Source organism: Oryctolagus cuniculus, chromosome 1, assembly GCF_964237555.1.
Source record: "Oryctolagus cuniculus chromosome 1, mOryCun1.1, whole genome shotgun sequence".
Lineage (NCBI taxonomy): Eukaryota > Metazoa > Chordata > Mammalia > Lagomorpha > Leporidae > Oryctolagus > Oryctolagus cuniculus.
In genome coordinates this window covers 83225002-84378434 of record NC_091432.1, presented here as the reverse complement: position 1 = coordinate 84378434, position 1153433 = coordinate 83225002, and the positions used below count along the sequence as shown (strand labels likewise).

General features: G+C 40.8%; 4 protein-coding genes, 2 long non-coding RNA genes and 2 pseudogenes across 15 annotated transcripts; 4 read left to right on the top strand and 4 right to left on the bottom strand.

Moving 5' to 3' along the window:
• Positions 1-18790: 18790 nt before the first annotated feature.
• SLC36A4 (solute carrier family 36 member 4) lies at positions 18791-83133 on the top strand. Of its 5 annotated transcripts, none has more exons than XM_051850296.2 (11): positions 18791-18993; positions 35787-35910; positions 37033-37123; positions 46466-46554; positions 48541-48636; positions 55343-55427; positions 62375-62602; positions 64593-64691; positions 66136-66305; positions 72352-72508; positions 78631-83133. In XM_051850296.2, exons 1-11 carry the CDS (start codon positions 18939-18941, stop codon positions 78658-78660), a joined length of 1224 nt encoding a protein of 407 aa, XP_051706256.2. In that variant the 5' UTR covers positions 18791-18938; the 3' UTR covers positions 78661-83133. The 5 variants fall into 5 exon arrangements, with proteins under 5 accessions (XP_051706256.2, XP_008260990.3, XP_069932807.1 ...); XM_008262768.4 differs by having other exon boundaries at positions 18792-18993; positions 72352-72521; XM_070076706.1 differs by lacking the exon at positions 37033-37123 and having other exon boundaries at positions 18832-18993; positions 72352-72521.
• Positions 83134-120736: 37603 nt separating this feature from the next.
• LOC127484929 (U2 spliceosomal RNA) lies at positions 120737-120952 on the top strand (annotated as a pseudogene).
• A 94696-nt stretch (positions 120953-215648) lies between these two features.
• MTNR1B (melatonin receptor 1B) lies at positions 215649-230464 on the bottom strand. The gene is made up of 2 exons (XM_017344057.3): positions 230142-230464; positions 215649-216896 (listed from the first exon to the last, which is right to left on the bottom strand). The coding sequence occupies exons 1-2, from the start codon at positions 230365-230367 to the stop codon at positions 216025-216027; spliced, it is 1098 nt and encodes a 365-aa protein (XP_017199546.3). The 5' UTR covers positions 230368-230464; the 3' UTR covers positions 215649-216024.
• An 87344-nt stretch (positions 230465-317808) lies between these two features.
• Positions 317809-1000439, bottom strand: FAT3 (FAT atypical cadherin 3). Of its 6 annotated transcripts, none has more exons than XM_051850335.2 (29): positions 999902-1000439; positions 858336-861644; positions 692602-692916; positions 520193-520254; positions 458137-458451; positions 455207-455417; positions 454721-454789; positions 447336-447475; positions 428435-428710; positions 425878-426088; positions 416946-421019; positions 412202-412398; positions 410425-410578; positions 408032-408265; positions 379114-379503; positions 376333-376547; positions 374832-374969; positions 373806-373949; positions 370684-370881; positions 367063-367861; positions 356665-356799; positions 354053-354210; positions 346206-346674; positions 331950-332103; positions 329518-330179; positions 326466-326579; positions 324454-324513; positions 323866-323901; positions 317809-323246 (listed from the first exon to the last, which is right to left on the bottom strand). In XM_051850335.2, exons 2-29 carry the CDS (start codon positions 861625-861627, stop codon positions 322624-322626), a joined length of 13845 nt encoding a protein of 4614 aa, XP_051706295.2. In that variant the 5' UTR covers positions 861628-861644; positions 999902-1000439; the 3' UTR covers positions 317809-322623. The 6 variants fall into 6 exon arrangements, with proteins under 6 accessions (XP_051706295.2, XP_051706303.2, XP_051706309.2 ...); XM_051850343.2 differs by having other exon boundaries at positions 999799-1000076; XM_051850349.2 differs by lacking the exon at positions 323866-323901.
• On the top strand, positions 330169-432487 carry LOC127492080 (uncharacterized). Its single transcript, XR_007921073.2, has 4 exons — positions 330169-330229; positions 359586-359817; positions 365616-365724; positions 432308-432487. It is a non-coding gene; the product is annotated as an uncharacterized lncRNA (long non-coding RNA).
• Positions 529442-532520, bottom strand: LOC127492077 (phosphatidylinositol N-acetylglucosaminyltransferase subunit C-like; annotated as a pseudogene).
• Positions 948816-952077, top strand: LOC100338711 (small ribosomal subunit protein eS1-like). Its single transcript, XM_070064901.1, has one exon. The coding sequence runs from the start codon at positions 948911-948913 to the stop codon at positions 949703-949705; it is 795 nt and encodes a 264-aa protein (XP_069921002.1). The 5' UTR covers positions 948816-948910; the 3' UTR covers positions 949706-952077.
• A 13842-nt stretch (positions 1000440-1014281) lies between the features above and the next one.
• LOC103349739 (uncharacterized) lies at positions 1014282-1071402 on the bottom strand. Its single transcript, XR_007921084.2, has 4 exons — positions 1071267-1071402; positions 1028637-1028738; positions 1026304-1026444; positions 1014282-1014704 (listed from the first exon to the last, which is right to left on the bottom strand). It is a non-coding gene; the product is annotated as an uncharacterized lncRNA (long non-coding RNA).
• Between the last annotated feature and the right edge of the window lie 82031 nt (positions 1071403-1153433).

Here is a 1153433-nt window from a genome sequence, read left to right as displayed (position 1 = left end):
GATATTTTCATGGGTCAGTTGGCCATTTCAATTTCATCTTTGAAAAATGCCTGTTCATATCCTTACTCATTTTTTTTAAATATCTATCTATCTATCTATCTATCTATCTATCTATTTATTTAAAAGGCAGAGTTACAGAGAGGCATCTGCTGGTTCACTCTACAAATGGCTGCAAAAGGTAGAGCTGGGCCGATTTGAAGCCAGGAGCCAGGAGCCTCTTCCAGGTCTCCCATGCAGGTGCAGGGGCACCAGGACTTGGGCCATCTTCTGTTGCTTTCCCAGGCCATAGCAGAAAGCTAGATTAGAAGTGGAGCAGCTGGGATACGAATTGGTGCCCAAATGGGATGCCGGCACTGCAGGCGGAGGCTTTACCTGTTACACCACAGCACTGCCCCCACCCCCACCCCTAGTAATTTGACAATACCAGGTCATGAATTTAGATCTTTGATCCATTTTGAATTGGTTTTTACAAGGTTTAAGATAGGGGTCTTTTTTTTCATACTTCTGCACACAAAGATCCAATTTTTCCAGCACCATTTGTTGAAGACTGTCCTTCTCCAGGGATTGATTTTAGCTCCTTTGTCAAAGATTAGTTGGTTGTAGATGTGTGAATTGATTTCTGGGGTTTCTACTGTGTTCCATTGGTCTACATGTCTTTGTTTGTGCCAGTGACAGACTATTTTGATTACAACTGCCCTGTAGTATGTTTTGAAATCTGCTATTGTGATGCCTCTGGCTTTACTTTTGTTGTTTAAGACTGCATTAACTATTTGGGGTCTGTTGTGTTTCCATATGGATTTTCGGATCATTTTTTTCTAGATGTAAGGAGCATGTCCTTGGTGTTTGATTGGATCACATTGAATCTGTAACTTCCTTTTGGTAGTATGGGCATTTTTATGATATTCTTCCAATCCATGAACATGGAAGATCTTTCCATTTTTGTGTCTCCTTCTATTTCTTTATTTAATGTTTTATAATTTTCATTGTAGAGATCTTTCATCTCCTTGGAATTTATTTCAATGTATTTAAATATTTTTGTAGCTATTGTGAATGGTACTGAACTCACAAATTCTTTCTCAACCACATTGTTTGTGTATACAAAGGCTATTGATTTTTTGTTTGTTCATTTATATCCTGCAACTTTACCAAACTATCTTATGAGTTCCAATAGTCTCTTAGTAGAGTCTTTTGGTTCCCCATATATAGAATTATGTCATTTGCAAACAAGGGTAAATTACTTCCTTATTTATAATCTGTATCACTTGGATTTATTTTTCTTGCCACATGGCTCTGGCTAAATTTTTTTTAAATGACTATTTATTTACTTGAGAGGCAAAGATAGAGAGGAAGAGACAAAGAGAAAGGTCTTCTAAGAGTTGGTTCATGCCCCAGATGGCTGCAATGGCTGAAGTTGGGCCCATCCAAAGTCAGGAGCCAGGAGCTTCTTCTGGGTGTCCCAACTGGGTGCAGGGGTCCAAGCACCAGCCATCTTCTACTGCTTTCCCAAGCCATCAGCAGGGAGCTGGATCAGAAGTGGAGCAGCTAGAGTTGAACTGGCATCCATATTAGATGCCTGCACTACAGGCAGATGCTTAACCTACCACACCACAGTGCTGGCCCCTAAAATTTCTAGAACTATATGAATAGCAATGGTGAAAGTGGACATTATTGTCTAGTTCTGGATCTTAATGGAAATGTTTCCAACTTAGTCCCATTTAGTATGATGCTGACTATGGGTTTGTCATACATTGCTCTGATATGTTGAGAAATGTTCCTTCTCTCCTTACTCCCTAAGTCAGAACCATTCTTTCTTTCCTCTGTGTTCTCACTGCACAGTTTCTAGTTCTTCTAAAATACATGCCAGATTCTGCTTTGTTTTACAGTTATTTTTGCACCTGTGTTATCACTTCTGTTGAAGAGGAACATTGTTGGTAGACTACAGCTTAGTCATGGACTACATCAAATTCAAAACACAACATATTCTCAACAAATATTTACTCTTAAATTGAATGTTAAATGATCTATGTGAACTATCATCCCAGCCAGAACCAGATGTCCAGGGGCATTCCCTGCCCTCTTGCCCAGCATGTTTTGTCTCAGAACCGAGTAGTGGAGAAAACTGACTCAGAGCCCTTTAAATTAAAAGTGCATTTACGTGGCAAAGGAATTTACTGTTGGAGCTAGGGCAAAGGAGACATTAATATTTGTTGAGTACATACTGCCTTCAAGGATGGTGTCATCTGTTTGCCCTTGGAATAGCTGTGTAGCATGTGGCTGCTTCTGACCTATCTTGTATTCTTTATTCCCATTGTTTGCTTAATCTAACATTTATGTCTGATATTTGCTTAGTGCACATCTCCAGTTACTTCTGAGTGTTGTAAAGAGGAAACTGTTCATTGGGTGACAAAATCAGACATTGAAATTTTGCTGAGTATTCAAGACCAGGAGAATCATGCAGAGCAGAATTTGTGATGGATGTATTAGCAATGCTGTTTGAAAAGAATCAAAATATCTAAATAATTTGCTATTATGATATGCCAGGTGATTGTTTAAATTGCTTTTTAAGGAGGTTGTATTTCCAAGAATTTGGGGCCTTCTCTAAATTGATACTCCTGAGAAAAGTGAGGGTTTTAGCCTGTGGCATTATGTCTCTTTGAAAAGGATCAGAAATGTAGGTCTACTTTCCTGGAGTAAGGGACAAAAGTGGTTCTTTGGGTACATGCTCTCACACTGGATGGCAGTTTGGGCTCTGAGAAGTGTGACTGTACACTTTATTGTTCAAACTGGGACACTGCAACAATAGAGCAAATTCAGATTGTCCTAGGCAATTTGGGACACTAGCTATCAGAGCAGATTACCCCACTGGGAGTGAAGTCAGTGACAGCCCCTTCTTTCAACTCAATCTGAAGTGCCGAAAGAGAGACTATGAATCCTGAGGCAAAGTACAAAGATACTCTGGATGTGCCAGATTCATTCTGAAGTGACTGAACAAAGCTAAGGGATTGATTAGAAAAATCACTGCAATGCAATGTAATCTAAGAAGCTTCTCAGTTAAAACGGCAAATCATGCAGTGGGTCTGTTGAGGAAATTTAGATCTCTCTAAACAATATTGCACTATTACCACAGTGGTGGGCAAGAATGGATTTCCTGAGTTTAGTAATCACATTGATTGTAACTCATGTTTTCTGCACTATGCAGACATGTGGTTACCCTAGGTCCTCTCCAAAGCCCACCTTATCTTCAAGGTTCACCAGAAAAGTGAATTCTCTGCTACAGAATTTGAGATTCAATTCATATGTTCCAGCTTAATTTCATCACCAGTTAACTCAAAGGATACATATCATGAAATTGTTTATTCCAGTGACACTTGGCAATTATAGCCTTGCTTTAGTTGTTCTTTCACATAAATTGTTCTGTTCTCCCAAATCGGGAATACATGTCATATATTGTTGTTCCTCCTCCATTCATGTTACTCAGTTATCAATGAATACTTATTGATTTTGAAAATCTTAATTTGTGTCTTGAACCATCTAGGTTTTGTCCTGAGTGGAAGTGCTATTTACTTTAGCAAAATGTACCTGGGCTTTCCTCTCATTTCTGAAATATTGCCAAAGAAGAAAAATTTATCCCATGGCATGCCCAATAGACTTCTTGGAGAAATAGGAAGATGGGAGTTAATATTTTAACTCACAAGGGTGGTACTAGAAAAATAAAGTATGCAATGGCAATGAAAGAATGAGTAAAAACACTGAAATGCATCAGATCAGAGTTGGCATTCTGTGTCTGGCTCTTATTGACTATTGGGTTTTGGAATGCACTTGTCTGAGTCTTTGTTCATTTGTAAGCTACCATATCTGTTTTCACAGGGCGGTGGTGAAGATAAATAAGATGACATACACAAAAGCACTTAGCATAATGCCCAGAGAAATTCCTGTTTTTTGATAATTTTCAACCTGGGTGGGCCACTAATATTTTAGGGATTGCCAATTTGTATAATTCTAGATATTTTGGTTTCCTTCAGCCACATTTGGATTACCACCAATGAAGATAAGGTCAACCTTGTCAAATGGTGGTCTTTTGACATAAGTAATAGAAGTTCAAAGAACTGACCAGAGGATGAATTAGTAAACACTTGTCCTATGCAAGATGAATCATTCCTTGGTCAATTTATCACTTGTTTGACTTAGTATGGTGGATTATCTTTGAATAATTAATAATTGATCTAATCTATTATAAAATGGATGCTATTGAGAAATCTGATCAAAGAGCTTAGATGTTTCCAGGAATGTTAGTGAAACTAGTGCCGTCTTATCTGAGGCACCATCTTGGGCTTTGGCCCTGTTGCCATTTTGTACAATAAGCTTCAATCCTAAACCCAGCCTGTCTTACTAAAAGTCAGGTGACCAAATGGCCCATCCACAAGTGTCAGCTCCACCCCTACCCTAATGGGATTCGCTGCTCCCACTTCCTTATCTCTGTAAAGCTCTATAAGACCTGTTTTGCCAGTACAGGCTGCTGTTCCTCTTGTGCACGGAGAAGCAACCTTGTCAGCTGACAATAAACTTTTCCCTTACTCTGGTATTTGGTGTGTTTTGTGGTGGTCTTTCCTTTCAATGAGGGGAAAAAAAAATCAGACAAAGACCAATCATGTGGTATGATTACAAAACAGAATTGGCAGGAAGAGTACTATGCAAAGGGACCATCATGTGATTGGCTACCAGCCGAGCCTTAGAGCAAACAGGTTGATGATATTTTCTTTTGAAATTGTATCTTTTTCTAAGGACCTCTTTCTAAGTCTTAAGAACTTCTGACAGGTTGGGCTGGAATACAACCTTCTAGCTGAAACTTCTTCCTGAATGGAATCTCTCTAACTTGTATTCCATTTCCTTTTGTTATCAAAAGCAGGTTATGTGTTGGTATTTATTTTCTCAAATCAGGTCCACCAGGGTTTTGTTTCTCTTAGGCAGGTTTTCCTAATGAGATATGGCTAATGAGGTATGGCTCTATTCCTTCCAAATATTATTAAAGTGTGAGCAAGCTCTTCTAATCACCCCAGAGAGTGTTCCAAATAGCAGGAATTCCAAGATTCTTCATGCATATCGTGTGTCTTGAGTGACCTACTTACCATAAGACAGTCTTTCACATTCTCCCTTTGAACTGTGATGAAAGTAGGCTATACAAAATCTGACAGGTACAGCCTGTCAAATTAAATCCCAAGCTAGTCCTTGATGTTAAAATCCCTAAAGAGAGAGAACTTATTAAATTAAATTTACATGTGAGGATCATGAGTTCTTAGTATCCAAAGAAAATCCACACTTTTGTATTCAGATGACAATAGTTTCATTTGAAGACAACACAAGTAAAATAATTTCCCTCTAGGTTAACGTTTAACCAATATATAAGCATATTCCTTATATATATAACCAATATGTAGCCAAAATATAACCAGTATATAATGCTTAAATGGAAAGAAGCAAAGTTTTGAAAGTACTCTTTCTCTTGAGCCTTTGGAAACAGACTTGGGACTTATCAAAATACAGGACATTTATGTGAAATATTAAAAGGAATAAAATTGTGAGAAAACAAGAATATGGATTTCCAGCACTTGCCATATGTCACTTTTTCTATTTCCCTTCAAAGAGTAATATTTCCATAGGACAATATTTAATATATTAGTGGAACATTTATGTCAGAGTTAAAAGCTGCAATAGTGAACCTCGGTTACCTGATTTCACAGCGATCTTCCTAATCTTTAACTAGCTAATAAGAAGGGTAGATAGAAATGTACAATGCTGTAATAACTAAATCATGTAAAAATTGAGTCTTTTACAGTATATAGTATGTTTTGATACATGTGTTCATTATGAAATGATTGCCATAATTACGCTAATTAATGTGTGTGTGAAACATTTAAGATCTACTCTCTTAGCAAATTTGAAGTATATCATGCAGTATTCTTAATAATAGCCACCATGCTCTACATTGCATCTCCAGATCTTATTTATCTTGCATGAGTGAAATTCTGTACCTTTACACTGGATCACAGCCAAAAAGTTGAGAAATGATAACTTGGTATCCTTGGACAAACATCCCTTAATTTCCTGTGGCACACAGTCTCTGCAAACCACTATTTTATTCTCTGAATGTCTGAATCCAACTTTTTTTTTAGATTCCACATATAAGTGACATGTAAGTGACAATGCTTATCTTTCTGTGCCTGGTTAATTTCATTTAGCATATTGTTCTGATGTCATTTACTTGTCTGCATTCTCTTGGGGCTCCTTGAGACTCTTTAAGATGATTATTTTGACTTACTAGTCAGACAATTCATAGATCTCCATTTCTCTAGGGTCAGTTACTGATAATTTATTGTTTCTCTGATTATTCATTATCCTTGTGTCCTGTGTTAGTGTTTTCACATTTGAAGAAGTTAACCCTTTTTCAGTCTTTACTGATAAACATGGGCAAAGAATACCCTTCACCAATCAGTTCATCCAAACATACTGGCTGGCATGGTCTGGAGGCAGGCCTGCTCCTGGAGGCCTAGGGTGGTGGGTGGGCATTGTGGCACAGCAGGTTCAGCTGTCATTTAGGATGCCTGCAACCATATGGGAGTGCTATTTCAAGTCCTGGCTACCGCTACACTGCTTCTGATCCAGCTTTCTGTGAAAGCACCTGGGAAGCAGTGGATGATTCAGTACTTGAATTTCTGTCACCTGTGCAGGAAACCTGAATGGAGTTCCCGGCTTCTGGCTTCAGTTGCCCCATCCCTGGCTATTGTAGCCAAATGGGAAAGTGAACTGGTGGATGGAAAAATCTCTCCTTCTTCACTCTTTCAAATGAATAAATATTAGGGGAAAAATGTATCTCTAGTAGTCTCCAGCCTAGTACCTGGGTCCATGAGGAGAAGTGGCTTGGAGTCCATTTCTACAGGACTTTAAAGCTTGGGTCCACAGATACTGCAATGGCACTACTGTGGACTTGAGCTTGAGTTTGCAAGGGCCACCTTATCACTGAGGTAAGCCTGTAACCTGGAGCCAGGGTGTCCAGCCTGGTGATGGCATTCACCAGGGTGGGCCCAGTGCGGGTGTCTATGGCAAGTAGGGTGTTCTTTACTTCCTCCATGCAGTGGCTGTCCCTCTGTGTGCTAGGCCAGCAGTCTTAGGGGGAGAGGGATGTAGGTGAAAAGGAATGGTTTTTCTACTCTTTTCAATGTATCTTTTCTTGTTTCTGTGCACTAGCCAGGTGTTATAATCTCTCATCTGCATTCATTAGCTCTTTAGAAGACACATTTGTGCACAGATCATTATTCAAATTGATGTTTCTGGGAAGGGTTGAGTTCTGGAAAGTCTTGTTCTTCCACCTTGCTGATACCATGCCAATAAATGTAAGCCTCAGTGTTTTCAACTAAAAAATGGAGAAATATGTACAACACCTACCTTACAGGATTGTTCTACCAGGTAAATGATGTGTTAGTGAAAAGCATTTAGTTTGAGATCTAGCTCAATGAAAATTAGATTTCCTTTTTATGATATTTATCACTATTACAAAATTAACTGGTTGATTGGGATGGGAGTACTCTCATTTTTCTTATCTTTCATAAGAAAAGATAAGAAAATCTATTTAAAGGGAGAGAGTGAGACAGAAAGAGAAGGAGAGAGTGAGAGCCCATCTGTTCCCTGGTTCACTCCCCAAATGCCCGCAATAGCCTGGGTTGGACCAGGCCAAAGCCAAGACCCAGGAATTCCATCTTGGTTTCCCATTTGGGTGGCAGGGACAGAAGTTCTTGAGTCATCACCTGCTGTCTCCCAGGGTGTGTACCAGCAGGCAGTTGGATTGGTAGCAGAGATGGGACTCCATCCCAGGTACTCTGATATGGGATGCTGATGTCCTAAATATTGGCTTAACCTCTGTGCCACGATGCATAACCCATTTTATCTTTTATATATGGCTAATAGAAGAAAAGTTAGAGTGAACCTAGTTAAGGGGACTAAACTGAATTAAACTAACACCACTCTCAAACTTTATCCCATTGTAAAACCCATAGCTAACCTACTACCAAATGGCAGAAAAATAGATTCCAGGGACAAATTTTTCATGATAATTTAAATTCTGATAGTCTAGCCCTGGGAGAGTATGTCCTCAGTAGGGCTCACCTCAGACTGGCTGGAGGTAAGGGAAAAGAAGAGAAGAAAGGATTTCAGGACATTCTGTTCCCAATTTAACAGCCTAAAGAAAGAGCAAGAGTGTGATTATAGATGGACATGAAGAGTGCACAGCATATGTGAAGGAGCCGCCACTTGGCACCATTATACCACATTAACCAGGATACATTATTTTTTTTTGGACAAAGGTCTGGGTGTTTAGCCAAAATCAAGATAAAACCTACTTCATTAATTGCTGTTCTACCTATTATTGGCCTATATAAATCAGCATACCTAACTGTGTTAAAGAAGTGATGTTGAAAGCTCATAGAATTCCAGATTTTGAGGACTTTCTGGGATGAGGATATGATTTCCCATCGCTTGAATAAATTTTCCAGAAATAGTGTAGTAGAGAAGACAACCACCACTTAAACCCAGGTTAGAATCTTGACTTTATTATTTGATTTTGGGCAAATTGCTAGATTTCTCTCAGTTTCATTTTCTTCACTTGTAAAACAGACATAAGATTTTGAGGGTTTTTCAAGGCAAGTCAATAACATTTTGAAATTACATATGTTTGCTTATAAAGGTCTTGCTGGAAAACAGGTGGACTATGCACTCACACAACCTGCTAATTAAAGGAAGCTGACTAAGGGAACTATTTCAGTGGCATGGGCAGGTACAGTAGACTTAATGTGTCCCTCTAAAATCTGTGTATTGAAATCCTGTTCCCTAGTGCCATGGTGTTAGGAGGTAGGGCCTTTGGGAAGTAGTTAATGAGGGTAAAGCCCTCATGAATAGGATTAAAGAGATCCCAGAGAGTTCTCTTACTGTTTTTCCACCTTGTGAGGGCACAGAGGAGTAGGTAGTCTGTTGACTAGAAGAGGACCCTCTCCAGAACCTGACCTTGCTGGCACCCTGACCTCAGGCTTCCAGCCTTCAAATCTGTTAAGAAATAAATCTGTTGGGGCCAGCACTGTGGCTCACTTGGTTGATCCTCCGCCTGCAGCACCGGCATCCCATATGGGCGCCAGTTCTAGTCTCGGTTGCTCCTCTTCCATTCCAGCTCTCTGCTGTGGCCCGGGAAGGCAGTGGAGGATGGCCCAGATGCTTGGGTCCCTACACCCACATGGGAGACCGGGAAGAGGCACCTGGCTCCTGGCTTGATTGGCGCAATGCACCGGCCGTAGCGGCCATTTAGGGGGTGAACCAATTGAAGGAAGACCTTTCTCTCTGTCTCTCTCTCTCACTGTCTATAACTCTACCTATCAAATAAATAAAAAATAAATAAATAAAAATAAAAAGATACTGAAAAAAAAAAGAAATAAATCTGTTGTTATCAGCTGCACAAACTAGGATACTTTGTCATAGCAAACCAAAGTGACTGGCACAACAGGTTTTTAGGAAAGTCAGTAAGGGATGATGCCAATGGCAGGCAGTAGGGAAGGACATTTCTATCTCTGGTCCTGGACAGGCAACATGAGGGAGAGGGTTACCTGACCAAAGCTGTGGTTCTGCCTGAAGGATGTATCCAAGCTGTAAATGAATCAGTAAGGAGACACAGGGGAATTAGTTCCTAACCTTTTTCTTCCTACTGTTTCCTTCCTCTATCTCCAATGATCAAAATTAATTTGAAGCCAGAACTCAAGGGAGCCCATTGAAGCATTCTATATGAGAATCTTGTAGTACATAGAACAGGAAAGAAAAAGGAAAAGTGAGTCTGGAGGGACAAACGGAAAATAACTAGAGAAAGGCAGAAGGTACCTAGTATGTTCTGACTTACAGATAGTAGTTATAACTACTCTAATAATGAAAATAATACATAGGCTTCAGATTCAAGTTCTACTTTTATGGATTACCAGTGGATAACTCAAGAACTTTTCTGAAATATTCAAAGCTTTATAAACATAGAAATATATTTCATTCTGCTTCATGTCAAGAGATTTTTCTGATACCATTATCTTGTATGCTCAATTGTTCACGTCGTGATTACAAGTTTAATAGCATTGCCCCAGAATTCTGTGAAGAGATGGTAAGTGTGATGGACATGAGGGTAATGTAAAATTCTAGTGCTCACCATTTCTTCAAGTTGGACTTCCTTCTCTAGACAGTCAGCTTTTTTTAGGAAACCCTCCTTATGTCAGTTAGTGAAACAACCAGTATTGCAAATCAGTGCTTTCAGATAGATTCACATTGTGTGGAAAATTTTTACCTTTTCCTAAACATCTGAAAAAAGACTTGCAATATATGATTGGTGATAAAATTTTACATGGAAGTAATTTTAAAGAGGGAAGTAGTTGTGGTTAGGCAAGTTAGTAATGTTTTAAACCTATTCCTTACATATCAGTAGTCGTTAACCAGAAGGTTCCCTCTCACTTTGACTATAAAATTTCAAAGGGCTTCTCAGAAAATCCAGATTTCTTCACCATCTTTGTTAGTCACTAAAAACTTACAATTGAAACTGGTGTGTCTTCAGTCATAGAGATGTTTGGCAGTAAATACAGAAAATCTGAAAAGAACTATGCAATAAGAAGATACATGATTTTAAAAATAATACACTTTATAGTACAGATAATTTTATTGGATATTTGTCTCAATAAAAACTAATAGTTGGCAGAGATTGTGATTTTACTTTTGTAAATGAGAGAGAGAAGAGAGAGATGCTCATTTACTATCCAAATGCCTGCAACACAAGCTGGACAGGTCAAAGACAAGAACCAGGAACTCAGTCTAGGTCTCTCATGTGAATGTTAGGGACCCAACTATTTGAATCATCACCTGCTGCCTCCCAGCGTGTGCATTAGCAGGAAGCTGGAATTGGGAGTCGAGCTGGGACTTGAACACAGCCACTCTCATATGGGATGCAGGAGTTTCAAGCAGCATCTTAACCAGTAAATCTAATGTCTGCCCCTAAATCCCTTTCTTAACAGGCAAACACTTTGAAATGTTTTGGTAGTTCTATTTGATCTTTATCTCCATATTTCTAAATAACATACTTATTGCATTATTAATTATTCAGTTTTAGATATCACTTTTTTACAATTATGAAAATTGAGAATTTGGTTCTTTTACATTGAAATTTGTACAGAGTATTTCTGCTCAGTCTACTCACATCTATAGACATTTGTAATTCATGTTTTTTTATACATTCACATTTTATGTTTTATTTTGATTATGATTATTTATTGCCAAAGTAAATGTATTATATTTCTTTCATTGATAATGTTTACTGATGTTAATTGCCCTTTTTTCTCATCTGCCTTGCTTTTTTCAGGTTTGTGGCTAAATCTCATTTTTCCTAAATTTTTTTAAAAAATCTGTCTACTTTTAACAACTTTCAGATTATCAATTAATTTTACCATTTCTTTTATCTCTGATGATAACCTTTCCTGGTGACTTCTCTCTTCCTGCCTCAGTTTAGACTGGCTGCTCTCTAGGCCTACTGCCATCTGTGATCCTGGAACTTCATTTTAGAATCATATTAGGATTTCTTTTCTCCTGTGATGAATTCCTGAATCTCGTGGGATTTAAATATTGAGTTGTTGCATGAATTAAAATGTGTTTATTTTAACCTTTCATTAGATCGATTGGTTAGGTATAGAATTCTAAGTTCCTTGTGTTTTCCTTCAGAAGTTGCAATGCAATGCTCCATTGTCTTCCAGCTTTTTTTGCTACTGAGTATTTGGAAGTGATTCAAATTCACTGTAAGTTTCCCCTCTGTCCCTGAGGTTTTATTTTATTTTTTCATTTGGGGAAGATTTTAGGTTCTTCCTATCATTCTCAAGCTCTAAAATTTTTACAATGGTATATCTTGACCTAGGTATGTTTTCATTTGTTTTATTGGGCACTCAGTGGATCCTTAAAATTTGAGAACAAATGCCCTTCAAGTTATGTCTCATTTTAATTTTTTTCCATATTTCTTTAATTTCTTTTTTTTTTTTTTTTTTTTTTTTCTGCTCCCTCCCAGTATTTGGGGGTGGGTTATGAAGGCAGCAGAGAGTACATTTCTTTAGTTATAATACTCACTTCTTTTTTTTTTTTTTTTTTTTTTTAATTTTTTATTTATTTTTTATTTATTTTTAACTTTTATATAATGAATATAAATTTCCAAAGTACGATTTATGGATTACAATGGCTTACCCCCCATACCGTCCCTCCCACCCACAACCCTCCCCTTTCCCACTCCCTCTCCCCTTCCATTCACATCAAAATTCATTTTCGATTATCTTAATATACAGAAGATCAGCTTAGTATACATTAAGTAAGGCTTTCAACAGTTTGCTCCCACACAGAAACATAAAGTGAAAAATAATAGATGATTTTTTTTAATGATGATGAAATCAGATCAGACCTATTGTCATGTTTAATCCCAGTGAGAGTCAAGTTGGGAGTTGATAGTTTCTTTTCTTTTCTTTTTTTTTTTTTTTTTTTTTTTTTTTTTTACAGAGGATCAGTTTAGTATGCATTAAGTAAAGATTTCAACAGTTTGCACCCCCATAGAAACACAAAGTGAAATATATTATTTGAGTACTCATTATAGCATTAAATCTCAATGCACAGCACATTAAGGACAGAGATCCTACATGAGGAGTAAGTGCACAGTGACTCCTGTTGTTGACTTTACCAATTGACACTCCTGTCTATGGCATCAGTAATCTCCCTATGCTCCAGTCATGAGTTTCCAAGGCTATGGAAGCCCCTTGAGTTCTCCGACTCTTATCTTGTTTAGACAAGGTCATAGTCAGAGTGGAGGTTCTCTCCTCCCTTCAGAGAAAGGTACCTCCTTCTTTGAAGACCTGTTCTTTCCACTGAGATCTCACTCACAGAGATCTTTTGCCAGAGTGTCTTGGCTTTCCATGCCTGAAATACTCTCATGGGCTTTTCAGCCAGATCCGAGTGCCTTTAGGGCTGATTCTGAGGCCAGAGTGCTATTTAGGGCATCTGCCATTCTATGAGTCTGCTGAGTATCTCACTTCCCATGTTGGATCACTCTCCCCTTTATTTATTCTATCGGTTAGTGTTAGCAGGTACTAGACTTGCTTATGTGCTCCCTTTGACTCTTAGTCCTTTCATTATGATCAATTGCGAACTGAAATTGATCACTTGGACTAGTGAGATGGCATTGGTACATGCCACCTTGATGGGATTAAATTGGAATCCCCTGGTATGTTTCTAACTCTACCATTTGGGGCAAGTCAGCTTGAGCATGTCCCAAATTATATATCTCTTCCCTCTCTTATTCCTACTCTTATGTTTAACAGGGATCACAATTCAGTTAAATTTCAACACTTAAGAATAACTGTGTATTAATTACAGAATTAAATCAGTCATATTAAGTAGAACAGACAAAAAAACTACTAAGAGGGATAATGTATTAAGTTGTTCATTAACAGTCAGGGCTATGCTGATCAAGTCACCGTTTCCCATAGTGTCCCTTTCACTTCAACAAGTTTCCTTTTTGGTGTTCAGTCAGTTGTCACCGATCAGGGAGAACATATGGTATTTGTCCCTTTGGGACTGGCTTATTTCACTTATTTCTTTAATTTCTTAGTTTCCTGAGTTAAGATATTGACCTGCTGGATGGATCCTTTAATTTTCTTATTTTTTACATTTTTATTATTTTGTCATTTTGTTGTTTTCTCTTTACTGACTATTACTTTTTCCATGGCATTCTATTCATGTTTTATAGACTTTTTAAAAAGATTTTACTTATTTATTTGGGAGGTAGAGTGATAGACAGTGAAAGAGACAGAGAGAAAGGTCTTTCTTCTGTTGGTTCACTCTCCAAATGGCCACAACGGCTGGAGCTGCGCTGATCCGAAGCCAGGAGCCAGGTGCTTCCTGCTGGTCTCCCATGCGGGTGCAGGGGCCCAAGCACTTGAGCCATCTTCTACTGCTTTCCCAGACCACAGCAGAGAGTTGGACTGGAAGAGGAGCAACCGGGACTAGAACTGGCGCCCATATGGGATGCTGGCGCTGCAGGCGGAGGATTAACTTAGTGTGCCATGGCGCTGGCCCCTATAGACATTTTTTTAAAAAGTTAATTTTCAGCCACCTGTTTCATCTCTCTTTCCTTCAGGCACTAAGTTTTAAGGTTTTTTTTTTTTTTTTTTTTAATCTGCCAAATCAGTCAGTAAGAGTTAAATAAAGCAAAGTTATCGGTAATGAAAGGAAGCTGTCAGTAACAATGCAGCAGTGAAGCTTCTAAGAGAAGCAGTGCTAATCAGCCTGTTTGCTAGGTTCATTAACAGAATAGAGGTGCCATTAGGCAGGTATTAATTAGAAGACAGGAGAAGCTGGCCTCTATGTCCACTGGAGGTACAAGAGGAGAAAAGCTCCTTCAGATAGAAAAAGTGTAATTTTTTACAAAGAGAATCAAAACAGAGTGGACACCTATGACTTAGTCTGCTCAGCCTTTCAGAAATGCTCCCTTCTCCACACCACAGGCACTACTGCAATTTGTGACTTTGTCTACTGTTCACTTGGGTAGCCCAGGAGTGGGAATCAGATCCTAGATGATGAAATGCAGATTTCTAAGATATAGAAATTGAATGTTTTAAGGAAACATATTTCTTGCCAAACAAAGCTGAGAAGGAGAGAAGTTTTACAGTGAAAATCCACACAGATGCACAAGCAGATGCCTAGAGGCAAGTGATCACTGAAGAAGCAGATAGAATCTCACAGGCTTCAGGCTCAGTGTTGCTGAGCTCAGCCTCAGCATGTCCTGGGGACTTCAATATCATCATTGAATTGTCTTTTTGATAGAAGCTAGTTTGAGTTGGTCTTGCTGTTGAGACGAGAACAAAAATCCCTATATAATATGCTCAGTGTATTTGATGTTTTCAACAAATAGCCAATGTGCTAATGCTACATATACCTAATCTTATTAAATACTCACAAAAACCTTTGCAAGGTTGTTAATATTGCTTCAAATAAGAGGAAACTTTAGAATCCAACAACCCCAAATATATAATTCTACTTATATCCTTTACAGGTATTTGAAATCAACAGATCTGACAGAACTATTTCTCCATCTGTAAAATGAAAAAGGCTGCTCTTGCTGACTGAAATGCTCTTCCATCTACATATGTCCACCTTTCCTCCTAGAAGTGTTAGCTTAATCATCCTCAGAGAAGCCTGCTCTGCCTTCCCAGTCTACAGTAGGCCCTCTGTTAGCACTGCTATTCTCCTCACCAACAATTATAGTTACATATGCAAGGTTTTGTTTAGTTCTTTTGCACACTCTGCATTATACAAAGAAGTTAATTAATTATATAATGAATTTTATTTGCCATCCTAGCTCTTGCATCTAGCGCAGTGCCTGAAACAGGGAGGATGTCCCACAAATGTATTTAAATAAATTAAAGATTTTTTTTTGTTAAAGATTCATTTAATTTATTTGAAAGGCAGAGTTGCAGAGAGAGAGAGAGAGAGAGAGGTCTTCCATCTGCTAGTTCACTCCCCAAATGGCCACAATAGTCAAAACTGGGCTGGATGGAAGCCAGGAGCTTCTTTCAGGTCTCTCACATGGGTGCAGGAGCTCAAGCACTTGGGCTGTCCTCTATTACATTCCCAGTAGTAATTGAATTATTTAATCAATTGTATAGCAGTCCCCCCATTATCTGTGGTTTTGCTTTCCATGGTTTCAGTTAGCTGTAGTAAACTGCCATGTGAAAATACTAGATAGAAAATCCAATGTATAAACAATTCATTGTTTTAACTCATGCACTGTGTTCTGAGTAGTATGATGAAATCTGGAGTTGTTCCAGTCCCTCTCACATGGAATAGGAATCATCTCTTGGCCCAGTGTATCTGCTATTTGTGCATTAGTCACTTGGTAGTCTTCTTAGTTATCAAATGCAGTGCTTGTGTTCAAGTAACCCTTGCAGTTGCCTAATGCTATGTCACAATGTCTACATCATTCACCTCAGTTCATTTCATCACAAGAAGGATATCATACCATAGAAGGGTGAGCACAGCACAGTATGATATTTTGAAAGACCACATTCACATAGCTTTTATTTTAATATATTGGCATACAATTGTTTTATTTGTTAGTTGTTAATCTCGTATGTGCCTAATATATATAAAGTTTATCACAAGTAAGGAAAAACGTAGTGTATATATATATACATGATGTTTTATATATATATATAGAGAGAGAGAGAGAGAGAGAGAGAGAGACAGTAATATCCAGTTTCAGGCATCTAGTGGAAATATTGTAATGTATCTACCACATATGAGAGGAGACTAGAGGAGACTACATACATTTTTTTAAAAAAGATTTATTTTATTTATTTGAGAGACAGAGTTACAGGGAGAAGCAGAGACACACACAGAGAGAGGTCTTCCATCTGCTGGTTCACTACCCAGATAACTGCAATGGCCAGAGCTAAGCCAATCCAAAGTCAGGAGCCAGGAGCTTCTTCTGGGTCTCTCATGTGGGTACAGGGGCCCAAGGACTTGGGCCCAAGGACTTGCCTCTACTGCTGTCCCAGGAACATTAGCAGGAAGCTGGATCGGAAGTGGAGCAGCCAGGACTTGACGGCACCCATATGGGATGCTGGTGTTTCAGGCTGGGGCTTTAACTCACTGTGCTACATGCCAGCCCCTACATATCTTTCTAATTTATGAAATAGTTTGCCAAAGTCAGAATAGGTATGTTTTTAAAAAGATTTATTTATTTGAAAGGCAGAGTTATAGAGAAAGAGAGAGAGAGAAGGAGATATTGAGATCTTTCATCTGCTGGTTCACTTCCCAAATGGCTGCAACAGCCAGAGCTGAGCAAATACAAAGCCAGGAGCCAGAAGCTTCTTCTGGGTCTCCCACATGGGTGCAGGGGCCCAAGGACTTGGGCCATCCTCGACTGCTTTCCCAGGTGCATTAGCAGGGAGCTGGATCAGAAGTGGAGAAGCCGGGACTCCAACTAGCACCAAAAGAGGATGCCAGGACTGTAGGCGGTGGCTTTACCTGCTATGCCACAGCACCAGCCCCAGAATAAATATGTTCCTAAACAGTGACATATAAAAGACACAATTCTCTTGAATCTTATAATCCTATTTTTATTACTTGCCTTATCCCATTATGACACTATAAAGACACTGAGCCTGGCTGCTTGCTTCAACCCAGGCCTCTCCAAGGAAACCCAGGCCTATGTTCAAATCAGGTCTTTTTTTCCTTCCATATTTCCAGATTAGCTTTCTCTGATGCTGAAATTAAGGGACAATAGTTTTTGATCTCCTTTAACATTCAAAAGAATGGTCTTCTTTTGAAATACAGTCCCAAGTGTTCTCATTACAATGGGTGGTTTTGAGAACAATTACTTGAGGGCTCTTACTGCTGACTCCTCTCTCCTTTCCTGATGATCTCTAACCAGATGATCACCCCAACACAGGTTAGGGATCATTGCAGTAGTTCCTTTCCAGGAAAGATTAAGTATTCTGTTTCCTATCTCCCCTCTCCTCTCCCCCCCCTCCCCTTGTTCTCTCACTCCTACATTTTCAGTATTCATCAGGAACACTTCAAATAAAACCTCTCTATGGGACTTGCATAGGTATGTGAATGAGGGATTAGGATTGATTGAAGGTAAAAAGTTTTGGCAAACCATCACTATCATTGGTTATCTAGTGAAAATCTTCACGGAATGCAAGAGGAGGAAAGGCGTTAACATTATGTAATCCTGTACCTTTGTGGCCTCAGGCTTTTAAATATTTAGCACCATAACCACGCAGTGCTCCCAGGTGTCAGACAGAACTCGCTTAAAAAACAAAAAACAACTCTCCTAAATCGCAACAGACAAAAGTTGTCTGGTCCTGAGCTGAAAGAACTATGAAATGGAAAAAAGAAAGAAAGAAAGCAATTGCAAGATTAAGTGTTTTTAAACCAGAAGCATGCTTCTTCCGTGGGTTCATAGAACACTGATTGGCACCCACGGTGAGGGGCCAGTTTTGCACGCTGGTTGAGGCCCCTACTGGCTGCCGAGACAACTCCAACTCTGTTGTTCGTTCACTAGTTTGCTGTTTCCGGTAAGAGGTTCCCTATTTGTAAAACGGACAGAAACACCACAAATTACCTCACAAGGTTGTCAGAGTTCAGTAAGACAATGTATAGTGCTTGAGAAGACTGGACACTGTCATCAGAGTCATTACTCGTAACCCCAACTTCCTTCCGGCGCCGCGGTCAAAGATCTTGATAGTCCTCTGAGTTGAGTGGGTTCACTTCTTGATTGCATCCTGTCTCCAAAGAAGAGCACAGGAGACCTTAAGGCAAAGGGTGCTCAGAGCCCCAACACGGAGAGGGCAGATCCCGACCTGTGTGATTTTCCAAGGAGACTGACCGGCGCTGCGGCTTGTATATGGACGGGCGCGTCGCTTCTCGGCCTTTTGGCTCAAATCAAGTGTAAATGGGCGGGCGCCCGAAATTTCAGTTCGCGGGTCTGCGCCAGCTCTACGTTCCTGCCGCGAGTCATCTCCAGAGCGTCCCAGCTCCGTTATCCCGCCCTCTGCAAGCTGACGTCGCACTGGCCTCGCTCCAGGGCTGGTCTTCTGCCACGCCCGCTCCTCCTCACAGGCCGCGCCCGCGGGTCCCCGGGGGAGCACCCTCGCACCCCCGCGGCGCGTGGGCCAGGCCGCCCCATTGCGCATGCTCGGCGCTGCGCGGGTGGGGGAACGGTGCCGGGAGGCGGGCGCCGGGACTCGGGTCCCGCGGGGCTGAGGAGGCCTCAGCCTGACGCCGGCCACGCAGCGGCGGGAGAGCGATCACCGGGGCGGCGGCGTCCTGGAGACCCTGGAGAGATGGAAGCGGCGGCGGCGCCGGCGGCGGCCGAGGCGGCGATGCACGAGGAGCTAGGTCTGTGTCGGCGTGTGGGCGGGAGGGGCCGCGGGACCCTGCCCCACTCCCGCGCTCTGTCCGTATCGGGGCGGTGTTCTCTGTGTGCGAGACCTGTGATGTGCGGGGTGTTGTGTGTGCATGACGCTCTTAGGGTGTGCGGGTTTGGCACGCGATACCTCTCCTCGGGGTACTCGGGAGGCCTGGGTGCTGTCGGCCCCGGGCTCCGCTCCCACGCAGGAACCGGCTGTGTGGCGGACGGGCCTGCTGGTGTCAAGCCGGGCCCAGAGGGCTCAGAAGTGGGTGTGCGCTGCGGCGTGGGGAGGGCGCGGGGTGTCCACGTCGGAAGCCCGCTGGAGCCTGCGCGGTGACTCTCGCGGGTTTTTTCCAGGGATGCTGTAAGGAAGTTGCCGGCGTTTGTGTCTTGCGAACGCGGCAGCCGGTGGCTGTGGCGGGAGCGCAGAGCCGGACGTGCGCGCCGGGCCCAGCGGGAGGTACCTGTAGCTGGCGCACTTGGCCAAGTTCGTCTTCCTGCTTTCCTCTGCGCTGTCCTAGGCGACGGGGCAGCTGCGCGAAAGGAAACACAAGTAAAGGTCAGGGTGGGAAAAATGCCCTCCCAGTTAGGAATTCCACGCTGGATGGTTCAAAGTGAGCTTCAGTTTAAATAACAGGCTGATGATCTTGGAATAGTGTGCATTGCATATTGCAGTTGATTTCTGTTAAATCATAATAGAAGCAATAAATGAAACTTTGTTGAGTGTTTACTGCGTGTAAGCAGTGTGCTAGGTGTTATATATATGCATTGTCTCCTTTAATCCTCACAAGGATTTGGTGAGGTAGTGTAGGGCCTATTATTATCCTCGTTTTATAGATGTAGTCACTTAAATTTTATTAGTGGCAGAATCAAGTTATGAATGCAAGTCTAACACAGGTTTAAATTCACAAATCTTGTATTAGTGAAGATGTGGGAAGTGGGTATTCTCAGACATTGCTGGTAGGAACAGCATAATGTACCTTTTATCCTTTGACACAGAAAACATTCCATTTCTTGAGCATTTCCCAAAAGGTCATGTAACAAGTGTGTATATGTCAGGAGATTGTCATTACAGTAGTTGTAATAGAGAAAGGCTGGTAGCTATCTCAGTGTGTAATTAAAGGAAATTGGCTAGGCAGTTGTGATATACAGGGTAGCCATTAAAAGTGGCATCCAAAGATGTTCCTCATATACAATTTTATTAACTGAAAAAAGTTTCACGGCCGGCGCCGCGGCTCACTAGGCTAATCCTCCGCCTTGCGGCGCTGGCACACCGGGTTCTAGTCCCGGTCGGGGCGCCGGATTCTGTCCCGGTTGCCCCTCTTCCAGGCCAGCTCTCTGCTGTGGCCAGGGAGTGCAGTGGAGGATGGCCCAGGTGCTTGGGCCCTGCACCCCATGGGAGACCAGGAAAAGCACCTGGCTCCTGGCTCCTGCCATCGGATCAGCGCGGTGCGCCGGCCGCAGCGCGCCGGCCGCGGCGGCCATTGGAGGGTGAACCAACGGCAAAAGGAAGACCTTTCTCTCTGCCTGTCAAAAAAAAAAAAAGTTTCAGTTTATTTCATTATTTTTTCAGGTTATGTGGGTGCATTTAGCACATATTCCTTGAGCTTCTTCAGTGCACTTGAGATACTTTGTGACAAAGCAAGCTACCATTCTTGTTGTCATGGAGCTTGTTTTTAGTAAGGAGAAGCAGATAGTAAACATTTAAAGGCAATAATCAGCTAGTTATATGCTCTGTGAAGTGTTATGGAAAACAAATGCAAAGCAAGAGAAATCAGTAGTGGGCAGTTTACAGTATTTTATAACTTTTATAAAGATGGACTTCACTGAGCAAAGACTTATAAGAGGGAATTAATCAAATGAGTATCTGGGGAAAGACTATCCAAAGAAGAAAAAAGCTGCCCAAGACAAGAATAGAAAGGAGGCCAAGGTGGCTGAAGCAGAGTGATCAAGGCAGTGATGAGGCCAGGTTTTTTAGGGTGTTGCAGTGCAGGTAAAGACCATGGCCTTCACTCTGAGGGGGTGCCCCGTGACATCGCTGCTATACATTTTAAGCAGGTTCCTCTGATCCTGTTTTTTCATATGTACAATGAGACTAATGATTTCAGCCACACGGAAGTTTTGTGCTTAGGAAATGACAATGTATATGAAACATAGAGCCCAGTCATTGACATATAAGTAATCCATAAATACCGATTTTTTTCTTCCTACATAATGATATATTAGAAGCATATTATGCTATATAAGATTTTAAACTGGCGATCTTAGGCAAGAAATTAGGACTCATTATTAATAATAACTAATAATTCTGAGCATTTTTTAGTTACAAAGCATGATATGACTATGCAAAGATGTGTAAAACATGTTTTGTCAGCCAGAAGGAAATAGAGACTAAGAGAAGAGACTAATACTTCAATACCCAACGTAGTAAAAGTGCTATCAAAGGGGCCAGCGCTGTGGCATAGTGGGTGAAGCCGCTGCCTGCAGTGCCGGCATCCCATCTGGGCGACAGTTAGAGTCCTGGCTGCTCTTCTTCCTATCCAGCTCTCTGATATGGCCTGGGAAGGCAGTAGATGGCCCAAGTGTTTTGGGAGACCCAAAAGAAGCTCCTGGCTCCTGGCTTTGGATCAGCACAGCTGCAGCCATTGTGGCTATTCGTGGAGTGAACCAGCAGATGAAAGACCTCTGTCTCTCTCTTTCTCTCTTTCTTCTCTGCTTCTGCCTTTCTATAAATCTGCCTTTCAAGTAAATAAATAAATTAATGAATCTTTAAAGAAAAGTGTGATTAGAGTTAAGAACATATAAAATAAAACCTGAACACTCACCCCAGAGTAATTAAAATTTGTAGGATCCAGTTTACATTACACAGAAAATATTTCATTAATGAATCTTGGTTTTTTTTTTTTTTGTGACCAGGAATTCAGTTGTGCAGCTCTGAAAAATGCTATGATTGGTGTAAGCAAGAATAATAGTGCCTTATAAAATAAAACACTATTAAGCAATGGACATCAAACTACTTAGATATAATCATTTCTATTTACAACTGGAAAAATTATAGAGGAATAAGAACCACTAACAATTCAGTTTTATATTAGTACATTAAATATGCCACACATCTGACGTGTGATGTATTGTAGACTATATGTACACTATAATGGACGCACAGATGGAACATTCTCAAGGTAGGAGTGCTTGTACACTCTCTTTTATTGATCAGGCAGTTATTTCAGCCTGAATTTTCTGACCTAAAATTAATCTCAATTTCTAGTTTTAGACAAAAAACCATGAATTTAGCAATGTGTACTAATGTATTTAAAATGTTAATTCATTTAAACTATTCTGCTTCTGGCAAGCTAGTACATAGAGGAATGGATTTCTGCCCAAAGACATTAACTAAAACATAAGTGTTGAAAATCTAGCAACAACTTAAACATGTAACAGTCAGGAAATTGCTGCAATAACTGTGGCATGTCCACTTCACAAAGAAATACAGACATTAAATTACGGTTTTGAAATCTAAGTAAAGCAGGAAAAAGCATATCATACTGAGTAAGAAAAACCTGCAGAGTCGCAGTACACTTAGAGTAATGTTTTAAAAAATTAAATGTAAATATAGGCAAAGAAATATACCAAAATGTGAATATATTAATGAGGATATAGATGGATAGTAGGATTAGGAGTGTCTTTTCCTTTATCTGGAAAATGTACAAAACAGAAAGCAATAAACTTGCATTACTTTTATGATAACATAACAGAGGAAATCACTTATATTTTGCCAATGAACAAACTAAAAGAAAGTAGAAATAGTTTCTTTTAAAAAAAGATATAGGCCAGCGCCATGGCTCAATAGACTAATCCTCCACCTGCGGCGCTGGCACACTGGGTTCTAGTCCTGGTCGGGGCGCTGGATTCTGTCCCGGTTGCCCCGTGCACCGGCCGCAGCGGCCATTGGAGGGTGAATCAACAGCAAAAGGAAGACCTTTCTCTCTGTCTCTTGCTGTCCACTCTGCCTGTCAAAAAAAAAAAAGATATAAATTTTGCTACCCAGATCTATTAATAACTATTTAGATGGAAAGTCACTGGAGACAGTAAATACTTTATTCATTTTGAGGTGGAGAAAATATACATAGTAGGAAACCTTCCAGAATCTCTCTACAGCCTATGAAATAAAGTTCAGACCATAGCAATTTCTATTCCTAAGGGAAACCTGTATCTTAACAGCTCTCTGCCAATGCTTTCCATCTAGACACCAATTTAAAAAAAAGAACTTTTGTCCATTGAATAACTCAGTCATAGTAGAAAATGAAAAGTACAACAGAATTTTTGAAATTAAAAGTTATCTGACCACTCAGAAATTACTCTTGCTAATTTGGAAGGCAGACCGAAGTGTCATATGCTCTTATTCTGTCCCATGGCTTTAAATACTATTTATATGCTGATGACTTCCAAATTCATATCTCATAACCTGAACACTCACTAATTTGCACAGAAATCTGATTGCCTCCATGTTTGCACACTGATGTCTAATAAACATCTCAAGCTTAACATGCCCCAAATTGAACTCCTGATGAGCTTCACTGACAAACCTGTGCCTCCTGTGGCTTTAGTTATCTGTGATAGTTAACTATTGCTGAATAACAATTTATGGCTGCTGTTGGGAAACCTCAGTTCCATGCTGTCCTTTTGTCAGGACTACTTGAGTATTCTCACAACATGGCAGCTGGCTTCCTTGTAAATGAGCAATCCAAATCAGAAAGCAAGGAGGAAGGCATAATGCCTTTTATGACCTGGTATTGAAGTCATTCATCATCTCTTCTACCAAAATCTATTCTTTAGAATTTGCTAAGTCCAGCCCACATTCAAATATAAGGTAATTACATTATTCCTTTTGAAGACTGAAATATCAAAGACTTTGTAGACATTATGAAACAACCATAACATCTTAGTGAATGGCAGTTTCATTCTTGTAGATACTTAGATCCTTGAAGTCATTATTGTCGTCTCAGGAAATCAAACTGGTTCTACTTACAAAATATATCCAAAGTCTAACTACTTTTCTCTGTTTCCACTGTTGCTACCATAATGCTTGAAGGACATGAACATCTTTTTCTTGAATTTTTGGAATACTGTTATGTTTCTACCTTTGCTCCTGTAAAATCTTTTCTTCACACAGCAGCTGTCGCTCCCCCTCTTTGTGGAGGAACGACACTAGACCCTGCATTGTTCTTTTGTCTGCTCGGCCCTTCCCGGGTTTGCTGCTGGTTCTTCCCGGGTTGGCTACCGACCCTTCCACCTCCGTGGAAGGGCGGTTCCCCCTGCCACTTTCCCCACTTCCACGGGGGGAGCGGCACACCGCCGGCCGGCTCTCTCAGGGGCTGCTCAGATGTTCCTCAGGTGTTCCTCTTAGATGTTCCTGGTGCATGTTGTCTCTCTCCTCCTTTATAGTCCTCTTCCACCAATCCCAACTCTGCTACCCACACGCCGAGTACGCTACTCTCCTCCAATCAGGAGCAAGATCAGCTCCTGCAGGTCATCACTCAAGTTGTCGAGAGGCAGCTGCGTAGAAGCTGTTTACTTCCTTCTCAGCGCCATATTGTGGGAGAGCAGATGTATAGAATAAGTCTTAATTCCAGTAACTTAGTCTAGTCCGAGTTGCTCCCCACAAGCAGCCACTGTACTTTGAAATCTTGAGTCAGATCATGTCACTCCACTGCTCAAAATTGCTGCTGTGCTGTCCAGTACAGTGGTCATTAGATGTATGTGGTTATTGAACACTTGAAATGTAACCGGTTTGTCTGGATTGAAATACACTATAGGTATAAAATAGTCCATAGATTTTTTAAAAAGGTAATATGAGGAACAATTATAGAATATTTAAAATTTTTAAGATTGATTCCATGTTGAAATGATAATATCTTGGATATATCAATTTAAATATATTTAAATCAATTTCATGTATTTCTCTTCATTTTTTAAAATTTATGCCTACTAGACAATTTTATGTTTTTGGCTCACATTATATTTTTTATTGGAAGACATTGATGTAGTGGTTTTTCATGTCACTGAGAACAGTCTACTGTTACTTCTTTGATCTTACTCCTACTACTCTCCCTGTTGCTTGTTCCTCTCTAGTTACTGACCTACTTCCCTTTGCTTAAATATACCACAGAGAGCCTCTATAGCCGTTATCTTGTTCCTACTGCCTGGTCAAATACCCACATTGTGCAATTTTGCTCTTCCTTCAGGTCATCACTGTGTATCTATCCATCTGTCTATCTGGCAGGGGGTCGATTGGGGAGAGAACTTCATCTGTTTGTTTTCTCTCTAAATGCACACAATGACTGGGGCTGGGCCAGACTGAAGACAGGCCCCCAGAATTCAATGAGAGTCTTCTATGGAGTGGCAGGGACCCAAGGACTTTAACCTGCTTCCTCCCACAGTTTGCATTAGCAAGAAGCTGGAATAGAGAGTAAAATTTGGACTCAAAACCTGGGTGGTCTCATAAGGGGTATGGGCATCTCAAGTAGCATCTTAACTTTTGTGCCATATGCCCACCCAAGGTGGTCTTTAAATGCCACTTTCTCAGTGAGGCCTGCTTTGGCTCACCTGTCTTAAATTACAGACTCTGTCTCCCAATCCCTGTTTTTGTCCTTAGAATGTAATACTATCTAGCTTTTCTTTGTTTTACTTATTATTGTATGTATTGTCTCTTTTCCTCACTAGAGTTTGAATTCCATGAAGGTATGACTTATTTATTTCAGTAGTGGCTGTATCCCTGGCATCTGGTAATGTGTTTAACATACTGTATATTGGAGCCCCATTAATTCTTATGAAATTGAATAGCAAGTGACTGCAACTTCTGCTTTTGGATACATTCAATCAGAAGACACAGACCTTTTGTGTTGAAGGACTGCTGACAGCAGATATTGGTGGGGAGGTGAAGGCAGTCTCTTACATGAGACTCATAAGAAGTAAGAAAGTGATGACAGTCTTTTAGGAGAGACTCGTGAGAAGGATCCCAAACCAATAAAATGTGGTAGTGCCTGTGCCCCCTTTGTATCAGCTCCTGTAGTGTGCTGTGCCTGTAATGCTGATATGCAGTAAAAGCCATCTTGGCCCTTGCCACTCTGCTCAGTAGCAAGTCAACTACTCCAACTAACCCCTTTTATATACATATATTTCTGAAGGAGATGACCAGAGAGAGTATGGACACTGATTTGTTACCCCATACCTCACTAATTTGCTTCTGATGTGACAGTGTGAAATGACCAAGGGAGGGATATGGTAGTTATGATGAATGCTGCCTTTCTTGAACCTGATCCAGAAGCCTTTATTAGGAAAAGGATTGTGGTTCTTGATAAGACTGATTTAAAAACTTTTCAAGTTTTTTGACTTAATCTTCTTCCATACACTTGGTCTTTCAGTTTCAACAACATTAAACCAACCTTTTCCAAACAGCAAGTGTTCTCAAGCCTAAAATGCCCCCACTCTGTCTTGTGACCAATGCCAGTGCTAATATACATCTGCCAAACAGAATTAAAAATAAGGAAAGAATTACTCTATTTTTCTGTGTAGTATACCTAAATTTGAGAAAAACACAGTTATGCACTTTATATTCAGTATTTCATGGGATTTCTCAGTTATAAATGACTAATTGACTCAATTATAAGTAAATCTTTTCCATGGAGATCTAGGTTTAAGTGCTCTATTACAATTTAAAAATAAAAGCTAGTGGGTATGTAAGTATATTACTTTCTCAAGTATTTATATTTAGCTTTCTTTTAAATTACTCTTTAGATTTAGGAACTAGCTTGTATCATTCAAGCCAATATATTTGTTCCTAAAACTTGATTGCTTTACCTAATCTTAATTTGCTTGGTTTAACAAATAGAAGTGAAACTAAAAAGTTTATGGAAAATGAAATTAAAGACAGAGAGTCTTCAAAAAATTAATAGAAAATACATATTATGAAAAACATGTATTTGCATTTAAAAAGTCTTTTAAACTAAAACAAGTATCTCTTAATTCCATTTTCCCATGAACATTTTAAGTATGCTTAAATGTATTCTTAGTATGCAATGTAACAATAATTTATGCTAAAACCAATGAGAAAGTCTTACAGACTCTTTGTTTGAAAGTGCATTTCCAGGAAAATATATTTAAGCACACAACAGAACTTAAGTGTGTATCACATTGCAAACTTCTGCTTTAATGATATATGTATCTTAAATGCCTAACACTTTTAAGAAATGTTTTTTCTCTCAAATATGTTCTGCTTTTAAAAATCTACTTTTTATATACTTTTTAAAGTCTTGTGAGAGTTGAGGTGGTTACCTGGAATAATGAAAGTTTTATTAAAGTTTTAAATGTGATGGCTTAGACAAATGCACTTAAAGCAAAGAAATATACATGAAAAGATATTTTTTCACAGTCAGTAATGTTTAATGTTTCCTATACTATGTAACATTGAAAAATAATGAATTTTAGGGCTAATAATGAATTTTAGGGGATTATACTGTTGAACAAAATGAAATGAATAACACATTTGTGCACAGTTGTTCTCAGCTAATTTGAGCTTGGGACTCTGAGTCAATATTGTAATACCTATTTTAAAAATTTGCTCGTGTAAATTACAGAAATAGTATTCATAGACCATTTCAACTATTCCATATTTTCAGTTTTACCTAAAAAGATATTAAAAATAAGTTCTCTGATATTATTAAAATAAAGTTATCATTTGGATTCATATTTTTTAAAGTTTTGAGAAAACTTACCTTTTCCCTGACTTTTCATTGTTGCTGTGATCCCTTCGGCAGTATTCTTCAAATAACAGATTCTTTGGTTTTTGAAATGTTGGTAGTGATAAGTATCTTTATTGAGAACAGAAAGTGTACTTAGTATAGCACAGAACATACTGTACAGCCCTTGGTAGAAATTAGAAAGTTCAAATAGATAACAATTTGGATAAGCTGATTTAATAAAAGCAACTGAAATCAAGAGTCAGCAAAGGACACATTTAGGACTGAAAATAGCAATGTGCTTCCATTTGAAGATGAAGCTAATGTAACCAATCATGGTGGTTGTTATGGGTTAAATATTAGTAGTGTGCCTCACGCCCCCCTACTCCCAATTTTTTTTTGTTGAAGTCTCAACCCCAAGTGCCTCAGGATATAACCTTATTTGGAAATAGTGCAATTGTAGATGTAATTAATTAAGATGAGGTCATGCTGGATAGAGTGAGCTCCTAATCCAATATGACTGAACTCCTTATGAGAAAGAGGTATTTGGACACAGGCATGATTATAGGGAGAATGTTGAAAGAACATGAATAAGGCCATTTACAAAATGAGAGAGGTCTGCAAGAGAGAACCTTCCATCGTACTCCCCCAGAAGGAACCACCTTGATTTTGGACTTTAAGAGGCCCTAGAACATTGAGATTAAAAATTTCTTATATTTAAGCAACCCATTTTGTAGAACTTTGTTATGGAAGCCCTAGCAAACTAACGCAGTGGCTTCATGGGATAAAAAATGTCAGTTTACTTTGTAGAGAGTATAGCAGAAAAGAATACAGGGTTTGCTCAAACAAAAAGTGATTTAATACATTTTTAGGGTAAATGTGGAATTGTAGATATACCAATTGACCTTATACTTGAGGAAACATTTAATTTTCATTGTGCACATGTCTAGGCTGAGCCATTGTTGAGAACAAGAAACAAAAAACTCTTCAATAAGCAGTGCATGTAGAGTATCCTAAAGATTGCAGCACTAATAAAAACACACAAAAATACAAGTTGGGCAATTAAATTATGTAATTCACATTAATTACACTCTAAGAATTTAGATAATTCAATGAATTTTATCTTACACATATTAATTACATTATTAGAGGAAGAATATTTAAATGGTTTAAGAATATACTATTTGCAAGTATCTTACAATATCTTAAAAATTCATTCACTTTAAAAAGTATGATATACTGGGGCCAGTGTTGTGACATAGCAGGTTAAACTTCCACCTGTGACGACGCCAGCATCCATATGGGCGTCAGTTTGAGTCCTAGCTACTCCACTTCCAGTCCAGGTCCCTACTAATGCGTCTAGGAAAGCAGCGGAAGATGGCCCAAGTACTCCATGCACCCACTTGGGAGAGTTGGAAGAAGCTCTTGACTCCTGGCTTAGGCCTGGCCCATCCTTGATTGTTGCAGCTATTTGGGCAGTGAATCAGCAGATGGATGATTTTGCTCTCTATTTCTCTTCCTCTCTCTGTAACTCTGACTTTCGAATAAATACTTAGCATTATACAAAAAAAAGATACATTGTTCAGCGGTAAATTGAATGAAATACTGTCTTTTTTTTTTGTGAATAAACTAACAGCTTTATTAGTGAAGGCAAACATCAGATAATTGTATGAATATTATATATAAAAAAGATTCAAACTAACAGCATTGTATTTCAAAAGTACTGTACTTCTGTTTCTTTTAAAGAGACTTGTCAACTGTTTTATAAAACAAACAAAATGGGTACTCCTAAAAAAATCTGGAAAAATGAAAGTCAATTTCAAGCTGATGAACTGAACACACCTTTCTTTAAATGCAGACTATTGCTAAGAAGCAAATAAAGTCAAGCATCAGAAAGAAGATGTATGACAAATTCATGAAAGCCAGAGGAAAGGGATGTAGTAAAATTACTGCTAATCTCTCCCTCTCACAGTCAAAGACCATTCAAAAGTGGTCTTTCATACAAATATAAAATAACTATAAAGAGAGGGAATTTGAAACCATACCCATCTGAAATCCTTCATGATGCTTTTGCAATAGCTCTGATTCTCTTACATCAAAAAGGTCAAAGTTAAAGATTTAGGAAGTGGAAGGGAATGAAGACGTTTAGTTTTAAATGTACAAGTAAGGCACAATATAAAGCCACATCATAATCTGTCATGAAGGATAGAGGAAAGGACAAGAATCATACATGGTACAGTAGAACAAGCAATCGTAGTGACTGAAAAAGTGTGGCACCCAATTCAAAACTCAGACAAGATCATAACAAGAGCAACTGGACAGCATGCTTTCATATGGAGACAAGCTCTATAAAGAATCCAGTGTATCTGAAACTAGGAAGTTTTTTTTGTTTTTTAAATCATAGTAGTACTAGAGTCAAAGTTTATAATTGCTTTTGGAACAATGGATTTAGTTGAGGTGAATTCACAATGCCTTCACTTAGAAGATTCTGGACTTCTTATGAGCTATCTGTATACCATGTATGAACACAGAAAACCTTTAGAGAGCTTTTCTCTAATGATCTTCACCCAAAAATACATGCCACAATTTTCAAAAACAGAACATGTACAACTGTTGGGGTTTTTACATTACCTTGTAAGATTTGTTTGTGTGATACACTAAACGTATATATTTTAATGACAATAGAGGAAGCAGATTATTACTGGCATTAAAGTACAACCATTTCTAGACGGTTTTAAATGCCACAGAGTCCCCTGGTTAAAATGTAAAGCTGCACAGCTTGCCTATGTCATCTTTATGATAAAGTTAAAACAGCAAGAGGCTTTAACTTTCACTCTACATTTTACTGCCAGGTTTTTATTTAGATCAAGTATCGCTGCAGCATTCTGACCAGCCCAGATTTAGCAGCAAATGGCAGGAATCATATAAAATGCAATTTTTTTTAACAAAGTGCTTTTCTAAGATATACATATATATATATATATAAATAGGTACAAAATAAAGTGTCAACATTAAAAAGCTCAACTATTTAAAAGCTTTTAACTATTTAACTTAAGTAGTACATATAAAACACTGAAATGCAAGGATATGGAATCTACTAAACAGATTCAAAGTCTTTTTGTTTGTTTGTTTGTTTTTTGAAATGCAAGACCAAAAAATCAAATTCTGGTTTGCAGACAGGAAAAAAGTATCAAAAACCAGAACTCCTAACAGAGCAGCTAGAAAGGGGCAATTTTATAAACTTCATCAGCTGAATTTCTATCATGAAGCAATTTTCACCTGATTGCAAAACTGCCACATTTTGGAATACTTTTCAAATTACCAGACACACTCTGTCAAGACTTCACATACTTCCAAGTTGCAAACCTGTGCTTTGCCTTGTCTCACCTAAAAAGGAAAAACTTTAAACAATGAACTTCCATTTTAAACCATCAGATTTGAGCTTATTCCTTGTTTAGCGTGAATGCACTAGCAGGTACATTTCCACCAAACACACAGGAAAATCTTGTGCATCACAGTTCAGCTAAGGTGTTAAGACAAAATCCTTCTCAGACTTCCTTTTCCATGATGTCAAGAAGCAAGTTAGCAACACTGCTGGGTTACGGTGTGTTCTAGAATCAAACCTTCATAAGCTATAGCTTCATGTACTATGACTTACAAGTGAGGAAGAGGGGGAGAAGAAAGAAAAAGACATGGAAGCATACTATGTCTTTTGCAACAAAATGGATGTAACTGGAGACCATTATGTTAGTGAAATAAGCCAGTTTCCAAAAGACAAATATCAAAGTATTATATATATGATCAAAATTGACATTTTGAGATTGGATTATTGTTTACAGCTCTTGTCTGTACTCTTGAGGAACAGAGATCTTTCTACTTACTAGTTTTTGAATTCTTTATTTACTTGAAGGTTAAGCTTGTGACTTTAAAATAAATCATAAGTATGTCATTTGTAAAAATAAGAAAAAATGAGGAAGAAGGAGGGAAGCTGAGAGTATAGGAGGAAGGGAGGATGGGGTGGGAAATATCGTTAAGCTCTTAAATCCATATATATATAAAATACATGAAATTTGTTCACCTGATACAAATAAAATAAGTTTTAAAAACCCTGATAACACTGTATTCCAGTTCACACTGGGCTGATGCTGGCTGCCTGAATCTTAACCTCTCAAAATTTCCTTCCCCCAAGTCTGTGAATTCAACAAGGAGTACAAGTAAATCATTTATGAAATTCATTTTCTTAACATTTAAGAGAGGAAAGATACCACAAACTTTAAATTATCTGAGAAAGAAATGGAACATTTCAAACAGTTCTTATTGTTGTTGCAAGCATACAGAGTAAGGAAGTGAGTCTTTAGACTCCCTGGGAAAGAGAGCAGAGGATCAGGAGACTTGTAAGAGGCACAGTGAAAATTTTCCTGAGAAAGGGAGAGTAAATTTAAGTGTTGAAAGTCTAAATAGAGGGCCGGTGCCTTGGCTCACTTGGTTAATCCTCCGCCCACTTCACCGGCATCCCATATGGGTGCTGGATTCTAGTCTCAGTTGCTCCTCTTCCAGTACAGCTCTCTGCTGTGGCCCAGGAGGGCAGTGGAAGATGGCCCAAGTGCCTGCATGGGAGACCAGGAGGAAACACTTGGCTCCTGGCTTCAGATCGGTGCAGCGCTGGCCGTGGTGGCCATTTGGGGGGGAACCAATGGAAGGAGGACCTCTCTGTCTCACTGTCAAATAAATAATAATAAAAAAGAAAGTCTAAATAGAGACAGATCTGGAAGTTTATAGCTGTGTATGGGGGGAGGGGGCAGTCTTAGGAAAACATTGCTTCTGGAGGAGGGAGATAAATATGACAGTGGACATGCCTCTTAGACATCTGTCAGTGAAAGGAAAGAGAGTAATTGGGATGAGATGTGGAGGATCCTGAAGAAATTAAAATTAATGGGGTTGCATGCCCACTTACTCCACTTCACTCCTAAAAACACCATAATCCATAAAATAAATTGAACACCACAATACTGACTGAAGAAAACACTTTCCAACTATGATTCCAGAGCACAAAATGCTTTGAAATAGGACAGAGATTCACAAAGAATAAATTGCAAGGTATCTAAGTAAGAATGTACAATGAAAATGTAGCGTGTTATTGAAAAAAGGCAGTAAGAATAAAAATGAGGCACAGAAAAACATAAAGAGGGTCTGAGAGAAAATGGTAAAAGTAGAAGACAGGCAAATAAGATCCAATATGCGTGTAATTAGAATTCTGAAAGAAGAAAAACCACTTGACTCAAATGAGTATTTAAAGCTGTAATCCAAGCACCAAAAAGGAAACCTGTTAAAGTGAAATGAACACTATGAGAAACGGTGACTTGATCAGCCCTTGCCCTGTTGATGAACAACTTAATATGTTGTCCCTCTTAGTATTTTTTTTTTGTTTGTTCTACTTAATACTTTTGGTTGAATTCTGTAATTAATACACAGTTATTCTTAAATGTTGAAATTTAACTGAAAAGTGATCACTGTTAAATATAAGAGTGGGAATAAGAGAGGGAAGAGATGTACAATTCGGGACATGCTCAAGCTGACTTGCCCCAAATGATGGAGTTAGAAACATACCAGGGGATTCCAATTCAATCCCATCAAGGTGGCATGTACCAATGCCATCTCACTAGTCCAAGTGATCAATTTCTGTTCGCAATTGATCATAATGATAGGTCTAAGAGTCAAAGGGATCACATAAACAAGACTAGTGTCTGCAAATACTAACCGATAGAATAAAAAAGGGAAAGAACGATCCAACATGGGAAGCGAGATACACAGCAGACTCATAGAATGGCGGATGTCCTAAACAGCACACTGGCCTCAGAATCAGCCCTTAAGGCATTCGGATCTGGCTGAAAAGCCCATGAGAGTATTTCAGGCATGGAAAGCCAAGACACTCTGGGGGAAAAAAAAAAAAAAACCTAAATGAAAGATCTCCACCAGTGAGATCCCAGTGGAAAGAACAGGTCATCAAAGAAGGAGGTGCCTTTCTCTCTATCATATTTAATACCTAAATAGAAAGAATATAACTAAAAAATATAACTAAAAAATGAGAAAATAAGGATCAGAGATAGAGGAAGCTAAAATAAGTTACTTACTATGTGGGTAATAGGTAAAAGTCAGATACCATTTAAAACTGGCAAACAAAGTAGTTTAAAAAGTAAGAAGTAAAAAGAGGATTGTAAGAAGTAAAAAGAGGATAAAGGGCCTCATAAAAGATATAATGGCAAAGACAACCAGTAGAACAGCTCAGTTCGATGTGTGTGTCATCATGGACTGAAAAAATGGATAAGACTTTCTTGGTACAACTAATGGAAGGGAATATGGAATATACATTTAATAATGTATTACATGAAGGCTAATATGAATTTGATAGTTGCATTGTGAATGCACAAGAAAATTTCTTTATTTTTAACAAATACATGTTTATAATAAAATGGTATGATGTATGTAACTCACTCTCCAATAATTCATAAAATTATTTAAGAACTAAAACAATTAAAATGTAAAACATCAAAAATTAGTAAATCTATAAAGAATACATAAAGATTTTTGTATAATTCTTAACACATTTAATATGCATTTTAAATTATTCCAAAATAAAAGGTTAAAAATTTTATGTCAGTTAGTCATTCCCAAATCAGTTACTTATTTATTTCAGTTCCCTGTTATACAGATTTATTAGATGTGTTTGGATAAAACAAAGTTTTTACTTCTTTAAAATATTCTGTAATCAGACTTTATTGATTAAAGTCAGTCATTTCAGCAAATTTGAACTTAACAAGGAGACACAATTTTGACTAGTGTTGTCTTTCTGAAAGCAGAATCATGCTAAAAATTGTGAAGATATAAAGACAAATTTTGATGTTAAAATTAAAAAAAAATTAAAGTTGTATTTATTTTAAAGTTAACAGAGGGAGAGAGAGACAGACAGACAGACAGACAGGCAGAGAGAGATTTTCCATCTGTTGCTCACCCCCCAAATGGCCAGACTGGCCAGTGCTGAGCTAATCTGAAGCCAGGAGCTTCTTCTGGGTCTCCCACATGGGTGCAGGGGCCCAAGGACTTGGGCCATCCTCTGCTGCTTTCCCAGGCACATTAACAGAGAGCTGGATCAGAAGTGGACCAGCCATGACTCAAATTGAGACCCATATGGGATGCCGGTGTTGCTGGCTGGGGCTTTAACTGCTGCACCACAGCATCAGCCCTGATACTAAAATTTTAAATATTGAAATGAAATTATAATTTTCTTAAAGTATTTAAAAGGATGATTACCATTTACTTTTTTTTTTTTTTTATTTGACAGGTAGAATTAGATAGTGAGAAAGAGAGAGACAGAGAGAAAGGTCTTCCTTCTGTTGGTTCACTCCCCAAATGGCTGCTATGGTTGGCGCTGTGCCGATCCGAAGCCAGGATCCAGGTGCTTCCTCCTGGTCTCCCACATGGGTGCAGGCGCCCAATCACCTGGGCCATCCTCCACTGCCTTCCTGGACCACAGCAGAGAGCTGGACTGGAAGAGAGGCAACCGGGACTAGAACCCGGTGCCCATATGGGATGCTGGCGCCACAGGCAGAGGATTAGCCAAGTGAGCCACGGTGACAACCCCAATTACCATTTACCTTTACAATGTGATTGGAAGCTAATCAGAGAAAAATATATTTGATTTTTTCTTCACACTCTTCATCTTGTAATTCTGTGATCATTTACTTCATAAACTTCATATGAATTTACTTCATAAACTTCACATGAATAAAGCAGAAAAAATTTTTGCATTTAGTATTTTAAGTTTTTCACTTTATACTGCATAATCTAAACAATTTCTAGCAAGTAAGTCTGGTTGTTCTTTTAAAAATACTAACACTCAAGGTAACGATATGAATTAATTTACTCAGAGTGGAAATAGAAATGATGAGTCCAAGTGGTATTTCCTAACATTTAAGATTTGTTTATAGCAGCCTTATTCCAGTTCTTGATACAATAGTGAAGTATTGTGTTTTTCTTTTCTAAAGATATGGATGTCATGAGGCCCTTGATAAATGAGCAGAATTTTGATGGGACATCAGATGAAGAACATGAACAAGAGCTCTTACCTGTCCAGAAGCATTACCAACTTGATGATCAAGAGGGCATTTCGTAAGTTGTACAGTTTAAAAGTATCCATTTTGTATATATTATGTAATCATCTTTAAAAGACAAAGAATTTTACTAGATTCTACACACAAAGGTGAAAAAAGCACAGTTGTCACTTTCAAGGAGTCCATAGTGTAGGTCAGAAGGGAGAAATACATTTAAATCATAGAACAGTATGTAGGAAAGAATGACATACACATACATGGATCTTGAAAGAAGGAAATTTGTGATTGAGAGTTCAGGAATGTTTGGAGAAATTGCTTCTGACATAGCTAGGTGTTGGACCTTGGGAGATGGTAAACTCTTGGTAAATGAAGAGTTGAAAAACAGTCATAGGAAAGCAGTGGCACTTTTTAAAAAATATTCTTGGTATTTTGTCATCATTAATAGATTAGAATAAGTTCTTTAATCATAATTTAATGATTAAGCAAAATAACACAAAATTTAATTGATCACAACAGAAGAGTATAAATTGGAGAAAAATTTAGGCAGTCATTTTTGTTTAATTTATGAATTTATGCTGAATTTTATGCTGTTCTTCTTAGTTTCATTTTATTTCTTCTTGATCAAGAGACCTCCTCCAGTTGCCTCCTGGAAATTATTCTCATGTTAATACTGTTAAGGGATTTATTATATATAAGAATTAATTATTTCTCTTCTCTGATTAACATACATACAGTTTTGAAACCTGTCTTTATCTTTTAATTAACTTCTACTTCAGTTGATAATTACAGATCAGATATGTTTGGTACCATGATTATACAATGTCAATGAACTGCTGAATCTTATCATCCTAATCTTCAATATTTTTCTGAAAATTATTTCAGCAAAAGTATTTCGTGAGAAAATGTCTTTTTATTTATTAATTTACTGTTTACAAAATACGTTCACTTAAATATAAAATATAATTTAATTTAATACAGAAAATATTCTCTGTATTCTAATTTTAGTAGCAAAGCTAGGACTTGAACTAAATTTTGACTTTTGGTTCAGTGGTAGAAAGTAAATGTTACTGGGTTTTGTACCTAGATTAATTTTTAGTTTTCCTGTGATACTAAAACTATAATTATATGATTTTTAATAATTTTTATTCTAAAATGATTAAATTTTACTTATACTTTTCAGATTTGTCCAAACTCTTATGCATCTACTTAAAGGAAATATTGGAACTGGCCTTTTAGGACTTCCATTGGCAATAAAAAATGCAGGCATAGTGGTAAGACTTACATTTATAATCTCTATTTAAGATATAGTAATCAACCTACTTTACAGCAAAAATTATCACAAGGCTCACATCAGGCTTAGTAAAATATAACCTGGGAAAGTGACTTTAGATAATTACTTGACTATGTATTGATAAAATTATATAAGCTATAAAGCAATATCTAATGAAAAGTAGACCTGAAATTGCTTCTTAAAATTTTAACTTAATTGTTTGTAATATTTGACAAACAAAACCCTTCAAACATAATACAATATTTGATTTTTCCTATTATTCTTTTGACTTAACAGGGATTTGAACAGTATACTCATGGTAGCAAATATATTTATAGAGTACTTTCTTTTTATTGTGAAGCCTTATAGTTTTTTGACTCAGAATAACATGTTTTTTGGTTTAAAAAGAAAACTTAACTGAAAAGTGATCCCTGTTAAATATAAGAGTGGGAATAAGAGAGGGAAGAGATGTACAATTTGGGACATGCTCAAGCTGACTTGCCCCAAATGGTAGAGTTAGAAACATACCAGGGGATTCCAATTCAATCCCATCAAGGTGGCTTGTACCAATGCCATCTCACTAGTCCAAGTGATCAATTTCAGTTCACAATTGATCATAATGAAAGGACTAAGAGTCAAAGGGAGCACATAAACAAGTCTAGTACCTGCTAACACTAACTGATAGAATAAATAAAGGGGAGAGTGATCCAACATGGGAAGTGAGATACTCAGCAGACTCATAGAATGACAGATGTCCTAAACAGCACTCTGGCCTCAGAATCAGCCCTAAAGGCATTCGGATCTGGCTGAAAAGCCCATGAGAGTATTTCAGGCATGGAAAGCCAAGACACTCTGGCAAAAAGATCTCTGTGAGTGAGATCCCAGTGGAAAGAACAGGTCTTCAAAGAGGGAGGTGCCTTTCTCTGAAGGGAGGAGAGAACCTCCACTTTGACTATGACCTTGTCTAAACAAGATAAGAGTCGGAGAACTCAAGGGGCTTCCATAGCCTTGGAAACTCATGACTGGAGCATAGGGAGATTACTGATGCCATAAACAGGAGTGTCAATTTGTAAAGTCAACAACAGGAGTCACTGTGAACTTACTCCTCATGTAGGATCTCTGTCCTTAATGTGCTGTACATTGAGATTTAATGCTATAATGAGTACTCAAACAATATATTTCACTTTGTGTTTCTATGGGGGTGCAAACTGTTGAAATCTTTACTTAAGGCATACTAAACTGATCTTCTGTTAAAAAAAAAAAGAAATTATCAATTCCCAACTTGACTCTCACTGGGATTAAACATGACAATAGGTCTGATCTGATTTCATCATGATTTAAAAAAAATCATCTATTATTTTTCACTTTATGTTTCTGTGTGGGAGCAAACTGTTGAAATCCTTACTTAATGTATACTAAGCTGATCTTCTGTATATTAAGAGAATCGAAAATGAATCTTGATGTGAATGGAAGGGGAGAGGGAGTGGGAAAGGGGAGGGTTGTGGGTGGGAGGGACGGTATGGGGGGGAAGCCATTGTAATCCATAAGTCGTACTTTGGAAATTTATATTAATTAAATAAAAGTTAAAAAAAAAAGAAAAGAAAAAATAGCTAAGAACATGAGTAACAATATCTTTTTTTTTCTTTTTTTTTTTTTTTTTTTGACAGGCAGAGTGGACAGTGAGAGAGAGAGACAGTGAGAAAGGTCTTCCTTTTGCCGTTGGTTCACCCTCCAATGGCCGCCGCGGCCGGCGCGCTGCGGCCGGCGCACTGCGCTGATCCGATGGCAGGAGCCAGGAGCCAGGTGCTTTTCCTGGTCTCCCATGGGGTGCAGGGCCCAAGGATTTGGGCCATCCTCCACTTCACTCCCTGGCCACAGCAGAGAGCTGGCCTGGAAGAGGGGCAACTGGGACAGAATCTGGTGCCCCGACCGGGACTAGAACCTGGTGTGCCAGCGCCGCTAGGCGGAGGATTAGCCTAGTAAGCCGCGGCGCCGGCCAGAGTAACAATATATTTAAAAAAATTTTTTTTACTTATATATGGTGAACAAATTTCAGGTATTTCATGTATACAGATTTAGGAGCACAGTGATACTTCCCACCCTACCCTCCCTCCTGCCCATGCTTCCAGCTTTCCTCCTTCCTTTCTTATTCTTTCTTTTTTTTCCATTTTCGATTCTCTTTATATACAGAAGATCAGTTTAGCATACATTAAGAAAAGATTTCAACAGTTTGCTCCCACACAGGAACATTATTCTTTCTTTTAATTTTTAAAATGACATACTTTCAGTTTATATTATATCATAAGCTTAATTCTCCACTAAGTAAAGAATTCAGAAAATAATAAGAAGGAAAAAAACCCTACTGTTCCTCTACAGTAGAGACAAGTGCTGTAAAGAATAATCTCAAAATGTCAGTTTCACTCATGTATATTACATGTTTTGTACTCTGTTAGTTACCATAGATCAGGGAAAACATGACACTCATCTTTTTGGGACCGGCTTATTTCACTAAGTATAATGGTTTCCAGTGTCATCCTTTTTTTTTTTTGCCAAAGACAGGATTTTGTTCTTTTTTATGGCTGAGTAGTGTTCCATATTTTATATAGATCACAATTTCTTTATCCGGTCATTAGTTGATTGGACATCTGGGTTGATTCCATATCTTAGCTGTTGTGAATTGAACTGTAGTAAACATGGCGGTACAGATCACTCTCATATGCTGATTTCATTTCCCTTGGGTAAATTCCGAAGAGTGAGAGAGCTGGGTCATTGGTACATTTGTCTTCAGATTTCTGAGGAATCTCCGTATTGCTTTCTACAATGGCTATACTAGTTTACATTCACACCAACAGTGCATTTATTCCCAGCATTTATTGTTTTTTGATTTCTGTATGAGAACCATTCTAACTGGAGTGAAGTGACATCATTAGTTTACATTCCCACCAACAGTGCATGAGGGTACCTGTTTACCCACGTCCTTCCCAGCATTTATTGTTTTTTGATTTCTGTATAAGAACCATTCTAACTGGAGTGAAGTGATATCATTTTGGTTATTTACATTTCTCAGGTGTTTAGTGACCCTGAGCATTTTTTTCATGTGTCTGTTGGCCATTTGAATTTCATCTTTTGAAAAATGCCTATTAAAGTCCTTTGCCCATTTGTTAACTGGATTTTTTTGTTTTGTTGTGTTTGAATTTCTTGTGCTCTATAGATTCTGGATATTAATCCCGTATCAGTTGCATATTTTGCAGATATTTTCTCCCATTCTGTCAGTTATCTCTTCACTTTGTTGAATGTTTACTTTGTACTGCAGAAGCTTCTTAGCTTGATGTACTCCCATTTGCCTGTTTTTGTGTTGTTCTTCTTGTGCTTCTTGGGTCTTTTCCAAGAAGTCTTTGCCTATGCCAATGTTCTACAGAGTTTCCCCAATGTTTTTCTCTAGTAATTTGATGGTTTCAGGTCATAAATTTAGGTCCATGATCCATTTTTAGTTTATTTTTGGATAAAGTGCAAAGTACAGATCTTGTTTCATACTTACGTGCACAGATATCCAATTTTTCCAACATCATTATTTTTATTCTCCAGGGATTTATTTTAGTTCCATTGTCAGAGATTATTTAGTTGTAGATGTGTGAATTGATTTCTGGGATTTTTCTTCTGTTCCACTGGTCTACATGTCTATTTTTGTGCCAGTACCAGGCTGTTTTGCTTATAAGTACTCTGTAGTATAGCTTGAAATCTGGTACTGTGATGTCTCTGGCTTTGCTTTCGTTGTTTAAGATTGCTTTAACTATTCAGGATCTCTTGTGTTTTCATATGAATTTTAGCACCATTTTTTTCTAGATTAGAGAAGAATGTCCTTGGTATTTTGATTTGGATCATATTGAATCTGTAAGTTACTTTCAGTAGTATTAACATTTTTATGGTATTAATTCTTCTAATCCATAAATATGGAAGTTTCTTCCACTTCTTTTGTATTCTTTTATTTCTTTATGTTTTTGTGATTTTCATTGTATATATCTTTCACTTTCTTTGTCAAACTTCTTCCAAGGCATTCAAGTTTTTTGTAGCTATAGTGAGTGTTACTGATCTTACAGGTTTTCTCTCAGCCACAACATTGTCTTGTATACAAAGGTTATTGATTTTTGTGTGTTGATTTTACATCTGCAACTTTACCAAACTTTTATGAGTGCCAATAATCTCTCAGTGGAATATTTTGGATATATATACAATCATGTCATCTGCAATCAGGGATAATTTGACTTCCTCCTTTCCAAACTGTATCCTTTGATTTATTTTTCTTGCCTAATGGCTCTGGCTAAAACTTCTAGAAGTATATTGAATATCAGTGGTGAGAGTAGTCATTCTTGTCTGCTTCTGGATCTTAGTGGAAGTGCTTCCAACTTTTCCCTATTCAATATGTTGCTGGCTGCTATGTTCATCAGGGATATTCATCTATAGTTTTGTTTCTTTTTTGTATATTTTCTGGTTTTGGAATTAAGGTGATGCTAGCCTCATATAAGGAGGAATTTGGGAGGATTCCTTCCCTTTCAGTTGCTTTGAATAGTTTAAGAATTGGAATTAGTACTTCTTTTAAATTTGGTAGAATTCATCAGTGAATCCATCTTGTTCTGGGCTGTTCTCTGTTGGAGGGTCTTTATTACTGACTGAATGTCTATCTTGGTTATTGGCCTATTTAGGTTTTCTATGTCTTCATGGCTCCATTTTACTGGATTGTATGTGTCCAGAAATCTATCAATGTCTTCTAGATTTTCCAGTTTATTGGCATATAGCTGTTTGTAGTAATTCCCAATGATTCTTTTTATTTCACTGGTTTCCCTTGTAACATTTCCTTTTTTATCTTAGATTTTATTAATTTGAGTCCTCTCTTTTTCTTTTTAGTTAGTTGTTCCAATGGTGTATAAATTTTTTTTCCAGAAAACCATCTCTTCATTTCATTGATCTTTTGTTTTTTTGGTTTTTTTTTTTTTTTTTTTGGTCTCAGTTTTGTTAATTTTTCTCTAATTTTAATTATTTTTTTCCTCTAATTAATTTTGGGTTTGGTTTGTTTTTGTTTTATAGGTCCTTGAGATGCATTGTTTGATCATTTATTTGATGCCTTTCCAATTTCTTGATGTGGCACTAATTGCTATAAACTTCCCTTTAACTCTGCTTTTGTTATATATATCCCATAGGTTTTAATATGTTGTGTTGTCATCTTCATTGATTTCCAGGATTTTTATAAATTTCTCTTTTGATTTACTCTATGACCCACTGCTCATTCAGGAACATGTTATTCAGCCTCTATGAGTTTGCATATTTTCAAAAGTTCTTGACCAGCACCACGGCTCAATAGGCTAATCCCCTGCCTGCGGCACCGGCACAGCGGGTTCTAGTCCCAGTCGGGGCGCCATATTCTGTCCCGGTTGCCCCTCTTCCAGTCCAGCTCTCTGCTGTGGCCTGGGAGGGCAGTGGAGGATGGCCCAGGTCCTTGGGCACTGCACCTTCACGGGAGACCAGGAAGAAGTACCTGACTCCTGGCTTCGGATCAGCACGGTGTGCCGGCTGCAGCATGCCAGCCATAGCAGCCATTAGGGGGTGAACCAACAGAAAAGGAAGACCTTTCTCTTTGTCTCTCTCTCTCACTGTCCACTCTGCCTGTCAAAAAAAAAGTTCTTAAGTTAATTTCCAGTGTAATTCCATTGTCATAAAATATACATGATATGATTTCAATTGTTTTTGAATTTGTTGAGACTTACTTTATGGCCTAGCATATGGTATTTCCTAGAGAAAGTTCATGCACTGATGAAAAGAATCTGTATTCTTTAGCTGTGGGATGAAATATTCTATAGATATAAAGTCCATTTGGTTCATAGTGTAGGTTAGCTGTGTTTTTTCCTTGTTAATTTTTTTTTGTCTATTTGATCTGTGTGTTGATGAAAGTGGTGTGTTGAAGTCCCCATTATTGTTGTAGTGAAGTCTGTCTCCCTTTAGATCCCTTAATATTCCTTTTAAAAAAACAGGGGCCAAAGTATAGCCACAATTTGTGTTGAATTGATCCCTTAATCTTTAAATAATGCTCTTCTTTAAGAAATAAAGAAAAACCAATTAAAAACCAGAAGAAACGTAGGGAATTGTGGATAAACAATGGTAAAATTGGCAGATGCACTTACATTTTTGAAAAATTTTAACTATTCATTTGAAAGGCAAAGAGACAGAGCTCTCCCATCTGCTCCTTCACACCTCAAATGCCTGCAAACAGCCACGGGATCCAGGAGCTTCTTCCAGGTCTCTTCAATCTCTCTCTTTTTAATAGTTTTTGTGTTAAAGTCTATTCTATCTGATATCAGGATGGCTACCCCTGCTGTGGTTTTTTTTTTTTTTTTTTTTTTTTGCTTTCCATGAGCATTGAATATCTTTTTCTGTCCTTTAGCCTTCAGTCTGTGTATATCTTTGTTGGTGAGGTATATATCATGCAGGCAGAAAATAGGTGAGTTTTGTTTTTGACTCCATTCATCCGTCTATATCTTTTAATTGGATAATTTAGGCCATTTACAAATAAGGTTGTTACTGATAATAGCAACTTGGCTCTACCATTTTTCTGTAAATATTCCTATGGTTTTCAATTTCCTTTGTACTGTTGTTAGAAGAGTTTCTGTTTTCACATTCTTTCATGAATTTGCTTCTCATTGCTTTTGAATGATCCTATGATCATTCTTTTGAATTCCCTTTCAGGCATTTCATCAATCTCTTCATTTGTACATTCTTTTTTTTTTTTTTTTTTTTTGACAGGCAGAGTGGAGAGTGAGAGAGAGAGACACAGAGTAAGGTCTTCCTTTGCCGTTGGTTCACCCTCCAGTGGCCGCCGCAGCCGGTGTGCTGCGGCCGGCGCGCCGCGCTGATCCGAAGCCAGGAGCCAGGTGCTTCTCCTGGTCTCCCATGCGGGTGCAGGGCCCAAGAACTTGGGCCATCCTCCACTGCACTCCCTGGCCACAGCAGAGAGCTGGCCTGGAAGAGGGGCAACCGGGACAGAATCCGGCGCCCCGACCGGGACTAGAACCCGGTGTGCTGGCGCCGCAAGGCGGAGGATTAGCCTAGTGAGCCGCGGTGCCGGCTATTTGTACATTCTAATATTGAATTGTTATTATATTCCTTTGGGGAGCCATATTGCCTTCCTTACTCATGTTTCTCATGTTTCTATGATTATTTTTAGGCATTGTGGAGCTACTTGTTGGTTTTCTTCTCCAATGGCATTTGTCTTTGAAATATGTCTCTGTGGCTTAGTGGAGCATCTGTTCCTTCAGTGCATATTCTGAGGCATGTGCTAGGTGGGGCCTTGATGCTCTGATCAGTGCTTCCTGTGGTACAAACTCTTGTGTCCAGGGTGACACATCCATCTTGGAGGGCATGATCATGTCATCTGGTGTTGCCACTGCCTTCTCTCCTCTCTGCCAAGGTGTTCAATGCTCAGGGCCAGCCCACAGTTGCTGCATACCCCATCTACACATTTGCGAGGGCCTCACAAAGGATATGTGTGGTCCTAAATGGGAGCACAAAACCCTCTGCAATGATCCACCCCAGGCAATCAGGGAAATCTGAGCCTCTGAAGAGAGATGTGCAGTGATTTCCAGAGACCTAGCTACACTCTACACCTTGTCATGCAGGCACAGTATTCCCACAGTCAAAGTGTACAGGGCTCTACAGTCAAGGGAGCAGGGATCTGCTTTTATTCCCAGTAGGCTGCTCCATCCACAGAGAGAACTGAGGCGGTCCCAGAGCTAGCTGCCTGTTGGTGTTCTGCCTTGGCGGTTTGAATTTAGGCACCAGTGAAATAGAGAGGAGGGCAGCGCCTCGCAGGCTTAAGTCAGTACCCTACCCCCTTCCAACCCTCCAGACCAGACTCAAAGTCAGTAGGTATCTAGGATTTTTCCCTCAGATAACATCCTAACATAACATAACAACATAACATAACAACATAGTTACATGTCTGCAAGCCATGGCAGCTGGTACTCATCTTTTATTTATTTATTTTTTTAAAGGCAGAGTAGAAAGTGAGAGAGAGACAGAGAAAAAGGTCTTCCTTTTCCATTGGTTCACCCCACAATGGCTGCTGTGGCTGGTGTGCTGCAGCCAGCGCCCCATGCTGATCTGAAGCCAGGAGCCAGGTGCTTCCTCCTGGTCTCCCATGCGGGTGCAGTGCCCAAGAACTTGGGCCATCCTCCACTGCCCTCCCGGGCCATAGCAGAGAGCTGGACTGGAAGAGGAGCAACTGGGACTAGTGCCCAGCACCCCCACCGGGACTAGAACCCGGGGTGCCGGTGCCACATGTGGAAGATTAGCCTATTGAGCCGCAGCACCAGCTGGTACTCATCTTTTAAGATGGCATTTCTTTCCTACTATTTGCTGGGATTTCTTGTTGGGGGTATGGTGGGAAGTAGACAATGTGCTCTCGTTTCACAGGTTTAGTTGGGCACCCCAGCCCCTGCTAATGCTTTCAGCCTCACTCAAAATCCATATGGTCTGCAAAGCTTTCCCTCAGGCAGTATCACCAGTGACACTAGCTGATGCAGTCTCCTCTTATTTCTCTTTAAGAAGACGGCAAACACTATGTTTTAAAAACAATTCTTTAAGCCATGGTAGGAGTTAATTGTTATAATTATAGAGAACTTTCATAGTAGAAATCATTTATGAAGGAACAAAATTATATTTAATTTATAGAACAGTTTCTGAAAGACATCTCTCTATCTATCATTTTTCTCTGAGTTAGGCTGTTTTGTTTACCCTAAGTTAGAGCTTAAAAATTTCTGAATATAAAATTGAATGGGCAATATATATTTTAATAAATAAACACTTTATTATTTTGTGTGTTTTTCAAATAATTGTTTTCTAAACATAATTCTGTAATGTTAAATGCTCAGCAGGCAGTCTGTGAAAGAAATGGATTGTCCTAATTCCCTGTTGGATATTATGCTTTTTAGTTTCTTGGAGAATGATGCACGGATGCATATAATTACCATGTTGGGACACTGATAGTTGTAGACTTGCCATATGATAGTAAAGATGATGTTGTATCCTACTTTGTTGAATACCTATGTTCTGTATTCCTGAGTATAGGTACCTACATTGTTGAAATGGAATAATGGAAAATGGTTTCTTTTAACTATAACTTGAAATTCTTCCTGTATCAAGTTTGTTAATGTTCCTTACGCAAGTGACTGTTTGATCATTTGTACAAAAATATTTATTCACTGCAAATGAGTAGTCCAGTGATTCATTGCTTATAAGATTGTTCAAGTTTTGTTAAACTTAAATATTTAAACCTTATAAATTTTCTTCCCCACAGCTTGGACCAATCAGCCTTGTATTTATAGGAATTATTTCTGTTCACTGTATGCACATATTGGTACGTTGCAGTCACTTTCTATGTCAGAGGTAAATGTGGATTTGTTAAGTCCATTTATTTTATTTTAGAGCTATATATATAAAGCATCAAATAATCATATTTCTACTGTGATTTGTAACTTAAAATATTTCCTTTAACCTGTTACGTGGACAAGTCTAATGAATATAGAAAAATCAGCATTTCATAAGATATAAATTTGGTCAACATATTTACTTTTCAAAAGGTAGTCTTATTAATTAGGTAGAATTTTCTTTAGTATAAACAGAAAAAATTAGGGAAGATGCAGAGGAAATGGAAGCAGCCATGCAACTTTTAGTTACGGCATAATACCCTTCATTTATTAGTAAATCAGAATGAGATACAATGCCTTTACAGCTCTTTACTGATATTATGAGTTTATAAGGCAATCAATAAAATAATATTTTTCTTTATTTTTGTATCATAAAATCAATAGACCAACTTTTTTTCCCCAAAATTATTGCCTGTTGTAGTAGACCAGTATTCAAGTTTTGACTCTTTTATTTTATTTATTTATTTATTGGTTGCTGTTAAATGCTGTTAAAACTTTGGGTAACTCATGTTATGATCTTTAAATAGCAGTCAATACCTGTGGCTGGCATTGTGGTGAGCAGGTTAAGCTGCTGCCTGTGAACTGGGCATTCCATTTTGGAGCACTGGTTCCAGTCTCCACTGCTCTGCCTCTGATTCAGCTCCCTGCTAATGAACCTGTGAAGGCTGGCTCTCTGTCTTCCTCTCTTCTCTCTCTCTCTCTCTCTCTTGCTCTCTCTCTCGCTCTCTCTGAAACTGCCTTTCAAATAAGTAACTGGATCTTAAAACATAATTGTATACTTGAAAGAGAGAGAGAGCACAAGAGTGTGGGAGTTGGGGAGAAAATGAAAGAGAATGGAGAAATACCTGTCTCATGGTCCTATTTTAAAGAATAAATGAGGGGCTGGCATTGAGGTGTAGAGGATAAAACTGCTGCCTGCGATGCCAGCATCCCATATGGGCAGCAGTTCGAGTCCTGGATATTCTACTTCTGATGCAGCTCCCTGCTAATGGCCTGGGAAAAACAGTGGAAGATAGCCCAAAATCTCCTGGCTTTGGCCTGGTCCAGCCTTGACTGTTGTGGCCATCTGGGAGTGAACCAGCGGATAGAATATCTCTCTGTCTTTGTAACTGTGACTTTCAAATAAATAAGTAAATCCAAAAAAAAAAAAAAAAGAATAAGGGAGATTGTATATGTGAAAATATGGAACTCTGTACAAATATATCATTTAATTTTTTTTTTAAATTTTTTGACAGGCAGGGTGGACAGTGAGAGAGAGAGACAGAGAGAAAGGTCTTCCTTTTGCCATTGGTTCACCCTCCAATTGCCATCATGGCCAGTGCACTGCGGCTGGCGCATTGCACTGATCCGAAGCCAGGAGCCAGGTGCTTCTCCTGGTCTCCCATGTGGGTGGAGGGCCCAAGGACTTGGGCTATCCTCCACTGCACTCCTGGACCATAGCAGAGAACTGGCCTGGAAGAGGGACAACCGGGACAGAATCCGGCGCCCCGACCAGGACTAGAACCCGGTGTGCTGGCGCCACATGCAGAGGATTAGCCTATTGAGCCACGGCGCCAGCAAAAGATATCATTTAATAATGTTACTCTTGGAAATAATGCTCTTGGATTGAGTTAACGCAATCAATGTAGGTATTTGAAACATGGAAATCAGTGAAGAACAAATATTAGGTTGTATGAATTCTACAAATATGTAAAACTTAGCAGTAGATCAAGATAAATAAGAAGGGCAGATATGTAAGATAAGTAAGAAGGACAGGTATGAAATTTTAAATTTTTGTACGACATGCTTCAGTGATATGCAGATATTGAAATTTTGAAACAAATCTGTCCATATATTGCCCTACATTTATTAATTCCTATTTATTTGATGTTCTTTTCAAGGAATAGTTTTTGGGCCAACTTAAAATTTTTCTTTATTCCAACGTATGCATGTCATTAAATTACAGGTTTAAAAAGCCAACATTAGGTTATAGTGACACTGTGAGTTTTGCTATGGAAGTAAGTCCTTGGAATTATCTTCAGAAGCAAGCAGCATGGGGACGGTAAGTATTTGATATAATATTTACATATGGTTTCAAAATTATATTAATCTTTAATGTTTTAAATTAACAATAACTGTACATTTTTTATTTTTTATTTAGTAAATATAAATTTTCAAAGTACAGTTAATGGATTACAGTGCCCCCCCCATAATTTCCCTCCCACTCACACCCCTCCCATCTCCCGCTCCCTCTCCCATTCCATTCACATCAAGATTCATTTTCAATTATCTGTATAATACAGAAGATTTATTCAGTATATATTAAGTAAAGATTTCATCAGTTTGCACCCACACAGAAACACAAAGTGTAAAATACTGTTTCAGTACTAGTTATAGCATTACTTCACATTGGACAACACAACTAAGGACAGATCCCACATTTTTATAGGCTGCATGAAACATTACAATACATGTGTATAATTTGTACTTATCAAATCAGGGTAATCAGTATTTCCCTTTCTTTGATGTTCCTTTATGATGGGAGCCTTAGGGCTACTTTTTTCTGTTTTTTTTTTTTTTCATAAAATGCATGATAGGTAATTGCAAAGCATAATCACACCACTATGCTGTGGAACACTAGGAATTTATTCCTTTGATCCAGCTGATTTCGTACCCATTATCCAGAACTGCTTCTGTTACCTCTTCTTACTTGAGAGTCCAACAATCACTATTCTGTGTTTAGATTGAATTTTTCTAGCTTCCACAAATGAGGGACAACATGATATTTGTCTTTTTGTGTCTTGGTTATTTCACTTAACATCAGATCCTCCAGTTCCATACATTTTGCTGCAAATGACAGAATTATTTCATGGTGTGTATATCCCACTTTTTCTTTATCCATTCATCTTATGGTGGACACCTTGGATGATTGCATATCATAGCTATTGTGAATAGTGCTACAATAAACATGTAGAGCAGGCATCTCTCTGATAGAATATATTTCATGTCTTTTAGATAGTCACCCAGTAATAGGATTGCTGGATCATGTAGAAGTTCCATTTCTAGTATTTATTTTTTTATTGTATTATGGAATGTTTGTTATTATAGGAGATTTTCCATAAGTGACTTAGATTTCAAATTCTTCTATCTGTATCTGTGATAAATCCTTTATGAAGCATTTCAAAATTGCATGTAATAGGACAAAAATAATTTCAGATTTGATCTCCATGGAAGAAAGAATTTTTGCCCTGTGGCATTATTGTCTGTACTTATAAAACAATAAGCAGCAATAAGCATGACCATTTTAAATCCATTTTTTCAGATGACATAATTAATCTGATATTTGTTCCTGTGTTCAATAACAATAACTAGTCTGAAGACCGAAATACAGAAATGTTTATCTTAAATATACACCTGCAAGATATTTACTATGAAACAACATTTTCCCCATATTTATGCTTTAAATTCAATGTATCTATTATTTTACAGTTAAGTTTGGTAAAGTGCATAGTTGAAATAGACTTTAAAGATATTTTAAGTGAATTAGGAAAGCTATTATCTGTCTTTTGTACTTTTTTAGTCTATTTTATAGTAACTTGGCAAACTCCACAGGTTTGGGTCTTGCCTGTATTGCTTAGGACTTCATTTTTAGCATCTAACACAGTTCTTGACACTTGAGCAACTGAAAATTAGATGGTTAATGAATACTTCCAAAACAGGAAAGGGTTGAAAACATGACATTTTAAAAAGATTTATTTATTTATTTGAAAGTCAGAGTTACACATAGAGAGGGAAAGACGGAGAGGGGGCGGGGAAAGAGAGAGAGGGAGTGAGAGAGAGTGAGAATGAGAGAGCGAGAATCTTCCATCTGCTAGTTTACTCCCTAGATGGCCACAAAACCATGGCCTGGGCCAGGACAAAGCCAGGAGCCCATGAGCTTCCTCTGGGTCTCCCATGTGGGTGACAGGGACCCAAACACTAGGCCACCATCTGTTGCTTTTCCCAGGCCATTAGCAGGGAGCTGGGTCAGAAGTGAGCAGCTGGGACTTGAACCAGTGCCCATATGGGATGCCAGTGTTGCAGGCAGTGGCTTTATCTACTGTCATACAGCGCTGGTCCCAAAAATTACATTTTGAATGCTTCTATGTCTTAGTTCATCATGTGTCCTGCTAACAAAATCGAGCAAACAACAGCAAGAAAAACCCAAAAAACTACAAAAAAACTACTGGGTATTTTGTATATAAATCTGGGAAATCCAAGATCAAAGCTCTCTCAGAATTGATGTCTGCTGAAGGTTGTTCTCTGCTTCCAGGATGGTGTTTTGCTGCTGTGTACATAGTATCATAGTTGCTTTGAATATTTAGTGATTCAGTGTAGGAACATGTACAGATTTATGGCCTAGCGGTAATATGGTACAGGCATATTTCAGAGATACTGCAAGTTTGTTTCCAAATCACTTATTTAAAAAATTCTTTCTTAGTGAAGGGCATTTAGTATATTCATTAAGATACCAGTTAAGATGCCTGTAATTTGAGCTGGCATTGTGATGCAGCAGGTTGAGCTACTGTTTACTATGCTGGCATCCCATATCAAGTGGCAAGGATTACTCCCAAATTATGTTGGGATTGAGAGCCCTGCTGGACTCAGTGAAATCTTCAGTCCAGGTTCTTGTATTCATGTGTGTAAGAATATAACCAGGCCGGTGCCGTGGCTCAATAGGCTAATCCTCCACCTTGCGGCGCCGGCACACCGGGTTCTAGTCCTGGTCGGGGCGCCGGATTCTGTCCCGGTTGCCCCTCTTCCAGGCCAGCTCTCTGCTATGGCCTAGGAGTGCAGTGGAGGACGGCCCAAGTGCTTGGGCCCTGCATCCCCATGGGAGACCAAGAGAAGCACCTGGCTCCTGCCTTCGGATCAGCGTGATGCGCCGGCCGTGGTGGCCATTGGAGGGTGAACCAATGGCAAAAGGAAGACCTATCTTTCTGTGTGTCTCTCTCTCACTGTCTACTCTGCCTGTCAAAGATAAAAAAAAATTAAAAAAAAAAGAATATAACCAGAAGATGATAGAGGTGAACAGAAGAGGAAGATTTACTGAAAGACAAAGGGCGGGGCCGGTGCTGTGGCATACTAGGTTATTCCTCCGCCTGCGGCACCGTCATCCCATATGGGTGCTGGTTCTAGTCCTGGTTGCTCCTCTTCCAGTCCAGCTCTCTGCTGTGGCCTGAGATAGCAGTAGAGGATGGCCCAAGTCCTTGGGTCCCTGCACCTGTATGGGAGACCAGGAAGAAGCACCTGGCTCCTGGCTTCGGCATGGTGCATCTCTGGCCGTTGTGGCCATTTGGGGATTGAACCAACAGAAGGAAGACCTCTCTCTCTCTCTCTCTCTCTCTCTCTCTCTCTGTAACTCTACCTGTCAAATAAATAAATAAAATCTTAAAAGACAAAAGGCTACTATACACTCAGGTATAAATGCAGCCAACCTCATGAAGGAGAATTGCTCCGTTTCTAGTTTTTAAAGAAATCTCCATACAGCTTTCCATAGTGGTTGTACTATTTTATATTCCCCTCCAACAGTATGTAAGAATTCCTCTTTTCTTGACATCCTTGCCAGGCTTTTTAGTTTCTGTCTTTTTGATAATAGCCATTCTAATGGGGTGAGGTAATATTTCATTGTGGCCTTGATTTGCATTTTCCTGATTGTTAGTGAGTGATATTGAACATCTTTTCATATATTTTTTGGCCATTTGTATTTCTTATTTTGAGAAATATCCATTCAGGTCCTTTGGCTATTTTTGACTGTACTTTTTTTTTTTTTTTTTTTTTGACAGGCAGAGTTAGACAGTGAGAGAGAGACAGAGAGAAAGGTCTTCCTCCCATGGATTCACCCCCCAAATGATTGCTACAGCCGGTGCGCAGCGCCAATCCGAAGCCAGGAGCCAGGAGCCAGGTGCTTCTCCTGGTCTCCCATGACTTGGGCCATCCTCCACTGCCTTCCCAGGCCACAGCAGAGAGCTGGACTGGAAGAGGAGCAACCAGGACAGACTCTGGTGCCCCAACAGGGACTAGAACCCGGGGTATTGGTGCCGCAGGCAGAGGATTAGCCTAGTGAGCTGCAGTGCCGGCCTTTTTTTTTTTTTTTTTTTTAGTTTTTTATGTATTTTGGCTATTAATCCTTTGTTAGATAAGTAGCTTGCAAATATTTTCTCCCATTCTTCTGGATGTTTCTTCACACTGGTGATTATTTCCTTTGATGTGCAGAGCTTCTGAGTTTGATATTATTTGTCTAGTTTTGTTATTGTTAACAGTACTAAATTTTAGAGTCTTATAAAAACTTATTTCCTACTCTGATGTCTTGGATTATTTCCCCTGTTTTCTTCTAGCGATTTCAAGTTTTGGGTCTTACATTTAGGTCCTTGTTTCATCTTGAGTTTATTTTTGTATATGCTGCAAGGTAGGGATCTAATTTTATTCTTAATGTGTATATCCAGTATTGCAAGCAAGAGTTAATGAAAAGACTATCCATCCTTTCTCTAGTGTGCATACTTGGTACCTTTGATATAATTAGTTAGCTGCATGCACATGGATTAATTTTTGAAATCTCTGTTCTTTTCCATTCATCAATATATTAGTTTTTATGCCAGTACTTTGCTGTTTTAATTACTATAGCTTATAGTGTGCTTTAAAGTTAGACATTGTGATGCCTTTAACTTAATAAGATAAACAAATAAAAGTATGAAAATGTTGGGATAATAAACAAATAATCTTTGAAATTAGGTAGACTTGGATTCAAATCTCAACTCCATCAGTTTTATGATCTTTATCAAAGTATTTATCATTTTGGTTTGTTTTTCTCACTATGAAATAAGATTATAATAAAACCCTCTTTATAAGATTATTATGGTAGGTTAGATTAAGTATTTATAAAGCACCTGGGCAACTAGTGATACAACTGTGTTCAATAATACTTAAAATAAAAGAAGAAAAGCAAAAAAAATGCTACAATCTAATTATTTCAAATAAATTTATAGTGTTTAGCTACATGTTAGGCATAGATGCATGTTATTACAACTTTACTTTTGAATGTTAATATTTCAGTATAACTTTATCATTGGGAGACATGTATAATCAAAGTCAAGTGAACATAGGACTAGAAAAATAAGGAATCCCAAGCCATCAACAAAATGCTAACTACAGTAAAAGGGATATATGCAGTGGAATTAAAAGGAAAAGAATAATCTTAGTAGTTTATGATTCAAGGTGGCTCTTCTAAGAATATTAAGGAAATTAGATTTGTTTATGAGGTTCTCATATTTCCTGATCAGTTGAGTAGGGGAAGGAAGGAAACAGAACTTAGAATACTAGTGACCGGCCGGCGCTGCGGCTCACTAGGCTAATCCTCCACCTTGCGGTGCCAGCACACCGGGTTCTAGTCCCGGTCGGGGCGCCGGATTCTTTCCCGGTTGCCCCTCTTCCAGGCCAGCTCTCTGCTATGGCCAGGGAGTGCAGTGGAGGATGGCCCAAGTCCTTGGGCCCTGCACCGCATGGGAGACCAGGAGAAGCACCTGGCTCCTGGCTTCGGATCAGCACGGTGCGCCGGCCACAGTGCGCCGGCCGCAGCGCTCCGGCCGCGGTGGCCATTGGAGGGTGAACCAATGGCAAAAGGAAGACCTTTCTCTCTGTCTCTCTCACTGTCCACTCTGCCTGTCAAAAAAAAAAAAAAAATACTAGCGACCTGCCTTCATAACCCAGAATTGCAAACTACATCTTAATTTATATATTAAAGGCAGCTTTGTCTATCTGTCTTGTGAATAATGGCTTTCAGATAAAAGTGGCTGGAATAGTTGTTGGTTGAATATTAAATTCAAGGATGGATAAAAAGAGAGTAAGGCTATACTTAAATGTAATGCATCAGAGATAATTGAATCACTTCAGGGCATCAAGATAATTGCAGATGAGATTCCTGAATAGCCATGGAGAAATTCAGAGTTATGGAAATATTGAAGATAAGTAAGGGTACTTCCAATTTTGAATAGAGTACAGGTTTAATAGTTTTTGCAAGTGTATACTAAAGTAGTTACTCATTGTTCCCAAACAAAATGAGAAAAATATGGAATATATATTAATAACATGTAGGCAAATTGATAACTTGGTAATTGCCATATCCACGTAATGCTAATGTTATTGATGCCTCTGATGATGTCCCCTCCCCACTCCTGTACACTACTTAGTATAGCTAGAATTTTCTGGAATATCTCATTAAAAATTAGAAAAGAGAAAAACTTTTGGAGAACTTTCTTGTGATTAGAGCAGGGGCATGCCTCCAATACTCTCCTATTTCATATTCTTGTTAGTGATTTGGATAGTAGACAGAGTGCTTGTCATGTTTGCAAATGGCATGAAGCTGGGAGGAATGGGAACTACACTGGTTGATCTGAAAAAGTTCTTGAGAAGTAAGAGAAATGGGCTTAATTTGAAAGATGAAATGTTTTTTATGAAACCACTTAATAAGCTGATATATTTAAACTGTTGAATTTCACAAATAACGTTGGCAACATCTTCACCTTTTGGTGGAGCATCTTTCGCTGTATAATAATCTCAGCAACATACTGATCATAATTACAGAATATTAATAGAAAATGTTTTAAATGCTTCTTATTTAAGAGAGTAAAAATACATGCTACTAGAAAATGTTTTAAAATGGTTAATAAGAGAAATATGTTGATATTTCAGCTATTTTTTATTGGTAATTATTTGTGGGTATCTCTTTACAGGAGTGTGGTTGACTTTTTTCTGGTGGTAACACAGCTGGGATTCTGTAGTGTTTATATTGTCTTCTTAGCTGAAAATGTGAAACAAGTGAGTATTTTCTCCAGTTAGTGAAGACATTATCTTCTAATGCCCTAGGTATGGCATCATATTTCTTTTGTGGAATTGATGATTAGTCTTCTGTTTTGCAAGTTGCATTTCTGTTATTATTTTTTATTTTACAAGTCTTGTCATCATATCAGTAATGTTGGTTCTTTTAAGTCAGAGCATAACTTAATTTACTGATTCTTTCTTGAAATTTAGATATCAAAATCATATATGTAGATGCTTTGGGGACATGTCCTTTATATTGATCATCTCTGATCAATATATAACAAATGAGGTGAAAGAGTTACTATCTGTAACTAAAATACAGTAATTATTGCCATTACCTGAAAAGACACTGTGTCCAAAAAAGTATAATTTTTGGGAATTGTCTCCGTATTATAATGGTTTTCTTTACAAGGAAAAATTTTGCAGCCTTGGTAGAGATTAAATTTTTGGACAAAATGTAAAGCACTGAAATAAAAACTCCCATATCAAAGCAAATGCAAAAGCATGTTTCTTTGTGACTGGTATTATTTTTCCTGTGTTATCCTCCTGCTCTTCTTTAATCATTGTTTTAATCGATAATAATTTTTAATTATATAGCATAAAAAGCATTAAATGAGGTGCTTCAAAAAGTTTATGGAAAATTTTTATTATAAAAAATTAAACATGGATTTAAAAATGATTTTGCCTTGAAACAAACATCTTTCAATTCCATTTTCTACAGACTTTTTGAAGTACACTTATACAATAATAACATATGAGATAGAATTGTCTTGTAGGTATTTTAATACAAAATGATGATGTAAATATGCTTTTAAAAGAACCTATATGTATATATTAGACTGTATCTTTTAAGTATAAAGCATACTTCATTTTATATTTAGACCAAGAATGAGTGAACTTTTACTGTAAAGGGTCAGGTAATGAGTATTTTCCACTTTTCAGGCCATATGGCCTCTGTGCCATGAACAACAATATGTGAATAAATAGAAATAATTGAATTTCAGTAAAATATTATTTGCAAAAAGAAGTGATAGGCCATATTTAATCTATAGGTATATTTTGCTAACCACTGATTTAGGCTATATGTATATACTGTATTTGAGCCTTTAACTTAGATTTTAATGTTGGAAGAGCTTATCAATCTCTTTGTTTTAGTATGTTTCTAAATTTGTATATATGAAATACATGAAGTGTGTATACCTTAAATAAAAGTTTCTAAAAAAAGGAATTCTTTCAAAGGGCCACTGCTAGTTAGTAATGAGAGTTTGGGTTTCCAGATCCATTTTTTTATATTTTTTTATTTTTATTTTTGACAGGCAGAGTGGACAGTGAGAGAGAGTGACAGAGAGAAAGGTCTTCCTTTGCCGTTGGCTCACCCTCCAATGGCCGCCGCGGCCGGCGCACCACGCTGATCCGATGGCAGGAGCCAGGTACCTCTCCTGGTCTCCCATGGGGTGCAGGGCCCAAGCACTTGGGCTATCCTCCACTGCACTCCTAGGCCACAGCAGAGAGCTGGCCTGGAAGAGGGGCAACCAGGACAGAATCCGGCGCCCCGACCAGGACTAGAACCTGGTGTGCTGGCGCCACAAGGCGGAGGATTAGCCTAGTGAGCCGCGGCGCTGGCCTCCAGATGCATTTTTTTTAAAAGATTTATTTTATTTATTTGAAAGTCAGAGTTACAGAGAGAGGTAGAGCCAGAGAGAGAGCCAGAAAGAGAGAGAGAGAGGTGTCCTCCATCTGCTGATTCACTCCCCAAATGACCACAATGGCCAGAGCTGAGCTGATCTGAAGCCAGGAGCCAGGAGCTTCTTCCAGGTCTCACATGTGGGTGCAGGGGCCCAAGGATTTGGGACATTGCTGCTGCTTTACCAGGCCATAGCAGAGAGCTGGATTGGAAGTGGAGTAGCTGGGACTCAATCCAGCGTCCATATGGGATGCCGGTGCTGCAGGCCGTGGCTTTAACTCGCTGCACCACAATGCTAGCCCCAGATTCATTTTTTTTCCCCCATTGTACCATGTCTCAGCTTCTAGAAACATTTTGTATCTGGAAAAGTTCCAAATATACCTTAAATGTGAACATCTCTCTGAAGTCTCCCTCAGCTCTTCCCTCCACATCTTCCTTTTCTTCATCTCTTACCACAATTCGTTGATATGATTCCTTTTTGTGTTTATAATACTTTTAAAAACAGGCTTGATTACATTGCATTCAAATTAATTTGTAAGTTGATTTTCACCACTAGTCTGCAAGCCACATGCAGGAAGAGACCACTGGGAGTGGGTCTGTTGTATTCACCACTACAAATTAGCATGTTAGAGTGCCTGCCTTATATGAGGGTACTTACATAGTTTCTTTAACCAGCCTCATTTTCATTTCCCTTTTCAAATACCCAACCTCCAAACTATTTCTTCTCTCCTTTCTATCTATATACTTACCATTAAGTTCTTATACAAAGATATAGGTGGTTCTTCAAACATACAATAACTATAGAGTCCTTGGGGCATGTCGAGAGGAGAGATTTGGAGGGATAGAAAAGAGTAGCAGTTAACAATTATAATTTACTAATCTGGTTTATACCTGTATCAAATAAAGTGTCTATAATTTTATTAGTATCACTCATAGATAATGTGCTTTTTTGATTTTGTAAATATTTAATTGCACCAGTGTCCCATTGCTAGGACTCCTAACCATTTATGATTGTTTATAGGCAAAAACTGACAACACACCATTTTCATGATAATAGAATACAATGGAAATAATACTTTCCCAGGACTGTGTAAGATAGTAGTACTGTATCTTTTCTCATATTTTCTAAGATTGCCTACAAACTCTATTTGAATTTAGGAAAATATGAGTCCCTATAATTTTATATTTATAAGCTGTAGCATATATTATTCAATCTTTACAACTATTCTGTAAAGTAAGTACTATACTTATTTTATTAATGAGCAAGCAGTCTTAAAAAATAAGAGGAATGTGCCATCAACTCATATGCAATTAGGCTGAAACCTAGGTATTGTCAGAGTTGCCACCTGACATGGTAATGGTTCATCACTGGGCAGAATACTGTATGATTTTTGTTGTGTGTGATGAGAGAGTACTAAATGTTGATAAAATAGATGTCTATAATCTTTTCCTATGAAATATTATCTGTTGCTTCCAAAGTTTAATGGAAAAAATTAACTCATTGTACATATTCTATAAATACCAGGTAGAAAAAGGGAGTCCCTCAGAGGTAAGGAGAGAGTTTTCCTTAGATAAAAAGATGAGAATTCTTTTGAGGCCAAAAGAGCAGTGTGGAAAACTACATGATCAGGCTTGAGAAGTGTTGATAGCACTGACAAACATAACACTTGGGCAGAGCAGAGAGAGGGCCAGGAAGCAGAACAGAGTTTCACTGTCTACAGAGGTGTTCTTTTACATTCGATAGCAATATGCAATAGTAGACATAATTGATTAAACTTTACCAATTACTGTTAGTGTTGTAATTAAGAACTGTAGGATCGTTACCACCTTAATCTATATGATACTGAAAGTACAGCATTTCATTAACCTTAGGAAGTAAGGATTTTGTTACCATACAGATATAGAAACCTACTCTACAATTACTACATGGCTGTTCTTGGCCCCATTAAGTGATTATGTACAATGGGTAGAGGAAAAGAACTCTAATGCTGCCAGTGATTCTGATTCTTACTATCTTACTCTAGGATATTGCAGAAAATTTCACATAGATAAAATAATGTATATGGGTATGGAGTTTAGCTTATCGAGGTGAAAAATACCAAAGTAATACCAAAGACCATTGACTTTAGAGTCAGAAGACATGAGTTCCCATCCCTGTTCTCCCAGTTTCTGTTCGTAGATTGGGTATGATCTTCCCTTATTCCTGCTCAAACCTCGGTTTATTTGTAAAATATAAATAATAACAAAATATTCCATTGTTCCTCATACACAACTTGAGACTCATCTAATAAAAGGTTTGTGTCGTTCCCTCTCTTCGTGGAGGAACGACACAGGACCCTGCGTTGTTCTTTCGTCTGCTCGGCCCTCCCCGGGTTTGCTGCTGCTTCTTCCCGGGTTGGCTACCGACCCTTCCACCTCCGTGGAAGGGCGGTTCCCCCTAGCCACTTTCCCCACTTCCGCGGGGGAGAGGCACACCGCCGGCCGGCTCTCTCGGGGGCTGCACAGGTGTTCCTTCAGATAGATGTTCCCCTTAGATGTTCCTGGTGCATGTTGTCTCTCTCCTCCTTTATAGTCCTCTTCCACCAATCCCAACTCTGCTACCCACACGCCGAGTACGCTGCTCTCCTCCAATCAGGAGCAGGTCCTACAGTTTATTGGTTGAACTGGAGGCAGCTGTGTAGAAGCTGTTTACTCCTCTCCCAGCGTCATATTGTGGGAGAGCAGATGCATAGAATAAGTCTTAATTCCAGTAACTTAGTCTAGTCCGAGTTGCTCCCCACAGGTTTGTGAAAGCCTTTGTAAAATATAAAACATACACAAATGTAGGGTGTTATGACGTTATTTATGTATTTAGTTTTACTAAAGAACATAATCTACCTTTGGAATTTTAACTATTACATTAGTGGATCATTGAAAAGTCAATAAATTGTTAATTTTAGAAAATTTGATCTCTAAATGAAAACAACTGAATTAAGTAATTTTATTTTATAATATTTATTTCAGTGTTTTACATTTTGGTAAACATGTGAGATCATAGGAAGTCCTATTAGATAGCCAATCTCTGTCTCTAGAGGGCACCAAAGGACTCAAATGTTTATCTGAATCTTGCTCTAGGTATGTATCTACATTTTTATTTAATTTTTTAATCCAAAGAATTTTTATAGCCATCTTTCTGCCAAAGAATGCTAAAACATTATGATATTTGTTACAATATTAGCTTCAAATTCTCAACAACCTAATGATTCAAATAGCCCCTTGACAAATTTGTTATCTTTGTTAGAGCTTGACTTGATCAATATTTAATTTAATTACCAGAGGTACTGCTTTGTTTTGAAATACTTGGCTCTAAATAATTTGGTTACTGAGAAAATTGAGTTACTAGTGAAATATGATCTTAAAACCCAGGGATGTGAATTTACCAATAAATTTACCAATTTACCTATAATTTGTTTCTATTTGAAATTATAGAAAATATAGTTTTAATGGCCAATTACAAGCTATCCATTTCTTAAATAGTGCATGATATAACTTGAAAATTTGTTAGTGCAGTATGAGTTATAAATTGCCTAAACAGTTAAAATATCTGGTAGATATATTCTCTGCAGTTTAAAAAGATGTATACGTATGTTATGATGCTAAACATTGCTTAATGTGAATTATAAGAATAAAAACAAGGAAACACTTGAATTGCTAATCATATTACAGTTTGTTTTAAACTTCTAATGTGTTGGATTTTCAATACTTACACATTTAGGCAGATATGTGAGAATGGAGGTTAAGTGGTTGGTTGGGCAGGGACTCCCTAAGTTACAGTGTTTTGGTCAGGTTAACATATAGCTATCACAACTGGATCCTGGAAACTCAAACCTGGGTTTGAATCTTGCAACCATCACTTACTGCCTTAATACAATGCAAGGTCCTTTTTACCCCCTGTTAAGTCTCAGTTTCCTCAACTATAAATTGAAATTAATACCACTACTCATTTCAGAAAGTCATTTTGAAGATTAAATCAGATGTGTATAAAACAGGTAGTTCATTACCTGGCATATAGAAAATACTCAAAAAGTACTAGCTATTATTATTATAGGATCTATTTCTTGGGAATTCATATATGCAGAGTTGATAATGTCAGTGTGTTCAGAGAAGACACTTATAGTGTTTAGGGGCAAATAGGTTTTCACTGACATTCAAATTACAATATGACCATCTCCTATAAAACTTTAAGATTATTTCTAAAAGACTCTATAATTTTACTTCAATTTTAGTCTGTCAAATTGTGTAATTAATTTAATCAATGACAGTTTAAAAATATGTGAATCCTGTAAATCAGTGTATTTTTTATGAAATATTAAAATTGGGTTATATAAGTACTTGAATAAGTTGTAATATAAAATTTATTTATCTTGTAGAAGTTATTTATTTATTTGTTGTAGTGACAAAGAGACACAAGACAAAGCTCCCCTGATAGGAGTGAATGTACTGGTCCACTCCTCAAATGAGAGGGACCCAGTGCTGTTATTCTAGGTGCACATTAACAGGAAACAGGAAATGGGTGGAGTTGAGACTCAAACCCATGCAGTCTTATATGAAATGCTAGTGTCCTAACTGGCATCTTGACCACAAGACCAAAAACCTGTCCTGATCTTGTAGAACTTTTTTTTTAATCTAACAAAAATTTACCTATTGTCTCACTGATGGCCATTAATAAATTTAGTGGATTATTTATAAATGCTTATTGACAGTGATGATAAATTATAAATAGTTGTTTATAAATGTTTTAAAATTAGGCTTTGAATTTTAAATTTGACTGCTGTATATTTCTAGGAGGTACTTAGAGCTTATTTCCTACTTGCAACAAAATAAGCTGGAGTAGAATATCCAATGGCTATTCTAGACAAGTATGTTCTCAATTTTGATGATATCAAGAGCAGATCTTTAAGTCTTTGTAAGCATCATGCGCGTGGTAGTCACATAGTTTCAAAATAAAGTAGTAAGTCTATTCTATAATTTACTAATGATCTTTGTTTTCACAGTAAGATGAAAGGAGTTATCTCGCAAATATTATCCTACACTAATTATCCTTAAATTTGGTATATATATTTTTAGGAAACAATATCTTGAAAAATGAAATACTTTATGTATTAAAATGTATCACAAGAACTTATCAAGGAATATATAGCTCATAATTTTTTTGTTTTTTATGATTATAAGTTGATGGAAGCTTTTTTTCTTTGCTTATTCTCCTGGTAATTGTCTCTAGGTTCATGAAGGATTCCTGGAGAGTAAAGTGTTTGTTTCAAATGATACCAATTCATCAAGTCTGTGTGAGAGAAGAAGTGTTGACTTAAGGATATATATGCTTTGCTTTCTTCCATTTCTAATTCTTTTGGTCTTCATTCGTGAGCTAAAGAATTTATTCGTACTTTCATTCCTTGCCAACGTTTCCATGGCTGTCAGTCTTGTGATAATTTACCAATATATTGTTAGGGTAAGTATAATGTGTTCTTAGCTAAATGCCAGATATTTCTTACATAAGTAAAATTTTTAGTTACTTTGGTGGTAAAGGTAATGAGCCCTACTTCATATATGGCACACACTTGATAATCACTAAAAGGTTTACTTTGGGGGAATATTGTTTAGTTAGAAAAGTGTACACCAGAGGTTAAAAACCCAAGCTTTGTAATCACACATAGTTTTGAATCTTGCAGAACTTGCTTCTGGACTTTTATACATTGCTTTAGAATACAGTGATTCATGTACTATTAGAATTAGTATGAGTTTAGGGCTGTGCTGTTAGGGATTGTGCTTAACATGAAACCAAGAACATATAAAATATTTATTCCTATAAAATTTGAGCCAATCACAGAATTGGGTGTGTGTGTGTATGTGTATACATTACATACTTTTAATTTAATTTTTGAACTTTTATTGCTGCTGCCACACTACTTTGTACCCCTTTATTTGAAGTCTGTGTGGTAACCTGAACTGATTCTACTGTCCATATTATGGGGATTCTTAAGTCAGTGTCCTTAAAAGAACCTGTTGATGGGATTCAGAGAATCTGCAAAACCCTTAAAATTTTTTGCAAAATTTATTATTTCTGAATGTATATATGTGTTATCTGTTGAGTAGCCTTATAGCTTTCATCTCCCAAAGTGACCAGTGACCCCAAAAATGTTGAGAACCCCTGATCTTTTTTTTTTTTTTTTTCTGATCGAATCCATGCTATATCTGGCTTTTTTGAGAGTTGCTGTAAAATCGCCATTGGCAGTTTATTACAAACTCTTATAATGGGTTTGTGTTTCAGTTTTTCCCCTACCTGTATTGCAATACCTGTAATCTCCATAACACCTAAGGCAGCAGGATCACTTATAAGACTTTCTCGAGTTCATAGATGACAATATTAGACTTAGTGGAGCAGAAAAGCTCCACTAAGGTAGACCAAAAACCATGAAATGATGCATGGAGAAGTGTAATATCATCCTGCTTGCCTTGAATAGCAGTTTTGTTTTACTGACTGATCGAAATACTTTATTATTCTTTATTATTGTTCATTCTGACCATGGTTTATGTCTTTAGTCATGTATCACCATTATATCACACAGTTCTTCTTAGGCTTCAGATGTTCTAGACCTCTCTATTCCCCCATTTTACACTTGTTATTCTGTTCCATTCCCTTTTACACTGGGTACTTTGTTCACCTCTTTCCTTGGCCTTGAGTGCCACTTCCAGTCATGTAAGACAGAATGCAGGATGCTGAGGAAGTAGGGACTGGACTTGGGCTTTTTGGAAGAAGTAGCCATTGTGTAACCAGAGATCTCGAACGAGATGCATAGTTTGGGAGTTTATTGACATAGAGAAAGTTGGAACAAGGCAATGAGTCAAAACCAAGTAGTCAAAGCCAGAGTTAGTCATCCATAGACAATAATAATGACAACTGTCATTGTAATGACAGACAATAGTAATGACAACTGTCAGATCAAAGAATAAACAATGAAACAGAAAGAGACTTGTACTAGGGAGAAGCAGAATTATGAGGTAGAAAGTCAAAGTCAGGAACCAAGTATTTTAGAGAACTAAAAGGGCAAGGAAAAATAGAGAATGAATTTCTATTGAGTATCCCCTGCGATGATTGATAACTGACTACATGGCTTTCAGCTTAGACCTTGGATGTGTTTATATATTTCCTGTTGTGGGAAGAGATATAGCCTGGGACTTGCAGGTAGAAACAGGTAATGAGGATGCTTTCACTCTGATTGACTGTGTGGACATGGGAAAAAACAATTAATTTGACAATGAAATCCTAATGGCTTGGCCACTTTAACATAGGATGCTTAAAGTGTTAATTGAAAGATTATTCACTCTTAAAACGCACATTTGCTATTGCAAAACTCGGAAGAATTTGATTTTGCTTCTTAATTTTAAATTTTCTAAGCAAAGATATAACCTGTGGTGTTTTTTCCCCTTCATTTGTGCAGAATATGCCAGATCCCCACAACCTTCCAATAGTGGCTGGTTGGAAAAAATATCCACTCTTTTTTGGGACTGCTGTATTTGCTTTTGAAGGCATAGGGGTGGTAAGTCTTTATGATCATTAAAAATCTTAAGTTAATACAAAGATTTAAAAACTCAGGCTGTATTTTTTAAAATATGTATTTTTCATTTTGTTTCAGTTATTTTTATTCTTAGATTCATGTTTGTCATGATGGACTTGAATTCTAGTTTAGTTCTTCCACTTAACAAGAGCTTAATCTTGACATATCATTTTGTGTTTCTAATATTTATTTTCTTAATATGTATAATAAGGAAATTAGGTGGCTTTTATTATGGAAAACTTCAAGCAGATGAAAAATTCAGAGAATAATATAACAAACTCATGTGTAAAAAGAATACAAGAAAAACAATTTTATAGCAGAGAAATCTGACAACTACCTTAACCAGCTGGTCAAAATAAATGTCATTAAATGATAAATCATATTGATAACATGTGTGCCAAAAGGGTACTTCATTACTGTGATATCCTTCTCTGAAACCCTTAATGCCAGACTAGTTACATGCAAAGCATCAAAAAAATCCAGATTAGAGGGACATTGTAGGAAATATCTAACCAGTGCCTCCAAAAACTGTTAAGGTAATAAAGAGTGAGGAAAGATTGAGAAACTGCCACAGTAAGAAAAGACTAAGGAAGCTAATGACAAAGTGCAATGTCGTGTCCTACTTGGGGCCCTGAAACGGAGAGTGGACATTAGGGGAAAAATTAATCTAATCCAGATGAAGTTTGGAGTTTAGTTAATAGTAATGTACTATTACTGATGCTGTGGCGGAGTATGTTAAGCCTCTGCCTGAGGCACCAGCCTCCCACATGGGTGCCTGTTTGAGTCCCGGCTGCTCCACTTCTGATCCAGCTCTCTGCTATGGCCCGGGAAAGCAGTAGATGATGGCCCCTGTCCTTGGGCCCCTATACTTGTGTGGGAGATCCGGAAGAAGCTCCTGGCTTCCAACCAGCTCGGCTCTGCCTGCTGGAGTGAACCAGTGGATGGAAGACCTTTCTCTCTGTCTCTCCCTCTCTTTCTCTGTATCTCTCTGTCTCTCAAGTAAATCAATAAATCTTAAAAAAAAATAGTAACATACTAATGTTTATTCTTGTAACAAATGTACCATGGTAATGTAAGGTGTTAATAGCAAGGGAACCTGGGCACGGGTTTATGGGAGCTGCCTGCTTTCTATGTATCTTTTTTTGTAAATGTAGAATTATTCCAAAATAAAAAGGTGATCTTTAAAAAAGCTGGCAGGTTTGCCTGCCAAAAGATGAGTTGGATGTCTTTATTTCAAGGATTTAAAATATGTAGAGTAAAATATATAGTGCACAAAAAGGACTTTAGGAATTATAGATGCTATTTTAAAGGAGAAAAGATTTGAATATAGTCTATAAATACCAGTTTGTATGTATAAGAGATATTGTGTTATTTTGAATTACATACATTATATTCTTTTAAAAAGAGAATTGTATTCTTTTTTTAGGTTCTTCCACTAGAAAATCAAATGAAAGAATCCAGACGCTTTTCCCAGGCATTGAATATTGGCATGGGAATTGTTACAACTTTGTATGTCACATTAGCTACTTTAGGATATATGTGTTTCCGTGATGAAATCAAAGGCAGCATAACTTTAAATCTTCCACAGGATGTATGGTAGGTGGATATAAATTTGATATTCTTAGTCTATGTAGATATCAATATTTGATGATAAAGTTCAGTTCTTGGATTTATGGTTTAAACATTTAAAATTTTTGGTATGATTTCTTCATTTGTACAATCTAGATTATTTTGGTAATTCTCATAGGAGGCATCTGTGAATTTACAGACTCTTGCAGAATTTTTAGAAAGAGATTTAAAAATTCTTACATTGTTCCAAGGTTGAGTCAACCATAAAACATTGATTCTTTTAATGTAGATGAATTTTGATAAAAAAAAAAAAATCTGTCCTTGCTACCAAAGACCCAAGCACTCCAAGTTCCTGATAACATAATATATCCCATAAGTTATGGCTATCACTGGCTGTCAGCTATATATTGTATGTACCTCAGATCTTTTCAGAGCACAGCTGGGACATGATATAAACAATAAAAATCTGAGGATATACTTTTGGCATTCACAGCTCAATACTAGGAGTGATGCTGTCCCTTCAGTAACTCTAATTAATGCTTCCCTTTTCTCACAATCCCTTCTAGCTCTCACCTTATCCTAATTGTGTAGCTCTCCAGTTAGAATGGAAATAGTCGTAACTTGATTAAAAAGGAACTTTGAGATCATAGTTCTTATTTGAGAAGATCTAACTAACTTGCTTTTCATTTAGAGGAAAGTTTTGAATAAGTATTCCAAGAAGCAACAAAAATCTGGAAAAAAGCAAGGAGGCAAGTCAGGATAGATATTTTCCTTTAGAGCACTTCTGCCGGGTAATTCATTTTAATTTTGGAATAATCTTTAAGTGGTATATAGCCAGTTTCATTGTGGACTGTACAGTTGTGGGACAATTGAAGTAGTAGTCATGATTTGGGGAATATAGGATGAGAGTTGCTTATTTTACAGTTATAGTGTGTTAAATGAGAAATTTTGACTAGAACAATCATGGTGTTATATCTAAAATTTCTTTCTTAGTATATCATATGAGTTTCTTCTTTCCTTTTCTTCCTGTGTTTCACTTGAGAGACCTTGGGAGTTAACATGTGGTATACTCTACTGTCTGAATATGAATGTCTATGACTGTTTCAGGAGCATCCTAGGAATCTAATGTTCCAACTTGGAGAATGTATGATGAGCTTTGATTGCTTAATTGACTTTAAGTCCCAGAGTTTATAAAGGTCATTGCTTCAAACAAAGGTTGAATTTAAAGAAGCCATAAGATACAGCAAGTATGGATTAGAAAAGTTCTGAGTTATTAACTTCAGTCATTCTGAGGCATTATCTTTAAAAACTATAATACTTTCCAATGGATTACATTTTGCTTTTGAAGTAAAGAGTATGTTTTAAGGTGAAAATGAAGTAAATTGACAATTATGAACTGGAATGTCAGCACGTTGAAGGCAGGTGCAGGGACCCTGTATCCTCTAGGCTTACCGCATACCTCCATCATCTTGCACACTGCTTAATGCTTAGGGGACAGTTAGTATTTGTTTTCTTCTAGATTTAAAGGTATTTCAGTTGTTACTTGATAGTGCAAACAAGGCACCACATTTAGTCAAAGTTGAGTGATACTTTAGCAATGTTTTTCCACTAAAGTAACCCAGTAGCACAGGAGAGAAAAAACTTTCCCTTGGGAATCTTGGGCAGTTTCCCAAATAGCCTACCTCCAGTGTAGCATCAGTTTATGCTTTACTGAAAGAGTAACTTTTCTTTCTAGTTCATACTGCCTGTGTTACTTTTTATATAAAAATAATTCTCTCCCAAGAAACTTCTGAGTAAAATTTATGCTTCAGTAAGATCCACCACAGTTAACCTATGTCCTTGAGAATTCCTAGCATACTGCCACACTCCAGAGGGAATATACATGTTCAGACATGTACATATTCTGACAGGTTCAGTACAGCTGTTATTAGAATAACCAAGAAGAAATAATCAAGTTGTTTAATACTGGGTTTCAAAACTCCACGTGAATAAATTCATGATGGCAACAACAAGATCATAAAATGATGTCTGTTTTCATTGGGACTGCTTTGATGTGTTTTTCTAAATACTTTATATAGATTATCTTCTTTCACACAAATGATCTTAGGTTTGGACATGTTACTAGGTGTTATTTTAACTTATAAAATCTCCTTACCAGCAAAGAAGACTGAAATAGGAAAAGTTTGCACAAGACTGATCTAAATTCTAAAATAAAAATATGAATGTAGAGTTAGGCAGACTAGTAGTAGTAGTGTTAAGTATTATCTTTTGAGTTTGTACTCAGGAGTGAGTGCCACATGTAATATCTTCTGTGTAGCTGGGTTCAAATTATGTCTTTTCTCAAATTTTCTCTAGTGGTAATGTATAGAATTCAAAACAGAAGGTGAAGATTTTTAGCTTATGTCATTGTTGCAAGGGAAGGTTGAAGATGTAGAAGGTCAAGGGTAATCATGCCATTGATTACATAGCAAGTTCTTGAGAGGACTTCAAAGAACAGATAGGATATATTTGTATTCTGTCTTACCGAGTCCTCTTGGATGATGGTATATATGTAATAGGAGCAAACATATTTCTTTTTGTTGTTAGTTTAACTTTTTCATTTTTGTTCTGCTTCTTTAAAAAATTATTTTATTTTATTATTAATATTTTTAAAGATTTATTTATTTAAAAGGCAGAGGCAGAGAGAGAGAAGTCCTCCATCCACTTGTTCATTCCCCAAATGGCCACAACAGCCGGAGCTGGACTGATCCAAAGCAAGGAGCTAAGAGCTCCTTCCAGAGCTCCAAAGCAGGTGCAGGGACCCAAAGGCTTGGACCATCTTCCTCTGCTTTCCCAAGCCATAGCAGAGAGCTCACTGGGAAATGGAGCAGCTGGGACTCGAACTGGCATCCATATGGGATGGCAGCAGCACAGGTGGTGGCTTTACTTGTTACACCACAAGGCTGGCCCCCTCCCTCTTTCTTTTTTTTTAAGATTATTTATTTTAATTTTATTTGAAAGGCAGAGAGACAGACAAAGGGAGATCTTCCATCTGTTGATTCACTCCCCAAGCAGTTAGGAGCCTGGAATCCCCATTTGTGTTGGTAAGGACCCTGGTAGGTGAGCTGTCACCTGCTTCCTCCCAGGATGCTCATTAGCAGGAACCTGGATTAGGATAAACCTGTGTCTTAGCCCATGTTTGCACCACACAGGAGATGGGAGCTTGAGTGCTCTGGGAAGAAGATTGTTACCCAAGATGAAAGTATTTAGACAAGAATGGGGTTAACAAAAGGCACAAGAAGAGATAAAGAGATAAATATAAAGAAATTGAAAGAAGGAATTCATAGGTTCTGGCTTGTTCAGGATCCAGAAGGGAAAGTGAATTATCTATCAGATTATTTCCATGGGTAGCTTCTGTATTCAGCCTTGAGAGAAAGAGAAGCAGTTCAACAACTTAATTTTCCAAGTTTACTTTGTAAGGTATTCATACCTGAAAATTTAGACCAAGTATTGATTTACTAGCTAATGTGGAGAAAAAATAAAAATATTGCTTGTTTTGAAGTATGTTTTCAAAACTAATATTTTCACTGGAACATTGTTCGACCCTATAAACCTATTCCAATGTATTATTAAAAATATGTTTTCCTTTTTCTAAATTTCTTTGCTACCAGTATAATAGATTTTGTTTTCAAGCATGAATCAATCTATTTGTTGAATATTGTTAATATTTGTCACATTGAATAGATGTACTTTCAAAGAATGATCTATCAGTATTCATTTTTAACATTGAATTTAATTTAACTAATATTCAGCAAGTATAGTCATCTACTCAGGTGCCTTGGAGAGGTTACACAGAGAAGAATAAATAAAAACTCTCAGGAGCTTTAGCAAAGAGGTGTTTCAGATGATCTTTTAATATGCACTAAACATTGAAAGTTTTTCATGTTCTTTTTTATTCTAAAACAAATTGCCCTGACTTTAAAAATGTGTTTTATTCTTTAGAGTTTACTAGTGCATTTTTTTCAACTCTCTGTGTTTCTAAAACCTAGTGCATGAAGGACTTTTACTGTAGATGTTCACTTAAAATAAAATGAAAACAAAGGTTGATAATGGTTATTGAAAAGTTAAGTAAAGAAAAATAGCTTAGAGTAGTTGAAAATATAGATGCCTAACTTATAAGTAGGTTTTTGAAACAGAAAAGAAGTAAAAGAGGAAAAAGTTGATTTTAAGCTAGTTGTAGCATGTTTTTAGACAGTCTCCCAATTAATTTTATTCCCCATTTTTACTGTGTGTAGCACCAAATAATAGTAATTGCATAAGGTCAATACTGCTGAATAGTCTTGATGATAACCAGGTTCTTAGCTTACATAGCTTCAGTTTTACATCAATAGGAAAGTAATTTTACTTATATGCAGAATGTTGTATTTTTCTTTTAAATGTACACTTAACTGTATCTTAAAAGCATATAGATGAAAAGGTAGTTAGAAAAAGCAATAGTCTTTACTTAATAATAAACTAATAAGAATATTCACTTTATTTTTCACAATGGTCTTTCAGAGTATATGAAATAGCTATCTTTTGGTTAATTTGAATATTTCCACTAACTTGACCGTTTGTGTTTAACCTGTAAAACTCAAGCTAAAAAAATCCTTAGGTAATTTTAAAATTAAGGTGTTATAGTTGCTAACCCTAATTATGCCACTTATAGTTTTAAAAATTATTCCTACTTAGCTTTTGTATTTCCTCTTACTCATTTCTGTGATGACTGTGTTACAGCAGGAATTCCTTCTTGCTTGGCCATAGAGAACTGCTTATAATCCTTAACACTTTACATCTTAAGACATCAGAAGTAAGCTTAAAGCCTAAATTGATGTTGAAGATTTTCTTTACCAAATGTGTGATATTTTATATTCTTTTTAAATGATTATATATATTTTTCAAATAAAGAAAACACTATTCCCTGTGCATAGGACTCTTAGGTGGGAAAGTAGAGCTCCTACGAGGGAAGATTGTGAGTGTGGAAGATGTTTCTGCTGAAGGAAGACATAGGTGTTAAATCACTGGCCCTAACCCCACACTATGTCAGCCCACTCTCAACTTTGGTTTATTTCTTTAACATGTAAGAGTGGTTAGGCTTTTCTTCTGTTTATCACAAAATATTGAGTTAATTTTATAGTTTGTAACACAAGGGAATGGGTTCTGTAGTGCTCCTCTGAGTCATATGTTTCTATATTTTCTCTCCAAGTCTTATCAACATTTAAAAAATCTTTTGCCAGGCAAAAGAAATCTACCAAAGTCTTTACCAAGGCCTACATATTGAGTTTTTTTTTTTGATAGGAGGCAGTCTGCAATATAGAAGTCTGAAGATTTTATGAAAGTGAAAGTTGCTTTGCTAATTTGAAGCTTAGGGCATCAGTGAGGTGTTTCCTTGGATAAAGGAGCCACCACACAACCCAACAATTCTATTTCTGTTTTTCATATAATTATAATAAAACAGTATATATAATCTAGAGAACTTTGCAAGTTGAAACTGTTTAGATCGCCTCCTCTTGGACTTAAAATTGATGACATTTCTGTAACTAATGATACACCTATCAGGACCTTCAAGCAAGGGGAACTAAAATTCAAAGTTTAATTTGATATCTATAGAAGTTGTTCTTCTATAGATAGATCACTGAGGGTATGACTCAAGGTTTAACAAACATAAAGAATGCTCACTTTTTAAAAAGAAAATTGGGAAAATGTTAACTGTTTATGTAGCTGAGTCTAAATTTCTTTTTTCTTTTTTTTTTTAAACTTTAATTTAATGAATATAAATTTCCAAAGTACAGCTTATGGATTACAATGGCTTCCCTAATTTCAGAACATTGGTTTAGCCTAAGATGAAGTGTTTCCAACAATATGTACAAAATTGTCCAAATAGAGTTAGAAATGTAGTTAGTGGAGATCAGTTGGCTATTTTTATGAACATTTTTAGTTAATAAGATTATGACCTAAGTGTGTGTTCTAGATTTCTTGTCTAAATGTTAACATTAAAAGGAAGAAAGCTAGATTTATATTAAGAATGACTAAACTTTGAAATTTTTTCCAACAGGTTATATCAATCAGTGAAAATTCTGTATTCCTTTGGCATTTTTGTGACATATTCAATTCAGTTCTATGTTCCAGCAGAAATCATTATCCCTGGAATCATATCCAAATTTAATGCTAAGTGGAAGCAAATATGGGAACTTGGGATAAGATCCTTCTTGGTTAGTATTACTTGTAAGTATTACTACATATATATACTTCTTTTATTATTGAATTTTTAAAAATGAAACCTGTTTAAACATATTTTAAAAATAAGTTTATTTACCTCCTTTGAATGCCTTTTGGCTTAAAATTATATTTTCTCCTACTATGTAAGAATAGCACAACCAGATTCTATCACACTTAAAAGAACTAATAAAATTATTTGAAAATGACATTAATGGTAATTAAAATCAGGTACCTCTTACATTTTATTTTGGTTCTCATTTTCCTCAAGATTTAAAAAAAATATTTTTGCTATCTTTTGTATATTTAACAGTTTAACTCTTCATGGCTACCTGCACCTAAGTGTCATTTTATTTTGCATTAGTCTTTAATAATTTTAGTGACTTATTGTTGCTTTAAGGACAGCATATAATTTGTTATTAAGATTTCACATTATAAGATGAATTCCATGTATAGGGTAGAATTAATAATGGAGAGTTACAGAGAGGGAGCTTTGGTTTGGTATAGTGGAAAGAACATGAATTTAGCCCATACTCTGATGATGAATGAAACATTCAGTTAGAAAAAGGTGCAAAATTTTAAAACTATTTTATATATTACTTTTATTAGTATTTTTGTAACTGGAGTGAGTAAAAAAGTAATTTCAATTGATGAAATTCAATTGAAGGAGTTTGAGAAGCATGCTAACAATGATCAATCTTTTTATATTTCATCTATTTCTACACATTGGCTAGCAGTGCTATATGGGAGCTACATATATGCTGACACATGGACCACACAGCTGCTACTGTGAATTTTTTCTCAGAAGTCAAGGGTTTTCCTCAGCAGAGTTTGTAGCACAGAGAACTGCAGGCTTTTCTTTTCTGCTTCTTTCCTTCAGTTAAAAATAGTTAAAGCTTCTTGAACATATATAAGTTATAGTTGTAGCATTATGCTTTGGGCAAAGAGACCGAAAACTGTGCAGTGTTCCCTTAAAACTCATTGGGACACATCATTGGACACTCAGCTTATTTGAATCTTTGGTAAATCCTCCTGAACTAAATTAAAAGCCAACTGATATTCCTGGGAGGACTGTTTTTAATTCTGTTCTGTGAAGCACTTGAAAAGATTTTGGGTTGTGCTCTTTACTGATGAGTGTGTGTGTGGACAGCTGACAGGGCCTTGTGTTTATAGAGCAAGCTGTACTGCATGAACAATTAGAGTGGAAGCAATTTTTATATGCCAAAACCTGTTGGTATAATTAGAAGTATGGTTTTATATAATTGAAATTATACTTCATTTTTAAAAATATTAGATGGGAGCCTGGCATTGTTGCATAAAGTGTAGAGCTGGTGCCTGCAATGCCAGCATCCCATATAGGCACCAGTTCATGTTAGGCAGCTTCATTTCTGATGCAGCTCCCTGCTAATGAAAAGCAGCAGAAGTAGCAGAAAAGGGCCCACGTGGCTGGGCCCCTGCCACCCATGTGGGAGATCCTAATGAGGCTCCTGGCTTTGGCCTGACCCAGAACTGGCCATTGGGGCCATCTTGGGAGTGATCCAGTGGATAAAGATTCCTTTCTCTGTCTCTCTTCTCTTTTAACTCTGACACTCAAAATAAATTAATCTTAACAAAAATAACTGTTGGTGGGAATGCAAACTGGTAGAGCCACTATGGAAATCAGTTTGGAGATTCCTCAGGAACCTGAATATAACCCTGCCATACAACCTAGCCATGCTGCTCCTTGGAATTTACCCAAAGGAAATTAAATTGGCAAATAAAAGAGCTGTCTGCACCTCAATGTTTATTGCAGCTCAATTCACAATAGCTAAGACCTGGAATCAACCTCAATGCCCACCAACAGAAGATTGGATTAAGAAAGTATGGAACATGTACTCTATAGAATACTATACAACAGTAAAAAAAAAATGAAATCTGGTCATTTGCAACAAAATGGAGGAATCTGGAAAACATCATGCTGAGTGAAACAAACCAATCCTAAAGTGACAAATATATGTTCTCCGTGATTGGTGACAACTAACTGAGCACCAAAGGGGAAACCTGTTGAAGTGAAAAGGACACCATGAGAAACAATGACTTGATCAGCCCTTTTACTGACTGTCCAGGAACAGCTTACCACTTTATTCCTTTTAGTATTTTTTTTTTGTTCTACTTAATAGCATTGGTTGAACTCTTTAATTAACACACAATTATTCTTAGGTGTTTAAATTTAACTGAAAAGTGATCCCTGTTAAATGTAAGAGTAGGAATAAGAGAGGGAGGAGATGTACAGTTCGGCACATGCTCACTCAGACTTACCCCTAATGGTAGAGTTAGAATTGTGCCAGGGGATTCCAATTCAATCCCATCAAGGTGGCATGTACTAATGCCATCTCACTAGTCAAAGTGATCAGTTTCAGTTCATAATTGATCATAATGATAGGATGAAGAATCAAAGGCATCACACAAACAAGACTAGTGTCTGCTAATAGTAACTGACAGAATTACAAAGGGGAGAACAATCCAACATGGGAAGAGGGATTCACAGCAGACTCAGAGAATGGCAGATGTCCTAAACAGCACTCTGGCCTCAGAATCAGCCCTTAAGGCATTCAGATCTGGCTAAATAGCACATGAGAGTATTTCAGGCATGGAAAGCCAAGACACTCTGGCAAAACAAACAAACAAACAAACGAACAAAAAAACAAACCACCAACCTAAATGAAAGATCTCTATGAGTCTGTGAGTGAGGTGAGATCCCAACAGAAAGAACAGGCCATCACAGAAGGAGGTACCTTTCTCTGAAGGGAGGAGAGAACTTTCACTTTGTCTGTGGCCTTTTCTAAATAAGATCGGAGTTGGTGAACTCAAGAGGCTTCCATAGCCTTGGTAGCTCATGACAAGAGCCTAGGGTGATTACTGACGCCATAAACAAGAGTGTCAATTGTTAAATCAACAACAGGAGTCACTGTGCACTTATTCCCCATGTAGAATCACTGTGCACTTACTCCTCATGTAGGATCTTTGTCCTTAGTGTGCTGTACATTGAGATTTAATGCTATAACTAGTACTCAAACAGTATTTTTCACTTTATGTTTCTGTGTGGGAGCAAACTGTTGAAATCTTTACTTAATGTATGCTAAACTGATCTTCTGTATATAAAGAGAAACGAAAATGAATCTTGATGTGAATGTAAGGGGAGAGGGAGTGGGAAAGGGGAGGGTTGCGGGTGGGAGGGACGTTATGGGGGGGAAGCCATTGTAATCCATATTCTGTACTTTGGAAATTTATATTCATTAAATAAAAGTTAAAAAAAAAGAAAAGAAGGAAAAAATGTTGAGGGGAAAATGGATTCAAAATTGGAAATATCTTCAGAAGGCAAGGATTCAGTCATATTTATCTGACCTTAATTTTATACCACTGTTATCTAAGTATTTAGAAAATGCCTCCACAGAATGTTATGTTCAATGAACTTTGAAAGGCCCTAATTGCGTTTTAAGGTTATGCTTTGTATTTCCCCGAAAGAGTGTTAAAAGGATCTATTAAATAGGAAATCTTGGGGCCAGCACCATGGCTCACTTGGTTAATCCTCCGCCTGTGGTGCTGGCATCCCGTATGGACACCGGGTTCTAGTCCCACTTGCTCCTCTTCCAGTCCAGCTCTTTGCTGTGGCCCGGGAGTGCAGTGGAGGATGGCCCAAGTGCTTGGGCCCCTGCACCTGCATAGGAGACCAGGAGGAAGCACCTGGCTCCTGGCTTCAGGTTGGCGCAGGGCGGGCCGTAGTGGCCATATGGGGAGTGAACCAACGGAAGGAAGACCTTTCTCTCTGTCTCTCTTTCTCTCACTGTCTATAACTCTACCTGTCAAGTAAAGAAAATATAGGAAATCTGTCTTATAAAAATTTCTATAGAATTGCTGCTTCAGCCATTTATTTATTTAACTGAAGAGTTATCTGACTTCAGTGCTTTAAGTACAAAGCTAGATTTATAACTTTAAAGCAGTTTTTAGGGCTTTAGCTTTCATTATTATTGGAACAGAAAATTATAAATAATGACTTCTGGTTCCATGGGATATATAGTGAGAACTTAGTTACAAGTTAGTCCAACATCCTCCTGGAAAACATTAGCAGCCAAAAAGAGAATAGGAAGAGGAAAAAACCTCATAAAGTATGGAGAGGAAAAAAAAAAAAAACCTCATAACTGAAAATGAACAAGTAGAGAAGCAAGTAGAATGCAAACTGAAGACTCGATTACACAGAGGACACTATAAATACATATGGATAGATATAGGAAAAGCAAATAAAAAAATAAAATCAGAATGACAAAATGATAGCTGTGGAAGGCGATTAAGGAAGCCAAAACATGTGTAATTGGAGTCCCTGATGAAGGAACTGTGGTGTTGTCATTGCTGGCAATGATGATGTAGTTGTCAGAGCTTGCATAGGAGCAAACTAACTGTTATTTTTATGGCCATTCTAAACCATTGAAAAATCACTGAAAAATAATTTAAAGACAATTTGAAGAAGGGCTGTGTTGACTTTTACAAGCCCACTGTTGACTGTTTTTCATAAGATCAAGATAAAATTTAAAAAGGCAACAGAATGAAGCTTGCAGAAAACTCATCAATGGTTTAGAAGAAAATCCTATGGAAATAGTGGAGTGCCTTTTTAAAAACTTTTTATCTTGAAGTAATTTGGACAGAAAGGTTGTAAGAAAATCAAGTTGTCATAAGCCCTTTATTCAGTTTTTTCTATGTTAAAACCTACACAAATACAACACGATTCTTAAAACTAGAAATTAACATGGATATAATGCTCTGACCAGCCTTATTCCTCATTATAATTTTGTTAGTTTTTCTACTAATATCTTTTTCTGGTTCTGGCAACAGTTTAAATTTCCAGGTGAATTTTGTTGTTGTGTCTACTTAGTCTCCTTCCAGTCTTGACAGTCCTTGTCTTCTTTGACCCTCCACTTTTGACATGTCAATAATTGTGCAGAATTTTCTGCCTGATGATTTAATTCTTGATTAGATAAAAGTTAAACCATTTTTTTTTTGAGAAAAGACTTATTTATTTGAAAGAGAGTTGCACAGAGAGGGAGAGACAAAGAGAGGGTGGAGAGAGGGAGAGAGAGAATCTTCCATCTACTGATTCATTCTCCAAATGGCCACAACAGTTAGGGCTGGGCCATGCTGGAGCCAGGAGCCAGGAGTTTCATCTGGGTCTTCCACGTGGATGCAAGGCCCCAAGCATTTGGGCCATCTTCCACTGCTTTCCCAGGCAACGTTAGCTGGGAGCTGGATCAGAAGTGAAGCGACTGGTTCTCAAACCAGCACCTATAAGGAATGCAGGTGGCTACAGATGTCAGCTTAACTCACTGTGCTATAGCAAAGTACTGACCCCCAAAGTTAAGCATTTTTAACAAGAATCTCACATGAGTGATGCTGTGAATTTTCTCAGGACATTGTATCATGGTATTAATAAGACTTACTGGTGATGTTAACTTTGCTCACTTGAGTAAGGTGATCTCTGGCATATTTCTTCACTGTCAAAGTACCGCTTTTCCCTTTATAATTGTCTTGGAGATACTTGAAACTGCAGATATCCTGATCTTCAGTTTCTTCCCATTAATTTTAGCATCCTCCAGTGATTATTCCTATCTAATGATTACTATCCATTTTGCATAATAGTGATTCTTTGTTTCCATTGTTCTATTTTAGTTATTTTAAATTCTATAAGGAGTAGCTGTATTTTCTTTCCCAGTTATTCATATCATACTGTGTCATGTTTCATGTATTATAGAACGAACTGTGTGACAAGTGGAGTAATGCAAATACTTTGAAAATAAACTTTCCAAATTTCTTTGTTCAGAATTTTCAAGTAAAAAATTAAAGGTTGTTTTCATAAGAAATTCTGAGAAGTGAAAATCCAAGAAATGTCACCTACTGTTTCAGTTTTTTGTTTGTTTGTTTGTTTTTTGATTTTAGCTCAGAACAAAGTATGACAGATTTTCCCACAAGAAATAGTTCAGTAGTCCAACTTATATGAATTAGTTTTAATGTACTGAAAGTGTCCACAGTTAATATTCATGTGAGTACCAAACGTTTAAGCAAGAACAAATTGTGTATTCTTACTTTTTAGGTGCTGGAGCAATTCTCATTCCTCGGTTAGACATTGTGATTTCCTTCGTTGGAGCTGTGAGCAGCAGTACATTGGCCCTCATCCTACCACCTTTGGTTGAAATTCTTACCTTTTCTAAGGACCATTACAATATATGGATGGTCTTGAAAAATATTTCTATAGTATTTACTGGAGTTGTTGGTTTCTTATTAGGTACATATGTAACTGTTGAAGAAATTATTTATCCTACTTCTAAAGCTATACCTGACTCTCCCCAAAGTCCCTCTCTAAATTTTAATTCAACATGCTTAGCTTCTGGTTTAAAATAGGGGATAAAGCATTGTATGTCTTTTACTTTGGTCTTAATTCTGAAAACAATCAATATAGAAATTAGTGAAATGCCTTGCCACATACTTAAAAATAGTACCAAACTCTCTTTTGTTTTGCCACAATATTGATAGTTTGGTATAATTGATAATTCTTTACCAATAGTAGTAAACTGCAATAGAACCTTGGTTTTAAGTATTAGCAATATTTTTTAAAAACTTAGTTTTTAAAATTAAAAAAAAATATATAAAAATTAAGGAATAGAAATGTTTCTGTTCTTCCTCTCAGTAAGAAATACTTAAACCAAGATTTCTTTTACCTCCATGCTAGTGTTTTGCCACCTTGTTGAAGAGAGAACAGAATTTCAACAAGAAGAGAAATAAGGGCATATATACATAAATCTCTCCCCAGGCCTTCCCAGTGAATGCCAAAGCAAACTTCATGTTAATGCAAAAAAAAAAAAAAACCCACTTTGATTACATTTTTATTAGACAAATACTCCTGGGAACAGAAAAACTTCTATTAACAATAATGTAAGCAACAGAAAATCCCAAAAATCCAGAATTATTTTTACATGACACCATTATGGTAGTTGATCTTCATAACCACATCAAGAGGCACTGTGTAAAATTCTGACTTAAACAGTTTGAGTCATATTTGAAAGGGATTCTAAAGGTTACTGGTACAACTCCCTTATTTCTCATGGAGGAAATGAATGTGCAGAAAGGTTAAGTTCATTGGTCAAGAATAAGAGAACCTGATCTTCTGACTCTTAGACTAGGATTTTTAAAAATTCTCACATCACATTCAAGAGAAAGAATAACTTATGTTCAGTTGAACTTTAATGTTGGGACTATTTCATGATATTTTGATACTTTGAAAGTGGGAGTGTGATCTATGAATAGTGTATGTGACCTGAGCAGAAAATTGGAGAACTCTAGAAGCCTGTTCTATGGTTGTATAAATCTCAACAAGAAAAAGAAGCATGTTCTTTTAAATCAGAACAGAAACCACTTGCTTGCCTCGCTGTTGGTTGGCAGAATGTACCCAGCTATGCTAATTGTGTCTTGCACTTTCCTCATTGTGTGTGTGTGTATGTGTTGTTGTTTGTTTCCTTTCCTTGGTTTTGTAGGCACTGTTTTCCTTAATGGCAGAAAATAGATATCTGACAAAAACAGGATTTATGGACTCTTTCAGCCCTGTGGTTTTCCTTTTCACAGCCTTTTATTGATCTGAACGAGCAGAATGAAAGAACCGTAAGGGATTTGTGCTTAGGAAAAATCAAAACGATAATAAATTGTCTAGTAGGTATTAAGGCACTCCAGGCTTCTTCCAGAGAAATACCTTCTATTAACTCCATATTTTTCAAGCCCACTCATTAACCAAAGGAGAATCTCAGTTGAAGAAGAAGAGAAAATTATTAAGTTTAAAACATTAAGAATAGAATTGTCTCTTGATTTTTCAAAGAGTTTGTACTTTAAAACATGAACTTTTACCATGAGCCAGGTGATACTCTAATTTGTAATATACTTAAACATATTGTCAAGATCACTGTAAATATTCTCTATTTTTGTATTTCATTGTTAACTTAGTTCAAGTATTTTTGCTTACATCATTAACTTGTCATCAATTAGTAGCCTAGAGATATAGCAGAAACTTTGTTTTGGTACAAATTCATAAGAATCAAAATTTTTGTCACACTTGCATTAGGTATCAACTGTAATTGTGATACTTTTATATCAAATCTGTTACATTGAGCCTTTCATCATACTAACAATGTGGTTGAAGTTACAGGAAAAATAGTACTCACTGGAATGAATATAATCTTGAATCTAAGAATAAATTAGGTGTTTAAAATTTTTATAATAATATAAAATGGGTTAAAATCATTATTTATTGGAAAGAAATATTAGGTTTTTGTCAGCTGTCTTCAGATAATATTTCAGTCTTTGAGTGTGATTTTCTTTTTATATATTCATGCATTTTATTTTCCTTAGGGAATTGATCAAATGCAATGCAATTTTGCATAGTTGATCATAGTAATAAATTTCCAATTCAGTACATGCACATTGTGAACAACCCGTCAACTAGGCTTTATCTTATGCAGTAAGCATGGCGAATCGACATCCAATGCTAATACAAGAAAAAATTGAAATAGAGAAATTCTTTGATTCTTCAGAAGACACACACACAAAGTGTAAATGCACTTAATTAAGGATTTTTGTTATCTTTTATTTGCAAAATAATCAGTGTATTTTTTCTGTGAAAATTTGGTTATAATGAGTTAAATATTAGGTAACCTTTGGGGAAGATACTTTGAATATTCCACTGTGCTATTCCTTGAGGGGGCCTGGAGAAATGAGAGTTCTTGCATCTGTCAGATTTTGTATCTGGTCCCTTTTGGTCCATCACACTCTGGCTAAACCACTTTCAGTGTTTATTGGGCACTACAGTGAATAACTCCTCTTCGAATGTTAGTTCATGAGCCTTTTCTGCTTGATGAGGGGAAAAGAAAAACCATTTACCTCTGATGAGCTTTGTGCTAAGTCAGTTATCACTGTTCCTACATCCAGATAGTTTCATCAGAATCCACGTTGGCTTGTCAAAACACTGGCTCCTAGACATTTTTAATCAGAGGGTCTTTTCTCCAAGTGGCTATTCTTGGTTAAAGAACAGTGTAGATGGTTTATATCAGATGAAAACAAGTAGTGCATTGGCAAATGCCACATTATGCCTTTTTTTGTTGTTACCCATTCATCTTTGATGCTTTTTTCATTAAAAATTTAAGAAGCCTCTACTTGCTGCAGAGAAATTGAAGATACCGTGTACCATGGAAAGATGGATTTGATGAAGGCTAGAGCCAAAGGAAGGAAGGACACTGTATAACTGCAGTACAAGGCACTGAGATCAGCTGTGATTCAATTCTCCAGCATGGAGCCACTCTCAGATTGGTGGTCCTTCAGGAAGGCTTGATGCTGAAGCAACACATGAACTGGGTTTTAAAGGACAGGTAGGAGGCTCTCTGTGGTGCAACCACATATAGCACTATGCTCTTTTGCCTGCCCTGGAAACAGTGTGTCAGCATTCCCCAAGCCACAGAGGAAACTGAATTCTTTATTAAAACCATTTCTGTTCCTTTCTTAGAAAATACACTTACATTTTTACAACCACTTAATGACAATGTACATGTTGTAAATTTCCTAACAGGGTCTAATTTTAGTATTTTCATAATGGTTACATAAAGGTTCTTTAACTGCAACATACTAGAAAATGCAAATTAAAGTTATGTATTAGAGCCATTTCTATCTCTGGCAAAACACAGATCATACTACAGCTTTCCTGTAATAAGTGACATGGCAGATGTCAGTGCAGCATTTGTTTATTGATGGTGTGTACCCAAAGTCGGTCTTATCCTCACTTTTTTTCATTTAAAAAGGAGAAGATACAGAATAAATCTAATGGAAATAGTTATTTATATAATGTCAGTGGCTTAATGAATGCTATCTGATGAGGTGTAAAACTGATTTGAATTTTAAAAAATGGATCAATTTTGATTTTTTCCCACTCAGCTACTTTCCTCTTCTTAAGAAAATTTGTGAAATTTTCTAACAAGTTGCTTCCTAGCAATTGGCTGGTTGTAAAGGTTATTTCTTTGCCTGTATTATGCTTGATCTTATTTATGTCAGCAGCATTTAGTAGGCTAAATACTTCTCTGAAACTGGTTGGTTTAGACCAAGGAGATAGGCATAAGTGCCTAAAACTGACTAGAAATGCCATTGTATTTCCCTATGATAAATGAAGTGACAAACCACTCTGATTTTTCAAATCTCATATTAAAATTAGCTAGTTGCTACTTGCATGCATGCATGCAAGGATAGAGAGAGGTATATATCAGTAGCCTATGTGAACCAGATATAAAATACTAATAGGCCATTTAAATTGGATCCAGAGAGAAATGTTGAAAAGATCACTCTAAAACATTGTATTCAAGTTTTCTTGATAACAAATAATAAAATATATGTTTATACCCTGAATAAATTAAGCTGTGTGTTTTTATCTTTTTCAAAATGATTTTGCTGGTTTAAATGAATAATAAATATCATTGCACTTTAACTTATTTTCTTAAAACAATGAAAATATGTCTTAAAGTACTGTAACTGTTCTGAATTTTCAATAAAATAGTTATTTTGCTTGCAATTGCCTTGTAAAATTGTCATTTTTAAAGTTAAATACCATTGACAAATGTCATAAACCAAAATAGCACTAGTATAACATTCTCTTGATAACATTTTAATCATCCTTTATGATTAATTCTTTGTAATAATAGAAGTTGGTATTATGTACCTCTAAGATTTAAGAGCAGAAGTTGATTAAAAGTGAAAGGACACACTCAAAACCATGACCTGAACTTCCTACAAAATGAATGTTAGCTGAGCAGTCTGCATGCTGCCTACATGATTTACTTAAGGTAAAGGATATATACTAATACTTTTGCTTGCATTTATAATAATTTTTCTTGTAATTTATAAAATTGCAGTAATGTTTTTGGAAAGCATATTGCCAACTCCATATCTGAAAACATAACTATATTTGTATCTCTGTGTCAGCAATCCTGTTCTTGAGAATTTAACATAAGGACATATCATAGGGGGCCAGCGCAATGGCGCAGCAGGTTAATCCTCTACCTGTTGTGCCGGCATCCCATGCGGGCACCAGTTCTGGTCCTGGCTGCTCCTCTTCCAGTCCAGCTCTGCTATGGCCTGGGAGAGTGGTGGAGGATGGCCCAAGTCCTTGGGCCCCTGTACCCACATGGAAGACCAGGAAGAGGCACCTGGCTCCTGGCTTTGGATCAGCAAAGCTCCAGCTGTTGTGGCCGTTTGGGGAGTGAACCAGCGGATGGAGGACTTTGTCTCTCCCTCTCACTATCTGTAACTCTACCTGTCAAATAAATAAATAAAATCTTTAAAAAGAGAAAAAAAAACATATCATAGTTCATCCATCAGAAGAGACTATGTCTAAAGATGCATCTGAAGCATTGAATTAACCTAAATGTGTAATTGTAAAGAGATAATAAATTATTAGATCTTCACCTAGAATACAGTGGAGATAACATAAATTATACTAAAGTATTCCAAAGACTAATAATTTGAGAAAGAAAAAATACAGATTTTTTATTGCAGCTCTGTAAAAATATGCTTTTGCATTAAGACAAATACACAGAAAATTGGAATTTTCTTTTTTTTTTCTTTTTGAAATGTTTATCCTTAATTTTCATCTACTTGAAAGGAAGAGTGAGAGAGAGACAGAGGTATCTTCCATCCACTGGTTGATTCCCCAAATGTTCTCAATAGCAAGGACTGGGCCAAGTCAAAGCCAGCAGCCAGGAGCTCCATTGGGAAAGCAAAGGCCCAAGTACTTGAACCATCATCACCTGCTGTCCACCCCCCCCCCCCGACCACCAGCCAGAATACACTAGCAGAAAGCTGGATCAGAGTATCGAACTTGAACCAGCACCCCTACTGGGAAGTGGGGACGCACTTCAATGCTCACTCCTCAAAATAGGCTTTAAAGAATCTAAGGCTAAAAACGCACATTGTCCGTTCATAAAGTCATCAAAACATCTGGAAGTCTTCAAGCCTGACTCAATTTCACTAGGTGAACCTTTACATGGATGGCTTATGTTTTGCATTCAAGTAGAGCTAATTCATTTACACCAGAGTACTGCATACTGTTGACACTATATGAAAGCCCGCCTAGGAGAGCAAAGATAACAGGTGTCGTCCAATTCATAATTTTCAGAATCTCTCAATGAAGAACATATAATGCGCCTTCAACATGTTGCATATATAAGGTTAAATAAATAAATAGACTACTATTTCTAAATGACTAGTCAAAAGGATTGTGAGAGGAATAAGGGGAAATGGTTTTGGGAAGGAACCAGGAAATTTATAAGGCCTTATTAGTAATATGTACTCCTGGCAAGCAACAGAAGAATCACAAAGACTATATAGTCATAAATATCAAATATGAGGGGCTTTCAAAAAGTTCATGGACAATGCACCATTATCACCTAGTGTCATTTGTCCATGAACTTTCTGAAGCTTCCTTGCATATGAAGTGCAGGCAGGACTAGGTAGATAGAAATCTAAGTGCAGTGAAAAGCAATATGGAATACTTACTTGCTGGAGGAAAAAAATATAACTTCTATGTGAAATCTATTTTGTGTTTTATTTCAAAATAAGAGTAGTGGTCCTTAAAAGATAATACACATGCTCACAAAATTTGCATATAGATTGATGGGGCTCAGATTTCAAGGGACTCACAAACTCCAGGAAAAGGATTTCTTGGGAAAAGTGCATCATTTTTGAAGACAGGCTTTGACTCAAAGTTTCCTTGTTAAAGTGGATTTGTTTGATGGGTTGAAATGGTGAGAGGAAATTGGGTCTTTTGTTCTTCATGGTATTCTGATGCTTTGAAGCATGGCACTAGTGCCAAAAGATAGAATGCCTCTCAAACTAATACATTAATCTTGCTGAGGAATTAGGAAGTAATTTTGTTATCCTACATGTTGGATCTTGATCTGTGCTAAAAGGTCAGGAACTGGAAACACCACTGCACTGAGTGGGGAAGAAAGATGCTGGGAGTGGATCAAGGTTGAGCAGGACTAGAATAGAATAGGAAAGTAGACACGTGAAGAAGAGTGGTACAGAAGTGAGCTCTTCACAACAGTGACCTGATTTATGTATCTTTGTAGCTCCAGCGCCTGGTGATACTCCACAAGAGTGTGGAGGGGGTACTTGAACATTGATTCCATTACTTACATTACTCCCATTCTTAATTCTTTTATCCTTCTGCAATCTCAACTGTACAGAGGCCAAGTTACTCTACACCAGCAGGTGCACTACCGGGCCTCACCCGCTGTCTCATCCTACAAGTTACAGCAACATCTAATTACATATGACACCACTTGCATACACATTACAAAAATTCTGTTTTTCATCTTCATATGACTTCATCATCTCCTTATACCATAGTGATTTCTATCTACCTCCTCCCCCATTTTTCCTTACTAGAAAATTTTTAGTCATTAATATTCAGTTTAGGTGCCTCTTCTGGGAAGTCTTCACATCCATACTCATCCTCTACAGAGTGAGTTAACATTCCTTCTCTTTTTATTACTCTCCACTTGCCCTCCCATAGACAAAAAAGAACCACGAAGAAAGAAATTCTATTCATTATTCACTACTGAAAACAAGTGCCTAAACAAGTGTCAGGCACAAAAATTTTTTGTTGAATGAATGAATTGACCAAAAAAAGCCCATATTGAAGGTCTGAAACTTCATAAAACCTTCAAGAGCAACGTCATGTTTTTCATACTATCCCCTCTGCTACCATGCTTACTTATTAAATGAATGTGGCCAACCCTCTCCCACTTTGTATACTAGCTCAGCAGTCTACAAACCTGTAAGCAAAGACACACCAAGTCTGAGTGTCTTATGGAAAACTCCATGAATCAAACTTTAAAAAACTCATCCAGAAGCTTCTGGTGTTGTATGTGAAGTTTTTAATGATGAAAATATTAAAAGCCTTTACTGACAAGGCTTTATTCATGTTTTACATGAGCAGCTTAAATTTCATAGGAAAAAGTATCAGTCATACTGACATTTGTTTAATTATGACAATCATGGTTTCAAGAGAAAAACTACATGCAAATTTCATAAGCTAAATATACAAGAAACACCTTTCCAAATTCTGGTCCATTGCCAATGCTTCTCTCATTTTGAAATGTGAAAATCTGAACAGACTGGGTTCTTTCCAAGTTTTAAAAAATATATTTATAAAAAGGAATTGAATTTCATGTATTTCTTACAGTTTTGGTAGCATAATGATATGTACCACCATGCCCTGCTTCCCTCCCTCCCATAATCCTACTCTCTGTTCTCTGTCCTTTCTTATTTTTAATTTTCTCAATGATATGCTTTCAGTTTACTTAAGAATGATAAGCTTAGACCTCCACTGATTAAAGAATTCAAGAAGGAGTAAGTAGAAAACTACTGTCTTCAAGGGCTATAAATAATAACCAAATCTCAAAATGTTAATTTTGCTCATATCTGTTACATTTTTATACAGTGTACATTAGTTACCACAAATTAGGGAAAACATATTTGTCTTTCTGGAACTGGCTTATTTCTTCAAGAAAAATGGTCTCCAATTGCATCCATTTTGTTGCAGAAAAAATGACTTCATCTTTTTCATGGCTGAGCAGTATTCCATTGTGTATATATGCATATTTTCTGTATGTAGTTGATAGACATCTGGATTAATTCCATATCTTAACTATTGTGAATTGAGCTACTATAATCATGGGAGTATAGATAACTCTTTTATATGCTGATTTCCTTTCCTTTGGATATATTCCCAAGAGTGGAATGTCTGGGTCATAAGGTAGATCTATTTTTCAGATTTCTGAGGCATCTCCAACCTGTCTTGCACAATGGTTGTACTTGTTTACATTCCCACCAGAAGTGTATTAGGATATCTTTTTCTCCACATCCTCATCAGGATTTATTTGTTGAGTTTTGGATGAAAGTCAGTCTAACTGGGGTGAGGTGAAACCTCATGTGGTTTTTATTTTGATTTCCTTGATGGCTAGTGAATGTGAGCATCTTTTCATGCATCTGTTGGCCATTTGTATTTCCTCCCTAAAATACCTGTTCATATCCTTAGCCTACTTCTTAAATAGATTGTTTGTTTTATTGAGTTTATTGAGCTTTTTAATATTTTGGATATTAATCCTTTATAGATATATAGTTTGCAAATATTTTCCCATTCCGTTGGTTGCCTCTTCACTTTGTCCATTGTTTCCTTTGCTGTGCAGAAGCTTCTTATCTTGATGTAATCCCATTTGTCTATTTTTGCTTTTGTTTTCTGTTGTTCTGGGGTATTAACCAATAAGTCTTTGCCTAGGCCAATGTCTTGCCATGTTTCCCTTATGTTGTCCTCTAGTACTTTGATGGTTTCAGGTCTTGGGTTTAGATCCTTGAGTGTTGTGAGTTGATTTTTTATATGGTATAAGGTAAAGGTCTTGTTTCATACTTCCGCAGTGGAGATTCAATTTTCCAACATCATTTGTTGAAGCATCTGTCCTTTCTCCATGGATTGATTTTTAGCTCATCTGTCAAAGGTTAGTTGGTTGGAGATGTGTGGATTAATTTCTAGGGTTTCTAATCTATGTCACTGGCCCAGAATTTAAGTATCTTGGAATAAATTTAACCAAGGATGTGAAAGAGCTCCACAATGAAAATTACAAAACCTTAAGGAAAGGAATAGAACACACACACACACACACACACACACACATCTCCCATGTCCACTGATTAGAAGAATATAATCAAAATGTCCATACTGCCCAAAGCAATTTACAGATTCAATGCAATCTGAATCAAAATATCAATGGCTTTCTTCTCATCTTTAGAAAAAAATGATGATAAAAGTCATACAGAAATACAAGAGACCCAAAATAGCTTGAGCAATTATGAATAAAAAACAAAGCTGGATATGACCATACAAAATATCAAGATATATTACATGATAGTTATAATAAAAACAGGCTGATACTGGCACAAAAGGAGACATGTTTCACTCTTTTATGAGAAGGGAACCCCTATGAATCAAATTCCAGAAATATCTGCAGATCTAGATGTTAAGCTTTTGTCCTTTTAGAAAGAAAAGATCAATCATATTGTAGGTTATACCTATTGTAAACAAGGGATACAGCCAATGAAATATATTTCAAAGTTCCTGTGAGTGCAACAAGATGTTAATAAACTTTTGTTTAATTGAGGATCAGTTGTAAAGAATAATCTGTGGTACTGACAGCTCCTGAATACAGAACTCTATCATTTTTAATTAAAAATAGTCAATAATTACATTTTCTATTTTGATACTCCATACTTAAGGAGACTAATTTATTGAAATTATAATAGACTTAAATATGTAATCATGATACTCTAAGTAAATAGTTACCGTACTTTTTTTAAGTAATAAACATTGCTTAATATAATATTAGAATAAGTACCTCTGGGGATAATGTGTGGAAAACAACAGAACATTTATAATTGGGCTGTAGATCCAATCAAGTCACAAATTAAACTGAACTCATGCCAGCGCCGTGACTCAATAGTCTAATCCTCCGCGTGTGGCGCCGGCACACCGGGATCTAGTCCTGGTCGGGGCGCCGGATTCTGTCCCGGTTGCCCCTCTTCCAGGCCAGCTTTCTGCTATGGCCCAGGAGTGCAGTGGAGGATGGCCCAAGTGCTTGGGCCCTGCACCCGCATGGTTGACCAAGAGAAGCACCTGGCTCCTGGATTCAGATCAGTGCAATGCGCCGGCCGCAGCGCGCCGGCAGCAGCGGCCATTGGAGGGTGAACCAACCGCAAAAGGAAGACCTTTCTCTCTGTCTCTCTCTCACACACTATCCACTCTGCCTGTTAAATAAAAAACTGAACTCACTTGGGCTCAGTTTTCACCATCCACAGCTGCTTTAGTGTAGTTATCTGCTGAACTAAAAAAGAAAAAAAACCAACAAATTTGAGAGGTCATTGCATGATTGTCTTTATTCATATCAATTATACTTATTTCTGGAAGGCTCTAGTTTCAGGCTACATTTCCAAGGTAGGTGGTTGTCATTATCTAAATATCAATTACACTTATATCTGGAAGGCTCCAGTTTGAAGCTACAGTTCCAAGGTAGGTAGTTGTCATTATCTAAATATAACAGCCCATCTATGTGGAGCTATGTGAACAGAAAGACTTGGCTGTCAAATGTTGACTTTCACTGGTTTCTCACCTCTGAGAATTTGCCTCCCTTGGAAGCCCGAGTATAATGCTGTCTAATCCCTCTGTTTCATATCATGTCTGTTCATTTTATTCTGCTATGTTCCCTTTGTGTCACACTCCATTCATGGTGGTTGAAAGCAAGAATAAAATAAACTAGGAATTATTCTAATTACTTCTGACAGCCACTTGTCTAGCAGTAATTGAGAACTGCCACCCAATCATCATTTTTAGGACTTTCACCAGACTCAGCAACATTTAAGGAGACTTGACTTTTGTGAAAATCAGCAAAACCCAAAGTAACTAAGAATAAAAATTATTTAAAGTTTCTGAACAAATTCAATATTTCCCTCTGTTCCCAGACTCCAGGAAACATTTTTGAAAACAGATGAACAAAACTATCACTCACTCTTACCTTCAAATTTGGCATCAGGGATCAACACGAGTGGTCAGTTATATCTTAGGTAATTTATAAACAGTTATCTATACCTGCTATCTAATTGCCCTCCTTTAGTAAAATGAGTCCATTGTTGATAATGAATACAAAAACAGTAGTTTTAGGGTACCTATTATGTGTGCCTTTTTTAAGTCTCTTAACTGTATGAAGGAGGCAGTATTATTACCACAATTTATAAAGTAGGAAACAGGCTTGAGAAGGTTAAACAATGTGCCTCAGGAGACATGGGCCAGTAAGTGGTTTCCATCCCTGGGTCTGACCAGCGCTAAGCCCCATGCCCTTAACCACTATGTTACATGGTATATTAGATTGCTTATCTGTGCAGGGAGATGACATTGAACAGTTTAAGATCAAATTAATTATTATCCTGTGGCATTATTCAACTTTAATGAAAATAGCTCTTGGCATTTTTCAAAAGTCAGACAATGAAGTAGTAACTTCTTGGGGTGATATGTGAATGCTTGCAGGATGTTCTCTTTAGAAAATGTCAGGAGACAAAAGCCAAGAGATAAGTTCAAACTGGAGCAGGTCACATGTAAAATAGAATTTCCCGAGAGTGCAGTAAGTATAAAAATGTTTTACTGAGAGATTAAGTTATTAAGATATCTGCAAAAGGTCAAAGATTTCAACCCAAAGCAACAGGGATTGATTAAATTACTTATGAAGAATCTTAAAGGGGTTTCATTATTAAGGAAGCCCTGAAATAAAATTCAGATCTCTGAAAACATATGTCAAAAACCTGTGGTTCTAATAAGGAAAGATCAAATAGTCCCAAATCTCTCTGATTGTGAGAAGCATTTAGATGATTTAGCTCTTAAAAATATTTTGCTACTCATTGAACCCTTCAGGGAAGAACAAAAATTCACTTCATAATGAGAGTTTCAATGTTAATTGAATATGGTTCAAAATTTTGGATGTGTGTATTATATATGTACATGTACATATGCACATAATAAATACATGTGTGTATGAGAATGTATGTAGATATATTATTAAAATCTTCTAAAATATGGTTATTATTTAAAAACTTATGATACCAAAACCACGTAGAGGAATCACAGTACAGAGCAGTATTCCTTGTGAATATAGACACAAAATACACAACAAAACATTAGAAAACTGAACACTACAACATATAAAAACCATGATAAAGTGGGGTTTATCCTAAGAATGCAAGATTGTTTTAATATTCAAAAATCAATTAACATTTTATGCCATATCAATAAAACAAAAAACAAAAAAAGCGTGTGATTATCTCAAAAGACACAGAAAAAGCATATGACAAAATTAAATGCCCTGTCATGATAAGAGTGGATGAAAACATCCTTTATATGATAAAGGGCAACTTAAAAAACACCTATAGCCAACTTTATGCTTAGTAGGCTAAGACTGAATGCTTTCTCTTTATGATCAGGAATAAGACTAGAAGATCTGTTCTCACCACTTCTATTTAAGATTGTATTGGATATCTCAGACCAGTTGGGTAAGTTGAATGTTTGTGTTCCTTTTCCTCAATTCATATTGAAACCTAAATTCTTATTGAGATGGTATTTGAAGGTGGAGCTTTTGAGAGAAGCTTAGTCTTTGGAGGTAGAGCATTCATGAATAGGATTTGTTCCATTGCAAGTGATGAGGGATCCAGAACTCCCTACCATAGACAGATAGCCATCTGGGAACCAGGTACTTGACACGTTGGTGCCTTGAGTTAAACCTCCCATTCTTTAAAATTTGGAGAGATAATTGTTGTTTAAGCCACTGAATCCACATTATTCTGCTATAGCAGAATAAAATACATTCAGGCATTCAGATGGGAAAGAAAATAATAAAACTATTTTATGTGCAGATAAACTAACCTTGTATATAGAAAAATCGAAAGGAATAAACTAAATTACTATAGACATTAATAAATGAATTGGAGGCTACAAGATCAATATCTAAAAATAATTGTATTTCTATATAATTGCAATGAACAATTCAAAAGCATTGTTTACAACCAGAAGATGGAAATAACCCACATGTCTATTGACAGATAAGTGGATGAATAAATTGAAACATATCCATATATAAATTATTATTCAGCCTTAGAAAGAAAGGACATTTTAAACATGCTACAACAAGGATGAACCTTTGTCGCTCCCCCTCTTCGTGGAGGAACGACACAGGACCCTGCGTTGTTCTTTTGTCTGCTCGGCCCTTCCCGGGTTTGCTGCTGGTTCTTCCCGGGTTGGCTGCCATCCCTTCACCTCCGTGGAGGGGCGGGCCCCCTGCCACTTTCCCCACTTCCGCGGGGCAGCGGCACACCGCCGGCCGGCTCTCTCGGGTGCTGCTCAGATGTTCCTCAGGTGTTCCCCTTAGATGTTCCTGGTGCATGCCGTCTCTCTCCTCCTTTATAGTCCTCTTCCACCAATCCCAACTCTGCTACCCACACACCGAGTACGCTGCTCTCCTCCAATCAGGAGCAGGTCCTACAGTTTATTGGTTGAACTGGAGGCAGCTGTGTAGAAGCTGTTTCCTCCTCTCCCAGCGCCATATTGTGGGAGAGCAGATGCACAGAATAAGTCTTAATTTGAGTAACTTAGTCTAGTCCGAGTTGCTCTCCACAAACCTTGAAGATATGCTAAATAGAACAATTCAGATACAAAAGGACAAATATTGTATGATTCCACTTTTATAAGATACCTAAAATAATCAAATTCGTGAAGGCAGAAGGCAGTATAGTGGTTACTGCAGGCCTGGGAGAGGAAGGAATGGAGAGTTGTTGCTTAGTGGATACAGAATTCAGTTTGATATGATAAGAAGTTCTGGAGTTGGAAGCTGGCGACAGTGGCAAAGCACAGGTGAATGTATTTGATGCCATAGATCTATATACACTTAAAATGGTTAATACGGTCAATTTTATATGTATTTTATTACAACCAAACATTATGGTTAAGAAAACACTTCCATTTACAGTAGCACCAAAAAGGATAAAATGCTTATGGGGTGGGCCTTTGGGGCAATGGTTGGGGCATCATTTGGAGCACGTGCATCCCCTATCAGAGTGCTTGGTTTTCAGACCTTGCTATCAGCTTCCAATCCATCTTCCTGCTAATGAGAACCCTGGGAGGCAGCAGATAATGGCTGAAATACTTGGTTCTCTACTAGCCATGTGTGAGACCTGTTTTGAGTTCTGTCTGGTCTCTCTGCCTGGCTAAGGTGTGGCTGTTTTGGGTATTTGGAAAGTGAATCAGTGGTTGGAAAATCTCTCTCTCTCTCTCTCTCACTCTTTCTCTCTCTCTGAGAGACTAGAAGTGCCTTCTAGTCCTCCTTTACAATTGCTGCCTACTTTGGATGTCTCCATCAGTATAGCCTTAGCTAACAAGCATGTGGATTATTTTCTTAATTTTTCATCTTTTTTGAGAAGATGAATTATCAGATGATTTGAACATTTGGGTGAAAGGAACTGGTTCTAGCACCTTGTCCTTATGTTCTAAACACTTTGTGTCTTTTTTGCCACACTGACCAAAATGTCAGAAGGCCACATTTCTATTCCATATCTTAGTAATTACTAATTAATGAATTAAAAATTCAATACAAGTTACTAATTAACTCAAAGTTTTTGACTATAATTAAATGTGACATCAAAGGATAATTTTCAAAAAATGATAGGGATTATAACTTTCAGAAATAACATGAATATGTGTCAAAGATTTTTAAAAACTTATTATATGCATGAATTATAATGCAAGTAAAGAAATATTAAAGTGAATTTGCAACTTCTGTTCTATTCCTAGGACAATAGTCAATTTTATTCCAACTCACCCACATAATTTACATCCCAATAGACAAAACAATGTTTGCATTGCTGTCAATTTGCTACAAGTTAAATTTTATCTCAATGGAATTATAAGATAGCTTTGTCAAAGTCAATTCTGTATAGAAATAAATAATTCCTGGAGCCTTTAGCCTTTTGTTGAAAGGATATCCAGTAATCTCTTTGCCCATTCTGAAGTCTTAAGGTTTTCTTTACAGTAATAAAAGCTATAATTCTTAGTACAGTTATATAAGGCAGAATAAGGAACACATTCACTGAAGCAATTCAGAAGGAAATCCTATTTTTAAACTGTGCGTAAGTTTATTTTTGAACCTTTAAGCAGAATAAATAACATAAATATTGATAATATGAAGGAGGTACTACAAATATTAACTCACTTTGGTTATCTAAGATAATAAGTGGAAGTTTAACAACTATACATTGAATGCAAGATGAACACTCATAACTATGTCTTATGCTTCCACACAGAGTATACAAATTATAGATTTTGTTTTCTAAGATATGAAATTACTCTTTTCTGCTATAATAAAAAGACTTCCATGTCAGTGAGTTAAGGCATGGAATTCCAGAAAGATGGGTTGGTAAGATAGTCTATTCTGTTTTGATGTTAACAGTCCAACTATTATACACAAAGAAGGCTGAAAAGCAATTTCCTTAGCTTACTGACATTTGGTTGATATATTTGCTGTAAGATCAGCACTTTTAATTATTTGTTAGAATAAATAAATTTATTCTTTGGTGTGCAATGCATCTTAATTTTCAGAGCAAATATTTTTCAGCAATCATTTAGTACATGTCATTCTTATGTGCCTAGGACCACACTAATTGGTATTCTCTACCATTTAATACTGCATAACATGCTGTTGTTCATTTAACTGTAATCTTAGACTTCAGTTATGAGTGTAAGGGTGGAAGGAGCTAAGATCAGGGCGTGAGTTTTTGAGCTCAGTGGATGGAAAGGGGAAGTGGCAAGGATAGAAAATGCTTACTTCTTGGACTCAGGTTTTCACAGGGCTTCAAGACCTAAGTAGCTGTGCCTCTTGATACCACCACCTCCCAAGTTCAAGAGCCACATAAAGTTGTTTGTATAGTTCAGACAAATAAGGTGTTTATTCACCTTTATGTGATTGTATCAAAGCACAATTCCAATCATTGTTACATTAATGTCCACTACCTGAATTCTCCTAACTACCTTCACTTATATCCTCCTACTAGACTGAGTTCCTTTGAGGGAAAGATTGCGACTTACACCAACCCATTTCTATATCATCTAGAAGGTCTAGCATATCGTAAGTGCTCAAACATTGATTAAAGAAATAAGAAATAACAAATCCAAAGCAAACACTAATTTTTTTTTCTGGGCCATAATATATCTTCTATAAAAAATCAAACTTCTCAGAAAGGATTGGACACAGGGCTGGAGAATCTTTCTTCAGCCAAGGGCCATTTGGATATTTATGACATCATTTGCAGGCCATACAAAACTATTAACTTAAAAATGAGCCTGTTATAGATCTGATGACTTTCAAGTCCTACCTGCAGTTGCCTTGGCAGGGCCAGACTAGATGATTTCATGGACCTTATGTGGCCCGTGGGCTGGATGTTCCCCACCTATTTTAGAAGTTCATCAAGGACACATTTATATCTAACAGATTTCTTTATAGCACCCAAGTGAAATCAAAAGTACATGGGAAGTTTTGATGAAAGAGCCTGAGGAAGAATGGAGATTTCATTTCTGAGCTTGGAGCAAGGTGAAGATGATTCCAGAAGTAGAGAGAGAAAGATTTGAAATTTATGAGAAACAACCCTTCACAGTTCTGCCACTTGCCTACTTGCAGGGAAGTTATGGGGAACCACTTCTCCTTTTGGAAACACATCATCCAGCCTTGGAAGACCAGGGAGGCCAATGCAAAGTCCAGAGTTCTTAACATCTGTGTCAGGCATTGGTTCCTTAGAGCCTTAATATTCCCGTGAGTTATGTTACCTGAGTGTGAAATCACCATCCACTAGGAAGAGTAGGGTTAAGACCTAAAGAAAGGGCACCTTTTACCATGACCAGAACTAAACTGGATTTTCCTCTTGCATCTGTTACAGACAGGTTTGCCTCCAATGTTGCTAATGACAGACACATGACATGGGAACCCCCAGTTATTTTCTTACTTCTTAGGGCAGCACTTACTTCCATTTGTCTCTTTCTTGAGTGGGAAGGTACAGTTATAGACATAAAAGATGCTGAATGTCACAAGCAAATTGTCCTTGAGCTGGTGAATGGATAAATTGCAGTACATGTAGACAATGATGAAATATTATTCAGTGCAAAAAGAAATGAGTTATCAAGCTATGCAAAGACATGGGAGAATATCAAGTGCATATTATTTAATGAAAGAAGCCAATATGCAAAGGCAACGCATTGCATGATTCCAACTATTTTACATCTTGGGGAAGGCATAACTATGGAGACAACAAAAGATCAGTGGTTCCCAGAGGTGTTAGTGGGAAATGGATGAATAGGTGAAGCATAATACCTCCAACTTGTGGCCCCTGATAAATCCTCCTGGCTGCCCTGAGGCAAGAGGGCAGGAGCTGGCACACATGCTCAGGATGCCTCCTCCTCAGTAACCACTGGTGGGAGTGAGGAGGTGAAAGATTGCCCCAGACATGACCATGTGTGTCTTTCCCATCTGACTGGGTTATGCTCTGGGTTATGTCTATCTTAAGAAACTCAAATAAAGTGCTTTTTTAGGAAACCACTCATTCAGATAGAGACCTCTCTGCTCCTTGTAAGTTTCCTGCTGCACCAGCCAGATCACCAGAACTGGCTCTGTAGACCGGGGAGGGTAAGTGTCTTCCTATGGCCCTGCTCAGGGTGGCTTCAATGTCTACTAAGCGCAGTTTTCCAGGCAGGAGGAGGTAGCCCCTTCTGGCTTTGTTTCCTCTCCCCCTTCTGGGGCCATTCATGTCATTCAGTTGTGTTAGATTTTGGGCTTTGTTTGGGGGTTTAGTTTCTTCCCTCACTTTCTCTCAAGAATCAGTCACTTTAAAACTCAGTTATCCAGTGACTTACTGATTGGAAGAACAGCAGGAGCTTCTTTTCTCCCTTTTGTTCCCACATCTTCATTTTCTCCTTTGTTTGCATTCCAGTGCCCTGGAATCAGCAATTGGAGCTGAAGGCACCTTCTAAGGGAGCAATCTTATGATTCCCTCCGAGCTCTGGGAGAAGACCCTTTGGAGATGTGGGGCCTGGGGAAGCCTCTGTGCCAGATCCTGATACACATGCTCCCTGAGACTGCCTTGTGTTTCCATATGAATTTTAGCATCTAATAATCTATTGGTAGGAGTGTAAACTAATACAGCCATTGTGGAAGATGGTATAAAGATTCCTCAGAAATCTGAAAGTAGGTATATTGTGTTACTTAGTCATCCCACTCCTGGGAATTTACCCAAACAAAATGAAGTCAGTTTATGAAAGAGCTATGTGTTCTTTCATGTTTATTGCAGCTCAATTCACAGTATCTAAGATACAGAATGAACCCAGATACCATCAACTAGTGAATGGATAAAGAAAGTGTGGTATACATACAGTATGGAATACTATTTAGCCATAAAAATGACATCCTGTCTTTTGCAACAAAATGGATGCAAAACTGGAAACCATTATACTTAGTGAAATAAGCCAATTCCAAAAAAGACAAATACTGTATATTTTGCCTGATCTGTGGTAACTAATGAAGTATAAAATAATGTAATGTTTATGAGCAAAATTGACATTTTGAGATTTGATTGTTTATAGCCCTCATCTCTATTGATGAAGTGTTTTTTCTAAGATTTTATTTATTTGAGAGGTAGAGTTACAGTGAGAGGCAGATCCACTGATTCACTCCCCAAATGGCCACAATGGCCGGAGCTCTGCCAAAATGAAGCCATGAGCCAGGAGCCTCCTCTAGGCTTCCCCTGTGCATGCAGGGGCCCAAGCACTTGGACCATCTTCCACTGCTGTCCCTGGCCATTAGCAGAGCACTGGATTGGAAGAGGAGCAGCCAGGACTATAACTGGTGCCCATATGGGATCCAGTGCCACAGGTGGAGGATTAACCTGTGCCACCGTTCCAACCCCTGTTTTTTTTTTTCTTCCTTCTTATTACTTATTGAATTCTTTACTTAGTAGAGGGTTAAGCTTATGGTTATAAAATAAAGTGTGTCATTGTAAAAATTAAAAGAAAGATAAAGGAAGGGGAAGGAAGAAGGGTGTGAGCAATGTTGGGAGGAAGGGTAGGGATCGCTGTGCTCCTAAATCTGTATAAAAAATTTGTTCACCTTATATAAATAAAAATATTTTAAAAATTACAAAAAAGAAAAAGAATAAAATTACTTTTCAATACTCCATGCAAATTGACTGATATTTTATAAGAACTTAACAGGCATTAATATCAGTGACAATAGCTTTCAAGTAACTATAATACAAGTTTTTTAAAATAAAACAAAGTCATGTTCTCTGACTCTGGCAATTAAGAAGAAAATTCTATTATACACCACAAAGGTTTATATATATGTATAAGCATTAGACAAAATTTTGTACCAACATTTTTAAACTTCTGCATGGTATGCAACATATTGCTTGTTTCTGAGGATTTATTTCATTAAATAATTTAATTAGAGAAATGTTGGGATAACATTGGAATACTTTTCCAATTTCTGTACTTCAAAAGAAACAGTCAGGAAAGTGAAGAGGCAACCGACAGAATGGGAAAAAATATTTGCAAACTATGCAACAGATAAAGGGTTGATAACCAGAATCTACAAAGAAATCAAGAAACTCCATAACATCAAAACAAACAACCTACTTAAGAGATGGGCCAGGGACCTCAATAGACATTTTTCAAAAGAGGAAATCCAAATGGCCAACAGGCACATGAGAAAAATGTTCAAGATCACTAACAATCAGGGAAATGCAAATCAAAACCACAATGAGGTTTCACCTCACCCTGGTTAGAATGGCTCACATTCAGAAATTTACCAACAACAGATGCTGGAGAGGATGTGGGGGAAAAGGGATACTAACCAACCCACTGTTGGTGGGAATGCAAACTGGTTAAGCCACTATGGAAGTCAGTCTGGAGATTCCTCAGAAAACTGAGGATAACCCTACCATACAACCCAGCCATCCCACTCCTTGGAATTTACCCAAAGGAAATGAAATTGGCAAAAAAAAAAAAAAAAAAAGTGGTCTGCACGTTAATGTTTATTGCAGCTCAATTCACAAAAAACCTGGAACCAACTCAAATGCCCATCAAGCGTAGACTGGATAAAGAAATTATGGGACATGTACTCTATAGAATATTATACAGCAGTCAAAAACAATGAAATCTGGTCATTTGCAACAAAATGAAGGAATCTGGAAAACATTATGCTGCGTGAAATAAGCCAGTCCCAAAGGGACAAATATCATATGTTCTCCCTGATTGGCGACAACTAATTGAGCACCAAAGGGGAAACCTGTTGAAGTGAAATGGACACTATGAGAAACAGTGACTTGATCAGCCCTCGTCCTGACTGTTGATGTACAATGTAATACTTTATCCCTTTTAGTATTTTTTTTTGTTCTAGTATTATTGGTTGAACTCTGTAATTAATACACAATTATTATTAGGTGTTTAAATTTAACTGAAAAGCGATCCCTGTTAAATATAAGAGTGGAAATAAGAGAGGGAGGAGATGTACAACTTGGGACATGCTCAAGCTGACTTTCCCCAAATGGTGGAGTTAGAAACGTGCCAGGGGATTCCAATACAATCCCATCAAGGTGGCATGTACCAATGCCATCTCACTAGTCCCAGTGATCAATTTCAGTTCACAATTGATCACATTGATAGGTCTAAGAGTCAAAAGGATCACACAAACAAGACTAGTGTCTGTGAATACTAACTAGTAGAATAAAAAAGGGAGAAACGATCCAACATGGAAGCAGGATACGCAGCAGACTCATAGAATGGCAGATGTCCTAAATAGCACTCTGGCCTCAAAATCAGCCCTTAAGGCATTCAGATCTGGCTAAAGAGACCATGAGAGTATTTGAGGCATGGAAATCCAAGACACTCTGGCAGAAGAAGAAGAAGAAGAAGGAGAAGGAGAAGGAGAAGGAGAAGGAGAAGGAGAAGGAGAAGGAGAAGGAGACCTACATGAAAGATCTCTGCGAGTGAGATCCCAGTGGAAAGAATGGGGACATCAAAGAAGGTGGTACCTTTCTCTGAAGGGAGGAGAGAACTTCCACTTTGACTATGACCCTGTCTGAATAAGATCAAAATGGCGAACTCAAAAGGCTTCCATTTCCTTGGCAACTCATGACTAGAGCCTAGGAAGATTACTGACGCCATAAACAAGTGTCAAATTGTTAAGTCAACAACAGGAGTCACTGTGTACTTACTCCTCATGTGGGATCTGTCCTTAATGTGTTGTCCAATGTGAAGTAATGCTATAACTAGTACTGAAACAGTATTTTACACTTTGTGTTTCTGTGTGGGTGCAAACTGTTGAAATCTTTACTTAATATATACTGAATCAATCTTCTGTATATAAAGATAATTTTTTAACTTTTATTTAATGAATATAAGTCTCCAAAGTACAGCTTATGGATGACAATGGCTTCCCCCCCATAACGTCCCTCCCGCCCACAAACTCCCCTTTCCCACTCCCTCTCCCCTTCCATTCACATCAAGATTCATTTTTTATTCTCTTTATATACAGAAGATCAGTTTGGCATACATTAAGTAAAGATTTCAACAGTTTGCTCCCACACAGAAACATAAAGTGAAAAATACTGTTTGAGTACTAGTTATAGCATTAAATCTCAATGTACAGCACACTAAGGACAAAGATCCTACATGAGGAGTAAGTGCACAGTGACTCCTGTTGTTGACTTAACAAATTGACACTCTTGTTTATGGCATCAGTAATCACCCTAGGCTCTTGTCATGAGTTTCCAAGGCTATGGAAGCCTTTTTTGTTCACCGACTCTGAAAATATTTAGACAAGACCATGGTCAAAGTGGAAGTTCTCCCCTCCCTTCAGAGAAAGGTACCTCCTTCTTTGATGACCCGTTCTTTCCACTGGGATCTCACTCACGGAGATCTTTCATTTAGTTTTTTTTTCCCCCAGAGTGTCTTGGCTTAATTGAATATGAATCTTGATGTGAATGGAATGGGAGAGGGAGTGGGAGATGGGAGGGGTGCGAGTGGGAGGGAAGTTATTGGGGGGAAAGCCATTGTAATGCATAAACTGTACTTTGGAAATTTATATTTACTAAATAAAAGTTAAGAAATATACTATCATCTTTAACAGGTTTCCTTTTTGGTGCTCAGTTAGTTGTCACCTATCAGGGGAACATGTGGTATTTGTCCCTTTGGGATTGGCTTATTTCACTCAGCATAAGGTTTTCCAAATTCCTAACAGGGATCACTTTTCAGTTAAAATTTAAACACCAAAGAATAATTGTGTGTTAATTACAGAGTTCAACCAATGGTACTAGAACAAAAAAATAATAATAAAATGGATAAAGTATTAAATTGTACATCAACCGTCAGGAGAAGAGCTGATCAAGTCGCTGTTTCTCATAGTCCATTTCTCTTCAACAAGTTTCCCCTTATGTTATCCCTCTTATTATTTTTTTGTTTGTTCTACTTAATGCTTTTGGTTGAATACTGTAATCAATACACAATTCTTCTTGAGTGCTGAAACTTAACTGAAAAGTGATCGCTGTTAAATATAAGAGTGGGAATAATAGAGGGAAGAGATGTGCAATTCGGGACATGCTCAAGCTGCCTTACCTCAAATGGTAGAGTTAGAAACATACCAGGGGATTCCAATTCAATCCCATCAAGGTGGCATGTATCAATGCCATCTCACTAGTCCTAGTGATCAATTTCTGTTCACAATTGATCATAATGATAGGACTAAGAACCAAAGGGATCACATAAACAAGAATAGTGTCTGCAAATACTAGCTGATAGAATAAAAATGGGAGAGAACAATCCAACATAGGAAGTGAGATACACAGCAGACCCATAGCATGGCAAATGTCCTAAACAGCACTCTGGCCTCAGAATCAGCCCTTAAGGCATGTGGATCCTGCTGAAATGCCCATGAGAGTATTTCAGGCATGGAAAGCCAAGACACTCTGGCAGAAAAACAACAACAACAACAACAACAACAACAACAACAACAAAAAACCTAAATGAAAGATCTCCGTGAGTGAGATCCCAGTGGAAAGAACGGGTCATCAAAGAAGGAGGTACCTTTCTCTGAAGGGAGGGGAGAACTTCCACTTTGACCTTGGCTTTGTCTAAATATTTTCAGAGTCGGTGAACAAAAAAGGCTTCCATAGCCTTGGAAACTCATGACAAGAGCCTAGGGTGATTACTGATGCCATAAACAAGAGTGTCAATTTGTTAAGTCAACAACAGGAGTCACTGTGCACTTACTCCTCATGTAGGATCTTTGTCCTTAGTGTGCTGTACATTGAGATTTAATGCTATAACAAGTACTCAAACAGTATTTTTCACTTTATGTTTCTGTGTGGGAGCAAACTGTTGAAATCTTTACTTAATGTATGCCAAACTGATCTTCTGTATATAAAGAGAATAAAAAATGAATCTTGATGTGAATGGAAGGGGAGAGGGAGTGGGAAAGGGGAGTTTGTGGGCGGGAGGGACGTTATGGGGGGGAAGCCATTGTCATCCATAAGCTGTACTTTGGAGACTTATATTCATTAAATAAAAGTTAAAAAAAAAGTGCTGAAAGTGAAAAAAATATACTATCATAATTGTTTACCCAAAATTCTTTTCAAAATGTTACTGCCAAGTGATAGTGCACCTGGTCACCTACTACAAACCATGAGATTGATGTTGTTTTCATGCTTGCTCACACAATATCCATTATGGATCAAGTCCACAGACTGAGGAGAAATTTTGACATTGAAGTCTTTTTTAAGAGATGTTTTTCCTGAGGCTATAACTGTGATAGATCTATCCCTCTGAGGGAGTCTGGGCTGAGTAATGGCGAAACTTCTGGAAAAGATCACCATCTAGGTCCCGTTTAGAAAATTCGTAATTCACCAGAGGAGGTCAGGCTAACAACTCCAGCAGGAGTTTTGGAGAAGTTGATTCCAATCCTTATGGATGACTGAGGAATTCAAGATTTCAGTGGAAGAAGTGATTGCAGATGTGATGGAAACAGCTAGATAACTGGAATGAAAAGCTAAGCCTGGAGATGTGGCTGAATTGCTGCAATCTCATCATAAAAACTTTAATGGTAGGGTTATATTCAGGTAAGGATAATTGAAAATGAATCTTGATGTGAATGGGATGGGAGAGGGAGTGGGAGATGGGATGGTTGCGGGTGGGAAGGAGGTTATTCGGGGAAAAAGCCACTGTAATCCAAAGGCTGTACTTTGGAAATTTGTATTTATTAAATAAATGTGTAAAAAAAAATCTAAAAAAAAAACTTTAATGGATAAGAAGATGCTTCTTATGGATGAGCAAAGAAAGAAAGTGGTATCTTTCTTTCTTTCTTTCTTTTTTTTTTTTTTTTTTGACAGGCAGAGTTAGATAGGAGAGAGAGAGACAGAGAGAAAGGTCTTCCTTCCGTTGGTTCACCCCCAAATGGCCGCTACGGCCAGTGCTGTGCCGATCCGAAGCCAGGAGTAAATTGCTTCCTCCTGGTCTCCCATACAGGTGCAGGGCCCAAGCACTTGGGTCATCCTCCACTGCCTTCCCAGGCCACAGCAGAGAGCTGGACTGGAAGAGGAGCAACCGGGACAGAATCTGGCACCCCAACCGGGACTAGAACCTAGGGTGCCGGTGCCACAGGCAGAGGATTAGCCAAGTGAGCCGTGGCGCCAGCCCAGTCATTCTTTTTTTTTTTTTTTTTTTTTTTTTTTTTTTTTTTTTTTAAGATGTATTTATTTGTAAGTAAGAGTTACAGGGAGGCAGAAGGAGAGAGAGAGGTCTTCTATCCACTGGTTCACTCCCCAAATGGCTTCAATGGCTGGAGCTGTGCTGACCCGAAGCCAGCGGCCAGGAGATTCTTCCAGGTCTCCCAAGCAGGCATAGGGGCCCGAACACTTGGGCAATCTTCCACTGCTTCCCCAGGCCATTAGCAGAGAGCTGGATGAGAAGTGGAGCAGCCAGGACTCAAACCAGCACCGATATGGGATGCCGGCACTACAGGCAACAACTTTCCCCACTACACCAGAGTGCCGGCCCCAGAAAGTGGTTTCTTGAAATGCAATCTACTCCTGGTGAAGATATTGTCAACATTGTTGAAATGACAACAATGAATTTAAAATAGAGTGCACAATTAGCAGGGTTTGAGAAGGTTTACTCCAGTTTTAAACATAATTCTGGGGGTCGGTGCTGTGGCGCAGAAGGTAAAGCCGCTGCCTGCAGTGCTGGCATCTCATATGGGTGCTAGTTCAAGTCTCAGCTATACCACTTCTGATCCAGCTCTCTGCCATGGCCTGAGAAAGCAGTGGAAGATGGCCTAAGTGCTTGGGCCCCTGCACTCGCCTGGGAGTCCCAGAAGAAGCTCCTGGCTCCTGGCTTTGGATCAGCGCAGCTCCAGCTGTTGTAACCAATTGGGGAGTGAACCAGCGGATGGAAGACCCCTCTCTCTCTGCCTCTCCTTCTCTCTCTATGTAGCTCTGACTTTCAGGTAAAAAAAAATATTAAGAAAAACACCATAAATCTCTGAATAAAAATACTATCAAACAACATCCTATTACAAATCTTTTGTGAAAGGAATTCAATTGATGCTGCAAAGTTGGTTGTTGTCTTATTTTAAGAAATTACCACATTGAACCTAACTTTTAGCAATCACCACTCTGGCAAAGACCCTTCATCAGAAAAAAATGACAACTTTTAGAATTCTCAGGTGATTATTGGCATGTTTTAGCAATAAGGCATTTGTTAAATTAAGTTGTTTTTACTGCTTTTATTGACATAATGCTATTGGAGACCTAATAGACTACTATATAGTGTAACCCACACTTTCATCTGGGCTAGGAAACAGGGAAAACATGTGCGATTCAGTTCATTGAAGTGTTCTGGAACTAAGCCTGCAGTATCTGTGAGGAGTTTCTGTAGCCCACAGCTGATCCCTTTACTTGGTGCTATCACGCTAGCCATACCACTATCTCTACTCACCGGAATTTAAAACGTAGCTTTATCATGAATAATCCTGAATCAAGTTTGCCTTTCTAGAGTCAGTCATCCGCTTTAGCTGGAATCCTTTAAAACATCTTTTTAAAATTATGGGCTCTCCAGTTTCTATGAAAGAAGTTATATTGTTAAAAAACAATAATAAACATCTCACACCTACACCCCAGCTTATGAAATGAAATTTCCCAGTGCTCTAGATGCCTCCTAGATGCAGGAGAATGCAATATTTTGCACCAAAGTAAATTTATCTTTTAATGCCATCTTCCACAAAGTACCCTTGTATCTCTTACTACTTCAGTTTATTTTTACTCGCAACATATTATTTGTCCTCATATTAGATATTGATCTGATTCATTTCTTTTTTTAACTTTTATTTAATGAATATAGATTTCCAAAGTACAGGTTATGGATTACATTGGCTCCCCCCCCCCACAATGACTTCCTCCCACCCGCAACCCTCCCCTTTCCCGCTCTCTCTCCCCTTCCATACATATCAAGATTCATTTTCAATTTTCTTTGTATACAGAAGATCAGTTTAGTATACATTAAGTAAAGATTTCAACAGTTTGCACCCACATAGAAACACAAAGTGAAATATACTGTTTGAGTACTCGTTATAGCATTAAATCTCAATGTATAGCACATTAAGGACAGAGATCCTACATGAGGAGTAAGTGCACAGTGACTCCTGTTGTTGACATGACAAATTGACACTCCTGTTTATGGCATCAGTAATCTCCCTATACTACAGTCATGAGTTTCCAAGGCTATGGAAGCCTTTTGAGTTCACCGACTCTTACCTTATTTAGACAAGGTCATAGTCAAAGTGGAAGTTCTCTCTTCCCTCCAGAGAAAGGTACCTCCTTCTTTGAAGACCTGTTCTTTCCACTGGGATCTCACTCACAGAGATCTTTCATTTAGGTGTGTTTGTTTTTGTGTTTTGTTTTTTTTTTTTTTTTTTTTTTTTTTTTTTGCCAGAGTGTCTTGGCTTTCCATGCCTCAAATACTCTCATGGGCTTTTCAGCTGGATCCGAATGCCTTTAGGGCTGATTCTGAGGCCAGAGTGCTGTTTAGGACATCTGCCATTCTATGAGTCTGCTGTGTATCTCGCTTCCATGTTGGTCGCTCTCCCCTTTATTTGTTCTATCGGTTAGTATTAGCAGGCACTATACTTGTTTATGTGATCCCTTTGACTCTTAGACCTATCAGTGTGATCAATTGTGAACTGAAATTGATCACTGGGACTAGTGAGATGGCATTGGTACATGCCACCTTGATGGGATTGAATTGGAATCCCTGGTATGTTTCTAACTCTACCATTTGGGGCAAGTCAGCTTGAGCATGTCCCAAATTGTACATCTCTTCCCTCTCTTATTCCCACTCTTATATTTAACAGGGATCACATTTCAGTTAAATTTCAACACTTACGAATAACTGTGTGTTAATTACAGTATTCAACCAGTAGTATTAAGTAGAACAGACAAAAATAATACTAAGAGGGATTACGTATTAAGTTGTTCATTAACAGTCAGGGCTATGCTGATCAAGTCACCGTTTCTCATAGTGTCCATTTCACTTCAGGAGGTTTCCTTTTTGGTGTTCAGTCAGTTGTCACCGATCAGGGAGAACATACGATATTTGTCCCTTTGGGACTGGCTTAGTTCATTCAGCATGATGTTTTCCAGATTCCTCCATTTTGTTGCAAATGACCAGATTTCATTGTTTCTTACTGCGGTATAGTATTCTAAAGAGTACATATCCCATAATTTCTTTATCCAGTCTACTCTTGATGGGCATTTGGGTTGGTTCTAGGTCTTAGCTATTGTGAATTGAGCTGCAATAAACATTAAGTTTCTTCCAAGGTATTTGATTGTTTTCGTAGCTATTGTGAATGGGATTGATCTTATAGTTCTTTCTCAGCCATGGTGTTGCTTGTGTATACAAAGGCTGTTGATTTTTGTGCATTGATTTTATATCCTGCCACTTTGCCAAACTCCTCTATGAGTTCCAATAGTCTCTTAGTAGAGTTCTTTGGATCTCCTAAGTAAAGAATCATATCGTCTGCAAAGAGGGATAGTTTGACTTCTTCCTTCTCAATTTGTATTCCTTTAATTTCTTTTTCTTGTCTGATGGCTCTGGCTAAAAGTTCCAGAACTATGTTGAATAGCAGTGGTGAGAGTGGTCATCCCTGTCTGTTGCCAGATCTCAGTGGAAATGCTTCCAACTTTTCCCTATTCAATAGGATGCTGGCCGTGGGTTTTTCATAAATTGCTTTGATTATATTGAGGAATGTTCCTTCTATACCCAGTTTGCTTAGAGTTTTCATCATGAAAGGGTGTTGAATTTTATCGAATGCTTTCGCTGCATCTATTGAGATAATCATATGGTTTTTCTTCTGCAGTCTGTAGTGTTTCTGATGAGAAGTCAGCTGTGAGTGTAATTGGAGATCCTCTGAGAGTAATCTGACGTTTCTCTCTTGCACATTTTAGGATCTTTTCTTTATGTTTCACTGTGGTGAATTTAATTACAATGTGTCATGTGAGGATCTCTTTTGGTCATGTTTACTAGGGGTTCTATGAGCTTCCTGTACTAGGATGTCTCTGTCCTTCTCCAAACCCAGAAAGTTCTCTGCTAGTATCTCACTAAAAAGGCCTTCTAATCCTTTCTCTCTCTCCATGCCTTCAGGAACTCCTAGAACTCTAATGTTGGTTTTTTTAATGGTATCCTGTAGATTCCCAACAATATTTTTTGGATTTCTAATTTCCTCTTCTTTTCTTTGGTTTGACTGTATGTTTTCCTGTGCTCTGTCTTGTAAGTCCGATATTCTCTCTTCTGTTTCACTGATTCTGTTTTTTAGACTTTCTAATGTGTTTGTCATTTGATCTATTGAGCTCTTCATTTCATTTTGATTTCTCTTCACTATCACACTTTCCTGTTCTACTAGTTTCTGCGTTTCATTTTGATTCTTCCTTAAAATTTCATTTTCATGAGACAGATTTTCAATCCTGTCCAGTAAGGATTTCTGTAGTTCAAGGATTTGCTTTTGGAAACTTCTAAATGTTCTTATCATAAATATTTTGAAATCCATATATTGCATTTCTTCTATCTCATCATCTTCATAATCTTGGCTTGGGGTGTTTTGTTTATTTGGAGGTGTCATAGTGTCTTCGTTGATCTTGTTCCCTTGATTTTTGTGTTTGTTGCTTGGCATTGTTAATTCTTCTTCCGTCACTGTGAGGTTTTTTTTTTTTTTTTATACTATGTCTGTGTTAGTGGACTGTCTGCTGTTGGAGGAGCCTTGGAGGCTTGAGATGGGTGTGGCCTGAGAGCTCTGCTTGGTTCTTCCGGGTTACAGGTGTGCAAAGGTGACACCCTCAGGTTATTCGTGGTAAATCTCTCTCTTTTTATTTATTTATTTATTTTTTTATTCAGAAGGTAAGTAATACTGCACGGCTGAGCAGAATTGATGCTATTTAGCTTCCAATCTCTGGCTTCTACCCAAAGAGTCTGTGCGGGCTCAGTTTCTCCCACAGACTCCCACTGGGTTGCCTAGGCTACTGAATTGTAGTGCCTCTGTTCCTTTGCTCTCCCCTTTTGTTATGTATATCCAGAGTGGGGCCTGCTCTTTGTCTCTTGCTTGCCTTTGTGAGGTTGGCAGAGAGAGAAACTCGTCTGTACCAGTACCCCTCCACCTTTTTTTTTTTTTCCTTCTCTCCTGTAGTCAGTCTGGTGAACTTTCCCACCTCAAGCCTGCTTCCCTCTAGATTCTGTCTGCCGTTTCCCCGCCAATGTCTTGGGTTACTGAGCTCACCTCCCCTTCCAGTGCCGATGTGTGGACTCGGAGCTCTGGGCGTCCCTGCTCTCCCCGCTGGTGTCTGTGTCACATCCACTCCCCTTCCAGCACTGGCGTGCAGACCCTGCGGCTCCCGTGGCTCGGCTTCCATGCAGTGGGCCACCTTGCTCTCCCCGTAGGTCCTCTGAGTCACAGCCACTAGATCTGGAAGAGTTTCCTCTGCAATTTTTTCCTGATCCTTTTTCTGAGGCTACTGTAACTCCACTTTTATTAAACTAAATTTTCCCGGACTATCGGTGCGTGCCCTCACTATTCCGCCATCTTGAAAGAATGTCGATCTGATGCATTTCTTATTAGTCTCCACTTAAGTGTGAAGACAACTACCTTGCTCATTTGCATATATTGATAAGTGATTGTAAGTGATTGAGGGAATGAATAATCAGCGGACATGGGGACATAATTTGTATCAATCTTTCCTTTCAAAGCTCTCAGGTACACCAACAGTGTAAATAGAAAAATTATATTTGCTTTTCAAATACAGCTTAAAAATACTTGCTCTACTCCATGGCTCACTCAGTGTAGTTGTACAGGTTGCACATTACATATCAGTGGCACCATGCCCATTTGCTAGCAACTTTGGAATGGCCACTATCATACTGCTCACTGGAATATTTGCTGGTGGTTTTCTGTGTCTTTAATTGAACTCAACAGGAAATGCAAGCCAAAGTAGAATTCACAGGAGAAGGGCTGTGTTGGTCTGGGAGCCTGAGAAATGCAGCAGAAGAGTAGGCATCTGCACGGTTGATCCACCCACTCCATAGTGTGATGGTACTTTGTTTGCACTATTTTCTTCTTTGCTTCCTGGAGCGATAATTCCACTTACTGTTAGGTCCCAGAAGATTGAAAGTTGCCTGACTTCTAATTTAAGACTGATTAGCGAAAAGGGTGGCTTTGTGTTAGGAATCCTGATTGGTCTATGTTAGATCATGTGCAAATTCTCAGGAAAATGACTACAGTAAAGGCAGTTGTGTACAGCTCGGCTCTAGTTATCCAGACTGAGGCCTGATGGTGAGGTCAGTTTCATCAAGGACAGGGGCTGCAAAGGGTAGGAGTGGAGGACAGCTGTGCTGCAAGCACAAGGGCAGGAGCCATGGGTGCCGTGAGGCTCAATGAGATCATAGATGTAGCAGTGATTTAGTGAAACAGTGCATGCAGGTAGACTATTGTTGCCTGTGAGTTTTACAAACGTTCCTTTATAGACCTAAGTGTAGTTACTAGATAAAGAGGGAGTGAAATAATTATTTTTGGGAGCCAGATCTTTAACAGGGCCCCAGTAAGTATGAGCCCTTCTATCGGCTGAGTAGCTTTTTCCTGGACTTTGGACAACTTGGTTGACAGTGAGGTGGGGAAAGAACACTGGGCTCACTACCATCAGTGCTGTTGGCATTGGCTGATTTGCATTCCCAGGACAGAAGAAAAAACAATGTGGGATTCTATTTCTCTGGAGCAAAGACATTCATAATGTGACCTCAGCAGTCAGGACAGGATCATGCCAAGTGTGTGGCAATATTCTGGCCTGAACCTTGGGAAGGCAGCCTTTGGAGGAGCTTTGGCCTCCAGTGCCCGACACTCACCTCTGCTTTGAGTCAGTTTGTGCCTTAGGGAGGTTGTGACAAATCACAACTCCTGCTCTGTATGGTAATAAATATTATGGAAGGGAAAGGAAGGGCTGACTGGGGCACGCAGGGGCGTGGGTACATGCATATAACTTGGTGACGTGTATTTCTGTTTGTCAAGTCTGACAATCCCATATGTGGGGTGAAAGAATCCGCTATGGAGCAAAGGATGTGATAATGATTCAACAGTGCCTTTTTGTCTTTTATTCCAGGGCTCAGATACCCATTTTGCTATTCACAACAAATGTGAATTATGTAATCTTCTGAATGCTAGTTTATAAATGGTAATGATTTCATTTTTAAATAGAAATAATAAAATAATTATGCATTGCTCCAAAAAATGAAATGGAGAGAAAATAATGCTAATTCAAGTAAGTCAAAGATTTGACCCTTTTGGGAGCAGACTGAAGACCATACCATGTAAAGTAAGAGACTCCTGACAGAGACTCAGAAATTCTTAGTTTCATTGGAGGCTTCATCTTTCTTCCTACTTTCAGTTTCCCTGATACAAGGAGCAGTTCCTATGTCTGCCCCATTTTCTCTTTCCCTGGGAGGTCCTAATTGGTACCTTGAGAAATATCAATGAATTATAAAGTGTACTTAACAGTGTGTCTACAGGATGATGGCAGTCATGGTTTTTAAAACATGAGTAAGAGTTACAAAGAAAATGCAAGAGCTGTTAAGGTAGTGGGTCTGTGAGGGGCTTCTTTTTAATTTCATTTATGGTTAATGTAATGCTCTTCATGTATAATATTCTGGCTTTAATTACTGTAATTACTATAACAAAATATCTGGTGCTCAGTAACTTTATAAAGAAGAGTTTTGGGAGTCAAGAGTCAAGTGGCTGCATCTGGTGGTGTCTTCCTTTTTAAAAATTGACTTATGAATTTATTTTAGAGGCATAGGATAGACAGAGAGAGAGCAACAGACAAGAGAGGCAGATAGAGACACACAGACACAGACACAGACATGCACAAAGCTCCTATCTGCCAGTTCCCTTTCCAAGTGCCCAGAACAGCTGAAGCTGGACCATGTAAAAGCCAGGAGACAGTAACTCAGTCCATATCTCCCAGGTGTGGCAGCGAACAAACTACTTCAACTACCACCAATGCCTGTCAGGGTACACAGAAGCAGGAGGCTGGAACTGGGAGTGAAGCACATTGACTCAAATTCAGGCACTCTGATAAGGGGCATGGGTGTTCCAGATGGCATCTTACCCTCTCAGCCATGGTAATGGCCTTCTTGCTGACACATCACATGGCAGAGACAGGGAGCATGCATGTGCATCTCCTCTGTCCTCTTTCCTTTTTGTAAAATCACCCTATGGTTATAGGAGCCCTGCCCTGGTGACCTTATATAATCCTAATCACCTCCAAAGGTCCCACCTTCAAACTCCATAGTCAGATTCAGTGTCCAGCCTTTTTATGAAAAATTTCTTAAAATACTATTTATGGGAGAAAGGATGAAGGAGATGGGAGGGAAGATGGGGAGAGCAAGGGAGGGAGAGAAACAGAGAAGGAACAAGAGAGAGAGCGAGAGAGCAAGAACAAGAGATCTCTCATACACTGGTTCACTCCCTGGAGGCCCACAACAGCCAGGGTTGGGCCAAGCTGAAGCTGGGAGCTGGCAACTCCATCTAGGTCTCCCATATGGGTGGCAGGGACCCAAGTACTGAAGCCATCACCTGCTGCATTGCAGGGTGTTAGCAGGAATCCAGAATGGGAAGGTGAAGCCAGGACTTGAACTCAGGCACTTTGATATAGATGTGAGTGTGCCAACCAGCATCTTAACTGCTGTGCCAGATGTCTGCCCCTCATCCTCTTAACACTTCACAGTGGGGAATACATTTAAACACATGAACCCTCAGGGGACACACCAAGCCATGTCCAGGCCATACTATTGTGCACTGTAAAATCAAAATCCTTTCTGACAGAATGGTGTGATATGGACTGTTGAACTGTTAAGGAAGTCTTTTGTGTGCTGTGGAGGTTTAGCAATCTACCTGAGAAAATATTTGCAGCAGTTGATGTCAGTCAGTAGCAGCTAGTTTGATGGATAGAATGAAGAAAATTCGCAAGCAATACCATTATTTACAGAAAGGACAGGCCTGGCAGTCCTAAGACCTGGAGCTGGATCAAGGGACATGAGGAGGTCACTCGTGAATCAGCTTATAAAACCTGAGCAGACAGAGACTGCAAGGTGAGAAGCATCATATTTCAGTGTCTCTGACTGTTGGAAGAAAAACAGCAGTTTGGCTGGGTCTTAGGAACAACAAGAGCCAGGGGTTCAAACAACAGAACTTGCTTTCACTGTCAAGGTTGTGGTGAGAATGAATGTGCTGATGTAGACAGGGATTAAACAGGTACAAAGGAAGCTCCCCACGTAAAAATTAGCTGTTTTCTTTGTTTCTGACTTCGTGTCAGCCTCATCTTCTGGCGAGAGAGAATAGTGTTTTCCACATTGTTGGAAATATGAGCTTTTAGGTTTTATGTTATTTCCTTGACTGAAAAAGGTTTGTCTCAATTTTTAAATCCACTTAGGAAAATCTCACAGATATAAGGACAAATCAGAAGTGAACCAATTCTTGCAGGGATTGCAAACCAATTATAAGTCATTTGAGTGATCAAGGACATCTTAACCCACAAAACTGTATTAAGGACCCATATTTAATGGCTCTCATGCTGTGGACCCCTCCGGAACTCACTGATAGAGATGGTATCAAGCTCCATGGAAAATAATGGCCCTCAAGTGGTGTGGACTAGATCCTGGGCTCCTCACATGAACAGTGTGCATGCAGACCAGCTTGGCAGATGAGAATCTGCTTGTTAGCCTGCAGATTCCTTTCATTCAGAGGAAATCACAAGTGACAAAAAAAAATTGTGACCCCCCCCCCAAATTATTCTTCTGATGTGCTTGATGGAAGTGTGAAAGCTTTTTGCAGAAAAGCAGAAAGCAAATTTCAACGAATCAGTATACAGGGTCTACCTTATGTAGACTTAAATTAATGTGAGATATGTACCTTCATACTCAGAAATCTGGATGTTTCCTTTACGCTTTAAACTGCTAATAAGCATGACTTTTCTACTTGTATAATTAAAGTATAAAGTAAAATAATGTGCATTATTGATGGATGTTCACCTACATTGGCTTTTAAAATACCCATCTTGCTCTCTGAAGAACAAACTGAAGAACAAACCTCTGACTTTGCCGTGTTTTCTTTTCATTACCTTTTCCCACTTTTAAAACGAATGCACACTTCCTCTTCACTCTTTCTTCTCTCCTTACCTTTACCACCAATACCAGTAAAATTCTCTTGATGATTGTGATTCTGTAAATATTTTCTTTTTTATGACTGCTGTGGATAGAGCATATTCACCAATACCAGTGCTTTCTTTTGACTATACAATGTTCAGACTTTGTAAGAATTTAGAAAGCCACCACTGTTACCAGTTAGCATATACGAGCTTCCTAATATACTAATTATTATTTCAGTGTACTATTTTATATTGAATAATACCAATTCTTAACATTGGCTCCAGTCAACAAGAGTCATAAAAATTTCATTTTTCAGTAAAAAAGAAAGTGATCTTGATTACAAATCTTATTTGAAATGGCAAAATTGAACAAAAATCCTCTCTGGAGGAAGATACATCCATTACAGGCTTTAAATGATTACTCAAGAGGCAGGTATAGTGGTGCAGCAGCTAAGCCATCACATGGGATACCTGAGTCCCATATCAGAATCTCTGGGTTTGAGTCCCAACTCTGCTTCCAATCCAGCTTTCTGCTAATGATACATCCTAATGGTATTCCTCAATTTGTCCTGGCCTAATTCCTACTGTTGTGGGTATTTGGACAGTGAACCAGTGAATGGAAGATCCCTCTCCCCCGCTCCCCCCTCGGCCCCTCTCCCTCTATCCCTCCTTCCCCTCTTCCCATTGCTCTGCCTTTAGAATAAACTAAAACATTATTACTCAAGAATTTCTGCATATTCTGTGCAAGGCACCTAATCAGTGACAATCAAGCAATTGTGGACATGCAACACTAGGAACAAATATGAGCAGAAACAACAGCCAATAGACAGACACAACGTTTAACACTGAACTGTGATGATTATGCTTACAGCATTGAAATTTGAAATTTTCAGGAAAGGATGGGAAACTAAAAAAAAGTGACATAAACTTTTGAAAGTGATATAGGCAAGGAAGTGTCTAGCAAGGGGAGAGCTGATTTAACCAATCCCTCCCTACAAGCCCATATAATTTACTCCCAACTTTGTATTGCAGAGAATGGCTGTTTCCACACAACCACCCTGCAGAACCAGCACCCGCTGAAAACACCCAACATGGCTGCTGAGCATGTCCACGTGATGACCCATGGCCACTTATAATATTGAAATTACCAGAGCTGACACTCCCATGCATCTGCTGCCATGATACTTCAGGGACTTCCTAAAAATGCAAGAAAATGGACAATACTTAAATCCCACTCCAAATCCCACCCCTAATGAATGTTCAAATCCTCCACTCTTTCAAGATCATATAAAAAGGATACCCCTGGGCCTCACTGGGTGTGGTTCACTATTGAGCATGCGCATACTCCCTCTCCAGTGTGTACTTCCACTTTGCAAAAAAATTCTATTCCTCTACCATTGCTTATGTCTCATTCTTGAATTTCTTCCTGTATTGGAAACAAGAATTAGGCCCAGCCCTCTGATGGGAATTTAAAAAGAAACAACGTATCTGTGTGTATGAGGGAGAAATGGAGAAAGTAGTTGAGAAGATGCAAACTTTCATTAAAGAACTGGACAGTCAATAAGTAAAAAGTAAGAACTGAAAAATACTGTAAAGGAAGCAAACGAAATTTGGGGCTTATACAATTAAAATAAATTAGTGGTTTTACTTATAGTAGATTAGATGCAGGTGATGGAAAATTAAAGAACTAGAATATTGGAGAGAGGAAAAGATACAGAATGATGTATGTGGAAGAAAATGATGATAAACACAAAAAAGAGCATGAGAGAGCAGAAGCTATGCTCACTGCTCAAAGGCATTTGCAGATAAGTGAGTGAGGGACCAAACAAGGATGCAGTATATGAAGTGGTTATGGCTGTGAATTTCCTAAATAGATTATTGACTTCAATTCCCAGAATAAAAAAGGGTTCTACAAATTCAAGTCTGATAAATAAAAAATACCTCAAAAAATAAGTGATGAAAAGCATAGAGGAAAATAAAAAAGGAGATAGAAAAAGCCTTCAAAGGAGCAACCATTTGATTGAACGCTGACTTTTCAACCAAAATAGTGAAAGTTAAAATACAGAATTTTTGCAGAAGTAGAGTAATTGTCAGTCTGGAGTTCTGTACCTAAGAAAACTTCCCTCCAGGGAAGGGAATGAAACAAAGACATTTCACAAAATGGAGAGACTTCATCACCATTATACTCTAAAGGAAACATCAAGGTCCATTCCTCAGGAAAAAGAAATTATCCATGTTTGCAGATACTAGGATAGATGAACAATAGAAAAAGCAAATTGATATGTAAGTCCAAAGGAATATTGCTTCTCTGAGACAATAATAACAATGACATATTGTGAAATTGATGCATGTTAGTGGAGAGGAGACAGAAAGGGGGAAAAGAAGAAAGAAGGGAGGAACAAAATGTAGAAGGCAGAGGGAGTTTAAATACAACATAGCATACACATTCGCAGAAGCATGCATGCTGGGGGAGGGTAGATAAAAGTTCATGTCTGAAGTTGATTTATAGGGGGAAGTTGGTAAAAGTATTAATACTTGATTTTGATAATTCATTACTTTATATTATCATTCTAAGGGACTAGTAAAATCTTATTTCCAAATAAATGTAAAGAACCAAAAATTTTATTAAAAAGATGCCTCCCCAACAAAATTTTAAAAAGGAGTGTAGAATACTACAAATAGGAAGTACATGCATATGTGTATACAAATGACTATTAGATATAAATATATCAGGTGCATTTAATGAAAGTAACATAATTATTTGATTAAAAAGCAAAAAGTTAAGACCTTAAAAAGCAAAAGCCAAATGCTTGTTGGTTAGATGTGACACATCGTAAGTACATGCATACAAAATACTTAGTGTAAAAGGAGAGAAAAAGATATGGCTACACCTATACTAGATCAGACAAAATAGATTTTAAGGCTGAAAGCATTCCTAGATATGAGAGAGGCACTTCATAATGGTAGAAGGTTAGGCTTACTGGGATAGTTAAGCAGTTCTAAAGTGGTGTGGAAGAAATAACCTGGATTCAAAATATTTAAAGCAATCACAGAATCATAAGGAGAAACTGACAAATTAGCAATGGGAGTAGAAGATTCAATGTACCTTTCTCAGTAATACACACTAGGTTAAGACTGTAGATGATTAAAGAACATAATCAGCTTGGCTTGTTGGACATATCTGAACATTTTACTGTCTAGTTGCAGTATTACAGGGGTGGTAAAGTCAGGCCCATGGGCCATAGAAGAATTGCAAAATCACTGGATCAGACCCTGCCAAGGCAACCACAGGTAGAACTCAAAATTCAAAAAAATCTAAGGCATTATAATTTTTAAGGAGATAGCTTTTTTTTAATGTCATGTGAATGATATAAATAGCCAAATGGACATTGGCAGATGAAAAACAGCCCCCTACTTTGTATGGGTCATAAAGCAAATTATAGCAAACTTCAAAGAAAAGAAATTGTACAGATTTTTTTTTTTTACCACAGTGCAATTAAACTCTAATCACCAAGAAAAAACAATCAAATGAGGATACTAATTTGTGTTCTGAAATTAATAAATATATCAATTTTTAAAAAAATTTTTTGACAGGCAGAGTGGACAGTGAGAGAGAGAGACAGAGACAGAGACAGAGACAGAGAGAAAGGTCTTCCTTTTCTGTGGTTCAGCCCTCAATGGCCGCTGTGGCCAGCGCACCACGCTGATCTGAAGGCAGGAGCCAGGTGCTTATCCTGGTCTCCCATGCGGGTGCAGGGCCCAAGCACTTGGGCCATCCTCTACTGAACTCCCTGGCCACAGCAGAGAGCTGGACAGGAAGAGGTGTGACTGGGACAGAATCTGGCGCCCCGACTGGTCCTAGAACCTGGTGTGCTGGCGCCGCAGGCAGAGGATTAGCCTAGTGAGCTGCGGCGCTGGCCTAAATCTATCAATTTTTAAGATGGTATCAAAGGGAGAATTTTTAAATACATGATAAAAATAGTGCAAAGGAGCTTCAAACAAATTAGTGGGAAAATGTAATGCAATGATGTTTATTTTAGTAGAAAATTTTGAAATCCATGCATAGTTTTTTCATAATATTCATTTTTCCATGAACTTTTTGAAGCCCTCTTGTATATGTTGAAACATTGGGATGTACCTAAAGCAATGCTTAAAGAATGTTTGTTCTTCAGTGCATGTGTTTGAATAGAAGAAAAACTGAAAATTAATGAGCTTAGGATTAATTTAAAAGGTTTATAAAAGAATTGCCATTAAGTCTAAAGGAAATAGGAAAAAGAACATAATGACAAGAATTGGAACTAATGAAGGAGAAAAGAAGTACACAAGATTCATAAAGGCAACAAAGCTTATGGCAGTCCAGAGGAAAGGATTTCAAACTTATTATGTGCCCATTACATCCTTTACAGTCTGCTAAAGCCTTTAAAAATGCTAACATAATTGACTTAAAAATCAATTTTTGAGATATGTATATAAAATTTGTCTATGTAAAGTTGTTTCACTATATTCACAGGTTGTGAAACCATAATCACATTGTAATTTTAGAACATTTTCATCCTTACATGAAGACATTTCATATTTTTTTTAAAATTTCTTACTTGATTTAGAGAGCCACTAAAAGAAATGTAAAGATTAGGAAATCTTGGAATAGCCAAGCTTTCTATCTATGTCAGATGCCTGCAAACCAGCCATGAGCCATTCCTACAAATGCAACATGTGTTCTTTTCCTCGGAGCAATTTCCCTAAGGTATTTGGCGACCATGTCTAGAGAAGTGGAACTATCAGCCCCCTTTGTAGTGAAGAGCAGAGGAAAAATAAATGCAACATTCAGTTTTGTGTAGCCCTGCGCACAGGCCCCTAACGTGGGCAAAGAGGGGGTAGAGAATGGCATGATTCTGCCTTGTTTTTGCTCCATGTGAATGTTTTCATCAATTTGTCAGAGGGTGGCCTCTACCCATGTGAATCCCTGGGAAGTCTGACCAGCTGCAAAGTTTTAAATTTCCCCCAAGTTATGAATTAACTTTATATTCCTTAAAACTGGCATTGTACTACTATGAAGAGTGAGTCCCCATGTACTACACTGGAAACTTTCCTTGGTGGAAACCAAACTGTTCCCATTTATTGCAAGATGGGCACTAGTTTGTTATTGACTGCTTCAATTAAGTATTCTGGGAAAGTCATTCACAGGCAGGACTGAGCCAGAGCCCTGTACCCCTTTTTTCTTAAGATTTATTTGTTTTGAAAATCATAGTTACAGAGAGGGGTAGGGAGAGACAGAGAGATGTTTCATAAGCTGGTTACTCCACAGATGGCTGCTACAGCCATTGCGGGACCAGGCCAAAGCTAGGAGTCTGGAATTTCATCCAGGTCTCCTATGTGGGTGGCAGGGCCCCAAGTACTTTTCCTAAGCCATTAGCAGGGAGCTATATTAAAAGTTGAGCATCCAAAACATGAACTGGTGCCTGCATGGAATGCCAGTGTCACAGACAGCGGCTTTACCCTAATAGCACAATGCTGGCCCCAAGGACTTCAAATTATTAAGGCATCACTGCCCATTCCCACCACTCCCTTGTCCTTCATGCTGCCACTGACAGTTACTGTTATAATTTCTCTGCATAAATATACCTCTTCCTTATATTTCATATGAATTGAATCTAATGATACCTGGTTGTGATGTATTTCTTTCACTTAGAGTAGTGATTTCAAGATTCATCCATACTGTAGCATGTATCAATACTTCACTCATTGTTAGGACTGAATAATATTCCATTGCATGGATATACCATATTTTTTACCCATTCAATTGGTTTTCAATTTTTGGCTTTTTAAAATCATACAGCTGTGGACATCCATGTACAAGGATTTTCAGATCTATATTTTTCATTTCTCTAGTTGCAAGAATTCATTATTCTGGATATGAATCCCTAATTAGAGTTATGATTTGCACATATTTCTTCCCATTCTGTCAGTTGTCTTTCAATGGTATTATTGAAACATAACAGAAAAAAATTATGTTTTGAGTTTTATGTTAGAGTCCTAAGAGTTTTGTAGTTTAGCTCTATGACCCTTTCAAGTCTATGATTTGTTTTAGGTTCAGTTTTGTGTATATTTTAATTTACACGACAGCTTTATAGGAGAGTGTTATGGTTTGACTGTCCCCAAGGTTTCATGTGTTGAGATACAATCCCCACTATGAAGTACTGATAGGGGGAAAATTTTGATTGGCTCTGGTGTTTGGAGGCTGGGCTTTGGCAAAGTGATCGGAGTAGATAAGGCCATTAGGAAGTCATGCCTGAATCCTCGTGTCTTTATGAGAAGAGGAAGACAGGCCAGGCCTACAACATAGATGTGTGCATCTTTTGTCTCTTCCCACCTGATGCTTGTGTTTCCTTGAGACTGTGCCAGCAACAGGGCCATCGCCAGATGAGGCCCCTGTACCTAGAGCTTTTAGAATAAGAGCCAAAAGAAGCCACTTCACGTTTCTCTTTTTTTTCTCTTCTCTTCTTTCTATGTTTGAAGATTTAGTTATTTATTTTAAAGTTAGAGAGGGAGAGTGTGAGAGGGGGAGAGAGATAGTAAGAGGGTGAGAGTTATCTTCCAACCACTGGTTCACTCTCCAGATGGCTTCAGTGTCTGGGGCTGGGCCAGGCCAAAGCCAGGAAATTTTTTTCAGGTCTCTCACATGGATCACAGGGGCCCAAACACTTGGGCCATCTTCTGCTGCTTTCTCCAGGCTGTTAGCAGGGAGCTAGATTGGAAGTGGCATTGCTTCTTGGTCTTTTGGCTAAGATCAAGTGTAGTATCTCTTCTTATCAGATAGGAAGTGGAGCAGCCAGAACTTGAACCAGCACTCACATGGGATGTTGGAATTGTGGGTGACAGCTTAATCCACTGTGCCACAATGCTGGCCGCAGCCTTTTTTTATTTATAAAGTAGCCTGCCTTAGGTATTTCATTATAATAATGAAAAATGGACTGATAGAGATGATCATTTTTTTATGCAATGTAAATGGGACTCAGAATCTAAATGTGTCCCTAAAGATAAAAAAAAGTATATGTTGAAGCCAATATTCAAACTCAAATTTCAAACCAAGTCCAGACACATAATTCAGTATAACACAAACCTTGCTTTACATTTATGACATATGAAACCTTAAGTCTGAAGCATGCCTACATTCTGAACCTAGAAAAAGTTGGCATTTTATTTAAGGATGTATGCATTTAGTGAATTACTATTTAATTAAGAATTTTAGATTAGAGAAAAAGGAAAATAATTTGGCAAATATCTTCTAAGTCTAGAGTTTGTTAAAAAAAACATGTACTTTGAGATGAAAACACATATCAGATGACCAACTAGATTCTCTGAAGCATGGTTAATGAATCCTATAAACCACATCTCATTACACTTTATTTCTTAATTAAATGCCACATAAATAGAGTACTGCATTATCGTATAGTAGGTTAAGTCACCACTTGAGAATGCCCATATCCCATGTCAGAACACTGATTCCAGTCCCAGCTCCTCTACTTCCAATCCAACTTTCTGCTAATGCACCTGGGAGGCAGAAGATAAGGGCCAAAGTACTTGGGTTCCTAACATCCACGTGGGAGGCCCAGATGGAATTCCTGGCTCTTGGCTTTGCCCTAGCCCAGCACTCAATCTCTCTCTCTCTCTCTCTCTCTCTCTCTCTTTCTCTCTCTCTCTCTTTCTCTCTTTCTCTCTTTCTCTCTCTGTTTTCCCCATTTCTCAGTTTTTCAAATAAATACTTTTCTTAAAAAAATAAAATATGCCTTCTGTATAGTCAAACCAGTAATATCACTAATATCAAAGGATAGGAAATAGATGTCTTAAGCCAGCCTCAAGTAGCAGATCTTTTCTTCGGGTGAAGTACTTACATGGCTCACAAATGAAAAATAGTAATCAGCAGAAAGAAGAAAATTAAGTGGGGAGAAGGGAATGGCCATGCATTTTGAAGGTGAATGATTGAGACAGTCTGATGATATCAGTCTGAAATGATAGTTGAATGGGGTGGTCATTTGGCAGCACTTTTTTTTCTGGAGAGTTTAAAGCCCATTATTTCCAGCTACTGTAACATAGACTGGGTGGCCTCAGTAATGAACATTCATTTCTCACAGTTTTGGAGGCTGGAAACTTCAGAGATCCACTGTCTGGCCCATTTCCTGCTTGGCAGATGGTCAGTTTCTCATTGAATCTTAGCAGAAAAGGGTGGTTGTGTGTGGGGGTGGGGGAAGTGTACCCTGGTGCCTCTTCTTATAAGGGGACCTGTACCATTTATGAGGGCTCCATGCTTATGACCTAACATCTCCTAGAGACCCTATGCCTAGTCCCATGGACTGAGGTTTAAGATTTCAGCATGTGGATTTTGGAAGACACAGACACACAGTCTAAATAAGCAAAGCACAAAAGTACAAAGAGAGAAAGAGAGATACAAAGTAGTAAGAGGTGAACAGGTCAATGAATGCTTTCTTTCTTTTTTTTTTTTTTTTTTTTTTTTTTTTGACAGGCAGAGTTAGACAGTGAGAAAGAGAGAGACAGAGAGAAAGGTCTTCCTTCCATTGGTTCACCCCCCAAATGGCTGCTACATCTGGCGCGCTGCGCCAATCCGAAGCCAGGAGCCAGGTGCTTCCTCCTGGTCTCCTATGCGGGTGTAGGACCCAAGCATGGATCCTTCCTGGGCCACAGTAGAGAGCTGGACTGGAAGAGGAGCAACCAGGACAGAATCTGGCGCCCCAACCAGGACTAGACCTAGGGAACCAGCGCCGCAGATGGAGGATTAGCCAAGTGAGTTGCGGTGCCGGCCATGAATGCTTTCTTTCATACAGAAAATCTGACAATGGAGCCCTTATTCTCCATTTTGGAGATGGCCTAGAAACAACAGTTTAGAAACCATCCAGAATAAACTTAAACTCTGCCCTCTGAAAGTCATCCAAGAGGTAAACTGAAGTAACCCGAAGCTTCTTCATTGGAAGAATTTGGCCACAGTGGAATGAGAGGACAGAGTAAGGTGTGCTGATGTAGTAGATGCACTGACAAGCACATTAAAAGGAAAATTTTCTTTTGGTATACTAAGACAGAAATAGCATAAAGTAAGGATATGAGACAAATGACTCAAGGAGAATTTAGTGAGCTTCATGCAGGTACCCTAGAGCAGTTGGCATTCAGGGTGTTTTCTGGCTGGTTTTGTAAGATATACCCTGATTTTCTTATAAAATCTTTCTCAGAACTCCCAGGGTGTGGAATAAATAAAAAACAGAGACTATCTGATCTTAGTGGAAGAATGGCCCAGAACCCAAAGCAGCTCTGTCTCCTCCACTTCCACCCAAGGCACTTTTTGCAGAACGCATGGTGAGAAGCCTGCTGCTCTGCGGCAATACAATTCTCCTGTTTTTAAGCATTAAAAATTATTTGCATGCAATGGTAGACTTCAGAGGTGGCAGTTATTTTGTTTTTAAGATCTGGCTTGGCAAAAGATAAAAAATCTGGTGACTAATCATCATGTGTCATTTTTTTAAAAAAAACAATCAAACTGTTGTGAGTTGAGATGTGTCCTCTCCAAATAAGAAGTTGAAGACCTAATCCTTAGGACCTCAGAATGTAACCATATTTGGAAATGGGGACTTTATAGAGGTAATCAAATTGCAGTGGGATTACTAGGAAGGGCCCTATTCCAATATGAGGGCTTTTTTTTTATTAAAAGGGGAAATTTGGACATAGAGACAGATACAGGTGAGAGGATGACTATGTGAAGACACAGGGAGAAAGCCACCCACAAGTTAAGGAGTGCCCAGGGCTATGGGAAGCCAGGAGAGAAGCATGGAGCAAATGCTCCCTCACAGGCTTCAGAAGGAGCCAACCCTGCCAACACCTTGACTCCAGACTCCTGTGCTTCAGGACTGGGAGACTACAGATGTCTGTTACCAAGTGGCCCAGTTTGTAACACTTTGCAGTGGCAGCCCTGGGACATCAGTACGCGGACAAAGAGGAAACATGTGGGTGCCTGAAATTGCCAAATGTGGGGATCACTAGATTAACAGACTTATAAGAAAAGTAATACACTGTCTTTTCCTTGAGAAGAAGGGTAATCAATCTCAGTAGACTTGCTCCCATTTGCCAGGTCCTAGACACTGTATGATTTTCCTCATTATCTCACCTAATTCTCATAGCAACACTAAGGTATTTGCTATTCATTAGATCCTTATGGATGAGGAAATTGAAGTTCATACAAATTTAATCTTGTGCAAGGTCATATTACCAATAAATAAAGGCTAAGTCCTACACAAAAAAATAGTGACAGCTAGTATTATCGAGCATTATCTTTTCTTTTTTCCTTAAAATTTATTTATTTGAGATACAGAGTGACAGTGAGGGGGGAAGAGAAGGAGAGAGAGATGCCTTCGATCTGCTAGTTCACTCCTCAAATGCTTGCAATAGCCAGGGCTGGGCCAGGCTGAAGCCAAGAGCCAGGGATACCATTTAGATCTCTCATGTGGGTATCAGGAATCCAAGTACCTGGGCTATCACCCAATGCCTTCTTGGGCTCATTAGCAGGAAGCTGGATTGGAAGTGGAGCAGCTAGGGCTCAAACCATCACTCTTACTTACATGTGACGCCAATATTGCAAGTGGCATCTTTAGCTGCTGTGCCACAATACTGGCCCCCTTTCATTTTTTAAGTAGAATTAACCTCAAGACACTTTCTCCACAGGTGTTTTGTGATTTGTTTTCTTACTTCAATCCTTATATAGTTTTGGTTGCTATTGCAATATTTTCTAGGTAGTCATTGCTGGTGGAAATGAATGTAATTAATTAGTGTAAGTTGTATATCATTGTGCTAAGAGTAAACAGGTTATAGATCCACACCCTTTGAAGTTTCACTCCTTTATCTATTATCTTGGAAAAGATATTTAAGCACATCTTTGTGCCTTGGTTACTTCATGCATATAATGGGGATTATAGTAGCAATTCACTCCTATGGTCGTTGTGAGAATTAAATGAATTAATGTATTTACATCATTAAAACAGACCTAACTTAAATGTCAGCTCTCAGAGTTATTATTCATTGCCATTATTCAATTTGATAGATGATCAAGTCTTTAAAATATAATTTTTTTCTCTTTTAGCCAGAGACAGGTTTTCCTGCTTCAGGCAGGAAATAAAAGATAACATTAGAAACAGTCAAAAGAAAAAAAAGAATGCTCAATATATTAACTTAACGTTTAGCTACAACTGAAATCATTGGTAATATACACAGCTTATTAATGACATTCTGTATTAATGAAAACATGTTCTAAAAATCATGACAGCTAGTCAATCATGGACAAGGGAAGATTTTTTAATAACACAATTTTTAAGCTTATTTACTTGGAAGGCAGAATAATGGTGGGGGAGAAAGAGAGAAAGAGAGAGATTTTGATTTTCCATCCATAGGTTCATTCTCCAAATGAACAACAGCCATTTTGGGCCAGGCCAAAGCCAGGAGCCTAGAACTTCATTCAGGTCTACCTTGTGGGCGGCAGGAATCCAAGTAATTTGGCTATCATCTGCTGGCCCCTAGTGTATACATTAACAGGAAGCTGTATGGGAAGCAGAAGTAGGATTCAATCCCAGGGAGTCTGATATGGTATCTGAGCATCCCAGCTAGCGGCATGGCCCACTGGACCACAATGCCTGCCCCTATAAAACAGTTCAACAACGCAAAAGTTTTCTTCAGTTCACCTTAAGCAGGAGGATGCCATGACAGTTAAGTGTTAACTTGGCAGAGAAAATGGTATAACCAATTTGATCCCACTGGTGTCAGAAAGTGGGTTCAAGATTTCTAACTTTGGATTTCCAACTTTGAATTCAGCTGCTTGGTCAGCCCTGAATAAGGTCTTTATAGCAGAGCCTGTGTACACCAAGAGCCTTCACGAGGACATAGATGGTTCCTTCTGAAAGGCACATTCCTGTTTTAGATTGTGTATTTTACTCCTTCAAAGACATTATTTTACTCTTTTTTAATACTTCATGGGCTTAGTATAGGAATTAAATGGATTGTGGATGTAAAGTTTTTAACACAAATGCTAGCAGCGAAAAAAAATAGCTCTTATATTAGTGGAAAACTGAAACATTAACTTTCTATAAGAAGGAAAATGGAGATGATTTAATATTAGCATTAAGTACCTTTGGGTTTCTTGTGGAAATATTTCTTTTTACTTCTCTTATATTTTTTAAAGTTAGTTGGCTATGTCAAGGGTCTCAGATATTATCAAGGTTTGATTTTCAGTTTTAAAGAGCAAAACAGTGAATACTAATAAAAAAGAAACATAGAAAAGAGACCAAAAGAAACTTGAAACCATATTTGACAGTTTTGTTATCAAAAAATAGTGTTGTAGTCGATTTATTCCTGAGTTGGGAAAATAAATGCCATTTAATGACATTGGTGCACGTTTGTTCTCTAGAAAAATCACACAAAAAATCTTGGAGCTCAGCTCTGTGGGGAACCATCCAACCATCTCACTTTCATCACTTCTGGAGAAGTCTACAATCCTGTCTCCTGAATTACAAACATGAAAGAACAGATGGTATAAAGGAGAATTCACACAGCATAGTAATTTTTGTTCAGCCCTTGAAAAAGGACGGAAGCTATCTCAACTTATTATGTAATCTTAACCAAACTATGTGTGCATGGAAATGTGGTATTTATATTCCATCTATGCTGTAAAAGGATTTTAAAGTAGTTCATAATAGAAGACTTTAAAAAAAGGATAATAAAATTAGAATAGAAAAAAAGAATGATATGGAAAAAAGACTATTACCAATTTACAGGAATAGGATGGTTAATGTAATCAAAATAAATTTTGTTCTGAACTTCCTGGAACCTCAGAAAAGGAGTCTCATTATAAGCAAGACAGATGTATTATAAGCCTCTTGTAAGAACAGAAAAATGGAAGAAATGTGGAGTGCCTAGTGATTGCATGGTGCTCTCTACTGCATTTTTTTTTATCCACTGATAAATCCATGAAAGTAAAGGAAAGCTCTTTAAGACACTGACTCCCAACCCATCCCATGCTATTGGGCCAGAGTATAGCACAGATAGACCAAAGGCTGAACTAACAAGACATCATGCAATACCTGTCCAACACAACAGATTTGTTTCTTCTACTTAGTCAATGGTTTTTGGTGTAGTGCTGACTGGTGTTTTATTTGGGCTAAAGTGAATGGACCAATTGTTTTGATATGATCAAATCCAGCATATATCATTTTGGATGACACAACTGGTTGCACATAACAGGAACACAACTGAATAGTCTTATTCCATTCTCTCTTTCCCCTCCCTCACTGCAGAAGGTTATTACTATCATTGCCTCACAGGAAAAGAAATCTGGAGCTAGAGAGAGATGAGCCAGCCAGGTTCTTAAAGGCAAACGGAATCTAATCATTTCTCTATTTTCATTCCATCAGGCACAGTGGGTGGCTTGTTCCTTTGAAAGATGGATGCGTCATTTTAGGCCTTTATCTTAGGTCTGGGCAGAAAGAAGTGGGGAAGTAGCCTCTCCTAGAGGCAGGGGAACCTGGGGAAGAAAGCAACTTAGCTGGGTGTTATGACATCCCTAACAAAATTGGGTGTTGGTGGAGAAGGAAAGAAGAATGGATACTGGGTATGAAATTAACAGTATTTGTTTTTCTTTACATTCAAAAGCAATAAAGTAAGGCACACTGCCTTTCCCAGATTTCCAGAAGGCAAGGTTTGTTTTCTTTACCTTCAAAGGCATATTGCCTTTCTGAATTTCCAGAAGGCAAGATAATGTATGTGTGTGTGTGTGTGTGTGTGTGTAGGGGTGTGACTTCTGAATCTCCTCTGAATATATAAAGATAAATTTTATTTTAAAAAACTGTTTTAAGTTATAGAAAAAAATGAGAAAATCATAAACAGGGTTTCTTTAGCCCCTCCAACCCAAGTTCACCTAACATCTTACTGTATGGCACATTTGTTACAGTCATGAAATACTACAGATAATATATTAATTAAAATGCATAGCTTACTCATGTTGTTCAGGTTTTAGCATATTTTCTGCCCTGAGATCCCACCCAGAACCCCAGTCAGATGCCCTGACTCCTCAGATCCCTCTTGGCTGCAACAGTTTCTCAGAATTCTCACCTTGCTAGTTTGGGGGAGCACTAATCATGAACTTTAAGGATTCTTCTCACTTAGAATTTGTCTGGTTTTCTCAGGATTTGATCAAGGCTATTTGTTCTTGGGAGGAAGAAAACTGAAGTAAAGTTCCATTTCCATTGCCTGCTCCCCAGGCAGCATGATTTATCCTTTGGAGACTGGCCTTGATCCCCTGACTGAGGCAGTGTTTGTCAAGTATCTCCACACTGCAAAGCCACTCTTCTTTATCCATCCTCAGTCTTGGGAAGGACGTCCCATCCCTAAGGGGTGCAAAGTATGTCTACTTTGCAGGCAGATTTGGATTTCTTAGGCAACAGACATCTGTTCTTTATTATTTGTTCATGTGGACTAATGAGTACTTATTTTATACTTTGGGTTATAACCCAATACTGGTTTATTTATTTATTTATTTTGCTCAAATTGTTCCAAGTTTGGCCATTGGAAATCCTTTCAGTGGCTCCTGTGTCGCTTGTCACACCCCCATCAACATATCACATATCACACCCCCATCAACATATGACACCCCCATCAACATATGTTTTTTATCAGTTGATTTTTCAGGGGGACACTTTATTCCTTATACTACAAGGCGCTCCAGACATTTCTTGATATTTCCTACCCCAGTTCTAGAAGCATCCATTTTCCAAGGAAGAAGATAGGATTTTTATAATACTATTTCCCCCTTTTTACAACTGTGAGGTGATTGATGAAGGTCAGGCAGCTTGATGAAGTTTTCAGAGCTTATTGGTAATAAAATCAGTATAAGAATCTCAGTTTTTCACCCTAGACCATAATTTTCATTTGCCTATTTAATAATTCTTAACAGGATTTATGCAGAAATTTCAAATTAGCAAGGACATCCTAAAAACCCTTAGTATAGAAGCCCAGACATGTCTGGGAGACTTGTGAAGTTATACATGCTGAAACCTTGTAGCTGTCACAGGCCACAGGAAAGAAAGAAATATTATAGAAGTATTGGGAAGATTTATGGGGAAACCTTGGTTAATTCACCCAGAAGCTATTACTAATTTTTTTTCCCGGAGAATCAGGATCTCTATGGCAGTCTGAGTAGTTGTTGAAGTAGGAAGGAGCCCCTGGCAGGAATTCAATCTCTGCCAGGACCACAGGGATCCAGTGACTGCAGTCAGAGGGGCTAGGGTTACACCTCAGGGAGCTGGCTCTGTCTATGTAAGCATCAAGTTCTCTTGTTCATGATTTGAAATCCTGCAGGAAATTATGGAAATCGCTGGAAGAGTGCTAGAAAATGGCTCAAAGAATTTAGGACACATTGGACCTATGGTTGGCCTTTTGAATCAACTTGGAGATTGCTACAGAGGTGTCTGTGTGATTGAAAGCCCTCAGACATTTGGGCTGTACTCAGGATGTACTCATTAAAACCGCTTGTGGGTAGGATATTAAAACTCCTACACCAGGGATAGAAGCATGAAGTGTGCTTTCTTCTGTGAGTAGAACTCATTACTGTTCACATCCTAACATGTGTTAATCAAAATGGACCCATGGGCTTTATCACCCTGCACTCTGTTCCCCACTGGTTTCCTTTCTTGAAGAGATTCCCTGGAGTCCTGAAGTCTCCCAAGGAATTGCTGTTCTCCTACTTGAGTTTAATTTCTTTCCGACAGTTCATTGCTGCTTGAATTGTACTTGTTTAAAAAGCTCATCTCATATGGACTCTGTTGCCCATTTCCTGCATGTTCCAAGGCCCACAAAAAGTAAGATCAAAGTTGATGCTAAATCATTTCCATCATTGTTTGCACCATAATCTCGATTTTTCCCTATGACTCCAACATCAATGAAAGATATGCTACATTCTTAATCAGTGTCCCAATTCCCAGGAGGCACAAAGAACTGAATACAAATAGAATAGTTGTCTGAGTTCTGTATGATAAATAAGGTCACTTCTGAACTTCGTATCTAAGAGTGTTTAGTAATGAACCTTCATTAAGTGCTAGGGAGCAACTGTATTGGACTAGGTCCAGCCAAGAGATAGAAATACGTCAGGTATTTTGTAAGAAGAGAATTTGGCCGGCGCCGTGGCTCAATAGGCTAATCCTCCACCTTGCGGCGCCGGCACACCGGGTTCTAGTCCCGGTTGGGGCGCCGGATTCTGTCCCGGTTGCCCCTCTTCCAGGCCAGCTCTCTGCTATGGCCAGGGAGTGCAGTGGAGGATGGCCCAGGTGCTTGGGCCTTGCACCCCATGGGAGACCAGGAAAAGCACCTGGATCCTGGCTCCTGCCATCGGATCAGCGCGGTGCGCCCGGCTGCAGCGGCGGCCATTGGAGGGTGAACCAACGGCAAAAGGAAGACCTTTCTCTCTCTGTCTCTCTCTCTCACTGTCCACTCTGCCTGTCAAAAAAAAAAAAAAAAAAAAGAAGAGAATTTAACACAAGGGAATGTTAGCTAGATATAAATATAAATTGTTTACTAGGTAAATAAAAATTCAAAGGAGAACAGTAAGGTATCACAGAAGTAGCAAATGCAGAAAGCAACTAGAACCCTGGGCTGGGGCCACGAAGTGGAAAGCTAGGAATTACTAAAGCTAAGTAGCTGGAGGAAGGGCCCTTGCTAAGCTGTAACTCAGATCTCTGGGACGGCTGCTCCTTAGCCGGGTCTGGCATTTCTGTGTTTAGCAGAGTGACCCTGAAGACTGAGATCTGGTCCTCTGAGGAGTGGGTACCGACTGAGCAATGTTAGGGTGTCTGAGGAGTAGAGTAAGTCTGTCTCTGGAAGTTTTGGAAAACTGCTTCCGAAAGGAACTGTCTCTGGCAGAGAGAAGGAGCTACATTTCTGGTGACTCTGCTAGGAATCTAGGAATGGAGGTCAGACTCTGCAGAGTGGTAGTTCTGAGAACCGGCTCTGGACTAAAAGGATTGGTTCACATAAGGTTGTAAACTTTCTAGCTTGGTGGACTAGAGGAAGTCAAGTAGTCTCTTCTAGCCCTAGTTTTCCCATATACAAAATGGGACTGGCATTCCTTATCTGATATTCCTCATTTGAGGCTCAAGTGGGATGGTGTATGTAAAGGAGTTGGCAAAATCCCTAGTATGTAAACCTCAGTTCACTAGTACTGCTACTGCTATTGATAAATGCAGGAGGGTTTAAATTGGTGGTCTTCAACCCAGGGCACATTGGGCAATTTCTGAAGATATATATTTTTAAAGATTTGTTAATTTACTTATTTGGAAGGCATAGCAGCAGGGAGAGACAGTGCACACAGGCAAGAGGGGTTTTCAATCTGCTGGATCGTTCCCCAAATGGCTGCATCAGCCAGATGTGGGCCAGGACAAGGCCAGGAGCCAGGAACTCCATCCAGTTTCCCATATGAGTGGCAGGGGCCCAAGAATTGGGCCATCTTCTGCTCCATTCCCAGGAACATTAACAGGAAGCTGGATTGGAAGCATAACCAGGACTCATCCAGCACTCTGAAATTCGTCCCTGGTATCACAAGCAGAGATTTAACCTACTGTGCCACCATGCCAGCCCCTCCTGGAAATATTTTTGATTGTCATGGCATGAGGGCAGTGCTACTGGCATCTAGTGGTTAGAGGCCAGAGACACAGCTTAACTTCCTACAATGCACAGGAAAACATGACTGTATGACTCAAAATATTAACACAGCTAATATTAAGAAAACCTGGCTTTGGGGCCAGCACTGTGACGTAGTAGGCTAAGCCTTCTCCTGAAGTACTGACATCTCATATGAGCACTGGTTCATGTCCCAGCTGCTCCTCTTCCAGTCCAGATCTCTGCTAATGTGCCTGGGCAAGCAATGGAAGACAGCCCAAGTGCTTGGGCTCCTGCACCCACATGGGAAACCTGGAGGAAGCTCCTGGCTTCACATCTGCTCAGCTCCAGCCACTGTGGCCATTTGGGTAGTGAACCAGCAGATGCAAGACCTTTCTGTCTCTCCCTCTCTCTGTAACTCTTCCTCTCAAAGAAATAAAATAAAATCTTAAAAAAAAGAAAGAAACCCTGACGTATAAAAGCAAGAACTGTCTAAGATACCTTAACTGAGCATGGGGAGAGTTCTGTGAAGACTGGAATAGTCTGGGCAGAGCATGGAGAAGGAGAGTCTAGAAGAATGAGTAGATTTAGACAGAATGGATTAAGGGGAGCATTCCAGGCATGAGGATGACAAGAGCAAAGGTTTCCAGGTTGGACCCTGTTTCCTTCTTATCCTTCATTACTAAGTTGCACATCCCAAACCCTACAGGCATGGTGAGAACCACTGACTCAGAGAGGGAATGCCAACTGTGATTCTCCGTTCAGGTGGCTTCTGACAGAGATCTAAATCATCTTTCATCATACTGAGGGGGAGATGTCCCTTCAGGATGTATGCCTGCATCATCTGTCCTGTCAATCAATATTTTCACACAATTAACAGTTCAGATTCAGAATAACTTCAGATCACAGTAGGGGCGCAGCAGACATCACTACCTTTCCAGGGTCCTGCCTTCTAAAGTCACTTCTCCTCCAGGCACCCAGGGACCTTCCAGAGCAATGGTTTTCACAGGAAATCAATCACTCTCACCAAACTAGAGATGGCTTGCCAAGTCACTTGGGCTTTGAAAACCATACCCAATCTCATTCAAATAGCTACACAGAATTATTATTAAAATATTGTGATCATGGTCAAGACTATAATATATGAGTTTCTTGAGAGCTTTCATATTTTAAAAGAATGGAGAGGATACTTAAAGAGGAGTCAGGAGATGAAGTTGAGGATTCAACTCTGCCACCAACAAACCCTGTGACTTCCCTGGAATAAGTTCATGAGCACTTGCTTGCATTAGGTTTCTGCAAGTGAAAAATAAAGCCACTAGAAAAATGCTTACTTAGGTTAACTCAGAATCTAAATTTCTAAGATTCTTTCTTTTCAGAATCTAAGATTCCAATATCTTCTGTGGTAATTTTTGCAAACACTGTATAAGTTGTTTTGTTTGTTTTGCACCTGTCTTTTCCTGTTAGTGGGGAGACTCCATGGGGGCAGTGAATTCAGTTTGTCTATGGCTGTGTCCCCAGCGCCTAGAATTGTCCTGTCTTTATTATAAGCAAATATCTGTCAAAAGTTGGATTATCTCAAATATTTCAGGGCCTATGGATGGAGAGAGAAGAAAATGGAGAAAGAGAAAGAACAACAAATGTTGGAGAATTCAGATTAGAGTGACAGCAGAATAAAGAAAAGACGACAAAAATGTTACTTTTGGGGCTGAAGTTATGATGCAACAAGCTGCCGCCTGCAATGCCGAGCATCCTGGATGAGCCCCACTCCCGGTCCCGGCTGCTCCACTTCTGAGCCAGCTCCCTAATAATCCACCTGGGAAAGCAGTTTTTAATTATTAATGATATAATTTTCTCTACCACACTTCTCACTTCAGGAAAAAAAATTGCCATATAGTCATTTTTACCAGGCAGTGTCAATGTTACCAAATAGCCTCAAGGAAAAACAATGAAGAGTTTCTTAGTATCTCAGTAAAAGAAAACAGGGTCTGACCTGGAAACCTTTGCTCTAGTCATCCTCCCCGTAATCCACTCTGTTCAAATCTACTGAGATTTGCCACCTTGTGGCGCCGGCACACCGGGTTCTAGTCCCAGTCGGGGCGCTGGATTCTGTCCCGGTTGCCCCTCTTCCAGGCCAGCTCTCTGCTGTGGCCAGGGAGTGCAGTGGAGGATGGCCCAAGTGCTTAGGCCCTGCACCCCATGGGAGACCAGGAGAAGCACCTGGCTCCTGCCTTCGGATCAATGCGGTGCGCCGGCTGCAGCGCACCAGCCGCGGCGGCCATTGGAGGGTGAACCAACGGCAAAGGAAGACCTTTCTCTCTCTCTCTCTCTCTCTGTTTCTCTCTCTCACTGTCCACTCTGCCTGCAAAAAAAAACAAAACAAAACAAAACAAAACAAAAAAAAACCTACTGAGATTTGAGAGTGAACCTATCCTTCTGGGAAGAGGGATCATGCTGTTTGTGAAAGTTGGCATTTTCCTTTTTCTTTAGCAACCCTACTTCTGTCATTGTCGAGGTCTCCTCACTTTCCCTTTACTATTTACGTGATTTTACCATATACCTTTGTCTTCATATTGAGAACTGCCAATTGATCACTTGGGTCCACATACCACTCACACAGTTGGATTCATTGTTCACTTTTTCTAAGGGGTTATGTAACAAGTTTTCTTCTTCTCCAGACTATATGTTAATAATTATGATTTTTAACATTAAAACTGGCAAACATCTTTGTATTTTGCAGAACACATGGTCCTCCCTCAACCACAGTGAGACACAAAGAGCACCACTGAATGGGCAACAAAGGGTACCGAATCATTCATGCTGAGCCACTTCATTACTCTGTTTTAATTAGCTCTCTAATTACCTTTAGCTGCTGCTAATGAGCCTCAACTGTGGCAAGAATCATACCCTTAAGTAAATATACTGAAAACTACATTTGCTCACCTTTTCAGGTCAGCGGAGAGGCTATGTTAACAGGTTTATTGGCAGTAAAATTATGATGACTTTTTTTTTTTTTTGCCTGTGAACACCGCTAATCATGATAAACTTTCATCCAACTGTTCATCCTTCCTCCACATTTTGCCTTAATTTTTGCATGAGTTTTTCTCTATTCGGGGCTGAGGGACCTTCAGTCTACAGCCTAATTGCAGGTTCCATTAAATTCATGCAGCTCACAAAAATCTAGAGAAGGAAATTTTAGCTGGAAAGAATAATTTTTCTGCCTAGTGAGCACCCTTAGCTCATACGCTCAGAATAATATTGCAGACTCTTTACAGACTTGGTGAAGCATGTGAATAACTATGAATAGTCCTCACTCGACCCAAGGTACTTTCATTTCATTCCTTGGGTATTCACTGAGCATTTACTATATGATTTCATCACATGTTATGGCCACTGAAATTATTTCAGTAGTGCTCAATTATCTATAGAATAAAAAAAAACCCCTGCTCTTCAATTTTCACCATCTCCTTCCCTTTCTCTCTCTCTCTCTCTCTCTCTCTCTCTCTCTCTCTCTCTCTCTCCATACAAATGCCATTTCTTCCTTTAGAGTCTTCCCCCATCACTATATGTGTATGATCTGCAGCATCCTTCTAGGACACCTTTTACATGGAATGTGAAGTGTGCTAGTAAATATTTTACTACCAACTCTCTAGAAAACAAGCAAATGTAGGTACGGTGCAGTTGTTGATTTGCATAAAGTATATATACCCACTATGTCCATTTTCCATCCATACCATGTGACTGAATGTAGAACTGGGATGAGATGAGCAGCAGTCACCATTAGAAAGCATTTCCATGATCAGATACAGTCAAATTCAACAATTAGTGTGGGGAGCAACTCGGACTAGACTAAGTTACTGGAATTAAGACTTATTCTATGCATCTGCTCTCCCACAATATGGCGCTGGGAGAGGAGAAAGCAGCTTCTACGCAGCTGCCTCTTGCCAACTTGAGTGATGACCTGCAGGAGCTGATCCTGCTCCTGATTGGAGGAGAGCAGCATACTCGGCGTGTGGGTAGCAGAGTTGGGATTGGCGGAAGAGGACTATAAAGGAGGAGAGAGACAACATGCATGAGGAACATCTAAAGGGAACATCTAAGAGGAACACCTGTGCAGCCCCCGAGAGAGCCGGCCGGCGGTGTGCCGCTCCCCCGCGGAAGTGGGGAAAGTGGCCAGGGGGAACCGCCCTTCCACGGAGGTGGAAGGGATGGCAGCCAACCCGGGGAAGGCCGAGCAGATGAAAGAACAGCGCAGGGTCCTGTGTCGTTCCTCCACGAAGAGGGGGAGCGACAATTAGAAGAACATGAGTAATAGTAAAAGGAATTAAGAAATGGTTAGCACTGAATATTTATTACCTTTATCTGTAATATAGACTATAACTTTAATTCTTAATAATGGCTATATTTAGCAATTGGTTTATATACTGAAAACCTGACACTTGGCTCCAGCATGCTTGTGCTTTGCAATTCTAATGCCCCACCATGTGGAGCCTGCTACTCCTCCCCTAGCCAAAAGAAACTTCCCTCTGTGTGTACTTACCATCTATATAAACTTTTCTTACATTTTAAAACTTATATTTGATTGAGAGACACAGGAAGAAAGAGGTAGAGACATACAGACGTGGTTTCCATCCTCTGCTTCACTCCCCAACTGCCCACAATGACTGCAACTGGGACAGGCTGAATGAAGTGGCCAGGAACTCAATCCAAGTCTCCTGCACAGTGGCAGGGGCCCAGTTACTTGAACCATCAACCATGCATCCCAGGGTTTGGATTAGTTAGAAGCCTGAGCTAGGTATCAAACCCAGCCACTCTGATATGGAACACAGGCGTCTTGAAGGGGGCCTTGTCTTCTGGACTAAATACATACCCCTATATAAGCATTTTTGATGAAGTGCCTACTGTTGCCAGGCATGCTAACTCAGAGATTCAGGAAAAAGATACAAAGGAACCTGTTTCGGATGGAACGGGTTCTCTGAATAAACTGAAAAAGCAGGAGGAGAGTGGCTAGGCAGAGAGTGGTGCCTTTATGGGGGTGAAGAAGATGAATGGACGAGCAGAAATACAGAAATGAGGCAAAGGAGAAGGAGCTTGGTTGCAGATGCATTGAGTTTCAGAGGCTACTAGATATCCTACAAGGAGACATGCTTAGTTAATTTCTTTGTCAAGTCTGGAGCTCAGTGGTCTGAGTAGAAGATGTAGCTGTGCAGGTCACCTACATAGGATGGTATTTGAAGTCACAGGAGGGGATGAACACATACAGAAGGAGTAAGATGGAAAATTAAAGGAGAGCCCTGAGATATTCCAACATTTAAAAATCATGCAGAGAAATTGAGTCTGCCATAGACTTTCCACAGGGGTGTGTCTGTGTGCAGGATCCGTGTCTCCTGGTGGTGTCTGTCACACAGCAGTGGCTTGCCACGCTCACCTTTGCCAGTTTCAGTTGGGCCCAAGGACTGCAGAGGGGTTCCCAGAGCTCTTTAAATAGAGCAGAAAGGGAGCTTCAAGCACTGGCATCTTTGTTCCATACAAGGCAGCTTTCAGGTGTTCAGATCACATTCCCCTGCCCCCAAAGCCTGCTGCAGGCTTGTAGGACAGGAATACAGTGACATCTACGTAACAGTGTCCTTTCCCCTCACTCAACAGCCTGAGGAGTAGGCACTGTAAGTACACAGAGGTCTTCAAAAAGTTCACCAAAAATGCATGTTGTGAAAAAATTTCACCGATTTCAAAAAATTTTGCAGCAAAATAAAGTTATGCTTCAATGCCACATTCCATGAATTTTTGAAGTTTCCTTACATAATCATCACCATTCTACAGCAGAGAAATCAAGGTCAGAGAGGACAGTTACCAACTGAAGTGCAGGTCTGAGCCAGGGATGGAACTCATTTCTCCGGTCTCCCTGCTGTTCAAGGTCCTGGAGAGTCCTTAGCACAATGGCCTATCCCTCAAGGGAATCAGAGAATCAAGCATTGAGTAGAAAATATCTTCAGGAGTGCAGCAAAGACTTCGAGAGAGAAAAAGCAGCTTCTTAAACCGAGGAAGAACAGAACAGTCTCAGGACCAAAGTCAGAGGTAAACATGCTTGTGTTATGCATTATTCAGAAACAACGTTCCTTATGTCAGCCCAGAGTGGCATATCATTTTACGGGGCTGAGGATTTATCATTTTAATAAGAGACTTCGGGGTTGCAGAAGCAAGAACACTTCCTGCATCTATAATCACAACCAAACTTCCTTTCTTTTTAAAATGACTGAAGCCTTTGAGTACCAACAAGGAAATTAATGTAATTTGCTCATACAGTCTTTCCTCCAGGGACAAATGTAGAATGCATATTCTGTTATCTCTTCTAACTGGGAGACTCTGTGGACTGTGCAAAGATCGAGGGAAAAGCTGTTATGTTAGAGGCCGGCAGACTGGTTAAGGAATGAGTTGGCCTGTGAGGCCTGTGGGAGTTTTGAGGCAGGAACAGAACAATAGTCTGGGGAGATAAGAAGTAGTGTTCAATTAGGGAGATAATGCAGCTTGAAATTATAGAGGGAGCAAACTTCAAGAGAAAATGGGGGCCGGCGCCGTGGCTCAATAGGCCACCTTGCGGCGCCGGCACACCGGGTTCTAGTCCCAGTCGGGGCGCCGGATTCTGTCCCGGTTGCCCCTCTTCCAGGCCAGCTCTCTGCTATGGCCAGGGAGTGCAGTGGAGGATGGCCCAGGTGCTTGGGCCCTGCACCCCATGGGAGACCAGGAAAAGCACCTGGATCCTGGCTCCTGCCATCGGATCAGCGCGGTGCGCCGGCTGCAGCGGCGGCCATTGGAGGGTGAACCAACGGCAAAGGAAGACCTTTCTCTCTCTGTCTCTCTCTCTCACTGTTCACTCTGCCTGTCAAAAAAAAAAAAAAAAAAAAAAAAAAAAAAAGAGAAAATGGAGGGATGGCCAGAGAGGGGATGCCTGGAATAGGAGGGTTTTGAGAGCTATGGAATTGAGGACGTCATGCAGCAAGTTGAAAAATGAAACAGAAAGCAAAAACAGAAATGCTGCCTTGTCTGCTGTGGGCAGCCTTACGGAGCTGCCCTTTTAGGGACCAGGTTCAAGGTCTTGTCAGTGTGCCAGCTCCATCGTTTGTCTATTGGCTTAAATTTGCAAATAATGCTCAGACTGCTAAGCCTGCTTTCTCAGTGCGTTTAGACTACTAATATAAAATCCCCTAAGATAGGTGGCTTTGGGAAACAAATTTATTTCCCACAGTCTGTAGGCTGAGAAATCTAAGATCAAGGTGCCTGCAGATTAGGTGTCTGGCTAGGATCTACTTCTGCATGGACCAACACCTTCTTGCTGTATCCTCACATACTGGAAGGGACTAGCTAGCTCTCTCGGGTCTTTAATAAGGGCACAAATCAGTGCCAGCTTTGCAATGCAGCAAGTTAAGATGGTGTTTGAGTTATGGGCATCCCATATTGGAGGCCCAACTACTGCACTTCTGATCCAGCTTTTTGTGAATGCACCTGGGAATGTAGCACAAAATGGCCCAAATACCTGTGTCACTGCCACCCACATGGGAGACCAGGGTGGAGTTCCTGGCTCTTGGATTCGACCAGGCTGTTGTGGCCATTTGAGGAGTGAACCAGCATACAGAAACATGCTTTCTTGCTCTCTCTCTTTCTCTGCCTTTCCAACAAGTAAATAAGTCTTATTAAAAAAAAAAAAAACCATAAGTTTGTAAGAGCACTAATCTCAATATAATCTTAAGCGACCCATTTGCTTCTGAATGGACCAACCTCCTAATACCCCACCTTTGGGATTCGGGTTACAGCATATGAGACTTGGGGTAACACATTCAGACAATAGCATTCACCAAGGTGGTGCCTCAGAGGTAGCTATCCTTTAGCAGTGGACTGGGGTGAAAATGCACAGTGTGGTGGAAACTGGGTAAAATGCTCAAGGCTATGAGGAAGTCATGCTCACCTGCAGTCAGAACCTATCCTCCATCACAGGGTGGGTGATTCCTCCAACAGTATCAAGAGCAATAGAGAGATAATCTTAGTATTTATGAGGAACCTGATAAAATATATCTCAGCCCTCAAGTAATAATTGGAATAATTTAGGGGTGAAGAGAAAGATCAAATGTGAAAAGAGAGTAATCTTGTTGGACACCTCATGGTTCACCCTGAGGATACAATTCTTTGTATACACGACTACAGCTTGAGAAGGTGTGTATGTGCCAAAAAGCAGACTCTTGCCTCAAAATTTGGATGTGATAAGGAGGGTAAGGAGCTGTACAAGGTGCTAGGAGAGAGGGTAAGAGGGAGCCAGACCTAGTGTGAGGCGCTAGAAATTTCTCTGAGTGAATTACTAGGTGTTGTGCAGTAAGGGAGGTGAGGAGGGGTGTATTATATTCCAGGAAAAGAGAAAGGCACAAGCAAAGGCCCCAGGTGAGAAATAAAGAAAAAATAAGTATGAGGAGTGTAAGAGCTGGCTTGGCTAGAATCTAATATGAAGATTTAGAGTCACCAGTCTAGAGAGGTGGATGGGGAGCTCAGTGTCAACTAAAATGTCTTTGGCTGTAGGTAACAAAAGACTGTCGACTCCCAATGTGAAAATAAAAGACAAATGATATTGAAAGGGCCTTTCAAAAGAGTTAGGAAGCTATTAAGGGAGCAGGAATTTTGCACACCTCAAGTCTAGGAAACTGGACTTTGGTCACCTCTACCCTTTGACCACTGGCATCAGGAAGGACTGGGCAGTTACCCTTGTGCCCAGAGGCTCACGATATATATTAAGAATTTATTGAACACTGTTTCACAGACATTCCCATTCTATTTATCCATTCTTTTATCTTTTATTGGAAATGTAGCCCCTTTTCTCTTCAATATTAAATACCCCTTATATTCTCCCTCTTTTTCTGACTCCTGATTGAGAGCTTATTGAACATATGGCTCCCAAATTTCAGCTCCTAAGACACTCTCCAAAAAAATTGCCTTTACCTTTGTAGTTTCTGAGTTTGAATCAATCTGATTGACATCTTACCAGAAGTCCAGAGGTAGAACAGCATTCACAGACGTGAATTCTCCTTTTGAGAGAAGTACCTCCCCAACTCACTGACTTCTGACTTCTTTAGTCATTAACTCTGCCTATTCTTGACCCCCATATAGGTGGGATAATGTTGTATGTGCTCATTTATGTTAGGCTTACTTGTGAAGTTGATCCACTTTGTTGTATATAGTTCTTCCTGTTTTCATCATGCACAATATTCCATTGGATGAATATATACAGTTTTCCCTTCCCTGATTGTTTCCAGTTTGGGGAAATAATGAATACGTTACTATTAGCATCCTTGATTATATCTTTTGATGAACATATGCTATTTCTTTTGGATGTTAGGCATTATAAACACTATAAAAGTGTTTTCCAAAATTGGTTTGTCTAATTAAACTTGATCCAGCAATGAATGAGAATTCCAGTTGCTCTTACATTGATACCTGAAATTCTTAGTCTTTTTAGTTTTAGTGATTATGGTGGATGTGTAGTGTGTTTTGTTGTGTTTTTAATTTGCATTGTCTTAAAAGAAATGAGACTAGACCTCTTTTCATTTATTTGTTGGCCATTTGGATATTTTTTGTAGAAAGCTTAAATCTTTGCCCTCTTTTTTAAGATTTATTTATTTATTTATTTGAAAGGCAGAGTTACAGAGAGGCAGAGGCAGAATGAGAGAGAGAGAAAGAGAGAGAGATAGAGAGAGAGAGAGAGTCTTCCATCCACTGGTTTACTCTCCAAAGGTCTGTAATGACTGGATTTGAGCTGATCTGAAGCCAGGAGCAAGGAGCTTCTTCAGGGTCTCCCACTCAGGTGCAGGGGCCCAAGAACTTGGGTCATCTTCTACTACTTTCCCAGGCCATAGCAGAGAACTAGATTGGAGGTAGAGCAGCCAGGACTCCAGTTGGTGCCCATATGGCATGCTGACACTGCAGGTGGTGGCTTTTCCTGCTATGCCACAGTGCTGGCCCCTGCCCTATTTTTAATATTGAGATCTTTGTCATTTCCTTATTGATTTGTGAGCCCTTTGTTAGATATAATTATTGCAAATACTTTTCCAGTAAATGGCTGCCTTTTTACTTTCTAAGTGGTGCTTTTCAAGGAATGAACGACATTTTTAATCTTAATGAAATTCAATTGAAATAAATCTTTTATGGTTATTTTTAAAAATTTTGTTTAAGTTATACAAGTTTCATATATTTCATATTTACAGTTTTAGGAACATAGTAGGACTTCCCCCTAACACTCTCTCCCACCCACATTCCAACCCTTCCTCCCCCTCCTTCTTGGATTCCCATTCTTAAATTTGATCTATTTTCAGTATACTAAATTATCATACAGTTAACTCTACTAATAAAGGAATTCAACAAATAGTATGAAGAGGAAGAAAGCAAAATAAAATAAAACATAACACTGTTCCTCAGTTGAAGAGACAAGGACTATCAACAATAATCTATTCTCAAAATGTCTATTTCACTCCAATATATCACATTTCAGATATTCTATTAGTTGCATAAGATCAGGGAAAACATATGATATCTGTCTTTTTGGGACTGGTTTATTTCACTAAGTATAATGGTTGTGACCACCTTGTTGCAAAAGACAGGATTTAAATTTTTTAACTGCTGAGAAGTACTCCATAGTGTGTATATACCATAATTTATCCAGTCAAAAGTTGATGGACATCTGGGTTAATTCCATATCTTAGGTATTGTGAATTGTGCTACAATGAATATGGGGTTAACAGATAACTCTTTCATATACTGATTTCTTTTGGTTTGGATAAATTCTCAGGAGTGGTATGGCTTGATCATATGGTAGGTCTTTATTCAGATTTCTGAGATATCTCCACAGTGTTTTCCACAGTAGTTGCATGAGTTTACATTCCCTAAGTGGTGGTTAGGGTACCTTTTTTCCCATATCCTCACCAGTGTTTGTTGTTTGTTGATTTCTGTATGGGGACCATTCTAACTAGAGTGAGGTAAAACCTCATTGTGGTTTTGATTTGCATTTCCCTGATGGCTAGTGATCCTGAGCTTTTTCACAAGTGTCTGTTGGCCATTTGAATTTCCTCTTTGAAAAATGCCTGTTTAAGTCCTTTGTCCATTTCTTCACTGGATTGTTTATTTTACTGTTGTTGAATTTCTTGAGCTTTTTATTTTTTTCTGGATGTTAATCCTTTATCATTTGTGTAGTTTGTAAATATTTTCTCCTATTCTGTCAGTTGTCTCTTTACTGTACTGAGTGTTTATTTTGCAATGCAGAAGCTTCTCAGCTTGATGCAATCCCATTTGTCAATTTTGGCTTTTATTGACTGTGCTTCTGGAGTATTTTCCAAGAGGTCTTTGCTTATGCCAATATCTTGTAGAGTTTCCCCCATGTTCTTTAATGATTTGGTGGTATCATGTTATAGATTTAGGTCTTTGTTCCATTTTGAATGGATTTTTGTGTAAGGTGTAAGGTAGGAATCTAGTTTCATACTTCTGTACTTGGAGATCCAATTTCCCCAGCATCATTTTTTTAAGAGACTGTCCTTGCTCCATGAACTGATTTTAGCTCCTTTATCAATGATAAGTTGATACTTATGTTGTAAGTATGTAAAGTATGTATGTATGTTATGTTATAAGTTGACACCATGTTGTAGATACATGGATTGATTTATAGAGTTTCTATTCTGTTTCATTGTTCTACAAGTCTTTTTTTTTTCCCAGTACCAGGCTGTTTTGATTATTAACTGCCATGTGGTGTGTCTTGTGATGTCTTGTGAGGTATTGTGATGCCGCTGGCTTTGTTTTTGTTGTATAATATTGTTTTAGCTATTTGGGGTCTCTTGTGTTTCCATGTGAATTTCAGAATAGTTTTCCCTACATCTGCAAAGAATGTTGGTATTTTGATTGGGACTTCATTCAATCTATAAATTGCTTTTTGTAGTATGGACATTTTGATGATGTAGATTCTTACAATCCATGAACATGGAAGACTTTCCATTTTTTAGTGTTTTCTATTTCTTTCTTAAATGTTTTGTGATTTTCACTATAGAGATTTTTGACATCCTTGGCTAAATTTATACCAAGGTATATAATTGTTTTTGGAGCTATTGTGAATTGGACTGATCCTGAAAGTTTTTCCTCAGCCATGAATTGTGTTTACAAAGGCTGTTGATTTTTGTGTGTTGATTTTATATCCTGCCACTTTACTGAACTCTTTTATGAGTTCCAATAATCTCTCAGTGGAATTTTTTGGATCCCCTATATATAGAATCATGTCATCTGCAAATGAGGATGGTTTAACTTCCTCTTTTTCATTTTGTATTCCTTTGGTTTCCTTTTCTTGCCCAATGGCTGTGGCTAAAACTTCCAGGACTATTAAATAACAATGGTGAGAGTGGGCATCCTTGTCTGCTTCTGGATCTTATTGGGAATGTTTCCAGCTTTTCCCCATTCAGTAGGATGCTAGCCATGGGATTGTAACATATTGCCTTGACTGTGTTGAGGAATGTTCCTTTTGTATCCATTTTGCTTAAGGTTTTCATCATGAAAGGATGTTATATTTTATTAAATTCTTCTACATCTATTGAGATAATCATATAATTTATGTTCTTCAGTTTGTTAATGTGATGTATCACATTAATTGCTTTGCAAATGTTGAACCATCCCTGAATACTGGGGATAAATCCCACTCGGTCCAGGTGAATGATCTTTCTGATTTGTTGTTGGATTTGATCCGGTAATATTTTGTTGATGATTTTTGCATATATATTCATTAGGGATATTGGTCTATAGTTCTCTTTCTCTGTTGTATCATTTTCAGGTTGGCATCATTAAGGTGATGCAGGCTTCATAGAAGGAGTTTGGGAGGATTCCCTCCTTTTCAATTGTTTTGAATAGCTTGAGAAAAATTAATTGGAATTAGTTCTTCTTTAAATGTCTGGTAGAATTCAGTAGTGAAGCCATCCGGCCCTGGGCTTTTCTTTGTGGGGAGGATCTTTATTACTGATTCAGTCTCCATCTGGGTTGTTCATCTGTTTAGGTTTTCTATTATCTTCAAGACTCAATTTTGGTAGATTTTATGTTTCTAGAAATCTATCCATTTCTTCTAGGTTTCCTAATTTGTTGGCCTACAGCTCTTTGTAATATTTTCTGATGATTCTTTTTATTTCTGTGGAGTCTGTTGTTACATTTCCTTTTTCATCTCTGATTTTGTTGATTTGGGTCTTTTTTTGTGGGTAGTTGCACCCATAGTGTATCAGTGTTGTTTATTTTTTCAAAAAACCAACTCTTCATTCTACAGATCTTTTGTATATTTTGTATTTCAATTTTGTTTATTTCTTCTCTGATTTTATTACATCCTACTAATTTTGTGTTTGGTTTGTTTTTGATTTTCTAGGTCCTTGAGATGCATTGATAGCTCATTTATTTGGTACTTTTCCAGTTTCTTCATGTAGGTACTGATTGCTGTAAACTTCCCCTTAACATTGCTTTTACTTATCCCTTAAGTTTTGATATGATGTATTATCATCTTCATTTGTTTCCAGAACTTTTTTGATTTCTCTCTTTTTTTTTTTTTTGATTTCTTCTATGAACCACTGTTCATTCAGGAGCATGTTGTTCAGTTTCCTTGTGTTTGCATATGATCTAGAGATTCTTGAGTTGTTGATTTTGTTTTATTCCATTGTGGTCAGAGTAGATGCATAGAATGATTTTGATTTTTTTGAATTAACAGAGATTTGTTTTGTGTCCAATCATATGGTCTATCCTAGAGAAAGTTCCATGCACTGATGGGAAGAATGTGTATTCTGCCACTGTAGGGTGAAAGATTCTGTAGATATCCATTAGGTCCATTTGGTCTATAGTGTCTATTAACTTTGCTGTTTCCTTGTTGACTCTGTCTGTGTGATCTGTCCATTGCTGACAGTGAGGTATTAAAGTCATCTGTTACTATGGCATTTGAGTCTATATCTCCCTTTAGTTCCATAAACATTTCCTTTAAATAGCCAGGTACCTTCTATTTGGGTGATTATACATCTATTATAGTGACATCTTCCTGTTGTATACAGTGTGAAAAAATAGATTGAATTATTTTTAGAATATGAAAATACAATTTCTCTAGCATCATTTAATTAAAAGACTATCCTTTTCTCTTGAATTTTTGTAGAACTGTTTCTGAACCCTATTCCATTACATTTAATTGATCTGTTTTTCTGCTCTGTTATCAATCCATACTTTCAATTATTATAGCTTGATAGTAAGTTTTGTAACCTAATTACCAAGTCTTTTTCTTTTTTATTCTAAATTACTGATCCTTGCATTTATATAAATATTTTAGAATAAACTTTTTATTTTTTGAGGAAAAATCTAGAAATTTAATTGAGGTTGTATGAAATGTGTAGATTAATTTGTAAGTACTTAACAACTTAACAATTTTGAATCTTCTAATCAATGAACATAGTCTATCTCTCTAATCAATTTCAGCATGCAGGTCTCTCTTAATGTTGTTCAACAGATTTCAGCATAGAAGTGTTACATGCCAATCATTGTTAATTGAGTTTCTATTATTTTTATTATTTGAATTTTTATGTTATTCTACATGGAATTTTTTTAGCCTCACTTTCCAGTTGTCTATTAATAATACACATACAAAAATATACTGCCCTTGTGCTCAACTATCATGCAAAATCATGTGCTAACAATTTGTTACAGATGTTATTTGTCAATTTTTAAAGATTTTTATTTTATTTATTTGCAAGGCAGAGCTAGAGAGAGGAAGAGAGAAACAGTGAGAGAGAGATATCCCATAGCCTGGTTCACTCCCCAAATGGCCACAATGGCCAGTGCTGGGCCAGGCATGAATTGGAAGCTGTATCAAGATTAAAAGGATTCATGTTAGTTTGAAATGAATACAACTTTATAGAGCTTCAGTGCAAATTAAGACGAAGGTGGGGAGGAAGCTCCAGTAATTTTGAAAGGATATTCTTTATTTAGACGAGGGTTAAGTCTATGATTATAAAGTAAAATGATAGTATATCATTGTAAAAATTAAAAGAAAAGTAAGACATGAAGGAAGGAGGGTGGGAGGAAGAGAGTGAGGGAAGATAGTGTGGGAAATAGCATTATGTTCTTAAAATTGTATATATGAAATACATGAAATTTGTTCCCTTTAAATAAATTTTAAAAAGTAGTGAAAATTTAGTAAAATGAAATGCAAAAAATGGGGTAAAAAAAAGAAAGATCAAATCTCTTTTGAAAGAAATGTTGATGTGTCTAGATCTCACATGAGTTACAAAGTATGACTGTGAATGTGTTGTGAAATGTTAAAAAGTGATTCAAGAAACAGATCAATCAAAAAAGGAACAGGATTGCTATAGGAAACTCAGGAGCAAACTTAAAAAAATGTAGACACCTCAAACAATACATCAGCAAAAGAAAAAAGTGACTATTCAGCATCACAAGGCACACATGTAGGGCCACACCATCAACCCATAGACATTTTTCAGAACATTCCAAAAACACAAACAACTTCCCCTAAAAAGAGAGGTGGTGACTTTTAAACATATTACAGCTCAAAAGAACAAAACAAGTCAGAGATGTGCCTTTTTGAGATAATCCATATATATAGAAGGAGAGATCTTTAAGAATTTTGTGGAAAATGCGTATTCTGAATAAACTATGCATAAGTCTCAAAAATTTTTTGCACCAAAATAAACTTATCATTTAATTCCATTTTCCACAAACTCTTTGAAGTCCCCTTGTTTGTGCCTTGAGAAAAGCATCAGTCAAGAAGGCCAGCCTCCAAGAGTGTATGGTTTCCCTTCCTGAATTCTGTGTAACTAGTAATAATGATCTTTTCTTTGCATCTTGCAAAATTAGGAAGGCAGATTCGTCTAGAGGGACTGTGGTAGACCTATTCAGCAACCCCATCTACTGATTAAGTGTGAGCCTGGCCTTTTGAACAAAGCTGCTCCCAGCACTCTTAAGGGACGCTACCTAAATTATCAGTTATAATGACCATATATGTCCGAGTCAGTTGAAAGAGAGACAAATGCCAATTTCTTCTATCTTTAATTTGTTAACAGTCCTGAAGTATTGAAATTTGACACAACCATTAACACTGTAAGACTGCTTTTTTAGAAAGTATAATAAAGCAGGTAAAATAATTTTAATAATATATCTCAGCTAACCAAAATGTTATAAATCCAAAATATTTTTTACCTACACAAGTACCAGGATGTTTTAATTCATGTTTTCTTATATTAAGTCTCCAAAATCTAATATTTTATCCTTGTGGCACACATCAGTGCAGACTAGCTTCATCTCAGTTGCTCTGCCATCACATGGGTTAGTAGCTATGGACACAGACAGGAGCGCCCACAACATGGCATCCTGAGTATTTTAAGCTGAAGGAAACTGAGAAAATCAGGCTAGCAGGAAGGTCTCCATGCTCTCCCCACCACCCCAGCCTTCCCTAAGGCAAGATATGATCCCCTCCTGGGCTGTGAAACTTAGCTGACCTGCCCCTGAAAATAGGCCAGATGATGGCCATTCCGGGAAGAACCTTCCAGTCCTTGAGGAGAAGGAACTGCTTTCATCTCTGAAGATGCAGAGATGCAGAAAAGGAGTGGACAGGACTGCAGAGTCCTTCAGTCTATTATTCGATCCCAGCTCTTCATCTAATTGTATTTCTCCACCTCTTTGTAGGACTTAATATAACAGACTGCAGGTTTCTCTGGGTTTGGGGGTGGAAATCTATATTTCCTCATGAAGTCTCCTGTGTCATGTGAAACTTATTAAACAAATCTGTGTGCTTTTCTCCTGCTCATCTGTCTTTGTCGGTTTTGTCTTCAAGCCAAGCCAAGGACCCTAGGAGAGGTGGGGAAAACTTTCTCAGAGTAAACACCTTCGGCAAGAATATTTCGCAGGGGACCCGGGTTGTCATGATATCCCATGATCAGTAATTCAAAGGCGTGGTCACCAGATTCCTTCTGTGCAGGGCTGCTTTACCACTTGTGTATTAGTGAAGAGTCTGTGGGCTGATCGCAGGCACCATGGGAGTATCCGCTTTCCCAACTAACTTTCACCCATTGACTTTCAGCAACCATTGTGCATGCTTGCATGAGCCATTATAATGGTGGGTAGAAAAAGATGATTCTGTTTCCATCATTCCTTTTACATTCATTTACTGGCATTTCTCAGAAGATCTTTTTTTTTTCTTTAAGATTTATTTATTTATTTGAAAGGTAGAGTTACAGTGAGGGAGAGGCAGAGAAACAGAGAGGTCTTCTATCTGCTAGTTCACTCCCAAAAGGGCTACAAAGGCCAGGGCTGGGCCAGACTGAAGCCAGGAACCAGGAACTTCATCTGTGTCTCACACACGTGCAGGGGCCCAAGCACTTGGGCCATCATCTGCTGCTTTCCCAGTTGCTTAGCAGGGAGCTGGATAGGAAGTGACTTGAACTGGCACCCATATGGGATGCAGGCACTGCAGGAAGTGGCTTTATCAGCTACACCACAGTGCCAGCCCCCCTCAGAAGATCTTTAACTTTTCTCCTCTTTTGGAACAATCACTATGACTTACGGATATTTATTTACATGTTAAGATTAATCAGTTATTATTCTTAATAGTCATATTTTTGCAAGTTTTGGCCCCTTCAAACTCCTTCTATAAAACAACTGTTTTTTTTTTCCACTTAGAGACTTGCCTAAAATTATGAGGCTTAATGTTTTAAAGTAAATATCACAATTTCAGAATAGGAATATTCTATATTTTTTGACGGTGGATTAAATTTTATTAATTTATGTTTTAAATTTTAACTTATTTGAAAAGCAGAGAGATGGAGGGAGATTCACATTAGAATATATTCTATCCACTGGCTCACTTCTTTTTTTTTAGATTTATTTTATTTATTTGAAGACAGAGTCACAGAGAGAGGTAGAGATAGAGAGGTCTTCCATCTGCTGGTTCACTCCCCAGTTGGCCTCAACGGCCGAAGCTGAGCTGATCCAAAGCCAGGAGCCAGGAGCTTCTTCCGGGTCACCCATGTGGGTGCAGGAGCCCAAGGAGTTGGGGCGTCTTCTACTGCTTTTCCCAGGCCATAGCAGAGAGCTGGATTGGAAGTGGAGCAGCTGGTGCCCAAGTGGGATGCCAGCGCTTCAGGGCAGGACTTTAACCCACTGCACCACAGTGCTGGCCTCCACTGGCTCACTTCTGAAATACCTCTAATGGCTGAGGCTGTACCTATGGGAAGCAAGAGTCAGGAACTGAACCTGGATCTCCTACATGGGTGCCCAGGACCCAAGTATGTGAGCGATCATAGGCTGCTTCCCAGGGTAGGCATCAACAGAAAGTAGGAATCTGAAGCACAGTCAGGAGTTGAACCCAGGCACTCTGATATGGGATACACAATTCCTAAGCAAAATCCAAACTGCTGCCCCAGATGCCTGTTCTTGTATAGTGGTTTTATAGTTTCATTTCTTATGTGAGCACTGACAAGTATTCTTCTTATTTGCTTAGCCAGGAAGCAAAAATGTGTTCTCCTTTCCTCTGTCTAAATGACAAGCTGGTTATTTCTAAAACAACTGGTGCTGGGGCGGGCAACTGTACACTGCTACTGCTCGTCTTCTGTGCTCTACAGACATCTGTCCCCTGCAGGATTCCATCAACTGTTGCAATGAACAAAATTATAATCTGTCAGCCATAAACTCACTCATGGTATTTCATTGCTTTTGTGTTTGTTTATGAGGAATTTTTTGCTTTTTCTTCATACCCATAACTTCCATACCTAATACAGTAAGAAACTGATTTCACTTGGTTTCTTAAGTAGTAAACTAGGGTGCATACAAATGTTCTTTCCTTTTACAAAGTAAGCCAAACTTTTCTCTTGTTAGTAGCTGCACTCATTCAACATCAGGATCATCTTTTATTTCCTCAGATTCAGAAGGAATTCATTTGGGAGGCTGCATACATTCCGTGTCCCCATAGCGTATAGCTTTTCTACTCAGAAGACCCTGTGAGCCTGGTGAGGCCAGCATGGGATTGGCTTGGGTTGGCCCTTGCCTGTGTCAGGTTTCATGGCAAAGCAATCTAGGTCAGTAATAACACAAGAAATATGCTTACATTTTTGAAAGCTGGTGTGTACAAGAATAGGTCAAGAAGTTCATGGAAAGAATGGAATAAAAATACATTTTTTTGGTGCAAAAAGATTTTGAAAAGCATGCTTTGATTTTTTTCTTTCTTTTTAAAAATTCGTTGAATGCCTTTAATGAAAACAGTACTTGGCAATTACAAAAGAATTTGTTAAAAAAAAAAAAAACACACCTCAAACTAGTGTTTATAGTAGAGGTGACCCTGTTGCTTCTGTTTCTAGCATAAAATAACACAACATTCCACAGTGAAATTTACATATAGTTTTCAGCTCCTCAGAATGCTCACAGCAGCAATAGACAAGTCTCAGGACCATCATGCGGCTCACACTGCAGCCAATCCAGCAGGTGTTATTTTTTTAGACCTCTTAAGTCTCAAACCCATTATGGTGGCAGGGGCAAAAGTTGTAAATAATGACAGTTTTAAATCTCGTTTGTCACTGGAGACATGATTAGTGCCTTGGCCAGCCAAAAACCCAGCAAAAAGGCTAACAATCAAAAATGGAACACTACCTCTCTGCTTATATCCCCAAATGCTCCTGAACTTCACAAGAGCTGCATAACCAAAACCAACCAGGTCCATTGGCGAGGTTGCAATTCTGAACCCTGGAGGATGTCTCTGATCATGTTCCTCCTCACTCTCCTGCCTTTGACTTGGGGCCACTGATTCACAGCCATGCATAGTTTTTTTTTTTCCCATGATATGTGTTTTTTACAAATTTTTTGAAGACTGTTTATATGTGTACATTTAAATTTCTTCACCAAGATAATCTTATCTTTTAATTATACTTTCCATGAGATTTTTAAAATATCCTTCTATTTTCCTCTTGTAGCATTTCTCATTTTAGACCAGCCACATTTCAAGTGCTCAGTGGCCCCATTTGGCTGGTGTATTGAACAACATAGGTCTACTCCAGAAGGGGGGGTGTGTGAAATAATATTTTCCTCTGTAGGAGAAGTAGCTGCACGTTCTTCATGTGTTCTGTCATGTGTTTCCCAAGGTATAACTTCTTGTTATATTACACTGCCAAGTGCTCAAAAGTCTAAGAACCAGAGGGACTTTGCTAGCATTTGAGGAATCTTCCTGATGTACCATGCCATGCCCACCTTTGTTTAAAGTGCAAATCTTGTTTGGGTCAACAGACAGCTTATAGCCTTCAAAATGCTAAGGGTAATCCATGAGATTGCAAGACCTAGATTATTTGTACCCAGTAGATCCAGTTTCCTTAGTGCAGCATCTGACATTGCCGAGCGTGCACAGTTAAAACGTATGTGGCCACAGGTTGCTGTGAGATGATCTTCCTTTCAGCTTCCCAGAATGAACACTTCCTTGAGACACTCAGAGCCAGCTAGCTGGGTGCAAGACACCTGCTCTCCATGGGAGTTTGTGAAGGAGGCAATATGTCAAGGAGAGTAAGGTGTGTTTAATGTACTTGGAGTACTCTGTAAGGGCAGCTAAGTAGTACCCTGGAAGACTTCCAGGAGGAAACATGCATGGGTAGAATATATTGATCTGACCTATGCAAATGTCTGTGATTTGCTTTGGGCAGATGGCAAAAATACTTAGGTGTTTTGTGATTATATTGATATTGTGGTGTCACTGGACCTGGTCAGAATGTATTGAGTAGGGTCAAGGAATGTGATGTTGGTAGGAAATACCTGGTGCAGGCTGTTCTGATCTTCTCTGCTGTCTACACCGACAGGTGCATAGAACTGCTGCTCTCATTATTCAGCACTGCAGGGAGGCTGCCATAGATCAGAAGCACGGGAAGTGGTGCCGCTCACTGGCAATTTCTGGGTAATAACATCGTATGCATTTCCATTTCTTCCTAGTTGTGTCATCCACACAAAAATCTTCCCAGAATTAAAGGTCCTAGCTGGTATGTTACTGCCTCCTAAGGATTGAGCAGCCTGAAGGACATACTTTAAAGCCATAATCATCACACAGATAGAGCCACCTTGCAGCGTTTCTTTTTCACTTTTCTCTTTATCCCTCCCTGTCTTTATCACAAATGATGGCCTGCTGTTCCACAACAGAGCGTGAGGATTCATGTTCCCATTTTTGAAATAATCGAACCTAGAGGCCTTTACCTGGTGAAAATTGACTTTGCTGCTCTTCTCGTGTTCGGTGTGATACCATTATCTTGAGCAGCACCATGTCTTAGAGCTATAATGTTTGAGGCCTGCAGAAATAAGCTCTCAGTGTGATGAGAGTTCACTAGAATGTTCACCAGGGTAATTACCTAGAGAAGGGGCCCAGCTTTCCACTGGGATGCTGATGATCTCGGGTCCAGGCATGCTAAGATGCTGTAATGCATGCTGCAGGGACCCTGGCTCAGAGGATGCTGGCTCTAGTGCATGTGGGGCCCTCAACATCCTTGCAACCAACTGAAGCCACCTCATTACCTCTGAATTTTCAAGAGGACATATCTAGCAAGGTGAACACTGATGGCTCCAAGCTTCCAGACATCTCGCTAACATGGTATTGGAAAGGTTCAATCACAGTTCAATTTTACCCCACCAGCAGCAATCTTGCAAATATGCAGGAGGTTCAAAGCTACTACTTTCAAAGCAATAACTCTCAGTATACTTTGTTTACTGTCTGGTATTCTCACACTGGCTGGGAAATTGGAGCCTCCTGCTTATAGTGGAATTGGTGAACGTTTCATCAGAAGAATCTGTGGGAATGTCTTTAAAATGTCAGACTTCACCAATCTCTGGAATTTTATCAGCACTTTTCAGCATGATGTGTACTCCTTCAGCACACCGAGTGCCTGCTATGGTTTTATAATCTTAGAGGAGTCGGTTGGCAGATCTTAGCCTGAGAGCAGTGGAGCATAAATATTAGCTTTCTGCCAACCCTTGGGAGAAGAACAGAAAAAGACACATGTACAGTTTGGCCTTGTCAAGATAAAAATCATGTTTTTGAGTGTCTGAAAAATTATAATAAATCTGTGTATGTATTTCTTCTTGCTCCTGAAAGTATTCTAAACTTGTACTGGAAGCATCGGGTCCGATCACGCATCTTTGATCTATTGGTGGTCAGCAAACAATATCTATTCCTTCCTCCAAAAGAGCAATCTTGGGCTCCAGAAGCAACAGGAAATCATGCTACCTTGACAAACTAGTCCCAAAGGGAGGCTCTGGAGAGAAGGGGAGTGACCCCAGGCCTGGTGCAAATAGGTGGTTCCAATGCCGTCACCACTGTGACCGTCCTCTTTGAAGCAGGCATGGAAACTATGGAGAAAACGCATTAAATTCACTCTGGCTCCATTGGTCACAGCCAGTGTCCTTGTGGCACTCCTGGAATATCCTCCAGGCACTCCAGGCTGGAGACCTCAGCCCTTGATGACCAGGTAGAATGATGCTCCCATGTGGAAGTGGCCACTGGGGAGTAACAAAGTCAGCATGCAGGTAGTGATGGTTACAGCTCAGTCACGCACACAGCAGTGGGGGGGTGGGGTAGGGGTGGGGAGGAAGAGGAGAGAATTGCGTGCCTCCCGAGGGAGTCATCCTCACTCTGCATAAATTTGAAAGGTAGACCAGGTCATCTGAGGGACCTTTTTAAAGAATAGCAGAGTAACTGTACTCAGTCTATACCTTCTTCCTGTAGCTGTACCACAATTGTCTATGGATCAGACAACTTCTACTTCTCACACCACTGTGAAATCTCTCCTCTTTCAGATGGCATTGTCTGACTGAGATGTAGACATCTTGTACCTGACAAGGGAGATCTATGGTTTTCTGATGTTCATACATTTTTGTTTTTTCAAATGGAGAATGTGTCCCTCATTCCTCAGCACACCCGAGGCCTGTATAATGTGTTTAGCTTCAAGGAATGAAGATGCAGAGTAGGATGAGTGAGACGGGGTGTACAGCGTCCTTCCTGGGGCCTCAGGCTCAGAACCGTCTCTCACCAAGTCCTTGTCTGCTGTACTGCACTCGTTCTAAAACACTGGGCTGTGGTGTTAAGAGGTCTTGAACAGAGCAGTGATGAATGTGTTTGAATATTAACGTGGGTCCTGAAGCGCTCCCTCGGGCATCATTGGAACAAGAGGTGAGTAGCCCAGTGTACCCCGTACATTCAAAGTATTTGAGGGAGCCAGACACAGAGATATTCGTCCTTCAAAACAGCCCTCTACCTATTGCAATCAATATGTGTGAAGGAACCCAGGATATTTCTCCCTCAGTCATTACAGTGCGTGCATGTTTGTTTTTAAGCTTCAGGCAATTGATATGCAAGAAGACCTCCTCCTTTCCTTTGCCTGATGGGAGAACAGAGATTCACCCAAATGAAACGTCTTCCTACCATTTCCCCTCTGTCTTGCCTAAAGCCAGAGAGGTAAATCTTCCCTTCCTGGAGTCAGCCGCCTGCCAGTCCAGAGATGGTGCCATCAGACACCTGAGGGCCTGGAGCTCACATGTTACTACCTTCTCCCAGATTTCCTGCCCTGGAAGCCTGGAACTTCTTATTCCTCCATCTTGTCACTCTGAGACTTGTTATTCCTCATCAGAAGACTATTTAAGACAGAGTCCTACACTGCTTTGAGAGAGTTATTTTCTTGATAGTACATTAAATGTTACTATTCTGACTTTTCTCTCATGTGATGTACATTCTATAATACAATCACTTGTTTGTTTGTTTTGTCTCTTATTAATTTGCCTTTGGTAGCAGGATATTCTTCCCAGCTAAGAACTTAGAAGATTGAGAAAAGAAATGATATTTTTCTCCCCTTCACATACGATTACTACCTGGGGTATTTTTTAAGCTCTGGGTTTTTCCTCTTAGTAGTCACACCAATGATGTCCTTTTCATCTACCTTCCTGAAGAGCCTTAACTGTTTATAAAAGGTCCTGAACGACTTACTAAGCACATTAAGGTTGAATCTGTTTCTAAGCTAAGCTTTGGTTTAGAAGAAAAATAAACTGTAAATGGCACAGAAAAAAAAATGTCCCGGACTCTCAGATAGGCTCTGTGATGACTGAATAATAGATACTCAGGGACAAGAATCATTGAAAGAGCCTACTGAGATTCGGCTGTATTATCTACCAAAGCCTGCAGAAAACAAAATATGTGACTGTGTGTAATGCTAAGGAATTGATCATACTCTCGGTCTGACTGAGAGGATGACCCAGAGTGGGTAACTGGTAAGGAAAAATGAAAATGGAGGTGCAGTCCAGATATGTTTTGAGGCCAACTGCCTAGAAATCGTAAATCCACTTATGCTGAGCTCCCTGTAACAAAACAATACCTCTGATCCTAAATGAAACACACAGAGGATACATTTTGTGTTGTCATCAGGAGTTGGTGAAATTAAACCAATCAGCTGCAGAAATATCAGCTTAAACAGCTCTGCATGAGGTCTTCAGAATGTTAATGGAAAACGTATATTTTTAAAAAAGGATCTATGCCTGGATTTCAAAACATTTTTCGCCAAAATAATATTATATTTTATTTTTCATGAACCTTTTTTTTTTTTTTTTTTTTTTGACAGGCAGAGTGGACAGTGAGAGAGAGAGACAGAGAGAAAGGTCTTCCTTTGCCATTGGTTCACCCTCCAATGGCCGCCGTGGCCGGCGCACTGCGCTGATCTGATGGCAGGAGCCAGGAGCCAGGTGCTTTTCCTGGTCTCCCATGGGGTGCAGGGCCCAAGCACCTGGGCCATCCTCCACTGCACTCCCTGGCCACAGCAGAGAGCTGGCCTGGAAGAGGGGCAACCGGGACAGAATCCGGCGCCCCGACCGGGACTAGAACCCGGTGTGCCGGCGCCGCTAGGCAGAGGATTAGCCTAGTGAGCCGCGGCGCCGGCCATATTTTTCATGAACCTTCTGAAGTACCCTTATACTTGTCTGCAAAAGGATGTGAATGTTTAGCAGCCAATCATGAAAAGGTTAAAATTCCTTCCTTCTCTATCTGCGCTTTACAAACTGTGCTGTGAGTACTATAAGCTGGGCCTATTACCGCTTTGGAGTTCAAGTCTCCCAGCTACCCAGCTGTTCTTTTGTATGCACAACAAACAGCAATTTTAAAGTTTGATTTGACTTGATTTTTTTAAAGAAAGATTTATTCATTTATTTGAAGGAGTTAGAGAGAAGGAGACACAGAGAAAGAGAGAGACCTCTTCCACCCACTTGTTAACTCCCCAAAGACTGCGGTGGCCAGGGCTGGGCCAGGTTGAAGCCAGGAACCAGGAGCTTAATCCTGGTCTCCCACATTGGTGTCAGAAGGCCAAGTATTTGGGCCATCTTCTGCTGCTTTTCCTAGGCCATGAGCAGGGAGCTGGATTGGAAACAGAGCAGCTGGGACATGAACTGGTGCCCATATGTTCTTCCGTAGTCACAGACAGTGCCTTTATATATGCCAGGTCAGAGTGCCCGCCTCTGAGTTGATTTTTGACAAACTTCACTTTCATATCATTTTGAGAAAACACAATAAAAGCACTCACCACTCTATGTCTTTCCTTGAAAGTGAATCTGGGTGCTGTTGTCTTTCCATTGTGCTGCCCTGAAGGAGCCAAGGACAAGGAGAGATGCTTAGCCACTTCTCACACACGCTGGGATGATGGACAGCTGCTAGAGAAATACATTCACAATTGCCTCAGTGCTTATTCTTAGAAGTTACATGACATTTGCTACAGATCTGAGTCAGCCGAGCTGCATCCTCATATTTGTCATGCTGTCATAATGACCAGAGTATAAAAGGATAAAAACCTTCTGGGGGCATTGCTGACCTCCCAGAAACAGTGTTCCCATTTTCATGGTCACTCTAATAGCTGCCTCCAAATGTTCCCCAGATGAGTCCCCATCTCTCTGTGCCATCTTTTCTGAAAGGAAAGGGCCTTGTGAAGGGCCCCCTGGCTGCACCTGCGACCTCCTTCCTTTCTCTGGGAGTTAAGAGCTGTGCCAACACACGCGTGCACCTCCACGTGCTTAGAGTACACAAGGTGCTGTTGCCGCAGTGTATTGCCTCTGCGTGAAGAACAGACTTTTAACTCTTCATGCGCTCTGCCCCCATTTATTCTTGTTCTCATCCTCTACCCATGCTTGCCAGACTTTGCTCTACTCAGCCATGAGGGCTTGCACAGCAGGCTGGCCTCGTGCAAGGACTATAGGCTGCTCACACCACCTCCTCACACCCAGAGCTGGGTGGAAGCATCTGGGCTTAGCTTTCCCACGAGCCTCTGCTTCGGGGTTCTGTAAGAAAGAGCATCTGATTTGGGTTCCCAAAACCAAATTTGTGGTCATATTTAGCACTAAGAAAATTTCGCATTGGAATTTTCAGTTTCTTTAACAAAAAATTTAAATCCTCCCCATCAGGGGCTGGTGCTCCTGCAGTGTCAGCATCACCTATGAATGCTGGTTTGAGTCCTGGCTGCTCCATTTCTGATCCAGGTCCCTGCTCATGTGCCTGGGAAAGCAGCAGAAGATGACCTAAGTGCTTGGGCCCCTGCACCCGCATGGGAGATGTGGAGGAGGCTCCTGTCTTTGGACAGGCCAACTCTGGCCATTGTGGCCATTTGGGGAGTGAACCAGCAAGTGGAAGATCTCTCTCTCTTTCTGTCTCTGCCTCTGTATTTCTAACTCTGACTTTCAAATAAATAAATTGGATGTGAGGGTGATCTGGCTCCGACCCTGCTCACCCCACTGATCACTGGGGTTGAGTCAGCTGATCAGACTGGCTAGGCAGATGTCCCCTTCCTGGTCCATGAGCATCCCTCCCAAAGCTGCACGCTTGGTCAAAGAGGACGACCTTCCCCACTAGAGGGAGGACCAGTCTTTGGTCAAGAGTATACAAGTAGCTGCGCTCCTCTGCTAGAGCCTCCAAACAAGCCCTCAAATCAATCAATCCATCTTTAAAAAACAAAACAAAACAAAAAGACACCTCCCCGTCATTACTTGTGGCTACTGACTCATCCCCCAGAGCCCTGGCTTCTTTCCTGGATTCTCACGGTTCAGACGATGTGCTATGCTCCCCAGCCCATCTCAGGGGGCTTGGCAAGCCTCACTGGGTGCATGATATTTGCTGTTCAGAGGGCCCTCCCTGTTCAAGGCACAGAAGGCTGAAGCATAGAGAGCTTCAAAAATTCACAGAGAAACGGCATTACAAGAGAATGAATGTCTATGAACATTTTAAAGCTTCTCAAATATGTGTATGTGGATACACATACAGAGAGGATCACAGTTTGTAGCAAATGCATATTCTAAAATTCTATATATTTCAATAGTTTTGCACCGAATAAACTTAATCCTATTTTTTCACATACTTTTTGAGGTACCTTCATGCACATAAATAGCCAGCAGCTCTGCCTCAATCACACCTTCAGGGCTGTTGGGCACATTTCCCCTGAACACTGTACCTTATCACCTGTCCAAGGCTTAAAAATCTGGGTGTCTAGCATCAGTTCTGTCCCTGTAAGTTAGCTTTTCCTCCAAGACATGGCAGCCTTGCAGTGTTAATCCCAAGGTGGCTTTCTATTTTTGTTTGTTTCAGCCAACCTACACAAGTATTATTGTCTACAAAATCACATATTTGAAATTATAACATTTCTTATGATAATGCATGCCTATGGCACTATGTCTGACTATTATCAGACTCTCTGTGGGTGAAGGGAGCAACAGGGGTGGTTTTGGCATCTGATTCTCTGTTTTTATTGCAGTCTCTCTCAGACTCCAGTAACAACCAACCATCACCATGACCTAGAGCACTGGCAAATGTGCTTAGGACAAGAGCTTAAATTACTTGTTGTGAAGTATGCACAACCAATTCTAAATATATTCCACTACTAACCTTAACAATAAGGCATTTTCATTTACCTTGTCCTGTATGTGCAAGTGGACACATAGATTGCAAGAGAGCCACAAATCTCCCACTGCTTTTCCTCCTCACATATTATTCCAAAGTATAAAAACTGTCTGATACTCACTCCCAAGTTCATGGATTAGTTGGGGTGACTTGGCAGCGTATGCAGTGGGCCATGCATTCAGTTTCTAATGCAAAGAGAAAAAGAATGGATTCAGATTAACTCCCACCCACCACTAAGGGGAGAAACAAAACATAAATTGACAGGCATCTCTCTTTATAATAACTAGGCCAATTACTATATAAGCAGTTGATCTTTGTGCCTGTGTTCTAGATTGTTAGGAAAGGGCTCCGGAGGCATGGTCTGAGAAATACTGAAGGGTTTGAGTCATGTCAACACATCAGAATGCCCCCATTCTAATTCTCCAAGGTCACCAGCTGCTTCCTGGGGGGTATGCCATTTCAGTTTTCTTTTTCCAGAGATATCCTTCCCCAAAAGTTTCTTTCTTAAATGTAGTGGAGATCAACATCTGACTGTTAGCATGACTGATTATGCTGATAACCTTATTCCCTTGTTAAGTGATAGATAATAGGACATACTTTCCTAATTATCCTGCCCATGACCATGCAGGCAAACCTTTATACATTGTTTTTTTTTTTTTTTTCAAAATTAAAGAGTGCTATTCTCCTATAATGATAAAGACTGCTTCTATATTGTTGACAAAATGTACTGATTATAATTATTAGTCCTCAAAAATGACTGGATAAAAAATAGTACTTGGGATAGCAGAAATGAATCTCCTAGGAATTCGTTTAATCCTTCCCATGAAATAGTTTCTGTGATTTGAGAAGGAAATTGGTGGAATGCTGTGCTTGATTTGTAGATTCAAGTGCCTTCCTTCAGAGATCCTGAGCGGTTTGCATGCTCATGGAATGCTTTGTTTTAGGAATCTGAATTAGTCTATTTTGCATTAGTAGGATGCAATATCACAGGCTGGCATTAATAAAAAGAAAGAGATTAGCTTTGTCTGAAGATCTTGGAGGGAGTGTAGCAAGCAATGGCCATCCCATAGGCAGAGTCTCCTATGTTTCTGTGTGTAGCACATCCTGGGCAGGTAGTGACAAATTCTTTCAATTTCTGTTTGTTATGGAGGTCTTTATTTCACCTTCATTCATAAATGAGAACTTTGCTGGTTACAGTAATCTGGATGGACAGTTATTCTCTTAAGACTTGAAATATATCTCACCTTTCTCCCCTAGCCTGTACGATTTCTGATCAGAAGTCCACTGTGAGTCTAATTGAGGTTCCTCTGAATGTAATTGGGTGTTTCTCTTGTGCACATTTTAGAATCTTTTCTTTATGCTTTACTGTGGAGAGTTTTACTACAATGTGTCCTGTTGAAGATCTTTTCTGGTCATATCTATTGGGAGTACAATGTGCTTCCTGTACTTGGATGTCCCTCTCTTTCTCCAAATTGGGGAAGTTTTCTGTTATTATTTCATTAAAAAGGCCTTGCAATCCTTTCTCTGTTTCCATGCCTTTGGGAACTCCTTAGGACCTGTATGTTGGATTGTTTGATAATATCTTGTAGATTTCTAACAGTGTTTTTTGGTTTTCTAATTTCTTCTTGTTTTTAGTCTGACTGTAAAATTTCTAGAGATATATTTTCTAGTTCAGATATTCTTTCTTCTGCCTCACCTACTCTGTTGTTAAGACTTTCCACCGCATTTTTTATTTGAGCTATTGAATCCTTCATTTTTAGTATTTCATTCTGATTTCTCTTTAATATCACAATTTCATGGGAAAATTTTCATTCATATAATGTATAGTTTTCTTTAGTTTGTGAATTTGCTTCTGATTGCTTCTAAGTAATCTGATGATTAGTTTTCTGAATTCCATTTCTGGTGTTTCGTAAATCTCTTTATCTTCACCTTCTAATACTGAAATGTTGTAGTGTTCCTTTTGGGGGCTTATAATGTCTTCCTTATTCTTACTTAAGTTTTTTCCTTTGTTTTTCAGCATTTCTGTACTTTTTTTTTATTGTATGGTAGCTTTTATCTTTGTGTCTCTGTGGCTTACTGGGACGTCTGTAATTTCAGTGAATACCAAGAGATGTGTGCTGAGTGTGGCCAGGTTGCTCTGTTCAGTATTCCAGGGTAGAGCAAGTATCCAAGGTAAAACCTTCATTGGACTTGGTAGCTCTCATCTGATTATCTGGATGGGGAATGGTCACCTCTGATAGTGTGACCCTCCCTTTTCCTCCCAGCTGTGATATGCCCCGCTATCAGTCCCTGGTGTGCTTAACACTCATTTGCTGCTTAATGAACTGCACATTTGATTTGTGGAGTCTTTCCCTCTATGATGAACTGCCCTAGGTAACCAAGAAGCTCAGGGTGTGCGGAAGCACTCTGCAGTTGCTCAGGGCCTGGCCGTACTTCGTGTCCTCTTACGCAATCTCTGTTTTCTCAGACTCAGCTGCAGGGTGGGTTTTATTCCTTGGGTTAGGTCTGTGCATCACGGGTGAGCAGAACCCCTACCCACTTGAGCCTTGCTCACTTCTCCATGGTGGTGGGCGTGTAGGAGATTTCTACAGGCGGGGCTTCCCCTCCGCTCCCGATGCTGGGCAACTGGCGCAGTACAGCTGGCATGGTGCAGCTTTTGTGCGGATGGGGCAGAAATTCTTTTGAATTGTTGTGGCCTTCACTGTTCGGGTGGGGGTGGGGGGAGTGAGGAGACCTCTGCTATTGCTGGGCATGGACATGGGAGGTGAGGGTGGCAGCTACTTGCCTGTGACAAAAAAAAAAAATGTTGCATGGGGAGGAAGAGGAGAGAGGTGCACCACCTCCTTAGTTAGTTAGTTAGTTTTCTCTACCTGCCTTTGCTGTCCCAGGGGGCTTGTGTACAGCTTCAAAAGCAGTTCACTGAGCTCTCCCTTCCGCTGCTATCCACAGTGCCATGGGCCCATGGATTCCCCTCTCACCTGGTCTGCTGGGTCCAGCGTTCTCCTCCTCATGTCTAAGCTTCTGCGTTTTTTTTTTTTTTTCATGAGTATTTGCTCTATCAATGTGGGCCTGGACTATCTCTATTGTTTTAACTGAGTTTCCTATTGTAGATTTCCCATGACTTTATCTTAAGCATGTACTTTTCTCCTCTTTTAAAATATTTTGCCCCACATGAGTTTAACAGTCTTGTCACTATTCTTCCCTCTTGGAAATCCTCAGGAGGTGCTTTTTTGTGCTGTCAACAATGGTCCAAATCACCTAAGATAGTGGTGGGAACTATGAGTATGACTTTGTGAAGATTTATATGATAGTTTTGGGATCCTCAAGGAGAAAAGGCCTATACTTCCGGGAATGGAGAGTCCCTACCTGTACTTCCGGTGAAGAAAAGTCCTTGTCAAGGTCCCTGTGGGTGCCTAAAGGTCAACCAAAGAGGATCAGACCTGCCTCAACCTTTAACCCCCACATCCTGTATCTATAAAAGGAGCCCTCCCAACCTTTGATGCGCAACTTCCCCGGCCCTCGCTCTGTTGCTCTGTTGGGACTAGGAACCTCGCCCGGGGGGTGGAATCCCAATAAAAGCTTGTGAATTAATTGATTCATCTGCCTGGGAAGAATTGTTACATGCTGGACACCTTGCATTATACTTTTGAAAAAACAGAGAACATTGTATTTTATGTATGGCAATCTATTTTAAAATAATTTAGCTTGAATAGTATGGTATAAGTCCATGTGCAGGATAACCTTGATCTATAATGAGGTTGGTTGGCATTTGGAAAAAAAATAAGGAATCCACACTCCAGATGTGGATGGCAAATCCTTCAAATATACGAATCTGCAGTAAAGAAATATTTTTTACTAACGAATGGATATTATCCTAGATGTGAGTTTGGGGAGAATTACTTTTCATAAAGGAGGTATAAGAATTCAGCAAGCACTGCAGCCTAACACCCTCAGAGAGGTGCCCCCAGTCTAGGATTTTCTTTGGTCCTATTTTCTCCCACTTACAGGAGGACCATATCCTGACTAAATGGCTTCTGGAGATCATGGAACCAGTCTGAGATTGAAGTTTCCAGATAGGTTCTTGTTGAAGTATCTAAGGATGGAATGCGGGATTGCACCAAGCCCACAGCAACAGGTTGCCTGACTGTTCTGTGCCTGCATGCTATTAATTGTTGTACTATAGTAAAATTTTCTCAGAGATCTGCTTTTATTGAAATTTGCCATTTGAGAGTGAGGAGCCCTGTGGCCTCCATCTCTGCTGATCAACAGGGGCTACTGATAGTCCTCGAAAAACATAACAATCACTGAATGACAAAATTGGCTCAGGTGCACTTGCAACATAAGAACTTCGGGGTTCAATTGCATTATGTGACACAAGGCTTTCCTTAGTGACCTGTATAGCAACTGAAATGGAGGGATGTAGCTGCATTTAAGCTAGTTAGAGGGATGGGTACTGCACTGACTACTAACATCACTCATCTTACCCTCAAACTCATGCATCAAATCAAACAAGCCAAAAAAAAGTCCAGATTGCATTGTTCAGGAAGTTTTATTTACCTGACAGTTTCATTCCAACAGCAAAAGTCCCCCAGGGACAATATTTTCCTAAATTTGATGGAAATCATAATCATATTCCTGATCAGTCTTGAGGCAAAGTAGTTGCTGACTGATCGCATCCTCTGTAGTTTGAAGGGCAGTTATTCTCATTAGTATTCATTTACTAGGAAGCAAGAGCAGAGGCCACCCTGCACCTGTTTGCTTCAGGGCCTGGTAATGAAAGGAAAAAGTCACTCCACATTTCCCAAAGAGAAAGGTACAACTTCTATTACAGTTCATAGAGTAACAAAAAACGCACTTCAGAAAAGATGACTGCTTCACAATTAAAGAACTGGAACACTAGAATGAGTCTCTGACCATCAGTTTTATGCCTGAAGAGAAAAGAAATGTTCAAATGCTTTCTGGGCCATCCTATTCGTGAACAACTCTAATTACTTTTAATTATTTATTTTTATTTAAGATGGAGCGATAGAAAGCAAGAGAGAGAGAGAGAGAGAGAGAGCGAGCTCCCATCCATGTTGCATTCTTCAAATGCCTGCAGTGACTGGGCTGGGCTTGGGGCAAAGCCAGTAAGCTCAGAACTCAATCTGGATCCCTCACATAGATGACAGGGACCCAAGGACATAAGTCATCACCCGCTGCCTCCCCAATTCTGCAGGAATCTAGAGTCGGTAGCTGGAGCTAAGAATCCAACCCAGGTACTCCTATATGGAACACAGTGCTTCTCAACCTGTGTCTTTATTGCTAGGCTAAATATTTGCCCCTTTAATTACCTTTAGAATCATGACAACTCCAGCTCTATTCTCTTCCACCAGGAATTTCTAATTGAGCTCCATTTAGGTCTTCTCTGTGGTGTATGGAATTCAGTGTTTTATACACATTTATTATTCTTTCTTCAAAACCTGATTCTTGCCATTGCTTCTTGCTGTATCTTATCCTAGCATAGCCTCATATCATACATCATCCAGAACTCTGTGTGTGTCCATATTGCTGAAATGCAGAGGACTTATTCAAGAGAATTTTTCCTCCCATTGATGGTGGGTAGTCTCTGACTCCTTTCTGTCATTCAAAGAATAGGTTGAGAGATGCCATTTTCACATGTGGTTTCAAGGTCACTTTAGTTAGGACATCCAGGCAGCTGACAAGGGCAGACAGAGTACATTTGCTTGCAGCTAGTTGTTGGCCAACCCCTGCTTCAGAATGTCAGCTTCATGGGGTCAGGAGCCCTGCATGTCTTGTTTATTCTATGTCACCCAGTATTCAGAAGTACTTGAACTTCAAGGAGAAGAATCTTAATATTATGTTCGAACTCGATCTGCTAAGAGGTGTTATTTACTTTAAGAAGACCACAGAGAGAAAAACCTTCACTAGATCTGACTATTTCTTCACAATGGCAAAAACCACTCAGTATATATAGAGTAGTGGATTCGCTAATATTAGGCTTGTGAGTTAGAGTTATGAGTTAGTTCACTCAAAACATAGTACATCTAAGGTATGAAAGCAAAATCAACTTTCTTTAACAAATATATTTAAATTTTTACGTGAACAAATGAATTTTCCTAAAATAAATGTTAAGCAAGTTTTGTGGTTATAGCAGCTGCATAGTTACTGTTTCTAGTCTTGTGAAAGTAAATGGAATGCTTGTAGTTGAATAGCTGAGTAACTTGGAGAACCATCAACCAGCTTCTCACTGTCCTGGAACTACTGATGGGACACAGAGGGAGAGATATGTATGGAACTGCCATGGTTTAGATGTGGTTTTTCCCCCTAAAAGTTCATGTGCTGGAAGCTTGGTCCCCAGTGTGGCAATACTGAAGTGGTAGAACCTAGAGGAGGTGGGGCTGAGTGGAGAGTAGTCAGGTCACTGGAGGCATCATCCTCAGAAGACATCGATGTAGTTCTTGGAGAACCAGGCCATTTCCCACAGCAGTGGGTTGTTTTAAGGGCACCTCTCTGAGTCCTCTTTCTGCATGTGGCATGTTCCCTTTCTTCTTTTGCTTGCAACACAGAGGAGGGATTCTCTTAGAATGCTCGCACACTTGCACTATGTTGTTTGGACTCTTTAGCCACCAGAAGCATGAGCCGAATTAATCCTGTTATAAAGTACTCAGCATCAGGTATTTTGTTCTAGCAACATAAAACAGAATAAGCCTATATCAGTAGTCATTTAAAATGCGGGGTGGGCATTTGGCCTAGTGGTTAAATTGGCAATCAGTATGCCTGCATCCCATTTTGGAGGGCCTACATTTGAGTTCTAGCTCCATTCCCAATTCCAGCTTTTTGCTAATGTACATCCTGGGAGGCAGAAAGTGATGGCCCAACTAGTTGAGTCCCTGCCACCTATGTGGGACACCTGTATTGGGTTCTCAGCTTCTCACTATAGCTGGGTCCAGTGATGGCTTTTGCTGGCATTTGGGGATTAAACCAACTAATAGCTTTCTGTTTATCTGCCTCTGTCTCTCTGCCTCTGAAACAGCAAAATAAATAAAGATAAAAAAATGAAATATAATTATGGATAAAGCATTATTTGGACCAACTTCCCTTCTAAAAATACAAACACTGGAAATATTATACTAAAATTTTTCTTGCAAGATTCATTAAATTAAAAAAATGAGAAGATACAAATGATAAATAGAACAGAAAAGTGCATTATTACAGATGATGTAGATATTAAAATATGGTGAGATGATGTTATAAATAATTTTAGTGTAATACATTTTTATGAAATAGATAAATGTTTACAGTAAATGCAGTTTATCAAATCTGACTGGACAGAATGGAAACCATCTAAAATATTAAGACAGGTAGAAAAAGTATTTCCCAGATAGAAAACTCAAGCCCCATGTGATTCCAAAGGCAAATTCTATATAATAAAGAAAAAAGAGAAAGAGAGAGGGGAAGATAAAGGAGAATGAGGAAGATGAGGAGGAAGGAAGAGAATGAGGAGGGGAAAGAAAAAGTGTAAGAATTGGAAAGGAAAAATAGGATTATTACTTGATGATAATCCATTTATTAAAAAGTATAATGAAATTGACGAATCTATAAAGATTACAGTATAAAAATCAATATATGAAAAGGAGTTACATTTCTACATATTACCCACAACATTACATTTAATGTTTACAAACATTACATTACAAAAGAATAAGCATTCTGGGTAGCAAACAACAGAACTGACTTTGGATATTGGGTAGTTTATGTTGATGGTAAGTTTCCAGAAAGCTTGGTTAAGATTATATAGCCTTTTTCCCTGAAAAAGAAACAGATTCAACCACTACTGCCCCCACTGAAGCCCGTTCTGCTCTGGGACTCCTTCCAAGGCTGAGTGATTCTGCCACAGCGCTCACCAGGAAAATGGTCTCCATCTGGGGCGGCCACCCTCCAGAGGCTCCCTTCTAAATTAAAATCTCACGTGGGTGAGCCGGCTCTGTGAAGCCTCGCTCACGCATGTCTGTCTCAGTTACAAAGGATGTTGAAGAACTCACTTTTATGGGATTACCTCCTTCAAAAATATCAACTATCTTGAATAAATCTAATAAAATATTTTCAAGACCTTACAGAGAAGAACAAAATGTTAGTGAAAGAAATTAAAGCAAACAGAAATAAATTGTAAAAAAACTGTAATCACAGATTCAAAGAAAATACTGTTGAGATGTAAATTTTTTCCAAATTTATCTTGAGATGATTGAAATTTCCATGAAATCTCCAACAGGATTTTTTTTAAACTTTTATTTAATGAATATAAATTTCCAAAGTACGACTTATGGATTACAATGGCTTCCCCCCCATACCATCCCTCCCACCCACAACCCTCCTCTTTCCCACTCCCTCTCCCCTTCCATTCACATCAAGATTCATTTTCGATTCTCTTAATATACAGAAGATCAGCTTAGTATACATTAAGTAAGGATTTCAACAGTTTGCTCCCACGCAGAAACCTAACGTGAAAAATAATAGATGATTTTTTTAAATGATGATGAAATCAGATCAGACCTATTGTCATGTTTAATTTAATCCCAGTGAGAGTCAAGTTGGGAATTGATAATTTCTTTTTTTTTTTTTTTTTTTTTTTTTACAGAAGATCAGTTTAGTATACATTAAGTAAAGCTTTCAACAGTTTGCACCCCCATAGAAACACAAAGTGAAATATCTGTTTGAGGCGGAGCCAAGATGGCGGAATAGTGAGGGCGCGCACCGATAGTCCGGGAAAATTTAGTTTAATAAAAGGGGAGTTAGGGTAGCCGCAGAAAATAGAACCAAACAAAAATTGCAGGGGAAACCCTTCTGAATGGAGCAGGCGTGAATCAGAGGACCTACTGGGAGAACAAGGTCGCCCACCGCGCGGAAGCCAAGTCGCGGGACCCAGCCGCAGAAGCCCCAGGGTCTGCGCGACAGTGCTCCAAGGAGAGTGCATGCCACACAGAAAACAGCGGGGAGACTTGGGACGCTCAGGGCTCTGAGTCCACACATCGGCGCTGGAAGGGGAGGTGAGCTCAATAACCTGAGACATTGGTGGGGAAACGGGGGTCAGAATCTAGAGGGGGGCCGGAAAGTGCAGCAAACTCACTACCGGAAAGAAGGAAAAAAAAAAAGCTTCGGGGTTTCTCTTCCCCCTAACCTTGCAAAGGTTACAAGGCCACAAGACTTGAAGAATTCCCAAGAGACAAAGAGCAGGCCTCCTCTTTGGATTTACATATCAATGGGGGAGAGTTAAGGAACTGAGTCACTACAATTCAGTAGCCTAGGCAACCCAGTGGGAGTCCAGAGGAGCCAAAGACTGGAAGCTAAATACCATCAATTCTGCACAGCCCTGCCCTGCAGTGTTACTTACCCCCTGAATAAATAAAATAAATAAATAAATAAAAAGAGAGAGATTTACCACGCATAACCTGAGGGTGTCACCTTTGCACACCCTTAACCTGGAAGAACCAGGCAGAGCTCTCAGGCCGCACCCATCTCAAGCCTCCAAGGCTCCTCCAACAGCAGGCAGTCCACTTAACACGGACACAGTATAAAAAAAAAAGAAAAGAAAAAAAAAAAAAGCGCACAGTGACGCAAGAAGAATTAACTATGCCGAGTAACAAACACAGAAATAGAGGGAGCAAGATCAACGATGACACTATGATGCCTCCAAATAAGCAAAACACCCCAAGCCAAGAGTATGAAGATGATGAGATAGAAGAAATGCAAGATACGGATTTCAAAAAATTTATGATAAGAACATTTAGAAGTTTTCAAAAGCAAATCCTTGAACTACAGAAATCCTTAATGGACAAGATTGAAAATCTTTCTCGTGAAAATGAAATTTTAAGGAAGAGTCAAAATGAAACTCAGAAACTAGTAGAACAGGAAAGTGTAATAGTCAAGAGAAATCAAAATGAAATGAAGAGCTCAATAGATCAAATGACAAACACATTAGAAAGCCTTAAAAACAGAATGGGTGAAGCAGAAGAGAGAATATCAGACTTAGAAGATAGAGCACAGGAAAACATACAGTCAAACCAAAGAAAAGAAGAGGAAATTAGAAACCTGAAAAATATTGTTGGGAATCTACAGGATACTATTAAAAAAACCAACATTCGAGTTCTAGGAGTTCCTGAAGGCATGGAGAGAGAGAAAGGATTGGAAGGCCTTTTTAGTGAGATACTAGCAGAGAACTTTCCAGGTTTGGAGAAGGACAGAGATATCCTAGTACAGGAAGCTCATAGAACCCCCAATAAACATGACCAAAAGAGATCCTCACCACGACACCTGGTAATTAAACTTACCACAGTGAAACATAAAGAAAAGATCCTAAAATGTGCAAGAGAGAAACGTCAGATTACTCTCAGAGGATCTCCAATCAGACTCACAGCTGACTTCTCATCAGAAACCCTACAAGCTAGGAGGGAATGGCGAGACATAGCACAGGTGCTAAGAGAGAAAAATTGCCAGCCCAGAATATTATATCCTGCCAAGCTCTCATTTGTGAATGAAGGTGAAATAAAGACCTTTCATAGCAAACAGAAATTGAAAGACTTTGTGGCCACTCGTCCGGCCCTGCAAAAGATACTTAAAGATGTGCTACACTCAGAAACACAGAAACACGGCCATCAATATGAAAGAAGGGAAAGGAAGAACACCTACCAGTAAAAGAGCATGGGAAGCTCAAAGCATATACTAGAAAATATTTCCGGGAAAATGGCAGGACAAAGTCACTATGTATCAATTGTCACATTGAACATTAATGGTCTGAATTCTTCAGTTAAAAGACACCGTTTGGCTGACTGGCTCACAGAACACAACCTAACTATTTGTTGCCTACAAGAAACACATCTCTCTAACAAAGAGGCATGCAGACTGAAAGTGAAAGGTTGGAAAAAGATATTCCATGCCAACAGAAACCAAAAAAAAGCAGGTGTAGCCATATTAATATCAGACAAAATAAACTTTAATACAAAAACTGTTAAGAGAGACAAAGAGGGACACTATATAATGATTAAGGGTTCAATTCAACAGGAAGATGTAACTATTATAAATGTATATGCACCTAATTACAGGGCACCGGTCTATTTAAAAGATATGTTAAGGGACTTAAAGGGAGATTTAGATTCCAATACAATAGTACTGGGGGACTTTAACACTCCACTCTCAGAAATAGACAGATCATCCGGACAGAAGATCAACAAGGAAACAGCAGATTTAATTGACACTATTGCCCAAATGGATCTAACAGATATATACAGAACTTTCAACCCTACATCTACAGACTTCACATTCTTCTCAGCAGCGCATGGAACCTTCTCTAGGATTGATCACATACTAGGCCATAAAGCAAGTCTCAGCAAATTTAAAAGAATTAGAATCATACCATGCAGCTTCTCAGACCACAGCGGGATGAAGCTGGAAATTAGCAACTCAGGAAACCCCAGAAAGTATGCAAACACATGGAGACTGAACAACATGCTCCTGAATGAACACTGGGTCATTCAAGAAATCAAAAGAGAAATCAAAAACTTTCTGGAAGTAAATGAAGACAACAACACAACATATCAAAACTTATGGGATACAGCAAAAGCAGTATTGAGAGGCAAATTTATAGCAATAGGTGCCTATATCAAGAAATTGGAAAGGTACCAAATAAATGAGCTTTCAGCACACCTCAAGGACCTAGAAAAACTACAGCAAACCAAACCCAAATCTAGTAGGAGAAGAGAAATAATTAAAATCAGAGAAGAAATTAACAGGATTGAATCCAAAAAAACATTACAAAAAATCAGCCAAGCGAGAAGCTGGTTTTTTGAAAAAATAAACAAAATTGACACCCCATTGGCCCAACTAACTAAAAAAAGAAGAGAAAAGACCCAAATCAATAAAATCAGAGATGAAAAAGGAAACGTAACAACAGACACCACAGAAATAAAAAGAATCCTCAGAAATTACTACAAGGACCTGTATGCCAGCAAACAGGAAAACCTATCAGAAATGGATAGATTCCTGGACACATGCAATCTACCAAAATTGAACCATGAAGACATCGAAAACCTAAATAGACCCATAACTGAAACAGAAATTGAAACAGTAATAAAGGCCCTCCCAACAAAGAAAAGCCCAGGACCAGATGGATTCACTGCTGAATTCTACCAGACATTTAAAGAAGAACTAATCCCATTTCTTCTCAAACTATTCAGAACAATCGAAGAAGAGGGAATCCTCCCAAATTCTTTCTATGAAGCCAGCATCACCTTAATCCCTAAGCCAGAGAAAGATGCAGCACTGAAAGAAAATTATAGACCAATATCCCTGATGAACATAGACGCAAAAATCCTCAATAAAATTCTGGCCAATAGAATACAACAACACATCAGGAAAATCATCCACCCAGACCAAGTGGGATTCATCCCTGGTATGCAGGGATGGCTCAACATTCGCAAATCTATCAATGTGATTCACCACATTAACAGACTGCAGAAGAAAAACCATATGATTATCTCAATTGATGCAGAGAAAGCATTTGATAAAATTCAACACCCTTTCATGATGAAAACTCTAAGCAAATTGGGTATAGAAGGAACATTCCTCAATATAATCAAAGCAATTTATAAAAAACCCACAGCCAGCATCCTATTGAATGGGGAAAAGCTGGAAGCATTTCCACTGAAATCTGGCACCAGGCAGGGATGTCCACTCTCACCACTGCTATTTAACATAGTTCTGGAAGTTTTAGCCAGAGCCATCAGACAAGAAAAAGAAATCAAAGGAATACAAATCAAGAAGGAAGAAGTCAAAATATCCCTCTTTGCAGACGATATGATTCTGTACTTAGAGGATCCAAAGAACTCTGCTAAGAGACTATTGGAACTCAAAGAGGAGTTTGGCAAAGTAGCAGGATATAAAATCAATGCACAAAAATCAACAGCCTTTGTATACACAAGTAATGCCATGACTGAGAAAGAACTGCTAAGATCAATCCCATTCACAATAGCTACAAAAACAATCAAATACCTTGGAATAAACTTAACCAAGGACGTTAAAGATCTCTACGATGAAAATTACAAAACCTTAAAGAAAGAAATAGAAGAGGATACCAAAAAATGGAAAAATCTTCCATGCTCATGGATTGGAAGAATCAACATCATCAAAATGTCCATTCTCCCAAAAGCAATTTATAGATTCAATGCAATCCCAATCAAGATACCAAAGACATTCTTCGCAGATCTAGAAAAAATGATGCTGAAATTCATATGGAGGCACAAGAGACCTCGAATAGCTAAAGCAATCTTGTACAACAAAAACAAAGCCGGAGGCATCACAATACCAGATTTCAGGACATACTACAGGGCAGTTGTAATCAAAACAGCATGGTACTGGTACAGAAACAGATGGATAGACCAATGGAACAGAATTGAAACACCAGAAATCAACCCAAACATCTACAGCCAACTTATATTTGATCAAGGATCTAAAACTAATTCCTGGAGCAAGGACAGTCTATTCAATAAATGGTGCTGGGAAAACTGGATTTCCACGTGCAGAAGCATGAAGCAAGACCCCACCTTACACCTTACACAAAAATCCACTCAACGTGGATTAAAGACCTAAATCTACGTCCTGACACCATTAAGTTATTAGAGAACATTGGAGAAACCCTTCAAGATATTGGCACAGGCAAAGAATTTCTGGAAAAGACCCGGGAGGCACAGACAGTCAAAGCCAAAATCAACTATTGGGATTCCATCAAATTGAGAAGTTTCTGTACTGCAAAAGAAACAGTCAGGAGAGTGAAGAGACAACCAACAGAATGGGAAAAAATATTTGCAAACTATGCAACAGATAAAGGGTTAATAACCAGAATCTACAAAGAGATCAAGAAACTCCACAAAAACAAAACCAACAACCCACTTAAGAGATGGGCCAAGGACTTCAATAGACATTTTTCAAAAGAGGAAATCCAAATGGCCAACAGGCACATGAAAAAATGTTCAAGGTCACTAGCAATCAGGGAAATGCAAATCAAAAGCACAATGAGGTTTCACCTCACCCCGGTTAGAATGGCTCACATACAGAAATCTACCAACAACAGATGCTGGCGAGGATGTGGGGAAAAAGGGACACTAACCCACTGTTGGTGGGAATGCAAACTGGTCAAGCCACTATGGAAATCAGTCTGGAGATTCCTCAGAAACCTGAATATAACCCTACCGTTCGACCCAGCCATCCCACTCCTTGGAATTTACCCAAAGGAGTTTAAATTGATAAAGAAAAAAGCGGTCTGCACCCTAATGTTTATTGCAGCTCAATTCACAATAGCCAAGACCTGGAACCAACCTAAATGCCCATCAATGGTAGACTGGATAAAGAAATTATGGGATATGTATTCTTTAGAATACTATACCGCAGTAAGAAACAATGAAATCCAGTCATTTGCAACAAAATGGAGGAATCTGGAACACATCATGCTGAGTGAAGTAAGCCAGTCCCAAAGGGACAAATACCATATGTTCTCCCTGATCGGTGACAACTGACTGAACACCAAAAAGGAAACCTCCTGAAGTGAAATGGACACTATGAGAAATGGTGACTTGATCAGCATAGACCTGACTGCTAATGGACAACTTAATACATTATCCCTCATAGTATATTTTTTTTTGTCTGTTCTACTTAATATGACTGGTTTAATTCTGTAATTATCACACAGTTATTCTTAAGTGTTGAAAATTAACTGAAATGTGATCCCTGTTAAACATAAAAGTGGGAATAAGAGAGGGAAGAGATGTATAATTTGGGGCATGCTCGGGCTGACTTGCCCCAATTGGTAGAGTTGGAAACATACTAGGGGATTCCAATTCAATCCCATCAAGGTGGCATGTGCCAATGCCATCTCACTACTCCAAGTGATCAATTTCAGTTCACAATTGATCATAATGAAAGGACTAAGAGTCAAAGGGAGCACATAAACAAGTCTAGTATCTGCTAACACTAACCGATAGAATAAATAAAGGGGAGAGTGATCCAACATGGGAAGTGAGATACTCAGCAGACTCATAGAATGGCGGATGTCCTAAATAGCACTCTGGCCTCAGAATCAGCCCTAAAGGCACTCGGATCTGGCTGAAAAGCCCATGAGAGTATTTCAGGCATGGAAAGCCAAGACACTCTGGCAAAAAGATCTCTGTGAGTGAGATCCCAGTGGAAAGAACAGGTCTTCAAAGAGGGAGGTGCCTTTCTCTGAAGGGAGGAGAGAACCTCCACTTTGACTATGACCTTGTCTAAACAAGATAAGAGTCGGAGAACTCAAGGGGCTTCCATAGCCTTGGAAACTCATGACTGGTGCATAGGGAGATTACTGATGCCATAAACAGGAGTGTCAATTGGTAAAGTCAACAACAGGAGTCACTGTGCACTTACTCCTCATGTAGGATCTCTGTCCTTAATGTGCTGTACACTGAGGCTTAATGCTATAACGAGTACTCAAACAGTATATTTCACTTTGTGTTTCTATGGGGGTGCAAACGATTGAAATCTTTACTTAATGTACACTAAACTGATCTTCTGTTAAAAAAAAAAAAAAAAAAGAAGAAGAAGAAACTATCAATTCCCAACTTGACTCTCACTGGGATTAAACATGACAATAGGTCTGATCTGATTTCATCATCATTTAAAAAAAAATCATCTATTATTTTTCACTTTATGTTTCTGTGTGGGAACAAACTGTTGAAATCCTTACTTAAGGTATACTAAGCTGATCTTCTGTATACTAAGATAATCGAAAATGAATCTTGATGTGAATGGAAGGGGAGAGGGAGTGGGAAAGGGGAGGGTGGTGGGTGGGAGGGACGGTATGGGGGGGAAAGCCATTGTAACCCATGAGACGTACTTTGGAAATTTATATTCATTAAATAAAAGATAAAAAAAAAAGAAATATCTGTTTGAGTACTCGTTATAGCATTACATCTCAAAGTACAGCACATTAAGGACAGAGATCCTACATGAGGAGTAAGTGCACAGTGACTCCTGTTGTTGACTTTACAAATTGACACTCCTGTTTATGGCATCAGTAATCTCCCCATGCACCAGTCATGAGTTTCCAAGGCTATGGAAGCCCTCTGAGTTCTCCGACTCTTATCTTGTTTAGACAAGGTCATAGTCAAAGTGGAGGTTCTCTCCTCCCTTCAGAGAAAGGTACCTCCTTCTTTGAAGACCTGTTCTTTCCACTGGGATCTCACTCACAGAGATCTTTTGCCAGAGTGTCTTGGCTTTCCATGCCTGAAATACTCTCATGGGCTTTTCAGCCGGATCCGAATGCCTTTAGGGCTAATTCTGAGGCCAGAGTGCTGTTTAGGACATCTGCCATTCTATGAGTCTGCTGAGTATCTCGCTTCCCATGTTGGATCACTCTCCCCTTTATTTATTCTATCGGTTAGTATTAGCAGGTACTAGACTTGTTTATGTGCTCCCTTTGACTCTTAGTCCTTTCATTATGATCAATTGTGAACTGAAATTGATCACTTGGAATAGTGAGATGGCATTGGTACATGCCACCTTGATGGGATTGAATTGGAATCCCCTGGTATGTTTCTAACTCTACCATTTGGGGCAAGTCAGCTTGAGCATGTCCCAAATTATACATCTCTTCCCTCTCTTATTCCCACTCTTATGTTTAACAGGGATCATATTTCAGTTAATTTTCAACACTTAAGAATAACTGTGTATTAATTACAGAATTAAACCAGTCATATTAAGTAGAACAGACAAAAAAACTACTAAGAGGGATAATGTATTAAGTTGTTCAGTAACAGTCAGGGCTATGGTGATCAAGTCACCGTTTCTCATAGTGTCCATTTCACTTCAGGAGGTTTCCTTTTTGATGTTCAGTCAGTTGTCACCGATCAGGGAGAACATATGGTATTTGTCCCTTTGGGACTGGCTTACTTCACTCAGCATGATGTGTTCCAGATTCCTTCATTTTGTTGCAAATGACTGGATTTCGTTGTTTCTTACTGTGGTATAGTATTCTAAAGAGTACATATCCCATAATTTCTTTATCCAGTCTACCGTTGATGGGCATTTAGGTTGGTTCCAGGTCTTAGCTATTGTGAATTGTGCTGCAATAAACATTAGGGTGCAGACTGCTTTTTTGTTTGCGAATTTAAATTCCTTTGGGTAAATTCCAAGGAGTGGGATGGCTGGGTCGAACGGTAGGGTTATATTCAGGTTTCTGAGGAATCTCCAGACTGACTTCCATAGTGGCTTCACCAGTTTGCATTCCCACCAACAGTGGGTTAGTGTCCCTTTTTCCCCACATCCTCGCCAGCATCTGTTGTTGGTAGTGAAATCTCCAACAGGATTTTTGTGTGATTCAACAAGATGATACTCAAAATCTTATGGAAATTGCTGGTCTGAAATGATTGAAAAGAGCTGAGAAAGTGGTCCAACAGAAAAGAAGACTATTATTTTAAAATACTATTTATTTATTTGAAAGACCTAATTAGAGAGGAAGAGCAGGAGAGACCAATCTTCCATCTGCTGGTTCACTCCCCAGATGGCAACAATGGCTGGAGCTGAGCTGGTCTCAAGCTAGGAGCCAGGAGCTTCTTCCATGACTCCCATGTGGGTGCAGTGATCCACATGGTCCCATCCGCTGCTGTTTTCCCAAGAGCATTAGCAAAACTCAGACACACATGGACGAGGATACATGTATATTAGTAGTATAAAAGAACTCACACAATATGATTCCTTAAAAGCAAGTAGAAACAGATGAAATGAGACAATTTTATAGTCCTTCAAATCCAAGGGTTCTGCCTGCACAGATGCAACCAACCACAGATTGAAAATATTTGGGAAAAAAATTCTGTCTCTACTACACATGTACAGATTCTTGTAACTTTTCACCAAATAGTACAGTATAATAGCTATTTATATAACATTTACAATGGATAGATATTTTAAGTAATCTGGAAATGATTTAAAGTATATCAGAAGAAATGCACAGTTATAGGCTAATACTATGCCATTTTATATGAAGTGCTTGAATATTCACTGATTTTGCTATTCTCAGAAGTCCTGGAATGAATCCTCTATAGTTAAGAGATGACCATATTTAGGTTATGTGCCCTGGTCATAAAATAATGAAGAAAGTCAAAGAAATTATTATTGTAAAATGCAGGGTAGTGGTTAACTCTGTGGGGTGCAGGGCCTTATGATGGGAAATGTTGACAATATTCACTTTCTTGACTAAAGCAGTAGCTGCATAATTATTTGTGCAGTTTCCATGTATCATATATGTATTTTATGCATAATTTTGTATGTTATATTTCATAACTGGAAAGAAGCAGAGAAAGCAATATTTTAAATGTAAATGTGACCTTTGCCACATTTATCATCCCCTAATGGTGCTTTCTTTTCACTGTGCTCCTGTGGTCAGCCAAATGAAAATATGCCCTGACATTCTCTATCTTATTTGCTGAGAAGTGCAATAAATAGCCTGAAGCTTGAGATCTCCAAATATTTATTTCAACAAAATTGTTTTCTCTGTGAAATGCCATGGTAACATAGTTTGCTTTAAGTTTCTTAAAGACATTTAAAGATTGATCTTATCACTTAATCCCACATATCGCAGATGCTCAAATTTGTTGCATTTTTTTGAGTTATTGTACAAATGGGAACAGAAGACGGACAAAAAGACTCTTTTTTGTGCTTCCAGGAAATTTCCTGTTTGATTTCAAGTAGCCCTCTCAACCTCCCAGGGGACTTGTACAAGTTGTTGGAAGTACCCAAAGTGAATTAATTTCTGTCTTCACAAAGAGGAAGAAAGTTAATTTTCAAGACTCCAAGAGGTAAGGATGAAATAAACCCCAAATGAGATCTTTGAGAAGGATTGACTGTGAGCAAATAGATTTAATTTTAGTACACTTACTAAGACAGATGTGAACATTCTTTTCTAGAACAAAATCGAAAGCAAAGCATTAACTTTTTTTTTTTTTAGTTTTGATAAGAATTATTTAACATACTGTTTCAAAAATTTTTATACACTGCTTGGAAATGGCTTTAGGGTTAATTCCATCAACTATGACAATTTTACAGTCTGTATAATTGGGTTCTATTTTTTGCCTCTGGCCAGTCTTCATATTCAGACTAAACTCCTTGATGCTGCTTGATAGTTCTTCCTTGTGATTTAGCATGTATTATATGTCTCTCTTTTATGACACTTCAAATCCTTAGTAAAACAAGGTAAGAATAGCAGGAAGGGAGGGAATGATGAGGAAAGAAGGGAACAGATACCAATCTGGAAAAAGAAATGAGAACCATGGGTCTCAGCATGGTTTCTTTAAGCAACAAATCATAGCAGACAAATCCAGTTTACTTCTTTAATAAAGGACTTAGATTGGACCCTAGATAAGGAAGATCAGCGGCATCTGCACCTCTGTTGGGCAAGGCCCTTTATGAATCCCATGATACCCTTCTAGTCAGTTGAGAATCATCTATCCTGACAGCATAGCTCCAGGATACTGAGACATTTGCCTCTAAGCTAAAAAGGTGACCCAGAAGAAATGTATGGGTGGCAGGACTTGATCCTGGGTCCAGGCCTTGGAATCAGGCTCAATATTTTTATCAGTGACTGGGCGAAGTCCAAGAGAGACTCAACAGATTTGCTAATGCAGTGTATCACACTCTGAGGGTGTCAGGTTCTTGGGAATAAAACCAAAATTCTGGTTGCAAATTCTCTCTACTCATGTACAAATTAGCATGTTGTCTTGACCAAGTCACTGCTGGGCCTTGGTTTCCTGAGTGGTAAAGGGGGATGATGATACTTTTGGGCTTGTTATGAAAATTGAGGCAACATACAAAGCACCTGCCATGGAATTGATTCTCAGTAAATAGTGAATCAATAGTGAATTGATTCTCAGTAAATAGTAAATTTGACTGCATAGCTAGCATCTAGAAAGATTAGACATGTTGGAGAGATAAATCAAATCTAATAAGATAACATCATCTTATTATAATTTTATTTTCCAACTTAAAATTGGGTCGAAAACAAAGAGAAAAGTAAAGCAAAACTAAATGTAAAAGTTGGAGGAGGAGAAGCTGATGGAGTCAGTGCTCCCTGTCCAAACCTGTCTCCCTTGTCCATTGACAGGTTCACCTCCTGCAAACCCTTTAGCCAAAGGTGATCTTGTGAGGAAACTAGGAGATTTCAGTCTAAAGCAAATGCCCAATGTGTCAGTCATAAGACCCCAGGAACAGTGGCTTTCCTCTCTGAGCAGTTTCTGTGTGGCAGTGTTTGCATGCAAGAGCTCCTCCACCTTCCTCCCGGTAGTTCAAAATCCCCAGTGCAGGAACTAGAAGGCATTTGCTAGGTTGCCCCACTCTGGTCCTCTTTTCCTTAAACCATCTCTTTCTCCCATTGAGCACACATCCTGGGAAAGCTCTGATCCTCCTCAGAATTCTTTGGCACAATTTATTGCTGAGGAGGACCAGTGATATTTTGGATTATGTAGACTATAGTTAATATATTGCATAATGGAGAATCGCTCAGAGATTTTAAGTGTTCTCAAGAGTAAAAAAATAAGTGTTTTATGTCATACATACATTAATTAGCTTTATTTAGCCATTTCATGTCTACATGCTATCAAAAGAACATGTTGTAGACCATAATTATCCAAGTATACAATATTTATCAAAAAACAACTTAATATTTTATCCCTTTTAGTATTTTTTGTTCTACTTAATACTATTGGCTGAACTCTTTAATTAACACACAATTATTCTTAGGTGTTTAAATTTAACTGAAAAGTGATCCCTGTTAAATATAAGAGTGGGAATAAGAGAGGGAGGAGATGTACAGTTTGGCACATGTTCAATTGGACTTGACCCAAACGGTAGAGTTAAAAACATGCCTGGGGATTCCAATTCAATCCCATCAAGGTGGCATGTACCAATGCCATCTCACTAGTCAAAGTGATCAGTTTCAATTCATAATAGATCATAATGATAGGATTAAGTGTCAAAGGGATCACATAAACAAGACTAGTGTCTGCTAATACTAACTGACAGAATTAAAAAGAAGAGAATGATACAACATGGGAAGCAGGATACACAGCAGACTCATAGAATGGCAGATGTCCTAAACAGCACTCTGGCCTCAGAATCAGCCCCTAAGGCATTTGGATCCGGCTAAAAAGCCTATGAGAGTATTTCAGGCATGGAAAACCAAGACACTCTGGCAAAAAACAAACAAACAAACAAACAAACCACAAAAACAAAAACACCTAAATGAAAGATCTCTGTGGGTGAGATCCCAGTGGAAAGAATGGGCCATCAAAGGGGGAGGGAGGCACCTTTCTCTGAAGGGAGGAGAGAACTTCTACTTTGACTATGGCCTTGTCTAATAAGATCAGAGGCTTCCATAGCCTTGGAAACTCATGACAAGAGCCTAGGGTGATTACTGATGCCACCAACAAGAGTGCCAACTGTTAAATCAACTTCAGGAGTCACTGTGCACTTACTCCCATGTAGGATCTCTGTCCTTAATGTGTTGTACTATGTGAATCAATGGTATAACTAGTAATCAAACAGTACTTTACACTTTGTGTTTCTGAGTGGGTGCAAACTGTTAAAATCTTTACTTGATATGTACTGAATTGATCTTCTGTACATAATGATAATTGAAAATGAAATGTGAATGGGATGGGAGAGGGAGCAGGACATGGGAGGATTGCGGGTGCGAGGGAAGTTATGGGGGGAAAAAGCCACTGTAATCCAAAAGCTGTACTTTGGAAATTTATATTTATTAAATAAGAGTTTAAAAAAATCAGGAATTAAAAAAATAGATGTGACCAAAACAATTTTTTAATCAAATTTTATCTGGAAAGATTAAGGATAGGTCCTAATTCACAGAAAAAAAGGATAGAACTAATTAGAACTAATTCTTTTGATTTCTTTCTTTATGTCTGAAGGGATGAGAGTTTTTCTATTGTAGTTCCTTTCACCAGGTCTGATGAGAAGCATAGAGTTGGTCTTAATTTTTTGGACCCACTAAATAACCTATTCATTGAATAGAATTTGGTGAGTAGCTATCACGAGTCGGGTACCACATTAGGAGCATTAAAATGAACAATGCTCTCTTGTTGGCCCAGCCAAACCCTGCTCAGATCTGAATTATGACTAATTCCTCCAAGTTCATCTTCCCTCCATCCCTGTGATAGTCTCACATGTCAGTCGTCTGGAATTCCCCAACCTGCTTGCTTTTAAACTCATCTGTTCCCATTGATTTATATCTCGTCTCAGACTGTTAGCTTGGCTCTGACTCAGAAGCCCACAGAAGAAGACTGTGTCTTACAATCGCCTCTCCATCCCATGCACTATTACTCTTGGCAAGTTGAACAAAATCCTGGGTCATTGCTTGCATAGCCTGCAGCCTCCTGTGAGTCCTTACCACCCAGAAAGCAAGTAAGGGAAAATCTCAGTGGATCTGTCAACTAGCACACCCTCCTCCACACCCACCTGTTCCACAGACAGCATCCCCTGGATGGTCTCCTCATGGGCCTCTGAGAGTCCCAAAATGCAGAGCTGGCAGTCTCTCAGAATTCTCCTTGTGAAATCATCTGTGCATTTAAATGCTGGTGTTAATGGTATTTTAAGGCTCTGAATGGGGTAGAAAGTCTGTTGACTCCTGTTTGCCATCTGCGATTGCTGCTTGCCTGTGCCTGCTTCAAAGCCAGCCTTGCATGTGCTCCTCACATTCCACAGCTTGGCTACTTAACTGACAAATGCCCCAGAACAGCTGGGCCCCTGGCTTCCAGTTGACTTCTGCTGCAAGCAAATGGCAGCAGCATATGTTCATGCTGGAATTCATGAGCCCCCCCATAGGAACACAAACTGTGACTATGTTGAACAGCAATGAACTTCCCTTTTCTGTGGTTAACCTATCTCATCATAAATGAGAGTCCTTTCCCCCAGGCTGGGAGTGTTTCTGTTAAGGGAAACTGTACTTTAGAAGAACTTTAGAAGAACTAAAGACTAAGAGTCGAAAGCTAAAATTTATTTACTGCCTATAATCTCCCAGTACTTTCATTTTCATAATAATCTAATTAGCTACTTGTGTTTTTATTTTACTGGTAAGAAGATTCAGGAAAATCAGGTAACTTTCCCGCTGCTATTTGATCTGTCAATGGCAAGGTCAGGATTTGCACCCAGGTCTACATAGACAGCCCATCTGCCTTCTACACCATTAGCCTCCTTAGAACAGAGACCCATCTCCCTTCCTACCTGACTGATCTCAGTGCCTTCTCCCGAACATGGAAAGACCTGACCTTCTAGGACAATCAAATGTGAGTGGATGGAAAAGCACTTCAGTCTTAGAGGAGGGCATCTTTCAGACACAGCAGCATCTGGGGCAGTAGTTTGGAGCAAGTACCTATGAGTGACTGAACTTTATGGTCCAGATTAAGTACAGATTAGGGTTAATTAACCTAGTAACTACTCATTCGACAACAGTAGATCCTTCCTTCAACAAGATTCACTTTATAGCCAATGTCTTCTACAGGAGAGGTTAACCTGATTGCTCCTTGGAGGGTACCAGCCAATTTGCCCACCATTTGCCTATGTGCCCCAAATAAAACAGCATGCCTATCTTTTGAAATCAAGAAAAATGCCTCCTTATCCCTTTATTTGTGATAAGGTCCATGCATATTCATTGAAGAAAATTAGAAAATGCAGACAAATACATAGAAGGAAAAAAATCCTTTGATCCAGAACTAGGTCCTCAGTGGAATCTCTTGTGGAATTATCTATGAGATGTTTTTCCATATATTTGTTTTCTTCAAAGTAAGATCCTAGTACCTCTATGATTTCTCATGTGCCTTTTATACACTTGACAATAGGGTTTCTTATAACCATAGTTATCCATCTTCAATATCATTTTTAATGCTGGAATAGTATTCTATGATATTATTGCAACTTAATGATTCTTCTGTTTATGGAATACTTAGCTGACAATTGAATTTTGCGAGCATATTTTAAATATATCTAAAATATAAAGAATGGTATAAAGACATCTATGTGAAAATTGGGTTTTGACTACTGTAAAAAAGACAATGTTAATTCTTATCGTTAAAAATCTTTGTGCTTATTGCTAATTCTATCACTAAGGTAAATTCTTGGGTGGTAATTACTGCCTGCACTATATGCATATTCCTTCTAAATTTTTATTTCAAAACAATTAAAATATATAGAAAAATAAAAAGAATAGAATAATAAACACATAATCTTCACCAGGATTTTGACCACATCTGCTTTATCTCTACACACTTATATTTGAAAACATTAGATAATAAACACATCATAACATTTTACTCTTAACTACTCCAGCTTGCATCTCCCAAGAGCACAGTGTGTAACTCACTATAATATCATAATACCAATGTCACCCTGAAAAAATTTCAACATGGACTCAAAAATGTCCAAATTTTTCTAATAGTACCTCAAATGGCCTGTCAGTCATCTGTCAGTTCCAGAATCCACTGAAGATTTATACATTACTTTCCATTTTCATGTTCTTTTAGTCTCCTTTAACACAGAATATTTCTTTGTTATTTTTTCTTTTGTGATATATTAGTTGTCTATTACTGTATAATTGATTACTTCAAATGTTAGTGGTTAAACACAACTATAATTATTTATTAGCTCACAATTTCTATGGGTTAGGAATGGGGGAGTGGCTTAGCTCTGCAGTTCCTACTTGGGTCTCATGAGGTTTCATTCAGTAGGTCACTGGAGGATGCAGGTTTCGAAAGGCTGCCTCATGTGACTGACAAGATGGTTCTGGATGTTGGCAGGAGATCTCTGTTCCTTAGCAGCACATAACTCCATAGGACGGCTGACACATCTTCCTCCTGACGAAGGGATTAGCTCCCTCCAGGTCCAGTGATCCATGAGGGCACATGGTGAAAGCTACAGTATCATTTATGACCTAGCCTCGGAAGCCATTCACAGTCAATTCTACATTATCTTGTTATTTACACAGGTCATCTCTGTTCAGCATGGGAGAGGACTATACTAGGCAGAAATACCATGGGATAAGGATCAAACAGTAGGGACTTAATAAAATATGTATTTAATAAAAGAACAAAAAAGAGGAAAGAAAATGCAAGAAGCAGAGAGGTATTTTCCAGTTTATAAAAATGCAGAAACTTGGATCACTGTTATGGCGTAGTGGGTTAAGCTTTTGCTTGTGGTGCCGGCATCCCATGAGTCTGGATTAAAATATTGGCTGCTCCACTTCCAATCCAGCTCCTTGCTTATGCACCTAGGAAAGCAACAGAAGATGGTCCAAGTACCTGGGCCCCTGAACTCCTGTGGGAGACCTGCATGAAGCTCCTGGCTTAGACCTGGCTCAGCTCTGGCCATTGTAGCCATTTGCAGAATGAACCAGCAGATGGAAGATCTCTATCTTTCCCTCTCTCTCTGTAACTCTGCCTTTCAAATAATAAATAAATAAATCTATCTTTAAAAATGCAGAAACCAAAATATCACCTCTCATCAAAATAAAGTAGTCCCTGGGAGACTCATTTACCCACTTTACTACCTTAGGATATTTTTAGGGGTTCCCTTCAGCCCTCAGGCAATGTCAGCACCAGGGCTTTGGGTCCTGAGAGTCCAAATGTATGGTCTCCATTGTTCCTCAGAAAGGACCTTGCATTCTTAACCAACACTTCCCTTCTTTCCTCCACCATAATAATAAACTTCTCCAATGATATCTTGAGCCTTGCTCTGTCACTCAGTAACTCCACGAAGGAGGTAAAGTACAGAGTTATGATGTTTCCTGACGACAGGAGCACGTTGAATGGAACTGCCTGGGCTGATCTGAATTCACTTCTGTGTGCAGGATTATCCTCTCACATTCAATTTCATTTTCAATGCCTCTTCTCCATGCCATATTGATTCATGAGACCTCCCTCTGCATTGCATGGAACTCTGGAGATGTATCCTCTGGTGAATAAGTAATTGGAATGATATGCCTCGTTTTTTTAACTGCCCTTTCTTATTACAGAACAGAAAACATGGGAAAGCACTGGGTCCTGTGGAGTTCAATCCCCCATCCGTTTCTTTCAAGTCTGTCTCAGTGAACTTTCTGTTACCCAGCTGAGCCAGATCACTGGAGAATGACCTACTCAGATATTGTCTTTGACCAATGTCAGGGCATAGAGAAAGGAAAAAAGTAAAAGCAAGGAGGGAGGGATTTATTTGAAAGCCTACTGTGCCTAGAACTGGGCCAGGCACTATCCACAAGCCACCTTACCTGAGAGGTAAGTGCAGATTGAAAACTTGTAATAGATTTCTCTAAGCCACAGATGGCCACAGGGTGGTGGAGATGCAATTCTAAAGTTGGGTGTCTCCATCACAAAGGCCAGTGGTTTCACCACCACCACAGCAGTTTCACACCACCTCTCCTCTTCTTGGGGTAAAAATACCTTCACCTCACACCCTTCTGGGACTCATCTTCCACAACGCCACTTGCCCAACATGTTCACCACTTCCTTATCTGCAGTGATATATTGAATGAAATTTTGTCCAAAGCTACCTCTGTCCTTTGAATCTCTACATAGCAGACTGCTATACTAAATAAACAAGTTACAATCTAACTAAGAGTATACCTCAAATAGCAGAGTCTCAGCCGTCACAGCAGCTGAGTTTCAGGCAATCACAGGCCCTTACCAGATCAGACCATGTTTTCTGTATGGCAAGATGCTTCATCATATCATGCCCAAACAAGGCAAATGTTAAACCACAACCAATGAACTGTTTCTGCATACCACTTCCTTTTTCTGTCTACAAATGCTGCCTGCCCCCATTGCTGGATAGAGCTCCCTGAACCTCTCTTGGTTTTGAATGCTGTCCAATTCATGAGTCATCCTTTGCTCAAATAAATTCTGGTAAATTTAGCTTGCTTGAACATTGTCATTTAACAGCAATCATAATAGACTCATCTCCAAAGAAGCTTTATGTTTTAAAAAGTTCTCTAACTGTGGCTGACAAGTAAAATGGTTGCATTCAAAAGGAATATAGTGAATTATATATAGAGAGAGAATATAGAGAATTCCTGTCCACTCTTCTGTCTGTGTCCTGCCTCTCACTCATGCTCTTTTAAGAGACATTTGATGCATACATTTCTGAACTAGACAGGGTTCTCCAGACAAACAGAACTGATAGGTTATAAAGAGATAGATATACAATGGGATTTGTTATGGGAGGTCAAGAAGTCCCAAGATATGTTAACTGTAAGATGGGGAACCAGGAAGTTGGTGGTGCCATCTCATCTGTGTCTAAGACTCAAGAGCTGAGGGAACCAACGGTGAAGCTTTCAGTCCAAGGCTGAAGACTTGAGAAATTGGGGAGGGGTCATTGATATTAATCAAGGGGTCTGAAGGCTAATAAAACTGGAATTCTGCCATTCAAGGGCAGGAGAAGATAAGTGTCCCAGCCCTAGGAGAGAGAGAATTCACCCTTCCTCTGCCTTTTTGTGTCATCCAAACCCCTGCCGGATGATATCCACCCGCACTGGTGAGGAGTTATGTTTTATACTCAGTTTGCTGATTCACATGCTAAACTCTTCTAGAAACATCTACACAGACACGCCCAGAAATAATGTTTTACCAGTTAACTGGGCATCCCTTACCCCAATCAAGTGGACATCTAAATTAATCATACCAATTATCCAATATTTATATTTATTATATTTTGTCCATGTAAACCACACAAATAATTACCTCCCATACCTCCCATTCTCCGTCTAATGATTAAATTGTAAAACTGCACTCAAATTTATTTTGCCAATTTCCTGTGACATATATTTGTATTTCCTACCTTTTTTTATCAAAAATGATGCAGCCATGATTAACACACTATTGTAAAAGGGTGAAAGATCTCTAGGACAACTTCCTCAAAAAGAAATTGCTGGGTTAAACAATGATGCATTTGTAATCCGGGAGATTTGCAAAATTTGCCTCAATAAGCACTCATGCCAATTTATATTTTAACCAGAAACACATGGGAGGGCTTGTGTACAACACTGGTGCCCATACAAGATCATATACATTTTTAAATAATTGATAATCTGGTAGATAAAAAGATCAGAGCATATATTTCAGGCCTTAATGCCTTAGCTCTTGTAGTTCCCTCTGCCTCTCACGTGCTTTTCTCTCTGAGAAGTGACCTCTCATCTACTCTGCAGCCCTGCCAGGTCAGTTTCTAAATAGAACCACAATTACATAAGCACATGAAACGCTCCCATAGCATTTTGTCCTTTCTCTATCATTGCACCTTCTCCATCATTTGTTTAGGTGTCTGTCACCGTATTCATCTCTCCAAGGTAGGATTCTTGATGTATTCACCTGATGCCCTCAGCACCCAACATGGAGTCTAACACATATGTTCTTATTTAAGAAATTAAAAAAAAAAAACCTGGGGTTTAATTTCAGTGGGTTACATAAACAGTACACTAGAGATCTTCAGTTTCAGGTAATTTTTCCCTCCTTACCACTTTGTCCTCTTTTGCATACTTGGATATAGCCCTGCCAAACTAGAACTTCCACCCAGGTTCCATCTCAACTTGGCCATTGAGTCCTGATTCCAAGCAGACAGCAGGTACAGGGTGACCGGAAAAAGATCATAGGTCTGATCCTCAGATCTAACTCTGCTCTTCCTGGATTTAGTCTGATTTGACCTCTAAATTCATGTGGACAAAATCCAAAACATCAAATCCTCACTCTTGTCATGTATTCCAGATATTATAAATTTATTTTTCCATCATTGATAAATTTCCTTGCTAATTTGCTAAACTAAATTGCTAAGCTAAAGGGTCATACTATTGCTGAACACAACAAACCAGGTATTACTTTGAAGTGAAAGACTGGGACAGTTTGTGCACTGTATGTGAATGTTAGGTTTAAGGAAGCATCTCCTGACTACTTTGAAAAGGAAATGAATGAGGATTTATCACAAACTCTGCCCATTTTTCTCACATATGCAGTGGGTCTTCTTCCTGGCTCACTGAACAGCAGGGTTAAATGAAGAGGAATGATGATGTATCACATCTACTTACCTTAATTTCATTGTTTCTTATCATAAGCAATTTATATGAGAACTGACATTAATTAATTCCACCTTCAGCTAGCCTGTAGTTCAACATTTAATCTAGTCCCATGCATCAAATAAAACATAGAATTCTGAATATCCTGGAGTCCTTACCTTTATTGATAAAGGAAGTCATAAATCTAAGATGGCATTTGTGTTTCATCATTTTTGCTTGATACTCCATCACTTATAAGTAGATTCTGGCTTAGGAGAGTCCAGGATTAATGAACTCAGGCCTGATGTGGAGATGTGTGTAATCTAAGACTCTCTCTATTCCTAATCAACCCTCAAGATAGGAAGTCTATTCCAAGGAGTATATATTAGAAATTCTGAAGCCCTTGCATTTAGTAAATACTTTTCTAGTATTTCTATAGTTTATGTTGTAGATTCCTACTCTTGATTCATGGTCTAAAGCAAAGATGTATAGCTTTGGAGAGCTGACCAAGTGGTCAATGGTGCTAGCATTTTCTCATCTACCATGAAAGGCACCAACGCACGCCTGTTCTCCCTCCTGACTGCAGTCTTACCATGAGCTAAGGAAATTTGACCCTCCAACGTAGACGTGTCCCTGCACCACACTACTAGTCAGTAGTCCTGTCATGTGTGAATCATATCCTACCACTGTTCTAAAACTAAGTCTGCCTTGGTTATGAGTCTCTAAGTGTGGCCTTGCCATTCTCCATGAGTAAAGGTTGTATGTCCTCAGGAGCTTCTCCTTGTGTTCTGACAATCTTCCTCTGCTCTGCCAAAGGAGCCAACTATAAATAAGCAAACATACTCCAAGAATGCCACCCAGCAATGGTTTGCTGCTTTTTATCAGAGTATGTCAGAAAACAAAACAAAATATTTAAATAGTTAATGATATTAAAAATTCTCTGAAATTTCCTTAAAGCCAATAATCACCATTTAAATCTTTGTGTCAGAGTAGTAAATATTTCAGAAATATAATGAATACCCACCCAAAATTATACTTCTCTGAGATGCAGTTAAAAGCTATAACACAGAAACAAAAATTAATATTTTTCTAAAAACATATTTAGCTTCTTTGAGTAATGTTAAAAGGTAAGATTTTAAATGTAAATGATATCTAAACTTTTACGTCCTATGACCAGACAGAAAGTGTGGACTTTAGTGGCTCCAATCTTGTTTCAGTAATGGGAGGAATGATGATGCCGCTGTTAATAAACCTCAGTCCTAACAAAGCCAAAGTTAGGCAGCGTTTCTAGCACAGTGCTTGATTTCTCAAGGAAGTGTCCTTGGCCAGTCCTTCAAACTACTAAAAACAAGGCCAGATCATTCAAAGTAGTTGGGTAATTTGGTACCCAAGTTTTTTTTTTTTTTTTTTTTTTTTTTTTTTTTTTTTTGACAGGCAGAGTGGACAGTGAGAGAGAGAGAGACAGAGAGAAAGGTCTTCCTTTGCCGTTGGTTCACCCTCCAATGGCCGCCGCGGCCGGCGCGCTGCGGCCGGCGCACCGCGCCAATCCGATGGCAGGAGCCAGGAGCCAGGTGCTTTTCCTGGTCTCCCATGGGGTGCTTCTCACCCTCTGATTATTTAATATTTCTCATTAATTTGCTGTTTTCTCAAAATCAATACATAGTTGTAGTGAGATGTAAAGTGGAATTTGTCCCATTGACTTTGTTGAAATGTGTCAAACATAGTGAAGTTCTGTCCTTCCAGATAATGTACATTTCATTATTAGTGGAGAGCAGCCACACCATGATTTTTAGGGAAATGGTACCATATTGTATATGATCTCTCCATTGTGTGTTTGTTTTCATTAACCCTATATGATAGGCACAATTACTTGTTAGTATGTAAATGTATGTCATACTTTTGAGCACCTGCATAATATTCTGTAGTATTTAGGTACTGTCTTCTATTGAGACATGATCCTGGCACTGTATACTTAAATGGATTAATATTTTAGCACTACAAATAATGAGGTACAAACATTTTCACAAGTTAAATCGCTATGTTTGTAAATTAAATTTTTTTAAAAAAATTTATATTTAATTTTTTTTAACTTTTATTTAATGAATATAAATTTCCGAAGTACAGCTTATGTATTACAATGGCTTCCCCCCATAACGTCCCTCCCACCAGCAACCCTCCTCTTTCCCACTCCTTCTCCCCTTCCAGTCATATCAAGATTCATTTTCGATTCTCTTTATATACAGAAGATCAGTTTAGCATACATTAAGTAAAGATTTCAACAGTTTGCTCCCACACAGAAACATAAAGTGAAAAATACTGTTTGAGTACTAGTTATAGCATTAAATCTCAATGTACAGCACACTAAGGACAAAGATCCTACATGAGGAGTAAGTGCACAGTGACTCCTGTTGTTGACTTAACAAATTGACACTCTTGTTTATGGCATCAGTAATCACCCTAGGCTCTTGTCATGAGCTGCCAAGGCTATGGAAGCCCCCTGAGTTCACCGACTCTGATCATATTTAGACAAGGCCAAAATTTTTTAAAATTTTTATTTATTTATTTGGAAGGCAGAATTACATAGAGAGAGGGAGAGACAGAGAGAAAAAAAAGATCTATCATCTGCTAATTTGTGCCCCAAGTGGCTACAATGGCCAGGGCTGGGCTAAGCTGAGGCCAGGAGCCTCTTTGTGGACTCTCAAATGAGTGTAGGGGTCCAAGGACTTGGGCCATCTTCTGCTGTTTTCCCAGGCACATTAGCAGGGAGCTGGATTGGAAGTGGAGCAGGCAGGACATGAAATAGTGCCCATATGAGATACCAGCGCCACAAGCAGCAGCTTAACTTGCTATGCAAACAAATTTAAAATTTGGTGAACACTAAAACAATTATTTCCCAAAAATTTAAAAAAACATATTTCTGTAATAATGAATGATGGTATTCATACTCTTGCTGACATTGAGTATGTATCTTAAATCTTTTATGAGATTGCCAACCTGGTGAATGAGAATGATATATTAAATGGTATTTCTTTGATTTTTGGTTGAGTAGCTTTTCTGTTTGGCTTTTTTTTCTCTGAGAACTGCCTATTTGGCTAATTTACAGTTTACATTGTAAAAATTTCATAAGCTATAATTTAGATATTACCTTTTCTTATATGTTGCAAGCATTTTATTCCATTCTGTTTTTAGACTTTATTCATAGCATATTTTGCTAAGTAATAGTTTGGAAATTATACATAGTCACAGTTTTTGATTATTTTCCTTTAAGGTCTTTGGATCTCATACTATTCTTTGAAAGCCCTTCTGTGCCTCCAACTCATAAAAATGTTCTATATTTCCTTCTAGTACTTTCATAGTTTCATTTATATGTTTAGTTCTGTAATTCATATTTAGTATGGTATGAATAAGGCATTTTACTTCATTTTCTCCAAAAATAAGTACGATTTATTGGACATTATGTTCTTTCCTCACTGATTTGTGATACAATTTTTAAATGCTCCATTCCCAATATATATGGCTCTGTCTTTGGACTTGTTTCTGTTCCACTGATCTGCTTCTATTTTTTTGCAGTGTGCTTTATGTGATACCAGGCTGAAAGGGTTCCTTGCACGCTAAGAGAATGTGGTTACCCTTGATTTATATTTGTATCACACTAGTGACTACAAGTGCAGTGCTCCTCAGAAAATTTTAAAAGAGAATTTGTATATTGGTCTTTGTGGATATGCACTAGTTTTCATAGAAGCACAAGGAACATATTGTGTGAGCCTGAAATTTGAGAACAATTTAAAAGATTGATTCTTCAGATTCTGCTCCCAATAGCTGTCACAAAACTTCTCAGGAGTTCTTTGTGCATATAATCATTCCGTTTATACCTACTGCACACTTACTCTATGTTGTTTATACTCTATTAAGTACAGAAAAGACAAAATAGTGAAGACACAATTCTTGCCCTGAAAACATTTATAGCCTTACTAAGGACAGACACATGTAAACAATTACGTGTTTAAAAAGTATGATGGGCCGGTGCCACGGCTCAATAGGCTAATCCTCTGCCTGCAGCGCTGGCAACCCGGGGTTCTACTCTGGTTGGGGTGCTGGATTCTGTCCTGGTCGCTTCTCTTCCTGTCCAGCTCTCTGCTATGGCCCGGGAGTGCAGTGGAGGATGGCCCAAGTCCTTGGGCCCTGCACCTGCATGGGAGACCAGGAGAAGCACCTGGCTCCTGGCTTCGGATCAGTGCGGTGTGTTGGCAGCAGCTTGCCGGCCGCAGTGGCCATTGTGGGGTGAACCAATGGAAAAGGAAAACCTTTTTCTCTGTCTCTCTCTCTCTCTCACTGTCCACTCTGCCTTTCAAAAAAAATTTAAAAAAAAAAAAGTATGATAAAGGTAAGTGTAAGAGAGAGTGGTGAGCCAAAGGGGGAATAGATGAACTAAAAGAAGGGGAATGGAAACAACTTGGGTCCTATAGTACAAACATGAGCTCCCCAAGTGAAAAAGGCGGGCCAGGCTGCCTAGCACAGCCAGCCCTGACAAGGGGCAGGCCTCACATCAGCCTGTAGCACTGAGACCTTAGCCAGTGACTGGAGCACCAGAGGATTCCGTGGGGAGACAAGTGAAGTAAAAACCATGAAGTTCTCTTGAACGTAACATGAAGAGGCATGAGAAGGATTTCACTGGAGGATGAACTTACGATTCTTACATTTTGGAAAAGTCACTTTAGTAAGAATGTGGAAAATAAATTAGAAAGGAGTGAGATTAGAGCCACAGAGACAGGGGTTTGTTACGACATCCAGGCTAACAGTAGGCATAAATTTAGATGTTCATACATCATACAATAGATAAGTGTTCTGCTTGCTCTTCAAGCTGCATGAGAAAAAGTAGTTAATTCACACATACACTGGCAGTCATTCAGGAATATATTTTTTTATTGGTAATAGAGTGAACCAAGCAATAGAGTGTGCATAAGGAGTCTTCTTCCACTTGTTCATGGAAAATGCTTATGAGGAAAAAGTTGTGCATAGATTTCAAAAAGTTTTTGAATGAGGTGTAGATTGAGACTCTAAGAAAGATGAGACATCAGTTTGAAAAGAACCCCTATTAGAGCACAAACCGCTAACGTGAAGCAAGAATAAGCATCAAGTTGATGGAGGAATGGTGAGTTACTGTTGCTTTAGGAGCAGTTTTTGGAGACAGTGCCTCAGAGAAATTAGCAGTGTACAAATGGATAACTCATTTTAAAAAGAAATGTGATGATGTTGAAGATGAAACCCATAGAGGCAGACCATCCACACCAATTTGTGAGGGAAAAATTCATCTTGTTCACACCCTAACCCAAGAGGCTCAGTTATGAACAGCAGAAATGATAACCAACACCACAGATAACTCCAGTGGTCCAGCTTACATAATTCTAACTGAAAACTTAGTTAAGCAAACTCCCAGTCAGTGAGTGCAAACCCATTGTGCTTAGATCAGCTGCAGACAAGAACAGAATTTTCAATGGAATTTGAAACAAGTGGGACCAAGGTCCTAAGCATTGGAACAGGAGATGAAACCTGGCTTTTCTGGCATGACCCTGTAGAAGAAGCGCTGTGAATGCAATGGCTATCAAGAGGCGGAAATGTTCCAGTCAAAGCAAAAGTGCAAAGGTCATGGCAACAGTGTCTTACAGGATGCTCAAGGCATTTTGCTAGGTGACATTCTGGAGGCCCAAGCAACAACATCTGCTTCTTAGGAGAGTGTTTGAGGTAGTTAGACAAAGCACTGGCAGAAGAACAACCAGGAAACCTTCGCCAGAGAGTCCCTCTCCGATACAACAATGCTCCCGCCCATTCCTCTAATCAAAAAAGGGCAATTTTGTGAGAGTTCCAAATGGAAATGCTTAGGCGTGCACCTTTCTGGCCTGTTAGCCTCTTTCTGACTGTTTACTGTTTTCAGATCTTCAAAGGGCACCCATTTTTCTTCAGACACCTTAATGTGGTTTAATTCCCAGGACCCTCAGTTCTTTTAGGTTGAACAAAATGGCTGATAATGTCTTGAGCTTGATGGAGCTCATGTTGATAAATAACTTTTGTGTTTTAAATTTTTATCTTATAATACCTTTCTTCATGAACTTTTTGAGGTCTCCTCACTTAAATATCCAATTCCAGTTGTTACCCATAATGAAAGACCTATCTTAAACCACTTGGACACAGAGCCCAGAACCAAACGTGGACCTATGGACCTGCCTTGACCTCCTCTCCTTGGGTGCTCAATGTTGGGTTCCCCCTGACCCCCCTTCCCCCGCAGATCTAACAATCCGAAGTTTGATCAAGAGGCTTCCTCCTCATCTTCTGTGGAGTTGACCAGCATCAGTGGCAGCTGAGGTCCACAAATATAAACGTCTCCAGCTGCTTTGCCTGCACGAAAGCAGCCTGCTGTGCTGCTCTTAAACCCTGGTGTTCTCAGAGACTGCGATTTCCCATTGCCTCGCTGCTGGAGACATTCTTTCCTGCCCTGTGTGAGGCTGCCTCCTCCTCTGAACTCCTCTTGTGTACCCTTATTATTACCACCCTTGCTTTGCCTCTTACCAGAGCTGGATTTGGATTATTGCTGCTTCTGGGCTGTGAGCTCCTCAGGGTAGACGCTGAGGTAGCCAGCTGGGCTTCATGCAAAGACCCCAACACTGTGCCTTGCCTGTCACTGGGGCACAAGCTGCTCATGGTAAAAATCTTTTCAATGATTCCCAAAGCACTGAAGAAGAAGTGAAAGGGAATGTGAAATTCTAACATTTTTCCCTTAAGGCAAAATTCTAAAAATAAGATCTCTCTGTTGTGATTTAGAATCATATGTGGCTTTTCAAAACAGCCTTCTTCCAGTTCCTTTCAAAGTGCTTAATGATTCCTTTTGTGTCTTTTGCACTCTAAAACTCACATGTGGATTTCACACCACAAAGCTCCCAGCTCAGGCATTCTAAGACCATCTTTTCCTGTTGTTAAGTCTGTCTTCTTTTTCCCTGTGCCTTTTATACATTGGGTGGAATGTTTGGGGGATATTTATTCACCCTTTTGTCTTACTGTGAATCTGTAAGAGAAATGAGATAGTTACCAGTGTCAGGGAAGATTAAAATGTGGCCTGTGAAAGTTATTCAGAAGTTCATGTTCCTAATAACTGCAGTGATAGAGTTAATTTAGGATGACATTCTCCTCAATGGACAAAGAATTCACAGTGTGTGCTCTTCTTTTGTTTTTATGTTTTTAGCCTCGTTTTATTCTAGTACCAGTATGGGTCATTCAAAAAGCCCCTCCTCTTCTACCTTGCTATTTCTAATCTGCTGTTGCTAGGGATACAACTCCCTAAACCCAGTAGAGTTTGTAGGGCCAGGCTATAAGCGGGTATCCAGGCCATCTCTTATTGAGTGGGACAAGAATTCTTAGGTTCTGAAACTTCTCTCAGGGTGATGCATGCCCCTCCACTCCTTAGAAGAAGACTGATGGATATCATAGCATCTCTAAAGAGTTTTTGAAACTTGAAATATCACAGTGCCACCATTCTGAGATATGTTTTAGTGGTCATTTTCCTTAATTCCCGTGGCATAGACTGTTAATTCCTCTTTTAGAAAGGAATCTGTCTTCCTTAGCAATGGAATCTGATTTTGAATGGGGTGACGATGGGCACACATCAAATTGTTAGTCTTCCAGGATGCTTTGTCATGGAGGATGGACCAAGGAGGTGTAGGCAACTCACTAGGTAGGGTTCACAAAGATTTTTAAAAATTTATTTGAGAGGTAGAGACCCTGGCTCACTCCCCAAATGCCTCCAAAAGCCAGGGCTAGAGCAAGGCTGAAGTAAGGAGCCTGGAACTCAATCCAAACCTCCCACACTGGTGACAGGAACCTAACTATGGTGCTATTATCTGCCACCTCCTATGGTGTGCATTAACAGAAGATGGAATCAGAAGCAGAGCCAGGACTCGAACTCAGTTACTCTGATGTGCGATGTGGATATCCTAAGCAGCATCTTGATCACTGTGCCAAATGCCTGCTTCCAGAAAACGTTTGAAAGGTGGCCAAGTAGGCTGGTCTCTGCTACATAATTTTTCTAGTTGTTCTTCCCCCATCTGTTTTTTATTTTGTTTTGTTTTGCCTGGAACATGTTTGTGAAACTGGAAGAAGATAAACCATCCTGCAACCATGAAGTGACACAGGCTAAGAACAGCAGAGAGAGATGACAGAACATTCTTCAAGACACACTTGAGTAGCTGCCCTGTTGGAGACTGCCTATATGTGGACTTCATGTTGCCCGTGGAAAGCAAAACCCTTATGTATATCAATGTTATCTAAATTGTGTTGTAATAAGAGTCACCAACCATCCTAGTTTGACCAAGACTCAAGGCCTTCTGAGGACTCAGGACTTTAAGTTGCAAACAAACTGGAACTTTTGGTCACCCTAGTGGTTGATGTTAATGCTGCTGGCGTTACATGAAGCTGGATCACAGCACCGATGAACACGTTTCTTATGAGTGGTTGAAGTTCAGAAGATTAAGTCCTTCCTGAGACATTGCTTAGTTTGAAATTCCAATTTTTGACTTTCTTTCAATAATCAGTTCCAACTCTTGTTAATATTTATACAAGGTGAACATATTTCGTGTATTTCATATATACAGATCTAGGAGCATCTACCCTCCCTCCTCCTTCCTTTCTTATTCTTTTAATTTTTACAATGACATACTTTCAGTTTATTTACTAATCATAAGCTTAAGCCTCCACTAAGTAAAGAATTCAAAAAATAATAAGAAGAAAAAGACATAGTTCCTCAATAATAGAGACAAAAACTATAAACAATAATCAATTCTCAAAATGCCAATTTTACTCATATACATTGCTTGTTTTGTACTCTATTAGTTACCACAGATCAGAGAAAACATATGATATTTGTCTTTTGGGAACTGGCTTGTTTCGCTACTCATAATGGTTTCCAGTCGCATCCATTTTGTAGCAAACGGTAGGATTCCAATTTTTTTAAACCACTGTGTAGTATTCCATAGTGTATATACACCATCATTTCTTTTATCCAGTCGTCAGTTGATGGACATCTGGGTTGATTCCATATCTCAGCTATTGTGGGGTTCAGGTTTGGATGTGCTACTGATGGAAAACAGGTGATAGCCTACTGGTACTGAGACACATTTCTTATTTGATGCCGTTACTCTGTTGCTAATTAAAAGTTAGCCATAAGTAGAAAAAGATCAATGGATTGCCAGAGTGATAGTGACAGAAACAAGACTGATTTGAAGGAAGACAGAAACATAAAAGAAAAAAATCATCACATGAGAGAAAAAGAAGTCAGGTGCAGGAGGACTGATTCGCGGTGCCTGTGGACACTGGAGAAACATCGAGGCATGAGAGGGAAGAGAAACGTCCTAGAGCTTTTAGGGCTCATCGTGGATGTCTTCAGGTTCAAACCAGGTTAAGTCAGTACAGATATCCTATAAACATTTTTACCTTGCTGCATTTTGTGATTGAATCATACTTCACACTCTACTCCCTGCCCTTGCCTCCCAACACCATAACAACCACATACTGTAAGAAATAGCAAGGCCATTTTCAGAAAAATTAGAGGGGGCCGGCGCTGTGATGTACCAGATAAATGCCTGCAGTGCTGACATCCCATATGGGCATTGGTTCGTGTCCTGGCTGCTCCAATTCTGATCCAGCTCCCTGCTGATGAGCCTGGGAAAGAAGTGGAAGATGGCCCAAGTCCTTGGCCCTGCACCCACGTGGGAGACCTGGAGGAAGCTCCAGGCTCCTGGCTTCAGATCGGTCCAGCTCTGGCCGTTGAGGCCATTTGGGGAGTGAACCAGTGGGTGGAAGACCTCTCTTATGCGTGCTCTCTGCCTCTGCCTCTGCCTCTCTGTAACTCTGCCTTTCAAATAAATAAACCTTTTTTTTAAAAAAGAAAAAACAGAAGAAGCAATCCTGACTAATGTGTGTCCCATTCAATTTAGCTTGAGATTTCCTGTCTAATTCTCTCCTAGGACCTTTCAGTCTTGCGGTGGGTGATACCCATTCATGAATTCCTGGAAAGTGGGTGAATCTGAGCTTATTCTATGTTAGAACATGATCAGAAGTTCTGGACTCTCTCCAAATATGTGAGAGTACTTCAAAAGGCTTGCAGAAATCCTTGAATAGTTTTTTGCAGTGCACATTTTCAGAATTTTTAGAAGATTCTCATAAGAGTGTCTTGATAAAGTTAAACAAAGTTTTAGCAGAAAAATGCCCAGGAAATCTTCACCAGAGAATCCATTTCTACCACAAAAGTTGTCTTGCTCATTCTCTTCAAACAAGGGCAATTTTCTGAGAGTTTAATGGGAAATCATTAGGCATCTACTTTACAGTCCTGTTTTGGCTCCTTTTGTTTCCTAATTTGAAAAAAAAGTCTTTATAGGGCACCTATATTTTTAGAGAATAATGCAAAAAGGGAAAAAAAAAAAAGTCTGCAATACAAGGTTAAATACCCAGGACCCCAGGACCCTCTCTTCTTTAGAGATAGACTAAATGGATGGTATCATTTCTTACAGAAGTATCATGATGGAGTTTATGTTGAGCTATAAAGTTTATATTTTATTTTCATCTTTAATTCCATTTTTGGTGAAATTTTTAAACCCTCTCACATACACTGTAACATGTCACCACCCAGTCCTAGTTGCTGATCTCTAATGAGTGAACTTTCTGCTGAGCCTGATCCTCCGTGTCTATTTCTAGTCCATTTATTAGCCTCTGAGTCCAAAATCACTTGTGATCCCTTCATACTGCACTGAGGTCTGATCAAACCCAGAGCCCTTGATGGATGCAGAGCTGTGAGAACACTGTGGCCAGAGGCTGACCTCCAAGTTAAGAGGAAGCATGTAATTTACAAGGGTACATTCAACCCATGTCTTTGAATAAAACTAAATTATAAGTCAGTGTACAATCTTAAGGTTTAGTGTATTTTAGATTTTGCTTTCTTAAAAAGTGGCTTTCAAAGCTGTGTACTCAGCATGGTTTTAAAAAATGGCCCTGGTTTCAAAATAGAATGCAGAGTACACTGGTTTCCTCTCAGTCTTGCCTACTGCAGTTTCCCCCTCCTTCGATGTGAAGTTCTAGGAATGGGGCAAAGACTTGTTGAGCAATCACTGTGTACCAGACACTTGACTGCACATAGCCATTTAATCCTCTATGCAGCCCTAAGAGATGCCTACTGTTTGGCTGCTCAACCAAATACCATTGGGTGGCTTAGACAATGGAAATTTGTTTCTCACAGTTATGCAGGTTGGGAAGTTCAAGTTCAAGGCACTGGCAGGTCCAACATCTAGTTTGGTTCCATTGCCCACTTCCAGATTGCTGTTTTCTTGCTATACTCTCACATGGCTGAAAAAGAGCTTGCTCTCTGGCCTCTTCTTCCAAGGGCACTAATCTCATTTACTAGACTACTCTCATGACCTAATTACTACTCAAAAATTTCACCTCCAAATACAATAACCCTAGGATTAGTGTTTCAAGATATGAATTTGGGGAAGGAGACCCAAAATAACTCATCCAATAGCACCTTGTGTCAGTGAATTTTCCTTATACTTAAGGAGACCATATGTCCCAGTGAACTGTACAGTCTAATTTATAGCTGATGTTCTTACTTGATTAAAAGTGCCTCCTTTCATTTCACAAAGTATTTGGTCACCTTATCTAAATCTTCCATTTCAGCCAGAGAAAGAGCAAATGCTTGCCAAGGCTGTAGGGCTCATTGCAGCCTGAGACCCTGAGCTGCTGACAGAAAGCCTTGGCTGGTAGGCGTCTTTGCAGTGGTACTGCATCCCATCTGTTTGCTTCTCCTGATCCAGAAAGGACTTTGTTCACTTGAGTGATGCTGTGTGAGTATATGCAGTGGCTACTCTCATGTGTAATGGGTTGCACTAGCTGAGGAATGTGCTATAATTTTTCTTCGTGGTATAAAGAAAAAATGATGTAATTTGCAATGCATACCAAAGAAAATAAATAGCCTAAGAAACATGAGGGCTGGGGAACTTTCATGCCCATATCAAGATTAATTTCTTTGCTGTAGTCAAGTGCTCCTTAGAATGCATCCATCATCAACAGCGTGCAGGCTCAAACCATGGGGCAATGGGCTGTCATTGCAACTTGGTCGAACATTAAGGTTCTGCTTTTCTTTTTAACCTCCACGTGCAATTAGAAGAGTTTAGTGCTCCTGTGGCTTTTAAAGAGTAATTAGGGAATTCTCTGTGAGAAAGAGCCTCCTCTGGTACTTCTGATTGGCTAATGAAATGACGTTTGGGACATTTTGAAGGAAAAAAAAATGTTTGCATGGCGGCAACCGAACTTGACACCAATGTCATTCTGTTTGCCAAATAGGCACGTTGTGAAACACGGATACAGTGGGGTTTTTGAAGATACTGCCATATTTTCAGCAGTCATGTGCATGCTTGTCTTCCTTGGCTAGTCTAACACCAACTCTGCAGTGGTGTGCAGAAGTGATTGCTTTGTTTTATAGACAGGGAAACTTAGGCTTGTAGATAGCCTTCTATTCTTCCACATGAACTCAGCTAGGGTGATTTCATACATAAATTTAGACAAGTTACTGACCTGGTATTTCTTTTTTTTTTTTTCATCCAAGAAGAGGTGATAATCACTAACACATGGAGATAACAGAACAGCTGATGGGTTTAAATTGTTCAGGGTGTGACCCACAGCATGTACTCAACGAATGATAAATGACCACGTGACTGTCCCTGTGGTTCTCCTACTCCTTGCCTTCTCCATCCCTGTCATCCTGCCTGCCTCTCTCAACCACAAGTGAGACTGGAGACCAAAACTCTCAGTATCTATTATGAATGCTTCAAAAAGAAAAGTAACTTTCTGCTGCTTCTACTGTCCATTCTCAAGGGACCAAGAACTGCCCAGAGGGTAAGGACCGTGTACCACCCTGTCTTTAATTCTCTCTCCTTTCTGACATTGTACACAATGGGAAGCACAGGTAAGCCAGTGCACAGAAGAACTGCAGTGTGGCAGTTGGCTTGGCACACAGCAAATCACCTGCGGGGACTGTTGAAAACCTCTCTCAGGTAGGGCCTGTTGTTTGCCTGTGCACAGTGGCCACTTGAACTAGGTCATTGGGGGACTGCTTCATTTCAATAGATTCATTGCTGACCTAAGCTGCAGGGATATTAGCTGTTATGCACATTTTGCTCTGATCCAAGAACATTTCAAGTAGCTCATCAAATTCCAAGCTTTTAACACACTACCATGAAATAAATTGCACCAATGGACTATTAATGCACGTCAGATTTGAGTACAATTTGTCTATATGGTTTTCCAAAAGGAAGAATCAGAGAATCTAATTGATATTTATTCTCCAGTTATACCTTTTATATATATTTATATAGGTGCTTCTTATCTTGTTTTCACTGCCACAAGTTGAAACAAAAACAAAAAATAATTTTGCTTAGATTGCTTTAGGAAAATATAAATGCATTCTTAAAAATTGTACATTTAGCTAAAACAGATATGCTATGGAAATTAAGTCAGGAAACTAGATTTTTTACATTTATTTTCCCTCCTTTGGGTATGTAATATAAGTAGACACATGTTTGTTTGAAAGCACAGTAAAATTCTAAAGGCACTCGGATCCGGCTGGAAAGCCCATGAAAGTATTTCAGGCATGGAAAGCCAAGACACTCTGGCAAAAAAAAAAAAAAAAAAAAAAAAAAAAAAAAAAAAAAAACACTAAATGAAAGATCTCTGTGAGTGAGATCCCAGTGGAAAGAACAGGTCTTCAAAGAAGGAGGTACCTTTCTCTGAAGGGAAGAGAGAACCTCCACTTTGACTATGACCGTGTCTAAACAAGATAAGAGTCAGAGAACTCAAAAGGCTTCCATAGCCTTGGAAACTCATGACTGGAGCATAAGGAGATTACTGATACCATAAACAGGAGTGTCAATTTGTAAAGTCAACAACAGGAGTCACTGTGCACTTACTCCTCATGTAGGATCTCTGTCCTTAATGTGCTGTACATTGAGATTTAATGCTATAATGAGTACTCAAACAGTATATTTCACTTTGTGTTTCTATGTGGGTGCAAATGATTGAAATCTTTACTTAATGTATACTAAACTGATCTTCTGTATATACAGAAAATTGAAAATGAATCTTGATATGAATGGAAGGGGAGAGAGAGCGGGAAAGGGGAGGGTTGCAGGTGGGAGGGAAGTCATGGGGGGGGGGGAAGCCAATGTAGTCCATAAGCTGTACTTTGGAAATCTATATTCATTAAATAAAAGTTAAAAAAAAAAAAGCACAGTAAAATTCTTACATCCAAATGTGTGCTGCATTTCAACACAACCCTCTTGAGTGGCCACGCTCTGGTTTGTAAAGCACTATGACCCTGGGGAGTGTGTGGAGACATCCTTTTGGGAACTGTTTTTATAAGTCAATCTATAGACCACACAGAAAAGTCAAGTTCAAATCCTAACCATGGATTTCACCTTGGCTGCATGTTATTACCTTCTGAGAAGCCTCAACAAAATACTGATGACTGGCCCACCATAAGCCAATTGTGTCAGAAAACCTGGGTATTCATAACTTTTTCAGGCTTCTGAGGTGACCCTAATGTGTGGCCAGGATTGAGACCCACTCCTCTTTCTTTAATAAATACATACACTTGATTTCTCTTTGAGTTATTTTGACTATTTTCAAAATTTGAATCTATCATGAAAATATAAAGATTTAATACTAGTAAATTGTATCCCAAGAAAATATGCCAGATTCCCAAACCAGCTACATAGTTTTTCTGAACTGTGGAATCTTGTCAATAGAATAAAAAAAAAGTGCATGGCTTCAGAGATGAAGGTCCCCCTCCCCCCCAGTGACCATCTTTATAACTTCATGGGGGGCAGAGGGAGACCTGTACAAAATTATCAACTTAAATTAGCCTGTGGCAAGTTTATTGAATTTGGAATGCAGCCTCTGTTTCTCAGGTCTTGTAGGGGCCATGGACCAGATATTCCACACCTCTAATTTATATTCTACCAAAACAAGGATTCTATGGCTCAGTTCAAATTCTGCTGATTGCTGCCTTGGTGTTGTGTGTGGTCCTGGCAGTGCTGAACTTAAGTTGCCTGTGTGTGCTGGGTGTCTGGTTAAAATTCAGCCTTCCTGAGCATCCTTGCAGCTGCTTCGCTCGGGGTGCTGATGTCGACGCTTTTTTCTCAAATGAAGATGAAAGAAGAGGAAGAAGAAAAAAGAAACAGGTACCCCAGAGTACCAATTAGAAAAATTAAAGAAAGAAATTAGGAAAGTGTAAAGTACAAAGCTATCTATTCATTCTCCTATTTTTTATGAGATCAACTTTTTAAATTTTTTCATTTTAACATTTAGTTTTTTAACAGACTCAATGTGATTTATAGATACAGTTCTAAGAACATAATGATATTCACTTTCTCCATCCCCCTCTCTGCTTCCCACCTTTATTCTCCTATTAATGAACATTTGGGTTAAGTGTTTGGTGATTATGAAAAAGCTGGCATGAAAATCTGGGCCAAGTCTTTGTGTGGACATGTTTTCCTTTCTCTTGCATAAATACCTAGGAAGTCTTAAGACTCAGCTATTTAGAAACTGCCAAGCACTCTCCAAAATGATTACATAATTTTATACTCTAACCAATAATGCATGAACGCTCTACTTGTCCCACATACTTATCAGTATCATCTATTGGGCTTTTTGATTTTAGACACGCTAGAAGGCACAAATTGTGATATAATTATGATTGTTTCCTTGATGATTAATCATATTGAGCATCTTTTCCTATTTTATAATCCATTTATATATCTTTTGCCTATAGTCAAATATTATAAAAATTTTCTCAGATAATGTTAGATTCATATGCAGTAGTAAAAAATTGTTTAAAAATAGACATCCTATGGACCATTTGCATGATTTATCTCAACAATAAATCTTATAAAATGATAGTACACTATCACAGCCTGGATGTTGACACTAGCATAGTCTACCCCCATGTCATTCAGATTTTCAATGTTATATATTTATTTATATAAATATATATTATATAATATTAATTATATATAATATAAACTATATATTATTATATATTATATAGTAAACATATAATCTATAAATATTTATATATTTATTTATATAATATATAAATATATATTTATTTCTGCATATATGTGTGTTTAGTTTTATAAAAGTTTGTAACAAGTTCTTGTCTCTGCCATCCAGCCAGGATACAGAGAAGTTCCATCCCAAGGATCCCTCAGGTTGTTCTTATAAAGTCACCACATCCTTCTGACCTTTTCCAACCCTTTCCTAAACTCTACAACCACTAATCTGTTCTCCACTGTACAGTTTGGCATTTAAAAAGGGGAGGAGAGAACTTCCACTTTGTTTATGGCCATGTCTAAATACTGAAGGAGTTTGTGGACTCAAAAGGCTTCCATATCCTAAGCACCTCATGTCAAGAGCCTTGGGTGATCACTGACGTCATACATAAGAATGTTAATTATTAATAACAGGAGTCACTGTGCATTTACTCCCCATGCAGGACCTCTGTCCTCAAGAATTGTATTATGAGACTTAACTGTAATATTTGTTTTCAAACAGTTTGTGTGTGTGCATGTGTGCAAATTGTTGACATCTTTATTTAGCATAGAGTTGTCTTCTGTGTACAAAGTTATTGAAAATGAATCTTAATGGAGAATGGGACTGGGAGGGGGAGAGGGAGGAAAAGGAGGAGGAGGAGGGGTTGGAGTGTGGGTGGGAGGGCAGGTATGGTGGGAAGAATAACTATATTCCTAAAGTTGTACTTATGAAATTTGTATTCCTTAAAAAACAAATGAAAAAAAAGTTTAAAAAAAATGCAGGGAGAGAACTCCTCGCCATGCAATGCAAAATGTTGTGTCCTTGGGGAGGTTCCCAGACCTCACCTGTCTGCCCAGGTTCATGTCAGACCAACTGTATATGACTCCCCTTAGTCTGCCTCGCCAGCAGCTGTGAAGATCCACACATTCTCTCTGCATACTCAACAACATCTGGTGTGACTATTTTTAATTTTAGCCATTCTGATGGGCATGTTATGATATCTCATTTTGGCTTTAATTTTCATTTTCCTAATGGCTAATGATGTCAGACATCTTTTTTGCTTCTTTATCTGCCATTTGTATATCCTATATATACTGCTTGGCTTAAATATCATGTTCTAATTGACAATTAGATTTCCTTCTGTTTAAATCAGATGTATAAAACGGCTTTTTGCCTTGATTTTTAAATTTTAGTTTTAAATTGGCTTTTATTTTGTTAAAACACATATAATACAAAATTTTAAAAATTAAAATTACATTACTTATTTGAAACACAAGGCAGGGGAGAGAGCGAGCCTCATCTACTGGTTTACACTACAAATATAAGGGCTGGGTCAAGTGGAAATCAGTCCAGGTCTCCCACATGGGTGGTAGGAATCAAGTACTTGAGCCACCAACTGCTGCTTCCCAGGGTGCACATTAGTAGAAAGCCAGAATCAGGTGTAGAGACAGAACTCAAACCCAGAAATTCAGATATGGGATGCAGGCATGAATGTGACTATTCTAGATATTTCAAGTAAGTAGAGTTGCACAGTATTTGTCATTCTGGACTAACTTATTCTGCTGCAGAACCTGTTCTCCAGGTTCATTCATTTTGTATGAAAACTTTAATGTGTCCTTTAATGTGTCCTAGTTACTAGTCTTTTGCTGCATGTATGGTTTGCAAATATTTTCTCCCAGTCATAACTTGCCTTTTCATCCTCTTGACAAGGTCTTTCATAGAGCAAAACTTTTATATTTTGATGAGGCTTAATTTATAATTTCTTTTCTTTCATGAATCCTGCTTTTGGTTTGAAGCTGAATAACTCTTTCCCTAGCCCTATGTATAAAAACATGTTCTTTTTTTTGCTCAAATTTTTATAGTTTTACATCTTATATTTAAGTTTATTATCCACTTTGACATAATTTTCATAGAAGAAGTGAAGTTTGGGTCAAGATTTATCATTTTCTTCTGTCCAGTTTTGTTGTGTTGTTTGTCTTTTCACATTTGAGTTGTATGTATTCTATAAACTCATATGTTCTGGATATGAATCCTTTGTGAATGTTTCATGATTTGTAGTTTGTCCTTTCATTTTTTAGTAATACCTTGTAATGAGCATGAATTTTAATTTTGATGAAATCTGACATAGCATGAAAAAGCCTAGAGGTAGCTGTTTCTAATTCATCTATTGGTGCTATTCTGAGTAGTATCTTAATTTTTAGAACTACATTTTCTAGATTATTGCTTTTAAGTTATTGCTATTGATACTTTGGTATCCAGCATCCTTGCTGAACTCTCTTATTAGTTTTCCTTATGATTTTTGTTGGCTTATCTAGGTAATGACCCTATTTTTTCTGAGTAATGATATTTCGTTTTTTATTTTATTTTAATCACAATATTCCTACTTATATATCAAAATGCATACTGAACAATGATTTCTGCATTGTGAAAGAGGTTCTATATTTTGTTTCTCTCTATAAATCTTTTCTCACAGACTGCACACAAACACATGCACACACTTAAACATACACATAAAAGCTATGAAGAAAGACATTTTAAACTGTTCTTCTTTGAGTCTATATTTTGGAGTTAGTTTTCTAATATACTATTATGTATTTTTGGACCTATCTTTTATTTTTGTGCGACTTTTATTTAATAAATACAAATTTCCACAGTACAACTTTTGGATTACACTGACTTCCCTCCCCCATAACCTCCCTCCCACCCTCAAACATTCCATCTCCCACTCCCTCTCCCATCACATTCACATCAAGATTCATTTTCAATTATCTTTATATTCAGAAGATCAATTTAGTATATACTAAGTAAAGATTTCAACAGATTGCACCCACACAGACACACAAAGTATAAAGTACTGTTTGAAGACAAGTTTTACCATTAATTCACATAGTACAACACATTAAGGACAGAGATCCTACATGGGGAGTAGGTGCACAGTGACTCCCGTTGTTGATTTAGCAATTAACACTCTTATTTATGACATCAGTAACCACCGAGGCTCTTGTCATGAGCTGCCAAGGCTACCAAAGCCTCTTGATATCACAAAGTCTGATCTTACTTAGACAAGACCATAGTCAAAGTGGAAGTTCTCTCCTCCCTTCAAGAAAGGTACCTCCTTCTTTGATGGCCCATTCTTTCTGCTGGGATCTCACCCACAGAGATCTTTCATTTAGGTGTTTTTTTTTTGTTTTTTTTTTTTTTTTTTTTTTTTTTGCCAGAGTGCCTTGGGTTTCCATGCCTGAGAAACTCTCATGGGCTCTTTAGCCAGATACAAATGCTTTAAGGGCTGATTCTGAGGCCAGAGTGCTGTTTAGGACATCTGCCATTCTATGAGTCTGCTGTGTATCCTGCTTCCCATGTTGGACTGTTCTCTCCTTTTTAATTCTATCAGTTAGTATTAGCAGATGCTAGTCTTGTTTATGTGATCCCTTTGACACTTAATCGTATCATTATGATCAGTTATGAACTTAAACTGATCACTTTGATTAGTAAGATGTCCTGGTGCATGCCACCTTGATGGGATTGAATTGGAATCCCCTGGCACGTTTCTAACTCTACCATTAGGGATAAGTCTGAGTGAGCATGTGCCGAACTGTACATCTCCTCCCTCTCTTATTCCTACTCTTATATTTAACAGGGATCACTCTTCAGTTAAATTTAAACACCTAAGAATAATTGTGTGTTAATTAAAGAGTTCAACCAATGTTATTAAGTAAAACAAAAAAATACTAAAAGGAATAAAATAATAAGTTGTTCCTAGACAGTCAGGACAAGGGCTGATCAAGTCACTGTTTCTCATGGTGTCCATTTCACTTCAACAGGTTTCCTTTTAGGTGCTCAGTTAATTGTCACCAATCAGAGAGAACAAATGATATTTGTCACTTTAGGATTGGCTTGTTTCATTCAGCATGATGTTTTCCAGATTCCTCCATTTTGTTGTAAATGACTGGATTTCATTTTTTTAACTGCTGTATAGTATTCTATAGAGCACATGTTCCATACTTTCTTTATCCAGTCTTCTATTTGTGGGCACTGAGGTTGATTCCATGTCTTAGCTATTGTGAATTGAGCTGCAATAAACATTGAGGTACAGACAGCTCTTTTATTTGCCAATTTAATTTCCTTTGGGTAAATTCCAAGGAGTGGGATGGCTGGGTCATGTGGTAGGGCTATATTCAGGTTCCTGAGGAATCTCCAAACTGACTTCCATAGTGGCTTAACCAGATTACATTCCTACCAACATTGGATTAGTGTCCCCTTTTCCTCACATCCTTGCCAGCATCTGTTGTTGGTAGATTTCTGTATGTGAGCCATTCTAACTAGGGTGAGGTGAAACCTCATTGTGGTTTTGATTTGCGTTTCCCTGATTGCTAGTGATCCTGAACATTTTTTCATGTGTCTATTGGCCATTTGGATTTCCTCTTTTGAAAAATGTCTATTGAGGTCCTTGGCCCATCTCTTAAGTGGGTTGTTTCTTTTGTTGTTGTGGAGTTTCTTGATCTCTTTGTAGATTCTGGTTATTAAACCTTTATCGGTTGCATAACTATTATGTATTTTTGCATCTGTTTAATGAGGGATAATGGTTTGTAATTTTTTTTATCAAGACATAATACTAGATACAAAATGTATTGACAGGTGCTTCCTCTATTCTCCAAGTGTGTAAAGTTATTATTTCTTTCTTAAACATTTGATAGAATTCACAATGAAACTAAGAGGGGCAATAGTTTTCTTCCTGGAAAGAGATTTCATTACAGATTCTTTGTTTCACATATGTAGCACTAAGTAAACTTTTTCTGTTTTCCCCTCACTCAGTTTTGCTAATCCATGGCTCTCAGAAATTTTCCATCATGTCTAAGTTGTTCAATCAAAACAAAGTTGTTCATAAAAATCAATTATTATATTTTAATGTCTTTAGAGTTTATATTGATAGCTCATCTTTAATTCCTGACATTTGTTGTTGTTTATCTTCCTGTATTTCACTGTCTTTTTCTTAGCCTTTGTAGGGGTGGAAACAGAGATTCTTGATTTCATATAGTTTTAATTTTATAATATGGGTTCTTAAAGTCATGAATTTAAGCATTGATTCACTTGTATTTTTCAAATTTTGATACATCACTTTTACATTATCATTCAGTTCAAAATATATTATTTCCCTTGTGAGTTTTCTTGACCCATGGAGAGGTTTATATGAGATTTATTCTTAGGAAATGTGCAGAAACAGTTAACAATAGCAGACCTGCTATTTCTAGGTTAGAACTGCTAACTTATAATGACCTGCTTTGAAGGTGGGCTTGGCTAATTTCTAGGAACTTGGGTTTCTGGAGGATTCCCACCATTCCCTGATAAGTGAGCCACTGTACTTACAATGTTTTTGCAAATCAGAGATTTATAATAAATATGTTTTCTTCCCAGAGTTCTAGGATTTTGGAAAATTATAGACAAAGGGTGACCTCATAATACAAATCTTGGACCCCTAGGCTCAGGCAAGCTTCCATGGTGGACAAAACTTTACATGTTTTGTACTAATTCATTGATGGAGTAATTGTCTCCTGTGTGACTCCACTGGGACAGGACTTGTAGAATCTTGCCCGTTTAATTCCAGATTTTTGTCCATACTCCTTTTCACTTTGCTTAGTTTGCTTTGTAACTTTTCCTCTGCTGTATCCAATTTTCTGTTAGGTCTGTGAAATTAATTTCTCTTATCTGGCAACACAGTTTTCACTTCAACATTACCATTTTTAAATAGATTTCCTTTCTATACTAAAATCCCCCAGTGCCAATATTGTTTATCTTTCCTATTAGGATCCTATCTTCGTTAATTTATTTTACAGTTTTCAGTGTATATGTCTTTATCTCTTTGGTTAAATTTATTCATATTCTTTTTGGGGATAGTGTAACTGTGATTTTCTTAATTTCATTTTAAGATTGCCATTTTTAGTATATATGTGTATAGTATATATAGAAATGCATTTGAATTTTTTATTCTACAACTTCCCTGAAGTTGTTCATTAATTCTAACAGGCTTTTTTTTTTTCTATTGGAGTCTTTAAGGTTTTCTGCATATAAGATCATGTCCTCTATGAATAGAGATAATTGTACACATTCCTTTGGAATAAGGATGTCTTTTCTTTCTCTTAGTTGATTGTTCTGGCTAGGACTTCTAGTGCTATGCTCAACAGAAATAGCAAGAGTGGTCACCCTTCTCTCAGTCCTGATCTTAGAGGAAAAGCTTTCAGGTTCTCACTGTTGAGTGTGATAGTAGATGTGGGCTTGGCATATATGACTTTTATTTCATTAAATTGAGGTAATTTTCTTCTATTGCTGATGCAACAAGGGTGCCAAAAGTATGCAAGGGGAAAGGAAAGCCTCTTTAAATGATGTTGTGAAATTGAATAGCCACATAAACAACTACTCAAATGTTGGTTAAAAATTTAAAAATAAGACCTTCAACTGAAAGCTCTTGGAAGAAAACAGAGGACAAGCTTCATGACATTGGTCTTGGCAATGATTTATTGTCCATGACACCAAAAGCACAGACAACAAAAGAAAAAATAGACAAGTAGGACTACATGGAATTAAAAAGCTTCTTGACAATGAGAATAAGCAGCCTATGGAATTTGCAAGCCACATGACTGATAAGGGGTTAATGTCTGTAATGTTCCAGGTGTTTTAAAAAATGTCATGGAAAATGCATATGTTTTTTTAAAAAACTGTGGATTTCAATTTTTTCCACCAAAATAAACTTGAAGTTCCATTTCCCATGAACTTGTTGAAAGCACCCTCATATATGAGGAACTTTTTCAACTCAACTGCAACAAATGCAACAACAAATAACCCAGTTTTATGAATGAACAGAGAGGGAGCTCTGTTGTAGTCCACTTAAGGCTGCTAGAACAAAATATCTTACACTGGGTAAGTTATGAGCAGCAGAAATTTATTTCTCACATTTGTGGAGGCTGACAAGTCCAAGATCAAAGCACCAGCAGATTTTAATATCTAGTGAGGCCACTTCTTGATCATAGATGACAGTCTTCTTGCTATAAGCTTACATGATGGAAAGGGCAGTGACATCTTTGGGGGTCTTCTTTGGGTACTTCTTCCATGATATAATCACCTCCCAAAGGCTCCATTTCCAAATACCATCATATCAGGGACTAGGTATCAACATATGAATTTTGTGGAGACAAACATTCAATGTAGAGAAGAAGTGACTAAACATTTCTGTAAAGAAGACCTACAAATTGGCAACAGGAACATGAAACAATTTTCAACAACACCAATCATTAGTGAAACGCAAATCAAAACTACAATGGGATGAGCACACACACCTATTAGCATGGCCATTATTAAATCCAAAAACAAACAAAAACTAAAATCGCCAACAAGCATTGACAAGGATGTTGAGACATTAGAACACTTTCGTACTGTTGGTGGCATGTAACTGGTGCAGCTGCTATGGAAATGCAGGTGGCTCCAAAAGTTAAAACTACCATGTGACTTAGCAATTCCATTTGTGGATATGTGAGTCTGAGGACGACAGTACAACCAATAGCTAAGAGTACGGCTCTGTAGTCAGACCACCTGATATCAGAGTCTGGTTCCCCACTTAGTAGCTATATGACCACCAGCAAATTACATAACCTCCCTCTGTCTCAGTTTTTTTATAAATTGGGGGGAAACTGTAGAGCCTCCCAACAGAATTGTGGGAATTAAACCTGATCATTGATTATCATAAACTCCATAGAAGTGTCCAGCATATAGTGAGTGCTTAGGAACTGCTAGGTAATGGGGATCTACAGGTGGAGAAGGTAACCATAACCCTGGGAATTGAAGGTGACTGAAGGCATTCACAGAGCCTTGTTCTCATCCCGGTCTATAGATGCAAATAACCTGAGGAACAATCTCAAACTATATGGATGATCTGAATCCCACTTGTCACAGGCTGTGATCTTGGACTTTTCAAGTGTTCCCTTAGTAAAATTCTGATGTGCATGCTTAGATTTGAGTTATACCTATGGAGTAAAAGGCAATTCTAGAGGCAGCCCCATGTGCAATTTCAGAAGTAGGCAAAGGAAACCGAGAAGAAACAGATAGGAAAGCACAAGGAGTGTGTGTGTGTGTGTGTGTGTGTGTGTGTGTGTGTGAGTGAGAGAGAGAGACTGAGACAGAGACACGGAGAGACAAACAGCTTCATGCTATGGCAGACAGGAACACAGAGAGATACAGACAGACAGCTTCATGCCTGATCCAGTGACCCTGATGGGTGAGCCCAGGCATTAGACCACCCCAGATTTGTCAACCTAGTCAGAAATTTGGACCTGGACATGAGCTTTTTGCTGGCTGGGGGCTTCATAGAGAATTCAAAGCTGCAGGGTTCTGAGGCAGGTAGCCCAGTGGCCCCTTTGATCAGATTGTCCAGGGTCAAAGAGGTAGATTTGAGATACAGTTCTCACACAATTTTACCAAAATCATCTTTATTTAAAATTAAGGCCTGCAACATGAGGCCATTCCATCTGAGTATATACATCACCCAATTTGTGGCCTTTCTCCACTTTTTTTCATCCTCTTAATTCCTGATTCATCAGCAAAAACCTGTAGACATAAGAAAGAGTCCCAGTTAGTGCCTGTCAGTGCTGATTCATGGCAAAGCAGGTGACACATATGGGCCCCGGGCAAGTGAAGAGAGTTCTCTTGCTTTAATCGCTATTCATCAAGCACATGCCATGCACTTAGCTCAGCACTAAAAGAGAGGGAAAAGGGGAAGATGTGAGATTCACTCTGTTGACAAGAAATCGATGGCCTCTTTTCCTTCTCTATTCAGAGTCAGAGACAAATCTCTGTGGTACCTGTGGGGAAGAAACAGCAAAAACAGGGCACACGTGCCTGATCAGGTCAGCCTCAGGCTCTGCCCAAAGGCCAAAATGTTGCCACAGCTCAAGAAGTCTTGAGACTCCTGTGCTTCTGTCTAGGTACGAGGTATGAACCAGAGAGCCTCTGTTAGTGGGATCCTCCATACTCAGTGGCTGGATCCTAACGTTGCAATAACCAGGGTTGTGACATCTACATCCCTAACATTTGCTCAAGGACCTCTGGTGTCACAATCAGATACCCAGTGCCTTCTCCAGATTGTTGTTGAAGGCCAGGGAATGTGCATCTTTAAGAGGCTCTCAGGTGAACAGGTGACTGAGCACAGCACCTAGCCCAGATTCCTCACATTACAAAGAATGGAGAAGGTCCGGCCTAATGCCAAGAGGTCTACACTTGGAGTCTCCTGCTGGCCCCCAGGCACCTTGTTAACCTGGGGCTGTTACCCTGCTGCACTCTGTTCCTGCCACATACCTGGGGGGATGAAGGGACATAGAGGTAGGGTGCTGCTGCCAGACAGAATCAGGCTCCCCATCTAGGTCTGAGCTCAGCAGCTCAGTGAACTCAGGCAATCCTTGCACTTCTTGGGGTTTCAGTTTCTTACTATTAAAATGGAGAATCATATTTATTTCTGAGAGTTTTGAGAGGATGAAATGTGAAAATACACATGTAGCCCTTACCACAGTGTTTTATTCAATGAAAACACCCAATAGATGCTAGTGACTACTTGTTCATGAGCAATGACCTCTCCAGGGGAGAGAATATGGTGTTTTCTTCCCCTGCCTGCTCTGGTCCTCAAAGGACACTGGGCATTGTGAAGAAGGGAGTTAAAGCTGCTGGTGCTAAAAGAAGACCTAGAGCCTCTACAACCCTAAGAAAGGAATTGGGGAGGAGCTTCCCTTTATCCCCTCCCACACCTCCATGCCCAATCTCTCCTCTCTTCTTACCTTGGTGTTTGGTTTCTTTACTTCCTCAATAGTATATTTCATTTGATGGGCTTTTACCAACCAAAACTCATGATCACTGAATGTAAGACATGTGTGAGCACCAGCCTTGGCTCATCAGATATATTAGCCACCAGATGCTTTTAATAGCAGAATCCCCATTTTAATATTATAAACTGGGGAGTGAGGAACTCAGGGACTTGTCCTGTGTCAGAGAATTTGTAACTGGTGGAACCTGGAATAGAAGTGACGCAGAGTTTGTACACATGCCTGTGTGTGTGCATATGTGTGTGTGTAGTGTGCTTGTGAGCTGGAGGCATGTGTGTGAGGGGTGGGTGTACATGTGTGGTGTGCTTGTGGTATGTGTGTGCCATGTATACTATGTGTATGTGGCATGTGCAGTGTAGCATGGTGGGTGTGTAGTGTGGTATATGTATACATATGCGTGTGTATATAGTGTGTAGTATGGTGGCAGTGTATAGTGTTTGTGGTATGATGTGTAGTATGCGTGTGTGTATGCAGTTTGTGATGTGGTATGTGTGTAGTGTGGTATGACTGTATTATAGTACATGTACAGTATGTGTGTATGGAGTGTTTTTGGTGTGGTATATGTGTGGTATGGGCAGTGTACAGTTTGATATTTGTGCATGGTATGGTGCATGTATGGTGTGTGTGTGTTGATAGTGTGTGATATGATATGTAGGTATATGTGTGCATTGTGGTGTGGTATGTGTTTAGTGTGGTATGTCTTTGGTGTGGTACATGTGCACATAGTACAAGTACATGTGTGATACGCATGTGTGTATAGTATTTTTAGTACGGTAGGTGTGAGTGGGTAGTGTTTGTGGTGTGGGGTTTAGGGGTATGCATACAGTGTGTGGTTGGGGTGTGTGTGTAGGGTGGGTCAGTGGGGGAGGGCATAAATGCAATGCTTGCCTGTGTACCCACCCAGTCCCAAAGCCCCTACAGAGCTACCCACCTTCCAGCTCTGCAGACCTCGCTCTTCCATCCTTGCTGACAGAAGCCATGCATTTCTACCATCTCTGAGGGGAAAGGGAGAAGCAGTGAGGCGGTCAGAGCAGGATGAGGTGCAGTCCACAGGAAGGAACTGGTCACTTCTGCCCCAGACCATCACTCATTCTGCTCCTTGCCTGGTCTTGAATGTGCAAGCTCCTAACACACCACTGAGTTTATGCCAGGTAATGTGGGCACCCCCGGACCAGCCGGAGCCAAGGGTGCTGATGGCCTTGTCCACAGGAGTGAGTTCCACCAGTCATGGAACAGGTCAGCGTGGTGGCAGCAGATTCACTCCCACCATTCCATGAGTTTGTCGCTGGGTTGGTGTACCTTGGATCCAGGCTACTGGGAATCTGCCTGGACAGGGTGTGGGCCATGAACAGCAGGGGAAGCCTGGCTCAGCGGGCCCTCGGTGTGGCTGCCCTTGGAAACATCCGAAAAGCAGCGCAGTGGGTTCCAGAGGGCTGAGAGGATCCTCTTGTACTCCCGGCGAAAGTTCTGGTTCAGGAGCCCATAGATGATGGCGTTAAGGCAGCTGTTGAAATAAGCTAAGAAGTAGCTGGTGACAAAAAGCCCCTCTGGGACCTGGGGAGCCATTTCTTCTGGGTTGATGGCCACAGCGAGGCCAATGCAGTTAAGTGGGGCCCAGCAGATGGCAAAGATCACAAACACAGCAAACATGGTGAGGAAGCTCCGCACATCGCTGGGTTTCAGGCGCAGCTTGCTCTCCGACTTGGCTTTCCTGCGGGCCCGGAACACCAGCACCCAGATGCGCAGGTAACAGAAGGTCACCACAGTGATGGGGAGGAGGAAGTGGATGACCACTACTGCCGCTGTGTACCAGGCACTGGCTGTCTGGATGAAGGTGCAGGAGTAGATACGCGGGTCATACTCCAGGGATCCCACGAAGAAGTTGGGCATCAAGGCCACCAGGGTGAGCAGCCAGATGAGGCCAATGTAGAGGGAGGCATGCCAGTACCCACAGAGCCGGTGGTAGGCCACGCTGTGGCAGATGTAGCAGTAACGGTTAATGGCAATGGCAGTGATGTTGAAGACAGAGCCAATGACACTCAGGCCCATCACAAAGGCGCTGGCCTTGCAATGCGCCTCTCCCAGGGCCCAGCCATTGTGGAAGATGGCCACAAGGATTAGCGGGTAGGGGTACAAGGCCACCACCAGGTCAGCCAATGCCAGACTCACCAAGAACAAATTACCTGCAGCAGGAAATAAGGAGTGAGAGTCAGCACCATTTCTACTTTAGAACATCTTAGTTTTCAGGAAGTAACTTTTAGCATTGAGAATGGAATCTGAATGGCTTTCAGAGACACAGAGTTGAGGACTCAAGATGTATTTTTGCTGCTCAGTAGTGGCTAAGGCAGGTTATTCAGGCTCTCAGATCCTCGTTTTTCTCATTTGTAAAATGTGAATAGTGATATTTTTCTTCTCATATAACTGTGAGAGTTAAATAATGAGGCGAATGCTTGGGGACAGAGTAGGCACAGATGTGCCTCCATGATATGCACAGATGCTCCGGGGCTTGGCCAGGATCAAGGAGAGCCTGAAAGTGGGGGATGTGGGTTCACAATGACTATTAGCCCATTCCCATGCCCTGACTCATCCCCCTGCACACCTCAGTCTCCTTTTGCATCTTTTCTCCACTGAATAAAAGGCTTCTTCTTCTTCTTCTTTTTTTTTTGGACAGGCTGAGTGGACAGTGAGAGAGAGAGACAGAGAGAAAGGTCTTCCTTTTCTGTTGGTTCACCCTCCAATGGCCGCTGCGGCCGGTGCACTGCGGCCAGCGCACCGCGCTGATCTGAAGGCAGGAGCCAGGTGTTTATCCTGGTCTCCCATGGGGTGCAGGGCCCAAGCACTTGGGCCATCCTCCACTGCACTCCCAGGCCATAGCGGAGAGCTGGCCTGGAAGAGGGGTAGCCGGGACAGAATCCGGTGCCCCGACCGGACTAGAACCCGGTGTGCTGGCGCCACAGGCGGAGGATTAGCCTAGTGAGCCACGGAGCTGCCCAAGGCTTCTTTCTAAGTGTCTTTAAACAATTTTCCTAAATGTGAATTGTATTTTTCATTTTTTTTGGATTTTTATCTCATTTTTTATTGGGAAGGCAGAGAAAGAAAGAAATAGATAGGGAGCTAGATATATATCTTCCATTTGCTGATTGACTCATAAAATGTCTGCAGCAGTCAGATTTGGGCCAGACCAAAGCCCAGAACCACCCAAAGTACACATTAGCAAGAAGCTGGATTAGAAATAGATGGGGACTCAAATCCATCCACTCTGATGTACCAAGCAGCATCCTGACTGCTGCATCAAATGCCTGACCAAATTTAAGTTTTAAAAGGTAACCTCCATATTGTTTTCCATAATGGCCACATCACTTGACATTTCCACCAGCCATATGCAAGAGTTCCCTTTTCCTCACAGCTTTTCCACCACTCATTATTGTCTTCTTGATAATTCTAACAAGCATGAGGTGGCATCTCCATGAGAATACAGCAGTCTTGGGAATACACGCAAAGCAAAGAAATAAGACACTTGTTGAGGTAATTGCCCTCCCACATGTATTGAAGCACTGTTCACAAAATTCAAGCCATGGAAATTACCTAATTCAGATGACTGGATAAAGAAATTGTGTTATGTATATCCAAATTGAATTACAATTCAGCCTTAAAAAGAGTAGATCCTAATATTTGCCACAACATAGAAATTGGAAGACATTTTGCTGAGTGAGATAGGCCAGGCACAGAAAGAAATGTATCACATGATTTAATGTATGTGAGGAAACTGGAAAAAAATTGAACACATAGAAACAGAATAAAATGGCAGTTACCAGGGGTAACTGGTCAGGAGGGGAAATGGGGAGATGGAGATCAAAGAATACAAAATTACAGACAGGTAAGATGAACATGTCAAGAGATCTAATGTACAACAGGAGGGCTATTGTTACTAATATTGCACTGAACTCAAGATTTTCGCAAGAGAGCAGGTCTAAGCTGTTCTTGCTGCAAAAAAGATAATGGTTACATGATGAATATATTAATTTGCTTGACTATAGTAACTATTTCACTATGTATATCAGAGCATTTTTTCATTTTTACGGAAGGGTTTTGGGAGTGGAAACCATGTGTTTCCTGTATGTTCGTTCAGGGCCTCCACTCCCTGCCGTGTGGCCACATTGACAGACACACCCGGCAAGTGGCACAGAGGCTCAGTCCTGTGGACTGGGGAGGGGATGTCAACACTCCCTGTCTCACAGCCTCTTGGGGGCCTACAGCTCAGCCTACACATTCACAGACTTCCTGAACTGCCTTTCATTTCAGAATGGAGCCTTCTCCAGCATCATCAAGTTCAGTCAGCCAGAGAGAGGCTCAGGAAACCATGCAGTCATCAATTAAAATGCTGCAGGCATGTTCTGTGCCAGAGTTCCAGGGAAGAAAGCACAGCCTCTGCTTCTCAGGCACTTGCATCCTAAAACCACACTGACTCCGTCCCCAACGCTGTTTGCTTCATTCACCAAGTGTTGCACTACAGCAGTTTCCCCCTTTCTTTTAGAACCCCCCTTCTCCCTCCCACAACGCATCCCACACGGCTGTTTCTATGAAGAAAATCATTTTTTCCAACACAGGAAGAGTGGTCCTCGCAGGGCCCTCTGGGCTCCCGGTTGAGCAGCAAACAGACTCTTGGCACTTACGAATACGAGCAGAGAAAAGTCAAGAGCTTCTGGGAACCAGTGCCAGCACAGCCAGATGTTTTCCTGGGAAAGCCAAGGCAGACTCTGCCGCCTTCATGTGGCTCATCCCCTAATAATGCCCTAAAGGCTGCAGACAGCTTGTGCATAGTGAGGAAAAACACATCCTGCTCCACATGGAAAGTTATTAGTTATTCAATTACTCGCCCCGTTTCCTACAGGTGTTCCTGAAAGGGCAAAATCAACCAGTTCCTGCTGTAGATTCATCTGCTGAGACATCCTACTGTCGCCTGGCTTTCTTGGCATAATTCCAAATTAAGGGAATAAAATTCTTGTTTTGTCTTCTATCTGTAACAAGCTAGGTCCTATCTGGATGACAGTCAAGAGGAGATCCAGTTCTCCATTCACTTTTTCCCCAAACAGAGAAGAAATGAATCAGTATGCACACAACATTGCTTGTCACCCTATGCAGGAGCGTCTAATAAATATTTATATCACAAGTCCTTTCTTGATTCATTTCCATCTGCTTCCATCCAGACAGGGTGTATTAGTGGGAGGAGGCTTTGTTCACTAGTTTGGAATCCCCTTCCAGTGCTCGAACACAAAGCACATGCTCTTCTCTCTCTCCCTCCCTCTCTCTTTCTCTCTCTCTCTCTCTCTCTCTCTCTCACACACACACACACACACACACATTCCACAATCCTCTTTTCCTCCTTCCTCCTTCCTGGGAAATAAATGTCTCAATGAGCATCTGGGCATTAATGAAAGAGCCAGCAAGTGCTTAGCTATCTAGGCTTCATCAGACAGAGAAACTCTGAAAGGCAAAGTTATCTCTATCCCTTTCTGCTCCTTGAGATCTGAAGAATGTAGTTGGACTTAAGTTTTCCCCAGTCACTGAGCTAAAAGGATTTGTAAAAATAGATATCCATTGAGTCATTCACTCAACAAATTTCTGTATGTCTAGGCCCTGGCTTTGTGTACCAGGGATTTAGGGAACCATGGTAAGTAAGACAGACATGCCTCCCCTCTTACAAAGCTCATTGTCTCATGAAGAAGACAATTAAATTATTAAAAAACAAGATGCAGAGAGGGTTATGAGAGGGAATTTAATAATGATCTATTACTTCTGACAGGGTTAAACGTCTTTGGCCTTGAGGTCTTCTTCCATCCCTTTATCTGTTTAAATGTCTAATACATTTATTCAGTGCCTACCACAGTTGGGTAGGTCCCAGGGGTGGATGAAAGGCATGGCCCTGGCCATTGAGATACCAAGAGTGCTTTTGTGGAAATAGACACAGAAAGTGCATCCATTCAAAGTGGTGAGAGCTGAGAGTGAGCCCAGAACAAGGTGGTGAGAACAGTGGGGGATTCCTAGGTTGTCCTGGGGCTGCACACAGTGGCAAATGATAGGGTTGGTCAGGCAGTGCCAAACTCACCAAGGCCCTTGAAACACAACCGCCTCCACCCCAGGATCAAATAGGATTTTATATAAGTAAGGCTTTGAGCAATAAGAATAACAATCTTCGAGTGAAAGTGAGATGTTCTAATTAGTTATGTTCTAGGCATAGGCAATTTTGAAATAATTGAATAGATAATTTATTAAAAATGTGATTTCCTTACAAATAGTAAAATAAATTTCCTTACAAATAGTAAAATAATGCATTTAACATAAGCTCCTAATTGGATTCTCCAATTCTTTGAGTGGAGATTGTTTTCTTCCAAATTCATATTATTTATGAAAACCCTAGAGTATGTGGATGAATCATACAAGGGCTGAACTGAAGTCTTCTTTGCTTTAATTAACACTGAAAAAGACTGCCAAATAGATGAATAGTGTACACACAAAGATGACAGATATCTCAGTCACTAGGAGACATACATTTAAGAGTATAAGAAACATCTACTTACAAAAACAGCCAAGATACTGTCACAAAACATTCTATAACCATCAAAAGAGATCACATAGAAACTCTTATGGGTAGAATTTGATTACTTTCATTGCACTTAATAGTAACAACAATTTATATAGCCCCTTAAGATAGATATTATGCAGATATATAAGTGGATTTACTTGTTTACTTTAAGAATACTTTTAGGAGGATAGCAGGATTTACATTTTATTGATAAATAAAAAACAGGCACCCAGATAATGTGAACTGCTCACAGCTATGAGAGAACAAGAGAAGAATGAGAAGGAAAAACCAGGAAACGAAATACCAAGGGGGTTAACAGCAAGGGTATAGGGAGTTTCTTGGTCATCCACAAAAGTGAGAAAGAACAGGAAAGTGCCCATTGGAATTGGCAGTTAGGAGTTCAGAAGTGACATTTTCAGGGAACATTATGTAGAGGGTTGGAGGGTAAAGTTTGCCCTGTAGCTTGTTCTCTCCATCGGCTTTGTCCATGACAAGGTGAGAGATGGAGTAGAATACTTTGTTAGGAGATAGGGGAGGTTTTTTTCCCTTCTTCTCTCTCTTGAGAAAGAAAGATTGTATCTGGCGCACAGACTTAGTAATGTTAGCTATTATTTACTATTTTTAACAATTATTAGTTGCCCTGAAAGCATAATGTTGGAATAGGATCCCTGTGAAATAAGATGTAAGGACAGTCACGTGTTGCTTGATGACAGGGATTTGTTGCCAGAAATTCATCACTAGGTGATTTTGTTGCTGTGTGGACACTGGAGCGTATACTTTCACAAACCTAGTGGTATAGCGTACTACATACCTGGGCTAAGTGATGCACACTTTCACACACAGTCCCTCACTGACTGAAAGGTTGCTATGTGGCACACGGCTGTAGTACAGGAGGAAGACAATGAAGAAGGGAGGATATCCCCTCTGATTCTACACTGCTGAAGAACTGGGACTTTACTTTCCAACTCCCTTTAACTCCTTTGCAGTAACTGTTTTTAAATTATTACACTTCTGAATGGCAGTACTCAGTATTTTCTGAGTTTTGAGAAATACTACATCTGAATACAGTATCAAATTTTGGAAATAAAGGCAGTTGAACCTGAAAGTTTTATACCCCTGGGCTACTGAGAGCTCCATGGGAGGAATTAAAGAGGATTAAGAGCTTTACTGATTATGCAGCTAAAGTCATAATTATGGGATTTAAAAGGTGTTCATTTTTGCTTGGTAAAGAGACAATGAAGTATTCACAGCCAAAACATGAAGTTGGATGGCTCAGGAAACATTTGGAAGGGAGTCCAAGGTTTGGTCTTTGGCTGATAACAAGCTCTCTCCAAACCTAGCACACTAAGCAAGTCAAAAGATACCTGACAGCAAGTGACATCTCAATGAGTGGTCTACAGTACGATAAAGCCTGGATGCATGGGATACATCATACCCTCCAACTCCTGGAAGATAAGGACTGAGGGTCTATTAAGGATTTCCCTCCACAGAGTGAGTGTTTAGCTTATTGGTTAAGATGCCTGTATCTCACATCACAGTAACTGGGTTCACTACTTAGCATCGGTTCCTGGATCCCAGCCCAACCAGTCACTGAGGACATTTGGGGAGGGAACCCATGGATGGGAGTTATCTCTTTCTATTTCTCTACCTCTCAAATAAATAACATTTTTAGCAAAATCTTCCCTCCAGTCTTTCCAAAAGCCTTTATCCAGGACCATCTTGCTTATTTATACATCATTCACGTCCTCGGTCAACAAACGGGAAGAGAAGAGGCAAGGGAAGGGGCTACACTGCAGGCTCTTCTGTAATCCAAATGGGAATGCACAGGGAGGAGATTCCCCTGGGAACCTCTCAGGCAGGTGTAAGTTGTGGATAAGAGATGTTGCAGACTCTGAGCACTGCTGGGTGCTGAAGGAAAATCATCAGTAAGTGGATCCTCCATGTTTTCCTGGCCAGTCCCAATGTCAAATATTTCATATCCTCCTCCTCTCCAAATCATTGAAACACCCTAGAAATACCAATGTGATCACTTCCCAACACCTTATCCCAGTTGAAACCCTAAAATCTATTGTTGGATGACAGCTGTCATTACTGAGGTGTCTAGGGTGGCTGTGCCTGCAGAGCCAGGGGTCACTGAGGCTGCAGCGCTTCCGCCTTTGCTAAGGGACACTACTGGGATATTACGGTAGCAACATGTTCTTCCTGTTGCTGACTGGCTAACAGGCAGGGAACCTTTTTTTCTGCCAAAGGCCAATTGGATATTTATAATATCATTTGTCTGCCATATAAAATTTTCAGCTTATAAATTAGCCTGCTATAGATTTATTGGATTTTGAGTCCTGCCTGCAGTTGCCTTTGTAGGACCACACCAAATGATTTTGTGGGCTGGAATTCCCCACCCCAGATAGATGGTGTACATAATACTTGCAAGAGAGTCACATTTTACAGGCAGCTTAAAGGTGGCACCCTCAGGCCAGACCAGCAAGAGACAGACTCCCTGAGGGGCATGGCTGGGACACAGTTTCAGAGAACCACAGTGCAGCTGGAGCCCGCCAAAGAGCTTTGGCCACATGGGGACAATCAGATGGCAGGCACACTTTTGCGCAAAGATGTCACTAGTCCATTTTTGAGAACAAAAGCGAGGTGTACTTGGGGCTTTCAGTACCCCAAGGGATCCAGTTCCCCGAAAACAAGCTCCGCTGATTACATGTGCAGTGCCGAGAGTGTTACTGAGTCTGCCCTGCCTCACGAAGCCACATTAATTCTTTCTGTCCCACTGCTTTCCTGGTGTTCTGTCCACTTTCAATTTGCTTCCCTGGAGGGGCATTCAGCTCCTACTGTGTGCCTGGCTCTGTGGACAAAGACGGAATAGAAGCCTCTGCTCTAAGCAAGTGTGCAGGCCAGCAGGGAGAGAGACAGCTAACAACAAAGCCAGGAAGGGGGTGCTGTGCTGGGGGCAGGCAACCAGACCTTTCCTGGTGCTGTGGATAACAGACACCAACAACCCTGTTGGGGAGATGGGGCAGGGTATGAAGGAGGAGCAGATACAGAGGAGACAGAAGAAGAGGAGGCCAAGGACCCCCTTAGGATAAGAGGGTGCTTCAGAGAGCAGGGATGGCTTGGGGAGTGCAGCCTCTCGATGTGGCATGGGAGAGGGGAGTGAGGTGGGCTGAGCTCTGGAGTCCCTGGAGGCAGGGGTGACAGTGACTAGGGCAGGGACCAGGGGAAGCTATGTGGACACCATGGACAGAGTTTGATCCGGAGATGGCGAGGGTGGAAACTGGTGCTATACGAGAGGGGAACTTGAGCAACACTATGAGGCAAAATCAATGGGATTCGAGGAATGAAGGAGAAGGGGGCAATGATCCCTCCCAGGGGTCAGGTACCTGGGAGAGGAAGAGAGGAAGGAGATTCAGGGTCCAGCACCAGGTGAGCTGAGGGGAAGGACAGCCCCAAGGAGTGAGTCACTGTTAGACTCGCCCACAGCATGCAGGGCAGACCCAGAGGACTGCGGAGGGAGGGGGACTTGCCGAGGCAGAGGCAGAATCGGTGCATGCAGAGAGCTCCATGTAGATGTCACCTGTCCGAGATGGGGAAGAGAGGTGAGGGGACAGGAGCTGGGCAGGGTACACAAGCCAGGGAAAGATACTTTTATTCTTCCTTTTTTTTTTTTTTTTGACAGGCAGAGTGGACAGTGAGAGAGAGAGAGAGAGAGAGAGAGAGAGAAAGGTCTTCCTTTTCCATTGGTTCACCCCCCCAAATGGCCGCTATGGCCAGCACACCACACTGATCCAAAGCCAGGAGCCAGGTGCATCTCCTGGTCTCCCACGCAGGTGCAGGGCCCAAACACTTGGGCCATCCTCCACTGCACTCCCGGGCCACAGCAGAGAGCTGGCCTGGAAGAGGGGCAACCAGGACAGAATCCGGCGCCCCAACTGGGACTAGAACCTGGTGTGCCGGCGCCGCAGGCGGAGGATTAGCCTATTGAGCTGCAGCGCAGGCCCTATTTTCCTTTTAAAACAGAAGACTTTGGGGGTGTTTATATGTGCACAGTCTGAGAAGAAAGAGACACAGGATGAAAAATACAGAAGAAAGAGAAAGAACCTGATGGAGGAAGGTTCCAGAAGGGGGAGGGTGGCAAGAGATCAAAAATACAAGGGATAAAAATTGGTGAGGTTGAGACCAAGGGTGAGAGTGGCAGTGGTGGGCGCGAGCAAAAGTCCTCAAGTGCTCTCAGGAGAGTCCCAAGTGTGGCACGGTCCCCCAGGTAGCACACTGGCAGGTGTGAGGCTGCAGCCCAGCGCCGCGTGCTGTGGCAAGCTCTGAGAATGCAGCCAACTGTGAAACACATCTGGCCTTACCTTCTAAGGTCAGGCCTGCCCCCTGTCAGTCTTACTGTGTGCCACTTCTGCTGTGAATGACAGAGACCCGGGTGTGGAATCATCACGTGAAGGATACGGTGCCTCTTAGGAGACACACTGTAACCTCAATATGGCTATGCACCTTGGCTACTGGAGAGATATGTATTTTCAACATCAGCATCCTAATTTGTTTTATTTCTTGAGATTTAAAAGGATTTACTAGAATCAAAGACCTCCAGCTGGAGTGGCATAGAGGGGGCTTTTGAGAGAAGGAAAGAACCCAAAAGGTCCTATAGCATTTGGGTTTTTAAATACAATCTTGGGAACCAAACTGTCTATCAACAAGGTGGAGACAGACTCAACAAAAGACCTGATTTACAATTCTCCATCCTGTCTGGCTCCCTTATGATTAAAAAAATCATCCAAAAGGGCAGAGGAGAAATCACCACTTCCTTGCTATTTCCATGGTAAATTTGTGAATTTTGAGATTCCTAAAAAAGCAGAATACTTTGTTCTGCTAAAGCTAACCTTCTGGGGGGAGCAGGCACCTTGCTATTCCAAATTTCTACCACATTGATTACCTATTACCCATTTGACTCTTCACATCCCACCTCCCAAAGACTGAAACTTTAACTTCTGTTGGGAGAACTGGGTGATGATCCTTCTGGCTGCTTCATGCTGAAAGGGGCATCTTTGGGAAGGGGAGTCAAGACAGGGTTCCAGCAGGAGGTGGCTTCTCCAGGGGGCTGCAGTGCCAGCTCGCAGAACCTGCTTCTATGGGAGGTTTCATGTGCATGGCCACCTAGAATTTTACTTTTTTGAGTCTGGAGAAAACAAATCTAGCAAGCAGTTTAAACCCATAGGATCTAAAGCCGAGGACAGAGTCATTATTAGAGGCCCTAAGAAAGGTGTCTGAACCATGAGCAAGTTGTTTTCATTGAGAGGCAAATGGAAACTGACAGAAAGGGCTTGAAAATAATCAGGTGGGCCTCAAGGCCTTGTCAGTTGTGATGTTCAGACCTATTGATATTGCTTTACATGTGGTACATTATAAGGGAGGCACGCTGTTGACTTCCATTACCTAGCTGACCTGGGAGGAGAGCTGGCTTGAAGAGAAGGTAGGTTGCATTTCTAAAAGGAAAACATTTATTAATCAGAGTCGGTGAACTCAAAAGGCTTCCATAGCCTTGGAAACTCATGACAAGAGCCTAGGGTGATTAGTGATGCCATAAACAAGAGTGTCAATTTGTTAAGTCAACAACAGGAGCCACTGTACACTTACTCCTCATGTAGGATCTCTGTCCTTAATGTGCTGTACATTGTGATTTAATGCTATAACCAGTACTCAAACAGTATTTTTCACTTTGTGTTTCTATGTGGGTGCAAACTGTTGAAATCTTTACTTAATATATGCTAAACTGATCTTCTGTATATAAAGAGAATTGAAAATGAATCTTGATGTGAATGGAAGGGGAGAGGGAAAAGGAAAGGGGAGGGTTGCGGGTGGGAGGGACGTTATGGGGGGGGGGAGGAATCCATTGTACTCCATAAGCTGTACTTTGGAAATTTATATTCATTAAATAAAAGTTAAAAAAAAATTATTAATTAATATACAGTTCTGCCTGCAATGTTGTAGGCCCTACTTGTCCATCCCCACGACAGCAGTGGTTACTTTGGAAGCTGGCCCGAGTGAAGGGCTTTTCAGCTTAGAGCAAAAAAGGTCTCTCGATCCAGCCTGGAGCCCTTCGACTCCGGGGCAGGTCCATTTCCAGTGATCCAACTCTTGGCTGGCAGAGCTGCCAGGGCCCTTCAAAAGCTGACTTTTGCCGAAGCCCTGGCTTTCCATATAAAGCAATGAAGCGCACTGGCCTGTTTGGTCTACTTGATGGCAAATCTTAATTGGCCTGCCACCTATGTTTACATTGCTTCTGCAGCCTAGCTTCCCCTTCCTCCTGGTTTTTGTTAAAACAGATCAGAGGAAATCTTTAAGAGAATGCAAGTCAAGGAGGTGCTCTGTCCTTAATCCTTGGTAGCCTAAACTAGAAATCTGTAGTCACAGGTATGTTTGTTTTTGGGTTTGCTGGTCAAACAAGTTACGCTTGTGTTAGATGTTTAAATGATGTTTTCAAATATGTGAACTCTTGCCTTAAAATTTATAGAAGGCATTGGACCTTCAGGTAAATGCTTTCATAAGTTGTTATTTAACAGTTAAAATTGTTTGCTAAGTCTTCATTTGATTTTGTTATTGTTAGTAAGCAATCTGGGAAGCCTGACTTGTTCCCTCATTTCTCTATTTTCTTCAAGATGGCTAACTAATTCTATTCTGAAGGACTCTCTAGAATGTACAATTTGATCTTCAGACCTTATAAAAGGGGTGGCTAACACTTTTCTGTAATAATAGCATAGCCAAAATGAGAGCTTCAATTACGCTTCCACAGCTGGATCTACTTTGCATGGGCACAGTAAACAGACAAAACCTCCCTTTTAAAACCAAACAAAGGGGGAGTTTTACTAATGACTTAAAATGTTCTAAATAAGGTGGTCATCATTTTAACATAGCTTTCCTCATGGGCATTGTCTACCTCAAAGAAAAACCTGATTTCTTAATACTGATGAACTGAGAAGCCAAAGAACAGAAAGGTACAGGATAAATATTTCTTAGGGTAAAGCCAAATTCCTCAGTAAGAGAAAGCCTGATTCAGAGTGGAATGGGTGCCATTAAAAGTGTTGTAGCTTTCTAGGCACCTTTTGAAATCTCACTCATATAGATTAAGTCAATGCTGTGATCTTTCATGACTGTTATCAATAAAACTGAAGGTCATATAAAAACTGGTTATATTGCATGACTGCTACAACCACCAACGTGGTAGGGATAAATGTCGTATAGATATGGTGTGAAAGTTTCTTTACAGTGCTAGTCTGTGGCAGGCATGTCAAGAGGTAGGGAGGACAGCATGGAGGACATGCCAGCAATGTAAGTCGCTCATGCCTCAGCCCAGCTCGGATCAATACCGTTTCTGTGGGACCTGCCAGCCATGGTAGGGTGGAGGCGGGGGTGCTGGTCTCCCTCAGGCACAAGGAGGCAGCCTGAAGCTCTCGCAGCCACCTTTCTCATGGTTGGCCACCCAGATTGCTGCGCAGGCAGCCAGAATGCAGGTGCTCTCCACACACAGTGAGCCCGGGATGCAGGAGGTCATGGTCAGAACCTGGGGCCCATCCCTCCCACAGGGAAGCCAGCCTGTGGCTGCCTTTCTTCTGCCTCCTTGAACAGGAAATGAATGTTGTGGCTGCTGCAAAGGGACAACATGATCAAAAATATTACATAGTTTTCCAACACAAACCTGCTCTTCCGAAGGGCATTCCAGATAATATCAGCTACTGCTATGGATATTCTCGGGTCTCAAAGCTTAACTCCTCTTAATGTTAACGTTTCCATTTGATAGAAGCTTGTATTTCTGTTGACTTGTTTTTTAGATAAAAATTCTCAAGTCACAGAACCACACACACACACACACACACACAAATACAATCATTTATGAAAAGTAGCCTTTCTGAATGGTCCAGCCACATAGAAAAGCATTTTTAAGCATTACAATTGATTTGCTGCCCTCTCTCCATTTTAATTCATACTAATATTTGGGTTACCCCTTAAGATACAGACTGTAAAATGACAAAATTAACCAATGGTCACTGAGCTTTTCACCAGGGTGAAATGGCCAGCATGCTCCAGTGAGCTGTCCGGACCTGAATTCAGATCCTTCTTCCCTCTGGGTTTTTGCTCTTGCAAACCTGTCTATGGTGCAATTGAAATAAGAGTGGATTAGAAACCCGGGGAAGCGGGTGTCATTTTCAGGATTGCCACGGGGTTTAGCTAAACTTAATTTTCACAGTAATGCCACGAATTGCCTGTCTTCAGAAAAGACCACATTCTCAAAGCAAGTTCGTTCAGTCCAAGCAGAGCCTCAGATTTCTGTCTGCACGCCCTCTCCTTTGGGAACAAGTGTCCAGCTGACCTGTGTCTAAATTTCTGACACAATGCCCACTGGAAGAATACTTGCCCTCGATCTCTCAGCAAGTATTTTCTAAGCACCTACTGTGTGAAGCCACAGGGAAGGAAAGGGAAGGGAGAGGTGTGTCGAGGGTCGTGGAATTTCTGTGGGCACCATCTGGAAGGACACAACTGGGAGATCCCACAGCACCAGCGCCCCTGCCAAAAAGCGCGCAGGAGAAACTTGGCCCAATTCACATGGACGCTGAAGTGCCAAGCGCGTCCCAGGTAGCTGCGAGCCGCTGGCGCCAGAACCGCCCCACATCAGAAAAGGCCGAACTCACCCTAACTTTTGATCACAGAGCCAAACTTCAGGGCTAGGTTGGAGTGAAAGGGAAGCTGCGCTCAGGACCCCCTAGCAAAAGGCGGTGGGTCACGGGGTCAAGGTCCAGACCAGAAGGCAGGGAAGGGCCGATCCCGCAGCGTGGGCGCTCACCTGCGTTCCGGAGCTTGCGGTTCCTGAGTACCGAGAGGATGACCAGAAGGTTGCCTACGACGTCCACCGTGGTGGTGACGATGAGCACGGTGGACAACGTGGGTGCCACCCAGGGAGGGCGGGGGATCCCGGAGGGTCGTGTGCTGCCAGCTCCCGACCAGCCCGGGCGCACGGGCCGCCCACCGGGCTCGCAGCAATTGGCAAAGGAGCCATTCTCAGGCATCATGCACCCTCCCGCGCCGCGCGCGCAGGCCGCCGCACCACAGGGGATCGCCGCAGGGCGCGCAGTGCTGAGCCCAGCGCTCCCGCCACACTCTGCCCAGCCCAGCCCGCGCGGTCGAGGAAGGAGTCCAGTGCGAAGGGACCTGGAGGAGATCATTAATTAAGCGTGGGCAGGGGGCGGGGAAAAACACTTGAACGGGAGGAGGACTTGGGATGCAGGCGCTGCGGAAGAGAGTGCATCCCTCAGCCGCGCGCTCCAGAACAGCTAGGATTGCGCCGCGGGCGCTGCCACCTGGAGCCCAGCACGTGCCTGGCTCAGCCCCTAGAGCGTGTCTGGCCTTTATTCCTTAGTGCACCGCCAAGCCCGATTTCCTTCCTAGCGTCCCCCAAAGCAGCTGTGCCCAAGTGTGGACACCCAGTTCAGGTGGTGGGGACATGCTGGCCTTTGTCGGAAGGCAAAGTTTGAGGCCCCCAGGGGCCCAAGGGAACCTAACTCCTGGGGTGTGGAGATGGACCCCCAAAATAGGATAGAATGCTATACTCTAGGTAGCTGCAGAAGCAGCAGAACAGGTGCAATTTGTTGTGCCCTTGCTGTGTATAGTAGCAGGTGATGGTGAGATCTCTGCCAGGGCTTCTTCATAAAGCCAATAGTTTAACAGCTTTGAGAATACCTATTGAAGCATAGCACCTAGATGTATGGTCAATACTCAGGGTTGTTATGTGGCATTTGGAAGGATTGGGACAAGAAGAGTGAGAGGCATGATTCCAGGAAAGAAGGAACTCAATTGTCCTTTATTCGAAGTATTTGAGCACTCACTCTGGTAATAATAGCCAACCTCTTTTGGGGGTTAATTTTATGCCAAGCACTGTCCTAAACCCCCTTTAGCATCACTAAAATCAAAATGACTATTAATCCTAAATTAGTGGAGGAAGTGAGGCAACATAAAGGTCTTACATTGCCTTTTTTTTTTTTTTTTTTTTGACAGAGTTAGATAGTGAGAGAGACAGAGAGAAATGTCTTCCTTCCATTGGTTCACCCCCTAAATGGCTGCTACAGCCAGAGCTACGCTGATCCAAAGCCAGGAGCCAGGTGCTTCTTCCTGGTCTCCCACACGGGTGCAGGCGCCCAAGCACTTGGGCCATCCTCCACTGCCTTCTCAGGCCATAGCAGAGAGCTGGACTGGAGGAGGAGCAATTGGGACTAGAACCCGATGCCCATATGGGATGCCAGTGCGAAGTGAGCCACGGTGCTGGCCCCCTTACATTGCTTTTATGAGAATGCAAACAGCTACAAATGCTTGCTAGTTCCCTATAAATTTAAACATTTACCCATCATAGGGCCGCAGATTCCAAATTAAAATGAAAATAACCTTAACAAAGAAAGCCTTGTATAAGAACGTCCAGAGCAGACTTATTGATAGTGGTCCAAACTAGAAACAGCGCAAATCTCCGCCAGCAGAAGAATGGGTGAACAGACTGTGGTGCATCGACAGAGCATACTATTACTCAGCAGGGAAAATTACTGATATAGTGCTGGGTATTTGGCTTACAGTTAAGACACTTGCATCCCATATGAGAGTACCTGGCTTTGATACCCAGATCCACTCCTGATTCCAGCCCCCTTCCAATGCAGACCCAAGGAGGCGGCAGTGATGGTGCCATTACTGGGTCCCAGCCTCTCACATGTGAGTTCCAGCTCCAGCCCCACTGGTCCTGCCATTGCAGACATTAGGAAAGTGAACCAGAAGGTATCTTTCTCTCTCAAATAAATTTAAGGAACTATTGATATGCTGATACGTATAACACCATAGATTAATCTAAACAACATCACATGTTAGAACAAAAGAAGCCAGATACCAAAGAATGCATGCTGCAAGATTCTATTGTTATGGTGCACAAAATCGGGAAAACAATTACCTATGGTGATAAAAATCAGAACAACGGCTGCCAATGGGGTGGAGACTGACTGAAAAGGAGCACAATGTAATTTCTAGGGTGTTATTTTATGTGTTATTTCTTGTGAAATATACTATTCGATTCCCCTCAAAAAATAAAAAAAGGAAGGATATGGTGGAGAAGGAGAGACTGATGATGCAGATGGAGTGGATAGCAATCAGAATGAGCCCCTAAGATAGGTGAGCCCATGCAGAGCCCAAGGAGGGAATGCTATTGTTAGAGGAGAGAGGCTTACTCCTTAAAATAGGAAGGGAGCAGAAGCCAGGTGCAGATTTAGAATGTCTCTAGATGGTGTGAGGAGAAGAGAGAATCTTTCTCTCACTTCTGCTTGGATACTCTCACAGAATTTGAGGTTGCCTCATTAGCCAGGATTCAGAGGAAGAGAGGGTGGGAGGATTGAAGACAAGAGAAGGTATGAAATGTCATTTCAGAAATCTGGAGTGTTCGAAAGGAAAGCACAGCAAGTGTGTCAGGAGCGTGTTCCCGGGCAGTTGAAGATCATAGCTTTCATTGAAACCAGTCAGCCTAGTCCGTGATCGTTGATCAGCAGCTGGAGTTGCTCAGGGTAGGCACAGAAAAGGCAGAGTGGGCTTCAGTCGTGACTGACGGGTACGGGGGAGGAGTAAACAACAAGAGAAAGTGCAAAGGTAGGAGGGGAAGGTGGGCCCGGGGGTTCAGTGAAAGAAATGGCGGAAAAACAGAGAGACTGATGGGCTGAGAAAGAGCAAGAAACAAGGGATGCGAAGTCCTGCAGACATGTGGTGAGTGAATTTTTAAAAAGCTGTGGTATTGAACGAATGAGTTGTTTGAAGCTGAGATTTCTGAGGGTTATTACAGGCATGGGTGGCTTGAAGATGGTGGAAGAGAAAGTTGTTAGAGATGTGAAGGTCAGGAAACTGAGCCTTGAGGGGTGGACGTTAAGGTGGTGAGGGACAAGGAATCGCTGGTTGCGGGGAACATGCCCACTGAATGAAGCAGGATGCCCAGGGGTCTGTCAGGGAGGAGTGAGCAAGAGGAGAGAGACACTCAGGGCAGTGTGAGGGTTGGGGGGCTTTTCCAGGAAGAAGGAGAAGCCAGGGTTTCCTGGTCTTCCATGCGCAGACTGTACTGGGACTGCTGTGTACTAAAGCAGCCCTAGGAGAGTTGAATACAGTCTGAGTTGCCTCAGTCCAGACACAGACTTAGCTCAGGCACATTTGGTTAAATGAGCCGGAAACAGAGGAATTTGCCCTGTACTACATTTTCATTGCCATAGTTCATCTTGCCTGTATGCATAGCAATGTAATCTCAAGACCCCTAGGCACCAGGAATTAGAAAACACCTCTGCCTAAGAAGTCAGTGCTGCATCCTGGCCCTGCCTCCCAGGCTGTGCCTTCACAGGGCTGGGGAATGGGACAGCCACTTTGGAAGACAGTTTGGCAGTCCTCCCTCCCTCTCTTCCTCCCTTCCTTCCTTGTCAGAGTTCACACAGAAAGAGAGGTCTTCCATCCACTGGTTCACTCCCCAGATGGCTGCAACGGCTGGAGCTGCACTGATCCGGAGCCAAGAGCTTCTTCTAGGTCTCCCATGTGGGTGCAGGGGCCCAAGGACTTGGGCCATCTTCTACTGCTTTCCCAGGCCATAGCAGAGAGCCAGATAGGAAGAAGAGCCTCAGCGACTCAAACCGGCACTCATATGGAATGCCGGCACTGCAGATGGTGGCTTTAGCCACTATGCCATAGCAGCAGCCCCTTGGCAGTCTTTTCTTAAGAGACCAAACATACCCATACAAGACTCAAATATACAATGCAACAATCCTACTTTTTATTTCTGATTCAGCTGTAGATTTATGTCCATAAAAATCCTGCACACAGACATTTCTAACAGGTTTATTCACAATTTTTACACTTGGAAGCCATTGAGATGTTCTTCAATAGGTAAATGGATCCAGACAATGGAGTATCATTCAGACTAAAAAGAAATGAGCTATTAATCCATCAAAAGACATAGAGGAACCCCATATGCATATGAATCAATGTAAAAAGTCCATTTTTTGAAAGGGTCACATAGCATATGATTCCAACTATATGGCATTCCTGTAGATGAAACCATGGAGAAAGTAAAAAGATCAGTAATTAACAGGAGTTTGAGAAAGAGGATGGAACAGACAGAGCTTGGAGGATTTTTAGGGCAGTGAGACTCTTCTGTATAATACTGTAATGGTGAGTTTGTGTCAGTATGTATCACCCATAGACTGTACCACACCAAGAGTGAACCTCAATGTAAACTATGACGTTAGGTGACAGTGATATGTCAATGTAGGACCTTTGACTTGCAAGAAGTGTACCATTTGTTGCAGGAGGTCGATAGTGGAGGTGGCTGTGCTTGTGATGAATAAGGGCTATGTAGGAACTCTATATTTTTCAGTCAGTTTTTCTATGAACCTAAAACTGCTTCAAACAATGAAGGGAAGTCCATTATTTAAAAATCTTTTATTTTCATTTTGTTTGAAAGGCAGAGAGGCAGATTGTGGGAAACAGGGTGGGAAGCCTTCTATATACTGGTTCACTCCCCAGATGTTCACAACTGCCAGGGTTGGGCCAGGCTGGAGCCACGAACCAAGAACTCATTCCAGATCTGCAACATGGGTGGCAGGGAAACAGGGACTTAAGTCATCATCTGCTTTTGGTGCACAATGGCAGAAAGCTGGATCCGAAGAGGAGTTTAAATGTGAACTCTGATATGGGCATCCCAAGTGGTATCTTATCTGCTGAGCCGAACACCCACCCCAAATAATACCTATTTAAAAGAAAGATGGTGGTTGCTAGGGAGGGTGAAAATGCCCTGGGAGTCATACATCCTCAGCTAAAACAGAATCTACCTCACTATCAAGAAAACGGACTGAAGTAAATTTAGTGAGAAAGTCCCTGTTGGTGAGGAGATTGGAGCTGAGACCTGAGTAATGGAGAGTGATGCCCATGTTTCAGAGAAAAAAATTTCACATTCAAAGAACTGAGAAAACAACCTAGAAGGAGTGGGCTCGGGGTGAGATCGGGGAAGTGGGCATGTAGGCTCCCAAAGCCAGGCTGAGGATTCTGAACTTGATCTCAAGCACAGAGGAAGCTGTTGAAGGGTTTGTCACAGACTTGCATCTCACACTGAGTTCTTTTTCCAGAGTCCCTTCTGTTATAGTTTGGACGTGGTTTCAGTGTGCCCCTTTGGTGCTCAGTATGGTGATGGTAAGGTTGGTGCTACCTTTAAGAAGGGGAGCCTAGGGGAGTTGACTGGCTAGGTCATGTCTGTGGAAGGGATTCAGCAGATAGTTCTTAGGGAACCCAACTTTTTTTCTAACATCCTATCATGCAATGGGGTCTCTTCCACCATTGTGATGCCACTCATCACGAGTTTTTCATAAGAGCTGAGCTGAGGCCAGTATCATGCCCTTAAACCTCCAAAACTATGAGCTAAATAAACATCTTTTCTTGATAAAATACCTACTTGTACTATCTCATTAGAGTAATAGGAAACAGCCTAACACACTATCCAAAAGACAGCATTTCTACTGCAGGGAGCAGTTCTTGCATTGACATCCACATGTAGAAGAGCGACAATTGCTTCCAGTGCTCCAGGCTGATGCCTTCTTAAGGAAAGAGGATTATTTTCACAATAAGCAAAACCAATAGCTGCTGACAACAGTGAAATGAAGTTTGATGGGAGAAAAAAAAATCAAATGCCAGGGAAAGGAAGGGAAAGAGAGACAGGTGAAAGTTTCAAGATTCCTAGCAGATTTCTCAACAAAATAAATCAACATTTTGAACACCTACAGAGTGTCCTGGAATTACAAACATGAGCAGGACTCATTTTCCTTACACTTATCCCAAGTTAAAATTCAAATTGGTATCTTCCCATAGAAGCTCAGCTTTTTGCATCCTGACAATAATATCTTCACTTCAGACAGTACTTGAAATATTTTCCAAACCGGTTTCAACAAGGACACTGTGAGGGAAGAGAATTATTGGTCCAACCAGAGAAGGAGGAGATACACTGTCAGAGATAAGTAGCTTGCCAGGTTTAGGGGCTGATAAATAGAAACTGTCCAATAGAACCCATTGCTTTTGTTAAATGTGCTATAGCTTTTCCTCTCTCCACATGAAATACTCAAAGTATAGAAAGTATAAAGAAAATTTTCACTTGGCAATCAGCTTGCAAAATGGCTGAAAAAAACCGGGTACCCCTCTAATAACGTTACAAGCAGTAACTATAGCAGCCTCCTCTAATACTGAGTGTTTATTTTTTTATCAGACATACAAGACATATAGGATTTCTGTTATCATTGTTTTATCCGTATATGTCTATGACATGGCTATTCTTACTATGTGCTGTGAAAAAACTGAAATTTAGAGAGGTTAAGAGACTTGGCCCAGGTTGCCTTGCTAGTGGTCTCAGAGTGAGGATTGGAATGCAAAACCTGGTGCTCTTTTGTTCTTGCATCGAAGAATGTTAAAATCTCTGGACTAGTTTCCCATCTTAAGAGAAGGACAGGGAAGCTCAGTGACAATGGGGAAATTGAACTCTGGGAATCAGACTCCAATGGTTCCTTCTGGCAGCTTTGAAAATGATGGTTTTCATAGAATATGGACAAAAACACCTCACTGCCTAGGATCATGAAGCTGCTCCAGTGTTTTCCCAAAGTGAATAATTGTCTGGAAAGAGGGATATTCTACAAGAAAAGAGCAAATATAAAGCAAAGCTACAGTGCCCACTTTCTGGGCATTCTCCCTATATTTTCCAGCACATGCCAACGGCAGAAAAAAAGTCAAGTGATCCTATGAGCAGGCTGGCTGGGCAGGGTCAGAGCAGGCAAATTCTGTCCACTGCTGCTTGCATGATATTTACATTTTATGACTTTTTTTTCCCTTCAGGGGAAACAGAGTTAGAGTCACTGTCCTGGTTATTTCAGTTTTGAATCTAATCTAACAGCTCAGTGTTCAAGCAGAAGGGCCTGACCCATCCCTCGGGATATACCGAACCCTGAGTAAGCCCAGGTTGTTGTTTCTCTATTATCACATACTATCTAGAAGGGATTGCTTTGCAAGTATGTGTGTGTATATAATATGTTATCTATTATATAAAACTTAGCAAATATACATTTATATATAATTTTATAGTTAAAATTATTGTTTTGTTGAATTGGAAGTTCCTTTTTTTAAAATAGTTAATAGTTTACCAGAATAGAATTGTTTTCCTTATAAAGATAAATTATAATGCAAAAATCATAAGCAAAAATTTTCAAGTGAAAGGACCGCAGCAACAGGGTGATGATTTTGACTTCTACAGAACAATAACTTTTGGAAACTTAATGCTTGTCTTCAAGAGCTGGGTGTGAGGGGAGGCTATTGGGCAAGCAACATCCTATCAGGAACAATGCAATTCAGGTGCTTATGTGGCAGAAAGTACTGGCTTGTCGTCTTGGGACCTTAGCTGGACGGAATGGGATATGTAACCACTCATTCTTGAAGTTTCATCTATTCCCAAGACCACTGGTAGACCAAACCTCTTCCACTACACTGGGTGTTATTAATCCAGAAGGGTCACATTCAGTACTCTTGCACCTCTTCCTCCAAAGTACTGAATGGGAAACCCAGCCTGGGGACAGAATTTTAAACAAGAGTGAATCACTCTGGGTTATCTCTGTGGTTATTTAACCAGTGAGCCAAAATAAGTTGCCAAGGCTTGGCCTGTCCTAGGCTAGAACTAGTGCCTACATCCAAGTTTAGGGTTTGTTTACTATTTGAGTCTATTCCTTTGTGTGGAGAAGCAGCCCTTGATAATATGGCCCTAGTGTTGCCATTCCAGATAAACCTCCCGAGGCACTGAAGACATGGATTAGACATAGAAAGCCAAGCTGCTTGTCATTACATGCATTAGCTCTCAGACTAATCTCAGATTAACCATTCTAGTTGCTGCCCGGAAATGTGAACTTTGGTCCCCTCCACCTATCACACAGACATGTGGAATGACCAATTACATTGTGCCCAGAGAATCAAGATGCATCTCAAGGGGGCCGGCACTGTGGCTCACTTGGTTAATCCTCCGCCTGTGGCACCAGCATCTCATATGGGTGCCAGGTTCTAGTACTGGTTGCTCTTCTTTCAGTCCAGCTCTCTGCTGTGGCCTGGGAAGGCAGTGGAGGATGGCCCAAGTGCTTGGGCCCCTGCACCCGCATGGGAGACCAGGAGGAGGCACCTGGCTCCTGGCTTCGGATCGTCACAGCACTGGCAATGGCAGCCATTTGGGGAGTGAACCAATGGAAGGAAGGCCTTTCTCTCTCTGTCTCTCTCTCACTGTCTATAACTCTACCTGTCAAATAAAAAAAAGGCATCTCAAGGTTATCAGATTCTGGATTTGTAGACCTTTCCATTCTGTTTGTGCATCCTTTTCTCTATTTTCTATCCTTCACACAGCCCCTGTTCCTTCTCAACATTCAGTATCCCTTGTAAGAGTCTGCTTTTCCTCCCTTCCTCAAAACACTGATTCTATGCTCTCTGAACCTGGATCTCCCATATTGCAATTCTTAAGATTCGTGACTAAAGTAGTTTTTACTTTTGCAGTCTGAGTTTGGACTGATTGACACCAGCTCACATAGGTAGCTGACTCATGAGCAGTAGAACTGGGCAGCTCCCATATTTAATGCCAGGACCCACTTTCTGCAGGCATGTAAACTATAGCCAATGTTAAATAGAATGTGCAGGAGGTTATTGGTTTGGACCAAGTTCCTGTAGTAGCCCCAACAGACCAAATCAAAATGGACTTATTCTTACTGAAGTTCCACACCACCAACTCAAAACTAAGTTGCTTATCTGACCTTCTGAGAAACCAGGAGGGAGAGGCAGATAATAGCCAAATCCCAGATGGGAAAGTTGTAGCCAGCATGATAAGGAGGTGCCTTGTGCCTTAACATTTACAAGGAAACTAACTCAGAAATGAACAACCTGCTTTTGTTCTCCATTCTACTTTCTTCAGTCCTTTCCTGTCTATACAGCCAACCTCCTCTGTTCAGCTTCTCAGAACACTCACTCTATTTTACAGAGCAAATTGTTGTACAATTCCAGAATAGCAAATAGAAGCCAATTAAGATCTTTAAGTGTGTTAAAATTTTGTCTGTTAACATCAGTGTGGCTGCCAGTGCCCATTGCCTACATAAAAATGACTTATTTTTCTTTCTTTACATTTCACTTAAGCTATTTATTTAATTTTGTTTGGCATTTTGTTCATTCTTTAATGGGTTATTCTAAAATTGGAATGTTATAGCTACTGTGTCTGATAGTTTGATAGTCTGGTCTCTAAGGACATGGTAATGAGAGTCTTACCTACAGACATTGGACACACCAAGGCTGTAGCCTTGGCCAGAACTGAAATGAGCTACAGTTGATGATGACCCAGAATCTCTCTTCTAACATGAGAAGGAGCCATATACTAATCATAAAGCTTCTGTATATATCTCCTATCTCCATACGCTTGCCAGGATAGGATGCACTAGGCAAACCTTCATCTCCTCCTACCTTCTACCCTCACCTTTCAACAAACTTTCTCTTTTCTCTGTAACAGTCAGTTCTAGGACCTAGAATCTTCATGGTATTTCTTTATGGTTAAATGACTTACTCGATTGTAAGACCTTGAGTTCGTCCCACTCGTCATTGGTAAAAATGCAGCCAACATTCATTTGTCATTGCATTTGTCAGCTTTTTTTTAATCTCTGTAACAAAATACCTAAAAGAAGCTACTTATGAAGGCAGAAGATTTATTTTCAATCAGAGTTTTGGAGGTTAATAGTGAAACATCAATTGACCCTGTTACATTGGCTACCTGGTCAGGCCAGACCATACGTGGAGGAATGATGACAGGGCAAATCAGGAAGCAGACAGAGTAGCTAGGCCTAACTCGGCTTTTTTAGCAACCCTCCTGCAAGAACTGTCTTCTTAGGCATACTCCCAATGACCTCACACCAGGCCCACTTCCTAAACACTATGATTTGACTAAGTTTCCACATTCTTAGTACCATTAACTTATGGCTTGGGAGTGAAAATTCTGTATGAGTTTGGGAGCCATAGTCTATTTGAAGCTTAGAATTTCATGCCTGACTCCCTAAAACTCATGTTACTATCACGTATGACATAAAATTATTACAGTACCAACAATTCCCAAGTCTTAACCTAGTCAAATATTAATGCAAAATTCCAAAGTCTTACATGAGATTCAAAGCAAACTCTCTCAGCTGTAAGCCTATAATTCCAAGATTCTACATTTTAATTCCAGAGGGAGAGGCAAGAAAATGCAAAAGAGTAATAGGGGGCTGGCATTGTGGTGTAACATGTTAAGCCACTACTTGCAACACCAGCATCCCTTATGTCAGTGCTAGGTTGAGTCCCAGCTGCTCTGTTTCCTATCCAACTTCCTGCCTTCCCAGACACATTAGCAGGGAGGGTGGCACAACTACTTGGGCCCCTGCCACACATGCAGCAAATGGAGTTCTTGGTTCCTGGGTTTGGCGTGCCCCTCACCCCCAACTGTTGAGCTATCAGGGGAGTGAATGAGTGGAAGGAAGATATCTCCCTCATTCCCTCTCTCTTTCTCACCAATCTCCAGCCTCCTTTCTGTCACTATGCCTTTGAAACAAATAAAATGAATGTATTTAAACATGAGAAACAGTCCAAAATGTAAGTATTAAATCCTGGTGCTTCAGGTTCAGCACACTGACCACACTGAGTTGGGTGAGTCTCCAAGGACTTGAGCAGCCTTGCTCCTAAGGCTTTTCTGGTCCCAGCTCATGCCTCAGTTCTCACAGGTTGGAGCCTGGTCTCTATAGTCTCAGTAGGCATTGCCATGGCAGGGTCTCTGCAATGGCTCCACCTCTGCAAAAATTCCTGCAGAGGCCTCCAACTTGTCCTAGTCATCGTTTGAAATCCAAGTGGTCTTGACACTGCTATGCCTCCATGCCTCTGTTCTTTGCCCACATAACTGCTCTCCAAGTCTGCATGCTGATGTTGGTGGCTTCCCAAGCCTTGCCTGTCACACTTCTGGAGTTTTCCTTGGCTTCATGTTGCTAGTACTTCTACCTTTTTGGATTCTCTACCACAGCTTCAATAGGCTTCGCCCTATCAACGGCTTCCATGCAGGGGCTACAGTTGTGTGGGTTTTTTCTTTGAAAGCTTGGTGGAAACTTCCATGACTCCAAAAACTCTTCCATTCTTCACACCTGTAAAATCAGCTTCATGTTTACTTCAACACCACCAGGTCTACTGCCATAAAGAGCCATACCTGAGGCCACTTGAACCATAGCTGCCACCTGGAGTGCTTTGCCAGTTGAACACAGAGAAACAAACCACAAGGTGGTTTTTGGCAAGTGCTCAGAAAGTTCCTTGGGATTTTGTCAAACAAGTCTGCCCTTCTAGGCTTCAGGGCCCCTGATGGGAGGGGCAGCATCAAGGATCTCAGAAATGCTTTTGAAGTCTCTCCCATCATCTGGTCCTATCATATGGCTTCTTTTTTCTTGCACTAATCTCTTTTGCCAGTGGTTTCTCTACCTTATTTCTTGCTTTCTCATCCTTACTTCTTAGACAAGGTTGCAATTTTTCCAAATCTTTCTGCTCTGCTTATTTTTGCCCCTGATTCTTACTATACTGTGACTCAAAGTAGATAATAATACCCATGCTGCAGCCTGAATGCTTTGTTCTGTTGAAATTTCTGTCAAATGAACTAATATCCTGTCTTTAGGTTCAGCCTTCCACAAAGTCTCAGGACAAAGATACAATACAGCCAGGTTATTTGCCATGTTGGAACATGTATGGCCTTGAGTCTAATTCCCAGTAGAATCTTGGTTTCTGTCTGAGTCCTTTTCACTAAGACCTTTACTGGCCACAGTCTTATCAGCCTTCTGGCCTGCTAAGTCCTCACCAGAATCACCCATAAGGCTCTGTTTATAGCATTCCTAAGGATTTTGTTTTGTTTTGTTATTGTTTTGCCTTTTCCTCCATACTCCTCCATTCCTTTCTAGAAAACCACTTCCAAAGATTTCTCTACATCTTCAGGTATAGTTATAGTAGAAACATCTCTAATGGTACCAACTTTCTGTATTAGTTTTTTGTCACTATCACAAAATATGAGAGAAGCTACTTTTGAAGGAAGTAAGTTTATTTTGGTGCATGGCTTTGGAGATTCACATCCAAGATCAGTCATCAGTCACTGGTTCAGCCAACTGGTGAGGCCAGAGAGTCTGTGGAGACATGATCACATAGCAAGCTAAGAAGCAAAGCAGAGTAGCCAACTTGACTTTTATAATCAATCTCATGAGGATTACCTTATAAGGGTGCACTCACCAATGATCTAAGGACCCCCAGGTAGGCCTGCCTCCTAAACACCATAATTTAACTGTTTCAACTCTCTTGGTACCATTTGTTAGTAAAATGGTGCAGTCTTATCTATGGTACAATCTATGCCCCAACACCATCCTTGGCTCTAGCCCCCACCACTATTGCTAGAAGCCCTCACCACTTATATGGCCCAACCACAGGTATCAGTTCCACCCCTACCCTAACTGGACTTGCTGCTCCTATTTCCCTGCCCCCTGCAAAGTTATAATAGGACCTGCTTCCCCTACATGTGCGCTCTCTCTCTTGATTCTACTTTCGCCTACTCTCTTGCCCTCTATCGCAGGTCCATTGGGCTTCCTCAACCTGACAATAAACCTTTCCCTTAACTCCAGTGTTTGGTATGTTTTGTGGTGGGCTTACACCATCAACTTATGACTTTGGGGGTTAAGCACCTGCATGAGTTCAGGAGCCAAATCCTATTCAAACCCTAGCATAACCTTTACTTATGACCATTCATTGTTGCACAGTCCAAGCTAGCTCACTAGGCTCATTCTTACAGAAATGCATGTATGACTACAAACAAGTGGAAGACCACCGTGAGTTCTTTTTAAAGGTCTTAGACATAGCAAAATATTTTACTGCCCCTTCCTTTTTATAAAGTTCCTATTCTATCAGCAACTACTCTGAATCTCTCTCTCCTGCTATTTTCCCTGTGCCCTAATCTTCCTCTTCCTTTTTATATTCTTTTTTTTTGTTTGTTAATCAATTCTTGAACATAGAAATGTAGTTTTCTACTGAACTTCTTACTCATCACCATCCTCAGCAAAACAAATAATCTGTGCTGCTTTTATTTGTTCTCTGTCTACAACAAAAGGGAGGGAATTCACCTTCCTTAGAAATGAGTAAGAGTGATATAGAAAGTGATATTTTTTTCCTGACACACAAATTTTGTCTTATGAGAAAAAGAAGACATTGAACATATGCCAAATAGGTATTGCATGCCAGAGATATTATTTAAATAGTAAGTTTGCATGTATGTCTTAAACTGAAGGGCAGAGTCTATGCCTTTAGGGAATGAAACCAAATTTGGCCATAGAATTATGACTCATGAGTACTGTTTTTGTATTTTAATGGGATGCTAACAGTAGAGAATATGAAGAACTAGGGCAGGCGCATCGGCTCACTAGGCTAATCCTCCGCCTAGCGGCGCCGGCACACCGGGTTCTAGTCCCGGTGGGGGCGCCGGATTCTGTCCCGGTTGCCCTTCTTCCAGGCCAGCTCTCTGCTGTGGCCAGGGAGTGCAGTGGAGGATGGCCCAAGTGCTTGGGCCCTGCACCCCATGGGAGACCAGGAAAAGCACCTGGCTCCTGGCTCCTGCCATCGGATCAGCGCGGGGCGCCGGCCACAGCCCGCCGGCAGCGGCGGTGATTGGATGGTGAACCAACAGCAAAAGGAAGACCTTTCTCTCTCTGTCTCTCTCTCTCACTGTCCACTCTGCCTGTCAAAAAAAAAAAAAAAGAGAATATGAAGAACTCACATAATAATATGGACATCTGGTTTCTGTGAAAAATTGGAGATCCAGTGTGTCTGCTCTGCCTATAGTCAGAACGTAATAGGGACTGCCACTCCCACTACCCTTACAGGGGGCCTGCACTCTAGGACACTGCAGTTCCAACCACTCCCCATTGTATTCTTGATAACAAAGTCAAATCAACTGTCGTTGTCTTCATGATTGTATTTTATTATAGTGAGTAGAAAAGTGAACTATTTCAAACATAAGAAAGTAAGACAATGTTCTTTGCTCTGACCACTAATTTGTTGATCCTGCCCCCTTCTCCTTGTAAGCATCTGTATTTGTGAGTCCATTTAACTGAATGCTTTTTCAGTTTCTCATGGTACTAAAGTTGGATGTGTGGTATGCACCCTGAAACTCCCAAAAGACTGGAAAGAATGGAATAAATCCTCCTAAGCAGCCTCACTGTGCAATGCCTGCTCTACCACATTCTCCATCCTTTTTTTCCTGCTGTGGCCCAGAAGGAGCCCTTTGTCAGTGCCTTTTTTGACTAGTTAGTCCCTAATCCTCTAAAATACTGGAAATACAGGAGCTATTCCAAACATATCTCAGCAATACTCTATCAATAAACTATGGCAAAGGAGTCCCAGTTACTGGGTTGTTATAAACTAAGTCTGTGTCAGAAATAAACAGCTATAGTGCTGTGATCCAATTGATATATAATCTATTAAATTCCTGAGCTTGGGTCCCTTTTCTCAAAGAGAAAAGGCTGGATTCTGACAGGCCAAGGTGGGACAGGGAAAGCATTGACAGAGCAGCAAATAATATAGAATACCCATTTCAGATTTTCCAGCATACTTAATTGTACCTTTATCAATAGTTTGCTAATTGGATAGTCAACTGTGATCTAATTCTTATGGCTTTGGAAATCTTTTCATGTAAATAATTTTAAGAATTAAGGAGGAAAAATTCACTGCCACAACATCTGTCCAGATTTTTTTGGCATAGAAAACATGATAGTTAAAACTATCCTTTTCTAAGAAAATTGATGCTTCTGGGGGAAAACAGAATTCTGAGGCTAAGCTGAAGGGATAATGTTAGGGTTGGGAGCACCAGGTATATGTACTCCTCAAGTATCTCTGGAGACACGTTCATTTCCCTTATTTATGCTACCTCTCTGCAGCCTACTTTACCTTTATTTAATATCCTCTTTTATGCTCTCGTTATTGCCTGCACCTAGAGTTTACTTCGTCTTCTACTACCTCTCTCTGTAGTCTACTTCAACTTTATTTTATATTCTCTACTGGCTCCTAATAAACATACATCCTCTCCCTCATTAGATCAAAATAGTTTGGGGATAGAATATACATTCTGCTTCTCTTTTTTGCTCCATTAGTGCCTGACAGAGTACTGTGCATATAGTAAATGCTTAACAAACTGCTTGACTGAATGCACATATTTTTCTGATGAGTGAAAACTCTGATCGCCATCTATCACTCTGTCCCTGATCACAGCTACTCTTCACTGCTTACCTCTTCAACACTGAGACTCTAGGTGGAGGGAGGCATTGAAAGAAAACAGCCAGAACCAGACTTGACTCCAGTTCCTTCCAATTCATGTCCTACCTATTTTAGTCTAAGTCTTGAAGATTGGTTGCTATGGTTTGCATGTGAGTTTAGTGTCTCTCTCTGAGGGTTCATGTGTGGGGAACTTACTTCTCTGTGTGGTGATGTAACATGGAGGTGGGACCTTTAAGAGTAGGACCTTGTGTGAGGTCATTAGGTAATTGGGGTGTTCTCTTGAAAGGGATTATGGTAATGCTCATGGGACCCCAGTCTTGCCAAGTAATCTACTTTCACATGTGTTCCTACAATGATGACATCTGCTGTGAGGCCCTTGTCAGAGCTACGGACATGCTGTTTGGACTGTCACCTTCCCAAACTGTGAACTAGATAAATCTCTTCTTTTTAAGTTACCCAGCCTGGGGTATTTCATCATGGTAACTGAAAACAGACTAATACTCTCATGAAGAGGAGTTATTTTCTCAAAACTGAAGACTCAGGAGCAGGCATTTGGCCTAGTGGTTGCATGCTGCTTGGGATGCCCACATTGCATACCAGAGTGCCTGGAATCATGTCTGAGCTCTGCTTCTGAGTCCAGCTTTCTGGGGAGCATCAGGTGATAACTTGAGTAGTTGAGTCCCTATCACCCACATGGAGGACCTGCTTGGATTAAATTCCTGGAACCTGACTTTGGCCTGACCTTGGCTATTGGAAGGATTTTGGGAGTGAATCAGTAGATGGGAAATCTGTTAATTTTTCTCTCTGGTTCTTAAATGAAAAGAACTAAAGACTCATAATTCCTTAAGGCATTAACTCTGGCATATTTTTCTTGGAGTGAAGGGGTATACCTCTGTGAAGGAAGTTAGGCATGGATGAGCGTAACTGTAATATTGTCATAGACAACATACTAGGGTATGAACTCCCCAGATAAGGTGACTTGCAGGAGACAAGGCTCCTGAAAGCAGAGTGTCTCCCAAAGTGCAGGCCTACCAGCTATCTTGATGAGCATTGTTAAATATCCCTCACACCACACCTCAAGCCGGTTTACTAGCACCTCATCTCTAATGATATATGTGAATTTACCACATTTATCTCTATTGGTCTGGGGATTTTTGCTGCTATAATGAAATGCCTGAGGCAGGCTGACAGTATAAATAAAAGAGGTTTATTTAGCTCACTGTTTTAGAGACTGAAAGCCCAAGACTAGGCAACTCCATGTGTTTGCCCTTTGTTGAGAGTCTAATGGCAGATGTATAATGGCAGAGTCTATGATGAGAACATGTGTATGAGGGGAAGATCATGTCACCAGACAGGAAGCCAGAGAAGGGAGGCTGGAGTTCACCAGTCCCTTCCAAGGACAATGCTAACAACGGCCTTGGGGTCCCCCAGTGCAAACCATCTCTTCCTGTTTCCACTGCTGTGTGAACTAAGCCTCTAATATGGAACCTTTGGGAGACAAGTCCTATCCAAACACAGCCCCAGCCCCAGCCCTGCTTGATTTTCCTTAACCTTAAAGACCCCCCATAGTCATCCAGTTCTCTCCATTTTGCTACTTCCACCCCAGAGGATATAGGACAACCATTGCAAAAGCCTCTGACTAGTCCCTCTGTTCCTACCTGACCTGCCTCCAACTTGTTTTCAACACAGTGGCCATGACTGTTTTTGAAAACTATATGTCTGCTAATTTTCCTGCTCAGAACTTTCCAATGGTTTCCCTTCACCCTAAGAAACTCCAGGCTCTTCTAATAGCTGAAGGATCTGACCTCATCTCCTGCCCATGTTCCCCTCTCTCCTTTTATTCAGCGCATTAGCTGGCCTCTGCTCTTGCTGTCCACCTGCCAACATTCCCATCTCTGCATGAGGCTGCTACTTCTGAAGACAGGAAGTTACCTCCTTCTCTAGAGAGCACCAACACATCACCCTGCATCACTTTGCTCTTGGCACTGAGTGGTACCTGCAGTTGCCTAGTTCACCAATCTCTTTACTTGTTTCTTGTTTGTCTCCTCCTGGTAACAAGGTAGAAACCGTACACAGATTTGCAAATACATTGTTTTGGGTTGGTCTTTACTTTGGGTGGGAGTATTACTAAAGAGCATACATAAACTCTTTACTTAAGATTGACATCATCAGCCTTAGAGTAGTTAGGCCTTGTGAACAAAATAATAAAGAATTGTTGATACTTTTTGAGGTGTGAAAATGGTATTCTTGCTATTGATCTAAAAATGTCTCTGTCTTTTAGTGATACATATTAAAATATTAAATATTTACAGATGAAATGTTTCATCTGAGATTTGCTTCAAAATAAGTCAGGGTAGGTCAATGTGGGGGATGGAGATGGGTAGGAGTATTGATGAATTGGTTGCAAATTGATAATTACTAAAGCTAGGTACTGCATAATCAACACTGCAGAATAAATAAAGTGCCAGTTTAGTTTCATGGCATGGTTATCCTCCCACTCAGACTTGAACCTCAGAGCCACCATGGCTGTCTCCCTCCCCTCAACCCCTCCTTTACCCTGATCTTTTCAGTACATCCCCAATGCCAGGCCCTTCAACACCTCTTACTTCTATATTACAGCAGACCTTGACCAGTCTCCCAGCTGCCAGTCCCTGCTCTCTCAACAGTAGGCTTTGAGAACTCTATCTGAAACCTGCTGGAAACTTCCACTGCTTCATCAATCTGTCCCCATGTTGGAAACAGGCATATTTTATATTTTCATGTCTTACAGATGGCAAAACTCTTTCATTTGTGCTCTTTGATTGAATCCCCATGGCCCTTGGAAGCAGAAGTTTCCCATTTTACAAATGAAGAAACAGCTTCATTTTTAAATATAAATTTGAAGCAAATGCTACTCTAACATGAGACACAGGCTGTGATCTCATAGAGCTCTCATGAATTGTGGATATCTTCAATGATGACTTATTTGTACATGAAAGTCAGGTATAGAAGGAGAAAAATAACCATTTAGGATTCTTTCTACTGGTCCACAGCTGCCTGATGCAAATTTTGCCTCATGTCCCAGGACACATTCCTGTAGTCAGGGCAACTGGCTGCCCATATAGCTGCCTCTGAGCTCATGCTGTCACTCTTACCAAGAGGGTCTTTTCTGCCCATGGAAAGCCCAAAATAGTAGAGACCTACCTATCAGATTCATACTTAAATCCTTCAAATCAATTCCTGCATGTTTATAAAAATTTACATATGTGATTGTTTTTAACCTAAATGATCTATACATTAATCTGCAACTAGTGTGTAAACTCCATAAGGCAGAGATTTTACCCAGATTATTTTTTGATGTATCCTCTGCACCTATACCAGTGCTTGACCCAGAAGTCAAAGAACACTGACATACTTAATGAGGAAAAGGAATGGTGAAATGTTTTTTGTTTTCTGTTTTTTAGTCTTAGAGATATTTTTTAACATCAATATGCAGAGATCTATTGAATTCTTTTGAATGACTATGTAGTATTAATGTACCATAATAAACAGCCCCATGGTACTTACATTTCTTCCTATTTGGCATTATTTTATATTTTTTAAATATTAACACATAGTACCCCATACATATACATACTTTTTCTATGTCTTTTTCTTTTTTAACATTTATTTAGTAAATATAAATTTCCAAAGCACAGTTTATGGATTACAATGGCTCTCCCCCCCATAATTTCCCTCCCACTCTCACCTCTCCCATCTCCCACTCCCTCTCCCATTCCATTCACATCAAGATTCGTTTTCAATTATCTTTATATACAGAAGATTGATTTAGTATATATTAAGTAAAGATTTCATCAGTTTGCACCCACACAAACACAAAGTGTAAAATACTGTTTCAGTACTAGTTATAGCATTACTTCACATTGGACAACACAATAAGGACAGATCCCACATGAGAAGTAAGTACACAGTGACTCCTGTTATTGAATTAACAATTTGACATTTTTGTTTATGGCATCAGTAATCTCCCTAGGCTCTAGTCATGAGTTGCCAAGGCTATGAAATCCTTTTGAGTTCGCCGACTTCGATCTTATTCCAACAGGGTCATAGTCAAAGTGGAAGTTCCCTCCTCCCTTCAGAGAAAGGTACCTCCGTCTTTGATGGCCCCATTCTTTCCACTGGGATCTCACCCACAGAGATCTTTCATTTAGGTTGGTTTGTTGTTTTGTTTTTTGTTGTTGTTTGGTTTTTTTTTCTTTTCCACAGTGTCTTGGCTTTCCATGCCTAAAATACTCTCATGGGCTCTTCAGCTAGATCCAAATGCCTTAAGGGCTAATTCTGAGGCCAGAGTGCTATTTAGGACATCTGCCATTCTATGAGTCTGCTGTGTATCATTCTCTCCATTTTGATTCTATCAGTTAGTGTTAGCAGACACTAGTCTTGTTTGTGTGATCCCTTTGACTCTTAGACATATCAGTGTGATCAATTGTGAACTGAAATTGGTCACTTGGACTAGTTAGATGGCATTGGTACATGCCACCTTGATGGGATTGTATTGGAATCCCCTGGCATGTTTCTAACTCCACCATTTGGGGCAAGTCCAATTGAGCATGTCCCAAATTGTACATCTCCTCTCTCTCTTATTCCTACTCTTATATTTAACAGGGATCACTTTTCAGTTAAGAATAATTGGGTGTTAATTACAGAGTTCAACCAATAGTACTAGAACAAAAAAAAAATACTAAAATGGGTAAAGTATTACATTGTACATCAACAGTCAGGACAAGGGCTGATCAAGTCACTGTTTCTCATAGTGTCCATTTCACTTCAATAGGTTTCCCCTTTGGTGCTCAGTTACTTGTCACCGATCAGGGAGAACATATGATATTTGACCCTTTGGGGCTGGCTTAATTCACTCAGCATAGTATTTTCCAGATTCCTCCATCTTCTTGCAAATGACCGGGTTTCATCGTTTTTGACTGCTGTAGAGTATTCTATAGAGTACATATCCCATAATTTCTTTATCCAGTCTACTGTTGATGGGCATTTGGGTTGGTTCCAGGCCTTAGCTATTGTGAATTGAGCTGCAATAAATATTGAAGTGCAGACAGCTCTTTTATTTGCCAATTTCATTTCCTTTGGGTAAATTCCAAGGAGTGGGATGGCTGGGTTGTATGGTAGGGTTATATGCAGGTTTCTGAGGAATCTCCAGACTGACTTCCATAGTGGCTTGACCAGTTTGCATTCCCACCAATGGTGGGTTAGCGTCCCTTATTCTCCACATCCTCTCCAGCATCTATTGTTGGTAGATTTCTGAATGTGAGCCACTCTAACCAGGGTGAGGTGAAACCTCATTGTGGTTTTGATTTGCATTTCCCTGATGGCTAGTGATCTTGAACATTTTTTTCATGTGTCTGTTAGCCCTTTGGATTTCCTCTTTTGAAAAATGTCTATTGAGGTCCTTGGCCCATCTCTTAAGTGGGTTGTTGGTTTTGATGTTGTGGAGTTTCCTGATTTCCTTGTAGATTCTGGTTATCAACCCTTTATCTGTTGCATAGTTTGCAAATATTTTTCCCATTCTGTTGGTTGCCTCTTCACTTTCCTGACTGTTTCTTTTGCAGTACAGAAACTTCTCAATTTGATGGAATCCCAATAGTTGATTTTGGCTTTGACTGTCTGTGCCTCCCGGGTCATTTCCAGAAATTCTTTGCCTGTGCCAATATCTTGAAGGGTTTCTCCAATGTTCTCTAATCATTTGGTGGTGTCAGGTCATAGATTTAAGTCTTTAATCCATGTTGAGTGGATTTTTGTGTAAGCTGAAAGGTTGGGGTCTTGCTTCATGATTCTGCATGTGGAAATCCAGTTTTCCCAGCACCATTTATTGAATAGACTGTCCTTACTCCAGGGATTGGTTTTGGATCCTTGATCAAATATAAGTTGGCTGTAGATGTTTGGGTTGATTTCTGGTGTTTCAATTCTGTTCCATTGGTCTATCCATCTGTTTCTGTACCAGTACCATGCTGTTTTGATAACAACTGCCCTGTGGTATGTCCTGAAATCTGGTATTGTGATGCCTCCGGCTTTGTTTTTGTTGTACAAGATGGCTTTAGTTATTCGAGGTCTCCTGTGTCTCCATATGAATTTCTGCATCATTTTTTCCAGATTTGAGAAGAAGGTCTTCGGTATCGTGACTGCTATTGCATTGAATGTATAAATTTCTTTGGGGAGAATGGACATTTTGATGATATTGATTCTTCCAACCCATGAGCATGGAAGATTTTTTTATTTTTGGTATCCTCTTCTATTTCTTTCTTTAAGGTTTTGTAATTTTCATTGTAGAGATCTTTAACATCCTTGGTTAAGTTTATTCCAAGGTATTTGATTGTTTGTGTGGCTATTGTGAATGGGATTAATCTTAGCAGTTCTTCCTCAGCTGTGGCGTTGCCTGTGTATACAAAGGCTGTTGATTTTTGTGCATTGATTTTTGTATCCTGCTACTTTGCCAAACTCTTCTATGAGTTCCAATAGTCTCTTAGTAGAGTTCTTTGGATCCCCTAAATAAAGAATCCTATCATCTGCAAAGAGGGATAGTTTGAGTTCTTCCTTCCCAATTTGTATCTCTTTAATTTATTTTTTCTTGCCTAATGGCTCTGGCTAAAACTTCCAGAACTATATTGAATAGCAGTGGTGAGAGTGGGCATTCCGGTCTGGTAGCAGATCTCAGAGGAAATGCTTCCAACTTTTCCCCATTCAATAGGATGTTGGCCGTGGGTTTTTCATAAATTGCTTTGATTGTACTGAGGAATGTTCCTTCCATACCCAATTTGCTTTGAATTTTAATCATGAAAGCGTGTTGTATTGTATCAAATGCTTTCTCTGCATCTATTAAGATAATCACATGGTTTTTTTTTTCAGCAGTTTGTTAATGTGGTGTATCACATTGATTGTCTTGCGCACATTGAACCATCCCTGCATACCAGGGATAAATCCCACTTGGTCTGGGTGGATGATCTTTCTGATGTGTTGTTGCATTCTATTGGCCAGAATTTTATTGAGGATTTTTGCATCTATGTTCATCAGGAATATTGGTCTGTAATTCTCTTTCAATGCTGCATCTTTTTCCAGCTTAGGAATTAGTGTGATGCTGGCTTCATAGAAAGAATTTGGGAGGATTCCCTCTTTTTCGATTGTTCTGAATAGTTTGAGAAGAATTAGTGTTAGTTCTTCTTTAAATGTCTGGTAGAATTCAGCAGTGAATCCATCTGGTCCTGGGCTTTTCTTTGTTGGGAGGGCCTTTATTACTGTTTCAATTTCTGTTTCAGTTATGGGTCTGTTTAGGTTTTCTATGTCTTCATGGTTCAATTTAGGTAGGTTGCATGTGTCCAGGAATCTATCCATTTCTGATAGATTTCCCTGTTTGCTGGCATACAAGTCCTTGTAGTAATTTCTGATGATTCTTTTTATTTCTGTGGTGTCTGTTGTTATGTTTCCTTTTTCATCTCTGATTTTATAGATTTTGGTCTTTTCTTTTTTTAGTTAGTTGGGCCAATGGGGTGTCAATTTTGTTTATTTTTTTCAGAAAACAGATCCTCATTTGGCTTATTTTTTGTAATGCTTTTTGGATTCAATCCTGTTAATTTCTTCTCTGATTTTAATTATTTATCTTCTCCTACTAGATTTGGGTCTGGTTTGTTGCAGATTTTCTAGATCCTTGAGATGAATTGAAAGCTCATCTATTCGGTGCCTTTCCAATTTCTTGATGTAGACGCCTATTGATATAAACTTTCCTCTTAGCACTGTTTTTGCTGTATCCCATAAGTTTTGGTATGTTATGCTGTTATCCTCATTTACTTACAGAAAGTTTTTGATTTCTCTTTTGATTTCTTCTATGACCCATTGTTCATTCAGGAGCATGTTGTTCAATTTCCATGTGTTTGGATATGCTCTAGGGATTCCTGAGTTGCTAATTTCTAACTTCATTCCTCTATGGTCTGAGAAGCTGCATTGTATGATTCTAATTCTTTTGAATTTGCTGAGACTTACTTTATGGCCTAGTATATGGTCAGTCCTAGAGAAGGTTCCATGTACTGCTGAGAAAAATGTAAATTCTTTATGTGTAGGATGAAAAGTTCTGTAGATATCTGTTAGATCCATTTGGGCTATAGTGTCATTTAAATCTACTGTCTCTCTGTTGACCTTCTGTCCTGTTGATCTCTCTATTTCTGAGAGTGGAGTATTGAAGTTCCCCAGTACTATTGTATTGGAGTCTAAGTCTCCCTGTAAGTCCCTTAACAAATCTTTTAAATAAACCGGTGCCCTGTAATTAGGTTCATATACATTGATAATCATTATATCTACCTGTTGAATTGATCCCTTAATCATTATATAGTGCCCCTCTTTGTCTCTCTTAACAGTTTTTGTGTTAAAGTTTATGCTGTCTGATATTAAGTTGGCTACACCTGTTCTTTTTTCATTTCTGTTGGCATGGTATATCTTTTTCCAGACTTTCACTTTCAGTCTGTATGCATTTTGTTGGAAAGATGTGTTTCTTGTAAGCAGCAAATAGATGGGTTTTGTTCCTTAACCCAATCAGCCAATCTGTGTCTTTTAACTGGACAGTTCAAACCATGAACGTTCAATGTGACTATTGATAAGTAGTAACTTTGCCCTGCCATTTGCCAAAGATACTTTCTAATGTATGCTTTGAACTTTCTGTCATCTTTTGCTGTGAGGTTTCCTTCCTTTACCTTCTTTCATATTGATGACCGTGTTTCTGTGTTTCTGTGTGAAACACATCTTTAAGAATCTTTTGCAGGGCTGGATGAGTGGCGACAAATTCTTTCAATTTCTGTTTGCTATGAAAGGTCTTTATTTCATCTTCATTCACAAATGAGAGCTTGGCAGGATATAATATTCTGGGCTGGCAGTTTTTCTCTATTAGTACCTGGGCTAAGTCTCGCCATTCCCTTCTAGCCTGTAGTGTTTCTGATGAGAAGTCAGCTGTGAGTCTAATTGAAGATCCTCTGAGAATAATCTGACATTTCTCTCTTGCACATTTTAGGATCTTTTCTTTTATGTTTCACTGTGGAGAGTTTGATTACAACATGTCGTGGTGAGGATCTCTTTTGGTCATGTTTACTAGGGGTTCTATGAGCTTCCTGTACTAGGATGTCTGTCCTTCTCCAAACCCGGGAAGTTCTCTGCTAGTATCTCACTAAAAAGGCCTTCTAATCCCTTCTCTCTCTCCATGCCCTCAGGAACTCCTAGAACCTGAATGTTGGTTTTTTTAATAGTATCCTGTAGATTCCCAACAATATTTTTTAGATTTCTAATTTCCTCTTCTTTTCTTTGGCTTGACTGTATCCTTTCCTGTTCTCTGTCTTCTAAGACTGATATTCTCTCTTCTGTTTCACTGACTCTGTTTTTAAGGCTCTCTAATGTGTTTGCCATTTGATCTATTGAGTTCTTCATTTCATTTTGATTTCTCTTCACTATCACACTTTCCTGTTCTACTAGTTTCTGCATTTCATTTTGATTCCTCCTTAAGATTTCATTTTCTCGAAGGAGATTTTCTATCCTGTCCAGTAAGGATTTCCATAGCTCAAGCATTTGTTTTTGAAAACTTCTAATTGTTCTTATCATAAATTTTTTGAAATTGGTACCTTGTATTTCTTCCATCTCATCATCTTCATAATCTTGGCTTGGGGTGTCTTGTTCATTTGGGGGTGTCATAATGTCTTCCTTGTTCTTGTTTCCTTGGTTTCTGTGTTTGTTGCTTGGCATTGTGGAGATGTTCTTTGGATTCTTCTTCCCTCACTGTGGTGTTTTTTTCTTGTTAAACTATGACTATATTAAGTGGACTGTCTGCTTTTGATGGAGTCTTAGAGGCTTGAGATGGGTGTGGGCTGAAAGCTCTGTTTGGTTCCTCAGGATTAAGGGTGTGCCAAAGGTGATACTCCTAGGTTAGGCGTGGTAAATCTTTCTTTCTTTTTTTGATTCAAAAGGGAAGTAATTCCGCACAGCTGAGTGGAATTGAAGGTAGTTAGCAGGCGAATGATATACCCACAGGATCCATAGATCAGAAGCTCTTTCCAAAGGACCACACAGGGAATCTGTTCTGCCCTCAGTGTGGGCTCAAATTCTCCTGCAGTCTCCCACTGGGTTGCCAAGATTACCGAATTGTAGTGTCTGTGGAGAGTACTCAAGTGAATTCTGTGAGTTCTCTCACCCACCGTCTCTTTTTTCACAGTCTCAGTTCATTAGCACCACAAATTTATTAGGTACCAATCTTCTGTTATTTCACCCCACCCCACCCCCAGAGTCAGGTTTTTCTGCTTGGCTGAGGGCGGGTGCAGCCTGGAGGTTGCCCCGCTTATGACGTATGTCCAAAATGGCACCTGCTCTTTGTCTTGCTCGCAAGAGAGGTAAGTGGAGAGAGAGAAACTCGTGTCCGTATCAGTCACTTTTTTTTTTTAATTTTTCCTCTCTCTTCTAGTTAGCCTGGTGAACTTTTCCCCATGGGGTTTCAAGCCTCGTTTCCTCTAGTCTCCTCTTTCCGCTTGCCCGCCAGTGTCTCGGGCTATTGAGGTTCAGCTCACCTTGTGTTCCAGCGCTGGTGCATTGATTCTGCCGCTGGTGTCCCGAACCATGGGCTCCCACACTCTCCACGCAGGTCCACTGTGAATCACTAGTTCTGGAAGAGTTTCCTTTGCTGTTTCTTCCCATACTCTTCCTTGAACCTGCAGTATCTCCACTTTTTTTTTTTTTTTGACAGGCAGAGTGGACAGTGAGAGAGAGAGACAGAGAGGAAGGTCTTCCTTTTGCTGTTGGTTCACCATCCAATCGCCGCCACGGCCAGCGCGCTGGGGCTGGCGCACCGCGCTGATCCGATGGTGGGAGCCAGGTGCTTCTCCTGGTCTCCCATGGGGTGCAGGGCCCAAGTACTTGGGCCATCTTCCACTGCACTCCCAGGCCACAGCAGAGAGCTGGCCTGGAAGAGGGGCAACTGGGACAGAATCCTGTGCCCCGACTGGGACTAGAACCTGGTGTGCTGGCGCCGCAAGGCGGAGGGTTAGCCTAGTGAGCCGCGGTGCTGGCAGTATCTTTACTTTTATTAAACTGTCTCTTCCCGGATTATCAGTGTGCTCCCTTCCTATTCCGCCATCTTGCCGCTCTCCTCTATGTGATGTTTTCTTACACGTATCTATTGTGTAATGTCCAAATTCAAAAGCAAGGAAATAGAGTATATTAACATTATTTGTAGTCACCCTACTGAGAGATAGAACTCCAGGACTTCTTGCTATCTACTTATAACCCAGTACCTGTTAATTTTCCCCATCCTTCCTCCCAGCCTATAGTATCCACCATTATACTCCTAACTTCTTTGAGAACACCTGATTTTAGACTCTACATATGAGTGGAATGAGGTGAAATTTGCCTTTCTGTGCTTGACTTAGTTAATATAATGACCTCATTTCATCCATGTTGCAATAACAATATTTCATCCTTTCTATGACTGAATATTCCATATGTAGAGTGAGTTTTCTTCATCAGTGGGTGACGCATTATTATTACCATTCCTTGGCTGCTGTGAATACTGTTGCAATACACATGAGAGTAGAGATGTCATTTAACAGATGGATTTCAGCTCCTTCAGTTATATATCCAGGAGTGAGATTGCTGGATCACATAATAACTCTATCTTTAGTTTTTTGAGAGCCATTGATACTGTTTTCCACAGTGGCCACACTAATTTACCTTCCCAAGGACAGTGTGCAAGGATTTCCTTTTCTCATTGATACTTGTTTCAATTACTGGCCCTGCACTGGCCCCAAGTCACAGTCCTGTGGCACCTTGCTGTCTTCTCAGGGTTGGAGGAGAGTGATGAAGGCAGCCTCTCCAGGCCCTGCAGTCATACATCCCTGCAAAGTCAGCCAAGCAGACTCTCGCCAAAGTAAGTCCCAGCTTGCAGAGTACAGGTCTCCATCTGATGCCAGACAAGTCTAGCAGCTCAGTCAGCAGCACCTGGCCGGGGTGGGGGGTGGGGATAGAGGCTTTGGAGCTTTATCAGGTGCTGATCTTGATGTGGGAGGTATGGCCCTGAGCTCTGAAGCATGGTCCTAAGAGTCTTGCTTTCTGCTGGAGGTTGGGAAAGGGGTGGCAGAGCCACCATGCAAGCTCCCAGTATTCACTCCACAGGTCTGGGTCTTGGGTCCTGGGTGCTAGGGAGGGAGAAGACTCAGTCTGACTGAATTTTCCTGCAGTGGGCCTGGCACTGAGATTCCCTTCCCTGTTCCTCTCCCAAGCAGGAAGCATCTCTCCATGAAGTGTTGCTCAGAGCTGGGGGAGGAGAGACATGGGCCATTCTTCCCTTCTTGCCTTCTTCAAGGCAAGTTTCCTTCTTCTTATAGCAACACAAGGCACTGTGGTCTCTGCCCTGGCTCCTGTAGCTATTGTGAAGGTGACTGGGGTGTGCACAGCTCTTCATATTGGCATCTGCAGGGAAGAGGTTGCCAGGCCTCTTCTTCAGCTGCCATCTTGGCACCCTCCTCGTTTGCATTTTTCTAAAGAGCATTGCATCGACTATCTGTCTTTCTACATAATATATGTTAGTAGCTTTTGTATAAATAATTCCCAGAAGTGGACTTTGTCAGGAGTCAAGGACTATGTACACTTAAACTTTTGATAAGCACAGTGAAGTGGTGCTCTTAAAAGATTATAGCAAGTTGTAGGAGTATGAAAGCACATTTTCCCATTTCCTTGCTAACTTTAAATGCTACCTCTCTGTTTTATTTGGTCAAATGAATTTTAGCTCCCATCTCTACAACGGTGAGGAGAAGAAGGAAGACAGAAGATGCTGTGCCCTGCTGGGTCTCGACGGGAAGAAATGGGCAAGAGGCCTTCACACGCTTTACAGTGTTAGTGGTTTGCTGTCCAATCTGTAACATTTTAGTGGCTAATGGGCAGTCTTTCTCTGTAACACTGTGAGGTTTCCAAAACACAAAATCATGCCAGGAAAAACGAGGGAGATTATAATTATTCCCCATAAATACTGCAAGATTAAAACTATACATATAAGCAGCAAAACATTGTTTCAAGACATTGTCACCTATAGTTACGTATGTTACATTCATGATAAGCCTGCTGGCCTCTTTCTCTATTTCTACTGATGCTCTCGAGTACAGAAAATCCTAGTGATGCACTCAAATGACTTGGCCAAAGGCATAGGGGAAACTTGAACCTCTGTCTTCTTACCCCCAGCCCAGTTCTACTTCCTGGAGGTCTGCAAATTTTTGTAAACTGTCCTTGGGTCATATGTGGTGTGGAGAAAACACACTTAAGATACTCCAGTGGACCTGTCCCACCCTTGGATGCAATCCTGCGGCCATCCCATCATGGTATCAGGCTGGAGAAATGACTCCTGAGAAAAGACCTTCAGTGTAAACACTGCACTCCAATAGGCCCACATTGTGAAGGGTGTTGAGACTTTTGGAACAACCATAGCTTTCAGTAGAATCAGTACTTGTAGCCCTCAGATGCTAGACTGTCAACCAGGGGCCAGCTTTTAGAACAAAGATAAAAACAAATGTAAAAATCTTGACTAGATTATGTTCTCAAGGGCAGAACCTATTTTATTCATCTTTATCTTGCCCACATCTGGCATGGTACCTGGCATATACAGGGAACTTAAATATTTGCGGGATAATTACAGAAGCAGCACACACAGGAAACTTAAATATGTGTTGGGTAACTACAGAAGTAGAAGACTGATGTTTAAAAACATAAAAAGCAGTAACTGCTCTGGTTGATAAAGAGGAAGACATACATTTGCATAAAGATTCTTTCTTATGTGCAAAACATATGCATTTTCTGAGATGAATTGAAATATAATTAAAAGCAGTGACTTCAAAGCCCAGGTTTGTGTCCAAGACAGGTTAGGCTTGTTCAAACCCTCTCTTCAATCTTTTCAGGCTGCAATCAACTGCCTCCACATCTTTATTTTTTTTAAAGATTTATTTATTTATTTGAAAGTCAGAGTTACACAGAGAGAGGAGAGGCAGAGAGGGAGAGAGGTCTTCCATTCGATGGTTCACTCCCCAAATGGCCACTAGAGCTGGCGCTGCACCTATCTGAAGCCAGGAACCAGGAGCTTCTTCTGGATCTCCCATGTGGGTGCAGGGGCCCAAGCACTTGTGCCATCTTCTAATACTTTCCCAGGTCACAGCAGAGAGCTGGATTGGAAGTGGAGCAGCCAGGACTAGAACCGGTGCCCATATGGAATGCTAGTGCTTCAGGCCAGGGCATTAACCCACTGTGCCACAGCGCCAGCCCCAACATCTTTATTTTTAAGTATCTGTTACAGCCACACCTACTTCCACATACCAAGATCTGTATGACTTACATTTTTATCACGAAATAAGCACCTGCAAACAACCTTTGCCTTCTCATAGTTTCTGTGGGTCAGGAATTGAGGGGTGGCTTGGTGGAGAACTCTGATACATGGTTTTCATAAGGACTACATCGGGGGAGACATGTTGGCCATGGTTCAGGTCTTCTCTATTGGCTGGCCTAAGATGTCAGTTCCTTTACACATGGATCTTTTCATAGAGAAGTTCACAACTTGACAGCTGGCTTCCCTCAACCCAAAACAGCGCACAAGAAACAGTGTGCAAGACAGGAGCTGCAACCTTCTCATAAGGAAGTGACCAATCTCTATTTCTGATGTGAGTCACTAGGTCTGCACATAAAGTAAGGGGAAGAGATCAAAAGAACGACAACAAATCTAGCCTGAAGATCGAAGTATCTTTTCTAGAGTTGGGCAAGAACCATATACTATAAAACAGAAGGAATCTTAGGATGAGCTGAGCATAGGACGTTGGCTTCACCAGACAGCAAAAGGCAGGGGAGAGCAGAAGCTGAGAACAAGAAGTGGATTGTGGGGCGGAGCCAAGATGGCGGAATAGTGAGGGCGCGCACCGATAGTCCGGGAAAATTTAGTTTAATAAAAAGGGAGTTACGGTAGCCGCAGAAAAAAGAACCAGGAAAATATTGCAGGGGAAACCCTTCTGGATGGAGTGGACGTGAATTGGAGGACCTACTGGGAGAACAAGGTAGCCCACCGCGTGGAAGCCAAGTCGCAGGACCGAGCCGCGGAAGCCCCAGGGTCTGCGCGCCAGTGCTCGAAGGGGAGTGCGTGCCACACAGACAACAGCGGGGAGACTTGGGACGCTCAGGGCTCTGAGTCCACACATCGGCGCTGGAAGGGGAGGTGAGCTCAATAACCCGAGACATTGGTGGGGAAACGGGGGTCAGAATCTAGAGGGGGGCCGGAAAGTGCAGCAAACTCACTACCGGAAAGAAGGAAAAAAAAAAGCTTTGGGGTTTCTCTTCCCCCAAACCTTGCAAAGGTTACAAGGCTGCAAGGCTTGAAGAATTCCCAAGAGACAAAGAGCAGGCCTGCTCTCTGGATTTACATATCAATGGGGGAGAGCTAAGGAACTGAGTCACTACAATTCAGTAGCCTAGGCAACCCAGTGGGAGTCCAGAGGAGCCAAAGACTGGAAGCTAAATACCATCAATTCTGCACAGCCCTGCCATGCGGTGTTACTTACCCCCTGAATAAATAAAATACATAAATAAATAAAAAGAGAGAGATTTACCATGCATAACCTGAGGGTGTCACCTTTGCGCACCCTTAACCAGGAAGAACCAGGCAGAGCTCTCAGGCCGCACCCATCTCAAGCCTCCAAGGCTCCTCCAACAGCAGGCAGTCCACTTAACACGGACACAGTATAAAAAAAAAAAAAAACACACACAGTGACGCAAGAAGAATTAACTATGCCGAGTAACAAACACAGAAATTGAGGTAACAAGATCAACAATGACACTATGATGCCTCCAAATAAGCAAAACGCCCCAAGCCAAGAGTATGAAGATGATGAGATAGAAGAAATGCAAGATACGGATTTCAAAAAAATTTATGATAAGAACATTTAGAAGTTTTCAAAAGCAAATCCTTGAACTACAGAAATCCTTAATGGACAAGATTGAAAATCTCTCTCGTGAAAATGAAATTTTAAGGAAGAGTCAAAATGAAACTCAGAAACTAGTAGAACAGGAAAGTGTTATAGTGAAGAGAAATCAAAATGAAATGAAGAACTCAATAGATCAAATGGCAAACACATTAGAGAGCCTTAAAAACAGAATGGGTGAAGCAGAAGAGAGAATATCGGACTTAGAAGATAGAGCACAGGAAAACATACAGTCAAACCAAAGAAAAGAAGAGGAAATTAGAAATCTAAAAAATATTGTTGGGAATCTACAGGATACTATTAAAAAAACCAACATTCAGGTTCTAGGAGTTCCTGAGGGCATGGAGAGAGAGAAGGGATTAGAAGGCCTTTTTAGTGAGATACTAGCAGAGAACTTTCCAGGTTTGGAGAAGGACAGAGATATCCTAGTACAGGAAGCTCATAGAACCCCCAATAAACATGACCAAAAGAGATCCTCACCACGACACGTGGTAATTAAACTTACCACAGTGAAACATAAAGAAAAGATCCTAAAATGTGCAAGAGAGAAATGTCAGATTACTCTCAGAGGATCTCCAATCAGACTCACAGCTGACTTCTCATCAGAAACACTACAGGCTAGGAGGGAGTGGCGAGACATAGCACAGGTGCTAAGAGAGAAAAATTGCCAGCCCAGAATATTATATCCTGCCAAGCTCTCATTTGTGAATGAAGGTGAAATAAAGACCTTTCATAGCAAACAGAAATTGAAAGACTTTGTGGCCACTCGTCCGGCCCTGCAAAAGATACTTAAAGATGTGCTACACTCAGAAACACAGAAACACGGCCATCAATATGAAAGAAGGGAAAGGAAGAACACCTACCAGTAAAAGAGCATGGGAAGCTCAAAGCATATACTAGAAAATATTTCCGGGAAAATGGCAGGGCAAAGTCACTACGTATCAATAGTCACATTGAACATTAATGGTCTGAATTCTTCAGTTAAAAGACACCGTTTGGCTGACTGGCTCACAGAACACAACCCAACTATTTGTTGCCTACAAGAAACACATCTCTCTAACAAAGAGGCATGCAGACTGAAAGTGAAAGGTTGGAAAAAGATATTCCATGCCAACAGAAACCAAAAAAAAGCAGGTGTAGCCATATTAATATCAGACAAAATAAACTTTAATACAAAAACTGTTAAGAGAGACAAAGAGGGACACTATATAATGATTAAGGGTTCAATTCAACAGGAAGATGTAACTATTATAAATGTATATGCACCTAATTACAGGGCACCGGTCTATTTAAAAGATATGTTAAGGGACTTAAAGGGAGATTTAGATTCCAATACAATAGTACTGGGGGACTTTAACACTCCACTCTCAGAAATAGACAGATCATCCGGACAGAAGATCAACAAGGAAACAGCAGATTTAATTGACACTATTGCCCAAATGGATCTAACAGATATCTACAGAACTTTCAACCCTACATCTACAGACTTCACATTCTTCTCAGCAGTGCATGGAACCTTCTCTAGGATTGATCACATACTAGGCCATAAAGCAAGTCTCAGCAAATTTAAAAGAATTAGAATCATACCATGCAGCTTCTCAGACCACAGTGGAATGAAGCTGGAAATTAGCAACTCAGGAAACCACAGAAAGTATGCAAACACATGGAGACTGAACAACATGCTCCTGAATGAACACTGGGTCATTCAAGAAATCAAAAGAGAAATCAAAAACTTTCTGGAAGTAAATGAAGACAACAACACAACATATCAAAACTTATGGGATACAGCAAAAGCAGTATTGAGAGGCAAATTTATAGCAATAGGTGCCTATATCAAGAAATTGGAAAGGTACCAAATAAATGAGCTTTCAGCGCACCTCAAGGACCTAGAAAAACTGCAGCAAACCAAACCCAAATCTAGTAGGAGAAGAGAAATAATTAAAACCAGAGAAGAAATTAACAGGATTGAATCCAAAAAAAACATTACAAAAAATCAGCCAAGCGAGAAGCTGGTTTTTTGAAAAAATAAACAAAATTGACACCCCATTGGCCCAACTAACTAAAAAAAGAAGAGAAAAGACCCAAATCAATAAAATCAGAGATGAAAAAGGAAACATAACAACAGACACCACAGAAATAAAAAGAATCATCAGAAATTACTACAAGGACCTGTATGCCAGCAAACAGGAAAACCTATCAGAAATGGATAGATTCCTGGACACATGCAATCTACCTAAATTGAACCATGAAGACATCGAAAACCTAAATAGACCCATAACTGAAACAGAAATTGAAACAGTAATAAAGGCTCTCCCAACAAAGAAAAGCCCAGGACCAGATGGATTCACTGCTGAATTCTACCAGACATTTAAAGAAGAACTAATCCCATTTCTTCTCAAACTATTCAGAACAATCGAAAAAGAGGGAATCCTCCCAAATTCTTTCTATGAAGCCAGCATCACCTTAATCCCTAAGCCAGAGAAAGATGCAGCACTGAAAGAAAATTACAGACCAATATCCCTGATGAACATAGACGCAAAAATCCTCAATAAAATTCTGGCCAATAGAATACAACAACACATCAGGAAAATCATCCACCCAGACCAAGTGGGATTCATCCCTGGTATGCAGGGATGGTTCAACATTCGCAAATCAATCAATGTGATTCACCACATTAACAGACTGCAGAAGAAAAACCATATGATTATCTCAATAGATGCAGAGAAAGCATTTGATAAAATTCAACACCCTTTCATGATGAAAACTCTAAGCAAATTGGGTATAGAAGGAACATTCCTCAATATAATCAAAGCAATTTATAAAAAACCCACAGCCAGCATCCTATTGAATGGGGAAAAGTTGGAAGCATTTCCACTGAAATCTGGCACCAGGCAGGGATGCCCACTCTCACCACTGCTATTTAACATAGTTCTGGAAGTTTTAGCCAGAGCCATCAGACAAGAAAAAGAAATCAAAGGAATACAAATCAATAAGGAAGAAGTCAAACTATCCCTCTTTGCAGACGATATGATTCTGTACTTAGAGGATCCAAAGAACTCTACTAAGAGACTATTGGAACTCATAGAGGAGTTTGGCAAAGTGGCAGGATATAAAATCAATGCACAAAAATCAACAGCCTTTGTATACACAAGCAATGCCATGACTGAGAAAGAACTGCTAAGATCAATCCCATTCACAATAGCTACAAAAACAATCAAATACCTTGGAATAAACTTAACCAAGGACGTTAAAGATCTCTACAATGAAAATTACAAAACCTTAAAGAAAGAAATAGAAGAGGATACCAAGAAATGGAAACATCTTCCATGCTCATGGATTGGAAGAATCAACATCATCAAAATGTCCATTCTCCCAAAAGCAATTTATAGATTCAATGCAATCCCAATCAAGATACCAAAGACATTCTTCGCAGATCTAGAAAAAATGATGCTGAAATTCATATGGAGGCACAAGAGACCTCGAATAGCTAAAGCAATCTTGTACAACAAAAACAAAGCCGGAGGCATCACAATACCAGACTTCAGGACATACTACAGGGCAGTTGTAATCAAAACAGCATGGTACTGGTACAGAAACAGATGGATAGACCAATGGAACAGAATTGAAACACCAGAAATCAATCCAAACATCTACAGCCAACTTATATTTGATCAAGGATCTAAAACTAATTCCTGGAGCAAGGACAGTCTAATCAATAAATGGTGCTGGGAAAACTGGATTTCCACATGCAGAAGCATGAAGCAAGACCCCAACCTTTCAGCTTACACAAAAATCCACTCAACGTGGATTAAAGACCTAAATCTACATCCTGACACCATTAAGTTATTAGAGAACATTGGAGAAACCCTTCAAGATATTGGCACAGGCAAAGAATTTCTGGAAAAGACCCGGGAGGCACAGTCAAAGCCAAAATCAACTATTGGGATTGCATCAAATTGAGAAGTTTCTGTACTGCAAAAGAAACAGTCAGGAGAGTGAAGAGACAACCGACAGAATGGGAAAAAATATTTGCAAACTATGCAACAGACAAAGGGTTAATAACCAGAATCTACAAAGAGATCAAGAAACTCCACAAAAACAAAACCAACAAGCCACTTAAGAGATGGGCCAAGGACTTCAATAGACATTTTTCAAAAGAGGAAATCCAAATGGCCAACAGGCACATGAAAAAATGTTCAAGGTCACTAGCAATCAGGGAAATGCAAATCAAAACCACAATGAGGTTTCACCTCACCCCGGTTAGAATGGCTCACATACAGAAACCTACCAACAACAGATGCTGTCGAGGATGTGGGGAAAAAGGGACACTAACCCACTGTTGGTGGGAATGCAAACTGGTCAAGCCACTATGGAAATCAGTCTGGAGATTCCTCAGAAACCTGAATATAACCCTACCGTTCGACCCAGCCATCCCACTCCTTGGAATTTACCCAAAGGAGTTTAAATTGATAAACAAAAAAGCGGTCTGCACCCTAATGTTTATTGCAGCACAATTCACAATAGCCAAGACCTGGAACCAACCTAAATGCCCATCAACGGTAGACTGGATAAAGAAATTATGGGATATGTATTCTTTAGAGTCCTATACCGCAGTAAGAAACAACGAAATCCAGTCATTTGCAACAAAATGGAGGAATCTGGAAAACATCATGCTGAGTGAAGTAAGCCAGTCCCAAAGGGACAAATACCATATGTTCTCCCTGATCGGTGACAACTCACTGAACACCAAAAAGGAAACCTCCTGAAGTGAAATGGACACTATGAGAAATGGTGACTTGATCAGCATAGACCTGACTGCTAATGGACAACTTAATACATTATCCCTCATAGTATTTTTTTTTGTCTGTTCTACCTAATATGACTGGTTTAATTCTGTAATTATCACACAGTTATTCTTAAGTGTTGAAAATTAACTGAAATGTGATCCTTGTTAAACATAAGAGTGGGAATAAGAGAGGGAAGAGATGTATAATTTGGGGCATGCTCGGGCTGACTTGCCCCAATTGGTAGAGTTGGAAACATACCAGGGGATTCCAATTCAATCCCATCAAGGTGGCATGTACCAATGCCATCTCACTATTCCAAGTGATCAATTTCAGTTCACAATTGATCATAATGAAAGGACTAAGAGTCAAAGGGAGCACATAAACAAGTCTAGTATCTGCTAACACCAACCGATAGAATAAATAAAGGGGAGAGTGATCCAACATGGGAAGTGAGATACTCAGCAGACTCATAGAATGGCGGATGTCCTAAACAGCACTCTGGCCTCAGAATCAGCCCTAAAGGCACTCGGATCTGGCTGAAAAGCCCATGAGAGTATTTCAGGCATGGAAAACCAAGACACTCTGGCAAAAAGATCTCTGTGAGTGAGATCCCAGTGGAAAGAACAGGTCTTCAAAGAGGGAGGTGCCTTTCTCTGAAGAGAGGAGAGAACCTCCACTTTGACTATGACCTTGTCTAAATCTAAACAAGATAAGAGTCGGAGAACTCAAGGGGCTTCCATAGCCTTGGAAACTCATAACTGGTGCATAGGGAGATTACTGATGCCATAAACAGGAGTGTCAATTTGTAAAGTCAACAACAAGAGTCACTATGCACTTACTACTCATGTAGGATCTCTGTCCTTAACGTGCTGTACACTGAGGCTTAATGCTATAACGAGTACTCAAACAGTATATTTCACTTTGTGTTTCTATGGGGGTGCAAACGATTGAAATCTTTACTTAATGTACACTAAACTGATCTTCTGTTAAAAAAAAAAAGAAATTATCAATTCCCAACTTGACTCTCACTGGGATTAAACATGACAATAGGTCTGATCTGATTTCATCATCATTTAAAAAAAAATCATCTATTATTTTTCACTTTATGTTTCTGTGTGGGAGCAAACTGTTGAAATCCTTACTTAAGGTATACTAAGCTGATCTTCTGTATATTAAGATAATCGAAAATGAATCGTGATGTGAATGGAAGGGGAGAGGGAGTGGGAAAGGGGAGGGTTGTGGGTGGGAGGGACGGTATGGGGGGGGGAAGCCATTGTAATCCATGAGTCGTACTTTGGAAATTTATATTCATTAAATAAAAGATTAAAAAAAAAAAGAAGTGGATTGTTTATGTCAGAGTCACTTCCTTATAGAGTTAAAGTTGAGAGGACTTCCTTTCCATGCCGCTGATGTAAACTTTCATTTGGTAGCTGTCAATCCGTTGGATTTTTCATTTTCTTTTTTGAAAACTGGCTCATTTTGCAGCTCAGTTTGATCAATGGGCAACTAAGATGAGTGACTGCATTCTGGTTTGCTCTGGTCTGCTGGAGCCTAGTGCAGAAGATGAGTCTACAAATCTTATCTAACAGAGGCATGGACACCGGAGGGTGGGAATCACAGGCAGCCATCAGCCACTTTCGCCTTCTTCCTACTCATGCCTCCCATGTTTTCTCTCTTCCATCATCCCTTGTTTCCTCGTTGTCTCTCTGCTTCCCTCTAGCACAAGCCGTGAGTTGACAGCGGTCCAGGAGCTGCACCAGGCATGGAGAATGCAAAGATAAGCACAGAGGTGTGCAGCCTCGTGGAGAAAGATGTGATACAGTACCTGCTTTCCAAGCCTCAGTCACTCATCATTCTGGCCACATGCATGGACTTTGCAGTACACCGAGCTTAGAGCACCTTTCTTTCTCTCACGAAAATCACTGTTTTATGGGTAGATTCTCTTGACTTGCAATTGTTAAACTCATCAGTTTTATTATACAAAAGACATTCTAATTAAGTTGGCTAACAAGATTAGTTCAAGTAAAGCAGACCTTTTTAGAAAATCCATGTGATGAGGTGAATCATGTAACTATGGTGGGGAAAAGATGGGTTATGTCCCTAAAATAAGTAAAGATGGCCTCATGCTAAGTCAGTGATTCTTGGCTCTGGCTGCCTACTGGCAATACCTGTGAAGGCTATTTAGCCTGTGGGTGCCCACTGCCCCACACCTGCCTTAGTATGCACATGTGCCCACCCCAGTGTCAGCAGTAGGGAGGTAATAGCTTCTCTGAGGGGAGACCCTCTCTCACCTTTGGAAACAGACCCCATTCTACCACCACACCAGTCCCTGCCCTTTCCCCTTGCTGAGTCTTCATCAATGAAGGAGCAAAGTGATCTTGCTTCAGTAAGGTGCAAATCTCATTTACAAAAGGAAACTTATTTTTTTTTTAAAGGGGGAGCATTACTGTGTGCACTTGTGACCCCCAGTGGTAGAGAAGGGAAACTACATGCGGTGATGCCATGGGTAGGGGAGAAGGAAAGGAAGTGCCTCAGCACCTCTGGAGCTTCCACTGAGACTGAAAACGCAACACAATGTCTCCAGGGGGCTTAAACAACACACACAGAAATAAAACACCTGCCTTTCACACCATGTTCTGAGCAGTGTTACTCACATCCAAGGCAGGTTGCAACTGGCATTGCAACAGCTAGAAGGTAAGGGTCCTGTTCCACTGATATGTTAATCTCGGCCTTTTGGAGCTGGGGGCCTGCTAGAGCCCAATACAATGAGACCACTCCAGTGTGGCCTGCCCACTAGCCTCAAAACAACCGAAAAGTTCAACCCAGCTCTGGGCTCTGAGAGGGTGGAGATGGGGACAATCGTCAACCCAGTGCCGGTTTCCTCCCTATCAGCTGTCAGGATGTTTTGACTTTTTTTTTCCCTGATTCTGTAAGGCAGGTGGTTGAGGGGTGCCTTGGTCCGTTTCCTTTACTATAACTGAATGCCACAGGCTGAGCAATTTATAAAAGAATGCAAGTTTATTTAGCTTATCATTCTGGAGGCTGCAAAGTCCGAGGGCAGGATCACAGTATCTGCTTGGCTTCTGGTAAGGCTCTCCTGGCTGTGTCACCACATGGCAGAGGGAATCGTGTGCTGAGAAAGAGAAAATGTGCGACAGCTTGGGTCTTGCTTCCTCTTCATATAAAGTCATCATAGGGAACCCACTCTGAGACCTTACCTAGTCCAAACTACCTCCAGAAGACCTGACCTCCAAATGCCATCAATGTATAAATCTGAGGGTTGAATTTCCAACACATGAAACAATGACATTCATTCATTCAACAAATAGTAAGCTTGTGATGCCCTGTATTGTTCTGAACAATGAACACATCATATTCTTAGATCCTGAGTCTCAGACTGTGTCAGACTGGAAAGACACCTTAATGGTTATCTATTCCCTTCTCCTACAAGTGAGTAACTGAAGCCCAGGGCAGCTGTGTGCTTGGCCCGAGGTCACAGAACAAGATAAAGAGACTTTAGGCTAGAACCCAGTTTCTAACTAAAGATGAATGTTGAAACATTCACAGGTATGGATAAAAATCTGTTTATCTAGAGAAATTTGAGGTGAGTTAGAGACTTAGTGAAGGAACACATTTTATTATAATTTGTTTTCTAAAGAGATTTCAGAACAAATGAATTTGGTACAAAGAGGTAGTAACATCTTTTTATTATAAAGCAAAATATTCTCAGAACTCACTGCCTTCTTATGAGCTCTATCCCCTAGATTTTGGGCAGGATTCATACTCCACTGGTGAGGGGTGCAGGAGTAAAGAGTACATGGCTTAGGAATGGCAGCACGATGTTCGAGGAGGTTCTTGGGCATCACCGTGTACCTACTCATGTGTAGAGGACAAACTTGTCTCCCTGGTGACCTGGAGAGATGGTCTTATGCTGCAGTAACCAAAAATAGTTTTGAAGTCTTTTCTTATAAAGACTCGCATGAATGCTCCATTTTGCTATACTTGTGTGTCATTATGTTTAACATAGAATGGTTTTTCATTCAAATCTCTGAAAAATGTCAACTCTGGAGTAATACACCATCTTTTATAGAAAGCACCTTACCTATTACCTGTGAAGTGAAAGGCCTCTAGTTTGATGGGCATAAAGACCACAGTGGCCACCATGGGGCCAGGGAGACCTGGTTCAATCCCAGCCCTCCTCTTTCCCATCTGTATGATATTGAAAAATTAACTGGTTGCCCTGAAACTCAGCTTTCTTTTCTGTAAAAGCAACACAAGGTTCTGACTTTGGCAGAAATCCAGAACTACTAAGGATGGCAACACCATTGGTAGTGCATTGTTTTATGAGCGACCAAGTATTTTCCATGTGCTACCTTATTTTAATAGGGCACCTTGACATCTTGGGAAAGATCAGGCTCTGAAAGCCAATAATCCTTGGCTTATGCCCAGCTCTGCCACCGAGTGGCTCTGCAGTCTTGGATAAGCAGCTTAACCTTAGGGAGAGAGCTGTGATAATGACACTGCAGCTTATTGTGGTAACTACATGTAATGGTTACATAAGGCGTGCAGGCCTCAGTAGGTGGTAAGTCTCACTGGTGTCTGAACAGCTGCAGTGCCTGTGCAAGAACACCAACCCTGCAGTCACACTGGCTTGACTCTCGCCAGTTGAGTGGGCAGGGCAAGTTCCTCAAAATATTTGTGCCTCAGTTTCCTTATCAGTCAGATAAGCATGAAAATAATCTTCTCCCTGAGAGTGGGGAAGATAAAATGAGCATAAGATGCACTCCAAACAGTGGCTGTTGCAAAGAGAGGTGAGGACTCCACAGAGTATTGTGTGCAATTGGCTGGGCTTATGTCTTCTTCACAGTTTGGAAAGCAGAGGCTTACAGGGCTCCTTCCATCAGGAAATACAAGTAATTCATTATTGGTTACTGGAGAGGTTGGGAAATGTCGGAAGACCCATGCCTATTGACAGTGATCAGATTTCTATCTGGGATAAGATAATACTTCCATCTATGTTTTTTGTGTGGTTATTTTTTATTAATAGAAAGAGAACAGATTTCACATATTTTATACTTAGCCATACTTCCATCGTTCCTTCTTTCTCTCCCTCATTCCCCCTCCTTTTTTAATTTTTGCAAAAATGTAATTTCAGTCCACTTTATAAGCATAGGTTTAATATACAACTAACCATAAGATTCAAATAAAAAGTAGAAGGATCATAGGAGTATAAACAAGGGCTAAAATCAATCAAATCACAGATGTCCATTTTGTTCTTACACATTTTTTGTATTCTATATTAACTACCACGTGTCAGAGAAAACATAATATTTGTCTTTTGGGGACTGTCTTATTTCTCTAAGCATAGTGGTTTCTAGTTGCATCCATTTTGTTGCAACAACATTTCATCTTTTTATGGTTGAATAATATTCCATAGTTTGTTATATACTATATTTTCTTTATCCAGTCATCAGTTGGTGGGCATCTGGGTTGATTCCATATCTTAGCTATTGTGAATTGTTCAGCAATAAAGATGGGGGTACAGATAACTCTTTCATATGCTGATTTTACTTTGGGTAAATTCCCAGGAATGGGATGGCTGGTAAATATATTTTCAGTTTTCTGAGATATCTCCATACTGTCATTCATAATGGTTGTACTAGTTGACATTTCTACTAACAGTGGATTAGGGTACATTTTCCCCCACATCCTCACCCACATTTATTGTTTGTTGATTTCTGTATGACAGCCATTCTAACTGGGGTGAAGTGAAGCCTTGTATTTCTCTGATAGCTAGTAATCCTAAGGATTTTTTTTCATGTCTCTCTTGACTATTTGTGCTTCATCCTTGGAAGCCTGTTTATGTCCTTTACCCATTTCTTAGCTGGGTTGTTTGTTTTGTTGTTAAGATTCTTGAGCTCTTTAGAGATATTGGATATTAATCCTTTATAGGTTGCATAGTTTTCAAATAATTTCTCCCATTATGTCATTTGCCTCTTCACTTTGTTAAGTGCTTCCTTTGCAGTGTAGAAGCTTCTTAGCTTGAAGTAATCCCATTTGTTATTTTTGCTTTGATTACATATGCTTGTAGGATCTTTTTTAAGAAGTTGATGTCTATACCTAGGTCTTGCTTACTTTCTTTGAGTTTTCCTCTAGTAATTTGAGGATATCAGGTCATAGATTTAGATCCTTGATCCATTGTGAGTTGATTTTTATATAAGGTGTAAGGTCTTATTTTGTGCTTCTGAAAATCCAATTTTCCTAGCACCATTTGTTGAATAGATTGTCTTTATTCCAGGGATTGATTTTTAGATCACTTTCAAATATTAATTGGTTGGAAATGCATGGATTAATTTCGGAAGGTTGTTTTCTGCTCCATTGGTCTATATGTCTACTTTTGCACTGATAAAAGGCTGTTTTGATTATAACTGACCTATAGTATATCTTGAAATCTGAAATAGTGATGCCTCCAACTTTGTTTTTGTTGTTTACAATTGCTTTAGCTATTTGGTTCTCTGTGTTTCCGTATGAATTTTAGCATTATTTTATCTAGACCTGAAATGAATGGCTTTGATATTTTTATTGTCTTTTCACTGAATCTGTAAATTGCTTTGGGTAGTATGAACATTTTGAAGATATTAATTCTTCCAATCCCCAAACATGGAAGATTCTTCCTTTTTTGTGTCTTTTTCCATTTATTTAATGTTTTGTGATTTTCATTGTAGAGCCCTGTCACATCCATTGTTAAATTTATTCCAGTGTATTTAGGGTTTTTAATAGCTATTCTGAATGGGACTGATGTTACAAGTTCTTTCTAAACCATGGCATTGTCTGTTCATACAAAAGCTACTGATGTCTGTCTGTTGATTTTATATACTGTAACTTTACCAAACTCTTAAGGGTTCCAACTATTGATTCCCCTATATATAGCCATGTCATCTACAAACAAGGAGTTTTACTTGCTCTTTTCCAATTTTTTATGCATTTATTTCTTTTTCTTGCCTAATGGCACTGGCTAAAACTTAGAGAACTATATTTAATAGCAAAGGTAGAAGTAGGCAACCTGAATGCTTCTATATCTTAGTGGAAAAGCTCCCAGCTTTTCCCCTTTCAATATAATGCTGGCTATGGGTTTGTAATATATTGTCTTGACTGTGTTGAGGAACATTCCTTCTATACCCAATTTGCTTAAGGTTTTTATTATTAAAACATGTTGTATTTTATCAAATGCTTTTCCTGAATCTATTGAGACAATTATATGGTTTTTGTTTTTCAGTTTGTTAATGTTGTGTACCACAAATTAACAGTTTTCTCATGTTGAACAATCCCTGCATACCAGGGATAAATTGCACTTGATCTGGTGAATGGTCTTTCTAATGTGTTGTTGGATTCAATTAGCTAGCATTTTGTTGAATATTTTGGCATCTATGCTTATTAGGGTCATTGATCTATATTTCTCCTTATTGTATCTTTTTCTGGTTTTAGAGTTATAGTGAAGTGGGCCTCATAGAAGGAGTCTGGGAGGATTCTCTTCCTTTTAATCATTTTGAATAGTTTGAGAACAATTAGAATTAGTTATTCTTTAAAAGTCTAGTAGATTTCAGTAATGAAGTCATCTCATCTGGGGCATTTCTTTGTTGGGAGGGTTTCAGTTATTGGTCTATTTTTTTCTATGTTTTCATGATTCAGTTTTGGTAGATTATGTGTATCCAAGAATCTATCCATTTTTCTAGACTTTCTAGTGTGTTGGCATATAGCTTGTTGTAGTAATTCCTGATGATTCATTTTTTTTGCAGTATTCATTGTAACATCTCCTTTTTCATCTGATTTTATTAATTTGGATCTTCTTTCCTCCTCCCCTTTTTTGTTTTTTTTGGGCCAAAGGTGTATCAATTCTAAATTTTTTCAAAAAACTGGCTCATCATTTCGCTGCTATTTTGTATCATTTTTTTCAGTTTTGTTTATTCTCTAATTTTAATATTTGTATTCTAATTTTGGATTTGGTTTGTTGTTGTTTTTCTAGGTCCTTGAGATGTATTATTGGATTATTTATTTGATGCATTTCCAATTTCTTGCTATAGGCACTAATTGCTACAAACTTTCCTCTTAACACTGCTTTTGCTGTATCTCATAAGTTTTAATATGTTGTGTTGACAACTTCATATATTTCCAGGAATTTTTTGGTTTCCCTTTGAAATTTTCTATAATGCAGTGTTCATTCAGGAGCATCTTGTTCAATCTCCATGTGTTTGCATATTTTCTGGAGTTTCTTAAGTTGTTCATTTCCATAATCATTCCATTGTGGTCAGAAAAGATACATGATATAATTTGAATTGTTTTTGAATTTTGATACTTGCTTGATAGATTAGTGTATGATCTTTCCTAGGGAACATTCTATGCACTGATGAAAAGAATGTCTATTCTGCAGCTGTGGGATGAAATGTTCTGTAGATATCAATTAGATCAATTTGGTCCATAGTATATATTAGTTCTGTTGTTTCTTTGTTGATTTTTTTGTCTAGTTGACCTATCCATTCATGAAAGGGGATTCTGAAGTCCCCCCATTATATTTTATTTGGAGCCTATGTCTCTCTTTAGATCATTGACATTTTTTTTGACAGGCAGAGTGGATACTGAGAGAGACAGAGAGAAAGGTCTTCCTTTGCCATTGGTTCACCCTCCAATGGCCACCATGGCTGGTGCATTGCAGCCGGCGCACCGTGCTGATCCGAAGGCAGGAGCCAGTTGCTTCTCCTGGTCTCCCATGGAGTGCAGGGCCCAAGCACTTGGGCCATCCTCCACTACCTTCCCGGGCCACAGCAGAGAGCTGGCCTGGAAGAGGGGCAACCGGGAAAGAATCCGGTGCCCCGACCGGGACTAGAACCCGGTGTGCCAGTGCCACTAGGTGGAGGATTAGCCTATTGAGCCACAGCGCCAGCCAACATTTGTTTTGAATAGCTAGGTTCCCTAGCATTGGGTACATATACATTTACTATACTCATATCTTCTGTTGAATTGATCCCCTAATCCTTATTTAACGACTTTCTTTGTATCTTTTAACAGTTTTTGTGTTCATGTCTATTTTGTCTAATATTAGGATGGCTATTCCTGTTCATTTTTGCTTTCTATTAGCATGGAATATCTTTTTTCCACCCTTTCAATGTCAATCTGTGTGTATCTTTGTTGGTGAGTTGTGTTTCTTTTATGTGACAAATAGATAGTTCTTGTTTTTTAATGCACTCAGCTAGCCTGTGTCTTTTAATTGGACAGTTTAGGCCATTTACATTCAAGGTGACTATTGATAAGGAATAACTTGGCCCTAATATTTTTCCATAAGTATTCCTATTATTTCTTTTGTATTTCCATTGTACTTGCACTAGGAGATTTTCTACCTTCTCATTCTTTCATGTTGGTAACTATCTTTCTCTGTTTCTATGTGTAGCATATCCTTAAGTGTTATTTGTAAGTCTAGATGAGAAGTGACAAAATCTTAATTTCTGTTCATTTTGGAAGGTCTTTATTTCACCTTCATTTATAAATGAGAGTTTTGTAACATTCAGTATTCTAGGTTGACAGTTTTTTTTTTTCTTTTAGGAGTTAGACTATGTCTCTCTATTCTCTCCTAGACTGTAGGGTTTTTGGTGAGAAATTAGCTGTCTAATTGGAGATCTTCTGAAGGTAATTTGGTGTTTCCCTTGTGCCCATTTTAGAATATTTACTTTGTTATAATTTTAAAAGTTTGTCTACAATGTGATGTGGTGAAACTCTTTTCTGATCATCTCTTTTTTATTTTTTAACTTTTATTTAATAAATATAAATTTCCAAAGCACAGCTTTTGGATTATAGTGGCATTTCCCCCCCATAACCTCCATCAAACACACAACCATCCCATCTCCCACTCTCTTTCCCATCCCATTCATCAAGATTATTTTTAATTATCTTTATATATAGAAGATCAACTTAGTATATACTAAGTAAAGATTTCAACAGACTGAGCCCACGCAGAAACACAAAGTCTAAAGTACTGTTTGATTACTAGTTATACCATTAATTCACATAGTACAACACATTAAGGACAGAGATCCTGCATGGGAAGTAAGTGCACAGTGACTCCCATAGTTGATTTCACGATTGACATTCTTATTTATGACATCAGTAACCACCGAATGCTCTTGTCGTGAGCTGCCAAGGCTGTGGAAGCCTCTTGAGTTCACCAACTCTGATCTTATTTAGACAAGGGCATAGTCAAAGTGGAAGTTCTCTCCTCCCTTCAGAGAGAGGTACCTCCTTCTTTGATGGCCCTTTTTTTCCACTGGGATCTCACTCACAGAGATCTTTCATTTAGGTCATTTTTTTTTTTTTTTTGCCAGAGTGTCTTGAATTTCTATGCCTGAAATACTCTCATGGGCTTTTTAGCCAGAGCCAAATGCCTTAAGGGCTGATTCTGAGGCCAGAGTGCTGTTTAGGACATCTGCTGTTCTATGAGTCTGCTGTGTATCCTGCTTCTCATGTTGGATTGTTCTCTCCTTTTTAATTCTATCAGATAGTATTAGCAGACACTAGTCCTGTTTATGTGATACCTTTGACACTGAATCCTATCATTATGACCAATTATCACTAGCCATCAGGGAAATGCAAATCAAAACCAAATTGAGGTTTCACCTCACCCTGGTTAGATGGCTCACATACAGAAATCTACCAACAACAGATGCTGGCGAGGATGTGGGGAAAAAGAGACACTAACTTACTGTTGGTGGGAATGTAAACTGGTAAAGCCACTATGGAAGTCAGTTTGGAGATTCCTCAGAAACCTGAATATAACCCTACCCTACAACCCAGCCATCCCACTCCTTGGAATTTACCCAAAGGAAATTAAATTGGCAAATAAAAGAGCTGTCTGCACTTCAATGTTTATTGCAGCTCAGTTCACAATAGTTAAGACATGGAATCAACCTCAATGACCATCAACAGGAGACTGGATAAAGAAATTATGGGGTATGTACTCTATAGAATACTCTACAGCAGTCAAAAACAATGAAATCCAGTCATTTGCAATAAAATGAAGGAATCTGGAAAACATCATGCTGAATGAATTAAGCCAGTCCCAAAGGGACAAATATCATATGTTCTCCCTGATCAGTGACAACTGACCGAGCACTACAAGGAAACCTGTTGAAGTGAAATGGACACTATGAGAAACAGTGACTTGATCAGCCCTTGTCCTGACCATCCAGGAACAACTTACTACTTTATTCCTTTTAGTATTTTTTTGTTCTACTTAATGGCATTGGTTGAGCTCTTTAATTAACACACAATTATTCTTAGGCATTTAAATTTAACTGAAAAGTGATCTATGTTAAACATAAGAATGAGAATAAGAGAGGGAGGAGATGTACAGTTTGGCACATGCTCACTTGGACTTACCCCTAATGGTAGAGTTAGAAACGTGCCAGGGGATTCCAATTCAATTCCATCAAGGTGGCATGTACCAATGCCATCTCACTAGTCAAAGTGATCAGTTTTATTTCTGGTCATCTCTTTTAGGAGTTATATGTGCTTACTGCATTTAGTTTTCCCGTTCTTTCTCTAAATTAGGGAATTTTCCTACTTGTTTCACTAAATGGGTATTCTAATCCATTCTTTCTTTCCACACCTTATGAACCTCCTAAGAGACATATGGTTGGTCATTTGATAGTATCTTATAAAGCTGGAACACTATTTTTGGCTTTTCTAATATTTTCTTTTTTTTTTTTTTTTGACAGACAGAGTTAGACAGAGAGAGTTTCTTCCTTCCGTTGGTTCACCCCCAAAATGGCCGCCACAGCCGGTGTGCAGCGCTGGTCAGAAGCCAGGATCCAGGTGCTTCTTCCTGGTCTTCCATGTGGGTGCAGGGCCCAAGCACTTGGGCCATCCTCCACTGCACTCCCGGGCCACAGCAGAGAGCTGGACTGGAAGAGGAGCAACCGGGACAGAACCTGGTGCCCCAACTGGGACTAGAACCTGGGGTGCTGGTGCCACAGGCAGAGGATTAGCCAAGTGAGCCATGGTGCCGGCCAATATTTTCCTTTTTTTCTTTGAGGTATTTCCAAATATTTGTCTTCTAGTTCAGATATTCTTTCTTTTGCCTCACACAAGAATATTTTTAAAGCTTCTCACTGTATTTTTGTTTGAAATATCAGAAATGAAAATTTTAATATATCAGTTTGATTTCTCTTCAATATCTCTATGTCCTGGCAGAATTTTTTCATCTAGATCATGTATGGATTTCTTTAACTCATGTATTTGCTTCTCTGTGTTTTTGAGTAATCTTATGATAATTCTTTGGAATTCTTTTTCAGGTATTTCATCAGTCTGTCCTCACATTCTAATATTGAAGTGTTACTGTGTTCCTTTTGAGGCATAATATTTTCTTCCTTGTTCATGTTTTTTTTTTTTATTATTTCTACATCTATTTTTAGGCACTTAGATAATCACTTCTTGGTTTTTCTTCTCTAATGTCTTTTATCTTTGAAGTATGCCTTTATTACTTAGTGGAGTAATTGCTCCTTCAGTGGATATCCAGGGACATATGTTGGGTGGGGCCAGGCAGCTCTTGCTAGTGCTTGAGTGTGGGACAGTAGTCCATGGTGACACCCAAGTTCGGCATGGTGGATTGCCTCTATTTTCAGCAGAAGGGAAGGCATGATCACACCAGCTGGCATAATCATAGTGTCAGCCCCTCTATACCAAGGTGATCCAGCTACACAGGGTGAGCCCTCAGTGCCTAGACACTTCACCCATACAGGCTCATGAATTGCACAAAGGATCTGTGTGCTTAGTGTGAATGTGGAACCATAAACCTCTGAAACCAGACATAGTGATTGCCCAAAGACCCAGCCACACACAATCACACGCCCTGTCATGTGTGCAAAGTTCCCACGGTCAAAGGCTACAGGTCTCCCATAGTCACAGGAAGTGTAGGATCTACTTTCAGCCCCATAAGCCTCCCCTGTCCCAGAGCCAGCTGTCTAAGTGATAGGGTTTGGTTGTTGCTCCACTTTGGCAAGTTGAGTCCAGGCACCTTAATAGAGCAGGTAGAAGGGAGCACTTTGTGGGCCTGAGTGGGTGCCCTGCCCACCGCCAACCCTCCTAGCCAGACTCAGTGTCAGTGGGGATCATGGATTTATCCCTCTGATAAAATCCCCAGTGGCACACAGGCCGTGGCAGCTTCTACTTGCCTTACTAAGATGTTGTTTCTTCCCTGCTGGTTGCCAGGTGCCTGGCTCCAGGAAAATAGCATCCCCTCCAGGCCCTCACTGTGGTAGTCACTGGTGGTTTCCTGCTGGCTGCCCTGTGACTGTACTGTCCCTACTATTCCATGGGCATCTCTCTTCATTTTGTAGAATTTTCACTGCAAACTTGTCTCCAACTGTACTCTGGGATTACAGTTTCTCCCCTTATTATCTGTTATCTTCCTGTGGTCAGAATCAGCACATCATTGTGTTTCCCTATTCAGCCGTTTTGGATCTCCATCTCTCATTTACCTTAAGGTGCCATTGAAAGCTAACATCATTGCTCTAATACCTTCCAAGAGAATTATAAAACAAAGCACAAAGATAATTTTCTCTGAATGGGTAATAAAATTGGGGTTCATAGAATTTTGACCCCTGACCCACACTCCTATATTTGTTTTGAGCTCTTTGATTTAGTAACCAGAGGCTTTCACACTTGGGACCCACCTAGCATCTTATCACTGAATAGGGAAAATCTCTGTTTTCTTTATTCTGTTAATTCACCTTGGACACTAAATGTGTAGGTTTTCCACATAAGCTGTTATCCAATAATCTAAGAAATCTAATCAGCAATCTTCCAATTTAATTCTCATAGTAATTATCACAAAGTTAGGGCAGACATGACAGTTAAGGGCTTAGTCCCACAAGACTACCTCGCCACCCCAGGTCAGATGTCAATTGCAAATGCAAGGTTGTGACCTGTATTTCTGATTAAGTGGCTATAAATCATGGGTTCCTGCAACCTCCTCTTTGAGTTCAACCATTTGTTAGAATGGCTCAAAGAACCAGTGAACCTTGGCCAGCGCCATGGCTCACTTGGCTAATCCTCCGCCTGTGGTGCCAGCACCCTGGGTTCTAGTCCCGGTTGTTCCTCTTCCAGTCCAGCTCTCTGCTGTGGCCTGGGAAAGCAGTGGAGGAGGGCCCAAGTGCTTGGGCCCTGCACCCGCATGGAAGACCAGAAAGAAGCACCTGGCTCCTGGCTTCCGACAAGCGCTGCACACTGGCTGTGGCGGCCATTTGGGGGATGAACCAATGGAAGGAAGACCTTTCTCTCTGTCTCTCTCTCACTGTCTAACTCTGCCTGTCCAAAAAAAAAAAAAAAAACAAAAAAACCGAAAAGAAAAAAGAACCAGTGAACCTCACATTCTTGTTTACTAGTTTATTACAAAAGACATGACAGAGAATATAGATGAACTGCTAGAAGAAGTGGTGCATAGGGATAGGTTTCTGGTAAGGGGTGCAGATCCTCCATGTCTTCTGTGGGCATACAACACTCCAGATACTCCCATGTGTTAAGCAACCCCATCCTTTTTTTTATGGAGGTGCCATCATTTAGGCACAATTATCATGCCATTGGGCATTGATGGTAAACTCAACCTTTAGTCCCATTGTCCTCCCTGCAAGTTGGCAAGGGGATGAAAGTTCCAACCCTGTAAGTACTTGCTTGCTTCCCCTGGCAACCAGTTCCTGTAATGAAGCTACAGGAGCCCCCAGTAGGAAGTCATCCCTTAAGCATACAAAAAGTATCATTTTGAGGATTCTGAGGGTCGTAGTGGGGATGCATGGGAGAATGAAAACCAAAATACGTTCTTTTTATTGTATCACAATGTCACATCTACTAACTCCACCACCACCCAATCTGCTATTCTGTTCAAACTTTTCAGTCTTCTTTTCTTTCAAAGCTCCAACTCTCTCTCCCTCACACTTTCCCACCCATAGTCTCTCTACCATTATCAGAGAAGAGAGAAACATCAGAGGAAATGCCTGTAGTTTCTACATGCTAACCTACCATTGTGCTGTCCCCTCAGTATTGCCTGTTCTAGGGGAATAACGTCCTATTCTAATGTAACATCTGGGTCCCACATGAGACATTAAGAAATCTACATTGTACTGATTTTCCTGCTTTCTCATAAATCTCCCACATCTTTCTCTCTCTCCACTAGTTTTAATTAGCATACAGCTCTGTTTCTTCCATCTTTTATTTTAAAGATTATTTATTTGAAAGTCATAAAGAGAGAGGGAAAGAGAGAGATTGATTGATCAATCTTCCATCCACTGGCTCTCTCCCCAAATGCCTGCAATGGCTGGGGCTGGGCCAAGCCAAAGCTGGGAGTCAGGAGCTTCCTCTGGGTCTCCAATGTGGGTGTAGGGGCCCATGCATTTGGGCCATCCTCCACTGCTTTCCCAAATGTACCAGCAGGGAGCTGGATCAGAAGTGGGGCAGCCAGGACTCAAACTAGCACCCATATGGGATGCTGGCGCTGCAGGTAGAGGCTCAACCCTCTATGCCACAGCACTGGCCCCTGTTTCTTCCATCTTGAAAACCTGATAAAAACCTTCTTTGACCCCACATCTCTCCTAGCAACTGCCTTATCTCTTTCGTCTCCTTCACTAACAGTTCTCTTCAGAGTTTTCCGAACTCGAGGTACTTTATTTCTCTTTCTCTCACCTGCCTTAGCCCTCTTGTGATCCTCCCATCCCCATTCCATAGTCACCAATGAATGATCTCTATCTCATTTATCTTGAGCTATTTCAGTTTATCAGTAAGCTCAAGGTAAATGTTTCGGCATTTACTACACTGCAGACACTGTCTATCATTGGGAATGTATCACAAGCAGAAGGCTGCCTTTATACAGTTTACCAGCTCATCAACAAGAGTGCAGGAGCCGGCGCTGTGGCATAGTGGCTAAGGCCAATGCCTGTGGTGCTGGCAGCCTCTGTGGGTACTAGTTCAAGACCCGCTGTTCCACTTCTAATCCAGCTCTCTGCTATGGCCCAGGAAAGCAGTGGAATATGGCCCAGGTCCTTGGGCCCCTGCACCCACATGGGAGACCTGGAGCTTCTGGCTTTGGATGACTATTGCAGCCATCTGGGAAGTGAACCAGCTGATGGAAGATCTCCCTTGCTCTCTCACTCTCTTTCTCTTTTTCTCTTTCTTTTCTCATTCTCTCTGCCTCTGCTTCTGCTTCTGACTCTGTAACTCTGTCTTTCAAATAAATAAATAAATAAATCTTTTAAAAAATACAAGAGTGCAATAGGTTCATAAGGAACATTTCAGTCTTTTTTTGTTTTACTTCACCTTCAATGAGAGCTGATCACTTGCTTCTTTTAAAAATACCTCTTACTGGCATCATTTTTCTTAATTGGGTTATTATCTCAGCTTCATTTGTCAAGTTATTACTCTACTGGGATTTTTAATTTCTCCATTCATTTTTTTCAATCCAGTAATTATGTTTTATTAAAGTTAAAGGATGTGAAAGACACTTTCCTAGGTATTGGGAAATAGCAATGAAGAACAGAAAGATAAAAATCTATGCCTTCATGAAGCCCACAGTATAGTGGTAAGGTGCAAATGGGTTTCAATCGTGTAATTAGAAAACAGATATGGAGCTAAGGAAGCAAGCTCTGCATCCAGACAGCAAGATGATCCAGTGCAAAGGCCTTGCTACAGCGATGAGAGGGTGAAAAGTTGGCAGTAAGACCAAAGGGGTTGGCTGGTGCCATGGCTCAATAGGCTAATCCTCCGCCTGCAGCGCCAGCACCCCGGGGTTCTAGTCCCAATCGGGGCGCTGGATTCATCCCGGTTGCCCCTCTTCCAGGCCAGCTCTCTGCTGTGGCCCGGGAAGGCAGTGGAGGAAGGCCCAAGTGCTTGGGCCCTGCACCCGCATGGGAGACCAAGAGAAGCACCTGGCTCCTGGCTTCGGATCAGCAGCGGCCATTGAGGGGTGAACCAACGGAAAAGGAAGACCTTTCTCTCTGTCTCTCTGTCTCTCTCTCACTGTCCACTCTGTCAAAAAAAAAAAAAAAGACCAAAGGGGTGATTGCCACAGGAGTGTGTGTGCTGAATTGTGTGGGGCCTTGTGGCCACTGTGAGTAAGCTGGAGTCTCTCAGAAGGTTTTGAGTCAAGGTTAAACATGAGCCAATGTTCTATTTTATTTCCTTATTATTTTTAATTTTTTTTATTTATTAAAATTATGGAGAGAGAGGTAGAGACAGAGAGGTCTTTCATCTTCTGGTTCACTCCCCAAATGGCCACACAATCAGGATTAATCCAATCTGAAGCCAGGAGCTTTTTCTGGGTCTCCCACATGTGTGCAGGGGCCCAAGCACTTCTGCCATCCTCTGCTGCCTTCCCAGGTATGTCAGCAGGGAACTGGATCAGGAGTGGAGCAGCTGGGACTCAAATAGGCACCCATATGAGATTCCAGCACTGCAGGTGGAGGCTCAACACTCTACGCCACCCCCTGATGTTGTGTTTTAATGTGACCACTCTGACTGCTGTTTGGAGAACAGGGAGGGTGCTGGCTTCATTCAGGGTGATAGAAGTCAGGGACTCAGACTCTACAATGTAGAAAGCACAGGGCTCAGTAACCCTGGCTGCTTCTCCATAGGTTGAGTCCTGGAGTGAGACATGACTTGAGTGACTGTATTTCCTCTTCGTCAGCCATCTAATCATTGGCAGCTCAGCCCAGGCATCTCCTCTGAGCTCCTTCTCACTATGTCCATTTGGCTTTCTCATAGTCACCTCAAACACAGCTTGTCTTGCCCCTACCCAACATGTTCCATCACCCATTCAGTTGCCATGCCAAGCTCTTGGAGGTCCACCTGTAACAGTTACTCCTGTTTCACTTTCACACTCACTGGGCTCCACATCTTGCACTCATCCACTCCTTTCTGCATTCTCTCTAAAGCCACAATCAGGTTTGCCTTAGCCTCCCAACTGGACTCAAGTGACCCTGACTCCTGTAACCCTTCACCCCAGTCCTTTTTGAAAATGCAGGCTTTGGGGCTGGCACTGTGGCACAGTGGGTTAAGTCCCTGGCCTGTAGTGCCAGCATCCCATATGGGTACTGGTTATAGCACCAGCTGCTCCTCTTCCGATCCAGCTCTCTGCTATAGCCTGGGAAGGCAGTGGAGGGTTGCCCAAGTCCTTGGGCCCCTGCACCTACATGGGAGACCCAGAGGAGGCTCCTGGCTCCTGGTTTTGGATCGACTCAGCTCTGGCTGTTGCGGCCAACTGGGGAGTGAACCAGCAGATGAAAGACTCTCTCTCTCTCTCCTCCCTCCCTCCCTCCCTCCCTCCCTCCCTCCCTCCCTCCCTCCCTCCGTAACTCTTTCAAATAAATAAAATAAATCTTAAAAAAAAATGCAGGCTTCATCAGATCATACCCTTGACAGAAAAAACATTTGTATCACTCCTAAAGTATTTTGCCTCTTCCTACTTCTTCAGTCTCACCCACAGCCTCTCATTTTTTCTCTTTACTCAAAAAGTGTTCATTTTCTCTGGTTTGTTACCACCTGTGCAACTTTGCACATGGCACTCCTTTTGCCTAGAAGGTTGTCTCACATCCTCTTTACCTTTCGTATCCTAGAGGCCTTAGTTTTGCAGCTTTCCCAGGAAAACCTCCCCATTCTCTAGATAAGGCCAGAACGCCCTCCACACATCCCCACATACCATATTACTACTGAGTTTTATCTCATGGCATCATCACAGCTAGAATCCATTACTCATATAGAGTTGTTGAACACGTATCATATAAACTCCATACTGTATCTATCTACTTACCATAATATCTCCAGTTTTGAGGACTTTGTGGACACAAAGAAGAGGCTTAACAATTGGTACTGATCTTGGACCCAAACAAGGAGGACCCTGCCTGGGTCCTGCTCCTCCCTTCCTACAGGGTGGGTGATGCCATCTGCAAATATTGTGAGGCCTGAGGTTTGCCCGTGGAGTGGTGGGGGTAAAGCTGTGAATGCAACTTGGACATGCAAGCTAGGGCTCCACACACCTATATGCAAGGATTTGGGATACAGAACTGAACCTGGGTAGGAACAGCAGGTGTCAGGCATGAGCAATGGGGCTGATGCCAGCAATCTTTGCACTGCTACATCTGGGCACAGACCTCTCAGAGTTCTAAGAATTCTGAATTCTAATCTGGGCTTTGAGGCCATCCTGAAAGTGAACTTGTCAAAGTAGGATAAAGCATTTTATATAACGACTTTTACCTTGATTTATAATTATTAAATGTTTAGATACATGCTGTGAGGACCTCCATTTGTATCCTAGCCCAGAAAATGATATTGAGTGTTTATTGAATGAATGAATAAATAAACAAGTAGGTTTATCTTGTATCTCAGTGTTTGCAGCATGGAATGACTGGATGAAAGAAATAGATGGTTGATGTAAATAAATCCCCAGGACAGCAAGTGCATTTTATTTAAAGTAGAGACCCAGATTCTGAATGTATACTCTGTCTCTGGAGGTTGACATATATTCTCCTTAGGGCAGTTCTTACTTGAATGCTCCATTTCTGTAGTTCAAATAGTATAAGTAATAATAACTAGAATTTATAGGGCACTATATTCAGAATTGTTTAAAGCCCATTATATGGATTAATTCATTGGATATTGACAATCCTATTGGGTAGGTACTGCTATTGTTCCCATTTTACAGAGGGAAAACTAGGGCTCAGAGAAGCTAGGTAACTTGCTCCAGGTCACACAGCTTGTAAGTCACGGAGCTGATTTCCCAGAAAGCCTGTGCTTTGGGAGGTACCTCTCTTGTTATCAAACCTTGAGAGATTTTGGCGTCTGAGCCAGGATCTAGGGGTGTCAGGGCCATACTCCATTATGCCAAGTTGCCTTTGCAAGGGATGAGAAATAATCAGGAATTAAACTTGGAGTTTAGTCAGCAGGATGATTAATCCCCCCGCTGGGAAGTATTTCATCCAAGTTTTGCATTCAATTTCCTCTTAAGGTTTATAGGGATGCAGAGAAAAGACAAAGCATCTCATGGTAAAGAAAGTTATTGGATTTTCATTTACTGATCATGACACCAAGTGTCTTGAATGGGAAAATAAATTCAGCTTCTTAAAGGTGCATTTTTCAGAGGCACATGCTGTAAACTTTAATTAGTAAGAATATTTACTCTCTGAAAATGCTCCAGTTCCACCCGAGTGAATTTCCACTGTTAGGATAGGAAGACACAAATCCCATCGTGCAAGTAGAGCACCCTGCCTCCTAATCCTGGGCCATAGGATCACTGGTAGCAGCTCCAAGAAGGACCCCCCAGAGGCAGAGATTATGAGAATGAGGAGGGAACAAGGAAGGGAGGAAGAATTGGGCTTCTGCTCAAGGTTATGAAGTCCCTAGAACAGTTATGCCCCGAGCTACATATTTTCAAAAGATGCTCAGGTTCTGCTCTGTGTGTGGGGAAAATGGTGTCATTCCCATGGGTCAATGCAGCATATTAACATACACTCATGCTCAGAGACATTCAGAGGTCACTGGGGGAATCTGGGCAGTTTCAATGTTAATTAAAATTTCAGATAAATATGCTTGCACAATAGAAACTTTTTTAATTTCAGTGTTATTCTCTGCAGCATTTTTCATTATCACAAAAAAATAGCAAATTTGCTGCATTTTGTAACTGGCACTCAACCAACATCAATTGCCATTTCTTCTTCCACTTACAAATTTATAAACCTTTATTTTGCAGGGTTGTTATGAGAATAAAATGAAGCATTTATAGGCTCAGCAAAATTGCCATTGACTAGTTACCATAATTTATTGAAATGATGTAATCTAAAATTTCCTAACACATGGTAGACATTTAACACATTTGTTAAAACAAAGCAAATAAAAAATGGTTGAAAAATGACTAAACTTAAGAGGACAACCTTTTCCCTTCCAGGCTTCCATGGATGCTTCCCAAACCAGAGTGGTAGAAATAAACCAGACTACAAACTTGGGATATTCCCAGCGTTTCCAAAGAAGGTAACAAAATCCAGGCTTTGGCATCAGTTCTCCTAAAATACAAACAGCACAAAGCTTTCAGGATAGCACCTTGCAATGCAGAAAGCAATTGCCAGCCGGCGCTGTGGCTCACTAGGCTAATCCTCTGCCTGCGGTGCCGGCACACCAGGTTCTAGTCCCGGTCGGGGCACTGGATTCTGTCCCGGTTGCCCCTCTTCCAGTCCCGCTCTCTGCTATGGCCCGGGAGTGCAGTGGAGGATGGCCCAAGTCCTTGGGCCCTGCACCCGCATGGGAGACCAGGGGAAGCACCTGACTCCTGGCTTCGGATCAGCGTGGTGTGCTGGCCGCCCAGCGCAGGCCGCAGCGGCCATTGGAGGGTGAACCAACGGTAAAGGAAGATCTTTCTGTCTGTCTGTCTGTCTCTCTCTCTCTCTCTTACTGTCCACTCTGCCTGTCAAATAAAAAATAAAAAAGCAATTGCCATTGCCATCTTAGATGGTCATTCTGAAATCACACTGGTCTTTCCCCAGCAAGCATGTGGAGTTTGCCTCTAGGAACTGTCTCCACAACAAAATATGATCTTCACCTGCAGAAGCTTCTCCCCACAGCTTCTACCATGTTGCATGACAGTTCTTCCTTGTTGTCAGCTTGCTTCTGTGGGTCTCATGGGCCTGCAACTGGAAGCCTGGAACCCTCGCACTTACCCTGCTTTCCCAGTCGACTTAAAGCAAGCCTCTGGCCTCTAGGAGCTTCTTATCTTCATCTGCAAAATAGTGATAGCAGATTGCCTGGCAGCCCTGATTGTGTGGCTGACATGTGTGAGAACCAGATGGTTGTTAACCTGTTTCCTGAAGCCATCACAGAGCCTCCCAACCCCACCCCAGTTCTTTACTTCTTCATGGACTCCTTCATGGCACTCCCTTGCCTTTGGAATCCATCTCTGCTTAGTTGTGTCTTGTTCCTTGCCAGTCTTCTTAGTGCCTGGACAGAAAGAAGGTTGAATGAATAATAAAAGCTAAAAATCACAGTGATCTAAACCAGGGAGAACTTCTGTAAAAGTCCAGATATTTACTATTAGGCTTAGTGGGCCACTCATAGCCACTGAACCCTGTGGGTGCAGCCTCCAAGCAGCCATCTATGTCTGTAAACAAGATGGTGTGGCTGTATTCCAATACAGCTTTGCTTATGGCCACAGACATTTGAATGTCTGATTTTCATACACCATAAAGGATTATTCTTTCTTTAATTTCTTCAGTCATTTCAAAATGCAGAAACCATTCTTTGTACATCAGCTGTATCGAAGCAGAGGCAGGCCAGTTTGCCACCTCCTGCACTGAAGTAGCAGGTAGCGACTTTATTCCAGGCTCAGTGGTGTCTTTACTTCCACACTGACATATACTTTGATGATAACTTCCAAATGTGTGTGGCTTCATGTCAGTGTCTTTCATTTGTTGCGGCAAATCTCCATTTTTCACCTGCTGCTCTTTCTTCCCAAGAGTTGGACCAATGGCCTTTCCCTAACTGTGACCCATTAAAGCAGCAGTGACCTTCCTACCTTTGGGGCTGGTTTTCTCACATGGGTTCTCTTTGCATCAGGGACTCCCATGTGAACTGTCTCTGTCTCCAACTCGGGAGGATTCTGATTCACGTACTTTGATTTAGAATTGGGGTATGAGAGAGGTCTAATTTACTTCTATCCTTTCTATTGCATGTGCAATTTTAAATAATGATTCTATTCTAACACTTACCATTTATTGAGCAATTATGTGTGTGTCAGTATGATAAGAGGCTTTTCATATCTTATCTCGTTTAAAAATGATTTTAAAGTAGAATTGTTTTCTCCATTACCAACATTGGCTTCTCCATTTTTCAAGACCTATTTAACAGAGGAAAGTTGCTAAAGACCATTTTTGGATTTACAGATTTGTTGAGATTAGAGATAGAAGCTTTCTTTCTATAAACTGGGTTTCTATAGAACCTAAAGTGTGGATTGCTGTGTTCACATCATTACTGAGGCTTCAGCTTTACCCATGCTAATGAAGATACTCTCCTGAGATTACAATTTTATTGGCTTCTGAGGTACTTAAAATGTATGGATTATAGCTCAGTTGGGGTTATTTCTCCAGAACATTAACTTCACAATTGCAAGTGAATTTTCCCATCATATTTTCTTTTTCACAGTTTTATTTTCTAAGGGAGAAAACTTGATTTCTTCCATATGCTGATGATAGCTTCGACTCACCTGGCCAGTCTCCTCCCCGCTTTCTTCTGTTCTTGTTCCTTCTATTTTTGCCAAGTCTTTGGAACTCCTCAGTGTCTCTCCAAATGCTGTGACCTTTTCCATTTCATGACTACCATCCCCTCTTCCACAATCAGCATTCTCTGAAGGAAGGGTACTAATGGAGTTTCTTAAAATGTAACCTCATTCATTCATTCAGTTGTCATACACTGAGTATCTATTTTGAGCTGAGCAATTGTAGGGTCTGAGAAGAATAGTAAGTTAGGAAGATCTGTTAAATAATGCATGGATAGGCATGTTCATTTTTGGGGGAGAAAAGTGTTTTACAAATCAGAACTATTATAATATTTACTTGTGAATTCCATGAACAAAATGATATAAGAAGTTTTCATTGTAATAGGAATTCTGATAGTTTGCATTTATATAGTACATTATTGGCACAACAACTTTGTCCCTTTGAGTAGCTTCATTTAAACTGGTTTTGCTTTAATTATCTCTCAGAGCAGCTATAAAGTGATTGCAAAACAATTTACAAGTATGTATAATATCCACAAATGGTAGCTAACAGTTAAATTGTAAGCACAGTACAGTAGTACATTTCTCAAGATCATGTTTTAGCTGCTCACATGATATAGAGGCAACTCTATGCCCCCCCCCCCAGTGGTATCATCTAGTGTTTTCTGTGTCTATTATCTCTCAGCATACTAAATAAAATGATTTGCAAAGCAAGCCAAGGTATTCACAAAGCATGTCTGTGCTCACAGGCTAACAATATGAGTTCGTGTGTATAAGGTGCTTTATATATTACCTAGTAAGTTGACACTTCATTGACATCTGAGCATTTCATTCCATCTTCACTAATGGAATGTGTTTGTTTGAAATCGGTGTGAATGGCATGGATGGATCCTTGGAAACATCAGTGAGTCTATCATTATCCTTGAGCTTCAATGATCGGGAATCCCAGGTAATATTATATAATCATGGTTCCCTCTAGTGCTCTGGAAATAACAGCTGTTTTTGCCAGCACTGCAGAGTTAAGTTTAGGGCTCCAAATGTCTGCTCACTTTGAGTGTAGCTGCTCTGAGGATTCCTCGTCTACCCTGCAGTTTTGGTTCCATCCCATTATCCACTGGTAGAAGGGAAGGACAAGAGTAGTTATCAGCACTGTTCTATGGGTATAAAGCTTTGTAATACAAAGTATCATTGGGTTATCCAAAGTCACACAGAGAGAAAGGAGAGACAAACATGAACTCGGTTGTCTGGAATTGATGGAAGGGAGGATATTCATAAATATGGGATATATCTGCTGTCTGATTTCTCCTCCATCACATGCTACACAAGAAAGAAGTTACAATTGGAAATAGGTACTTTCCCTATTGCTGCTTGAATGAATGGGCAGGTCCATTGACATCTCAGATTTCTTTTTCTTTTTTTTTTCATGGTTGTGGAAGTCTTATTTTTAGAAATTATTTTTAAAGTAACATTATATGCACAGTTTTAAAAGGCCATAAAGAATTGTAAGAATGTTAAAATCTCCCTTTTCCATTCACTAGAGATAATTTTTATGAATAGTTTTATAATATTCTTTCAGACCTATAATGCTGTTGTATTTAGGTTTATACTAAGATGATATGCAATTATATGTATACATTCCATCTATTTGTTTTCTTGAATTAGATTGCACTATGTTGTGTCATGGTAATAAATAGCCCCCCTCCAAATCTCAGCTACTTAAAACAATAGATTGTGTTCTTATTCACATACTACTGGTCCTGGTGGGTTGGTATCTGGGGTTCCACTCTTTGTAGTCACTCAGAAACCCAATCTAGTGTTATAGCTACCATCTTTGACATGGCCAGTCACAGTGCCTCAGAAAGAACTCTTAAGATATTTTTTGAAAAACTTTTTATTTCAGAAGAGTTTTAAATATACAAAACAAAAATTGGTAAAGAAAATAGGGTCACATTCTCAGGTTCTGGAAGGATATGAATTTCGGGGTGACACTATCAAACCAGTACCAATGTCTACTTGTATCAGAAGCTCTGCTGGGCACTAGGGCTGTGCTGGTGAGATAATGTTCATAATCCTTGCTCTCCAAGAGCAGTAAGTCATGCACAGAGACCTAAGACAGGCATTGATCAAGTAACTGCTCAGAAGGTGTCCTGGGGAACAGATGTCAACAAATATTGAAGAAGGAGAAGGAGCAGCATAAACTCACATTTAGGAAGCCAACTCCTGGATGGCTGAGATGAAATCTTATTTATCTTTGAATTCATGGTGTGTGGTACACTATTGATGTTCAGTAACTGGGTGTGACTGAAAACTACTAACCATGCCATTATGGAAATGAAGTTAGAAGAACTTGACAAGAAGGTAAAAGTCTTACTTTGAGACGATTTATATTGCTTGATGAGATCAGTTAATTCTAACCAGGGAAAATTTCAAACCCTGAGCTTTTATAGATAAATACATGTTATGTACTTCATCTTCATTTCAACACCTCTTTCTTATATAATCATAGGTTGGTATTGTATTCAATTAGCTTCTTCTTTTCTATTTCTAATTTTAATTTTTAACAGAGTCGATATGATTTATACATATAAGTCTAAGAACATAATGATATTCCCTTCCACTGTCCCTTCCTCCCTCTCTCTCAGCCTCCTTGATTCTACCTTTCTGACTTTTTCTTTAAGTTTTGACATTTTAAATTTTCATTACTGTAAAAAGGCTAAATCTTCACTGAATAAGAAGCTTAACAACTAAAAAGCAAAATACCTAGTTTAGAAGGAATATACACAACTTGTTTAACCACTGATTTAATGGAAAAAATGACCATTTCACGCATATAAAATTTTTGGTCAATTAGTCACTTATAAGTTCTCTCGATGAAATAGAACAAATGACAATGTTACACCCAAATATTATCTGTATGGTTACAAGATAATAATTTAGTTCATTTAGACTTTAAGCCATTCCCTTTCAACAGTTTATGCTCAGGAATAATTTTGTACAGATTGCAGTGCAAATAATTATACATTATTTTTTTGTACTCTATTAGCACAGATCAGGGAATGCATATGGTATTTGTCTTTTTGGGACTGGCTTAGTTTATTAAGTATAATGGTTTATAGTTGCATCCATTTTGTTGCAAAAAACATGATTTCATTCTTTTTTATGGCTGAATAGTATTCCATAGTGCATATATACTGTAATTACTTTATCTAGTCTTCACTTAATGGACATCTGGCTTGATTTTGAATTTTAGCTATGGTGAATTGAGCTGCAATGATTATGGGAGTACAAATCACTCTTTGACATGCTGATTTCATTTTATTTGGTTAAATTGCCAGGAGTGAGATGGCTGAGTCATACGGTAGTTCTGTATTAATTTTCTGAGGAATCCACATACTGTCTTCCACAATGGAATCCAAGAGTAGATTAGTATTTACTGTGTTTTGATTTCTGTATGAGAGCCATTCTATCTGGGGTGAGGTGAAAACTCATTGTGGTTTGGATTTGCATTTCTCTAACGGATAATGATCCTGAGCATTTGTCAGTTTTCTGTTGGCCATTTGAATTTCCTCTTTTAAAAAATACCTTTTCAAGTCCTTTGCCATTTCCTAACTAGATTGTTTTGTTGTTGAGTTTCTTGAGCTCTTTATAGATTCTGGATATTAGTCCTTTATAAGTTGCACAGTTAGCAAATATTTTCCTCTATTCTGTCAGTTGCCTCTTTATTTGGTGAGTGTTTCCTTTGAAGTACAGAAGCTTCTTAACTTGGTGTTATCCCATTGGTCTATTTTTGCTTTTATTACATAAGCTTATGGGGTCTTTTCCAAGAAGTGCTTGCCTATTTCAATATCGTGCAGAGTTTCCACAATGTTCAGCTCTAGTAATTTGATGACATTGAGTTCTTGATCCATTTAGAGTTGATTTTTGTGTAAAGCATAAGGTATGGATTTTGATTCATACTTCTATGCACAGAGATCCAATTTTCCTAACACCATTTGTTGAAGAGACAACCCTTGCTGGCCTGAGATTTTCTAGAGGCACTGATCCTTTTTTCACTCTTCTTGGCACATAAATGTATATGCACTCATGTCAGATTGAATATGACTTGCTTAAGTCTCAGTTTCCATATCCAAGTTTCAGATGCTGTGTGAGAGTGATGCCCAGAGGTCTGCTAAAGAGATAACCTGTCCTAGCTGTGGTAAGAGAGTTGTGTGTAGGAAGCGTTCAGAAAGGGGCACATCTTTTTTTTTTTTCAGTTAAAATTCCAGCTCTGGTGCCTACATTTTATTTTCCTGAACCATCTATAAAATGGAAGTCAGGTGAAAATGCCCTCCCCCAGAATTGGAGTGGGGCCTCAGTCACAACAGGAAACAGTTGTTCAGAGGCAAATCTTCCCATTTCACCAGGGCTTTACCAGGATTTCCCACACAGATGTGGCTCCCTTAAACTGAATATAGAACATAGAACATAAATATAGAATATAAAAGACAGAGCCGGCGCCATGGCTCACTAGGCTAATCCTCCGCCTTGCGGCGCTGGCACACCAGGTTCTAGTCCCGGTCGGGGCGCCGGATTCTTTCCCGGTTGCCCCTCTTCCAGGCCAGCTCTCTGCTGTGGCCCAGGAGTGCAGTGGAGGATGGCCCAAGTCTTTGGGCCCTGCACCCCATGGGAGACCAGGAGAAGCACCTGGCTCCTGCCATTGGATCAGCGCGGTGCGCTGGCCGTGGTGGCCATTGGAGGGTGAACCAATGGCAAAAGGAAGACCTTTCTCTCTGTCTCTCTCTCTCACTGTCCACTCTGCCTGTAAAAAAAAAAAAAAAAAAAAAAAAAAAAAAAAAAAAAAAAGAATATAAAAGACAGCGCCCTCTCTATTTGTCTCCATTCCCCCAAGCAAGATCTATTTGAGCAGAAATCACTAACTTAGGGTTATTGAAATATTAAGTCCATTATCTCCTTTAGCTTCCAAGATGCAGTATGGGTGACCCTGTCCTTGTTTTCCACCTAGGCTGTTTTACCCAGGGAGAGAATATATCACTATCTGTTTTATGCAACAAGACTACCAAGTGAAAGATGCACCATACATATTTGTTGCAAAGAAAAGCTCCTTTCTACTTAGGATTCACTTTCCTGTCTCTTCTGCAAACTGAGTATCTTCTTTTTCAGATGAGAAAACTCTGGGAAAGTCAGGTTCCCTGTTGGGTCACACACTTGGAACAGAGATGAACTAACTCAAATAGTTCTTTAACTGTTCTAAATTAGAATAAGAGAAGCTTGGTTAGCACAGGAATCAGAAAAATGGTTTCCACTTATTCTTCTTAAGCTAACTTCTGATAAGAGATACCAATAATCTAAACATCAAAAGGTATTTTTCTTTTTAAAGATTTGTTCATTTATTTGAAAGGCAGAATTACAGCGAGAGAACAGCAGAAATGGAGACAACTTCTATCCAACTGGTTCGCTCCCTAAGTGGCCACAAAGGCCAGGGCTGGGCAAGGCTGAAGCCAGGAGTTTCATTCTGATCTGCCACATGGGTGGTGGGGATCCAAGTACTTGGGATATTCTCTGCTGCTTTCCCAGGTGCATTATCAGAGTGCTGGGTCAGAAGCACAGCATCAGGGACTGAAATTGTTGCCCATATGGGATGCTGGTGTTGCAGGAGGTAGCTTAACCTGCTATGCCACAACCCTTACCCCAAGGGGATGTTTTGGGTTACAGATGATAGGTTTACAATGCAAGCAATTCTACAAGTTTTTTGGTGCTATTGGGGCAGGCATTTGGCCTAGTGGTTAAGATGTTGGTTAAGACACTCATAACCCCATATCAAATCGCCTAGATTTGATTACTGGCTTTGGCTACAGAACCTAGCTTCCAGATAATGCACACCCTGGAAGGCAGCAATGATGGCTCATGTACCTGGGTTCCTGACACCAAGCAGGAGCTCTGGATTAAGTGCCTGGCTCCCAGCCATGGCCCATCCCAGCCCCTGTCATTGCAGCAAGTGAACAAGTGGATGGAAGCCCTTTTATTTCTGATTATCTCTATCTTCTTTTCAAAAAAATTTTTAAATGAGTTTTATTGGCATGGCTTAAGAACAGCAAAGTACTGTGGCTTTCTTGACAAAGTGCTAAGGCTTTTCTCCATATAAAGTGTCATATCTTTAAGATCCTCCATTGCTAACTGCAGTTTGTTTTTTTCTGTTTCTTTTAAAGTAGATTGGTGCTGCTGTAAGACTCAATGTACATGATTCATTGTGTCTAGACACTTGGATAAATAGAGAAATCTAACAGCTATACTGCTGCTCCCTAACTATATAACTCACAAAGGATTTGGAATACTACTTATCTAGGTAGTTAAATTAATTCATAGATTTGGCTACTCCCTATGCCAACACTGGTTACATTATCTAGTGCTTTAGGAATGTGTTATGCAGCCTTTTGTTCCCTTTACTAAAGTACCTGACAGGAGCTTCTTGGGAAGGAAAAGGTTTATCTTGGCTCATAGTTTAGAGGTTCACAGTTTAAGATCAGGCAGCCCCATTAATCTGGAGCCAGGTGGAGGCTTGCGATGGTGGAGCATGTACAGAGGGATGATCATATGGTGATCCAGGAAGCAGAGAGAGAAGCTAGGCAGAGCTCTGCTGAAATAACCACAAGAATTACCTCACAAGAATTACCTACCAAGGGCAGATACCTAGCGACCTAATGAACTCCTGCTGGGCCCACCTCTAACTGCCATAATTAGATCAAGTCCCCACCTCATCCATCAAGCATGAGTGGTAATCCATTAATTTAACATAAGACTTTGAGGTGTAGATGTCTGAAGGAGTTTGAGGTACCATGCCCTGTTCAATAATAAGGAATGGACACTCTCTACTTGGTTTTGACTGGAAAACCTGCTCGTATTTATGAAGTTGCCCAACAAGCGCATCTTGACCATGTAACTCCATTTATCTTAGTGACTTCTCATTGTATTGTGCTTGTCATTCTAAATGATTATATTTTATCCTGTGTGAAGCCTGCATTATAGTCACTGCAGATTCATTTCTTATTATTAACTGTCCCACTCCAGAAACTCTGGTGGCTTTACATTTATGAATAGTAAATATGATTTCTAATAAAATGATGAAGAATTGCCAGACCCCTTCAAATGTGTAAATAATGGGATATTTCCCTAGCAACAGCCAATTATACTAGATAGGAAAAGTCTTTCTATCAAGAACACTTACCCTACAGCTTACTTCAATGTCAGAAAACCTCTTAATTTTGATTATTCCTTCAGTTCTGAGCTAGCCAAGACCATAGAGATGCTATGTAAACGCCTCAAATGGAAGAAGTGTAATAATTCTTAATGAGGAGACAAGTCTGTCTCAGAGGAAGGTCAGAAACCTATAGACTGAGACGTGTCATCGTCTTTCTTCATTAATTTATTCTGTGACCTTGGGTGAATCATTTCATTTGTGTGAGCACTTGACATCATAGTGAGTGATGTCCAGCAACCTAAGACGGGGGAAGACAAGACAATAATAGAGGTCAGTTACTGATCAGGCACTGTTCATGCAAGGGAAGGATCTCATGTAATTCTCCTGCAAGATGGGAGGCTAGTTTCATCCCCATTTTAAAGATAAGGAAACTAAACTGCAGAGATGTTAAGTTCAGGCAGTCAAGAGAGGGAGCAGGATTTAACTTCTGTCTACCTGACTCCAACGTGAACTGTCCTACAAACTTAATTTAGCTTTGTGTTATTTCATAGAGGCCGAAACCCCAAGTGGGTGTTCTAATATCATGGTGAAACTGGGAAATTTCAAGGCTGTTTAAGAGGCACCAAAATACAGCTAGACAGGGGGAACAAGTTTTAGTGCTCTACAGTACAGCAAGTTGACTATAGTCCATGCTGTTTCAATATATTTTATACAGAACTGCTGGAAAGGAGTTAGAAGCTTCCTAATGCAAAGAAATAGTGATTAAGGAAAATGAACTGCTGATTACTCTGATTTGATTACTACACATTGTATGCAGGTATTGAATTATCATCACCATACTCCATCAATATGTATAATTATTAAAATTTCAGCTAAAAACAAACAAAACACTGGGGAATTTCAGACCCTGAGAGAGGCTTTGCTTAGAGGATAGCCTGCACAGTCAGGAAGGGACCTAGATTTCCACCCTTGACTAGAGGACAATGGAGCTCCCTGGGGCCCACAGTGAGGGGCTTTCTGAGGGAGAGGACTATGACAAAGGCATATTCCCCTCCTGATGGCACATGTGCTCTCACTTGTGCTGGGCCGTCCCCTCTCTTCTCTGCTACTGCTTTCTACATATGCTCTCCTGTACTGCCTGGCTCAGGCTTTATCAGTCCTTCCAGGACGCCGTGCTGCCTCCCGAGGGGCTCCCTGCCCCCAGTTTTACTTGCCTCCCTCGCTTCTCACCACACAATGAACTGAGTAAAACACTTTCCCCTACTCCTCCTGCCAAGGGTGATGAAGGGTAGGCAAGAATTTAAGCAGAGGAATTATAGAGTTAGATTTACAGTGTAGAAAAATTAAACCTAAGGAGTTAAGTGTAATGAGTCTTGTCTGCCTCTTCATGTTCTTCACGTGACTCTATTTTATCCCACCCCATTCCCTGCCCTCCAGGAAAACGGAAGGCAGGACTGCTCCTCTGCTTCCTCTGCCTGGCAGGCAGCTCCCTCTCGCTGGCTCTGAGATGCTCACTTATCTTGAAGACCAGATACAGCTTCCCCTCTCTGAAGCCTTCCTTACCTCCCCATGCACCTGGGAATCCTTAAATGTGCCTCATTCATAACTTGTATTATTCATCCACTAAATGGAAAGTTGCTTTATAGTCACCTGCCTCTCCCACCAGCATGTCAGCCCCTCAGAGACAGGGACTATGTCACTCATATTTGCATCCAAGGCTCCCAGGGCCAGAGCTAAGCTCATGCAAAGAATGAATGAGCTCAACAGCTCTGCCTTCTTTCTTTCTCTCTCTCTCTCTCTCTCTCTCTCTCAGGTAACTGGATGAGGAAATGGGGCTGACTGGGGGGAACAAGAATTTACAGAAACTTTGGAACATTCTTTATCTCTTTAAGCCTTCAGTTCTTCTGTACAATGGGGAATGGAAGAATAAGATGTTTCCTAAGGAAACCTTACTTCTCTGACCTTCTGGTTTCTCAGTTTATTAGGGACGAAGGTAGGACATGGTGATTTAAGAATTAGGAGTGGGAAAGTAAGTGTTTGGCCTCCTGGGTAAGATGCCTGTGTTCCATTTCAGAGTACCTGGGTTTGATACCCTGTTCTGGCTCTTGTCTCCAGATTCCTGCTAGTGTAAACCCTGGAAGGTACAGCAATGGCTGAAGTAATCAGGTCACTTTCTTTTTTTTTATTTGACAAGTAGAGTTATAAACAGTGAGAGAGATAGAGACAGGGAGAAAGGTCTTCCTTCCATTGGTTCACTCCCCAAATGGCCACTATGGCTGGCGCTGCGCCGATCTGAAGCCAGGAGCCAGTTGCTTCTTCCTGGTCTCCCATGCGGGTGCAGGGCCCAAGCACCTGGGCCATCCTCCACTGCCCTCCCAGGCTACAGCAGAGAGCTGGACTGGAAGAGGAGCAAATGGGACTAGAACCCGGCACCCATATGGGATGCTGGCACCACAGGCGGAGAACTAACCAAGTGAGCCACGGCGCCGGCCCCATCAAGTCATTTTCAATAATGTGGGAGACCTAGATTGTGTTGTCAGCTGTTGGCTCCAGTTTTCTGCTAATGTGCACTCTGGGATTTCCTGCCACCTACATGGAAGGCCTGGATTGAGTTTCTGGCTTCTGTATCCAGTGTTTCCCCCACTATCCCCTGCTGTTGGCGAGGTAACCAGCTGATGGAAGTTCACTCTCTCTCAGTCTCTTAAATGATTTAGTCTGAGGACCCAAATTTGTAAATTTTGCCTCAGATCATATGGCAAAATCATTGCTGCTCTCAGTCTCTAATTCTATCCTGAGCCCCTGTCAGGTAATAGTCTTAAACCACCCTAGGCAGAACCACACTGGCTACTCCCCAGTGCTGGACTGTCATATAGTCCATATCTCCTGCAAATGTGCTGAATTGAAGGAAAAGAATGACTAACACTCAGATAAGAAGCTGAAGGACAACCCCAACGTCCTGAAGTCTGGTGATTCAGCTCTTTTATAGATGATCCCCAGAAATGCCCAGTGTATAGAGACCTTCTTTGTGTACATGCCTCTAAGTAAGATAGGAATTGCTACTACGTCCTGGAAAGACAGCATAATCTTCCATCTGCAACTAGGCACAGGCTGGCTAAGTAGGTCTCCTTCTCTGGTGCTTCCCAGATGTCTCATTCTTTATCCTCCTTCCAGACCATTCTGCAATGTGGGACATGAGGCAATCAGCAGAGATTGGAATCAACAAGGCTTTAAACAAGAATCCTCCATTGCCAGGTCATCAGCAAAGCACAGCAAGGGATGAGGCTTGCCCCCTGCAGTTCCCTTAGCTCTTGCTCAGATAGGTAAATGTTCTATATACTTACCAAATCGCATTAGTAAAATTTGACTGTCAAGGTTTCTCCCAAGGAGAGAGGAAGCATGAGATAGCTGGGGAACTTTAGGGATAATAAATAATGTTTATTTCTTTTTAATTTTCATCTGATTATAAGTAGAGCAACAGAGAAGGAGGAGTAGGGGGGAGGAAGGGAGGAAGGAAGGAATCTTTCATCTGCTGTTCTATTCCCCCAAATGCCTGCCACAGCTAGGGCTGGGCCAAGCCAAAGCCAGGAGTCTGAAACTCCATCTATATATCCTATGTGGGTGTTAAGAGCCGAAGCACTTGGTCATAATCTGCTGCCTTCTGAGATGCATTAGACAAATGCTGGATTGGAAGCAGAGGAGCTAATACTAAAACTAGCACTCTGATATGGGGTGTGGGAATCCCAAGTAGCACAAAACCTGCCTCCAAGAAAATAAAGGCTTATAAAGGGTATTCAGGGACCTCTACCTCACTCTCCTAGCCAAGGTTCTAGCCAACATTTTCTCTCATTTCTCTCTGCCCTGTCTTCTCTGTGAGGTGGCTGGATTGTTTGGAGATGTGAAAAGCATATTCACCATAGCACGGATAGGAATAGAATCTCAGTGCACATAGGTTAACCCAACAGTGCTGTATTTGTGATTTCTACTTATGCCATTCAAAAATCTTACATAACAGTAAATGCCAAAGGTTACTGTCAACAGAGTGTGGTGGGGACTCTAAATAGTTCATTGGAAGTGTGGGCCCAGAAGCTGATGCACAGCATGTTAAGTCTAAAGTTAACACACCTGGGATGTAAGGAGTCAATGGATGTAGCCTTTGTTCCCATTAATGGATGCAACAGGATAACTACTCATGAGCTTAATAAGCTAGATTCTGTGCCCATTCTGCATATGCCTGAAGTATTTTTTATGCATTCATCCATCAAATATTGGCACTTACCATGTTCCAGATGCTGTTCTGACCCCATGGACTTTTTTGTGAGTGGAGACAGAAGGCAAATATCAGATGGTAGTGCAGGAGGAAACAAGGAGAGAAATTAGGAAAGATGGAAATCATTGAAGAAGGATGCAAAGCCCAGAGAGAAAGGAAGGCTGTTGCACCAGTCAAAGCAACGTGGTGACTTGGATCAGAGGGGTAGTTACAAGTGGTCACAAGTATGTTTTGTAGGTAGAGCTGACAGAAATTTTTAAAGATCAGATGTGGTGTATGAGGAAGGGAAACCAACAGTGATACCTAAGTGTGGGGCCTGAGGAATTAGAAGGATGCAGCCTCTATGATGAGAAGTGGACATGAATAGTCTGCTAAAGAAAGAAGCTGGAGTTTAGACATGGCCTGGAGTTTTGGGGGAGATCAAGGCTGACATAATCATGGGAGTAAATCTACATGAAAGTAGCATTCCTATTCCCTGGGTACCTGCTGGGAAGTGTCAATACGTGAACATAGACCCTGTAACCACAGAGGGCAAATTCATCAATTGCACCATTGCCATCAGTTTTCTATTGGAAAGGCTACCAAGGTGCAAATATTGAGAATTCTGACTATGAAATGGATCAATTTCTGGGAGAATCCTTTCTGAACTAACAGGATACAATGACTTTCTGCTCATTCCTGAGATCCTGAATTTAGACCAAGAGTACAGTGGCTGGCTTTCGTCACTGATCAATAATATTACCTATTCCTGCCTGTCGTGTCGGTTCCTTCTCAAGTGCAAATCTCCTGGGAAACCTCAGACCCAACACAAACCTAGAAATGATAGCAGAATGACATATCAGAGCTGTCACCAGGCCAGGCTTCACGAGGCTCACCTGTCTCTGGTTCTGGTAAGCCTGTCAGATTCCAGCTGTTGTCAGCATGAATCACTGCCTACTGGGACCTGAACCAACTTTTGGAGCACCTTAGGCCTGTCAATGCTGTCAAAGGCCACCCAGCCTATATGGGGGAGCCGGCAGGTGCAAGGGACTGTGGTAAAAATAGAAGGCAGAACACTTACCTATTTCCCACTTCCTTTCTGGGGCTTGTCCAAAACACTTTATTTAGACTTACATAAATCACAGATGCAGCTTTTTAAAAAAATGCTTAGGGAACTAAACATCTAACCAGGAAATATTTGGATTGTTCATACATACTCAATAAGCATTTGATGAGTAGCAAGTGAATATTTGCTGACATAAGTGAATGACTGAATTCTAATTTACTCCTTTTTTCACTAGCATCAAGGAAGTTGTTTTATTTACTTTTTTAGAAAGCTTTTATTTAATAAATATAAATTTCGTAGGTACAGCTTTTGGATTATAGCAGTTCCTCCCCCCATACCCGCCCTCCCACCCCTACTTCCATCCCACCTCCTACTCCCTCTCCCATCCCATTCTTCATTAATATTCATTTTTAGTTACATACAGAAAATCAAGTCTATACTAAGTAAAGATTTCAACAGTTTCCACCCACACAGACACACGAAGTATAAAGTATTGTTTGAAGGCTAGTTTTACCATTAATTCTCATAGTACAACACATTAAGGACAGAGGTCTTACATGGGGAGTAAGTGCACAGTTATTCCTGTTGTTGATTTAACAATTGACACTCTTACGACGTCAGAAATCACCCAAGTCTCTTGTCATGAGCTGTCAAGGCTATGGAAGCCTCTTGAGTCTACAGACTCTGACATTATTTAGACAGAGCCTTGATCAAAGTAGAAGCTCTATCCTCCTTTCATAGAAAGGTACTTCCTTCTTTGATGGCCCCTTCTTTCCACTGGGATCTCACAGAGCTCTTTTATGTAGGTCATTTTTTGCCACAGTGTCTTGGCTTTCCATGCCTGAAATGCTCTCTTGGGCTTTTTAGCCAGATCTAACTGCCTTAAGGGCTGATTCTGAGGCCGGAGTGCTGTTTAGGACATCTGCCATTCTATGGGTCTGCTGTGTATCTCACTTCCCATGTTGGATCATTCTCTCCTTTTTAATTCCATCTATTATTATTGGCAGACATTTGGTCCCAAAGGGACAATATCATATGTTCTCCCTGATCTGTGACAACAAACTGAACACCTAAAAGGATACCTGTAGAAGTGAAATAGACACTATGAGAAGCAATGTCTTGACCAGCCCTTGTCCTTACTGTTGAGGAACAGCTTACTATTTAATTCTTTTTACTATTTTATTTTTCTACTTAATACCATTGACTGAACTCTTTATTTAACACAGAATTAGTCTTAAGTGTTTAAAGCCGATTGAAACTTGATCCCTATTAAAAATAAGAGTGGGAATAAAAGAGGGAGAAGATGTACAGTTCGGCACACATTCTATCAGACTTGACTCTAAGAGTAAAGCTAAAAACTTATCATGGACTCTAAGTCCCATTAAGTTGGCAGGCATCAATGCCATCTTACTAAAGTGATCAGTTTAAGTGCATAACTGATCATAAAGATAGGGATAAGTGTCAAAAGGATCACCTAAACTTACTCTTAATTATTGAAACTTATTGTGATATGGGTGTTTTAGGAATAATTTAAAATTATATTTGAGGCTGGTGCCGTGGCTCAATAGGCTAATCCTCCTCCTGAGGTGCCGGCACACTGGGTTCTAGTTCTGGTTGGGGCACCGGATTCTGTCCCGTTTGCTCCTCTTCCAGTCCAGCTCTCTGCTGTGGCCCGGGAGTGCAGTGGAGGATGGCCCAAGTCCTTGGGCCCTGCACACGCAAGGGAGACCAGGAGAAGCACCTGGCTCCAGGCTTCAGATCAGCGCAGTGCGCCGGCCACTGCGTGCCGCCAGAGCGGCCATTGTGGGGTGAACCAACGGAAAAAAGGAAGACCTTTCTCTCTGTCTCTCTCTCACTGTCCACTTTGCTTGTCAAAAAAAATTATATTTGAACAGAAAACTCAAAATATTAGAGTTAATTCTCCAAGTGACGTCTCTACTCAGTCATTTCTCATTGGAGTGGGAACTCAAAAACACTTATTCCAATGAATATAACATAAAATGTTTCCTAAGTGAGTGATCTTGTCTCATTAGAAACTCCAAGAGCATTTCTGTGCAATATTGCATATAAAGAGAGCTGCTAGGATTGCCTGCATTTTTGTAGTACAATATGGATATAATAGTGCAGACTAATTCTTGTGAGCTCTGGGCTTTTATCTGAGAAGAGGACTTTGTGGCCAGCTTCTCAAGGGTCATGAAGCCAATGTCTGCTGGCCCATCACCCCATTTTTTAGTCCTTAACATAATGCTGCAAATGATATAAACCACCTTGGTCAATAACAATTCTTTTTTTTTTTTTTTTTTTTTGCCAAATATTGGAGACCTTCTCTTGTTAAATTCTCCCATCCCTACCCCCCTTCTATAAAGTGGTTCGATGGAAGCAAATATCAGACTGAATGCTTCTACCTATGAAGGTACTTTAAAATTTCATAGAAAAGTAGAATGAAAAGGTAAACTTTGAAACCTGTACAGTGTATTTTTTTCATAATCATTTCTCCATGAACTTTTGAACACTGTCCGTGTGTATGGATACCAAAACATCTAATACCAAACTAAACTTTTAAACCCATTTTCCAAGAACATTTTAAGTACTCTTGTACTTTTATTAGGAATTGCAAAAGGGTCATGTGTGTGCCATATAGATAGTCTCAGCACCCTGTCCTTTCCGTCTCTGATGAGCATGAAAGAGGCAGGTGGCAGTGTCTAGGCAGTATCCTTCAGCCAGCATTCTGGCAGGGGAACAGTCCTGTAACAATGACTCAACAGGATAGTGATATTAGGCCTTAGCTGCTATTTTAAAGGGCCAACGTTGCAGAGCTCACCCATGCATCTAGGAAGATGCTTATATGATTATTCTATTCAACCCTCATGTCTTGAACTCTACTCATTTCACCGCTGAAGTCTTTTCTAATATGCATGATGGAGACAACAGACTTTCAGGTGTGGGCCAGATGGGAGTCAGCAGAGAGGGCAATAGGGTTACCTTGCAGTGGGGAGTATGAACAGAAGGGCAGGTCACTGAAGGGCCTTGATGTCAAGCTAGCAAGTCTTGATGTGGCCCTGAGGGCAGAGAGGTGCCATAGGGTGTGCTCGGGTGAGTTTCCTTTCTCTGAGAAGTGAAAGCTGTGAGCTTTCCCATAGAGTTAACTTGGGCCTTCACGCAAAAAGAACACTATGGTCATATGAGACCTTATCATTCCATTGGCTGCCAGGTGGGTTGGGGAACCCCACCCCACCCCATGCCACTTTCACAGGGCCAGAGTATGAGAGGGCCCAGAAATGATGGCATCTGGGTCATTGGCAAATGAATGAATGATGGCCCTTTCCGTGGGTAGAAGCTAAACTGAGATTCTAAAATGACTGTATTGCCTTCTGTCTGGATGTAATTGATTCCTTCTTGCCCCATTAAAGCAAGTCCCAGATGCTAGAAACAAAAATCCAGGCTGCCATTGCCCATTCACAGGAACAATTGGTATTTCGGCCTTGTAGGGAGATATATCAGCTCATGTTTACAGAGCTGTTTACATTTGGTGATGACAACATAATACAACTGAGAAAAGTCACCCCATGGAAAAATCTGTTTTCCTTCTGTTCTGAAAAGAAAAATCTACCACACCAGACAGAAAATTATGTCCGGCACAAACAGATAAGAGCAGGCTAAGATTCTCAAATAAAAATCTGCCCCAACTCCTGTTTACTTAAAGGGCAAAGAGGGTTGGAAACATTTCCAGCAGAAAGCTTCATACCTTACTTGCTCACATTCCCATTGCCCATAATTAGCCAAGTCCTAATTATTTGCTGCATTGTCTCTGCCACATTAGTTTTGTGAGACAATGGTGCATAGGACAATGGTGCATAACTCAAACACAGGGCCAATCTAAATGAGAAACTGGCAGAGGGCTCATGGGACGATTGCATTATTCATGAAAAGACATCAGAACAATTGGAGGATAACATTAGATTTTAAATCACAGCAGCAATTACAAGACAATTATCCAAAATGGTATAATTGCCACACTTACAGAGTATGTGGCAGAACCTACATAGCATTCATGCCACTTTCTTTCAATACCATGATGGAAACTGGTCTGTACATTGTTAAGAGGAAATTCTTCAGAGGAAAACATTTGTGTTTCCTCCTCCTGCTTCATACCGCAAGCAAACCACAGGCTGAGTGAAAATATGGCCCGAGGCCAGGCTTAAATCTTGTATGACCCCCTTGCCTTGCTTACACCTTAATGTGCTGCTGGCAGTTAACTGGCTCTATTCTTGTATGAATTTCAGTTCCTGCACAGACTTGCACCCTATCTCTAGAGTAGTACTATTCTCAGTCAAGGGTGCTCCATGTGGGGGAGTGGGAAGGCATTTGCTTTGGACACAGCAAATTGGGGTTTCTTTACTGTTCCAATGCTCGCCATCAGCAAGATCTAGTAGTATCTGTTCTTATAAGCAGATTATTTATAATCTTACATACAGTCTGCTATTTTGAACAGATACTGTAAGCCGCTCAATTCAGTAGCTGCTGTATGATTATGGCAGCTAGCAGGCACTGAGTGCATACGATATGCAAGATACTTTTCATATCTTATTTAGCTGAACCTCAATGAGTTCTGGTTTTTATACACTCATTTACTCAGGTTTTATCCAGCATCTTCTTTGCTGTGGGCTCTTTCCTAGGAGCTTGGGTTATACGAGTGACAAAACAGAGCCGTGCTTTTGTGGAACTAACTTCATGGGAATAATTTTGCCCACTTATCAATCCAGTGTATTGTGTAAAGCAGCGATAGAGCAACATGCAAATTGGGATTAAAATATTCTCCCCACTTTCTTAATCTTGGTTTTCCCCTACTCCTTCAGTTTCTCTTTCCCTTTTTATCAGTTGTCTTGGCTTTAGAACTCTGTCTTTTAAATCGACTCAACAAACATTTCTTAAGCACCTATTAATTTGATAATATTTGGCGACATTTAGAATGGGTATATCATTTTATCTAATAATTTTACCATTGGATATTCACCACCCAAAATACTTTGACAACATTGCTAAAAATGCTCATTTATGAATTGTTATTGATAGTCCAAAACTGGAAATCATGATAACTATACATATTTTTATCTCAATGAGGTGATTATTAAATAAATTGTGGTCATTCCATGCAGTGGAATGTACTGTGGCTGCTAGACATGTGCTGATGATGAAAACATGTCTGGGGATTCCCGTGAAGTGAAAAAAAAAAAAAAAAGGACAAGTTTCAGAACAGTACACACAATCAGATCTCGTATTTGTAAATTGGATTGCTTATGTATGTAATAGGGAAAAAAGACCATAAGATTTTTCATCAAAATATTACCTGGGTCTGAGGGTGGTTAAGCTGTTGGCTGGTGTGCCTGCATTGGAGTGTCTGGGCTTGACGCCCAGTTCTGACTCCTAACTTCCTGCTGATACAGACTCTGGGAGGCAGCAGTGACGGCTCAAGTAGTTGACACCTACCACCCACTTGGGAGACCTGGATTGAGCTTCTAGCCTCAGCCCAGACCTATCTCAACCATTGTACACATCTGGGGTATAAACCAGTGGATAGGCACGCTCTCTATCTCTGTCTCTCTATATCATTGTCTCTCTCTGTCCAATAAATTTAAAAATAAAAATAATGTATTCACTGTGTCTCTTGGAAATAAGTTGAGGATAGATTTTAGTTTGCCTTTAGTCTTCTGATTTAAAATGTATAATCTATATGTATAATCTAAGTGTGTAATCTTTTTGTAGTTAAAATTACAGTATATGAAGAACACAGATCACCACCCCCCAGCACTAATGAGAGTGGTTTCTGCCCTTTAGGATTGTGTTGATTAGCTCAGTTTGCCAACTTGGCCAGATATTTGGTCAAACATCATTTTGTAGAGGTTTATTTTTGATGAGATTGACATTTAAACTGGCTGACTTTGAGTACAGCAGATTACCCTGCATTACACGGGTATCACTGAATCAGTGAAGGCTTTTTAGAACAAAGACCTCTAGAAGCAGGGAAGAATTCCGTCAACACACTTCCAGGGTAACTCTACCCCGAGTCGACAGCCTACCTGTTAACTTTATCAGATTTTGAACTTGCCAAGCCACCACAATTGCCTGAGCCAATTCTTTAAAATAAATCTCTGCATATATAGATATGGGAGGCTCATTAAAAAGTTGGTGAAAAATGCAATATTGTGAAGTAGCTGTGCATGGATTTCAAAATTTGATTGGACTCAATTAAATGTATCCTTTAATTCAATTTTCCCAAACTTTCTCAAGTGTCATTGTACTATTGGCTCTGTTTCTTTGGAGAACCCCAAGTGATACAAGGAACATGTAGTGTAGTGCTCTAGTTTCACTCTCTGAGAAAGGGTGCTGCTTTTGCATGGACCCTAAGGCTGAACCTATGGTTGTACCAAGGGCGCACTAAAAGAAACGTGTTTGAGAGCGCCACAGCCTTTTTCAGCCAGTCCAAATGGGCATGAAACCAGAGTGTGCTTGTTCTGCAAAACAGCTTTTTCATGAATGTCCTCATTAAAAACCAGGGAGGTTGTCTCTGGAGATAAAGGTACGAAGATTTGGGAAATATCCCTTTCTTGTGACCAAAGGGCACATGGATTTTAGTTTGCCTTACTCTTCAGATTTAAAGTGTGTAATCTATATGTATAATCTAAGTGTGTAATCTTTTTGTGCCCTAGCCTCTTGACAGCATCCCCATCTCCAAGGGTTCTTATTCCGGAACACAGCAGGCCCATGATCCAAGGATGTCCCAGGGAAAGGGGCAGAGACGCTCTGTCAGCCCCAGAAGATTGAAGATTCCCTTTTCTTACCCTCCCTTCAACTCTACATAGAAAGCTTCATTATCCATGAGCTCATTTATGGCCCTCAAATATAAAGAAGGCAACCGTTAAAGCTTAATGTTGATGACTTCATAGAAGCAAGAGAAATATGTAAAATTTACAGAGCAAAAAAAAAAAAAACAACACAGAATATAAGATGTCTATACTGTGATTATAAATATGAAAGGAGGATGGGCAAATGAACAAAAGACTATAAAGTAATACTAGAAAATAAAACCAGGGACTTTTAGGGTAGAAATTGTGGGGAGTTCTTCCCTCCTTCCCCCTCTGCCCCCATTGCAAGCTTGTGCAGTATTGCTCTTGGTACTTGTCAGTCAAAACAGAAGCACCAATGAGATCCTTTATCCTGAGGAGGTCACTTTTTTTGAGCTTGTCTATCTTGCTTCCAGGCTACTTGAGCTGAAGAGAAACTAGAATCTTTTTTTTTTTTTTTTTCAGGCAGAGTTGGCGAGAGAGCGAGACAGAGAGAAAGGTCTTCCTTTTCCATTGGTTCAACCCCCAAATGGCGCTATAGCCGGTGTGCTGCGGCATTCCTAAGCCAGGAGTCAGGTGCTTCCTCCTGGTCTCCCATGCGGGTTCAGGGCCCAAGGACCTGGGCCATCCTCCACTGCACTCCAGGGCCACAGCAGAGAGCTGGACTGGAAGAGGAGCAACCAGGACAGAACCCGGCGCCCCCACCGGGACTAGAACCCTGGGTACTGGCGCCACAGGCAGAGGATTAGCCTAGTGAGCCATGGTGCCAGCCGAGAAACTAGAATCTTAGCAAGTTCCAGGGACCATCCTAAGAACCAGTAAGCAGCATTATCTCATTTTATCAGCACATTGATTCTCTGAGGTAGTAAATATTGTTTATAAACCTACTATTCAGAAACTCTCACAAGTGAGAAGTATTAATTTTCTAGAGCTGCCATAACAAAATATCACAACCTGAGTGGTTCTGGATAGGAAATGTATTGTCTCATAGTTCTGGAAGCTATAATTCTGAAATACAGGTGTCGGAACTATTGCTTCTTCTGGGGATTCTGAGGGAGAATCTATTCTGTGCTTCTCTCGGTGTCTGGTGATAGCCAACAATCCCTGGTATTGCTTTGCCTTGGGGATACATCACCTGATGTCTGCCTCTATCTCCATGCTGTGTTCTCCCTGTCTGTGATGCCTCTCCTCTTCCTGTAAGCCCAATGGTCATTTTGTATCTTATCAAATGCAACTTCATTTTTTTTTTGACAGGCAGAGTGGACAGAGAGAGAGACAGAGAAAGCTCTATTGCCATTGGTTCACCCTCTAATGGCCACCGCGGCCAGCGTGCTGCGGCCAGCGCACCGTGCTGATCCGAAGGCAGGAGCCAGGTACTTCTCCTGGTCTCCCATGGGGTGCAGGGCCCAAGCACTTGGGCCATCCTCGACTGCACTCCCAGGCCACAGCAGAGAGCTGGCCTGGAAGAGGGGCAATGGGGATAGAATCCAGCGCCCTGACCGGGACTAGAACCTGGGGTGCTGGTGCCGCAGGCGGAGGATTAGCCTATTGAGCCATGGCACCGGCAAATGCAACTTCATTTTAAACTTGATTGTAGTTGCCAAGAACCTATTTCCAAATAAGTTTACATTCACAGTCACTGGAAGTTAGGATTTAATGTGTATTTTTGTGGGACTCAATGCAACTTAGAGCAGATGGAGTCAGATCTAAGCATCTCTCTGAAACCAAAGCTATACTCTCAGGTGGGGCCCTTGGAAATGTTGATAGTACAACTGAAGTAAGGATTTTATAGATGCATAGATGTAGAAAGAGGCAACAGCTACTGGAAAGTCATTGTGATTGTCTTGAAAATGCACTCGAGACAACTGAGAAATTAATAAAAAAGCAACCCAAGAATACTTGGGAATATTCATGTAAGGAATACGTAAAATAATGTGAAAAATAGGTAATTCAGTAAGTCCAGTAGGTTGTAGCAAATGTATGAGCAATGAGTTCATTAAAAAGTGAATTTAGTTCTTAATTTTTAACCACATGACTACCAACTGGAGACTAAAATGTTTTCGAACTCTGTCAAAGAAAGAGGGTGAGGGCCAGCACTGTGGAGCAGATTAACACCCTAGCCTGAAGTGTTGGCATCCCATATGGGTGCCGGTTTGAGTCCTGGCTGCTCCACTTCCCATCTAGCTCTCTACTACGGCCTGGGAAAGCAGTAGAAGATGGCCCAAGCCCTTTGGCCCCTGCACCCTTGTAGGAGTCCTGGAGGAAGCTCCTGGCTCCTGGCTTCAGATCGGCGCAGTTCTGGCCGTTGCAGCCAATCGGGGAGTGAACCATCGGATGGAAGACCTCTCTCTGCCTCTCCTTCTCTCTCTGTGTAACTTTCAAGTAAGTGAATAAATCTTTAAAAAAAAAAAGGGTGTAATATACATACATATATATATATTACATTCATTTCCTCTTGTTCTCACACCTAACATTAAATAATGAAATACATACACGCACATATACAGTAATTACTGAGGGAGCAACAGTGGCGACTTGGTGTTGTGGAAGACATGAGATTCAATTACAATTTGCACATTTTTAATTCAAGCATTTTTCAGTTCCTACAATCATTTCTATGATTGAGGTTTGATTACTTGCTCCTTATTTTCATTGGAAAATCCAAATCAAAAGAAAGAATTTAATTTGCTGACTATACTGTATGGACATTGCTCTTTATATTACCCAAATTTGAAACCTATGCTACATAACCAGAAAATTAAATTTTCTCATTGTTAAGAATTGTGAGAATAATTCAGCAATATGCCTCTAGGCTACAGCTTCTCTAATTACCTTGTATCCTGAATTCTTAATTAATTATATTCTGAGACATGAAAAAGTCCCTTTATGTTCAGAGCTCATCCTAAGTCGTTTTTTCTGTGCTGGGTGAATTATTTACACAGTAAATCTCATCACTGAATTTCGGTTTTGTCCCTGAAGTTGCTGCTGCCCTCGTGGTCATTTTAATCTCATTCCTCTCAAAGGCAATTTCCTACCATTTAGAAAAAGTGTCCCAACAGTTAGTCTTCTCCACATTACTATCCCCTCACCTGTCACCGAATTCCTCTGTGACCTACTTAAAAGCTGCTGTTTTCTGGGTCACAGCAATGATACAGTCCTAAAATCTCTGCCTTCAGAAGTGGCTTCGAAAATTGATCAGAGCCTTGACTTCATTAGAGAATGACTAACTCTCTAATGAAAACGGGGTGGGAGAGATGATACGCCTCAATATGGATATGCAACCGCATCAAAGCCCTGGGCCTCCTATCTGTGCAAAACACTCGAGGTGCTGGATAAGGCTACAAAGACTTTCTCAGAAAACGTCTGAGCTTTAACTCCTAGTATGTTTCCTTTTTTTTTTCTTTTTCATTTATTTTAATCATTATTAATTGAACTGTTCCTCCAGCTGCCAAACTAGATGGGATGCCTGGAAATGATTAAAGTCCATTCTACAAAATAGAGCCTAGAGGAAAATCAGGAAAACTATAATGCGTCTATCATTTGAGTGCTCTGATTTGTGCGTATGTGTATTATGATCTTTGAATGAATTGTGTTGTTGCCTTAAAATCAATCTATCTTGTAGATGAAGTATCTTGCCCAAGTTCACATGGCTGGCAAGTATCAAGTCCAGGACAAAAATCTAACGCCGTGCTTCCCAGTTGTTACTACGCCAATGAGTTGCCTTGAGCCTTGTTAACCTGCAGATTCTGATCCAGTGCTTCTGGGAATCTGTATTTCTAGAGAGCTCCCTGGTGAGGTTGATACTGCTGTTCTATGGACCACTTTGAGGGCCTTAACTCTACATCCTGTCAGTGTTCCCCTTCCATTTCAACTGATGAAAGCTCATATGGAAATTAATGTTCTATGATTCCTTTGTGTTTTTCTATTTTGTGGAGATGAACAACATCAAGGCTAAAGGTTGTAAAATTCTGATTGTTCTGACATTGGCTAACATTCTCAGTGCCTCAGCATTCAAACTCCGCAGAATCTGCCTGTATTTTCTTGGCAAGGTCTGTATTTCTTGAACCTTCCTGTCTAAATGTATGGCCAGAGAGCTAGGCATTTGCTGCTTCAGACAACAGGTTCTTGATGGTCTGCCTGTCAGCATCTGGCCTTCCTCTGTGCAGCTGTCCTGGACAGGCATAAAGAGGTAGTACAGGTGACAATGTTTATAGAAGTTGAGGCTTAGAGGGCCAAGTCGCATGGTAGCAGCAAGGAACCACAACAGTCCCCAACCCAGAATCTCCTGAGCATGTCTTAGACGAGTAGCATGTCTTCCACAGAATCAGCTCCATGCCCTGGGTGGGGAAAGTTATATAGGTTATTACAAAGTATTTGTAACCAGAGGTGGGATTATTTTGAGGGGAAACAATTTTTAAGGCCTAACACTTAAAAACGGATATGTCCTTTGACCTAAAATTTCTATTTTCAGAAAGAAACCCTAACACATGTACACAGCTGTACCAGAATATTCATAGGAGCATGTTTGTAACACCAAAACATAAAACAGAGTGTGATTCAATAAATTATGGAATGACCATAATAGTAAACACAGTCATTAAAAAGAATACAGCACTGGCCCATGAAGATGTCCAAGACATCATTAAGTGAACTCGGCAAGTTTCAGGGCCATTTGTGAAACAAGATGCTGTTATATAACTCCCTCCCATCAGTGCAAGTGCACTTTGACATTGTCCCAGGCTGACATAACAAACTACCATGGGCTTTAGGCTTCTACACAGCAGAATTGTATTTCCCATGTTTCCAGAGTCTGGAAGTCTGAGATCAGCACACAAGCATGGTATTTTAGACAAGTGAGTTCTCTGGGGTCCTGTTTACAAAGGAACGAGTCCCACTCATATGGGCTCTGCTCTCACCATCTAATTACTGTTCAAAGTGCATCCTAAGGATGCCAACATATGAATTTTCCATAGTCTTTCTTATTTTAACCTCTCAAATTATAAGACTGAGAAGCAAAAGTAGTCGTGCCAAGAAAATATTCACCAGTGAACTGAAAACTCAAAAACGTACTTGTAGTCTCCATTCTTAGACCTCCTCCTGCTTAGCATGGAAGGCTTGCATCAAAGTCTGTGTTGCTCTTGCTGCCTGGGGGCTTCGTAAACTTAGTGCCAGCTCAATGCATATGATTGACAATGAAAGGGCACATCTTGCAAAGCTGCAGGATTGCCCCCAAACCGAGAAAGACACGTGGGAGAGCTGGGTGAATCTTGTGGAGTGCCACCAGTGAGGGACTGATGGGTAAGAACACATGACAAATAAATGAGGACAACCACAGAAAGGCACTTGCTGAGAGGATAATTTGAATATGGGGGGTTTAAAATACCTCTGATATTTTTAAAGAAGTTATCCTGTTTTTAGTGAGATTGGAAGTAGTGTGAGAAAGATGATGCAGAGTCGAGGGGACCTTCATGTTTTTCTTTGCATGACATTGTATTGTTCCTATGTTTTTTGTGAGAAAGTCATCTACTATTTGAAGTAAATTGTTCCCAAAAGTATAAGTATTCTCCTTTTAGTAAAACACATGTCCAGTATCTATCTACATAGAAAATGGCTTGAAAGCATATATTCTGATAAAATATTGGTTATCACCATTGAAGACATATGTAGTGGTTTTTTATGACACCTTTGGGGCCTTTCCTCATTTTTATATCTTGTAATGATCTTGTATTGCTTTGGAAAGAAGAAAAAGAAACAAAAATAACAGCACAAAAAGTTAAAGGAACATTTCACAAAATGTTCCAAAATTTTCTATTTTTAAACCACTTGTTCCTCTCTGTTATTTTTTGTGCCAGCTTGTTCCAAGATATCATTTATTGCTATATAGATATGTTGATCCAAATATTTGAGATCAGTATAAAGTAGACATAATTGGCTGAAAAATAATTCAAATTTTAAAGGTGAATGCAGACAAAAATGGAAGAATTTTGAAAAATGGGCCCAGACGCTTTGAGCTGCATATCTGTGTTGAAAACTGATATTTTATTTACCAAAAACTGCCAGTTATTCCAAACTAGTGACCAGAGAAGATAATTTTTGCACCTGTTGCTGATTTGACAGAATCATTTTATTGACCAGCTTGCATTCATTCAGGAAGCTTTTGGCAGCAAATTGTGAACTGCCAGACCCTTCCATGGAGAAAAACTTGCAAAGGAGTAGGCCTATGTGAGCCTATAGCATACATTGCAAAAAACAAAAAAAAAAACAAAAAAAAAAAAAACAAAAAACACCTGCTAAGTTTGGGCAAATAAAGGAGTGTCATTTTGGTACAAATTTTAGAGAGACTGTGCACAGAAAACCTGTCTGCTATTCTTGAAAAGGCCTGTTTACACAGTTAACTCTTGAGTGGTGACTGGGGACTTGGATGTCAGAAGAGTTCCTACTATTTCCAGAACTGACTCATTCTAAGCTGTGCAAATGATTTCACTTATGTTAAACAACTACTTTCCTTCTAGGGATCTGGAATTTCAGTGCATTGAGGCAGAGGCTGCCAGCCTGAGTAGTCCCCCAAAAAGCCTATAATCTCCAGTGGATCCCTAGTAGGCAATGTTTCACATATGGGCTACTAGAGCTGGGGGAGACTAGAGCACCTTCTCTGTGACTCCAAGGGGAAAGGATCCTTGGAAGCTTGTCTGGTTTGACTATGCCCCAACACCTTTTCCTTTCACTGATTCTGCTTAGTATCCTTTTGTTGTAAAAGATCACAGCTGTGAGTATGACCATATGCCAAGTCTTGTGAATCCTGTGAGTCATCAAACCTGGGCATGGTCTTGGGAACCCCAGCCAGGGGGCAGGGAAATAGTGACCTTTCCAGAGTGAATTATCTCCAAGCTAGAAGCCAGTCCTTTTATCCTGCAGAAACAGCAGTCAGTGAGGACAGACCTATTTTTTTCTTTTTCCCCTTCCCCTAGGAGACCAGTGCAGTTTCTTAATTGACATCTATGGGTTTCTCTACCATTTTTGAGGTATGGATAGAGATTTAAACTAATTCTCTTTCTGCTAGGGGTGGCTACATGAAAGACATCAATATTTTCTTATTGCTCAATTCATGATCACATCATTGTGCTATGGGGTTGAAAGTCAAGGGACTTCCAGCATTTTCAACACTTGCTTCTCTTGAAATCCTTCTCACTGAAGTTGCTAAATTTGTCAAAATGAGGAAGGATTTAGGAAGACAAAGTGATTTAGCTGGAGACATGAATTTTTCAACTACAAATGTTTCATGAGCACCAGATATACACTGGGAATCTGGGATACAAATATAACAAATACAGTACTCTGTCCTCAATCAATTTATGGAGCAGTAGGGGAGAACTTGTGCTGGAGTTGGCTCCCATGAGCCAGTATCTAGTGCCTGGATGGATTGAAATCAGCCAGCCCAGGAGTATTTGCACCAAGGAATTGGAAAAATACAACAAATTGGCATGCTCCTGGTTCTGTGGTTGTCAAACATTAACCTGCACAACACTGGGGTGGATGGAGAAGTAGCCAGGAGGCAGTGAGCCCTGCCAAATTGAGCTGTTGCAATCAACAAGGATTTCAAGCAAGGAGAAGGAGAATGTCTAGCTGTGACTATTCCCTGGGGAGTGGCTCCTCTGCTCTAGGATCCTGGTCCAGGTGAGGCAGATGGAGTTTTGCTGCTGGTTGGCGTGGCCCACTCTAAGGGCCTTTATTTCCTGGTGCGCAGACCTCAAGCCTCTGCCTCCCTCTCGCAAAGGTAAGGGAGAGGGCACCCCTCTTCTTCCAGTGTTATTCTTAGTCTCAGAATAACTTGTGATTTCATTTCCTCTTCAAATTATCAGTGTGAGTTCCATTCCACCCACCCCGACTCTTCACGTACAATGTACATTTTAACTGAGTTGTACTGTGTATAGAAAAATTTCTGGAGTTTTTGGAAGAGAAGAAAAGTCAAGTGCCAACTGTGCCATTATTCACTCCCTTCCCAGATGCATTAGCAGGAAGCTGGATCACACAAGCAGAGTAGCTGGACTTCTCATCAGGAAAAAATACCGTAAAATGTTTCCAGTCAGAATTTATGTAAGAATGAAAGTCTCCCTGGAGGTAAGACGTTCTTGGGGGCAGGGGATGGTGGAAACCACAGAAACACAACAAGAATATCCCCATTAGATCAGAGAGGGCACGCCTTAGACCGCTATCTTTGAGTCAACCTGGCCTAGAGGGCTTTGACTGGCCTTTGTACCATGTCCTACTGAATGGCCATACTAGTAGTTAATGAAAGATAAACCAAAGGAAATACTTAAAAGGAATTGAGGCATGCTCTCTCTCATGTGGGGTTTAAAAAAAAGGTCCATCTGAACTTAGAATGGTGCTTACCAGAGGTTGGGAGGTGGAGAGGGAGGATAAAAGTGGGGGCTTCTAGTGTCCCACAGTACTGGGGGTGATTCTAGTTCACAATACAGTATCATATTCTGTGTAAGGAACTATAAGAGGAGTTGGTAGGTCCAACCATAAAGAAAAGACAAGGAAATTGAAATGCTTATTATGAGAATTGCTTACCTTGATCACTGAACACTGGTAAACATGTATTGGAATGTTGCACCATACACCATGAAATGTATAATACATGTTAATAGAAAAAAAAGTCAACACAATTTCTTGTTTCATTTTTTCTTTTTACTTGAAAACTTGTTTAACCTTCAAATTTTGGCAGTTACAAACCTGTACACTGTTGATTTATTATTTTTTGGCTATCTTTTTATTTTTTGTTTTTGTTGCTTTGTTTTTCTTTCTTTTTTTTAGAAAAAGACCACAAGACTGAATACTACCAACAGCAATCTATGCAGGAACAATTCATCTCCTGGAGGGGTAAGATGCCACTTTCAGTGTCAGCTTTCCCCTTGCATAAAGTTTGGTGTGTGATGTGTGTGCAAGTTTAGGTGAGTGTGCAGGTGAGTGAAGAAATGATAGGCTTCATTCTCACTCTGAAATCACAAACAAATCAGGTACTTAACCATTGGAAAAAAAATTGTTTTTAAAAATGTCAATGAATACAACACCAAAGGAAAATTACAGTACATTTTGAAATTATCAAAAAACGTTATTTTCAAACCAAAAATCCATTTTTTTATGTATGTGTAGTTACCTCAAGGATTTGCAGACCAACAGCGTGAATGACTTAGAATTATATTCGACCCTCCAAATTAAAGCATCCTGATAGGCATCAAAGATAGTATCTACAAAAGCCTGGAAAATTGAAACCATTTATATATACAATTTTATAAACATTTTAAACACCAAAACATACATCTTTTACAAACCAGCCTGTTTGCAACAGGTAAATGTACAAGACAATCTCTCCAATACAGTGCTTAAAAAGAACTGCTTCCATTTCCAAACACATTTGTCACTCCCCAAATGCAGTAGTATGGGCTCAGAAAACTGTTAAATAGTAGCAATTCAGGTATTTGCTTGCTGAAAGGGTACTACTGTACAGACTAATGGGTCCAAACACACTCCACATGTCTATGCAATCCTCTAGTGCATCCTAAACACTGGAAGAGACTAATTATGGCCTTTGTGTATTATTATATACTTGTAATTATTGCTTTTCATTATTACATAGGGAAAGAAATACCTTATTCTTTTCCTATCTCTTAGCCAGTTGGCTAAATACTACCTGATGCTAAACCCACAAATAATGACTTTAAACTTCAGCATTGTACAAGCAGAAGCTCAAAGACATTGCAGGTTTCCATCAGAATAATGTGCAGTTGAACATTGCAGGGCACAAACCAGCAAAAACACATAACCATCTTCTCATAGACCACACAAAATGATGACATTTAAGAAATGCCTCTTTGTATCTCCATTTCCCATGGGTGGAAACCAAAAACTGAAACCCTAAAAGCCCAGCCACGTTGGCAACATCTGCACTGAGAGGGCAGCAGAGTGAAGAGGCCAGACACCCATCTGGACAGTCCATGCACAACGAACACTACCTCTTCCTGGGTGAATTCATAGGAAATTGTTTTTTGGATCTTGTGTGATTTATTTTAATGGTCTCTTTTCTCAGTTCCCCTGACTTTGATGATTCAGACACAGCACTCATGGGGTGCAGTTGGGATAGAAGGAAAGTAGGAGGCAGGAGGGAGCCAAAGATCATACAATGCCTCCTTTCTTTCTTCCCAGGCCGTACAGGTGATTGCCAAGGGGCTATTCCAGATAAATCCCAGGAATAAATTCCCTTTCAAGGACTTCACACTGACTATCTGTTGTGTTGTACCTCCAATGCATAGATTTGACCTACTCTTCACATTATCTTTTACAACAGCATTTCATGAACGCGTGTTGCATGGCTACATGGAAAGCTGGCATGGAATGGAAATCAGCAGCACAATACCAACAAAGGAAAGGGAATGAAGGAAGTAATTCCATTATTCACTTTCTGCTGCCCCACAAACCAACAACCTGACCAGAATGTGTGCAATGCAAGTAAAGTGCCTATAACAGGTAGTGGAAAATGGCTTGCAGGTACATGTTAGGAAAAAAAAAAAAAAAGGAAAGCTTCTAATTAGTTTAAATATGTTCCACATGTTTCACTACAGTGGAAAAATGGCCGGGAAAACATCAGCCGGTATTGATGTGAAGGAAAAAACCAAAATCAGACATGTACCTAGCAGGTACTATTATCACCCATTCCACTACAATTGATGACTGGTCTGAGTTCACTTCTGTAATTATCATTCCACCCTCATTTTAGCAACATTCATTTGGCAAAAGCAACATTTTGGTAAATGTCCAAAGAAATGTGTGAATTCTGTAACTACACCCTTCCTAGAGGGCTGCCAAGAAACATGAGCTCATGAGGCTTCCAGAGAAATTTTCTCCATGAGATTTCTTGCATATTGCAAAGAATGGAAGGTGGGAAGACCAAGGACCCATCACAAGCAAGTGGCTGCCCTCTCAAGGTAGTAGAGTGGTAATCACTGTACTACAGAAAGGAGATTGGATAGATGGATAGGTCTAGTCTTTGCTCAGCTACTTACTTCCTATGTGAGCCTGGGAAATCATCTCTCCCTCTCTGGACATGTTTTCCTTTTTATAAAATATGAGGGTTGGATTAACCAAATCTTAAGGACTTTTCAGTTCTTTGAGTCAATGGTTATCCCTCCTACCTTCCATCCATGGCCTGACTGCAAACCAGAAGAGGTATCATATGTTTAAAGATAATGAATCAAAACACAACACATGATTGTCTAATATGTATTTAGCTGTAGAGCTATTCTGCAGAAAATCAAGGGAAGAAGATATCTTGAAGAAAGAGGTATTTTATATAGGTCAGAGCGAAGGGTGGGCACAATTTTCTTCGGTGATTTCTCAACTGCACTAGGATCTATTTATTCCTTCACTAGTGTGTCAGGCAGGCATTTTTCCCTCAAAGAAATGCTGTGTAAGCAACAGTGACACATCAGCATTAATCTCATTCTAATATTTCCTGGGGGCAAGAAATGAATTGTTGGTTTTACTTTGATGGTTTTTATGTCACTGCATTATTAAAAGCATAGCGGTGATTCTATTCTAGACCATTAGTTTGTCATTTTCAATGCAATCCTTGCAAATGTGCTTCTTGCATAAGAAAAATACCAGACTATTTGCAAAAGCAGTCTTAGTGAAATTCATTTATCTCAAGACCACAGTATGGACAATGCCTTCCACGAGTAGTTCTGACCAAGAGACAGGAAGAGAAAGGATACCTGTGAGATGTATTCATTTACTCAGGGAAGTATGGAAATAAAGGATTAAAAAAAAAACCTTTCAGAAACATTGACTCCTACAAAGAAGTGGATTGAATGAGTACATTGAAATAACTAAAACATGGCTGAGTGGATGACTTGCAGACTCGGGACAGTACACTTTACACACTAATGTCATATGTCACCAGAGACTGTGAATACACAGATTTGCTCATTAAGCAGATAGTGCAAATATGCATTTACTTACCCTGGCCACTGAACAGGCCATCATCTTATTGAAGCCAAAGAGGAAAGTCACTCAGCTTGTCAACTCTGAGTTGAGTAGTGAATGACTGGATTTCCAGTGGAATGATTCTCCTGTCAGTGTTGGAAAGTCATGGCCAAAGCCCACATCTCCAAAGGGGGAGGAGAACCCTTGAGTGTAACGAAACATGACACCTTTTTTTTCAAACAGAGATTAGTTCTGGACAATTATAACAAAATACCATTTTTAAAAAGCACAATTTGGCCTTAATATAGAGGGTAGTACCAAAATAAAGTTAACTGAATTGGAGTAAAATATGGCATTTGGTGTTTCTCTAACATCAGAGGTCAGAGAAATTGGAAGGGAGGCCATGCTCCCTGGCAGGGTTTTCTACACGTCCATTTCCTAAATCCTTCACGTTTGCTTTTCTCAGAGCAGCCTTATGAGTGCAAGCACATATTTGTACATACGCCCAGACACACACACACTATTATAATTTATACACAATAACTAATCTACTTTCTCCTTTAAAATGTAACTGTGTTTATAGTGAGAGTGCTACCAATTTAGAATAACATGTGCCTTTTATCTTCATTATCAAGAATTGTGATTATCCAGGATGAAAACTTTGAAAGCATCATATTTTCTCTTTTTTCCCCTGAATTTGTGAATTCTGTTTAAACTTGAAGTATCTCTCATTCTAGAGAACAGTACTTGAACAAAGGGCCAATGTCATCAGCGATATCAAAATTGTGGTTATGGCCAGAGATGTTTGCCAGAAAACACAAAACCAGATAATCACAATCTTTCCAATATTTGAACATTAACCTTCTCCCCAACATACAAACCAGAGCCCAAGTAGCCTCACGTGGCTCTTCACTAATATCTTTCTCATAAAACCCATCTATATCATATTGGATGCTTAACACAAAGATAACTGAACATACTAAAATGTTACACCTAATTTTATAGCTGAAAATTGGGCAGCTTGTGAAAAAAAAAGTTGATTTTAAAGGCTTCAGCCCATTTTCTTGTTTGTTGAATAATAATAGTTTCTTATTTCTTTCACCTAAGGGACTAACTTCTCCAACACTCGTTATTTTCATTTCCTTGGCTCAAGGTTACATGCAACAATGCCCCTCTGATTGTTGCCAGTTCTTAATACTGCAAAAAGTCATACAAGATCTAGGACATAACTTAGTGGGTGAAATAATCCCCCATCCTTCCATTCTAAGCCCTCGACCCAGGCAGCTGCTACAAGGATTATCAGTTGCCCCTCAGAAACAATTTCTGAGCCGTTTTGTCCCCCTAATTGGGATCAAGCTTGCTTGTGACAGTATGACTTGTGACATTTCTCATGGAAAAATCCCCCACTTCCTCTTTTGTTGCACAGACCACTCTCCAGTAAGACCCGAGCCCAGCCAGTCTCCTTCCACTCTTTCGGAACAAGCAGGGCCAAGCTCCCGGGATGTGTCTTCTACACTTGGGTCTGGTGCTGGGTCTCCACAAAGGGGAGGTGAAGGCTGGCGAGGCTGAGCTCTCCCACGCTCTCGTAGTCACTCACGGCCACTTCGGAATCGTCAAAGCCACAGTTGGCCGACACGTCCGAGGAGGAGGTGCCTCTGGAATTGTGCAAGGACAGAGACACGCTGTCTGCTGGGCCCGTGGCCTCTGCACCCTGGTTCATGCTTACGGCAAAAGTACTGAATTCACGGCTGGCAGGTGGGCCCACCAGGTCTGTTTCATTGGGGAATGGGTGAGGAGGGAGGTACTGGCTAGGATGGAACTGGGGCCTTCTCCTGCAGTCTGGGCTCAGCGTGCTGGCCAGGGAGACAGGCTGGGAGGGGGGCAGGGCCTCATATTGGTCCGGGAAGTCCTCGGGCAGGGGAGGAGGCAGCTGGTCCTGACTCATGAACTCCTCTTCGTGAGGAGGTGGGTATTCGCTGTCGATGTCATAGCCGCCCAAGTAGTAGTCGCTTTCCAACTCGCGTGTGCTGCCCTGCTGTGCAGATCCTACATCCTGGTTCTCGTAGTTGGGCACTTCCTCTATGTCCGACAGGCGGGCACCTGGCATCCAGTCAGAGGTGTCCCAGTGATAGGCTGTGAGAAGAAAGCCAGGGCAGTTAATTTCCTCTGGATGGGAGCTGGGGCAGGGCCAGGAGGAGTGGAGAAGGGACCTGACATGCAATTTGTTAACATCCCGGAGCCTGGAGGAGGCCAGGGTCAGCCACATGCTCCTTGCAAGGATCTGTCGGGGCAAGCCATGCTCTGGCCTGGGAGAAAAGGCACTGGCAAGTGTGATGGGGTGCCTAATTGCAGCAGACTCACTGTCAGCTAGGCTGTGATGGGGCCAGTGGGGACATGCTGAGGAAGCATAGTTCTAGTACCTCTGCCCCTACATCACTCCCTCTTCCTACACACATGCTAGGTACAGAACCAGGATGGCATCATGCTCCCAGTAGACAGAGCAGGAGGTAGAGAGAGATTCACCCACTGCACTGTGGGACACAGGATGTGGGAGGATGTGCAGGCAAAGGTATGAATCTCACGTGCAGGGCATGATGCTGGGGGAGAATGGTGGTGGAGCTTACACCTGCAACACTGAAGACAAAAGACACCTGGAACATGCAAATTCAGAGAAAAGAAACTTAGGAGGCAAGGAGAAGGACAGGGTAGGCACAAACTCAGCAGTGCGATGCTAGGGGTGCGGCACAGTCACCTCGGTTGTAGTTCTGCCCTTGGTCCATGACAGACACTGTTTGAATACAAAGTGGAAAGTAAAACTGACAAGCCAAGTCACGCATGAAAAGACAAAACAGAACATTCCAGATGGTACAAAAAATGTTTCTAAAGGCCTACAGGAAATGATTAAGTTCAGGCTTTTTTGTTTCTCTCCACTGTTATTTAGGAACTGGAGACATGAATCCCATCTATATCTTGCCTTTATCCTATTAAATTGCTAATGAGTTACATGATTGAATCATTTCTTAAGTATTCCCAGCTCATAGTAGGTGCTTGATGAATATATATTGATAGAAGAATGAATTTAAATATTCATCTGGACACTCACTTGGTACTCTTACGTTGAAAAGAATTTTATACAAAGAGCACACACCATATTCAAAGAATCATGCACTAGATTTTTCTTTCCAAATTTTAACATTTACTCCATAGGAAAAAAAAAAATCCAGAATCTCATTTGACTCCACCTGTTAATGCCCTCTCTTCTCCTAGCTGGCTGACATCATTTCTACAAGGTAACTCTTTACACCAGGATATTGTACAGAAGAAAAAAAAAAGTAAATACCTTCATTCTCAATAGTGTCAACTACATTGTTGACAAGCTGAATGACAGTCACTATGGATGCTTGTGGTCAGGAAAAGAAGACAGGAGGCAAAGGACAGCTTCAGGTTAGTTCTGTATTTTCAAGACATGTTAACTTCTTTTAACCACTACCACAACAGCCACCAAGGCACAGCATGCAAATACCCAAGCCTCCCCACAACCAGTCCCTGAGGGAATGTGTCAGTGGGTACTTCTATCTAGGAGAAACTGCAGCAAATCCTGGGCCAGCTCTGCTGAAAGGCAGGGGCAGCAGGGATGGCTGGGTCATAAATTCACATCTCATGGTCCAGTAAAATCAATCGAAGGAGGCAGTGGCTCATCGAGCTCATGCTAATTTCTCATTAGCAACTCCCAAAGGTTTTCAGAGGAACATCTCACTGTGCCGAGGGATAATTATTTGTTGGTCAGTCATGCTGCTTAGAACCCAATGACAGGGACGGAGCATAACCTTTTCAGGGTTGATAGCTTCACTCCTATGATGATGGCACCCAACCTAGAACAACCCAGGGCTCAGCCCCCACTAGGAAAGGTGTGGGCAGAACCGAGTTTGACCTCTAAACCAGGGAGAATTGTGAAGCTCTCTGTCTACATGGACTACCTTACACCTGATACTTGCAGTTTGTGAAAAGCTGATCAAATGTAAAGTGAATTTGCTGAAGTTCCTAATTGCACCTGCGTTAGCTGAGGCCAACCCACAGTGTTGAGCACGGGGAGCAAGTGTGTGACCCTGAGGGCACACACAGATAGTCTATGAGGACAGTCACTGCATATCAATGTTGGAGCTGCTGCCTGGAGTTTGGAACCTGTATGCGCCTGAGTGTCTCCACGTAAAATGCAAAGACGACTACTTCAAGGCAAATAGAGTTGGGGTGTGCCCTTGACCTTCTGAGAAGTCAAAAGAAGTCAACTGTTACAGTTCATTTTCCCGGCAGATAAATAGGCTTCTGAACTGTTCCCAACTACCAGGTTTTGGGGAAGGAGGTAGAAGAAATTTGGGCAGTGGGGGTAGAAGTAGCTTATTTTACATCCATGATTGTGTCAATGGGCTCAGAAGGCACCTGTTCCTAAATTTACCTTGGAGGTGAGAACTATGCCATTTTGTACTTCTCAGTATAAAATGCCCAGTTTTAGAGAAAATATTTTGCAAATATATACAGGCTGAGTGCTTACATAAATTAGTAAACATCTCATTTTTGTCAGTTGCTGCTAAGTGGGGCAAGGACCTACGGGAAACATACAGGCAGGGCTGCTTGTCTCTGTGGCTGATTCTTTGGAAGTATTCTTGGTGTATCAGTCCATGGCAGATACTCACAATTTTATGACTGTTTCTGCCTCCATCCCCCACCCTGGGGAAAATGACCCATCCTCCAGAGCTGCTTCCTCAGCTCAGAAAACTTGGTGAGTACCTGCTCTCCAGGCAGGAGTTCACAGGAGGCAGAGACAGTAGCTCACAGTGCCAATGCAGGCTGTGAACCACATGCAGTATTTGGGCCGTCTGGGCAATTTTTCTAAGGTTCTGCTTCACAGGACCCCATTACCCCAAAAAATTATAAAGGAAATTCAGCTAAATAAGGGTGCCACTACTGGTACTACAGGAAGCTGGTTTTGTCCCTTAACTAATTCCCAATGATGGAGAGACTGGGTGAACAGTGGGAGAGGAAGGGATCATTGACAAAACTAATAGAAATAGACAAATCACTGTTTATGAGATGGGATTAGGTGGTTCCAAATCAAAGGGGCTCACCCTTGGAGCTTCTAGGGAACTTTGTCAGCCCCTGACAGACCCGGGCCTGCTCATGGCTGCAGCTCAATAAGGGTCTCCTTTGGTAAAGACACTCAACAATGCGGTCAACCAGAAAGCCCATGAAACGAAGCCAGTTGCAATACCGTTCCCCTACCCCCAATAAACACTGTTTTCTAGCACCAAGAAAACCAGACTCCACCTGCACAGAACAAATCTGAAGACCCCTTACCATTGTCATCACCAGAATCCGACTGGAAAGAGCTGAGGGACTGGACTTCAGAGTTGCTGCCTTTATTGCTGCCTGCAAAGCAGGTCACTTCTCCTGGGTCATCAACCCCTTTGCCTTCATGGATAAAGAGAAAGCAGAAATGACACTGGTTACTGTGTGCATATTTCTAGTCCTGTTCCCCACGCCTCCACCTAGTTCACTTCCCGGGACTTTTCCGTTTGCTTAGAGAAAATAATTTAGCTCCATAATAAAAAATTGATTGTGCCACTGGGGGCAAAGGTCTGTCAATCAAGTGATTTACATTATGGATTCAAAACCCTTAACCCATGGTAAATGAGCTTCCAAATAGCTGACAGCAGAAAGTAGCTGTTCCTTCCTTAGAGTAAGAGTGAAAGGAGGATGAAGTGGCTGCACTGCTCTTTGCCATTCACAGTTAATTTATATCATTTACATGAACCTAGGTGGTGTCAACACCAGGTTAAATGAGATTACTTTTAAAATAGGGATATAAATATTTTATAGGGAAGAATGCCATCACATTTCTCCTGGCTTCCATCTCTAGGGAGCGAGTGGAGTTTTCAGCTTGGCCGCCTAGGGGGCAGTGTTGCATCACTTTTAGGAATGACAATGCTCCATGCCCTGTGTCTGGCAGGAGGGTAGCCTGTGGTGTGGATGCGCTCTTGGCCACATACTTATTCCCTCTTTGCTGCACTACAGCAGTCTGAACAACACACACACACACACACACACCCCGGAGGAGTCACTTTCTTATTTGATTGACTAAAGGAAGCAATAAAAACAGCCCATATCTTGAGGTTGTCAAATGAAAAATGAATTAGTTGTCCAGAGATTGTCTCACCATCTAACTCTGCCTTGCTAGACAAAGAAGGAAATGTCATCAATAAAACCCAACAACACTTTTGGGGGAAATGTGAATTTTTGCCTGAGGTGGATTCTGGAAATAAAACTGTCACATCATGAAATGGGTGGGGGAGGAAATGATGACCAGGAAAAGCTGCAAATCATCATGCAATGTGGTGGCACGAAGAGACCTGGACTTGGAATGAAGGCAACAGTCGTTCCTCTCCAGGGCCACAGAAATCACGGCTTCTTCCACCAAGGGGGAAGGCAGGGGCAGGCACGGTGGCTTGGCCTCTGCTGTCAGAAGTGGAAGCCACAGCAAAATGATGAACTGGATAGACAGCTGATACAAACAAAGCAGAGAGAGATGCCAAGGGGATATTCACCTCCCAACAGCCATGCCAAGGCGGGCCTCAGAAAGGCACAAGGTGTGCATGAGCTCAGCCCTGAACACAGATGGAAATGATCCACCATGGCGAGCTCACTGTTGTGCTTAATATGCCATTCTCCTTCTCACTGCTAAACTAATAAGAGCTGTTAGTTGATTGACAATATTCTGATAGAGCCTTATTCCAAGATAATTTGAGAGGGAGCACATTTATGGTGAAAATCTAAGGGCAACTACTTAAAATACATAAAGGAGTCTACAGAAACACAGAATCAGCATACAGCACATTGGGCAGCACTAGAATAGAAGGAACTCATCCTTAGCTGCCTTTATCATTAATAAATCCCCTCTCTCCCCTCTGGCAAAGCTCCTACCAGCAGCGCTGGTCAGAAGACAGGCTTTGGGGCCTGACACACCAGACTTGAACCTGTCTCTTCCTCTGGCTGGTTACAGGCCCTCGGGCAAGTTCTTTCACCTGTTCAAACCGACTGTTCCTTCATGAAATGATGGGCTGGTAACAGCTTCCACAAGGGGCAGCTGTGACAATTTAAGGGGATGACACCGCACACAGCTTTATATTCACTGGCTGTCTCTGCCTTAACAAATCACTGCAACCTTAACTCTTGCTCTCTGACTTCTGCCTGGATGACTCCACTGGGAAGCTCTTGAAATCTTAAGAATCACCTAAGTGTCAAGCTCAGTATGCATAGATTTTTCTTTTCGCCTGTGTCTCCTTGATGGTTGTACAGTTCTTGATACTGCTGGTCTTGCTGGCTGACACGCTCTTGGCTTCTGCATGGCTATCCTCTCCTCCTTCCCTCCTCCCCTGGTTGGCTGGGGTTTCTCTGCCTTCCTGCTTGCCCCTCAATGACCACTGCCCACATGCAGGCATCTCTAAGGTTCTTTTGGAGGTCTGAGAGGACCACCTTCTCCTTTGTCTTCTTCCTCAGTGAGCTCACCTTGGTACAGAGTCCACCAGCCTGCATGCCCATGACCTACACACTTTTGCCTGCAGCCCTGACCTCTCTCCTGAAATATGGTTCTAGACCCCTGTTGGGTAAACCCTCGGGCATCCTCTACACTGATCAAGCTGCTTCCGGCTTCTGGAAAGCCCTCTCCAGAGATCTCAGCTGCAGTCTTGGATGCCCACTCTCTCTCCATGAGAGTGCGCCCTATCTCCATGGCAGCACAAGCTCTCCAGCTCCATCCTGCACCTCCCTCCAATACAAACTGGAACCCTCGGAAACCTGTGGTACCCCAAACACTGCAGCTGATGGGATGCAAAGCCTCCGACCCTGATGGAAAGCCACAGGGTACCACAGAGCTTCCTTATTCACATCCTGACTGATGCCTGGGGGAAGAAAACAATATTGTCTCTCACCTAGAGGCTCACAGACTCCACCTAACTGGCTCTCTGCTCGTCCTGTTCGCTGTCCTCTCAAGGATCAGACAGAGGCAGGGTTTTATAATGTAGATCTCACACTTGCCTGCCTAAACACCTGCAATGGTGTTTCTGTGAAAATGCGTCCAGCTCTGCCTTGGGGTTCACCAAGCTTCTACTACACTGGCATCCTGGGTGTTTTTCAACACAATCTTTTCCATCCCAGGGCCTTTGCACTCCTGACTCAAATACTGCCCGGTAAAGCTCAAAGGAGAGGGAAACACCATCACTGGGGCAGACTACTCCTCCTGCCTTGTTCCATGGACCCTGCATTGCAGCCAAGCGAATGGCTGGTTTTTCCCTAATCATGTGCGCCCAGTAGCAGGATGCCTCTTCCCTCCAATCCATTCCTTCCCACTCACTCTCAGTCCCTGCGTCCCAGCCATTCTTCCGCAGTGAGTCACAGTCCGAGCGGCAGGGCGACACGGCCGGCAGGTTGGGGGCCACGCTGCACACCACCACTCCGCGTCTGGCTGTCAGAATGCGGGGAGACTCGGGGTGGAAGGTGGTCATCTCCTGGTGTTCGCCGCCCATCCCATCCACGATCTTGTCCAGGTTGCTCCTGGAGTCGCTTTGGAAGCAGGGGGTGTAGGCCATGGGGCGCACGGGGACCTGTGGGGGCCCCACCTCCTGGTAGACGTTGCGGCCGTCGCCGCCGCCGCCACCGCGCAGGCTGCGGAAGGGGATGCCATTGCTCTTGTTGAGAAGGGCTGCCGTGGCGGGATCCTGCACCAGCGTGATGTTGTTGCGCGAGTAGTTCTTGCGGAAGACCTTCTTGCGGAAGACAATGAAGAGCACGACCAGCGTGAAGATGACGAAGAGGACCACGGCGATGCCGATGAGCTCCTCCTTGCCCACGTAGGAGTGGCCAGCCTGGATGTTGGGCACCACCACCGGGCGCAGCGCACAGTACTGGCCCACGTAGCCCGGCGTGCAGTTGCACAGGAAGGAGCCGAACACGTTGACGCAGGCGCCGCCGTTCTCGCACTCCTCGCGCTCGCACTCGTTGACGTCCTCCTCGCACCTGCACGCACAGAACACACAAGCCCCACCCATCAGGACCCGGAGGCACAGGTGAGCAGGCACAGGTGAGCGCAGGAAAAGCCGCTGTCTTAGTAAAGAAAGCTTTCAAGGGAAAGGACGAAGCTTGACAAAAATGGGTGTATGGGTGAGGGTGGAGGTGGGTGTGATTGAGGCATTTCTGAGCCCACTGCGGTGCCGTCATCAGCGGCGTTAACCCAGTCTCTCCCACATAAGGGGTGTAAAGAATGTGGTAGGAGAAGGGTGCTGGTCTCAAATCCTCAGGGCCAGAGGCGTTGCAGAGTTCAAAACTGTGCAATTCTAGAAGGACATACAACACCTCTCGCGTTACGTAAAACACCACTGCCCTCCAACAGGAGTAACTGGGGCTGCTGGAGGACCCCATGGTCCTCCAGATCATACAACAGATAGGCCAGTGTTTCTGCAGGTAGTCGTAGGGATATGCACACTAAACCCTAAGACAAGGAAGAGCTCCACAGTAGTTTTGGACAGATTCTTGCCACCAAATTAGTTTTCCACAAACGTACTGAAAACTCTTAGTCCTCAGAGCCTTGGCAGATAAACAGCCATGAACCTACGTGCCCAGTATAGGGTTTTCTAAGAGGGACGGCTTTGGTTCTGGCATTTTCCTCTAATGGTTACAGTAATTTTTGGTCCCTCTGGGAAGCTGGGGAATGCGGGGGGGTGGGGGGGAGGGCAACATATCTCCCAGAGTCTATGCTTATGGCAAGAGCTAATGGTAATGTAGACTATTAGGAAGAAACGACTCCAGCATTTTAATGAAAAATAATTAAATCATCTTATTCTCTTTAAAACAGCCATATTTGGCTTTGATATAATTACAAGGCAAGCATTTAAGTCATTATATCTTAGTTCAACATTATTTGAGATTATAGACCCTCTTTCCTTCTTCACTTTTTCTACGCTAGCAGTTGTTGGGATATGTTCATTGAAAAGGCCCAATCAGCTATATTTTTGGTAATCCACCTTTTTATATGTAGTCAGACGTCCCTAATTTGAACAGATTGAGGCCAGGTCAGCCGGAAATTAGTCAGAATCACAGAGTATTTAAAAGTAAATGCATCTTTATTACTTGAAATTACATCCAGCGATTCAAAGCCAGCTAAGTATTTCCTGGTAAAGTCCTCAGGAGATTTGCTTTAATGAATACGTAAGACTGATCTGTAATTAGAGTATCACTTGCTTGAGATTACACACGTATATATATTTACATATACTTCTAAAATGAATGGGGACAGTTGAAAGTGATATTTTACGAGGAACTTAAAACATTTCCTTTCCATTTGGCTAATACTTTAATTTCACACTTTGGAGACAAAAAAAAACAAAAAAAACCTGGTTTGCATAGGAAAGGTAAGTTTTAGTTTCTCAGAATGACCATAAAGTGTGAGGCAGTAGAATCCAATGAATGGATTCCAGGGAAATGGAGAGTGCCTGTTTCATAATTATACCCAAAGTAGTAGGGGTATAGATGTCTTTCTTTAAAAGAACTGTATTCTCAATTACTGAATATATAATAATATTTTCAAAGTATAAAGTTAAAAATATAAATTACCTAGTCATCCTGCCCAGAGACAGTCCCTATCAATCACATGTAAACACTTTATATACTACAGACATGAACTCTTAAAGTGTTCTATTAATGGTAAATAGTTTATCCCAGTGAGTTGCTTTTTGGTTTTCTCAGCATAAGCGCTTAGCACAGAGAGAGACTTCAGCACATGTCACTTACGTGACTCCAGTGAGCCCGGCTTTACAGCTACAGATGAAAGTGTTTCCTATTGGGTCACAGGATCCCCCATTCCGGCAGGGGTTTGGGAAGCAGGCTGTAATCTCAGACTCACAGTTTCTCCCCGTGAACTGTGAGAGACAGGTACACTGATAGCCTGGGAAAACAGAGGACCACATGAGCCAAGGATGCCACTGGTAAAGTTCAGAGTGTGTGGACTGAGCTGTAACCTGTACCCCACCACCCTCCCTTAATTCCTTGTTGAAACATATTTTAGGCAGGGCCCAGATTCCAAAGATGATCAACAAATTGAATATTTGGAACACATGTTGCCACACAAACACTAAGTTACAGTTTGGACTCCCTGCTTGTCCACATAAAAATCGCCTGATAAACCACATGCATGAATGCTAATGAGAACTATAAGAGCCACTGAAGGCATAGGGAAGGGGGAACACACTCTCTCCGCCACACTACTACTGTGAAAGGCAGGTGGTTTCCAGATAGGCGAGATTACCACTGGTGCCATGCAGTCTCTTCCTGGTCTCCTTAGCCTAGAGCTAACAACTTCCCCTGGAGCAGAAGTGAGGGGAGAACCAGTAAAATGAGGGTATTTGTCGATTTAAGTGAACCTCAGATTGACATATGCCAGAGTAATGGAAGAATTCTAGCCTTCAATCAGTACCCCTATTCCCATCCTGATTTATGCATCTTTTTCACTTTTCATGAACCCATCATAAATAAATAGGTAGTCATAGCCCCAAGAAAGAGAATGCTGAATATTAGGTGAGGTATGAGTCTACGAGGAAACAGCATTATCTACAGAGATTGAAAGGGTGAATAATTAGTAAGCGTATTTCTCCCCCACTTTAATTCTAAATAAATTGTGGGTCTTTGTTTTTTTAAAGTTATACACATACATAGAAAAGATCCAGGTAGTTTTATAAGTTTGACTTTGTAAAACAGCAGTCCTTCCTCCCATTTATACTTCCTCAGACATAATTAAGGCACACTTTCACTATTTCAGTATTTTCTTCCATGGTATTTTGCTGTTTTGTGATTAGTATGTTTAAATGTATTTCTACTCATTTGAAAGGCAAAGATACACAGAAACAGAGACAGACAGAGGCTTTCTATTTGCTGATTCACTCCCGAACACATTCTACTATAGATTCTCACGAATTTAGAGGTAAATTTTGTGAGATTTTACATAGTTGAACCTTTACAAGTAACTCAATGAGAGTCAGGTTGATAAGAAATTCTAAGCAACCCTCTCCAAGTTGCTTTTTTTTTGACAGGCAGAGTTAGACAGTGAGAGAGAGAGAGAGAGAGAGAGAGACAGAAAAGGTCTTCCTTCCATTGGTTCACCCTCCAAATGGCCGCTATGGCCAGCACACTGCACCTATCTGAAGCCACAGCCAGAAGCCAGGTGCTTCTTCCTGGTCTCCCGTGTGGGTGCAGGGCCCAAACACTTGGGCTATCCTCCACTGACTTCCCGGGCAACAGCAGAGAGCTGGACTGGAGGAGCAGCAGCCGGGACAGAATCCGGCGCCCCAACTGGGACTAGAATCTGGGGTACAGGCGTCGTAAGTGGAGGATTAGCCTAGTGAGCCGCGGCACCAGCCTCCAGGTTGTTTTTGAGAACTCCAAAGTCATTTTCTTTCCTGAAACATGTATGGAAACTGTTTATTTTTTCTTTCCAACATCTTTGAAGATCTTCTTTAGGGCTCTGATTTTCTGAGGTTTCATAATTATGTACATTGTGGGTTTATTTCCAACCAGTACTGGATACTTAGTGGCTCCTTGCAATCTGAAAGTTCTTGTCCTTTATCACTGGGAAAGTTTATTAGTTGAATGGTGATATTTTTTTCTGTTCTATATTTATAGGATTTTTATTGTTTGGAACTCAATCTCCTTGGCCTTCCTCTAATCTTAGCTTTGTATATTAAAATGGTACCTCAAAAAGTTCATGGAAAATATGAAGTATGAGAAAACTATGCCTGAGTTCCAAAATTATTGTACCCAAATGAACTTTTAATTTTGCTTTGCCTTGAACTTTTTGAGGTACTGTCCTGTGTAGACTCCTAAGGGTGTTTCTCATCTTCTCAAACTTTTTATGAGATTTGCAATTGTGTTGTCATTGTCCAAGATCTATTTACTGCTATTCTTTTTTCACACATAGCATCCTGTTCTTGTGTTGTTATTAGGATTTATTCTCTCAGGATATTAATATTTTATGATATTTTCTCCTTGCATATTTTCTTCCAAGTTAATTTTTTGTTTCTGTATTTTGATCAATATGATGGTTAATTTTATGTATAAACTAGGTGGCCTGCTAATTTGACACCCAATTATTTGGCCAAACACTAGTCCAGGGGTTGCTCTAAAGATGTTTACAGACGTGCCTAGAATTTGCCATCAGTTACTTTTAAGCAGAGCACATTACTCGCCATTAGGTGAATGGGCCTTATCCATTCAGTTCAAGGATTCTGCCTCAAGACTGTAACACAAAAGAATTCTCACCTGAATTTCCTGTCTGCTGGCTTACTTTGAGGGTTTTGAATTCAAGATTGCGAAATCAACTCTTGCGTGAATTACTTAGCCTGCTGGTCTGCCCTGTGAATTTCATGTTTGACAGGCACCACAAGCATGGGAGCCAGTTCCTTAATTTAAGTCTCTCTCCATGCATATATACATCCTTGGTGTCTCTGGAGACCTTAATGCATTCTCAGTTCTAAGTTCCAACTTCGAATATTTCCTTCGTTGTCTGGTAATCCTTGTTTACCAGCTCATATTGAAGAGAGGGGCCCTGGAAAATCAGAAACCCAATGGGAAGCTCCAAGCACATTAGTGGCGTCTGGCATCTGTGAAACTGAGCCACTACCTTTGGGTTCACCAATGTCCCCAAGAATAGTAGTGGCTCTTCTACTCATCTGCCCAGTGGGAGGATGAAGGGCTAGTTTCTAACACCGGGGGTATTGATCTGAGGAGGAGAGGTGGTGGTTGGTCTCAGCACCCAGTGAGCACCATGTATTTACTTTAACCCAGGGCAGAAAAATACCTGGCGCAGTGCAGTCTGGAGACTGCATTTCAACATCAGGGGCAGACGTGGCCATGGTCTGGGGGACCTGGCTGTGCAGAGGGGATGGTGGGAATCCAGATTGGGTTTTCTACCAATTCTTAATTTAAAACCTTCTCCCCATCACCTCCCTTTCCAAAGTGACTAATGCCTCCAATTCCTGTGTATGGGGGGGATCCAGTTTGCAGCTTTCCTTCCTGTCAGGTAGAATCTAGGTCTCTCGGGGCCTCTTCTCTCTTCCGTACCATCTGCTAATGTTGTCTCCTCTGCAGTGCTCCTCCCTCCTGTGGGCCCATGATTTATTAAAAATACCTTGACTTCCATAATGGTGCTGTTGTGACTGCAAGCTGCCACCATTACAGTGAAGCGGCCATTGAGGCATTCCTCATTTCTATGCTTTTTTGAAAATGCTATGAACACTTTATGTTCTGTGTGGGTGCAAACTGATGAAATCTTTACTTAATATATACTAAATCAATCTTCTGTATATAGAGAGAATTGAAAATGAATCTTGATGTGAATGGAATGGGAGAGGGAGTGGGAGATGAGAGGGGTGCGGCTGGGAGGGGAAATTATGGGGGGGAAGCCATTGTAATCCATAAACTGTACTTTGGAAAATTATATTTACTAAATAAAAGTTTAAAAAAATGAAAATGCTATGAAGAACCATCATGTCTCTTAACTGAAGAGTTCTTGGACTAATCTCTGCTCACCAATGGTCAGTGACTGATGTGGGACTTTACAGATTGAGCTCTATAGTTATAAGGTAGCCAAAAATCTATAGATTGCACTAGCTTGTGCTCTCATGGATGTTTTATTGAATCCACATTGCCAAGAGCTCCCACATATGGGAGGACATTAGAATTGTGTGTGTGCTCATTGGCCCAGAGAGCGCAAGTCTAATCTTTTGAAGGCAGTTGCAGAAGGCAAGAGAGAAATCTACATTCTCAAGGGGGTGGGAACTGTGTAGCCTCAGCCTCCCTGGCCCCAGAAAACCTAGAGGACCAGAGGTGGAGGATCAGAGAGAGGCATACATATGAAGGAACATTAAAAAGTTCATGGAAAAATTGAATTAAAAGATACATTTATTTTGGAGCAATTTTTGAAAACCATAGTTTTTTTCATAATGTGCACTTCTATTAACTTTTTGAAGATCCTTCATATGTGGAAAAGTCCTGAGTACAATGCCAGTGAAACAAGGAACTCATAAGGAATTGATGTTGGTTATGCAAACTCCATCCAAAGAAGGCCAGCCTGAGGTCTGTGGGCAGGAGGCAGTAGTCTGAGTTATGATTGCTTCAAATTATGCTGACTTGGGTTATTTTTTCCAATCTGGGACACCGCTCACTTTAATGGAATTGGGAATTGCCAAAAGCAGGTTAAGATTGGGGGAAAATGCTTCTTTATGTCACCTGGTTAGTCCTTGGTCAGGATGGCATGTTACTTAGAGATAAGAGTGGCTTGTCAGAATGAATTAGATTCTTGTTTTAGACTAAAGGAAGGAGTAGGACAATCACAGTACAGGAGTCTAGGAGGCACAGAGGCACAGCAAGAAGAGCAGGGAGGCCCAGAAGGGGTAGTCTAAGACAAGGTGGGAAACATGTTAAAAAAACAGGTACTCCCCTCCCCCCTTCACACACACACTCACAGCTTCTGTCTGGCAAGGCCTCTGACAATCTCTTATGTAAAACTGTATCAGAAGCAGCTGAAGACAGCAGAGGTACAAGGAGGAGCTATCTGGAAATAAGGGCCATTTTAATCACTATCATGGAAACTGGATTCTAACTTGGGTCATGGGACTGATTTCCTATCTGATGGCAGAGAAGCAATTGGATGTCTCTGAGCCTCAGAAAATCAGAATTTAAAATGAGGCACTTCTCTTACACACTATTTTACTCACACACACTTCCCTCTGCATTTTGTCATTTTCATTATCTTTTGTGGAATATCTAGTGCTACTTGATGCTGCAGCCAGCTTGACTGATTAACCGATCCACACTGATTGAGTGCCTGGGTAATAGGCGGTGGTGTGCAGGAGCCAGCTCATAAGGGGTCATGAGAGATGACTGTTGAATATTCAGGAATGTGGCAAGCCAGTTATTAAACCATTGGTGTTCTGACATCAGCCAGGGCGGGAGCATTTATACCACATGACCAGCAAACACTGCACATCAAGGCTTTCATTTTTAGTGAGACTTTACCAGCACATGCCTGGAATAGAGACTATGGCAGGCACTGGGGATACAAAGATGGAAAAAGCACAATCTATGAGCACTTTATAGAGGAGGAAACAAAGATAGAGATCGTTAATGCTCACAAAGATGTTGTGGGTTTGAACCAAGGCAGTCTGGCCACAAGAGTCCTGAACTGTTCAGTGCTGTCCTGAACTATATTTCTAACAACCACTTCCTATCTAGAGTTCTCTGTTTATCAAACAGAGAAGTGAAGTGTATCTAGGATCTGTTCTTAGGACCTTAAACCACGGGCAAAGGAGTCCGAGGTCCTTTGGAGGCAATTTTGCTTACAGAACATTAAATGTGGTGTTTTTGTGTGAATACAATGAGAGAAAAAAGAAACTATTTTAAAGAAGTAGCCAGATAAGTTTTTTTTTTTTTAATAAAAGAAGAGTGATAGGTATTGTTCAGCCTCCATGAAAGGCTTGTTTATCAAAATTAACCTGTTCTCACAAAGCAAAATTTATGGTCTCATTATCCTGTCATCTGCTCTATTATTAATAATTTTTATAATATCAGTAAGTCTGCCGTAAGTGATCTAATGTGTTAGTGTTTTAAAATCACTTTCGGTCCTTCTGTAAAGGGTCACAGTAATCCCGTGAAGGAGAAAGAAGAGGCTCCCTTAACATCCCAGTTCCGAGGGGCATTGTCAAGGCGAGGTGGTTTTTTTTTTTTCCTAAGGATATGTAGTGTGGCTAGAAATTAATCGAGTCTGAACTTGAACCCAGGCTTTCTGATGCACAGATCTTTCTAAAAGACTGCATTGGATGAGAACTTGTCAGTGAGCCAGAGCTCATTGCTTGCTGAGAATAAGGAGGGACCTGTAGTTGCTTCCCGTATCTCTCTGAGAAGCACAGGAGATGCAGTGAGATGGACAGTATCACATGGTTCTTCTGGGAACCAAAGAGAGTCATTAAATAATAAAGATAATAGTATAATAAAATTGCAGTCTTCCAAAGCATTACCATATGTTGCTGCAAAACACAACAAAGGGAGCAGAATTTCAGGAGATAGGAAGCTAATCATAAATAATACTGAACACTTTCCTCAATATAAAAGAAAAATTCAGAGATAATCCCAAAGTCATTAATAATAGTTTTTTTTCTTGAGAATGTCAAATAAGGAAGTCATCAACAAGAACAGTAGGTTACTATATGAAAAGATTCTGAGAACAGTTTGTGCCTATACCTCACTTAACATTTTACAACTGTATGCCTTAAGTATTATTCTTATAGCTATTTTACAGATGAAGAAACTGAAACTTAAAAACATGGCTTTCCAAGGTTACACAGCCAATGAGTGGCAGATGAACACAGACCAGATTCCAGATTTTAAAATGGAATGGCCCTATCAGCATTGATAGAATACAAGGGCACTTCAAAAAGCTCATGGGAAAATGGAATGAAAATGTTTATTTTGGTTCAACATTTTTAAAATTCTTGCATAGTTTTTCACTGCATGCATTTTCATGAACTTGTTGATTCCTTTTATGCAAGGATTTAAAAAATTTTCCTATCAGGATAGGCTTATCTTTTCATTCCATGAACTTTTATAAGTACATATACAAAATATGCCATAGCTTCTTTCCCCTCAAATTCTGGCAAAATGAAGAGTATATTATTTAAGCCTTGCCTCAAAGCTGTGTTCCTGTTTATAGTCCTTGTAGTAATAACACATACAGATGGTTTTGAAGTCTGCATCCAGAAAAATGTAAAATGCCTCCTCCTTTCCTTGCTCAAAGAACATTACAAAACCAATTAAATGCCAACACATAAATGGCATAAGCAATTATACAGTGACTTTGGGCCGTGAGGGTAAGTAATCCAGATAATTCCTCTTTTACTCATTTGACTTCCTAGTCTCTTCCCGACCTGCTTCATCCAGGTAATGGCTTCAATCCTCTGCCTGTTCCCCTGGGAAGGTGAGCATCATTCTGATCGAGTTTAACTGCCTTGATAAGGAAACATCTGCTTATTGCACAAAGGTGGATCTAATGACAAATGCACAACCAGCACTTGGGACCTGAAGTCAGCATCAACCACCATGCTTACTCAATTACGGATTTCATTTAGAAACCACAAGAACTTACACAACTTCAGGAGGTAGCTGTGATGTGGTGGCGAGGCCCTGGGTACAAGGTTCAGTCGTGTCTGTAACCTACCAGCTGTGTATGGTCATCTCATGGGTTCCTGACCTCCAGGAACTGCCTTATTTTGATCTAATAAATGGTGCCCACTTCATGGGGGGGGGGTTATAATAAGGATTCTGGGTTCATGAACCACAAATATTAGGTGCTTTATTGCTATAACTATTATAATTACTGTGGGTTCTGAAATCAGCTTCATATTGGTGGTGCTCATGGGCCAAACAACTCAAAGCCATAACTTTTTTACTTTGACTTTTAGGTCAAATATTGAGAACAGTGAAACCTCTAGTCTATGGGAATCTCAATTGGTGTGAGAAAAATGGTGGGCCACTGCCATGTGAGAGGCTAATGACATGTCGGGGTGAACTTGGCTGCAGATCACCACCTCTGTCTTTACTGCTATTTCAACATTCAGGCACTCTTTTCTTTTACCAAGCAAGGTACATTTAATGCCTTTAGCCCTTGTAAAATGTAAGCCCTTTAAGGTGAGACCTACAACTTTCCCCAGAAGAGCTGGCTTACAATTCAGATACTGCACATGAGGCCAGGCCTCTCATATTTTCCTTCAGGATCTGGAAACTTTTAATGTATTAACAACATTAGGTGCACAGTAAATTCTCACCTTGCAGTATGCTCTTTTGTATCTGACTATAAGCCACTTGATAGCCTTGAATTTTGTTGTTAGTATCTATAATAATTCATGCTGTTACCATGAGGTTTGCCCAAGTTACAAAACAAAACAAATGAGCTCAGATTTAGAAGTCATTTAGGAAAGCATATTTTTTCCTATAAGCTGAAAAGCTCACCCAAGTTATGTACAAGGATATTCACTGAGTCTGGCTTTTCCCTTTCTATGCATCTGTGCTCACTGGGTTAGTGGGTATATAGCACATATGGGAACCCTGTTCAGTTCCTTTAAACCAGCAGTGAGAGAACGGAGGCTATACAAATGGTGTCTACTGGTCACAGACAGCAATGGACCCAGAATTCCACAGTGAGCAGGGCACAGAGCAGGCACTTAATTAAACTTAATTAAAGTTTGATGAATTTGTCCAGACCTTTACAAGTTAGGGACACATACTACTCAGCAAAACATGGCCCAAAGTAGCACAGGGGACTCTGCTGCAGGAAACATTTTGATGACCAATTGTCTGCAATGTTTACGAACTTGTTTCATGCAATTTTATAGGCAGAATATTCCCAATGGCTCAGAGGCAGCGGGTAGACATTATTATTTTTATTTTTGATGGTGAGTCCAAAAATACTGACAAATAAACAAAACTCCATTTTTACATTAAAAAAAGTTTATAAAATGCAGATTGTGCACCTGACCTTCAGATTCAGAATGTTCTATGTCTATTCTCGTCATCTGGAATTCACTAACTCATGTTCTAGCAAATGCCATTAGTGGATTCCAAATTGTCAGTGGTTCTAAAAGTTAGATGTGCGTAGAAGCACCCTGGAGGCTTGTTAAAACATGAGATACCTGAATTCTATCCATATAGATTCTGATTCTGTAGGCTTGATGCTTCTTTCCCATGAACTTTTCTTGGCATTTGTAAGTTCAGGAATTTGCAATTTCGATTCAGTGACTTGATAAAAGATTCCTCTGATATGGACAGCAAATGACAGAGGCAAATAAACACTTCCTTTTTGTATTAACCATCAAGGGACTTTTCCATAATAAGGTCCTCAGGTGATGCGGATGTGTCTCAGAGTCTGAGAACCACCATATGCAATATGAAACACAAAGTGTAGACGCTTTTATATTTCAGGGACGTTAAGGGACAATCAAGCTATCACTTAAGGGAGCTTGCTAAAATGCAGATGCTGATTCCCTTGGTTTGGGGTGGCCTCTGAGATGCTGCTTTTCTGACATTCTCTACAATGCTGATGCTGCTGGGTCATAGAACACACACAGAGTGGCAAGGAATAAACACACAGGCAGGGCAGGAAGGGGCTCCCAAACACTGGGGTCAAATCCTGGCTCCACCACTTTACCAGCTTTGTGATGCCAGGTTGGTTATTTAGCCTCTCTGGTTCATTTATTTTATCTATGACATGAGGGTGGGTATGTAGGAGGGAATTGATCTGAGTAGTACTTTGAAAATTAAATTTCCCAGTGAATAAGGATTGAAAGGTAAGAATTTACCATAGCACCGATCACATAGTGAGGGTCTAAGGAACAGTAGCCCCTCCTTTTAGAAATTTATCCAATGTTTCATTTCAGGATTTGGACTTCTAGTTTAGCATAAAGCTGTCAGGATGACTATTTTTGGCATGCTGACTGCATGACTTGCTGCATTGCTGAGCAAAGTTATAGCTTAACCTCAACTATGTTTACCATGAATGGGCCGAAGCTGAGCACACTAAGGCATCAAAGACTGTGCACTCCTTACTCAGATTATGGATGATCATGAACTGCTCCCTTTGCACTGGTCTGCAGATTTCAGGGGTCAGAATGAGCGCTGGCCAGTTCTCCATGGTGGTTGCTATTTCCAGTTCATGTTTATGAAATACATATAATTTTAAGGCTTTACCACGAGAAGGCCATCCTTCTGTGGTCAATTTTTAGAGTCACATTTATGCTCTTATTACAAGTCAGTGTTCTGGGCTCTGACTCCCTGGGGTTCCCATGGCTTGCTCCTGGGACAACCAGAGCTATCACAATGGTCAAATCTGCTGACTATGGAATTCCAACCTAGCAGATGTGGCTTCTTGGACCTTCATGCCAAGGGTTTGATTGGGTTTGGGGGTGGTTGTAACAGAATCTGGCTGCACTGAAAGGAATGCTTCTTGCTGTGGGTTGTCTGCTTTAAATATTCTGAATGTTCTGGAATAATGTGCTAGGATAGCCACAATTTGAGAGTGGAGTCTGTCACCAAGAGAGCCAATGACCAATACTCTAGCAATCTTCAGTGCTCAAGGGGATGGTCATGTTAAAATGTGTCCAGAAATTTTAGATCAACACATAGAAGTGGTCTAAACAGCAGAATGATATTCAAACAGTAAACTCCTGTGCTCAGGAATGACACCTTCTGCGCCTTGCTCCATTTTCTCTAGCCCAGATTTCCTCTTTAAGTACTGCATGCATCCTAGTCTTTGCTCTGGGGGCCCGAGACTGTTCCTGTAATTAGACAAGCAGAGCGACTTCTTAAAGGCATGCATATTCTTTCATTAAAGACTTACTGTCTTTAAAGTCTTACTGTCATTTTTTAAACTATCACCCAGAGCTAGGGGGTTTTTATTTTTTAAGTTCTTTTTTTTTTTTTTTTTTTTTTTTGACAGGCAGAGTGGACAATGAGAGAGAGAGACAGAGAGAAAGGTCTTCCTTTGCCGTTGGTTCACCCTCCAATGGCCGCCGCGGCCGGCGTGCTGCGGCCGGCGCACCGCGCTGATCCGATGGCAGGAGCCAGGAGCCAGGTGCTTTTCCTGGTCTCCCATGGGGTGCAGGGCCCAAGCACCTGGGCTACCTCCACTGCACTCCCTGGCCACAGCAGAGAGCTGGCCTGGAAGAGGGGCAACCGGGACAGAATCCGGCGCCCCGACCGGGACTAGAACCTAGTGTGCCGGCGCTGCTAGGCGGAGGATTAGCCTAGTGAGCCGCGGCGCCGGCCTTTAAGTTCTTTATAATTTGCTACATAGTTTCATGGATATGAATTCAGTCCAAATTGTTGTGTTTTTTTTTTTTTTTTCTGCCCCCACCTCCCCAGTTTGGCATCAATTTACAGAATTCGGAGACACAGAACAGGGACCTAGGAAAAAAAATCCTCTGATATGAACAGACAATGTGGTCAAGCAGATGGATTCTCTCACCTCCTATCTATGAAGCTTCAGAGCCAACCGAGGGCTGCTAAGCCCTTCCTTATACATCAGAAGAGGACTCCTGTTCCCCAGAGGAGGCACAGAATTCCTCTTCTTGGATTTCCTGCTGTGTGGTGAGGAGTCTGCTGGCTCTGGCCCAGCAGCACTGTGCTTGAGAGCCTTAGATTGCCCCATCTGGGATTTTAACTGGGGGGCTTCTGAGATAAGAACCACCCGGCTAGGATTGAGAGCAGCCTTGGCGGAGGAGCTGCTGCTGCTGGGCCACCTGAACAGACGTGGTGGGCTTGAAAGAAGGGAGTTGTGTGGTTGGAGATAAGGAAAGATACTTCATCTCAGCAAAGATCTTCATTTGAGGAAACCATGAGTCCCCAAGCACAAGTTTAAAAAAAAAAGAAATAGCAGAACTGATAATATGGCTGTATCATCTTGGAATAAAGCATACCTGTGTAGAATCCCATTCCCAAGTCTGTGGGGAGCAACTCGGACTATACTGTTACTGGAATTAAGACTTATTCTATGCATCTGCTCTCCCACAATATGGCGCTGGGAGAGAAGAAAACAGCTTCTACACAGCTGCCTCCAGTTCAGCCAATAAACTGTAGGACTTGCTCCTGATTGGAGGAGAGCAGCGTACTCGGCGTGTGGGCAGCCAAGTTGGGATTGGCAGAGGAGGACTATAAAGGAGAAGAGAGATGGCATGCGCCAGGAACATCTAAGGGGAACATCTGAAGGAACACCTGTGCAGCCCCCGAGAAAGCCGGCCGGCGGTGTGCCGCTCCCCTGCGGAAGTGGGGAAAGTGGCCAGGGGGAACCGCCCTTCCATGGAGGTGGAAGGGACAGTAGCCAACCCGGGAAGAACCAGCAGCAAACCCGGGGAGGGCCGAGCAGACGAAAGAACAGCGCAGGGTCCTGTGTCGTTCCTCCACGAAGAGGGGGAGCGACACAAGTCTAATCACAGAAGGAAGTGGGGGAACAGAGGGGATAAAGAGTGGGCTCCCCAGCAAGGCTGGACCACTGGGGAGGGAAGGGAAGTTCTTTAGGTCACGTGAAACTATGCAGCAGGTGGGTTCTCAATTCTGAGATTTAGTCAAACCAAAAGATTGTACAATGTAGAGAAAATGGCTATTTCTCACTTGAGTGATAGTCATTTAATTAACACACTTAGACTGGACACTCAGCTGAAGAATTTCATGGCAGTTGGAAATGACGTTTAAATGCACACAGAAGAGCAAGATTCCATGGTCTTTTTCCTTCCTATAGTGATTCTTTTCAAGATAACCATTTTGGAAGCCCACAGCTTTGCCAGCTAAAACAACGACCTGCCATCCTTAAAAGTATGTTACAATTTGTGGCTGTGTACCCAAGATTTGACATGGAGTGGTGTTCTATTTCAACCCAATTTAATTATATGCTCTTTTTATATATCGTAGATGGCTCACACTAGCAGAATTGTTTTGCCTGGTGAAAAGCTGGCCATGACTTGTCATAATGGGCTGGTTTATAGAACCACTGAAGTATAGTTACTGCCCATCATCCGGGAATTATGGCACCATAACAACCCTTTATTTACATATACTGCTGAGACAGTAAAAACAGCAAATAGATTTCTTAAATCGAGACGGCAGAAATTTCCCCCCAGGGTACTTGGCCCTCATTGTGGCAGTAACATATGCAAGTCTAAACAACTTTGGTGTCTGTATTTCAGCAGTGCATCATTTCATGGACAGTTTATAACAATCTAATAATAAAATGGACTCTAAATTTGGAGTTGGGCTTCATGAACATGAGATGGTAATGCACACAGCAGAATCTCTAAGTGATTTGTGAGGAAGGCTTAAATTCGCTAATCACAGGACTGCTGAGCCGCTATGCACAGGGGCTGACGTGGAGTCAGTGGTCGGGACTGTTGGGAAGAACGAGCCTTCAATCAGGAGCATGCCTGACCTAGTTTACATTAACATCCACGCTGCATCTGGGCAAAGTCAGGGCTGCTTTTATCTTTCCACTCCCAGGACTTAAATAATCTTGGCTTTCCCCTCAAACAATAGAAACCCTCTATAAATTTGTTTTGGGGGGGGTGGGGAAGGAGTTACTCCTTTCTTTTTCATGATGTACCTTTCAGTGGAAACCTACAGGTAGCGTGTCATGCCCTCACTGACTATTATTGTCCTGAGATTTCATTTAAGTTCCTTTTCCTTATTCTTGACTTCCTACTCCTTTGTAGAGCTGCCAGTAGACTTACTTTTACTACACACGTTTCAAAAGGTTGCTTGCAGGCGTCTCCACTCTACGTCTATTCCTGGGGTGGTAGGTTCACCATCACCCCTGTTAGCTTTGAGTAAACTGTGTCTGTACCAGGTTAGCAATTCCAATTGGGGGAAGGATTATGCGGACATTCCGACTCAGACTGTTGTCATTCTTCAGTGACATGCAGCTGGCACATGGGGGCACATATACAGGGACTTCAAAAAGTTTGTGGAAAATGGAATTAAGGTTATTTTGGTGCAAAATTTTTTTTAAAATCCATGTATACGAGGATTGCAAAAGTTCATGAAAAGTGGGTATTATGGAAACTGCGTGGATTTCAACATTTTTTCACCAAAATAAACATACCTAAGTCCATTATTTCCACGAGCTTTTTGAAATACACTTGTATTTAAAAGGAGATTCTATTCATGCAAGCTGCTGAGGCCCGGAAGGGTGTGAGTTGGCCATCTCTGATCTATGGCCACCACACTGCACCTATGGTATGCTACAGTTGGCTAAACTGGCCACTCCTGAGGTGGCAAGCTGAGACTTCTGCAAAGCAAATTGGCAAACTCCCGGAGCAGCCTTGTGAATATCGCATTCTGGGAGAGCCTTTGAGTTGTGGCTGTGAGGATAGGACCTTCTGCAGGTGTGTTGCACACCAGCCCCCTCTCCCCGACCGCCCTCCCCTGCACCGCTCAAGATGCCCAAGGCTCAAGCACACTCACCACCGGAAGGCAGGCTGGCACAGGTGCCACCATGCTGGCATGGGCTCCGCTCACAGGCATCCGGGTAGAGCACGCAGCCCAGCTTCAGCTCCGTCAGGCCCACCACCTCTGCGAAACTGCTGCGTTTGTTCTGTAGCGGCAGCTCATTGTTATTCAGCACCACTGAGTCCAGGCAGCCCTGGAAGCCACTGAGCACCTGCGTGACCCGCGTGTCTGTCAGGCTGCGGATGTTGTCCGCCTGCACCAGGGCACCGAAGTAGATGACACTCTCGGTGCTCAGCGTCTGGAAGTAGAGGGGCGCCCTGCGCCGCTCCACATAGCTGTCATCCAGGGACAGGCTGGTGAAATTGCGGTTGAGCTCCAGGAAGACGGAGTGCCAGCTCCCATCGTTGACAGCACGGCCCGAGATGCCCAAGATGCCAGGGCCGCTGCCACAGTCCAGCTGGAACCACAGCTTGCCATCCACAATCTGCATGGGGAAGGAACAAGGGATCGTTTGAAGATGGGCCTCCGGCAACACCTCTATATTCCCCACCAGCCTGTTCCAAAGACTCCGGGAGCTTCATCGGAGGTGGACACTGCTTTTATGCAGCCGTAGATCTTCTCTGGTTGATTTTTAACACCCCCTGCCCATTAGCTGTCATGCAAGTGTGTGCCAGATATTTTACAAATGAGTAATATGAGCATGCTTCAGAAACCCACAATTCTATTTCACGTTGTTCCTATCCTTTGGGTCTTCAGCCTTTTAAAATCCACAGCAGTATTGTGTGTAGTGGTATTTATTCTCTGGGTCCTTCTTACTCATTCTCACCACAGGAGTGATTTTTGCTAACTCAATATTTATTGAACAGCTATGTGCTAAGCAGCGTGCAGGGTACTGTAGAGACCACACAACTACAGCACCACAGTGTAGCTGGCATATACTTCAAGTAACCACACAGACACATATGCACTCCCAGAATATGCGATATGAGTGTGCTACAGGGAGAAAGAGACCAGGTAGAGAGAAAGACTGCCTGTTTCTCAGCTTCATATACAGTCACACATCACTTATCCACAGAGATACATCCTTAGGGGATTTCATCATGGGGTGGACACTGTAGAGTGTGCTTACACGGACTGAGGCAGCTACGATGTCACCAGGGGGCATAATCTTATGGGACCACTATTGTCTGTGTGGTTTGTTGCTGACCACATGTCGTCATGTTCTAGTGCATGGCTGTATACTTAAGATTTTGAAGCATCTCTATATCAAACACCCATGTGTTCTTAATCCTTTAAGATGCTGCTCATCACTTACTTAATGGTTGTCTCACAAAATGGTTGGCCATTTGCTTAGCATTTACATACGCAGACTTTCAGCCCTCTGTATCGGCAGGCTCTGGCCTGCCTGATGGATTCAAACACACTCAGATGAGAAATACATTTAAAAAAAAAACTGCATCTGTACTGTTCATGCACAGACATTGTTCTTGCTATAATCCTCTCAATAATCCAGTATAGCAACTATTTACCTGGCATTTGCCTCATACTAATCATTGTAAGTAATCGAGTGATCATTTAAAGTATATTGGAGGGTAGTGTAGGTTGCATGCAAATACCGTGACATTTTTATAAAACGAACTTGAGCAACCACAGATTTTGGTGTCTGTGAGGGTTCCTGAAATTCCCTGGAGGACACTGAGGGACAGCTGTGCAAAGGTACTTCAAAAATTCATGGGAAATGGAATGAAAAGGTAAGTTTATTTTGGTGTAAACTCTTTTTTTCCTGAAAATCATGCATATGAGGATTCTTCCAAAGATTCATGAAAAATGATATTTTTGAAAAAAAAAACTGCTTGAATTCAATTTCTTGGTACCAAGATAAGCTTATCTTCAATTCCACTTTCCACAAATTTTTGAAGTACCCTTGTATTTAAGGCTCTTGGGTTCTACAGAAGAATCTACTGGTTAGCTGCTCACATCATGTAGATCCTTGTAGCTTCAGGCCCCGAGTTCTGCAATGGAGCCCTGCCTGCTTCCTCAGTGACACCAGCCTGCCATCCACAGTCTGCATGGGGAAGGAATACTTAGGGCAGTAGGGGCAAAGAACTGCCCCACAGTGGGCTAACTCCAGGGTACATTATACAGAAAAAATGAAATCTAAAGGATACTCGCTAGCACAGAGGTGCTAGGCAGGGCCTGGACTTTCACAAAGACCTGAGTTTTTCTGTTGCTGAGGAGATGGGCTGGCCACTGAGTCTCTGTAGTCCACCCTTGTCTACATTTCTCAGAAATGCAAGGTGGCTCTAGGATCCTGAGAATGAGAACTTTTAGCTTGCCAACACATTTATATTTGGCTATGAAGAGATTCATAGCCATGAATTGTGAGGCAAAAACTTGTTTTCTGGCCTTTATCTATGATCCAGCAAGAGGATCCCATGAGGGGCAGGGTCGGAGTCCTGCAAGGGGGTGGGGTTGGCCTTCGTTGATCTGTAGGCAGTGGTAGTTCTGTACAGAGAGCAGACACTTTTTGGGAGACAAAAAAAGAAAAAAAAAAGAAGAGGAAGCAAAATGAGAGGACAACACAGACCTGTAGGTCACTAACAGCCGAGGCTGCATAAATATCAAAGGAATTCACAGAAATAGGCTGGACCAGTCTTTCCAAAATGTTTCCCTGCTAATAGACTGGTTAGCAAGCATTACAGAACCAGTTATGCTTCCCAATTAAGTATTTCTCTATTCTCCACAGACAACAGTTTCTTAGGGTCTGTTGTGTACCACCCAGGTCACCTGAGAAGGATGGCTCTGCTGCAGTTTGCTTGTTTATTTATTTATTTATTTTTGACAGGCAGAGTGGACAGTGAGAGAGAGAGACAGAGAGAAAGGTCTTCCTTTTACCGTTTGTTCACCCTCCAATGGCTGCCACGGCTGGCGCACCACGCTAATCCAAAGCCAGGAGCCAGGTGCTTCTCCTGGTCTCCCATGCGGGTGCAGGGCCCAAGGGCCTGGGCCATCCTCCACTGCACTCCCGGGCCACAGCAGAAAGCTGGACTGGAAGAGGGGCAACCGGGACAGAATCCGGTGCCCCGACCGGGACTAGAACCTGGTGTGCCAGCACCTCAGGCAGAGGATTAGCCTATTGAGCTGCGGCGCCGGCCAGCTGTAGTTTATTTATAAGGGTACTGTATCCACTACAGAATAGTCAGCTACATCATATACACCCTGTGCCTACAGACTCTACTCTGCGGTGTAAATGTACGAATATAAAAGGGCTGGACACAAATATTTTCTTTCCCGAGTTTTCACATGTAATCTTATGCTATTGCTCATTCATTCATTCAAACAAAATGGAATGCATAGATACTGTAAATCATACCAATGACAACACCTGGATGATATCCATATTTGTATTTTAGTGTAAGTAATAAAATGATCAAATGTGACTTTGGAGACTACTTTCCTCTGGTGCAGTCCATCTGCTGCTTTGCTCCGGGGCTGCAAAATAGTGTCCCCAGTCTATAATGGAAAAATCTGGTGGTGAGGGTGCAATCCATGTAAGTTTGTGTAACTGGCCATTCAATTAATATATTACTCCGTCCCCTCCCTCACCCCCTGCTTGTTGGAATAATAGCCAAGTTGTAGATTCATCCAGGAGATTGAGTGACTGCTGTACTCACACATATGGACGTCCTGTAACTGAGGGCTATAAAACTATTCCATGCAAGCACTGAGCACGAGAATCTTTCTTTTTCTGTTGAAAAATAACAGTAGCAACACTGCTGAATGAAGGAAACCAGATGCCTGTGTGATTCTTAGCCTCTTACAAAAATCATCTGAATTCATCATCCTTGTTTATTTGACAAACTAGCATGCTGATGCCAAGAGTTACCTTGTAAAAAGTTGATAATCTTTTGCTATTTCATAGGCATATTATGTCAGAGAGAGAAAAGAACACTTTATTCTTTTCATATCTAATCTCCTCTCATATGGAATAATATACTCTGATCACATTTAGCTGTTTTTCATCAGAACAGAGTTTACCTAGTTTTAGAAGCTCTCTCTCTGAAGAGAATGAAGCTTTCTCAAATCAGAGGGCAAGCTGTTTTAATACACACCGAGATGAGCCTGAAACAGTAGGCAAAGTCTATAGCAATGGAATGGAAATGATGTGCTGGGGTGGGGTGCAGCTAGGTAATCTGTTCGATGAAATGCATAATTCAGAGAGAACTGCCATAATGTCATAAAATATTTAGGCTCCTCAGGATTGTTTGAGATCAGTGATGTGCTTTAACCTGGATCCTTAGTGGCTTAGGGTTTTGGAAGACAAGAAACAGGAGCACTAAGAAGTCAAATTTGTAGGAAAGTAGAATTTTCAGTAAAGTGTGTAAATTATGGCACAGAGTCTTACTGCTTCGGATCCCTGGTGTGTGGCTGTAGCAAATATAGCTTAATTGTTGAACATGAAAGAGGGTGATTAAGTATTTTTTGGAAAAAAATTACTTTTTAAAAGTCCATTTTCAAGGCTGCCATTAACAACTGTCTGGCACACAGTAAATGCTCAAATAATATGTTGTGAATGAATAAATGAATGGATAAGTGATCATCTCTACATTAACTACTATAGTACCCCCAACCCGCAGGCCCCTGTCACAGACCCACACTACTAACTAGAAACTGCTTTGAGCAAGTCCATGAATCACTCTGAGTCTCAACCTCTCACAGGCAAAAAGCAGACACTCATACCCACGTGGCGCAGGAGTGGCAATCAAAGATCTATGCATGTGAAAGTACTGGGTTAACTATTAGACATTTTATCATTGTTATAAACTGTGAAGCTTATAAGCTAACTCTTCTCAGTGACATGCCTATATAGGTCCTTGCAAGTCTCAAATTTTGGAAAGTTTCTCTCCTACTCTTGTACTTTATGTTGGGGACATGTCCTCATTCCAAATGGGCTGATTTGCAAGCCAAATGAGCTTCCCCTGTCTTCCCTTTTCCACTGGGATCTCAAGCTAGCTGTGTCTAAGAATCATCAGAATGAAGCAATGTGTCACCTATAACTTTCCCAAAAGACAAGACACATGATGCTTCTAGGTGAACAACCAAAATGTTGGAGCCCCAAGACTGACACAGAGAAAAAGCTGGCTCTCTTGTGATTTCTCCTTATATCTTCTGGTGGCCTGCTGTGTTTCTTTGATAGGTGTGAGGAGAGTCACAGAATCTATCCCACTGTTTCTCCTGATGCTTTGGCTCCCAGGAAACTCAGTGCTCTGATTTGTGCCCAACTAAAGTAGTTACCCTGGATCTAGATTTTTCAATAATGATATTCTACTCTTCCCTACTTTATTGGTTAGCCCCTAACCTTTTCTTTACATCATAATAGTGCTTTGATTTTTATTGCATTTGGGTGTTTATGGTAAATCTAGAATCTCTTTTGGAAGACAAGGTATTAATGGTGAACAGAAAAATGAGTGCCTTTTATTGCAGCTGAGACAATCATACTCTTTACCCATGAGCATTTTCACTTCTCAAGGTCTTCATGCAATTCTTTAAGGGTCTTCAAGGGGTGCCGTTCACCCCACTGATTATATAAGTACCTTTAAAGTGACTGTTCTTGGACTAGGAAAATATACACAACCAAGAGGTGCAATTTAAACAAAGCACTTCAGCTTAGTCACTGAACCAAAGTACAGGGCACATACTGTACCTAAAGCCAATGAAATTAAATCTTGCATGAGGCCGAAAATGTTAAGCAAACAGATTCAAATCCCCTAAGTGGATATTGCTGGTGACTGTAGGAAAATACCTGCAATAGTTCAGTACAGCTGGGTCCTGCTTTGGGCAAACCCAACATATGAAAAGCAAACTTATAGAACAGAAAGAATTGGGCTGATTATTCATACCACAGACGGATTAATGGAAGGAAGAGTTCCTTCAAATATCAACTACCCCTAGTTTATTAGAATTCCATTTATAGAACTTTATAGAAAATGCAATTTTTCAGAAATATGCTTGTTTCATGAAATACACTTTTGGATCTAGAGCTGCCTAAAAGATTTAATTATTCTTTCCCCCTTTCCCCAGGGATTTGCACATTTTAGGAATTTGCTAGTGAAGTGTCAAATGACAAGCTTCACATTAGGATCAAGCCATCCAGGCCCAATATTTTTGTTCTCTCTCAAAATCAGCACTATGTAAGAGATTTGCGTCTTCAGGATATTGTGTGACCAGCAGCCCTGTTAGAGCTGAAGGAGAAGTGAAGAATATTGTGAGATGCGAGCAGAGCCTCTAGGAGCTGGCTGCTCTGCCTGAGCAGAACACTTCTCCAGCAACTGCACAAACCTCACATCTCAGAACTGTTTAGAAAGCCATTTCCTGACCCAGAGCAAGATGCTTCAGGAATCAAGTGGGAATGAAGACAGGACTTGGGTTTTTCAATTTTTCTTCTACTCCGAATACATTATTTGAATGCATTGTTCTCAAAACTGCATCTCAAAGTGCTTCCCTTATTTTCTTTTGAAAGCACTGTTTTCCTTCATGGACCCAAAAATCATCATCTGAGTTGAATGGATAAGGAATGTGAGACATTCCCCACCGAAGCAGCCAACTTTCAAACTCCAGCTCCCTTTTTATTCACTCTGGCAACTACCTGGCGGCATCAGAAATGGGTAAGAAAAAGCCTGTGATAATTAAGAGGAGTCACTGGCATTTAATATCCTCCATATTTCTCCACTTTGCCTTCTGCCTTCAGGATTAAAGCCTAGGATACCTCATAAGCCTGCCTGCCACCTATCAAACTGTAAAAGCACAGAAGCTAGGAAGGCTCATGCCAGTCTCCACTAAGCCTGAACCCTGGGAAGAAGCACATTTCTAGCCCTTTCTACTTGGATGGGCACTTTCTACGGAAGAGTGACTGCTTCTGAAGTGCACGTGCCATGGGCTCACATCACAGCCTGGTGAGAAGGGCATCAAGTGAAACAAAGTCTCCCCCTATTTGAAGGACGAACCTGTGTTACAGATACCAAGGATGTGATTTTTGACACAATGAGCTGTAGTGTCAAGACTGAGAGCTGAAGATTGCATGGAGATTAGAGCTCAGATTGAAAGACCCTGGGATGTGGGTCCAGGCCTTGCACGTACTAGCTGTGCAACCTTGGGTACGTGACTCAGCTATTCTAAACTGTTGTCTTCTTCTTGATCAAATGTAGATGACAATATATAAGGAATTCATTATATTAACTTTATAATAAAAATAAATGGTACACACAATGCTATTGCTATAACAGCTATTAACAGTAACTCAATTACTGTTGTTGGTTCTGTTTTCATGAATAAAAACACCAAGCTTGTTCTACAGGAAATCTGGCTGCCTTAGGAGGGTTTCTGATGCTGGGAAAATAATTAAAAATTGGGCCACCTGGGTCAGGATAGGATATACGGAATCTTCCATACCTCAGTTCATCAACTTCCTCCCTGAGCAAGTACAAAAGTTGCCTTCAGTGAGGGCAGACACACATGGTGAAAGAGGATAAAGCCAATCCTTTCAAAGGACCACCCCTGTCGAGGAACTGATTAGGAGAAATGTTCTAATGAGCTGTTGAGTGACTATGGAGCCAAGGAGGCCAGCCCTTGAACCTGTTCTAGAGGGAGATGCCCATTCTACCACGAGCCAATTTTGAAGTTTACTCTTCAAAAAGAAGTGGACGTTGGCACTCTTCCCAGCTCTGCTGCTGCTTCCCTTTGCCCTAAAGTTGCTTCTGGTCTTCTGAACTTGAAAGACAAAACAAGTTCAAGAGCTCCCAATCCAAGATCCAAAACATGAACGTGAGAACTGACTGCAAGCAAAGATAACCCATTTTAAGTACCTTCAAAATTATGCAGGGATTTGCTCTTGTGTACATTATAATCCCGTTGCTTTGCAGGGTTCGCAGACGCAGTGCTAGCTTAAAGTCCTCTTCTTTGCTGTTTTCAGAAAGCCGGTACTTGATGTAACTGTTTCCAGCAAAGCTGAGGGAAGTATGCCCTGAAAACACCATTGTAAGAAGATGCTTATATTTTTAACATCCAGAAATGAGCAGAAACACATGAAATCACCCCCCAAACCGCCACCCACCAAGGAAACTGGTTAACCACCACATGGAGTTAATGAAGGTGCTGGGGAGGAACCATTTGTGATTAAATATTGGTTCCCCATTTCACATCAGAGTCTCTGATTTCAAAATATATATATAAAAAAATTTAACCAGTTAACCACCAAAAAATCTTGGTTGTCTTATTCTAAGGGCAACTCGGTATATTCCATAACTTAGATTTTCTTAGTGTCACCAAATTCCCAACTCCCAGTTTCCAAAATTTGGGTTATTACGACACCCACTCATGCCTCCCCACTCTCATCACTCAGAAACTCAAGACTTTTATTTCTATGAAACAATGGAAAGGCAATCAATGCATTTTAAAATAAGAATCACATTCCTCAAATATCTAAATGCCACATGGTGAGTTATATCATTTGCAGTAATGTTGTTGCAAGGGAACACATATAAATGAAACTTTTGTGCAGTCACAATTCCACTCTCTGATATTAAATTTGATGCTCCCTTCCTGGACTCTAGTCCAACCCTATCCCAATTGTGTATTCACTCTCTTTTAAATTTTAACTTGCCACCAACTTTAAGTTTTAACAAGTAAAGTAATGGTTGAAAAGCTGCCCTCCTGGGGTGAAAGGCAGAAAGTGTGGGAATATATCAAGTGGACAATCAAACAGCTTTCTAAAGAAAGGAAAAGGGAGATTGTCAAAAAGTGACATCAGGGGCCAGCGCCGTGGCTGACTTGATTAATCCTCCACCTGCAGTGCCAGCATCCCATATGGGTGCCGGGTTCTAGTCCTGGCTGCTCCTCTTCTGGTCCAGCTCTCTGCTGTGGCCTGGGAGGGCAGTGGAGGATGGCCCAAATGCTTGGGCCCCTGCACCCGCATGGGAGACCAGGAAGAAGCACCTGGCTCCTGGCTTCAGATCGGCGCAGCGCTGGCTGTGGTGGCCATTTGGGGAGTGAACCAACAGAGGGAAGACCTTTCTCTCTGTCTCTCTCACTGTCTATAACTCTACCTGTCAAATAAATTAAAAAAAAAAAAAAAGAAAAGAAAAGAAAGTGAGATTGAGATCAAAATTCAGGAGACTTGGCACATCCACCTGCTGTGTGCATGCATAGTATGAGTATTGGTGTGGCAGTAGCATCATTTTCTTCTAAGTCTAAACTTTAGATGACTTAGGCAAGCATCCTGGTCATCTCTGCACTTCATGGGCTACTCTCTTTTTAAAACCAACTAGGGAAGAGCTTTGGATTCCACTTAAAAATCAATTAATTTATTTATAGGGAGATAGAACACACAAGAGAGCAAGCGAGCAAGTGCACTCCCATCTGCTGGTTTACTCTACAAATACCTGTGATGGCTGGGGCTGGGCTGAAGCTGAAACAGGAGCTAGCAAACTAATTCAAGTCTCTCTTGGGTGGAAGGACCCCAATTACTTAAACCATCACTGCTGCCTTCCAGGTCAACATTAGCAATAAGCTGGAGGCAGGAGCTGGAGGCAGATATTAAACACCCGCCCCAGCTTCCATTTTTATGAAAAGTGTTTCTCTTTGCAAAGGCTGAATTTTTTAAGCCTAATATGTAGCAAAGTGCTTTGCACATATTAGGCATTATGATTTTTTATTCCCAATATAATTACTATTATTTTCAATCAATAAGTATTTTTTGGATTTCAAAATTGGTATCAGCATCTATATTATAAATATACCCTACAATAAAAAGAGGATTCTATTGGTACTAAAAATGAACAATACTCTTTTTAGTTGAAAGAAGTGGTAGAGAATACGTGATTGAAAAGAAGTGTTGAAATTGATGGTGAGAAAGAGGATCATTTGAATTAAAATAACCTATATGCTGTTTTTTTTTTTTTTTCTTTCCTTAAGTCAAGGAAAACATGGCTCTTCTTTCTGGAACTTGAGTTATACCTTCCTAGTGGAGACTCAGCTTGCTTGGTGCTCTTGGCTTGGCTTACTCTATGGAAGGTCAACAGGATTGGCTTACTTCCATTCTCTGTTGATCTCTGTTTTGTGGTTATGCATTTGTGCAGCCCCCTGAATATCACAGGCCATGCCACAGATACTGTGACTTCTCTGTTCAATCAACAGCCTTCTATTTTCCCTTAGGTTCACACCTGTTACACCCACATAACACCACTCAAAACACATGCAGCAGTGCACCGTTGTATAAGGAGTCTCTGTCTTTACATTTTCCCTTAGTACAGACTGTAGCTGTGATAAATCCCAAGTCAGTGTGAGGGTCCATTCTCAAGGAAAGTGCTGCATGCAGACAAAAGTGTTCTCTGGAGGACTTGGGTAGTGTTAATTTACTCAAGGGAAAGTGTTTCAGAAACATAAAATTAGACCTTCATCATTTCACCCCTCTTTGCACCTGAGCATTCTCCGAGCTTTCCTGGTGGACACTGGCAGAGGAAGGGTCTCCTGCTGGCTTCATAACCGACACACTGCATGTCCCCTGGACATGGCTTCTCCACACAAGGATCGTTGGACCCCGGGCACAGTCCTCCTGTGACAAAGGGGGAACACACGCAATCAGTACACAAAGGGGTTCTACAGGCTCCGAGTTGAGTAACAAAGAGGCTGCCCCAGAAGGAAAAAGACCTGAATGGGCTTCAGCTGTTGTAGGTGCCCATCAAATGCCCCTGTATCTGCCAGAGGCAGGTTAGGTGCAAAGAGTGAACCATGCTCCTCCTGCTAGGCTAAAATAAACCAATTAAACCTGATTCACTTTCAGCTGAAGAAACAGCGCTATGCAAGAGCTGTTGTAGTGTTCATTAAAGTAGGGTTCCTGCATCTTTGTGACCATTTGAATGTATCACTTGGATTTATTATTTCTTCTACATCCTCCTCTTGTTCTGAAAAATTTGGGGCTAGACCTCAAGACGTGTTCGCTATTGATTTTAGAGGTAGAAAAATGACGTTTCTAAAGAAAAGTATGACTAAATCTAAGTTGTGAAAACACAATTTTCATTGTCTCCTAATCCCTTCTGCTACACACAGTTTTATTGATTAGCTGTAAACATGCCCTTACAGCTATCAAGAAAGTAGAACTAGCCCTGGCAAAGAAAGGCTTCCTTTCTACCTGCTTGCTGTTCACGGAAAGATGAAAGGTTAATCCCTCAGAAGGAAATCCTGGACAGCAGATTAAATGATTAAGGCAGAATTCAGGACCCAAGTGAATGATGTCAGAATTGTAGTAAGGGTAAATAGGAGTGCATGGATGGAAGCACATTGTTCAAAGGGCCTGGATATGTCAAACGTAATTAGTCCACTTTCAATCTGCTAAGAGTTGAAGTGGTGAAAGGATTATAAAAAAGAGTCACAAATGAAAAATAACCCACAATTGCAACAGTAATTTCCCAAAACAGGTTAGCAGTGGACTAAAGGAGTCTCTTTCTCGTGAAGCCAAAATGTGCTGGATGTCACCAACTCATGTCTTGGCACAGCCAGGCCCATGATCATGCTCCTTTCCATACTAACTCTTTCCTTGTCATTAAGTATGTTGTCCCATGACACAGTCGTTTCTTTGGGAGAAAGTAGAAATGTAATGCTAACTACATATCAATATTTTAAGACCCATAATCCTTGAGAGGAGCAACATAAGTAGCACTAGCAAACTCAGAATTCATAAATCCTATTTTCCACTGGTTTACAGCTCAGTCATGAAACACATTCTTGGCACTAATCCAGCCTACAAAGTCTTGTAAGATGAAGGCATTTTTAGCTGAAAATTTAGAATGATCTCACAAATGGTTCTCTCTAAGACCTAAGTGCCCTGAAATATATCTTCCAGTTTTTCCCCCAAATCTTTATCCTCTGCCATGTATTTATCAATATTTATGGAACTTAAAACAGCTGTGTGACCATCTCATGACCTGTTTCAAGATGGTTTGATAGCCAGTTTTTAAATAACTTTTGGTGCATTTGCTCAACAAATAACTTATTGAATTCATTTAACAATTTTCTTAAAAAAAAATCACTGAACACAATAATTCGTCAGGACCAACAAGGTGATAGGCCTGGGCATATAAAGATGAAGGCAATGATAGCTCACAGCTCTTCTTCTGCTCCCCAGGAAATAACATGCAAACACATGACTGCAAAACAAGAAGGTAACTTGCTTTGGCAGATATATAAGAGTAATGGGAGTATCAGAGGAGAAACAATTCTGTCTCCTGGGAGAATATCAGACATCTTCCTAAAGGAAGGGAGTGTTTTAATTCAGGCTTGAAGAGTATGATCTTTTGCATAAGAAAAGAATGAGCCAACCATGGATAGTGGCTTAACCTTACGCATATCTTTAAAGTTTATTCACAATAAGTTCAGGACTCCACCAGTTGACCCTGCTGCCTCCAGCTGTGGCTTCATCTCTGACAGCAGCCTGCACAGTTCTGGGGTGCTCCTGAATGTTGACTGGTAGTATATGCTCAAACATGCAAACTGAGCATGCCGCCACCCTTGGCCACATGGAGGTGGCAATATGCATAAATCACAAAGCCGTAGCTCATCAAGGGAATTTAACTTCTGGATTACACACAGAAACAATAGCCCATGCATTTCAGAAACCTACTACTTTCCATTCCATGGGCAGGCCTCTGTCCTTTCTATTTTAGCCAGCCTAAGGATACCCTCTCTATAAATTTCTGTGTTGCTGAGATCAGTGCTAAATATTATTTTATAGTCTGTTCTGCTATAATGTCATGATTGCATTAAAAAACTTTGCACTGTTGAAATTTCAGTTTTGAAAACAGTTTCAAAGGGGGAAAGAGGACTAGATAATTTCAGACATTTGATAGCAAAGCTTTTATTCCTATGGGAATTGTGGTAATGATTTTTAAAAGAGAGCTATAAGGGCTAAGCACTGAACTTCAGAACAAATACATCATCTGGGTAATTTCCAACTTGCATTCACAAGTTTTAGGCATTTCTTTGACCCTCAGTCCCACCTTGGTAATTAGTACAGGGTTTCTTAATATTTCATCCATAATTCTGACTTTGATGAAAGCACAAAGCCATTTATACCAGCAACTGGAGCTCAAACTCACAGCTCTTTTTCTTATTTCCCGTGTTCTATCTCATGGCAGCCCATATAATTAACTCACAAACACTAACAGGATTATGCTAAGTCCAATCCCCACTCTCAAAACTGTAGCTCAAGGGATATATAAAAATACATGAATACAAATTCTATAAGTATATTCTAGAATAATGTAATTATTAGACATAATATTGGATATTTATATTCATTTCAGCAGCACTGGCTTTGATAGGTTCTTTTTGTTTTTTTTATAGGCTCTTTAGGGACAAGAGGACAGTTTTTGGCAAAGGATGTGTCTCTTCATGCCTTGAAAATCCTCCAGGGCCTCGTACCCAAGTCCCAGCCTGGGAAATGCTCAGCACAAACATTCCACTCCAGCGTTTTCTCGGCACGCTGGCCCAGTCTCTTGTGGCTCAAAGTGGTATGAACGCAGACGAGAGGCTGCTAGTTGGTGTAAACGCAACACTCCCTTAGCTGGGGACAGAGGTGATCATGTGCATAAACCACAGTCTACTCCCAGTAAAGACTTCTCATTATAGAAAAACAAGTTCCTCAAAATTATCTGCTCCCCATTTCCAATACTACAGTTCTTTCTTCTTTATAAGCAGAAAATGTAGGTCCTTCTACAAATATATGTTGTCAGAAGGGCTCGACCTTTGTATGCCAAACCTGAGCAATGTCATGTGCCCCTTGGCCTCAGAGGTACCTAGGTCTGGGTCCTGGGGACACTTTGCTGGGGGTAATGAACCTCTTTGCAATCAAAGCCCTTAAGTTCTCAGCTACATAAAATCCAGCTTTCACTAGGTGTTGAGGGGTTAACTTGTTTTCAGAAATCAATGTTTATACCATCACCTTTTCAGGGAAATGCATATGCCTTTTATTGTTGAGAGCCTTAAATATCTTCCCTCTCTGGAGGCAGGCAGTGCCTCATCTACTCTGGAGTATCAGTTAGGAGACAACAGTTTCAACTCCCATTGGCTTCTGGGAGGAAGTTTATCTTATTAACTATCATTAAATAATCCCAGTTTAATGAACTTGTGCTGTGTTTAATGATAGCTTGGGGGGATGGAGGCTCATAGACCTCCATGCTCTGCCACTCCAGGCACCCATCAATTTGATGCCAGAGTGAGCTTGAAGGGAGAAGGGTCCCACTTTATCAAACCAACTGACACCGCTAATCACATGCTGGGGTGGAACCAGGCACTTCTAACTGCTGTCACAATCAAAAGCACCCAGAGCAGACGCGGTTCCCCGTTTACAGATGCCCTTGGGAAGGCAGCAGTATGACAGCAAGGGTGCTGCTTCAACAAGCTGCAGATCTGGGTCTTGGCCTTGGTTGGTTTATTTGCTGTATGGCCTTGAACATACCACTTGGTTTTTGTGTCTGGATTCCTTTTCTGAAAAACTGTGATTATGATTCGTCACAGAACTGTGGAAATTAAGTGGGGGTTAGTGTATGTTAAACTAACATGTAGAGAAAAAAAATATATAAAAACAAATTTCTACAAGGTCTCAATACTGGAGATACTCGTTTGATTCAGCAGTATGGCAGAGCCCTGAACTCAAGTGTAATCTTTTTCTTGCTCTCCTTTTGGGGTCATGTTCATGGTTTGTAAGTTGATAGGAAATACTGTTTTCATTGGAGGCATAAAATAAAGCCTGGAGCTTTTTAGTCATCAGCATCACAGGGCACACACAGCCATGTCAGCCTCTTCACCACCTTCTCTGTCTTAGATGTAGGTGTTCTTTCCACATAGCCTCTACACCAGGAGAAATGTGCACACAATATGGCAATTTTCTGAACAGAGGTTCACACAGCTGGAAGTTTAGGTCACTTTCTACAGAATCAACAACATATGATTCACTTTCACTGAAGCTCCAGAGTTGTGGAACACACAGGGAACCTAAGGGGAAATCCTCTTAAGGTTGTATTTATGTATTTTACTCTTTTAATGGGAGAGGGAGAGGGGGAGAGGGGGAAGAGGGCAGGAGGAGGAGAAAGGGAGAGGAATGGTAGAGGGAAATTGAAACTACTGGTTCACCCCCAAAATGTCTGGGAGCTAGGAACTCAATCCAGGCTTCCCGTGTTTGTGGTAGGGGACAAATCACTTGCTCCCTCACCTGAAGCCTGCCAGGGTGCTTATCAGCAGGAGGCTGGAATCAGGAGCAGAGCTGAGACTTGGCTCAGGGTCTCCAGTATGGATGTGGGCATCTCAAGTGGCATCCTAACCATTGTGCCAAATGCCTGCCGTGTATGACTTTCACTATCTCTCCAGCATGCCCATGCTCCTTGGATTAAGTCTACGTCTTTAGCCAATATATCAGTATCTAGCTGTGATTACTATGCTGCTATTTAGAGTCAATTTCAGCCTCATGATTTATGTTGATACCTCACTGTATCAACAAGGATGCCTAGAATTAGGTAGGTGACCAGGATGGAATGGTCCAGGCCAAGGAGGCATGAAGGCAAGACGTCCCATAAATGAGTACACAGACCAAGCAGCAACAGATATAGCGACTAGCATTTACTGAGCCAGGACTGATTACTGTGCTCTTTTTCATGTATATATAATTGCATTTAACCTTCACAATAATCCTGAAGAGTAGGTACTATTACCTCCCATGAATAATTAACAAAACCAAGACCTGGAAGATCTGTTACCTTGCTCAAGGTCACACAGATGATAAATGGCTGAGCCAGTATCACACCAGTTTTACTCAAAGCACTCCTTAACCACAACACTTTTTATTTCTGCCCAGATTTGGAAGAAGCTTGGAAGTCACCCAATCCATCCTCCCCACAACTGCAGACTTCCTCTTGCTATATTCCTGGCACAGTAATTCAGCCAGGGTTTGAGCACCAGTGCCAGGAGCCCACAAGTCAGCCCTGAGATGAGCTTCTGCCTTATACAGTAGTGCACCAAATCCACCTACTTGTCCTGTCATCCAGCTCTACTCTTCAGAGTCACGCAGAACCTGACCTAAGTCCTCTTGAGATAGCTGATCTTGAGACAGCTGAGGATAGTTGCTATGAGACCTCTGAATCCTCTTTTCTTAGGCAAATACCCGAGGTTTCTTTGCTCCTTGGCTGTAAACAAATACTTGCTGTAAAGAGTTATAGGTAGTATAATTAAGGCACAGAGGAAGCATAAAGGAGGAAGTTATCAGTTCCACTTGGCCGAGTCCAAGAAAGGCATTGGAAGCAATGAAGCTTGTCATAATGGATCTTTGCCAGGCAGGGAAAGCATTTTAAGCAGAGCAGTCAGTAAACAGGAAGGCCCAGAGATGTGGGGTGAACTTTTTCTTGCTCATACACTCAGATGTTAATTGAATGCCATTTTACGTCAGGCCCTAGGAGGACGCTGGAGGTCCATGTTGAAAGAGGCCCAGTGTATCCCCCATCCCCAAGGAGCATGAAACAGCATCATGCATCAGGCTGATGGCAAGGAGCCGGGCTGAGCTGGGCGGTACAGTGAGAGGTCCTTGGGAGGAACACAGTAGCTCAGGAAAACAGAGCCTGCTGGTGGGTGGCTATGGTCATGCACTTCTAATAAGCATAATGAAATAAAATGATGAAGGCTCTGCAAGGCAATAAGAAACCTATAAGTTCCCTCTGATGGGTTTTTCTTTTTTCAGAAGTGGAGAAAACCTGAGACTCATGCTTGTTAATGCTAACTGAGAGAAAAAAACCAACAGTATCTACCCCAGTGGTTTGGAATAACCCTCAGTGACATCCCTTGAATCTTAAACAGGTTCCCCCTACAAACTTGGAGGTGCTTATTTTTCATTCGTAGAAATCTCTCTCTCTGTAGATCCCTCATCTCCAGGATGCAGGAGGATGCTTGAATGAAACAGCACTCAGCCCTTAGTGAACCCATAGAGAGAATAAGGTAGAGCCAAGCCAATACCATTCTAGGAGACCCTCTGCTTCTGGGGGACCATGTAAAGCTGAGGCTTCAGGATGAAATGTCATCAGAATACTTGTAGGCCATGCATGAAGGCGGGGAGTCTATTACTAAGTGGCATTTGCCAAAATAAGAATCTTGGCAAAGCACATGAATTCTGGGTGTGGGATGTTTACCATTGGTAAACATGACAGTGCTCTCCCTCTCTGGGTCAGAGCATGGCTGCTTTCTCATCTCTAGCTGGCACAGTGTCTCACCCTTGGTGAAAACGTCATTCATTTTACTAGGAGCTCCAAGTTCCATTCTGTGTGATGTCTGATGCATCTGGAGTCCATCCCTGCCATCACTCCCATCAACACACTGATCTGGAATTCTGATGGTTTTTTTGGGAGTCCATTCTCCTGGGTAAATGTCCCCTATATGATACATTCATATATCAGACTTTTGAAAAGTCAATGGGAGTTTTCAAACATAGATCAGCACAGTCCCACATGCTGCCACAGCTCCCTTTCCTCCCGCTTCCCCCATAGGTGCTTGAGGCCCTCTATAACTCCCCACTTTTTGAAGTTGGGGTCAGGCTTTCATACTAAAGTGACAAAGTTCATTGAACATCTGAAGCCTACCAGGAGCCATCATCTCATGGCATCAGAACTTTTGTATCTCTTGAAAGTTCCCTTCAAATGTGGTGCCTAACGGTGGCTGGAATTTAATGAGCTTATTTGGCACTAGGAACTCAAGTCTGCTTTCATTTTGTTAGGGCAACTCAGCATTTTAGTTCAAGATGCTAATGATAATAATTGGACCCAAAAATCTGCATGAGAAAAAGATGAACGGGAAGTTGGGAGGAGGACAGAATATTAAGGCCAAATCTTTATAAACATGACTACACAGCTCAGAATGGACAACTGACTCTTTATCATGCTAATTATTCCAATGATGGGAAAGTCCCTTAATGATCTGTAACCTTCCAGAGTAAACAGATGAGTGCCAATATGAGTTGTTTCTGTGTGTGCTGTGGCAGGAGGATACCTATTGAATTCAGTTACTCTTTTCCAGTAAATGAGAAGATGCCTAAAAATGCCTAATGCTTATCTTAACAATTCTTCATGGTGTTTTTATCTAAAAGAAAACATTTGAAGAAATGAGAGAGCCATCCTATTATAACTAAGAGCTTCCCTCCTGAACATGGACACATTATTTTTTCCCTTTTCACCCTGCTATGAGACTACTCAGTTTAGTTTCTTGATTACTGATGTTGTCACTTTGGCTATAAGGTGGACTCCTTGGCTCCATGCTAAATCTGCTGTCCATATCTGAGTGAGGGGCCCAGAGTTTTGAGTGAATCCCCCCCAGGACTCTGAGGGAATCTCTGCCTCACTGGATGTGTACTGTGAACTTGGCTATCAGTCTGCCAAGAAGATGAGGCTGGGAACGCTTATAAAGTCCTTAGCACTGATATAACAATTCACATAAAAAATGGAACAGTCCCTGCTCTTAAGATGCAGATAATAAAACATTGGCCCGAAGGGACCCTTTATTGAATCAGCATGCCACTCTCACCAGCTGTGTAGCCCTGGGCAAGGCACACAGCCATACTGCATACTGCATTTATAAAATGGACATTATCATACATCACCTCCTGAAGACAAGACTAGGCAAGATGACCTTTGGAGCTCCTTTTACCACTAAAATCGAGAATTCTATTTTACAGCTTAATTATAAGAATGACTTGGAGGTGAAAGGAGGCTGGAAGCATGGCCTGACATTGCCAAGGAAATCCTTGCTTACCGATCAAGCGCTTGCTTTTCAAACCCAGAACGTCTCCTCTCAGGCTGTCTGGGAGCAAATCACAAAAACTCTTGGCGTTCATCGTTTGCCAGGAGTAGAAAGGTTGACAAGGATTAGGGGATAGGAGTCCTGGGCAGGGAAATCTCCTTGAGACCTACTGCGTTTAGAACATTAGTGTTTTATGCAAAGTGGTGAGCAAGCCCCAGCCCTCCAAACCCCAACAAAAATCATCTTTCTAAATCCTTTCTCTGAGGGAAGTCTGCAAAGCCCTCCCTCCCTGTTTCTTCTTGATGAACTGATGTATCTACAGAGATGCAGCCTTTAGGTGGTTCCCGCGTACAAACATCACAGAAAGCTTTTCTTTGGCCACAGGAGGGACTGTCCTTTATCACTCTCTAGCACTGACTAGAACATCACTACAGCAAAGGGCTGCTAAGCTGACTTGAAGTCAGCCCGCACCTAAGGGCAGCGGCTGTCTCTCTCTCACTTTGAATCTTCAGTGCCTAGGACATTGCTGCCTCCACGGATGTTTGCTGAAAAAATGAGTCTTCCGACTATGAGGATTAATTAACTGGTATTCTTCTCCTGCAGGGTCTGCCGTGTCTTGTCTTGAACCCCTTATGAGCACTGCTGTGAATCACTGCATGGAGGCCCTAGCACAACTTTGGGACATAAATCAGTTTGCCTACAAGACAACCAGGTATGGCCCCGGACAGCTGGCATTCATAAATCCTGTGTGTTGGTGGCATCTGCCAGAAATGCATTGTACCTAGCATGTATGCTGTGAGTTACTGTTACTTGACATATTCCACAGGTCTGGACATCACTATGTCTGGCTGATGAATTCACTGGGTGCTACAGAGTGAGTGGCAGCAATGCTTCTGGCTGCTAGAGGCTGTCACAGTATCTCTTGGAGGGAGCTGTGATCCCTAGGGCTTCTCTCTGATCAAAGCATTCTCCAAACTGCATGGAGGAGGCAGAGGCCCTGCCTGTTCCCAGTTACCTAAAGGGGTGTTCCACCAGTGGCTTCCCTTCTGGACAACGTCCCCTTGGACCAAGTTCATGCTTGCCAGAAACCCTTCGGGTACCATATTCCTAGAAGTACTCAGTGAATTTATGTTTCCACAAGTCAAAAGAAGGGAAAGAAGTAGTATGCTTCTCACTGACCGCTGTGGATGTGTGATTCTGGGTAGCTATGGCCTTTGATCAGTGAGGGTCAACGTTTGCAGCTCTAGTTCCATCAACCAACAGGACCCCTTCATCCTCACGGCTCTGAGGGCTGAATCCATCCCGACTGTGCTCCCAGACATCTGGGCCCCATTTCTCACTAAAGCAAATCGACCTGCCTTTACCCTCTGCAACAGACTCCCAACTTGCTTCCCTGCCTCTGGTCTGGTCCCTCTCATCCATTCCCCTTAGGGGACTCTTTGTTGGAAGATAGATCTGATCAGTTACTTCTTTACTTCAGATCAGCCAGTGGCTCTCACCACCTTGGGATAATTTCTAAATTCTTCATTCTGGCTAATGGCCCTTGTGTGATTGCTAGACCTGCTCTCAAGCCTCATTTATCACCACTGCCCACTCCTTCTAGCCAAAGGGAAAGCTCTTTCAATCTCCTGAGTGTAGCTTCTTCTTTTACCCTTGAGCCATTCTCACACAAGCTGCTCCTGGTCTGGAACACTCTCCCTCCCTCTTTTGAATTCCTTCTTGACTTTGATCTCAACCTAAACGATATTCCATTTAGGAAAGCTTCCCTCTCACAGGCTCCTCCTATAGGACTGTGCTTCTCTTAACGATTCTTATGACACTGGCTTGCCTGGCTGTGCAGCTCACTAAGCTATAGTCACATGGTAGCAAGGTCTGAGCTTGTCTCATCTAATCATATAGCCTCAGCATCTGTCAAAGTTACTGGGCATACAGTAGGTGGTCAATTAAAATGTAACTGATTGGGTGATTCTATGCATGCATGCCAGTAATGGCAATCCAGGCTGCTGCTAATATTCTGGGAGGTAGGAGGAGCTTTCTAAGCAGCACTCACCATTACAAGTGCAGCGCACATTCCTGTAGAACCGTGGACACACAAAGCTGATGCGAGCTGTACTGTAGGTCATGAGTGCGTGGGAATCCAGGGACAAGCCCTGCTCACAGTGCTGCTCCTGACAGTCCAGCCCTGAGCAGTTCTTCTCCAGGATGGCTGAGATACGCATGACGTTCTCCAGGTGTCTCCTGGCATTGGACAGCTTCTGGATCAGGTAGGCTGGCTTGTAGAACTCACTGCTGTGCATCTCCACTGCAAACAGCATGTCCAGCTGGTTGGTGCCTGCCACAGGCTGGATGCTGATGATGTGCAGGCTGTCCTGCTTTTGGGTGAGGACTGCATTCCGCAGGGTGCGCCGGAACCCGTGCATGTGTAGCCCCACGAAGTCCTCGGGGGACACATTCTCAAAGCGGATGGTGACGGTGTTCTGTAGCATCTCATGGACCAGCTGCTCCACATGCACAACCACATCTATGGGCACCTGAAAGCGGCCGTCACTCACAGACACATTCAGGACATACTTGCCACTGTCAAGGCCTCCCAGGGCAATGATTTTCCCATCATGACTGTTGACTTTGAACAAGCTTTTCTGCTCTGATTTCAGGGCAAACGTGAGCACATCATACATATCTTGATCTGTGGCATGGATCTTCCCAATGACCCCACCAGGAAAGTCATCCTCCATGGTGACAATGAAAATTTCCAGAGGGATGGCTGTGGGCTTGTGGATACTTTCCTCGATGACCCGCACACGGATGTAGGACTGAGAGACTTGCTGGGGTTTTCCTGAGTCCTTTGCCTAAAACAACCAAAAAGGGGAAAACACAAGGAACGAAGGAAAAAAAAAAACCCTAATAATTAAAAAAATAAATAGCAGACATCTGTATCTTTTACTACATTTGCTTTTTCTTCCATCTCCTGCCATGATTGTCAAAAATGCTGAGGAGGTGAATTTAAGTAACAGGAGTGATTTATCACCTTCAGTCCCCATATGTGCACCTTGCTATGGACAATAAAATGTGTCAACACAATAAAGCCACTGGGGGTGGATAGGAAAGCAGGATATGGGGTGTCACAAGTTCCAACATGCACACAACGGATTGGCTTGTTTTCATTTTGGACAGAAACCCTGGGGAAAACTCATAAAATGGCATTCTCAATTGGAGAAGGAATCTATGTTCTCTGTTGGATTCTTTCTTTTTGACTGGGCCAGATGGCACCTTTCTGCACACTTGAGAAACATTATTTCAGTGGGAATTACATCAGAGTAAGGGTTATAATAAAAATAAGGTACACCAAAGGGAAAAATAGCCAGCCCTTTAAAACCTTTTTTCCCTCTTCTTCATGTAAGAACTGATGGAACAACCACTTGGACAATAGATTATTATTTCATACCTGCCACATACGTGGAGGAGACTTTAGGGTGTGAGGATTCAGGAGAAGGACTGATTCCCATGACTGAGTCCACAGGGCATTTGTCTGAAAATCTAAGACCACACAGCCTGTACTGTGCTGGTGGGTGGGAACTGGAATGTGGAAGGCTGCAAAAGAGCAGGTGTCTGGGTATCACTCAGACCCGAGTGTGAATCTTGACTCTGCCACTCATTGCATGTCTGCCTTTGAATAAATTCCTGACCTTCTCTGAGCTTCAATTTTCAGTATATCTAACATGATTAAAACAATAGGATTGACCTCACTGGGTTCTTACATCGTGGGATTAAAAGGGGAAGAGTTACTGCAGTGTACTTAGCACAGGACAAACCGATAGAAAAACAGAATGTGATAGATCCTGTGATTGTTGCTGTTTTCCTTCTTATCATCACCACACACTTCATTTGGTAAACCAAAGATGCTGAAATAGCAAAATTAATGTAGAAGGAGATGATTTGGCAAATTAGGTTGAAGTCAAACTGTGGACAGCCTCAAAAGGACAGTGATGAATTATAGGCCAGGGATTGCCCCACTCAAATGCCAGAGGCCAGAAAGATGGCAGGAAGGAATACAGCTGCTGAGTGTTAAGTAACAGTAATGAACCTGTGCCAGAGAAAGACTGGAGGCTGATGTCTGTGCAAATACCCTGAAATCTAAAGTTTGAAAGTCTAGGGTCAGTATTCAGCCTGCAGGGCCTCTTCCAAGCCCTGGGAAGTCACAGATAATTTTAGTTTAGGGCAGGGATCGGCGAACTTTTTAAAAGGGCTAGATAATAAATATTTTAGGCTTCTTTTCAGGTTGCATGGTCTCTAATACAACCACTTATTTCTGTGCTGACAGCACAGAAGTAGCCATAGAGCATATGAAAATGAATGAGCAAGGCTGTGCCCAAATAAAACTTTATTTATAAAGGGAAGCTGAGGGCGGGATTTGACACAGGGGCTATTGTTCGCTGATGCCTGGTTTAGGGAAATAATGGAATGACTGATCTGGAAGTGGAAGTGGTGTAGGGACAGATAAGGAGAGAATGAGGCTGAAGCCACAGGAATCATCAAGGAGGCTCCTGCAGCAATACAGTATGGGTATGGGACAAGGTAGGATAAGGAAGGGCAGTTGCAAAGGGAATACAACTGATGCACACAGGGACCTTATGAAGGAAGACAACCCAGCCTTGGTGCTGGTTTAATATGAAGGACTTGGAGGAGAGAAGCCTCTATGGAGATTCTAAACTCAAGATGATGTATCTGCTCTCCAACAAGTAGACAGAATCCTCAAAGGACTATCCTAGCTTCTGTGAGAGGGTGCTGCAAATCTCTTCTGGCAATGGAGTACCTACTTATACTGTGAAATAAAATTATTTACATAATATTGTTGGAGAAGTGGTGGCGACTGAAGTCACAGACATACTGAGAGACAGCAGTCATTAACTTATCCAAAGAGGTCATATATAGAATTCAGTGATGTACACATATAAAGAATGCTATCAGTGCCACTATGTATAATGAATCTCAGTTGACCACAGAGTGGGCAACTGTGAGCAGAAGTCATTCCATTTCATTGATGGGATCTAAATCTTGGTGTTGACAGAGTTCAAACACAGGAACTTAGGGGTGTTCTCCCATTTCCTGATCTTGCCCAGCCCCTTTGCATGCCTGCCACTTTTGCCTTTTTGTCCCATTTCATTTCACACAGGCCAGTGGCCTTAAGAACTGAGATCCTCTGAGGGAGCCTTTGCCAGCTAATTCACTGGTCCGTTCCCATCTACCCAGGGGAAGGCTCACCCAGCAGAGGCCACGAAGCTAACTGTGATTAAGACACTGGGGGCCAGCTTCCCCAAGTCTGGTGAGTGGGTAAGGAATATGTGGTATAAAGCAGCAAGTGATTTATCTTTGGGGGCCTGCTAGAGCTCTAAGATCTTTAGATCACAGCTTGAAGTCCAGTGAGTATCTGCTGGGGATATTCTACAGGAACACCCTTCCCGAACAATGGTGCTTTCCTTCCTCCCTGTTCAATTACACACACATAGGCGGCTTCTATTGGTGTGAAATTGAATTTGAGATTAAAAGGGGAACATTCCTGCATGGTAATGAATTACGTTGACTTGTTCAACAAAGAGAAAACAGCCAATGGACAGAGAAGCCAGCGCAGGAGAGAAAGACAGCACAAGGCACACAGGGAAGTAGGCTGTACCTGGACACACAGCACGTATTCTGGAGACTCTGTGTGCTGGAAGACCACTGCTGAGCGCAGGACCCCGTGAGGATCCAACACAAACTCCTCCTCTTCATTTCCCGACAAAATAGAGAAGGAGAAGGGAGGCCCGTTATGAAAGGAGTCTCTGTCTGTCACCAGCAGCTGCAAGATGCTGGTGCCCACCGGCCTGTTTTCCTGCATAAAAGGGTGCAGTAAAAAGGAAGACAAAATTATCTCTCTCCTCATATCTAAAAATTCCCATCATTATGGTGGAAGTGCTCTGCTAGAACATGGCTTTCAGCTGCCTCCCCACACCTGCCCCATGAGATAGCTCTCTGTAGATGGGACTCTTGGACCTTGGGTTGAGTGGGTTTATAGATGCCAAGCATGGTGCTGGGGACTCCTTGTATTCCCTCAGGCTGCAAAGCCCTGAGTTTTCCTGAAGAGTTCTGGGAATAAATGGTGCTCACCAGCCTTTGTGCTGTGGTCAGGCCAAGGCAACATCGCCCTGTTGGGATGGAAAGGTGCTTCCTCATACCTGACACAACACGATTCTGCTGAGACCCAATGATATCACAACATTGGACTTTTTTGGGGGCATGCTCGCAAATTCCCAGTCAATGTACAAAGGAACATTTCAGGTAGAAAATAGGGATACTATTGGAAGTTTTTATAAAAATTTAGTTCATTAAGCCTAAACGTTTGTGAAAATTTTAGATATTTAGAATTTCTTTCACTGAGAAGCTAAAATGCACTTCTAGAGGAAATTAAAGTTAAAAGAAATAAAACACTTAACCTCAGAACCAGTTTTGCTGTTTCTTTAGGAAAGGGAAAGGGAGTAGAATACTTTGCATTTTAAGAATGAAGAGAAAGTAAATCCTGAACTTCGTTTGAATCTTTGGAAGCCCTGTTGCCGTTATGTGAGCATTATTTTTCACAATCCCTCTGCATTTTCCCAAAAATGGGAACACAAAGACTCATTGTTGTTCTCTCCTGAGTCAAAGGTTATCCTGCCTTTGAAAATGCTGTGATAAATCCTCCATAGCTCAGGCATTGGTGTCTTTGGCCCACTCTGTTTAGGCATGCGTGATTCCACAGCTCAGGCCCCAAGTCAGTTTTATTAGCTCAGCCCTTCTGAAGACATCAGCATGAGGATTAAATGGTTTGGGTCACTGAGATGGAGCTGGTGATACACTGCAGTTTGGAGGGCAGGCCCACTCCAGGTTTATGTGCTGAATTAGGCTTATGAAAACCATGTGTTGGGATAAGGAAGCCATTCCAGGTTTGGAAAAGGGAGATAGGGTTTTTTTTTTTTTTTTTTTGAAGGAGAAAGATAAAAGGAGCTCAGTGCCCTTTTGTTCTGCTCATTCTTTCAAGTGCCCTTTTGGTCATCAAGAACTGGGCACCATCCCCTTCTGGAATCAGTCCTGGAGCTGCCTCTGCCCAGCAGAGATGTACTGTTTCACACTGACAACGTACTCAGCACCACACAAAACAGAAGATTTATTGGTTTGTTTGCTCACTCTATAAAGGCTGCTTCCTTCATCGAAGAGCAGGAGAGAGAGAGCGAGAGAGTGAGAGTCAGAGAGAGAGATTGATTGATTGAATATGTGTGCCCTCGGGGTCAGCATCTGAGAAAGAAAGGTGCAATACAACACAGACAGGCCTGGCCCCATGGAGAGGGGGGCCAGCCACTGCATGTGGGCTGAGGCACTCAGCTCTTTTACTTCTGGCCTCTTTTGGTGCATCTGAAAACAGCCTATCAAACTGATGCATGCATGTCATAAAACTGAACGCTGAATAGGCAAAGCCTATTTTGTCTTGGGGTGAGCACACAGAAGCACAGAGAAGCAGTAAGCACCATTGTGGGCAACAGTTGTGGAGACAGCTGAGAGAGAATGGCGGGAGATGTAGACCCTGGGGTCAAACTTTGTGGAAGTAGGAGAGCAATCAGAACACAGAGCTGCTGAAAAAAGCATCAGGAGAGGAAACTCAAACTGCCACTGGGGAAGGAACAGGCCTCCCAGCCTGATTCCTGGACAGCTCAGTGGCATGGGGCTGGGAGGAGGGTGGCTATGGATAGCCACACTCAAAGTCTTCAGTTTATAATAAAGGGGTCTCTAAGGCCTGGGCCAGTCTCATTAACTTCTGCCCAGGCCTGGGAGTCCTTGCAGTCAATTTTGGAGCCAAATTGTATCCAGGGAGAGCTGATTTCTCTGGAATATTGGTGGTTACTCAAAATGTGTATGTCAACCTCTGTCTCCTCTAAGTCCTCCACACTGTAGTATTCCTGGTCTGGAATTCCTGACCTTCCTCAAGTTGGGGCTCCAGGTTCTAGAAATGTTGTGGAATAGAAGAAGCTCAGCACCTAGTACTGTGCTCATAAAATAGTTTCTAAAGAAAAAACTGACCAGAGGCAAAGTCATTCCCTCTGCTAGCAGATTATCAGCAGTAAGTTATTCTATCCTGCAGTCTAATTTTAAAGAGCAGGTGGATTTAAAGTGCTAAACAAATCGCTTATGGAAGATTAATTTTAATGAGTAGCAGCTCCATCCTGATGCCCAATCTCCCTTTGACTGATGAGATGGTTCACATCAATCTCCCTCCACTGCCTGAATATCACAAAAAATTGCAACCTATTATGTGGAAAAGGGAGATACAAATTTATTTCCTTCCTTCCTTCCTTTCTCCCTCCCTCCCTCCCTTCCTTCCTTCCTTCCCTTGCTTCCTCCTCCTCCTCTTTGCAGAAGACAAAGATTCAAATCCTGACTCTGCCACTCAGTAGCTGCATGATCTTGCATGAACTATTTAATATCACAGACCCTCAACTCCTTCAAGTATAAGGTGGAGCAAACCCACCATTCCTCATTATGGCATTGTTTTGGCAACAAAAGTTATGCATAAAGCACCCAGTACTGGAAATAACCCAACCATAATGGCTCTTCATCAATGTTGATTACTCAGCGTGTTAGAAAAATCAGGCTCTTTTAATACCTGTCCTAGGATGAGATAAGTTAACAGTGAATGATAGTAACAATAAGCCATAATGAATAAACCAAAAGCACAGGAAGAAAGCTAAATGCATTAGGACAAGTATCTAGCAGGGACGATCTGCTTACCTGAATCACAGCAGTATAGTTAGCAGGTGTAAATACTGGGCTGTTGTCATTCACATCAGAAATATCAATGTTGACAGTTGCAGTTGATGACATTGCAGGAAAGCCACTGTCTACCGCCTGGACCAGCAGGGAGTATCCTGACACCTGCCAAGGCAGAGAGGTCACTGTAGAGAAGTGTGGCACTTCTCCCTTCCGTGCACACTGAAAGGAACTATAGGTTAACATGGTGCCTTTCTCCAGACCATGGTTTCTCAACCTTGTACTAGTGTCATTTGGGGCAGGGTAATTCTTTGTTGTTGGGGGCTGATCTGTGCATTGTAGGATACTTAGCAGCTTCCCTGACTTAGTCAAGCAGCAGTCAGTATCATCTTCTGCCCTTCCAAACACTGCCTAAGTCTCCTGGGGTACAAAACCACTCCCCAAGTAGAATGATGACTATGGGTCTCTGTTCAACAGTTTTCTTGCTAATCTGTTTTATTTATCAGTACCAGTATTTCTGAAGTTTGGGGGATATGTTGTCCTGTAGAGTTTATCTCTTCTTAGCATCACTACAATGATACACTTTTCCATACTTTTGGTTAATAAAGACAATATTTAGAGACTTAGTTTAACTTTTGACAGAGACATTTTCTGGATTATTCTGTTTGATCTACATACTTTCCAGTAATCCTTTTGTTCCTGCTTACCCAGGGCTAAAGTTACTCATGAACCCAAGACTCTAGAATTCCAACACTGAAAGAAATCTGCTTCCTTGTTTTGGGGGAGATAGAAATTCAAACATCCAGAAAGATCCATATTTGCCTTTCCTTTCAAGTCTGCATAAGTAAGAAATTGCCAGCATCTATTCTTGGCAGAAAGTTCTTTCAAAGTCTGACCCAGATACTTCACATTGCATTCGAGGCCATGCCTGCTTACTCTAATTATTTAGAATGGAGAACCTGAGAATTACACTCATGGGGCCCATGCCCCGGTTTCCAGTGAAGGCGTAGGTGTGGGCGAGAAGGGAGCTGGTCTAAAGGGGCTTACCCGTTCCCGGTCTAACTTCTTCTTAACCTTCACAAGGCCCAAGACAGGATCCACAGCAAACTCATTGTCCCGATCTCCACTCACAATGGAAAAATGAATCTGTCCATTGGGCTGGCTGTCTACATCTTCTGCTATTAGCTTCATGGAAAACAAGGGAAAAAGAAAAGACACAATGTGAGAGGGAATTGGGCATGTGAGAGGGAAATGGGCATGGCCATGAAAGTTTTCTCAGGGGCTCTGTTCACCAATGGCAGTGATGATGTCCCCAGTGGCACAGTTGATGGGCTGACTGAAGAGAGGCAGCACTAGGACAAGAGCCCCCCTTTTATTTCTACGTTAATTTTTAACTGTCTATGGCCTGATGCTGTAACTAGGATAAAAGGCAATGCTAACTGATAAAGATGCATTCCTGATTCTATTCCAAATCTGCAAACAATGGTTTCTACCACCGAGTCAGGCATTCTCTAAACCTATGCATTTACATATTAGGGAAGCCACACAGCAAACATGATGGTAATGTTAGAATTTAAATAGACAGAGTGTTGCACTGCTTGGGAAGGAGAGAAGTTCCAGGGAGTCCACATCTGATAGATAAAAATTGCATTGTTGACATTAGAGGGCTGTAGCCACAGGCCACCTGATGCTGCAGAAACTGGCCATGAGAGGAGTTGGATGGAAGAGAGCTGCCCACCCTAGGGATGGCAAAGATGGGCCTTAATTGTTTGCAAAACGTAATGTGTGGTTTAATTAAATCTGAGTCCTCAGAACACATGGCATGTTTTCCTCCCAGAAAGCTCCTACAAGAGTGGGCAATCCACTTAACACTTGCTCCCATTCATACCTGTTCCACTTTGTGTGTTGACGAGGGAAATGGAAGTTTATTTATTCTTAGCCGACTAATAACTTTCTTGCTGTAAACTGATAAATTAGTTACATATGTATATTTATGGACTACAGAGTCATGTTATGATTTATGAATATAATGTAGAATAATTAAATCAAGCTGATTAACATATCCATCACCCACATATTGTTTTTGTGATGAGCTCATTTTAAATCTACTCTTCTAGTGATTTTGAAATGCACAGTACACTATTATTAACAATATTCATTCACTGTGCTTGCAACTGATCTAAAAAAAAAACCCTATAGAACCTTCTTCCTTCTAGCCATCCAATAACTTACCATCTAAGTTCCCAAACTAGTAGGAACCGTCATTGGAAGTTCATTCCATAGGCAGTTTTGCTTCCTCAAAATATTTGCATTCCTGGGAGAAAAGTGATTATCAGTCTGTTTTACCATATCAGTTTATCTACCTGACTCATTCTAGGGTAGAAATTGGAGAAGGGGCCGTTGGAAGATGAGTTCCTAACGAGCATTCTTGGGACACATGGGCATTGAAAGGGCCAAGTGTGAAGAAAGTCCTGGGTAGACTTGGCTTCCTTCTTTACTCTGTTGAGAGTGACAGCTCACAGACATTTAGTTACCTCCCAGCACCTACCAAAATGACAGAGTCTCCCACCAAGGCATCTTCACTGATGACAGCACTGTAGACATCTTGGCTGAACTGGGGAGCATTATCATTCACATCTGTGAGGTTGATGCTGACAGTGGCCGCGGCGCTGAGAGCTGGGGTGCCTCCATCTTTGGCTTCTACCACAAGGTAAAACCTTTTACATACTTCATAGTCCAGGACTTCAGAGACAGAAATGCTCCCTTTGAAGAAAAATGGGGGGCTTCATTTGATTAGGAAAAACACTGGTCAGTCATTTCATAATTGCGGCAATATTTATAACATCATCTCTAGCCAAGGGATTTTAGGTATTCAGGAGTTTGTTTATTTAATGCTGTACTGAAAGCATTCTGGAAGTGTGATTAATGTTGTCAGTTAAAGCACAACTATCCATCAAATATAACACTGAAGAAATGAAGTTTTTTTTTTTTTTTTTCGTAACCATTTCTGTATATCTCTCAAGCAGCTGGAAAGCATCTGGTATTTTTCACTCTAATGTACCTAGGAAGTAGTGATGAGGGATGGTACCAACCACCATCCCTTCATAAGTATCTCCTGATTCTTATGTGTACCCAGAAAGTTCGAGAATGGGCTGTAGGGAGAGGGCTGTGACGGTGTGACCCTGCTCCTTTTCAGCAAGTAAATACTTGCAGACTTAACTGAACTGAATTAACACAAAGATGCCTTGCCAAGTTACAATGCACTATCTAAAACTATTAAGGTACAAAGAGGGCAAAGATTTCAGAACCTCAAGGTATAATGACATAATGAAAAAGGAAAACTATTTGGGAATCTGACAGCCCAGTGGCCAAATATTAAGTGCGTATTTAGTGTCCACAACTATAGAACAGATATTATAATGCCTATGTCATGGAGCTGCTTGAATTATGCCAGCAGAATAAGTGAAATCTGCTAGCTGGGTGCCCCTTCTAAGAGAAACTCATTGAGTACTATTGCCTTGCCATCCTAACCCTTTCTAGTGATGTAAGCCAATTTTGCGTTCTACAACCTGTAGCTGGTGATTTTGCTGCCTGCAGAATAGTCCTCAAGCCTGTACATTTTTCTCTCACCCAAAAAACAATCATTAGGACATGTGGGAAGGTCATGTTCACTCATGGCTTCAGAAAGAGAACTTCCCTAGTCGCTAAGACTGTTAATAGGCTATTAAGGTGAGAAACAAAGTCAGACCTGTAAGGAGAGCCTCTTTCTTCCCATTTACCACTCCCCATCCCAAGTGCCTTATTATGTATCCAAGTCTTATTGTCCAGTGCTAAATTTAAGTAATACTTAACCATTTTCTCATGGTTTTCATAAACAACAGTCATAACTAGACAGGCTCAGGCTAACACATACTTAAATGAGGGATATCTCTACATATTTTAATTTCATGTAATGACCTTAACCACAGTTATTGCTGAGAGAAGCACCAATGCAATTCCTCCATCAATGTTTGCACCTTCCTAAATCTAAGAGTGAGACTATATCTTCTGCATTTTTTTTTTGTATTCTCTGAGCACTGCAGTGTTATAGAGGGTATCGAGGTTGGGGCATCATTGCTAAGTCAGGAAGATCTGAATTCAGATCCTGGATAATTCACTTCTAACGGTGGACATTGTCAAAGTTATTGAACCTCCCTGAAGCTCTGTTTTTCTCATTTGGAAAATGTGAGATATACTTTATGATTTACTAGGAACCTGGGTCATTTGCAGTGCTGAATGTTGCTAATTATGGTAGTTTTTAATAAACATCATCCAAATATCATCACAAAGGACAGAGTCCCCTTGCCACTTGCTCCACAGGTGCATGTGTCCTCCACGATGAGGAAAAGATGTTCAAAGGCAAGGAGATCCGTAGAGTGGTAACTGCCTGGACTAGTCATAGGAGAGTCGGTAAATGAGTGAGAATATCCACAAAAAAGGCTTGCCTAGTAATGGAAATCTAATCACTCCATGACAACACAAGAGTGGGTATGTTTACTCTTCATACAATATACAAATCTGTTTTCTGAATTATCATTTTATACCCAAAGAGCCTCATGAACTCACTGATGAAGAGCAAGCCTGAATGTTCTCTTTTTCTTCTGTCCCCCCCACCCCCGGCCTGGTACTTCTCCCCTAGGTAATGCTCATATTTCCCCACAGCCTGAAAAGACTGGTGAAAAATGGCTGTGTTCTAACCTGACATCATGAGCAGAGTCCAACACAGCACCAGACTGATAAAAGTCCTCTCAGGGTTCTGGGTTGGGGACTCCTGCTTGCCACTGTGTACGTCCCTGATCAATGACTGCCCTGCCCAGTGACCAGAGTAGATATCTACGTGTGGACAGTGGCCACTGGATGTTCATCTCCAGAAGAATTTCTCAACAAATGTGCACAGGATCTGAGCACACATCCATGCATACACACATATACAACAGAAAAAGCAAAACAAATAAACCCCTTGTGCTCGAAATGCAAATACTATTTCAACTCCCCACTGGGGAACCACATTGCTGCCCTCTAATCCAGAGAACCTGGAGCCAACTTGGAGTGTAAGAATTTTCCAAGTGACCCAACAGTTAGGAGCTTGATGTTCTGCAGGGGTCTCCCTTACAGAAACGTGGAGGGCACTATGGGGTCTGCTCATCAGCTCTGCTACTAAAACATTTGTTTCTACTGTGAGTGAGGAAGAAGGAGAACAAAGAGGCCATCACAAAAGCTATTGAGAGCATTAGGGAAATAAGCAGCACAGAGTAAAGTCCTGAATTCCCAGTCTGTTATATTTACCCACCTGTCTTTGGGTTGATTCTAAATTTCCCCTGTTCATTCCCAGACCGAATGAGATACGTTATCTCAGCATTTGTGCCAATATCTTTGCTGGTGGCAAAAACAGCCAGGACTTGGGTGCCAGGGGATGTGTCCTCAGGCACTGTTACCAGGTAGTCCCTTCTCTCAAACACAGGTGGGTTGTCATTGATGTCGAGGACGGTGATGGTGACAGTGGCGAGAGAGGACAGGGACTGTCCTGGACTCTGGTCGGTAGCCCGCACACTGATGTTGTAGGAAGATTGCTGCTCTCGGTCCAGCGGCTGTTCCAGGATAATGATGCCAGATGTGCCATCAATGGAGAAGAATCCATTAGCAGAGTCTGCTAAGGAATACACAACCTTCCTGTTGATACCTGTGGAGACAACACAAGAAGGTGAACAGGTAAGAATGACCACCACTCTACCCTGAAATATTAGGGCTGTGCTGAATTGTGAAGGGCCACATAATATACAACTAAATTAAAAGGTAAAGAAATTGAGGGGCTGGCACTGTGGCTCACATGGCTAATCCTCCGCCTATGGCGCCGGCATCCCATATGGGCACCGAGTTCTATTCCTGGTTGCTCCTCTTCCAGTCCAGCTCTCTGCTGTGGCCTGGGAGGGCAGTGGAGGATGGCTGAAGTGCTTGGGCCCTGCACCTGCATGGGAGACCAGGAGGAGGCACCTGGCTCCTGGCTTCGGATTGGCATAGCGCCAGCCATGGTGGCCATTTGGGGAGTGAACTAACAGAAGGAAGACCTTTTTCTCTCTCTCTCTCTCACTGTCTATAACTCTGTCTAATAAAAAAAAAAAAAAGAAATTGAGAAAATATTGACATCAAGTATCAGAAACAGTCAGGTATTCTTAATATATAGCCCCTGCACACACATACACACAAATCTTTTAAGAAAAATTCTCAGATGTTGATAGGTGAGTAAAGATGTGTTGCAGAAACAGAAATTAATTAGTAACTACATCAAAACATATTGACGTAGAATCTACCAGGCAGGAATAATTGTAGGTGACAGAGGTTCTGAGCTCAGTGTTTCTTCAAGATTCTGTTCTAACCTTGTGAGGTTGTTGTGTTGAGGTTGAAGACACTGGATGGCTCTGAGAGAGAGTGATGGGATGTAGCTTAAATTTTAATGGGAGCCTTCCAGCTGCATGTTGTGAACAAACTGAAGGGCAGCCAGTGAGGAAGCAAGCAGCACAGGAGTAGTTTCCTGTAGGAACACAGACATGCAATAGTGGTGACCTGAACAAGATGGCAGTGTTGGAAGTGGTGAGAAAGGATTGGGTTCCAGAGCTATTCTGAGTACACAGGTGTGAAAACTGAGGGGCCCTGGATGTGTTCGGAACTTGGAGGTGTGAGAAAAGAATGTTTTCATGTTGCAGACCTGGCAGGATGTGGGATGTGAGAGAAAGAGAGGATTCAGGAGATGTTTCAGTTCTGGCCGGAGCAACTGGAAAGAAGGAGTTATCCTTAGCTGAACTAGAAAGCTGCAGGAAGACTAGGTTGTGGAGGAAAGACCAGAAGCTTCATTTTAGATGAATTTAAGTTTGAGATCAGCTTTTGAATTTCCATGGAGATGTCAAGTAAGAAGTTAGAGAAGCTGGAGTTCAAAGGCAAGCCCAAGCTGGAGCTGTAAATTGGAGGGTCATCCACATACAGACAGCTTACACAGACAGTAGTACAGAGGGAAGAGGGAAAAGATAAAGCCATGAGCCAGTAAGCTAGAGTAAGCCAGTAAGCCAGGAAGTAAGAGGACCTACTGCAAGAGTACTCTGCTGCTCTACTATTTCAAGCCATGCCCTTTGTTACCAAAATATCATTTCATCTTAGTGTTAAAAATATTGTAGTTAAAACACCAGCCAGGCAATGTCCATCAGCAACCAACAAATTGGTGAATGCTGATTGGATCCACTTCTGGCTCTGAAGATTGATTTAATTATCTTTACTAGTGATCTCAGCACTTTAAAATGGTTTCTAAAGGGCCGGCACATCACTCACTAGGCTAATCCTCTGCCTACAGCGCTGGCACACCGGGTTCTAGTCCTGGTTGGGGTGCCGGTTCTGTCCCAGTTGCTCCTCTTCCAGTCCAGCTCTCTGCTGTGGCCCGGGAAGGCAGTGGAGGATGGCCCAAGTGCTTGGGCCCTGCACCTGCATGGAAGACCAGGAGGAAGCACCTGGCTCCTGGCTTCGGATCAGCACAGTGCACTGGCCGTAGCGGCCATTTGAGGGGTGAACCAATGGAAGGAAGACCTTTCTCTGTCTCTCTCACTGTCTAACTCTGCCTTTCAAAAAAAATGGTTTCTAAAGTTCAATTAGGCTAGGGGAAAACAATAGCAAAAAAGTGGAGGAAGTGCATTCCTGGGGAGAGCTGGAGAGACATCTGCAGTGGAACTTCTACAGAATGAGGAGGGACACCTTGATCAGTGTGGAAGGTGCAGACATGCAGCACTGAGCATGGACACAACACAGGACCCCGACCGTGGAGAGCTGGAGGAAGCTCCTGCTTTGGGGAGTGAGGTGAGGACAGTGCAGCCCATGCCACTGGTGATAAGCAGAGGGAGAGCCTGGCAGGGTACATTGTCTTTGAGTCCAGCCTGGAGACCAAATTTGGGGGGAGGGGCAGGATACCCACATAACTCAGTGAAAAAAAAAGGGCATGTTTCTCTCTCTGCATCCCCTGACAACATCACCCAGCAAACAGCTGGGAGAGGGTGCCATTGTGTTATCAGTAGCAGCTGTGGCAGCTCTTGCTGGCATGCCCGAAAATAAGCAGGGAGAAGGCACCATTCTGACATCAGTAGTGGCTGCAGTGGCTCTTCTGCATGTGTATGATCCAGGATTTCTACCAGAGGATACTTTGAGCCTGGCTGGGAGGATTGAAATGGGGCTGGGCACCCGTGTAGGACAGTGAAGTGCCCCAGCCTCTCAACAAATCACAAGCTTCATGGCTCAAACCGCCAAAGTGGAGCTTACACAGGCGGCTAGCTCTGGGAACGTTTCTGTCTCTCTGTGGATGGGACAGGCTAGCCGGGTACAGGGGATCCTCTATATCCTATGACTGTGGGAGTCTTGTGTGCTGAACTGTGGGAAGTCTGTGACTGCGTGATAGGAAGCAGGGTGTAGCTGGGTCTCTGGGCAGTCACTGTGTGCGGCACCACACATTCAGAGCTCCCTGACTGTCTGGGTTGGGTCACTGCAGCAGGATCTGTGCTCACACTGAGTACTGCACAGATCTTCTGTGCAGTTCATGCAGCATGGTTGAGTGTAGCGGGCTAACCTCAGGCATTGATCAACTTGGGAGAGAGGAGGTGAGGGTGTGATTATGCCAACAAAGGTGAACAGACCCCTCTTCTTGCTGAAAAGAAGAGATCTACCATGCCCAACTTGAGTGTCACCCTGGATACTTAATCCACCCTGGACAGCTCCCTGGCCACACCCAACACATGCCTCTGGGTATTCTCTGAAAGAACAGACATTCCACTAAGTCACTGAGGCATACTTCAAAGGTAAAAGCCATCAGAGGAGAAAGCCAAGTATTTCCATAAATGCCTAAAAATAAACAAAAATTTATTTATTATTATTTATTATTCAGAAATTCAAGAAATAAGAACAAGGAAGAAAACAGGACTCCCCCAAGGAAACACAAAACACTTCAATATTAGGATGTGAAGATGATAAGTTTGATCAAATATCTGGAATGGAATTTAAAAAATTAATCAGGATTACTGAGAAGCAAAGAGAAGCAAATTCACAAGTTAAAGAAATCCATATATAACATAGAAGAAAAATTCTCCCATAAGATTGAGATTTTGAAGAGAAATAAAATGGAAATATTAGAAATGAATAATTCAATATGTCAAATATATATACTGGAAATCCCCAACAACAGACGTGGTGAGGCATAAGAAAGAATATCCAGGTAGAAGACACATCTATGGAAATTTCTCAGACCAAAAAAAGAGTTTAGAAAAATTTTAAAAAGTTGGAGATTTATGGGATACTATCAAACAACCCAACATATGGGTCTTAGGAGTTCCTGAAGGTGTCAATAGAGAGAATGGGTTAGAAGGCCTATTTGGTGAAATAAAAAAAATTTCCCTAATTTGGAGAAAGAAAGGGATGTCCAAATACAGGAGGCACACAGAACTCCTAATAGACATGACCAGAAAAGACCTTCAACATGACACATTGTAGTCAAACTTTAAACAGTAAAACATAAAAATTCTAAAATGTGTATGAGAGAAATGCCAGATTACTTTCAGACCCTCAGCTTACTTTGCATCAAACCCTATAGGCTAGGAGAGAATGGAGAGACACAGTCCAAGTCTTAAAAGAAAAAAAAAACTAACATCTCTATGATTAAAATTAAAAAATATTAAAGAAAGAAATAGAAGAAGACACAAACATGGAAAAATCTTGCATGTTTTTGAATTGGAAGAATTAACATCATAAAAATGTCCCATTATACAATTTACAGATTCAATGCTATCCCCATCAAAATACCAATGACATCATTCTCAGATATAGAAAAAATATGTTAATAGAAATATGGAAATACAAGAGAACCAGAATAGTTAAAGCAATCTTATACAATAAAAACAAAGCTGGAGGCATCACAATACCAGATTTGAAGACATACTACAGGGCAGTTATAATCAAAACAACCTGGTACTGGCACAAAAATAAAGTAGACAAATGGAACAGAATAGAAACTCCAGAAATCAATCCATACATCTATAACCAACTATTCTTTGACAAAGGAGCTAACATCAATCCATGTAGAAAGGACAGTTTCTTCAACAAATAGTGCTGGGAAATGGGATGCAGAAGAATGAAACAAGACCCCTACCTTACACCTTACACAAAAATCAACTCCAAAGGCTACAGGATCTAAATTTATGACCCAATACCATCAAATTAACTGAGGAAAACACTGGGGAAACTCTGCAAGACATTGACATAGGCAAAGACTCCTTGGAAAGACCCTAGAAGCACAGGCAATCAAAGCCAAAATGCAGAAATGGGATTACATTGATCTGTGAAGCTTCTGCACTGCAAATGAAGCACTCAGCAAAGTGAAGAGACAACCAACAGAATGTGAGAAAATACTGCAAATTATGAAACTGATACAGGATTGATATCCAGATTCTATGAAGAGCTCGAGAAACTCAACAATAACAAAATAATAAATTCAGTTAAGAAATGCGCAAAGGGCTTGAACAGAAATTTTTTAAAAGAGGAATTTCAGATGGCCAACAGACACATGAAAGAATGCTCAGGATCACTAGCCATAAGAGAAATGCAAATCAAAACCACAATGAGGTTTTACCTCATCCCAGTTAGAATGGCTCTCAAACAGAAATCAACAAATAATAAATGCAGATAAAGATGTGGGGAAAAAGGTACCCTAATCACTGTTGGTGGGGATGTAAACTGGTGCAGCCACTGTGGAAAACAGTATAGCAATACCTCAGAAATCTGAATATAGACCTACCACAGATCCAGCCATCCCACTCCTGGGAATTCACCCAAATGAAAATAATTCAGCATATGAAAAAGTAATCTGTACCACCATGTTTAATTCAGCTCAATTCACAATAGCTAAGATATGGAATCATCCCAGATGTCTATCCACGGATGACTGGATAAAGATATTATGGCATATATACACTATGGAATACTACTCAGCCGTAAAAAGGAATGAAATCCTGTGTTTTGTAACAAGATGGATCTAACTGAAAATCATTACACTTAGTGAAATATACCAGTCCCAAAAAGAGAAGTATCACATGTTTTCCCTGATCTGTGGTAACCTACAGAGTACCAAAAATGTAATGCATCAGAGTGAAATTTATATTTTGAGATTCAATGACTATTTACAGCCCTGTAAACAATCTTGTGTCAACTCTTGGGGAACAGTTTTTTTCTTCTTGCTATTTGTTAAATTCTTTATTTAGTGTATGGTTCATCTTATGAGTGTAAAATAAAGATCATCAAAAATTAAGAGAGGGAATAGGAAAGGAATGAGGAATACAGATGGGAACTTGGGAGGGATCGAGGGTGGGGTGGGAAGTAGTACTATGTTGTTAAATCTCTATATATGAAATATATGAAATCTGTATACTTTAAATTTAGAATTTTTTTAAAAAAGCTCTACTTTGCTTTATTCGTTAAGATTTATAAGATGCATAGTATAACAACTTGGTAGGCTGAAAACGCGCCATTTTGATCCTAAATGTTCTAAATGAAGACAGCCACTAGTCAGGGGTCATTAGCTATGACAATCATCTGTACACATCTTTTGTTACTGTAAGCTCTTAGAACAGAGAGCCTAACTGCGTGTGTGTTCTATTTTAACACCTTACCAAGTGAACAGGCACTTGGCAAAAATAAGAGTTAAACATTTTACTTCCCCAATATGCAATTTCCCTTAAGCCTAAATTCCCAGCAAACCAATAAAATCATGTATCTGTAGGGGATGACATAAATTGCATTATGTGGCTTTAACCAAAAGGTCAGCATTGAGAGCTCATTCTTGGTTTCATTCCAGAGAGTCCATTTTTTGCAAAGTTCCATCATTTACTTTTATTTATCTTTCAAAACAACCACCCTGTGATGTATAAACATCAACCTCTGATTCTATCAGTGCTGGGATTATAAACAAGAAGGCTTTCCTCTTCTCTTGTGGCCCCTTTGTGTCAGGCTCCAGAGCACAAGTTTTAGAATGCTTCCTGGCTATTTCTGGAGTGGCTGCAAGATTAAATTCTTCAACATAAATTCCTGGGGTGAATTCACACAGGGCTGCAGAGGTGACCAAGTCTGCACCTGGAAACCAACAGCCCTGCTTGGGTGTCAGAATAGGTTGTGTACTCTGGAAGCTGCCTTGGCTCATACGATGGTCTCGGGATACTCCCTCAGTGTCACAAGAGTGCCTTTATGGCAGCACAGCAGCCATCGACACAAATACACCACCTAGGTTTTCAAATCACACACATCCCCTATGGATTCAACTTCCACCCCGCCATATGGCACACTGCTCTTGCCAACATGCAAAAAAAAAAAAAACAAACAAACAAACAAAAAAAAAACAAAAAAAAACAAACACAAAAACACACACCAAAAACAGGCCGGAAATGCATGCAGGGCCTTCCCTCTGAGCACATGCTGGAAACCACAAAATCCATTTCACCGAGACCTAAACCAAGGGCTGATGGACTCACCTGGTTCCACCAGCATTTCTAGGCAAGCGTGAGGAACACCAAGGAAAGTCCTGCTGCCCCTAGGCCTTGATCTATCTCCCTGGGGATTTCAGGACATTTCCCCTCTCCAGGTCCAAAGATCAGTTAGGGAGGAAGGTGATTTCGGACTCTCTGGTTTCAAAGCCGTGGTACTTTGGCCAGCTTAGTCAGGAGACACAGGAGTTGGATTTGCACACTGCAGCTCTGTGCAGCAGTAAGGTCGGAAGGGAAGGTGCTTTCAATGGCTACCTGTGCTTTCTTCCCTGGGATAGGTAGCAGAGATCTAATTACAAATATCGCCTGTGTTCCAGATCTATCACTTTCTCTTTCAGCTCTGTTCAGAGGCTCTCAGCTGGGCTCTGAGCCCCTAAATAGGAGATTCCCTGTTCTCCAAGCCCCTGCCCAGCAGGCCAGCCCTGTTGTTGGAGTGCTGTGTTTACTAGGCTGACATTAATCAGCCACACAAAGACCATGGCTCCCCTGCAGGCAGATTCTGTTAATTTAAACTCGGTGACAGTTTTTCTGCTTTACCCTCACAGAAAACCATTCCTCCCAGCTTCCACCAGCCCCCACCTAAGATGCTGACCCATGCTCCCCCAACCTCCCCATACATTTTGTTTCTGACAGTATCTTGGGAATTCACACCAGGAGGAGCTGGGAAATTTATTGTTCCCCTCTCCTCTCCGTTAGCAAACAGACTGATATGGAGGCAACATCAAGAAAACGTGCGCGTGCGTGTGTGTGTGTGTGTGTGTGTTTGTGTGTTGGGGGTTGGGAGAAGCCTCGAGACAAAAAAAATAAAACAAAAAACTCTAAACAGCATCACTTCTGATTTGTTAGCTTTCAAGAAAAGAGCAGAATGTATTTTTGGAACACATTTGAAATCCAATTTAGACATGACTGCAAAGGATTTCAATAATTTTTAGCAATAAAGTCAGAAGCATAAATGCCAATTTGGAGACAGCACTTTTGGTATGGCACTTGAGTCTTTGCCATGTTACCAGGCAATGGTGTGCAGTCTTTATTAAATGAATGCAGGTAATGTCAGGACAGTGGGAACTTTCTATCCAACAGGGTTTGATAAATGCCATCCTTCAAACTGCCATCCCTTTTGCTACATGCCCAGCTGAAAAGATGAACCCAAGCAGAAGACTTGCTTGCTAATTGGTCTAATGCTCCTACTGCATGTCACAATGTGTTATATCAAGGTATAACATTAATCCATCATTTTGTGTCTGTGTTTCTAAGTATGTAATTCTCTTCTCCAATTTGAGCCTAATTTAATGAGTGTGGAGCTACTCAGCTTCTTAAAATGCTGAAATGCCAGGCTACTGAGAGAAGTATGACTATCATTGCAAGTGAAGTTTCTGCACGTTAACTGTGGCAAATGGAGCAGGCAGGCCTTCAGAGGATTAAAATCAAGTAAAAAGAGAATGATTAAAATCTCTATTTGCTCAAAGGAAGTAATAGGTAGTGGCATTTTGTGGAGTGGGTTGGAGGAAAGAAATAGCACATAAAATTTTTTCAGGGAAAGCTATGAAATCCTGGGAGGGGCTGCCTGACACATCTGTATTCTCTCCCTTGGAAGGCTCCTAAATCGTTTTCTTTCTATTGCTAAGTGAGAGAAAGGGAAGGTAGACTTTTTGGACACGGGGGTATATAGAAGTTTAAATTTTTAAAAATTATTAATATAAAAGGATAGATTTCATAGGTACAGTTCTAAGAAGCTATACTTTCTCCCCTCCCCCGCTCTATCCCTCAATCCTCCTCCTTCCTTTCTTTTCCTTTAATTTTTGCAAATGCTTTAAAATGAAGCCAGTGTGGTCTAGCACTAGAAGATAAGAACTCTTGCCTGTAGCCCATGATCTGCCCAAATTATGCAAGTGTATCTTCGAAGTCCCTTAGTTTTCCTGGGTCTTTGCATAAGAATTGCAGAATCCTGGGGCCAGCACTAGAGCACAGCAGGTTAGGCTATGGTCTGCAGTGCTGGAGTCCCATATGGGTGCCGGTTAGAGTCCAGCTGCTCCACTTCTGATCCAGCTCCCTGGTAATATGCCTAGGAAAGCAGTGTAAGATGGCCCGAGTGCTTGGGTCCCTATACCTACATGACAGACCCAGAAGAAGCTCCTGGCTCCGGCTTTGTACTGGCCCAACTCCAGCTATTGCAGCCATTTGGGGAGTGAACCAGTGGATGGAAGATCTTTCTCTTTGTCTCCCTTTCTCTCTGTAACTCTTTCAAATAAATAAATAGTCTTTAAAAAACAACACATAAGAATTGCAGAATCCTGGGCAGTTTAGGTCTGAGATTATCTCCTATTTAATTCCAAGCCACACAAATGGAGCTGATTTAATTTCTATTTCCAATGGACTTGCCCACTCAGCTGCTCATTAAGTTGCTGGATCTGGACCTGTGTGGACCAGCATCAACCCAGCAAAAAGCCACATTAAACTGGATCATGTTAATGAGCTACTGGAATCTTCTGGATGGGAAACAAGTTTAACACTGCAAATTCGTACCACTTGGTTAAATGTCTAGAATTCATACTTGCAGCTTATACTTACATAGACTCTTACATTTTAGTGAGAAATAATCCCCAAAGCTAACAACAACCCAGTGTCATAATAACTCAGCTTTATATTTGAGATTGCTAAAATGTGTTAGCGTCAGCACAGAAACCAAATTGCAAGAGTCATAGTGAGTACACTGAGAACAGAACAGAAAATGAAAAAAAACAACTGATAATTTTTGACCTGGTCTTTAAAAAACCATTTTCTCCCTGAGATCAGGCTCTTTAAGCTTAAGGAACCAGCAATAGCTATTTTATGCTTGCGTTGGTGTCTTATGTTGGCAGCTGCTGCAGCTTCTTCTCTACAGGGTCTTGTCTGTGACATTCACCACTATGTCTGCAAAGGATTTGCTCACAGGTGGCACACAAAAAATGTGGGCTGTGCCAAATTGCTGTAAACTCCCTTTTATCAAAGCATTTGAATTTACATGGAGTAGGTGTCTGATGAAGAAATAACTAGAAACAATTTCAATCCTCTGATTCTAGTAACACTTTTAACCACTTATGTTTAGATGAATCTCATAGAAATATCATAATTTACAGTAATTTAAATGCATTTCAAGTGTCAAACTTCAAAATTCTGCAGAACCACTGTCCTCATGGAACCACTGTCCTCATCAAGACTTAGAACAACATTTTAGTCACCCTTTAAGTTCTCTCATGTCCCAGTGTAGTCAGTTCCTGACCTCATGCCCCAGGAAATCTAATAACTTGTTTTTGAACTTTCCCCAGCCTGCCTTTATTAATGTCTAGTCATCAGCACTTGAAATCCCACAAGCATGTTTAGGTTTCACAGTCTTTATGACCCAGGCTGGGTGATTAAGTCATGCTCTTATTTAAGCCATGAGGATTATCCTTTGAAGAAAAATGATAAACAAAGCTTTGGTTCTTGAATATGTCATTGCATTCCTTTGCAATGGCCTTATCCTTAAAAGACAGTACCATTTGTTTTGAGAACTGGAAGGTGTCTTTCTCACAGGAGTCACTCACTATGATACTCCCATTTAATAAGGATTTGCCAAGCGCCACCTGCTTGTTTGTGTACTCTAGGCACTGAGATGATGGGATGTGGAGTCCCAGAGATATCATTCCTCACTCCAGGAGCTTAGCAATTTGATGAGAAATTACTTATACTGGATAGTTTAGAGTTTCCTGCGTGGCTTCATCCAGCTTCCCCTCTTCCATGGATTGGAATGTTGATCCTTTGATTCTGCCTCTAAGTGATTCCTTAAGTGTCTTGTGGCCAGGACTCACAGTCAGATGAGGCCCACATTACCCTCACCTAGATGGCTGCAATGGACTCCTAATCACCAGCTCTCACAGCATCGATCCTCTCTTGGCCAAACATACCAGAGGTTCCTACACTCTGGACCCAGGCCTGGCCCAGCTGCTCCAGAGAGTCACGGACTTCTCACTTCTTTTAGATGAAGACAAAACTTTTGAGAATGGCATTCTAGTCCTTTACAGTCCGGTTCCAAGACATGCTTCCAGTGTCATCTCCTGCTCCACTGGCATCATGTTCTGTCTACTCCAGTTACTCCTGAAGATGCAAGGCATTTTGCTATCGCCAGGGCTGGGTCCGTACTTTGCCTTCTCCTCAGAATGCTCTCTCCCTGCTTTCTCTGGTTGGTCAAAACCTACATATTTTTGCAGGTTCTCCTCTGGAACAGTTTGCTTAATTTCCTCCATCAATTCCTTCTCTGTTCCTTTAATATGACTTTTGACTCTACTTTTGCATTATCATTACTTATAGTAGCTCCTGTCTCCTCCTAGAGTAATGTGCCTATTTGGTAAAAAAAAAAAAACAAACCTGTGCCATACTCATCATCATGCTGAGCACAGCCTGGCAAATATACAGCAATGAATGCTGAACTTCAGAAGAAACAACCAAAAGACCAAAACAAGTATATGATCATGTTAACACAATGTATGCAGATGGTGAACAAACGCTACAGATATGCCCATTGCAAATGCACATGTTAAAAGAATTAAAGACCTCTGAAAGAGTACGCTGTGGAGAGATCAAGAATAATTATTATTAAGATATAAATAAAGGGGTCGTTGCTGTGGCTCAGCAGGTTAAGCAACAACCTGCAGTGCCAGCATCCCATATGGGCGCCAGTTCAAGACCTGGCTGCTCCACTTCCAATCCAGCTCTCTGCTATGGCCTGGGAAATCAGAAGATGGCCCAAGTCCATGGGCCCCTGCATCCACATGGGAGACCCAGAAGAAGTTCCTGGATCCTGACTTCAGCCTGGGCCAGCACCAGCTGTTGTGGTCATTTGGGGAGCAAACCAATGGATGGAAGACATCTCTCTCTCTCTCTCTCTCTCAAATAAACAAATTTTTTAAAAAATTTTTAAAAATATAAAGAAACCATTCCTAGATATAACAGTTATATCTAAGTAGACTGCATTTATAAAAAGTACTGGTAAATACCTAATTTTCCCACAATGAGGACTGGTTAAATAAGTTATGGTACGTTCATATCATTTTCCAGAATACTTCAAAAGCTCTTTGAAAATGTTTATTATGAAAAATATATGCACAGATTTGGATTTCCAAAAATTTTTGTACACCCCAAAACTGACTTTTTAATTTTCCCATGAATTTTTTGAGGTTCCCTTGTATACAGAATACTACAATACAATGTCATATAGAAATATATTTGCAAATCGACAGAAAAAAAAAACAAATTTCAAAAAATATCGAGTTTGTGAGCCCATTTGTCAGAAGCACTTCTCTCAGAACAGTTAACAGTCTGAAACCTGCTTCTCCTGCAGGTGTGGGGAACACTGGCCTGATCATTTGGTCTGGGCCTTCCAAAGCAAGTGCAGGCAGGACTCTGAATTCTACAAATCTACAGCAGGCTAGTTGTTGTTAATTTTGTATGGTCCATGAATGATATTATATACATAACCAAATGGCCTTTGGCAGACAAAAGTTTTCCCACCCCTGAGAGGACACAGAGTATGTTTGTCACAAGTAAAAGAGCTATTATAAAAATCATGTACATGGAAAATAATTCTTTGATATCAATTTGGGGAAGAAGTCAATCTTTCAAGTTATTTTCCAGCAAAATTTTATTTTTTAACATGTGTTATTTGAAATAATTATAGAAGGCTTTTTTTCCCTGAATATTTTCATTCCTCATTTTAGTATATCCTTAGATAGTCATTTATGTTGCTTAGAAAATATCATTGTCAAAGGTCTCATTGTGAAGTTATTTCAAATAATTTTTATACTTAAGTAGTCCAAAGGAATGTTTAGCTTACAATTCTTCTCACATCTTTGTGGAAGGCAAATAAAGCCCCATGTTAGTGAAACAGCTTTAACTGACTGCTCTTTTTTTGTCTTTGAAATATGCCTTTGAATGATATTAAATAAAATAAAAAGTTGCTATGAGGAGGTCCATGGAATTAGCAATTACTTTTTTAAGTTAGCGATTTCTTTTAACTACAATCTCTAATTACTTCAGTTTTTAGTACCTTTTAAAAGTTTTCCTGTGAATGATGACAATGCTAGCACATTCCCATGGGCAGAAAACCAACTCCTACGGGCAGCAGCCCCATGGCTGTTTAAAACCAAGAAAAAAGAAAAAGGGGGGAGGGCAGGGAAACACACCAGTCACAGAATCAGGGAGATCCTGATGACTGCACCAAGAATCTCCAAAGGCCTGCCAGTTGATCTGTTTGTAGCTCTGCTGCTTAGGGTGAGCAACACAATTATGGGTTTCCATGCTAAATGAATAAGCAGAGTCCCTTGTTTAAAAAAAAAAAAAAAAAAGAAGAAGAAATTCAATGTTAAAACAAGCACAGGTTTCTGTAAGAAGGGGATTTGTTCACACAGGCTGCACACTCCTAAAGCTGGCATCATCACTGAGTAAGACTACTTTCTGGCCGGCGCTGCGGCTCACTAGGCTAATCCTCCACCTAGCAGCGCCGGCACACCGGGTTCTAGTCCCAATCGGGGCGCCAGATTCTGTCCCGGTTGCCCCTCTTCCAGGCCAGCTCTCTGCTGTGACCAGGGAGTGCAGTGGAGGATGGCCCAAGTGCTTGGGCCCTGCACCCCATGGGAGACCAGGAGAAGTACCTGGCTCCTGCCTTCGGATCAGCGCCGTGCGCTGGCTGCAGTGCGCTGGCTGTAGCGGCCATTGGAGGGTGAACCAATGGCAAAGGAAGACCTTTCTCTCTGTCTCTCTCTCTCACTGTCCACTCTGCCTGTCAAAAAAAAAAAATAAATAAAAATAAAAAAATAAAAAAAAAAAAGACTACTTTCTGCAATATCAAAGAAGCTGCCGTGCTACTCCATGTAACCTCCTCCAGCTGCCTATGGCTTGACACTATGCTTGGCCTGGGACAGTTAAGTACCTTAATTCATCAAACAAGCACTTAAAGCTCCATCTTTATTGGTCCATAGAACTTGTGTGCTGGACTGCTCCCAACAATCACAGTCAAAAGATTTCCTATGTGGGCCACTAAGCGAAACCATCGGACTGATTAGTTCACCCATCCGAAGAACACTTCGGGACTCCTGCACATTTCAGGCACCGGGGAGGACATGAAGGATGACTCTGGCACTTCCATGTTCAGAGGGCCCCCCATCACCCAGGAGCCAAACATGTGAACAGGGGTAAAAAAACAACTGAATCGAGTCATACAGGAGAGATGGGAGTGTCAGGAGCACCAGGGTGGAAAAGTAATAGGCAGACGGGACATCCCAGGTAACAGGAACACATGTGAAGTTAAGAGTGCTGAGGTGTTCTCAGAGAAGGGTGAGGCATTCAGGATTGCTGAATCACAAGTTTGGAATGGTAATAGTTGAAGTTACCTCTTTCCAGAGCCAACTGCAAGGAATCAGAGCTGTTAGAACCAACTGTAGCCAGAATAAACTAAAACCTGGCGCTCCGTTAATGGCTACATTATCAGAGAGAGAAGGGAGAGCAGAACAAATAAGTTGGAGAGGACGCATGTGTGGGGGTGGGTGGAACGTGTTTTGCGATATGTGAGAAATTATTAAAAGAGCTCACCAGCAGATGATCAGCCATATATTTGTGCCTGTCTGGGAAGCTTTGCCAGGTGAAATAAGAGGGAACACCCTGTGGCAAGGCTGATTAACACACTCAGGCTCGCCTGGACGTGTCCTGTAGAGGCAGGAGGCAAAGCTGGGGCTTCATGGGTTTTCTGTGCAAAACGCCCAGCATGGTTGAAAATGCCACAGCCACACAAGCACCCCTCTCTACCCGCCCTCTGCACTGCTGTGTACTGCAGCAGGACTGATTGGCCACAGCCGCAGCTCAGAGATGTCTTCCTAACCCGGGCATCTGTAAGTGAAGGGCATGTGATTGAGGGGCTTTTCATGGGGAAAAAAACCCCACTGTGAACAACCGTTCAAAATCAGTCTTCTCAGCCAGAGACAAACTTCCTGAAACTGTTCTCTAAGATACCCCTTTCTGCCAGCAAGTAGCTGTTTCAGTTGGCAACTACTATTTTGACCCCTGGGTGGGAGAAATTGGATTTTAAAATGGGTACTAATAAATATCACTTGTAATTATCAAATGCAAAGACTCCTAAATCAGGCAAGGCATAGTAGTTCATTCGTGGGGAAAAAAGCCCAGTGCTATCCTGAACTTTCAGGTTTTGGAGGAGGAGCTGTTGCCTGTTTATTTAGCCCATTTGCTCAGAGGATTTTGATGCACACAATTGCTGGTAACATTTCCAGAGAGAAAGCAATGGTTCACAGGGGCTGAAGAACTCATTTAAGGGGTGAGTGTTTAGCCCAGCTGTTAAGATGTTGGTTAAGACTCCCAAGTCCCACATCAGAGCACCTGGGCTTGATTCTCAGCTCTTTCTTTTCTCCATCCTCCTGCCAATGCAGACCAAGAGGCAGCAGTGAGGGTTCCACCAACTGGGTACCTGCCACCCACTAGATTGAGTTCCTGGCTCCTGGCTCCAACCCTAGACTAGCCCTGGGCATTGAGGGCATTCACGTAGTGAACAAGTGAACGTGAACTTTCTTTTTGTAACAGATTAATAAATTAAAGATGAACTTAGTCAACTAGTAAGTATTGGAAGTGGGATATTCAGCAATTTCTCATCCTGAAGCACTGTGTCTTGCCTTCCAGCTGCAAGCCCTGCAGGAGGTGTGGTGATACTGGCAGGAGGTGAAGAATTCAGGAGAGGGTTAAGGAGGCTCCAGGGCCGTTTGCTGGGATTACTCTCCTCTTAACAGATGCCTTGGGGGGTGCCACTTAACCTTTCTGAACCTCAGTTTCTCCATCTACAAGAGGGAGCATCAAGGTCTGTTCTTTCCATAGTACGAGTGCATGCACAAGTTTTTGAACTCTCTGGAGAAAGGCTTTAAACATGAGATTGTAGTTTTTGATATCTACAACAGATAAAGGACTTTGACCACATCCTCCAGAGAATGACTCATGTCTCTCAGTCTTTGGGGAAGACTATTTAATTTTTACTGACATTTTAATAGTCCCTCAGCCACCTTCAAAGATTTAACACTTCAGAGAATAACAGAGCTTTGGGGAAGAAAAAGAAAACATTAAATCACTGACCTATGCGGCTTAGCAGTAACAATTTCTAAGGCATTCAGAAAAACATAGAATATGTGATACTTAACAGAAGGAGGAAATCAGAATAGAACCCTTCTTGAAACATTTTCTGGTAGGCATTACCGGACTATGGAAAAGCACTGATTTTAGGTGTTGATGCCTGCCTTTTAGACTCACCTGCTGCTAAGTGCCATCTGGTATGAGCACATTAGTCCCTGGGCCTCAGTTTCCTTCTTAGAAAAAGGAGGGTTCTGCCTGGACTTTTGTTTCTGGATCTTTCCAGGGGTGGTACTCTAAGATCTACAGTTTCCATAGGAAGTGGGCCTGGTACCCAGGGAGAGTCCATGAACACACAGGTGTAGCCAACAGCTGTTAGGGCAACACTCATGCCCTGCCTATGCCAAAATGGCTCTGTTCCCAGTGAGGCTGAACTGCTCTCCTGAGGGGAGGCCCTCTTGTGATGGCCACGGAGCTGCATGGGAGCCCTTGTTTGATTTCAGAAAGTGGAGCCTGTGAAAGGACGATGCAGAGGTCACAGTAGGGGATTCTTAAGGGTTTGTAGACAGAATTCAAAATGCCCAGTAACCCATACCAGGATTCTTGTTCTCCATAACTCTGGACCACATTGCCTTAGAACTTAGCAACATAAAACAACAAATGTTTATTTTATTTTTATTTTTTGACAGGCAGAGTGGACAGTGAGAGAGAGAGACAGAAAGAAAGGTCTTCCTTTGCTGTTGGTTCACCCTCCAATGGCCGCCGTGGCTGGCGTGCTGCGGCCGGCGCACCGCGCTGATCCGATGGCAGGAGCCAGGTACTTCTCCTGGTCTCCCATGGGGTGCAGGGCCCAAGCACTTGGGCCATCCTCCACTGCACTCCCTGGTCACAGCAGAGAGCTGGCCTGGAAGAGGGGGAACCAGGACAGAATCCGGCGCCCCGACTGGGACTAGAACCCGGTGTGCCGGCGCTGCAAGGTGGAGGATTAGCCTAGTGAGCCGCGGCGCCAGCCGACAAATGTTTATCAGCCTCTGGTTTCTATGAGCCAGGCATCCAGGTGTGGCTAAGCCTGCTGTCTCTGACTCAGGGTTTCTCATGAGGTTGCAGTCACATTGTCACACAGGTGACAGGCTTGAATGGGGGTGGAGATGGGGGTCTACTTTCAACCTCATTTCTGTAGTTGTTGGTAGGCCTTGACCCCTTGCTATGTGGGCCTCCCACAGGGCTGCCTTACAATACTACAACTGCTTTCCCTGGGGCAAGCAACCCAAGTGAAAATGAGAAAGAGAGCCTTAGACTAAACTGTGTTCCCTTAAAATCCCTAACCTGCAATGTGTTTGTATTTGGAGACAGGTCTTTTAGGAAGTAACTGAGGTTAAAAAAATGTCCTAAGGGGCCAGTGTTTTGGCACAGCAGGTTAAGCCACTGCCTGTTGTAACATGGGCACAGGTTCCAGTCGTGGCTGCTCCACTTTCCATCCAGCTCCCAGATAATGAGCCTGGGGAAGCACTGGAAGGTGGCCCAGTGTGGGGAGCAACCGATACTAGACTAAATTACTGGAACTGCTAGGACTAATTCTGTGCATCTGATCTCCCACCATATGGCGCTGAGAGGGAATAAACAACTTCCACACAGCTGCCTCACCAATTCAACTAACGAGCTGCAGGAGCTGATCCTGCTCCTGATTGGAGGAGAGCAGCGTGCTCAGCACGTGGGGAGAGAACGCCCGCAGAGTTGGGATTGGTGGAAGAGGACTATAAAGGAGGAGAGAGACAACATGCACCAGGAACATCTGAGGAACCCCTGAGAGAGCCGGCCAGCGGTGTGCCGCTCCTCCGCGGAAGCAGGGAAAGCGGCGGGGGTGCCGCCCCTCCGCAGAAGCGGGGCGGGGGGGTGGCAGCAAACCCAGGAAGGGCTGGGGGAAAAAGAACAGTGCAGAGCCCGGTGTCGTTCCTCCGCGAGTTGGGGAGCAACAGTCCAGGTTCTTGGGCTCCTGTACCTACATAGGAGACTGGGAGGAGTTCCAGTCTTCTGGCTTCAGTCTGGCCCAGCCCTAAGCACTGACGTCATTTGTGGAGTGAATGAATGAACGGGTGAAAGAGATCTCTCTCTAGCTCTCTCTCTCTCCCTGCCCTTCCCCCCCCCCGCCCCACTCTAACTTGGCCTTTCAAATAAATAATTTTCAAAAATAAATAAGGTTGTAGAGTGGGATTCTAATATTATGGGATTGATATGCTTGTAAGAAGAGGAAAATCTCACATATAAGATGAATTGTAGCTACGATTTTGTAGTCAGGAAAAAAAAATCATAGCTATTTTTATCTCTCTCCACACACAGAAAAAAGCTGTGTGCACACACCGTGAGAAGACAGTCAACTTAAAGCTAGGAAGAGAGCTGTCACCAGAACCCAATTCTGCTCACCCTGAACTTGGACTTCCAGCCTCCAGGACTATGAGAAAATACATTTCCGTTGTTTAATCCAGCCATTCTACAGCACTTGGTTATGGAAGTCAGAGATGGAAGCCAGTCTTTGTACAACTAAAATTCAGCAGTGATATCACTCTGCATGTTCTGTTCATTAGAAGTGGTCCTGAAGCTCAGGCTACACACAATACAAAGTGGGTGAATACAAGGAAGTTGGGGTCATTGTGGACCATCTTAGAGGCTGCTTAACTATCCTGGGGGCATAACTGACATCTTTATCATTTTCATTCATTTATTTTAAAGATTTGGAGGCAGAGTCACAGAGAGAGGAAGAGACAGAGGTCTTCCATCCACTGGTTCACTCCCCAAATAGCTGCAAGGGTCAGAACTGAGCCCACCCAAAGCCAGGAGCTAGGACCTTCCTCCAGGTGTCCCATGTGGGTGCAGGGGCCTAAGAACTTGGGCCACCCTTCACTGCCTTCCCAGGCTGCAAGCAGAGTGCTGGGTCGAAGAGAAGCAGCTGGGACACAAACCAGCACCCATATGGGATGCCAGGGCTGCAGGCAGAGGCTTAACCTACTACGCCACAGTGCTACCTCCTGAATTCAATTCTTTTTTTTTTTTTTTTTTTATTTGACAGGTAGAGTTATAGACAGTGAGAGAGAGACACAGAGAGAAAGGTCTTCCTTCTGTTGGTTCACTCCCCAAATGGCCGCTACAGCTGGTGCTGCGCCGATCCAAAGCCAGGAGCCAGGAGCTTCTTTCTGGTCTCCCACGTGGGTGCAGGGGTCCAAGCACTTGGGCCATCCTCCACTGCCCTCCCAGGCCACAGCAGAGAGCTGGACTGGAAGAGGAGCAACCGGGACAAGAACCTGGCGCCCATATGGGATGCCAGTGCCATAGGCAGAGGATTAACCAAGTGAGCCACTGCGCCGGCTCCTGAATTCAATTCTTAACATAGGCAACAATCACTGTAATAAGAGAAATACCTATGATTTTGTAACCAGTGGTAATCAGGTATTTTGACATTATGGTTGTTGTACACATCTCTGCTTACTACTACTTCAAGATATGGAAGTTAGCAGAGCTACTGTGGAAGATCTTTCCATTTAATGTGTTAAAGAAGAAGTTTATGTTACTATATAACAATGTAAAGAACAAATAGGTTTTATTTGAAAGCTTTTGTATTTTAGCTTATGAGTCATACAACATTATTTTGAGAAGCTATCTGTAGGTGTCACCAAACTGCCAGGATGTTCATGATACAACACATTAAGGATCTTTAGCAACTGTGGTTCTCAACCTGTGGTGTGGGGGGGTACCAGCATCAACACTGCCAGGCAAGTAGTGTGAAATTATCAAGTCCAATTCTAGACACACTGAGTCTGAAGTTCTAGGGCAGCAGTGCAGCAACTTGTTTCAACAAGTCCCTGAACTGATTCTGAGACTCACCAGCGTTTTGGCATCACTAGTCCAGGGTCTCTTTTCCAGAATTTTCATTTCCAACTGGGCCTTCGTTAATATTGATACTGTGGTCCAGGGACTGCTTTTTGAGAACCATTGCCCTAGACCACAGCATCACTGTTAGCTAGGTATCTGTCCAGCAGCCCTCTCGTGGGCCCTGCTTTAATGTCTGCAGCCCTGTTCCCAACTAGCTTGGAGGGCAGGGCAAGTTACTTAACCCTTCAGAGTTTATTACCATATTAAGCAGAACAAAAAATTTGCCAAGTTGCATATTTCATTATGCGAATTGGAAATAATGTGTCAAAAGCACTTGGCACAGTGCCTGGCATGGAGCAGAAGCCCAGAAGTAGATGTTAACAGCCATTTTATGATTATTAACATTTAAAGTTCTTATGAAGCACCAACCTGGCCGAGGAAGGTTCAAGACTGGCAGAGAAGAGTCACGCCATCATGTCTGTGTTGGGACAGCCAGGGGTGCTATTGCAGCTCAGAACAGGGAGATCTAACTCCAAGGAAAGACATAGCCTGACGCTGCCAAAGCACTTTTCCATTCATTCTTGGGCAAGGCTGACACTGATGTTTTGAGGTAGGCAAAGTTAGCGGTCATCCTCCTGTTATGGAAGAGGCAAGTGAAGTAATGGAATGTCAAGACTTGCCCACGCTCACAGGGCACTGGTCACCCAGGGCTCTCCCCACATCCATGTGGCCTCTTGACCAATTTGGTTACTGGGAGATGCTTTCCTTAGGGGACACAGGCCTGTGGTCTGATCTATATGGTCCAGAGAGGACCAGGAGATCTGTCTCAGCTGGAGTGGAGGCCTCAAGGAAACTGTCTACTTAGGAAATCCTAAAAGGAAGAAATGGCAGGATAATCGCAGGTCTCTGTTGTGACACACGTGGTGACTGCAGACCCCACAGCCTGTTCTTCACACGTGGGTGCCTCAGGCAGTGGAAACAGATGCTTCAGAATTTACTTCTGGCAGCTGTGCCTTCTTTCTCTTTTGGGGTTCAGTGAAAATTACAAATGAGGGGTCTTCAAAATATTCATGCAAAAAGCATATTATGAAAACACCACACATGGATTTTAATATTAGTGCACCAAAATAAACTTTTTATACATTTTCCATAAACTCTTTTAAGTATCCTGATATATTTAGCCAACTCCTCTGCAAAGGGGCGTTTCAGAGAGCATATGTTGAATGTGTATTTGAGATCAGAAGGTGACCCTGGGAGATTTAAAATCGAATGGCATCACAGGAAGTTGGAGCATTACTCTGGCCATCTAACTGGAGTGTCTGGAGCCTCGGGTGGAGATGAGCAGACATCTCTGATTCTCACAGTGTGGTGTGAATAGCACTTTCTCAGCCTCTATCCTGGGAAGACACAAGGAACTGTAAGCCTAGAGCACTCCACGTGCTTCTTCACTGGAGTTCTCACACCTAGTACAGGACACTTTACTGTGGACTTATCTCACCTCTCAATTTTCTTCCCAGGCCTCTTTGTATGGCTCTCAAATGCAGCAGACAAAAAAGGCAAGGAAGAGTCACAAGAGACAGGAAAAGAGTGGGTTGATTCATTTCAAGAGGTTTGATGAGCGTTTCTCAGCCTATCGGCCCTCAGTGGTTATTTCTGTGAACATTCCTCTCAGAGAAGTACTTTCCTCCTCCAGACGGAGCCACACTTGGAGCACATGGTGCTCTGAGACACAGGGCCAGCCCTGCGTATCTTCTGGCAAGATCTGTGCTTTGGAAAAGCAACTTCATTCCAACTCCAGCCCCACGAGAACACAGCACATGGGTGACGATCCATCTGCTGCAGTACGTGAATTCCCAACACGGGTAGCAAGCTTACATTAAACAGTGAACGTCAGCATAGAGTAAAGGATGCTGAGGACAGCAGAAACACACGTGGGTCAACATGGAAAAGTTTTGCCAAGAGATAAATTTTATCAATCTGTTAAAATGAGAATCTAACTACTAACTTTAGGGAGAAATGCATCATCCCAGAAGACTTGGCATTTTTCATATTTTCCATTAATGCAATTCACTCTACTCATGGGGTACACTGCCCATCTGTGGAATCTGCTGCCCTGTTGGTCTCAGATGGTAGAAGCACTGACTGCATAGAGACGGCTGGAAGCAGAGATGAGACCCCTGTTGGGCTTTCCTCAGCACCCCCCTTTTAGGTTCTTCCTTTGAGTTTCAGTATCCATTATGAGGACTGTCACACTCTCTTCCCTCTGAGACCTACTGAGCAGTTGTCCTCTCCTGCTGTCATCATTGCAACAAAGATAATGAGGGCTTCCCACATGCTCCTGACCTCCTCTATACTTCCCAGCTTCCCATGCTGCGGGTCAGGCTGTGTGACCACTGAGCAGCGGACAATGATGGGACAATGTGGGTCTTGCTCAGGCTGAGGTCACTGAGAGCTGGCATACCACCCTCATTCTCTTCTTTTGCCATGGTGGCCTTATAAGCCAAAGGTCAAGAAGGTATGGTTGACAGGTTGGAGGTCAATGGGTGGACCCCATCAACCTGCACTTAACATGGAAAAGAATTAAACTTTTGTGGGCTAAGCCATTGAGACTTTTAAAATATTATTTTAGCTTTCCCAAGTTCACATTGGCTAATAAGATCCTCTTGCTACTCCATTGTTCCCTTCTCTGTCTATCCAAATTCAAGCCTATCAGACTCAAATAAATGCTAGTACCACTTCCTGAGTTGCTCCAGCTGAAAATTCATTGCCCTTGTTTTCACATGTCTATCACAACCTGTGTTAGCATTTTACATGTTCTATCTGAGGAATCCTTAGAAACTCCCTACCTCTTCAGATGTGATTCTATTACACCTTTTACATTTGTTTGGAACATTCATTTATGCATTATACCTATTCCCACCATAAACTCCTTGAAGGGAAGACCCATTTATTCCTGATTAGCAAATTTATCTTTATCCTTGACTTCTTTCTGGAGGTGCTCACTTTAATTGCCAATGTGACCCCAAGTTTTCATCTTTCTTTCTATATCAGGCTGTACTTTATACTACCTGTGCTATTTTTTTTTTTTTTTTTTTTTTTTTTTGTGACAGGCAGAGTGGACAGTGAGAGAGAGAGACAGAGAGAAAGGTCTTCCTTTTGCCGTTGGTTCACCCTCCAATGGCTGCCGCGGCCAGCGCACTGCGCTGATCCGATGGCAGAAGCCAGGTACTTATCCTGGTCTCCCATGGGGTGCAGGGTCCAAGCACTTGGGCCATCCTCCACTGCACTCCCTGGCCACAGCAGAGAGCTGGCCTGGAAGAGGGGCAACCGGGACAGAATCCGGAGCCCTGGCCGAAACTAGAACCCGGTGTGCCGGCGCCGCAAGGCGGAGGATCAGCCCAGTGAGCCACGGTGCCGGCCTACCTGTGCTATTTCTGATCCGCAGCACTTCTGCCTGGTGCCCAAGTCTGAAATCTTGACTTGTCAGTCGATGTTGACCACAGTCCAATCACCTATCAAAACCTACAGATTTCACATCTGAAATCTAAATCTGACTCTCATCTGCTTTCTTTTAAATCCCAAAGCCACCACTCCACTTCAGCCATTGTGGTGTTTCTCAACCCCCACCTAGGGACTTCATTCATCTACTGGTTTGCTGCCTTCCAGTCCATTTTAAATGCTGTTTCAAGGCAGTCCTTTCCCAATCCCAGAATTGATTTAGTTTCTCAAAAGTACTCAGAGGTGTTTTTGTTTTTTCCTCTTGAGTTAAATACATGATCCCTGGCCCTCTTGAATAACCCCAATCAGTCCTGGTCTACTTTTCCTGTTTCATCTGTATCTCTTCTACCTTAGACAAATGATTTTCTTCCAGGGATTCAGTTGGGCTAAGACTTCCCCAACTTTACACAGTCAAAGCTCTGTTTTCCTAAATGCATTCCTATCTCAGGCTGTTCAAACTCTATTAGTTTTGGGAGCTCAGCCTTTTGTAAAGAATATGTGTGTTCTTGAATCCTCCCCTTTACAATGACTATCTCCTGCCACTCATATTCCTCACCTTTGAGATTCTTGCAGCTCCTTCAGTAGTGACTATTAGCTGCTCATTAAATAATTGTTAAATCAAATGGGAAATAATTATAACATATGTTCCGAGGCTCCAAGTTTCTCTGAAACCTTCAAAATTCCAAATATTGCAGGAGATATTTTATAGAAAAGGAGTTATCCATTAGAATAATTCCTTGCTTTAAGGCTCCAGTCTTCAAAGAGGAGAAATATCCTCTCAAATCTCAAATATCTGAATGTTGGCCTTTTCACAAATCATGGGTTATCAGATACTTTCCAGAATAAATTTGCATTTCATTGTCATGTCACTTTGCCTAAAATGGCTACAAAATCTTTGGTTTGTTCCCTTTGCTAGTTCAAAAAAATAATCAATGTTGGAAACATTAGAACAAATCCTACCTCCAAGAAGTGGACTAAATAATGGATATTAATTTCAAAGGGATGATAGAATAAAAGGTTTCCTCACCTTTACTGAAAGCATTAGACCTTTATAAATATTGGGTCATTAAATCATGTTCCTAGTTTATGTGATTCAAGCTATTACCATTTTATAGGAAAAGTAAAAACTTAAATGCTAAAATCTAGACAGTTGCCATGACATTTCTTAGAACTTAGAAAATGGGTGTTAAAATTAGCTTGTCTTCTACCTTTATTTTATTCCTGACCTAGGTCAGTTATTTTTATAGTGATGTTAGTGCATTATGAATGATTCATAGGAGAAGGTTGTTTGAAAACAACATTTTAAACTTAGAAAACCAGGAATATGAGGGTTTAGTGAGTCATGGTAAGGGCTTTGGATTCATGAAGTTATGGAATCAGATTTCAGATTACTATATCCTTGTTTTTCATTTGCAACTGATAGTGATCTTGTATGTAACTGTGATCCAATGCAGGTTGTCATAGTCTGTGGATTGTGGCAGAACAGCAATTTACTGCTCTAGTGCAATGAGACTAGCAAGTCAAAGATCAAGGCAGCAACAGATTCAGTGTCTGCAGGAAGTGTGTTCCTGGAGGATGCTGCCTTCTGTGTTGCCTCATATAGTGGAAAGGACAAACAGGCCCCCTCCAGCCTTCTTTATAAAGGCACCAATTCCATTCACAGGGCCTCTGCCTTAATGACTCAACCACCCCAAGCCCACCTCTTAATGTCATCAACACATTGGGGATTAGATTTTACTAGGAAGCTTGCAGGGACACAAACATTCAGCTCACGGCACGGGTGAAATAATTCACAACTTTAGGTAAAGGGATATGCTTAACAAAAGAGGTTTCATGAACAGAACCTCTCTGTCATTTACACATATGGAGCCAATGTTTGTCATGAGGATCAGAAACCAATTAGACAATTTGGGTGATTCTCAAGGGAAGTTTGCTAGTGAAAAAGACTGCTACTCTCTTAAAGTTACAGACTACATGATTTCATCTGAATAAAATTTTTTAAACAAGAAAATTACAGATATGGAGATTAGGGTTCGTTGTGGACTAGGGATTGAGAAGGATGAATGAAAGAGCTGGTGGTAATATGAAACTACAGAGGAGATAAGATTGCATAAAATACACATATGTGTGCATGTGCCTGCTGAAATCTGAGTAAGCCCTGTGAATCAGGCCTATGTCGGCTCCTCGTTTTGATACTAGGAAACTAGTTAGGCAAGGTGTCGCCATTGGTGAAAGGGCAAAGTGAAAGGGGTACCGGACCTTCCTGCTTATTTTTGCAGCTTCTGGTGAACTTTCAACTATTTCAAAATAACATGTTTCAAAAATAAGACATTTCCTTGCCACTTTAGAGAAGGAGCTGCAGACAGGTCAGGTGGTAACAAAAGTGGGTGAAGTGGCCCACAACAGGGAGGGGAGAGCTGTGGTCGACGTGGAAAAGGCAGGTGCTCTTGAGCTCCTTCCAGCACGGGATCTGTGCCTCTGGGATTACTCAGTCTTCTGGGTGCTGTGGTCTTGAAAAGATGCTGGAAAACTAAATTTCTAATAACAATCTGATTTTTTTTTTATTTGGCAGGCAGAGTTAGACAGTGAGAGAGAGAGACAGAGACAGAGAGAAAGGTCTTCCTTCCGTTGGTTCACCCCCTAAATGGCCTCTACGGCCGGCGCTGCGCCAATCTGAAGCCAGGAGCCAGGTGCTTCCTCCTGGTCTCCCATGCGGGTGCAGGGCCCAAGCACTTGGGCCATCCTCCACTGCACTCCCGGGCTGCAGCAGAGAGCTGGACTGGAAGAGGAGCAACAGGGGCTAGAACCTGGTGCCCATATGGGATGCCAGTGCTGGAGGTGGAGGATTAACCAAGTGAGCCATGGCACTGGCCCCAACAATTTGACTTTGAAATACTGATCACCATCCTAACTTTTCTGAACACTGAATACACCAAACTAAAGAGCCACTAGATGGCTGGATTTGGTTTAATGGCCACACGTGTGTAAACTCAGCTTTCAGATCGTGCATCAGTTCGACCCCAGGATAAATTCCCCACTCAGTGCACAGCTCACGCTAGTCTGAGATTCCTTACAAAAAATGGAGAAATGGTTGCTGTTGGGAAACTGTTCTGCTCAGGCCAGTAATGAATATGTCATGAGCCACCAGTCCCAGACACCCAGGGATTCCAAATAATGTCAGCATTTCTTTGATGGCAGCTCAGGCTGCCACAGCTGCTCTTGGAATCCCTGCTCTTGCAAGCCCTGACCAAGACCTTCACAGTCACTTTCTCAGCATGGTGCCTGGGACACAGTCAGTGTTCATTTTGTGTTTTTCAGCAGCGTTCATTTGCTCTTTTATCTTTATCTTAGTTATCTTTATCTTAGTTCTTTCGTTCTTAAAAGTTAACTTAGAAAAAAAAATAAAAAAAAAGTTAACTTAGATTTTTTGCAAAAATTGGGGAAATAGAAATGAACTCTGATGTGGTGTTTTATGCTAGAATTTTCATGACATTGAGACAACTGATCTGCTGAATACATTTTCTGTTAGTTGTCAGCAGCACCCTCAACACCACACACTATTTGGAGTTCTTAACATAAGCGGAATAGCAGATCAAGGTGTTGATTAGGTCCTCACTCCAGTTTGGTCTTTTAAAGTCTTTATCACGTCTGCCTGTTAAATGCTCACAGTTCAGAAATTGCTTCCTCCCCAACCTGGCCAGGTGACTTCAAAGAAGTGAAGGAAGACAGAGCTAAATGAACACACTTTAGCATCACTTGCAAAACAGCTCGATGTGCCATGTCATACTCTGCCCATGCCCGTGCTGTCTGAAACAGTATCATGTGGACCAATTACAATTCTAACAGCTTGATGGAACATACCCAATTTTTCTGTTAAAGGAAGTGAGGAAGAAAATTCCAATCTTTCAGCTTTCAAAAATTTCTTCTATGGCCTAATTACACACTCTGAAAATCAAATTTCAAATTAAAAAATCATTTCCATTAATTGTGTCCTCTTCTTCTCCCCACTCCAAATCCTACCACCAAAAGTCTAGAGAAGGATTTCAATCTCTTTTAAAAAGGAGTGTTTGTAGGTATCACATAATTATTTATCAGTAATAACATTTTCTTGTGTGCCATTTTTCATGAAGTGCTATAATATGCAGACTTACAGAAGGTTGGTTGTCAGCCCTGAGAATTACACTAATGAGAGACGAGCAATAATTCAAAGTGTAGCCACTAATTTCTCTAAGGGGAAATATGCAGATCCTCAGCTCCACGTTTGTTTTCCACTAATTATCATGTATTTACTTTTCCATTAGTCCAATAATTTTTCTTTCAATTCAGAATTAAGCCATAAGACACTGAATTATACAAAGGCCTCTTTAGCATAGCAGACACACCCCATCATTCCCTAGCCCTCTGATTTACAGCTTTTAAAACGCTCAACCAAGAAGCTGGTATATGCCCTTTTCTATTTATATTCCATCATGGAGTCACCTCAATAACTTGCGCATTCTCAGAAGGTCCACCTAGCAATTAACTCCAGTCTTTTGTAACTCATCATCTCATTATGTAAACTGGATTTGAACACAAAGTTTATCAGCAACTTTGAATTCTAATTCCTTCTCATCTCCCCCACCCCGACTTAGCATGGAAATATTAGCTTCTATGTGAAAAAACGCTAGAAAACAGCAGTTTGAAAAATCCACATTGGACTGGCATTACATTTAGGAATTGTTCTTTGCACGGTGGGCCACCACAATAAATTGAGACTGTCGTATTTCAGCTGCAGCATGTGAGGCAATTCTTCATTGAAATGGAAAAGAATTCTCTTTGCCACACAGCACAGCATTTTAACTATGTTTAGGTGGAATCAACAAGTAAGGAAGCTATTATTATTTTTTTGAAAGGTTAGGAAAAAAAAAATCTCAAGCTATGCAATCCAAAACTCTTTGTTAAGAGGTGAAGTCATTCATAGTACCTGGTCTTCAAATCCTTGAAGCAGGAGGGAGGGCAGCTTGCAGAGTTCACTTATGCATATTAAGTGTATCAGCAGACAAGGTGAAATGGGATAGGAACCAATGAGAGGGTTTTTATAAAACTAAAGGAAAGGCAGCACCGGAAGTCAACACATCCAGTGTATGAACATGGAGATGCTGGTCCATGCAACTGACTTACCAACGTCAGGGTCCACGGCTTGAACCCTGGTCAACAGAGCCTTGGTGGCTGTGTTCTCATAGACACAGGCATTGTAGTGCTCTGAAGAAAATACAGGTGGGTTGTCATTCACGTCCTCCAGGATCAGGCGGACGTCAGAGTGGCAGAATCTGCCACCCCCATCAGTGGCCCTGGCAATCAAATTGTACACAGGGACCCTCTCCCGGTCCAACGGAGCAAAGGTTTTTAATTCACCTGTGGAAACAAAAGGAGCATGGCTGGTCTGGCTTTTTGAAAACTGTATGTCTCTGAAGAACAGAGAATCACCTATTTAAATAATTTCCAGTACAGGAAGGACCAGTGATATTTTACCCAAAGTGCCTCATACTTTGAAAACTAGAACAAATTCAATTTTTTTAGACATCAGGGGAAACTTACAGAATCCTGGATACAACAATAAACCAACAGTATGACTTTCAAATTAATTAATCCTTTTGTAAATCCTCTGCCATCTTCTGGCTACCTGGCTAAGTCCTACACCTCTTTCATCTTCCTTGGAGCTGCTCAAGAGATCAGCCTGTGGATTTCTGCTCTATTTCCTGCAAAGGATAGAGAATGTAGCTATGTTTCCAGTTCCCTGATGGTCAACGATATCAGTCACCCGTAGACCCAGAAGGCAGTCTCTTCGTTTCTACATATGACACTTATACCCCCCGTTTTAGAGGAAAATAAGATAATCTGCCTAGAGGCTGACCTTAGGTGAATGTGGTCTTGAAGGAACCTGACTGTGCTGTGCCAAGGCTGCTGCTTTACATGCTGGGTGGTGGAAGGGCTGGGGGTTGCCGTGGGCGGGCTCAAGCCAGGGGAAACTTGAGGAACTTGGAGAAGCAGCTGTCTAGCAACCAGCAGGGAGACAGGCTCTGCCTGCTTTTAACAACTGGAACAGCTGTACTGGGGGCAGGATACCAGATCCCATATGGAGATTTTACTGTTGTTTAAGTTTCAATAGATAATGAAAACAACTACAGTGACAAACCTGATTAAACTCTATGTGGTGGAAAAAGTATGGCTCATAAAATTCTTACTCTTAAAGGAAAAGTATTAGACATTACTTAGGCCAAGCAGCTAAATTTAAAAGATTTCTTTGTTACAGCCAACCAGTCCTCAGGCACTGATCGGATCCTTTCCCTCTCCTACTCAGAAAGCAGCCAGTGATTTGCAGTGGGACAGTCAAGATCTTCTTTGATCTGGCCTAAAGTTGTGTTCCTGCCACTTTGTTACCTGGCATTCCCTGGATAGGCTGCATTTTCTGCTAGTGCTGTCCCTGTAAGCTGCACTGTTGGATAGAACCCTGGCTCCATTCAAGTGCTAGCTCTTCCTTACAAGTTTCCTCTCATCAAAGTATTACATATAGTTCCCTTTATATTTCTCCAGGACACTCATTTAGTTCTTTTTCTTATTATCTTCTCTGTCCATGTTCCCTACTAGATTATATCATCTCTTGGGTATGGTTGGTTTTGTTTATTTTGGAGTATACTGCATATATCCTCATAAAGTGTTCTATGTTTACTAACTACTCAACACATGTTACCTATCACATAAACAATCGTCAGGACCATATAGGTGACAAGGATGGATATTGCCATGTCAGTGCCTCCAGGGAAGATATAAGTGACAGGGAAGTGAGGCAGGTAGAAACCAATTTATGGTTATTATTCACCAGGACTAATACATTGCTGGAAATACACAAGTTATTAAATATTTATTCTTTATTTAAAATTGTCATTGGTTAGAGGATCCAATTCATAATGGTAAAATAGTTTGCTTCCATAGAAAATGGGTTGTTCATTAGCTCTGGCCTTCACTGTAGGCATCTGCACTGAGTTTACATAACCTTTCACTTGGTAAATTTTACCTGAATGTGCAAGCAAATCTGAGGGCTCACAGCTTTGGAGAAACTAGGCAGGGATGTTTGATAAAAACCAGACAAGTTGCATTAATGAAAATCAGGAAGGGACTCAAAGGGGACTAAAAAATGGAAAAAGAAAAAGAAACCCTCGTTGCTGTGCATTGCTACCTGGCTTGAGTTACATCATAAATGCAGGTTGCCATGCAATCAGGCCTTTTATAAGCAGATGCTTTAACTCACAGGTATGAGAAACAAACAGAGATGTCGGCGTCCTTGATGCTAAGAGATGTAGGTGAAGTCTAGGTGAGTTTTACAAATCACCGAAAGTCTGTGTGGTCCAGAGCATATTTGGATTTCATGTGCTCCTAGTGCTTTCAAGATCCAGAGCAAGCATCCCATCAAGGTTCTGCTCTAAAACCACCTAGTCGTGAGGACATCATACGAGGGTTTAACTTCCCTTACGGACTAAGAATGACATTTATCCAAAGAATAAATTTCACCTTACCACTTTCTGGATCTAGAAAGAATTCATTGTTTCCAGATCCATAGAGTGAGTATCGTATATCTCCATTGGATCCAATATCGGCATCCTTGGCACTGACCTTCAGAATGATTTTATTTGATGGAATGTCTTCAGGAAATAATGCCGTATATGCAACCTGGGAAAAGGTGATGAAAGGCAATTAAGTCCCTCGTAATTTGTAAGACAACTGCTATATTTAGCATTACATATGATTTATTTTAAAATTCATGCATACAATTTAGCTTGTACTACTTTTCCTTCACCACAGAACCATATGGTGATATAAGGTGAAATGTGATATTTTCATGGTCTTCCCCTGTACAAGACCATTCACTCAGCCAATATTTATTGAGCACCTATTATTTCTTAGGTATGACTAGAAATGCTGAAAGTACAACAAAGGAAAAACAGACAAAAGCCACTGCCCTTGTGGAACCGTGACACACATCACATAATGACCATGCTCTATTTTTCTGTTGAGTGCCAATGGGTCCTTGGGACTCTTTTCAATTTTCTAGAAAGCCAATAGTAACATCTGGCATTAGCATGATAAATTAAAGCTATTTTCTCTTTTTAAAATTTATTTATTTGAGAGGCAGAGTTACAGACAGAGAGAGGGAGAGACACAGAGAAAGGTCTTCCATCTGCTGGTTCACTCCCCAAATGGCCAGAGTTGATCTGAATCCAGGAGCCAGGAGCTTCCTCCGGGTCTCCCACCAGGGTACAGGGGCCCAAGCACCCAGGCCATCTTCCACTGTTTTCCCGCCTTAAGCTGAGAGCTGGATCAAAAAAGCAGCAGCCAGGACTCGAACCAGTGTACATACGAGATGCCAGCACCACAAGTGGAGGCTTAGCCTACTATGCCATAGCTCTGGCCCTGCAACACCTCTCTAAAAATATATACTGTTTCTTGTTCCATGTGGTAAGTATAAAATAAATCATAGCATTTTAGTTTTAGTGAGAAAACAAAACCGTGTATTGGGACCTTGAATTAGCATCATGTTTTGGAGAGTACTGGAGACCTATGTTCAATACCCATGTTGCCACTAATCAGCTGTGTAAAATTATACCAATTATAGCCTGTAGAGTAGTCCATTTCTTTTTATCATACCAGTGATTTAGATAGAACTATTCATGATATCCAATCTGAATTACTTAATTTTACATTTATTTCATTTCATTCAAAAGGCAGAGAGAGAAAAAGACACAGATAGAAAGCAACCTCCCTTCTGAGGAAACACTCCCCAGATACCCACTGTAGGCAGGGATGGGCCTGGCCAAAGCCAGGAGAACAGAACTGAATCCAGGTCTCCCATGTAGTGGCAGGGACCCAAGTACTTGAGCCACAACCTGATGCCTCCCAGGGTATGCATTAGCAGAAAGCTGGAATGCAGAGTAGAGCCAGTACTCAAACCTGGGCCCTGTGATATGGGATGTGGGCATACCAAGCAGGGGCTTAACCACTGCACCAAGTGTCCCCTCCCCAACAAAAAAATTGCTTATTTTAAGACTTACTGTTTCATTTTTGTTCTTGCTTGGAGGAGGCCCAAATTAGGTACCTGGTCTTGTCACCTACCCTCTTTTCATGTTTAGAACATTTTATCCTAGACTTTACTTCCTACTCACTAATGATCAATTGAGGCACTTACCAGAGATAAGAGCAGAAGGTAGCCTAGCCTTATGAAGAACAGTGAAGTGGGTGCTGACTTAACTTTAGGGAAGCATAGTGAAAAAACAGAGCTATGTCTCTGCATCTCACCTGATCACACACTGGGCTATTGTCATTCACATCACTGACAGTCACTTCCACCATGGCCTGCGTGACAAAGAGCCCGTCAGTGGCTGTGATGTTGAGGAAATAAATGTCTTGTTCTTCTCTATCTAGAGGTCTCTTCACATAGACCTTCCACTCACTCTGCACCAGGCCCAGGGCAAACCTTCCTCGGGGATTTCCTCCTGCAGGGACGAAAGTGGACATTAAAAAATATAGTGGATCTGAACTTAGAATAGTGCTTTCTAGAGTCTGGGGAAGATAGAGGAAAGAGGGTGGGAGTGAGGTTGGAAAACAGGTACTCAAACACAGGCAGAGAGAATCACAAGTTCTAGTGTTCCACAGGACAATGGAGTGATTGTATTTCACATTCATGTATTGCATACTGCATAAAGAACTGCATGACAGGCACTCAGAAGACACCAAATGCAAAGAAAAGATAAAGAAATGGAAATGCTACTTGCTTGGCTTGCTTGATTTATGCTGTATGTATGTGTCCAAGTATTGCACCCCATACAAATGTACAAACAACACATGCTAACCAAAACTTTGTAAAAATAATTTTCAAAAGAAGAGAACACAGCCCTGACAGCCAGACTTTAACCCAATTAGATTTCTCGCCCACAGTGCTGTAAAATAATAAACTTACATTCTTTTAAGCAAAAATAAAAACACAATAGATTTTGAAGATGTGCAATGAATTGACTTGAGGTCCACCTATATGTGAGGCCCATGTGGGGTCATCCAGATGCCCCTCCAATTGCAATATTTATGATCTCAGAAAAAACTGATATTCCTTTTGAATCTTAGGTAACAAAGCATCATATTTATATTCTCGGCTTGCATGGAAAGTAAAACAGTAACTTTCCAAGAGAATAAAATCCACTTAGAGAAGCTGGAGATGATCTCTTGTTTAGTTCCCCTTAAGAACAATCAAATTCAAACTGTGAACTATCAATCGTTTTCTCAGGATGATACAATTGTCTTTCCACTTAGTCTCAAGAGAGGATGTAATACACTATAGCTCTTGTAACCAAGACAATTTCATTAGCTGTTGATTATGCAATCAAGGAAAGGCAGTCAGTTCTATTAAGCTATCTTTTAATGAAGCCTTCATCATACAGCTGCGTTGTTCTCATGAGGACTGGAGTTTGGGGAGAAAAGTTTATATGACAGGGGAAGACCCATTAGTATTAAATGGCCCTAATGAGGGGTCATTTAAGGAGCAGTTGAAAGATAAGTACTACAATTAGATGAGATTTAGCCGAGTGAAGCTGGTGAAAGTGGAAGAAAAGGAGAAGAGAGGAAGTGGGACGGCTTCTAACGATGCTGCAACACTGACAGTGGTCCGTATTACTTATTACTTTTACTTTTCCATATGACTTTTCCACATCACTCAATTACATGGAGATAAGAACAGATTGCCAAACAAGGAAGGAAGATGGAGGATGAAAACCACCTTGACCTTCTTATTCCTAAGGGGGAATTATGTCATTTCAGACACTAAGACAGACTGAGACGAATGTCAAGAAGTCCGGAGTCAAGCTGAAAGATCACATTTTGCATATATGGACATTCAACAAGTGTTTGTCCCCTTCTCTGGGCAGGGACTGTTATAGCTAGCAGGGCTATTCTAATGGGCAAAACTGGCAAAAATCTCTGCTCTCATGGTTGAGCTCACATTCCAAAGGGGAAGATTGATAATAGTGAACAGAACTGGGAGGCCATTAGGTTGGAGATGACTCTAGTGTCTTGAGCGCCTACGTAGGCAGACAGAAGAAAGCTCAGCTCAGTGCTAATGATAAAATGAAACTTAAATGTTAGTAAATCAGAAACCACTAATTGACCTCTACGCAGGAATTTTAGGTTACTGTTCCACTCTAGCCAATCAAATATTTCGTCTTGCCTCAGAACACCCACATGATGCGTGGGTGGAGCACTGTACAGTTTGTGATCTATAACTGGCCAATTCATGGACTGCTGTTTGTTCAAATAAACTTTTGAAACTTCGAATGGGCCTGAGTATCTTTTAACACCAGAAATAAAGAAACAAGGAAAGCATACTGTGTGCAGGCTGCTACTTCACTAAACGTAGAGCCTTCTCACCTTCTTATAACGGATCTTGGAACACAGAGGGAAGACAGGGTAGAAATCATGGTCTTATTGGAGAGGTTGAGAGAGGAGGAGTGAGATGTTTTTTAATAAATTTTTTTAAACTTTTTAAAAAATATTTTTTTATTTATTTGACAGGTAGAATTAGACAGTGAGAGAAAGAGACAGAGAGAAAGGTCTTCCTTCCGTTGGTTCATTCCCCAATTGGCCGCAATGGCCGGAGCTACGCTGATCCAAAGCAGGAGCCAGAAACTTCTTCCTGGTCTCCCATGCGGGTGCAGGGCCCAAGCACTTGGGCCATCCTCCACTGCACTCCCTGGCCACAGCAGAGAGCTGGACTGGAAGAGGAGAAGCCAGGACTAGAACCAGCACCCATATGGGATGCCAGTGCCGCAGGAGGAGGATTAACCTAATGCACCATGGCGCCGGCCCTGAGGAAAGAGATTCTGAGTGCCCGACTGCACTCTTGATTCTGAGGCAAGGGAACACAGTCCACCGGCCACAGGACTGTGGGGTATCCTTGGGATAAACAGGACCAAACTTGGGAGAGAGGGCAGAAAAGGTGAGGGCTGCCCATTCCTCCTGGCATAGTGGTTCTCAGCTGGGGAGGATCATGCCCTTCCCTCTCTGTGGCAGCTGTCAACGTCTGGAGGCACTGATGAATGTTACATTGATGGGAGGGTTGTGTATTACTAGACTCGAGTGGGTAGAGGCCACAGTTGCAGCTGAACACCCTATAAAGGATAGCCTCCACCACACAGAATTATTCAGGCCCAACTGTCAATCATGTGTGGCTGAGAAACCTTGCTCTAGGGAGGCCCAGTCCACCCTGGGATATCACTTTCCTTCACCACTGGCTAAGATTCAATTATGCTGCAGCTGAATATTATTTCAGCACACACAGATTTAACCTCTCTTATTAAATGCTTTCAGTGCAGGCAAGCCCACACCGTTCTTTTGTTGCGTAAAATGATTAATGGTCCTTTGTAAATCCAAGGCTGCACAGGCAAATTGTGTTACATCAAGAGCAAAAGTTAAATCTAATTAAAATCAGTTGGTGGTTGGCACCACTAATAGTAACAGTAGCTTTAAGCTACTCGGTGCTCATTACTTTGGTAAAGTCAATGGGATGGTCCCTTTAAATCATCAATTGAGAACTCAGACTATCTATAAATAATTAAGGCCATTTAACAACTCTTCCACATAGGAAAGTACCCCTTAGAATATCCAAGAAGCTTTTTATTTTCTGAAACTAAACACAACTAAATCAAAAGGAGGCTTCACTCACCTTTCTTTCCTCATCACTATCTTTTTAAGTTTTAATTGCAGAAATACCAGGGGCCTTCAAAAAGTTCATGGGACATATGCTTTATGAAAAAGGTATGCATAGATTTCAAGATCTTTTTGCACCAGAACAAACTTCTTTTAGTTCCATTTTGCCAAGAACTTTTAGAAGTACCCTCATATACCTCTTAATAAAAACAATTATTGGTAACAGAAAGCAGTAAAATGCATATAGTATTTTAATCAAAAATGGTAGGAAACATCTCCGTGAAGAAAATGGAGAATAGTGCTAAAAAATGAAGCAATCCCAAGCACTGACACATTTGCTCGGCTGTGGATCCTTTCTGTAGTGATTAATTAACTTTTCCACTAACATACTTAAGCAGATTCTGGGTCCTAAGGGCATTCTAATTAATTCATTTTTCACTCTGAATAATGTGGTGTTTCTAAAGGGAAAGCCACCTGACTACAAGTATTGATGGATTCTTTAAAATCTTTTGGCACTTTGCTTACGTTCTGTCTCTGAATACAATAACAAAATATTACTTTTAATAGCCCCTCCCCCAATAGTTTTTAGGAAGACTGCCTCCAGTCCACCATCCCTGTCCCTTGCAGCTTACAGCCAGAAACAACCGCTGATCAGTGAAAACGGTATTCTTCTCTGATGTGAAACCCGTGGCCCTCTGAGCAATGGTGACTTTTTTTTTTTTATGTATTCTTGGAGACCTCATTTATCTACCCGGGATTTTCTATTGAACTGCTACTTACTGTTTGGAAAGACGTAAATGAGATCCAAAAAAACTGGGTTGTCAGAAGAAATATTTCTTAGTTTGAGCTATAATTTAAAATTATTAAATAAAATGTCAAACTGTGATCTCAAATTTGTGCATAAATGTGCATGTGTGTTTTTATGATCAGGAGAGGCTTATATGCAAAGCTAACTGGTATCCAGAAATTATTCTTCTTAACACTCCCCCCAAAAAGGAAAAGGGAATATATTTAAAAACATATCTACCTACCAAAAACAGCTGTTATTTTCATTTCATCAACAGTGATATTTGGCTGGACTCCATTTTAAAATAAGAGGGACACAGAATGGGGTACCATTGTGGGTAATATGTTGCAGGCAAATCAATGAACTTCAGACCAAGGCTTAGCTACCAAGACCCAACCATGGTAAACTCACTTTACTCTGTTACTCCACTCCAGAGAAGCTTTGTTACACTCAATTCCTCATTGCATCTTCCTTCTTCTCTCCTACTTTTACCCACTGTTATCATCCATCTTTCTTGAGAAAGCAGAGCACACAGTGAACACTGTGGCTGTTGAGACTTACCTGTAATATGGTAGCTCACTTGCCGATTAATGTCAGATGTGTCTCTGTCCCAGGTGCTGAGGACGGCTACCACCTCGCCTGGTGGGTCACTCTCCTTCACATTGCCGCGGTACACTTCATGTGCAAAGACCGGTGCATTGTCATTTATATCTGTCACCTTTACAGAGACCAAAGCCGTGGAAGAAAGAGAGAATGCCTCTCCAAGGTCAGAGGCCACCACGGAGAAGGTGAACATGGGGTCTGTTTCATGGTCCAGGTCCTTCAATGTACTGATCCAGCCTGTGTTGCTGTCAATATTGAATGCTTCCATTACCTTTTCAGGCTGGGAATCTGAGTGGAGGGAGTAGGTGACCTGCCCGTTGGCTCCCCAATCCATATCCATAGCTCTCACTTGTGTGAGTTTGGTGCCAACGGGCATTCCTTCCATTATGATGGTCTCATAGCTTGACGTTTCAAAAACTGGCTTGTTATCATTCAAATCCAATACCTTGATATCTACATCCACAGTAAACACAATGTCTACCTTATCCAGGGGTATTGTGGCTGCTACTTTAAAGTGGAAAGCTGGACTGGTTTCATGGTCAAGGCGCTTGTCAAGCTTGATAATGCCTGTTTCCTGTTCTATGATGAAAACACCCCCTTTGTTATTTTCTGGCCGTTCCCCATTAACTGTGCTGAATCGTACATTCTGAGTGGGCAAAATCCTCAGGGTGTCCACTGTGCTTCCAATGGCTGTGTCTTCGGCAACAGTGAAGGAATACTGAGACTGGGTGAATGAAGGCAAGAATATTTCAGGGGGTAACACGTGGATATAGACAGGAATGAGGGAGTGTTTTACTGGAATTCCCCCATCTACCGCTTTGACAAAAAATGACAGCACTGTATTTTTCAGCTGGTTAAAATTGCCCTTTGTAACCATCCAGCCATTGTCAGGATCAATTTCCAGGAGGTCAGCCACGGAGACTGATGCCTCACTATAGAGGGAATAAGTAATCCTTGAATTTACTCCATCATCGGGATCCATGGCTTGAACTTGAGTGACCAAGTGGCCCCTTCCAACATCGGCCCTGACACTGGCTCTATATTCCACTGTCATGAATTGAGGAGCATTGTCATTTTCATCCACAACAATCACCCTCACAGTGCAGAAAGTTGTTCTCCCTCCACCATCAAGGGCCCTCAAAAAAATACTAACATCTCCTTCCAGAGGATTTTCCCGGTCTAGCCTTTCTGTTGTCATGACCTGCCCATTGCTGTCTATGAGGAATCGATCCTTGGCAAAGTCATTGATGATGGTGTAGCTGATCTGCCCATATGTCCCTGGATCCCCGTCGGTGGCTCGAACATGAATTACCTTTGTTCCAGCAGCTGCATTCTCTCTCACCTCTGCTACATATGTGCTTTGTGAAAAGGCAGGACTGTACAAGTTAGCCCCAAGTACCCTGATATGCACCTGTGCAGTACTGGTGAACAGCCCATCAGAGACAGAGACATTGAGACTGTAAAGAGGCTCCATCCGCTGCTTCCGGTGGTTGGATAGTGTGATCACTCCACTCTTGCTGTCCATCAAAAAGCTTGTCCGGTCATTCCCCGATAAAATGCTATAATCCAACCGGTCAATGTCAGAGCTATCTGCATCAGAGGCTTGAACACAGGTTACAAAATGGCCCCGGGGGGCTAACTCACTCACATATGACTCATAAATGAGTTGATTAAAAACTGGAGGGTTGTCATTTATGTCAGAAATGTGTATATGAACCAGAACCTCACTGCTCAGGGATGGGAAGCCATTATCTGTTGCTCTCACTTTCAATGTGCAGTGTTGTACTAGCTCATGGTCGAGCATGCGTGCTGTCAGAATTAAGCCACTTGCACTATCTATGTGAAAATAATCTGTGCTGTTGTAGGTATCCTGAACAATCTGATAATGTACCATTTTATTATTTTCCGAGTCTGCATCAGTGGAGACAACTTGTAAAACAGGTGTCCCAATGAGAGATGCTTCAGATAATGTTGTATTGTATGTGGGCTGATCAAAAATAGGGGGGTTGTCATTTACATCATTAATTAGCAAGTCAACAGTGACTTCAGCCCTGGCACCAGTCAAAGCATCACTGGCTCTTATAGTCAACTTGTAAGCAGATGTAACCTCATAATCCAAAGGACTAACAACTTTCAGGACTCCAGTGTCAAAGTCAATGTTAAACTGTTTTAGAGGATCTCCATCAATAATGATATATATGATGCCTTGGCCTTCTGGACTTGTGGCATTAATGCTTAGAATGGGGGTGTTCATTCTGATATCTTCATTTATGGATGCTGTATAAAAGGGTTTATCAAACACAGGCATGGCTTTGTTGACAATAGTGATGGGAAGTTCCACAGATGTAGACAAAGAGGGCTTTCCACCATCTTTGGCTAGGATGGTGACTCCATATTCAATGTTAGACAAGTCAGTGTTGAATGCTTCTTTTAAAATAACATTCCCTGAATTGGGGTTAATTTCAAAGTGGCCATAGTCATCCTGCAGGACATAGGTCACTTCTCCATTTGCACCTTTATCTTTGTCAATGGCTGTCACTCGGTATATCAGAGTCCCTGGCTCAGCATCAACTTGCACAGCAGCATAGTAAGGGAGGCCCACAAAGACTGGAGAATTGTCATTTATGTCTTCAATGTTAACCCTGACCACCACCCTAGCCACACGAAGATGGTCCAGCTCACGGCTGGCTTCCACTACCAACTCATATAATTCTTGTTCTTCACGGTCAAAGGGGACTCCAGTAGTCTGAATGACTCCTGAGGTAGATTTTATCTTGAACTTATTTCCTGGGTTTAAGATGCTATATTTTAAGGGTTCATTAAGGCGGTTTCCAACTGCATTGACAATAGCAACTTTGGTTATGTTAGTATTGTTCTCTGAGATGGAGGTGGAATAAAAGCTTTGTGTAAACTGGAGGCCACTATCCATGGCTTCTTTAACCATTATGTTGACCATGGATGTACTGTAGAACTTTCCATCAGACACTTTAACTATCAACATATAGTGATCTTTGGAGAGATTATTGTTTTTTATGGTGAGTACCCCACTATTTGAGTCAATTAAAAAATGATCCAAGCTGCCTTCCATTAGGCTGTATGTCAGTTCAGGGGGCACCTCAGAGTCGGGGTCTGTGGCACTAACCTTCAGAACCTCCACTCCAACATAGGTAGGGAGAAGTAAGACTGTCTCAAACACAGCCTGAGTGAAAACAGGTGGGTTATCATTCACATCTGTCACCTCAATGTTGACTTCAACAGGACTCTCTGCAGTCAGCTGGGGGTTACCACTGTCTCTCACATGAACATGAAAATGAAAATGGGAGATGGTTTCATGGTCCAGGTTGGCAATTGTTCTGATGGCACCTGTACTAGAGTCCACCGTGAAGAACCTCTTGGCTGTGGACTCCACAATCTGATACACAAGCAAAGCATTCCGGTTGCTGTCAGCATCAGTGGCACGGATCACCAGCGGGCTGTTGTCCAAGTTTCTGACAATGCTATTGACTGGGGCAGCCTCACTCAGGCTGCCTGAGTATTGAGAAAATAGAAACACTGGGGCGTTATCATTTTCATCAACGATCTGAATATTGACGGTGGCATTGGAAGCCATTCCTGCCATGTTAGTGGCCTGAATGGTGAGTTGATAAGAGGAAGTGCGCTCATAATCTGGAGCTCTCCGAGTGGTGATGACTCCGGAATATGGATTTATGGTAAAGATCCCATCAATGTTTCCATCTTTGACTTCATAAACAAGGGTAGATTGACTGATGGCAGAGATTAGGGTGACTGATGTTCCAATATCAACATTTTCATTTACTTCCGCTTGGTAGTCTTTGTGAGTAAATTTGGGGTGAGAGTTATCAGACATGGTGACAGAAATACGCACAATCGCGGTGGCAGACATTGGCGGGGAGCCTTGGTCTGTGACTTTGACTGACAGAACAAACTGACCCATTGTTGTCATATCTGGTTCTTTGGAAACACTGATGATGCCCAGGACTGGTTCAATCTTAAACGTGTTCCCAGTGTTCCCTAAAATATAGAAATCATCAGGGAAATGAGTTACAAATGGATCATTAAAATATGTTTAGAATATTAATCTGTCATCTAAAGGTACTTTACTGCAATGTGGCAAATAGAAAGCAATTGTTTGTATTCATTCCACGTAATTCTAGAAAAAAAAAGACTTCTCTTTCAAGGATATTAAAAAGCACTGAAATGAGTTTTCCAGTAAAACAGTCAATTTCAGTTCAGTGACTTCTTAATCTAGGCCAACAATAATAGTGTATACATTAAAAATGGGAAAGGATAGAGGATTTAGGAAAGACTTTTCTGCTAAGAATGTGTAGGTCTTCCTCATACCTAACCTTGGGAGAAGAGGGGGGAGAATGGGCTGGCAGACACCAATGTCACTTGTGGAAAGGTATTTGTAACTAAATCAGTCCCATGATTTGTGTTTTATGTTAAAATAAAAAGCACTGTAGGGATAGTTTCAGAGTACTATAATGTAAACATTTTTTCAGACTTTAAGACTTGATTATTTTTGTACAAAGAAAATTATCAAGGGAATGGAACTTATGTAAAGCAGTAGGTATCAAAATCCCTGATTCTATAGTGCAAAATAAAGGGCTATAAAATAGTTTATAATTTGATTAATTTGCTGTGTTTTAAAGTCACATTTTTTGCAATGGTATCACTGGCCTTTTCCTCAACTCCACCACAAAGCTCCCTCAAAAGCAGAAAATACAGTTTCCTCTCAGCACCACTCCCTGCACATTGCTTTCCAGAAACTGGACTTTCCAACTGCGGCAGACTATCTGACTTACCTAGCAAAATCATGGGCTCTGAACCCACAGCAACTGCAAGGGGCCCAACAGTCTTCAGCAGTTACCAGTTGTAGTTTCTTATTATCCTAAAGAAAGATTTGCCTCTTGGAAATGGTACTATCTCACCTTATTAAAATTGACTTCCTCCAAAATACTACTTTGGTGAGGGAGTTTTGATCAGACATGGAGAATTCTCCCTAAGTCACTGTTTGCTTTGCATGTGGTGACCAGTTTTTCTGACTGCCCTGTATCCTTCACTCCTCCTCTCCTTCATGTCCCAGGACAAATATAGACAAAAAAGTAACCACAAAATGTATAAGGCAGTTATTCCAACCTGTTATAATTCTATCCATCAAGCATTTGAGAAGCTTCTGGGGAAGGAGGAAATTGTTGCTAATCTGACCATCATTGCAACAAAGAACTTGAGGCATAACTCTAATGAAACTGAGTCCTGGAGCCCACTTGCACATATCTGACATGGGAAGAGCTATGGGCCATGACACTATAAAGACCTGGAAACTCTGAAACATGCAGAGGTTTGAGGTCGAGGATTGGTAGGGATGAGTGAAATGTGAGAGAGAACGAGGAAGACAAAACTGGAAGAATGCAAAGAAGTTTGGTGGTGACATGAAACTCAGAAGTACTGGACACCATGAGCTGCATCCTTCCCCAAGACACTATTTCCTTCCTTTATCTGGTTTTCTCACACTTCTCTAAGAACATACATGCTTTTTGTTTAAAATTCTTTGAAATCAAAAGTTAAAGACCTTGGTTACTCAACATTATCTGGATTTTTCTTTTTGAGTAATGTAGCATGGCAGATATATAGACCATGTAAATGTCAAAATCATTGAGACAGGCACCAGGATTCAGAGGGCAGTTATATTATGTGCTTATTGAAAATACAGCAAATGTAGCTGTGTACAAATTTTTATAGAAAGTACAGAATAAACCTTTCCATGTCTAAGCACTAAAAGGTCATGTTTCAATAAGATCCTGTTTACTTTTAAGGAGAAAGTATATCTAATAGAGAGGTCATTTTGATTCCTAAAATATGAATATTAAACAATGCTATCTTTGATCTTAACATGATATTTTTACTTTATTATCCAAACATGACCATTTTGCAATGACAACAAAAAAGTTCAATGATCTTATGAATAAGCTTTCAAATATTCATTAAATAGCAGCAAGGAATTGCATGTTGGTGCAACTTTTGATTTCCAGATCTCTCAGGGACTCAGTGATTGTTTCATGTAAGCAATGGCCACCTTCCAGTGACAGGACCAACACGCAACCCTGACTGATGAATGCCAACAGGGCCAAGTCTCTAGGTATTCACTGATGATCATAGCCCATTGCGGAGTTTCTAGGGAAATCCTCCCTCATCATGCCAGATCCAGCACAGTTTTTCACACTTTGCAATATACATTATGGTGGAGATGAATGGGAGCCAGCTTTTGACCTAAAGTGCAACTTCACAGCCCTGCCGTCCAATGCCTGCTGACCTGCTAGTTCCCTACTTCCATGCTGTGCTCATTCATCAGTTTGTCCTCTTTGCTTCTTCATCATGATCAGTTCTCTTGGAATCCACCTCCTGCTTCTGCTCTCCTGCTATACTTGAATCCTTGGAAACTAACCCCTGCAGTGCTCTTCGAATCTATGGCTTCTTGCAGTCTTTTGGCAACTGGGCAAAAGCTTCATTATTTATTGGGTACACAGGACAGTGACTGCACAAATGATTCTGTGTTGAATGACTGAGCAGTGAGGTGGATCTAAAAAAGATTTTGCACTCTATCTGTATGCATTTTCGGATTCAAAATCCCCTTATCTTAACTCAACTCTTAGTCCTTGTTGCTCCTCCTCTCAGAACAAATCAACCTCAACAAGTCCTGATCTCTCTTGTCCTGTCATGCCCAAAGACCACTGTTGGCACCAAACACAAACCCCAACTAAATGTTAGGCCTGGCATTCTCACTCAAATTGTGCCTAAAACCTAGGCCAACATAAAAAGCTTCAGTAGTTGCTTTAGCAGTCATTCAGGAGATAAGAAATTTATAACCCACTAGTAAACAGACTATAATCTTCCAGATCTGAGGCCTGGGAGAGAAGTTAAATAAAATGTAAAACTACACAGATTACTTGTCATTTGCTTCAAAATGCTGAAGCATCAGGGATCTTTCTTCCTTCATCACCTGGAAAGAAACCTGCTTGGGCAGGGTGGCCCAGACCCATTGTTGGCATATTTGTGTGTGACTGGGCCCTCCTGCTTTTGGAAATTGGCAGTGCAGGCTGTGATTCTCATTGGCTTCTTAGCACATGCTAAGTTATCGATCATTCCTGTGGTTTTCTGAAAATTCATATCTTCTCTGTAAGAGATGTTTTAAGGAAATAACTTCTCTCTTTTGTTTTCTAAGTTGTTAATGAAAAGACTGAGCACCATGCTATAATACATGGAGTTTAAAAGATAAGCCAAACAGTCTTTTCAGCTGCAGGGTAAGTTAAATTACTCCTCAAGAATCTCCAAATTGATTTACAAATTATCTGACCATCAAAGAAAAGTGAAACTAGTAGCCTTAATGTCACATAAAAAAAGCAGCTAGATACACAAATGTCCAGGAAATAAGAAGAGTAGAAATAAAATCTTCTATCTAGATGATTACTGTGACATAAAACAATGTGTATGCATAAAACAATATAAGGAAAAGAAAAAACACAAGATTGGAATGAACCATAGAGAGAATTTGATTTGTTGGTTTATCTGATATTTTCTGTGATGTTATTTAAACATTCAGTTTTTAGGAAAAGCTTCCCTATATTATTTGTGGAACCAAAAGAACAAGGATTACATAATTAAATAATAAAAATGTCCTGTGTTAAATAAGAGATGCAAAATAGCATCTCTGAGGATTGGCCATGGTCAAAGAACATCTCATGGAAACCTAGAGGCAAAACAGATGACTTCTTCGGGGCAGCTGGCTGTTACAGGCCAACACCTTTTTCTTTTCCGATAGAGAGCTTAGCAAAGCCCCATGTAAAATGTGGTGATTTATACTGGAAATAGTTGTGGTTAATCATTAAACACAGGGCTGTTTTTAGGAGGTTTGTTGGCTTTTTTCTAAAATTTCTAGTCTAAAACTGTCATCCTAGCATTCCTATTCTAATTCAACTACTCACAAAAATGCTCTACATTTAAATGAAGGGAGAGGAGCCTTTCCATCGCTGGCTTGAAAGGAGATTGCACTTGGCATTAAGCATGACAGACATAATGTTGCAGAACATTTTGGAAATATGTGGCTTGAATATCCAAAAAGGACAGAACACGGGGAGGAAAATAGAGCAGATCCAGGATATTTGTTATTTTTATGGTCACAGTATTTTCTCTTGCTGAGACATTCATCTCTATGTCATGAATGTTTTCTAGTTATTGATCTTCAAACCACCAGTAAACTAAGGTTTTGTCTTATGGATGTTAAAATTGATTTTTTTTTAAATCTCAAATTTAACAAAAAGAGAGCCTGTATTTCTCGTTCTGTCATATTAAGCAGACAGTTCAGACTCCATATCTACCAACTACTTTACTACTCACACTGCCTCCATTGAAGTGAATTTGTACTAACTATGAGGAAATAGGAATTTCTTAAGCTCTCAGTTCACCCATTGACAAGTAAACAAAGACATGTAAGATTCAATTTACAGAACAGCCCAGAAGCCCTCAGGTGATGGGAGACTGGTCATTTTAATCTGAGGCCATGGCTTCTTGACCCATGGGTAAAAGCCACTAAATTTATTACACATTTCTTCTCTCTTCTCCATTCCAGAAAAATCTGAGATTGAACACAATGAAGGAAACTCTTTCTTTGCTGTCAATGACAGAAACACATTAGTGAAATGCTAAGCACTTATATACTATCTATCATCACGCAAATAGGAAAGTTGCTTGGCCAAAATATTCATTTGGAGAGGTTCCAGAGATAACAATATGAATTTTATAAGGTGATAAAAATACTATGGGTCAAATGCCATGCATTACACTGAAATCTGTGCAGTGCGACAGCTCTCACCTGCTTCTATGGTATATATGAGTTCTGCATTTTCCCCTTTGTCTTTGTCCAGAGCGGTCACTTGCAGAACAGCTGATCCCAAGGCAGCGGATTCAAACACAGATGCTTCATACAGTGGGTTGGTAAAATAAGGACTGTGATCATTAGCATCTTCCACGTTCACAATGACTCGGGCCAAGTTTCTTCGATAAGGAAACTCCTGATCTCTGACCTTTAGGCAAAATAGAAGAAGTAGTAGGACTAAAATCTTGAATTGCAAAGAATTCACATGGCTGTGTTGGTAGTTAAAATAATATGTGATTATGCACATAAAGTGCATGACCCAGTCACGGGCACCTAGTAGGTACTCAATAAGTGGTTCTTTCAAGAGAAGAAACTGCTGGTGAATAAACCAATTGTTACTGCTTAGCTTGATGTCTAGCATAAGGTTTGCACTCAGTGACTGGAACTGGCTTTGCTTTCAAAAACACAGCACTTTGCCTTGGCTTCCTTCACATAGCCACATTCACCTGATTAGTATGTGCACAGCTACTAACATAATGGTAGGTGGAGGCACTTCTAAAGTGGAAAGCAAAGAATGGAATTAATGAACACAATGTTAGCACTGCCACTTATTCATTCAGCAAACATTTACTGTCACTTATTATTTGTCAAGTCTCTGGCTTGAGTCCCTGGTGTTCAATAGTGAATTAGATATAATCCCTCCCCTCAAGAAGCTTAGTGTGGAATGGAGAATACAAACAAGTAAACAGATGGGTGTTAACACTCAGGTATAAGTGCCAGCATGGCATACTCCAAAACTGCTCTCACAGTGGGTGCTAAAAACTCACCCTAGCATTCAGCTTTCCTGGAAAACAACAACAAGCAGAAGTGGTTAAATGGTGATGGTGGTGTCTAGCACTTTTACCTAGGAGCCAAAATATATAAGTCTAGAGTTGAGAAAGAACTCTGACCATGGGGAAGATGTATCAAATCATAATCCTAATTTCTGAAATGGAGACTCTCTATTTGACCTTACCAAAGAATCTTGCCTGAAAGCTTGAAAATGTCCTCATTTGCATATAGCTGAAGCTGATACACAATCAACTCTTTGACTCCAACCAAGTGCTCTGGCAAGCACTAATCAACTGGTTCCTCTTGTTCAGTTTTAAACTGAACAAGGCAGTTGAGAATAAATCAGAAAGGACACCAAGAAGAGTCACCAAAGAGAAAGGTGTCTTCAGAAATAGTACCTAGAAGGAGTGAGCAAAATGACTCAAATGGATTAGCTTGGAGAAAGGCAACACAAAGGAGTTGTTTACTATAAATATTCAATTATATAAATGATCAATGGTGGGGGGTGACCAAGCTGAATTCTGAGTGTTTAGGGAAAGAATGAAAAGAAATGACCAGAAAAACTGTGACAATGAAGCTAGCACCAGCCAAGGGTTTTTCAATTGAAGAGAACATATGCAAAATAAACTTCTTTCAATGTAGAATGGCCTGCCATACCCAAAGTCTAAGCTGAACTCTTCATTTAGGGAATGCTGAAAGCCAGTCAGTCCTCGCTGAATGTGTCTTGTGCCACAGAACAGTGCTTGGTACATAGTAGGAACTTCAGAAAGAGCTATGGAATGAAGGGATGTAATGGATCAGACTGCAGGATGTAAGGATCACCTCTATGAGTCACTTCTGTTCCCTGGAATCCTGGTTGGAAAGCATTGCTGGGGGCACCCACACTTACTCTTGCCTAGGAAGATTTCCAGTCCCGTGAAGAAGAGTAGTGCTGGTGGAAAAACTGCCTTCAGCTGCTTAGGAATTGGTAGAATCTTAAGTATAAAGTCAATCAATTTTTAGGATTAAGCCTCTGTCACCCTGTTCAGTCTTAAGGAATGCAGTAGGGGGTCTTATAGGCAGTAGCTGTGCAATGATCTTGGGGCTGTTAAAGAAACATGTTGTGGGCTCTAAAATCAGTTTCTACACTCAATTATCTGAATTTGGCAAACAGCACTTTAAAAGTAGAGCAATTTCTCCCACATCATTTGGAGGCCATGTGAACACAAATTCAGACAGCACTCTGCAGGCTTCAGTGTATTCTGAAATCTCTTTCGTGCGCCAGTATTCACCACTGGCTCCAATGCTGCTATAATAAGTAACAAACTGATCTCTAAATCCCTCCAGAGACTGAGCACTGCATAGGTTGAGTAAATGATTAACCTGTGATCAACCTCTCAAAGAACTTCTTTTAACAAAATTTTATGGATGTAAACCAATATCAGAGCTTGGGTACCCAGCCTATTTCTTCCCTCTCAAACCAGCCTGTGAACAGCATTTACCAAGAAGCCACTGTCTGCAGAAATTAAACAATTTTTAACTTTGGCAAAAATATAGTCACTGTGTAACAATAGTAATTTTTCATTGACCTGAAAAGGCAACAATGAATGCAACCGAGCTGTAAAAAGACCAACTTTACCAGCACTTAGCAAATGTTATGAGCCCTTTATTTCTGAGGACTAAGGTGTGTGACTTGAATGGATAATGGCAGTGTCAGTAAAGCAAATTAGCAGTTTTTTCCTACCATGATGTTGAGAATGTGCTTGTCCTGGGCCTCATGGTCCAGTCTCTCTGCAGTGTACAGCACGCCAGTGTTAGGGTCAATCCGGAATTTCCTCATGCTCATGGAGTCAATGCTACTGTGGACAGTGTAGCTCAGCTTGTGCTTCTCGTCTCTGTCTGTGGCTTCGATTTGTAATATCTCTGTGTCTGGAAGCACATCCTCAGAAATTGTCACATCGTAATGTGGCTGTGAGAATTCTGGGCCATTATCATTATTATCCAGCACTTTGATAAATACCTATAGTTAAAAGAAGACAAGAGTGATAACCAATGCTGATTTGCTCATTGCTAATAAAAGCATCCCTTTCCTTCTTGTTCTCCCTCTATATCCTTTGATCCTCTTCTAGAAGCTTTCTCAACACACAGGAAGCCCTCTTTTAAAAACAGTCTGTGATTAGAGGTTGACAGTAAAGCAGTAGTTCACATTAGCAGGAACATAAACTATAAGGGATCAATACTCGCACTATTAATTGAACAGCTGAAGGTCATAATTCCACACAATCATTTGAGGCACAATAGAAATGATCATGAGGTACCCTGGTTTGTTAAGCTCCTATTAAGTTTCTGTTATGTTCTTCTCACAATGACCTTATGTGGAGCCAGTTTTCGAATGTGAAGAACAACAAAGAGGTGTCAAAAAAAGGGGGAGATGACCAGAGCTGGACTCAGAGCCATCAGGGTTCCTCAACAGCAGTGTCCACATACCGAGGTTGTCCTTCAGATGGGAGGGGTCTAGCAAAGAACATGGTATGAACCGCAGTTAAAATACAAAGTTTCCAAATTATTTTCTTTCACAAAGCATAAAAATTTTGAAATATAAAAGTAACAGTTTGGGGGCTGGCACTGTGGCATAGCTGGTAAAGCCACTACCTACAGTGCCAGCATCCCAGATGGGTGCCAGTTCGAGTCCCAGCTGCTCCACTTCCGATCCAGCTCTCTGCTATGCCCTCGGAAGCCAGTAGAAGATGGCCCAAGTCCTTGGGCCCCTGTACCCGCATGGGAAACCCGGAAGAAACTCCTGGCTCCTGGCTTTAGATTGGCTCAGCTCTAGCCATTGTTTCCATTTGGGGAGTGAACCAGTGGATGGAAGACCTCTCTCTGCCTCTATAACTCTGGCAAATAAATCAATCAATCTATCTATCTATCTATCTATCTTAAAAAAAATAACAGTTTGGGGCTGGCACCGTGGCATAGTTGGTAAAGCTGCCGCCTGCAGTGCCGGCATTCCATATGGGCGCCGATTTGTGTCCAGATTGTTTCTCTTCTGATCCAGCTCTCTGCAAATGGCCTGGGAAAGCAGTAGGATATGGCCCAAGTGCTTGGGCCCCTGCACCCACATAGGAGACCTGGAAGAAGCTCCTGGCTCCTGGTCAGTGCAGCTCTGGCTGTTGGGGCCATCTGGAGAGTGTACTATCATTTGGAAGACCTTTCTCTGTCTCTCCCTCTTAACGCTGTCTTTCAAATAAATAAGTCTTTAAAAAAAATAACAGCTTAATGAATGTCCACATATTCGTTATTCAGCTTTATAATAATTAATAAATAGCATATTTGGTCTTATCTTTGTTCCCCCATTCGTCTCCACTTGCTTCCCCATAATATTTTGTAGCAAATCTCATCCAACATACGATTGCAGCATTTATCTCTAAAAGATAGGGAGACTCAGTATAAACACAACACATATGCGTGCACACACACAACACCATTGTTGCATGTAAACAGAGAAAACAGTAACTCCTTTATATCAAATATTCAACTAATGTTCCTATTTGTTTTTAATGTGCTGTATTTTATGTGTGTACATATCATAATTATTATTATTTTTTTTTTTTGACAGGCAGAGTGGACAGTGAGAGAGAGAGACAGAGAGAAAGGTCTTCCTTTTTGCCGTTGGTTCACCCTCCAATGGCCGCCGCTGCAGCCGGCGCACCGCGCTGATCCGATGGCAGGAGCCAGGATCCAGGTGCTTTTTCCTGGTCTCCCATGGGGTGCAGGGCCCAAGCACCTGGGCCATCCTCCACTGCACTCCCTGGCCATAGCAGAGAGCTGGCCTGGAAGAGGGGCAACCGGGACAGAATCCGGCGCCCCTACCGGGACTAGAACCCGGTGTGCCGGCGCCGCAAGGTGGAGGATTAGCCTATTGAGCCACGGCGCCAGCTCATATCATAATTATTTTAACCAGTTTGTGCAAACAAGGCCCAAATACCACATTTGGTTGGTATGTCCTTTAACAATTTATAGGTTTTCCATTTCTGTACAATTTTTTATGTTGTTAAAATAGATGTTCACAAATCTGAGCTATTTTCCCTTCAGTTCCCAGTCTGAATTTTTCTCATTACATGCCCCTGTTTTTGTTTCATTGTCTATTTTCCCTGTACTTCCTATAAACTGGTAGTTTGAGCTGAAAGGCTTGATAGGGTTCTGGTTCAATTTCCATTTTCTTCTTCATTCTTGTTTGGACAAGAATCCTTCATGAGTGATACAGTAATCTTCCTCCTGGAGATACATACTATCTGCTTCTCACCTTAATGCTGTGATCTTACTAGCCACTGATGATTATTACATAGATGATATCATTAATGAGTCAAAGAATCCCAAATGTTAACGTTCCAATTACATGACTCCTTCCTCAATTATTAGCTGGAATAGTTCTATAAAAGGAAGTTTCCCAACAGCTTCATTACTCTGAAGTGCACTTCACACAGGAAAGGCAGGATGAGTACTAACTTCTTTCCCTTTACCATTTTGAAATGATGAGTGTATTCCTTAGCTCTTCCCAAGGTGATCAACGAAGTATTTCTCGAGAGTTAAGATGAGCTCATGAATTTAATTATAAATCATATGTTTTGTGCATTGCAGCTAACTGATGCATGAACAGCCTTCACTGCCCAGTGGAATCTCTTCAAGTTGGCTCATGAGATCTTTCGATAGAAGCATAATTCTACTCTTCAACAGATTCCTTGCTTTTTTTTAGATGCTACTGGTAATTTTCCAGGGTTGTTTTGCATTTTTTCTACCCTATCCTTGAATTACTCATTTCACCATTCCTCAAAAGGCCCCCTTCTAAAAAAAAAAGTTACAAATAGTACTTAAAGACTATTATCTAGTGTTAGGACTTCTTGCTACAGGATTGGATATAATACTTCATTCACTGGACAGAGTTAGGAAAGGGTTTCTTTTTTGTTAAGTATATCATCAACTCTTATGCTATTAAGACAAAATTATGCAATGAAGGCTTTTAACTTAATATTCTTGTTTTTATGTTTGTTTCTCCTTTCTCCTATGCTGTCATTTCTCATACCCAATGACATCATAATTACTTACTGCTTTTTCTGAAATTACATGCACAAAAGTCTGAGAATACTAATACCAAAATTGTTATTTTGACTACTTTTCAATTATGATTACAAAAAAGTCATTTTGCTTTTAGATTTGGTCAGCTAGGAACCTACAGTTGAATTACTCTGATCAGAAGTGCTTAGAATAGTCCTTCGCTATACAGACAAGTCACCAACAGGATACACATTTATGATTGTTTACTCATATTTACTTTGAAGTTTTAAATTTTACTAACATTTAATTTTGTCTTATAAAGATACCAGAGTCAAGTTTACAAAAAAAAATTAAAAAAAAAAGTCAAGGAACTTTAGCTCCTATAGCTTTTGCTTTCATCTTATTCCCTTCTTCTCCTATAGTTATTTTAAATGTTATGGTTTACCCATCTATTTTGTTAATAAAAACATACTCTATACATCCTCACATACTATTTCACTTAACATTGTTAAAATTGCAATTAACAAGACAATGATTCTCATCTGGTGGCAATTTTTTCCCCCAGGGAACATGTGCAGAGCCTGGAGTCATTTTTGCTCGCCACAACTGGAAGGAGAGACGTTCCTGATGTCTACGGGGTGCAGATCAGATGTACTGCTAAACATCCTCCAATGTATAGGGCAGGCCCCAACAACAAGTAACTATATGACCCTAAATATTAATACTTCTGTTAAGAAACCCTACACTATAGCCTGAAGACAATTCCACAGCAGTGTAAAGATATACTTCAATGGGTGAACATATCACTGTTAATTCAACCAGTCTTCTATTGGTGTTCATTTAAGATGTTTCCCATCTGTCCAGGGCTGGTGTTGTAGTGCAGCAGGTCAAGCAGTTGCTTGTGATACAGGCATTCCATATGAGGCCAGTTTAAGTCCTGGCTGTTCCACTTCTGATCCAGCCTCCTGGCTAATGAGCCTGTGAAAGCAGCAGAAGATGGCTCAAGTGCTACGTCTCTGCACCCACATGGGAGACCCAGATGGAATTCCAGGCTGCTGGCTTAGGCCTGGCCCAGGCCTGCATGATGCTATGGATGTCTGGGGTGTGAACCAGCGGACAGAAGATTGATCTCTCTTTCAAATTAGTAAACCTTTTGAAAAAAGATGTTTCAATATTTCCTCTTAGGAAGAGTGTTCAGAGAGGAGTCTTGTGCCCGTATCTTTTCACATACACGCTAGTAAATATTTGGTGACTAGAATTGGGACTGCTGTATCAAAGGACAAGTGCTTATATAGTTTTGTCAGATATTTCCATATTTTTCCCTTCCTCAGATTTTTATCATTTTGCATTCCTATAACTATATATAAGAATGACCGTCAGGCAGCCTTGCTAACAGGTATCTATTAAGACTTTTGGAAATTTTTACCCATGTGATAGAGGAGAAATGGTATCTTAGTGTAGTTTAATTTGCATTAGTCTTATTACCAATGATGCTGAGAATTTTTCCTTATATTTAAAAGCCATTTGCATTTCTTTTTAAGTTGTATCAGCTTACTTTTCTATGAGTTAGATGGTATTTTGTTTCATTTTTGGAAGCTTGGTGGTATAAATTGCAAATGTTTTTAATTTTTTCATATATTTTGCACAATGATTTTTACCCTGCAAACATGAGTACATAAATTTGTTTTCCTTAGTATTTCTCAATGTTAGAGTTTCAAACACTTGAAAGAATTTCCAAATTATAGACAAACACACCCATTTTAAAAGTTTATTCATTTTTTTTTTCTAGAGACAGAAAGAGAGTGTCCTCTAGTCTGCTGGTTTACTCCCTAAATATCAAAAAGAGCTATGGCTGTAATGGACTGAACTCCATCCAGTTCTCCTGCAGCTGTGGCAAGGACCCACATACTTGAGCTATCACCTACCATCTCCCAGGGTGTGAAGTAACAGAGAGCTTGAATTGGAAGCAGATGGAGAACTCAAACCCAAGCATTCTGATCTGGGATATGGGCATCCCAACCAGTGTCTTTACTGCTGTGCCAAATGCCTACTGCCCTCATCTTTGGAAAAAAAAATAGCATTTGAATGTTTCCTTTTCTTTCATTTACATTTGTACTTCATTTGGAATTTTTATTGGTGTATTATACGAGTAGTCCCAGTTTTTTTCCCCACATGAGTCTCCATTGAGATCAATGACCTTTTTAAGAAGAGCATGACTTTCCACTGATTTGAAGAGCTTTTATTGCATATTAAATTTACATATGCAATCAATATGTTTCTGGATTTTATGTTCTGTTCCATAAGTTCATCTGTATTTTCATACATCAAAATGCTTTAATTATTCAGGCTTTAAGTCATGTTTTACGCCTGTTTTGCTCTTCAGGGTTCTTCCTCCTATTGAACCTTATAATCAAATTGTATTGTACCTGGCAGAAATTTGATAGTATATTAAATTGGGATTAGGCTAAAAATATAGGGAGAGGGAGGCCAGTGCTGTGGCCCTGGCCTGAAGCACCAGCATTCCATAAGGGCACTGGTTCGAGCCCCAGCTGCTCCACTTTCAATCCAGCTCTCTTCTATGCTCTGGGAAGGCAGTAGAAGATGGCCCAAGTCCTTGGATTCCTACACCCACGTAGGAGACCTGGAAGAAGCTCCTGGTTTCAGATCTGCGCAGCTCTGGCCATTGAGGTCAACTGGGGAGTGAACTGGAAGATGAAAGACCTCTCTTCTCTCTCTCTCTCTCTCTCTAACTCTTTCAAGTAAATAAATAAATCTTACCAAAAAAATAAGTCCTCCAACCCTAGACTTCTCTTTTTCATTTGTTCAAATTTATTGTTTTGTTGTTCTGGTAAATTTTACTCAGGTATGTTTTAAACACTTTTTAAAGTTTATACACACACAATATAACATGGGATTATTTTCTCCCAATAAACATTTTTGCTGTTTTACTGTATATGTTACATATTGAAAGCGGTATTTTAACTTCATAACCTGTTAACCAAATTTTCCTATAATTTGCACTAGTTTTTCTCTTCGTTCTTCTGAGGTTTTCAGACTTATGACTATACAACAGGGAAATACAGGTAGCTTTACCTTTTTCTTTATAATTCTTATGACACAAATTGCTTTATTTTGTCTAACAGCATTGACTGATGCTTAGAGCACAATGATGCATAGCTGTGGGCTTGGTGATTTTCTGTGAATCTTAGCTGATAGGAAAGGCTGTAATGATTCTCTAGTGAGTATTCCAGAAAAGTATTTACTTTCGTACAGACATGCTTTTTTTTTTTCCCCCAGGAAAAAAGGAGGCAGTAGTACTACCAACTATATGCCGGGACAAGTTGACCTTGGGTGTAAACTTGCTATAGAATCAGCTTTGCTCTAAAGTTTGTCAGAAAAAGAATTAAGAAGTATGCAGATAAGAGTTTTGCGTATTGTTTTTTATCTCCACTGTTTTGTACAACCATACCAGGTTGTTTGGATGTCAATTCTTTATTTCAAAATGTTCAAGTTAACTTAGTCATGATGCTAAAATATTTGTGTTCACAGAAGCAGTTATATTCATGGGATAAAAAAAAAAAAAAGCCTTTGGCCAGCAAGCCTGCCGTGACCTTCAAGAAGTTTTAGTGCTCTTGAAAAGCTTGCCTCTTTCTGCTTGCTTTGTCCTGAGCCTAATCTACAGTCAGAACAAGCATTTCTCTGTAAAAGACTTCCTTCTCCTTATTTGCTTTTTATTTCCCACAGTTGGGGCCATTTGTGAGCTCCTGAACTAACAAACAAAGCAAAGTAATTCTCAAAGATGTTGTGTTCCAAATGGTAATTGAAATGCCCAAAGAAACACAATGGAATCAAAGCAGGAGGAAACCCGAATATAGGAAGTCTCTTCAGAGCTGGTTTCAATGCTGCCCACCACAAACACTTTGGGTTTCGCAGGCTCCTCTAAGCTAACTCTGGACAGAAGCCAAGCCCTGCTTTACAAAGGCTCATGGTATGAAATGTCCACAGTAAGAGTCATAGGGTAAAGGCTCTGTCTTTTACTTGAACTAATTAAATCGTAAATTACTGCAATCCTGCTCTGCCTCTGCTGGCATTTCTCCACCATATTTAAAGCATTCTTCAGTAGTGGTCTCAAGGGTGATGCTCTTATGTTCTTCCTAAGATTTTAAGTTTTGTTTTTGAATATGTAACAGAAAAATCATGTCAGCTTGTACCTGGTTTACAATTTATAAATCTGTCATAGCCATGTCCTACAGCTTTATTATTTTTAAGTTCCCAGTGATGAAAATGAGAATCAGAGAAATTAAGGGACATTCCCAAAATTATAATGGCAAGGCCAGGCTTAAACCTGGGCCCTCCAGAGCCAATTCTACTTTCATTCTGTCATATTTTTCCAATGAGCACTTAAGTGAGATACATATTATGAGTAAATGTATGTAACACTCAAATGTGAGCAAATATATATGCATGTATTTTGAACACTGCTATAGACAAATTCTAATTAAAAATATATATAATTGACATGGCCATTATCAGGAACATTAATCATGAGACTATTTGAAATAGAAAGTCCTCTGCTGCCTTTAAAATTGGAATTCATTTTCAAATATTGATTTTTTTAAACTTTTATTTAATAAATATGAATTTCTAAAGTACAGCGTATGGATTACAGTGGCGTCCCCCCTCCATAACTTCCCTCCCACCCACAACCCTCCCATCTCCCGCTCCCTCTCCCATCCCATTCACATCAAGATTTATTTTCAATTATCTTTATATAAAGAAGATCAATTTAGTATATATTAAGTAAAGATTTCAACAGTTTGTACCCACACAGAAACACAAAGTGTAAAGTACCATTTGAGTACTAGTTATAGCCTTAATTCACATTGTACAGCACGTTAAGGACAGAGATCCTACATGGGGAGTAATTGTACAGTGACTCCTGTTGTTGACTTAACAATTAACACTCTTGTTTATGGCGTTAGTAATCACCCTAGGCTCTTGTCATGAGTTGCCAAGGCTATGGAAGTCTTTTGAGTTCGCCAACTCCGATCTTATCAAATATTGATTTCCTTATAAGTTGTTATTACATGTAGAGAAATTTTTTTAACAGAAAGTCTCATATTTGAAGAAGTAGCTTGTTGTCCTATTTTACCTATATCCAATTGCAGTTGCTCTCATAATCTCCTAACCTAAATATACAGAGCAGCTTTGGCCACTACTGCCTCTTTCACCTGCTAAGAATTAGCAAAGGACACTAAAGGAGACAAAAGAAAACACTTGGTGAGAATGATGTCCTGTGAGAATCCCTTGATCTATGGAATCATGGAGCAGTCTTAGTAAAAGTAATTCTTGGCTGGCGCCACGTCTCACTAAGCTAATCCTCCGCCTGCGGTGCCAGCACACCGGGTTCTAGTCCCGGTCGGGGCGCCGGATTCCTTCCCGGTTGCGCCTCTTCCAGGCCAGCTCTCTGCTGTGGCCCGGGAGTGCAGTGGAGGATGGCCCAAGTGCTTGGGCCCTGCACCCCATGGGAGACCAGGATAAGTACCTGGCTCCTGCCATCGGATCAGCGCGGTATGCCGGCCGTGGCGGCCATTGGAGGGTGAATCAACGGCAAAGGAAGACCTTTCTCTGTCTCTCTCATTGTCCACTCTGCCTGTCAAAAAAAAAAAAAAAAAAAAAGTAATTCTTTTTCTCCTTTTTAAGTATGTGTTAGGGTGGAGGAAAGGGATAAGACAAAGTCCAAATCTTCAGTGTGATAATCTGCTTTTTAAGGCAGTTGGCCAGTTATGAATTCAAAACACATCACTTAGAGATGGAGGAAGAACAAATGCAGGTTACAGTCCTTCCAGCCCCAGGGAATGCAGACTAAGTGGCAGAAAGACTATGGCCAATTTCAATTAACTGCCTTTGTGGGGATTATCACAAGAATTTTGGAGATTATCACAAGGAGGGTTTTAATGTCAGATTTGTCAATGGAGTATGTAAATAAAAGCTGGCTTTCCTATCTTTGTAAATCCAAAGCATGACTCAAATAAAAAAAAAAGTATTAAAATCACAAAATCACACATCCTGAGTCTGTAAATCAAATCACTGTAACTTTCAGATTATTATTTGGCCATGACTATCTCTGCTTTCTTTCACGAATAACAATAAAAGCCAGACACATAATTTATAGCTATCAGGTATGTTATTGTAAGTTAGCTGAGAACCAGACTTTATTAATAAAACTTGTATGTGTTCCACATATTACAGATCCACGAACCCTCTCACAATCTCTCTTTTTCATTCATACAATAACCTATGAGACATGCCAGGTTTTATCCTTGCTATGCAGAGGAAATTGAGACACAGCAAGACTTAGATGCCTTCTTTGGTAACACAGACAGCATTCAGTCAAGTACAGAGTTGAACTTGGGCCACCTGATTCAGGATCTGTGCTCTTGCTGCTACACCATGTATATGCTTCTTCTAATGCGTTCACTTGTATGTATACATGTGTCAAGTTTCTGGGGTTGCATATGCTTTTGAGAAGGAAGACATGTATTTGAATCTCTACCTATGAACACCCCGGCAGGTCATCCAAACTGTCTGTGCCTCAATTTTCACTGAAAAATAAGTGCAATACTCCTGATTTAACCACCCCAAGGTTATAGGAAAATGAAACCTATGAATGAGACTTGTTAATCAAGTAAATTTTTTAAAAATGTATTTTATTAGCTATTTGAAAGGCAGAGAAATTTTCCATATGCTGTTTCACTCCTCAAATACCATAACAGCTGAGACTGGGCAGGCCAAAGCCAGGATCCCAGAACTCAATGTGGTTGGCTGGAACCCTTGTACTTTTACCATCAGGTACTGCCTCCCAGGGTGCCCATTACAAGAAGCTGGAGGGTTCAGCTTTGTGACTTAGCAGATAAAGCCATTGCCTGAGATGCTGGCATCCCATATGGGTGCAGGTTCCTATTCTGGCTGCTCCACTTCTAATTCAGCTTCCTGCCGATGGCCTGGGAAAAGCAACAGAAGATGACCCAAGTGTTTAGATCTCTGCCACCAATGTGGGAGACACAGTTGAAACACCTGGCTTTGGACTGGCTCAGCTCTGCCACTGTGGCCATCTGGAGAATGAGCCAGTGAATGGATGATCTCTCTTCTTTCTCTCCCTCTCTTCTGTAACTCCTTCAAACAAATAAATAATCTTAAAAACGAAAGATAGAAAGAAACTAGAATGGCGAGTTGAGCTGGAATTAAAATCCAGGGACTCCTATATGGAATGCAGATGACCTAAGTGGTGGCTTAACTGCTATGCCAAACAACTGCCCCAAGTAAGGTCTTAATATGTAAGCATCAGGTGCTATATATTCCTATGTATTTTCATCCACTGATCCTTTGGAAGAACTGTGTTCTTGATCTGTTTAAGTTTGCTATGGAGATGCATTAGATTGGATGCTTTTGGTTCGTGCATCAGGATAGTTGCTGAAAGTCCTAACACCCCATCCATAGCAATGTGTGTCTCTGGGTCCCACAACTCAGTGGACTGATGCAAGGGTTGTGACGAGTTTGGGATATGTTTCCTCTTCCCAGGCTGTGTGGCTGTCTAAGACTTTCCGACACCCACATGCAGCATCAGGTTCCCCAGGCAGTCATCTTGGAAAAGCATCCCCCTGTTACTAGTAGGGCAAGGTAAATTCTTTTCCTGCCTTAGAACAGATATCAAAGATTTAGTCTCTCATAAGAGAGGCTGCATCGTGTGAAGGTTGAAAGAACCTGCTTGCCTAGGTCTGAACCAATGATCTCTCAATGTACTCAGCCTTGCTTTGCCTCTCTTTTTTAATCTATGAAATGAGGATGACAGCAGTGCTATTTCATTATGTCATATTTTTGTTTTCAGAGTCAGGCTGAAAGTAAGGGGCTTGGCAGAGGTGCGTTTCTTTCTGGAAGCTCTGGAGCTGAATCTGCTCTAAGCTCACTCAGGTGGTTGACTAGACATTTGGCTCCTTGTGGTTTAGGACTCACGTCATTGTTTCCTTGCTGTTAGCAGGGATCCTCTCTCAGCTCTTTAAAAGGCTCTCTGTATTCTTTGTAATAATCCCTCCTCCACATTAAAACTCACAGTGCTGTCTCACTTCTTACACGTCAAATCTCTGATTTCTACTTTTGCTGCTGCACTTCAGAATCCAACTGGAGAAAGTTATTTGCTTACAAGTGCATTTGATTAGATCAGGCCTACCTGATAGCCCAGGATCCTCTTTCTATTTTAAGATCTGCAAGCTAATTATATCTACAAAGGCCCTTTACCCATAGAACACAATATATTCACAAATTCTAAAGATTAGGAGATGGACATCTTATTGGAGGAGGCAGAAGAGAACTCTTCAGCCTGCCATAGTACCTACCTACCTGCTTCATAGCATAACTGTCAGAGTTAAATGAGACTGTTTTTGAGGATCAATATAAACACGAGGATTTCATCTTTTTCACATGTTCAGCCCATTATAGTCATTATTCCAAAGACCTTTTTTGATTTCCAATTATCCCATCTTTGACCCGGGAAAGCTGACTCAAGTTGCTGCCCATCACCTTTTAACATGGTTCCACTGGTCTCTTCTAGCAACACAAGATGCCCCAGGCTCCTTCCCCAAACCTGGAATTAGCTATTTATGCAAAGAGTCCTAGTTCCTTTCCATGGTAAAATGTATGTAAAAACCACAGTCTGGGAACCGGGAATAGAATCCAACTTAAAACGGTTTTGTAGTGCTCTTTTGTTTTTGGAAGGATGCCAACCCCATCCTCATTGGGAAGTCATTAGTCCTGCTCTTCATTTTTTTAAAAAAATATGATTTATTTATTTTAAAGGCAGAGAAGGAGAGGGAGAAGGGGAGAAGGAGGGGGGGAGAGAGGGAGAGAGAAATTGATTCCATCCACTGATTAACTCCTCAAATGGCTGCAATGGCCAGGCCAAAACCAGGAGCCTGTAACTCCATCCAGGTCTCCCACATGGGTGGCAGGGACCCAAATATTTATGTCATCACCTCTTGCTTTCCCAGGCACATTAGCATTGTAAGCTCTGGCTCAACCAGCTGCACCACAATACTGGCTCCCTAGTCCTGCCCCTATGTCTCTGGTACTGTCACCTGCTTATGACAGTCAGTGCTCCCTGTGATTCCTCATCTCTTCACCAACCAAACCGTTCATCCTGCCTTCCTTAGCCAGACATCCCCATTCATCTCTAGGCTTTGAAGACATCAGCATGAGAACACTTCTAAAATGCCAAAGAATGTGTGCATTTCCTATCCCCCACCCCAGGCCATCCTTCTTTTAAAAAAATATTTTTCTTAATGAAGTTGACCTCCTGTCTGCTATCTAAGCATTCAGCGGACACAATTAGCCTCTTTCTTAACCCACAATAATAGTGTTTTGGGAGCCTATGGAAATTGCCCATCTAGTAGCCAGAGCAACAGTATACCAGAAAATACGGATGATTATAGGTTAAATTTCCAACTAGAGTTGCTGAGTAATGAAAAACTGCTAAGGCGTTCACATATTTTAGGCCACATAGCCATTTGGACAGCTGATGAAAACTACTGACTTTTGACATAGAAAAATCCACATACACATCAAAGTTTATAAACAATTTCATAGGCTTCAGGTATCTCTAGGACCTTAATCTATCTTGGAGAGTTTAGCTTGGGGCCGGCACTGTGGCTTAGCTGGTAAAGTCACTGCCTGCAATGCCGGCATCCTTTATGGCCGCTGATTCGAATCCTGGCTGCTCCAATTCTGATCCAGCTTTCTGCTAAGCCCTGGGAACTCAGTAGAAGATGGCCCAAATCCTTGGGCCTCTGCACCCATATGGGAGATCTGGAAGAAGCTCCTGGCTTCTGGCTTTGGAATGGCACAGCTCTGGCTGTTGCAGCCATCTGGGGAGTGAACCAGCAGATGGAAGATCTCTCTCTTGCTCGCTCACTCTCTTTCTGCCTCTGCTTCTCTGTAACTCTGCCTTTCAAATAAATAAATAAATAAATCTTTAAAAAAGAGTTTAGTTTGCATAACTAGGTCCTAATTTGCCCTGGCCTGTTGGAGAAGGCAGGACTTGAGGGTGGATAAGTGGTCTGGACAAGAAGGATGCTGGTTTAAAATTGTTCCCCTGAGCATTGTTCATTCTTTGGTCCAGAACAATGCTACTTCCCTTACCAGCTCATGAACTATTCCATGACTTTATAAGAACAGAAAATGTAAGTAGCCTTTAAAAACATGAGATAATTCTTGGAACACAGAAAACACTAAAATATGATGCTGGGCTTCAGGAAAAGAGAAGACTGCCCAAGTGCTGCCAAGAGTGGCCATTTTGGGATGGCTCACGAGGACCTGGGAAAAGCTTACCAATATACCTTAAGTCTGATACAGTCACAGCAACCTTGACAAATTGTTGGCAGTCTGATATAGTCACAGAACCTTGGCAAACTGCCCAAGTTGTACCTTCATCCATCTACACTGAAAGTACCTTAAGGTCCTGTCTTGTAATTTCCACCCCAAGTTAAAAAATATCCAGAATAACTGTGCACTCAAGGCCTTGGCTGCAGCCACTGGATCATCCTCCTCATCAGAGCTCTGTCTCAGGTACTCCTTTATTGCTCACAACAACCTGTAGGGCAAATCTCTACGTTACAGCAGCTCAGACTAAGGATGTGAATCTGATTATAAAGTGTGTGAAGTGGAGCATTTGGGAAGTAATTAGATGGGATTGAGTCATTAGGGTAGAGCCCCCATGATTGAATTCTGTTAGCTTTATAATAAAAGACATAGACAGACAGAAACACGGGCTCCCTCTTCCCACATGATGCCCTGAGCGACCTCAACACTCTGCCAGCAAGAACTCCATCACCAGAAGTGAACAATGAACCCACCTAGTCTTGGACTGTGAACCTCCAGAATCATAAAGCAAAACGTACTGCTATCTTTTATAAGGCTAGCCTGCCTCAGGTATTTCATTATCATGGTGAATCTAAGTACTGACTACATTTAGACCTCGTGCTAATACTCTGCACGCATAAACTCAGGTCATTTTCATCACAACACTAAAGACACAGGTTTGGTGCCCCCATTTTACAGATAAGCAGTGTGAGATGCAGAGAAATTAAGTGACTTGCTTGAGGTGACTCAGAATGGCAGAGTCAGGATTGGAACACAGATTTATCTACTTCAAAGCCCACAAGGTCAAATACTGTATTATAAAAACTACAATCATACCCCTCACAATATACTCTCTACTTTATGTGAGGCCCTTGCTCATCTTGCCCAGAGGTTGTGTAAATGTTGAGATGCTTTGCTCTTGCATGTAGTTGTTCTGAATCTTTATAACTTGAAATTCACAAGGCCTCTTTACATTCTGTAGCCACACTAGGGAATCTTAGGAAAGAAAAGGATGTTTATTCGTCATCAGATATTATAGCTCTGAGGCACAGGAACCCTGGGAGAGTTGGGAGAACAGGCCCAAACTGAAGATGAAGGCAAGGCTTTCATGTAGACACTGAATCCCGGAGGTTCTGATTTATTTGACATTTGTGAAGTAAAATTCAACATATTGTTTATGGCTGATTTGAAGCCCGTGTCATACCATTTTTATGTTTCTAAATGAACAAAGTAGATAAAAGTTCCCAAAGGCACACTGAACAGGTGTTTTTGGGCTACAGGACATTTATTTAGCTACATGGTGAAAAGTTTCTGTTTGATGGTGAAATCATTAAGTTGTCTAGGGTCATGGACTGGAAATCCAGAATGCCTTTTATTTCGAAAAGCGTCTTTTTGTGAAAATGTCCTTGACACCAAGGGTTTTGACTAATTCAAAGAACTATTCCTGTCACCACAGTTTGAGAAGCTTGGGAAAATGTGGGAGATGCCCGGGTTCTCAGAGGTTGCTGTGGAAGTCAGGTCTTAACACAGCTCAATAGACACAGTTAAGTTTGATGGTAATGACGATGACATAAAATTTTTACTTTGGAAGCTGCTGGTTCCCACTTAAGAAGGTTATGACTCTAGGGACACACAGTGACTTTGATGTTTTTCTAAAGAATATCTCTTAACACTTTTTATTAACCTCCTTAGCTTGTCTCTGCCAAGAGGGAACTTCAAGTTCATCCCAATGCTCAAACTTCTTCTGAACTGCTCTGGAGATAACTCTAAATTAGTCTGACAGAAAATCAACAAGAATGGAATTCAAACATGTTTACATTCAAGTCTTGTAATATATGCTTTATATTATTTTTTAAATGAGTAATATCAGTCATCTGAATTCAACATCGGATCATTGCAACCTCAGGTACCCAGCGAAACTCCTAAGACATGGGATGAACTCCCAAACTATTGGTAGAATAAACACTGGTAAGTTATTTCTCATCTGGCCCTAATGAAATTCTAAAACAAAAGCTTCACTAATAATTTTTAAAAGATTCATTTATTTATTTGAAAGGCAAAGGGCCAGAGAGAGAAGGAGACACAGAGATTTCTGTCTACTGATTGACTCCCCAATTCTGATGCCAACAGTCTAGAATTTCACTGGGTCTCCCACATGGGTGGCAGGGACACAAGAACATGGGCCATCATCTGCTGCCTTCCCAGGCTCACTAGGGAGAAGGTGGATTGGAAGTGTAGGAGCCAGAACTCAAAACAGTGCTCTGTTGTGGGATGGGGGGATCCCAAGTGGTGGCTTAACCCACTGTGCTATAATGCCTGCTCCCTTCCTTCCCCTATTCCCTTTTCTGATGAATGTGAATCAGTGTGCACTTTGGAGATCCAGCATACTAGCCACATATATTGTGCTGAATGTGTAATATCTACTATTCAGTTACTCATTCTAAAAGTATTTATTGAGTATCTATAACATTCTAGGCACACTTAAAACCATTTAATTCCACTGCTATAAAACTCTGGAGAAAAGTCTGATAATTAATATGGTTCAATGCTTTATTTACATTTTATTAAAATGTGAGGAATCATCAAAAAGTTCTTGGGAAATGCATTATGAAAAACAACTGCATGGATTTCAAGTCTTTGAACTAAAATAAACATATTTTAATTCCATTTTTACTGCTATATATCTTGTAATTTTAAAAAATATTTATTTATTTGAAAGGCAGAGTTAGAGACACAAGGGGTGGGGGTGGTATCCTCCATCTGCTGATTCACTCTCCGATTGGCTGCAATGGCTGGAGCTGGAATGATCCAAAGCCTGAAGCCAAGAGCTTCTTCCAGGTCTCCTATGTGGATGCAAGGGCCCAAGGACTTGGGTCATCTTCCACTGCTTTCCCAGTAACTTGGTAAGTTGGATCATAAGTGGACATCTGTGACTTGATCAGGCATCTATACAGGATGCGGGTATGCAGGCAGTGGTTTTATCTGCTACACCATAGTGCTGGCCTCTGTATCTTATATTTTTAAGGGGCACTAAAAAGTCTATGTTGGATATTCTAAGATAGGATTAATTTAAGAAACTAATTTAAATTCATGCTTAAAGTGAATTGGCACTAAAGACTTGGATATACAGTAAGTGGGTTGCTTTGCGTTAGTCTTTGGGTATAGTTTTAAATTGTGTGCTTTCCACTGGTCCTCAGCCTGGATCCCTACCATGTGTCTATATTTTAGTCTTGAAAGCACCCTGATTAATGTGGTTTAAGTAGGTTGCCTGTACTTTTGTTAGTGGATGGAGTATTACTAATAATCATGCCAGTGCAACAGGAGTAAGCAGGATCATGTAAGGCAAATGGAGTCCTGTTATCAACACTGCTTGCCTTATCAAGCTTCTGGGAAAGGACACAGCTTGCAGGATCAGAAATGATCACATACGAGTTGTCTTATCCTGTGTAAGTCACCTCCCCTTTCTGGGATTTACTCTAATAAAAAATAAAGGGTTGTACTACAATTAACCCTATTGCTTCTTTCAAATACTAATATTTTATGCTTATGAATAGACTGAAAGGAGGTGGTTGGCTCAACAAAAATATGAAATGCTCACCTCTCCCCCTTTAAAAACCATAGTCAGGGAAGCTTACACTCTATTTAAAATAAATCAATGCTTGCTTCAGGGTTGGCAAAAAATTCATTCTCATTACCTGAAGCATTGTGTTGAGAAAGTATCTGAGGACACATACACTCAGTAGAGAAAAGTGCCTTGGTCAGTTAGTTTGGAGATGTAGGAATAGCAGGAAAGAGGAGAAGGGTTACAACACACACTTATATATTGGCTTGCTCTCATGACTGGTCTAGGTTTCTGGTGCTTAAGAATAAAACAAAATCTTCTCATATTTAGAGCAAGTCTGCCCCATATTAATACTAACATTGTGTTAGTATCACTCAGGAAGATGTACTGAGCCATGTGAAAAGCCCAGAGATTTTTCTCTTTTTCCCTCTCCTTGCATTTTATATGTATGTAAGTTGCAGAGTATAAAGGGCAGTCATCAACCCTGGTTGCAAGTGATTAGTATTTCTGGGGATAGAGACAAAAGCCATTAGTGTTTCTAACCTCCCCCTACAACTAAGGAACCACTGGTGTAGAGGCTGGAATGGGAGGAGTCAGGGTACCTGGATCCTGGTTCTTGCTCTTTATTAAGGCTGTGTGACCTTGGGCATATTTCTTAGCTGATCTCATTGTGCAAAGTAAATCTGGACCCTTGGGTATCCTATAGCTTTAACTTCCTGTGAATAAAAAAATCTGGGAGGGGCTAGTATTGTGGCATAGCAAGTTAACCCCCCATCTGTGACACCTGCATCCCATATGGGTGCCAGTTCGTGTCCCAGCTGCTCCACTTCCAATCCAGTTCCCTACTAATGAGCCTCTGAAAGCAATGGAAGATGGCCCAAGTGCTTGGGCCCCTGCTACCCACATGAGTGACCCAGATGAAGCTCTTGGCTTCTGGTTTTGGCCTGGCCCATACCTGACCAGTGCAGCCATTTGGAAAGTGATCCAACAAATGCAAGATCTCTGTGTGTCTCTCCCTCTCTAGGTAACCCTCTCAAATAAATAAATAGAGTCTTAAGGAAAAAAAAAATCTAAGGAGGTGAAGAATACCAGAGTGTTTACCCAGATGGTATGGTCATCTTCATCTTTACAAATTCAAGGGAAGTTGACTGTGTTGTCAGAGATTTATCTATAATAAATGCTCAGGAAGAATATGTGTATCACTCTTCCACGCATGAGCAAATTAAGAAAAGAGGTAACTTAAGTTATCTAATACCATTGAGAGAATCCTTTTCCTAGATTGTTCACTCAAATGAGTTTTTCATAATTTCAGTCTACCCTAAAATCATAGGTTTAATGCACCACTAGCCATAATATTTAACAAGAAAAAAATGGCAAGACAACAGTTCCACGGGAGTATAAACAAGGGCTAAAAACAACAATTAAATCTAAAGATGTCTGTTTCATTCCTATACATTTTTTTGTATTGTATATTAACTACCACATATCAGAGACAAAGGATGATATTTGTCTTTTTGGGAATGGCTTATTTCACTAAGCTTAACTGCATCCATTTTGTTGCAAAAAATAGGATTTCATTCCTTTTTTTTTTTTATGGCCGAGTAGTAATTTAACATCTCACCTGAGTGACAGCAACATTTGTCCCATCGGTGACTTCCACGCTCATGTTATAGAGAGACCTCTGCTCTGCGTCCAAAGGTTTTGCGATGACAATTGTCCCAACACCTTTCTCTGCGTCAAAAGAGCTGTCAAAATTCCCCCCTGATTTCACAGAAACAACATGAAATTAGCATATCTGAGAAATTATTACATGTGCTGAGCATAATCTTTAAAAGGGTCTCTCACATAGAAATATTTTTGACAGGCATCCCTATGGCTCAGTTTTGTACATCTGAAATGGGACTTCTTTATTTCTAACTTAATTCATATTTCAAAACACAGCCTCTACAGTGCATAACAAATGTCTCCAAAAAAAGAATGCATTGCAAAGGAAAACCTCAGCAGTAATGTTAGGGTAGTGAAGCATAAACTGACTCCATAAATTATTCAGAAAGCTAATGACCCTTCCACCCCTGTGGCATCTGTGCTAAGAATCTGTAGATCCTCTCGTTTTTCTCAAAAGTAGATTAAATTCTAAGCAAACAGTCTAATTATTATCAATAACAATGAATAGACACTATTCCTGGACTGATGGTAAACACTTGGCTGGTAGAGTTCAGATTCCCTTAAGTGAGCGTCAGAAATAAGACCATAAATATTAGAAAATAGGTAAAAGCAAAAAAGTGCTGACTTTCATATTAAAAATTCTACTTTGGCAAGCTGAGATATTAACAGAAATTTTCCTTCCCTCCTGACTGGGAATTATTTTTCTCCTAAAAAATGTAGGAAGCTTATGGGAGACTCACAAAATGGAATTGAGAATGAAGTAGAGGAAGGCATCAGCTTGTGTAACATCAGTGTATGGAACAATTTATATAAAGTTTAGAACACTTTACTTTCTTCTCCCTCCACCAGAGAGAACACACAGTCTGTGGATGGTGTGCCTAGAACAACATAGGCATTGTTGAAATTACTGCTGATGTCTCCATTCTGGTGAATCAAGGTACAGTTTAAGGTATTTCCAAAATACAGATGTTAAGAGGGACAGAAGATGATATAAATGTTTGAAAAATTTTAATTAAACATCGGTTTATATTTACAAGCTCTATTTATGTAGTCTGAAATATCATGGAATCAACTAATTTTGGTTGTGGAGAGTAATTTAACTACAGTATGTGGGGTAATGCATTTATTGATTTTATATTTTAGAAATCTTGACTTTTATCCTACAATCTTTGCATTTCATTTTGTTGATCAATGAACAATACATTTTTGTGATATTACAACTATAGATGGGCAGCTGATTTAAGGGAAAGGAGAAATTTACCTGAATTACTAGCATTTGATGTATAGTGACATAAAGTAAATAATATGGTTTACTTTTAAAAAGAGTGGTTATATATCTCAGATACTTATTGCTTGCAGCTGTCATATACACTTAAAATTATTTAATTGCTGGAGAGAACATAATTGCCCTTGACATTTAATTAAAGTTATGGAGATACAGGGATACCAGAGAATTGCTTGGAGATGACATATTATTTCAGAAATTTCATCTAAAAAGAGACTCATCTTCCAATTAATATCTTTAATTGATTTACTCAGAAGCACTAAAGTTAAATCCAAAAAAATCTTCTGAAGACTAGGATAAGGAAAAATGAGGTGATATCCAGGAAAAAAGGGAAACAACCTTAAGGTCACTGTTTCTCATTCAAAGGGAATGCTTCATGTTAATAGCCACGTGAAATCAACATGGAAGGCTGGTCCCAGTGTCTAGAATAACCATCTTAATGAGCAGAGTAAAACCATTTTCTATCAAGTGGTATATTCTGCAAAGTGAAAAAATAAAACAAAAACAATCCCCCTTAAAAAAAAAAAAAACAACAACACTTTTCCATGGAGAGGGTCAAAGAAAGGTCTTAAAATTGCATCACAGGACGCAAAGGAATGATAAAATACATCTTGTCACACTGCTTCTGATGGGTATTTAATCACATTCTAAATCACCTTTAGAATGTTTTCTTCAAGTTGTTTACTGTCTTAAATCTGAGCACGGCTTATTTTCTTGGTGGAAGGGCACGTGGGGGAAAGGAGTCTTCCTCCTCTGTCAATTATTTTAGAAGGTCAGTATTTGTAGATCAAGATAAAATGGAAATTATAACTACAAAACCTTAGTTTGTTAGAGTCTAAAGTATATGACAATAACATTTAGAGAACATGCAAGCATAAGTTTCCAGTCTCAGTTCCTGCTTAACTGGGCTGCTCCTGTGTGCTCTCACTGGCTGAGACTTGTGTTTTCCTGAGGGCTTGATATAAAGGACACAACCATTTCACCTGCTCAGTGGCATAAATTTATATAGGAAATGCAGATTTTGTGGTTCTTCTTAAGCTTTCTTCATATTAAATACAGTTTTTGGTCAGTTTTGGGATTGTCATATTTCACAGTCATCTCTGAGGGGTGTGTGTGTGTGTGTGTGTGCAGGTATGTGGGTATGTAACTGTATTTGTGTGACTGTCTCCCTCATTCACCATAGAAAGATCTAAAGGAGTAGGAGAGATAGACTGTTGGAAAAGCAGAGTTGAAGTGTGTTGGGGAGTGAGCCATGGGATATCTTTTAGTCTATCAGTACAGCTAGCAGTCTCTGATAGACACTCATTTCCAGCACATTTGCTCCTAGTTAAACCAAGATTTCATGTAAAACAAAACTTCCCTAAGCCTCAAAATGAATTTCTGACAAGGGATACAGAATCTAGACCAGCAGTTCACCATCAACCCTCCCGCAATTTAATAACCTACCACTTAAGCATCCCATTTCATAAACGACTCCGTATCTCTCCCCGAGGTCTCATTTTTCAGGTTCCCTTTTAGCCTGAAAGGTGATTTCATTTTCAGAGGAAACCATGTCCGAATCATCCCGGGTGAGAATATCAAATGCAAGGAGTCCCTTTTCACTAGCAGCGTTCCATTTAAACAAGGTGTGCTTCCTCAGAGCCAGTAACAGAACATGCAAAGCCAGAGTGTATTTGGTGCAGCAGCGTGAGGCTCAACAAAAGGCGAGGAGAAGGGAGGGCACTGCCGAGCTGGTCTGACTGTCAACAAGGTGGGGAATTAGAAAAGTCACAGCCTGAGCATTGCTGCAGGGGGATGCGGCAGAGATGGTTAAAAGCGAGGTTGTGAACAGCCCACATAACAGATAATTCACATCAGGGACATTTCCCTTTGACCATTGTTGGTCAAGGCAGGTGCCCTAGAGTAAACAAAAAGCAGAAGTGGTACACTGGATTTCTACCGGGTTCCAAAGCTAAAATAGCAAATAGGAAAGTCTGATAAAAGACGTTAAAAATGGGATGTGGATGAAGATACTTTGAGCCAGCAGCCACTGCTTGACTGAGCTGGGCAGCAGGGTACTGGGCCACAATTTGGTCAAGTTTTTTCTTTAAAGGTGGATGTGAAGCACCAGGGTATCTCTATTAAGAGATCCAATAGTGAAAAATCCCACAGCTTCCCCCTGGGGAAGCTTCTGGTTCTTCTAGCATATGACTCCATCCCACTCCACGTGTCATTATAAAAATAACAACCCAAATGTAGTAGTCACCGTGGGAAAAGTGTTATGCAAGAAGCTTCTAAAACACTAGGCTGCTGAATCTCAATGAATTAAGGGAGTCATACACAAGCTGTTCATTCTAGTTCGGCATGTACACCAAACTTAAAAGAACACTGTTAATACCAGTTATGGTTTGATCATGAATAATCTCTCTTAGAGTGAAGCAAGCACTCAGGGCTGAAAAAGATATTTACATGGAAGGCAGGTGGCACAAAGAGGTGAGGAAACAGTGGTAGGAAGGCTCTATAAAGTCCTTACTAGAATCTAGTTTTCAGTTTCTTAAAACAATTAATGCATGAATTACTTCTAGGGTTTTTTATTATTTCCTTAAAGGCTCTTCAGGTGTGCTCCTATGGACTAGATAGTTGTTATGCAGACAACAAGAGGCCTACTAGGCATCAAATTAGCAAAAGATGGCAGAATGGGAGAAATGAAATTTGGACATCAGCTGAATGACTCTGAGTAACAGTCACCCTGATGGAATAACAGGTGTATTGAAAGTGGATGTGGCTTCTTTTAGGACGGGCAGTTAAGAGTTTTGTGATGAACAAGTATGGCTTCCTGCTTAGGGAAGACTCAGAGATGCCCAAACTCTAGTTGGATGACAAAGCCATTGCTATCGCCATCAGAGAGTTTAACTAGCCTATTTGATTCAACCCCAAATAAGGAATGGCTCCTGTGGGAACGGAGCTCAAGAAGGAAGGCATGGACTTATGAGCAGGAGCAGCCAGGAGCCCAAAGTCTGCAGGGACCTGTGATAAACCAAGGGCCAAGATTTCCTTGAGGTTATCTGCAGCACAGAAAGATATTCCTGCCAGAGGAATTGCTGTGTGCTAGCAGTCATCATCAGAATTATTCCCACAGAACAGTCTTTCTCCTTTCAAATCACCAGACAAGTCAAATAAAGACATGTTAGGTGCTTACTATCTGCAAAGAAAACCATTTTTGTAGTCTAAACTCAAGTGAAAAACTAAAAACAAACCAACAAAAACAGCTGCAGCAGCCCCCAAGCAACTGTAGGTAAAGAGGAATGGTTTGAAGTGTGTCATAATGGCGGCCTTTACAATTCAAAATTTGCCATCAGAATAAATATATAGGAACTGAACTGTGAACCAGACTGTGTGCACATTAGAGAGTATGTAAATCAAGGAGCTGCTGAGTTGAAATCATAGTCTCCTGAGAAGTGTGAAGATATGTGATAAAGCCACAAAGGATTATGGGTTATTTCTGTTCTCTTCATTTTCTTTTCCATTTTACACAGAAAGGGAACATGCTGTGCACTGGGCTGTCTAAACACAGAACAGTTGAACTTTATTATGTTTCCTTTTAATTACAGCTTTCTTAACCTAGTTACAAGTAGCACTTCTGTTCCTGGCAACCAAAGAGTCTAGCTGTATAACATTATGAGCAGCAATCTCTTTGGTGGCATAAGACGTCTGGCAGATCCTCAGGGCAAGGTCCAGACACAGTTTTGGTGAGTTGCTATCATAGTAGGAGGAAAGAAACGCAGCTGGACAAGTGCTGGATAGATGTGGAAATGTAGAAATGAAGAGATTATCCTCGGGGGAAAAGCATACAGAATCACTCTTTCTGCCTCCTTGAGAATTCATTAGCATTTCTAGGCTCTGAGCAACTGGGCCAACATGCTGGCTATCCGTGTCTCAGTGTCTGTACGGGAGCCTTATGGCACTTGGTCTATAATGGAAGCAAACTTGATTCTCTTTGCAAGAGTCCTACGAGTACCTATACTTCACCTGAGACCTCATTTCAGATCCAGGCTCACATTGTGAGCCTTGGGCTTATTGTTAGCATTTCCCTATAGTACACGGCTGCATCTTAAGCACTGAGGGGACTTGTTCCCTCTCTGTTCCTTTTGCGAGATCTTGGCCAAATAAGATGTTGAGATAAAGAAGAAAGGGAGAAACCGATGAGAGTTCCCATAGCCAAAGATAAATAAGCAAGAAATCTTTAAAGTGAAAATGAAACATCTGAATATGATAAAGAAAACAATAGGTATTTAGAGAAGAGGAAAGATGTTGTCAGCAGAATGAGGAAAAAAATGATGCTAACAGAATGGAAAGATTTTTCAAAAGGGGGATTTGGTGGGAGAGAGAGAAGATCAATACTACAAGCATCTGGGGAAAGGGTTTTACTTCTGTGGTGAAATAAAGAGTTGGTGTTTCAAGATGCTGCTTGCTGCATGTACGGATGGAAATCCAATCATGTTCTGTTTGGGCATCAGGCCCAGTAAGTTCAATTTGCAAGAGAAGCTTGGCTGGATGTTACCAAATTTACAGTGAAATCTCTGTGAAAGCAGCATCCGACTGGAGAGACAGCTCTAGAGGTCTTCATCAGGAGGACTACTCAGTGCACACCAAGCCTCCTATTGCCTGCTTGGTTTCCAGTGCATCCTTCTCTGGGCCATTCTAAACAAATCACTATTGCACAAGATGCACCTGATGCACACGATGCTGAAGGCCCTGCAACAGGCACACATACTGAACCTGAAATGCAGTTTCTGTGACTCTGCATGGGGCGGTGGTGAAAATGGCTGCAGAAAGAAGTGAGCGATGAATATTAAAGCCCTTCTTTGCACTAGGAAAGAAGCTGAAAATTACTGTGAAGATGCAGTAGGGCAGATATCTTTCATGGGTCAGAAGAGTTTCCATTTCCAATACATTTAGTGAAAATGAAGAAGGAATTGAAAGCTTGTATGAAGACTGTGGTGGATATGGATAGTGAAATTCATGCTAATTAAATAAAGACTTGTTGCTATCAGCCCATACAAATAATGTAGAAAATAAACCCTTTCTTTTTGGGAGGTCAGAGGGCTCTCTATCATGGATTAGAGGGAGGTGTGTGGGTGGTGCATGGAGCATCCTTTTTCTTTGTTTCCTTAAAACAGATATAGAATCTATCTAAATGCTTTCCCCAGACCCAGCTGTTCCTGAGAGGAGAGGCAGGTTCCTGTCCATCCTATTCAGGCAGTGACGTGTGGAAGGAAATGATTCCCCCAGACCAGCTCTCTCTTGGATCCCCTGCCTCCCACTGAGAAGCGTGGGAAGCTGGCCACAGCTCCATCCAGAGTCAGGTCCTGGCGGCGCATGCTCTTCCCCTCTCCTCTTAGCAACAGCCTATTTTGTTTTCCCTTCCTCCACACTCATTTCCTCTCCAATGCCTCTCGCTGCCGGTCTGTCGAGGGCAATAGTGTTGTTTTGCCCTTTTCTTTTGCAGCCTGGCGTGCTTGCTTGCTTGCTTTCAAGGAATTCCAAGTTTGGCTTCCAAGGTCTATCCTGCATGCTTCCATCTGCTTTCCCTATTCAGCCTGTGTGGGACGGTTACTGGCTATACATCTATGTTCCATTTCCTGCCCTTCCTTGTATGGACAGTGGCCAGGTGACTCTCCTGATGGAACTTTTTGGTATATAAGTGGCATTGCTGCTGCAAAACAGAGGGGCTAGGATACATTTTAATTTCACTTTCAAGTGGAAAAGGCCCAGTTAAATAGACCAACCTACAAAAAGATCAAAACAAAACAAAAGCCCACATTCCTCAAAAACAAAGAAAAAAAATCAGAACCACCCACCCCCAACCCAAATCCCAAACCTCAAACAAAGGAGTCATTGGACACGAGTAATGCAATAGCTGTTAGAGGCATGTATGAAATCTGTGTCTGCACTTCAGCCTGTCACAGGCAGTTATGAAAGATGTAATTCAATTTGCTTCAAAAAAAAAAAAAAAAAACCCGTAAAAGGCAGATTGGATAGCTGTATTTTAGCAAATGTGTTTGCACTAAGGGTACCTTCTGTTGAACAGTTCTGCCCACAAGCTGTCTGTAGAATATAGAACATCTCTCGAGCATGCTTGCCACCTTGAAGCAGGGCAGTCGGGAGCAGAAAAAAAAAAGAACAGAATGCAGAAAAAAGGTGAAGAAAAAGAGAGAAATGAAGGACAGCAAGTCTAGTACCATCAATACATTTAGAAATGAGATTAGCCAAGTGTGACAATAGAATTTAAATGACACACAGAAAGACATTAAGATTGCAGTACATAACGTACTATGGAAAATCCAGCCAGAGAGCACTTTCTGTTCAGCTTAGCTACAGAATCAGAACGAAAGCACAGGTTGATTATTCATTTTACTGGCTCTTTTGCATTCCAGCACTATACATTTTTAATCTTAGTACTAGTCATTAGTTGTTTTATTTATTTAATAATTTGTTGTCTAGTTACTCCAAACAGTCAATTATTGCATTGCCCCAAACTGCTCTGGATGATTCAAACTTACCAACTATGTCAAACCACAGAGGGGTGTTAGCTGGCTGCACGGACACCACCCCCACAATCTCGGTTACTCTGTCACTTTCCATGACAGTGAAGTTATAAAATGGTTCATCGAAGGTCAATGGGATAGGTGAAGGAGGTGGTTTCTTAATCCATTCAATGTGAAGGCGGGCCGTGGAGGATTTCTGGGGGCGCCCATTGTCCACAGCCTTGATCTACTCAAACACAGAGAGAACACAGGAGAATGTGTTAGAGCGCTGATGCTGTGGAAGTTTGGATCTGTTAGTCATATGTTGTTGCCTAGAGTCCCTCCTCATCACAGTGTCTGCAAAGAGAACAGTGGAGACCTGCAGAGAGTGGGTCAGGGATCGGGTGGGGGCAGCTGAGTCGGGAAAGTGGGATGCTCACTCCCTGTTCACCAGAGGCTAATCTGGATCACCACCAATTTATAGATACGAAAACTCTGACGAGTAAACGTTGCCCTTACAGTTTGCAGTGCTTTATGGGCTTGAAGAATAGTCACACAAGCAGGATAGCTAATCTAACTCCTTATGGCATGGCCTTGCATCTCCTCTCTGATGTTGATACTTGAGAAGGAATAAAGTACACCGTGAATCCTTATTTCTGTGTCAAAGACATGTGAATAGTGTGTGTGTGTGTGTGTGTGTGTGTTCATGTTTTGCAGATCTTACTTCTACTTGATTCTGGAAAAGCACTCCACTCACACAGGGCCCCAGAAGAGTGATGGGGGCAGGCTTGGGAAAGGCAGCAGCCTTGGTCTAACTGCCTTAGAGGGATGTCAGCTATGCCAACTGCAAAGCAGTGAAGTGCATTTTCTCAGCGGCAAACTGGGTTCCTGGATGCAGCATCATGGGAAGCATGACTCTAAGGACTTTGCTGTCAGTGTTTTCTGCTCCTAAGTCGATTGATACAAGGGCTGGGGACAGCGACTGTCCTCATCCAGCTGTCCAGGTGAACGGCTGTGGTGTCCCAGACTCAAAAGAGAGTCAAAAAGTCCAATGAACAGAAAACCAAAAGATCAAAACAAGTAAAAATTTTGCAAGAATTTCCCAGTATTGCATCTAAAAAGTACCATTTGGGGACACATAAGCCAGCAGTGGTAGCTTTTGAAAACAGAGCCAACTCACAGCAGCCTCATGCTATGTGTTCATAGGTTATCATGCTGTCCCAGAGAATCCCTGCAGGAGGGAGAACCCTTAAAGAAACACATCTGTGTCAGGTTCCCCAGGAGCTGGGATAAGCATTAGTGCAAGTGATTTTCTTTGGGAGAGGGCTCTCAAAAGAAAGGGAGTAAAATGATCAGGATGGGTGGGGTTAGGGACTATGCAGTGATGTCCTACGGATGTCATGAGGAGCCCTGTATCAGTAATTGCACAACAGAGTTGGATCTTAATATGCTGTTGTCACAGTCATTGGTTGTGTGCTGCTTGGCTAGGGGAGGGAGAGTGCAGTCTCTTGGGTCAACAATCAGCCAAGGATGCTTCTGTAGAGGAGGAGGCAGCTGTGAGCCCTTGGCAGCCAACACTCACAGCAGCTGAGGGACTGATGGACCAGTGTGGTAAAGGCTCTGGGCAGGACATCAACTGTATCCTCTAGAGTGCATCTAGTCCTCAGGGACTCCCAAAAGGCAAGTCTCACACAGCTGCAACAGCACATGTTCCATCAGAGCTGTCAAGGGTAGCAGCTGGACTGGGATTTCATTATCTTATTTTCTTTGCCTACTGTTCTGGATGTGTTACTGAACAGGGAAAAGACCTCCAGTTCCTTAGCAATGAAAAGATAAGTCTGGCCGGCGCCGCGGCTCACTAGGCTAATCCTCCACCTTGTGGTGCCGGCACCCCGGGTTCTAGTCCTGGTTGGGGTGCCGGATTCTGTCCTGGTTGCCCCTCTTCCAGGCCAGCTCTCTGCCATGGCCCGGGAGTGCAGTGGAGGATGGCCCAAGTGCTTGGGCCCTGCACCCCATGGGAGACCAGGAAAAAGCACCTGGCTCCTGGCTTCGGATCAGCACGATGCACTGGCCACAGCGTGCCAGCCGCGGCGGCCATTGGAGGGTGAACCAAAGGCAAAAGGAAGACCTTTCTCTCTGTCTCTCTCTCTCACTGTTCACTCTTCCTGTCAAAAAAAAAAATTAAAAAAAAAAGATAAGTCAAAGGATGCAGATTATCCTTTAAAATAATAAAGGGGTAACTGCAAACAGCAGAGGAGGCTGGAGAGATAGAGAAGGATGGTGAATATCGACAACTCTTGGTAGTTGTCATGGCTCCAGAAAGTGCCCATCACTTGGAAAGATGACCAGAAGCAGAGGCATTCCAGGTCTAAAGTGGCTAGAGCTGGGGGCACCTCAATCTTTGTGGCTCCATTTCTATTTGAGATGACGGCTCTGCTAGTTTTAATTTTTATTTTTCTAAATAATCTATTTTTACTCAAGCTTTTTTCACTTGTTGCTGAATAAACATAGTTGTGATTTGTACCTCACAATTTACACAGGGAAATTCATGTTCTATCACGTTGTCAACAATTACAAAAGTTCTTTGGGAGGTCTTGGGGACACATTGAATGCTATGTTCTATGCTGCGGGAGATAAATCTCTTTGCTGTTCCAGTACCCTTGGTTTGCATCTATGTTCAGTGCCTTGAGAATGATTTAGGACTGAAGAAAATATGGTGAGTATGTGATGTGGTGGCAACTGTGGCTGAGCACATGACTGGAAACAGGGTACGTTTGCTGACAGGACACAACCAAAGGAAACCGTCTCATTAAGAATATCATAGAAATAGGCAAGAGTTCTCACCTGGACTCACCTTCCACAGCTTTGAGGCTGCATTATTAAAGATTTATTGCTCTAAATAATAAACACAAATAAGAAAGTAACCCCTTTACCCAGCAGTGTTGCTGGGGTTCAGAAGATCTTACCGTCAGTATGTCGTAACTCCCTGCTGTGAACTGTTTTCTGGAAGAAACCATGCCTGTTTTAGGGTCAATAAAGAACTTTCCATCATCATTGCCATCCACGATACTGTAGGAGATTTCTGCATTGGGGCCTTCATCTCTATCAAATGCAAACGCCCTGTAAATTGGTTCTCCCCTCTTCTTTCGGTCACGTTCCGGCAGCTTGATCTGGTACACCTTCTCTGGAAACTGGGGCTTGTTGTCATTTTCATCCAGAACCTGGACCACCACCCAAATGGTGGACTGTTTGGGAGAGGAACCACCATCTGTAACAGTCACCTGGGTTGGGAAACAGAAAGCATGATGCAATCAGAAAGAACAACTATTCTCAGTGTTTCTCCCCTTGCTCGCTCCACAAAGGACCATTCTGTACACCAAAGCATCTCAACTTTTCTCACTGCCATGGTTGACATCAAATGTTAAACTTTCATGGTTTACCTATAGAAATAGGAGTTCTCCCAATCCAGAAATGGAAATCTTTGAAGAAAGTGAAGAAGAGAAGCAGAACTCTTTTGTCTCTTTGGGAAGCTACAGCAAGTTAACAGACTGGGTGACTTTCATACAACAGGAGGTTGCTTCTCACAGTTCTAGAGTTTGAGAATTCTGAGATCAAAACACTGAAGCGCTCAGCCTGTTTCTCATAGCACTTTCAAGCTATGATCTCACATGATGGAAGCGGCTAACTAGCACTCCAGTCTCTTTAGTGTGGGCACTAGTGTCATGCACGAGACTCTCCCTCATAACCTAGCCACTTCCCAAAGACTCCACTATCACATTGGGGATTAGGTTTCAACCGGTATGGGAGACACAGACATTGAGGCAGTAGTGAGGGCTCACTGTGGTGTGGAGAGGGAGAGGAACTAGGAATGATTTTATAAAATACACTAGCTGATATGGAGTTAGTAGACCTAAAATATGGCCCCCATCAACAGACATAAAAAAATGCAGTGTTAACTATTATTCTATGCTACCCATAGATGCTTCTAACTCATAGACAACGCTGTCAACGTCCAACCTGGTTTAGTCACTTTTTCCTATTTTTTTTTTTATCTATGAACTGCATCATGTCTCACCAAAACTCAGGCGTTGAAGTTCCACCACCCTCCCCTGGATGTGCTGGAGATAGAAACTTTAAAGAAGTGATTATGGTTGAATGAGGTCATAAGGGTAGAGCCCTGGTTTGATAGAACTGGTATCCTTACAAAAGAAAAACAGATACTAGGTATCTCCATCTCCCTCTGCCATGTGGCAGTAAGAAGATGGCTATCTGCAGAAAGAGAGCCCTTCCCAGCAGCAGGTTCCTGCTAGAACTTTTACTTTGGGTTTCCTGGTCTCTGTGCTGTGACCTGAATGTGACCCCCACCCCTAAATTTCTATGTTGAAACTTGATGCCCAGTGCAATAGCATTAAGTGGGGTCTTCAGTTGGTGATTAGGTCATGAGAGCAGAACCCTTATGAATGGGATCAGTGCTTCTGTGACATAGGATAAGCAGATTTGTTGGTTCCTTTTGCCCTGCAAGGACACAGATAGTGCCATCATCTAGGGGGAACAAGACCTCACCAGAGGCTGACTCTGCTGGTGCCTTTATTTGGCCTTTCCTGCCTCTAAAACTATTGGCAATGAATTTCTGTTTGTAAATTACCCAGTTCAATGTAGCTGGTTGTAGCTGCCTGAACAAAGACATTCCATAAGTCTAAAAAACAAATTTCTACTGTTTAAGCCATCTAGCCTAGGTGTTTTGTTACCAGAACCCCAGCATACTATCACACAATCTCAAATGAAATTTGTGACTTTTACATTGTTGCAGACCAAAAGGAAAACTGTGATGCAGACTTCATGATTTAGATGGCTCCTGCTAAGTATATTCGATGGCTAAATGTTTTTACCATTCATAAATTTTTTCTCTCTCTGGGAAATATACCCCTTTCCATTTCTGTGCATGCTAATCTTACTTGTGAAAACTAACAGACAGAGGATTAATGAACAGAGCACACATGAAGAAAGCTCATGGTCGATATAAGGAGTCTGAGTCTTACTGTAAATAGTTTTCTTGTTGATTATGGTGAATCTAATCACGGTGATATCAGTATTGAACATGCTGACGGTGTGACAGTTTATAAAGCATTATCTTATCCTCTCTCCAAAAACATTCTCTTTAGGAGCGGCTTTATTTAGTTCCATTCTACAGAAGAGAGGCTTGGAGGTCATTTTGTTTTTAAGTGCTAAAGCTGAATGTTGAACTTTCGGCAATTCTTAATGTTCTGTTTAACCACAAAACCTGGAAGAACCTATATTTAATCTTTAAATAATTGCGTTGAGCAAGACAGTTTATTACTTCAAATTACATATTTGGAGGCTGAAAGGAACATAACTACGAACTCAGCAGCAACAGGAGAAGAACAACAATGAGTCAGAGTGCCTTGTCAGCCATTTTTTTTTAACCGTATAAAGCAACCTATAGGAATAACTGGAAGAAAAAAAAAAAAAGCCAGAAATGCGGGGAAAGAAAAATCAAAGTCTTTTTGCAAAATGGAACTGCAAGCTAAGTTTCTCTTACAAGCAAATAGGAAAGTAGTTTTAATAGCCTTAGATATATTTTCATAGGAACTCTTGTTTTCTTTGAAAAAAAAATCAATCAAGTTTCCTTCCAAAGTTATTTTCCCAATTGGTTTGTTGTATTTCACAAATAACCACATCAGGGCCAGTAAGTGGCAAGGCTGCATTTTGACTTTTCAGCTATTTCCTGGACATGCTGAGTTCTTAAGAGGCACGTCCCGCTGCTGAGGCTGAATCCAAATATTAGACTCCCAGGTGAACTGTGTTGACCAAAACACATTGCTTTCTTGGCTGCTCAACTCCTCTGCCTCTCTTTTTGGCTTTTGCTGCCTTTTCCAAATCCAGACAACTCTCTCTGTGCTCATGGTGCACAAAATCACCTCCTTGTTGATTGTCCACAAACGCCCTGTAATGGATTCTGAGATGGAGTTCTAGAAGGGCCAGGTGGCTTTGAGGAAGAGAGTCTGCTGGCATCAGATCACAGCTCACTGGAGAATCCCACGGCAACAAAAATATTTTCTTTTGGAGTAGACCTAGACTTAAGAACCCGGCCCTCGTGGCGCCTGCCTACCGGCAGGCAGGATAATACCTACAGAGGGTCATGAAGAAGCTCCTGGGTGTGATCAGAATCTCCCGTCTTATACTGCACCTCAAGCACCAGTGCCCTTGCTCCCTCAGGCCATGAGGGCATCCTCCATTTCCTCGAACACATTCTTTTCCCACCTATAATGCTAGTAATCCTCTAATGTATCTCTTGCACACTGTAGCCAAACCAACATGGTCAGCTATTTACTAGGAATCCACTTTCTGGACTTCTCTTGCACATTTCAACACACCCCGAGAGTGACACACTGAAATCACTACCTTCACACCTCCTCCTATTCCTGTATTCATTGTCTGGTGGAATGATGCCTCCACTGAGTGAGTCACATCAGTCCTCTGATCATGGCTCCTTGATGACAGGACTGGGCTGGACCCTTGTGCATCTGGCGAGCCTGGATTACCCTGATGCACTGACTGTCCGTTTCAGACACCATCCTCAGTCACAAGCTGAGTTTGGGTGGCCGGGAGAATGCCATGCTCTTACACCTCTCCTCCACTGCACAGCCAGTGGCCTCCATGGAGCCTTCTCCTGGGAGTGCACCCGCCTCACTTCTGAAGCTTTGTTTCCAGCATTGGTTCTGCGAAGGTTTCTCTGCCTCTTGCAGTCTGATACATGTGCTTTCACCATGTTCCCAAGTCCACTTAGGCACCATTATAAGACACTAATTATAACCTTGCATTTTATGTGTCTTTTTACTTGTTGGTCCCCATTCAGTCCTCCCAGACCTTGAGCCACTTGAGGTTAGGGACTGTCTCTTACTCATGACTGTGTTTGGGCACCCATTCCAGTTCTAAGTGCCAAATAAATGCTGCTGAATTAAATCAAAAATTAGTTTCCTTAAAACTCTTCCTTGAGATCATAAATGAAAAGATCATTTAGACACTGAAGAGTCTCAATAAGGAACGAACATGTGACATTCCAAGTCCTTCTAGATCTGATTCTGTTCATGGGGGTTAAGTAGAGGCAGACAGTTTTAACCATGCACTCCGGGGTTTATATTCAATTTACATCACTGAGAACACTACCAATTCTAAGACGATGTATAGTGATTTTTTGCCACTTCACAAATGGTGCTTTTCTTGTGGACATTTATTGATAATCTACTGGACTGATTTATTCTGGTATTTGGCCTCTTCAGTACACTATGAGGTATTCAAAGGCAGGGACCTTGTCTTTTTCATCTTTTTCCTGGAACCTGGTGTACTCTCAATAAATGTTTGCTGAACCGAACTACATTACTAACCTTGAAGTCTTAATTTCCGTTATTATTTCTCTGGACCCACTCATCTGCCCTGCCATGTTTGCACCTAGCACATTAATCATTGATGATGCCAACAGATTCTCAAACTTGTACTTCATGCCCTAGGCCTCTACCACTCCTTGGAATTGATCCATATGGAAGGAACAGCAGCACTGGAGTTTGAAAAAAAAATTACTGAGATAAATCCCCATCCCTCTCCCAAGGAATGTGCTATGGTTAGGAGTGATCCATGTGTGCTCTTGCTCTGCCTCAATATGGCAAGAGAAATGGATCTATTGTAACCTAGATTTTCTGCTCTCACTGTTGATCAATAATCAGCATCCTGGCAATTAATCAAAAGCCTTAGAGATTAATTTCTTTAGGTGCTAAAAGCCAGCAACTAACAAAAGGAGCTGCAAATAGTACACTGAAAGGACAATGAAGTGCATTTTTTTTATGCCCTTGTGGTCTGTGAATGCTAAGCAGAAAAGAGGCAATCAACAGTGGCCCAGGGATTATGATGACACAATTACAGAGAGAAATCTGTTTTCAGATGCAAGAGCATTTTGGACCAAACTGGATCAACACTAAGAATTACAGGGTATGGTAGGTGGTAGAAGACCACACTTTTTTTTTTTTTTTTTTTGACAGGCAGAGTGGACAGTGAGAGAGACAGACAGAGAGAAAGGTCTTCCTTTTCTGCTGGTTCACCCCCACCCCCAATGGCCGCTGCGACCCACGTGCTGTGGCCGGCACACCACGCTGATCCAAAGCCAGGAACCAGGTGCTTCCTCCTGGTCTCCCATGCGGGTGCAGGGCCCAAGGACCTGGGCCATACTCCACTGCAAACCTGGGCCACAGCAGAGAGCTGGACTGGAAGGGGAGCAACTGGGACAGAATCCGGCGCTCTGACCAGGACTAGAACCTGGGGTGCCAGTGCCGCAGGTGGAGGATTAGCCTATTGAGCCGTGGCACCGGCCAAGACCACACTTTTTACTCACTGAAATTATCTAATGTAGTCATATTTATTTTCATTGTCTTTTTCTCTCTAGCAGTATATAAGCTCCCTGAAGAGTACAGACCTTGGATCTTTTCCACCACCTTATTCTCAGGGATTATAAGAGTGTCCAAGAATGAATTCAGTATTTCTACTGGAAAGTTCAAATATGGCATCCTCTTCAATCATTCATTCATCAGAAATGGCTATCTCCAGGTTATTATATTTAAAGTTATAAAACATCTTCAGAGATTCAGATCCCCTATCTCAGTTTATATTTGTCCATTATACTTTATCATTATCTATTATACATTTTACCTCCATGGTTTATTTATTACATATCTGCTTTTACTAGAATACCAGCTCCATAAAGGTTGTATTTTCACCTATTTTGTTCACAGATATATCCCTAACACCCACAAAAGTGCCTAAAAAGTAGTATGCAATCATTAAATATTTTTTCAATAAACAAATATCTAGTGCCTGTTAGGTTAGGAAAAAAAACTCTTTTGGAGACAAATTGGAAGACACACCAAGCAACCAACCAACCAACCAACATGAATTTCTACCAAATTTACCCCTTTCCTGTGTCCCAGACATCTATCATAGTCAAACTCAGTAAGAATTCAGTGCCTCATGATGTGGACCATTTGTTGCTTGATAGAGTCAATTTTCACAAAGTTATACTTTTAAAAATATTTCCAGGTTCACAAGTTAAAATTATATATATATATATATATCCATGATATACAACATGTTTTCATGGTGCAATGTATTCATGGTGCAATGGCTAAATTAATTAACCTACATATTGCCTCACACACTTAGCTCTCTTTTGGTAGTGGTAACACTTAAAATCTATTCTAGCAATTTCAAGTATATAACAATATATTATTAACTATAATCATCATGATATACAATAGACCTCTCGAAGGTATTTTTCCTAACAGGAATTTTTTATCTTCTGATCAACATCTCTCCATTCTACCCTTCTCCCAGCCTCTAACCCCTAATCTATTTTCTACTTCTATTCTATAATCTACTTTATATTTCTATGAGTTTGACTTTTTAAAGATTCCATATTTGTTTTTAGCTTATTTCACTTGATGTAATATCCAATAAATTCATTCATGTTATTGCAAATGAAATGATTTCTTTCCTTTTTAAGACTGAGTGGTATCACTTTGTGTATACACACAATACTTATTTTTACAGATATTTTAAAAAATTTGACAAGCAAAAATTTAGTTGACATATTTATGTGTTCAGTATGACATTTCAGTACAAGTATATAATGTATAAAAATCAGATCAGGGTAATTGGTATATCCATCACCACAAACATTTATTATTTCTTGTATGCCATACTTTGTTTATCCACTCATTTACTGATAGACACTTCAGCATATTCTGTATCATGGGTTTTATGAATAATACTGCAGTCAACACGGGAATCGCAGATAACTCTTTGCCATACTGATTTAATGTTTGGGGCATCTACTGAGAAGTGAGATTACTACATCACACAGTAGTTCTATTTCTAATTTCAAAAAGTATTTTGAGAGACAGATCAACATGCACAGGAGAGAGAGGGGAGAGAGAAGAGAGGAGAGAGGATAGAGAGGAGAGAGAGAGAGAGGTGAGGAGAGAGAGGAGAGAGAGAAGTGAGGGGGGGAGAGAGAGAGGGGGAGAGAGAGAGGGGGAGAGAGAGAGGGGGAGAGAGAGATGGGAGAGAGAGAGGGGAGAGAGAGAGGGGAGAGAGAGAGGGGAGAGAGAGAGGGAGAGGGAGAGGGAGAGGGAGAGGGAGAGGGAGAGGGAGAGGGAGAGGGAGAGGGAGAGGAGAGGAGAGGAGAGGAGAGGAGAGGAGAGGAGAAATGCAGTCCTATGTGCTGGTTCACTCCTCAAACACTGGCAATGGCTGGAACTGGGCCAAGTTCAGCACCATAAACTCAATCCGTGTCTCCCAAGTGAGTGACAGGAGCCCAGTTATTTGAGCCATCACTGCTACCTCACAGGATCCACACTAGCAGGGTGCTGGAGATAGGAACCAGACCCGGGTACTCTGATATGGGACACGGTGTCTTAACTGGTATCTTAACCTCTAGGCTGAATGCCTGCCCCTATTTAAAAATTCTCAAGGAAACTTCATACTGTCCCACCAATGGGGCACAGGTTACTTTTCTCCTGATGCTCGCCAACGCTTCATAAGCCTCTACTTCACACTGAACCCTGGACTTATTCTAGACTGCCTGCGGCTTCCCACAGACTAGTTTTACTCTTTGGAACTGTACACAGAAAATGCCAAATTTCTCTTCCATATTGATACAGTGTATCTATTGCTGTGTAACACAAAACTTGGCATTTTAAAATAGCTGGAATCTTGTGTTGCCCCTCAAGGTTGTATGGGCTGAATGAAGCTGTTTGCATTTGTAGTCCCTCGAAAGGCCAGCCATAGACGGCTGGACCTGCAGTCACTGGACATGCCCATGGTCGATGGTGCTTACTGGCTGGGACCTCAGCTGGGATCTAAGAACAAATGGCTTTGAGGACAAAAAGTGGCAGCTGCCAGTTTCTGAAGTTGAGTTCTGAAACTGGCACAGCATCCCTTGCACAGAACTCTACTGGCCAATGGTCCCAGAGTTCCGATTTAGAAGCCGAGTCACAGACCTCACTTCCAGATCGGAGAAGTGTCAATAATTTGGGAGACTATGTTTTAAAACTGACATACTTGTAATATTTTTAAGGATATTTTAAAATCTTTGAGTTAGAAAAACTCTAGTTCATATAATTCTCTCTCAGGTTGTTCATTGTATATAATCAATATGCATTACATTGATTACTTCTTTCAGAATGTGTTCCCATATAACACATTCATTCTTTTTAAAAATTTATTTTTATCTGAAAGGCATGAGCATATGCACACATACACAAACATACAGAAAGAGACAGAAAGAGATCTAACTGCTGGTATCGTTGCAACAGTCAGGGCTAGGCCAGGCAGGAGCCAGGAGCCAGAAACCGGGAACTCAGTCTGGGTATCCCATGTGGGTAGCAGGGACTGAACCTGAGCCACATTCTGCTGCTTCCCAGAGTGCGCATGCGCAGAAGGCCTGGACAGAATAGCGTATCAAGCTTAGATCCGTGCAAACGACCTCCATTGTCCTGGAGAAAACACATGTGTATGTATTCAATTCATGACCTTACTTTGGGTGGCAGCCATGTCCTGCAGTTCTGCAACATGAAAGAATTAAACCGCTTAGGCTTTTTTTCTTGTAAAAAGCAAGAAATTATAAATATGAAGTTTCCTTTTGGGGGCTGAAGTGCATGATTTTATATTTGTCCCTATTAAATGTCATTTCATTTGAAATTCTGACTTCCTATTCTAGGCTGTTTGGATAATAATAACAATCACAGCTAACAGGCATTAAAAGCAAAACCCATGCCTTACCTTCTTTAATCTTTACAACAACCTGAAAGAGTATACCCATTGGACAAATAACGAAACCAAAGAACTTGTCAAAAACTTACATGAATCATGTGTGGTGAGAACTTTGTTTGAACCCTGGCAGTTTGTTATAAACCAAGGATTAGCAAACTATAACCTGAGGGCCAAATCTGGCTGCTGCTTTTTATAAATAAAATTTCCTGTGATTTAACCACACTTTTTCATTAACATATTATCTGCAGCTGCTTTCCTACTGCAAAAACATAGCTGAGTAGCAGACACAGAAACTACATGGGCCACAAAGCCTAAAACATCTACAATTTTGTTTATTTTAGTGAAGGAATGCAAACTTCACACATTTCAAATATACAAAGTTGGGAACATGGTGAGCCTTCCCGTCCTCCCTCCCTCCCATACTCCCAACCCTTGTTTCTCCTCCCTCTCCCATTCTTATTTTTTACAGACCTATTTTCAGTTAACTTTATACTCATAAGATTCACCCTACACTAATATGATCCTACAAGGAAAATGCTGACCTCTGGTCTAACCATTAGGTTCTACTGCCTCTGGTTATTCAGTAAAGCATCCTTAAGCTGAAACACAAAATGCTCTAAAATCTGAAACTTTTTGATACCAAATTTAGAAAATGTCACATATGACCTCATGCAATAGATACAGGGTCACTAAAAATACTGTATATACTTACCTTCAGGCCATGTGTATAAGAAACAGAAGTGAATTTCCTATTTAGATTTGGATCCCATCCCCAGGATAACTTCATTTTATTTATATATATATATATATATATATATATATATATATATTCATTTTACACACACACATACACGTATATTCCAGAATCTGAAGAAATCAGAAATACTGTGGTCCCAAGGATTTCAGATAAGGGATGCTTATCCTTAGTTGATATCACTTACTGCAAGCCTGCTTTGCACAAATCTCTACTTGGTGATTTATATAAGACTGTCACTCTTTTCCATAGGAGCCCTGTCGGCCTTGCCACTTTTCTTCTGCAACTGGAGACAGTGAGGCTAGGAAGTTAAGTAACTTTCGCAGGACCACTCAGCCAGAAAGTGACAGAACAAGGGTTTGCACCCAAATCCATTTATCGTCACAGCTCCTGCTCTTTTCCCTATCCTGCACAGCTGATGTAGAAGCATCTGCTCACCATCTGTTTAAAATCCCCTCCCCTGTGTGGCTTTGGATCCACATCAAGCTCTTAGTCATGGCTCTAGAATCAAACCTTTTGACTCCTTTGAAAATCGGGATCATCTTTGACTGTTGGGCACTTTTCCTATTCTCCTTGATTACTTAAAAGCTGCCCCCTTGCAATGAATGTACAGCTGCGACATCTTTCAGCGCCCCAGGATTTGAAAGCCAAGCAAAAGACAAAACTCAAAAGAGATTTGTAACTTCTTTCCCTATCTCATTATCAAAAGTTTCAGTGCCTACCTACCAGACAGGTTCTGGGCTAAGGTGATGTCTAACAATAAAGGCATTTAGACCAAAGAAGAGTGTTTGACCACATGCAGCAGGTACATTTCAGATGTGCTACAATATTGATCTTCTTAGCTCATGGGTAGAAGAGAGTGACCTCATGCAGGTGGACCATTAGGCTACTCACCTCTGGTTGGCCTTCTCTTTATATAAAGGCACTGTAGAAATATTACCATTATCAACATGTAATCATAATGTGCATCATGAAAGCTAGGAAATCCTATGTTAAATTACTATAATGTAAGTCTGCTACTTTTTCTTGGATTTGATCACTTTTAAAATAATATGGCTAGAAGGACACACGCTCCATGGTTAGGATTTTAGATGTTATGGCTCTGGAAAATTAATTCTGATGAGGGTATCTGTTTACTTACACTACTTACTGACAAGACTGGTTGTGATAAATGTAGCTTTTACCATGTATGTGTGCTTGGGCATTTCCATTCCAGCTCAGCACACACATACAGAAGTGGATGAAGGGACATGCTGTGAGTTTTCCTACCCTCGTCTCATCCTCAGGCACACTGAAGAACTTAGAGACAAATAGGCTGCTATTGTACTCAGGAAAGCACTGGGCAACCAGAGGTTAAGAGGACTCCAGAGTTAATGGGAAGTCAGACTAAATTCTGGTTCAATTCACTCATTTTACAGATGAGCAAACTGAGGTCTTAGCCCAACATCATCCAACTAGAAAAAAGCTTAATCTTTCAAAGAGATTGGTTTCACAATTCCAAGCTGGATTTTTAGGTTTAAAAGAGGCCTGAATTCCTAAATTCTAGGTTATTCACATGTAAAATTGTAGATGTTTTAATTTAGATATTTTCCAGAAGGCTGAGCTCTTAAAAAAAACCCTGCATTTATAGTAGACCTCATGTTTACAGTCCACTTTTTATCTTCAAAATGTTTCACAAACATTAAATACTTAATCCTTCAAAGATAACAGGAAACTTTAAAGCTACTTTATCTTTTCTTCACAGGTAAGGAAACACAGAAATGACCTTCTCAAAGAAATCCCAGGAGTGGATAAAAAGGCTGGAGCTAGAATTCAGACCTTTCTGCCTATAAGCTCAGACTCCTGCATTCCTGGGAAGACAAGAACCTACTGCCATTTCTGGAAAGAAAACACTGAGCAAACAGCAAATTAAAGGGTAGATCTCAAAGGAGCAGCAACACTTGGTGATAAACTTTCTGAAAGGTGAAGTCACTGAACTAAAATTAACCTGCCCTGTAACCCACATTCTCCAAGAAGAAAAGCAATAGGAAGCTGGCATTAAGCCATCTGCCCTCAGTTTGATTCCACATAGTTTCTCTTATTTGACCTATAATTTGGCATTATGAAATCAACAGGAGATGGGTAGGTGTTCCGATTACTTTGTCTCTACCTTCCTCACTCTGCGTTATTAGTTAGTTGGTACAGTTAAGGGATACAGTTAGTGTCTGGGAACACTGTGGAATATACCTGTCCCTGTTACTGAGTTTAAAATCAGATGTTTCAGGAGTTCTATGGCTACTCTGTTGAACCAAATTAAGGAACAGCTTATTTGATAAAATTTTTTCTAAAATCAAGAAGATGTCCAAAGGATGAAAGGAAATAAAGGGTAGGAGGAAGAGAAGAAAGGAGAAAGACAGGACTAATAGGATTCAAGTACGGAGTGAGGTAGAGGGAAAAAAGAAGAGGAGGAACAAAATGGGAAAGAAACAGGGAGATAAACTTTTGGGAAAAAAATCAGAAGGCACAGAACAGTTTTCTGAAAAGAATGGGGCTTACTTTCTTCTATACAGGGAAAGCTATTTGCAAAGGCATGGAAACAGGAAAATGTTCTTAAACACTGTGATGGCCAATCTTTTAGGAGACTATTCGATAAAACCACCTAGTAAGAGTTTGCTTGGATGTGGTTTCAGAAAGTTCATTTTTGAAAAAAGCTGTTCATTTAGGAAAGAAGGTGATCCACAGACACTCAAGTAGAAGTCACTCTGTGATCTCTGGAGCCAGGAACCGAGGGTTTGTGGTCACTGGATCACATTATTCTTCTTTGTGAGCTTTCTCTTCTCCTAAAGATGCCACAATATTGGGATGCTCCAGGACAAAATCAGCTCACAGTTCATTTGGAGACTCTTAAGTACTTAAGTTCTTTCAACAGGGTGTTGATCCTCACAAGTGTCTGAGGGACTCTGGGGTCTAGCTCATTGCTAGCCCATAGTTGACTCTCATTAAGTGTTTGTTGTTGTTGTTAAGTGTAAGATTTGTTGCATTGTAAATCCTAGTATCTCAGGACAAGGAAGACATGGTAACTGCTAAGTGGCAGGTTTTTTAGGAAGAGCCTTGAGCAATTCTCTTGGGCAGCGGCTGCAATATTACAGGGTTGCCCATATCTCTTCTTTGCACTTCAGGAAATAAGTATTTCCCAGCCTCACATCTCCTCCGGCTTTTTTTTCTCCCCCTGCAGAGAGGTATGCATCAACTACTAATCTCATCACATTTCCATTTCCTTGCAGCCTCATCTGCTCATCATTTTCTATTCATAAAACTTGCTTGATTCTAATCTTCCCTATCAGCAGGAACTAAACACCTCCTCAAACTTTCTTTGGAAGGATGGTGATTACCACCCATGTGCTAACTCCCCCTTTGAAACAGATGGGCCCAATCTGTGTGCTCACATGTGGGCCATTAAAAAAGTTCCCCCATGAACCAAGATGTGACATCATATTAACTGCAAGACTAAATCCCCCTGCACTATTTCACAATTCCCTGGACATCGAGGGCTTAGTCTACGTACTATTCCACATTCCGCTCTCTGGGAAACAGAATCCAGCAGGTATGAATTACAATTGAAAACATATATTGGAGGTTTCCCTTCTATTTCACAGCACCGGACTTCACACTTCATGTTACTTTTATCCTGGCAGGCTCTCAGGCCTTAGCTCTGCTGATGATCCTATTTGGATTTAGGTATGAACCTCTCCACCAGACACCAAATTTCTGGCCCTTCTTCCCACAGTAAAGATTTAATGTAAAAATAAGGACATTGCTCTAACTACTAGCTCGGGACGCGTGGCTTTTCTCCTCTCCAGCGGCAATTCAACATGGCTTTACAGAGCATCTTAGCAGGTCATTTAACACCTTGTCTACCTAAAAATATAAATTCTAAACTTACCAAGTTAAGAAATCAGGCACATGTGCATGTATGGCAGTGCACATGGAGGAAGATACAGATCAGGATCTGGTGGCTGTGACCTGTTTTCATGTGGCCCATACAGCGGAGTATAAAACTTGAAACAAGAGATGTCACCTGAAAGCTTAAATTCTCAGCATCTCCTGAATATACCCAATAACTGGTCCACCAGTCTTTACTGTCAAATGTCATTTATCATCACTGTTGTGTAGAAGTTTTTTTTAGAATAGAGAAATTCTCACCACGCAAGTTCCTATCAAACTATGGATGAAAAGACTGCATACTTAAATTCAAATGGGAGTGTATTTCTTTGGGTAAAAGAGGAACATTCCCGCAAGTTTAATGGGTAAACACTTAGCCTCCCCACTCATCACTTATAGTGCCTGAATGAATTCTGTAGGCATTTGGGTTGCAACCCTTGGTTCAAGGTCTCGGTATCATTCTCTGTGGTGAGGAAGTATATACATTTTAATGTGTGGTAAAGATAAAACCATGGCTCTTGGCAGAGTTTTCTCTGAGAAGTAGAGGTATACATTCTTCATTATTTCTCCAGGTATCACGATTTCAGGCATTATAGTTTTAGAATATTTAACAGAATTTTGAAAAAGAATAAAGGTATCTTTAAAACTATTATTTAATTGTACATATTTACGGGGTAATGTACAATAGCTCAATAAATGTTTTCAAATAGTAAAGATCAAATTAGGTTGGTTAGCATCTCCATCTCCTTAAATATTTCCTAAATGAAATTATTGGCTAAAACTTAATAATTGTGTATATTTATGTTCTTCATAAATTTGTATGACACCTCAACAAATATACAGGGTACACTGATCAAATCTGGACAATGAATATGTCCCCATTCCCATTATTATTTCATGATGGCAGCCCTCAAGCTCCTCTCCTCTATTTTCCCAGAAAATATGTAAGAAGATATTCAACTATATCACCCCACTGTGCTGTGGGACACAGGAATATATTCCTTCTGCCTATTTTGGTGTCTGTACTCCAATCTCCCTCTAACTTTCTGTCCTCTACCCCTTCCAGCTTCCAGTGATCACTGTTCTATGTTCAGACCAACATTGCCTTTTTGTTTTTTTTTTAAGCTTTCACATGTGAATGAGAATATGCAGTGTTGGTCTTTTTGTGTGTCTAGGTTAACTTAACAATTTTTCAATTCCATCTAATTTTCAAATGATAGTATTTATATATATGTATCTATATAATTTTCTTTATCCATTTGTCTATTGATTGACGCCTTGATTGATTTCATGTCTTGGCTATTGTGAATGGTGCTGCAATAACCATGTGAGTAAAGGTATCTCTTTCACACGAATATTTCATCTCTTTTAGATATATTCCCAGTAGTTGGATTGCTGGGTCATATGGTAGATCTATTTTTTGATCTTGAAGGAATCTCCATATTGTTTTCCATAGTGATTACACTAATTTACATGTCTACCAACAGTGAGAGTTTCCCAAAATTAAGACATCTTTAGCTTTAAATATAATTGCTTAGACTAAAAATATCAGTCATCTTGCATACTTTTCTTGCTCTCTCTCACTATCTGTCATTAGAAATATAACTAGTTTGAATGCATAAAGCAGCCTCCTTGGAATGGATGAAGCCCTGGGTCCCTTGGCTAAGTATCCCTGTGCAGGGCACAGTATGTATAACTACAACGGCCCTGACAAGCTTTACCTCTGAAATGTCAGACTCCTTGGCCCCTTTTTAATACTTGGTGTCAAGCCCTTATGAACTCCTGCCATAAACTGCTGTGCTTGTCTTCAACCTGTTTCCATACCTCCAAAGTTACTTCATTCCATTCAATAGAGAGCTGGCAGTCTTCTAAAATGAAGTACAAATTGTGTCAATCCCCCACTGCAGGCTCTTCAATGGCTTCTCAAGACTTGGAGCAGATTTCAAAAATTTATCATAGAGAAACCCTGGCCTGCACGGCACTTGTCTTATGAGAGGGTCTAGGATGTTTGAAGAACACTATGGACCCCTCTTATAGCATTACAATGCAGATTATCAGAGTAAAGCCTCAGAGAAAAACTGAGCAAAGGAGCCAATTTAATGTTGTTTAAGCCAGTGTTTCCCAAACTTAGTTGATGGCAGAACCCTGAGGGATGCTTACTAACCCGGCTTCATGTCTGACAGTTTCAGGAACATACTTTTGCTAGCATTTTATGACAGGATGCAGTCCACATTCTTTAGCATTAACACACAGATCCTTTTGTGTTATTGTACCCTGACACTAGGCTATTCTTAGCCCCCAGTTTCCATCTGTGCAATACCTAACATTCTGATCACCCACACAATCAGATCACTTAATGCAACACATATGTGCCAGTACCTATGATATGCAGTGTTTTATTTATTTATTGGTTTGAAGAATTTTAGAGAAAGATGCTGTTTAAATCTTCTATCCAATGAGCATCTATTAGATGCCTTTCAAAGGGTCAGCTGCATGCTGCTTGCTATCACTAAAGTCCTTGACATTTACAGGATAATAGGATCCAGTTTCCAAGACACCTGTACTTCTCCCAACATGAATTCTTTTTTTAAGATTTATTTATTTATTTTGAAAGTCAGAGTTACATAGAGAGTGGGAGACACAGAGACAGAGAGAGGGAAATCTTCTATCCACTGGTTCATTCTCCAGATGGCTACAAAGACCAATGCTGATCCAGGCCAAAGCTAGGAGCCAGAAGCTTTATCTAGGTCTCCTGGCAGGGGCCCAAACACTTGGGCTGTCATCTGTTGCTTAGCCTGGGCACCACGGCAGAGAGCTGAATAGGAAGTGGAGCAGCCAGGACACAAACTGCTGCTCATAATGGATGTTGGCCTCATAGGCGATAGCTTTACCAGTCGTGCAACAACACTGAGCCCCCAACTTGAATTCTTAATTCTTTGCCTAAACTTCGTGTTCTGTGCATTGGAGCCAGATCGACTCTCTGTACCTTTATTTAAGAGGTCTCTAAAATCTCTACCCAAGCCACCCACAGATAAAAATACATAACTAGAATTCTTTTTTTAAAAGTGTGCCAGGTAAATGAGACCCCATCACTTTGACTTCCAGCGTCCTGTGTAGTGCCCACATGACCATAGGGAGAGAGAAACTTGCTCCTGGGGACCACGGCTCTCTTCCTGTGGGAGGAGCTTTAGACACTGGGTGTGCAGTGGGAAGCATGATGGGCTCATTCCCCTCACAGAGCTCAGAGTCCATGCATTCCAACATGGCAATGCACTTCAAGGCCTTTGCAGCTTTGCTGGGGCTCCCACTACATGGAATCCCCTTTACTCCCTTATTCTTGCAGTTCTCACAAAATCCTCCAAGGTCTGCTGTGCTTGTTTGTGCCTTTTTGATGCTTTTCAGAGACCACGTTCAGATAAAATACTTCATTTAATGCTTTGACTGTTTTCTTACATCAACATGCTCCCAATCACACATCTAATTGTTATATGTAGGTCTTCTTTAACTCCCCTGTATTCAGCTAGTTTGTGAATTTCCAGGGGATGGAAGTTTATCACGTTATCAATGTCATGTTATCAACCACCGTATTGGCATTATCTAGCACTACATCCCAACTCATAACACATGCTTAAATTAACATCATCATTTTCTTCAGGTTCCCACAGGAGGCATGAGGAACAAGGCTCTGCGTCAGTGAAGAAAATATTTGTCCTCCTTTGTTTCCCTAGTTCTAATGGTATATTTTAATTCTGAGTCATAGCAAGAATCTTAGAATGCTAACAAATTAGGTAGCTATCCTGGTGGCTACAAACATTATTTATTATCCCACTAACTGAGCTATTAAAAGGCCTGTGTACTCCGGTAGTCATCACACAACAGGTAATGTTTGTTCTTCAAACATAATAAAATTGAAGTCCTGAGGGAAATATGTCTCAGGATACAGCTGCTAACAGAGTAAATGGTTCATCCTAGATACCTAACATGTCTTAATTAGCTTCACTAGAAATGGAGTTTATGTAAATTTTAAATAAAGATCAGCTCAGAAGTCTTAAACAGATTCAGACAAATTCCAGGATGGACACTGTTATCAATAACCAACAGTTAGGAAGTATTCATCACATAGCTGTAGTTGGCAGGTTTATTCCATGTGTATCTATATTTACCAGTTCTTCCCTCCTAGGAGCATGAAAGACTCCCAGACCCAGGTCTACCCTACGTTCCTCTTCTGTGTTCCTTTAGAATTTATGTTCATTTCCATCAAACTATCTATGAGCTATGAGCCTACAATAAAACTATCCTTCTGTCTCCCCCAGCATACTTGTGAGTTCTTTGAAGGCAGCAAGTGGGTCTTTCAACCTTTCTATTACCAGTGCCCAGGACAGGAAAAGTGAAGAAAATAAATGAAAAAAACAACAGATGCCAATGATAACAAAACTGAGACATGAAAAATGTTAGCAACAAAATAATTTTGTATATCTCAAAAATGAAACTAATCACAAATATAAAATATAAAAGTGATCTGAGAAACCTGAAAATGTTTAGATTGTAATAATCATGTAATAAACATGTGTGTTCTAGTATCCTTTTTGTTATGTTCTTAAAAATTTAGAATGACTGTAACAAAGAAAGTGGAAGTCTTCTTTTTCAGCATTTACATGATTTTAAAAAGCTGTGATCACTGCAGTAAGGGGGAAGACAGCATTTACCTTTTGACTATGAAATCACATGGATTCAGAAATCCAGTAACTTAAGGAATGAATAACCTCCTAAAGGAATTTTCCTCTAAAGTTGACAGGGGCCAGCTTGTGGTGCAGTGGGTTAAGCCACTGCCTGTAATGCCAGCATTCACATAGGAACGCCAGTTCAAATCTAGTCTCCTACTAATGTCCCCAAGAAAATGGCAAATGATGGTTCAAGTACTAAGGCCCCTGCCATCCACATGGAAGCCCCAGATGGAGTTCCAGATTTCTAGTTGCATCCTGGCCAAGCCTTGGCTGTCACAGCCATGTGCAGAGTGACCCAGAGGATATAACTATTGCTCTATCTCTCCCTCTCTCTGTCATCCTGGATTTCAAATAAATAAAATAAATCTTTAAAAAAAATAGGTTGAGATATCCACTCCATTCTCAATCAATCATCTGCTTAAATTCCATTCAACGCCTTGAATGATTTCTTACTTTTGCTTTTACAACAAGTAGAGGCAAACAGCTAACTGAGCCCCAGGCAGCCCCCAATATCAAGCCAAAATCACATAAAAAAGTGGTGGCTGCTGTCCTCTCTGCCTATGTCAAAAGTTCAATGCATTAAAAGTGCTAAATCATAAATGACAAACCAAAGTCACACTGACCCAGGAGCCAATTAAAAAGGATAACTCAATTGTGTACCTGTAAATCTAGAAATAGCCTTTTTGTTAAGCCACAGCCATCGAAAAGCTTTTGTAAAGACAGACACCCCCAAAAGGCTTCAGTTTCTTTGATAGTTGAAAATACAAGGTAAGTGGATTTTACACAAAGTGTTTTACAGTCTTGAACTTCACTCAGTGTGTTATTTTGATGATCAGTGCTGACCTCCCATGATCAGCTCTATTAACTCAGGCCAAAGTCATCCATGTGTTTGTTTAACGGGCATGCGAAGGCACTTCAGAAAAGTTGGCAAAAACATGGAATTCATAAGGTAACTTAATTTTGATACAAAATATTTTTTGAAGTCTATGTATAGTTGTTTTTCATAATGTGCATTTTTCATGAACTTTTTGAAGACTCCTCATATAACCTTACGATTCAGTTTGTGAAGTAGGTCATGACATTGCCAAGACAGTCCTACTTTCTCCATTTTCTCCCCAAATGTTCTTCCCTTAAGGTCAAGCTTACAAGTACCTGTGAGCAAAACCTTCTGAGATCTCTGGTGGGCAGCTCTGAAAAGCAGTGAGCAATGAATAATGAATGTCTCTTTGTAAGAACTCTACTTAGCGGGCAGCCAAAGCTATTTTTACTTTATGGTGAAAGCACTTTGGGAGAAATATTCCCAAACCACATTACAGGATGTGTGAGAAGCAGTGGACACTGCCAAGCACTTGGTGAGATTTAACACCACAGTGCACACTCATAGGAGGTTATTTGCTCCAGTTGTCTTGAAAAAAATCTGGTTTCAGACTTACCCATGTAACTTCGTGAATAAGCATTTCTCTTCCATCTGGCTTTGTCAAATGGGGATGTCAGAGAATTTTGACTAGGGTAGGAGAAAATCACCCACCAAACTATATAATGTCCTACAAAGCCTTGTAGGACAGCAAGAAGAAATAAGCCATGCAAGAGGAATAAGCTGAGGAATCTCACAAACGGGTTAGATTCTTACTAGAATTAAAAAAAAAATTCTACTGAAGCTTATGATAAAATTCTCCAACACTTGACTAGGAAAACTCTTGAGTAGATAATTGAGGAAAAGAAGATATTTATTGATCATAAAGTTATCCATTTACATGCTCCAATGTATTGGCTCACTATCACAACGTGTATACTTGAAGCCTTCCTTGAAATCTTCAGAAACTATACAACCAAAAGATTGCGTGAGGCATCAGGAAACTGCTGGGGCAGTAGCTGAAGGTGAGTGCTGTTCTGCAAGGTCTAGGCATTTTGATTTCAAAATCTGATACAGCAATAGTTACAGCAATGCAAGACTGGCTGAGTGTGAACCCACCTGTCACCTCATCCAACTTCTCCCTGGACAGATCTAAGATCCCTGAGCCAGCTCAAGTCCCAGTGCTCTTTCTGGTGCCTTTTAGTTTGGTGGGTCTGCTGCCAAGCAGATTAATTACTGAAAACTACAGGGAGATGGGGCCCATCAGTTATGGTTTTTGCAGCAGTGATAATATTGAGGCCATCTCTTCAGAGCACTTTCCTATCTGATTTTCCTGACAACCTGAGTGGGAAAATTGGTCAAGCAGTATTAATCCCATTTGATAGCAAATGAAAGACCTAACAAAGTCAAAAATTTTGCCTACAGTTGCTCAGTCTGCAGGTGACAGCATGTTCTCATGAGGCTTTGTACTTTGTGAAATCCAGGATGAAGGACAGCACCCCTCCAGACATATATACCACTGTGGCCATTTGGGGAGTGAACCAGTGGATGGAAGATGTTTCTCTGTCTTTCCCTCTGTCTGTAGCTCTCTCTCAAATAATAAATAAGTAAGTAAGTAAGTCTTTTTTAAAGAAAGAAACAATGAAAGAATGGAGGAATGGAGGGAACTTTGTACGAGGGCTATGTATGAAAGTTTCTGATGGGATCATGGATGCTGTGGTGCCATTTAAAATGTCATCCTAGTGTCCAAGAGAACCTGATTTTAAGAAAACACTGTTTCTTTACTACTGGGAAATTAAACATCCCTCCTAGTAAACCTGTATCTTGGAATTCTTTTAATAAAGTGACTATGCAATTCTTCCTCATAAAATGGTATGTTTTAAAATATATCTGGAGTGATACATCTGTGTTATCTTGGAGGGATGTCAGTAGAATTTCTCAAATTCTCCCTTTATCCTTAAGACCTTTACTTCTCACAACATTCTATAAAGGAAAGATCATTTTTTAAATACTTATTTTATTTATTTGAAAGACAGTTACAGAGACAGGTAGAGGCAGAGAGAGAGAGAGAGAGAGAGAGAGAGAGAGAGAGAGACACTTCCATCCACTGATTCACTCCTTAAATGGCCACAATGGCCAGAGCTGAGTTGCTCCAAAGCCAGAAGCCAAGAGCTTCTTCCAGGTCTCCCACATGGATTCAGTGTCCCAAGCACTTGGGCCATCCTCTGCTGCTTTCCCAGGCACATTTGCAGGGAGCTGGATCAGCAGTAGAGCAGCTGGGACTCGAACCAGCACACATATGGGATGCTGGCGCTGCAGGCTGGGGCTTGAATGAGTTGCTGATCATTAGTTTTATTAGTTTTATAAATCCTCTTTAAATGTAAGAAGTAGACTAGTGCTGTGGCATAGTGGTAAAGCTTCCATCTGCAGTGCCTGCATCTCCTATGGGCACCAGTTTAAAACCTGGCTGCTCCACTTCTGACCCAGCTCTCTGCTGTGGCCTGGGAAAGCAGTAGAAGATGGCCCAAGTTCTCGGGCACTTGCACCCACATGGGAGACCTGGAAGAAGGTCCTGGCTTCTGGCTTCAGATCAGCCATTTGGGGGATGAATCAATGGATGGAAGTTCTCTCTCTCTTTTTCTCTCTGCCTCTCTGTAACTCCACCTTTCAAATAAATCAATCTTAAAAAAATTAGAGTAAGAGTCACAGATTATAGGACAACCAGGTTATTTTCCCTCTGATATTGTCCACATGAAGAAGGGAACCAGTAGCTCTGGTTGTTTCAGAAAACCTTTCTTAGAAATAGGAGGGGAGTCAATGTCTGGATGACCAACACCAGCGACAGCAGGCAGAGGAACGAGGCTTCCTGATAGCATGGCCACACAGCTAGACGAATCCCAGCACCAACAAAGCGCTTGGACTCTGTGTATATGAGCTATGGGAATGAAGCATTGTCTGAACAAAAATGAAGATTATTCTTCCAAAATTACAGTAATTAATTCTACTAACTTAAAACAAGCTGCCTGGTATATGCTGAGAATTCTGACTTTATTTTTAGTAATGCTAAATAAAAGTTAAACAAGGCCAATTCTTATCTAATGGGTGGGCCACCAATGTCTGTGATTCACATACAACTATATTGTGTTTTCCATCGAAAATAAACATTCATATGTAAGTACACGGTGTTGTATGTAGGTACCTCAAACAGTTTGTAGAAAACGGAATTAAAAGATAAATGGAATGGGCATTTGGTATAGCATTTAAAATATTGCTTAGGGCCAGCGCCATGCCTCACTTGGCTAATCCTCTGCCTGCGGCGCCGGTGCCTGGGTTCTAGTCCCAGTTGGGGTGCTGGATTCTGTCCCGGTTGCTCCTCTTCCAGTCCAGCTCTCTGCTGTGGCCCAGGAGTACAGTGGAGGATGGCCCAAGTGCTTGGGCCCTGCACCTGCATGGGAGACCAGGAGGAAGCACCTGGCTCCTGGCTTCAGATAGGCACAGCACGCTGGCTGCAGCACGTCAGCTGTAGTGGCCATCTGGGGGGCGAACCAACAAAAAGGAAGACCTTTCTCTCTGTTTCACTGTCTTACTCTGCCTTTCCAAAAAAAATATTGCTTAGGATGCCCACATCCCATTTTGCAGTGCCTAGGTTTGAGTCCTAGCTCTGCCCTCCATTCCAGCTTCCTGCTAATGCACATTCTGGGAGACAGCAAGTAAAGATGCAAAAAGTTGTATCCCCAATACCCACATGCATGGGAGACTCAGACTGGGTTTCCAGTTCCTAGGCATTTGATGAATGAACCAACGGATTGTAAGTCTGTCTCTCTCAAATAAAAAAAAGTGAAAATATTAAAAGTTATTTTTCATGTAAAAAATTGTTAGCCATGCATAATTCCTTCAGTATGTTATTTCCTTGACTCCTCATATGCATGCACACACCCTTTAACTGTGGATTTCGAAGATGCTCTGACTGAGGTCCTTCACCTGTCTTTGGATTGCTGTAGATAGGAAGTGCCATCTAATTACTTGCATCTGACATCACATTATAACAGAAGAATATGCTCTTTGCTATTCTGTAGGCCATAAATAGCATGTCTACCCAGGGAGACCTAGATCATAATGAAAGGACCCCAGATGAATGCAAATCAGAGACTAAAATCAAGGGCTGGTATCCTCTTTGTTACAGGGTGTAATCAGTAGGCCAGGCAGATTATTCGCAATTCCATTTCTTCCTCCTCTCCTGACAGTATACTTCATCTTCTGCTTTTCCAAACATTTTGAATTGTGACTGTGGATTCTGTGAGGTATTACTGTTTCAGTCTTCTGAAAATTACAATTAAATACACTCTAAGTAGATGTCACCTTGCCACCTTTTTGGAAAGGTATAAGAGGAAAAAAAAATTAGCCATCACTGGAAAAGAATTCATAGTTAAGGCTCTTTCTTCTCCTTAACCACATTTTGTTGTTTCTTTATGGCAACAAAGGTCTGTAATCAGTATGGCTCCAGCTTTCTAAAGACATCAGTGAAATGGGCAGGGGTGGGAAGATTGTATCTCCTTTTTACATGTGTGAAAGGAGGAAAAAATAAAAGACCACCCTAGATGTGACAGAAATTGCATCTGAGTGATGGCTCTTTTAAATAAATGGATCAGATTCGGATTTCATAACCCAGATACTAGGAATCTTTCATTTTCCAAAGAGTATAGGTGTCATTATATTTATGACTCTTTTCTAAGATTAGCGGCCTCAGATTCAAAGAGAAGATGCAGATCCCTTAAAACTAGTTTATTCTCTTTGCAGGCTTATGTGGGTCTGATCAAACACCTCAGGGGTCAATTGGCATTGTTTATTTTCTGTGACTTAACAATTCTGCCTGCGAATGCCATTCTTCTACTTCATTTCACCCTTCTGCCGTGTAATTGGGTCCTACCGAATCAATGGGAATCATTTTCATGGTTTTCTGAACATGGTCTAGTGGTGTGTGAGTGAGGAATTACGAGTTGCTCTGCAGAAAGGTGCTCACATGGGCTTGGGGAGTGCCTTGCGAGCCTGGGGTCATGACAGCCATTAACTTGATCATTTCCTGAGGCTGGTGGGCTGGGCTCAGCTTGGACTCTGCTGTTACTCTCACAGGGCAGCTCCAGCTATTGATATGAAATATCTGAGTCAGCATAAACAAGGCAGCTGCCAGGAATGAGGAGACTTCGGTCTGAAGGAGTAACTTAGCTCCCATGATGAGCTAAGAAACTCAAGTAGGATCATACAATGCCTTCCAAGAGCTGTCACCATGATAGTGGAGAAAAAGAGAGAAATAACAGTTCTAGACCAGCAAGGACTCTGTGGGAGTCTTGATTTCTTCATAACTGCTGACTTGTACAACCACAGGCAAATTTAGGTCATGCTTCAACATTCATATGTGCTATTTGGGAACAGCAATATCTAACTCACAGAGATTTTATCAGAATTACATGAAATAGCATGTTAACTATTCAGCAAACATGTAAAATGCCCTCACTACTTTCTATGTACTAGGATAGGCACTAGGGACACAAAGGTAAATAACATTCCACCTGTGTCTCCCAAGTGCTTTGACTGTAGTGTGTAAAAATCAAACACAGTGTTCACTTTGCATGTAGCCAATGTTTCCTAAGTATAGGTTTGTGTTTACTAAATGACTGTAAACCAGCTTTCCTTTAGAATCGCTTACATGTTAATGGAAAAAGTACACTATCTGCTAATCAACCAACCTACTACCTTCCTCCCTCCCTATATATATCTCCATCCATTTAACCATCCATTTTTTCTATCTATCTATCTATCTATCTATCTATCTATCTATCTATCTATCTATCTACCTACCTACCTACCTACCTACCTACCTATCTGTGGGGAGCAACTCGGACTATACTGTTACTGGAATTAAGACTTATTCTATGCATCTGCTCTCCCACAATGTGGCGCTGGGAGAGGAGCGTACAGCTTCTACCCAGCTGCCCCTTACCAACTTGATAAGCTGCAAGAGCCGCTCCTGATTGGAGGAGAGCGGCGCGCTCGGCGTGTGGGTAGCAGAGCACGGATTGGTGGAGAGGACTATAAAGGAGGAGAGAGACGCCATGCACCAGGAACATCTAAGGGGAACATCTGAAGGAACACCTGTGCAGCCCCCGAGAGAGCCGGCCGGCGGTGTGCCGCTCCCCCGCGGAAGTGGGGAATGTGGCAGGGGGAACCGCCCTTCCACGGAGGTGGAAGGGACGGTAGCCAACCCGGGAAGAACCAGCAGCAAACCCGGGGAGGGCCGAGCAGACGAAAGAACAGCGCAGGGTCCTGTGTCGTTCCTCCACGAAGACGGGGAGCGACACTATCTATCTATCTATCTCTACCCATCTCATCATCCACTTGTCCACAGTCTGTGTTCATCCATTTAACACATATACATCTAAGGATCTAGTTTTCAGTGGATTTCAGGATTGGCTAAGTATTTGAAAGTAAAAACTTGATAAATAATTTTCATGACACCAGCTTCATAGAATGGTCTTTAATGTAAATGATTTTGTCCAAAGACAGTAACAATATCTTCTAAAGACCCCTGTGTGAATTAGCATGATTATTCTCTCACAACTGCAATTCAGTTTCACAGTCATGAAGTGGCTATGATCAGCCCCCTAGTGATCTAAAAGTGTTAATGCTACTTTCCAAAGTGTCAAGCAAACAATCAAGAGGGTACTGGTGCTGGAAAAATCAGGCTTATCATTCAGCACAAGCGGGTCAGATACACATGCTCTAGGTCAGACATGACACGCTCAAATGCCACTGGGAGCCCCTACATGGTGGTATCCTAGAATGCTTGCCTGTTAGTTGCCGTGTGGGGAGCAGCCCGGACTGGACTAAGTTACTGGAATTAAGACTTATTCTATGCATCTGCTCTCCTGTGGGGAGCAGCCCGGACTGGACTGAGTTACTGGAATTAAGACTTATTCTATGCATCTGCTCTCCCACAATATGGCGATGGGAGAGAAGTAAACAGCTTCCGCACAGCTGCCTCCAGTTCAACTAATAAACTGTAGGACTTGCTCCTGATTGGAGGAGAGCAGCGTGCTCGGCGTGTGGGCAGCTGAGTTGGGATTGGCGGAGGAGGACTATAAAGGAGGAGAGAAACGGCATGCACCAGGAACATCTATGGGGAACATCTAGCTGAAGGAACACCCGTGCAGCCCCCGAGAAAGCCGGCCGGCGGTGTGCCGCTCCCCTGCGGAAGTGGGGAATGCGGCCAGGGGGAACTGCCCTTCCACGGAGGTGGAAGGGATAGTAGCCAACCCGGGAAGAACCAGCAGCAAACCCGGGGAGGGCCGAGCAGACGAAAGAACAGCGCAGGGTCCTGTGTCGTTCCTCCACGAAGAGGGGGAGCGACATAATGGTGCCGTGACTCGGATATGAAGCCTAGGCAGGACTCTGTGTCGTTCCTCCACGAAGAGGGGGAGCGACACAATGGTGCCGTGACTCGGATAGGAAACCTAGGACGGATAGGAAACTTAGGAGGGAAGAAACGGGAAGAAGCAGGAAAATACCGGAGAGAGAGATTAGCGAAGAGCCTAGGGGAAAGCCGGACGAGAAAGGTGCCGGAAGAAGCTATTGAAAGCCTAGGCATAGACTTGGATATGGACTGTGGGAAAGAAGTTAGGATTGAAAGCGAAAGTGAAAGCTTTCATAGACTCGGATGCGGACTATGGCGGGGAAGCTAGGAGACTGAAAGCGAAAGTGAAACCTGGAGGAGGCTTGGACTCGGATATGGACTGTGGGAAAGAAGTTAGGATTTAAAGTGAAAGCAAGAAGAAACTTAGACTCAGATACGGACTGCAGGTTGAAAGTGAAAGTGAAACCTAGAAGAAACTTAGACTCGGATACGGACTGTGGGGAGAAGCCAGGAGAAATGAGGGAGGAATATTGTTGGAAGAAAACTTAAAGAAACATACCGGGTAGAGAAAAATGTTAGGGAGGATGAAGCCGCGAGTGCAGGCCGAGGCGGAGATATAAGCCACCTTGGAATTCTTCAAGTCACCCCGGGGAGCAAGAGGCGAAGATCTGGAACCAGAGGCAGAGACGTGGGCCGCCAGGATTCGCCAGGTTAGTCCGGGGAACTTGGACTGAATGCCGGTGGTGGCGGAAACATTCGCGGAAGCCGCCGCGTGCAGAGAGAGCACGGGGCGCTGGCGCGAGGCCGTGGTGCAGACGCGAAGGGCGTGGAGACCGCGGAGCGCGCGAAGCCAAGCCGCGCAAAGCCGGGAACCCGCCGGCGGGGCGAGGTGCCGGAAAGCCGCAGGGATAAGAGAAACAGAAGTTTAGAAGTAAAGTGAGAAAAATAGGAATGCTGGAAGATAGAAGTAAAATGGGAGAAATAGGAATGCCCGGAGATAGAGAAATAGAGAAATAAAAAGGCCTCCCTACAACACTGCAATGTGAGAGCTTGGATTCGGTCTGCCTAATCAAGTGAGGCGATGAGCACCTGCGGGCAGCTAGCAGCTTATGCGCCGCAGGTCACCGAAGACAGGCACGAATTAACATCAGTAAAGCTTCCCCACAATACCGCAATTAGAAGGCTTGGATTCGGTCTGCCTGATTTAAGGCGGTAAGTGCCAGCAAGCAGCTCGACCAGAGTATGAGCTGCAGGTCACCGAAGATAGGCACGAACCAACACTAATAAGTCTCCCCCACAAAAAGGCAATGAGAAGGCTTGGATTCGGTTTGCCTGATAAGTTTTGTAAGCCCCTGCGGGCAGAGCAGAGCATGCGCTGCAGGGCACCGAACACAGGCACGCATCAGCGCCTAAAAACCTCCTCACAATGGCAAAGAGAGGACCCGGATTCGGTTTGCCTGATGGATAGGACTTGTAAGAGCCTGTGGCAACTCTAGCAAGTAGAGCAGAGTGTGTGCCGCGGGACACCGAAGACAGGCGCGTATCAACGCCAAAAAATAAAAAGAAAGGGGGATCTGTGGGGAGCAGCCCGGACTGGACTAAGTTACTGGAATTAAGACTTATTCTATGCATCTGCTCTCCTGTGGGGAGCAGCCCGGACTGGACTGAGTTACTGGAATTAAGACTTATTCTATGCATCTGCTCTCCCACAATATGGCGATGGGAGAGAAGTAAACAGCTTCCGCACAGCTGCCTCCAGTTCAACTAATAAACTGTAGGACTTGCTCCTGATTGGAGGAGAGCAGCGTGCTCGGCGTGTGGGCAGCTGAGTTGGGATTGGCGGAGGAGGACTATAAAGGAGGAGAGAAACGGCATGCACCAGGAACATCTATGGGGAACATCTAGCTGAAGGAACACCCGTGCAGCCCCCGAGAAAGCCGGCCGGCGGTGTGCCGCTCCCCTGCGGAAGTGGGGAATGCGGCCAGGGGGAACTGCCCTTCCACGGAGGTGGAAGGGATAGTAGCCAACCCGGGAAGAACCAGCAGCAAACCCGGGGAGGGCCGAGCAGACGAAAGAACAGCGCAGGGTCCTGTGTCGTTCCTCCACGAAGAGGGGGAGCGACATTGCCGTATTTAGTTATCCACTAGATCTATTAGTTCTACTACCCAAGTCTCTACAACTCATCTTTTCTATCTCTTCCCTTCATTCAAACTCCCATTCATTCACATCTAGATGATGGTAATATCTTTCTAATTGGTCTCTTTCTACCTGCTCTCGAGCTCAATGTAGCCCAAGCCCCTCCTTGCTTGCATTCTCACAGATCATTTTGGAAAGCAAACATGTTTTCTCATTCACCAACATGTTTGGTATCATCTTCCAACTAACCTGTACACCTATGCCTACTCTGTGTCTCTGTTTTTGTACAAACACCTTGCTTCTCCTTTTTGGAATATACATATCTTGTTCCTTTTTCCCTCTGTCTACCAAAAAATGCTCACCATTTTTTTTCTCTTCATCTTTGAGGCCCTGAAAATGTTCCAAGAAAACAAGTACATTTTTTTAAAAAAAGACTAATTGACTATTTTTTAGAGTATGATTATTAGGTGAGCAAGTGACATTATCTCATTTAATTGACTAAATCAATGTTACTTAGCCCGTAGGCTTGAATTCCTGTTGTTACACTGCAATGTTTTACCCTAGTGCCTGGGTAAGGCCAGCATTTGATCTTTCTGGTGTTTTCCAGTCTTTAGTACAGATCTCTCTGACTTGCCCTAATAAGAACTTTTTATATCCTTAATATCTACTCCAATACCTGATGCTTATAGGCATTCAAAGAGGTGGGATTCCACCAACACAGGTGACATAAACTGAATTACTTGCTTCGTTCTCCACTCCAGAGTGACCCCTTTTCAAAAAGAAGCAGGTAGACTCCCATACACAGGGTCCAGGTTGTAGGAAATCTTACCACAATTAAACTAGTGACATTTTTCCTTGTTTTTTCAAATATCAGACACTCATAGAGTGCTTGGAGGCTAGAAACCACCACCCAGCTTCCAACAGTACCAATAATGACAAAAGGGTGGTTGAGGATCCAGAGCTTCCTTGCATAATAGGAAGCAGAATCTATTAAAAGATGTTTTCCAGCAAAGAGAAGTATAATAAAACCTACTCTTTTAGTCAAATAGCAGACCAATGCAACTAATACATACTAAATAAACTTCTTTCAAAAACAGACAAAAGGAACATCAAGAAGCATTTAAGTACTCCTAAAATAATCATTTCTATTTAGATGATTTCTAAATCTGTACCTTGGTATTCAATTTCTTGCCAAGTATTTATTGTATGTATCCAAGGTCCCAATGGGAAGTTTCACTTTTTGGCTCCCACATATCTAAAAGGTAACATGTCAAATTCTACTCACAGCTTCTCTCAGACTACCTATGCCTGTTCAACCCAGGGACCCAGGGACCACCATGCTTTCATTTATCTAGGCTTAGAGTTTATGCTCTTCCCTTTCCTTTTTATACTATTGATTCTTCCTTCTAAAAGAGTAGTCTCTTTGTTTCTGTGTTAATTGTTCTCTCTAGTCTGGTCCCTATAGTTTGATAATTAAACAACCATCAGAGTTTTGTTTTCCAAGCTTCACATCTTTTCCTCATCTTGTAGACATGGAGTTAAAACACCGCAGACATTGTACCCACAGTGATAAAACACTTTATTGTGTTTTAATTATGAGACACCACCAAGACTACCAAATTCCATCATGATCCTGCTTCATCCCACCTATTCAAATTGATTTCCCATACTTTCAAATACCATTCTTGGGCTAGCAACACCAGAATATGCCAAGTTCACTTGATTTTTCACCCCCACTCTCCTAGAACACAGAATTTTTTTATTCACTTCTTAGGTGATTTTCTCTGACAATGGCTTCTCACTGTACTCTGTAACAAGGCCCACTGCTGACATCCAACTCCATGCCTCAATCTTCACTTCCCATGCCCCTGTTGTCCCAGTCTTGCTCTTCACTCCATGTCTCCCTGCCCCTAGGCTCTGTCATCTATCTCCACCTCAACCAGCTTGCTGTGTGGATGTATGGAACACTCTGTCCAATTTCCTGTGAACCTGTCAATCATTTTAGCATCGAATTCAGTGGTTACCTCTCAGGGAAACTGTTTTTTCCACGGCCCTCCACCCTCCAGGTAAAGTATACCTGCTCTGTGGTCCCTTACATGAGACTTATCAAACTGTCCCAGAAGGCTTATTTACTGCTTTTTTTTTCTCATTAAACCACAAACTTTTCAAGGATGTAAATGTTTTATTCATTCAAGTCCCGAGACACATAGCAGAATATGCTTACTGAATGAATGAGTAATGGACAAAACAAAAAGCAAAGCTGTTCAAACCTCATCCAACTTTCAAGATCAGAGACTGAGTCATTTCATTTCCACAAGCTCCTCCTCTATGACTCAAATTCTATATTTATCTTGAGATAGATAGATTCTTAGGGCAATCAGCCATTCTTCATTATAGCTGAATTACATACTTCTGCTACTCAAATTTTTCTTCACATTCTTGAAAGACTTTATGCATTTCTGCCAATTCTACCAGCACCTAACATAAGAATAAGTAAACTGATGAATTAATTAAATTGATACAATTTAAGTTTCCCAGATGGCAAAAATATAACCAGAAAAAAAGAAGTAAAACAGAAGACAGAGGCAGAGTAATTGTGAGAAAGGTGATGGGAAACTATAGGCTACTGGAATTTATGATCCATTACTGAGCACAAAAGTCTAAACAATATAATTAAAGTCATCCACTCAGCAAATGTTTATTAACTGATTTTTATGTGCTGCTACTATGCTAGGTACTTGGCATTACGCCACAATTTAATTTCCTGAAGAGACCAAAGCACCACCTTTAAAATATTAAATAACAACACAAACAAAACCTGTTATACCACAGATATAAAGGAAGTATACAGATGAAGCCACATTCAAGTGTTTCTTGGGGAAAAGGGACCTCTTATTGCCCTAATTTCTTTTGTTCTAAAAGAATCTAAGGCCTCACAAGAATCCTTATGCCACTAGAGAGCAATTCACCTACATTACCCTAGACTTGAGATGGCATAAAAACCACTTGTTATGCAAAGGTTACCAGGAAGGAGAAGCAAGAGTGACTATGGATCTCTCCAAAGATGGTGGCTTCCACTTTAGGTACATACTTTGTAAAGCCTATACCTCCATTCTCTTCAGTGGGAGGAGAGCTCAGAACACTGCAAGATGAAACTAAAGGACAGGTGCTGTTGATCTATGCCAGTTTCAGTCTGGACACTATCAATGATTTGTCATATAATTCCTTATTGAAGGGCTATCTCATGCATTTGAAGGTGTTTGGCAGCACCTTTAGCTCCCAGCCACTATATGTCCACCCTTTTCTATTGCAACAAAACCAATAAACAAAAAAAAACCAAAAACCCCCAGACACTACCAAAGGCCCCCTGGGGCCCAATATGGCCACAGTAAAGGACCAATGATTTATGCAATGTTTCTGAAACATTGCAAGTTTGATGAGTAACTGAAGAGCAAAACAGCAATTAACGTCTTAGTAATGCCAAATTGTAGAATGATGAGCAAGAATGTGGGGCCAAAAGGACATTTTAAGGTACCACAAACATTTGGAATGATTTTGAGTCAGTAACTGCAAATTGGAGGGGGCCCAGGGAGACAACCCAAACACAAATCAACTTTGAGCCAAATCTCATACTTCAGGATGAACTGTCATGGAAGGAACCTATTCTGCTCATCTTAGAGAAATTACATTAGTTCTTGGGCATAACACAATAAAGTTAGGGAGGCATAATTCTTACTTTTAAAAATCTACATTATTGAAAACTGTCTTTTATTAGATTTAATGAGACATACTGAACATGTAAATGGGCATATCTCAGAAATTTCTGGAAATTATTTTTATGAGCTTCAACAGAATTTTAATTAATACATTAATAAACAGATTCAGAAACTTCTAAGGATTCCACAAGGAGACTGGAACTGGATGAACAACAGCTTCTTCTAGCAAAAACAAATTAAAAATACTTTTGGAGTCAAAAAATAAAGGCTTGGGTTTCTTTTCTTTCCTTTACTACATACAGCCTTAAAACGAGTGAGCTCAGGACTAGAAACAGACCAGACTAATGCCATCCCACAGCTCCCTGCCTGCAGGTACAAACTGTAGAACTTTCCCAACAATAAACAGAACAGCATGGAAGCCTCTTGTAACAAATATTTATCAGTGATGACAAGATCTAGGTTTCCATGACAAGATCTAGGTTTACTTAAAAACAAGATAGAAAGGGCTCCTTAAGACTGCCCCCCACCCCACCTTCACAGTAACTAATATGTAACTACTATTTGTTCCTTGGAGATAAGGAACAAATACCCATGGACTGTGAGACCACAGTGGCTTGCTTGGTCTTTCTTTCTACCATTCCCTCTGATCCTACTGTTCAGGGCTTCTCTTCTTCTTACTTAAATAAAACTTCACTTCTTCTACTCTCCCAGTCATTGACACCACAACACAAACTCGGATTCATCTTGCTAGCTTTCCTGCAACAGTATTACATCCCTCTGACCTAAGCATCTTCATCTTCCCATTGCAGAAATGATGTTTAACTTAAGGAAACCTAAGTGAGATAATGAATATAAAAGTAATTTTTACTCTAAAGAACAACAGAATACATGAATTGTAATCCATTTTATATAAATGCATTTGGATGTATGACAATCATGAAAACATAAAAATACAAAAAAATCACTCAACACCATTACCCAGAGATAACTAGGATCTCATAGATTCTATGTAAAGGATTCATTGTGAATACTATAACAGTCTCAAGAGTATTCAGATTAAATACATGTTTAACAATTTTTAATTTAGTTTTCATTTTAAAAGTAATATAATTGAGGGGCCAGCGCTATGGCACAGTGGGTTAAAGCCCTGGCCTGAAGTGCTAGTATCCCATATGGGCGCCGGTTCTAGTCCCGGTTGCTCCTCTTTCAATCCAGCTCTCTGCTGTGGCCTGGAATAGCAGTAGAAGATGGCCCAAGTCCTTGGGCCCCTGCACCTGCATGAGAGACCCAGAAGAAGCTCCTGGCTCCGGATGGGTGCAGCGCCGGCCATTGCGGCCGTCTGGGGAGTGAACCAGCGGATGGAAGGCCTCTCTCTGTTTCTACCTCTCTCTGTAACTTTGTCTTCCAAAAAATAAAATAAATCTTTTAAAAAAAGTAATATAACTGATTCTTCCAGGCACCCAACCACCATTATTAGCTCAGTGTTTTCTTTTTCAGAACTTCTGTTTTCCTGCATGTAGTGATAACAACAATTATTGAGTACTCCGCATTTTCCAGTCAGTTTGCTTTAAAGTGTACAATTGAGAGCAACACTGGTACCTGATACTCTGCCAGGACAATCAAGCATATCAGCTAACACAATCAGGGGAAACAAACAAAAACTTACATTGTGAAGCAAACCAAGACTACAAAATACCCTAACTTCAGAATAAAGGAAGCTTGGGGTTCTCTTCTGTGAACCTCAACAAAAAACAATGACAACTCCATGTAGTGACATAACAATGGCCCAAAGACATCAAATCCAAATCTCTAGAACCTGCAAATATTACCTTATCTGGAAAAATGATCTTTACAGATTAAGTCAAGGATCTTGAATTGAAGAGCTCATCCTAGATTAGCCTGCTGGGCCCTGGATGACGTGACAAATGTCCTCGTAAGACAGACACATAGGAGAGAGGAGCAGAGATGGAATTATGTGGCCACATGTCAAAGATGCTGGCAGCCACCCAAAGTTAGAAGAGGCAGGCAGTAGATTCTTCCCTGGAGCTTCCAGAGACAACCTGGCCCTGCTGACACCTTAGTTCAGCCCAGTGAAACTGATGTTGAACTTCCGGCCTCCAAAACTATGAGAGAATACATTTTTATTGTTTTAAGCCCACATGTCCACAGCAATTTATTTTTACAAAAGCCCTAGGACAGAAATGTGCCTCAATTTACAGACAAAAACAAAAACAAACATAGACAGTGTCTTTCATTCCAGCAGCCTGGATTTTGTGAAGCCTGAATTTCCTTGTAAACACTGCTAGGGAAAACACTGTTATTATCTTAATGCTTTTGACTCTGATTTTTTAAAAAAATAGCTATTTACATGCTACATATTTGTATTATAATATATGTATATCTTAATCATATTGCACATGCTTTCATGTCTAGTCTTTCACTTGTTTTCATAATTTTTATCTATTTCTTAATGTGAAAGGTAGAAGTAGAGAGACAGAGAGACAGAGATCTTCCCTCTGCTGGTTCACTTGCCAAAAACCTACAAGAGCAGGGGCTGGGCCAGGAGCCTCCCATATGGATGGTAGGACCCAAGTACTTGCGCTGTCTCCCACTGACGCACAGGGTGTGCATGAGCAGGAAGCTGGAACCTGGAGTGGTGCTGAGACTTGAACTCAGGCACCCTGATATGCATTACGGGTATTCCGAATGGTGCCTTTTTTAAAAAAGGATTTATTTATCTATTTGAAAGAGTTATAGTGTGAGAGGGAGAGACAGAAACAGAGACAGAGACCAAACCATCTGCTGGTTCACTCCCTAAATGGTCACAATAGCCAGAGCTGCGTCAGATTGGAGCTAGCAGCTGAATCCGAGTCTCCCACACAGGTGGCAGGATCCTAAGTAGTTGGGATGCTGACGTTTCAGGCAGTAGCTTTAACCGCTACCCCACAGCTCCGGCCCCGGGCCAGTTGGTATCTTTATCAATACACCAAACATTCACCTTTCACTTAGTTTTTTAACAAATTCTAAATGTTCAGAATTTCTCTTAGTAATACAGATAAACAGCCTTCCAGTATTAGTTGAGGTAAAAACATTGGTGATATCAAATCTAGACTGCAGTAGTCCTTGCATTTCTAAGAAAGACTATCTGGGAGTAGAAGTTCTAGAACATCACAGCAATATAAACACTCCCTGGGTGTGCAAAGACCATACCCACTGAATTTGAGTTGTTCATTCACTGGTTCAGAGACATGGGAGTTCTGCAACTGGCCAGTACATTCTTTCAAAGGCTGGGAACCCTGAGAGGGACAGCAAGTGACACTGAACTGCCAAGAGTAAGAAGCATGAGAAGACAAGGTAATGACACTGGGGAGATCAGCACTAGTGGTGGCCATGGTGAGTGGTAACAGGAGCATTGAGCATGAGGCAGAGGGAAGATGGGCGTCTATAGGTAAGGTGAAGATACCAACATGTGGGAAGTTTACAATGTCAACTCAAAGGCAAAGTCATCTCTAGGGTATATGAGGAAATACAAAGGACCCCTTTGTGAATGAACACTAGAGCCCTGCTCTGCAGCCCACCCACATCACACCCAACACCTCATGTCATGATGATGCTCAACTCTAATCTTCTAGTCCGTTTTAGCAGAGGCTCAATTTTCTGTTTTACAGAATTTTCAATCAAAAAACCCAAGTAACACTAAAAATGCTCCACTATCAGTTCCTCCTCTCTCAGACACTCTTATTTCATACCTTGCTTTTTTTTTTTTTAAAACACTTACTGCAACTCTAGCTACATAATTACTTGCCTGCTTCCTAGCCAGTGACTGCTGGTACTCAGTTTTTCTTTTTAAATGAGTCTTTGATTACCCAGTTTTGTTCTCTGAGGGCATCAGATATCAGATGAAAGTCAAATTGCTAGAAATCAATGTGCTGAAATAAACAATATACAAAATAACCAGCTTGCCAGAAGCCAATCCCAAAAATCAATGTGCTAAATTTACCAAAACATTTTTTTCTTGTAAATCTTTATGAAGTTAATGAAAATTCATATTCGATTGGGTGGTTTTAATAGCTGCTTAAGATTTTTAGGGAAGCTTCAGATGACTATAGTTCCATTTTATCTTAAGAGAAGCACTTTAGTGAATGTCCATTTTATTCAGAGTTAAGAACCATAGTGTGATTCCATTTACATTGAATAGATTTAATCTTAAGATAAATTTGATAGTGTCCTGTTCTCTTGAGTAACCTCATCCTTTCTACTGCTTTGGGCTATTTTTTCTTATGTTGAATCTGGCTGCCCATTGCTATCACATTGACAAATCTTATTTATTACATATCCAGTCACTAGATAACTACTTAGCTTACCATTTGGGATGGGATGGTTTTGACTATTTCAGATTTCTTTATTTGTTTTTAATGTCATTGTCTATTATTCGGAGTTTGATCATTCTTATACTTTCAACCAGAATCATTTACCAGCCTTAATCTGGTGTTTCTGACAACTCACTAGTTAAACACTATCAGTTAATATATGAAGGCCTTTTTTTAGACATCTGAGTATTTTTCTACACTCTGAAAGTCATTTAAAATATTTTGAGGGTGGGCATTTGGAGTAGCAGTTAAGACATTACTTGGGATTCCTGCATGTCACACTTGAGTATTTGAGTTCAAGTCTCAGCTCTGCTTCCAAGTCCAGGTTCTTGCTATTGTACACTCTTGGAGGCAGTAGGTAATGGCTCAAGTAATTAGGTCCCTGCCACACATGTGGGAGACCTAGAGTTCTCAGTTCCCAGATTCAGCCGCGTTCAGCCTTACCCATTGTGGACATTTGCAGTAGTAAAGCAGTAGATGGGAGTTCTTTCTGTCTCTCTCTGGCTCTGTGCCTCTTAAATAAAATTTTTGAATTTTACACATTTTATCATTCTTTTACCAATGATCCAAAGGGCATATCAGCAAGATTGTTATTTCTAACATTTACTAACCAAAATATCACTATTTTCTATTGATATGGATCTTTCACAGCAAATTAATATTTATGAGGAATGTGGGGGATACCTAAAACTGGCTGTTGATGATAAAATGTGCCTTTCTGAATATTAAACACACTGATACCAAGATCAAGGATGAGTTGTGGCCTTTATTTTTAGAGAAACTGAGTATCCCTTAAAATGTTATTCTAAATACAGAAAAGCAAAACCTTAAACTAAAATTTCATAGAAATTGTCAAAGCTGTTAAAGCCAGTCCATCCAAGGAAAATTCTATAAAACTCCAAAGGTAGTCCTTTAGGAAATCTAATGAAGTGACTTAGTGATCTAGCTAGAGTTATGCTAGTGATCGATTTGTTTTTTAAATCATAAAATTTCAAAAATGTAATAAGCAGTATATTTGTAGAGGGATAAACGAGAGCTGGAAAGTCTTCCCAGAGCGGTACCCTGACAAAGTTTTACCATTATCCCTCCTTGGGCTCTGCAGACACACTGACAAGGAGTCTGCACATAAAAGTATTGGCCTCAGGATTATAGCAGAGGAAAGGGATGTCTGTTTTGAAGAAAAATATGACATATCTACATCAGCCTAAATTAGAATGCTACTAAGACACTTATCTAAAAACTTTATTGGAAAAATCTCAGTGGTATACAAAGCAACAGAATACAGAAAGACCAGAGCTATTTAAGGCACCTTTTAAGATACTACATTCTGTATGTGTAGAATTGGTTAAAGAAAACTTCTAATGAAGATTTTTTTTCTTCTATCAGATAACTTGGAAGTGGGCATTTAATTTGATACCATCACACAGGGAGCTGCTTTTATAGAAAATAGGTACCTGGGGATAGAAATCAGAATGAACACTATGCTTCAATTAGTTGGAAGATAGATTTTTGTTTGAGATCGGAGCTTAAACTGAAGGTTTTCCAAGTTGGATTGTGAACATTTGTAATGGCTATGGACATGGGTCATTAGTTCTACACAGCTAATGTCTGGCAACAGTGGGGTTAACAGCAGTTTTTGTGGCTAGCCCAATGCATTGTGTACTCCATCTCTGAGAAAGGAGGGACCACTGGGAGTGGGATGATGATCTCACCATTTTAAAAAGGTTGTGAGATCATATTTGGCGAATTCTCACTACCTGCTTCCCACTTACCTTTTGATGAGGAGCTTAACTGAGATCACAGATTTTATCAACTTCTTTTCTAACATTAGTCAACAGGGTTTAGGATGTTTGGGAGATTTTTGTGCTTCTTGGTATATTCATATGAATTCTTTAGTTTATATCTGGACTTTTCCTATGGCTATGAGAAGAATTGTAGCTGGTAAACGACCAGAATTGGAACATAAGTTATAATAGAGTTGATCCTCAATTACCTATTCTCAATTACCTATTGACTAGCCACATCATAATTTTAATCCCATCTTATATTGCCCTACTCCTTTAGCTTTGGGATCCTATTTAATGGTGTGTACTCTAGAAATACAAAGCAATCTTTATGCCTGACAAGTCTATGGTAAAACCCAAAGCAACATTTAAAAAATTTTAGCAAAATTTGCTGTTTTTCTTGCCTTTCAGTGGAATGATTAATTCAAAGTTTAATATAAATGTAATACTATGAATGTGCATATTTACCAGTACCCAAGGCCAAATCATCATCATCATGAGACTTAGTTTAATTAAAATGCAAGAGAGAAACTGGTAGCACCAAAGCAGATTTAGTTAGATTGCTGTGGTGAATTGCAAAAGTCACCAAATTTTGAAGCTCCTTCTATCAATGCATAGGTTCTATTTCCCTACCCTTTCAATCTGAGCTAGCTGGGTGACTTGCTTGGGCCAAAAAATATAGTCTAGTGACATGGTGCAAGACTCAGTGTTGAGCCTCAAGGGGCTTAGTAGTGTCTTCTCTTGGTGTACTTGGAAACTGAAACTCAGTATGTGGTTAATTGGGCCACATGGGAGAGAGCTAAGTACCTCACATAAAGCCATGCCAACTGCCAGACATGAGTGAGTCTATCCCCAATACTCAGGCAGTCCTCTCCCCAGTTGGCCGCAGTCTCTTGAAGAAGTCCAGCGGAGACCACCTGAGTGAGCTCAGACAAGAACAAGCCAGAAAACCATACACTCTGAGTTAAGTGAAATGGCTCTTTTCAGCCACCAAATTTTGCTATGTGGCAATAGGTAGCTGGTGCCTCTGTGTTTTGTGTGCCTTTGAAACCTTTGGCTCTTGGAGAACAGTCTATCAAAATGGAGCTAAGTAAATACCTACTGATTGGCACAAGTATTTAAGGATGTGGCATTTGTACCTCATGAGACCCAGTGAAGCCTGACTTTCACATAGTTCTGAGGGCAGTTGTGTTTACACCTTTAATGTTAGAACTATTTGTTTCAACTGAGGGTTTATTAAGATGATTGCTGCCTCCATAAGTATAGGTAATTTAAACCATTATTTCATTCTTTTACCACGACACAGCTTTTTAGAAAATCATTTTTATTGAGATATCATCTACACACCATAAAGTCCACTCATTTAAAGTGTGCAATTAAACTGTTTCTGTCTTACAGAGTTGTATAACCATCATTGTAATTTCATTCTAGAACATTCTCATCACCCTGAAATGGATCCAGCTTTTTAACTTCATATTTTTCTATTACTTATATCTGATGAGATCCTTTAGCTTCTCATTTAATTTTGTAATTACATAGTTCTTGCATTAGCCTGATGTGCCCATACTACAACATATGAAGTGCATTTTGCTCTTAAGGACCAAGCTCTGATATCTGGAATCCTGGACTACTGCATAGAAATTCTTAGAGGATAATAAACATTAAGTTCAAACATCACTTGCGCTTATGGTGTTTATTTAGCAGATTTTGAGTTTGAAAGATTGGGACAGCTTAATAAAGCATTTAAATATTCAAAAAATTAAACAATTCAAAAATTAGATGATTATTAATACACCAAAGTTGCTATTGGGAAGATACAGAAGAGTTAACCTACAGAAGCTTCAGTGTGGGATCTGGAAACGGGAATGAAGGAAAGAGGATACACAAATGGATTTGCTTTCAACTTAAGACTTCACAAAGTGTCAGAAAACATTCTTACCACTCTTGTAGGCAGGGTAAAATACTGTCAAACTAAAGGTCCTTCACAAAATGTGTCAGAGGTCATTATTTTAAGATATGTATTTCAACAAAAGCATATTGTGTTAAAAAAAAGTCAAGAGAATAGATTCATTTATAGAAACCAATCATACAGCCCAACTTACTGAACCCATCTATTCCCTAAGGTAAAGGTTAACTGGATCCAATGTTTAAAGCATTTTAAGTTATAGCTAAAAACAACTATATCAACGGTGAATTCTTATTTTCAGTGCAGCAAGCTCTAGGTAAAAGAAGATAATCAATCCCAGAAACTCAAAGATATTAAAGTACTGCTGGAGATCAATCAGTAATTATTTCATAATAGTTTTCAGGACCAAGGGGTGAGGCACTGTGTGAAGCCCTGAGAAAGTACAGTTAAAACACAACTTCTTACTCTACCCAAAAAAGATCCTCCAGGATATATCTGGGAAGTGAATATACTTCAAATTCCAGATTTCTGTATTTTATAAGACCTGGTCTTAAATGGAATTCATCAAGTCCCTGTGGTATGGAAACAAAATTCAGAGGAGCAAGGCAACAAACATTTAGTGATCCCTTAAATGTGCTATGAGAGACACAAGGTGAATAACACAAAACTAGTGGAGAAACCTTGCTGAACTACTCTCTGCTTTTCCCCAAGTGCCACGTTTTCCTTGAGCAGAGAAAGGCCCATGAAAAGTGAGAGTGTCTGAGAGAAAGAAGCATCCTTTTTTTTTTTTTTTTTTTTTTTTGACAGGCAGAGTGGACAGTGAGAGAGAGAGAGACAGAGAGAAAGGTCTTCCTTTTGCCGTTGGTTCACCCTCCAATGGCCACCAAGGTTGGTGCGCTGTGGCCGGCGCACCGTGCTGATCCGAAGGCAGGAGCCAGGTGCTTCTCCTGGTCTCCCATGGGGTGCAGGGCCCAAGCACTTGGGCCATCCTCCACTGCACTCTCTGGCCACAGCAGAGAGCTGGCCTGGAAGAGGGGCAACCGGGAAAGAATCCGGCGCCCCGACCGGGACTAGAACCCGGTGTGCCGGCGCCGCTAGGTGGAGGATTAGCCTATTGAGCCGCGGCGCCAGCCAGCATCCATATTTTCATCATTAATATCATGCCTACTTCCAAAGAAGGTTACAGGGGATTTATAGGAGGGGAAATACATCTCTCTCTATATATGTGTATATATTTTTGTATGTGTGTATACATTCACATACATATACACACAGATGTGGAGTCTTCAAACAGTGTATGAAAGATGTATATCATGAGAAAAACTATGCATGTATTTAAAACATCTGGGGCACCAAATAAAATTATCTTCTAATTGCATTTTTCCATAAACTTTTTGAGGCATCCCGCCAACACACATGCACGTATCAATTTAAAGGAATGATAAAAAGACAAAAGCTTATGGTATGGTAGAGAGAAATACTTGAAGTAATCTAGGACAAGGGAAGTTACTAGGATTTAGAACAATGGTTCATTCTGTAACAGTTGGCTAACCTCCTCATCTAATAGAAGAAAGGATATCCCAAGTTCCAACTCTGGGAGCCTGCTATGCTGATCTTTCCTAGGAAACAGTACATTATAAAGGACAGTGTTCTCAAACTAGGGACATGTGGTTGTGTAGTCTAACAACTTCAATAATAATCAAGAACACAATACTATAAAAATATTCCCATGGAAAGCCACAGTGATCCAACCCACGTATACAAGTTTTGGTAAATCTGATTTAATACAAAGATATAGCTCACAACATAGAGAAGACTCAAAGGCTAATATTTCTTAGTCATTCCTCTGGGAGTATCAGCTGATAGGAGATAATAAAGCAGGTCACTCAAACTTAACATTAGCAGAATTACTTGCAGCACAATTGCTCTGTGATGGGACTTTATCAGGATTGCTTACAGCAAAACTAATGGTCACTTGTAAAAGCTCATTCATACACAAATGCTTTCCGACAACCCACTACGTACTAATCACTAATCTGTAGAGAGAGATTCAGAGATTGAGTACAGAATGATACAGACTTTGTACTAGTCATTACTGAGCTTGTAACTGGTGGAGGATGGAGAAGGTAGAGGAAAATACAATAAATCAATTTTCTGAAAAGATTTCAAGCACAAAGTCCTAAAAACACACTTGACTCCACTTTTTAGTCTGATTACTGAGAGCCTTCCTGTCCTCCATACTCTGCCCCCTTCTGCCCACTACGTGGGTATGCTAAGGTACTCCCTCCTTCGGTACTGGCAGGAAGTTCAAGCCATGTCAGTACTAGCTTGAGTCCAGCGCCAAGGAACCCAAAGCCTGTCTCTCTTTCCTACTTTCTGAAGCCATTTCTGCTTCGGAGCCTATCCTGCTCTCCCTAGGAAGCTCAAATGTGAATAAAAATCCCTTTCACAACATCTTGGTTATGTGTGGGTCAAGAGTTTTGATCTTTGAACCAAAGTTTGGATAGAAAATCCAACTTGCCTCTGGAAGTGACCACTGTTTGAGGTTACAGTACGTAAGAGCAGAAGCCAGATCCACTGGGATTAAGCCTGAGAAACTGTAAAATGTCCCTCTCAGTGCATTCTACTGGTTACAGTCAGTCACTAAGCCAGCCCTGAGCCAAGGGTGAGGAAACAGTCTCCAATTCTTAATAGAAAGAGCTCCAAAATTGAGTGGCTATTTTTGCCATGCATGGTGATGATCTAGCTGAATCCAGGTCACTCTCAACCAGTTTACTGGTTTCATTATGAGTAAAAATCACCCAATGAAGATCATGGCTGGCAATTTTGTCCTGACAAAAGGTTTCTCCACTCTTCAAGAGGTGGGGGCTGGGATAAAGTGAACCAAATCTGATTCACCTTATGTTTCCATCACACTGAGCACAGAACTTGTATATCCTAGGTTGCCATAAAATGTCTACAAAAAACCTTCCATAGATGTTCATAATCCTCTCAAACAATGTCCAAAATTTGCAGCCATTTCTAACAGCTGTATCACACTGCGGTCTCTTGTCAGGTGGATGACAGAGCCATTCCAGATAAGCCTGACATTGTGCTAACACAACTAACCACCTGCTCTGTAGGAGGGTGAGTCAGTATGAGGCTCTGGACAGGTCTGTGGGATAGGATAAAACCGTGCACCTTTGGAAGTGCAGCACTTTCACGTTCACAACTTCAGAGAAATGCTTTAGTGGAAGTGCTGAACTAGGATCCCCCACTGGAAGGCAAACAGGGCAGTTTGATGTGGGATACTGCAAGTTTTCCTGGTCTTTAAAATGCATCCTGCTTTTCATATATCAAGCAAAATACCTACTGAATATGCTAAGATTGTTCTAAGTACTGGGAACAATGAAGGATTCTTGCCCTCAACAACAAGGAGACTAACAAAGCAAGGTAGGTGGCTTACGTGCAAAGCATTCTGTGATTCTGTCTACCAATACACAGCAGTTATAATAACCCAACAGAGTTCTTTTCATGCCCATTTTATACCTGAGGACATGGAAACTCTCATAGAATAAGTAGTACTTTAGATCACTCAGCCAATATATGGCAGAATCTTCGTTCAAACTTGGCTCAATCTGAACCTGTAACTAGCCTCTTTCCATAACAATGGGTTTCTTCCCTCTATGCAAATGTTCTATCAGTTGCTGTTCTCTGTAAGAACATAAGAAAACTATTGCAATCACAAAGGGAAACTCTCCTGTTTTCCCAAACAACTTCCCTTCTAGATTCCATTCCTACATAACAACAAATCGGTTGGGACGATGTGTTCATCAAAGTGGCTCTGGTGAATAAAGTGCCTTTGTCTTGGTATCAAACACAAGTATCAAATACTTGGTATCAAATACTTCACTACAAGTATACATGTAATGAAGAATAAAGTTAATATACACAGACCCCGAGTCAAGCTCACCTGTGCTGGAAACACTGCAGTTCCCAGAGTGAAGTTTATGGAAATGAGAAATACCAAAATGCACGTAGGTTTATGATTAAAAAATGTTTCTCTATCTTTTTTTCCAGAAAATGCTTACGCAGGGCTACTTTTTGTTTCACTGAAAAATTCCAAGCACAACAGAAGACTAATCCTAGGGTCATAAATCCATGGTGCATGAAAAGGAGCTATTTAAGCAGGCAGCAGCTGGCAGGATGATCACATCACTTCATTTAAAGGGAAGAAATACAAATGTAGTGAACCAAACTTAGAATGTCTACAGGTCTGCTTCTAAATACTAGCTTCTGTGATGTGTGGGAGAGAACTACCCTTGCCTTTAAGTTATTGTGGCTGGGTAACAATACTTGCACACCTAGATCTACCTCCTTTGGTTGGGATAATATCAGCTCCTTTCCAAATGCAAAGTCCTCTTTTTGCCAAATAGGTTATCTTTGCATATGACTTTCATTATGACACTCTTCTGCACAAACACCTCCTGTGGTGCTATATTTCCTCATGTTTGTCATTGAAGCTATCTTTGTCTCCCTCTTCTACAGCTCTCCACTCCTACTTTCTTTGACAGTTATTCTATTCTTATCACAGTCTCCAATCCTTATTTATGGTTATGCTTGAGTCACGGGTGTTCTTTCTTTTACACCACTCTTCTTATCCAGCGAAATCTCTCTTCTTCCATAAAGCTCCCTTCATAAATACAGCCCTTAATCCTACAGTACACACACAAGTTGTTTCTCACAATTGGGCACATAATTCTATTATGTAATGTCCTCTAGTTAATTATTGCTTCATCTGTGTTACTATGGTATACTGCTTGTTTTAGAGTAACCTTGGGAATATTACAATTATGTCTATTTGTACATGAGCATGTGTGCATACATTTATGTGTATGTCTACAATGATTGATTCCATCAGTGATGGACTATTAACCATATTTCATACCAAATATTTGTGTATACTCACGAATTATAATTTACATTGATTTACTATCAATTCAAATATTCCCAGAACATTTTATTACATTTCTTGATAAGTCAGATTTTTTAAAAAGTAGGCTAGTTACTCTTGCAAGCCTCAAATAAAATATAAGAAAAAGAATTTTTTTCATCAATTGTGCCAGAAATTGTCTCTGGACTAAAGATACTAAATATTATTGGTATCAAAACTTTTGTGGATACATTCAATGCAACCTGAGAGGGGAGAATATGTGGAAATTGTCAGGTGTTCCAAAGTCTTCTGAGAGCTGAATTAAGCTGACGGACAAACTGAATCTGCTTAACACAGAACCTGCTTTAGAAGTTCTATTCCAACCTCCGCCACGGAGTGTAGTTTGGTGTTTTAATTATCATACATCTAGTCACATGTTCTCTATTTCTATCCGTGTGTGTGTGTGTGTGTTGAGGAATTATGACCTAGATGGCTTGGAAGGCAGAGATCAGCAAAGCCAGCACACTGAGCCTCCACATTTAAGTGTGAGAAGTAAGGTTTCTCAGGTTTTTAATTAATTCTTGGACAACTCAATGGCATTGCTCCAAAAATGTCCTGCTGGAGTAGAGGATTATCTTACATGGGTCATTACACTTCCAAGCTTTAAGCCTCAGAATGAGTATTAAATTAAAATTCCCTACACCTAGTAGGCAGAACATTGTGACTCTCAAAACATGTGAAAGTGTTAAATGAATTCTGAGCAATAATATTATCACCACTGCACATTTATTGAGTTCAATAGGGTGTTAAGTACTGTAAGACAGATAATACAAGCAGCCTACACACACACACACACACACACACACACAGGGAATAGCAGTCGTAAGAACTCTCCCATTCATTTGCTTTAGCAATAAATACTCCAAATAGATTTGGTAGAAATAGTATCCTCTTTGCAAAAGTATTCTCCAGGTTCTCTGTGCTTATGTTTGATTTGAAAGTGGCCAATTTTCTGTAGTTACTATTTATAACTATGGCCAAGTTTCCCAATTTTGAAATTACCATAAGAATGTTTCAGGCATTAAACTGCAGAACTCCATCCTCTTGCAATTAAAAATTAAAGATTAATATTTTTAGAAAACCTTAAATACATAGTTGTAAAACATGATATAATTATTCATACCAGTATGGTTTTGACTCAGTTGGAAAAATATGAACTTTTAAAATTAATAATATCAATCTTCATAACTACCCTTGAATTTTCTGAAAATACATACACTTGAATCACAGAAGAATTTAATCTTCAAGAATGCAATTATTTAAAGACAAAGCATGAAGCAAATTTCCTATTTTTAAACAAATCTAAACACAAATAGAGGAACAGGAAATACCCAGTATTTGAGTATAAGAGCCAATATACATGTGGATGAGCACAAGTCTAACTTTGCCTATACAGAAATGGAGTTTCAGAAATGGAGTTTCAGAATCCTTTATTTAAGTGGGGGCTCATCAGGGTTAAGAAAAAGAAATTGAGCACTTTAAAGAAAATGGGTTATAAGCTGTCATAGTTGAGTCTTAAGTGTTCTGACAATTTTGAAAGTAGCTACAATGTAATTTCCCAAGTTGGTAGCTAAAATAATGGAACATCTGGATTCCACTGATATCTATGACAATCAAGAAGAGAATGGAAAAGCTGTGAGAACAATGTTTTCACCTTTGCTAAAAATTCTTTGCTGTTTTGAACTTTTAGTCCAAATCTCAGTTGTGACAACCCAGGGCAGCTCCAGTCTCAAAGATTCAGCTATCATTCCTGAGATCCTGAATCCATCTCTGGACCTACTTGTCACTTGCAGTAGCTGTACTTTCCACCAGCTTGCCATCTGAACCTGCAGTGTCAGATCTTATGCCTGAACACCTGTGTCAAATGATAAGCAGTATGCAATGTCATATGTAAATTGGCTATCCTGTTGGCTTCAGCATTGTAAGCAGAGACTGGTCTTTAGAAATGCAGGCATCTCTGTATAACAGCATTTATTAAGAAGCAGAGAGTCATGCACTCCAGGGACAAGTAACCCTATTGTGGATGACACAATAAAGTTGAACTCTTGAGAAGTCCAGATATATTTGTCTTATCCATTGGCAACCCCATAGAGAGTGCTTACTTCTATGGTCTCTGAACTGATCTCTATTCAGGAGGTGTCTGTATAGTTTCCCTATTTACGTGCTTGGAAATATCTGGGTATAAGCCTAGAGAGTTAAAGCTTATCCAAGATAAGAACTAACTGCAAAGTTGGGTTGAGATTCATTTTCCCCTTCCTTTATATAAACACAATGAAAATGAGGAGGTAAAAGCACATTTGCAATTCAGTTTGGCCAGTACTTACTTAGAATCTAACAATGATAAACTCAGTACCAGGAAGAAAACAAAATCAGTAATTAAGAACCATAAGTCATGTGGCCTCAAAGAAGACTCCTATTTCTCTAAAATTTTTATTCCCCTAAAAGAGTTATTTCATAGCAACATATTATTTTTCCTGCCCTCCATCACTGAAAACCACATTTCTAGTTTGTATGAAAGTGGCAGCCAGCCACATCTGATGGGCACCATGCGCAGGGAGTAGAGGGTTGCTCTTCCCTCAGCTGGCTCTACTTGCAGCATCTGATGAGACCTTGTTTTTAAACACAGGAAGGCATTTGTGCCCTCTCAAAGACATGTCAAGCCCCAGCTAGTCTGGTTTGGCTCCTTTCCCTCTTTTTAGACTACAATTTGTCACCAGGAGGGAATGCAGACAGCTATGCCAAATGTGGATATCACTCGCATGCCCACATTTGGCAAATATTTGCCCAGATCTTTCATTTGGGACTTAAATAGCTCCTCTTGCGAGTATGATTTCTAAGGTATGATTTAGCTCTGAAATTTCATGATTTTGTAGGATTTATGTGTGCTTCTGTGCAAAGATGCTTACAACATGTCATTTCTTCTTCAATGAGAAAATGTAGTAAGAGTATTATTCTACATTGGAAGAGAGGTAGTAGTTCCTATTTGTGGGTAAATGGCTCAGATGCTTATTACATATTTAGGTTGCCTGTTTGGGATTCTGATATAGTTTTCCCAATGATATGAGTTAATATGCAGTAATTTGTTTCCAAATGTTTCAAGATATTTATATAAAATTTTTCTTACATTCAATAACTTCATTCAAAGAGTGAATGTTATAAAGCAGTGTTACAACTCCAGCCAAGAGAGGAATTTTTTGCTTATATTTGTGTGGAGGCTAGTCAAATTTTTGAAACAGTCCCCTAAATTAGATAATGTCTAGAGTCTTCTCTGCAGATCCACAGGCAGAAGGGAGGGTAAGGAAATGATTCCAAAGCGGGCACAGATCTACATCACAGAAATGTGAACAGGGGATATGGGCACATGGATGTATCCATCCAGTTCTCTGGAAAAAATGATGATTGCTCACATATTTAAGGTCACTGCAGACTCCATCAAATACTTCTATTCAATGAGATCTCATGCAACTAAAAAACCCATACTGAATATGATTTTATTAATATGGAAAATGTTCAAAGTAAGTTAATAAAAATGGTTAAAAACACTATGTAGAGCACTATTGCCATCTTTTTATGAAGGATTATATGCAATATATGTGTAATATAAAATATATAAAAATTTAAAATATAAAAATAAATTTCTGAGATATTCCAAATAAAATGGTAATCACTATTGCTCAAGGAAAATTATTCTTAAATTTTTCTTGCTTATTTTTATATTTCTTTTATTATATTTCAGTTATATCATAGTTACATATTTTAAATAGTTGTACAATGAGAATAATTGCATTTACAAACAAATAATTTCATAAACACTATGCAGCTTCTAAAAAAAAGAGTTTTGGAATAACCTAATTTTCTTCCTTTAACTGAAGTGTAGTAGAACACGGAATTAAAAGATAAGCTTATTTTGGTGTACAAACATTTGGAAGTTTGCATATTTTCTTCATAATCCACATTTTCCATGAACTTGTTGAAGACCCCTCATATGCATTAACACATGAGACACTGACTTCACTTTTCCCTATGTGCTGATGTCCTTATAGTAGGATAGTAACTTTTAAATGACTTGCTCCTGGAAGCATCATTTTTGAAGACAGGCAAAAGGTTTTGTGCATGTATCAAAACACACATCATGGGTCTGTCACAGCATTGCACAGAGAGCTTTGTAATTATTCATCCAGAGATGGAGCAAGCACGCCCTGGTTACCACAGATAGAGATGGAACAACATCTCCTGTTGTAAAATTGCTAAATTAAAAAAAAATGCTCTCTAGCTGAACTAAGCAAGTATGTCTGTAGATCTGAAAAACACGTGAATCTGTCTGCTGCTTCTACAGCTCCCTGCCAGCAAGCCTGTAACTGAAACCTTTCTCCACCTTTACCATGTGAGAAGAGGTCCTTAGGCCTTTAGATGGTAATGACACAAAATGTAAATAGGAAACCTTGCCATACACAATCAGTTACAAGGAGCCTGCTATATACCAGGGAGATAAAACAGCTATCTGGTATTCTATAGGGGCAAAAGTAGTTTTTATAGCATTCAATATAAAAACAATAAAACAAATTAAGTCCCTCTCTATAGAGAGAAAGTCTGAAGAAACTCTGGATGGGTCAGAAGCCCTCTACTTGGTGGGTACTGGTAACCATGTATAAAAGGCTCTGTCTTCCTGAAGTTTCTTAAGAGGGTAACTGATGAGGGGCCAGCGCTGTGGCATAGTGGGTAAAGCCTCTGCCTGCAGCGCTGGCATCCCATATGGGCACCAGTTCAAGTCCTGGCTGCTCCACTTCCGATCCAGCTCTCTGCTTTGTCCTGGGAAAGCAGTAGTGGATGGCCCCAGTCCTTGGGCCCTTGCACCTGTGTGGAGACCTGGAGGAAGCTCCTGGCTTCTGGCTTCAGACTGGCACAGTCCAGCTGTTGTGGCCATTTGGGGAGTGAACCAGAGGATAGAAGACACCTCTCTCTCTCTCTCTCTCTCTCTCTCTCTCTCTCTCTGCCTCTGCCTCTCTGTAACTCTGCCTTACAAATAAGTAAGTAAATCTTAAAAAAGAAGAGGATAACTTCTGAGTACTTCACATTTTTGAAAATATGGACCTTTTCCTATATTATTTGAAAGTAGGTGCCCCAAAGCAGATTTTGTCTTAGCTACATAATGCAAAGTATAGATCAGCACAAAGTTGTGCCCCATGTCTAATTTTTAGGATTTCAAAGTATGGCATAGCAGGTTAAGACATTGCCTGGAACATTGGCGAACCTCACGGGTGCCAGTTTGAGTCCTTGCTATCCCACTTTCAATCGAGTTCCCTGCTAATGCACCTGGAAAAGCAATGGAAGACAGCCCACATGCTTGGATACTTGTACCCACAAAGGAGACCAGATGGATCTCCTGGCTCTTGGCTTTAGCCTGGTCCAGCCTCAGCTGTTGCAGCCGTTTGGGGAACCAGCAGATGGAAGATCTGTCTTCCCCCACTCCCCACCCTGCTCTGTCTCTCTGTAAGCTGCCTTTTAAATAAGATAAGTCTTTAAAAATGTGCATGGTGGCATGTCAGGAGTTACAACAAGGTACTTACTGACAAATCTAAGATCTCCTTCTGAATAATATGTTTATGACCTCCCAGGAATGACAGATTTCAGGTGGATAAAATTGATTTAGAAACTATTTTTTGGCTCTAATTGTGAGCTGCTAAGTAGCTGCTTTGCAGACTGGGATGCCCTCCACCATCCTGCATGTCAGCCAGCACCCAGGGATACCTTGACAGCTTCTGCTAGCCTAGGACCCTCTGCATGCTCAGCTTACTTTCTGTGGCTCTCTGGGCAGTACAGACCTCTACCCTTAGGAGCATGGATTAACTATTTTATGGATTACCTGAAGCTCAAACATAACTGCAGCCAACATTCACTAATGCCTACTATGCCACCTAACACCATTCTAGGTGCTGGGGTTATAAAGAAGGTCATCCTTCACTGTGACCTCCCCTTAGGATGACCTGCACCCAAAGCTACATGCAGGAAGGGAGGGGATATGCAATCTCCATGGAGCTCATCTTGCAGGTTGCTAACAGGGCTGAGGATGCTCTAAAGGCAGGTGGTACCTGAGTCATGGTATCTGTTGCTGGATATCAGCCATGCTATGCACTACCTCTACTGAGAACACTCCTGAATCCTTTATTCAATTTATTATTTCTACACAATTTTGAGATAATGACATCAGAATGAAGCAGCAAAAAGTCCCATTAGGTGTTTAAATACTAAAACATACTTACTGCATTAACTACTATACACATATTAGCTTCTTGGCCTTTTGGTTAACATCAAGTATAGTATCTGCTGTTATTGGTTTAATAACAACTGCATACAATCTGAGACATTAAAAGGGTAATGATTCTGAGGAAAAGCTCAGGGCTTAGGGACAAGGCTGGATGGGTCTGGATATGGCTGACCTGGAGAAATGAGCTGTCTGTCCCATTCTAGTCTCCAGACTCACTGATTTATTGAGCTACTAGATTCCTGAGAGTGCTGCACTCTGCCATTTGAGCCTTGGATGGCTTGGTCACCATCTCAGCTTCTGGCTTAGAAAGGAAGGGGGACTGCAGGTCCAGCCAGGAGCTCCAGAGACCTAAACAGACACACTAGCCCTAGAGTTGATTCATTAACCTGCTTAGGAGAATGAGTTATTGTTACTTACGCGGCCACAGTTCATTTAATTGGGTGTCGGCAAATAGAAGCTGACAAATCCCTGAAACTTTGGGCTCTTCTTCAGAAAAGGAAGGAAGGAATTAACATTCCTTTGAGTTCATACCATGCTACAGAAACTTCTCTAGGCACATGTGAGACTATGTTACTAAAGCACCATGAGTATATTCAGTTGCTATGAGCCATCCATATGAATATAATGCATAACATCATGTCCTAAGTATTCTGAATTCTGTCACAAGAAGGCTGATTCAGAAGGAGCCACAATAAGCTTCTAATCATAACAGCTGACCTATATTAAACACTTAATATGTGCAGTGCACCTGCAACACCCCCAATCCTCACTCAACCCTAAAGAAGGTCTCATTACTGTCCCCATTTTACATTTGAGGAGACTGAGGTTTAGATTAAATACTTTGCCCAGGGACACACAGTTACTGAGTGGCCAGGTCCTCCTGTGTTTTGGCCATCTTAACCTGTACATACAGTACAAGCTTACTCCAGCAAAAACTTTATAAAGAATATAAAATTAGGACATTGTTACATTGGAGATATTTACTTTTCACTGAGTCAGATCGAATAACCATACAAAACACATGGGGTACTGCGTTCCAAAAATAAAATTGCCAGGGTTATTATAGGTTTTTCCAATTTTGAAGGAACTGATGATATTTGTCCCAACATGCTATCTATTTTCCTTGGCTCAGACATCTAAAGCCCTCTTGACTTATTTTTCTCTGCATCCTTATGCTGACAAACTCCTCAGAATTTCACTAAACGAGTCTTGCCACAAAATAAATGAGGTTGGTAGCCCCCGGTCTGCCACAAAAGCAAGTGACTAGAGAGGTCTTGCAACAACAGCTTATTTGAACAAAGCTGCCTGGTGTCGTCAGGAAGCAAACCACAGCAGTTTTTCCCCATTATTAATAGGGGCCCTGGAGTTGCATCTCATGTTTTGAGTCTGCGGCTGCTGTATTTCTTTATTTTCCCACAGATAGACTCCAAGAGCTCAACTGGGTCATCCCTGTCTGATGTTAGGTATGGGCTTCTGAAGGGCCCAGCTGAAATTGGACTGGACAGGTCATTCCATGGCTCTGAGAGCGTGCTGCACAAAATAAACTAGGAAGGCAGCACAAAGGAAAAGAGCTGGAGAAGCGAATAGCGGAGTGCCAATTTAGCATCACTGGACTGCTCAGCATCCTTGGGCACCCTCTTCAAGCCTCCATCAGTGAAGGTGTGAAGATTTACTTGGTTTCCCTCTAAGAGTCTCACAGTTTTTTCTCTGACATCCAACCCCGAGATCCGATTTGAATTAGTGTTTGCATGTGGCATGAGGTGGGGAGAAGCCAGGGTGGGCTCCAGGGATGTGTAATTTACAACTGGGCGTTCTCATGAGTGCTCAGAGCTTGCAGAGAAACCTGAGCCTGTTCTTTGAGAAGGGATAAGCCATTTGTCTGGTACAAGACCTTCCGGGTAAGAGGTCCTACCCTCCACTCCCCCAGGAACCCAACCAAGCCTCGGGGATTTTACAGTTGCTTGCCCTGGAAGGCTTACAGGAAGCAGCAACCTAGCACCACATTTGGAAAGCATTCACAAGTGAAAACAAAGCAGAACCTCAGCTCCCTACAGCCTGTGTGCACAGCTCAACAAGCTGTGACCTGCCTGCAGCAATTATCTGCCTGTGCAGAGCAGCTGAGCAGAGCCACCAAAGCCGGCTCATTTCCATCTGCAGACAGAGCTGCTGCATGGAAGGCCGACCCAGCTCCAAGTGAACAGGTTTCAGCTGCGGTGGCTCTACTAATCAGCGTTCAGATTTAAGAGGAAACAAAACGAATGCAACTTTTCACACAAAGGTAAATCAAAGGTGGTTATTTATGGAATCAACTTTTTTTTTCTTCTTTCCAGGCAGATCTCCTAGTATAAATGTGTGCCTGCAAATTATTAGCCAGGTCCACAGATAAGCAAGGTTGTAAAGTGAAGAACTGTCGCTAGTGAGAAACAGAACAGACAAAACATCCACACACCTCTATGTAATCCAGGTGCCCAAAGCCTCCTCTCGCTTCCTTGGTGTGGTGTGAAGACAGCACTGGGCTGAGAGCCTAACCAGGTACCCACATGCCATCAGTTCCCATCTCACAGCATCTCTTAAGACACAGACATGGGATCCTGTCTTATTTTTTATGGGCCTATTTAGAAAGCATGCGGAGTGAAAATAAAAACTAATTCCATTCTACAAAATGTGTGAATTACTTTTTTGTGAGAGGATGGCAAATTATAAGGCAGGTAGGAAAAGAAATATTCCTTTCTATCAAATGTTACAAAACAGAGGCTCATTGCCTTCTACTGGTTTTAAAAAGTGGAGTTTTAAGCATTTGATAAAGGGAGACTTGGCATGCAAATCTGATTTTTTTTTCTTCTTTTTTTTTTTTTTTTTAAGGGAAAACAAAAGGGCTTTCTGATGCTATTGGTGCAGCCTACTTCTCTACCTGCTGCTGACTGAACCTGTATAGAAGGGGCAGGAGAAACCCACCACATCAACCTTCCACCACTCCTGTCCCCAGCTTCCTGCAGAAATGATCCTCTCTGAATTACCTGTCTGGCACTGTGGGCACCTTACAGTCTCTATTTTGAAGGTACTAACTCTGAAACTTAATATTTTGCTTTGAAAATTTTGCTCGTGTTCGATTCGATATTTAGTCTTTGGTCAACTGGGAAAGTTAAGTGATGCAGCAGCCATTCACAAGGCTGGGATGATGTCAAAAAGGAACATTCTTGAGTCTCCACCAACCTGGAATATTCCGTAGGATTATGAATGGCAAGCTGCACTCTCACCCTATGGGCAAACCACCATTACCGTGGCCACTGCCTCTGCCATCTCCACTGCCACGGTCACCGCCACCAATACTCCTTGTTTATCTGGACTTGGAGTACCAAAGGCCACCCCTGACTGGTATGGTGAAATGTACTGCTGGGAGGGGTTCGTTCCTGGGCAGGAATGACTCTTGTGGGTAAAAGTCTGGGATTTCTGGGAGCGTGGGTTGAAAAACACCTGCTGAACAGGGTAGAGGAATGAGACCCCAGGACACGGGGCTGGGAGGCAGGCAGGAGCCACGAGGGTGCCGTCTGTGCAGAAGTCTAACTTGGGAGATGCATTTTCCGTGACACAGGAAGGATGGAAATGAGTGTGCTTACATGGAAGCTTTATTCTCTCGTGGTTTAACTGTAGTTGTCCCAGTCCCTTTGTTAGGTCTGATGCATGTTGGTAGCTTTGTGAGATGGTTGGGTCAGCAGGGCCTCGGGCAGGCCAGGAAATGGCAGTATGGCTACTTGGTTTGCTACAGGTGCCACAGCAAAGTCGCCCAGACAGAGTGGCTTACATCATGGGACTTTTTCTTTCCCTGATTCTGGAGGCTGGAAGTCTAAGATCAAGCCATTGGCAGGGATGGTTTCTTAGGAGGCCTTTCTCCTTGGCCTGTGGATGACTGTCTTCTCTGCAGCTTCAGGTCGCCTTCCGCTCTACCTGTCTGTGTCTAAATTTCCTTTCCTTACAGGGACACCGTCAGATTAGATTAGGGGCTACCCTAATGACTGCATTCAAACTGAGTGACCTCTTAAAGACCCTATCTCCAAATACAGTCACAGTCGGAGGTGCTGGCATGTAACGTGAATTCTGGAGGTACATCAGTCAGTCCACAGCACCTGCCCTACAGGCATTCCTTGCCAGAGTCTATGCTGGGGTCTGAAGTGCAGACTCTGGCTTGGAGCTCAGGAAGCAGAGCGAGCTGTCTAGATTGGGGCCAGCAGGAAAGGGCAGATTCCTAGCCTCTGAGACAGAGCTGAAAGGGTGATGGCTAGACAACGAAAGAGCATAAAAGGAAGCCTCCTTTTCGATGGGTAGACACTGATCCCTGAGGGTGCACTGAGCTGACACCTGGTCCATCTGGTACTATACAACCAGATTGGGAACAGATGATAGAATTTGCCACATTGCAATGTGCTGACAGGTGTTAAGGACCATCTCTGTTCTAGGAAAAGATGAAGACCTAAACCCAAGACTTTCCAATGAAGAGGTTGTATGATGTTGGGCCTTTCCTCCTTTCTAGGTCTCTTTATCCATCTGTATAATTGGAAGGAAACAGTTTGGATGATATGGGTGAAAAACAGCCTTTTGATTACAAGATGGCTGTTAACCAAATTATCTCCTTACATAATCTTCAGAGCTTCCTACCCTAATAGACAAAAATGTCTGGTGGAAAAAGCCTGCTAGCTCCAATAGCATAACCTTGGTGCCTGGCCCAATGCAGGACCCAGAAGAGGCATTTGATAAAGCTCTTAAAAAAGGAAGAAAACCCAGAAAGAGTGAATTTCCATTAATGGATTGAAGCTGATACAGCAAGAATATGAACACTAAGGCCCACGGAGGAGTAGTCACAGAGACAGAATGGGAGGAGAGGCTGGAGGGCGGTCAGCAGGCTTGTCACCTGGCGGTTACTGGCCACAGTTGCATGCAACACTCTCCTGGGAGCTAGACAAGAGTGGTGGTGATGTCCCTCCTCAGGCTGACACTGGTGCGTGCTGCTGTTCTCATGCATGGGTGCACCGGTTTTTTTTTTTTTTTTTTTTTTTTTTTTTGGATACCTCATGCAGTTTCTTGAGGGCGGCCAAAAGAAGAGCCTAATGAGGGAAAATTCCATTTCTCTTGGAGTTAAATCATGAAAATATGGACTGCTTAATGGATTGAGATTGGCCTCCAATTCCTCTCCACCAGGAACTGTCATCATTTCAAAAGCAGATGTTTCTCACCAAACTAAGAAACCACTAAGGATGTACACTCACTGAAGAAATCAATTTGCATCCTAAGGCAGGAGGAAATGCTATAAAAACTTACTGAACAGCAGTATTTTTTCCTTAGAAAATAAAACTATAAAAAAGGTGAGGATTTCAGACAGGACGGAGAAACAGACACATGAGTTGTACCTTACAGTGGAAGATGGATGAGTGTGTTAAAAGCACAGATACTAAATAATATACATGCCTACAGCTCTCGCGTACTCCTCTATAATGTGTTTTGATATTTACACCTACTTCTCTATAAAATCTCACCACAATCTCTAGGCTGTTCCAAGTTATATGCACACATACAACATCATCTCTCATCTGCTGTCTTTATACTGGTTACTGGGCCTTGTCATCTTGTTTGATTTGCAAATAAAATACTCTCTGTTCTCTCTAGGAGACTTTTATCAGAACCCACCCGCCCTGAACAGATGAGCATTTTAAGATCAAAAGGGAGGCAAAATAATACTCCTTCAGCAAGCAAGATAAAGATTCACACATAATTAAGCCAGGACTGTAGGATTATTTAGGTAGCTGTATCTTTTTAGAATCATAAAACTGCTATAAACCATTTAAAGTATGGGAGCTGGCAAAGGGAAAGAAAGGGAACTGGCAATTTATCTGTTGAGGACAAGGGGAGAAAAGGGGGATGAGAAAGAGTGAAGGAAAACAGGGTTGTGGGTCCATGCATGCCACACACTCTCTACAGGTTATCCATGGAGTAGGTATTATTACAAACCCTGTTTCATAGATAAGCAAAAAGATAGAAGCTAATTTAACTTGGAAAAGCTCATAAAGATGGAAAGAGGTGCAACATTCCTTCTTCCTGTCTCTAAACTTGTGATCTGTCTTATGCGCTCAAAGTGCCCTCTCCATGATCTCATTTAAGGATGAGATAAAGTTTCCTGAGAGTAATCATTCACTGATGCAGCATTTATCGGTGTCCACTGCTTTCTGGATACAGAACCAGATGCTCTGAATACAGAGACCCCAACACAGCCTGTGCTGACCACAGTCCCACTGTTGATGGAACTTGTCCTGCCTAACAGATGACATTCTGAGTATATTCTAGCTGTCATTTCATTGCATTCTTATGTCAACCCTTTGGTAGGAATTGCTATCCTCATTTTACAGATGAGGATGTGAACAGTTTGTCTAAACTGTGTGAACAGCACCACACATAACCTCAGGCCTGTTTGAAATTAACCTCCAAGCTTTCACATACTACCTCTATGCACTATCATGAAAAGTCAAATTTCATGCCAATGGGAAGCTTAATCAGCTAATTAAGTAGTTGAGAAAACAATATATGCAACTAATTATACCATAAGGCAGGGGTAAAGCAATTAATCTCTATTTCAGAGATGTGTTCTCTGATGAAGTAGTCACCAGGGCTAAAGTCACAACCACTAAGCTTGAATGCTGACTATTTCGTTCACTTGTCCATCATCAGGTCTGCATGTGTGTGAGGCAACCTCCTCGCTAATCATAAGTGGCTAACAAGAAATGTATGTGATTTTCAATAATCTGAAAACCAAGTATTTTTGCATTTTATATATAGGGAGAGAAGATCAAGCCAATATTTTCACATAACAGACTCCCAAACCAGTCAAGAGTTAACACTTGGAATTCACAAAGAAGTATAAGCTTGTACTTGTGAATTTGCCTGCAGTTCTCTGCTGCTCCTGTTGCTTTAGCAAGTCCTTTGGATTCTGATAATGACAACTCTCCTTTTACAGTCATAGATTTAAGGCAAATGCTCTGCGGAATCAAAAACTATTACAGCCTGTACACAAACTACATACCGTAAATCAATGTACATACAATGTGCAATTAAAGTGAACTATCATGGGAAGAGCAAACTACAAACTAGTCTTTCATGCCCTCCTGGTTACTTATTCAGAAGTGTACCTTCTGGGTCAGCTTCTAAATGGGCCCTTTCAAGAAGAGTCAACTTTATTTTATTGGGAAAGAGAGATATGAAATAGAGTCAGAAGGTTAACATGAGTTTAAGAGGAGCATAAGGTTATCTTGGCAATTAAACACTCTCCAGGAGGCTAATTACCCACACCCAGCCCTTACAAATCACAAAACATATCAGCAGATACAGAAATCTGTGTACAACAGAGGATTCTATTCTGCATTCTCAAGGATATTATATCACTCATTTTTTGTGAGGTTAAATTAAAGCAATATTCCTTTCATGATCCACTCAGAAAAAAAATGAAGGTTGTTCAAAGTCTTGCAGGACTGTTATATAAAACAAATACAATGTGGCTGGGATTTGAAAGAGAGAGACAAAGAGGAAAGGATGGAGGGAGGGAAGAAGGGAGAGGAGAAAGAGAGGGAGAGAGAGTCTGGGGGAGGAATAGAGAGAGAGAGAGGGAGAGAGGAGGGGGAGGAGAGGGAGGAGGAGGGGGAGAGGGAGAGGGAGAGAGAATGCAAGAAGGATTGAGATTCAGCTGGGTTTGGAAGCCTGAGCAGGACATTTGACACACATGACAGCATATGTGTTGTACACTTTTGGGATCTAGGTAGAGCAATGAGGTGCTATATGTGAGGACAAGCTGTTGGGACTCAGATGACCTACAGTGTTAACAGCCTCCACTTTGCACACTTTAGAGCAGCTGGTTTGCTTCCTGTTGGCTGGAATGATGATGGCATCTACATTAGACAGATCCCTTCTTGAACTCCCGTCCTCTCTAAACTGGATCTCTACAGAAGTTCCTCACATTCTCCCCACTGCCATGGGTGCTTTGCCCCAGCCCAACATTGTCACTACAATGGTAATCAGATCTGTCACCCCTGCTTAATGGCTTTCCATTGCACTCTGGAGAAAACATCAGAATCCCCTCCACAGCCCAGCCCCCACCTCCCATTTGTTTTCCGAACTTGATTCCTCATCATCCACATTCTACTCTTATATATGCCCTTACAATGGCTGTGGTTCTGCTTCTTGAACAGAGTCCTGGCATCACGTGACCAAATGCCATCTCCTACACGGCCTATCACATCCCCACTTTCAGGCACTGTCACATTCACATCTCTTAGTGTCCCCACAGAGCTCACTCCTATGTTACAGCAGCTTTTCATTTGTGATGTGCCTCTCCAAGCTTCCTGCTAACTCTTTGTTCCCTGGATGTAAGGCAATCCCTAGCACTCAGACTGAGGCTCATGGTTGCAACCTGGGGCTCCTTCTGCAGTGTGAAGATGAAGTTATATCTTTACAAGGGTTGAGATATTACATCACTAATGTGATAGTGACTAAAATCCAAACAATTTTACCTATACCTCAATGAGCACCTATTTAGCATTAGAGCCTGGGCTGAAAGTGCTGCATATATTTTATAGTTCAATTTCCCAACAACGCTGTAATTTTGTCAATGGCTATGCTCCCCTACTCACTGTGTAGATTATACCAAGTATGGAAAATTGACATAGATCCCAATCTGTGTTATTCCAAAGTACATACCATTCAGCATACTTATGTTAAGTCTGTGAAGGAGGTGAAACCACTAAGGATGCTCTGGGGAGGGGCGTTCATGTACCTGGCAAACACTCTTGCCTTTTTTCCCTACTAGGGATCCACCCTGTAAACAGGCATACCGCACAAAGCACCTCCTGAGGACACTACCTTGCAGGGACAAAGCAGTAAGTGATCTCAGCCAGATGTCCCAGCTAATGAGAAAGCATTCCTTCCTCCTGCTGGGAGGTAATGGGTTCAACTATCTGAGAACACAGGCTCCCTACGTGTCCCAGACTCAACTTCCGGAAAGAAAGAGCACATAAATGTAATATAAGGTGTTGTTCTTCTGGTGAATCTGCTCTAATTCTGGACCAGTTAGGTACTGCAGCTTATTAATATAATTTTGAAAAAAGAATTATTGTAATTATTTTTTGGCAGCCTGGAGTCTTTTATCTTTATGAGATGATAGCAATGTTATAAAAGGATTATCATAGTGCTACATGATAATAATGATGATGATCCTTTATTAAGCATAATGCTTTCAGAGTTTTAAAAATATTCTGATTCAAAATGTAAGGTTTGATCTTCATAGCGATTCTTTGGGCTATATGGAATAGTAATTCTTTGCTACATTTCACAGCAGGAGAAACTGTAGGTACAGGGCAATGGAACAGCATTACCCAAGAGTCAAGCAAATCATATTAGGGAGCTCCAAGCCTCAGGAGTGCTGACTCCCAGTCTAGTGTCCTTTACATAAGTCATTATTGGCAAACAGGTTTAAAGGAGGCCACCACAAGAGACTGCATCGTAAGATTTGAAGTGCTTGCTTCAAAGTGTGTGCAAATGTGGGTTTGTCAGGAGAAGCAGTGGACTGAGGTTAAGTGTTTTTTTAGGGGCTCAAAGATCATTCCAGAAGCATAGACACATCGTAGACTCTTAACCAAGCCCTAACTAGTGAGCACTGCCATCCAGTCCACGTCACACGGTTGTACTTAAATCACAGCATCAAACACACACCCAGACTTCAAGCTCATCAAGGACACACGACACACGTGGCGAAGATGGCTGCACGGCTCTCTCACGTCTACTCTCTCACCCTCTGCCTCATGGTGCTTTTCTTCTCATCTCCAGAAATAATGCTCTTTGAGTTCATATTGCTGCTGTTTCTTAATGAATTATAGGAGAACATTTTATGGCTTCAGAAATAGTTATCTTGAGCAGTGAATCAAGCAGCAACCTTCTCCTCCTCAGCCTTCTCCCCAGCAAAAGAAACAAAGGGGAGGGCGCCGGGCTTCCGCCCAGGGATGCCTGTCACTCTACCTGCAGCACTGCTGTTCTCCCCTTCTCACAGCGGGGCCACAGTGGCTCTGGCCCTGGACTTTCTCTTCGATTACAGACCCCGCCAGAGATGTTCACACCCTGCCTCTGATGGGCAAAGCACAAAGGTTGCTCTGTCACCCTTACACACAGAAGAATCATGAGTGGAATATATCAGAAACCTCCCAAATCCAAACCAATTAGCCCCAGAGAAATATCTCAATTTCCAAACCATACCAAGTATGGTTCAAACACATTAAGCTCCCGTTTATGTCAAAGGTTACAGAAGTTTAGTGAAAGTCAGTTTTAACAAACACCTCCATGGGCTTACCTCCAGAAAATGTTCTGCCTGCTGTTCTCGATCCAGCTTCCTTGAAGTTGTTGTTATCAGACCTGTGTAGAAATCAGAATATTTGACTTTTAAATATGTGGGGCAAGTAGTGTACTGAGTGTGGCAAACAATTCTGCTTAAAGGTAAAGCATGGGCAATGGTAACTCTTCAATCTCCCATGACAATCAAATGGTCTCAGAAATCATTCCTGAACCAAATTTATGAAGAAAACTTGAAACAATTGTTTCCCTTCTGCTTACCACAGTTGAGGTATTGTAATCACTTTGGGGATGTAAAACTCACTAAAGCACCATTGTTTTTCTGATAATGAGGAGTTTCAATGATTCATTTACATATGACTGAAATTCTACAGTGGGAACCTCATTAAAGACTTTAGAGTTCTTGAACAATTAATAGGCTGTTGATGCTGATTAGATTCAGGCTATGAAACAGCACTTTCTTATTTAACTTTTATATGCTTATATAATTTTTTGTTATCCTTGACAAAGAAGATTATTCCTGTAATAACTACTTGTATACATAATTATTTCAAATTTAATAACTCTTGTACAAAGATTTCATTCTGTCATCTTATGTGTTTAAACCTTTATACAAAATAAGTTCCACATGGAAAATATCTAGCTTTGCTTCCAACTGAATTTCTCCTAAATGAATCATCCCTTTGAGACTAAAAACAAAAACAAAAACAAAAAAGAAGGAAAGAGAAGACCAAAGTTCAAGGTTTCCCAGGATACTGCACCAGTTTGTGATTTGTCCTTTGTGGGTTTTATTATTCTGACTGTCAAATGGGCAATTACAAGGTCAAGTTTATTTTCAACTTCTTGATTCCACAACATCCCTGAAGAGAATATGGGCTGGGAAGTTTTCATGGCATGTTCTGACTGGTAAGGACAAACACAGAGAAAAATCATACAAAAAGCTGGCAAAGTGCATGAAAGCAGGAAAAGGAATTCACCCAGGTCTGCAGGACCTCAAGGATCTGCCTGAGGCACAAGTGGTGGGCGGAGGCACAAGTGGTGGGCGGAGGCACATGGATTTCACGGAAAGCCAAAGGGGCCAAAGGAGAATGAATACTCCCCCAAACCTTCAAACTAATACCCCAGTCCCAGTTACACGACTCCCCATGGGGTGGCCCTGCTTCCCTCCACCTGTATGCTCTCCCGGGAAGGGAAAGCCATGTTTCCCTCACACAAAGGATTGCCTATCCATGCATTCACTCTGCAATGAATATGGCCCACCCTGTGTCACCCACGCATTTTCCCTTTTTAAATCTTTGTATTGTCAATGGCCAATTTATGGATATATACGTTTTGTATGGGGTACAGAGTGCTCCTGTGATTTGTGTGTACCATAAAGGATTATTACGTTGAATTAACGTATCTATGAATCAGCACTTTATTATGGTGAGAACTTTGAAGTTTATTCTCTTAGCAATTATGAAATGTTCAAAATAATGTTTTCATCTATATTCAACACACACATTTTTTCAAATTTAGTTCCAGTCTTAGCCTTCACCAACCCCTTTTAATACAGCTCAGTGCCCATCTGATAAGGAACCAATATACTCTGCCCCGTACTACCATCCTCTGTTCCCATGTCTGTATTTTCTTAGCAGACAGACTGATGGGTTACTTCACAGAAATGAGCCTGCCCTTCCATCCCGAAGCTTTGGTGCTGAGCTAGTTGCCTACCTGAAACACAGAACAGAAGCTCATTGATGGTGTTATCAAAATTGGCCATGGAAGGGACCAATTATATTCAAATCTTAGAATGTGTTTTTAGGAGGCTGTTGTCTTGTGAGTGGGCAGCCAAGGTGTGTGTGACAGTTCCATTCATTCAGTGAATGGGTGGATGCCAGGCAGTCTGGATGAAGGTGAAGTATCATCAGAGATGGTGGAGAGAAGGCTGCCAGCCAGAGTTTTCAAGTGAGAGCTCCTAACTGCCCACAGGGATCCCCTGGGAACTTAACAAACACGGATCCTGTCCCTCCATTCCACCCTCATTTACCTCATGCTAATTTCTTTGATGAGGCCTGAACCAGCCTCTGATTCTGAGAGGAAGGTGCCATCTAATTCCTCTATCCTTTGTGGAATCTCACTATGACTTTTTATTACTTTTTTTTTTTTTTTTTTTTTTTTTTTTTTTTGCCCAGAATGAAATAACAGAGCTGCTCTAGCATTTGGATCCAACCCCTGGGCTCAGTGTGTGCACGTATGGGGTGTAGAGGGCAGGCGAGGGAGAGATGGAGATGTGTGAGTGTCCTTGTGGGTGGGGGTGATAAAGAAGGAATACAAGGGCACACAGCTTTGTGACTTCCATTATTAAGGGTCTTTGGGGTTGTAGCAGGAGGTGCTTAACACTCCACCTGACACCTTCATTTTCAGGCCATTCTATGTGACAAGGTCATATGTCACGGAGGCTCTTCCCAAGTGAGGAGCGGCTGGCGGGAGAGGCTTTCACCAAGGATCACTACCTCTGCGGTGGGGCATCCTCTGTTGGAGGTCACAAAGAGCAGGAATGCTTGTTACACTGGGGCTATAAAGGAATGAAAGGCCTGTGGGCCTCCACCCAGCTGCTCTTTAGGCACAAAAGATCAGGTGCCCTTTGCCCTCTGCCCTCTGCCCTTCTGAGAACCCTGCTGTCACTGCAGCTCCCCTGCACCAAGGTCACGGGGCTGCTGACCCCTGGGGTGTGACTGTGCACAGGGAAGAGGTGAACTTCTCCCCTGATGGTTCTGAGGGCAATTCCTTAGGGAATCCACTCAGTTTTCACAGTACCCACGTGCGACTGGGGAAACAGTGTGGTCTCCTTCCATCTCCACACATTTACCCAGAACCCTTTATCATTCCACATTGGTTTTCACATAGGTGGGCAACTATACAAAGTTCATGGAAAATGCAGTTAAAGTAAGTTTATTGTGGTGCAAATTTTTTTTGAAATCCCCATGTGTTCTTGTTCATGCTATACACTTTCATGAACTGTTTAAAGACTGTGCATATACATGGATTTTAATATTTTTGCATCAAAATCAGCTTCACTTTTCACTGCATTTTCCATGAACTTCCTGAAGTTCCATCATATATACAGGGCAGGCTCCTTGAAGAGTCTGAAAGAACACACACATCAATAGACCAGGACCTGCAAGAAAGCCAAGCAGGTTCTGCTCCTGGGGGAAAGATACAGAAAAATCTCTGCTGGCTTTGGGCCCCACTGGGCTCCTACCACCTTTATTTTCATAGACATAAGGTAAAAGGTAAGGAAAAGAAATTGAAGTCAAAGAGGAAGACAGATGAGGAGGGGTGGAGGATGCAGAGCATCTGCTCAGGGGTGCAAGGTTTCTTGTGGGGGGATCATGAAAATATTCCAAAATCACAGATTATGATAATGATTGCAGAATTCTATAAATACATATTCTGAAAAATCAAATCCTGTACCTTAAATGGGTGAATGTTATTGTATACAAATTACATATCAATAAAACAGTTACAGATTCTGCAGAAATCATAGCTCCTGCTTTTTTAGGGTATTTTTTTGGGTAATAATAATGATTTATTATTACTCCTAGTGCTGTCAGCTGCCTCTGCAGTTCCTCTGCTGGGGGTGGTGCCTTCAGGGGGCAGGGGCTGATTGTATCTGGTGGTCAGGGTGCTGGCTCATGGCTGGGGCATTACAGATTTTCCTCAGAAGTCTTCCTTTTCTGCACAATAGCTCATCTGCAAGGCCCCTCCCTTGTGGCCTTCCTCTTCAGCAGGGCAGCCCAGAGCCCCTTACAGCAGGGTAGCTGGGTTGGTTCCAAGAGAGCAAAGGGGGAAACTGCCAGTCTTAACAGTGAGGCCCAGGGGAACCTTTCACCCCCATTCTGTTGGTTGAGGCCTGTCAGGAATGGCAGTCAGGAGTCAGGGGAAGGGACACAGAACCCAGCTCTGAGTAGTGCCAGGTGCATGCGTCAGTGAAGGGGAGGTTCTGTGGACAGCCACCTTTGAAGGCCATCAAACGTATTAAGCCAGATGACATTTTCCCCATAAATCAAAGAACTGTGATCAGGGTTACAGAAACAGATCTATAGCCAGGACTCAGAACTCTAGGTAATTAATTCCACCTGTTCAAATTGTCATCGCTGACATCTCTAAAAGGTAGATATACCTTTTAAGTTTTAAAACGTCTTTCGCGTTTAGAATAGGCAGATGCTTAGAAATACATGAATGAATGAATGAATGAATATATGAATAATTAGTAAAGTAATCAGGCACTAAGTGAGGGAGTTGGATGAGTACAGTGATCATCTTCATCCATGGGAATCAAGAACATTTTTTAAAAAGATTTTTTTGTTCGAAACAGAGAGAGAAAGAGGGAGAAACAGAGAGATCTTCTACCTGCTGGTTCATTCCTCAAATGCCCATTACAGCCAGGGCCGGGCCAAGCCAGGCTTAAGTCAGGAGCCGGGAATTCCATCTGGGTCTCCCATACAGGTGGTAAGTACTCAAGTACCTGAGGCATCATCTGCTGTCTCCTAGGCACATTAGCAGGAAGTTGGATCAGAAGCAGAGTAGCTGGGACTCCGTGCAGATGCTCTGATATGGTTTGCATGTGGTCCCAGTGGAAGCTTAACTCTCTGTTCCATAATGCCCTCTCCAGCACTGTTAATATTTAGAGTGGGCTAGGAATGCAGTGAGCCAGCCTTCACCATCCAGAGAAATTAGTTAAAATCACCAGCACTGCACCTTCATTTTTAACAACTTTGCTTCAGCTGAATGCCTTTGGCCTGAGGACAGGGAAGATGGTAAAACAAAGCAACCTCCCTCTTCAACCTTTCTGACTCATTTGTGTGGCAGGCAATCCCATTCTATAATCCATGCAAGTGAGAGGCGTGGACGTCACACATGTAACTGTAGACCCACTGGGGACAGTAAATTGGGGACTGACATGATGAAATTGAATTTCAAAGAAAAATCATAGGCAAGCTTGAATGTGGTTTGAAGATATAAACAAACACATCATTTGATATAATTGCATACGCAAACCTCCAATTTAGGAGAGGAATCACGCCAGTCCTAAGTGACTGATACTCAATAAAAGGGGGAGGGGAGCACATGGCTGGAACCATGCAATTACTTTAAAAATGGCTGCTTTTGATTTTTGTTGTGGAGACTAGACTCTAACAATCTCTCTCTGAGATGCAGCCCGAGCACAAAAATGTGGCTGCCTGCTCAAAACGTTCTGAGTAGTTACGGTCAGAGAAGTGACACTTCTGAGGATGGCCTCTTCTCCTGGATTCTCGTCCCCATGGGTGTCCTCAGTCCTGTGTCATCCACTGCCACGACATTCACATTGTCTTTAAGTGCTACTTGAAGCAGTGCAGGTCTTAGCTGTTTCAGCGTAATTCTCCAAGACTGTTGGAAGCTGGGTTTGGTGTTTAAAACATCTAAGTAGAATTAGCAGCCCTGCAAGCTACAATTAGGGCCCCCTCTCTGTGTTTAATATATCCCATTTCCTCTGCTTAGCATTCCTGTGTGCCTACCGTCAGCCGCCTGGTAAGCCCCTCGTCATCCTTCCAGATGGTTCTGGAAGTCCATCTTCTCAGTGAACCTGCTTAGCCCTTCCTCCTCTGCTACACTGCACGTGACTCGTCTATTGTCTTTCTATAGATCACAGTTTCAGAAAGGCAGAGACTGGAGTAGCTACTACTTCAGTCCAAGAACCTAGATCAACACCCTCCACCTTTGCAGAATATATGAATACTAAATCCTGCTCTTTACAACTCCAAACATTTTATTTGAATTATTTATTAGCGTCATTCTTCTTTTAAGACACAAGTTAAAAAGTGACTGGATCCTACTCATCTTGTGTTCCTGGTGTTTAAAACAGAACTGGCCCATTGTGGGTACCAAGTAACAATCTGAGGGAGGGTGATTTGGATGCAGTTTTCTCTAACACTCAGTATCGTTTAAAGTGTTATAAATGATCTCCTCCATTCATTGGACAATCCTAATGTTTCCCCATTATATTAGAGGTCATTAGTGAAATTCATGATGGTTTTTTTTTTTTTTTTTTTTTTGGAGGGGGAAGTACATTTTGAGTTGTTGACTAAAGACTTTTCATATGAAGTCTTATGCACAGGGGCTTTGTGGTCAATCCATAGGATATCTTGATTTCTACCTAACTTATAAGGAAAGATGGGGAAATAATAATGTAGTAATATCCAGCATTTGTTCAGTATAATGTGCCAGGGAATATTTAATACAGTCAACGTACATCGTATCATAGATGCTGACAACAGTTCAGATACTACCTAATATAAGAGCATATATTACTTTGTTCTTTTTAAAGTTATTTTTATTTAATTATTTATTTTCATTTTATTTGAAAGGCAAAGGGACACAGAAAGCCATATACACAAAGAGAGAAAGAGAGTGAGAGAGGGAAGGAAGAAGGGAAGGAAGGATAGAAGGAGAGATTGATCTTCCATCCTCTGGTTTACTCCTCAAATGTCTACAGCATTCAGAACTGGGTCAGGCTGAAGCAAAAAGCTAGGGACTCAGTCTGTGTCTCCCATGTGGGTGGCAGAATCCCAAGTACTTTAGCCATCATCTCTAGGTCACAAGGTGTACATCAGCAGGAAGCTGGAAAGGACAGTGGAGCTGGAACTCAAACCCAGGCACTCCAAAATGGGATGCAGGCCATCCCAAGTGGCAGTTTAACCACTGTGCTAATATCCACCTCCATTGTTCCTTTGAACAGATTTAATATATGTCATCACTCCAATTCCAATTCTTCCTTTAATCCTAAAACTTCAGAGAAATATGAACTATTACTTTTACTCAATTTATAGGAAGAAACTGAGTTAAATAATTCGCTCAAGGTCACCAAAGACTCTGGCGGAATTCAAACCAGGGAATTTAATTCCACAGTTCTGTCACTGTCTGTCCAGCAGAAGATGCACGTGTTGGCAAAGTCACCTGCTTGGGAGCCAGGAGACTTGTGTTGCAGTACTAGCTCTGTCGGTAACTGGTGTGAGATTACAGTTCATCACCTCGTTTCATAGGCCTCAGCGTCCTCATCTAGGAATAGCCTAAAGCCTCTTTTCATTGTCAAGAGTCCACAATAGAATAAAAAGCATTCCAAGAAAATTCTTCTACTTCTTTTCCTGCTCCCTCACCTGGCCTCACTCAATGGTCCCTGGGCCAGTGGTACAGGATGTGGGCAGTTCACTCAAGGAGGAACAAGAGGTTCTGTGGTTTGGCGTATTTTACCCATGAAATAGACAACAACAAAAAATAATCCACATGCATAAGTCTTAAAAGGAGGAAAGTTAAAATCTCAGTTAATTGTAAGTGTGTGCTTCAAAATAGGAAAAACACACACACCCATTCTGGTTAGTCCCACATATATTATCTGCTCCACAAGATCCTGCCACGCAGAATATACTTTTTTCACTTTTCTTTTCAGACAATTAAAGAGCTTAACATGTTCCCTGTGGTATTGACATGTGGTGACAGGGCTCTGCACAGAAGAAAAATGTAATGGACATATAGTAAGTGCAAATTTCAGAATTATAAGGAAAATTAAAGTTAAGACATGTATCAAGTCTGTTTTTGCAAAAAAAAAAAAAACTATATGTGGTGTTAGACAATATGATCTTAATTTGAAAAGAGAAGAGTAACCCAAAAGAAAAAAACATGCAAGAGCTACATCAGTAATGAGGGGTTAAAAATGATTCTGGAAATGGGCCCCATCAGGCATGCTTCCTAAGTAAGGGCTGTCTCATCAGGTGTAAAGATTTGGAGCTGCTCGATTGAGCACACAGTGCTGCTATTAAATTTTCTTAAGAAAATTTGACAGGGGAAACCATCAATGGAGCATAGCCAGCAACTGGGAATTTTCTTTATAAATAGTGATTTTCAAGATACTAATGGAAGCTTTACAACCGCAAAAGTGAGGGTGCATTTTAAACCAAAGTATCAAGATGCTGTGGGTCAAACGTGGTTCATAGCTGTTGGTTTTCTGTAACAGATACACTTCATTTTCCATCTTTGAAAGCCAATGGATGGCATTTCCCAATTCAGCCTTAGCAGCAAGAAAATCTCAGGCAGTATTTTTCGGCCAGAAACAGTTTCCCCTTTGGACTCGGGATTCTATAGCTGCTAAGGCAGCAGAGGGAAGAAGCCAGCTTATGAAGGAGAGAGTCAAGGCTGGCATACACTTTGCATCGTCCCTTCAGGCCTAGTGGACAGATGGAGATGCCCAGAAGCTGGAGGAGAGTTCTGAGGCTCACCGGTAAGCCCTGCTCCCTAGTTGGATCACTCATTACAGACTGGATCAATGAGGGGCATCTGGGTTAAGGCAACTGTCATCAGAGTGAAAGATAAGGTGGAGCCAACAAGAGAAGTAATGAAGACGATGCATGCAGAATATTTCCAAAGCCTTCTCCTCCATCTAATTCTCTTCTATACCCAGTGGTCTTGCCAAATCCCATATATGCGCGCACGCACACACACACGCACACGTGGACACATGCACACACACACACACATGCAGTTAGTACCAGAGATGCTGCATGCGCACTTCATTTTGCCAGAATGCCTGGATACTTCCCAGTCCCATCTGTTCTTTCCACAATTCCTCTCCTCATCACTAATCCCCACGGCTCTCCCTCCCAATCACACTGAGCCCTTGGGCTCTGCCTTCTGATTTGGCCTAGATGAGCCGGCATTTATGCACCTGAAGAAGTCTCTAGGCTATTTTTGCTAAACTTTGAATGCCATATTGGATTTCTTCAGAGAAATTAAGCTGCAGATGGTGAACCAATATTAAGGATGTCGTATGAAATGATGCCATCTTTAGGTGCCGCTGTTCACATAGCACTGATGTGTGTGTTCAGATGTGCAATTGGCACATATCTCTTCCTTCCGCTTTCTGCCAAGACTTTTTGTTTGGGGTATAATTCTCAATATTGGATGATCAAAGTAAGACAGCAGAAGTGGCTGGCAGACCAAAATCCACTATATAGATGGGCATTAGTGATAATCTAGCCTGGGAAGCATTGTGGGGCACTGGCTCGCCGTGTACTAACCAGGACGCAGGCTTTGGCATCAGCTTGCCCAGCTTGCCATCCCACTCCCACACGGGCAGCTGTGTGTCTGTGGGCCAGTTACTTAGCTTCACTAATTTTCAGCTTCCTCATCTGTAAAATAAAACTTATTAAATAATAAAGTTAAAATCCTTAGCTTGGTTCCTGGCATATCCAAATTGTCCAAATACTATTACTCTTGTTGTCAGCTCCAAGAATGGTGCCTAGAGCAGCATATGTGTTCAGTAGTATAACCTCGTTTCCTTCCCATCCTAAGAACCCTCTCCAATATTTCTAATTACTTGGACAACAAAAAGGAGTAGTAGTGAAAGTACTCACCCTGTCATCTGCCAGAATAGGAAACTGATGCTCATAGGGTAGGTAATTTGTTGAAAGACTCATATTGATAAGCGACCCTTCATCAGGAGTTGTTAAATGTTGTTGACAGAATGATATTCACCCTTGCTTCTCAGACTCTTACATGGATTAGCATGGTGAGCTCTACCTGGAAGACGGTTAGGAATGCGGGACTGCAGTAATCAGTGAGGTTGCTGCTTGGGAAGCTTGCAGCCCATATCAGAGTACCTAGCTTGAGTCCTAGGTACTCAGCTTCCTATCCAACTTCCTGCTAATGTGCACCCCAGAAGGCAGAAGGTGATAGCTCAGAACTTGGGTCTCTACCCTCCATGTGGGAGACCTGAATGAAATTCCTGAATCCTGATTTCAGTGTGGCCCAGCCTTGGTTGTTGTGGGCATTTGGGGAGTGAGTCAGACAGCAGATGGAAGACTGATTCATTCATTCATTCATTCATTCATTCATTTTCTTTCGTTCTCCATCTCTTTCTCTGCCTTTTAAACAAAATGGAACATTTGAAAATGCAGGCTCCTCCAGTCTAGGTAACTTGTATATACACTACATTTTGAATAGTCTGGTTTTAGATCATTGTTACTTTTTAATCTTCATTGTGCACCGGAATCATCTGGAAAGTTTTTAAAAATACTAATGGCAGAATCCCACACCCAGAGACTCTCAATTATTTGGTATGGTTTTGGGCCTTGGCATAGGGATTTAAAAATCTCCCAGGTGAGTCTAGCATTCTGTCAAGAGTGAGGCATAGAACACCACCTGCACGGTGATGCTTCTCTTTCCCCCACAGAAGCTTATCTGGTGTGAAGCACCTTGGGAAGAGCCAAGAAGACACAACAATAAAGCCCCATGTCTGCCCTCAGGAAACTCACAGTTCAGTGAGGGAGAGACATTAAGTACTGGGATAATCAGAGCACAAGATGTGATCACCCAAGAGAATGCTGAGTGTCCTAGAGACAGAAAGAGTAATGCTGAATTGTGCAACTGGAAAAGGTATGTTACATCTGTACTAGCCTTTAATGGTGGGTAAGGTTCTAAGGTATTTAGAGAAAAAAGTGAAAATGTCAAATCTCCACGTGAAATTAACGAAACAGAAGCTTAAAGTGAAAGGTAAACTTGGGTTTAAATCCTGAGTCTGCCACTTATTTTTTTTTTCTTTAATTATTTGGTGGAATGATGAAAGACACAGAAAGAGGGGGTGAGGGAGGAGAGTGAGAGAGAGGGAAACAGACCTCCCATTGCTGTTCACTCCCAAAATGTCTGCAAAGGCAGGAGCTGGGTGAAGTCAGGAGCCTGGATCTCAATCTGAGTCTGCTACGTGAGTGGTAGGAACCCAAGGCCTGGAGCCATCACCTGCTGTCTCCCAGGGTGCACATCTGCAGGACGCTGGATCAGATACCCAAATCCAGGCACTCTCAGATACGGGATGTGGGCTTCTCAAGTAGCATCTTTTGTGAATGTGTGTGTGTGCTGTTACTGTTTGAATAGAAACACCACTTCATTTGTTACACTGAATAGTAAATGAGAGGCAATACTTCAAGAGGGCTGCAGGAAGCTTTTTCATCCACAAAATGACACAACGGACAAGTACTTTCACTACCCATGCCTTTGCTTCTGTTTTTCTTTTGAACTCTGTTCTCTTCCCCATCAGTCTGCTGCTCCAAGAATGGAATTTTTCCTTCAATTTTTTTTTATTTGTTAGAAGGCTAGTCTGTTAACTTGCTTTAACAATCCAAGTCCAAGTCCTTGGGCCCCTGAACCCGCGTGGGAGACCCGGAGGAAGCTCCTGGCTTTGGATCGGCGCAGCTCTGGCCACTGTGGCCATCTGGGGGAGTGAACCATCGGATGGAAGACATCTCTCTCTCTCTGCCTCTCCTCTCTCTGTGTAACTCTGACTTTCGAATAAATAAATCTTTAAAAAAAAAAAAAAGCTGCAAGCGAATGAGGTATAAAGGGCAGAGACATGAAATGGCTCCCATGACCCTAATGGACAGCAGGCTCCCAAGGCTGAAACTGCAAGAGCAATGTGACCCCCACATAACTGCTGGGGGTACATGCCTTCAGAGTTTTCTGCAACATGGGTCACAAGGCAAAAATCTAGATGGCAAATGTCACCATGATGAAGGCATGTAAGGACTGGCGAAGGCATGAGGCTAGGTAGACGGAAGTGAAGATGGCCAGGTTCAAGGACAGCGTGCTGGACACAATGGCAACACTGGCACCATAGTCAAAGAAGATGAGGTGGCTTAAGAGCATGAAGACTGACATGGCATAGATGATGACAGGGCTGACAGATCCTGTAAGGGTCTTTAGCACTGGGGAAGAACCATAAGTGAAAGTAATGAAAACCAGAGCCATCCTCAGGTCAGCTCACTGGGTCTGCCCACTCTTCTTCTACCCTTCACCTCCATCAATGAGACTGAAAAAATGTACCCAATCAATGGAGAAGCCATGCCAGTCCCAAAAAGCCAGTGAGGTGCCAGAAGACTCTCGTCCATATACCACCAAATAAACAAAAAAACATAGACACTACAGAGCTGCTGTACCACGACACTGGACTCAAATACTACAGCCCAATATTGGTATTTCTGAGCATAGATATTTTTCCGGAGCTCTTCCAGGAACCTCTGGTCCACACAGTTACCAGGGAAAGGCTGTCCCTCATTTAAGACCTTCGGCCACCTGACCTCCTTGGTGTTAGTTACAGGTTGGGCACACATTATTCTCTCCTTCACTCAGGCCAGTTCAATCTCCCTTGCAAAAGTCCATGTGTTCTTGTTCTTTATGAGGTTTGGAAGACAGACCTCTCTGGAAATTCCATGCTGTGCTATGGTTGACATTCTACTGACCTCTACATATTTTCAAAGGCAGCAACCCAGGCTAGGTCTGTAAAGATGATTTTGTTCTCTGGGCAGGACAACACAATCAAGTTCCTTATTTCTTCCATGAAGATCATGATAGGTTTTGTTTTCCAAGCCTATTACCCTGGGAGCCCGCCCCCACCCCCCCCACACCACCACCACCAATGCAGCTCGGGCATCTCACGCTGCCAGCTGGGCAAAAGGGTCCACAGTACCAAAAAGTGCAATGCATGCCAGCAGGGTTGGGGACTGAACCAGCGTCAGCTAGGGTAGGGGAGGGCAGGGTGTCCCCAGGGGTGCCCTACTCTCCCTCTGGGACCCCTGCTGGCCCCCACCCCTCACCCAGCCTTGGGCCAGCAAGGAATCACAGAGGAGGAGGAGGCCCAGGAAATACTGCCCACAGGGGACCCGCCTGCCCACAAGTTCCTAGAGCTACATGGCCAGGGCAGCCCAAGTGGCATCTTAACTGCTGTGCCAAACATCTGCCCCTTTGTAGTACACACACAGAGAATTTACATAATGTCTCTAATCTCGGTTTGTCATATAGGAAATGGGGTTAGTATCAAGTTTCCCGTTGGCTTTGTTAGAAATAATCCCAATGAAGTATCTAGCATGGTGTGTTATACTTAGCAGATTTGATATGAAAAGCAGAAACAGCATCTATAAAAAGCAGTGAATTCTATTTTATTTTTATTAATAACTGTAAGAGCACTTGGGTACTACTTCTGACTATATTCAAAAAGAAAATCTTGGAGTCTCTAATAGTATTTCACTGTCTATTCTTTGCAAAGAAGTACCATCTCTAAAAAATTTTATTGTCTCTAGTCACCCCAACAATGTCTGAAAATTTAATAACCAGATAACTAAAAGTTGAAGTTGTTTGTTCAAATGAACACTATAGAGTTCTCTAATTCCTGTCACACTATAGAGGTGTGAAAACAGCCACTGCACTTGCCTTAGAAATCATTTCACTGCGAATAATTTGTTTCTACATCTGTTTTCATGTGACAGATACAATCAGGAGGGTGGATAAAGTGCAAATTACTCCAAGAATGTGTAAAGTCTTGAAAATGTATGTGTGCTTTGTAGCTATACAATTCCTTAAGATCATTTGTGCTCTATAATTTATACAAGACCTTTTAGGTTACAGCAATGTTTTGAAACCAAATTTTTAAAAATCTGGGGAAAATATCACTTGTTATAGAGAACCTTGAACGTTATCAGAAGACTGATAATGCATTCTAAAAAAAACCCACACATTTTCCAGTTAATTTTCACATGGTTAAAACCTTTCCTTTTGTCCTAAATTTATATATGCATTATAAAATCACATCATCTTTCATTTGCCATCTCTAAGAACGTGGAGTAGTTTCATAACTGGTTGAAGTTTACCTTTGTACTATCTAGGTACATTAGTAGGATACAAAGGTTTCAGGGGAATAGTTAATATACTCAAGACAAATCATTTGCAGAGTACTCTAGCAACCACCACTTTGATGTTTGAATTGCAAACAGCCTATGTAACCTATGTAAGTATTCATTAGTCTGTCCAAGCAGGTCTTCTGTTGGGCAACACTATGTTAATAGTAGCATTAACTTTATGTATTTATTTGAAAACATTAAACATGTGGTTCTTGAAATGTTCTAGAACCCACATTTTCAATTGCCATAAAATCCTCCTCACAGGAGTGCACTGCAGTGCAGTGGGTTAAGTTGACACTGTGGACACCTGCATCTGATATCACTGTGTGCTGGTTAAGGTCCCTGCTGCTCCACTTCCAATCCAGCTTCCTGCTAATGCTCTGGGAAGCCAGTGGATGATGGCTCAAGTAGTTGAATCTGTCACCCACGTGGGAGGCTCAAATGTAGTTTCTGCCTCCCAGCTTCAGCCTGACATGGTCCTGGCTGTTGTAGCAATTTGGGGGAGTGAACCAGTGGATGGAAGATCTCTCTGTGTCGCTCTCTCTTTCACTATGCCTTTCATGCCAATCAATCAACAAACAAATATTTCATAAAAATCCTCCTTGTTAAGGGTCTGCATTAATATTATTTCATAGTTTATTCTTTGTGAAGAAGTACCATCTATGGAAAAATGATGAAATTTGACTTTAATCAATTTATCAACACCGTGCAAATAGCCTCCTTCTCACTAAGGGTAAGATGAGATTTTTTTCCTATATGAAAGTAAATGTAAATAAGAGGGCAAGAATCACATATAATTCCTCAGAAGAAATACTGAATTAATTCAGAGAAGAAAGGTTCTTTTCTTCTATGCTTTTGTAGAGAATTTATGAACAATTCCATTGCATCATTTTGTATGCTGTTTGCATGTTTGTTTTGTTCAATAGACTGTGACCTCTCCAGGGCAACCATGCTTTTATTCATTTAAGGTTTATTAAAGGAATACCTTTAAAGAGGTCAGTCTCTCATGCTTAACATAGTGCTAGGTATATGAAGAGGGATCAATCAATATTGATCTACTGAATGAATAAACTATAACAATATATAATCAATTGAATAATGAGATAAAAATTATATAAGGCTAATAAAATATGTGTGTGTCCATGTACACACACATACCACCATCCAAGGCAAGTAATGGTCCATATATGTGGGAATATTCATTTAGCATTTGTATTATGGCTTGTAAAGCCTTCTTGACTTTTGGGGAAAGCTTCCAAATAAATTCCAAATGGAATTATGTACTGTGATAATTATTGTTTTGGGTTTTTAACAAAAAATGTTACAGGTTCATAAAAAGCCATGCTTTTTTGTATCATATGTCAGAGCCTGCAGTCTGTGGTTAATTGAGGTTAGTGGGGGGAAATGGCAGGTTGCCAACACTAACAAGTTTTTCTTGACTCTATCTAATATGCATTTTATTTCTCTTTTGCTTTTGCTTTTTGTTTAACTAAATTATATTATTTATCTACAAATCTGTCACATAGAAGCAGGAACTGGTAACCAGTCAGAGAGGGCTCTGCCCATATTTCATTTCCATAAACACATTGAAAAAGTGTGGGGGGGGGACGGCAATGTGGCTCAGCGGGTTAACGCTCTGGCCTGAAGTGCTGGCATCCCATATGGGCCCAGTTCGAGACCTGGCTGTTCCACTTCTGATCCAGCTCTCTACTATGGCCTGGGATAGCAGTGGAAGCTGGCCCAAGTCCTTGGGCCCCTGCACCCACGTAGGAGACCCAGAGGCAGCTCCTGGCTCCTGGCTTCAGATAGGTGCAGCTCTGGCCATTGTGGCCAATTGGGAAGTGAACCAATGGATGGAAGACCTCTCTCTCTCTCTACCTCTCCTCTCTCTGTGTAACTCTAACTTTCAAATAAATAAATAAATCTTAAAAAAAAAAAAAAAGAAAGAAAGAGTTGGGAGGGAAAGAAAACAGGAAGGGTAAGCTTGTAAAACTCAAGTGAGTCTGAACTCACAAAGCTCTCCCTGGTAAACCTCAAAATGGAGGATGAGCCCCGGACCTCACAGGGTCACATGCCCTACCTGGAGCCTGAAGAATTACTCCTTCCAAAACGCTACCAAGAATCTAGCAAGGACTGTACTAACGGTGTCCATCAACCACGTCTAACCAAAAGGGTGAGTGGGGAGAGATTTTAGTTTCTTATCCAGAAAAAGACAAAAGCAATTAACAAAAGCACAGTCACCTTAGAGAATCATGGTAAGAGTTAGATAAGCTGGGGAAGAAAGCAGAGAGCAGCAGGTACTGTATCTGTGAGACTGGGAGTGGTAGGTGAGCAGCCCAGAAAGCAGCTGCAGAATCTCTTACTGGATCTTGAATATTCCACATTTATTCAAAAAAATCAACAAATAGGTTTCATTTACAAATTACTATACTATAAGGAGCTGGGTCTGTCTGACTGCTCAATTTGTGCCCATAGGCAGTTTAGTATAATTATTTTCTTGGCTCTTCTTTACTCATTACCATGGTGGAGGTTGAAGGTTAATTCAAGTTCCCCTCCTGTTTCAGGGCTGGGAGTTTTGACAGAAGAACTGAAGTGGCATGGCCCCTGGCAAGTTTAGAGTTAAGGCGTGCAGCTGGTGGTGGGTCTGCTGGGCAACCACGCCTGGGTCCCTCTGCCTCTCCTTCTGTACTCCTTTACTCATCTTCCCAAGATTGACCTCCATCCTCTCCCATGCAGTCAGCCGTGAGGCCAGAAGCATTTATTTAACATTTTTAGTAGTATTCTCTTTTAAGGACTAAAGAGCCACAACAGGTAAGGTACACAAGAAGTATCCATTTATAAACCAACTGGCAACACAAACATGCCATCAGATTAAAAGAAATGTTCGTCTTTTTTGTTCACACTCTGAGAAATTCACTATCTTCTGAACAAACGGCTGTCACCAAGGCTGAGAATGAATGTGTAAACCATTCACAACACTATGTCAGTTCTTCATTCTCAGTGAAAACGAGTTCAATGCTACTGTGGTTGTAATTAGGGGATAATTAGTACTTGTATATGTCGAAGCTACATGTCATGGAACTGGCACCCGGTTTAGCATCCACTCAACAAGATTATTCACTTTTACTGTAATTTTAATTCTTTGGAGTTACATTAATGCCTTGACACTAGAAAACCTGGGTCTCAAGCTAGCTCAGCTCAAGTTTGGAATTATATGAACAGGCTTCATTCTTTACGCAGAAAAGAAAGTTGTGGGAAGGGTTTTGCATTAGCAAATTGAAGCTTTAAAAAGGACAGAGGCAGGCAGGATATGTTCCACAGTCTCATCAACCAATGTGGGCTCTGGCCTTTTCTGGCGTAGCTCTGGGTTTTTGATACAGTGTGAACTACAATGTGGACCCCACCCACCACTGGGTTGGCATTGGAGTACTTGACTTTCAAGGAATGAAGAATGGGGAAAGGGCAGTGAATAGCTATACCTATATGAATGCAGGCTCTGGTAGAATCATAGAGATTATATGGGGGCAGACAGGCATCAGCCTTTAACAACACCTGGGGTGCAAGTTCTGTTGGGTTAGAATGGGTGCAAGTTTGCCAGGTAGACAAGGAGACACATCGTATCTAATATGATGGGAAAAACACACAGGCAAAAAGGACACCTGACCTGTCTTCAATTCACTTTAGGAGATCTTAAAGGAAGCTTTGGAATTTTGTTTTATATATTGTTGTGTGTGCATATATATAAATATCTGGAATGGAAGGAAAATGATACCTTTCTCCTTGCAAGTGTACAGTAAGTCAGCTCTGTAGGGGCTTTCTTAACTTTTAATGTGGGTGTGCTTTTACAAGGAACAGCATTGTGGGCGACAAGGGGAAAGTCCCCTGACAGGCATAGGTCACACTAGAAGGAAATACCTGATCCTGACGAAGCAGTGGGTCGGGATGAGACCAGAGCAGCAGTGAGATACTATTCCAACAGAGCTTTCTCCCACAAGCCTGCCTTCTCTTGGCAGCAGCACACCTCTTAGTGACCAGCCATTCCAGTTTGCCCAACACTGTCCTATTTCTTACATGAAAGTTTTAGCCTCATGTCCCAGGAAATCCCTCAGTATAGGGAAAACTGGGATGCTTGGTCCCCCTAGTTTTAGATTCCAACCAAATGCTGGGTCTCTGTGACTTTTCCAACAGATTTCCAAGGCTGTCCCCACGTGAGAATGTCCTGTACTGTGCCCTGGTGTCTACTTTGATTTGCAGATGAGAAAGGTTAAGAGTCAGAGAGGAGGCTGGCGCCGCAGCTCACTAGGCTAATCCTCCGCCTTGTGGCGCCGGCACACCGGGTTCTAGTCCCGGTCGGGGTGCTGGATTCTGGATTCTGTCCCGGTTGCCCCTCTTCCAGGCCAGCTCTCTGCTGTGGCCCGGGAGTGCAGTGGAGGATGACCCAAGTGCTTGGGCCCTGCATCCCATGGGAGACCAGGATAAGTACCTGGCTCCTGCCATCGGATCAGCACGGTGCACTGGCCGCAGTGTGCCGGCTGCGGCGGCCATTGGAGGGTGAACTAATGGCAAAGGAAGACCTTTCTCTCTCTCACTGTCCACTCTGCCTGTCAAAAAATTAAAAAAACATTAAAAAAGAGTCAGAAGGAGCAACTATTTATCAAATTCATTTGCACAGTGCTTAGCTCCAAAAGGGTAACACCTCTGTTCAAGAGGACTCGAATTGCTTTATGACTTCTCTTTGTCTTTGTCACATAATCACATGTTTCTAAAAGCTCTCCATGGTCTCCTTCTAATGCAGCGAAAAACTAATGTCATTTTCTGATTAGTCTCTACATTGCAGGTGTGGTATGCTGAGTATTTTACATGCAAAATTCCATTTAATTCCCATAACAATTCTAAATTGCTAAATACTATTATTATCTCCATTTTACAGATGAGGAGATTGCAAAGGCTAAGTGACTTGCTGAAGGATTTGCAATTAGTAAAGAGCAGATTTAAAACTCTATCAAGTTGTCTGACATAGAAATCTTTATTTTTAACCATGAGGACACAAGGATACAAGAATCCTTTATTTTAATTCTTATATTCCATGACCTATAAAAAAATTACTTCATGGTTTATCCAAAATATTTGAAAATGTATGGGAATGATTTTCCCATCTTCACCCTGTATTCCTATTCTATCCCATTGTTTCATTTCCTTCAAATCTGTTTCAGATGGAGTCTGCATATCGTTTTTGCTCCATAGTAGGTTTGGGGTCCCATGTTCCTCCCTCCCACTCCAATATGGCTTCAAGGAAAGTGCAAATTAGATATGTGGGCAGTGTTTTTGTCTGAAGGAGTTGTTATAGGATCAACTGAATTAAACGTCCTGTGGGGACCCCAGTAACTGAAGTGGACCCAAAGGGTTTCTCTAAGAACTCTGTCCAAGGCCTTCACCACTGTGATTTTTTTGTTAGTTCTTTCTGAGGGGCTCTCCTTCAGGTTCTGCCCTCCTCTGATTCAATCTCTTGATAACCTCTTTCTTTTAAAAGCGAAGTCTTGATACCTAACATACATTCCAGTCACCAAAGTATTGGCAATTCGTCCCCAGCTTCCAGCTACTCCGTATTTCTTCTTCATCCCTGCCTTAAGCCTTTGTTCCTGACCTTCCCTTGGTCAATGTTGTTCTTCCCGCCTTCCTCAACCAGGTGTCTGTGTAGTTAATTCTCCCTTTATCAAACAGACCTCAGTTCAGATGTGAGCTCCTGAGATCCCTTCCTTCTCTGGTCGGCACACCCAGAGTCTCCCTCACCCCTTGTTTCACTTTCTTCCCATCCTGTTTGACTGGAATCAACCACTTTGAATATATGTCCACTTCCTACTGTCTGCATACTTCCCTAGGACATGAGCCCTGAGACGCAAGTGCTCCCTCTCTGTCCTATGCACTGTCACATCCGCAGCGCAGAGAAGTGCTGTGTCACAGTAGATCCTTGATAGAAATCTGCTGAGTAAAGAATGAATGCCTCTTTGAAAGATACTTGTGAACTTTCTATAGTCCCCCTGTCTTTGCACTTAAAAGTTTACATATTTTTTGTCCTATTTTGACTTTTCACAGGTAATATTTTCAGTACCATCTTTTACTCTTGTCCTGAAGTTCTAAAAGGGTCTGGATGTTCTCCATCAGGGTATTAACCTGGAAGACAGTCAACAGGAGTAGGAAAGGTCTGAGTTTAGTTCCAAGCCTCCTAGTGTTCCCAGCTAAATGACTTTGATTACAATTCTTTCAGCTTCAGTTCTTGTATTACCAACACACTGAGAAAGCTCATTGCTACCTACAGGCACCATGAAAAATATAAAATGGGATGAAATGTGCACAATACACAGTATACCAAGTACTCACTGTGTTCTTTGCTTTTCCTCTATATAGTTGTTAAATATATATAACTATTATAGTTTCACAGTTATCCAGCTATAAATACAAATCACTGAAATTATTAATTTGAAGATAGAGAACTTGGAATACATTCAGAAAAACCTTGGAATTTGCTATCCTCATTACAAAAAAAAAATCAGAAATCTTATGGGGCCAACTATCAGGAAAAGTCATTATTGGAAGCTTGATCCCAGGCTTCAAGATCGGCATCGTGTGGGCAGGAAATTCCAAGGAGATGGATATAATTTCTGCCCTCAGACAAAAGAGGTCAGTGTGAAGATGAAAAGATCTTATCTCATTTGGGTCAAAGGGCTGGTTTCATATCTCGAAGTTCATTTTCACCTACTGCAAATGAAATCATCAGAGCAGCTCTCTACTCCTCTGGGCAAGCATCACTTACATATGCCTATAAACCCCTTTTGTTTGGCCAATATCCTTCCCTCTCATGCTTTTCCCAGATGTTTGCACGATCAAGGACAAAATCTTAAGGCAGGAATAACCTTTATGTGAGAATGGAATAGGAAGAACTTCAGAGTAAGGGGAATCAGTCATAAATTATCAAATTTATCCACATAAACTTGGTTGGTCTTGGCAAGCCGGGGTTTGAAGCTTCTAGTTGTCTCTTTTCTTCCGCTTGGCCCCAGTTTTTGGTAAGAGCTTGTAAGGCTTTTGGTAAGAAAGTCTGCTGTGGAAGATAATGGAAAAGGACCCAGAGTTCAGAGAATGGAAATTTACATCCATGTTTCTCCTCTTAAATACTCTATGATCTTATGCAAGTCACATGACCACTAGGAGTAGTAGTAATTACTGTAACCACACAGATAGTCCACTGATCATCATTCATGACATCCTTGCCAATGGGTCTTTATTTTTTTTTTTTAAGATTTATTTATTTACTTGAAAGTCAGAGTGACACACAGAGAGAAGGAGAGGCAGGGGGTCGCAGAGGCGGAGGGGGAGGCGGAGGGGGAGGGAGGGTCTCCCATCTGCCTGTTCACTCCTTAGATGGCTGCAATGGCCGAAGCTATGCCAATCTGAAGCCAGGAGCCAGGAGCTTCTTCCAGGTCTCCCATGTAGGTGCAGGGGCCCAAGAACTTGGGCCATCTTCTACTGCTTCCCCAGGCCATAACAGAGAGCTGGATTGGAAGTGGAGCAGCTGAGACTCGAACCAGCACCCATATGGGATGCTGGCACTGCAGTGGTGGCTTTACCTGCTATGCCACAGTGCCGGCTCCTGCCACCAGGTCTTTAGTACCCTACTGATTAAAGTCCTCACTCAACTTGATAATCAGAGCCTTTTGTTAAGACCCCAGCCTTCCTTTCTAGTCCAACTCCCCTTTGTACTGAGCCTGTAGGTGGTGTTGCAATAAATATAATTTGGATGGCAATGACAAAGTCCAAATAAGCCCACTTTCAAATAAAATTATTTCAAATAAAAATATTACTTTCAGAAAAAAATTTCAGTGCTAAATATAGAAATGTGAATGAAAAGAATATGCAAGAGCCTGGCACTGTGGCACAGTGGGTTAAGCCACTATCTGCAGTGCCAGTATCCCATATGGGCATCAGTTCAAGTCTCTGCTGCTCCACTTCTGATCCAGCTCCCTGTTAATATGCCTGGGAAAGTGTTGGAAGATGGCTGAGATCCTTGGGCCTCTGCACCCATGTGGGAGACCCAGAAGAATCTCCTGCCTCCTGGCTTCAGCATGACCCAGCCCCAGCCATTGCAGCCATTTGGAGAGTGAACCAGCAGATGCAAAACCCCTCTCTCTCTGTAACTCTACCTTTCAAATAAAGCTTTTTTTTTTTTTTTTTAAGATTTTATGTATTTATTTGAGAGATAGAGTTACATACGATGAGAGTGAGAGACAGAGAGAAAGGTGTCCCTTCCACTGGTTCACTCCCCAAATAGCCGCAATGGCCGGAGCTGTGCCGATCCAAAGCCAGGAGCCAGGAACTTTCTCTAGGTCTCCCACTTGGGTTCAGGGGCCCAAGGACTTGGGCTATTTTCTACTGCTTTCCCAGGCCATAACAGAGAGCTAGATTGGAAGAGGAGCAGCAGCAGCCAGGACTAGCCAGAACCGACGCCCATATGGGATGCCAGCACCACAGGCCGAGGATTAACCCACTGTGGCACAACGCTGGCCCCTCAAATAAATAAATCTTAACAAAAAGAATACACAATAAGATCTCTAGCCAGTCTATGATTAAAAGTCCATCCCATTTTGACTAAGATCCACTTCTTCTCACTCTTAACCATTTCAAAACCCAGTATAAATTTCATCTCGTTCATTAAATCACTCAACAAGAATGTATTGAAATTAAATACTACCAGGCTAAGCACTAGGGATCTTTATCTTCTTCAGAAAATTTTCAAGAGTGACTCTTTGGATGTGATTCCTACCATTTCATGTCCTTGAGTGTGAACTGTCTTTGTGACAGTCATGCAAATCTCAGCCATATTTAAGCTAAGATGAACAGAATCAGACAGAGTTCCAGTCCAAGCCTTTCTCTACTTGCTGTGTGACATCGGAGAGACTCTTTTTCCTTATCTGTTAGGTGGGGAATGATACAATCTCATGCACTTATTGGAAATATAAACTATATAAAATATCTAGCATGAAGGTTAGACATTTTAGGTGATGAGTGTATCTGAATACATGCTTTACCCTTGATTCAGTTGGGCAAAAACTAAACCGGTTCCCTTTTGGAATAGTCTTCATCTTGGTGAAGTGCACAGTATTAGAACAAAGGTAACAACAATTATCACAACCCGAAACAGATACTTTCTGTATGCTGCTTTGCAGGCATTCAGTGGTTCATTTTATGGCTTCCACTTCTACACTTATCACCTCCTCCCTGGTTATTACCATGTGGACCAGGATCTCACAAGAGGTCTCTTCTGTCAATGGCCTCAGAATGAAAACAGAAAATAGCAGAGCATCCAGGCTGCAAGATCCTCTTTGCAACTCCCCTGTTAAAGTGTGAGACTGGAGTAATCACCCCAAATTACCCAATCAATCTAAAAGGGGAGATCATCTTTTCTCCTGCAAAACCCTTAAACAAGAAATAGTGTAAGAGAAATGAATCTTGTGTTTCACTTCTCTCAGAATTGTTTTTAACAGAGAATACCATCAAGTGAAATTTAAGTTCAATTTGACCCAAGTTCTCGTAAGATAAACACACCTCAAATGGAGGGTGATGGGAACCTCATTACTTAGAATTGGACAAATAACCTAAGGCAGCATGATTATAACCTGGCAGCAGCAATGGTTTGCTTAGCAAACTGTCTGAACCTCTACTGGGAACATTTAACACCACTTGTATTTTGAAATCACAGGCTACATCTACAGGCTGTAAAGACTGTTATCTCTCCGATTCATTGCAGTTGCACAAACACCCAGTTAATTCGGCTATAACACATCTGCCCAGAGAAATATTTACTTTTGGAGCCTCCTGTGTATGCTTTAAATTTCTCCTAATTGCTACCCATTGAGTTCTAAGTTTAAGTGCTGTTGAGATGGACGTTAGGTGCTTCTAGACCGAGTTCACCACTAAGCAGTCACAAAGCACAGATTCTCAAATGACCTAGCAAACACATTTAGAATTGTTTTCTTTCTGCAACTGCACAGATGAGATTCTCTCTGAACCTAAGAGGATGTTTTTCTCACTACTCATTGGATCCTCAGTACAGAAAACAGATAATAAATGTTTCTCAAGAACAACAAAGAGAATAACTCTCAATGCTTCCTGCTCGAGAATTAAATTTCCTGACTACTGAACGTGTAGGAAATGAATCCTCAGGACACCTTTTCAGATTATGAAGGTAACAGGCATTCTTATACCATTAAAATGATAAGAAAACTGAGTCAGAGGGTGATCCATTCCAGAGGGGCAACAAAAAGCACGACTCAGCAGTTCTAATTCTCAGAGGAGATCCTAATTATGAAGACATCTTAATGAACAGAACTCATTTATCCTACTCCTTCCCAAATTCCATTTATGTATATTTTTTCTAGACAGTTTTGTGCCTTTAAGAAGAAACATAAAATAACATCATTAAGGACCAAGAGGCAGGGTTGGGGTCAGGGGCATCATAACATATTGACCTCAGTTTCTCAATATTTTGCAATGGGACCCATGCTTCTCGTATACCATAGTGCACACCATAAAGCTCTTCCTTTATCTCTTTTTCCTACATGTCAGGAGCTCATGGTTATAAGAGACACCAATATCCCAATACTCCATCCTGCACATCTCCAAATTCTTCTTCCTTTTGCCCTCACACCCAGCACCTTGTCTGTATCATAAGAAGTGTTCCTATCAGTAAACTGAATAAACCAGGACAAGTTGAGGAGAACTCTTCACTCACCTCATTTCCTAGCCATCTTTATATTTGGGACCATCTTATTTCAGTTTCCCTGGAATGTTCTTTCTTGTTGCTCACTAGGCTAATCCTCCGCCTTGCGGCGCCAGCACACCGGGTTCTAGTCCTGGTCAGGGCGCTGGATTCTGTCCCGGTTGCCCCTCTTCCAGGCCAGCTCTCTGCTGTGGCCAGGGAGTGCAGTGGAGGATGGCCCAAGTACTTGGGCCCTGCACCTATGGGAGACCAGGATAAGTACCTGGCTCCTGCCATTGGATCAGCGCGGTGCACCAGCCGCAGCACACCGGCCACGGCGGCCATTGGAGGGTGAACCAATGGCAAAGGAAGACCTTTTCCTCTGTCTCTCTATCTCTCACTGTCCACTCTGCCTGTCAAAAAAAAAATAGTGATAATGTCATATCTAAGAAAATAAGATGACAGTACAGTACCTAAGGAACTAGCTTAGCACCCCGTGAACATTTAGGTACCTTAATTGCAAACTTTCTGGGAAAGAAAACACAACTCATCCTTCTTCGCATATGGACACATATAAGCTACCCTCTACTTAGAAGTCTCCTTAATCCCCATTCTCAGCCAGGATAACTTACATAGTCTTCTTTGCATTTATGTAGCTCCACAAGGAAGCACCTATTATTGGTGATGTACTTGTCTGAACCTGACAGTGACTTTTCTAAAGACAAGGACTTTGTTTCCAATACCAAATACAGTGTAGCCCATAGTAAGTATGCAATAGAGATTCGTTGTGTGAAAGTTTTCAAAATAAAAAAATGGAGTCACTTATTGAACTCATAACAAAGTAAGATTTGGGAGGTCATGGAAGAGGGCTGTCATGCATATTTGCCTGACTAAACAAATGAACACACAAAAGTCTCTACTGCAACCACAACCTCACACAAAGGCCTCCAAAGCCTTGCCACAGTGCGGGGTGGGGTAGGGAGATATCTACAAGGATGTCTACTGGGCAACTGCCTGGTCAACTTCAGACTGATGTTAGCTTTGTTACTGATCCTCGTATCCAAGGATAACTGTTTCAGAACAATGTAGGCAACCTTCCTCATTTTAGCTTAAAAGATCCTTGTTCTCTCCCCATCTGACCCAGATATGCTCATGATCTACCATGACACTTATATCTAGGATGAGTGAATCCTCTGCCACTCAATTTAGGTTGACAGATGAATACCTATAGTAGGTATTCATTAACACTTACTTAATTGGGCATTGTTGGGTATTTAAAAATAAATTAAAATAACACATGGAAAAGTTTGGTAGCTTGATGATTTCTTTGCAGAGTATAAATTGGTCTTATAAAGTTGAGGAAATAATTTTAAATTTAATTCCTTTTTTAATCAATATGGAAAATTAGCCTGATGTTCTGATCCCAAGGACCAAAAGGAAAATAGCATAAATCAAAAGTCAAATCAAACTGAAAGAATTTTAAATAATGACCCCATATAGAACAAGCATAATTACTAGAGTTGGGAAGAATCTTATAATTCATCTAAGAATCAGCATACAAATCAGTTTTGTAATATTCCTACAGTAGTCAATCAACCTCTGCCTGAATTCTCCTCACGGCTCCATGAAGGGTCTTCCCTCACTTCTGAATCCAAAGTTGGAATCATAAGTTCCTCCACATAGCAACTGAAATATGTATTTCTATAATGTTTACCTACTGGGCCTCCAGCAGAACAAGGGAAAACCTAATCCTTTTTGGTAAAGCACTTGTTTGAATACTTAATACAAACATCACACTTTTTTGTATTTCCAGGATAAATGCCTAAGTTCTGATTTCAGAATTTCAGATCACATGTTATGGTCACCCTCTTCTAAATAATCTCCCTATTCTATGTATCTGGTCAGATCAGGAGGCAAAGGTAAGGACCACCATTATGGTTGATAATTTCTTTTTTCTGTGGTCCAAATTGGTACTGAGACCAGCTCGCATTCTGCCTGGGATGTTTGTTCCCATGGACAAAATGACAATGTGGCTGCCAGAGACTTTCCCATCACATGTGACAATCTCTGCAAACCACAGAGTCTTCAGCAGTATTCACTTCAAGGTTTCCAGTGTTTGGCAACATTGCAAAGTCTACTTCCGCTATAAAAATGTTAGATTTTCAACATGGTGGGAAGGGCAGGTTTCAGACCATGTTCCATCTGGACAGTCTTGTCTAAAAAGACCTTTCCAATGTGATAGTGATCTCAGCCTACCATGTCCTGTAAACCGTGACTAGACAGATAGGTCTGGGGAGGAGAAGATGCCCATTATCTGAGGGGCCTTCAAAAAGTTCATGGAAAATGCACATTATGGGAAAAAAAACTAGACATGGATTTGAGAATTTTTTGCCAGGAATAATTTACTTTTTAATTTCTACTTTCACAACAATTAAAGGCCACTTGTATATTTTGTTCCATTTGCCTAGCAGTAAACCATGCAGAAGACCTCATTCATTAATTCATTCCAAAAGTTAATTAATAAGCCACTATTATTATGTAAGCACTTTACTCTCATGTACAGGGGACACCATGGAGAGAAAAGCATATTCAATCCTTGCCTTCATGGAATTTATAGTCCACTGGGAATGACACACATTAAACAAATAAGCACATAACATAGGCTTGAAACTACACTGAGCGCTCTGAAGGAAAACTAATAAATTAAATACAAAGGATAAAAGGGAACCAAACTTAACATTATGGCAGAAGGGGGCGGGCAGTCTGCATAAGACCTTAAAGGGGAGACTGGGGGATGGGACACATTATTCAACCTGAGAATGGGAAAACATTCTAGAGAGTAACCAGCAAGTGGTAACAACCAGAGGCCGGGAGGAACTCTGTGGTAGTGGACTGTGCAAGGGGCAGTGTGTCTTTGGAAGCATGAGCCAGGGAGCAATGGGATGAAGATGGAGGGGCTGCAGGAGCTTTCTATGTTGGGCTTAGGCCTTTTTTTTTTAATTCATTTTTACAGCAATGGAAAGCTACTTAAGGGTTTCTGAGGAAAGGAGTGACATGATTGATTATTAGCATGGGAATCTGGCTTCCTGCTCCTTCCTCTCGTGTTGTGAGAAAGCTCCGGCTAGACACAGAGTGTTTTTGTGTCCAGACAATTTGTCCACCCTAACCTGTCTCACTTCCCCAGCACAGGTGTGACCCATTTATAAAATGCTTTTTCTCTTTTGAAATTCAAGCCATTTCTTCTGCAGATGTTATCAGAGTGTAAATAATCTACTCTCCACTTTGCTACAGAAGATTTCAGGCAACAGAATTCAGGAAATTCGTGTCATGAAACAGTGTCTGGCCCCAATTCCCAGGCACCAGGCAAGCTGGCTCAAAAGGATACCTGATATGTCAACACAACACATCCCCCCAAACAAGACAGCTCAGCTCATTAACAAAGTGCTTCCTCCCACAGGAAATCTGAGGATCCTCTAAAAGGATGCTATTTGCAGTGTTTCATTAATAAAGAACCATGTAATCTGGTTGCAGATCCGTATGTAGAAAAGGCACACAGGGATTCTGTCTAACTGCACTGGGCACGACCCTGGTTTTGGTGTGGAACAGCATGGAGTCATCTGAAATATGTGAAGGTGAGGTCTGATGTTACAGAACGTCCCAGAATGCAGGACAGTAACTTCAACCAAAAGGTATTAATCAGAAATATACTTATTTAAACAAACAATAGGGGCTGTCCATGCCTCCACAGCATGTTTATAAAGTATGTGCCAGGTCACCAGAAATAGATGCAATCTCTGGTCAGCACCAAAAGAGATAATGAGAGTATTAATGAAAATGACACTACTTTTATGTTAGTCAGGAAACACCACTGTGGCATCCATATGAGAGAAAATACCATGCCTTTTGACAGCTTAAAAAAACAGACACAAATTGGTTAAAGACAGATCCTCTGTTGTTATGGCCAGTTGTGTCAAAACTCGACCTTTGACCTCTGAGCCACTTTCTTGCTACCGTCTATGTTGCCTATTTTGCACAACAGAAATAACAGCTGCTCCATTTATATGCTCTCATGTCATCTTCCACACTGTGAGGCTGGAATGACTGTTCCCATTCTATGGATCAGAAACAGAGGTTCAGACATTACATGATAGCTCTGAGGCCTGGAGTTAGTAACTGACTGGACTAGAACTGGAAGCTGGTGGTGTCTATCTCAGAAGCACATGTCCCTAAAACCTTGGAAAGGCTACCCAGCCTCTCAATACAATGGCTCACCGACCTTATCCCATCCTAGAAGGGAAAAATGGAGCATTTGCCCACATGGGCCATAAACAAAGACAGGAAAAGTACTGAGGAAATGGTAATTTATGTGTTCCAAGTAGATTCTGTATAGGGCAGACCACATCTGGAAGCAACAGGCAGGAGAAGACCAAAAATTTGTGTGTTCATAAAGATAATGATGCAACAAAGGCAGGCCCATGAAATCAAAAAGGGGACTGTCTTACTGATGATATTCTCATGTTCTTGCAAATGGTATGAATTATTTCTGCAATTTGTACAATAGCTCCACTATGTGGATTTTGTAAAGTATTAAGGTACCAGATAACATCACAAAAAACACTTTGGAGCTGGGGTCTCTCTGAAAGCAAATCCAAGATCTGAAGGGTGAACACATTCTACAAGTAAAAAGAAAGTTATCACTTAAAATGTCAAGTGTTGGGGCCGGCGCTGTGGCGAAGCAGGTAAAGCTGCTGCCTGTAGTGCCAGCATCCCATATGGGTGCCGGTTTATGTCCCGGCTGCTCCACTTCTGATCCCGCTCTCTGCTATGGCCTGAGAAAGCAGAAGATGGCTCAAGTCCTTGGGCCCCTGCACCTGCATGGAAGACCCGGAAGAAGCTCCTATCTCCTGGCTTTAGACTGGTGCAGCTCCAGCCATTGCAGCCAATTGAGAAGTGAACCAGTGGATGGAAGACTTCTCTCTCTCTCTGCCACTCCCCTCTCTCTCTCTAACTCTGACTTTCAAATAAATAAATAAATCTTAAAAAAAAAAAAGATGTTAAGAGTCTACAGTTCCACCAACAGTATATTAAGGACCTTGATTTCCCCACATCATCACCAGCATTTATTTTTTGATTTTTGGATGATAGCCATTGTAACTGGGGCAAGGTAAAACCTCAATGTAGAATGTAAACTAGTACAGACACTGTGAAAGACAGTATGGAGATTCCTCAGATTTGAAAATAGATCTGCCATATGACCCAGCCAGCCCATTCCTGGGAATTTACCCAAACAAAATGAAATCAGCATATGAAAGAGTTATCTGTACCTCCCTGTTTATTGCAGCTCAACTCACAATAGCTAAGATACGGAATCAACCCAGATGTCCATTAGCTGATGACTGGATAAAATTTAACATACATACAATGGAATACTACTCAGCCACAAAAGAGTGAAATTCTGACTTTTTTTAACAAAATGGATGCAGGCCGGTACCCTGGCTCACTAGGCTAATCCTCCGCCTTGCGGCGCTGGCACACTGGGTTCTAGTCCCGGTCGGGGTGCCGGATTCTGTCCCGGTTGCCCCTCTTCCTGGCCAGCTCTCTGCTGTGGCCCGGGAGTGCAGTGGAGGATGGCCCAAGTGCTTGGGCCCTGCACCCCATGGGAGACCAGGATAAGTACCTGGCTCCTGACATTGGATCAGTGCGGTGCGCCAGCCACAGCACGCTGGCCGCGGCAGCCATTGGAGGGTGAACCGACGGCAAAGGAAGACTTTTCTCTCTGTCTCTCTCTCTCACTGTCTACTCTGCCTGTCAAAAAAAAAAAAAAATAAAAAAAAATGGATGCAACTAGAAACCATTACCCTTAGTGAAATAAGCCAGTCCCAAAAGACAAATATCATAATTTTCCGTGTTTTGTGATAAAATACAGAACACAGAAAATGTATATGAGTAATATTTTGAGATTTGATTATTGTTTATAGCCCTTGTTGATACCCTTGAAGAACGGTGGTTTTTCTGTTTACTACTTGTTACATTCTTTATTTGGTGGAGGGTTAAGGTTGTGTTTATAAAATAAACTGAATGTACATCGTTGTAAAAACTGAAAGAAAAATAAGGAAGGAGAAGGGAGGGTGAGAGTGAGAGCAGGAGGGAGGGCAGGATGGGAAGTATTGTTATGCTCTTAAATCTGTATATATGAAATACATGAATCCTGTTCACCTTATATAAATAAAAAAATTTAAAAAGATGTCAAGAGTCAAATCAGATGCTTTACCTTAGATGACAGAATAGGCTGAAACTGTAAATAAGCTAAGGCATGGCTGATGGCACTGCAAAAGATGTCTTCAGAGGTGCTTTACAAGGCCCCGCTAATCAGGTAAACGCAAGTCACCAAAGTCAGCTGTGTCTTCCACAGGCCGCTGTTGGTGCTGTAACCTAAGTGCCCTGCTTAGCTTATGGCTTCCAATTTTACCCTAGGCCATAGGAAAGGGAGTTCTTTCCTTGTTGGGGAACTGTGAATTCTGGCTGGACACACCCACCCTGAAAGTTTATAGCAATGCCAGAGTGCTTAGAAGTCATCTGGTCCACCCTTGACATTTAATGGATAAGCCTAGAATAAAGACAGACCTGTTTACTAAGCAGTTTAAATTATTTCAGGCCTGCTGGTAGGAGCCTGACACACATTAATGCTGAATCTCATGACAGCTCCGGAGAAATGCATTGTTTTACTCATTTTTATAGATAATGGAAAGTGAGGCTCAGGAAAGTTATATACCTTGACTGAGATCACAATGCTCATAGGTCATCAAATCCAAACCCAAACCCACATCATGTGAGCCCAGTATTATTTCTCCACCCCCACAGTACTCTCAGTTTCTACAAGGAGAATCTGTCAAGAGCCCTGGACCATTGTGTATCAGAATCACCTGGATCGTTGTAAAAACAGATTCCCAGGCCCACCTTGCTATCCTAAATCTTTTATTTTACTTTGTGTCTTTCATGTTCTGTGCCAATTACATAGAAAGCACTGAGAATGTGCATTTCTAAAAAGGCTATCTTATTGGCATAACAGAATCAGGAGCAATCAATTTAGGTCACATTTGGCAACCTCAATCCTGATACTGGCAATTATCAGGAGGTAGCAATTTGGCAACTTCCTATAAAAAAAAAAAAAAAAAACTCATAATTTTGTTGTCCTGCCATTGAGTCGTAAAGACATCCTCTGCTCCTATACCAGAGATTTTTTTTTAAAGAGTAAAATATAAACCCAACAGGCAATGCAGGTTTCATGCTGCTCTGATGATCATTCCTAATGGGGAGCCAGGGCAGGCTCATAGCCTTCTACCCTTCCCCGAGACAGGTTCACCTCTGTTTGTACAAGGAAAACACACACATCATTTTGCTGCCATTGAAAAGGCCTCAGTGGCGAAAGTTGCTCATGATCCACTTTTATATGAGAGTCTGACATTTGGGCAGCAGAAAAAACAGAAATCAGTTCAAGCCAATGACATTTCTATGGGAAAGGCCCCAACTCTACAAAGGAGTGAGTGAAAGTGGCAGTTAACCCCGTGGATGCCTTATTGTTCCTCATTCATGACTGGGAACACTAGGACCTCTGCAAGGAGGGCTCGGAGAAAGGGGGCTGCCACCTGTTGCTAGGGATTACATCACCGCCCCAGCGAGAGCCAACATTCTTTGGGCAGCTTGTGTGTGTGTGTCGTTAATCAGCACTGGCTCCTCTGCAGGCCCATTCACTAAGGTCTCAACTGTCAGCACTCCAGCTCAAACTTCCAAAGGGATCTGCCAAAATGCTTGGCCTCTATCCTCAAGGGACTTGGCCTGTGTTCAAAATTACCTTGGAGGGGAGGCGTGATGGTAGGGTGGTGATGTTCTCTTCGTGTTTTGTTTCTGAGCCTGCTGGGGTTAAGTAGGAGAGGGGAAAGGGTAGAAAGGGCTGTAGAAGAGCTGTAGAAGAGCTACAGAAGCCTTTTCTCATCCCTGGCAAGGGGAACAGAAAAGAGATCACACAGAATGCTCTTTTGTGCAAAACTAACGTACGTAGCTCATATCAAGCCAGTTTTTAAATTAAAAAAAAAAAAAAGGCTGGATAAGTCCTCCAAGAAGTAACTGCATATGGTGTAGCAGAACCAAATCTACTACCAAGTTGGCATCACAAATATTAGGCATCACCCTTCATCTTATAGGAGAATAAACTGACCCCTAGAATGTTCTATCTGAGTCTGGGTCCTGTGCCCGGAGGAGACAGCTAGCTTGCCACCACGACTGGTTTCCTCTTCTTCCTGGCTGCACAGCTGTACTAGACTTCCCAAGTTTCACTGCAGCTGGAGGTGACCACGTGACAGACTCAAGTCAATGGTATGTGAGGAGACAGGATGTAGGCTGTGTTCAGGCTGGCCCAGGACAACCTCCCTGCCTCTGCTTCATGCTGTTGCCTTGAGTTGGCCTGGTGTGGTCAGTTATTAAAGTGCAGTGTGACTCAGCCCTCCCCCGCTCCCCTTACTCCCCACTCCAGTGCTGGGCCAGACTGCTGTCTCTCACTTCAGCAGAGCAAATACACCAGCAACTCGGCCCTAGAGATACATATTAAATGTCCTTCAAAACGATCCCTAACTATGGATTAGAAATAAACATCTGGATAAATTATCAAATAGTATCTGCTTCCTTGCCACTTAACATCTTTATCATTTAAATCATCAAACACATGTTTTATTCTGACTCCTTTCAAGCTCGGTGTTCCTAGTTCACTACTTTTATAACTATTAGAGGTGCTGCCAACAGGTAATAATCATTAAATTTACATCAAATGGAACAAGAAGGTATTTCTGAACAGAGTGCCAAACAGGGGGAAATAAAACAGAGCGCTCGCAATTTCCAACTGGAAGAAAAGGAAGACCAAATGAGAGGAACCGGTATCATCTCTCCACACAGATAATGTTGCCGTCATTGTACCAGGCTTGGGTACCATCAGCTACCCAAGAATGTAAACACAGTGGCTATCAAGGGACCCTGGAGGAGAAGAAAGGGGGGAGAACCATGAAAGTCAAAAGAATCCATGTTCACGGAGCCTGGTATTCAGATCACGAAATGAGGAAGACAAAGTTCATATTTGTCTGCTCTGTGGTCATTCCCTTAAATTTTCGGGCCTCAGTGACAAGCAAATGAAGTAATACCAATTCATTTACAACTCAATTCATGGAAGTTAAAAAAAAAAAAGTAGGAGAACTACTCTCAGGAGCTCTTTGAGAAACAGAGCTATTGCTAGCTCTTGTTTTTCCTATTTTGGGCATTTTTTTATTCTTATTAATTAGTAAGAGAAACTTTGCTGTCAGCAGAATAAGATGAACACAACTCCAGTCAGTACTTATTAAATTTTAAAAATCTGTTATTTTCACTGAAATCATTCTTCTGTACTTGACAGCATCACGTTGAGAGAGGCATCTGGTCAACCGTTCATCTCTGGCAAGTGCACTACAGAGACAACGTAAGGTCAGCCAGCACAGGCCGTGGCATTTAAACCAAATGCCAACATGCATCTGTAGGAGGATCTGAAGGAATCCTTGCTTATTTTTTAGGTAAACAGAGACTTGTTTAACGTCTTCTGTCTCACAGTATTAAAATTATTTTGACTGTAGGACACAATTGGATAAAAATGAGCTAACAAGCTCTTGGAGGAGTTTGAGCACAAATCTGTAGTACAACTGTCTGGATGACAAATGAGACAAATGTGACATCTTGCTGGGAAGCCTTAGGTTAGGGGTTTCAGACCAAACGTAGGACCATATGAACACTGCTCCTTCTTTATTACACCAATGCTGCAAACACAATCCCAAACAAATAACCCACCTGTCTGTGCTGGAAGTGGAGGGGACAGGATGGGAAGGCAAGAGTAAGGGAAGAGGGATTTATTAAAGCACCCATGTCAAATTTCAAATAAACCATTTAATATTTGAGTACATCATGCAAGGAAGATAAGAAATCAGTTTAATGTTTAAAATTCTGGGAAGAAAGTAGACATCAAACTCATTACCTATTTCATGTCCCCTTTCATAGGCTGCACTGGTAATTATTATTATTTAGAAAGATATAAATGATCATTTGAGACATTTTTATATGTGTTGGAAATTATACACTTGCAAGGACATTGTGTTCAATGATTTATCTATATTATCTCATTTCTCAGAAGGATTAAAAAAAGTAAAAGAGAGTGGAGAGCCTGGTTAAGAAATGGCATGTCAATAATCAATCCCACATTCAGATTCTGATGGCAGTCATCTCCGTTCTTATTCAGTCTGCACACATTTGAGTATTCTCGTCTTAGTATCAAGTGACAGAAGAACTAAGATCTGTCACTGCCTTCAAGTAGCTCACATAGTGGTGGGAGAAGACCATAGAACAAATAGCTTATTATAATGCAATAAACAGAAAATGCCAAACTCACCACTTTATGTGACAAGAGCTACTGAAGCACAAAGTAGTGAGCCAATCACTATGAAAGGAGAACAAAAGAAAGAATCCAGTTGGGTTTTCAAGGATGAATACGAGTTTTCCAAGCAGGGAAAGGATAAGCCATGCTGAGCATGCATTTTTATTTAAAAGTGTGGAGATGCAAACAAGCCTATGCATCTGAAAAATGTAAGCCCAGCTATGGTGTGTGTGTTAGTAAGGCCTGTGTATGTTAGGTGTATAGATTTGAAGGAAGAAGAAGAGGTCGAGAAAGACAAATTATGATGGTTCTTTTATGGTACTCTGAAGAGCAAGGTTTATCCTTTGGCAGTAGAGAGTCAGGGATGACATTAGAATCTCAAGTTACCTGAGCTTATCTCTATTTTCAAATAATAAGCAACAGTCATACAAAGACTGGGTTGCAAAGAAAAAAACAGAGCTGAATTGGCTGATGTGGGCTTTAAGAAAGTAGGACAGCAGTGAGTAAGAGGAAATGGGCAGGCTCAGGAAGTGGAAATTAGAATCTGTCAGATATGATGACTGGCTTGAGGTGAGAAGTGGGAGGCAGGGCATTTTAGAATGATGAAATGTGTATTTTATTCCCATTTTTTTTAGTTTGACTAACTGAGTAGGTGGACATACTATTTCTCAACAAGGGAGAATAAGTTTAGATGTAGAACTCTGGGGCATGAGAAATCCAGATGGAACCACTGCTCAAGAGGCAGTTGGTTATTTAAATCTCCAGCACAGGAGAAAATGTAGGTGGGGAGAGAGCAGTTGTATTTGGCAGTCAGTCATCAGCTAACTTCTCCTAGGCTGTGTCTCTGAACGTGTCACTGACTAATAACCTCCATGAGCTTCTCCACTGCCCATAGGATGAGGTGCAAACCCTTGTCTGGTCTTCAAAGCACTCTGTGATCTACTTTCAACCTCTCTTCCCATCTTTATTTCTCGCAAACTGGAAGTTCCTAAGAAAAAGGAAACCACCCAACATTCCCTGAATGCATAGCTTGGTATTTGTCTCCTCAACTTAGAAATCCCTTTCTGCCACCTTTACTCCACTGAATGGCCCATCTCAGGTTTCATTCCAAATGCCAATTTGCCCTTGACAATGTGCTCGGGACTCCCTCAGTAGTAAACAATCTCATGGTCCTCTAGGGGTTACTCCTCCAGCCTGCCCCCATCACTGTGGTCACAGGCTGTTCTCCTGCCTTGGTCTGGGAGTTTATTAGGAGCAGGAATATCCTCAAAGGATATGCTAAACAAAGGAGTGCTGAGTGGAATTGGTTCCTTGGGCTGAGAGCGTATAACACCCTTTGCTCTGTTTATGAGAGCGCGGAGTCTTCCTATCACATCAGCAGCTAAAAGCATCAGAACTGATCAGTCAGGTCCCAGAGGGGAACAGAGAACTCAACATGATGTGATGAAACATGACAAATGACTAAGTGAACTGACAAAATTGCAAAGATTAGTCCTTCCTTTTTCTTTGGTGTTCATCCAGCTTTTCTACTTGTCATGACCCTTCCTGCTCAGTCTGGGGTGTCGAGACTTCCAGGTGTAGGGCACAAGAAGGAGGAAAGTATATTTGCTTTGGCAATTTAATTGTGAGTTTATGATGTTTATGTTACTCTGTATCTTTTAAAATGATTACTGTTTCCTGCATAAAGACACAGGCATCTGGGACTCTAGCTAAATTCAGGCTGTAACCTCAGCTGTCGACAGCTTAATATCTTCCAAGAAAACAATGCAACTTGACCTTCTAAGTATAAAGAAATCACTTGAGGTTGAGAATTTGGCACAAAGGCTAAGACCCTGGTTGGGATGCCTGCGTTCCAGATCAGAGTGCCTCAGTTCAAGTCCCAACCACTCCACTTCTGACCCAGCTTCCAGCTAATAAGCATCCTAGAGAACAGCAGGAGATGGCTCAAGCACTTGAGTCCCTGTCACCTACATGGGAGACCTGGATTGAATTCCAGGCTCCTTGCTACTTCCTGGCCCAGCCCTTGTAGTTGCAGGCATTCCGTGGGTGGAAGAACTCTTTCCCTCTGTCTCTCTCTGCCTCCAAATAAAGAAAAAATAAATATTTAAAGGAATTACTCTAGAATCATGTTAATGAAGAGCGGACCTCAGAGTGGAGGCAGCCTTTTCTCTGTAAATTCTCTTATAACCCAGGAATCTGGGAAGCACAAACAGGGAAGAAGATGCTCCCTACCCTGTTACTGCTGTGTTTGCAAGACTAACACCACACCTATGCCCGCTCCTGGTATACAATGCCCCATTCTCCCTCTACATAAGTTGACAGGCCATTAGTAATTTGAATTCTGAGTGTCAGCATAAATGGAGATGGCTTTGGATTTCGGTTTATAAAATACAGTTCCTTCTATATGCTGGTCTGCTTGTGCATGTTGTTTTCTAATAATTACAATAACAGTAGTAGCAACATTAATATAGCAGTAGAAAAAACACAGATCATCTGCTCATCTACCAAGAAGGTCACTTTTCTGTATAATAATCACCCACATTCACACATGTGTGAGGCATGCATCTTACATCTGCTTCAAGATCCTCTGGCTTTCAAAAACACACACACACACACAAAGATTCTTTGTATCTTTCCATCTTGCAATTCCTTTCTCACATTTTCCACCTGGACTATATAAATAACCAGTGCTTATTTTAGTTAAAAATCAGATGCTGATTTATTGATAATTTGTAAAACATCTCTTCCCCCTCTCTCCACTTCCTTCTGAAACATCCACTTTTTCAGTTTCTAGAGACAAATGAATCCCTCACTGCTCTACATGAATTTTTTGATGCTTCCAAACAGATCAGTGGTGACAGGAATGTTTATTTATGTGAGTGGACATGTGTCAACACACTTTATAAGAAAAAGAAAAGAAGATATGAGTGCATCATGGAAGACTGTTAAGGATAAAAAGCACTGACCAACGCATAATTTAATACTCATCCATTATGTCTCAGAGTCCATGTGTGAAACTGTCGTCATGACTCGAGGGGGTCTTCGGAGGCAAGATGTGGATCTTGGAACTGAATTCGTGTCAGGCCTCTGCTGCATATGGTAATGGCATCTCCTCTCGGAGCTGTGGGAGCAGTTCTGGACACATCATGAGCCATGGCCTGGGTTCATAAGACCACACACCTTTCTCTCCCGTTCACGTGATGACGTTGTCTCAAGTTTAGTCCTTTAACATTTATTTCCGTGAATCCCGTACTCCACTATAATGGTGTATTTGGGATGAACACAATCAGTGCTGCCTTATTTCACTGGCCCTCCATAAGGAGCCAGCCTCCTCCTCTCAACACTCCCTATCACCCTCCTCATTTCCCACCCTCACTGGCTCCTCTTGGGCTCTGAGCCACTTCCAATACCAATCAACATATTTTTGGTTTAGTCCTGTGATTATTCCTCCCTCACAGTAAAATATTTTTATAGTAAATTTCCCAGATTAAAAAAATAAATAAATACATGGCAATAGATAGAGGTAAAATATAGGTTTTTTTAGGAGATTAAATTTTACTAGGTCTTTGATACAACACTAAGTTCCATTGTCCCTATATGTTTAAGATCCTGCTGTGAAGACAGCTGTTGCTTTTAAAGACAGAATCTAGAACAAGATTAGTCTATGTACTTGTGACTGCAGATTTTAATTGAGAGCTCTATGATGAAAGCCTTTCAGCCCTAGGGTCAGTGACAGCTGAATCTATGATTTACTTCTGTCTTAAAGCCAGGAAACCCAGGCTACTCCTCCTCCTCAGGACCACAATGAAATTACATCATGAGAAACCCAGTCCTCAGTTCCCTGTTTTCCCCTTGGCTTCACCGTAGCTCTTAGACTAATTAAAACCACTCTCAAAATTTGCCACCACGGACACCTCTCCATCATTCTTAAAACAAGGCTTCATTAGCAAGAATAGCATGTCATGCAGGACAAGCATGACTGGTTACTGCTTTTGTGTATCTCAGTGGACAGACCTCTGCTCTGAACCTGACCATGATAATGCCTGTCGATCTCCTCACCTCGCCCCTTGCTGCCCTCTACCACCACCTTAGCACTTTCTAGGATGTTGTGATACTGAGACATTCTTTAGTGTCTTTGTTCATGGGGACTCCAGAATCAATTTGGGAAATCATTTCTTTCAAGCATTTGAAGCTACCCTTAAACACTCCCTATCACTCCCCGGCATCCCACCAAGAATGTGCATATGTTTCAAATCAGCAAGTTACTCTTTGATTAAATGTTCAAATAGTTTACCATACACAAATAAATATTGCCAGAAAGTCAATGAGTTATTTAAGTTCCTATTGTGCTCATATTTGCATGGAGCTCACTAAAGTTCATTGGGTAAAGAAAACAAAACAAAATGAAACTTAAGTGGTATACACCATTGTTACCTCAAGTCTTCCCTAATTCCCCTCTTAAGTTTCTTCCATCAGCTTCCTGAAAGTACAGCCATGTTTCCATCATGCGGCTGGGTGGAACTCCCCAAAAAGAGCTCTGAATCTTGGCTGAGGTTGCAAACCACCCCCCCCCCTTTTTTTCTTCTATTAGCACATTTTACCTCATGGAATTACTGTATCAGAACAGCGTTCTCCTAGGTTTAGTGTCCACAGGTGCAGGAGTTGCAGTTGGCTCCCTGAGCTGCTCCAGCAGGTGCTGCCTCATCTCCCCTGCACGGCCCCTCTATGCTGTGTGCATTCTTTCCTCATTGCAAACCAGCACTCTGCACTCATGCTCTGAACAAGGCCATCCTCCATCATCAGTGCCACCTTTGTTTTTTGATTATGCTCTAGGATTTGTAACAGGAGGTCTGAACTAAGCAACAGCCCATTGAGATATTATTTCACACACACACACACACACACACACACACACAAACAACAAACCCAAATGTTCCCACCCTACCACCTATTTTTATTCTCAGAAACTTCCTGAATTTTCCATCTGTAACCTAAGGATACTTATGAGGAAGTGTGAGGAAACTCATAACACCTGTGAGTTCATTTCTGAAAAAGGAAGTGAAAGAAGAATCCTATTTGATGTTCAGGAGCCATGCATTTACACCAAAAGGACAAAAGGGTGGGAAAGTAGTTTTCCCTTGAGATCTCTAGGCTAATGACTAGCACTCTCATTTGGCTGTAGAAACTCAACAATCACGTAACAGTCACGGTATAGTGAGGACTTGCTTTATTTTTGAATTCTCTGGGATTTACTTTTCAAAAGCGATGAATGGCAGAAATAACACGGGCACTGGAGTCAGCCCCTACTTGAGTTTCCTTCTGAGCCCTGCTGAGTGATTAGGAGGACCTGGCTAACCTGTGTGAACAGGTACATTATTCACAATGGTTACAAAAGAGGCAGGGAAAAGGTGACCATCTTTCTCTCTGGGAGGGTTATGCCTATCATGTTTTAGTTTTGTTTCATTTTTTTCCCAAAAATTTCATACCTTTGAGATATGGTACAAAAATCTAGTTTACCCTGTCCCAAAACAGAGGCCTGCAACTGGATAGTAAGGCTTTCTAAATATACATACTTGTTTGAAAGGCAGAGAGAAAGAGATGGTGAGAATAATAGAGATCTTCCATCCACTGGTTCACTCCTCAAATGCCCACAACAGCTGGGCCAGCACCAGGCTGAAGCTAGGAGCCAAGACCTCCATCTGGGTCTCTCACATGCAACAGAGGACTCATATTCAAGCCACAATCCACTGCTCCCCAGGTGCATTAGTAGGGGACTGCATTAGAAGCAGAGAGGCCAGCACCTGAACTGACTCTTCAATATGGGATATGGACATCTGAAGAAGCTGATTAGTGTGCTGTGCCACAATGCCCACCCCGGTTACTTAGGTTTTGATGGACTGAAATGGGTAGCAGTGTGGGGAGCAACTGAGACTAGACTAAGTTACTGGAATTAAGACTTATTCTATGCATCTGATCTCCCACAATATGGCGCTGAGAGAAAGACCAAACAACTTCTACACAGCTGCCTCCAGTTCGACCAATAAACTGCAGGAGCTGATCCTGCTCCTGATTGGAGGAGAGCAGCGTGCTCGGTGTGTGGGCAGCAGAGCATGGATTGGGTGAAGAGGACTATAAAGGAGGAGAGAGACAGCATGCACCGAGGAACACCTGAGGAACATCTGAGCAGCCCCCGAGATGGCCGGCTGGCGGTGTGCTGCTCCTCCGCGGAAGCGGGGAAAGGGGCGGGGGGGTGGGAGGTGCCGCCCCTCCACGGAGGTGGAGGGGCTGGCAGCTAACCCGGGTCGGCGTCGTTCCTCCGTGAGTTGGGGGCCGGCAGCAAACCCAGATAGGGCCAGGCAAGAGTACAGCGCAGGGTCTGGTGTCGTTCCTCCGCGAATGGGGGAGCGACATAGCAGAGTGATGATAACACTTGTAATGATGAGGAGGAGGAAGAGGAGAAGAGGGAGGATGACAACAATGGACAAGGCACGAAGGGCAGCACTTTTTGGAACTTTTACTCACAAGGCACATACAGATCATTTCACAAGTCTTATACTAGTTTGATGGAGCATGCTGAGCCAGCTGTCTTTGCAAAAGAATTTATTCAGAAAATGGCTATGGTCTTAGGGAAGCTAAAGCATGCACACTTTTGGAGGAAACAGAGAGCATATTAGCTATACAAAAATAATAAAATTGCTCAGGCTTTGATTTCTTAAGTCAGCACCAAGTTGTCAGCCTCTGGGAAGGCAGGAAGGCAAAATGGCAAGACTACTGGATCCAGGTTCTCAAAAACAGGATGCACTCAGAGCAAGTTGGAGGACATCCAGTCCTGCCTCCTGCCACTGTTCCCAAGAGATATCAAACAACTCTAGCTGTCCCGCCCAAAATTCTGGTCATTGAGACCCTCCCTCCCCTTGGTGACCACACTGTTAATGACTCTGAGTCTAGCAGCCACTGGCTTCAAGTGGATACTGAATGTATGAAATGGATCCAGTGCAGTGTAACTAAAGGAACTTTTAAATTTCACTTTTCAAACTTTAAAAAACTGATATTATGTCTTTGGCAAACATTCATATATGTTTGGACCAACTTGGATATGTGAATCTTTTGTTTCAACTGTAAATTTGATGACATCTAAATATAGATAAAGAATTCCTGATGAAAACAGCATCCAAATTGAGATGTGTTGTTAGTATAAAACACACACTGGACTTCAAAGTCAGTATCAAAAAGGATGTAAAATATTTTATACAAAAAGGATGTTAATATTTTATATTTACTACATATGAAATTTGCTGTATATTGAGTTAAATAAAAATTGATTTTGCCCATTCTCAACTCTTTTAATAAGAAAAAAAGATTTACTTATTTATTTGAAAACAGTTAGTGACAGAGTGACAGAAAGAGAGAGAAAAACAGAGAGTGCCTCCTTCTCTTGGTTCTTTCTCCAAATGGCCATAGCAGACGGGGTTGAGCCATGCTAAAGTCAGAAGCCTAGAGCTTCATCCTAGTCTCCCATATGGGTTTCAGCTACCCAAGCACTGGGGCTATCTTCCTCTGCTTTCCCAAGTGCATTAGCAGAGATCTGAATAGGAAGTAGAATAGTCAGGACTTGGAACTGGTGCTCCTCTTGGATGCCATTATTGCAGGTGGCACCTTAACTGTATGCACACAGCACCAGCCCCTAGTTTTACTTTACTTTTTTAATGTAACTAGTAGAAAATTTAAAATTACATATGATTCCTATCGTATTGCCATTGCAGACTACTGGTCAATGCAATTCAGAAGTGGCCATAAAATTCCAGATATTGTCTGACTACCAAAAATATGCTGGGCACATTACATCCTCTATAGATTTTTTGTTTGAAACTTACAGAGCAGAGCCTTTGGAGCCATACATTAAATTTGTATCTGTCTTCCACTAATTTAGATACCATGAATTTATTCTTGCTGTCTGAAGTTTCCCCAAATCCTGATGCAATATTTGAAAGTATTCAGTTTCACTTTCATCTCTGTCCTCTGAAAATTTGATAGCTATTCCTACTTGATTAAATGATAAAATTCTTTGTGATTCATCTGGGAGAGTTTCAAAGAGGATATGTGGATTCCACAGCATTTTCCAGTTTACTGCCATCATTTGGAAAAGTGAGGCCATCTCCTTTCACAGTACCATTGAAGCAGCTCATCTGTACTGTGATGACTAACGATCATCCCATAAAGTTGGATACCTCATGGTCTACAGGTGACCCACTGCTTCCTTCTTAGATGCCCACAATACACAGAGTAATCAGATACTGTGGACTCAAAAGAACTTTTGCCAGCAAACTGTCACCCAGGAAGCATGAAACACATTTGCCCTTTTGCTCACTTTACTTTATTGGACAGACAACTAGACATACTACAGGAGATGTATTCTGGGGCTAGTCAACCACTCAAGTGTAATAGGAGATCAGTCCAATTGCATTCTGGGACTGGTATGGGATCTTGCATAATGCCTCTGAAAACAGCTGTGCATCACACACAGTGATCTGAAAAATACCTATCTATATGACTTTTCTATGGAAACATAAACTCTGGCCTCAACAAACCCTCTCCTTGTATAGAATAAGTTCTTCTCCAGTTTCATTTTTGGCACTGATCAGTAAGTATTCCTTTGTGTCACAGCTATACTCTCTAGGCTACTTGTCTGAACGCCACACACATTCCTACACACTGCAACCTCCAAGTCCGGTGATTACAGGGACAGAAACTGTCATACAATGAGCACAGGAGAGAGGGAACTAGCCAACAGTTATAAAATACAGTGCTGCAAGAGCAGGTCTGAGTAAATCTGGCCCAGTTCTTCCATTGATAAAATGGAATTCAAGCTGATGAAGTCCTCCACCCAGAATGCTATATTAATTAGCTAATTAATGAATGTAACTCACTCTTAAACACCCCCCAAATGCCATTAATGCTAACTATTTTTTACACAGAAACCATTTAAAGTAATTAGCAAAACTACAGTTGCTCTAAATTAGGGGGTAATTTTAAATTTGAGAATCCATTACTGAGATGGCAAAAAAAGAAAAGAATAAAAGGAGAACTAATGATGGTCCAGGTCATCAAAGTGGACATTTTACATCTGGGCCTGGTGGTTTGGCTCTGTCAAGGAGAAGGGTGCTATGCAATAAACAGGCAGCTTGGGTTATAAAACAAATACAGTGGAGAAAAATGCAAGGTTTTCAGGTGTAAATAATGGAATAGAAAAGGAAGCATCTACACTCTGGAGGCCGATGGACCTAGCCCAGTGCAGGACTCAGTTCTAAGCCTGTAAGTCACTAGATCAGCACTAGCATGGGTTTTAACGAATCAAAGTAAATTCATCAACAGTTAGTTATTAACAGTATCTGTATCCCACAGTTTCAACAAACAGAAATTCAACCTCCAGGCCCCACATTTATAGCACTGAATGCAGTATAATTTTGTTTCTACACCCAAGATGACCTGGTGGCCAAAGTTACTAGTAGGAACATATGTCAAAAGGAGAAATGTCAATGGCTTGAGTCAATTATGGGTCAAACAACCTGTTTTTAGAGGTCGATAAGCCCAAAACACAGAGGTCTGTGGGTTTCTGCCAGTGTGGTAAACAAAGATCCCAAGCACCTCACAGCCCCATCCCTCATGAGAAATGCAGTGATTTACAAGATGGGATAAATTTAGTGCATCAAGTAGCCTAAGATTCATGTAGGATGATTTGTTCCTTAATTCATCACATAATAATGAAAAGAGGACCACATGTGAGGTGCTGGGCAACGTTACGTTACAAAGCTGAACCAGAAACAGATCAGCCATCAAGGAACTTCCAGCAAAGTTTCAGAAAGCAATGAGAATCTACAAAAATAAATACATCTATATCCAGTACAATGCTTGGTACAGAAAGGGTAAGTGCCACGTTTAGGGCAAACACACTGGGAGGTCAGAATCAGAAGAGGGTACTTCTAGCCAGTTTGGCCAAGGAAGGTTTCTTGGGCACCTTAATGGAGGGCTGAGCCTAAATATTCTGGAGAAGGTAGACAGGGCAAAGAGAAAAAAAATACGTACAGAGAAATACCAACAGTGATAATGAACACTTACTACTGCTTACTCTACTGAGAGTTTTATGTAATTATTATCCTTTGCCCTGACAACCAATCTGAATGACAGGTAAATAAATAAATATAGAGGAATTAAAACAATATGTCTGGGGCAGGTGCTGTAGCGTAGTGGTAAATCTGCCACCTGTAGTGCTGGCATCCCATGTGGGCCCCAGTTTGAGTTCTGGCTGCTCCACTTCTAGTCTAGCTCTCTGCTGTGGCCTGGGAAGGCAATGGAAGATGGCCCAAGCCCTTGGGCCCCTGCACCCAAGTCGGGTATCCGGAAGAGGCTCTTGGTTCCTGACTTTGGATCTGCACAGCTTCAGTTGTTGAGGCCAACTGGGGAGTGAACCAGCAGATGGAACACACCTCTCTCTCTCTGCCTCTCCTTCTCTCTCTCTGTGTAATTCTGACTTTCAAATAAATAAATTAATTAATCTTTCAAAAAAAAAAAAAAAACCAGTATGTCCATGGTTGCAGAGTGATAGTGTCAACATTCCTGCACTCATTTGATCACAGTCATTCATTCATTCATCAATATTTACTGCTTATAAAGTGCCAGGTGTTGCTCTAAGTTCTGGGGATAAAAAGATTAACAAAACTGATCCTGTTGTTGCACCCCCCTCTCTCAAAATAATTGTGCTCTCTTGAGATATGACAATTGTATGTATTCATTTGTTTATTTTCTTTAGCTACTGATAAATACCAAGAAGAGAATACAGCAAGATAATGAAAATGTGCTGAATGAGTATGCAAATGTGGTGAGGAAGTGTTTCGTAAGAAACCTATGGAAGGCCTCACTTAAGGAAGTGTCATGTGAGCAGAAGGCAAACCTGAAGAAATCTTGGAGAGACCTTTATACAGTGAGGAGTTGCCTATGCTTTGAGATGGGAACTTGCAGGAGGTATTGAAAGAATTTGGTGATTATACTACATGAAGATTGAGGTTAGGAAGTGACTTGATGATAGCATATAAGATATTAAGCAATTTGGATTTTAATTTTTTTTAATAAAAATCAATTGGATGTTGATAAATAAGGAACCGTTACGATCCTATGTATGCTTCTAAGATATCAGCTTTAGGGTAGGCATTTGTTTTAGTGGTTAAGTTGCTGCTTGGGATACCCACAGCCTAAGATAATAGATCCTAAGAGGATAACCATGAGTGCTGGTTCAAGTCTTAACTCTGCTCCTGATTCCAGCTTCCTGTTAATATGCACCACGGGAGGCAGCAATGATAGGTCAAGTAGTTCTATTCCTGCCACTCATGTGGGACACCCATATTGAGTTCTTGGCTCCTAGCTTTGCCCGAGTTCAGCTTAGGCTGTTGCAAGCATTTGGGGGAATGAACCAGCAGATGGTAGATCTCTCTACTTCTATGCCTGTCAAAAATTAACCTTTATAAAGATATTTTGGCTTCTACATGGAAACTCTAGTAGGAAACAGGAATAGAAGCAGAGGGACCTGCTGGCAATGCAGTCATTTGGGTGTCAGAAGAAGACTGCTGGACCAGGGCTTTAACAGTGGAGAGCACAGTGGCTAGGGATATGCCAAGTGTACTTATGGCTGTGAAGTGAGGTGTGAGAATGATAAATAATGATGACTCATCATTTTTTTATTTTTTTAATTTATTTTTTGACAGGCATCGTTATACAGTGAGAGAGAGAGAGAGACAGAGAGAAAGGTCTTCCTTTTCCATTGGTTCATGCTGTGCCGATCCAAAGCCAGGTCTCCTGTGCGGGTGCAGGGCCAACCCCTTGGCCATCCTTCACTGCCTTCCCGGGCCACAGCAGAGAGCTGGACTGGAAGAGGAACAACCAGGACAGAATATGGTGCCCAACTGGGACTAGGACTCATAATTTTTCAATTTATTTTTATATTAATTTATCATTATTGTATTTTTCATTTTGGCCTGGATAGCTAGGAAAAAGATAGCACCATTATGGAGATGGGAAATAAACATGGAGGAGCAAATTTCTGCAGGTGTATGTGGATCAAAAATATTGAAATCAAGAGTTTTGTTTTATGCATCTTATGTTGAACAAATTGAACACCAATGTAAAGATCAAATTTGAGCATACAGGCTGGTGGTACAGTTTTGGGAATCATCTATGTATATATGCCTCAGATTCACACTTATTCTGGTTATATCTTGAAGTGAAAAGGCAAAAACATAATGAGAACCACATCGAAAAGTTGGTTGGGATTCTGGAGGAAATGCATAATTAATTAGCTTCCTATTAGCTTATTTCTTAAACACTGCCCTTGGTGTAATACCTTAAATCCCTTAAGTCAGTGGATTTCTCCTATCACTTGCAAAGAATTATCTCACAAATAATGTGAACATATGCTTCAGGATAAAAACTGAACAGTCCCTTACAATGGGAAGATTCAGTAATTTATAATCAAATTTTAAAACTAAAGATCAACAGGTTTAAAAGGATTTCAATATTCCCCTGGGCTTTATGGAGCACTCTAAGTGCTACACATCATGTGTAGGATTCATTTTTTCTAGAACCTTAAGAGACATTGTTTCAGAGGCAGCACAAATAATCTATTCTATTGAAAAAAAATAGGAAAGTGGATATATTTAAAATTCATTCAAGAATTAATGCTAATTATGATCATACTTTGATAGCCAAAAAGAGAAAATGTAATTTGTTAGGTTCAGAATAGGAAAAAATACTAATAGGAAGTGAACTTTCCAACTGCAATACATAGAAACAGGAACATAATCATTTAGGATCTACAGGGAGGGTGGGCGTTTGGTGCAGCAGATAAGACACAGTCTGGGAAGCTTATATCCCATATCACAGTGCCTGATTGAGTCCCAGATCCAATCTCAGCTTCATGCTAACACATAAACTTGGAGGTAGAAAGTGATAGCTCAAGTACTTGGGTTTCTGTCACCCATATAAGAGAAATGGTTTGAGTTCTGGGCTCCTGGCTTCTGTCTGGCCCATGAGTTCCAGGCTTTTGTTTAGTCCATCCCCAGTTATCAAGGGCATTTGAGGAATGAACCATCAGATACAAGACATCTGCATTCTTCCTTCCCTGTCTTTCTAATAAATAAAAACCAATTTTAATTTAAAACAAAAACAGCTATGGTGAACCATACATTGTTTCCTAATATAGTCAGAACAACCAATTGCTTTAATAAAGGGATTTCTGTATGTTCCAACACATTTATATTTTAGTACATTTTTGGAAAGTAGAAAACTGATTTGACAACCTTTACTGAACAGAACCCTGAAGGCTTTGGGATTAAATTAGGCTCCTGGGAAGAGAAACATTTTAGTAGATGTTGAAGGGAATACACATTTTTTTTGATAAGCAGAAAATGGAATTTTAAGCATAGTGTGGGCCAAATGCAGCGCAAAAACAAAGGAGCCAGAGCCAGAGCCTAAGAGGTGCAAGGACCTTCCAGGAGTATCTCCCCAATTTTATATCTGAATGGAAGATGCAGACCATAACACTAGCACATACACTAAAAAAGGCTGTCACTCTCCTGAGCACCTTTGCACTGCCTCTGCTCATCCCAAATACTGTGTTTCCATAGTTATACAAAAGGCATCAAATCAGTACCTCCCTATAGGGTTACCCTAAGGGGTACAAGTGAGTTTAGATGTCCTATTATGTCAGCTCTCTTGCAGGGACTGGGTATCTAACACTGAATCTCAAAAAGTATTTGCTATCTAAAGTCCAGATGGGGAGACAGACAGACAAATAGTTTATGCAAATCATCAAATTGATCTCCAAAAGCATGACCTTGACATCAGTCACACCATGTGAATCCTCAGATGTTGAAGAATTGGAGAGTAAAATTTTGACCAGTAGAGCTTTGGCATTGCCTGAGGGAGACAAACGCTAACCTGATAGGTTCACATTCCTCACAGAATTCAAAAGAGGTCAAACAGGCTGGAGAAAATGCTGGGAAATCTAGAAGCACACAAGGCACCATCTACTCTTTGAGCAGAGGAGTCTGCACTTATCAGCAGCATCAATTTCTTTTTAAGGTTTTTTTTTTTTTTTTTGACAGGTAGAGTTATAGACAGTGAGAGAGAGAGAGAGAGAGAGAGAGAGAGAGAGAGAGAGACAGACAGGTCTTCCTTCCATTGGTTCACTCCCCAAATGACTGCTATGGCCAGCGCTGTGCAAGTTTGAAGCCAGGAGCCAGGTGCTTCTTCCTGGTCTCCCATGTAGGTGCAGGGGCCCAAGCACTTGGGCCATCCTCCACTGCCTTCCCAGGCCACAGCAGAGAGCTGGACTGGAAGAGGAGCAACTGGTACTAGAACCTGGCGCTGCAGGTGGAGGATTAACCAAGTGAGCCACGGTGCTGGCCCCAGCATCAGTTCAATGTGTTGTGCACCTGTGACTCTTGACTAACCAAGAAACAACTGTTTAAGGAGCATGTGGTTTTATTCTGAGACAAATTTTTAAAAAAAGTTTCAATTCATAAGAGATTAAAAACTTCCCCAATGAGGCTGTAGTGTATGCATAACCCCAGAAGAGATTTGCAGGCCAATGGGCCTTTTTGTTCCACAATCAAGAAGGATTCACACACCAGGAAAGCATGTCCCATTTATTGCCTGGCCCTGAAGCTGCGGTGTTGACTGAGCCCAAAGAGTCCTTTTGGAAGAGTTGTCCACAGCACTCATGGTGTTTCCCAACTTACCTCAGCCTAGCCATCTCCCTAATTCTGTTATTTCTACACATGCTTGTCTTGGTTTACTACATTATAAACTGAATAACAGACCTGTCCAGATATCAATCCGCCCAATATTTAGCAAGGCATATTGTCTTGTGAACAGCTGCCACTTAGTAATTAAGTAAATAGGATGGGGAAATTTAGAAGACTATCAGGGCTCCCAGCTCCAGTTGGATGGTCAAGTGCATTCCTAAACAAATGGAGGCCAAGCTACTCCACAACTGAAGGCAACATCACAAGCTGGGTTGGTTGATACTGTGAATTTCATCAGAAATAATAACTGCTCTAGGGAGAAAGCTGGATTACTGATGAATTAGGCTATCTAATACTAGCACATTAACTATTCTTATTGGCTGGTTACCAATTATGGTTTATCAATTAAGTGACATTTCATATACAGCTAAGTGCTATATATAAATATCATTTAATTCCCACACCAGCCCTTTAGGGAAAATATTTTCATATTAACCCTATTCCAGACATGAAAAAGCTAAGGCTCAGAGAATACAAGTAATTTTCCAAAGGTTAACAAAGGATGGATCCTAGGCTCAGTCCTGGAGCTGATGGTGTCTGGTATCAGCTCACGAGAACCAACTGTGCTCTTATCTTTTTAGAAGTCTGTGTCCAGTTATTTTACTTTGGTAGCTTGAAATTAGCCACAATGGGAGTATTTACAACACAGAAACCAGCAAGCACTGCAAGTAATAGATTTATGGGGGGAAGGGGGGCAGAATTTCTACCAGCCTGTCCCCTGCCTAGGGCTGTCTGATTTAAAAGTTTCCGTTTTGTGCTAATGAGCCACTACTCCATATGTATTCAAATAAAGCACATGAACTTGGTAATAGCTACATGTTAAAATGAGGAAGGTCATGTGTAGTGATGACTGCAAACATGACAGGTATGCAGGGAGACGAGAAGAAAGAACACTGAATATTAAGATTTGCCAGGAAATCACCCACACACAGGGGACAACTGCTGTATGTGGAAAACCCAAGTTACCAGAAAGGTCTTACAAAGCAGAAGGAATAGATAGATAGTCTCTACCACAGGCTGGAACATTATCTGTCAAAATCAGCCACTAACCCCCCTCTGAATACCAGCAGTCTTCTGATGATATCTGGGAGGAAAAGCAAATACCAACTTTCTGATACTTAGAAAGGAATGCACCCAATTTTAATGGCAGAAAATGACATTTTAAACAGCTCAGTCTAGATCTGACACTGTTCTCTAATATTTGGCCACTCCCAGGTTGAAACCTGCTCATCTCTGTATCCAAAGACAAGAACCAAGCAGCCTTTTCGGAATGGTAGTATAGTATAAAGGGATAAATAAATTGGAAAAAGGGACAGAGTATATGGGAGTATACATGGGAATATATATGGGAGTATATCTTCAGTATGAAGATACAGAATGTTTAACAAGTGCTTGCAGGAGGAGCGAGAAAGATAATGAAAGGAAGACACATTTAGGATTTCAATGTGATCTCTAATATCTAAGCACCTAATATCCATATCTCAGCCCACTGAGACCAGAGTTTAGGCAAATACTCAGCCAAGAAACTAGGCTATGGGATTTTTGGAAGGTTTTCTCCTACATAACATGAGTGATATAGACTTCTAGAGCAGGAACCTACTGGCAATAAGATAAAGAGACACATCCTCAATAAGAGTAAAACAAAGAGAGTGAAAGAAGGGAGGAGCCAGTTTCAGGAGAACTCTACAGTGCTACATTTATCTTGATAGTAGCTTTTCCCATAGTCAGGCCAGTACTGCATAAGATGGCTGGGAAACATTTGTGGATAAAGTGCAAGCAATTCTTTAAGTCATAAAACCTTAAGTCAAGCATCAAAAGCTGATTTGTATGGTACTCTCTACAGTCTTGCTATAAAACACTATCTGGAGGTATCTATAGCCAGGGACTTCCATTTTAAGATTCATATCCCCACACAAGGTTAATGGAAATCAATAGATCCAGGAATCCTATATTCTTTATAATTAGTGAGAAATGCTGGTCTTCATCACAATCCAGGGTGAGACCTGTTTTATCATGCCCTCAGACACTTTGCCACATGCTAGATATAAAAGAGAAATATCACCATTTATGCCTCACTGGGCAGGTACATGAAGCTGAGTTATCAAGACAAATGGAGGCGGAGTAACCCAAAACAGGGCTGCGGAGAAAAAGTATGGAAATAGAGGGGAAATAGAGAGAAGGAATGGCATTGCTTGTTTCTGCAGGAAGATACCCAGTGATACTCTGCAGTACTCCCTGGTGATTCTGCTGTTTTCTGAGAGCTTTGGTCTCCATAGGTCTTATTTAAATATGCATATTCATACAAGCCACAAGTAATCTGCAAAAATTGCTTGTCGAATCGTGTTCCTAGGACACAGTTTTGTAGATGGTCCATGTGTTGGGCTCAGATCCCTGCCCCAGGAGCTAGACCAACATGGAGACTAGTATGCAGGTTTATCAGGTTCAGGTATCAACAGGTTCAGGCTATCAATGGATTAGGACTGGGTGGAGGGAGGAACTGAATGGCAACCAAGGCCTGAGCTGATCCAGGAGGAGCTTTAGGTGGGATGGCCAGACAGTACTAGTCTACCTTGAGACAGGCAGTCCTTAACACACACATAAACTGTTCCTGGAGAGGGCAAGGTGGCATTTTTCACCTGACAGCTATTCCCACAGATGGAATCAATTTAGAGTTACTGGTTGTCAGCAGGAAGAATGAGTAACTCAATCCTGATGTGGTCTGTACAGCTCTCCAAGGCACCCAACACAGTCCAAGTTAAGAGCCATCAAAGGTGTGTTCATACACAAATGATTAACTTGACTTGTCTGAATTTTATTGATGTCAGTGAGTATAGTGTCTCTTTAGATGACCATCCTCATGTACCTTCTCTGCAGAAAGTCTCATTCTTCTTAAATAAAACACAGCAACTTGACTTATCTGCTAATTATACCCCAAAAAGTACTTTGCCATCTTTCCTACCCCACCCACCACAACCCTTGCCAGAACATAGAATGACAAAACAAACCTTCAGAATCTACTTCCAGTGTTCTTAGTCTCTTGACTACTTTCATTTTCAAGGTAGATGGCCAGGTGAATTTCTGCTGAAATCCCCATTAAGCTATTCTATTCCTAAGGAGTGAAAACAGCCAAATAAAATCATGCCTATTAGTGAAATAACACTGGACACATATTTTTTTCAAAAGGTGAACGGATAACATAGGAAATAAGCACATGTCCTTTCCTTTAATGATCTGCTATTCTATATACTTGACATTTATTAAGAAACTCTGCTTATGCTGGAACAATCTTCTGCCATTAAACAGAAGGCAAATGTCTACTATTACCAATGCTCCTTGTGAAGAAGGTCAGAGGAATTAAGATCCAGAAACACAAATGCGGGAAACACAATTTACTTGACAGGCTGTTGATTGCTAATAAACCAAAGTATTGCTGACCCTACCACACTATAAGCTCAATGGAAGGACAAATTGTATCTTACCCATCCCCACATCTCCCAGACTCCTCATAGACGATGTTGTTCATGTTGGGCTAACAATACTACTAGACTACAAAATGTTGTAAGAATACTGATCTACTCTCTAGGGAGGGAACAATTTAGAGAAAAATATTTGTGAAATATTTCACTCCTTGAGAAAAGGACATGCTGTTATCAGTTTGAAATACTGTGTCATACTGATGTAGGGCTTTCCAGTTAGGACCAGGGACTTCATTCTAGCAATTACCTCACTGTAACTCTGTTTGTCACATTGCTGTGTTGTCCTTAACATCCTCCTGCACCTGGATCCCAAACCAAACTATACTCATATGGTATTTCTAAGTAAGAATACAATAATAATGTGTTTGATTTGCTCACAATTATTCACATATCCTTTTTTATTACTCTAGGGACTAGCATGTACATTAAGCACTCAGTACATATTTGCTCAATTGATTTTGTGAAAGAATGTTTGAGGTAGATTAAAGCAAATGTTCATATAACAAAATAGCAAAATAAAAAGCAAAGTAAATCATTCGCATAGAAGAAAAGAAGATGTTTCAAAAATGCCAAACAAAAGGCTCAACAGAATGTCTGAGTTTCCATTTTGGGTCTGAGTCTCCCAGAAGCCAATGGGAAAACGAAAATAAGAATTGTCCTGGTTATTATCAGAAAGAAGATAGCAGAACAGAACTAACAAAGCTATGCCAAGGCTTTTCATGATGCTGGAATGTAATTCTCACAATGAAATCTAAAAGAAATGAGGCAATTAGCATTTCAAAGAAAATGTAGTTGGAATTATTGTTTGATACAGTGCCTTTCCAAAAATTACCAATGTTGGCAATCCTGGCTTCTCACCATCTTTAAGCAAATGGTCTATTTCTTTGGGCAGACCCTGCTCCATGATGTTCATGCTTTCAAACTTTATCCTTTCTTCCAGAATTAGCTTAAAACTCACAGGCAGACTTGATGAAGGCTTCCTCCCTCATGCTGATATTCTTTTCTTTCTTTTTAAAAAAGATTTATTCATTTATTTCAAAGGCAGAGTTACAGAGAAGCAGAGGCAGAGAGAGAGAGAGAGGTCTTCCATCCACTGGTTCACTCTCCAGATGGCTACAACAGCCAGAGCTGTACCGATCTGAAGCCAGGAGCCTGGAGCTTCTTCTGGGTCTCTCACATGGGTGCATGGGCACAAAGATATAGGCCCTCTTTCACTGCTCCCCCTGGCCATAGCAGGGAGCTGGACTGGAAGTGCAGCAGCCAGGACCTGAACTAGCACACGTATAGCATGCCAGCACTGCAGGCAATGGCTTTACCTGCTATGCCACAGCACTGGCCCCCATATGCTGATTTTCTTACTCTACATTCATTTTATATTTATGTGTGTGGAACTTAATATTCTCTTATAAATGTTATTTTAGGCATTTTCAATAAATATGGCTTTCCCTTGGTTTACATTGTTTGACAGACTAAAGATACCACTTTGTTTTTTCTGCTTCTGTTGACAGGCAAAGTGTAGTTGCCTTCCCAAGGAATCTCAGCCAGGCCTAGTGATGTGCTCCACCAACAGAATATGGTGGTAATAATGCTATGCCAATCTCAGGTTTAACCTCTCCAACAAGTGATGAGCTCTGTCTTAGCCTCTCAGAACACCGTGTCGCCATATTACAGAAACTGTAAGCCACAGAAGAGGTCACAAGCAGCATTATGATCAACACCCCTAGCTGAGCCCAGTCTTCTCTCCTTCCCTGTCCTGAGAAGCGTAAAATACAGCTGTCCTGGACCCTCTAGATCAGTTCACTTGCCAGCAGGACACCACCAACTGACTTCCATCAAAACCACACAGAACAAATGAACTCTCAGCTGATTCCTCCTAGAATTTGCACAAAATCTTGAGATCAAATGAAATGTTGGGTATTTTAAGATGTTAAACTTTGGGATGGTTTTCTATGCAACAACTGACAGAAAAGCAATTGTAATCATTCAGAAACTAAAAGTTTGTTTATTTATTCACTTAAACACATACTTGTGGAATACCCAACATGTACCAGGCAATGTTGTAGGAGCCAGAGAACCAATGCAATGAATGAGACAAAATCCTGGCCCTCATTTAGCTGGCATTTGAATAGGGGAGACAGACAGTGAACATGGGAACAAGTAGCATTACTTCTGGTAATACGTGAATTAGCAGGCACAGTGCTGACTGCAGAAAGTGACAAGGCAGGCACACTTCTGTGCAGAAACATCAGCTCTATGTGTCAGTCTGAATTTTCCTTCACAGAATGAAATAAAACACACGCAACAACAAACACAAAACTTCACTGAATCCAAGCTTTTGGAAGACCGACTTACTAACAAGGCAGGTCAGATAAGCCAGAGAAGTTTATCAACAACACATTTCTGGTACAATGGGTACGATGAGAAGATGTTTACCTGGGTCTCTGAAAAGTACCATCTCCTTTGCTCCGTGGAGCCCTAAAACTTTTATTAGGAAAATGCGGGCAAACCCCTAGCTTTTCAGACATGTAGGTTATCCCTTAACCAGTGTAGAACATATTGCTCCATAAAATGTCAACATCAAAACAATATAGAAAAAATAATTACAGACAGTGTTAGTGTTGTAAGCTGATAAGGACCAGATGGTCTTTTGTATTTATGGTTTTCCTTGTGCATACAAATGCTTTGGGGATCTAATTAGCCTTCTACAAAACTCAAACTGGGTAATTACTATCATTATCCCCTTTTCAAATAAATCTGAAGTCTAAACTGCAATTACGTTTTTTATCTTACATTTGGTATTCACACATTTTAAGAACTGGTCTTTGCCATCTACTCAGAAAACTTCTTAACACAGACTGAAGTAAATAAAGTGCACGAGGATTATTAAAAAAAAAAAAACAACAACACTTTTTTAAAAAGGGTTCACTGTGTTAGAGCAAAGTGCTGACAGGCACAGAAGTACTTCTACAAGTCTTGCCTCTGTCACACTGTCACTCCAATCAAGAAGAAAGTCCCTATTTGCTGAGTCTTTATATTTCCACTTATGCTTTGCACAGCAAAAGAGAAGAATTTCGACATGGAGACATAAGCAGTCACGCATGTTAGAGAGAGGACCCTCTGCAAGATAGGATGTGGCAGCCATTTCAATTAACTTCTGACTCTGCCGCCCACATGCACTCCCCAGGCTGGGGAGAAGCTATGAAAACGTAGCAGTGCACATAACAAGCCTGGTACATATCTTTATGGGTTTTATGGCCTCGGGACAGGCAAATCACATGGTAACAACATCTCTGTACTGCAAAGCGAAGGGGAGGTAATCACGGGCACCAGTGAACTCAGAAAAGAGAACTCATCAAAATCTATCTCCGGTGAGAAGGACGTGAGAAGGGGTGTTAGGAAGGAATCACTTTATTTTAGGCCTGAATCCAAAGATTAGACTTATCAGGGGCACACGTGTGTCTTCCCTGGCTGGAATAGACATGGACAGTGACAGGTATCAGAAACGCCTCTTCCTCAGCACCCCCTAGTGAGGAGGTCAAGAATGCTTGTCTGCTTGACACTTAAATATTTACCACCATGCTCACAGGTCCCAGGGACAAGTTCCAAAAACAGTTGATAGAGGGACAATTCAAAATGATGATGAGCAGGAAGAGAGGGATGCTCCGTACCGGGGAGACACTTCTACAGACACTCTGTATGTCAATGCAAGCAAGCTTCAGAGGTGCCCACCCTGGCCTGAGTCACAGAAAAGTGGATCAGGGGCTGCCCCCTGAGCCCTCAACTGGGAAGACTGCCGAGGCTGCCCTGGGAGGCTGGAGCACAGGTGCCCAGGCATGAACAGGGATGGATGCAAAGTCAGCACTTTATCCTGAGATGACAGCAATAACCTCGCAGTGTACGGAGAATCCTGCAGGCTTGAGTTCATTCTTTCATCCTCTCAACACATATTAACTAGGTGTCTACTTAGTGAGACACACTGGGGAAGCAATTTGCGCAAGTTCGGATGTCAACAAGACACTGACCTTACTGATATTGTCAGATTCCAATCAGAAATGGCATCTGAGAATCCACCCAATGCTGTCCTGGAGCCAAAGTGCTTAGAGCAGTACTGGGGATCTGGAACGTATGAGCTAAGCAGTAGCTGAATCTGCTTCGGAGGTTTCTCTTACAGTCTGGGGTGCTAACAGGCAGTGATCACCGGTGGGGATTTGAAATGAAAGGCATTGCCTCCTGTGTCTTTTTGTAATGGCACCTCACTATTTGTACAACAGTGTTATAGGTTACAGTGTATCTTATCCTTCATAATCCTTCTTGTTGGAAGCCAAAGAGGTTGCTTGTATATATGTACAGGTGCAAAGGAGAGGCCAGGGATATTAAAGGACTTGCCAAAGCTATACGGCAAGTAAGATGCCTATGCAGGACTTATATGCACATCTTCTCACTAGAAATACACAAACTTTTCACACTCTGCCCTGTCAGATGGGGGCTTTGGCCAAAACCTCAGAGTGGAAGGTTGAGTACCAGGACAGGACATGGCAGAGGTTTCTGAGTAGGCTGTTCGGCTGAAATCAGGCTGCCTGGAACCTTGACTGTCCCTCAGCTCCCAAGAATGCCATTCCAAAGCCCAGGGGAGAGGAACTGAATCAGGTCAGGAGCAAGATATCTGCATTCTCCAGCAACCTGGTGTAGCCAAGACAGCAGTGGGTTTTAGTTAGCAGGCACAGGTTTCAGTCTCAGCCTAGTCCAGGTAAGCTTCATCAAGTAGCATAACTGCTTTAGGACTTGGCTTCCTAACAGATCCTTCTATCTGTGGGTGTATAGCAACTGCAAGCCAAACATAAGCTTCCTGAGGTTGAACTCATGTATTCGGCTTTGTGTATTCATTCATACCTCCTCACAGGACCGCTAAGAGAATCCAAGGAGATGAGATGCAAAAACACCTGGCACAGAGTAAGGGTTAGCTCACTCCTCCCTCCATTAGAATTGCCTATGAATTTTATAGTACTCTGCAAAGAAGGGGAAGATTTCTTAAGAGTCCTGATTATGAGAATGTCCCAGAAATCTTGGTGTTGGGGAAAGCTTGCTGCTGGCAAAACGCTGGGGAGGAGGCCAGAGGGGTTTTCCAGTGATGACACAGTTTGCTATTTCCCAAGGGGTGAGCTGTGAGAAGTCATCTCCCTGTGCTCCACAGAGATGCTTAGTCAATACTCAAACAGGCAGTAGTGCTTCACTGTCTTCCCTTAAGGATGTAAAGAGACAAAAATATTAGCCACCATCTCTTCATTATCATACTTTGTTGCTGATTTAAATGTAGTCTGAATTCTCCGGTTAGGAAGAAATCCAAAATCCTTTCAATATCTGCTTAGCACAGTGGGCTTTCTGCCAGCTAAGTGGGGCCCAGAAAATAACTGAGATGACAGTCCAGTTTTCTACTGGAGGTCAAAATGTGAAATTGTATCAGTGCTGTGTCCTGCTCCTGAGTGACCCTGCCAACTTGCCAGGCTCTACTGATGCCAACTAAAGGGTGGGGTGGCCATGCTCCCCACATGAGGGTGTTTCTGAGTTATGGTACTTGGGGCCCAAATGCAATCATAGCACACTGGGAAGATGGCAAAATGGGTGAGGCTTGAGGCCAAGGCAGATCCAGCAGGAACATTTCCCCGACCTGTACCCACAGTTGTCTTGGGTCAGGTTTTACAAAGACAGTTCTAGGGGAGATTCACAAGTCTCCTTTTCAGAGTTGTGAATCTCATGACCTACCACAGCTGGTGTCATCTGGGGAAGGATGGATGGTGCAGGCTAGAGAAGTGCCTTTCATAAGAATTCAGTCTTCCGCCGGCGCCGTGGCTCAATAGGCTAATCCTCCACCTTGCGGCGCCGGCACACCGGGTTCTAGTCCCGGTTGGGGCGCCGGATTCTGTCCCGGTTGCCCCTCTTCCAGGCCAGCTCTCTGCTGTGGCCAGGGAGTGCAGTGGAGGATGGCCCAGGTGCTTGGGCCCTGCACCCCATGGGAGACCAGGAAAAGCACCTGGATCCTGGCTCCTGCCATCGGATCAGCGCGGTGCGCCGGCTGCAGCGGCGGCCATTGGAGGGTGAACCAACGGCAAAAGGAAGACCTTTCTCTCTCTGTCTCTCTATCTCACTGTCCACTCTGCCTGTCAAAAATAAAAAAAAAAAAAAAAAAAAGAATTCAGTCTTCCTCAAACGGCTCCAAGAAGTGTACATTGGGACTGCTTTAGACTCATGCTACGCACACCTCAGAATTCCAGTAGGACTTAGTATATGAATGCAATTTTCAGCTATTAACCATCATTAAATTTGAGTTTTACAGTTACAAACCTCATTCCAAATTGAACAGAAATGGCAAAATAAACAAGATGGGTTTAAAGTGTATGTAGTGGATTGAATGACAGTTTTCCAAAAGGCAAGTCTGTCCTAACCTTCAGAAGCTATGAATGTGACCTCATTAGGAAAGAAGGATCTTTGCTGATAGAATTAGGTAAAGGATCTTTAGATGAGATCATTCTGGATTATCTGAGTGGAATCTAAATCCAATAACAGGTGTCCTTATAAGAGAAAGGCAGAAGAGAATTTAGAACAAGGGGAAGGCCATGTGAAGATGGAGGCAGAGGTTGGAGTGGTGTAACCCACACCAAGGAGTTTCTGGAGCCACCAGAAACCGCAGAAAGCAAGGAAGAACCCTTTCCTGCAGTCTTCGGGAAGCATAGCCCTGCTGACCTTGATTTCAGACAGTTGGCCTTTGGGTTCATGAAAGAATAAGTTTCTGATGTCTTAAGGCTTCAAGTTTGTGGTAACTTGTTATGATAACTCTTAGAAACTAATAAATTAGCAGAGCATGTTCACAAAATCCAGATGTTTAATACTTATTACATAAATACATATATATGAAGGAGGATGTGGGAAAATGGAATTAAAATAAGTGTATTAGTTTGGTACAAAATATTCTGAAATTCATCCACAAGTTTTCCATAATGTTCATTTCTATGAACTTTTGAATACCCTCTTGGATGGATGGACTTCAAACTTTTTTGCACCATGTTAAAACTTATCTTTTCATTCTATTTTCCATGAACTTTTTGAAGTATTCCTGTAAATGTAAACGTGTGTGTTTGTATCTATGTGTGTGTAAAGAGGGAGAGGGAGAATGAGTACATGGAAAACATTTGTTTTCCATGTGGGATTTAAATTCTTTTATCACCCTGGGTTGCATGATGAGACACAAAACCACATTCAACAATCATTGGATTTTATGTTGCATGGTGGACTAACCACATTCAACAATTGTGCTTTGACATGGGGGAAAGAAACAATGACCCTGGAGCCCATTGAATGGGAATTAAGTAAAAAGAAAACAACACAAAGTGATCTCTTACACAGAATCATTGGATATGAGGCCAGCTTGGGCCATCTGAAAGAATTTGCTCTATCTGCATTAACAAAGTATGTATCCAAAGGCAAAGGTACTGTGTGCTCGGTATTTAAAGGGATATTCAGCATGAAACTTGCAGTAACAGCTCAGATACCATTTCTGTGTCCTTTTTTTATATGTATGCATTTAGAGTAAAATTTTCTCATGTTTCTAACCTGGTCTTCTAACAGCAATAAGTTATAATGGTCATAATTAATAACTGCCAAACATTTCTTATGATTCAGGCAACAGGTGAAACCATTTATGTGCCTTATCTTTTTAAAGCAATCCATACAAAAATCCTCTGAGGAATCTATCACTATTCAGTATCTGCTTTTCACATAAAAAAGCGAGCGGCTTGTTCAGTATGATGAGGTGACTACCCTTATAATGAATAGGAGTGATAGGTTTCTTCGGCCAGCTGTTGGGCTCCAAGCTCCTGACTCCAAGCCATATACAGCAGGCCTGGGAGGCAAGCAGAACCTATAATCTGTTATGGGATTCTCTTATGTCCTCAAAATTGGTTACTGGATGCTGATACAGCCTCTCCAAATTCTCGGCCCCAATACATTTGAAGAGATAAAAATGACAGAAAAAAAATCACAATTCTAAACAAATGTTCCCAGGAACTGGAAGGTTTGGATGGAAGAATAGGGGAAACGGATGTGGAGGTGGAGTGTGAGGGGATGTGGAGGTGGAGCGTGCAGACATGTTTATGAACCTAGTCTGGCACTGGCAAAAGACACCTCCAATGCCAAACTCATGAACCTGAGTACAGACCCAGGCCTTTCCTGTAGATGATTTAAAAAAGATTTCCAGTCTAGAAAATACACTTGGAAAACAGCTAAGTGTGAGTATAACCCACATAGCACATGAGACTAAGTGGCCATTCTCAACAATGCATTCTTCCTGTAAATAAACACACTACGAAAGACAGACGGACAATGCCTAAGGCCCACACAGCCCCTCAGGTCAGCCTCCTCAATGGTTAGCCAGAGGCACACAAGTCTTACACGTTTCTGATGCTGTGTCTGCACAACCCTTACACATTTTCTGATGTGTCTGTGCTCAGATATATTGTCAAGCACCATGCTCAGACATTAAATCACAAACCAGGTGGGTTAGGGATAGACTGGGGGATAGTGAGAGAGACAGAGAGAGACAGAGATAGATATGGAGGAGGAGGTGGGGGGAGAGGGGGAGCAGGGTGGGGGAGAAGGGGAGTAGGATGAGGGGGAGGGAGAGGGGGGGAGGAGGATTTTTTTTTTTTTTTTGGCAACACCATTGCAGTGCTCTTTGTAGAGAACTTCATGACTCAGTGACCCTCGCTGAGCTGTGCAGAGGCACCAGCTCTCTCAGCACGCAGGTTCCTCACAGGATAATTTACTGGACTTACAGAAATTAGGCTCAGTTGCTACCCACCAAAAGGAGAATGGCAGACATTAAATTGTTTTGAGGAACTTTGCCCTAGAGTGGCAGATACTAAGTATTCCTGAGATCCTTAAAAGCTGTTACGGTCATTAACCGCCACCCCCTCATACCTATACTGATTCACAGATGAAGGAACGTGTCGGTGGATAATTTGTAAGTAGGAGGGGCCTCAGTCTGGGTGGTAGACTGACTCATCTGTGTTCTTGCCTCTCTGTGTTAGCATTAATGTACTTACAGCATTATAATTAGTCATTGGTGCATCAACCTGGAGAAATGTGGGTACATGGGTACTAAAAGGTGCTGATTATGCTTGTGGATGGGTCTCGGTTAGGCGTGGCTTGTATCAGACTAGTAGAAGCTCTTAAGGCCTAATGATACATCAGTAAACAAGTACCATTATAAGTCTGAACCTTGACTAGCATCACTATGTTGAGATTTCAGAACAAGGGATTGGCAAGTAATGGAAGTTCGTTCTGCCCCCACACAACTGGTCACATTTCACTTACTCCTTGAAGAATACAGACCACAAAAGTAAAATTCGCATCACAATGTCTTTATAACTTCTGAAAACTATTACTGGCACTGACATTTGCTATGAGGCATGCTGATAAGTTTCTGACTCAATTGTGAAATCCACCAGAGGGTCCAAACATGTAGAAAGAAGTGGAAGGAACCACATGTCAGAACTCATAGTCATTTAGCTTTAAAGACAACAGCAAATATTATTTCCCCATATACAACATCTGGAGTCAAAACATCCGAATTTATGATACAACGTTGCTTAAATTTCCTTAGAGGTAAAGCAAGAATAAGAGAGATGCTATCAAAACTGACAAGCCAATGGGATATACTTGAGACCTTAGCTCACACAAGCTAATGTGGAAACAACAGTAAAGAAGATCTAAGGAAAAGAAAAGGTCTTAACATGCCTCTGACTACTTTACTGCATTTGGGTCAAGATCATGTTCAATAGATCATGAAAAGACCTATGAGTTAGGGCATGCACATGCTTGCATACACATTCCTATTTGATCTCCATGTTACTTAATATAGCTTAATCTGATAGATAAAATTCATCTTCCCCCATCTAATTAGGATCCCTCAACCTTTTTGAAAAACATTTCAGAGTTCTATTTATTGCAAAGTGAAGTCAATAAAATACATATGGTCAGATTCATATATCCACATGGCTGTAATCCATCCCAGAGTATGCACCAAACATAACATGAAGCACCTGGGCTTCCCAAACCTCAACAATGCCTACAATCTGAGGGAAGTATGTGCAGGGTATTAAGGAATAGAGAAGGTAAGAGTCAAACATGCAGCTTTTGCTGAGAGTCCAATTTATTTCTGGGAACTCCATATGACTGACATAACTAGTTCATTTATTTCAAAAAAACAAAAGGCCCTGTATAATGAGGAGATGTCATTATCCAGAACATGATAGAGTCAGAATCATTTCCATAGGATAGAAAATATTCAGAAGTTCAGCAAGGAAAAACAGATTTCACGGTTCACAGCTACTGCTTGTTTTCTTGGGAAATTTTCATAATGACATGGAGTTGGACATTCACAAAGTACCTACGGCTCTTTCTACATATTCATGCCAACCAACAGGTTACCCAGATTCTCTGTGAAAATCAAACTGTGGGGGCAGGTGTGATGGTGTGGAAATAAAACACTGCATGGAATAAATGCATCCCATTTTGGAGTACCTGAGTTTGAGTCCCCACTCTGCTTCTGATACAGTTTTCTTACAAATGTGCACCAGGGGAGGTAGTAGATGATGGCTTAGGTATTTGAGTCTCTGCCACCAACATGGGAGCACGGATGAGTTCCAGGCTCCTGGCTTCAGTCTAGTCCAGCCTTTGTAGTGTGGGCAATTGGGGAGTAAAGATCTTTCCTCTGTCTCCTTCTTTGATTCTTTCTCTGTCTCTCTCCTCCACTCTATTCCCTTTCTCCATCTCCATCTCCTCTTCTGTCGCTCTTTCAATTGAATAAAATAAATCAAAATAAAACATTTAAGATGCTGCTTGGGACACTTGCATCCCATATAGGAAAGGGCACTTTGGGTTCAAGTCTTGGCTTTGCTTCTAATCCAGATTCCTGCTATTGAGCACCCTGGGAGGCAACAGATGATGGCACAAGTACTTGGGTCTCTGCTATCCACATGGCACACTTGGTCGGAGTTCCAGATTCCTGGCTTCAGCCTGCCCCAGTGCTAGCTGTTGCAGTGATTTGGGGAGTGAATCAGAGCATACATCTTACTCTTTCTGCCTTTACATTTAAATAAATAAATACATCTATCTTAAAGAATACTGTGTTGCAGTTGGTCAAGTCTTTCTGACAGGATTGTATTCATGACTATAGCAGCATTAATGAGAGAAATTTCCCATCATTATTATTCTTTGTGATACCTCATTGCAAATGTAATAGGGAGCTTACTTTTTTCAGCAAGAGAAGAAACAAGTTTCAATGCTTTTATTTTGTTTTGAGTGAAACAAATGTTATTAAAATAGGATTCCACGTTTCTGATCTCTGTTGGCCATCTCTCTTAAGCCATTTTCTCTTCTACGAACAGGTCTGGGCATCTGTAAATCAGATACAGGGCTCTGAGAAGAGGAGGCACACAAGAAGTCTTGTACTTTTTCTTAAGCCACTACTGGGTGGAACATCCATTTTTCAATCACTCATTTTCTCTCTCTTGCACAGCTCATGGCCCCAAACAGGCTGTAGGCTATATGAGCTAGGGACTGTCTTTTCCCTTCCATGTATTTTTGTGCCCCTCTTCTCAATGTGATCCTGGTTCTCACAGCATAATTCCTGGCAAGAAATATTAGCTCAGTAAAGATTTGATGTGGTTTATGGACTGATCTTGTGAATGCTAAAAGTCAAAAATGGAAAGTTAGAGGAGTATGAGGAATTCTGAGACTCCCAGGCTGAGTCTGCAGTGATGCCCAGATGTCCAAGTGGAGAGCAGAAGCAAGATCTTCCCCAAAGTCATGGGTGATGCTGATGTGTGCAGCCAAGGTAACTGAAACCCTCTTGGGATTTATCACTAATTTATCTGAAGAACAAAATGGTTGAGACTAACACTGAGAAGGAAACAGCTGGGCTGTCATCAGAAACAGGCTTACTGAGTAATCTAGTTTGCACTGCTGACCTAAGCAAAAGGAATGGTCAGGAAGTCTCAAGATCAGTATAGGAAGGTCTTCAGTAAATTCTAAACTATCCTATTCAACTGAAATGACAACAGTTGCTAAGAACCTTGCTGACATTATTTTCAGAAGCACACTGATTTCTCCTTTATTGTTGAATCTTGGTTTCTTAGAGATTAGTAAATGTCCAAAGATGTCCTTGATATTTATATAAATGCTAGAACTCGCTGTCTAACTGTTAACGATGACTAGATTTCTCAACATATTCTTGTCTCTGATTCAGTAAGTCTTGTAAGGAGATGGAATGACTGAAAAGAATTGTCACTTCTGAAGATCTATGAAGAGCTATGACTGGAATACAGACTGTGAATAAGGTAATGACAGGTTTCTGACTTACAGAAAGAAGAGCCCACGTTGTAACTTAGCCTCAGCATCTTCTTCTGTCTAGTCACGCAGCATAACCAAAGTCAAAGTACACCTTTGCTTCTTGTAGGAACAGAGGACCCTGCAGGAACTGCGGACTCTATTCTGAAGCTGCTACTAAGCACCAATGACTCCAAATGCTTTTTGTAAAGAAATTATAGCCACTTCATATTAAAATATTTATTTTGAGCTGTAAGAGCACTTTTCTCCTATGCTTTAATCTTCCCTTAACACAAAAGACTGTAAGTATTTAAGTCACTCCAGTTACATCAAAAGAGAATAATCAGTTTCTGTTCAGAGCTAGCTGAGTTAAATAGCAGTTCTGTTTCCAGAAAGATAATAATGTCAAAAATTAGAGAGAAAACAGCAGGCATTCTGGGGAATTTAACTGTTGAAAAATTGGCTAGAAGGTGCTTCAAAGTCAATTTCAATAATTTTTTAAAAATTATACCCCGAGTTGAAGGCTAAGAACTCTTTTTCTCCATATATAATTAAAACATAATACTGAAGACCTCATCAGACCGTGACTTCTGATATTTTAATAATATACCAGAATGCCCTCATGATACAGCTTCTTATTATATTTGAATACGCTACAGATTAAATCAATCCCAGTAGAAAACTACAGCATACAATAAAAGACTGGTTTAATAAACTCTTCTATGAAATGAGTTTCTCAGTGTCTGTAACACAAAGATGTCATGTTGAAAACTTGTCTTAACTATTCTGTGGGACAGCAGGTCAGAATGAGAGAAAGGAAAACTAGTCTGAGTAACGCAGGGTGCTCATGAAGCTGCAAACCTCACGATGAACAAGAAGACACAGAGGAGCAGCACAGTGGCTTCTCAGCAATGGCTTGTATTGGTGTATTGAGCTGCTCTAACAACAGACTACAGATCGGACAGCTTAAACTGGAAACTAATGTTCTCACAGCTCTGGAGCTCAAAATCTAATATCAAGGTGCCAGCATACGGGCCCTCTTCCTGGTGTGTAGATGACCACTTTCTTGTTATGACTTTATTTGGTCTTTGCTTTGTGTGTGCTCATGGGGGCAGGGATGGAGATCTAGTGTTTCTTCCTATTTGGACACTAATTCTACCGGAAAAGCCCTTTCCACCCACCCCTACAATGCACACCATGACATCAAGTCACCTTAATTACTTTCTCAGAGGCTCATCTCTAAATACTCACACACTGGGGATTAAGGTTTTTAGTTTGTGAATTTTTTAAAACAATTATTTTATGGAGAAGGAGAATGGAGAAGAAGAAGGGGAGAGAGAGCATGGAGGGAGAGAGGGCAGGAGGGACGGAGAGAGAAAGAGAGAGAGACAGAGAGAGAAAAGGAGAGAAAGGGAGAAAGAGGGAGAGAAAGGGAGAGAATGGGGATGAGAGAATACTCCCATATATTGGTTGACTCCTCAATATGCCTGCAATGGCTCCAGGCTGGGGTGAAACAAAAGCCAGGAACTCAACCTAGATCTCCCATGTGGATACCAGGAACACAGTCATTCAAGCCATCACTGCTGCCCCCAAGGTCTGCACTGGCAGGAAGCAGGAATCAGGAGAAGAGTCAGGGATCACACCCAGGACTCCGATATAGAATTCAGGTATCCTAACTACTGCGCCAAACGCTTATTCCAACAACATGAATTCCGGGAGACATAAATATTCAGTCCATAGCACTGATCATCTCATACCTGCACTGTGTGTGGTACCAGGCCCTTAGAGTTTGCGTGACTGGCCATGAGAGATCCTGTAGATGGTCTCACTCACTTACCCCACCTGCCAAGGTCCTGTAAGAAGACCTGCACTCTGCTCTCTGCAGTAGATGAGCAGTAGTCATGGTTCAATGATTACAATATGAAATTATGAAGAAAGATAAAAGGAGCAAAATACTATTCAGCTAACAGAAGAGAACATGGAGGTGTCTTAGTAACCTTCAGTCTAGGGGATATTATGAATGGAATTTTTTTTTTTTTAATTTTTGACAGGCAGAGTGGACAGTGAGAGAGAGAGACAGAGAAAGGTCTTCCTTTACCGTTGGTTCACCCTCCAATGGCTGCAGCGGCTGGTGTGCTGCAGCCAGCGCACAGCGCTGATCCGCAGCCAGGAGCCAGGTGCTTCTCCTGGTCTCCCATGCGGGTGCAGGGCCCAAGTCTTGGGCCATCCTCCACTGCACTCCCGGGCCACAGCAGAGAGCTGGCCAGGAAGAGGGGCAACTGGGACAGAATCCGGCGCCCCTACTGGGACTTGAACCTGCTGTGCCAGCACCGCAAGGCAGAGGATTAGCCTAGTGAGCCGCGGCGCCGGCCCATGAATAGAATTCTAACCAGCCATTCCCTACTGCTCCTGGAAGATGGATTGTGGACAAGGTAATAACAGATTTCTCTCTGATAGAAGAGGAGTCCCTGATATAACTTAGCAACTGGAGGGCAGGTAGTAGAAAAAGTTCAACACTCGAGAGATTTAAATAAGACATAATGGATAGACTCCTTGACAATACAAGTTTTCTGCTGACCATGAGGACTGTCAGGGAAACAGATTACCAAAAGGGAATTTGGGTTCCCAAGAGATAGAGTGAATAGGCTGGTGTCCAAAGTGGCCAAAGAAAAAGGCGAAAAATCATTGGTATATCTGCATTCTGAATCTGTCCTCAGCTGTGCAAGGTTTCTGTAGTTAAGAAAGCCAATTACATCAGAATCCTATTGAGCAGTTGTCAGAGAGGCCTTATCTCCAGGTCATAAGGACTGAAAAGGCACATGCATGAACGCTGCATGCTGGTGCATCTGTTTCTACCTTAGTAAAAGCACCTTGAGAGAAGAAACTAAGTGATACACTTCTCCTTCCACCTTTTACTTCCAAGACCAGTGAGCAGCCAGAGGAGCAAGAGCTTTCCAATTGGAACATGGTTTTCTGTTCAGTGTATTGTTAAAGGGAGAGTTCACTGCCTTTTACCCTCACACCCAAACTTTTGTTCTTTTTCCCATGTCGGTCTTCTGAATTTGAGAATACAGAGAATGAATGACACAAGAGAGAACCATTCAACAGTCTCATGGTTAGTAGAGTTTACAGGGGAATCTTCCTGATTTTTTGGGCAAACAAAATAATGTTGCTAAAGTCACTCTCTGACTACCTATTTGGCTGATGTTTGCTTGGAAAACACAATCATAAAATGTACTTCTTTCTAGAAACACCCATCAGATAGAGAGCAGCTGCCTGAGCTCACTTGGAACTCCCTTATACCAATGCTGGGAAAGTTCTTCTTCTATATTTACAGCTGTTGACCCCTAAAGGATTAAAAATCTCTCAATTGTATCCTTCTGTAAGTGAGGAGTGCCTTTTGTTCGTGAAGCCTCTTATGTACAAGTAAATAGAGGTGGTAACATTTAGTCTTTCACATGTGTCATAAAGTATTAAAGAATGAAAGAAAAATCAAGAAACACAGGCAACTCACCAAATGAAAATAGCACCTCATAATATAAAGACTTCACTTAATTAATATCAACAAAGGTAGTAGGTACAAATAGGGAAAACGTACTGGGAATTAGAGACACTTTGTTAGAGGCAGTGTTGATAACTGCCCTCTGCTCCTGTGTGCTCTTAAGAAGTGCTTCTCCAAAAACTTGAAAAGAAAGACAGATACTTCTTGTCTAACTAATGATGTAGAATATGAACCAACCTCGGATTATAGAAACACAGTGAAAACTGGAAGAACAAAGGTAGCAACCAGAAGGTGAAACCCCATCAATGCCTCTCTGCTTCCTGCTGCTATACCTGCAGCACATGGCATTCCCCTTGTGACGCTGCTCTTGAGCCCTGCTCTACTATAGGAATTTGTATACAACCCTGTCTCATTTACCTTCTCAACTTCTCCTTACCCATGTCCTGCTGAACAGGTCCAAGCCCCAAGGTGGGGAGTTCTTCATGCCCAGAGAATAGAAGTGACTATCTTCAGTAACAATCGAGACCAGTGTAATGTGATTTTTTTTTTTTTTGCTTCAAATTTTCAGGAGTTGATTATCATGTTGTTGCTTTGGCTCATCCCCTTCCTACAGCTCCTTCCCCAGTAACCCGCCTGCCTCTTGGCTCTTTTGACTCTCATTAGCACCCTTCATGATAGTATACTGGAAAGAAGAGGATGTGAAATTCAAATGACTGCTGGTTTGACAGCAGAAGATAAAAATACCAGGTGACTCAAGATTTTTATTTTATCTGTAGGTTTAAATTATCCATAGAAGCCCTAGTCCTTATTAGCTTGGGCAGTCAAGGTCTTGCTGTCATGGCTGTATTTTCTACATGGAAGGTTACACAATGAACTATCCTACAAGTCTTCACATAGATGTTCTAGGTTGCTGATCTTTCATAAAAAGTGACTGAAGCAAAGAAAATACTGCAAATATAATCCTAAAACAGGAACTATAAATATAGGCTTTCAAGTGTCACATATCATCCATGGCAACACTAATAACCTCTTATTTAATTTGACATCTTTCCTCCAAGATACTACAAATACTGCTTATACATGATGCAGCTATCCAGCAAAGGGCAAGAAAACCTGGCAGGTTTACAGAGGAAGATACAGAGTCAGAGGGATGCTCGGTAGCTTTCATAAAGTCAAAGAAGGAGAAAGAAATTCTCAACTCTTCCAAGTTATTGTCTGACTGGACAAGCATTTGCTATTCTGAGCTATGCTTCTGCTAGTGCATAGTATACATAAGAAAAAAAGAATCATAGGCCTTAATTCCACAACAACATTTTACTGTAGCAACTACTGCTACTTTCTCAACTTTCTAACAGGGAAACAGAGACCCAGCCTTGAGACTGCCATGGTAAACCTGTGTGACAGAGAAGACCCAAAGCACATTGACAAATGCCCATCATTCAGCACAAATCTGAAGCAGTAAGGAGGAATATACAGCTCTGTGTAAGTCATTTAGAAGTTAAGATTCATAGCAGTGAAACAAGAGAAAGGTCACCTCTAAACAAAATAGCCAGATATTCCAGTGTCAGGAAAGATTCCAGCTGATCTAGTTTGGTTCTGAAGACATGAAAAAAACTGCAAAATTTTCAAAACCAATACCAAGATGGTTGTTAGCAATTTGGATTTTAGAATGGCAGATGTCCTAAACAGCACTCTGGCCTCAGAATCAGCCCTTAAGGCATTCAGATATGGCTGAAGAGCCCATGAGAGTATTTTAGGCATGGAAAACCAAGACACTTTGGCCAAAAAAAAAAAAAAAAAAAAAAAAAAAAAAAAAACCACTAAATCAAAGATCTCTGTGAGATCCCAGTAGAAAGAATGGGCCATCAAATAAGGAGGTACCTTTCTCTGAAGGGAGGAGAGAACTTCCACTTTGACTATGACCTTGTCTAAATAAGATCGGAGTCCGCAAACTCAAAAGGCTTCCATAGCCTTGGCAATTCATGACAAGAGCCTAGGGTGATTACTGACACCATAAACAAGAGTGTCAATTGTTAAATCAACAAAAGGAGTCACTGTGCACTTACTCCTCATGTAGGATCTCTGTCCTTAATGTGTTGTACAATGTAAATTAATGATATAACTAGTCTTCAAACAGTACTTTATACTTTTTGTTTGTGTGGGTGCAAACTGATGAAATCTTTACTTAATATATACTAAATTGATCTTCTGTATATAAAGATAATTGAAAATGAATCTTGATGTGAATGGGATGGGAGAGGTTGTGGGAGATGGGAGGGTTGCGGGTGGGAGGGAAGTTATGGGGGGGGGGGAGCCACTGTAATCCAAAAGTTGTACTTTGGAAATTCATATTTATTAAATAAAAGTTTAAAAAATCTGGATTTTAAACTCTCTGGCCCTTAAGCTCAATGCTTTTACATGTTTGATCTGTAAGAATTTCCAAAGAAGTCATGTGCCAGATGGCTCATGCTTTCATTTATTTAACTCTATTGATCACCTGCCAGGCATTCAGCTAGATGCTGAGAATACAGCATGAAGAAGCCATATTTTCTAACTTAGTGGAATGAATCATTGCACTATGGGTTCATCCAACAGGAAGATAAATTTCTGGTAGATACCTGGGAGAACTGATTAGAAGACTGCAGCAAGCGGTGATGAGGACTTGGAGCTGGGACACAGAGCAAAACACACATTACAAAGTATTTAGGGAGTGACTGTGTGATTCAGCGGCCAATTGAGATGCCTCTGTCCTAGAAAAGAGTGGCTGGATTTGATACCTGGCTCTGTTCCTGACTCCAGCTTCCTGCTAATGCAGACTCTGAGGGGAGCTATAATGGCCTAAGTAGCTGAGTTCCTGCCACCGACATGGAAGGCATGTTTTGAGTTTCTGGCTCCTTGCTTTGGCTATTTCAGCCCTGGATACTGTGGCATTTGAGGCGTAACTAGCAGATGAGGGCTCTGTGTCTCTGACTCAACTAAACAATTGAGAAATAAGGAAAATTTTAAAAATAAGGAAAAAACTTAGAAAGCTTGGTAATTGTTTACTATTGGAAGTGAGGAAAATCAGGCAACAGTGGATTCAAATTTTTAGCTTGGTCGACAGCAGGATCTCTGCTAAGGAAAAACACACTGAGGAAAGTTTAGGAACAAGACACTGTGTTCTGTAGGGGACAAGCTGAGTCCTGGGAGCTTGTAAGACACCCAGGCTTATCTACCCAGCAGCAGAAATGTTGATGAATCTGAAGCTTAGCAAATAGATGGCTGAGACTGCTAAGAGTCTATAGGGAAATACGATTAGAGGGCTGAGCATAGTATCTTGTGGGAAAAATCAACCTTTAAGGGGCAGGATAAGGAATTGGAATTCACAAAGCACATCAAGAAGAATTTGTCACTGGGGCAATGATTGGGAGAGCATAGTGTCACAGGTGTCAAAGAGGAGAGATTTCCGTAGTGGGAGCAGCCAGTGATACACACTGCTCTACAGTGGACCAACAGGATACTGCATTCAGCCATTGGGCAGGGCCATGATGATCCTGGCATAAGCAGTTTCACTGGCCTGAGAAGGGTGGAAGCCACACTGAGAAGAGTTGATGTGTAAATAATGAGAGGAAATGAGAAGCAATGAGTACAGATTAGTGTTCTGACACCCAACAGCACACCAGAATCACCCAGGGAGCTTGCCACCAAGCAGAGATCTGGGCCATATTCGGTCCCTTCTGAGCCAAAGTCTCTGACCAGGAAGTGTAGGAACCTGCATTTTAGCAGGCTCCCCTGGTGACTCTGATGTGCAGTTGGATTGGGAATGGTAGACTGCTCTTTCACAACACTGGGGATGGGATCAAGACACGTGGGCATATTCACAGGAGGGTGTTGGAGAAGAGGAAGAGGAGGTCATGGTGCCAGGATAGACAGAGGACCCTGCAGATGCTAGTTGCTGGAAACACAGAACTGAATAACGTGCTAGTTACTTCTCCTTTCATTTTCTGCTTGCAAAATGAAATTTCTAACTTATTTATGAGTAATTGAATTCTCTCACAACCACTGGATCTTGATTCATTTCCCATTACGTTGATTAATAAAGAATGATCAGCTTGTGGAGAAAGCTCTGGGTATAATGCTACAAAGTAATTGGCCCTGGTACTGAATACTGCATCTTGAGGCGGTATCTTATGTAAGGAAAGTTGTACTTTCTTCTTTTCTCTTGTCACTATTTTAATCCTGAATGACAGAGAAGCCAGCCTAAGAGCAGAATATAAATTCCATTAAATTATGAAAAACATAGACTGTTGCACTTTTGCTTTCAAAAAGTCTATGATGGGATTGTTTCATGGAGGCATTCCTGCAGTGTGTGTGTGTGTGTGTGTGTGTGTGTGTGAGTGAGTGTGCGTGCGCCCCTGTATGCTTATGCACATGTGTGCATGTGCATGCACCCTTCTTGCTTCAAAAGATCTGGGTGGTAAGTATAGTTCTACACACATGACATTGTAACAGTCTCCAGAGCAACTGTGAATGCTATTACAAACTCGTCTTGGGCTAAATGGGAAGGGTAAGCAAGAAGACAAGAATGACAATCTCCTAAGCAACAAATGCGCTTTTTCCATGGAGACACCGCTTTGTGGAGAAGAAAAGGAAACACAGATAATAGACATAGGTACACAATAGTTCCTAAATATAGCATTTCACTAAGTACTCTGTCAATTGCAATTTAAAGACCATTCAACCTATGAGAATAATCACTGGAAGAAAAGCTTCCTCTGGTTTAAGATTTCAAGAGGGGAGGACAGAGGCATTTTTCCTCAAGTCAATCATCACATATCATCACTGCAGCTCACAAAAGAGAGTGAATGTGAATGTGCAAGATATTAGTAAGCTCTCAGGTTTGCTCCACTTTAAGGAAACTCCAAAGAACAGAAGCTGAATAAAGGTAATAAACCAGATAAATTACAAGTAGATAATCAGCATTATAAAAATCCCCTTATGAGGGGAATCCAGCAAGATTTCTTCAAAATTGCAAGCTCTACTAGTGAACATAATATAAAATTTACATCCTAAGCATTATTTAAACCATGACTTGGGGTGATGTTAGCTAAACATGCTAGTGAGTCAGTCCACATGTGCACAACTCAGTAGTAAAGGCCCCATCACTGATGGCTCACCGTGGGCAGATATTACATGTAATGCCCTATCAAGGAATTGCATTTGGATTTTCTCCCTACAAGAACAAAGGGTTAAGGAAAGCCTAGAATAAATGGGATAGTTGTCAGGGCTGATACTGTCTGCTCCATTGGCTCTGCCAGCAATCAAGTTTGCTTATTTCACTTTCTGTGAACTGCACATGCTGCTTGCTCTGCCATGGAGGAAGCCCAATCACTAATGTTCTTCATCTCAGTAAGACAATTGCATTGTCCTGTGTGTTAAGTGAGGAAATCATGCTGGAGAATAATCTTCCCACAGTTCACACAGTAAGTGGCAAGCTGTTATTTGGGTCTGTCTCCCACTCTCAAAGTCCCACATTCTGTTCCCTGGGCTCTGTACTTCTATGTACTGCCTTGCTCACAGAGCTGTTCATACTGTATTTTTTTTCTTGTAATCCTTTCATGATTAATGTCAACCATCCTTATCATGCTGTCACCATATTTATCAACGGCATGCACATTTGGCTCTCTACTCCTTAATCACGGACCGTTAGACTTCAAGAGAATCTGGCCAAGTCTAGTCGTTTCAGGAGGTGATATCAGAATCAGGGTCATCCCTTGGCTCTCAACCCAGAGCTTCTCCCTATCTCAGAACCCCTATAACCTAACCTTTGTTAGTAATTAACAATAAATTATTTTCCTAAGTGGGCATCTCTATCCCCTATCATTTCCCCTCTCCCTGTCCTCATCTAGATGTAACTTCCAACAAATTTAGGAATCACATTAAATGAGAAAAGCTTAAATCCCAGTGAACACTTTCACAAAAGACACCCCTACAGGTTATGAACTCTTAGGCAGAGGATGCAGTTGCTTTTTGGCCCCTCCCCAGCCCAGCACAAAGTAATATCTGCTTGGTTGTATGTTTCTTCTCTGGTGCAGTAGAATTTTCACCCATGAATCAAGTCATCAACCTTACTCACATGAAATCACTCCTTTTTTCTTAGTAACCTTTATATAAAGAGTTCTCTCATTAATTTATGACAAACACTCATTAATGTTAACAGGAGCTACACACTTATCAAAGAAGACCCCAGTGATTTAACTACATTTAATTTGCTCTGAAGACCTTTGAAAACTAAGACATCAGTAGACTATCCAAAACTAATAAATGGAGATTTGCAGGCTCATTAAAATTCACTGAGTGAGAAAGTCTATGCCTATATCAACATCTGCTTCTTTTTTCATATTTATATCAGCAAGTGAATTAAACGTACTGTTACAGAAAGAGTGTTTGGCATGGAAGTTAAGATGCACCTAGGGATGCCCACATCTGATATCAAGTCACAGCTCCACTTCCAATCCAGCTAACTGCTAATGCACACCTGCAAGACAACAGGTGACTGCTCAAGTACTTGGGGTCCCTGCCACTCATGTAGGGGATCTAGACTGAGTTTAGGACTCCAGGATTTTGAAGCGTAAATCAGCAGATGTAAGAGCTCTGTCTCTTTCAGGCTTTTAAATGCAAATGAATGAATGAATGAATGAATGAATGGAGTATCTGTATTAAGTCACTCTTACTGAGATGATTGGGCTTCCTCCACGGCAGAGCAAGCAGCATGTGCAGTTCACAGAAAGTGAAATAAGCAAACTTGATTGCTGGCAGAGCCAATGGAGCAGACAGTATCAGCCCTGACAACTATCCCATTTATTCGAGGCTTTCCTTAACCCTTTGTTCTTGTAGGGAGAAAATCCAAACATTTTCACAATCACTCCCATTCCTCATGAAAACTCTCTTCAATTCTGCATCCAGAAAACACTTTAGAACTACTCCTTACCCGTACTCATTCTGGAGATACTTCAGTGTCTTCTGGCATGTAATTAATGGCCCCCAAAAGGACCCACGCAACTGTCAGAAACAGGAGTCTCTTGAGTCATGGTATAAATGAACTCACTAAGAAAAGCATTTCGTTCTATTTTTGAAGAGTGAAACAAATTGGGAAATGTCACGTCAATTTCAAATCTCTCTTTTTTACCTTTAAAAATCATGCATTCAATTCTTAGCTAAAAATAATGCATTAAATTCTTTCTTGATCTTTCTAACCTAAAAAGTCCTAGCTACATTCCCTGATTAAATCATCAGATTAAATCAGGCTGCCAAATTAAATCTCAAGTTTTAAAACTATTATCCAATTGTATTTCTTTAAAATGAACTCTCAATAATAATAATTCAGGGGAACATAATTCAAATGCCTTGTCTAAACTGGGGAGAAAGCAGCCTTAAATAAATCCAAAGTCAGGTTTTGGGTCTGCTCCAGGAACTATAATAAAAGGAGTTTTCCAGAGTAATATTTGGTCATTTTCCAAACTTCAGACATCTCCCAGATAATCCTCCATTAGGATGTCATTTGTTTGGTTCACTTCAAAGCTCTGGCTACTTCCTTGCATTTCTCTGAAAACAAGGAGTTATCTGTGGACATCATTTTGTCAGGCAATTTGGCAAGTCACCTATAATGCTCATCAATTTCTGTATTTTAATTAAACCCAGGAAGTCCCTCTGCCCAATGTTACTCTACTCTCTGGGTTACAATTCATCTTCACCTTCAACAGGACCAACGTTTCAAAGTGACAAAGGAAAGGAATATCGGGGCTAGGGTTAGCTAAGCATGTCTCAGCATTTGGTCAATATTGACTACTTTTTTTTTTTTTCTAATAAGTAAAGGACAGATACTTGGTTTACTGACCTGGGGGATGACAATCTACTCACCCTACTTTACCTCAGAGCAACAAATAGTCACAGCCAATGACAACTTTAGTCATCAGCATGATATCTGAGTATATTTAGCTGCTAAAATTGACAGCAACATCTTTGCTCTCTGGGTTGCCAGGTCTGAGTTTTGTTATGGACTTTGGCTGACAATATGATTGTAGAGAGCTTCTAGAGGCTGGTTTTGTTGGCCTTAGGTGTCACTCTCAGTGATGAAAGCCACTGTCTTGGGGAGGAGCACTGAAAGACAGATTAACGTCATCCAAGCAGAATGGCTTTGATGCTATGGTATCTGACAGCCTGTGTCTAAGCCAGGCAGCCATGGTTTCTCCACAGGCTCACTCCCTTATGCACTCTGAGAGCCCAAGCCCATAAAGCAAGATGAACACACAAAGGTGCTGCGTAGGTATAACAGAAAAGTCACAAAAACAAGCAGCTTATGGGGTCAAAATACTGACATATATTTAAGAAAAATTCAACATGAGCAGCACAGCTTGAAAACAATCTCATCCTCTTGCCCTGTATCCATCATATTTCCTTCTTTTCTCTGTCTTGGGGAATGGCCCCTACCCCAACACAGCCACAGGCTGAAGGCTGTCCTATTTGGTCTTCACAGAGAAAATGAGGTCATTAAAGTTGTCCCCAACCCAATATGACTGCGCTCTTATAAAATGGGGAAATTTGGGTACCGAGAGAGAATTTCGAGGGAAGATGACATGAGAGGCAGTAGGAAAAAGATGGCCATATACAACCAAGGAAACAGGTCTTAAACAGACCCACAGCCGGCGCCACGGCTCAATAGGCTAATCCTCTGCCTGCGACGCCGGCATACCGGGTTCTAGTCCCAGTCGGGGAGCCGGATTCTGTCCCGGTTGCCCCTCTTCCAGGCCAGCTCTCTGCTGTGGCCCAGGAGTGCAGTGGAGGATGGCCCAAGTGCTTGGCCCTGCACCTGCATGGGAGACCAGGAGAAGCACTTGGCTCCTGGCTTCGGATCAGCACGGTAAACTGGCCGCAGTGCACTGTCTGCAGCATACTGGCTGCGGCGGCCATTGGAGGGTGAACCAATGGCAAAAGGAAGACCTTTCTCTCTGTCTCTCTCTCTCACTATCCACTCTGCCTGTCAAACAACAACAACAACAACAACAACAACAACAACAACAAACAGACCCACCCTCACAGCCCTCAGAAAGGATGTCTGCAGCGTTAGTCTTTAGACTTCTAGCCTCCAGAACTGTAAATAACACATTTCCACTGGTTAACTCAGCTTGTGGGACTTTTTACAGCAGCTCTGGCAAACCAAAACACATACCAAGCCAAAGTCTGATGTTTCTTTCCTCCCTCTCTCCCTTTCCCCTCTCCCCTCTCCCCTCTCCCTCAACCTATGGTCAAGCTGTCTACGGCCCCACTGATTATATCTACTTAATCTTTTCAGGGTCCATTTACTTCTCTTTACCCCATCACTAGAGTGTAATGAAGGTCACGATAATCTTTCACCTGAATCACCACCACAGGCCCTTGAATTCTGCCCCTTTCCAATTCTAAAGGTGCTATTTGCCAAGGTAGTGTTTCTATATTGTAAATCTGCTCCCAGCCATTCATGTGTGCCTCCTCGCATTAGGTTAGAGAAAGTATCCTCAGCCTAAACATGTCAGGCTCTTTAAGATCTGCTCCAGCAGGGCCGGCGCCGCGGCTCACTAGGCTAATCCTCCGCCTAGCGGCGCCGGCACACCGGGTTCTAGTCCCGGTCGGGGCGCCGGATTCTATCCCGGTTGCCCCTCTTCCAGACCAGCCCTCTGCTGTGGCCAAGGAGTGCAGTGGAGGATGGCCCAGGTGCTTGGGCCCTGCACCCCATGGGAGACCAGGAAAAGCACCTGGCTCCTGGCTCCTGCCATCGGATCAGCGCGGTGCGCCGGCCGCAGTGCGCCAGCCGCGGCAGCCATTAGAGGGTGAACCAACGGCAAAGGAAGACCTTTCTCTCTGTCTCTCTCTCTCTCACTGTCCACTCTGCCTGTCAAAAAATAAAAATAAAAAAAAAAAAAAGATCTGCTCCAGCAAGTCTCTACTCCCTCTAACCCAAAGTTCCAGACTTCCCTGGTTCCTGAAACCAGCTAGGTGCTGCCCATGCTTGTGTTCACGCTACTACTTCCACAAGAGAATGGCTTTCCCCTTGCTCTGCACCTGGAAAATCACTGCACAACCACAATCAGGTGTTGTTACCTTCAGGGCTGTCACAGGGAAGGTTCCCCCTACCCAAGTAGGCTTGAGTTCCTTTCCAAACTGCTCTTATAGCATGTCTTCATGGCTTTCACAAGATCTACTATAGAGTAAATATAGTAATACACTGTGACAGCGTCTTGTCACAATCTCCTTAGGAACATAGGCCATGTTTTATTTGTACATTTTTTACACGATTTCTTTATTTGAAAGGCAGAGGCAGAGAGAGAGGTCTTCCATCCACTGGTTCACTCCCCAATGGGCTGCAATGGCCAGAGCTGCACCGATCCGAAGCCAGTAGCTTCTTCCAGGTCTCTGATGCAAGTGCAGGGGCCCAAGGACTTGGGCCATGTTCTATTGCCCTCCCAGGTCACAGAGAGCACAGGATCAGAATTGGTGCAGCCAGGACTCAAACCTGCCTATATGGGATGCCAGCACTGCAGGTGGCAGCTTTATTCACTATGCCACAGTGCTGGTCCTTGTCTGTGCATTCTTGCTTTTGTATCTAGTATCACACCCAGCACACAGTAACAATTTTATAAATGTCAGTTATATGAGGTAAAAAATTTTAATATTTAAAAGCAGGCAATACAAATTCTACAACACCCTAAATGTTATAATTGTAAGAATCTATTGCCATTTCTAATCTTTTTTCCAATTTAGTACCCCTTTTTAATGCAGGTAATAAAAATTAATTATCTCACTCTCATACAACAATGATATACCTTTCTTGTATTTTTTTTCTGGTACTTAAAAGCAAAATCACAAATCAACATATTCTCTGCTACTTCATGTGATTTAAGACCAGTCCTTCAAGTCGATTCAGTGCAATTCCAATGAGCATGTATATAGTGTGAGTACTGCTGTGTGTTGTACATTATGTACGGCATGCAGTCAGGGCAAGGAAGGTAGGGTAGTGTGTGGAAGACTGAAAATGCTAAAATGAGTAAGACTAAGATGCTGTCTTCCGTAAGTTCACAGATCACTAGAGGAAGCATACATTCTTCTTTTGCAATATTTAGTTAGGACTGAGCTGTTATAAGGAACTAATGAGTGTTGGCATGATAGAAACTTTCTGAATTTGAGTTCTTTTCTAAGTTTTATAGATGACATCAGGGCAAAACACCAAGCATTTCAAGAGCAGGGAGTGACAGACCCTCAAAGACATCACTGCGGTCATTCTCATTGTGGGAGGTGCCTTGAATCCTAACTTGGTAGGAGGCCCTTATGGGGGATCTGGGCTTCAGTGACTGATATACTGTCATGGAACCACCCAGGGACAGTATCATAATTCTTTAAGAGGGAGCTGTTCACACAGCAGAAGCAGGCGTGAGGCTGCTTTTGTAGCCAAGTGTCTTATGGGGGTCCCAGGGAAGGAAAACATCATCCAGGAAGATTGAAACTTTGTTTTCTATTAACTTGCTGGCTTCACCATGAGACTTAGGGCTCACCCAAGAACTCTATGTGACCTCATAATTGAAAAACTCTTTCACCCCTCCTTTTAGCTAATTTTCTACTCCTTCTTCCTAATTCTCATGAAAACAGATCATGCGCGACTTCTGATGTGTGATGCTTCAGCTAGAAAGTTGATATATAAACAAGCATAGCATGCCTGCTTCTTACCACAAGGGAAAACCTCAGATACTCTCAGGAGTCAAGGCTGAGGAAGCAGAAATGATGGATTCACAAATCTTACTCAACAATGATCTCATCCTCTCTCTCTTTTTTCATATGCAAATACTTGATGTTTTATGCATTCTACTAACTCCAACAAATTGTGAGGCGTTAGTAGGCGATATTATCAATGCTCAACAAATAACTCAATTCAAAAAGTAACTGCACTAATAAGAGATTAATTAACTGCATTAATCTCAAGAACTGTTTCATAATTACATTCTAATAATTGTTTAAGGTTCTGGGGGAAAATTAACTAGGGGATAACAGTGAGAACAAGAATCCTTACATACCTCGGAGTATGTACTCAACAAGCCATAAATCAGTGGATCTTACATGTTAGTGCATTAGAATGCAGATTCCTGGGCTGCAACCTAGAGCTACTGTGCCCAAATCTATTTTCCAAACAAGCACTTGAAGAATTTCTGATAGAGAGTATCCACCCAGCAAATCACGAGAAACCACACTTAGATATTCTTTGAGGTTGAATTTTTTTAGAGGCACACAGAATTCTAATCACATAAACTCAGTTGATGTAAGGAACAGACCTTAGAGATCACAAACATGCAAGGTACAGGATGTTTTACAGACAAGCCTTTATAGCACAAGTAGAAGAACAATCCTGATCATTAACAGTAAAAGGAACAAGACCCTGAGCCACAGCTACTGGGGAAGCTAATGGTGTTGCAGCAGTGTCTGGAGGAATGAGCCAGATCACACAGGAAGCTCTTACACCAAGCACTCCTAGAGAACACTTGGTTCTTTCCATCACCCCAAGAGAATGGATCTATTTAGAAGAACTTCAGCATTACAAGGAGGACAATCTGGGAATGAAATATAAGCCTTACATATACATAAGAAGTGCCAGAGATTTTGTCCACCTGGAAAGAATCATTCTTAAAGACCTTAAAACATTTTTTCTCAGGGTGGCACTGTGGCATAGTGCACAAAGCTGCTGCCTTGGTTGCCAGCATGTCATATAGGTGCCAGTTCAAGTCCCAGCTGTACCACTTCTGATTCATCTCTCTGCTAATACACCTGGGAAAGCAGAGATGACCCAAGTACTTGGGTCCCTACTATTCACATGGGAGATCCGGCTTCAGATGAGGCCAGCTCTGACTTTTCAGCCATGTGGGGAGTGAACCAGTGGATGGAAGCCCTTTCTCTCTCGCTCGCTGATCCTTTCAAATAAATAAATAATTTTTTAAAAGCAACTTTGTCTAATGCAGAAGTTGAGGGGAAAAAAGAATTCCACTGTCTCCATTTCTCTGGGTGTTTGGATGCTCTTAATTCCCTGATGAACTCAGAGCACACTGAACTGTACTAGATGATTTGTGAGGAAGCATTCTGATAAGGATAAAGGCAGTTAAATTCTGCAATCAAAATAGGAAGTAATGGGGCCAGAGCTGTGGCATAGTGGGTAAAGCTGTTGCCTGGGATGCTCGCATCCCATGTAGGCATTGGTTCATGTCCCTGATGCTCCAACTCTGATCCAGCTCCCTGCTCATAGCCTGGGAAAAGCAGCAGCAGATAGCCCCTGCTCCCTTGTGAGACCAGAATGAAGCTCCTGCATCCTGGCTTTGGCCTGGCCCAGCCCCAGCCAATGTGGCTATCTGGAGAGTGAACCAGCAGATGGAACATCTCTCTGTGTGTCTCTCCATCTCTCTATCTGTGACTCTGAATTTCAAATAAACAAAGAAATATAAAAACAGGTGATTATATGGACTGCATGTTGTGGCCCCTCAAATTCATATGTTGAAACCTTAATGTGAACATGACAATATTAGGCAGCGGGGCCTTTGGTAATTAGGAGGTAACGAAGTCATGAGGGTACAGGCCTCCTGGTGGAATCAGTGTCCACATAAGATAAATGGTAGAGCTTGTTCTTCCCTCTGTGTCATGCCACGTAAGGAGACAGTGAGGCAGCCATCTGCAAACCCAGGGGGCTTCTCATCAGACCCCAGATCCCCCAACTCCTTGATTTTGGCTTTTCCACTTCCAAAACTGAAATAAATATTTGTTCTTTAAGCCAGCCAAGCTATGGCTTTATGACCATTCCATTAAAACAGCCTGAAAAAAAGCAATGCTGGAGAAAGCAACTATTTTAAAAGTTAAATAGGAATGAAACCAGAGACAATTGTCAACTGAAACCAAATTGCAAAAGATTTTTTAAAATAATAGAAAATTAGCAGTCAATGAGAATATGCTGAAAAAGGAAAACAACTATTTCCCTACTTGGGAGATATTTTCAATGTAATTTGGTAAAATGGCTAAGTATTTTTTTGCTATAAGAAACTACTAGGAAGACAAGTTAAAAAATAAAGCATGGGACCTAAAGCAGTGTGAAATTTATACTGTTAAGATTTCTTCATCAAAGCACATACTCCATCCAATAACTATGCCATAAGAAAACAAGTAGACCAAAGGAACATCTACATAACACTCCACCCAGGGACAACACAATATACAGTCTCCAACTTACGATGGCATCAGTTACAGTGTACCTATAGTTTAAGGAGTTTACCAAGCTATAATCTCAGCATAAATTGAGGAGAATCTGGGCTTATTATGGGTCAAGCTATAGTTTTCAGACTTTGTGATTAGTTTATTGAAGTATTAAATTCATTTTTTTGCTTATGATTTTTTACTTAGGATGAGATTTTCAGGATATAATCCATCATAAATCAAGATGCTTTTATATTTTTCTCAAGTGCACAAAGAAAATTCTTCAGGATAGACCATATAGTAGACCATAAAACAAGTCTCAATTAATTTAAAAACAACTGAATTCATACCTACTATGGTCCCTTACCACAGTGGAAACAGAAATCAATAGCAGAAGGAAAGTTTGGAAATTCTCACATCTATGAAAATCAAAATCCAAACATTCCTGAATAACTCATGGGACTACATAGACTGAAATAACAAGAGTAATTACAACTATCATTGGATAAATTAAAATAAAGGCACAACATACTAAAACTCATGGAATGTAGTTAAAGCAGTACCTATCAGGAAATTCAGTGTTACATTACTATATTAAAAAATAGAAAAATTTTTTCATAATTTCAACTTATAACTTAAGAAGCTAGTAAAAGGCACACTAACCTGAAAACAGTAGAAAGAAGGAAATAACACATAGGGTGGTGACAATCCGTGAAATAAGACAGGGAGAAAAATCAATAAAACTTAAAGTTGTTTTCTTTGAACAGATCAACAGAATTGAAAAAATAGCTATAGTGACTAAGTGGGTGGTTTTCTATCAATCTTACACAAAGATTTAGGAGAGTTTTATGAATAATTATATTTATACAAATTAGAAAGCATAGCAGCAATGGAAAAATTCCTAGATGGGAACTGCCCAAACTAACCCAAGAAGAAATAAACAATCTGGGTAAGTTTATTACAAGTATAGAATAGAGTCATTAATTAAAAACAAAATATCTTCCCACAAATAAATCCCAATCCCAGATGCTTTCACTGATGAATTCTACGAAATTTAAAAATGAATTGGGGCCAGCGCTGTGGCATAGTGGGTAAAGCTGCCACCTGCAGTGCCAGCATCCCATACGGGTGCTGGTTCCAGTCCAGGCTGCTCCACTTCTGATCCAGCTCTCTGCTATGGCCTGGGAAAGCAGTAGAAGATGGCCCAAGTCTTTGGGCCTCTGCACCCATGTGGCAGACCCAGAAGCTGCTCCTGGCTTCTGGCTTCGGATCAGCACAGCTCTGGCCATTGTGGCCAGTTGGGGAGCGAACCAGCAGATAAAAGAACTTTCTCTCTCTCTCTCTCCCTCTCCCTCTCTCTCTCTGCCTCTCCTCTCTCTGTGTAAGTCTTTCAAATAAATAATAAAATAAAAATGAATTAATACTAATTCTTCACAAAACTTTCAAAATGTGAGGAAGAAGAGAAAATTACCCAGCTCATTCTATAAGACAGTATCACCTAAATATCAAAATCATTCTAGGAAAAACAGATTAAAGACCCATATCTCTTAGGAATAAGTAGACAAGAATTACCAATACATACAATTTAATCCAGCAAAATTTAAAAAGGTTTTTGCAATGGGGTTTTTCTCAGAAATATGAAGTTTGCTGAATACTTGAAAATCTTATTAATATTAATATTCAGTTTCAGTAGAATAAAGGAAAAAAACACACAATCATCCTGCTAGACTGATATAATGCATCACTTCTTCCAGAATTAAAACATGAACAGGCCGGCGCCGCGGCTCACTAGGCTAACCCTCCTCCTTGCGGCGCCGGCACACCGGGTTGCAGGTGGGAGGGATGGTATGAGGGGGAAGCCATTATAATCCATAAGCTGTACTTTGGAAATTTATATTCATTAAGTAAAAGTTTAAAAAAATAATTATATAGTGATAAAAAAACTGAATATTTTTCTGAGATAAACAATAAAATAAAGACATACACTCTCACAACTTCTACTCAAATTTGTACTGGAGGTTCTAGGTAGGGCAGTTGGGCAAGAAAAAGAAATAAAAGACATTTGGGTAAGAAAAAAAGAACTACAACAATGCCTATTTGTAGAAAAGGTAGAAATGATTTTGTATAAACAAAGCATTAAAGAGCATTCAAACAATATTGGAGTTAAGAGCTTCAGCAAGGTTACAGGGTTACTCAATATTCAAACAACCATTGTATTCGTATGCACATTTATAGCAATGAAAATAGTTATAAAATATAATAGTCTCTATGAACATTAAATAGTGATTACTGGAGGATAGAGATGGGGAAGGGTGAAGTAGGTGGGGTCAGGGACATTGGGAAATGGGCACAGAAATGCACTCTGATGGACCTAACATGTGCAGGTGCTATGCAGCATGAGGGAGACGGTAACACGGTGCACAGAATAATGTACCATGTCCTGTATTAAGAACTGGAGGAGAGGGAGAGGCAGGTTCCCAACACAAAATACAGGAATGGAAAGGGTAATGTCTGGTCTGATCAGTTTACACTATGTGTATATACTGAAATGCTGCACTGCACACCATAAGAATGTACAATCATATTAATTCAAAAATAAAAAATACTGTCAAAAATAAAGCAATCCTGTTTCAAAAGCTAATGATTCTTTAGGAATTGAATACGTACATGAATGGTACTCTTAAAACTACCAAATATTGTTGAAAGAATTTAAAGATAACACATCAGTGGAAAGACATCCATGTTTATAGATCAGAAGATGAAATATTTTTAAGATTGAAATATTCCGAGCCGGTGCCGCAGCTCACTAGGCTAATCCTCCGCCTTGCGGTGCCGGCACACCGGGTTCTAGTCCCGGTTGGGGCACTGGATTCTGTCCCGGTTGCCCCTCTTCCAGGCCAGCTCTCTGCTGTGGCCAGGGAGTGCAGTGGAGGATGGCTCAAGTACTTGGGCCCTGCACCTATGGGAGACCAGGATAAATACCTGGCTCCTGCCATCGGATCAGCGCGGTGCACCGGCCGCAGCACACCAGCTGCGGCGGCCATTGGAGGGTGAACCAACGGCAAAGGAAGACCTTTCTCTCTGTCTCTCTCTCTCACTGTCTACTCTACCTGTCAAAAAAAAAAAAAAATTGAAATAGTCCTCAAATTTATCCAAAGATTAAACACAGTAACTGGCTTTTTTTTTTTTTTAAAGCTTCATTTATTTATTTGAAAGTCAGAGTTACACACAGAGGGAGGGGAGGGGAGAGAAGAGGAGAGGAGGGGAGGGGAGGGGGGAGGGGGGAGAGAGAGATCTTCCATAAGATGGTTCACTCCCAATTGGCCGCAATGGCCGGAGCTGCTCCTATCCAAAGCCAGGAGCCAGGAGCTTCCTCCAGGTCTCCCACGTGGGTGTAGGGGCCCAAGGACTTGGGCCATCCTCTATTGCTTTCCCAGGCCATAGCAGAGACCTGGATCAGAAGTGGAGCAGCCGGGACCAGAACCAATGCCCATATAGGATACGGGTACTTCAGGCCAAGGTATTAACCCACTGGGCCACAGCGCCGGCCCCATTAACTGGCTTTAAGTTAAAGAACTAGCATGTTGATCTGCAGACACACATAGAAACATAAAGGACAAAATAACCAAAACAGTCTTGGAAAATAATGCTAGAAGGTTTAGAAGAAAATGCAGAGTTACTGATGATAAGTATGATGCTTCCTTTTGGGGGTAGTAAATAAACTTGATGGTGGGGCTGAGCGCCCAATGCTGTGACTTTACAAAAATCACTGAATTGTGCCCTTCACAGAACAAGCAAACTAATAAAGCATACAGAGCATTGCTGATTTTATGTTCAGAATACCAATTACCAATTTCCTAGTAAAGTTGTCTGATAGTTACATGAGGACAGCTCCTGGGGGAGCAGCTGCCTCATTTTCCTGGGCCAATTCCCAAACAGAGGCCAGCAGGTGAGGTTTACAGAGTGATCCCAAAGGAGTAAGGAGAAAGCAATGTAGGTGGGCAATTAAATTAAGTACCTATGTGCTCACGTGACTTTAAAAACAAATGCTAATCTTGTACAACAAAAACAAAGCCTGAGGCATCACAATACCAGACTTCAGGACATACTACAGGGCAGTTGTAATCAAAACAGCATGGTACTGGTACAGAAACAGATGGATAGACCAATGGAACAGAATTGAAACACCAGAAATCAACCCAAACATCTACAGCCAACTTATATTTGATCAAGGATCTAAAACTAATTCCTGGAGCAAGGACAGTCTATTCAATAAATGGTGCTGGGAAAACTGGATTTCCACGTGCAGAAGCATGAAGCAAGACCCCTACCTTACACCTTACACAAAAATCCACTCAACGTGGATTAAAGACCTAAATCTACGTCCTGACACCATTAAGTTATTAGAGAACATTGGAGAAACCCTTCAAGATATTGGCACAGGCAAAGAATTTCTGGAAAAGACCCGGGAGGCACAGACAGTCAAAGCCAAAATCAACTATTGGGATTGCATCAAATTGAGAAGTTTCTTTACTGCAAAAGAAACAGTCAGGAGAGTGAAGAGACAACCGACAGAATGAGAAAAAATATTTGCAAACTATGCAACAGATAAAGGGTTAATAACCAGAATCTACAAAGAGATCAAGAAACTCCACAAAAACAAAACCAACAACCCACTTAAGAGATGGGCCAAGGACTTCAATAGACATTTTTCAAAAGAGGAAATCCAAATGGCCAACAGGCACATGAAAAAATGTTCAAGGTCACTAGCAATCAGGGAAATGCAAATCAAAAGCACAATGAGGTTTCACCTCACCCCGGTTAGAATGGCTCACATACAGAAATCTACCAACAACAGATGCTGGCGAGGATGTGGGGAAAAAGGGACACTAACCCACTGTTGGTGGGAATGCAAACTGGTCAAGCCACTATGGAAGTCAGTCTGGAGATTCCTCAGAAACCTGAAGATAACCCTACCGTTCGACCCAGCCATCCCACTCCTTGGAATTTACCCAAAGGAGTTTAAATTGATAAAGAAAAAAGCGGTCTGCACCCTAATGTTTATTGCAGCACAATTCACAATAGCCAAGACCTGGAACCAACCTAAATGCCCATCAATGGTAGACTGGATAAAGAAATTATGGGATATGTATTCTTTAGAATACTATACCGCAGTAAGAAACAACGAAATCCAGTCATTTGCAACAAAATGGAGGAATCTGGAACACATCATGCTGAGTGAAGTAAGCCAGTCCCAAAGGGACAAATACCATATGTTCTCCCTGATCGGTGACAACTGACTGAACACCAAAAAGGAAACCTCCTGAAGTGAAATGGACACTATGAGAAATGGTGACTTGATCAGCATAGCCCTGACTGCTAATGGACAACTTAATACATTATCCCTCATAGTATTTTTTTTTTTGTCTGTTCTACTTAATATGACTGGTTTAATTCTGTAATTATCACACAGTTATTCTTAAGTGTTGAAAATTAACTGAAATGTGATCCCTGTTAAACATAAAAGTGGGAATAAGAGAGGGAAGAGATGTATAATTTGGGGCATGCTCGGGCTGACTTGCCCCAATTGGTAGAGTTGGAAACATACTAGGGGATTCCAATTCAATCCCATCAAGGTGGCATGTGCCAATGCCATCTCACTATTCCAAGTGATCAATTTCAGTTCACAATTGATCATAATGAAAGGACTAAGAGTCAAAGGGAGCACATAAACAAGTCTAGTATCTGCTAACACTAACCGATAGAATAAATAAAGGGGAGAGTGATCCAACATGGGAAGTGAGATACTCAGCAGACTCATAGAATGGCAGATGTTCTAAATAGCACTCTGGCCTCAGAATCAGCCCTAAAGGCACTCGGATCTGGCTGAAAAGCCCATGAGAGTATTTCAGGCATGGAAAGCCAAGACACTCTGGCAAAAAGATCTCTGTGAGTGAGATCCCAGTGGAAAGAACAGGTCTTCAAAGAGGGAGGTGCTTTTCTCTGAAGGGAGGAGAGAACCTCCACTTTGACTATGACCTTGTCTAAACAAGATAAGAGTCGGAGAACTCAAGGGGCTTCCATAGCCTTGGAAACTCATGACTGGTGCATAGGGAGATTACTGATGCCATAAACAGGAGTGTCAATTTGTAAAGTCAACAACAGGAGTCACTGTGCACTTACTCCTCATGTAGGATCTCTGTCCTTAATGTGCTGTACACTGAGGCTTAATGCTATAACGAGTACTCAAACAGTATATTTCACTTTGTGTTTCTATGGGGGTGCAAACTGTTGAAATCTTTACTTAATGTACACTAAACTGATCTTCTGTTAAAAAAAAAAAAAAAAAAGAAAAGAAACTATCAATTCCCAACTTGACTCTCACTGGGATTAAACATGACAATAGGTCTGATCTGATTTCATCATCATTTAAAAAAAAATCATCTATTATTTTTCACTTTATGTTTCTGTGTGGGAACAAACTGTTGAAATCCTTACTTAAGGTATACTAAGCTGATCTTCTGTATACTAAGATAATCGAAAATGAATCTTGATGTGAATGGAAGGGGAGAGGGAGTGGGAAAGGGGAGGGTGGTGGGTGGGAGGGACGGTATGGGGGGGAAAGCCATTGTAACCCATGAGACGTACTTTGGAAATTTATATTCATTAAATAAAAGATAAAAAAAATAAAAAATAAAAAAAAAAGTTTAAAAAAAAAAAAACACAAATGCTAAATAACACTGATTAAGAGAAGAGTTCTTTAGAATCTCTTGTCCCCTCTCATTACTTTTAAAATTAATTCACAGCTGGTTTAGAGGGTAAGTGTGCTATTTTTAAACTCAGTTCATTGTTTTAAATTAATAACAAGTTCAATATTCGCACCCTCAAAAAAGGTGTTTGAAGATGAACTCTGAAGTTTTCGTAAGTCCTAGACTGAATAGCTAGAATGGTTTCTAATGTCTTAAGTGAGGAGAATGAAGAAACTAAATCACAACAGTGTGACTTCATCCTGGGAGTTCAAAAATCTCCCTACCATGAAGGCCATGAGGTATTATTCTAAACCAGACTAAAGCAGACAGAACAGAAGGACTGGGCGTGCAGAGTCTATAGAACGGATCTGCAGGAAACTGAAGGTGACCCTTGAGTCTACCAGAGCCATGACTTCCATGTAAAGAAAATCAACGACTCCAGATTCAGGAGATATTTCCAGTGTGGTGAGTAAGGTTAACTCTGATCGCATCCTGCCTATGAAGGCTTGTTACTCCGTCTTTCCCTCTCAACAGATGCAAAGATTATATCCATGCTTAATGGAAATATGACCACTTCTCACACAGCTCCCCACCCTTGTGCCTTTGCTCCCCTCACTTCCTGATCTGCAGTGTTCTTCCATGGTTCTATGTACACCTCAGAAAACTTCCTCCATCCTTAATGTCCTGCTTCGATGCCAGTATGTTTCAGGAAGCATCTTTAGGTCTCTCCCAAGGTGCCATCTCTTCCAACTGTGAACTTCACTCAGCACTTATTTGAACATCTAATTCAATTATGTGTTACAGCACACACAATACCCATACTCGAATTAAAGTTAGCAGCCTCTTGTGTCTTTCTGAAATTGGACAGAACACCATCTCCTCTCCAATATGATCAGTGCTATTTCTAATCCATCTTTATCAATTCAATCCCCACATTAAGAAAGGACTTCTGACAGAACTGCATCTAAATCCTGGCTGTATTCAGACACGAGAAATCTGCTTTTCTCTCTTCTAGTGTTTCTTACTTGCTGTGTCTATTTATGTTCCCAAATGAAGCATAACTCAAAACCCTGTTATATTCTCCAACTTTCTCTTATTCTTCTAAATGAGAAAAAATCCCATTAGTGGACCTGACAAACTGGATTCTCATCATTCTCATTATTAGATGTGGGCCCTGAGTCAGTGTGCAAAGAGATAAGGGGGAGATAAGCAAACAATTGTTCTGTCTATGGTGATTCCGGGACAAAGAGCAAAAAGGCTTGGTAGGAAATGGAAATGGTTTAGTACAGAAGAACACTGGAGGAACTCAAAAGGGAAAGAAACACAGGGATATTATGGTTCTGGGTTAACTTGAAATACGGAAAAAGAATGAAAGAGCTATGATTAATTGTGCTCACTGTGTGCCTAGTAATGTGCTGATTGAGCAACACAGTACAACCTTATCCCTTTTAATCTTTAAAATAAAATCTACTGGGTAAGTCTGGTTTTCCTCACGTTGAAAACAAAGACACTGAGGCACAGAAAGGTTAAGACACTTTTCCAGAGTTACCCTATGGTAACATATGTGCCAAATTTCCTTACACATTCTCAACTACTTATTGATTTCCTTATTAGGTGCACAGATGCTTAGCCTTTTTGGTTTTTCACAGTACTTTGTAAACAACTTCTGTTGAGAGCACTGTGACTTGATCTCCCCCTCCCTGCATTATTCCTACACCACTGGAGCAGATCAAGAAAAAGAAAGACAGTCACTCAATAATCTTCCTGTTTGTTGTTTAAGAACTTCCCTGAACCAGAGAAAAAATGGGTTTGAAGATCAGAGGCAAAGGGGCAGGAGGGCAACAGAACAGCACGTTAGATATATTCCATATTAAAGAAGGAAACTTGGTTTACTCCACCCTTAATTCTGCATTTGGAAATACTGTTCTTTAAACACTAACTTAATGTGTGCAGACAAGAGCATCTCATAAGAACGAGGCAGAGGACTGAAGCCTGCCACGGTCTTGTCGTTAATCATTCTTTCTGCAAGGCACTGTCAGCGAACAGGAAAGACATGGCTTCTGTTCTGTGAAGCTCGTAGCAGAGCAACGAAAGGAAGAAATCACTTTAATTATATAATTTCAATTGTAAGTGTTAAAAAGAAACACACAGTGCTTTGACATCATACAAGGAGACCAAACTGCTCTAAGATGCCAAGGAAAGCCCTTGGGGTCAGAAGACTTAAACTGGCACTGAAAAGGTAAAAGGAAGAGAACTGAAGCCTGAAACTGAGTAGGAAATGATGAAGAAACAAAAAAACAGTGAAAAGTCTGAGAAGGAAAATACTGGACTGAACCACACACATAATGTAAAATCACAGAGTATTTTAAAAGGAGTACATCTTATTATTTTAAAAAAAAGTAAGTTATGGCATAAGTAAATGGTATCATTTTCACAGATAACACAAACCTGTGTTCTGGTCTAGCTCAGAATTACTCTTCAAAGTCCCACTGGTATCTAAAGAATACCAAAAACAATGTCTTTAAGGAAAGTTTGTGCCTTATAGAAACTGGTACATAAACTTTGTCTTCAATAAATATGTCCTGAAAGGGTGAAATAATTCTTCTCATAAGTCTTTTACTACTGATTAAATCATTTAATTCAGTTAGCAAATCTTTTATACCGAAGCAATGCTAAATGTCAGATCATTCAATAATTAAATTTCCTCAAATTTTCACTTAATATCAACTTATTCAAGTTCGTAGTAAATGAAGGAAAAAGTTAAAAATGAATCAGCTTAAAAATGCTTTGTGCACCATTTATGTGGAAAAGTGAAAAGCCTGAATGGGAATTTATTTCTAGAATTATTGACAAAGTTTCAAAGCTCATAAATAAATCTTTGTTTCACTGACTAACAAGGAAAGACAGCTTTAGTCGGCCTATTTCAAGTAGTTCGATGTCAATTATCCATTGTCTGAACCCTACAAAACGATAATAAATGATATGGCTTCCAGGCCCATTTGTAGAGCACAACTGAGACAATATCACGAGGAAATATGCTTCAATTGCAGACACACACACACACACACACACACACAGAGTATCCTTCCTGTTTACTGTTATTTACAAGATGAACAATTTGTATTTCTTACAGTCCTGACAGTTGTTGGTTTTTACTTTCATATTTGATCTTTAGGGTCTTTTTTCCTAACAGCAAAATAAGCTTTGATGCCAAAATAATCTTATACAATTTTGTCTGCCACTTTCATCTGCTTAAACAGTACCTGAGCTACAATAAGCTTTTGGTGGACTTGGTTTTTTCAAAAATTCATAAAACAAGTCTAAATTCAGATTCCACCCAGGAATTTGGCAGTATGTATATAAAATGCAAATTATGAAGATTTGTGTCCATCACACCAAGTGTGTATACACTGTCACATGTACAAAACACGTACAATTTCCTGCAAATTCCAAACAGGTTTTAATCTCTATTCATACTAATTAATAACCAGAAACCCTCTCACTCCCATTTTGAGTTCAGTAAGCATTTTGTTATTCTCAAGGGATTACTTACACATTCATTTCTGGGTAGGCATTGTGATGCAGCAGGGTAAGCCACCACTTGGGATTTGTGCATCCAGTATCAGCGTGGCTGGGATCAAGTCCCAGGCCTACTTCCAATCCAACTTTCTGCTAATGACGCCCTGGGAGAAGGCAGATTATGGCTCAAATACTTGGGTCCCTATCACCATTGTGAGAGACCCAGATTGAGTTCCTGACTCCTGGCCTTGCCCTTGCCCACATCTGGCTGTAGCAGATATTTGTGGAGTGAACCAGCAGATGAAAGATATCTCTCTTTGTCTTTCAAATAAATAAAATAATTAGCTTTAGAAAGTTCAGTTCTGCTAAGGACATGAAATAGAGATGCCATGGAGCAGAAGGTATACGTACTTCATTAGAGCTCCAATAATCAAATAATCTAGTTATTTGTTCAACAATCACAAATAAGTATCAGGAAGAAAGCAACAATGTAAATGCACAAGGATACAATACTCAGAAAATAAGGAAAACAAAAGAGCTGAGTTCATAAACGACAGCATTTATAAACCACAGCTACAAAAATTGCAAAATTAGCAAGTGTCTCTGAGAAAGAATCTAATTTATCTAAATGCTCTTCCTTGCCTGCTTCCTGCCAAGATGATGTAGTCTCCTGAAAGGTGGGCCTTGCTGGGTTTGCTTCCCAAGTTTTTCCTGCAGACTCCTGAGAAGGGGAAGCTTTTTGAATGTTCTCTGACTTATTGCAGTTACTGTCACCCTCACCCTCCTTGACAGAGATGCTGTTCCTTAGGCATTGATTGCTGCTGCAAAATACTGCTGTGTTGGATACAGAGGCTTTATTTATTTTTTTATTGCTGAACTGGGGACTACATTTTCATGGAGAGCATTATCTCAGCTATCAGGTTCTTATCAATTCTCTGATTCTCAAAGGCATAATTACCCAGGAATACTGCTATGCAATCAGCTAGCCCATTCTAAATGCTATATCCTGCTTCATTATGCTGTCAGGAGACAGGAGATAGGCTGATAGAAGTTTTGAGGTATGGTACAAGAAGAAGAAAGAGGCAGAAAATATGTAACCTGAAAATTCACATATTTCACACTCAAGCAGGATTTTTCCATTTAGCTTTCTATTAAAAGCTGAGTAATTGCAATGTGAAAGCGTGAACACAAGATTGAAAAGTAACAACTAACAGCATATCATTCCATAAGGGGTTGAAAATGAAAAGTAAATTAACTGAGCGTTGGCAAGTATCAATATCCTGGTAATATAAAACCCATCAGAACTCATGTGTGTAATACTGCCTCAAACAACTCACTGGAAATGGAAATAAAATGCATTAACTTAACGTTTGAAGATTCTAAGGTCAGGGAATTGGTATTTGTTCACAGCAAAAGGCAGTGATGACTCAGCTCTTTCAGATATATGTGAATTTGTTACACTTATCATCCGTGTATCATTATCTTGTGGTTCCTACAGGGATGTCAGTTTTTAATTTCCTGAACACACTTAAAAATCTCAGCCACAGTGTTAGATGTCATGGTATTTGTAGTATTTCATTTTAAGGTAGAAAAAATAAGTGTTCAAAAAAATAAAAGACATGCTATTTACTTGACAACACATCTAAGGAAGTGTAGGTAGATATGAGAGATGTTGGCTAAAAGTCTTATCAAGACAAAGTAAATTAGGAGTATGGAAGGAGGAAGCCAGTATTATCAAAGGTTCATAGAGAACAGGACTCAAAAATAAATAAGCAGAAGAAATAAATTCTTGCCTTTTGAATTTTGAAGTTAAATGAGGAAAAAGTAATAATCGTATGATTAAATAATGTGACTTATATGAAAAAATATTGTAATAGTAGAGTACATGAAATATGACAACAATTTTAGTAACATGGTATTTAAGAGGCTGCTCAACAATTGAGTTGTTTATCTTACTGTTAACTACACGTTTAAAAAATAGTTCTGCTTGACTAATCTGTTTTAAGACTGAACAGCAAAACAATAATAATCCCTTCATATACACAAGAAATTCCTAAACATTTGTTTTAAAGCTGGTTTAATAACAGTGGGGAGAAAGAAGATGGAGTTCCCCAAAGAGACGAGATATTCTACTACTAACCAAATGCTGTATTAGAATTTCTCTTCAAGTTAATTTCCAAACAGCACTGTAATTTTTGACATGTTTCTTTAGTCAAATAGTGGGAAGATTAAGTCGGCTAGTTGCCTGACTTCAGGCAGTTCATTCCCCTCTTTCCGCGGCCACACTGCCTCACTTTCCAGGGTGGTACAGAAAGATGAGAGTACAAAGGAAGTTACATGACACAGAAAGTTCCAATGAGAATGCTATTGATCAGCAACAAAAACAGCTCAGCAACACAGGAGATTCAGTTCGCAATTGGGACCTTTCAGCCAAAAGTGCAAACGTGTGGATAGAAGACTAAGAGGAAAACTAGAGACACCAGTGGTTTGTGGTGGTTGGCGGTGCCTCTCTGTTACTAATGGTGAGGTGACTGGGAATAGAGAATGAGGCAACAAGCAATTGCTAAAATTCTTCTGGAATCTAACAACGTGTTGGGGTCACTTGTCCCCCAATGTATATCTCAGATGGGCAGCGAGGCAAATGACAGGATACTGCAGTCCAGTATAGGTGCGACCCACCCTTCTCTGTTCCAAAGCCCAAACAAATTGATTAAGAAGCAGACTTGGGATTCAGACAGAGCAGGGTTTCAGTCCTAGTTCCACAGTTTCCTGACTGTGTGTCTTAAGCAAATCAGTTGACCACTTTCATCTGTGTTTCCTCAGCTCGGAGATGTGATTTAATAATAGTGAACTCAGCAAAGAGTGGTGAGAATTAAATTAAACCATGCATATAAAGCAGTTAGCAGAATGAACTGACACAGAGACAGCACTCAACAAATGAAAGTGCTCTTATTATTGCTATTATCATCTACAGCAAGTGAGACATTTGCTCATCAGTGAGTGGGAAAAGAGGTGGGAGGGCAGCAGCAGCCGAGAGCAGAGCACGTCTCCTGCATGTCTGAGCTCCTCCAGCCAATGCCCAAATCCTATGTCTGGCTGGTATCAGATCCCTGACCATGGGAAGCTTCCACTGTGTAGAAGGTCACACGTGCTGCACTCCTATAACAGAAGGAGACACATTTGCAAGCTGGATGAGCCTGGAAGCGAGGGTATGGCTTCATCCCAAATGAGGACAGCATTTTCTGTATAGCAATTAAAAATAAAATAAAACCTCATTAGGAGACTCTTGGGACTGAGTTATGAAGCACAAACCCTGCAATAACATAAATCTTGTAAGTAGTTTGATTGAGGAAACACTATGAGGGACCAGCGTGGTGGCACAGAGGGTTAACACCTTGGCCTGAAGCACTGGCATCCCATATGGGCGCCGGTTCTAGTCCCTGCTGCTCCTCTTCTGATCCAGCTCTCTGCTATGGCCTGGGAAAGCAGTAGAAGATGGCCCAAGTCCTTGGGCCCCTGCACCCATGTGCAAGACCCAGAAGAAGCTCCTGGCTTTGGATAGGTGCAGCTCCGGCCGTTGCAGCCACTTGGGGAGTGTACCAGAAGATGAAGACCTCTCTCTGTCTCTACCTTTCTCTGTATCTCCGTCTTTCAAATAAATAAAATAAATCTTAAAAAAAAAAAAACCATTATGATGCTTTCTTGACTTCACAGAATTAAGTATAAACCATGAAGGAAGGAAAGACAGGGAGTTAGTCACCAGTTGTTGACGGTCTAATGAGGGGAAAAAGCAGAGGATTTATCACACCACCAACTCATTCAGCTTGTAAATGAGGAGAGAATATGAGCTTTTGGTCACAGGATGACATTCTGTGTTCACCGGACTTACTGTCCGTCCCACTCAAGTATGCTTCCCTGGCTGGCCACCCAACCTGAGATGTGATGCTTGCAAACCATCTAGAAGAGGGACCCGAGCAAGGTGTGGGACAAATTGGTCCCTGAACCATAGGCAAAGGCTCTGGATACTCTTGGCAGTGGTCCCAGCTCTGCCACTTAGTAGGGGATAACATGTGTACGAATTATTTTGCCTAAATTTTAGTTTTCTCATTTGCAACAGGGCAGGGGGGAAAGTCACAGCTATTTTATGACATTAGTTTCATGGTGATTTTTGCAAGGTTTACTTTTGTGATGCCTATAAGAATATACAATACCTGTAAGTGGTCTCAACTGTGATTATGCCATTTTCACCTTTCAATGGAGAGTCCCTCTTTCCCATGCTGATTCTCAGGACACACTTTTGTTTTCTTCTCGTTATATATGCGTATGTGTGTGTGTGTGTGTGTGTGTGCACATCTGTGTTTATAGGCTTTTTCCCCACCAAAAAATAACTTGTCTGAGGGTAGAGATGACGTCTGTCTCATCCATTTCTGTTCCTTGAGAGCTGGTGATTGGTACGTATCTGTGGCCTCAGTCACTGTAAAGTCCACCCTTGACCTGAGAGAAGCCTGGTCACCCCCTGTGGCGCTCCATGATGGCCTACTCCAGCACACACGCTGCCGATTGGTGCCCTCGGCAGGAGGAGGGAGGATTGCTTTTGCCACTTAGACAACAGTTAATAAGTATTGGCCAGGCCCTTCCTGTCTGTCAGATTAGGTGGTGTGTTTAAGACAAAATTCATGCTTCTGCTTTATAGAGAGTCAGAGGCTGAGAGCCTGAGTGCAGGAAGAGGAACGGAACAACGATGCTGGGGCACTGGGGAAGGCTTTCCAACAGCAGGGTCTGTTTTGAGCTTTATGCACTGAGCAAAGCACCTACCCTAGAACTGCACCTAGTGCTTTACACATTCACTACATTTTCATCTTTAATTAACACTGCACAGGAGGCATTACATTTTCAGATGCAGTAAACCAAGTATAAAGTGGTTAAATAATTTGCTCATAAGCATTCAGCTAGTATCTATTTGAACCCAGAGTTCAAAGTTCCTGCTGGGAACAGAGTAAGGTGATAGGAGATGGGTATACACATTAGGGTGGATTACTAAAGAGCAGGGACTGCCAAAATCCCCATGTAAGTTTCAAGTAGAGGAAGGCAATTCTCTCTTTGGAACAGTGATAGGATCATAAAGCAATGCAAGATTTGGCCCAAGGGAAAGACTATGGGCCTAGAGGCTATAGTCTTACCCAGAGAGGAATACAGACTAATGACTTGCAGAAAGCACAATTCTTGCATCATTAATTTCTTCAAGATTCTCAGCCTAAGTTCTGTAGATACAGAAGATATTAAAGACTAATTAAATATAATTAAGTTTTTAAAGTGAATCTGCATTCCCAGAGCACAAATTGATAATAAAAAAAAAAAAAAAGAAAGAAAAGAAAACCAAGGTGAATAGTGAGCCTAAATGTTAAGATGCCAATTGGGACAGTGGCATCCCATGTTAGAGTGGCCGCATTCAAGTGCCAGCTCCACTCCCAATTCTAGCTTCCTGTTAATACATTCCCTAGTAGGCATCAAGTGATGGTTCAAATAGTTGGGTCTCTGCTTCCCATGTAGAAGACTTAGATTGAGTTCCCAGCTCCTGGTTTCAGCCCGACACACACTCATCCATTGCAGACATGAGCCAGTAGGCCATCTCTATCTTTCAGTCTCTATGTCTCTCTCTCAGTCTTTGTGCCATTGAATATATAATTTTTGAAAGAGAAGGGTATCATCTGTATGCAACAAGTTGGTAAAAATTTATAAATATTGGTGTTTTAGAAAGCATTGTTTGAAATTTTCACTATGTTCAATAGTGTTCCTACGTGAGATAGGGACTCAAGAAGCAGTCCTTCTGGTTGGGAACATAGGACAGCTACCAGACATTCAACAGACCAAAGCAGAAGTCTTGATCTCAAGCAAGCACTGAGGAGAACCTCAACAGAATGCCAAAGAAATAAGACATCCATTTCCATGAAAATGAAAACTGCATTGGCCTCCTCACAAGAAAAGTCTGAAGCATATCGCAGCACTTTGAATTTAAGTAGCTGGGAGGATATTTTAGACTGAGATTAAGGGTAAGATGAAATTAGTATCTCTGTTTTTAAGAAAGAAAATCCAGTGGGTATGAAAACAGAGATCCTGGCATGGCTAAAAATTGAAGAAGAAAAGTAAAGTTGACATTTTGAGATTTAATTATTATTTATAGCCTTTGTCTACACTCTTGAGAAACAGTGCTTTTTTTAAACTTTTATTTAATAAATACAAATTTCCAAAGTACAGCGTATGGATTACAGTGGCGTTTTTCCCCCCATAACCCCCCTACCACCCACAACCATCCCATCTCCTGCTCCCTCTCCCATCCCATTCACATCAAGATTCATTTTCAATTATCTTTATATATAGAAGATCAATTTAGTATATACTAAGATCTCAACAGTTTGCACCCACACAGAAACACAAAGTATAAAGTACTGTTTGAAGACTAGTTATACCTTTAATTCACATAGTACAACACATTAAGGACAGAGATCGTACATGGGGAGTAAGTGTACAGTGACTCCTCTTGTTGATTTAACAATTGACACTCTTGTTTATGGTGTCAGTAATCACCCTAGGCTCTTGTCATGGGTTGCCAAGACTATGGAAACCTTTTGAGTTCGCAGACTCCAATCTTATTTAGACAAGGTCATAGTCAAAGTGGAAGTTCTCTCCTCCCTTGAGAGAAAGGTACCTCCTTCTTTGATGGCCCGTTCTTTCTGCTGAGATCTCACTCACAGAGATCTTTCATTTAGGGTTTTTTTTTTTTTTTTTTTTTTTTTTTTTTTTGCCAGAGTGCCTTGGCTTTCCATGCCTAAAATACTCTCATGGGCTTTTTAGCTATATCTGAATGCCTTAAGGGCTGATTCTGAGGCCAGAGTGCAAATAGTGGTTTTTTACTACTTGTTGAATTCTTTATTTGGTGGAGTGTTAGGCTTGTGATCATAAAGAAAATTCAAAATATATCATTGTAAAAATTAAAAGAAAAATAAGAAAAGAAGGAGGAAGGGAGGGCGGGTCAGGTCGGAAGTATCATTATGCTCTTAAAACTGTATATAGGAAATAAAAAAGTTATTGCAAAATTAAAAAAAGAGAAAAGGAAGGAGACAAATATGGTTATCTTAGAATTTGATCTATATAATACTTGAAATCTGTTATCTTTATAGTAATAAAAATTTTAAAAAGTGTATTTTAGAAGAATCCCTTGTGTGTTTGTTATATGTTTAGCCTCTCATACCTGAAAATCTGAAACCCTAATTTGAGTGAACATGATATGGTCAAAAAGTTTCAGATTACAGAGTATTTTAGATTTCAGATTTTCAGATTAGGAATGCTCAATGTAATGTCTATGCAAATATCCCAAACCTACCCCACCCCCACCCCCCCAAAAAAAAAAAAAAAAACAAATCTGAAGCACCAAGCATTTCTGATAAAGGGACTCAACCTGTACTATATTTTCAATGCTGGTTACTTAAGTACAGCCTGGAAAACTGCTCAGAGCTATTTAATATAAATATTGAATAGATATCTATTGTATATAAACTCTGAGAATAAGTGTTCTGACAATTCAAAGATATAGTTGACATGTGGGCATGAAAAAATAAGTGGAACAAAATGAGATCCCACTAAGGGGAGAATTAAATGGTATAAACCTGAATATCTAATGATCTAAATTGAGTCTATGGCATCATAGAAATGCAGAACTTCTGAGTTTCTAATATCTTGCAGAAATTTAGGCAATACAGGGCTCTAATACAAAATTTTATCACATAGGAATCTAATAAAAAACAAAAATCTCTTATTGATATGGTCAAGCAATTAACCTTAGAAATTGCAAATATAGTTCATTATTGTCCCATTTAGAATTTTGTGAGTTCAGGTCTTTTAGCTTAACTTATTTATGTACAATCTAGTCTCTTGAAAAGAAGCAGGAGTTGTTATCAAAATGCTTTTCCCAGGGCAGCACAGGACAGGAATAACTGCTGTAAGAGGTAGTCTGGACAGCAGCACAGAGCTGGAGAAGCCTGTAGTTCTCACTAATGACTTGGAAGCCCAGTGGGGCTTACCAAACTTCAGGAATTACTTGAAAAACATAAGCCATCACAACATGACTTCTGAACATTTATTCTGGTTAGCAAAGTTTGAGTTAATTGATTTATCACTCTGACTCACAGTATGTATACTGCAAGTAATGAAGTCTTCGCAATATGAACCGTTCATGTAGATGGGGCTATTAAATCTTTGTTGAAAAGTACCTAGATGCTGCCAGGATGATTACTTTTATTTTTAGGCTGACGTCTCACAGGGCCAACAAATAAATGGAATGAAAATTAACCAACCCTGTGTCCACCAAATCTTCTGTTCACAGTACTTGGAAAGCTTGCTCTACTTTACTTTTTTTTTGGAATTATCCCAATAATAAAAGCTATTATCTGTCTACTGAGAAAGAAGCCACGTTTGAGCTGGAGTGAATAACAGTAGCTGCTCAATAACAAAGGACACAAGCAGAAGGGCATCAGGCTGAACTGTAAGCCCTTTCCAGAGGCACCGAGTGGGATGCTCATCTGAGTCACTCAGATCCCCTGCGTGCTTTGGCACTACTTGTATCCAAGAAGATGTTTGCAGAAATACGGTGTCAGCCAAAGATGTTGGTGGGGTATACAGCTATTCGTAACATGGGCTCTGAAGTCAAACTCCTGGGTTCAAATCTTGGCACCACCTCTTATGTATAAGTCACTTTGCACAAGCTAACTGTCTAATCTGTACCTGTCTCCCTACTTGCAAAGTTGGCTTAAAAAAAGAATATGGCAATTTCAAAAGGTAATCCATGTAAGCACTTAGAACTATGCCTAGCACACAGTACCGACTCAATAAATCTCAACTATTATTAATCTTACTGGGAGAGAAGCAGATCTGTGTGTATTGTAAATTCCTGGCTGAAATCTTCAGTCTTCCAATCCCCCACTTCAACAGGGTGCACATGCCAGTGTATTTGAAGTACTAACATTGTGCAGTCAGGAGCTGGCAGTGCTGTTATTTCTTTTATGGGAATTTCCAGAGGCAATCAAGCTTTGGAATTAATGGTGTGAATACGAATTCCAAGCTCCTTCGCAGAAGGACAGAGAAATAGCCCTCTTGGCAATAAAAGTTTGTTCTTTATGTAATTTATGTCCCTCCTTCCAACATGATATCATTCATCTTTCCCTTCCTCCCTATCAGACTATCTCCCCACATCATGCATGCATGCATATAACCCTTGCACGCTATGCTCTCTTACAAGAGGATGCCTGCATGACACATATGCTCTAATTGTCCATCTTTACTCTGACCTGCACCCCTGCTGCCACTTTACTTTCTTCTCATAGAAGCCAGAGGACCTTTTAGAAAACAGTTGGTTCATACTGTTCAACAACAGTTGGCTCACCACTTAAAATCTCATGGCTTCCTGTTGCACTTACATTAAAATCTATGTTCCTATGTGCATCAATCCTACCTTCCTCTCTGATGGCATTTCTGCCCACTCCTTGGCTCTTGTCTCTGAGGCCTTCTCTCTGGTTCTTGAATTTGCTAAGCTTGCTTCAGCCTCAAGGCTTTTGAACTTCTGTTCCCTTTACAGAAACTGTTTCTCCATGTTTCCCATGGCTAGATTCATCTCATCATTCAACTATCATCTACTTAGAAGCTCACCTCTACTGTGCCTTTCCCAACAACTAACTACAAAGCAGACCCTCATGCTCTACTCTATCAACTTCTATCATTCTCTTTTCTATTTTTCTGACATCTTTTGGACAGCAGTTTTCACTCTGTGAAATGTTGTTTCTTTCTGACTTATTTGTTTATGATCTTTCTACTCTCAGTACAGTGTATGCTTCATGTAATCAAAAACCTTGCTTAGCTTATTTAGTATGTCTTGTGCACCTATAACACAATCATGCACATAGCAGACACTAAGTATTTACTGAATAAATTAATAAATGAATAAGTGAATATGCAAGTCGCAGAAGTTCTTTGTGATCTAGCTTAAGTTGCTTTTATTCTATGAAGCTTTTTTGTAATGGTCTCAAATAATCTAAACTTCTAATGCATCTACTATCTGGACTTAGCACTTTAAACATTCATTCATTCATTCATTCATTTGAAGGAGTTACAGAGTTTGGAGAAATAAAGATAGACAGAATTCCATTTGCTGGTTTACTCCTCAAATGCCCAAAACAGCTAGAGCTAGACCTGGCCAAAGCCAGGAGCCAGGAACTCCAAGTCTCCCACATGTGTGTCAGGAAACAAGTACCTGGGCTCTCACCCGCTGCTTCCCAGATGTATCAGCAAGAAGTTGGACTGGAAGTAGAGGTAGGACTTGATTCTAGGTACTCAGATATGGGAGGCAGAAGTCCTAAGTGGATGACCTTTCACATTGTACCACAATACAACCCCTGGACTAAGCTCTTTATCACAGATAGACTTGTTCTGTTTGATTTCTTTCTCAACAGGTTTTTAACTTTCTTGAGTATAGAAATCTTGACCATCTAAAATGCAGATGCAAGTCAGTAATAACCAGAAGTTCATGTACTTAACTCAGAGGAGAGGCCACCTGTGTCTCACTAAGAGCCCAGTACTCATATTTTAGGCACAATTTTAGCAACTGTGACTTTACAGCTTCTCAACTCACAACAGAGGATTACAATGGAGGAATTACAGGGGGAAAACAGGACTGTTAGAAGCAGGCTCTAACAACAAGATGTGACAGCTAAGAGGAAGGGGTAAGGAGGCTAAAAAGAAAAAAAAAATGACAGTAGGAGTCAAAAGGTACAGATGTGTGTAGAAAAGATAGCATTTCACGGTGAAGACCAACCATATATCTACCTCAACATTGCCATGGTGTCATAAAAGCCAACGCATTACAGCACAGTGTGATAATGACATTTTTATTGATGACCTGCAGCCATTACTTAACGTTTTAGTTTAATCATGATCAGTTTTAAAAGGGACAGGAAAAGATCATATATGTTACAAAAGTTTATCATAAGAAGTTCATTGACATATAAATATTTTAAGGTATGGGTTTCACTGTGTAGATTTCTTCCTTGTGTGTTGAGGTGCCTCTTCCCTGATTAGAACAGGTAAGCAAGTTAAGATATTTTTGCCATATGCCTAGCACATTGTTGGTCACATAATTTTTACTAGTAGATAGGTTTTTCTGGGGGAGACAAGCCTAGAATATGATCTTTAATCTCTGCAATTAGCAGTTCATGTTGCTGAGGGACAACGGTTTGCTCTGATACTTGGTTGAGGTAATGATGTGACTTACTCGAACTTCTAAGGCTTTCTTTTTATTTTCATCCTAGGATGTGAAACCTATTCCCTTGTGCAAGAAAGACATGCTCCTGGATAGTAACACCAAACAGAGAGGTTGAAAGTAGCAATGATCTGTTCTCGGTCCAAAGGATTACAGATGCTCCCTGTATGACCAGCAAGATTAGGGTGGTGTGAAGAAAAGCACACAGGATGGGAGTTACAATTACCAGAGGAGCTGACAGTTACTGAGGATTTATTCTTCTGCTAGGAACTGGGTTGAGTACTTTTGATCATTACCTCACTTAATCTTTTAAAAAACAACTTATTTGTTTTTTACTTATTTGAAGGACAAAGAAATAGAGGAGGCGTGAAAGGAGGGGTGGAAGGAATGAGGGAGAGGGGGAGAGGGAGAAAAGGGGAGAGCGAAAGGGGGAGAGGGAGAGAGAGAGAGAATCTTCTACCCACTTATTCACTTCCCAAATACCAACAACAGCCTGGACCAGGCCAAAGTCAGGAACCTGAATTCAGTCCTGGTCTCCCACATGAGTGGCAGTGGCCAAAGTACAAGAGCCATTACCTGCTGCCTCCCAGAGTGTGCATTAGCTGGAAGCTGGAATTGGAAATGAGATTATTTTGATGCTCAGGCGCTCTGACATCCCAATCAACATCTTAACCACGGCACCAAATGCCAGTCCCCACCTCACTTAATCTTCACAGCAGTCTGAATAGTTCTTTATCACCTCTCCTAATGCAGCAGAAGAAACAGGGATAGAGAGCTTAGTAGCTGTACAAGGTTCTGCAGTTGGTAAACAGGGGTGTCAGGCCTCGACTCCAAACTGTAGAACTCTGAAGTCTCCCCATTTATGGTCATGCCATTATACCTCCCTAGATCTGGTTTCCATCCTTACTGCCATTTTCTAGCCTTTCTTGAAAATCACATAACCTTCCTGAGTTTCGGTTTTCTCCATCACTGATAATAAACACACTCACACTTGCTCCTCCATAAGATTTTGTGAAGTTCAAAAGTCTTCTAAACCCTGTAGAAACTTTTATGTAGAAAGCCCTGCATGCCCGAGTATGTGATGGCTTCAAGACAAACAACAGATACCACAGACAGACAAAACCATGTCCTTCTCATACCTAAGAAACTATTTTAAAGACAAAAAAGCTGGCTCAATTTTACACAAATTCACGTGTTTGGTCATTCACCAGGCCTCATCAGATTCTTCAATATGGATTTCAAAATTATTCTCCAACTACAAGTTTCAAAGAAAAATATATCCTGTGGAGACTGTTCTCTTAAGAAACTCAAAATGAAATACAGATCTTCTGAATGAATGAGACCATTTGTATTCTCATGGGTGATGGATGCATTTTTCTACTTTAATATTTCAGCCATTTTCCCAAAGGCTTTTCTCATTTTAATTCATATTGGTCTGACATGTTGAAGTTAGTTTTACAATTGAGGCTAGTCACGCATCCCTGGGTCATTTACTTTTGTATCCTGTTATCAATAATATGTAATAGGAGCCATTTCTGAGTAAAAATCCTTCAGTTCTCAGAATGTACTATGGGTCAACAACTTTGGCACTCTCTCCTGAAAATACCAAACCAAGTCTTACTCCTGTTCTTCATGCAAACAAGCAGCCGAGAAAAAATTGCTTGAAAAATGGGCAAAAGCGCTTTCAAAAGCCAGTAACTTTCCATCCATGAAGAGGTTTCCATAATGCACACTGGCCATCTTGGCTAGTATCACAGAGGCCAACACTACCCTTTGACCAGATATATGAATTTGGGCAAAAGACTTAAACCCTGAATTTTCATTTGCTCAGCTGTAAATTGGGAATAATGATGTCCTAAGGGTTTTTTGTGAAATTTAGATAACGCTTATTATTATATGTGCACAATAATTGATAGAAGTGGAGGTATTAGTTTAGTTTGAAAAAATGATGGATAATGATCGGTTAAGCTATAGCTTAATGCACTGTAAGAGAAGATTCCTGCATTAAGCTATAGCTAAAGAGTCATTTCCAAAGAGAACATACCAGTTACTGGTGACATCAGATATAGATATTGATATATAGATAGATATACACACACATATATATTTGTACTATATTTTAATGATTATTTACCTGAAAGGCAGAGTTACACAGAAAGAGAGAGATAGAGATGTATCTTTCATCTGTCACTCCATTTCCCATATGGCTACAATGGCTAGTCCAGGGCTGGGCCACAACGAAGCCAGGAGCTTCATCTCTGGGTCTCCCACTTGGGTGCAGAGGCCCAAGTACTTGGGTCATCTTCCACTGCTTTCCCAGGCATATTAGCAGGGGCCTGGATTTGAAGTGGAGCAGCTGGGATTCAAACTGGTACCCACATGGGATGCTGGAATTTCAGGCGGTGGCATAATCCATTACACCACAACATCAGCCCCAACATCAGATATATTTTAATGAACAATTCTGCTATTTAATGAAAATATTTATAAACTATCAGTATATGCCAGAAGGTGCACTAATACAGGTGTAAAAAGAAAGAATAATGACAGTGTGGAAGTAATAAAAGTGATGAAATAAGGAACAGGCCCAGAGGAGAAGAAGAGTTAAAGTAGAAAGTGAAGAGAATAAAATCTACTCCAATGTTGATTATCGAAGTAGCAAATGAAAAGAGTATGGGGAAAGAAATTCACAAATCTCAATAATAAATGGGTGGGCTTACTAGGAGAGAGTTGTATGGTAATCACAATCAAATTCATGAGTACTCACTTGGCCTTGTTCAGGGGACCTGGGTACCAGCACTCAGGGATAATATAATAAGCTCGATGTCTGACAGAATTGAAGCCTGATGTATAATATTAAGTCAAAAAATCGTGGTAAACATAGCCAGTAAGAAGGGAATCTGTTGGTCAGATAACTGGATACCAAAGAGCAGGGTATCTTATTGGACAGAATAGAGAATGATGTTCATCCTCACTGTGTCCACGGATCACTCACTTGCACCATCCTTGCCCGAGTGGGCCAACAGAGAGATGGTTTTCTCCCTCTTATCATAAACTGAACAGGTGGTGGCTTGTTGTATTGGAACAACGTGTCTGAAGACTATCCAATCTGGATGACAGCTTCATCACAGCATGGCACCCATAACCTTGAGGCACCTTGAATGTAAATGCAATCGGAAAGAAATCATGTTGAGACTGCAAATGCAGCTGGAGTCCCTCGAATCCTTCCTAATTAGACCATTCCCCCAAACCCCTGAAAATTCTGGAGTTAGTGGTGGTGCTCTTAAGAATATGGGATTTGGCAGAGTCAAGGTCTAAGGTTACTCAATGGCGAAGGGCTCACTAATGATCTACCTACCTCACAAAGGTAGGCACTCTTCAAGAATTCTTGAAAGGAGAATTATCTGTGAAAGTGTGTCTATTTCTTACCAACAAAGTAGTTATTCTGTGTGAACTGTGTATTGATTAGGACACCCTGGGGTATCACTCCCATAAACCTCACACCAGCTTGCTCTCTGTTACCCCAATTCTACTCTTTTCTGAGCCACAAACACAAACACCGCCCACAGCTTTCTCTTGTTCTAGGCTAGTCAAGAAAAGGCAGCTGTCAATCACACCTTCCTGTCTGAGGATCCTGAATCCTGAGCAGTTTAGCATGGCAGCAGGAGTACGGCCAACACTGTTACCGTATAGCATTCATGGCATTTAAGGACTTGCCTGTGTGTGCAAAAGGTGAAGCCCTACATTAGCGGTCATATTTATTCATTCTAACACCTGATACACTACTAATGAAAACTGAAAATGTTTCCTAATGAGAAAGCATGTGCTGTATCTTGGAATAAGATGTGGGAATAAGCTTTCCGTTATAAAGGACTTAATTATTACTTTATTACATGGCTTACAAAAGTCTTGTTCTTTTCTTTCTTAGTTCATAGGCCAACAAACTAAAGACCAAATTCAACAACCAGAGGACTCCTAGGCCAGGAAGTAGCACCATAATGTTCAGAAAGAAAAGCAATTTGTGTTTGTGAACAGAATGCATTGCTCTCCCATTGTAACCACAGCCTGCTAAAAGCCTGTCAGGAAATAAATAAAACACTTTTTGTTCAGTTGCCCACATCCTTGTACTCAATTCAACAGATTCCAGCCTGCTCAGAAATGCAGACTAAGGTGAAGCCAAAGGGACACACAGGCTGGGGAAGAAAGGTGTCAGGGCAGCTGGGACGGGGATGTGGACTCCTCATGGAAGAATCCACCTATACCACCGTCTTCTGAACTCATGCAGTACTGAAGTCAGATTCAGTCAAGAGGTTCGCATCCTGGCCAAATTCTATCATTCCTGACACAGAAGATTTCATGTTATCAAGGGAAATTAGGCCTTGGGAAAAAAAAGAGTGCACATAATTCATATAGGGTACATGTGAAAATCAAGAGAATTCTTATGTCAATTTCCAAAGGAATTACAAGGTTACATGCACACACATTTGTATATATACGGAATGAGCATTTTAATATGTATGCTTTGGTAATCTTGTATTCTATTCTGAACTGTACTATATATATATTTTTTTTTTCCTATAGGCAATTCACCTCATGTTCATTTGAAAGCACTACCAAAAGAGAAAGCACTCTGAAGCATACTGTGGGTTCTGGCAGCAAATATCAAGGTTGGGGAAGAAAAGGGAGGCTAAGTTTTATGGTAATCCATGAGACTGTTGCAAAATGTGCGGACAGTCCTTAGAATAAGAGCCTCTGGCTTGTGAATAATGCATAGATACCAATGGAACCTAAGTGCCCTAAGTTCAGAGACTCATTTGTCTTCTCCACCTGCATCCAACACACTGCCTGGCACAAACTATGTATTGAAAATACGTGTTCAATCGATGTGTGGCTAGTTGATTCAATACATGAACAGATGCCTAAGGTAATAAGGAAATTCATACATGGTGGTGAGAAATGGTCATTATTTCATGGATCAGAAGATCTGAGAAACAAGGGAGACTAAATCAAATCCTTCTCTTATGCAGTAAAAGTTAAAAGACAGGTATTCAAATAGTGCAGTGTACACTCTGCCAGCCTCTTGAATCTTGAATCAAGATTCTTTTCAGTTCTGGTGGGGAGCCCCAGCCACCTTAACAGATATCACTGCTTACAAATGGGGGAAAAGAGAGTCAAGGTTAAGGGTGTGTGTGCAATGTAGAGCAGGGATATCTTATTTCTGGTATCACAAGCTAGAAGTGGAAACATATGTGACTAAAATGATGCTTTATTAACAAACATCTATCATACCAACTTTTATTTTTTTTTTCTTCAACAGAGTTTCCTGGCCTTGTCAGGGAACTGAATCATTTCTTATAGGGCCATGTATTCCAACAATAGGTTAATAAAGATTGTTTAAATAAAATCTGCTCATAATCTTGAAACTCCTCTTTAGTGAAGACTTGGGACAAAGAATGCTAAATCTTGCAACAGAGTCAACATTGCATGTTAGTTACCCATATGTTAGTTACCAGTCTAGAATGTGGGAGATACAGAGTGCACAGATCCTTAGCTGATGCCAACAGAAAATTATTACCTAGTCAATTGACTATAAAGAAAATACTCTTAGAGCCAGGTGCAGGCTAGCTCTGAATCTACATCCCCTAGGATGGCCACTATTGAGGGGGAAAAAAAGAAACAGAAAACAACAGGTGTGGTGAGTGTGTAGCGAAACAGTTGTAACCTTGTGCACTGTCGGTGAGAATGTGAAATGGTACAGCTGCTATGGAAAAGAGTTTGCAGTTTATCAACAGAATTACCATATGGTTCTGAAATTCCACTTCTGGGTATATATCCAACATGACTGAAAGCAGAAACACAGAGCCCGTACTCCCATGTTCACAGCAGCATTATTCATAATCGCCAAAAGGTAAAAACAGCTCACGCGATTTTCAATAGAAGGCCAGATAAACAAAATGTGGTATATACAACTGAATATTATTCAGCCTTTAAAGGGAAGGAAATTCTGATACACACTACAACAGGGATGAATCTTAATATTAGAATTAGTGAAATAAGCAGCTATAAAAGGATATAGTCATTCCTGTACTAATGTACACTACTGAGCCATACACTTAGAAGTGATTAAGATGTTAAAGTTTTTGAGGTGTCTTTTGTGCTACAGTTTTTAAATAGTTTAATAAATAAAATCACAGAATATAACATTTTGGATATCATGCTCAGTTCAATAAGCCACTCACAAAAAAAGACAAATACTATATGATTCCAATAACATAAGACATTTACATTAGCCAAGTGTTTAGAGACAGAAAGTGGTTGCCAGGTAACTGAAGGAGTAAAGGCTTAGGAGTTGTTCAATGCATAGAGCGTCAATCTTGCAAATGGAAGTCTTCCAGAGATTGGTTATAGAGCAATCTGACTGTACTTAACACTACTGAATTGTATACTCAAAGTTGGTTAAGATGGGAAATTTGATGTTACAAATTTGCATTATTGTCTTATTTGCCTATTTTACCCTAATTAACAGAAAAATAAAGTCCAGAAAAACAAAATAGTCACAATACCTAAAGAAATATAATTTCTTAGTATCAGACTGTTATCAGTGCTCAAATGGACAATTTTCTTATAACTATAATTTAAAAAAAAAATAGATTAACTTACTTACTTGAAAGTCAGAGTTACTGAAAGGGAGAGACAGAGATCTTTCATCTGCCAGTCCACTTCCCAGAAGGCTGCAATGGCCAGGCCAACTTGAGGAGCCAAGAGCTTCTTCCGGGTCTCCCACATGGGTGGTAGGGGCCCAAAATATTGGGTCATCTTCCACTGCTTTTCCCAGGCCATTTGCAGGGATCTGGATCTGAAGTAGAGCAGCTGGAGCAGGAGCTGGTACCCATGTGGGATGCCTGCACCACGAGTGGCTGTTTTATGGGCTATACCACAACACTGGCCCTAGCATTAAAACTTAGTTCTCACTCTTATAAAATGAATTCGAGGATTCATGGCTTATCGCTGGTTGATATGGTTGTTTACAAAACAATCATGACCAGACAAGTTTAAGAAATGGTACACGCTTCTTTGCCACAGGACTAATGGAATTGTGTCTTATTTACTCTGTATCCTTAAAGCCCAAGAATGAACACAGGATAAATTCGGAATTTAACTACTGTTAAGATAGGTCCAAAGAACCAGAGATAGAAAATGCTCATTTTCTTTTGCAAAAATTCATGTGTCAGAAGCTAGATGGTTGTTATTCTGCCTGCAGCTAAAATGATAAAATTCAATGCTTTTTTGGGAGTAAAAATATTTTAAGCTCCTGTCATAAGCTTTGTAAAACAGCTGGTATGCTTATAATTTAACAAAAATTGACTTGGTATTCCTACTAGTCTCTGCAACAGTGAAACTGCATTTGACATGAAAACTCTTTCTGAAAAGATAGCATTATAGGAAAAATCAGGAGATTAAGAATGATGTAATTAACATATTACGTGTTCTGTCTGCTATGCTTCTGTTTTTGTTAATGTGGCTGTTGTTTTAAACTAACACATTCTCTGGATTGATGGGAATATATGAATACGTTTCACAGTGTTCCTGAATACTTCCAAAATCACTGCCCCGAATGTATATGCTACATACATAATACTTAAGGCCTGTACTGAAGAGACCCAACCATTTGTGGCAAGTGCAGGGGCCCATTAGGCAACAAGTTTAGCTAGCTCATATTTAAAAAAGAGGGATATTAAACTTCAGCCTAAGAGGATATGAGGTCACCAAAGCCATAGTTTCAAAGCCAGAAGGCCATGAAAAGTACTTCAAATGGATTTTATTGCATTGTTCTTAAGGCAGATAAATTTACATTTCACTTGGTAATAGAATTCCTTCAAAGAGTCTTGCATTTGCATTAGCATTTCAGAAATTTCCCCCTCATAAACTGTCCAGACCACTGGCTTGCCTTTCTTTGCAATGTGACTGAGAACACACACAGTAGTCCAACTAATTGGGCTTGCATTTGAATTGCCTGACCAGTAGTGAAAATGGACCTGTGTAGATTCTTTCCCATCTTCTACCCTATTTTCCTTTATAATCAATTGAGTATCATTTAGACTCTGTATCAAAATCCTGGCTTACCTGACAACATATACTAAAATACTGGTTAACAAAAGATGCAGAAAAGTAAGGATGTAGGTAAAAAGCCACCAATGCCTGCTACATATATCTCCTTTATTTTTGTCCTTCTACATCAATAAACCATGCACAGCATATGATGAATAAGCAATAAGCTCCTGCTTATTGAAGCTCTTGCACCTGACCAAACTGGGAGATTACAGCAACCTGGAAAACAGTTCTATGAATAAATAAACATTAATTTTCTAGGATTCTTCCCTTTAATGTTTTTATACGCAGTTGGCTATTTTTAGGTTTGATAGTAGTATTAATACCTCCTCCTGCTAGGTACAGTCTTCTTACAATATGTGCCAGCTAAGGTTCAAGGCCAACTTCAAATCTTCCTCCTCTCAAGATCTTCATCGGATCTTCTCATTTTGAATTAATCTCCTTTCCCTGTACTCGTAGAGTATGCCATTCGTCACTAGATTATTCCACTTAGAAGTGTGTTCTCTGCACTAAAACCCTTTGATGCGTCAGCCTTCACCTTCTCCAGTCCAGAATTGCACATGAAACTGAATTGCAGCTGAACCTTAAAAAGGAGTTAGTGAAATGATATTAAATGATACATAAGAAATGAGTGAAGAGAAAGGTGAAGTAGAGAGAGAGAGAAGTTTGTTCCCATGTAAAAATCTACTGACATTTAACTGAGGTCATTTGGGCTAACGATGAGCAAGCAGACATGCACTTACATTGGTTTGATGTAGCAGGCTGGAGTTCCACGTGCTTGCTGTTGGTACAAGATTGATTTCCTGTATTTAAGCATCCCTTTGTGACAAACGGTGCTTGATATAGAGGTAGACAGCAGCCTCACAATATGAATAGCCTCAATTAGGCTTCAGTTATACATGTCATATCTCTGTTATTGAGATCTGAGGGGAAGAAATGATATTTATGTGGCCAGAGAGAGGGAGAGAGAGAGGGAGAGGGAAAGCAAGGGCATCAAAACCCATTCAAGAAGAAAAGCTTACTCGAATAAAGCAAAGACATTACATCTATTTTGATGAGCAAGAAACTAAGTTTAGGCTTAAGTTAGCAGCATGATTAAATTAGGCAGGAGCACTGTGGCTAGATGGCACATGCTTAGGCATGGTCAGGACTTATTAGAATCTGTAAACTGGAGTTTGCTGTATTCCTTCATATCTGAACAAATTCATTCAACAAACATATTGAGTACCTTTACATGCTAGTCATATGCTCTCTTTTAAAAGTTATTTAGTAGTGAAGGAGAAGTGTCAAAGCAAATGAGTCTGTGGTGGAGAATGCCACTGGCTTACCAATATGTGTTGTCTCCTTTCATGGTAATGGGATAGCATGGTCAACTAGCTGGAAGCCACCTAACACTTCCCAGTTTTCTCTACAGCTCCGTGAGGCTAGTTTAGGCCAATGGACCACAATTTCCAGGTCATCTCCAAACTAAAAATCAGGATGTGTGCCCTGGGATTCTTCTTCTCTTCTCTATGAGCTGAAACATGGCACCAGTGACCCATCCCCAAGGAGATGATAGGATTCCAAGATGGAGACATAACAGTCTTCTGTTCACTGCACAGAATTGAGCCTCCCATCCACACTCAGACTGTCACTTCAGACACATGACATTAAAGAGAAATAAACTATCTTTATTAGGCTTCAAGAGTGTTTTTTTAATGACAGATTAATTTTGTAATCAAATGATTTCAACTCCTCATTAATTTCATAACATAAATCCACCTCCATCCTATTAGTAGGTGCTGGATTTTACCTCCCCATCTAAATTTCGAACAGGGATCAGGCTACGGATAATCAAATTCTGTGGGAAATATGCTCTCCTGTTCCATGGATCTTTGGCTTATCTTAACTGTACCCAAACCCATTTGGCTGATGTCTAATAAAATAATGGCTGACTTTCTTATTCCAGCTCATGGATATCCTTGATTTATTGAATGGTCAGCTATAAGCCTTTTAACCCTTTCCATCTATGACAGAATAAAGACTCACTTTCCTCTGTGGAGTGTTCTGTTCCTTGATGTCAGTAAAACTGAGAGTGTTCCAAAGCAGCACTATTATTGTGAGTCTCCTTTACTCCAACTGCATAAGCCACATTGGAACTAATTACTCAGGAAGTAAAATCAGTAGGAACTTGACAAGAGGGTCAGCCTGTAATTAATCAATGAGGTCACTGCCAATAACAACAGTACACTCTGTTACATGTGTAACTGGAGTTAATGGATGCACCACACTTGCAAGTTACTGGAAAAAGAAAACATTTCATCTTTGCCCTGGAACAGCATCTGATTGCACAAAGCAAATGAAAAATGTGTATGTCGTGCCAAAATGGCATCAAAGAGGATTAGCAACAGAGGCCATCTTTAGAAACACCGATGTTCTAAAAACAGATGCAAGGTAAACGGTGGAGGGAAAAAAGGCACTGCAGTTCCAAGTATGCAGGCTCTCCAAGTCCTGAGCATAACCCTGTTGGGAAAGCACAGAACACGGAGATTTTCCGATCCACATGGTTATTAGATTGAGGGGGAAGCAAGGTGGGAGGCTGACTGCCTGAAGACCTGGAGATTTTCAGGAGACCCTGAGAAGCAAGGAGGGATTGTACAACAGACTTGCAATATGTGGAGGGTTATTAATTGGTGCGGCTGGCCAAAGTTTTTCCAACGCCACTGTTTAGGAAAATTGAACAAATGTGTCCCTTGTTCAGATGTGGTTTTAGATAAGGTCAGAAAAGTGCTTATGATGGAAAGGGTGATGATTTTTCCTACAATTTTAGGCCTATCTCCTAACGAAAGGTAAACAAATCAAAGACTTGGTATGAAGGGCCAAGTTTTTCTATAATGAAAATGAAGGAAGACCACATTGCACCTCAGCCCTCTACCTTACTCTTGGGAGGCCACAGCTTACATCCCATTTTCTCTGAAGCCCCCCTGAGGGGATAAGGATCCTATGTTTTCAAGCACCTTGGTGTGGTCTGGGCAAAGAGATTAACCATTCTGGCAACAGAGTGCAATATTCAAACTCAGGATTTTATTTTAGCAAGTTAGATATGCAACCCTGCAGTATTTTTTATATTAATGGGTGGAGGGCATCTTAGTCTAGGCAACTACAGATCACCTGGAAACATTTATCAAAGGTTTCAAAATGTGCCTTCCTTTGACCTGTAAGTCTACTTCTAGAGGACAAGAAAAACAGTGCCATTTAAATGATGGCTAAACAATAGAAAAGCAGCCTGATCCTGGCCATGGGACACATCAGAAAAGGTGGTACATGGGCCTTCTGTAATGACATTGGACCAATAAACTGTTTAATAGGATTAGGGACTCACTTTCCACAGAGCAAAGTTCCTGGTTCACAGATCCTGAAGAGAGTTTATGGAATTCATGTGAATACAAGAGGATTATTAAAGTGAGCCAAATTAAACAAATTCTAAAATCTATAGAAAACATAATAGTTATAGTCAGTCATCTCTGGAAGAAGTGAGAAAAGAGAAAATGACCTGTAAGAAAGTTCTCGTGGCTACTAGCCCAAGCAAACATGTACTAATCGGAAACCTGTTGTGTAGCTTTGTACATTTCATTTCTGCCCTGCCTCTCACATTTGAAATTCTTCCCAAAGAAAGCAAATTTCCCTCAATGACCTAGCACCGATGTTCTAAAACCCTTCCCATTTAGCATCTTTGAGAAACGTTACTTTCTAAAAGTGATGCAGAGAAACAGGTTGCTGAAATGTAGCCACTTTCTTACAAGAATGGTATTTCAGTGAAGCGAGGCATGTTCTCAAAAGAAAGTATAAAATATTGCCATTATTCAGACTCATTCTATGCAATTAACAGAGACTTTTCTATCCATGATTAGTGGAGTTTCCTCATTTCTGATTCTGGGGATTTGGCTGAATTCCAGAATTTTTAATTTATAGACAAAAAGAACTAGAGAGTAACAAGACAACTATTATTCTGGCCATTAATATGATTATTTTTCTTTAAATGTTCCTTTTAAAATATGTTTGAGCTCAAAGAAAATTTTCAAGAAGAGTACAAAGAACTCTTCATACCTGCTACACAGAAACTGCTCTGAAAGTTTAACGAGCCTGGAGGCCAGCTCTGTGGCACAGTAGGTTAATCCTCCACCTGTGGTGCCGGCATCCCATATGGGTACTGGTTCAAGTCCCAGTGGCTCCACTTTCCATCTACCTCTTTGCTATGGCCTGGGAAAACAGTAGAAGATGGTCCAAGTCCTTGGGCCCCTGCACCCACATGAGAGACCAGGAAGAAGCTCCTGGCTTCAGATCAGTGCAGCTCCGGCCATTGTAGCCATTTGGGGAGTGAACAAGCAGATCAAAGACCTCTCTCTCTCTCTCTCTCTCTCTCTCTCTCTCTCTGTGCCTCTCCTTCTCTCTGTGTAACTCTGACTTTCAAATAAATAAAGTCTTTAAAAAAAAGTTTAACTATCCTGATATGTTTCTCTTCAGTGAAAATCTAATCCAGGACTGCAAATGCACTGGTGGGCCAAAGTCTGTGAGTCGGCCTCATTTGGGAAGACACTCTTCAGTCCCCCCTGGAGCCTTGTCATGCTTGAGTTCTGTTGGCTGAGATCTCAGGACACTCACTGCCTCTCAAGTACCACTATTATTTCAGGTCTTCTCACCCAGAGCTAAGAAATGTCTTTGCTACAAATGTGGGCATACACACATGTGCCCACCCTTGCGTCCATGCTTATGTATATGACCAAATACATACCTTGAAATCACAACAAAATCTCTTAATTCCAACTCAATATCAGGAGTCACCCTAGCATTTTTGTTTTTCCTCAAAAGGGAAACAAACAAACAAACAGTGTCCATTATTCACCAACTTATTTGCTAGATATCCATCACATCACCAACCTCAACTCCTGACAAGGACAGCCATAGATCTTCCCTGGACCTTCCTCCCTCCTGCTTCGACCTCTCTGGGCCACCAGGCTTAGGATCCTTCCTTGAGTGGGCCCAACCCACCCCCCACTTCACTTTGGCATGCATAGTTCTGACTGCAGAAGGCAGGCAGGAAAAGGAAGGAAGGAAGGAATTTCCTTTAGTAACAATGGGTATGGTGCATTTCCACAGAAAATAAGGAAAAGAAAGAATAGAAAGAGGAGCCACAGGAGGAGGTGGAGGTGAAAGGAGGACAGGAGAAAAGATACAGCAAAGAATAACAGCTAAGAGCTTGGACTCTGAAATCAAAATTGCTGGGTCTGAATCTTGAAATCAGTTGCTATTAGTGATAGCAAGTGGGCCAATTTGCCTCTCAGTGCCTCTGCTTGCCCCATCTTTAAAACAGGAATCATGCACTTGTCTTATGGGACCGCCATAAGGTTAGCACATTTATATACGTAAAGTATTTAGAGCACTTGCTACTTTGTAGTATCCTTTACGTTGTTGACTTACATTATTTCTGTATAGACGATCATAAGCTCACTCCTTAAAGTGATACCATAAGAGATGTCTCTCATGAGACAAGCATTTTCAAGTACAAATGAGCTCAGCCAAGCTTTTTACCTGGCAGGAATGCTGATGAAGCAAACTAGGGAAAAACAGCACAAAATTAAATTGACAGTCAACAACATCTAAACACTGAAAATGAAACTCGTTATCATATCCAGCTCTGACTCCTTCCTGTTCCCCAGTCTCTCTTTTCTATAGAATGCCCACATCCTAACAATAAAATCTAGGTTATCTTAGATATAAAGGATTTGCAAATATTAATTATTTCTCCAATAACTCATTGTCAATGGCTGCTATTATCATTTCTATCTTTTCACTTCCCAAGGGATGTAAGATAAGGTATTTCTTCCAGTAGTTAGCATTTCTAAAAATGAAAGCTCCTACATAAATACAAAGGGATATCATTTTAAATTACAAATTTCTAGCTCAAATAACCTAAGTAAATCCACAGGCTATTCAAAACACAGCTCAAGGCAAAATACTGCCCTCCAGCTGAGATAATGACTTAATTTTCCAATCAGTCTTTTTTTTTTTTTTTTTACATTTTTTTCCATCTCTGAAAATGCTCCTCAGCATGTTTAGAAAATGAAGTGGTCCCTAAAGAAACATTCTCATGTATTAACAGTTACCGCACAGACATCTGTGCAGATCACAGATTACCAAAGAATTAAAACATGTGCATTCTTCACTTCCTGTCTACCATTGCCACCAGCTTGTCAACTGCCCATCAAGGACCCCGTTTCAGCCTCTGCTTCTTATTCTGGACTTCACTGTTTCAAAAACAGGTAGCATTAATGTGGCCACAAAGGAACACATGCTCTCACCTCAGGCTGTACAAATAGGTTCAGGAGCATTTGGGCAACATCATGATAAGGAAGGAAAAAAAAAAAAAAAAAAAAAAAAAAAAAAAGAAGCTCCCAAATGTGTTTCTCAGCCTTTCAGGAACTGACTTTGGTAAATGTCAAGTCACAAAGAAAGCTTTTTGCACTACAAAAACCACTTCAAAGCTCCATGAATGATAGTTAAAACCATTTTTTAAAAAATGATTACAAATACACAGAATGGGTCTTTACAGAATGCAAGGACCACTATAATGACCAACATTGTTGTCACAGAAAATATATTGTGCCCTGTGAGGGAGCTGAGGGAGCCGTGGGAAAACGGCTGATGGCATGAATGGTGCCACTGGCCTCAGTCACCACATTAATAAATACAACAGTACTAGCTACCATTGACAAAGAGTCAAAACTAGCCAAGCCATATAATTTCCTTCATCTTTTACAAATTACAGAAAGGTAGAGCTATTTTAATGCAATTTATAGACAAAGAACAAGAAAATCAAAGAGTATATGGAAACTTGTTTGAGGTCACCCAGATAGCAAGGGGGCAGAGCTAGAATTTAAACCCTGTGCTATCTAAGGACAATCTTTGCCTTGCCACAAGAATTTGCATTTTTCTTTGTTGAATAGCAATAGGAACTTTAAACTTTCTAATCTACATGCCTCAAGTAAGGCATTTCCTATCTTTCTGGCTTTCAATAGGCAACTAGAATTAGGTAACCTCACTTTTAAAATGCTTTCCTATGAAAAGAACTACTAGGAGTTGTTCCGTTTTTAGGTACACTACTTTAGACAGAACAGCTACTCCATCAATGCCAACAATCATGACAAGGAGGGTGTAGCATGAAACTGAAGGGCATGAAGTGGGAGGAGTCTTTTTGGAGCTTCAGAGACAGAACAGGGGGAAATGAGAACCTTTTCAGACCAGAGGTCATCAAGAGAACAGTGAAGACAGAAAAGATCAGAATGGGAGGAAAGAGGCCAAGAAAGACTTATTTCCACGCTGCACTTGTGCTAAGGATCCTGAGGGCACAGATGAGTCCAATCTTGCCTTACGTAGATCTTCTCTGAGCTAATATATTAGTGCCTTAGTTTGAGAGGCTACAGACCACTGTTTCCATTGAGTCTGGCTTCCATCGACCAGCCCAGTGCAAGGCTTTCCATCAAACATGTGTCTTCACCCAGCAGAAAGGAGAGGAAGACTCAGGAAGCATGTAAAGTCCCTACACTTTTCTCTGTTCTTCACTAATAGGAAAACACATTTCTCTATTCAAGGGAAATAGTCCAAGTCCCTTCCTCCAATGGGAAAGGTCTGTCTAATGCTAATTAGATCCACTAAATGCAGAGAGAGTTTCCTTTAGACAAGGGAGGCTGAATTAAATTTAATTTAATGTAATTTTAAGAGATGGTGATTTTTTTGGAAAAATATTCTGTAAAGTGCTAATATGATTTTCTTGTAATAGCAGTATAATAAAGGGAACCAATATTTACAGGGAAATATATTAAATGAAACACACAGCTGGTAAAGGAGTATTTAAAGGGTGTTTTATCAAGTACAGAATATTTTATCTATACTGCTTCCTACAAACCTTACAATGGCTATGTTTTGGACCTACATTTTGCCTCAATGCTTGAGAGGATCATTTTTACTTAATATTCAGAGTACTAAATTTTCCAACTATTGAATATATCTATCTTATCACCAGAAGATTCAAAAATGATACAGAGGTTACATAATTCACTCCTTTAAAACAGGTGGAATTTAGGTTATCCTGCAAAAGTGTCATGTCATGGAACACATCATCACACTATTTCACATTGACTAAGCTAAGCTGTTACTTAGAGAGAACACATGCCTTTATACACCAACAGATTTAATCTGAAGTCTAGCTCTGGGCAAATTATTCAATGTCTGAGTCTTGGTTTCCTCATTTGTAAAACATATGATGAAATATGTATCTATCTCTTGAGAAGAATCCATGAAGAATCAAAAAGGAGGAACTGAAAATACAGAGTTCATGAGTTTGAGATCCAGAAAGACTGATCTCAAGCCTGGTGCAGACTCTGTGGAGGGTAAATCTGAACAGAGAGTAACACGAGGTATCAAGAGACAGGCAGGAGATCCAGAGAAAGATAAGGACATTGTGAGCACCTAGAAAATGAGAGCCAGAAGCCATTGTGACTTGTTTACCAATGAAATTGAAGCAAGGAATATATAAAGCTAGTTTAGTGAAAATTTTAGTATAACTTTTGCTATCTATTAAAATGAATTCTGTAAGTAATGCTATTGATCTGTTTAAAAGAAATAAGGGTATAATTTTCCAGTTCAATGATCTTCAAAAGGTCATGAAGGGGATTGCTGGGTCTCCTAGAGTGATAAACATTTAAGAAGTGCAGGGTGGGAAGTGGGGTTGGTGCCACGGTATGGCCTCTGCATTACAAACTAAAGCCCTGGATATCCTCAAAAAAAAAAAAAAAAAAGAAAGAAAGAAATATGTATCTATCTCTTGAGAAGGCCCTGAAAGGTAAAATACAGGATGTTCAACTAAATATGAACCTGAGATACACAATTTTTAGGATAATGTTAGGATATTATCAGATTTGCCATATTTTATTTAAAAAACCTTTTTGTGTAGGTTAAATTAAATAATTCTTGCCAAGACTTAGTATCAAGCTGGCACATAGATCACACATATGTGCGTAAAAACACACATATTCTCTGTGAAAGTTACAGATGTCATGGACAAGTAAGAAGACTAGGACAGGGTCTCCCCCTTGGGAGAATTTTCTAGGATAGCTGGTAAAGGGAGAGGCCCGCTGCTGGAACAAACAGTAACAGTAAGTGAAGGTCAACATATTAAGCATTGTTTGGAAAAGAGTCAGCTGAAATCAGGTAGCTTAAATTGTCACAGAAAAATAGCTCAAAGTAACCAGACCTTGATCTGGGATCTAAATGAAAGGTTATGAGAAAATGGGATGAAGGAGGAGGACATTCTCATGAGGTACCACCTCAGTGAAAGCAAAAACCCCAAGAACAGATGACTCGTCCTCAAGACTCAACAAGGATAGGTTAGCTTAATGGGACAGGGAAAGGCACCTTGTTTAGACAGGGCAAGAGTACATTATGGAGGATCGTGGATGCTGCTGACTTACCAGGAATACAGGAGTTATGATTCCAACCCCTACAAGGAGGACAGTTAAAGCTCTGTACCTGGGGATGGCACCGTGGCATATGGCATAGTGGGTAAAGCTGCTGCCTGCAGTGCCGGCATCCAATATGGGCGCTGGCTGGAATCCTGGCTGCTCCTCTTCTGATCCAGCTCTCTGCTATGGCCTGGAAAAGCAGTAGAAGATGGCCCAAGTCCTTGGGCCTCTGCACCTGCATAGGAGACCTGGAAGAAGCTCCTGGCTTCTGGCTTCAGATTGGCCCAACTACGACCTCTGTGGCCATCTGGTGAGTGAACCAGCAGATGGAAGGTCGATCTCTCTGCCTCTCCTCTCTCTGTGTAACTCTGACTTTCAAGTGAAATCAATAAATCTTTTTTTTTTTTTTTAAAGTTCTGTACCCTACTGGGGTCTAGAGTACATGGACATGGGATGGTGAAGGACAAGGGCCAGGTTTGCATTTGGGCTGTAACAAATGCTGGGAAAGTAGAGCCAGGAGCCAATTCCTAGGCATTATTGAAATGGAACACAAAGCTGAGTGCTGTCCAAGCTTGGGTAACGATATGACAGAATTATAGCCACAGGGGCCAAAACCAAGTATGTGGAAATAAGTCAGAAACTAGGAACCCCAAAGCAAACATAGGGATGTGGAACAGAAGAAAGAAAGCAGTGGTTGAAAAAGTTCCTTCAGCTGCCAACTTAGAGCTGTGAGGTTTGAATAGGGCTCCCAAAGCTTGGCAGGAGAAGTTGAGACTGCCAAAGAAGCAAGGCTGCCTCAGCTGAGGTAGCTGGGAAAGGAATTCGGCCAGAAATTACCAAGAAAAACACAGACCGTGAGGGCAAAAATGAAAGTGGACAGAAACACTGAGTCCAAGGCCATGAAACCAGATTCCAGGTGAAAAGAAAACAAGAGGGGAAGCCAATTCAACATTTAGTAAGTACCCAACGTGCATAAGAAAAGCCGGTTTTGCAGAGCAGACAAGGATAAAGACATTAATGCATTCAAGAACGTTCCTGATCAATATGAGAAAGATAAAGGATAAAACAGAGAACCATAACATAAAAACCGGATTCTGATAAGCACCCAAGAGAGGGCATGAAAAAATTATGCATCCAAGGTGCATCCAAGGTGGCAACTGGTTGTAACAAATCGAGGAAACTGGATAAAGGCTTTCTGATTCAGAGTTTAAAAAAATGAGTAGGATTTTTACAGGCACATTGAGCAGGAAGGAGAGAATGTTTCAAACACAGATGACCTCCAAAAATCATGGTTGCGTCTCTGGAGGAAATAGGACATTGGCTAACACATTGAACCTAAGAATCTTAAAGGATGCAAGTCTGTAGTTGGCAGAAAGAAATGATGGAGGGGCAGAGCTGTGGCGTAGCAGGTAAAGCTGCTGCCTGCAGTGCCGGCATCCCATATGGATGCCAGTCCAAGTCCAGGCTGCTCCACTTCCTATTCAGCTCTCTGCTATCGCCTGGGAAAGCAGTAGAAGATGGCCCAAGTCCTTGGGCCCCTGCACATGCGTGGGAGACCCGGGAGAAACTCTTGACTCCTGGTTTTGGATCAGCGCAGCTCCAGCCATTGAAGCCAATTGGGGAGTGAACCAGTGGCTGCAAGAAGTCTCTCTGCCTCTGCCTCACTGTAATTCTTTCAAATAAGTAAATAAATCTTTAAAAAGAAAGAAATAATGGAGTTAAGATGTATACTGAGAGTTTCAATAAGACATAAGTCATTAATCATCCTATTATTTTTCTTGACACAAACAAAAGCTTATTTTTTCCATACTATCTTAACTAAAATAAGAAAAAAGATTACTGCCCATGATGTTTTACATGCCTTAAGCAACTTAAGTGGTGAATGGGTGTATAACGGGCCCTGAACAACTACATTTATGTCATTCTCTGGTCTATGCCAAATTATGTTGACTGTGCATTCTGTATTTTGAAAAACTCAGATGCTATATAATGACTACTTTTCATAAACTTTAGAAATCACCGAAGAAGGTGTCTAATTCTCTTTCCCACTTAGGATACAGAGGTGTTTCATAAGGTCCTATACAGTTTAATCTTATAAGCACCAATATTTTGTCCTAACAGGTGCTGATTAGGTAGCGATTTCTCTGATGCCAATGGTAAGGTAGTCAGAACTCGGTAGCTATGGGAAACAATAATTATATATTTTTTAAGGTGGAACACAGGCCTTTACTTAATATGTCCAGTGGTGTCTGACTGGGGTGCTGAAATATCACAGCTCTTCTAGTGATAGACTTCACAAACTGAAGTACTCTCTCCCCAAATTTAATTATCTTAGGGCATAGCCACAATGTATGATAGAATGTACCCTTTTATCCACAGCCTCCAGCAATTTGCTGAGATGGAAACGTGGCCTATTATTGAATATATCTCCGGAAAAAAAGAGATTTCATAAATTCAATCAATAGTGCATTCCAGTAGCTTACAACTCTCAGAAGCATCAGGGTCTCCCTTGGGCACTGCCTATAATCTGCCAGTCATAATTTAAACCAATTTTTTTCATTCTGTTCTCCAGTCACCATCTGCCTCTCAAAGTACTCTCATCTTGCAGCCTTATCTTCTACTTCATTCTGTTCCTCCAACCTTTCCCTTGCAAGGTTCTGTTTTCTAATTCTTGAATCATTTTCTCTGATCCATTCCTGGTCTTACCCAAATGTCTCATTTGTTATAGGATCCTGAGAAAGCAGTTTATTAAGAACAGGCCACTGATCTTTTGTTACAAATTTTACTCCCAGATTAATCTGGATTTTGGCTTACAACACAATTAGTAGAGCTACAGATACTAATCTTGATTTTAATAAAGAACTGTTTTAGTGAATTAGTGACTCAGAAATGCTCTTATAAGGTAATACCATTCCATCAAGATAACCATTTTTATTTTCATCAGTTTTTCATTCCTTTCAACTCCTCCGTCAAAGCCAGATACTTAATTACCTTTCTAGCATTGGTTTTTATGATATATTGGACAATTATGGTGAAAAATGTTACTTTGCTGTGTACTTTTCTTCTAAAGAGCATAAAGCCCCTCTCTTAAGTGATCTAATGTGTCCTTAAAACACTCATCCCTGAGAGATGGAAGCTTTTACTACCCCTTATTTTATAAACAGGGAAAGTGAGGTCTAGGAAGATTACATGATTAAGGTAAGGAGACTAGTAAAACAGAGCCTGGGACTGGGCTGCTTTCTCCAGGATCTCTGCAGCCTAATGCAGCCGGAAGGCAGCACTGCGTAATAATGCTCTCAAATTTGCACTCCATTATCAAAAGAGGAACATTTTCAGGGGAACTGCACTGGGGGCCACATGGCCCAGTGGATGGCCCACGTGGGTTGCAGTCTGAAGACCTGGGTCACAGCTTCTGACATGTACAGCTTCCAGGAAGATCACTTTTGCTCTCTGGGTTTCTGTTTGGCACAATGGCCATGCCAACAATAGGTGACCCATGGGGCAAATCAGGAAGTCAACAAGAGCGCTTCCCAGCTGGCTGCAGAAGAGGTCACTACAAATGGGCAAACCATTTTCAAGCACCCTCATTTTTAGTGCATTGCATAGTTACTCAAAAATATCCAACATGCTCACTATCTATTAAACAAACAGAACAAAGTAATTCTATGAATACTACTAGCCTGTGTCGGTCAAAACATGTTTTTTCTAAACCTTGTAATTCAAAACCCAAAGCTTATTTTCTAGGGATTATTTCAGTATTTCTTTGAGTCAATAATTTATTAGCCTGCACACAATTTTTAAGTACAACACTAAAGAAGACTGCTATTAGCTAAGAGTCTCATCACACTGCATTCAATAACAATACCATAAATATCTGTAGATGTATTTCATATATATATGAAATATTTATGTGCATATATATATATGTATATGTAATATAGCCTGCAAGCAATTTACTTTTCAGTGCGTGGATTCTCCAGTTAAGTATTTCTCTATCTTTCTCTTTCTGTTTCTGAACTTTTTCTTCTTTGGCACTCACATGCTCTCTTTCTCCACTGCCCCTCTCTCCACACACACACACATACACACACACACACAGATCTTCAAACCATTCATGGAAAAATTCATATTACCTTTCAATTTCATTTTAACATGAACGTTTTTGAAGTCTCTTCATATATACACAAGGCACTTTGAAAAGCTATGGAAAATGGAATTACAAGGTAAGTCTATTGGGGCCAGTGTTGTGGCATAGCAAGTAAAGTTGCTACCTGTGATGCTGGCATCCCATATGGGTGCCGGTTTGAGACATGACTGCTCCACTTCCTGTCCACTCCCTGCTGATGTGCCTGGGAAACCAGCAGAAGATGGCTCAAGTGTTTGGGTCCCTGCACTGATGTTGGAAGATGCTACCAGAAGAAGCTCCTGGCTTCTGTCTTTCACCTGGCCCAGCCCTGGCTGTTGCAGCCATTTGGGGAGTGAACCAGCAGAAGGAAGACCTCTCTCTGTCTCTCCATGTAACACTTTCAAATAAATAAATAAATAATCATAAGTTTATGTTGGTGAAAATTTTGGAAATTCAAGCACACAGGGGCTCTTCAAAAATTTCATGGAAAATGTGCACTACGAAAATTTCCACATGGATTTCAAAAATGCTTGCACCAAAATAAACATATTTCAATTCCATTTTCTATGAACGTTTTTATGTCCCTTCATGCACTGAGGTAGGCACAGGTGTGTGAGGGGGCATGTGAAATACCTGTGTCAGTCTCCTTCCTTTTTCTCACAGGGCACAGAAAAAATAAAACCATCAAAAACTGTCTACCACAAAAAGAAAAATATGTATATATATATAAGCATAAAATATAAAAAATGTACATATACATATATATACAAATATATATAAATCGACTAGGTACCTCCAGATACCCTGATACCCTGTGAATTTCTTTGCTGAGCCGTATGCAGCCTGCCTGCAAGAATTTCACTGCAATCTAAATTTTTTTCTAAAGTAACTTTCTTTTTTTAATGAAATTAAAACTTTCAGCCTAACGAATACACTGGCTTTCTTTTCTTTGTGGTTATCAGAAGCAAAATCTAAGTTAGAGAAGGAAGCTTTCTTTTTTTCTTTAAAGAAAGCTGTTCTTTTACCTTCTGCAGGAAAGAAAGAATTGTTCTTTCTGCCTCTTCTATGTGACAAAGGCCCGATTGATTGGAAACTTTGCCTTGAAGTTGCTGCTGACTTTAACAAGTGCTGTTCACAGAATGTGCAAACTTAAAGTGCTTGGCCCAAATCTAGGTTTTAGCATTTGATCACAGAGGCTAGAATTTGAATCAATTTGGCAATGGTAGAAAAGTGTTTCAAGACTGTACTGAAAACATACACATCTATTTGGGAATGAATACATCATCTATAGCACAGAAATATGAACTCTCCTCTTGGCATAAAGATTTATAAATTTACACAGGATATAATCCACCTGTTTGTAAAAATAAGGTCCCAAAGACCTCACTGCAAGAAGCTATTTAATGACATAGGCAAGGCCTTGTTAAGGTTGGGGACCAACAAGTAACTGAACCCCAACCAAATAACTAAATGTTCTCCAGGAATTAATTGAGTAGGGCCCCTAATCGCCAGGGAGGCAGCTCTGTGACAAAGCAGGCACCTGCCAAGAGACTGCTCCTGCTTAGGTTTCACCCTTTAAGAACCTGAATTCCTTTCTTAAGAAATGACTCTGAGATTTTCATATGAGTTATAGAATCCACTTCCAGGTCTAAACAATCACCTATCTTGGCAGAGGTTATACTTAGGATCACCACACATGTTTAAACTCCCAATTTATTCTTTCATATATGACAGCTATTATTAGACTAATAATTAGTATACTATACTAATAATGAGTATGTAAACCTCAAACCAAATATGACACATTTGAATATAACCTAAAGGGCAAGACCAAGATGTTTTTAAATATCTTTGTTTTACGAGAGCACCTTACAGAGTTGCTCTAAGATCTAAAACCAGACATATATGTTCAATGCCATGCACAGTGTCTGAAATGCAGCAACACTCCACGACTATCAGCTCTTGGTTCTAAAGACAGAGTACAGGGGTGTGCCAAAGGCCCAACACATTCACTAGTAGTTCACGATGACCTGGCTCAACCTCAAAGCCACTAAAGCAAGAGGGGAAAAAAAAAAAAAAGAATATCTGTTTCATGATTTACAGGTTGTGTTAGAAAAAACAAATCAACCAAATCAGCCGTGGAGCAGAAATAGCACTGCCTTCTCACCGTTACGGATTCTGGTAAGTAGCGTTTCCTATGGTGGATATTATTATTCCCAGCTTCAACAATAGTGAAAGAAGTCCTGCAAAGTGAGACCCCAGATTCTGGAACACGTGGTGGAGGACATGGGGCTATCTCATGAGCCAGCTATTAGGACAAGGTTTTGAGTTCACTGAGATTGGAGGGGACCATGTCATTGGTAGAGGTACCTCTATCGTCTCTGGCAGGGGCCAGGAACATGTTTCAAATCCCTTGTGTGGGAACAGGGAGTTTGGAGTGAGATTTTATTTCCTCTTCTCACAGTGCATTATCTCAGATATTTAACTGTGGACACCAAAAATCATGGCTCCTAACAATTGTGTGACACTGCACTCTGCCAAGCAGCCTCACCCACTGCTACATCATTTTCAACCAGCAGAGACATAAATCAAATTTCTCTTCTTGCTTAAAGCCCTTGGGATGTTTTAAGGCATGTCAGCTTTGTGAAAATAAATGCTTGCTCTTTTATTAAACTTGCCTTGAGAGGCAAGTGTGTTGTGGCTGAATGGAGACCCTCTATTGGAGGTGATTTCAATTTTCTTTATTGGTTTTTTAAATTAACTGGTATATTAGTTTCCTAGGGCTGCCATAACAAATGGCCACAAACTGAATGGCTCAAAACAGCAAGCAGTTTTGCTCTTACAATTCTGAAGGCCAGAAGCTCAAAATCAAGATGTCGGTAGGGTTGGTTGGCAATGCAATGAGAGTCTGTGAGGGAATCCGTCCCAGGCTCTCTCTCTCCCAGCTTCTGGCAGCTGCTGAGAACCGTTGGCTACAGCTGTGTGATTCCAGTCCCCTGCCATCACCTTCACATGGCTTGCTGCTCTGTCTCTCTCAACCTCCTCTTTCTCTGCTTCTTAGGATACTCATCATTGGTTTAGTGCTCCCCTTAAATTCTAGTATGATACAATCTGAAGATCCTTACCCTAATTAAATATGGTTTGCACAGAACTTGTTCCAAACAAGGTTCTATTCTATGATACCAGGGCTTAGGACTTGGACTTATCTTTTAGGTACTACAATTCACCAGTCACTCCCACAGGGTCCTCCCATGTTTGTTCACGTAAGCATTTATGACCCAAGACAGTAATGTAGATGATGATTCCCCACTAGTTTGTTGGCTTCTGAGATACAGGAATGTCCTTTTTCATCTTTCTGTCTTTGGTACCTGTCTAGGTCCTGGAATATCCTAATTTGCTAAATTAATACAGTTGAAGAGATAAGGAAAGTAGAGGGGAAATTAAGGGAAATGAAATGTAGGCAAGAAGATAAAACAGCCCCAGTTTTGTACAATTCACCATTGTTGCCTAATCAAGCCACAGCATTTCTCAGTTTCAACATGGATATAATTTTCACAATGTGACTTCTCTTTTATCACTTGGATTTTATGCACCATCTTTACATGGTATCAGTTTCTTTAATTTGGTTAGCAAGATATTGCATGCTTGTCAGTTAACTCATGAGGAAATCAAATGCTTAAATTTTAAATAGGAAAAATTCAATGTATATTATGGAAGATTAATGGTTTTGTTGTCATGGTAACTGAACAGGCTGTACAAGGAACACTTACTCATTTGGTAATTAGCTATTTCAGTTATTAGTTAACTAGTTGACAGTACCTCATGGTATATAGTCATTTTAATTCCTTCATTCCTGAGAAATTTTAATTTTTACATCTTTTTTGATATGTTCATGGTTCTAAGGATGCATTGCCACATGTTGTATTTCATTTCACTGGATCACGAAGGCTGCAGGATTGATGGATTTTTTTTAAAAAAAATCCATAGTCAGATAGTAATAACCTGCTCTTAGTAACACAGGAGCACCTTTCTTTAAAATATCCCTTGACATTTAGTGTGTGGGTGAGAAAAATACTGAACGATCCGTAGCGCTTATTTCATTTTATTTTTGTCGTCAGATGCTCAGGGTTATTTCATCCTGCCTGGCTTCAGGCTGAATCTCATTTCAGAATCCATCAGCTTTTGAGCATAAAAATTACTGGTGAAGCTTGTTGACAGAATGATATTGTTACTTAAGCAAACAGTATCCTTAAATTGTAAACCCCCAATAAGATCACTCAGTATAAGATATACTTAAATGTCTCTTAGGGGCACAATATCTCACCACAGCTTACACTAGGTGGTGAGGGGAGAAGCTGTTGTCTCCTACACACTCACGGAAGCCACTAGCTCTGGGCATGCAGGGGCACACAGCTCACGTGTCTGAATGCAGAAAAGAGTATCTTGTCAGCACCTGTTAGGGCTGCAAGAGACAAATGCTGATTCCAGGATGAGGCACCAGGTTCCCCTTCTAGCCTCAAGTATGTGACAGGCAAATGCTGAAGTCCTCAGATGTTCCTCGGCTTACAAAAGGCTAAATCTCTGAATACCCATTCATAGTTACCCCAAAACAAATCTGGGAGAAAACAGGAAAAAGGGTGGTGAGAAAGGAAATGCAGAAAGAAGCTGAGTAGGGAAGTAGCAAGCACAGGAAAAGTGAGATTTACAGAGAAAGAAAACTGACAGCCAGAAAAGAGCTAAGCTGTAAAAGAGAAGCAGAGAGAACTTAGCTGTACAGAATAAAGTGAGAGCAGCTATACTAGTCTTCCCAGGCTTATACAAAAGACAGATAAGTGAGTTTACAACAGGATCACATATTCACATTTTAGGCCAAGGGTGATATTTTACAAAATGTATCTTAATTCACAGCAAAATTTACAAACAGAAGTGAGGTGCAACCAACAGGTGGTGAGAGCCCTTGTATTAAACAGTGACATTTCAGTAGGGCAAACAGGGTGCAAAGATCTCCCCCACAGCAGGGAGGAGCCTGCTGGATGGTAAGTGTTGGAAATGCTACCCCATAACTGATTCTCTGAGCCCAGGAGGCAACCAAGGCCCATCCTTCCCTCTCCTGGCTGGCTGCCCATGCCCCTCACTGAGCAGCACAGGTTAGATCTCCACCTTAAGGGGCAAGGGAGACTTGAGCAGCCAGCCCACAACTACACATAGTACTCTTTTCCTGCTCTGCGTCTTTACCTCTTCTCTCCTCTTTCATTCTTTACTACTAGGCTCTCGTGATGGAATCCAAAAGGATCCTGACGCTCTAGCTGGAGAGTTCTAAAAAGGCGTGTGTGTGTGTGTGTGTGTGTGTGCACGCATGCTAATCTTTGCATTCAGCATAGTCTCTGGAACTGGTAACTGTAAGGTGGTAATCAATAAGCTTTACTGAACATTCCCCAGCTGACAGGCATTTCATCCTCAGAGCAACTCCATGGGCAGAGATACTTTCACACTTGTTTACTGAATGAAGACTGAAGGAAGGAATGAATGAACAGGCTTCCAGGTTCTGATGCTGAAATCATACCTTGCTCCACTAGCAACCGAACAAGGAACGCCTGGTTCTGTATGGTCAAAATGGTACAGATAGCAACTGTGCTTCTTCCAACCAGAGGCATTATAAATGCCATGGAGAGCTTACTTGTAGTAAACATGCCTTTGAAGGCTGACAATGAAAATTAGGCCATGTATTTATTTATTTAATTTATTAAATTATCTGCAGGTAAGTGACTAGACAGGGATGGAAGGCACTGAATCTGGATGATAGGTACACGGGGTTAAACATACTATTTTCTTTTCGCATATATTTGTGAATTTTCATAGTCAAAACTTCATCAAAATTTCTCAAGATAACAACTCTAATGATCACCCAACACGGTACCTAGATCCTCTCCCACAGTCCACATTTCCTGAGTACTTAATGGATGCTGAAGCTGCTCTCTGTGTCAGCACAGGGGATGACCAAGGACTGGGCCTGTCTTCTTCCCTCCCACCATCTGGAGGGGAGACACAAAATGTGCACTCACCATTACCACAGGGCTGATGCTAGAAAGCACCATCAGCAAACGGAAGGCTAAGGAGTAAATGCAGTTTCAATCACTCATAGTCTTGCACATTTGCCAACCACTGCACATAATCACCTTGTCCATCGCTCAACAAATCTTGCTCAATTTTACTATGTGGTGCCAAAGCAACTGGACATAAACACTGACCATAGTTCTCACTGCCAGCCAAAACTGGATTCCAGAGACCTTGCCGTCAGACAGAGACATTTAAAAGAACACATACAGTCAGACAAAAGAGAGCAATAACGTATCACAGGCTGACAACGGAGCCTGCAGTGAGATAAAGCACTCAGAGTTGTAGCTCTGAAGCATGAGCCGCTGGAAATCACTTTCCTCCCCAATTACTGTGCTGAGCCACTGAGATGGGAAGGGCTTGCAATTCCCATTGCATACACCAGGCTCTCAGTGAAGGCAGCCAATATTGTAGCTTTATTAAATATGCAGAATGATAAAATTAAAGGGGAAGACTTTAATTGAGAGCAAATGTACCCACTAAATTTCTCATGAATTCAGTGGGATATGTGGAAAACAGATTCTCTTGGGGAAAACAACAGTAAGAACAACAAAAGCGAAAATTCAGGAGCAGCAGTGTTTCTAAATGTCTCACGATTACAACAGGAAATCAACCAAACAGCAATTTCTCTTGGGAGGGAGAAACCTGGCAACAGTAGTTGTGATGTACTGTTTCCATCTTCATTCTTTCTTTTTTTTTTGGGGGGGGGGAGGCTTGAAATGTCCTCCTTCTGGGTCCAAGGTTGTGGCCCAGCCAGCTAAGCTGCCACCTGTGATGATGGCATCCCATATAAGCCCCGTGTTGAGTCCCAGATGCTTCACTTTTGATCCAGCTCCCTGCTAATGTGGCTGCACAAGCAATGGAAGATGACCTAAGTACTTGAGCCCCTGCCACACACATGGGAGACCTGGATGGAGTTCTAGGCTTCCAGCTTTGGCCTGGCCCAGGCTCAGACCAGGCACTGCAGTAGTTTGAGGGGGGTAGCAAACCAGGGGATAAAAGATATCTCTCACTGTGTGTCTTTCCTTCTCTCCATAATTCTGCCTTTCAAATAAATAAATCTTAAAAAAAGAAGAAGTTGCCTCCTCCTGTCTACATTATCGAGCTTATTCAAAGCCTGGTAAGTCAGCTCTACATTAACTGAAGGTTGCAGGTACTTGGGTGTAATTGCATAGAGTGCATTTTAATCACAATAGCCAGCATGTACTGGATGCTGTAAGTGCTGTGCATGCTTTACCATGTCATGAAACAGGTGTGCCTATCTTCATTTTACAGAAAAGGAAACCAAGGCACGGTTTTAATTAGTGTAAGGTCACAGGGCAGTGGACAAGGATTCCTCCCCGGCTGAGTGATACCCACTCTTGGATGGGAGGCTATGCTGCAGGCCTTAGAGCTTTTACTTACAAATGGAGGGCTTGGGAATCTACACAATGGAGGTCAGACATGTGATAACTTACAATATGCCTAGTGGGAGAGAAGATCTTTCAATGCCCAAATATTAAACTGTACTAGAATGGCCCCCAATGCAAAACCGCTCTAGTTTTCCTGAGGACGGGGTGCTGTCACTAGTCTACAGTCCAGTGAGGGATAGAAAGAAGTAAAGGTAATTAAAATACAGTGAGCTGAGGGTTGACAGGCATCCATAGGAAGATGTCACTGGGGTCAGAACACAGCGTGAATACCTGTCCGGAAACATCTGGGAAGACTTCACAGGGGGGATGACCCTTCAGCAGAGTTTTGAAGGACAGGTTGGGAACTGTCAGGTGAAAGTGTGAGGATGACACTCTTGGACATGTACAAACATCAAGAAGACGTTAACAAGACTACAGAAGACGCCAGGACAGGAGAGTGAAGGCCGTGTGTGGCAGGCCAAGCAGTGTGGACATCACCCCAACAGAATGGAGGGACACGAGGTTTGAAAGGCTGTATTATAATCAGGCTAATCACAATGTTCATTTGTTACAGTTTTGTACATTTGTTTCTATTAAGGACTTACTTTCCATCTCTTTTGCTAGCATCAATCTCTGTGAAGCACTGTCATACACAAATAATTTCTTTGCTCACTATAAAACATATGCACACACAAAAAAACATGCTTAATAGTCCACTTTCTCAGTATCTGATGAAGCCTTCCAGAAAGCGAGTCCACATCTAGTGGGTCACCATTTAACTCTTGGGTAAAAGAACCATGTCAATGTCAATCTGTTTATCAGACATTAGCAAAATTTATTCTTCTGATTTTTTTTCCACAGAGAGCCTAAAATAAATATATTTAGAAACTGCAAAATATATTCTGATTGCCCCGCACCACTGATCTGCTATAAACAGGCTGACCTGCAAAAGGGCTGAGGTCATAGAGATTGATTCCTTGCTGTATTCTAGAATAATGTCAGACAATCTAGCAGACAAAGTCAATAGATATTTGTAAACTGACTGAGTGGGGTAGATATTTAAATGGGGTTTCAAACTAGGTAAGGTGGTGGGAAATTCAGTCTCAATAATTTTTTCATTAAAACAAGTTATTTTTTATGCTGCCAATTCTTGTTTATATTTCTTGGCTAAAATTTAACCTTGAGACTTTTTCTATTAACAAATATCAATACCCATAATATATTTGGATAATCTAAGTTTTTGAAGTTGATTGATATAAATCTATTTTTTAACCAATTACAAAATGCTCAAGTGTGCCTGTTCATGAGGAGTACATGACCAAATGGTTAGGAGACTATTTGGAGAGCAAGCTGCTATAATCACTCACAGGCCTTCCCTCTTACTCACATATTACGGTGGCTTCTACACAGTCCATATTATATACAGAGAATTCTCTTAATATTTAGTTAATTAAGTAGCTATCCAGAAACCAGTCAGAAAATACTGTTGATCAATTACTCTGCAGATAACACTGGATTTGGAAAAGGCAAATTGGGGAGTGGAAAATAGCACAGAAACAAGAGGCAGACACCCCATTCTCCAGCTCTTGGCAAATCTACTCAAATCGATTCATAAAAAATGTTTTCAATTCATATTCACTGTAGCACTGGGTAGCAATGAATTTGAAGCATCAAGTTTCCTGGGCTAAGGGATGCCCTGAGAGTCGGCAAAATATTATTTCTGGGTATGGTTATGAGGTTGTTTATGGAGGAGCTAAGCATTTGAACCATTAGATTAGTAATGAGGATCTACCCTCAAAAGTGTGCATCATCTAATCCACTTAGGGCCTGAATAGAACAAAAACGTGGAGGAGGAGCACAGTATCTCTCTTCTTGGATTGGGATATCCACATTCTCCTGTCCTAGTATTTCAGAATTCATTAGGTCTTCATACTCCAGGACTTACACAGGTAAGTACTATGCCCTGACCCTCCACCTTTAAGGTCTTCAGACTTGAGCTGAGTTGCATCCTTAGTCTTCCTAGGTTGCTCTTGGCCAATTCATGGGAAATTCTGACCCCCAGAATTGTGTGAGATAATTCTCATAACAAATCTCCTCATATATACATTTATATAGTATAGATTCCGCTTCTCTGGATAATTGTGTTTTGAGTACAGCAGGATCTGTACTCAAAGTCTCCCCTAAACTCATGCAAGATATTTAAGTTCTGCTGTCTTAATGTTAAGGGCTGATGGATTAAGGGTGGAGACTTCATCTACTTATGGTGTCTGAGTGATGGGTCTGGTGGGACGCCATGAGGAGGGGTTGTCCTCAGAGGGTGGTTCTGATTAGAGGATTGATTATTTGAGTTCAAGTTCTGCCCAAGTGCTGTCTCTCCCAGCTCACCATGTGAAAATTCCTCTGTACTCACCGTGTCCAGCCTACAACAGACACAGTCATGAGACACTGGTTTATGGTACCACTCAATTCTAAATTGCAACCTCTAAACTATAGGCTTAAATCAGCCTTTTCTTTCTCAAGAAGCTTCTCTTGGGTATTTTTGTTAAAATCATGAAAGGTTGACTAATATACCTGACTAATACAAACTGGGAGATAATATATTCATTTTACAGATATGAGAACTGAGGCTCAGCAAGGTTAAATAATTTACATTAAAGTAACTGGGAGAACACTGATTTAAAAACAATTTATTTTGGTCTTCTCCACACAAAGATTTATCCTGGAAAATACATGACATACAAAAGGGAGGGAAGGAGTAGGAGGAGGGAGGGAGAAAGAGAACAGGACAGTTTCCATAAGGAATTTCCTGTCTGTATGGTATAGGTGACTACCTCATATATGGGTAGCTGTATATACACATCACATATGAATGTAAATATTCAAGTTCTGGTTCCTATACATATGTGAAAGTTGGCTATAGAAGGGCTGGCTAATGGAACAGTTACAGAAAGCAGACTCAGGACAGAGTTTAGTGGCTTTCACTGTGAGGAGGAGAAAGCATCCAGAAAACATTGCAGGGCAGAATATAACACCTGCCTCAGGCCACCAGGTAACCTACATACAACATTTAGTGTCAGTACAGGCGTTACTATGGCGAAAATCACCAAACACCCCTTCAAGAGTAAGAGGCACTTAGGTTTATTGTTTGAAATTAACAAATGGATGATGCCTGTTTGAAACAAATCAGCATCCCTTCTGCAGAGAGAGAGAGAGAGAGAGAAATTCAAAAGAACTATGAGAAAGAAGATTTTTATGGAGTTGGATAAAGTCGTGTATGTAGAGAAGTAAATTTTAGCATTCTAAGGAACTTTTACTATCTTAGGCTTTGCTGGGAATTTTATGGATATTAAACAAATAAATAATTGATTTTCTTTGTATAAATATCACATTTTCCTTTAAGGAGCTTTTTGAACATTATTAATACATAAGGTAGATAAAGGTACCATAATGGAATTTTTTTGGGTAAACAAACACACAAGAAGTAGAAACATCAGAGACACCGTCAAAACTAAAGTAGAATAGCTATAAAAGAGTCAGCCATGCTGTATACACCAGGTTCTGGAGTGATGAGAACACTGGTGAAGTGTGGAGAATTTTCCTTGCAAGTTCCTCACACAGGCTATTAAGTAACTGAAGGAGAAATTTTCTTTACCACAGATAATTTCTGCCTAACCAACTTTAACTCACATTTTAAATATTCTGTCAAAGAAGCTGATAATATAAGCAGGAGCACATTGATAATAACTCTTCCTTTTCTGAATGCTTAAAATAGGAAAAGTTTTTGGAGTAAATATCCCACTATTTCTGCAAGAATACTATTTAAAACCACTCTGTGAGCACAATGTAACAATAGAAAAGAAACATCAGAATAGATAAAACACAGGGGATTAAATACATGACTCAACTATGACCAATGAATAACCACAAAGGCACAATATACAGAGGTCCCCCAGTACCTGTCATAAACCCAAAATGATGTTTGACATGAAAAATGAGGTCTTTTAAGCCCCAGCCTAAAACTGAATGACAGAAGTTCTAATGATCATGCACAGAATAAAGAGTTTTTTCAAAAAATTCCAGAAGCCTAGAACTGGAGTGTGTGACCATAAAAAGACAATTATTTTTGGACAATGTAAAGTAATTCAGGAAAAATTAGCTGTAAATTTTTGTGACCTTTGATTTAGGTTCTCAGACACTGAAGCAACACAAAACAAAGAAAAACAATAAATTGGACTTTATAAAAATTAACAGTGTTCTGTATAATAATTTTTAATTTTAAGTGAAACACAACTCAAATATTTGCAAATCGTAACTCTGATAACAGACTTGTATGTAGAATATATAAAGATCTCTTACTGTATAAAGAACCCTTACAACTCAATAACAAAAATAAACTAACCAAATTTAAAAATGGGCAAACAATTTAGATATTCAAGCCCTGGACTGTAATGTAGTTTTAATTAAAAATATTTTGTCTCAAAAACTAAGGAAGAGGGGAGAAGAGGGGAGGGAAGGGGAGAGGTGGGGAGAAAGGATGAAAGCATGAAGGCAGGAAATATCATTGTATTCTTAGAATTATATCTCTGAACTACACTGACTCTGTCTGCTTGTATTAATATCACATTAACATAAAGTACCATCAGAAAGTAAATAAATTCAAATTTTAAAAAAAGCAAGATGAAATACTAACAGCCCAAGCAGCTCATGAGAAGATAGTTAACATCATTGGCCAATAAGCAAGTGTAAATCAAAATCACAGATTTCCTGGGTTCAGTGGCCCAAACTGTCTCTGCCAACCACAAACATGTGCAGAACGCCAACTGCTGCTGTAGGAGGAGCAGGTGCTTACAGTCAGCCGCAATCCCAATCTACAGGTCCAGGCCCAAGGCCAATGAGTTTCCAGAAATACTTCTGGGATAATGAATTAGGTCTCAGGGTTAGGAGAAATTACTCTCAAAATGTAAAAGTGGATTTTAAACATTCGGTCACCATAACTCTCAATTTACTTGCTTCTGAAACAGAATAACAGAAGAGATTGTTTTGGTTGTTGTAAAGATTAAGTAAGATGTATAGAAAGAACTGAGAAAAACGCCTAGCATGCAATTGAAATCGTGATCAGAAGGATTTCTTCAAACCACGGCAGAGGCCAGAAAACTGTTCTGGTTCAGTGTTAGTATGCGCCAACGGCCATCCGCAGATATTAATTCCCTCCCAAATCCTCCTTGACCCCCACTAAATGGGGCTTGGTGGGGCATGCAGGTGTCAAGGCTGGACACCTGGAAGTTTTCCAAGTGTTAGCTTTGCTGCCGAGGAGAGCAGCTTTCCAGCCAGGTGCAGAGCAGCTATTTGGAAAGGCTCTGGAAAAATATTTCTTTGGATAATCAAAAATATAAAAACACTACACAAACAATTTTGCCTCTGTATTATTAATTACCTTTCGGGACAGAAGTAAAACAAAACAAATTACCCCTGCTGAGTAGCGTGATAACCAGAGACGGCACCAGATGAGCTAAGCCTGCTGCATGCCAGAGACAAATAGGGCTTGCTCAGTGCCAGAGATAAATTGGACAGGCTCATCTCCTACTAGAAATAACCCTCAAAATACAAAAGCAGGCTTGAAGGACTCAGAAGATTAAACACACATGCACACACACACACCACTTGCACATGAGTGTATTACACATTACACTCACGCTGGCTTCTGAGAGACTATTTGAAAGGTAATTTAATGCTGGCTAGGCAAGAGCTTATCTTCAGGAAAGAAAAATTCCCTTTTACCTAAACAAACATTTTCTGGAGTTATTAAAATAAATTCCTATTAGTGGTTTGTAATTATGATTCCTAGAATAAGCACCCTGATAACCAAGTGCCTCCAAAAGGAGAGAAAACATCCTCCCGTCTCCTGGGGACTGGTCTCATTCAGACCCGGCAAGCTCAGGCCCTTCCTGGAGAAGGAGACACTTTAATGGGTGATTTATATTTCTAAGCATTTCTCTCAAGCCTAGGTCTAGCAGAAAATGCCTGACTATGATAGCATGAGACATCTACCCAGGCCAAATAATAGAAGCCACTCTAAACTAGGACCTATAAAATACATGGAAAGAGCTTTCAGGCTTATGAAACTTTCACATTTTGTCAAAGACAGTCATGGTGAATCTATACCCCAGGAATAGATGATGAGCTCTTTTATTTTCCTTATTAAATTTACAATATTTCTAGGCCAAGATTTCAGGACATTGTAAAGCACTGTTGGATTTTATTTTCCTCCCAAACCAGAACAGCCTTGCTAAATGTAAGTTGCATCAGGACATTAGAGAGGCACCCTACAGTCACGGGGCAGAGAGCTGCAGGCTACCTCCATGCTGTGGCTGGGTCTTGTAAGACCGAGGCATCTGACACCACAGTTTATCAAGAACAGACTAATCTCATCTTAGCAGGGCCAAGGCTAAGGAGCTCGGGGGCTAGGATTAAAGAGGAAAGAAACCGACTGACTTGTGGCTTGATAGTTGGTCACAGTAGTACAGATACAAAAATACAAAATGTATTAGGCAAGGTGAGTGTTTGGCACATTTGGGTCACCACTTGGGATACTCACATCCCATAACAAGGTATCTGGTTCTAACCCAAGTTACATTGCTTGTGACCCAACTTCCTACTAATGTGCACCCTAGGAGGCAGCAGAAGATGACTATGTACTTGCGTCCCTGCTACCCATCAGAGTGACCTGGATGGAGTTCAGGGTTCCTGGTTTCAGCCTGGCCCAGCCCTCACTGTGGCAAGTATTTAACAAGTGAATGAGTGGATAGAAAATGCATTCTTTCTCATTCATTCCTCAGTTCATATTCATTCTCTCTCTCTCTTGCCTCTATTTCAAATACAATGTAAATAACTAAAATTAAAAGAAAATAAAGTACATACCCAAGAAGACCTTTATTCCATTTGAGGTAAGTGTTCTGGACAGGTCCTTCTGAAGAGATTTAACCAACCTCCTTTGAGCCTGTGCTGTCCATCATTGGACTGATGGAGAAGACAGCAGAGATCTCTCCTGTTTCTTCCCATAATAAAATGGCCATGAACTAGGCTGGTGCTGCGGCTCACTAGGCTAATCCTCCGCCTGCAGCACTGGCACACTGGGTTCTAGTCCAGGTCGGGGCGCCGTCTGTCCCTGTTGCCCCTCTTCCAGGCTAGCTCTCTGCTATGGCCCGGGAGTGCAGTGGAGGATGGCCCAAGTCCTTGGGCCTTGCACCCACATGGGAGACCAGGAGAAGCACCTGGCTCCTGGCTTCGGATCAGCACCATGCGCTGGTTGCAGCGCACCGGCCACAGTGACCATTGGAGGGTGAACCAACGGCAAAGGAAGACCTTTCTCTCTGTCTCTCTCTCTCTCACTGTCCACTCTGCCTGTCAAAAATAATAATAATAATAAAAAAATGATGGCCATGAACTACTGTGATGGTAGAAGCCACTTAATGAGAAGACCAGAGAGCTCAGGTAAGAAGGCGTCAACATCCTCAAGGACAACCAGAGCAAAATTCTTCCGCAGAACCGGAAGGTGAAGGAGTGCAGGTACAGGTAAGTAAGAATGTTTGAAATAGAAACCAGAGGAGTGAGATGGGCCATAAGGGAAAACTGAAAACTAAGAAAAACTGATTTGCCAAGCAGCAGGTAGAGACTAGTTATAAAGGTAAAATGAAAAATAAATCAACTGATATGAGTTCAACAAATATTAATTGAATACCTCTGTAGCTCAAGTTTGGATCATGGGCACAGCCACATTGGCAGTGTCAGGAATTCAGATTAGAGCTAATTTTAGAGAAGGAAATGGGAAGTTACATCTTGGGATGTAATAACTGCTACGTTTGGGCCAATCATGGGGTATTTGTGAAGGACTAATCTGTAATTGAGTTGTTTAGCAATGATGTCATCTTTTCTCTAATGGGGCTTCACAGGCTATAAACAGCAGTTAAAACCAAGGATTGCACTGACCCAAAGTTATAGCATGACACTTTAGGTGGGGAAACTCAGTATATTCTTGTTCTTTGTTATATTCCAGCACCTCGGATAGTACCATGCTGAGAGTTGGGTTTTACTAGACGTTTTTGGAATTAGAGGATGAATACATTATTGAATGACTAAATCACCATGACTTTTCAATGGGCAGAAAGATGAACAGGGAAAGAAGGTCAAAGGGTTGTGGGAATTCAGTTTCAGAGGCAGAACCTGATGAAAGCATGATAGCTTTGGCATAGAAATGAGCTAGAAAGTAGAGAAGATGGCTTGGATTAAAATGATGGGCTTATGGTAATCCTCCATGGAGGCCTTGTAGGCTCTGGAGATCAATGTGAGGGCAAGGATAGAAAAGATGATGGTAGGCTAGGTGCAGAGCATATGCTTTGCAGGGAAACATCTGAGAGGCACTGACAACAACAAAATATTGCATATGTTACATTTACTCCATGTTATTCATAATAGAACAATCTCTAAATGAGATGATTCCCAGAAAAGAGTATTCCTCTGCAGTCCTGAACTGGCTATGGGTAGTCTCATAAAAACAACAGTGATTGTAGCTAACATTTGTCAGGCACTCATTATTTTCCACTGTGCATGAATGAGCCACATCATTCTCACTATAACCTAGCCCAAACAGTACTATCACTAGCCTCATTTAAAAAATGAGAATACTGGGGCCGGCACTGTGGTGCAGTGGGTAAAGCTACCACCTGCAGTGCTGACATTCCATATGGGCACTGGTTCAAGTCCTGGCTGCTCCACTTCTGATCCAGCTCTCTGCTATGGCCTGGGAAAGCAGCAGAAGATGGCCCAAGTCCTTGGGCCCCTGCACCCAGAAGAAGCTCCTGGCTACTGGCTCCTGGCTCCGGATCGGTCCAGCTCTGGCAGTTGTGGTCATCTGGTGAGTGAACCAGTGGATGGAAGATCTCTCTCACTCTCTCTCTCTCTGGATCTCTCTCTCTCTCTCTCCTTCTCTGTAACTCTGCCTTTCAAATAAATACATAAATCTTTTCACAAAAATGAGAATACTGAGGCTTTCTGAATTTATGCTTAATTTGCCTGGTGACAAGCCAGTAGTAGAAAAACCAGGTGGAAACACCAAGTATACTCTCATAACCAACAGCCTAAAGACAGTGGTGACAAGATGCAAGGTTAAAGTGTAAGTGTCGTAGTGCATGTTTGCGTATTTTTTATTAAACACATAAGGCACAAACATCTTAGAAATCATCTCTGAATACTGCTGCTTCTGCCAGTGACTGAGCTGAGCCACTCTGGCCCAGGCTTGAGGAGGAAGTGTGGCTGCCAGGATTAGTCAGCACAGGCCACTGCTTTCCTTTATTTTTTGCTCAGATACAAGGCACAAAGGGGCAGCGATAAGTGAACAGCCTCTCTGCTCAGCTCAGCTCCGGGAGTTTGCTGAAAAGGAACTGACCAGAAGGTGGCCTAGACACGCTTGAATGAACAAACCAATACAAGCCTTAAAGAAAACCCAGATCTGGCCCAGGAGTTAAAGGTACACAAAATGTTATCCCAGAGGGCACTTGGCTTGATATAAAAGGAAAACATCGTCAAACAACCACAGCTTCCCATTTCTATTTAAAACTAATTTTATGGCATGCAGTTCAAGTCATTTCCAATGTAAAGTTGTAGAAGATTATTTCTAACCATAACCAAAGGAAGCATATTTTCACATTTTGCACTCAGCTACTTAAGCTGTTAATGCAACAGTACACGGTCCTGGTAGCAGCACAAATCTCAGAACCTTCTCATCAAGTCATCCCGTTTGCCAGGAAGAGAACATGCATCTGGGTTTGCAGGATCTCTGCAAATTTTCAACCTGAACCATCACCTAGTTCTAGATACCTTGGGAAAAATGTTGAGCTTGTGTATGTGTGTATGTGTGTGCCCTCAAAGCTTTTGTTATGACTGTAGGATTTAAAACTATCTCTCTGTGATAGAACAAACTGTTGTTCTAAAATATTAGTGAATTAGCATGGTCAGACAAAACAAATATAAAGGTGCTACCAGCTATGTAATCCCAGAGGAAATTAGAGGTTTCCATGAAACGGACAGGGCAGAATTACAAACTGTCGAGAAGTTGTTTCACATTTTCCCCCAAAGACAAGCAGTGCACATGACTAGCAATGAGACTGGCAAAGACAGACATGACATATGTGGCCATGGCTTTTCATAAGGAAAGGAAATGCCTCTTGACTTGTAACCAGCATGCATGGCAATGGGTGATACAAGGCCTGGCATGGAAGAAAGGCCAAGGATCTACTTTTGGACTTGTATGCTTGCAGAAAGTAGGCCGTGAGCTGGGATGAGAGTTTGGCTGTGGTAGCTACAAGTATTCATCTCATCCACTAAGCTGGTGGTTACCTCTTTCTACATCTGCCTCCCCTCTAGTTATGGGTCTTAAATACACACTTAATGCTGCCAGCTCCTCCAGTTCATTGTCTTTCTACCAGAACAAAATTCTTTCCTACCCTGCCTTGCTCTCCACAGTGAGAAAGTAGAGTGGATTCTAGATTTTCCTCTTCAATGTTCCCCGTTAATGCTTAGATCCAGTTGCAAAAGGCCCAGCATCCCTTTTTGGAACATAACCCTCTGGTTTTCACGTGTAACACTAACATCCCCACTTTCTAAGGCAGAACAGATGCCTGGAACTTTCAGAGGCTCCACATCAGAACACCCCAGCTGCGAATTCCTTCCTTCTGGAAGAGGCAGCCTCCCAAAACTCTAAGCTCTTTGAAGCCAGTACTAGTGTCTCATTCATCTTTGTATGGCACAAAGCTCTTGACTCAAAGTGAGAACTCTAGAAGCATTTATGATACAATGAACATCTGTCTCATTGCTTCAAGAAGACAGTTTCAATTCAAGAACAAAGAGGTGAGGCTTACAGTTGCAAAAATACAACTGGAATGTTAATTTTTAGCAGCACTATTATAAAAGGCCATGAGGTGGTGATATTATTCATTGCAAACCAGGGTTGTGTTTTTTGTCTTTAGGAAGGACAAGAAACGAATCAGTGTTCTTATTCTTCTCAATCTATTTTTCTTTTCATCTTTCCATTTCTGTCACTCTATTATATTCTACAGTTCTAATCCCTTTTTCCTTATCTTTTGTAAGTAAATTTTTATTAAGATATTATTAGAGTCTTAGAAAAACAATAGCTACTACAGATAAAATAACAACAAATCCTGAGATTTTAAGATCAGGAGCTTTGCTTTTACATACTTATCTTACACATAGCAGACTGTGAACTCAAATCCAGAATTCACTCATGTAAAACCAGAATTCATTTAATCATATGATTCTTCCTTTTTTTCTCTATATATACAAGAAATGAAGTACTATAGTTGTATTTATTGACAATAGGAATCATGAGATCCATTCTTTATTTTTTAAAAGATTTATTTATTTATTTGAAAGAGCTACAAAGAGGCAGAGGCAGAGGCAGAGGCAGAGAGAGAGAGAGAGAGAGAGAGAGAGGGAGGGAGGGAGGGAGGGAGTGAGGAAGGGAGAGGTCTTCCATCCCCAAATGGCTGCAATAGCCAGAGCTGTGCCAATCTGAAGCCAGGAGCCAGGAGCTTTTTTAGGTCTCCCACGTGGGTGCAGGGGCCCCAGGACTTGGGCCATTTTCCACTGCTTTCCCAGCCATAGCAGAGAGCTGGATCAGAAGTGGAGCAGCCAGGACTCGAACTCGTGCACATATGGGATGCCAGCACAGCAGGCTTCAGCTTTACCCTCTACACCACAGCACTGGCCCTCATTCTTTATTTTTAAAAGACAGAATATTTTAGTTTCTCTTCAAGGTGAAATGGTACTTACCTATATGATTCTCATTCAATTTTTTCACATGAGTATGTGACTTTTATTTTAAAGAGATGCAGCAATTTATATTATTCATAATTTAATTCCTCAAGTTACAATCTATAAATATATCACATTTTTATGTTAAAGGAAGAAAGAACATTCCTTCATGTGACTTGTCCATGATTTTCTACTGATTCCATAACCACTGAGAAGACTGAATTTTTCATTTGAATATTCACATTTAAATCTTTACCTCCCTGCCTGCAACCCGAGGGTAAGGGTAATTTGTAATGTTAGCAATTCTTAGATGCTGAATATTAAAATCTACTTTTGTATTTCAAGGCTTATTTCTAATTACATGCACAATTGCTGATCCATCTGCCTACTACATAGATGATTGTGGTTATATATGCTTCAATAATTATTGAAAATTAAATAACATCATAAACAGTCAAATTAATTTTTTGAGCATACCAAAGGCAGGAAGCCTGCTCTGAGATAAAGTATTATTTGCTCTGATAAACATAAAGACAGTCTTGTCTTACTCTTATTGGGTTTGTCACACACTATTCTTACTTGATAGTTAAAAACAACATTGAAGTTTGAAAAAAGTGGCACCTGACAAAAATTACTGAACAGCAACATACCTTAGCTAGGTGAGCAATTTAAAATTTATTCTAAAGATGTTTCACTATTCAACAAATAAGCCCAAAATGTCTCACACAATAACTGGATCAAGTGCAGCAGCTTCATTAAGAAATAGCTTCCTTAAGTATTCTAAGGCAATCCAGAATTATAAAAGAAGAAAAGCTCCTGGGGCCAGTGTTGTGACATAGCAGTATTGTGACTGCTTGCAATGACAGTATCCCCTGCTAGAATGCTGGTTCAAGTCCCAGTTGCTCCGCTTCTTATCCAACTCTCTGCTAATGCACTTGGGAAAGCAGCAGATTATGGTCCAAATGCTTGGGCCTCTGCCACCCACATGGGAGACCTGGATGGAATTCTAGGTTTGCAGCTTTAGCCTGAACCAGTCCTGGCTATTGTGGCCATTTGGGGAGTGAACCAACAGATAGAAGATCTCTCACTGGCATTCTGTTTTTCTCTCTGTAATACTGCCTTTCAAATAAACAAAAATAGGGAGAAAAGTCCCTGAATTGTCTTCTGTTTCTGTAATATTGGGAGTTGATGCAAAATATGGGAAGTTGGACTGCAGGTTCTGTGGACCCTGTGTTTATCTGTTATTTATTCATGGTTTGTGTGTCTATCCATTATATTTCAGCAAAAGGGTTGAAGAACCAGTTACTGATGAGAGAATGTAGACACAGACACACACACAACCTGGAAAGGAACAAAGATCACCTGGGCCCAAGTTGCAATGAGATGGGTGGCCAGGAGAATCAGCTTAAGGGTTAACCGTAGCAGAGGTTGGTGGGCACTCACAGAACAGTTTTCCCAGAGAAGAGAGATTTTAAATGTCCTAGAAAATGCATGTTCTGAAAGAGAATGACCCACAGGCAAGAAGGATGAAGAGAGCTGCTGATACTGAAGGTATTGCCTGGGGCCTACGCCACGGCTTAGAGGGTAAAGGCGCAGCCTGTAGTGCTAGCATCCCATTTGGGTGTCAGTATGAGTCCCAGCTGCTCTATTTCCAATCCAGCTCTCTGCTATGGCCTGGGAAAGCAAAAGATGGCCCAAGTGCTTGGGTCTCCTGCACCCACACAGGAGACCCAGAAGAAGCTCCTGCCTCCTGGCTTCAGATGGGCACAGCTCCAGCCATTGTGGCCTTTTAGGGAGTGAACCAGAGAATGGAAGATCTCTCTTCTCCCTCCCTCCCTCTCCCTCTCTCCTTCCCTCTCTCCTCTCCCTCCCTCTCCCTCTCCCTCTTTCCCTCCCTCCCTCTTTGTAACTCTGCTTTTCAAATAAATAAATATATCTTCAAAATAAAAAGGTATTTCCTCACCCCTAGTTGCTGCATAGCACCGAAGGGCTCAGCCCTGGCCCAGAGGACTCAGATCAGGGATACAGAGAATGATGGTGGACAGGCACAAGCACTTTCTCTGAGATTCAGCCTCATCTGGGCCTTGGATGTTCAGATTCCAATGGTTGGGTCACGCTCAAGCACCAAGGTAGGGGAAATCCCCAGCATGGGGAGGGGCTGAAGAACAGCAAAGAGGAGCAGAACGTAAGAGCTGATTCACAGAGCAGGTACCATCAATGAGCAGGATGAGCATGGACCACACAGGCCAGAAGTGGTGCAGCTGAGGTGCTAAGGTGCTGGGTTGCTGTTGAGGGAGGACAGGAGCCCACAAAGCCCCACTGTGAGCTACTAGCAAATTAAGGACACACTGAAGGTGGGTCTAAAAGACAGTGCTGCCTAAAAGTACCTAAACGTGGGGCCAGCGCTGTGGGGTTGTAGGTTAAACCTCTGCCTGCAGTGGCAGCCTCCCATATGGGTGCTGGTTTGAGTCCCGGCTGGTTCACTTGTGATCCAGCTCTCTGCATATCGCCTGGGAAAGCAGAAGTACTTGGGCCTCTGCAACTGTGTGGGAGACCTGGAAGAAGCTCCTGGCTCTTGGTTTTGGAGCGTTCCGGCTCTGGCCGTTGCAGCGATTTGGGGAGTAAATCAGCAGAAGGAGGACCTTTCTTCCCTGTCTCTCCCTCTGTCTATAGCTCTACCTCTCAAATAAATAAAATCTTTAAAAAAAAAAAAAAAAGAGCCTAAAAGTGTTCATCCACCCCAGGGTTCCATTCTGAATGCTACACTGTCTGCAGACACATGTTTGCTTAAGTAGCCTTGTTTTAAATTTTAATTAATATCTTATTCCATAAGTGGTTTCTTAAGGGTACAGCTCTGCATGATATAGACTTAAGTTAGAATCCTGTTGCTTTATCTGTTGCTATGTGGCCTTGGGCCAGTCAGTTAACCCCATTTAATAATGTACACACTTAACATGGCTAGGGAAGTAGAACAGACACTGCAGGCTAAGTGAACAGCAGGTGCTCAGCACATGGCTCCTCCAGTCATCCCATGAATTCTTCCTTGTCATGTTGGTCCTCTCCCAGAAATATCTATATATGTACAACTGATGCAGCGCAAGAAATGCTGTCTTTGGAAATGAAGAAAACAATAGCTCTCACCTTCTCTAAAGCAGGTCATAAAACCTACGAAGGAAACTCCCTGACTTTCTCCCTCCTTTCACCTCTGAAGACCCTCATGCAACTGGTGTTCTGCCCTACTCTTGAAAGAAAGGTCAGGGCCAGCGCCATGGCTCATTTGGTTAATCCTCCGCCTGCGGCGCTGGAATCCCATATGGGCGCCGGGTCTAGTCCCTGTTGCTCCTCTTCCAGTCCAGCTCTCTGCTGTGGCCCGGGAAGGTAGTGGAGGAGGACCCAAGTGCTTGGGCCCTGCACCCGCATGGGAGACCAGGAAGAAGCACCTGGCTCCTGGCTTTGGATCGGTGCAGCTACGGCCATAGCAGCCATTTCAGGGGTGAACCAACGGAAGGAAGACCTTTCTCTCTGTCTCCCTCTCTCTCTCACTGTCTAACTCTATCTGTAAAAAAAAAAAAAAAGGAAGGAAGGAAGGTGGGTCATACAGGGACACCAAGAAGACTGAACAGACAAGCTATGCTAAACCCTCCCCTGAATTACCATTTTATCGTTCCCACCTTGTCCAATCATACTTCTACACAATCATCCACTCTTCATCATACCTCTCTCTCCTTAGGTCTTCACTCCTGAAGTCTTTCACGCTACATGGAAGTCTTATGAGATTCAATTTATTGGCTTTTGTCTTGGTAATATGTCTTTTGTTACATGGATCTCAGCTAGGAACCTTGAGACTACTTTGTATGTCCTACACAACCCATCCCCAGATTCCTACAATTGGGTTCAGTGCTCCTCAACCCATGGAATCCTGTCTAATCCTCTTATCACTGTACCATCCTTTTTTATTTATCTCTGTGTCCCACTGGACCGTATGCTCCATGATGACAGCTTGCTTGCCTGGTTATCCTCAAATTTCAGGCAGCGCCCTGCACATAGTAAACACGTGGTAGGTACATCATTGTTGAGTCAGTAAGAAAGAGAATGAGCTCAGATGCTCCACTTTCTGTGGTCTTTTCACATTGAGCTCTCCTTATTTTCAACTACCAGAGCAACTACTATCCATAGTAACATTTTATTTCTAAATTATACTACACTGATTGTTATGGGCTAAACAGGTCTTGGTTCAGCAAGTTCATGCAGCTATTTGAACCCTGAAGTCTTACATTAATGGTTATGGATTAAAGATGGAGATGAACCTCCAAACTGTAAGCAAAAATAAACCCTTTTCTTCAGTTAGGATAACAAAAACCTAAATAAACACTTACATTATTGTTTATCTTACATAAATATAAGGATTTCATCTATGAAATACTTTAAATTCTTAATTTCCTCAACACCATCCCATTCTATACATAGCAGGAAGTCAATGAACAAAAAAGATTTAAATTAGGATCATGAGCTTATGAAAATCAATTAAATCTGTATGTCTCAGTTTCTTTACGAGGGGAAGCTGTTACATTAACCCTGAATCCCTTTGATTCCATACTTGTATTGACAAGAAAACAGGTATGCCTCACTACTTCATGCATGGATAGACACTGTGTTGACACATTTACAATTGTTCCTCTTATTAATTAAAATCAAGTTTCCAGTAAAATATGAAGATGAGTACTTTTGGATCAAATCTCATACCCAATGACTGAATTTCTTTATAACAGGGTGCTCAGTTTGCCAAGAACCTGATAGAAACAAGCCCATGCCATGGACAGTTTCAGCATGAAAGTTACAAAGAGGCATGCTTCCACACACAAAGCCTATTTTTTTTTAAAGAGACAAATGTGGCAACCAGGTGAAGGAACAAGGTAATTCCAAAAGTCCTCCTTTCTCTTGGCAGGGAATTTGGGTAATAGCTTGCCAATTGCTGGTAACTGCTGCCAGCCACCAGGACTGCTGTGCTCAAATTGCTGGCAATGGCCACCTATTGTTTGTGAATTTCTGTCTTAGCAGGGGACTCTGCAGAGAGGCTACTCAGGTCAGCAGGGAAGAGGATTTGGCCAACACTCCCAGTGGTCATCACTGCCTAATGCAAAGGAAATCACAGAGCACAACTTTACAAAGAGGGCTGAAAATTCCCCTTGAAAAGATCCCGATTCTCCAGCCAGGGGTGTGCGTGTGTGTGTGTGTGTGTGTGTGTGTAAGCACGCATATTTACATTTGCAGGTACATGTTTCCTTTGCAAAATAAATCATAGGACAAAATTAATAGCACACTAACTACAGATCACCTACAGAACCCCAGCAAGCAGACTGCCAGCTTTTCTCTTGGCCAATGGTCTACTCATTTAAGCTGGATGCTCACACAGTACACAGTGCTCAGTGCTCACACAACTGGAAAAAAGCTCCTGTTGGAAATGTTTGAAGAATTCAAAAATAGACATGTTGGCATACCTTTTATGGCTTAATTCCTTAGCATTTTCTGCTAAATACCATATAAGGTAATTTTAAAAAATTTGGCTTTTAATTTCTGAAGGTTCCCCCACTTTCTGGTCAAATGCAATAGAGCACTCTAGAAGGTCTGAGTATAGCAGAGCTGGGATTAATCCCAACTCTTACATTTACAAACTGTGTGATTTGGGCGCATTCCTAAAATTCTCTGAGCCTTAGTGTTCTTGCCTATAAAACACAGCTAGTCATAATATCCTCCTCTGGCTTGTTGGAATGAAATGAAATGAGACTGTAGGTGTGCAGCAGTTCCTATTACTAAAATATTTCGGCTATCATTTATCTCTCTGTGATGTATTAGAAAAACACAGGATCTGCAGTCAATGAACCTGGCCTTGAGAACTGACCCTGCTATTTACAAACTGAACAACACTGGCAACACTGAGGTTACAATCCTGAACCTCAGGCTCCTCAATGATAAATTGAGAGTGATCATATAATACCACATACTTCAGTGTGTTATAACAAGAATAAAGTAAAAGATATTAAATATGCTTAGAAAATATACCAAGGTATAATTTGTTGCCATCATCATTATCATCACTACCTTCACTAAATGCTGAAGTCGTAACATTCTCACGTATTTTGTCCTACCATTATCTGAGTCCCACTCTAAAATCCATCTTCCACATCACTGAGGCCATATAACTGATGAGAAGAGGCAGCTACTCAGGGATAGCCTGATGGTGAGTAAAAAAACAATAAAAAAGCCTTAATTTCCAACATTTGAAATTAAATGGCCCCTTTGTGATTAAAACAGCAGAAAACATTTTGAATGGGTTTCTTGATTTGAAATATTCTATTATAGTAGATGGCCTCCTACATGTACCAAAATATTGGCTACAGTTTGTCTTAAATGAAAATGTCCTCATAGTGGGGAAAATATCTAAGATAACAAAAACATGAACAAGTCTATGAAGAACAGAGTATCCAATAGTATCTATTATCTTTCTCAGATGAAGGGATAATGACAACAGTTTTAGGCACTTGGAACTCTTCTGCAAATAAAAGAAGTCATCTGTAGCGGCATTTTCAGGCTTACAAAGCCTTAGAACCAGACAGTTACCATTATGTTCGCGTTAGGCTAATTAGCCAGACTCTTTATTAAACAACTGTCTTAATACACTAAATGAGAGAATATACTTTTGATACTCATACTCAACAGCCATTGTTGTTGGCCAATAAATATTGCAAATGCCAACTTTTCTCACCCCATTATTGTATTCTAAATTCCACATCAATAGCCAACCTTTTAATTTAAGAAAAGCTTCCATTTAAATTCTTTAAAATACTATCCTCCTAGGAATAAAAACATCCCTCCCTTTTTTCCCTTCCATTCTAAAAACAAAAACAAAAAGCCTTCTGTGAAAGATCTCTTACTGAGGAGATTTCATGAAAGTTACACTGGTGTAGGTTTCCAGGGAACTTGCCAAGAATCTGTGTGTTGAGTCTTTTGTACCAACTGTTTAATAATTACACACATGGGCAGGCATTAGCCTGGTAATTAAGACACCTGCATTGCACATCCAAATACCAGGACTCAATACCTGGTTCTGGCTCCTGATGCCAGCTTTTTGCTAATGCAGACCCTGGTAGGAAGCACGGATGGCTCAAGTAATGGGGTCTCTCCCACCCACATAGAAGACTGAGATTGAGTTCTTGGCTTCCAGCTTCTGTTGTTGGCATTTGGGGAGTGAACCAGTGGATAGAAGCACTTTATCTGTGTCTCTCAAATAAATAAAAAATATATCTTCGGAAATGGCTATGAGGACCCAAAAATTTTGAAAACCTACTACCATCAGATTCAGGAAAAGTCATGAACTTTCCATGTTTAAGCAGTTTTCTTTGTCTCTTGCTCTTTTCCTTGTAGAGAAGAGAAAGACAATTCAAGACAAAAATAGCAAGAGTGCCTTGTACTTAACCAGAAGAACCTAAGCAAATAACTATGGCTGAAAGAGTTACAGATGTTTGGTAGGTGTTAGGCCGCCTGCAGTGCTGGCATCCCATATGGTCTCCCATCTACTGGTTCACTCCCCAAAAGACCATAACAGCTGAAGCTGAGCTGATCTGAAGCCAGGAAGGCAGGAGCTTCCCCCGGGTTTCCCATGTGGATGCAGGAGTCCAAAGACTTGGGCCATCTTCCACTGCTTTCCCAGGCCATAGCAGAGAGCTAGATCTGAAGAGGAACAGTTGGGACTCGAACTGGTGTCCACATGAGATGCCAGCACTGCAGCGATGGCTTTATCCACTACACCACAGTGCCGGCCCCATGTAACATTTCAGATTCAATTATTTTGGGGGACTAAACAGCAGCTGCCCCCTTTTAGACTGCCCATTTGGCCACCTTTACTGGATTACAGTAAAGCTTCTGGCTGGAACTACACAGCCAATGCCCTGCTTCCCATAGAGGAGGGGCTCTCTGACCAGCCACTTTTCATTCCCCAATGTTACCTATCTGCCCGGCTGGACATCTGAGCATAAGACCCTTGATCCACAGAGGCCTGTGGTGTCAGCTGAATCACCTCCTCTAACAGGATCACCCAGGGAAATTAATCTAATTGAGTTCGTTTTGTGAACAAGCAAGTGTCACTGGGTGTGATTGACGACATAACCCCTAGCCTCACGACTCTCACTTAAGACAAGAATGTGCAGTAATCACGGAAATTGGAAGAGCAGTCTCTTCACACAGCTTTCCTCTGCTCAGGGCAAGCCAGATGAGCAGTGAGTGTAGGAACTCCTTCCTGACAGGGATCCTAGGGGGATCTTCTTCCTCATAAGAAAAAAAAACAAAACAAAAAAGCTCTGTTGAAAAATACTGAATCCAAATGATGAGCACATCATCCACCTGCACCCCCTTGTCGAAGCTCAATCTTTAAAAGAAGGGAAATGCGCCTGTGCTTCACTAGGTGCAATCTTTAAAAAAAATACTGAAAACTCCTAATTTCAGTTAAGATCAGGAAACAGCAGCATATGGTGTATGAAAGCAAAATTAATGACGGCCCCAAACTCCCTTCATCCCTGGTTCTCTGCATCATGTATTAATCTGTTGGGCACTGTTCTACATGTTAGAATACAGAGGAGGAACTGCTGTTAATATTGCTGTTGCCAGGTTAAAGTACTGGGGAATGTGAAGATGTCAGAAAACAAATCCCAGAGAGAAATGGAACACTGTTTTCCTTAGCTGATGATTACCATACAAATAGACTCCTTCTGAATTTAAATTACAATGACAAAGAAATTCTTTAGTTTGCATAAATGCACTGACAGGGCAGGGAGGGCAGAGATGTATGTGCACACTGCCACTGTGGGGATCTCGCCATTCCTCCAGTTTCACATGCAAAAACACAATCAGAAAACACACTGGCACTTTGAAACTTGGAAAGTGTCATGTTGCAAAACATTACAGCAGACGACATTTCTTGAATTAAAAGCAAAAATCTGTTATCTTCAACCACAGGGAAGAGTTACGATAAACAACGTATGGAAAAATCTAACAAGCACGTGGAGGGAAGAGTCTGGGGTGGGGGATGACTATTTCTCTGAGCTGTGAATGCTTCCGGGCTCAAAAGCTTAGTTTCTTAAATGCCCAGCACATGCAACTATCAGATAGAAAGGTTATTTGGTAATGTGTTCAAAGGTGAATCTGAAAAAACTTTGGTGTATTGCATCAAAAAATCCCCGCTGAAAAGGGGAAGTGGCTGCCTTTAAATACATACTTGGGAAGTCAAATTTCCAAATAATCCAGGCCAGTGGGCAAAGGGCTGTGATTGGGTGCCCCAACCCTGTACACCTTGCCTTTTCTCTCATTTACCAACTTAACAACACCTACTCAGGCTTACCAGCAAGTTCCAATCTTACTCTGTGAGTCCTAGGTTTGGAAGGTTAGTGCAAGGTCTCTGACAGAGTACAAATTTGGACCCCATTACTTGTTACATTTTTTTGAAAATAAGAACTCTGGGGGTCAGCACTGCAGTATAGCCGGTTAAGCCTGGCATTCTATATGGGTGCTGGTTGGAGTCCCAGATGCTCCACTTTTGATACAGCTCCCTGCTAATGGCCTGGGAAATGCAGCAGAAGATAGCTCAGGTCTTGGGCCCCTGAACTATGTGGCAGACCCAGGAGAGGCTTCAGGCTCCTGGCCTTGGCACAGTTCAGCTCCAACTGTTGAAGCCATCTGGGACGTGAACCAGTGGTTGGAAGAACTCTGTCTCATCTACTCTGACTGTAACTCTGCCTTTCAAATAAAGAATAAATCTTTAAAAAATATAAGAATGCTGGCAAATTATTTTGTCATTAAGTATCCTTTCATTTATGTATTCATTCAAAAATTTACTAAATCCATTCTACAGGACAGTCAGTGTTCAAGGCAGGATGTGCAATGAACAAACAGACCAAAACCTTGTCTTCATGAAGCTTCCATTCTAATATAAATGGAAAAACATAGACTGAATTAATAGGCAACAGATATACTTTGTCAGATACAGAAGAGTGCTAAAGAGAGAAATAAAACAGTAAAGGCTATAGGAAGAACTGGGAATTGCAATAATGGATGGGGTGACCAAGCAAGGCCATGTTAGAGGGTGACACTGAGGGAGGCCCAAAAATGAGCTAACTAGCCAGCCACATGGCTATCAAGGGAAGAGTTTCAGGCAGCAGGAATAGCAGGTGCAACAGTCCTAGAGTATAAGAGTGCTCAGGTGGCATAGGAGGGCTGTGAGGACAGAGAGGTTATAGCAGGACAATGTGGAGAGAACAGAAAGGGAGCAAATCAGATCTGTCCTCAGAGGCCGAGGAAAGCAGCAAGGCTTTGAATGACACACACTGAATTTCTCTTCTTAATGATGTATTTATTTAATTGAAAGGCACAGGGACAGAAACCAGAACTTCCTCTGGGTCTTCCAGATGGGTGACAGGAACCCAAGTACTTAGGCTCGCTGCCTCCAAGGCACATTAGCAGGGAACTGGATTAGAAGCAGAGGAGCCAGGACTCAAACTGGCACTCAGGTATAGGATGTGGGCATCCCAACAGGTGACTTAACCTGCTGTGCCACAATGGCTGCCTCTTCCAAGCACCTATAAAAGCAATGAACATTACAGCACATACTTCCAGACTGCTGTGAATATTTAAGCCCTTAACACAGCGTCTGGCACACAGGTACCTCCAAACCTGGTAAAACAGCACTTAACCACACAAATCCTGGTGCTGCTTGACCACAAATTTCCTTCCAAGGACACAGGCAGCCTGTCACTGTTTCCTGGCCCCTGGAAGATAGCACCTGGAGTCTCTGTCAATTCTGAGCTTTTCTGCTTAATAGCAAGGCTGTGGGACATGCACGCCAGGGTTAACCCTGCTGAAAATCTGGCTTTCACAGTGCAATCTATTCGCTGGGTTAAGCGAAGCAGGTGATGACAGTTTGTCCCAGGCACATTTGAATAGCATTCATAACAAACTGGTTATTCAGCACTTACCTTTGAAAGGAGAAGAGCGTCTACCCGTCAACATCCTTTTAGAAATGTGAGCATTTTAATATTGAACGATACTCTACGCCCAGACAGAACCATCTGAGATTCTTTCTGCATAAAAGGGCTGACCATAGGGTTCACACACAGAGTAGATCCCCAAGCACACTGAAGTGTTGGTTTACAGTTGTTCTAGTTTTCATACAGAACCTAGCTAGTGGGGGAAATCAAAGCTATAAAGGACAGGGGGCCACTGTTCAATGGGCATCAATTAAAAAAAAAAAAAACTGAAAGGAAGAACCACAAAAGCGTCAACCAAATCAGCAGAAAACTGTGTCCTGACAGACAGACCTGCCCTATATGAGGGATCCAGAACACAGCACAGAGCCTGACATACAGTAGGGTTCTCACAGTTGTTTGATGAGTAACTCAAAATTAATATACAAATCAAGGCACAGGAATATCATCAAGCCATGATCAGAAGCTTGCAAATGGTGTATTCTACTTATTTATGATCAGTTAATGAAACAGACTAAACTCAGAAGTCACACAACCCACTGCTTTTGTTCAGAATAATACTGATAAAACTCCAGCCCTGACTTTATCACAATTAACCTCTTTACCTGTCAGCCCTGACCTTTCTCAAAAACAAAGGCTGCAAATGTGGTGATCTAGTAACTGATTTGCCTGTTTCACTGGATTCTGGGGTACAAAATTTCTAACTCCAAAACTTTTCTATAGGCTGTATGTTTTCTTCTTGTAAAATCAATCTATCAAAAATAAAGTATGCAAGTGTCCTAATATTGTGAGGCATCATTTAAATTATAACCATAACTATAATTACTGTTATGATTTCTATTAACAAAGACCAGCTCCTGTATTTCTCAAATTTATGAAAGTAAATGGTGTTTCCCAAATAGTTACCTTCTTTGCTCCACCCCATGTCAAATCAAACATAGTAGACAGTGCCACAGCAGAAGGGCATCGTGATATTGTTTTAACCATGCTGAAGCCTTTAACATTTCCGTTAATGTTAAGACCTGGCACAAAATTAATGTAGCAATTCCCAAAGTGCTTGGATTACTGAGGATAAACTAATTTACAAAGAGATAAGGACTTCTTCATTTTATTTACGAACACTTATGAAATCGCCAGTACTGTGTGCATTCTGACAACCTGCAAACAATGTCAGTATTAAATTTCTTTGCATTCCTCAGAGGCAAGAGAATCCAGAGATGACATTTTGAAAATAGTACAGATGTCAAGCGGAAGTTTAGACAAATGCAATTAGTCAAGAAATTTCAGCCTTGATTAGATTTTCAGAAAGGAATAAGCACCTTTTGTTCCAAAGAGGAATACAGAAATACCTGAGCTGTATTAATGATACCTGTTACCCACAGCCTGTATCCATTCATTCATTCAGCATTTTGTTAGAATATCTGACATGTATAAAGTCCCATCTTTGGGTGGACTATCTTCTTAATTCTCACAGTACTCCAGTGTCTACCACAGTGCCTGAGACATAGCAGGTGCTCAATAAGCAATGCCAAAAGAATATACCAGTAAATAAATATTAAAAAAAAAAAAAACCCTTTCCCCACTTTGAGGAATCTTGCTTCATTGTGATACAAATGCCAGCACATATCCTATACTACATACCCTATACTAGGAATACGCTAAAATAACAACAGACATCTACCTGATTGGTATCCTGTTGCAGTTTCAATATTGGGGGAAAAAATGAAGAAAACTAGCAATCACTGAAGAGAGATACTTCCAACTGCAATTTAGCTCAAAGGAGTCTATGTGGGCAAGTGAGAAATATAGCTGTGGGAGCACACGGAACACTCAGCATCTATGATCTATGTCAGAAATGTTGGCCATGGTTCACTGTAGCACCAGAGGACACCGACCAAGAGCACGGCAGTACTGGGAAGGTACAGGAACAATCTGAAGACACAGAGATGATTGGAATCCCAAAGGTTTTGTCATAGTCAACAGCACAAACTTGGTAATTTATGCAATTTAGGTAAAAGCACTGCAATGAAAAGAAACATCTTCTTTAATCTTTTAAAAAGGGAGTTCATATTTTTTTAACTTAGCATTATTTTTTGATAACATTTTTAATTTACAACGAGTTTGTTTACAACAACATTCTGCTATTAGAGATGTGTCAGAGCTGTATGGTTCCACCCGGGGTTTCTAAAGCCACTTCAGGAACACCAGCCTCTGATGCCAGAATTAAATGCTGTGAAGACTGGCTACCCATGTGGCTGCCCGTCACTCTGTGCAGAGTCTTCAAGGTTACCCTTCAGGGTCTAGCGATTCTCAGCCTACTTACTATTTGAATACCTTATTTATAGGATGTCTCAGCAGAGGAGAAGCAGCCAATCAGAGGACAGAGCCCAGGAAGAGCAAGGCACACTGGGTACAGACAGAAGTGGGCTGGCAAGCTGAGCTCAAGGGAGGACACCAAAACAGTACTGCCTGGATGGCCCCACGCAATGACTGACAGCCCCAGTCAAAACCTGGTATCCATGGTGGGCAAAATGAAAACGTCGGGCCCCTTCTTCAAACATCACAGGGAAACTCCAGACAGAGAGCAGAGCTGATGCCAGCATATGGCCTCTGTAAGCACAGGGCCGTGAGCGAACAGACAGGTTCCAGGCCCAAGAGGCCAGCCCCGCCTGCATCATTATGCTCAGTAGACTATTGAACATGGAAGGACACATTTTGTACACTCTGTAAAGAAATCCAGGGAAAAAAATCCTTTTAGGTTAATTTGTTTACACACAAACAAACTTCAGTTATCTCAAAAACACTTTATAGTTCTGTCTTGGAAGATATCAGACATGACTAAAATTCCATAATTCAGCTTCGATAACAAGTGTGTGGTTCACCCTCAAACACAGGCTTTCCTCCACTGTAGTGCGTCTGTCTCTTAAACAGCACGTTTATTTTAGGCCTGAGAAGTTTCCTGTTCCTCTGTATTCCTCCCCTGCACAGAATCCAAAATCCATAAAGGCTTATTAAGTCAGAGTGGGACGAAAGCACCAAATAATTTAAGCCATTTACTAGCTATTCCGGCCAAGCAAACCATTGACAAAAATCTACGAAAAACAGCTCACATATTCTTACACATACGTACACAAATATAATTCCACCAAGCATACTGAATTAAATACAAAAGCAAGAATTTTGAGACTCTGATCATCAAAGCCCACTTCACACCGGACGTCATTTCATTGTGTACTAGAAATATTTAAATACGAAAATGACAGAAATATATCTAAATCCAGTCTCCTAATCAACCATTTTAATAAACATCCTTATTTCCTGTAAATAAACATCATTTCTTCAGAAGAAAGCATTTCTAACCATGATAGAAAACAATTTAACTAGGTAAAAAATGAACAATTTAGCATGTACACGGCAGAGATGAAGTATGTCTTTATAAAACAGGAAACGTTACAGTGAAGGGAAAATTTACTTAAGTGGTAGGAGGTAAAATTGGATTTGTCTGGCTTAACTGAAGTATCTGTAATGGCAACATATTTAAAAATGGTGCACTGGCAACGTCTCAGCATTTTCTGCCCGTAATAGTCTGTTTCTAAAGTGATGGATTTATTTCACATCTCCTCACTCATGTTCTTAGAGGCCTTCCTTTCTAAAACAACCAATAAATATTATAACCATCTATTATGACCAGAAAAATCCCATTTAAAAATGTAATATTATTTACTTAATCTCTTTTTAAAGCTGTGTGACAGCATCAGCAAGTGATCACTCGCTGATATAACTCTGGGTTGTAGAGCTTAAGGGCTGGGTCACTGCTTTATTCCTGTATACCCTCTGTGGCTAACACAGTGCCTGGTGCTATCTTTGAATTCCATTTTTCCATGAACTTGGAGCCTTCCCCACCCCAGCCCCCACTGTAGACCTTCATAAAACATGATTGTGTAGTATATACCACCTCAGAGTTTCAAGACAGTTAGCCACACTGATTGTATCAGTCTTCAAGAATGGTTTCTTCTGTTGAAGGACAATAATTTCGAATGCATTTAGTAATAGCTCTAATAAAATTCCTTGAGCACTTCATATGTACAAGGCTATGCTAAGTGCTTTATAAAACACAATAGCTCATTTAGTCTTGCAAAAACTCAATTAGCACCTCTATTTCCTGATGGAGAACGTTAATTACAAGAAGTTAAGAAATCCATATGGCTAGAATGTGAGGTACACTTCCCAGCAAGGTGATCACACCCTTCTAATGGACGTAATGAGTGGGTTTCACACGGTGAATTTCTGAAAAGACATGAGATCACCATGCTGCTTCTTCAACAGGTAAAAGATAAGCAGAGTTGTCTGAAATAGAGTAATTCACTTTTAACCTAACTTTTGGCAAATCTTCCTATGGAACACTATAGAAAAGATACAAACCAGCAAGTAAATATCCATCTAAGAACTCCCAGCAAACAGAAACTGGGCTTAACTCAAGCACATGCTGAAGATCATTCTATTTTAGGTTGTGGCCTACAGAATTTTATAAATGAAAGACAAAAAGCAAAGACCAACATCCAAGTAATGTAGATGAAAACTCCTCTACAACATGGGCTATAAAGACCAATATCTTTCACTGAACTCTCACCTAATTGCCAATCTAGTCTTCTTAGACTCGGTAAGACCTTGTACCACAAGTGACATTAGGGGAAGCCTCTTCTCTCAAGCCTCCATCCTAGCTTGCTGTCCATGCTAACAATCCATTATTTGTTTGAAAGGCAAAGTTAGAGAGAGAGAGAGAGGGACAGAGGGAGGGAGGGAGGGAGGGAGGGAGAGGTCTTCCACCTACTGGTTCACTCCTCAAATGTCTGCCACAACGGGGGCTGGGCCTGGCCAAAGCCAGCAGCTTCTTCCAGGTCTCCCACACGGTGCAGGGGCCCATGCACTTGGGCCATCCTCTGCTGCTTTCCCAGCTGTTTTAGCAGAGAGCTGTATTGGAAGTAGAGCAGCCGAGACTCGAACCGATGTCCAAATGGGATGCTGGAGCTGCAGTCGGGGGTTTTTAAGCCACTGTGCCACAGCACTATCCCCAAGAGAAAGCTATTTCTAATTTCAATGGCAAGATTATGTATTAGGAACAGGATATATTAGAGATCCTCAGAACAGAGACCACAGTTGACACTCATGAATGCCTGGATCAGACATTGGAAAACCTTCAGGATCAAGCCCATCAGTTTCTCTGCCTGCCTGCCTGCCTCTCTTACTTGTTCATGCACACAGGAATGCGATGGCTCTCAGGTTTATAATACTCCTACTGCAGCCAGCATTTATACCTGAATCTCAATAACAGATTCCTGAACGAGAGAAACTTTGCCACAGTTCAACCCAGTCAAATGGAATGAAACAGAAAGGAAGGGTTGGGGGTCAGTCCTAGAATAAAGGGGTTGTGACTGTGGGCTCCGCAGATATCGCCAGGGTTGTGTATGTCCTGTGTTTTCAATGTGGTTTCTGTCTTGGCAATGGTTTTCACTACAGCCTGAAGACTGTCTTCGACTCTCAGGCTCGTCTCTCCTCTGGCCATCAAGACCTGCTGGACTGGACTTCTCCACTGCCTCTCATCAGCCCCTTCCTGCTTCTCTTCAAAGCTGCTGAATTTATAGACTCAACCACTGTCAGATGAACATTTGGCCTCAGCGCCCTCAATGGCAAATAAAAATCACTTCTCATACCAGTTCCCCATCAGTGTTGGCTGGCAGGGGATGCCAAGTGTGGGCAGAGGACAAAAGGCTGCTACAATCAATGAACAGGAAGTAAAGTAGCAGCACGTATGTCAGGTGGTAACAGTTTTGATTCTCATTCCAACTCTGAGGTACGGGTGAAGATTCCCAGGCCTAGAGAAATGATGAAAACTTGGTGATTAACAGAAGCAGTTAGTGGCAGGGACCGGACAAAGTCTGGATAACCCAATTACTACTATCAGAGCTCTTTTCAAGGCGTCACACTACTTTATCCCTGGGAAGTAGAAATATTTAAAGTTAAGGAGAGCCTGAGAGAGGGCTCCCTCCTGGGCTTTCTTCCAGTTCACTCATCAGCTGCATCTCGGTTACCAGATGAGCCCATATGTCATGGTCAATGTGGTAGATGGTCAAAACCCTATGAAATAAAATTGTATTAACCTCCATGTATCATGTCCTGAATCCCAGCAAGAGGTGTGAGATGAAGAAAGAGTTGAGGGAGAAGACATAGTCAAAAATGCCAAGGATTTCCAGCAACCGCCAGAAACTAGCAAGAGAGAGGGGGAATCCTCCTTTCGGAGGGAGCAGTGGATCTGACACGTATGGACATTCAGCGTCCAGAACTATACGAGAGAGTTGTTTTTTTTTTGTTTTTTGTTTGTTTGTTTGTTTGTTTGTTTTTTTCCCCCCGTAAGCCAGCCCAGCATCTGGTGCTTCATCACAGCGGTTCCAGGAAAGCAACACGAGGTGCAACTTGGAGATGCACATGATAACCCAAACCACGGCACCTTAGCTCAAGAAAACTGCAAAAACCACACAAGGTAGAAGGTCTCTCTGACCTTCCTGTGTCCCAAATAAGGTCATATTCATAGGTATGGGGTGGGAGTTGGGGCTTCAACCTATATTTTGGTGGGACATAGTTCAATCCCTAACACATCTGTGAAAACAGTCCCCACACTACCATCCAAATGATTTCCCTGAGCTCCAAACGATTGTTCTCATCTTTCAAATTTGACAGCAGCTTCCTTAAAACTAGGGCCATGAGACAAATCCTTGTCCTGCAATGACAAGCTGGATGATCTTGGGAAAGCCACCTGTGCACCCCAAGCCCCAGTTTACTCCCAAGATTTGGATGATTGCTAAAGGAGCTAAAACGTGAATGGATCGCTGTGACTCAGGCACTGAGCAGAGATGTGCTCAGAGTTAAGGCTCCTCTTCCCATGAAGAGGAAGTGGCTACATACCCTGGTTGTATCTAGGAATCTCCCTTACAGAGGAATCCAAGAATGCAGAGAGGCGGGTAGTGGTTTCTATTAAAATTCACTCTTTCCCTCAGAACAGAAGAAAGTAATAAACCAATGCAGTAAATTACTGCTGTGGAAATAACACCCAGATAGAAGAAATAAAAGGGAAATTTATGACCTTAATCAATCTTTTTTTATACATAAGTACAACTCCATCATCTGCTTTATTTACGTGACTCTATCACCCTCCCAAATAATTCTCAGTCATTTCCAGCAGCAGTGAACCCCACAGCTGAGCTCCAGGGGCAAGGCAGGCTCTGCAGAAAAACCAGCCCTCATCCCTGCCTCTCCTTGGTGGGTCAGTGGGACACAGAGCAGCCCAGGAGGTGGAGCCACACCACTGGCCTCACGGAATGACCAGCACGCAACACCTCTCCCCCCACGGCCCCACCCCGACCTCTACAGCCAGGGTGGGTACCTAGCCATGGCCATCGCATCCTTTCCCTTATGCTCTCAACATTAGGTTTCTGACAGCTCATCTCTCTCTTCCTGTTGCCAAAGCCTCCCATCTTTACCTTTACTCAGTTTCAGAATGAAACAGCACCTAGGAATACTTGTACAAGTAGCAATCATATTAGTGGGAAAATTTGTACCTGTTTCTCATAAATGGGGTGCAACACATGCTATTGCCTGTTTAGCAGCCCTGTCCTTTGGAACTCGATTGAATTTGGGGGCCAATTCCTTTATATTAATCATGGTGGCCCTAGCTCCCATGTTGCTGAAGTCTTCAGAATTCCACCATGTGCCTGAAGGTGGGGAACTTGAACACTGGTCTAAGTCCCCAGGAGTCATGCAGCCTCCCGAGGCTTGTAAATGAGCACCTCATACTGGCAAGGAATGCCAAAGCCCTTAGGGACCCTTAATGTAGATACATGACTGCAGAATCCCTAACCGAGGTCAAAGAGACTTTTATCCCCTCTCTCACCCTCCTTTACTCCAGGGATGAAACAATCCATATGTTTATCTGTCAGAAGGCTGACATTAAGCAAGAACAGGATTTGGAGCTGCTTAAGCATTTCAAGGGAATAAACCCTGGAACTCTCAAAATAATCCCTTCATGCTGCGTTTTGGAGAAAGCTGCTCAAAATGTACTCTGATGAGAATTTTGTTACCAGCCAAATCCTCTCCAAACACTAAGGATTCAAGAAAACAATAACTTCTTCCACATTTATTCTGTTTGAAGTTTTGTTATTGTTTTGTTCTTTTTCTTAATAGGTTTGAATTCAAGTATTCAAAGGACCTTTAAAATACAAAGAACCTGGCTTCAGAGGGAAGGGAGAGGTAGCTCTGGATTCTTACCCCCTTTTGTTTATTATTATATGTATATACATTTGTATATGCATGTAGTCGTATGCATATTTTTAGATAACAATATAATCACACCCTCACAGCTAGTCATCCATTTTGTACAGGCTTGCGTGAAATGGGGTATTATAAGTTATTCCAGATGAGTTCAGTAGTTCTCAATAGGGACAATGTCCCCCACCAAGGGATGTTTGACAACGTGTCAGGGCAGGTGTTACTGGCATCTCAGGGAGACCAATGATGCCCCACAACAAAGAATGATCTGACCCAGAAGGTCAACCATACTGGAGTTCAGAAACTCTGAAACTGGTATTTACATCACAACATGCATCCAAACTAACCCAAGCCACAGGAAATCAGAAAGAGTCCACTCTGGGAGACAGCGTGCTCTCCCTCTCTGGATGCCCACTGCCTCAAACAAGCCCTCTGCACCCTTGCAGCCACCATCCACCACTAGCCCATGGTTGTGAGTTGGTCCAATGGGGACCTGTACAGCATCCCCAGGGATATGACAGTGCAGAAAAGTTCCCTTTGTCCTTGTTCATTTGGAGCACATTCACATGGATGCAAAGGTCACTGCTGAATTTAAATAACCCCTGTGATAAATCTGCATGAGCCCGATTTGTTCTACTGGACTTGTTGGATTAAATGAACACAATTTAATGTTCTATAGGACAAGGCCTCCTTTCATGGCTGAAAGAAGTAAGCAAGGGTGATTTACAGTTTTCTACAAACTCATTTGTTACCTTATCTGCTTTTTGTCTGTACTTATGAATATCAGCTCATCTGGCATCTATTCCTACCCATCCCCAAGCACGCAATGGCACTCCAGCCTATCCAAGGAATAACAGTGACAAGAAATGTCCAATGTTCACACTGAACAACAAACTCCAAAGTTTTCACTCATGTCCCTCATCTTGTTTCTATTTGTTTCTTTAAATTTCTGTAAAGTAAGGTTTCCTTCTGTTTTCCTGGAAAAGATGATTGCTTAAGCAGATTATCACTAAACAGAGTGGTGCATAAACACAAAGCTCAGTTTGCCCCAGAAACCTCAAATTATAATTTTTGAGCTATCTTATAATCATTCACTTTTTGAACAATGATATACTAAAATTGAATAATGTTTGCTTATTATTAAAGTAGGTCTGAACCCCACTTAGCAACACATTCTGCTTGATTTTATAATATTTGGAAGTAACACAAGTCTATCTAAAATTGCATAATCCGGAGTTATTATTTTTTTTTTAATTAACCACACATCTTATGCACCTTATGAATCTGTGATATTTTTCTTATGGACAATTAGAGAAAGGATTATCCATTTTCTCAACTTCATAAAACAGGCAGTATAAACAAAAATATCAAAGTTGACTGGGGATGGGTAGGGAGAGCACTTTTAACTTCCAGTCAACTCTCAACACTCCAGCCATGTAAGGTAAGAGTGATGGCGTGCTATTATTTGAAGTAGATTAATAAACAAAGGAGACCCAATATTTTAATAAGATATCTGTGCTTGTTATAATAGAAAAGAAAGTCTACACCCAGAGGAATCAATTGATAAAAGTAGAATTCAAGGTTTCCTGCAGCAGATACACTTTGGAAGAAGGTTCCTTCCTCTCTAATCACCTGGGAAGGGGGCGGGTAGTCCATCTACACATAAAGGCCCCTTACTCAGGTGTACCCTAAAGTGCTCAGGTGGAGTGAACAGAGCTTGGGTCAAAGGGAGACACCACAACTGCAGAAAGGAATTTACAAAGCCCATACTCTGGATAATGAAACCTTGAAGATCTACTGAGCAAGGATCCCTTTTGTAGATACATACTCAATACCACAAGCGCAGAAGCAAAGGAAAAGAGCAAAGGATCTTGCTTATGTATAGTTCTCCCGCTAAAATAATTCTTCTAAGAAATGGACTTCAGTGGCCGGTGCCGCGGCTCAATAGGCTAATCCTCCGCCTGCGGCGCCGGCACACCGGGTTCTAGTCCCGGTGTCCCGGTCCAGGCGCCGGATTCTTTCCCGGGTGCCCCTCTTCCAGGCCAGCTCTCTGCTGTGGCCCGGGAGTGCAGTGGAGGATGGCCCAAGTGCTTGGGCCCTGCACCTGCATGGGAGACCAGGAGAAGCACCTGGCTCCTGGCTTTGGATCAGCGTGGTGCACCAGCTGCAGCGCACCCACCGCAGCAGACATTGTGGGGTGAACCAACGGAAAAAGGAAGACCTTTCTCTCTCTCTCTTTTTCACTGTCCACTCTGCCTGGCCCAAAAAAAAAAAAAAAAAAAAAAAAGAAATGGACTTCAGGGCAACTGGTGCGGTAGAGTGATTTAAGCCAGTGCTATGGGGCCAGCATCCCACACTGGAGTGACAGTTCAAGATCTGGCTACACCACCCCTGATCCAGTTCCCTGGTAGTACACCTGATAAAGCAGCATAAGATGACTCAAGGACTAGGGCCCCAGCCTCTATTGTGGGAGCCCTGGATGGAGTTCCTGGCTTCTGGCTATTGCAGCCATTTGGGGAGTGAACCAGCAGATGGAAGATATCATCAGACTGCAAAATAAAAGAGATGTGCCTATTTGCTATTTCTAATATTTATAACACTCCAGACATTTATTACTCCTGAAAAATTCTCTTTCTGATGTTACTATACCTCTGAAAACTATCTCAAGTAGCTATGGATGGGCTTTCAAGTTTGACTTAACTAGTTTATATTCCCCAGGTAGTCATATGGCTCACTCGCTCTCTGCTAATCAACCCATTCCTCATGGCACATACCTGGTCTATAACCACAGCTTATTGTCCATAGAGTTAAAGTGTTCATTTTTAATGAACGGTGGCCTTACAAGTATATCGTATGTGTGATTGTCCTATATTTCCCATGAGACAAAATTATGTGAGTACACAAGCATATGTATACTTCTATTGTATCACTCATCAGCACCTGGAATGTAGAACAACAGCAACATACAATGCACTTTATAAAACTGAATTGAAGGTTCCTATAAACAGTAAGGCAAGGCCTTTCACCAAGTATGCCTTCCCCAAAAGACAGCAGAGTGGAGGCAGTCTGCTTGCACTTTGCACAAAATTCTTTCCTGCGGGGAATATGGAATGACCATACTGGTAGCTGATACTGATTGAGTGCTGTACTGAATCCTGGCATGCTGACCCAGCACTAAGTGGTTTCCATGCTATGGACAAACCTAAAACACACATTCTGAAGCTCTAAAACAACTTCCCACCCTTGTTGCTCAATCCAGCCTGCATGACAACTGAGTGGTCAGCCTGAATCTCTCTGCAAGTTCTGTAAGGAAGCAAAGCTCCTACCACCAGGAAAGAGACAAGTGAACATTAATGTGTTGGCATCTCCTCCTCAACATGTGCGTAGGCATCTCTTACTACCTAAAGCTGTATTTGATTGAATTCAACTGCTGTGCCTGGAATCAATCAAACATCCTCTTGATTAAGACCTCACAGAATTACAGCTTTTGTTTTTCTTTTGAATCTACAGGAACTACTGTGAAAAGTCCACAGACTATTGATTCTAAGTAATTCTAGGTCTGGTAGAAAAAAACCAAATGGTTCTTTGGGTAGGGAACAGAATGTTCAAATAGAAATTTTTCTTCTCCATGTTTGGTTTGGGAACATGACATCTGTTATCTGCTAGAAGCTGTAGACCATAATTACTGACTTCATTTGAGTTTGCATTAATTGTTTTAACCTTTATTATGTGGTACATTACCAAAACAAAACAAAACTATATATTTCAGCTCTACTGCAGAGGAAGGCACAAAAGGTCAATTTTTCAGATTTAACGGGCATTTGAAAATTTCTAAAGCATACATCTTGCCTAAAAATAGTGGTAAGCTTCATCTCTTGCTTTATTTTTAAGAAATGTTATATTGATGGGACTATTTCAGACAAATGACTTGAGAGAGACAAGAAATGCCAAATATTACAGCTTCTATGAGAGAGTTCATTGAGCTAGTTTAAGCTTTCTGTGCAAACACTGTGATACTTACAGCAATATGCTTAGTAAGAATATCACTAGGCTTCAGTTCTTCAAATTTCATTGATATTAGGCATAGTAATAACAGGATTCTTATATCACTTTGTAGTTTACCAACAGCCTTCAAACACTTAACATTCATTCTTCATGAGCAACCTTGGTGGATAAGTAAGGTCATTCTCCTTTTCCAGATAAGAAACTGAGGTCCACAGAGATTAAATGACATGTCATGTTGGGGTAAAGCAGTCAAGATGGAATATCAACTTCTGTTGCAGGAGTTCAATCCACTAAGCATGCGTTAAACATTTTACATTAGGACTCCCAGATTCCTGGCAACCTGCTTTCTCACTGGCAAATGGATTTCAGGGAGATTTAATAACCTGCTCAAGGTTACAAAGCTCATGAGGTCAGCACTGTGCCATTTAGTCTGCTCTCTCTGTTGTGACCCACGGTGTGTTCTAGTTAAGACATGCAAAACAAGGATTTAAAATCCAGGACCTCTAAGCCCAAGTGTTACTTCTTCCATGAAGTACTCTCTAACCATCGTGTTCACTAACCCATCACAACCATTTCATTATTTTAACACACAATACATATTTGTTCATCATCCTTTTAATTTCATGGTACTCTGAGCTCTTCAAAGGCTTGGACCATACCTTAAGTTTATAACTCTACTGATAAGAGCTTGTTTGAAAACTAACAGACACAATAAGAGCCTAGTGACTGAATACATGGATAAATCAAGTCTACTATTTTCTTATTTGCATGAGAACTATAGAATTTGCTGTGTAATTTTTTTAAGCTTTATTTATTTGAAAGATACAGCAACAGACAGAGTGGGAAAGACAGAGACAGAGACAGAGAGAGATCTTTCATCTGCTGAATCACTCCCCAAGTGGCTGCAAAAGCCAGGGCTGGGCCAGGCCAAAGTCAGGAGCCAGGAGCTCCAGTCAGGCCACCAAGAACTCTGTCCTGGTCTCCCACACGGGTGGCTGGAGGCCAAATACTTGGGACATCTTCTGCTGCCTTCCCAGGTGCATTATCAGGAAGCTAGATCCTAAGTGGAGAAGTGAGGATTTTAACTGACACTCTGCCGTTCCAAGTGGCAGCTAGTCCTGCTGCTCCACAACATCAGCCAGAAATATTGTGTATTTTTTTTTTCAGACAATTAGACAATCAGACAAAAATGTCATTCTTGGCAAGAATGTTTTTAAAAACTATGGAAATAGAGAGACTATGAATATGATTAAGGCTGTTACTATGCAGCATATGCCCAACTGTGATAATACTGGGCTTCTTTAAAATTCATGTGCAAACTTTTAAGAGCTATGCAAAAGGAAGCTCCAGTTACATAAGAGTACATATTCTTCTATGCATGTAAAGGGCAGTCCAATTTCACATCCAACTCCAATTCTTTCTTCTGGCTGTTCCTCTTTCTTCATTTTCAATGCAAAGTGGTCCAAGAGATTCGCTGAAAAACCGCCCTTCTGCAGCAGTTGTGTCAACTTTGATGGGACACTATCTGTCTTTGTTCTCTCCTACCCTCTCTCCCTCCTCCCCTACCACTGGGTCTCTTGAATGTGCACAATGTTCAAATGTTTTTCCCTGTTGTCACCTTCCTCAGAGCTCTGTGGTAGGAGAAAGTGAATGAGGAGGGGCTTCCTAGCACAGGGCAGGGGTTCATTCTTTGGGTGGCACTTCTCCCACTTAATACAGTTCCAAAAGGTTGGACCAGGTTCCAAACTGCAGAGTCCGCTCATCCACATATGCAGGTCTCCATCAGACCTCCCTTTGTGTTATAAACAAGCACAAGTCAAATCCTAATGCAATACTGTTAGAATGCAGAAGTTTGCTAATCAAAATGAGTGACTCACCATTAGAGAAAACCAATAGTTACTGAAAGACTGATGAAGAGAGGGAAAAGGATGGTGTGGGGAAGCAGTGGAGTGAGAGAAGTGTGGCTGTCTTCTTGGGATTGTACCTATGGAATGCACAAATCTGTTGCCTTTATATTAATAAACTTTTTAAAATGAAAAAAAAAAAAAAACCTGGCATTCTCTTCAAATTAAGTTAGTGGGAGCCTGACATTTAAGAAATACTTGAGGTCAGACATATCTTTCTACTTTAATAAACACAGAAAACTATATCAGTAGTTCTACTGGAATCTGAGACTGTCCACACCAAAAATACTATCAACAAAACCAACCTAGCCTAACTATTGACTGGTATCAACTCACTTGACCAAGGTAAAAGTAATTTACAGCATTCTAAAACACAGTGCTTGGAGGTCCCAACCATTGCAACTCTGAGTCAGCTCTAAAAGAGGAAATCACAAGTAATGAATCTCTAACAATGACTCTGCAAATCATTTGTCCCACGTAGGTCCTTGTCTCAGAATGCAGTCAGCAAACCATAGCCCTTTGGTCTTTAGGTACTTCTGACCCTTCCAACAACAAACAAAGTTTTTATTATATCTCTAGAAAATCTTTGAGCAACAGATCAAAGATTTTAGTCTTTTTTACAAAGACTAACACACTGGAAGTTTGTTGTTTTTTTTTTTTTTGAAGTGTTAACACTTCCTTAATGGATAGTACAGGAATTGCAAAACATTCTGGGGCTTAAAGTTAAGGCTTTAAGCAGATCATTTCTGGGATTCAGTTAGACCAAGCAAGGGAGAAGTTCCCAGTCACAAAGGTGTCGCAAAGCCAGCCTACCTAAAGACCTCAGCACAGGACAGGATACTGTCTCCCAAGAAGGAGAAGGGGGTAGTTGGCTCTCCCAGGAGCTTTGAAATCACATTCTTATTACCACAAGTAAAGCAAATATATAGCTTTCAGAGAAAAGTCTCAGATTTTTGTGGGATCACTTCACCTGTGTCAGGTGAAAATAAAACATACCAAACATACTGAATGTTCACCTTTTCAGAAAGGAAAGACACTATTCAGAAAGGAAGACACTATTCTCTAAATAAATGTGTATAGTAAGTATCAGGCTAATGAATTTAAAAGCTAAACTACCAATTGAAAAAGTCATACTCTTACCTGTTTTGATATTCATGGCAAAAAAATTCTGAGGGTTCCCACTTGTAATCCTGTATGTCAGTTTTTCATTGGAGCTGGAATCTGGATCTTCAGCTTGGATCTGAATGACAGATACATCCTTGGGAGAATTTTCCATGACAACAGGATAATAAATAGGTTCTGAGGTCAGTGGGGCATTGTCATTCACGTCTTCAACTTCAATGTAGACCTCAATGGTAGAATAGAGTGGAACCACGCCCCGGTCTGTGGCATACACTGTCAGCCAGTATGACCCCGTTGTCTCTCGATCAAGAATGTCTGCAGCAGTGATGACCCCTAAAAAAGGAAATAGAGAACATGAATGCTACAGCAAAATAAGGAGACATTAAGTAAAAAACCCCAAATTCCAGAGGGCCACACTAAATAGTCTTGGCATATAGGAAAAAAAAAATGATAAGATTAAATTAAAATGACTCTTGGCATAACAGAAATGATTTTATGCAGGGCCATATATATTAAATAGTTCTGTTTTTGAAGTATAATCACATTCACAAATACTTTATTTGAATTTTGGAGGCAGACATCACACACATGCATACACACAAAGGAGACAATATGGGGGAACAGAAAAAGAGTGGGCTGGGTGTCAAAACAGTTCCCATGCTACATGGGAAATTGTTGCAATATCAAATCAACACCTCCAAATGATCAGGTATTGAATTGATTTTCTTTGCAACAAAAAGCTGCTGTGGGGTAAATTATTTCATCTGTTTATTCACAAAGAGTGAGAAAGACTTTTTAAAGATCTTTTACCTGTAGGAAAAGAAAATATTTTGCCTGCAAGTATGTAAGCTTCTTTCACCCTACTTCTCTGCACATCAAGTATCAGTTACTGCACAATGAGATTTCCTGACTGGGCTCGGTCTTCCTCAGGAACTCCAGAGAGGACTCTAAGGAAAACTCTGAGGCTCTTTGGGAGGTGCTCATATCCAGTCATTTTAAAATAGGAGTGCAACAATGCCTGGTGTGTTCTCTCACACCTTTCCTATTTTACAGTTGAAACAAGTGCCAACCAGGAAATTAGATGTCTGCCAGAGAAGCCAAAGAGAAAATACAGTACTCTCATATATCTTCGTAGCTCTCACCCAAATCACCAGGCTGCAGAAATGTACGGTAGGGACAAGGTCAGAAACAATGTCCAAAGTGATGCCAAAACTCTTGGGATTCAGTTTATAAAAACACTAAAAGTAAACGGGGTGTGCATACTCATGGAGTGTGTGGAATTCATGTAAATCCCCACACCATAAAAGACATCACTGGAAATGGTCAACAAGCAGTTCTTGATTTTCGCCCTGATTCCTCTATCCTCAGTATTCCTGTTGAACTTCCGTCTAAATTAGGCACATAATTTGACCTATAATCCCTGTATAAGCAAAATGCCACATACAGCAGCTAAGACTTAGGAAGGCATCGAATCAAAAAAGATTGGAATATTCAAAGTTGCCTAAAACCCAGAATAGCTAAAATATTTGAAGGAATATAACCCAGTTGCTGTCAAAGTTTCAGCCCCAAAAGTTATTCACCAAAGAATGCAGCATAGGATATGCCATGTGCCAAAACACAACTTTAATTACCTTCCACAGAAATAGGTAAACACAGGAGCTACTGTAGAATCTTGGGTGATGCCTGCGAGGCAGAATAGAAATGCCCACATGAAATTAGATGAAGAGGCACCAGATAATAGAACAGGAAGGAAACAAGATGTGACTTATGACTATAAAGACAGTCATGTGTTTTCCTTGATTGAAAGAATAGTAACAGTGTTATCAATTGGGTTGAGTCAGAATAGAATGTCAACATGATGTTAAAGTACAAAAAGGATTCTGAAGGCTGGAGACCTGGGCAGGTGTGAGCACATATAAGTACAGGAACCAGGCCCAGTTTCATGGAGCATCCAGAGCGGTCAAGAACCACCCACCACACAGACAGGAAAGGTGCTGCCACCCAAGGGAGACAGAACTCTGCAAGTCAAAGAGTGGAGAAGTGACAGGGAATCAAGCAGTCTCTGGAATGCAAACATAGATCAGACAGAAATGAGCAGGGGTGGGGGATACAGGTTACAAAAGCAGATCTACAGACATTGAGTGAGACACATCCAGTATCTACTGGACTCTGTGCTGGACATGGAGGAAGAGAGATAAGCAAGAGTGTCTCTGTCCTCCATCCTCAAGAGACTCCCAATCCTTCCATGAAGGCAGATTTCTAATCAGAAGGTCTGTACTAATGAGGTGATATAGCAGAGCCAACAGCCAAGAGGACCGAGTTTTGCCTGACCTAGGATAAGGGCAAAGAATCTAGAACCAGAAGATGGTGGGAGGAAAGGAAAACAGCATCACTGAGGAGTCATAACATTCTAGGTTGCTTGTAACATGGCTTCCCTTTAATATAAACTTCATAATCTTTTATAGCTTAGGCCCCAAGTGGGTAATTTGCTCAGCTAACTGGAGAAGAACCCTAACTTCTCTGCCTCAATATCCCAGTTACAAATTTAGAATATATTACTCGCTACCTATTTGACCCTCAACAAGGGGTTCAATCAAAGCAAACCTAGTTTTCTTAGACATTTTTCAGTGTTGTAATGATCATTAAAAGCATGCAAAGAGTTTGGTAAAATTCTTGCCAAAGAATAGATGCCGAGTGCCTCAAAAGCAACATCACAAGATTTATAAATAGTAAGCACATTCCAAAACAGAGGGGAATCTTGAAAGGTGAGGAGTTTGTCATGGGCTGTCACATTGTTTTTTTTTTTTTTTTCCCCTTTTTCTTCTTTGGTCATATGGTATTCCTGTTTATTCTTTGTGATCTGCCCATGACGTAGGAGTCAGTTTTTCATTATTTTAACTAAGATACTAGATAGGAATTTCTTAGGAAGGAAAAAGTTTAGTATAATTTGAAGGTTCACAATTTCAAATGAAACAGCCTCAACTGTCCAGGCATCTGCTGAGGTAGAAGGAGTCAAGATGATTACATGGCAAACCAGGAAGCAGAAACGACATGGGGGGTGGGGGGTCTCGCATCACCTGCCTTCCATGTGGTCTCTCCATGTAATGCCAGAATGATATGAACATGAGGCATATCCAATCCAATCATTTCCCAAAGACACTCAATTATACTAACTCAATCATTATCACAAACCCATTAACTGTTAACAGAGTTTCAGTGTATGCCTGAGTCTGAGGAGACATATCATATTATATGACACTTTCATATAAAAGTACTTGGGCATTTGGAAGGGAACAGCAGAGTAAAATCACTAAAGAGGAAACATAACGCAATAAGTAACAAACTCAAAGAAACAGTTCTTGTTTGTCACCTTGCCTGCCTCACTTACTATACACATATTTGCACACTCACACAGGGGCAAGCACACACACACAGACTTACAGTCACAATATTGCTTTGTGATCCTTGGAAGTCATTTAACTCTTTTTCCTTCCATCTGTCAAACTGGAAGATGCTACATCACAAGCCTTGGAAATTGAATTATTTTGAGCAGTCCTTGGATGAAAGGCAAATTAAAATATAGTGGTGGGGTTTTACACTCTTTTAAATGAAAGATCAAACACATTCCTTAAAAATTGCAATTATTAAAATAAAGTACGTCTATGGCTATGTTTACTCAGTATCTAGAAGTGCAAATGAGTGTTCAGGCGTAAGATTCATGATCAAAAAATTTGAGGACAAAATGAAATGGATGAGTCTGAAATGTGTTAATTATTATAAGATTCACACAAGGCTCCATATTAACACCACCAACGTCCAGCATTATGATTTTCTTGCTTCCATCTACGCTTCCATAGCTAATCACACTGTATGTGGTTACAACTTGAAACATGACCTCTTCTGAGCAAAAATCACTGCTGAGGCTAGCCAGCAATTGTCAAAATCACACATCATGACGCCTAAGCTTTGTGACAACTGTCGCATTTTTCACTGCTTTTCAAATATTAATTATTTAACATATAAAAAACTGCAAACAATTTGGTAAATTTGGATATGCATCAAACCATCACCACAATCAAGATAACATATCTAGTATCCCCCAAAGTATCCTGCATTCCATTTTTATTTTTAAAAATTCACATTCATTTATTTTCATTTTATTTGAAAAGGAGGGAGGGAGACAGAAATAGAGAAGAAGGAGAGATACAACAATCTTCTATCCACTGCTTTGCTCCCCAAATGCCTAGAACGGCCAGGGCAAGGCCAAGCTGAAGCCAGGAACCTGGAACTCAGTATGGATTTCCCATATGGGTGGCAGGGACCAAAGTACTTGAACCATCATCTGCTCCCTAGGATACAGATTAGGAAGGAGCTGGATCAAAAGCAAAGGAGCCAGGACAGAAACTGAGCCATCTGATACGGGGTGTGGTCAAAGCAAGAGGCATGTTAACATTGTACCAAATACCTGCCCCATCTTTCTAAATATTTTAAAGATTTATTTACTTATTTGAAAGTTATAGTAAGATAAGGAGAGACAGAAATGAGAGAGAGAGAGACAGGAGAGAGAGAAAGAGACAAGAGGGAGAGAGAGAGAAAAAAAATTTTTTTTTTCATCTGCTGGTTCACTCCCCAAATGGCTGCAGTGGCCAAGCCAAAGCCAGAAGCTTCATCAGGGTTTCCAGTGTGGATGCAGAAGCCCAAGCACTTGGGTTGTGTGGGGAGCAACTTGGACTATACTGTTACTGGAATTAAGACTTATTCTATGCATCTGCTCTCCCACAATATGGTGCTGGGAGAGAAGAAAGCAGCTTCTACACAGCTGCCTCCAGTTCAGCCAATAAACTGTAGGACTTGCTCCTGATTGGAGGAGAGCAGCGTACTCGGCGTGTGGGCAGCCGAGTTGGGATTGGCAGAGGAGGACTATAAAGGAGGAGAGAGACGGCATGCACCAGGAACATCTAAGGGGAACATCTAAGGGGAACATCTAAGGGGAACACCTGTGCAGCCCCCGAGAGAGCCGGCCGGCGGTGTGCCGCTCCCCTGCGGAAGTGGGGAATGTGGCAGGGGGAACCGCCCTTCCACGGAGGTGGAAGGGACAGTAGCCAACCCGGGAAGAACCAGCAGCAAACCCGGGGAGGGCCGAGCAGACGAAAGAACAGCGCAGGGTCCTGTGTCGTTCCTCCACGAAGATGGGGAGCGACATAATGGTGCCATGACTCGGATAGGAAACTTAGGAGGGAAGAAACGGGAAGAAATGGGAAAATATCGGAGAGAGAGACTAGCAAACAGCCTAGGGAAAAGCCGGACGAAAAAGGTGCCGGAAGAAGCTATTGAAAGCCTAGGCATAGACTCAGATACGGACTATGGGGGGAAGCTGGGAGAAATCTCTAAGGTCGAAAGCGAAAGTGAAAGCTAGAACAAACAGACTCGGATGCGGACTGTGGGGAGAAGCCAGGAGAAATGAGGGAGGAGTATTGTTGGAGGAAAGCTTGGGGAAACGTACCGGGTAGAGAAAAATGTTAGGGAAATTGAAGCCACGGGGGGCAGGCCGAGGCGGAGACGAAAGCCACTTTGGGATTCTCAAGTTAGCCCGGGAATGGGGGGCGAAGAATTGAAACCAGAAGCGGAAACGTGAGCTGGGTTGAATTCGCCAGGTTAGCCCGGGGAACTTAGATTGAATGCTAGTGGCGGAGACGTAAGCTACGCTGTGTGACTCGTGGAGGCTGCCGTGCGCAGAGAGAGCGTGCGGGGCACAAGTAGATAGGGAACGCTGGGCTAGTGCGAGACTGCGGAGTGTGCGCGCAAAGCCGAGCCGCGCAGATGAGAGAGGCGCGGGCTGAAGCGGCTCAGCCGGGAAGCCGCCGAGAAGCAGCCTCGGGGCGGGCACCGGGAAGCCGCAGGGATGAGAAACAGAAGTTTAGAAGTAAAATGAGAGAAATAGGAATGTTGGCAGACAGAAGTAAAATGGGAGAAATAGGAATGCCCGGAGATAGAGAAATAGAGAAATAGAAAGGCCTCCCCACAATACTGCAATGAGAAGGCTTGGATTCGGTCTGCCTGATTAGTGAGGCGATGAGCACCTGCAGGCGGCTAGCAGCTTATGCACCGCAGGTCACCGAAGACGGGCACGTTATTAACATCAATAGTCTCCCCACAATACCGCAATGAGAGAGCTTGGATTCGGTCTGCCTGATTAGTAAGGCGGTAAGCACCAGCGGGCAGCTCAACCAGAGTGTGAGCTGCAGGTCACCGAAGATAGGCACGTTATCAACACCAATAAGTCACCCCACAACATGGCAATGAGAGAGCTTGGATTCGGTCTGCCTGATTAAGGCGGTAAGCACCAGCAGGCGGCTCGACCAGAGTATGAGCCGCAGGTCACCGAAGACAGGCACGCATCAGCGCCTAAAAACCTCCTCACAACATGGCGAAGAGAGGACCCGGATTCGGTTTGCCTGATTGATAGGACTTGTAAGAACCTGTGGCAACTCTAGCAAGCAGAGCAGAGTGTGTGCCACGGGGCACCGAAGACAGGCGCGTATCAACGCCAAAAATAAAAAGAAAGGGGGATCTGTGGGGAGCAATCCGGACTGGACTAAGTTACTGGAATTGGGACTTATTCTATGCATCTGCTCTCCCACAATATGGTGCTGGGAGAGAAGAAAACAGCTTCTACACAGCTGCCTCCAGTTCAGCCAATAAACTGTAGGACTTGCTCCTGATTGGAGGAGAGCAGCGTACTCGGCATGTGGGCAGCCGAGTTGGGATTGGTGGAGGAGGACTATAAAGGAGGAGAGAGACGGCATGCACCAGGAACATCTAAGGGGAACATTTAAGGGAACACCTGTGCAGCCCCCGAGAGAGCCGGCCGGCGGTGTGCCATTCCCCTGCGGAAGTGGGGAAAGTGGCCAGGGGGAACCGCCCTTCCACAGAGGTGGAAGGGACAGTAGCCAACCAGCCAACCCGGGAAGAACCAGCAGCAAACCCGGGGAGGGCCGAGCAGACGAAAGAACAGCGCAGGGTCCTGTGTTGTTCCTCCACGAAGAGGGGGAGCGACAGGTTGTCCTCTGCTGTTACATTAGTAGGGGGCTGGATCAGAAGTGGAACAGCTGGGACTCTAACCAGTGCTCATATGGAATGCCAGCACCGCAGACAGTGGCTTAACCTGCTGCGACACAGCACTGGCCGCATCCTTCTAAATTTTAATTCCTTACAACACACTCTGTGTACCTCTATGCAGCCACATATTAGCCTTCTACTGCTACAAATTACTTTGTATTTTCTATAGTCTTATAGAGCTTAAATCATACAATATATATTCCTTTTCTTCTGTTTTATTTTTTCACTCAGAATAATTATTTAGGGATGAGTCCACACTATTGTGTATATGACATTAGATCATTTCTTAGTAATATTCTATCGTGTGGATACATCACAGTTTTTAAAACGTTGACCTGTGCAGCATGGAAAGCCAAGACACTCTGGCAAAAAGATCTCTGTGAGTGAGATCCCAGTGGAAAGAACAGGTCTTCAAAGAAGGAGGTACCTTTCTCTGAAGGGAGGAGAGAACCTCCACTTTGACTATGACCTTGTCTAAACAAGATAAGAGTCGGAGAACTCAGAGGGCTTCCATAGCCTTGGAAACTCATGACTGGAGCATAGGGAGATTACTGATGCCATAGACAGGAGTGTCAATTGGTAAAGCCAACAACAGGAGTCACTGTGCACTTACTCCTCATGTAGGATCTCTGTCCTTAATGTGCTGTGCATTGAGATTTAATGCTATAACGAGTACTCAAACAATATATTTCACTTTGTGTTTCTATGGGGGTGCAAACTGTCGAAATCTTTACTTAATGCATACTAAACTGATCCTCTGTAAAAAAAAAAAAAAAAAAAAAAAAAAAAAAAAAAAAAAGAAATTATCAACTCCCAACTTGACTCTCACTGGGATTAAACATGACAATAGGTCTGATCTGATTTCATCATCATTTAAAAAAAATCATCTATTATTTTTCACTTTATGTTTCTGTGTGGGAGCAAACTGTTGAAATCCTTACTTAATGTGTGCTAGGCTGATCTTCTGTATGTTAAGATAATTGAAAATGGATCTTGATGTGAATGGAAGGGGAGAGAGAGTGGGAAAGGGGAGGGTTGTGGGTGGGAGGGACGGTATGGGGGGGAAGCCATTGTAATCCATAAGTCGTACTTTAGAAATTCATATTCATTAAATAAAAGTTAAAAAAAAAAACAACGTTGACCTGTGCATGGACATTTGGGTTACTTTAGCATTTTGCTATTACAAATAAAGTTGCTAAGGACACTTACATACAATTTTCATGAGACGGATACTTTCATTAGTCCTGAGTAATACTTAGAATAGCTCTATCACATTGTGGGTGTATGTTTGCATGGTTTTTATATTCCTACTTGCAATATATGTGCCAAGTTCCAGTTGCTCCATGTCTTCAATTGAGTTTAAGTTGGCAGGGCTGGTTGCCTTAATTTTAGACACGTCAATGAATCTGTAAGGGTATATCATTATAATTTTAATTTGTATCTTCCTGATAATGTTGAGCATCTTTAAAAGGCTCATCTTTCATCTGAGTTATCTTCCTTAGGTGTTCAAATGATTTATGTTTTAAAAATGGGTTTTTTTTTAAGCTTTGAGAGCTCTTTACATGTTCTAGATAAATGTTGCTTATCACATATGTGATTTGCAAATATTTTCTCCAGTCTGTGGCTTCTAGTGAATTTGAAGAACATAAATTTAAACATTTTAAATTAAAAATATTAATAATTAGACACATTTATCATGTACAATGACATTTCTTTCTTTGTGCTCCTAGAACCAGTTTAAGATTTAACAATTTTTAATATTTTGCCTTATTCATTTCACATGTAGATATATCAACATATATATATATATATATTCTTGAAAACCAGAATATGAGTATCACAAAATGTGGATTTGACAACAATGATCATAAGATGCAGAAAGAAGGGTATATTGGCATGTAGATGGTCTAATTCAGTGAAGAAAATACGTTTTGATGACAGCCAATTGTTTCTTTTACAGATCATGCTTTTGTTGTGTTAGGTGCTATATGTGATCCATTTTAGGTTTAGAATATGGTTCAATGTATGGCTCCATGTTGATTTTTTGGCATGTAGATGTTTACTATTACAGCCATTTGCTGAAAACAGCCCTTTCTCTACTGATCTGCCTTTGTACTTCCATCAAAAACCACTGACTGGGGCTGGCACTGTGGTGTAGAAGGTTAATGCTTCACCTGCAGTGCTGGGACCCCATGTGGGCACCGATTCAAGTCCCAGCTACTCCACTTCCTTTGCAGCTCTCTGCAAATGGCTCAAGTACTTGGGCATCTGCACCCATGTGGAATACCTGCAAGAAGCTCCTGGCTTCAGCCCGGCCCAGCCCCAGCCATTGCAGCCTTTTGGGGAGTGAATCAGCATATAGAAGATCTCTCTCGATCTCTGTCTCAATCTTTCTCTCGTTCTCTCTCTCTCTGTCAAAAAAAATCTTAAAAAAAAAAAAAAAAAACACCTCTGACTACATATGCATGGATCTATTTGTGAGCCCTCCATTCTGTTCCACTGATCTTTGCCCCAGTCTTGATTAATTCAGCTTTATCAGTCTTGAAATGAGAAGGTGTAAGTCTTCAACTTTGTTCTTTCACAATGTTGTTTGCATTATTTCAGATCCTTTGTGTTTCCATATGAAATGTGGAATCACTTTTAAAATCCAAAAGAAATTCAGGAAGCCCATTAGGATTTTGACTGGGATTGCATTGAATTTATAGATCAATTGGCATAGAATTAACATCTTAACAACTTTGAGTATTTTGATACATAACATGGCATTTCTCTCCATTCATCTTTTTATTTAAGCAATGTTTTATAGTTGCAGAATATACATCTTGCACATTTGTTGTCAATTTTTCCATAAAATTGTCTTATTTTTGATACTATTAAAAATATCATATTTTGTTTAAAATATTTATTTATTTAAAAGAGTGACAAAGAGAAAGGAAGAAGACAAAGAAAGGTAGAGGGAGGGAGAGAAGGAAGAAAAGAGAGAGAGAGAGAGATTTTCCATCTGCTGTTTCACTTCTCAAATGTCTGTAACAGCCAGAGAGAGGTCAAGCTAAAGCTAGGAGCCAGGAGCTCCATCTGGATCTCCCATGTGGGTGACAGAAACTCAAGTACTTGGGCTATCATCCATTGCCTCTCTGGCAAATTATGAAGAAGTTGGTTTGGATGTGGAATAGCTAGGATTCAAAATAGGCACTCCAGTATGGGATGCAGGCATCCCAAGCAGCAGCTAAACTTGCTATACCACAACACTGTCTCAAAATTGTCTTTAAAATTTGTTTCTTGTTGTCAATATATGAAATTGATTTCTGTATGTTGATCTTCTACCCTGAAATTTGCTTATCAGTCCTAGGGTTTTATATATAGATGAATATATATATATATATATATATATATAAAATCTCTATATATGTACATTCCACAAGGTTTTCTATATAGATGATCACATCATCCTCAAATAGTTTGACAACTGCTTGCCCTTACTTTTGTTTCTACACCCAATCAGTATTTAATCACTATGTGTCTAATAAATCCAATAAATGAATTTACATTAAAGTTTCTCAATCTCTCATTCAGTAAATATTTCTTAATACATGTACTCTTGAGGTAGTGGCTATTTTTGTCTCCATTTTAAAGATAAGAAAACAGATTGGGTTAAGTAAATTATCAATGATCCCTGAGTATTAAATTTAAGATCCATTCTTCAAACTATGGTATGTCAGACTTGAGACCAGTTATTAATCAAAACTATATTGTCTGCTTAATGTATGTAGATATAAAATCCACCTAAGAATTTCTGGTCCAAAGAAGTCCCCCCACCACCACTCACCTCTGATAGAGAAGTATATGAACAGTGAAAACAACTTTCAGTTATTATTATACTTTCTTATGAGGGTTTTCCACATGGAGTATACGTATCATAAAAAAGATATTTCTTGGTTTTCTTTGGCATTTACCTTTAGAACACGACTGTAAAAGAAAAAGCATTACTGATGCCCTTCAAAGAGAATCTGTTTTGATTTACAAAGATATGCAGAATTTATCCTTGGTCCACTACCCAGCATAGTCCTGCAGTAGGCATCCCCAGAAAGGTGTCTCCTTCCATCTGCCTGCTAATAGAAAATAGGTTCTATAAAGGCCAGACCTCTGCTCGCGTAACTGCTCTAGTTTCACTGCCAACAACAGTGCTGCACATGGCTGACACTCAAAAAATATGTGTTTACGACACCAAATCAGCAGCAGGCAAGTTTACACCACTGAAGAGATAAGCCAGCCTCATTCAATCTGACCTACAGGGGACTGCAACACATGCCAGGTGCAACTGACCCCTGATGAAAGTATCCCTCCCACCGTGGTGTCCCTGAGCCAGCATCCAGCTCCGGATGAGTCAGGTGGAGCTTTCACCACCACTAGGCAGTTCCATTGAGTGCAGGGTTCTGTACATTGAGGCAAACAGTTAGGCTCCATAATTGCACCTGCTATTTTTACCTGTACCTCTAGAACAAAACAGAACAAACCTGCAAACAACCATTCACCTAGGCAGCTCTTGAAGTATGAGAGGATGACTCTCTCTTTTCTAGCTAAAAATTCTTCCCCGTGTGCCACACAGGCATCTAGTTCCTTCTTCAGCCTGATCTCTGTGACTGAGTCAGTAAGATATGACCTTTTTCCATTCACAAGTACATACTGAATGGGGGTAGATTAACAACATCAATTAGGATAACCCATTCACAGTGAGCTTCATGTTCCAAGGAGTGCCTCCCAGTGAAAAAGACTCAAGTGATTACCCCAGTTGGGAATGCATACTGCCCCTCCCATGTCAGCCACCCCTGCACTTCTCAGTTGAGATACCCAAATGATGCTGCTAAATAGGAACTTGTCATTTCTTTAGAAATACATAGTTGGAATTTTAAAACATGTCTGAATTTTTTAGATCTGCTTTTGTTTAAAAATTATTCTTTTCCTGTTCCATATTTATTTGCTGTATAATAGAGGCAGTAACAATGCAGAATTCTTAAGGCATCTTAATATTTAATTGTATAAGCAGATACACAGAGTTTATTTATTTGTTGTTGCAGAACTGTGCACAGCTTGAACTTGAATTAGTTGATCCCAGCATGTAGCACATACTAGCCATAATTGTTCCTTTTTATTCACAAATATTAGAAAAATATATGTACAGTGTGCTCATTGAATCAGCTGTAAACATTTTTTGAGATGAAAGGGAAAACGTCTGGAGCTGTTCCTGATCAGATGAATGCTCCCTGTGGGTATCTGACTCATCTACCTTCTAGCCATATCCCCTATGCCCTGTGCCACATTCAGACATCCTGCCCTCAAAGAATGACACCCCAAAGACTACAAGAGCTCAAACAACCTGTCCCCAGAGGCTACAGGCAATGGTTTGGGGGTTAAAATACGATCAAAATTACCTTGCGAAGATTACCATAACAAACAAAAAAATTTAAGAATGGCTTGATGGCCTATTTTTGTAGATGTTCCTAAGAGAGTTTGTTTACTTCTGCATGATATATTTAATCATTTCTAATCATTTAAAATATGAACTCCCAATTCTCAGTAAAGTTTATTTTTAGCCTTCTATTTCAAAATAATTACAGATTCACAGGAAGAGACAAAGATATAGAGTCCCCACTCAATCCCCACGAATTTCCCCCCTTCATGTTAATGTGTCCAGTACATTTTTAAATGGATTATTTCATTTCTAAAAACTCACAGACATCTTTCACAGGCTCCACAGACAAAAGAGGTCAAGTCTTGATACTATTTTTCTTCCTTTCTCTATGCATCTTGAACTTGTGTCAGGCTCTTGGTGCTTAACAGGGATCATTGTTCTGCACAGAGTGTGGTAATAATGAAGGAAGATGGAGGTCCTATCCACACAGGACCAACGAGGGTCACTCCATGCACTTCTGGTGTCATACCTATAGCTGCTACCAGTCTGAAATAAATGGCACAACTGGAGTGAGCTGACAAGTGTGAACCGAGACCAGCAGTGAAGTGCTGGACAGAGAAAATCTTATTATGCTTCAAATGAACTTCAGGCTCTACATATTATTTGTGCATATACTCACACATACCTTACACATCATATCTTTGACATAAATACATTCTTTATACACTTTGAAAATAGAGAATTTTGAGCAAGTTGCTTAGCTAATCAAATGACAAAGTCAGGCCTGGATTGTGGAACACGGAATAGAAGTCATGCTCTCTTTTCATCATGTGAGGTATATAACTAAATCTGCCCATATGCACCCATTGTCACAAAATGAAGGCAATTTTAAATCTGTAAGCTCCTCGGTCCTCAAACTGTACTTGTATCAGTTCTTGGTAATAGAAAATTCAATATTTTCATCATTTTCTAAAAGTTGCTGCAATGCATTTCTCTGAATCCATTTTTGTATCTTCTCAGAAGATTTTCAGATGTTGGACTGGCTTGAGATCATGCAAACTGGAGAACTCTCCCTGTAATATCCTCATTCTTAAGCTTTTGTGCACATCTACACAGACTGCTCCTTCTGTCTCTATCCCCTCAGATTACCTTCTCTGTTTCTCTTGGCTCAAAGAGGATTTTCTTTTTTTTTTATTTGACAGGTAGAGTTATAGACAGTGAGAGAGACAGACAGAGAGAAAGGTTTTCCTTCTGTTGGTTCATTCCCCAAATGGCCGCTACGGCCAGCACTGCGCCAATCCGAAGCCAGGAGCCAGGTGCTTCTTCCTGGTCTCCCATGCGTGTGCAGTAACCTGAACACTCGGCCATCCTCCACTGCACTCCAGGGCCACAGCAGAGAGCTGGCATGGAAGAGGAGCAACCAGGACTAGTAAAAGAGGATTCTGAGAGAACTCTCTCACTCAGCCAGTTAGGGCTAGGGCCAGCCTCTTCTGCTTTTTATCTTGTTCTTTATTTTCATTGCTCTATGTTTCCTCTGTGAGCTCCCCGCAGCTACAGAATATTTTTGTCTTGCTTTTCTCTATCCTGGGGTGGCAGCTGGAAATTTGGAACTTTATAAATGCAGAATAATATAAACGAAGGATAGCATTATTAACATTTGGTAAATTCAGGCAAGGTGGGATGGCTGGCTCTTGAAACACAAGCACCCCGAGGATGAACTCCACTAGAAAAAACAAAACTTAAGTCAACTAGATGGTTTGCTCTTTTGTGATCCCCATACAAAAGAGAATGAGGGTAGACTGTTTCAAATATCTTGCTGGAAATAATTGCCACAATAAAGACTTCTTGTTCAGAATTTCATAGCACTTACTTAGGTTCTGTACTTCATTGAAATACGCTTAATTAAAATGGTTTGGGGACTTTGGGCAAGCAAGCATACATGGATGGTGTCAGTCAGGGAAGCCATATGGTAGTTGAACTTCTACCTAGTTGAATCAAGTTTACCATTATTTATAAAGCATGTGTATGTAAATCTTACTCGGCAATGCTAACTGTCCATCTTGAGGGAGGATTGTCATTAACAGTCTGGTTTATTAAACTGTAGTTGTAAATACGCTTTTGTTTCTAAGCTGCATTAGCAAAACTTATTTTTCAAAAAAATGTCCATTATGAATGTTGAGTATTTTCTTAAGTATTTTATATCTAATTGTAAACCTTTTTTTCAGAAGTCTTGCTTTCTATTTGTTAAAGATGAATGCAATTTTGAATAATGTAAAAAAAAAAAAAACAGAACTGATGTTTGACTTCTCTGATGGGTATGTGGAATTAATAGACTCGAAAATACAACTCTCCCTATGTATAGGAGGCATCTCCAGTTTGGGGCTGCCCATCTGCCACTCCAAATGCAGATAGCGTCATGCTAGTATCCCTAAGCTTTAACACAAAGATGCAGCTTAATAAAGACATCAGATGAACTTATCTTGCACTAAAACACAGCCTGTCCCACAAGTACACCCTGCAGGCACTCAGAATCAACACCTCCAGACCCCCAGACTAAGCACCAACAAGGCACTCTCAGTGGGCTCCCCCACAGAATCCCATTCTCCCTGGACACTTTCCCTTTTGCTTTGTTCCCTGCTCTTCCTGCCAACACCCATTGATTGGACAGCTTTTATTTCTGCAGAAGGAGAAGAAAAACCCACACCACAGTTTGCTGGGAACAATGATGTACTGAAATGCAAGCCTCCTTCAGTCCATGTTATTTCACGGGGCTCAAAGCAGAGGAGCCACACATAAGACTAAGGCAAGGGGCTGCAGCCTGGATTCAAGCTTTTCTTTGGAGCTAATGAAAATGGACAGCTCTTCTTGTCTGTATGGGACCCAAGAATTCTGAAACTGAGCCCTGTGCTCAAAAGCTTCCTTAACCATGAAGTTCTGTAGGCTGAGAAAACACAACTGCCACTTGATTTTCTTTTATAATTTTTTTAATCTAAAGTGAACAAATTTCATGTATTACATACATACAGATGTAGCAGCATAATGATACTTTCTACCCTATACTCAGTATTCTCCCACACTCTTCCCTCCTTTCTTATTATTTCTTTTAATTTTCACAATACCATACTTTCAGTTTATTTTTTGTGATCATAAGCTTAACCCTCCACTAATTAAATAATTCAACAAACAGTGAGAAGGAAAAAAAACACACTGTTCCTCAACAGTAGAGACAAGGGTTATAAATAATAATGAAATCTCAAACTGTTAATTCCATTCATATACATTATATTTTTTATACTTTATTAGTTACCACAGATCAGGGAAAACATATGGTATTTGTCTTTTGGGGACTGGTTTATTTCACTAAGTAAAGTAGTTTCCAGTTGCACCCATTTTGTAGCAAAAGACAGGATTTCGTTCTTTCTTACAGCTAAGTAGTATTCTATAATGTATAAAGATAAATGCTTTGGAATCAGCTTTTAGAGGATTCAAAATGCACACCTGATCTCTGTATATTTATTATAGTCTATGTAGCTGGTATAGGGCAACAGTAGCCCAAAAACAGGTATCTGACAGCAGCCCAGGCTAGAAGTGACCTATGCAGCTTTCACTCAGGTTTCCCCCCTGTAAACCAGATTATTGCCAACCTCAAATCCTTTCTGTGGTCTGTGCTAATCTGCACACCCACCACACACAGAACAATGATCCAGATTGCCCAATTATAGAGCCAAGTTGAGTCCTAGAACCGTGGAAGAAATACTGCCAGACAATATACTAAATAAGGTTAAGAAGAAGCTGGTGTTAAGTGTCTGAAAATGGGATGGTTGTGGCATGAAGAGTGTGACTGGATTCTATCTCTTGAGAAGAAAAAATGAGCATCAACTTCAGCACAGAGAATCTGGTTTGATATCCATAGACATGCTCCAACAGCAATGGCTGTCAAGGGAAAAGCTACCTGAAGGAAACTCAAGTTTCTTTTTTTTTTTTTAATGTGATTTACAGAGATAAATAGATAGTAGATAAGTAAATAGTAGATAGACCTATACAACAATCTTTTGCCTAGCAAGGAAATTTGGAGCATTCAAATTGGCTACCAATTAAATCTTTGTGCTAAAAATCCTTAATAGTTCATTGTATAGACAATTATGAAACATAAGCAAGCTTTTAAAAAGTTCTATTATCTCATTGTCCAGAGATAATAACTGTATATCCTTGGTGTACTGCCTTTGCTTGATATTATTTTAACTTGAATCCTCACCCTAGCATACTGAATATTTTTACACACACAGTTCTATATGATTTTTTTTTTTTTGACAGGCAGAGTGGACAGTGAGAGAGAGAGAGACAGAGAGAAAGGTCTTCCTTTTGCCATTGGTTCACCCTCCAATGGCCGCCGTGCTGTGGCCGGTGCACCGCGCTGATCCGAAGCCAGGAGCTGGGTGCTTCTCCTGGTCTCCCATGCGGGTGCAGGGCCCAAGCACTTGGGCCATCCTCCACTGTACTCCCGGGCCACAGCAGAGAGCTGGCCTGGAAGAGGGGCAACCGGGACAGAATCCGGCGCCCCGACCGGGAGTAGAACCCGGTGTGCCGGCACTGCAAGGTGGAGGATTAGCCTATTGAGCCAGGGCGCCGGCCTGATTTATTCTTAATGACTATAATACTGGTCAGTTTCCTGATACCCTAACAATAAAAATGCAAACTCCTTATGTGCAAGAATTTCTTGCTTTGTCACCGTTGGATGGCCTAGAGCATCAGCTAGCACAACTAGATGTTCAATAAATGGCTGCTGAAAAACTCATATGATGGTTCTTATTTATTCAGTGAAGTCATTCTTGTTAGCTTATTTTAAAATTTTTTTCATAATCATAATTCATACTTTGAACAAGCTTGTATCTGGATTTTTAAAAATTATTCCCTAGTTCAAGTTCCCAGAACTTGGATTGGTGGGTCAAAGGGTTTATACTTTGTAAAAAATATTTAATTTTTCATTTGAAAGTCATAGTTACAGAGTGGAGGAGAGACAGCAGAGAGGTCTTCCATCCACTGGTTTACTCCCCAGATGCCACAACGGTCAGGGCTGGGCCACACTGAAGCCAAGAGCTAGGAGCTTCTTTGGAATGTCTCTCATGGGTGGCAGGGGCCCAAGCAGTTGGGCCATCATCTGCTACTTTTCCCAAGCCATTAGCAGGGAGCTAGATTGGAAATGGAGCAACCTGGACATGAACTGGAGCCAATATGGGATGCTGACATAGGTGGCAGCTCTACTCACTATGCCACATGGCCCCAGGGGTATACACATTATTAAATGAGCTTGATTAAACTGCCTTCCAGAAAGTTTGCACCAATTATACTGGCACCCCAAGTTGCTGATCACAGCTTGACTAAATATTTATAAGATTTGTATTGTTTGTCAGAGGAAAAGCACACATTCTAATTTAATACCTAAACAGGTAACCTTTATGAATTAACAAATTATGAATTAACAACTTTAAACAATTCTTTTTTGTATTTTAACCATTGGATTCAGTGACAAAATTTCATGCTTTGTGGTAACACCAAACACAGAGAGATTATGTTGAAAATTTTCCCAGGAAGAAAAATTTTCTGTAAGTCATATTTCAATTAAACTAAATTTTGTTCAGAAAAGCAAATGCTTCAGTGATGAAAGTGTTGTCAGATGATTTTTATCTTCATTTTTTAGATTTTTAAGATTTTCTTCATTTATTTGAGAGGTAGAGAGTGAGAATGCATGAGTTCCCATTTACTTGCTCACTCCCTAAATGCCTATCACACCACGAGCTGGGCTGAGGTTGGAGCCAGGAGCTTGGAACTGAGTCCAGGTTTCTCAGCAAGAATCAAATTACTTGAGCCATTGCTACTGCTTCCCAAGATCTGCACTGGCTACAAGCTGGACTCAGGAGCCAGAGCCAGGACTAGAACCCTGGCACTCCAATATGAGAGAAGGCATCTTAAAACTGCTCAGCTAAATGCTCACTCCCCTAGAACTTTTAAATGACATTTCAGAACATAACCTTTAGTTCTGTAAGCAAGAATATTTCAAGGTGGGTGTGCTGTTTGATATTACCTGAGCTTCAGCCCTATTTTTAGATGTATTTACTACTGACACTATCTATGTATGCACATACAGTATCTGGGGTCCTTGATCATTTGCACTGGGAATATGAATTTCTCTTCTTTTGCTTAGAAAAGGCTTTTCTCTTTTAGGAAGTCAGACTTAAAAAAAAAAAAAAAGTTCCTAAACTGTAGTGTGTCGCTCCCCCTCTTCACGGAGGAACGACACAGGACCCTGTGCTGTTCTTTTGTCTGCTCGCCCCTTCCCGGGTTTGCTGCTGGTCCTTCCCGGGTTGGCTGCCGACCCCTCCACCTCCGTGGAAGGGTGGCTCCCCCTGCCACTTTCCCCACTTCTGCGGGGGAGCGGCACACCGCCAGCCGGCTCTCTCGGGGGCTGCTCAGGTGTTATCCGGATGTTCCCCTTAGATGTTTCTGGTGCATGTTGTCTCTCTCCTCCTTTATAGTCCTCTTCCACCAATCCCAACTCTGCTACCCACACGCCGAGTACACTGCTCTCCTCCAATCAGGAGCAGGATCAGCTCCTGCAGGTTATTGGTTGAACTGGAGGCAGCTGCGTAGAAGTTGTTTACTCCTCTCCCAGCGCCATATTGTGGGAGAGCAGATGCATAGAATAAGTCTTAATTCCAGTAACTTAGTCTAGTCTGAGTTGCTCCCCACAGTAGTGATTCAAACAGACGTTTAGGAGGGGTTTCCTATACCCATGTAGGCACAATAGCGCATGCAACTATCTGCTCCATGCAGGGTGGGTAGCACAAAACGGACTTTTAGAAGCAGAACCGATCGACTCAAAGGGCTCCTTAGCTGAAAGAAACTTTCAGGCAATCTTCCTTTCAAGAGGCTTTTTTCTCCAAACCATAAGAAATACTTTGGTCACTTTCCCTCATTTTTCCCATATCAGAATATGAAAATTCTAAGTAAACCTATATGCACCTAGATACAAATCTCTAAGTTACTACTCCACAAGAGTAATAGCTCCGAGTAGCTTCCTAATAAAACAACGAAAGCACACAGCATACTTACACTTCTCAAGTGAATGCACTCTGACTTCCACAGCTGATTTCATGTTTACCCAGAAAAATTCTCACGGGGGTTGCACAGATAACTGCACACGTGATACAGAAGCGGCCTTCGCCAAAACAGCTGAATTTGTTCCCTTCACAAAACATTGCAGGTGATGGAAGTAAACCAGACAAAGGAAGATGGATTTGGATCTAAGTTAATACTGTTGTTCCCTTCAACTAAAAACTCATGACTACATTTATTATGACAAGTTTATAAAAGCTTACCATGAGAAAAGCACCCTCCATAACTTCTAGGTTTTTGTTTCATCTTTTTAGATTAAATCTCACCAAACTGCATTTTCTACTGAAAAGTATTACCAGAATCATACAGAAAATGTCATACTTACATAACCAGGATGTGTTGATTAGGTTATAGTGTGTGTGTGTGTGTGTGCATGTTTGTTTGTATTCTCATATTAGAATGAAATCTTCCAAATCACTTTAATTTTTTGCAATGAAAATATTAAACTCTTTGTTTCTCCACTTATAACCTAATTAGCTGCTGTAACAGCACAAAGAAACCACTGTCCAAAAGGAGGAAACAGTACTGTTTTTCTCTAATTGAGTTTCTTCAGTTCTCATCTTCTATAGATTTCTTGGATTGTTTTCCAATTTCCATTCGCATTGCACCCCATTAAATGACTCTAACCTCTGACACATACACTCCACCTCAGATTCATCTTCTATTGTAACTGAGATGAAACGTGCCCACTTGCTCTGTCACACCTCCACAGACACTGACAAGCCACATATAAATTCTAACTCAGTCTTTCAGACCAGGCTTTTACAAGTAAAAAAAAAATTCTCATCTAGTTTCCATCATTAAAAGAGTTCAGTGTACCTATGGACACTGCTTGCATGTTTGGTAGTTGTTAATTACACCAAGAAAGGAAAAGTACAGGAAAAGGGGAGTCTGTTAAGACTGGTCTGTTACCTGATGCTTCTATGCAGATAATTTAAGTTGCTTTAAAATTTCTACATTTAAATGTGCTTAGTGATTGTAATGTATGTAAACAGCAATATGGGTCATAGTGGGCTTTAGAGGGAATTATAGAGATCTGTGAATAAACTGCTATGCAGTTGCCTCAAGAAAGGAATGAATAATCATGCTGATTTTCCTCCCTTTGTAAAAACATTAATCAAGGACTGCCCATGTGAAACAGGTAATGTGCACACAATCACAAATCACTATTTTAGCAACTTTTTCTTAGCAATAGCATGCTATCTGGACTACTGTCAAAATTCAGCAGAAAATAATTTTTTTTGTCTTTACATGTCATTACTAAAAAACGTGTGTGAACAGCTTAAGTGAGAGTAGGTGACCCAGGGTACAGAAAGTATGCAAACAGGTACTCTAAGACAAAAACAGAACACTTTCTGCTTTGTGGAGTCACTAATCTCCAAAGCAGACTTGGTCACGCATTGGCCATTATTACGGTGTTGAATACACCATCCTGCAGCATTCTTTGTAGGTCTGCCTCTCTAATGAGTGTCTTAAAGAAGAGCAAAGTTTTCTTCCTCTTCTGCCCACCCCCCATCTGACACACCTATCAGTCAATGAATGTGTATTAAATAGAACAGAAACTCCAGAACAGCAGCTACACACAGAGATATTCTGCCAGGGAACATGCCAACAGGTAAATCTTGTCGGGAAGATCATAAAATCCACCACTATTCCACTATTCTTGTAGAAAGAGGAATTATGGAGAGGACAGGGAAGCTAAAGTGTAATTTATTTATTCATAACCAATTAAAGGAGTACTTCAAAGACACTGCCGACACAGAATTTTGAAATCAGCTATAAAAATGCTTTATTTTTAGGGGGTAGAGTTAATCTGCCTTTTGCAAATTTTCCTGCCGAGAAATGATATTAAACTCCTAAGTAACAGTTGTTCACAACCTACAGGCCTCTGGAATGCCCTACTTCTGTTTCTGCTATCAGCCCTGAGTCAAGAACAGAGACCAGAGAGGTTTCAAATGCTGCTTAAACAAATAGGCATAGTAGTAGCTGGGAACCATCCAAAAAAAGATGGGTGGAAAATACCACTAAATCAAGTTAGACCTGCTCCCTGAATGCCCCGGTCTGAGCACTGACCTCCCAAGAAGTCTGGCTCCTTCACAGACTCTGGGCGGTCTTCTGGCTCGCACACCATATTTTCCATGGCACAACTTGTCTTTGGTATATGATCTGGGCCTGACAGTGATAGCTGTGCTAAAATGAAAAACTACAACTATTTAGCGTCCATTACATAATAATTCACAATCTCTGATGGAAATGTTCAAGTCACTTAGGACTCTCAGTTGGAACAATGTATCTCTTTGAATTTAGATGACAGCAGTTATTCATTTGGACAATGTAATTCATATAATGTACCTCTCCTTCACCATAACCTCTGCCACTATGAAATGATACCACTTCCTGGGACCATCTCACAAGAGCCAGAAGCAAATCCTATTACATAACGTGTACTGTAACCCACCCAATTTTATTGAGACATTTTATTCCTACAGGAAGAAAAAACCAGGGTGCTTTGTTTTAAAATTACAATTAGCAATGATCACTTAATGAAATGCAAAATCAATGGAATCTATCTGACCTATGTACCTTTTTTTTTATAATGAAGTACAATCAAATGGAAAATCAGCATGTGCTATATGTTGGATGGATTAACACTGCTTTGAAAAACATGTGAGAGAGAAAATGAGGGGAAGAGGAATAGCAGAGTAGAGAGTGGAAAGAGAGAGAGAGAGTAGGGAGACAGAAAGGAGAGGGAGAGCGAGTGAGTGAGAGAGAAAAGAGTTTCTGGAATCAGGATACAGAGTGAAAGTTCAGCGACAGATCCTAATTTTGTAGCCGACACCGACAGATCCTAATTTTGTTTCTGTTGTTCATTGAATGCTGTGCCCCTGTGAAGGTAACAATTTCTCTAAGTACCTGTTTCTCTGTCTATAAAACAGGGATGCTACACCATGCAGAGTTGCTAAGGTTTAAAATAATGCACTCAATCCACTCATTACAGTAATGATAGCAAATCTCATTTGTCTTCTTTAAAAAGATTTACTTATTTATTCAAAAGGCAGACTTACAGAGAGGCAGAGGTAGAGGTCCATCCTCTGGTTCACTCCTCCAATGGCTGCAAAGGGGCCTCTAAAGCCAGGAGCCCAGAGCTTCTTCCAGATCTCCCACCTGGGCGCAGAGGCTCAAGGACTTGGGCCATCTTCCATTGCTTTCCCAGGCACATTAGCAGGGAGCTGAACTGGAAGTAGAACAGCCAGGACTCGAACCAGTGTCCATATGGGATATAGGCAACATGGGTGGAAGCTTAACCTGCAAAGCCACAGCACTGGTCCTTTTTTTGTTGTTAGAAAAAGTGATGATTTAATTAATAACAAAATACACAGGAACAAACTTTATTGAGGACATACAAAAGGAAGGATCTGAGGGCCCAACACTGTGGCATAATTGGTAAAACTGCTGCCTACAGTGCTGGCATCCCATATAGGTGCCAGTTCGAATCCTGGCTTCTCCGCTTCTGATCCAGCTACCTGCTAATAGCCTGGGAAAGCATTGGAAGATGGGCCAAATCCTTAGACCCCTGTACCCTTGTGAGAAACCTGGAAGAAACTCCTGGCTCCTGGCTCCAGCCTGGCCCAGCTTCAGCCGTGGCAATCGTTTGGGGAGTAAATCAGCGGATAGAAGATCTCCCTCTCCTGTCTGTCTGTCTGTTTGTCTCTCTCTCTCTCTCTCCATATAACTCTACCTTTCAAATAAGTAAATAAATATTTTTTAAAAAGATCTGAATAAATGAAGAACCATATGCCATCTTCCCAAATGAAGAAATTTCCTGTGGTAAATCTATCAGGTCTCCCCAAACTGCTCTACAGAACAGTGCAATTCCACTTTAAAATTCCAGTGGAATTCTTTCACTGAAACTAGAAAATATAATTCCAAAATTCATCTAGAGGACTAAAACGATACCAGAGCAGAAAATCAGTTTTTTAGGGACCAGTGCTGTGGCGTAGGTTAAGCCTCTGCCTGTGGTGCCTGCATCTCACATGGGTACCGGTTCGAGTCCCAGCTTCTCCACTTCCGATCCAGCTTCCTGCTATAGGCCTAGAAAATCAGTGGAAGATGGCTCAAGGGCTTGGGCCCCTGGACCTGTGTGGGAGACCTCGAAGAGGCTCCTGGCTCCTGGCTTCAGATCGGCCCAGCTCCAGCCATTGTGGCCATTTGGGGAGGGAACCAGCAGACGGAAGACCTCTGTCTCCCTGTCTCTCCCTCTGTTTCTGTGACTCTACATCTCACATAAATAAATAAATCTTAAAAAAAAAAAAAAAGTTTAAAATAAAACATTGAGCCAGAGGGGAATTACTTTTGTACTTTTGTTACTACTGTAGCATAAAACAGTTGCAATTACAATAAGAAAAGGATTTACCTTCACACATAGTAGGTATTTAAAAAACATTTGTGGAATAATCACATAAACAGACAAACAGATCAATACAGCAAGTCATTGCGAAAAAGTATCAACAACATCTTTTATATAGCAAATACCTTTTAAAGTTTTTACATTTATTAGCTAAGAGAGGGAGATGAAGAGAGCTCCCATCACTCTCAAATTTCTGCAATGGCAGGGACAGGTCAGGCTAAAGCCAGAGCAAGGAAGTCAGTCCACGTCTCCTCTCTCAAGTGGGTGGTGGGAGCATCAGTATTTCAGCCATTATTGCTGCCTCCAGCAGTGACTGAAAGCTGGAGTCTGGAGTTGGAGCTTGGACTTGAACCCAGGCACTCTAATTTGGGATGTAGGTACTTTTATTTTTTGGATGGAGACATCATAACTACTAGGCTAAATGTCTGTTCTGGTTTAATTTTTAATTAATTATGTATTTATTTGATAGGGAGAGAGAGAAAGAGAGAGAGAATCTCATCCATAGTTCACTCCCCAAATTCTTGCAAGAGCTGGAGCTGGGCCAGGTTGAAGCAGAGAAACAGGAACCCAATCAAAATCTCCCACAGGTACTTTAGGGCCCAGATACTCAGACCATCACCTTCTACCTCCCAGGATGTGCATTAGGCTGGCCCCTATTTCATAAAATATTCATAGTACCTGGCAAATAAGCATTCTTTCATATTACCAATGATTACCATTGGTGTTACTTAAAAATGACTATTCTTGTTTTTGTTCTTGGATTTTATGACGGTACATTCCTAAATTGTAATAATCAAATATTACTTTTCAAATTCTATGAGCAAATTCTATGAACAGAACTAAACAAAGTAGATGGGTACATCTGATTGAAACTGCTATCTCTTGACAGTTGGCTAACTGGAACCCTGGCTAGAACTACTGATGGATGTGACCTGAGCTACATCATCAGGATTCCATTAACTGATACCAAGCTCACTTTTCAGATGAACATCAAGAAAGCAGAGTAGATGCGTAAGACTACAACCCTGGAGTTACCTTTTTTGATGGCTTTCTACACTATCTTTAATTACAGGCACTATGTTAGACCTATTTGGAGATAAGGAAACAGGTTTGGAAGTTTAAGTAACTCCTTCGAGGTCATATTGCTAGGAAGTTGCATCCATATTAATTTGACATATCTTGAGAAACTCATCATGGAGAGTCATCAAATCCAAATGTCCACCTGTGGAGGGCCTCAATGTTAAGCATCCTTTGGGTCTGGATTTGAAGGCCCAATACTCATGAGCTTATTACTCCTCAAGTCTTTGTGCTCTACAGTGGTTGTGACTGATAGGAAGTTCTTTCTCATCTCTTGTCCACATATTCACTTACCTACACTTTCCACCCACTGACACTGCACAAAATATGTATCTAGCCCTTCCACTTTATGCATCTTAAGACAATGCATGAATAAATTTCCTGTCTTTCCTTCTCTAGATTTAACATTCCCATGATTTTTTGACATTATTCTAATGAGATGCTTGATACCCACTCCCTCCCTAAGCCATTTATCTTCTTTTAGATAATATTCAGCCTGAAAATATCTCTTAATACAATTCTCCTAACATGCATGGCCTGCCCACAACACAGCATAGAACTGGTTTATCTAAAACCAATCCTGCACATTACGGTCCTTGGAGGCTGCATGAGGCTTGCTAAGAACTACCATATACTCTGCATCATTTTCAGATTATCATCACGTAAAACAAGGTATTTTTCATATCAACTTATTCCTATCCCTATAATATTTTCTTGCCTTGCTTCTGGCCCAGGTTTTAAGCCAAGAGAGGTCAATTCAATTCTTAATTCTGTCTTTCATAAATTAACTATTATTTTCAGGAGTCTATCACATGCAAATATAAAAATCATGTGGTTACATGAAATAATAAGTTCACAGCCTGTTAGAGACAGGCAGGAATACACACACACATGCGAGCGCATTTCTGTTCCTCTCATTAAACTGTAAGCTCCTTGAGTTCATGAGCACTGCATTCTTCTCCTTTTAGTACATCATGTGGGCACAGGGGTCACCATATTCATTTGGACTGAATGATTATTAATTTGCACATGTCAAAATCTCCTGCTAGAATTAATGATAAGCCAAGAGGCAGGAGAGGAAATGAAATGCCACACATCTGAAGTACAGGTTCAAAGGCAATGACTGGCACATGTTGCTTCCCTGAACCCAATCCATCACAGAGTTGACAGAAAATGGAAATTCATATTAGAAGAGAGCCCAACAGACAAAGAGAGAAGACAACAGGGATGTGCTTGTTCTCTCTCCCTCTCTCTCTCTCTCTCTCTCTCTCTCACACACACACACACAGTGTTGGCTGTTGAAATCCCTTAAAGTAGTTACTAGAAGGCTTTCACACATGAATACCACCATTTAATGGCATTAGGTCCCTGACTCTGTATTACTATTAATAGACAGCCTATTAGGGCATTGCTATTTACAGACTTCCACAAGGCAACGTGATTTCCCAGTAGTATATTACCATTAATTGGTAAAAGGCACTCTAGGAATACCAGTCTAAGACAATAGCTCAGCCACAATTAAAACAGAATTGCATTTTCTGACCTAGATGACAAAGCAAAGTATGCTAAGGAAATTTGCTGCAATATTTTACAACCTGAACTAATTAAAGATCACATTCCCCATACAGCCAGAAAGCAAACATGAGAAATACCCCCAGCTGAAGACTTTCTAGCTTGATGGTTACTATAATGAGTTCAGTCCCAAAGGTACAAGACAATAGAAAGCAGTTTTTATCTGAAGGTTGTGGAAAAAAAATCTGACTTCCCTAATTTCGGAGCAATTCCTTTTTGTGCACTATCCTTCTCTTACAAAAGTCATCATCAATATTTTTCTTGAAATGAACAAGGGAATGTAGAGAAAAATTGATCTCATTGTAACCTGTGAAATTTCTTTAACAGATTTAATGCTGACAAAGATTAAAAAATAGCACATCATGATTGCCAGACTATGCTGGATAAATTTCATTTATTAACTTATGAGAGTCTTTCCTAATCTGTAACAGGCAGAAGACTAAGAATGTTTTTACTGTGTGATTGAAGTATCTTTACACAAGCAGCCCTAAAGTATCGCAGATTATTGCTCTATAGCCTGGAGGTAAATTAAGGTGATACTTCCCCTTTCCCCAGTCTCTAATAGGATTGCACATTCTGCTGCTGGCAAAACCGATTACACTGTTACCTACTCAAAAGCCTCATTCTTGAATGATGATGTGTGTTCTGTCACATCTGGCTTGAAAAAAATCACCTCTTACTACTTTGTTCTGATAAGAGAGAAACTTCGAGGGAGGATGGTTACAAGGAGCAAGAGACAGAAATATAAAGGAAAATGCACATCAGGCACTGAATGTAAGTTAATGGATGTCATGATTTTGAAATATTTCTTCTTATTCTTCTGCCTTCAAATTTCTTCTAGAATCAGCATAATCATGTTGGCCGGAATTTTAGAGCATGAATGCTATCTTCTAAATATGGGTATTTTTAATCTCCCACATAAATTTATGCCTAGAAGAAAAGAAAACCTTATAAATAAGATTACCTATGACTTTATCTTAGATAAAATAAAATTATATAAAAACTTAATCTAAAGTGATACTGGGAGGACCATTACAAATCTTTGGGCATTGATCCTTAAAGCAAATAAATAAATAAATAAATAAATAAAGTGTGTGAAGAGTCTTAGCATTTTAATGTCAATGAGCCTTTTTAATTCCTGTCAACAAATCTTGAATAAGCATCTATGGCATTACAGGTATCTTCTTATTCTGCCTAGAGTGGAATATGAGACCCCAAGGAGACTTAAAAGCAATTGAATTTTACATTAGTCACCCTTATTATTACTAGCATATCACTCAGTCTTCAGTACAGGCAAATCTGAGTATCAGAAAATCTTACATCTATCAGATCCTGACATTCATAACGGGAATAGAAGCCCTGCATTAACATTCCAAGTCTCAAATGCTGTCATGGACTTTTACAGTTCTGTGCTATCATTTTCTGAGATAGGGCACTTTTCTTGTGCATATTCTACCACAAATGAACTTACTGACTTTCTATGTTCTCTAAGTTTTAATCTCTCAGATGCTGTTCATTTCCTACAAAGCCATCAAGACTTTGTTCACACATAGACTGGTTGAAGATGATCCAGAGAACAAGAAAGCTAGGCACAGATGTGCAAGCAGGGCCAACAACCAGGATCATCATCTCTACAAATCCTTTTCTTCCATGTGGCATCCCAAAGCCAGGGGATAAAAATCAGATTCTGGCAAAATTAGCATTGTTCATATTAGGCAATGGTAAAGTTGTTCTTAAAAAGTCAGAATCATTGATGTTAAATCCATAAATACTAAAAGTACATTCTTATGGGTACTATTTAGTAATGTTTCATATAGCTATCATCTATAATTAACATTTAAATAGCAAAATGACAGTTGCACTTTATGTATAATAAAATAAATGATTCCAAGCTACCATACAGGAAATGAACTTGAATGATAGCATCAAGACACACCTTATGGAGACTGGCTCAATTTCTTTTCCAATTCCTCTGAATCTCCAAAACAAATGTCTCATACCACTAATGAAGCACTTGCCATCTATACAATAGTTTCTCATTTAATAAATTTACTCCAGGTCAGAAGTCATATAGTAACTTCCTCTGGATCAACGGTGCCCAGAACATAGCAGGTCTTCAATAAATGTCTCTTAAAGAATATACCAAAACAGCACTAACAGAGACAAATGCAATGTAAATGCAAAAGAAGCAGTACAAACGACTCTGCTACACATATGAGAAGCTATATTTAAGAGCCAGGCAGTAGTAGTAGATAAAATGGTAGAAGAGAGGTTCTGTAAAGGCAGGAGCAGGCTTGTCTTTCCCTGCCACACAGCTCTACCCCCAGGACATGGCATACTGCACCTGGCACAATGGGGACTACTCAGAAATACCAGTTAAGTAAACTTAAAAGATAGTGAAAGGGATCTTAAAACTGAATCCTGTCTCCTTCATAAGTATACCCCCTGTATTAGAAATATAAAACACCACACCCAATGTGGCATCCAGCTGCAGAGCTGAAGAGAGAAGAAACTTAGAAAAGCCCTCTTATTCACCTTTTGCTTGTAAGCAAGACCTTACAAAAAGGACCAGAAGCTGCATTCTTTTATGTAGTACCCTTGTCCTCTTGATTGATAGTTTCTGACTAATTTAAGTGGTGTCACCTCAATTACAAGATGATGTCATATTATAAAATCCAGAGAGAGACTTGGGTCAAGGTCTGACAGTGTCGTTCAGTAGCTATGTGACCTGCAGCCAACTATGAGATTTCTTCACATCCAGTTTCCTCCTTCATAAGACTGGGATGAAGATTTTACCTACTTTCCAAGAGGATTAGGAGACTTGAGAGAAATGAGTGCACAAGTACTGCTTTGAATTCAGTTTTTATTTGCATAAAATTCCTCCTATAAAAAATATTTTCCAACCCTAAGCTCTTCCTTATGCACCTGCTGGTGGTATTTAAAAGGCAAAAACATTCCTCCCAACACAGATTTACTACGTAACAAAAATGGCTCCGACCTTAAGTGCCAGGCACTAGGGAGATGGCTCTTGTCCTTTCTCTGATACGGTGAAATGGCTAAAGGGAGGGGGACACAGAAATTGAGAAAATGTCCCTATGGTACAGATTGATGGAATGCAACATTAGATAGGAAACCAGTACCAGAGAAATGGACTTAGGCCATCAAGTTTCAGATAAAATCTACACAAATGTTATGGAACCCCATCACTAAAGTCCGCATTAATGAGAGACACCCTTGATCCCAGTGAAGCAGCAAAGGAAAAAACCAACCTGCTGCATGCTAGGTATTCAAGTAATCACTGCCAAGATGGTAAAGCATGACATCATCACCCCAGATGCCAGGCATCATTTCTAATGCTTCAAAGATCTCGTGTGCCGTCTTCAGGGAGTGCTCTATTGTGGCCCACAGAATCTCTTCAAACTCTACTCTCTGGCTGTCATGTACAATCCCCTTCCTCCTTTCGTAAAGCAACCTGCCAGTCTAACACCTCTGGGATGCACGTGGTAGTTCCTCCTTTATTCAACCCAACTAGGAGCTAGCAAGAGTCTATGGTGTGCTCACCAGTGCCCTAGAGGCAGCACTGTGAGAGCAGGACAGAGGCCCTGAGCTCCTACTTGCAGCCTGGAAGCACTTAGAGCTACGTCAGGCTTGCCACCATGAAGTGCAGGGGGAAGAGAGGCACAAACAGGGCCACTCTCAGCTCTGACCTGGAGGGTGCCATAGAATATCCCATAAAAGAAAATAGTATGATCATGGTTCCCAGGATGAATAAGGTTGGAGAGAGGGCTATGAGAGAAGAGATTTTTTCCAAGAAGCAATAAAGTCCAGGTTAGACGCCAAGGATGGGAGCAGTAGCAGTGGGTGAGGTGGAGAGGTAGAGGGAGCAGATGGAGACAATATGGCATTACAATGTATTCATGCAACAAATATTTACTGACTGCTATGTGCCAACCACTAGGGGTAGGATCATGGGCAAAACCTTCATTTAGCCCGGATACTCTTTAAGCAAAATGCTACATAATCTATAAAACCCACTGGCTTTTATTAGATGTCTGCCCAGTAGGTGGGACAGCTGACAGGGTGGTAATGTGCTGGCAGAGTGATCCTAACCCAGGCCTTCACCCACACTCCACACAACAGATTTAATCAATCAATAGTCCCTAAATATATGCACTGAAAATTGTCAGTGCTCATCTTTTGGATGGATCAACACCAGAGAAAATGCACGTCTAATGAAGATTTTACAGATTACCAGGATAAATAGCTAACACTTGGAAACGTCTCTGCAACTCTGATTTAAACCAGCTGATGTGATTTGGGTTCACATAGCTAAGAGCTAACGACCAAAAACCATCCACAACCACTGTGGCTCATACTACAAAGAACTCCATTAAAATAGTCTATCAAGGATCTGAAAACATAGTACACTGTGCACATAGTTTTATTACTCTCCCAGGACCTTCTAATGGCTGTAACGTCTCAAAAGTCACCGGAGTTGGATGAGTGTCCTCTCCAACATGAAGCTGGCTTCCATTTGACCACAGTCAGGGTGATCATTCCCAGCCAGGACTGGAGAGAGCAGAAATTGTTTCAGCCAGTGAGTGAGTGAAATTCTCTGCTCTGCAAACTTTCTAGACATTTATGAAAACAACTTTCAAAATGGATCAGTGGTTTGTTCTTTGTGTCTCTCCTGAACACCAGAAAACTAGAGATTACAAGCTCCTAAGCTACTTTAGAGAAGCAATGAAAATCATAGTGAAAAATATCTTCAATTGTTTGGAGCCAAATCAGCCAGTCAACATTTGTTGAAAATTTCATTGTGTACAAATTGTTGCAGCTGTCCAATCCCACTGAAATAGGCATTTGGGAGATGCCTGCTGAGCACAGAGACCTGGATTTCAGCACCAGTTCTGTCACTAATTAACTGTGTGACCTTCGATAACTCTTGCTAAGCACTTCCGCCATCTCATTAATTCATAAAGAATAATGTCCTTTGCCCTGCCTACCTGGCTGGGTTGCTATGTAGATCAAACAAGAGGGTTTACAAAAGCACTTTGAAAGTATAATTTGCTAGGCAAATACAATAATTTGTTATGAAACAGAAGATGTTACCTATCCTTGTGGAAATTACAGTCTAGAAGGGGAAAATGCTAGGTTTTGATTTTTTTTTTAAGATACAAATAGGCATACATTTCTGTTGACCTGAGCACTTTAAAGAAAGACATAAAAAATAAAAACCATTTTCTAAACCAGTTTTCACGCTGCCCCTAAGTAATGTCCAGTCATATCAATTAGGGAGATAACACATGTATTAAGGTTATTAACGTGTTGGGACTAATTGGTCCTATGGTCTATCTATTCCTGGGTGGTTGAGACTTGGGGCCTTGAAATGCAAGGTTTTGTAAGGTAGGAAATGTTTTTTTATACATTTTATATAAAAGACACCAGAATCCTGGAAGCATCATTGTGAAACACTGGCAAAGACTGCAGATTTTGCAATAGCATGGCTTGGTTTTAAATCCCATTATTATGGGAAATATTGAACAAGTTGCTTACATTCTTGAATAATTTCTTTATCTATGGAATATGTATGAATTACAGGATTATTGAAAAAATTAAATTAGAAGATGTACATAAAGTACCTACCATAATGTTTGGCATAAAAATGCATATTATTAATTATGATAGAGATCAGCATTGTGGCATAGTAGGTAAAGCTGCTGCCAGCAATGCTGGCATCCCATATGGGTGCCAGTTTGTGTTCCAGTTGCTCCACATCCTGTCCAGTTCCCTACTAGTGGTCTGGGGAACACAGAGGAAGATGGCACAAGCACTTGGGCTCCTGACACCCATGTGAGAGATCCGGAGGAAGCTCCTGATGCCTGGGTTTGGCCTGGCCCAGCCACAGCCATTGCAGCCATCTAAGAAGTGAATTAACAGATGGAAGATCTCCCTCTCTGTGATGGTCTGGGTCTGTCTTTCCCTCCCCCCTCCCCTGTGACTCTTTCAAAATAGTAAGTTAATCTTTAAAAAACTTATGATGATGTCAACAATAAGAGTAGAAACTATGGTATCCAAATACAATGGGACAGATACAGACAGGGGACAACCTGAATTCATTCCCACATTGGAGTATGTATGCATGCCATCAGTCTTGGGGTCAACGGTACCGATATCTTGTTAAGTACCTGTTATGGCCCAAATGAATCATCTCCAAGTAGATAAACAAAGTCCATTTTAACCAAAAGTTAGAAACAGGATGAGAGAACATAAAGAACCTGCAGGTTTTCACAGAGATACTGAGTTACAGAATAATGTTTTGTCCCAGCCCTGTGTAGCAGCTGCTCGTTCATTCTCCAAGCCATTCTAGAAATTAGCCCATTGCTAATTTCTGCTCAGCCTCTGAGTCCCCCACACCTCCCCCACACCTCTGAGTCCCCCACATCTTTACTTGCCATATGGTTAACTCCCAGGATCACTGATCTAGGTATGGTTGCATTTCTGCCATGGTCTTTTAGCATGCCTTAAGTCCTTTTGCTTTCTTCCATATCTCCTTAATTATATATGCATTAGAGGAGCCGGCGCTGTGGCACAGTAGGTTAATCCAATGTCTGCGGCATTGGTATCCCATATGGGTGCCAGTTCTGGTCTTGGCTGTTCCTCTTCTCATCCAGGTCTCTGCTGTGGCCTGGGAAAGCAGTGGAGGATGGCCCAAGTGCTTGGGCCCCTGCACCCACATGAGAGACCAGGAAGAAGCACCTGGCTCCTGGCTTCAGATCGGCACAGCACCAGCCGTTGCGGCCATTTGGGGAGTGAACCAATGGAGGGAAGACCCTTCTCTCTCTCTCTCTCTCTCTCTCTCTCTGTTTATAACTCTACCTGTCAAATAAATAAAAGAAAAAAATATGTATCAATTTAAAAAATTATATATGCATCAGGGAACATCCTAAGAGACTTGGTAAAGATTCACTTTTCTCTGCCTGAAGAACTCAAAATCGTGCTGGGGACACAAATGGAAACAATGCAATGTAACTGTCATGATTAAGATGACAACTAGTGCTATGTGGGAGGAAGCAAAGGACTCTCAGATGAGGCCTGAAAGGAACTTACAAGCCCATTCTTGAGACTATAAGAGCAACAAAATCAGAAGAGATGAAGTATTAGCATATTCAAAAAACAGCAAAGGACTGAGGGAAAGCTCACTTAGGATACTGAAGTCTAGGTATAGTTCCATCGTGGTCAAGGGAACTCTACGGAGTTAGAGTCGGAATGACACAACAAGAACCCAGGGTCTGCAGCTCAGAGTGAAGCTGAGATCCAAAGCAGGCAAGAGTTCTTGGCACACAAGGGGAAATTCTGCTGACTCCCTGGAGGTCTAATGTGAGCCTGCCCAAGAGGCCAGGGCAGAACTGACTAAGCTAGAGGACTAATTCTGGGAACCCATGCTGAGACTGCACGGAGAGTACACAACCCTGCAAAAAGCTGCAGGCAGGGTGGAGACATCTCTATCCAAGGTCAAATCCATCTATGGGAGATGAAAGTCGAAAAATGAGTATGGAGAATAACAAAGAGCAAGTAAGCTGAAATCCACTTGCATTTGAGAGAGGGATGAATATCAGTAAATTAAAAAAAAGTGAAAGAAAACAAAGCTGAACAAAACAGAAACTCTGTAATTCCCCCTTTTTTCACCTCTGACTTTTATTTAACCTCATTTGTTTTATCCAACAATAAAATCCACAGAACATCTTGATGATGACTGCCGCGGGGAGAAGGGGACTGGCATTTGTGTAGCATCTACTATGTGCCAAGAATTTCAAATGTTTAGTTCTATTTAATTCTTGCAAATCACCTGATGTTCAGAGAAGTTAAATAACTTACCCAAGGTCGCAAAGCTCAGGCTGATGGTGTTGTCTATGGGTTGGTATCACATTTAGATGGCAAGGCTATGTCGTATCAGCAGTCATTGTGGGCTGGAGATGGGGGGCTCTTAGTATGAGCTCCAAAAGGCAGAATGCATCTTATCAAACTTCATGTCCTCCAAACCCCAGATCACCAAGCTCTGCATACTGTCATCACTGTGGCCTAACAGCAACAATGAAGCTTATAACTAATACCTCTTATTTAACATACGCACCACCATATATTTAGATTCTCTGCATTCTATCTCTAACCCTGAATACAACCTTGCTGGGTTTTATGATCTCCAATTCAGAGATGTGGAAATTGTACCTTATAGAAGTCACACAGCAAGCAACTGTCAAAGTCAGGATTCAGATTAAGTGTTGCAGCACACACACACACACACAGATATACATATATGAATATGTGTGTATAAATAAATGTTTGATGAATAAACAGGATTTATTTTAGCCAAATTAAAGCTGTGGTATGGTACAAAGGAGGGCGATCTTTTACTATGAGCACACAGAGAGCTGATCCTTGTTATACTTTCAGAATTAGCTTTGGGACCCCTGGAGATACCAATATCCTTGGATGCTTAAGTCCCTTTTAGCTATTTACCTATAGCCTATGCACATCCTTTTTAAGTTATATCTAGATTCCTTATAATACCTAATATGATGTAAATGTATGTCGACAATTGTTGTATCATATTGTCTAGGGAGTAACAAAAAGAGAAAATAACCATTACAGGTTAAGTACAAATATGATTTTTAAAAATATTTTTGAGTCGTGGTTGGTTGAATCTACAGATATGGAATGCATAGACAGGGAGGATGACAGATGATTATAAATTGGTTCCATTTCACCTAGGGAAAACCAATTTTATTGGCAAGAAGTCCACAGCCCTGTATCAGTCCCTAAGAATATGCTGAACCTCACTTCTGTCCCTTCAAACTTTTCTGGAGTATAAACCATGCAAGAAACGTGGATTCAGAGGTTAATGATACCAAAGCTAGGAAAAAGGTATTCAGCTCAGGATGGAGCGTCACCTCCATGTGGTTCCGTCCTTGCCGGTGCCCACTGAGGAGCAAGGTGCACAGGTCTGTGAGGAGCCACAGCTGGACTTGACTGTTGCCTGTACCACCTTAAAGCAGGCCCTGCAGGATTCTTCTAAGAACTGCCGATGATGTTCACAGACTGTCTGGCAGAAACAATTACCCTCGGGAACTAAGAAATTTCTAATTCAACTCTTCATGGAAATTACTGTTGGTGAAAAATAACAAAACACTCCTCTAGTGTCATCCCACGACTTCTCCCAAGAAGTGACAGCCAGGCCACAGAGCTGAGAAATCCCTACATTCGAAGCACTACTTCCAGCCTGCATCTTTCTGCAGTCTTTGTTTGGAAAGCCCTTTCCCTCCCTTGTCTGCCTGAAGCATTTTTATATATATTTTTAACTCCACTATCGGTGCCACCTTCTCCAGAAAGCATTCCCAACTCCACCAACTAGTACAACGTTCCTCAACTCAGCACTATTGACATGCTGAATGGTCTAATTCTTTGTTGTGAGAGTTAGGGGAACCCTGTGTATTATATACACTGAGCAGCATCCCTGGTTCCAACTCATTAGACGCCAGCAGCACCTGGCCACTTGGGACAAAACCGTGACTTTAGACATGGTCCAACATCTCCGTGGCAGCAGTGGGGGAGAGGCAATCACAAGTTGAGAGACACTGACCTAAAATATTTCAGTACCAGGTCTGTGCCACTGTTAAGATTATTCTGCCTTAGTCCTATGCAGAGAAAAAAGCTCACTGAAGGTCCCTTCTAATCCCATGTTTCTCTGCTAACAGAGGAGAAGGTTGAGACATAACAAGACAATGTTCACAGTGGTCCATTCTGGAAAATCAAGGCCCCTTGTAGTTTCATTTACAAGTTTCCTCTCAGAAGAAAATTATACATGGGAGGGGCCGGCGCCATGGCTCACTAGGCTAATCCTCTGCCTTGCGGCGCCGGCACACAAAGTTCTAGTCCCGGTCGGGGCGCTGGATTCTGTCCCGGTTGCCCCTCTTCCAGGCCAGCTCTCTGCTGTGGCCAGGGAGTGCAGTGGAGGATGGCCCAAGTGCTTGGGCCCTGTACCCCATGGGAGACCAGGAGAAGCACCTGGCTCCTGGCTTCGGATCAGCGCGGTGCGCTGGCCGCAGCGCGCTGGCCACAGCAGCCATTGGAGGGTGAACCAACGAAAAAAGGAAGACCTTTCTCTCTGTCTCTCTCTCTCTCTCACTGTCTACTCCGCCTGTCAAAAAAAAAAAAAAATTATGCATGGGAGGTCAAGAGAATGATGCATTTTCAAGATCAAAGTTTAAACTGTATGAACTTGGACCTTGATCCCAAATTTTCTTATCTGAAAAGGGAAGGTAATTTGTGCTACCTCACAAGGTTTCTGGAGCAAGTGAAATATATACATCTGGATGCCTAGTAAAATTATCTTCCCCTGCCCTACTGGAGGCAAGGAACAGATTAATGTGGGAGCAAATGCTTTATAAATTGTACAAATGTTTTATAAACTGCAAGTATTAAACTATTCTAGGAGTTACTATTTGATTAAAGAATCACTAATTAAAAATGAATTTTTTTTCTCTGAATGTGGCAGAAAAAATAGATTAGAAAATTCCTTGGGAGGATAATTTAAATTAGAATTAGTTGAGGAACCGTTTTTTTTATAGTATTTGTTGTACTCTTTACTTAGTGTAGGGTTAATATTATGTGTATAAAGATAATTGAAAATAGATCTTAGTAAAAAAATAAGAATGGGAATAGGAGGGGGAGGAGGAAGAAGGGTGGAAATGCAGGTGGGAGAGAGCATAGGGTGGGAAGAATCACCATGTTCCTAAATTTGTATCTATAAAATGCACTGTTGGTATTCCTTAAACAAAAGGCTTCTAGGTTAAAAATAAAAAGAATTAGTAATCACAAGTAAGAGTGGGCATCCAGCCTAGTAAAGACTGGTTAAGATGCCCAATCCTACATCAAGGCTGCAGTCAGCACCCTGCTCTGACTCCTGTTTCTGACTGACTGCTGATATAGACCCTGGAAGGCAGCAGTGATGGTGCAGGTGACTGGGTTCCTCCCACCCATGTGGGAGGCCTGGACTCAGCTTCTAACTCTGGGCTTCAGTCTGACCCTCACTGGGGACTGAAGTGGTGGATGGAAGATCTCTGACATCTATCAAATTAAAAAAAATCAAGATAAACAGTAACCACAGGTAAAGAATACTTTGTTTACGGAGTCCTTCTGCACACATGCTACCTTCTGATGGTCTTTACCAGGAAAATGGTAGGTGAGGAAGGAAAGACAGCCTAAGAGAACTAAAGAGCCACCCATGCTCCCAGAGATGGAAAGTAGAGACTCAAATTCACTTTGCAATAACAAACTTCTCTCTAGTGAACACTGAAGTAATATTTTAAGTGCAGAACAAAGAGCCATTCAGTCCCAGTCTTGCTGAAATTCGAATTACATTCCAATATGCAAAACTAGGTAGACAGCAGAGGCCATTAGAAATGATTATGTCGATGGCTATCATCATTAGTTGCATGTAAGCCAGCATTAAGGATTTGCAGACATAAAAAGAGCTATTTCTTTTGTCAAAAGCAATTATAATTAATTCTCAAAAAAATGTATACATTCAGCCCAAATCAGATGCAGGAAGAAGCCAAGGGTAGAGATGGGCTCTTTAATAACTCCACGCAGAAACTCTTAATTAAAACCAGACAGTCAAAAGGAGTTTCCGAAGGAAGGTTAATGAAATAGGGTAGGAAGGGAAAACATCTCCAGAGAACCTTACAGACTCCACTCTTCTGGGAGGCCTCTTTTGTTGCTCCTGGGAGAAAGACGAAAAGTACAAAACACATTTCTCTCTAGAAATCAAGAAGGGAACTGAGCTATTCTCTAGGCCGCCACAAAAGAACTATGTCACAATGCGTTTTCCAGCATGCTGACCAGCCCTGACAGAGTATCTGTGTTCTGGACACAGAGTTCTTGATCTCAGAGAATCTGATACAGTTTGGTTTAGAGCAGTAATGTCCTACTAGCACCTGGTAGAATTTATAAATTTGGAAAGACATTAAAGAAAGAAGGAAAGTCTCAAGATCAAAATATGCTCAACTGGCTGACACGAGTATAATTATCTGACTACCTTTCCTCAATGTTCCACCACAAAAACAAACTCTGCCTGATGGCACAGACTCCACCGGAATCCCAGACCAAGGGGAAGCTTAATACACTCTCCATATGACCTCACCACAACCTGGCTGATGGGGCATAGGATGAAAAGACTGGAGCAGTTAGGGACAAAATGCAGGGGAAACCGCATTCCACCCCGGTGTTAAGAACATTTGCTTATCTGAGAATAGATCTCCCAGACTGCGATCCTACCCTGTTACCCCCAATTCATCATCAAATGTGTAGTATAATTCCTTGATAGTCCATGTGGAACAGGCACCAAACAGTAGGGTTAGCATGAGAAGCAAGACTGGACTTGGTTCTTACTTTTGTGGGGCTTATAATCTGTCTGGGAGATAGACATTCACACCAACAAAGACAGAATTTCCAGGAGTAAAATAAAGGAATACAGGGAAAATGGAAGATCCTGAGTATTAGTCACACCATAAAGCAAACACCACCACTATTTGTTGAGAGCATAGCACATACTGGACATGGTTCCTGGCATCCAACTCATTTGCTCCTTCTAAATTGGTAAAGCAACCTGTCACCATCACACAATTTCAGCGTGGAAGACGTTAATTTTTCTAATGGAGAAATCGAGACACAGAAAGGTCAACACTTGTGTCCATAATCCCACAGCTGATAGATGGTGGAGTGAGATTCAAACCCAGGCAGATGGATTCCTCACCCAAGTCGGCATGTAACAAATACTGCTCCTCCAGGCTGAGTGGGAACAGGTTTTGCTGAGAAGGTAACACTGAAGCTGAAAGGTGAGCATGAGTGCATCCACAGGAGGTCACAAGTTCATACAAAAGTGGCACGGGGGTGGTTCCAGGCAGAGGCTGGAAGCTGGGGGACTAAAAGAAGGGCTGTGTGCCTGGGAGTTGGAGTGAGGGCAGCTACAGCCTTGCACACCTTGCATACTAGGCACTGATTTGGGTTTTTGTTTTACAGCAATGGAAGGTTGCTAAAAAGCTTTTAGTAAGCAGTAGCATACAATTTGTGTTCTGAGAAATTCTCTGGCCACAGTGTAGAAAATGAAAGATGGATTTTCAGGATGGGGTCTGGAGACAACCAGAGGATATAATGCAATTGTCCAGATCGGAGTCAGTGGTCCTTAAAGGGTCATCCTGGGCTAGCAGCATCACTGACCTGTGGGTCTTTCACATAATTGAAAATTTTTGCACCAAATCTACTGAGTCAGAACTCAATGAGGGGTGTCACTGATTTCCTGCTGTCTAACACATCACCACTGTCCTGGCAACTTAAAACAAAATACATTTTTGCTTCATAGTTCCGGAGGGCAGGGGTCTGGGTGCTGCTTAGCTGCATCCCCTCCTCATGATCCATGAGAGCAGCAATCATAAGGCCAGCCAGACCAGGCTCAACCTGAGAAGCTGTCATTTGTGGTTGTGGAACTGAGAGCCCCCACTTCTTGCTGGTGGTTGTATGGAGGTTGCTCTGGTTCTCTGTGCACGGTTCTTTGCCACCTGAGCTTCCTCAACGTGGCTGGTTATTGCATCCAACCAGCAGAGTCTCCAGAACTAAGTCCTAGATATACTGTAATCATGACACTGACATCCCAACACCATTGCTATGTTAGATGCAAGACACAGATCCCTTGCACAGGGGTGGGGATCATACCAAAATATGAAGACCAAAAGGAGAGTGTTAGGAGCCTCCTTAGAGGCTGCCTACCAGAGACCCAACATTCCTCACTTTAGCAAGCTTTGCAGATGACTCTGATGCATGCTCAAGTTCAAGACCACTAGTCTAGCCTATGTATATAGGACATATATAGAAGATCAGACAAAAAGGACTGGGAGCTAAACATAGCTCTATTAGATTATATAAATACTTTTCAACTGTACTGTCCTGCATAAGGGTGAAAAGCTTCTTTTGAAAAGAGTTGATAACTTTTTAAAATATTTCTCTTCTCTTACCCTCTGTGTTCTTGTGTCCCCCTCCTCTTATCCAGTCGAAGTGAGTATTTCCAATATTTGAGAACAGCATTTCACTTAAGAAAATGACTGATAGTAAAAATCAGAAGAGAGCGGCACACTGGGAATGCTCTGGGTAATCCCCAAGAAAAACCCAATTTCAAACTCAGGGCCCAGAAAGGTAGGAATCAAAATCCATCTTTGTGGGGAAAAAAAGCTGTTTTGCTCACTTAAATGAATTTCTGGCCATGCAGAAGTGAAACAGACTTGGAGAACAGAGATGAGATACAACAGACAAAGAAAAGAGAAAATTCTTGTAGCCATTGGATTTGCAGCTCCAAATGGTGTCATTCGGGCAAAGAGAGGACAGAAAGCCTGGGGTTTTAAAAAATTGTACTCAATTACAGTATCTGACACTGAGAAAGTGCTTAATAAAGGCTGGTAGAATACACAAAGGCGTGGATGAACAAATAAAATAAAATCCCGAGTCCCTTTCCTATACTTTGTGATTTGATTTCTCATTATTGAGGACTGAAATACAAGGTGGGTATGACCCCAACAAATAGCAGAATCATGTAATGAAGCACACCAAAATATCCCTCCAGAACAGGCACTACCATCTGCCTATGCTGGAAAGCATAATTTAGTAAAGAAACAGGCAGAACACGGAGTTCAGGGAGTGTTAATACACAGTCAATAAAGTAACTAACCAATCCTTAGTAACAGCCCCCCAAAGGACAATTCTAGAGTGCTTTATTCTGAGAGCAAATTAAAGCAAAACAAAGATGAGTCTACCAAAAAAACAGACTCTCCTCTATTTCACGGATGAGTCCTTAGAGAAATTCATGGAAATTATCCATATCTTTCCCCTATCTCTTACCTACAGTAGATGGTGCAAACCTGAATCTTCTTTGTTCAAGTATGACAACACTGTATGAAATCCAGTCTGTGGATTTATTCTTTTCTATTCCTTGCATGCAGAACATGCTCAGAATTACCTATTCATGAATAGTATCAATTGAGAAATGGATTTACAGGCTTTTCATAAGGTTGCAATTGGCAAGTTAACCAATTAGAAGTCCTGTCATCAAATAATTAGGGGTTACTTTCATATAGTACAATTCTTACGGCACATAAAAGCTAGGGTTTTGTTCTTTGCAATTGAGAATCATTTCCACGCCTTTCTGGTTTTCTCTAGCAGTTGACTAAGAATTCTCTTCATACTTAGTACATATGAGTTTGTAACTGTATTTGTGTCCCTGTGTGTGTGCTGACTGGGGTAGAAATGTTTTCACTCACACACACATACATATATACACTTACACACACACACATATGATCATACAATTAGTTGTTCAGCCACTAATTTCATGATCAGGTTCCTTGAATGCCATGCAATCTATTGGGTATGGTGTCCTCATTAAGCTGATTAAAATAAGCCAGTCTATCAATATGTGGTCCAATTATTTCAACAGTGTAAATAATAGCTTCAGTCTGGTTTTCTTTCTGTCTTTAAAGAAGCATGAATTTGAAGACCAAAGCTCAGGGTATCTGGGACACTTCAGCCAATATGCAATATGCCAATAGGCAAATGAAGTGAAACGAGCAAAATTCTTCAATCTGCAGGTTTTTTTTTTTTTTTTAAATCTACTATGGGCCACAGTTTCAAGCAGCAAGTAGTGGACACAAATATAAACACACTAGGATCCAAGGGAATTAAAAATGCTCTGTTTTTGCTACACTATTGCCTACCATGACACATGCAAAAATTCATTTATAATTTGTAGAACTGCTTCATTTGAAATTACTGAATATTAAAAGTGAACTATTTTCCTTCTAGGTGCCCACATATATAGTTAACTATAGCCTTTAAATAAAATAATGGTTTCCAGAAATTATACACTAAGCTGTTAGACTGTACAAATACGGATATGAACATTCATTCACATATTCTTACTACACACACATCTCCAATGGCATCTCTCAAAAATTACTAGTCCAATTAACTTCTTTATGAACAAATAAATTCAGTTTATCTACAGATGCACTACAATTACACTCTAGCAACCCAGGAGTCTGATTTCAGAATATTATTAATGGTGGTTATTAGCTGAGGATGTAGTGTAAAAGTGAACACACAGGTTGAAATTTACAGTTACTGCTCTACACAAAAAGAGCAAAAGGGACTCAGTGCTTCTAATAGAACTTATATATAATAATCTGTGGGTTTGCTTTCAAGAATTCTTGTTTGTTTATCTGAAAGAGGGAAAAACAGAGAAGGATCCCATCCATTGTTCACTCCCCAAACATCTCTGAAGGCCAGGGACTGAATCAATAGTAAATCCAGGAGCTAGAAAAAGCATCCAGTTCTTTCACAGGGGTGAGGGGAACCCAATTATTTGAGCAGTCACTACTGCCTCCCAAGGTTTGCATTGGTATGAAACTAGAGTCAGGAGCTGAAGGAGGGTCTCGAACCCAGGAACTCTGATATGAGTTGCAGACTTCTTAACCAGCACCTTAACCACTAGGCTAAACACCCAATCCTCTTATGGATTTCAGATTAAATTATTTTCCCCCTGTGGTTCAGTAATTTACATAAGATAAAATGGATGCACTGTCATTATCGCCTTCCATTATCCAATTTTAACCCTAGAGAGATTTAAAATAAATTTGGATGGAAGCAAGGAAGAAGAATAGATGAAAACACAGGTGAGAATGAAAAGTAAGAAAGAAAGGATCCCAACTCAGAAATTTTGTGGTCGGGTAGGGAAAGCCACATAATGAAATGTTAGAAGATAATTTTGTTCAGAAACAAAAGGGAAGAAAAAGCCAGAAAAAGAAGGGTTTGATGGGGAAAGAAGGAAATATTATGAAAGGAATTGTTTTATGATGGGCTGTAAAAAACTCCAAATGTACACCTCCCTGGGTTCCCAGAGCCCATGCACAGAAGATAGGACCTGCACATTTGCACAATTTTAGCTTGTCCAAACAGCAGCACTGTGCTGGTTGTTTCTGCAGTGAGTTTTACCAAATGCCAATGCCAACATCTCCAAGTCTGTTTATTTAGCTGCTTTGCTGGTGTAATTTAAACCACCAAAGAGCACCTATGACCCTTTCCATATTTCACATGCAGTCTTTGATTTCTGCCATGATTTATGATGATACTGGCTCTTTGTGACTGCTTCTGAGACTGCTGGTCAGCTGGGATCTGTTTGATGACAGCAAAGTCATTCCAAATCCAGGAAACCCAGAGGGAACCTTCTCTATCTCGCTCTCCAGATTTAGGCAGTCTTCAGCTTTAGTGATGGAGGCTGATGAGCTGTTGAGGAAGGTCCAAGTATAATAAGTAAGAGATAGGCCAATTAGTCCTGGTTCCCAAACAAGGGTAAAAAGAGATGTTATATAGGTTTCTGGATCAGACTGCCAGGACTGCCAAGCTAAGAGGATTCTACAAAGGGATGGTTATCATGGTTGCTGTCAGTTAACCACTGCTTGGGATGCCTGCATGCCATATCAAAGCTCTGCTTCTAATACATCTCCCTGTTAATGTGTCTAGAAATCAGCAGATAAGGGCCAAGTTCTTGAGTCCCTACCACCCATATGGGAGATCCAGATGGAGTTCCAGGCTGCTGGCTTCAGCCTGGCCCAGCCCCAGCCTCAGGCCCAGTCCAGCCCCGGTTCAGCCCCAGTTCCAGCCCCAGCTATTGTGGCCATTTGGAGACTGAAGCAACAGATGGAAGATATTTCCTTTTCTCATTTTCAATCTCAATCTCTATCTCTCACCCTCGCCCTCCCCCACCAATTCTTTCAAGCAAAAAATTAATCAGTCTTTAAGAATAAAAGAAATTCGGCCGGTGCCGTGGCTCAATAGGCTAATCCTCTGCCTTGCGGCACCAGCACACCGGGTTCTAGTCCCGGTCGGGGCGCCGGATTCTGTCCCGGTTGCCCCTCTTCCAGGCCAGCCCTCTGCTGTGGCCCGGGAGCGCAGTGGAGGATGGCCCAGGTGCTTGGGCCCTGCACCCCATGGGAGACCAGGAGAAGCACCTGGCTCCTGCCATCGGATCAGCGCAATGCACCAGCTGCAGTGTGCCGGCCGCGGCGGCCATTGGAGGGTGAACCAACGGCAAAAGGAAGACCTTTCTCTCTCTCTCTCTCTCTCACTGTCCACTCTGCCTGTCCAAAAAAAAAGAATAAAAGAAATTCAACTGAGGAAAGACATGTATGTGGATGGAAGAATTATAATGTGGTACAGGCATGGTCATGGGAGCCAGAAGAACCTGACAGGTTGGAAAGTCAGGCTAGGTCACATCGGGCAGCTATTTAATCTCTTTCAGACTTAGTTTTATCAGCAGTAAAATGAGTACACATAAAATAAGCCAGCTAACAGGTCATTGTAAGAACTAAAAGAGAATATGACCTGTGGCAGACCTGCCCTGCAATAAAGACCCAAATGTTCCGACAGCCACTGCTATTACTATTAAATCCATCATGTCTACTACAAGAATAATTCAGAGATATTCCCCTAAGTGGAAAAGACAATTCACTGTAATAATGTTGCAAATGATGAAAAATGGAAAACAATCCCAATGTTTACTAACAAAAGCAGCGTTCCTGGTAGAATGCATACTTATTATATTAAAATCAATGAGATCCACGTGTACTGTCAGAGCAGATGTCCAAACGATACTTCTGTAAAAAAGACCAAGTAACATAACACAAAAGTACCATTTCATTGCTCTGAGCAAACAAATAAAATACATTTTCAAAATATCTGAAAATTTTACCCAATTATTAAAAAGTGTTCTCTGCAGAATAAAAATAAATGAAAATTTCATTTTCTAAATTACAGTTTGTGCATGCATGTATTTCCACAAAATGTAATGATCTTGTAATGATCTTATTATCATTTTAAAGTAGCAGATTTTAGGATGGTAGAGCTTTTCAAAAATATTCTATTCCCAGTAGTCTGTTTGCAGCATGGTGTCCCACTGTCCACAGACTTAAATATGTGGTCTTATTCTGATTTCTGGTCAACAGCTTAAAGCCTCTATGTTCTGAAATCGCACAAAGTAGAGAATCATGAAGAGTATTAATAAATAAAACCAGAGCTGCAAACAGAAAATGCTGGTATTTTAGATGTTGACCCATTTCATTAGTCAGTTTGCTTTTAAAAATCCTGGCAAATTACCTGATCCAATGCAATATTACTTTATATCTTTCTATGGATAACACCAAGCAAAAAACACATCCAAATCCACCTTCAATTAGAAACACTCTCCAAAAATATTTCTAAACAAGGAGCAGGTGTTTGGCATAGCAGTAAACATGCCCACTGGGATGCCCACATTCCATATCAGACAGCCTGGATCCCCAGTTTCATTCTGGGCTCCAACTTCCTGCTAACGCACACCCTGAGAAGCAACAAGTCACATTCAAGCATTTAGGTCCTGCTACTCACATGGAGATCCAGACTGAGTTCTTGGTTCTGGGTGACAGCCTAGCTCAGCCTCAGATATTGTTTGTGGGCATTTTGGGAGTGAACCAGCAGATGGTAGATTTCTAATAAAATTCATTCATTCATTAAAATTTTTATAAATAAAATACACCAGAGGAACACACACCTGTTTTGATACAGGTAATACATTACTCCCTTGGATTTTTGTTTTTCCTATAACCTCAACATTGTTCCTCCGCCACCCCCCTACACATAGATAGGGGATTTGATTTCTGAACTAATAATGCAAAGCTAGAAACATTACTAGTATCCCAATATACAATAAGAATAGGTAGATATTAGTCACAAAAACATTTTTTCATGTTATATATAACTTAACTATTGCTATTCTCCAGGCATTTTGATTAGGGTGAGCACAAGGCGGAAGCAGCATGATTCCAATTTTCCTTGCAAAGTGTATTTACATTGACATCAACACAGCAAATAGAGAAATGAAGCAAAGATTATATTGGAAATCCACATCTTTCTTCCTGATCAACAGTTCAGCTTCGCATACATGAACATAATCTTCATCATCTTTTTCAGGAAAAAAACTCTTTGCAACTGTATCCTGTCATTTATACAAATGAACAAAATAAGATATCTATCACTGCAGTTTCCTCAGCTTCATTTGTACAGCACATGTCTTACAGGAACTTCCTTAAGTGTCTTCCCTTACTGACTTATCCATGAAATCTTGATTTCACTCCATACGATTAATTTAATTATGGGTTTGGTTATACAGCAGTCAATGAAAAGATTTTGCTAAAGTCAAAATCAGCAACTAGACAACTTCCCTTGTATTTATAACTAAGCTTTTACATTCACCTACAATCACAGCAAAATGTGTACTGCTTTCTTTTTTTTCATGAGCCCAGGAGCCTCTCTGATTTGGGAAAAGTCACATGCATCGTACTGCTAAGGAAAGAGGACTTCTGTAGGATCACAGACTTCATCTTGGTACTCTGAGAGGAAATTTATTTCATGTAGTGGAATACAATGTCACTGTTCCTCTTGCCTTTCACTCTACAAGTTATATTAAAAAAATAGTACTCACTAGTGCAATTTTGGTATTGGGAGCTCTTTAATGCAAATGTTTTCCTTAATTTTAGAGCAAAAGCTCTAGTACTAATTTGGTCTATAAATTCAAGGGTCACAGACAGCCAGTGCCAAAACACACATCAAATCTTCGAACTTCTTCTGGTTAAAGTTTACATCTATTGCACTGTTGCAGTTGATTCTTACTCACTGTGTTGGTTGGAGAGAGATTCTAACCCTGGAAGCGTGAGTACAGATGACCTCGTGACACTAACCCTAGACAGCTGCGATTGACAGACATAGATCCTCAGTTACACTCATGCACAGTCTAGCAAAGAATACTGCGTGTCATACCAGGACACACAGTGATTGTACTTAAGAAGAGAGAGCAACCAGGGGAAGGGGAGGCAGGCTTTGTGGTTCAAAGAGGACAGACTGTCCTCTGGTTCTCATGGAATGACAAGATTTGCTTGTTTCACTAATTCTGCAGGTTGGCAGGGAACTGAAAACAGCTAATCTGGAACGAGAAGGGATTTCACCCAGTCCCTTTATAAAGAGGGATGCTTGGCTCTCCCTCTCCAAAAAACAGGAAGGAAGAGGAATTTAAGTCACTTAAACCTTTCTAATTTTATTAGATATTAAAGCAGCACATATTATTAAGCCTTAACTTTAGTCCTTACACCAAAGGCACAGAGTAAATACTCATAAGTACTTGCTAAGTGAGTGAATGACTGAATGAAGGTACTGGAAGTAGAACAGTTCTGAAATTCTGTAATCTGTCCTATTTGGCCCATGAGCATCTTAGCTGCATTTTGGTGATTCATAAAATTCATAACACAGGAACTATGGTACCTTTTCTGTTTATCTCAGAAGGTTGTTTGGGTGAGTAAAATTTCTAACAGAGGTGGATAATTTCCTGCCTCCTTTGAGAGTCTTAAAGAATCCTGCTTGGCCAGGCCATAGTTTCCCCATCATCTTCTCATCTTTGCCATGCTGTCCTTATTTCAATACATGGCTCCACACCCTTACTGTGTGTGCAATAGGAAGTAAAGTATTGTCTACAAATGCTTTCAAGGCAGCCAAACATTTTCCTTTAGCACATCCTACATCTCAAGGTGAGACTATCTGATATAAGTCTCACAAAAGCTTGACACACAGTAAGTACTCAAAAATGTTTAAAGTATTATAACAGCTATAAAAGCACACTCAGAAACTGTAGGTATTGTTCAAGATGAAGAGTACAAAAGTGATTATAACCTCTGCCTTCTCCTTCAGTTGCAGGAAAGTCCAGAGCTATGCTCCTCCGTCCCGTCTTCCCCTGGGCAAGCCCCACAGCTGTGATAGTGCCTGCCTGTTAGAGTAGGCAGAGGATCTGAGCCAGTGAATCACACAGCTCAGGCCATTATACTGCTCCCTGCCCACCAGGAGCTGCCTCTAGCAGGAACAATTGGATGAAAAAAATTCACTTACCCAGCAAGAAGGAAGTTTTCAGCATTAATGGATGAATATTCCTTTACAATAAAAAGGCAATTTGGCACAGCAAGAGAAGTCCAAGAAAACAAGTTTTCTCTATTGTTATGAGAAATAAATTATCATGAAAATTTCTCAAGTTTGTATTTTTAAGTTTTTATTTCTTTGAAAGGCACAACGAGTGATCTTTCATCCACTTGTTCACTTCCGAAAGGCCTGCAGTAGCAAGGGCTGCACTAGGCTGAACCCAGGAGGCTGGCACTCAGTGCCTGTCTCCCATGTGGGTGGCAGAGATCCAGTCAGTTGAGCTATCAACTGCTGCCTCCCAGGTGCACATCAGCAGGCACTGATCTGAAGCACAGCCAGGATTCAAACCCCAGGCACTCCAATGTGGGACGCTAGCATCCCAAGTGCCACCTTAACCTGTGGGCCACATGCTGCTTCTCAACTTTTTAGGGAGCTTCACACAAACTGAGGACTCCTACTGATGGCAGGGGCTGTGGAAGCCACCTACCCTAAGCAGTTACTGAAAAGATGAGGACTTGGAGACACAAATGACTTGCCCAAAGTTACGTCACTCGCCACTAACGAAACATCTAGACTATGTTTTTTCCTTTGTCTTTTACGGTGCTCTTTTCTGTGATGTGTGTGTATCTGTTTATCACAAAATTGAGAATGGCAGGTTCCCTTGCTGACAAGAAGAACAAAAGCAAAGCAACATAATTTTTAAAGCTCAAATGATGAGTTAAATACAGTCCTATAATATTTGAGAGTATTTTTATAACCAAACAGAGTAAACCATTTTCCTCAAGGGAAATTCTTCCCACTAAAAGTAAATGAGAAGGATTTAAAACACATATTTTTAACTGTCAATCAAGCCATCAGAGCACACTGACTATTATTTGGCTGGACTAACAAAGACTGTCATTTTTGGAGGTCAAAAGCAACCTAAAATTGTCAAGTTCAGCTAGTTCACATGTTACATATGAATAGAAGTAGACTATTAGGTTTCTTCTCTTAAGTAGTTTACATCTTCCTAGGGGAATAAAGTAAAAGAGAAACAGTATATAAAATAGCTAACAACCCAGAAGGGTTAGCAGGAAGTCAACAGTGTAGCAATGGGGTGGGTGTTGTGGCTCAGAGGGTTATCACCCCCACCCTTGGGACTCCCATATCCCAGATCAGTTTGAATCCTGGCTACTTCAATTATAATACAGCTCCCTACTAATGTGCTTGGGAAGTAGTGGATGATGGCTCAGGTACTTGGTCCCTTCCACCCACATACAATACCCATGCAGAGTTCCTGGCTTCTGCCTGACCTACTCATGGCTGTTGGGGCCATCTGGGGAATGAAGCAGAGGATGGAAGACCTCTGTGTGTGTGTGTCTCTCTCTCTCTCTCTCTCTCTCAAAACTCTACCTTTGAAATAAACAAATGAATGAATCTTTAAAATATGAATTATGTAGCATTGTTATGTGTGAAATAATAAGTTTGCATTTCTGTGAAATCTATACATAAAATAGCTTATTTTTCAAATAACTATTTTCTTTTGTTTTGGGGCTTTTTTTTATTGGTATTCACTTCAGTAACTTGAATCCACAGATATAAGCAGTATATAACCAGAAAGTTACAAGTAAACACAGATTACACATGTAAATTTCTGTTTACAAAGGTCACATGTGTAGGTACATGAATTAAAAGCGTGCGTCTAGAATTATGGTCAAACTGGTCTTAGAATGCAGAAATGTAAAATTACATCTTGAAAATATGAAGAGATGGTCTACACACTTCGGAAATCAAATGTTACTTATACCAGAGATGTATGACAGCTACAGGATTCAAGTGAGAAGCTGTAAGATCTCAAGAAATTAATACTGGTCAAAGAGAACGGGAACATTTTTACATTTCACTGAAAATACATTAACTACTAGAATACGAAATCTAGCAGGAACTCAGGGAAAAAAATTACAAAATCTAAAGTCAATTACTTAATATTTTTTATTACCTAAAGAACAGCAATGACATTAAAAGAAAACTGCACCTGCATCTGAATAACTATTTTCATCTGTGTCTTGTCAAATCAGCATTCGCTGGTATGTTAGCATCAATGCTAGTATCTTTCTTTTAAATGTGAGCTTTTCATTGGTTTCCCAACATATCCAATTTAATAGTCTCAGTATGTCCATGAACTAGATACAATTATTAACCTTATTTTCCTTTTCTTTTTAAAAAATATTTGTTTGAATGACAGAGTAACAGAGAAAGGGAGATACACAAACAGAAAGAAATCCTCCATTTGCTGGTTCACTCCCCCAAATGTGTGCAACAACCGGCCATGGGCCAGGCTGCAGCCAGAAGTTAGAAACTCCACCCTACTCTCCCACATGCTTGGCAGGGTCCTAAATATGTGAGCGACCTTCCACTGCTTTCCCAAGCACAATAGCAGGGAAATGGGTCAGAAGCAGAGCAGCCTGGACTTGAACTGGCACTCCAATACAAGTTCTCACATTGCAAGTGGAGGCATAACCCGCTGCGTCACAACTCTGGCCCCTTAACCTCATTTTTCAATGGAAAAAAACAAAACCCTGTGGTTCCATAAGTTAAGGGACATCCTCATAGCCCTAACCTAGTATATGCAGACAGACAAGATTCCCAAGCTACCTCCTCAGTAAGGAAGTCAGGGCCTCATTGTGTAAGTTTTAATATGTAGTGACAAGGGCCAGCTGACCTGCAGAACAGTGTTGATAGAACTGGGAGATAGATGGACACCAACATCATGCTGCAGTTAAGTCTACAGAATGTTTGAGCTCAAGAAGAGACTTAAAAATGTGTTCCTTTTGGAGTCACTAATTCAAAACACAAAATGACTCCCATAAATCAAGTTTGGGTGACTGAGAAAATCATGCTGTCACCTACATCAAGAGAAAAACTGGCTCAAGAGAGTCAAAGTGATGAATTTGGTTACTGGCTATAGATGTTAGCTTCAAAATAAATATGTTGAATATTGAAAATGCTTGGCCTCGGCCGGCGCTGCGGCTCAATAGACTAATCCTCCACCTAGCGGCACCGACGCCCCAGGTTCTAGTCCCGTTCGGGGCGCCGGATTCTTTCCCGGTTGCCCCTCTTCCAGGCCAGCTCTCTGCTGTGGCCAGGGAGTGCAGTGGAGGATGGCCCAAGTACTTGGGCCCTACACCCCATGGGAGACCAGGATAAGTACCTGGCTCCTGCCATCGGATCAGCGCGGTGCGCCGGCCGCAGCGCGCCGGCCGTGGCGGCCATTGGAGGGTGAACCAACGGCAAAGGAAGACCTTTCTCTCTCTCTCTCTCTCACTATCCACTATTGAAAGTGCTTGGCCTCTCATACCCAGCATTTAACCTACGGCTAGCCACCTTAAGTAACTTCTCCATGTTGTAGTTTTTCCCCAAGGATATTTCAGGAGCGTAATGAGCCTTTCTAGCTTACTATCAAGTGTATGAGGCCTGCTGGCTTCTACACTGAAGGCTATGACTTGGGACAACACTACTGACTTCTAATGAGCCACATGGTTTCCCGGACTCTTGCCATGCTGCCATTCTGACAGACCTCCCAGAGCATGCTCCTGTAAGTCAGGCAAGGTCAAGGCTGATTATGACTCACAGAGCCTGGGCTGTCTAACTGATCTCATGTCCTAATACAAACAGAGAAAAATTCAGTGAACCTTGAACAGGGCCAACCCTGTACATTTGCTGGGTAGCTCAAGAGTTGCGTCCAGCTGTGTTAAGTGTAAGAGTTACAAAGCTGAATAACATTTTCTGCCTTCACGAAGAACCTGATGCCTGAACATAAATAATCAAATAAATAAGTGTGATAATAAACAAAGTGCTAGAGGACACGCATATGTAAGCAGTGAGTAGGCAGTGGATTCCAGTGAGATAATAAGTAGTGCTATAAAAAGAACACAGTAGAAAACTTATAGACGTGTCTGTAAGAACAAAGGCTTACAGAAGGAAAGGGATAAGAATTATCCAGAAGACAGAAGAAAGACACAATTTGGGGGTTTAGATTGCATGGAGCATTTTGTACCCATTTATTCAATTCACTGAACTAGGAGTCTGACAGTTTGTATTTTTAGAATCCTGTATTTGCCACCTACACAAGGTATGAGGCCATGGACAAAAATACACTTCACACCAGAAACTACAAAATAGTGGATTCCACATCGTCGTATGTTAAACAGAACAAATGGTCTCACGTTACCATAGAAATCCCCATTCTCTTTTGCAGGGAAGTTTTTTAAATAAAGCTGTCAGACAGTCTCAATTAAAAATAATAAATGAAAGACCAATTATGCTCCCTTTGGATTCGCTAATAAAGTTCATTAGTGAACTTCCCATCAGGTATTCAGAAACTAAAAGGTAGCATATGGAGGATTTTTCAACACAATTAAAGTACACTATTTACACTTTCCATTGCCCCCTTCTCTGAACAGCATTAAGCAGTTGGCTGCCCAAAATAAGGCTTCATGTGGTAGCCAAGGCTGCAAAAGAAATAAACAAGTATAGAAAAAAATCACAGGAAATGTATCTAATATGGACAACTTTCTATACTTTCTTGAAGAAGTTTAGTCAGTTTGAGACCCTAGGTTCTGCTTTCTTCTCATTGATCCTCTAATGCAGAATGCTGAAGATACCTGGCATACGTGAGTCCACGTGAGCTTCCCTTCTCCCTTCATGCTGGGACTCTCCCCTAAGCCAAGTTCTTTGAGTATCCTAGTATATAAAGCTCATTAGTTTCCCAAGGGTAGATGTTCGCTTTCCATTCTCACAGAGATCAGTACCTGCCACCCAAACCCCTAACCAGGTTTTGATAGAGAAAATGCATTTATGTGTCTTCCATACCACTCCCAAGAAAACTTCTGAAATCACACGCTCTGCACTTTCTGCTTTATCTCATTTACTGTCTTATTTTGTGCCTTCTGCATGTGTAAGTGTATGGAGTGGGTATTGTTGTTACCAGTCTGCTGATAAGTCCAATACAATTCCAAGATTGTATTGCCTCCATTAGCAGAGATAGTAGTCCAAGGAGGGAAGAAACAAAAATTTTTGTTATGACCCAAATGTACTTTTATGGCTTGTGCGAAAGATTTTGAAACGGAGCTACACAAATGATTGATACCACCATTCTAACATCTACATCTGGTCATTGCTTTCTGGTAGCTTCTACAATATTTAAAATACATCTTTTTGTTTTTAATTTTATTTAAGAGAAGAGAGAGAGAGAAAGAGAGATGTCTTAGTGGTTTATTCCCCAAAAGGCCTCAACAGCCAGCACTAGGGAAGGCTATAGCCAGGAACCCAAAACACCATCCAGGTCTCCTACATGGGTGGCACAGACTCAAGTACTTGAGCCACCATGTGCTGTTTCCCAGGTGCATTAGCCGGGACCTGGACTGGAAGTGGAGCAGGCAGGACTCAAACCGGCACTCTGATGTGGGATGCAGGCTTCCCAAGGGTCAACTGAACCTGCTGCACCACAATGCCTGTCCCCAAATCCGCCCACTTGTTACGTGCATTCCAAATCATGCTTTCAGTGTTTACTGCCCACTCACCTAGCCCGGGAGGCATTTCCCACACTCACCACATGATCTCTCACAACACTCGTGCATTCCTGCTCTTTTATTCACTTAATGCTGGCCAGCCCAGTACTTCCATTTGACACATGAACCTTGAAAGGGGGTTGATTTCTCTGAGTTATCTCATAAATCACATAACCTTCTTCTTTTGCTTCACATTAACCTCTGGTGTTTAATTTCTTCCTTTTCACCTGATTTTATGACCTACTCTCTCTATAAAGCCTTTTTATGAGGACTTGAAGTGACTCCCTAAAAAATTCAATTTATATTTGATGATGACTATTCTGAACCTGAATTTCAGATTTAAAATATTATGCTCCAAACACATGCTTATAAGTAAATGAACTAATGATAATCAAAACTCCAAGAATTTGGAATATTCTCCTGTTTCTTGTTCCGCTGATGCTGTGTGTTTGCTTCTTTGTTGTTTGTTTTTGCCTTTCTTTGGTCAACAATTAACTGTTGAATAACAATGAATGTTGGTATTTTGTCAAGTCTATGCATAAGAGAATGTCATGACTATCCTGGTGGTGGACCGCATCTCATCAGCTGTTTACATGTATATGGAAGCTCTTTCTGAAGGGTTCACCTTTTCTCTGACCCTGGGCTAACACAATGAAAGAGCCCAGCGCAGTATCCCAGGATACATCCACATCAATTGTTCATCAGTGACCCAGGACAAAAGATAGACAGCCTGAACAAAATATCTGGTATCTGGTGTTTTGTGCCAGGAGATGAGTAGCATGGCTAAGAAGAAGTCACTAAAAGCAGCACAAGGATGAACAAAGACACACTATTAGAATATCAGAATCTCTAGACTTGAGAACTAAGGAAGATCAGGACCCCAGAAAATACAGAAACAACGCAAGTCCCATAGTGAAGGCCCTTGCATTGAAGATGGTGAGGGGCAAACACAAATACCCTTCAATCAAGACCCAAAGTGATAAGAACTATGACAGCCGCTTCTGTCCAGTGGGGTACAGAGAAGTGAGAAATACACAGACAAGTGAATGTCTGGGGAAGGTGCTTTCCCATGAGGCCTGCCAAGGGCAGGCTGGCATTTAGAGATTATGGTTTGTGTTTTTCCAAAGAGAGCAAAGCATGAACAGAATCCATGAGGAACAAGAAGTTAGAAAGACAGTGCAGCATATTTTTAATTTTCTCCAGTATTTTCTCCATTGTCCAGCTTTTCTTAATTCTCTTTTGTCACTGATCTGGTTTCAGCCTTAACCCTTGGCATTAGCCAAATCCAAAGAAACACTCTTCCCTTAACCTCTTTTCCTGATAACTACCACTCAAGCTTCAGTGTTTAGTTTTTGGTTTCTGATTTCCATCTCAGAACATCCTGAACAGGCTTTGATATCCCTGTAGTCAACTTTTGTCCTGGGCACTTGGAGTCTCCTTTTCATGCCCCATCTTCACTGCCTAGAGCCTCTTGCTCGACCTCACTGCACTCTGAACTCTTTAGGACTGAGATGCATCTCTTTCCTTCATCCCTGGACACCCAGCACACAGGACACATGCAGTATATGGATTCTGAACAGTTGAGGTTGAATCCATGCACATCCTACTATTCCCAAGTCCAGAATTTTGGGCTTAGTGGCTTGAGACTTTTATGGGAATTAACTATTATTTTTATATTTTATATGTGCCTTCTCATATATTGTATCTGCTCCAGCTAATAAATTTCTGAAGGAGAAATCTGTCATGGCCCAATTAGTCATTAGCAGAGTGATTACTGTTACCTGCTGTGTTGTCCCAGAGGCCCTGTATGCAAAATGACACCACACTTGAAACCAGCACAGGGTTGGTAAGAGACCATAGGCACAATGGGGGAGAATTTCTTTCATCTCAAAGGAAAAGAAGACACATCTTTACCCTCTGACAATTTGATGTTAAATTCTCCAATTTGATTTAACAGTACCAGATGATAAGACTTCTATGCAGGCCGGCGCCACGGCTCACTAGGCTAATCCTCCGCCTGTGGTGCCAGCACACAAAGTTCTAGTTCTGGTCGGGGCGCCGGATTCTGTCCCGGTTGCCCCTCTTCCAGGCCAGCTCTCTGCTGTGGCCAGGGAGTGCAGTGGAGGATGGCCCAAGTACTTGGGCTCTGCACCCCATGGGAGACCAGGAGAAGCATCTGGCTCCTGCCATCGGATCAGCGTGGTGCGCCGGCTGCAGTGCGCCGGCCACGGCGGCCATTGGAGGGTGAACCAACAGCAAAAGGTAGACCTTTCTCTCTGTCTCTCTCTCACTGTCCACTCTGCCTGTCAAAAAAAAAAAAAAAAAAAAAAAAAAAAAAGACTTCTATGCAATATTTGTGGCTTCTCAGGCATGTTGGCAGCAGAAGTATCCTGAAGGCAGCCTCAAGTGATAGCTATTTCCAAACTTCCAAACAAGGCCTGAGGGGGTGATTCTACAGTTTTTCAACACACAACGCACCAGCATCATCTGGGCTTGGACTGTAGGAATGCTATAGTCCTATAAATATGTGGAAAAAAGTAACAGTCCAGGTTTCTTGTCAGTCTGTGTCCATATAGTGTTCTCTGTGAGAGGATGTGTTGACTGAATTCCTCTTATCTTCCGTCTACAAGGTATAAAGCACATGATTTGTGAGATTTCTGGCTTTAGGAGTTAATACTTAAATGCAAAACCCAAGGAAACAAATGTCTCACAAGCACTTGGAGAGATTTACCAGGCTTTCTTTCAGGACTAAGTCCTAAAATTCAATATTGTTTTTTCCATCTGAACTGATGATTAAAATGAAAGGATCAAGCATGTGTTTATTAATTTTGTAGGTGAAGTTAATTGACATTCCAAATCCTATGATTGAATAAAACTTCAAAATAATTGTAATCCACTCAAAACAGGTCCACTCAAAAAAGAAAAAAGGTGAAATGATGAAAGACAGAAGGAGTGAAAATTTAACATTACAGTTGGTTGATTTCATCTTTTTCTCTATTCCTATATTTCTCCCTCCCTCTCTCTCTCCCCATGCATTGGAAATGGAGGATTTCTCAAGCCACTAAACCCAACACAGACAAAACTGAGAACATTGTTAATTCCAATTAAAATACCAAACATTTACTGAGTGCCTGCTCTATGGTAAGTACAGTGCCAATTAAGTATACAAATATGAAGAACAGAATCCCTGACTCTAAGAAGCTTATAAGCCTAATTAGGGAGATAGATACACAAACTGAGAGTCACAACTGAGGGCCACTGTGCACACACAATGACACACGCGTGTGAGCACACTGGAGAGGCTGACACTCAGGGAAGACTTTCCCCAGGAATCTCCACTTAAGCTAAGTCTTAAAGGATAAGTGGGGTTTACCAAGCAGATAAAGGAGAGAAGAAAATTAGGAGAATGCAGAAGAACAAACTGAAAGTTGCAAACAGATGGAGGAACAAGCAGCCTTCTTAGAACTACATGCACGTGCAGAGTGTGGGAGCTGGAATCCAGTGCAAAGGACTTAGATCATACAAGGTCACGAAGCCAGTCTAAGGAGCTGAACATCATGCAGCACCGCTGGAAGGATTCACTCAGTGGACATGAGTGAGCTAGGCAAAGTGGAAGTGAACCAGGGGTGGTAGGCAGGCGGCTGCAATGGCAGTTAACATGTGCTCATACTGACAGGAGAATTCTGACAGTGAAGGGTGCTTTATGTAGAGAATTCAGCTGCACTGGGAGCTCACAGCACTGCATGCTGCACCTCGTACACATTTGAAAACATGGGTTAACTTGAATTATTACCGTAGCTGGAAACAACTTGGATGTCTCCAGGGGTCAGGGAGAATTTTATGGAGAATAACCTATTCCACTGCCTTAGAACATACCCATGGACCTTGTCAGTATGTTCAAAATGCTTGTAGGTTATATTGGAAAGACTATTAAGAGAGTGGATCTACCAGGTAGGTCAAATCTAGAATGATTGGAAGAAAAAATATTCAAAATTAAATTAGGAACACAAGGTTCTCACATAGCCATGAGAAACAGGGCAGTCAGTGTTGGCAAGGGTAGGAGGAAATGACTATCGGAACACTCAAAAGTGTAACACATGCCCATGTACTACCCATTTAGCTTCAGAGCTGAAACTCTACAGATGAAACTGAAACCCTTATACAGCCCTACCCATTTATTTCCCTCCACACATTATCACCATCACGTTCCCAGCAATCCTCATTTTAAAAAAAAGCCTATTTATGCTTCTGAAAGAGCAACATAGAGAGAGTGTGCACATTTCCATCTGCTGGTTCACTACCCAAATGCCTAGCAACAGCCGCAGCTCGGCCAGTTTGTAGCCAGGAGCCCAGAATCTCATCTGGGTTTCTCATGTGAGTGGTAGGGACCCTATTATTTGAGCCATCATCTCCTGCCTCCAAGAATACATTGGCATAAAGCTGAACTGGAAGTGGAGTAGCTGGGACTCAGACTGGCCCTTGATATGGGACATGGGCTTCCCACATAATTTAAACCTGTGGCACCACAATACCTGCTCCAAATTTCTCATTTTCATTCATGCTTTTTAATACATTTACTACATGTGACATACCTCAAATAATACATAACATTTAAATATTATAAAATATTGTATATTATATATATTACATACAAAAATTCATGGCTCATTCATTCACAGATGTACAGAATTCAATTGCATAAAAACACCACACTACATGTTCAAGATGGATTTTTTTTTGAGAGGTAGAAGAGACAAAGAGACAGACCCAACACTCATTCCCAAATGCCCTCAGAGACAGCTCATTCACCAAATACTTGCAACAGCTAAGACTGGGCCAAGCAGAAGCCAGGAACCTAGGACTCAATCCAAGTCTCCCACAAGGGTGGCAGGAGTCCAATTACCTCAGCCATCACTACTGCCTCCCAGGGTCAGTTTTAGCAGGAAGCTGGAGTCAGGAGTCAGAGCCAGGCATAGAACCAATGTACTCCAATACAGGAAGTGGACATCTTTACTAGTAAGCTAAACATCCATTCCACAGAACGACTTTTAAGTTATTCCTAGCTTCCTGTTGTTAAGGAGCAATGCTGTAATAAACTTTCAAGCACTTCAGAGATTTCTGAGGTGCTGATAAGTGTAAGTACATTTTCAAATGTCCTTGGCTGGATGTTGTCAAACTGACTCCAAAGCTGTAGGAAGAACGTCACACTCTTTTCATTCATGGATAAGTTTCTGTTGTCTCCCAGGCTCACATGCACTTGGCTGTGGCCAAATTTAATCTTTGTCAATCTGATGGGTATGAAACGGTTCTCGTAATTTTGTTTCCCTGATTCCTAGTGAAGATGAGCATCTTTTCATGTTTACTGGCCTTTGGTTCTATTGAATTTTTTTTTTTTTGCAAAATTTGTCTAGTTTCTTTTTACATGTCAATATCAATATTTTGTTAAAATTTTTAGAGAAAATAAATTAATGCCATGTATTAAGACTCAAAGATATTCAGAAACAAAAACCAAAACATTAATGAAAATGTACAAAAGGTTTAGGTTTCCAAGATGCTCATTAAAGCACTGTTTCTAAATATTATAAGCAATGAATAGCCATAAAAATATTATATTCCCCAGGAAAAAGGGACTGGATATTGATAAAATGTACTGAAGACATTAAAACTAAATGTTCAATGTGTAAATAAATGTTTAAAATATATTGAATGTAGCAGGTTGCAAAAATTCTCAAGAAAAAATATGACAAATTCAATGATTGCTATTTTACGGGATTACACATATATTTTCTTCTTTTTATTGCTACGTGTTTTTTGAAAATTTTTATAAAGAATGTAAAAGACTTTTTTAAAAGTTACCGATATAAACTTAATGGGAAGACTCTTTTAGAACTTTATCAGGAGAAAGCTGAATCTAAGAGAATGTGTAAAAGCACCAGATTGCAAGCAGCACTGAAAGCTACAAATAAGACCAGTGTGTATTCACATACAGGACTTCTGTTTCCAATGCCAGACATTCCAGCCAAACCCACATACACACACACAGACACAAATGATCACCCTTGGATCACTGCTGTCTCACCTAATGGAAAATAATAACCAGAGAAATTCTGTGGATTCCATATACAGCAGAGCTTGGTGTTTCCCAAAGGACTCACAATCTAAGTAAGACAGATGAGGCAATTAAGACAAACAGACAAGAGATGGGAAAGGCAATTTGTACCCCAGGCATAGGGTGGGCATGTGGTCTCTATGTTCATGCTAACATTTCAGGACAGTTAAGGGGATTTAAGGCAGAGCTAAGTAGAAAACACAGCTATAATGGATTCTGAGTAGTTATAAAATAAGGCAAATATGCTGTATCAACTCAGATATAAACTCAGAAGAAGCAGACTGATTCCAAAGCACCTTGACCCCATGGTCTGACAGTCTGGACCACTTGCAATAGTTGTCTTTGCTTTACGAGACACTTGCTTGTAATTATGCAAAACTGAAAAAACTGAGGTCAAGTGTGGAATAGAAGAAAGAACTTCCTTCAGATTTGGACAGTCTTGGGCAGATGCAACTTCTTCAGCCTCAAATTCCTCATCATAGAATGGGAATAATAATAGACTATAAGCCCCACGTGGCTGTTGGAACTTCAGAGATAATGAAAACAAGTGTTAGGTGTGACAGGCCAGTAGACAACACTAATCACACAAATGTAGCAGCTCCTTCCCCTGGTGGAACTGGCACATCCTGGATGATATGTCTCAGGCATTTAACTGCTACAACATGCAAACAAAACAAAACTAGGGAAGATTTGATTAAAAGTCTGTTAATAACACCATTTATTTTCAAGCTTTAATTTTCCTACTCAGAGTCTGTTTTCTTTGAGTAAAAGTGGAACATTTTCAAAGATACTTTATAAAAAAAGAGGAGTCACACATGGTCAAAGGAAAATGAGTTCCCCCATATTTCTTGCTCATATAAAATATACCATTAATATTTTAATCTAGCTTCTAAAATAGTATCCAACCAGTTTGCCTTTGTTTTGCCAAGAAGAGACAGATGGTGAATCAGCTTATAAATCAGCCCCCAAAATTCTTGAAGGCAAATAAGTGCTTTATAAATCAGGGTTTTAAAAAGGTCTCATTTTTACAGCAGTTATTACTTTGAAGCAATCTTTCCCTAATTATCTTCATAAACATTAAACAGGACTAATTTATGAGTTCCTGAATGATTTTGGGTTTTCGAATGAAACAATCAAGATCCCACATGCGTGCCTTTTCTCTTGTAATCATCACTAACATATACAATGACCTTGATCAGCCCTATGGTTCGTTAAGTTATGACCCTGACAGACAATGAAACCATACTGAGAAGTTATTATTTGGCTCTAAAATTCAGAATATGTCTGAAAATGACTTTGGGATAGCAAGACACCTTGACAGCTCAGCTGTGGCTTCACATTTAGGAATGTGATCAGGGAAATAAAGTGATTTACAGAGACTGGCACAGGGCCTCTACAACTGCCTGCACCCTCCAATCTCTGCCTGTGATAGCTGTATGTTTGTTTCTGGTGTTGGTCTGTTGTGCATTGCCAGTCCCTAAGATTGTGTTCTGTGTGGCCCAATCACAATGTGCCTTGTGATAACGCTGCTTCAGTTTCTCAGAGGAAAACAGAAGAGAAGTACATCTATCTTAAGAATATACTGACAGTCAGTGCATTAAAGATGCTGCAAGAAAGGTTATATAAGGGGATATGTGTATATATATACATACACTGCTACGCTGCCAACCCATACGGGTGCTGGACTCCTGGCTTCAGATTGGCCCAGCTCTGGACGTTGTGGCCATCTGGGGAGTGAACCAGCAGATGGAAGACCTCTCTCTACCTCTGCCTCTCTGTATCTCTGCCTTTCAGATAAATAAATAAATCTTTAAAAAAAGAAAAGAAAGAAAAGTCATATAAGACAAGAGAACATTCTAAAGCTTCTTTTAGGTTTTAGGTTTATAAAGCACCAGGAAAGGCCAGCCATGCTACCATTTGATAAACTTTATTTTATATAAATGTGCACCTTTGTCTGGAGCATCAAAAGTAAAATTCCTGTACCAAGACACATACCATGGTTAAGTTACCTTACATAGTGAAGCTTGGGTTACAACAGGGCTAGAATCTCTACTCTACTAATAATTCTAAAATCCCCAATGCTCTGAAAACTCATTGAACTATAAATCTGATCCAACCAGAAGCCATTTAATGATTAAACCTGACCTGGCCCTATGTGAGGTTATTACCCTCAACTCACTTATGTGACTCTCCATATGTTTTGCCACTGAAATATTAAAGTATCTGATTACAAGACTCTGTTGAGAATGTCAGGTATATATTATGCGTGTGACTCCTTATGTCCTATGTCCTATGCCCACTGCTTTCTGAAAATTCTGGGAAATTCTGAATTCTGAAACACATCTAGTTCCAGAGGTTTTAGACTACTGCATTAATATTTATCTTTTCCTTTCTTCTAACAGAGTAAAAGTAGGAAGTTAATGCTGCAGCCTAGAGGTGCAGAAAGATTTTAGGTAAATGTTGAGAAACAGTGATGCTGCTTCCTCCAGGTCAGAAGGGCATGGTGTAAGCTCAGCCCTCACCAGCACTCATCACCAAGTGTTGCTGTGGATTCACTCTGAGAGGAGGAGCACAGTGGGGGCAAGAGGCACGGAGTCACCACACAAAGCCTGAGAGTCGGGTAAAAGTGGGCCAGAGGCTAGCAGCCTGCAGACTCATTTATTTCAGTTGGTACAGCAGCTTATATAGCTGAGGCAGCCAATCCAGTCAAGGGGCGGTTTATGTCCTAACCAATCACAGCCTGTTGCCAGGCAGGCTCTGTTGCCAGGTGGTTTCCCAGGTGGTTTCCGAAGCCATTCCTGAGTAACTGACACTTGCTTGCCAGTGGCCTTCTTTGCATGGTCTTCTCATTTCACCACAACTGAGTGGTCCATTCTGGGTGCTGTACAGAGCACAATCTTAGGGACTGGCAATGCACAACAGACCAATACCAGAAACAGGCATACAACTAATGCAGCCTGTACAAATGCAGACATGACTGCTTAAGTTATGTACAGGCCTGGAAATAAGGGCATTGGAGGACTGGTGGTGGAGATAATCTTGAGTAGGAGCTGAAGCTGGAATCACAACTCTTCTGATTAACCCAAGGAAAGGAAGGATTCATGGGAGAAGCAATGTACTAATAACGAAAGGGTCCCCTTTCAAAAGTCATCAGGAAAGGAAGCAAAAGAGGCAAAGGTTTGACAATTTGTCCAAGCCCCGTCTTTAGGGTCAATGGAGATGCTGATTGTAGAAGTGCTAGATTTGAATATTTTCAGAAATAAGACCTACAATCTAGTAACTCAACACCCAGAAATAACTTTATTCTTATTTATATGCACTGCTGAATTTTAGGTCTTGGATGGCTTTCTTTCTATTTTCTTAAGATTTATTTATTTGAAAGGCAGAGTTACAGAGAGACAGAGACAGAGACAGAGACAGAGAGAGAGAGAGAGAGAGAGAATGTCTTCCATCCACTGGTTCATTCCCTAAATGGACACAACTGCCAGAGCTGGGCCGATCTCATGCCAGAAGCTTCTTTCTGGTCGCCCATGTGGCTGCAGAGGCCCAAGGACTTGAGCCATCTTCTACTGCTTTCCCAGGCCATTGTAAAGAGCTATGGTGGAGCAGCTGGGACTTGAACTGGCATCCATATGGGATGCCGGTACTGCAGGTGGTGGTTTTACCCACCACGCCACAGCACCCCTCCACAAATACTTTGATAACTTGACTTACTGAGACAACAATGTCTGAAGGTATTAGGACAGGTAATATTCCTAAACAAGAAGTTTAGAGTCAGCAATTCAAAGTTTAAATCAGTTTGATCATTTTCTAATTTGGATAATTTAATTAAGCAACTAAATCACTGGTTTCTCCATATGGAAGATGGGTTAATATCTACTATAAGGACTGTTAAGAGAATTGAATGAGTTGATATATATGAAAGTGCTTTTTAAAATTTATTAACACTAAAACCCTATAAATACTGTCTGAGATTATGATGATTCTGTGTGTGACTTTGTTCATGTTTTACTCTCAGGAATTATCTCTAATCTATACTCTTCTCTTCCTCGAAACCATGATTTATTTTTTAAGGCAATGCTTTATAACATAGCCAAAATCAGTGCTAGGAAGCTTCAACTCAATTTTCACTTAAAAAATAATTCTGATAATTGCATTGGCTTAATATGAACTTTCTGGCATAAAGCAAACCATACTCCAGCAAGACACTCAATATTTAAAATGCAATTCCATTAGCTTGCAATTAGTAGTTTTCACACGTACGGGAAAAATAAATTGATTTAGCACCTTTCTCCTATCCACAGTAATACTGAAGTATTTTCCTTTGCCGTTATTGTACCCTGGCTGCAAATATTAGTTACCCTAACTGCATATTGCGTAAATCAAATAACTGCTACCCTCACCCCCCATAATCACGTCGGCAGCTGCTCCAGCATGTTTCAATGGCCATCCACTGGAACTCATTAAGAAAGCATTATGTATAGTAAATTAAAATGCAAGGTCTATGATCTGCAGACAAAAAGATGACAAAGCTTATCAAATGTATGCTTTGGCCATCCCATTAGCTCTCAGAGTGTAAATGGCATTGTCCTCTCTAACAGGTCCCAGAGCATTTTATTTATTATAGGCACAGTGAAGCCAGATGAGCTTTATGCACTAGAAATACTTCAACCTTCCAAAGAAACACCTTTGAAACAGAAACTGGAGTCTTAAATGAAGGAGTGGCTTATTTTAAGCACAGTATGAAGCAATTATTTTCCTACTCTTCCTTTCAACAGTCTTCAACAATTATATAATCCATACACCCCAGTATTACTGCTCAATGTATGATTATTAGATGCTTTCCCAGGCCATAGCAGAACACTGGATCAGAAGAGAAACAGCCGGGACATAAACCAGTGTGCTTACAGAATGCTGGCACTGCAGGCAGGGCTTTAACCCACTGCGCTAAAGCACCGGCATCCCACACATGCTTTTTAAGGGACCCTATAAACACTTCCGCTGGGGCACCCACACCATGATGGCCATTCTCTAAGCTTCCTTTGTGGCTGCAAGTAACCCTGATAACAGCAGTCTAGTGTAGACACTGGAAGGTCCCAAATCATTCTATACAAGAATCAGGGATGTTGCCTTGGAAAATTAAATTCACATGGGATAGGACATCTGTCTTTAGATATTTCTACAGAGAGAGGTAGAGACAGAGAGAGAGGTCTTCCACCCGCTGGTTCACTCCCCAGATGGCCGCAACAGCCGGAGCTGTGCCAATCCGAAGCCAAGATCCAGGAGCTTCCTCCGAGTCTCCCACGTGGGTGCAGGGGCCCAAGGACTTGGGCCATCTTCTACTGTTATCCCAGGCCACAGCAGAGAGCCGGATCGGAAGAAGAGCAGCTGGAACTAGAACTGGTGCCCATATGGGATGCTGGCGCTTCAGGCCAGGGCTTTAACCTGCTGTGCCACAGCGCCGGCCCCTAGTCTCACCCTTTACACTTGTGACTGCAACATGAAGAAGTCTGGTGCCTTCACATCCCCAGCACCTGACCCAGGGTCTGGCGCATGCCTGTGAGATCAGCTGTCTTACTTTACGAAGTACCTAAGCATATGCTAATCATCTGGCATCCATCGCTGTACCACAGTCATGTAGTGTCACTCTAAGCCTCTAAGAATACTATGTCTCTCTGACAAGTTAGGAAGCAGAAGCTCAGGAAAATAAGGTAAACATCCAAATTCACACAGGAAAGGGTTGAGAATAGCCAGTGACATGCACATTTTTCCATCTTTGAAGTCCAGATATTTACCCTTCGCAGTGCTGTAGTTGACAAGCCTTGGGGCAGATATGCGTACCTGACTGCTCATATAAGCACAACCTGGGGTACTTGTTAGAAACAGATTCAAAAGTTATCCAGAAAAGTTGACTGAGTGGGCCTCAAGGAAACTGAAGAAATAGTATTTGTAAACCCCCAAAGTCAAATCTGATACTAACAAAAATGGCTACCACTTATTGAACATAGACCACTTGCCAGTTACTAAGTAGTGCTTTTCATGAATTATTTATTTTTCCAGGAACTCTGAGGTCCCATCCCAAATCTACACACAAGGAACCTAAAGTTTAGAGGATATTAGAACTGGAATCAATATATAGGTTGTCTTGTTCGAGAACCAGTAATCTTAACAACTACGCTACATTCTCTCCTAATGAACTCATAACTGATTCAATCATATGGTAGAGTATCTGCCACTCATTTGTTGAGAAAAGACTGATACATTGCATATAACCCCATTAAAAAGTGCAGCTATTACATGTCAATGAAAAAAAAAATTGAATACAAAAGATTGATATAAAATGAGAGCATTCCAAAGACTATCTTTAGCCAGTGGTATATAAACGTGATCAGTATCACACATTGTAAGGGCATCTTTCAAATGTGGGCACAAATATTTGCTCCTCTGTGAAACTTCCCAAAATATCCAGACAATAAACCACACCCTACCAAGCTTTCAAAGCACCAGGAAGCACCTTCTGTTAGCCCCTACACATCAGCAAGGGTGGCTGCCTCCACACCAGGTGTGAGGCATGGGCATCCTGATGCTTAGCACAGCTCTCAGCCCACTGCAGAAGAAGAAAGGGCATAAGAGAAGCCCAGAGAACAAGTGAGATGGCTGCAAGAAAGTGGTCTTTTTCTCTGAGACAGAAAAGAGCAAAGCATTGCAAGTTCTGTTGGCTAGGGAATAAGACAAACACTCTTTTATTAGCCTCTGACATTTTAGTAGAATCCCAGTCTAAAACACAATTCTTAATAAAAAGCATTGACGAAGGAAAATCACTCATTACATCAGAAAATTAAAAGATGAAAGCTAATTAATCATTTAGATATTGACACTTCCGCATAAGAGAAAGCACGCGCTTGGGTGAAACAGTACAAAACAACATGGGCTTCACTGAAGACCAAGGAAGGGAGCGGACTCTGCTTTGGGAGAAGTTCTCTGAGTGTTCCCACTCTTGCCCTTGTCATTTGCTCATGTTAGGGTCACCTGCCTCTGCCAGTTCTTCAAAATCCTTAACACTCCAGGTAAAAATTTCCTTTAAGGGTGAAATTGGCTGCCATCTTTTTCATAAGCCAAGGAGAAAGAGAATTAGCTGAGAAAAACATACACAACAGAAAAAGACTCATATGTTCAGACTATGGGTTTCTGATTCTAAGACTCCCTGTGGAAATAGAAAAAAAAAATGCTTTCCTGATTCCTACATCTCTTTTTTTTGGCAGATGGCTGTTTTCTATTCCAAAAAAAAAAAAAAAAAAAAGCCAGAGTGCCTTCAAACACACAGCCAAGCATTTACTACACTGATATGAGTGTGCTAATAGAGGCAGCTGTAGGCACAGCAAGGGGGGTGGGTTAGGGAGAGCCACTCCATGGTGCCCTCAACACCATCAAGTCCATTTGGACTTCAGACCTTTCCCTTCAAAGGCCCCAGGAATCTGGCCGCTGCTCTGACTCTAGCCCTCACTTCCCTTACTCCATCACTGCCCTACTTAACACTCATTTACTGGAGCAGCCAATCTCTTCCTAGCCTTGGCTCGCCACCCACACAGGGTGCTTTACTTGGAGTGCTTTCTCCTCATCTGGTATTGTGGATGGCTTCTTTCCAGGTTACAACTGAAATGTCATCTCATCTGTGTGACTGCTCCAGCATTTAAGGAAGGTTCTCTTTGTGACGTCATGATGCAAATTTTTCAGTGCTTCGCATTTTGTAAGAATCAAATTATGAATGTGCTTACTTTGATTTCTATAAACATGTTTAATTTGATTTTGTTGATTGCTATTTCCAGACCATTAACTCCATGAATGTGGGGACTATGTCTGGTTCAGTTGCCATCCTTTAGCCAGGCTAGCGGAAAGGAGAGCGGAGTCTCTGGGCAGCAGGCACAATAAGGGAAAAGCTCCTGTCTCTCCCTTTTCTTCCTACAGAGAACTGCAAAGGACCCCCTTCAATGGGGCTGAGTCTAGGATGGGACAAATCAGGCACTAACCTCAGGCATAAAATTTCAAAGAATGCCACAAACTCATTATCTAGGTAAATAATTTTAAAAAATTTAAAAAATGGATGAAATCCATGATAAATTATCAGTATTTCACATAAAAATAAGTTCTGTACACTGACTTTTCCTTTGACCATAGGCTCCAATACAGGCAGGCACAGTACAGCCTTTCAAATACTTTGCTGGTTCACACAGCTCAGCATAAAAAGGACCTCCCATTTGTGTTCTAGATTATTTCATGATTTCACATCCTATCTGAAGGGCAGTGGTGATGGTCTATTTAAGAGTAGACTCTCCTCTCCTATTCAGAGAAATATCCTATATCAAGAAGTTTCCCAATACACGTCCACAACATAATTATACTTCGACTGTGCAACATCCATGACAGTTATCTAATGACAGGAGAGTGGCGGGTGCATGTGCTGTATGTATGCAGTGAGTAGGTTTCTGCATGTTATGAAGGTCACTCCGTCACAGGATGAGGTTCAATTTCATCCATTTGTCTTGCAAGCACTGGTGGCTTTGTGCTGGCAGCGAGCTCTGTTTCATTGGGCCACACACATGTACAAATACAATTTTTAACACTGTTTTCAGAAAGTTTTCAATTTCACACAAACGCTCTCTTGCCTGCTAAAATATCACTCTCAAAAAACTGAGATCAAATCAACAAGCGCTGTCACAGACAAGGAAGCAGCACTCCCAGTCCATTCATTTGTGGGATTCTGACAGCTGCATAATTAGTCCATCCCCGCCGTCCGTCTGCGGGTGAGTGCTGGACCTGTGCAGAACACGGCGACGCAGGGATCACTGCTACGCTTCAGCAGAGACCTGATTTCCCAGATGGCACCCCCCTTTGAAGAACATCACTCATTCACTAGAAAATAAAAACACATCAACAAGCTGCCAGGGACCAGACAAGAGCTTAATTATCTACCCTCTCTTTAATATGGGGATTCAATATTTATGTTTCCATTTCTCTAACCTCTGAAAGACGCACAATCCATTCCCCAGGACTCACCCTACACAGCATCGTCTAACATTAAGCTGAGCCCAAATGTCCAAGGCAGGCATTCCTGGATGCAGCAAGGAGACAGAGAACAGCTGCTTTTTAAAGCTGGCTAATAAACAGGTCCCTGGCAGTTTTAAACTCTAGGCCAAAGACAAAACAAAGGAAAACACTCTTTTTTTTTTTTTCTGTACTTGCACTATTCATAGCTTCTCTAGCTCAGTATTATACTTTGAAGGAGGTCCAGGCATGCAGATAAAGCATGCAAAGTGAAAGATCAACTAGCATCTGAAGCCATGGCAAAACACATCATGTCATACCACAGCCAGATCCCCATTCTTGGGCCCCAGGGAAACCCAGGTTTCATGTTTGGTCAGACAGGATGTATCCTGACATCAAACCACTATTGGCTGCTCCCCCAATTAAGCAAGTGAGGAATTTTCTCTACCTTCAAATGAACAAAAAAAAAATCAGACTCTAACCTGTTCTGAAACTTGAAAACTTTGACCAACACTATACCTGTAGTACTTTACATCTACCTTAGCATTACATACTTTGAACACCTCCTCTTCCAAGAACAGGCAATATAGTGGGGAGAGTTTGAAGGAAAAAGGAGCTCATTTAATGGAGCCCACAGCAGCCCAGAAGGTAGGGACACAAGTAGTACCGTTTCTACAACGTGGAAGAGGATTCTAAGGCTGAAGGATGTGTTGAGACTTACCCAAGCTGTAGAACTGGCAAGGAGCAGAGCGAGGCATTGAATCGCTTCACTCTTCCCACCACTCTGTGGCCTCAGCCTCCTGGGCACCACAGGAGCAGCTCTGAGGGCCACCTGGAACTCCTTAGAGGCTTGGATGCACAGGCCCTCCAGCTCTCTGACAGCACACTGAGGGAGGGGCGTCCTGCTGTGTTCACAAGTGCTGGGGGCAGCACGATGCAAGCATCTTCCCTTCCTGGGCTGTGCTCCCACAGGGTCCTTCTACCACCAAAAACCCAGTGGAACATGACGCAGAAAAGGTCAGGGGATTAGCACAGAAGGCGTCTGCATCTCAAAGTTGTCAGCAGTTTGATACGAGGAAATGTAATCGTTCTTAGTACATTATAATAAAGTCACAAACGTTACATAAATTCAAGTGCTGCACCTGTGCAGGACCCTCAGGAGGCATGCACAATGCTGGCTAGTCAGTCCTGTCAAATGAAGGCAACGGACAAACACTGACACAAATCACAGAGCCAGGCCCCTGGTGTTTGAAGGGCTGGTCCCATCCTTGCCCCACAGCCTGCTCCAATCAAACAAAATTGTGATGCTTCTTGGAGGTTTCTTTCCACAGAACAGCACACGGCATAAAAGCCCACCACGAGAAACATCTTTGGGAGAGCTAATGACAAGCCATTTATTCCTAAAACTGCAATTAGTGTGTCCCACATCACCTTGGGAACAGCACAGGAGAGGGACACGGGTGCAGAAAGGTGATCTTGCTGTTGGCTGCGCACAGGACTTGCAGAAATAAGGGGGTCCAGATAAGAGCACTGTAATTCTCTGAGTTTCATGGCAAATTACAGAAAACAAGCTTGACCTCATTCTAATACAAACATTCTTCCCTACTGAGTTAAGTAGCAGAGAAAAATACATGTTACAGGTTCTGGAAATTTAAAGAAAATGTTTCCATGACAAGTACAGCTATTTAAACCTCCATACGCATGGGGAAGAGTACAAATAAATGTCAGAACGTTGAACAAGCAAGGGATTCAGTGCTTCCAAATCTAGACAAATGGGCATGATGGTGTTTATCATTTATCAGCGAGCTCTGTGTGGTTCTGCCCAGGCCTCAAGTACCGAGAGTGAAAAACATAACACTCCATTAGTTAAAATATGTCAAACAACTGACCTGCAATACCACAGTCTCATCATAGCTAAGGGTTTGTGTGTTTGACATAGCATGTAATAATAATAATAACAAATGTAAACCAGCTAACAAAAGGTGATGTGTTGTGGAAAACCAGAGGTTTTCTTCTGGTCCTAAGCAGGAGGCTTTGAAGAGGAAAGTGATTGCTACCTTCTCAGCAGCAGCCAGGTGAGACTTAGGTGGGTTGCTGTCCTAAACAAGACCCACTGGTCCAAGACACTGTAGTTTATGTTTATGCATGATTATACTAAATGCAGTCTGACTTTGGCAGTCTAGACTTGTTAGGTAGGAAGTCAGATATGAGCTTATGTGTGTGTGACAAAGGCCCTAAGGAGTTGACATCTAGGTCCAGCATCCTCATCTCAAAGTCATCCTGATAACCTTCCAGGTGCAGCCCAGTATCTGCACTTCAAACGCCCTGCCCCTCTAAGGCTCCTCTAAGGCAGGGCGAAGCCAGCCAGGCTTCCCTCTGTCAGATAACTTCAGGGGGAAAACTCAGATAGGAATTTTTCGTATTTACATCCAAAAAGTCTTTTGTTCCAGGAGGAGCAATGGTGGGGAGGCAAGACCCATCCCCTTAAAAACCCTCAGCCTCAATGGGACTGTGCACTCAGCCCTCTGCCTCTCTTGTGAGCTGCCCGCCTGGCCTGCCCAGGCATATTCTCTCCACTCAACCATGTAACCTTACTCTTCCCAAGTCTGAGCTACTGGGCACTCTCTCTCAGGTTCTGTCTGGAGAGGTACCCATCCGTTCTTACGGATGTCCCTGCCCTAATAAACCTTGCTATTTGCTTTCCACTTACTCTGTCTCACGCCTGAATTCTTTCTTGCGTGAAGAAGAACCCTTGCATTCTCCGGTAACAGACTGATACGGATATGGTAATTTTTTAAAGATTTTTTTGTTTTGTTTTCATAAAGTCAGAGTTACAGAGAGCGAGAAAGATGGGGCGGGCGAGCTGTCCTCCATCCGCTGGTTCACTCCCTAGATGGCTGCAATGGCCAGGGCTGGACCAGGCAAAAGCCAGGAGCTAGAAGCTTCATCCAGGTCTCCCACCTAGGGGCAGGGGTCCAAACACTTGGGCCATCTTCTGTTGTTTACTCATGCCATTAGCATGGAGCTGGATCAGAAGTGGAGCAGCTGGAACATAAACTGGAGCCCACATGGAATGCCAATGTCATAGGTGGGGGCTTTACCAACTAGGCCACAACATAGGCCCCAATGGATAGAGTAATTTTTATTAAAGGCAAAGATATCTACTGGTGTTCATTAATTTTTCTTCCTCCTTTCTCTAGACAATTAGAGTGGGCCAGAACTCCCTTTGCATTGCAAAGCCACCCACAGCTCCCCTGAGTAATTCCTTTCCCTCGCGCGCGCGCGCGCGCGCGCTCTCTCTCTCTCTCTCTCTCTCTCTCACACACACACACACACACACACACACACACAGATATTTCTAGCTTCCCCTTGCCGCACTCCTACCCCTGTCCCATTTCCTCCCTTTTGTTGAGATCCTTGGTGCCTAATCAGGCCCTTCTCAACTCCTTGAAATGCAAATGGAAAAGCAGATAAACTGAACAGGGCAACTATAAAACAGATAAGAGGAAAGTTCCCTGTTCAGAGTCCCCACTTTTCCACTAGCTGCCTTCTACCATTCACCCTCCAACCCCCGGTGGCAAATTCTCTCCTTAACTAGGTAAAAACCTGAGTTCTAAACATGCCCGGTGCATAGTCTCTTCTCAAGAACAGACTGTCGCCAACCTCTTTGCTTCCAACAAAGCAACATGTCATGAGGTCAGCCTCTGTCTTCTTTTTCTGTCTCTCCTTTCTGGAGGTACAAGAGGCCAGAACCCGAGCTATTCCATACCTAACAACACAAACCATACATGCCATTTCCCCATCTGAGACTCGCTTACATTTCCTCCCTACCCTTTGATTTTTGCTTACTTCCCCAAACAACTGCTTCAAGAGTGTTTCCTGGCTACCCCAGGTCACAAAGCTGCCCTGTTGCTCTGCTCAGGCAGAGGTTCACAGGAGAGGCTCCCAGGGCTGGAACTCCAGTAAAGGCTTCTGCTGCTAACTGCAGGTGCTTGCTAGTCATCAACACATCATTTTTTTCCTTACTATTTTACCTGTTTTCTCACATCTCACATTTTATACCCCACTTGCCCTTTATTTTAGAGTGTCTTATTGCTATATCCTCTCCTGCCCAGGAATAGGATGGACAGCAGCCTCGCCTTGACCCCTACCACCCAACTACAGACTCATGACCTGCTCTTTACTCAGGAGTAAGTATAACCAAACACTAGAACAGTCTGCGTAACCATCTAGGATTAAAACAGCTCATCATAGGGCTGCTTACCATATCATGTACACACAAATGGGAAACCCCTTAATTAAACTACCTGAATTAATTATAGTGCATTCACATAATGAAATAGCATTTAATTATTTTAAAATTGAGAAACATTTGTTAATAAATTTGGACCTATTAGGTTCAAAGATATGTTGCAAACTGTATCCATTTTTAAGCAATCAATATATGTGTGCACAAAGAGAAAGGTATGACAAGCTAATCTATCAAGGAACTAACAACAGTTATCTCTTTATCACTTTATATGATTTTCTAATGTCCATACTGTCCATTCATTGCCTTTATCATCAGAAAACAAAACGTTTCTTTCCCATTTTGTTTTATGTCTAACAGTAGAAGGAATGAGGAAGTTATTATAAGCAAGAATGCTGGAAATTACTCCCCTTGACTGTATATTATACCACACACGTGACAGTGAATCACAGGTTACTTCTCATTTCATGTGCTAAGTTTGCCTTCCCAGTGACCTTCTAATCTTTATAAGTAATAATTTTATTATAACAAATATTAGCTAATTGCTCCTGGGCATTTACTAGCCCAGCAACTAGTTCAGTAGTCTGTTTTACTTGTTAAATTGTCACAGTGAGGTACATGCTATTATCATCTGCACTTTTAAAAGAAACCAAGTAAAGAACTTGCTCAAGGTCACTCAGCTAAGTAGTTGAGCCAAAATTCTGGTGCAGTCCTTCAGATATCACAACATCACGTAGAACTGAAAAGCAGAAAATACCATTTGCAGATTCTCAGGGCTCAAGGATCACAGTCACGCAGACCACACATGCTGCATGTTCACCCATCTGGAGAACTTTTCTATCTTATCTCCACCTATTTATTTACTTTCATCAATAAAAACTAAACTAGACTAACATGCCCTCCAAGAAACTTTTCCCTGTTTCTCAGTAAAACAGAGGCATCAGCACATATTTTCTAAATAATAGCAATGAAATTTATTGTTTATGGGGCTAAGGTTTTGTGTCTGCTGCTGGTTCTATTATTATTCCAATCATGCAAATAAGAACATTGGGAATAAAGCAACTTCAAGATCCCCAAGTAAGGAGCAGAGCTAGGATTCACATCCAGTTGAATCTCACTCAGGAAACCATGTTTTATATCACCATCCAACTAACAGCATGACTGCTGAGCAGTGGGTCTATGAAAAAGAACATACTCAACAAACGGCATTCTTTCTGCCCAAAGTCATGTCAGATAAGCAAGGTAGTAGAAACAGACAATTTTCAAGGTTTCCTTTGCCTCCTTGATTTGATTTCCCAGATCACTACCTACAGGAAGCCATGCTTCAGCCTGGAAAACATCAGCCCATGAATTAACAACATAATTACCGTATGATATCAGCCGACACTGCACAGTAGTGAACAGGTGTCCTGGTAGAGTAAGATTAATGAAGTGACTGCAGCAGGAGCTTGTCAGAGACACAATTTCTGAGAACAGAGAGAGTCATCATGTTAAAACTGCAAGCTGTGGGTAAACTGAAGCTAGACCCAGGGCACGATCTTGACTCTCTAGGTTCAGGCTTTCCTCAAATTTTTAAAAACTGAAATGTTATGATCTTTACATTAGTAGAATTAAAGAAAATATTTGGAATCACCCTAGTGTCACAGATAGGGCTATTCCCCTAAGGAATTCATCATCCATCTACAGCCAAACCACCCTGCCTGTGCCTTGTTTCAGTTGATCCCCAAGGGTTGCAGAGTCTTAAAGGAACCCTCTGTTCTAGAAGTGTATGGACTCTTACACTATATACCACCAATGACTGTGGAACCTTGCTCAGCTTCCCTAAGTAACCTAAACCTTATTTCCTCATCTGTCTAATGAGGCATTCACAGATTCATAAGGATTAAAAGACACAGTGCATTTTACACAAGGCAGGGCACATGGAAAATATGAAGTAAAGGTTAACTATTACTATTAGTGGATTACTATTCCCAATTCAGATATGTACACATCTTTACTTCAACTAAACTTTTGCATCTGAAATTTTTCTGGCCTTAGAAGTCCAGTATAAAAACTTCCATCTAATGAGTTAGTCTCTCTCTCTATATAAAACCCTGATAGGTACAGGTGTGTGTGTGTGTGTGTGTGTGTGTGTTTATGTATCCCACATGCCTATAAAGTTTGCAACACACAGCAGTGAACTCAAAAAGTCTAATATAAATAAAATTAAATTTTATCCTGTGAGGCATATGAGGTTTCTGGATCCCTTCCTGTTGATTTCATTGACGTAAAGGCTTGTACCAACTGTGTTCATACCCCATTGGACAAATTTGACATTAGAGGCACTTTGGCAGGGAGCTAGATCAGAAGTGGAGCAGTGCAGCAGAAACCATTGCCTTATGGGATGCTAGCGCTGTAGGCCATGGTCTAACTCCCTGTGCCACAATGCCAGCCCCATAGTGATTCTTAAATACATTAGATCCTATATGTATGTATGTATGTATACATACACCACACACACACACACTTTTCTTCCTTCCCCGCCCCCCAGAGAATTTTTTGGGAAGTAGTTGCAGTTTTTACTGCAAATCTAGATAAGTAAAATGAAACTTTGTAGTACTTTGAGTCAGAGATTTTTGGACTACTGATGAAAAGACTCAAAGATAGGGGAGCAGACCATTTAGCCTGACTTTTAGGACTTGGTAATGATGCATGATGAATATTTAACTTATATAATTTGGTTTTATTGAACATCAGGAAACGTATCATTGGAACAATAATTCATCTTGCTATGACTTATTCATTGACTCTAGGCCCTGAGAACATATTTTGGTTAATTTCTTAACATTCAAATCCTCTCAATACTGATTCATTTGGGGAGAGAAGAGGAGATTATTGTCAAGGATGAGAGTGTTGGTGAGTAGAGATCAAGAGCAAAAGTCAGGATGTGAAAGTGATGGGTATTTGCAGGACACCCAACCCCTGTCCCCACCTCGTTAGTCATTTCCATCAGACTAATATTCACCCTCTGCATTTCTCACTAAATTCTGTTATGCAAGGTAAGGCAGCACCATCCCTATGACGATGTGTTCCCATCATCATTCTTTTTTTTTTTTTTTAATTTATTTATTTGAAAGTCAGAGTTATACAGAAAAAGGAGAGGCAGAGAGAGTTCTTCCATCTGATGGTTCATTCCCCCAATTGGCCGCAAAGGCCGGAGCTGTGCCTCTTCTGGGTCTCTCACATGGGTGCAGAGGCCCAAGGACTTGGGCCATCCCCCACTGCTTTCCCAGGCCATAGCAGAGAGCTGGATTGGAAGAGGAACAGCCAGGTCTCAAACTGGTGCATGTGGGATGCCAGTGCCTCAGGCCAGCGCCAGCCCCTCCTCTCATCATTCTTAACAACCCTTCCATGATCTGTGTAAAACTTCTTTCCTGCCACATGCTCTACCGACTACCACCCCTGCATTATGGAAGGACACCCTCCCAAGTGTTAGAAACGACATCCTTTATGACACCAAAGGACTCCAGCTAATCTCTAATGCTCTGCTGGGTTGCTGGATTACTGATCATTTCCTTGGAAGTATCTGTAAAATCCATGACTCTGCAGGTAGCATGGAATTCCATGAAGTAAGACACAATCACTTGTGTACTTTTTGGCATCAGTTCCAACAACACAAAATAAAATCCAGAAAGAAAGTCCAGAGGAAGAATATATCATCACAAGAGCGCTCAACAGCAGAGAGTGTTTACAGAACAGAACACTAACACTCCTTAGCTGGGTGTATATCTGTAGTTTGCTCTTCTAACTCCCATGGCTGAATGGGAATACCAATACCTCTTAGAGTAATCAATAAACAGCTTCTCTCTCTCTCTCCATCAGCCTATCTAACTATAAACCCCTAAAGAAAATTTCAGACAGTATAATGGAAGTAAGATCAGAGTTGTTTGAAGAAGAATTTAAAAAGACATGCATTCACAAACATTTGTTATTCACATAGTGAATGCCTAAAAAGTGGGTAACTCATACTAAGCTGTCACAGCTTAGAAACACAAAATGCACATATACAAGTATTGTGGGCTAAAAATTATTTTTGCTGCAATAAAGTTACTGTAGTTCTTGTCCTTGTTCATTAGTTCAGTTGCCTATTATTCACTTCCCTTGTTTTACATGATATGAGCTACCAAGAAAAATAAAGAGAAAACGCATTATTAAATTTCAAGGAACTATCTACGTGCACATAAGAAACATCCACTTACTATCACACTCACATAACTAATGTTCACTTCCCCACGTTCAAAAAGGTTTGCTTCTTTCCTTCTTTAATGTCTTTCATAAATTTGGTCCCCAGGGAACCCTGGCTGCTGTTAATTACGCATATCAAGTCCCGCTGTGCCAGAGGAAACTTAATTATTCTAATTTGCAAGGTCATAGAAATATCCAAAGGTGCCAGCTTGACAGTCCAAAGAATACCGCTAGCTCAAGGGAATCAAAGACAGGACTTGTTCTGGAAGGCTGGTTACAACCTTATCTGCAGAGCTGTGCTGGGGCTTCACTAGTTCCACAACCCAAATTAAACCTCTCAGGACAAGTTCCCCCACAGTGACCCAGCAATGAACCTGGTCATAAATCATAAACACGTCTTCCCCACAAAGGGGTGGGAAACTCCTAGTGGAAAGGGGCATTTCCATTTCCAAGGTCCCTCAAAGCTGCCACTTTCAGACAGGCCAGAGCCTGAGCAATCACTTTGCAAAACCACTTAAACCTTCCGCTCATCTACTGAGGCTTCTCTCATGAGGGAAAGAGGAAAACACAGAAAAAGAATTGCTTTGTAGAATTCTGAAAAATAACTGCTCTACAGTCTCTGCAAAAACGATCTCTAAGGTAAATATTTCAAGAAACTGACCAGTAAGGATCACAATTCTCTTTGAAAACTTTATTTCTTGAGGACTCCAACTTTGGAAAAACAAAGTTCAACAGGATTTTCAATAATGCTACTCAACTGGACCATAGTAAAGCACTAGCTCCTAAGCACACACAAATCTATCTCGTTAATAGATAGGGAACACAGATATCAGTTTATCACAGCCACATGGGCAAAGGTGATTTCAGGATTCTAAAACTACCATGTAAGACAGTATGGGCGTTTAGCCTAGCAGTGAATATACCAGTCAGTATGCCAGTGTTAAGCAGGTTCAAGTCTCCACTTCCGATCCGGCTTCCTGCTAATGCATTCTGAGAAGGCAGCAGAAAATGTCCCAAGTACCGGAGACTCTGCCACTCATCTGGGAGATCAGATTGGAGTCCAAGGCTCCTGGATTTGGCTTGGCAGAGAACTGGCTGTTGTGGCCATTTGAGAAGTCAACTAGTAGTTGGAAGACTGATACTCACTCATATTCATATTCATCTTTCTTGCAAATTAATAAATAATTTTTTAAAGGGGATACCAGTTTAGGATTCCTACATCCCACAGCAGAGTACCTGGTTTCAGTGCTTAACCATGGCTCTGATTCCAGTTACCTGCTAATGTGGATTCTGGAAGGCAGCACGGGTGGGACAAGTCATTGGCTTTCTCCACCCACATAGGAGACCCAGATGGAGTTCCCAGCGTTCATCTGCCCAGCCCAGTCCAGCACAACCATTATGGGCATTTGAAGAGTGAACCAGTAGATGGGAGAGTTCTAATAATTTTTTTTTTTTTACAGGCAGAGTGGACAGTGAGAGAGAGACAGACAGAGAGAAAGGTCTTCCTTTGCCGTTGGTGCACCCTCCAAATGGCCACCTTGGCCGGCGCACTGCGGCGCACCGCGCTGATCCGATGGCAGGAGCCAGGTGCTTATCCTGGTCTCCCATGGGGTGCAGGGCCCAAGCACTTGGGCCATCCTCCACTGCACTCCCTGGCCACAGCAGAGAGCTGGCCTGGAGGAGGGGCAACTGGGACAGAATCCAGCGCCCCGACTGGGACTAGAACCCGGTGTGCCGGCGCCGCAAGGCGGAGGATTAGCGTAGTGAGCTGTGGCGCTGGCCATCTAATAAATTTTCAAAAATTAAAATTAGGTTAGGTCATCTTTGGTATTTCATGGTTTTGGGAACATATCTTTCAATTCACTTGAAGGAGATACAATTCTAAATTTCCACATCTAACTCTAGTTACAAGATTTACCTCTTGGCCGGCACCGCGGCTCAACAGGCTAATCCTCCACCTAGCGGCGCCAGCACACCAGGTTCTAGTCCCGGTCAGGGCGCCGGATTCTGTCCCCATTGCCCCTCTTCCAGGCCAGCTCTCTGCTGTGGCCCGGGAGTGCAGTGGAGGATGGCCCAAATGCTCAGGCCCTACACCCGCATGGAAGACCAGGAGAAGCACCTGGCTCCTGGCTTCGGATCAGCGCGACACGCCAGCCGCGGTGGCCATTGGAGGGTGAACCAACGGCAAAAGGAAGACCTTTCTCTCTGTCTCTCTCTCTCTCACTGTCCACTCTGCCTGTCAAAGATAAAAAAAAAATTAAAAAAAAAAAAAGATTTACCTCTTTGCTCCTACTTTTCCACATACTGCAAATCTGGCTGGCCCTAATTATTTCCAACTGTGAGTGGTTCCTAATGCCTTGTAGGAACCAGAGGCTGTGAAACTATGTCTCTTTCAGTCTCTCTTTCTAGCTCATTCATAAAACTCTTCCATGAATTCTCCTCATGGGAAGTGTGCGCACAAATGCCGCCCTCCCCTTACATACAACCCCAAAGAATCAGACCTCTTATCATGAATACACTCTGAAGCTCTTTGCACACCTACAGGAAGGTTGCACCCACTGTCTCCAAGAAGATGCAGTCTAGCAATCCAAAAAAGTTTAAAAATGCAATTAAGAATCTGAAATATCAAACATCATGTGAACCACATGTGAAAGGAGATTTATTTTTAGCAAATCCTCAAGGCAATGAGCGGGACCTCAGCTGGCCTGCCAGTGCCGAGCACTGTGAGGTTGGGCAGTGGGTATTTATATCATTGACACAGCCTGTTGGTGCTGCAGCAGCATTTGCCTCTGGCTAAAGAGGTGGTAACAGGAGGACAAGAGATGGAGTGTGGAAGGAAGGCACAGGCTTCACTGAACCAAGTCCATGTCCGTTTCAGAGGAAAGAAAGGAGTGGCGTCTGCTGTGGAAAAAGCAGCCCAACTCTCAGAGAGCGACTAGCAAATGCAAATACTCAAAAAATTCAAAGAAAATTTGGATACTCAACTAGTAAGTGAATCTAACAGCAGCATTTAGAGACATGTGGCTATAAACTGGATGAGAAACGAGTCAAGTCCCTGAGATTCTGAATCTAAAGACAAAGGAAGCCGCTTCTTATGTCACAGTCCAGTTTTTCAGTTTGGAGAAAGGCTCCAAGGTGCAAACACTCTATCCAATGTTCAACTCCACAGCTATGGAGTCGTGAAGCCTCTTGAAAGTTACTCAATTTTTCTGTGCCTCAGCTTCCTCATCTGAATTATACCCTATACTGATTTTCATGATGTTGTATTTTCACTAAACTTACTCCAGGCCACTCTCCCAACTGGATCATTTAATTCATTTGTAACAGCAGGGCCACACTGTTAGATATTTTGATGATCGTTTGGCCTCTCTCTGATCTTTTGTTTTATTTCTTAACTTGTTCAGAACTCAGGCAGGGGGCAGTGAGGCTCTTTTAGGACCTCACTCAGGTATCCAAACATTCTGCAAAGTGGGAAGGAGGATGTGGTGAGGGGTAAATGAGGGGACATCTAAAACTGCCCAAACTGAGCCACATCCTGAGATTTCACTAAAGGCTGGCACAATGGGCATCTGGTACTCCCTGCTGAATTCACGACCCACATGGCCCAGCATCTTGGACCAGTTATATACGTTCCACAACTTAAGACAGAGGCTGGCACGTGAGCAGCCCCATGCTGCCCTTTGGAATTACCTGGAGAGCACCACCTCTAAGCCTTTGGTTCACTCTGGAGTAACAGCACGGTCAGCCTAATGTAGAATTCAAAGATCAGGGTCTCTAAACTGGGCTTATTGACAAGCCTTGAGATTATGAACGCAAAACAGCAAGGAAGAAGAAAAGCAGGAAGATTCCCGTTCTATCTTCCCAGTACACTTCCAGCAGGCAACAAGGACAATACAGCCATGAAGGGCAGGGGGGTCCAGAGCTACCAAGGTCTCCAGCTGTGGTTAGAAGGAGTTTATCACAGAGGACAAGACATGTAATGAGAATCCTGAGCAAATACTAAAAAACTAATTCAGGTTCTAATTTCAGAAAATGCTACACTGTTTAGAACGTGTGTTCTGCTTACAAATGTGTCTTGTGTTAACCATGCCTATTTTGGTACAGATTTTACATCTGAAAGATTAGTGATGATGATAAGTAGCTCTTCACATATGAATCAACTATTTCTATGACATAGTTTAATGACAGCACAGGCTCAGGACCTATAATTCATGTCATACATTTATCTGTCCCCAGAAAACCAGAAACTGGTGTCACCTCTAAAATGGAAATTCACATAAGTCCAGGTTAAATCATGACAGAAATCAGGGCAGGCAGAAGACTTCGGAGAGGGCAAAACTGAGCAAGCGTCCTTGGAGTAGGTAGATGTTCATAGCCAACATTTATTGAATGCCCCCCCCCCTTTTTTTTTGCCATATATCATCCTGAATACTTCTATACATATATTTACTTCATTGTCACAACTATCCTAGAAGACAATTGCTATTTTCATTTCTACTTTATAATTCAGGGAACTGGACACAGAAAACCAAAAAGACTCATCTAAGGTCACCCAACTAGTAAGTGAACCTAGGCCATCTGATCTCAGAGCAACTTTACTCTGCTGCCTTCCACACACCCCTTCCCCCTCAGCTGCTGAATGACTTTTAAAAACTTAAGGTCAAATTGAAATTAATTCTGGACCCTCCCTTCTTCTCACTGTGTTTTCAGGTTTTTATTCAACATCCACCTTTCTGGCTTGGCCTAAGCTCCTCCTGCTGGGTATGGGATTAACCTAGTTCAAAGACAGCAGCCATTCTGGTTCTTTTATTTCCACTTCTAAAAACATTTCCACACCCCTGACTGCTAGCCCTGGCTGACAGTAGTTAGTGGCTATGTTCACATGAAGTTGCTTGTTCTGGCAATGCACATAAGGCAACCTTAGCACACAGAGGACACTCCAACCAGATTCAGCCAAAGACATTGCTTCCTTTTCCCAAAGGAGACAAGGGAAATTTCATTCTGTGCTCTCACTCTCATTGCCCTCGTATATAAAGGCGTTACCTTAAATGTGTGCAATTGCTATAAATTTAGCTTGAGACAAGTGAATTATGGAATTTTTAACAATGAGCACTAGCTGTTTGATACTGCACTGCTGTCAAGCTGTTACTGGGCACTGAGTGGTCCAGAACAGCTCAGCTTGAAGCACTCCACCTTTAACAGGATGCATCTTCACCTGTAAGTGGGTATTATTGTCTTTCATATGCAGAAAGCAAAGTTGAGACTAGAGAAGTGACTTCCCTAAGGTGGCTCAGGGAGTGAACAGCAGAACAAGGATTTTAGTACAGGTCAGCCTAGCTCTGAAATGTGTGCTTGAACCACTGCATTTGCACACACATACTCACACATTCACACATTCACACATTCACACGTTCAAAGAAAAACAGAACTGAAAGTTCATTTTAGTGCAAAAAATTTTGAAATTGTATTTTCAAGGAGTCTCAAAAAGTTAATTGAAAATACATTATGAAAAACTATGAATGGATTTACAAAATTTTTTATATAAACTTAATTCCATTTATTCGTGAACGTTCTGAAGTGCCATTGTACGGAGGCACACATAAGTGGGTATCATTTTCATGTAGTTAGGGGATATTTTAGTCATAATTATTAGGCTGCATTCAGGCAACATTTCTTGGCTACTTAATTCGCTCTGCAGCGTGCCAACTTCTGCAGACTTAGAGATAAATTTTAAACAGGGTAATCAACCAAAAACTTCCAATTCAGGTGACTTTAAGATAACACTGGAAATGCACAGACATAAGACCAAATTCAAGTCCATCGTCTCAAAGCACCATTTGCAGCTGTTTCCTTTGATGACTATCTGAACCACAGAAAATGTTTTCATAGCTGAAAAACCAAATATAAAGATACATATCTCCATTTATCATATACAAAGATGCCAGCATTTCTAACACTAGAAAATCCTAGACTAAAATCCTAGGCTAAAACTAAAAATGTTTTCATATTAGGAATAGATATGAATATAGTCTATGAGCTTATGGATACTTTTACAATTTAATGCAAGAAAAGATATAGTACACAAAATTCACTGTAATTAAGAAGATATTAGGATGGCTTTTTTGTAAGTGAAAAGAAGAAAAATTGGGTAAAGGGACCAATTACCCAGAAATGCCTATTTCATAATTTCTGGCTTTAATTTTTTTTAATTGAGAAGCTTGTTCTAACTTCATATTGGTTAGAGAACCCAAAAGCCTGCCCTACTAGAATTAGGGCCCAAAGAGAACAAAACAATCTTAGAAAAGAACTTACGGAGGAGTTAATGGGGATCCATTGGGTCAGTAGAGAGTAATAGTTATCAAAAGCATGGGCTTGGGGATCAGACTGCCTTTGCCACTTTCCAGACCAGTAACACTGGGTGAGTTACTTGAGGCTCTCACCTGTCCATAATTTATCTGTAAAACCGGACAGTAACAGATCTCAGAGGGCTGTTTTGTGAGTATGCACTCAACCACCTAGAATGTAGGACACTCGGGAGTTCTGATCTAGTTTACCTTTCCATAGCCTTTTTATTATCTTCCAATGTAATCTTAGTCTATTTTGGCTGGAGATCAATGACTTTACGTTAATGAATGCAAGTATATACAACTGCCCACAGCAGATAAATTCCCCAAAGAGGCTGATCATAGTATTCATAAAGAGGGATGATTAGCAAAGACATGAATTAGGAGTTCAATTTACACTTCAATTGTAATCATTATTTGTTAGCATCAGACCTTTTGCCCTAATAGCAGGTTTTAGAAAGACAGAAGGCTGATTAACACAGGTCATTACTACAAAAACACCAAACTGTGAAATTCCATACCTACTTGTTAAAAATCACTTCCACCACCCTTAACATTCTCATCACTGAAAAGTAAAATGAAGAAAAACCCTAAAGAAACTATCACAGACCAGAAAGAGAGCAAGAAAGAGAAATCCACCTTGGTGGATTTACAGGTAATTGTTCCTTATGGAAGAAAATACATCCAAACATATGTAGAAGCACATGTACAAACATACCCAAACATAAAAATATTAGGCCACTCATGATATATTCTACAATGTCATTGGGCTCATTTATAGACTGTCTAAACACAGAAACCCCTACCCTCCTCCTTAGAGCTTCAAAGATTCACAGAATTAGAATTTCTGTGAATTTGTATTTCTAAAATTTTAAATTTATTTTCAATGCATTTGAAAGGCAAAGAGGACAAGGATCTTCCATCCACTGTTTTATTTCCCAACAACATAACCCAGGCCAGAGTCAGGAGCCTGGAACTCAAAATGAGTCTCCCATGTGGGTGGCAGGAACCCTAGCATTTAAGCCACCACTTGCTGCCTCCCAAGGTGTGCGTATCAGCAGGATGCTGTATTGGAACAGGGTAGGACTAGAACCAGTTGCTCTGATGTGGGATGCAGGCTTCCCATGTGGCACCTTAAGTATCACAAAGACCCACTTCGGATTTTGTATTTTTAAATACATCTTCAGATGACTTAGGATCGGCCAGGATGGGCACTGCTGATCCATGTGGGAAGGCTCACTCTGCTCTATAATGCAGCCTTAACAAGGCAGAGAGGGGATGGAAGATTTGTTTTCCCTCCTGGGAAACTCTCCTGAGAGGGCAATGCAAACCAGTGATTCTCAACCCAAACTGCATCAGAATCTCCTAGGAAGCTTTGAAAAACGCAGCCACCAAGGGCCATCCCCAGAGACTCTGATTCTACTGCTCGGGGATGGTGCCCTGAGCGCAGAGAGTGTTGAAAATCATTCCTAAAGCAATTCTAAAACACAGCCAGTTTGGAGAGAGACTGACTTAACACAGTGTGTTAGCTTGCCAGGGCTGTCCTAACAACATCTTTTATTTTCTCACAGTTTTGGAGGCTAGAAGGCTGAAATCAAATTATCGGTAGAATTAGTTTCTTCTGCGGCCTCTCCTCCAGGCTGTGTCCCCCTCGGTGATGGAAACTTTTCTAAGACAGAAGTCCTTGAAAGAGTGGAGTGTTTATACTTCAAATGCAGTTTCTGTTAATTTCCTATCAAGGTGTCTTTGAGACAGGGAAGGGCATGTGCCCTGACACCTGTCACTATCAGATGTCCTGAGCATTTGTCTATAACTTCCGTCAGTAAACCTGATTCACCCACTGCTGAAAATCAGTGTACCACTGGGAAAATAATAAACTGTATTTTGTATTACTTGCCCAATATTTATTAATATCATTAAAGTATTTTTCTTCTTGGGGGCTTAGTAAACCTTTCCCCCACCAGAAGATGGGCTTTGGCAATTCCCCATGTTGTACTGTTCCATCTCATTACACCACATTCTATTTCTTTTATTTATAACATATCTATAGAGCACTTATGTAGAGGACGTTGGTCTGAGGCTTTTTAAAAATAATTAGTTCCTAAACTTCACATTTTTTAGCAATTGTTGAAAAGATTAGTTAATCAATATAATAGCAAAAATAACATCCCAGAGGCCTGGGTTCAAATTTGAGGTCTTTTATTTCAGAACTGTGTGATTTACCTTCTGGGGACTCAGATTCTCAATTAGCCAAGTAACTGGACTAACTCCTAATGGGCACAGCACCTTTGCAAGGTAAAACTCAGAAGGAGGCACCCCAGAAAAGAAAGATGAGCACGGAAGCACAACCACAACAGGTCATATCCTCCATTTATATGAACCACAAAATCCTAGTTGTTTATGTAGAGGTATGAAGGCAGACATGGAATCAACCATTTTGTAGAAAAAAGAGCTAGACCTTCATCTAGATGTACAGACTCTACCTCTGCCACTTTTAAGCTGTATCATACAAAGAGAATAATCCAAATAAAACTAGAGTTTCCTCATGTGCAACATCAACTATTTTACTGGGGGGTCTCACATGTCCTATTAGACACCAACATACAGAATCACTTTGTTAGTGATAAAAAATAAGCAATCTCGAGGGCTTGTTTTTGGACTCCTCTTTATCCTTCTCATCATCATTACACCACCACAACAGTATGGCAATTTGAGACCCGTGATTAAAAGCGAACAGCCCACTGAGAAATAGCTGTCTTTCCATACAGAATGGATTGGTTTCTTGCAAAAGTGCTTCAGGAAATAATCTCAAAATATCATGTTTAGAATGAAAATAAAATGCATGCTTCCTTCCAGACCGGCTGTGTGACTTGAAAAATTAACTGGGCAGTTCTCATGTGTGAGACACCACATGGTTATTCACCTTTAGTTTTCAACTTCTGTCCTCATGGCCATGTCAAGGGCTTAAACCACAACCTGGCCAATGTTCAAAGGCATTCAGGAGAACCTGAATATTTCTATAAAAAGAGGCTTTAAAAAGTGAGCTGTGTTAAGTTGTTAGCACAAGACACACATGCCAGGAATCTTCTCAGGAGCTCCGGGCGGACTTGACAGCAAGTGCAGCCTGCACTTGGGGACTTCCAGCTACGCACAGCCCATCTCTGCTCCCCAACAGCTGGGCCAAATTAGGAGACCTTATTTTTAGAAACAATAAACTAGGAAGAGCCTCTCCTCTCCCTAAGACTGGCTTGCTCCCTTGATTTTTCTCTACAAGTGTTTAAAGATTTCAAAACTGCACCTCTCGATCTGAAAGCACAAACTTGAGAAAAAGTAGGAAACGCACAACTATTTCTTGACTAAACTTTTTACCTAGCTGTGTTTACAAGTACAACAGAATCACAACAGACATATCCAAAGAGTTAACCTTTGTCAGATGGATTAACAGACCACCCCTTATTTGTGTTTGCCTACCAGTGCCAAGTTGTCAGAAGGCTTATGTATGTCATGCACCGCTTCATCTCTGATTGATACCATCTTTAGGAAATAAAAGAGAAGGACAGTTTTATCTCCATTTTAGTTTGCTGAGGTTTGTGGAAGTCAAACATCTCAGTTCATATGCCTCAAGTCATAGGTAGCATGGAAAAAAACTGAACTTTAGTTTTTTAGAGATGCATTTTGGGCTCCTTTTTACTATATAGATGTAGACAATTCCCAGTGGGCTTTCATCAGTGAAGGAGGACACGTTATGATTTTTTTTTTTTTGGTTCATGTTCAATAGTATAAAAATAAGGCCTCCCAGGGCACTAGAGGAGCAAGCATCTATAAAAGCACAAAAACACATGAAATGCAAGTGTACAGTGAAAGATACTGACTTCAGCCATGTCTCGAGTCCCCTGCAGTCTGTTTTTCAGGAAATTCTTGGCGTTTGTGACTTACAGCTACTTTGTAAAGTACATTGTCTACATCTGCCGAGTAATCTTAAAATTTCTTCAAGATAGAGATGGTAGAAATGCATTTTATTTATTTATGGACTTATTTTCTTATTTATGTACTCATTTTTATTATTTAGCAATTGGAACCATGGGGGTTCAATTCTATTTTCTTTCCAATTTGGATGCCATTTACTTCTTTCTCTTGTCTAACTGCTCTTGCTAAGATATCAATACTTTGCTGAACAGGACTGGTCAAACAGGATACCCTGGATCTTGTTCCAGATATTAGAAGAAACAGTTTGAGATTTTTCCTTTTCAGTATGGTGCTGTCTGTGGGTTTGTCATAAAGAATGTTTATAATGCCAAGATATGTTCCTTATATTCCTAATTGTTAGGGGTTTTCATCACATAGGAATATTGAGTCTCATCCAAAGCTTTTATCTGGATCTGTTAAGATGATTATATTGTTTACCACCAAATGATCCAGTAATCCCACTCTGGATATATATCCAAAGGAAATAAAATCGGTAGATGAGACAATTTCATTACCACATTTATTGCAACATAAACACAACAGCCAACTTTGAAATCTAGCAAAATGTCCATTGATGGATGAACAGATGAAAGATATACTGTGGAATATTATTTGCATAAAAAGAATGAAGTGCTGTCAATTCCATCAGTTGGGGATTGAGCTGAAGGATCTCATGTTAACTGAAAGACACCAGGCACAGAAAGATAAACACCTTACATTCTCACTCATTTGTGGAAGCTTAAAAAAAAAACCTCATAGAAGAGAGTGAAATAGTGGACTGGGACAAGTTGCAGGGTGAGGGTGGAGACTGAGACTGGATGAATAAGGGTGCCAAAATACAGTTACACAGGAGGAATTGGTTCTGGTGCTCCATAGCAAGATAGGGCAACTACAGTCTACAGCAATCTGTGATACACTTCAAAATAGGAAAGAAAAGTTTAAATGTTCCCAATACATAAAAATGATCAATGTTTAAGAAGATGGAAATGCTAATTGCCCTGGTTTTATCATTACACACTATATGCAAGTATCATATTGTCATCCTGCATACCACAACTATGCATAAATATTACACATCAGTAACAATGCTATATATAAAAATATAAATATATATTTTTTCCTGAGTCTATCATCTAAAAAGGAAGCCTATCATTTATTTCAGGGTTCCCTGCCTCATGGAATGTCTCATTAGAAAAATACACTGATTTCTAAAACAACTCCTTTCTTTGGTAACCTCTGGATCATAAATGCATCTGTAGAAAGTGTGTAGTTGAAGGACAGATAAGCCTTTACACGATGTTTCCAGAGGTTTTTCACAGTTGAGGCTCTGTTGATAACACCACCTGAGAAGCTTCCTGTCTATGGCAGCTGAATTCAGAATTAATTCAGGCTATTCCCATTTATATTTTAAATTCTGACCTAGGTCTACTTAGATTTGTATATTGGCCAAGAGGCAGAAAAAGAGCGACATTGTTTTACGTCCATTTAAACACACTCCCCTAATTGACATGGGATGCAATTTTTAGTTTTAAATCAGCAAGACAGACAGCAGATTCTCTGGGTTGTGATAGGGAGCGATGAAATGAATCAAGCAGCTGTGGACTGATATTAAAGGCTGGCACACACCACGGAGTTCCAATAGGTCATATTCACCCCTCCCAATGTGGGGGTTAGCTATAACTCACAGTCAGGGCTAAAATTCTTTAAGAAGTATTTATTATCTCCCAGACACAATTTACTGCTTTTGATTATTCATTTTTTATTACTATGGAAAGCAAGATTAAATTGTTCCAGAAGCAACTGCTTATATTAATCTTTCAAACACATGCTCCATGTAAAACTCTATGTCAGGTGAATGGATATAATTTCTGATGCCAAAACAGCAATGGATAAAAGTAATCCAACATTAAAAAAAGAAAATAGTTTGTGAGCCCAAGATGAGTGGAAGAAGAGAAGCAGAGAGAGACCAACACAGTGAAGGATTCAGAAAATGGGTGGGGGAAGGGAGAATGCTTGAGAGTTCATTTATTAGACCCGGTAAATGTATTCCATTAACATTTTAATTTCAAAAGTAATTTAAATTAGCACTTTATTTAACTGTGAAATTAGATTACCTCTCTGTTTAACATGCAATACACTTATGAACTCAATAAATGACAAGTAGTAAGGTAGCAGTCATACCACATCTTTGAACTCATACAAATTTCATCTTAGTGCTACAGGAGAACAGAAACATGGCCCATTTCACACAACAGAGCTGGAGACAGAGAGAGGTTAAGAGATGTACTTGAGGTCCCACATCTAAATAACAGTATAGCCAGAACCAGAATCAACCTACTGGGACAAATCATTATACCACTTGGGTTAACACATATTTGGAGAAATGAGATTTTAAAGTACAGTCTTGACTTCCTTTTGTTCGGTAAAACATTTCCATTTCCCCTTCTTAGTGAAACTTTTTTCATTGACTCCCAAACAACACATGCAATTCTATTTTCTCTGTCCTTTTTCTTCCCAGTTACTCTGACTGATGCCTCCACCACTCAGTGAGAGGAGGCTACTCTCAACATTTTATTCCCTTTCTTCTGCACGGGTTAAAGGCTCTGACTGAACACACAGAACTCAGAGGCACTCTGCTTACATAGGGCAAGCTGGAAGGGCCAGAGTGAACACTCCAGGAATCAAAGATGGTGAGAGAGTGGTGGGTATGAGCTTCCTTGTCTGTCAGTTGGGATAAATCTGCAGTATGTTACAAACTGTTTATCACAACTTCCCAGTAGCACTGAGCTCCAGTGGCCTCTGGATCCATAACAAACCCTTCACTGGCTTCTTTCCATTCCCGGCATCACTTCCTTACGCCCTTACTAATGCTTCTTTTGGACTGTCCCTAATATAAGCTAATTGCATTCCATCTTTGCCTCCAATTCTCCTTTTGGGGAACCCAAGATAAGACATTAACCAAATGTCATCCTGTGCATCTCCAGTCCTGCCCAGTACTCTCCTCATCCAGAACACACCTTTCATGTATGTCGCCTTGTCAAAATCATCCTCCCTCCAAGGCTCACTGTCAACCTTCTCTCTCACAATACCAGACCACCACCCAGGAAGAACTCCACCCATCCAGAGAACCATGGACTGTCTTGAATGCACAATTCATCAGGTCTTGTATAAGAATATTTTCAGTAGTATTTACTTCTACTATAATCCAGGAACTAAATCTGGAGCTTCTGGAAGGGAATATACAATGTCATGTTCATTCATGCAACTGTGCTTGCATGTCATGGACATCCCTTAAAAGTCACTGTAAAAAAGGTGAATGCTAGAAATGGCCCAAAATAAAGCCATGTGTTTCTTCTTGAAGAATACTTCCTGGTAGAATTTGTCTTCTTATCATACAAGGAGAGCTGGCTTTCATGTTGCATTATAAATGTACCTATTTACAGAGAGAAAAATGCTTTAAAAATTCTGAATTTTCTGTTTTAGATTAGAGATGCTGAAGTCTTCCTATTGCAAAGAACTTTGCTGGCTCTGGGGCTGGCATTGTGGCACAGCAGGTTAAACCATCACCTGTGGCCTGGCATCCCACGTGAACTCCAGTCTGAATCTTACCTGTTCCACTTCCTATCAGGCTATCTGTTAATGCAATGTGTGGAAGATGGCCTGAATGCTCGGGCCCCTGCTGCCTGCAAGGGAGACCAGGAAGGGGTTCCAGGCCCCTGGGTTCCTGAGGGCTCAGCTTCAATCATCGTTGCCATTTGGAGAATATTAGAGGGTGAAAGATCTTTTTCTGTAACTCTGTAACTGCTTTAAGGCATTTTGCTTGTGCAACAATTGCTCCTACAAGTGAAGGGACTGGATATCAGAGCATACAGCACATCCAGGGCACTGACATGCCAACACATAGGCTTCTGCTTTATGTTCTCACACATGGAACCTTAACCGGACCTGAGTGCCCTGGTTTCTAAAGTCGGAATGACTGCGTAAACAGCAGGCTGGACTATGGATCTGGCGGTTTACCCAAAATTTAGATGGCACTACAATCTATTTGTTGAGCAGCAGATCCCAGAAGCTTCTAAATCTGATACTGTCAATGTGGAGTCCCAAAATGATATTTTGGGGAAAATATCACTACTCCAGTGGGATGAAACACTATAAATAAAAAGATTAGGTACCTTAGGTCTTTTCTCAATTCTTCACTTCCACTGCAACTAATATGATCTTGAATCAACTTGTAGAGCAGTCCTTCTTACCTGCCAGGTATTTCCAAGAATCACTGTGGATGCCTGAAACTGATCATCCCAAATCTTAAATACACTCTGCTTTTTCCTATATATACATACCTATAATGAACTTTACCTTTCCGTTAAAGGAAATATTTTAAGATTTCCTTTTGGCACATATGATTTGCCAGCATCACTATTCTTGTGCTCTTTGGACATCTTTAAGCAAAATAAGGGTTACTTGAATACAAGCACCAAGATACTGTGACAGTCAATCTGACGATGGAGACAGCTACCGAGTGACTAACAGTGTATACACTGGATAACAGTGTGAGTACAACTGGACAAAGGATGAGGCACGTGCTGGGCAGGACAGAACAGGACAATGCAACATTTGATATGCTACTCAGAATGAATGATGGCTTCCAATTAAATATGTATGAACTATTTGTTTTTAGGATTTTCCATCTAATATTTTTGGGCCAAAACTGACCATAGGTAACTGAAACTACAAGGAGCAAAACTATAGATAGGAGTGGGTTATTATAATTTCCTACATCATAGCAATAATATCCTGGTTAGTCTGGAATATTTACTCTGTATTTAATTAAAATTGTGTTTTGGTTACAAAATTTTAAGTTCAAACAATTCACTGAAGCATAAAGAATAAAGAAAACAATTACTCATGTGCTAGTGATAGTGGTGATGGTTGACAGTAACATCAATGAACCTAAATATACAAAATTACATATTTTAAAATGATTAAATTATAAATTTTTTATATATTTTACTACAATATAAAGAATCACCTATGACATCACCACCCAAAGAACCATTGTATACATTTCATTTATATTTTTTCTAGAATTTTATGAATAATAAAGATAAGCCCTCCCACATAGATACTAGGTTCATGCTATCTAATATTTCAGCAATAGCTTCATGATCTATGTTGATAAATGATATCATCTGTAATGGCTAGATAGTCTGAAATTCCTTAAAACTGTCATTAAATTGCTTTTTAAAATTCTTGCTATTTATTTAACACATTCATTTAAACAAGCCCAGATTATTAGATAGTTAACTTATCCCTAGTTTTAAACCATTGTTCCCTCGATTTTTAAAAATTTTAGTTACTTGAAAACCAGAGTTACAGAGAGTGGGAGAGAAAGATTTTCTATCCACTGGTTCACTCCCCAACTAGCCACAATCGGCAGGGATGAGCCAGGCTGAAGCCAGCAGTCTAGAAATCCACTTGGGTCTCCCACATGAGTGCAGGGCCCAAGCACTTCGTCCATCTTCTGTTGCTTTCCAAGGTGCATTGACAGGGAGCTGGATTGGAAGTGGAGCAGCTGGGAAATGAACCCAGTACTCATAAGCGATGCCAGCATCCCAGGCAGTAGATTAAACTGCTGTACCACAAGGTCGGTCCCCCTCAAAATTTTCTAAAATCAGAATTGCTGGGACAGAGGCTCATTTTCAAATTTTCAACAACTGCCAGGAGAGTACCTTACATGCTTGTACTTCTACAAAGGTGGGTTCTCCTCTTGAACATCATGATCCAATTAGACTCCCTGAGCCCATGAGTAATCATCTCCATGTCTCCGTTTTCTGTCTCTGACTCTCATCAATTAAGGTCTTTTAGAGACCTCCATTCTGTTCCTCAGACTAGTAATTGAAGTTCAGATTTCATGTCTTGGCTTTCAACACTGACAGATTAGGTTTCAAATCCTTGGCCTCTCACTACTTGCATCCGTGCATTACACAGCAGAGCCAAGCTGGACTACTCCCAGTGTTCCCATTAAGACCCTCCATTCTCTAACTCTGTGTCCTCCTTCCTTGAACACTGACACTTGTTGAAAATCTACTCCCCTTTTGCAGCCTAGGTTAAAGCAGATTTTTATTTATTTTTTAAAGCAGAAAGGAGTTTTGTTTTATTTGAATTGGGAGGCAAGAGACACTGACTTATTCAGCAATTTCACATTAAACTATAATGACTGGCCCCATCTTTCCCTCTAATTTTTTATCAAAGAAACCTTTTATTTAAGGCATACAAACTTCACGTATTTCATAAGTACAACTTTAGGAATATAGAGATTCTTACTACCATATTCACCCTCCCACCTCTCTTCCTCCTTCCTCTCCTATTCCCAATCCCATTCTCTACTAAGATCCATTTTTGATTAACTTTATACACAGAAGACCAACTCTATAGTAAGTAAAGAGTTCAACAATTTGCATGGGGGGTGGGGTGGGCAGAGACACAAAGAACCTGTTCCTCAACAGTTAAGACAAGGGCCATTCAAAGTCATTGTATCTTGAAGTTAATTTCATTTCTTTTTTTTTAGAAAATTAATTAACTTTAAAGAAGCACCCAAGAATGATGCATCTTTTGTGAACACTTAGACATAATTATAATACAACTCTCTGGGGGCAGAGATCCTGCATGGCAAGTTAGTACACAATGACTCCTGTTAATTTATTGGACTTTCCCCAAATGGTGGAGTTAGAAATGTGCCAGGGGATTCCAATACAATCCCATCAAGGTGGCATGTACCAATGCCATCTCACTAGCCCAAGTGATCAATTTCAGTTCACAATTATCACACTAATAGGTCTAAGAGTCAAAGGGATCACACAAAAAAGACTAGTGTCTGCTAATACTAACTGATAGAATCAAAAGGGAGAGAACCATCCAACATGGGAAGCGGGATACACAGTAGACTCATAGAATGGCAGATGTCCTAAATAGCACTCTGGCCTCAGAATCAGCCCTGAAGGCATTTGGATATGGCTGAAGAGCCCTTGAGAGTATTTTAGGCATGGAAAGCCAAGACACTCTGGCGAAAAAAAAAAAAAAAAAAAAAACACCACCTAAATGAAAGATCGCTGCGAGTGAGATCCCAGTGGAAAGAACGGGCCATCAAAGAAGAAGGTACCTTTCTCTGAAGGGAGGAGAGAACTTCCACTTTGACTATGACCCTGTCGGAATAAGACTTAAGTCGGCAAACTCCAAAGGCTTCCATAGCCTTGGAAACTCATGACTAGAGCCTAGAGAGATTACTGATGCCTTAAACAAGAGTGTCAAATTCTTAAGTCAACAACAGGAGTCACTGTGTACTTACTTCTCATGTGGGATCTGTCCTTAATGTGTTGTCCAATGTGAAATAATGCTATAACTAATATTCAAACAGTATTTTACACTTTATGTTCTGTGTGGGTGCAAACTGATGAAATCTTTACTTAATATATACTAAATCAATCTTCTGTATATAAAGATAATTGAAAATGAATCTTGATGTGAATGGAATGGGAGAGGGAGCGGGAGATGGGAGGGGTGTGAGTAGGAGGGAAATTATGGAGGGGGGCGAAGCCATTGTAATCCATAAACTGTACATTGGAAATTTATATTTACTAAATAAAAAAATTTAAAAAAATTTAATAAAGATCTATTTATTTAAAAGGAAGAGTTATAGAGAGGGGTGGGAGGAGATATATTCCTTCTGTTGGTTCACTTTCCAAATGGCTACAATAGCTGCAGCTAGGCTAGGAGTCTCCTCCTGGTCTCCCATGTGAGTGCAGGGGCCGAAGGATCTGAATCATCTTCTGTTACCCTCTCGGGTACATCAGCAGGGAGCTGGATCTGAAGTGGAGCAGGTTGGACTGGAACCAAAGCTCATATGGGATACCAGCACTACAGGAAGCCGTTTAACCTGCTACACCACAGAGCATACATTTTGAAGAGTAAAGGGAAGTACTTAAAACGTGAGCCCTTATTACATGTTGACTGTCAGAAATGACGTAAACAGCTATCATTGTGAGATTCTAAGATGGCTCAGAACAGTCTTTCTTCATCATCCTAGCTAGGGTTCACAAGACCAAAACAACCACAACAAATGACTCAGCCTTTGCACAAGCTTCTGAAAACAAAAGAAAAATATTCATAGCTGTGTTCATCTTCCACTTGTACTCCTAAAATGGTGTGATAATCAATTTTATAAGACAACTTGGCTAGTCTGCAGTGTGCAGGTATTTAGTCAAACCCCAGGTTAGACGTTGTGATGAAGGATTTTTTACATGGTATTTTTTTAAACTTTTATTTAATGAATGTAAATTTCCGAAGTACAGCTTATGGATTACAATGGCTTCCCCCCATAACTTCCCTCCCACCCACAACCCTCCTCTTTCCCACTCCCTCTCCCCTTCCATTCACATCAAGATTCATTTTCAATTCTCTTTATATACAGAAGATCAGTTTAGCATATATTAAGTAAAGATTTCAACAGTTTGCACCCCCATAGAAACACAAAGTGAAAAATACTCTTTGAGTACTAGTTATAGCATTAAATCACAATGTACAGCACACTAAGGACAGAGATCCTACATGAGGAGTAAGTGCACAGTGACTCCTGTTGTTGACTTAACAAATTGACACTCTTGTTGGAGGGTGAACCAATGGCAAAGTAAGACCTTTCTCTCTGTCTCTCTATACTATGTATTAACTTTTGCAATCAGTGGTCTTTGAGTAAAGCAGATTGTGGTTTTTTATTTATTTATTTATTTTGACAGGCAGAGTGGACAGTGAGAGAGCGAGAGAGAGACAGAGAGAAAGGTCTTCCTTTGCCGTTGGTTCACCCTCCAATGGCCACCGCGGCTGGCGCGCTGCGGCTGGCACACCATGCTGATCCGAAGGCAGGAGCCAGGTGCTTCTCCTGGTCTCCCATGGGGTGCAGGGCCCAAGCACTTGGGCTATCCTCCACTGCACTCCCTGGCCACAGCAGAGAGCTGGCCTGGAAGAGGGGCAACCGGGACAGAATCCGGTGCCCCGACCAGGACTAGAAGCTGATGTGCCGGCACCACAGGCGGAGGATTAGCCTATTGAGCCGTGGCGGCAGTTGCAGATTGTGGCTTATGATATAGGTGGAATTCATCCTTTTGGTCCAAGGCCCTAAGTGCAAAGTTCTCCAAAAAAGAATGATTCAAAAAAGTGTTCACACTAAAATAAAGTTATGCCTTGCCTGCATTTTTCTGCAATATATTTGAAGTAGCCTCAAGTGTATAAATATTGCCTACAAAACAATGCCTAGCACAGCAGAGTGACCAAATCTCCTAATCAGCTTGAGGCAGTCCAGTTTTCATTTGTTGTTGTGGTATAATTAAAAGAGATACCCCTTTCCCTTTGAATCGCACCCTGGTTTGGATGACAAATTGTACAATCACCTTACATGCAGAGCTAAAGACAGATTTATGATGCTCCAAAATAATGAGGTCCCTTCACTTATGGTTTTTTCAAATTTCTCAGTCTCACAGTGAGAAACATATTTTATGTTGCAAGACAAAACTGACCCTCATGATGTGCAATGCAATGGGCTGTTTCATATTTTATTATGTGTCCTTTCAAATGCTCTTTGCAACCCACTAATATCATGGCATGATCCATGGCCAGGTCATAACTCAGTTTGAAATACACTGGCTTAGAGGAACTCAGGGCTGTCCAGCACGGAGTGCTAATTATTGTCTCAGGGCACACGGAAGACTGCAGAAGAGGAAGCAAGAAGCTTGTGTCTCAGAGATTTTACTTTTTCTACTGCATTCAGCCTTTGTTATTATTCTTCCTAAATATTGAAACAACAATATTAGTGCAGGTGTAACAAATAGGAATATGATTCTAGAATGTTTTTTCCTTTAGTGTATGCTGAGTTTTCTATAAAGTGATACAGAGAGAGAAGGGGGAGAATGAGTAGCATTAGCAATGTATTGAGTTCTGCTACCTCTAGTTTGATTTACCTCTAATCTTACGAATTTTGCTTGCAGAAGGACCCATAGTGTCTTGATCTGACCACTGGCCAAGCAATCAACATCCACAAATAGCCTGTTTCAGGATAGTTCTAGGCAAAATTTTCCCTGCCACTATGTCCCAGCAGCTCTTTACAGCAAACAGAATAAAGTTACAATCCACGCTCAACCTGCAGGCTCTATATCCCAATCTCAGCCTCCTACTCAGCCTTTTTGTTCTCACCACACACACTTCTGTGGCCAACAGGATGTTCCCCTATGCCTACACCATCACCTCCTGCTCCTAGCCTCTGGTCAACCATACCCTTCCTCAAAAGGGACTGTCTCTCGACCTCTTCCAACCCACGTCCCCTGACTGGATCCCTCTCTTTAAAGTCCCATTCCAACTTGAACCACTTCCAAGGGCTTTCTCATGATATTCTCAATGGCTGAGTAAGTGGCATAGCTTCAAGGTCGTTTTTGCAATTGACTCTGGCAAAGACTAGATGTCTCTCTTGATGGCCTATTTAAACTTGACCACACCATCAGATGAACCATGCCATAGACGTTTCCTTACTGATGGACAGATGGGCAGAAGGGCATGAGGAACAGCCCTCAGCCTTTTGTACTCTTCAAACCGAGTTCCAAACTCTGTTTTATCACACTTGGTAGGTGACTCAGAAAAAGGTTATTTCTATCGAAATACTGTCTCATGTGTCCAACAGGGAGGGATACAGCAGCTCAAGGAGAGAAGCTGTGACGATGGCCACCTGGCCTCCTGCCTGGCGCTCAGCTGATGATTCCCCTCCTTTCTCTTACCCCCCCACATACAGAGAGATGCCTCAGGCTTCAAAAGGAAGAAACACAAGACATGGCCAAGAGGAATGGGAAACAAACCCTCAATATTTTGAGGTATATTGTCACTCAGTAAAACGGAAAACGTATTTTAACCATAAGACAGTATTTTAGAATGATTTCTCGTCAAGTCTGCTTAGAGACAAAATTTTCCAATCTCCAAAAGTTGCTCATGCAAATTTCATACACTCATGTAAGCACACAATTGTTCAATTACCATACACATGGTCACTTGCCAATAAAACAGGAGGAAGCTAAAAAAATAATTCAGATGCCTTGTGCAGGCCTAGATTGCTCAGAAACAGGCTGAAAAAGACTGAAACACATCAAATATAAATCTATTAATACACATCTTTTCTAATAATTTTTGCTAACAACAGAACTGAATAAATGAAAATGGGGTCATATCTTCTTAGCTAAAGTGTAGCGGGGAGGGGAAGAAGGGCTCATCTTCATGTTTAGGGTCTCAGCAGAACATATTAAATAGCAAGCCACCAAAATTAATACAATTAAAGTGATATTCAAGTGACAATGAAACATTAAAAGTGAAATTTGAATAAAACAAAAACTAAAGAATTATTATTTGGGAGTTATCCAAATAGTTACCTTAACCCAACCTTAAATAATGTGTATTTGTTCTTATGAAAGACACATTTCCACTGAATTATGCAGGATCAACAGGCAGGAGAATTATCTGAGACAGGAAAACATCAGTTAATGCAAAATGAGAAAGTTAATAAATGAAGTCAAACTGAGTACCTCAGGAACACTGCTGAAAATACATTCATAGAAGCAAAATGCCATCGTTATGACTGAGCATAATAAACTGATTACTAGTCTTAAAGGCTGTGTGTGATAGAAATCATTTATATCAATTGAGTTACTGTTTCTCAGCAATTTGATAAAAAGGAAAATAGTGTAATTGGGAATAAAGTGCTCCTTTGGGAGCTTAAAACAAGCCAGCTGGGTTTGTAAGTGCGTTTTATCTGTTTGTATATTCCTTTAAAAAAATTGAAAGGCAGTAAAGATTTATTGAGTCAAATGCCAAAGTCCTGGAATTTGTAGAATGCCTATTATTAGTGAAGCCTTAGCTGTGCTGGGTAATTCTCTCCACCCTGAACCCTCATGTAAGAGCTGAAAAAGCTGAGTCACAGTTCATTCAGCCACATCTTTTGCCATTATGGAATCCTTCAGGACCGTGCTCTGATGTGGAATGCTACTCGATCTTAAATTGGATGGGATCAAGAACAGAAGTGCCAGGATGTCTCCCTGAAGTAAGACTGGCTGTAGCTAGCCACCTACATTTTTTTGCCCAGCCTCTTCTCTCTCCCTGAGCAGAAAAAAAAAAAAAAAAGTTCAGCCACTTCTGTGGAAGCAGAAACCATGATTACGGACTTATCATATGATTTACAATTATCATTTCAGCAGACCTAGTAAATATTAAGTCCCAGTAATACTCTAAGGTAGGGATTAGGAAGCTTCTTCTGAAGAGGGTCCAACAGTGACTGTTTCAGAATTTGTGAGTCAACTCATAAGCTATTACATTCTGTCCTTGCCTCGCCAAAGCTGTGTCCCATGAATACTCTATTTACAAAGTCAAGTGTCAGCCTGGTGATTCCAGCTCACCTACAGAGACATGAATGGGATTAAACTCTCCCTGGTATTGCTGTGTTTCTCCTGCTTTTGATGCCCTCAGGGAAATCATCTTTCACATAAACCACGCTGCCTGCCTTCTTTAAGGACTGCAAGATGTTAGTCTCCAAAGATGTCACATATCCCAACAGGCTGTGATGCTGTCACTTAGCTTGAGGGATGGTATGACGTATCTCAGATAAATGAAAAAGTGTAACCAAAATGGACTCACTAGCTCCAGATTCTCACTTACCTGCTTCAAGAATGGTCAGAGGCCCTGGCTCTAGTGACAGGTACACAGCTGGAGATGAACAAATATACAATAGCAACACCAGTAATAAATATAGAGTATTGGAAGGCAGAGAGTGGAAATTCAAAATTCTTCCACCATCTTACGAATCCAATCACAAAGATAAACACTATTGTAACACAGCTAGGGATTAAAGAAATGAGAAGTTTAAGAGAAATATGACATCCTCCTCCTATCTCTGCTTTATATGTTACAATTAATCCTCATGGAGATCTTCAGTATTTTCAAGCCTCTAACTTTATGCTCTAGACATCCTACATTAGAATTAACAAAAAAAAAAAAAAAAAATAGAGCCCTATGGGCTGTCCTATATTATATACATCAGTTGCCAGTCAACTGCAACCTTATAACAAGATTGCCTGGAAGCCATGTCTGTTAAGAAACATAGAAGTTCTTTAAATCACATTTAAGGAAGCTATATAAAGTAGAAAATAGCACCAGAGCATACCATGAAACATTAAAAAAGAAAGCTAACACTCGGGGCCAGTGTGGTGGCACAGTGGGCTAAACTGCCACATGCAACCCCAGTATTCCACACTGGAGTGCTGGTTTGAGTCCTGACTATATGACTTCTGATCCAGCTTCCTGCTAATGTGCCTTGGAGGGCAATAAAAGATGGCACAAGTGCTTGAGCCCCTGCCACCCATGTGGGACACCAGGATGGGGGAGTTCCTGGCTCCTGGCTTCCACCAGGCCCAGACCTAGTGTTGCAGCCATTTGGGGAAGGAACCAGTGAATGGAATAGCTCTATCACCCCCTCCACTTCTCTGCCTTTCACATAAATAAATACTTTAAAAACAGTTAACCACCAGGGTGGGCACTTGACCTATGAATTGAGTCACTGGTTATCATGCCCACATCCCAAACTGTAGTGCCTGTGGTCCCAGCTCTGCTCCCAGTTCCAGCTTCCTGCTAATGAGCACCCTTAGAGGCAGCAATGACCAATCAAGCACTTAGATCCCTGCCATCCCTGCAGCAGACCTGGGCTGAGTTCCCAGCTTCTGGCTTCAGATGGACCCAGACCCGTCCAGACGGCCACTGTGAACATCTGGGTACCGAACCAGCCCTCTTTCTCCCCTTCCTTCTCTTTCCCCACCTCCTTCCCTTTAGCTTTCTTTCCACCTGTATCTTAAAAATTTGTTTTAAGTCACCAGCAACAGGAAGATGAAACTTTCATGGAAGTTGTTTTATAATTAGAACACTTACATAAGGAAAATCGAATCTTAAAGGTGACAATGGTCTCTGAAGAGGTTTTCTTAGAGATGCTAATAATCTAACATGCAATATTAACTGGAGGTTGGGAAGTAAGGAGCCTGTGGGGAAGGGCTGTCATTCATAAAATATGTCAAGAGTCTGATTGGGAGGGGGCCAGGGAAAGGTCAAAGCCTCTGCTGAAAACTCCTTTGCTTTGTTTGCAATTTTTAAAGCGCAGACTGATGTTTGGTTGGAGGTCCAGATACCAGGAGAGTGTTTTCTCTGCAGACCCAATGCTTTCCTAAAAGCTACAACAGACCAATAGATGACTTCATCTTTCAAAGACTGAAAGCATCTTAAGGGGATGGGCTCTATCTCTGTTACTTACACGTCCCACCTAAGGCAATTCCAAAGAAGGTATGTCCCCTCCAAAAACAACACAACACAAAGCTTGGAAACAGAACCTGATTCTGTAAAGAAGCCACACAGATTTGCTAAGCAGCCTAAGTTATGCATGTGTCACCATGAACAGGAATGAACACCCTCAGCAGCTCACAGTTGATCAGCACTCCACAGGGTGCGAGGGAACTTCAAGCATAGCAAGGAAGACCTTCTATAAGTGGTGCTTTTGCCAAAAATGCGCTTCTGATGACTTGGCATGCAAGGTCACACTTGAGGAATAACAACCAGAACATGGCAAGGCAGAGAGTCTAAGGGATGTCTAGGGTTTATATGAAAAAAAAAAAAAAAAATGGTTGGTTTTTTTTTTTTTTTTCCTTTTTTGGGTAAAGAAGGAAGTTATTTAACTTTTTTCACTTCTCATTTTGGTATTCTCAGAACCCAGTGTAGTATCTAAGAGGTACCAAAATGTATTTTTTTTTCCTGTGTTGAGTTTTAGGGTTTATACAATTTAAAATCAAATCCCTGGAATGAGTTTCATTATCTAATGAGAAACACAATCCTGTTAGCAGCTAAGTGAACTCTTTCCCACAGCTGTGATTTAGAAATAATTTGGATAATATGTTAGCATTTTTAAAGTAGGAACTCAACAAAAACATAACCCTAGATTCTTATGAACTATTCAAAATAGCAGGTTGTGCAAAAACAGTAATGACTAAAAATATATTGACTCCAAAGACAGAGCCTACAGAATCAAACAGCTGCCTTGGTACCCTCTTTATCTTTGAGTCCCCTGTTCTGGCCCCAGTTTTGTCCTAAGTGGTATTTCCCAAGGCATCCATCCAAGCTGCCTTGGCCGAGTGCTTCCAGACAGTCTAACCGCCAGCATCTGTCCTGCTGCCCGTCCTGTGCTCCAAGCAAAGGCCAAGCACATTCATCTTTCTCAGCAGGGTGTGGACAGATCTGCATCTGCCAAGGGCATTAGAGGAGGCATCAGCTCAAAGTTGTCCATTTCTTTATATGCTTGTCCTCTTGGTTGGCACCTACTGTCACAGGTATCTCACTCCACTAACATCTCATTCATCAGGCCCAGTCTGTGGGGGTAGAATGCTAAAATGATTTCTGGGTACTGGTGAAAACTGTCTACTTGAACTGGCTTATATCTAAGAGCAAGTCAGTGTTGGGAACTGGCAAAACATAGTCATATTCTGAACCTGAAGGGGAGCTTTCTCAGTGGCTTCTCATGTGAACTTGGGAGAAGAGCACATCCATTTTCCCAATTAGAAAACAATAAATAGAAGATACTAACTGGAGGGTCATATAAATCATCATTAATGTTAACATGGGAAGTTTGTTTGTTTAAAAAAAAAAAGACTTTAAAGGGTCCCATCCAAATGTGTAGAGCTCATTGATTCTGAACTGCAAGGAATGTGGTTTAAAATAAAGTGAACAATTCTTACCCTAGAAGACTGGTACTTTTTGTGATATGGTGATTCACACCCTTTCTCACCTTCAAAGTGGTAGAGGCTATAGCAAAGCCAAATTCATGGGCCAAGGTGGACCTTGCAAAGCCAGCAGTGTCAAGGGAACACCACCCTCCAAATTAGCTCTGTACTTCAGATGCTTTGAACCATCTGTCAGCACATGGAATTATACCTACCAATTTTTCTGCTCCTTTCTGACATTACATATGTTCTTTTTTCAACTATGATGAACGAATGTCTTCCTAAAGCATAGTCACTGACATTCAAAGCAGGGAGGAAGAGTATGGTCTGATGTGGCCCCATCTTGAAATTGTGTCTAACATGAAGTGAATGAAATACAATTCCGCTGCTCCAGTAAAGTAGGAGAAGAGATTAGTGAATGGCCTGAGGCATCTGTTCCCACTCCAAGGATTTTGATTCCATGCCCATCCTGATTCAGACATGGCAACAACACTCAAACATCTAGGAATGCAATACCCAAGGCATGCAACGAAGGAAGAGGCTGATCACTCTGTGCAATGCCATCAGCACTCACTGCTGAATAAATTAGATCAAATGAGAACCCATTTTTAATTATGAACTGGCAGGATTATTCTAACTCATAACTTACAAAAAGAACAAGTTAAACAGGCACCATGGCTATTCATACTGAAATTGGCAGCAAAATCTTTTTCCCTCCAGCACACCAGGAGAAAAAAAAAAACTTTATATTTTTCAATTCATAATGTTCTGAAACAGAGATGTAACTGCAAAAATATTAACATGCATGCCAAAATTATTTAAGTAACTGTATTCTTTAAATTTTTTAAATCCATTTGTGGGAGGATAGTGTTTTGTTCTCCCGCTGAGAAAATTATCATTTTATTATATACAGCTTTGTTGAGTAAGTTTCCAAAAAATAAAATCAGCCAAGTCCCATGTGCTGTATTTCTCCTAGGCCAAGAGGTAGCAGAGAAATAAAAAAATTACTCAATAGTTCTAAAAAAGAATAAATGACAGACTAAACTTAAAAATTCTATGAAAGTAACTACATTTTATTTTGCAGGTGAAAGGTACCAATGTCTGGGACACACAAAAAGCAAACTAGCTGAGATGTCTAACTTCCTAGTCAACTTCAAGCATCCTATACTGACCAGATTACCAAATCCATCGGGCATTTTTCTGGTTCTCCATCAAATTCTCACTTGTCCCATGGTTTCTAGAGATGTTTTGGCTTCACAAGGTATCCTGGTTCCTTGGTAATGAATTGGGGATAAGGTGGAGGGATGATCTCTCTCAGATCGCTTTTAGATAGGTGAATTCTGGTGTATGCAAGAATGCTCAAAGCAAAGCCCGCCAACAGAAGGCAAACAGTAATGACAGGATAAGTAATCCATTCCAGCATGCAGAATGAGAAGACATCCTAAGAAAGGCACATTACCTCCATCAAAGGAGCAAAGATAGCTGATCATAGCCAGCACTCGCTGACCTCACACAAAATGCAAAGTAGACAGAGAAGGTGGGTGTGGCTATCACCTGCTTCTACAGCAACCACTGAAGGGATAACCTGTATTAGCATCACTAACAAATACGAACAGATCCCAGACTTGGGGGGCTAATGGGCCAGTGAAACTACATCTCCCTCACGAGCACACCCGCCAAGCCCAGCCATGCCTTCATCTCAGGTCTGTTAAAAACATTTATTTAGTCTTCAACATGTTCAAACACTCCTGGATCAGAAATTCTCCTCTCTTGCCTGTCACCCTACATGGAAATAATGTTCTTGGTGAAAACTCAAATGATTATATATGAAAGTGGCTTAAATTTCAACTTACACAGTTCACCAAATGCATCCCATAGTATTTCCTTTTTTATTGCTTTTAGTTTAAACAGGAAAAGCTGAAATTCTAGACATTCAATAGAGTATGAAGGGGCCTCATGGCAAGGATCTTCATAGAGAAGGCCAACTCAGACAGAGGAAATTCTCAGAACTGAACCTTTCCTCCATTCCCTACACCCAAGAACATAAATGCAAGAAAGTGGTAAGAACACAGAAGTGTACTTGGAGAAAAATGTGGCCCCATTTGAGAAATGCTACTTAAATACATTAGGGATTGTAGAACAAATGATCACGGTGGTTTGAAAGGCAGCAAAGGCAACAAAAGAGTCAATGCAGACAAATAGTGACTGCTATGTGCTAAATGTTTACTACGCTCTAATACACACAGTGACCCTCTATCACCACAGTCAGTTTCATGAACAATGGATGACATCCTTCCTGGACAGACGAGGATGGGCCACCACATCCACCATCTGGCTTAACGCTTCAACAGATATGTTTTCAAAATATGGGGCACCTTTGTTGATGTTAAAAACTTTACAGAGTCTACCCCCATTTATATGACAATACGAAAAAGGCAAAATTGTGGAACTAGTAAAAAAATAGTGGTAGTTAGGGATTCAGAGTTGGAGAAAAAATCAATAGTTGACACAAAGAAGATTCTTAGTGCAGCAAATTTACTCTGTAGCATACTCTAAGGGTGGATACACGATATTATACATTGTCCAAATCTACTGAGTGTACAAAGTAAGAGTAGCTGGTCTCTAAGGTAAACTGTGGAGGCTGGGTATGATGTATGAGTACAGTTTTCCTCTTCTGAAATAGAAGTACTATTCTGTAGGTACATGCTGATAATGGAAGAGGCTAAGCAGGTATGAAAACAGGGGTAGCTGGGAAATCTCTGCATTCCTCCCAGTTTTGCTGTGAACCCAAAACTGTTCTTAAAGTCTTACATTAAAAAAAAAAAAAAGTGTAGAATCTCACCATTATAGTTGGACTTTTACTCCTTGTTAAGAAAACATGATAGAAGAGATTTCGAATTTTACTAATTCCTATTACATATCAATGTATTAGGAAAAAGTAAGGCTCCATGTTGAAACCATGATGGTTCCTGAATCTCCATATGATGGTTGGCACCTGTAGAGATCTAGGGTTCCCATGTTAACAATCTCCAATCCCCCATGAATCTGAGGGCTTCATGCTGGAAATATTACCCTATATTCTGCTACTTATTTGGGTAAACACAAAGAAAACGAACATGTGGGAGCCAAGATTCTCATTCACACTATCTGCAGAGGCAAAGGTCTCAACATGGTACCAGGTTTAGCTTGGGCTTCTGTAACTTTGAAGAAATATGGAAATTTGGGGAAAGCCCAGACAAGAGCAATGAAAATGATGAAAAGGTTGGAAGGTAAGAGAAAAGGCTGCCGAATGAGGATTAATTAGCCTGGGGAACAAGACTGTGGGGAACTTAATATATTCCTTGAAATATAGCAAAGGCTATTACACAAAATATGATCACTGTGATTCACAATTCCACTGAGAATGAAAACAGAGGAAACAGCCTTATGAGAAAGGACGACGAATTTAGATTAAATAGAAAATAAATCTTTCATTCTAGGAGTTAGAGGCCTTTAACCAGGCAGCGGCTTAAGGACTTTGAGAACTTTCCTTGCTGCCGTACTACTTACATTCTGCCAGCTCCTCCAACCCAACTGCAACACCACCTCTTCCAGGAACCCCTGGATTCTCCCCGTCTACACTGAACAGAGGCAATCCTCAAATTTTAGCGAGCACTGTCGAAATGCTGATTTTTCATCAACAGAGGGCTTGTTGGAATACAGATTTCTGGGCCCAATATCCATAGTTAGTTCAAGTGAAGACCATGAAATCACGTTGCTAGCAGGCACTTGGTCTGCAGACTCCTTCAGAAACAAGGAACCAGTACAAACTGTCCCTACTCTTACCTCTCAAAAAATGCATCTCTTCTCTCTGGGCATTTGACATTACCCTCACATCATGATATTTTTATGGTTAGATATTGTTTAGAGTACACTGTGGAGTTTCTACAGTGCCTAGCACAGCGCCACTAACTTGGGGAGCTCAAGAAACACAGCTTTTACCACTTACCAAAGGCTCAAACTAACTTGTTTAGAGATTTTTCCTGATTTTATAATTTGTCATGTGTTTCTTTGCCCTATTTCCTAGCTTAGATGATTCTATAACCTTAAAAATTTCTGTTCAATACATAGAAAATTATCCCATATACCCACTGTATCTAATGTTTGAAATAAATAAAATATAGTATGATTTATACAAAAATTTCCTTCCCATAAGGCTTATTTTTCCTCATTAGAGTAGAGGTTTGGCATAAGTTCCCAAGACTATATTCCAAGAAAATGGCAGGAAAAGAGCCATATTTTTTATTTATGGTTTATTTTGCCTGGTTCTGGCAGGAAGGCCAGGTGGGTCAATGCACAAATAAGGACCTGGCATGCCTGAAATCATGATGGTTGCTGCTGAAGTCTGGGCAGAAAGTGAGCTGGAAAATTATTCAGTAAACTCGCCCTCTCATCCACCAGCTACTAAGTTTACTTAGTGGCTAAGAACAAAAAGCAAAAAATGACACAATCATTTAGAGCAGCAAAATAAGACCCCTTCAAGTGACCACTAGGGAAAATCCACTGGGCTTGAAGTGAACTAAAGATGACTCAACAAAGGTATCTGTCAGACTGTATGGCCGGCACTGGCGCACCACATCGTCATCTCCCAAGATGACACAGAGCATGGCTAAAGCTCCACCTGCCCCCAACTCAGTCCCAGAGTGATTTTTCTTTCTCTCTCACACACACACACAAAGGACAAAACACACAAATACAGTGAACTTTTAAGTGGCCACCTAATGGAATTAGCATGCAGGTAAGGCAGGCAGGGCAGAACACAGCACAAAGGATTTCTGGATTTGTGGAATCTCACAGCTGCAGTACATCAGATAAAAACATCACCAACCACCACACTCAGAGCAATAAAGTCGTAATCACGAAAAGACCCTCAGGTAAGAGAAGTCTGAAAACAGAACTACTTTTTTTATCCCCTACATTTCGATTGGGTTTTTGTCCATGCAATTTTTCCTTCTTTTTTCGGGATAAAACAATGCACGCTTCTATTTACCTCTTCTTGCAAATGAGTAGATAAACCAATGCACCAGAACAATGCAGTAGTCACAAAGATTATGTCCATTCCACTATACTCTAGTCAGAAAAATTAAAGCTCTGTTATCCCAACCACTGCTATGGAACGCTGTTTGAGGCTGGTAAAACACAAAAGGAAATAAAAAATACGAGTTCACTCCATCTGGGAAGCACAAGGAGGAGCAACCCCGGGCTGTAAGCACTCCCCTGCAATCAGACTGGCTCGTAACAGTGAAATATGTTCATTATCATATGGAACTGATCTAATTTTGTACTCAACGCCCTAAAATAAAGGGCTTCTTTTGAATACCAAATATAAGGACTGCAACCAAAAAATGATAATAATTCGACAGCACTTTAAAGTACAGCTCTTTTCCCTCCCTCCTGCCACACTAAATTGTAGCAACTGACAACTGCTCCATGGCCGAATGAATGAAAGATGCATTGGCTGAGTTGAGGAGCTTCCACAGAAAAGCTGTAGTGGAGAACTGTTACTAGCTCATTAGAAAGCTCACTACAAAGGGCACAAGCAGCGTATTTAACAAAAACCTACTGGAACGCAACAAGACACCAGATAAAATGTTCTTAAGTACAAAGGAAGAGAAATGTATGCATATTCCTTTAAAAGTGCTGATGTTTCGGCTATACTGACGTCCATACTATATGTATTTATTTATATGTATATGAAAGCTTCATTAATTCAGGTTAATAAAGAAAGCAAATACACTATGGTGACATTTATTAACATGTGTACTAAAATCATGAATAAGAATTACATACAACACTTGGCCAGAGGAAATTAATTTCAAAACCTGCAAGAAGAAAGCCCAGCAAAGATGTAGAATCTTTTCCCATGAGACTTATTTGCAGCATAGGAAATAAAAACACTTCTATACATAATGTTTAATTCATTAATGGTTGACAGGATTATTAAAGGAAAATATTTAAAGATGGGCATAATTTTAAAATGAAATTCTGATGAAAATTATTCCATTTTATTTTCTCATCAAAGCAAACCCTTTACCTAATCCCATAATTTGAAAGAATAGAAATAAGGTCACTCTCTCATTTATTCAAATCATTAAAAATGCCTTTCCTAGCTTCACTATGCCATAATTTCCATAGGAATTAATGCATTTACTAATCCTTTCATTTTCTCAACATCACCGCTTACCTAGATAACCATACATCCCAGATTTGAGCTACGCTTCTGAAGATTTTTCTGCCCTCTTGGAATATGATCCACTAATCACAGAGAGGGGCAACAGTATCAACAATGTCCCAGCAAATTACAAACCCAGCCTATTCAGGCAAAGGATGACAAAACGGAACAAGGGAGGAGGCGGAGGGTTGGCATTTGGTGAGGGTCCACTTGGTGCCCTGCCTGCGTGAGGTCTTTCATACACCATTGAATTCACTGTGATCCTCAACTCAGGCTGTGATTGGTACTCCCCTGGTATAACTATGGGAGTGTATGTCTCTAGGAGTCTAAGCAACTGGCCAGAAGTCAAGTGGCTGGGTGGAGATAGAACTGAAGAGCAAACCAGAAGCTACAGACTGAATTGCTGCCCCTCCCCCAATCATGCTGAAGTCCTAACCCCAGTGTGACTGCATTTGGAGCCTACATGGAGGTGATTACAGTTAAGTGAGGGCAAAAGGGTGAGGTTCCAATCTCACAGAGAGAGTGTCTTTATAACAAGAATTACCAGAGAGCTCTCTTGCTCACTTGTACATGCTCTCTTCTCAGTATCCAAAAACAAAAAAAGAAAGAAGAAAGCAAAGGAAACCTTTGTGAGGACAAAGCACTCAACAAACCTGCAAACCAGGAAGACAGTCCTCACCAGAAACTGAATCCTGCTGGTACCTTGCCCTTGAATTACCAGCCTCAAGAACTGGGAGAAGAGACACTTCGGTCAGGAAGTCACCTGCTGTGTTACATTCCGTTACAGCAGCCCCAGCAGATGGACATGCCCGCTCCAGAACTCTTCCCATCAGTTTGCTTCATGAGATGGGAAAGGTCATCCCCACCCCATCTGCAGCAAAAGCTTCTTTCGGATTTTCCTGGTCTCTTATATCCTTATTAGCGACATCCATATAAATGAAATGTATAATTCTGCAGGAAGCGCATCCTAATTTAACAGGAATTAATGCCCTCTTATTATAAAGGACCCTGCAAGCTGCTGCTTAACAGTCAGCAACAAGAAGAATTAATTCATGTCAGAGGAACATCAAGAAAAATCCATTTATGACCCTGGAGTCATGAAATTTAGCATAATTACACACCCTCTTGTTTGGGTAATTTTTTCTCTACTCATTAAATTAGGTGCTTACATTAGATTTCAGACTGATCAGTCCTGACTGGTTGTATTTCTGTAATCAAGGGCATTTCCTCTCAAATCAACCATGAATTATACAAACTACAGTTAATGCATGAAGCAAAGCTATGGTACAGGTGCTGAAATCTTAGAAGACACATCACTGATATATGGTAAATTGACGGTATTCCGCAAATACTTAGCAAGCACCCGTTATGTGGTAGGCAGTGTTCTAGGTGCTTTGTGGATGGATGAAATGACAAAGCAGAACTACAAGAAGTTTTACCCAAACTGTGCTCACTATGCCTTCTCACCGCTGTATCCCCAGATCCTAAAATATCATCTGGCAATCGATATTTACTCCAACAGATGGCTTTTTCTCAGAAAAAAAATCTCAACTGTTGCTAGTCATCTCTCTTTCTCTCAGTCTGTCCCTCCTACTGTCTTGCATTATCTCCTAAAGAAGTCTTAGCTTTCCTCACCCAGTTTAAGCCTGAGCAGAGCGAGTTGCCATGAGGTTCTGCACGATGGATTCTTCAGCTGATAAGGAAAAAATGACAAACCCAGAGAGACTACCCTGCCTCTGAGGACTCATCCACCTGACCCACACTGGAGATTTCCCAACAAGCAGCTCAAAGCTGCTCACTGGGGAGCTGCTATGATTTGCTGTTCCTCATTCATGGAAAGCGATGAGAACCAAAACATTCCTCCAGGCCAGCCTCACACCCAGCACCTTATAGGAAGGATCCGTGTAAGTTACCTCTCCCTTCGGAAACAATTCTGGAAGTCCACTGCTGTCTGTACAGCCTTGGGCCAACAAAGTGATCCATGGTCACTGAGTGAAGATAGCAGATCATGTTCAGCAAAGTGAGAACACCATCTCCCTTGGTTACTCCAATTTAGGAGGCACTAACATATTTATTAAGAAAGGAACACTTAAGAAAGGGACACTTAGTTATGAAGGATTTTTTAAGGATTCCTGTGTGTCACAATTATAATTAATGAGGAAGCATAAAAACTGCTATTAAAATATGGCTTTACAAGGGCCTATGATAACACAACAAATCAGAAATAAAATATATCTAAGTCTCTAGACTAGCAACTCCCAAAGTAGCTTATTTTTCAGAGAACAAGACAATCTCAATAGGAGTAGTAAGACAAAGTCATGGAAAGTGTGCCTCAAGTGTTGAAAGAGCCTCCCTTTAAAGAATCTGCTATTTCCAGATTAAAAAAAATAACAACTGAATTCCTAGAGAGGATTATGAAAGATCCACAAATAGCACTGCCGGACTGAGGCAATGTGCACTCATGAGCCAAGGAATTCAGCCTTTTGTAAAGCTTTACAATACAGAGACATATTTGAAATTTCACGACTGTGTCTTGAAATATTTAGTTTCAAAATGTTCACAGATCTAACAAGAAAATCAAGGAAAAGATGAAAGCAAAGCAATTTTGTTAAAAACAAAATACAATGACACCAGTCATTGAAAATTTTAAATTTCTACAAATTGCCTAAGGTCACAAAATCATTATCTACTCTTGTTCCTCATCTCTTTACTCCCATTTCCTTCAATATACACTTTTCTACAAGCTTTCCCATTGAGGAACAGATCTTCGTGTATAAACAAGAGGCTTGTTTAAATGCCACCCTTAGATGCCACCGGGAAGAGTATTAGTTGCCATCACACTATAGCAAATTCTGGATGAACAGTAAATCTCTGTGGTCAGGATCTGAGAAAGACTGTTCCACAATGAATTTCATATTAACAGGTGCTGTTCTAACTATGCTTGCCAGTACACTCTCAACAAACCCTTCGCTCCTCTAGAACACCAAGAAAGGGCAACCTCCAACAGGTTGGTGCACTTGCACATGGGATGGGGGCATCTGTCAAACAGGAACGCTCCGTGGAGGAGGAATGGCCACTGAGAACACACAGGAAGGGATGCTATGTCAGTCAGGGCTCTGCAGTTAAATGCACAAAGGGGATTTATGAGGATGGGTTGGCTCACGCCACTACGGAGGCTGAGGAGTCCCCAATCTGTTCTCTGCCAGTGAAGGCCTACAAAAGCCAGGAGGGTGGAACCAGTGCAGACCCAAAGGTTTGAGAACCGGTGCAGTCCACAGTGTAAGTCCCTGTGCAAGTCTGAAAGCCTGAGAACCAGAAGCTCCCATGTTCAAGTGCAGGAGCAGATGGATGGCCCAGCTCAGAGAGAACCAATTTTCCCTTCTTCTGCAATTCTCTTGGGTGTGGGCCCTCAGTGGACTGGGTGTCGCCCACCCACACGGCTGAGGGCAATCTTCTTTATTCAACCCACAGACAAAAGCTGATGTCTTTCAGAGACATGCTCACAGGCACATCCAGAAATAGCGTTTCTGGATACCACAAAGCCTGGTCAAGGTGACACCTACAATTTACTATCACAGGTGTCCTGCAGCAACTGCCAGTAGGCCAGCTTCATTCCCTCACCAAACTGGGCTCTGACATCATGGCTTTTACACAACAGGGTTAGGGTGCAACAGAACATCTCCAACTTCCACTGAATTCTCAGGGAAAGTTAGTGCTGGGAATCTGACAAAGACGCCTCCTCTACTTGGGATTATCCAGGGTGGTTTACTTGGGGTTATATTCTCCTAGCTCTGTTATTCTTCCTCCTGCCTGACAGATTGATCACCATTCCTTTTGCTGGGCCAGCCAGAACTAGCTGCACATTCCACAGTACAGCACCTGTCACAATGTATTTTAGTTAGACACACATCTGTCTTAGCTATAAAGTTTTAATACTTGGACTTGGAGTGGTAGTGTAGGGACTGGCCTGGAAAACATGTTTGATACTTGCTGAATGAAGAACTAATAGATGAACTCATGGATCAATGTTCCAAAATCTTTACTTGTTTTTCTTTACAGAACAAAGTCCATAACAAAATTTTACTACACTTCTTTTCTACCATGCTTCAATATAAACCCTTCTCTCCAGATGGAACGTACTGGCCAGGACATCATAATACGTATTTCTACCTCTGGGCCTTTAACAATGCAGTGGCCTTGGCCCCGCAATGCCTGTTCAAGTCAATTCTACCTGTGCAAATGGCAATGACATATTTCAACACCCAGCTCAAGTCTAACTCTTTTACCTTTCTCAATCCCACACCTGGCTCTTGCTTCTAAACCCGTTGTGTTTATGGTCTTCAACATCCACCTGGTACAAAATCACATATTGCAAAGATCTACATTTAATTCACTACATCTGAGGACTTTCTCTATACCACAAAGGCAAACTTTCCTTTTTATGAGTAGGAGGGAGTAAGACTCAATCAGGGAAACACAGCAAGTCAGCTGGAAGCAGACTGAACAGTTTGTGAAGACACTGAAGGTAGGAACTCAGAATATTAGGTAAAATAAATAAATAAAACCCACAAAAATCAATGCAATCAGACATCTTACTCAGAGACCACAACTTGTCATTACAGCTGCGTTTGTCCCACTTCCCCCCTCCCCCACACTTTTTTTTTTTTTTTTTGGCCTATCCTCAGAAACAGAATACAGAAGAGCTTGGGCTCTGGGTGTGCAAGGTGAAACTATAGCACTACCAATTAAATGTTCTGTGATTGTGTCAGTTACTTTACCTCTTCAATCTGCTTATCAGTTTTTTGAATTGACAGATTTCTTAATACTGAACTATCTCCTGGAATAAATGCTGCTTGGACATAACATAGCTTTTAGATCACACTGTTGAATTCGGTTAATATTTTACTTAAGAGGTCACACAGATTGAGTTGCAAGTGAGAATTGCTTACAGTTTTCTTATCCTGTGCTGATCTCAATTTGGTGAAAAGATTAGCTTTATAAAACAAATGGTGGCATTTGCTTCTATTCCACTTGTTTTTTCTTATTTAAATTCCTTGGAGACTTTGCACAAAATAGAAATTACAGATCTCTTAAAAGTTAGAAAAACTTGCCTGTAAAACTCATCTTGTTAATGAAGGAGTCATATTTGGGCAGAGGTGGTGGGAAGGAATAGTAGGACAGTTTTGACTTCTGATTCCACTTATGGTCCTCACCTCCTGTGATGGTTTGAATATCTATTCTTCCAAACCTAGGAGATAAGTCCCTAAGACCTATGTTAATGGTACTAAGAAGGCAGGGACTATAGTTAGGGTGCTTACAATAGGGCTCTGGGGGAAGTGATTAATTGGATTAGGTCTAGGGTGAAGTCTCCATGAGTGAATCCTAGAAGCTCTGTAACAGACAGACATAGGCCCTTTCTTTTTCTAGTGATGTGATGCTCAGTGGCACCTTGGAACCCTGCCAGCAGAATACCATCAAAATCAGAGGTCAAACCCATGGACTATGAACCTCCAGAACTAGGAGCTAAGATAAACCCCTTTTCTTTTATAAAGTTAGCTTGCCTCAAGCATTTCATTACAGAGATTAACACACCCAGGCTACTTCAAGATTTTCTCTTTGGTTCTCTGCAGTTTAAATATTATACATCTAGGTATGGAGATTTTGCTGTATTTTGCTGCTGCTGTTGTTCATATTTACCTTGTTTGGTGTTCTCCAAGCTCACAGACCTAGAATTTTTTAACTATCATTAATTTGGGAAAGTTCTTGACCAATATTACTTCAACTAATTCTTCTACCTGTTCTTCTTTCTAGTGTTCTAATTATATAAATATTATATCTTGTACATAATCCTACAATTCTTGGATGTTCTGTTTGTCCCTTTTTTTCTCATCCCTTTTTTCTTTACATCTCAGTTTTGTTGACTTATTTTCAAGTTCACTGATTTATTTATTCATTTTGCCTGAATGTGTTATGCCTATCTATGAGCCTGTTCAAAGTATTCTGTATGTTGGTTACTATATATTTTACTTTGAACATTTCCTTTTTATTCTTTTCTAGAGCCCCGATATTTCTGCTTGCTATACCCATATGCACTTGTATACTGTATAATTCTTCACTAGTATATTCAATATATTATCCATAATCACTTGACATTTTCTGATAATTTCAAAATCTGTGTGCATGAGAGTCTGGTTCTGAGGACGGCTTTATATCATCACACTTTTGTGCTGTTCTTCTTGCCTCCTTGTATGCACTGTTCTTTCTTGCTGAAAGTGAGATGTTGTATAGAACAATGGGTACTGAAGCACATCGTCCTTTAGCATGAGAATGTGTGTTAATCTGAGATAAACTGTGTTTGAGATTTATTGTAGCTATTGCTAGCAAAGCTTCCTAATTCTTAGATTGAATTCTTTGCTCCTCCACTCCTAGCTTTAGAGCTTCCCTCAGAAACAGTGTCCACCTTGCAGTTTTTTTTTGTTTTTTTTTTGTTTTTTGGCTAAATTCCACCACTTTTATTCCAGGGGGCTTGTTATTGTGTGGGGGAGGAGGGCATTGTCAAATAGGCTAATGAATTCTGATTTTTCCTGACCATGTGATTCAGAGGTGTAGATCTGAAATTTAGAAGGGAGGGAAGAACTTTGATTAAGGCCTTGTCTAAATAAGGTCAGAGTTTGTGAACCCAAGAGGCTTCCATAGCCTTGGCAGCTCATGACAGGAGCCTCGGGTAATTACTGACATTATAAAGAAGAGTGTCAATTGTTAAATCAACAACAGGAGTCACTGTGCACCTACTCCCCATGTAGGATCTTCATCCTTAATGTGTTGTACTATGAGAATTAACGGTAAAACTAGTCTTCAAACAGTACTTTATACTTTTTGTTTCTGTGTGGGTGCAAACTGTTGAAATCTTTACTTAGTATATACTAAGTTGATCTTCTGTATATAAAGATAATTAAAAATTAATTAATGAAGAATGAGATAGGAAAGGGAGTAGGAGATGGGATGGTTTGCGGGTGGGAGGGTGGTTATGGGGGGAAAAACTGCTATAATCCAAAAATTGTACTTTCAAAATTCATATTTATTAAATAAGTTTTCTAAAAAAATGAAATAAAATTTAGAAGTATTTTCTCTTCATTTCCAGGAGTGCCTCTTTATTTCTGCCTGTCTCCTACAACACCAGTCTATTTTCCTGAAGCTCAGTGCCCTACTGACTGTGCCTTTCATGTACTAGTTTACCAACATGCTGAGAAAGGAAGACTGGAAGGTGCCAGAGAGGGGCCTGGTCCCCATTTCCCAACTGACATTCTATATTGGGACTGTGCTCTGGAGAAGTTCGTCCCCCTGGAGTCAATACATTTGTCGGGACAAGAATCTAGGATGGTTTACTTATGACTGCCCCACTCCAACTCCTGTTCCAGGGCTATGACCGCAGCTTTCTTGAGTCTTCCCTCTGAGCGCCTGGTAGGGTTCCAATAGGAACACCTGCAAAAGTGACGGGACCCCTGTGGATAGTGGTCCCTGGGAGGTATTCAACCTCTCACTAGTCTCCAGTAATTCAACAAAGTTATCATCAAAATATCCCTATCACCTTATGGCATCTGGCAGTTTCTGTTCCAGGTAATTAAATTTCAAGAAACATCAATTTCCAGTTTGCCCATTTGTTTCTTTCTTGTAATGATGAGTTTAACAACATCCAAACCTTTTACCTGTCAACAGTCTCCATCTCTGTGGTTTTATTGTTGTTTGTTTGTTTGTTTGTTTTTTTAGGATTTATTTATTTAACCGAAAGGCAGAGTTACAGACAGGAAGAGACAAACAGATCTTCTATCTGCTAGTTCTCTTCCCAAATGGTCATAATCATCAAGGCTGAGCCATTCTGCAGCCAGGAGTCCAAATTCTATCCAGGTCTTCTACGTGGGTGGCAGGGGCTCAAGTTCTTAGGCCATCCTCTTCTGCCTTTGCAGCCACATTAGTAGGAAGCTATATGGTTTTAATCTTTTCAGGTTTCTATTTCTCCTATTTCTTTTGGTCAGTTGTGCACATACACATATAAATCTTAATTTCTAGGCCGGCACCGCAGCTCAATAGGCTAATCCTCCACCTTGCGGCACCGGCACACCAGGTTCTAGTCCCTGTCTGGGCGCCGGATTCTGTCCCGGTTGCCCCTCTTCCAGGCCAGCTCTCTGCTGTGGCCCGGGAGTGCAGTGGAGGATGGTCCAAGTGCTTGGGCCCTGCACCCGCAAGGGAGACCAGGAGAAGTACCTGGCTCCTGGCTTCGGATCAGCGCAGCATGCCAGCCGCAGCGCACCAGCCACGGCAGCTGTTGGAGGGTGAACCAACGGCAAAGGAAGACCTTTCTCTGTCTCTCTCTGTGTCCACTCTGTCAAAAAATAAAAAAAAATAAAATAAAAAATAAAAAAATCTTAATTTCTACTAAACCTGAAATTATGTACTCTTTTATCACCACCAGATGTCAAAAGGTGGTAGGAATATCTGGATCCTAATTCTGATGATTTGCAGGAATTGTTTCCTTTTATTTATGGATCACATCAATTAATTTCATTATTTTATTATATGTTCTACTTAATTTCTGTACGTGTTTTCCTTCTGTATGGGTGGGTGGGTTATTACTTACCTAGCATTTCAATGTCTAAGGCTCAGTTTCTTTTGAAGGGGGTGTCATATAGAATGTGCCTTCTTCACTGGCCTGAAGAAAATGCACAAAAACCAAGAGATGCACTTATCTGGGGGATTGGGAGATGACAGGACTATCTGTTGTCAATCCACCACAGTTGTCATTCCAGACACTGTTATTTCGCATTTTTTCATCATCTGGCTCACATACAATGCTGGCATCTTCTGAGCAGTATGCCTACTCGTGGAGGACTGTGATCTGCTGAGAAAACACTTACAAGAACACAATCAATCAGAAGCATCTTCCTTCCGTGGGTAAGTGGTGCCAGCATAAGATGCTTATAGACACAGTGGCTCACAGTTGCTCCAAGCCAGGCTGAAGCCTCCTATGGAATTTTTTGGTATGCCATCACCATGTGAGTAAATCACCACTTGACATCTCATAATAAATAGAAAATGAAGTTACACATCTGCCTTTTTAAGTTCAGCTTAAACTCATGTTACTACATGAAAATATTGACATCTAAAGTTTACCTACATCAGCAGAAAAGATGCATATTATTTTTCTGACAATTTCAGAGATACTGGGTAAGAACCACCCCTACATAAGAACATATATTTCAATTCCATACGGAGAGCATTCTCGAGGCACAGCAGACACACAGAAACTCACTCAATAGGCCCCTTTCTCTGTACTGTTTTGCTCTTCATGTACCTCCTGTTGGCCAGATCTGTTTCCCCAGTCACATACACTGCTTGTATGCTGGAGACATAGATGGGGAGAGCTGCAGAAATCAGTCTGTTAAACCACCTAGGCTGTCCATAGCTGAGGCCCAGTTTGTGTGAGTGGTTGCCAAAGTATACAAGCTTCCTTCACCCACTGACTCAACCAGCTCACTAAAACAGCTGTGGTTCTCACATCCCTATGCAAAATGTGAACCCATGGACATGGTCACATCGAAGGGCCATGACCAGCAGGCATTTCCCCAGAGCACCTCCTCTTCTGCTTTCACTGACAATACCTCACTTACGTATCAGCCATGGCCCAAACTATGAAAACTTATTTTTTTTCCTTTATAGCAATTTTGTGCTCTCTTTTTAACTTTTATTTAGTAAATATAAATTTCCAAAGTATAGCTTATGGATTACAATGGCTTTCCCCCCCATAACTTCCCTACCACCCGCAACCCTCCCCTTTCCTGCTCCCACTCCCATTCCATTCACATCAAGATTCATTTTCAATTATCTTTACATATAGAAGATCAACTTAGTATATATTAAGTAAAGATTTCATCAGTTTGCACCCACACAGAACATAAAGAGTAAAATACTGTTTGAGTACTAGTTATGGCATTAATTCACATTGGACAACACCTTAAGGACAGAGTTCCTACATGAGGAGTAAGTACACAGACACTCCTATTGTTGACTTAACAAATTGACACTCTTGTTTATGGCGTCAGAAATTTCCCTAGGCTCTTGTCATGAGTTGCCAAGGCTATGGAAGCCTTTTGAGTTCACGGACATCAATATTATTTAGACAAGGTCATAGTCAAAGTAGAAGTTCTCTCCTCCCTTCAGAGAAAGGTGCCTTCTTCTTTGATGGCCTGTTCTTTCCACTGGGATCTCACTCGCAGAGATCTTTCATTTAGGTTTTTTGTTTTGTTTTGTTTTGTTTTTCCCAGAGTGTCTTGGCTTTCCATGCCTAAAATACTCTCATGGGCTCTTCAGCCAGATCCGAATGCCTTAAGGGCTGATTCTGAGGCCAGAGTGCTATTTAGGACATCTGCCATTCTATGAGTCTGCTGTGTATTCCGCTTTCCATGATGGATCGTTCTCTCCCTTTTTGATTCTATCAGTTAGTATTAGCAGGCACTAGTCTTGTTTGTGTGATCCCTTTGACTCTTAGACCTATCAGTGTGATCAATTGTGAATTGAAATTGATCACTTGGACTAGTGAGATGGCACTGGTACATGCCCCCTTGATGGGATTGTATTGGAATCCTCTGGCATGTTAACAATATTTTATAATTCAAGTAAAAAGATTTCATAAGTCAAAAAAAAATGAGTGTAAACAGAAACAAATTAATTTGAATGGAATCCTTTTTTTTATATCAATCAGAGGTGAATAAGACAATTGCAAAACATTACTGAAAAATAGTTCCCTATTTCCTGCATCAGTTGAGAAAACCTAGACTTCTACATTCAGTTTTTTTTTTGTCTTTAATTTTTGTTCCACTTTAAGAAACCTTCAAGCTGAAACTGTAGATGATATGGGCTTTCGGTAAGAAAGATAACATGAAATGTCAACCATGGCACTCTCATCAAAAAAAAAAAAAAAAAGCAAAATTCTCTTACATAACTACAGCAAAATAAGTGAGTAACATATAGCTTTTAAGGTATGCTTGCCTATGTGCATATAATTAATAGTCCTATGGTTTCACTGCCTTTTTTTTTTTTTTACTAATAACTAATTAGAAGTCCTGATCATATCAGATATTAAAGGCTGATCTTTTGGTATTTTACTGAACTAATGTTCATAATTTTCTGGTCATTTTGACTATTTTAACTTACTATGTATTTCTCATATTTTCTTGGTATTCACTAAAATTATGTAATGTAGGTGTATATATTTTAAGAAAGTGAAAATCAGAGAAGCCAGGATTTAAACTCTAACAATTATCTTAACCATTATTTTCATTTTTTTTTTTTTAAGATTGACAAATTGGGGCTGGAGCTGTGGTGTAGCAGGTAAATCTGCCACCTGCAGTGCTAGCATCCCATATGGGCACTGGTTTAAGTTCTGGCTGCTCCACTTCCCATCTAGCTATAGTGTGGGGAGCAACTCGGACTAGACTGTTACTCGAATTAAGACTTATTCTATGCATCTGCTCTCCCACAATATGGCGCTGGGAGAGGAGGAAACAGCTTCTATGCAGCTGCCTCTCGCCAACTTGAGTGATGACCTGCAGGAGTTGATCCTGCTCCTGATTGGAGGAAAGCAGCGTACTTGGCGTGTGGGTAGCAGAGTTGGGATTGGCGGAAGAGGACTATAAAGGAGGAGAGAGCCAACATGCACCAGGAACATCTATCTGAAGGAACACCTGAGCAGCCCCCGAGAGAGCCAGCCGGCGGTGTGCCGCTCCCCTGCAGAAGTGGGGAAAGTGGCAGGGGGGCCTGCCCCTCCACGGAGGTGGAGGGACAGCAGCCAACCCGGGAAGAACCAGCAGCAAACCCGGGAAGGGCCGAGCAGACAAAAGAACAGCGCAGGGTCCTGTGTCGTTCCTCCACGAAGAGGGGAGCAACATAATGGTGCCGTGACTCGGATACGAAGCCTAGGCAGGGTTTAGTGTCGTTCCTCCACGAAGAGGGGGAGCGACACTATAGGCTATAGCCTGGGAAGGAAGTAGAGGATGGCCCAAGTCCTTGGGCCCCTGTACCCAAGTGGGAGACCTGGAAGAAGTCCCTGGATTCAGACAGGCTCAGCTCCAGCCATTGCAGCCATTTGGGGAGCAAATGGAAGACCTCTCTCTAACTCTGCCTTTCAATAAATAAATAAATATTTTTTTAAAAAAGAAAAGATTGACTTATTTATTTGAAAGGCAGAATGTGTTTGTGGGGAGGGAGGAAGAGGGGAAGAGGGAAAGAGGAGGGAAAGAGGAGTGGAGGGAGGGAGAGACAGAGACAGAGAGAGAGAATCTTTCAACTGTTGATTTATTCTTTAAATGTCCTCAACTGCCATGCCTGAGCCTGGTTGAAACCAGGAGCTCCAGCCAGATCTCCCAAGTGGGTAGCAGGGACCCAAGTACTTGAGCCATCATCCACTGCTTTCCCAGGTGTATTAGCAGGATGCTGGATCAGAAGTGGAGCAGCTGGGACTCAAACCAGCACTCGCATATGGCCTGCCAGCATGGCAAGTGGAAGCTTAACGAGCTGTGTTAGAACACCAAGCCCCTTAAACAATATTTCAAACAGATATGAAATTGACTTAGTGAAAAACAACCAATATTTTCTAAAAAAACAACACAATAGACATATGGCATTGTTTAAGGATTAACTGTTATAAATTGAATTGGGTCTCCCCAAAAAGCAAATGTTGTAGTGCTATGTGAGTAGGTATTCCTGACTCTGAGACACACCAGAATGCAAACTTGTTAGGAAACAGTCTTTACAGAAGCAATTAAGTTACAAATGAAGTCACAGAGATGGACCCAAATCTAATTCAACTGATGTTCTTCATAAAAGAGGAAATGTGGGTACAGAGACAGACATGCAAAGAGTAAAGAGGATGTGAACTCACAGTGTGACTAGGGTGGCACATCTACAAGCTACGGAACCCTGAGGAATGCTGCTGACCACCAGAAACTCGGAAGAGACAAGAAAGGACTCTCTCCTAGTCCTTTCAGAGTGAGTATGACCCTCAGATACCTTGATTTCAGCCTCCCCATGTCCAGAACTATGAGACCACATATTTCTATTTTGGAAGCCATCTAGAGTTTGAACACTATTGTGGAAGTCCTAGGAAACCCATAAAATAAAGTCTTTACAGCGCTTGTACACACACGTGCATGTATGTTTAAGTGTGTGTATTCTGGCTTGTAATATAAAACATAATTCCTGTTGTGGACTGTGATCCAAAGAAGTTTGTCAAACAGTGTTCCACAACAAGGGCAAATAGATTGTCACTGATAGCTATCTGGGCAATCCTCTTGAAACACGAGAAAGGAAGAAAATTCTAGGAAGGAAAAGAGGTGGGGTCTTTGTGGCGGGGGAGATGAAAGGAAGCTCCAAAGGAGAGGGTGCTTTTCTGGGAAGGAGGGTGGCAAGAGTTAAATAGAGCTGTTGGTAGGCTAGTGATCCACTTGGAGTCTGACCATGTGTCTCTTGCAAGAGAAAACAAAAATAGCTGATTTTGGCAGGTATTTAGAAAAAAGCTTTAGCCAATCCACTTTGCATAAGTAAAAATGATTTAGCCCAGCCCAAGCTTCCAGAGAAACTATGTGAGGCATGTTAATGATACCGAGCACTCCATCCAGACAGGGAAAAAATCAGAATAATGGAAAAGCGGACCTTAAGGGACCCATACACTGTTGACAGCAGACGGCTGAAGATTGCCTAATATTCTTACACAATTAAACTAATTCCATTTAAGCTTCCTTCATGTACCATAAACAAGATCTTCCCATCCCTTAGAAATTAACTTTTAAAATCTGGGCAAATGCACTGCTTAATGCCTCAATCCCCCAAAAACTCCCTGTTAATTTTTTTTTTTAAATAAAGGCCAAACCAAAAAGCACTTTGTAAACAGTTTTAGCCTTGCTACAGTCTGGAGTAGAGCACACAGGTGACACAGATTAAGTGGCACGAAATTCCTACAACATGGTATCATACTATCATTATTAGAGAAAAGCTGAATAATTCCCAAGTTTCATTTATTTATTAAGGTGCGTGGCCAAGAGCACAAAGGGAGAGACAGTCTGCTACTGAGAACAGGAAGGCAAGATGGGTAAACCAGGATGTGGTGCTCCTGAGCTGCCCGCTTTGGCACAACACTTTAGCAGGGTCCACTGGCCATTCTCCATCTCCGGGATGGGACAAGAAATTTGGGAAGCGAAGCAATGGAAGGAAGACCTTTCTCTATGTCTCCTTCCCTCACTGTCTATAACTCTACCTGTGAAATAAATTAAAAAAAAAAAAAAAAAACCTGCTTCTTAACACACCCCAACAGCTAATTTCCACTGGCAGCAAACCACTCCATGATGTTATCCACATAAATAAACTGGATTTCCCATGGCCAGGCTGGACGAAAGCTACTGGATTCCCTTTTCTCTTTTGCGTCTCTGGCTGCTACACACCACCCACACATAAAACAGGAAGACAGCAACAAGCAAGACAAGAAAGGCTTAGATCAGACAACAAACTGTGGTTTGCAAGGATTCACATTTTAACCGTACAGTCAGTAGCTCCACATCTGATTCCTCAGAATAAAGTTATTTTGTCATCAGACTCATGTCTCAGCTTCTGAGGATTAACACTGTAAAACGCCTGCATCATGGATATGCACCATTCCCATTCCTCTCAAATTTATTCAATGCAACTTCCATTGACAGCTACCCTTGTACATGAGGGAAGCTACCACCTTTTCTTTCTGCAAACCTTTTAGTGTCTCAAGTATGCTGGGGACAGAGTAGGCGTCAGGGTGGGACCGCTGTGGAGGAAGGGACATGGGGAAGGCTGCAAAGGTGAAAGAGCTAGCTTCCTCTAAAGACACAGACATTCAGACCAGTGCACACGACAGTGCTAATAGTTAAACAGTAACACCCATGAGGAGAGAACTTCCACTGTGCTTACGGCCTTGTCTAAATACTGACGGAGTTTGTGGATTCAAAAGGCTTCCACAGCCAAGGCAGCTCATGTCAAGAGCCTCGGGTGATCACTGACATCATACATAAGAGTGTTAATTGTTAAATTAACAAGAGTCACTGTGCACTAACTACCCATGCAGAACTTCTGTCCTCAAAGAGTTGTATTATAATTATGTCTAAGTGCTCACAAAAGGTGTATCATTCCTGGGTGCTTCTTTAAAGTTAATTAAGGTTCTAAAAAAAGAGAGAGAGAAATGAGATTAACTTCAAGATGTAATGACTTTGAACAGACCTTGTCTCCACAGTTGAGGAACAGTTTATTTATTTTTTTTTTTTCATGAAAATTGAACTCTTAGTACAGAGTTGGCCTTCTATATATAAAGTTAATAGAAAATAGATCTTAGTGGAGAATGGGACTGGGAGTGGAGGGGAGGAGGAGGAAGGGTGGGTGGAAGGGCAAGTATGGTGGGAAGAATCACTATTCCTAAAGCTGTACTTATGAAATGCATGAAGTTTGTATCCCTTAAATAAAAGGTTTCTTTGGGGGAAAAAAAGAAAGGAAAAAAGTGATTTTGAGAAAGACCACATTGAGCTTAAAAAACAAGACAAAAACAGTAACACCTATGGAGGAATAAGGACCCAAAGATGCCTGAGGGAGACATCAAAAAATGGTGCCGTTAAATCTGGGTCAAATTGATGCAAAGCAAGGAGGCAAAGGAAGGCATGAAAACAAGGAGAGTGTATTTGTAGAACAGTGAGAAAGCTGGTAAAGGCGGGGGGGTGGGGGCGCGTGCTAGACTGGGCAGAGAAAGCTGGGATGAAGATTGGCCTGACCACACGGTACTGTGTGGAATATCCACTTTGTGACAGGTAAGACTCCAAGTGCTTAGTGATGTCGATACTGTCAATCAATTCAGTGTCTTTTTAAACCTCAACTCTTCTATCTTATAGAGAAAAAACAAGGAACCAATAAAAGGTAGGGAGGGAATATATCTGTGAAAACTGTAGTAAAGAGTTTTTAGTACTCCTGAAATCACTGTAATTAGTGCAACTGGGTTCCATATCCTGAGAGTCAACCAAACACTGATGAACACATTTGGAACAAACGCATCTGTACTGAATGTGTAGATGCATTCTTTCCTGTTGTTGTCCCATAAACAATAAAGTGTAACAACTATTTATATAGCATTTACATGGCATTGGGTATTATACAAAATCTAGAGATACTTTAAAATATATAGCAGGATACCGTTGAATATACAAAAATACTAGGACATTTTATTTAGGGGACTTGAGTATTAGTAGATTCTCATACCTGAGATGAATCCTAGAAGCCAGTACCCAGAGGGTACTAAAGGGACACTGCAAGCCAGCGCCGTGGATCACTAGGCTGATCCTCCGCTTTGTTGCACTGGCACACAGGGTTCTAGTCCTGGTCGGGGCACCGGATTCTGTCCCAGTTGCCCCTCTTCCAGGCCAGCTCTCTGCTGTGGCCAGGGAGTGCAGTGGAGGATGGCCCAAGTACTTGGGCCCTGTACCCCATGGGAGACCAGGAGAAGCACCTGGCTCCTGCCATCGGATCAGCGTGGTGCACCGGCCGCAGCACGCTGGCTGCGGCGGCCATTGGAGGGTGCACCAACGGCAAAGGAAGACCTTTGTCTCTGTCTCTCTCTCTCAGTGTGCACTCTGCCTGTCAAATAAATAAATAAATAAAGGGACACTGCAGCATTAAGCAAGAAAATGATTACTATACACTACTCTCAGCTGGGTTATAAAGGATTCCAGGTTCAATCATTGATTCAGCAAATATTTAATAGCTACCATGCGCCAAGTACTCTGTAGCCAAGGGGCAAGACAGAAAACAAAATGGGCATCCCTGCCTGAAAAGAGGCTGAATTGTGCACATATTTATTAAGTTTTATTTTAAAATGTTATGAAGGAATAGGAAACTAAACAATGTTTACCCCTTTTAAAAGTTCTAATAGCCTTCATCTGCTTAGGTAGGTACAAATACTCTATGGCATATATATTACACGAATGTATTTTTCCTATTAATTATAGACTGTTCAAGAAATTGGAAAGCTTATGGATATAATTCAAAAAATGAGTTTTCTGCCTTAATTCCTATTCTTTGTAGAAAACCATTCAATACAAATTTTGAATTCTTATGTCAGTAGCTTATAACGCCTCCCAAATAAATCTTAATTGCCAATACTATTCTTCTATTGAATAGCTTATCAAATACCTCCTCAGTGATTAGTGCTATAGTAGCTTCCTAACAGCAGAAAGGAATAAAATAGAGTATGTGGTCCTTACCCTTCAGTCTTATCCCGTTTTTTAGAGGAAGAGGGGTGGGAAATAAAACATACCCATCTGCAATAAATAGAAAGCAAACAAAAGCAATTCTTGAGATATTGAAAGATATGAAGTTAGCAGCACATAAAATCCCTGTCAGTGCCAAGGAGAAGTGCAATCTTCTCCAAACACAAGTTAAGATGTGCACCTGCCCCTTAGGAAAACAACTGCTTCTGAGTGAAGCCCTACATGTTACTCTGTTTAATGATGCTTCTCCCTAACAATGAGCCAACAGATTAGACCTTGGAAAAATACAACACTCGATGTAATTAATTAATCCATTAATTACACTGTCAATTATTGTGGATCCGAAGTAAATTCAGCATTCCTTTTAATACCTATTGTTTCCCACACCCAAATTGCAAAGCATCCTGTTCCTCTCTCCTCTGTTAGCGAAGTCAAACACTAGCTGTGCTTATCTGGATCGAGACGTCAGTCGTTGATCTATGATGCCTCGCCCCTGAAAAACTTGGGATGTGAGTCTTCCCGCTGATGAGAACATATGGTTCGGATGGTTTGGCAGGCACCATCCTGGCAGAAAAGTCTCGGAGCGTCAGCAGATGCTGCCGTGGCACAGACATCCAAATGGTTCTGATGCCACATGTTTCACTGTGATGACAGCAATGCCTTTCGGAGAGGCTGGTGGCAAAACACAACCCTCCCAACGCCCCAGACAGACCTGAATGAGTGTGGGGGGGACACACACACACACACACACACACACACGCTGGTGCACCCTCAATCAGGTAAGCGCTGCCTTTCACAGGTGTCTTTCATCTGTCTCAACTGATATAAAGCCAGCTGGAAGAGAAGTAACAACTAGAGAGCTATTTTGTTCTTTGCTTGCATAACTGTTTAGCTTCCACTCAGAAACCAGGAAGCCACCATCAGCCTCCCATCAAACACACAAAGACCAAAGAAATGATGGCCCGTTACCAACTTAGAGGTGGACTCAGGGACAGCCCTCCACCCCCAACGCTTACCTTCCCTCACACCTGATCTCCATCCCCAAACCCCCCTGGCAGTCTGAGGCACTGCCATGTCCCCAAGGCTCCCTGTCACAAGTTGTTCAGACCCATCTTCATCAGACTCAGTCAGTCAACAAATATGTGTTGATCATCTGCTATAGGCTAGGAAAGGAGGGTCTTCAAGAGTCACGACCTCAAAATAGCTGATGGGTCCTGGGGGACATTCTCCATCCACAACTGCCAAGTAATCCGCAGTCATTCGCTCTATCTTTACTAAGCAATGAGGCTGCAGCACTGAATTCAGCCTGAGGACACGAAACTGAACACAATAGACGTGGTGATCTCTGTCATTAGTAAAGGGGTTAGCCTAGCCGGGTGATTCAGCTAACACAGGAGAGTGTGCAAAGTGCTGCAACAAAGACACAGGGTGCTGGAGATGCTCAATACAGACTGGAAATGTAGTGGAGTTCTGGAGAGGAGAGGTGGATATGTTGAGTCCTAAGGATCAATGTGAAGAGTTAGGTGGCGAGAGAGGAAGCACAGCCAAGGCAGGAGGGGCAGACAGAAACGTGTTCTGGTTCATCAAATTCTCCCATCCTTAATTCTTCATGTCTCAAGTTGGAAAACATTAATACTAAATGAGAAAATATGAGTAAAGAGTGCAGCACCTAACTATCATATCATAGCTATCATTGTTGCTATTTTTATTATCAACAATAACAACACTTGCAGAAGTTTGGAGGAAAGAACATCTGGAACACACGGCTCAATTTGGCTAGAATGTAGTGGGAGGAGGGGAGGGGAGGGGAGGGGAGGGGAGGGGAGGGGGAGGGAGCTGGGCACCTAATGACAGAAGTCTAAGTTACTTCCACCTGAGTGGGATTCTAAAGGATAACAGAATGGCCAGAGGTGAGTGTTTCCAGCAACAGTCACTACTCCACTGACAACACTGTAACTTATGTGTGCTGTGAATACCTCATCTGTGAAAAGATCACTAGGACACTTGCCCTGTCCACCTCAAAGGACTGTTGAAGTTAACATATCCCATTGCTAACTCTGAGGTGCCAAGAAGAACCCCAGAAAGGACAGGTGCAAATGTAAGGAAACATGGTCACTGTCATGCTAATTTAGACAAATCTCTATGTCAGGACGAATAAATGTTCTAAAAGCACAAAACTGCCTAGCTGTCTGTTTTGAATGTCAAACATTTGCATAGCCCACATTTGTCATTAACTGAATGAAAAGTAGACAAATTAATGAGCTCACAGGATACAGACATAAACCACATACAAAAAAAGAACCCAGAGGAAAGCATACAAATCATCTATCCTTAACGCAGGAATGAAGTAATTCTGAAGAAGTGAGAATTTACAAAGTACAGATCTTGGAAGTAAGATATTGAGATAAAGAAGTCTCTCCCTACAACCCTGGGGTCCAAGTTCATGGGTGACTGACGGTGATTTCACTTTCCAGTCAAGGCAGAAATTAGAACAAGGGGCCACACAACCTGGGAATAACCAGATTAAAAAAAAACTCTGGCAAGGTTGGTGGTGGTAGGAACACACTGATTGGCAAGTTACAGGAACGCATCTTCAACATTCTGCCCACTGGACACCAACTGGAGTCTGGCTGCTCTTGACCCCAGCATTGTCAAAGGTGGGGAAGGAGCTGAAGGGCAGCTTGGAAGAGTTGGAAGAGCTCACCTTTGTGTCTCCTGCAGATGTAAATACAAATTCTGCCAGAGTGCAACTCCTTCCCAGTTATGTAGCCTTTGGCTAAAAGGAGTTAGCCTCTCTGGAGTTGTTCCTGAATATTAACTGAGACCTGTATCTTTGTGAAATGCTAGAGGATTTCATCAAAGCATTATAAAAATTGACCAATGAAAGAAGGCTTCAATACCTTCCCAATATGCACAAATTGAAGTCAGAACTCTAATGTGGCACTTAAGACACCCCATGTCAGATTCTGGCCCCAAAGCTTACCCAGCAGACTTAGATATCTCCAAAACACCAACTATAATTGTTCTCAATTGTGCTTTTGTTCACTCTGTCCCCCTGACTTGAAGGCTTCTCTCATCCCTCATTCCTTTCTATTCACGATCCTGCTTGCATCCCACCCGTCTCGGGAAGCCATCTTACAGTACTCTGCACTTCTTTGGGAACACAATCACTCATACCTGATATGAACTGCGTTTCGCGGCCCGCACTGTGGCACAGCAGGTTAAGCTACAGCCTGCAGTGCCGGCATCCCATATGGATTACAGTTCGAGACTCAGCTGTTCCACTTCCAATCCAGCTCTCTGCTACGGCCTGGGAAGGCAGCAGAAGAAAGCCCAAGTTCTTGGGCCCTTGCACCCATGTGGGAGACCCAGAGGAAGCTCCTGGCTTTGGCTCAGCACAGCTCTGGCCATTAAGGCCAATTGAAAAGTGAACCAGCGGATGGAAGACATCTCTTCCTGCCTCTCCTTCTTTGTGTAAATCTTTCAAATAAACAAATAAATCTTTAAAAAAGGAATTGGGTTTCATTTACAGGGCTTCCAGTATCTTGAGACACAAAAAGGGGAATACCCAGAGGTGTAGCACTGTGCCAGCATCCCATATCAGGGTGCTAGTTCAAGTCCTGGCCACTCATCTTCCAATCCAGCTTCCTGCTAATGCACCTGGGAAGGCATCGGGTGATGATGGTCCAACCTTTGTCACCCAGGTGGAAGACCCAGATGGAATTCCTGGCCCCAGGCTTCAGCCTGGCTCAGCCCTGGCTCTTACAGTCATTTGGGAAGTGAAACAGCAGATGTAAGATCGATCGATCTCTCACTCACATGCTTGCTCATTCACCCTGCCTTTCAAATAAACAAACAAGTTTTTTGAGGGGAAGTGCCCGAACTGAGTAATTCATACCTGGCTTAGAGGCTTAAAGTGTAGGGAGGGGACACTGACTCAGGTGGGCATTACAGATGCTGTACACAGCCAGCCATCGATGGAAGGCCTGATGGGCAGCCATCATGGCTCCTAGATGCAGGTGACTTACAGTGCTCATTCCAAAGGTGTATGAGAGTAGGGTTTTGGCTGAGGTCCCACAGATGGCCATGGCTGGTGTTGGGCAAAGTACCTCTACTTGGCTTTGCTTTTCTCCTTGAAAGAGAAGCCCAAGACTAGTCCAATCTCTACAGCCTGAGGCCTGTTCCCTGAGCAAGCCCTGTCTCACTCTCTTTCTCTGCTGGCCTCAGGGTGCTACGTTTGTCTTGGGAGGATTGTAGGGGGTTGGGAGAGGCATAAGGGAAGCTTTTAGATCTTTCTCTGGTCTCTCTCCAATCTATCAGGGCATAAACTCTATTCTTGGCTTTTTAGAGACCTTCAATTTTTATTTCAGGAGGCTTTTCTTCTCCCAACAAAACCTGGCTCTTAAGATCAGAAACTCTGCTTTTAAAACTGTCATTTTTTTGATGTGGGCTTCAAAAGCCTATTTGGAAGTTAAAAAAAGTAGTCTTTTTTTGCTTTTCTATGGACATGCCTCCCTCTTATTCTGCTCCCTGCCTAGAATGCCCCTGATTTTATACAAGGTAATATGGAGACCACCGGCTGCTTGGAAAAAAACAAGCATAAGACTGTGTAGAAAGCAAAAACTCACTTTAATACCTCCAGGTGTTGCACTGTATAATTCCAGATTATGTAGTTGGCAGAATGAGCACTAGAAAGAGACAGATCTGACACTTAATCTGACACTTATTCATATGCGATTACCAGTAATTAACTTCTATGTCTCCATTTTATTATCAGTAAAAGCAGAAGTAATTGTCCTCACTTCTAACTGCTACTGTGAAGATGAAATTATTATAAAGAGTTTCACTAAGAATATGTCATATCCCATTCCACCCAATAAACGGTAGTTATTGTTATATACCATGCATTTGGCAACTGTGTCTGTTCTGCCTTAAGGTATTTCCAATACCATTAGTCTTTAATATTTAAATCTATTTTTATTTAACATTTATTCCATGTATCTCCTTTTTCCCAAACTCGATCTTAAATTTGTCCACTATTTTCTCTTCTTTAAAGCAAGAATAATAGCAGCCTACCTTGTGAGGCTGTAAACACTGAGTAGAAGTGTTCATGAATAGTTAAGCCAATGCCCAGTAAGAGAATGGTAGCTACCACTGTTAGATCTCTTGTGGGCAAAAATCTGTGTTCCCAAGAAAGTCTGCTAGGACCCGGGATCCACGCAAGGCAGGGTTAGGGATAGGACACACTCTCAGTGCCTAGCTGACATCTCTGTGACCTTAGCAATTCAGAATGCTTTGGATGACTTCCTGCTGCATTTATAGTCTTAAATGTTTTTTAATGAATTAAGGCCATTCTGCCATCTCATCACAGGCTGAATGTGGCAGGGCACTAAGATCTCCAGCCCCCAGGAACCCTTCATCAAAGACTGGATGGACACAGTACCTCACCACCCCAGTTCCCTCATCCCTTGAATGGAGAAATTCTGAACTGTGTTTTATATCATTTCTCAGACTTTCTCCTCTGTTGTAAATAACAAATAATAACATGTCCTTTAGCAGCTGCTTTCCTTTCCTGATGCTCCCATCAGGGTTCCCCTTAAAAAAAAAAAAAAAAAAACTCACAGAATTCAAATTCTTGGAAGCCCAAACTAAGGCAGTAGGAACTCCTATATAAATATTGATCCATTTTTACCAAGAGTTTACAGGGATATAATTATATACTCATCTCCAAATACGCATGAGAATACAAGCAAATAGGTAGTTTAGTAAAAAAAAAAAAAAAAAAAAGCCTCAGAGTTAAAGTCATAAAAATATGGATCTTGACTTGATTCTTGCTGAACTAGTGATATTGTACTGTGTCCGTGAATTCATGCTGAAACCCTAATCCCCAACATGATGACATTAGCGTTGGTGGAGGGCTTTGGGTGGCCATGAGGTCACGAGGTAGAGCACATGAGGACACAGGGTAGAGCTTGCTCTCTTCTCCCTCTTGTTCTCAGCTGTCTACAAGTAGGAAGTAAGCCCTCACCTGATCTTGCAGGTCTTGGCCTTACAAATCTCCAAAACGGTGAGAAATAAATCTTTATTTATAATGCCACCAATTCTATGCTATTTTGGTAAAACTGCCCAGACTCATCAAGATATACTGAAAAAAAAATTTTAAGACTCTGAATATCAGTTTTCTTAAGTGGAAAAAATAGGGCCGAAAACATCATGTTATAGTACTTTTCTGAGAATGACATGTGGGAAAGCATACCTCACTGTTTTTGCTAGGCATGGCTGGGGAAAGAAAGCTGAACAAACAGAGGTCTTGGCCTAAAGATGCTCCAGCAGAGTGGAGGAACAAAGAGTCATACCCAAGAAACTATGCTACAAAGCCAAGGTAACGCATTGGAGGCGCAGATAAATGGAAAGTTAGTTCACTGCAGGGGAGGTAAACGGCCTTCGACAAGGCTGCCGTTCTATTCAAACAAGACAGACCCGAGTGTACACTGCCTAGAAAGCAATCCTCAAGAAAGACTTTCCTTGCTGTCTCCAGGCTGTTACGATCTGAAGTCCCATAGTATGATTACAGCAGTTTTCTCACTGTTTTGTATTTATTTCTTTGGAAACCCATCTTCCCTAGGAGGTTGATAAGATTCTCCAGGTCAGAACTACCATGCCTGTTCTTTGAGACTATATACACACATAGGCAATTCCTTATTCTCACCCCATCCCAAGAAACTCAATCTAATAATACCTAGTACATAATAATATGTCTTAAAAGATGTGGTAGAAACATAAACCCAATTATTTATCTTCTACATCTGAAATCTACAATTGACAGAACAATTAAGAAATACAATGTGGCCATGCTTTACCTTTCTTTCTGAACATTGCCTCTTTATCATTTTTTTTTTTTAAAAATAATTTGTTTGAAAGTGTTACAGAGAGAGAGAGAGAGAGAGTGAGAGAAAGGCTTCTATATACTGGTTCATACTTGAAATGGCCACAACAGCCAGAACTGGGCTGGTCTGAAGCCAGGAGCGTCTTCTGGGTGCCCTTTGTGGGTGCAGGGGCCCAAGTATTTGGGCCATCTTCTGCTGCTTTCCCAGGCAAACTAGCAGGGAGCTGAATAGGAAGTGGAGCAGCCAGGACGCAAACTGGTGCCCATATGGGATGCTGGCCATGCAGTCCACAACTACACCCGCTAAGCCATAGCGATGGCCCCTCTTTATTACTGTACTTGCAGGAGCTATTTTGACCAGAGGCATGAAGTGCTGGAAAGCCAATGAGCAAGTACTGCCTTCTAAACCCCTCAGTGAGTGTCCAGTGATGAGAAGGCTTCTCCCCTGTACTTAAAGTGACATAATGTATATAAAGATAATTGAAAATGAATCTTGATGTGAATGGAATGGGAGAGGGAGCGGGAGTTGGGAGGGAAGTTATGGGGTGGAAAAAGCCATTGTAATCCATAAGCTGTACTTCGGAAATTTATATTTACTAAATAAAAGTTAAAAAAATAAAATACAATGTAGTGGGCAGGACTAGACAGAGAGAGACATGGCTGCAAGGTGAAGACACAGTTTCTCAAAAAATTTAACTTCATTTACTTTAAAAACAGCAGAGAAATAATTGTGACACATCCACAAAGCCGTGCTAAAACCATAACATTTTCATTACTTTATCAGCTTGGAGAAAACATCAAAAACCATAGTCAGTACTAATCTACTTCTTTTAAGTGCTGCTTCAAATAGCCTGGCAAAAAGCCCAAAAATGGAAATTTGTTGATAAGTTAAGTCCCTTGGCCAGCAAAGATCTTTGTACTGGGTTTAAAATAAGAACAACATACCATGGTTCTTTATGGACAGGACAATTACTCTTGGAAGACAGAATTTAATGTAAGCTGGTAGCTCCTGAAGCTACTTACTGAGGAGAAATCAAGAGAGATGCATTGATACAATATGAAGAGCAAACACATGAAGACATCCTTGCTTTCTAGCTTTGTTTCCGTAGCAGCTGCCTCTCAGTGCCACTTCTACTTGGAAACTCTATCTTATGTGTCAGCAGCTCACCAAAATCCATTTGGACATCATCTTCCCACCTTAACATTACTCTCTCTTCTACAGTTTCAATCTGATCAAAAGGTCTCACCATTTCACATAGAGTCACATCAAGTCACACACTTGAGAACCATTAATTCCTTTTTAATCACTTGCCCTCCCACTAGCCACACATAGTTACAGATATATCTATCTGTTGCCAAAATCTGGGACTTCTCCCTCCTTAATATCTTAATTGGTCCCTTCACTTCATTACTGCTCTCCCACTCTTACTCCAGTCCCTTATTTCATTCTTTAAACTTTTCATTTGTTTATTTTATTTGAGAAGGGGAGAGAAAGAGAGAGAGAGAGAGAGAGAGAGAGAGAGAGAGAGAGAGAGAGAGAATGAGAATATCTCCGATCTGCTGGTTCACTCTCCCCAGATGCCCAAAACAGCAAGGGCTGAGCCAGGCCATCCAGGTCTGCCACATGGAGGGTAGGAATTCAGTTACTTGACCTATCACCTTCTAACTGCCGGAGCGTGTGCTAGCAGGAAGTGAAGTCAGGAGCTGAGCTGGAAATCAAGCCCAGGTATTCTGATATGGGATGTAGATGTCCCAAGTGACATCTTAGCCACTGTGAAAAATGCTTGTCCCCAGGCCCTTATTTCTGAATTTCCTACAATTAGTCTTCCTGACTCCAGTCCAGCCCCAAGCCCAGGCACATGGCTTTCATGTAGCACTCAAAATTGTCATTCCAATCATGTCACGTCTGGCTTAAAACCACTCATTCAGGTACAGCTACTCCCATTTACCATCAAACTTAGGGAAGAGTTTTCATACCTCCTCTGCAACCCAGTTCCCTCACTACATAGGTCTATGGTAGGTGTGCATCCTCCCAGCTTGCTCACTCTCCTCAATCCCCCACTGAGCAACAGGTCTCCCTCAAGAGACAATGGCCTCTACAAATATCTTTGAATCTTCATAATCTGACATAGCTCCTGCCACTCAGTAAGCCCTCAGGAAATGCTTGTCGACAAGGGAAGAAAAAGACGAATGAAGGAAACCGTGATATATTCCCCATTTGTGGTGGGATGATCTAGGATCTGGTCTGAGGTCAATTACCCAGTATCACTCAAGCTGTCATGGGAGCAGCTTCATGAAGTGAACACACCAACACGACTCCCAGTACAACAGTCCCTAGGGAACTCTCCCCTCAAACTGGGCACTAAGTGGCTTGTGTCATGAATCTTGTCTTGCTCTCAAGTTTAAACTATTCATAGGCAGTGTGTAACATTCATTCATTGCACAAACATCTAATAAATACTAATAATATGCCAGACAATAATAACTCACACTCATAAAATGCCCACTGCTCATGCTTATACAAGTTCCATTAGATTTTTAGTATAGCAATGGACTAAGGGCTAGATACATAAACAGCTTCATATCACATGGGAAATGTTTTGCCTGAGCATCATTGAATGTCTTTTCCAACAAATATTCACTGAACGTTCACTATGTTCCAAGTCTTTTAAGTGTTTCAAGGCATATTTTACCAATGAGAAAACTGAAATACAACGAGATCGATAATTTGCTAAATCCCACAGCTGAGAAGCCGCAGAGCAATCATTTCCAACCAGGCAGCAAAAGTGCCTCTTGCTCACTGCTTCAAAATAATAACGATTATTGCTGAGTAGTGGTAGGAAGGATGAGATTTCTCACTTTTTATTTTTTGTATAACCATATTGTGTGATTTTTCAACAGGAAATCATGTAATCTTTAATGTAATTTATAACAGAAAAACTGATTGTCTATGCAATGAAGACACTTGCTACGTTATAGAGAAAACGTGCAGAGAGATAATAATGTGCTAATGAGATGAGCTGTCCAAAACCAGCATGAGTCCAGACTCAACACTGATGGACACTTGGGGACATCAGTTCCACTTCTTGTGGTGCCAGCTAATCCACAGCCACATCCCATGATGATGTACCATGATTTAAATGCTTAAAAGGTCTCCTCCAGATTTTAGAAGGACATATAACTGAAAATAGAAAGACCTGGTGGCTAGTATTGCCCTTTTGTTTTTCTAAGGAAGAATATTCTGATATGATTTCTAAGTGAAAACATTTAAGTCCAAGCTCTGCCTTTGGCCTATAGAGTAGGCACCAGGTGCACCCGTGCTGGGCTGTGCAGCTTGGATCCAGTTGGCAGATCCTCTCTCTTTGCTCTTTCTTCTGAGTGTCTGCAGGAATCTGGGTCACTCAATCACACGGCTGACCCACATTTGCAGAAACCCAGCCTTCCCATCCTTTTAGAAAATCAGCAGCTCAGTGGAAGCAAGCCTTATGAATAACTAAATTCACAGATAAGCCCGTTTTAATTAGCTGGAGAGGAGGCGCCCCACTCCTCCTTCCAAAGCCAATACTGATTCTCCTACATTTCGGCACATCTGTACACAGCTCTGGTTCTCTTCCCCTGCACCGATTAGTCTTCTTTAAATTCCATTTGAATGTAATTAGTTTTTCTTCCCCTCTTTTTCATCTGTACATCAGGAAGACTATCAGCAGGACCTTTTGGCTCTCAGTCCTCCAGGAATGATAGCAGCGTGTGAAATCTCTGACACTGAGCACTCTGGCTTCTGCATGTGGGGAAATTTGGTTATCTTCAGATTTTCACAATGAATCACCACATTGTGGGGCAGAGGGCTTGGGGAGAATTAGTTTAAATGGGCTATGGGTCAGACTTCTGTGGTTTGGGGGTCAGAATTCAAGACAAACCTATTCCTTCAACTTTCACCCCCTATGCTAGGAATACACCAGCTGAGGAATACAGCTTTGTCATTCAAATGTGCTCTAAGAACTGCCCTATTGAAGGGCAGCAGCTCACCTACCTGTTTCTTCCCCAGAACACAGGAGGAACAGACTTCTCTGGACCACCTCGATGTGATGGGAGGAAGAGGGGTGTGACTTTGATTGACAACATGAGAGACAGGTTTGAAGCCTTCCAGAGTTGTACAGGAAAATGTCCCTCCCCCAAATCACTGCTTCCAAGTTAATGCCCTACTACTCCCTTCCCAACATAGAGGAGGAGGCTGGCACTAGTGACTTACACTTACTTGGGTCTGTACATATTCCTGTGGGGTGGGAACTTCTCTTTGTAAAATGCACGTAGTATTTTTGGTAAGCAGTAATGTCTGCTGTGAAGTATGCCTTATAATTGGAGGGCACCAGGTGAAATCACTTCAGAAACTTGTGTTAAATTTGTATCTTTGGATCAGCAGGAAAAGGTATCGTATAGAATTATTAAACCGTGTTTTCCCGCCTTTTTCATCTTATTTTCCTCTCTCTCTCTCTCTCTCTCTCAATCCCTCCCTTCCTCCCTCCCTTCTTGTCCCCCCCCCCCCTTGAAATACAAGAACTGGGGTCAGGGTTATGGCACAGCAATGTAAGCCACCATAAACATCCCACATTGGAGTGCCAGTTCAAGTCCTGTCTGCTCAGCTTCCCCATCCAGCTCCCTACTAGCGCACCTGAGAAAGCAGAAGATGGTCCAAATATTTGGGTCCCTACCACCCACATGGGAGACCCAGATGGAGTTCTAGCCTCCTGACTTCAGCCATTTGGGGAGTGAACCAGCAGATAGAAAATCCCTCTTTCTCTGTCTCTCCCGTTCACTCTGTCACTCTTCCTTTCAAATAAATAATTAAAAAAAAAAGAATGAAATACCTGAACCAGACCATGGTCATGTGAAAGGGTAGATCCTGACTTCTAAGTCAGCGTGTCTGTGAGCATCCTTCTCTATACACACATAAAAAAGACCATTAAACTCTGGCTCCCTCAAAATTAGTACAACCTGAAGGAGGAAAGAAATGTCCAGAAAGTTTTTGCTTTGAACTCAAGGGAAGACTAAGGAACATCTCTTGAAATAAATTCAAGGTGAGACTGACAGGCACTATATGGTGGGGAAAGATTACTGGGCCCTGGGGAGGCAGGGGCCAGTGACCCCAGGCAGGAAGAGGAATGTTGCAGCTCAACCCTTAGGGGGCTCCCTGCAAGGCAGGAACTAAAGCCTGTCTTCCCTAAGTAAAAGAAAGGTTCAGTGCCAGTGCCTTCCTGGGAGACACATCAGGTAATTCCATCAGCAGGTAACTCTATTAGTTTGGTCAGTTTCACAACAACCAGATTTCCCAGATGAAAACGGCACAAAACGTTGAACAAGGAGTCAAGTAAATAGACACTCCAGTCCATACCCCCACTAGGAGTTTCTGTGTTTTTTTATATTTTACATACCAACTCTGAAATCCACTTCTAAGGGCCAGTTTAAGTCTCATGCAACTTTCAAACTTGAGGAAATTAAAAATACATGTGAAGCCATGTCTTTTTATCACTAAATACTAGAAGTTGATATTAAGATCTGGAATCAAAGGAAGAAATCAGCCCCTGCCTTTTCACATGAGGCATTTTCACAAAACCTCTGTCTCCTAACATAATATCCAACTGATCTGAGCCAAAGAGTACAATTTTCTCCTTGGTATCCTGGCATTTTATGAATTTAGCCCTCTGAAAGTAACCTCAATGCTTCAGTGAAGAACCAATGAAATCTGCTGAAGCAAAAATCTGCTGAAAAGACAAAAACTAACCGTCAGTGTTTGAGAAAAATGCAGCACCTTCTGTTTTCCTCTCTTAATATCAGGTGCACTTATCTTCCTATAATGAATATTCAATCAGCATCTCAAAAATATTTCCCTGTTTGAGAAATGAAGTGGCATGTGGTAATGCAGTAGAAGCCCACACATTTCCAATTTTTCCCTCCAGATAATTACTAAGATGAGTCAAACACTAAAAATCAGCTTAAAATGTAAATAAGATAATTCATTAATTAAATTAATGCTTCGGCTACCTGGTTATTTGTGTAAAGTAAAAAAAAAAATCTATTCATTCTTCAAAGTCATGTCAAGATTGCTCTAAAAAACCAATGTTTTTTTCCATTATTAAAGGGCAGACAAAGCAAAATGCAGTTATATTCTTAAAATCCAACCTCTGGATTTATAACAGAAAAAAGTCCCAGTTCCTAAGATCCTACTTTTTCTTTTAATATTGGAATAATTGAAGCATGTTGCTTCCCATTCTTTTATACGGCCATACTCTATTCTGATGAAACAAAAAAGGAAGAAAACAGAAGACAGAAAACAGACTGTTGGTTGCCATGGGCCTAGGGAGGGAGAATGAGCAATGACTGAATAGGTACAGGATTTTCTTATTGTGGTTCTGAGAATTCCTGGGTACCATGTAGAGGCAGGGTTATGCCACATGGAGAATACAGTAAATGCTGCTGAATTAGTATACTTTAAAATGAAGCACATTACAGTATGTGAGTTGTACTTCAATAAAACAAAAACAGGGCAATTCTAATGTTCCTCTAAAGATATCACTCCATCAGCAGAAGTCAATGGAGAGTATGCCTGTATGGGGTGGGAGTCTGGATTCCAGGAGCCACTCATGAAAATGTGACCCCACATCTCCCTCAATGTACACAAGCATTCTCATTCTTAAACCGAAGAGCAAAGTGTCACCAAGAGGTAATCTCTCAAAAGACAGTTGGCCTGAGGGCTAGAGGAGCTGAGTTTTGCCTCAGCTCCACGAGGAAAGCTAAATTATATGGATGTGTATTCCTATCTCTGAAGTGTAGATAATTATGCCTCCTGGGGTTACTGCAAGCATCACGTGGGCACTACTTCCCATGACAGAGTACGGCAACGTGGTTTCTTTGGGGGTGTTCAAAAGGAAGAAAAGAAACAGCTGCACAAACTGCAGTTGACAGATCAAGCAGATGGCTGAGTCTTGACAGAGGAGGAAGACAGGGGCATGCAGGACTGATTAAACTCCACAAAGGACTGGGAGCCACAGAGCGAGTGGAATTTCATGTGCCAGGTTCAAGCCGCTCATTCCAGGCATCGGCGACAGGCAGTCCCTGCCAAAGGTCAACTGCAAATGGGGACTGTGAAGGTAAGACACTCACTCCAAGTGACAGGTGCACTCACATTGTTTTCAAATTTAACCTTCCATACATAAAATCTCAGCTGCAAAGTTTAACACCAATTATCCTGAGAGTAGAACCACTCCTGTGGCATTTCATTCCTTCCTTAAAATACACACACACACAGGAATTTGATTATTGATGGCATTCTGATTCAACCACATCATCATGCTATTGTTTAATAGCACCATCCCTCTTGTCTCTCACGGTTATTTCCGCCAAATGTTCCTCCTGTTCATGACCTAACTACTTCCTTTATGCTGGTCTTTGACCTCTCCTAACCTCACAGCCACAGGCTGGACGTCAATCTTACAGCCCCTTCTCTGATTCCATGTTCAGCTTCTTTCTCCAATTCTTTTGCTCCAAAGACCCTGTTCTAGTCATTTTTAGCAATTCTGAAACAGCCAGAGGCATAAGACTCAAATCCAACATTTAAAACAGAATTTTCCCCCTTAGTACTTCTGCTATTTTTCATCATGCCCCTTAAGATTCTAAGTTGTGAACAATTGCAGGTGCCAGGAGATGACCTGCAAACCTGTCCCTCATTTGTTCATAGAAGTCCCCAGCTATCAGAAAATGAACTATCCCAAGTTCAAGGTTTAAGGCCTCCCCCCACCCCACCCATAGGTGATTTTTACGGATGCAAGTACAGAATCATCTGCCTCAGTCAGGTTACCAATAGCATTACAACTTCCTAGTGACAGCAAGAATATGACCCCTGGTCCATGAACATGGGACCTTTGTCCTGGTCCCATCAAATAGGTTAACCTCATCAAAAGTAGCTTATCTACCTGTCAGGACAAAAATGAAGCTATAGCTTTGTAAATGTGGAAATGTTTGAAAATTTATCACTTTTGTCTTTCAAATTTATGAATGTCTTCTGGAATGTGAAAGGTTGAAATAGAAATATAGGGAATCCAGGCATTGAGCTCTGTGCTATAATGATAGAACTCAACACATACAATGAAATTGGTTGTGAAGCAAGCTTAAAACTATTTTTTTTCCCAAGCTCAAAGAAGAAAGAATATTTTAATGAGGTCAAGAAGTCAGAATAATGTTGCCTACAGAAAACATATGGAACTTGGCAGAGGTCATGACTAAATTGGAAAACATTGCTATGATCTCAATGATTTTATCTCCCCTTACCCGAATTCATACAAAGGAACTTCAAAAAAATTAATGGAAAATGGAATTATAGGGTAAGTTTATTTTAGTGCAAAAAATTTTCAAAGCCATGCATAGTTCTTTCATCATACATGGTTTTCATGAACTTTTGAAGACCCCTTCCTATGTATGGATTTCAATATTTTTCACCAAAATGAACTTAAATGTCATTTTTCCAGAAAGTTTTTAAATACACTTGTATGTTAAAATCCTGACACCCAAGGTGGACATTAGAAAGCAGAATCTTAGGCAGGTGATGAGATTATTAGGGTAGTGTTTTCATGAATGGAATTAGTATCCTTATTAAATAGGCCTCCCCAAAAATATTGTCACCTGTCTCACCATGTAAAAACACCATCCCATATGGATACTGGTTTGAGTCCTGGCTGCTCCACATCCAATCCAGCTCCCTGCTGATGGTCTGGGGAAGAAGTAGAGGATGGCTCAAGTGCTTGGCCCCTTGAACCCACATGAGACACCCAGAAAAGGCCCATGGATCCTGGCTTTGGACTGGCCTAGCTCTAGTCATTTGGGGAGTGAAGCAGTAGATGGAAGAGTTTTCTGTCTCTCCTTCTGTCTGTAACTCTGCCTCTTGAATAAATCTTAACAAAAATAAAACAAAACACCAGTAGACACCACCACCAGAAAATTAGAAAATCAGCCAGAGATAGCTTCTTAATCTTCCCAGTCTCCAGAAAGGTGAAATAAATATTTCTGTTGCTTATAGGCTACTCCACTTACGGAATTCTAGTATAGCAGCCCAATTTTTGTTGCTAAGTACTTGGACTAAGACAAGTACTAGATAACTTTTGCGAAGAAATACCAAAAGAGATCAATGCCTATAAAATAAAAGTTGGAGGAATCGAGGATGAAATTATTTAAAAAAAATCTAAGGAGGTGGTGAAAATCAAAGGCTTTGGCACAGCTGAAGAAATATAAGATGCCTAATAAAAAACTGAAGGCTGAAATGAACCCAAAGTTGCAACCAGGTTATGAGAGAGCACCTGCTGAAGGGAGGCAAGACTATGCAAGTGCTTGGCAAGATGCAGTCACCAATAAAAGTTTTATGAGGCTCTAATGAAAAAGAGGAGAAAGTTAATAAAGTATCTATCTTGAGGATACAGTTTTTCCAGATAATAGAAACACAAAAAGTATCAGCCTAAGAAGTGGCCAAGAGAACTCAAAATACATGAGAGCAGAACTTGTCAGGTGACAAGAAAACACTGGAAATCTGAGCAACTCACTTTTCAAAAAAGTGATGAGCAGATACATCGATGTTTTGTTGGCTCTATTGGAGTACGGAGAAAGAAGCCATAAATAGAAGCCAAAATCCTTGCTGACATCAGTGAGACATAGTGAATGTTACTGAAAAGTCAAATATTTTAGAAAGTGAGCTATTATCATTTTTAAATTGCTAGAGAAAAAAATGACAGGACTCCAGAATCTGTAATCAATTGCTTCAAAGCTCCTTGATGTCTCAGTTTTTTTTTAAATTTTTTTATTGACACCTAGATTATTCAGAGCCATAGACCATAAAAGATACAGCAACAGATTCTCACATAATCAAAGGTGAAGCTAATGTCCAGTAAGAACAACTTCTTCATCTAATTCAACCTTTGGAAAGGAACTGGACACAGACACTGGCCTGCCACTGCATATGTTAAGCCCACCCATGCCCTTCTTCCTTCCTCACCTTCCAAAAAACCTCCTGAATATTGAGATTATCGAGGCTCTGACTGAGACAGGCACATTATATGATGGAACATTAGAAATGAATCCTGGGGCTGCAGTTGTAACACAGTGGGTTAAGCTGCTGCTTGTGATGTTGCCATCCTATGTCAGAGTACAGATTTGAGTACCAGCTGCCCCACACTTCCCATCAAACTGCTTGCTAATATGCCTGGGATGGCAACAGAAGATGGCCCAATACTAGTGTTCTTGTCATCTATGTGGGAGATCAGGATGAAATTCCTGGCTCCAGCACAACCCAGACCTTGATGTTCTGGCAATTTTGGAAGTGAATCAGCAGAGAAAAATCTCTATGTCACTACCCCTCTCTGTTACTCTGCCTTTCAAATAAACACAGAAATCTTGAAAGAAAAAAGAGAAATAAAGCCTGCCTTCAAGGAGATTAAAATCAAGTAGAAGGAAGACAAATATACAACTTAGGCTGAACCAACGAAAACATTGCCAGTGTGTGTTCAAGCTGGGACTGCTTGGCAAATCCTAATGAAACCAGCTGAGCCTACAGAGCTAAAGGGGAACAGAGAGTGAGATATTTTTGCAGTATGAAGATCAGCTGGATAAGTTTCATCACTTGCTGTCAGAGAGACAGAATCCAAACACAGAATGTAGAACATAGAATCGGAACATGACTCAGGGACTGGACAACAGGTTTTATTTCTCAAGGATATGTTGAACATAGCTTTATCTTTTTTTTTTTAAGATTTTTTTATTTATTTGAGAGAGTTACAGACAGTGAGAGGGAGAGACAGAGAGAAAGGTCTTGCTTCTGTTGGTTCACTCTCCAGGTGGCCGCAACGACCAGAGCTGCGTTGATCTAAAGCCAGGAGCCCCGTACTTCTTTACTGGTCCCCAACGTGGATGCAGGGGCCCAAGCACTTGGGCCATTTTCTACTGCTTTCCCAGGCCACAGAAGAGAGCTGGATTGGAAGAGGAGCAGACAGCATAGAACAGGCGCCCATATAGGATGCCAGCGCCGCAGGTGAAGGATTAACCTACTGCGCCACGGTGGTGCCGCCAACACAGTTTTATCTTTTAAAAATAATTCTAAAAATTAGGTTTACTCACAAGAACTCCTATTCCTAGTCGAATATTCCTAAAAGGAAAAGTCAAGACTTGGAGAGCACTCCTATTTAAATTACTATCTGTTAAAATTATACATTCATACAGCACAAAAAGCAGCAGCATGACACGTGTTGAAAATATTATCTGGGCAAAGTCACTAAACTTCCTGCACTTCAATTTGTTTATATAAAGGGAACCTCTGTCAATAACCCAAGGCATACAATAATACTTTTAAAACCCTCAGACTTTGCATCATTATATGCCCTTCTTCAAGTTGCTATATGAAACCACGGCTGTGGTCATACACGTTTGTTCTCATCTTGGAGACCTTGATGGGTTTCACTCACTTCTTATTCACCCACATCCAGAATGCTGAGTCTTGGTTTGAAAATTTATACCTCAATATCCTTAAGCCCTTTAAAAAGCTGCCTCCAATTGAGAATCATCTTTTTAACGTCCACTGAAAAAAATTTATACTGTATTTATGTCCTAGACATAATCATTACCTTGTGATAAAAGCAACTCATTAAATAAAAGCAATTTTCACCCATGAGCTCTTGGAATATATGTGCTTACTTATGGAAATCCAAGAGCTTCTTGCTCAATGTTTTCTGTATTTTTCACTATAATTATTTGGGGCTCACATGTCTGTGCGAGATTTGCCAAGCCACAGAGACTCAGAAACATGAGTACAGGAGACAACAACAAACATCCAAGAAAACAAAAGCACTCTTGCTATCAGAGACAAGAAAGAGTAGGAGCTGGCTGAGAGGGACAGTGGCCTTCTCTCCTTTGTTCACCTTCCAACTGGAAGCCAAAATAGGCAGGACTGCTGCTTCCAACATCTTAGTTAAGAATCCCATGAGCAGACTAGGAAATACTCCCTGGCAACAGAGAGATGTCGTCTGAAGAGTGACAGATCATCAACACAAAGCTGGTTACCAAATTCCATATTAAGTGAGCATTTCAGGTCCACAGAATGATTCTATTGACCAACAGCACATTTGCTCTTGTTCCCCACACCGGTTGTTTTCCTACCATCACTCTGAGGTCTGCCTGAAACCAGAGCTGATATTACACAAAGCAAACAATTTAATTTTGTGAAGGAGCTAGAAACTCAACCTCACAGCTGGGGAAACCAAAAAAAAAAAAAAAAAAAAAAAAGAAAAGAAAAAAAACAAAAACAAAACCCACAAAAAACAAATTTAAAAAATGGTGCAGAAGTCTTTCTCTCTCCTCCCATCCTAGCAAAGTGACACAGCCACTGAAGCACAGAGGGGTGACTTTTTAATACTCACTGCCTGCAGCCACAAGGAGGGTGTTCTGTATTTGTTGGTGCTTTGCAAGGCTCTCTAATATTCTCTAACATTACTCTCTCTGATTTTAATGTCTAGTGTTTTAATATTGAGTTCATTTTTCTTAGCAAAAAAAAAAACATAATAACTGCAGGGTGGAAGAAAAACCATTTTGGGAAAAGAAGTGTTTGCACATGTTTATGATAATTTAAAGAATTCTGTAACCGAAATCTGAAGATGCGTGGTTTTTAAAAATGTGCTTTCATCTTTGCTTCAGATGTTCACATGAGGGTTTTTTAGGTCAGGAAACAACAAAATGTCAACTATTAAGTGGTAAAGTATCATAAAATATCATACAGGGAGCAGGCAACCTAGGTGTTAAGACACATTTCAGAGTGCCTGAGCTTGATTCTTGGCTCAGCTACCTACTCCAAATTCCTGCTAAGGCAGACTCTGGGAGGCATTCATATGGGACAGCCAGACTGAGTTCCTGGCTCATGGCTTCAGCCTGGCCCAGTCCTAGTCATTGCATTGCATCTGGGGGAGTGAACCAGTAGATGGGAGCTCTCTGCCTGCCTCTCTCAAATAAGGAAAACAAAGTACTAAAAGTGATGATTACATCAATATTCAAAATTTAAGAACAAAGCACAAACATAGTCAACTCTGGCATCAGAGTAAACATGATATTTACTTGCAGCCACATTAGTAACTCTAGAACTTACTAATAAACACAGCTAACAAAGACAACCTAACACATCAAAACACCTTCTAAATGATCAAGATAGTTTTGAGCAAATGAGCACCCTTGTTACAAGTCCCAAGATAAAGGCTCAGCTGGCTGTACCAAGAGCAGCTGTCGGACCATGGCAAAGTCACTTTGGGTCTAATTTTGCTCAAACGTCTCTCCAGGCACTGGGCTCTACGGACTCCAATGAAAAATCAAGGATTTAAAAAACAATTGATTATAATGTTATCAGGAAGTATATTACTCAATTTGAAAATTAGTAATTTAGCTATGGTGCATGTGTGGTCATTGGTGACTGGGTTAAAGGATACTCAGACAGTAAGTATTATTTCTGGGAGTGTCTGTGAGCCTGTTTCTGACGGCACCTGGCCTTTGAGTCAGTGTGCTGAACAAGAAAGATCTGCGCTCACCCGATGTGAGTAGGAACCGCCCAGTCAGCTGGGGATCTCGAAAAGAATCGAAAAGGTATTGAATTCTCCCTCTAAGAGTGGAGACACCATTTTTCTCTTGCCCTTGGACATCAGAATTACAGGTTCTCTGGCCCTTGGGTTCTAAGACTTGTTCTGGCACCCACCCTGCCTCCAGAGACTCGGGCTTTTTGCCAAGGACTGAGTTACATCACAGGTTTTCCTGGTTCTAAATCCTTTGGACTTACACTGAGCCACACCATCAGCCCCCCAGGTTCTTCCCCTTGCAGAAAGTCTATCATGGGGCTTCTTCGCCTTCATAATCTCCTGAGATCCCCTAATACATCCTCTCTCATGTCTCTATGTATGCCTCTGTATTCTATTTTTTTGAGTCTCTATGGAGAACACTAATATACACATTGCATAGATAGATTTCTGTTGATTTAGATTATTTTAACTCAGTGCATAGAACAAAGTTAGGAACACACATGACTAATATGTAACAGGCATAATACATTTCATATATGCTAATGGCGGACTATAGAGCACATGTACTACATACTATTTTATATTAAAAATTCTTAGTATTAGAGGTCACTATAGCATTGTATATACTACGTGATTATATATATATATATATATCATAATGAATGATACAGGTAATTCCCTTTCAGCTCCTGTCAACAAAGAGAGGAGAAAATGGGATGTATATGGAGGAGGGGATTTGCACTGTTTTAAGAGGACCCAAGGCTCAACATGTGGTTCGGATGAGAGAAACAGTTTTGGAGTTAGATGAGGCCGAGTTGAAATCATGGCTCTATCACTACCTAGCTTTGAGAACTTGCAAACACTATTTGACTTCTCTAAAAAACATTCTTATGTCCATAAATCTGGGGTAATAGGAGCACCTACTCCTTAATGTTAATCTGAGGTATGAACGAGCTTAAGCATGTGCCACACCTTGCAGAATACATAGCAGAAAGCTGTCTCGTGCTAGATAATGTGGTGACAGTGTGGAAGAGAAGCAGAGGGAGGAGGAGGAGGAATATTGTGACTAGGAAAGATGACAGGAAATCTCAGAAGATGAAGCTCTCTCAAATCCTCACAAGCCAGCTCCTCTTCCACTTCCATTCCATTCCATTTCATGAACATACACTGGAGGAAACAGCACTGTTTGTAGATGATTGCAAGAAAGGAGGAATACAGGCCAGCGCTGCCGCTCACTAGGCTAATCCTCTGCCTGTGGCGCTAGCACCCCCGGGTTCTGGTCCCAGTTGGGGTGCCGGATCCCGTCTAGGTTGGTCCTTTTCCAGTCCAGCTCTCAGCTGTGGTCCAGGAAGGCAGTGGAGGATGGCCCAAGTGCTTGGGCCCTTCACCTGCATGGGAGACCAGGAGGAAGCACCTGGCTCCTGGCTTCGGATCGGCACAGTGCACCAGCCGTAGCAGCCATTTGGAAGGTGAACCAACAGAAGGGGAGGACTTTTCTCTCTGTCTCTCTCACTGTCTAACTCTGCCTGTCAATAGAAAAAAAGAAAAAAAAAAGGAGGACTACAAAAAGATGGTATGCCCCCATCAGCCAAAGAATACAAAGTTGGGTGGGTATTTTGCCTAGAAGTTAAGATGCTCGTTCAGGTGTTACATCCAGCTCCTGATTCTAGCTTCCTGCTAATGCAGAGGCAGTGGTAATGGCCCAACTAGCTGGGTTCCTGCCACTCATCTGGAGACCTGGATTGAGTTCCCAGGTTCTGGTTTCAGCCCAGCCTGAGCAGGGTATTGCAGGCATCTGGGAAGTGAAATCATCTTAGGAAAGCACAGGTGCGCATGTGTGTATGTGTGTGTGTGTCTTTCTAGACCTCTCATCTTAAACAGAATGCAAAGTGGTTTTTCCCTTGTAGTTCTAAGCATTCTGCCCAAACTTTGGGAAATGTGTCATTTTGTGTTGTGTTTTCCAAGTAGTTGAGTAATCACCCAGGGCAGGCAGATAATTGTAGGCATGTCCGTTTTTTTTTTTTTTTTTTTTTTTTCTCTCTCAAAATGTAATTCCCAGCCCAGACGCGGTTCATACACCACCAGGATCTGCTCGGCCCAGTCTGCTCTGAAGGGGCCTGAACTTGCACTGGTTCCCCTGCTTCCTTCCAAGAATCCCAATCAGCCTCCAGGGCTGCAGAGACAGAGGCAGAAGCTCCCCGACAGCACTCACTGACAAAGGGCTATTGTAATGGGGAAACACTGAACCCACAAAAGCAGCAGCTTCCCCACACACCCAGGTGCACCAGTCACAAACCCTGAGTTCTGTTGAGTCAATGCCCTGTGTGGCAGGTTGGAGCAGCAAGAGGCCAGACATGGGAAACAGCCAGCGAAGAAACGGCTTGTCCTGCCACGCACATCCAGGCTGCGTGGTTCAAGAAGCAGGGGTTCTCCGAGGCCTCCTTGGAGACCTGCAGCCTCAGTGTTACGAAGCACTGACCAATTTAATTGCAACCAATTTATATCTGGTGTCTCTTCTATGCAGCCCGACTTGCCTTTTTCCTCACTCGTGCTCCCCTGGGATTGTACGCTTAATAAAACATTATCCTGTACTGAGACTTTTCCTGCAGACCCCGTTTTCCAGGGAACCCGGGCCATGACAATGATTCTGACCCTTCCCCACAATGATTGGCTACTGCACTGTGTGGTAATGAAGTGATGAGCTCCCTTTGGACTTGAACCCTGCAGGAGGTGCTCAGGGCTATTTCTATAGGAAGTGTCTGAACGACCTGGTTAAGCACTCAGGCACTGCTGCTCACCCACCTCATTCAAATCCCAGCTCTGGCATGAGCTATGGAACCTCGAACGAGAAATTTAAAAATCAAGCTTCTTTTTTTCATCTGTAAGACATAGATAATAGGAATTTCTACTTTTTAAAAATTTTTTGTGAAAAGTAAATAAGCTACTATTTAATATCTACCAGGTAGTAAATACACAAATGGAGTTAGCTATCTGTTTCTCTTGCTGCCTGGTTAGCAGGGTCTTTCTCACTGTTGTCAGCCTGCCAACCGAGGCAACATCTCTGCTTTTCCATTTCTAAAATATTGTAGGTTGATCTATCTTCAAGTCTGTGTTATTAGAATTTTGTGCAAAGTAGAAATACACAGGATCTGTGTAAACACACAAGATACTGTAGATTAGTGCAAATTCTTCCTAAAGGCAACTGAAAAGGCTCCCAATAGCAATTTTTGCTTACATCCTGGTTCTTGAGTAAATCGTAACAAGTATGAAATTCCAAATTAACTAAAATATTATTACTCACTTTTCAGTCATGGTGTATGCCTGTGGAATATAGAATATTGCATCTCATTAACATCCATTCATGGCTGTATTATCCTAACTGTGAAACAGAAAAATTTAGTGACCACAAACAGAACTCTCACTCACTCCATTTCTGGTTGTTTATTGCTGTATTATGATAAATGCCAGTCGGATACAAGAAAGAATACACCTGATATACTGGCATCTAGAGCAGTATTTTAGAAACTGGTTCTCTAATATTTTTTCACTGTGCTTTCATTTCAAAGCTCATTCAGTCTGTTATGTCATTATTAGTTATAATTTATTTATACTTTGTTAGGTATAAATATTTCATTAGAGGTAACTCACGATGCAACAAGGAAATGCATCTCAGGTGTGGGGAGAGATGTGTGATGCATCCAAGAACAGAAGGCCAACAACACATAATAAAGAGACTAGCCTTCCTTCCCATCTCCACAGCAACCCCATTCAGGATCTCAGGGCCTCATATCTAAATGCACCAAATATAGAATTCCCTACCAAATCTGACTTCAAAGAAATGCTGGTTTTTACTGATCATAATGTATTATCTGGGTGCCCATCAATGAAACCAGAATCGTCCTACAAAACCCAGTGGCCCATAGGAACAGAAATCATCAATTAAAAGATGTGCTAACATGCACATAACTGAATTATTATTTATAGTAAGTTCTAACAACACCAACTCTAAGTCCCAGCTGCTCTGCTGCCTATCCAGCTTCCTACTAATATGCCTGGGAATGCAGAAGATGCCAAGTATCTGGACCCCGGCCACATATATGGGAGACCAAACAGAGCTCCTGGCTTTCCAAGAATTAAAAAAATATAGTGGCTGGCACTGCAGCTCACTTGGCTAATCCTCTGCCTGTGGCGACAGCACTCCAGGTTCTAGTCCCAGTTGGGGCACCAGATTCTGTCCCGGTTGTTCCTCTTCCAGTCCAGCTCTCTGCTGTGGCCCTGGAAGGCAACGGAGGATGGCCCAAGTGCTTGGGCCCTGCACCCACATGGGAGACCAGGAGGAAGCACCTGGCTCCTGGCTTTGGATAGGCACAGTGCGCTGGCCGCAGCAGCCACTTGGGGGGTGAACCAACGGAAGGAAGACCTTTCTCTCTAACTCTGTCAAAAAAATAGTTAAGTTAAAATCCTTAGGATTCAGGAAAAATTGCCACATTATACTTTTAGAATACTAATAATCTAAGTAAAAGAACTCTGAAAAAAATATTAACACAGTTCTCAAAGGCCCTTTTCATTAGCTTCCAGGATACTGGCATATTATCTCTAGTGAATTCCCGAACAGACGTTATAAAAGACAGTGGCCCTCCAAAAAAGGCAGTGAGCCCAAGCATCTGTTTTTTTGTTTGTTTGTTTAAATATTTGGGGCCGGCACTATGGCATAGCAGGTAAAGCTACCACCTGCAATGCCGGCATCCCATATGGGCCCAGTTCAAGACCCGGCTGTTCCACTTCTGATCCACCTCTGTGCTATGGCCTGGGAAAGCAGTGGAAAATGGCCCAGGTACTTGGGCCCCTGCAGCCAAATGAGAAGACCTAGAGGAAGCTCCTGGCTTCAGATCGGCACAGCCCCTGCCGCTGAGGCCAATCAGGGAGTGAACCAGCGAATGGAAGACCTCTCTGTCTCTCCTTCTCTGTTTGACTCTTTCAAATAAAATAAATCTTAAAAAAAAGATTTTATTATTTGAAAGAAAAAGTTACAGAAAGCAGTACAGCTAGAGAGAGAGAAAGGATCATGCCCCAAATGACCACAACGGCCAGAGCTGAGCTGATCCAAAGCCAGGAGCTTCTTGTGGGACTCCCACCTGGCTGCAGGTGTACAAGCACTTGGGCCATCTTCTACTGCTTTCCCAGGCCAAAGCAGAGAGCTAGATGGGAAGAGGAGCAGCTGGGACTCTAACTGGTGCCCATAAGGGATGCCAGCACTGCAGCCTGGGGCTTTAACCCATTGAGCCACAGCACTGGCCCCTGTGCTTCTTGAATTTGCAGATTTCTTACTCTTGAAGAGCTGCTTTGGCTATAGAATACCCAGAGTATCTCCTTGAGACAGACATTAAGGAGCCAGGTGAAACCTTGATCTTAGGTCCTCCATACTGTTTGCCTGTTGGTTCAGTCACACACAAGCGTGCCAAAGATCTGAGACCTGGTCTAGATGTCACTAGTACCAGTCTTCAAATCAAGACGAGACTTGTTGCCTGGCTTATTTCAGACACTCTCCCTCTTGTTATCTTGAAGACTTCTTTCAGAAAAAAAAAGTTTATTGGGCCGGCGCCGCGGCTCACTAGGCTAATCCTCCGCCTAGTGGCGCCGGCACACCGGGTTCTAGTCCCGGTCGGGGCGCCGGATTCTGTCCCGGTTGCCCCTCTTCCAGGCCAGCCCTCTGCTGTGGCCAGGGAGTGCAGTGGAGGATGGCCCAGGTGCTTGGGCCCTGCACCCCATGGGAGACCAGGAAAAGCACCTGGCTCCTGGCTCCTGCCATCGGATCAGCGCGGTGCGCCGGCCGCAGCGCGCCGGCTGCGGCGGCCATTGGAGGGTGAACCAACGGCAAAGGAAGACCTTTCTCTCTGTCTCTCTCTCTCACTGTCCACTCTGCCTGTCAAAAAAAAAAAAAAAATAAAAAAAAAAAAAAAAGTTTACTTACGAACACAGCTGCACAGATGCATTTTTAACACAAAATTATCAAAGTAGAGGCTTTCAAGTTCCAAGCAGAATCCTGGCAATGGTTCACTGGGTCACACCTCTGATTTGGGTAACTGTTTTAAAAGTGCTGTATCTTAATGACAATGATTCAAAACTTCTCTGGTTTTCCCCTCCACCTTCACAGTCCACATCACCCAGACAGAGTGACTACAGGCAATTTGGGGATTTGTCTAAGGGATAAATGAATTGAGGATACATTTAGTTTGCATTTAGTGCTAGCATTTATGTGAATCATCATCAATTCTCCATCCAAACTGTTAGCCCTCCCAGTATAGGAATAGCTTCCAAAAATACTCCTACTCCTCATTGCACCAAGAATCCTAGCATCATAGCACAGAATGACCAGGACTTGTATCATTTATGTGACGACATCCTGTTGTGGCTGCACCTGCACTGTGGCAAGGATGGGGGAGAAACAAGGCACCAAAGACAGGGCCAGAAGCTGATCTGTGAAAAATCCCTCGATCACTGGACGTGAAAATTTAAAACTCAAAGATTTGGTTGTCACTTACAGAGTCTTAATGGAAGATCTCTCCCAGATAATGCAGCATACAAATTAAAAACACTCTACAATGTCTGTCTGTAATTGATCAGATTCAGTGAAGTAGACATTACTGGAAGTTTTTTCATTGTTGATGGAGCACAAATCTGTGGCAAAATTATTGAGAAAAATCTGGGCAACAGCTCATATTAGAAACTTGATAGAGGTGTATTTTTTCTTTCCTAGACTTGACATCAATGCTGAAAATTAACACAGCATTACAACACCAAGTTGTGACTCTGGAGAAACATGCAGGGACTCTCAATAATACAAATTTCAACCAACTCCCCCTGAAGAAATACTTCAACATCTTTGCACAGCCGTGATTACAGAATTGTTAGCCTACAAGCAGTCAGTCAAACCAAAAGCTTCAGGAAAATACGCATTTGAGGGTTGTGTCAGATATTTCATCAATACAAGCAGTTTTTTCTGAGTTACGTGAAATCTGATTTGTTGACTTTTAAGTTAATGTTACTGTGATTTTCCCTACTTCTCAACCAAGACACAATTTTGTTATTGTCACTTCCTATTCTTTTGCTCAAAGCAGTTACCTAGGATCGTTTGAGCACCAAGCTCCACAAAACTGGGATTCATCTCTGGGATTAGCCATTTTTTTGATAATTAAGCCTTGCCTGTATGTCATCAACTGACTTTAATGCTCTGGCTATCTTTCATACTGTCTTGTCTCCAACTGGAATTTGTAAAAATCGTCTCACAATGCCAAAAGGCAATGTGGAGCCCACAATAAAGATGATGAATGGCTAGCAGAAGACACTCATTTGTGTTATGTCACTTACATATCAACATGGTTTGCAATTGCATGCTTTTCTGTCTGCCAGTCCTTAACTTAATCTTCTATACAGCCTCTTCCATGTAAAGCCCTTCACCCTCAGAGATCAGATGCAGGAAAGATGGGAATGAGGAAGGACGAGGCAAAGGACTAGAAAAAAGCAGCAATGCCAGGCGGGAGGGAGGAGGCAGATTTTTAAAGAAGGAAGTGGAGGAAAAAACATGAAAATGGTTTAAACTCTATCATATCGATTTTGAGGTAGACCATAAAGTTCATTTTTTCCCACAGTATCTTTTAATGTGCTTGTATGTGTATAGATCTCAAATTTATCTCAAATTTTATAAACTCTTTAGCTCAAGACGTCCTACATTCGACATGTTATTTTACTCAGTATTATTCTCAACACTGTATTGCTTTTTTAAAAGCAACTAGAATATTAACTATGCTATGCAAATGAAAATCTGTGAATTTAATCACAGAGAGTGGCCCAGAGGAGCCACTAAATTCTACAATGTCCAATGGGAAAATCTGAAGAGTTCTATTATAGTCAATAATTTGTATACCATTGCCCAGAATTTAATATAAATTGAACTGAATCCTGCACACAACTTTTTGTAGATTCTATCTGCCGATAGAACATGCTTTCATAAAACCTGGCAAGCTAAAAATACAGACTACAGCCCATTTTCATTTTCATTTCATTTTCTTTTCAATGAAACATTGTGAATGTAGTAGCATCACATAAATATTTATCAAACTCTATAATTCTTCCAACAGTAATGATAAATGAAAGTACCCTTCAATGCGCATACAAAATACCTCTAAAGAACCATTTTTAGAAGACTGAAATGAGATACAAGCTATCCAAAGTCATGGAGGGCAATAAATTTCTCCTCCTACCTCCTGGAGGACCACTAATATATGAAACAATCATTTGGTAATTTTTCTAACCTCTGCTTACATTGCTTCTGAAATTTTACTCTTTGTTAATTAAGAAATATAAACAATAGAGAATCAATTAGCACAGGTAAAATTAAGACACTGACCTGAAAGGCCAGTTAGCCACTGAAATTATCTATTATTAATTATGAAAGGAGGACTACTTAGAAAAGACCACACAAGTTCCCAGATGCCTAACTTGCCATCCTATTTGGCTTCTTTATGGCTGTGATTTTTTATCATTCACGAGTTACACAGGGACAATAGCAGCTCAAGCTGGATACACAATGCAGATGTAATTACAGATCTGAACCAATAATCGTCTCTGAAAACCGAAATTGTCTCCAGCCAACAGTTAAGGAAAGGCCAAGAAGGCGGCACCTGCTGAAAACAGTAATGAAAACATGCTGTTCATTATTTTCCAGAAGCTTCTCAACCTCTCTCCCACCAGGCTTGCATGACCACTACCATGTTCATCAGAATGCTGTACAGTGTTTACAGCTCCTCTGGGAAGCATTATTTCTCTCTTGAATAATTACGGACAAAAAGTCTAGAGCCAAGAAAACTTTCTGCTGTCACTTGATCATAACTTCATTTCTTTCCTTCGCTTGCTCTGGCCCCAAGGGGAAAATTTAAGGGCAAGCCTGGGCCAAAATTCAATGAGTTTCTTTTGATTTAGATGGGTGGGGGGTAAAAAAAAATACATATCTCACAAAAAAGAATGAGGACAGCGAACACCATTTAGTCCAGATTTGTCATGAATTACACCAAAGCTGCCAAATAACATCTGTCTTCCTCCTCAACATGTCAAAGAGGAGTTACCAGGCAAGTTGGAGAGAAAGAAGCTAGGAAGATTAACAACAGTCCACAGGATAAATAAGACCCTGGTGCTTCTGAATATGAGAAAGGAAGTTTACATTACAGTATGCAAGAGGCATGCTACTGTGGAGACCACCTCTTTGTATGACTGGGATGGGGCCAGGTTTACTGAAGTGACAAAGAGCACCTCCTGTTTCCTCATAGCACAGCTTTGTCCCGTCTGGGCTTTCACTCACCTGCTCTTGACCATCTGATGATCAGTGACTACAGGTAAGCAATACTTGTCTGGGCACTGGCAGCAGCTGGTCAACAGCTCTTCAGTAGCACTAACTAAACCAATGCTATCAGTTCTATGTCTTCATTCCTTCTTTGGCCACCAGCTAAAATGAATCCTTCTACCTGCAGACAAACAAAATCCAGCATCACAGTGTTTGTGAGCTTGAAAGATTCTGTTCCCTACCATCCAGCTGGACCCCCTTTTTCTTATGTCTGGTGGGATGGGGTCTTAAGCAAAGTAGAAGTTGTCCTTTAGTGACAGAAAAGATGTGGACAGCATACATTTGATGGGGAGATACAGTACTCTGGCTTCACCTTCTTGCCTTTTAAAATGAAAGATTATTTCTCTAATGTTTCTTCCGGGTGCCAGTAAAACATGCCAATGCATCAGAACCATTTTACAGAATCAGGAATAGGAATTGCAGGAAAACATCAGTCTTAGAAATATTTTTCAACTTAAAATCTGTCTTAGAAATATCTACGTAAGAAAAATGTTTTATCAGTCAGGATCCTGGCAGAAAACAAAGGGCTTATTCAAACTGGGTAACTGAGGATTATCCAACAAACCAAGGTGTGGCAGAGTTTAGGCAAAGTAAAATTAGACAAACAGTGATGCAGTACCCCAGGGTTGGCCACAGCAGGAACATTACCTGCAGTCAAGGGAGGCAGCCAATCCACAGTAACCAATGTGGGGAGAGCAAGTGGGGTAACCACCCTGATCCAAGTCTTCTCCCCGAGTTCTCACTGGCAGAATCAACAGATGTCAGAAAGCGAAAAAGCCCACTAACCAAGGATGTCAGCCTCTTGGTCACAGAGCAGAAAGGACATTGAGGGGATCTGGAGAGGCAACAGGGAGAGAACTAGTCAACATCGAACATGATTACAAAGTTATATTTATTTGTGGTTGGAATAATCTGTTTATAAAAAGTAGGCATTCATTTTATAGTAGTTAACATGCCTGAGACATCTCTTTGGGGTGTCTCATTGAATCTGAGTGTACATTAGGTCTCCTATCAAAACACCTGGAATAAAGAAACCACTGTCTGCTCAGAGAAACTGGAGAAATGCTTGCTGGAGCAATACAAAGAAAGATCCATGTACATGCATCTGCACTGTGCATGCAAGCTCCTCCTAAGATAAAAGCACATGCATGAAAGTAAAGAAATAACTATCTCCATGTCCTGGAATGATGGAGTGACACCATCTGTAAAGAACATTTTGCATAGCGCCTGGCACATGAACAGTACTCAATGATAACCACTGCTGTGACTGCCACAGCTGCATTCTGACCTCTCTGTCAGTCTCTGACAGACTGACAAACGTCCCACTATGGAGTACCCCATGTCTTACACCTGACGCTCTGTGTTATAGTGCCTGGGCTTAGTGCTTCACATATGTGAAGTGATCAGTTAAGGTCAGATAATGAAGATAACAGTGAAGGTTGTCATACACCATGTCTGACCATCCTGTTATTCAGTAATTATTCATCTCCCCTTCCCTTCTTAAAAGATGATCTCTATTTTAGAACTATAATAAAATACCTTATACTGAGTAATCTATAAACAACAGAACTTTCTTGTTCACAATTGGCGGTTGGGAAGCCTAAGACCAACATGCCAGCAGACTGTCTAGTGAGAGCCCATTCCTCATAGAAAACACCATACAGGCAGGACAAGGACAAGGGAGTTCACCAAAGCCTCTTTCCTAAGGGCAACAATCCCATTCAGAAAGGTGGGACCCTCATGACTTACTTTCCAAAGTCCCACATCTGAATATTACTACAGTGGGTACCGGTTCCAACATAAGAATTGCGGGGGATGGAGTCATCAACAGACCATAGCAAAGAGAGTGCTCTTGTGTTCCACATTGATGTTGAGCTTAGCCCTGAGACCTGCTCTAAGGGTATATGGGCCCTGCAGGCAGAGACTTTTAGAGCCCCTGCAAGTCTTCACTATCTCCTGCCCTCCACATTAGGAACACCACACCCCAGCATGGGACCAGGTGTGGGCTAGATCACAAGTCAACCAACTACCTGCAACAATGTTGCTTCACCTGTTCTCCCAGACTCCTAAGCAAGGAAAAAATGTTTCCATTAGCCATTAAAATTTTGTGAATTTTTTTATGGAGCAATAATAAAGAACAATCTGACTAATCCATATTAACAAGGTAGTAAAGGCATGCTAGAATAAAAAAGTGGAAGTAATATAAGATTCAGGGTCCAATTCAGTGGAGTTCAAACCACATCCCTGATAGCTACCGGATACATCACCCTGATTGGGCAAGCCTCAGTTAACTCTTCCTCCATGGACTACTCTACTAACAGTATCTAGAAATCACCTATCACAGTGCCTGGCATCCAAGTTGATAAATGGAAGAAATAACAATTAATAAGGGATGGCACAGTATCTTCCCCAATTATCCATGATTATTAACATTCTAAACTAGAAACTCTTCATCTCAATTAAATATTTCTTTATAACAAACCTCAGGTAAATAAAATAGTGAGATCATGGCTCAAGTCTGGAGCTTACAAAAGCATCTAGTAGAAAACTGCAGTTTGAAATACACAATGTGCTTTCTAAAACCTCTGAGTAGTCACAAATATGAATCCCTGTTTTGTCAGAGTAAAAGAATGCATTCTTTGTGAAGAAAAAATTATTAGATGGTATCTTCCAGACTAGTGATTTAAATTGCAATCAAATCTACAGTAGGTGCCCTGTTAATCCATTTACCATGATCATTATTAAACATTTATTAAATGCTTGTGCAAGCTAAAGTATGTCAAATGTGTGGTTTTGTTCACTGAGCTCCAAAAAAGTCAAGAGCATGAAGTTCTAAAAGCATTAACTAATCCCAACATGTACACCTGCACAAAACAGGAGCACTTGCAATTACTGAAGCACAGAAAAAGATTTTTGATCTATAGAAAAGGCATTCAGAAAACGTAACCACTAGGGAGTAACAAAAGATTTATTTGGATTGTAAAATTTGACTAGAAAAGAAATTTATCTAAGGCAAGAACTCAACTCCTGAGACTTTAAAGAAAAGATACAATCTGGTTTGGGAATGCAGCGTAGTATTTTTTTTTTTTTTTTTTTTTTTTTTTTTTAGTATTTCTAAGCCACTAAGCACAGGAGTGCTTACGTGAATGTCCCTGGGCTCCCACTCAGACCTAGTGAATCAGAATTCTGTGGGAATGTAGCCTTGGCATCAGTGTTAACAAACTCTGGGGGTGATTGCTGAGCACTATAAGTTTGAGGACTGCTACTCAATACAAGTCATTGAGTAACCTATGGCTGCTAACCAAAAGGTTTTGAAAATAAAAATCTACTTTCTGCCCACAGATCAAGTGAAGGTGACAGAGTCTGCAGGGCTAACTGGCCATCATTCTGCCAGCAGCGTAAACCATGATATTTAACAGTGGGAGGCAAACAATTGATGATCATTCAACAGTAGTGTGAACCCAGCAGTACCAAGAGGACAATTCTCTTGTTGAACATGCAATTTCCAAACTTCTCTTCAACCCTAGCGTCACTGTGGCACAAGTCTAGACAATCATTCCTTTTTAGCTTCTTGAGCTTGAAGGCTAAAATCTTCAAGTAGTAGTTAGGAAGGGAGAAGGAAGAAAGATGGTTATCATTTTTAAATTATTTAATTTTAGAGAGGGAGACAGACGAGCTCATATACACTTCCACCTGCTGGTTCACCCCCCAAACGCTCAGGATACAGGAACCCAATCCATGCCTTTCACATGGGTAGCAGAGACCCAAATACTTGAATCATCACCTGCTGTCTCTCAGGGAATACATTAATAAACTGGGCCCTGCACCCCATGGGAGACCAGGATAAGTACTTGGCTCCTGCCATCAGATCAGCGCGGTGCGCCGGCCGCAGCGTGTCAGCCACGGCGGCCATTGGAGGGTGAACCAACGGCAAAGGAAGACCTTTCTCTCTGTCTCTCTCCACTCTGCCTGTCAAAAAAATAAAAAAAATAAAATAAAAAAAAGAGAAGAGGTGGGAATCAAATCCAGGCAATCTGATACATAATGGGGGTGTCCCAAACTATACTTAACACCTGCCCAATTAAGAACATTATTATAAGGAAATCCTAAACTATATCAAAAACATCAAGAAGTTCAAGCCTTTTCCTCTCCCTACAGTAGAGGAAAAAACCTTGTTTTCTTTTCTACGTGAAGGAAGCTGAAAATATAATGAGGCAAGGGAAATGTAACTGTAGTTTTAAAAATTAAAACATCCTCTGGGGAGGTAAATCAGAAACATATGCACTGAAAGCAAATGGAAGAGCAATGGGTTACCACTGAGGAAATGTGGGTTCTGGTCCTGTTTACATCCTCTAATGTAAATGTGACCTTACACGATTCACTGAGCCACTTTTTCACCCAAGGGAGTTAAGGTTTATAAGGAAAGAGCTTTGTAAGGCAGCAAGGAATGTCAAAACTAAGTGTCATTATTATCATCAGTGACAAAATGTATTTTCTGTAATTCAGAATGTAGTAGAACAAATGTAGGGCAATGAGTTGTTTCAACAGAGACAAAGGATATCAAATTCTTGGAGTCAAGAATTCTGGGAGCAGTTTTATCATCACATGAAACTATACATACTGTTTCTAAAATAACACCCAAGGTAAAAACAAATAACATGGCACATGGGGCAAAATCTAGGCCACTCTCACTGAACTGCTCCTGTTTCTCACTTTATCCAGGTGCAAGACCAAGATTCAACTTCTCAACAAAAATAACTCAATGTGGCTTGGTGCAGTCACTCAGATAATGGTGGTTAATGATTCAGCACAACCTTTTCCTACTGACCTATCTACCCACATCTAATCGAGTTGCCAAGCTAAGTTCCCTAGCTGGAGCATCACATAAACAATGGGACTACAAAGAAAATAGAAAGAATGATCAGTATGGGGCCAGCACTGTGGCATAGCAGGTAAAGCTGCCACCTGCAGGGCCGGCATCCCATATGGGTACTGGTTCTAGTCCTGGCTGCTCCTCTTCCAATCCTGCTCTCCGCTATGGCCTGGAAAAGTAGTACAAGATGGTCCAAGTGCTTGGACCCCTGCACTCGCATGGGAGACAGAGAAGCACCTGGCTCCTGGCTTCAGGTCGCCGCAGCTAAAGCTGCTGTGGCCATCTGGGGAGTGAACCAACAGAAGGAAGACCTTTTCTTCTCTCTCCCTCTCACTGTCTGTAACTCTACCTCTCAAATAAATAAATGAAATCTTTAAAAATAAATAAATAAATTTTTTAAAAAAATGAAAGGATGATCAGTGGTCACTGTCATCAGTCAATGGGTCCATGATTCTAAGAACTTTGAAATCTGTTTAACACTTTATCACCCTGAGATTTTAGATCAAATTTAAGTGTACTTGTAATTATGCAAGGAAATCCATTACTTATCTTTAAAGGAGGGATAGCACAGTGTACTGTAGGTCCTCAGGACTAAGTTTGAAAGCTGGCTCCAAGTTTCCCATCTTCTGTAAACCTCGGTTATGAGGTTCATATTATGAGTTCATAATTATGTTATATATGAGTTCATATGAGCTCATAATTATTAGTCCTTCCCCATGTGGCTGTTGGGACATTTAAATAATACCTGATTATAAAACCCTTTGTACAGTGTCTTGCATATTGTAAGTACTTGATGAGGTCTTTTTATTCGAGGTAGCAGCATGGAGTAGGCACTCATTAAAGGTTAACTCTCCCTTTCTCATTTTGTACTTCAAAGGTACAATACATTCCAACCAAATTATGAAGTAACAATAAAATACAGTATGTGCCTAACTCAGGACTGAGTTTTCCTGATGTTGACATTTTCTTTCATTATGGTTTTGGAAACCAATTTTGAAATTTACCCTACCTATAATTAGAGCCAATGGATAAAATATTGCAGCTTAAATTTGAGTTGGTGCCTTCAGGTTTTTTTTTGTTTGTTTGTTTTTGTTTTGACAGGCAGAGTGGACAGTGAGAGAGAGAGACAGAGAGAAAGGTCTTCCTTTGCCGTTGGTTCACCCTCCAGTGGCCACCGCGCCTGGCGCGCTGCGGCCGGCACACCACGCTGATCCGATGGCAGGAACCAGGTACTTATCCTGGTCTCCCATGGGGTGCAGGGCCCAAGCACTTGGGCCATCCTCCACTGCACTCCCTGGCCACAGCAGAGAGCTGGCAACCGGGACAGAATCCGGCGCCCCGACCGGGACTAGAACCCGGTGTGCCGGCGCCGCAAGGCGGAGGATTAGCCTAGTGAGCCGCGGCGCCGGCACAGTTTTGATTTTAAGGTTTTTTTATTTGAAAGGCAGAGTTATAGAAAGAGAGAGGGAGAAAAACAGATCATCCATCTGCTGGTTCACTCCCCAGATGGCCACAATGGCAGGGGTTGTGTCAGGCCAAAATCAAGAAAGAGCCTGGAGTGTCCTGCTGGTCTCTCACGTGGCTGCAGGGGTCCAAGCACTTGGTCCATGCTTGCTGCCCTTCCAGGTGCATTAGCAGTGAGCTAGATTGGAAGTGGAGCAGCTGGGTCCGGAACTGGCACCCAAATAGGATCCCAGCACTGGAGGCACTGGCTTAGCATACTACACCACAACAACGGCCCCAGTCTTATTTTCCTAGTCAATATTCAATACAGCTTTTCAAACATTTTTTTCTAATGTTACTGATGAACAGTACCTCTAAAATGACAACTTCCTGCTACCTGTTCTAATCACCGTCATCACGGGGCCTGGCATGGACCGAAGGTTTGTGTCCTTCCAAAACTCATGTGTTGAAACCCTAACCTCCAGTGTGCTGGTACTTGGAAGTGATTACATATAGATAAAGTCTTGAAGGTGAACCCTCCTCTCATAAGAGGAGAGACCAAAGCCACCATGTGAGGACACAATAAAATGTGGTCACTCGGCAAGCCCTGTATAAGACCTTCACCATAACCACACTGCCATCTGAGCTCAGACAACAGCACTGCAGGCTCCAGAACTATAATCAACACATGTCTGCTATTTAAGCCACCCAGTCTTTCGCTTTGGTTATAGCAAGCTAAGCTGACTAAAGAAAAGCTGAATCTGTATATATGACACACATTAAATTTGTACACTTAATTTAAAAAAGATGCTACATATTCAAACCACAAAGAATTGATTGAATTGTTAAGACTTTTAAATATTTTATGAAACATTTAAAATGTGTAAATGGTAAAAAATAAACATTCTATGAATTTTTAGAAATTTATCTAATAAATATGCCCTGAAAGTTCTAACATCACCTACACAAACAATAGAGAAGACACAGCCCCTCTCTTGAGATTTCCATTTAATGACATCATTAAACTAGAAATCTCAATGCATTGTGCTATTATAGGAACACACACACGCATGTGTCCAGACCCATGTGCACACACACCTGCATATATTCAGACACAAGCACATTTAAAGAGAAATAATGACAATGAGAATTCAAAAAAAATTTATGTCTGTGTCTGTGATGGAGCATAAATAAGAGAAAAATGAATATTTGGACAATTTTCTCCATATTTTAAAGTGTTCTATAAAACAATTCTTACAAATACAATATTATAATCAACTAAATAAAATTCTCAAGTCTCCTCTATCCTACTAAAATAACATTTCTGAAAACACATATCTGTACATTAGTGGCACATATACAGCGCAAATACCCATCATTCATGAGTCAGATGTATCTATGAACCATGAAAGCCCAAGAAACTAATTCAATACCTCTTCAGCAGAGCCCTAATGTAAAGGAAAAGCTTTCTATTCTATAAGATCCATTTGAAAATCCATTTCACACCTCTAATTTAAAGCCAATTCAAATCTAATTTACTTTATCAGAGCCCTTCATTTTGTAAGGGTCAGAAGTACAATCATCAGAAATTACAATTACTTATGCTTATCAAGAGACAACCTGGTAGCAGTATAGCTGAGCAAGAAAAAAAAAAAAAACAAAACTAAAGTGAAATGCCCACTGGAGAGCATGGGTCTTATTGTATGAACAGATCTTACAAGCCAACACATTCTAAGAAAAAGCTTTAACTTGAGCCATCTCTATACCAAATGCAGTATCATTTATCACTTTATTTTATAATCACCATATCCCTTTTGCAATTTTGATGATTTAAGAGAGGTAACATCTGCAGCATAAAATATTAAACTTACCACTTTCATCATCTATATTGAACCTTCCAAGCCCGCTGCCATCCCTGATGGAGTACTGGATCTCTCCATCCCTCCCAGAGTCTTCGTCTTGAGCAGTCACCTGCAGCACACTTGTTCCAATGCGGGAGTTTTCTTTTACAGATCCAACGACAGCAAAGTCCGGGAAATAGGGGGTGTGGAGATTTTCATTGACATCCACTACTTCTACTTCAACAAAGGAAACAGATGACAGAGAGACAGGCCGCCCTTTGTCTTTGGCCCGAACTGTGAGGTTATAGAACTGCTGTTTTTCATAGTCTAGCTCTTTGCTCAAGCGGATGGCACCACTTGCTTTATCTATTTCAAATCTCCCATTATAGTCATTGACCAAAGAATAGCGTACTTGACCCCCCAATCCAAGATCTGGATCATGAGTCTCCAACCAAGCAATGACAGTGCCAACAGGGAGATCTTCAAGAACTTTCACACTATAGCTACTGGGAATAAATGTGGGGGAGCAATCATTGACATCATCCAAGAAAACCTTAAGAGTAACAACTGAAAACAGCTGCTGACCACTTTCTGCCTTGTCTCTGGCTTCTATTTTTAAAGAATAGTTGGCTTTGGATTCCCGGTCCAACTGGTCAGCTACATAAATGATTCCAGTTGAGCTGTTAATAGCAAACTGCTGTGTATCCGTCAAGACTGAGTAAGTCACTTCTCCGTTAGAACCCAAGTCTTTGTCTCTGGCTTCCACTTGAATAATCTCAGTACCGATGCCTGAACTTTCCAGAATATTCACAGAGTAACTGTCCTGAAGAAAAACTGGGTTATTGTCATTAGCATCCTCCACATTGATGGTCAACAACCTCCATGAAGATTTCTGTGGATTCCCTAAGTCATAGATGGTGATATTAAGGAGATAGAGGTCTGTGTGCTCTCGATCCATGGGCATGAGGACTTTAAGTTGCCCTGTCTCCATGTCAATGTTAAAGCAACTATCTGTATTTCCATCAGAGATTGTAAATAGCACCTTTCCATTGAAGCCAGAGTCGGCATCATAGGCTTTAATCTTCAGAATGTTAGCACCAACTGGCATATCCTCCTTCACAGCCACATCAGAAGGAAAAGACTTGTCAAAATGTGGTCCTTGCCTGTTAATGGAATAAAAGTCAAGAAATCCATCTTCCAGATTCAGTTTCCCATTTGCTTTTGCCTTAATGAGTAGTTTCTCTGCCAGCTTTTGAGCCACACGAGTTTCTCTGCAACTGAAGCTCTTTGAAGACACTTTCCCATGGAGAATTGAAATGTTAATAGCCATGGGGTCTGCAAAATTCTCTCCATCAGTTGCTGTAATTCTCAGGGCAAAATTACCATTTTTAATGCCGGAGTTCACAAGTGATTTTTTAAGCTGCAAAACACCAGAGTCTGGGTTTAAGTAAAAGAAACCAAGGTCATTGCCAGAAATGATTTTGTACTTTACAAGTTCAAGTTCATCAATATCGATTGCTGAGACAGCTGTGATGTGACCACCAACTGGAAAGTCATATGAAATAACTCCCTGGCAAGCCACTTTCTCAAAGAGGGGGCTGTTGTCATTAACATTACCTATTCGAATAGTCACATTTACCTCACTTTCATGGCGGTACGGTGAACCCCAGTCAGAAGCTCTAACAATGAATCTGTAAGTTTCTGGAGAGGATTCAAAATCCAGTTCTTCAGTTGTGCTAATAACACCTGTAAACTGGTTAATGGCAAATGGTAACAAATTCAAGCTGGCAATACTATAGGTGATATACCCATTTTCTCCTTTATCTTTATCGTAAGCTGAAACCATCAGAACGCTGGTTCCCACAGGAACACTTTCATTTACAAAAGCATCGTACAATGGCTGCTGAAACTCTGGGGTGTGGTCATTTGCATCTTCTATGCCAATGGTTACCTGTGCTTTTAAATCTCCTTCCTTGTTCTTCACCTCCAATTTATAAACTTCCTTCTTAACGGTATTCAGTGGCTGAGCTGTGACAATCAGCCCTGATCGAGGATTAATTTTGAAGTACTCTGCATCCTCACCAGGAGATAATTTGTATTCCACATCTGGAGGCTCAGGAATTAATTTTACTATAGCAACCATGACACCAGGAGGGGAAAACTCGCTTATGCTCACATCATATTCTTCTTTTTCAAACTTAACTGGGACAGTGTCTCTTCTGGGGTTGGCAATATGGACCATCTTTAATGCTGAAAACTTCTGAGGTGACCCTTTGTCTTTTGCTTGAAGAGTGAGATTGTAGCCATAGAAAAAGCTCTCCCAGTCAACCTGCTTCCTCTCCTTAATCTTGTACTCATTCATCCACTTTCCTTCCTTAGCCAGGAAGAACTGGTCTAAAGGGTCGCCAGCCACAATAGAGACAGACTCAATCTCTCCATTGGCTCCCTCATCTAGGTCATCGACAGTTACCACTGCATATGTCGGTTCTTTGTCCAATGAGAAAGGTATGTGAGTGACCACATGGATGGTTGGAGCATGTTCATTTATGCGTTCAATGTGAACATAAAGCTTAGCAGTACTGCTCACTCCATTGTTTCCGTAGAGTTTCATTCCCCGGTCCACAGCCAAAATTTCCAGATCATACCTATTCTTTTCATCATAATTTAATCGTCCACTTAAAGAGATGACACCACTTGTGGGGTGAACTGAGAAGAGATCAACTTTGTTTTTAAAGTAGTAGTAGAATTCCCCATTGGACCCAATATCTGCATCTGTTGCTGTCACTTGAGCAACGCTAGTCCTTAGAGGTGTGCTCTCTGCTATGGTAACAGAGTATGTTGTGGGTGAAAACAGAGGTCTCAGATCATTCATATCTAAGACCTGTATATTCACTTTGGTCCATGCTTCCAAATCCTCTCCTCTGACAGAACCTTTTACTATCAATAAATAATTGTCCTGAATTTCCCTATTCAGTATGGCAGAATTGCCACCTTTAGTTCTTATTCTGAGAAAACAGAAATCTGCAATGACGACTTCCTCTGCTTTGAAAAAGCCTTCCTCATCTCCAGACACTATTCTGTATTTGATATCCCAGGACAGATCTATGAGGGTGATGCCCATTCTACTCTGGCTGTTCACGTAGGTCCTTGCTGCGGAGTTCTCATACACTGTAGCATTGTAAATGGAATGGGTGAAGTGGAAGCCCAGGGCTCCAGTCCCTGGCAGCCCCTGGGAGACAGTGGCCAAAAGCTTGAGGAGCAGGAGGATGAGGCAAGGAGGAGGAGGCCGTGTACCCACACAGTGTCCCATAATTATATCCATCACATCATACTTCCATCCTGGAGGGGAAGAAAAGAGAAAAAAGATAAATTAGCCTGGAAGAGAGGGGCAGATGGAATAAGAAATAACTGTCATGAAGCTGAGCTTCTTGAAAACTTCATATAAAATCTTTTTAATAAAACATCAATACTGGGAAAAAATGAGAAACCTTACCACTACTAGATAATATAGAATTCACAATCATGAGGGTTTAATCTTATCTTGTTCGAATGTTTTCAAATGACACTTTTACACTGTTGATGTGAGGCTTCTTACATTCTGAAGGTCAATTTAGAAACAGGTCTTAGAGACCTTTAGTGCATTTACCTTTGACTTAGAATTCTCTACAAGTTAATTATTATAAAGATATTTAGGCAAGTGTTCATTACAGCATACTTAAAAAAAAAACAGAAAACATACTAAATGTCTATCAACAGAGAATCAAACAATTCATCATACATTTATACAATATTATGCAGTCAATGGAAATTATAAAAATATATGTATTTTCAGATGCAGTAAGATGTATTACTGGGGCCAGTATTGTGTTGTAGTGGGTGAAACTGCCACCTGCATGACCAGCATCCCCTATGGGTGCTGGTTCATGTCCAGCCACTCCACCTCCAATCTAGCTCCCTGTTAATGGCCTGGGAAAAGCACTGGAAGATGGTCCAAGAGTTTGGCCAGATGAAGCTCCTTGCTTCAGCCTGACCAACCCTCACTGTTGCAGCCATTGGGGGAGTAAACCAGTTAATGGAAGATCCACCCCTGTGTGTGTGTGTGTGTGTGTGTGTGTATCTTTCTCTCTATCTCTCTGTAACTCTTTCAAATAAATAAATAAATACATCTTTAAAAAAAGAGATGTAATGCTAAACAAAACCAAAGATCACCAAACAGCATATGGGGTATGGTATTATTATTTAAACATCTGTAAGTATAATTTCACCTTTATGTTTAAAGTAGATTAACTGTATTGTGAGATTTGGGGTATATTTGCATTTGCTAATTTGTTTCCCATGAACAATGTTCATCAATGGTTATATACTTCCTTATATAACTATAATCTCTTAGAGAAATACTTAAAATATTACCATCTTTTATCCTACTTACTTTAGTTAATATACAAACATCATCCAATGACATGAGAATGAGCAAAGTATCACAGACACCAGAGAGGGGACAGTCCCTAAGGAGCGGCATGACCTAATCTACATCCATTGCTGGACTGCACACCTCATCCTAAAGGAGAGAAGAGATTTCTTTCAAGAAAAATTTAAGGGATTATAAGAGGCACTTGCATTTATGTTCATGAGTGACTATGAAATTTCATCACTCGCCAGTTTTATGATCACGCATATTAAAAGATTAAAAACACTTTCCTATTGTCACCAGTAAAAATCTATCAAGTATTTTAAATGGGGCGGAACTCAGGGAAGAGGCTATTTATCAAGGTACAGTTAAATTTATATACATCCTGATGGCTCAGATTTTGGAAATCCCTAAATATGAATTCTTAAAACAAGCCATACTCTACAGCCCCCGACAGTCTCCTTCTCTTCCACTTCTACAGCATCCGAGGAGCTGAGGCACATTGCCAAATGTTATCATTTTGCAGTCACCCAAGAACTTAGGCAATGCATTAACTAGTTTTCTACTTAGTTATATTTAATCTTCAAAACAAACCTAATATATATATTATTTTTCCCAACTGTATATTAGAAAAATGAGGTCTAGAGGAGTTAATCTACATGGGTGGCATACTGGCTCAAGCTGTATCCCCCAGTTGGTAAGCAGCAAAACAGGATCTTACACCCTGAGCATTCTAACTCTTATATCCATATTTTCCCCCACCCCACTACTGTTCTCTTTAAATTATTTGTAAACAAGGAAATAACTAAGGTTCCTAGAGGCACCTGTCATATTTTAATTCTATTGAGCTAATTATTATGTATTATTGTTAATTAAAAAGCATAAAACCCATCCAGTACCTCTCCCTGTTTATCTCCTTTCTGATTTTAAATTAAGTCCAATTACTGAATGCAAGCTTAAAAAATATCCTATAGAAATTCAATATCTTAAAATAGCATAAATCGCTTTTGTTTATACAACTGTTTCATATCCAAGTTTATCAAAGCCTGTATTACTATAGCCATACAGTAGAGAAAACATCAGACCTCATCTTCCTCACTGTAGAATGGAGCAGAACTCAGGCTGTCTCTGTATGCACAAAGTCACAACCCGCCACGCTCCATTTCTATGCAACTCTACTCTACAGGATACTCTGATAAAGCAAAGCCTTGGACACGCATTTGTTTGGTTCTAACTCAGATGAAACACACAGCTCTTATTTGCTGAAATACCTAGAAACTCATGAATAGCAGATAGGAAAAAAAAAGCCCAGGTTTCATAGAGGGATTTTTTATAGGCAGAACTGACACAAGAACTGCAAAGTAGAGAGAGGGGATAGCATTGTATGACAGTTAATTTCACATGCAGTTCTAGACAATCTGTCCTTAGGAAACTGCTCACATGCTAACCCCATGGAAGAGGTAGAATATAGCTACTGGCTCAGAGAACCAGCACCAGGACCGAGTCAGACGGCGGTTCGTTGCCTTACTCACGAGGTTCAGAGAGAGACACCAGTGGGCTGCAGGTCACTTCGGAGGAATCTTTGGTAGGAAAACTATGCATTGGATGCAGCAGGTTCAGACATTCAAATTCAGAGAGTAGAGAACCTCACAGTACTGGTGTGATTGGAGGCACCTGTTTTGCAGCACACACTCAGCAGGGATATGGGTGCACCAGGCTTCTTGTTAGTGATCACGGATGCTAACTAGCAAGAACTCTAGAAATACTCCATATGCTTCAACAGACTTGTATATCATTATCTAAAAACGCTGAAAAGCAGTGCAGGATTTTCTGGTTCACTGCGAGCAAGGTGGAGGGTGATGAGGCTCTGAAGAGGGAATGCAAAGGCCATGCTACACTCTCTCAAAGTAACACACTGTGGCTACTCCCCTAGTCCTCCAGGTAAATACAAAGTCCAGTTCTGCCTCATTTCCCACTATTTGCAGCTGAGGAAACTGCATATGAGAGCGCTTCTGCTGGTACTTTGTCCAAGGAGTCCACACTCCACGAACACCAGAGAGCAAAATCTCCACAAAGGTAGAAGCGACTTTTCTAAATTTTTTCTTAGTCTGCCTTCCAATCCCCACCCTGCTGCCTGCTGAAGAAACGCTGCCCAGGGGAGCTGCATTTGTGCGTCATCCCATTCCCAGGGTCCAGTGCTGCCACGCAGGTGGCAAACAATAGCAACCTGCTGAGCAGAGAGCATTAAACATAGATGTAACCAGAGACACAGGAGCCTCTCAGGGAACCTTCCAAATCCCCAAAATAAGCACGTCTCACTCCGCAGAACAGAATGAAGACATTATACAGGCCCAAAGGAGCCGTAAAGATCATCCAGCCTGATCTCCTAAGGTTACAGATGAGGAAACTGAGGCCCATAGAAGATGAAAACATTTCCCTATCACCAGCTCAGATTCAGAGCTACTGCCAAACCCACACGTGTGACAATCACATTAGTTTTCACTGAGGTACAGAACAACTTTAAAGCTGTGGTTTGTCATCCTTGCGGAGCAATCTTCACATTCTGACACCTTATTACTCTCGCTGGTGCTACTCCTTCTTCTAGGTAGTTAATTGTTTCTAAGAAATCATTTAAGTGCCCCCAGGGCGTAGTAACTTTTACAAATCCTTCTGTGAATCTTTCAAAGCAAAGGATGCTGTCATAATATGAAAAAGCATCATTCAATTTAACTATTTGAAAATTGGTACTTCTGCATATTGAGTTCTCCTTTCAGCAAGATACATCACTGAAATTCTTTCTTATACACAAGAATCAGTGGTCTTAAATGTAAACAGAAAATGCATCAAACAAAGCTTAAATGGAAAATGGAGTAGTATTATTGTGTACTGAAATTTGAATTTAATGCCAAAAAAAAAAAACAAAAACAAAAAAACTAAGCAGTGCTAAGATTGTCAGCTTCAGTTGTTGGAACTGAAATACCTCGTAAGGCTTTTGTATCTTTATTTTTGCAAAAGAAAAATAAAAGCCCTATCTGTCACAAATTATTTCAAAATCTTACAGTTTTTCCATTGATTTAGGAAATAAAGCAGTGCTAAAAGTTAGGAATATTATAAAATTTTGCAAATACTAAAATAATATTTGGGCTTTTTTTAGCATGCTAAAACAACTGTTTTGGTTTATTTTCTTCAAGAATATTGCTTTTTTCCATATTGAGGCTAAGCTATTTGTGAAGCCCATATGATAGTTATGATGTTTTAGATGTTCTGCACATTGATTTATTTTACTGCTTCTGGAATATTTTAAAGAAAGCACTTAGTTCCCAACCTCTGAGTCTATCTCCTATGACTCAGTACCATAATCAGTAATGTTTGTTATCTCCAAAGAGACCATCAAGCCACCAGTCTCAGAGACCTTTCTCTCAGGGGCTCTCCTGGTAGGCCTCCCCATCTGGTCCTTCTTGCTCTGAGGATGGTCTTAGTGGGGGCCTCAAAAAGCATGCAGACCTCATTCTTCCCAACTTGAACAAGTGCCAATGACCTGGGGGTAGGGGCAGGGAGCAACAACCAGCGGGCAGTCTCTGGGATAGCCCGGACACTATCAGCGCCTGCGCCTGCCTTGGCCAGCTGCGAATCTGTGTTCTGCCACCATTAACTGCCCCCTTAAATAGCTGAGCCTTCTGTACAGTCAAGAAGGCATCTTCGAAAAATATTCTATTTTCACTCCATCTCTTCCTGTCCTATAATTTGCTTTTAACATGACAGGGAGGGTTCTCAGGAAATGTGCTATGATAGGTTGTGAAACAAAGGTGATAGATGATAAGTCTTCCCTTACAGATGGTCTTCATCAAGATGACCTGTGTTTGAACTGTAACTTGAAGGTCACCACATACTGTGTGAAGTTCACACCCCTCACCAACACAAAGGCAGGACATGCAGTGGTTACTGGAGTGTGGGAGTTGGAATCCCAGCTCTGTCATTTACTAGCTGTGCAAACTTTGGTAATTTATATAACCTCTCTGTGCCTTAGCTCCTTCTTCTTTAAGATAGAGCAATGTCACCTACTTATTAGGATGTGAATTAATAAATATAAAGCACATAAAACTGCTTATGGCATATAAATATGCGATCATTAGCTACTGCTATCATTAACTAAGGTGGATTTTTGAACGCAGACTTTGCTGCTTAATAGCTGGTTGTCCTGAGGCTACTATTTTAAGCTTATTAAGTCTCCATTTCCATATCTTTAAAACGGGGATTGTAAGAACTCTCACTGTGTGCAAGGCTCCCCATAGCATCTGACACACAGTAAGTGTGTTCAGAAGTACATGCACAAAATGGAAAACTAGTAGAAACTGGGTTAAGTATAAAGGATCTAAGGGGACTCTCACAAATATGAAAGCCACCCTTCCACAGATCCCCAACTCCCGTCAGGGGCTGAGGGTGGGGGCAGCAGTGCACTGTCTCAGAGGGGTTCTACGCGTGTGACAAGGGTCAAGGGCTGTTACCACAGCTATGTAATTGATTCCAACTCCCTCTTGTACTCTGCAACTTAGCAAAGTTGCCCTGGGGAGCTAGTCCTCGGAGCGGCATTTAATTCCTGAGGAGTGTGACCATGAGTTCCCTGTACGATGGTGGGTCCCAGAGCAGCCAGATGCTGCTAAGCCCCATCTCCTAGAGGAGCCTCTTGTGATACTGCTCAAATTACCATCCTCTTGGCACTACTTCATGTTCTGGGTCCTTGCTCCTGGAATCGGTTATAGACTGTCTGTATGACACACTTGGGAATGAAGTTTCATTCTCTGGCTAATGACTGCCTGAAAAGGAAAAAAAAATGTTCATTCTGTGTGTGTGTGTGTGTGTATTAGTTTTACATAAGCCACTGTAGCTACAGAGTATATACGATAGTACACTAAGTATTTGTATCACAAATGACTCATGTCATGCCATTACTCAGGTTATAAAACCACACGTTGAACAAAGCCATGTGAAGTCCCTGAGTTTTACAGTCCAAAGGATCCTACAACCGTGTCATCCTATGCCCTTGCTTTACACCACCGAGGAAAGACTGAGAGGAGCTAAGTGATTCGGACAAGGTCATACAGCTCGGCAATAAAAAAGCTAAAACTGGACCTTCGCTCTCCACTGTGAATTTGACTCTCACTTTACTCTTGCCTCCTTTAGGACTTCAGGTCTCTACTCACCCACATCTACAAGTTTTACTCATCTTCTAAGGTTTCACTAGACTGCCTCCACCTACTCTACAGAGCCATCACAGAGTCTCCCCACTGGCACGAGAGCTCCACCTGCGCAGCTGAACTCTTGAGCTACAGAGGGTGGCACAACTGCACGGCTCCATTCACCCGGGAGCTTCTGACTCTGAGTCTGGGCTGGGGCCGAGAGTTGACAATTCTGAGAATGCCCTAGGACATCATGCTGGCCCTGCGACGATACTTTCAGAGCCACTGTACTTGTCACCATGAGCTTTTCCAAAAGCACTTACTTCCTCGTGCTTCTGTGTGTCTTTGAATTACATAGTGAACCATAATCTCCCTACAGGAAATTCTTAAGCCTTTTTTTTTTTTTTTTTTTTTTTAGTATCCAACAACTTGAAAAGGCAAAATTCAATTGTTTCAATGAATGGAACTGGGCTAGTCAACACACCCTAACTCTGAATCTTACTCCAAGAAGATGAAAATGAGTGTCAGACAAGTCAAGGATTATAATTATAACATTTGGAGACTGGGGGAGAAATAGCTAACCCACCATTTCCCAAACTGCATCCCATGACACTAATTCATTAGATGTGACTAGGTGTGCAACTAGAAGCCTCTTTATGAAACACTGGTTGAACAAAAGTAAAGATTTAATTAATTTGGAGCTTTAATATACTCCAATACAAACTTTCTCTATCTTCAATTCTTAGTAATCTATAAACTTGTCCTACTTTGTTATCGCCATACAAAATAACATTGTATATCTGTTATAAATTTTCACTTTCAAACATTTCATGGTGCACAGTCAGGATTTCACAAACATGTGCTGCATTCACAAGCCTACTATGCAGTTGTGATTCCTAGGGCTACAATATACACAATTTCTAAAATTTATCTGATCATGAATCACCCCCTCCATTACCACCAGCACTCCTTCAGCTGACAACACACAAACACACACACACACACACATCTACAGTGCATACAGAAGAGTGTTTTGTGGAATACAGTTTGGGAAATACTGGTTGAGTCTAAACTACATATTACAGCTCAGACACCTACGCATTGTAGCTCAAATGTCAACCTGGAAAGCTTTGCAGGTGGGTGTAATCCTAGGGTTCGTGAGATTAGGTCATTATTCTCCCTACATCATAGCATGGGGAAATAGTTTTCATTATAACTAAACTGAGTTATCCCTGAAGATAACACTTCTAACACTTGTCATATTGTAACTGAACAATGAAATAGCTGTTGCAGTTTGCTCTGCTATTTGTCTTTTCCCAATAACAACGAAACTAGTAGAGAATTTGCAGAGTTCTGTGAGCTACACAAAGGGAAGAGCTTTATTAATACTTGATAATCATGCATCCAATTTCGTAAGTTCTATTACATATTTTTACTTAGTCAAAGGCCAGAAAATACCCTGAGATGCAAAACCTAAAGCTAAGTTCATATTGCACCCCTCTCTGGAAGTTCCTGCTTATATACCGTGAACCCTCCATCTAAGCAAAGCTTTAAAAGAATAATATCTGACCGACAAGGATATAATATCACCTTCTGTCATTCTGCACAATGAAAAAAAATCTCAAACCAAAGCCCACAGTCAATTCTGCCAACTAGCCAGGCAGACCATTACCCAAACCGTACCCTTTTCATTAGAATAATACTGTAAATTCTGCCTTTTTCCAGTGGTGCAAATCTTCCTGTTGTCTGAAAGTGGTCTCTCAGGAGAAAAGTCAGTCAGCATGAAGCAAGTGTAATTCAAGTTGGTTCTGAGAAAAATGGAAGATCCAGCCACACAGCGGCAGTGTTATGAATACCCTCCTTTATTTTCTCCCCAGGTGCTGGGAATATTTCCATACAACACTGGTTAATGTCAAGTATCATTTCATCAGTAAATGCTTCAAATGCAGGGGTAATTCAACCAGGGGCTATCAGAAGGAAAGATTAGCATGTTGTTCAAGCCTTTTAAAAATCACTTCTCTCTGGAGAAAGAAATTCATCATTGTGTGTGTGTGAGAGAGAAAGAGAGAGAGAGAGAGGATATAATTTGCTCCTATGCTTGGCTGTCTGGGCAAAGGTTCCAGAAAAATGCATGATTTTAATATTTCTCTGGGGTGCCGGGTAAATATATTAGTATTCTTATATGCTTAAGTTAAAGTGCAGTGCCAGCCTTTACTTTGGAATAGCTGCCTAAGAGTGAGTAGGACCTTTAAGCAGTGCTAGTTCCAGTAGTGGCTTGTGGAGGAAAGGTGTTCAGAGTCTCTGCTTGCACTCTGGATCCAGTGGACACTTACTGCTCTGTCATATTCCTGCCCTCTGCCATATGTCCACAAGTTCACACTCACCATCCCCATTGCCACTCCCTTTTAGAAATGCATCTCCTTCAAGGAAGGGTGTCTGCGTGGTAAAGCCTGCAGTGAGGAAGGCAGAGTGAGGCAGCTTTCACACTGCACCCTTTCCCTGCTGAGAAAGCTGAGGTCACGCAGGGCAAGCCAAAAGCCAGTGCATGCTGTCAGGAGGGCTTGGGCACTCAGAGCTCTGCCAAGTGAGTGAGGTACTGGGGTTTCTGGGGATCCTTCTCCCGAGAGCTGAAACTCCAAGGAAAACGTGATCAGTGATGAAACATCCTGAAGTTGAGGGAGCACTTCTGAGAGAATATACTATAATTCAATTCCACTTCTTCCCAGGTTTCACAGGGCTCACCCTGGACAAAGACTCTACAGACTGCGGAGGGCTGTTATGAAAGTGCCTGTTTCTGTGGCTACACGTCACTCCCAGAATATAAAGCACTGTCAATGACTCCCCACGCAGTAGCTAAACAATGTAAAACTGCTACAGGAATCCAGTGGGGAAGAGAAGCACACCCAGTTCAAACAACAATACCAGGTTGCCAGGAAGGGGCAATACCTGTGTTGCCAGGTAGGGGAAGGAGAAAAACTGTGCAAGACATTAATGGCTGATACTTCAATCTTTGACAGTAATCCTGATACTTTTAAAAAAGGGAAGAGGAGAAAAATCATATAATATATGGAAGGAAGAGTCCACCATGGAGAGAGAGACACAGAAATTGTAACATGGGAGGAGACAAAGATGATTTGGAAGCAGGCAGGATTTAAGATACCTTGCATGGTGGTCAAGAAGGCAGTCTGCAAGCTTGCTGACAACCCAGAAATCTTGTCAGTCTCATCTCTTCACATTGCTATCGCTGAAAGTGTATCTCAGTAAACAAGGAAAAATGCAAATATGGTACCTTCAGTTCTCCCCTGTTCTGCATTAACGTTATTTGTTACCGACTGATGTATTTATGCTGGCACTGCCTGTATTAGTACTCAGCACTAATGATACCCAGGTGAGCAGTTCAGTTCCCATGCGAGACAACCCCATCTTCCTAGAACAGGAAGAGCTGAACAGGCAGCTCTCAACTACCCTTCATCTCACCTGAAAGCCTCAAGCCTGCAGAATAGTCAGTCAGCTGGATCTTCCTCTTCTACACTCATTTCAAACATACTTCCTTTGTGGCAGGCAAGTGGCCAAACTGTAGACACTTTTGTAGATACAGCTTGAAGAAGTTGTCTAAGAACCCCTGGCTAGTTATTTTCAGCATAAGTAACATCCAGCCTGAGATACTAGCTCCAAGACAGGTTGCTATCACAAAGCAGCCATGAACAGACAAGGTGTGACAACACCAAGGCCAAACAAGATGCTGCCCCATAAAGGCATCCCCAGAGTGCATGCCAAGGGAAGAAGATTCTCTCTGGAAAACTAAAGACGAACAATGTAGGTCAATGGAGCTCACCCTAAGAGATACTGAATGGCTTTTCTGGATCTCCAAGACTCCTGCTGCACATCTTAATTTTCTAAGAATTAAAGCCAAGCATGGGTGGACTAGGGAAGGGACTTCCTGGGACACACTGTATCCTTGCAATAAAGGTCCATTACCAAGGATACGCAGTTGTTTTGCTTCCCCAATCCCCTCTCCTGGGAACTCTGATAACATTTTTGGAAATTAAAACTTGAAGTGAAAAATCAATCAAGTACACCAGGTTAAAAGAATTATATATAGGAATTTGACGAGTTCCAATCCAGGACCTCGGAGATGGAATAGCGCAAACCTCCAGACACAGGTGCTTTGCGTAAAGATCCTCACTAGCTTAAAACACCCACTCTTGCCTCCACCATTGCATTCCTGGTGCAACCAACCAGCCACATACTTAATGCATTATAAAGACTAGAGTCGTTAACCCAGTTGAGAAGGTTCTACCACATCTGGCTCTTTTTTTCTGGCCTCGTCTCAAACCCTCTGATTTCTAGGCACACCTGTCTCTCTTCTCTTCCTGGCAGAGCACCTCCTGTCCCAGGTGCTTTGCATGTGTTTCCCCTAAGTTCAATCCTCTTCCTCTTCCCAATTTCCCAACATGCAAACACATGCATACATTCATCTCAACCTCTATATCCCTAAAATTTTCAACTATCTGTGTCCTTCTGTGTTGTCCTCAAAACACTCAGAGAATTTCCTTTGTAACAATACAATTCTAGTGACATTTTACTAAGACTATTTTATATCTGCCATCCCAACTTGACTATAAATTACAGGAAAGTAAAGACTGTCTCAGATGTACATTGTTGTTGCCCTATTCCAAACATACTGCTTGGCACATAAAGGTTATTCACTAAATATCTGTTGTTGGATAACCTTTAAGTATCTTATAAAACTCCAAGAAAATATAAGCCTCATGGAGATTGTTCCTGCAATCAGGGAAATTCTGTCCCTCAGGGAATATCTGACAATCACAACAGGAATTTTTTGTTGCCACAATGAGAAGGGTGCTACTGGCATCTAGTGGGTACAGGTCAGGCACATTGCTAAATGTTGCACACAGGACAGCCTCCACAACAAAGATTTAACTTCCTTAAAATCTCAGTCATGCTAAGATTAGGAAACTCTGATTAGAGAAACTGGTGCAGTTATACTGAGAAGGATAGAGCCAAAAATTATAAAAAACAATTCCAAGAAGAATGGTTGCTTAGCAATAGTAGTGCACTGAGCACTTCTGCTGTTGAGATCTTCCTGGGAGAATGCCCCTGGTGATGTAAGCTCTAGGAAGCTGGAGTTAAAAATTGGGTTCCCTTCTGTGATGGCCAGAATGACTTTTTATCCCACAATGTGAACCTGACTGGGTTCTGCAGAGAATGAAGGGAGCCCTCTACCCCTCGGTGGCAGACTATTTGACCCGGCTTCTACAGGAAGCATTCACATGTGGCAAAGCCATCAGTCACCCTGACAGCTAGAATCCCCATTTGCTCCTGGGGACTAATGTTCTCCACTTTTCAACCAACCTGACTTGGATCTCACTCTCTACAGAAGCATTTATTCTGCCAACAAAATCAAGACCCTGGAAGATCGATCTTTCCAGGTCAACACAGAGCCAAGGCTCCAGAGGTTTACATAGTTTTCTCTGCATAACTACTAAGACCACAGCCTCCCAAGTATTCAAGTGGCCTCACTTTTCCATGACTTTGGGGGAGTAATTTTACCCTGCAGCCTGGTTTATAAGGTAGTAGCTGTAAAACACTACCCTGGATTGAGAAACTGAGCACAACTCCCACAATTCTACCCCAAGCTACAGTAACTTAAACAGATTTTAAAACACCCCTTAATATCAACAGTTGCTGGAAAGTGAATGGAAGTGTTGCTCCAACAATCCTTAAATTAAGTTGACTCATTCCCCACAGTTAAGTAGATAGTTTTCCTTTAGTCCACCCATGAGTATATGTAGTTAAAAACCAAGTATACACTTTGCCACTAATTACATATTACAAATAAATAGTTTACACAAGCATATGTAAACCAGGAAAGGGGGAAGGAGTGGTTTTGAGCATCCACAGCAGATGTTTAGGGACAGCTGTACAGGGAAGCTGACAAGAATTTAGATGAAATTTATTTTAAAATCCCATAAGAGTAAGAGAAGGTTTGTTTAACCTTTACCAAACTATATTCCACCCAAGGGGTTCAAATCTGAATTTTGCCTTAGAATAAATTTCTATTGCTGTGTTTAACATGGCTTTCCCAGTTCCTATTCTAACTAAAAAAAAGAAGCCTAGTGATTTGACCACCATGAGCAAATGTCATTCAGCCACTATAAATATAAGCGCAGAAGTTTGCCTTTCAGTGTCCAAGTGTTATCAGCAAGGCTACAGGGCAAAAGTAAATGATATTAATAAAGAACTGAACAGAAAAGTCTGCACACAGAGCACTGCAAGTTCTGAGCTTCAAAAATCTACTATTAGTCTATACTACTGTCTTCAACAACCGTTATTTCCCATGTCAAAAAAAAATGTTGGCTCTCATTCTCAGTGGATAATATAACACTTTTCCATTACTTACATGCTTTTAGAAGAACAAGTACTTTAATTAGTAAAAATTGCATGGAATAAATGTCCTTAACCAGAAATTTGGGTGTCTACCACCTATCATTTACTTCACATAGAGTCTGCAAGATCAAATACTAGGTAGTTAAAAAATATGTGATTTGGGAAATAATAATAGTAATAGCTAACACAGAATAAGCATTTGCCACATTGCCATAGCTTGCGGATGACTGCTGTACCATCTAGATAACTTGCAGATTGTGTTTCTAGAGTTAGGGATGTTGAGAGGTAGGAACCTCAGGTTTGGTTTAGATCTGTAGCCTTGCCGTGGAAGTCCAATGCTGGAGCTCAGAGTTGAGTGCAGCACTGGGATGAGAGCCCAGCTCCAGACCAAAAATAGTTATAACACTATTACATTTTGAAATTATTTTGGGAATTTGAAAAGTATGCCTGTATATTATACCCTCATGGAATCTTAGATGAATGCCAAATATTAGATGAAAGCCAAATATTCTGCAACACTGCTTCTCCTACTCAAGAGCTTACTTGGCTTCAACATTTCACTAAGAAACCGTCAAGAAACATTGTAGTTTAGTGTTGCTTGGTTTTGTGATCAAGTAATTACTGGTTATTTGGTTTTAAAGTGACTGATTCAATTTTAATTTCATTTCATTTTTATAACATGCTTATGATTTATATGACACAATTTGTCACCTTGATTCTGGACCAGAACTACCTGAAAATCTAGCAAAACATTTTGAATACACTTAACAGCATTGAACTAAAAATAGATAACACACTTAATTGTGTATTATTTACTACAATTTAAAAAAATTCACTTCCTGTAAGGTTGATACTTTTCAGTATTTTTACATTAGATTTATATGCTGACACACAATGCAGAGCGTTTGACTTTTGCACCAGAACCACAGAACCACTTTTTTTTTTTTTTTTTTTGCAGGATGGAGGAAAACAGTTACTACAGACTACATGATTCCAAACAATTACCTGACTCAGGCTCAAGGAAGTGCACAGTAACAATAATACATCACCTTCTGTCCCTCATCCCACTGACTGGAAACTCCCATGGTCTGTCAACAAAGCAATAATCAACCAGTTAACCCCAATAAAAGGCAGACAGTGAAACCTTCAATCGGAGAGGCTTTGAGAATTTGGCATACATTCACTGTCTAAATAAGGAGGGAAAGACATTGGGGGGATTCCTTTTCCTTTTAAAACAAAAACAAGTAGTTAGGTTCCTCATGTAGACCAACAGATGACGGATCCAACACACAAAATGAGAGCAAGATACTCAAAGCAAGCAGGTGACAGAGATGGTTATGGGTCTAAATCTGCCTCTGTGGCATCATCAGACATTCGATGTGCCAGATGTTTCTCCTTCCTATTAGATGCCGAGTTCTTCAAGAGCCTGGAAACCAAGTCTCTTCCAGTGAAGAATTTCCAAAGCCTAATCCATCGTGAACATACAGTGCAGTCCCTCAAGCTTGACATCCCTCACATAAACCTAATTTAATTGTGACCAATTCTTATCTGAGTCAGCTCTTCACAGCCACAAGAGAGGAGCTCTGAACAGGTTCCACAAACCCTGGCCTGGGGCTGTTTCAAAGCCTTTTCAAATTGAGGCAGTTATCTTCACTCCTCAAGGTGGTGCTTCCACAGTCTACCAGGGACAGAATCGTAAGTGAGATGTGAGTGCCATTACTCGCATGTAGGACAAGCTCTTAAACTCATGGGCAGAGTCATTCCTCAATACTCCCTCTACATGGTTGAAATTAAAAGCAGGAATAAGGAAGGAAAACTCAGAGTCATTTTTTTTTTTTTTTTTGACAGGCAGAGTGGACAGTGAGAGAGAGAGACAGAGAGAAAGGTCTTCCTTTGCTGTTGGTTCACCCTCCAATGGCCGCCGCGGCCAGCGCGCTGCAGCTGGCGCACCGTGCTGATTAGATGGCAGGAGCCAGGTACTTATCCTGGTCTCCCATGGGGTGCAGGGCCCAAGCACTTGGGCCATCCTCCACTGCACTCCCGGGCCACAGCAGAGAGCTGGCCTGGAAGAGGGGCAACCGGGACAGACTCCGGCGCCCCGACCGGGACTAGAACCGGGTGTGCTGGCACCGCAAGGCGGAGCATTAGCCTAGTGAGCCGCTGTTATTTTTTGAAAGTGTGTAACTGATCTTGATAAAAGTGAATCCCAACAACAGTCATAAGGCACCATTTTAGCCAAAGTTAATTAATACTAAACATAATTTTCTCTTAATTTCAAAACTCTACCAAATATAATGGTGTTTCCCCTGGTAAGTTATTCCTCTCCTTTCTTCATCATTTCGCTTTAAAAGAGAACAAATCTGTAAACAGAAAATTGATCAACTGCTGTGCTTTCACCCTCCATTCTCTGACCTAATGCAATCTGCATTACTGGGAACAACATGACAGTTTATCTCCCTTGTAGGTTTTATTTATTTTTTAATCGGGAGGGTTCAGGAGGCTCGTAATTAAAGAGAGGCTTTAGGAAGAGTATTAATGCTTTGTAGGTCACGTGGGTGAGACGTAACTAGGAAGAAGCCCTGTCGCTCCCCGTCTTCGTGGAGGAACGACACAGGACCCTGCGCTGTTCTTTCTGTCTGCTCGGCCCTCCCCGGGTTTTCTGCTGGTTCTTCCCGGGTTGGCTACTATCCCTTCCACCTCCGTGGAAGGGCAGTTCCCCCTGGCCACATTCCCCACTTCCGCAGGGGAGCGGCACACCGCCGGCCAGCTCTTCTCGGGGGCTGCACAGGTGTTCCTTCAGCTAGATGTTCCCCATAGATGTTCCTGGTGCATGCCGTCTCTCTCCTCCTTTATAGTCCTCCTCTGCCAATCCCAACTCGGCTGCCCACACGCCGAGTACGCTGCTCTCCAATCAGGAGCAAGTCCTACAGTTTATTGGTTGAACTGGAGGCAGCTGGGTAGAAGCTGTTTTCTCCTCTCCCAGCGCCATATTGTGGGAGAGCAGATGCATAGAATAAGTCTTAATTCCAGTAACTTAGTCTAGTCCGAGCTGCTCCCCACAGAGGAGAGCAGATGCATAGAATAAGTCTTAATTCCAGTAACTTAGTCTAGTCCGAGCTGCTCCCCACAAAGCCCAAACATCTTGTCCGTCTTTCAGAGATGTCTTGCCCCTGTCTTGATGGAGAAAAAAAATAAGCCTTTAAATTAAGACTTACAGTTACAAGGCAGAGTAGGAAGGATGGTAATTTGAACATGATTAGAGCTTAAAAGAAACTGGCACAGTCTTGCTGCTTGGTACTTCAACACTAGAATTACGATTAACTTCCAGATCTTGAAGTCTCAAACTCTGTGACATATAAGGCGATTCCCAGAGAAAACACCTACACCCAGAAGAGAAGAGAAGGCAAGGTGGAGGGGCAGAGTGATGCTTACACTACACACCGATTAGTCACCACGCCTCCCACCTGGTCACAGATCCAGCGCCAGCTGCCCCTGTCCTTGAATCCTTGACACTTTTACAATAGAATCTCAATGTTACAGGTAAACCACTAATTACAATAAGGAAATAATATTGCTAATATGGCATAATAAAATCTAAAATTTGCAAGAATCACTATTACATTAAATATTTACAATTTTACAAAGGGTATGATATAGGCCAACGATGCAGCTCACTAGGCTAATCCTCCGCCTTGCGGCACCAGCACACCAGGTTCTAGTCCCGGTCGGGGCGCCGGAGTCTGTCCCGGTTGCCCCTCTTCCAGGCTAGCTCTCTGCTGTGGCCAGGGAGTGCAGTGGAGGATGGCCCAAGTGCTTGGGCCCTGCACCCCATGGGAGACCAGGATAAGTACCTGGCTCCTGCCTTCGGATCAGCGTGGTGCGCCGGTCACAGTGCGCTGGCCGCGGCGGCCTTTGGAGGGTGAACCAACAGCAAAGAAAGACCTTTCTCTCTGTCTCTCTCTCTCACTGTCCACTCTGCCTGTCAAAAAAAAAAAAAAAAAAAAAAAAAAAAAAGAGAAAAAGAAAGAAAGAAACAAAGGGTATGATGCAGAACAGAGGTGCTGCAGCCTAAACAGCTTGCTGTGGTTCTATGTGGAATTCCACACTAGCTGAGTAACCTTCAATTGGCTATTCGGCCACTTCAATCTTCCCCACTTGCAGAGCACTTGCAACATAAGTAGCTGGCCTTCTATTCTGCAGATTTTCAGCTCAATTTCCATGTACTGGACTATATAACCCTGATGCTAGGATCCTTGGCAAGACCTAGGAACCATCAATTATCTAAAATTCCCATTTTTTCATGCTGAAATCATTTAAACCCCACTGTCATTACGTGTATTGGTTCTGCAACTCAACTTAATGCAACCAATGTTTGTGAAACACCTACCAGATATCAACAACAAGGAGCTTAAGAGAAGGAAAAAATGCCAATGAAACACGGGAGCTGCTAGAGGGTAGGCACACAAAGCACTGTGAAAACAGAGTGGGGACAAGTTGCTGTGTGGGAACATGAAAACAGAGCAATCTCATGGAACAAGTGTTGAAAAGAGTATACCTTACTGAGTGCCAACCAGACACCAGGCATTGTGGTCATATATCCCTCATGTATAGCATTTTGTTTTCCATACCATAGACTCATGAGATACCATCATCTCTATGTTACAGATGACACTGAGGTTTAAAGAGTTTCAGGTCCTTGCCTGTGTTCTCCTTCACACACGAGCACTCTAATTCCAATATGAATACATGAGGCATCAATGCTCAGGCCCTTACACCATGTTATCATCCTCTCATCTGAGATGTGTCACGGAGGACAAAAAGAATTCTAATAATTAACTGAAACCTTTCTGGTTCCAACTCCAGAGGGAGCAAAGGAACCAACAACACAGTTGTGAAAAAGTGCAAGACATGCCTGGGGAGCAATGAGTGAGGTAGCTTGCTGGACTGCAGGAAGCACCAGGACAGAAGATAATCTTGAACCTTGACCTAGAGGCCACGCTGGAATCCCCCCCACCCCGCCCTTACTCATCAGGAAGGAATCATGATAGAAGTGTGCTTCAAGAAAGTTAAATCTTAGGTAGTGAATGTGTGTGGGATATGATGGAGAGAAGCAGATAGACCAAGGCACAGAGATTTGAAAGGAACATTAGGCTGGGAAACAGCCATCTACTGAAAACATCACAGTCCTTCATCAAGTCAGTTCATCCCAGATTCAGTAGTTTCTATATATTGTTGTTTAATGTAATAGTTGGGCACATATAAAGTCCCCTTTCCATGCTAATACTACCTTTAGTCAATTGATTTTAAAAATGATTGAAGCTTGGGGCTAGTGCTGCAGCACAGCCACCCTAATGCTGGCATCCCATATAAGTGCCAGTTCGAGTTCCAGCTTCTCTACTTCTGATCCAGCTCCCTGCTAATGAGCCTGGGAGAACAGAAGATGACCCAAGTGCTTGGGCTCTTGCCACCCACGTGGGAAACCTAGATGGAATTCCTGACTGATGGCTGCCACCTGGCCCAGCCCTGGCCATTGTGGCTCTTTGCGTACTGAACCAGCAGATGGAAAGCTGTGTCCCTCTTTCCTACCTCTCCCTCTCCCTGTAACTATGTCAAATAAAAAAAAAATTGAGCTTCACAAAGAGAGAATGAAGAACTCTATTCTTTTAAAAGCCAGGTATAAATCTAGTTTTCCACTCACTCTAGATTCCATTACGTTGTGACTTTCACATAGCAAAGACAAGAGAATGAGCATCTCAGTCCTGGAGCATCTAAGTCTGCGAAGGCAGAGCAGCAAGGATGTGCTTTATAGCCAGTCTGGTTAGAAAGAAGGTCAGCTGCTTCTAAAGCACCATGTCTGGCTATTTGATAGGAAGGTTTTTTCACTAAAAAAGCACCGTGCACCTGCCCTGGGATTTATGTTCAGTGCCATGTTACCATTATCTACATTTCATATGCCTCTGCCACAAGCCTTTATTTTGTTAAACAAACTGTAGTATATGACCTACCTGAAGAGAAAATATTTATTCAGATCAGAAAAGGACGTTTAATATCTGAGAGGTTTCAGCAGAACTCTTGTTAAAGAAAAAAAGGAAGAGAGCATACCTTATGTGCACAACATCTCATTACCCATTCAACCATAGATAATGTTTAACTGTGCAAGAGGAGTGCTAAATAATGTTCAATTACTCTTGATCCTACATCTTAGAGATAGGAGCACTAGTTGAGATAAGTTTTCAGCCTAAGTATAGATTCCATTTGACGTGATAAAGTGTTTCTTTACAGCTTTTATTTTCTTAAGGATTTGCACAGTTGTGTGTAGCATTCAATAACAATATCTGAACAGCTATAAATGTAGCTGTACTTGTTTTACTTACACGCACACAAACACCCCATACTCCTGTCAGTTTCCCTAAAAAGAAATCCCTCCCTTTACTCCAATTACCATAATTTGCAAACTAAAGTCAATGGAAACTCATTAAAATACTTCACATTATTCAATATTTGCTGTGTTTATCAGATATTTAAAGCCTTTCTTTCCAAAGTACTAATGTTCTCAATAATAAAACAATTACACATTTTGGAGCCACAATAGCAACATTCAAATGAGTATTTACACAAATAAATAGCAATGAAGCAATAAAATACTCCATTCATTTTGCTTATTTTTGCCCATTACCCAGTGCTGTGTCCTCAGAGATTGTAATAAACCCAAAGCATTCAGCAGAGCTGAAGAAACTGGCCATGGAGCCAAAGATGTGAGTGGCATTCCTGTTTATCCTATGTGCAGAACATCTACACTCTGCTGACCTTGCTCCTCCTGCACAGAAATCGTGTATCTGAAAGCACTCTAAAATTTAAAACGTTGCATCTTTCATTGTACCACTTTGGAAGCTGAACACAAGAGAAAACATTTCCAGCTCAGAGTCAAAAAGCAGAGGACAATAGAGCTAAGATAGTTGTGCTGCATCCCCAATAAGTGAACAAACGTGGACATCGGTAGAGAGGGTAGCTTCCAGGAATCCGTGCCAAATTCTGCCATCAGAAAAGTTAGAAATACAGACAGCCAGGTGGCAAAGCAGTTAATACACCTCTTGGATCACATGCATCCCACATAATAGTACCTGAGTTCAAGTCTCAGCTCTGCTCCCAATTCTAGCACACCCTAAAATACAGCAGATAATGGCTCAGGTACTTGGGCCCCTGCCACTCATTGGGAGACTTCAAATGAGTTCCTCATTACTAACTCCAGGCTTAAGCCTGGTATTGAAAGAACTGAGAATGAACAGCAAGTGGGAGATGTCTCTGTCTGCCTCTCTCTCTCATCTCTCATCTCTCTTTCAAATAAATATTTACAACAAAAGTAAATCTAGAAATGAACTATTTTTTCAACATAGTCTTGTGACATTTCAAAAAATTAGCATTTTATTTTCACTTCCATATGGGAGGTATAGCATCATCTTTCCATATTTAAGGAATCTGAAGGTCTGAATGGCATCTGGGAAGAGAATTAGGGTCTCCTACTTTTTGAGTTCTCTTTCTGCTACATGTAAACTGTTCTGGAACTTGTCTCTTGTCTTTTTCTAAAGGCTTGCAAAGTTCACTTAAAAGCATTAAAAGGTCAAAGCCATTTTTTAATACTTGTAATGACATATTTCTAGCTACTGTGAAAAATATGTTTAAATGAGGCCCAAGGTCATCAGGGACAGGTAAGAGCATCCTAGGTTATCACCCAGTATGCAAGTTTCAGTTCTCCTTGACAGTTTATTGTTGTTGCAGAAACTGTTGGGCTAAAGCTGGAAAAATCTAACAAGCTAGCATGGGAGGGAGAGGTTCTGTTGTTGTGACTTATTTTTTGTTTTGACAGTTTTTTTTTTTTTTTTTTTTTTTTTTTTTTGCATTCCATAGTAGCCTCTCTTTTGCAACCTGTGCATAATCCTTTGCATGAAGCTCCCAGGCTATCACAAAGGAGCCGGGTGCTTGTGCAACCATCACCCTCTATTTGCTGTCTCAGACAAGGAACAAAGAAAGATAGGTGCCCAGCAACAGCAGCTTAACAGGAAGAATTTAAGTGGCCCCCAACTTTCAGGAGTTGATGTTAAAACAAGCTAGCTTACACAGGCAGCTTTTCCCCCAGCAACTCCTTGAATCCTTAGGGCTCAGCTGGCTCAAGGTTTTAACTGTCAAGAATGTGTTTGGTGCAAACAACTCTTAGAGATGTATGAATGCAGAAAGGAGACAGACTAATGCCTGTCCAGGAATTGCCTGCAAAGATCTGTTTCCCATACATTTCTCTAAGGTCAGGTTTTTGGAAATGTGAGCTTTAAGGAAGTGAGCAGTCACAGGTCTTTGTGGCAGGTAGTTGACAATATAGACAAAGGCAGTGGATGGATGTCCAGTGTCCATCTCTACCCACCCTTTATGCCCTCAGATCAAGAGGTGGGAGAGTTTTTGACCCATTTGAAATCCCAGAATTTTAATCTGGGCAGGTGAAGAAGCAATACAGAGGCACTAAGAGATTCTAACAAGGACATTTGTAACCCAGCTGAACCTGGAGCATGGCCCATTCATCTGGGGCATCAACAAACCTCTACTGGGTGCCCTCCAGGAGATTAGCACCTGCCAACAGGACACTGGGAGATAAAACAGTAGATGATGTGATCTTTGCCCTAGAAAAGCTCAATTTATCACACCTTTCTCTACTGTGTGTAAAATGCAATTCAAATCCCCCTTCTAATACCATGATTCTGACAAAGATTATTTATAATGCCAAGTACCTCAGGATACAATGAAGCAAGTAGAAGTTTTACTGACATCAGAAGAAACATGATGCATATCAGAAAGAAATCTTCAAAAACAGGCTAACAATCATTCATAGCACCAATATATTTTATAATCTCTGCCATCCTCATAAGGTTTTAAAAATTATTCAGGAAATATTTAAATACACAGCTAGTTTCGTCTTCTCAGCAACTGTTTGAAGGGGGCATTTTCTTTTTTTTTTTTTTTTCCAGATGTAGAAGCTGAAGCTCAACGCAGTTCAGGGATTTGGGCAAGTCGATCCATTCAGACAGCCCAGAGCAAGGACCAACAGTCCCAGACTCCTGGTTCACAGCAGACTGGATTACTCAAGACGCCAAATGTACTGGCCCATTTTATGTTGCTGTAACAGAATACCAGAGACTGGGTCATTTATGGACCACTAATGTTTATTTGGCTCTTGGTTCTAGAGGCTGGAAGTCCAGTGCTGTAGTGCTGGCATTCTAACAGGGCCACCTTGCTGTGTGACAACATGGTGGGGGCAGCACAGGGCCACACAACCCCAGGGCATTCAAGCTCAGGCTCTTCTGCCTTTTACAAGTCACTAATCCCATCACAGGGGTCCTACTCCCATGACCTCATTTAACCCTAAATGCCTCCCCACCACCTCACTGCTGAATACTATCTCCAAACAAACCAGGAGATTAAGTCTCCAAGACAAGAACTTTGGGAGACACATTGAAACCATGGCATAAATAAAATAATTAAATAACCTCAGCTATGGCTCAAGACAGAGAAGCCAAACATTAACCCAGCATCAGGGTTTGTGTTTTTCTTCAGTAGATTTAAGTTATAATTGGTTTAGTGAACATTTAATCCTGGGAAATGTCTTTGGAGAAGTTTTGAATGACCTCTGTGGCATGCCAAGCTGTCATGTGTGGCTGTCCACTCTCACCAAGGAAAAGCATGGCCAGGGACTGAGCTGAGAACCCTCTTGCTGATCTCATCTCCTACCTTTGCAATGACCACATCCCTCACAGCCTAATTTTCATTTTTGCTCACTTTCATGGACCTAAAGGCATTTTCAGGGATCTCACAATAGATCAAAAGATCTTCAATTGTCTTGCAGCCCACCATCCTCCTAAAATATGGTTGTTTTTCTAAGAATGACTTACTGTGGTTGAATCCCTTCTGCATGCATTTTTTTCTGGCTTCATTACCTCTATAAGCAATTCTCTAATTTAATGATCTTTGAATGTTTCTGAGCTCATATTATTTGAACATCTTTCATGAATTCTGCTGGCTTCTTATTCTGCACCTCGGATATCTGTGTCTCCTTATTGGTTGTTTAAATGAAATACAAATTCTTAAGTCCAGCCTTAATGTGGGTCTTTTATGTATTCCACTAAACCTCCCACTTAATCTCAAGATGCTTCCTTTTGCAAATCTGTTCTCTTACACTATATTCTCAGAAATCAATTCAAATAGTTGATCCATTATCTCTCTCCTAAGCCACCAAACACTAGTGGCTTGGTCCAGAAGCGCATCTTGATGGACTTAAAAAAAAAAGCAACATTCCCTACTTTGCAGCTTCTATGATCTTGGTGGCAAAACTGCCTCAGGGGACACCAGCACTCTGTGCGTGATTTGGCTCACAAATTCTACCCTGAATTGTTTTCCAAATCCTGAACTACACCAAGAGTTCACTTTGGTTTTTGATGAAATTTTATTTTCTTTCCTAAACAATTTGTCAAATAGAGAACTTCAAAGCACAATTGGAAATCTACATGGACTCTTATGCAAATCGGAAATCTAAACACAAAAATAAAGAAAAACCTCTAAACTTCCTAGAAACATATTTGATTGTATTTATATAATCTTGGCAGGGGAGTAGTCTTCCTTAATCATGACATGATACTCAGAAGCCAGAAGAAAAGGACTATCAGACTTGAATATATATAAATCTGAACACTCTGAGCCACAGAGATGCTGTAATCAAAATCAAAACAGAAAAAACAAACCAGGAAGAAAAATTTCCTACATGCATAAAAAAGTTAATAGTTTTAATGAATAGCTATTACTATCAAGAGGACAACAAATAGTTCAAAACAGGATTATTAGAACAAGTTTAGAACAAGATTATGAACTAGCCTTTTACAGATGACAACATAAATAGCAGAAAAAACGACGACAGTGGGGCCAGGTTGTGGCATTATGGATTAAGCTGCCACCCGCAATGCTGTCATTCCAAATGGGCAGTGGTTTGAGTCCCAGTTGCTCCATTTCTGATCCAGTTTCCTGCCAATGTGCCTGGGAAAGCAGCACAAGATGGCCCGAGTCCTTGGGCCCCTGCATCCACATGGGAGACCTGGAAAAATCTCCTGGCTCCTGGCTTAGGCCTGGCCCAACCCTAGCCATTGCAGCTATTTGGGGAGGGAACCACCAGATGGAAGAACTCACTCTATCTCTCCCTTTCTTTGTAACTGTCTTTCAAATAAAAACAAATTTTTAAAAAAATAATCAAAAATCTTTAAGAAAAGGACAAAAACACAAAACATCCTGTATGTATATAAACATACAGGATATATAACATACAGGGTATATAAACATATAAACATACAGGATGTTTTGTGTTTTTGCATATATATATATATATGCAAACATATATATATGCATATATATATATGCAAACAACCATACGACCAGGGAAATATAAATTCAGTCTACAGCCTATTTCCTGTTTATTGGAATAGCAAACCAAATTGACATTGTCCAATTTGATGAACAGGGTTCACTCAAATATTGCTAGTAATCTGGGATAAGACTTGCAGAGTAAATAGGCAGCCTTTATTAATACTTTAAATGGAATACATTTTTTGACCCTACAATTTCATCACTTCATGTTTATCTTCCAAAATAGTCTCATAATGCATTTTTGGAAGTTTATGTATACCAGTGATGAACTGATAAACACTTAAACGCCCTTCAGTAGGGAAAGGGTAAACACCTCCAGGGAACCATCCAGTGGACTGTTATGCACTCATTTAGGAGAATCAGGTAAGTCTACACTCAATCCATTTTATGCAGCTCTAACAGAATATCTGATATTGGGTAATGTATAAAGAAACAGGGGTTTATTTGTCTCAATTCAGATGGCTGGAAAGTCCAAAGAACATGCCCTGCCATCTGGCTGCATTTCAACATGGCAGAGCAATGGAGAGGGGAATGGGCAGAATCAGTATGTGTTTGAGCAAGCAAGAAGGACCAACCAGCTCTCACAGCAATCAACTCTTATGAGACCTAACTCACTCCAGCAAAACAAAATTGACCCATCCATGAAGGTCAACTCCCATGACCCACTAACCTTCCATGGGGCTCTTTAAGGTTACCACTGCCTCAACACTGCCACACTGAGGACAAAGCTTCCAGCAAGAGGAACGTTGGAGGCCACACACAAACTACAGATAAACTCTAGCAGTATCTCACTTTTACCAATAGGGAAAACTAACAGAGGCTGGGGGACGGGGTAAGCAAAGCAACTAAGAATCATTCTTTAAAATTTGTTCATACATGTATTTGATTGATGTATACTCTAGAAGATTAGGCAAATAACCCAAAAGACAAATTTGAATGGAACAGTACACACTTTACATTCATTTCATATTCTTTATTCTTTGAAGATTTTCAAATAACCATTTAAATACAATCTTTTAAAGAACCAAAGCAGGTGATGGCCCTGTACTGTTCCTGATTCCACTCAGTTATCCTCAAGTCATATTACCCTACTTCTATCACCAAGTAAACAACTGCCCAAGCCATGCTATAAAGTATTCCCATGTCTTTCAGCCAAACGATATCAACTCTGTATTCACTGAATTCACCTGTAAAAGATGCACTTTTTTTTAAAGATTTATTTTATTTGAAAGATGGAGTTAGAGAAAGAGGTAGAGACAGAGAGGTCTTCCATCTGTTGGTTCACTTCCCAGTTGGCCAAAACGGCCGGAGCTGTGCCAATCCGAAGCCAGGAGCTTCTTCCAGGTCTCCCACACAGGTGCAGGGCCCAAGGACTTGGGCCATCTTCTACTGATTTCCTAGGCCACAACAGAGAACCGGATTGGAAGAGGAACAGGCAGGACTAGAACCAGCACCCATATGGGATGCTGGTTCTTGAGGCCAGGGCATTAACTCACGGTGCCACAGCACCAGGCCCAGATGATGCAAGTTTAAAAGGTGGTAGTACCTGTTTTACTACTGCAAACCTGAGCCCACAGCTGATGGAGTTGCATCCAATCTGGCAGCCAATTTTTAAAGTCAGCATGCCCCTTGAAAACACAACTGTCAAGTAGCCAGCATACTTGATGCAACAGGGTAAAAGCAGATGAGAAGCTTAATATGGCACTTGTAATGTGGTAGTTCTTACAGAAGCCACAGCACCAGAGGAGAAACTGGAATGCCAAGTTCTTGTTCTATCAAGATGACCCTGAACGATTTCTGCCCAACTTGAGTCTGAGTTGTTAACAAAATGCAATGAAAAACCTAGATGATATCACTTATATGAGGATTATTATAAATTTGATGAGTAACATGAAAGCTTTTTTGCATAAGATGAAAGTGGTATATAGGCTATTATTCTGATCTTCTCTAGAGAGAAAATTTTCAGGGTACAAGATGCTAAAAATGCAAATACCCCTGAAGTCCTGTACCATCTGTCACCATAATGTCCACTGTTTTAACCAAATGATCTGTCAAAGAGCTAAATTCGGTTTTCTGCTAGGAGAGTGGATAAATCGATGAGAGGTAGGTAAGGAGCAGCATTTAGAAACATGAGGGCAAGTCTGAAGAATGTCCAGGCAGAACTCAGAAGAGATGCAGAGGGAGTAACATACCCAAATCCTAAACTGAAAGGCAGCAGAACAAGACAGGAAGTGGTGCCCACGCTAGTCCCAGAACTGATCTGCAAACTGAGAACCACAGCCTCCCAGGTACCACCACCAGTGTCTTCTGTGGGAAATGGGAAAAACAAAGGTGGCAAAAGGACTCCTGGAAGCTTCCATCTCTTCTCATGGTTAGTGACTTTTTAGGCCCAGAGCAATGACCCACAAATTCCCAGGTTATCTTGAAATTAAACACTTTAAAGTGAGAACATATTCTACCTGACAAATTGAAGAGGCCAAACAGGCTTTGTTTTATTGGTCAGAACTCTATTAGGTTAAATGTCTTCCTCAAAGTCACTGCTGATGGGCTGGTTACTAGCAATTCCTGTAGCAAGGACCCAGGGCTCTCGGCCTCTGAGAGGGTCACCACCACTGTCTCCTTTACCTAAACATTTAGGGAGTTAGTGATGTCTGAAAACCATTCAAAGCTACAGGCAGCCAGAGCCATGTATTTAACCCACCCTCTAATCATCTTGGGGAAACACATTCTCTCGTCTTTGACAAGTGATTAAAGAAAACTGCTAATTTGACAATTTACTAGAAAAGTATGCAGACTAGTGTTTTTAAAATGTTTTACAGGCTACTGTACACTATAATCCTTGGTTTCCAAATTTCCCAAAATACTCTCTCCCAAAATAAGAATCCATCAGAGTCTAAGCATGCCTGAGAAGTCGTGGTCTTTCAAACACAATATGACCTATTTCTGTCCATTCCCTTCACTGTGCTTGAACTATAAAGAAACTTGAATTCTCTGATTCCATACTTCTGACTCCTTGCTTTGCAAGTAGAAAAAAAAATAAAAAGAAACCTTCCATTCAGCTGAGGTGCTTTTTAATGGGATGCCTACAGAAGTCTTCTTTTTTCTATGAAGAATAAAGAAAGAGAATGTCAGTAACAAGTTGCATAATAAGCAAAAGCAACTCCATATCTTTTAGTAAACATTACTTAAAAGGTATCTACATTGTATAAGGAATATTTTAAAGTTTTTATTATGCCAATTTCTCCTTACAAATGACGAGAGTACAAGAAAGGAAACTTGAAGTCTGCTCTCCAACTGCAATACTAGGGTAAGAAAGCAGCTACCTACTTTGTGCCGGGCCAGTGAATGGTAATTCAAGAAAGCTTTAGTCACTAAACCTATTAGAGAATTATTAAACTTTGACTTAATAACCTGGATAATAATTGAGTCTATCTGGGTCCTATTTTCTGAATCTTGGTAGGAAATAGCTAATAGGAAATAAGCCTACAGTCTCTGTTGAAGGGGTTGGGGGAATTAAGATCCTGAGGACTATGCAAGAACACACCAGGAGGCTGTACCTGGTCCCAATATTGTGGGTCAGGAGTAACAGCTTCACGCTTATTGGTTTGGATGCCCTTGCTGGGGAGCCAGCCATGAATAAATATAGTCCAACATTATATCAAATTTATCACCATCAACTATAAGCTTCCTGATGGAAGAGATGCTTACTTAAAGCAAAGGGTGGGGTTTGGAGTATATAGGTAGCTGGTTTAAATCTATTCTTTGTTGTCCATTCTAACAAATCGTCCAGACATTTAATATGTTCAGTTCACATGAAATAGGCTTAGAATGATTACGATCAACCATTTCCTGCTATTAATTCCTCTAACTCAAAAGGTAACTTGCACAAAACTAGACTGGAGTGTATAATGTCATATACTTTTTATCAACCCAATATTCACTACCTTGATGTTACTTAAATAAACTATTTAGAGAGAAAATATGTGCAACCCAAGTGATGAGCATTGTTGATCATCTTTGTGGCTAGGATGAATTCAGCTCAGGCCCATGGAACTATCAAAAATAAGGACAGGGAGAAGAGTGTGTGGAACATTTTGTTTTCTAGCTATCAGGTGGCAGGCAAAATAGTTCCCACTGCTTTCCCTTGCCCTGTCTTAAATGGAGATGTGATGTGCAGAGTAGATCAACCATACTCTAACCATATGGTTAAAAACAAACAACAAACCACAAGGAAAACCTAACAAAATCACAGAAACCTGGCTCTCATTCTGCTGAAACCCTGAACCAAAGCCAGCAACCACCCACCTCTGGACTCCTTGTAGAGTCAGAAAGAAAAATCTATATACTCAAGCTGTCATATTTGGACTTTGTATTACTTGTTGCCACATGCATTTAAGATCAGTATATTTTCTAACTTATTTTAAAATGATTCACTTGATAAAATATATTTATGCATCACTAAAAGAGGAAAATCTTTGAACTTAGCAAAAGTAAAAGGAGAAATTAAGGAATATGAAAAACTCAAAAATATGAGTCTGCTAGTAATCTAAAGTCTGCTGATGCTTACAAGTCCCAATCTCTTTGTTTCGTTTTCAGTCATAGTCAAAGTCAGCAGGATAAGATAATTTCCTGGGAGCAGAGATGCATTAATTTAGAAAGCCTATTCCCCTTTCATATTCATAGCATTTATCATGTAAGGTGATAGACTCCAAGATTCCTGTCCTCTAAAATCAAATAAAGCATGTATTTTATGCTAGTGCTGTTGACTCCACACAGTAATCACAGTAACAACTAGAAACTACTTCCTGAGTACCTGATACTACTCAGTGTTTAAAATGCACTGTCTCATTTCTCCTTAATACAACCCTATGAGGAAGGTTCAATTAGGCACTTGCACAGGTAAGCAGATCAGGAAACTGAGGCTTCAAAGCTGCACTCTATATTCTGCGTGGCATAATTATGTCCTGAAGGAGTCTCTGTGGTCCCAGTGCTCTGTGCTGCTTGCCAGCAACATTACGTTCCCTACTCAAGATGTACTGTCTGCTTTAAACTATTGTACTAACATGCTTATTAAAGTTGGAAGCCAGACCCTAAGCTATGAGTACTTAAGCATGCATTCAGCAATGCATACATTGCACAAAGGATGACCCTTAATCTGTCACTCAACCTGTGTCAGATGAGCCACCATCCTGCATCTCAAAATCAGAGACATAATTTTAGCCACATGTCAATCAAAAGCTGAGGTAAGGTGTGACCTGTCAGAATGAGAAAACATCTTTAATTAAAATGTGAACAACAACAAAAAAAGATGAGGAAGATAAAGGAAAGCAAGAAAAGAAAAACTATTATATCTGTTTTGTACACTTAGGGAGTCACTGCTGGTAGGGCCAAGATATCCAACTTAACAGCAACCATCAACCTCGGGGCCGTCTACATTTCCTTAGTAAGTAAGTTTCTTTTATGTGGCTCTAGCCACAGGCAGAATATTTTCACCATTTATAGTTTAAGAAGCCAGAGAAGTGCCTTCACTTCCCCACCAGCTGTTTGGAGCTGTCAAGGTTGGCAGGCAAATCAGAATGGATCAAGTCAAGCTTGTCATAATTGCACCTTAATAACTTTACAAGCTCTAGACTCTTACCTGCTCCAAATGTCAAAAAAGGCTCCCCAGAGAATGTTCCAATTCCAGAGACATCCCCCCAGAGACTTGACATAATTTGCCTAACATGTTTGAAATAGGTTTTAAATGTTACCAGATTAAAGGTCCCGTTCCAAGAATATCTCTGCTAGAATCATCCTCCAATTCCTGGTGTCAGTCTTCAGCGAAGGCCTCAGGCGAACCTACAGAGTTCCAGCTTGCAGGAACTTCAGCAGTAATTGGTCTGTTCTTCACTGTACTTTTAGATCAATTGTCACAGCCATGAAATGGCTAAGAGGCCACCACCATTTATGCACTGGGATGGTACTTGCCATCTTCTATTCAAATCTTACTTTGGACCTTGAAACAAGGTCTACACCTAACTAGAATCTGTGTTTCAGCAATTAAAGTTTTCAGTGGTAACTGTCCAGAGTTTCAAAGCCCATTCATATACCAGTAATCTCAAAGTTCCTGACATGCAGTCTTTACCACATTCCTTTAAGTGAACAGAGTGAGTAAACAGAACTCAAATAGCTGTTTATAAAAATGAGCTTCCCACACAGCACACACGCAGTAAAAAGAAGGCTGCATTTAGATCCATCTGATGCCAAAGACTGTGGCCAGGGTTACCCTTATGGACTATTATCTCCACTCAAGACTCATTGCTTCCAAGACTACCGTGAAAATGCCATGTAGCTGCCCAAGCCCAGCTAACAGCTTTGCTCTGACCAGTGGCACTGATGTGTTTATAAGGAGAAAGTTAAGCCTCTTTGGAGAGGTTTTGCCTTTTTTCCTGAGAAAATCGCCATCTTTTCAGGACCAGTGAATTTTTATCCAATTATGTCCCTTTAATTACACCACTGTAACACCCCTCAGCATAATAATCTAGTCCTACAAATGTACAAGATATTTTAAAAATACTTTCACTTTCTTGTGTCCTGAAAGGTTCACCTGTTTCATGTCATGACCATATGAAATACACTCTAATTATGTGATTTCCAGTCTTGCAGGATTTGGTCTTCAGCAGTCCAACAGCTTTCAAGCATTATTCTCCAGCAAAGTGAGAGAACAAAGTTACTCCACGTGACATCCAGCTTTTGTGGAAATGTCAGTGGAAAAAAATTAAAAAGGTACGAGAATAACATAAGTGAAGAACTACTTTAAACATAATCAATAACTCATCCATGTGGGCTCAGAACATGGGCTTGATCTTCAGTGCTATCTGAACCAGCACACACAAAATATATAACAACTCAAATATCAAGACCTAAACCAATAAACCTGTTAACTATCATTTTTTCTTTAAGCCTTTAATAAGAGAATGTGTGAGGCAGCATTTTCCAAACTGAGTTCCACAAATGTCAACGTGCATTTCTGGAACGAGGAGTTCTGCTGTTAAATACATTGAGGAGGGCTGCTTTCTGCATCAGTAGAACCTGGGACCAGTACTGAAGCAGACTACCTCTGCCCCAAAGTAACTCAGGCTAAGGCTCTCTATCAATCTCTGAAATGTGTTTTAAATGAAAACTGCTTCCATTGCCAGAATTTTGATTCAAGGAATCTATGAGCCCTACGATTCTGTGATTATGATGCTTAATTTGGGAACTCCTGCTAGCACCCATGTCAGAGATTCACAATACAGATCAGCCAATCAAAGGTTAGAGAAAAGCATGCATCAAAGTTTGCCAATTTCCCTGAGCCCAGTGTATGACAAACTTCTTAACCATCCATGCCCCTACTTGCTCCATGCACATTATTTTATTGAATATACTTTGTGGAACACTGGTACATTCAGCATTTTCTGAACCTTTAAAATCTCAGAATTTCATTTTTACTTATACAGGGGGAGGGAATGCAAAAAAAAAACCATTAAATTACAAGATAACATGTATTTGCAACGAACCTTTTGAATCTTCCTCCTACCTGATCAGGAACAGTAAATGTTACTAGCAGACAAATCTACAGTATATGCTCATTAGGAAAGGACTCCCTGAATATATACAGTGTGGTTCGTATTCATAGCTTAATGTCCCCTATCTCCCCTATACACACACATCTACAGAGCTATAAAAGAGAAAAATGACTTTCCGAAGCAGATTCCCATAATACCTCCAATTCCCAATCTTGTAAGCTCCTTAAGGGTAGTGACTATGTATTACTCATTTTTCTATCAGCAATGCCCTGCACTGAGTGTAAAATGAATGAATGTTGTTGGAGCTGATGGAAGGAAGATTCATACTATTATGCTTGCTAAATACAAGGAGGGATTCAAAGAGTCTAGAAATATTTTTTAAAAAAATATGAATTGGGGCCAGTGCTGTGGTGGGTGAACCCACCACCTGCAGTGCTGGCATCCCACATGGGCACCAGTTTGAGACCTGGTTGCTCCATTTCTGACCCAGCTCCCTGCTGATGTGCCTGGGAGGACACAGAGGATGGCCCAAGTGCTTGGGTCCCTGCACCCATGTCGGAGACTCAGGCAGCCTTTTTGGAAGTGAACTAGCGGATGTAATATCTCTACCTTTTGAATAAATGAAAAAATATTTAAATAAAAAACATGAATTGAAGCACTTTTATCATTGCCTAAAGTTTATTGGTTTATCATTGCCTGAAGTCTCAGGCAACCAAAAATGTAAGAACTCCACTAATATGTGCATTTTGATGGCTACGTATTACCTGTTGTACATGTTTCACTCAAGATTTGTCACACTGACTCATTCCATAATGCCAACTTCGTCTATTTCAGTCTATTCGAGCATTAATAGAAATTACCATACTTTCCAGAGGAAAGCTTTTATGATATTTTACACCTCAATTATGAAACACTGTAGTCACTTGGGGGAAAAGATACATGATTGATATTTTATTGTCTACTCTGTTTCACAGCTATCCAATAAACACTTGGATTTTCCTGATAGATGAAGAGCGAGAGTGTGTGTGTGTGTGTACGTGCGTGCACACATATTTGATCAAGTTCTCCCACTAGGAATGACAATTTTATTAGAAAATGACATTTGTATTGTTCACTGCTGTAGTGGTGCCAGCACATAGGATGTACTCTATAAATAGTTGTAAATGAATTAAGGAATGAATTCACATTAAGTACATGCATTTTTGTGGTGATGCAGTTGTAGTAGTTAGCATCCTATTTGCAGGTCCTGCCTATTCCACAATCCCCTCTTCCTGGACTGAGCCAATAATAATATTTAAGCCCTTTGGTTCCTCAGAATCTTCCCCAAACATTAAACTTCAACTGAAATTTCGTACCACTTGTATTCATTCAGGAAAGACCTCTGGATTGGTCAATACTGTTGAATATATTTAAGATAAACAATGATTTTACCCTTACGGATATAGCAATTCCAAGTAACTACAATGAGCAAGGGACTTTATTTCCATATAACTGGAGTTTTTCTTCAAGGAACCTGTCTTCCCAGAGTCGATAGTACAAAGGGGAAACTGGTAATTAGGGTTAAATAATCTGTAAAGGAGGGGATTCTTCTGTCAGAACCATGTGCAAATGCACCCTATAAACTCTCCATTTCTCCTACATAACATATATCACTTAGTTTAAAAAGACTATTATTGCTAATCCCCAGGACAAACAGTACTACTAATAAAGCTGCAAAAATGGGAGAATGCTTTGCAATGACTAAGTGAAAAGAAAAGGCTGAAAGCAGAGAAGATCCTATCCTCATTCCTAGGGATTGATAACTTGTACTTTTCTGCAATCTCAAAGACCATCGCTTCCTGCTTCACCACACGGTCACTATTAGAATGGGATGTCGAGTGTGGAGGTTGCCGCACCACCTGTCTATATCGGTGCTATGAAATGATAGAGATATCATGTGAGCTTACATTTGCAAAACATTTTACAAAAAAATGCTCAGAGTGAGAATAATCCAACATGGGAAGCAGGATACACAGCAGACTCATAGAATGGCAGATGTCCTAAACAGCACTCTGGCCTCAGGATCAGCCCTTAAGGCACTCGAATCTGGCTCAAGAGCCCCTGAGAGTATTTTAGGCATGGAAAGCCAAGACACTCTGGGAAAAAAAAAAAAAAAAAAAAAAAAAAACACGCGACGACGATGACATAAATATAAGATCTCTGCAAGTGAGATCCCAGTGGAAAGAATGGGGCCATCAAAGAAGGAGGTACCTTTCTCTGAAGGGAGGAGAGAACTTCCACTTTGACTATGACTCTGTCGGAATAAGATCGAAGTCGGCAAACTCAAAAGGCTTCCATAGCCTTGGAAACTCATGACTCGAGCCCAGGGAGATTTCTGACGCCATAAACAAGAGTGTCAAATTGTTAAGCCAACAACAGGGGTCACTGTGTACTTACTTCTCATGTGGGATCTGTCCTTAGTGTGTTGTCCAATGTGAATTAATACTATAACTAGTTCTGAAACATTATTTTACACTTTATGTTCTGTGTGGGTGCAAACTGATGAAATCTTTACTTAATATATACTAAATCGATCTTTTGTATATAAAGATAATTGAAAATGGATCTTGATGTGAATGGAATGGGAGAGGGAGCGGGAGATGGGAGGGGTGCGAGTGGGAGGAAAATTATGGGGGGAAAAAGCCACTGTAATCCAAAAGCTGTACTTTGGAAATTTATATTTACTAAATAAAAGTTAAAAAAAAAGAAAAAAAAATGCTCAGAGTAAAGACAATCCCTGCTAAAGAGTAAAGCATCTCGGCCGGCGCCGCGGCTCACTAGGCTAATCCTCCGCCTAGCGGCGCCGGCACACCGGGTTCTAGTCCCGGTCGGGGCGCCGGATTCTGTCCCGGTTGCCCCTCTTCCAGGCCAGCTCTCTGCTGTGGCCCGGGAGTGCAGTGGAGGATGGCCCAGGTGCTTGGGCCCTGCACCCCATGGGAGACCAGGAAAAGCACCTGGCTCCTGGCTCCTGCCATCGGATCAGCGCGGTGCGCCGGTCGCATCGCGCTGGCCGCGGCGGCCATTGGAGGGTGAACCAACGGCAAAGGAAGACCTTTCTCTCTGTCTCTCTCTCTCTCACTGTCCACTCTGCCTGTCAAAAAAAAAAAAAAAAAGAGTAAAGCATCTCAACCTCCGACATGACATTGTACGCTCACCTCCCTCACAGGTGGGAGCCTTGGTACTGAAAAAATGCAAAGCAAAAAATATAGACTACTGGAATCAAGGCACCACAGTTTAAAGACTGATAAAGCTAATCAAAGACTGACAACAGTGAGGACATTTTGGGAAAACTTCACTCAGGTGGATTCTGAGCAGCAACAGCACCCAAGACCCTGTCTCCTGGTCCTGGCCAGAGGAACTCCCTTTACCCCCATGTGCCCTCTATAAAGCTTAATTCTAGTCTGAAGAAAGCAACAGGACTCTGAAAAAGCTGTGAGCACCAAAACATACACGAAGTCACCATTTAGTGTTGAGCATATACAGACAATAAAGAAGTCAGTTACTTACGATAGATTCACCCCAACCCAGAAGCAGAAGGTGATATTCAGCAATATCTGAGAGCATGGCTTTATTATTCACTGTCCTATACAGACTCCCCTGTTTGCGAGGTTCCCAAAGAATCTCCTCTCCCCATCCAGCCAGCCCTGCCTATTTTGCAAGGTTATCTTAGATAGCACCATCAGGCAACTCTCCTTTGTGATGCTAACACAGCACAAGCCACAAAATCCTTTGGGTTTGATGCAAAATTGCCCACCTTTGATCCCTCAGCTGTATGCAAAAATTAACTTCAACTGGGGAAAAAAAAAAAAAAAAAACAGTCCTGAGAACAAAGAATAGAATTAAAGGAAAGGAAGAGTTTTTACTTAAATCTCACGTTTAGGGGGAAAGGAAGGAACACTTTCTAATTATGAATGCTCATGGTTTTCTTTGTTATTCTCTTTCATTTATATGGTCTCACTCTAATATTTGGTAGTAGCCCTAAGCAGTATATGCTCCTGTTGTAAAGTGTCTAATGCCATGTCAAGTTTCACGATCATTAGTCATGAGGTCTCAGGTTCCTCATTTGCCACCTCCTCCGTGGCACAGGCTACATATTCTGTGGAACATGCTTTCAACACGCCTTGTTAATTCCTTCTTTGCTCAATTTAAACCATGGGTCTTCCATTTCCCATCAAGGCTGGCTCCAGAGTGGAGAAAGATTGGAATCTAGGAAATTATTACGTGAGAAATCACTGTGTGGCTATTAAAGTTTATACAGCTTAGCACACAGTTAAGCTGTGTTCTTACGTACTTTCCCTCATCTAGACCTATGATCAAAGAAACTACAGTTGATTATAAAGCTGCAAAACTGTATTTAATAATTTTCCTTAACTAAAGAAAAAGGTGGGCATTCAGATTCCAGCAGTAATTTACTTTTGCATGCATTTTTCCAGCTTAATTTTGCTGAGACATTAGAAAATAGATCAGCAGTTTGGTTGTATACTTTGCCAAGACTAACAAAAGTCATAAATGGAGATGTACTCATGAGGTAAACCATCCCAAGTTCAAAATGATAACACGCAGAGCTGGGAGTATATTTTTGGCATGGTATCGAGACCACCATTGTCAACAGAAAAAGAAAACATGTTTAAATTAGTTTTCTTTTCATCAAAATAGCTAATTAATAGGCATTTTTTATATATTTAAGAACAATCACACCGCTGCCAACCAACATGTTAACTTTGGACACAGGTTTTGTCTGAGTATTTAAACCTCACTCTTTCCAGCTAAGTGAAATCTTCTGTATTTACTGGACTCCAAGAGGAACATCTCTTTTACAGCTCCTAAGTAATCTCCTCTTCCTACCTGCCTTGTTCTCCTAATTCTGCTTTGTTCAAGGTGTATTAGAGAACTGTAAATTCCAGAGGGCTTGTAGATCTTTCAGCCTTATATCTCAGAAATTCACTGTTTTGCTTGAGAAGCCTTTTTTCTAACTTTACAATAATGTAAAAATCACTAGAAATCCCTTAGGGAATTGCTTAATGATTTCATCTTTTTGCAGGGTATATGATAAAGGATTTAAAACAAAGCATTTCAATTGAAATCAATACATTATTAATGATTTTATCACAAGGTTCATTTAAGACAATTTTAATAGTATTCATTATGCATGAAGACAAATTTTAACCTCCCCCATTTAAACAACATGCATTACTTATCTAAGAAAAATCATGATCTGTCTACAATTTAAAAATTTTTAAACATTACCTCAAGTTTTGTTTAGAATCAAGCACATACTAAAATTCACTTTGAGTTTTCTACCAAAAATTATGTCAAAAATGAACAAACTTTGTGAGCTGATAGTTGAAATATTTGCATATGCTTCAACAACTTCAATACATGTAAATGTATTAATTTTCACAATGTCAGGGTTTGATTTTCAAGTACCTCTTGACAAATACAGTGGGTATGAATAATTGTAATTAAATGAAGAGCCAAACTGGACAGAAAAGGCAGTGTATATTTTTAGCCCCTGATGCACTGCATCAGAACCTTGATCATCTCATTTTGAAAATCTGCCCAGAATAATGACAAAGTTATTAGCATGATCGTTTTTAGGCTCCCGCTTGATTTTTATGTATCTCAATATCATTTCTTAGGCTCCCATTCTTCAACCAGAAGTTTACTAATAAATTAGACTACGTATATTTAAGAGTAAAAACCATGTTAAGGCTGGTGCTGTGGCTCACTTGGCTAATCCTCCGCCTGCAGCGCCGGCATCCCATATGGGCACCGAGTTCTAGTCCCGGTTGCTCCTCTTCCAGTCCAGCTCTCTGCTGTGGCCCAGGAGTGCAGCAGAGGATGGCCCAAGTGCTTGGGCCCTGCACCCACATGGGAGACCAGGAGGAAGCACCTGGCTCCTGGCTTCGGATCAGTGAGGTGCACCGGCCATAGCGGCCATTTAGGGGGTGAACCAGTGGAAAGAAGACCTTTCTCTCTGTCTCTAACTCTGTCAAAAAAAAAAACATGTTACATGTGCATAATACACATGGCATCACAACCACGTGACTGAGAGATGGGCATGGTCATATGACCTTCCCTAACTACCAGGACTGTACCCAGGAAGCTTTCATGTGATCCCCATTTGGGAAGAAAATCTTAGTGAAAAAGTGGAGAAGAGCTCTACTTGACAAATGAGAACAGAAGAGTTTAACTGTTGGTTTGATGGATAACTCAGCTAGAAACCAGCTGAGGGCCTTAGCAAAACCAAAGCCTGCAATCCCAGCTCCAAACTGCAATCCAATAGTATTTCATGATCTGCAGAAGTTCTGCAAAGTTCTGGAGGACAAGATCAGTGATGGAATAAACACTAACACTGTAGGGAATGGCAAGAGGACACCAGCAACCTAACTACTGTGGCCAAATGTCAGATCCCTGAGGGAAATCAGGAGCAAAAGCCAAAGTCCCACTGCAGACCTACAAGGAGCAGACACTGAACACCATCACACCTGCAGTCCACACTCATCTCTCTACTACTATGGAAGATTAAAATCCCCTCTCTCTTCAACCAAATCAGGTCAGCATGCTTCCTTGTTTCCATACTTGAAGAGTTGGCAGTTTTTATAACCGAAGAAAATAATCAAATTTTGATTTGTCTGGTAAAATTTTATGCTTGCAAAAACAGGACATCATCTTATCTAACCTTCAGAATCTGTTAAAATATGTGCTGCAATGACCTTAATTATTAATTGCCCAAAACAACAAACTTTTGAGTTTATTTTAACTTTTATTTAATAAATATATATTTCCAAAGTACAGCTTTTGGATTACAGTGGCTTTTTCCCCCCATAATTTCCCTCCCACCCGCAACCAACCCATCTCCCGCTCCCTCTCCCATCCCATTCATATCAAGATTCATTTTCAATTATCTTTATACATAGAAGATCAATTTAGTATATACTAAGTAAAGATTTCAACAGTTTGTACCCACACAACAAACTTTCTTTATCCTAGGACTTGACCAGATATCTGAGAATCTCCCAGAGGACTTCACACAATTGTAATGTCACACAATTGTCCCCAAGGTCTGAAGGCTGAAGAAGGATTCCTCTGAGGTAATCCTGTAGCACCACTGAGAAAACATGCAGCAGGAAAAAGTCAGCTAAGTGGACTGCATATTCAGAAAACAAAGCTGGAATATGCTAAATATCTTCAGTCTGAAGCCTTTAAGAATTTTACCATAGCAAATTTGATTATAGTCAGCTCTGCTCAAACAATGTATATATATTCTCAAATTCTTGGTGCTCAGCCAATGTATATGTGTTCCTCAAATTCTTGGTGCTCTGCAAAAAAAACATGCAAAAAAACCAAGTGGCTTCCGGGGTAACTGGGGTTTAGGATACAATAATCAAAAACCTTATCAGCAACATGTTAAAATACACAGGAACCTAATAAATGATAGCCAAGATATGAGTGTGTTAAATGTTTTAGTTATAAATCATTACCTCAGTAAATAAGGCATGCAGCTCACAAACAACCTAGAGTTTGCTGTGAAGTGGGTGTGTGAAGGAAGTGGTCTGTGAGCTACTGTGAAGAGGTTGGGAACAGGTGTGCTGGACTGAAGGGAAAGTGCAGCATCAGTGGGTGTGACTCCTAATACCTGGTGCATTTACGGCATTCTTTTGTTGTGTTTGGCTTTAGTTTTCCCACACTCACCTAGGGTTTCTCTTGAAGGAAATCACATGTAAGCAAACACACATTTGCTTTATGTTTGTCTTTAATACATCCATTGCTTTGCAATAAATTCACAGTTTCAAAACAAGTGTTGTAGCAGAACTGACTCTACTGAGACTCTTCAAAGAAATAACAATTAATGCAGAGATTAGAGAGCTGAGAAGGACATGAGGATCATCTATTTGAAATGAAATCTTCATTCTATAGATACTATTAAGACATGAGCATCATTTTATTTTTTGTTTTGTTTTTTCCCCAGGGGCTTGCTCCTATAGCCTCAGAGACTCATACTTTCTCAATCTAAAGTAGCTAAGGTACAAGAGGAGAGAAACTACAGTGGGAAAAACCAAGTATGTAAGTCATGGACCCATTCCAAGTCCATGGCTGTAGTGCTTCACCTGATTGAGTGTAAGTGTCCTAGAAGATTACTGTCCAAAACATACACTACTACTAAGTAAGAAGTATCATCCAAAACATGTGTTTATATAAAGAAAATGTTCTCCACTTGCTGGTTTCTCTCCATTTTGAGGTTCATGGGAGTTATGCAGAGATGTTCAGTCACTTCTATAATGGTTGTTACTAGCATTAATGATACAGAAGTTACTATCTGTATTTAGTGGTGGAAAAATGACCAACAGATTCTATTAGCCCTTTAAATTGATTTATTTACTTGCAGAATTTCAAAAAACCCTGACAAAGAAGCCCTATTTTTCCCCAAATATTTGTAGGAAGGACAGAAGTAAAAAACTGCCTTTTTTCCCCCAAATTCAATGATAGAGGAAAAGATTTTACCATAAGCTTTATCCAACAGAACCCATCAGTCTACTTGGAAAATCTATCAGTATTTAACATTCAGCAAATATTACTGAACACCTACCATGGACCAGGCTCTAATGAAGACTTTCAGAATCAGACTCGCAGGGGGTGGCACCTGGAATCTGCATTATTTAAATACTCTACAGGTTAAGTCCTTTGAACACCCGTAGGTTGACAGCTAATGCAGTATATGGGGGAGTATCATAAAACTGCTAGATTTTATGGAAGGGATGCATTAAATTCAAAGTTTGGAAAGGTAACAAAGTTTAAAAACATAGAAGAAAAATTGAATATGTTACAGAAATATCTGAGTTTTTTTCCTTGTTAATTTTTCTTTTTATTAAACAGTAGGAGTGCTTTGTGATAAAACACAGAAGGGAAAAAACCTTCAAGTACTCACAGGTGAGTGCTGCTCTAGGCCACCCCACACTGATTTTGAAAGGAAGGTGCAGCCCTCCTGCTGACACAACAAGGAAACCAGGAGACTTGATGAGAAAGACACTAGATGACAGAGGATGGAGGTGAGGGTCAGGTGCCGAAGAGAAACAGGCTCTAAAATCTGAGTCCTACTTCATCTACTCAGTTTCCAACAGTTGCAATATGAAGTTGTATGCCAAGGTCAAAGAAAGAAAACTTTTCCCTCTTACAGATTGCATCCTCTTTTCAATATCTAGATCCTTTCATTTCCTTAAAGTCTAATCATTATAGAAACCTAGTTAGTTTTACTAACACCACCAGGTTGTTTAACTAGATGCATCAATCTTTGTGGTGGAAACATTTCCCACATGGACAAAATTCTATGAGGTAATAAACAGAATAGGTTGACTTAAATTGGGTATCCAAACATACACCTTTCCTTCATTTATGGCTCAGGAGACAGATTGATAAATAGAGCTAGATTGCAACACACATCACAAGCCCTGAGTAGTAGCCATAAAAGAAAATATCTTTAAAGGGATCTCCATTCCCAATAAAATACTTCCTAGACTGCTACCAGAGCCCTTGTAAATCACCAGCCCTTAAGAAAATAAGATGTAACCATTTTTTTTTCAATAAATCTCAGTTGGTTTCCAAGCACAAATTCCATAGTGATTAGCTTTTTGAAATTATGTTTCTCAACCAAAAGTAAGTTTTTCAAGGCAATAATAAGTACTTGACATTGTTGTTTCAATCAATAGGTAAATTTAAAAACATAACCTTAAGATTTACATGCCTTTCTAATACTTTACTAAAATTCTTCTCGCCTATATTCACACTGAAATTCTTAACACACAAAAATTTCCTCTAAACACACAGAACAACAAGAAGTTTAATTGGTGATTTATATTTATCAACATGTATTTACCGACACAAGAGGAACTGACTAATCAATACAAACATTACTACTCTATTTAAATGGTGTCTAACTTTTCTCACTCTGATTAGTAAAATGCTCTATGATTTTCAATTGGTAAAAATGCAATCTTCTGAATTAAAACATTCTTATCTTAGTGTAAGATTACAACTCCTATTCATAAAGTTTACAGAAATCATTGAAAATGTTGATTACACATACACCACTTCTCTCCCTCACTGGTAAATGAAAAGTTTTAAATGAAAGAAAGTCATGAAACTCAAAGACTTTTTTTCTTTAAAAACAAGTAAAATAGATATTCCACCAATAGCCATAGATTGGCAAGAATATTTATCCTTCAGATATTAAAAAGAAGATCTAACAAGTTACAAAAGTCAAGCAAAAACTCTCATTCCAATCTTCCCTTAAGAGCCAATTAGTTGGAAGTCTTAGAAAGAGAACAATGCACCAATTCTTTGTAGCAACAAATTACAGAAGCCCTTACCTTTTAGTCAGAATAAGTGACAGATAACCTGCATAATAAACTCAGCAGGCATGCCTGCAATGCACATTTCTCAGACTTCTGCAATCTCCAAAGAACTGCACAACCAAACTCCAGCCTGCCTGCTGCATCCTTCATTCACTGTCTGAGACACCCGCTGCCACGGTAACAAGAAAGGGCTGCACAAAGCAGCAATCTTAGTTTCTTTAAAAAAAAAAAAAAAAAAAAAAAAAAAAAAAAAAAAAAGAAATTAAAAAAAACCCTTTGTCCTGGAAGAAGAGAAGGGAAAGGGGCAAGGAAGGGGTGGGATGTAGGAAAAAGGGAGAAGAACAGAATAACTGCTTTCATGAAGGTGAAGTGGTGTTTACCATAAACTAAATGCACAGCTACCAGCTTTGTAAATTTCAATGGCCCTGCTTGCAAGCTCCTCAAAGAATCTGCCCTACCTCTGCCTCCTAACAGGAGAAAAGTGAGCACATGTCCACGCGTGTGCGAGAGAGAAACACACACCAATATATGGACAAGGAAGGGAAGGGGGCATGGCTGGAGGGCTTGGGGGTGGGGGTGGGGAGAGAGCAAGGATGTGACCCACATATGGAATGAGCATTAGAACAATGAGGCCAAGACTGCCAAGCCCGTGCACTCTGGGGCAGCAGTTTTCAAAACAAGGCTTCACAGTTTTGCAGGAAAGTGGGGTGTGAGGGAACCAACACAAAACAAGCTAATTGAAATAAGCAAACTGGATACAAAATGAACTGGGCCAGTCACCAGCAATCAGCACGTGGGATTATTGTGGGCTCCTGGATTTCATTTTTATGCAGCTTGTGGGTTTATTCCTCTCCTTTCTAGAAAGCTCTCAGTCCCAGGGGTGTAGGATTCCAGAGGACCCAATTAACACCATACTTGGCTAGCTCCCTGGTATGATCAATATGAAATAAGCTGCCTTTTAGCATCTCCATAAAACAAAACAGCCTGGAAACTGGGTCTGCTGCTTTTTATTTCTTTTGTAGAGTGACAGCCAAAGTCAGGTGGGAGGGAGTAGCCACACACACACACGTATCAGACATTAAGCAAGGATAGGAAATGCAAGACCTGGTTGAACGTATTTAAGAACCTCAGATCTAACGGAGTTTTGAAGTCAGTGAAATCCTCGCTCCTGCACCCTGCTTCTCTGATGCCAGCACGTAGTTTTACTGGGGAGCCTTTCTGGGTGAAACACACAGGGGAATCTCATGACTTCAGGGTTCTTCATCATATAGCTCTGGTGTTTTGGCAAATGACTGACTCAGACACATTTTACAGAACTCTGGTAAACATAACTTGATTCTCAGTTAACTTTACAGTCATTAAGTCTTCCTTAAAAATGATATTCTTTCTCTGGGCCAGTGCAGTGGCACAGTAGGCTAAGCCTCAACCTGGGCCACCAGCACCCCTTATGGGCAGCAGTTTGTGTCCCAGCTGTTCCTCTTGTGGCTCTCTGCTATGGCCTGGGAAAGCAGTGGAGGATGGCCCAAGTCCTTGGGCCCTGCACCCACATGGGAGACCTAGAAGCAGCTCCTGGCTCCTGGCTTCGGATTAGCCTGGCTCCAGAAACAGCAACCACTTTGGGAATGAACCAGTGGATGGAAGACCTTTCTCTGTGAAAGGTCCTTTTCTATCCCTCTGTCTGTAACTCTACTTCTCAAATACATAAATAAAATCTTTAAAAAAATTATATTCTTTCTCTGGTTCTGATTTCATTTCACTACCAAACAACTGATTTCTTCTCTCCATATCCAAGAGATAAAACCAAAACAGCACTGGTATATTTAAGCTTGTCGTTAAAAAACTTATTTTTCCAAGTGACGATTTCCCAACAGCTATTCATTTCGTGGCAGTTCATTCCTAGTGCAAACAGTTTGATTTCAAGCCACTGCTACATCCTGTCTTCAGGCTACCCTGTAAGCACAGATATTCAACCATCCTGTGCAACAAAGTAGCAAGAACAAACATTTCCCAAAACTGTATGCCCCACCACCAGCACACATACACAGACAACTGTAGTATCAGGAGATAAGAGTTGTGGCAACTTCAAAGTCAGTGCCAGGTTTCTGGTATTGTAGTTCTAATTTTCTGATTTCAAAAGTGTAAAACCAGAAAAAAAAAATGTTCACAATAAGTTCAGAGCTACAATGTCTAGGTTTACATTTAACCAAAAAAATCCCTCTGATAAAGTTACTAAAGATCAAATTTCCAACAGAAAAAGCTCAGTTTACAACAGTCATAAAAAAAAAAAGTGATCACTAATTCCCATGTGCAACCAAAGGTTCTAAAGAGTTAAATCACAGAATAGGAAAGCCTGTGTTTAAATAATTTTTAGGCAATGACACAAGCTGAGGAGGAATAAAATAAAGTGACAGGAATGAGGGGCTGTCAACACCATTCCAAATCTCATGCTCCTTGGCTTGATCCCGTGTTTTATTTAACACAGACTTCTACAGGAGACTAGTTTGCCACCCCTTGTGAGGTCTGGTATTTTAGAATCAAATGTTGAAGAACCTTGGGCTGTGAGCTCATCTGAGAGACACAGTGCAGTGGGATGTTTCGGTGGACTGGTGGCCATGGCAGAGGAACCATGGTCACAAGGATCAGCTGGCCTTTTCAGCGGCAGTTTCAAGGCAGAGTGATCCTTGCAAGGATCCAAAGTGTGTTCCAAAGTGTGTGCACTCCTCATCTGCTGCATGAGGCAATGCTGATCTTCCCACTAAGCGTACTCAATTTCTCTCTGCTTACAAGAAAGCTTTGCATTTGCATGTACTTGTGTTTCATTTATTGTATGTCTGCCTTGCCACGTAGTGAGCCAAATTAAACAAAGGGAAACATCCAAAATATCCTATTTTGGCTTCAACATGGTGTTGTTTTCTTCTTCGCTGTTTTGAAAATGAGCCAGGATGTACACAGGCTGTGCTGCCTTGGACAGGGCTGCCACAAGCAAAGTCGTCCCTATGAGCAGCAGATCCAGGTGTGGTGGGGCCTGATGCTTAATTCCTTTTGCAGGGCCGTCTCTAGGAGAGGAACCCAAAATTATGGATTCAAAATTAAGATGAGGACATTGGAAGAATCCCACCATGGTCAAGGATTCCAAAACTTAAGCTACAACGACTTCACAGCAAGCCTGGCTCTCCTATCACTGGGACTTTGCCAGAAGCAGCACACAGAAAGACCAGGTACAGGGAAAAGCTGTGTTTTGCCCCATCCCCCACAGTAGAACTGTGGATCTGTTTCCTTATTGGGGATGACGGGAGCAGAGGGTAACCTGAAGAAGCTAAAACCATTTATGCCAAATATTTGAGTAACACAATAACATCAAATGGAAGTCTATGGGTGCTTTTCTTAGGTTCACTGTGTGCAGAGAAAGGGCATGCGGGAGTTAATGAGTAAAGCTTAGTATCTCCTAAAGAAAACCATTTTGCTTTTTCTTTTTAAAGCAATTTCAAATTTAACCCCTCTCCCCAAAAAAAGCTGGAAAATTGACAACAGAGTTCCTGGATATTAACATCTTGAACAACTATATAAACAATGACAGAAAGTCAACACTGATGATACTATGATTTAATCAACAGATGATTCTATTCTGTTAATTACCCCATGGGTGTCCACAATCTGAAATCTTCTATAAAACACAACTGATGAAACAGGTTTCTATATTAATTATTTGGGTCTAAAACTCTCTAAATAGCAACTAAACAGGCTTTTAATACTTTCTCAAGGCTTGCAGCATTAGCTGCTAAACTGCCATTCAAAAAGAAATAAGGTGATGAGATGATTCCACCCACCTATTAGGATGTTATCATTTCTCTATTCATCCCAAGCTACAAATATTTCACAAAGGAAAAAAGTTAAGATAATTTAGCACCTAAGGTATGTTACAGGACTCTCAGCTAAATAATAAATGTATTATTCTTTGGTTCATTTTCACGGGCAGAATTTCAAAGACCTTCCAGACTTGAGAAAAATACTGAAGCAATACCTATCCCTTGGTTGAGAGGATAGGCCTCAATTCTTCAAATCCTAAGTGATAAGTCTAGTTAATCCCTAAAAGCATTAAATATGCAGATGGTGCTTTCAAAAATTTGCTTATGTGTTTTATTGTTGTTGTGTGCTACTTTTAAGTTAGAAAACCGGATGATTTCTAAAGATGTTCACAAGATGCTCCCAACCTCAAGGACAGAAAGGTAGTGATGGCTGCTATGTAGTATCCTTTTTGACAAAAAGCAATCTGTCACCGTACATCAGAGGAAAAGGCAAATTAAGAGTAGGAAAAGGAAAGGGAGGAGGAAAGAGTTGGAGCATGGGTGGGAGGGAGAGAAGATAAGGTGGGGAAGTAGCACTATATTCCTAAATCTTATACATGAAATACATGAAACTTGTATTTAATAAAAAAAGTTTTAAAAAATGAATTAGGCCAGCGCCAGGGCTCACGAAGCTAATCCTCTGCCTGTGGCGCCAGTACTCCGGGTTCTAGTCCCGGGTAGGGCGCCGGTTCTGTCCTGGTTGCTCCTCTTCCAGTCCAGCTCTCTGCTGTGGCCCAGGAGTGCAGTGGAGGATGGCCCTAGTACTTGGGCCCTGCACCCGCATTGGAGACCAGGAGGAAGCGCCTGGCTCCTGGCTTCAGATCGGCACACTGCTGGCCATAGCGGCCATTTGGGGGGAGAACTAAGGGAAGAAAGACCTCTCTCTCTCTCTCTCTGTCAAAAAATGAATTTTAAGTTTTTTTTTTTTTAAGAAAGCAGTGCAGCAGCATTTTAAAATGAGGGCCCATGGTTTGATTCTAAATGATCCCGCTAAATTTAAAAATAAATTTCATGGAAAACCAACTAAAGTTTCAACTTGAGGGGGATTCCTTATGTGCATTTAGAAGGCAGCACAGGCCGGCACCGTGGCTCACTAGGCTAATCCTCCGCCTGCAGCGCTGGCACACCGGGTTCTAGTCCCAGTCAGGGAGCCGGATTCTGTCCCGGTTGCCCCTCTTCCAGGCCAGCTCTCTGCTATGGCCCAGGAGGGCAGTGGAGGATGGCCCAAGTGCTTGGGCCCTGCACCCCATGGGAGACCAGGATAAGCACCTGGCTCCTGCCTTCGGATCAGCGCGGTGCACCGGCCACAGCGCGCAGGCCGCGGCGGCCATTGGAGGGTGAACCAACGGCAAAGGAAGACCTTTCTCTCTGTCTCTCTCTCTCACTGTCCACTCTGCCTGTATAAAAAAAAAAAAAAAAAAAAAAAAAAAAAAGCAGCACAGACTCAAAACTGTACAGGGGTTCTCAATCCTCCATCCTCCTCATTAATCAGTATCAACCAAGCATCCCTGGACACATCACACTGCGGTAGACATCGAATGTCTTTGATCCAAACTGCAAACACTAACGCGGTCGGAGCACGTCCTCATGACTCACACCCCTGAATAGCTCCACCAACTTGTTTCTCACAAGCGCCCACTCTATTCAGCAGCTAGGCACTACCATGGAAGATGACAAAGCCTGAATCTGTTCTGGTTTCTATAGTTGTTACTAAGTAAATACCACTTTGGTGAATAAAATTAAACTAAATCCACATACAAGAAATGACTTCTTTCCCTTCCTGGAAATCTTATTAACATAACACTGTGAGAAAATTAATCAACACCACATAACTGTTAAATGATTAATAAAAACAGTGATTATACTAATAAATTCCAAGTTGAGACTATTACTCAAAGTAGAACTAAGAGTCTGTTCAGATTTTTCTGCAGGTGTTAAAAATATGCTTTCAATGTAGAGATTGTTTGTAAACACAGAATGTTCTATATAACCAGAGAAGTTAGATAACATTCCACAAAGAGGTGATTATTACCACTTGATTTTAGCAATTTTTCTTTTCCCAAAATTAAACTTAATATACAATTCAGTAGAGCCAATGCTGAAAGAAATAGAAAATAAAATAACCTTTTGAATAGCAAGCTTAACACGAGAAAAGGTTAGGAAAATTACAATTTACACTGGCACAATATACTGCCAGAGTTTTTTCAGCTGACTAAATGCTAGTTTAGTTCATTATTGTAGCCCTGCTACAGACAAAGGCTATTTTTTTTTCTTAGAATTTTCAGTTTCTCTGACACAAACTCACCAGGAGGCTTGAATATTATTACCCGGTGCTATTTTAAAACTTCTTAGAGAAATACTTTGCATCTTTTATAAGGCAGTTTCTGCCACTTATGCTAATAATCACCACTGAAACACAAGGCAATCATGTTCTCCTTATGGTGGAGAGGGTCATGATGTGTAATGAGTGAGTATGCGTGTGCACAAGTGCATGTGTGTGTGTGTGTGTGTGCACACGCACATGCAGGCACACATTCCAAGTCCTGAATCAGAGACTGGAGGGGTTAACCCCTCAATCTTTTCAAATTTTTTAATTGTAATTATTTATGGGGTACAGTGTGATCATCAGAAACATATGTACAATGTAAAGTGATCAAATCAGGTTATTTAGTATTTCCATCTTGAACTTTTTAGATTTTAACAGTTCACTATTGCAGATATCTGTGGGGTAAAGTGTGCTACTTCAGTAAATTCATACTCACACAATGTGCACCAAGCAAATCATGGTAATTTACAATCCCATCTCCTTGTCATCACTTCATATTTGGGTGCTCTAAGCTCTTCTCTCCTAGTTCTCCATAAAATGCGTAACAAGTGATCATGAACTACAATCCCTCCACTGTGCTGCAGAACACTTGCAATCACTCCTTCTCTTTTAGTCCCTGACGTTCGTTCATTAGGATCATGCCAGCGGAATTCTGGGGTCGGCTGCACAGTTAGTATATAAAATGAGTCAAGAGTTTTTTTTAGGGTTCTTTGGAAAGAGGTAGGGAACGATATGAAACCTTGCGCTTGTAGATTACTCTAAACAAACATCTATCACAAAGTAATAAATCCACTGTAAGACATACAAAGGTGATCTGGTTATGACGTACGGCACTTCAATAGCTGAGATCCACTCCTTGCAATACTACCCTGAACAACTGTGAAATTCTAAGCTCACTTGCAACAGAGAAAAAACAATGATAATTGGTTCTTCCAGGACTAATGGGTAACGTGTGTTCAACACAGTAGTGCTGGATTGCCATCAGCTGGTTCTGCACCCCTGCCTCCATCACCTACCTCTAGACTACAAAGACGACGACAAAGTATACAAACGATTTGTTGGCAGAGAGCTGTGGACCTAGATTTGGAGCATTTTGTTTCCTCTCCCCTTGCTTCCTTTTGAGAAAAAGGAAAATCAGGTCTCAGAGAGGAAGAGAGAGATGCACCAGCTGCCTCCAGCCAGGTGACCTCCAATCCACCGCACTGGGATACTCCCTTGGATGGTGCTCCAGGATTTCCCAGCCACAGGCTTATCCATTGTAATACCCTCTCTCCTAGCCTTACTCCCTGCGGAGCTGTCAGCAATCAAAAAAGAAAGAAGAAAAAGTCATCTCTCTTCCCTCTCAAATGTAACTCCTCTATCAGCATGAGCCAGCTGACTCGACAGAGACAAACAGCTGTGAAAGGCAAAGGAGATCAGAAGCCAAACCCTGACCCCAGGCTGGCAGACACCAAGAGCACACGAGTGGAGGGTCTGAGCCTCCGCGATTCAGAAAGAGCTCATTTTCTGTGCAACATCTGCTGAGGAAAATTCTGTGAAAGGTCAACTGCATGGAGCCAAACGTGGCAAAGCAAAATGCCACCCTGCTGCCATTATCTTCAAGGTACCAGAGCAACTGAAACAACCCCACAGAGAGCAGAAAACACTATGAAAAGCTGTGAAGGCCTCTGCTTTTAATAGTTAAAAAGATGTGTTAGACTGCAAACACAAGCACATAAAAAGGAAAGCAAATGTCACTCACATATTTGACGAATACATACCAAAGGTCTTGCGGGGCCAGGCACTGTTCTAGTTGCAGGTTATAAGCAGGGAACGAGACAGACAAGATCTCCACCTTGAGAGCTTACACTGAATAGCAATAGATGACAATATGGGATGTCACACGGTAACCTGTGCTACTTACAGGCAACCCACCCTGACAAAGTGATAAGAGACTTAAATGAAAGATGAATTTTAGGTAAGGTAGTCAGAAAGACCTCTCCAAGAGCAAGTCATGCATTCCACAGTCTCAGGGCAGAGCAATCTCCAAGTCTCTGGCCTAGCAGCCTGGCTGCAGTCTGGTAAACTGTCAGGGCATCCCTGCTCTTCAAAGGTGGGCAAGACCAATATTCTGCCTTTGAAGTTCTCATGGTCCAGTGGGGACCAGAGACCCAGTGCCATAGCAAGTACACACGCAAACTCCCAAGTGATTGCCAACAGAAAAGGGTCTGTAGAAGTGACCTGTAAGCCTGAACTTGATTGAAGAGTTGGGAGTTGGGTTTCAGTGCAGGACATATTAAAAACACAGTTCCGGCCGGCACCGTGGCTCACTAGGCTAATCCTCCACCTTGTGGCGCCAGCACACCAGGTTCTAGTCCCGGTCAGGGCGCTGGATTCTGTCCCAGTTGCCCCTCCTCCAAGCCAGCTCTCTGCTGTGGCCTGGGAGGGCAGTGGAGGATGGCCCAAGTGCTTGGGCCCTGCACCCCATGGGAGACCAGGAGAAGCACCTGGCTCCTGCCTTCGGATCAGCACGGTGCGCCGGCCACGGTGGCCATTGGAGGGTGAACCAACGGCAAAGACCTTTCTGTCTCTCACTGTCCACTCCGCCTGTCAAAAAATAAATAAAATAAAAAAATAAAATAAAAAAAAAACCACAGTTCCAGGGCCAGCACTGTGGCATAGCAGGTAAAGTCGTAGCCTGCAGCACCAGCATCCCATATGGGCACCTGTTCAACTCCTGACTGTTCTACTTCCAATCCAGACCCCTGCTATTGTGCCTAGGAAAGCAGAAGAAGGTGGCCCAAGTACTGGGGCCCCTGCACCTATGTGGGAGACCTGGGAGAAGTTCCTGGCTCCCGATTTTGAATGGGTCTACCTTCAGGAGTTGTGGTCATTTGGGTAGTGAACCAGCAGGTGGAGATCTCTGTCTCTCCTCTTAACTCTGCCTTTCAAATAAATAATCTTAATAAAATAAAAACACAGTTCTAAGCATAGGAAAGGCAATGAGCAAAGGAACAGTGGCATGAATGTGTGTGACACATCTGTGGCCTGAACAGGCACTGTGTCTAAATTACTCTTATAACTTACAAGTATCTGATTACATGAGTTTCAGGCTCTCTCCGTCATTAGAACGTACATTCTCTAACACGAAACTTAGATTGTAGAGTATCTGAACCATCCCCACCACTCAAAGTGAGTTAATATCCGTTGATGAGGAGTAGAGAGAAAGGACAATGGCAGCTCATGAAGGCTGGGATGTGGCAGGCTGAAGGTCTGGACTGTGGTTATGGAGGTCACCAAAGGCTTTATAGCTTACAACTAATCTTCAGGCAACTAAAGTCAATGTAACTTACCAGTGACCCGGAAGTCTTACTTGGAAAGCCCATATTGATAGCTCTGACAGCTGTGGCTGATGTTGTTTAAATGAAGATGTGCCTTTTGTTTCCTTCACTGGGACATATATTAATTGTAGTGCCTTTGAAGACATGAAACATGGTTTTAAAAGCTTGATAATCACTTCTGCTAAAGGTTTTCTGCTGTGATTGTTAAGTATAAATCTTTACCCATTCTCTGCGACCCACTCCTCTGCCATCACCTTGTTCCACAATGAATTAAGTCAATCCTTATGTATTCATTGTGTGCATGGCAAAGAACATTATGTGAGATAACACAAATCACATATTAGAATCAGAGTGGGCTTAACTATTTGGAATAAGTAAGAAAGTTTATGGCATCTTTGTTTCTACTGCATCCTATTATGTAGTTCAATGCTTTCATCCCACCTAAAGATCTAGCCTAACCCAGGTAACCAGATCAGTTCCTGGGATGACTAATAGGACAACCTAAGTCTTGCAACTCCAAGGCATCAGGATACATACCTCGACTTTCTCGCATACTTCCAGGATGATCAACACAGGTGCTGAGTATTTCCGCAGCTCAATGCATTCCCTCAGATTAATACACCTTGCATCCCACCATCGTTTCTGTCTTTGTACTCGAGTGTACCTCTCTGATCTCTACTCCCTTTGCTGACATCAGCCAGATGTTAGGGCATGATGCTCATGGAAGCTCTGAAGCCAGCTTCCTACTGTGTAGTTCTGTTCACCAGCAGGAACTCTGGCATGGCAACAGATGCAGCACTTTGCCAGCCAGAAATAACACAGATGTGGCCACAAATCTTCACACACACAGGGCGTCAAGATTAGATAAATATTCTGAACTTCAATAAATAAAAGACAGAGACTGTGATAGCCCTGCTGATGACACAGATTCACTCCTTGAAGAGATCCACCCCCCATATTCAGAAAGGAGTCAGGAAGCCCATCCATCAGATTCGGTGAATGTTCCAGTCTCACTCACATTCTGACAAGTTGATGACATTCAAGTTTGCTGATATTGAAAATGTTTCATTATTTAGGCGGAATTGAGTTGTCTGGCTTGGAAAAATATTAGAAGTAATTCAGTGATCTTTAGTAATACGGGCTATCTATTATGAAGAAGATAATGAAACGTGGTTGTTTAGCTCAGTGATGTTCAGTCAAAGATGCAAACCATCAGAAAAGTATGACGATAGTACCTTCCATTATATGCTGTTTTTAATTCAACTTACTAATGATCTGAATCATACCTCATTTTTAAACACTAGTTTGAAAATTCAAAACTTAAGAACATAAAAGAGCTCTGTACACAAAGAAACCAGAGCCCATAAAGAATAAGGGAAACAATTGCTCTCTGAAGATATGGGACTCATGGGAAAGGACTCCATACTCTAAGTAAACAACCAAATAACTTCTCCAAACAGTTCTGCACAGTGCCATGTATAAGGCACAGTCATTTCCTTACGCAGAGTGCATTTATCTCTGCAAGACAGAAAACCGTAATTTAATTAAAGTTAAAATGAAGAACTCAAAGATCTGCTATATTATTAGATCCCTTTGAAAGAGTTAAATGTTCCCCCACTCAGATCTTCTCTCTTCCTGTGCTTCAAGATAAGTACTGGGAGATTTATGTGCCATGAATTTCCAATTATCCATCTCCACCAGCTGGGCTGTCAATCACCACTTGTCTTATCCTGGATGTCTTCACCACCCCCATTTCCTTGTTTTGCTCACAGAAACAAGCTTATTCTTCTAAACAGAGCTTTCCATCCGGAAGACAAATGCTTGTCTATTATGTCCAGCTTCTGCTGGACAGAATTTCTTACTCAAATTACTGCCATCCTACCTTCTCCACTGAGTTAATAAAGTAAGAGTTGCCATAGATTGTGGACAATTTAAGATTTCAAAAGAGAATTTGCAGGCAAAATTATCCATCATACATCCTCCCAGCATCCACTGAAGCAGAATTGATGAGCTCTCAAGAGTAATCCCCCCCACCTTTGACATCTGGAAGCAGGTGGGGGAATTCTAAATGATAACTACACTCAGAAACCGGAGAACACAGAAAACAATACGTTTGCAAATGCACACTTAGAAAAAGGAGTGGATTTGGAGGGAAAATTAATGGTGGAAATTTTCACTGCTCTTGACCAAGGGTTTTCTCAAGAGAATGGATTAGGCATCAAAAAAAAAATTCTTAAAGGGAGTCTGAATGGTCTGAATATCGGCATTGCAATTAAATACCTAAAAAAAAAAATAGATGGCAGGTGTCATTTTATGGTCAGAATAAGAGTGAATCTTGATGGAATGTGTTCATTTCTTGTGATTGTTCAAAAGCATGTATCCATTTAGCTCCAAATGTTGCCTATAGAAAAGGCTCCGTGTTAGCTATTAAGGAGAATAAAAGAAATAACACGAGACCTTCCCCCCAGAAGCTTATAGAAATGTGCACAAATAATTTCCATAAAAGAAAAATTGGCATCAAGTAGTCAGTGAACCACTAGGAGACAAGACCTTGCAGGATCTGGACAAAGACAGGAATTTAAGGAGAGCTTCATGAAGCAGAAGCCTGTGTCCAGGAACTGAATTGTGCCAACTCCAACATTCCAGTACTTGGGATGAACAATTTAATTTTGTTGTTCCTCCTCTTCCTTTCATGAACTGCTTTGTCTGTTACTACAGGACAGGGTATAAGCAAGATAAAGTTTAAGGTATAATTTTGTTCATTGTTTGAAGTTTGGGTGATTTGGTGCACAGTGAGACTTTCATTACCAAAATCAAATATAGGAATCACTCGGTGCTCACTGCTGTGTGTCACTGTATTGTCTAATAGCACAAGAGATACATTCAAATCAGGGAGGGAGGTCAGTTCTCCTATCTAGTGAAAGCTGTGGCATGGAAACTTTTACCAATTACCAATTAGAGCAGCTACCTGGGCAATGCAACATTCGTTCAGGCACCATCTCAGAAAATAGGAAGGATATGGATGAGGTGGAAAAGGCAGGCTGACCATTGAGATCAGCTCCCATCTTACTATGGGCTTGTTTGCAGTGCCTTTCAACATTTATTACATGTTAAAAACTTCTGAGACACATGAATCCAGACCAGTTGGACCTAACATGAATTTGGTCATGAGTAGCTTCCTGACTTTGTCTCCTGCTCGTCAGTAATCAGGTGGATGGTGATACCCCAGCATTAGTAGTACTGTGGTGGCAACAGTAGCCCACTATTTGTGGTTGACCACCACACTAGCTATACAGGTTCCATGAGAGCCAATGTTTACTGAGTATTCCCCTCGTCACCCAGGAAGATAAAGTGTTTGCTCGTTGTGCAACCAACAAACACTCATTACATGCATGTATCATACATCAATTTCCAGATAGAAACCAAGCCATGATAACATTAAGTAATTTCCTGAAGGCCACACACTTGCTCAGAATTTGATTTTCTTTTTTCTAACGCCAAAGTCTATGGTCTTAACCATGTGTTTCTTACCTCAAGTCTATATTACTTCCCAGAGACTATGTGGGAATTATAGGGACAATTCTAGGCTTTTTATTCCAGGTATAGCAGAAAGTTTGAGAGGCTAGAACTGGACAAGAAAAACTTGGTTGTGTCTATCTGTCCATGCTGTTTCCCCAGTGACTCCTGACCCAGGAGAAACTAATGTGGCTTTCTCCTCCCATGTCCCATCCCCTATGTTAACCATGGACAGCTGTGTCAGACCAACCATCTGACCAACCAAAATCCGGTGGAGGCTGCACTTGTTTCCATAAGACAGTCATTCTTCAAGGCTGCAAATTGAAATCTGATGTCTGCATGCTACCCACAGTTTCTATGGTCTGGGGTGGATCCTGAGTTTTTTCAGAGCATCCAAGCTGATTCTATTGGGCATGTAAGAAAAAGAATTACTTATCTGAAGCCCCCTGTTTCCACAGTCAGCAAAGCAGCTAGCTTCATCCCAGGCTTTTGCAGAAGCACACTAATAAATCTCTGCTGATGATGGATTGCTCACTCAGGAACAGAACAATTTCCCAACTGTAACCCAAATTTTAAGGAGGACAAGGAAGAAAAATCATGAGAGAAGAAGTTTCAAAGGATCAAAGTGTATTTTCACCAAAACTTAAAAACAAAATAACTTATCATCATTGGAGACTGGTATTTTCTCTCCTTGGAAGATGATGCTTTTTTTCATCCTGCATCCTTAATTCAGTAAGAGTACTGTATTTGGACATGGCCCAGCCTAGGATGGAAAGTATGCCATTTCCATGTCACTACTTCCTTTTCTCATAACTCCTTAACCATGACCCATGGTGGCCCCTACTAATCCAGTGCAGCCTCCTAGCTGAGCCTCAGAAACCTCTTCTATAGGTACTCTGAGCAGCCTCTGTGAAACAACTCTGTGTAGAAGCTAAACAGTACTTTTCATCACTGCACTAGCCTACACGCATCTCAACGTAAAGAATTATTTAATTTTGCTGCATACTTACTAGTTTTACCTAAAATGGCAAGTAGCATAGGCTCAGTAAATGTGAATTGAATGAGTAAATGGATAGTGACATGAGAAATACATTTCACAGAAAATCTGCTGTCTTTTCCTTAGCAGTCACGTTGAGGTTTCAGGTTTGCACCTGACGAGATGATCAGACACTTAGAGAAGAACCCATGCCTATGGCCACTAAATAAAGCAAGGAAGCTACTAGAAGAGATCAGTGGGGATTGATAAAGATTACCTAAGCAGTACCAAACCTTGCAACTACCTCTTTACAGAAACAAGACTTGGAAGAGGGAAACAGGAACACCTGCCTGAAATTAACATCACGACAACTCTGATGCCAGGTTTTCTATTTCTTTTATTCATATCCTACTTTTACAAATAAAGGGATGGAGTGGAGGATTTACACAGCTTACAAAATTTCCTATAATGTAGCAAAATAAAGTTATATAGAACAAGATAAGGCAAAACAAATTCTGCAAAAATAGACTCAATAGAGTCAACCCTTGGTGGCTGCCCCTCCTCTGACACCTATTTGTCTTTCAAGGCATGATTCACATGTCATTTCCCAATGGTTGCTTTCTCTAACTTATGGACCTATGCAGGTTCAACTTGTCTCCCTTAGAGCATGATATGGCAATTGCTTACATCTACATCTCTACCTCTTAGGTTCCTTAGCAATACAACAATAGGCACCGAATGATGATTGTTGGACAAATGTTAGGAACTGGATGTGTTTTTTCCAAAATTCATATGCTGCAACCCAAAACCCTAGTGTGGCTGTATTTGGAGAGGGGGCCTATATGGTAATAATTCAGGTTAAATGAGGTCATAAAGGTGAGCCCTAATCTGAATGCATTAGTGTCCTTACCAGAACAGACATCAGAGCACATTCTCTCTTTCCACATGCATGTACCAAAGGCTGTGTTGGGACAAACCTAGAAAGCAGTTGTCTGTAAGACAGGAAAAGAGCCCTTATCAGAAATAAAACTGGCCAAAAGCTTGATCTTGCGTTTCCTAACCTACAGAACCATGAGTAAATGCATATTATGTAAGTCACCCAGTCTGTATTTTGTTATGGCAGCTTAAGCTGACTAAGACAACAAGAAATTGACGGATTTAATAATGTGGTGGTGAAGCTGCTGCATTAGAAATATGCTCTCTCCCCAACTATGTACTTGTGGGCAAGTGGCTATAGCCAAATATCTCATTCCCGCATTTCTCATATGGACAAGATAAAACCTCCTTTATCTACTCCTGTGATACCGTAAGAGTCAGAGACATCTGAATAATTAAAGGGCTGCATGAGCATGAGGCTCTGGTGCTTTATGATTATAAGGAGAGCTGAGGATCCCGCCTATGTGCTCTGATGGTCTCATCTCCAATGACAGTAAGGACTAGAAGGACTCCTAATCCTTTCTGAGTCCCCTCTCTACCCAATGTGGCTTTTATTACTTAATTGCTCAGCTGAGAAAACCAATCAGGAGAATGTTACACTATATTTAAATTAGACAAAGAAAAAGTTATATATGTAATATCTACAGGCCTACTTCATAATGATAGCAAGGGCCATCTATCAGTGTTATATGTACATGGGCAGGATAATAATTTTCTAGCTTATATTTGTATATAAATCTCCAATAATTATTGAATTAAATTTAAATTAAGGGCAATGAAAAAATTGAAGGCTACTCACTCTTCAAAATCAAAAGACTAATATTCTGCCCACTGATATCATAATAAAACCTCCCTTCAGCAGGAACAGAGAGGAGAACATGACTTAGAGCAAGTGGGAACCTCATCCCCCTCTCCACAACCTCTCCTTAAATAAAAAAGTGGGCAGGAGCTGGAAGGCAGAATTTAAGATATATTATACTTATTTGAAAGAACAGTTAGAGGCAGTGAGGGGAGAGACCCAGAAAGAGAAATCTTCCATTTGCTGGTTCACTCGTCAAATAACCACAAAGGTGAGGGCTGGGCCAGGTGAAAGCCAGAAGCTTCTTCCAGGTCTCCCACGTGGGTGCAGGGGCCCAAGCACTTGAATCATCTTCTGCTGTTTTCCCAGGCACATTAGCAGGGAGATGGATTGGAAGTAGAACAGCTGAGACTCAAAGTGGCACCCAAATGGGACACTGGTATTGCAGGCAGTGTTTTTATCTGTTATGCCACAATGCCAGTCCCTTCTGCCCAATCTTGAGCAACCAAAAAAGCCTTTGGGAGATCACCTGCCATGGCCCCACCTTGCTGTTCTCCATCACTCCAGGAAATTGAGAGCTTACTTAATCCAGAAGTATTTTAAGATACCACATCCCCATCATTCTGTCCTTAAATCACCTCTAATGCCAGTGTCTAGCAGGAAATGCCAGTTTTTACACAATGCATGCATCTTAGCCCATGCATGCCAACTCTCAATAAACTCCATTATCTGCCTTCCTACTGTGTCCCACACTTAAACACCCATTTTAAATAAAAGGATTATTTCAGGTAGTGGAATTTGCTACATGCAGTGCAATCTAAACATTTCTGTGTGTAGTCAGTCACACAGATATGCAGGGACATAAACTGGATTTGGGTAATAAACACTGTAGTACCTCCATTCTGTGTTTTAAAGCTATACATGCTAATTTTCTGGAAGACAGAAGGCAAGTGTCACACAAATTAAATTTCCTTACAGACAAAAGCAGCTGTCTCACCTCCCTTACCATCCCCGTGGTCATTGTTCAACAGCTTCAGCTTGAAACTGCTGCTGGAGGTGATTCTAGGAAAAATTCAGTTCTAGACATCTGGATTCATTAAAAAGTAACTTAACGCCTTTTCTCCCTAAGGATAATAATGCTTAAGATAGTCACACACTTATGCTCAAGACACACACTTAGCATTTGTGTCTTTAAAAAGATGATTCCCATGTTTTTCATTAGTCTAAGATTATGTTTAACCAACAGGCTGAGCTTTGATTACAGGCCATCGATGTCTGTAAATAAATATTCTTGTTCAGAATTCATACCCTAATTTTGCTTTGCATTAGATAAGGGATTGACGATTAACCATACTTTCATATGCTAGTATCCAAATGTAGCACTACTACTTTCATAAATTAATAGTTCGTTTTGGCAAATAAACTACAAACGTAAAAGCAAACTGTGATGTTGTGAACTGTCCTCACTTTTCTTTGGAAAAATTAACTGAGTTTTCAACTGTGTTCCTTTCTAGGCTGAACGCTGAAGTGCAGGTGAAGCTCTCCAGAGCAAAGTAGAGAGCTAGGGTAACAGGATGGGGAGCAGAGCGTGCAACGATGCCGGGTGAGAAAGGGACCCACGTGTTGGGGAACAGGACTCTTTCCAATGGCTGCAGCACCAAGGCTGAGAGAAGTGCTGTAAATCCCTGACACCCATGCTCACTGTGAAGTCCTCCAGTGTTGGCGCTCAGAGTAGATTTGGGGTTTTCTCTGCGGGTCAGGCCTAGCAGAGCAGAAATACACGCACCACCTCTGTCTGAGACAGAGACTCTGGATTCCCCTTTCCATTGAGCGTTCAACTAACATTCCCCCCCTCCACAGCCTGAAGCACAGAGCCAGGCCCCACGGCGGAGGGGAGGAATTAGATGCAGCTTGAAGAAGTGATGTGTAATCATCTCACTTTGCCCTTTGCTCTCCCAGCCTGGCTTGATTTTCTAAGTACAAGTGCCAGGCTCGCAACCAAAGCAAGCAGGAAGCACCTGTCCCGCTCGAAAGAGCATCAGTGGACATGTTTAACAGTCAACCTCTCCAACACAGTACAGTGCCTTAGGCACCTGTGGGTCAGCATCCTGACTCTGCCACCTACTAATCTTTAAATTCGACAGCTTGCTTAAGCTCTTTACACCCCCAGAGACCTGATTTGGAAAATGGAGAAAAAACCCACCTAACTCCCAGGGTGGGGGTGGGGTAGGGGTGAGGGGCCTGTGTGTGTGTGTGTGTGTGTGTGTTAAAAAAGCATTTAGCACAGTATAATCTGTAGTAAATGCTCAATGAGCATTAAGATATTTTTGCTGTAGTTGGTCCTTAAACTAATAATTGAAGAGCACCCAGCTTCTCATACATGGCAGCAAATCCGTTTCTTAAGTTATTATTTATAATATAATCATTATGATGACATGAAATGCTTCCCTGTTAGAGAAGAAATAATTTTGTTATAAGGTAGTGTGCAGCTGAAGAAAGCTTTATAAACCCCAATCCATTGCTCTTGCCAGTGAGCTTGGAACACCTCTTATTAAATATTAACACCCCAGAAAACAGAACCTCTGGGCCATGAAACAGCAGATTTTGCTGAACGGCATCCATTCATTGATTCAATCTACTGATGGCATATTATAGGACAGGCACCATTAAGGAGCCAGTGACACAGGCCCAGAAAAAAAAGAGGCAATATACTTTGTCCCCAAGGGGTCTACATTCCATTGAAGGGAGACAGAAAAGAAATGAAGACAATAACTAAAATATATGAATTTCAAATGATGCCAGGGTCTATGGAAAGAAGGCAGGAGAGGGGCGCAGGCAGGCAGTGTTCCATAGGGTACTTAGCAAGGTGGCACTGAACAAAGGACACACAACGACAGACCTGAAGGAGGTGAGGGAGTGAGCTCTGCAGACAGAGGGGAAGAGGACACGGTTGCAGCAAAGACCACAATGGGGAGCAGGCTTGGAACGCTACAGGAACAAGAGAAGACTGTGTGGCAAGTCAACAAATATAAATATAATATATATATAATATAAATTATAATATAAATATATATAATATAAATTATAATATAAATATAAAGTCACAGAGAAACGAGGGACCAGATGAGGTGGTGCCTTTGTGATGTTTACTCTGAGTTAGACACCCATTAGTGTTTTGAACAGAGGAGAAATGTTTAACAATATTATAGAGCTGATGTGTTGCGAACAACAAAGAATGGGAGAAGCAAGCTGACCAGTTATAAGTCTATTACAGGCCGGCGCCGCTGCTCAATAGGCTAATCCTTTGCCTAGCGGCGCCGGCACACCGGGTTCTAGTCCCGGTCGGAGCGCTGGATTCTGTCCCGGTTGCCCCTCTTCCAGGCCAGCTCTCTGCTGTGGCCAGGGAGTGCAGTGGAGGATGGCCCAAGTACTTGGGCCCTGCACCCCATGGGAGACCAGGATAAGTACCTGGCTCCTGCCATCGGATCAGCGCTGTGCGCCGGCTGCAGCGCGCTGGCCACGGCGGCCATTGGAGGGTGAACCAACGGCAAAGGAAGACCTTTCTCTCTGTCTCTCTCTCTCACTGTCCACTCTGCCTGTCCAAAAAAGAAAAAAAAAAAAAGTCTATTACAGGCTGGCGCTGTGGCGTAGCAGGTTAAAGCCCCAGCCTGCAGCACCGGCATCCCCTGTGGGTGCTGGTTTCAGTCTTGGCTGCTCCACTTTCAATCCAGCTCTCTGCTATGGTCTGGGAAAGCAGAAAACAGCCCAAGTCCTTGGGCCCCTGCACCCATGTGGGAGTCCCCGAAGAAGTTCCTGTCTCCTGGCTTCAGATCAGCTCAGCTCTGGCCATTGTGGTCATTTGGGGAGTGAACCAGTGGAATGGAAGCTCTCTCTCTCTCTCTCTGCCTCTGTAAATCTTTCAAATAAATAAAATAAATCTTAAAAAATAAAAAAGGTCTATCGCAGGGGCTGGCCCTGTGGCACAGTGGGTTGGGCTGCTGTTTGCCATGCTGGTTCCCATGGAGGTGCTGGTTCAAGTCCTGGCTGCTCCACTTCTGATCTGACTCCCTGCTGGTGTTCCTGGGAAGGCTGCAGAGGATGGCCCAAGTGCTTGGGCTCATGCACTCATACAGGAGATTCACATGAAGCCAGCTGAGGAGTGAGTCAGAGGATGGAGGATCAATCGATCTTTCTCAATCTGTGTGATTCTTTCAAATAGATAAATAAATCTTTAAAAACAAACTTCTACTCTAATAATCCTAGAGAGATAGGACTTGGACTAAGCTTGTCCCAACATAAAGTAAATTATTCTGGATATATTCTGAAGACAGGGCTAACAGGACTTGGTGCAATATTGGAAATAGAAGATTGTGTGTGTGTGTGTATCCATCCTGGAGACATCAAGTCCTGGCATTATCCTTCCAGAATAATGGAGCTGTCATTTAGATTGGAAAAGTAAGATGGCAGAAGCAGCATCTAATGCACAAAGAGCCGGCAATCCATTCTGAGACATCATTTTAGATACCTTTTAAAGACACCTTTAAAGATCCTGTTCAGGATGTGGAGCCACCATGAGTTACACTAAAGCCTGGAGTATAAGGAAACTAAAAGACTGGTTAGAGGCAAGGAAAGGAGATCCCCCAAACCTGGATAAGCACTGGACTTCTGACCCCAGAAGATGAACCCTTCAAAAACTAGAAGTTCCTGAACTGCCAGCCACGGTATGTGATCAAAACCACCAAAAAGATAATTTGGAGCACACGTACTCTTGGATGGACCACAACAGGGATATCTTTGATTGTTTTCTCAGCCCTGAATCCCTCTGCACTAACGCCTGACCCCAGCTAAGGCAGAGCCCCTCAAGCAAGGCCTGAAGCACACAGCAGATTGCTGTGCAGGTTCCAGCAGTTCAGAAGCAGAGCTGTCCGCACGGTCACAAGCAACAGAGATGGAGGCAGCGTCATGGGAATGCTTTCTTCCTGCTAGCTAAGAGACAGCTGCCCCTCGCTCAAGAGCTAACCAAGTGAGGTCCAACAAACTGGAAAATAAAAATGCCTCTGTTTCATTTACGAAGCGCATTCCCTAGCAACATTTTTGAATACTTATAGGCACATGACAGAATTTTAAATGCTGCATGCTTATTTGAGTTTAAACAAGGTTCTGATCTTTGTGCAACTCTAAACTTATAGATGGAGAAGAGAAGGGAAAAAAGACAAACATGTAGATTTATAATGCAGATAAGTTGGTAAGAATTAACAAGTTAAAGCATGCAGCACATTCGTAAACTCAGTCATTCAGATATATGATGCCTTATTCCAGGAAAGAATTTAAGACAAGGAAATACTTAACTATGTCAGCACCCACATGCACAGTTAACACACTGGAAATGATCGAGACTCGGATACTGATTTAAGACTCAAGGCCTTAATCACTATGAACCAAAGTTTCCTCATTTCTAAAGCCGAATATAGAATCAGTTGATGTTTCATTGGTGTTCACAACATAGGTAGATCAGATCTCTAGAACTTACTAATCTTGCTTAACTGAAACCCACTCTGATTAGTAACTCCCTATTCCACCTGTCCTCAAACCTCTAGCAATCACCAACCCACACTTTGATTCTATGAACTTAGCAATTTTAAGTTTTTCTGTGACTGATTTTTTCACTTTGAATAATATGCTCAAAATTTATCCATGTTGTCATATATTACAGAATCTACTTCTTTTGAAAGGTTGAATAGCATTCCACTCTATGTATATACCGTATTTTCTTGACCCCATCATCTGTGGATGAACCTGCTTCAACATTTTTGATTTCACAATTCTTTTTTCCCAGAATGCATTTCTCATCACAGCAGTGCCTTCTATCTTACAAATGCATCCGTTCATATACATACTTACATCACGCACAACTGATTTGTTCTCAAATTTTTCTGTGCCTTTAAAATGACTCTAAACTCACATTAACAAACATCACTGAATCCAACTGCCTGACCAATCCAATGAGTTCAGTTCATAGCAGACACATTTCTGGAACAGCTACCGCACGGACCTATGGCACTTTTGAGCAGACTGGCTCTCTTATGGACATGATTATCATTTGGGGAACAGAACATGCTTTTTCAATGTAAACTGGTCTAGCCACTATGGAAGACATAGTGGAGGTACCTCAGAAGGCTGAATGCAGACCTACCATACAATCTAGCCATCCAATTCCTGGCAATTTACCCAAGCCAAAAGAAATCAGCATATGAAAGAGTTATCTATACCCCCATGTTCATTGCAGCTCAAGTCACAATAGCTAAGATATGGAATCAACTCAACTTGCATCAACTTAAGGCTGGATAAAGAAATTGTGGTATATATACACTATGGAGTACTACTCAGCTAAAAAAATGAAATCCTGTCTTTTGCAACAAAATGGATGAAACTGGAAACCATTATGCTTAGTGAAATAAGCCAGTCTCCAAAAAGACAGATCATGTTTTTCCCTGATCTGGGGTAATTAATAGAGTACCTAAATGTAATGCATTGGCATGAAATGGATATTTTGATATTTGATTGTTTACTGTCCTTCTCTCTTCAGTTGAGGGACAGTTTTTTTTTCTTCATACTATTTGTTGAACCTTAGAATTAACCTTATGATCATTAAGTAAACTGAAAGTAGATGTTTGTAAAAATAAATAATGGGGATGGGAGTGGGAGGAGGAAGACGAGTTGGAGTGTGGGTGGGAGGGAGAGTAAGTTGGGTAGTATCACTATGTTCCTAAATCTGTATAAATGAAATGCATGGAACATGTATAACTTAAATATAATTAAAAAATAAATATTAGAGCTGCTAGCCAAAGAGTAAAATAAACCACCCAATGGGGTCACTTGAGGAGGAGCCCAAGTATTTGGAAGGGTAAAGGGAGATCTTGATCTATTCGGAAAAACATGGAATAGGAGATTTGAAAGGTTTGGGATTTACTTGCTATTCTTGTATACAACTCTACATCTTGACAGTGGTATTCCTAATTTAAACAGCAAGGTGGGAAACCCAGCTCCAAAAGAACAGCTAAATATAGCTAGAGTACAAAATAGTATGCCATACCCAAGGCAGGAACAGAACAGCGATAAAGAACCCACAGTGCATCTGAACAAGCTTTTCAACTGCACTGTACATTTACTACCTTGGATGTCACAGCAGGTTTTTCACTCCAATCCACCTAAGTATGTAGATTTCTAAACACCACTTAAAGGATCCTCTCCCCAAAGAATTAAATTACCATTTATAGCTCATTCATCTATTAAAAATTAATGAATTTGCTAGCTCCTAGGATGGAGGCCTTCATTTGTTTTATAATGTAAAAAGCTTTGATCTGCAATTCTCCAAGGCTGTGATTGTTTTATTCTTCAGTTCTTCTCATTAAAAATAAATACCTCTATTCTCTAAGATACACCTGCAAAGCACTTAAAACACCCATTTGAACAATAGGAAACCTCTCTGAGACTCCCTGCAAAAGAAACCACTGTTTAAAGTGCTTCTGCAGTGGGAAAAGCACCTTTCTTCAGTACCCAGGCACCATTCTGGGTAGTGGAGGACCCAAATTGAAGGTTTGCAACTAATCACTATTTACAGAGCAAGCTCAAAGGGCAGCTTCTTAAGCCTGAAGATTGGAGCTATAATCAGAATTCTCCACATATTATCTTTTGCTCAAGAGGGAGTGACGAGCCAACTTGAAGTCACAGTTTGATTCATTGACTACTTCAGGCAGCACCCCCTAATGCAGTCCAAACCACCAGGAGCAGCTTTTCCCTAACAGATGCCACAAGCCTTAATAGCAAAAGGCAAATGAGCTCTCAGTGCATAACCAAAAGACGGCTGGCAGCAGCTCAAGTGTTTACTCTCATGATATCACTGTGGTAAGATGCCCATAACCATGCCCTAAGTGTAGTACGTATTATTAAAACAAGGAAAATGTGAGACGTTTCTAAACAAACTAGTTATCAGAGACTTGCTAATTCAAGTGTGGTCATTCAGAGAAACAGCTACAGCAGAAACACAATCCATATTTGAATCATACGATCCACTCCACTCAGTTGCTCTCTGTGCTTGCTGACTGCATAAAAGACCAAATGAACAGAGTGAGTTCCCTCTATGAGTGTAAGTAAAAAGGTTCTCAAAGCTATTCCCAGGATCTCAGCACTACATCCATTCCCCACTAACCTAGCAACTAGATTATCTAGACTTTGTGACACGAAAATCAACATGCCTGGACTGATTCAGTCACCAGAGGAATCGTCTGCCTAGAAGTCAATAATAAAGACTTGAACCCTGAATCCTTCCCATACATAGACACGGCACAGTGAGTCTCCGCAATAAATCAGCCACTAGAATGACAGAACATCCCCAGCAATGTGTATCCTCACTGCCAAAACCGGGGAGAGTTTCCCATTAGAAACCATCTGAACTAATGCCTCAGGCCAACACAAAAGAGAAGACAGTCCATCTCCAGAGAGGGGGGGCGTCACGCTGTTGTTAAGCAGCGGTCTGTGCCAATGCTTTTGTCTTAGGGAAGAGCATTAGCAGTGGTACCCAAGGATGCTGCCAAGCTGCTTACCCACTGCCTGCCATCCTGCCCTCCACACCCCGTGATCCTGCCAGGAGGGGCAGGGAAGTAAGGTGGAACATTCTAGAAAACAAAACAGACGAACTCCTCCAAATAAGCTCATTTCCATTTCTACCACCTCATGCCTCAGTTCAACACGCGTGCACAAATGCGTAAGTGATGAAAGAGTCGTTTTCTTTAATTTTGGCACTGAATTTAAAATAGACAAATACTTATGAGACAAAACAGAGCATGCACAAAAGGACCAGACATAAGACTCATCCGTCGTATGATTGCTTTTCCCTAAGCATACAGTTCAAATTTTCAGATTTGGCTGAGATAGTTTATTTCAGAAAAGCAGAAAAGATCTAACTGCCTGTGCCCAGATGTTACACAGATGATGAGATAGCCACTCCTCAGTCAAGCCGCACTGGAGCTGCAAGAAGTGGAAGCGTTCCCCTGAACAGATATTTTCAGCACTTGACAACCTGTAATGGCCATTACTTCTGACCAGTATCCTAGCTCTTTCTCATTCCTACACACGCACAGAAGTTTGCACCATGTATTCAATTTACTTCCACTATAGAAAGCCCAATTTTTGGCAAAATAATATTCTCAATTTCACATTAATGGATACTAGCTTGTCCTTTATAAAAACTGAATGCTTGGGGCCTGCACTGTGGCATAGTGGGTTAAGCCACCGTCTGCAGTGCTAGCATCCCATATGGACACCGGTTCAAGTCCCGGCTGCTTCACTTCCCATCCAGCTCTCTGCTATGGTCTGGGAAAGCAGTAGAGGATGGCCCAAGTCCTTGGGCCCTTGAACCTATGTGGGAGACCCAGAAGAAGCTCTTGGCTCCTGGCTTCAGATTGGCACAACTCCAGCCATTGCAGCCAACTGGGGAGTGGACTAGCGAATGGAAGACCTCCCCCACCCCGCCTCTCCTCTCTGTAACTCTTTCAAGTAAATAAATCTTAAGAAAAAAAAAAAACTAAATGCCCACAAGTGGCTAACAAAAAGCAAATAGACTGTGTGTTTTCCTAAGGTCAGCTGTAGCTGTACACACATAACTCATAAGCAGCACCTGCATAGCTATCTTACATACTCTGAATTCTCTCATTTCTCCATTATTAGAAACAGAACATATCAGTCTTCTACCTTCAGTATGCAACCTCAGCTTTTATGAATACTCCCAAATCCATATCTCAGACAACTACAAATATCACAACCCAGTATCCTATAGTTCCATTCCCATTGCATAAAGGAAGCAGAAATGCCATATATGTAATGTCATTTCTTCACAGGAGATTCTTTCACCCATGAACTGTAAGCACCTCACTCCAGATGAGAACTCCTGTTTCTGACATCCCTGAGGTAACAGTATCATTGGCTATTTTTCAGCAGTTCCGCCCCACTCAGAGGGTATTTACAGAGGAACTGCCCGGAGCCAGCACTGCACTCAGTTCTGGGGGAACTCAGAAGCACCATCCCGTCCCAACCACCTCCTGGAGAACACTGACCCCAGAGCATTCCTAGGCCAGTATTTGAGGTACTATGTTGGAAGCATGCAAGAGAGCTAAGGGGAAGAGCCACAAAAGCCTCCTAGCGCTCAAATTCATCAGAAAGTTCTAACCCAAGGCTTGTTCAAACACAGTAAGCCCCAAGACTGACAGATGAATTCAACAAGCAAGAACCTCAGGTGGAACAGGCCCATTTCCAGAGCCCTGGCTGCTTGGTGACAGGCCACTGAAGGCAGGCACTTTTCCCACCCTATTCCTACTTGGTCCAGTGCTCCATGAAGGATTTTCCAGGCTCTAATCTCTAGCAACATGATAGTCCCTTTCGGACTCCACATTTTCCACCATGAAACATAAAATAACTCAGTTTCCAGAATTGGAGCCACATCTAGTGAGCAATTATGGCATTAATTATTTACTGCCTCTTCTACAAAACAAGTACTAGACCCCAAGCTCCTTTTTCCAAAATTATTTCCATTTTCCTCCTCTGGGAACTCTGAGAACCCTATATCCCTTCCAATTGGAATGACTCCCTACAGTTCACAGAGGCCTTACACTTTTCCACTTCCATATGTTTGATCTACTACGTTCATTGCTGTAATGCCTTCCCTCTGTTTTTTTCATTCATCCATAACAGTCAGCTCAAATACCTCTTCCTTTACCAACCTCCAATCGGATGTGCACTTGCTTTTGTGCCCATCTTGCTCAACTATTTATAAATCACACATTTATTGAACGTCCCTCCTGTGCTAGGCTTGGTACTGTAGAGGTAGAGGTAGTGATGATTACAATTTGTTCCACTCCCTCAGGAAACTCAAAGACACATATAGAAAGTCAATACAAAGGGAAAAAGGAGTTAATGAATTCCTAAAGAAAGAATACCACCTGCTTGGGCAAAGTCGGCAAAAGCTTCCAGAAAAAGGTGTTTTATCCTTCCTTCTAGATTTTAAGGTTCTTGAAGCCCAGATCAATGTCTGGTTCAGCCCTCTCAAGGTGGAGTTGCATAATAAATAGTGTGGGAATTAGGGAACTACATCTATGAATAAATTAATGACTATCGAATTCACCCTGTGGATCTCATTTTATGCGCAGGCGACTTTAACAAATGCTCCCAGAAACCATGAAGACATGTTATTCCAGTCCCATGGAGAAGGGATACAATAAGTAAATTGCTTGGTTGTTCCTGAATTGAAGGTGGAACCAGAAGCCTATTCAAGTGAATAGGCCATCATTAACTATAAATTGCAAAAGAAACTGGATTCAACTCTTTGGGCATTCACTGAACTGCTAGCTAAAAAACCTCTGAAACCCAAACCATGTAGACTAATGGGTAGAAAATCTGGGGGATGTTAGAGCTTGTGTCTTGATAGGAACTAGGCTTACCTCACTGCTTAGGTACCTTCAGATGCCTCAGAAAATGATTTAAGGTTTAATTCTCAAGGTAGCAATTTGGTGTCAAAAATTTTGTCTGGTGAACTTTATTGCGCTCCAACCTACATGTCAAGTGAAAAACCTTGAAAGCCTCCCAAGCCATGAGCAAGGCTTGTCACTGATAAGGAAATCTCAGATATGATTTTGCTTTAATGGAAATAATATGGCTAGTGGTATTTTTTTTTCCTAAAGAACACACAGTAATGGAGGAAGATTTTGACAGATATTCAGAGAATTGAGCTGGGCTGCAGACAGAGCACTGGAGAGGATTTGTATAGGAGAGAGCATACCAAACACCACGTTCCAGTGCTAGCCTCCTAGCTCTTGTTATGTGGCTGTGAAGAAATTATTCAGCCTCTAGCTTTCTAATCTATCAAGCAAGCACGCTTATCTCAAAGCTTTATTTTGTACAATTTAAATCAGATTATAAATTTTTCAGCAAATGAAATGGATAAAAGATAGAGTCAGAAGGTTATTGAGGTTTCCTACACTGCTGGGATTACGTGCCTTCACAGAAAAAGTTAATGCTGAGCACAGATTAAGGTATGCTTTCTATGCAGAACCAGACAAAGAATTAATATTCTGGTTCTATGATATGCTCACCCAATTCAAGCCCTTAATCAATTCACAGTAGGTGAATTCCACAAGACTCCCACCTAATCTCTCTGTTCCCTGGCCTCCTTCTAACTCCAGCTATTCATTGCCTTTCCTAAGACTACATTAGTACCTTGCTCAGTACCCACAGGTCTGCCTCCTGTCCTTACATAAAATTCCAGATCTTTTCCTCTACTAACCTCTCCCATATATTTCCCTTCAACTAAGACAAATAAGCTCTTTATTGTCTTCTCTTCACCCCATCATCATTTACTTTGTATTTCATCCAGTCATCCCTATAGGCCATACTATTTTAGGTTCTACTCTCAGTTTTTACCCATGTTTAAAGAGTTGGTTCACATTTCACTTCTTCCAACAGGGCTTCATAGATACATTTAGTGGTGATCATGTCTTCTACTCCTGACCCTCCCCCCAACCAGATGCTGTCAGTACTTTTAGCACTGTACTTATCAAAGTCCATGCTTTGTATCTTATCTATAGATTGTGTCTCAAGAGGCTGAAAAACCACACCGTAGACCAGAAGCCACACTTTGTCATCTTTGGGTTATCAGAAATTCTTTCCACGATGCCTTTCTAAAGAGTATATAGTTGGTCCCTGCTTCTTGAGGTGAATGGAACTGAATTTATTCATCCTTCAGCATTCGTGCTACAAATACTGAACACCTTTTATGTAACAGATACAGTCATGGGCTCTGGGAATATAGCCATGGACAAGACTCCGTCATCTCCACTAGTTACTTATTGTTACAAACAACCAGTATGTCTGATGGTGATGATTACTGCAGGACAAAAGAGAAAAAGGATCAGAGAGATGAAAATCCAAGAAAGCAAAAGGAAAACTTTAAATAACCATCGCAGAGCAGGCCCAAGTGAAAAAAATTCATAAATCAGAATGAATGACACAAGTAACAATCATTTACAAGGCATCCACTATGTATTTAAAAATACCATATGTGCTGTTAAGGACTGAATTCTATACAAGACCTGCTTTGTACATGTAGGGTCCTTAAAGCCTTCTAAAAAAAAAACTCAATAAATGTAACTAGAGAAAGGAATAATTGTATATTCTTAGGATGTATAATGTCATTTTGATCTATGGTATACACTGGAGAATTATTCAGTCCTTAAACTCTTACGCAAAAATACAATGCAGACAAAATGGCCACCACAGGCAGGAGACAATAAATCCTGACAGAGATTTTAAATTCCACAGATCAGATTAGAAACATCAGGAAGGGCCCCAAGGAGTTCATGGAACTTGAAACAGACCTTAAAGAAGGAACACGGTTGGTCCAAGTCAGATGGAACAGAGCGGGGTTTGAAAATTAGCACCCCTGAATATGAGAACTCAAGGTCAATGTTTTAGGAGAGGATGATCTCAACATGCAGTCTTCCCTCCAAGACCCAGCTCTCTCCAGGGCTAACAGTATCACACAGGCAAGCAGAGAATGACTAGGGTGGCTGCCTGACTCTGGGAGAGGCTTCATTCCAGTTTATTCATTAATTGCCTTTGTGGCACTCACCATAGAACAGTTACTGTCCTAGGCTCTGAGGAAACATCATGTAAGATTCATGCCTGCACTTAAGGGTATCATAGTCTAAGACTGGGGAGAGATGAATAAATCAGTGATCAGCATTCAGTGCCACAAAGGCACAAGCAAAGTTGAGCACTGGGCCTGCGGAAATGCAAAGAGGCGTCCAAATCAGCAGGGGAGTTCGTGGGAAGCTTTCCAGGCAGGCGGATCCTTGAACTCATTTGCATGTGTTTAATTAAAATTTTTTTCTTGATCATAAAATACATCCATACTGTAGCAACTTTCAAAAAAATCTAATTATAAGAAAAAGTAAAAACCCATCATACTATCACCCAAAATGCTTCTATTAATGTTAATATATTTCCTTCAAATGATCTTTTACAATCTTTATTTCCCTTTCTGTTAAGCATTGTTACAGACACAAAAAACACATAAATGGGAATATGTGTATGTGTGTATGCAGATCTAATATTTACTACTCTTTTCACTTATGTTTTTCTTTGATGTCATAAAAATCTATGAAAATATAAATCCAACAGCAATACACTATCACACAATATTTACTACTTCATTCCCTTAAAGTTAGATATTTAATTGCTTCAAGTACAGCACTTTTAGTGTTATTGGTAGCAATAAACGCATTTGCACATAAATATTTGATCCATTAAAAGAGGTTCTTAAAAGTGGAATTATGAAGTCAAGGAAAACATACTGTTTTGTAAATAGGCTTGAGCTTTAAAGAACAAATGTGAATAAAATACTGCGGAAACAGAACAGTGTGACACAAGGAATCGTCTGTATGAAACAACATGGACATGAAACAGCATGACAACCTCCAGGAATGCCAACAGATCTGGTGAGAGCTAAAGCAAATGGGTGTGCATGTTGGGGGTAAGGGAGTGGCAGACAGAAGTGAAGCTTAAGAGACAGGGCTGAAACCAACAGCCTTGAGAGCTCAGTTATGGAGATTTAACTCCATCACAGAGTAAATGGGGAGAACCCATGAGATACTCTAAGGAAAAGAAGAAAATGGTAATATTTGTGACTTAGAAAGTCCATGCTGGTAGCAACAACAGATAGGGATACTTGGGACAAAACAGACCCCTTTGAGGACTACTGCAATAGTTGGAAGAACAAATGACCAGAGGACAACAGTAATGTATAAAAAGGGATTCTGACACGTTTAATGCTCCCATTCTCATTAATGACTGCTTTCTTACCAAAAAGGAAACCTGTTGAAGTGAAATGGACACTATGAGAAACAGTGACTTGATCAGCCCTTGTCCTGACTGTTCATGTACAACTTAACACTTTATCCCTTTTGGTATTTTTTTTGTTCTACTTAGTACTATTGGTTGAACTCTGTAATTAAAACACAATTATTCTTAGGTGTTTAAATTTAACTGAAAAGTGATCCCTGTTAAATATAAGAGTAGTAATAAGAGAGGGAGAGAGGTACAATTTGGGACATGCTCAAGCTGACTTACCCCAAATGGTAGAGTTAGAAACGTGCCAGGGGATTCCAATACAATCCCATCAAGATGGCATGTACCAATGCCATCTCACTAGTCCAAGTGATCAATTTCAGTTCACAATTGATCAACTGATAGGTCTAAGAGTCAAAGGGATCACACAAACAAGACTAGTGTCTGCTAATACTAACTGATAGAATCAAAAAGGGAGAGAACGATCCAACATGGGAAGCAGGATACAAAGCAGACTCATAGAATGGTAGATGTCCTAAACAGCACTCTGGCCTCGGAATCAGCACTTAAGGCATTCAGATCTGGCTGAAGAGCCCATGAGAGTATTTTAGGCATGGAAAGCCAAGACATGCTGGCAAAAAAAAAAAAAAAAAAAAAAACAAAACCCTAAATGAAAGATCTCTGCGAGTGAGATCCCAGTGGAAAGAACAAAGGAGGTACCTTTCTCTGAAGGGAGGAGAGAACTTCCACTTTGACTATGACCTTGTCTAAATAAGATCGGAGTCGGCAAAACAAAGGGCTTCCATAGCCTTGGCAACTCATGACAAGAGCCTAGGGAGATTACTGACGCCATAAACAAGAGTGTCAGTTTGTTAAGTCAACGACAGGAGTCACTGTGTACTTACTCCTCATGTGGGATCTCTGTCCTTAATGTTTTGTTCAATGTGAATTAATGCTATAACTAGTACTCAAACAGTATTTTACACTTTATGTTTCTGTGTGGGTGCAAACTGTTGAAATCTTTACTTAATATATACTGAATCAATCTTCTGTATATAAAGATAATTGAAAATGAATCTTGATGTGAATGGAATGGGAGAGGGATTGGGAGATGGGAGGGTTGTGGGTGGGAGGGACGTTATGGGGGGGGGGCATTGTAATCCATAAGCTGTACTTTGGCAATTTATAATCATTAAATAAAAGTTAAAAAAATACTGCTTTCTTTTTAAGTTTTTATTAATATAAGGGGAACAGATTTCATGTATTTCATAGATCCAATTCTAAGATAACCATACTTCCCTCCTTTCCTCCATCCCTCAAACCCTCTCCATCCTTTAATTTTTTCAAAAACATAATTTCTGTGATAAATTGAAATTATCTCTGCTATATTTAAGTGACACTTTCTAAGTGTCAGAGAAAAGTGTACTTCTTCAATTTGCTCACAAAATCTCCTGAACGTTTAAAAAAAAGTATTTCAAATGATTGTATCCAGATCTCTAAATCATTTTCTCTCCTACACCCAATGTTCATAATTGCTATGGTGGCTTCTGCAATATTACATTTATGAGATATAATGTAAAAGCTAATCGTGTATCAGGAGAACCTCCACTCATGTCTTGTATCCTTCAGCAAAATGGGAATGTTATTTCTTCCGTGGAAGGAAGCTATAGTACTGGGTAAAGACTATGGTCAGCTTTATCTATAGATGTCTGATTCTGTGTAAGATCAGTAAGAAAAAAAGATGAGTTATAAACCCTTATTTTTAGGAAAAAATATTTTCCTTGAAAAAAAAAAACTTGCCAATTAACAATAATGATTCAATAGACTGGGGCTCAAGATTCATTTCCAATTGTCTCTACTTCTAACTTACCATGTTCCTTGAGAAATATTCTTTTTAAAAAATTTAATTTGAGCGAGCCAGCATTGCAGCACAGCAGATTAAGCCACTGCCTGTGATGCTGGCATCCCAAGTGACTGCCAGTTTGAGTCCCAGCTGCTCCACTTCCCATCTAGCTCCCTGCCAATGCACCTGGGAGAGCAATGGAAGACTGCCCAAGTACTTAGCCCCCTGCCCTGCCACCCACGTTGGAGACCTAGATGAAGCTCCTGGCTCTTGGCTTTGGCCTGACCCAGCCTGGGCTGTTGCATTCATTGGCTAGTAAACTGACAGGAAGTTTTCATTCATTCTCTCCCTCTGCCTTTCAAATAAAGGAAAAAAAAAAGAAAATCAATGCTAATTATCCATATAAAAGTTTTATTAACTTGAGAGGCACAGAGACACAGAACTATTATCTGCTGGTGTACTCCCTAAAAGTCTGCAACAGCTAGGACTGGGCAGGATTCTACAGACGGAAGCTGGAAGTGGAATTCACATCTCCCCCATAGGAGGCAGGAACACAACTACTGAAGCCATCACCACTACCTCCCAGCATCTGTATTGGTGGGAAGCCATAGCCAGGAACCAGAGGCTGGAATTGGAACCCAGGTATTCTGATGCGGGATGCAGGCATCTTTACTGCTGTGCTAAACACCTACTTTGAGAAACTGCTTAATCTCCGTTATCCGTTTAATGGGAGATAGAAAAAAGGATCATCTCCTCAAAAATGTGATAACTTGCTGAGCTAAGACATGCAAAGCACTTAGAAAAGTAAAAGACAAATACTAGGAGTTCAAAAAATTAAACAGAGTTACTATTCTAATTAGTCAAAAAAGAAATACATATAAGGGATATTAAGCTACTTCAGCCTGCAAGATGTGGTGACTGATTTCTAAGTTACCCTGGATGAGGGATAACTATTAATGGCCCCCTCCCATTTAAAAGGGAGAGGTTAGCTTGCATGTGATGTAAATGCTAAAGCAATTCTACTTGTCCCTAATGTCAAATGCTCTATTCAGGGTCTCTCCAAATTTTCCCTTTGTCAACATTTCATACCCCTGACAGATAATGTGATCAACACCTTGGAGCTCTGTCTCCAAACTGACCTACACTTTATTCTCTGCACCTGTGGAGGAGATGACAGTTTGAGCAGCAGTCAGTGGGAGAGCCCAAGTCACATACTGGGGTTGATCGCCCCATGGACAGCGGCCAAGTCAGTCCCGACAGATATTTAAAACCAAACTATGTATCCTCAGGTCACAGTCCAGCTGGGAGAAGAGGGCCTAACTAATGCCATGCACATAACAGTAAGCACGATGTGTTTGTCGACTGATAGAACGAACCACAGATGAACAGAAGGACCTTTCCCTTGAGGAAAGTAGGGTTGAACACAGAGATTGAAGCCCATTATCATGCATTTGGAATTCAAACACAAGAGGTTGGATTTGACACAGAGAAGGAGTAAAGGGTTGAAAATGGCTACAATTAGGAAATTACCATGGCAAAACAGAGCGACTGTTTGGGAGAAAGGGAAAATGATGAAGAAATCTTGGAAAGGACTATGGCCCTAGTATGGCATGAGATAAGGAGATGAGGGTGTGGCCAAAAATTATAGCACCCCAAAGGATAGGTAGGGATGGGAGTACCTGTTTTCAGTGTGTTACCTGGGAAGACTGGAGTCAAGGGCTTAGAGTTCATGGCACACACAGTGAAAGTTCCTTGTTATTGTTTATTCACGTTGCATTCAATACTCAGCAAACGTAACTAAAATGCAGAAGTCATCATGTATACATGGAAATGGGCCTTTAAAAAAAAATTTCTTGTCAAAACACATTTACAAAAGCTGCTGTTCTTTTATAGGAATCTAAGGGTTCGCCACATCTGTGAAAAGCACTGTATGCTAACACCCACAGAAGCAAACTCAACAAAACAAACATATAAGAAAGGTTGGACAAATAGAATGCCCATGGAGTCAGAGGGAAAGTCAAGAATTTAGCATTACTTTCCTCTGGGTTTCAAAAAATAGGTAAATTTGGGTTATTAAGATATTAAGATAAATGTTATTATAGTTCTGCTCCTAAAATGGTAAAAGAACAGAAATATAATGGGATATTAAATTTTTAATTTAATTTTAGTTTAGTTTATTTTTACAGGCAGAGTGGAGAGTGAGAGTGAGAGAGAGAAAGGTCTTCCTTTGCGGACGGTTCACCCTCCAATGGCCGCCGCGGCCGCGCACTGCGGCCAGCGACCGCGCTGATTGGATGGCAGGAGCCAGGTGCTTCTCCTGGTCTCCCATGTGGGTGCAGGGCCCAAGGACTTGGGCCATCCTCCACTGCACTCCCGGGCCATAGCAGAGAGCTGGCCTGGAAGAGGGGCAACCGGGACAGAATCCAGCACCCCGACCAGGACTAGAACCCGGTGGGCCGGCACCGCTAGGCGGAGGATTAGCCTATTGAGCTGCGGCGCCGGCCAGAATATTAAATTTTTATAATTTTATTTTAAAGGCATAAAATTTTTAAAGGTTTAAATATATGTGTAATATTCTTGGCCAAAATATTTTCTAGAATAAAAGGCACCAGTTTAATTATTTAGGAATCTTTTATAATTGACATATCACATTTACAGATGGTAAGATTTGAAAATAAACCTGAAGTGTCCCACCAATTAATGCCACTACAGTGCTCAAAAATCTGGGACTGTAAATTTAAACCTATCATTTAAAAAAAAAACTATCATTTACAATGTATTTTTACTATTTAATTTTAGAACACCCGCTTTTTAGTCACTCATGCAAAAATCAAACATTAGTGACTTAGTAGAGATTTTTAATTGAAGACCAAATTAAGAAGGCTATATATATATAAGCACTGCTTATTTTCTCTAAGAAGGAGAATATCCTTTAAGTATGCTCCATCACTTGTCCAGTCATATTCTGGATTATGCACATGAAGAAAACAGTGAAAAAATAATACTGACGGGTGAAAGTTCAAGAACTTCCCTACCAAAGAAGGATAACTGATTAAAGTAATAATGAAAGTTTCAGAAATATTGAGACCTGATTTTTTTAATAAGGAAGCTGAGGAATACCATCATAATTTTCATTACATTTTTGGTAATATCAGGCGCTTCATTATGGGCTATAAAAATCAATGTGTTGAGTTCTGCATTAAACTTGCAACCTGCTGATAACAGACCCCTCATAAAGTCAGTTTATTATACCAGAAATGTTCTAATAAACATAATCATGATCTACAAATCAAGCAAATTGACTTGCTAACTTATGTCAGCACAGACATAAGTCAGTGAAAGCACATGAGGTGGTAGGAGCTTTACTATGTATTCTCTCTGTAGAATAACAGGGTCCCACAGAATCAGTGCCCCAAGACGACACTGGAGACATTAGTTTAGTCCTCAGAAATCTATTCTGGCTTCCAAACCTCATGGTCTTCCCTCAATTTAGTTCTACAGACTTTTCTCTTCTTCTTCCCCCCTTACCATCTTCTATACCCTCTGACTTTCATTTCATTTTTCTCAGAGGCTCCATAACAACTTCATTTGCCAGCTTTTAAATTATTTTGATGAAGTGCATGATATTATACAGTTATTACAACTAAGACCGCAGGAAACATTACCAGATCGATATCACCATCTTCCATTAAATGGCGATTCAGTGTGCAGTAATTTCCTTTCATTGCACTTCAAATCCTAAAATACCCAATATCTTTTTAATTATGTCCTCTACAATCCCTTCGGGTGGAGAATGCTACAGAATCTAGAGCGGGGAATATCAGAAGCAGGAGAGTGATCTGAGGGGGAGGACAGACCTAATGGGATGGCTACAAAGATGTTGAAGAAATAATTTTATTTTTTCTAAAATCTGAGACGACTTTAAAGGCGGAAATTCAGGTTTTCTGTAAGCAGATATGGCATCACTTGTATAAGTTACATGAAACGAATGCAGGTGGCATATAATTTGGGAGCACATATAACTGGTTCAGAGTCAAGATTTCAGATACCACTGTTTAGGGTAGAATTAGATGTACTTAAGTAAAATAGAAGATTTGAAGAAAAACATATGATGTAAGTAATGGTACAGGAAGTATCCATCACCAGCAAACAGTACAAGATGACACAAGAGCATCTAACTGTGGGAAACCCAACCTTCTGGGACCCATGGTGTGAGCTTCCTGATTTTTTTTGTTGATTATTTATTTGACAGGTAGAGTTATAGACAGAAAGACAGAGAAAGGCCTTCCTTCCACTGGTTCACCCCCAAATGGCCACTACGGATGGAGCTACACCCATCCGAAGCCAGGAGCCAAGTGTTTCTTCCGGGTCTCTCATGCGGGAGCAGGGGCCCAAGCACTTGGGCCATCCTCCACTGCCTTCCCAGGCACAACGGAGAGCTGGACTGGAAGAGGAGCAGCTGGGACTAGAATCGATGCTCATATGGGATGCCGGCGCCGCAGGTGGAGGATTAACCTAGTGAGCCACGTGCCAGCCCATGCTTTGTTTCTGACACAAAACTTGGCAAGGCTCATGGCCAGATCGCCGTCTGCCAGTGGGATGAATACTTTGGTGCAGCACATCTTACTTTGGCTTCCCCGGCAAACATTTCCCTTACTGGGATGTCCAGGAGACCTTGGGAAGACCTGAGGATCCCCTCCTTTAATACTCCAGTCATTTGGGACACCTTTTCTCCAGTTTGACTCGCCCTATAGCACACATTTCTGTCAAACTGCACCATTTCCATGCAACTTTCTCTTCACTGTCTCCTATCCTCCCTCTAACTCACATGTGATTCCCTACCCCCTTTTAAACATCCATCGCATTTCTGTTTTTCTGGTCTAAATCATACACTTTTATATCTGTTATTTTCATGTTAACCAACTAGCAGCAACTTGAACACATGATATATATCTAATTTAACTTCCAGACTATCCTGTCCCCCCCCCAGCATACCCATTACCACCACTGCTCAATAACTCACAAAATTTCATACACTTTTTAGGAACTCTGAGGTGGTTTACCTATGCCACTGGAATACAACGTTCATGCTAGAACAGGAATACTTAACCAGAAAGATGGCATAGCCCAACCAGTCCCATATGCTAGACTTCTACCTTGCTTGATTTCCCAATCCCAGCCAATTGGGATTCCCATACATGCAGAGTACCACAGACACTGGTAACCTCCCATATATACCGATTTACCCTCCAGAACCTCATGGTGGCTTCACTGCTCCTTCTCACCAACATGACTATATCTGATGTGTGAACTTTAAGACAGCATCAATAACCGTGAACTCTGATAACTAAGCTAAGGAGCTTTCCTTCTGCAATTCCAGAGGAGTAAGATGGAGGAAAAGGACTACGTGGAAGAGTTCATATAAATTCTTACTCAGCCATATGATGGAAAATGTGCAGTTGCATAGCAAACCACTCCCAACCTAAGAAAGAAGTGAAAGAAGCAGTATAGTGTTCTTCCAAGAGCTGTCATACACAGGTTGAAAAATGGGACAACAGTATTGCAACATAAAATAAACCAACTTCCAAAATGGGTATCTAGAGGAAGGCAGAAAAAGCCAAGTTATGCCAAGTTACATTGAAAAGATTAATGGTACCTGGCAGCATAGCTTCTTCAGATGAATGGGGCAAACCCAATTTGCTCAGTGCAGCATATCAAAGGGAATTGTTACCTCTCTCTTTAAAAGATAAATCAAAAGAGCTGCAGAAATGGAAAGGCAAATGCAAAGCATCAAATGTCATTCAGGCAACCAGTATGTATTTAGCAGCTACTGTATGCCACACGCTCTTCTGGGCACTGCAGGTAGAACAATGAATATACAGATTTTCTACCACCAAGATCCTTAAGTCTTGTGGTGGATATACAAGGGCACTTCAAAAGGTTTGTGGAAAAACGGAATTAAAAAGTTTATAGGGCCAGCACTGTGGCATAGTGGGTACAGCTGCTGCCTGCAGTGTTGGCATCCCTTATGGTCATTGGTTCAAGTACCGGCTGCGCTGCTTCCATCCAACTCTTTGCTCTGGCCTGAGAAAGCAGTAGAAGATGGCCCAAGTCCTTGGGCCCTTGCACCTGTATGGGAGACCCAGAAGAAGCTCCTGTCTTCAGATTGGCCAGTTCCAGCCATTGCAGCGATTTAGGGAGTGAACCAATGGATGGAAGACCTCTTCCCCCCACCCCAATCTCTCTGCCTCTCTAACTCTGCCTTTCAATTTTTAAAAAAAAAATTTAATGGAAAAAATAAAAATCTATGCCCAGTTTTCTAATAATACCCCTTGTACATGAACATTTTGAAGACCCCTAAACACGGGTCATTTGAAGTGCTAAAATGTGCTGCCACCAAAATAAGACAGGATCATCCTAAGAAAGGATAGCAGAGAAGGAACTGCTTTGGCCAGGTGGGTCAGGAAAGGTTGCTGGGGGTTGGGAGGCGGTGAGTCAAAGGTGAAGACAGAGAAGAGCAGCGCAGGGAAGACCTGGACAAAAAGGAAGCAGAAGAGCAGCTGAGACAAAGGCCAAGAGACCCAGGAACATCTGGGGTGGGCGAGGGGTAGTAAGGTACAGAGAAGGTTAACTGGGCAAAGAGAACCATGGATTTAGTAGAGGGAGATAAAATCAGTGAGGCAGCTATGGGAAGGAATCTAAATGTTACACAGATCTCCATAAGAAGCCATGGACAGTTATTAAGAAGGCAGTGATGTGGTCTCATGAACACTCTGACTCAGCGTGGAGGGTGGACTGGAAGAGTGCAGGACTGGAGACAAGGTGTAGAAGCTGCTACAGGAGCACAGGGCAAAGAGACTGATGGCTTCCAGAAGGGTTGCAATGACTGAGATGGTTAGAAGTGGTCTGGTGTGGGACATACTTTGAAAGGAAAACATAAGATTTGCTTAATGGTTTGGATGTAGGAAATGAAGGAAAGAGGAATGGAGGATGGCTGAGATTTCTGGCCTAAGAAATTTTATTGTCTCGTATCTGCTGACTCCTCCTATCTTTTTTCTAGTTTATGCAAACTTTTTATTGAAGAAGGGTATGCACAAAAAAAGCAAAGATTTTAAGTGTGCAACTTGGTGGATTTTCACAAATTGAGCAGAGCCGTGCAACCCACATGCAATGGGAGAAACAGCATCACCAGCTCTCCAGAGTCCGCTCTCGCAGACATCTGCTCCAGTACTTGGATTTTGCAGTGAACACTCAGGCCCCTGTTCCCATAAGAAATGACTTGGATGCTGGTGCCATTTACAGACACTAGAAAGCCTAGGGTAAAAGTAAATTTAGAGGTGGGATAGTTATTTCCTTTTACCTTGTGTGTATCTCATGTCTTGGATATCTAGGTGGGAATCTAGTTGGATATATAAACTTAAGAATAATCAGTACACAGATGGTATTTACGACCAATGGATCAGGTAAGATCACTAGAGGTGGGACAGAATATTGTAGGTAAAGACAGAAGAAGCCCTAAGTTCAAGTTCTGAAGCACCCTTAATATTTAGAGTTCGGTGGGAGGATCAATAAAGGTAGTCAAGAAGAACAGACCAGTGAGAAGCAAACAGCACCAGAGCAGGCTAATGTGAGCAAAGCCCACAAGAAAGGGGTTTTGAGGAGGAGGAAGCAGCCAGATGTGCCAAGTGCTGACAGACCTCATCCCCTCTGGCAGCTTAGAATCTTCAACTGCAGATCAAGAAGAACACATCAATCTGCTAGAGAGAGCGAGCCCTAATGGAGAGGGCAGCAGCCACAGCCAAGGCAGTAAGTGAACATCTTATTCCTCAGATGGCTTTACCATGAATTACTGTTGAAGTATCCAAAGTAATAACTTAATGCATCTTAAAGAAGTGAGCTTCAGCAGACAGTAAGAAATGAATTTTTGGGGTGTACAAGAGAACATAATATAGAACACTTCCTGAGCCCAAATTTTCTGATCAACTGCAAAATGGGAAGAGGCTAGATTGGTCTCAAAAGAATGGAGCTCTCAGGCTCTGAATAAAAAAAAATCACATATTCCCATTTCTAAAACGTTGATACTCAACGTCAGTACTCTCTACATACAAATGAATTAGGAAGAAGGTGGGCCCATATCTTACTGCCCAAGAATTTGGAACTCTGGACATACAAAGGATAGTTATTGTTCTTTCTTTTTCTATCTCTACTAACAAGAAATTCTCTTTTAATATGGTTTCCACCTAATGGCTTTCAGCCACAGACTCTTCCAACAATAACCTAAAGATCAATCTAAGAGCAAAAAGTGCTGCTTGTTCAAATTAAGTGACCCAGACGCATTTTTTCATGGGATGCGGATAAAACCAGGAAAACGAAAATCAATAAGATCATTTTTCACTCTCATCTAAATATTTTGTGAAAAGAACCAGTGGGCATCTTATACAAAACACAGGAGTCCTTGCTTGTATGTCTGAATATAGACTTCGTGATTTGAATCAGTGCACTTCTGATTGATTAGGGGGCTAGCTGGCCAGAAGAAAGAATGCTTCTAGCTCATTAGGATCATGCATCGCTCAGCTCCCGCAGCCTTTTGGAATCTGTCAACACTGTGAATCATATCGTAACTGTAAGGAAATGTTTTTAACTTAACTTCTGACCTTCAGTCTAATGAATCCTCTAATTCCACCAGTTCAAACTGTTGAATAATTCAAAACAGTGTTTTGACCCAAGGAAATTTAAGATGTGGTGATATTTTTGTTCTGAGAAGAAGAAGAGAAAAGGGCTGATTCTGCATTCCATTCCAACTCATCATATGAAAAACACCTGAATACATCCATCCTTTAATTTTTTCCCATGCCGGGTAAAATGGAAAAAAATAATGGTTTCAAACCATAGTTTCTCTTTACTATAATCAAAACCCTTCTTTGCATGTATCTCCACTTTTTTTCTTCCTTTTTCCTTAAAAGGAAGAAAAAATTGTTAAGTTGGAACAGCACTTACCAAGGGGTATATTTTGTGCATGTTTTAAATGCCAATCAGAAGTGTTTTGAAGCCAAAGGTAACTTATATTTTAGTCAATTCTCCACGAATGCCTGGGGAAATATGTAAAACATTAATCAGGTTAACCACAATTGCATACTGATCATCTGGACGGAAAGGAAATAAATACAGAAGAGCAACCAGAGATTAAAATTAAGTTAGTGATGCGTCTGAAAGCTCAATTAGCTTCTATGTAAGAAGCCAAACCAGGAGGTGGAGGGAGGGGGGAGAGAAAGAGAGAGAGAGATTTTGAAATTACAGCCTCAAGAAAAATTCTTACATTTTAAAAAATTAAGAAATTCATTACTCATCTCTTTTACAATTGGCATACATGCTCAAATATTTCCAAGTTTAACAGTATCATGTTTTGGAAAGATCATTTAGTGGAGTTAAGGTCCCTGGATCTCAGTCCATTCTCTCTGTCACTAACTTAATGAAGGGCCTCAACTTGGGCAAGCGGTAAGAATATGTGCATCGCCCTAGACAGATCTAGATTTCTAAACCCATCTGTCTCTTGCTGTAGTTCCCTGAGCAAGCTCCTTAACCTCTCTGAATACAGCTTCCCCACTTGAAATGGGGATGGTAGCTACTTTTCAGGGCTGAGATCAAATGTCACAGTACTCAGTTTTCAGTTTGAAAACAGAACTAATGTTTGCTTTCCTTGCCCTTGTTTCCTCCTTACTCATTTGTGTATGTGTGCGTGTGTGCGCGCATGCGTGTGTGTGTGCATGTGTTTGGTTTTTTGATGAGGGACTTGAAGAAGAAAACAAAATTCCCTTATCGCTCTGAAAGCCTACAATGCTATTAATGTACACTGTAGGAAAGAAGACCTCAATTTTCAGTAAGCTGAATAGGTGCATGAGGACGTATTACTTCAATCAATGTGGAGACCCAATTCCCCAGAACCTAAGTGTTCATATATGTCATCCTCCAAAGAACACAGACTTTCGTAGTCCCATAAAGGGCTTTCACAGACTCAGACTGCTCAAGAATATCAAGATGCTAGACTGAAAGAGGAATATCTGTTAATAATTCTTACCAACAGCTTCTGAATGAGAACTAACAGAATCAAAGATTTTTATTTTAATATACTTCCAGGTAAAACTATGTTTCAGCAACTTAATGATAGTACACCAAAACCGAGACAAGAGGCAAGAGATCCAATTGACAGATCTATTTCTTACCATTTCCTGTCACCACCACTTTTTTTTCCATATACCCAAACTCTGTAGTTGTTGCTTACTAAAAGTAGTTGTTTCCAAGCTGTCACTCTTAGCCCAAGAACCCTCTGCCAAACTCTGCATCTTCCAGGCTACTCAGGGAACTGACAGCTCTTGTGGTTTCATTCCTCTTTTCCCCAGTTAAATTACATCCATCATTCTCTTCTTACATTTAACTAATTACAGCTAATTAACTAATTACATTTCTGGTAGGAAGTTTCTGCATTTACTGAGAAATTCTTCGAGAACAAGAAGGAATGTGCTTGCCCTTAGCAATCTCTACCCTGTTGAGGAGTACAAGAACATGTAATAAGGATTTCTCTTCAGTCCCATTTGTTTTTTCCATCCTGAATAATGCTATGTTAAATCTGCAAATAGGTTTCTTTTCCAGGAAGCGTTTTCAATCAGTGAGTAGGTATGGGAGTTAGCAGGGTGGGGATTTAGGGAGCTATAGCTGAAAGAGACAAGGCATCTCAGGCAGGCAGCCTTTCATGCCTTACACACCAGCCTGGAGTAGTGGCAAAGTCCCAAGTTCTTCCAGAATATTTATGCCAGCACAGGGTGGTACACAGACACGGGCTAATGGGTCGCTGCTCATGGAATGCAGCTCCGTGAGTGATATGGCAGGGTTAACGGGCAATCAGGGAGCCTACATCAGAGAGAATGCGTAGCACCACGGGAAATCAGGGGAAGGCACCCCAGGAAGCACACCACATTTTCAGACGGCATTTCACTAAGACTTCTGACAAGCGGCCACCACCCCTGGAAACAGAAGATCCATTCCCTCTGTCTGCAAAGCCTAACTAGGAAGGCAAGTCTCTGAAAACCACTGCGGCCCATGCTCCGCCGAGGGCTTCCAGCTAAGGGTGGGCACGAAAGCTCTCAGGCCACAGCCACTGCAGACTGAGAGGGCTGAGGCTATTAGTGTGGAAATGGACACACATTTCTCTAAGGCAAAATGTTGTAGCAAGTTCCCTAATATAAAATACACCCACTAGAGTTAAGAATGAAAGCACCCTAGATTACACTTAATTTTCTGACACAGACAGCAATAAAAGCTGAAAAGTACCTATCAACCAAGGCCACACAGCTCAGTATGCTTCCCTAATGACACTTTATCAAGGGGGATTTGTTCGTGTCAAACACAGAATAAATAACATTTGGGTGTTGAAGACACTTCTTTAGCTTTTGCACATAATAAAGAGAAAAGGCAGTTTTAAGGATATTTGGATGTAATTTTTCATGGTGAGGCCAGGTTCTCACATCAGAGAATGAAATAAACAGTATGAATTGCTCAGAGAGTTACTTCAATGAATTCTGAAACAGAAATGTAGCTTATTTATTATCCTTGTCTCTTAATGAAAAACCCATCGGTATTCCTCTAAAAGAGCCATTTAGGACCAGAGATAAATCTCCTGAGTTAAAGACTTGTTGGGAAATATTATAAATGACATCCTATGCTTAATAATAAAAAGTGGTTATTGGATCCATAATTTTAGTTGGAACAAATGCTCAAATTACATGCAAAAAACAGGAAGAAATGATGGAGGAAAGAGAAGGAAATAGGGAGGAAGAAGAAAAAAGAAGCCTCTTGCACCTCCCGTCCTTTCCCCAGTGCTAAGATTGCAAAGTTTTTGTTCCCCCAGAATTCATGATTGAAATCTACCCCCAAAGGTGATGATACCAGCAGATGGCGTCTTTGGAAGGTAGCTGAGACTTGAGGGTGGAGCTTTAATAGTAGGATTAGTGCCCTTGAGACAGACTCCAGAGATGAGAGAACACAGCAAAAAGGTGCCATCTATGAGCCAGGAAATGTGCCCTCATCTGATACCAAATCTGCTGCAGCCTTGATCTAGGATTTCTCAGCTTTCAAAAATTGTGAGAAATAAATTTGTTATAAACTCTGATTCACGTTACAACAGCCCGAGCAGCCTGAGGCGTCCAACCTCAGCTATCCCCCACAAGACTTTCCCAGCACCTGCGACCCTGGAGTTCACTTTGCCCTCCCATGGAAGGTTTAGTACCACACTGTATTTGTCCCTAGAAGACTGGAACTCTAGGAAGACAGAAAAAGAAGTCTGCCTCATACACTACTTAATCCGCACCTCCCAACACAGTTCCTGGCAGTCAGTCAATATTGGGGATTTGAGGGAGGAGGAGAGAAGAGAAGGCACTATGGAGAGAATAGAGTTTTATTAGTTCTTTTTAATCTCTGAAAAAAAAATGTGTTCTTAGCCTAGTTGAGCAGGACGCAATAAGGTTTCTTATTTTTCCAAATACAGTGCTTCAGGATTGAGGTATCTCAAAAATAGCTGAGCCATCTACAGCCAACTCATAAGTGGTCCCCTTAACTCACACAGCCAGTCCCATGGAACATAACCAACATGAAGAGATTGACTCAGCAGGTTTTTTTTTTTTTTTTTTTTCCTTCTGGGTGCCAAGAAAGCCTCCCACAGGATATATGTAACCCATAGGATATAAGTAGCCTTAAGCTCTCTGAGCACCACCATGGCGGTCGGCAAGAACAAGCGCCTTACGAAAGGCGGCAAAAAGGGAGCCAAGAAGAAAGTGGTGGACCCATTTTCTAAGAAAGATTCGTATGATGTGAAGGCACCTGCTATGTTCAACATACGAAATATTGGGAAAACACTGGTCATGAGGACCCAAGGAACCAACATTGCGTCTGATGGACTCAAGGGTCGTGTTTTTGAAGTGAGTCTTGCTGACCTGCAGAACGATGAAGTTGCATTTAGAAAATTCAAACTGATTACGGAGGATGTTCAGGGCAAAAACTGCCTGACTAACTCCCACGGCATGGATCTTACCCGGGACAAAATGTGCTCCATGGTCAAAAAATGGCAGACCATGATTGAAGCTCATGTTGATGTCAAGACTACCGATGGCTATTTGCTTCGTCTGTTCTGTGTTGGTTTTACCAAAAAATGCAACAATCAGATACGGAAGACTTCCTATGCTCAGCACCAGCAGGTCCGCCAGATCCGGAAGAAGATGATGGAAATCATGACACGGGAGGTGCAAACAAACGACTTGAAAGAAGTAGTCAATAAATTGATCCCAGACAGCATTGGGAAAGACATAGAGAAGGCTTGTCAGTCTATTTATCCTCTCCATGATGTCTTCGTTAGAAAAGTGAAGATGCTGAAGAAGCACAAGTTTGAATTGGGAAAACTCATGGAGCTTCACGGAGAAGGTAGCAGTTCTGGAAAAGCCACTGGGGATGAGACGGGTGCAAAAGTCGAACGAGCTGATGGCTATGAACCACCCGTCCAAGAATCTGTTTAAAATTTAGACTTTAATAAAGACAAATAAAATGTCCTATTTGTGGGAAAAAAAAAAAGTCCTTACAACCTAAAGAGGAACGAGGGAGTATCTCTGACCAGGAATCCTCCTGACCCAAAAATTCAGATTTCAAATCCCAGTTAAAATAAACTGTGTTAGCCTTCCATTTATAACACACATAAGGGAAGACGTCCGATGTCTTGCCATGTCTATCAGGACAGATGTCTGAGCAGCCTACAGACAGCAGAAGCAAGTTCTAGGACCTCCAAGAAGAGCTGGGAATGAAAGAGAAAAATCAATGGCATAACTCAGAAGATGTATGGCTTATATCTTCTCCACGTATTTGTGTAGCTTTACGGCAGAAAACAAAAATGAGGTGCAAACTTAAGGAATAGTCAGAATGCACATGTTTATAGTCCAGAGAAAAGGAAAATATTTCCACTGTTATAGCAACCTGGATTAATCCACACTAAGTATATGGTATGTAATAGAGGTCATTCTGAATCACTGGTTAAATTCCCTCTAAATGTACTGTTTTCTCCAGAGGACAAGGGGCAGAAGTGACTTTAATGTCCTTAAAACAACCCACGATTATACAATTTAACCATTCCAATACAATCTCACACTGCAGATAACCATTCATATTCTGTTTTTCACCCACAGTAACCAAAGCAGGAAGCCCCACTTTCCTGAAAGGTGCTTAAGGAGTAAACAAGGTTCCGAGTTGAGTCACAAAGTGCTATAGATAAAAATCTAAAGCAAGCATTAGCATCAGAAGCTAGCTCCTTGGGCTTAAGCCCCAGACAAGCAAAATATCATGCTATTCTGATTCTGGTATTTACCATTTCTATCATTAAATTAGCCAGAGTCCACAAAATGACATGGAGGATGCACAATAAAAGAGGCATAATGGTAAATCAAAATAAGATTTTGGATTTGGTGGTAACTCCAACATAACTACTGGTCCAAATCATACTCTACCTTTTATGTCAGTTATCTTCATACTTACAAGTTATGAGTTCTCTGAACACATCATGTTGGTCTCAATCATTTTCTTGAATATCCTGTTCTCCCCAACCCACACATCACCCCAACACTCACTGGGCATACAGTGACCCAACTACTCTGCAGCCCACTTTCTCAATCTGTTACATAGGGGTAACGATATCTACCTTGAAGAAATTCTGAGCATCACATCTTTAGCACAACACCTGGAACTCAGAAACCATTCAGTGAAAGAGCAGCTTCAAAAATTCATGGAAAACTCACATTACTTTTTAATTTCATTTGTCCCCAGTTTTTAAAAGCCTCTCATACATCAGCTTTCTTTTGCTTTATAAGCTACTAATGTAAAATTCAGATCTCTGCTTTTTGATGCTCTAGAAATTTAGCCAGAAAAGCAAAGTCAAGAAGAGAAAAAAATGAATAAAAACAACACAATGTATGAGATGATCAACTCTGACAGATAATATAGAGGGAAATTATCCATAATTTATTCATTTTTCAACATTTAGAATTAAGTTAAAATTATATGTATATGCATGTATACTTACATTCAAACACATTTATTTTATCAACAATATTTTAGAATTTTATTCAGAAGAGCCAATCTTCACATCAGAAAGGAAATTTCAGAGAAAAATGAACAGCTTTTCACAAACTTCTTAAAATCTTCATAAATCAGAGATACAGTTTTTGCTCCCACAGGGATGATGATATGAACCCTTTTCAAGAAATCAATTACCTATTTACAACTATCTAATGTGGCATAAGGGCAAACACGAGCTGTATAATTCCAGACTGTGAGGCATCTGAGGCAAACCAGGTTAAATGAATTGGAAAAAAAATGGACAGAAACATGAGAATAGTAGTGCACAGTGAATGTTGTCTGTACTCACACAAAAACATCCAAATATACAAGTAGTCAATTTTTCAGCCTTGAGCTCTGGACACTGGGAACAAGTCACCAAGGACTTTAAGGTAGGTATAGTCATTATTCTACTTTTCAGGAAAAAAAAAATGCGGGCTCTAGCATCTAGCTACAAAGTAAAGAAAGAAAAGGAGAGGAAATTTAAAGATATAATTGCAAGTCAACAGGGGTAGATAGTAACACTTCAGCATGGCCATCTTGACCACAGTAATTATTGCTGGTGTTCTACGTTTCTATTTTTCTTTTACTTATGTGATGGCACTGACAAACACCCTTCAGAAACATTTAAAATCACTTGCATTTCAGCCAGTTGTAGATTCAGAGACAAAGAGAGTGTCACCCTATCGTTTTGTCTGTGAACAGTGTCCTAACCCTGGTCTCACTGCAATCCCATGTGAGATCTAGTTTTCTCAAAAGGGCTAGAACAAAACTCCTCCGTAATTATCAAAGCAAACCTTGTTTCCATTCACTTTATTTAAATTACTTGGAATACGTCCTGCTGTACCTTATTTCTTAAAGGTCTAGCAAAAATTCCACAGGATAAGGAAAAAAATTTAATTCTCTGAGATCCTGGAAGTCTCATTACAGGGACTGATGCTCTTTTCTGAATTTTAACAAGGACCAAGCCAAGGATTCCTTACAAGTATCTCATGATCAAAAGATTGAGTCTTCAATTCAGGGCTAAGGTTTCCCTGGGGGACAGGAAAAGTCTAACAGGTCAAGTGACTCTATTGAACTCAAAAAAGGTGAGGATATTCTTGCTTTTTGTACCCAGTCCTCAAAAGATTCGCTGAAACTGCTTCTGAAATGAGATAGCTACTCACAAGAAAATATATGAGAAGGAAGATCAAGAATTCTGAAGGCCATTAACGCCCCAGACAGGCAGCCATCACTGATCAAGGGCAGCTGAAGAGGTCTGCTATTTCCTGAGCTAGTCAACAGGATTTCCGACTAAGTGTTACTTCTTAGGAGGTGCTCACCACTATTCCATCTCTTCAGACGCTGCTGTGGTAAGCCCAAGCTAATGTAACACGGCTGCCTTTACGAAAGCTTTTTTTTACATCACATGGAAGCAAAAGAATGCCTGACTCCATTTTTTTGAGATCTAAGCATTTGAAAGCAGAGAAGTAAATGCATATTGAAAACAAACAATACAGACATAAGGCAACCCGGAATGCAAGTGGAAGAGGATAGATTTAAATGAGGATAGGATTGATATAAATGTATAATTAATCAGAAGGCATGAATTTAAGGAATCTTTAAAAATAATGAAATGAATGACAGTCCCTTATCCAGATAACATGGGCAGGCCACGAAACTACTTGTTTGGAGTTTGTTTGGAGTTTCGACCATATTGCACATAACTCTTAGTTGTAGCACCATTAGAATTTTAAAAAGAAATTTTTTATTTGACAGGTTGACAGGCAGAGTTATGGACAGAGAGAGAGAAAGGTCTTCTTTCCGTTGGTTCACCCTTCAAATGGCCGCCATGGCCGGCGCTGCGTCAATCCGAAGCCAGGAGCCAGGTGCCTCTTTCTGGTCTCCCATGCTGGTGCAGGGGCCCAAGCCCTTGGGCCATCCTCTACTGCCCACCTGGGCCACAGCAGAGAGCTGGACTGGAAGAGGAGCAACCAGGACTAGAATCCGGCAACCATATGGGATGCCGGCACCACAGGCGAAGGATTAACCAAGTGAGCTACTGTGCTGACCCCAAGAAATTTTTTGAAAAAAAAAATCAAGTATTTTAACATATAAGGTACACAGCTACCCAGGGTTGGAAAAATACAAAGCTTTGGATTTACAAGACTCAGACTAAATGCTATCCTAAACTGGATCCAATTTGTAGTTCTGAGCTAAAATGTCACACGTTAAGATTTTTTAGCATAAATTCTATAAATAAAAGTCAAAAGGCAAAAATACAGTGCAACATAAAATTTAAGCACTGTTTATAAGATGTATTACCTTAGAGAATAATTCCAATCCTTCTGAGCATGAGACCCTTTTAATCCTAACAAAGAATTGAATTTTAATTCATGCAATCAGCAGACAATACACATCAGCTATACATTCTAGTCTGAGGCTGTAAGTTGGGGAAGAGCTGTTTTAAGATATCTTTACCCTGGGTATAGATATATATACCTTCCACTTAAGCTTATGAACAAATTAAATGGCTTTCTTACTTAAATTCCTCCTCATATTCTAAAATTGCTTCCATGAGGAAATTAAAATAACTTTGCAACAAAATACACTTTTCAAAATTCCCCAGAGTACAGGAATTGGGATTTATGGGAACAACACTCATCTGAAGTGGTATCCTGTCACAGTATTTTTTAAATATGAATAATGATACAGCTTTCTTTTTCAGTCACTCTTCCCCATAATAAATTATCAACACACTACCCACAGATAATGATATAATAATTTTTCCCAGCTATTCATACTATTTAGTATCTGCAGAAAAAAGTGAATAGGATACCCACTACTTAAGTTATTTAGCTGACTATCTGATGTCCTATATGTTGGTTCACACAGTCACAGCTTGCAATTCTCAAAACTGCACCAACTCGTCTATTAAAGAATGTTTTAAAGTCAATTTTTAACTTTCCAAAGAGAGGTTATCTACAACATATAGCCCACCCTTCAAGTATAGCCAAAGATGATTACGACACTGTCTCAACTTCAAGATAGACAAGAGACTAGGTGATGTATTAACTTTACAATGGAGAAAATTAGCTTCCTGGTCTAGATCATGGATCCTGAATTAGTTCATGGCCCATTTCCTACAACCTACCTGGATGAGGGCTTGTTCCACTGACACATTTACACACAGGGCCTTAAAGTTCCTTAAAGAACCATTGTATGTGGAATTCATAAGGATTTACAGAAATTGTTAGCAAAATGCACTTAAAGGAGATAAGTCTAGCTATTTTTATACCATCTGTTCCAATTTCATGCCCTACCACTCTTATAAACAAATAAGAAAGCTGGTAAGGATTTCTCCTCTTTTCCCTGTAGGATAAAATTTCCAGTGTCTGGGTTTTTTTTTTTTAATTAACATGACTGCTGGAAGACAAATGAGTATCTGCGTTCAGGTACCCAAATACTCTTAAAGCATGCACACGTGTATGCACACACACACAACCCAACACGACTTCTAAGCTGCTAAATCTGGAACATTTTGAAGAGGAAACAAAAACAAAAGTGATGAAAAAGAGGGCTAAGAAGGAAGAGGCTACAGCCAAAGGCAGCATCTACCCAAAAAACCAGGTCACGCTGACAGGTTTTATCAAATGACTGCTTAGAATTCTGCATGACAGCTGTACAAAGCTCCTCAGCTTCATTTTCCTGCCTCAAAAATAGCAGCTGCTCAGGATGTAACAGATCCTCACCCTGGTAAATAAAACTGTGTAATCCTTAGAAGACTTCAGGGTAAACTCAAGTCCCATCTTACAGACATCAGCCACATCTCTGCTCTCCACCCCCACTGGAAAAACACCAATAAGGAAGAGGCAATGAAGGCAGGTGGAAAACCTCCTCCTCTGAAAGCTGGGGAAATCATTTAGGCTCCCTTCAGCATTTAGGAATGTTCCATCCATTGGTTTTTGGGAGCAGATTGGGTTCATTTTCAATTCACTTCAAGCCAACATTTCAAGTAACTTAGAAGCCGTATGATTATTTGCAAGACTTTAGTTGTGGACAAGGATTTCAGTTCTTTCTGCAGGGCTGAGTTCTGAGTGCCAGTCCCTCTACAGCTGGATTCTTCTTGGGACATTTACTAAGTAGCAAGGTAAAACAGGAACCTGAAGGTATGGTTTCTTCTCTTGTTTGGAATCTCTAAAAGTCCATCGGTGTGGTCTACCCACTTCCTATGTAATACCCATTTCAACCCACTTCCTATGTAATACCCATTGCACAATTAGCTTTAATCATAATCATGGCCAGTGTAGGTGCTGCCCCAAATTATTTCCACCTTAAGTGGGTAAGGAGAGTCTTCTGCATCTTCACCAACTAATTAACATGTCCTTCTGCTATTCATTTAAATTATGATTTTCCTCTTTGAATGTCAAGTGTCTTAAGTCCTATGCAGCAGGACAAAGGTCAGAAGATTTCCATACTGAAATTTCCTGTTCTTAGATTCCCAGACCTTCTTGAACTATTTTCTCTCTCTCCTACAACTAGCATTTGCAATAATGAATCACGGGAAAATAAAGCAACTTATTCACAGTTATTGGTAAGAAATGTCAGATCTGAAACAGAAGGAGAGCCATCCTGGCCACAGCTCTTTTCTTTCCCAGCAACACCCCCCTCATATGCGTGTCCCAACCACTTTTCTCTCTTCTGACATGACTCTCTTTCTTGTTTCCATCCAACTTCTAATCCTTTGTCTTTTCCTACAACATTGAATCAGTGGTTAAAATGTTGGTACTCATTCTCCACATTCACACTGTAGAATGACCCTTGTCTCAGGTCCTCCTATCCATTCCCCTTGCTTGAGGTCCACCTGTTTTTTTAAAAATAAAAAAAAGGTTTTTTTTTTGAAAGTCAGAGTTACACAGAGAGAGGAGAGGCAGAGAGAGAGAGAGAGAGAGAGAGAGAGAGAGAGAGAGAGAGAAAAGGGGGTCTTCCACCCAATCGTTCACTCCCCAGTTGGCCCCAATGGCCAGAGCTGTGCCGATCCGAAGCCAGGAGCCTCTTCTGGGTCTCCCACATGGGTGCAGGAGCCCAAGGACTTGGGCCATCTTCTACTGCTTTCCCAGGCCATAGAAGAGAGCTGGATGGGAAGAGGAGCAGCCAGGACTAGCACTGGCACCCATATGGGATGCCAGAACTTCAGACCAGGGAGTTAACCTGCTGTGCCACAGTGCCAGCCCCAAGGTCCACCTATTTTTAACACTCATCCTAACTCACCTGCCCCAGTTCTCATGTCCCTCCTATCCAGGCAGCCTCCATGTAACTCCATCCTTACCCAGGTTCTCACAGTGAATGCTAAAAGACTTTTCCAGTTCTCTTCAGGGAAGCCTGACAACCCAAACAAGCTGGTTTCAATGTTCTCTCTCACTAACATCCTCTACACAACCCAAACTCCAATCAATTGAAGCCAGGAACAGTCCTCTGCCAGGAACCCTGTGCTCCCCAGCCCTGGAACTGCCCTGTGCTTCTGTACTCACTGGGAACATCCCTTCTCGGCAGCTAATTCAGGGCCTCTCCCGTCTCTCCCATGATCCCTCAAGGCTGAATGTCATAGCACTTTGATCCCTTAGAGCTCTTACCACTCTATGCCTGGTATTTGTTTCTCCTTTAAGACTTCCACCCCTCAAGAAAGCAATGTGCCAGTGCCTCCCTCACATGTGTACCAACTGTACATGTCAGATATATAGCAAGCACTTGCTCTTATTACTCTAGATCAATGTATTTGGGGTGATAGAGGCTGAATACCTCTACATATTCATTCCCAAGGCCAAGCATGGCCTGACACACATCAGCCAATCATAAAACAGAGGTAGAACAAGTAGAGGTTTTGCCATTCCTGAGGAATCATGAATAATCACACATCACACTTAAATATGAAGTGCACTGGGATATAGCCAGGGGGTTGGGGAGAACTGGGTTTAATGTTTGTAGTCCCAAAGCCTTCTAAGCAAGAGGGAGAATATGGATGTGGGTGTTCTGGGTGAAAACTGATTGCATAATGGGCCTCTTTGGGAAATCCTGGTATGCAAACAGCTAAGCCACTCAACAAATACCTTCAGAGCCCATGGAAAAATAAAATGTTCAATCTTAATTAGGTTATACTGCTCATTAAAATACAGTTCCAGCTGCACCCAAATAATCTTAAAAGGAGCTGAATTTCAGCAATTGCTAATGATTTAGAGGAGGGAAACAGAGCTACATAATTTCTGTTTGTGTTTTTAATCATACAACTTTAGCTTGTTTATTTACTTATCAATTCAAGAGGCAGAAACACACACACACACACACACACACACACACACGGGAGAGAGGGGGAGGTGGGGAGAGAGAATGAATGAATGAATGACAGAGTTCCTATCCATTGGTTGATTACCCAAATGACTGCAACAGCCTGACTCAGGCCAAAGCTGAGGGCTGGGAATTCAATCTAGTCTCCCACTTGGATGGCTGTGGCCTGATTCCTTGAGCCATCTTCTGCTTCTGCCTCCCAGGATATGCATGAGAGGAAGCTGGAATCAGGACCAAAGCTGGGACCTAATCCCAGGCCCTCCAAAATAGATAATGGCATCCTGTCTTAACTGCTACGGCACACACCCGCCTTAACCACAATGCATCTCATCTTCTCTTCCACGTGCCTTCCCTTTGCTTGTCCCTACCCCAGGACACTCTCATTCTTCAAAAGATCAATGAAAGGGCTTGAGTTTATAATCCTAAAGAGAAAAAAAAAGAAGTTGTGAGTTTCACTTTTTTGTTGTTATTTTAAAGCAATTTTTCCTTCCTAAAATTTTGAGATGGAAAATCCATTAGGTAATTATGTCCAGCCCAAGAGACCAATTCAAGATTGTTCCCTACAGTTTACTCTCCAGCAATTTTCCAGTCCACTTCCCTGGGGAAATGTTAAAGTCCTCTCCCCCACAGCTACTTTCAAATTTAGCCTGAACCTGGTACCACGGTAAAGCTTTAAATGTAAACTTTATAACAGGACCCAAGCTGAAACTGCAAACAGTCATTAAAATCAGGATCTCTGCTTTTTGCATGGGGGCAAGACAATCCTAAGCACAAATGGAAAAGACCACGTCAGTATTTCAGGCATTTCTGAGTTAGTCTGATGGTAGCTGCTCTCCCACAAGTCTTAACACACGGGCATTTACTTTACTCGTTTTGTCATTCTCAAAAGAAGTGATAACATCTGAGCCAGGACAAGAAGGTTTTAACTGGAATTCTTCTAAATCAATGCAATTGTCAAGATCAGGCTAGAAATTCTAAACACAAAACACAAAAAACAGAAAGAGGGAGGAGTAAAGTTTGCCCACTGCCCTAGGACCTGTGACTAGTGTTATAGTGTTACAAGGAATCCGAACTTTCTTGAGGGCTCAGGTTATATGATTTACAGCCTAAGTGTGGTCAAGAGTAGACAGTCTTGGGATCAGGGCAGATCTGGGTTCACATCCTGCCTCCACAACTTGTTAGCTATAATTTCTTGACATAAATGAGCAAAGGATATTTAACCATAGAATTGTGATGAACTTGACACAATATATATTAAATGCCTAACCCAAAATATGCTCTGGCCCAAATTAACTCCGTGACAAAGACTAATGTTAACACAAACTTTTAAATCACCATTATACCTCACAGAACCACCAGGGCACCTTGGATTCGGAAAGGTTCATAGTCACACATGCCAAATGATGTGTAGTTCTTCTTTTGGTCTTCTACTCACGTTCTTGAATTCTCAACCTACAGCAATTCCTCTGTTGCTGAAGGAACTGAAATGTGAATTCATAAGGTGGTCTACACCACATATTCACTTCTGCCTGAAACTCCATACCCTACTCCATACCTGACCAACAGCATTTCTATTGCCAACTGATGGATACTAACTCCTTTCATGGTGGAAGGGAAAAGAAGTGAAACAAACATTCGAAGAATCTCAGTGTCATTTAGTTGCAAAATTTCTTATCTGGATAGAATGGTAGCTTTTTTGCACTTTTTAGAACAGTTTTCACAAGAAGTTATTTTTGCGTCAAAACTAAATATTCTAGTTTTCCTTATTTTTTTTCTGTAATGAGGGATATCACCTCCACATGTCAGCTATTTGGACAGTGAATGCTTTACGTGGTTTCACCCCCTCCTGGCATCTTTCTCATAGCAAAAGCACTGGTACTAACTAGTGACAGTTTGAAATATGAGTGACAGTGCAGCTTTTCCCTTACTTAATTGTCGATCAAGTTCTTCCATATAAACCCTTCCCCTCAAATATGGAACAACCACTATGTGTCAGATCCCATCTGACAGTCAACAAGATCTATGGGGTGGGGTTGGGGGGTGTGGAGACAGCATTTTAGGCACCAGTTTTTGTCCCCACTGTTCCACTTCCAATCCAGCTCCCTGCTAATGGCTGGGGGAAAAGCAGCAGCAGATGGCCCAAGTACTTGGGCCCTGACACCCATGTTGGAGGCCCAAATGAAGCTCCTGGCTTCAGCCTAGCTCAGTCCTGACCATTGTGCCATGGTGGCCATCTGGGAAGTGAACCAGTGAATGGAAGATATCCCCCTCTCTTTCTGCAGCTCTTACAAATAAATACATAATTTAAAAAAAAAAAATTCTAGTGCTAGGTAGGTGTTATTGCTGCCACCTCTTTCGCAAAAGGACACTGGGGTACAGAGAAGTTAGAATTCCCAACATCCTACCAGCTGAGGAGTAGCATAGCTAGACTCAGTCCTCAAATCTGCTCCTAACCACTCCATTAGACTGCTTCCTTGATTTTCTCCACTGATAACCATGTAGAAGTCTGTTTTCTGGAGTGACACATTAATTCTCTTTCACTTGTTCAATACACATTTTTAAACTGAACCCCTACTAAATGGCGGGAACTGTACTAGGAAGCATGGTCCAATAATGAAGAAAACCTGCTCTATCTGCCCAAAAAAGTCTGTGTGCTAATGAAAATGTTTGAAAGCCCTAAATATAAAAATTAAAATAACTACATATAATTTTTAAAACTAAAATTAATAAGTATGTAAGCAATTAAATAAAACCAGGACAAACGTGACAATTCCATGAAGAGGTCTGTGTACGGACAAAGCAGAGGCACCCGAACCAGGCTGGAGAATAGGGGAACAGAGACATTTGGTGTCAGGGATGGGGACTTGGTTAACTTCAGCAATAGCATCTACAAAAGCAAAGTGGCCACTGTATTTGTTTCTATAAAACCTGGACGTCCAATTCCTGCCCAGTGGACTGTTCAGGAAATTGCTGATGAGTTTTGAAAAATAATACAAGATGGCTTCCGACTGTGTTTCCCAATGCCAGTCTTCCCAATCTCTCTGACTTCCTCTGGTTCCTAGGTGTTAGAAGAGAACCTACAAAGATCCAATATGGTAATGTGTAAATAAATGCTTTCCCCAGCCCTAAAATCTCAATTGCTTCTCTACCTTCTAGCTTAGCATCTGATATTACCTCGGAATTTATGGAGGATCCCTTCCTGCCTTTGATTTGCAAGTTTTCATAAACAACATCTAAAGTTCCCAAATGCTCAGTGGATAGGGTAATTATTTGCATTCAGTATGGTCTTAAATGATTCGAAACTTTTCCTTTACTTTGTTCTTAAAACTCTATATTAATGCATTTTAGAAAGATTTAAACAGTCTAGTAAATAAAACTTATCTCTGATTAATTAAAGATCTTGGATCCTCTTGCAAGATTACTCAGGATGTCAGCATTTCTTTCATCTTGTTTCAAAGTCCATATTTAGATGAGAAAAAGCCCTTGGTGTGGAAGAGGCTGTATCATTTAATGACAGAGAGAAGGCAGAGTTGATGGTTTGTATTTTGCTTCCACCATCTCCCAGCAAGAAGTTCAGCATACTAGGTAGAAAGGACAGAGAATAACATAGAAACTCCTGGAGCAGGCACTTGATGCAGTGGTTAAGATGTTGCTTGGGACACTTGCATCCCTTAACAGAGACTGGTTTGAGTCCTAGTGCCTCCACTTTCAACCCAGGTTCCTATTAATGCATGCCCTGAGCAGCAGCTAATGGTGGATCAAGTACCTGGGTCCCTGCCACCCACCTTGGAGGCTCAGACTGGGTTATGGGCTCCTAGCTTCAGCACGGCTGAGCCCTGGCCATTGAGGGCATTTTGGCAGTGAAACAGCAGATGGAAGATTTCTTTTGGTCTTTCAAAAATGAAAATAAGGGAATAAAAAATTCTTAAATCAGAGTGTGAAACTCCCTTTCCAAGCAACCAGGGAACTTTTGAGTTTAGAGCTTCCAGGGAGTATTTCCATGTATAGGTCAGGTACCATCACTATAAAGGTTTAAAGAACTTCCGGTAACTTGTTTGAATTAGTTCAGGTATCTGAAAACAAGTGAATTAAATCCCAGAATCTACAATGTCGTTTTCTAAGTCTGGAATTCATCAAAAGTGAAACAGTGGAAATCTTTTGCTGGAAGACTGAAGCACTGAGCCCCTTTCTCCTAGCAGATTCTGCTTTCATCCTGGATGATCTACCTTGGACATTTCTGTAGTCAACAAACTTCTAACAGAGGCTGCCTTTCTTCAAGGTTGCCTTTTAAAAAATACTACAGAGAAAATACATTGCTAAATCATGGTTACAATTCTGACTACGAATAGTATTATTTCACATTAAAGGAAAACTGAGTTACTGTGAAGAAAGGCACTCTATAAATCCAAAGTACTGAATAGTTATCCATAAGCTTTCCAGTCGGTTTCCTTACCACAGGGCCAATAAATATGTCTGAAGTGACCTTGGCAAATCCAAGCCCCAGTCCATGGAGGAAAAACTGAGCAGAAACCAAAGAAGAAAGCAAATGATATTAGGAACAAAGGATAATGCTGACAACTAGAAAGCTAGTGTTTTCCATGCCATGTTTAAATACACCAAGGGGAGGACACATCAACTGAAAATAGCACCCCCAACAGGAGGAACCACATCCACAGTGCACAGGAAAGAAAGGAAGGAGAAGCCCCTCTTCCCCCAAGAGGTGAGGGAGAAGGGGAGGCCTCACTGGGTGCTGGACTTGGTTCACTCCAAGTGGATACACAGGTATTGCCCAGTTCCACTCAGCAACAGGGAAGGTGAATTGGCTTCAGCATTGCAACAAAATTCCTTGCAAACTATGCAACTGATAAAGGGTTAATAACTCTGAGTCTATAATCGGCTCAAGAAATTGAACAACAAAACAATCCAATAAAGAAATGGGTGAAGGACTTGGACATTTGTCAAGAGAGGAAATTCAAATGGCCAGCAAACACTTGAAAAAATGCTCAGGATCACTAGCCACCAGGGAAATGCAAATCAAAACCATACGGAGGTTTCACCTTTCTCAGGTTAGAATGGCTCTCAGAGAAATCAAAACAACGAATGCTGGCAAGGGTGTCTGGCAAGGATGGTGTGGAAAAAGGTACCCTAATTCACTGTTAGTGGAAATGTAAACTGGTGCAACCACTGTGGAAGACAGTATGGAGATACCTCAGAAATCGGAATATAGACCTGCCATGACCCAGCCATCCCACTCCTGGGAATTTACCCAGACCAAAAGAAATCAGCATATGAAAGAGTTATCTGTACCCCCATGTTCACTGCAGCTCAATTCACAAAAGGTAAGATATGGAATCAACCCTAACATCCATCAGCTGTTGACTGGATTAAACAAAAAAATCTTTATATATACACTATGGAGTACTACCCAGGTATAAAAAAATTGAAAGAAGGTGGACGCAACTGGAAACTATTATACTAAGTGAAATAAGCCAGTCCAAAAAAGATACCATACGTTTTCCCTGATCTTGGGTAACTAATAGAGTATCTAAAATGTAATGTTTTTGAGTGAAATGGACATTTTGAGATTTGATGATTGTTTATAGCCCTTGTCTCTTCCATTGAGGAATGATTTTTTCCTTTGTACTATTTGTTCAACTCTTAGAGTTAACTCTATGATCATTAAGTAAACTAAAAAAAGATCTCCGTAAAAATCAAGAGTGGGAATGGGAGGAGGAGAAAGAGGAAGGGTTGGAGTGTGAGTGTGAGGTAGGGTGGGAAGTATCACTATGTGTGTAAATCTGTATATATAAAATACATGAAACTTGAATAACAAAATTTTTAAAAAATTCTTTTGCAAACTTGTGAGGGCCCTGACTAAGCCTCCCAAAGCAAAGAAAAGGTACCCTGAAGGGCTGCCTGTGGGCAATGGGAGAGAGGTGAGTGACCGAGGAAAACCCTGTTTCAGGTCCAAAGCAAGCCTGGCAAGAATGACAAGGAGCAGGGGTGCATCCAGCATTCTTTCATGGCCTCAGTGTGACAGTCAATCCCCGGGGGAAACTTGTACAAAGCAGGAAGGCGTGGGGGCTGGTGCAATTAGACTTCCCAGTACTTTTGCTGATGGGAGTTCATAGAGAAATAATTTGTCTCATTGCTAGTGGAGGAAAGTTTACCTGAACTTACTGATTATTCTTTGCCATGTTAAGTGGTCAAAGTTACTGGAACCTGGGAATCTGTCTTTAAGAGTTCCCTTGATTCTTATGCAAAACTAGGTCTAAGAACCACAGGTTAGGAAATGCCTTTCCCTCTGGCTCATAATTGTTAGCATCATCAGAGAGGTGGACAGGCTATGGCTCTGGGAAGGGAAGGAAAGGGTACTCCATTCCAGTGTAGGGCTTTTCAGCCAAGTAAATTATCTGAGGTTCTCTGCTGATGTGATTTATAGAAATATTGTTCTCTCCTACATGTGAGAGGATTTCAGAGAAAGTCTGGAAGCTACAGCTCTTGCTTTGCAGCTGTTTAAGCATGCCATTTTGGAGAAATACAGTTGTTTAGTGTTGTGAGATGGTCACAGACAAAAGACAATTGAGCCTAAAGGGCTTCACTCATCTGGCTCCATTTCACTAACCCTGCCTAGATCAGACACACAGCGGAGTAGAAAAGTTTTCCATTCCAAGTATTATGCAGAAGTCTGGAGTCAGGTAAAGCTGCTAGAATCCTTTTATCATTTCGGGCTGGCGCTGTGGCACAGCAGGTTAACATCCTGGCCTGAAGTGCCAGCATCCCATATGAGCTCCGGTTAGTGACCCAGCTTCTCCACTTCCCATCCAGCTCTCTGTTATGGCTTGGGAAAGCAGTAGGTGATGGACTGAGTCCTTGGGCCCCTGCAGCCACCTGAGAGACTGAAAGAAGCTCCTGGCTTCGGATCGGCACACTCTGGCCGTTGGGGCCTATTGGGGAGTGAACCATCATATGGAAGACATCTCACGGCCTCTCTTCTGTGTAACTCTTTCAAATAAATATTTTTAAAAAATCTTTTTATCATTTTTGATTTTAGTGTACTAAGTGTGCACTCATTACTGGAGTATAGTATTTCTACACACAGATACAATACATACTGATGGAATCATGCTAATTAGGATCTCCATGTTCTCATCTCTAAGTCAGAAGCTACTAAACTGCTTCCTGTATCCCCTTCTCTGGCACTCCATTTCTCTCAGTTGTGTTGTTCTTAATCCCTGGCGTCTCTGTAGCCGTACCACCTGCCCAACTGGCTTCTGAGTTCTTGACACACTTGGACCTGCTAAAGGCCCCTTGAGCCTTACTAATCATGTATTAGTAACTATTGGAAACCGAACCCCAGTTAACCTCAACATCTCTAAAGAGTAACCTAGAGGTTATTTGTGTGCAACTTTCAATCTCATCAACCCAACACAGAAGATGTAGTTTTCCAAATAAACCAACAGCAGTTTTAGCGTATGCTCTTTCTAGGAAGTTTATGAAGCATGGGTAATTCAAAATAGGGGATGAAAGTAAATTAGATCACCTTTATTTATTTGTATTTTCTAAATATATACACAATATATATACATATATATATATATAAAATCTTCATGAGAGACCTTATCTGTCTTGTATTCTAGAAGGCTTAAAGTCTGGTACAATGTGGGCAAACTAATTTCTCATTTATTCAATGAAGTAATTCAAAAAGTCACTCATAAATATGAAATATAATTGAGTCTCTTCCCAGAATTTTTATTTTTAAATTTAGAGTTCTACTACCACTGATACCAACATCAACTTGAATTCTATGAACAGATTACTATAGAAGATAAGGAAACCAGGATATGGGAAAAAATCTGGTATAAAAAAATTATGAGGTGATTTCATTTGGACAATTTATTTTCAATTATTTTTATGAATTAAACACTTCATTTTTTGTCTAAATGTTACATTCTAATTGTTCCTAAAGAAATTAAGACAAATGGATGCATTCAGCTAATAGAACATGATATATGCCACAGTTATATATATCAGTCTCCAACATGCTTAGCTCCACCACTTTTGTGTGGAGCCATCAAGGAGTGCAAAACCTCCTTCAGAAAGATGGACACCCACCTACCTCAGAGGTGACAAGACTTACAGGATCCTGTCTGGGTAGTATTTAGCATAGTATCTGCACATAGCCAGCTTTTAAATAATAGTCATGTGTATCACCACTGAATTGCTTGAAATTTTATTCTGCTTTAAAGGGAATTTCTCTAAATGTTTATTTACTAAAACTGTCTCAAGAAAACACCACATGCACAGAAGAATTTGATCCACAGTAAACATGGCTATCTTTATCACATCACTTTGTTGATTTGATTTTCTGTAGCAACATTGTGAGAATGAATGTCATTTTACTAAAATGGTGCAAAAGACACACTTATGCCTATAAACGATGTTTGCGAACTCCATTAAGAAGTGACAGCTATTCCCAGAACGCATCTCGTCCTCCTCCTGCCTCATCCTCACAGGGAAAACAAAAGCAATGGTTCTGAATCACTAAAGTGGAAATTGGTTCAGAGACCACCTTCTCAAACCTCGGCCGTTTTCCTCTTTCAAAGCACTCTGCCTTCAGTATAAGCCACTTCTCACATGTGAGGTTTAACCATTCTTCAGAAGTCAGCTCTATTAATTACAGACCTCCTCAAATGCAGTTTTGCTTTCTTTTTCCCTTTTGATGTATTAAACTGGCTGTCAGAAATTAAATTAATTCAGAAAGGAATGACCAAATATCTCCAGATTAAATCAGCTGTTAAAGACTGCCTGGAATACAAAATTTTTGTTGCTAATACCGAACAACCAACCTAAAAAATAGACTCACTCGTTATTTAAAAGGACAGTGGTAATTAATATTGAACAAATGCATAGGCCTTTCTGTAAAAAGTGCCCTATAATTGTTTTATATTATAATCAAAAGTGCTTGGAAATAAAAAGAAAACTACCCTTCAGTATTCATGTACCAGTTTATATTCATAAACAGCAAGAAATGAATGTTTTAAGAGCCAACTATAAAGCAAGATTTTAGAATGTCATATAATTGGTTTATATTAAAATCAAAAACATTTAGATGCTACAAATAGGGAAAAATCCATTCAGAGTTTCTATATTTACCATTTTGGCTCCTTAAGAAATTCATGACTTGGGATTCAAGTATAAAACCAGAATCAAAAACATCCATAACAGAGAATTATGAATCTTTTACAATAAAAGCAAACTCCAGTTCCTAGGATTTACTCAATCAGTAGTTCGTAGGAGAATACAGGTGCCATCTCATCTCTTCTCCTTCTGTAGGTAATATAAAATGTACCCTCCCCCAAGTCAGATTCAAACCTGTTCTGTCTTATACCAGAATTATGGCTTTGTATTCAGGTAATAAAATCTGCAGTTATTTTCCAAAATGGCATCTCATTCTGTAATTAATATTAAACCCTCTACTTGGCCATAAAGGCTCTCCAGCTCTCCCAATGGCTTCCAGGCACGCAAGGCGAGCACCCCCATCAGACCCAGGAGGGCGGCTGCTAGCACTGCCGTTTTCATAAGGTGTTTGTGCTGTCTTTCAATCTGTTTCCTCAGAATGACATTGCCTTTGGACGCTTTGCTCTTGCATATGAAGCTGAAGGGAAGATGAAGTTCTTTGTTACTATGATTCAAGCATCAATCTTTCCCAGTATTCTCAGTCTACACACACAAAAGCCAAGAAGCTTCTAAAAAGAAGGTGATTTATGAACTTGTAAAACCCAAGAAGTCAATCAATATGTAATGAAGTAAAGAGAAAAAGAAAGAAAAGCAGGCAGGTGTGACAGACACTTGGTCGATGGCAATTACTGACATGCCTGGATTGAAAGCCTTCAGTTCACTTACTAAGACCTCCAAGTCTGATAAACCCTGACTGATGAGTGAGAGACATTTCAGATTGCACGTGCCTCTCTGCGTTTTCAGTTCTGAGTCACAGGTGGTGGCCCTGTACCAACACACAGGCTGCCTTGTTGCATCTCCCACTCCCCTTCTGATCATCATTTCCATCCGGGTTACTCCCTGCAAGTTCATCTGAGGTGGAAACATTTGCTTCCACAGTGACACACCTGTCAAAATGCCCCCGTATCTCAGGAGCAAAATGAACAAACTTTGACTTACTTCTAAACCACAAAAAAAGTCTTCCAAAATGGCCACAACTTTAAAATTCACTTGAAAAGATGAACATGCTGAAATGCTTCCATCTAAACAGTCAATGTGATGGAACACAAAATTCAACTTTCAGGATATTGGATTCCTTCCCTAATTATCTGATACTAAGCAACCCATTCACCCTCTCTGAATCTCAGTACATCTGTAAGAAAAGATTAATCCAGATGCACTCTTAAATTGCTTTCAGCCCTAAAGTTCTGATTCCTCTATCTTTTGGGGATCATTAATGTGCTTATGCTGTTGAAATTTATTCTGCCCCTGAGGAAATGTCTATCCAGTACAGATCATTTTAACACCAAACTCTGTGCCTTACTAAAATGTGTATGAATGCATTATTTTAACATAGTAACAGTTTTGAGTGCCTATGCTTAAATTACAAATACCATTCCCATCAATTATTTCTAACATCTAATGTTTTCCACGATGAAATTATAAACAATGCTGGGGTAGAGCTTTAAAGGAAAATAAAAAATTTTAAATTTACTCTTAATGATTTGACTCTCAATACATGTCAAGTACAGTGTCAATTATTCTGCCCAGACAGTCATAGGTAAACTTGCAGGCATTTCAGTAAAATGTAGTCTTCATAACATCAGACAGGTATCTTAATCTTCCTCCAACACTCATTAGCTTCCATATTTACATCTATCCTTTGGCAATTCCATGTGTTGATCCAAATGCTAAAAATGTTACACTCTTCCAAATTTATATCTTCTGATTTTTCAACTGATACATGAGTGTAAGATATAAATTGAACCATTCCTACAAAAAATTTCTGTGATAAAGAGGAATTGGAGTCCTCTTTTACTGTTGAAAGAAAATGGTCATAAGGGGAGGCAGAGAGGGAGGGATGAAAGAAAGGGCTGAGGTAACGGGGAAATGCTCCTTTCAAAAGACAGAGCCTCTGTAGTGAAAGCACTTTAACCGTTTTATTTATTTTACAATTTATTTATTTGAAAGGGGCTGGGCCAGGCTGAAGCCAGGAGTCAAGAGCTTCCTTTGGGTCTCCCACATGAGTGCAGGGGCACAAGTACTTGGGCCATCTTCTGCTGCTTTCCCAGGCCATTAGCAGGGAGCTGGATTGGAGATGGAGCATCTGAGACTTGAACTGGTGCCCACAGGGGAATGCTATGGCACCATAGGGGGCAACTTTACCTGCTATGCCACAGCACTGGGCCATTAACCACTATTTAAACTCTTCTTACATCTTACTTTTTTTTAAAAAAAAAAAAAAGATTTTGAGAGGCAGAGTTACAGACAGTGACAGAGAGAGAGAAAGGTCTTTCTCCCATTGGTTCACTCCCCAGTTGGCCGCAATGGCCGGAGCTGTGCCGATCCAAAGCCAGACACTTCTTCCCGGTCTCCCATGCAGGTGCAGGGCCCAAGCACTTAGGCCGTCTTCCACCGCTTTCCCAGGTCATAGCAGAGAGCTGGATTGGAAGAGGAGCACCCTGGACCAGAACTGGCACCCACATGGGATGCTGGCACCGCAGGCAGAGGATCAACCTTCTGTGCCATGGCACTGGCCCCACATCTTACATTTTTATTCCTACCTAATTCACTAAAATTTTTAGTGACATGAACTTTTAGAAGAAAGGGGTCTAGTTCATCTTTAGAACGTAGTCTGAAATCTGAAGCTTGAATACAGATGACAGGGGAACCCAAACTTTTAACAGCAGGCAGTCTTCTCCAAGAAGTCATAAGTGAATGGAGCCACCAGAACGTTAAGCAACTGTAACAACTGATAATGCTCAGTTGGATGGGGGAGCCTGGACAATGAAAATGATTCCAATACAGAAGGATAGTCTCAGATGATCAGATAGCCAACACAGACACTGCAGTACCTGAAACCTCTCTGTGGGGAGCAACCCGGACTAGACTAAGTTACTGGAATTAAGACTTATTCTATGCATCTGCTCTCCCACAATATGGCGCTGAGAAGGGAGAAACAGCTTCTACGCAGCTGCCTCCAGTTCAACCAATAAACTGTAGGACCTGTTCCTGATTGGAGGAGAGCAGCGTACTTGGTGTGTGGGTAGCAGAGTTGGGATTGGTGGAAGAGGACTATAAAGGAGGAGAGAGACAACATGCACCAGGAACATCTAGGGGGAACATCTATCTGAAGGAACACCTGTGCAGCCCCCGAGAGAGCCGGCCGGCGGTGTGCCGCTCCCCCGCCAAAGTGGGGAAAGTGGCAGGGGGAACCGCCCTTCCACGGAGGTGGAAGGGTCGGTAGCCAACCCGGGAAGAACCAGCAGCAAACCCGGGGAGGGCCGAGCAGACGAAAAGAACAGCGCAGGGTCCTGTGTCGTTCCTCCACGAAGACAGGGAACGACACCTCTCCAATTTCTACCAGTTGGGAGAAGAGGAGGAGAGAGTGAAAAATGTTTTTTTTTTTAACTTTTATTTAATGAATATAAATTTCCAAAGTACGGCTTATGGATTACAATGGCTTCCCCCCATAACGTCCCTCCCACCTGCAACCCTCCCCTTTCCCATTCCCTCTCCCCTTCCATTCACATCAAGATTCATTTTCGATTCTCTTAATGTATGCTAAACTGATCTTCTGTATATTAAGTAAAGATTTCAACAGTTTGCTCCCACACAGAAACATAAAGTGAAAAATAATAAATGATTTTTTAAATGATGATGAAATCAGATCAGACCTATTGTCATGTTTAATCCCAGTGAGAGTCAAGTTGGGAATTGATAATTTCTTTCTTTTTTTTTTTTTTTTTTTACAGAAGATCAGTTTAGTATACATTAAGTAAAGATTTCAACAGTTTGCACCTCCATAGAAACACAAAGTGAAATATACTGTTTGAGTACTCGTTATAGCATTAAATCTCAATGTACAGCACATTAAGGACAGAGATCCTACATGAGGAGTAAGTGCACAGTGACTCCTGTTGTTCACTTTACAAATTGACACTCCTGTTTATGGCATCAGTAATCTCCCTATGCACCAGTCATGAGTTTCCAAGGCTATGGAAGCCCCTTGAGTTCTCCGACTCTTATCTGGTTTAGACAAGGTCATAGTCAAAGTGGAGGTTCTCTCCTCCCTTCAGAGAAAGGTACCTCCTTCTTTGAAGACCTGTTCTTTCCACTGGGATCTCACTCAGAGATCTTTCATTTAGGTTTTTTTTTTTCTTTTTTTGCCAGAGTGTCTTGGCTTTCCATGCCTGAAATACTCTCATGGGCTTTTCAGCCAGATCTGCATGCCTTTAGGGCTGATTCTGAGGCCAGAGTGCTGTTTAGGACATCTGCCATTCTATGAGTCTGCTGAGTATCTCGCTTCCCATGTTGGATCACTCTCCCCTTTATTTATTCTATCGGTTAGTATTAGCAGGTACTAGACTTGTTTATGTGCTCCCTTTGACTCTTAGTCCTTTCATTATGATCAATTGTGAACTGAAATTGATCACTTGGACTAGTGAGATGGCATTGGTACATACCATCTTGATGGGATTAAATTGGAGTCCCCTGGTATTTTTCTAACTCTACCATTTGGGGCAAGTCAGCTTGAGCATGTCCCAAATTGTACATCTCTTCCCTCTCTTATTCCCACTCTTATTTTAACAGGGATCACATTTCAGTTAAATTTCAACACTTAAGAATAACTGTGTATTAATTACAGAATTAAACCAAAACCAGTCATATTAAGTAGAACAGACATAAAAAACTACTAAGAGGGATAATGTATTAAGTTGTTCATTAACAGTCAGGGCTATGCTGATCAAGTCACCATTTCTCATAATGTCCATTTCACTTCAATAGGTTTCCTTTTTGGTGTTCAGTCAGTTGTCACCGATCAGGGAGAACATATGGTATTTGTCCCTTTGGGACTGGCTTACTTCACTCAGCATGATGTGTTCCAGATTCCTCCATTTTGTTGCAAATGACTGGATTTCATTGTTTCTTACTGCGGTAATGTGTGTTGACTTACTGCAGCAGTCACAGAAGTGGTGTATCATGCAGATCAAGGGCAGGGGCAGAGGGGCAGAGGGGCAGAGGGGCAGAGGGGCAGAGGGGCAGAGGGGCAGAGGGGCAGAGGGGCAGAGGGGAAGAGGGGAAGAGGGAGGAGAAAGGAGGGAAGAGGGAGGAGAAAGGAGGGAAGAGGGAGGAGAAAGGAGGGAAGAGGGAGGAGAAAGGAGGGAAGAGGGAGGAGAAAGGAGGGAAGGAGGGAGGGAGAAAAGGAGAGGGACCCTACCAACATTAAGAAAAGATGGGTTTTCAAGGCTCAGCCATGTACAAAAGGCTCAGGCAGATAGAGTCAGGTCTCCCTGATATGGCAAGAACCACATTTTCCTCCTTAGATCATCTTTTGTGACTTCATGATCAGCCCAGCTATCTTATCCAACACGTTCCTCTCCATTGCTGACAACACTCACCTAAACTCCACTTCAGTAGCCTAATTTCACAGCTACACAATTTCTTTCAAATTGCCACAGTTCTTAAATTCTGGCCTACAATTCCAATCCATCTACCTCCCCTACTCCTTCCGCTCCCTCTCAATCCTTTCTTTATATTCAGCAACATTCCTGTCTTAAACCTGTGACAAATGTTCCAGCCTTGGTTTCATTTCTTTTTCCACTTAGTTTTCCTTAATATTCTCATTCATGGGCATCTTAAATGCTTTCACTTTATATGTCCTTTGAGCCCCATCTCTTGATGACCTGCAATTCTGAATATCTCTTGTGTTTTGCTGCCTACAGTTCCCAGGTTTTTATGGACTGCAGGAACTTCCACATAACTGTATGATGCATGAGTCCCAATCCCAACACAACTGCCTGGAAAACTGCATTTGCATTCGGTACACTCACCGCCACATCACCTACCCCAAATCTTCATCAACTGCCTTAGAATCCTGACCTTTCTTACGATCGCTTTACTCTAGGCTAGCTGCCTGCTTCATCAGTTGGGAACACCCTTACTTTCCTTCTCCTGCTCCTCCAGCTCCTTACACCGGTTGAGTGATCCTTACCCCACTTTTACTTTGAGAGGCAGTAGCTCTCCAGTCAAAGGTGCAACGTGGATAAGCCCTCTTAATCTCTTCTCATCCTGTCACTTTGCAGAAATTTTCTTAATTATTTACTTTTCTATATTTTCATCTTCTCCCTTCTCAGTCTGTACTCATAGGATCCCATTTTTTAGGAAGCCACGTGTTTGCAATCCAGGCTCCTGTTTCTATCATTTCCTTCCTCTCTACCTACAAACATACTTGTTTTCCTCCTATTCTCAAAAACCCTTACAGGACCCAGCTTTCTCCAGGAGCATCCATCCCAACCTCCTCCTTTCCTTCACTGCCAAATTTTGCGACAGAGTATTCAATACTTGTTGCCTCCACCTCCTCCTTCACTCAGCCCAGTGCCATCTGGCAGGCATCCCTTCCCACCACTCCATTGAAACTGCTCAGAGAACGGGCAGTCATTATGGCCTAACTGCCAAATCCAATGGTCTCTTTCAGCATTCATCCACTCCTGCATCCTTAATCACTCTGCAACAGCAGATGAGGTGGACACGTGCTTTCATTCATGTTTTCACTGAAAAAAAAAAAAAAAAAAATCCGAGCTTTTGGCTGCGGTGATACTCCCATAGTCTGGGTCTTCTACCACAGCCCTGACTGCTTTTTCTCCGACCAATCCTTAAACTTGGACATTCCCATAGTTCAACCATCCTCAACTCATAATTTCTCCCTCTAGGGAATAGGTTGGAAATCCTGGCCCATGGGCCATAACTGGCCAGTGGTCAGTTTTTACAAATCAAATTGTACTGAAACAGTGCCATATTCCTTCATTTATGTTATCATCCAGGGCTGCTTCTGAGCTATCAAAATAGCAGTGAGCAGTAGAAACAGGGATAGTACCACCAAAGCCTAAAATACTTTTCTCTAGCCCTTTAAAGAAAATATGTGCCAATCTCTCCTTAGAGAGTCTACACAGTGGGTCCCAAAGGGTTGTCCCAAACTAGCTGCATTGATATTGCCAGGGAACTAGCGAGAAACACAACTCCTGTGCCCCACCTAAGTCCACTTAGAAGTTGTAAGGTAGGTCACACGAATGTACATTTTAAATCCTCCAGGCGATTCTGGAGGTAACCCTGAGAACTGCTGGTCTACACAATCACCCTAGACTACCGTCAGAGCATCTAGTACAATCTACAAAAGAGATGGTGACTCTTAAATCAGGCTGTACCACACTCTGAAGTATACATTTCCACCTGGAGGCTCAGTCAGTCATTCTGCAACACTTATCTCTACACTCTTTACAAGAACAAGCTGTGATCTGTACAGGGACTGGGTTACCAGGTAGAAATGTCTCATGCAATATTTGGTACATGCTTATGCTAAAGAATTATGAAACATTTATTTGAAATTAAAATTCAATTAGGAGTCTAACACTTTTTACTGAATCTATAATCCCATGCAGGAGTAATAAAATGAGCACTAAAAGGGTTTCTATAGGAAAAAAAAATCAAAAAATTTAAATATAGAGCCAATAAACACAGTGTAAAATAATGATAATCTCAAAATCTCACATTCCTAAAACCTCCCTCTTCCCTTATGTCAGCTGACAGCTATAAATATCTTTGAGGTAAGTTACCTTACAGGTCCCTTCTAAACATCCAAAGAGAAACAGAGTGAGAGCAAGAGATTTTGACTCTGGAATGATGGGAGAGTGGTAGATGGAGAGGAACAGTCTAATCAAATGTATCTATAAGAAAAAGATTGGCATATGAATAATTATGGAATAGAAAGGTATTAAGAATACTCATATACACCTATCTTTAAACTTATATCTTTATTAATAAAAATGATACCCAATGAAAATTTCATGGCTTGGAATCTGGATCTACAGTTAAATTTCTTGGTTTATGGTACTGACTCCAGATCACAAACCCAAGTACTGCCACTCATCTGGTAGCACTTTCCCCTATTAGCAGGATGAAGATGCAGGAAGCAATCTTCAATGGTATATTTGCAAACACTGCTGTCAACAGGGAGAAGAAAACCAGTATCCTTTTCACTGAGAGAAAGTAGATTTCTAAAACAATTGATTGGGTAGCATGCAAAATATTTAACTAATTTTTCTTTAAAGTTTTTTTTTGACAGTTTTCCCTTTGGGAAAAAGACAATTTCCTAGAACAGAAAGCAAGGCATAAAAAAAAACAAAGTCAAGCCTTTGGCAAAGAACATTTCTATCTAACTGAGCAAACTCATTTTTAAAAGTTTCCCCAAATGCTCCAAAAGAAAACTTAGTGCCACTATAATTCACCCACGCCTGAACACATCCAATTGAATCATCTGTGGTAATGGAAACAAGCAGCAGAAACAAATGAAATTCGGACTATCACACTTTAGCTAATGCATACTCTTTTGTCTCCTTTTTCATTTGAAAAATCTAAGTTGATTTCAATTCTACAGTTCTTCCACTCAACATCTGGTTTAGATGGAAAAAGATGGACCACCAGGAAAGGCAGATGGCAGTCCTCAGGACAATCTGCAACTTGATACAGCCATTTTTTGAGTTTAAATTTCTAATGTTAAGACCAGTGTTTTGGCACAAGCCAGTTAAGTTGCCACTTGGGACTCTGACATACCCTATCAGTGTGCCAGTGCAAGTCCTGGCTTCTCTGGTTCCCATCCAGCTTCCTGATATGCCATTGTAGGGCAGTGGAAAATAGTCCAAATACTTGGGCCCATGTCCCCTACATGGAAGGCCAGGATGGAAGTCCTGGCCCCTGGCTTTGCCCTTCCCAGACTTGGCTCATGTGGCCTTTTGGAGAGTGAATCAGCAGATGAAAATCTCCCTCTCTCTGCCTATGTTGCTCTGCCTTTCAAATTAATAAATGGTTTGTATGCATAAAATAATATTAGAATTTTGCAATCTTACAGTGCATAAATTATGTTGTCTCTAAGAAGGTAACTGACAAGACTTTAAAGTATTTCACATTTTAAAACGTATTCCTCCTTGGCCGGAGCTGTGGCTCACTTGGCTATTCCTCCGCCTGCGGCGCCTGCACCCTGGGTTCTAGTCCCAGTTGGGGCGCCGGATTCTGTCCCGGTTGCTCCTCTTCCAGTCCAGCTCTCTGCTGTGGCCCAGGAAGGCAGTGGAGGATGGCCCAAATACTTGGGCCCTGCACACCATGGGAGACCAGGAAGAAGCACCTGGCTCCTGGCTTCGGATTGGCGCAGCGCGCCGGCCACAACATGCCAGCCGCAGCGGCCATCTGGGGGTGAACCAACAGAAGGAAGACCTTTCTCTCTGTCTAACTCTTCCTGTCAAAAAAAAGTATTCCTCCAAATATTACATATTTTCCCACCTAGAATATACCACTGAATTAAGTTAAGATTCACTTCTAGTGGTTCCTTGGATAACTAATCATTTCCAGGACAGATCAGGATCAACAAGTTGAGAACTTTGACTCCTCAAGAAGTAGTTATAGGGACTGAGCATTGCTTCTAAGCCAATATCAGCAAATGCCATCACTGAATAGGAATCATGCTTCCTCAGGTGACCTTAAGATTCAAATGGGAAACCAATTCCCACTCGTACAGAAAGATATTTTTGTGTTTGAATAAGCAGAGCGCACGTGCTACAGCAATACTGCTTTCTACTTCTCAATCATTGCCCGTAGGCCTTATCTCACTCCCAGATGTTAAGCCCTTTTGAGATCAAAAACTGTTTTATTTCTCTTTGACCCTCTTAGCATCCAGCTGGCTCCTGCTGTATATCAGGTCCTGTGGATATTTGTCAGTCATAAATGGTAGAAGGTGGGAAACTACACACAAAAGATGATTCTAAGCCTTTCATGTGAAAGTCACACTTAACCGGTCATTCAAATACTCATCTGCTGTCTTCTCACTAGTTTTCTAATGTTCTTCATCAAAATTATAAAAGAATGCCTCTCTCAGCCAAATTCATGATAACCTGCCTTTATCGGATGTCTGCAGAGTCCTTCACACCAATAATAGCTAAGACATTTTCAGAAAAGTATTGGCTTATAAAAGGCCAAAGTAGCATCTTTGAAGATTTTTCTGTTTGATTCAATACATGAATCTAGAGATGCCTTCTTGATCCTTGAAAAAAGAATCAACCTCTCATCCTAGAATTCTCAGTGTCAAACACAAATAGTTGCTCAAATCACCTCTGCCATCAATGTCATCATTCTAGTTCTCAATGTGTAGGCGACTAGAATTTGGTGTGAGGTGCATGTTCTTTTTCCCAGTTCTTAAGATTTCTCACACCAAGTGTAAGGTGTGCCTTCCTTGAGTTAGCAGTTATGTTGGCCAAAATATCAGTGTAAACTCAGTGTTTAGGCAACTCTGTATCTGCACTATATACTGGACTGAATTAACACTAAGAGAATAATTATTTAATGAGTAAACTATATAAAATATGGCCGTGGCCACTTTCTCAAACTGCAAAAGACACAACAAGCTGGAATTATTTCAGAGCAGGCTCATACCTGAATAGCTATGTACATATATTTTTAAAACTATCAGAACAGGGGAGAAAAACATAATCAAAAAACACCCTTTAACTAAGCAAACAAAACCCCAGCAATAATCTATATTCATTAAGGCCATTAGTTCCTACTGAATTAAAATCAGATTCTTCCACTTTCAGCAACTACTTACTATTAACACATCTGCTAAATCAGATGAAATCAAATTTGAATTTCAGACAATTTAATTTTAAGTATTACATGAACATTTACCAGCAGACTTGCATTTTTTCTATGAAATCTCAAAGAACTCATCACAGATGTGACTGAATAAAACATCTATTTAAAAATACAGTATTTAGCAATGATAAAAATACTTGCGACAGCAAAAGAAACGTATCACAAAATGAGCTTTCCCAACACTAACTTGGCATAAAAACAAGCGGATCTTGCAATAGGAGTTTTTGCTTTTCTAAGGGACCCAGAGTGCTGAGAAGCAGAAAAAAATTTGCATAGAGGTCCCAGAAAAGAAAACCACCCACTAGAGAAGGAACTGTCAGGCTTAGCAGCCTCATATAGCAGGTTGGAAGCCAATAAAGAGTTAAACACCTAGGCTAGCTCAGTCATGAGTGCTTAGCAAGTTTGGCCAAGGAATATCAAGTAGATACCAGGGCTACAGCAACTGCTAACAGGATGACCTTCTTGAATCTCATTTGCATAGCAACGAGATGTCACAAAGGCATTAAGTCTGAAACTGCAATGCTGTTTCTAATCCATGCTTTATTTTGTTGTGACATTAAGCAAACTGGTTTTTCAAGTAAAAACAGAAATGGTTCCAGCATGGGGGAGGGCCTGATGCATGTTATAAAATAGACTAGAAAAGAGATTTGCAAAAAAGAGCCACTGAGTCAGTCTTTGAGCAAAAGCAGCTGAAAAGCAAAAATAACTTTCAAGGGATATTTCCCAATGTAAGACCAAGTAAGTAAGTTGCTAGCTTTTGTCAACTGATTCATGCTATTTGAGACCAAGAATTATGCTCATCTACTTACAACAGGCAAACCAATATATCAATAAAATGAGCCAAACTCTCTCAAAGTACATCTGTTACAGCTTTAGGCTGTTGTCTATATTTATGCAAAAGCCTTCAATTACAGTTTCGGATTTACTGTCTTAAGAAACTGCATTTACAAGTATTATCATCATTAGGTAATACTAGGGGAGGGAGAGTGGGGGCTTTTACCTCTGCCATTGAAGAATCCAACTTTTAATACACTGGATTAAATTACGCATACAAAGTTGAAGAACAAGGAAAAACAGCATTGTAAGTCAAGTTCTATATTACAAGTACTTACAAACTGAAAATACATTTGATAAAATCTTGAGTATTCAACCTCGACTTTAAAAAAAAAAAGAAATGTTCCCAAGCTGCAAATGTCACAAGTTCATTTCTCTCCAAGCCTTTTACATCAAATTTAGACTTCAAACCGAGTCACAGTGCAATGCAATGAAAAACAACAAAAAGCCTTCTCCATGATGCCTTGAACTACTAAGACAGTTATGCTTGTCTCACTGCAGTAATTACCAAAGAACATAAAGATATTTATTCACTTTTGCTATAAAGACAGCAAAAGGAAAATGAACTTTTAGCTGCCTATTGCTCAAATTCCTAAACTTCCTTTCTGAAAGCATAAAGAATAACTTTTACCTTAGTGATTTTGACAGACTTCAAGTTATTCAGCAGACATCATGAATTTACTTTGGGCAATGAAATTAATATTTCAATAAGTCTTCTTCCATGAAACAGGAAGCCTTTTAGTAATGACCTTGGACTGGATAATAGAAAAAAAAAAAAAAAAAAAAAAAAGCAGGGTCCAAAGCCAGAGGGTAATTGTGATTCAAAGACTCTTTTATGCAAATAAGACCCTAATCAAGCTAATGCAATTTTCTACATTTTATCTCCCATCTTTTTATTTACATTCAGCTCAGAAGCCAACATCAGGAAACAGTACATTTCTGATTTCTTGATTCAGCCTCTCAGCCATGGAGAATGGTGGCACGACAGTCACCAAGAATCTTATAGGGGTAAAACAAGATGGGTCAAGAGCAGTTCTGAAGTTATTTCTAGCAGGTGGCCAGTTACTCAGGCAGAGTAAAAAGGGGACCCTGGTTAACTTTCCCATTGTAGTTCTGTCTTCAAACAGCCTGAAAAGGAAAAGTCATGTCCAACAGGGGGCACACTCAATCTCTGGGGGCATTCAATTTGCTTCCTGCTGACTGGAGTGCACATGCAGATCTTAGAAAGTTACGCAGGCCGGCACCATGGCTCACTAGGCTAATCCTCTGCCTGTGGCGCCAGACCTCAGGGTTCTAGTCCCGGCTGCTCCTCTTCCAGTCCAGCTCTCTGCTGTGGCCTGGGAAGGCAGAGGAGGATGGCCCAGGTCCTTGGGCCCTGCACCTGCATGAGAGACCAGGGGGAAGCACCTGGCTCCTGGCTTTGGATCGGCGCAGTGCGACTGTGGCAGCCATTTGGGGAAGGGTGGGGGTGAACCAATGGAAGGAACACCTTTCTCTTTCTCTAATTCTGCCCGTCCAAAAAAAAAAAAAAAAAAAGTTACGCAGGCCCAGAACATGCTATTTCAAAATATGGTGTATTGGCATACTGAACACGTTGAATGGAAGGAAATCCAAAAGTCCTCAGAAGTGAGATCTTCCTGACCTTCTCCCCTTTCATCTGCACTCCTCCACCCCACAATTCAAAGAAACCAGAACTCCCTTTCCCAAGGAAAATCCTAGTAAGTAGAAATCTTACTCTAACCTTGCCCAGCCGTTCTGTAGGAGGCGGTCATTAAGCAGTCTTCTTGCCTACCTTGTCTGAAAGTAGATCATAAGATTCTCATTCTACAAGCAGAAGGAAGCGATGCTACACAGACAAGGTTTGTTGTGCTTTCTCCTCAGTTTACTACGATTAGATCAAGCCTATATGTCCAACTGCATTTCTACATGGCTGTCTATCTTCACTGAACCCATGCATAAAATAGTCAGATTTGGGTCCCGAATTGTGCCATTATGGGTAAAGCTCTCGCATACCATCCTGGTGTCTCATATGGGCACTGGTTCAAGTCCCAGCTGCTCCACTTTTGATCCAGTTCCCTGCTAATAGCCTGTAAAAGCAGTGGAGGGGGCCGGTGCTGTGGTACTGCAGGTTAAAGCCCCAACATCCCATCTGGGTGCTGCTTCAAGACCTGGCTGCTCCTCTTCTGATCCAGCTCTCTGCTATGGCCTGGGAGGGCAGCAGAAGATGGCCCAAGTCCTTAGACCCCTGCACCCATGTGGGAGACCTGGAAGAGGCTCCTGGCTTCGGATCGGTGCAACTCTAGCCTGTTGCGACCATCTGGGGAGTAAACCAACAGATGGAAGACCTCTTTCAACCTCTCTCAGTAACTTTCAAATAAATAAAATAAATCTTAAAAAAAAAAAAAAAAAAAAAAAAAAGTGGAGGATGTCTCAATGGCTTGGGCCCCTGCACTAACATGAGAGACCCAGAAAAAACACCTGCATTCAGCATGGCCCAGCCCTGGTCATTGTAGCCATTTGGGGAGCGAACCAGCAGATGGAAGATCAATCACTCCCTCTAACTCTTTCAAATAATTAAAATAAGTCTTTAAGAAACAGCTTTCCCTGGGTCTTTTAATCTTCACTTCTGAAGGCTCCAATATTACGTAGATCTTTCTATTTAAAAAAAAACTGATAATGACAGATTAAGATTCATTTATTTGAAAGGCAGAGTTACAGAGAGGCAGAGAAAGAGTTAGTTCTTCCATTTGCTGGTTAACTCTCCAAATGACTGCACCAGCCGGAGCTGTGCCAATCTAAAACCAGGAGCTTCCTCCACGTCTCCCATGCAGGTGCAGGGGCCCAAACACTTGGGCCATCTTCCACTGCTTTCCCAGGCCATAGCAGAGAGCTGGATCAGAAGTAGAGCAGCCAAGACTTGAACCGGAGCCCATATGGGATACTGGCACTGAGGGCAATGGCTTTACCTGCTATGTCACAGTGCCACCTCCTATTATCAATTTTATTTCAGACCTGTCCAGAAACCCTAGGAGGTTGAGGAAACTTTTCATACCTTACAAAATGAAACCATATTTGCCATGCACTGGCAGGCATTTTAAGGGTTACTGTAGTCTAAAGAAGCTAAATGATTCTCCAGCATCAGTGCAGGATCACAGTAACTGAATAACACTGGACACATGCCAGAAGCTCAGCACTCCAGTAAGGAAAGAAAGATGTTCCCAGGAGTAAGAGGTACAGGCTGTAGATTTAGATAAATCCAGGTTAAGATCCTGAATCTGACACTTCCTGAATGGTATCACCTTGGGCGAGTCATTCATTAGCTATGAGCCTCAATATCTTCATTGGCAGTATCTTCATTGACAATAGTATCTGCCCGATAGCACTTCTAGAGATAAGCAAGCTAATACACATCAAGTTCTCATTGACAGTAGTTGTTACTAATAAATGCAAAAAAAGATTGAAACTGTAAATAGTAAAGTTCAAAGCAAATACAAGTTACTATTATTGTCAAGAATTCCTTTGTAATACTCACCTATGAATTCAGCACCAGCTGAGCATTGGAAAGTTTGGAATCATTTATTTTTTCAGGATTCTTTATGCATATTCTTTAAGTTACTTCCATAAACTTTATTCATCCTAAAGTACAATTTGCATAATCAAGGTTCTCTGTAATTAACCACATGCACATTATTTGTCATTGCTATCACTGTTCTTATTCAAATAATTCAAGACAGTATAGTCCTGCATGAGTTTCTGAAAATTGGATCAACAGCAGTTAGAACAATGGTTCCTAAAGTTCCTGGATAAAGATGAAATCAGAAGTTGAGTCCTCCATCTCTAGCATACCTAGGTGAGTTCCTGAATAAGCACATGATCTAAATTTTAAAAACCATGTTTTGGGGCTGGCACTGTGGCACAGCAGGTTATCGCCCTGGCCTGAAGCGCCAGCATCCCATATGGGCACCACTTTGAGACCCAGCTGTTCCACTTCCTATCCAGCTCTCTGCTGTGGCCTGGGAAAGCAGAAGATGGCCCAAGTCCTTGGGCCCTTGCACCCACGCAGGAGACCTGGAAGAAGCTTCTAGCTCCTGGCTTCAGATGGGCACAGCTCCAGCAATTGCGGCCAGTTGGGGAGTGAACCATCATATGGAAGACCTCTGTGTAACTCTTTCAAGTAAATAAATAAATCTTTAAAAAATAGAAGAAAATCATGTTTCTTAGAAACAAAACTTCGAGATATGCTAAGTCCACCTTTCCAATCAGAATGCCATCTATTATTTATGATTCCATATCTGGAAGTTCCAGAGGTGTTGTGGATACACTTGGAGCAACTATTAAATGGTTCAGTTACTTAAAGATTTCAGAGGCAGGTGCTTGACGTAGTGGTTAAGAAGTTGCCCTGGGCCAGCACCTTGGCACACTAGGTGAATCCTCTGCCTGTGGCGCCGGCATCCCATATGGGCATCGGGTTCTAGTCCCAGTTGCTCCTCTTCTAGTCTAGCTCTCTGCTGTGGCCCAGGACATTGTGGCCATTTGGGGGGTGAACCATCGGATGGAAGACCTTTCTGTCTGTCTCTCTCACTGTCTGCAACTCTACCTGTTAGATGGATAGATAAATATAGATAATAAATAAATAGAAGTTCTTCAAAGCTCTTTCCAATTACATCCTCCTCCTAATGTGTACTCTGGGAGGCAGCAGGTGAAGGCTCAAATAGTTGGGTACCTGCTTCCTACGTGGGAGACACAGACTGAGTTCCTGGCTTTGGCCTATCCCAGTCTTGTCACAGGCTACTGGGAAGTAAACCAGGATGGGAGACATCTCCTTCTCTTTTTCCTCTCTACTACCCACCATGTCTGTCTCTTCTTTTCAAATAAAAAATCAATTAAAAAAATTATTTCAGCAAGAAAGTTTCTATTCTTAGTAATGAAGTTAAAATATTTTGAATTTAAACAAGTTTATCATGGAACAGACTGTAAAATTAACATAATTATTTTAAGTTTTTGTTTGGGAGGCAGAGACAGAAAAAGAAGGGGAGAGGGAAGGAGAGACAGAGACAGAACTCTCATCCACTGGTTCACTCTCAAACGCTGGCTACAGTAGAAGCTGGGTTGGGGCCAAAGTCAGGAGCCTAAAATTCAATCCAGGTCTCCCACGGATGACATATTTTCTGCGATAGCCATAACAATGAAATGTTTCCCATCAGAAAAACAATGTCAAACCATGCGAGATTTTCAAGTAACTACAGTGTAGCTTAACATCTCCAGAGTTTACTAACATACCAGGATCCCAACTCAGCTTTCCTCAGGGATATCAATTAGAAAAGGGATTAGAGAATCCCAGAGAAAAAGTGCAAAGGTCTAAACCCAAACAAAGGAGACTTCCACCGTCAGTAGAAGGTCACCAACAAGAAACTGCTGGAAAGTGGTCAGCAGAGCATCATCTACACAGCCTGCCCATTTACTTTCTTTCCAGTTGAGTGGTAACATTGATCATACTATTTAGACTCAGCACTCACAGGCTGCTCCAGCCTGCCCGGAAATCTGCATGGAAGCAAAGGATCAAAATGCCCTTTCATCTAAAGGACTGTGAATTAACTCTCTGCCTTTTTAATTACTCTCAATTACTTTCCCACTATTTATAAGGATTTTTTTTTTTTGCATAACAAAATCCAACTCTAATCAATATATGCAGTATATCCCAGCTGATTAGTGTAATTCTTTCTTCACCATGATGCTGGAGTTGTGCCAGCCTTACCTAGCACACAATTAAATGCCTGGTAAGGCCTGCTGCTGCCCAGCAGGCCTCACGAGTTAATAGGGAAAAAATGGGATTTACATTTGCCTCTACCAGCCCCTGTGTGCCCTTGTTCTCCTTCTCATCTGCTTACAGACACGTACAAAGTATGCCTGGAGAAATAAAGGCCTGAAACAATCACACAAACCTAAAAAGCACAAGAGCATGACAAAGAGATTTCCCAAGTCTAACTCATTATCTTATTTCAGTAAAGCCTTCCAGAAATAAGATATCCTTCTTCCTATCCATTATGCCAATACTGAACTGTAAGCAAATTCTAAGCCTAGGAAAGACTCAGGGATCCAGACTCACCTAAACTCAATAGTATGAATTATGATCAGTGTACCTTCAAGCCAATTTTCAATAAACACTGATCACTTAATAAGAAATTAAGAGCATTACACATTTCTCATGCTCCCATGGATTTGGTGTTAATGAGATTTTGTTTGTTAAGCTCAAATGACAAAGTGTCTAAAAGACAGGCTCAGCTTTTCCAATTTCTATTCATTCTAGAAAGTTATTGAACATTTTTGTAAAATGACATTCCCAAGACACACACACACTTTCGCATGCTGATTTTACTAGCCTGCCCCTCAAATAATGCATAGAGTGCAGTGTAAGTGAAAGAAAGGGAAGGAGGATTTGCAATGTGTAAAGTCTTGTATTTTCATCTACTCTAGTATTGACTGCCAGGTAACTTCACACATTTATTTATATACAGGCAGCATTTATTATGTACTGGAAACTCTACATCTGGTCCTTAAAGCAAGATTCTCTAGCCCACAATGATCAGAATAGGGTGAGCGACACCCCTTGGGACCTCCTTGTCTGAGAATACACTGGAATGTCTCAATCACTTATAAGGAACCTTGTATTCAAGTTAGTGTAACAGTAACAGCACAGGTGTTAACAGATGACTTAATTTTTGAAAATAGAAAGACTCCAGAGACCCTTGAAGTAATGTTTCGTGGTTCCTTGACAGAAAGTGTAACACCAATACATGCTCTTATCTTCCAACCTATTTTACCTTTGACTGTGAACCTCAAAATGCATGAGAATGTACCATTAGGTAAGTAGTTCCTCTATCAGGTCTTTCTCGAAAGATACAAAAAGGTAACCAAACATAAGAATATGTTCTGCATACTTTGTGTCTTTACCACACTCATCAAGAACTTAAAGACAAACCAACCAATCAAGAACCTGGCTGTATCCATCTGGAGGACCTCTCCTTCAAGTAGAAAATGGCCACCTCTACTATACCACATCCCCTAGTACCAGAATCATAATGTAGTCTCGACACCTCACCAGAATGTATACTGATATTTGGTCACAGATGCTAAGAAAGCCAACAATCACTACCCAAGCTGGACGCAAATATGGTCACTCTATTTTAAATATTAAACACTGCAAGATGTAGTACTAGTAAGAGTGGAAGACCAAAGGTTAACATGTTATACCACTGACTCCTGGGAACAATGGTCTTTAAAGGAAAGCTACACTCACAAGTAATTCTATTAAAAGGTACATAGTAATGGTATTGTGATAGTAATACAAACTGTTGTGGGTACCAGGGTGCAGAGGATGAAGAAGCAACCTAACAGGTAAGGTTTAAAGTATTCAAAGTGATACAGGGTTCCCACCACTGACAACAGGAGCTAGGGAGGGTGGGGAGCCATAGAGAGACTAACAAGCACCAGGAGAACAAAAGGCAGGAGGCAGCCTGGGAGGCAAGAAGCCCTAAAATTGAAATTGCTTCTCAGGATGCTCCAGAGACTGAACAGGGCTGAGTATTTAGTATCTTCACCGAAGGACTGCTATTGTCAGAGGTATATTTCTGGGTTGAACTAGCCTGGCCCAACTCTCTGGAAATTCTTAAACCTTAACACGTCTCCAACTTCTCCATAAAAGATGTGGACATTTCTGTCTTCTCCAACTCTAATGTTTTCTCTCTCAGGTTTCCCTCCGAGGTAGCTTCAAGTTGTATATTGAGGGAGAACATCAAACTCTTTTATCATAAACTTGAAAGAAAAATGCACGTTCAAAATGCATAAGTCTTGTCTCACTTCAAGAGATTCAACATAAAAAAAACACATAAGACAGAAATTAAGAATACTATTTATAAAAGATTTTGTCACCAACCTGCTTAGTGTATGTTCCCCTCATTGAATGACTGTTATTTGCTCTGAAAAATATGATCTAATCTCAACATTTAAAAATATATCTTTTGCCCCTCTCTCCTGATCTCTCTCTTACCCTCTCGCCCTTTCCTCCCCTCCACCCCTGCCAATAAACCTTTCCTCTATCTCTGGTGTTTGGTGTGTTCTGTGGTGCCTTACATTGGTGCCGTGACTTAGATCCAGGCTCTTCCATTGATCTTGCTCTCTCCTTGGGATCTGAGCTGCTCTGGGGTCCTAGATTTATGCCAACCACAAAACACATCCTCAGACCTCCTTCCATGCCACTAAATGCTCTGTGATCTTCATCCACAAATCAGCCATTCAAAATCTTGAGGTAAGATGGGGAACGGGGAATTCTCTCACAGCAACCTCTACCATGGGTTGTGGTTCCACTCTGCTTCATCTTGAAGTCCTGGTACAGGCACCACAAACTCCCATGGGCTTTATGCCTTCCAAGGGCCTTCTGCCTTTCCACTGGCTCTATGCCTTGGGCTCTGTTGGGTACGTGGGTGACAACCCCCACTCTGTTCCAGTACCCTCCCCATCAGCCATGACCTTGGGGATACCCCATATCCACCAGTCTGACTCCACGGGTCACCAGGGGAACTTCTCCATCCAGCATTCCACCCATCCCTCCTCTGTTGTCTCCTCCCTCAACAACCAGTCCATGTTTGACCCTAACACTATTCAAGAACTTTATCACTTCTGTGAGTGTTCAGGAAAGTGGAGGAAAATCTCCTTTGTCTACGCTTTCTCCTACCCCAGCTCTAAACCTTCTCTGGCTCAAGTTCTCTTAACTTCCAAAGCTCTCCCTAAAAAGCCAAACCCCTTTCTTCTATGTTCACAGTTCTGACTCTCACTGTCTCATTGTTCATCCCCCTCCTGCCCAGGAATTTCAACCTTATCTCAGAACCAGCCCTTGTCCAAAGCCTATTCCCCCTGCCTTATCTATGATCCGAACACTCTCCTCTCAGAGAGGCAAAGGCAAGCTTGGGAGTGGGCCCTCTCCATGCCATCATCCCTTGCCCCTCCCCTTCCTGTCCTAATTTTACCGTAAGAATAGCAAGGAAGCTGCAGTCCATCCTCCTGAGCTCTCAAGTCACCTATCCCACCCTTTAGATGGCTCTTTTATGAGCAAGCCAGACAGGATAATCAGATCTTTTGATGGGTTTTGTCCCCACTTTGTAACTGAACATCAAGCTGAACTCACCAGGTCTCCTCAATGCCTAGAGACTAGTCCCATTAGGGAGCATTTCCTAGATATTTTGTCATTAGCTCTGAGTTAACAGCCAAATCTAAAACTGCCTCTCTTTTCCTAAACCTCCCCCCTAACCTAGCCACCGTGGCATCTCTCCCACCCTGCACCAAGAGGGCCCTAAAGCCCTCTACCCAGCAGTGTTCACATTACCCTGAGATATATCTCTCTCCCAGCCTATGTGAAAGAATGATCAAGACTACTGGCCCTTCAACTCAACAGGCTTACCAGGTTAATTACTATTTCAGATATATTGCATTTTCTCTAATTGCCCTTTATTCTATCACCTATCAGATTCTCCTCCTCAGGAATCTCTGGAGGCTTGCCAACCTGCTCTGGTGGATGGCCTCTCCCGTTAAACCTAACATAATGGTGAACAATCTCCAGTGGACTTCCTGTCCCTGGCACATCGGCCCCTAGCCCATAGTCACCCTTGGGACCTGTCCGGCAGCTGCCTGAGCATTTTGTTATGATAAATGCTACTGATACAAGTGTGCAAAAGTTTAAAAAGTCTAATGATCTTGTGTTGTTATCAGACATGATGGTTATCTCAATGAGAAAGGGCCAGAGGCCTAAAAAGGTTAAATGTTTTATAAAATCCTACAGGTGCTTTCAAAATACTATGTGAAATAAGCAAATGCCTCTTTTTGTTGGTTAACGAGTTTATAATTTTAAAACATGGCTATTGAAAGTCTTTTGTCATCCACAGTTTGTTATCCACCAAACGCTAAAAATTAGATCGACTGCTCGTACAGCTAAAACACTGTTGGTTCTGTGTTTAACTGTGTCTTCTTATAGGTTCTGAAGAATTTTTTCCGGTGACTTCTATTGTATTCAGTACTTTGAGATGGCTCTGTAAGCAGATAAAGCCAATAAGGCACTACAGGTTCCAACTGAAAGTATGGTTAATCGAGGTTACTAATAGCAGAAAGTAATTCGAATCAATTGGTAATTTTAAAAACAGTTAAAAATTTTAAGAAGCTATTACTGAAACTGCTTTATCATTCTATCTTGTGTGTTATGTCACACATGTACACATATTGTACATCTACATGGGAAAATTTGAGAACCATTTTAACTGGCTTATAGATAAAATATTGCTCATAAATTTAAACTGCTAAAATTAATCAAAGATACATTTTGGTTCATGTGACCTGAATCTCTGTATCCAATGTTTTAAATTTGTAGAAAAACTAAAAATGTTTAAGTCATTTACATGTTTGTGTTTGAGTTTGTTGGTCAAACAGGTTACACTGTTAGATATCTGAGACATTTCCAAATACATGTGTTGTCTTAAAATTTATAGAAGGCATTGGACCTTCTAGTAAATGTTCTCATAAGTTGTTATTTAACAGTTAAAATTGCTTACTATGTTTTCATTTGATATTGCTGTTGTCAATAATCAATATGAGAAGCCTGACTGGCTCCCTCATTACTCTACTCTAAGCCCGACTTATTCCCTCATTTCTCTATTCTCTTCGAGGTGGGAAATGGCTCTATACTGAAGGACTCTCCAGGATGTACAATTTGATCTTTAGGCTTTATAAAAGTGATAGCTAACATTTTTCTATAGTAATAGCATAACCAAGATGAAAGCTTAAATTATTTCACGCCTAGATTTACTTCGCCATGGGCAAAGTAAACAAGCAGAATCTTTCAGACCAAACAAAGGCAGAGAAAGCTTTTCTCAATGGCATTAACTCAGAGAAAAACCACTATCAGATTATACCTGTGACTGTAGACTTCTGGTTTGGGTCACCAAAGATTAAGAAATGGGACTTGATCACCCCCTTGACTTGCATCCTCCTAAAGGTTTCCTCTGGTCTGCTTTAACACAAACCAGAGGAAGAGAAAACCAGGCATCAGAGGTATGTAAAGATAGATGGCAGGCCAATTAATGGCTGCTTTACACAGTGATCTGCCATCCAGGAGACCCAACAGGCCAGTCCACTGCATTGGTTTTCGATGTGGGAAGCCAGGGCTTCAGCAGAAGTCAGATTATGAAGAGCCCTGGCCGTTCTGCCAGCCAAGAGTTGGTTCACTGGAAACAGAACTGCCCTTCTGGAGTTGAAGGGTCCCAGGACAGAGCCACAGATCTTGTTCGCTCTAAGTTGAAAAGCCCTTCACTCGGCCCAGCTTCCAAAGTAACCACCACTGATGAGAGGATTGCCAAGTAGGGTCAAGCAATATTATAAGCAGAACTGAAATTTCCTGTTAGAGATGCCACCTGCCTTTACCTGGCCAGCTCTCCTCGCAGGCCAGCTAGGTAATGGAATACAGGGATATACTCGTCTCCCCACCCAGGAGATTGTAGTTTGAGTGATCGCCCCCAAGTCAGTAGGAAGTAGCTTTAAAGATAGATCTTTGTCCCTCCACCCCTCCTGGACTTTTGGGATTGATGGAATCCCATACAACACTTTCTTTATAAAAAAGAAAAGTGGGGGAATATTAGTAAAATGGTGCAGTCTTATCTATGGCGTGATCTACACCGCAACACCATCCTAGGCTCTAGCCCCTCAACCACCATTGCTAGAAGCCAGGTGACCCCATGGCCCAACGACAGGTGTCAGCTCCACCCCAACCCTAATGGAATTTGCTATTTCCCTACCCCTTGCAAAAGTATAACAGGACCTGCTTTCAACACAGGTGCCCTCTCTCCTGATCTCTCTCTTGCCCTCGCCTCTCAGGCTTCCCCCATCTGACAATAAACCTTTCCTATCACATGATTATATATATATATAGTTTTAAAAAGTGAATAAGCCTAGATTGCTCTTAAAGAAATATTTAATTATTTATTAGAAAGGCAGAGTTATAGAGAGGGAGAGACACAGGTCTTCCATCTACTGTTTCTCTCCCCAAATGGCTGCAATGGCTGGAGCTGTGCAGGTCTGAAGCCAGGAGCTTCCTCTAGGTCTCACAGGGGTGCAGAGGCCCAAGCACTTAAGCCATCTTCCACTGTCTTCCCAGGCACATCAGCAGGGAGCTGAATCAGAAGTGGAGCAGTTAAGACACAAACTTGAGCCGCTGTGTCATGCCAGCTCTGCCAGTGGAGGCTTAACCTACTATGCCACAGTGCCAGCCCCAGCTTACTCACTTTAATAATCATAATAACCATTGATGAGCTATATGAAAGTGGTTAATCTCCTAAAATACCTGAATTTCCCCATCTCTTTGGAGAGGAGGTATAGTATGTTATTAATTCTACCTATGTAACAAAAATATATAAAGTGCAAACTGAATAGAATGCATGCACTGCTGAATACAATTTGGGAATAAAGTAATGCAAGTAATTACACATATAGTATCTACACTTCCATGTGAAAAAATTATCTAATTATTGGTAATTCAAGATCTAGGAAATTGATCTGGCAACATGTTTTTATTTTCCATTTCCTGCTCAATTACCTAGATTGTCCAATTTCCTCAGAGTAGTTGTCTCGTGAATCTAAATGTAAGGTTTTCCTGTCTTTTGTTAATCCAGGGACTTCCAAGCAGATGCAATGACTTCATTCACCGTGTTAGTGATTTCACACCACACACACATTATGATCTCCTTTATGCCTATTTAAGAAAATACCATCCAGCTGAAAAAGTTAGCTTTTGCAGGGTCAAGCAACATTTAATATACCATAGGCAAAAATTAGTCCAAGGTAGTAAGAGCACTCAATACACTTTTGCCGACAGCATGGACTTGAAGAGCCCAGCAAATGCTTTTAGAGGCTAACAATGTAATGTGTACTTAGTTTAACCAGACTGTGAATGATCTGCTGTGTCTACAGGAAAGATGGAATGCTAGATTACTTTAAACAGCTCCTAGCTAGAGACCATACCTATGAAGATGAGGAACTGAGGAATCTTATAAAACCAGCTATTCAAATTAATACCAGTATGGGAGACAGCCCAAATTTAAATTGTAAACAGGTTCTGACAAATCCTTAAGGAGTCAGTGAACCATGTTTCTCTCTTCCTCACCTGTCAACATTCCCAAGTTATTTCTACTAATTGCAGTACTTTCAAGCACTTATAATCTAAAATGCAGTTAAAAAGAAATATATCCCACAACAGGGATATTAAGAAAGAATTTTCCAATCTTCTGTATTATTGGAAACTTTTTCAACCCAACAATCAAGAATTAAAAAGATTTGTATGCGAAACCACCAACCACAAAACTATACAGGATTCAGAGAAATGTGAATTTAAGCATAAATTATGTCATCAGGTAAATATAAAACCAGTTTTAAAGATGAAATTACTCACAAATTACTTCTAGATTGCTAGAGCATAAATTTCACTATAATATTAGTACTTCTGCAAAACAAGGATTGGGAAATACAAAGTACTGAAACCATGCATTCGCTCTATGGGAATAGCTATGAAACAGAAGAAAACATCATCCTACTCTGTCCCAGAGCAAAGAAAAAAAAAATTTTAAAAGCACACAGTGCTGAAGTCAAGAAGCACAAAATGGCAAACGGTCAAGTTCCAACAACTAAAACAATCCAAGACATTATGAGCTTTTAATGAGTGAAACACGCCATGAGAAAGAAAACTTCTGTCAATAAATCCCAATCCGTGTTCACTAATTAAACCATCTTACACAGTGTCTGCATATGTAGACACCAGGCTTCAACATTTCTTAATTATATTCAATTCCAGGCATATTTTTCCATTTAATTGACATTCTGAAATGCCTTTACAGTCCTATCAGATAGGTACCAAATTCTCAAGGGAGATTACCACACACTTCTGAATTCTGACTCATCTGATTGAAACTGTTATTCTCAAACATTATGTTAAGTTTGGGAAAGATTCACCTCTACTCCATCCACAACAGGAGCAATGTTAAAGGCGTCTGCAATTGGCCCACTTTCATGTGTACATTTCTTTGCAGTGAGGTGTTTCTACAGCTAAGCCAATCTGACAAAACCATAGCTACAAAACCCAGCCAGGCATGGGACCATGCCACGTGAATCACACAACACAACTCTCAACCCCTCACAGCAACTGCCATCATTTAGTCACTCAGAGCCAAACTGATAATTTCAAGCCAGATTTAAAAATAGACTTCACATGTCCAAAATATTCATCACCTACTTAAGACTTTGAGACAACAGAATGTTTAATAGATGCTCTCATTTCAGAAAAGATCAATCCACTCCTCTTCCTAAGATATAGCCTCATTCTGCTTTTAAAGCTAACCCACATGCACACACAGGGTTCATACAATAGAAAATACCTGACATTTACACTAGCATTAAGCACACTTGTCACTAGCTTTAATCTGTATGACTTGGCATGCTTTCAGATGTTTACAAATAAGTGATGTTCAGTGATATTTAGAAATATTAATAATTTAGTTTATTTCAAAATGTGAGACATTAGTGGCTGCTGAAAGTGCTTTCTTTTTAGCCTTCCATGGTACTGGAAGTCTTGATTTTTATCATTGTTGGGAATTCAATGTAATTGAAATCCTGAAGTTACAACTGCACTTTATTATCCTTTCATATCTGTACCTCATTCAAGAGGTATGCTTTTCTCCAACACCTCAAAAAAAAGGATAACTAAAATATTATTTGCAATTGCCCTGCAAAGCAAAAACAAACAAGTCATGGTGAATATTCAAGGTAAAAATTCTAGCCCTTTTATCCACAGGCTGAAGGCTACCATTACTTGGTACACCATTTACTTGACTATCTTCATGTTTTAAAACAAGCAACAGATCTAAGTACTACATTCTGAAAGGACGGAACACCTCAGAATATATGACAAAGCTCACCTTGAGATTCGTAAGTAAGCATCAAGCATAGGAAGGCAAAGAACTAAGAATCCACCAGATGCACCTGCACGCAGGCTCCCAGACATAGTCACAAAGCCTAAAAGCCCTGTTTGAACTGGGGGTTTGGAGAACAAGATAATGAAATAAGAGTCTGAAATTCTACAGCCTTCTGAAACCACTGAATTACATCAACATCAAATGTGGCCTGTCTTGTGAATACACTCAACCAAAAGTGAGTGTTCTGAGTCTCTAAAGAAATGAAAGAATGAATTGTATGTCTTAACATTAAAGATTCCCTAAGAACTATTAAACTGGGTCATAATCAGTTTAGACTCCTCCTAAAACTTTGCTGTAGCTCCTATTCTTCTCTCTCTGCTCAGAGACATTGTTCTATCATAAATAAATACTTCCATCTGTTTTCTGCAGTACACACCTGGGTACCCCCCATCACCCCAGCAAAACAATAAATGCACAATAGCAATGGATATATTTCACTTTGAATCCTGCTTACTGCCTTGTAAAAGACAAACTGACTCAGCAAATAGTTGTGAAGTGAACTTCAAAAGAAATGAACATTTAGTGAGAGAGAAATGACCTTGAATTCCATGTGGGGTGCTGGCATTGTGGTACAGCAAGTTAAGCTGATGTTTGTGGTATCAGTATCCAATCTGGTCCACTTCTGATCCAGCTTCCTGTTAAAGTGCCCAGGAAGGCAATGGAAGATGGCCCAAGTCCTTGGGCCTCTGCCACCTATAGAGACCAGGATGGAGAGTTCCTGGCTCCTGGCTTAGTCCTAGGCCAGATCTGGCAGTTGTGGCCATCTGTGGAGTGAACCAGCAGATGGATGATCTTTTTCTGCCTTTCAAATAAATCAATTTTTTTTTAATTTGGAAAAAAGTGACAATTTAAAGACATGTTTAAGAGTTAAGGAAATTTTAATTAAACAGGGTCTATGATTCACAGAATTGAAACTGAAAGCATACTGAGGAGTAATACAACAGTTTTCTCAAGGATCCTTTTCAGGTCACCTGTATGAATTTTCTGCCCTAGGAAGGCAACATCCCCACAACGCGCTGTCCAGCAACTCCCAGACTTCCCCTGGAGTCTCCACATTGACATGTATCTTCCCAGTGAAACAAGTAACACTTTGCTTGTATAAAGAACTTGAGTATTAAGTACTAAAATATTCTGATCATGTTAGTACATTCATTCTTAATTTTTTTTTTAATCCCAGGAGGCAGAGGGGCAGACATGCAAAGAGAACAGGCAGACATCCACTGGTTCACTCAATGCCCTCAACACCACCTCTTGCTGCGTCAGGAGTAGGAACTCCCAGGTGCACAGCGGGAACCCAACTACTTGAGTCTTCATCTACTTTCACCCTGGATACTCATTAGCAGGAAGCTGGATGTGGGAACAAAGTCAGGTATGGAACCCAGGAATGTGGAATGTGTGAGTCCTAACCAGCCTTTTAACAGGCTAGGCCAATGATCTATCCCCCATTCTCAAATGTTCATCCCTCCCACTTAACAGGGAAAAAACAAAAACCTCAATCATAAAATAGGTTGAGGTAAAGATTAACCTGGAAATGCTACTCCAATTTGAACTACCAAAATGGGTAATCTGTCACTGTTAGATATAACTGATAGCTTATTTTGGTTGGCCAGAAACTGGCTCAAAGCCACTAGCCATGTGTCAAAAATGTTCAATAAATCTGATGCGTGGCATTGAGCTGAAATTCATAAAAGATAAGCTATCCTAAAATTATTCTTGGAAAGAAATTTGTGGAAGGCAAAACAATGTTAAAAATACAAGGGTAGGGCCTACACTGGGGCTCACTAGGGTAATCCTCTGCCTGCGGCCCCAGCACTCAGGTTTTAGTCCCAGTTGGGGCGCCGGATTCTGTCCCAGTTGCTCCTCTTCCAGTCCAGCTCTCTGCTGTGGCCCAGGAAGGCAACGGAGGATGGCCCAAGTCCTTGGGTCCTGCATCCACATGGGAGACCAGGAAGAAGCACCTGGCTCCTGGCCATTTGGAGGGTGAACCAATGGAAGGAAGACCTTTCTGTCTCTAACTGTCAAAATAAACAAATAAATAATTAAAACAAATACAAGGGGAAAATCATACTGAATGTGTAGCTACTCTGCAAGTAACAGAAGAACAAATAAATTTGACAAGCCTATAGAATCAAATTGACCAACACACAGACAAGATAGTTACTTCCAGAGTTTTCCCAGAGGAAGGTATCACCCTCTGGTAATCCTCAAAAGCCAGGCTATAAAATACAGATGCAATCCTCACAATTGTGTAGGAAAATTCTGCTAATTACATACTCAGCAATTAGAGATCAAAATTAACATTGCAGAAGGGCCTGCGCCGTGGTGCAGGTTAATCTTCCAACTGTGGCACAGGCATCCCATATGGGCACCAGTTCTAGTCCCGGCTGCTCTTCTTCCAATCCAGCTCTCTGCTGTGGCCTGGGAAAGCAGCAGATGATGGTCCAAGCCCTTGGGTCCCTGCACCCACATGGGAGACTGGGAAGAAGCACCTGGCTCCTGGCTTCAGATCAATGGAAGGAAGACCTTTCTGTCTCTCCCTCTCAGCCTGTAATTCTACATCTCAAATAAAATTAAAACAAAAAATTGCATTGCAGAACACCTTACCGATAAGGTGAGTAAGCTATACAGGAGCTATGTTTCTTTAATACCTTTCAGGCTATGTAAATCTGTGGGAATAGGAGGCTTGCCTATCTTCAGGAAGGAATGAGCCAGGACACAAGTCTTCCATGTCTGTCGTCAGATTTCTTTCTTTTAAAATTTTCATTCCAACTCTGCTGTTTGTCACAATCAGCAGACAACAATTCATCAATAGTCCTTCCTAAGCAATCAAAGGAAATCAATCAAAATGGACTGGCCCATCTGATCCCATCAGGTGATCCTATTCTGTGCTCTGCAGAAACAAAAGACCTGGGAATGACCCACAGTGGAACAAACATGGCCACTGTTACCATTTTCCTTCCTGCTCAGGAGGGAAAAGCCAACACTGCTGTCAACTGGACACATGTAGATACACAGACATGTCATACCCAGATCCACACCCAGAAAGATGAAGTCATATGGTCATTTTGTGTTGTGAGTTATTAAGGTAGCATAACCACACAACAGCCACCCATGGCGAATGCTCCTCAGACCAGCTGGTAATGACTAAACACCCTCTCCTTACCTGTAATTGCCTACTTCTTTCTATTTGACGTAATTCATCAGCTAAATTAGAGTAGGTCATTCTGCAGCGTATGAAGCAAGCAGGGATAACACAACCTGACACATCAAAAATGTTATGTGGGCTGCATGAAAAGTCCCTGTTTTACATAAGGCTGTGGGCTAGCAAAATAATCATACACTATACAGGTCAGTGGGCATCCACTCTGTTTATTGCTACTCATTTCATTTCTGGGTAGCTCAGCACAACTTTAATTGCTATGGAAGAGACAAACTAGGTTCTGACTATTAATACTATATCCAAAATGACTGCCAAGGATCAGAATAACATTTGAAACAAAGAAAGAAAGCTTCATAGCCAGTCACTGGTGAACTGATACTGGTCATGAAAATCCTGCAGACAAGAAACGAACCTACGGAGCAGCTGACCGATTTCTGATCTGAGCCAGCTGCCTTTCACGTGGAGTTCTTGGTGTGGTTCAGCTATGAAGACATCATAACTGGACAGTTCTGGGAACTTCACATCCAGAGAAACTGGCCTCAGCATATTGCATACTCTAAGTTCCAAGCAGGCAACAACAGAGAATGATGACTGAATGCCAGCATTCGGTTTAATTTTAAAAGACAACTTTACTTGTTGTAAAAATGTTTTTAAAAAACCCTTCCCCCATTCCAACTCTATTAGATAGAAAGCACATCAAAGCGCTTTAAGTTATTATGCATTTTTTTGGTCTTTGTCTCTTGGCGCCCTCCTTTTCTCGGCTGTTCTTTATTCTCACTGTTCAACTGCTCCAATTTAGGAATCAGAACTTAAAAGCAGAAGCAATCGGCTCCGTCTGTGCAATTTCTAGAATTCTGCAGAATTTCATTCTCTTCACCCTCCTGTCTCTTCCTTTTATTCAAACCACCCCAATCACACTAGAAGATCATGCTAGCACCGGTTCGATAAACGTGAAAAGTTGTTCTGCGCAAGCCTGAGGAGGCGAACGCTGGGCTCTCTGATCGATACCGGGATGCGGGCGGGCGTGCGTCTTGGTCCTCAATTCCTAGATGGCGGGCTTCCCTCTTCCACCACCTGACTCTGCCTCCTTGATCAGGGCAAAGTCCTCTGCAGTCTTTTTTGCATTTATTTTAACTCGGCCCCGATGCAACCAGAGAATCTAATCCTAGCAACAAAGCCAGGAGCACAAATCCACCGTGATGAACTGGTCGGCCCGCTCCCCCCGCCCCCTTCCTCCCACCACCCCGACTCGCCTTTGAAAAGACAAACGTCGGGCCCGGAAAATTAATATGTCCGAGGCGAGGAGAAAAAGCGGTGGAAGACAAGTGGCCAGGAGACGTTTGGGTTTTGTTCGCTCATGGGTGTCTTTTAAACATCAGGGCCTCACACGGAGAAGCCCAAGCCAGTGTCGCCCCCCGTGGGAGCGTCGCATCGCACTAGGCGCTACCCAGACAGCTCGCCCCTCCCCCCTTCCCGCGCGCCCTCGGTCGTCTGGCTGAGGCCCGGGCGAGTGGGGGAGGTTCGCGCGGTTTGTCTGACACTTGTAAATGGAAGTGGGATCCAACTTGGAAACAAACGCGCCGGAGTCTGGGGGCGGGGAGGAGTGGGAGGAGGGGAGAGGAGGAGAAAAGACTCTCTGGAATCATTAGTACCGTCCCGGTCTCTCCCTCCCTCCGGCAGTGGCTGCTGCAGGTTGGCCCAATGCGAAGCCGAGTCTAGTCGGCGCGCGCAGCTGGCCAGACACCCGCGGGCCAGGGCCACCCGCCGCCCACGCTCAGGGGAACCTCTCCTGTCCGTACCCTCCCCCAGCCCCGGGGTCGGTGCCGGTTCCTCGCAGCCGATTCCCCTGCGCACACACAAGCTGCCCATCCCCTGCTCCGCCTGGCTTGCCCCCATCAAGCCTGTGCCGAGCTGCAGCCTCAGGATGCCACCGCTAGCGCACACACCCGAGGAACACCCCCACCCCGCCTCTCCTTGCAGGCTATACAAGTGGCCCCTTAGCTTGCAGCCAAACTCTCGCCACCCCCGCTTCCTTGCCTCCAGCTCACCCCCGCCCACGAGCGTGCTGCAAAAAGTGAATAAAAGTTGCTTTCGGCGAAGCTTAATCGTGGCTAATGTTTAACCATTTCGGAAAGCACACGCGACACAAGTCCGAGAGAGCGGAGGGGAGAATTCAGACCACAGCACTGCTAAAAATACCCGGGCTCGCCACTTCCCGCAGGCTCTGGGGCCAGATGCACTTTAGCTCAGCGACCCCCACTGGCGGAATCCTCACGCTCCAGTCGCGCCGAGCACAGCCAAGCCGGTCCAACCCCCCCTTAGCTGCCTCCTCCGCTGCGCTCCTGAGACCCTCCCAACCTCTCCCCTCACCTGGTTCCAACACCCTAGACTTGCACACACACTGGTCCCAGCTAGGGGTGCACCCAGTGCCTCCCAGGGAAGGATCGCTGAGCGCGGAGCCAGTGCGCCCTCGCCTTTCCACCCCGACATGGAGAAGGCTGCTTCGCACCCTCCGGGACGGTCAGACCACGCTGCTTTCTTTTCAAAGAGCCGCAGCCATCCCGCACGCCCGCCAAAAAACAAGCCCTTTCCCAAAGCATTGGGTTTCCCTCTGTCAAGACAGCAGGAACAGCCTCTCCTCCTGACCACTCTCTAACGGCTGTCGCCCCAGTCTGAGAGCCGCTGCCAAACTCAATGCATCACACCCTGCCCACGGCCGCTGGAGGACGGAGTCGGGCACGGGGAAAGGACCACAGACCGCGTGGGAACCTTCTCCCCTTCCTAAAGGGGAGACGGGGCTCCCTACTCCTCTCGGTGCCCGGAGACAACCCAACTTGCGCCTTCGCGTCGCCCAAGTGCTTCCACTGGTATCTGAACATACCCACTGCGCCCGGCAAGCACCGACTCCCAAGCAGGCTCCTTGCCTAGACCTTCTCATCCACCTGCCGCGGGCGGGTGGCCCGAGTTCCGGGAGGCGTCCTGCAGGGATGGGTGCTTCCACCTCCAAGCTCTCTTGCACCCCCGCCCCAAATCCTCAGCTCCAAACTTAGCCAACTCTCCGTGTCAACCTCTGGGCTCCTGCCGCAGGGCCGAGCCTCCCGCCCTTTCTGCTGGTAGCGGCGGCGGCCCCCAGCTCCAGGCGGTACCGAAGCTGGAACTTAACAAGGTGAAAAGTTTCCCCCACGCGCTGTGCCGGCTCATGCTTCCCGGAACCCACCTCGCAGCCCATTTACACCTGGAGCTGGGGCTGTGCTTGGGCAGGCGCGCTTCGGCCGGCGCACCAGGCAGCTAAATAATCGCGCTAACAAGCCCCCACGCACCCTTGCCTCAGCTGGCGATCCACGGCTCCACCTGGCGCTTCTCCCGTGGTCTTCCTCTCTAGGTGCTCTCGCCTAGGGCGAGCCGGGCCACACGGTCGCCTCCGCCGCAGTGCCTGCGCGCGCTCCCCGGGACTGGGATCGCGGAGAGAGGCGCTCGGGACGCCGCCGCCGCCGCCGCCGCCGCCGCGGCAGATCGGCAGGCGGAGGCGGGAGGAGGAGAACGGCCGCGGGAGGAGAGGGCCGGGGGCGCGAGATCCCAGTCCGCATCCAGATCCCAGCGCAGCCTGCCGGGAGGAGAGCGTGCTCCCGCGTCTGCTCTGAGCCGCCGCCGCCGCTACTGCACGCCGCCGCCGAGCTGCTAGGGGCTCCCCATCGCAGCCGGCGCCGACGCGCGGCCAAGCCCCACTCTCTCTCTCTCTTTCTCTCTCGTCTCCCCCTCTTGCTCTCCCTCGCTGTCTCCTCCTCCCGAACCGCGAGCGAAAGGGGCGAGGGGGAGAGAAGCCTCGGCGTCGGGGATGACTCGGGATCTCTGAGCGCCGCACGGGGGAGCGGGGGCGGGCGGGAGGGGGCTGCGGGGGCGGCGCGGCGAGCGGGAGGGCGCTCCGGGCGCGGGGCCTGGAGCTGGGCTAATTTTAGAGCGCGAGTCTCCCCGCAGCCCTCTCTCGGGGCCGGAGGATCGCACCAGCGTGCCTTCTTGTTGCTGGAGGAGCGTGCTGCCGGCTTCCCCGAGCTCGCTCACGCCGCAGCCCCGGGCAGAGAACGTGTTCCTCCCTTAGGACAGACGAGGAAACTGAGGCGCCACGAGGTTAACGTGTTGCACCTGAGGTCCAAAGTCTAATTTGTAGGGTGGATATTAAATCATCAAGCGGGGTGCCTCTTGCTTCCCACACAAGGCTACTAGTCCCCACACATACTTGGATCCTGGTATCCTCCCAGTACCTTGTGGCAGAGGGCATTAAACAAAAGAGGTTAACAGGGTGTGCATCCTCTTCCCTCCTTAGCCTCCTACTTGGAGTAGTGGTACTTTGAAGGGGCATGGTGATTGGTTTGGGGCTTGACTTACAAGGCCCACCTTTCGGTCTTTCTTCACCATCCACGCAAGTCCTGGGACTCCTTGATCGCGCTGTGCGCATCCCTGTCCCCATCCTATGCTGCTGCAGCTTGGGCCCATCCTCATGCCCCCACCCCACCCCACGCCACCCCACCCTGTCTGTGTATCCTCGCACTTCCGCCTTCCCCTCCTGGCACAGAGGCAGACTTGACACCCTCCTTCCCCCCTGCAGCACCCACGCGGCAACTCACATCTGTCTCCAAAGCAGGCGTGCAAGCCAGCGCTTTGCCTTGGATGCTCTCTCCCAGGCGGTTTCTCCCTCAACACTTACCATTGGCATGGAGGGAGAGGCGTGCCAGGCCTGCAGATCTCGTCCCCAGGGGAACTCGCTCCTTTTGGCGCACCGTGACATTCTCTTTTTGGAAGGAAAGTAGAAGTTGATATGAGGGGCTTTGTGCTCAGTCACTAGAACAAGCCCTTTGAAGAGCACAGTGAGTTTACCTTTCTGGCTTCCAGGCTCCCAACCTAGGACTTCTGCTCTGGATGCAGCTTCACAAAGGCCCCCATCCCTCCCTGCCAGTGGAAAGTTTCCCTTGAAAGCCTCCAGCAGCCTCGCTGCGTTGACTGCCCCATAAAGCACCGAGCATGCTCTGGTCACTCCACCCTGAGAGTTTAATGGGAATACTAAGGAGCAGTGACAGCTCCCCATACATCAGCTAATTTGGGGGTAATAAGCATGATGTTACCAAGGGCTTCATTGTCACGAAGGCCAGAAGATGGATCTGAAGTGAAGGGAACCACTAACAGGGCCAGAAAAAAACTGACACCTGCTCTCCAAACTGTTGTCCTTTGGATAATTTTATTCTGATTTCATTTTTGTTCAGTTAGCAGCTTTCTAAAGCATTAGAAGTTTATTGCCACATAAACATGTCCTCGGTATGGCATGTTCCATGTGACGGACACAATGCAGCTAACTTTCCGTCAGATTTTAATGAATCAATGTATTTCCCACCCGAGTGCTTCTGTGAGAGTGCTGAAACAAGTTGGCTGCTGAAACCAGGCACTTGGGGTAGAGTCAGCTGGTGGTTGTTTGGCCACTGGGATGCTCAAGGAAGCAGTGTTGGCAGTGAGACAGCGTCTTCCACCTTCTGCCTGGGAAGGCTGCCAGGTGAGTAGGGGAAGGAGTGGCCGCCGCTACTGATGCTCCTGGATTTCAGTTCCCCTAAATGTTCTCCTATGCCTCAGAGGTGCCTTACAGATAAGTACAAAAATCTGTCCAGATTTCAGCCTCCCATCCCTCGGCAGTGCATAGATAATAAAGCAAACAGACTCTACTCCCAGGGCAGACATGAGCATTTACAGCCACATGGGTAAGAGACTTCCTGCAAAGAAAAGCAGAGTGGTTTATCTAGTGAGATATCCCTTTGGTCGTAACAGATAGGCATTGTGCTAATAACCATGATCGTATTAGAAGTCCATTTTATTTATTTAAAAACTGCCTACTATGCAGCAGTACTATGGATGGTAGAGTTGATAGCTTTATGACAGCAGAGAATCTGTTTCTCTTGTTTACATTCCTAACCCCTAATGCTGGACACAAGTAATTATTCAATAAACATTCATAGAATGAATGGAAGCTTGAGGATCTTCTGCTAGACCCAATTAATATGATATACAAGACATAAAAGTCCACCCAAGAAAAGACAAAACATGAACAACTGCACACAATAATAAAATCATTCACTTGCCTTATCACACCTCCCATGTGCCCCTTCACACCCTCTGCTCCTTACGTGTCCCTTTTAGCCATAGCAGAGACCACCAGTTCTAAGTGGGCTCCAACAAGCTTTGTATGAGTGTAATCAACAGTGCCTTGCTCCAGGCCTCTCTTGCATCTTGCCTCCCATCCAGAGGCTTCTTGGTTGATGCTTTGGTGTGAACTAGAACAAGTGTGAGAGAGTAAAACTCCATGGTAAGTCCTCAACCAATGGAAAACAAAGTGCTTGGATAAATTGCTCTCCTCTCTCTGTAATCAGAGGATCGTAAAAATGTGCGTCCAGCTTAGCTTCTCAGATTCTCTCTCTCATCAGTTTGAAAGGCAGAGAGAGAGAGAGCAAAAAAAAAAGGGGGGGGGGGGACAGGAGGAGACAGCGATACAGAATGAATCTCCTATCCACTGGTTTACCCCCTAAATGCCCACTACAGTCAGGGCTGGGCCAGACCAAAGCTGGAAACTGGGAAATCAGTTGAGGTTTCCCATATGGGTAGAAGGGATCCACCACCTGAGTTATCTCCACTGCATCCCAACAGGATCATTATCAGGAAGCAGCAATCAGGAATTGATCCAGGAAGTCAGGAGCTCCAGTGCAGGATAGGGGCATCCTGGTGCTGCACCAAATGCTGGTGCCTTGGATTGGCATAATGAATGAAGCAGCCATTCTCCCAAAGTAGTGCCAGATTGCTAACACATCCTTGTACTGGTTGTCCAGACTTCCCTGTTCCATCCCTCCCTGGGAGCACACTCCCCAATAAAGTATTTTCAGTAAGTCCTTGCATCATGCTGTAGTTGTTGGCAATTCCAGACTAAGACACCTATCAATTTGAAATATTTACATCCAGTAATGATTTTTCAAAATGTCCTTTAGTCATAATACATATGAACTACCTATATAATTTATATGTATAGAATTGATCACATATATGAATGTATGTTTATGTGTGTGTGTATTAAATATGCGTTATCTCCTTGTAACCAACTATATTCTACCTCAATCTGTTCACATTAATCCCATTCAGAGTTCCTAGAACTGGTGACCAGGGAAGAACTTGTCCAGAGTGACACTTGAGGCAGTGTTTGGTTGTTACCCTGCCATAAGCATTCAATAATCATTTTATTGAAAGAAGAATGTGTTACCAGCATGGGCTGTTGAGGAAGGTTACTTCCTTCCCTGGAAGTATTTCACTGAAGGCCAGGTGACTCTTATACAATTGTAGGAAAGTTCTTTAATAAAACAGATGAAGTCCAATTCTGTTACTACTGGGAGTCACTGTAGTGTGGTATTTTAGTTGACATGTTCTAGAGAGTCTACCTCGATCTACTTTCCACTTGAAAGCTGCATTATCTAGGATAAGTTACCTAATTCCTCAGGGCCCTAGTTCCTTCCTATGTAATATAGAACCTATAATGGTAAATTTCTGAGAGATTATTGTAAAAATAAATGAGATGACTCATAAAATCATGTGTTCAAAAATTTTAGCTATTATAATTCTTTTAGAAACTAGCCATTTAGGCAATTATTTTATATCTTCTAAGCTTAAAGTAATTGCTAGAAGTCAGAAAAAAGTTCAGGCTCCAGTAGTATAACTTCCATGGTAAAATTCTATGATTTTAATTCTAGATCTAGGATTACATTGTATTATCTATGTAGCTATTAAAAGTTAAACTTTTGTTCAAATAACAGCAAGATGATGATGTTCCAGATATTTAATACCACACAACCCACAGAACTTATATAAAGGGCCCACTTGTGGACGAGAACAGTTATTTATGTGCTCCTTGTTCTTCATTACTAACATTAGATTTCACATTCACTTTTAAAAAAGACTTATTTATTTCAAAGGCAGAGTAACAGAGAGGCAGAGACACACAGAGGGAAAGACCTCCCATCTACTGCGGCAGCCAGGCTGGCTCATGCCTAAGCCAGGAGCCAAGAACTTCGTTCAGGTCCTCCAAGTGGGTGGCAGGAACCCAGGGGCCATCATCTTCAGCCAGGCACCTGCATTTGAGGCAGAGGCAGGACTCAGTCTCAGGCACACGGGTATGATATGTAGGAATCCCAAAGGGTGATTTAACTTGCTGTGCCGCAACAGCTGCCCTGAAATAACACACATAATATGTATGTCATATATGACTATATTTTTAATTCAAATATTTTTATGGAAAATGTTTTTTTCATTTTGTTCTGTGTATTATGGTACCATGTAAATGTAGGATAATAAAACCATGTAAATGTAGGATATGCAAAAGACATTACATTTACTCCATCTCAGTGGTTCTGTGTGGGTTTTGGGTCACAGACCCCCTTTTATTAAACCTATGGAGCCATTTTTAAAGAAGACATGAATTTTCTGTAGTTTCCATGTTCTTCTGAAGTCCCTCCATAGAAACCAGATTAAGCAAAATTTTGTGCAGGAGAAAATTTAATCCACGTCTCCAAATCTATCCCCTTATCTGTTTAGTTATTGTGCAAGCATTACTTTCTTGAGTCTAATGTTTGGATAGAGGACTATCTAGTATTGTAGGAACTGGAAACACAAACTATATGTGAAACAAACTTGGAAAATTCAAAATGCTTAAGAATTAATGATGAAAACAATTAATGATGAAAACAAACACTGTAGTAGTTGAGCACATTTAGAAGTTGTTGGGATTACTCCCACTTAGACTCCAAGGTTTATTAAGGCGTAAGTAATTAAAATGTGCTAATTTGGAATTTGCCCATGTGTAATTAAAAATCAACAGTAACTGCATGATTTTTTTTGGAACTTAGACCCAAAAAGATCTTGTTATGGAGGAATATTTTGTCACTGATGTTTTAAAAATTGCAGTTATATAGTAATACTAAAAAACAGACTGACTTTTCCTTGCTGGATTCCTCGTGTGTGCTGTGCACACCTATCCCACCTGTCCATTCTTGGTACCTCATTACTTGTATTTTAACCTGGTCTTCTTTGCCACTTTACTGACATAAGGCTGGTCAATTCTGGTCCCTCTTATTTTGCAACTGCAACTGAACTAAGACACACCCAACCATTTAGTTTTCACCAGGTTAGTTGTCCTACCTGCAAACTGTGCCTATTGGGAAATTCTTTTTACATCTCTGCCTTTGGCTACTGTTCCCCCTTCTCTATGGCTACCCAGAGACTAATAAATGTAATTCCATACATTAATTTTTAACACAATCCTATAGTCTTTAGACTATAGGATTTTTTTATTCATTCCATCATTCACTTTGGTTCAAATATTATATAGACATTGCTTTGCTATGTGCTGGAAATATGGCTAATAAAAATATGTGGTGAGGCTGGCGCTGTGGTGTGGCGGGTTAACGCCCTGGCCTGAAGCGCCAGTATCCCATATGGGTGCCAGTTCAAGACCTAGCTGCTCCACTTCCCATCCAGCTCTCTGCTATGGCCTGGGAAAGCTGTAGACGATGGCCCAAGTCATTGAGCCCCTGCACCCGCGTGGGAGACCCGGAAGAAACTCCTGGCTCCTGGCTTCAGATCAGTGCAGCTCCGGCTATTGAGGCCAGTTGGGGAGTGAACCATCAGATGGAAGATCTCTCTCTCTCTCTCTCTCTTTCTGCCTCTCCTCGGCATCCCGGGTTCTAGTCTGGATTCTGTCCCAGTTGCTCCTCTTCCAGTCCAGTTCTCTGCTGTGGCCCAGGAAGGCAGTGGAGGATGGCCCAAGTGCTTGGGCCCTGCACCCGCATAGGAGACCAGGAGAAGCACCTGGCTCCTGGCTTCGGATCAGCGCGGTATGCCAGCCGAAGCGTGCCAGCCGCGGCGGCCATTGGGTGTTGAACCAACAGCAAAGGAAGACCTTTCTCTCTGTCTCTCTCTCTTTCACTGTCCACTCTGCCTGTCAAAAAAATAAATAAATGTTTACATATTGCCTCGAATTAAGGCATATCAATATCTTTTTCATTTTTAATTCATTAATGTTTTGAATGCTTTGGGTAAAGTATTTCATTTCACCAGGCCAAATGTTAGCCATAACTGTCAATACAATTTTTCGAAAGTAAAATGACTCAAAATGTTTACAAAAAAAAAAAAAAATTGGTACTGTGAACAAGTACCTTACTTCCAGTGGTTGCCGTCCAGAATAAACTGGAAGAAACTAATCTGTTTTTATATCTGGTAACTTTGTAGACCTGAAAATAACTAGTTACCAAATACAGTTGACTTTCAGTGAAGTGAAAAATCCGATTATGAAGGTGTAGCAGGTTCAATAAGTTGATAATAGGATTCAGGTGTGTTTTTTTTCATTATTGTTATTTCAAGATCTATCAGTCTAGATCCAGAAAGACAAATACTGCATGTTCTCCCCTATATGTGGGAGTTAAAATTTAAAAAAAACAAAGGAGAGAAAAAAAAGAAATGTGTGTATAAGTATTGCTGCAAATATAGTTTTTTAAAACTTTGCTTTATACTTTTGTCAAACCAATGGTTAAGAATGTTATACTACTATAGTTTTAAAGATCTGTGATTACTTTAAAATTTACTGTGTGTGGTTTGTCGCTCCCCGTCTTCGTGGGGGAACGACACAAGACCCTGCGCTGTTCTTTCGTCTGCTCGGCCCTCCCCGGGTTTGCTGCTGGTTCTTCCCGGGTTGGCTACTATCCCTTCCACCTCCGTGGAAGGGCAGTTCCCCCTGGCCACATTCCCCACTTCCGCAGGGGAGCGGCACACCGCCGGCCGGCTCTTCTCGGGGGCTGCGCAGGTGTTCCTTCAGCTAGATGTTCCCCTTAGATGTCCCCCATAGATGTTCCTGGTGCATGCCGTCTCTCTCCTCCTTTATAGTCCTCCTCCGCCAATCCTAACTCGGCTGCCCACACGCCGAGTACGCTGCTCTCCTCCAATCAGGAGCAAGTCCTACAGTTTATTAGTTGAACTGGAGGCAGCTGTGCGGAAGCTGTTTACTCCTCTCCCAGCACCATATTGTGGGAGAGCAGATGCATAGAATAAGTCTTAATTCCAGTAACTCAGTCCAGTCCGGATTGCTCCCCACATGGTTGAAATGGTCATTTTTCCATTTAATTATTGTTTATAGCTTTTATCTATAATCCCTCTAAACTAGGGTCTTTTTGCTTCTTACTTGTTAAACTTCTTATTTGGTGAAGTATTAAGCCTTTGTACTATAATGTAGATGTAAAATATCTGAAAAATGAAAAAAAAGAAATAAGAAAGAAAGGGAGAAAAGGTAGGAGAGAGAGGGGGAGGGAAGGAGAGAGGGAGAGAGGAAGGGCATATCATTATGTTCTTAGAATTGTATATACAAATCACATTGAATCTGTTAAAAAAACTAATTAAAATTACAAAATTACAAAAAAAAATCTACCAGTCCAAATTCAAACCAGATTTTTGGTGGTTGGAAGATGGTTTCCTTTGGCTCTGATTTAGGAGTCAATTTGAAGCAAGCTTCTTCTCTCAGTATATTTTGCCATGGTTGGGGGTGGTGGTTATTATACATAGTTGTGAGTACTAAGCATTGACGTCAAGTCACTTATATGCTGAAAAATCACTTTGAGCAGAATGCTGGTATTGGACAGCATTGTGGTATAAATGGTTCTTGACACAGGAAACTTACCCATTGGTCTAGCCTTGCCCTTAGACTCATAATACTGACACATCTTGCAACCTTAACACCCTTGTTTTCAATTATTTGCTACCCCATCAAGCCTGGGAGGGGCACCTGATGACCATTAGTGGGTGGAGTTTTGGTGTTCTCCTTTGTCTCTGTGGCATCAACTCTCACAGTGCTTTATTCTCATCCTCACATGTTTTGAGTCTATCTCCCTACCAGACTTGGGGCCTCTTTTTTTTTTTTTAACAGTTACAAACTTCATACACTTCGTAATTACAACTTTAGGCTCATGGTGGTACTTCCCACTATGCCTACCTTCCATCCACACTCCCATTCCTCTTCCTCCTCCCTCTCTTATTCTCACTCTTATTTTTACCAAGATCTATTTTACATTGACTTTATACACATATTATTAACTCTATGTTAAGTAAAGAGTTCAAAAAATAGTTTAAAAATATTCCTTAACAGTCAAGACAAGGGCTGTTGAAGTCACTGCTTCTCAAAATGTCAATTTCACTTCTACGGATTGCCTTTTAGGTGCTCTATTAGTTATCACAGGTCAGCAAGAACATATAGTATTTGTCCCTTTGGGACTGGCTTATTTCATTAAGTATGATGTTTTCCAGATTCATCCATCTTGTTGCAAATGACTGGATTTCATTTTTTTTTTTTTACTGCTGTGTAATTTTCCATAGTATACATATCCCATAGTTTCTTTATCCAGTCTTCAGTTGACTGGCATTTGGGTTGATTCCATGTCTTTGCTATTGTGAATTGAGCTGCATAAACATGGGGGTACAGCTAACTCTTTCATGTACTGATTTCATTTCCCTTGGGTAAATTCCCAGGAGTGGGATGACTGAGTCAAATGGTAGGCCTATATTCAGGTTTCTGAGGTTTCTCTCTGCTGTCTTCCATAGTGGCTTTAGCAGTTTACATTCCCACCAGCAGTGGGTTAGGGTAACTTTTTCTTCCACAACCTTTCCAGTATTTGTTGTTTGTTGATTTCTGTATGAAAGCCATTCTAACAAGAGTGAGATGAAACTTCATTGTGGCTTTGATTTGCATTTCCCTGATGGCATTTTTTCATGTGCCTATTGGCCATTTGGATTTCCTCTTTTGAAAAATGGTGGTTTAAGTCCTTTGCCCATTTCTTAACTGGGTTGTTTGTCTTGTTGTTGTTGAGTTTCTTGATCTTTTCATATATTCTGTTTATTAATCCTTTATCACGTGCATAGTTTGCAAATAATTTCTCCCATTCTGTTGGTTGCCTCTTCACTTTTCTGAGTGTTTCTTTTATAGTACAGAGCATTCTCAATTTGATGTAATCCCATTTGTTCATTTTGGGTTTGATTGTTTATTTCTCTGGGGTCTTTTCTGAGAAGTTTTTGCCTATGCCAATGTCTTGCAGGCTTTCCCAAAGTTCTCTAGTAAGTTGATGGTATTGGATCGTAGACTTAGGTCTTTTTTTTTAAAGATTTATTTATTACTTATTTGAAAGGCAGAGGTACAGTGAGGCAGAGGCAGAAAGAGAGAGAGAGAGAGAGAGAGAGAGATGGCCACAATGGCTGGAGCTGTGCTAATTTGAAGCCAGGAGCCAGGAGTTTCTTCCAGGTTTCCCACACAGGTACAGGGGCCCAAGGAGTTGGGTCATCTTCTACTGCCTTCCCAGGCCATAGCAGAGAGCTGGATAGGAAGTGGAGCAGCCAGGTCTTGAACCAGCACCCATATGGGATGCTGGCACTGCAGGCGGCAGCTTTACACACTATGCCACAGTGCCAGGCCCATATTTAGGGCCATATTTAATCCATTCTGAGTGCCTGTTGAATGAATAAAAATAATCCAGTGTCATTTGTTTGGATTTTCAGGAGATGGCAGATAATGGGGTTACCATAAGAAGTCCTACATTGCCTTACATTTCCTAAGAGGAAAGTCTAAAGCAGTGGTTCTCAAAACACAGCCCCTCATGCTGCAGCATCTCTGCCAGTTGGGAACTTGCTAGAAATACTAAGTCTCAGGCCAGACCCTAGTGAATCAAATCCTGGGGTACAGTCCATAAATTTGCATTTCAATGAGCCATGATTCGAATTCTGCTACTTGCAAAAATTTGAGAACCACTGACCGAGGTCTTCCTGACAGAATTGGGTTTTCAGGTGGACATTTATACTTTGTCCTTGAAGCCAAAAGTTGGACACCCTTTCAACCCAGTTAATCTGACTAATTTGGCAGAAAACTCCAATTTATCCTCCCTGCTTCCCAATGGGGTGAGTATTTGGGTTTGAATGGCCAGGTAATTGCTCCAATTAGGCAATTCATTTTGCTTAGGTAGGCCCTGCTGGAGGCAACACCCATTCACAGCTAAATGTGTTGTCTACTCTTTTGCTCAAAATGGAGCCAGCTAGATACCTGCTGAAGAGAGCAAAAGAGACACTGAGAGGACACAGCCCATATCTGCATCTACTCAGACCAACTGGCAGGTTTCTTTCTTTCACACCCTGGTTCCTATGATTTTATGCTACTGATATCTGACTCAGGAGTGGCAAAAACACTGGGATACACTGTCAAGTACATTAGGAAGCATCTACCCATATAGAACCATAGTAGAAGGGAATTAACTCACTGGGATAAATTCTTTTTGCTTATCCTCACATTTCCTGGCAAGTGCAGTTTTGCATGGGTATGGGCTGAAATTGCACCTTATGAACATTGTTGCCCTCCTATACACAGGGGCACGCTTTATTTCTGAAACCTTGAAACAGGAATTTTGAGGCAAGTAATTACAAGCATCCTAGTCAGTAATAAGAAGTAATCAGATTACTTACAAGGATTAAGCACTTGGAAAATGAAAAGAATGCTTACAGAGTTACGTGGAAAGTATTTTCTTTTTCATCAAATTGTGCCCCAAATCAGAAACTTAATTTTTTTTAGTCATGCTCAAGTATTACTTCCCGTGAGATATTTGAAACCTGGTGCCAATAACTTTTTATTTGCTTTTAAGACAAAATTGATTCACCTGATAGAGCCTTCCATCCTCCAGAGTTGGAAGGCTTAGTCGAAGAAATGTCTGAAGAAAATTTCATTTCTCAGTACTTATATCTGAGCTTGTTTGGAAGTGACAGTAATGGCATTGCAAAGTATTGAAGCAGTGCTCTCGGAAGCCAATGCATGGGCAGGAGCAGTGTGAAAATATCCTGCAAATCTGTCAGGCATCATCCAGCTCCTGAAGGTAACAGAGTGTTGTTCATACCACAGCCTTTGTTCTGTGAATTTAGTTGGGAAGAGGTTCCCAATGGAACACTCTGAGTAAACAGATTTACTTTTAGCTCCTCATGGTTAGAATATTTGGAAGCTACAGAAAATTCAGGGAATACCAGGTTTTAATTATTCTATATTTTTGTATTATCTGCGATAGTTAACAACAACAACAAAAAAGTTCTGATGACCTGGAACTAATTCACTCAATAACAGCTTTTATAGAAAAAAGACCATGACTATTATTGGTTTATTAGCTATGTATTTACTTGTACAAGCGTAAACCCATTGTGCAAACAGTCTTGAGAGCTCGTGATGTTCCAGAAGCAGAGAGCCTAGAGGTTAACATGACATAGCTCCTACATCAGGCAGCTTGCATCCTACTCTAGTTACATTCACTCACCAGTGCAGGACCTGGAAGACGAGTCAATAGTGTCAGCTTCTAGTCAGGGTACTATATACATTTATTTTTTTTTCAGAGTGACTGTCCTTTTTAGGGTATCTCTAAGTCCCCAACCTGCTTTGATAACTGTACAGAAAAAAGAAAACCAATTTTCAAAAAAGTGAACTACTATTTGAAAAACATTTCCCAATCAGCTACTAGTATTTCAAATCTGTCTCTGCTCTATATGGTACTGAGGATCCAATCTGGTTCCTGAAGAATCCCAGGTTGTTGGTTTTTTCCAAATAATATTTTCTCTTGAGCACCTGGTTTCCTCTGAGAATAGGAACAGCTGCTGATGGGAAATTACTCAGCACAAACCATTCCCTTATTCTAAGTGAAATAGAAACAGTCCTTCTCAGAATGGACTTAGGCAGCTTTTTATTATTTTTTTCTTTTTTATTTACTTATTGTCATGGTATATGCTAAAGCAAAAAGGAGATGACATCTCCTCTACCTCTTCTGTAGCATGGTGTACATTTTGCAGTTAAATTTGCATTTTCCATGCAATTGATTAATTTAAAGTAGTAATGCTTAGTCTGAATAATACTTCCATCCTAAATACAAGAAGTATAACATAAGAAGTTCTTTCATTAGTAAGAGTTGATAGTTATCTTTTCTAAGTCTGTCTTTTCACAATGCCAGTTCCTAATTTGATTTGACATTTTTGGTGGTACCTGTTGAAATCAGAAACACCGTCAGCAGTAATCTTGAAGAAAAATTTGTCACTCAAAAGTCCTAGCTTCTGAATGGAGCCAGTTTGAAATGATGGCCATGATCTTGGGACTCCAACCCATCCTGGCTGCTGTGACTGACTCTGGATTTATCTCTCAGCCAGGTGCATCCCAGCATTGGAGGTCTCTGACCTGCAACAGGGATACACAAGGACTCTCCCAGTAGGTAAAAGCCAGGAGCAAAGAAAGAGAAAAAATAAGAGACATTTTCCAGTATCAAAATGTGAGTTTTAGAGCTTTCTTTTATGCTAAATCAATAATCTCATACATCTAGCTAGCTTTTCCTAGAAGACTTAGCTTCATTAATCATTCTAATTCTTATGTGCTAGACACAGTGCTGAACATGGGGACTGGTACAAGGTTGCTCTGGTCATGATCCTTGCTCTCATTATGTGTCACTTTAGTTGTGTTATATGTTATATTTTCAGCAAATTCCTGTAATTGTGAAGGACACTGTTTAATACCCTAGAGAAAGGGGCATATGATGAGATATTTTGAAATTTATGGAAAGTGAGAAATTACTTCATGCTGACATGGAAAAATTTATAAAAGATGTGCAATTGTGTTAAATACTGAAGGATTGGAGGGAAATCAGATGGTTGAGCAGAATGACTTGGTCATCTCAAAAGACATATAAGGGAAGTGATTTAGAGGGCGGAAATGCACAAAACCAACCCAAGGGATAATGAGAGTGCTGGGTTAGAGCTTTTCTGTGAGAACTCTGGTGCAAAGTAAGAATTTGGAGGCCAAATTTTATAAGCCCTGTAATGCTATGTCACAGTATCTGAACATCATGCTAAGAGACCAGGGGATGTTTAGTTGATAAATGCAAAAGGAAGACAGTGTTATTGGTAACTAATGATGGGGGCATGGACTCTGCCTTGAAACTGATAACAGCAACTACTGCAATGGCCAAGGGAAAGATTGGGAACCCATGGATCTGGGCTTTAGATTCAAGTCATCCATTTCTTAAACCTGAGTTTCAGGTTTGAATGGTAATAGTTATCCTCCAGTAAAGACTGCTAAGAACTTATTCTACTAGGCACTGTCTTAGGCACTAGGGTGTAGAGGTAAGCAAAAGTGACAAAACCCATACTCTGAGCTCTAATTCCTCATGCATACAGGAGAATTGGGAGAATTATATGAGGTAATGCATGTCCAGTGCCTGGCACATGGCCTATGCTCATTAGATGGTGACTAGAATCTTCACTATAATAATAATAATAATCAGGTAATGAAATAGAAAACGTGCATCTACATACTTTGCTGGAACCATTCATTTTTGTAGAACAAGCATGGGTTTACATTTCAGAATATAGCTTCCATCCCACTGATCTTTGGCAAGGAATCCTCTATCATTTTGTTCTAATTTGCTTGGGCTTCAGTAACTTGAAATTTTCAGTGCCTGTGTGGGCTTAGCATGCTTGTCATAGACCAGTGAGTTAGATGCTAGTGATCCAGGAGCAGTCTCCCCTTTCCCAGATGCAAGGATCACAAGAGGCATCTCTGCCACAGATAACCCCTCAGCCAGAACCAAAAAGCCTTTCCTATCCTCAGCCAGTCCCCCCTGGTTTTCATCTGATAAGACATTAGGAACTTGAGTTATCCCCTAAACAGCTTGGTGCTCAGCTCAACTGTGATAAAGCAAAATGTACCCTTGAAGGATTTGTTCACAGTCTGAGTACCTAAAATTCTTATCACCAGATGGTTGACCAAAAGAACAAACGGTTTGATTTCTTTAATACTCTCTAAAGCAATGCCAGGCAAAGCACTGAAGCACATTTTATTTTTATTATACATTAGCAACTCTATAATCTGACTTAGAGTCTGCCACCAGTTAGTTATTCAACAGTATTTATTGACTATCCATTATATGCAGATTGCTTGCTAGATGTCAGGGTTGAAAGTCTGGAACTAGCATCCATTCTCTTCAGTGTTGGGCCTCAAAGGAAATATCACTAGAGAGGAAGACAGACAATAATTGTAGCCCTGGCTGTGACATGTGATTCTAAACAATGTATTTAAACTCACCATGAAATCAGAATAATATAAGAACAGCTAAAATTTGTTGTTACTATATTCTTGACAATGTAGCAACTGCTTTACATGCATGATGATTTTATCTTATTCTCATAGCAACCCAACAAAGTTCATTTTGTCATATTATTATTATTATTCATTTTTAGTCATAAGTGAGGTTTGGAATTCCATCTTTACCCTACCAATAGTGGGAAAACCAAATTTGAAACTACCTCTATCCTAATCCAGAGACTGGAGCCTTAGCCTCCATTTCCCAGGGTTGTTATGAACACACACACACACACACACACACACTTACAGCCTGCATCAAATGTAGAGTGTTCTTTCTTCTACAGTAAAATTTTTGAAATAATCGGTGATATCTGGTTCTTATTTGTTTTAGTCATGCTAAGCATGATAAAATCATGCAGTATTTGTTGGATAAAACATGTGAATACTTGTGCTACCTTATTATCGGACATACTGCCATATCTGATTAGTTTATATGTCTACTGATATTCCCAAAACATTGCTATTTAAAGAATGAGAGTTTTATATTATTTATATATTGAAATAAAGCTCCCCTAGCTCTAAATTTTGCTCTAAATTGTTTCACAATTTTGAGTAGGCACACACATACACACACATACACAGCCATACTTATATATGACTAAATAGTCATTATTAGGAATCTGTAGTCTATTCAGTTGAGAATCTACCTGCTATTCTGTCAAGCAGAGTGAAGTAGGAGGAGAACACAAAAATACCATGAGAGTATCAGACAAACAATGCTCCTTTGTGGGAAATAAATAAAGTCATCCCAGAGCACTTATTTTTAGGTTGATTTTGAAGGAAAATAAAGTGGATACCTGTGACTGTCCTACTAGGATATGATACCAACTCAGCCCCTTGGATTTCTTCTCTTTTATTTCTGTTTATCTCCTAATGTTGCAAGACTAACAATAAAATATTTCTTTTAAACAACATGTACTTTCTTTTGTTTCAGTTTTAGAATATGGAGGTGTAGACCTAGGGTAAACAAGACATTGAATTGGACATCTCTTTTGCCCCACATCAGGCACACCTGCCCTATTTCTGGATGTCACTGGGCACCAGCTCTTCCTACTTCAAGCAGACCCAGATGGACAGTCCCTTGCTTCAGGTCACTGGTCAAGGACTGCTCATGGTGTCTGTGCACGTGGCACTCAAAAGGGCAGAGAATTAGCACCACGTGAGTGAATTTATGTTCAACAGGAGATGGGTACATACGGATAAAATCCCTTCCATCCATCTTCCTCTGTGTGATCTTGTGATTCTGATTTTACAGCTTATTGGACAGTCCTGTGGCTTTCCTGTATTTTTTCTCCTTCCTTCCCTGTGTCTTTCCCTTTGTTCTCCATTTTTACAAAAAATTTGTATGTATGTATTTTATCTGAAAAAGATAGCAAAAGAGAGACAGAGATAGAGAAATGGAGAGACATCTTTCATCAACTGGTTCACTCACCAAATGGCCACAACAGCCCAGGACTGGGCAAAGCCAAAACCAGGAGACAGGAGCTTGAAAGCTCAAAAGCTTTGGTCCCTGCCACCCACATGGGGGCTCTAGATCGAATTCCTGGCTTCAGGCTGGCCAACCCTGGCTTTCATGGGCATTTGGAGAGTTAACCAGTGGATGGGAGATATCTCTCTGTGCCTTTCAAATAAAAGCAAACATACATACATCCAAACACACTTGAAAAAATGAAATGTGTGAGTATGTATTGATCTATTTGCTGTAGTACCCTGAAGCCATAAAAATTGCATTCCTAAAGAATATCTAATGAAATTATCTGGGTTAATGCCTACAATACTAAGGGTAAATAAAAAGTAGGATATCTATTTTCTGTGATCTCACTTTGTGTATTATATACATTATATTTACCCATATATAAGAGCAATAGTCAAGAAAAACAGTAAATGTCAACTATAGTTATCTCTGGGTGAAGATGTTATAGGTGGTTGTACTTTGTGCCTTTCCACAATTTCCTACAGAAAATTATCAATTGTCTATGATAATGCTCTACTCTTAAAATTGGAGGTGGGCAATGACAAGGTACTCCAGTGTCCCACATTGGAAGACCTTGCTTTAGTACCTGGTTCCAGCTCTGGATCTTGACTCCAGCTTTTTGCTAAGCAGATCCTCATGTAATTAGGTCCCTGCCACTCAGGAGGAATACCTAGTTTGAATTCCTGTCTCTTGGTTTCAGCTTAAGCCAGTCCTGATTGTTGCAGACATCTGGGGAGTGAACTAGTGAATGGGAGCTGCCTCTCTGTCTTCCTCTCTCTCTCATTTCTCTCTCTCTCTCTCTCTATCTGCATCTCAAATAAATAAACAAACTTAAGCATAAATAAAATTAGAGACAAATGTCCTAGCTATTAAGAATGAACCTAAAGAGTCATTTATTCCTCCTTTTAATTTTTACTTCCATAATAGCAAATGTATGCATCTGCCTGATGGAACACAATGGCAGTCAGAGCCTTGCATTTATACAGGTGTAGGATTTGTGATATAATTCAATTACCACTAGAAGCTCAGGGATGGCTTCACACTTAGATGTGTGGGAGATGCTATGTCAGTGAGGCTGAGTGTAGATTCTCTAGAGGGAGGATGAGATGGATGACAGTAATGATAGGGATGGGTAGAGCACTGAGTGCGTGCTTGCAGTATTAAGGTGTTGGCAGAGCATAGAGAGAAACATGGTCTCCAGCTTCAGAATTTGTTCACATTCCTATAAGGAATCCTGACAGCCCTTGATATTACCATCCATTCGTGATGATTGATAAGGAGAAATGAATACAGAAACATCTTTGATATACCCTAGCATTGCAGTTCCTTTACATATGGGTAAATTATGTGACTGTCCCTGCCAGGCAGTAAGATTTGCCAACCCAAATATTTGTTACAGATACCTGAAATTCTGTTATTACTTTGTTGTGTTAGATTAAACAATACCTACCACCAAGTTAGGCAGAAGCTCTCAATGTGTTTCTGGGAAGATACTATATTATACCATCATCAGTCCTTATCATTTAACCTTAATATCAGCTTTTCCCTTCTTAGACAACAAATTAAGGGCAAGTAGAAAAGAGGAGAAGTACTGAAAGAAGAGTTTTGACATTAAATCATAACATACCATATATTTGATATTAACATTAGGGTTATATATAAAGGTTGTGTGTGTGTTATGTTAGGATATAGATAAGTATATTATCTATCTTAGAGCTATCAGTACAAATCCATATGAAGATTACTCCCAAATCTTTACCTTTCACTGTATTTGCTTCCCATGACTTGTGATTTTACAGTTGTTCCCTTTAAATCTTGAGCTTAACCTTGACCAACTATGTGTGAGCAAACGTAATATCCCTTGTTATTTCCATTTGCTCTCTTGCTTCTTTGCCATTGTCATGAGAAGAACACGCCCTGGATTTGTCTGTGATGAGGAGGGTGGAAGACACAGCAGAACCTATCCTGATAAGCCCAGATTGCATCAGTTGGCCCTCAATTGACCCTTAGATGCATGAACAGTAATAAATGATTGTTGCTTTAAACCACCAAGTGTGGAATGATGAATTAAAGAGCATTTCCTGGTACAATGCGCTTTCTGTTTCCACAAACTAAATCTGTTGTATTATAACTCAAATAACTTTGAAGTCCTTGTGAGTAGAAACCATTTGTTTCTCCTGCAAAATGTCTGGTTTGAGATATGTGATAATATTTTTTGAATGAATGGTTCTTCACAGTAGTTCTCAAACTACCCTTTCAGCTTTAACTCAATATTACGTGTTGAACTGTGACTGCCCTCTCCCTGGACAAGATCTGTTGAAATGCTAGGCTCCAGTACCTCAGAGTGTAAACATATTTGGAAATAGGATCTTCAAAATGAGGTTATTAGGGTGGGTTCTGATCTAATGTGAATGACTTGGTTTCCTCCTTAATAAGGAAAGGGATGGGTGTTTGTCAGTGGCTAAGGCCCTGATTGGGATGACCGCATCTCACATTGGAATGCCCGAGTTCAGATCCTACCTCTGACTCCTGACTCCAGCTTCTTCCTAATGCAGTTAAGACACAGGTTAAGGTGTGGGCATCATGGAGTTTGGCATCCCTGCATCCTGTATATTCCACTTGCTTACTCTGTGACCTTGGGCAAGTCTGTTAACTTCTCTGAGACTTCCTTTTCTCGCTGATAAAAATGGAGATAGGATTTCTGCTTTGTAAGACTGTGTTAAGGATCAAATGATACACACTACCTGAAAATAGTAATATCAGAAGATATTACTAAATGCCAGCTTCTAGACTTTAAACCCAATAAATTAGTAATTCAATGTAGAATGGAAATATTACCTTTTTTGAAACCCAAATGATTAGAATATTCTGATCTTCATGTCAAATTGATTTATTGTGTAGAAATGACTGTAAAATATGTGAAAATGATTAAGGAAGTGAAAAAATTGGTACAAACTTACACCTCCAAAGAATTTATGTCGAATCTAACACTTTAGATGGTTATATAGTGAGATGAAAAGCCTGCAGAAATCAGGGTTAAAATGAACGTGGACAGATCCTTAAGCAATAAAAGGGATTTTTTATTATAATGAAGTAAGTACAATAACTCCTAGTTAAATTTTATCAGGATTCATAGCCTTTGAACTGTTTGATACAAATCACAGTATGGTATTTGGATTCAGGAAAGAATGTAAATAATCTATTTATAAATGACAAAAATTTTGTGGGCTCCTATTATAACTGCCACCTCCTATTAGGAAATGCATCTTTCTGAGAATATTCACATCAACCTTCCTTTTGTCTTTAGAACTGTTTTGATTTTGATTATTTTCATTTGATCAGAAATAAATTCTCATTCCTGAAAATTGTGGTTCATGAAACCACATTCAAACTGAGCAGAATTATTTCCATAGCATCTGGCCCCTTAATGAGTGCATTTATTTTTATGTATTACAAAAGATCATTTTTTCAGCCAAATATATATTGTGCAATAAGTTGACGGGTATGGTGGGGTTTGATATGACTCTACTTAGAGTCTTAGAGCAGCCACCATTCAAAATGGCCACCCCAAAGTCATCTGTTATATGCAAATTCTTCTCAGGTTCAAAGAGGGAGTAGAGACAAAACTTTGCCTTATGGTGAATACAAATATATTTAAAATATATTTCTCCTTGGATATTTAAGTTTTATCATGTGTAACAAAGGGAATGGGAGTTTTAGTGCCTTTCCTAACCAAGTTCTACTATTAAATTGTTTAAATTACATATGAGAAAAATAAAGTTAAGGAAAAGCAATATAATAACCAAGTTGTGAAGCATGTGCAATAAACACCTCAATCAGAAGGACTCATAAAATAATATTTTGAATCTTTTACTGGTAATATCAATATGAAATCACTTAAAAATTAATATACACAGAGCTGCCCTTTTCTCCTCCAGTAGGTTGAAAGTGTTTCACCGACACCCTTAACCAACTGTTAATACATGCTATGGGGTTATGAAAAGCAGAAAATTTCTACCTCAGGATTTGTGTTTGGAGAGACCAGATCAAAGAGAGGTTAAGCACATTGCCTGATTCTGAAACTCCATATTGCAAGTTTAGGATTGCATGTTTGTGAATTCTTTCACACAAAGCATCTCATTTTATTTTAGCTTAGAGATCTGGCATACGCCACCCAATACAGAATTCCTCCATCCCAAGGCCCAGTGACTTCCTTCCTAAGTCTGGCGTTCACAACATCCTTCCAATTATGAAGTACCTGACTTCTCACCCAAAATCTACCCTTAGGCAAAAGCCACTCAGACTAGGGGGAATGGCAGTTGTGAGATCTTTTTTCCTCCCACACACTCCTGTCTAACCATGAGACATTTCTCAAGGTACTAACTCAGATGGCACAAAACTAACTGAAAAATACAAAACCCAAAGGCAAGAGTCAGACCTGACTACTTTAAGCCTTGTGGCAATCCTGTATGGAGAGAGAACAGGACGAAAGGGAAGGAAAAGATGGAGAAAGGGAGAGAGAATTCGAAACATTTCTATCAAGATAAATCTGCAGTTCCCCAAATCCAACGCACATTTGAAAACAAATGAACTAGGGAAGGAAGTTCAAAAAGTTCACAAAGAAAGAATGAGCTGAACACAGAGTAAATAGATTGAAGAATGTGAGTGAAGACGATATAATGAGTATGCTTGTTTTTTTAAGAAATAAATTATTAAATATCACCATTAAAAAGAAAATCAGAAAGCGTTTTTAAACAAGGTAGAAATAAACCAAAATAATTAGATATTTAAAAATAATATTCTATATAATTTTTTTTACTTTTTTCCTATATAATTCTTTATGGTAAAATATTAACAACATTCTTTTTAAAATATGACATAGAAAAAGATTCCACTATCACGAATGCTCTTGAACATTATGTTGGAGATCGTAGCCAGTATAATAAGATTCAAAAAATTATTGGAATTAAAAGCTTGTTTTAAAATTTAAAGACAGTATTTAAAAGCTGGAAAGCCATGAAGCAAAAAAAAAAAAAAATGCAGCAAATCTACATAAGTCTAAAACTGAGAATATTATATAAAGATCTGTTAGAGGAAAGATATTTACAGGTCAATAAAAAGATATATGAAAATATATAGAGAACTCTTCCAAATCAATGAAAATTCTCACAAATCAACTTCTTAAAAACCTTAGTAGAAACACAGTAAAAAGACATGAACAGGCAAATAAAGCTGCAAAGAATATGTATATGAATGGATGTCAGCTTCAGTCGTAATGAAGGAAATGCAAAACATACAAATGTATGGATTTCAAATTTCTTCCACCAAAATAAGCTTATCTGTTCATTCTATTTTCCCCAGACCCTTACATGATTTCACACCCATCATATTAGCAAAAATTCAAGTGACATATTAAATGTGAGTAAGGATAGATATATAGATCACTGGAGTTATTTTGTAAATTTAAATTTATGTATTTATTTTTATTTATCTGAAACAGAACAACAGAGGCAACAGAGGGAGAGAGGTAGAAAGAGAGGGAAGGAAGGAGTGGGAGGAGAGAGAGAGAGAGAGAGAGAGAGAGAGAGAGAGAGAGATTGAACTTCCATACACTGGTTTACTCTCCAAATGTCCATAACAGTTGGGGCTGGACCCTGCTGAAGCTAAGAGTCAAGAACTCCAAAGAGTTCTGCCGTGTGGGTGGTAGGAACCCAAGTATTTGAGCCATTCTCTGCTGCCTCCCATGGTGCACATTCACGTTGCCTCCCAAGCTGGATCATAAGTAGAGGCAGGACTCAATCCCAGGCACTCAGATAGGGGATACAGGCATCTTAAGTAGAGGCTTAACCTATCACATCAGAACAGGTCCCCCTAGATCACTGAGATTCTTATACAGTACTAGTGTGAATATTGTAATTATAAAGTGTGTACCTTTGAAAAAAATCCTATGCATATTCACTAGCAGACTTTTGCAACATTATTTGCAACAGCATATTGAACCAAAGAGATAAACTGTGATACGTTTATTATGAAGCAATATACAGTAGTGAGAATGAATAAACAAAAGTTATGAAAGATACATGTCATAAGTCATTATGTCAAGTGAAAAATCATGAAATAGAAGAATATATACAGCATATCATTTATATACATTTTAAAAATGTTCTAAACCTAATAACTGTGGGGATGCATGAAAATGTAGTGAAACTACAAAGAAAAATAAGGAACTTCCACACAAAATCCACATTATTGGTTTATTCTTGTGGGAAAAGGCGTTAAAGTTGGGAAAAATTATACTAGGTAAAAGTTTTTGAACAGACTATCAATATATGACTGCTGATAAAGTATATGTTACTTACATAGTAGCATTCTTTTGTATATGTGATATTCATAATAACAAATGAATACAAGAAAACAGATAAATGATAGATTGAGGATAGATTGGAAGGCACCAGAATATGCCTAATAGCAATTTTAGACAAAGGGACTAAGAGAATGGAGGGAAACAAGTCTGTTGTGTAAACTCTGAGCTACCAGCTCAAGTTGTATAACGTGCATGGATTCAGGGGGAGAACGGAGCCCTGGAGTGATACTTTCCAGGCCATACCTGGGGAAATGATGAGGAGAAATTTTCTATAACAGAAAAATGACCAAGGCCCTCAGACCAGAAGCGAACTTTGAATGATGACAAAGATGAATACAAACAAAAATACACACCTACCTACAACTTTAAGGATGAAAATAATATACTAAAAACTATCAAAGACAGAAGACAGAGTATCTACCAGGAACAGTAACAAAACTGAAGTAGAAGCTTTTTGTCGGCTAAACTATTTATTGGAAGTCTGATGGAACAATAACTTAAAGTTATGCAGAAAAGTAACTGCCTATATGATTTATATACCCCAGATAGACTATCATTTAAAAATAAAGGCAAAAAGATATATGTACAGATATAGAATGACTATGAGTTATCACCTTCAGAGTCTCATAAAAAAATCACTACAGAAAACAGAAAAGCGAAGTTAGAAGAAAGGAAGGATGAGTAAGAAACAGAGGAAAGGAAAATGAGCAGACACAGATAAAATGTAGGGAAATTTGTAATTTTGGTGAAATTAATTTTGTTTTGTCTTTCACAATAAGAGAAAAACTCTAGGTAACAATATAATAAGGAAAATCAGCTGTGGCAATTTCAAAGGCCTTCAGTGAATACGTAAAATATAAAACATACCAAGTTCCTTGGGTTGTTTAGGAAAGAATGAAAATATTAAATAAGACATTCTCAGATGTGTTTATAAATATCTTAGAATTTTCTATATTCTCTTCAGTTCCCCACAGTAAGGAATAAACATCTAACCTAAGACTTCCAAATTATCAGGGAGATTTAAAAAGAGGTACAGTAAAAAATGCACCACTTCACAAAGAAGGCAGGTTGGGAAGACAACCATCACCCAGGAAAAACATGGTTGTTGAAAATTACAAAAATCAGAGCTGGCGCTGGCACCGCGGCTCACTAGGCTAATCCTCCGCCTTGCGGCGCCAGCACACCGGGTTCTAGTCCCAGTCAGGGCGCCGGATTCTGTCCTGGTTGCCCCTCTTCCAGGCCACCTCTCAGCTGTGGCCAGGGAGTGCAGTGGAGGATGGCCCAAGTGCTTGGACCCTGCACCCCATGGGAGACCAGGAGAAGCACCTGGCTCCTGCAATCGGATCAGCGCGGTGCGCCGGCCTTAGCGCGCAAGCCGTGGCGGCCATTGGAGGGTGAACCAACGGCAAAAGGAAGACCTTTCTCTCTGTCTCTCTCTCACTGTCCACTGTCAAAAAAAAAAAATTACAAAAATCAGAAAATGATAGCAGTAAGTTCAATTTTGTTTAGGATGATGACAAACAGCTGCCTTTGCAAATGATAACTTTAACATAACATATTCTAACTGAATTCTTGATCTCCACCACACCTCAGTGCGCTCACCCAAAACCTTCCTGGAAGACGTTCCTCAGTTTATTTACAGCAACTCTGTACTTCCTGTTGCCCAGGCTGAACTTCGACATTTTGTTTGACTCCTTCTAGTATTTTATATTATATTCCAATCCATCAGCAAATACTGTAGGCTCCATCTTGAAAATGTTTCCAATATTTGATATGTCTCCCCTTCTTCATTGCTACCAACTTGGGTCAAATGATTATTTCTTGTGAGGATAATTTCAATTGTCTTGATCAGTGGCCAGTTCCATCTTGCCCATACCTCACTCAACACTGCACCTTATACTCTATTTCCACCTACCACCTCAGCCTGTTAATCTTTCACCCAACATCTTGCATAGGAGCCTTTTTTTTTTTTTTTTTTTTTTTGATAAGCAGAGTGGACAGTGAGAGAGAGACAGAGAGAAAGGTCTTCCTTTTGCCATTGGTTCACCCTCCAATGGCCGCCGCGGCCAGCGCACCGCGCTGATCCGATGGCAGGAGCCAGGAGCCAGGTGCTTTTCCTGGTCTCCCATGGGGTGTAGGGCCCAAGCACCTGGGCCATCCTCCACTGCACTCCCTGGCCACAGCAGAGAGCTGGCCTGGAAGAGGGGCAACCGGGACAGAATCCGGCGCCCCAACCGGGACTAGAACCCGGTGTGCCGGCGCCGCTAGGTGGAGGATTAGCCTAGTGAGCCCCAGCGCCGGCAGGAGCCTTTCAAAACATAAATTTGATCATGTGCTTTTGTGCTTTAAGCCCTCCAGTGGCTGCCATATCATGTGGAGTAGAATCTGAAGTCCTAAGAATGGCCTAAATGACACTATCTGGCCTTAGTGGTTGCCTTGTCTTAACCTCCTACTGCCCTCTACCTTCTCATTGTATTAGTTTCCTATTGCTTCTATAACAAGTCACCACAAACTTAGTGGAATAAATGATACAAATTCATCATTTACTGTTCTAGAGGTCAGAAATCGCAGTGAACTAACATCATTGTGTAGGCAAGGCTGCCTTTCTACTGGATACTATAGGGTAGAATCTTTTCTTTGTATTTGCAGCTTCTAGTGGCTTCCAATGTTTCTTGTCTCATGTCTTCCCCTTAGCAACTGCATCACTCTGTCATATGCTTTTGTGTTTGTATCTCCTTGACTCACGCCTTCTACTTTCTCTCACAAAGATCACTGTGATTGGTTACTTTGGGCTCACCAGCTAATCCAGGATAATTCCCCCTTCTGAAGATACTTAACAATCATGTCTGCAAAATCCCTTTGGCTACATAAGATAACATTCACTGTGTCTTGGGATTATGATGTGCTAAGCCATTAGTCTGCTTACCTCACTCACCGTGCTGCATCTATACATCCATCCATGAATTTTTTCACTCATTCAACTAATACTTTGAAGTATTCTAAGCACTAAGGGTACAGCAATTAATAAAATTGATGAATAACCCTGTTTTTCTGAAATCTAGTTGGGGAGAGATAGAATACATTTAATACATAAGTAAATTGAATTCTATGATGTGTTAGAAGGTGATAAATGCTGCACAGGGTGAAATGCAGGAAAAATGAGATTGAGAGTATTGTGGTATGATTGTGGCTGGATTTACCCATTGCTGCTATTTTTCATATTATGTACCTGTGTTCATAGAGCATATATATTATTAAGGAAGAATAAAATTGTTGAGAAGACTATGGGATCAGATAGTCTAATACTTGGGTTCAAATCCTAGCTCTACCACTAACTATGTGATATTAGAAAATTGAACTCCTTTATGACTCATTTTTTCTCTATGAATCAGAGATAATAGAGATATGTGCCTTCTACTTTTCCTGAGAGGATTAAGTGATAAGGGTAAAATAGCTTAAAATTTTGTCTATTTATTATTATTTAAAAAGAAAATCTTCCAGATTGAATTAAAAAGAACAATAAGGAGAACACAGTCCTTGCCCTCTAGGAATTTGTCTAGAGCACTGCTCTTCAAATGTTGGGTGCAGGTGCTACGGATCATCACACAAAATGATAAATCTCACTTACCTTTCTTACTCATTTTTCTTTCATCCAAAAAGGGAAATACATGAGGCCATCACAATTGTTGCTGCATGGGCCTCCATGGACCCACAGGCTGTCTCTTGGAGAGCAGAGGGGGTGGAAGTTGACTTTGGAATAGCAGCAGTTCTACAACCCGCAAGGGAGAAGGAAGTTTCTTTTATTTACTTATTTACTGTCCTTTATTGTGTGTGCCATGTCATACGGGTGTCTGTTAAGTGGATTTATGGACATCTATGTCTCACAAAATGGAGAAACAGCTTGGAAAAATCCTTTCAAGTAAAGAATGGATAGAAGATAATACTAATAATACTAGTAAAAATGGCAAGCCAGATATATTGTCAGCCACATTATGAAGACCAATGCCATTCTAATCAGATCTATTGATGACTCACCTAAAAATATAACATCGAATTATCTATTTAAAATGCTGAATTATCACCACTCTGTTAATAATAGGCATCCCCCCAAGTAGACAATTTGCCCTAAACTATTGACAAGAATGGATATCTGAAGATATTATAGTTTTCTGATATTAACATCATTTCTATAAAACTCCATATACATTTTTTTGAAATTTTCTGTATTTTTATACTATACATTATATATCAGAAAATAGTGCTGCAAATTTTACATAAATACATAAATATGTATTCTATGTACTCAAATGTGGTTCCCTGATAGGATGATAGGATGCAAATATTGAATAAATGTGGAGACCATGCCAAAAAAATAGAGCTTGCAGGGCATTCTGATGAGGCATTTGACAAAGTGAGTGTAGAAGATGGGCATTTACCTGAGGGGGCAGCAACCTATATTAGAGGACATCAGGGTTGAGGCTGAAGTGGGGGTGATACTTAGCCGCTCACGGCTGGCATGGGAGGGCATTCCAGGCAGAAGGAACAAGGTCAACAAGGACAAGGCAGACTCTAAGACGTGCAGGTTGTTTAGAGGGAGGGTGTGGTGACTGAGAAAGTGAATTATATCCAAGCCCACAGTGCAGATAAGTAGTTGAATAGAGATGGGTTTTTTTGTTTGTTTTTATTTACTTATTTATTTGAAAGGCAGAGTTGCAGAGAAGGTGGGAGAGGCAGAGAGGGAGGGCTTCCATCCGCTGGTTTACTCCCCTAATAGCCCCAATGGCTGGAGCTGGGCCGATCTGAAGCCAGGATCCTGGAGCTTTTTTTGGGTCTCCCACGCGGGTGCAGGGGCCCAAGTACTTGGGCCATCTTCTACTGCTTTCCCAGGCTGTAGCAGAGAGCTGGATTGGAAGTGGAGCATCTGGGACTCAAACTGGCACCCATATAGCATACCGACACTGCAAGGAGCAGCTTTACCTGCTATGCTACAGAGCAGGCCCCTGAACAGAGGTTTTAACTCAGGCCCTCTGAGTCCAAATTTCTAGTATATCCCTTAGGAAGAAATAATATTAAAAATGCAGGCTTTGGAACTGGAAAACAGGTATGAGTGTAAATGTTGTCAGTTGCTCTGTGACCTTAAGTAAGAAGCATCTCTTTAATATTTATGGAGTCCTCATCTGCAAATGGAGATACTGTCCGAAAGGATCACTTAATGGGTCACCCAAGATGATTTACTCTATTTACCACAGTGAATGACCTGTGACAAATGCTGTTATTGCTCGCAGGAGTTCAGGGTTTTCTAGGAAAGTTTAGACCAAGGAGCAGCACTGGTCCAGAGCCACCATGGTCAGCATGCCTGTTGTATTAAGAGCTAGGAGGGGGCTGGCGCAGTGGCGCACTAGGTTAATCCTCTGCCTGTGGTGCCCGCATCCCATATGGGTGCTGGTTCTAGTCCCAGCTGCTCCTCTTCCAGTCTAGCTCTCTACTGTGGCCTGGGAAAGCAGCAGAAGATGGTCCAAGCACTTAGGCCCCTGCACCCACATGGGAGACCAGGAAGAAGCTCCTGGCTCCTGGCTTTGGATGGGCCCAGCTCCAGCCGTTGTGGCCATTTGGGGAGTGAACCAATGGAAGGAAGATCTTTCTCTCTGTCTCTCTCTCACTGTACTTTTACCAAATAAATAAATAAATATTTTAAAAAAAAGAGCTAGGAGGAATTTGTCTTGCTCTTGCTTGTCCTACACTGCACCTCTATTGGTAACAGAAATAAGGCCTCAATACTGTATGGTAACAGATCAGGAAAATGAGAAATGGGGAGAGGACAGTGAGTTATGTTGGAAAGGGACAAAATACCAAAGAGAGTAGGAGGGAGCCCAAAGAAAAGTGCTTTTAAAAGGAACACTGAACAGAGAAAAAAGAATGATCCTTCCTTTTGGATGGAAAAATACGGTTTAAATCCCTTACCTCACTGCCACACTCTACAGTCAAGGCTTGCCTGGAGCTGCAGCCCGGAACAGGGCAAAGCTCTCCACTGGTTGATTTCAGTCCTGTGTCTTCAGAAATGCCCTGCAAAGATAGGAAGCACAGTAAGCAGGGTTTCAGACAAAGTAATGTCACGAATAATTTGCATCATGAAGAGAAGAAAGATGAACAAAAGATGGGAGGTTTAGGGGTGGGTATATGTGCGTGTGTGTGTACAAACGAAATTATTTTTACACTTTGAAGAACTCATTGGAAGAGAATCCAATCATTCTTATGTCAGGATACATTAAATCAATAGAATGACATCAGCAATCAGAATAGAAGTGGAATTCATCTCAGCTTCCTGGAAAACCCCAGGCAGCTTATAACTCAATCAGAGCACCGGCTGCAGTTTCCAGTGACTGTTTTTTTTTTTTTTTTTTCCCTTTTCTTTATTTGCATGACTCTTTTGACCATTGAACTGGCAACTTCCAGAGGGCACAGTCTGCAGCTTTCTCGTATTCTTTTTTTTAATTTTTTTTACTCCAAGGCACAGAAGGAGCTCATCATGCACGACACCAAAATAACTGTCAATCTGAATTTGACCCACTGTTTGAAAGACACAGGGAATTCCTACTAGCATGGATTGGCTTTAAACCTTTGTAAGCAACATTCAGGCTCTGCTCCCTGTCCATGCATAGCTGGTGAAGCAGCCTGGCAATCAGAGGCCACGTGTGACAACTCTCATCACGGCCACTAAGTGGGTGCATTTCAAGGTAGTAGTGTGTCTCCACTAAGCAGAAACAAGGGCAGACGTGGCTTTTTTTCCAGCTGCTATTATCTGAATATTTATAAACTCTGCCTCCAAACCTCACCACCACTTTTTAGGAGGTGATTAGATCATGAGAATTGAGCTCTTATGAATGAGCTTGGTAGCCTCATACAAATAAATTTCTGTTATTTACAAAGTGCCCCGGCTATGATATTTTATAATAGCAGTCTAGTCATATACCAATTCAGCCCTCACCACAGGAACACTCATCCTCTTCATTGGGGGAAAGAAGGTTGTTTCAGATACTGGATGATTTTCAGTTCCACAGAGGTTATTTATCACCATGGTGTGTGACACAGAGTCGTCCAGCTCTGCCATTTAAGGGTGATGTAGCATTGGCCAAATAACTTAACTTTCCTGAGTGTTGAATTTTGCATCAACAAATGGAATACAATGCCTATCTCAAAACAATGTTGCAAAGATCAAATAACTTTGAAGTATCAGGCACTATGCCTGGCATGTGTCCTGTATACAACAAATGCAAAATATTGCTTTATTTAATTAGAATACACTAAATTCTCTGGTGAGGACTTCTCCATGTGGTGACTAAACTGATTCTAGGCTTTAAGTGCTAAGAGAGTGGCTTCTCTCCTATCATCCAAATTAACCTCCAAAGAACAGTGATCAGCATTATATTGATCACATGCTCACCATTGGGTCATGCAGTATCCAGAATGACAAGGTACTTTGACCAGCCTATGTCATTTAACCACTCCCATGACAGGAAGGGCAAATGGATTAAAAACAAGAAAAACACAAAAAGACGCCCATTATTTGGGTTTGATATGAGATGAGTGAGTTTCTCAATGGAAGCTTTGGATGAAATATGTAACTTTCAATGACAACTTTGACTTAATCTTTCAGACTCTTCTTAATTCCATAACTGAAAGATAATGGCCACTTACAAAAATATACCAAGTAGAAAAAATGTTCTATATTTACTACTAAGAACAATACGTAAAGAAATAAAATGAAATGATCAGAAATAACATTCCATGCAAAACAATGAGACAAAATCCTGAGAAGCAATCACAATCATCATTGGAATTTATAAATTTTAATTGAACCAAGACCTAGGAGATCTACTACCTAGATGCCTCTCCTGGACTAGATATCTACCCCTGCTTTCCATGAGGCAGCCAAGGAATCATGAAGAAGACTGGCTAAAGCAACAAGAAAGTAGTTAGAAAAGCAAACACCACTAAAGGAGATGGAATGACAGACTTAAGATATAATGAATGTACCCTGGAAATACATCACCAGATAGGCACTGAGTGGAAGTCAAATTTTTATAGTCAACATGAATAATAGTACAATAGCAACATATTTATAATGTGAATTTTGTGACTGTTCTGAGCACTTTATGCATCACTTAATTCTTACAGGAGTCCTGTTAGGTAGGGATGAGATATTGATCTCAACTTGACACCAATTGAAGGTAACAAAAAATAATGAGATTTAAACAAGGCCACTTATTAAAATAAATACTTGTTTTTTCCTGCAAATTGCAACCCTCTTTTACCTGTCACACTGTCAATTTATATCCTTATCTAACACAGCAATTATCTTTAAATATTATCATCAACATATAAAATTTTACATGAGAAATCAAGTGTTGTTACAATAGAAGAAACCTCCCAGGTTATCAGGGTCAGTCTTAGGACCTCATATCATCAAGTGGCATTTCTGGGAATTTTGCTTGTCACTTTCAGCCTTATAGAATAAATATCTTTGCATCTTTGTTGTTATAGAGTGCAAAGCATTTGCTTTATAAGGTTTGCCAAGTTAGGAAATAAAGCACTTTCTATAACTAACACTCTGATTAGAATATATTTCTTACTTTTCCAAGTTAATGATGGAAATGACACTTAGGAGAATTAATGAAGAGTTGTCCAGAGAGAGATGTTAGGTATTTCATAGCATTGGATTTGATAAAGGATGTCTGTTAACCACCAAAGAAACAATATATTTAAGTATAGTTTAGCTTTACCTCTAGTGTCCCTATAATGTAGAGTGTTCTTTTTTCAATTTATCACTCTTTTAAGAGATCAAGCTGACAAGCCACTGTATTGCTTATTCCTCAAGGCTACCTGGTGAGCCAGGTTGCTATTTCACTCTTTTGAGAAAAAAGCAGAATAAATGAAGCCAAACTCTTTAACCCATGCTAGTCACAAGTTGAGAGCTAGATTTCAAATCTTTTGAACTTGTGTATTATTAATGCATTGGACAAAATTACTTTTCTTTAAATCATGTACTTATTATGTTTTATATATTTTCAAGATAATAAAAGATATTTAAGGTAAAGGTAAAACTTATTTATAAACTATACTTCATGATATACATTACTACCTCGTCCTTGTCTACATGCATATATATTTTACAAATATGTAACACAGATGTGCCTGGTAGTACCAGGATTCAGGGTTTACTCTCATTTTTAATTTACAAATACAAGTAGTTAGAGGCCTCATTCTACTCTTGCATGAAGAGCATATTAATGTCTCACTAATGTTTCACTATTCCATTCTTCACCAAGTAGCCTACACATGGTGATGCGCTGATTCAACAATGGGATCTCCAGGAAACAACGTGTATGTACTAATACATCAATAATTCTATATAATTTATATATTATTGTACTAACAGGATATGTAACACATGATTTACAATAATTATAAAATGTACATGCTTTTCATGGTAAAATCTGTATAGCACTCAATTTTTATAAGATCATTGATTTGCTGATCTTGAGTGCCTATGGACAACGTATGATTGCAATTGACAAGTATGGATCCTACATAAATACTGGTCGATATTTACACTGAAGAGTATAGCAAAAGTTAAACAAAAGAAACACATCAGATATTTACTCACTCATCAGTGACAACAACTTGTTTGCCAACTTGAATATTAGTTTTTGAACACTAAAAGGATATTTTTGTAGTATGTCGTGCTATCCATAATGTATTAGACATAGACATATAATATTTTAAAGTTTAATAGGAATCAACATCTTCTGCATTATTTTTCTAAGTCTAGAAAATCAATAAAACAATAAATAAAGTCCTGTTTTACTGTAGTTGCTACAAAATACGATCATCAGTGTGGGCATTTTGTGCAGTGGTGAAGTCGCTAGTTGGGGTGCCCACATCCCATATCAGAGTCCCTGATCTGAGTCATAGCTACTCTACTTCTGATCCATCTTCCTGCCAGTGCACCATCTGGGAGGCAGAAGGATTTGGGTCCCTGCCACGCATGTGGGAGAATTAGATTGAATCTCAGTCTCCAAGTTTCAGCCTTACCCAGCCCTGGTTCACCCTCTCTCTCTCTCACTAGGCTAATGAAAGCAAATAAATTAAAAATTAAAAATATAACCATCATGGCTTAACCAAACATAGAATTAAGAAGAGATATTTTGCTATTATATAGTATTTCTATTATAAAGACATAAGAAACCTAAATAACTTCAACAATAAATACGATAGTAAAATACAGCATTATGTTTAAGGAATGGTGAGTTTTGGGATTTTTTTCTTTATTTTGAACAAAATTTATTTAAATGTTATAATTATATAATTTAATTTTAATAATGCCTGAATTTAGCAATTATCTAGTAAAATCCTTAAAAATTTCCTAATGGAGCCATCATAACCTGGCTTCAGCATACCAGTTCCTAGGCCTTGCCTCTACAAAGTGTTCAAGTCCCAGCTTCTTTGAAAGATCATTTCCACCTCTGCTACCCATTGTGAGGAAGGAAAAGGGCAGGCTCCAGAGAGTTTTTCCAAAAAGGAAACAAAATCTAGAGATATAACTCTACTTACATTGAAGACAATTTCACTAACCTGCAGAATGGTTAAACTCCACACATCTTCCCATTTCAGAGAATGATTTTTGTTCTAGCCATATGGACAAAATGGATATCAAAACAACCCTTGAGACTCAGAGATCATCTACTCTTAGGACAAACTGATTTCCACTTCAGAAGGCAGGATCTGCTTATAAATTTTAAAATAGATCTCCTTTATATGGACAAAATCAGATTGAATATGTATGTAAACAAGCCTACTCCACATTCTAATGGACTGAATCATGTTGTAAATGTTTATGTACAACATGTACATATTCTAAATGTTATATGAATCATTGTGTTATATGCATTATATTCCGTATAATTATGTATTTTATATAATATTACCTTTTTTCTCATACAATATATTATAAATATTTCTCTATTATGTCAGTTGTTTTAATTTTACTGGCTGCATGTGACAAATATTTCCTACTCATTATAGTAATTTTTGCTAGAGTTAATTAATTTTTTTTTGACAGGCAGAGTGGACAGTGAGAGAGAGACAGAGAGAAAGGTCTTCCTTTGCCGTTGGTTCACCCCCCAATGGCCGCTGTGTCCGGTGCGCTGCGACCAGCTCACCGCACTGATCCGAAGCCAGGAGCCAGGTGCTTCTCCTGGTATCCCATGAGGGTGCAGGGCCCAAGGACTTGGGCCATCCTCAACTGCACTCCTGGGCCACAGCAGAGAGCTGGCCTGGAAGAGGGGCAACCGGGACAGAATCTGGCGCCCAGACTGGGACTAGAACCCGGTGCGCCGGCGCCGCAAGGTGGAGGATTAGCCTAGTGAGCCGTGGCGCGCCCGCCTTCTTGCATTAATTTAACAAAAATGTATGGAGAATTTTCCTGCCAGGTGTTTTGCTGCAGGGAATGATAAGTGATGAATAAAATGATCATTGTCTGCCTTCATGTAATTTACAGTCTGCTAGGAGAGACAAATTTAACACCAAGAACTCAAATACTTACAAATTGGGATACAAGCTGAGAGGAAAGTTCAGCAAAGGCTTGGAATAGTTTTTAGAGGGAAGATCATATAGGATGTTTTAGGTCATTATAAAATTAAATTTTGTCTAGCATGTAGGAGGAAGTCTATGAAGGTTTTTAACAGAGGTATGATAGAATGCATTTTCAAAAGCCTTTTGTAGCTGTTTCTTGGATGCTGGATTGCACTAGGAGCCAGAACAAACCTAGAAGGAGTCACTTTGGAGGCTGGGGAGATGCTGGTGGTTGGGACAGGGTGGTAGAGAGCGGAGATATCTGTTGTTGTTAAAGTTGGCGGGATACTGATGTGATTTGATGGAGGGGTTTGAGGACTCAGGAGGAAGGAACTGGAATGGATTTGAACACCTGTCAGAGGCATTACCCCTGTGAGTTGTATTTATTGATCTTCATTGTTCAAATAAGAGTAGAGGAGGAGCTGGCTTTGGGGATTGGTGGGTGCTTGGCAGTGATGAGTAATAGGTTAAGAATGCTTTTATTTAATCATATTTGGTATTTGGTATTTTCACGTGTGGTGCTGTGAGGTTGATCTCACTACTTATATTCTTTCCAGATGACTAACATAAAAGGTAAATTTAAAGCCTCAGAAAGCAAATTAAAGCATATATGACAGGCAACAAGATAGCCAAGAAACAAAAGAGCTCTGGGAACTATAACATAGAAGCAAGAATAGCATTCAAAGGGACTTCTGTCAAATCACACTGAATCATCAGAGACATATCGTGTCAGGAAATTCTACAAGGACACCGTAGGAATTGTAGGAAATGCCTGATATTTGATTTTTTCCTGCTTATTAAAAATGGCTTTTCCTTAAACCAGAAAAAAAGGCTAGGAGTTAAATTGGGGAAAATCCAGTTACATGGTTCAACTTATATTGAAATCATATCTTAGAAGATCTACCTTATGAAGTCTCTGAAGATACTTTTAGTTTCTTTTCTACAAATGAATATTTTACAATGTGATGACATAAACATGAGTGGTCTTTAAAAAGTTCATGAACATGTGTATTACTTATTTTTTAATTACTTTTTATAAACATTTTTAAAGTACCCTCACATAAGTAGAAATGATTTAGTTACTCAAATGATTGCTGTTTTTTACCTGACCTACAGCACAGGCTCCAGAATCTTGGCTTTTGATAGCCATTTGGGTCTTATGAATTCAAATCGTCCATTTAACAATATCCCAAAATGTCTTTACAGGAGGACTTTCAATCCTTATACATCATTATACAAGGATTTTATAACTTACACATATAAAACCATGACTTTGGAAAAGCTGTTCAGCCTCTCCCAGCCTTGTTTTCTTTTTGTGAATTTTAAGACAATAATATTTAATTCATAATGTTGCTTAAGGTTCAAAAAAGATCCTATTTATTAAATGCTTGACATTGTGGTTGAATACAATAAATTCTAACTGGTAACTATTGTTACTTTATTTAGTATTGTAAGTTTTATTATTTTTTTCAATTTTCCCCAATAGGGGCAATCCTTAGTACCAGTGCCTTACAATATTTTTATCTTTTTGACACTTTATTCCCTAGTGTCTGCTTATTTTACATCATATTGGAATCATCTCCCACTCAAATTACTGGCAGAATATTATTTATTGAGTCTAAGAGTTATAGTATGTTTAAAAAGGACCATTCCTGAATTAGTTTTGGATGAGACCCCAAATCAGCAGGTGCAAATGTCCTTCTGTGAGTAAATGTGTTGAATTTGCAAAGAGGTTTTAAACTCCAGTTTTTAAACACTCGCCTTTAAAAGAATTTATAGGTGGCAATTAGAGAATATATTTGGAATATTGTGGCATTTTCACTCATTTCACTCCCCACTCCATCCACATTCATCCCACATTGGGTGAGAAGAGCCTCAAAGCCACCACCAGTAGAACCTGTCCTGTGCTTCTGAAGCTCTAGGTCAACCTAGACAGACCTACGTTTAGGAGACTGTGGTTATTCATGTCCATAAAGAGTGAAGAGAGATGGAGTGTGAGAAATCTGAATCCAAGATTGTTTGAGGGAATGACAGCTACCAGAGTAGGAGGTATAGACCAATCAAGAACCCAAATGTGCCAGACCTGTTTTTAAATGGTTGTTTCCAAAAAGGAAGGGTGATGAGCCCCTAAAAGGAGAGGCTATTGGAAATAGATTCAGGTGGGGGAATTGAAGGCACCAGGCAGATGAGGCATTGATTTGGTTACAGGGACTCAGGTGAAAGATGCCAGTAATGATGCTGTCCGTGAAAACCCCAGATCCAAAGAGACTTAGTTTTACACTTGCTCCAAATCCAGCAGAAACCAAACGTAGATTAACATTGTCAGTTAAGCCTGCTATTAGTATTGTAGTTTACATCAGTGCACTGCCCCTATGTCTTCTCTATGCCTTTTCTCTTCCTTGGCTTCTACTCTGGAGGAACCTACATAGCCCAGGGAGTGGAGAGGGGAGGAAAGAAGTAGCTCACAGAAGCTTTAATTTTGACTAACTTTATCATACTGAAATGGGATATTCATTAATAAAGCAAGAACATTTTTGGACTGATGGTAACTAGTTTATATTTTTCTGTGTATGCATGCGTGTGTGCACATATTATATTAAGAGTGGGTGAACAAGCTTTGGAGACTGAGATTTCAACTCACTTCAAGGGAAGAACAGATCATATGATTTGTCAGAGGACAGAGGTGCCAGCACTGCCCTATGAGCCTTGTTTATTTGTTCTATGACTTACCTTTATGCCCATCACTCTAGTAGGCACCTGAATAATATTTGCTACCTGTTTTGAGCACTAACTACATGCCACACACTTGGTGTTCCATATGCCTCCAACGCGATGTTTCCATCCTAGTCCACTCGTCATATTCATTATTATTTTTTTTTTTTGACAGGCAGAGTGGACAGTGAGAGAGAGAGAGACAGAGAGAAAGGTCTTCCTTTGCCGTTGGTTCACCCTCCAATGGCCGCTGTGGCCGGAGTGCTGCGGCCAGTGCATCGTGCTGATCCGAAGGCAGGAGCCAGGTGCTTATCCTGGTCTCCCATGGGGTGCAGGGCCCAAGCACATCCTCCACTGCACTCCCTGGCCACAGCAGAGAGCTGGCCTGGAAGAGGGGCAACCGGGACAGAATCCGGCACCCCGACCGGGTCTAGAACCCGGTGTGCCGGCGCAGCAAGGTGGAGGATTAGCCTATTGAGCCACGGCGCCGGCCCATATTCATTATTATGATCTGCCCTCCTAAAACCGCTTCCTTTGTTTTCTGTACTCAATCTTCCAAACATCTCCAGTCATATCCTCACTATATTTTTTTTTCTGATTTAAGTAATTCCTTTACTTAATTGTCTGTCTTTTCTATTAAACAGTTACATGTGTGAGGGCAAATCCAAAAGGAGAGGTGACTGACAGAATTGACACCAAGGTATTTTTCATAATTTCACAATTAATTGTCATCTGAGCTACTTTGCAAGTAAGGAATTTGGGATTCAGAGATAATAATATGACTGATTGCTCTCAATGCATGAGGGGTGATATTAGAATACAAACCTTGGATTGGGAGGAATTACATGATCTACTGTTATCAGACAAAAACAACTTGATTGGTTTCTAAATATCTGTTGTCAATGAAAGAACTCAAGATTTCAAATAGCAAAGTGTAATAATAAAGGATTCTACTCACAGATTGCATCATGTTAGTTTAAATTGTACTACAAAATCCCAGTAGGGTCTTTAAAATATTTAAAGTTTATTTCAAATGAAGTGTAAATTCAATAATTTATTAGTTCTTTATTACCTCTTTAGTAAAGATTTAAGTGTTATGTGCATTTTAAATTAATAATTATATAATCATTTCTCATTCTAATTCAAGCATCTAACAAATCACCCATGATTCTTTTGTGAGCCAATGTTAATATCAAATTGAAAGTAAATTCAGAATTAAAATACAGTTTGTACATATTACTACTGCAGGCCTTTCCTTCTAAATACTTATGGTCATGGTTCAAACATTATGCAGCATCCACTCCTAAAGTGAAAACTGTTTACACTTGATTCAATTTAGAAAACATTTTTCTTAGGGCCATTTGTATTCAAGCTACTGTGCTGGTTGCCTTTGTAGACAAGATATTAAGGAATTTGTATTCCTGAAGTTTAGTTTGGTGACAACAACAAAAAAATAAAGTGTTGCCGAAGGAGAAAGAAAAGAGTTCAGAGTACAAAGGGAAGAACGAGGTTGGATGGGGAGGGGAGGGAGTTAGAAAAAAATAGAACAAACCTCCCCAGAGCTAAGCTGAGAGAAGCCTTTTGATTGGAAGAACCCATTCAGTACCGAGCAAGACAGATGAAATAGGCCATAAAGCGTACATTGGCTCCCTTCTCTTTGTCCCTCTGCCTTCACTCCCTGTTGCTCACCACTTCCTAACGTGCGTAGAGGACAACATCTGGTCTTCATCCTCTGAGTCCTCGGGTGGGTTTGTCCACAGGACACTGTGCTTAGTGATGGGAGGGAGGCAGAAGGGCAGGTGGGGGGTGTCGATTTCCTTTCTCCTTTATGGCATCTCCTCAGGCTGACCGTGCTCTTCAAACACAGGTGACTGTTCTTCCTGAAGTGGTCTTCTGTGGGTGGCTCCCTCTTTCCAGGTTCTAGTGAGTCCATGCTTCCACGTCCCTTTAGGCTTAGAATTGGGAGCAGCTCTGCAATTACGAATCCCACGTGATGGCATTCTCATCACTCTGGGTGGTTCTGCTACTGTTCCCATCCCAATACCTTTATAAATAAACTCCGTGCTCAATCTCACTTAATGCCTTAATTGATTTGAATATGCTGACTATTCCTATTGGGATCCTGACTGACACATTGAGATAAATCACCATGAAATTCAAAATGTCAAACAAAAAGAGAAGTTATTTAAAGCTTCTGGAGAGAGAAAAATCAAAACAGGTTACCTACAGTCGTAGGGGAATCAAGTGGGCAGAAATTCTTAACAACACTGACTTAAGATGACAACAGAAAGATGCCTTTAGTATTATTTATTCTACAGGATAAACTTGGGATTCTAGAATGCCAATCTCAGACACAGTATTTTTGGGGAAAATTAAAAATCTCTTCATACATTCACAGTGTAGGTCCTTCACACCACACCTCCATGCACTCTTCCTAAAAACTGGACTCCAGAAAAATGTTATTGAAAACCAACAAAGGAGAACAACATCAAGAAACTGTGGGACTGAGCTGAGAGAATGATAGATATACCCTGTAATGACAACTTTTGTTATAAGTCTAGAAAAAAAATGTTGTAAATTGCAAGAATTTCAGAAGACTCTATGAAAAAGGCCTTATGAAAGAGAATGGGGTATATAACTGACAATAGAGGGAAGAATTGGAGGGTGGGAAATCAGCAATATTAGTGAAAAATATTATCATTTTTGTGAAGAAAAAAAGAAAGACAATAACAGATCACTGAGAAAATGAAACCAAACAAAAATTATACCAGAAGTCATGGTCCAAAGATGAAGAAAAGAAGTATTGTACAAGCTAACAATATACAGGGTGAAACACAAATACACCCATTTGGCACTGATAGTAGGAACATTCTCTGTGAGTGAGGAGAGGGGAAATAAATGGTAGGATCACTGATCATTTAAGAGTCAAGGTGTACTATTTAAGAGTCAAGGTGGGCCTGCGCCAGTGGCTCACTAGGCTAATCCTCCACCTGCAGCACTGGCACTCTGGGTTCTAGTCACAGTTGGGGCTCCGGTTCTGACCCGGCTGCCCCTCTTCCAGTACAGCTCTCTGCTGTGGCCTGGGAAAGTGGAGGATGGCCCAAGTACTTGGGTCCTGCACCCGCATGGGAGACCAGGAGGAAGCACATGGCTCCTGGCTTCGGATTGGCGCAGCGTGCCAGCCATAGGAGCCATTTAGGGAGTGAACCAACGGAAGGAAGACCTTTCTCGCTGTCTCTCTCTCTCTCACTGTCTAACTCTGCCTGTCAAACAAATAAAAATAAAAATAAAAATAAAAAGAAAGTTGGAGAAACCTGCACAAATGAGGTGTTTTTTTTTTAAAAAAACTGAAATAGATATCCACGAGAAAAAGTGAGGAACAAGTGTTTTACTTGTGTGTGTGTGTGTGTGTGTGTGTGTCATGTGAAATGTAGGTTTACCTACTGTGAATTAAATATTTGTGTGTTGGTTATCAGCTTGAAAAAGAAAAAGCTATCAGCTTGAAGATGAAATCACCAATACATTTTCCAGTGGTCTGAGCTACTAAAACAAAATGATTTTTCCCATTTTGTGAAACAATTATGTTTTGGTACCTGAAACCCTAGTGGTTTAAGTGGCACATAGTAGTCACTTGATAAATGCAGGTGAGCTAATTAGTTGATAAATGAATTATAATAAATTCTAAGTGATTAAGAAATTATTAACAGAGATGTGCATTTGCAAGGGAAAGTCATGGCCAGATGTATAAAGTTAATCATTGTGCAATATGACAAATGTGTTATAGAGTGGAAAAAGCTTCTACTTGGAGTGCCAAAGCTATGGAACAAGACCATTATTAGGTTTTTGTTCTACATGCCATCAAGCATATAATGAGATTCAGTAAAAGCAAAGGTATATGATAAACTGCTTGTCTCTGCTTTGGTAGTCACAGCATTTTAAATACTAATTGGAGAGAGGTTCAAGGTAAGAAGTGAGCATGCTGAGAAAGTCCAGATTTAGTATCCAAGATACAAACACAGAACAGAACAGACCAAAACAAGAAGTGAATTACAGCACAAGCATTCAATTAGAATTTGGCTGACTTTTCATGATCATGTCTACTTTAAGGTTTCCTGACATAATTAAAATAAGTCAGGAGGTTCTGCTCTCTGCAATTCTATCTTATTTATAGAGATTATGGAAAAGATGTTTAATTTTCCAACTTCAACCAGGTCTTGGCTTCACTGGAAATACATTTACTTTGTTCATTGCTTATTCTCATGCCTATAAAGTTATTGGTCTAGTGCAGGTGTTTTTATTGATGTTGATTTGGATGTAAAAACAAGCCCAATTCCTACATTCTGACTTCATAAAGTCACTCAAAATTCACCTCTGTTTGAATACCTTTTGTGGTGAATGGCCATGTGGTGGATTCACATGGGCTGGAGTGGTATTTGGTTTGTATCTACTTACTGTCTGGTCTGGTACTGAGTTACTGCCCCAGATCTGATCTCAGTACTACAGAACAACAGGGTACAACTCTCATCCTTAATTCTGAACTTTGTATATCTTAATAGATTTGAATAGGTCTTTTGTTCGACCACACCCAAAAGTGTTTATTTGCATTGAACTAATTATTAGGTCTCATACTTCTTCTACATGGGTACTTCTTTTTTTTTTTTTTTTTTTTTTTTTAAGATTTTGTTTATTTGAATGTCAGAGTTACAGAGAGGCAGAGGCAGAGAGAGAATAGAGGTCTTCCATCCACTGGTTCACTCCCCAGATGGCTGCAATGGCCAGAGCTATGTCGATCTGAAGCCAGGAGCCAGGATCTTCTTCCGGGTTTCCCACATGTGTGCAGAACTTGGGCCATCTTCTACTGCTTTCCCAGGCCATAGCAGAGAGCCAGATTGGAAGTGGAGCAGTCAGGACTCGAACCAGCACCCATATGCGATGCTGGCACCTCAGGTGGAGACTTAACCGTACTGTGCTGCAGCATGAGCCAGTGGCTTTTCTTTTGATTCTGCTGGCATTGTCTTTTGAAAAGTAGACCTTCTTATTTCAAGTACATACAGTTTGTCAAATCTTCTCTTTTCTGGACTGCACTCTGGATGTTATATCTAATAATTCATTAATTCAAGAAGACAAAGATTTTCTCTTATTTTTTTCTTCTAGAATTTCTTCCTAGAATTCTTACAGCTTTAAATTTTTCAATTTACCGTCCATTTAGTTAATGTTTTTATAGAGTGGAAAGAATGCTTTAAGGTTTATTAAAGTTTTTCCTATTGTTATCCAATTGTAGGATCATCATTTGCTACAAAAACCTTTCTCCATTGAGTTGCCTCTGAGCCTTTACAAAATGTTAATTTGTAGTTTATGTATGGGTATATTTCTGACTTTCTTCAAATCCCATTTCTTTATATACCTATGGTTTCTTTCTCCAGAGGTCCGGCTTCTGTAGTTTTTTAGTAAGTTTGGAAATCAGGTAATGTAAAACTTTCAAGTGTGTTCTTCTTTTTAAAAAAATTGTTTTCACTATTCCAATTCTTTTGACTTCCTATATAAATTAAAAAATAGTTTTTTGATTTCTAAAAATAATCCTGATTGGTGCAGTGTGCCGGCCGTAGCGGCCATTTGGGGGGTGAACCAATGGAAAAGGAAGACCTTTCTCTCTGTCTCTCTCTCTCTTACTGTCCACTCTGCCTGTCAAAAGAAAAATAATAATCCTTCTGAAAATTTTGTTGGCATTATGTTGACTCTATAGCTCAGTTTGTGAAAAACTGATGTTAACAATATTGAATATTCTGATTTGTGAACTCATAAGTCTGTCCATTTATTTAGGTTTTCTTTGATTTCCTTAATGTTTTAGAAGTTTTTAACATACATAACCTGTGCTTATTTCATATGATTTATGTATAACCATCCTGAATCTATTTGGAGCTATTAAAAATGGTCCTTCAAAAATTCAGATGTATGATTATTCACTGCTGGTACATGGAAATATGATTGATTATACACTCGCTAATTAGTTTTAATAGCATTTTTAGGTTCTTGGAAATTTTCTACATAGAAAATCATGGCATTTACAAATAGAGACAGTTTTCTGCTTTCCTTTTTAACTTGCATGTCTTTTTTTCTTTTTCTTGCCCTTGTATTGCATTTTTCTTTTTTTAAAATTTAAACTTTTGTCCTAGCTTGTCAAAAATTTGCAAAATGAAGCTGTTACCCAGTATTTTCACTGTTGATTTAAATGTTTACCAATTTCTCATCCTCCTGTTTATTTGAAGGCAGTAAACAAGATGTCTTTTAAATAAAAACAGAATAGATTCTTTTTTTAGAACAAATTTCTAACATATACAAATGTGAAAGAATAGTTTAATGAACATTTGAACCCATCACATAGATTCAAAAATTGTCAATACATGGCCAACCTTGTTTCATCTGTACCTGATCCTACTCTGTCTGTCCAAATACTTCTCTCTCTCTTTCCACCCTTCTGATCCCCATCGTCGGGTGATTTTAAATCAAATTCAAAGTATTATTTTCAAGAGACTTGACAGTGGACTTGCCCACCATGCTGTAAGCTATTCAAAGTTAAGTATGGCGTCTTATTCATAATTGTATATCCATTGCCTAGCTCAACATCTTGGGCAAGACGTCTTCTTTGTATTAGAGCAGGTTGCTGGGATGTACATGTTTTCCTTTTTCTTCCCCAGGAAAGGCAACTTCGTTTCTTCTCTTCTCCAAAATGGAAAGACTGTGTCATGCTGGTACTCCAAAGGCAGATCTGTTCTACTTCTTGACTTTGCCTGTTGACTCTGGCAGTGGTAAGATTTGCTGTCTCTCCTCAAGTGGCTTAAGGCCTCTGATTTTAATGAGAGGAGGGTCTAGGGGAGTGGATGTTGCTTTGTGCTTGAATCTAAGCAGACGTTCACCTACTGCAACCTGACACCATAGAAGGGACTTCTCACTAGTGTTTAAGTCCTATAACTTTTCCTGAGAGTGTCTACTCAGAATTCCTGGAGAAGAACTTGTGTGTGAGTATGAACTACCCTCATGTCTGAGACCCTTAGTTATTCTGAATATATTTGCTAGCCCACATTTGGCCATTAGCAACTTATGAAAATATTAGCTAATTTCTTCTCACCTTCTAGAGTGGCTTCCTTATTTCTCTTGTGCTCTGACAAAGGTAAAATAATCTCTGTGTCTTGTCTATCCTTGGAAGGTCTAATCTCTTTGGAATTCAGTTCGCATGGTTGCCTTATGACCTTATCTCCCTGATGGGTTCCAAAAAATGTTATGATTATGTATTTATGTGTTCTTTTCACTTACTATTAGTATGGAACAACATTCTCTTGCAGTTTTCTAGAGTTAAATAGGATTTATATGACTTACGTTTTTCACCCGGCATTTTATACACACACATTTATATTTACAGTGTTTTTCTTAAGTTTATTTGAAAGGCAGAGGTACAGAGAGAAGTGGAAAGTCAGAGAGGCAGAGAGAGAGAAAGAGAGACGGTGTGACAGAGAAGTGAGAGAGAGAGAAAGAGAGACAGAGTGACAAAGAAGTGTGTGTGTGTGTGTGTGTGTGAGAGAGAGATATTCCATCCACTGGTTCACTCCTCAAATGACCATAGTGGCCAGGGCTGGGCCAGACCAAAACTAGGATCCCAGGGCTGCTTCTGGGTCTCTCATGTGGGTGCAGTGGCACAAGCACTTGGACCATCTTCCACTGCTTTCCCATGGATATTAGCAGGGAGCTGGATCGGAAGTGAAGCAGCCAGGACTCAAATTGGTGCCTATACAGGTGGAAGCTAACCTGCTGCGCCACAATGCTGGCCCCCATCATTAAATTGTTAAAATTCATTCATGTTGTCATATGTAGTTAAAGTTCATTCCCCCATTGTATAATATTTCACTAAACAGAGATACCACAATTTATCTCTTCTTTTATAAATGGGCATTTGGGTTGTTTCTAGTTATTTATTTTTACAAACACCCCCATTTTGAACACTTTTGCCCACATCTGTCAGTTAATGTTAGTGGGTTTCTATAACATATATCTAGAATTGTTGCCAGGTTGTACGGCATTTATGCTAACATTTGATCTCACTAAATAAAAACTTTGCCTTGATTTTTAATGTATGCCCCTATACCTTTTAAACATGGAAAGCATCACACATCATTCGTGTTTATCTTCCTTCCTTTTTGTTATCATGTATGTCCATGTGTTTAGCCTTCCTTTTTAAATGAGCTCATGTTCTAACCCCATCTATTTCTTTTAAACATGGGTTTTGGCTTCTTCTATAGCTTACGTTCCACCTCCTCTTCTCTCTTTTGATGTTATTACTTCATTTGTTTGACTTTTGACTTCAAGAGCTTCCTAAAATATTTTGGCCTGAGATTGCTCCTGTAGCTTGTATTGCTTCCATCTATGTGGTATGCTACATCTCATTTTATTCATCTCCTCAGTCTCCAAAACCCAGTGCATACCAATTGAGAGTTATTCCTTGGCTTACTCTGTGTGTGCTATATCTGACCACTGAATAGAAATAACATTATTTTTTAGGTAAACATAATTTTACTCTTAAAAAAAAGCCGATCTAGTTAACTAGTCACAGTAGCAAGCCACATTTTTTCTGCATTTTCTTCAAGATTGTTAGGAAAGATGAAGTCAGTTTTTAGGTACACGGTCCAGGACGCAGTAATCTATTTTTTTGTCCTTAAATTATAAGAGCCTCAGAGAGCTGACTTCATAAGGCACACTTTGAGATTATTCTTTTTTCCCCTGTTTTGATCTCCTTACCACAACTGCATGAAACAGAATTAGAGTGCTCATGGGAAGGAATTAACAAGGGGCTATAATATGTTAGAGGATAAGTTTATGGAGAGATTCGCTGTTTACACTGTTAATGTCAATTGTTTGGGAATGTATTTTATGATAACAGAAATAGAGAGGAAGAACAAAATTATGAGAAGAACTAAATAAAAGAGCACTTACTTTCTCAGCGATACCAGTTTCACTTTCCCTGGGGAAATATTGATTCAGAGAAGCGATGAAGTATATGGAATTCTCCACTCTTGGTAGTGTTAGTTATAAAATTAGGAAAACACAAGGTCTGTGCTCTCAAAGAGATTAGTACCTAACAAAGATTTGTATGCCGGTGCATACCAAGGAATGGAAGAAGAAATGAGCATACGTGCTCAGAAGGACATATCTAAATATTAAGAAGCAGCTGGATCAGAGTACATTAGGCAAGAAGGACAGTTCAAAATTGAGCAGTGTCACAAAAAATAGAGTGTGGTATGAATGAACATTTTTAAAATCCACATTTTTCCATGCAGCCACTTGGTTTGCTGGATGGTATTGCCGCCCTGCTTAGATTCCTTTCCCAGGCCAGTACATCTGGCCTCTAGGCCATTAAGGCTCAACAAGGCCCATAGGTTCCCCTTCATCCAGAGAATTATCTGAGCTCAGTGATTTCAGAGTGACTTAAAAATAAGAAGCATGAGTATCACCTGGACACTTGCTAGACTGCAAATTCTCAGGCCCCATCCTAGAACGACTGAATCAGATTCTCTTTGGCTGTGGTGCAGAAATCTGTTTTAATAGGCTTTCTATGGGACTCTGATTCACAGAGAAGTTTGACACCATGTGCAAATGATGGTGACCACATTGCCTGGGAGGTTAGACACCATGCCCGCCCCGTTGTCACAGCTGGTGACTGACTGATACAGGACACAGCAGCCCAAACTCCCTGCCCCTGTGGTTAGAGGGAGGTGGAAACTCTGGGATGTGATTTGCACTCTGGAGAAGGAGTCAGAAAATCATCAAACTAAGCACACTGTTTTTGTTTTGGAGCAGAGCCAGGCTAATTTATTTGATTGTCTATTAACTGTTTTCATGCTGCCATGGCAGAGGTGCAAGCCCTTACACACACACAAAGTGTGTTGACTGCTTTTCTAGAGCCTCACTTATCTGGAAAGCATCAGGCCAAGGATGGCTTTCACCAGAACCAAGTCCTTTCTGGGTTCTCTATTTGATGTTCTGCTCCCCTCCCTCTGTCACCAATTACATCCCTGATCTCTGCCTTAGGCTCCAATTCCAGGGAACCTGACAAGCACACTCACCAGCTTCTTTGCTCATTGGCTACTTTTTCTGTGTTCCCCATGGCTTTGAAGGAGTCACCACACTTCCTGGACTGACACTCAGTTGGTCTGTAGTTCAGTGCTACTCCTCTCAGAAAGTGATGGCCCTTCTCATCTTTGTAGTCTAAACGTTTCTTTCTGCCACTACTCTAACCCTGTGACTCACTGGAAAAGTACTGTTATCCTGGTTCCAAAAGCCATGTGTTGTTATTATTTCATTTGATTTATGACTTATATGGCACCAGAAGCCTACGTGACATTTCTAACCACATGATTTAGATACTGCCCAAGGACCCCTGGTAATATATAGAAAAATGAGATTAGAAAAAACCCTCATTCCTACAACCAGTAATGATAAAATATGTTCAAAGGTTAGATGAGGATATTATTGCAATTCATTAAGCTAAAAATAGGATAGAAAAAATATTCAGTCAACAGTTTCTGTAGTATTTTCCTGAAAGAATGAGGCTTTATTTAAATAGCACCCAGTCCTGCAGTCTGCTTCCTGAGTTGTTTGTCTTTTTAATAGTTAACAGCATCAACATCTTTTCAATATAGTGATGTTTTCATTGTATGATGCTTGTAGTTGAGGCTTGGAAGAATTCTCAGGCTTTTAAAGGCAGTATATTTTCAAATATTTTCTTGCTGACAAGCTAAGGGAACTAGGACTCACACACCAAGTGAGAAACATAATTAGCATCAAGAGTTCCAATAGCAAAAGTCATTTTCTGGAAGGATAAAGAACTGGAATGAGAGCAGGGAATAAAACTTATTAATGAAATAGAATCAAGTCTGATGAGGTTGCATTTAATATTGGCTGAGGATTTGGGCTGGGATAAAGAGTAAAGAGACAATTCTTGTCTGTGTTTAGAGAAGGTTGATCATTTCATCAAGTCAGAGGTGGTTTCTCAGGACACAGGAAAGGAAGTTTCTTTAGCCCGCTTTTTTTTTTTTTTTTTTGACACACACATGGAGAATATATCTGTTTGTGGGTCAGAGGACCATTGTAGGATTTCCAGGTGAATGGCTTCAGTTGGCTTGCAGGAAGGTACTATATATGTGCTGTAGGAATAATTTATTTACCAGAACAGAAATTTTATGAACTGAAGTTTATTTTAGAAGGTCATTTTTGGATGAACTCATATAAAATATTTCACATCCAAGGACTTTTATCTAAACTGGGTTTGGCTTTCCAGTTGGTTGAAAGTCATTGTTGAGAGTACTAATAGAGTGAATAGTGGAACATTCAAGATTTAGAATTTCATATTTACATTGTACCATCAAGTTTTCATATAATGATTCAAACCTTGCAACTGGAAGTATAGGAGAACAACAGATAATCAAACACCTCATATTTGTAAACCATTTTACAATTTTTCAAAGTGCTTTCATTTCCTTAGTTTTATTTTTTCACAATACCGCAAAGGGGAATAGGTACTAAGTTAATTATTCAGTTAACTTTATAATCAAGCTCATAACAAGATTATAACAGTTAAGAAGTCCTGTATGATAGTTATACATTATACCTTAAATGGAAGCATGTACCTTGGACAAAAACAGAAAGAATTAGTTGAAATACACTTGATGTGCCTGAATTTCATTTAAACCAAGACATCATGTTATCTAAATCCCTAAGGCTATATATGTAAACTACCTGTGCAAAGTAAATGGTTAATGAATTTTGTTTCCTTTTCTGCTTGTCCTCATTTATATTCCTATAGAATTTGGAAAAAATAGAAAGCAGCTTCTACATTAAACAGACAAAATGGATTTTGATGATTGTAATAGTAGAAACTATGTGGAAATAAAATAACCCCCACTATGAACATAGTACCATAACCTAAGGCGAGTTAATTTCTAAGGAGTATGTGAATCTAGTTCCTAGTTTCCTGCTATCTAAGGTGAAAGGGAAAGCTAATTAAATTAATGTTAACATTAAATTGTGTTCACTGCAGATAAAAGAAAGCATACAGTTTGTAGACCGAATCAATCCTTTTCTTGGAATGAAGTGAAGTGATTTTCTGTGGACTCCTTTAAAAAAACCAATATTTGCCAGCATGATGGACACAACCTGACAACAGTTTCACAAAAAACAGCAGAAATACTGATGAGACAGTTTTCATATCGACTCTTTGTAAAGGCTCAGGGTAAAACCTCATATCATCAATCAGTGAAGGCATTTATATGGAGAACTGTGTTAATTTGATTCAGGTATGTTGCTTCCTGAAGATTTAACTTAAAGTGTTATAATCTAGAAAGATGAATATTTTAACATCCTCATTAGACTGTTCTTTTCAAGCATCTAATGTCTTAATATCCTAAAGTAGTCCCTGGCAGGTGCTACATCACAAACAATTCATAATGGAACTCTCTTGCAACTGCCCTGGGTGCAGCCATTCCATATGTTTTAGGCATAAGACATGAGGTAGGCAGTCATCATTTGCTATGCAAGTTAAGAGTGTTCACAACAAAGATGAATCAGAAGACCAACCCATTTTAGTAGGAGCTTGGGAAGTAGTAGTATCTTTTGGTAAAGTTGTTCTTTCCCTAATGAAAGAACTCTGACTTTTCTCAAGTGCTTGCAAGAAGTCCTTGGCTGCACCCTTAAATGCCTTATGGTGCCCAAAGGCAAGTGTCATCTTCATGTTGCAGACATGAAGTATGTTTCTGAAGGTTGCAGCTAATACTAAAGGCATCACTAGAACTCTCATCTACTGATTTCCTGGATCCCAGTGGTTTACAATAAGTTGTATGCATTGACTAGGCTGGTAAAATAATCTAATCACATGATCTTACCTTAGGTTATTGCTTCTGCCATTTATTTCTGTTCTATCAATTACGGATTAAATTGCTGACAATCCCACTGCATGCTATGAAAATTTGTGTATTTCCATAAATAATATTTTATTTTCACATTCAGCTAGTTGCTCTGATGTCAACCTATGTTTTCCGAGACCATGGCCTGGTCATATAGAGAGTACCTGATTTCTTTTAAATCTATTTCATATTACTTGTGTTACTCTTGTAGATGGTCCCATGCCTTTTTTATGATTCTTCTTTGAAGAATTCATAATTCTAAGATTTAGCACACAGAAAATACTTCAGAAATTTAAAGGCAATCACCTTATTCGCTTACTTGACTCATAACTGGAAATATGCCAGTGAGGGTGTCCTTTAATGGAGAGATTAAACTGGTGTCAGCATAATTATCTGCTCATTTATTTTTATGTTTTCTTTTGCTGATGGTGTTACAGCTCTCATATACAATATTTCTGATACCCATGGAAAAGGGAGATTATGGTAATAACATATGGGCTTAGTTTTAAATGCAATGTTACACCTGGAATCTTAGTTCATATAATATTTCTTTATAATTATCTGTCTTCTGTAACAAAAAAACTTTCCAGAAATGGGAAATATGTTATATTCTTTTGAATCCTATAGTAGAATTAAAATTTGGTGTCATGGCCTCCATCTTTATTACGGTTTTCATTACTACAAAAAAAGAGTCCAAGTTCTGAAATGTTCAAATTGAAAAATGAAACTTACCCCAATACCATATATGTGATTCTTTTGACAGATTTAAAAACTTATTTACTGTTATTGAGAGCCAGGAGGAGATGGGAAGAGAGGAAAGGAGAGAGAGAGAGAGACTTCCCATTTGCTGGTTTACTCTGAAAATGTCCACAGCACCAGGGCTGAACCGGGCTGAAGCCAGGAGCTGAGAATTCTATCTGGGTCTCTATACTTCAGTATCAGGGACACAACTACTTGGACCATCACCAAGTTATTTCCAAGGTGTGCATTAACAGGAAACTGGAATCAAGAGCAGAGTCAATACTTGAATCCAGGCACTCCAATATCGGATGCAGGCAACCCAGGTGGCATTTTAACCACAAGACAACAATATTGATAACTATTTAATTTCAACAATTTAAGGGCCCATCACAAAAAGAAAATATTGATAGTACATTATAGGAGATTTTGTACTGTTAACAATGACAACTGTTCACTAAAGTATTTTTAAATTCATATGTATGATTATTAAGCTGTGGTTAAAAATAAGAAATAATATTAAAGTCTTTCTATAGAAAAACATAATGTATCTAACAACTCTTCATTTCAGAACCAATAAAGTTGGTTAAATCAATACAGTTGGTAAAGTTATAAATATATAATTTTGTCCTCATTGTTACTGGCTCATTCAATTAGGCAAATATAGGTAAAGATTTCCATGATTAAGACAGATATTTTTGTGCCTCACAAGTTTAGATAAAGAGGAGTGTGGTTTGTATGAAGAACATATTCATTAATAATTTTACAATAATAAAGCATTTCCATATTTTTATCTACTCTGTAACCAATACAACTGGGACTGGTATTCATTTAGCACAGAGAGAGAACCCCATTCTCTGCTTCTGCAAATTGTCTCCCTTTGTTTCAGGAGAAGATCCCCCGCATTTCAGCATAATGGATACACAGGGGTATCAAAGGAGATTTGAGACATTTGGACATTGCAAGGGCAAATGGAAGTCAGTCCATAAATCCTTCTCTTATTCATTCAAGATTGAATGTAGAGATTACCTTGACAGAGAAGCTTTTATGATACCCCAGGCGTGGGTTATTTTCCATTCCTAGAGTCACACGGCATCCTGTGCACTTGGAATATTCTATTGCTTGAACTGGTAAGTGGTAGACCTTTGAGGGTAGAGGCTTTGTCTTATTAGTAATTGTCTCCCCATTTTCTACCTCATTTCCTCATACTCTGAGGTCTTTTCATAAATATCTATTAAGTGAATAAATGTGTAAATACATGAAAGAACTTCATGTATCTGTCCCAAGTTTCTTCAGGATTAGGTTAACTAGTTGGTTAACAGACTTAAGAAATTTACCTTTTTTTTTTTTTTTTTTGACAGGCAGAGTGAACAATGAGAGAGAGACAGAGAGAAAGGTCTTCCTTTTTTTCTGTTGGTTCACCCCACAATGGCCACTGCGGCCGGTGTGCTGCGGCCGGTGCACCGCGCCGATCCAAAGCCAGGAGCCAGGCCATCCTCCACTGCCTTCCCGGGCCATAGCAAAGAGAAGGACTGGAACAGGAGCAATTGGGACAGAATCCAGTGCCCCAACTGGGACTAGAACCCGGGGTACTGGCGCTGCAAGCGGAGGATTAGCCTAGTGAGCTGCGGCGCTGGTTACCTTGGTCTTTTCCAAGCAGTGGCTTAGTTGTCAACACTTTCATGAATCTTAAGGGAACTGCTGTTCTGATCTATGAATCAAAGTTGAGCCAGGGCTTGATCATTTTCTCTTCTAAAGGAGCACAGTCAGGAATTTGAGGAGGTGCCTCTCACTTGAGTCATCTGAAATTCTATCCTGAGAATTGCAGGTCCTCCTAACAGGCTATTCTGTGAAGGCAGTGCCAGCAGTTTGCTTTTTTGTTTTGTGGTTGAAGAGCTTAAACACATCTACTGATCATTTCCAGGACACTGATGGGCCTTCCTCTGTTGGGCATAAGGCAGAGCAGGCGGTGCAGTGTTACAGCAATGTGGGTACTGACTGCTGGTGGAGATCAGTTGTTCACCTGAACTCCCTGTCTTTGAGACTCCAGCTCTAAAACTAACTCTGGTGCACAACTGAATTACAACTATTTTCACATGTTCCAATGAAAATAAGATAATACACTATTCACTGCTGTATTTCAGGTCCTTGTACATTAGTATAATGCCAAAATTCATGCATGGGGCAATTATTTCTGCTCAGTTGGGGACATCGTTCAGGTAATATTTAAGTTAGAAAGTATACTAGGAAGGTGAAGGCAGAGTGTGTTTATTATCCTTTTCCATCTCTTTCAATATTTATTTATTTGTAAAAGCAGGAGAAGGGTGTGTGTGTGGGGGGGGGAAGAGAGGCATAGAAAGAGAGAGAGATATCTTCTATTTTCTAGTTCAATAGCTGGGCAAGGGCTAGTCCAAAGGCAGGAGCTAGAAACTCTATCTTGATCTCCCACATCAGTGGCTTGGGAACCATGTACTTGAGCTGCCTTCTTCTGCCTTCCCAACAACATTATCAGGAAGCTGAATTGGAAACAGAGCAGCTGAAATTTGAACCAGCACTCTGATATGGGGTGTCAGTGTCACAAGTGGTGGCTTAACCCACTATGCCACAACACTGGCCCTCAGCCTTATAATCTTGAATTGCTATATCCAGTAGAAAATTAAGTGTTTAGAGCTGTAAAAACAAAAGTAATGAAAACCATCTTTAAGTCATTAATTTCTGGAATTAGTTTTATAAACTCTAAGACAAGGGAAGAGGAAAGCATAATTATGAAATAATTATGAAATAAATGAACAGTGGAGAGAAGAATGACACAAAAGCAGGTGGTAGAACTTCAGCCAGCCACTGTGGCCTAAGAATTGAATACATTCTTTTCTTAAGAGTAGTAACGAGTGATTGATAATGTCTCCATTCTTTCACTCATTTAACTATCTGCCAGGCAATGTGTTAGGTTGGAGGATAAATAAAACAGCTCATGCCTTCATAGAGCTCAGTGTTTGGTGGACAAACAACAGCTCTGGCATTGTGGTACAGTGGGTTAAACAGCCATTTGCAGTGCTGGCATATCATACTGGCATGCTAGTTTGAGTCCTGACTGCTCTGCTTCCAATCCAGCTCCCTCTAATGCACCTGGGAAAGTAGCAGATGATGGCACAGGTGCTTGGGCCCCTGGCATCCATACTAAAAGACAGGATGGAGTTTCAAGATCCTGGCTTCAGCCTGGCCTAGTCCTGGCTGTTACAGTCAATTGGGAAATGAACCAGCAGATGGAAGATTAATCTTTCTCTCTTTTCGCCTCCCCCCCTCCCGCTCACTCTGCCTTTCAAATAAATAATAAACAAATCTTATTTTATTTGAAAGCCAGAGTTATGGAAAGAGAGACAGAGACAAGGAGAGAGAGAGAAATGGGGTGGGGGGGAGGGAGAGAGAGAATCTTTCATCTGCTGGTTCACCTCCCAAATGGCCCCAACGGCTGCAGTAGGGCTGACTGTAAGCCAAGAGCAAGGAGCTTCTTTCAGGTCTCTCATGTGAGTTCGGGGCCTATGAACTTGGGCCACCTTCCTCTGCTTTCTCAGGCATATTAGCAGGGAGCGAGGTTGGAAGTAGAGCAGCCAGACTTCAACCAGCACCCATGTGGAATTTGGGTGTTAAATCAGCCTTTGAAAAAATAAAAATAATACATGGAATCATTGGAGATGAGACTGAAAGATAAACAGGGTCACTTCTTTATTGTCATATTAAGGAATATGAACCTGTCCTATAAGTAATGTGTCCTATAAGCCATCATTGGATGGCTTCACATCAGGAAATATGTTTGGATTTTAGATAAATCACCGATAACAGATTGGAGAATGGATTCGAAAGAGAAAATAGTGAAGTTACAGAGCGTGGGAGTGCTCCAGAAGAGACAAGATAAAAATTTAAACTAAGATAAGCGGTGTGGACATGGAACAAGAGAACATCTTCTGGAAAATGTTGAGGAAGTCAAACGGCAATTACCTTATGTGTACTTACTATGCAAATAACTTTACTGATGGAGTATACCTCAGAAGGTAATTACTCTTCCAAAATACAGTGATGCAATCTGACCAGAGCCACTTAATGCCTTTCCTCTGATGCTTCTGTGGTTACTTTGGGCCTATTGGTTATTAATTTTTTCTTCAGTTTAAAAAATCTCAAAGTCTTAGGAAAAAGATGTTGTCTCTGAAATTCTAGGCCATCGAGTCTTTAAGTTTCTGAAAACAATTAAGTAATGTATTGTTTGAAATTTAGAATTATAACCATTTTGCAGTAAGGAAATGAATGTTTTAATTTACTAGACTATTCTGTACTAAGAGACAGAATCCATAACATTAACAGGCATTTTAGCTCCATAAAATGAACAAGATTTAGCATCTGTGAAATCCCATTTTAACATTATTAACCAAGAAGTGTGCAAATTAACAACATTCTGGTCTTAAGCTAACGCTTTGTTAGCACTTCATTAAGAAGTCTCAGCCCTCGGTCCTTGAGATTGTGCCAGAGATGGAACATTTCTTTTCCTTGAATTTCAGACTCTCCCAAACCCTCCAGAGCTTCTTGGAATATCTATATCATATCCATATCCATACCTAGATCTGTATCTATTTTTATATCCACATCCATATCTCTATTAATTTATATTTAGCTATAATTTTAAAAACTTAAGGCTGACATCTCAAAGTCTCACAGAGTCTGATGTTCTCAAGATTAGCTCCAGATCTAAAGTGAATGTAGTTCTACTTGAAAATGGTTGTCTGGGGCCGGCGCCGTGGCTCACTAGGCTAATCCGCCACCTGCGGCGCTAGTACCCCAGGTTCTAGTCCCAGTTGCTCCTCTTCCAGTCCAGCTCTCTGCTGTGGCCCGGGAAAGCAGTGGAGGATGGCCCAAGTGTTTGGGCCCTGCACTCGCATGGGAGACCAGGAGGAAGCACCTGGCTCCTGGCTTTGGATCAGCGCAGCGCGCCGGCCATAACGGCCATTTAGGGGGTGAACCAATGGAAGGAAGACCTTTCTCTCTGTCTCTCTCTCTCTCATTGTCTAACTCTGCCTGTCAAAAAAAAAAAGTCCCCCGCCCCCCAAAAAAGAAAATGGTTGTCTGGATAGATAACCATTGGGGTCACAGGGCTATGAAATAATCTTGAATGGGAGAGTTTTGCTTTTTTCACTCATGCATTTATTCATTCAATATTTCATACATACTTGCTGAGCTCTAAGCACCTTGTGAGGCTTTAAGGATAAAAGGTAAATAGGCTCCACTTCCTGCCTTGAGGATTTTACTGTCTAGCTGGAGAACCTTTATGTATGTGGAGAGGGTCACATTACAATATAGCATGCGGAATTTCTAATTGGAAAAGTGAATACTGTACAGGGGCATGCTGTCCCTGAGATTTTGATATAGAGGAATCAAAATTTGGTACATGCTTTTCAGGATAATTAAGAATTTCCCTGGTGATAAAGTGTATATGTGTGTCTGTGTGCAAGCATGTGCATGTGCATGCATGGGTGTGTGCACATGTGTGTATGTGTGTGTGTGTGTGTGTCTGTCTGTCTGTCTGTCTAGGAAAATCCCACCATGCGTAAAGTTCCTGAAGCATAGAGGGAATGTGCATTAAGAAGATAAGAGCTATGGGAGCATTTGAGCACAGCAATAGGCCTACTCTAGGTGACAAACTGGAGAGTTGGGCTTCAGCTGATTTCAACTCATGGAGTCCTTTTGGAAGCCTAGGGCAATTTCTAATTGAAGCTACTGTAGACATCTAAGCCTGAGACACCTGGGACCTGAGACTGCTGAGTCCCCACATGGAGCACAATGAAGGCCCTTGCTTTTTCTTTAAGTAACTTCGAGTCTTGGGATCAATGTGGAACATGATCAATTGTTCATGATTTGTAGGCTTTTGGTGGTCTCTGGTACAATCAAGAGTTTTTTGTTTCTCCCCCTGTATGGAACTATAATGCCACATTGAAATGTGCAGCTGAAACAATGCCAGGATTTGTGTCTTCAGCGTGCTGCAAGGTGCGTGTCTACACTTTTAGGTAAGGGACCTGTGTGCACATTGCAGCCAATATGCTGAGGTGAAGTTTCACTTTGATAAGAGAAGCTTAAAAAGGAGTCTGCACTTATAGTGACATTTCTGGAATACTGGGTCAGTTCCATGAGGGACTGATGATTCTTCACCATCAGTTAAACACTGCTGAATTCCTACTGGTTGTGACGCTTTCTCCTTTTAGAAGAATTTAGGTTGGCAAAAGCATTGAATCCTTTTAATATCCTGAAGACAGATTTTTGTCTCCTTAAGCGCAGTAGGCAGCTCTGCCTTGCTAATCACTGGCATTTACAAAACTGCTCATTATTAACTGAATGGAAAAATGCTATATATGTCTAATATTAATGTTCTATTTGCAATTATTTAAACTAAAGGATCAGAAAAAGTAATGTATATGCCAGTCTGTATATCAAGAATATTCCTACAAAGGATCATTTTGATCTTAATTAGAAGTAAAGAATAATGGAAGTCATAAAGGCCAAAATTAGGGCCATTTAATGGATGTGCCTTGACATGAAAAGAATAGAAGAAAAAACCAGGTTTCTTTACATTGGTCAATATTACTCAAGCAGAAGATTGTTATAGTTTACTATATTTCTCTAGTTGAGTATAGGAAAAGCTATTAAGCTCTTAGCCCTTTTTCCTAGGTTTCAGGGGAGACAACAATAAGGAAAAGCTCCTGTGTCCAAGGGACTAGCTGCAGCAAGGAGCGGCCAGCAAACTTAGGAAATGGTGACCGAGCCCACTGTGAAGGTCTGAGTCCTTCCTAAAGGCCGGTCAGTGTGGCACTAATGCCCACAGTTGTCACTACATTTATTAGTCAGAGTGATCCCTTGATACCCATCAGTACAACTCTGTTTCTCCCACCACTGGAAAAGCCAGTGGAGTCATCAAAGGCTGCACCTGCTGTAAGTTGTGTCTACTCTGAAGTCCTGTATGCTTGCCAGGAAATCTTACAGGGCTACCATGTAGCAAGCATCCAGGCAGGGCCATCCCTATGGCTGATCACTGGATCTTCTGCAGGAGTTTCTTGGTGGACAGTGGCTATTGGGTAGCCTTGTTCTTCTACATTGGGAATAGGACGAGGAACATAAGGTTGTGAGCTGACATGATTCTCTACTTCCATCACAATTCCAAAAATGACTCTTTTCTGTCTTTAAAAAACTATATAATATATTGCTTACATGGTTTAAAGCATATGGGTAAATTAGAGACAACAGAGGGCCTTACTATAACTCAGTCAGCACAGCAAGTCTTCTAGAAATAAACACTTAGAGGACAAGAAGAAAAAAAAATGCCTATTGCATTTACACCAGTCAAATGCCAATTAGAGGAGAAATTCATTGACTTTTTCATCTTTTAAAAGAATTATTTATCTGAAAGGCAGTAAGACAGAGGAAGGGAGCAATGGAGAGAGGGGGAGAGAGAGAGAGAGAGAGAGGGAATAAATTTCCATTCTATTAGTTCACTCCCCAAATGGCCATAACATCCAGATCTGGCTGAGGCTGAAGCCAGGAGCCAAGAATTCCATACTGGTCTCTCACTTGGGTGGCAAGGGCCTAAGTAGGCCCCAGCAGAAGCTGTTATGCTGCTTTTCCAGACGCATTAGCAGGGAGGTGGATCAGAACTGGGGTAGCTGCGACTTGAACTGCTGCTCTGATATGGGACGCTGCTGTCATAAACCAGGGCTTAATCTGCTGTACCACAGTACTGCCCCTTCCTCTTTCTGTTAATGCTTTATCGCCTACTGATTACTGTCTGCAAGCCACACGCTATGTTAGATGCTTAGGTACATAATCTCTTGCAGGAGGAAGGTGATCACTGGCACTGGGTGTGCAACAGATATCCAAAGCCACACCTGTCTTTCTTCTTTTCTTCTCTCTCTTTCAACTGTTTGTGTTTAAAGAAATGATGAGCTAACACCATTTTTAAAATTTTTTTATTTTTAAGGGGTAGAATCACCCAGCACCAGGATATGTCAAGAAGTCTTTAGAAAATGAAATCAAAAGATACATTTATTTTGGTAGGAAATTTTTGAAAATCATGCAAAGTTTTTTCATGATAGACATTTTCCACAAACATTTGAAAATACCTTGTAGTTCTGCTTTTAGCATTTTGGGTTTTAGGAACAAGCAATTGATAAATGTCTTATTTTGGAATTGCACCCATGCATTACTGAGCTGCCAGAGACACTGTGTGTTTTCTGTATTGTGATGAGTGATATATTGACAGCTGAGTTGGTTTCACAGCTAGACTGCTCCATCGTTCTGAATAAAACAAGGTTTCTGTCACAAATGACTTTAAATTTCACAATTAAAAGCAGCATTTTCAAGCAATTGTTCAGAGAGGCTTAAGATAAGGCTAGGTACAATGTTAACATTTGTTCTCCTTGATAAAATTGAAGAGAAAAAGCTGTAGACTCAGGGAAGCATCTTTGAGGTTATTTGTCAACAACATAACCTCAATAAATTGGTGGATTTTTCATGCGCATGTTGTATCTTGTATTTCAGGGTGTTAATGTGTGGCAAAAAATATTGATTCTAATTTCTTTCTGTTAAATGAAAGAATTTTAGAAGTAGCAAGTTATATTAAGCCTCAGTCTTTGTTTTACTGTTAATAAAATAGGTATATAATGGATTCCTCTCATGCAAGGGTTGAGAAGCAGCTTATAGATAAAGAGTTCTGTGAATGTTTTACTGGTACAGAATGCTTATTATAAATAATAATAGTAATAAGCAGTGAAGTAGTCAGATAAAGAAGGAAGGCAAGACATCGTCACATTGTTTTCTTATGATTAAACTTTGGCTTTTTTGTGCATATGACACTTTCAATTGTGCTGGAGAGAATAAGAGCTCTAAAAGTAGTACTTGGTTGTCTAAGGAATTCTTGATGGAGACAGACTTCATATGAAATCTAAATTGTGTCACTCACTGTCTGAGTTCTAGCATTAAGATCTCTAGAAGATAATTTGTTTATTCTTAATGTAACCCCGAGATGAATTCTTTTACAATATCAAAGAAGAAATGTTACCTGCAAGGAAAAACCATCACTGAGATTGCTTCAGGTTTGAGCACAATTTTCCTTGTCAATCCTTAAGTCCAATCTTGAAGGTTATCAGTATTTGCATATATGTACACCCCCATTTTTAAAGTTCCCAGGGACTAAAGAGTGAAGAGACAAGAATTAAGAAGGAAAGATATTTTTATTACACTAAAATTTACTGAACATTTTCAAAATTTTTGTCCAAGACTGAGTTACACTTATTATGTTTGTACCTACTTGGTATATGTTCCAAACTCTCTGGAGAAAGGTCTGAGGATTTGAGCTATACAAACAGGATCAAAATTCAATAGCTTAGATTCAAATCCTTGTACCAGGTGTTCTGAAATCTCTTTCTGTAGAAATAGATACTTCTAAAGTATATGTGAAATTACTTTTAAAGTAATATGAAATTGCAAAAGGAAGATTAAAAATATTTTTGTAATATGATTTTGGTGTGTTTTTCATATGGTAATTAGAAAGGCAAGATTCATAGGATTCATAGTAAATTCACTTGGTTTATCAACATTCTTTCCACTCATAAAAATCAGCATTGGTACCCAAGAGTACATACTTTGTATAATGAGCATGGCACTGAATGGAGGCTGGTGAGCTGCAGAGAGGGCCTGTGACTCAAGCCCAACCATCACCACCTGAGCATAGGAAAAGGGGTGAGTTTGTGTTCTGCAGTGGCAGTGTGGGACTTAAAAATGCTTTGATGAGTACTGGAGTCTAAAATTTTTATTGAGGAAGATCAGAAATCAAGTTAATCTGTAGTAATTTGTTTTTTTGTGGTTAAGCAGATGTTCATAGGGCTGCAATCTTTAATAAGCAACAGCATCAGGGAAATGTTACAGACAGGGATGCTTCCTGTCCATCACAGTTTAGTTTCATTTGGTAAAAGTTTACTAATGATTTGGAAAATTCCAGAACTAGTTTGATGTCAGGATGTTAGGGACAATTTATACTGAGGCCAGAAAGGTGACCTTGAACCCCTGGGGGTAGTGAATTACCCAACCAAATCACATATATTTTTTTTTAATTTATTTGACAGAGTTAGACAGTGAGAGAGAGAGAGAGAGAGAGAGAGAAAGGTCTTCCTTCCATTGGTTCACTCCCCAAGTGGCAGCTATGGCTGGAACTACGTCGATCTGAAGCCAGGAGCCAGGAGCTTCCTCCTGGTCTCCCATGCGGGTGCAGGGGCCCAAGCACTTGGGCCATCCTCTACTGCACTCCTGGACCACAACAGAGAGCAGGACTGGAAGAGGAGCAACCGGGACTAGAACCCGGCACCCATATAGGATGCCAGCAGCACAGGGGGAGGATTAACCAAGTGAGCCACGGCACTGGCCCCAAATCACATATGTTTTATTCAAGAAACTATCCCAGGCCCCAAATCACATATGTTTTATTCAAGAAACTATCCCAGGCCTTTGGAGAGGCATGTAAAAATTATAATACATGATCTCTGCTTTAAAAGATCTTACAATTTAATTGGGGAAAATTTAGAGGGTGTGAAGAGTGAAAGTGTCCAAGGAAAGGAAGGGAGAGTAAAGGCTGAAGGGAAAATTGTGTTTGAGTTAGAGTTGTATATCTATATATCTATATATCTATATATGTATATATATGTATGTATATATACATATATATATATGACAGGTAGAGTTATAGACAGTGAGAGAGAGAGACAGAGAGAAAGGTTTTCCTTCCATTGGTTCATCCCCCAAATGGCCTCCATGGTCAGTGCTGCGACGATCCGAAGCCAGGAGCCAGGTGCTTCCTCCTGGTCTCCCATGTGGGTGCAGGGCCCAAGCACTTGGGCCATCCTCCACTGCCTTCCCAGGCTACAGCAGAGAGCTGGACTGGAAGAGGAGCAACTAGGACTAGAACCCGGCGCCCATATGGGATGCCGGCACCACAGGCGGAGAATTAACCAAGTAAGCCATGCGCTGTATAATTAAAATCAACATAAATGCTCTTGACCACTTGGGCAAAAGAGAATTTATTTGAAGACATTTAGACGCACACAGAATTGCCAGCAAGTGCTGAGAGTCCAGCATAGTCTGCTGGGGATATCAAGCTTTGGAAGCAGGACCTAGATAATAGGCCAACAGGAGCTGTCCAGAAGTTGGAGGTGATATCAATCCTAGAATTTGAAATGATAATAGGCATTAGATTGCTCCAAGTTGTGCAATGTGTGCAATGCTCTTTTTTTTCTACCATAGATGTAGAGATAATATTTATCTCATGCTTGGCAACAATGTGTAGACCCTTCTGCTTGGAACGAAGGGAAAAGATCAAGTTGGAAAGATAAGTGGGAAGAAGTTTAAGGCGAACCTTGTGGTCATATGGCTTTTTTACTGGCAGTGAGAGCTGATAGGATTGTTCAGCAGTAGGGCAGCTTGGAAAAAGCAATGAAAGATGAAGGCATTCCAAGACATTCTCTAATGACATTAACTAAATATCATTTGTTTGGTCCTATCCATGCACTTAAACACTATGCACTTGCTAACTGTGCAGCTACCCTGGCTAAGTAATTTTCTCTCTTATGACCCGATTTCTAAATATGTGAAACTGCATTTATTGTGAGGACACAATGAGATAATGCATGTAAAGCACTGAACACATTCCTTGTCACATAACTCCTCACTAAACGTTTCTCACTGTCATTTTTATTAATCTGACAACACTTTCAAATCCACACTATCTCCATTCCACAGACAAAATAATAACAACAGCTATCACTTCCTGGGTGCAATCTTTCATTCCGTTTTTACAGCAAGCTCCCGAGGAGGCACCATTATCATCCCCACTTTTGCAAAGAGGAAGTGGGCTGCGTTCCCAGTTACCCCGCTGGAAAAGCAGTGGAGTTCGGAGTCAGACCCAGCTCTGATGAACTCCTGAGGCTTCATTCTTTCGATGATGACAAGCTGCCTGTAAGGAATGATTGCCACTTCAAAATTGCACTCAGCCTTCTTAAAATACTCTGTTCTTCAAACGAAATCTCACGTCAGTTCTAAATCTGTAATACTTGGGGAATTAGAGCCTCACCCAAGTTAATACTGCAGTGTGCTCTGTGCACTAATAAAACCTCAGACACGAGAGTTTTCACCCGAAGGCATGCGCCTTTTACTGGCAGGCTGCTGATCTTTATGCCATCTCTGAGGTGCTTTGGGAGCCCTCTGGATAAAAAATGCTTATAAAGGTAAGTCAGTGTTCCTGCACAAGACAGTTGTTGCTACTACTGAATATATTAGCTCATTATACTTCTCCCAATAATTAGAAACCCTGTGCAACAAACATTATAGAGTACATCCATTTCCAATTCTGATCTGGCATTTTACAAGCTTTCCATTATCAATGTGAATTCTGACCTTTGTTCTCTGTCAGAGTTAACATGGTGGAATAAGAATTGTTGAAGGTAACTTTTAAAGGGAATTCAAATAGAAATGGATAGGGTCAAAGCAAAATCTTCTGACTGAAGACTGGACCCCTGCCAGCTCTTGAGTTCTGAGAGTTTGGGGATCTGGGGAAAGAAAATAGCTAAGTTATAAAATATTATTTCCTTTTGGTTTTACTTTGTTCCTTGAAATGTAGCATTCCCTTGTAGCCTGGAGTTATGTTTGATCATATCTAAATTAACTTAGATACAACTTCCATAACACTCAAAATATTTTGCTAAATAACTTTTCTAAAAGGTCATTTACACTTCCGTGTGAATAAAACCTAGACCTCTTAGGGATGATTTCCAAGCTGTGTTTTATGATTGTAATTAATTCTAAAATCTTAAATCTTTAAAAATGTACACTGCTTTGTGGCAAAATGAATAAAATGAAGGACAATATGGTAAGTCCCATGAAACTAAATTCATTTAATTTTAAGTGCTGTTTCTCTATTTTGAGATTTGCTACATTTCCTGGATTTAAATGCCCCGTTTCTTATGAAATGATAGTGTTAGTAGATTGAAGTTTTTACTTTTTAATGTTTCTGACGAAAATCCAAAATTACTAACTCTTTGTGTATGCCAACTTTCAAAAAAATTCACTGGGCCTGTATAATGTAGGTCTGGGAGCCAATGGTGTGGTAGAAAGAGCACAGAATTTTCAGGCAAAAGACCCTTGGATCCTAATCTTGCTGGAGCTATCAAAAACAAGAATTATAGGCCCTTGATAATTGATCCTCTTAGAAATTTTGTGTCTCCGCTTGTGCCACGAAGGCAATAGGATTGTTGGGAGAATTAAATGAGCCTGCATATAAAATGTGTAGCTCAAGGTCAGCTTTGACAGTAATTTGTCTTTATTTATTCATTCTAGAATAAGTTTTGATGAGGAAGAAGGATGTGATCATTGGTGGGGATGAGAGAGAAGAACAAGTAATGTGGAGGCAGGAAACGCAGGTCTTGTGTGAGCCAAGCTTTTCTTTCTACACTGGATCCTATTTCTGATGTTGGAGAAGCTCTCAGAGGGCAGGACATGGCAACACCTTACACAGGACAAGCTTAGAGAAGCACTGCTACAAGTGGTATGACTAGGGAACCAGAGGCTGGCCTGGGTATTCGCATGCAGGAAGTTTATTATGGTATGTCCTCCAGCCTTAGGAGAAGTGAGAGAATAAAGACCATGCGAGATCGCTGCCAATCATAGGGAGATTTGGAACTGAGATAATCCTTCAGAATTTTTCCGAATCAGGGCTGGCAGTCTAGGCCTTTTTTTTCCCTCATTGACCACTCGGAGGATGCAGTTGACACAGGAAAGGGCAGCTTGGGAGAGCTGGCTCTCTTTAGCTGACAGTAGCATCCAGAGGGTTTTTATCTGTGAGCTCTCAGTTGTTGTCGTGGGCTGAATTGTGCCACCTCCAAAAGATGTTGAAGTCCTAACTTGCAGCATCTGTCATGTGTACCTATTTGGGAAAAGGTCTTTGCTGGTGATTCAATTTAGGAGCTCGACAGGTTAGGCCCTCATCCAATATGAGCAGTGTTCTAGGAGCTCGACAGGTTAGGCCCTCATCCAATATGAGCAGTGTTCCTACTAAAAGGGAGAAATCTGGGCATAGAAGCAGCTACGTGTGGAGGGAAGATATTATGAAGTCGTGGGAGATTGCTTGTTATAAGCCAGGGAATGCCTGAGGTGACAGAAATTAGAAGAGATGTATGCAGTGGATGTTCAGCTCACAGACACTCAGCTCTCACAACCCTCCTAAGGAGCAAACAGTGCCAACATTTTAGTTTTGGGTTTCTAGCCTCCAGAGCTTTGAGAAAACAAATTTCTGTTGTTGAAGTCAGCCATTGTGAGGTATTTTGTTTTTGCAGTTTAGGAAAGGAATACAGTTGCCAGCACAGTGGGCAGCAATGCGATGCATGCCTCATTCCTGGACTGGGGCCAGTATGGGTACATCACAGCATTACAGAAAGAATTCCAGGATGCTGCTGGGTGGAGGAGACTTTACGTTCCAGCTTTGACCAATGCTGGCTCAGAGTTTTCTCTACGCCACCCTTGACTGACTGTTACACCTCTGATGTTGCTATACCTCCTTGCAATGAAATAGACAGTCACATAAGGCTACCTTGAGAATGTCTGAAGAAACTGACAGAGGGAGCAGATCTGCACCTGTTCAGGAAGCATGCCTACTCTCTTACCCTAAATACTAAGCAACATTATAGAGCTGGGTCTCAAGGTGGTCTAGGACTCTTTTGGGGGTATTATCACTCTTTGTTTCTTTGTTCAAGAAAACAAAATTTTAAAATATACCATCAGTTCTGGCTAGGGAAAAGAAAGGAAGTACCAAACAGTGAGATTAAGAAAACTTTATGTCACAGTATTCCAGAGTGAATGCTAATGAGCAATTTATAAAGGACAGAAATGAGAATGGATAAACATAGTTCTAGATTGATGTCTGCTGAGAGTACATGTTTCTGCATTATCTTTGGATTTTGTTTAGCTTTTCAAAAGCAGATTATGTCTTATCTCTGCAGTTTAAGTACCAAAGAGGATAGGCTACACTGAAGATTGAATATGTGTTTTTGTTGTCACCCAAAGTGACTTAAAGCAGGGGTGTATGAAATTGGACTGCATAATCCTCTTGTCTTTTTCCTGCAAGTTGTGGGTGTTAGCTATGCTCTTCGTTCATCAATAGAACAGTGGGAGAGAAGGAATCCATTATCTCTCTCATGCCAACAACTAAATTGTCATCAGAGTTTGAATTCTAAAATCTTTATTTCTGGACAAAGGCAGGAAGAAAATCACTTTTTAAAAAGAAAAAAAAAACAAAAAAACTAAACAGCAGGTAAGTACTCAGGGCTTGAGGTTAAAAGAGGTAAACTGTGAATGTGTATTAAAGTCATGATTAAAGCACTTTGATCCTTGCAAATTTTCATTTTTGGATTGCATGTAATTACATTCGCATTAAGATAATCACACAGCCTGGTATAGCGAGACCCCCCAAAACCATGCCTTTCGGCAAACCCACCTATATGGCAGTGCAAATTCATTGCAAACACGTACTATGTCTTCAGTAAATATCTTTGAAATGAAAATCTTCGTTACATAGGAGGACAGAGTGGCCTGGGAGGGAATATGTCATGTCTTCCCTTAAGTTCCTTTTGGGAAAGGAGATCAGTCCCTTATCCTGTGTTCTTCTGAGACCCCCTCTGTTTCCTTTGAACTTTGTTCTTCTAAAGTCCTCTTAGGAATCCAGAAATACCTAGAATATGCTTTTAGGGTGGGGAGAGGGCAGGGTTGTGAGAGCCCAGCTCCCTCTGCCTCTGGTCAGGAAAGCAGTGAGAGTATCTCACACTGTTTAATTTCTTCCAGGAATCAGGCTGGTGCTACTCCCAGCAGGACTTTTCCAAGGATCTTATCCTTGTTGGATTTCCTCTCATCTCATCCTGTTCCCAGCCCTCCCTTATTAGTATTCCTGGGAATGCTTTCTTTTATTTCTTTTTCCAAGATTTATTCATTTATTTGAAAGGCAGAGTTAGAATGAGAGAGAGAGAGAGAGAGAGAGAGAGAGAGATTCCATCTGCTGATTCACTCCCCAAGTGGCTCTAACAGCCCAGTCAATGTTAGGCCAAAGCCGGAAACTAGAAACTGCATCCAGATCTGCCACAGGTGACAGAGCTCCAAATACTTGGCCGTCTTCTGCTGTCTTCCCAGGCACATTAGCAGGGAGCTAGATTGGAAGCAGACGAACCAAGACTTGAACCATTGCTCCAATATGAAAGGTAGACATTGTAAGCAGTAGCTTAATCTCAGCACCACAATGCTGGCTCATCTGGGAATGCTTTCACCACAAATTACTTGCACATGTATTCTCATCTCAAGGAAACCTAATTCAACACCTTCTGCACTATGAGGGGAGAAAAAAAATACTCTCTTAATTGTGGTTTCATCTCTAAACTCTGCTCCTTTTTTATGCATTATATATTTGACAATCAGACAGAGAAATTGAGAGAGGGAGAGACAGACAGTGACAGACACTGATCTCCCATCTGCTGGGTCACACCCTTAGTGTCTGAATAACAGGCTGGGCCGGGCTGAAGAAAGGAGCCAAGAACTCAATCGAAGTCTTTCACGTGGATGTTAGAGACTTGACCATCATGGCTGCCCTCCTGGATGCGCATTAGCAGAGTCAGGAGCAGAGTTGGGACTTGAACCCAGGCATTATGATAGAGTACGGGGACATTGCAAGCAGCATCTTAACTGCTGTGCAAAATGTCCACCTGCTCTAGCCCTTTTACAGATTTTTTAATCTTCTGATTTAATTTTATTTGCTTCTAATTCTCCCTTGTTTCCTTGCTCATACTGTTCTAATCATATTTCCAAAATAAGCACTCCACTGAAACTGCCCCTCTCAATATCACCAGTGATCTCTATCTGGGACCAATTTAATGGCTATCTCTTGCTCTCGTTTTCCAGAACTTCTTAGCAGTATATAGCTCACTCTGACCACTCCTTTCCTAGAAGAACACTCTCTTTTCTTTTTCTTTCTTTTTGACACCAAAATTTCCTAATTTTCTTCTTACCTCTCAGCAAGAAAAAGTGATCCTTTCTGAACTTGAACTTGTTCCTTTTACTCTTTTGGCCTATTAGATGTTGGGGTACATCGTGCCTTAGGTCTTGGTCTCCCCTTTTGTCTGTCTATACCGCCATTCATGCGTATGCTGAAGACTTCACAATTTGTGCCTCTTTCCAGATTTTCCAGTTAAATTTTGACTTGCATGTCTAACTGCCCACTAGTTTTCTCCAATTGTGTATTTAACATGCATTTCAAACTAAAAAGTCCAAGAGGAAATTACTGTTTCTACATGCCAATCACTGCTTAACAACAACAATGGAAAATTCTTTTCTTAACCACTCTTTCAGGTCTTGGTAAATACACCATTTTCCACTATGTTTTCCAAACTAGAAACAAAAATCATCCTCCATTTCTGTTCTCTCCCCGCACATCTGAATGATCAGATAGTCCTATTGACCACATCACTGTTATGAATCTGAACCTCTTCACTTCATCTCCACTGTTACTGCCCAGTTCCAGTCATGTATTTTTATTACCTAGATTTCTAAATTGCTTTGCCAAATAGTCTCTCATTTCCTTAGTGGTTCATCTGCCCTTCTCTCCACCATCCTAAGTCACCTCCGAACACACAATTAGGTCACAGAATTTCCCTGATTAAAATATGATATGGCTTCTTTTTATATTTAGGTTAAAATCTAAAATACTTGCAAAAATTTACAATCTTTGCTTGTCTATCTGATTCTTTCCTATTCCTTTAGATTCAGCCATTCTTAACTATTTCTTCATTTTCACATGACAAGACTGAGAGTCTTATGAGGTCTAATACTGTGAGCCAAATATGTTCAAGAATGACTTTCCCAAGTATGGGAAACAGTCACCTCAGATAAACCCTCCAGTTTGAGGTAATACACAAACTCTACATCTAAGGAGCTTCCATTAACAGTGTGAACAACATAGAACAACTCCATACAACCCAAAATGAACCTTACCTCTTAATTGGATCTTGAAACTCAAGAGGCCAGTTTCCATTGTACAGATTGTTCCAGATTGTGAGCTCTGTGAAGTCAACCTGAGTTTAGACTTCCACCTGTTGTCAAATAAATCTGTTCTAATTTATGGTGATGTTCTGGAGAGTAGGGATGGTGTATCTCTTATTTGAACAACTGGCACAGCATATGGCATCTCCTCAAAAGGTGTTAAACAAATGTTTGCTTTGTGATTATGCTATTAGCTTTGAAATTTAGGTAACTTTGAAAATCTTCTATGCCTAACTCTCTTCATACCTACTTAGTCTGCTTGTGGTGAAGATGGGATGGAAGTGGATATCATAAGCCCCAAACACATGCCTGATACATAGTAGGCATGACAGATACCATCATTTCATTCTTCTTTCCTTCCTGTCTCCTCTTACCACTATTTCCTTTCTACTTATGTTTACTTAACATTGGAAACTCAATGCTAAGCATAGGCCCTACATCCTTGTCTTCTGTCATCATCCTTCTTCACAATTATTACTTTCTTTTCTGCCTTCTCTATCTTAGCTTTTTCCATTATCATGTCCTCCCATTCTTTTCTTGTACTCAATATTTTATTCCATCTATATGTCTCCCCCTTTCTCTATTGCCTTTCTTAAATTTTAAAATGAACTCTTAGTCCCTCTAACCCCCCAACAGAGAAGAGTTAGTGAGACTGTAGTCTTTATTCATATTTAAGTGGCAGTACTCTATCTATGAGAGAAACTCTCTGGACTTGAGATTATCTTTTGCTCCCTACCAAGACAAAAGTGCTTTTCCAGCACATGCAACTGAAGTGCTAAAATATTAATAATGATAATAAAAAAAAAAACAACCCAACAAAGCAAGGGCCATGGCAGTTTGGGTGCAAGAGCAGCAGGTCTTACTGAGCTCTCTTCTGTCAAGCCAACAGGAGGGTGACATTTAGCCTGCCTCCACATAGAGATGCAGATGGCTGCTAAGCCTATTTCAGTGAACATATGAGGAAGGAGGTGGGGGAGACTGAAAGAATAGAGCCACAGTTCCTATCCATGGCATCAAGATGCCAAGATCTAGAGACAATTAAAATTGGAAAACTGGAGGGAAAGTACATGGGAGGACAGTTTGAGCCTTATTAAAATGCATTGAAAACTTTTTCTCTGGGAGAAGGGAAATTATTCTGATTTGTTTTTAAGCTAAAATAGAGATAAATGTTCCTCAAGATTACCCTCTTCTAAATAGGGCCAGTATGAGAATGGCTATGTAAAAATAATCCAGTCAGATTTCCAACAGTATTTTCCTTAAAGAAGGTGCCTATAAATCTGTAATACTGCCAAGCTCCAAAAGAACAGATTGAAATACACAAGATTATAAATTCAAATTTTTCCATTGAAATGTTATTTTAATTTCCTTTCTAGAATACCCAGGGATGAGGGTCATTGTCTTTAGAAGCCATTTTTTTTTCTTTTTTTTAAGTGGTGTATTCTAGCTGAGGTATAAATACTTAGGTAAACTTGATCATAAATCGCTTCAGATTCCTCAGTAAAACTTTGAAATGGAGACAGTATCCATATGTGAAGATGACAAAACCATAAACTAAAAATATTTTATTTTTTTCTGGTAATGTAATTCAGGCCAGGCAAAGCCCATCTACTGAGCTCCATTCATATGTTGTAAAATTGTTTTGTATTTATAGAAGTGGGCTTTTTTGTTGTTGGCCCTTACTTCAGCTTTATAAAGTTTATTAGCTTGTCTTTTTAGTATGGTGTTTAAGAGCTTAAGCTCAGGACCTGGATTTCAATTTGAATCCCATCTCATCCATCCTTTAACAGCTGAATGTCTTTGGGCGAATTACTTCACTGCTTTGAGCCTAAATATATTCATCCAGAGGTTGAGTATGTTAATATTTTCCCCTTCAGATTTTTCTTTGTGGAAATTATATGTGATTTATCATGTAAAACATTGAAAAAGTCTTCAAGGTGACAGAATTTTCAGCTGTCATTACTTCACGGAAGCTCTACTATTATTTATTTAATTGAAATTAAACAGAAAGAGGAGTGCGAGAAGAATGGGGGAAGTGGGAGAGAGAAAGAGGGAGAGAGGGAGAGAGAGTGAGGGAGAGTGGGAGATGTCTTCCATCCACTAGCATTCTCAAATTCCTGCCAAGAGCCTGGAACTCATCTGAATCTTCCATGTAGGTAATTTGTCCATCTTGTGCTGTCTCCCAGGTACATCAGAAGGAAGCAAAGTAGCCAGGACTTCAACCAGCACTCTGGTGTGGATTGGGGTTGTCCCAAGCAGCAGCTTAACTCACTGTATCATTACAACACCTTGCAAATACTATTTTCACACCTGTCCACAAACAAGAGCCTAGGAGTTCAGAAAAGAGATCCCTGAGTTCTTTTGGATAAAAATATGAGAATAAATACATTGAAGAGGATAAAAAGAATACTCTTACCTTATTGATGTCACCCTTCTCTCATTGTATCCCAGCTCACAGGCAAGGAAGCTCCCTGTCTGCCTCCAATTTCACTCATTTGGGAAAGCAGGAGATCAGAGAGAGGCTAACTCCCCCTGCCATGTGATCTGCTTCAAAGAGGCCAACTTTCTTTATTTTTTTTCTACCTCACTCAGAGCACTGAGCAGATCATTATGACTTAACAGTGTAGAGGCAACTAAGCATAAGGAAAAAGGGTGGGGTTCACAAAAAGCAGGGCATGGTTTCTACTAACTGCTTTATAATTCCACCAAGGGGTATATCAATGGACCTAGCTGAGTATATCACTTGTGGCTCTACCACCCAACTAAACCATGCATGCCCCAGTAATGCATGCTCCCTCCCACAACATCAAAACTGCCATGTGCAAGCCTCTATAGATCACATATAAACACATATATGTGTGCACACACACACACCCACACATACACACACAGCTAGTTTGATTTTGTTGGATTGGAGGAAGGCACTTAATTGTAACCAGTTCTGGGCATTAAGTCAGGGAAAATAAGTGACTTGCAACCAACATCCATCTGGGTTTTTTAAGATTAAGAGAAGGCATCAATCCTAAAACTTCCCCCTACACTGTGGATTAAAAACAGTGGAGGAAGTTTATCCATAGAAAAGGTCTGAGAGACCCCAGGAATTTCTAGACAAGCTGACTGATAAAGCTCATTCTCTCCCGAGGTCAATCAAAAAAAGAACCATTGTTCTTCAAATGCAAAGATACAAAACTAAAAATTCAAGGAATATGAAAAATAAAGGAATGAAAAATAAAGGAATACATTAATTTTCCAGTAAGTAAGCACAACAAAATTGAGATTTATGAATTTCTTGACATAAAATTAAAAATAATGGTCTTAATGAAACTTGAATAGTTGCAAGAGAATAAAGAGACAAATAATGAAATTAGGATACAACACAAGAACAAAATAAGTTGAACAAAGAGAAATTAGAAAAAGAAGTTCTGGAGCTAAAGAATCTAATGACAGAAATGAAAAGTTAAATAGAGAATTTTGACAGCAGATTCAATTAACCAGAAAAATGAATGTGAGAATTGAAAAAACAGTCATTTCGAATCATACAATTAGAGGAGAAAAAAGAAAGGAGAATTAAAAAAATAATGAAATGCGCTAGAGTTAATGAGATACCATCAGGAAACCATTGTGTGCTTTACAGGAGTCTAAGAAAGAGGTCAGAGAAAGAGGGAGAGGGAGAGGGGTGAGGAGGAAGGGGAGATAGAAAGATAGAGAAGGAGAAAGAGAGAGGGAGAGAAAGTTTATTTAAAGAAACAATTGCTTATAATATAAGAGTGGGAATAGAGAGGGAAGAGATGTGCAATTCGGGACATGCTCAAGCTGACTTACCTCAAATGGTAGAGTTAGAAACATACCAGGGGATTCCAATTCAATCCCATCAAGGTGGCATGTACCAATGCCATCTCACTAGTCCCGCTGATCAATTTCTGTTCACAATTGATCATAATGATAGGACTAAGAACCAAAGGGATCACATAAACAAGAATAGTGTCTGCAAATACTAGCTGATAGAATAAAAAAGGGAGAGAATGATCCAACATGGGAAGTGAGATACACAGCAGACCAAAGAATGGCAGATGTCCTAAACAGCACTCTGGCCTCAGAATCAGCCCTTAAGGCATGCGGATCCGGCTGAAAAGCCCATGAGAGTATTTTAGGCATGGAAAGCCAAGACACTCTGGGGGAAAAAAAAAAAAAAACTAAATGAAAGATCTCCGTGAGTGAGATCCCAGTGGAAAGAATGGGTCATCAAAGAAGGAGGTACCTTTCTCCGAAGGGAGGAGAGAACTTTCACTTTGACCATGGCCTTGTCTGAATATGATCAGAGTGGGTGAACCCAGGGGGCTTCCATAGCCTTGGCAGCTCATGACAAGAGCCTAGGGTGATTACTGAGGCCATAAACAAGAGTGTCAATTTGTTAAGTCAACAACAGGAGTCACTGTGCACTTACTCCTCATGTAGGATCTCTGTCCTTAGTGTGCTGTACATTGAGATTTAATGCTATAACTAGTACTCAAACAGTATTTTTCACTTATGTTTCTGTGTGGGAGCAAACTGTTGAAATCTTTACTTAATGTATGCTAAACTGATCTTCTGTATATAAAGAGAATCGAAAATGAATCTTGATGTGACTGGAAGGGGAGAGGGAGTGGGAAAGGGGAGGGTTGCGGTTGGGAGGGACATTATGGGGGGGAAGCCGTTGTAATCCATAAGCTGTACTTTGGAAAAAAAAAGAAACAATTGCTGAATACTTCCTACATCTTGAGAGGAATGAACATCTTGAATATCTCCATATAATATATATTATCATATTAATACAATGGACAAAAACATATGATCATCTCAATAAATACAGAAAGAACACATGAAAAAATTCAACAACCTTTCATGATAAAATATTTCAACAAATTAGAGATGTTATGTACCTCAACACAATAAAGGCCATATATTATAAGGCCATAGTGAGCATCATACTAGATGATGAAAATTTTAAAGCTCTCCCTCTAAGATTAGAAAAAAGAAAAGGATGATCACCCTTACCACTTTTATTTACCATAGACCTGGAAGTCCTAGCCAGAGCAACTAGGCAATAAAAAAAAAGTACTCAAATTGCAAATAAGTGAAATAGTCTCTCTTTTCTGTTGATGTGACTTATACGATATATAGAAAACACTGATTATTCCACTGAAGCACAGTTAGAACAAATTAACAAATATAGTCATGGCAATATACAGAAGTCAACAAACAAAAATCAGTTGTATTTCCACATAGTAACAAGAAACTCTCTGAAAAAAGAAATTAAGAAAAATAATTCATTTACAATTACATCTAGTATAGTAAAATGATTAGGCATACATTTATCAAGGACGGTGAATGATCAGTATAGCAAAGATTATAAGATTTTGATGAAAAAAGTCAAAATAGACATAAATAAATGGAAAGCTACCCCACGTTCATGGATTGGGGAAATATTGATATTGTTACCATGGTCATAGTGCACAAATAAATTTTCAGATTCAATGAAAACCCTAAAAAAATTTTGTTAATATTTTCACAAAAATTGAAAAACAATAAAAAATTTCATGTGAAACACAAAAGATACCTAGTAGCCAAAATAATCTTGAGCAAGAATTACAAAGCTGGAGACAACATGCTTCCTGATATCAATTTACATTACAAATATACATTACTCAAAACAGTATACTACTAGCACAGAAACAGACACAGAAACCAATTATACCCAGAAAGAGCCCATAAATAAATCTACATATCTATGATCAACTTGTCTTCAACAAGAATGCCAAGAATATACAATGGGGAAAGGACTATAATAAATAGTACTGTGAAAGCCCAATAGCCACCTGCAGAGGGTGAAATTGACCTTTACCTTACATTACACACAGACATTAATTCAAAATGGATTAATGACTTAAACTAAGACATGAAAATAAAAGACATCTAAAAGAAAAGATAGGATAAAACTTCTTGAAATTGGTCTGGGAAATTCAAAAAAAATATTTATTTATTTGTTTATTTAATAACAGACAGAGTGACAGAGAAAGAGAGGGAGAGACAGAGAAAGCAGAGAAATCGTCCATCTGCTGGTTTCCCCAAATGGTCACAACAGATGAGACTGGAATAGGCTAAAGCTAGGAATCCAGAGCTCTATTCAGGACTCCCATATAGGTGGTAAGATCCCAGGTACTTGGGCCATTTTCTGCTGCTTTCCCAGGCCTATTAACAGGGAGTTGGATCAGAAGTAGAGCAGCGAAGACTTTAACTGGTGCTTCAAAAACCGATACTGATATTGCCAGGAGTATTTGAATGCACTGTGCCACAATGTCCCAAGGGCAAGGTTTTGTTGTTGTTGTTTAAGACTCTAAAAGCATAGGCAATGAAATCAAGTATATAAATAGAATTGTATTAAATAAAGCATTTGCATAACCAAGAAAGCAATGAAGAGAGTCAAGAGACAACTTACCAAGTGGGAGGAAATATTTGCAAATCATAAATCTCATAAGGGATTAGTATTTAAAGTAGATTAAGAACTCAAGTAATAGGAAATTCCAAATAACTCAATTTTAAAAGAGATCAAAGGATCTGAGCAGACATTTTTCTGCTTTGGAGTCAGCTGATCTATGTTTAAATAACAACAATGGAGCTAATATTAACTGAGTTCTTACTGTATAGTATACCTGTGCTAAGCAATGTCATGCACTAGGGTTCCGCAGGATCATTATTCCCATTTTACACGTGAGTGAACTGTGAAGTTACTCAGCTTGCTGCAAATCCCATAACCTGCAGTGAAGTAAACAGCAGACACGGGATTTAGTCCCAGGCAATGTGGCTGCAGGATCTTTGCTCTCAGTTCTGAACAATATTATCTGTGACTAAGTTCACTTCAGCCATGCTTGAACATGACACTTCTTTACTGTGAACCTCAGCTTATTTATTGGGAAAATGAGGAAATCGTTTAGATGAACCACAAAGTCTTTTTTGAGAGTCAATCCAATAAACCAAATCAAGGCTGTCATCATAAAAACCACAGAAGGGCATGTCCTGCAGGTCAGATCCAAGCTCATTGCTGAGTTATGCAGTGGGGCTGCTGAGTGAGGAAGAAGAACTGCACGTCTTTTCCTCTTCCCGTGAGCTATAGACCCAGAGTGGAGATATATTGGATTCCAGAGAAATGTGTGACCTATACAGTGGGATTTTTCTGTTCTCTAAGGCAATTCTTCCTCATCCCCTTGTAATTTTCTTCCCAAATTTGAGCTTTCTCCCCCTGAAGTCAGAGTTAAAATATATATGGCAAAGGGATGGGTTATTATGTTGTGGTAGCAGTCACCAGGCGTGACCCTATTTCAGATTTAGCACAAATGAAATCTCTTGAGTCACTTTGATCTCCTTATCTCTGTCAGCGTTATAATCTTGAAAAATTTCAGTCTAAAACTTATTAGCTCTATGAAAAAATAGACTATTCTCTGTTGTTCTTATTTCATTCTCTCAGAGAAATTCAGTCAACACTTGTTCAAAACAGTGCAAGGGAAGCCCAGCCCTGATACGTAGAAGTACCCAGTGAGGAATTTCCACTTCTCTAAGAAGGACTCCCTAATCACTGTGTTCTTAATATATGCTTATAGCACAGACCCTTCTGATGATATTAAAAGAAAATATGAACTAATTTATTGCTAAGATGTTCTCTCGCATTCAAACACAATTTAATATAACATTTCAAGGGTTCATAAGCACCCTCAAACCTGTCCGTGATTGATGATTCCAGAAAAATATGCTCTTCTTTGATATCCTTCTGTCTCCTCTCAACACATTTTCTTTCCTAATCCACGACTCATGTCTTTTCTTCTCCACTGAAATATGGTATTTCTCTCTTGAATGTGGGACGGAACTTAAAGTCCAGCTGCACTTACAACTTGCCAGTTCCAAATGACCAGCCAGAACAGATTGCATCTCTAGTGAAAAGGACTTCAACCTTGCTGGTGATGACTCAATTAACTTAAAATCAATTATTTTATTAGTAATATGCTAATAAATAGTTAATTCTATTAGAAGCTTTGAAATTTAGCTGAACAGAATCCTACTGTCCTGTATAATGGATGCTGTTGGGGCTCAGCCAGATTCCCCTTATCTGCTGTACACCAATTCTACCAGCTGTAGTGAGGATTATATTATTCCAATTAACAGCTGCCCTGGCTCTACAGAATTACCTATTGGGCAAATTAGAGTGGTCACTGCTGTGCTCCTTCTGTTTACCTACTGCACATTTTAGATAATGACAGACTAGCACAGGTCTGTAAAAGGCCAGCCCACTTGCCTGGAGGTGAAGTTGACTGCATTGTTTGTGCGCTTCAGTGTGCCTGTGGGATCAAATCAAAGCTTGTCTTCAACTGAGGTCACGTTCTTGCTTAGCATTTGTGTGTCCCCAACCCTGCTTCTATTGCTGTCATTCTCTTGAGAGCACTTCTATTTTCCCTTTCAGGCTCTGCTTCAAGATATGGGGCAGCTGGTACTACAAATGGTCCTGGGATAGGAAACTGGCACAGGATCATTCACTGGCAGGATGGTGATGAGAATTCCATTACTGGTGTTAAGTGGGGTCTTGATAGTCTCTGGCGTGCAGTGGCAGTGCAGTTGCCAAGATGTTTGCCTGAGTTGAACTGGGATAGACTACATGTGGAAGAGATGTACTAGCTGATGCAACATCTTGGATGTTGGACATGTATGAGGAAACAGCAACTACAAGGATTACAGAATGAGGTAGCTGTCCTAAGCGCCACTGAATCATGCACAGCAGAAAATGAGTCTCAGACATAGCTATCAGCGATTTAAAGTAAAGTGAGAGGCAAAGTATTTCCTGGGAAGTTTTTAAAAAACAGTCCTTGTCTGCTGAGGAAGCACATATGAAAATTGGGAACAGACATAACTAGAAGAGAGCTTAAGGTTCAGAGAAAGTTGAAATCTCAGCCCATGTAAGACTTCTGTGCCAAAATCAAGACTTCTCTGTCTCATAAAAAGACATGGGATTCTGAGACCTGCAATAATGAAACCTAGTGGATGTCCTTGAGAACCTTGAGTCTCCAAATTCCTCTGAATCCTTTGGCTAAAAGAGGTAACTTCTTTCACTTTATTGGAGACAGAGTACTGCCATCCTGGCCCTTGCTTGAAGACCATGAAAACCTTAAATGGTTCAGGTACCTTTCAAGACAACACAGAACCTTCCCTAACTACTCTTGTCCCCATATGCATAACCAGGGCCAAATTAAAATATAATCCAGCTCTCATACAAAGTTAGGAGAGGGACTATATGCAGGAATAGCTTCAGGACAGTGCTAATATGTATTGCTAGGAATTGAGGACTACAAGTGTATTTGTGAATAGCTCCTCAGGATAGAGTCCAAAATGAAACAAGGGGCAGTGACACAGGATTTAGTGCCTTGGCAGGTACTCAGAGTGTTGGGATGCTCTTTTTTCCCACCGTTGGAAATAAGCAGTGGTCCACATTAAACAAAACAGAATGCCAGAATTTCTGTGGCAAACTGTGGAGGGAGGAATAAAATGTTCAAAGAACTAGGTGTGCTGGAATTGGACAACTACAAAAGACTTGAAAAGTCAACAAATGATGATGTTCCTCAGGAAATCCGAGAAGATACCTCATTGACTGGCTAATAAGGAATGTGTTGGTAAGTGAAGCTCTGATATCATTGATAAGATCTTAGTCACTCTTCTGTACAGACTAAGGCTGAGAATAGAAGATTCTGTTACAGAACTGGTCTCTGTGCTTGCAGCAAGATGATGGAATCATGAAAGAGGACAGGTGATAGCACCTAACAATCAGATACAAGGAGATGTAATTACTGTCATGGGTAACCAAGTTGGAAGTCAGCCAGGGGTAAGGTGGGACCTCGCCCAGGATTGCATATGGATATGGTTTGTTGAACATGGATTTCATAAATGAGTGAAATAAGGAGCTAAAATATATTTATTTTTACAAATTTATTTCTTGTTTCTTAGTTTTTAAAGGATTCAATGTAGTTGATAAGTACAACTCTAAGAATATATTTTCCTTTCTTCTGTTCCTCCCTTCCTTCATTCTTTCTTTCCTTTTTTTCCTTTCTTTTCTTCCTTCCTTTCTTCCCTCCTTTCTTCCTTTCTCTTCTTAATAGATTTACTTAAGAGACTACAAATCAGTGAACAAAAGGCTGAGGTTAACTGCCCTAATGGAAGCCATAATATCCTACGTAGTTTCTGTACCTGAGAATATTCCAGTCTCAGAGGCCATCAGCTAAAGAGGCTGGTCCCCATAATGAAGGACTCTGACATATTATGGCAAGTGTATTTAATAATAATTCCTGTGGCTCTTCCCTAATTGCTATTTCCTTGAGTATGTATACAGTTTGGAAAGGGGAATACATAAATTCTAAATCTTTTGAGAGCTTCTGTAGCTTTTGGCTTAAGTTTATATTGATTTGTACCACCATGATCTGTCTGATAGTCTGAAGATACAGTGGTCTTACAGAATATGTGGGTACACTAATGTCACAAATCCATGTCTTCATCCATGTTTCCAAACAAAAAATTGGAAGAGGCATGCTTAACAGTTAACAGAACCCTTACACTGGTTCCTTGTTATGTACAGTAAAGACTATTCTAAGAAAGGCCAAGATGAAATCACCAAAACTGTCTCCTTAAATAAACAAAAACAGGAAAACTTACTGACCTTAGGATTGGTGATTTCCATCATACCCTTTGTCATTCTGAGGCCTACCAAAACCAATGGATCTTGTTAAGTGATAGTGTAAACATCCAAATCAGTTACACAAACTTCTCAATTGATTTATATTGCCTATACATGCAACAATAGTACCATGTGGGACAGAATTAAAAGCCATTTTGGTGCAAAAATTTTTCAAATCCATACATAGGCTTAGAGGTTCCAAGCCCAAGAAGGGGATGTTTATGCCAGAGGATACAATAAAAATATTACAAACCTAAACCTATGAATGTCACATGATCGTGCTAGTCATTTTCAAATTAGTTGGTTGTCAACCAAAGCAAAAAAGTTAAAAAAGTGCCAGCAATACTTGACCTGATTATTATGAAGTAGAAGGATTGCTTCCACATGATAAAGTCAAGGAGGAATATATTTAGCACAATTATAATTCACCTTGGCATTTCTTGGCAATAGCATCCCATTTGTAACTGAAAATTGGAAAACAGCAAGCCTGGCCTAGTAAGAACATAATATCCAGGGTTTCAGATAATTTAGGGCTAAAAATTTGGAGCAAACCACCAGATACTTCATATAGATTCGTGAAAATCTTGGTCCAAGAAAAGTTATTTCTAAAATGACATTAGAAGTTTGGGATTATATCAGTTATGCCTTAATGGCACCAGTAGCAGGAAATTTCATCCAGATTAATCATATTCATGTAAATTCTCTGAGAAATATGAATTTTTCATAATTATGAAGAAGCTATATCTGGAAGAAGTGAAGTTACTATGGATTCCGCTGATGTCTGGCCCAAATCCTTTAGTCAACCTGTGTACTCATAACTCTCCTGCTGGTGATCTTGGCTAAGATAATGCACAGGTGTCCCCTTCTTTGGAGAAATGCAATAGTCTGAAAAAGAGCTGTCTCACCTGCAAGACTATCTGTTCTTTCCCTTCCTGCTTTAGGGAAATCTTCAGTTGAAGACTCATTGGCATAGTAATTTAAAAGGCTAACCCACTTGCCACAGGCTGGGACTGAGTCTGTACAATGTGTTATTTAGAGCTTTCCTGCGACATTAGAATGAAAATACTGTCTAGCTGAGACTATTTGATTGTTCTTCTCCTAATTTATCCTATCTCATTCATTCTCTATTTCTGGGAATACTTCCTGAATAAATCAGTTGAATAAATTTTTAGGGAACCCTACATAACACTCTCTACAGCACTCACATCTTAAGTCTTTGGTAGCATAGTTCTTTACACAATAGGAGAACAGCTAAAATATCAAGGGAAAGAATGATAAGGCATGATGTAGTAGGGATAAATTAACTCTTATGCTTTCATTTTTTCAACCTCTTACATTGCAACATCTTGGCACACATTTATTTTCTTAATTTTTAAATTTATATAAGGTGAACAAATTTCATTTATTTCATATATACAGATTCAGGAGCGTAACAATACTTCCCATTCTACCCTCCCTCCCACCCACACTCTCACTCTCACATCAAGCTAAGAAGCTTCTGCACTGCAAAGGAAACACAAAGAGGCAACCAACAGAATGGGAGAAACAATTTGAAAACTATGCAACTGATAAAAGACTAATATCCAGAATCTATAAGAGCTCAAGAAACTTAACAACAACAAAAAAATCAAGTTATGAAATGGGCAGAGAACTTGAGCAGACATTTTTCAAAGAATGAAATTCAAATGTCCTATAGACACATGAAAAAATGCTCAGCATCACTAGCCATCAGGGAAATGCAAATAAAAATACAATGAGATTTTACAACATTCCAGTTGTAATGACTATCATACAGAAATTTTAAAAAAGCAATAAATGCTGATGAGTACCCTAATCCACTGCTGGTGCGATTGTAAGTACAACCATTGTGGAAGACTGTATGGTCATTCCTCAGAATTCTGTAAATAGATCTAACATATGACCCAAATGTCCCACTCCTTGGAATTTACCCAAATGAAATGAAATGAAATCAGCATATGAAAGAGTTACCTGTACCCCATGTTTATTTCAGCTTAATTCACAATAGCTAAGATATGGAATCAACTCAGATGTCCATCAACTGATGACTGGATAAAGAAGTTATGGTGTGTGTGTGTATATATATATATATATATATGTTATGAAATACTGCACAGCCATAAAAGGGAGTGAAATCCTGTCTTTGCAACAGGGTGGATGCAACTAGAAATTATTATACTTAGTGAAATAAGGCAGGAAGATAATATCCTTGAAGGATGCTCAAAGGCCTTGCTAAGTGTTCTTCATGATCCTCTAAGACAGTGAATCTATATCTAAATGACCCTTAGACTATTCTATATTTTATTTTATTTTTTCAGAGATGAGATGAGCAAGTGTATAACTTTCATTCTTCCATGGGTCACAGAATTTCAGATTCAGAAACATCCTTAACAGGTACCTGAATTCCCTTTTCATAACTTTCAAAAAGTTACTGTCTAGCTGTATGTGAATTCTTCCATAGACAAGAAACTCACTGCCATTGTATTAATTTCCTTTTCTTTTAAGATGTATTTGGATCTGACATTTCCCCCATAGTCACCAGTGCTTCAATGTTTTACTACATTGAGCCCTTAAAGTCCTCCTCTTTTCAAATCTTATCTAGGAAAGATCCATTGTCCAGTCTAGTTAAATGCTCCCTTTGCAGGAGGCATGCAGTTATAAGTGATCAAGTCACGGTAGGGCACTAGGGTTGTTTGACACCCAAGTCCGTGCTATTAACCAAGATATTATACTGTTGGGAAAATGTCTACATATATGTATCACATTCATGCATGTGCATCCCTTGCATACAAGTTGTGGGCCCGTCATTGATTTTTAGTTTCTAGAACTATTTGAAATAAGACACTGTGGAGCAGGAATAATTCATGAAAGAATTCCAAAGCCCATAAAGGCTGCTTGTGTAGCATTTAAACTTCCTTGTAAACTGATTAACTAGACTATTTGAGCCAGAAGGAGCTTTAAAGGTTTACCCAAGTTCTCTCTTTTTTTGTTAAAGGAGTATGGATAAGGACCAATATTCAGGGTGGTGGCCCTAATTATGCTAAATAGCTGAAGTCCTTAGCCTCCAATCCAAAATCTTGCTTGTATGAGTAGCAGTGCCTGAAATTGTGTTTTGTTAGGCAGATCACTGTAGTACACACAGATGTACAAACACACACATGCATACCCATATATTTGTATTTTCTATCAACTTCTTTGTGAACCTAGACTAATATACAACCATGATTTTCTGTTCTTTGTTTCAATAGCTCAAGTAATTTACTGCTTTGTGGACACATATGAATGCCAAACAAAGTAGCAAAGGTGGAAGAATAGATTGATGCAACCATTGCACTAACACAGGTAATTTGGACCCAAGTATAAAGCTATGCTTTCTTTATAACAAGAAACCAAACCACTCATAATCTCAAGATGTCAGTAGATGACGTTGGCAAGAGCAAAGTAGATTTGTATTAAAATTCCAGCAGTAGGACTTTCTAGCTTTGTGCCTTTGAATGAGTTTCTTAGATCTGCAGAGTCTTACATATCTTAGCAGTAATAAGAGATTTTAATAGGATAATGAAAGACATATACCTAAAGTACTTTGTCTGGTAATGTTAACTGAGACATGCAAGGAATTTTAATAGATAAAATACTAGTAGTACAGTTAATTTTACTCTTTTTCCATAAACTAGGTGTTCATTAGACTTTTGTTGAGCCCATGTGTTAAATTGACAGAATCATATGTTACAGTAAGGGAAGAAAGACTGTATCTTTTTTTTTTTTTGAGAGGCAGAGTGGACAGTGAGAGAGAGAGAGAGACAGAGAGAAAGGTCTTCCTTTTGGCATTGGTTCAACCTCCAAGGGCCACCGCGGCCGGCGCATCGCGCTGATCTGAAGGCAGGAGCCAGGTGCTTCTCCTGGTCTCCCATGCAAGTGCAGGGCCCAAGCACTTGGGCCATCCTCCACTGTACTCCCGGGCCACAGCAGAGAGCTGGACTGGAAGAGGGGCAATCGGGACAGAATCTGGTGCCCTGACCGGGACTAGAACCTGGTGTGCCGGCGCCACAAGGCGGAGGATTAGCCTATTGAGCCACGGTGCTGGCTAGAAAGACTATATATTAATTCATATCCCTGACAGGCAGAAGAAATAGGCTTCTAGTATCAGGAGCAGAAAAGATAGAACTTAGCCATACCATGGCCCACTGGCAAAATCAGGCTCACTTTCTGTTTTCATAAAGTTTTATTGGAATATAGGCACATGTATTTGGTTACATATTGTATATGGCTGATTTTGTACTATAATGGCAGGTTGAGTAGATAACACAAAAGACCACAGGGGCTTCAAAACCTAAAGAATTTACTATATTGCCCATAATAGAAAAAGTTTGAAAAAGTCCCTGAGGTAGACAGATAGGATGGATGGCAGAGATCTGAGATTGTCTATATTCATGAGCCAAATTATGCAAAAGACAGAAATAAACAAAGCAATTAGGCTGCATGGTTTCATGGAGAGGTTGTGTGCTCAATGTGAGGAGATCTGGCTGTAATCTCAGCTCTACTTGTGGTTAGTTGAATGACCATGGGTAATTGCTTCATTCCTCTAAAACTGATCATTTATCTGTAAAATGAGGTTGGATTAAATTATGGACACTTTATCATTAAGATTCTGTGAATATTTGTATCAGAGAGTAGACAAGGCTTGGATTGACATTTCCTTTTTACAATTAAATTCTATTATCTTTTTAGGATGTAGAAGATGGTCAGAAGGGAACCTGAATGGCACAGAAAAGGACTTGAATGCTGAGTGAATTCAGCCAGTCCCAAAGGGACAAATATCATATGTTCTCCCTGATTGGCGACAACTAACTGAGCACCAAAGGGGAAACCTGTTGAAGTGAAATGGACACTATGAGAAACAGTGACTTGATCAGCCCTTGTTCTGACTGTTGATGTACAATGTAATACTTTATCCCTTTTAGTATTTTTTTTTTTTGTTCTAGTACTATTGGTTGAACTCTGTAATTAGCACACAATTATTCTTAGGTGTTTAAATTTTAATGGAAAAGTGATCCCTGTTAAATATAAGAGTGGAAATAAGACAGGGAGGAGATGTACAATTTGGGACATGCTCAATCGGACTTGCCCCAAATGGTGGAGTTAGAAACTTGCCAGGGGATTCCAATACAATCCCATCAAGATGGCATGTGCCAATGCCATCTCACTAGTCCCAGTGATCAATTTCAGTTCACAATTGATCACACTGATAGGTCTAACAGTCAAAGGGATCACACAAACAAGACTAGTGTCTGCTAATACTAACTGATAGAATCAAAAAGGGAGAGAACGATCCATCATGGGAAGCGGGATACACAGCAGACTCATAGAATGGCAGATGTCCTAAATAGCACTCTGGCCTCAGAATCAGCCCTGAAGGCATTCGCATCTGGCTGAAGAGCCCATGAGAGTATTTTAGGAATGGAAAGCCAAGACACTCTGGGAAAAAAATAAGAAGACCTAAAAGGAAGATCTCTGCGAGTGAAATCCCAGTGGAAAGAACAGGGCCATTTAAGAAGGAGGTACCTTTCTCTGAAGGGAGGAGAGAACTTCCACTTTGACTATGACCCTGTCAGAATAAGATCAAAGTCAGTGAACTCAAAAGGCTTCCATAGCCTTGGCAACTAGAGCCCAGGGAGATTTCTGACGCCATAAACAAGAGTGTCAATTGTTAAGTCAACAACAGGAGTCACTGTTTACTTACTCCTCATGTGGGATCTCTGTCATTAATGTGTTGTCCATTGTGAAATAATGCTATAACTAGTACTGAAACAGTATTTTACACTTTATGTTCTGTGTGGGTGCAAACTGATGAAATCTTTACTTAATATATACTACATTGATCTTCTGTATATAAAGATAATTGAAAATGAATCTTGATGTATATGGAATGGGAGAGGGAGCGGGAGATGGGAGGGGTGCGAGTGGGAGGGAAATTATCGGGGGAAGCCATTGTAATCCATAAACTGTACTTTGGAAATTTATATTTACTAAATAAAAGTAAAAAAAAAAAGAAAAGGACTTGAATGCAAAGAGACTTACAAAACAGACTGACTTCTCAAGAAACTGGACATAAAGTATAAACTTTATTTAGACTTTCTAAATTCTAAGGGGGAGTAAAAGCTATTTTTTGGGTCTGTCAACTACAACAACCACATGGTTCAGATATAAGAGCCAAGCACTGAAAGCATTAGATGGAATTTCTTGCCTTAGAATGATAGTAATTGGAGACTGTGGAAATAGAGCACTCAGGTTAAAAAGTTTGAAGACTCCTTTAGAAAATTTCTTGGGGAAAATACAGTTTAGTATTTAAAAATTTATGTGTGTGTAGCTATATGTATCCCTTTATATAAAGACATAAATATGTGTATATATCATTATCTGGCTTCTAGGATGACATTTCACTGTAGTTAAATGAATACTATTCTTTTGATTCAACAAATGTTTATTTTGTGACAATTATTTGGATTATTTTGACCCATTTAGGGGTTACCACCTTAAAGTGATTAAAGAATTCCCTTTAACATTTCAAATGGTATTAGGGTTTTTAGACAGGATTCAGGGAGGGAATTGCATAATCACAGTTTTAGACCTGGCTAGAGCTGTGTGATCCCTTCACTCTTAGATAAATGAGTATCCTTCAGTCCCCTACTCAGGGTCCCAGGGCTAGTTAAAGGTAGTCAGCACTAAAACCTACTCTTCAAATTTCTAGTTCAGTGTTTTCTCCAATATGTTACCTTCATTACATCAGTCCATGCTTCAGAATGTTATAGTGGGATCTTGATATAGAATACATTTGAACTCAGTTAAGATTGTAGGTGTTCTGTTTAATGACAATATGCTTCATTTATTTATTCACTCATTTCTTCAAGTATTTATTAGGTACCAACTATAGGATTCTAGGCTCTATCATGGGTAAAAACAATGAGACATGGTTACTTAGCTCAGTGGCCTCCCACATGAAGATTCATTTCTCCTGCTCCTGGGGCTCCCCCAAGCCCTGCACCTACCACATTATATCAGAAAGTCCTTTTACCAACCAATCTCTCCCATTAGTCAGTAAGATGACTAGGGGAAGGGGACACAGGAGTATGTCTTACTCATCCCTGGAATATTATGCCCCTCTCCACCAAAGTTATTTGAAATTCATTGAGTTTATTTCATAGTATAATTGGGAGAGAAAGTGATGATACACAGCTTGCTAGTTTAGCACATATTTTGTGAACTAAATATTTCTCTTCCAAATTCATGCTTTTAAGCCCTAACTCACAATTTGATGATATTGGGAGATAGGTTTAGGTTTGTATTTAGAGTTAGATGAGGTCATGAGAATGGGATACTAGTCACTTATAGGAAGAGATTAATGCCCTTCTAAGAAAACAAGGTTTCACCTCACTCCAGTTAGAATGACTCCCATACAGAAATCTACAAACAATAAATGCTGGTGAAGATGTGGGGGGAAATGTACCCTAATCCATTAATGAAAACTAGTATAGCCATTGTGGAAGACAATATGGAGATTCCTCAGAAATCTGTAAATAGATCTAATATATGAAATCACACTCCCAGAAATCACACTCCTCAGAACTTACCCAAATGAAGTGAAGTTAGCACATGAAGAGTTATTTGTACCCCATATTCATTGCAGCTCAACTCACAATAGCTAAGATATGGAATCAACCCAGATGTCCATCAACTAATGACTGGACAAAGAAGTTATGATATTTATACCCTATGGGATACTACTCAGCCATAAAAAAAATGAATTCCTGTCTTTTGAAACAAAATGGATGCAACTGGAAGCCACTATACTTAGTGAAACAAGCCAGTCCCCAAAAGACAGATACAAATGTTTTCCCTGATTTGTGGTAATTAATAGAGTACCAAAAATGTAATATATAGTAGTGAAATTGACATTTTGCGCGTCCACGATTATTTACAGCCCTTGTCTCTACTGTTAGAGAAAAGTGTTTTTTTTTTTCTTCTTACTATTTGTTGAATTCCTTACTTAGTGTAGGATTAATCTTATGAGTATAAAATAAACTGAAACTAGATCATTGAAAAATTAAGAGATGGAATAGGAGATGAAGGAGGAGGAAAGGGTGGGATTGTGGGCAAGAGGGAGGGTAGGGTGGAGAGAACATCACTGTGTTCCTAAATCTGTATACATGCAATACATAAGATTTGTATACCTTAAATAAAATTTAAAAAGGAAGAATAAGAACACCAGAGAACTTCCTCTCTCTTTGTCCATAGCCTTCCACCAAAGGAAAGATCATGTTCACCAGAACCTCACCCCTCTTTCACAGATATTGGACTTCCAGCCTCAAAGACTGTGAGAAAATAAATTTCATCCAGTCCATAGTATTTTGTTATGGCAATCCAAGTTAACAGGCTTAACCAAAATACTTTTTGCATCAGCAAGTTACAACATTCTTCCTGTATTTTTGCATACTTTCTTAGTGAACCAAAGCACTTTTAGCTGATAGACAATTAATAGACTCCTGGTTAAGTGGAGAGATTTTCCTGGCTGAGAATTATGACTGTATTAGTTTCTTGTGTCTGCTCTAAAAAAATACCTCAAACAGGCTGGCTTAAAATAACTGAAATTTGTTTTCTCACAATTCTGGAGGCCAGAGTCTGTAATCATTGTGTTAGCCAGACCACCCTCCCTTCAGAGATCTCATGAGATGGTCCTTTCTTGGATCTTCTGGCTTCTTTTATCCTCATGCATTTGTTGGCTCCAGGCTGGGTAACTCAATCTTTATCTTTGGTTTCATGGTCATCTTTTCTCTGTATGTCCCTGTCTCATCTGTTCTTTGTGCATATCTATGTGTTTTCCTCCTCTTATAATGACATAAGCCAGATAGGCTTAAGACTTACTCTGATGACACTATGTGAACTTGATTACAACTACAAAAAGCCTATTTTCAAATATGGTCACATTTTCAGACATTAGGGGTTAGAGCTTCAACATACATGTTTTGGCAGATATACAATTCAACCCCTAACAATGAATACACCAAAATCCTATATTTGCTTTTCCAATAATGGTAACATTGAAGCCTACCATTTGAGAATACATTATATGCCAATAATGGCTTTCAGAATTCAATTATTTCTATTCACCTTATCAACAAGGCTGAGTGGTGAATTCCGGAATTGTTGGAATTATTAACAGTTGTGAAATTGAAACTCAAAGAATTTAAATATCATTTTCTGTACTTAAATGATGGGGCTTGGATTTAATCTCACTGATTTTGAAGGTCCACATGCAAGCATTTCTCTTTTCTAATACTTGTGAGCCTATAAACTATATTGTAATTCCTATGTCTCATAACTTTAGAGGCTCTTCACCCAATGCCTACATTGAACATTATGTCATATATTTAGTTATAGCCTGACTGAGCCTACACACCTGGGTTCAGCTAAGTTCTGTAAGACTGTCCCTCAGACCTGGCTCTGCGGTATACCAGGTAAAGCTGCAGTCTGTAGCACTAGCATCCTATATAGGCAGTGGTTCAAGTTCCATTGTTCCACTTTTGATCCAGCTCCCTGCTAATGCAACTGGGAAAGCTGTGGAAGATGGTCCAACTGTAAGCATGTTGGAGCCTGGTGGAAGCTCCTGGCTCCTAGCTTCTGGCTTCAGATTGATCAAGCTCTGGCTGTTGTGGTCATGTGAGGAGTGAACTAGCAAATAGGATAGAAGATCTCTTTGTCTCTGTTTCTCTCTGTCTCTGTCTTTCTCTCTCTCTCTGTGTATGCAACTCTGCCTTTCAACTGAATAACTAAATCATAAAAAAAGACTCTCTTTCACCCCTTTGTTAGGTCAGCTCATGTCTCATTGTCACTTTGTCCCTTTTCCTCCATCCTGGCAATCCATAACATCCCTGGAGCCATTTCTGATGCTTAGTCAGGTTCAGCAAGAAATTAAATGATTCTTGTAAGAGATCTGTTACTCCAATCTTAGCCTAAAGTCAGTTTTTGTATTGAGAGAGCCTAACCTTCATACCACTGAATTCAGTCACTGCATCTTCAAAAGTGACCCAAGACACTGAGTTCAGTTAATTTGCCTGTACCATGCACTCTGCTGACTTCTTCTTGCTCTTTTCCAACCCCTAAGCCCCAGTCGGAGACATCCATGAACCAGCCTCGCTTATGTTTGCCCGGATTTTCCCAAGGCCCTTTGAAAAGTTATCAATTATTTGCAATTGTATTTCTGCAGTTTGGAGCTGTTTGAAAAATTCCAGATTGATTTTCAGCCAGGCAATGCAGCCTCAATCCTAATAAGGTTCAAACACTGAAAAAGTGCAGTGATGAACCATTGATTAAGTTGACACTGTAATCTATTTTTCCTGCCCCTGGTAGGCTGAACTGACTGCTTGTACCTGCATTTGTTAAATTATCCAGGCCTTTGTCTTTGTGAATAGTCTTATCTGAAACCAGAGAGAGTCCTGTGCTCAGTTGTTCTCCCTAGGTGTCTGCCACTGCCTCTTTCTAGGGGTGTGAAAATGAAAGCTGAGGAAATTAAGGAATGTGCACAGGGAATTCACCAATCTACAAACCTGTGTTCTGCTCTGCTACTGTGCACAGTACCAGTTTTAGAACTAAGGAGGAAGACCGTGGTTGAAAAATGAACATGTCCACGGGGAAATAACAGCAGGAACACACACTATAGAGTCAGTGTCAAGTTCAGGGCACGAATGGCCTTTCCACATTAGGCAAGTGTCCCTAGACAATGGCAGTTCTGTCGCACACATAAATCACAAAGATGTACAACACCAGAGCCTCTTTCCTCTATTCCGATTCACCCACTTTTCTAATGTCTTTAAAATGGTGTGTTTTATGTTGAATCAGAATCTTGAAAGTTACCTTGTGTGATCTTGGAAAAGATACTTATCACAGCTTCAATAGCCTCATCTCTCAAATGGGTATGTTACTAATACTGCCCTTATGGAGTATCTTCATGATCAAGTAAGCTTTTTGGTCCAATAAACCTAGGGTACGGTAAGCAGTCAGCATTCAATAAATTCACAGTAAATGAAGCAATATTTCCATTTGATACAGATAAAGCAATGTTGAAAACCAACCTATTTCAGCAAAGCATTTTTTTCCCATCAAAGTGGTTTTCAAGTGAGTGGATAGCAAGAAATTCTATGGTTCATTCCCACAAGGGAAGCAATGGGAGTGAGCATCCTGACAATCATGGGGACACCATGATGAACTACGCAGACAGTTCCACAGAGCCACAGTGACAGTTTCAATACCAATGGTGGGAGGGTAGAAAAAACACGACTCGGGAAAAGGCATATTGTTTGCAGGCTGCTCACCCCTGGCAGCTCTGCCTCAGCAAGGGCATCCTCCCAACACTCCTTCCTTCAAAGTGATTTCTAGTCACACAACAGTTGTTGCAGCCCGTAAACATTAAGTCTTTCAAATCTAATGTAGATGAATGTTAACGATATACATAGAGTAAATATATACATATATCTATACATAAATATTACCTGCTATAAATATTTATGGGAAAATATAAATGATTCACACTCACTCTCTCACATTGCAGGAGAAGAATGGAGTGATGCACTGTTCTTTGACCTGACCCCTCAACCTCATCAGAATGTAAATCATCTAACCCTAGATATGTAATTGCTCAAGTAACACAGGTCCTAGAGAGAGCTGATTCACATGTGGAACCCAGTCATTCCCAGACACTTCCATCAGTCTGTTCTTTTATCAATAGCTCCCTAGACATTTCTTACCAGTTCTGCGTCTGCCTCCAGGTTACTCTGAAAAATTGTAACAGGCATCTCTGTGCATTTTAAAACATAGATGTATATGAGAGAAGTGTAAACCAGCCTCTCAATGAAGTTGTGACCATAAGAGCTGAGGGCTGCATGGGGTGGTTTGAACAGCACCATCTGTGGGAGCTTTCTGTGAAGACAGAAGTGTTGTTCATCTGTACTACCCCTGCAGTAGCTGTCGGCATGTGAGGCTATGGAGCCTGTAAAATGGCACATGTGTGAATGAAGTATTGAATATTTAATATAACTTAAGGTTAACCAATTTAAATATAAACAGAGTTTTGTGAATAGAGGATACCATGTGAGAAAACATAGCTTTAGAAAATATGCAGCCCAATCTCCTGTTTTGAAGGTGATGTGCAGGAAATGGGTTCAGAAGATTGAATGGATTGATTGGAGAAGGTGGCGAAGGAAGGAGCTGAGGGCACGCTAAGTCCTACATTCATTTCTGAGTAAAATACTCAGCCTCCTAATAGTCTACATTGGGAGGTATGAGGACAAATTGAATATTTAAAGATTACTTTACTCATCCTTTTCTCAGTCACTTACTGAGTGATTTCATGCATCATTTTATATCCTCATTATGCAGACAACAGGGGATGAAGACATTTAAAACAAAATAAAACAAAAACTCATCTTTTGCCAATACAGTGTGAATATCCAGGACGTCAGACAGGCACACACGAGAATAATTTAATATAATATATGGGAGAGGAAAGATAATTAAAAATAACCAAAATACTACAATGTTTCTGAAAATTAATTAATTCTAATTGGCGTTAAAACTTTTAATTAATTTGAACTAAAAGTGCAAATCATAAATAAAATATGGCTCCATGGAGTTAACACTTTTTTTTACTTAATGAAAATCAAGCATTGACCATTGTTATTAATCTCCAAGCTTTCCATCATTCCTCTGATGAGGGTCTATGTTGTCCCAACTCTCTGTCCAGGGTTGAATAGCATAGAACATCTTTATTTTGTGATGTAGACCTAGGCACAGAAATCTGGGATGCTTGGGGGTGAGATAAGGAACCCAGGAATAATTTCTATGCATAGCCTCAGAACCATCACTACACCATACTGCTATTATTTATAGACCAAACACATGTCCAAAAGTGAAAGCAGCTGTATATGCAGGATACCCTTTTCAAGTCAAACCAGAACGCTAAATATTTGCAAATATGTTGTCCTTCAATGACTGCTTCCTGGTGACAATTGTCCTACCACTATCACAAAAGCCACATGCATATATCATTCTGTTTTTCTGGCTGATGATTTTTTTTCTAAGTCAGAGAATCTCCCTTTCTGTGTTTCTTCCCTCTTTTTTTTTTTTTTTAATCTCATAATAGTTGTTAAATTCTTGACATTTGCCAGAAATGCTGCAAAGTACTGGGCATGCAAAAATGAATAAAACTAAGCTACAATGTCTTCATTGGCACAACAGGCAGTGTGTCTGAGTGGTTAAAATGATACCTTCGATGATAGGTACGCCCATTGTTAGCTACCTATGTGATCCTGGGAAACCTGCTTCACTCCTTTGTGCTTTAGTTCTCTCTAGCATATAATGAAGGTAGGAAAATGCCAACCTTAATGTGTTACTGTGATAATTAAGAAATACATGTATATAAAGCACTTAGCCCTTTATCTAATCTAATATCTATAATATTGAGGTTATTACTACAATTAATTCCCATGGCTTTTTGGGGGGTAAGTGGGGAGTAGCTCTGTTGAATTTGTTAATGTGTGTCAAAGTTTATATCTGCTCTACACTTTTGGGTCAATTCACCATACTTTTCATATTTTTGTTACTGCATTTAAGAAGTTATTTGCCTATTACTATTTATATTTCCAATTTTCCAAATAGACTATGTGCTATGCTGGTAGACATCTTAACATATTTGTCATTGTATAACGCAATTTGTGGCCCTTGGTCAGTTCTCCAGAAGTATTTATTAAATGATTTATTGCTAGTTTAAAGGAACTTACAGTGAATTGGGAGAGGTAGAAGTTTATAAACTATTTTTTTTTTATTTGACAGAGCTAGACAGTGAGAGAGAGAGGCAGAGAGAAAGGTCTTCCTTCCATTGGTTCACCCCCCAAATGGCCGCTATGGCCAGAACTATGCTGATCTGAAGCCAGGAGCCAGGTGCTTCCTCCTGGTCTCCCATGTGGGTGCAGGTGCCCAAGCACTTGGGCCATCCTCCATTGCCTTCCCGGGCCACAGCAGAGCACTGGACTGGAAGAGGAACAACTGGGACTAGAACCTGGTGCCCATAGGGGATGCTGGTGCCAGGTATGAAGAGTTTGTCATCTTCTTCTCTTTTGAAATAAAATGTTTGGTTGAGACAAGCATTATGTCTTGATCCTACAGGGGAGGTTCTGATGCTGTGGTGAGAGACATGATCCTGTCCAGTGCTATTGGCACCTGTATGGATAATTTGTATATTGAACTTACAATTTCAATATGCACACTCAACTTATTCTTCCAAACTCACTGATCAGGTAGATCATTCCACTTGCCAGGTGTGGAGTGAAGGAAGTTAGAGAGCTAGGCCAGGCTTATCCTGGTAAAGAAGCAATTTTGACATAGAAAGAAGCCTCAGGGTTGGGTAAGATCACTTACTCCCAACAGGAATGGTTAGAATATATATCTTATAGATAATAAATCTTAAAGCGTTTAAGACATTGCACAAGCTGATTACTTATAGATCTAGAATGTGAATTTTGACTGGAAAGAATTCAGATCTGAACTACTATAGGAAAGGAGTGTACTATATTCATCTTTGCATTTGTAACTCTATCATTCATAGGTTAAATATTTATTGAAATGTCTAATGCATGCTAGATAGTCTCTTAATGTACACAAACTTTCAGAACAAGGAATGGTCTTTAGAGGTCAGGCAAGATGGAATAGCACTATTCTTCCCAGATTCTCCCTCCTTTGACTAAACAACTTTGACAAAACAAATTAGCCTAGCAAGTCTGAAAGATGGAAAGAAAAGGTGAAGTTCCTATGGATATCAAGACTCAAGGAACAGAAAGATCACTGTGGTGGTAAGTTGATAAGGTGTTGCACAAGGCTTCAAGCCAGAATCACTAAAAGGCACAGAGAAAAATCTCCAAGACAGGAATTTTACCATTAGAAAAAGAGACTACAAAAAAAGTACCATACAACATAGAACCTTTTTGGCAAGATCTACCCTAATCCAGCCAAACATCAATTGAAAATAAAAACATATCATATGTTTCTAAGACTTTCAGCTGACTAAATATTAGATAATATGGCATTCCATTTCCCACCCTGTAGAAATAGACATTGTATGCCTAGTTCACCATTGGTTGATGTCAGCTGGGCCAACTAAGCTGCCTCGAAGAGGCAGGTGGGTAGCATTCCAACTCTCACCAGATGGTGCTTGCAGACTGAATGGAACTCTCTCTTCTAGCATTCATCCAGAAGAAGCAGGGAGTACTCTGATTTCTTTACCATGTTGGTTCCACTGAGGCTCAGTGACAGCCTCTACCCTTACCTTGAAAATAAGTTGAAAATATCATAAGGCAAAATATGCTTACTACACCAAATTTATCAAATACTATAGCTTAGCCTAACCTACCTTAAACATGTTCAAAATATTTACATTAGCTTATAGTTGGGTAAAATAATCTACGACAAAGTGTATTTGATTAAAAGTATTGAATAGCTTTTGTAATTCATTGAATAACATACTGAAAATTAGAAAACATTGCTGTATGGGTATACTTTTGTACTACTGCAAAGTTGAAAAATCAGAAGGGAAATCATTGTCAATTAAAGACCACCTGTATATTTACAACATCGAAAGAACAAAGAGACCTATATCGAAATAAATCTATATACTTCACTTGAAGTGATAAAATATGGACATTAGTAGAACATAAGTTGCAATAGCAAGAGGCTACTAAGAAAACAAATAGTGACATTAAAAAAATACTACAAATCACAAAGGAATCCTAAAAAATGTTTACACAACCCATAAAAAAGGGAAACAATAGGATGAAGGACAGAGTAAACAAAGAAAAAAACAAATACTGTGGCAGATGTAAGCCTTATCATTATCAACAACTGTAAATGATCTAAATATACCAATTAAAAGACAAGGATTGCCAAAGTGGATAAAAACATGATCTCATTTTATGATGTCTACAAGCAACTCACTTCAAATACAACAGCATAGGTAGGTTCAAAGTGAAAGAATGGAAAAAGTTACACTATGCCAACAAGTTTTTATTTATTTATTTTTATTTATTTTTTTGACAGGCAGAGTGGACAGTGAGAGAGAGAGACAGAGAGAAAGGTCTTCCTTCCTTGCCGTTGGTTCACCCTCCAATGGCCGCCGCAGCTGGCGCGCTGCGGCGGGCGCACCGTGCTGATCCGATGGCAGGAGCCAGGTACTTCTCCTGGTCTCCCATGGGGTGCAGGGCCCAAGGACTTGGGCCATCCTCCACTGCACTCCCTGGCCACAGCAGAGAGCTGGCCTGGAAGGGGGACAACCGGGACAGAATCTGGCACCCCGACCGGGACTAGAACCCGGTGTGCCAGCGCTGCAAGACGCAGGATTAGCCTATTGAGCCATGGTGCTGGCCAACCAACAAGTTTTTAAAAAGCAGGTGTAGGGCGGGTGCTGTGGTGCAGCAGGTTAACACCCTGGCCTGAAGTGCCAGCATCCCATATGGGCACCGGTTTGAAACCTGGCTGCTCCACTTCCGATCCAGCTCTTTGCTATGTCCCGGGAAAGCAGTAGAAGATGGCCCAAGTCCTTGGGCCCCTGCACCCATGTGGGAGACCTGGAAGAAGCTCCTGGCTCCTGGCTCTGGATGGGTGCAGTTCCGGCTGTTGTGGCCAATTGTGGAGTGAACCATCGGATGGAAGAGCTCTCTCTCTCTCTCTCTCTTTCTGCCTCTCCTCTCTCTGTGTAACTCTGACTTTCAAATAAATAAATCAATCTAAAAAAAAAGCAGGTGTGCTTATGATACTATCAGATAAAGCAGACTTTAGAGAAAAGGAGCAGTCTCTCTCTTCATAAAACTTTACAACTTATATGTTAGCTGAGTGTTACATTTTCAGTTTTTAGAAATAAACTATAGCAACTGACATCAAAACAAAATCATGAATTTTAGGATACAATTGAGAAATAATTTCATTTCAAGTACAGCCCACAATGTTTAATGCTACCATTTAGAGAGCATTGTACTATGTGCTCTTTAGTTATGCAGCTGATATGTAAAATATGATATAAAGGAATTTGACTGGTTTCTGAGACGTAGGGAAAAGAACAAGGCCAGGATTCAAAGCTGAGAGTTAAAATTGGCTGTATGTCAGGTCTGCTTGACTTGGATTTTTACAGGTTTCTAAACAAGGAAGTTCATCTGATTGGTTGAGTTGTATGCTAATGAGATATTCTACATGAACCAATCAGGGAGTCATCAGAGCCGAATTGTGATTAGTTTGTCCAGGGGCAAATCAACAGTGGCCTATCATGGAGCTCATGTATTTTACATTCCTCATTGATTTGATTAAGAATGTTGTAAGTTTGAAACGAGAGGAATTACGTCCACATTTAAAAGGCAAGAAAAATGAGGCATACAAAGACTCCACCACTTAATATCTGTGGAAACTTTGGTTTTAAGCCTTCTGTGCCGTCTATCCTCACCCATACAGTACTGATAATGCTACTTATACTATGAGGTTGGGGGTGGGAGTTTGACACAGCAATTAAGAAACTGCTTGGGTTACCTGCATCTCTTTGACTCTGATGCCAATTCCAGCTTTCTGCTAATGTGCAACATTGAGGGCAGCAGGTGATAATTGTTCAGGAACTTGTATCCCTGCCAATTGGCTTGAGTTCTAGAATCGTGGCTTCACCCTGACTCAAACCCAGTGATTGGCAGGCATGTGGGGGAGTGAATCACTGAATGAGAAATTTCTCTTGGGATTTCCTTTTCCAATAAGTAAAAAGTAAATAAATAAATATAGTATAAGGCTGAATGAAAATTAAAGAAATTAAATTAGCACATATAAATTACTTTAAAAGGAGCCTGGCACATGCTAAGGACTCAATAACTGTTAGCTATTATTATGTAAAATGAAATTATTATTGTTGAATACTTATTAATATTATCACATTGCCACTTGTATTAAATCACCAGTAGTTATTTATTTAATTCACTGGTGCAGTTAGGAGTAGAGCCCTGTTTTTCAATTTTCCTAGGTCCTACACTTCTTAAGGAAGCCGCATGATATAGAAGGAACAAAAGAAAATGTAGACTTTGTAGCTGAGAAACAAAATCCTTATTTGACATCTTGAGTTTTTCACTCAGCTATGACACCTTGGAAGTATTACTTATCCTCTTTGACTCTCAATTTCCTCATGTTTAAGAGGGAGAATGGCAATATTAATGGTATCAGTCTTAGCCTAATTTCTGTAAAATACAGAGGCTGAGAAAGTGATTAATTGCTAGTGCCTTCTTTGGGAGATGTCCTTCTAGATGTTGGGAATGAAAAAACGAGAGAAGCAATTAGAAAAATCATGCCATAGGGTGTAGTGCTGTGCTGTCACTATGGCATAAGGACCTGCAATTGCTAGGCACAACAGCACAACCTTGTAGGATGTCTCCAGACAAACAGTACAGTACCTGCAGTCTGACCATCAGTGGGAGCAAGGCAGAGGAAATTTATCTTCTGCTTCCCCCCTTTATCCTGTCTGCAACTGGTTATAATTTGTCCCATGTATAGATTTCAAATCTCAAATCCTGTTACATGAAAGTTCATAAGAGTCCAGAAGTTGTTAATGTGAGGAGTTAGGGATGATCAGAATGAACTATTTGGCTTGAGGAGGCAGAGCTTTCCAGATTTTCCCAGTGATTTTTCTATGGCAGCAGGATAAAGTGATCAGGATCCCAGAAATCTGAGGAGAGCCATAAAAGTTGCCTTTTATGTAATCATGGGTGAACTTAGGTAGAGGACTGTGCTACTATTAGTAGTTCATTTTTCTCCACCCTGTGTTGGACAGGGGTGGCAACAGGTAATGGACTTGCTGGAGAATTTGCATGTGGTGGGTCAGAGACATGTGGTTCACAGTCAGTTCTCTGTGAGGTTAAATTATTGCTAGTCATCTTGATGCAGGGACAATTTCCAAGAATATTCTTGTTGCTCATTGCTGACTCAAGAGGTATGAAGCAAAAATTCAGGACTGGAAGTTACCTTGTAATAAGAGCACATCCCACATAACCATGACCCATCACTGGAAGCACATGGGTAGTGGAAGAGAGGGAGGTTTAATATGTATGCAGCCAGAAACTGATCTATGGAGAATTCTTCTGAACATCATGCATACAAAATTGTAAGCAGAGAATTCATTTCTTTCTGATACTTGGTAAAAGCATTTCTCTCCTGTCTGGAAGATTCTCAATAATTCAGTGAATTCAATTTCAAAAATACAAGATTAAAAGCTGATAGCTGGCCGGCACCGCGGCTCAATAGGCTAATCCTCCACCTTGCGGCGCCGGCACACCAGATTCTAGTCCCGGTCGGGGCATCTGATTCTATCCCGGTTGCTCCTCTTCCAATGCAGTTCTCTGCTGTGGCCCGGGAAGGCAGTGGAGGATGGCCCAAGTGCTTGGGCCCTGCACTTGCGTGGGAGACCAGGAGAAGCACCTGGCTCCTGGCTTCAGATCAACGCGATGTGCCGGCCGCAGCGGCCATTGTGGGGTGAACCAACGGAAAAGGAAGACCTTTCTCTCTGTCACTCTCTCTCACTGTCCACTCTGTCTGTCCCCCCCCCCCAAAATAATCTGATAGTACTCATGCATTACAAAATCCAGAAAGTTAATGATATGTCTTTCTAATTGAAGTATCAAATCAACAAGAATTAAAATATTTTGCTAATGTCATATGAATTGCTCCTTTCTATTAACTGGATTACCAAATAGTCTTGAAGTCTATTCATTACTGCCATTCAAAATACATCTCTCTTTCTTAGTAAGTTACTACCTTGAGTATAGCTTGAAACAAATATTTTTGCAATTTTTCACTCCATGCCAAATGGTTTTTGAATACAGTGTTTGTCTTATTCACAATTCTTTCATATATTAACTTGTGATTTTTCACCATTCTTTAATAAGTAAATTTAAGAGAACAAAAGAAAGAATGAGTCATGGTTCTTCAAATTGTAATTGTGTAATTTTTCATTTGCTTTATGTTTGTAATTATTGTGATTCTTTTTCATTATACATAAATATTCACCTCTATACTTACTTTTTTTTAAGAAGGACTTCCAAAATGTAGATGTTTTAGGCCTTCTATGCCTGAACCCATCTCTGACTGTGGACACTAGGCAGTGGCAAGTGGACTTTTTGAAACATGTCTTCTCTTGGGAATTCTGTCCTGATACTCTGTGTGTATCTTAAGCAACTCATTGATTCCCAGATTGCCCTATGCTTATTACCAGCTCTCACTATTTTGAGCCACACACATAATAATTCTTTTACATCTAACAAACACTCTATAAGTTATTGCGGTAGGTAATTTTATGTGCGGACTTGTCTAGGACATGGTACCCATTTCTTTGGACCAACACTAGTCTAAATGTTGCTGTGAGGACATTTTGTAGATGTGATGAACATTTATAATTAGTTGACTTTAAGTAAAAGTCTATCCTCAATAATGTGAATGCACCTAAACCAATCAATTTAATGACTTAAGAGAAAAACCAAGCTTCCTGGGGAAGAAAAATTCTGCTCAAGACAGTAGCACAGAAATTCTGTATGAATTTCCAGCCTATTGGCTGGCCTTAGGGATTTCAGACTTGCTCCTCCCCACAACTGTGTGCCCATTCTTTAGTCTCTGTTTTTATGTATCTGTATCTATATATGTTCCTAAGTGTCTATCAATCAATCTATATAGATAGATAGTGTAAGCTATACATATGTATCTCTATGTATATAGTTTCTCCTGTGACCACTGGCTGAAAAATAGCTGTTATTATTGGAATCTTATGGAAAATATAACTGAAGCTGAAGCTTGGTGTATAATTTGTCTAGCTTTGTCTCATTGGGTTCAGTGATCATAGGGATTTGATACTTAATCTCTTCCAGCCTCTCTTTCCATGCTTGTAAAGTATGGTGGCATGGATCGACATGAATCGCAGGACTGTTTTAAGGTTCATTAAAAGGTATAGATAAAAGCAAAATAACCATACACATACAATACATTGTTCATGAGTAAATTAACTTGTTGCAAAGAAAATGATTGACTGTCCCCTTCTGGTATATTAATTTCCTCCTCTTCTTTCTGCCACATCTTTCTCTTACCTCATGGCCCCTTCTCCTTCCCACTGGTAATTATATTAAAATATTTATATTCTCATATAAAATATTTTGCTTAATTATCAGAGCACGCTTGTTTAGATAGATATTATACCCATTCCATAGATGAAGAATTGATACACAAAAGTACTCACAGTAATATGAGTAAGACCAGATAATAACAGAACTGAAATATTCTACTATCTCAAAGTGGAATAAAAAATACTATAAAATTTTAATCAATTTGAACCATGGGACCATTGCCATAAAAAAGAATCCCTTACTTTGCAAGAAAATGTCTTTAATTCAGGTCCCCTACCTGCCCTAAAGGGAGCAAATAATAATTTCAGTGATTAAGCTTTTAGAGTCAGTATTTCCACTGGAAGTCTCTGTCTGATTCACCTGCCAGTACAACACTGAAGCTATCAGACATTTGGTGCCCAGCTGGCTGAGGAAGATTAAACTCTGGAAAGGTATTTAAATACAATTTAAATAATTCATAATTTGCCTCCCTCTGAATAGCAAGACCTCTCTGGTGCAAGTGGAAGTGGCAGTGAAGCTTCCAATAGAAGACTAAGTCATGGAGAGAAGAATATTTGGAATTTGTGTAGATTATTCTAGAAATGAAGAGTTGAATTTTTAAAAAAATAAATCTCCAAAATAGCTACTACTACCAATTACTTTCAATTAAAAATCACAATACAAAGAGAATGCAGGCTTATTAAGGCTAGAAAGTGGTTGTCATATTTGAGGGGAATACTGAAAAATGGAGATGCGTTTTGAGAATGTGATAGCAATTAGTGAAAAGCAGTTGGGGCGTCAGTGGTGCTCAGCCCTGAGAACATCTAGGAGAAATAAGACTATTTTTCAATAACTGAAGGGCAGATATTTTCAGCTCCTGAGAGCTGAGGGGTCGAGTATGCATGGAACAGATTAAAGTCCATTCCTAACAAGGAGCATTCTCTGACCCTGGAATAGACTTATTTGTGAGGTGGAGATCTTTGGTGCTGAAAGGTGGTGAAGAGGATGGTGATCAGGGATGACAATATGTGAATTCTTACTTTGAGGCTTGGGACTGCACAAACTCTAAAGAAATTTCCAATGCTGATGTTCAAAGATAAAATGTTGAGTGGAAGAGTCAGTCTCTTTATTAAGGAGCCTGCAATCGCTCAGGTCTACACATGCAGAAAATAATAACTTGCTTGTTCGGTTTATCTTAAGGGGAATGGGTATGTATGGAAAACCATTTATTCATTGATGAACATCTTATTTCTAAGTCTCAGTTTCTTTATATGTAGAATGGAATAAATATAGTGCTGACTTCATGAGACTGGTATGAAGAATAGTTTGAGATAATGGTCATAAATTGTCTTGAAAACGTGAATTTTCCAGGAAATGTTGACCATTATGATTGTTGTTATTTTGCTGTTGTATGCTATTCTGCTTTATAAGCTTGAGAAGCTCATGATGTCATCTCCATTTTAGAAATAAGGCATCAAGGGCCTAGGTCAAGTAAATTGCTTGAGTTCCCACAGTTGGCAAAATGTGGAAGTTTAAGTCAAACCAGTGTTTTGCTTGCACTAAAGCCACACAGTTTGTATAATATTTTCTGTAGCTGTACAGCTCTTTTGTTTACTCAGACATTTGCCAAGAAAATGACCCTGTTGTATCATTTTGATGTTTAATCATACTGAGTTCCAACAGCAGCAATATTGTGGCTTTGTGTTATACATGTACGCACACTCACACACATACACACACACACACAGTCTCAGTGTCTAGAGTAGAAACTGTAGGCATCAGCATGACTATATTATTTGAAACATCATTTACTGACGGCTCCAGCAAAGCTTTTGATCATGCCAAGCTGTGTGGCTCAATGAAATCCATGTATAGAATCCTATCTAGCTGCAGAAAGATTGCATCAGAGAAGGCTGAATGGTTCAATTGCTGTTATTCTAAAGCCAGTATTCTGGGGAGAGCATTAGTATTCACAAACATCAAAAGAGTCGCTAGAATGGAAATTGACCCTGTCTTGTAATATAAACAGGTCAGCTGTTTGAGAGTTTTCAAAGACAGTTATGATGTAATAGCCTATATACAGTACTCACAGGCTAATCTGTTTTAAGCCTCTCCTCTGGCATTTCTCTTTCCCAGGAATGAAATAAAAGGAAAAGTGAATACAGATAAAGAAGGGAGCTCATCCCTTTTGCCATTTAAGACATGGCCTATTGTCCAGCCTCCATAGGGATATGGCATTGCTGGTAAATTCAATATTTACAACACTGGGTTGGTTTTATTGAAGACTTTCTTTTCATGTGAGATGTTATCATCTCATGATTTATGATGTCTGCATCTCTGCAAAAATTTTTCTAAAGTTTTCATTGTTGATAAATGTACATAATAAAAGGTAAGTAGCTAATACTTATCAAGTTGGCTACAAGTGCAGCAGACATTTTAAATGAGAATGCAATTAAATGAAAATCTGAATGCTAGCCAGCAGGATGTTAACAATAATATAGTGCACGAGAATGCCCTGCAATATTGACCCTGTGGTGTCTCTGTAAGCAGCAGCTCACAATGGCTTTACCACAAAATGATGTACATGTTTCACTGGAGCCATTTCCCACTCGCAGGGGTAGATTGTAGGAGGACTTGGGCAGAGGCAATTCCTTCAGATATAAAATATAAACCCAAGATAAAATTTCATGTTGTTTTTATCTAGATATCGTTGCTCTTTAAACTTGCTAACTTTGCTAGCTACATCCCCCCATTCCAATCCTTTAATTTTTTGTGGTTATCAATAATAATTACAAGTGAAGAATTAATTTACACTGAAAAATATAAAATCACAGTTTTTCCAAAGAGAATTTTGTAAAATTGAAGGTGAAACGCTGCCAAAAAATTGCAACTGGGAGAAATGCAGGCTGATTGAGCCCATTTCAGAAAAGGCACTAAAGCTGAACAAGTAGCTCTAATATCTTGCAAGTTTTATGCAGGCCACTCTCTTGGGGGCATGTTTGATTGTAAGGCTTAGACTATATGTCACATATCATTCTGAATGAGGTTAAGAAGTCTTTGTTTCTGAGTCAGGTTGAAATGTTGGTACAACTTTCGTATGGCTGAATAATTTTCCATTCTACCTTCACAATCTACATCATAGACCTCTGAATATTTCAGAATCAATGGTGTGTAAATGTGTTAAAATTTTGGGGAGATCCCTCAAATATGATTCTTCACAAAGAACTAGGTTAAAAATGCAATATCTTATCATATATATTTTTTCATTTTCTGACTTATTATATACATAAAGAATGAGACTTGTCAGCAAGCATCTGCTGCTACTAACCAACCTTCAGACATCCCATAAAGAAAGTTGACCTATGGTATTCTATGGCCAGGGAATCTTGTAACCATCTCTTTCTCTCCCTCTCTTTAAAGATTTATTTATTTATTTGAAAGGCAGAGTTTATAGAGAGGCAGAAGGAAAGAGAGAGAGGGAGAGAGAGAGAGAGAGAGAGAGAGAGAGAGAGAGAGGTCTTCCATCTGCTAGTTCACTCCCCAGATAGCTACAATGGCTGGAGCTGCACTGATCTGAAGCCAAGAGACAGGAGCTTCTTCTGGGTCTCCCACATGAGTTCAGGGTTCCAAGGACTTGAGCCATCTTCTACTGCGTTCCCAGGACATAGCAGAGAGTTGCAACAGAAGTGGAGCATCCGGGACTTGAACTGGCGCCCATATGGGGTGCCGGCACTGCAGATAGTCGCTTTGCCTGCTATGCTACAGTGCTGCTCCCATAACGAACTATCTCTCTTTCTCCTGGAATCCTTTCAATCACCCCAGGTGTCCACCAGAAGTTCAGTCTCTTGTTATAGGCTCTGGTATAGGCTTACTATGTCATTCTTGTATTCCAAGTGAAAATTAAGTGAAATGGCACATATAAAAGAGAGAAGGTAGCACAATAGAGTAGAAAGAACTACCAAGTCAGAAAAAAACAAATCCAACACCCCAGTTCAGCTGTTCTCTATTGTCCATTTTATCTACCTTCTTTGAGTTTTAGGGATCTCACCTTTAAATTTTTTTTTAACTTTTTTTTTTTGGACAGAAAGACAGGCAGAGTGGACACTGAGAGAGAGAGAGACAAAGTTTTTTTTTTTTTTTTTTTACTTTTTAAAAAGATTTATTTATATATTTGAAAGGCTGAGTGTGTGTGTGTGTGTGTGAGAGAGAGAGAGAGAGAGGACACACACATGCTTGGGCCATTCTCTGCTGTTTTCCCAAGTGCATTAGCAGGGAGCTGGATTGGGAGTAGAGTCCCACTGAAATGGTGCCCATGGCAGCAGCTTTACCTACTAAGCCAAAGAGCTGGCCTTGATGTCTCACCTTTAAAGAAATACTTCATAGAGTTGTGAATTTTAAATGAGATGATGAATTTTAAGTCCCTAGTACAACCCTACTATATAGATATTGCTGAATAAATATTGGCTTGTTTTTTTCCCCTGTGCAGAAAAAGACAAAAGCAAAATGATAAATCTCATGATATTTTGCTTTCCCTGACAAGGTTTATTTGCATTTTGAAAGGGAACCCTGTTGACTCAAAGGAATACTATATTGATGGCATAATTTTAAACAGAGGGATAAGTTGGTGGGAGAGGGATAAATTGGTGTGAGAGTAAAAATGAGACTTTTTTAGGTCTTGAGTAGAAACAGCCCACCCATAAATCTGTTAACATAAAAATAAGAACATCATAAAAATGTGTCAAATAATGCTTCTCACATGCTCGATGATCCTGATTTTAGGAAATTAAAAATCATTATTATTTGATTTAATTTAATTAACAAAACCTGCTACCTTAGAGCCTCTGGGCTTTTATAAAGAAAGTATGAATATACTGATTATATTAAGTAACATCCAATAAAGATTCTCATCAGAAAGAAAATGGAAGGAATTATCTGATTGAGAACTCTGAGCCAATTATATGCCTTGGGTGTTTCATGAAAATTTGTTGAAATTTACCTGCACTGAAAAGAAGAGATGACTTAGCAAATGTTACTCATTTACTCATTCATCCATTCACTCATTCGTCATATGTTTGCCAAATCTCTTCTCTGTGGTGGGCACTATTTTGTACATCTTGTGATACATATAAAGATGAATCAGATGCATTTCCTGGCTCTCCATGAATTTGAGCAAGACATATTCCCAACTGAACTTAGAATACAGAATAATACATCAATTTTTATGTGCAAAAATTAGAAAATATTCTTTGAATATATGTTGTATCTAGGACCTGGGATTAACATGGTTTAATAAAATTTCAAGAATTTAATAAAGTAGTTCAATATTTTCATTAAGTATTTACTATATGTCAGGAGCTATCCTGTGTTGGGATTTTAAATACTGTTTCGGATGGATATGTCTCAGCTCTACAGTTTTGAAGCTGTGAGTCATAATCAGCATAGTTTCTTACACATAGTTCATACACATAGTTTCCTCAAAGAAGATCAAGTAAGCTTTGACTTTGTAAGTAAATTTTAAGTGGAATATTGCATATAAAAGTAATTACATGCTCCAATAAAATTAGTTATTATTACAGCATTCCATTGATCTTCTCTTTTCCATTCTTTTTCTAAACACTCCTATCTTCGGTTGTCTGTATCAACCTCATTAAGAAAAACTTTGACCAACAAATTTTAAGCAAAACCTTTGGGAGCTTTTTAAGATCTCCTGAGAAATTATATATATATATATATATATATATATTATTCAAAAAATATATATATAGTATTCAAAATGTTCTTAATCAAAACTTACTATCAAATGTACTATTTAATTGTTGGATAAACCAGATTTTAAGATGTTGCTAAAAATGTGCCCTCGGCTCTGCTGCCTTTTCATCTTTACTCACCTTTGAGGGAAAGGTTTAGCCTTTGCTAGGATTAACATTAATATTGTTAGTTGCTGAATTTGTATCCGAACTCAGCTGAAAATCACTTCACATGGCCAGTCAGTCCAGATTCTCCCAGCTCATAATTGCTCTTTGAAAATAGTATTGTTTGGGGCTAGCGCTGTGGCTCAGTGGGTTAACGCCCTGGCATGAAGCTCTGGCATCCTGGGCACCAGTTCTAGTCCCGGCTGCTCCTCTTCCAATCCAGCTGTCTGTCATGGCCTGGGAAAGCAGTAGAAGATGGCCCAAGTCCTTGGGCCCCTGAGTCTATGTGGGAGACCTAGAAGAAACTCCTGGTTCCTGGCTTCGGATCGGCGCGGCCATCTGGGGAGTGAACCATCAGACGGAAGACATCTCTCTCTCTGCCTCTCCTCTTTTTGTGTAACTCTGACTTTCAAATAAATAAATAAATATTTAAAAAAAGAAAAGAATATAGTATTGTTAATATTAAGACATTGTTCAAGGACATTTTTGACTTCTCATTCCCCGGTGAATCCATTCTACATTTTTCAGTATCAGTGTTAACACTAATCAAAATATGACAACTGCCAAGCTTGCTAACATAATCTGGTGTACTCTAACAGTGGTTTTATTCAATGGCAAGGTATGTTCTTCATAATCAAGTAATCTACAAAACTTCATAACTTCTCAAACACTTTTATGACATTAATGCTATGTTTTCTACAAATAATGACCTTGTACCCTACTTAGGCCTTTCTTAAGGGTGAGCTTGGGGGAAAGCTTACTGGATTGCTGCAGTAGAAATTGATCTTTTCCTTTAGGTTGTATTGTCAGCTTGTTTAGACTCTATTGAAGTACCCGGCAACATCTCAATTCTCAGAGGTAGCTGTACGCTCCCAACTGTCTTGAAAAAGAACTAACTCCATAACACAGAGACAAATTTTTGCTTATAATCAAGTGCCTACTTTGTGCCTGGCACAGTAAAACACAAAACATTTTCACTGAATGACTTACAGAGCATAGACTGTCCCAGAGACAGAACAGTGAGCCATGCTATGGTGCTGCACTTGCTGCATTCAAGGAGTGGCTACTTGTGAGTTTTGGGGAGTCTTTGCTTCATTTTGTTGAAATAATTTCTCTTGGTTTCCTCCATCTCAGAATTAGGGGTTGTACTGGGAAACTTTCATAAGCTGCACTGCTTGTTTTGGGCTTTAAAATGAGAGATTCAAGTAGGATATTGGTTACTGACACAGGTTAGTCTGACTGATACTCTGGTAGTGATGAGGGCTGGAGAATGCTTCAATAGTAGAGTAGATTCTTGGCTTGTGCCTCAATATCTGGCTTCAGTTCTACCTTCTGGTTTTAGTTGTTGCCTTGGTAAGGACTTGGTTGTAATCTACCTTGACATAGAATCTGGCACTTTATAGTTACTCAATAAATATTAAATGGATTTTTCTTTCCTTCTCTTCCACTCATTTATCTATAATATAGCATATGATTAGGGAAAAATATCCCCCCTAAACCTAAATGAAATCTTGAAACACAGTGAAAGAGTTGATGCCATAGCTCAAACTCTCCTCTGTATGTTCGTGCGTGCTCTGCCTCTTATTTGCTTAAGGCCTCCTTCTCAAGGGCAGTGACCAGATTGCATTCAGTCTTCTGAATGGTGGCAGTTAAATTACACAGTGCAACCTGGCCTTCTCTTTCTTGGAATAGATTTAGATGGAGGCAAGCTCCCTATCTGATTTTCTTAAGGATGTATGGTAATCGCTAGTGTTTACTAATCAGTTGCCCTGCTCTATTATTTGGAGACTTTTTAAAAAAAGATTTATTTATTTATTTATTTGAAAGGCAGAGTTACAGAGAGGCAGAGGCAGAGAGGGAGAGAGACAGACAGAGAGGCAGGTCTTCTGGTTCACTGCCCTGCTGGTTCACTCCCCATATGGCTGCAGTGGCTGGAGCTGGGCCAATTCAGAGCCAGGAGCCAGGAACTTCTTTTGGGTCTTCCATGTGGGTGCAGGGTCCCAAGGACTTGAACCATCTTCTACTACTTTCACAGTCCATAGCAGAGAGCTGGAAGTGGAGTATCCAGGACTTGAATGGGCGCCCATATGGGATGCCAGCACTGCTGGTGGTGGCTTTACCTGCAAAGCCACAGCACTGGCCCTATTACAGACTTGAAGTGGGCAGAAAGTCAACACAACATTTCTGACTTTTCTACATGGTCCACCACTTCTGAGAGGGAAGATGGGAATATGATTGAAAGGGAGAGTGGGGAATAATAACAAGGTATAATATTGATTACATAATTGGTAAGTGATAAAATTAAAATTACAATTAAACTTTAAATGAAAACATGCTCTATGTTTATAATTTTATTTTACTTATATCTTATTTCTTTTAAAGATTTATTTACTTATTTGAAAGACAGAGTAACAGAAAGAGAGGGTGAAACAGAGAGATCTATCCATTGGTTTAATCCTGAAGTTGCTCCATTGGCTGGCGCTGGGCCAGGACAAAGCCAAGAGCCAGGAATTTCAATAGGGTGTCAAATGTAGGTGGCAGGGGTCCAGGCACTTTGAGTGTAATCAGCTGCTTTTCTGGGCACATTAGCAGGAAGCTGGGTTGGAAGTGGAGCATTTGGGAATCAAATTGGCATTCTGATACATGATAATGGTTTCTCAAGTAGTGGTTTAACCCACGGCACCACATTGCTGGATGCTTTAATTTATCTTAAATGTGGATAATTCTTTCATCTTCTAGTTTACTTTCTGAATGCCATAGCTGGGCAAGGTTGAAGTCAGGATCCTGGAACTCAGTTTGGACGACCCTTGTGAGTGACAGGGATGGAAGTATTTGAGTCATTACCTGCTGCCTCCAAAGGTGAGCATTAGCAGGAACCCAGAATCACAAGCAGTTTCAGGAGTAAAATGCAGGGACGCTGATATTGGATGTGGCCTCGCATGGCATCTTAACTACTGCTACAAAAGGTTACCTGGTTGCATTAATCCTAAAGTAGGGAAGAAAGTTTAAGTTACTTTACTCCCATGTAGTGAGTTTCTCATTCTGGTATTATGAAGATATTGGCTAGATAATTACTTTTGGGGTGAGATTTGAAATTTCATGTTCAGCCCTCCCCTCAAAGAATTCTGTATTTTCTTATTTATTTATAGGCAGAGTGGATAGTGAGAGAGAGAGAGAGAGAGAGAGAGACAGAGAGAAAGGTCTTCCTTTACTGTTGGTTCACCCTCCAATGGCCGCTTCGGCTGGCGCACCTGCACTGATCCAAAGCCACAAGCCAGGTGCTTCTCCCGGTCTCCCATGCGGGTGCAGGGCCAAGGACTTGGGCCATCCTCCACTGCACTCTCGGGCCACAGCAGAGAGCTGGCCTGGAAGAGGGGCAACCGGGACAGAATCCAGTGCCCCAACTGGGACTAGTCCCCGGTGTGCCAGCGCCACAGGCAGAGGATTAGCCTATTGAGCCGCAGCGCTGGCCAGAATTCTGTGTTTTCATGACAAGTTGAGCCTCTGACACCTCCAGGCGTCAATGATCCCTGCAGTGTAGGAAGGACTCGAGTGCTCCAGGTGGCATCATGGTGCCACCCATTGCGTGATGTGCTCATTGTCAATATTTTTGATGTGGAAGTTAGAATTTCAGAACCCACTATCTTCTCTGCATTAGTCTTTCCTTTTTCTGCTGAATGTCTTAAAGGATTGACTATTCTGGGCTCAGAAAAGGAACTTAGGAAAAATCAAAAAGTGCATGACTGCTTCCTCCCTTCCTTGGCAGGTACTGGCTGGCAAAGGTATAAGAAAGGCCACTGGTTTGTAAGAAATAGTGAGTGGGAATGGCATCTTAGTGTCCTTTACAATTTAATCTTTAAAGTTCTCCCTACTAATATAGTTAATAAACACCAGGATGGAAGTGCTGAAGGATTAGAAGTGATTGGACTTTGAGAATAGATGTAGTTTTTCAAAATATAGTTTCCCTGGTAATCTTGAAAAGATTTCAACATAGATGACACAAGAAAAAAAAAAAACAGGTACTTTCACTCTCTAGGCAGTGGTTTAATAATGATTTTTGATCAAACAGCATAGGGTCTTCACCTCTCAGCTTTCAGTTCTATCTGGTCTGGTCCTGTGACACCCCTAGGGCAGCTCACAGGGATGACATCCCTGAGGGTGGGAGCCTTGAGGAAGTGAGAGGAATAGCCTATTCTGAGAATGAGGATGGTAAAGGTCCTTTAAAGATTGCAACTCCATGGGGCAGGCAAAGTTACCTTCAGAAACAGTATTCTTCAATCACAAAGTCAAAAATGGATTTGGAATCACTGTTATCTATTTAAAGATAAACAAACAAAACACTTCAAAGAGCTAAGAATGATATGGAAGTTGTTAGTATATCCTAACATATACCATAAAAGGTATCCTTTCCAAGTGTACAGTTTAGTGGTTCTGGTATATTCATAAAGTTGTGCAACATAAACCACTATCTAATTTTAGGACATTTGCATCACCCCACAATTAGTATTCTCCCATGAGTAGTCACTCCCCAGTCCCTCTTCCCACAGCCCCTGGCAACTATGCATCTATTTCTGTATCTATGGTTTTGCCTATTTGGAGATTTCATATAAATACATGTATATACTATGTGGCATTTTTGTCTGGCTTCTTTCATTTAGCATAATGCTTTCAAGTTCATCCATATTACAGCATGTATGGTAACTTTTACCGTTCCATGGCTTAATAATGTTCTGCTGGTATGGATTTGCCACATTTTTCTTACCTACTTATCAATTGATATTTGGAGTACTTTACAATTTTTAACTTATGAATAGTTCTGCTATAAATCTTTATGTAAAAATAGCTGTGTAGACATATGTTTTTAATTCTCTTGGTATGTACCCCTGGGCAAAATTACTGGATGATATGATAACTCTGTGTTTAAATTTTCAAGGGATTGCCAAACTGTTTCCAAAATGGCTGTACCAATTTGTTGGAATGCATTTCCCCAGTTATATTGTACATACATATATTAAAATGTACATTGTGTGAATATGCACTCCCATGTTAACTGAAGCATTGCTTACAATAGCTTCACAATCTGTCAACTGAAGATATGGAAGCATTGTATATATCCATCAACGGGTAATGAAAATGCAGTAAGTATATAAAGGCATATTATTCTGCCTTAACAAAGAAAGCATTCTGCCATCTGTGACAACACATATGAACCTAGAGAACATTATGTTCAGTGAAGTAAGCAATCACAGAAAGACAAGCACTGTATTTCTCACTTACATGTGGAATTAAAAAAATTGAGTCTCAGGGTGGGCCTTTGTTGTAGTGGGTTATATACTGCTTGGGATGTCCACAATCCATATCAAAATGACTGAGTTCAAGCGCTGTCTCTGCACTCCATTCCAGCTTCTTGCTAATGTGCACCTTGGAGAGCAGGAGGTGATGGCACAAAGCGTTGATTCTCTGCAACTGACATAAGATGCTTGGATTGAGTTTGTTGCTCTCAGTTCTGGCCTGGCCCAGCCCTGTGTGTTTTGGGTCTTTGGGGGGTGGGCTAGCAGATGGGAGATCTCTATTTCTCTGCTTTTCAAATAAATAGAATAAATTTTTAATTAATTAATTAAATTTTTAGGAAGTTGGGCTGTTTTGTGGTTACCTTTAAAAATTATTGTAAATAAGTAAGTCAAACTCGAAGAAATAGATATTAGAAGGTCGTGACCAGGGACTGTGAGGTAGGAGAAATGGGGAGCTTAAAAATGTCTTTTTAGGGGGCCAGCACTGTGGCGCAGTGGGTTAATGCCCTGGCCTGAAGCGCCGGCATCCCATATGGGCACTGGTTCAAGACCCGGCTGCTCCACTTCTGATCCAGCTCTCTGCTATGGCTTGGGAAAGCGGTAGAACATGGCCCAAGTCCTCGGGCCCCTGCACCCACATGGGAAACCCAGAAGAAGCTCTTGGTTTCGGATCAGCACAGCTCCAGTTGCTGTGGCCAATTGAGGAGTGAACCAGTGGATGGAAGACCTCTCTCTCTCTCTCTCTCTCTCTCTGCCTCTCCTCTCTCTGTGTAACTCTCACTTTCAAATAAATAAATAAATCTTAAAAAAAGAAAAATGTCTTTTTAATCTGCAGTGTAAATGGAGTTTATTCTTCCATGGAGACCATGTTGATTCTAGAGCTATGATTTTTTTTAGGACACAACATTTTGAGTCTATTTGTAGTTATAATTTCCTATAATCCTGGTTATCTCTGACATTGAGAAAATGTCTCACTCCAGACAAGACCTTGGGCTACTGTAAACCACTTTGCCTTGATAGTATGTCCTGTACTCTTCAACTCGGAAGACACTAAACCCCTTTTATCAAATAACTAACCAATTTCAATGCAATAAGAATACATGATAACTGGCTATCTACTTTGTGCTACAAAGTATTTTTGCAGTGAGAATAAGAATAAATTTGACAAAAAAGTCACCATTTAATGGTTGCATAATTCTCTGCAAGGCATTAATTTGTGCTGCTGTGGGGATGCAAAACAATTATTTTTCTTTTTTTTGACTGTCCTAAATGGTTTATTAGGCATGAATTTTACGAACATTATCTGTATTAGCAGTAACAGCGCAGCTGAAAGGTATTGTGCCTTCTCCAGGCTGCACAATGAGAACCCCTAAGTAGTGTGGTGGAACTTGTGGCCCTTTCTAAGACCACGACTTTTGCATCTTGCAGATGTTAGCCCACACATTTCCCTGTGCTCGTGGACTGTTTCATGATGCACTGTATGTCAGGATTTCTTCTGATAGTTTTATGAAATGGATCAGTGAGATAACCTCAAAGAATTTGTATGTGGAATCTTCACCAATGCAGAGCTCCACAGTGGCACCCAGCTGGTTCCTTGGCAAGAGACTGAAGGCTTAGTGCAAACTTTAGCTGGTTCATTCCATGACGCAGAGGCTTGCTGTAGGTTATACCCTTAGGAACTGGGCACACATGAATCTATACATGACATAACCTTCCGTGGCTTTGTATCGCAGTCTGTGCAGCTTGTTGGGCTGGGTGAGGGAGTCCACCCTGGGCAGGAGGAGAACTGGTAGCACTGCCAGCAGTTGACCCTCAGGAGAAAGTGTATCGCTTCCCACTAGTTCTTTCTCCATAGCTCCTGGATATATATGTCTTGGCTTACCTGATGGCTGCCAGCAGACAGAAAGGAACAATTATTTTTGCAAAGACAGAAGAGAGTGTAAAGAGAGATTTCTCACTTTGGGCACTATCACTGTTTTCAGCCTGGTAACTCGTTGTTGGTTGTGGCTGTTCTGTGCCTTGTAGGATGTTCAGCAGCCTTTCTGGCTTCTATCCACAATTTGTGACAAACAGAAGTGTCTCCAGACATTGTCAAATATTCCTCTGGGGGTAAAACTGCCCCAGTGGAGAATCACTAATCTCAAAAATGGACCTGCATGGGACTCAAGTTTCAGGACTTAATGCGAGGTAACATAATCTTTCTGCTCCTTTAACAATGACAGTAATAATGGCTATCTTTTATGACTGTTGTGAGGACTAAATAAGATGATGCATATGGAACCGCCTCACAAAGTGCCTAGCACACCTATGAAGTTGTTTTATATTTATTCAGTACTTTATATTGAGTATCTCCCAGGTCTTAGGGAATCTGTGATCTGTTGGTGAACAGTAATAAACAATACCACCAGTTCTGGGTTTTAGGATGTCCATTGCCCATTCATACCTCCAAATACTGTTCCTGCAGTGATCACATTGTCCTGCAAAGAGGAGCTTTTTACTTGTTGTGACTCTCACTCTATTCTGAGTTGCTTTGAAACAAGAACAACCTTATTTTATACTTATATTCATACTCATATTCATATATATATAACGGAATATCTAGCAAGTGCCAACAGAAAGCAGGTGCTTGGAACCTATTAGTTGAACTGAACAGTGAACAGTTATATGACTTTGCTTAGGGGCCTATACTGTGGCTCAGTGGGTTAAAGCCCTGGCCTGCAGGGCCAGCATCCCTTATGGGTGTTGATTCAAGTCCCAGCTGCTGCACTTCAATCCAGCTACCTGCTAATATGCCTGGGAAAGCAGTGCTGGATAGTCCAAGCCCTTGCATCCCTGCACCCAAGTGGGAGACCTAGAAGAAGCTCCTGGTTCCTGGTTTTGGATAAGCTCAGCTCTGGATCAACTCAGCTCCGCCATTAAGGCAATTTGGGGAGGGAATGAATGAGAAGATGGAAGACCCCCCATCCTCCTCCCGTCACTGTCCATACATTTCTCCATAACCCTGTCTTTCAAAAAGTAAAATTAATGTAAAAAATAAATTTGCTTAAATATTTTCCCAATAAATGTTGGTTGAAGTACAGAACACTCTGCTTTTTGTGTGTGCATGAATTGTTGGCCCTGGCTCTGCATTCACTTCTCTCCCATAGTGGTTTGCATGTCTTGGAGAAGGTGGCCCTGTTTTTGTTTTGTTTGTTAATTTTTTTCCCATCAAAGTTCCCCACTTTCCTTAAACTTGGATTTTAAAAAAGCAAACTAGAAGATGGCAGAATAAATAAATATGTGGGATTTTATTGAGTATTGTTGGATGAGGAAATGGCTGGAATCCTGGGAGATTATGTAATTGGTTACCTGTTCACTCATTTGTTCATTTGAAACATTTATTGCATGTATACTGCATGGTCTGGGTCCATTTCTGCCTTTCTGCCCTATAGCCACTTGGACCAGTTCCCTGATTGCTCCATATTCTCTCTCACATCAGGACTTTTCCTTGGTTCACTTCAGTCATTTATGACTCAGATCTAAGTTCAAATTTAGCTCTTTCTGCTAACATTCCCACTTCCACTCCATCCAAGATTAACACGGATCCCATAGAACTGAGCACTCAATGTCTCTGAACTATTTTCTGGGTTGGTACCCCATGATCCCACTGAGTGGTAAGCCCTACCAAGGTGGCAGTGGTGTCCATTATCACTGTTGTTTCCCCACTTCACGAAGTGCCTAGCACACTTATGAGGTTGCTTTACACTTATTCAGTGTTTGTGTTGGGTATCTCCCAGGTTCTAGGGAATCTGCGAGGTGCTGGTAAACAGTGATGAACCAAACCAACATGATTCTGGCTCTTATAACTCCCATTGTTCATCCATCCCCCAAAGCTGCTATTCCTGCAGTGATCACATTGTTCAGCAATATGAGCTATTTACCTTTTGTAACCCTCACTCTATTCTGAGTTGCATCAAGCTCATAAGTTATTTGATAAACATTTTGAGACTGTCAACTGAAAAAGTGAATGAATGGACACATGCTGGGCATTGTTCAGATTTCCTCTGACTTCTCTTCAGTGTTCTGAAAAGATACTGGGCTCAGGGTGTCTATTATCTGTCTCAGGAGTGATGATCACTTGCTGGGCGGATTGTCTGAGGTGTCCTGGGCACGGGTGTAAGGGGAAGATAGAGCAGAGACAGGATGGATAGAAGGACCCAGGCTTCTGCTAACGTTGGGTCTTAAATCATCTTAGGACAGAGGTCCTATCTTTGCCATCAGTCACTTCAGTGACATTGGCTATGGAATAAAATCATTTCTGTGACCCCTACCTGACACATGCACTACTTTTTTCTTTACATTTGAAGCTAAAATCTTTCTTCACCCACTTTTGGCTTTTGGCCCTAGGAGGCAGTGATATTTAACTCTTGAAAGCCTTTTTATATTCAAAAAAACTTTTCCTGGTCTGGTCAGCGGTAAGTTACCTTTTGTGTTTGTTCTGCTATAATAAGAAGCATGATGAGTGGCCAAATGTGTTTTTAACATACACAGAATATATTTTCTAAGGTTATAACAGTTTTTAAATAAGCATGTTTATTAAACCATTCTTGGACTGAAAGCACTGGCAATTTTGTAAAGGAAAATCAATGAGAGCAAACAACCTTCATCTCTGCTGGCAGTGTGCACAGTGCAATATTAACCACTCATCTTCTAGAAAACTTTCCTTGCTCTGCCCTGGCTGAGTGTACTGGTGATTGGTGGCAGTGACACTGTTGGGTTTGCAGAGGCGAGAAACCTTCCTTATTTCTCAGGTGAATGTGAAGCAAAGCCTTATTCACATTGTTTCCATTACCTATTGACTCTGAAAATACATCTTGTTGCACCAGACTGGAGGCCGATGGTATAACGTGATGTAGCACACTGCAAAGCTAACAACTGAAACTCTAGCAAGAATATGTATTTGTTATTTTGGAAAGCTACTCCTTTTTCTCCTGTGGTTGGGGCTGGAAAGAAAGACTGATGGCCAGCCTAGAGTGGGCAGGGTGGGGAGAGAGAAGTGAGATGAAGAGAGGGGTGATGTTTGTATGCACGACTCCACCCACTTCCTTGATAGTTGCTGCAATGCAGATGTAGGGCTGTCCATCCCAAGTCCTTCGGGGAAGCTTGTGCATCAGCAAGGTGAAGACAGCTCTAAGTGAATCTCCAGCAACCAAGTTAATTGTGAAGCCTGAAAAGGCCACTTTTAGCATTCTACATTAGAGGTATCATCTGTGGGTGGCATTTTTCATTTATCTGTTTACAGCAACCTGGTAGTAGACTTGTTTTGTTGTTAACAACACTTGTTTGTACAGTGTTCTCAATAATTAAACCAAAATGTCATTGCGTCCATATGCCTTTCCTCATCCTATTTCCTTGTTGAAAGGTTTATCCCTTAGGAAGTACCCAAGTCTTTTAGCTTTTACCTTGGGAAAAAAACACAACAAAACAAAAACTGACTTGTTTTGTCAAGTGCTTTATTTCAACGTAAGCTGAGAAGAGTTTATATTATTTCTACACAACCATGTCACAGAAGTAATGAGGTGACTAAAATATTCTTAATGAGTTTCCAATTGTTTGACTTGATGTAGCAATACATATTTATGATTTTAATTGTTGTTTTGGCCTCAGAAAATTTCTGTTTTTTTTTTTTTTTTTTTTTTTTTTTTTTTTTTTTTTTTTTTTAAAGATCAGCAGGGTTTATGAGAGAGATGATATGTTACTTCTTGATTCTTCCATTAGAGTAATAGAATAATATTCTGGATGGAAAAATGATTGAACAAATTAATTTAAATATGTTATAGACTTTAAAATATTTTAATGCTAGAATCTCTTTTTTGTTGGTTTTTTAAGTAATCTTTAAGCCCAAGGGTCTGTTGAGCACAGCATAATCCACATAGCTTTCAGAGGCGATTAATTCTTACAATGTGGAAGAGTCTTATTTATCTCAACCGCCTTTCTTTACATTGTTCTCATTTCAGAAGAAGGCAGCCCCAAGCTAATCCTACAATCTCTGCTTGGGCACTTCTTGTACCCCAAGATCTGATTTCCTCTGTTGTTCCCTTGCTCTGTTTCCTCAATGTCTGCTATTCCTCCTCTCTCAGACTAAAATATTCCTACTCCTCCACAAGTATAAGGTAAAAATCATGAGGAAAATTCTCCCTTGACCCTGACTACCAATTCTCTATTTCTTGCTTCCTCTCTTTCCCTTCACTTCTAAGTTATCATCTCTTTCTCATTTATTCCCCGACCTGTAATAATTTGCCTTTCATTAAAATTCTCCATGGAAAAGCCTTTTTCTAGACCACCAGTGGTTTCCAATTTGCTCCATCCCATTTGCTGCCTCCAGTGGAGAGTTGGTTCTTATGTCACTGCTTTCTGTGACAATAAGCCCTGACCAAATCCTGAACTCAGGTCTATAAAACCATAACTGACTTGTTATTTTCTTTTTGGGACTTTCTTCCCTTTGTTATTTTAAATATTGGTGTCCTCACAATTCTGTTTTGTGACTTCTCTTTCTTCCATTCTCTATTTGTTCTTTAAGTAATTTAACTACAGGAAGAATTATGCTTGGTCATGATAGCATGAGTGGGAGCCAGCACATTTGAAAGAAAGAAAATAACATTTGATGTCAATTCTATTTGTCTTTGACTTCAAGCTCTATCACATAACTACACTAGTAGCAAACTATCAGCTAGAGCGAAACTTACTCTACTCTCATAACCCCCAGTGCATTTAGACCCATTTTCTGAATTAACATAGGGGCCTATGCTTTTCTGCATTACACACAGCCTTCACAATGGAGTTTGAAGCACATTGTCTTATTGATCCCCTGATCCCCTCCCCCGCCATTCACTAGGCACATGCTGGCATTTATTACATATTTAATAAATATTGGTTGAACTAAGCTAAACAATTGAACCAGCTTAGACATTGAATGATAATAACCTCAAAGCCTTATGTGGCATCTCTTGATGACTTCTGAACATGAACGCTTTGAATTGTAGATTTATGAAGATCTCCACATCAAATTTTCCTCATTTTATGTATCATGTATATTTTGAAAATTAAGGAGGAGGCCTTTGAAAATCCTGATCTTTTCCTTTTTGAGTTGATAGCCAGGGCATCAAAGCCATAAGTACATATTTAACCAGTGCAAAACTTGCGAAGTTCTAGAACAAAATCCCTAGAATCCCCCACATCATTTAATTGGTATACAAGGCGTGTCCTCTCTATAAAGTATTTTTTTATATTTCAAAAAGTGATTTTCCTCTTATTTCAAACATAGTAAATAATAAATTACTGTTAGAAATCACGTAAATTTATAGAGAAATGAAAAAATTGGTCATAATTCTACCACTAAAGATAAATACTGTTAAAATTTTGTGCATGATCTGCCAGGGTTTTTCATAATTCTTCTTTATAAATATCACAACTTAAGTGCTATTTTGATATCTAGTTTTCTTTCAACAATATAAGAAAATTTTTCTATGTCAATAAAGATTTTCATCTCATGATATATGTTTTAAAAGATTTATTTTTATTTATTTGAAAGACATAGTTATAGAGATAGGTAGAACCAAAGAGGGAGAGAGGTATTCCATCCAGTGGTTCACTCCCCAATTGGCTGCAACTGCCAGAGCTGTGCCAATCTGAAGCCAGGAGCCAGGAGCTTCTTCCAGGTCTTCCACATGGGTTATCGGGGTCCAAGGACTTGGGCCATCTTCTACTGCTTTTCCAGGCCACAGCAGAGAGCTGGATAGGAAGTGGAGCAGCAGGGTCTGGAACTGGCACCCATATGGGATGCCAGCTTTACCTGCTATGTCACAGTGCTGGCCCCAATCTCAAGATATTTTAAGTTTCTACTTGGCATTTTACTGAGTGAATGTAATCTTTTGATAATTATTGAAGTCATTTCCAAAACTTGTAATAAAATGCTTAATGAACATATTTTTGCAATATTACCTCTTTAGATACTGCTTGTGTGATCAGGTAATGATAAACATACGTAAGCATAGAGTTTAACTATGCAAATTCATTTAATTGTTTATATGGAAGTGTTTCTTGGAATGCGGTCAAAAAAGAGACCCAGTCATTCACGTCTTATAACTCTGCAGCTGAAAAATAATACTTTTTTAAATGATAGATTAAAAGATATTTTTTATGAGGAATGGTTTCATACGACTAAGGAGGCTTGAAGTCCCATGATCTGCAGTCAGAAATATGAGGACCCAGGAAAGCCAGTGTTGTAATCCAGTGTCGTAAATCCAGTCTGAGTCCTATCCACAAAAGGAAGGCAGTTTACCATGTCCATGGATTCAATTGCTTATCTCATCTGGTAACAACACATTGATAGAACTGCCCAGAAATAATTTTCAATCTGTTGTCCTATAGCTCAGTCAACTTGACAAATAAAGTTAACAATTATAAGAGAATTGCACAGAGCAGTGAAAATTACTACAAATAGTTTATTCATAAAGAAGAATATCAATGAAACTATTTCAGGTTGAGATAAACCAGAGTTTCCAATGGAGATAGGATTTGAAACATTTTTGAAGGATTGGAATGTGGGAATAAGAAGGCAATTCAATGGATGCAAATATTCATTCATTCACCCATTCATGTATTTGGATTACCTGTTTCATCAGAGAGTCCTTTCCCTATGGAAGTTCATCTATGAAAATAATACTTTTTGTAGATTTCTGATGTTTATTCTGCAAGTGATTCATTTTTGTGGGAATGGTGTGTGATTTAACTCTATGTTCTTGAATATTTACCTGGTAAAATGGAACTAAACTTGCTTCCATCCTTGCTAGTGGAGATAGGAGAATTTATGCAACTACAGGAAGAATGATGCTGCACATAGCTTGATTTAGTCTATTATTTTTCACTTTTCCTCATTGTTCTTGCTTAATGCCATTTGTCTGATGTTATTAGCCCCCCTACACACATATCTTCTTATCATGAATGATTATTCCCAAGTACAGTTTCCTTTTCATGTGTACTGCATAGATTTCTTTTTTTTTTTTTCATAAGGCAGTGTTTTGTGCTACACAAGAACACATAATAAATATATTTCTAAATTACATTTCAAAATGAACTATTGTTTCAAAGTGAGCCTTAAAATATGGGAAGTCTCTGAAGTGGAGGAAAAGATGAAATGGATGGATTAAATGAGATGTGGCCACCACAGGGGACATTCTACTTCATAGAAGTCCCAGAAATCTCAATGAAATCACTACATAATTTACGCCTATTCATAAATAATCCATTGCAACCTTTTTCTTTAAGAAGCCAGTTTTCAAGTGCATAAACTAAGCAATCCTTGTGACCCACCTTCAGCATGAGATGGGGGAAATACCTTTCAAGTTTAAAAAATGACTTCATGGCTTGTGGTTAATGGAATATTTGCTTGTTTCTTTATGGAGGCCAAAGGGACATTAGAAAATGCACCCTCTTTGATCATTTATTAATGTACCATGCTCTGTGCCTGTTAAAATAATTTTAGCATTCAGAAATTGGCTTATGAGTATGGAAGAAGCTTGAGAGGATGGCTGAACTGTATTTTGAAAGTGCTTTAACCATCTTGACTGAACTGTGTTACATAATCCTTTCCCTTGCTATAATTAGACACAGGTATCACTATCACAACTCCATTTTTATTAGTGAAAAAAAGTAGCAGAGGAGATAAAGGGGCAGTGTTTTATACCCTGAATGATTTAGAGTCTCCACAAGAAGAGAGAACTCTAGATTTTGATCCAGAATTCTAGCCACCCCACTCTCCTACATTCCAAGTCTCCTAAGTAACTTACAGCACTAAAGAACTAAAGATTTCCTTTCACTGATGGATGAGGGTCTTGCCTTAGCTGGGATGGGAGCCTCACATATGCCTCAGACCTGGGGATTAGCCCTGTGGTGACCAGACATGATGGTCCCTATCTTCCCGGAGAGTTAATCCACAGGTGAAGAGATCATCCATCATCAGAGAAAACACAGTTCAGTCCGGTCTTCTAACATGCAGTATCCCATATGTGCACATCTGGAAATCTTATCTAGGCCTGCATAATGACCAGTGTTTAAGCGTAATCTGTGTGTAAGTGAATTCAGCTGAGAGGGAGTTTGTCTTTCAGCAGTTGCCGTCTGAAACCTTGGCATTACTGACCTCTCTTCTGTTAAGTTTTATTGTCTGCTCAAGAAAATTAACAGGGGACAGAAAAAGGGCTCTAAACCAATGGCTTTATAAAGAATATGGCCGTGCTTCTCGCCATCCAGTTGTACAGACTGCATAGCGCCACTGGCTGCCTCAGGAACTTTCAGTGCTGTGAGCCAGCTCCTGCAGCCTTTCAGATAAAGTCATCTTCTGCTTTAAGAAACGTATGTTTGAGGCCGGCGCTGTGGCTTAACAGACTGAGCTGAGTGCTGTGACACCAGCATCCCATATGAGTGCTGCTTTGAATCTGGCTTCTCCACCTCTGACCCAGCTCCCTGCTAATGTGCTTGGGAAAGCAGCAGAAGGCTCCAAGTCCCTGCATCCACGTGGGATAGCTGGAAGAAGCTCTTGGCTCCTGGCTTTGGTCTGGCCCAGCGCTAGCCATTGGGACCATTTGGATAGTGAAACAGTGGATGGAAGCTCTCTTTCTCTTTGTCTGTCTTTCTCTCTCAGTTTTCCTATATATAAAATGAAGTTATTAGCAGTTCAGGAATAATCAGGTGCTGTGAAAATTAAATATGGGTCTTACGAAGTTCTTAGCATAGTGTATGACACATAGTTAAATACTATAAGGCAATAAATAATACAGGTTACCTGTATGTTGAGATTATCAGCATTTTAGTTTAAATAGTTTATCTAATACTACTTTTACATTTTAATCTTAGTATTAAATGAGAACCACTCCTCGGAATCAATGTAATCTAAATCTACCCTTAGAATTAGGATTCACAATGATATATATGATTTTAATATTTATGTCCCTGGCTATTGTGATTCTTTCTATTGGCAATAACCTGAACATATCCAAGGAAGCCCAACTTGTGACAACCCAGACTGAAGATGAAAAATCAAAGGAAGCAAAAAGAGGAAATGAATGGCTCTTTGCTACATATGGAAACCTGATTGTTGTTTGGAAATATGCTTTTCCAGATGAGGAAGTTGAATTCTAATGAGAACCTCATTCCATTCCCTGTGGGAAGAGGGTTGACAGGGCCATCCTTGTGTGGAACAACAAAGGAAGCAGGGTGAAGATCCCAGTAATGTCATCACTATCAATTAGGCCTACACAGGTCCCTGGGGATGTGTGTGCTGCTTCTAGCCTCTAAGCCTGTCACATGAAATCCACGTGTCAGAGCCAGCAGGGACCTGAGCAGACACCTTGTCAAACCTTCTCATTTGCAGAGTGGTGAAGAGAGTTGCCATGTATGCAGCCATAAGTGGAGTAATCACTGCTTAAACTTTGTCTCACAGCTCCTACTTGGGTGCTCTTTTCATTCTGCAGTTGGCTATCTGCTCTGGACAGTTTTGAAGAAGTTACCTAATGGAAGGAGCACAATCAATAAAGAAAAAAAGACAGTATGGGAGGCTGGGAAAATTCCTTAACTTCTCTGAATTGTAGTGGCCTCAACTGCAGTGGATCCAAATTATTAAATTAGGTGTCTGTAGTATCAACTAAATAGCATTAAAAGTTAACAAGTACTGAGCATGTACCACAGAGTGGATGTTACTCTAATGCCTGTCTTATATATATCTCATTTAGTCTTCACAACAATCCCATGAAGTAAACCCTGTCCCTATTCTCACATTACACCAATAAGTATGGTGACCAAAGCTTAAAGAAGAAAGATAAATTGCCCAGAAAAATGCAGTTAGTTGGTAGGTGAGTGAGATTTCCAAAATCCACATTCCCAATTATCAGGAAACTCTGCCTTCTTGATAGTGTGCTCTCTACATGGATGCTGTGAATACTGTGACCAATTTCACATACAGATCATTGAAAATCTTAATGATAATGGTATTTGCTTTATGGTAAGGGCTTTTTCTGACAGTATTTTTGATGTAGTCAGGACAAGATGAGCAAGGTCTCTAATAGATTATCAGAAAAGTTTCCTTAAATGTTATGACTTGATTATTAGTTCTGGATTTAGCAATAATGACAAAACTGATTCTCAGCAAATAGGGAGCAGAAAACCCCCAAATTAAGGAACATCTCAGCAATGATGTTTCCCTCTTTTTGAAGGGAGAGAAATGAAAGATTCTAATGTCTGTGAGGTTTTTATTAGGAACGAAGTACTTTTGATTTTGATTTCATAGTTCTATCCAGTTAAGTCTTACCATAACCCACAAAGGTATTGCCATGATTCATGTTGATGAATGAGTTCACTTAAATCCAGAGAAGTGAAATAACCTGTCCGTGGTCAAATGGCAAAGCTGCTATCAGAGGTAGAATTTGAACCCAAGTTGTAAGTCATCAAAGCCCAGGTTCTTTCCACTTCATACTACCTCCCAGATATGCTCGCTTTTATCTTTTAACCTCCTATGACCACAGTGAAGCTAATGCAAAAACTCCTGTAATGCACACGAATGGCTTTTCTGACGCTGAAGCACCCTACCTGTTTCATTCCCCTTACCTCTCTCTCTGTACTCATTCACACAGGGAAGGTCATTTGAAGAGTTCTTATTTGCTTCTTCCCAGTGGTAATTAGTATATGTACTGCCGAATCGAGCACTCCTAGTGGTAATTAGATTGATTCCCAGGAACAGACAGGGCTGAAGATTCTGAGAGATTGCACCATTATTTATTTACCTATGCTGATTTGTAGACTAGACATGCCTTGAGAGAAAGCTCTGTCTCCTTATAAAAAAATACAGAAGAGCTTTCCGAGAATTCTTACAACTGCTGGGCATTTAAGTTCTAAGGTAAGAATCAAGGGTGCCCTTTAAGCAGGTGCTACAGCTGAGCAATAGAGAAATTACAAGAAGATGCAGATGAGAGTGGATGTCTGTAAGGAAGTAAATTGGAGCTTGTGCATCAGAGCCAAAGGCTTTCTCACAAGCCCAATCACTGATCTTGGGTCACTGGACTAAGAAAGAAAAACATGGCTTGCAATTTGTATTGAGGTAGATGTTTTCTGTGTGCTTCTTTCTATCACTTATGTAATAATTCATTCTTTCTTTCAACAAATATCAAGACTCTATTGTGTGAAATCATTGTCAGTTGCCAAGCTTTTGCCAAGGAACCAGACATGGAGCCAGTGCTTATATTTGGGCTAACAGTAAAGATGCACTATTTAATCTATTATGACTGTTGTAATAGACAATATAGTATATAACTGTTATTGCCATTTTTTGCCCTTTTGCATATCAGAACTTTTCTTTCATTTTTAAAAAAGATTTATTTTATTTATTTTACAGGCAGAGTTACAGAGAGAGGTAGAGACAGAGAGAGAGGTCTTCCATCTGATGGTTCACTACCCAGATGGCCACAGTGGCTGGAGCTACATTGATCCGAAGCCAGGAGCCAGGAGCTTTTTCTGGGTCTCCCATGCGGGTGCAGGTGCCCAAGGACTTGGGCCATCTTCTACTGCTTTCCCAGGCCACGGCAGAGAGCTGGATTGGAAGAGGAGCAGCCGGGACTAGAACCGGCACCCATATGGGATGCCGGTGCTTCAGGCCAGGGCATTAACCTGCTGCACCACAGCACGGGCCCCTCAGACCTTTTCTTGTATGTTGCAACATTCTGGGCAAGAAAGGATGGCAAATTAGGAAACATGGTCCATGCATCATCAGCCATCTATTTATGTATATTGAGTGGTGCCAGGATCCTGCTTTTTTTTTTTTTTTTTTTTTTTTTTTTTTTTTTTTTTGAGCCAAGTGGGTTACTTGGCTGTTTTCTTTGCAGCCAATTTGACCCATGTACCATGTGCATTCTCTGAAACAGAAGTAAGGGCTCCCCTCCCGACAAGATTCAGATCAAGCCTGACTTCCCCACCCATATTGGAAGGTATGAGGAGCAGCAGAAGGAACCAAGCTTTGGAAACAAACCTATCTGGGCATGCATCACAGGACTGCCATATAGAAATAGCAGGAGAAGCGAGACAATTGTTAGGCACAGGGCCTGGATCACTTTACCCATAGAAGGATAATAATGTCTTGCCTCTTAGGCCTGCTAGAAAAATTAATGAAATGATGCATATGATGCTCCAGGTAGTCAATAAATGTTGGTTCCTCATATTTCAATGCATCTGTTCTTTTGCTACCCAGGAAAGTGTGTTTGGAAATATGTAACTCATGGTACAAAATCGCCCTGAACTGAGTGCAGCTTACTCTCGAGCTTCATGTGTAGACAATGAGTACTTATTCCAGCCCCAATGTAGTATACAAGTGTAATGATGTCCACTAACTTAGCAATGCCTGCTGACTGGAGTCATGGATAATTTGCTCCTGTAACTCTTGAGTGTAACTTAGTTCCAGGCTGTCATGTTGTAAGCACTTAATAAATGCTTGCTGAATTAAAAGATGTTTCAATCATAGATCACTATGCCTGTAAATCAAGCATTTCAATGACTTTATCTTTATGACAATATTTGGATCTTTTATTCATCTGGTTAGATCCTATCCCTCAAGTCTCCTTTGTTTCCAGAGTTTGTATATTTAAAAGAAGCAATAATTTAGAAAGATTTTGTATCAGGAGTGCCACTTAAAGCCACTTGCCTATCTTGGGTTATGGCCATTTGATTATATAGCTAAAAATGATACTATGAAATCTTACAGCTTGCTGGGAAAACCCATAAGGCTAATACTTGATTATAAAATCAAGTTTTCCACAATTGGAACAGAGCTTATGTCAGCAGAGTTTCTGTAATGAGAAGGTAATTTTAACTGAAATGTCTGTGTTATTTTGTTTACTCAAGCTCTAAGTGTGTGACTATTTCTCCATGCTTCATTCAGTCACATTACACCCTTACTGTAAAGCATTTTATTGGAACACAGCATTTTTTATTTAGAGAATTCCATGTGCTAGGAAATAAACCTTGTTCCATCACTCCTGTTTTAGGGATAATAAAACAGAGTCTGGGATTGAAATAAATAAAGGTTAAAAGAAAGCCTGTGAGTCAAAAATAACAACATTTAGGGTTGACTAGGAGAAAGGCCAGTGTAAATTAGTGAAAGGTCTGAATGTATATTACAAAAGTGTAATATTTTTACAATGAGATAAAATTATAGACAGTGGATGAGCATAGTGGCTTAGTGTTAAGCTGCTACTTGGGATGCCCACATTCTGTATCAGAGTGCTTTGGATCAAGTCCTGCCTCTGCATCAAATCTAGATTCCTGCTAATGTGCACCCTGGGAGGCAGTAGTTAATGGATTAGGTATTTGGGTCCCCAGTATCCACATGAGAATTCTAAAGGGAGTTCTAGTCCTCTGGATTTAGCCTAGCCTAACCAGAGCTATTGCAAATATTGCTAGTTGGGGAGTGAATCAGCAGATGAATGACACCTCTCTCACTCTCACTCTCGTTCTCTCTCTCTCTTTCACCCTTTCAAATACATAAAACTTTACAAAATGAAGTGCCATTTTAAAGAATTACTCAGGAAGACATTTCCTTGGTATGGTATAGGTTAGCAACTACATATTAACCTGGAAGAGGCATTTAAAATTAGTTTGTTTTTATACAATGTTGATTCTATAAAAGGAGCAGTCATTAAAATCATAAACACATAGATAAACTAAACCACTAAGGCTTTGCTCCACATTACAGAAACTGGGACTAGGAGAAAAATAGTTTGTTAGTGACTATAACATATATTGAGATAATAATAGAAGAGTATTGTGATAGCTGTTTTTATATGAATGTGTTGGAAAAATTTCATGCATTAGAAAATGAATCTCCACTTACAAAGATTCAGGAGGTAGGGATAATAAGCAATGATTACGCCATGAGAGTTCTGCCTTAAGGAATGGCTTAGTGTTATTAGTATTGGCGAGCTTCAGTTGTCTCAAGCATGGGTTGTTTTAATAGTGAGTTCAGCCTCTTTTTGCTGTCTTTCTTTGACCCTCTCTTTCCCTTCTGGCCTCCACCATGGGATGACACAGCTTGAAGGCTTCCACCAGATGCTGGTGTCATGCTCTTGGACTTCTCAGCCTCCAAAATTGTGAGCCAAATGAGTTTGATTTATCTAGTCTTAAGTATTCTATTGTAGCAGTACAAAATGGCCTAAGACAGACACACTGTTTTGCTTTTGTTCAGCCTTGCTTCCTTGATATGAAGCGCCTAAGGTTAGTCCATGCAAAAAGAAATTGAAGCCTGTTGAAATAACTCTATTTCTCAGGACTTCGGTCTAGCAAGTTATACTGGCCCACTAGCTAATCCAAAGGGCTATTTCCCCCTTGAACTATTTAGGATAAAATCTTCCAGAAGGAAAGAGATGCAAGATCAGCATTTCCAACTTTTCCCAAACTCAAACCAGAGCTTATTCTCTTTCCTGTTAGTGGGAGGAAAGGCCAGCCAGAACAAATTTGCCAGGAACAGGAAGTGGTAGTAGAGACAGAAAAAGACAGATGGTTTCACCAGTGACCAGAGCTAGTCTAGTCTAGCTCCTTCACCTCCTTTTGCCAAGGAATTCAGAAAAATGTGGAAAGGTGGTGGTAGTGGTAGTGGTAGGGTGGGGAGACAGAGAGAGAGTGAGAGAGACAGAGAATAAGAGCAAAACCAAGCAAACCCTGAGTTTTTTCCTACATAGATGCCAGGTAAAAATTAAAGAGAACCAGATCAAGCCAGACATAATGGCCTTTAAATTTTACTGGGTGACTCCACTTGATGGCTAAGTGACTAGAAGATGTTGAGTCTGATCCCGATATATCCTCTCCGATTAGAGTAAAGGGAAATGCACAGCGCTTTTAGCCTAAAGCCAACACCAGCACTCTTCACATGAGTTATCTTACAGGGAGTGCAGTGGGTCCTATTGTTAACCCCATTGTATAGATGCAGAAATTGAGTTTCAAAAAATTTAGGAAACTTGCCTAATTCATAAAGTTACTAAACTAAGGAGATTGCCATACAAGTTGGTCTGATGAAAACATCCAACATCAGATTTGTTAATAATTCCAGTGTCACCCATTATTGATAGTGTCACCTCCAGCAGAGCTGGTACTGAATAAACACTTGTTGAAGGAGTAAATACCTCAGGATGAAGATAACTAACCCTACTTGTTAGCAATGCTGTAAAGATTCACTGAAAGATTTTAAATAATTAGGTATGGAAGAAAAGATGAAACTACTCTTAGAGGATTGAAATGAATCCTTCCTGAAATATAAGGAGGAGATAGAATTTTTAAGGTCTACACTTTTGAGGCAGATGTGAGAAGGAACAAACATTCCTTCACTGTCTAATGTTAGGAAGCACCTAATAATAGGCTGGGCCTTCCTCTCTGAGCTACTGCCATTCCAATTTCTCTGTAAACTGGTACTTTAAAGGACTTGAAAGCACTGAGTTCCTGTAAGAAATGTAAAGATTACTCTTCACCGTGTTGTACAAATGATGATTTTACCTGCCTGATACAAAGATATTGATTCAAAGGTGAAAAATCACACCTTCAAATAAGTAAAGAATTAGTGAAAGTTTTCTTTACCTGTAATTAAAAACAACCAAGCCCTTGCCTTCAAGCACAGACTGTGGTTCCCTATCAAGTTCCACAAACACGCCGAGTTGCTCTGGAGATCAAGCAGACTCAAAGCTGACCCTCATGACAGAGCCTGAGCACAAAACAGACAGCAGGCAGTCAGGTCTGCTTAATTTGAACCTTCTCAGTAAGACTTATTGTTTGTTTTTTTTTTTTTTAGATTTATTTGAAAGGCAAAATTAGAGAGAGAGAGAGAGAGAGAGAGAGAGAGAGATGCTCTATTGGCTAGTTCACTCCCTAAATGGTTGCAATGGCTGCAGCTGGGCTATGCTGAATCCGGAAGTCTGGAATCAGTGCAGATTTCCCATGTGGGTGTCAGGGGACCAAGTACTTGGGCCATTATCTGCTGCCTTTCCAGGCATGTGAGCAGGTAGATGGATGAGAAGCTCAGCGGCCATATGAATCCGCACTCAGATGGGATGCAAGCATTGCAGGCAGAGCCTTTACCCTCTGAGCTACAACACCAGCCCCAGCAGTAAGGCTTTTAAAAGTTGTCAGCTTCTCTGAAGTGCTTAGATTATGAATGAATATGTAAGGAGTCAGCAGGACCACTTAAAAATATTTGTGGCTTCATTAAAGCTTATCTAGAGAAGCCAAATCAGAAGTCTAAACATACAGACTTTCTCCTTTTGTGGGACAATGCCACACCTTTTTCCTCTACCCATCACACACGAGCAGGGCAAATGTACTTTGTATTTTCCGTGCTCACTCTCTCTAAGCAAGCTAATAATATATCTCTGCATTAAGAAAAAATTCATTTTAACCAAATATTCTCTTCATTTGCCATATTCTTTTTGCCTCCTGGAAGACCTATTTTATCTTCACTTTTTAATATCTTCTGCTCCACAAGACACCTCCATTTTCACAGCTGAGAACTCTGAGAAAACACACACTAAAAAATAACACATTTTATTTGGATCTAACTGATAACAACGTTAACAGAATCCAACCTAAGGTGCTAATCTGCTCTTCTACCCTTTTTAAAATGAGCATTATAATGTATCTATATCACTCAAGGTGGAAGTGCCCACCATATTTGAAAGCACATGTAGTCTATAGGCTTGATAAGAGAACTTTATCAGAACTTGCAGTACTGATTCCCATATTTTATTCATGATTTTGATACTCCTAGTCATTATTTCAGTAACCTTCTATTCAAGGCAGCAGGTTAATGCGTGTGATAAATTTGTCTGCTAATGGTGCTAACAATTGACTGGCATGGCCAGAGGCAGCCTCTGGCAGACAGTATTAGTCTATTCTTGGTTGAAGATGAAATTGTATGTACAGACTAATTCAAAGGGACTTCAACTATTTGGGAGAAGGTGCTCAGCCAAATTACATTTCTAAAATGTGAATTTTAAGGATCAGAATTAAGCTCATTTTAAACATGTGGTTCATAACCTTACTTCAGTAACATTTTAGATGAGTGGGTGTGAATTCATTTTATTGAGGTAACTGGAGCATTTTTACATATAAAATATTGAACTGTAATCACTGGACTAGAAGACCTATATTAGACTCAGATATGCCAGCAATTATCTGTGTGACCTTAATTAATTCAATTAATATCTTGGAGTCTTATTTTCCAGATGATGGTTTGCATACTTTAATAATACATGCTCAACAGGTTTGAGCGAATGTGTTGTTAAAATTTACGATCTCCAGTGCTGCTAAACTTCTGTTTGGCAATGATTAAAATTTGTAGGAGTTTGTTTTTTTTTTTTTTTTTAATCACTTTCCTCTGCCTAGTCTCATTGTCCTAGTTTAGACTACCATGATTTCTAAGATTATGCCAACTGCTCTCTGTTTTCCTGCTTCCAATCTTGTTTCGTTGTTATTATTTTCTTTACAAAACAGTGAGGGTGATCTTTCTGAAACACACATTTGATTGTTTACCTTCATGCCTAAGTTTTCTCTGTTGTTTTTAGTATACAGTGAGGTTTCTTTGCCATGGCTTATATTGGTCCTAGTTTATCTTCAGTTTCATTTTCTCAGTACCCCTTTCTTCTTTGAATACTTTAAACCTCTAGGATTTTAAAGACTGTGTTGTTTCAATTCTGGGTCTTTTGCACAAGATATTTCTTCTAACTAAAACATTATTCTCCCTCCCTAATAAGCCGGTTCTTCCTAGTTATCACTCAGATCATATTTTGAAAGTAACTTTCTCTAATAGGCTGTTGCTGATTTGATACTTGGTCTCCCTCCTTTGTGTTTCTGTGAAACTCCATTCTTCACCCATCTCAATAGGTAACAGGTAGATCATGGTGGTATAATGATCCATTTTTCTGTCTGTAACTATCCCTTAGATTTTTGAGTTGTACTTAGCAGCAGAGTATATTTGCATTGATCACAATTGAATCACCAGTTCTTAGCAAAGTACCTGGTACATTATATTTATTTAAAACATGTTTGTTAAATAGATTAATAAATGCAAAGGATGAGTGTTGCTAAGTTCATTTACTATATTCTTTATATAGAATATGGAGACAAATGTGTTAATATTCACTATTTTCAGTGTTGCAACCCTGTCTGATCTAAAATGTGTCTTACGCACACAGAGAAAAAGAGTAACATGTTTGCTTTAGAGTATAAATATGCATTTTATCATTAGATAGAAAAAATAAAAACAAGAAATATGCAATCATTAACAGTGGTAATCAATGATTTCTTTCTTACTAATTATTATGCAGGCACATTAAGCTAAAAGTGGTATGTCTTTGATTACTCTCCCATACTTTCAATTGGATTAAAAGACTCCATGGAATGCCAAAGTAATAGTAGTATGTTCTTCTGTGGGGAGGGGGATGGAAATACAAGCTACTTTCTAATATTGAATTAATTATGATAACTATAGAATAAAGATATTTTGAAAAAATTAAAGCAGACATTAAGCTCAAAGAGTGTTCTTTTGTTTTGCATGGTCACAGGCATGATTGTCTCAGATGGCAGATGCAGTTTGTTCAATGGGATCTTACATGGTACAGAGGTCCATGTGATGATGGGCATGGAGTGATGCTTACATTATATGCATATTTTGATGTAGAAAACTGTGGTTTCTTCCCATGGATATTTCTGAAATGATTGCTTCTTTGGATTGATATTTTGAAGGTAGAGCCCAAAGAATGGGCTGAAGAAGTGGATGTGGGAGTCTGGAGAAGAAATTAGTCAAGCATACCTGTAATATGTAGCCTAAACAACTAGACAGATGACATTGTTATGAACAGCAAAAGAGAACACTTAAAATTAGCTCAAAGGAGAAGATCAGAACAAATTCAGTTGCTGATATGTTAGGTTTGACATTTTTGTGTACACATGTGAGTGGAGATGTTGAGGTGAGTAGTGGAGGGTGAGACTGGACTTTGAGGAGTCTATGTTGGAGGTATATGTTTCAGACTCACTGGCATGAACATGGTACTTACAGGACCATGGCTAGGTGAGTTTATCAAGCAGAGGGATGGTGAGCAAAAACTGAGCTCTGGAGTTCTCCCATATAAAAGGCTGGAGAAAAGGATGATCTAGAAAAGGAGGTGGAAATACCAGTGAGTGGGGGTAGAACATCAGTGGGAATGTGAGGCAGCTGTGTTAAATACTGTTGTAGATTCCTAGGATGAGGACTGAGAAGTGGGTATTGGGTTTAGTGATGTGGGAGTCATGGTGAGTTTGAGAAGAATGAGGGAGGTTCAGAGCAAGATTCTGAATGCAGTGGATTTAAGAGACACTGGAGAGAGTGGAATCACAGATTGTTAACATGGACAGCTCTTCTGGATCTGTATATTACGTACTTAAGAGAACTTTTTTTAAAAACTTTTATTTAGTAAATATAATTTTCCAAAGTACAGTTCATGGATTACAATGGCTTTCCCCCCCCATAACTTCCCACCTGCACCCCTCCCATCTCCCACTCCCTCTCCCATTCCATTCATATCAAGATTCATTTTCAATTATCTTTATATACAGAAGATCGATTTAGTATATATTAAGTAAAGATTTCATCAGTTTGCACCCACACAGAACATAAAGTGTAAAATATTGTTTGAGTACTAGTTATAGCATTAATTCACATTGGACAACACATTAATGACAGAGATCACACATGAGGAGTAAGTACACAGTGACTCCTGTTGTTCACTTAACAGTTTGACACTCTTGTTTATGGCGTCAGAAATTTCCCAAGGCTCTAGTCATGAGTTGCCAAGGCTATGGAAGCCTCTTGAGTTTGCTGACTTCGATCTTATTTAGACAAGGTCATAGTCAAAGTGGAAGTTCTCTCCTCCCTTCAGAGAAAGGTACTTCCTTCTTTGATGGCCCATTCTTTCTACTGGGATCTCATTCACAGATATATTTCATTTAGGTCCTTTTTTTTTTTTTTTCTTTTTTCCCAGAGTGTCTTGGCTTTCCATGCCTAAAATACTCTCATGGGCTCTTCAGCCAGATCTGAATGCCTTCAGGGCTGATTCTGAGGCCAGAGTGCTGTTTAGGACATCTGCCATTCTATGAGTCTGCTGTGTATCCCACTTCCCATGTTGGATTGTTCTCTCCCTTTTTTATTCTATCAGTTAGTATTCACAGACACTAGTCTTCTTTGCGTGATCCCTTTAACTCTAAGAGAACTTTTGACCCAGTTCTGAATGGTTCTTTTCTGGGTTTTTGTACATTACAATTTCATGGAACAAAGTCTCTTCCTCCAATGCATTATTTTTCCTAGCAATGAAAAAAATCAATGTAAGGAGCAGCTGTGAGGAAGCATATGGACCTTAATGATTGCTAAGAAGACTGCAACCCAGCCGGCGCCGTGGCTCACTAGGCTAATCCTCTGCCTTGCGACGTCAGCGCACCAGGTTCTAGTCCCGGTCGGGGCACCGGATTCTGTCCCGGTTGCCCCTCTTCCAGGCCAGCTCTCTGCTGTGGCCCGGGAGTGCAGTGGAGGATGGCCCAAGTCCTTGGGCCCTGCACCCCATGGGAGACCAGGATAGGTACCTGGCTCCTGACATTGGATGAGTGTGGTGCACCAGCTGCAGCGCGCTGGCCGTGGCGCTCATTGGAGGGTGAACCAATGGCAAAGGAAGACCTTTCTCTCTGTCTCTCTCTCTCACTGTCCACTTTGCCTGTCCAAAAAAAAAAAAAAAAACAACAAAAACAACAACAAAAAAAAAAAAGACTGCAACTGCAACCCATCCACAAGCTTGCTGGTTATAGGGATCCTGTTTTAAGTGGGATTTTTCCATGAGCATATCAGCAGAGAGGAAAAAAAAAAAAACAAACCATGTGTTTTCATGAAGATTATAGATCTCTGACTTTCCCTAGTTTATTTTCATTGCAATCTGATATATAACTGCTCTGTTTTGTGTTAGTTCAGCTCTTTTAAAGCTCCATAAATTACAGAAAAGTTTCTCTTAGCTTATTTACCTAGAAAGGACGATATGGAATATTAAAGGGATGAAAAAATACTGTGAATTTTCATTTGATTTTGTAGCAGTTCTTAAATAGTTACACATTTTTGTTAGCCAATCCTGCATGCCACGAACACAAAGTTAAATATTCTGTTTGACAAAGGACTGGGACTTCATCCTTAGGTTACTGTTACAGATACCAGTCCTGTACAGATACCTATTATACCTCTAATTACCTGCCCAGAGTGAATGATATAGCTAGTCTGTAACCCTTATTTCCATTGCACAGTGTCCTTCAAAATAAATTGAATCTCTGAGTTCCCCTGTGAGTATTAATGTGGTTTCAACACCACAGGTGACCAATCTATTTAATGGGCTATTGTGCTACTCTCATACTGTGGTAGACTGAGAACCTAGCATGGTTTGTTCATTGTTAAGAAAAGGGTCTCTAAAGAAGACAGGAATATTAATTCCTTCTCTTTCCCCCAAGTTACACCTACTTTAATTAAAGAAAGACCAGAGCTATTGAAAGATAGCTCTGTTGAAGATATTTTTGCATGAATTGATTTGTCTTTGTATCAAGATCTCTTTTGTGGTGGAATTCATAATCAAAAGAACACATGAATACATTCAGTAAGTCAGAATGCAGCATGCTAAGGCAGTTGAAGAGTTTGTGTGTGCAAATACTTTGGAGCATAGAAGGAGGACCAGCCTGGTTAGATACCCAAGCTAGACAGGAAGGCAAGACTGTGAATTTGCCAGATGGAGAAGAGGCACAGGGAGGGCATCTGGCAAAGGACCAGCACCCAGCAGGAGCAAAGTCTGGGAGATAAAGATAAGTACACGTGTCTGAGTAAGGCGTGGCTGCAGTACCAAGTATATAGAACAAATGTGTGGAGCAGTGAGATGTGTGATCCTGTTGCTAGATTAATGGCAAACAAGATTCTTGCAGCTGTGATTTGGTAGTATCATTTCATAAAATGACAATCCTGTCTTTTCTTTTCAGTTAGCTATCCATTGTTTTCTTAGCAAGAGATCAATCAATTTTGAGTATAAGGCAGTAAATAAGACAGAACTCATACATCCTATGGGTATGGCAGGATGAGAGAGCAGTATGCCTGAGACATGAGAAGTGAGAACCTACTTAGCATATTCCATAAAGATGACATCCTATTGCTCACAATGGCAAATACAGAACTTGCTGTTCTATTCTTAAAATTTGCATTTATTTATTTAATTGAAAGGCAGAGAGACAGATAGAGCTCTCCCATCTTTGGTTCACACCTTAAATGCCTGCTGTAACCAGGAATGCATCAGGCGGAAGCTAGGAGCTGAGAACTAAAAACCAGGGTCCCTTGTGTGGGGGGCAAGGACTCAGCCAAGTGGGTCATCACCTGCTGATCCCAGGGTACACATTAGCAGGGTGAACATCAGTCAAATGTTGGGACTTAAACCCAGGCTCTCCGATAAGGTATGCGAGTGTCATAAAGAATGGCTTAAACACTGCTCCAAATGCTGCCCTGCTGCCCCCCCCCACTAGACTTTCATCTTCCAGTATTGCTCCACCTCTGAATGATCATAACTACATATATAACTTAAACAGGAAGACTGATGGATAACCTCGTTTCCACACTCTGTTCTCAGGTACCGTGAGAAAGGCTCCGGATCCAGTAATGGGTCTTTGAGCTACCAGCACATTCTAGAGACTATTTAGAGCTAACTTAAGGGAAACTGACAGCGTGGGCTCCCTTATGGCAGCACTAACTGTTCCTCTGAATTATCCCTGTCCCTCATACACACACCCACAGCTCCTCTCCTTTGCAGTCAGAGAACAGGTGGGATTACAAGGTCAAGGCTCTGAATCTGGATTCATCTTTCATCTGCTAGGAAGGAATTATGAAAACTTTTGCCCTATCTTTCAATGTAACCTCCCTTCCTTCCTTCAACTTCTGATCTTCTTTAACTAAATCTTTGCATTGTTATTAAATTGTATTTTAGATGATGCTGACAAAAATTGGTAATACATCAGGGATTAGTCTCCCTTACCTGTGTTGCTGGAGAATATCTCACTTCTAATATAGTTGCTGACTTTTTGGGAAATGAAACCAGTGAATATGAGTGACTTAGAGAACAACTTTTATCTCTGGTTTAAAATTCATAATACAGTTAGGTCATGGTTTCTTGTGTTGATATTTGTTCCATGGTGGTTGATAGTTTAATCAAATTCTTATGTGTCTGAAATAGATGCAATAAACAAACTCCCCTATTGATGTGAAAATGTTAGGCAAATTTAGAGGTGTATGCTCCTTCATTGCTTATTCCTACATTTCATGACTATATCTGATTTAACAATTGACTCATTTCACCACATTGAGATTAATCATAGGAGTTGTGTGCTTAATTATAAGTGGCCACCAAAAGCAGCATGTCAACAAATTCAAGCAAAGAGTGTGATGTAAACTACTTTAAAAATTGTTTTCCACCATTAAAGGACAAAGAATAAAAATGACTATGCTTTTCATTATCCTATGTTTTTTAAAAAAATAATTAGCATGCCAAAGCTTATTTTGCTCTGCCTTGATTAATGTCAGAGCATATTGTGTGTATTTTTGGTTTAGTGACTAAAATTTTGGGGTAAACAGCTGCATCATGAGGGCCCAAAATAACATTACCACGAATTTTATTATAACATACAAAACACCTAGAATTTACAATAATCACATATAAACTTATAAATAATGGAAGAGACTTAATCAGGTTGACCTTGCTCAATCATAAATAACAAGGCTGCCTTAAACTCATTCTAATTGTTCCATCATTATACAGAAACTTTTCTAATCTTTTCTAGCATGGGAATCTGTGTAATGAGCAGGAGTACCTTGGTTTTCTTTTTGTCAAATTATTGTTCAGTTCTACCTTTCTCCTCATGCTGCCCTCTGCACTTTGTCCCCTCATCTCCTGCTGCAATCTATAACTTCTTGATAAAAGGATTCTCCAAGTGTCCCTCACCAGAATGCTGCCATAGGTCCTAGGAGTGCCTACCCATCCAGAGATGCAGTCCACACTGTTCTGCTTTAAACAATGGCAAAAGTCAGAACTGAAATGGCTACCCTTGTGTAGGTAATCATTTTTATGATTTCCTCACCAATGTTGCTAAATAATACTTTTGAGAAACAAGATATATAACTGATATGAAGATGATATCTATTTTTTATAAAAGTCATATTAGTGTAAAGGAAATAATGTACTAAATATATAACAATATCACATTTAATTAATTTAATTTAATTAATCACATATAATAATATCACATTTATACAATAATGATAAATTTATGAAGCAGGAAATATATTTTTTTTTTTTTGACAGGCAGAGTGGACAGTGAGAGAGAGAGACAGAGAGAAAGGTCTTCCTTTGCCGTTGGTTCACCCTCCAATGGCCGCCGCGGCCGGCGCGCTGCGGCCGGCGCACCACGCTGATCCGATGGCAGGAGCCAGGAGCCAGGTGCTTTTCCTGGTCTCCCATGGGGTGCAGGGCCCAAGCACCTGGGCCATCCTCCACTGCACTCCCTGGCCACAGCAGAGAGCTGGCCTGGAAGATGGGCAACCGGGACAGAATCCGGTGCCCCGACCGGGACTAGAACCCGGTGTGCCGGCGCCGCTAGGCGGAGGATTAGCCTAGTGAGCCACGGCGCCGGCCCAGGAAATATTTTTAACATTTACTTATTTTTCTTTTTATTTAAGAGGCAAAGGGGCCAGCGCCATGGCTCACTTGGTTAATCCTCTGCCTCTGGCACCGGCATCCCTTATGGGTGCCTAGTTCTAGTCCCAGCTGTTCCTCTTCCAGTCCAACTCTCCGCTGTGGCCTGAGAGGGCAGTGGAGGATGGCCTGGGTGCTTGGGCCCCTGCACCCGCATGGTGAAGCACTTGGCTCCTGGCTTCGGATCGGCGCAGTGCACCAGCCGCAGCATGCATTTGGGGAATGAACCAATGGAAGGAAGACTTTTCTCTCTCTCTCTCTCACTGTCTAACTCTGCCTGTCAAAAAAAATAGTAAGTATTTTTGGAGGGACAAAAAGCATCAAAATTTTTAAACATACTATTTGGAGTAATTCCTAAATATGATTATATCAGTTTAATCCTAAATAAACTTTAGAAACCTAAGATATAAACCATGACAACACATCTATGACATCTATGTTGACTTGCATGTAGAACACATTCATTTATGTAGATTATAGTTTGGGCTGAATTCCATCATCTGTGTATTTTATTGCATCAATATAGATACAGTCAGACACTATTTTCTCTGGACCCACATTTAAGGAGGAGGAGTCACTGATAACTAATTAGCAAACCACCATTTGTTTGCTGCATGTAGCAACCGTGGAGGTCAGTGGTAAAGAAAGCAAAGGCACAATTACCATAAAAGATTACCACTCTGGTGGTAATGGTTAGTATTTGTCATCTATGTGGTTTGGCATGAATAAATAATGGGCACAGATGTATTGTTTTTCACTCTCTATGACTTTGTTGTGAGCTTGCCATTCTTATCAGTAGAATAAATGGAGAAGTGCCTGGAACAGTAGCCGCAGAATGAACAATGAGAGCTGGATTCCCATTAGTTTTTCCTGCTGGTTCATAAGGTTTGTCCTGTAAAGATTCCCTGGACTTATTACTATCACTAAACAAATACTTTTGGTTAACAGCAAAATTCATCAATAAGCAAATGGAAAACAAATCAGCTTAGCAATAAAGTTGAAAAATTATCATAGCCTCATAGAGGAAACCTGCAAGGTGACTTTACACTAAGAGTGATAGCAAAATTGCTGGGATGTGACTCGAATTTGCACTGCAAATGACTGTCATGGGGCTGCACCACAGAATGCCAAATGACAGTGGTATGATTACTGTGCAAAAACATATTTGTGCTTTCCAACCGCAGACAAGGATGCTGCGAGCCCTCTGAAAGTAGAACCCCAGTATGCTTTATCATAGCTGTTTTCAGGGTAGAAGGAGTCTTCTTGCCCTTTATGAACCCACACTGCGAAAACACAAAGTAAAGTTTGTCTTATCACTATGGACTTCCTGACCACGCAACGAAGATGATGAAAAAAGATAGCTAATTTTTTTGCAAGCTTTTTGTGTCAAGCATTGTGCATGTTAACCTGTTTATTGACCCTAAATCCCTGTGAGCTCTTTGGCACTTAACCAACTGTCTAATTATTGAGAGACTGATGTCCTGTTGAAAATATATGATTTATTTTTACTATTTGATTGATAGGCCTGACCTTCTGGATTACCTTGGTTCTTAGGTTTCATGTGATTTCCCTGCCTTGTACTTAATACTCTAAAGCTCTACATAATAACAATGATAGGGAAGGCATCTTGAATACTATGTGCCAATTATTATTCTATGTATAAATTCATGTACATTGATATATAGATATATATTAATTGTGTATCTATCCTCATTCAGTCATTACAGCAACCATAGGTGATAGGTATTATAGTTAAACCTATTTTTAAAGATAATAAAATTAAGGGACAGAGAGGAGTAACTTGTTCAGGGTCTGAAAGCTGGTAAATGAAGGACTTGAGATAGAAATTCCACAGTGTGGGCTGGTGCTGCAGCTCACTAGGCTTATCCTCCACCTGTGGCACTGGCACCCCGGGTTCTAGTCCCGGTCAGGGTGCCGGATTTTGTTCCGGTTGCTCCTCTTCCAGTTCAGCTCTCTGCTGTGGCCTGGGAAGGCAGTGGAGGATGGCCCAGGTGCTTGAGCCCTGTACCCTCATGGGAGACCAGGAGGAAGCGCCTGGCTCTTGGCTTCCGATGGGTGCAGCCCGCTGGCCGTAGTGGCCATCTTGGGGGTGAACCAACGGAAGGAAGACCTTTCTCTCTGTCTCTCTCTCTCTCACTGTCTAACTCTGCCTGCCCAAAAAAAAAAAAAAAAAAAAAAAAAAAAAAAAAAAAAAAAAAAAAAAGAAATTCCACAGTGTGAGCTCACAGTTTATGTTTTTTATCACTGCACTATACTGATTGACAATAAACCAGAATACAAAATAATGTAATGTATATGAGCAAATTTGACATTTTGAGATGTGATTATTGTTTATAGCCCTTGTCTATACTCCTGAGGAATGGTGGTTTTTCTACTTATGACTTGTTGAATATTTTATTTAGTTGAGGGTTAAGTTTGTGATTATAAAGTAAATTGAAAATGTGTCATTTGCAAACATTAAGAGTAAAATAAGAAAGGAAGGCGGAGGGAGGGAGGGAGAGTAGGGTGGGAAGCATCATTCTGTTCTTAAAGCTGTATATATGAAATTTGTTCCCTTTATATAAGTAAAAATTAAAAATAAAAAAAGCAATCATTTCTGTCATAGACAGAACTGGCCTTTTATTGCTGATCCTTTTAGCATTGCCTCAGTGAAGGAATGAGAGCTTATTGGGCTAGGTGGGAGGACAGCATGCTGGGATGGCAGCCTAGGGACAGGAATTTTTGTGTAGGAGAGCTTTCAGGTAATCTAAGTGGCATCTGGAGGAGAACTGCTGAACCCCATCCACACTTAGATCTAAACGGGGCCGGGGCTCACTAGGCTAATCCTCTGCCTTGCGGCGCCAGCACACCAGGTTCTAGTCCCGGTCGGGGCACCGGATTCTGTCCCAGTTGCCCCTCTTCCAGGCCAGCTCTCTGCTGTGGCCCGGGAGTGCAGTGGAGGATGGCCCAAGTCCTTGGGCCCTGCACCCACATGGGAGACCAGGAGAAGCACCTGGCTCCTGGCTTTGGATCAGTGTGGTGTGCCGGCCGCAGCACGCAGGCCGCGGAGGCCATTGGAGGGTGAACCAACGGCAAAGGAAGACCTTTCTCTCTGTCTCTCTCTCTCTCACTGTCTGCTCTGCCTGTCAAAATAAATAAATAAATAGATCTAAACAGGTCAAACAGCTTACATGGGACAAGCAACAGAGATCTAGAGGAAGAGCCGCATCAGCCTCTGCTTCAGAGCCTCCTAGAGGAGAGTATTGTGTGAACAAGGGGAATTCACCACTCTCGCCATGAGAAGGAAAGGAAAGACCACTGGGGCACACATCTGGCACAGAGGTTAAGATGCTGCTTAGGACACCTGCATTCCACCTTAGCATGCTTGGGTTGGAGTCCTGGCCTTGTCCCCAATTCCAGTTTCCTCATAATGGCCACTCTGGGAGGCAGAAGATGATGGCTCAAGTAGTCAGGTCCCTACCACCCATGTGGGAGTCCCTCTGAGGCTGAATTCCTGGATCCTGGTTTTGGCCTGGCCCAGCCGTAGCTTTTGTGGGATTTGGGGATGACTTAGCACATTGGGTATATCCAATCCTCTCTGTCTCTCTCTCATCTCTCTCTTTCTCTGACTTTGAGAAACATAAACAAATGAAACTTTTAGAAAAGAACAAACAAAGAAAGGAATTAAAGATAGCATGAAAGAAAGAAAATGCATGGCAGGGAGAATTCAGGTAGGGGATACAGATGAGAAAGAAGGGAAACAATCTATGGGACTTACCTCATTTCCTAAGGCTTGTAGAACAGATGCTTCCTTTCAGTGCAAAAGCAGGGAAAAAGACAGATGGCCAGAACACCCCTTCTTATTGCTTTGGTGCATGGATATATTTGCTCCAGAGTCTGATTGCTATGTCCTTATACAATGTTCTTCCTCTTAGAAACATGAGTATGTCTATACCCTTAGGGTGGCGAGAGGGGATGATATGCAGACAAAAATTAGGAGAAGCTCTTGTCATGCTGGAAGGACCCAATATGATTTCCATGGTCTGTGCCCCCAGCCTTCATCTAAAACAAAGAAAAACATCTTTTGGTATTTGAACTTCTAGTCTATCAAATTAAATGAAAAGGAAAGTCAAACTTGAAGAAGTGGCCAGAGTTCTAATCAAATTGAAGTCAGTGTCACAGAACACGTACCGATAATAGCTTTAGGTTTGTTGGCTTTTATTTTCTGTCTTTTCTTCATTTATCTTATATTTTTTTGAAAGTGTTTTGTGTTTTAGGCACTGTGTTTTGTGTTTCAGGTATGGGGACACAATGATTAATGAGACAGCCAGGGTCTATCCTGGTTGCAAAGTGGGCCTCAGACACTAGGTCATACCACTGATTCAACGACAAGAGGCCTCCAAATCTTAAATGTATTCTGTGAGTATGTATAAATTTGAATTTTAATGAGTTACATTTGCACAGATCAGGCTGCTGTGTGGTAGTCAGCTTATCTACTTGGAAGAAAAGTAACTTGAATTTTGAATTGCTGCATTTCCAAACTAGGTCATTTATGCTTCTTACTTCTTCAGGAAACAGACGAAAGGCTGGTCTCTGTAGCTTACCTAATCCTGCATGATTAGGTAGATTGGATTCTCATGTTCTCATCTTTCTGTGCCTTTGCTTTCTGCCTCATTTTTTTTATGATTTAGGAGCTGAAATCTCAGTTGGGTCAATGTTTGAGCAGGTGCCTTGTGGAGTGCAGTTGCTCAATAAATGAAAATAGGATATTGACAAAGTAAGACCACCTCTGAACCCAGCAAATAGCACTTCCTGTGTGTTGCCTATCAGTGTTCACTCTCTTCTTCCTTTTGAACTCTCTCTGGGGAAAGATGAATTAGCTGACACCTCCCAACCTTTCCCACCTGAATCAAGTCTTCTAAATGACTGCATAAAGAAATTCCTCCAGGCCTCCAGAAATGGTCAGTAAGTCCAGTCACAAAAGAGTATTCAGGGATTTTGTTTCCCAATCAAAAGAAAGTAGGGGGGAAAATCTCTCTGATAACTATCGCTCTTTTAGCTTTAATTTCTCATTAGAGAGATATTTCAAAAAGTCTGAGGAAAGCTTTCATTAGCTTGACATCTTTTGAATACAAGCCATTGTGGTGCTAAAGTGTCTGTGTGTGTCGGAAAACATGAAGTATGGGTGTGTCTGTCCTGTTGATCCACTTTAGATATCTTTCCATTGTCTGCAAATGCTTTCCTCACAGACCATTCACTTTCCCCATTCTCAGCTGAGATGCAGAGCAGTTGGGTTTAGCGTATTCATTTTCTGATCAAATGAGTCATCTGGCTCAGTTTGAATTTGCCGTCCTTTCTAAATTGACAATCCCCTGTGGGATTGGCATCAGGAAAATGTTGAAGGACACTGCCTCCTGGAGTTGCCTGCCAGCCTTCTGAGAAAAAGCCTACCCCACACTGAAAAATGAAATAAAACAAATACAGAAATTGCCGGGAAAAGAAAGAGGAACAAAAACAAAACCAAATGCTGATTTTAAAAAAATCAAAACCTCTATAAAAAGCAAGTTTTGCCATCTATCTCAGGAAAACGCCTTCATGAAACCATAGGCTACCTCCATTGTGGATTTACATCTGCTTTAAAATACAAGATTAGGACACCTTTTAGTGCCTGAGATGGCGACTGAAGAGTGTGGACAAAGTCAGGGTGCCAAATGGAGGGAACCAGGTGACGTGTTAGCCATCCACACAGTGACACCTGTGGCTCGGGGTGCAGTTAGCATAGAGACACACTTCAATATTTGTTTTGATTGAACTTTCAGTGGGAAGTCATCTTTTGATGAGAGACATGATGAAAATAAGGGATTATTGAGTTGAATTGTAACTGGATATTCTAGGAGACACAGTGGTCTGGTGGTCTGGTTCCTCCTGCTTATTTGTACCATCTGGTCTCTGACCCAGTAAAAATTCCTAATACTATGGCTTCACTTTCAATTATATCCATAATAAATGATAGAAACAGAGTGTGGACAGACCTCATGAATAGAATACTATGAGATATAGGCACAAGATTTTTTACTCAAGTATTTGCACAAAAATATGATATTTGCAATTACCATTGTCAATATTTTTTATATTTATGAATCATTGCATAATCTCTACCATCCACATTAGAATTTATGTTTTCTTTGGGCTTCTTAATAGCTGTATTTCTAAATTTCAACATGGTACCTGGGGCATAGTTGGTGCTAAGTTTTTTTTTTTTTAACCAAAAATCAAGAACAAATGAATATATGAGGGAAGGAATAAATAGGCTTGAAAGTTGTTTTTAATCCTTGAGTTCTTTGTTTTAATGCACTTGCAGTCATGTCTTTAGCAGATAAGAACAAACTTTTCAAATGCTATTAAGGGAGATAATAAAATTTCCTGCACACATCAAGTGCTCCATAAATGTTGTTTCCTAGTACTTGCCTTGGTGATGGCTTGTCTGAAATCCGGAGAGTAGACCTTGAAGGATAAAGAGAAGGCAGGACTTGAGTGCTAGAAGGGCACCTTAGATTCTTATAAAGTTTATGGGAAAGTGTCAAAGCCACACTTACCAAACCCATGTTTCCTTATCCATGCCTGAAGAACTATCTCAACTGCCAATACAGTATTCCTTCCTACTTAACGATCCTGATTCAATAGACAAACTTTGTCAGAAATTTTACTAAAGAGTGCCAGTTTTCTTATATAATAGCTATAATAGCATCTATGTTTAAGTGTTTTTTCTTTATTACAAAATATCTAACTTTTTTCTTCATTTTGTTTTAAATCAACAAAAATTACATAAATTTAATGTGTACACATGATGATTTTATTTATATATACAATGTGAAATTACTACCACAATAAATCTAAGTAATGTATCCATCACTTTACATGGCTTTTTTTTTGTTGTGATGGGAATATTTAAAATCTCTTTTATCAGCAAATTTTCAGTATACACTACAATGTTGTTACTATAGTTACCTGTATATTAGACCTTAAATTTCCATTTGTGACCTTATGTAATATACAAAAATTAACTCAAAATGGATGAAATAACTGAACATGTGACCTAAAACTATAAAACTCTAAAAGAAAATGTAAAAAAAGTTCATACTTCAAATTATAATGTGATTTCTTAGATATGACATCAAAAACAGAGGCTAAAAAATAGATATATTGGACTGTGTTCAACTGGTCTATTAAATGCCACCAAAGAATATTCTTTCATCTGTGAAACAAGAACATCTGGAATTCATGCCTTGTAAAGATGGATAATTTTAGTTACAGATTTTCTGCTGTGTGAATAGTACAATGGGAAAATAAATTAGAATAATACTTGTTCTTACAAGTCTTATAGTTGACTGGGATAACAGCTTTTCAGCACTACCAGATTAGTCTATCATTGCATTTTTTTGTTTGTTTTGGTTGTAAGCAACATAAACCTATTCTGGTTAACTTAAGCAAGTAAATTGTGTAGTGGAAGTATATGAGTTTACTCAAAACCTCATAGGAACATTTGTGAAACCACTGTTAGAAGTGCCTTAAAGCAGGAGAATTCTTGGGAAATCCAGGCAGGAAGAGTTAATCACAGCCTCATCAGATAACACTACTAAATAAGTCAATTATACCCAATTTTTCAATTCTTTTGTCAATTCACTCAATATCTTACTGAGCAAACTTGAATCTTCCTCTCTAAAAAGTAATGATGTCATTATTTATGGTCCATCAGGAGCACATGGGGTTAAAAAGCCAATTATACCAAAGTAAATAAGAATGCTTTTTACAGAGAAACAAAGAATGCTATGGCAATGAACAAATAAGCAAAATCCCCTGAGTTTAAATACTCTGAATTAGCACCAGGGGGAAACAAAAGTCCAAGAACTTGATCTGAAAGGAATTTAAAGGGTAAAAAAACAAGTATAACTGAAATCACCATCTCTCTACCTGAATTGTATCCTTGTATTAATATTCTTAGGCAAGATTGCAATGTTCAAGGCTTTAAGATCTAAAAATGGAAAAATATCTCTTCTCATTACAGAACAGTCATCTAGTTTTTAATTTTGTTTGACTCTCCTGTTTTAGGTTTATGGCTGTATTTGTCAAACAAAGATGAGGACTTCCAAGTGTATATTTGGAATCTGAAATTCTGGAACACAGCCTGATGGCATTAGCTCTCTTGCTCTCTATTTTTCTTCCTCTTCCTCTTTCTCCCTTCTCTCCCCTTGAGCTCAAGTCCAAAATCTTAACTGTACTTGCACAGGAAGATAAATATGATTTCTCAAAGATTCTTTATTCTGATCATGGCTCTGCTTCTCCCTGGTTCATGCATCAGATATCATTTGGTAATAGCACAGCCTTGCAGTCCTTGCCTAGCCTACCCGAATTGTTTCCCTGTCAATATTTTTACCAGCCCATCTGTGCTTATCAACAGAAACACAGTAATAGCCAACATATTCATAATATATCTTCCCAGATGGTTTCTGAATTAATTTTCATTAACAATTCAGGAATATAGATGTTTATCATTCCCATTTTAAAGATGAGGAAAAGAAGGTCAAATTGATTGTATCATTGACCACAATCACAGGACAAGTCAGGTAACCAAGAAGCTGAGGTCTTCTGTTATCAAATTTGAAGTAGAATCCCTCATTAAGATCAGAACTATCTTTTCTACTACTTCACAAAATTTCCAATAGCATTTAGCAATACTGCCTACAATGATGTTAATAAAGCAGAGTGCAGAACAGCTGTCCTCTTTGTCTATTGTTTGCTTTCCCAACTTCAGTCATCCACTTTTTTTCATTCTTCTTCTCTCTTGGCACTGCTTTTAGTCAGTATCTCCCATTTACAGTTTATTTTCACATTTATTCACAGGGTTTAAGTACTGGAGGTCATGATGACATCTATATTTTGGTAGCACCTTGTTATTTATAAAGATGACTCATGTATATCAACTTGTCTGACTCCATCTGGTGCACCTAATGATTATGTCAAGATCATGAAACTTTCCTCATCTCCAGATGAGGAAGCAGAGCCCAGGTGCAGCTCGTTTCTACTCCAGCTGCACGTGGATAGTGAGACACAGAATGAGCTGAGGAACTGAGATTCGAATCCAGATGCCTTTCAGACCCTCCTCTCTGCTCTTTTCTGTTTCTCACATTGTGTCTCACAAACCCATCAAAAGGCAGGACATGAAAGGCAAGAGACTACTGCCTTTGCAGCTCCTTCACCTGTACCCCAGCTGTCTGCCAGCCGGGCTGTTCTCTCATTGGGAACTTATTGCACTGGATATCACTGATATGAATAGAAGAACAAGAATTTTCCATGTCCCTCAAACAATATTATTGCATAGGTGTTCCTGAAAATATAGTGTTTCCTTAGCTTAATGTTACTTTGGAATAGTGTTTTATGACTTGAAAATGTACAGTCTAAAATTTTTTTGCACTTAATTTGCTTTGAATTTACTTTGATGAGAGCTTTCTGTTAATGGAATATCTATCTGAGAATAAATAAGTTTTTCAACACTTGGAAGAGTTAAACAATTGATGAATACTTACTGTGATAATAGAAAGGAATCATTTTCATTAGACCAAACGTCCCGTAATTGGGGTTGTCTTTGACCATTTATATACAGGAAACAAATGATGAAGATAATGAAGATAATGTGAATGCTGTTGGTAATGAAAAGATCTTGAAAAATGATTTAATTTGGTTATTGGCAATGTATATGGCATGGATAGGTCAGTACAAAGAGCAAGAGTTTATAGTGAAATGGACATTGACTAATTTTGATGGCTTGGTGGCTCTGAGAAACCTCATAATATCTATGAATCTCAGATTCTCATCTGTAGTTAGGAATGTGAATGTTTTCAGAGTTTTGCAAGTTAGAGACAATTCCTGCAATGGTTGTATATCTAACGTACATTAAATGTATGACTTCCATAATTGTAAATGGCAAATAAATAAAGGATGGGAATGATTTACATACTGGGATTTTCTCAGGCATCAACTATTACATAGAGCTTTCACTTCATAAGATGAAATTTTTCTTAACATCTTTCTGGACACACAACTAGACAAGGCTGACCTTGTGAGTGTACAACCCATGCAAGTGCAGTGTGCTCAAAGGCACCTGTGCTTGTTTGATTCTCTCTGTCACCATCCTAAAACATCTCACTAATTTTATTTTTCGTCTTGTAAGTGAAATCCAATGGCACAGTAGAACATGTGTTGGATCAGAGAGATTACACGTCATTTAATTGTCTATTGTTTCTGGCTGCACTATTCACACATTGTGTTTTCAGTGTCTCTTGAGTACACAATTCTGATGTATCCAGGTATGTGGAACTCAGCTCAAGGACAAAGTAGGTGGGTTATGTCTGTGATTAAAGGAGTGTGGTTACTGATCACCTTGAGAGATCAGGCTTTCCCTTCCAACCCGAACTTGTGTTGAGAGCAGAAATTAATGTTCTAGGAAATTCCATTATATCCTTTCCTATGTTCCTTCCCTGTATTGTGTAATAAGTGTCACTGAACATGATGCATATAAAGACTTTATCTTTCAGTTCTTCCTTATTAAGCTAAACATAGAGAGTGTTGGCAGACTGTACTGTATCAAGAGGTGAAATAAAAATAGTTGATAGTTGACTCATTCCATACAGTTTTGTGTCCACTGTTCTGTTAAGAAAAAATATGTATACATATGCAAGCTATGATGCAAAATTTGAATTTTAATGATTCCACTTATGAATCAAATACTTTTTTCCCATTTAATGCTGACATTGCACAACATAAAGATGAATAGCAGAATTTATGCTGGTAGTTTAAAATTTTAATTCTCTACTTAAAATGACATTCAGTGCCAGTAATAAGAAAAAAACTATGTGACAAATAAAGGAGACCGTAGAAGAAGGTAAAATATTTTTATGTTACCATGTTTGACAACAATGCAGTTCTTCTTGCTTTTTGAAAATAGGTCCCCATATTTCCATTTTGAACTGGTCCTGCTAATTGTGTAATCGACCATGTAGCTAAAACACATTTCTTAACTTTGATTATAGTTAGCTTTGCTCTTTGACTGAGTTCAAGCCAATAGAATGTGAGAGTGAATGTAAGGTGAACCTCTCGCAGATCCATAAAATTAGTGTATACATGAAACTGCTTCCTTTCCACTAATAGCATCCAGGGTGAAACAGAAAAGCAGATAATGAGCCTGGCAAACTTTTTACATGCCTATATTTCTGCATAGATGTGTAGTAGACTCCTCCTGCTGATTTGGAAATTCTTTGAAATATGTGTGTGTGTGTGTGTGTATAAAAAATACACTCATTAGTGTCCAAGCCAATATGCAAGTCTGGGTCTATGTGTTGTGTTATATAACCATCCAATTTATAATGCACTTGCCTTCCTTTAAACTAATATAATTTTTGTCCCAGCTACAAATTTGACAAATACTGCATAAAATCTATTGTTACTTGCTTTTTATATTTCTCTTTTCCCAAGTTAAAGTATTTTAGGATTAGAGACTATCTCCACAGAATTGACTGTCTCCCTTTGACATTTGCCATTCATGTGCATTCCAACCCAGCATTTCCCTGGTCTACTATATTGATGATATCAAATCAATCTGATACAGTGAGTAGAAAGTAGCAAACACATGTATGAGCTCCCAGGAAAGGTACCAGAGCATGCAAGATAACCTTACAGTGTTTAAGAGGCTTGCTTATTGATAAAGTAGTCTAGGACATATAAGGAAATTATTTTAAAAATTAAAGACATGAATTTCACATATGTAACTACAACCATTAAGAATAAAATATAGGCCGGCACCGCGGCTCACTAGGCTAATCCTCTGCCTTGCGGCGCCGGCACACCGGGTTCTAGTCCTGGTCGGGGCGCCGGATTCTGTCCCGGTTGCCCCTCTTCCAGGCCAGCTCGCTGCTGTGGCCAGGGAGTGCAGTGGAGGATGGCCCAAGTGCTTGGGCTCTGCACCCCATGGGAGACCAGGATAAGTACCCGGCTCCTGCCATCAGATCAGTGCGGTGCGCCGGCCGCAGCGCGCTGGCCGCGGCAGCCATTGGAGGGTGAACCAACGGCAAAGGAAGACCTTTCTCTCTGTCTCTCTCTCTCTCTCACTGTCCACTCTGCCTGTCAAAAATAAAAAATAAAAAAAAAAGAAAAAAAAGAATAAAATATAGACGTGTGTGACATTTTTGGAAATAGCTTTGTTTTAAAAGATTTATTTATTTATTTGAAAGAGTTACAGAAAGAGAGAGAGAGAGTGAGAGAGAGACCCATCCACTGGTTCACTCCCCAAATGGCCACAACAGTCGGAGCTGGGTCTATCTGAAGCCAGGAGCCGGGAACTTCTTTTGGGTCTCCCACATGGGGTTCAGGGGCTCAAGGACTTGGGCCATCTTCTACCACTTTTCAGGCCATATCAGAGAGCTGGATTGGAAGTAGAGCAGCTGAGACTTGAACCGGCACCCATATGAGATGCCAGCACTGCAGGCAGCAGCTTTATCCACCATGCCACAATACCAGCCTGGAAATACCTTATACTACCATTAAAAATACTGCTCAAACCTATTTATAATGTGACAGCGACATCTGGCAGTTTTGAGTCAGATTCAGAAAAACTGATGCTTTGAAACAAATTGAGACTGTGGTGTGTTGTTCTGCCTCTTGGACAATAAGACTGAATGGATACATTGGTGCTAAAGACATCTGCCTTTATGGGGCCGGCAGACAAGTGTAGCCTGTAAAGCCACCACCTGCAGTGCTGGCATCCCATATGCTCCACTTCCGATCCAGCTCTCTGCTATGGCCTGGGAAAGCAGTAGAAGATGGCCCAAGTTCTTGGGTCCCTGCACCTGTGTGGGAGACCCAGAAGAAGCTCCGGGCTACTGGCTTTGAATCAGTTCAGCTCCAGCAGTTGTGGCCAACTGAGGAGTGAACCAGTGGATGGAAGACCTCTCTCTTTCTCTCTCTGCCTTTCCTTCTCTCTCTGTATAACTCTGACTTTCAAATAAATAAATACATTTTTAAAAAAAGACATCTGCCTTTAATGAGAAAGTTAAATATTAACTTAGTTAATTAACTAGGTTTAGTGCAGATTATCAAAGCTCTAGAACAAGGGCATTCCTTTTGTAGCATATCTAATCACTATTCAAAGGGCTTTGGTTCTTAACAGTGACTAAATTCCTGACCATGGACCATCAAGTGACTATACAACTGGAATTATCCATCAAGAGTATTGTCAGATCATACAAGTCACATATTTGGGAAGACATAGGAAGAACTCATTATATGAAGGAAACTGTACAATAGAAATCAGATCTAATCAAGTCTGGAAGACATGGTCATTTACCTGAATGAGTATCCCAGAATACCAAGTTACCTACACCTGTTATAGCACCACTCCTTTTCTCAACTTCAGCTCATACTCATCTTTGGTGGGGGTAGGTTCTCTGTTCACCTGATAGAAATGGAAAAAACTTAAGCTTGCCAAATTATTCCCATGGGACTTGAGCACAAGGGGAGCTATGCAAATATGTATACTATGTAGATGTTCAGGCTGCTTGAATTACAAAATTCTTGGTCTATGACCCAGGAGGTTATGTCTCCTGCCTGTATCTTTAAACAGCAGCAGCAGAGGTCAAATCAAATACCAGACCCAACTCTCTCTCTCTTTCTCCATACACACACACACACACACACACAAACATGTATGCACACATATACATGCACACACACAAGTATTTGTTTTTTTCTGGGAGGTAGTCACAAATGATTACACTTTTATTGGTTTAGATTTACTATCCATACATCCATAGTTAAAACATGTCATTTGAAACTAGGAATAGTGTAATAAATGCACTTTTAAAACCAAAACTAAACTGAAAAGTCAAGACAAAAACTAGGCTTAGCACATGAATATATTGGCTTAACATGTTAGTGTGAGCTAATAGAGTGTTCTATATGACAACTCTACTCAGAGGTGAAAGAGAACAGTGAGGGGAAATCCTTCCAGTGTGCAGAGCTTTGAAGAGTCATCTAGTCATCCACTTTCTCTGGAAGACGATCAGAGGTAAGGCTGATGACACACAGATTCCTGAGCAATGTCAAATGTCTTAGCTTGTTGCTCAAGAGCCTGGAGGAGCCATATTGGAAGAGAAGAGTCAGGGAGAGCTGGGAAACATGTGTGTGAATGGGTACTTTGGTACGCGTATTCTAAGATTATCCCAAATGACCACTGTCTCCTATAATCCATACCCTGTATAATCTTCCTCCTTAATTATGATATGGCCTAGCTACTATGTTCAATCAGTATATTGTGGCAAAGGTAAGTTAATGTCACTGCAAGGAAATGAATCCTGCCAACAACTATCTGAGCTTAGACGCAGAGCCTTTTCCCATGGAGTTTTTGGATATGACTGCAGCCCTGAATGACACCTTGTTGATGTTTTGCTTTAAGCAGAGGACCAAGAAAAAATATGCTTGAATACCTCACCTACAGAAACTTTGACATAATACACACACACTGTTT

What these genes read in the sequence shown, in the direction of transcription:
- FAT3 (XM_051850335.2), bottom strand. Translation starts at nt 861,627, where the DNA reads ATGGATATAATTATGGGACACTGTGTGGGTACACGGCCTCCTCCTCCT. An exon ending in AGCACATTCTCAACATCATG is followed by an intron (nt 426,089 to 428,434) that starts GTAGGAAAAAAC and finishes TTTTGCCTAAAG; the next exon opens with GTCAGAGATCAGGAGTTTCC. An exon ending in TGACACTATTGAGAATGAAG is followed by an intron (nt 323,902 to 324,453) that starts GTATTTACTTTT and finishes GTATTCAAACAG; the next exon opens with TGTCTGTCATGGACCAAGGG.
- MTNR1B (XM_017344057.3), bottom strand. Translation starts at nt 230,367, where the DNA reads ATGATGCCTGAGAATGGCTCCTTTGCCAATTGCTGCGAGCCCGGTGGG. An exon ending in CCGCAAGCTCCGGAACGCAG is followed by an intron (nt 216,897 to 230,141) that starts GTGAGCGCCCAC and finishes TTCCTGCTGCAG; the next exon opens with GTAATTTGTTCTTGGTGAGT.
- LOC100338711 (XM_070064901.1), top strand. Translation starts at nt 948,911, where the DNA reads ATGGCGGTCGGCAAGAACAAGCGCCTTACGAAAGGCGGCAAAAAGGGA.
- SLC36A4 (XM_008262768.4), top strand. Translation starts at nt 18,939, where the DNA reads ATGGAAGCGGCGGCGGCGCCGGCGGCGGCCGAGGCGGCGATGCACGAG. An exon ending in GGCGATGCACGAGGAGCTAG is followed by an intron (nt 18,994 to 35,786) that starts GTCTGTGTCGGC and finishes TCTTTTCTAAAG; the next exon opens with ATATGGATGTCATGAGGCCC. An exon ending in AAGCAAGCAGCATGGGGACG is followed by an intron (nt 48,637 to 55,342) that starts GTAAGTATTTGA and finishes ATCTCTTTACAG; the next exon opens with GAGTGTGGTTGACTTTTTTC.